At 58.1% G+C, this 1,060,994-nt stretch overlaps 14 protein-coding genes and 6 long non-coding RNA genes across 70 annotated transcripts; 10 read left to right on the plus strand and 10 right to left on the minus strand.

Moving 5' to 3' along the window:
• Nucleotides 1–61,102: 61,102 nt before the first annotated feature.
• Nucleotides 61,103–348,117, plus strand: Sorcs2 (sortilin related VPS10 domain containing receptor 2). 5 transcript variants are annotated; one of them, XM_063230214.1, is made up of 28 exons: nt 61,103–61,622; nt 179,474–179,541; nt 236,956–237,055; nt 292,764–292,928; nt 302,152–302,225; nt 305,989–306,053; nt 307,917–308,035; nt 309,421–309,510; nt 313,513–313,692; nt 316,287–316,433; nt 320,739–320,841; nt 323,991–324,067; nt 326,622–326,713; nt 327,201–327,308; nt 329,610–329,730; nt 329,940–330,073; nt 330,809–330,934; nt 333,726–333,897; nt 336,165–336,351; nt 336,649–336,782; nt 337,441–337,564; nt 338,432–338,544; nt 339,137–339,262; nt 342,238–342,337; nt 342,741–342,843; nt 344,067–344,246; nt 345,992–346,054; nt 346,307–348,117. In XM_063230214.1, the coding sequence occupies exons 1-28, from the start codon at nt 61,194–61,196 to the stop codon at nt 346,344–346,346; spliced, it is 3,540 nt and encodes a 1,179-aa protein (XP_063086284.1). In that variant the 5' UTR covers nt 61,103–61,193; the 3' UTR covers nt 346,347–348,117. The 5 variants fall into 5 exon arrangements, with proteins under 5 accessions (XP_063086284.1, XP_063086286.1, XP_063086285.1 ...); XM_063230215.1 differs by having other exon boundaries at nt 61,104–61,622; nt 344,143–344,246; XM_063230218.1 differs by lacking the exon at nt 61,103–61,622 and adding an exon at nt 61,741–61,795.
• On the minus strand, nt 193,351–195,977 carry Psapl1 (prosaposin like 1). The gene has a single exon (XM_013157373.2). It carries the CDS (start codon nt 195,904–195,906, stop codon nt 194,311–194,313), a length of 1,596 nt encoding a protein of 531 aa, XP_013012827.2. The 5' UTR covers nt 195,907–195,977; the 3' UTR covers nt 193,351–194,310.
• A 2,429-nt stretch (nt 348,118–350,546) lies between the features above and the next one.
• Nucleotides 350,547–452,169, minus strand: Afap1 (actin filament associated protein 1). Of its 8 annotated transcripts, none has more exons than XM_023566827.2 (18): nt 452,036–452,169; nt 405,081–405,209; nt 403,989–404,083; nt 398,446–398,554; nt 390,972–391,183; nt 387,917–388,096; nt 381,347–381,442; nt 378,957–379,035; nt 374,554–374,703; nt 368,846–369,057; nt 364,864–365,009; nt 362,752–362,869; nt 360,113–360,394; nt 358,772–358,886; nt 356,615–356,779; nt 356,000–356,190; nt 355,098–355,262; nt 350,547–354,215 (listed from the first exon to the last, which is right to left on the minus strand). In XM_023566827.2, exons 2-18 carry the CDS (start codon nt 405,205–405,207, stop codon nt 354,189–354,191), a joined length of 2,469 nt encoding a protein of 822 aa, XP_023422595.1. In that variant the 5' UTR covers nt 405,208–405,209; nt 452,036–452,169; the 3' UTR covers nt 350,547–354,188. The 8 variants fall into 8 exon arrangements, with proteins under 8 accessions (XP_023422595.1, XP_063086293.1, XP_063086296.1 ...); XM_063230223.1 differs by lacking the exon at nt 452,036–452,169 and adding an exon at nt 441,059–441,195; XM_063230226.1 differs by lacking the exon at nt 452,036–452,169 and adding an exon at nt 441,059–441,192 and having other exon boundaries at nt 360,323–360,394.
• On the plus strand, nt 366,676–368,105 carry LOC106028663 (uncharacterized). Its single transcript, XR_001202276.3, has 3 exons — nt 366,676–366,764; nt 366,859–367,004; nt 367,340–368,105. It is a non-coding gene; the product is annotated as an uncharacterized LOC106028663 (long non-coding RNA).
• On the plus strand, nt 381,951–383,010 carry LOC111758053 (uncharacterized). Its single transcript, XR_002792285.2, has 2 exons — nt 381,951–382,327; nt 382,628–383,010. It is a non-coding gene; the product is annotated as an uncharacterized LOC111758053 (long non-coding RNA).
• Nucleotides 452,170–459,911: 7,742 nt separating the features above from the next.
• Nucleotides 459,912–464,952, plus strand: LOC134471414 (uncharacterized). Its single transcript, XR_010040893.1, has 2 exons — nt 459,912–460,582; nt 461,308–464,952. It is a non-coding gene; the product is annotated as an uncharacterized LOC134471414 (long non-coding RNA).
• On the minus strand, nt 464,460–574,597 carry Ablim2 (actin binding LIM protein family member 2). 26 transcript variants are annotated; one of them, XM_063230232.1, is made up of 23 exons: nt 574,448–574,597; nt 542,626–542,769; nt 536,639–536,822; nt 533,431–533,546; nt 529,849–529,975; nt 527,835–527,928; nt 522,026–522,113; nt 518,843–518,901; nt 516,854–516,910; nt 515,487–515,564; nt 509,292–509,438; nt 508,312–508,344; nt 506,275–506,395; nt 504,922–505,020; nt 499,814–499,915; nt 499,283–499,336; nt 493,762–493,881; nt 492,834–492,886; nt 492,113–492,251; nt 481,762–481,823; nt 476,514–476,568; nt 475,106–475,351; nt 464,460–465,507 (listed from the first exon to the last, which is right to left on the minus strand). In XM_063230232.1, exons 1-23 carry the CDS (start codon nt 574,455–574,457, stop codon nt 465,422–465,424), a joined length of 2,274 nt encoding a protein of 757 aa, XP_063086302.1. In that variant the 5' UTR covers nt 574,458–574,597; the 3' UTR covers nt 464,460–465,421. The 26 variants fall into 26 exon arrangements, 24 of the variants coding, with proteins under 24 accessions (XP_063086302.1, XP_063086301.1, XP_063086300.1 ...); XM_063230231.1 differs by lacking the exon at nt 574,448–574,597 and adding an exon at nt 554,871–555,055; XM_063230230.1 differs by lacking the exon at nt 574,448–574,597 and adding an exon at nt 543,109–543,157.
• A 19,441-nt stretch (nt 574,598–594,038) lies between these two features.
• On the plus strand, nt 594,039–617,153 carry Sh3tc1 (SH3 domain and tetratricopeptide repeats 1). 7 transcript variants are annotated; one of them, XM_063230254.1, is made up of 18 exons: nt 594,058–594,350; nt 597,258–597,445; nt 598,900–598,968; nt 599,617–599,744; nt 600,225–600,330; nt 600,592–600,738; nt 601,187–601,373; nt 602,042–602,118; nt 602,535–602,730; nt 605,328–605,461; nt 605,705–605,929; nt 606,898–608,574; nt 610,965–611,145; nt 612,096–612,246; nt 613,795–613,917; nt 614,313–614,463; nt 615,229–615,425; nt 616,805–617,153. In XM_063230254.1, exons 2-18 carry the CDS (start codon nt 597,298–597,300, stop codon nt 617,066–617,068), a joined length of 4,161 nt encoding a protein of 1,386 aa, XP_063086324.1. In that variant the 5' UTR covers nt 594,058–594,350; nt 597,258–597,297; the 3' UTR covers nt 617,069–617,153. The 7 variants fall into 7 exon arrangements, 6 of the variants coding, with proteins under 6 accessions (XP_063086324.1, XP_063086325.1, XP_013012992.1 ...); XM_013157538.3 differs by having other exon boundaries at nt 594,060–594,350; nt 605,705–605,746; XR_010040894.1 differs by lacking the exon at nt 616,805–617,153 and having other exon boundaries at nt 594,039–594,350; nt 612,096–612,272; nt 615,229–615,414.
• A 14,087-nt stretch (nt 617,154–631,240) lies between these two features.
• Nucleotides 631,241–648,768, plus strand: Htra3 (HtrA serine peptidase 3). Of its 2 annotated transcripts, XM_023566984.2 has the most exons (9): nt 631,250–631,833; nt 638,295–638,394; nt 640,296–640,518; nt 640,679–640,873; nt 641,273–641,305; nt 642,543–642,657; nt 646,665–646,713; nt 647,183–647,278; nt 647,782–648,768. In XM_023566984.2, the coding sequence occupies exons 1-9, from the start codon at nt 631,449–631,451 to the stop codon at nt 647,945–647,947; spliced, it is 1,362 nt and encodes a 453-aa protein (XP_023422752.2). In that variant the 5' UTR covers nt 631,250–631,448; the 3' UTR covers nt 647,948–648,768. The 2 variants fall into 2 exon arrangements, with proteins under 2 accessions (XP_063086329.1, XP_023422752.2); XM_063230259.1 differs by lacking the exons at nt 646,665–646,713; nt 647,183–647,278; nt 647,782–648,768 and adding an exon at nt 643,610–644,183 and having other exon boundaries at nt 631,241–631,833.
• A 27,180-nt stretch (nt 648,769–675,948) lies between these two features.
• Acox3 (acyl-CoA oxidase 3, pristanoyl) lies at nt 675,949–713,372 on the minus strand. Of its 3 annotated transcripts, XM_023566856.2 has the most exons (19): nt 713,020–713,372; nt 711,936–712,009; nt 710,842–710,986; nt 710,320–710,574; nt 708,534–708,608; nt 708,039–708,128; nt 706,490–706,633; nt 703,629–703,717; nt 691,664–691,760; nt 691,307–691,492; nt 690,178–690,300; nt 688,875–688,995; nt 686,780–686,902; nt 686,466–686,579; nt 684,866–684,981; nt 681,180–681,354; nt 680,204–680,271; nt 679,068–679,154; nt 675,949–677,209 (listed from the first exon to the last, which is right to left on the minus strand). In XM_023566856.2, exons 3-19 carry the CDS (start codon nt 710,983–710,985, stop codon nt 677,090–677,092), a joined length of 2,127 nt encoding a protein of 708 aa, XP_023422624.1. In that variant the 5' UTR covers nt 710,986; nt 711,936–712,009; nt 713,020–713,372; the 3' UTR covers nt 675,949–677,089. The 3 variants fall into 3 exon arrangements, with proteins under 3 accessions (XP_023422624.1, XP_013013016.1, XP_004999940.1); XM_013157562.3 differs by lacking the exon at nt 711,936–712,009 and having other exon boundaries at nt 713,037–713,372; XM_004999883.4 differs by lacking the exon at nt 711,936–712,009 and having other exon boundaries at nt 713,020–713,371.
• Nucleotides 713,373–732,214: 18,842 nt separating this feature from the next.
• On the plus strand, nt 732,215–746,113 carry Trmt44 (tRNA methyltransferase 44 homolog). 2 transcript variants are annotated; one of them, XM_004999884.3, is made up of 11 exons: nt 732,216–732,996; nt 733,935–734,049; nt 736,368–736,587; nt 737,477–737,545; nt 738,317–738,424; nt 738,906–738,977; nt 739,172–739,278; nt 739,692–739,875; nt 740,714–741,134; nt 742,095–742,211; nt 745,546–746,113. In XM_004999884.3, exons 1-11 carry the CDS (start codon nt 732,252–732,254, stop codon nt 745,770–745,772), a joined length of 2,385 nt encoding a protein of 794 aa, XP_004999941.1. In that variant the 5' UTR covers nt 732,216–732,251; the 3' UTR covers nt 745,773–746,113. The 2 variants fall into 2 exon arrangements, with proteins under 2 accessions (XP_013013035.1, XP_004999941.1); XM_013157581.2 differs by lacking the exon at nt 738,317–738,424 and having other exon boundaries at nt 732,215–732,996.
• Nucleotides 746,114–763,330: 17,217 nt separating this feature from the next.
• Nucleotides 763,331–780,556, plus strand: Cpz (carboxypeptidase Z). Its single transcript, XM_003461870.5, has 11 exons — nt 763,331–763,502; nt 767,278–767,310; nt 768,745–769,119; nt 770,735–770,947; nt 771,961–772,157; nt 773,285–773,446; nt 773,964–774,122; nt 776,099–776,234; nt 777,399–777,538; nt 779,510–779,609; nt 780,102–780,556. Exons 1-11 carry the CDS (start codon nt 763,457–763,459, stop codon nt 780,467–780,469), a joined length of 1,929 nt encoding a protein of 642 aa, XP_003461918.2. The 5' UTR covers nt 763,331–763,456; the 3' UTR covers nt 780,470–780,556.
• A 36,929-nt stretch (nt 780,557–817,485) lies between these two features.
• Nucleotides 817,486–836,273, minus strand: LOC134471415 (uncharacterized). 2 transcript variants are annotated; one of them, XR_010040895.1, is made up of 5 exons: nt 832,508–836,273; nt 826,476–826,712; nt 823,994–824,197; nt 819,521–823,446; nt 817,486–819,411 (listed from the first exon to the last, which is right to left on the minus strand). XR_010040895.1 is itself a non-coding variant. In XM_063230260.1 (4 exons), exons 1-4 carry the CDS (start codon nt 833,009–833,011, stop codon nt 823,375–823,377), a joined length of 1,017 nt encoding a protein of 338 aa, XP_063086330.1. In that variant the 5' UTR covers nt 833,012–836,273; the 3' UTR covers nt 817,486–823,374. The 2 variants fall into 2 exon arrangements, 1 of the variants encoding a protein (XP_063086330.1); XM_063230260.1 differs by having other exon boundaries at nt 817,486–823,446.
• Nucleotides 836,274–837,652: 1,379 nt separating this feature from the next.
• LOC134471416 (uncharacterized) lies at nt 837,653–848,720 on the minus strand. 4 transcript variants are annotated; one of them, XR_010040897.1, is made up of 5 exons: nt 848,486–848,720; nt 847,909–848,003; nt 845,138–847,205; nt 843,901–844,464; nt 837,653–842,363 (listed from the first exon to the last, which is right to left on the minus strand). It is a non-coding gene; the product is annotated as an uncharacterized LOC134471416 (long non-coding RNA). The 4 variants fall into 4 exon arrangements; XR_010040899.1 differs by having other exon boundaries at nt 845,138–845,214; nt 846,614–848,003; XR_010040898.1 differs by having other exon boundaries at nt 843,901–844,050; nt 844,220–844,464; nt 845,138–848,003.
• A 17,175-nt stretch (nt 848,721–865,895) lies between these two features.
• Nucleotides 865,896–878,208, minus strand: LOC134471417 (uncharacterized). The gene is made up of 2 exons (XR_010040900.1): nt 874,293–878,208; nt 865,896–867,089 (listed from the first exon to the last, which is right to left on the minus strand). It is a non-coding gene; the product is annotated as an uncharacterized LOC134471417 (long non-coding RNA).
• Nucleotides 878,209–879,838: 1,630 nt separating this feature from the next.
• LOC134471467 (collagen alpha-1(I) chain-like) lies at nt 879,839–888,180 on the plus strand. The gene is made up of 5 exons (XM_063230355.1): nt 879,839–879,938; nt 883,727–883,912; nt 886,154–886,302; nt 886,502–886,680; nt 887,059–888,180. The coding sequence occupies exons 1-5, from the start codon at nt 879,839–879,841 to the stop codon at nt 887,576–887,578; spliced, it is 1,134 nt and encodes a 377-aa protein (XP_063086425.1). The 3' UTR covers nt 887,579–888,180.
• A 3,245-nt stretch (nt 888,181–891,425) lies between these two features.
• Nucleotides 891,426–895,541, minus strand: Hmx1 (H6 family homeobox 1). The gene is made up of 2 exons (XM_063230261.1): nt 894,907–895,541; nt 891,426–892,632 (listed from the first exon to the last, which is right to left on the minus strand). The coding sequence occupies exons 1-2, from the start codon at nt 895,304–895,306 to the stop codon at nt 891,995–891,997; spliced, it is 1,038 nt and encodes a 345-aa protein (XP_063086331.1). The 5' UTR covers nt 895,307–895,541; the 3' UTR covers nt 891,426–891,994.
• Nucleotides 895,542–958,429: 62,888 nt separating this feature from the next.
• Nucleotides 958,430–960,918, minus strand: Adra2c (adrenoceptor alpha 2C). Its single transcript, XM_005008451.4, has one exon. The coding sequence runs from the start codon at nt 960,224–960,226 to the stop codon at nt 958,859–958,861; it is 1,368 nt and encodes a 455-aa protein (XP_005008508.2). The 5' UTR covers nt 960,227–960,918; the 3' UTR covers nt 958,430–958,858.
• A 28,960-nt stretch (nt 960,919–989,878) lies between these two features.
• LOC134471535 (uncharacterized) lies at nt 989,879–998,975 on the minus strand. The gene is made up of 4 exons (XR_010040979.1): nt 998,778–998,975; nt 993,870–994,156; nt 993,028–993,196; nt 989,879–990,362 (listed from the first exon to the last, which is right to left on the minus strand). It is a non-coding gene; the product is annotated as an uncharacterized LOC134471535 (long non-coding RNA).
• Nucleotides 998,976–1,040,645: 41,670 nt separating this feature from the next.
• On the plus strand, nt 1,040,646–1,041,823 carry LOC100736158 (nucleoporin Nup43-like). The gene is given in 3 exon segments (XM_063230418.1): nt 1,040,646–1,041,005; nt 1,041,007–1,041,569; nt 1,041,572–1,041,823. Coding segments are annotated over 3 exon segments (1,134 nt in total). The 5' UTR covers nt 1,040,646–1,040,664; the 3' UTR covers nt 1,041,802–1,041,823.
• The last annotated feature ends 19,171 nt before the right edge of the window (nt 1,041,824–1,060,994 follow it).

Consider the following 1,060,994-nt stretch of genomic DNA (forward strand, 5'->3'; position numbering starts at 1 on the left):
CTGGAGATCACGAAGAATTGCCTTACGATCTGAGGTGATGGAGCGAGTGGTGGGGGTGAGAGCAAGACCTAGGTATTTGACTTTTTGGGAGGCTATCTGGGCTTTGGTGGGAGACACCCTGTATCCACGGCTAGCAAGGAAATTAAGAAGACTGGCTGAGTGGTGTATGGCTAACATGTGGGATGGAGAACATAATAGGAGGTTGTCTATATATTGAAGAAGAACACTAGGTTTGAGATCAAGTTCTGTGAGGTCAGTAGCAAGAGCCTGACTAAAGAAGTGGGGACTATCCCTGAACCCCTTGGGGAGTACTGTCCAAGTAAGTTATTGAGACCTGAGAGTGTCTAGGTCAGTCTATGTAAACGCAAAGAGGTTCTGGCAATCAGGGTGTAGGGGGATAGTGAAGAAGGCATTTTTAAGATCTATAACTGTAAATTGAGTAGTGGAGGGAGGGATATGAGAGAGCATGGTATAAGGATTTGGTACCACTGGGTGAGTGGGGGTAACAGCACTGTTAATTACCCTAAGGTCCTGTACCAGGTGATAGGACCCATCAGTCTTGAGTACCAGGAGAATGGGAGTATTGTGGGGTGAGTGGGTAGGTTTAAGAAAACCATTGTCTAAAAGCCGCTTAATGGGGCTGGGGATTTAGCTCAGTGGCATAAGCACCTGCCTTGCAAGCAGGCAGTCGTGAGTTCGATCCTCGGTACCGATAAAAAGGAAAAAGACAAAATAAATAAATAAATAAATAAAAGCCGCTTAATGATGGGTTTAAGTCCCCTTAAATGTTGGGGGGGGGGCTCTGGGGTATTGGGGAATGCAGGGAAAAATTGAGGGATCCTTGAGATGGATTAAAACAGGCGTGGCAGGTGTAGCCAGAGTGGGATTGGATGTGTCCCAAACCATGGGGTCAACCAGAGAAGGAGGAAGGGGGGTGGATGGCTTTGCGACGCATTCTGAGGCAGTTTGGAGGATTAGGGCTGTGGGGAGAGAGAAAGTAAAGGAAAAATTGAGCTTTTGAAGAAGGTCTCTACCTAAAAGGGGTGTAGGACATGTTGGGATTACTAGGAAGCTATGGGTAAAGAAAAGAGTCTGGAATCAACATGGGATAGGCCCAGTCTGCAAGGATTGATTTGGCTGGTCGTCAACACCCACAACAGAAATCAGAGACTTAGTACAAGGTCCTAAAAATTCAGGAAGTACACTGTAGTTTGCCCCCGTATCCACAAGCAGAGATATTATTTTGCCTGAGACCTCCATTGAGACTCAGAGCTCTGTCAAGGTGACTGGAATGAGGATTGTGAACCCCGAGTCCCATCAGTCTTCCACAGCAAGTCCGAGCAGGTCAGTTATCAACGAATCTGGCATTGATGAAGTCTCCTGTGAGGGCGAGGGATTAGAGGATGGCCTAGTTGCTCGCTGGTGCTTAGGACAATTGCTCTTCCAATGCCCTTCATCTTTGCAGAATGGGCAGGGCCCAGGAGGAATGCCAAGATTGGGGCAGTCTCGTGCCCAATGTCCTTGCTTGTTGCATTTGAAGCATGGTCCGGGCGGGACTTGGGCAGCCACACCTTGTTGTGGATTTTTTTGTTTTGGGAGCCCGAGTGCCACTGCTAAGAGGTCAGACTGATATTTAGCAAACTTTAACTTCTGAGCTTGCTTTTCCTCTTTCTGAAACTTGTCTCTATTGTTGAAGATACGGAAGGCTAATTTAAGTAGATCTCCTTGTGGAGTTTGAGGGCCATGTTCAACCTTTTGTAATTTTGCACGAATATCAGGAGCAGACTGTGAAATAAAATAGGAGTTAACAACAATTATCCCTTCATGAGAGTCTGGGTTTACATTGGTATATTTAATTAAGGTTTCCTGAAGCCGATTTAGAAACACAGCCGAGTTTTCATTAGCCTCCTGGACCTGTTCTAAAAGCTTGTTATAATTAGTGTGCTTGTGAGCGATCTTATTAAGGCCCACAATCAGACATTCAATCATCTTACGTAATTTTGTTGAACCTTGACCATTTTGATAGTTCCAGTTAGGGTCTTGGTCAGGCACAGCTACAGGCCCAGAGTCATTGTCAGTAGTATTTGCCCTATGCCTGCAGTCAGCCTCCTCTCGAGCTGCTTGCCATAGCTGATTTTGCTCTTGCGAGCTAAGGGTTGTGTTTAAAATCACATAAACATCTTTAAAATGCAAATCATAACAATTGGTGATAAATTCAAATTGTCTGATATAATTCTGTGGGTCAACAGAAAAGCTGCCCAATTTATGGGTAATCTGAGACAGATCAGAAAGAGAAAATGGCACATGAATATTCACAAGGCCTTCCCGGCCAGCTTGCTCCCGAAGTGGCAGCAGAGCCTGAGAAGAATGTGGAGGAGAGTGCCATTGGGCAGCTATCTGCCCAGTGGACGCGTGTGAGTAATTATCTGAAGAGCGGCTACAGAGCGGCTGACGCTTACCCTGTGAGGAGGAAATACAGGCAGATGGCATCGTGCTGTGTGCCTTGAAACGAGTGCGATAAAGCGGCTGTTGCTGTTCCCACGAGGAGCCACAAGACGGCGCCCATTGACTGTGAGACCAGAAGGAACATGGTGGCACCCTGTCGCCATGGTAACTAAACGAACATGGCGGCGCACCATGTGACCCCTCTGAGCATGGCGGCGGCCCATCGCCATAGCAACTGTCTGAACCCGGTGGTGCTCTGTCGCCATGTGGCCTGTCTGAACTTCCGGAACATGGCGGCTGTTTGCCGCGCAAACTAGAAAAATCACGCTGTGTGCTGGAGGGGCACAATGAAAGTGACCTAGTGTGGTCGGTGGGTGGTGAGAAGGTATCAGAGGGCAGAGCAGAGCTGCCAGGAGAAGCCAGTATCTCGGAAGGCAGAGGGGGAGATGATCGCACAGCGGGAGTACCTGTGACGCAGTGGGACCTGGACTGCTGAGAGAACCAGGCATAGGGGGAGGGGAGAGTGATCCAGTGGGGGGTAAGGGCAGGGGACGAGTTGGGGGGCAAGCAGGCGGCAACACAGCAAACACCGGGGGAACATCCTCAAGCGAATCTTGAGGGCAGTATGGAAAAGTTTGCGCCGCAGTAGAGTTAGCTAAAAGGATCTCAGTGGGAGCACAAGATTTTTTTTTTTTTTTTTTTTTTTTGGGAGCACAAGATTTAATGAGGGATTGGCGTGTTCTCAGAACCAAAAATGTCTCGATGTATGGGAGTTCTATGACTCTGTCACTGGCCCTACAGAAATCATGAAGTGTTTGTAGAATTGAAGCATCAAACGTTCCTTCTCGAGGCCAGCGCTTGCCAAGGAGTGGGTACGTAGGCCAAACTTCCTGGCAGTAAAAAGTTAATAATTTAGTTTTTATGGTACTTTTAATTTTTAAAGTATGTAAATTGGAGATTAAGCATTGTAATGGTGTTTTTTTGGATGTAGGAAGTAAATTTCCCATCATTGATTAAGGCAAGCAATAAAGCTGGTGGCCCAAAGGAAAAGCCGGCACTGATCCTGTGGTGCCACACGGCGGGGCTAAGGTTCCAAAACTTGCATATTCCAGTCGTCACTGAGAAATGCACGAGTGGAGTTCTTGGAAGGTCAGTAGCAACTTTGCCAGTGAAAGCACGAGGCTTTTAAGGAAAGTGAGGTTTTTTTAAAAATGGGCGGTCCAAAATTTCTGCTTTGGGCTATCAGAACCCAAAGAACATGAGAAATTTTAGTGTGGACACAGGCTAGCCCAGAAAAAAACCTGCTCAGGGCTGTCTTAGGGACGTGAAAATGCTAGAGACCCACGCAAACGCGGGGGGCGGGGGAGGGGCGGGGCGGGGAGACCAGTCCACTGGGGCCCGGCCCAGTGCCAGGAGTCTTCCGGAGTGTGCTCATCTTAAATCAGTCTGGGTGGTGGTGTGTGGAGACAGCTGGCAAGAGGTGAAACTCGTCTCGGCAGAAGGAAAAGCGCAGAATCAAGCCAGGATGTTACCGGTTAGTGAATCGGCCGGGGACCCAACTGGGCATGTGTCCCAAGAGTCAATCGCCTGCCGATCGAGTCACACGGCACCAATTGATAGGATTATTTCCAGAGGATGAAAAATATTTCCAAAAGATGAGGAGTATAAAATAAAAGAGGCCTGTATTCTGGGAACACGGGGAGAGAGGACTGGCGCGCTGGCCGCTGGAATCTGGCGATCTCTCTCGCAGACACGTGGTGTGGGGGAATATAAGTAGCCTAAGCTTAGGGCAGTGCCCTAAGGCCATTAGAGATGCACAGGTATTTCATTGGCACACCTTTGGCGCCAGGGGCAGGTCCTGAAGGGTGGGGGGTATAGGGTTATAGGTAAATCTCTAGGGGCGGGGGAGGCAGGAGCTCCCTAATTCCGGCTGAGGCTTTTCTGGTTACAGTGTCCGGTCTGGGTCAGCAACCCTTTCATATACCTCCTGCTTGCTTACATCTTATAAGCCCTAGACCACCAGAGATGGGGGCCTGCCATTCTGAGGATGATCCCAATCAGTGTCCGTCCACATAAATAAATCTGCCTCAATCCTGGGTGTCGTGCTTGTGTTCTGCTCGCTGTTGCAGTGGTGCAGATGGCTAGACAGCCCTTAGTGCTGTGGGCATGATGCTCATTATAGCTGAGCGTGGCCTGTGCAAGGCTGTGCCCGGTGCTCCCAAGATATCCTCTTTCATATCAGCCCAGGGATTCATCCAGGAGGGGCTTGCACTGAAAGGGCAGTGTTTTCAGGCTTCTTACCACTGCCCCCGCTTGCATCAGGCCCTGCATCTGTCTGCTCCTCAGGTGCTGTACTGGGCTCCCTTGGCAGTGGTTGGGTTCTCTTCCTTGCCTTGAACTTGGAAGAAGGCAAGTTCAGAGAGAGGTGGGTTCAGAATGTAAGAGGAGTGTGGCAGACAGCTTTAAAGGGACTTTGAAGACTCCTCACGCACTGAGATCTAACCTAGTGCCTCTGTGCAGGACTTTACACTGGAAACTAAAGTCCTGAGCCAGGTGACCTTGAGACCCAGAGGTCAGCTAATCAGGCTGACCTTTTGAGTTCTTTCAGAGCAGGGAGTTATTTCCAGCTGGCCACAAAGGTGAAGTCTGATTCTCCATTGCTGGGTTGAAGATGGAAGCCTTGCGAGTGACCCTGAGAGCAGAGAGCCGTCCCCACCTGACACCTGGCCAGGGCATGAGACCTCAGACCTGTGGCTGCATCGAGCTGGACTCTGCCGACTTCCTGAATGAGCTGAAAGCAGTCTCCAGATTAGAGTCCAGCATCACTGTGAGCTCCAGGCTGGGAGCCTGGTTTCATTCACTTTGGCCACTGTGGTGGTCAAGGGAGGGTATCTACTTGGTCTGCTTTGGCCCTACCAGGGAATTGGTATAGCACACTCCTGGGTGTGTCTGGGTGCATGTGACCCTAGGCTATCCCTAGTCTCTGGCTCCTTCCTCGCAGGTGCTCTTCCCCTTGGAGGATGCCGTAAGCTGAGCGGTTTTGCATCCCCACTCTTCCGTCAGCTGACGACCATGGATGGCATCTGTTGAGACCATAAGCCAGACAGACAGACTTCCCCTCCTTTAGACTGTGAGTTCTGGATGTTGATCTCAGCTGTAGGAGAGCTGACAGACATGGCCCTCAGAACCCTGTGAGGCAGGCCTTCCTCTCTGCCCACTGTACTGAATCTTAATCCTGGACTTTGGCATGCACAGTAGCATAACCACACATGCGAGCCTGCCATCCCAGGAAGTGGGGTTCTGAGACGGGAACTTGCTGGAACGAGGAACTTGGCAGCCTAGCTCCTCTACCTCCAGGCCCATGCGCTCCAAACAGGAAAGGAGCTGTTTATGAGCAGATGCCACCAGAAGGGGCCACAGATGTCCCAGTGGAAACGGCTTGCTGCAACGAGAGGCAGATTTCGCCTGAGGAGGTTAAATTGGGATAACTATTTGCAAGGAAAATGAACAAATGCAAAAGTAGTTAACCATTTCTCCGGAAACATTGTGTGATACGTGTAGCTGTGTGGTCCTCACAGCTGTGTGGCATCCAGTGTGACTCAGGTGTGCTGATGTGGCCAGGACAGCCAGGGAACAGGGTGTGGGAGTGAAACGGAAGGAGGTAGGAGGCTGGGGAGCCCTCGGTTGCCAGGAAGCCCGCTTTTTGTGATTGTGTGTGTTTTTCAGATGGACTCCGTCTGTGTGACTCAGCCGGGCTTTGAGACCTCTGTAGCCCTCAGATAAGCCTCCAACTCTCAGGCTCCTGCCTTAGGCTACAGTGCTAGCATTGCAGGCATGCACCCCCATGCCCAACTTAGAGTTATTTCTGTACCCAATGCAGCACATGGTAAAAAAGGAGTTGCAATCCTATAGAGCCACGTTTGGGGGACAGATTCCCTCCTGTGCCTGTCTCCAGGTCCCCTCCCTCTGCTATGGGCATCTGCAGGGAGAGCTTACACACGGATAGTCACATGCAAGGTGTGAATTTAACAGCCACACTTCTCCCAAGCGCTGCGTTTTGTTACACTCTCATACCCTTATTTTCCCTTCAGTAGCTGACACCTGCCTCCCCAGAGGACTCAGTCTGTGCGCACAGAGCCTTTAGAGGTCCTGGTAGTCTTTCATCTCCGCAGAATCCTAATTCACTTAATCTGACCCATACGTGGATGCTTAAGCAGTTCTGATTCTTTCGCAAGTGTGAGTACATGTAGCCATATGTACGCGTTTAAATTAGTCAGGTGAGACAAGAGTGTTGTAATCAGTTTCAGCAACGAGGAAAACATGAACCAAGGAAGGAAAGGGAGCCCGTCTCAGAGTGAGAGTGAGCTTTGCAGTCAGTCTTTCCTAACGAACTAGGTGTCCACGTGAGACCGACTTGTCCTGACCCCTGCCTCACCCAGAAGTCCCTTCTGTGCAGATAGGGACTGAGGCGTGGAAGGCAAAATGTCAGAGCCTCGTGGGAAAGCCAGGAGGGTGTCTCTGCCCTGGGAGCAAGCACAGCTCCCCTTCATTTTATGGTTAATACACAAAAAGCACTAGCCATAGAGACAGGCTGTGGAAACTTGGACTGTACTGGGAAAAAGAATGATTGCTCTTTAAAGATCCCTCAAAGAAAAGGTGAGCAAAACCTTCAAAGACAGTGTCTTTCACAGTCACCTTAGACTTGCAATAGAGGACTCCAGAACTGCTTCGGAGGTGGCAGGGATAATGGGAAGAGTGTCAGAAGCCAGGCAGAGTGAGCTACGGAGCACTAGTGACAATGTCTTGCTGTAAGAAAATTTTAAAAATTTAAAACTCACTGTGTGTTTTGATCACACCAACATGCGTATGGGTGTGTGCGTGTGCGTGTGTGTGTATGTGTGTGCTTCTGTGTGTGCCTGTTTAATCTCCAGAAAGGACTTTTATCCAGAAAGCAGAACTAGGGCTCATTGAGGAAGACAGCCTGTGGAAAGGTACAGGACTCCACAGACGAGGACAGCCGGACTGCTGAAGAACTGGACAGTGTCCTGTTTTATTGGTCATGAGGAAAATGCGCTTTACAGCCATGCTATGAACCCATTTACCTACCCAGCCCCACCCTACCCTGTGGCTGAAATGAAAAACATCACATATCAAAAGTTGGTAGGGATGCTTGTTGTTTTGAGCCACTAGGTGTAGGGTGATTGTTACACGGTGGTAGCTAGCTAATGCATTTAGTTTTGGGGAAAGTCTCAGGAGTGATTCAGGATATGAAGTGGGTACGTTTGGGAGTCAGATTTTGAGAGTTGCTTGGTCTTTTAAGATGCAGTGAAATGAAAGCCATTGTCTAGGCAGTTCAGCTGAGGTAACAGTAGCTGTTAGGAGTTTTTCAGTTTATGATGTGCCTTTTATTTTGATTGGATTTCCTCATCAGGGGCCAACACCCATCTCACCAGGCTGATGCTCACTGGGCTTTGAGCTGTGCATTTCCTTCCCACGCTGGAAAACTCTTTGGTGATGCTGGGTTGCTGCCTTTGATTCTGAAAAGGAAAAGAGTCCATCTGTGAAGAGCTCACAGGCCGGAGAGCACAACACTGACACCACAAACACTTGGCCTGACCTTCAAGGCTAGTTACCAGCACGCACACCCTGAGAACCTGGATTCCAGCCTTGGAGCCTAGCCACAGGCTATGCTGATGCCCTGGAGCCTGAAGCCTGCAGCAGCCTTAATGGATCCTTCCTTGGCTGGAGCTCACTCTGGGGCTCGGCCAATCCCAGGATGTACCAGGCTGTTTCCGGAAGTTAGGCCCGGGGTCAATGTCTTGGGCCACTGTTGCGGGGTGCAGAATTCTGAGCAGTGTGTGGGGCAGTGGGTGGCAGAGCTGTGGCATATGTCTGCTGTGTGCTGGCTGCTGGCCTTGTCTCCTCCATGTTCCCATAGTCTTGTGGGGATCAGCCCCCACTTTCAGACAGGGAAGGCGCGTGTGGAGGTGGAGGGTGGAGGTCTTCAGGTACACAGAGGAGGCCTGTTGGGAGGGAGCTGCTCAGGAGGACTGAGTGTCACTGCCACTCACAGCTGCTGGCTCCAGCTGGCCTCGGGGTCACAACCAGGTGGGGAAAACTGAGGGCCACACCTGGGCGTGGAGGGGGCGGTGCCTCGCTCACTCCCCCCCCCCCCCCAGCCGGGGATAGGGGCTAGGCAGCTCACAGAAGCACTGAGAGGAACACTGAGAGGGTACAGCTGAGAGGAACAGGAGCCCCAGGGGCCGTGGAGGGGGACAGCAGCTGGCCCAGGCTGCTCGATCGAGGGGCTCACCGTGTTGGGTGGCTGCAGCCCTCGCCTCTGCTCTCTGGCGTGTGTGGGCCTGCACGTGGTTCCATGTGGCTGTGTGTGGTGCGTGTGTCTCTGTCTTTGTTTTACTTTATTTTCAAATCTAAGTGATTCCTGCCATTCACACTGCAATCAACGGGACAGCTGCGGTGGGTTGGAACTGGTGGTAAACCTGTGATACCTGCTGAACTGAGTCGGCGTGGTGCTGGGCAGGGGGAGCCCCTCCTGAGGGTTGTCGCCAGGATGGAAAGGAGACCTGGGGAGGAAGAGTCGTTGTTGCTGAGGAAGGCTGCGGTAGTTTTCTGGTCCTCACTTTGAGCATTGCTTCCTGGCTCCAGTGCAGATCCCTCAGTCTGCTGGCACAAATGCTTCCTCCTGCTGGCACAGATTTTTGTCTTCCACCGCTGACCTTGAGGCCTTCCCAATGCAGATCTGTGAAATAAACTTTCATGAGTCATTGCCGTGGGCTCTAGGCCTCCAATTGGACAGTGCCTGGGAGGCACTGTCATGGGCTCTAGGACTGCAGCTGGACTCATGCATGTTATTGCCACGGGATCCAGGCCCTCAGCTGGATTCCCTAGGTCTCTAGTGTGTGGACAGATTTCCTGCACTTCCCTGGTGTCTGACTCCTTGGGTGACCCTTGTAAATAAATTCTGTGTCCTGTATGTGATGGTTCTCCTGCAACCGCTGACTACAACAACTTTTCCCTTTCCCAGACTTATCCAGTGATTAGGTAAGATCCACATACACGGGCTACAGAGTTTGAAAGGTAAAAGCACTTCTATTGTTGATAAGCAGTCGTACTTCCTGGCACACATCTTAACGTGAGGACTCCGTGGGTGCGGTGTCTGCTTGCACACAGCCGAGAGTCCAGGAGCCTCAGTGTCAACCAGGTGGTGGTAGAGGGCAAAGCGCGCTCTGTCCACGGAGTGATATTTCTCAGCCTCCCACGGGAAGGGGATGCCGGCCGTGGGCAGTGGTGCCTGCCTGTAATCCCAGAATTGAGGGTGGCAGAGGAAGGAGGATCAGAAGTTTGAGCCCTGCCTTGGCAACTTGGTGAGACGCTGTCTCACAATGTAACATAAAGGGTGGAGATTGTGGCCAGGGCTAGAGCACCCTTGGGTTTGACCCTGACACACATTGCAGCACGTGTGAATTCTGAGGCCGTTATGCCGAGTGAGAGAAGCCAGACAAGGTGACAAGTTGTTAGGGCCAACGCCGCAGGGAAAGAGACCCCAAGGACTCAGCTCTTGGTGAGGAAAAGAAAGTTTATTTCCATGCGCATGGGGTCCCTCAGGCAAACGTGTGCGGAGGGGCCCCGAGGGGAATTTGTGTAGGGTTTTTAAAGGTACACGCAGGAGGCAAGTAAGTTTACAGAAGCAAATCGCATTGGTTAATTTTGAGCGGCGCAGGACCTGGCTAATGCTGATTTGAGGGTCTGGGGCTGAGTAACCATGGAGACCGAGGGTCTTGGGTTGACCTTAGAGTGCCAGGTGTTCCCTGGTCCTGTTTATACAGTACATTCTTTTGCTTATCTCTATCTTTACAGAGAACAGAACATCTAGTGGTTAATGACTAGCAGAGACATTCCTTTTGGCCCTGCTCTGACTATCTCCTGGGAAAGGTTTAGGGAGTGAAGCATTTTTTACTGCTCTGTTCTGATAGCTCTGGGAAGTTAGGGAGTCAACCCTTTCATTCCCCGCTCTGGGGAGTTAGGGAGTTAACCCTTTTATTCCCCGCTCTGGGGAGTTAGAGAGTTAACCCTTTTATTCCCCGCTCTGGGGAGTTAGGGAGTTAACCCTTTTATTCCCCGCTCTGGGGAGGGGATTGTAGCAGGGGGGGTCGACTCTCACAAAGTATTGTCTGATTCTAAGCATGTGAAATGGCCAGAATGGGCAAAGCCACAAAGACGAGAGCAGAGAGCAGCGGCCAGCATCTGACCACGGGTACCGGGGAGTTCAGTGCAGGAGGGAAAATAGTGTGTGTTTAGGGAGATGGAAAGTTCTGGAGAGGGCCAAGGTAACAGTCACACCATAGTGTGAACATGCTTAATGCCACTAAATTGGACCGTAAAAATAGCAAATATGGTAAACGATATTATATCTGTATTGTCACAGTTTAAAAATTAATCATTAAAAAAGATACCTGGAATGAATTGGAAGACTTCTTGCCTAGGATAGTCGTGGTAGAGAAGTGGTAATGGAAGTGAATCAAACTTTTGGAAACTTGGTTTGGGTGATTTTAATTTCTTCTAAGTAGTAAAATATATACAGCCAACAAACTAGATACTTATAAAACAAGACTGCTAAGTTGTTTGGCCATCCGTATCATGAGTCTAAACTTACAGGGTGAGAAGGAAGCTGAGCTGGGAACCCTGGAGGGCTGCCGAGGGTTGAACTGTGCCCCTCTCTCTCTGATTTGTGAGCTGAGGTCCAACCCCCAGCCTCCCAGGCTGTGACGCAATTCAGAGACGGGGCTTAACTGAGGCCACTGAGTTGAAAGGAGGTTAGCAGGGTGAGCCTGGATCCGGTGTGACTGGTGTCTTAGAGGAGAAACATGTACAGACACTACACAGGGAGAACCCCATGACACGGAATGGGAGATGAGGAGATGCTTCTCTAAGCCATGGGGAGCCTGAGGCCCCAGCACCCCAGGAGCTATGAGAGGGCTCTGGAACAGAGTGTCCTGCACAGCCCCAGAAGGAGCCAGCCCTGCGTATCTTTTTTTTTTTTTTTTTGTCTTTTTGAGACAGGGTCTCTATGCAGTTCAGGCTGGCCTTGAACTCACTTTGTAGCCCAGGCTGGTCTCCAACTCTTAAGGATCCTCCCCAGTGCTGGGATTACAGGCGTGAGCCACCACGCCGGGCCTAGCCCTGCAGATCTTGCCCTTGGGCTCCCAGCCATGGAGTTTAGAGGGCATAAATTCCTGTTGCTTATTCTGTCTGTGGGGCTTTGTTCTGTCTGTCTCAGGAGACAGACCCAGGGGGTTTAAAACAATACAAATTCATTCTTCACTCTTTGTTTGGGTCAACAGATTCCTCCTCCTTTTTTTTGTCTTTTTCCTTTTTATCGGTATCAGGGATCAAACTCACGACTGCCTGCTTGCAAGGCAGGCGCTTATGCCGCTGAGCTAAATCCCCAGCCCCTAGATTCCTCCTTTTTATAATAGGAGATCCATGTAGGCCCACTGTTCCCAGTGTGCTTAACTAATGCTAGCTGAGTGGCACATAGGTATGAGTCATAGGGATTAAATGCGTACTTTGGGCGATGCTGCTGAATCTGAAGTCACTTTCTGACTGCTCACTGGCTTCCTTTTCACATGTAAAATACTTTTGACCCCATCCCAGCATTGCTCCTGAGCGTGTGAATGCCGCCATCAGTACTGTATCGGCCACCTCTCCTGTTGTTTAGACGGATTTTATGCCAATGACAATTTAAAGTAGGAAGAATTTAATTTGTCCAGTGGTTTCAGGGATCCAGCACATGGCCACTGGCTCCAAGGGAGGAATTTGATGGCAGAAGGTAGAGGTAGACAGTTCCTCAGTGAAGATGGCCGGGAAGCAGAGCAGGTTGGAAACCACTCCCTCTGAGAGGAAGGGGCCAAGGGCCGGATATGGACCCTCGGTTTAGAGGAGAGGTTGATTTTGGCTCCCATGGTTGGTTTGCTGAAACTGGGAAGGGTATGCAGGAGAAAGCTGCTCAGTCCCACTGACAAGGTCTATGTCTGTGCCGCCCTCTAGCCTAGGCCTTTACGGTGAGGTGCTTAGGGATGCCTGGTAGCCCCGGAGCCCATGTGGATCCCAGATGCAGGCTCCATGGCACGCTCTTCTCTGAGTTCAGATTGTAACAACAATCCCGCATTCACTTAGGAAGTGTTCCTGGCACATCCACTGTGAGCTGCTATGGTGAAAAACCAGAACCGCGTGCCCGGGGGGAGGGGAGACGAAAGCAGAAGCACCACGAGCTCCTGTCCAAATCCGGATGTTCCCCAAGCCCTGTGTGGGGGCTGCTATCCAGCCTGAGGCACTAGCCTCCTGGGCTAGGGTGTGGGGGTTGGGGGGAAGGAGGGTGGGGGTGTGTGTCCTCAGAGGGATGCTCTGAGTGGCCTCTGGCAGGAGCCCTGCTGTGTGGCTGGGAGTGCTGGTTCTGTCTCACTGTGGGCCCAGAGCATGGGTGAGTCACCTGAACTGAAACTGAAACGGGCCCTGGCTCCCGTTATCAGCCCAGTCCTTCGGCGCAGTGACGGGAATACAACCAACCCAGGGAGATGCGTGATCTCCCTGTGTGTCCTGCTCAGCGCAGTGCCCTGCAACCTTCATGTGGAACAACCTGAACACGCGCAGCAGTGGCTCCCAAGTTGTGACCTGGAGCAGGACCCTCTGCAGCCTTTCACTGCTCCTTCCTGAGACAGCGCTCTGAGAAGGCGGTGGCCCCGGTGGTGGTGGCTGTGTCTGAAAGTCGCCTCAGAGCTCACGCAGCCCTGGGGGGCCTTTGAGCGGGGTGTGCGGAGGGAGCTGGCAGCCAGGGTGGGGATTCACAGAGTGAGTCCACTGGGGGCGTTGGCCCGGCTCAGGCCTGGGTGTGGGCACTGTTCCTCTCTGTGCCCCTCCAGCACCCACCCTGCCTCAGTGCCAGCCCTCTGCAAACCATGAGCCAAGCAAACCTCTCCTCTCCTGACTTCGGGGTCGGGTGTTCTGTCTCAGCAAGGAGAAGAGCAACGGGGGATTAGCAAGATTCCTGTAGGATCTGGGAACGTTTGCTCACTCCCGATACTGGTAATTTGTATTTTCTGTTTTTCCTAATCAGTACAACTAGTGTTTATAAATGTTTCTGGCCTGCTCAGAGCACCAGTTTCTGATTCCCTTGGTTTTCAAGAGCTATTATTTTCTCTTTTGAGCACTGGGAACTGAACCCATCATTTTGTACCATCTACATCTCTAGTCCTTTTTGTTTTTTACTTTGAGACAGGGTCTCACTGACTGTTGCTTAGGCTGGTTTTGAACTTGTGATCCTCCTGCCTCAGCCTCCTGAGTTGCTGGAATTATAGGTATGCATAACTGTATTTGGCTTTTCTAGCTTCTCAAGGTGAAAGCTAAGGCCCCTGATTTATCTTCTTTCCTCTTTTTTTTTTTTTTTGGTACTGGGGATCAAACTTATGATGTTGCACTTACTGGTCAAGTGCTTGAGCTGCTGAGCTAAATCTCAGTCCTGTCTTCTTTATTTCTATAAATATATTTTCAACTGCTTTATTGAAACACAATTCACATACAAGTCATGCTTTTTTTTTTTTTTTGATGGTGCTGGGGACTGGGCCCAAAGTCTTGTAAATGCCAGGCAGAAACTCTACCTTGAGCTGTGTCTCCTGCCCTCCCTTTTATATTTTTATTTTGGGACAAGATTCTTGTCAAATTGCTCAGTCTGGGCTGAGCTTGCAATCTTCCTGCCTCAGCTTCCTGAGCAGCTGCGATTACAAAGGCATGGCTGTCAGGCTCTGGCTGTAATTCATTCTTTTTATTTATTTACTGATTTTTTTGAAACAGGGTCTTGCTATATAGCCCAGGCTGGTCTTGAACCCATAGCAATCTTCTTGCCTTTGACTCCTGAGTGCTGAATGACAGGTGTGCACCACTGTGCCCGGCCTACAATTCATCTTTTTGAAGCATACAATTAAATGGTTTTGTGTGTCAGTAGACATGGTTGAACCATCATGAAAATTAACTTTAGTACATTTTAACCAGCTCAGAAAGAAACTGTGCTCACTAGTCCTCACCCATCTCTCCTCACCTGGCCCTGAGCATTGCAAATAAGGCTAGCCAGGTGCTGGTGTGTGACCTCTAAAGCCACCAGACAGTCCTGTTTCCTTGCCTGGTGTTCTCCGTGTACAGGATGTGAGCGTGGGAGATAGAACCAATAGCTCCGGGAATGTTAACTGGGTAGGAGCCTCAAGGTAAGAGGCTGTGACCCCCCAGGGTACAAGAGTTTACATATCAGAAACCAAGGAGCGCCCCAAACAATTCCATTGCTACCTTAGATTATGTAAATTGATCCTTCTGCATACCTCTCTCTCTCACCTGGCCACCAGCTCAAGTTACTTACATAATCCCTGCCATCCTCACTGTGGCTCATCCCTGAGCCACCTGCTTCTTCACAAGATAATAAATTCTGGGAGAGGCCTAGGATCAGGGCCTTTGTCCTTGCATCCTCACAGGGATTGGATTTAGGACCCCTTGGCTGCCCTTGACTTGGAATATGTCTTGATGTCTTTACTCTTGCTGTGGGTTCATTGGAGGTGGTGGATTGGAATTAACTTGCTGGGGTTTCAGTAACATCTCAGTGGGATTACAAACATAACCTTTTGGATGGTAAGAAAGACTAGAAAGAGGGTTACAGTACTTGGGTGGCCACACACAGTATTGGAGACAACAGTACCCTTGGTTACACACCCAGGAGTGTGGTACTGGGTCCTCTGATCCCAGCAGAGGAACAGCTGGGCTGGTATCCAGCCCCATCAGCGGGGTGAGTGTTCTCATCTCTCCAAGCCTGTTGTCACCTGACCTTAGCGCTGGCTGCTCCGTGGTGGGAAGCGGCTCCTCGCTGTTGTTTTGATCTTTGTGGTCCCAGTGGCTAAGGAACATCTCTGCATGCGCTTTGGCCACTTATGTATTTTCTTTGAGACAATATTTAGCTCCTTTGTCCATTTCCACATCGGATTGTCTTTGTATAACTGTGTGGGGCTCTCTGTGTGTGCTGGACACAAACCCCTTCTCAGATGCCTGCCACGAGAGCCTCCCAGCTGCGTGGTGTCCCTGAATGTGGGATCTGCATCCGTGGTAATGGGAACTAAAAGCAGGGGCGCCAGTGGAGAGCGGAGAGAAGGGGAGGACTTCAGCTAGAGGAGGGGGTCTGCAGGGGCTCCTGCGGTACCAGATGGCTCACTGGCAAAGGGGCTGGCCTCTGTAGGGCTGCTGGGGTGTGCTGGCGTCTGCTGATCCAACACTGGGGTGTGGATGGGGACTTCTGAGTGGCTGCCTCTTCCTGGAGCAGCCAGTGGCTCAGTAGAGCCCTTGAGGAACTTTTCCTCCCCCGTGTCATCCTAGGGCTCTCCTGGTCCTGCCAGAAAGAGTGCGGGGTCGGGGCAGGGCCCCTTCCAGGCATTGTTAGAGTAAGGTGTCCCCACCTTCAGTGGCAACAGGTCATGGCTCCCGTCCGGGAACCCCATCTTCTGTCCCCACGAAGGACTGTCCACTTCAGAAGCCCCTCTGCTCTGCAGGCTATCGGCTCCCTTTCCTGCCACGGTGCTTTGATGTGCAAACATCTGTGCTGAGTGAGGTCCAGCCCTCTGTTCTTGCTTTTCTACACTGCTTTTGATGACAAGGTCAAACCCAAGGTCGTAAGGTGGTGCTCCTGCCTCTTCTCCCAGGAGTTTAACCCGAGCTCCTCCCGCTGGTCCTCTGACCCTTGAGGGAACAGAGCCAAGCAGGCTGGGGGAGAGGTGTCACAGGCTGACCTGGGCGGGGTCCTGGTGCCGTGGGGCCCTGAGGGCAGAGCTATGCCAGGTGGATAAGCTGTGGGACATCCACAGAGCAGACCCCGAGTTGGTTCCAGTCAGGTGAAACCGCTTCAGGGGGCAGCTGACAGGCTGGCGGCAGGGGTGTGGGGGGTGGTGTGCCGTGCCCACTCCCCAGGGTGGGGACAGGATGGAAGAAAGACACAGCATCTTGAGGGACCGGCCTGCCGTCTTGTGGGAGCTGCAGGCCAAGCTGGGCAGGGAGGGGCGCCTGCATGGCATCCTCGGCTCTCGGAGGCAGAAGCAGCCAGGCTGCAGCACCCGGCCAGCGCCTCCAGCAAGGAAAGGGAGGCCTGGGAGTCCGGTTGTGAGCAGAGGCCCACTGCGCTGCTGGGGGCCTCCAGGATGCTGCCCACAGGCCTCAACCTGGCTTCCTACCCTTGCCTGGCCAAGGGCTGTCTTTCCCTGTCGCCTGCAGCAACTCTTAGTCGTGATGTGTTAACTCAGTTGGCTCAGGAGCCACCGAAGGGAAGAGTAAGCACACCCCTGGGTGTGTGTGGGACGTCATGGAGATGGGACGCCGGGGACTCCTGGCCCCTGGCCCCTTCCTGCTGACTGTGTCCTCCACCTCTCCTCCCTGAACTAAGTGGCTTCGCTGTCACACCTTTTGCTGTGGTGTCCTACCCGGACTACATCCAGCCGCAAACTGAATCCCAGACCCTGAGCCTCACTGACCCGCTTCTCCTTTAAGTTTTGGGTGTTGAGTATTTTGCCCAGAGCCCTGAAAGCTGTTTAATGCACCTCCTGTGGGAAATTTTCTTGGATTGTCACGCTGCTTTCGTTGTCTCCTCTGTGCTTTCCTTCATCAGGGCTGGGCCGCACTGAGCTGGGAGGTCTTTGCTTTGGTCTGGGTTGAGGATGAGGACCTCTCAGGACTTGGGACGCAGAGTGGTATCTATGTTCAGGAGCCCCTTTTATAACTCCACAGCCCGTCCTGTCCTCTCCTGGATGGGCTCATTCGTTCCCCTACCCATTCTTCATCTGTCCACCCATCCACCCTTCCATCTTTGCCTCAGTTACTTTTTGCATTGCTAAGACAGAATACCCAAAACCCAGGGTTAAAGCAGGAAAGATTTATTTAACTCGCAGTTTGTAGAGATTCTAGTTCATAGCTGACTGACCCCAAGGCACGGTGGCCTGGCAGAGGAGAAACAGCTCACGGCAGGCAGGATAGCAAGATAGCAGACAAACTACAGTAACAGTAGCAGCTTCTTTCTGCTCTTGCTATTCTGTCTAGGCCACCTGGATTAGGACAGGTGCCAGCCAATCAGCAGATGGATTTCATAGTCACATGCCCTTGATCCCAGCGCCATACTCCAGGTCTAGCCACTTCTGAAAAAGCCCCCAATATGACCACAGGAGGTTTGGGGGACTTTTGGACATGAGCCATAATAATCCTCTATCCATTTATCCATTCTCCATCCACACATCCATCAATCCATCAGTCCATCTATCTGTATTCCATTTATCCATCCATCATCCATACACCCATCCATCCTCTATCATCCACCATCCATCCATGGATCCATCTATCCATCTCCATCTATCCATCCATCCATCCTCTGTCTTCTGTGCATCCTCCATCGATCCATGTATCCATCCATCTATCAGCCATCGATCCTCTATCTGTCCATCTGTCTGTCCACCAGTCATCATCCAGACATCCATCTTCGGTGCATCATCCGTCCTTCCATCCATCCATCCTCCTTTGCCCTCGGGATTCACCACATGCCAGGAGAGCCACCAATGTCCTGCAGAGTCTGGCCTCCTCTCTGGGCCTTCCCTACCTGCCGTCCCCATGCCTGCCTTCATTTACTGGCCACACTGGGCCTCACTACCAGGTGTCTGGCCTGTCTGGACACATGTGGTTTGCTCCCCAGTGATAAACACTGCGTGGTGGGGCTGAGCCTGCAGTGAGCCCTGCGATTCACCCTGATTGCAGAGTTTAGTGAAGATAAACCCATCAATGTGCTGCCGTGTTTCTCTTTGTTCCTGGGCTGGAAATATCTTGTGCACACTAGTTATGGCTTGAAAAACCCACGCAGCCAATCAGGTCGACGTGTTCCCTGGCCGGAGAAGGTCAGATTGTTTCCGGGCCGCTGTCTTTCTTCCCGCCTGCAGGGAAGGCATCCCACGGAGATAAACAGCCAGGGCAGCAGCATCTTCAGGAAGCTCAAGAGCAGCGAGAGTTCAGCCAGGGCCTGAGGAGGCTTGGGACCCTGGGCTCCTGGCTATTTGAGTGAGACTGGGGCGGTGCATTCAGAGGGGCTAGTGGAGATCCCACAAAGACTGGGCTGCCAGAGTGCTGGGTGGGCTGGTGCAGAAGCCCCCTGCCCACTGGGTCCTTCCCAGAGCTCTGCTGGCCACTCAGCAGGACCCTCGCTGTGGCTGGGGCCTCTGTGCTGATGCACTGGGTTGAGGACAGGATCAGTTGCCCCCATGCAGCCCGGCTCAGCCCTCCCCCATCTGACCCGGCACCTGTCCCTGGTGTCCAATTGCCCCAGCCCCTCTACCTCACTGCCTCCCACCATGGCCACTGTAGAGGGAGACGTTGACGGGAGCCCTGGACACCTGAACTCCAGGCCCCTGGCTCGAGCACTTCCTTCTCAGTCCTGCTCTGGTCTCAAGAAGGTGACCTCCCTGCAGTGTGCAAGACTTCCCTGATGCAGGGAATGCAGGGTGGCCTCCGAGAATGAGGGTGCCCACTGGCACAGGCTTCCAGGGTTGGCGGGTGCCTCAGAGGCCAACATGGAGCTGGTGTCCCGGGACAGGAAGTGGCTCCCGGCGCTGTCCCTATTCCCAGGTGCACTCGCTGTGCTGTCGGCCTCACCCTCTCATCCACACAGAGCAGCAAACTCAGGTCCCTGTCTGGCGAAGATGCCTTCTTGGGCACTGAGACAGGTTCTCTGGTTTTGGTCCAGGCACAGATGTTCATGTGTGTGTGTGCATTTGTGTGCATGTGTGTGCACATGTGTGTATATAGGTGCACATGTGTATGCATGTGTGTGTGTGCGTGCATGTGCGTGTGCATGCATGTAGGTAGCTGGATTTCCAATGGGGCACACAGATGCCCCCTCATGATCTGCCCGTTAGGCAGCAGCTGCTCCCTCATGAAATCAGGCACCTGCGCTTGCACTGGGTGGATGGGCTCGGGCTCTGGTGGGCACGATCTGGGCTTGGTGCCAGCCTGTGCCTTGCACGTGAGGGAGCTCAGCCAGGAACTTTAGCTCTCCTGAGCCTACGTTTCCTCATCTGGAAGAGGGGCATTTCAGAGGGCTCAGATGCATCCTGTGGGTTCAAGAGGGACAGCTCTTGCTCTGCTGGCGTGAAAACCGGAGGACATCTGGGTTGTACCCTAGATATCACCTGCTTGCCTTCCTGCTTGGGCAGCACTGGGCCCTCCCTGCCTTTCCCACCTCCATGCCTGGGAGCGTTTGCTCTAAGGTGACCAGGACCCAGCAAGGTGAGGCCAGGGCTTTCCTGGGTTCATTCTCTTTCTGTCTTTCTCTCTCTCTGTCTGTCTGTCTGTCTCTCTCTCCAGAGCCCCATTCTTTGGTAGGTTTTGCATGCCTGTTCCTTTGACCTTTGCCAAGGGCGTTGTTGTGCGGGCAACAGGAAGGTGTGTGTTCCTTGGGGACAGCCTTCAGGGCACCTGGCAGTGGTGGTGCCTGTCTGTGAGGACAGGTGCGCATCGGCCCCTCCAGCATAAGTATGCCAGGTGCCAGGTGTGTCATCCTCCTTCCTGCCCTGACGCTGCCCGCATCCCAGCATCCTTTGCCTGGCCTCCCTGCCTCTGTCCCCAGCACACACCACACACAGCCTGAACCCCTTGCTTGCCTGCTTCTGGTGTGCTCTGGCGGGATAGGGTGTCCTCTGGACCCGGGCCCGTGCCCTGCCTCCTTGGGCCTGAACTTGGCCTCTGACTCCCTCCCTCACCGGTATGTGTCAGAGATATGGGGACCTGGCTGCAACTGTGTTCCTGGGGCCTGGCACAGGGCTTGGCAGGAGTAGGTGCTGGTCACAGGCTGCAGGAGGCACGGAAGGATGGCCTCTCTTGGGTGCTCACCCTCGCTCCCGGCTCTGCCCAGCCATGGTCCTTATTTTAGTGACACCTCCTGGCTGGCCGGTTGCTGTGCCCGTGCTGGTGGCTCCAGCTATGGGAGACAGATGCCCAGGCCAAGCAGACCATGGACCAGGTGGGTCACTGCCACCTAGCTCTGGCAGGCTGAGGCCTGCTGGGCCCTGGAGCCAGGCAGGAAGGGAGGGACAGCTCTCTGGGTCCCAGGATCCTGGGCTGTGCAAATTGTATCTGCATCTACGCTGGACTTGGGGAACAGGTCACTCCAAAGATCTTTTCATTACCTCCTGTTAATGCAGGAGGGGGTTGGGAGCTGTGGATCCTCGATGGGGAAATCAAGGCAGGAAATGGGCCCTGCAGGGTGGTGGAGCAGCTTGGGGGTCAGAGGAAAAAAAAGTTCCCACTGGGGGCCGAGTCACCGGGGCTCCTTGGAGGAGGTGGGGTGGATGTGGGCCCAGAGTTGTACTTTTCAGTTGGGAAAAAAGCCCCGCGATGGCCAGTGGACCCTGCAGCGGGAGAGCACAGAAGGGGGTCTGTCCCTTCTGCTGGCCCAGCTAGGCAGGGAAGCGCAAGCCACCTTTCCCTTGGGATGCAGCGGCATCGCCACCAGGGGGCGCTCTGAGGAGAAGGGACACTGCCGTGCTCCCAGGGATGCCAGATAGTTGAGGGACTGAATGGGAGCAGCAAAAGCACAGACTGGTTAGGGCCACTGAGGTCTGTTTGTCTCCAGGGAGGCGGCCATGGGCTGTGGTCAAGCAAATGCTGTTTTTCCAGGCAGAAAGACTGTGCGGTCTCCTGGGCAGGGGTGTTTTCTCTGATGAGCTTGCAGGGCCACACTTGGAGCGGCACAGACAGACAGCAGATGGACAGATAGAGGGGTGGTGTGGAGGTGGGCTGTGTGGTTCAGGGATGGCCAGGGGATGGGAAGCCACCCGGAGTGTTTTGATCCGATGGCAGTCAGACTTGGGTCACTTTGGGTTCTTGACAAGCTTCAGACAGAGACTGTTAAGAGAGCAGAGGCCGACGGAGATGGGGTGGAGATGCAAACCAGAGGCCAGTTCCGGAGGCGGCATGCCCCTGGGGCAGCGTGGAGGTGACCTGGGACACTAGGGTAGCAGGAGGTGACACGGAGGTGGTGAGGCCACAGTGCTGGGTGGCCCGCATGGTGACCCCAGGCCTGTTTTCCCCGCCTTCCTGGTGGCCAGGCTGACACCTGCAGGTGGGCGTGGGGGCAATGGTACTGGCATCGAGGAGGGCAGTGTGACAGTGGGTGCGGAATCCAGTGAGTCCCCTCTTCGGGGAGAGACAGGTCAGGGCAGGCTTACTGTCCCTGAGCCTGGCCCTCCTGTTCCCTCCTGTCACCTCCCAGCCCCCCGATGTCCACTCGATGACTTCGACAGCTTCCTGGCTCCTGCTGTCCCCTGGGATGTATCTCGAAGGAGCTCTGTTACCTGCAGGGCTTCTCCGAGTGTCTGGGTGGGCTAGGGCATCAGACGGGAGTTGGCTTCACCCCAGTTCCAGCCCGACCCCTGGGGACCCCGTGTGGGGAACTCAGTGCCCCCCACCCCAGCTTCCACTTCCTCGTCCAAGGTGGTAGATCCAGCAGCGGCCCCAGGAGCATGGGGCTCAGGGAATGGACACCTCGTAGCCTGCAGGACTGCTGATGGCTGCGGCTAGCGTGGGTGGGACCTGGACCGTGGTACGTGGCTCCCAGACCTCTGGAGGGTGACACTATTAACTCAGGGCTTCAATCCCAGGGAAGAGCCTGCAGACCCCAGTGTAAGACAGGACTGAGACATGTGGTGCTGGGTGGCCACACACTTCTGGGCTCTGAGCCCAGATTGCTGCCCTGTTGGCTGGACCCTGGGCCCCCATGGCTGGGAGGACTGCTCTCCCACAGCCACCTGCTCCTGCTTCAGGCTGAGGCCATGCTGACTGGTCATGTGGGACTGTGCTCGAGTTCCTGCTGATGGTGCATGCTGAGAATGCCATGCTGACCGAAGGAGATGCCTAGGGCTGGACACCCCCAGTGCTGGGTGGGAGGATATCACAATGGGCTAGGACCTCTTCCCCTGAGGGGCCGGATTCCTCCCCTTTGTTCTCTCCTGGTCACCGCTCCAAGCTGCTCTCTGACCTTCATCAAGGGGCCACCCTGGTGGTGCCCAGTGCTCACCTGCAGGAACCCGGGGACAGCATCCCCCACATTGCAGCTCTACGTCGAGACCCCAAAGGGGAGCCTTGCTTGCATTCCCCTCTCGCCCCTTGTGCCCACAGTACCTACCTTGGCTCCCCTCCCCTCCCCACTCCGTGCTGGCTCTTCCTCTAAGCCAGGTCCCCCAGGAAGCCCTCCTGAGCCCCCATGGCCGTGGCTGCTCAGTCTCCACGCAGGTCCCCTCTGTCAGGGCTGTCTCTGCATCTGTTTCCCCTCAGCCTCCGTTTCCAGCCTTCAAAAGGGGATTGTCTCATGGTTCCCTGGAATAAAGAAGGTGACTGGGGAGTGACCTTGGGTGAGGGCCCCCCGCCTGTCCCTGGGACACAGTGTCCGCTAGGCCTTTGGCCCTGGACAGCAGATGGCTAGCGGTGGTCCTTTGGTCCTCTACCACCCGCCCTGTGCTGAGCTTCAGTGGCCCAGATGGTCGGAGTGCGACCAGCTCTGGGAGCAAGTCCTTGTGTTCAGCCGCTGTGACCACCGGGTCACAGCTGATGACAGGGACGATGCTGAGCGACCCACAAAGCCTTCATGATCACAGTGTGCAGTGATCTCAGTGGGCTCCTCTGGGCCCACCTGTCAGCCATAGGCTGACCCTGGTCACTGTCCCCACTCCTGTTCCCTGCAGGCTGGGAGCCAGGCCCGCATCTGTACCCTGCAAACACAGTAGTGGGCTGAGTGGGGAGGGGAAACCCATGTGACCAGGCAGGGCTGTGCTGTGGAAGGGAGAGGTTCCAGGGCTGACATGTGCCCAGATGTCACAGCTGCACCGGGCACTGGGAGGACCTGGGCCATGTCTTGAGAGCAATGCAAACGAAGTCTGGACTGCACCTCTGCCCCCTCAGAGGAGGAGGCCCAGGAGCCCCGTCTTAGTCATTTCCTGCGCTGGGACTCAGTGCCAGATGCTCACAACTGAAGGAGCAGAGGTTGGTTCTGGCTCTCATTTCAGTCGACTGGCTCCAGGTGGACACAGTAGGGCCAGGGGCCCAGCAGAGGACAGCTGCTCAGAGCACGGAGGACAGGAAGCCGAGCGAGTGAAGGAGGAGCCAGGGAAGGAGAGAAACCCAGCCAGGCCGTGAATACCCGCCTGGCCACTGCCCCGCGCTGCCTCCCTGCAGTCAGCCAGGAGCCCAGGGATCCATCGCCTCCCTAAGCCCCGCTACGAGCACAGGAGGCCCTGGGCGACATCTAGGTGGAGGGCACGACCCATGTTTGCAGGGCCCCACCTTCAAGCTGCTGCCTCAGCTTCCGGCTGGCTCACAGCTCTGCCTCTGGCCTGGACCCCTACTGCACGAGCTCCTGGGGCTCTTATGGCGCCAGCCATCGCTTCTCACTGCATCCTCCCGCTGCCCTCTCCCCTCCTTTGCCTCCTCCGTGTGTTTTCTCTCTCAAGCTATAAAACATCCTTAACACAAAACACCTTGAGGATGTGCAGGCCCGTGCCGATCTGCCAAGAAAACTCTGGGGTCTGGACGGCATGCTTTGAGAGCACTCCTGGGCCCTCTCAAGGGGGGCTGCGAGCTCAGATTCACCCCTCCACCTCCTCCTCGACCCCAAAGGCAGGCACTGGGCCCCACGTAGGGGGCGCCCATGTGGCTAGGTGGGGAGAGACAGAACCTCCGAAGTCCTCTCCCTGAGCTTGCCCAGCATGTTCGGCTCCCAGGGTCTGACTGCAGGGCCAGGCGAGGCCGTAGACGGCCGGCTGCAGGAAATGAGAGGGCAGGAGGCCCAGGGATGCCGGAGAGGGGCGCGGCCGCGAGCCCTCAGCCTGGCCCTGGGCCCATGGAAGAGAACCACTGTGGGGGCCTCTCCTCCAGGGCGAGAGAGTCCCCTTCCTCTCCATCCACACTCCTTCCTTCTTCCTCCTCCTCGGCCACAGCACGGGGCGCGGGGGTGGGGGGGCAACAGCCCTGAGGCCAGGCCCAGCCACCCTTAGCGTCCCTACTCCCATGGGGGCAGTGATGCCAGCTTGCTTAGTCCCTTGCCGTGACAAGGGACCCCGTGACCTCCACCCATGGGCTTGAAGCAAAGGTTTACTTCTGACCCCAACTCTACACCTCCACTTACCAGCGGAGACGCAGCCACACTGCCAGACCAGGGCCAGAGAGAAGGCCAGGCCATTTGGTCTTTGTCTTCCAGGCAGTCATGGCTCTACTGTGCTGGGGTCCTGAAACCTCTGCAGGCAGAGACGATGATGCAGAATTGAGGGCAAATCACAGAAGAGGCAGCTGCTTCCAGGTCCCTGTGACGGTGCGGCCTCGATGTGGGATGGGGGGCTCTGAGCTGCACTGCTCTAAGCTGCAGCAAATCACCCCAAGAGCTGACACGCCTGGGCCACGTGGGCCCTGCAGAAATCTCCCCAGGAACCCAAAGCACGGCCAGAGAGAGACAAGGTGCAGAGCCAGAAATCCACGGCCTGAAACTGCCACTTTGGAAATGTACTGTTTCATTTTCTTTTCTTTTTTTAAGACAGAGTCTCGCTGTGTAGTCCTGGCTGGCCTGGAACTCATTTATGTGACCCAGGCCGGCCTCAGACTCATGGCAGTCCTGCGTCAGCCTCCCGAGTGCTGGGATTATAGGTGTGCACCACCACACCTGACTGAAAATACTGTCTCTGTGCCAGCAAGCCGGAAAGTGTGGCCCCACATCTAGGAGCCCACAAGACGGTGCCCAAGGGCCCCACAGCTCAGGGGAGCGAGACCAGCCCGTCTACTTAGTTGGAGAAGTCTTGGTTCCAGTAACTTGCTTTAGAGTTCCTCTGCACTGTCGAGGTCGCTCTCTCAGTTACGGCAGTGACATGCTGCGTGTTGGATCCCTTCAGGAGTCATCAGTGCCCATCCACAGCCGTGAACCTGAGGATCCTTCGTGAATGTTTCTGTGAGTCATGGAAAGAACCCGCTGAGATTCTGGCCTGTGACCGAGGATGCCTGGGGAACAGACACGAGGTGACCAGGAGTCATGCTGGATAACTTGGTCACGTTCGCAGTTCAACCTAGAAGACAATAAGGAAACCAGGGCGACACTCTAGACAGACCGCTCACCACAGCTCAAAGCCACAAACCTGAAGCCACCCAGTTTTCCTGGAGCACTGGCTCTGATCAGAGGTGAAACATTTGCAAATGTCCACTCTGGCTCCTTGTCAGCCTGGTTCAGTGAAGGCAAACCGCTGGGCTGCAGATGCCAGGCTGGCTGCTCTGCTGTGTGTCCCCACTACAGGTGCTGTGCACCTCCACTTCCCTTCACGCCCCTTGGGTCCTGATGGGTGGCCTGGGACTGCCTGCATCTTGTCCTGAGGTTGCTTGGCCTCTGCCCTCTGGGCGGCTCTGATGGGGATACAGCGTATCAGCATGGCACCCTCCTTCCGCCCCCTGCTCCTGGTGCTAAAGATGTGGGCAGTCAGCCTCTGATGTGGCAGACATGGCGGGGGAATGAGCCCTATGTTAACACCCAAGCACCCCGGCCCCCAGTAAGATGTGAGGGACATAGTTAACCCTCCTGAAGTTTCCCCCGCTTTGGTTGTTCAGGGACATTAGAGCTGTCAAACAGCTTTTGTCACCCTGAACTTTCAGTGAGCTGCCCTTGTGACAGCTGTGGCTGCCTTCTATACCCTGCACCTGCTTGGACCAATCATAGGCCTACACTTGGACCAATCATGGAAGTGTAGCTGTTACTATGTTTCTCTGAAAATAAGACCTAACCAGAAAATAACCAGCTTGAAAACTAGAGCTCAAAACGGCTGGTCTCAATCATCTTGCCATACCTGACGTTACAGAGTGGCCCCTGAGTAAGAGAACAGTGAGGTACAGTCTTCTGGGTGACACTAGCCGTCACTATGGCAACAACCTGGGCCTAGTTTCTGCCTGCTTCACATTTGCCGGTTAGTCAGGTCGGGCCCCCTCTCATGTCCTGAGCCCCGGGGCTGCTGCACAGGTCCCGTTAAAACAAAACCCCACTGTGAGGCCCCTGCAAACCTGTTTGTGGTTTTTATTTCTCAGGCAGTGTGGGCCTGGCTGGCCCTGCGTGTCTGCCCTGGACCCTGTGGACAGAGTGGCTGGCCTCAGAGAAAGTGCAGTAACTGGGTCTGTTAGCCTTGAGGAGCTCTGGAGACCATCAGCTGGTGAAGATCAGAGATGGCAGCGCTGGCAGAGTTGGCCCACAGGACCCAGCATGTGCTGGGGCCGAGCAGTGGTGGCTGACGGTGGCAGGGACAAGTAACAGGCAGAGTCAACCAATAGTGTTACCCCGGGTTGGCCAGGGTTGACCTGCGGCATCAGGGTTGCTACGGGTTGTACTATGTTGATTCATGATTTTTATCTACCTTGAGCAAAAGAACCCGCAGCTGATTGCATTAAGGTTAGTAGAGCACACTCCTGGGTGGTCTGCGCGGGCCATGAAGGTGTGGTCTGGGGACTCCGTCTGGTCCTGGCCCATTCCCCCATGCACTGTCTTCATCAGCTTCCTGGCCACTGTGAACTCAGCATCTCTGTTCCACTACACTCTTCCATCCTGATGTCACTGCCCTGACCATGGCCTGAGGCCCCTAACAGAGGGCCCGGCTAGACCTCGCCTCCTTCAACTTGGGGGTGCCGGTGCCGCATCCAGTTATGTGAAAGCTGACCGCTGCCACCGTGCTTGTAAGAAATGTCAGAGCTTTCCCTCCTGTGTGCCTCACAGACTGTGCCGAGTGTGACTTGTGGCTTTTAGCCATTTAGTCTGGAGACCCCAAGCAGGGGCCGCCCTTCCATGTGCACAGTGGACCTCCAGCTTTGAAACTGGTCAGGTGCTGTTCTTGGCAGTCCCAAGTGCTGGGATGCCAGGCCTCCGCCTCAGTCACAGGCGGTCTTGGTTCCCTCCTGGAGGGGGGCATAGGACAGAAGCCAGCAGCCTGCTGGGGACAGGAGAACAATCATATGGGTAGAGCTTTAAAGGTCACATCCTCTGCGATGGGCTGCCTGGCCTGGAAGCTGTGACCCTGTGCCAAGTCACTGCCATCCCTCTCCTGGTCCAGAGCTGCTCTGTGTTGCTTCAGTCTCTCTCTTCCAGCCCCCTGCTGTGGCCAGAGCAGCTTCCTGAAGGGGGACCTGACTCTGGCAGTCTCTGCTGGAACCTTTGGTGCCTCCTTCCTCATTTCCTTGGGGATCACAAACCTCAGCTTAGCCTGAATTACGGGTGTTGCTGGATCTGGCTCCTCCTTTCTTTTGGTGGCACTGAGGATTGAACCCAGGTCCTCTGCATGGAGTCACATCCAGCCTGTATCAGTTTGCATTTGTTGGAGCCATTGAGGCTAAGCACTCAGCAGGGGTGCGGCGTGGCCTGGGCACGGGTGAACTCAGAACGAGGCACCTCAGGGGGCAAGACAGGCCACAGCTCAGGCTACCTGGAGACTTTCTGGACAGTTTTCTTAATTAGCATCACCTGTTGCTCTGAGGGGGTCCTCCATGGCAGGGATCCAGGGCACAGTGACTGGCCAGGGGTCAGTGGAGCCCGGAGCTCAGGAGGGCCGAGGCCCCCGGTGAGAGAAAGACTCCCAATGACTGGGACAGCAGCTTTGTGCTGCTGAACTGAGGCGAGGCCCTGGTTCCTGCCCCACTCACTGCTTCCCAGCTGGGTAGAGCCTCACCCGTGTACGTGGGGGCCACGCATAGCTCCCAGTGTCAGCATGGGGACCCAGCGACATGGGGGCTTTGTGAGATCTTTGCAAGTAACAAAGACCTGTGTGTAGTTTTCATTTTGCTGAAACCAAACTTCTCATGTAGTAGAATGTTCCCCAGGAACATTTGATTTTTAAAAATAAATTGCAAATCTAAAATACACGCATTTTATAGTTCCAAAAATGGAACCATACATGAGTCGCTAAAATGAAACTTCACGGCTCTCCGGACAGCGGGCGTCAAAGGTGTGGACATCACAGTTCTGCAGACGCAGGATACCTGGTGGGTGGTGTGGCAGGAGCCTGTTCACATTTGCCCAGAAGGTGCGGCTGTCGTGAGGAGTAGGCCGCCCTGTCCCAGCCCTGGGAACTCGAACCATGACTGGGCTTCCCAGCTGGGGGTGTCTGGTGGGTGGGCGTGGGTATGAGCTGTGCTGTATGAAGACCCTGTGACTCCTGCCATGGCAAACAGCCCATGTTTTGGGGCTCCCCTCTCCGCTTGCTGAAGTCACCTCATACGGTCCGTTTGATGTATTTCAAGTCATGCCTTTCAGGGTTTTTAAAAATGTTTATGTTGAGTGTATTTTTTTACAGTTTAACTGCCCAAGCACCTTCGTAGTGGTGTGGAGCCCTGGTCCCCATTCACCCCCCACCCCCCACCTCTTCATTCTGCAGAACCGAACCCGGGCTCCCACCAAACACTGGGTTCCCAGCACCTGTAGCAGACACTTCGAGTGCCTCTCCTTGAATGCAGAACAACTGGTGAACATTAGTTAAACTGACGCTTATTTGCATGTACTAACACATGCGGAGCGGGCCACGCTGTTCCTTTCTGTCCCCAGTTGGCTCAGAGCGATGCAGGTAAGGTCAGAGGGGTACTGGAATCGGTCCAGATGCCAACGTAACGGTTTCCTGTTTCCTCTCTGTAAAGGGTTGAGCACAGTGGGATAGCAGAGCAACTCAGCCCTGGGGATGTTAGCGGGGTTCAGCCTCAAAGCAGGAGGCTATGCATCCCCGGGGCACAAAAATTTACATATCGGAAACTGAAGCATCGGCCTTCTAAATTCATCCACATACCATCCCAGCCTAGTCACAGGCGCAGACTGGTCTTTCTGCGAATCTCCGTGCATATTACAGAGATGCCTTTCTCCTACCTGGCCGCCAGCTCAAGTTACTCACAAAATTCCCGCCATCCTCAACTGTCCCTCATCCCTGAGCCACCCCCCTTCTTCACAAGATGATAAATGCTGGGAGAGGCCTAGGATCAGGGCCTCTGTCGTGCATCCGCAGGGGACCGGGCTTAGGACCTCTTGGCTGCCCCTAATTTTCAATCTGCCTTGGTGCCTTTACTCTCAGCACTGGAGCTGGTAGATTGGAATTAACTTGCCAGGATTCCAATAACATCTCTCAGTGGGTTTGCAAATGTAACTTTCTGAATTATGAGGAAGATTAAAAAAGGGATTATAGGGCCAGGGCTCTAGCTCAGTGGCGTAAGTGTCTGCTTGGATAGTGTGAGGTTGTGAGTTTGATTTTCAATACCAAAAAAAAGGGAAAGATTATAATAGTTGGATTACAACACTCAATATTTGGATTACAATAAGTACCACCCCAGCTCTCCACACCCCGTCCTCCTCCTCTCCCCATGCACTGGACTCCACAGGGACCTCACCTGAGGGGACCCACAGTGCTGTTGTCCTCTCATGACTGGCTTCTTCCTCTCAGTGCGGTGTTTTCAAGCTTCATCCAAGCCTCACTGTGGTCAGAACTTCCATTTCCGCCGTGGTGTGCACACGTGGGTGCCACACGGCCGTCACTGTTGGGCACTGCTTGCTCCCATTTGTGCCCAGTGTGAATGACGGTGCTGTGAACATGGTGTGTGAGTGCCTCTTTGAAACCCTGCTTTCAGCTCTCTGAGCACAAACCCAGCAGAGTGTTAAATGCCCAGTGTCAGGTGTGGGAGGTGACATGTGTGGAGCAAGGACCTGGGGTGTACTAGGTACGGAGACCCCGTCGCATTCCCCCGACTTTCCGACCATGTGCAGGTGCTAGGATGTGATGATGAACATCAGCTCCATTTTATAGATGGGGAAACCGAGTCACTGTTACTCGTGAGGCTTCTGCCATACTCCAGGGCTCTGGAGACTGAACGGTTCTCAGGCAAGGGCCCCATGCCAGTGATGGGAAGGTCAAACACGCTGCTCCTACCACTGGCAGTTGACGGCTCATGCGTTTGGAGGTGCCAGCGCTGGGCTGGTGCTGGGCTCCTGTCCCTGGCTCTCTGCCTCCTGGGCTTACCTGCCTCAGCCTCGGCTTCCCGTTGTGATTCTTCCAGGCAGAAGGCAAAACAGTGGCAGCAGCTTGAGGTCCAAGGTCATTAAAATTCAGATTCCAGAGCAACTATTTCCAAGATGATAATATGTAATCTATTAACAGGTGATTTCTTACTGTTATGTTTTTTTTTTTTTTGTAGTTCTGTATTATGTGTAACCTTACACTGCTTTGTTTTGTTTTGTGTTTTTCTCTTTTTCCTCTTAAATAAAATAAAATTAAAAAAAAATTCAGATCCCAGAGCAAGCAAGAGCCTGGAACCCTCCCGTTTGCACATAGGGAGTCTTGGGGGCGTTTCCTGGGGTTAGCTCACGGCCCAGGCTGATTAGGAGGGCAGCTGCACTGTGGCAGCCCCACAGAGGGAACCTGCCAGGGCCAGGGTAGGGGCAGAGACAGCTGTGGCCACAGGGCCTAGGCAAGGACAACAGAAACCAAAAGCGTGTTGTGGCCGGCAAGGGCTCAAACATGTTTCATCCGCAAACCAACTGAAGTAGAAATAGCTTTCCTTTCCAGTGCTTTGTGGACTTGACCATCCGAAGGGCTTTCTGGAGGAAAACCTCCATGTTTTGGGTACTGGATTTTAACTGGTTTTTCCCCACACAGTGCTGATAGCTGCCAGTCCTGGGCATGGAATGGATACTGAGGCCTTCCCTATGTATCACCACGGGCCGAGTTGACCACTTTTGTCCCAGCAGATGACCGTGGAATGCCTCGTGTCTGGAGCCAGAGCCTGGCCCGGGTGCTGGCTACACGGCTGGCTGTTCTCAGCCAGGCTATGACATGTGGGACGTCCCGTGCATCTCACAGTGGTAAAGCCTGCCCACAGATGTCTACGATGTCACTGGACCAGTGAGAAAGGCAAAGCCACCGTGGGAACCCCAGCTTCTCTGCTCATGCATGTCCTGTAGGAGTCCACGGCCAGCACGGGGTCCTCTGGGCCGTCCATGTGCTGACTCCTTCCCTCGAATGTGCACCGCCTCTGGTTGGTATCTGAGTCTCTTCTGTGGAGCCAGTGCCAGTGAGGAGCTGTCTGCTGGCCCAGACCTCTGCCCACGGTTGCTGCCTAGCTGGCAGCTGGTGCTGTCTACACGAGGCCTCCTTCAGCAGGGTCACCTACCCGAAGTCATGTCCCCTCCGTCCCTGTGTTTTAGGATCAGTGTTCATCTTTTATTGAGGGTGTGGAGTGGGGTTGCACACAGAGGAGATGTCTTATCAGTGTTGGCTGGCTGAGGCAGAGGTGGGATTTTAGACAGCATCTAATTGAGCTGTTTTGCATGCAGGTCCCCCAAAGGGCATGTGCAGAGGTGCCTGGGTGATGCTTGTACATAGTAGGTGCTTACTGATGTCAGCCAGCTGACAGGTGCACCTGGGACTGTAACATTACTTCTGATTCAGTAATAAGCACGAAGTGGTTGTACACGAAAGTGTCTGAGTGGAGCTGGCACACAGTAGGCACTCCTTGGTGGTGGTGGGATCTCCTTTCCTCCTGCCCCGTGGCTTCCCCCCACTCCAGGGCCTGTCCCCGTGGGCCTCCGCAGCCCTCTGCTGGGATGGGAGAATCATTCCCTGTGCTTGAGCCTGAGATCAGGTTGCCAAGAATGCAGACTTGAAACTGGAGATATTTTTCCAAGAAGAGAAAGAATTTTTAAAACTTGGCCTGCGAGTTTTCTGCTGGGAAGAGTCCCTTCCAGCTCACATTTGGTTCTCTGCAGTTGCCTGCTTGTGAGGCTCAGGAGTGGAGGTTAATCTGGGCCGTGGGAGCCACCCCGTTTTTCCCTATTTTTGGCAGCCTGGGTTTTGAGTGGCCTTTGTGTCACGGCAGAACATGTGCCACAGCGCCTGTACACGCCATGAGCAGCCTCCCATCACCGCTGTCCCTCACGGGCAGCTGCCTGCTGAACCAATGGCCCTGCGTGGAACATCGTCCTTGCCTGGGGTCCCACATAATGACATGACCCTTGTGACAGTCATGCCCCGAACTTCCCTGTACTGCACCCCAGGGACTGCAGCAGATGCCCCTGAGGCCACATGATAGAGTGGTCCCCGAGGTGAAGCTTTGTCTCTGGACCGACCTCTCCCAGGGCCCCAGTTCCTACTCACTGCCCAGGGCTCAGCTCCAGAGCACCTCCTCCCAGAAGTCTCCCGGACTGTCCCGTCCCTCTGCCTGCACCTGTGCCCACAGTGAGGGCAGCTGGTCACCTTGGCCAAGTCCAGGCCCTGTGAGCTGTGGGAGCTGGGCGAGCCCGCAGATGCAGGTAAAGAATTCTTTGCAGCGCTGAAAGGGATTGCAGGCTGGCCAGGCAGAACCAGGGCAGCAGACATCACTAGCTTCCTCCTAGGCCCCTGGCGTGGCTGGGGGACCCGCCCCTGCTTCCCAGGAAGTGTGGTACCAGAAGGTGGAAAGTCACTTGTCAGCTGCTGCGGCATTAAAGCCAGGCTTTGGGGCTGATGACTGCTGAGCCTGCTCCTCAGGGCAGTGCTGACGCCTGCTGGTGTGGGGGGGAGGGGTGCGGGGTGGGAGACCCCCTACCCCACTCTGGCTGGATCCCCAATTCCCAGCAGCTTGGGGGGCCGGGGCAAGTGGCTTCCCAGGTCTGTGCTAGGCCTTTGTCCCAGAAAGGCTTCACACTGGCCTGGGGGGAGAACACGGGTGACAGGAAATGGAGTGGGCCAAGGGCCCCCCAGCCCCCACCCCGGACACAGGACCTGCCTGTTGGGGAGGCTCGCCCTATGCGAGGAGCGCGCACCTGACAAGCTGCAGACCCCGAGGTCTCTGGCCCTGCTGTTCCACGTGGTTCTGCTCCCACCTTCTGTTCTCCACCCAGCCCATGCAGAACATCACAGCCACACACATGGGAGGAGTGACCGTCCACAGCTCCTTGAGGCCCAGGAGACAAATGGGCATCATCACCAAGAGCCCGGGTTTTGAGGGCCAGGCTGGCTCCCTGTGCGTTCTTGGAGTGGCTACGTGCATCCCCGGGGATAAGAGCTCTCCCTGGGGAGTGTTACTGGGGACCAGGAGACAGACTGGGGACACTGAAAACATGCAGCAAGGCTGCATCTTTGTGTCCACTGCTCAGCTGGGCCTGTCCCCTCCTCACAGTCTGGACAGGGTGAGGGCCCTGTCCTGGTGCGTCTGACCCCCGAGACTGGATGGCCGCACACCGTTCTTTCTGGAGTGGCTCCGTTCTGCTGTGCCCAGCTGTGCCTGTGTCCAGTCCCCCACTGACAGGCATCTCTCTGCAACTCTACTCCTCGTCTGCATGGACTTCTGGACTGGCCAGATCACCCCATTTTAGGGCTCTGCTCCTGAGCACGTGGCCTGCCCCGTGCTGGGACTGTGGGGACATTGGGGCTGGTTGTCCCCTGGTGAGTGGTTTTGTCCCCCCACTCCAGCTTGGCCCTGTCCATCTCCTGGGGGCCGCCCACGAAGGCAGAACTCAACCCCAGCCCTTAGATCCCAGGGCACTGCCGGCCCCGGAGGGCTCAACAGGGCCACCCAGGGGTCATCTCTGCCTGCTGGCTCTACCTCCCAGGCTGCTGGCCAGGCCTGGGCCCCCTGGGGCAGGGCAGCTCAGCGTGGCAGTGGGTCCTGCCCAGGGTGCCTGGTGTCATCATCCCTGAGTCAGCGCAGGCGGGAATGGGAGGGATAGGGGCAGTGTCCCGCCACACCTTGGCCCCTGGAGCAGGGCCAGGCACAGGCTCCTCTGTGTCCCTGCGAGTCCCCAGTGCAGGGCACTTCATTCCCTCTTCCTTCAATGTGTCACTTCACTAACGGAAGCTGGCTTGGGGCTTGGGGCTGAGCTGACGGTAGTCTTTCTCTTTTTTCCTGGTTGAATACAGGGCCTTTGCACTGAGCTACACTGCCCAGCCTTCTAAAATCTTTCACAGACAGGGTCCCATCAAGTTGCCAAATTGCCCAGGCTGAGTTTGAATCTGTGATCCTCCTGCCTCAGCCTCCCAGTGTGCTGGATGACAGGCCTGTGTTGAAAGGGTTTTGGCCCAGACAGGACACTGTAGCCTGGAAAGCCACAACCGGAAGCAGGAAGCCCCATCTCCCCTGCCCCTAGGAAGTTACCTGTGACGCCATCTTCCCGCCCCTGGGAATTTACATATGGCGCCAAACCTAGGACCAATGGGCTACCTGTGCATCCCTAATGCCCGCCTTAGGTTCCACCCCAAACCGAGGCTATTTACAGGCCCCCACGACATGTGTCTGCCGGAGAGATCGCCGGACGCCAGCGGTGGGGGTGCCAGTCATCTCTCTCCATGTTCTCAGAATAAAGGCCGCTTTTTATTTTATACTTCTCATCTTTTGTTAATATTTTTCATCTTTTGGAAATAACCCTAGCATGTGTCACCATGGAGGACTCCTGGGGTACTCACGGGGTCCCGCCCTGTCTCCCCTCACAGTTCTCTGGGTGCTCCCAGCCTTGCACTGAGGAGTAATCTGGGAGAAGCTTCCACTAGGCAGGTGACCGAAGCTCGGCACGGAGCAGGGTGCTGGGACTCTGCTATGCGTGCTGTGAGCTCTTCTCTGTGCGTCAGGGCTTGGGGAGAGCCGTGGTTGTGGGGGCCACTGTAGCCCACCATCAGGTGCCCTGAGCCTGAGAAGCCGTCTCGGATTCTATCCTGTCACATTAGCGGGGTGCTTCCCATCTGTCCCGCCTGTCACCAGGCTGCCCTGGCCCAGTGCTTGGAACAGGATGGGAATTTCCCAAGTTCCACACATTCCCCTGGGGACAGGGGTGCGGGGACTTCTGGGGTGACAGGGGCACTCACTATCCTGACTCTGGTCATGGACCATGACTATTCAGGAAAACTCATAGACTCTGCGCTGCACAGGGCACGCTGAATGGACCACGCATTGCTCCTCCAGGAAACGTCTCGCCATCAAGGCCTCACGTGTGCTGACTAGGTTTATTTCTAGGTGGTATTTTCGCCGGTATTATCTGTGATAGCTTTTGAATTCTATTTTCTGTTTATAGCTGGTAGATTGAAATGTGATCTATCTTTCTTTCTTTCTTTCTTTCTTTCTTTCTTTCTTTCTTTCTTTCTTTCTTTCTTTCTTTCTGAGGCAGGGTCTTGCTATTCAGTTCAGGCTGGCCTTGGGCTCACTTTGTTGCCCAGACTGGTCTCAAACTCACAATGATCCTCCTGCCTCAGCCTCCTGAGTGCTAGGGTCACAGGGATGTGCTACCACGTCCGGCTTTTTGTTTCTGTTGTGATTTTTTTTTAATAGAGTTTACATCCCAAAATTTCTGCATTCTCTTGGCACTTCTAATAACGTATTGTATCTTCCATTTACTTTCCTGTTGTTGAAATGAGAATGTATTTTTGTGTGTGTGGTTTCTTTTTCTTACCCTATAACACGGGCTGCATTGTCCACGGCAGTGTTAAATGCAGGGAGCCTTTGTCCTTTCCTTCTTAGAAGGAAATTTCCCACCCAGGAAGAATGACATCGAGCTACAGTGTTTGGCAGATGCCCTTTTTCAAGTTAAGAAATCCTAGTTCACCAAAAGCTATTTGTTGTTTTGTCCCAAGTCCCGAGGTTGCGGTCTTTGCGGTCTTTGTTATCTTGGGGCTGCGTTTTGTGGAAACCTTGGTGCACTCCTGAGATCCTGACCCCTGTCCTTCATCTGATGGCAGGGGGTCAGAGGACTCGCACTTTTCGGTTTCTGTGTAGATGGTTCTAGGATTCTCAGAAAGAGACCTTTCTGCCATGAGGCGTTTAAACACTGCTCTTTGCGTTCAAGGGTGGATTCTGTTCCTTTTTGCCCTAGGGCTTCTCCATCTTTGTTTGTTTGTACTTTCCCGGGGTGTGGTGTTCCTTCTCATGCCGGTCTGGATCTGGTCTGTGTCTTGGGGTTCAGGTGCTGGGTCCTTTGTCTGCAGCGTGGTACTGTTAGGGGATGTTCAGGAGGCTGTTAGGTCCCTGGCCCGTGGCCTCAGGAGCGGTAGCTGTGAGTCTGAGGGAGCATGGCCTGTGGCCGTGGCTGAGGGGCAAACCCAGGCTGGGAGTGAAGATCAGTGTAGAACCAAGCTTGCTTAGTGTAGGGGGGCCCTGGGCTCGATCCCCAGGCCTGTATGTACAGAAAAAGAACAATAATCAACAAGAACAAGCCCAGTCCTTCCCTGCTGTGTGGCCTTGAGTGCCGCCACGTGCTCTTCCTGTTATGGACACGTCCCACCGTCACAGCCCCTGAGGTCGCCCGCTTTGGAGGTCACACCGATGGGACCACCTGATCTGGGACCTTCAGTCTCCAGAACTGTAGCAAAATGAACCTTCTTTCTCAGGTAATTTGTCACCATGGTGGAGAACACATGAATCCAAATTTACACCATCTTCCAGAGAGTAAAGGTTTCATAGATGAGGACATTTTGTCCTTGAAGGTCTAGTGCTGTCTATACCTAGAGATTTTTTTATGATACACTGTTTCTTCCGTTGTTGTTTGTTATTTTTGAGACAGAGTCTCGCTATGTAGTTGAGGCTGGCTTTGATCTCACTGTGTAGCCTAAAACTTTCAGCAGTCCTCCTGCCTCGGCCTCCTAAACGCTGGGATCACAGGAGTGTGCTCCATGCCTGGCTGAAGCTGTCTGTTGTGTTTTCCTTGTTTATGCTCCTTTTCTGTACTCTTTGGGTCTACATAGTTGTCATCTGATTTAAGTTGGAGGGTTGGCCGAGATTTTCACTTCGTGGTGTCTGAAGCTGGGTGCTTCAGCCTTCCTCTTCCAGTGTGAAATGTGGAGGCCGCTGCCCTCTGGAGCAACTTTGGGGCTCATCTTGTGTGGTGATGCACAGCCTTTTCTTTGCCAGGTGACTCCGGAAGTTTAAAACTTTACCTGCTTTTTCTGTGCACCAAGTTGAATTTTGTTTTCTGCAAGAGAGAGGTCGGGAGCAATGACATTGCCAGTGCTGGGGACCCAGGTCCTGTCAGGCAGGGATCTTTCATTTGGTTTTGCTTCTTAAAATAAAACAAAAGGGATTTAGCTCAATGGCATAAGCACCTGCCTGGCAAGTGCAAGGTTGTGAGTTTGATCCCTGGTACTGATAAATAAAATATTTTTTATTTTGGATCAGCCTGGTTTTGCACCAGTGTCACTGTGACAGTGGCTCCAGAAGAGCAAGGCGCAGTGCTTGGGAGCAGACGGGTTCTGGGCGAGCGGTGCTGTGCTTGTTGTGGCTTCGAGCTACAGAAGGAAAAGCTATGGGCGTCCCTGTGGCCGGCGTGTGCCCACCGCCCACTCCCACAGCACTCAGCTCCAGCTTGGGGGAATCAGGGCCAAGGAACCGTATCGGCATTAAAGCTGGGGTCGAGCAGTGTCCCCAGAACACAGCAGGGTCCCCAGCTTTCCACAGTCCATTGGGAGCCAGCCTGGGGAAGGGCATTTGTGGAAGTTGTGAAGAGCCTGCTAATTTGGCTGAGTGTCCTGCACTGGGGCTTAAGGGAAGAGGCATAGACAGAGGGACAGGTGCACACGTCTGTCACAGTGGTTTACAACAGGGAGGATCCAGCACCACGGGGACTAACAGATGTGAGCTCCACAGGCTGGAAGGTTTGGTACTATTTCCACAGAAATGATGGCGACAGAAAATTCCAAGAGGAAGCGAGCACTGAGAGGAAAGCGTGGCGGGCAGAGTGCTACGCCCGGGCATCACACGCTGTGCACAGGATTGATGTGTAGGGCACGTGTGCAGCAGGTGATGGGGGTTGGGGTCAGGCGTCGCCTTCCATTTCCGCATGCAAAGCAGTTTCATTTAACTGTGGTGGGGCCTTATATGTGCACCTATAAGTACTCAGGTGCACACATACGTGCACACACGCACACATGCACATGCACACATGCACGCATGCACATGCCCTCTCAGCTTCAGGGGAGATGCTCCCGCAGCCTTGACCATCGCCGAGCCCCATGAGCAGCGTGTCTCCTCCGCACGCTTGCAGTGACAAAGCTCTCGTGGTAAGTTAGAAGCAGCGAGCAGGTGACAGTAACTACCCGCCATCTCAGCGTTCAGCGTTTCTCCTTGTTTAGTGGGGACTTTGAGTGAAGCCTTCAGTGGCTTCTCTTTGACTCCTGACTCTCCTGCATCTCTGCTCTCACAGGTGGGGGCAATGATTGTGTAGAATCAAGACTCCTGGATCACCAGACAGCAGCCCTGTGACAGCCTGCCTGCCACCGAGGTGGCGGTGGTGTGCTGGTGGTGGGGCACGAGTACGGTGGGGGTTCCCTGTGTCCTGCGTGGGGCGGCGAAGGCTGGCTGGCCGTCTCCCCACACAGCTCTGAGCAGTGCACGGTTTGGGCCTGGTTCATTGGACTCCTGTGCATGGAACTCCCCAGGTATAGTTTTTGACCCAGTTGAGTTCTGTGAAAGTGAAATTTCGGGTCAAGACAGGCCGCTGCACACATCCTGTGGCTTCTGTTCCTCTGTGGTTCCCTGACCCTCATGGGCCCCTGAGAGGGCCAGGCAGTTCCTCCTTTAGTGGCTGAGCCCCTTGGAAGACACATGGGTGTCCTGTGCCTGGCTGCTTGTCTGTCTGTCTGTCTCATCATTCTCTCCTGCCTAGCAGGAGACACTGGCTTGGGGACACTGTGGGGGCCCAGTGTCCTCCTGGCACGAGATTCCTCAGTCCTGGGCTGCTTGGTGCCGCCCTCCTTGGCAGGCAGATCTGGGTTTCCTGGCCGCCCCCCATACGTCTGTCCTGGGCCAGAGCAGGCTTCCCGCCTCTCCCTTCCCACCCCTCATGGAGACAAGTGCTCCTCATTTGCACAAGGAGAGGAGAAGCGTCATGCAGGGCTGAGCTGACGGGCTCCGCGGTGCAGGAAGCTGCCCCCTGTACGCCACCCCTCCGCTCCTTGGCCGCTGGGAGCCTCACACTGTGGATGCTGGCACGCTGTCCGCAGTGCAGGTCGTGGGCTGAGAAAGACAGCAGAGACACTGCAACACCACTCTTGGCCACTGCAGGGGTGCAAAGCTCTGTTTCTCCCTCCTCAGTTCCAGCTCTCGCCTCTGTGGCCTCCTCCCTGGGGTCCAGTCCAGGCCGGGCTCCCCACACCCAGACCTGGGCCGCAGTGCCGCCTCCTTCCTCCTTGGCCTCCGCCCTGGGCCTCCTTCACACTATAATGACAGCAAGTCCACCCCAGGCAGATCTGACCCCGCCATGTGTGTGTGCTGTCTTGGATGCCTACATCAACCCACCCCTGTCCCAGCCAGAGGCAGCTGCTGGTCCTGAGCCTGTGACAGCTCTCTAGCTTCTGTTCTTGGTCTAGGTCTCAGTTTATAAGTAACTGTGGTAATGACAATGACTGGGAGTGTGCTGAGCACATGTGATGAGCACCACCTCATCTCACCATGACCGTAGGGTGAGGGTGATCTTTGGACCCATTTTCCAGATGGGGAAACTGAGGTTCAGAAGGCTGAGCAAGTTGATAAGAGGCAGGCTGGTATAAAAGGGAGCTGAGCTTCTACACCAGGACTCTGCCTTCTTATCCAGTGTATGCAGAGTCCTCTCTGGTCCCAGGGCCCAGTTGGTCCCCTCCCCTGGCTCCCTCTGTCACACTCATAACCTTGTGTGTTCATATTCATGAACTCCATGCCCTGTCTGCAGAGCCCACCATCCTTAGAGCTCAGGAGACTGTCTGGAGGAGGAGCCAGGACAGGGTGGCACTGCCAGTGCCGCTGGTGACCACAGAGAGGCAGGTTCCAGCTGGGGCTGCCAGGGACCTGTGTATGGGGTCGTGGGCTGCTTTTGGAGGGTGCAGGGGTCAGGACAGGAGCCCTGGGAAGATAGTGGGCTTAGCAGGGCCCAGAGAGGGGCTCTGGGGTGGGCAGGTGACCCAGGACTGGGAGCCTGGCATCCCACAATCCCACTATCCTCTCTATGACAATGACAACGCGGGGTCCTAGGTGACTGCTTGTGCCCCTTGTCAGGCCAGGAGGGGTACGCCTGGCGTCTCCTGCATCCTGCTGGACAGAGCCTGGCACTTGTCCTCCCCAGCTGCAAGGAGGGCCCAGGTGTCCTCATCCCTGTGCCAAATGAGGCCCAGTCTGGCCCCAGACATTCTGGGTGAACCGAGATGCTCAGAGCTGGGGACTGAGTTGTGTCCCCCCAAAATCCATGGGTCAGATCTTTAACCTCCCACAGCTTAGAATGTGACTGTGGAAAGAAGGTCTTTACAGAGGATGTCAAGGGTAAGATGGAGCACCAGGGTGGGTGGGTCCCCGTCTAGCTTGCCTGGCATTGTCATGAGATCAGGACATGGACATGTGGAGGATGACCGTGTGAGGACACAGAGAGAAAACACTGTCTACATGCCGAGAGAGGAACCAGCCCCTCTGTACCTCGGCGTGGGCGTCCAGGCTGCAAGGCTGAGACAGGCTAATGGGTGGGGAAGGTCAGCTGCTCTCTGCTCCACGTGTGGACAGGCCGCTGCCCTCAGGGTCCTCTGGGTCTGTTTGGAGCCATCGGAGTTCCAGGGGTGGAATGCAGCCAGCACCCCCGGGACAGCCACCTGGCCAGTTTGTTGGGCGTGACATCTGTGAGGCCTCCCACCCCCTCCCACCACTGTGCACTGTGCTCGGCCTGGCCCGCTGCATCTGCTGGACTGCTGGGTGCCTTGGGTTAGTCCAAGTTCAAGTCCACCCAGTGCAGGATGCCAGGAGACAGCAGCTGAGGTGCGTGGTGGAAATGGCACTCTGAGCCGCATGCCAGCTCAGCTCTGTTCCTTGTCAGGCTTTGTGCAGGGTGGGAAGAACATGACCCTTGGGTCTGACCCCAGGAACCTTGTTTGCTCCAGGCAGGTGGGTGGCCGGGCTCGGGATTGGTACTGTGCTCTGGGGTGGACGAGGGGAGGTGCCAGTGGCTGGATTTTGCTGGGCCTGCTGTGCGTTGGAGCAAAGGCAGGTGAAACACCTACTGCAAGAGGCACTGGGGTTCCTCGGGCCGGCAAGGTGCACAGGCTAGCGGGCAGCCACCAGGAGCAAGGGACAGGGAGGCGGGAATGGGCGATGATGAAAACTTGGCCAGGTCTAGGACACCTGGGCTACGTCCTCCTGCTAAGGAAGCCCAGCAGATCTGTGCTCTCGCCCAGTGAGCAGCGCCTGTTGGAGGCTTTGAGCTGTTCTTGGCAGCTGGGGACTGCCTACTGGGGCCCGAGATCCTTGACTTGGCACAAGGCCTGGATACCACCCCGCGTGCTGGGTTCTGATCATGGTGATGTCCCCGAGCAGCCAGGAGAAGCTGCTGGGAATCTGGTGACTAGGCTGCTGAGCACAGAACAGCTTTCTAGGGACAAGGGACAAGGGCTGGCACTCTCTCCCCAGCTCTGGCTGGACAGTTTTCTGGGCCCCAGCTAAGGTGGCTTGGGCAAGGTTGTTGACAGATGAGATGGCCCCGTGACACAGTGTGGGAGCAGGGACATTAGCAGGTGACAAATTTTAGGCCGTTAGGAAGGCGCCTGCCTTCCCCCACTGTGCCTTGTGCCTGGAAATCACAGCTCCCCCGAGCTCTCCTGCTGCCATCGCTCCTCTAGCGGTGTCTGGGGGAGAGGTCCGGCTGCTGAGGCGGCTGCGATTTCCTCTTGGAGGGGCTAACGAGGGATACAGATGCAGAGGAGGGGGGCAGCCTCCCCGATGGGCTCTGTTGTCACCAGGGTCCCAGCAAGCTGTGGACGGGCCCGGCAGAGTCTCCTTCCGTCTCCTCAGGTTGCCCTGAGTCGGCCATGGTGAGGCAAACGCCTAGTGGAACGGCCCTGTACCATGTTTGTGTGAGTAAACAGCCACCATCTGTCTGCTCAGAGCTCCAAGGCACAGGCCACTACATAATTCATCGTGCCAATAAAAAATTAACTTGCAGAATTAAATCAGGAGCACAGGGACGGGGCATATCAGAGCGCGCTGGGGAAACCAGCACTCGGGCTTGTCATGCACACCAGAAGCAGCGCTGCCCCTGGGACGTCAGCCACCCTGCCGTCTGGTCTGCGTCTCACCCAAGCCTTGCCCAGCACACTCTCCTGGCGAAGAAGCCCCTCAATCCCCAGACTTCAGGGTAGCATGTGGGACACACACGCCCACTTTGGGTCAATGTCTGTGAACCGGCCTGCCGTTCAGACTGGGACTTGGCCATCCCTTCCCACCCAGAAGCTGTCCCTTCTCAGCCGCAGCTCTGCCACCAGGCTGCAGTCCGCAACCGTGCTCTCCGTCCTGGCAGAGATTCCTCTGTGAGTTTGTGTGGCCTCTGCCGTATTCCTGCTTCCCCTCTTTAAACCGTGCCTGCTCAGAGCCCTTGCTGCGCCTTCTGCAACCTGCACATCTCCACGTGAGCATCAGCGTGACTCCAGGGTCATCACTGTCAGTGACTGAGATGGGAACGGAATAAGAGGGCTTGCAATGGCCTTGGTCTGGGCACCACGTGAACCCAGAGTTCTCAGCAATTAAGAGCTGATGCTGGTGGAGTCCGTGTATGTGACGTATTTTAGCCAATAAACTGACGCTGTGCTCACTCACATGGATGCGCCCTGCCTGTGTTAATGGCTCATGACAGCCCACTGTGTCTGGTTGTTGCTACTCTGTCCTCCCCTCTCAGTTTCTCCCAGATCCACTTCTGCTCCTTAAGAATGCAGAGAGAGCCGGGGACTTAGCTTAGCGGCATAAGCACCTGCCTGGCAAATGCGAGGTCATGGATTCAATCCCTAGTACCAAAAAAAAAAGAATGCAGAGAGGAGTCCACTTCATTGTTAACTTCAGTGGCCCCCAGACCTGTGGGCAGTGCTGACTAGTGACTGGTCACTAAACCAAATGACCAAAGCTCTGAGGGATAGTTTGTGGGTGACAGGCTCCCACCCCAGCATGAGGGGGCAGAGCTGGAGGGTGGTGAGGCCTCAGGCCAGCAAAAAGGGCCATGCTCTGGGCCGAGGTGCATCCCACATCCTGAGGGAGGTGGCCTCCTATAGGGCTCAGCACCTGGGCCATGTCTGTCTACTGTCACACTCAGGCAGATGGGAGAAGCCTAGAGCTTTCTGGGGCTGGACTCTGGGTCACAGCCAGAGAGAGGTGGGCAGTTGGCCAGAAGAGGCCATTAGGACAGCTTCTGTAAGGGAAGCTGGAAGGGGTCTTGACCAGCTCCCTGAACTGCTATCACAGGGAACCTGAGTCCCAGAGTGGAGGTGCCTGCATCAAATTCACATGGAGGGAGGGTGTTATGGTTTGCATCTGGATGTCCCCCAAAGCCTCATGCAGTCAGGGGGGCAGGCTCTTACACTTAAGGACTGACTCCTGGCCCAATGCTGGGACTGTGGGTGTGAGCGCTCACCCCACTGGATGCCCCTATATACGATATATGGGGCAGAAAGAGGCTTCTCTCTGTGCTCCTCTCCTTTAACCTGAAATCTCAGTACTTAGGAGGCTGAGGCGGAGGAATTACCTCAAGTTCAAAACCAGCCTCAAGAACATAATGAGACCTTGTCTCCACCAAATGAAACAAAAAGCCAAAACAAATGCATGGGTATTAAAATACTACTACGTGCCAGGCTCAGGGAAGTGTGTGACCTGCCACATTGGACCTGGCTGTCCCCGCTGTTCCCGGGAACAGGACTTTGTTTTCTTTATGCTTCAGTGGCCATGGAGCCCACCTGCATCTCAATGTCCTTCCTTTGACTTCATGAGGCTGCCATCAGAGGCCTTTCATGTTGCCCAATTTGGTGGCTGGTACAGGTGACAGTGCCAGCCCTGACCCCACACATGGGCTCGTGGAAGCCTGAGGTCTTAAAACCACACATTTTCCTACAGGCACGATCATTCAGTCAACAAAGTAACATCTTCAGCACTTCCGCAGAGGTCATCAGAGCAGCGCCCAGAGACTGTTCCGGGTCCGCACAAACAGCAAGGCCCGAACTGCCCACCCCCGCGCGCTCCCGTAGTGTTGAATGCTGCCCAGAGGGCGGCAGGATGGGTCCTGGAGCAAACGGCTCCTGCTGTGTCCTGGGTGCCCGATGTAGCTTCCTGGCTCCAGGGTGTTTTGGGCAGCTGTTCAAGAAAAAGAAAAAGACTTCTCGGGGAGTCGGGCCCTTCTTTCTCGCCTCATTGTTCCCCGTGTTTTCCATCTCTGAGGCCTGGGACTGCTGCTCGCACAGGCTCCCTGGCCTTCTGGGACCACACTGATTCCTGTAATGGAAGCACACATCACCTGTGGCTGGGCCCTGGTGTCCTGTATATTTTTCTGTATTGTCAATGTCATGGGGGGGATGGGGGGTGGGAAGAGGTTGCCTGGGAATGACACAGCTGAGCCCCCCAAGGGGAGCAGAGAGTCCAGATTTGGCATGCAGGGATGGTGGGGAGGTGACACTTCTTAGAAGAGGGAAGAGCTGGTGATTGATCCATGGAAGTCACAGGGTCACCCGCCAGCCTACCTGCTGTGCAGCCCCTGGGGGACTTTCCCTAGAGGGCAATGGAGCAAGCCCCTATCTGCCTCAAGGCCCTGCCATGGCTCCTAACTACCCCAGGACCGAAGCCCCCCTCACCAGCTCCCTCCCCACGCGTGGCGAGCCCACCCAGAAATCTCATAGCTCCCACGGTCCTCGAGCACTTTCATAGCTCCCTGTCTTCTCCTGTGCAGTGTCCTCAGCCTGGATGCTGTCACTTGCCACTAAAAGATGTCAACACAAAGACAAGTGTAGAGGTGAGGAGGAGAAGCCCACAGGCTGGAGTGAGTGAGAGCTCTGTGGGGTGCTGGTGCTGCGATGGTGACATGGTGACGGATGCAGGTGCCCGGCTTTTTCTGGCTGTGTCCCCACTCTCTGTTCTGCACCGATCCTGCACCTTATTCCAGTCCCAGCTGTGCTGCTTGTGAGCACAGTTTTGGAACCTCAGTTTTTTCATCTGTGAGGGGGTGCTGATGCCTGTCACAGAAGACCAGGGAAGTCGGCTGTGAGCAGAGCCAGCCAGTGGGCTGGCACGCAGTACCGGCTCAATAAATGGCCCTTCCCGGGATTCTAGGGCTGAGGCTCAGGGTGAGGGCATGATGCTTGTGCCCATCCAGGGGGACACTCTTGGTGGCAGCAGGATCCCTGGACTGGAGGCTGTGCTGTGACCCAATGATCGCTAGAGGATCTTCAGGTCTCCTGGGCTTTGGAGATGATCTGTCCCCATCTGTCCCCAGAGCTTGTGGTGGCACTGAGATTGCAAATGGCATCCAGCAAGCCCCATACTGATCTCAGTCCTACAAGCATCTCCTGGGCTCTTCTGCATGGTCACAAATGGAACAGCACCAGGCTCTGTCCAGCGGGGCAGCTTGTGGTCCAGTGGGGAACAGAGATGTGCAAATAGACAAGGACTGAATGGAGTGACAGTATCCCCAGGAGGCTGCATAAGGAGGGGGTACCTACTCACCAAGAGTGGGCATCCACGCTGCCTTCCTAGAGGAGGTGATTTTGGTAGGCACGGGGCTCTACAATGAACGGGAGGCACCACCTGGGGCAAAGGGGCCGGGGTCCATGGGTGCGGAGCTGGCTAAGAGCCAGAGCCAGATGTGTGGGTGTCAGAGGGGAGGGGGCACCCAGGTGGCTGGCGTCAGACAAGCCACTTCCTGGTGAGCAGGCCAGAGAGGGCAGTGCTCTGCTGCTGATATAGGAAATGTCCCCAGGTCACCCACGGTTAGGGTGGAGCTGAGCCCTGAAGCCACATCTCCAGGCATGCCACAGCAGGCTGGGCAAGCAGCCCCGGACCCCAGCTTCACAGGGAGGAGGCTGCCTTCATCTTTTAGTGCCACTGTAAGGAAAGACCATGAGGCCCGGCATGGTGGTGGTGCAGGCCTGTAATCTCAGCTCTTGGGAGGCTGAGGCATGGCGACCTCTATGAGTTCAAGACCAGTGTGGACTACATAGCCAAATCCTCAAAACAAACACACAAACCAAAAGAGAAAACGAAGAAGAAACCCTGGACTGGAGCTTCAGCACAGACATCTCTTTTTCAGAGCGCTGACACCTGGCTGCGGAGATGCACACGACCTCAGGCAGAAGAGAAGAGCCAGCTCCGGCCCCTTAGTCTCTGTCTCTCCGGAGCACGCCCTGTAAACCGATTTTAGCTGGCCCCTGCCAAGGCCCCGCCCCTGCCTCTCCCTCCCTGCCCCATCCTGCCCCTTCCTCCGCGGGTGAGGGGGACCCTCACATCGCCTAGAGCTGCACCCGGAGAGTCTGAAGCACCCGAGGGGCAGCAGCATTGTTCCGTTTATTGCAGGCATCAGAGCAAAGCTGCCTGTTGAAAAGAGCTAATTTAGTTAGATCAGGAGTAAGTGCTCCTTGAGTTGAAAACTCATCCTCCTTCATGATGTTTTCTTTTGAGTATAAATCAGCAGAAGGGCTTTTCAAATAGTTTTAGTCCAAATGTATCCCAGTCCTGCAGTCGGTCACCTCTCGGCGCTGTTACTGAACAGGGTCCCCATGTGATCACTGAAAGAGACTTGCTGGGACAGCTTGGGAACCCTTTCTTACTTTCAGACCATATTTGAATTCATTGATTTGAAAAGGAAGCAGAGAAAATTTCCCGTGACTTTGCACAGGAAAGCGATGTCCTGTGGGATGGCAGAGGGCTTTCTGCAGACCTGACTTCCATTTACGTGGAGCTAGAAATTGCCAGTAGCTTTGGTCCTCCCTCCCTTTTCACATCTATCCCTGTTCTGTTTACAGGATGTACCCCAATGTGCAAGCCTCCTGCTCAAGTCGTTTCCCTGGAGGCTAAACCCCTCACCCAGAACTGATGGCCACACACGTAGCTGTTACTATTCCTAAATCCAGGGCAGACATTGCTAATCAATCAGGCACGCTTTCCCCTGAAGCCTTGATCTCAGTAGGGAGCTTCTGGCAGACATTCTCAACAGAGCAGATGCAGCCTGTGGGAGGAAACCATTAGCATCCCAGCCTGAAATCAACGGAGATGAGAGGCGGAGGCTGGAAGAAGATGCAGGTGGTGGAGGGAACCCACAGTGTAAAGAGAGGTGATGGAACTCTCATAGCATAAAACTTACCATCTTAACCATAAAAGTACACAGTTCGGTGGCGTTAAGCCCATTGCCACATGGTAGCTCTACTTATAAAACATCAGCTCTTTTTGTTTTGTTTCATTTTCTTTTATTTTGTTTGTGGGGTGGGACCTCATGTGCATCCCAGGCTGGCATCAGCCTCCTGGGATTACGGGGTGGGCACCATCATGCTCAGCCTAAAACAAATTCTGCACATCACCAGCTTTGCCCTGCTTCCCCTGGGCCTGCACCCACGCTGTCTTTCTGTGTCTGTGGTTTTGACGCCCTCTTAAAGGCTGTGTGATATTCCACAGCACGTGGCATTCCCCTGTTGGCAGCCACTGGTCCACAGTGCTTTCAGATCTTTCATTTCTGTGCCCCCATGAAAAGCCCTCCTATCTCGTTCAGCCCCACAACAGCCCTTCTAAACGACATGAAGGCTGAGAGTGGGTGTGTCCCGATACTACAGGATGTTCAGGGACCCTGAAATGTGAGACTCACCCTGCCAAGCCCTTCCCCAGTAGGCGGTCCTGCAGGGTCAGCTTGTGGCTTTCTAAGGGACAGTCTGCATGCAGTGAAGTGCTCTGATATTCCCTGAGAAATGATGCTTGGCCATGGCGTGTGCCTCAGTGTGCTCCAGGGGGCAGAACCAGTGTCTCCCTTCCCTTCCCCCTCCCCTCTCCACTTCCCCTCCTCACCCCTCTCTCTCTGACTCTCTGTCTGTTTCTTTGACTCTGTCTCTGTCCCTGACTGTCTCTCTGTCTCTGTGTGTCTCTCTGTCTCCCTCAATCTCTCTGTCTCTGTCTCTGTTTCCCTCTATCTCTCTGTCTCTGTCTGTCTCCCTGTGATCTGTTATGAGAAACGGTCTCCTGTGATTATGGAGGCTGACCAGCCAACGATCTGCCTTTGGGACCTGGAGACCCAGCAGAGCCAGCAGCCTGACACTATGTGGTCCGGGGAGCCAGCGGCTGACTGCAGATTCCAGCCCGGATCTGGGTCTGGCGCCAGGGCAGGGGCTGGGCCTGGCTCAGGGAGTCCTTAGATGCAGCAGATCCAGCGTCCTCCCTCCCCGTCGTCCTCCCGGGGCTCCCTGTCTGCAGGAAGGTGCCCCTCTACCTCAGGAAACTGCTCTGCTGATTCCACCAGTTCAGGTGCTGGTCTCTCCCAGACACCCAGAGACAAGGCACATGGATGCCCAGGTGCCCTCAGCCCTGTCAGCCAGCATGGACGCACCATCGCAAGGCCCCCGAGGACGGGCGAAGTCATGGATCTTGTCTGAGCACATGCGGAGCCTCCTCAGAGAAGTCACCCCAGGAAATACCCTACTTCCCCTTGCACTTGCATTTGGCTGACCCTAAGCACCACTGCTGTCTTCCTGCAAAGGGCGAGCTCAGGAGAGCGCAGCCTGCACAGACCAGGCCTCGTGTCACCCGCCTGCGAATGTGTCCGCTCCCAATGTCCTTTCCGTCGGGCGCCTTTACTCCGAGGACAAGAGCCTCTTGTCATGAAAGTAGTGAAAAGCCTGCTGTGAGAAAGGGCAGCGGAAGCAGGGCAGGCGGGGCCGCGGGTCACTTTTCGGGAGGAGATAAAACCATCCATCACACACGGCTGGCGGCTCAGAGGCAGCTCGGGGTGGGGGTGGGGGTGACCAACGATGAGGTTTGTACTCACACACGTCCGGTGCCTCTGGACAGAGACATTGGGGCTGAGCAGGCGCGGGGCCAGCCCTGCTCCTGGCTGGGGCACTGGCAGGAACCGGGCCTGGACACAGGGTGCCTTTCCTGTGACCGCCATGAGAATGACTGCACATGCATAGTGGGAAACAATAGACTGGCAGAGTTGGTTCCTTTTGGGCAGAATCTGGTGGGGCCTCGCCCAGCTCCTTGTGCTCTGCTGCCTGGGATCAGAGATGCACCCCTCCGTCCCAGGTCTCCTCTGTCTTCTCTGTGGTTGCTTACAGGTCCTGAGTGGGGCCCCGGGCCCACCCTAAGCCCACATTGCTCTTGAGAGCCTCAGATCCTGTCTGCAGAGACCCCACTTCCTGGTGAGGCCACGTGCGCAGGTTCTGGGCAGCAGGACTCCAGCAGACATTTGTGAAGGCCGTCTGGACCGCTTGTTTTTTTCTCATTGCTGAGACACAGGAGTTGATACCACAGTCTAAGATGGAGAGAATTAGTGTGCTCATGGTTTGTAGAGGTTTCACTCCATGGTTGGCTGGCTCCAAGGCAGGAAGCAGGGCACAGGGGCCTGTTGGAAGGGAGCTGCTCCCAGCATGGGGGATAGGAAGCCGAGAGAAGGGAGGAGCCAGGAGGGGGAAGGACCTTTCCAGGCCATGCCCAATGTGGCTGCCTCCTCTGACCCAGCTCCAACCCCTAGCATCACCGTTAGCTACAAACTCATCTGTGGACTAATCTGCCAGAGGACAGCACCCCAGAGCCAGCCACCTCCCCAGGGTGCTGCTGCTGAGGCCCTGGAACTCTGGGGTGACACTGTGATGTAAACCATTACATTCACAAGCCACCACACTACAGATCCCATTCCCTATGCCAACCCTCAGGCCCGGTGGGTCAGGTGTGAATGGCACAATAGCCAGGCTTGAGCAATTCTCTGAGCAGGACACCAGGGAGCTGGGGCAGCGGGAGGACTTGGGACCACTTCTGAGGGCCCAGCTGCAGACAGGGAGCAGAGTCTGGGGGGCCCTGCCTGCCCGCCCAGGTCCAAGGCCTGTGGGGGGGAGGGGCAACTGTGGGGCAGAGGCAGAGCTGGCCAAGGTGGGGGAGACATTGAGAACCTCAGTCCTGGAGGCTGGGAGGGGTGAGGGGTGAGGGGCTGCTGGCGGGAGTGGATTCAAGGTCCGGCCAGGACCACTGGGGGTCCTGTCTTGGGGCCTGGCTGTCCGAAAGCCAGGGAAGGAAGGAAGGAAGGAAGGAAGGAAGGAAGGAAGGAAGGAAGGAAGGGAAGGGGTGACATGCCGGCCTAGGTCATTATCAGCTGCTGGGGCATTTTCTTTCTTCCTCTTTCTTTCTTTCTCTCTTCCTTCCTTCCTTCCTTCCTTCCTTCCTTCCTTCCTTCCTTCCTTCCTTCCTTCCTTCCTTCCTTCCCTCCTTCTTTTCTTTTAGAGTAGGAAAACTTACCGAGAGATGGCGCCCTGGATGAGGCAGGCGGGGACCCCAAAGTGGGTCACCCTGCTGGTGTATTTTCCACTCTGTACCTGCAGCACAGGGCCAGAGGAGAGGCAGCTCAGTGAGCTATGAGAGCCCGAAGCACTTTTCTTTCCTAAAGTAAAAAGCCAGCTTTACTGAGGTATAACACACTCCATAAAACCCACCCGTTTTGTGTGCCCTTCGGTGATTTTTAGCAAATTTATAGATTTGTGCACGCACCCTGCAGCCCAGCGTTAGCGCACAGCCCGCACCCCAGGTGCGCTAGGCTGCAGTTAAGCCCTCCCGGCCCTGGCGACTGCTTCTCTGGAAACAATTTGCACATTTGTCTTCTTTCAATATCCCCTTACGTGGACACACACTCTTTAACACTTGTATCCTGTGTTCTGTCTCTTGGTAAATGTGGTGTGTGTGTGTGTGTGTGTGTGTGTGTATGCATGTGTGTGTGTGTTACTGGGAATCAAACCCAGGGCTTCACACTAAGCTATACCCCCACCCCTTTTCACTTTTTGTTTTTGAGACAGGGTTTCACTAAGTCTCTACATGGCACAGGCTGGGCTTGAACTTGCCACCCTCCTGCCTCAGCCTCCTGGGTGCTGGGATGACAGTCCTGCCCTGCTCTGCAAATGTCTCTGAGGTTCATCCAGGTGGTGGCGTGCATCAGCGCTTCCGGCCTTCCTTAGGGCTCATCCTCACGGATGCGTCTGTGACAGCCGGTGGATGTGAGGTGGGGTCCAGGCCTGGCTGTCATCCGTGGCTCTGCTAGGTGCAGTCACTTGCACCTTCCTTCCCCGTGGCCGGGCGCTCGGCTGGGGCGAGGTTCGAGGTAACTGATCCTGCGCTTCCCGTGGTGGTGGAGGACGCTCCGTTCTTCTTGGGGAGCAGAGTGTTTCTGTCTCACCCCGGGGTCACCTCTCCTGTCTTCCTGGGGACTTAACTTTCCTTTGTTTTGAGATACGGTCTCTCAGTATGTAGTTCAGGCTGGCCTTGAGCTCTAAGCGATCCTCCTGCCTCAGCCTCCTGAGTGCTAGGATTAGGAGTGCGTCCCACCACATCCAGTGAACAGCTCGATTTTGAGGTGTCTAAGTGTATATCTCTTTAGCCCACTTGGGGACTGCTGAATTTCTTGGAGATTTATTAAAGTTTTTCATCAGTCTTGGAAAAGTTTTGGGTATTATCATTTTGAACATCGTCTTGGCTTTTCTCTCCCCTCCCCTCTGAGAATTCAGTCCCTCATGTGTGGCTGTGTGTGCTGTGTCCACACGGCCACGGCCACTCTACTGCCTGTCTCGCTCATTCTGAGCTGTGCCCTGGGGAAATTTTAGTGCTGTAATTCCATTTCCGCTGATTGTTCTGCTGTCTTAACTCTGCCACGGAGCCCCCTGGGTGACACCTTCCCATTACACCCTTCCCTCCCGGGCCTGCTGTGCGATTCTCTCATGCTGTGTTTCCTCCTCCCTGAGCCTCTGTGTTTATTGATTTATAATTGTCATAGTTTTCTTTAATGCTTCGCTTTTATGATGACTTAAAAAAACCCTACCAAATTGAACTTCTGGAACCTTCCGGACCCTGCCCCCTCACCCAGCGTCCAGGTCATATTCTTTCATTTATTTGAATTTTACCATCTTTGGGCTGAAAACTGGACGTGCATGGCAGTGCACTATAACCGTGGATGCTGGGCCCCACTCAGAAGCCACCGTCCCTTCCTGTGTGGTTAGCAGCTCGCCTGGGCTAAGTATGTGGCGTCCACTCCTGTGCTGGGCGCAGTCGCTGAGACTTAGAGATTTTTTTCTCTCTGAGTTTTGCTCCTCAGCCTGGCTTCAGGGCCTGGTGTGGTCACAGCTGAGATGTCAGCCGGTGTTCGATCAGAGGTCATCTCCAAGCACCTCACCCCAGTCAGCCTCCTGGCCCTGTCAGAGGCCTGTGTGGTGGGGAAAGACGCCAGAATTCAGGCTACTTTGGAATCCTCCTGGCTTTTACTCTTGCGAGGCCTCTCACACTTCCTATGTGTGCACCCTTTTCTGTTCCCCCAACACAGCCTCATGCTCACTTCACGGATGGTGCCAATACACGCGTCACCCCCATCCCGGATTGTGTGACCCGCCCTCTCCCACAGCCCGGAAGCTGCTGCCCCTCTCGGACAGTTAGTTCCGCCTGGGTCTCCAGATCTACCCAGCTGTCAGGCAGTGAAGAAAAGGTCCAGATCTCTTAGTTTTTTCCTAATGTTCAACAGTTTGTGCTTGGAACAAATGGCTGTGTGCTGTCGGTGATTTCCTGCACATGGAGACAGTGGCTGTGGTCAGTTTCCTGCAGCTGTACCGCTGACTTCTGGGCAGAGGCCTCCTCGCCTGCCCTGCCCTGGGGGCTCTGTGGCCCAGCGGCTGGGAAGGGAGGTGGGCAGTGATGAGGGTCCTGGGAAGGATGAAGTCAGCCAGAAGGAGCTGCTGAGGAGGTCGCCTGGGGCTGGAGGCAGCTTCGTTTAGGAGGAGGAAATGATGGCATCCCTGGGAGGGGACTCTGCCAAACCTTTAATCCAACTGACAGAGATGACATAGAAACCTGGATCTCCTGGCTTCCAATCTAGTGGTCTTTGCTTTCCACCAGATTGCTGCTCACATTAGTATTTACAGTTTAGAAGCTCGGATCTGGAAGTTTTCACCCTAGAAGTCACATGGATACCTCTGCCCATCTATGTACTCACTTACCCAGTGATCCATCCACCCACCCATCCATCCATCCATCCATCTACCCACCCATCCATCCATCCATCCATCCACCCATCCATCCATCCATCCATCCACCCACACATCCATCCATCCATCCATCTACCCACCCATCCATCCATCCATCCATCCACCCACACATCCATCCATCCATCCACCCACACATCCATCCATCCATCCATCCACCCACCCATCCATCCATCCATCCATCCACCCACACATCCATCCATCCATCCACCCACACATCCATCCATCCATCCATCTACCCACCCATCCATCCATCCATCCATCCACCCACACATCCATCCATCCATCCACCCACCCATCCATCCATCCATCTACCCACCCATCCATCCATCCATCCATCCACCCACACATCCATCCATCCATCCACCCACCCATCCATCCATCCATCTACCCACCCATCCATCCATCCATCCATCCACCCACACATCCATCCATCCATCCATCTACCCACCCATCCATCCATCCATCCATCCACCCACACATCCATCCATCCATCCACCCACCCATCCATCCATCCATCTACCCACCCATCCATCCATCCATCCATCCACCCACACATCCATCCATCCATCCATCCATCTACCCACCCATCCATCCATCCATCCATCCACCCACACATCCATCCATCCATCCATCTACCCACCCATCTATCCATCCATCCACCTACCCACCCATCCATCCTTTCATCCACCCACTGCTCCACCCACCCACCCCACCCATCCATTCATCAACCACCTACCCATCCATCCACCCACTCACCCATCCACCAACCACCATTCCATCTACCCGCCCCTCCATCTATCCAGTCATCAAACACCTACTCATCCATCCATCTACCCAGCCGTTCATCCATCTGTCTACCACCCACCCACCCATCCTTCTACCTACCCACTCAACCATTCACACCCACATCCACCTGTCCATCCACCCCACCCCCCGACCACCAATCCACTCAACCACCCACTCTGACATCTACCTATCCATCCAACACCACCCATCATCTACCTATGTACCTACCCACCCAATAATTCCTGGTCAGTGTCCACTGTGTGTTCAGCACTGTGTAGGGCTGGGGTGACACTGTTCCATGGCTGGGTCTTCTTAAAGTGGGCAAACTTCTGTCTCAGGACAGGGCCTTGCAGGAGCAGGCTGAAGAAGAGCCCTTGCCCATCTGTTTAGGCTTTAGCCTTTTTGAAGAAAACCATTGAGTTTAACTCTCAGGTGCAAATTCTTCTTAAACCAGATTTTAAGCCAAAATTTCATCTGTGAGAATTTTAAAATTTAAATGAGATACTGAGTTCATATTCAATAATTTGGCAACAGAGTTTTGATTTCTGAGATAGGCCTGAGAGGCGAAAACACTGCAAGGCTTATTTTTAAGTGCTTGTTAAAGTGGGGCCCTGCAACCTCTCCTCCAGAGAACCCAGCCCCAGCCGCCCAGCCCCAGCCGCCTGCCAGTTGCTTTGGCGGCCTGGGCGGAGCCGAGGAGCCATATGGAAACTGAGAAATTCAGCAAGAGATCTGGAGGCTTTGTCTATGTGACAACAAATAGTCCGATATTTGGAAACAAGAGAACTTTGACTAAACCTTGAGTCATCTTCTGGAGATTGCTAAGCGGGAGCTCAGAGGAACTTATGTTGTGGCCCGTTTTATCTCGCCCTCCTCTATTTTCTTCCTGGATGATTCATTCGACAATCACTCTCCAATCTGTAGCTCTAGCACTAAGGATCTCCTCATCAGCTCTGAAATCCTCCCGGCACCCCCGCTGGGGCGTGGCAGTGGTCAGGCCCACAAAGGTCTGCGTGCTCCATGTCTCCCAGCCTCCTCTGCAGGGGACGGAAGCCATGGCCTGGGCTCTGGGCAAAAGTGTGTGAGTGACAGAGTGACTTCCAGGTCCCAGCCTTCCCAAACCTCCTGGGATTCTCCAGCTCCTGTCAAGTGACCCTAGTGTCACTTGTTCTAGGGGGCAAAATCCCTGGAAGGAGGAGGGTCACAAGCTTCCTGACAGTGGACCTCGTGTCGTCCCTTGGGGCGCACGCTGAGAGGGGTCACCTGTTACTGCAGCCTAGTGCTGACCACCAGCTCCAGGGTGCCCCACGACGACGCGGACGCTCTGTGCTCAAGGTTGTATCTGCCACCTTCTCTTCAAATTTGGGGGCATCACTGTCCCCAAACGCTTCAAGTTCTTTGGACTGCTCCTCCCTTCTCACACTGCACCACTGGGGGCTCCAGGTTCCTACCTCCAGCCCCCTGCCCCTTCTTCACCTGCTGACGGTCACTCTCGCTTCCCACTGGGTCTCCCCCTGTCCATTTTCCCCTCAGCCTTTAAGAAGCTGCCAGAAACTTTCTGAAACACAATCCTGACCAAGTCCTTCCTTTTCTCAAAAATCTTAGAAAATCCTTGAAAATTTTCAAACTCAGGATAAAAGTGCAAATGTTTCGGCCCCTGAGTTCATTAGCTTTTGTCACTAGAACAAAAGACCTTCTGTCCGCAGCTCACAGGAAGGACAATTTGCTTGGCTCACCTGTTTGAGTGGCAGTCCACAATCAGCTGATGCCGGGGTAGAAATGTCAGGGCTGAAGAGTGTTCTGGAGACTGCTGCTCACCTCACAGGCAGCCAGGAAGCAGTGGGGGGACGGACAAGGAGAGAGAAAGGGGTGGGGACAGAATACTTCCTCAAGGCACACTCCAGGGAGCCCACCCAGCATTCAGTTGCACACTCAACTGACCCGGTCAACTCCAGGTCCCTACTCATTCCCGGGGCCCAGCCCTCTGCCCTGAGTCTTTGGAGGATGCCTCCTATTTAAACCATGCAGAACTGGGGCCTGCAGCCTCTGCACCCTAGCTGCCAGTCACCACCCTGTCCTCCACCTGGCAGGCTGTTGGCTGATCCGTATGGGGCCACCACCCTCTGTGTCTCTGTCCCTCCGTTTTCCAGTGACCAGGCCCTGGGCACCCCATGTACTTTTCTGGAATGCCATCACCTCCGGCAGAAGAAATCTTCCCCCTTTTCCTCCTCGTGCTCAGCACATATTTCTGTAATAGCGCAAGTTCTCTGGGGTGTTTGTAGTTTATAGTTGTTAAGAGAAATAAAGAGTCACGGGGTCAAAAGGTGGGGGACAATGGAAAGAATCAGAATCAGAGTTTTAAATCACAGAGCATTTCAGTCCTTCACACGTCAACTGTCAGGAGACTCTGACGCGGACACACGGTCGGCTGCCCTTCCTGGGGTTAGCAATCTGGGAGAGTCCCTCTTCTCACTTTACAGTGGGGAAACTGAGGCCCAGAGCACACAGCTGGTGCGGGGCCAAGAGAGCGGAAGAATGAGAGCAGGTGGGGGGCGCTGGCAGGAGGCGCTGCCCCTGCAGGACACCCTGCTCAGCTCCTCCTCCCTGGAGGCTGCACCTCCTGGGCAGGAGACAGAGGAGGCTGTCCCTGCCTCACCCCATGGAGGGCCAGCGTGTGATGCAGGCGAGGCTCCCCGGGCGGTTCCGTCATTGTCCCACGGAGGCCCCATTTCTGTGGCCCAGCTGCTCTGAGCATCACACCAGCGCCTCGTTATCTGCATGAAGCACCCTGGCTTGGAGGTGGTTGCCCATGTCCCCCATGGGTGCCCTGTGGTGGTGGCTTGGTCCTGACTACCGAGAGGTGGCACCAGGGTGGGCTGAGTGGGAGGTGCTCAGGTACCTGGGTCGTGTCCTGAGAAGGGACCCCGGGGCCCTGCTGTCATCATCCTGCTGTCCCCCCATTCTCCTTGCCTCTACTAGAGCCTGTCTGTGCCTCTGTATGAGCCCGTGAGGGTGGGACTGGGCTGTGGTTCCCTGCCGTCTCCCTGGAGGCTGAAACAGTACCAGGCACACAGTAGGTGCTTAGCGCGCATGGGAGGGCGGCAGATTGAGCCAGCTCCTCACACTTCCCGCCGCAGGGCCTGGCTGGCCCATGGGACAGGCTGTCCCTGCCCGGGCCCTAATGCAGCAACGGAAGTCCTTCAAAATGTGGCCTTCTGGTCTGCGGTCCCCACTGCCGAGCTCTGGCACCCTGACACTCTGACACTAAGACTGTTGCACTGGTCACCTCTTAGTCCTCATTGTAGCTGACAGTCAGGAGTAGGTGACTCCTTGTGACCTCCGAAGCCCACTGGTCTGGAGAGGAGACGGAACTTCTGTATCTCATAGCAGTGGGGGGTCGAGAGTGTCCTGGGGATTCACCAGCCTGGTCCCCGGTGCTGCTTCCACCAGTGGTGTCAGACACCCAAAGCAGGCCCTGTGTGGAGATGCGGGGCTCTAGTGCTGCTGCGTTTATGAAGATAAATTAAAATACTTTCACTAGGGATTGTCAATAATTTAAAAAGACTGGGGACTTCTAATGAGCAGTGGTCTGATTAAAGGCTGGGGAGAAGGAGCGCCCTCCCGCCTCCGGGCACAGCGCTGTTGTGAAGCAGGTGGGCGCGGGTCTCTGTAGCGAGTTTGCACTGGGTTCCAGGAACCCCCTTCCCTCTGTGAGAAGATCATTTACTGGGGTCCTGCTAGTGTGCTAGCTGTCAGCATCTACTTCCTCCTGAGTCCTTTCCTCCTCTCAGTTACTTTTGGTTTGACCTTTTCTATTTTTAAATTATTTCTTCTCCTTTTTTTTCTTTAAATTGGGACAAAAGCCAGGCGTGGTGGCACACACCTGTAATCTCAGCACTCTGGAGGCCGAGAGAGGAGGACTGCCGGGAGTTCGAGGCCAGCCTGGGCTACATAGAGAGATCATGTCTAAAACAAAACAAAACAAAACAAAACAAAACAAAACAAAACAAAACAACTTACTGGTGGTGGGGGGGGAAGATCTCTCTAAGTTGCACAGACTGGCCTCAAACTTGTGATCCTTCTGCCTCAGCTTCCTGAGTAGCTGGGATTACAGGCATGCACCACATTATAAAAAAGTCACACAGAGGCTGGGGATGCCCTTGCTTACCCTGTGCAAAACCCCAGGCTTAGTCCCCAGCCCTGGGGCAGTGGGCCCACAGCTGGGTGTACATTCTGTCACCACCCAGGGAGACAGAATATTGGGGTTCCCACCTCTGGAGGCCTGGGCAGGACCTTGGCACTGGGATTTTTCCAAAGTCCCCCTGCTGTGGCTCTAGTTGGTGGAGCTGGTGGAAGACAGGGTCACTGTGGTGACTTGCACACTGGGGGGACCTAGGGAAGAAGCGTAGACAATGTCATGTTATCGGCACTGCTGCTGTCACTGTCACTATTACCTTCTTCCCTCAGCCCAGACAGCAGCTCCTCTGTTCCTTAGGAGCTGGGTGGGCAGAGTGGAGCTGGGGGACTCTTGGGAAGGTCGGGCAGGGGAAGGGCAGGCAGGCTGGTTTCCTGTCTTAGGCCCTAGGCATTGTGGATCATCACGTGTGACTTTTGATGCATTCTGAGCGCAGAGGCCCAGTGTCCATGCTCAGCTGGGCTCAAGCACGGCACCTGCAGGGCTGAGTATCTCTTTCTCTGTCAGCCCAGCGCCCTGGGGTCCTCCCAGCTGGGCACTTCTTGTGTTACCCAGGCCAGCCCCCTCCTGCCATTGGCTCCTGGATGGTCAGCCTCTGGCATTTCCAGGTGTAGGGACATCTGTGGTCTGAGCCTCTTCTCTCTTTATCCGGTGGCAGCTTTCTTTCCTTCAAGGAACTCACTGGTGGCTGAAATTGGTTTCCTGAGCACTTGTCCCCCTGCAGGGGCCCTTGTCCTACTCCCTCATCATCCTGCCGTGTCCAGCCTCTCATGGCTGGGACCCCAGGACCTGAGTTCGGCTGCGCAGAAGGGATGAGCCAGTCCTGTTCCTCGGCTCACCAGGACAGAGGCAGTGGAGGGCTCTGGCAGAGCTGGGCAGGGTGCTGTGTTTCCTGTGGTCCAGACCCGTGCCCTCTCTCAGCTGGGGGGCCTTAGCCATGCAAATCCCAGGGTCAGGGAGCTGTGGGTGGGCAGCTGGGATCTGAATCTGAGGGGCAAAATCACGGAGGACTCTGCACACAGGTGACACAAAACCCAGGTGATGCTGAGTGGTCCGGAGGTCAGAGAATCGGGTCAGAATCCAGCCTCTGCATACACAGCAGGGCCACCTCAGGGCACTGCTGAGCTTCTCTGAGTGCCTTCCCTCATCCACCAATGGGGACAATCGTCCACGTGCCACAGCCAGGCCACAAGGGTGACACACCAGAGCCCGGCGCTGCAGTGCCTGGGAGCAGAGGCCTTGTCCTCGAGTGCAGCTGGAAGGGAAGTGCCCCAAAGGTAGTGGGCACACAGGGACTTGTGTCCATTCAATCTTTAGAGGATTCTTTTATTTAAACCACAGCAGAGTTTGGATGAGACTTCAGGGACTGCACAGCCCTCTTGGGGTGGGGGAGGAGCTGGAGGAGTTGTGGCCAGGCTGGGACGGAACCAGAACTGGCTCCCCTCTCACCGCCCACCGGGGCACCCTTCAACCTCAGCGCGGTTCCTGTATCCTGTGCCAGACCAGATGCCGGTAGGTTGAGAATCCACATCACAGAGCACGTGAGGGCCGGCGCTGAGGGAGACCTTTCCGGATGTGCAGTCAGATCCTCCATCGTTGCCCCAGCCCTGGCACGGGGCGCCGTGGGCCCTGCTGCCTGTGCTGTAGGACGGCATTTCCCGGCGAGGGCGCTGGTGCCTCAGTTCAGGGGCGGGATAGTTCCCTATTCCCGGTCTTTCCCCAGTGTTGGAGTCCTGGGGCCTCAGCCTTACCCTGTTCTTTCTCTGCAGAGGCCTAGCTGGGTGCTAGGAGATCTAAGGTGGGGGCTTTTGGGGAAGAGTGGAGGGGGCGCAGCTCGCCCTGGGCTTGCCTGGGGACACCTCTGCCCTGTGTTTGTACTCCAGGCTCAGTCTGGGGCACACAGCCCCATGCTGGTATTTAACAGACACTGAGTAGCTAGCTACATGATGTCGGCTGGCACCTTCTGCTCTGCACACATTTCATGGGGCCGACCAGGTACCACCGAGACCTCCTCACCCTGCTGCCCTCTCCACGGTGTCTCCATCCAGCCACTGTGTCTGATTCAGGGGTCCGGGGTGGTCCCTGGGGTGGGGTAAGCCATGAAGCTGGGTGGAGTCAGGATACCTTGGGGAGGTGGGTGGTGGCAGGGCGTGTGTGGAAGGCCTCCTTTCCAGGCCTCTTGGCCCTGGCTCCTTCCCTGCCCCTCCATGGAGACCCCCAGGCGGGGACCCGGTCCAGGAGCCCAGTCTGGCTCTCTGGAGTAGTGCCCGCAACCTGGTCCCCTTGGGTGTGGTTCGTCTCCCCTGCAGACTGTTCGCCGGGTGGGACCTGGCTGTTTGTCACCGCTCCGTCCCTGGTGCTGGGACCCTAGCTGCTGTACAGTGGGTGCGCAGTGAATACCGAGGACGGCTAGAAAGCTGCGGAGGACTCAGAGCCCAAGGGAGAAGGCAGGGAGAAACCGGATCCGATTGAGCCCAGGTGCGCCTGGCTCGGGCCTCCCGCCCGGCCCAGTCCCTCCCAGCTGGCCGGCAGGTGGCGCTGCGCACTCGGCCGCGCGGTCGCCAGTCCCCTCCTCCGCCCGCCCCACGCCGGCTCTTTCTCCGCGCCCTGGCCGCGCTCCCCGGCGCCTCCGCTCTGCGCTCCCGGCCGTGGGCTCCTCGTCACCCCGCGCCCTCGGCCCCATGGCTTCTCGGGGGCCCCCGCGCGCCCCGGCCCCGAGCCCCAGGGAGCCCTCGCCCTGGCCGCCGTCCTTGTCGCCGCGCTGGCCCCGCGCGCGGCCGCTGCTGCTGCTCCTGCTCTTGGCCGCCTGCGGGGCGGCGGGGCGCTCGCCCGAGCCCGGGGGGCCGCGGGCGCTGCTGACCCGGGGCCCGCGGAGCCCTCTCGCGGGGCGCGCGCAGGCCGGCGACCGCGGGGACCCCCAGGAGCCCGGCGCCCCGCGTCCCGCCCCCGCCCCGGATCCCCACGAGGACGGCGCCCCCGCTCCCGGCGGGGGGCGCAGGACGCGGGCGGCCCCTCGGGCGCAGGTCTCGCTCATCAGCACGTCGTTCGTGCTCAAGGGAGACGCGACGCACAACCAGGCGATGGTGCACTGGACGGGCGAGAACAGCAGCGTAAGTGACCCAGCGACACCCCGGGACGCCCTGGGGACACCCGCCGCGGCCCCCGCTTCCGCACGCGCTGTAGGCGCCCGGGTCGATCTTGGCGACTTGGGGATGCGGGTCACCTCCGCGGCGCCCCTGCCGGCCTCCGATCACTCGATACTTGGGGAACTGTCCCCAGATAGGTGAGCCGCCGACTCGCTAAGGGACTGTCCTGCACAGCCGGGGTTATCCTGGAGGTCCGCTGGGGTGGGGAACTTCCCCGCAGTCCCGGGCTGCCGGGTCCTCTGCACATTCATTCCGGGGTTAGCTCAGCGGTGCCTTCTGGGACTTGGTTGGGGGACCCTGTGGACTCCAGGACTGCCCTGTCAGCTCCTTGTGCGGTTCTCGGCTCTCCATTCCAGGGTTAACACTCTCTGCTTCCTTGAGGTCCTGTCTGCTGCACCCAGATGCCCTGGAGCTGTACCCCTCTGGCTGGCTGGTGGGCTGCAAACTCCCTGCCCTCCCCCACTTTCTCCTCCACTTGGCCTCCCAGTGGCTGGAAGTGGTTCTCCCTTCACCCTTGGGCTGGGGCTGGGGGTCTCTTACAGAGTTCAGTGTGGTGGGGGGCACTGGCTCAGCCTGCTTTCCTGGTGAGAGTTGGGTGGCCCTTCCAGGATCACCCCTGGGCAGCCCCAGCTGGGTCCTCTCCAGTTTGGCGAGTTTGGGGGAAGGGGCAGGTAGCCATGAACTGCTGCTGTCCCCTGCACCTCTGCAGTGCTGTCTGGAGTCTCCCCAGTGGCTGTGTCCACCGTGCTCCCGCTCCCTGAAGCTGCAGGAGGCAGTGCGAGCTGAGGCCCCTGGTATGTGCATGGGGAGTGGAGCAGGCTGGGTCTGTGTCTGGCTCTGTGAGCAGGATGGGCCCAGCTTCCACGTCTCCTCTTTCAGCAGCACCCCTAGCTGCTGACTGGCTGGAGAAGGGGTGGGGGTGCTGGAGGAGCATGCTGGGTCGGGTGTGGCACTGAGTGGACTTGCTTGGCCCTGAGCCCAGTGTCCTGCTGCCCCCTCCCCCAGCTGGTGGCTGCTAGGGTGCCATTGCCAAGCCTGTGGTCTGGGGTCGTTTCTGCACCCTAGATTAGACTAGCAGCTGGCAGAGGGCAGAACTGACTTCTGGAGGTAGGGAGCCAAGAGGGGAGTCAGGGTTCCCACTGGGGTGCTTCTCCCTGGACGATCTGGGGGCACCCTCCCTTCGTCTTGAGCTAAGGGTCAGGCCCCCGGTATGCAGCCGGACCAGCTCCACTGGACTCACTGGGATTGTGGACTCACTGTCCCCTGTACCGTAAGCCATGCCCTGCCTTGGCACAAAGCCAAGATCTGGAGGCACAAATGATGATTAGAGGAAAGCCCGTGGGCCTGGGAATATCTACTGCCCACCCCCATCTGCCAAGGTTGTCATCCAGGGGCTAACTTCGGTCCTTTGTCATCTGGCCGTGGGGCTGTGTGTGAAAGGAGAGACTCACTGGGGCAGGCGGAGAGGTTGCAGGCCAGCTGCCATCAGGACAGGCAGTGCCCGCTGTGACCCCGTTCTGAGCTCAGAGCCTCGCCCTGGGTAGCCTCCTGGGAGAGAGCTGAGGAGGGGCGTTGGCCAGTGGGCTGGGGTGCTGGGGCTGAGAGAGGACCCGCTGTTCTCCCCCCAGCGCCATGACTGAGTTGCTGGCAGGGAGTGTTGGTGGAGGGGGAGGTAATTAGGGGTGGGCTTGGGGGCCATGCTGGCTTTTTCTTAGTGGGGTGGGGACTGTGTGCAAGGAACCAGAGAGGTCTTTGAGGGCCTATCTCCTGCGGCTGGGGCCACCAGGGATATGGGGCTCACCCAGGCCTTTCGCAGGCACCTAATAAGCATCTGAGGATTAGCTGGCTCTGGGGACCAGAGAAGGGCACCTCCTTAAGATGCTGACCTGGGAATTTGGCTTCAACCCATCCCTATTCCTACTGCCCCACTGGCCCTGCCCTGGATGGTTGAGAAATTGGGGTTCACTCTGGAGAAGCTGGGGAGCAGGCCGTGCTTTTGAAGTCTGGCTTTCTGGAGGAAGCTCAGGCAGTGGAGGGAGCGGAAGGAGGGCTGCTGCAGGGAGCTGGCTGCTAGGCTGTGCCTTTAAACTGCTGTTTGCTGCGTGCAGGCTGCATGCATAGGAGTCCCTTCTTGGCACTTGAGGTGTCTTGGAAATGCATCTCACACCCTGCACTCTCCACTCGCAGCCTGGATTCTGAGATTCGGGCCAGCCTTTGGCTGTTTGTTTCTCCTCCACTTGAAAGCACCATCTTTGAAAGCAATCCGGAAACGACCAAACTTGAGGCTGCTTTCCTGAGCAGGGCATGCAGAATTTTATTTCTGCCTGCAGACTCAGTGGACGGGGCAGAGAGTTTACCTTGCCGACGGGGTTAGGTGCATTTCAGAATGATTTTTTTAAAAAAGCATTTGAGGCGAGGACTTCTGTAAACAGCGTTTTTGAGTATCCTAGGCAGAGGGGCTGTGGGATGCAAGCTGGTTTGGAGACAGTCCCTGTGCCTGGGGCTCTGGGAACATATGCGAGTCCCCCTTCGCAATGGCTTGATTCTTCCTGCTCCCATGGAGACGTGGAAGGGGACTCGGTTGGAAGTTCAAACACTGCCTCTCTGTCTGCTGTTTAGCTGTGAAAAAAAAAATTGTTATATAGGAAATTAATGTTTCATCGAAACCAACCCGAATTCCCGTTGTATGCACCCAGATTGGGCTGTGTACAGATGGCTCCCGCTTGCGTCTCTGGGAGGCAGGGGTGTTATTTGAAGGTGGATAAAAATATTCCTGAGCCTGGTCTTTGCCTCTGGGCTGTGATTTCATATTACCCTGGTGGGAAATGTGCTTCCTGACCTGGTTGCAGTGGTTCTGGGAAGCATGTGTGGATGACACTCCAGGCACAGCCCACCCGTACCTTTCCTTGAATTTCAACTTGGATGCATTGTTCGGTCTTGACTGTGATTGTCCCAGAGCCCCGCGGGCCTGTCCCTGCTCCTGGGGCACATTGGTGCCTTCCTCTCTTTTCTCTTGTGCTTGCAGAGAATTCTGAGTAGGCAAACCGCACTGTCTCCGGGGGCCTGATAAACCAGGCTTTGTGCATATTTTATACCCAGAGAGCGGGAGCTGTTCGAGCTTGTGTGGGAAGTTGGTCCTGACACTTCCCTGATGCCAGGTTCCTGGAGGGCAGGTGCACTGGTTGCTAGGGTTGCCAGGGTTGCCGTGATGAAGGATCAAGGCTGGTGGCCAGGCTGGATGGCCTGAGCCACTGTCCGCCTGGAGGCTGTAGGCCACAGGGTCACAGGCTGGCTGTGCCCCCTGCAATTGCTCTTCCTGGCTTTCAGGTGGCACCTTTCCTGTGCTCACATGTTCACCCCTCTGTGTGTGCCATGTCCTCCACTCCCTTCTGATAGGAACACGTGGATGAAGGCTCTCTGTGATGACCTCTGGGTAATTATTCAAAAGGCCCCACCTCCAGATACAGTCAGTTTGAAGGTACCGGGGGTTAGGAATTTTGGGGAACTTTTGGGGAGAAGGAGCACATGGTTTGGGGGAGAAAGAGCACATGGTTTTGGGGAGAAGGAACACAACTCGGCCAATAGGGGCAGGGAGAGGGATTTACTTACCTTTGCACCCCTGTGCTCAGTGTGGTGGAGCTTGCAGTAGCCCAGTGAGGCGTGGCAGGTGGACATGGGCAGCTGGATATGGGGGGCTGTCATCTTCCTGATGACACTCACAGGGACATCAGGCTGCATGGACAAGGTGGCCTCAGGGCTGCCTAAAGGGCGTGGGAAGATGCACAGCAGGTGGGGAGAAGCATTCCTGCAGGAGGAGCAGTGTGAGCCAGGCCTGGGCTCAGGGGCTTGGGGTGCAGGTGTATGGAGGAGACATAGAGAATGTGTCGTGCTTGGGAAGCAGGAGGGACAGGTAAGTGAGATCAGCTCCCATCTGTCTGGAATGTGGTGCACAAGAGCCCACGTGGCTGTGTGGGGCGAGGGCGGTGGGGGGGCGTGGGGCGGTGGATGTTGACCTTGGGGCCAGCCTGCCTGGTTTGTGTTCCAGCTCTGGCCAGTGGGGGATTCTCACTATCCTCAGCTTGGAAAGGGATGGGTGAAGGTGTGGAGGTCAGCAGTGTAGATTCTGTGTCAAGCCTGCAGATCTGAGGTGCAGGTGGGAGCTCGGACGGGGCCTGTGGAGGCCTGGCCGGGGTGGGACAGAGGAGGCCTTGGGGGAGGTGTGCAGGTGGGTGGCTGCCTGCCACGCCAGCCTCTTACTTCCTGGGCGCACTGCGCGTGGAGGCCCCAGGCTGGCCTCCAGCATACCAGTGACAGAGCTGAGCCATAGGCAGCACTGGTGGCTGTGGGATCACACGGTCCTTTCCTGTCCCTCACATGTGAGCTCAGCGGCTGCAGGCCTCCTAGCTTTCCTTTCAATGTGGTGAAACTTCCTGCCTGCTGGTTTGGAATCCAGGCCACCACCGCCAAGTGGTCGTCTAGTGTTTTGAGGGTGGAAGCTGCTGTGGATAGAGATCTGGCTTCCCTGTCGGTCGTGGATGGCCCATGTGTCCCACAAGTGATTCCCTGCCGTGGCAGCCATTGTCCAGGTGCCCAGCAGCCACTGGAGCCAGACAGAGGCAGACAGAGGTCAGGCCGCGTGCTGAGTGTCCATCACTTGCTGTCAGGGCCGGCTGCCAGCGTGCGAGCCAGATGGGACCCTGGCCTGTCATCTGGATGGAGGTGCCGGGGGTGGGGGGGTACCATGGGCGGTGTGCTGTGGGACAGGTGACAGTAACGGAGCTCGTGCCAGGTGGGCAGCGGCAGGGAGGTCCCTGCAAGCTACGTGCTCTGGACTCAGAGTGACCGCAGTGAGAGATGACAGGTAGCTGAGGCCCTGGGAGGAGTGGTGGGCATTGTGTCCCTGGGGGAGCTCCAGACGTCCTCTCCTTACTGCGGCACCAGCTGCTTCCCAGCAGGTCTGGGGCACCAGTGGGCACTGGGCGGAGGGGTCCTAGGGGCACTTGGCAAAAATTCCCAATGTTTATTCCCAGCGCATCAGCCCTGGGGTGGTGGGCAGTGGTCCACAGCCCTGGGTGAGGTTTTTTCCCCTGCTTGCACCCCAGAGCCAGGAGGTCCCATTCTTATAAGTCATAGAGAGGGAAATGTGGGAGGCATGTGGGTGAGGGGAGCTATGACCGGGCCACCAAGGAGAAGGCGAGGAAGCTGATGAGGCGGGGAGGTGGCGGTGGAGAGTGGCAGGAGTCCCCTGGGTGGGAGGGCCGGTTGGGGCTACACCCTACCAGTGTGTGCACCCCGATATAGGGGGCTCCTTCAGAGGGGGCTCCTGCCCTGCATCTCCATGGGCCCTGAGCCTCTGATGTTATCTGACTAGATTCAAAATTCCTGCCCGTCTGAGTCCTTGCCTGGGAAATGTGGGGTCCAGAGAGCTGGCCGTCGGGGTGCTGTGGAGGGAGCAAGTTGTGGGGTGGGACCTGGGCCGGCTCAGGCGCTGCCCTGCAGCTCCTGTGTGGGGGTCACCAGCGGTCCTGGGAGTGGGCTCTGCTGCACATCTTCGTACTGTTCAGCTGGGGACTGGAAAAGGCACGGATGGGCCAGAGGCCTGTGCTGCAGGCCTCGGCAGGGGACAGTGGACATTGTGCGGGAAGCTGGGCCATCGGGGCCCTGGGCCTCTGCCCAGCCCTGCACAGCACCCACTCTGACTGCCCCGCCTCCTGGGCCCTTGCCAGCCTCCGTCTGGCCAGGAGCTCCCATGGGGCTGTGTCCTTGGAAAAGGCCGCTGAGCGTTTGATGTTCTTGCTCTCCTAGGCCTCAGTTTCCCTGTCTGTAAAACAGGTGTCAGGGTTACGCGATCTCCAGTCTCTGTCAGCCCCCTGATGTGTATTTCTTTCTGTTTTGCTTTACGCTTCCGCCTCTTTCCTGAACCGTGCTGGGGTGGGGGTGCAGGCTTTAAGGGCAAGGGGTTCAGCGTGGACAGGAATGTGCCCGGTACAGCGGGTCTCATCTGGGCCTGCTGTTTGCTCTTGGATGAGGATGGAGCCTCTTGTATCTCTTAGGAGTCTGTGAAACACAGACGGGACCTTCGTGTGTTAGGCGGGGTTGGGGCACACATGCCAGGTAGTCGCCAACGTCCTCAGTATCTTGCAGTTTCCTATGACTGTTGACATCACTTCCATCTTCCTGCTCCTACCAGCTGGCGCAGGACTGGCTCCCTAGCTGCTGAAGTGATTTACTGAACATCTCTTTCGTGTGCAGCGCTGTTGAGCTAGGTCCTTGCCCTGCTGGAATGCTGGCTTGGACCAGGGATCCATCACAGGGCACCCCTGTGAATCTGCCCTGGGGAAATCTTGGGGGACCATGTGGCCCAAGGGAAGGGCTCAGGACTGGACAGGCCGGGAGATCTCATGGGCAGCGAGGGGATTTGTCCCTCCATCCAGAAGCCTGCCTCAAAGGCAGAGAGACAGCCCTGTTAATAAAGTTCCTGAACACATTTCGCAAATCCACTTCTACGTTAATAAAGGGGCTATTTAATTTGTGGTTGTGGAAGGTTCCTGCGAGGGCTTTAAAGAGGCCGTAAATCAGCCTGGTTCTGTGCTCACCCTTCCAGATGCGAGCAGGGCCCAGGAGGCAGGGTTGGAGTTGCCTGTTCCTGGGAGGAAGGAACTGGCTGGAGCCTGTACGTGCCCTTCTGGCTGGGGCCTGCTGGGTCTTGGCTTTTCTGGAGGCCAAGGACCAGTCATTTCTAGATGGCTATCCGAGGCCCCTTCATCCTCATTCATCCTGATAGCCCAGAAACCAGCCTGTCACTGCAGCCCTGGTGATCGCTGGTGTCTTCCCGTCCTGGGCACTGAGTTCAGGGCCCGCTGTGCCCTCTAGGACCCAGTCTCCCTGGCTCACAGTATCACACAGTGTGGGCGCCTGTCTGCACTGGTCCACATCCCGCTCTTGCTGGGGATCCCTGAGTGCCTTGTCCCGGGCATGGGCCAGGGTTGGGGGTGGAAGCTGTGGGCACCACAGCGTGACCCTGTTGTTCTGCCCAAGTGCACCTTGCACACCGCTCCGCCTGCCTGCGGGTTCCCACTGGTGCCACCGCAGGACCTGCCCTGCCAGGTTGCACCAGGTACCCTGGTCTCAGCCTCTGCAGGTGCAGCCAGCGAGGCAGCCACCAAGTCTTTTCCTCGAAGCTGTAGGACTTGGGGCCCCTGTCTCCGGCTGCACGGAGGCCTCCTCGTCTTTATCCAATTAAGCTTCATTTGTCATTTTAAAAATTTAATAGGGATATTTGAGTAAGAGCTCTCACTGGAAAACTGGAAATAAAAAAAAGCGAAAGCGCCAGTGTTCTTTTGAGGTGGAAAAGTTCCTTCTTATTTTGCATTTCTGTAGCAGTCAGTTACTGTATTTGCACAGAAAATTACAATCATTTAATTAGTTTCTCCTCACACCAGCTTGGAGATCTTAAAATAACAGCACTCTCTCCTTCCTCAGTAATTTTCTTGCAAAAGCAGATAATTTGCTGCAATGTGGAGCTCACGTTGGCTTGAAGGGGGCACAGCTCTGGTGGGGCGCCATTTCCTGATGCACAGAGATAAATTAAGTTCAAATTAAAGTAAGAACAGGGCCAGGGCGCGTGTGTGGCTTCCGATCAGATCAACTTTAATGCAGAAAGAGCCCTTTATGAGCCCAAGCGAGGCGTCTGCTTGGGAATAACACCTAGGGAGAGGCACCATCTCAGGGCTGGAGGAGTGGCCACCTGCGGCCTGGACCCCACAGCCTCTGCCCCCGCCGAAGTTGCTGGGCTTCCTATTCCTGGCTCATTGTTTACATAGTGCTCCGATTGGAAATGAAATAAATAATCAGGGCCTCCGCGCACATACGTTCCCTGGTTTTATCCTGGAAAGTCTTTCAGAGTAGACACCACGGTCCTGTTTGTCTTGCAGGTGAGAGCGGTGTGTGGAGGGACGGGGGCCTTGCCCCGCCACCCGCATGAGGGGCAAGATGTAGTTTGAATGTCTTCACCATTGACTCAATCTCTTTCCTTTTGTATAAGAAATATTTTATTCTTTTTCCTTTATTATTGCATTGTGGTAAAATATACGTAGCATACCTTAACACGGTGGCTCATTTATGCATTTGGTTTTGGGAGACAGGGCCTCACTATGTAGTTTGGGCTGGCTTTGAACTCACAGGCTGGCCTCCAATGTGGGCCTCTTCCTGCCTCAGCCTCCTGAGGGCTGAGATTACAGACATGGCCACTGTGCCTGGCTTCTTCATAGCCGTTTGAAAATTTCCCAGTCAGTGGCCCTGGGACACTTAGATTGCTGTGTGGCCGTGGCCATTGTCTATCTCCAGTGCTCTCTTCATCTTGTAAATGAAAACTTCATCCCCATCACACTGGCTCCCTCCCCGAGCCCTGGTGCCTGCCACACTGGTTCTGTCTCCACCAGTTTCATCGTTTTGGGGACCTCCTTCGAGTGGAACCCTACGGGAGGGAGCTGTCCTTCTGGGACTGGTGTAGTTTACGAGGCTTGACGGCCCCAAGGTCACCCACGCTTCCACGTGTGCTAGAACCCCCTTCCGCCAGGCTGAGTGGGTCCCATGGGGTGGCCGTCCCCTGGACGTCCTGTCTATCCCCTTAGCTCCCGAGGGACACTTAGGCTCTTTCTGTTCTCTGACTGCTTCGAGTGATGCTGGGAACTGGGTACATAGTTGTCTCCTTGAGTGCCTGGTGTGTGCACCCCGAGATGGAGTCTTTGGGTTGTGTGGTCACTCTGCATTTTGTTCCGGGGTTGTACCTGACGTTTGGACTGCAGTGGAAGTGGCTCTCAGGTCTGCCTCCAGTCCTGTCCGATGGGACGGCTGCAGTTCCCAGAGGGCGTCCCCATCCGGCCACCCTGGGGGGTCAGAAATTGGCTGCTATGGGGCCTGATGGCTGGGGCAGGAGGCCATCCTGGGAGGGGTCCCCTGAGCGGGCCTTGCAGTTCAAGATCAGCCCATTTGTCCTCCACCTGCTTTGTGGCACTGGCCCCATTGACTCCCTCACTGACCAGTTAAGTAATTCAATTGTCACTCTGTAAAAATAAAGCCCTCAATAAAATTCTATGTTTTTCTCAATTTACTCCATCAATGCTGCCTAACCCGTCCAAGTTTATTTCTGATTTACCATTTGGTGGCCGAGCGGGTGGGGGCTTTGTGGGTTTATTTTGACTCCTGTCATCCGTGTAAACTTTCCATCTGGGATTTCAGCTGCTGCGTGCCTGGCTCAGAGTTAGGGAACTCGGGGAGTCCAGGATGCACATGGGGTTCCTGGCTCTCTTGGGCCATTGACTCCCAGCCATCCCACATCTGAAGATGCCCACGGGACTTCTTAGAATGTGGACTTTTATGATTAAGATAAAATAAAACACGGAAGTTCAAAGGAAACCAGCCAGTTCTTTGGCAGTAAAGCTACGGAAACATGAAAGGTAATTTCTTGATAGCACGTCGGTGGGAGCCAGCGCCTGGCAGGTGTGACGAGTGCCGTAATTTTAAAGTTGTGCTGAGCCTGTGGTTTGAGATCAGTGGTGCCGATCTGCCCAGGACCTGTCTGTGGTGACGCAGCGGGAGCTGTGCCATGGAGTCGCAGGTGCCAGGGACACGATTGCGTGTGGCTGGACTCCAGGCAGAGCTGGTGAAAATACAGAGGTCGCTGTTTCTCTGTCTAGGCTCATGGGCTCTCAAAGAGGGCAGAGATGAGGACAGGAGGAAACAGAGGCACAGGAGGCAGGCGAGGCTCGTGGGACGTGAGTGGGACGGGACGCTGTCACGGGGACCCGTGGTCTTCTTCCCTTTAGTGACCCAGTGTCCCTGTTTCTCCCAGCCTGCGGCCCATCCCCAGCCTCCCAGAGCCCTGCAGTGATGTGAGTGCCAGGATGGGGACTCTGGTTCCTTTTGTTCCCTGCCATCCCCTCTGTGGTGGTGACTTGAGGCATGATGGGAGGAGGAGGTCCTGTGGCCCAGCACGATGGCCTGTTCTTCCCTGCTGGGATCTGGGAGACCCAGGAGAGGGCCCCACTGCCCACCCGGCCTGGAGTGCCACCCACTCTGGGGGGGCCTCAGAAGCTCTTCAGCGTGCTTGGTGACCCCGGCCTGTGCTGAGGGCCGTGACGTCTCTGCGGAGACGGGGTGCTGGGAGTGGGGGAGACCAGCTTCCTGCCAGAGAGGCACCCTCACTGGGGGCAGTGTGGGCCATGGCTTCTGCTTTCCCTGTGAATCGGCTTTGAGCCAGGGTGCCGGGCAGTGAGCACCAGTCCCAAAATCAAGTTGGGGCGTTTAAATAGCACCCTTGTTCCCAGTGCCATGTTGCTCACAAAAAGCTGAGCGAAACAAAGACCCAAGGGACAGCTTTGCCTCGCTGGCAGCAGAAAGGACCACGTGGAGCTGGGCAGCCGCACAGGGGGAGCTTCCCAGGAGCTGCTGGGAGGAGGCTTGGGGGTGCGTCTTTCCCAGACCTGCCAGCCGTGGGCAGTGGGACCTCTGTGCCCCGGGTGTTTCCTCTCCACCAGTTTGAAGAGTAACCAGTGTCTGGTGTTTCGGGGAACCTTCTCTGGGGAGTCCCCCCAGCATCACTTCTGTGTGTGCCCGTGAACCAGTGCATGGTTTTTGAAAAGCCAGGAAAGGTGTGGGTCTCGGGGCCATAGCTGGGGACAGTCTCTTCTTCCTCCTGCACCCCCTGCCCTGCCTGTTGAGCCTGGACTGGAGCTGGTGAATCACATGGGGGCTCTCAGAGCTCAGCGGGGTGTGGTCAGGGCCCCAGAGTTAGGGTGTGGCGTCCACTGTGGTGAAAGAGTCAGTCTCCTCAGGCGGTGGCTTGAGCAGCAGCACAGTGACTCCCGACGTGGGGCGTCCTCTCTGGCTCTTCTGGCCTCAGTTTCCGCATCTGACAAGGTGCTGATGGGAGGAGCAGACTGCACGGTTCCCAGGAATCAGAATTTTCTTCCTCCTTCCCTTCTTCCCTCTCTTCCCCTCTTCCCTCCACCACTGGGGATTGAGCTCAGGGCCTTTGCACTGAGCTATACCTCGGCTTTTTTTTACTTTTTATTTTGAGAGAGGGGCTCTGCAAATCACTGAATTGCCCACGTTGGGTTCGTGTGATCCCAACTTGTGATCCTCCTGTCTCAGCCTCCCGGAGTGCTAGAGTTATAAGCATGTGCCCCATCACAGCCAGCTTTTGCCGTTTCTTAAAGAAAACATTCCTGTGGTTTCACTTTCTCCCCATTTCCTGAGAGGTTTGCTGAAGTAAACGAAGGCTGAGTACCTCATGAAACATTCATCTCCCCGCGCCTGCCCTAAAGGCTCCTTCTCGCTGACCCCTAGTCCTCTGCGTGTCCTGGTGTTTTACTGCCCGGGATGCTGCCTCTCAGGCTCACTTGGAATTTCTTTCCGTCTGGCCAGAGGCTGGGCAGAGGTCTGGGTAGTGACCAGGAAATCTGAGATCTGGACTCTGGGACAGCCAGGTGCTTTGGTGCTGGCTTCTCCGGGATCTTCTTCTTGTCGTCGCCCTGGGCCCTGGCACAGCAGTGACAAGAGGTGGCCCTCAGCCTCCCTCCCTGGCCTGGGCGCCCTACATCTGAGCTGGAGGACTGTGCAAGCTGGCCTCTGTCCATCCATGACTGGTTGGGAGGGGAAGCACATGTCCCCCTTCTCCAGGGCCCGTGGAATTCCTGCTTCCACATGGCTCCCAGTGGCACTGCCTTTTGGGGAATCAGGGGTGTGGCCTTGGCAGGACGGCGGAGGAGTAAGCTTTCCCACTGCCTGCTCTGTCCTGCAGACCCACTGTGTGCTGGTCTTGACCTCGGGTCTCTGAGCAGGGAAGTAGAGGATCCTCTGGCAGCATGTATAGTGTCACGGGACGGGTGGCGATGGCTCAGGACGCCACAGGGGACCTCAGCGTAGGCCAGAGGCAGCATGGTGGCTCTGGGAAGGAGCTGTCACAACAGTGCATGTGGATATTCACAGTCTCGCCTTGCGGGAGGCCTCTGGCTTCTAGCTGAGCCCTGGTCCCCTCCTCTCTGAGCTGGCCTCTCCCTGTCTCTGGGCTCCAGTTCCCCCACAGGAAGTTCACAGGTGCCCAGCCCTGCATCTCTGGCCCTTCCCTGCAGCACTGCCCATGTGGTGACCCCAGTACCTGCAGTCGGCTCTGGAGGTCGTGGGCCAGCCGTGCATGCTTGGTATCCTTTGTGCTTAGCTGCCTGTGACCCTGCAGCCCCTCAGGTAGGGACATGGCCAACTTCAGAATGAGGGACAGTGTTCTGTCCTCTGCCTCGGTCCCGGGAGCGCCTGGCTGGACTTACCTGTGTCCTCCTCATCCTCCCTGGCTCGGGGTCCCTATGGGGCAGCAGCTAGCTGAGGCTGCAGAGCTGCCCATGGTCTTTGCACTGCTGGGGAAACTTCTGAGCACAGACAGGGCTTAGAGAGGCTGCTGGCCACGGGCACAGAGTGGGGGGCACAGTCAACCTGGCCTACATGGACCCACACCTGGACCATGCTGTGCCCCATGGTGGCCTCCTGGTTGATCCTCAAGGAGCTTCATTCTCCTCTCCTCACTGGGCTGGGAGTGAGGGGACTCTCCTTGTTGTGGACTGAGGATGTGTCACCTGTGTGTCACTGTGTGCCACCTGTCACCCCACCTGTCACCAAGCATCAGGGCAGAGAAGCCGCTCCTCTCCCTAGGCCTCTGCATGGCTTGCCCTGTCCGGTCCTGGGGTCTTGAGACACTTTCGGTCTCTGAAGGACTTGGGGACCGGTGGGCATCAGGTCAGGTCTCCTGTCCTCAACCAGCATCAGAGCCGCTCTGACTACAGAGTGAGGCCAGCTTGCAGCTGGGCCGGGTGGTACTGTCCCTGGCCCTTTCCCAGGGCAGCAGCAGGGCCGGGCTCCTGCTGGGCCCTCCCCCGTCTGGCACACAGCCCCTGATCGTGAATGTGAGGTCACTTCCAGCCTGGCTTTTCTTATACCTGGGTCAGGCTTTGGGTGGAACCCGAGAGTGACTGTGCTGACGTCAGGGCTCTGCCAGAATTGAATGCGGCCCAGACAGTGCTCAGCATTGGCTTCTGGGCGGCTGATTTATGCCTGAAGCACCAACCTGCGGCTTTGGGCTGGGTGCCCTGCCAAGTTCAGGGTGATATGGCAGGGATGAGGGGTCCCTGCCTGCCTAGGTCACTGGGCAGTGGGGCACTGTGCAGGGTGGGGAGGCGGTGTGGCTCTGGAGCCTGAGGGTGATATGGCTGGCAGGAGGGCATCACAGCTGTCCTGGTGCCCACCTGCCCATCTTTCACCAGCGTGCCTGCCCTTGCCAGGACGGCTGACCCTCGGTGGCTACATCATGACTGGACCCACTCTGTTGGCCCTTGGCGGGTCGTTCAACCTTCTGCGGAGAGGGCCCTGTAAAGTGGGGGTGAGGGACCCACTTGGAAGACTATCATGGCCACAAGGCGGGGTGAAGCTAGCAGGCCTGGGCAGAGCTTGGCACTTGGGACTGTCATTGGCCTGGTCCCTGGAAGAGATGCGGGCGCCGTCGCCTGGCCCTCTGCTGCCATAACCCTTGGCTCAGGCGGGGCGGGGCGGTGCCTGGAGCTGTCTGGAAACTGCTAGGGATGGAAGCTGCTAGGGATGGGAAGGAGAAAGGGCACTCTCCGCTGCAGGGAGCCCTCAGGGTGGAGGCCGGGGCTGTGGCAACGTGGGGTGCAGGGACAGGACTGTCGCAGGCAGGTGGCGACTTCCAAATGCCTGTTGTGGTCACTGATCACCCAGTGGGATTCTGTGGGGCACAAACACGTCCCAGCAGGCCACTAAGAGCCTTTGAGGAGGAGCTGGGGACCTGCTGCGCCAAGGAAGGGGCGTGGGCGGTGGCTGAGTGTTGCCCTAATCCCTTGTCTTCTCTCTCCATCTGGAGGAAAATGGAACGGGAGTGTTTTCTAGGAGTGAAAGTGGATCATGAATGCTATCTTGGGTCGGTGGCTGCTTAATTCTATCAGGAATGTCCCAGGCCTCATGTGGCTGGGCCCCTTTTGAGGGCGGCACCACAGGCTGGGTTGGGGGGGCGAAGCATGGAGGCTTTGCCCCTCCCTCGGGCCTCTTGCTGAGACACAGTGCAGACCCCTGGCCGATGGGTCAGATCTTCCCAGTTAGGGTTCAGGCTGCTCGAAGGTGGGGAGCAAGTTCCTGTTCCTGTGTTTCTTCCACACTCCCACAGTGCTGTGCACAAAGCCAGTATGGTGAGCGGGGCTTTTGGTGACAGATACAGAAACCAGACTCCCACTGCTTCAGTGACAATGCAGAATCCACAGGCTGAGCGTATGGATCTGGAATGTCCAGGGGCCTGGCTTCAGGCGCGGCTGGCTCCATGGGCTTGGCTGAAGGCGCTGGGCTCTGTCCTGCTGTCTGTGTCTCAGGCCTCTGTTTCCCTGTGCGTTCTCTTCCTCTCTGGGCTGCGGGTCCATGAGGGTCAGGCTGAAGACAACTCCAGCCCCCTCGTCAGCCTTCCTGTGTGCGACCCTAAAAATCCCACCCCAAGATACACAGCACCACCTGTGAAACCCAGAATGTGGGGAGTATTGGCTGCTTCGGGCACTGGAGAGGAAACTGAGGCAGGGAGGAGTAGTTCCTGGCACCCTGGGCGTCTGTTCCCTGCAGGGCGCAGGCTCTGGGTCTGGGCTGCTCTCCCAGGAAGCGGCTGGGCGGGCTTGTTTGGGTGCCTGCAGCCTCCAGCCCGGGTGTTGACAGCAGCGTGGGAACGGAGGTGAATCCCAGATGGGGCTCACTTGCCTTCCAAGAAGGAAGCCAGCCTCTGCCTGCAGCTCCGCCAGCCGGGGGTGGGGGCAGCGGGAGGTACACACCAAGCAGGCACCTAGGGTGTGTGGGACTCGCCTGCTGAGTCCCCAGGGTGCTCCCAGGTCGCCATGTGCTCCTGGCTCACTTCTTGCTGAGACAGCGCATTCCCGAGTGGCTGGGCTCTGCCAGGCGGTGAGGTCAGTGTGGATCTGAGGCTGGGGCGGAGTCCAGGCTACAGCGGGGCTGCTTGCCTGGGCCAGGCGCGCGCCTGGCTCTGTGGTTCAGACCTGCTGAGCATCAGAGAAGGGGTTGAGGGGGTGCACCCAGCCCGGCCCGGTGACCTGAGCATTGTCCTGGTCTGATGCAGGTGTCAGGGATGAGGAGCCCACGTCTGTGTGGCCTCTGCGGCACTGGATCCTGGTGAGAGCCTGACTCCAATTAAAAGTTACAGGGAGGCCGAGGGTTTGCTGGGTGAAGCCCTGGGTCTCACCCCAGGGTGGCAGAGGTAAATAAATAAACAGAGCATGTGAGAGAGTCGCTCCCAATCTCAGAGGCTGCAGGTGCAATGTCTGTCCTGGGCTGGCTCTTTCTGGAGGCGCAGGGGCAGGCACGGTCTGTCCTCCCGAGGCCTCCACTCACTCACTGGTGCCTCCTGTGTGTCCCTCTGCTCTGTGCTCTGCCTCTGACTTCCGTCTCCGCCTCCTCCTCAGGCCTGGGGATGACACTGATCTCCTGCGGACCTCCTGTCTCAGGGTCCTCACGCACACCTTTGAGCCCCCGGGAGGTAACCTGGGGCCTGGCTCAGGCGTGGGTACCCTTGGGTGCTGTTTCCCACCTGCCCTGCCCTGCAGCAGCACCGCCGCAGGGGCCGACGGTGTGGTTCCCATGGGTTCTCCTCTGCACACTGCGGGGGCCTGGGCTCTCTCTGGGCTTGGCTGAAACCCTAACCCTTAACCCTAACACTAACCCTAAGGCTTGGCTGAAACCCTTCCGGGCTTCCCGCCCACCTTGGAGCAAGTGCGGCCCTCACTCGGCCATACTGCCTCGCCCTGCCTCAGCCTCCCTTGCTAGCTCTGTGAGGTCCTTGCCTCTGGGGCCGCCTGTGCCTCTCTCCTCCTGCCCCCTGCCCCTGCCCCTCCTGTGTCCCCCACGCTGGAGATCCTAGGTTCTTCCCTCGCCCTACTTCCCGGACACTGTGCTCCTGGGGTCCCAGCCACCTGTTTGTGCCTGGTCCTGGGACACTCTGGGCTAAGCACCTATCCTGGGTGGGTGAGAGAGTGGCAAAGGGGGGGGGGTGGAACCGAGCTGTACCCCAGCCTTTTTTCTCTTTATTTCGACACAGGGTCTCACTAAGTGGCCAAGCTCTAGGCTGAGCCTCAGCCTCCTAGAGTGGATCCCAGGCGTGCAGCATCGTCCAGCCAGGGAAGATGATTTCTAAAGTGCCTTTAACCAGTTCCCCTCTGTGTCCCCCCATCCATCCTCCAGCAGAGGATTTACTTTGGGGCTCCAAGGGCGGGGCTGGGGGCTTTTGTTCCTCTTGGGAGCAGTTGCTCCCTCAGCGTCCCTGGCAGACGGCTCCCCAGGGTGGGGCAGGGTGGGGCTGGCTCAGGCCTGTGGCTGAGGACACAGGAAGAAAGGAAAAACACCCACCTGTTGTGCAGAGGGGAGAAAGGAGCTGCGTGGGAGGCCGCAGGGTGGGACCTCCGCCCCGAGGACCTGGGGGGCAGAGCCAGCCTCGAAGGGCTGTGCGCTGAAAGCCCTGAACTGCACAGCAAAGGGACACCGGACAGGCAGTGGCCTCTGGGCCACCGGTTGGTCCTTTGGGGAATGGATGAGGCCCCAGCAGTTCCGTGAGTTCGCGCTGCAGCAGCCGGTGAACCCCAGACCCGGGCCGTTGTGCGCCCAAACTGCGCTTGGCTGCCCGCACGCCGGCCCTCTCTTCCCATTAATGCCCCAAGAATGGCCTACTCCTCCTCCTAATGGCCTCCTCTTCCTCCTCCTCGGTCACTGAGCCACGGCTTCTGTAGCAGAGAGGAAATTACTTTCAGGTAGAAGCCTGTTTCACTGCGGTAGAGCCCAAACTGTTAATTACCCAGGAAACAAATGAGGATTTTTAGCTTGGGAAAATTTTTTCTTAACTTGGGTGCAACTTTTCCTAGATATTAATTACAGATACTGATTGCAGCCCGCTGAAATCATTCCTCCCTAGAGAGATTAAAGATGTTTAAAAATCGCCCCTTGTTAACCAGGAGGTCCCTTCTATTTTCTGTCTGTGCTTCAAGTACGGGATGGAAGGAAACCCGAGGTGAAGGAATTTCGAAATGATTCGATCCCTCCTTGTTTGACTGAAGGCTGGTTCCAGCCCTGCGAGTGTCTGCAGGTCTTTGGAGCAGGGGAGTTGAGGGAGAAGGGCAGGAAGGCAGCGCGTTACTCTCCTGTTAAAAGGGTCCAGGGCCCATCTCGACCATGGACAAGTGCCCTGGGTTCAAACCTGGAGACCTGGTGCTGTGGCTTTCTGGGAATCAGGGTGAAATCCAGACTCCATGGTGGTGCAGCATGGTGGGCTTCCCAGCACTCGGGGAGGCTGAGGCAGGAGGACCCCAAGTTCAAACCCAGCCTGGGCAACTTAATGACTTAGACTGTCTCAAACACACACACACACACACACACACACATCACAAAAGACACAAGAGCCTGGAGTCCAAGCTTTCTCCACCCGTGCCACCACCCTTGCCTTGCCTCTGCTTCCAGTGCCCTGCTGTGCCGTGTTTTGGAAGCATCGCCCATACGAGCCTCAGAGCCGGTGTTCTGTGCACCTTGCCTGGACTGCGTGCAGGGCTTCCTGGGGTCCCTCCTGGGGGGTCTCTCCCTTCAGTACTCATCAGATGAGGCTCCGCTTTCTACAGCTTTCAGTTACGCTCGGTCACCGGGGGCCCAAGGTCATTCCTCGGAAATCCCCGAAATAAGCAGCTTGTGAGTTGTTCCGCCCCCAGTGCCCCGTTGTGCCCCCGGGTAGGGGCCGTCTGTGTGTCCAGTGTGTCCTCATGGTGTACGCTCCCTGTCCACTGGCCACTTAACAGATGTTTGTTTTCTTCGTTGTTTTGATTTTTGAGCAGGATCTCAGTGTGGAGTCACAGTGACCCTCCTGCCTCAGCCTCCTAAATAGTTTATCTTTTTGCACTGCTCACTGTGAGTGTGTGTATGCACGCGTGTGTCCTAGTCTGTTTTAAACTGAAGTAGTAGCTTCCTAAAGGCAGGGGCTTGGGGGCCTGTTTGAGTTTGAGGTGTCCCAAGGGACGGGCAGCCTGTGGGGTGTCCCCAGTCTCCTTGGTTCCCCAGACTTGCGTTAGGACAGCTGCTGCCCGCGCTCCACTGGGCATCTGCTTTCACTGGTCTGGCTGAGGCCAGACTCGTGTGTGATTCTGAGGGCTCACAGGCGAGGCTCTGGAAGACTCCTGCATGGAGGGGGAGCCCTGGCTGCCCTGACCCCGGCCCCTCCGTGGGACCTCCCATGCTGCTTTTGTTCCAGCACCTGGTGCTTAGTGGGGAAGTTGGCTTCAGTGCTGGCTCCAGGGCACTAGAAGCAGGTGACAGGTGACCGGCTGTGCAGTCCCCACCTGTAGGGTGTGAGCAGTTGTGGTGAATTTCTGCTCTTGCGACATGGCGTGTTGGATATGGGGGCCTCTTGCGGTTTCCAGGCCCCGCAGGACTCAGCTCAAGGCTGGCTGCACAGCAGGACCCGGGGGACAAGGAGGGCTGTGCTGAGTGCCGGAGGGGGGTGCAGATGCCACAGGCTTAGGCTGACCCAAGCCAGGCTGGACGGTGCTGCTGGAGTGACCCATTTCTGGCCACTTTCTGGGAATATCTTCGGTGCCCCTCTGGACAGGTGAGGTTGGTGCAGGCCAGGGCAGGGCTGCTGTCTGGTTCAGGGCTCGGTAAGCGAGACCGCCCCGTTCTGCAGGATGGGCAGGACCACTTGGCCCCTTTCCCATGGGTCCCTGAGCTGGGAGGAGGTGTGAGGGGTGGGGTGCGTTCCCACACTGCTGTGGAGAGTAAAGGAGCCTTCAGGCGGCTCCACTCAGGGTGACTTTCTTACAGAAACAATGATTTTCTAAACACAGAAGTGCGCCCATGCCTTGTCAGAGAGCGAGCCAGAGTGGGAGGAGCCGGGGTCGTCAGGCTGTGTAATAAGGCACAGCTGCCTCCCACGGGGCTGCTCTCAGGTTGAGTCTGCCCTTCTCAGTCACAGAGCTGGCTGTGGCCCCAAGGAGACCAGTGTCTCCTAGTTCTGGTGGCAAATGTCACCTGCTTTGGGGTTTCTTTCCCCTGTGTTGTTGAACCGATGATGTTGAGGAGTTGGGACCCAACTCAGGTGTCCACCAGCTTCTCCTGGGGTCAGAAAGGCGGGGGGGCGCTCACCCCGCGGGATGGTCCAGTGTATGCAGCGTGAAGGAGCTGGCTGAGCGTCCCCCGGGAAGGGGGAACAGAGAGCTCCAGGGCTGATTTCTTTGAGGCGGGCTCACCTTCCGTTCCAGATGTGAGGGAGCTGGGGTTCCAGTGGGGACTGGCAAGTATCACCCACGTCCCTGACCCCCACACGCAGCCACGGTAATGAGACTGATGTCAGGGATGGTAGCACTATGGCCTGAATTCAAGCACTTAGGAGGCTGAGACAGGAGAATCACTGAACATTCAAGGCTGGCCTGGGCTACTGTAGTGAGACCTTGTCTCAGAACAAAGCAGAAAAGAGAAGAGAAGGAAACGGAGCCTGTGGTCCAAGAGCAGGGGCTGCAGGGGCAGGAGCAGCTCTTCCTGCAGGAGGGCCCGGAGGGCTCCCTGGAGGAGGAGGCATTTCACTGTGACTTGGAGAGTCAGGTGAACTCGAGCGCCTCCTTCCTGAGAGTCCGGCCCTGGGGTAGGAGGTGGTCAGTCAGCCAGGACCAGGCAGAGCCCCACCTGCCTTCCTGCTGTTGGGGAGAACAGGGAAGCCCGGCTGGAAAGTAATGTGCCTGAGAGCTGGGGGCTGTGTCCCTGCGTAATTACACAGGAAGGACCATCCTCTGTATAGAGTGGGGGGCGGAAACAACCCACATGTGTGGCAGCCGAGGAGGAACTGGTGTGGTCTGTCCCCATCGTGATGGGTGTGGTAGTCAGGGGCTGTGAGGAGAACAGTTAGAATCAGGACACAGAATTTATAATGTTATTTATGATGGTCACCCAGAGTTAACACAAGAAAGTGCAGGAAATCTGTCCACAACACTAAAGGCCCAGAATATTCAACCAAGGGCCTGAGTCCCACAGCAATGTCCCACATGAGTCCAGAGGAAAACCCAGAGCTCGTGAGAGTGCCTCTCACGAGTCCAACTGGAGGTCCAGAGCCCACAAGAAGGACTCACGCTAGTCTCTTTTACGAGTCCGTGCTGGGAAGGCCCAAGGGTCAGCGGTGGAAGCCAGAAAGTCCATGCCAGCGGGGTGAAGGAGCTGTGCTGGTGGGATGAGGGTTCTACACTGGAGCCAAGAAGCCACACTCATAACAAAGACCAGGGCTGTCCTGAAAAGCACCACAGCGACATGGAGGCCCCGAGCTCCTCTGACGATAAGCACAGTCGGATACGTGCCAGGAAGCCAGTGTGACGGGTTCATCCTGGAGACCAAGCAGCGCATGTCTTCCCCTCCGGAGCCAGGAAGCTAGGTCAGTGTAAGGACCAGAGCTCCCCCAAAGTGAACCACAGCACTTTCATGACAAGGTCCCGAGCTTCTCTGCTGATAATGATTGAACTCATACTGGGGAGGCCAACATGATGAGCTCCTCCCGGAGAACTAACGCCTCAAAACAGCAACACTTAGGGAAACCCACGCCGCCTCGCTCTTCTCCACGTCTCTGTTCATGCTGGCGGCTTTCCTCAGGTGGAGCATCTACTCTTAGCACCGTGCTGACTTAATTCAGCTGGCGTTAAGCTGACCACCAGTTTTTTAAAAATTTTATTTTGAAAGTACTAAAAAGGGGGCTGGGGATTTAGCTCAGCGGCATAAGCACCTGCCTTGCAAGCAGGCAGTCGTGGGTTCGATCCCTGGTACCGATAAAAATGAAAAAGGAAGTAGTAAGAATGCAACAGCACAGACAGAACAAAGCCAGCGGGGACAGCGCAGTGACACTGGTGCAGGGCTTCACAGCAGGATACTGGATGGCAGTACCAGGTGCTGTGGTGCATCTCTTTAACTTCACAATAGCTGTCCAGTCAATTGGGTATAGCAAAATCAAACCAAAAATAGAATTATAAAACCAATTGAGAATACTGAATAGAGCAAAAGAAACATAAAACAACAAAACAGTGAAAACAACCTTTGCCTTCAAACAGAAGATAGAAGGAAATCCCCCACGTTTGCTATACTGCTTATGGTCATCCTCCCAAGAGATGTTGAAACATCTATCCCCAGTAATTAAGGGAGGAGGGGACAGGTGGGAGAAGGGTGCTTGATTTTCAGCCCGCATGGCAGCAGCAGGCTCACAGGTAACGGTTCTCCTCCTGGCCATCGCCGGGGCGCTTACCAAGAGGGCGGGTGAATAAGCTGCCCGAGTCCCACCATGGCCGGATCTCCTGACCACCAGTTTTTAATCCATAACAATGGAATGCATCTTGGCTACGAAAAAGGTGAAGTACTAACACCTCTGACAGCGTGGATGGGCTTGAAACAGCGCTTGCTGGTGAAAGAGGCCAGTCCCAAGAGGCCGCACATAGAAGAGCGGCATCGGCAGGGACAGGAAGGAGGTGGGTGCTTGCTTAGGTCTGAGGAGGTCGAGGTGGGGGAGCAGAGGTGTGAGGCAGTGGAGATGGCCCTGGCGTGACTGGCGCTGGTGCCCTCTCCAGTGTGCTGCTGGGGCGTGGTGATGCCATCGCAGTCAGACAGTGGCTGGCACTGGGGGTGGTGAGCAGTGGGGACAGGACAGGTGCTGCAGTGTGGCCTTCGGTGGCCCAGGCTGCCCGCCTTGTGACCTCAGCACCCTCATGGCAGCCACACCACCACGCGTCTGCGGTCACTTAGCTGTGGCTGGGTCAGTGGGGGACAGCTCCTCTGCCGCAGTCTGGACTGGACCCAGGATGCCGGCATCCTGCCTTCCCGAGCCCTGAGTCTGTCAAGAGGGCACTTTATTAACACCCGAGACGCAACCAAATGGCGGAAAGCCCTGATGGAGCCCCAGGACCTTGTGGGAAGGCAGATCGGGGGACGCTGTGGCTGGCCTCTGGGGACAGTCCTTCCAGCTCTCCGCAGAGGACAGCGCTGAGGCCTTTGCCCACTGATGTACTAGTGCAGGCGCTTCCCTACGCTAGTGAAAACCCTTTGACAATGACAGGTGACTCCTCTGTCATTTTCCTATTGCCGTGTCCTCAGAGTGATACTGATTTTTAACATTTTACATGATTGTATTGACAGGACTAAGCAGGTCAGTACCCTGGGGAAGGACACTGTATCCACGTGACTGATGGCTTCCCAGGACAGACTCTCTGGAAGGGTGTGCCTGGCTCCCAGGTCACCTAACCCTAGTATTGTGTGCTCCCAGTGTCTCCGGAGGTCCCCAGGAAGACCCCCCTCTTGTCCCAAGCCGCTCTGTGTCCAGAGCCCCAGCTTGGTGGCTGCAGTCAGGTTCCACAGGCCACCCTCGAGGTCCCTCCCCGCTCCTGGGAGAGAGTTCTTGGGAGCCCACTGGGCCGGGCCAGGGTGAGCTTGGGCCAGGCTTTGTTGCTGGGATGTGACACCTTCTTGGGGGATGCTGGGTCCATGGGTCCCGGGCTGAGTGGTCTCTTGGGGGTCTACAGAACTGGGGACACTGTCTTCAAAGGTGGCCGTGTGGGTTCCTGTGGGCCTGGGGTCACCACAGGGCTCCTGCTTGTGGGGTGCCATCCTCAGAGACCAGCTGGTATTGGAAGCCCTCCACAGATAAGCAGAAAGCAGCCCGGAGGAGAGGCTTTGTGATTTGAAGGCCGTGGCGCTCACTCCCCACCCTCACACCTGTGTTTTATTGAAGAATTAAAAGAGAAATCCGGGAATCTCTGATTCATTAACTTTGATTACGCGCCAAGCCTTCCGGCTGCATGCCTGGCTGCTGAGGAGTTCTCCGGGTGCAGGTTAGCACCGCATGGCTCGGAACTACCTGGGCCTACTGTGTCACCTCCCAGGGCGTCTGTCAGCTCTGCTGGTCGCTGGCACGTCCAGGGCCCCTGACATGTGTGCACCCCATACCCGTGAGCCTAGGGCTGTGGTATCTCGGGCTGCCTGGAGCACGCAGTGGTCCCCACAGTGTTCTGGAGGAAGGAAGGAGGCGGGGCTGGGGTACCCCCTTTCCCAATAAAAACTCACTGTGTGCGTGAGTAAGAGGTGTGGTGTGCGGGGCAGTGGGTGCCGGAGGGCGCGGTCTGGCAGATCCCCTGGGGCTTGGACAGGCCTAGGCTGCGTCCTCCAGGGAGTGGAGCCGCACCTGGCCTCTGTAGGGGTCCCTTCGGCCACCCCTGGGTTGGGGCCGTTAATGCACGGTGTCATGTGAGGGGCCCGGGAAGGTTGAACTTGGGGACAGCAGGGGCAGGGCAGACCTGAGCTCCAGGGATCATGCAGGGCCTGGCAGAGCCTGGGAGAGGGCACTTCTTTCCCACTTCCACTGCCCAGCTCCAAGAGCCTGTGGTGCCAGGCTTTGTGCTACAGCTTTGCCCCAGTGAATTGGTTCAGAGTCATCACAGAGGGTGAGGCAAGCCCTTCTCTCACCCAATTGCAGAGGGCAGAGCCAAGGCACAGAGAGGTTAAGTGACTTGCTCGAGGTCACACAGCTTGTGAGTGTCCACCCCTGGGATCTGCACCTGGTATGGGGGTGATCTGAGTGTGCCCCATCTGTCCAGCGGGACTACCAGCACCGGCCAGGCAGGTAGGTGCTTCCTGGCACTCCATTCCTGGCTCGTCTCTGGGGCAGAGGGCAGCTGCTCACTCAGTCTGAGGAAAGGTCCAAGAGCTTCTGCCCAGGTCACGCTGACCCGTGGTCAGCTCTGTGACCTCTCAGGGCCAGAATATCGCTAGCGTCTCCTTTGTCAGCTGGTTTCTCCAGGGCCAGGGCCAGCGGGAGACAGGCGAGAGATGGACAGACCCACGGGACATGCAGGTCACATGTGTCTTCCCTTGCACGCGTGCAGACACGCTGCCTGAGCAGCTGGCTGCAGAAGGAGAGGCTGGCATTCCCGGGGCTGTGCGTCGGTGCTGGTTGAGTCCAAAGGTGGCAGAACCTTTCAGGACCGCTGGGGGTCCGGGTTGCAGGCTTCCCGGGAGGGCAGTCTCCTCATGGAGGAGGCAGAGCGTTCCTCTCTCCGGGACGGGATCTGACTGGTCAGGCCGAGTGCCAAGGGCATTTGGCTTCACTGGGCCCGTGACTTACCTGTTATCTCATTTGAAAACATCTCAGAGGCGCCCGGAACCGTCACGGCCAAACTCTGAGGCCAGTGCTGTTTTTCTTTTAGGACAGAAGACGTTAATACCTGAGTTGTGTTTCTAAACTCAAGTGGTGTTTAGGTTTAATCCCAGGGTTGGCACTCTGCGGTGAAGAAGGGGTTTGGGGTTGCAGGTTGGGTGCTCGTCTGTTTGCTGTCGCTGACCAGTCCAGGAGTGACCTGGCCAGTCCATGACCCAGTTTCACATAACATTAACCACAACTGGTTATACCTGCTTTCCATCCTTCCATCCCTCCCCCATTCTGTCCATTGGTGCACTTATTTGTCTTTCTGTCCCTTTATTTGTCCATTTATCTATCCATCTACTCATTGGTCAGCATATCTGTCCATCCATCCACCCACCCATCCATTCCCCCATACATCTATTTATCCTTCTGTTCCTCTTTTTGTCTGTCTGTCCACCCATCCATCCATCAGGCCATCACCCCATTCCCTCTATTTGTTATTATATCCATCCGTCCGTCCATCCATCCATCCATGTGCCCATTTGTCCTCCTGTCTTTCTATTTGCCCATTTATCCATCTATCATCCATTACCTCATTTTATTTTTACATCTATTTGTAAGTATACACATCTGTCTGTCTTTTCATCCATCCATCCATCCATCCATCCAACCGTCCAGTTACTCAGCAGATATTTAATGGGTCCCTTACCAGGAGAGAGGTCCAATGTGACAAGGCAGAACGTGGACCATCCGCCTCATGAGAGGGGCCAGGCAGCATTCGGCAAGGATGCAGAAGGACGGGAAACTGGTCCTTGGGTTTGGTGCAGAAGGGTTTGGGAAGGCTTCACAGTGAAGTGGCCTTGGCCCTGAGTGTGACTGCCATGGTGTGGCCGGTGTGGGTTCCAGGGTGACGGTGCGGCATGAACAGTGACAAGGACACGTGTGGGCTCTGGAGACGGGAGAGAGCGGGCTGGCAGGTGTGAGTGTGGCGAGGTGGGGCCGGGCATGCAGGGCTGAGGTACACAAAGCTGCCATTCCAGAGTCCGGCTGGTGGGGTCTTCGGGTCCCTGCAGTCACATCACCTGGGTGTCGCTTGGGGTGCTGGTGCCCCAGCCACATCCGACTCACACGGTGATGGGTGTCTGTAAGGATATTGAAGTCTGAGGGGCAGTGCTTAGGGGATGGAGGTGTGGTGGCTGCGGGAGAGGAAGGTGCAGTTCATGTCCTGACAGCCCTGGGCTTCAGCCTAAGAAGGATGAGGGGAGCTGGGGCCATGGGTTTGGGGAACCACAGGGGCAGAGTCCCAGCAAGACTGGTGGGTGAAAGGGACTGGGCAGGGCTGGCTGCCACCACCTCTGGGCGGCTGCGGGGATTTGGCCTGGGCTCCTCCCAGGGCTGCCCGGGATGCTGGGGCAGGGCACAGGCAGCTGCTTGGACCCCGCTGAGCTCTAGTGAGGGAGCCTGCACAGCGTGTAGCCTCATTATGTCTCCGCCCAGGCCGCGGGGTGGCGGGTTTATTCTTTTCATCATCTCCGAGGCCACCAGGGTCTTGGGCCCCAGCTCCTAATTTGCTTCCCTGCCAAGCTTCGTGGCTCGTGACCTTTAGACCCTGCTCAGCGCCGACATTTCAATCTGGGTCCTTGGCACCAGGCTCTGCGCCATGCGGGGGGCGGGGGGGCTCCCGCCCACGCCAGCTGCTGCTCTTCAGTGGGTGCCGTCCTCCTTCCTCCTGCAGTGGGTGCCCCAATGTGGGCCGGGTGCCGGGGCTGTGCCCGGGGCCTCAGTTCAGTCTCATTGCGCAGACACAGGTGCCAGCAGGGCCACGCACAGGCTTTCAGTCTGGACTGCCCAAGGCCCTAGGCGAGCTCAGTCCGTGCGGATGCTGCCGACACTGGAGCGATTGCACCTGGACCATCACCAGAGCCACCTCTGTTGGAGCTAGGACTGCCCTGCTGAGCCCTGGAATCTGACTTGGGTGCCTTCCTGATGGGAGCGGCTGGGCTGGGGACAGGTGTGGTTTCCGTGACCTGGAGAGGCTAGAGGAGCCGTCCCCAGGTGACTGCAGAAGCCGTGGTTTAGGGACAGAGCCAGGACAGGTTGCAGACCCACCCCGGGGCTGGCAGGGACACTGTGGGAGGAGCAGGGAGAAGTCTTCAGGCCTGGGCCCCGGCCCTGGGCGGGTGGCCTGTGACCCGAACCTTTGGGGTGTCGCCCAGGATCCACTGTTCCCTCCTCCAGCCAGCTTGTCTTGCTGCTGCTGAAAGGGAGTGCAGTGCCCCCGGACGGTGACAGCACTGTCAGTGTGGTTGGTGACTTTACCATGTAAGAAAACATCATTAGGCCCACGTCCTGTGCTGTCAGGGACCCCAGGATACTCCAAGTGACCCGGCAAGTCTGGGTGATCACAGCCAGAGAAGTTAGATGTTCTGGGCTCTGGGCTGTGCAGCGGGGATGGATGCGGCTTCCGTTCCCCCCTTGGCTTTGGGGACCCAGACTGCCACCATCTCCCCTAATCCACACACCTCAGCCGCCTGGGCAGTGTCCTGCATCTGGCTGTCCCAGTGCCAGGTTTGTAGTAGAGCTTGGCATGTGTCTGCCACCTTCTCCCACTGCCCGGTGAAGGGCATCACCTGTCCATGTGGTCACAAGTCGGGGGACATGGGCTGCGGCAGCGGCTGCGGCTGCTCTGGGCTGGGCTGGGCTGCTGAGGAAGGCTTGGAGGAGCCTCCCCGACGTGAGGCTGGTGAAGCGGTTGGAAGGGCAGCCAGCACAGGAGTGGCCGGGCATGGGCCCAGCACCATGGTCCGGCACCAAGGCTGGGTGCTGTGGCACAAACTTGTGTGACTCCCTCTCCGGCCTGGTTTCATCCTGTAATGTCACCTCTGCACCCTCCCATGACTTTGGCTTCCCACTGAGGGGCGAGGGGACATCCCTCGTCGCTGGAGCCTGCTGTCCAGCTCGTGTTGCGTGTCCTCGGCTGGAGAGGGAGAAACCGAGTCTTCCTTCACACAGGCTGCCTTGCCCAAGGTCCCACCAAGGTCTAGGCCTCTAGCTTCCTGGCATTTCTGCAGGGGAACCCTCAGGATGCTGGGCACATGGGTGGAGGGGTGAGCAGCGCACGGAGCCTTGTACCTGGCCTCTGGGGACAGCTTCTTTGGGAAGGGGCTGGTGGGAGCCCAGCTACAGCCAGGAGAGGTCAGGGTCCTGCCTAGGCCTGAGACAGTGGTGCCGCCCGAGGCCACCCGTGCCTGCTGTGACCAGCAGCTGCAGACACGCTGCAGGCCAGGCGAGGCCGGTGCGTTCCATGCAGGGATGCGCCTCTCAGTGGAATCACATGCAGTTCATCACAGTGAGGACGTAGACAGTGTGGGTGACTGTGAAGCAGTCACGTGAGCACCATGGGCCCTGCGTGGGCGCGTGCACCTTCATGAATTTCACCTGGGTGCTGACAGGGCTGGGATGGAGCAGGGAGCAAAGCAGATGAGGACCCTGTCCGTGTCCTGGTGCGGAGGAGATGAACGGGTCTGCATGCATCCATGCACCCACAGGGGAATCGCCTACACATGTGTGCATGCACGTACAGAGCTGCACATAAGTACGTGTATGTGTGCTTGTGTCGGATTAAAACGGACAAGGAAGTGTCCTGGAGCGGATGGACTTCAAATTTGCTGTAGGTGACAGAGATGGACTCACTGGTCTGTCTGCAGGAATTCTGAGAGGGAAGAGTGGAGCCCTGTGGGAATCTGGGGCAGAAACGGAGAGAAGCCATGAGGCTCTCAGGTGCAAAATTCCTGAGGCAGGCCTGGGTGCTCGGTGAGAGTGCCAGGAGGGTCAGCAGGCTTCAGGGAGGGTGGGAGTCTGCTCCTCCAGGGGGTGACACAGGTGGACACCAAGGGCTGCAGGTGAGGGGCCCTGGGGAGAATGTGCCTGGCTCTGGGCAGTGAAGCTGCACGGCAGGGCCTCCGAGGACAGTCAGGTGCTGAACTCAGATCTTGTGTCTCAGGAGTGAGAAGCTCTCGTTACTTTCTCAGCAGGGACCTGGCTGGGCTGGGGTGAGGTGGGGGACACTCCTGGTTTAGCCAGGCTCCAGGTTCACCAGGACCTTGGAAGAGGCTGCACCAGGGCCCCCGGCCCTGCCATGGCTCTGGCCTCTGTGCAGTCCCAGGTGGCTATTTTTAGTTCCTGGCAGAGGCGAAGGAGGTGTTCGGGACCTCGAGTCCAGCCAGGAACAGAAATAGAAATGTGAGGTTTCTGACAAGCAGCAGATAATACGGGCCATTTTCCTCCTCCTCTTTAGTAAATCCAACTTGAGCAAAATTGATTGCAATAAAAATAGATGACTTTTCCACGTGGGCCAGGGAAGCTTGTGGTCCAAGGGGGCCCCTGCTTAAACCATTTTTATCTTCTGATTTGGAAAAAGGCTTTATTCTTCCAGCAGCTGTGCAGGCCACGTCTGCAGAGCCATTCTTTCTAGAAGAGACCTCCCCCAGCTCCCAGGAGGAGCCCGTCACATCTGTGTCTGTACAGCTGCAGCCGGGGGCAGTTAGAGTGACCCTGCAGCCCGTGCTGGGCAATCTGGGTTGGTTTGAGACTTTCATTGTGTTGCTTCAGCTGATTTTATTGAGAACATACTATGGCCGGGCATTGTACCAGTGTCACAGGAGCGGAGGGAGGAGAACAACGTAGTACCATGTCCTTGAGCACTTAGCTCCTGTTGCAGGCGGCTCTGTGGTCCCACCTGTGATGTGGGGGTGGTCACAGCCCCTCAGAGGTGCTGGGCGCCTCGTCAGTCAGGCCGGTGCGCGAGACCACAGCCTGACAGTGTCCTGGAGGGCTGATGTCGCTCTCTCCCTCTTGGTCCTGTGTGCGCCCGTCCAGGGGGTTGTTGGTTTTCTAAGCTGTGTCCCCGTCCCGTCCCCCACACCTGTGCAGGTGTGTTCTAAGTCACAGACACAGCAAGTGAGAGCCTCCAAACACCGTGGCAGGTTGGGGCGGGGTCCCTGCAGATGTGTGACCCGCTTCCCCCAGGAACAGAGCTCTTCCAGCGTCCCAGCAGGAAAGAGACAAAATTCTGTGTACTGCATGGGAGAAACGGAGTTGCCTTTGCAGGGGAAAAATGAAATTACTACAGTGGGATGTTTGATGAGCCAGATGTGCTCAATAGAATAAATGATTTTATTAATTTTGGATGCTGGGGCTTGAGAAAGAAAAGCAGGTTTTAATTAGATTTAATTAGAAGAAGCTGCGTAGGGGAGGGAGTCCAGGTGTGGATGCAGTAGGGGGCCCCTGGGTACGAGGTGTGGCTGGTGATGTTCTTTGCTGGTGTAAAACCAAGTACAGACCGAGTCCGCCTTTGTTTTTGAAAAAGATACAGAAGCCAGGCTTGGGGTGCACACGTATCCTCCCAGAACTCTGGCTGAGCCAGCAGGGTCTGGAGTTCAAACCCTGCTTGGGCAATTCAGCAGCTTAATGAAACCATGTCTCAAAATAAGAAAGGTCTAGGGAAGTAGCTCATTGTGGAGGCTTTGGGTTCAATCTCCAGTACTGCACAGAAGGAAAAAGAAAAAGATACAGATATATGTGGTCCCTGCTATTTTGCTGTTTTGGCCCCTGCCTGAACACCAGCGTGAGAGGCCAAGGTCAGGTGATTACCCTGGTGACCACTTGGGGGCGCTGCGGGCACGGTACAGCTTGGTTGCTCTCAGGTGTAGGGGAACTGTACCCATGTGTGTGCCCTGGTGTATGTGGCCGTGGGCGTGTCGGGGTGGCAGTTGGATTGGGCACCTCCTGGTGTTTGTGTTGTTGATCACGGACAGGATGAGGAAAGTGGACCCTGTCCTGGGCAGTGTCCGGATTTGAACCCTGGGCTTCTGGATATTGAGTCTGTGCTTCTTACTTCCCTCCTGCCCTACACCTCTCTGGAGACTGAGCCCCCCAGCCTGAGCTGGCCTCTCAGGTCCTTGCGCAGGTCCCCTTTGAGGTCCATCTTAGTGCAACACCTGCGCCACTGCTGAGCTGGCAGGACACAGGGCAGCTGCCGTGTCCCAGGCAGCGTGGCTCCCTCCTGTGTCTGCGGCTCCTCCTTGCTCTGCTCACCAGAGATTGATGTTATTTCCTCCAGTACTGGGGATTGAACCCAGGACCTTTGCACTGGTCCCCATCTCTAGCCCTTCTTGTTTATTTTTAAAAATACCGCATTTGAGAAAGGCCTCACTGAGTGGCTGAGTTGCCCAGGCTGGGGTTGAACCTTCAGTCTCCTGTCTCAGCCAAGTGTGATATAGTTGTGCACCCATCCTTTGGGCCTTTTCTTTGTGTCCAGAGTGCTGCCGTCAGTATAAAGGGGCTTCTGTTCTTCCTCCCAGGGGTGCACACAGCAGAGTGGTGGCTTTGGGTTTCTGTGCCCGCACACGAGGGACCTGGGTACAGTGGGCTGTGGCCGTGGGCAGCTCAGGCTCCTTCCCTGGCTGCTGACAGTCGGGCCCAGGGAGGGGCCTCACCGAGGGCAGATGTGGAGGGGCAGCCTGGGCCCACGGCCGTCTGGGCCGAACCTGCACCAGCCCCGAAGCCCTCTGAGTGCCTGCTCCCTCTGTGAAGCAGAAAGCAGGGCACGCAGCCAAAGTTCTGACAAGACCCTTTCACCTTCGGGATGCTAGGGAAGGGAATAAAAGGAAGAAGAAGAAGAACTCTTTTGATTTCTTTGACTTTGAAGATAAAAGCTCAGGAATGTGTTAAAGAGGGGAAAGCCGGGCCTGCGCCACCTCACCTGGGCTTTCCAGAAGAAACTGTGCTGGGAAGGTGTGCCCCCTCTGGACGGGCTGCGGCCTGGCGACACCCGCTCTGCACCACCGTCTCGGGTGTCACTGGGTGGCTTCCATGTCTGTGGGCAGGACGGGCTGCTGGGTGCTGCAGGGCAGAGTTCCAGTGCTGAGTCCTGGTGTGGAGGTGAGCTGTGACATCACCCCAGCCATTCAAAGTGTGGGAGGCGCCGTGGTCCTGACCCTGGGTCCCCAGAAGGAGGTGTGGTGACCAGCTCCTCGGAAGAGCGGAATGCAGGATGGTCCTGCAGCGCAAGAGCCCCCCTGGTGGCCCAGGACTGGGCACTGACGGGGACCACGTCACCTGCTCTGGCAGGAGGAGGGGAAGACGCTGAGCCTGTGGAGTGCTGCTCTAAACAAGTCTCAGCTTGGTTAAAAATGTTCGTTCATGGTTACTCCCAGAGCCCTTCCTGGACTGGTCGTTTGGTGGGTGTGTGACATGCATATCCTGTGTCGGCTGGGATGAGAGGTAAACTCTGGTTTGCCAGGGAGCACCAGGCTCGAGTGAGGGCCATTAGACGTGATCACTGGGGTTCTGTCGAGGACCCTCTCCTCTCCTGCTCCAGGCTAGTGCCAGGTGATGGCTGGCATCACCGGGTGCCACGTGGAGGCCTGGCCACTCCAGGAGTGGGTCCTGTCCTTGTTCTGGGCCAGGGTTGTATTGCCCCAGCCAGGGCTGTTGTCTAAGTGGGCACCACCCAGCCTTGGGTCCTGGTGGAGTGCTGGAGCTGCCATTATAGCTCAGTGGTGGGCACTTGCTGAGCACGTGTGAGGCCTGGGGTTCCATGCCTGGCGCTGAAAAATATACCCAAGGCTGCAGCTTCTAAATGACAGGGCATCAAGAGGGACTCAAGGGGAAAGACTCGGCCTGTGCTGCTGTTTGTGGAGAGACTTCATGATGGTATCTATTGGTAGAGCTGCATGGTTTTTATTCAAACTGACATTTGACTTCCCAAATAAAATACAAGAAGCTTGGTACAATTTGAGCTGCATATAAACATCAAATACTTTTTAGAATAAGTACAAGCCAGCATTACCTGGGGACAGTCTTATACTAAGAAATTATTCACTGTTGAACTTCAGATATCACATGAGATGTACACTAAAAGTGATTCATTGTTTATTTGAAATTCAAATCCAAATACTATTCGAGACACACTCCTGCTAAAAAATAACCAAGTCGCTGGGGTTTATCTCAGACCTGAATTCAGCTGTGCTTCCTGTGTTCTTCCTCACTGTGTCCCCAACCCAACACCCAGCAGCCAGGGCTCAGGGCTTCCATGTGTAGCTGGAAGGGACATCTGGTCTACCCAGAGCCCTTCGGTGGCCCTGGCTGGCTTTTATCCCTCTCCTCTGCTTGGCTTCCATTCAGTGAATATTTCCCGAACAGCTCTTCTACGTTGCACCCTGTGACGGTGCGGAGACACAGCTGTGACCATGCCACCCTGCCCCTGTCCTTCTTGGTGGGTGGGTTGTCATGGGAAGTGTGCGGATGGCCCAGGGCCTCTCAAGGCCGCGGCTCTGGGCACCAGTCCCCACCTTTGCCCCACTCACTGAGGTCTTGGCTTCATCTTCCATGCGGGAGTGGTTTGCCCTAGTTGGGGTTCCCAGCACCCTCAGGTTTCATGGTTCTCCTGGACTGGCAGCCATGACGGAGTCACTAGAGAAGGCCAGAGCTTGAGTCCCCCAAGACTGGGTCACTCGAGGGGGTGAATGAGGACTTGGGGTCTAGGGTTTTCATGGAGGGGCTTCCACAGCACCCTGTGGCCTGTGAGCACCATAACTCTAAACTCTTGGAGGGAAAGCAGGGGTCACTTTGCCTACACAGCCTGGCGAGGCACAGGGAACCCATCCTGTCACTCCAGGTGTGTGTACCCGCCTGTCCCCTGGTGAGGGGATGGAGCCCAGAGCTCAGGCCTGTGTGTGTCTTCAGGGTCCAAGGACAGGACTGTAGGCGGAGCTGGGGGTGGACAGTGAGGGGCGGAGCCTGCACCTGGAGTTTTAGGGTGTGGAATTACCTCCCACCCCCGCTGCCTCAGTTTCCCCTTGGAGCAGAAAGGGCAGCTGCAGATTCCCAGGCACAGGGAAGGGAGTCTCCTCAAGGTGAGATACCTGCTCCTGGTCATCTGTGTCCTTGGAGCCCCTCAGCCTGTATGTGGCAGGCCAAGTGTGGGTGCAGGGGCCGGCCAAGACCCTCAGGACTCCTGGGTTCCCTGGGGATGAGAGCTGATAGCAGGACCCGCAGGGGCTGGGCCTTGGCCCTGCACCCCTGGGTCTGAGCCCCTGTTCCCTACTCTGTGCCATGCTGATACCACCACCCGCCCCAGATCCTGGTTAACAAGTTGGGAAATCCCTTGGGGGCAGTTGGGCGTGGCAGTCCCAGGCAGAGCAGGCTCGCCGTGGGTGCTGTTTTGGGGGACTTTGGAGGCTGGCGGGGAACCTTGGCTTTAGTATGCAGGGCAGGAAGGCCAGGCGCTGAGGCTTTGGGGCACCCTGGTCCTCCTTGGCTGGCCAGTGGGAAATGGGGGAGGGAAGGCAGCAGCCGTGGGAACCTGGTGGCCGTGCGCCTGGGCCCAGCTGCTGAGGATGGGCAGATGGCTCAGGGCCCTGGTTGCTGTGGTCTGCTGGGGAGCCCCGGGCTCTGGCCCGAGAGAGGCGGGTGAGGGGCCAGCCCTGCATGCTGGAATTTTGCAGGAGTGACCACAGCTCCCTGCCCAGTTGCTGCTCTGCCCCGAAGTCAGGCCGCCTTGAGGGACGGTGGGCACCATCGCTGCGGGGCCTCCAGTCCTGCCTGGGACACAGATGATATTATTGTCATCGCTGCTTGGTGGCTTGGTGCTGGCCACACTTTGCAGAACTGGCCTGGGATTGCTGTTGGAGAACAAATCGGGGTTAATGCGACCTGATTTCCTTTGCCTCTGAAACAACTCCAGCAGCAGACTCGGGAGACGTGGGTTTGACCCTGGAGGCTGTTACCACTGAGGACTCCACCGAGTCTTGCTTCCTGCATCTGTCCAATGGAGGTGGGGGTAACTGCTTCCAGACAGGCCCAGTGGACATGGGGAACGTTGGCCCAGGCGAGGGTGAGCGTTGGCTGATGTCCTTGTGGATCCTCAGGACAGGTGACAGCGTGGATGGTGACACGAGGGCCCTTGGCTGTGTGCACACTTGTGTCGCAGCCCGGGGTTTAGGGTTCTGGGTTCAGAGGTGGTGAGTGACCATCTAGGTGCTAATGACGAGAGGACGCATGTGACGGCCAGCAGACTGTATGCTTACCGGTTGCTCAGCAGAGGAGCGAGAGGACAGCTGTCACCCCGCCTGTTGCTTCCTGGGCCCCTGCAGCTCCAGGCTCCGTACCAGGGCTGTGCATGGTGCGCTCGAGTCCTCGCAGCCCAGCACGGTCGGGGCCCACAAGGCCTTGCTCCAAAACACGCTCCCACTGTCCCAGCTGCAGTGGACCAGGCCTGGCCCCGAATGGCCTCCTGTACTTTTGGAAACCGTTGGCAACCCCATCAGGTGCACAGTGGCTGCTGACCCTTTCCTGGCCTGCCTGTGTGCTCCTTGCAGAGGAGATGGGGTGGGAAGGACACAGATGCCCAGAGGCCCCCAGTGACCCCGGAATCCAGGGCCCAGCTGGGGGCTGCCCAGGGGCTATAGGGCCTGGCTGTGATCCCAGCAGGTCAGAGGCAGGGCCTGGTGGTAGTCATGGGACTGGGGCTGGGGCTGGGATTCAGCACGGAGCCTTCACAGGACTGGGGTACTCTGTGCCCTGGAGGCTCAAGCAGTCTTGGGGTAACCTGCTATTTACTTGTGGCCCTGTGATTCTGTAGCCCCATCTTCTGTCTGAGAGCCCCCAAATTTCAGGGGCTCAGGCCTCAGGGTGGCATCTCCTGCAAAGGGACCTTTCCCGGTCATCACTTGGGAAGATGCAGCCCAAAGCCACCAGGTGACCTGGCCTGGCCTCTGGGTGAAGCTTAGAGTTTGGTGGGCTGAGAGACCAGGGCACCAGGGATCTGGAGTGGGCTCTGTGCTTGGAGGACATTGGATGGACTTCAGAAATGCACCCCAGAGCAGGGCAGGAGCCCAGACAGCACGCAGGGCCCCATGTAGCCTCTGTCCCCCAAGTCCATCCCTACATCCCTGCCAGCTGTGGGAAAGTCCTGAGTGTCACTCCTCCATCAAATGGACTCAGATAATGTCCACTCTGCTGTGCTGGGCGCTGGCCTCATGCTAGGCCTGCTAGAGGCCTTGTCACACTGCTGCCACCCTGGAGGGAGGAATCCCAGCCTTCTCCAAGTGGCTGCTGTGGTCGGAACCCATGAACTGTGTCCTGCACCTGCCTGCATCCAGGCAGACACGACAGTCATCCCCCGACAGTGACAGAGCCTCGCTGTGGCAAGACTCAAGCCCTGGACTCCCTCAGGAGCATCACTTCGACCACCCTTTTCCTGTTATTTGGGGACAGAGAAACCCTGGCTGACCTCAGATACAAGAGGCAAATTGGAAGCAAATTTCGGCCGTGGACAAAATTGGATTCTGGGGTCTGGCTTCCAACAGGGCGTCCCTACCTTACCCCATCTGAGACTCTGATGTGGTGGCCTGGGGCCAGGGGTCTCCCCCATAGTTAGGGGCCACACACTGGCTCCCACAGGCCAAATCCAGTGCTTGGCCAGTTGTAGGTTTTTTCAGGACAGGTGTGCTCTGTCCAGTTCCCCACCGTGCCCAGTGGCTGTGGCCACTCTCGTGTTAGCCACCTCACTCCTGCTGGCTTCTCATGGGCAGCCCCATAGCTCAGCCAGGGGCTGGTGTTTCTCTGGATCCTGGGCTCCGGTTGGGGTCCTGGTCCCGCAGGAGCTGCCAGGAGTCCAGAGCCCGGGGGTGGCAGGCACAGCCTCTGGGGTTCTGTGCTCCCTGTGCTGTGGACTCCTGGTCCCTCCCAGGTCCCCAAGGGACAGGCGCTACTCCTGCAGGTCTGTGGATGCTCGGCTGGTCTCCTGCTGCCAGCTCCCTGCGGCTTGGCTCCAGGGCAGGTGGGCTGCCCTGTAGCTCTGTGTGGGACCCCAGAGCTCTGTTTCCAGGGCTTTGCGGGCACCGGAACCCCTCACCTCACCGTTTCTTTCCTTGGCCAATACTAGCGGGGCTTCAGCTGGGCAGAAAATGCCAGCAGGTGCCCCTCCTCCTGCGAGCTGGCCTATCCGAGCCCGGGCAAGGCCCCAGCGGGGCCCTTCCTTCTCAGTGCGCGCTGCCTTGTTGGCTCAGTTCGTAGATTTCAGCCCTGGAGGGTGGAAGCCGGGGTGTCCCTGCTGCCTGCCTGGCCTTTCCCTTCCTCTGATGGGGCCCTTCTGGCCAGTGCTCACGGGAACCCCAGAGATCATCCTCGCCAGTGAGGTGCCAGCGTCTCATGGGGAGTGGGGGGACATCAAGCAGCTGAGTCCTGTGGTCCCCGTGGCGCCTCCCTGACTTCCCACCCGCTGTCTGGCCTTCTGGTCCCCTCAGCCCGGGTGGTGGCTCCCACCGCTCCCCGCCCCTGGTGCCGGTGCAGCCCCAGTGTGGCAGGCATGCCGGGAGCCCCTGAGGATTTCACACTGGGAAGGTGCATTTCTGCCTTCAATGTTTTTTCTCATTTATTGGAGGCTTTAATGTTTCTGGGCAACGCAATCCATTATCTGGTTTTCGGTAAAATACTTGGAATAGAAGATTATTGGAATGAATAAACAATGCAGTCCTTCTACCCAAACATTCCTTTAAAATATAACGAGAACCATTTCTTCACCACTCTGTGCTCTGGTTGTCGGGCCAAATGTAAGCTGGGTCATAAAACTGCAGGAACGGGCTGAGTTGTGCAGCAGGACTGCCGGTCACCCGAGAGCCTGGGGCAGGAGGCGGGGTGGGAGACTTGGCCACACTTCAAAGCATGGCCGGGCGGCTTTGTGAGGAACCGCAGGAACCCAGGCACAGGTTCCCGAGATGGTGGGAGGAGCTGGGAGTGGCGACACCTCCGGGAGGCTGAGGCAGGAGGATCTCAATTATCAAGACCTTGTCTCAAGATAAAAACAGAACAGGATGTGGATGTGGCAAAGACCCTGGGTCAACCTCCAGTATCGCCAGGCAAGCAAATAATGGGAGGACAGGGTTGGCAGTGCGGAGGGCGGAGCGCTGAGGTCTCTGAGGGCCTTGCAGTTGCTCCCAAGGCGGGCGACATGCTCTCCATCTGTGCTGCTTGAGGAGAGGGGCCACCCAGGCAGGGAGCCAGGGGTCGGGGTGTCCGCCCCACCTGGGGGCCGTGCCTGTCCCTCCCGCATCCCCAGGAGGCTCGGGCGCTGCAGAAGCTCCACCAGCCTGAGCCATGCTGGCCCAGCTGCCTGCCATTGTGTGGGGTGGCGTGGGAGCCTCCTGGCCATCCTTCCTGGACAGCAGGCGGTTCCAAGATTGTGTGGGGCAGGGGAGACGGTGCTGGAGGACGCTCTGCATGGGTGAGTTAATGTCACGGGCCACAGGCAGAGGACAGGCGGGGCGGGCTGGTGGTGGACTCAAACTCTGTGATTACCACTCCAGGTGTGCGTCCTCGCTGTGTGGCCTCGGGCCTACTCCTTGACCTCTCTGGGCTTGCAGCTCATCAAGGTGAGGAGGAAGTGTCTGTTCCTTGATGCTTTGCTGTCGGGCCTGGAGCCAGCATCCTGGGCAGCCTGACCATGGACAGTGTCCCCTAACTGGTAGCCATTGTCAGTGTCGCTGGCCGAGTGACCTTAGGCCAGTGCCTGCTCCGGCTCTTTCTGGTTTTCTCTTGGGTGTTGGGACAGGATTTGCAGATCACTTTCAAAGGCCCCTGTCCCGTGTTTAATTTTACCTTACCTTGCTCTCCAGTCTGGATTCTGCAAAGGTAGCAGCTCATCTTAGGGGCGGTGTGTGCGCAGAGGTGGGGACATCCCCTGTGTGGTCTTGGTGACACAGCCCCACCTTGGTACGTGGCCAGGGCAGGCCCTCACTCTGGGGAGGGACCCGGAGCACGTCTGGGCCCGGAGCTCAAGACTCAGTGAGTCTTACCTGTCTTATTAAGCACCGTGGCATCACCAGCCCTGAGTCAGTTTGGCCGAAGTGCATGGGGCAGACAGTCTATATCAGTCAGGATGTCTGCATAATGCTGCATAACAAACATTCCCGGGTGCAGTGGTGTGAGTGGTCACAGTTGTGTGGGCTGCTGGGCTGACTGGCCTGGTTCTTGCCAGGTGGTGGTCAGCCTCGGCGGGGGCTGGGGCCTCTGGAGGCTCCACAGGGACCTCCCGTCGCATGGTGCTGATGTGTGTGAGCCACTGCCCACAGGTCACCAGCATCCCTGCCTGTCCTCCCTGGGAAGAGTTGGGTTTGCTCCTGACACTCAGCCCGCGTGTCCCCAGGTGAAGGTCCCCTCCGCCCAGGCATCGCCGCCCCCTGGGCAGTTCTGTCTGTGAGTCCCTCTTTCTGCCTCTGCCCCGTCCCAGGAAGGGCGCTGCACCGGGGTGCTGGGGGAGCTGCCTTCTTCCAGGGACGATCGCGGAGAGGAGAGCGTTAATAAAAACAGCATGCGTGCTGCTGTGTTTCCATAGAGACATCCCAAAATTTATGTCCCCGAGACACATCTTTGGATCCTGTGGAATAATTATCCTCCAAATGTCCCCTGATGTTCCTTCTTCAGGGCTGCCAGGCCAAGAGGCGGACTCACAGCTCTTTGCGTAGGAGCCGCAGACCGGAAGGACTTGGGTAGCCAGCGATCGCCCCGCGCCCAGGATGTGAAGTGCCGGGCCAGTAGCGGGGCACAGCAAGTGCTCCACTGCCGGGCTTTACCGTGGGCGGAGAACAAGGCTCCAGGCCAGATCAGGGGGCTGGGGGGTGGGTGCCTGCTGCCCAGGTGACCCTGAGCTCAGAGGACCAGTTTCTGGGTCTGTAAAATGGGTGTGTTGGGGGGGGTGGCTTTCATTCCCAGGTGAGGCTTCAGGCTTGATTCGGTGCAGAGCTGAGCTGAGCTGTCTCTTGTCTCTGGCTCTGCTTAGTAAAGGGAATTAGGGGGGTAGGGAAGAATCACCCTAAAATTTCATTAGAGAATTGAACAAATTTTTAAAAGTTAATATACCAAGCTCCACCTTGGAGGTGGGGGACCTTGCCAGGCTCTTCTCGGATCTTGAATTGGGGCGGGGGGTTTCTCATGAGCCAGGGTGACAGGGAGATGGGGTGCACTGAGGTAAGCAGCTGTGACCTTGACAGTGACACTTTTGTGGTGTCCCTGGCTGTGGAGGGAGGGACGGGCCTCTCCCTGTGTCCAGCACCCCCTTTGGTGTGCGAGAGAGTGTGTACAGGCCCCTGAAGAGATAGCACTGTCCCCCACCTTCTGTCTGTCCCCCGAAGCTCTCCTGGTCGCCCTGCATCGCTGGGCTCCCAGCTGTCTCCTGCCTGCCGGGCTGGATGTCCCTTCAGCCGGTGTCCAGGGTGGGGCTGTCTCACAGGCTGGCCTTACTGCGGGCTCTCCGGAGGAAGCTGGCCAGGGCTGGCACAGGGCTTCAGACCCAGCCCTTCCCGACTTCTGCTGCCTTCGAGCGGGCTTTCATCCTGTTCCACACCTCCAGGCATCATGTCTGTGTTCCAGGCAGGGAGGAATTCTGTGTCCTGTTAGTCAGAACTGGGTCATGTGGCTTGGAGTCCGGGAAGGCAGTGAGGTCAGCTGAGCACATTGCATTCTGGGACAGAGTCAAGCTAGGGTGACAAGGAGGAGTGTGGGGGTCTCAGGTGTGTGCAACACTAAAGTGCCCCTGGACCCAGCAGCACTGCCCTCAGTGGGGCCCCACGTTGGCTCTGGGAGCCAAGATCCTAGGTTGTGTCAACCTTGGTCTCCTGCAGCTGGAACTGGCCATGGAGACCTTGTCTTGCTGCAGAGAAGCCGCCTACGCAAAGGTCCTGTGGCAGGAAAGCTGGGGTTGCACGGCAGACAGTGGACAGTGTGGCCGGCGTGGGGTGGGGTGCACAGATATAGAGCAGCTGGCCAGACTCGGGCCGGCTTGGTGGGACCCCTCACCCCCCCCCCCCAGCTGCTGGGAAGGGTCCTTGTGTTGGTTGAGTTTTGCTAGTGAACCTGTGTCAGTTTTATGATGAGAAAGAGCCGGGAAGGGGATTTTCCTCCTCAAAGCAAAGCCTGTGAGCCTCCCTGGAGCGTCCTGCACTTTGTCTCCTAGCCAGGACCCCAGAGGGCAGGATGGTCCGGGGCTGATACCATGGCTGGACCCTAGTGTGTCAGTGGCAGGAGGCTCCGGCCTGGTTCCGCCCAGTAGCATGGAATGGTCCCTTCGGAACAGCGGGATGGAGGCCCCGGCATCTTCCCAGGGGGTCCTGGGGCTGCCTGACGCTTGCCCCCTGAGCGGAGTTCCGGATGTGGACCCTGTGCTGCCTGGATGCGGCCCTCCAGCGCCCTGCAGGGCTCAGCCCCACCCTGGTGCCTCTCAGCCCTGGGGCTGTGGTGACACTGCATAACCAGTCGCTGCCCTTGGCTCTTGCTCCCTTGGCCTTGGGCCCTGGAGCCTGAATCGGTGGCTGTGTGGCCTGGGTTGTACCAGCTCCTGGATGCGTCCTGGTCAGTTTATCTTGCAAGGACCGAGGGGAATGCATGGGGAGCCCCGATGCATGGGGAGGGTGTGTGGCCTACAAGTGAGGCGGGGGTTTCTGGGCCAAGCCAGGGCTCCAGGGGGCCGTGGAGAGCAGCCCACAGCGTCCTGGGGAGGCATACTGCCCCAGCTGGCCAGGCCGCCTCAGGGACTGTAGGTCTGGTCCCCAGTTCTTTCACTTTTCGCAGAAGTCAAGGAAATCTGTGTCATCAGGAAGGGCTGTTTTTTGGGGGGTGTCTCGCTGTGTAGTGCAGGCTCTTGAATTCACTGAGGTGGCCCAGGCCAGCCTCAAACTCACGGCAACCCTCCTGCCTCAGCCTCTGAGTTCTGGGATTTTAGGTGTGTGCCACCAGGTCTGATGTGGCGGGATGGGGGGTTTTAAATGTTGACAACCAATTCAGATAAAAACACCACACATGAAATAAAGCTCACTGTAAATTTATCCCAGGATGGTGGGTTACAGCCTCAGGGCAGGAGCCAGGAGCTGCGGGGAGTGGGGAGTGTCTCATGCCTACTCTCATCATCTCATCAAGGGGATTTTCCTCCTCAAAGCAAAGCCTGTGAGCCTCCCTGGAGCGTCCTGCACTTTGTCTCCTAGCCGGGACCCCAGAGGGCAGGATGGTCTGGGGAGGATGGTCCGGGCAGGATGTCACCTGCTCATTGTTTATCCATCATTTGTTCAATCAGCCAGTCCGTCACTTAGTCATTCACATATTCACTGCCCGCTCCCCTCACAAAGCACCCGGGGAATCAGAGCTGAATCACAAGCTGATTGACGCCCAGAATCTGGGGAGGCGGAGATGTGTGGGTGTCGGATGTCCAGAAGCAGAAGGGGGGTAAGGGGGTGGCAGAGGTTGCCTTTGTGGGGGTCAGGGTGTTGGGGTGTTTGTGGCAGGCAGCGGTGAGGAGCATGGGGTCCACTCGATGCCTGCGGGAAGGGGCCAGGGTGGTGGCACTGGGCTCAGGCGGAGTGAGGGCGCTGGCCTCCCTCTCCGGCTCCTCGGGGACTCGGCAGCTGTCGTGCTGAGGCCCGGCTGTGGGCTCAGCATCTGAGCTGCGTGCTTGGCCGGAGCTGCCTCTGTCCTTAGTCATTATGGGCGGCTTGTCCTTCATCTGGGCACAGTGGGTGATGCCCTACCCCCAGGACAGGACAGAGGGACAGAACTCCTGCCCCGGCTTGAGCCATGTCCACCCAAAGAGACCCGTGTGGGAAGGGCGATCGCCTCCGTACAGGGCTGTGTCCCCGCTATGGCCCTTCCTTGGGCCCAGCCCAGGCTGCCCAGGAGACACGCACAGACAGGAAGTGCTGTTTCCACGGCCGCCGGCTTGGAGCTTGCACCCAGAGTCTCCCGTTTCATGGTGTCGCTGGGGGTCCCTGGCTGTGCAGCAATGGTGCGGCCACTTGTTCCCAGTGCCATGTGGGCGTCGGTGATGCCGCAGAGGTGTGCTGTCACCCACCATGCAGAACTCTCATTAGTTTGTGGCCCTGGGGCGCTCGCTGGTGGCAGAGCATCGGGGGACTTCCCAGGGCCTCTTGCAGGGGTGGACTCAGCTATTTTAGTATCCGGGGCTTGTGGGCCTTGGAGGAGGACAATATTATTAGCAAGTGTGCATTGCTGGCCAGCGGCCTGGTGTGGGTGTTGGCTGGAGCACAGTGATGCTTCTGCGCACGTTAGTGATGTTGCTGGTCTTGGCAGATCGGCAGGACAAATCTCCGGTGGGGCCCAGTGACTCCAAAGACTCAGACAAGCCCTGTGCTGAAGAAACGAATTAATTTCACGGGGTTCCCAGACTTTCTGATCCCTGCTCCTGGTTTCGGTGTTGTTTCGCTCAGGGCACTGTTAGGACAGCCACACAGTGTGTCCCTCGAGTGCTGGGTACAAGGTGGGTGCCGGATCCACCTGGGCGTCCTCCTGCGTCCTGTCCACTCCCAATCCCGTGCAGGTAGCAGATGCCGTCTGCTCTGTTTCCTAACCCTACGTCTGTGGGCAAGCGTTTGTTCAGATGCCAGGGGCTGCTGACTGCCTTGTAGGGAGCTCTGGTGGTGGACTTTGGGGGCCCCTGGAAAGGAAGAGGTGGGTGCCCCAGGGGACCCGACACAGGACACTGTGACAACCATAAATGTGTGCTGTTTGGGCAGGAAGGCCGTGTGGCTTTGTCTGTGCGGCCCGCGTGGCCAGGGTATCAGATTATATTTATTGAATGCAAATCACGCCACGGAAATTTCCTTCCCGGCCTTGCTGTTTACCCCATCCGTCCCCCATCCCAGATTTATGAAACATGGATCTGCTCTTTAAACAATCCCTCAAAAGCTCTGACTTGCAAATTAGTTCCTTGAGTGATCAGCTGTGTATATTCTGAGCTTAACACACTCAGTTATTAAGGAAGAGGCACTGATTATTCGGTTACGGCGGATCAGGAATCAGGTTCTTGGCAAACAGGGCTGAGCAGTAGCGAAGCAATAAAAGTCGCCCTTGAACTGACCTTGACACTCCAGTCTCTGAGGGGCAGCAGGTGCGGTCCTGCCCGCGGCAGGGTCCTCGCCAGTGTGGCCGGACGCCTTCTCAGCTTGTAAGGAATCGGCAGATGCACCAGGAGGGTCTTTGCACTTGATTTGTGTGGATTAAGGAATTTGCATTATGTACGAAATGCAATTTGCATTTCATTCCAGAAGAAAAGAACAATATTGATAAATACATTTGATGTGTATACAAAATAGATTTGTGCGTGATAGAGGAGTGTCAGGAGTGGAGGTGTGTCAGGAAATTAGCTTCAGCACAGGGGAAGAGGTGACAGGCTCCAAGGGGCCCTGCAGAAGCACAGGGGCTGGCCGCCCTGGCCCTGTGCCCAGCCAGCCTGTGCCCACCTCTCAGGGCGGGCAGGGCCACCTCCTCCTGATTTCCCTTCTTGCCTTTGAATCTTTATAGTACTCTGGTGTTTTTGCAAAGATAGGTAATAATGCTGCTGCATTTCCCCTCCCTTCCTTCCTTCTTTCCTTCCGTCCATTCATTCTGTGACCCACATCTATCTGTCCACTTACCCATCCATCTACCCACCCGTTCATCCATCCACCTATCCATCTGTCCATTCATGCACCTAGCCATCTGTCTATCCATCCGACCATCCATCCATCCACCATTCTTTCATCCACCCATTCATCCATCTCCCCACTTACCCTTCCATCCATTCAGCCGTCCACCCCCGTCCTCCCGTCCCCTCATCTCCCCCGCCATCTACCAGTCCATCCACTGAGGCAGTGCCCCCCGTAGGGCCCCTCATTGATGACTTCCTGTGGGTGCCTTCTGGGTCTCAAGTCTCTCAGCCAGGGGTTGGGCCACCACTTTTCCTTGCCCTCCTCTGTCTCGGAAGGTTGGGAGCCCTGCATGGCCTTTGGGTCCCAGGACACCCCTGCTTAGCCAGCGAATGGGGGTTTTGTCCAATTTTGAGCAGCTGTGAGACTCCTGTGCCTGAGGCCTCTGCTGGGTTTGGCTTCAGAGACTTTCCTAACAGTGTCTGCTTCCCTAATGCCACAAAAGGAAGAGCGGGGCTTTGGACCTGAGTGAATCAGGAATCGCCCCAGTGTGACTTGGGTTCCTTATCTGTGAAATGGGTAGTTGTGACACTGCACTGAGAGGGAAGAGTGGATTAAAGGTTCTCACACTGAAGGGATGGATGCGAGTTTTGGCAGCGAGAGAGCTCACAGTTCTTGCTGGAGTCTGCAGGGAGCCTTGCAGTGCCGTGGCAGGAGGGTGGAACAAACCTTGGGGACAGGGTGCAGTCCTAAGCTCATGGGACCAGCTGTGGGCTTTGAGAAGTCACTTTCCTTCCTGATTTCATGCTCACACCTGGAGAAGGCCTGGCCTGGAGGAGGGAAGGACTCAGGGAAAGGACTACCTTTCGAGTGCTGAGACGCGGGTGCGGTTGGATTTGCTCACCTTGGAGACATCCAGGTGAGGAGCCAAGAGTGTGTGTAATGTGTGTGCGTGTGTGTATATGTGAACTTGGGGTGCAGCTCTTGCCACCTTTTTTTGTGGCTCGTGGCTGCCTCCGCTTTGAGCTGAGAAGCGTCCTTCGGCAGCTGGTCTCGGCCAGCCCCACAGCCTCCCGGACCTCGCATGAAGGTGGCCGTGGCTGGCCAGCAAGGCCTCAGGTCCCACTCTGTGCGGGCTCACGGGCTGGGGAGACAACACTGCAGGGACCCCTCACAGTGCCCAAGAACCCCAGGTGGGGGACAGGCCTGGGTCCCTAGCTTGCTGCTGCCATGGAAGTCAGAAGCAGGTGCGAACCTCTCTCCCTCCCCCCTTCGTTCACACGTCCATCCCGAGCAGCTGGGACCGGCCAGGCCTGTGCAGGGTCCCCAGGTCCTGAGGTCCCCACCATGGGAGCTCCTGGTGGGATGGGGGTACAGTGGGCACACTGGTCTCTGTAGGGTGGTGACCACACAGGCACCACACTGTGAGGGGGCACAGTGGCAGTGGATGGAGTGGTGTCATCAGAGAGCAGGTGTCTGTCCGGCAGAGCACGCCCTGGCCTCCTGTGCTGTCCAGGTCCCCCAGCCCTAGGAGCTTAGCTGTCCATCTGAGAACCTGGAGGTCTGCAGCCGTCCTGTGCTGGCTCAGGGCCTGGGCTGTGTGACGGGAGGTATGAACTTCAGGGACATGATGAACTAACTGGAGTCACAGTTAGTGAGCAGGACTGGAAGTCAAAGTGTCAGCAGGCTGAGAACTGCCCAGGGCTGCAGGGCATCCTCCTGCCATGTGCCGGGGGGCTCCAGGTGGCATGGGCTTGTGGGCCCACCACTGCAGTCTCTGCCCTGTGGTCACTAGTCCTCTTCTGCTGTCTTCTCTTGGAGCGACGCAGCCACAAGCCTGGGGCAGGGAGCCAGGGGCCTGGTGTGGATTCCCTTGTGCAGTCCCCAGAGGCCCAGTGCTGCAGGCCCCAGTCAGATCCAGGAGTCCAGTGTTCAGTGCAGTGAGGAAAGAAGGCATGGACGGGTCTCAGGCTTACAGCCTGTGCTAACGTGTGTGGTGCCGGGAGACCCATGTGGACTTTAAATGTCACCCAGAGATGCCTATCATGCTCAGAGGTTCTCTCTGCAAGCAGGGTCGAGGAGTGCGTTGCACGGGAGCTGGGCATGCATGCGTGGGTGTGTGCAGCGTGTAAGCCACCAAGTTCGGAAATAAACTACTCTGGGACTGGCAGCTCTCCGGGGCTGTTTACAGTGTGGCCTGCAGAGTTGGGCCTGGTGAAGCTGCAGGCTAAGGCTCCCGCCAGTCCTTCCACATGTGCCCCTGAGGTGCCGGTGCAGTGCCCCACTGTCTCTGCCATGTGGGGTGGCGGGGTGGCCCCGCTGCCCCTCAGTCACGTTTCACCTCTCCATGGCTCCTCAAGTTGGATATTTTTAAAGTCAGGTCTGGCAACTGATCGTTGCTAAGAAAATCGTTGCTTGGAACACGTAACCTCAAATTAAAATGTGCTTTCTCGCTGTGAAAGGCTCCTTCCTGGATCCAGCGGTTCCCCGTGAAAGCCACTGTCAAGGGGCGAGGACCGAAATAGAACTTGCTTTTTCTCCTCGCTGTGTGGTTACCAAATGGGAAGTGACTCAAATGGGAAGTGACTCTGAAGGGGTTTGGGGACTGGGAGGATGTTGAGGAGATAAAGAGCACATGGGGAACTGGAACCCCACATCCCGCTGCAAGGAGAGTGTCGTGTCCCCCCCCCCCCCCCCCCCGCCTCATGCAGGCTGTACCTGGGTCAGAGCTGGAGGGACTGGAGGTTGGATGTGGACGGGAGCTCTCACCGCCCGCCCACCCTGCTTCCCCATCTTCCTTCCTTCTGTCCTGCCGATGGGCAGGTCAGGCTCGCTAAGGGGATAGGACATTCCCGTGAGGACAGCCGGCCAAGCCACGGGGCCAGCTGAGTGTGGGGAGCTCTTCATGGGAGGGAGGTGGCCCCTGGACACCCCACCTGGCAGCCTCTGCTCCTGTGCTGTCCCCTCCTGACAGGATCCTCTGCTCTCAGAGAGAGGGTCGGGGTCCCAGTGGCTCCCAGACCAGAGGTCACGGTCCCTGACGTGGTCATGGCAGCCCTTGCTTCTCCAGACGCCTCCGGACTCAGGCTGGGCCACTGCTGTTCCCTGCGCCCTGCCACGCTTCCCGGATGCTGATCTCCTGCAGGGTCCTGTCCTTACCTACGGTACCGCATGGCTCAAACTGTCTGTCTCCTGGCCCCAGGGGAAGGCAGATCCCCGAGCCCAAGACTTGCCTATTCTGCCTACTGTGATCCCTCAGCGCTGGAGGCAGGGTTCAGCGCATGCTCGGTACACAGGAGATCTGGGCCGCAGGTCTGGACAGGTGACTCAGTTTCCCCTGGTGGAGGAGAGCAGAGCACGGAGCGTGTGCAAAGGGACAGAGGCAGAGATAGCTATGCAGGGAACAGGCAGGGTGGGGCCATGTGTGCTGTGCAGGTGGGGGTGCAGTCAGGCCCCAGTTAGGTGGGCTCTGCGGGTGTGCACGGTTAATATACGTTAGCACAGGTATGTGTGTGCACCCGTGCGTGTGTGTGGGTTGAATCCAGGGAGCACCGAGCTACGGCCTCCCCCTTTCTAGATTTTATTTTCAGATGGGGTCTCACTAAGTGCCTGGGCGATCCTCCTGCCTCAGCCACCTGTGGTGACCTCGATGAACCTTAATTTATGACTCTGCTCTCCGCTGCAAGTCCATCTGGAGGACTGCAGCCCTGCTGGCTGTGGGAGCGGTGATAGATGCCCATGGCACGTCGGGTCTGCCTGGGAACGCCTGGTGATAAACAGAGGTGTGAGCTGTCCTTGCAGTTTCTAAACATTTCAAAGACTGTATTTCATCCGATTTAGAAACTCGCGGATGCCCTCTGAGCTGCGGTGTTATCTTACTCACTGCTAAGATACGGCATTGATTAGAAACCGCGTACGACTGGTGATTTTAAATTGTGAGGAAGAAATGCGGGGTCGTAGAATCAGCGAAACATGGGAATAGCAGAGCCTGCCCACCACTCTCCTAGATGCATCTGGCCAGATTTAGGTCCCGGGAACTGCGCAGAGCAGGCCCGGGAGCGTCATAAGTGACTCTCACATGCATGCCAGGCTGCCAGGGGGTGCAGCCTCCCCTCTGGCGCATTCCGGAGCATTGGTGTGGAAGGACTACACCCCATCCCCATCCTTACCCCCACCGGCCCCCACCGCGGGATACTGGCTCAGGGATTTCCAGGGGGCCAGGGTCTGAGGAGCAGCTCATGGCCTCCAGCGATAATCATGGTAATAGCAATCAGACCCGAGCTCTGGGTCATGCCGAAGACGGAGACTGAGGGAGGCCGAGGGGGGCGGCTCCCAAATGGAGGCCTGCAGAAGTTTCCAGGTTGTTTCCGAACCCACTTCCCCCACCCACCCAGGCTTTTCAAGACCCCCCGGGTGCTGTGAGCATTTTCTTTCGCCCGTGAGGGCTGGCATGTCCCACACAGGGAGCTGGACCACGCAGATTGGGAGGTTTGCTAGCCGGGAGGGGCAGGCTGCAGCGCCCCGGTTCCTGAGCTGGCCCTGAGTGCCTGTGTTTCCAGGGTGGGGTGGGGCTGTCCATGTGATGTTCTTTATTGTTTGGTGTTTCGAGACAGGGCCTCCCTTTGTAGTCCAGGCTGGCTTCCCGCTCACATCGATCCTCCTTCCTCAGCCTCAGGTGCTGGGATTGCAGGTGGGTGCCATCACGCCTGGTCAGGACTTCCTGTTTCAAATGGCATCTGCTAGCTGCAATTGGTGAGATGTCTTGGCGTCTCTCAGAAATGTTTAGGAAGACACAAAACTCACACAAAGGGGCAGTGGTGGCAGACTTACCAGAGTCAGGTGGAAGCAGCTGGAGAAGGGATGTGCGCCACCCCATTTCCGCCTGCCTTCCCCTGCCTGGGGACCCTCGATGGAACCTCCAGAGACCTGTATGTCCACGGCCCTGTCTCTTACCTACCTACCTGAGACATGGCTTATATAGGGTGACTCGGGGAACCAGTGTGTGTCAGGCCCTGGGGACTCTGGGGGACAGCATGTGACAGCTGCTGGAGGAGAGGATGCTTCCAGAACCTTGGAGCCTGGGCACTGTCCTGACCCAGTAGGCTGGGGAGCGAGAGAGAGACCCCAGTATGAAGGGGTGCATATTTGGGTCTTTACAGGGGCTTCCAGGAAGGAGTGGGCGGGGTCAGGGATTCCAGAGATGGTTGCAGCCTGCAGGGGGGCATCTGCAGTGGCCTGGGGTGTGGATGCCCCAGATCCTGGCCATAATGGGCTCCTCTCACCTTAGCTGACCCTGCTTAGCTCAGGAAGTGAGTGTGAGCTGAGGCCAGAAGAGGACGGGGACAAAGGCCACTTGCATGGCCTGTCTGTCGCCTCTGAGCCCACCGAAATCTGGCTCTGCTCAGGAAAGAAGAGAGCCAGGCGGGTCCAACACGGGGTCTGGGAAATGGTGGAGTGCGCCTGAGGATTGGCCCTCGTGGGGACGAGAGAGAAGGAGGTGTGCGTGCTTCCCAAGGATAGGAGGACAGTGTGGAAGGCCTTGGTCCCCTCACTGGGATTCTAGAGCAGGGGGCACTGCAGGGTAGCCGAATGAGCCACAGAGATGTGTGCCCAGGTACAAGGAGGGTCCGGGGTGCAGGATGGCTGGTCCCCAGAGCCGTGTCTGCCGCATGTCATGTAGAGCAGCCAGGAGAGTTGGGTGCAGAGAACCCCAGCAGCACCACGTGGGAGAAACTGAGGGGTGGCTCCCGCTGTGTCTGAAACCACGTGAGCAGGGGTATGGAGGGAGCAGGCCCTGGCCCGGGGTCCCTGCCGACCCGGCAGGGCTGTGTGGGGACTCCTGCGAGCTCCTTGCCATGTAGAGGAGCAGAGTGAAGCCAGCTCGCAGAAGCCTGCGAAGGCCGTGAGTCAGACTCCCTTCACCAAGGCCCAGGACCCTGGCATCCTGCCCCACAGTGACTTTACCATTCGGAACGCCTGGGGGACACTGGGCCACCTCTGACCCAGAGAGGAGGGTGGAATTTCACTTTATAACTTGTATGACTTTGTTTGATTTTTTTTTTTTTAGGGGGTGTGAGGGTCTCACTGATAGAACTGTGGGGGACTGGCGGTGGCTGAAAAGATAAAAAGTATGAAATAGAAATGACCTTTATTTTGACAATGCGGGGAGAGGCACCCCCGAGCCCCTGGGGCGCAGCATTCCCCCCCCCCATCTCTCCGTGGAACACGTGGAGTGGGGGCATACCTGTAGCTCTGGTTAGGGGTGGTGCCTGAGGGGCACTAGGGATGCACGGGTAGCCCACTGGTATTCTTTTGGCGCCATAGGTAAATTCCTAGGGGTGGGGAAGATAGAGTCACAGGTAAATTCCTAGGGGTGGGGGAGATAGGAGCTCCTTGGTTCCCCCTGAGGCTTTTGCAGCTACAGTGTCCAGCCTGGGCCAAAACTCTTGCACTCACTTTGTAGTTCAGGCCAGCCTTGAACTCAGTAGTGATCTCCTGCTTCAGCCTCCTGAGCTCTGGGATTGCGGGCATGCACCACTGCACCTGGACACTTCTATTTGTTTTTAGCCATCATTCCTTATCATTTTGATAATAAAAATCCTCCTTCAAAGAGGGTAGAGGGTGGGGACCCCCAGCCGACCAGGAGGCCCGAGTCCTGTGGCCCTCCTTTATATTTAGTAGCTCCGCCCTCCATCCTTCCCTGGGATTCATTGCCCCTCCCCAGTCTTGCCTGAGCACCTAGGGACAGGCAGAGATTGAAAAGCATGGTGTGTTTCTTAGGCGTGTCGGTGTGCCCACACGTTATCAGGGTGGTGGGACAGGGGAGATACCTGATGTCCCACTGCAGCAGATTGGGGGAGCCCTGATTTCCCATCTGTTCGGCATGCAGGTGTGGGTGATGGCGATTCTGTGGGCCCTGCTTGTGAACTAGAGGGCTTTCGGTGTGGGGCCTGTGCTCTGGGGAGCCAGCATATGCCAGGCTCAGGGTGCTGTGGGGTAGCACCAGGGGCAGTGCAAAGTTGAGGGGCAGTGCTGGGGCCTCTGAGGATCTTATTGTGGAAGCCACCAAACAAGACCACAGTGGAGCTGAGTGGGGGACAGAGACCTCCCACAGATGATCCCTTGTACCTGACAAGTCCTGATTTTCCCAGGTCTTAAGGGACTTAATGTGGGCCAGGCAGGGAGTGGGGACAGTTTGACAGAGGGCTAAGAGTATGTCAGACCTGGTTGCCCCACCAGCCTGGCCATGGCAGTGTCTGGGCTCCCCGGGGCCCTGCCCTTCGTTGCTGGCCCTGTGTCATGCTCTGGTCCAGCAGCAGTGGTGGTCAGGCAGCAGTATGCGGTCCTCATCTTACAGGGGCATCACTGGGGCATCGCCGGTGGCCTTCTTGACTCTGTGAGCAGCCTTGAGTCCTGGGGTGTGCCAGTGCTGGTGCCCAGCTGGCCAGGAAACCACCAGCGAGTGTGGCAAGGCTTCCCACTCAGAATGCGGCCTCTGTTTTCAAAGAGAGACGAAGTGTGTGGGGAGGTGGCCATTGTAAGCCCCATGAGTCATTCCCTAGAAGGTGATTTCCAGGTGGCACCTGTCCCCAGGCTCTGCTCAGCCCCCAGAAGGTGGCGTTCTAGCATTGGATCTCAGCTTACACAGGCCCCGAGCCGCTTTCTCAGAGTGAGAGTTTCCTGCAGACTTCCTGTTGTCCATCCAGCAGCCCTGTCCCTCCCTTCGACAGGCGCCCTTGAGCATCTCTGGTATGCAGCCCCACATGCACACTCCTGAGGCCAGCTGTCCCAGAGAGGTGGGGACTTCAGTGTGCCCCTGCCAAGCTGTACCTGAGAAGCAGACTTGTCACTCTGCCTGTCTTCTCAGCTGGTTCCTAACGGCAGGCCTGCTCAAGTGCTGCAAGTAGAGATGAAATCATAGCTGCAAGGGAGTCCTGGAAACACAGCCTGAATCTCATTCGGCTGCTTTTTATTCAGTCTTTTCTGGTCCTTGTTCAAAACAGGACTGGCGTGGTTTATAAAGGGAACCATCGCTGAAAGTAAAATGAACAAGGAAGGGAAGGTAAAGTATCAGGCACAGCTGGGGACATGCTCAGTGCATAAAATGCTTGCTGTGTTGCTATAGGGACGCCACTGATTTGACTGTGAGCTTCCCACCAGCTAAGCAGGGAGAGATGAATAGATGAAAGTAAACCAGCTGCTGGAGAGAGGTTCCTCGACTGAGCAGTGGTACTGTATTTCCCTGAAAATAAGACTCAATATTATATATACTTTTTGCTCTAAAAGACACAATAGAGCTTATTTTTAGGGATGTTTTACTTTTTCATATATAGCAATCTACATTTATTCATGTACAAAAAAATCTACATTTATTCCAGTATAGTGGTACCTTGGTTCATGAACTTAATTCTTTGCACAATTTTTGGTTGCAAATGGAATTGGATGAGAACCGATTTTAATTCAGTAGTTAGGTCAGTGTTGATCGTATGGGGGAATTTGATTCAATTCTCATCTGATTTGTTTTGCAACCAGAATTGTGGGAAGAATTAAATTTGTGAACTGAGGCACCACCGTATAGTCATGGCATCTCCTGAAACACCGGCATAGCTCTCCAAATCCTGAGTTCTGGCCTGGGTATCCTGTGGCTCCATTTGCTGTGAAACCATTTTCTGGATCTCTCAGGTCCAGTGATAGAGTTGTCCTTCTGTGAGCGCCTCTTGTCCATGCAACCTGCCCATCGTGCATGGGCGATACAGCTGTCACTGATTTTATCTCCTGAATTCTTCATCAGGTCGCAGCCTCTGCAGGCCGGGCTTCATGACATTTCCATTAAATCAGGTGTTAGCTGAAGACTCATCAGACAGGCCACAGAGCCACCCAGAAAGAAGGAAAAATTGCAGACACTGAAATTCAGAAAATGGGCTTCATTTCACCTAAGCGCATGAGCATGGCAGGTGAGGTGCTGAGTTATGGAGGTTGGCATGCGAGCCTGTCTGTTTGTTATCAAATCTGCAGGGCACCGACCGTTGTGTCTGTGTCTGATTGGTCGGCCATGAGTCTCGAGATCCTGTTTACACAGGTGTGTACCTCTCATCCCAAGGCGCCCGCTGGGATATTTAGAAATACTTTTTATAATTTATATTAACAATATTTTAAGTATTATCTCAATAATATCATTGATTTATGTTTAACTAGATGTTCAGATTACTATTTCATAATTCAGTGTACCCGCCGTGTGTTGCAGTGGACATGTGAAATGTGTCCATCTGGCTGATGACCCTAACGGGGCCTTGTGTGTGGGGTAGGGCTTACAGAATGAGCGTCCTGAAACGTCATGCCAGGGCTTATTTTCCAGTTAAGTCTCCTTTTCAGGGCTTACAGCATAAGGGCTGCTGGGGCGATCGGAGAGGCCACAGTGGTCACTGTCCCCCTGCTCTGACTTAACCCTTACACTGAGCCCTCTCCTGAGTTTGCAGAAACGCAGACTCCCTGTTTAAGAGCGCTGTTGTCTACGGGTTGCCTCTGGGCTCCAGCCACATAGCCAGCCCAGGACAGGTAGGTCCCAGCTGTCCAGCCCCGTACCCCAGGCCAGACAGGGTCGACGCAGTAAATTCGGAAAACGTCTGTTTCTGGATAATCGTTGAACCACTGATGTACCACACTGCATTTTTGGGGACTCCTAGCCGCACATGTTGTGCTTGTAGGGAAGCTGCTCTAGTGACAGGCACCCCACACCTTGAACCTAGACCTCCAGCTTGCTTTCCCCTGAATGCAGTCACCCTTTCCTCGGAGGCCCTTTAGGGTGTCACAGCTTTCGTCAGCTGTTTTATTTATTTATTTTAAACATTTATTGATTTTTTGGGGGTCTCGCTGCATAATTCAGACTCATCTTGAGCTCATTATATAGCCCAGGATGACCTGGAACTCACCACTCTCCTTCTGCCTCAGTCTCCCCGTGCTGGGCTTATAAGCATTGTGCTCCCACTCCTGCTTTATCAACTGTTTTAAAAATGGCTTTGACCTCAGGGGGTGAAGGTGTTAGACTGGAGGAGTATAACTCTGAGAATTCCAAGGTTCCAAAGCTGCGGAAAACATTTAGGGTGTTTACGTGAGGCCTGGGTCCCTCGTTTAGACTGGCAGGGTAGGACTCCTGGGGCCCCTCGTTCTGTCTACCAGCAGGACCATGCACACCCCCTTCCCTTTCTGTGTGCCCGTCCTGCCGCCGTACCTTCCAGGTGCGGCCTTGTGAAAGGAGACCGTCGGGAAGTGGTGCTGGTCCCCAGTGTCTGCACGCTGGCCCTACTGCTCTTCCCTGTCCCCTCACTGATCTCATCGGAGGCACTGGGACATGCCTGGGGTGAGAAGTGAGTAACTTCCCTGCAGACTGTGCACTCAGTGGACACCTTGGCACCACTGTCGCTGTGGCTGCTGTGCTGCCTCTGGTGCACAGTGGTGCAGGTGTCCTCTGCAGCACCTGAGGCCACCAGAGCCAGGGACACCTGTTAGAAACAGACAGGATCTCCACACTGCCCCTTGCACAGAATCACCCAGTATGAGGGAGCTTACCATGTTTTCAGCACATCAGCTGTGACCTTCTGGTGAGCCCCTGATGGGGTCGCTCTGACAGAGTGCGTGTGCTTGGGCTGCACCACTGGGCCGTCCTGGCCCATGTCCTGAGGATGGACCTGGCCACGGCTGTGTGTCCCTCAGCTCACCACTGTGGGCTGGATGCGAGGACAGTCTCAGCTCCCCACCTGCACGCAGGGCCATGGGCAGGGCTGGCGGTCAAGGGCAGCAGGATGAGCAGCTGGTGTGGGACTCGTCACTGTGGTGGCCTCTGGACCTTAGGGTGGCCTCACTCACTTGCCCATCTATTCGTCCACCTGCCATCCCATAAACACCTGCACAGCATCCACCGCAGCCTAGCACCTTTCCAGGACACCATGGTGGTCGGGCAGGAGGCCCGCCCGCTCTTTCGGGCTTTGTACCCAGCAGAGGGGACAGACAAGTTGGGATTGCAGGTGTGATGAGGCGCAAGGCCGCTGAGCACCGTCTGGCTGGAGAAAGACCAGGGCCATGGGTGAGGGAGTAGGGTGGGGTGTGATGGCCCTGACCCAGGTGTGCCCTGCCTGAAGGGAGTGGGGTTGGCGGGAAAGGGCAGGTGAGACATAGTGCCCCGCATTAGTGGGGCTTCAGCAAACGTTTTCTGAGCTGGATGTGTGATCGCACACGCTGAGGCTGTGCTCTCTCTGGCTGGGGTGGAGAGGCCGGAAGGCCACCAGCTGCCTCGCCCTTGCACGGGGTCTCTTGGATATTGCAGCAGGGTCGGCATCCCCCTCTGAGGTCATCTGTACCTGGTCACCTGTGCCCAGTGGGCTCGGTCCCCTTTGTGCCTGAGTTGACATCAGGTCAGGCAGGGGCAGCTCCAGAAGCCCGGGTGCTCGGGTGATGGGAGCCTGCAGCCCTTCCCTGCCCCAGGGTCCCCAGGAGGCATCTGGGGAGTCCTCGGGAGGGGTGGACCTGCAGAGCCTGGAAGGACGGTTTGGGGTCCTCCTGTGGTACCAGGGAGGCCCCCAGGACTCAGGCCTACGCCAAGGGAGCTCACACTTGGGCTCCACAGACCCAACTCTGCAGGACCCCTTCCTGTTGGGGGTCATGGAGGTGGGGGTGTGGGTGCTGTCAGTGTCTAATGTGGCATGTGACTTTGAGATGTCTCAAGTTGTGAGCAGCTGCGGGAAGCCAGCAGGATGGCACCCTGTTCCCCAGGTCCCTGGCCTCCTTTCTGTTGGTGTGGACCCATAATCTCCCCGCCCAGCTCTCTTAAACAGAAACCAGAAGCCAAGAAAGAGCCTGGGCTTGGGGCCAGGGGATTGTGGGTTCAGGGCCCAGGCCCGCTGCTCACCAGTGGATTCCACCAAGCTCCCAAGTCCGTGTCCTCACCTGTCCACTGCGGTGGTTGTGCTGTGAGGGTGAAAAGAGGGGCCACGGGTGCAGCCCTCAGCAGGTGCCCAAGGTGGTTACTGACCACCGTGTGGGACCTTGGGGCTTTCTGTTGCCTGGGCTCTCGTCTAAGGCTGTGGGTGACAGCTGGGTGCTGAGCAGCCATGGTGTGGGTTTCAGAGGAAGCACCCACTCCCACCCGCTTTCTGCATGGAAGTCTGAGGTCCAGAGGCTGCCAGCCTTGATTGTCACGGGGCCTCTGCTGACAGCAGATGGTCTGGGGACCCCGGCCCACAGGTTCCCGGCTATTCCGTGTTCCTGGGGCTGCTGTGACACTGTTGCAAGGAAGTGGCATTGAGCAGCAGAAACATCTGTGACATCCTGGAGGCCGCTGTCTGGCTCAGGGTGTTCTGGACCGTGCTCCCCCGGTGCCAGGGCAGAAGCCTCAGTCCCTTCCGCAGTCTGTGGTCAGCTTGCTCCTGTTTTCTTCTGTCTGCAGCTTGCTTGTCATTGGACTTAAGGCCTCCCGATCATCCAGGGTGACCCATCCCTCAGCTCAGGCTCCTTCACTTCCTGTGACCCCAGATGGGAGGCTGTCCTGCCCCCTCTGATAGCCTGCACAGGAGAGCAGCTCCCACCCGGCTCTCAGCTCCTCCACACACAGCAGGGCCCTCCATACCCAGTACGGGGCAGGTACTGGGACCGGGCCACCATCCATCCTGCCCTGGCCAGGTACCATTCTCCGTGCACTGCCGAGAGCCAGCTGCTCTCTCTCTGTCTCCCAGGCAGCCTCCCGGTACCCTTCTGGTAGATGTGACTGTCAGTGTCTTCGCTGCCCCACTGAGCTTGGGGACAGTCTCCTGGAGTCACTAGCTGCTCCGCCAGGCCTGACTTTGTCCTCTAAGGCTCAGGCCCTCTGTGTCCTCCATGTGAGGGGTCCATGGTGGGTCACTTTGTCCCAGGCCGGTCCCCATGTTCTACACGGGAGGCCGGGGAGGGACGTGCTTGTGGGTGTGAAGGTCCACACAGCAGCATTTCTTGCACCCTGGCCTGGCATGGTGCCTATTATGTTTCAGGAGGTTGTGTATGGTCCTGGCCCTGGTGACCCAGAGCAGAGGAGCCGGCAGAGCAGGCGACCCATCAGGCAGACTGAGAACTGCACCAAGTGTAAGCGCACAGAGTCTGGGCGGCACTTCAGGCAGCGGGAGCCGTGGAAGGTTAGGGGAAGAGAGCATTCCTAGTGAGCTTCTGGAAGATGAATCTGGGGCAGAGAGTGCAGGGCCACTGAGATGAGCCCTTCTTCCTCGAGATGCCCGTGGCCAGCAGGAAACCACCTCCTCCTGGGTAGCTCTGGGTCTCATCCTTCTTTGTACTCCTAGGGTGGGTGATAGGGTCTCATGCCCAGCCCTGTAGTGGGCACAGAATCCCCCAGGGACCAGCCAGCTGGCAGAAGGAAAGCCCAGGTGACAGGGATCAAGGGCCACTGTAGAGAGGCGAGGCTCTGGCTATAGATCTGGGCTGGGGACCATAAGGCCTGATCCCCAGGCCTGGCAGTGTCCTGAGGGGGATCGTGGTGGAAAAGACATTGGACCACAGAGCCTGGTCATACCCATGTCCACCAGACAGAGGACACATGCAGGCTGGGGACCTGCTCTCCCAGCCTCGAGGAGAGAGCCCAGCGTTCCAAGTGCACTTTATCATCAGACTATCTGCCTCTCTGTTTTTGTAAGGAAGATTCCAGGATACTGGTGTTAACTGTCTCTAATTTGACACCTGATGGGGCGGGGGATGGGGGAACCAGCCCCTGTGTAATTCAGGAGCATCGATCTGGCACCCCGGTGGCATGCACTAGGGCTTGCTGTTTGACGGCAGGGGGCAGCTGCAGGGCCTGTAGAGGTGGCGTTCGCTGGAAGGAAGTCTGATTTTTTTCAAAACATGTTTTCTTGTTTGAAGGAAAATTTCTTAAACTCTCCAGAAAAGCCAATGGGGGGACCCCCCCCCACCCCATCTTGAGCATTTCCTGGCTTTATTCATCCTCTTTGGACAGTTGGGGGAATGGAGGAGGAGAGCGGGTCGGTGGCCTTGCTAATCCGGCCTCCGATGACAGGGGCCTTTATGAAGACCCATTCATGCCACTGGGCTCTGTCTGATGAACTCAGACAGCAGTCCCTGGCGTCTGGACGCGGAGCTCAGAATTCTAAAGCACAGCGCGCTAATGAGCAAGAGTTCATCTGTGGTGCCTCCCTGCACTGGCTGGGACCCTCAGCCACATCCTCAAGCCCCCCCTCCCCCCGCAAGGCCAGCAGAGCCGTGAGAACTCAGCCTCCCTCCGCAGCCTGCAGTTTGGCTCCACGGTCCCCTGGGGTCTGGGAGCAGGTGGGGCCTCCTGGGTCCTGCTGATCGTGAAAGTCCTGTTGTTCCCGTGGACGTCTGGGCTGGAGGGGAGGGAGGGCTGTGTGTCTCTCTGCTCCTGCAGTCACAGTCACAAAGTCCCACAGCCTGGGGCGGGGGCTGCTGGACAGTCCGAACTGCCCTCCCCTTCCGGAGTCTGGAAATCTGAGATGCTGAGCTGGTGTGGGGCTGCTCTCCACCCAGGTGGTGTCTTCCGCAGTGGGGAGACGGCACTGTGTCCGTTTTCCACAGTCCTCCCAGGTCAGCCTCCTCTTCTGACCTTGGCAGGAAGTCCTGCCAGGGTCTGGCATGAGTCTGGGGACTCCAGCCCTCTAAGGCAGGATCCAGCTCGCACGCTGTCTCCCCGGGCTGCCACCATGCTGGCACCCAGTGTGCACACGATGGATATTTGTGCATGGACTGGAGCCTCCTGGTGCCTGCGACACGGCCGCACATCTTGCAGGCACGTGATAAATGTCTTGTGATGAAATGAATTCACTGAAGCCAGCAACGTGGGGCAGCGGCAAATGCCAAAGGGGTGGAGCCCAAGTTAATACAGCCCTCCCAGACCTGGGACTTCCACAGAATATCACAATTTATGTAAAGCTTTTCATTATAACTCTGTGGGGAGCTCCTGGGGTATTAGCATGTTTCAGACTCTTATCAGCTGCACTTCAAGGATAAAAGCTGTGAGCTGGGAAGACTCGGGAAGAACAAACACAGGCTGTTTGTGAATCCCAAATAGAGACGGCTGCAGTGGGCAGCAGTGGGCAGCAGTGGGCAGCCGGTCTTCCTCCCTCCCAGGATGCCACCGCCTTGCCCTCCTCACTCCAGCTCCCTGTAAACAGCCCTCAGTGTCAGTGTTCCCCTGACTGACTGCAGCTGGGGGCAGGACCCCGGGGGAGGGCACAGGTGAGGGCGGGACCTGCCTTTGTCCACTCCAGTGGCTCTGACCTTGGAAAATCCCTGACCCCGCTGATGGCCACACTGCACTTTTAGGGACCCAGATGCTCAAGCTGTGCTTGTGGGGAGCCCACCTAGTGACAAGCACCCCCCAACCCCGAACTTAGACCTGCAGCTTGCTTTCCCCTGAATGCAGTCACCCTTTCCTCGGAGGCCCTTTAGGGGTGTCACAGCTTTCGTCAGCTGTTTTATTCATTTATTTTAAACATTTATTGATTTTTGGGGGGTCTCGCTGCGTAGTTCAGTCTGATCTTGAGCTCATTATATAGCCCAGGATGACCTGAAACTCACCATGCTCCTCCTGCCTCAGTCTCCCCGTGCTGTGATTATAAGCACTGTGCTCCCACTCCTGGCTTTACCAACTGTTTTAAAAATGGCTTTGACCTCAGGGGGTGAAGGTGCCAGACCGGAGGCTGGAGGGTTGGGGCCCAGTGAAGTTCAGCCCCAAACCTGGACAGGGCTTGGAGGTCTTGAAGTTGTCCCGAGGCTGGAGTTTCCATCAGGGCGGCACCTGCACCCCCAGGGCTGGGGCTGTCTGAGCTCTCCAGGAGCAGAGCTTAGTGGTGGGGTGTGGCGTCTGCCTCCCAGGAGCACCCCGCAGCGATGCTGGAGTTGGGAGGGCTGGGTGGAGCGTGGGGGTCCAGCTCCGGAACTTCAGCTCTTGCCAGAGATGGTGACTTGGTGCCATGCTGACCCTGTGGCGGAGTCCGTGCCCATTCTGCTGTGAAGTTTGAAGGGTGTCGATGTTTTCTGCAGATGGATCTTACCGATTAAAAAAGAAACTGTGCACAGGAGGCAGGAAACCCAGAGAGCAGAGAGCAGCGCGGCCGCGGTTGCCGTGTTTCCTCGTGACCCCCTTTGGCAGGGGCAGCTGCGGTTGGTACGGGGGTGGCTGAGCTTCCCCGCCGTGCCCTTTGTGTCTTGGTTGTTTCCCTTGTGGCTTGTGCCACACACATGCCCCACATCCCTGCGTGGTCTCTGGAGATAGGGCTTTTGACGGTGGCCCCAATTCCACCGCGTAGTATTGGGAATGCACCTGACTACTGCTTTGCTGTCGGTTATTTAGGTTCCCCGAAAGTGTGAACCCTGCGGTTCCAGAGCAGACAGGGAGCTCCTTAGATGGCAGCCCTCGGAGTGGGGCTCTGTCAAGGGCCTGGCCGGGGGTCAGTGGGGCCAGCCTCTGTTCTTCAGGGCTGGGGCACCCATGGCTGGCCCTGTCCCCTGGCTGCTGCACGTGGGCAGCACTGGGATTTTAGAGCAGGAAGCCGAGAAGGGTGGAGGTGGATGCCTCCTCTGTCCAGCTGCACCAGGGCGCAGCTGCGCTAGCTCATTCCGAACCAGCACTTCGTGCTGAGTTCCGGCTCTCACAGGTCACCCTGGACTCCGCCTCTGGGGATTTCTCCTTCCGCCCAGAGCCTCAGCACACCCAAGCTACTGCTGTGCTCTTCCGCTTCGTTTTGCTGGCGCTGTCCGAGGCAGGCTGTGGCTGCTGAGGCGGGGGGGCTTTGGGCACTAAAAGCTTGGTAGCCCGGAGACTGCGGGCATCACGTATGGGCACCGAGGAGGAGCCCGGATGGAGTAGTCCTGCGATATGGAGGAGCTTGGGAGGCACCACGGGTGTTTGTGGGCAGGTGTGGGGTTTCTCATGCAGGGAAACAGGAGCAGAAGCTATCAGGAGGCACACACGTGGCAGAGCAAGACCTCAGGGCGGCAGCACGGGGACAGGCCCTGGGAGGTGGGGCGAGGCTGGAGAGGCCTTGACGCCCAGGCAAGCAGCTTGGGTTTCCTGCACAGGAAACGATCTGTCCGCCCACCCTGCCGTAGGTGTCAGGGGAGTGACCACTGAGTGTCCCTGGCCCTCTCTCATTCCACCCTACAAGCTGATTTAACAAATGCCCGCCAGGCACAGCCGTATATACTTGAACCCCAGCACTCTGACGTAGGCTGAGTCAGGAGGGTTGTGAGTTTGAGTTCAGCCTGTGCAATTTAGGGAGACTGTCTCAAAACCAAATGGCAAGGCTGGGCATTTAGCTCAGTGGTAGAGCACTTGCCTGGCATGGGTCAGGCCCTGGGGTCCATCTCCAGGCACTTGTGCTGCATCTGTGGCTGCTGTGCTGCCCGATGCTGGACCGAGCAGGGCCTCTGCGTGGACCCGGAGACAGCTTCTGGGTTGGTGCTGGCCAGCCGGGTCTGAGGATGGGGATATGGAGCCCTGTGGGGTGCTCACCACTTCTTATGCTCCCTGCCCCACCGTGAGGGGAGTTGGTGCTGTCCCTGGCTTCCAGATGGAGAAACTGAGGCCTCATTAGGTGGGAAATGTGCTTATATGTCCGTCACTGACCAATTTGAGTCTGGTGCCCTTCAGGGGAGGAGGGAGACTGGCCAGCCAGTATTCCAAAGGGGAAACTGAGGCCAGGCTCCAGTTCCTTCGAGCTCTAGCCTAGACAGCACTGGCCTCAGGAGGACATGGAGACTTGGGGGTGACTTGCAGGTCCGGGAGCGCCTGGCCATCCCTGGGAGTCCAGCCTTTCAACTCCAGGCCCACAGCGCCCCAGCTGCACCCTCCTGGCCTGTGGCTACCTCCCCTCCGCCCCTCTCCCGGCCCTCCCTGGCCTCCCTTCCCTCCCGGGAAGACGCTGCCCTCATGGCCACCCACACAATAAGGTGATTGTGAGCCTCAGTGCCGGAGCCCAGGAGCACGATGGAGGCCCGATTTCCATGAATAATCAGACTCCCGGCCGGGTCTACTGCTGGCGGCAGCCTGAGCTCAGGCGGCCAGCCGGGTGGTTTGCTGCAGGGCTTTGTCCGAGGATGAAGAGCCCTTGGCCGGGTGCCACGTTGCCTTGGCAGTGGGTGGGAAGACAGGGTCCGGCCGTGAAGCCCAGGGGGCAGGGTGTGCGGATGGCAGGGAGGTGTGCTCTGCCCTGCATGGGGGTGGCCAGTGGGGCCCGGAGCCCTCTGTCAGAAAGGGTCTTTGGGGCTTCTGTGAATTTCCATGCTTGTCCTGGATTGGGATTCCTGGGGAGCTGGATAGAGCCTCAGATTCCTGCCCTGTCAGGCGGGCATCCTGACATGGTCTGCTGACTGGTGGAACTGCCTGCTACCCTGTGGAGGGGCAGTAGGTGCTGGGTGGGCAGAGCCTGAGGGCAAAGCCAGCTGGGGCTCTGCAGTGGCGCATCCAGGGGCTGGGTTGGAGGCTGCAGAGACACAGGTCCTTCTGGACTGAGAGCCGACCCAGTGCCCGCCCCGCCCTGCCTCTTCCTCTGGACTGCAGTGACACCTGCTGGCTGCCCCGGGGTGACCCTCTGGGGCCCCAGTTCCTGCCACCCAAGGAAAGGCCTCCCAAGCTTCTCCTGTGGGTACTGCCTGTCCAATGGGCCTGAGCCATGGCCAGTGCAGCAGTGCTGTGAGCAGGTTTAGGAGTGCCTGGGCTCACAGACAGCAGCTCTGCCTCCTCTGGAAGGCCCGAGTGGATCTCCTGGGCAGGGGCACAGCCCGGGCTCTGAAAGCCCACTTCTGCCCCACCGCCTCCCCAGGACACTGGCCAGGCACCAGAGGGGTGCTGGTTGGTGGCAAGTGTAGAACTTGGGTGGTACCTGCATGTCTCCAGGCTTCGCTTTCCCTGCTGGTCAGCTGGGAATCAGAACCATGAGCCTTGGGGGAGTTGCAGCAGATGAGCCTGGCCGAGACATGCCCTCCCTTCCATCCTGACCTCTGCAGTCCCTGGTGCCTGCAAGCATCTTCATTCCCCATGCCCCGCCCTGGAAGGGTCCACTCATCTGGCCTGGTGTCCAAGGCTCTACAATCAGCGTGTGCCCCATTCCAGAACCATCAGCCTCAGGACCCGTGTGGGCAGCTGACCCCTAGACACCAGGCCACTGTCCCTAGGACTTCTTCTGAGTCATCCTGGCACCCCAGCACCATCCTGGGGTCCGCAAAGGGTACAGCAGCAGGGATGGGGGTCAGGAAATGCCCCCCAGAATCAGCTGGAGAAGCCACACTTCCCTCCCCCCGTGTCATAGGGCTGTGCCCCGTCCCCAGCATGAATGCCACTTTTGTGCTGGTCCTGTGGGGCCCTCTCCCTCCCCCATGCAGAGGCCCGGCTCTGTCCTTCCTCTCTGCCACCATCTCTAAGACCAGAGAGTTCTTGGGCCGGGCGGCTGGGCCCTCTCAGAGCTGGTGTCTCCCAGGCCTCGTTCCTCACACCTGGGACCCTGGAACTCAATGCCCTTCCATCCGACTGTCCTTCCAGCAGGTGGAAAGGCCAATGCGTGGCCCTCGAGGGCCAGGGCTGCTGGAGGGATTGTGGGGGTGGACACTCGGCCATTGGGACATGATGCTTCCCCCTCCATCTAGAGGTCCTGGCACTGCATTCAGCACCTCTGAGGGCCCCAGGGGATGGGGCTGTTCCTGAGGGTTCTGTCCTTGTCTCTGACGCTGTCTGTCTTCTTGTGGGCCACGTCTGCTGGGAGGATCAAGAGTGACCCAGTAGGGGCTGGGGATTTAGCTCAGCGGCATAAGCACCTGCCTTGCAAGCAGGCGGTCGTGAGTTCGATCCCTAATACTGATTTAAAAAAAAGAAAAGAAAAGAAAAAGAGTGACCCAGTGGTACAGAATCCTGCAAACTGCAGGATTAGTGGGGCGTTGGTGGGGAGACTCATGCAGAGGAGCCCTGGTCCCGGCACTCCCCCTCCCCAGCCTCCCAGCCCCCAGCTCAGCACCGGCACCGGCACCGGAAGCCCTTGTGGCACCAGATGGATCCTCCGGGGAGGGAGGGATGAAGGCGGTGGGCAGGGGAGTCAGCAGCAGCGGCTGAGGGGCTGCGCTGGCAGCTGGCAACTGATGGGTGGGGCTGGCAGGCCGTGCCCCCGTGGGGACCCTGTGCTGTCGGCCAGGCGAGGCCTGGCCCAGCCCATCCCAATCTGCTTGTTTCCCCCCTGGAGTGCCAGCCACAGATGGGCCTCTTAGCAATGCTGAGGCGTTTCTGCGCAGTTGCCAGCCTCAGGGACTGGCCCATCTGGCCCGGAACATCAAAGAACAGCTGGAGATCGGTTCCTTCCCTGCCTTTCCAGACAAAGCGAAGCCCGCACAAGCCCACTCAAGGGGGGTGCAGCCAGGGCCGGTCCCCGTAGTTGGCTTCTGTTGTTCTGTTCTCCCTTAAAGGTGCTTGCAGAGGAGCCTGGGTTTCGGTCCTGAAAGGCCGCGCCCAGCCCAGCATGGGGGCTCTCAGGCTGCCTGGTGGCTGCCCATGGGCATTTCTGCCTCAGCCTGCCACACGTGCGGCCAGCCACATGTGACCTCCCAGAGCCCCTGAGCCCAGCCCTGCCGGCTGGCTGCCCGGCTGGCTGCCCCTGAGCTGGGGCGGAAACTAGGGCTGGGGCCAGGAGAGCGCTGAGGCGCCTCTGAGCTGGTCAAACCGGTTTTTCTCTTGGGGGCTGTGAGCCACCTCACGGCTGGGGAGATGTAGAGCAGGGAGAAGGCCTGCCTTCTGCTGGTCAGGAGCATATCCAGGGCTGAGCAGGAACTGAGCTGAATGCTGGTGGCAACTGGGCAGCCTGAGGGCTTCCTGGAAGAGGGCAGTGGGAGGGGGGTGCCGTGCTGGAAGGGCAGGAAGTGTTTGAGTAGAATCAGGTTGTCCTGGGGGACCAGTGCGTCCCTTCTGACCCTGTAGCCTCCTGGACAGCCTGGGTCAGGGACTCTTCCCCTCTCTCCCTCTCTTATTCTCCTTCCTATTTGAGGAAGATCTGACTCCCTACTTCCTGTATCTAGTTTTTATTTTGCTCTTGATTTATATGTTGGGTTTCTCGTACAGGAGATCCATGCCATACTTAGACTTGAGAGTCTGGTCTGTTTCACTTAACACTGCGGCCTCCAGGTGCAGATGTCGTCCTACACGTGACTCAAGTGGACGACAGAGCAGCCCTGTGGGACAGAGCAGCGCTCCATGGTGTGTGAATACTGCACTTCCCAACCCATTCATCTGACAGACATTTAGGCTGCTTCGGAGACGGGCTATTAAATTGAGCTGCTGTACACATGGGTCTCGGTGTATTGCTGTACCATGATGTCTTTAACTCTTTTGGGAAGATACTTAGCAGGGCAGCAGCTGAGTCAAATGAAATTTCTAGTTTTAGTTTTTTGAAGCCCCGCAGTTGCTGAGTTCCATAATGGCTGTGGTGGTTTACGTCCCCGCGAACAAGCTGGAAGGGTTCCTTTTCCCTGAAGCTTCACCAGCCTCGTTATTATTTGATTTCTTGATGAGGGGTAGGATAGAATCTTAGTGCTGTTTTAATTTACATTCCTCTGTGGCCAGTGAGCTCAAACCTTTTATGTGTATTTATTTTTGGTTGGGTCTTTTATTTTGGCGGGGAGGGATCTCAGTGCTTGAGTTCTTTGCATATTGTGTCTGAGGAATGACTTCTCCCATCCCGGAGGTTGTCTTTTCACTCTGTTTCTTCATGTGCAAAAAGCTTTTTAATGTAATATGACCTCACTGGTTGCTTTTCGGTGCTATTTCTTGTGCAACTGGAGTTCTAGTCAGAAACACCCACGACTCCAAGACTTTTACCTGCTTTGTCTTCCAGCAGTCGAGTGCTCTGTGTTAACATTTGCTCTTAGGTCCGCCTGATCCTAGTTTGGTGCTTTCTGAGGGCTCCCGGGCCTCCGTTAGGGCCTTCTCCTGAAAAGGCCGTGTTTCCTCCAGAGTGTTCTGGGACAGGATCGGGTCCTGCCTCTGTCACAATGAGGAAGGGATGTGACCCTGCACCCATCTGTGCGCTGAGGTCCAGCATCTGCACTTGGACACTGTGCACCATGACCCTGCCTGGCCCCAGGTTCCAGGTGGCCTGGTTTCACTTTGTGGCAGCCTCGGGGTCACCACCCTTGATGGCCTGGCCCCTAACCCTGTGGCTTCTGCTGCACCCTTGGTGCCCCCCACCAGGTATGTGCCAGCTCCGCTGCTCCAGAGGCCTGGGCCATGCCTTCGCCATGTGCCAGGCATTGACACACAGCGGTCATCACAGCACAGGTGCTCCTGCCTCCACAGTGCAAACAGTGCAGTGCGTGTGCTCCGCTGGGCATGAGGAAGGGGCGCTGGGAGGGCTGTGACATCCGGGGTGATGGCTGGAGGTCACGTCTGATTCTACCTCCAGCGCTTCCTGCCCGTCCCTTCCCTCTTGGGTGCCAGAGCCCAGGGCTGGGGCTGGGCTGACACCCGAGGACCCTGACTGGGGGCCTTCACGGGCCTGAGCGTGTGGGAAGCTCCTCCTGTGGGGGAAAGGCAGGGACCACAGCCAGAAGCCAGGTGTCCAGTGTTCTGAGCAGCTGACCCTTGCAAATCCTCGTCCCCAAACCACCAGAAAGGTGACCACTGGCGTCAGCTGGTCCTTGCCCCTCAGCCCGGTCTGCTTGTGGGCACTGGGCGGCTTCACCTGGAGCCTCTCATGTGGGGTCTTGCTTACACGAATCCTGCTGCGGAGTACCTGTGGCTCCCTGCACCCAGCTGCCCCGCTCCTGGACCCTGCAGAAATTACTCCCCGGTAGGGGCCCTGGGTGCCGCTGGGGACCACGAACAGCATCCTGCCCCAGCCAGCAGTGAGCGGGACACACACAGTAGGGTCTGCACTTCCAGCTTGGTGTATCCATACACACCGTGCTCTGCTCAGTGGTTCTTGTCTCTCGTAACTCACTGTGACTCAATGTGAGCTCTTCCCGGGCAGGTACAGACTTGTATCCCAATATTTATGGGGAGCATTTGCAAGGATGGCAGGTATGCAGGGGATCAGACACAGCCCCGCCCCCAAGAGCTTCAGGTGCTGGAGGAAAGGCAGCTGCTCCTGCCTCCCTCTACTGAGACTCACTGGGCACACTCAGGCCTCAGGTCCTTTGCACAGCCTGGTGTCCTTTCTGCAGCCAGGTGTCTTCCAAATTCTCTGTACTGTCTGTGGTCTCAGCGAAGCCTCCCTGACCGCCCCTTTTAAAATCTCAGCCCAGGGCCCACCTTCTGCTTGTGGGCCAACTTTTGGTTTTTCCCTTTCCCTCCCTCCCTTCCTTCTCTCTTTCTGAAGATTGAACCCAGGACCTTTGCACCTTTGGACCTTTAATGCTATATCCCTAGCATTAAAAAAGCTTTTTCTTCATTTTGAGACAGGGTCTTGCTGAGTTAGCAGATTGCCCAGGTGGGCTTGAACGTGCAGTTCTCCCAGGGTGCTGGCACCCACTGTGCCCACTGCCTTCTGTCTCTCTGTGTGTGGTTCCCACAGTTGGCCCAGCCCTACTGATTTATTCGTCATCGTCCCCTGTGAGTGGGAGCTCACTGGTGCCTTTCTGTCATCCTTGTACCCCCTCGTGTGCTATCCGATGGCACTTCCAGGTTCCCTGGCTGAACACAACCCCCAGGGCGGCAGCCGACCCAGGCTCTCTCCTTCCATCTTAGCCGGGCATGCCCGTGTGCCTGGGCTGTGGTGCCCGTGGAGGGATTAACGTGGCCCGTGCATGGGCCGCTTCGCTTGCCCATGGGCAGCGCTCAGACAGGGGCCTGAGGAGCAAATCTAATCTGATTTCCCAAAGTCCGTGTCCCTGGAGAGTTTCTTTCACAAGGAGCCTTCGAGGGGCAGTAGAAAGAGCCCCGGTTTGGAGAGGGAATCCCGAGGGACCCCGGGACCCAAGTCTAATCCCCGGCCTCGCTGCCCAGCCTTGAGGGACTGGCAGCCTTTCCGGGAGTGGGCGTCCTGGCTGCGAGGGTGCACGAGCCCTTAGGCAGGTCGCGTGTTGGGGCAGGAACAGTCACTCTCTTCTTCTGGTTCCTCCTTTTTACAAGAGAGCGTTGCTGTTACCTCCCGCTCCCCTGACTTCTCTGAGCCTCTTCTTGTTAGTCCTGAGAGGCCTGGTGTGGTGGCGCACCTCCCCACTCCCTGCGCGTGGGAGGCAGAGGCAGGAGGACAGCAGGTTCCAGGCCAGCCTGACCTTGTAAGTCCCTGTCTGAAAGAAAGAAAGGAAGAACGAAAGAAAGAAAGGAAGAAAGAACAGTGTTAGCTCTGGCTGACTCCTTCCCCCGTAGATGTGGTTAAGGTCACTGGCTGAGGGAAGAGCTGCTGTCCTGCTGCAGGTGGCCCCCCAACCTGCGTGCCCTTTCAGTGCTGGGGCGCCCGGGGACCTGGGTAGCTGGCTCTCCAGCCTGCTCCCACTTCCGGGCCCTTGAGCAGGTGCTCAGTCATCAGGTGCAGAATCTCAGGGCACAGGAAACCCTAAACCGAGCCCTGGGCACACCGGAGCTCTCCCTCCAGGTAGTGATGGTGACACTGATGGCGGACCCCTCCCAAGGGAAGCGCTCAGTGCGGGGGGAGGTCCCCCGGCTGGACCACCTCTTTTCGGGCCCTGACCCTCCTGGGGTGTCTGATTCACAGATGGGAAACCGATACCAAAGTGGCTTCCACGACGGCACTCATGCGTTCATTCATCCGTTCGTTGAGTAAAAATGTGCGGCCCTGCTGGATGCCAGGGTTACAGGGCTAGAGAGAGACGGCCAGGAGCAAAGCGCAGCCCTGGCGCCCGTTATTTCAGTCTCCTGCTTTCTTCCAGGGGCGGAGGGGAGCGGGCCAGACGGAGAGGCAGAAGCTAGTGGAGAGAGTGTCGGCCTCCGAACCTGCTGCGCTGGTCACAGCCAGCATCTTCCTTTCTCTCTCCTTTAATCACAAGTCGGATCCCCTCCCAGGGCTGTGTGTGAGGTGTGGGGAGGAAGACAGGCAGGGGTGGCCCTCTCTCCCCAGCCTCTGTCCCCTGCGCTCCCTGCAGGACGCAGAATGCTCGTGCCTTGGGTCCATCCTGGGCTGTTTGGGGCTGGGACCCTCAGTCTGGGAGCGTCATTTCCCCAGGAGGGGGAGAGGGGTACTGGAGGAGGGGTGGCCAGCACAGCCTGGGGGTGGCAGTGTGAGCCCGTCCCCGGGGTTCAGGTGGAAGGGCTGGGGGTGGGGTGGGCACAGGAGGGCCGCCCTGAGTGGGCCAGGCGGGACTGGGCGTCCTGGGCCCCCCGAGGGTCTCTGGCCCACTGTTTTGGTGCCTGGGGCAGTGGCTCTTCAGCCCTCTGCCTTCTTGAGACCGCTGATACTTGGGGTCCTTCTGTGCTGTGGGGAGACTGAGGCTGGGAAAGGCTGCGTGCTCTGTTCCTGGATGAGAAGCAGGACAACTCTGAAGGTGACATCAGCCACACAACCTCCTGTACCCCAGAGGCCCAGGGCCAGACAAAGGCCGAGCTGTGCTGAGGGGCGGCTCCAGCCTGGGTGGCAGGACGCCGGAAGGGCCCTTGGGAAGCAGCCTCTCTTACTTCCCTGTGGTCTGGAAATTCCCTCCATAACTTGTTCATCCAGAAGGAAGCAAACAGCCCCCCGGCTGTGGACATCTTCCTGTCCTGGTCCCTTCTCTCACTCCTCCCCACTGGACCCGCTCTGGGGGCGGAGGAGACCCCGGGGTCAGAGGGGTCTGAGGAGCACTGTGTACCTGGCCTGGAAGAAAGGCCGGGGCCAGGCCTGCGTGATTCCCACCCATCCTCTGTCCTGGCATTTTCCATTCATCCCAGGGAAGCACGGAGGGAGGGCGCTGACGCTGTCTGTAAACAGAGATGGAGGAGGGCAGTGTGGGGGGTGGCGCAGTGCCACTGTGAAGGGTGTGTGTGTGTGTGTGTGTGTGTGTGTGTGTGTGTGTGTGCACGCATGCGCGTGTGTGCCTGCATGAGCGTGTGTGAGGAGTGTGAATGTGTGCATGCCAGGCCGCACGCGTGTGAGCCTGTGTGGGGTCCTGTCGTGTCTCTGGCTGCCCCTGGCTCCCCGTCCCACCTCCTGCTGCTGTCAGGCATGGGGCCGCCCAGGGCCCCTGTGGGATCAGTGCTCCCTCTCATGGCAGCAGGACCCCCCTCCATTTGCATGCCCCTCCTCTTCTGTTCCTGCCCCTGCTGGTAACCTTGGGTGTCGCCTGGGCAGCTTCCCCTCTGCCCCACTTCCTCCAGTCCTTGGGGGCACCTGGGGTTCTGGCTGGGTCCCCTGGAGCCCGAGGCGCCCTTGGGCTTGGCATGTCTGCCCAGGGCCGGGTTGATCTTGTTTGAAGCCATCCCGCCTTGGGCTTTGGGAACAAGGCTTCCCTCACCTGCCCACCAGCAGGGTGAACTGGGTCGCTTGCTGACCGTAGGGGACATGCACCGGCCCCTGAGCGGAACTGTGGGCTCCACACCTGGGCCCCACCTGGCTCCTCTTCCTGCCTCCCCAGGGAATCACACACTGTGGACTGCAGTGCCTTCTATCCATGCGGGCCCTGAGGCATCCTCGGTTGTCCTGGGTGCCAGCACTTGGCAGCGTGTGCAGCACAGGTGCTCTCGGGGTGTGGCACCATCCCCTGCACCGACGGGGTTTTCTCTTCTCAGTGCCAGGGTCGAAGCAGCCCCAGAGAGGTTAAGCGATTCTCCTAAGATCACCCAGCATTCAGGGCCACCCTGCTGACATGGCAGAGTTTTTGATTCTTGGTTTTGGCCTTGTTTCCCAGCAACTCAGGGCTCAGGGATTCAACGCACTTCTCAGGCACCTGCAGACCACACCATTGCTGCAGCCCCAGGCGCCCAGGCCACCCCAGGAAGAGTGAATAGCCGAGGTCTCAGTCCTGCCTGTCTTGTTTGTGCTGGAGTGGGGGGAGGGGCCTGGCTTCTGGTCCACCCCAGGAAGCAGGGGTGAGGCTCTGTGTCCGCGTTTGGCATGAGGGCGAGCTGCCCCTGCCCCTCACGGGTGGTTTCAGCTTGCCGCGAAGGACTTTTGAGCTGTTTTCATCTTTTTCCTTCCCAAAACAGCCCCGGAACAGCAGAAATGGAGGTCGGCTTCCTGGCCTGTGGTGCCACTGTCTTAGATACTTCTCTTGTGGCTCAGACAAGTTACCCAACCTCACTTAAAAGAGGAAAGGTCGGGGCTGGGGATTTAGCTCAGAGGCATAAGCGCCTGCCTTGAAAGCAGGCGGTCGTGAGTTCGATCCCCGGAACTGATAAAAAAAGAAAAACAAAAAAAAGAGAGGAGCGACACCCAGGGCAGGGGCAGGGTGGCCGGAGGCAGGTGTCAGCAGCGCCCAGCACCTGCAGCGCAGTGGCAGCCGCGGCAGGCCTGCCTTCCTTTTCATCTTATCCAGGCTGCACATCTGGATTGGTGCTGCCCATCCTCAGGGTGGGGTACGCGTCATCCCAGCATCACACCCCTCATCCACAGTCACACACCCTAATCCCGCCACCCCTGAACTCCACACCCATGACTGCATGGGGAGACACCTTGATAACAGCCACAATAACTGCTTTCCTCCTCCCAGCCCGCAGCTGGCAGCTCGGGACACAGGGCCTGCAGGCCTTGCCCTCAAGTTACTCCCCACCAGGACACAGGGACAGAGGTCTGCAGAGCCTGGGAGAGGGAGCCCCCCTCCCAGCCAGCATGGTTGGTCCCCAGGAAGCAGGAGCCGGCTGGAAGCTCCTGTCGGCTTTTGCAAAAGACTTTATAATTTGGAGACCCCTGGACAAAGTTGGCTGCTTGGCGCCTCCTCTAAGTGCCTCTTGTTCCAGAAACACCAAGCCATGGTACCCTGAGACCTGCCCAGCCTGCTGCACGCTTGCGCACCAGAGTCAGAGCCTCTGGCAGACACACATGAGCCAGCAGGGCTGAGGCGGGGGAGTCTTTGGGGTCGCCACCCTGGAGCTGGGTCTGCAGCCTCTAGTCAGTGAAGGCCCTAGGCGGCAGAGGGAGATTTTAATCAGGAAATCTGGGCAGATCTGCAGAGAGGAAGCCATGGATGGAGCACTCATGTGCTCTGTGATGTGGGGCGGTGTGTTTCAGGGTCGCATATTTACCAGGGGCCAGAGGAACATGCCAGCCTCAGGCAGAGGTTTGGAAAAGTCTCACAGAGGTTCCACGGAAGCTAAGGGGTACAAATGTCCCCATGGCACGGAACCCACACATCGCGCCAGTGTCACTGTGGCCCTCGGTCACCCGTCCTCCCTGCTGCCCCTGACCCATTCCACTGCCTGTCACCTCACGCACTGGTCCTTGCCTGGAGGAATTGCGAGGCACTCACTCCTTCCCGCCTGGCGTCTTGCTTTTGACATTTATCTGTGTTGTCACGTTGGTCGATCTGCAGTTTCCTCCTCCTTTAACTTGTCCATCCATTTGCTCAGGGAGGGCTCGGGGATGACCTGTTTCCAGGTCTGGGCTGTGACGGCTGAAGTCGCTGAGAATGTTCCTGTCACATCTCTGTGGGAACGCGTGTCTTCACTTCTCGGGTGCCTGGGCGAGGCGTGGCCAGATCGTGCTGGGAAGATGCTGAACATTTTAAACAGTGATTTTACATTTACACTCGGCTCCGATTCCTTCGCGTCCTCCTCATCCCTTGGTGGGGTCTGGTTTCACGTCAGCCACTTGGGGAGGACAGGTGGCATCTCATGAGGGTTTTTGTTGTGTTTCCCCGAAGATAAATGACTCCAGGATCTTCTTGGGGGGTCATCCAGGGCTTCTTGGGTGAAAGGCTGGAATCCTTAGTCCAGTTTTAAAATTTTTGCTTTCTTTGTTGCTGCTGCTGTTGTGTTTGGAATTCTTTACACAGGTGAGCTGGAAGTCCCTTGTCACATATGTGTTTCCAATGTTCTCCTGGTCTGTGGCTTGTGTTTTCGTGCTGTTGGTGTATTTCGAAGCACGCGTTTGATTTGGAGGAGGGTGGGGGAGGAGGAGGAGGGGACAGGGGAGGAGAAGGAAGCAGAGGGGCAGGCCATATCCGTTCCTCAGTCAGGCTGTGGCTAAGGAGTCCTTGCCTGGTGAAAGGCACTGGTGGGCGCCCAGCTGGACCCTGCAGAAGTTCCCACTCTAACCTAGGGGTTCCAGGCCCAGACCTGAGCTGGGATGGCCGGGATGGGGTCGAGGGACTGCCTGTCTCTTCCACGGCCTTCTTTTGTCCTCTTTCTCTCCTGCCCCCTCCTTTTCTGGCCTGCACCTGCCTTGGGTTCTAGTGAGACCGGGGGCATCTTCCTGGGTCTCACTCAGGTCTCCAGTGCAGGCCACCGCCCCAGCCCTCACTCCCGTGGCCTAGCTTGTCCTCTGGCCTGCCTGTGGCAGTGGACGCTCATGGGCCGGGTGACCTAGGGAGGGCTCCACCCACCACCCTGAGCGCCTGCCCCCTGCCCATCTGTGGTGCCCGTGGCCCTGTGAACATGGTCTTTCAGATGCCAGGGCTGGGCTGGGCTGTGGCAGTGAGGGGCACCTCCTTGTACAGGGGGACAGAGCGGAACAACTTCCTCCTGGGCCGGGATCCTCGCTTCAGATGTGCCAGGATGTTCCAGATGTGCAGTGGACACCAGGGACCACGGCCAGCTTTGCTCCGAGCTCCACCAGGGAGGAGCGGATGGAAAATCTCAGCAAGGGGCATCAGGCGTGGCCGAGAAGAGCTCACCGCGGGGAAGCCTGTGTTTTCCGTGCAAGCTGTCCAGCGGCTGGTCTCTGCTGCTGTTTCTGGAAACTTAAATGACGGTGTTTGCCTAGGAAAACAGTGCCTGGGAAGAGGCAGTGTGGGGTTGGTGTCAGTCTGGATGGGGCTGTGTGGCGTCCACATTCACGTCCAAGTGGACCATGAGCTCAGAAACGGGGTCATGCTGGCCGACGCCAGCGGGCGAGGGTGGGGGCCCAGCAGAGTGGGGCTGGCTTGGTCTGCTTGGCGTCGCTGTGAGGAAGAACAGTGACACCTCAGGTCCTGGACGCTTCTGTCTGTGAGTGATTTGGTTCGCAAACAGAAGTGTTCTGTAGAATCTCGCCTCTGTCTTGAACTGCATCGGGTGAACTTGCAGGCTGGAAAATGAGCCTGGCCATCTTCCCCAGATTCCTGGAGCAAATTAAGTTCATGAGCCGCGGTATCGGTGTTCCTGCAGTTGGGTGGCAGTGCAAGGATCGGTTTCTGGTGACAGCCTCCTCGCTAGTGACCCCTAACGTGGCTCAGGGCGTCACACGGCATGAGACAAGGCCACCGCGAGGCACTACGGTCTGGTTGAACTTCCCTGCTCTTCCTACCTCACAGCGGGCTTCAGTTTCTGCCCACGAACAGTGGGGGAGCCCTCAAGCCATTCTCACGCCATGAGGGCTGGACCTCACACACGGTCCAGGTCCTTACAGGAAGAAGAAAAGGCCACAAACAGAGGAAGGGGCTATGACGTGGAGGCAGGGGCTGGAGGAGCGTGGCCACAAGCCGAGGACACCTGGGCTCTGGAGATAGAAGAGGCAGATGTTGTCCCCGGAGTCTTAGAGAGAGTGCCACCCAGCAGCACTGCACCTCAGCCTCTGGCACCCGGGACTATGAGAGGCTGTGCCTCTGCTGCTTTTGCCTTGTGATTGGCGCCTTATCGTTGACAGCCACAGGGAACACCTGCAGAGACCAGGCCAGAGACAGCAGGCAGTGGCAGCACTGCCTCCCTGAAACCCTAGGCCTCTGGGGACAGGGCCTCATGAAGGTGATGCTGACGCCCTGCTATGACCCCATACATGTGTCCCAGAGCTTGCAGAGGGGTGCTGAGAAGCTGGGTGGCCAGCGGGGCCTCAGGAAAGGGCATGCACGTCAGTGGGGGGCAGGGTTGAGATAGGGAAGCTGGGGACCCGGCTCATCCCGGCCGGTGGAAGGGCAGCTGGAGACCAGGCCCCGTAGGGACTTCTGTGTCCTGGTTGTTCCCTTGGTGTCCCTGGCCCCGGCTTCGCTGTTGCTGCCCTTCCTGCCTGGTCCTGTGGCAGCACTGGTCCAAACAACACTTCTGGAGACAAGTCTGCCGGTGTCACACTGTGCTCTGAACCCTCCAGGGGCTCCCCAGTGGGGTGAGATGAGTCTCCTGCGCATGGCCCCTTCTCAGTCCTCCCTGCCTGTGCCTCTGTCCCTCAGGGGTCTGGGCCTCTGATTCCTCCTGAGTCCACCACAACCCAGTACATCTTTCTGAAGCTGCCTTCGTGGGCTTTCTGGGTCCCTAGACTGGGTCCCGGCCCCCGTCCCACGTTCCCCTGGCCTGCTGTGCTGCTCTGACAGCTCATTGCCCGCTGACTTGACCTCGACATGGCCTAGATGCCATGTCCCCAAGAGTCATGTGTTGAGGAACCTGCCTGAGTCCTGGCCTCATGCCTGGGCGGATGATGTTGGGGGCGACTGAGTCACGAGCGTGGTGCCCTCAGGATGGGGCTGGTGCCCTGGGAAGGAGAGACACAGAATGATGGTCTCTCTGCTGTGTGAAGACACAGTGCCATGACAGCCACCTGCAGGCCAGGCCCAGCGTCCTCACCAGACACTGGGTCTGCTGGTGGCACTGTCATCGTGGCTTTCCAGCCCCAGAGTAGTGAGACAGTGATGTTTGTGGCGCAGATCCTGCAGCAGGTGCAGCCTAGGAAACTTCTGGAAACTCTGGGAGGTCAGACCCTCAGCTCCCCACATGGGCTGGCAGCAGCACATCCAGCTTCTCTTTCTGGGCTTGTGCAGTGCCAGGTGCCAGCTGTGAGCCCACCTGCCTGGGTCTGGAGAGGCCTGGCACAGTGATCTTGTTCCCGTGACCTCTGGGTGGCACCAGGCAGGCAAAGATGGGCCCGTAGGGCGGGAGCTGTGTGCCCCGGGGTTGACACAGCTGCTTGCTGCAGCAGAGGAAGCGATGCATTCCTTAGTGCATCTTGAGTAATCGTTAAGGAATGTTAGGTGGACGGTGAGCTGGGTCCCAGAGAGCTTGTAAATTGACTTTGCTGAGGCACGCAGGGGCTAGTGAGAAGCCTTGTGCCCTAGGCTCCCCAGGATCTTGCCCCTCCCCTGCCTGCTGTGGAGGCTCTGGGGCTCTGAGAGAGCTGCCCTGGGCCTCTGTGGCCCCTTATGTGGGACTGGGACAGGTGATTCTCCCATCTGGGAAAGATTAGGTCTGACCATGACAGCGTCTTTGCAGTGGTCACTGAGCTCCTGTGCGCTGGGCATCTGGCCTGTAGTAGGCGCCCAGTGTATGTATGTTCCTGTATCTTTTCACACTGCTCACCTCCGGGGCTGTGGTCCATGGACACAGGCGTGAGCCGGGTCAGTCAGCACAGCAGCCTGGTACCGTCCCAGGCTGAGACTGGGGTTGGGGAAGAAGGGGCGCCACAGTCCTTGACCAGGGGAACTCGGGGCTGGGAGGGAGTCAGATGGGGACATCGGTGATTCCAAAGTGGCATGTGGTCTTCTCCCACCCTGTCATTGACTCTTGGCCTCCTTCCTCCCAGGAAGACCCTTTCCCTACGTCTCCCAGAAGTCACCTCTCCTATGAAGTTTTCCTTTTTCCCTAGGCGACACCTCTTGTCTCTGAAGGCCTTTCCTCACCTCCCTTAGGTCCCTTAGCTGCTTCCATCACTACTGTGGTTCTTTAGGTCCATGGCCATCTCCCAAGGGCTTGCTGCAGACTCTGCATGTCCATATCTTTGTCTTCCCCAGCACAGAGCAGGAGTATCTAGCACTCTTCTGTCCACTTCCATTTGCTCTCCAACTGTCACTGTGTACTCACTGACTCATTCGTACATCCATCTATCATCAACCTGTCTATTCATCCATCCATCCATCCATGCATCCATCCATGCATCCATCCATGCATCCATGCATCCATCCATCCATGCATCCATCCATCCATCCATCCACCTATCCATCCATCCATCCACCTATCCATCCATCCATCCACCTATCCATCCATCCATCCATCCATCCATCCATCTATCCATCCATCATCCATCCATCCATCTATCCATCCATCATCCATCCATCCATCTATCCATCCATCATCCATCCATTCATCCATCCACCTATCCATCCATCCATCCACCTATCCATCCATCCATCCATCCATCCATCCATCCATCTATCCATCCATCCATCCACCTATCCATCCATCCACCCATCCATCCATCCATCCATCCATCCATCCATCCATCCATCCATCCTTTGTCCTCATTCTTCCTTCTTTTCTTTCTTCCTTCCCTTATTTCTTCTGCCACTCATCCTCCCACCTATCCCAACAACAAGTGCTAGCTTAGCATCTCTGTCCTCCTTCGGGGTGCTAGGTATCTGGGACAGAAGAACAAAAACAGAAAGGACCTTGTTCCATAGCTGTTACTGGAGGTTTACTCTGTGCCGGCGTAGTGCATGGTGTCTGGGATGAATTAGTGGCCACAGGGAAGGACTTGGAACCACACCCTGGGTGAGCTGGCTCCATGTCCTTGTCGCATGTGCAGCTTGACCCGGCCAGCTAGCCACCTTCCTGCGCCTGTGCTCGCATTACACGAGAAGGGATGTAAAGTGCTTGGCCTAAAAGATGTTAACTCTTATTATTGGCTGTTAAGCTTGACAGGGTGAATTATGGGGAGATGAGCACTGCACCCTCTGTCCCTGCAGAGATAAATGGGGACCGAGAAGCTCGCTTCTCGTGCAGCTGCCGGCCATCCTGAATGAACTCTGGAGCGGCCAAGGCGGCTCCCCAGTGCCTGAGAGGAATCACAGAGGGCCGTTGCCACCTCCTCAGGAGGGGCAGGAGGCTCCAGGGCACTGCCCTCGGCTCCTGAGCTCTGAAGGAGAGGACTTGGGACCTTTGGGCTTCTGTTTTCCTCCTGGAATTGGGTCAGGAGGTTGTATGGAGACCCTGTCACCATTCCCAGGTGACCACGGGATCAGTGACTTCAGGGACCACAGCAAAGCTGCCATGCAGCAGACGTTCACAGAGTTCTTGGTAAGGTGTGTGAGGGGCTGGGGACCCAACAAGGACGAAGGTGCAGGTGACAGTCGTGACAGTACAGAGCACTGAGCCGGGGGCTGGATGAGGCCTCCGAACACAGGCCGGGGTGAGCGAGGTGGCCACACCTCGTGTGCTGTGTCCGCTGTGTACGGTGCAGACCCAGCCTTGTTTGTGCCTTGTGTGGGGGCCGGCATAGGCAGTGGCTGCCGGGGTGCTCCTGGTGTCACCATGGGCCTCCTCTGTGGCCTCCCGCTCTCCTGTGCTTGTCCCCACTGCCCTGTCCCCAGTCTCCAGGCCCAGGTCTCCTTGTCCTGAGCCGGCTCTCAGGCAGGGATGTGTGTGATGTAGCCGGTGTCATCTGCAGTCCTGGGAGTACCGCCTGGGGGAACGGCTCTGAGACAGTGGGGCCTCTGGTGCAGCCTGGGTGCTGTGGTGTGCTGTGACCCCAGACCCGTCACGGGGCATCCTTACCCGGGACCTCAGCATGTGGCTGACTTCGGAGACACTTTTAAAAATTTTTATACACTTTTGATTTTTTTTGCACAATGGAATATGTTTATATACGTAGTAGTCACACTCGTCACGGGGAATTTGCACCTGTACACGACCTATCTTCCTGCTTCTCTTCCCACTCCCTTCCCCTCCCTTCAGCTCTCCTCCTGGGCTTTGTTTTGTTCCCTTTTGAGACAGGAGCGATCTAAGCAGTTCAGGCTGGCTTTGAACTCACCATGTAGCTCAGCTGGCCTTAAAGTTGTGGCAGTCCTCCTGCCTCAGCCTCCCCCGTGCTGGAATTACTGGAAGTGACAGGTGGCTTGGCGGTGGCTTTAGAAGAGGTAAACTCGGCTCATTCAGGGGTCCCTAGTCCCGCGTGACTGCTGTCCCACTGCTGGAGACCTAGTGTCCATTCTCAGCCTCAAGGTGGGGTGGCCGCGGCCTGGAAGAGAGGGGTCCCCCTGGCCCAGCCCCCTCGCTGCCTCTGGCTGTCTGGGAGGCCCCGCCCTGACTCTGTGTGGTCGTGGTGGTTGCTGATGAATCTGCAAACACGCAAGACTGCACACGGCTCGCCATCTCGGGTAATAGGAGCTGGTGTGCTGTTGAAAGGTCGTAGCTGTCCAGGGCGCCTCATGCTGTCCTCCCAAGGCAGCAGCCAGCTTCACCCTGGTTCCGCCTTACGGGAAATTAACCTTTCCGTCCCGGACTCTGATATTCCAGGCCTGGGAGCTTCAAGAAGTTGGGCTTTTGTGTCTGTTTGAAAAACGCACACACGTGGTGACCCTGAAGCCTTTTGCGCTCCAGTTAATTGCTTCCGAGATGTTGAGGCCCCAGCATTGCTCCCTCAGGAGCTGGAGCTAGGGTGCTGAGTACTGGGGTGCAGGGCCCTTGGGACCCACTGGTCTCCCATTGCTATCCCTGGGACTAGCATCAGCTTGTTGCATATGCACTTAGACACGCCGAGCTCTCCTGATCACTGCTGTGAGTGTGGACCATGCGCGTCATCTCCCAGGCATCTGATGCCGCCCGCTAAAAGCGCCCAGTGTCTGCCCCGGGCCGGAAGGAGGTTTGGGTGAATGGAGCAGTGGATGCAGATGATCCAACCGGAGTGACCCAGCTGCCCCTCGAGGAGCTTACTCCTGGGAGGAGTTTCCAGTGAGCAACTTTGTGACTTCCCCGGAGCTCGCGTGACCTTATCCCCATCACTGTGGGGACAGAGAAAGTGTCCTGCTCCGCAAGCCCCCTGCCTGCCGTGGTCTTTTCCATCCCTGGCTGCTCCTGGCTTGGGGTTTGTCCCTACGGCTTTGTTTCCCCAGGATGTCATCTTGGGGAGCCGGCCGCATGGTCTGTGGCCTCTAGGTTGGCTTTGTCCCCCAGCTGAGATATGCGATGTGCGTCCTCGCCGCAGTGTACCCCTGGTTTCTTCTTTGAGTTGTGTGGGAACCTCAGTCCGGGTTTTTGCATGCACGCCTGGTTGCCTCCAGTCGGGTAGATCACCAAGATGTTTGGTGTTCGAAACGCGTGACCTCCTGATTTCTGGCTGCTGGACCCCAGGCAGAGAAGATGTGCCAAGTGTGGTGTGCCCAGCATGGCCAGCTGCCTCCGCCCTTGCCCTTGCTGTGTCTCGGGCTTCTGGTCCTGCATGGAGCTACTCGTGGGTCTCAGGTCCAAACCGAACCCTCTGATTGTCTCTCCTGCTTCACATGGCATTTCGCAGTATTTAAAAAACCAAATTTGGAATTCTGGCAACTCATGAAAAATAAACTGGGCATGGTGACGCACACCTGTAACCCCAGCTCTTGGAAGACTGAGGCAGGAGGACGGCCGTGAGTTTGAAGCCAGCCTGGATCATATGGTGAGACCTTGTGTCTATGTAAATGCATACATAAATAAATATCAAAGAATAGTTGCTGGTGGCTCTGCGTTACCACGTGTCACCGATGGACCTGTTCAGAGCAGCAGCTGCCTGGCCTGGGGGAGGCCTCTGGGCGTCACTTAGCTGCTCCCCTGCCCCCCATCCCTAGTGCCCCCTCCTCCTTTCTGTCATCCTTCTGGCCCTGCTGATGGCCCACTGTGCTGTGGACGTAGTGAATGGTGGTCGAGGTCCTGTCTGGAAGCGCAGGGAAGTGCATATGCCGCCCCGGGATGAGAGATAAGCTGAGCACCAGGGGATTTTGGTGGAGGGTTTGGGGGGCTGGATTCCTCCGGGCTGGCTCAGGGGGGCACAGCACAGGAGGAGGTGTGAGCCTGGTGATGGTCCTGGGAGAGGAGGCCCTGCCCTGAGGCACAGACAGCGGAGCAGGGGGGCTGGCTTGGGCTTGGCCCTCCCACTCGAGGTGCACACTGTCGCCTGCAGGGAAGCCTGGCTCTCTGTATTTAACTCAGAGGACACAGCTCTGAGTCTGTTGCCAGATGGCTGGAGCCATGGCTGATCACGCCAGACAGCAGCTCGCCAGGAACTGGCAAACACAGACCTGTCTTCGCCTCCACCCGCCGCACAGACCTCCCTGGCCCTGCTGTTGGCTGAGTGACTCTGGGTTTCCACGGTGGCTGGATCCTGTCTAAGTGAAGAGTGGGCTGGTGTGGGAACCACGGAGGAGCTGGGGCCTTGGTGGCTCTCTGGTTGTGCTAGTGGCCAGAAGGGACTTCCTGTCCCGTGGGGCCATGCTCCCTTGGGGTTGTGCTCCCCGAATGTCATGAGTGGGCAGGTCAGGCAGCATGGTGCTTGCTGGTGGATGGGCCCAGGTGCCATTCACCAGGTGACGCAGAGAAGCAGAGTGAGGAGCAAAGGCACTGGGGTGCAGGTGGAGGTGGCAGTGACCTGGAACAGGGGACAGCGTCCTGGCGGTCTCCCTGGAAGAGGGGCCCAGGGTGGGGGTTGACGTGGTGGAGTATGCATCTCCCACTGTGCCTCCGTCAGCTTCAATTTTTCTCTGGGAAAATGGTGACGCTTGTCCCCAGAGTCCCCACAGAAAGTGGGCCTAGTCCTCCCCAGCCCTGAGGCTCATAGCACCTGTGGCCTCAGACTGGCAGACAGCAGAGGACCTGACGCTGTCCTCTGGGGTGTGATGGACACAGTGCAGAGCTGAGGGCTGGAGCAGAGGGTGACGAGGACACAGAAAGGCCGTCGGCTGGCCACTCGGCCTCTGTCCTGGGCCCTCAGAGTGCTGTCCCTTGCACGAGGTCTGTTCCTGCCTTCCTCCTGCTGCCCCCCGCCTTGCCCACTGTCACAGGTCATGTGGGCCTGGCTGGGGTCACACCTACCCGGGCTCAGTGGCTGACTGCGGGGCCGCTGTCCATGGACTTGTGGAGAGAAGGCTGGACGTGCAGGAGGTGGGGAGGGACGCCCATCAGCTCCTGGGCCCCAGGCTGCCCAACGGGCAAATCTTGGAGATGGATCTTTCTGGGGAGGTTTTGTGCTTTGCAGTTTGACTTCCAAGGTAACGCTGTGCAGAGAGGCTGGGGTGGACAGGGCGCTGTCACCGGCCTGGGTGGCCTTTGCTTCCCCAGCCCCCTCGCTCCCAAAGGCTGGGACTGCTGTTCCTGGCCCCTGCTGAACCTTGAGGACTGCCCCCTTCACCCTGGGCATGCCTGGTGCTTGCAGTTCCTGTGAGTTGCATCCGCTGGCTGCTGTCACGGAGGGGAAGTCCTTGTAGATGTGGGTTGTAATAGAACCACTGCTGAGCAGCGAGTTGGAATATTATGTTTTCACAACTGCCTGCTTCCAAAAATGGCTCTAAGTGGTTTACTTAAAAAATGTATTTATACTTCACTAACATAACAGTCAAGGGAATTAGTACAAAGGCGCACAATGGTAGAGAAAGAACAAAGCAAATGGAAGGTGATGAGTATCCTGGTGGGCAGAGCAAAAAGGGACACTGGCTTGGCCACAAGTGAGTCCTGGGTGCCGCAGAGGAGCTGGCTGGCTGGCTACTCGGGGGCAAAGCTGTGTCCAGACCTGCAGCCATGGCCCCTGTGTAGAACTGCACCGTGACCCACAGTTGGCCTGAGAGGTTGAGGAGCGTCCCATCCTGCCCACTGTCCTGACTCTGTCTCCTCAGGCCCGTGCATGTGGGCAGGATGGGGAGGCTCCTGTGAGGAGTTGCTGTGCCACTCACAGAGGAGGCTCAGGACTCACCCCATGAGCCCTGTGGGCATAGGTGCCACTTGGGTGGCCCCACCCCCAACCCCATGGTTACATCCTGTTTCCCCTTTCAGGCTGATCTCCCCTGAGCCTCAGTCTTTCCATCTGAGACTCGGGAGCAAAGCCCATCTCTCAGGGACATGGGAGGACCTGGGTACCCTTGAAGCTCCCCGGGGGCTGGACCGGGCACACCACCTGGCTGTGTCCCATAAGCGTACACCGCAGGGTCCTGGCAGGGGCGAGGTACCTGACATTAGCTAAGGCTCCCGGTCCTTCCCGGGGCTACAGGCCTAGGCAGAGGCTGGGCAGGGATTCAAACCCAGGCGGTCTGGCTCTAAAGCTGTTCCCTTTCCCCTAAGCCAGGCTGCCTCGGCGGAGTCCTTGGCAAGATGGCTTTGCTCAGCTTCCTTCCCACTGGCCAGGCATCTGCAGTGACAGCCAGGTGGCTGCAGGAGCCCGGCCTGGCTGCAGGGAGCTGGGGATCCAGAGCTCGGGAGCCTGCCAGTGGACACAGGGAGCTGAGCAGTGGGAGCTCCCTGCCTGCACCCCGAGGTTCCCTGCAGCTGGGAGAAGCCTCCCCACCCCCTGGCCCAGCTGTCAGGAGATGATGTCGGATTGTGATTCAACCCTGAGGCTGGCTCGCTCTCTCCACAGATTTAATCACAGTGGAAGGAGAGGACTGCGTGTCTGGGCTTGCCCTCTGTGTCCCTAGCTGTGCTCCTGGACACTGCGCCCAGTGCCCCACACCCAGGACCATGCTTTGCTGGGAGCCCTCCGTCCCCAAACCAGGCCTGAATTCTGTTTGCTCTGCTTTTTTCCTCTGTTGCCTACAGTGCCGGGTATTGGACCCAGGCTTTCATCCGAGCCTTTTTATTTTTGTTTTGAGACAGGGTTTCCCTAAGTTGCCCAGGCTGGGCTCAGATTTTTGTCTTCCTGCCTCAGCCTCCCTGTGTTTGATCAGAGGGGTGCCTGGCTGTGTTCTGCTGGCTTTCGAAGGCCGCCTCAAGGCCAGGTCTTCGGGAAGGGTGGAGGAGACACAGGGCTTGTGATGAGAGGCGCAAGATCACCTTGGTCACTTTCCTGCTGTGTCCTGTGCGTCCCTTGCAGGGTGTGACTGAGCCCTCTGACGCTGGCGTCACTGCTGTGTTGATTTGGGCTCTCTGAGCTGCTGTTGCAGAGCTTCAGTCCCCAACCCTCGGAGGCTGCAGAGCCAAGGACTGGGTGCTGGGCAAGGCACGTCATTCCCTTGGTCCCCCTTGGCTTCTCGGGGTGGACGCAGGGATGGGGGCGTCCAGTGCCGGTGGATCCAGCATCTGCTACACCTCCAGGACCTCAGTGTGCCCAGCTGGGAATGAGCTCACGGCCCTCAAGGTTTAAGTTGGGTCATACATCTTCACATAATAGGCCTGGGGAGGGAAGGAAGGAAGGAAGGAAGGAAGGAAGGAAAGCAGACAGGAAGGAGTGGCTGAGGAACTGCCTGGTGTCTTTCTCTGAAAAGGGGCACTCGGGCACCCTGTTGGCCTTAGAGGTGTGCAGGGCTCTGGGCCCTCTGTGGAACTGAACATGTGCTTAGCTGTGGGTATGCACTGGGCTTTTCTGTGAGGTAGTGAGCTTGCCGTCCCTGAGGGCATGCAAGGCCCCAGACCAGTGATGGTGAACCTTTAGGGCTTTCAATGACAGTAAGCAGCCTGCTGTTGTTCCCTGGAGCAGCCCCTTTCCAGGCATACTGCTCCTCCAATGGGGCCAGTGGCCCTCAAGTATCCCTGGGCTTTGCCCTGGGCTTCCTATCCCTGCTTCACCCTGCGGACCTAGGCTGCCTGGTGCACTGGGGGTTGGGGTGCTCCGTGCCGGGGTGGGGGCTGGGGGCGTCCCTCAGCCCTCGGCCCAGCACTTGAAACTCTGGAGCAGTCACCTGGGGGTCCCTCTGGTCACCACAGCTCGCTCTCTGGGATGCAACACCTTAAACCTTTGTGGGACTTGAGGAGCCCCATGTGCAGAGGCCGGGTCAGGGCTGGGCTTCCTGTGGTGGACACTTCCATCCCAGCATTGAGGCTGTGAATGTCAGCTGTGGCACCCACTCAGGACCAGGGCTGTGTCTCCAGGACCTGTGATCAACTGTGAGCCCCTGCACTGAGGCTCATGGGAGAAACTGAGGCACAGGAGAGCAGGGAGCAAGCCTGGGTGCACTGTGCCTCTCCTGATTCAGAAGCCCCCGGAGAGGGCCTCTCCCCACTCTGCCAGGGCAGCAGGGGGGGGGCAGCTGCAGGGCAGGGCTGGGGGCTGCTGGCCAGCACGTCCTGTTGCCCTCCTTCCCTTCCAGCTGAACCCACAGCGTCAGAGACTCCTGGGGCTGGGACCCCATGGTGGGGACAGCCTCACTGATGTCCTGGTCACCAAGGGGTGGAGGCATCACACCAGGAGCCAGCCCAGCTTCCACAGGCCCACAGCTGGGGGCAGGAAGTGCTGGCCGCTGGGAGCAGGAAGGACCTGGGGCTGTGGCAGGAGGGGCTGGCACTGACCACAAGCCTGGCTCCTGAAGGGCCCCATTGATGGTCAGAGAGGGCAGTCAGGGTGCAGCGGCCCTTTCTGCTGTCCCCGGGTCTCCATGGCCAGTGCCCCCTGGGCCTCCACTCCTGCTCACAGCTGCTGGCCAGCACTCAGGGCCGTGTGCTCTGGTCACGGGGCTGGCCCGCCCTGTCCCCGCTCCCGTCCATTGCCTGGATGAGGGGCCGGCTGAGGTTCTGAAGTCACTGCAGCAGGAGCCACTGCGGTGGGACCTGCAGGACAGGCAGAGTCCGGTCACAGTCCCGGGGCACAGACTGAGCCCCGCTCCCCGTGGCCCTAGGAAGGCCCGCCCTGCCTTCTCCAGGTCCGGGACTCTTGGCGGTCCTGGTGTCCTTGTCTGTGACCGCATCCCTCCCCGGTCCCTGTCTCCACATGGCCTCTTCCCAGTATCTCTGTGTCCCTAGACCTCCCTCCTTTATTGTGCAGACACCAGGGCCGGTCAGGGCCACCCGGCCTAGATGACCTCATGGTGACTGGTACCTCACACAAGGACCTGCTTTCCAGATGAGGTCCCCTCTTGGGCCCCAGGGGACATGACTTGGGCACAGGACTCACCCACTGCAGGTTCTGGCCCTTCCTCGGCTCCTGCCCCTCCTCTGGGTGGCCCCTCCCTCCTGCCCCAAGTTCCTCCTGCCCTCCAGGGCTGGCCCTGTACTGGAGGCCCCTGGGCACAGAGGCTGCCAGCGTGGGAAGTGGTGCTGGGTGGAAGGATGGGGTGGAGCGGGACAGCCCCTGGGAAGAGCTTAGTCTCCTTCTTGGGCTGGGACTATTGAGGTTCGACCTGGTGTGGGGCTCCTGTAACCCAGCTCTGGGTGGTCCGACTGGCACTGGAGATGGTCCGGGCTTGGTTGGGCCCGGGTGCCATGGGGGACAGACCCTCGCTGCTGTCTGGGACACCAAAGTGTGTCTTTGTGGAGCTGGGGATGGTGGGACCCGTGGGTGAGGGAAGTGGGACCCTGCAGAGGGGACCCTGCCTGCAGCACGGGCGGAGGGAGGGACTGGGCAGGAGGGGCTGGGAAGGGTTAACTAGGGTACCCCCCCCCCCAGTCAGAAGTAACTGCTCTGCCTGCAGCTTCTGGGCCCCGGGGACCTTGTTAAAATGCTGGTTCCGATTCAGTGGGTTGCAGGGTGAAGGCCGAGCACCTGCTTCTAACAAGCTCCCTGGTGGCTGAGGGCAGCTGGGGGTAACACTTAAATCCTTTACTCCGTTCACCTCCCACGCCCCAGCCCAGCAGACGCTGGGAGCCCCAGTGACAGATGGGGACATTGAGGCTCCAGGAGGGGACGCAGTGGTCTGGAGTTCTGAGGGAAGGGCAGGGCTGGGCTGTATCCGGGGAGGTGGGGTTCAGCCTTTAAAGCACACTGCCTCACAGGCCCGAGGGGCTCAGTTTGCTGGGTACGTGCTCTGTGCCAGGCCCGCCCCGTGTCCCTGATGTGGGGACAGTGAGCTGCTCCTTCCATTGCTGGAGCCAGTGCTGTGCCGTGAGGGTGATGCCCGAGGACCGCGGAGCACCTTCTGGTGGACATCTAGGCTGCTGCGGTGCTGCCCCGGGGACACAGGCCTGCCCTCCGTCCACACCATGGCTCCTCTGAGGTAGCACCACAGAGGCTGCTGAGAGGCAGAGGTTTCCGGTAGAGGCCACTGCCCACGGGATGCCAGCTGGAAGCTTTCTTGCTGGCCAGCCCTGCGGGCCCATGGTGGAGCCAGGAGGGCCTCCTCTGTGCCTGTCGCTGGGCCAGCTGAGCTCTTGGAAGGACATCTGCAGGCCCATCTCACAAGGCATAAACTGGCTGCCCCAACCCGGGGTTCACTTAGACAGAGGCAGCCCACACCCGAGACTCCCAGGCCCTGCAGTGGTCGGTACAGGAGAGGGGCATCACACTGGCCTTGACTTTCGCATTAGAGCCACGCTCTGGAGGTAAACGCAGCAGGGAGCAGGCCTTGGGGGCCCCACGTGAAGGGGCATGGCTGTTGCTGTGGTGACAGCAGGGCAAGAGCAGGGACATGGCTGAGGCTGACAGCCCCGAGGGCAGCTGCCCCCTCTCCCCTGCTTCAGCCCCAGCCGCCTGGCCCTTCTGCTCCCCTTGGGGGAATTCCAAAGCCAGTCCCTTCCTACCCTTGGCCTCTTCTCTGATCTGAAGCCAAAGGAAGCTGCCACATTGGGGTACCTGCTGGTAGGCTGGCCACCCGGTCACCGATGAAGGCGGTCAGGGTGTTAAGTGTAGGTCTGGGGAGAAGCCCCTCCCCAGACTGTCCGAGGCCCACTTGGGAGACCTGGTCCAGCCTCTGGGGTTCTGGGGATGAGGGGAGGTGAGGCCCGGGACTGGCAGGGCCCTGCCTCTGTCCCCTGCTCCACCCCAGACCCCCCAGCTGGGCCAAGCAGCGCCCAGGTCTCCTACATCAGGCTCCCAGCTGTGCTTTGCAGCCCCTGGCTGGTCTTTCCAGCATCTGAAAGCCATCAGAGGCCTGGCGCCCGAAATACCTTTCGCATGAGGTTCTATCTTTCAGACAGTGTTTCTTTCTGTCCAAACATTTCTCTTCACCAGGCTGGGTTCCAAGGACACTGTCTGGGCCTGGACCTCACAGTGAGCCACTTTCTCTGTGCCCCCAAGGCAGGGGCGGCAGGGGGACAGTGGGATCGGCCTGGGACCTCCCTCCTCTGCCCCGCCCTCGCTGTGGCCTCCTGGCTGTGGGTGACAACCAGGGCTCCTCAGGGCCACTGGGGGCACAGGGGCATCTGGAGTAGAGTCCGGGGCAGCAAGTCTGCATGCCTGTGGAGTCTGTCAGAGTCGGGGTGTCATCTTAGAGCCCCCAGTTCCAGCCTTGCTTCCCTCTTCTCCCTGCTGCAGCCCCAGCACCGTCCCCAGCCTGCCTGCCCTGGTCTGGTTGGACGCCCATGGACTCCGCAGCCCAGAGCCCCGCCTGCCCCAATGCCCTCACCTTCGGGGTAGCCAACCCTCCAGGCCACACGCGGCCCAGGGTCCCCACCCTGTGTGTGGCAGATGCGTGGGAATGTTTGTGGGTGGGTGGCCTCACCGCTGAGCTGTTGGTGAGGTGGTCATAGACCTGAGTGTCCTGAGCTCAGGCAGGTGGGGCAGCGTGGACTCCTGTCTCTGGGAGGCATCAGCGTCCACTGCACAGCTGCCCACTCGGATCTGCCTGAGACACGGGAGGGGGGAAGAGTAGTATTTGCTCTTCTGGCTACCCGAGGAAGGCTTCATGGAAGAGGTGACATTCAAGCAGGCTCTGAGGGATGAATGGAAGTTGGGCTGCAGGGCAGAGAGAGTTGGGTGTGTTCTGAGAGCACTGTGGAGAGGACCGGGAAGGGAGGAAATAAAGCCAAGGAAGTGGAGGGAGACGGGTCGGCCAGGCTGGGGTCTGGATCTGCCCCCTGTGCACCTCACCTGAGCTTGGCCAGTGGTGCTGCGGCTGGATCCAAGTCCCTGCTGAGATCCTGAGTGTCCTCCCAGTTTGGGGCCTCACAGGTCTGGCCCAGTCTGGGAAAGTGGAAGTGGGACAGACTGCTTTTGGGGGGGCCTCCCTTGGAGGGGGAATTTTCAGGGGAGGCAGAGCTCTGCTCCTGCCTCAGACAGGCTTGGGCGCGTGTCTCAGCTCTGCCCCCTGCTGGCGGGGCCTGGCCAGCGCGCCTGCTCCCTCTGCCTGGAGGAGGATGGACCCTGGCGGCTCCCCCCATTCTCCCTGCATTGGCCCTGTGCCTGGCTGGCTTTCTCAGACAGGCACTGGTGAAGAGGAACACTGGAGTCTCAGACAGGTGGCAACTGCCTGGCTGTGTGTCCCAGGCAAAAGAAGGGGCCAGCACCAGCGTTGGGACAGTTCGGGCTCTATGCCTGGCTGCCTGTCCCTGGTCCTCTGCAAATGCCCTGGTGTGACAGGAGGAAGTTTGGTGGCACTGGCCTTTGGGTGGGTGACATGAGTCTTCTCCCCCTGGTCCCTGAATGCACCCAGTATCACAGTCTCTGGGACAGGCTGAGGGTCCCAGAACCCGGGCAGAGAACCTGGGTCTCTGCAGAGGAACTGAGAGTGACCGGCAGCAGCTGTGCCTCAGAGGCTCTTCCGAAATCCACGATGCGTGGGCTGGGGCTGCTCCCGGCAGCACTTGGCCCTGGAGGCCAACCGCTGAGTGGACAGAGGCCGTGGCCCAGGAGCTGGGGACCAACACCCTGGCCTGGGCCTGAGTCTCCAGGCTGCTCCTGGCTCCTGTTCCCAGCCAGGACTGGGACCCAGGACGGTGACTCCCCAACCCGTGTGGTTCTGAGGCCACAGGGGCTGACATGGATCAAAGGCCAGGACACACACTGGGCCTTCAGAAACAGCCTGGCCATGTGGAGCGGCATGGTGAGGGAGAGGAGCCAGTTCCACAGCCAGCCAGGTCCTTGAGGTGCCTCCCTGCCTGAGTGCCTGGCCTGGGGCACAGATGCTGGGTCTGGAATCCCAGCATGGGGAGCATGGCAGGCCTTTGAGTTAACCCATTCCCACCCAGCTCCTGCCGTCCTTGTCCACCAGGGTTTATTAGAGGTTGCCCTGGGCTGGGCCACGTGGTAAACACCTGAGACCCCCTGGCTGGGAGGCAGGGTACTTGCTGGTGCGGGATGTGCAGGGAAGGGACAGAGACCTAAGCAAACGATTCCACAGGTCGTTGTCTGGCAGTACTGTGGGGAAAAGGGTGCCGAGGGGACTGAAGGCCATCCTGAGAACGTGACCTTTAGTAACATCTTGAACACTGGGGGAGCTTGAAGATGGCAAGTGCAAAGGCCGTGTGGTGGCAGGAAACAAGCTTCCATACCACAGAGCTTCGGCAGGTCAGGTTCTGGCCAGATGGGCTGTAGGTGGGCATTCCAGGCACTGTCAGGGTAGGGGCTCTGGTTACAGCACTCCAGGCCTCCTAGGCCTCCAGGTGCTGTGAAGATGTCACTCCCTGGAGGGCCGATATGTGCACCCACGTGCAGCCTTGCTCCTCCCTGTCTCGCGGGACCTTGCGAGTTCCGGAGCACGCATGTTCTCTCGTATCTGCCCCTGCACGTGCTGTTCCCTAGCCCTCCCTGTTCTGGCAGATGTGCTGGGGGGCGGTCTGTTTCTGTCTCTGGTGCTGCCCCCACCTTGGAGCTCTGGGCTGCAGGACGGGGGAGAAGCGGCAGCCTGAGCGGGCAGCATGCGCCACTGCTGGTGTCTGTTCCACCAGAGCAGAGCCCGCGGGCTAAGGCTGCCCGGAGTCCCGGGGGGAAGAAACACTTAGGCCTAGTCATCCTTGAGGCCCTGGACTCCCTCCCCGGCTCCTCCACCCTCTTCTTTCCTGCCCCGCCCCGCCCCCATCCCCAGCCAGCCAGCATGTGAAATGCTCACGTGCTCATTTATTGTTTAAAAATGAAGTTTAAAAATATTGTATGCAGCGCTTCAATCATGCCTGGAAGCCATTTAATGACTCCCAGGTGGCAGACACCAGATGCGGCAAGATCTCTGCAAAGGTCTAGGGCGGCTCCCCAGAAGGCGCTTCCGGGAGGGCGTGGCCACCGCTGCTTCCGCCCCCTGGGCCATCATGGGTTGGGCTGTGGGCAGTCAAGAGGACACCCTGAGCTGCTCTTGGCCCACTCCAGTGGCTCCCTGGGAAGTTAACTGTGACCTGGGTTTGAGTTTCAGGCTCCATGAGCCTAGGGGGTGAAAGGGTCACCATGGGGAGGGTGGCACCAGTTGATTGACAAAGCCAGTGCCATAGGACCCTGGGATGCATCCGGGGACATGGATTCCTGAGCGCTGTGAGGTGGCAGAGCATGGCATCAGTCAGCCGGGCTGTGTAACAACGTCCCCCAGCTGCTCATGGGTCTGCAGGGAAGAAGTCGGAGATGGAGGTGGGCACAGCATCGGCTCTGCGAGGCCTTGGGGCAGCACCTGCCCCCCTAGCTTGTGGTTGCTGGTGTCTTTGGCACTGCCCGCCCCACTTCATCCTCCCGCTCTCCTTGCTGGGTGTCTGTCTCCAGGCCTCCTCTTTATAAGATGCGAGCGCATCCAGAAGACTAGTCTGAGTGCTTCTGTAGAGACCCAGTTTCCAGACAGCCACACTTGGTCCCAGGTTAGGAGGTCAGTGGATGGGTTTGGGGGATGCAGGTCCGTGCCTAAAAGGGGAGCTAAGAGCCTGCTCACACTTGTCTGCCTCGGCACATCCCGGGCTGGGAAGTCTCTGGGTGAGGTCTCCTGAAGGCTGAGTCTGGGGAAAGTTGCCCAGAGGAGCTTGGTACCCAGGCTGGACACAGGCCACCGCCTGTCACGCATCAGGATTCTGCTGGCAGCAAGGGATGAGGGAGGACCTTTGTGGGTGGCTAAGTGCCTGGCTGGTGCCTGCCGTGGTCCCAGTGAGGTGTCTGACCTGAACTGCCACTTACGAAGGGCCTGGGGGCGCTGGTCATGCTGCCTGCCTGTGAGAGGACATCTTCAGGGCCCAGCAGCCAGCTGCAGGATGAAAGTCCTTGTCTGCATTCTGCAGATGGAGAAACTGAGCCAGAGAGCAGCAGATGGGCAGTGCCTGAGCCCCACGGGTCGTTTGGGGGGGGAGTGACCTAGCATACAGGGCAGTGAGTGCTCAGTTTGCAGGGCGCTCCTCCTTGTCATGCCCACATCCGCCGGTCTTCTTCGGGGTGCGGAGGGCTCCAGGCATGGCGACTGTAAAGTGGACACCCCAGGACTGTCTGGGTAGCCCTCTGTGTGTGACTGACACCATCCTCAATTCCTTCAGGGGTGTGGGTGGCAGGGAGGCCCTAGGTAGCTCAGGCCTGGGGTGACTGCAGCCTGCTGAGGGAGATTTTGCCCAGGCCTGTGCTGAACGTGGACACGCAGGGTGTGGGGCCGGGGCAGTTTGGCCCTGGGTTCTGTCAGCTCCGTCCTGCAGTGCACAGAAAGGCGCTTATCCACTCTCATTTCAACTCAGTTACTGCCCAGGGAAAGCTGTTTGCTCCCAGCTGCCCCCAGCGCGGGCCTGGGATTCAGGGTTAAGTGAGCTCTGCCTGTGGACTCAGGGCACCCAGCCCCTGTTCAGAAGCCCAGCATCCCTGGATGCAGAGCCCATGGGACAGGAACAGCTCACCCCATGGAATGTTCTGGATGCAGGGTCCGTGGAGCTTGTGCCCACCCAGGTCCTTGGTGTCCTGCACAGAGAATCAGACAAGACACTCTGGAAAGGTAATGAGCGTGCAGATGACCTAAGGTGGGAGAGAGAGAGAGCCCCATAGGGCAGTGTGGGCTGGGGACCTCGAGGATAAGGGTCCCTAGCATCCCCGATTCCTGGGTGGGCTCCTCCTTGTGTCCAGTGCTGTCCCTGCAGAAAGCCCCTTGACCTGGCCCAGGTTCAACCTGCCCTGTGAAAAGTCGGGCCTGGCTTCTGGCCAGATGCAACTGAAGCATCGGGAACAGTGTCTGTGATTGGTGGAGCCCGCATGCAAATGAAGGTGGAACCTAGAACGTTCTGCTTGGTCTGCAGGGCTCAGCCTTAAGCCTGGTGCCCTGGGGGCCCTGTATTCTGCGATGAACTCTAGAAAACATCTGCTTTACCTGTTAGCGGGGTTTTCAGGACCTTTGGCACTTTCTGCCCAGCTAGTTGTCTGGTTTGCCCCAGCCCTAATCTCAGAACTTTCTAGAAATGAAGGAAAAACATCCAGCAGCACCTGGGGCCTTCACTGCTGCTGCCAGCTGGGGAGGTGAGACAGTGTTGCTGGGCAGCTTGCAGGTGGTCCCTGCACACACAGGCCCCCGGACAGTGGCCCTCCCTCAGGGCCAGGGCAGCATGGGGAGCCCTGTTCTCACAGCGGGAGCAGTTCGGGTTCCCCGTGCAGCAGGCAGAGAGGGGGAGACAAGGTGAGGGCCGGGATGGTGACGTTGACCTGTCAGTCCTGTCCCAAAAGCGACAGGAGGTCGGAGGAAGCAGGACCTGATTCAGTGTAACCTCAGGCTGGCAGGGGAGCCCCAGATGTCTCTTTTTTCAGAATCGCAGGTGGCGTTGGAAGGGGCTGCAGAGTCTCTGCCAGCAGCAGAGAGGTGCTCTGGCAAAAGAGGTGACAGCCTTGGCCAGGGACAGTGACCAGTGTCTTCTGATTTCCCCTCCACACCCCGGTGCAGGAGCTGGGTGGACACAGCCGAGTCTGAGCTTCAGCAGGGCCGTGGCCAGCTGTGCAGCCTGAGGGGAGTCCTGTGACCTCTCCATGCCTCAGTTTCCCACCTGGGAGCTACCGTGACTTGAAGACCTACTGCAGTGGTGTCTCTTTCCTACTGAGGACCTTCGAGTGCTCCTCCGGGCTGGAGCCCCTGTGGAGACCTGGCCTGCCTTCCCTCGACGTTCCCACCCTATGTTGTGGCTTCCGGGGTGTCCCCCACCTCCTGCCTCTGGCGTCTTCCTCCCCTCTGCGGTCTCTGTGGTCACCGTAGCTAAGAGGGTACCTGTTCCCGCTGATTTTCACCAAGAGCCTCCTGTTGGTGTCAGTGATTCCCTCTACTGCTTTTCTGACAGCCGTTTCTTTGTTTTAGCTCTGATAGGTGTTACTTCCTTCCCAATATTTACCCTGGGTTGGATTTGCTCTTTTTTTTTCTAGCTTCTTGCAAGCAGGCTGCAGAGACTGTTTGGGCTATTTTTCCCATCTTATGAGAGCTCTTTAAAGCTACCTGTCAACCTCCCAGCCCCGCTGCAGCCCATGTATTATGAGACATTGTCTTTCTCACTCTGTTCAAAATACTTCCTAATGTTCTTTGTGATGTCTTCTGTGATCCACGGGTTGTTTGGAAATGTGTTCTTTATTTTCAAATATTTGAGGGTTTCCTAAATTTCCTTTTGTTGGTTTTTAATTTAGTTCCATTATGGTCAGAGAGCATATTTTATATGATCGCAACTCAAAGATACTGAGACCAGCAGGTGACCTACCCAGGAGCGGGTTGTGTGTGCTTGGAGAGAACGCACAGCCTTCTGTGGCGGGGTGGGGTGTGAGTGTCCTCGGCTGACCACGCAGTGTAGTGTTCTGTAGCTGCAGTGACCTCCTGTTTCGGTGTTCTCATGGCAATGCGAGCGGGCTGTTGGACTCTCCAACTGGAATGCTGAGTTGTACGCCTCTCCTTTCGGTCCCACCCACCGCATGCTGCGGGTTTGGGCTGTATTTTTGTTGCTGGATCATACCCCCGACAGGCGCAGCTTAGAGGAGGAGAGGTTCATTTGGTTTGTGGTTCCTGGAGTTCAGTACGTGGTCAGCTGGCTCCAGGCAGGGATGTGGTGGCAGAAGGGCGTGGTGGGGCAAAGCTGCTTAGTTCACAGTGGCTGGGAGCAGAGCAGCCGGGGAGAGGGCTGGAGAGGGAGAGACAGAGCCCAGCTATGGTCCCCAAGGTGGCAGCTCGGCTGCATGCCCAGCACACCCAGGAAGTACTTTACCTCTGTGTGCTCCACACCACCAAGGGACAGCTAAGCTCAGCTGAGCCTGTGGGTTTGTGCTCCTCAGATCTTCGGGGAGGTCTGACCGCCTTCTCCCCTGGAGCCTCACCTAATGCCCCTTCTCCAGGGAGATCCGCCCAGGCCTCAGATGGCGCCACGTCCCGCATGTGGAGGTGCCAGGACCTCCTGCTTGTCCTTTATAATGCTCCTCATCCTGTTATGACCGCTGGGGAGCTCTGTGAGGGCGGGAGCACGTGAACCATGCTCGCCTTTCGGGGCCACACTGGATGTAAAACCTACACAGGCATACTGGTAGATGCTCTCCGACTGAGTAAGTGTGTGTCCACAGGAATGCCATGCTAATAGCGCTTAAAGGTTAGTACCCAGGGCCAGCTGGGACTCAGCTCTCTGAGGCCTCAGCTAAGGGTTTCTGGGCATCACTGAGTTGGGACAGGGCCTCTGCCCCATGGGAAATTGCCCGGGGGCTCCTATGGTGTCTATGCCTAGGAGCACCCCAGGTCACTTGTCTGAGACACACACAGCCCATCCACTTCTCTTCGGACTTGATTGGCCCTAATTGGTCTTTGTTCATCTGATTTTCTATGAATGGCCCAGGCCGCCTGGGTCCAGGTACGGTGAAGGTCTTGTGTCCCTCTTCAGCCAGGTGTGGAGTATGTGCTGGTGACTGAGAGGTGGACGTCCCCTGCGTGCCAGGCCTTCAGCAGTCCTGTCCCAGCCCAGTGGGATGCAGACTCCAGGCCTTTGCAGATCAGGAACCTGAGGTCCCGGGAGGTCGCACACAGGGCCGGAAGGTCACAGCACGCTTCCAGACCCCAAGCTTCTTTCCGCATCCCCTGCCCCGGAGAGGTGAGGAATGCAGTGTGGGCCGGGGTGCGTGTGGACACTGTGGCCGAGGTCAGATCACCATATGTTTAAACTGCAGTCTCCCAAGTGGGAATGAAAAATTCTGCAGTAACTACGTTTTAAAGCAAATTAACCTTGATAAGATCTTTAATGTCATGTATTAGACTATTTTCCCTTAGTAATGCATTAAAACTGTCAAACCCAGTATGATCGCACAATTAATGAGATTACACTTGATGTAAATTTCACTTCATTATTACAGCATCTGTGCTAATAGACTTGTGATTAACACTGCAAGCCATGCCAGTTCAAGATGATGACCTTTCCGGGAGCGCAGCAAGTGGGCAGGCAGACCCTGGGGCGCCAGGCGGGGGCTGGAGAGAGGGGGAGGGCAGGATCAACTAATGACTCCCCGAGACCAGCAGCCAGGACAGGACCGAATTTGCTAAGGGTGACCCTTGCTTCCAGCTGTCCCGTGAGTGCCACCTCATGTGCCAGTCGGGCTTCCCGGGAAAATTGCTCCCCATTCACCCAGGCCCTTTGGGCTCTTTGTCCCCCAGCCCACTGGCTTCTGGAAGGATTATGAAGCAGAGTTCCTGCAGAGGAAGCGCCTTGTAAGGACACCACTCTGAATGGGAGGAGTGATGGTAGTGACTCCTGCAGCCACTGTGTGCCACGTGGCAGAGGCCTGTGTGTGCTGATGGGAAGATGGGGCCTGAGCAGGGACAGCCTGAGATGGTAGCTGGTCCCCCTGGGGCGAGAGAGGGCTAGGAGGCTGGTGTGACCTCCAGAGCACTGGGCTAAGGCGGGAATCAGAGCAGCTGGGGCAGCCACATCAAGCAAGGGTCCTTGTGGGCACTTGGACTGGAGCACAGGGCTCTGTGGAGGGACAGGGGACCTCAGGCCAATGGGTGCAAGGCCAGTCCTGTGGTGGTTTGGGAATGCACCTGTGCCAGATGCCCCAGGCTCAGCTGGGCTGATCTCGGTGAGCACGGGGTCTGCCGTTGTGTGTCAGTCCTGCTTTTCCCAAGATGTCCACCCTGAGTGGATGGGATGCTCCGCTGTCTCTGGAAGGCATGGGTATCATTTTCGGGTCCCAGCTGGGTGCTTTAGACCAGGGGGTGGAGAGAGGCTTTCTTTACAGGGCCGTGGGGGACCCCGGGGAACTCACTGCAAGCTCTGTGCACTCAGGCACAGCCGTCCTGCCTGTCGTGCCCATGCGTGGACTCTTTCCATGTGGTGTCCAGCTGTGTGAAGTGGCTGCGTCCCCCTCTGTTCCAAAAAGTGTGAGCCACATGGGCTTGGGGCCCTCTGGGAACCCATCTGAGGCCAGATGTCCCTCAGAATCAGGAAAGCCTTCTGGACCCGAAGGTGTGCTCAGTGAAGTCATTTCCAGGGTCAGCAGGAGGCTACTGCAGAGTCCCAGAGTGGGGCTTTTGCTCCCATTATGAGCAATGACAAAGAATTAAAATGTGGTAATTTTGGCCAGGTGCCGTGATGCAGGCCTCGGAATCCCAGCATTCAGGAGGCTGAGGCAGGAGGACTGCCTTTGGCTTGAGATCAGCCCAGGCTATCTAGTGAGACCCTATCCCAAACAACCACAAAATAAAAATAGATAAATAAAAATAAATGTTACAGTTTTGATACCGGCATGGAAAAGGGCTTAGCGGACAGTTGAGATCTGAGCCCTCGGCCTGGCTTGGGTGGGGGTCGGGTACCCAGCTCTGAATTTCTGCTGTCTCAAGGTTCCCAGGTCTTATCAGATGAGGCACTGAGTCCCTGGGCCAGTGGGTTGGAGGTCAGGTGTGGCCCTGCGGGCCAGGATACCCAGTGTGCGTGCAAGCCTCCTGGGCAGTGTCGGCTGGCAGGGAGGGTAGGCTGAGAGGTTTGCCTCGGGCCTCTTGGTAGCCCTCCCCTCCACTGCAGGGGCTGTTTTTAATTGACTATGAATAATTCATGGCCTCTGATTGCTGCTGTCCTGGCTGCCCTGCCCTGTGTGGCCGGCACACATGGCCTTCAGCCTTCACGGCCCTTGCATGGACTGTGCATAGTTTCCTGTTGGGTGACAGCTCAGGAAGCAGCGCCATGGAGATGGACTCATTACACAGCCCTCAGGCACTGGGTTGGAGCCTCCTGGTGCTTCCATGTGACAGTAACCGAGGGCTGCCCCTCCCCTACACTAACAGCTGGCACCTCCCCCCACCTCCTGCTCTCCACAGTGTGTTCAGTTCTGCTGTCCTTTCTGCGTACGCTGCCCCTCCCCTCTCCCGCCTCCTTCCCTCTCTCTTTTCCTTTTGCCTTTGTCTGATCTGTCTTCTTCTGTGTCCCCATCTGCCTGTCTGTCCTGTGTCCTGGGTCCTGGGTGGTAGTGCTCCAGACCAGGCCTTGCTGAGGGTAAGCGGAGGGACAGCTATGCTCCACTGAAGAAGCAGTGCCCTGTCCATCCTTCCATGCTTCTCTCTCCACTTCTTTTCTCTCTGTCCATCCACCTATCATGCACTGTCCATCTGTCCCTCCATCTATCCACTTACCACCCACCTGCTTAGTGACCACCTTCCCCTCACCCAGCCACCCCGCACTCATTCAGCCGTGCAGTCATCCATCCACTCACACAACTCAGCCACCCATCAGCCCACCCACAAATCCCTTCATCTGTCCACCCATCTGTCCATCCACACATCTGTCCATCAGTTTGCCAGCCCTCCCCTCTCCCCAGTGCTCTATCCTAGGTGCAGGGGTAAAGTGTGGGGCTCAGTTGCTGTGTTTTTGCGACTCCTGAAGCCTTCTGCTACTGATCTCTGGAAATCCTAGGCACCCCCACTGTGCCCCTCAGTGCTGTTTGAGCAAGGCTTTGACAGTGAGGGGTCCCCTTGGAAAACATGACACTGTAATTTCCTTGTGTAAATATTAAAATATTAAAAGTCAATGATGCCATTATGGTTGGTGTCTAGATGTCCCCAAAGCCTCCTGCAGTCACAGGCTGGCTTCTGGAGTTTGTGACTGATTCCTGGTGTGAGTGCTGCAGCCACTCTGGAGTGGGCAGCTTGCATGTGGTGTAAGGGAGGGAAAGAAACTTGTTCTCTCATTCTCCTCTTTTGTCCTTTTTGCCCCTTTTGGTCTTGTTGCTTTTGCTGCCTTGAAGTGTTGCCCTTCAGCTATGCCACTCTGCCTTGGAGCCAGCTGAGTGTGGACTAAAGCCTCCACAAACTGTGAGCTACATAAACCTTTCCTTTAACCCAAGGTATTGTGTCTCAGCAATGAGAGAAAATTAATGAAGACAGAATTTGGTACCAGAGGAGTGGGGTTGTGCTCTGACTCTACCTGACCATGTGGTTCAAGAGCCTTTGGGAATGGCTTGTATAAAGAGTTTGGAAAGGTTTGGAGATGTTGCTGGAATGCCTTAGGCTGTTCTGTATGGGAGATTCTGGTCCAAGCTCAGATCAGAAGGCTGATGGAAATCCTGCTGGTAAAGACCAGGCTCAGGATGTTTCTGTTGGCAAGGACTGCATTGGCTGTAGGACTCCAGATGAGATGTGTTATGGCTTGGCAGAAAGTTTGTCTGCATTTTGCTCAGGTCCAGAGACTTTGCCTGAGACCAAGATTAAGGGCAGCAGACTAATTACTATGGCAGAAGAAATTTCAAGGCAGTGGCATGGCTATTTTGGGGGCCAGATTTAGGTTAGGCTTAGGAGCAAAGAGCCCAGCAGGATAATTTAAAGCATTGTGATTTTGGCCAGAAAGGAAGCTCTAGTAAAGCTGTGTGGGCTGCAGAGAGAAAGCTGAAGAGATCTTGATTGCTGAGAAGGAACCGGAGAATAGAAAAGGTGGCCTGAGGGCATCACAAAAAGCAGCAAGTCGCCACCCTTTGCAGCCTCAAAACTGCAGAAGTGGAAGGCTATGCTCTTAGGGGAAATCTCCAGGGCACCATGGTCCAGAATGGCAGCAGACACACTATTTTCCGGAATGGTGGTGGCAGCTGCACTGAGTTCCAGAATGGTGGCAGCCTAGAGAATTTGTTCCTCAGAATTGGATTCAGAGTGCCCAGTGGTTCAGGCTCTTGGCTCCTACATCCAATAAAGAGGGAAGCCTGGCTACTGCTGTAGCTGGCAGTGAACCTTGTCATCATCCACATGGTGCTGGTTGTAGGTGCATGTGGGGCTAAAAAAGACTTCCCTCCAGATTTCAGAAGACCTGGGAGGCCAAGCAGTGTATCCCTTGAGAGGGCTTTGAGTGTGAGGTCAAAGATGCAGAGGAGACCCTGGAAGTTTGGGGAAGTCAGGAACATGGATTGTCTGAGGAAACAGGCCCAAGAGAAAAACCTTGGGCAGCTGAAAGTGCTGTGGGGGCAGAGCTGCCCGTGCCCTTTGGAGCTCACAGTTTGCCACAGGATGTGTCTGATGCTGCTTGTGGAGCTACACGGCTTAATGTTTGCCCTGCTGGATTTTGGACTTGCTTTGGTCCCAGCCCTTTGTATCCCAGTTTGTACCTTCGGAATGGAAATGTCTGTCTTGTGCTATTGAATGTTGGAAGTGTTTGGCTTCGTTTTCATTTGTACAGGGAGTTACAGATGTTTTCCTTACATCTAGGAGGAGACTTGGGACTTGGACTTTTTAGCAGTGCTGAAATTGTTTGGACTTTATGACTCTTAGACATAGACTAAAATGCCTTTTACATAAAGGGTTGTCATGAGTCTTTTGGGGGGCTGGGGTGGAATGTTATGGTCTGTGTCTAGATGCCCCCACAAAGCCTCATGCAGCTGCAGGGTGGCTTCTAGAGTTTGTGACTGATTTCTGGTCCAATGCTGAGCTCACGGGTGTGGGCGCTGTACTGGCCCTGGGGCAGGCAGCCCGCATGTAACAAGGGAGGGAAGAGGCTTGCTCTGTCCCTTTCGCCCTTTTTGCCCCTTTTGGTCTCGCTGCTTTCGCTGTCCTCTGCCGCCTTGAACTGTGGCCCAAGCCACGCACTCTGCCTGGAGCCAGCTGAGTATGGACTGAAACCTCCAAACTGTGAGCCAAACGAACCTTTCCTCCTTTAACCTGGAGTGTCAGGTGTTTTGTCTCAGCAATGAGAGAAAAGTAACCAAGACGGATGCCAATGTCAGCTGTCTACCAGAAGCACCTCTGCTTCCTGCTCTCAGCATCTTGAAGCTGGCACCGCCTCCACCCACCTACTTTGCCTCTCTCTGTGCCCTGTCAGGAGCTCTGGCCTCACTGGCATCCACTCCTTACCTGGGGTGGGGACACAGCACTGGCTTTGTGCTATGTCCCTAGTGTAAGATGCCCCAATTGGTGGCATTTGTAGGGACTTTGGGGACAGCCTGGCTGGAGTCTCCCAGGAGCAGAGCAGAGAGTGCCCTGCACTGGACCCCATTAGGTGGACAGAGCAGTGGCAGAGGAGCCCTAGCAGGAGGTAGGACATGCTCACCTCTGGTCAGAGCACGTGGTCCAGCTGGTTTCTCTCCCTGTCACCTCTGCAGGATCACAGGGGCAATTGGGGGCTCTACAGAGTAGGGCAGGGAGGAACAGGTGCACATTAAGTGGGAAATTGAGAAGCTGGGTACATGCCAGAGCTCAAAGCCCAAGAGCAATGTCTTTTGACCCTGGGGCCAGCCTCGGGTCCTGGCCCCACCCTGCACAAGGCCCAGGCCTTGCCAGGCTGGCCACATCCCTGGCCTGCCCTGACCTTGGGCAGATAAGCTCCTCTTCTCTTGGCCTGATGTTCCCAGCTCTGTCTCAGCGACTTAAACTTGGGGATCTGGTCTATTTTTTGAGCCGATTACTGAGCTAATCCAAGCTCTTTGACAAAATCAAATCCCTTTCTTGGCTTGCACCCAGGTTCCCCTTGGTGTGACACGAGTTCCACCCCACTCCTCACTGCCTAAATCCAAGGCTCGCCGAGCCCCCCACCCCGTCCTCTCTCTGCCTGAAAGCTGTGCTCTGGTTGTGGGCTCGGGTGGCAGCTGAGACCCTGCTGGCATCCCACTAGAGACATCTGTGCCCCTCCCCCCCAGGGAGGGGGGCACACACCCGGAGTCACAGAAAAGGCAATTTTCTCAGATCTGCAGAGCTTTTGGGGTGACACCGTGGTTGATACCCTGGGTTTCACTTGAAGGAAGAGGGTCATGGAGTGACACTTCTGGGTGCCTGCTGTGTGCCAGGGCTGTGCTTGCTTTAACCATCAACCCATTCTACGGAGGAGGGAGAGAGGCTTACATGGATTCCCAAAGTCCCACTCCAGAGGCAGGTCTTGTTTTATGATGATTATGATTGTCCCACTCCACAGAAGCGGCAGCTGGGGTGCAGAGAGGAACGAACTCACGGGCCCTGTGTGGACTCAGGCTCCTGAGGCTGTGTTTGGGCCTCTGTGATGTCAGCTTTGGGGGCATTGATTAAACACTCAGGCTCTTGGGTCCAACAGATGGGATTCAGATCCTGGCTGTCCCACGACCTGGCGGTGCCCTGTAACTCATGGAACCTCACAGAAGCTTAACTCGGAGTTCATGTACCCCACCCTTGGGCTCGTGGAGACCCGAGTGGCAGCTTGAATGCTCTGTGGCAACTGCTATTAACAGGAATCAGTGTGCCCGGGCTTGGGGTGGGGGTGCAGGGTCAGCCTCCAGGGGCCCCACTGCAGCATCCCCTTAGCACCCGAGTACCTTTGGCACTTCTCCACCAGCATGCATCTGACTGTCACTGGCACCCGCCCATGCCTGGCCCTTGGTGCTGGTAATTCATTTCTAGGAAAAGCGCTCGGGGCAGCCTCGGGTATTTAATTGGCTTTGTCGAAGCGGATGTTGTGGCAGGATCTAAAAATACCCAGCCCATTTCCTTGTGTGCACGTGAAGTTTCTAAAGCCCCACGCCGGAGATCCTGAGGCTGCAGGAAATGTGCTCCGGCTTTGACCTCCAGTGGCCTCTCCCGGAGCATCATTGTGTGGGCATGAATTCATTTTCCACCGTGCGGATTCCATGCGATGGCTGTGGGCATTAATGTAGCGGGGATTAAAATCAGGTCAACAGCCCTGAAAATAAACAGCTCTTTAACTCGAAGTAGGCAGAAGCGGGGCCAGCAGGCAGCCTCTGCCAAAAGCCCGCTTTTCTAACGTCAGCCTGGAGTCCCCAAGGGGCTCTGCTGGGGAAGGTGACCGAGGACAGGCTAGGAGGGCACAGAGGGGCACAGAGGTGCTGCTCCTGTTCACGACACTAGAAGGGCAGTGCTCATCGTGACAGTGGGAGAGGTGACAGTGGCTGTCATTGCAAGAGCCGTGACCCTGTCTCGCAAAAACAATCACATGCATTGTTTAATGAGTCCTTGAAGTATTCTGTCACTTCAGCCAATGCCTATGATGTGTGTAATTATCTTTTTAATTTCCCCTCCACTGAGTGAGCATCCGATCTGCCTGCTGCGCACCTGGCAGGGTACCAGGTGGCTGTACCACGCTGGCTCGTGCCATCCTCATGGCAGCACCATGCTGTTACTGTGCAAGCTGACTTCCATGTTGCAGATAGGGAAACTGAGGCTTGGAGAGGTGAGGGACATGCCTTGAACCTCCTGGCTGCATAGTGGCAGGGAAGACCCCGGCCCCACCCTGGGCCTGTGTAGCTTTCTCACAGGTCTGCCCATTTCTAGGGTGGCCTCTCTTGCACTCTGCCTCTGGCCTGGCCCAGGACAGCCCTGGGTCAGGGGGCGGTGGCCGGCCACGTGACACGGTTGCCCCCAGCTCCCTGTGATGTCCTCAGTGTCTCCAGGTCCAGGGGGCATCTGGGAGGCCTGTGTCAAAGCTACCCTCATCCTGCAGGGCCGTGTGCCCAGTGGGTACCCAGTGGGTGCACCCTGGAGCCAGCTGCCCTCTCCTTTGGGCCTGAGCTGCAGCCTTGGGGGTAGGGGTGGTTTCTGCCCCTCAGCATTGGGTTGGATCATTTAATCTGTAGAAGCGGGACTGGCCCACAGGACCCTGAGATCCATCACACCTGCCATGCTGGGTGAGAATCCACGCAAAGACCACTGGGCTTTGCTATCTTGGGATTAGGGTCAGAGCTCCCTGGTGTGGTCTGCAGACAGGGAAGCACAGGGGAGGAGCACAGCAAAGCCAGGTTTCCCGAGTCATTTGTGAGTTACAAAGGTAGCAAAGGAGAAAGGAGATTACAGAGTCACTGAGGCCCCGTGACTTGCCGGGTCTGTACTGAGTCAGCTGTGTTAAGATGCGAGGCTCAGAGAGGCTAAGTGACCCGTCCAAGGCCACCCAGCTGCCTGGCAGTGAACGTATACCAGCTCTGGAGCTCGACGGCGGGGTCTGAGCAGGTGGAGCCTCTGCCCTCCCACAAGAAGCCACTGCTGCTCCAAACCCTGCCACGGTGTCCTGCTGCTTCTCTCTCAGAGGTGGCCCTCAGTTTAACAGCCCAGCCTGGACACTGGTGTTGGAGATATTGGCAGACGGCAGGATGTGGACAAGAATGAGTGATGGAGTGCGGTGGCACTTCGGGGTGGCTTCTGACATCTGGGCGCTTCCGATTCCACGGTGTCCTTGGCCCCTGAATCCTTGAGCCCCAACTTCTCCTGGGGCTATGGAGGCAGAGGGCAGGTGATGGCCAATGCTAGGGTAAGGGCAGGCGTGGGCACCATCCACTCCTGGTGCCGCAGCCGCAGCTCTGCTCCCCTCTTCTTCGAGCTCCAGGCTAATCCGAGTCATTCTGTGATCTTGCTGGGTTTCGATGTGCTCTTCTTTTTTCCTAAAAAATGGAGCATTTGCCCCTCTCTGGGCCTCTGGCAGCCCCCAGTCTGCCTCGGGGTGAGTGACCATGCCCAGAGAGCCAGGAGCCCTGGCAGGAGTGCAGGGTGCTCATCTGATCCCAGTCTGAGAGCCCCAAATCAGTTTCCCGCCCCGTGGATGGGGACACCAGCACCCACCCTAGAGAGGAGCTTCCTGGGAGTTAGGGGTGCCTGTGGGTGGGAGTTTGTGGCTCCCCATGTCATCCCAGCCCAGGGGCTGTGTGTCCCTTGTTGCTTCCCAGCCCGCTCTTCTGCCGCGCTTCCTCCCACAGTGTGTGTGCCGGGTTCCTGGATCTTTCTGTGATTCCGAGCTCCCCCATGAGCTTCTGGGCGGCCCCGAGCTGCAGGAAACTCAGCCTCTGCCCCCACCCCGGTGTTTCCCCAGCTCTTCCCAGCAGCCCCTCCTCCGCCCTGCGCCATCAGCAGCTTCACTTAGTGAACAAAACGCACGATTTGGAGGTGACTTCATTACGCTTAATTGTACACATCAATGCCAAGAGGGTTTTAAAAACTGTGATCGCTCGTGAATTTCCTCCTGGAAATACTGTCAACACAGTGACTTTGAAAATGAGCCTGTGTCCCTGATGGCTGCTCTCCTGCGGCTGTCACCCTCTCCAAGAAGGAGCAGGAGAGGTGTGGTGGGGGGTCTGATGCGGTGCAGCCGTGCTCCTTGCCCAGCAAATGCCCATAGCTGTTCCCCAAGTTTGCAGCGCCTCCCTGCAAGGCTTAGAGCCACCTCAGGGCATCCTGGGCAAGCACAGAGGTGGGCACCCCCCTTGTGCTGCTGCTAGGGCACATGTCTCCTGTGGGTGCAGCAGTGGTGTTATGACATGAAAGGCCCACTGTCACCTGTCTGACTGCAAGTGTTGGTGCAGGCCCCGGGGAGCCAAGCTAGAGCCAGGCAGGGGCTTTGTCCTCACCCGGGGGCTGTGCTCACCTCAGGGCTGTACTCTTGAGCTGGGGGGGCCATTTTCAAGAAGACAGAGGGCATAGCCTGCGCAGAGGTGGCTCTGGGGGACAGGGGTCTGTCCTGTGATCCTCCTTGTGTCCCTGGTACAGCGCTGGGTGCTCAGGAGTAAGTTGCTGGGTGACACACGTCCTCCCCCGTTGGTGCAGTTGTTGGTTCTGTCTGTGCACTGAGCACAGGTCCAGGAGGCCACAGGGCTCAAAGCCCCCTTCTGGTTGGGGAAACCAAGGCCCAGACATGTCCCAGCAGGTTTGTGGCAGGTCACCTTGGCTGGGGACACATACAAAAAGTCCCAGACGCAATGCTGTGGTGCGAGGTCCCCAGGTGGGACCCCAGGCACGGGAGGCTTCACAGGTCCTGAAGAAGTCCCAGGCCCCGCTCTGAGCCCAGAACACAGGTCCACATCGAGGGGCTGGGTCTGGCCTGGCCACACTGCCAATGCTGCCTGGTGAGGCTGCGCCTGACAGGACAGAGGCCATCCCGAGTGTGTCTGGAAAGACAGGTAATGGATTTCCAGGACGCCAGGGCCTGGGCTTCTCTCCACCCCGTGCTCACTGTGTGACCACTGGTTAGTGCACCTCTCTGAGCTGCGAGCTGAGGGTGGACGTGGACTTTGTGCCTCAGCCAGCCGTGGCCACGTGGCATCCTCGGAGTTCTGCCTGCCCCTCTGGCTCTGGGTTTGGTGGCTGGGAGCATGGCAGCTGCCGTGTCTGCCCACAAAGGGAGCCGCTGCCAGGCCCCAGCTCCAGGCGTGGTCTTGGCTCTGACTCTGGGTAGGAAATTGCTCATTACGGGTTGGTGAACGCGTGCATTGAATTCACACCATTTATTTTTAAATAAATTGGGGGGTGGGAAAACAAAAAGAGGCAATTGGGAAAGAATGTTCTCCCCACATAATGAGGTGTTGGTAGAGCCCCAAACCGGACCCCAAATCCCAGCTCCTGAGGGAGGACGGCGCCTCCCACTCTGTCCAGCTGTGGGAGCCGCTGTTTGGGCATGGGCAGGGACCCGGGGCCCTGTCTCGCTCCACTCTGCGAAGGCTTGGGGCTGCGCGGACCCCGTAGAATCCTGTCTTCATACGGGGCTGGTGGCCAGGGCTGGGTGTCCCTGGTGCTGTGTCCTGGATCCTGCATGGTTGTGATGGTGGGGCGAGCCTGTCTTGTAATCTTTATTGTATTAGCGCATTCTTGCAGTGTAACGTCACACTCCTCGAGCATGTAACACACCTTCATTCTGCTCCCCCTTTCTCCCCTTCTCATTCACAAAAGCACTGTGGCTCTGTTTCCTGTTATCTATCATTTCTTTTGCTCTTTGGCTTATTTATACTTTGGGTCCCTCCTGGAAGAGAAGCTGTGCGCTATTTTAGCTTATGTCTGGTTTATTTCACTTACATTAAGGTCCCAAGATGCATGCATTTCCCTACACATGACTGAGAAGTGTCATTCTTTATGACTGCATAGTACTCCACGGGGACACCTGCCTCTGGGGGCTGCCCAGGACTCAGCATGTCCCCCAGGGGCCTGCTGCCAGGAAGTAGCTTTTCAGCATAGAAGTGGCCACAGACCCTGGGGAGGGAGACTTATATAAGTGTCCACTGTGGCTGACCCTGCTCCTTAGAGCTGCTCTGCTGCACAGGTGGGGAAACCTAGGGCAGGGAGAGAGGAGCTATGTGACCTCAGATAATAAATGTGTCTCCTCCCTGAGCCTCAGTGCCCACCCAGCGACAATGGGATGACAGTGTCAGCCAGGTCCATGCTGGGTGGTGTAGCAGTGAGCACACTCGAGGCCAGCGGTTCCCACCCTGCTCCTGGGGGACGTCTGCCGTGTTCCCGCCCCCCTTGCCATCAGCTGCCCTAGGAGCCCCATTAGTCCCTGTCAGACCGTTCATCTTTGATAGGGTCCCAGCAGCAGCAGGGCTGAGAAGCACTGAGGGTCTCTGCAGAGTGTTCCCCAGCTGGACGGGAGACTGGGCAGAGTGCAAGGGCCCTGGGCCCTGAGATCTTCGTGCTGCGTGGGCTGGGGCTCTGCCAGGGCGAGGTGAGCTGGCACCTGGGCCAACCTGCATCCTCACCGTCGTCGGTAGCTGTGAAGAGCTGAGCTGAGCTCTGGCTGGGGTGCGGCTCTCTGCAAAAGCCCTAGGGACCTGGCTACCTTTTTTTTTTTTTTAATTGAAAACTGAACATTGGTGCCATCAGAACTTTTCCAAAGAAAGCTAAGGGGCAGCCTGGAGCGCAGCCTGCTCCAACAGAGCCTGGCCACAGCAGGCGTGGGCAGCCCACCTGGTGCCCCATGTGGTCCCTGGCCCGCTGTCTCCTCACACCCATGCGATGCCTCTGTGTCCACTCCAGCTGGGCGCTGCGTTGCTTCCCCGGGTCCCCTCTTTTGCGTGCACGCACAGTCTGTTGCTTCTTCTCCTCACTGTCTTTTGCTCCAGCCGTTCTTGCCCCGCTCGGAGCCTGGGCAGCTGATGCTGGTCGCCCAGGGCTCTGCCTCCCTGCAGCCCGGAACGCCCCTGCTTCCTCTGATCGGCACCAGGAGATGCCGGTCTGTTTATCCCAAGGTGCATGTGTCTCATGTGTTCCGTCAGAGCGTAGATGTGTGCCAGGGTCCCTTTTGTCCCCTCCGCTGCAGAGGCGCTGCCTGCAGGTTTGGGCATTGAGTCCCCACAGGGGCTGCCGAGCACCCCGTGAATAGGCAGGTCACTCACTCTCTGCACCCTAGAGCACATCGAAAGTGGCTCCTTGCCGTCCTCCTGGAGGACTGGGCCGCACTCGCCCGGTTTCCATGGTGATATGAGTTTCCCATGCAGCCTGCTCCTCCCGGGATTATAAATTCATTATTTCACGCTTAGGTCTCGCGCTCCGCCTGACTGTGTTTCTGGGCTCCGCTGCCTTGCTGGGCTCTGCTCCTTTACACCTGATGAAGAGAGGACTGCCGAGAGCCAGCGTGTGGGGCCCCGAGGCGCTGTGTCCACAGGGGAGCCAGGCCTGGAACAGCTCTAGCGCACAGTAGGAGCGCAGGTGGTGACAGCTGACTACATCTTGGTGCTGCTGTCCCCAGCATGACCTCACCCAAGTTCATAAGCTGTATAGCTCCACTGCTGGGCCCTGGCCCTGCGCTATTTTCTGAGACAGGAACCAGGCAAACATTTTCAGCATACCCGTGAAGTACGGAGAGGGCATGCAGTGCACTTAATGTCAAATATTTCCACAGATCATGGTGCCATGGATATTTCTCAGGTCATTGTTTGTCTTTTTTCCCCATGATTTGTGTTTGTTGAGTGAATCAAACAGCATATGGCACCATTTGCCAGTGGAACCCGTCTCTGGCTTGTTGTTAAAAACAAGTAGCCCAGATGAGCACGTGGATCCAAGCAGCTGTGACCATTGGACCCTGGAGCCGGGGTGCGATGGTGGTGACAGATCAGACCTCCTGCCAGGGCTCTGATTCCAGGGGAAGGGACAGCGTCATGGCCCCACGGGGTCCTGCGCTCAGCTGTGGCCTGACAGACATTCATCAGGGCTCCTCCTCAAAGTGTTGGCTGCATCGGGATGAGTGTTGAAATGGTTCTGCCAAATTTGCTCCGTCATTAACTTTCAATCACTGTTAATTTTAGACAGGGATCTTAATTCAAGTTTTTCGTCTCTGTCAAGTTGATGGAGATGGTCTGTTTTTAGCCACGGCAGCCGATGCAGGGCCCTCCCAGCCGCAGCTGGTAATGAGATGCCAAGCCTGTGATTTCGTGCAGCCAGCCAGGGAAGTTTGCACAGGGCCTGCCACAGGGTCTGTTTGGCGACATGTCGCTCCATCGCAGGGAGCCTTCCTGTGGCTATTCTTGGGGTATCTCGCCACCATATGTCTGCGCCCCGCAGCGTCGCCACGGCCCCGTCCTGCCGAGGAAGACGCAGGGCTGCACCCTGGGGACAGCTGGTGGGTTGGACCGCAGGAATGAGGGTCTTGCGGTTTGTGTCCAGCAACTTAGCACTTCCTCTGTCCGCCTCCCTGCAGATGAGCCGCGGCAGAGCGGAGTCAGAGAGGACAGCGCCTCCTCTCTGTGTTTCTCTTGAACCAGACGGATGGATGGGAGCTCTTGGGAGAAGCGGGGGCCGTGTTATTTGTTAGACACACTTTTATATAAGCACAGACAGGGGGGGTGCTAGCTCCTCGGGGCCACAGAAAGGAAACCAACCGGCTGCTGAGAGCACCTTGGCTGAGCCTCCCCGGCTGGTGACCGGCACCTGTTGGCTTCCAAGTGGGCTGACCTCTGTTGTCCACGGGGCCCATCCTGGAGATTCAGGGCGTCTTTCCAGGTGCCTCCCTTTCCACACTGCAAAGGGGACTTTTGGTCACTTTTGCCCCACTTTCCAGGGCTCACCCCCACCTTTCCCAGGTCCCCACAGCTGAGCGTTGGGGACCAGGGCTGTCCACTCCAGGCTCCAGCCTTTTCTGCGGCATTTGTCGTTAGGTGGACACGCCTGTCCCCATCTTGCTTGTCCGCACGGTCACGGATTCGTTCTCATTCGTCTTTACTGAACTTGGCTGAGATGGGCAGCAAAAGCGCCACTTTGGCAGGCAGGTGGCACATACCTGTCCCGTCAGCTATTCGGGGGATGAGGCAGAGGCCTGCAAGTCTCACCCCCGCCTGAGACAGAGAGACAGAGGCAGTCGTCAGGGCCCAGGGCACCCTGAGCCCCCAGTACTGTGGGTGCCCGCTCTCTGTTTAATCTGCAACTGTAACGCCTGATCTTGCACATTCAGAACAGAAGTGTGCAAAGTGTGTGGTTAACTTGACACCCATGGCCTCCTAGATCTGCGCTGCGGTGGTGAGCACCAGGCTGGAAGGGGCTAGCTCTCCCTGCGGACTCACTTAAAACGTGGACCCTGAGGAGCCATAAGCATCATCTTGCATTCCCGGGGTTATTGGATAGGCATGCACCACCAGCTGGGGCAGCTTGAGGCCTGGATGGGGCAAGAGGGCGGTCAGGATTGCCAAGGGGGAGGGGTGGGTGACGGGCAGGAGCAGACACAGCTTGCTGGTTGGCAGGCAGAGCTGGGGCTGATGGGGAGGAAGGAGGAGGACAAATCCAGCTACACGCATCGAGGGACTTCCGGAGCTAGGGGGTGCCCTGTCATGTGAGTTATGTAAGCTGGAGGGCTGGGTGCTGGGCTGAGGGCGCTGCGTGGACGGGACTTCTCCATCCTCAGATGAGCACTGTGTGGCGTTAGCTCCCGCTGCACACAGATATCGGGGTGTCTGCTTTGCACGGGGCCACCCGAGGCCCAGGCGATGGGCTGCTTGCCCACAGCTGCGTAGCCGGGTGAGGCTGTGCGTGCCAGACCCCGCGGCCTACTGGATCTGTTTTCTAAGCAGATGCTGGGCCTTGGTGCAGGCCTGTCGCTCAGCTTGCAGGATTTCCACTCCAGCCTCCAGGAGAGCTCTGTGTCCTTCCCGGCTTGGAAGACTCACGGGATAGCTGCAGATGCTGGCTGTTCGGGAGCTGCCAAGTGTTATTTTAAAAACAGTCTTCTTAAAATACTTAGTCTCATACGGTCAGAGTGGGAACGCAACGACTTTCTCCTCCTGGCTTCCTTCTGTCCTCCCAGTTGCCAGGGCCCAGCTGGGAGCAGATGGAAGCCTCCCTGGCCCTGAGGGTTCTCAGTGGCCCCTTTTGGAAACAGTTGGAAAGCATGGAGAAAGGCTCAGAGAGCCCTGGCTGCTGTCTCCAAGACGTCTTCAGCAAGTGGCATTTATGGGCGATGAGCTTTGGTTGGCACCCCGGCTCTGTGCAGAAGCTGAAGGTGCCCAGTTTTGTCACTGCCTTGATGGAGCTGTGTGTGTCGGGTCGTGGGCTCCCTGTCACAGGCCCCGGTGGAGATGGGAGGGAGGCTGGGGCTGGGGTCACTGAATCCAGACAGGCTGCCTATTTCCCACAGTGAGGCTCTTACACACCACTTAGGGCATGGGACAGCCCTGAAGCCAGGAAGAGGGGGTCCGTCTCGTCTCTGCTGTCCACTCTGCCATAGCAGTGCCTTGGCCAGAGCCAGCAGGCCTTGGATGCTGCCAGCTGCTTCCTGATACCGCTGGGGTGCCCCAGGCTGTGCACATCGCTCTTTATGTTTGCTATCACCTTCTAGGGATGACGAAGAGCCCCTTAGTCCTCATCTCTGATGATCATGTAAAGTTTCTTGTTTCAGCAAAAGAAGCCCATTGACTGACAGTGGGCTTTCCATCCCTATAATGAAACACCTGAGATAGTCAACGTGTAAGAGACGGGCTTTGCTTGGGCTCCTGGTTCCAGAGGCTGCAGTGAGTGATGCGTTGGCCCCATGGCCTCAGGCCTACAGCAGGGGCCACCATGCTGGGAGCCAAGCTGCCCACTGCATGGCAGCCAGGACGTGAAAGAGGAGGAAGGGGCAGGCCCAGGAGTCCCTCTGGGCCACACCCCCGGGGGCCTGACTTCCTCCCACCAGCCCCACCTCCTGTAGATGCCACCAGTAGCTCCCCACTCCCCTTCGCCTGTTTCTACTCTGCCTGTCGAGCCAGCCTGCACCAGTCCCCTCTGTGCAGGGTCCTCCGCTCTGGTGACAGTGCTGTTTCTGTGCCAGTGTGCTTTCAGAGGGGGACTCTGGAAGGGGGGACAGACACGTGACAGGGAGGGGAGACTGTGGAACCCCAGGAGGTATTTCTAGGTTAAACCAGGACCAGTCTCAGCCCCTCCGGAGGTATGGCACATCTGGTGTGAGGAGGTTCGCAGCGGGGTCACTGCAGTTAGTGACCGCGGAGGCTAGGAACAGATCTGAGGGCGGAGGCTTGGGGCAGCGTCTGCCTGGGTAGGAATGGCGCACACACACACAAGGGTCTGGTAACCTCATTAATAATTTTATCTCCAGTGACTAATAGACAGGAGTGATGGGTGAAATTAAAACCCAATCAGGTTATGAGAAGTGGAGAGTAAATAATATTTGACGCACGGCCAGGAGGGAAAGTCTGCAGTGACCCACCTATTAAAAAACACATTATCCCTTAAGCAGGTGCGATGTAAAAATGCAATTTTCCATAGATCAGAGATATTCACGCATTTATTTTCCGCTGACTGATTTTGATTTATGGGGCCCTTTCCCAGCTTAGCTGCCGGCTCTCCTGCTGGAAGCCTTGGTTTCACGTGTGTGGAAAGGGTCCGGTGACAGAGGACGGGGCTTGGTGGTCTCTCTTCTGCACAGCCTGAGGTGGGACCCTCGTATCTTCTTGAAGGACAGCTTGAGGATGGAGGGAGCAGGGTTTTGGGGGGGAACTGGGGCCATCAGGGACCCCTGCACCCACTTCATCTGGGGTAGCTGACTCTCTGCAAGTGACCATGGATATAGAGCTGGATTTGGAGTCAGGCAGTCCTCAGGGCCCCCAGCCCTGGCAGTTCTTGGCTGTCACCTTTGATGAGCTGCACCTCCGTGTCCTTGCCTGTAAAATGGGCATGTGCCTGCCACCATTTGCTGGAACACGGATTGAGTGGCTTAAAGAGGAACAGGTCAGCGTCTCCCTCCTGGAGGCTGGAGGTGTAGAACGTGGCATCAGTGGGCTGGTTCCTCCTGGAGCTCGGAGGGCGGATCTGCCCCAGGTTTCACTCCTGGCGTCTCAGGTTTCCAGGAAGCCTGGCTCCCCATGGCTGCTGGACATAGCACTGGCCTCTGCCCAGGCTGCACCGTGCCTTCGGCTCTGTGTGTCTCCTATTGCAGTCCTACCAGGGTGCTCCATGTCAGCTGCAAGGTGGGGGGTCCTGTCCCACCATCCTGGCCTGCCCGCCCCTTCTGACCGTGTGTGTAATGGGTCAGGGGTGGATCATGCTGAAGGTCATGTTGGTTGGACAGGGCTCCCCCGGATGCTGAGATATGGCCATGCTGCCCCCGAAACTGGAGCCATAAACTGTCACTTTGCCAAGCTGGGAGGTCCCCTGGGTTCCTTGCCCCACCCAGGCAATGCAATAGCACAAGGTATTCCACAGCCCGAAGTGTGGCCAGAACTGCAGCTCGGCACCCCAGGCAGGACCTTGGAAGCGTGCGGGAGCTGGTGGGTATGGGTCTCTTGGGCTGCCTGGCCATCGGTGGCACACAGATCGAGTCACAGCAGGGACCCAGTTTCACTGCTGCCTGGCCCAGCTGTCTGTAGGGCTGGATGGAGGTGCTGTTTTTCTTGCGATCCGCCCGGAGGTGGGCTGTTCCGGACTCATGCAGGCTGTGTGTGAGCCTGGTCCCCAACGTGATGCCCTCCCTCCCCCTCTAGGCTGTGTGATCTGCCACTGGCCGACCCCCTTTTCCATGCCTCAGCTTCCCCAGTGGCCGAGGGCTGTGGAGGATTAAAGGAGGTGACATCTGGGAGGTGTGTGGTGTGCAGCTTGTGAGGAGGGGCTCCGTGTTCTCTAATAATGGGGTGACATCGGCAGGAGACTTGGGGTGGACTGGATGCTGAGACCTTGTCTCAAAGGCAGTAGCAGCAACAATAAAACATAACAATGAGTTGCAGGAAGAGTACAGCAGGGGCCTGCGTGCCCTTTCTGTTTCCCCAGTGGCACGACCTTGCAGGACCTCGGGGCAGGTGTGGAGCCTGGGGCCTCTCAGGTTGTCGTTGCCTCTGTGCAGGAACCACAGTTGTCCCTGTCCATGTCTGTCCCTGCTCCTGGCAGCATCAGGCTCCCATGGTGGAGGGGACGGATGAGGACGCTGCAGAGGGCCCAGGCCCCGCGGGAACATGGCAGGCAAGGAACCGCTGCTACTCGAGGAGCTGGGCTGAGACTGCCAGATGAGGCTCTGCGGAAAGCAAGGGACTGTGCTTTGGGCTTGGTGATCAGAGTGTGCTGAGGTGTCTCTCCGGGCCGAGCCTATTTCTCTGCAGCCACCTGGTCACCAGGAAGGAGGAGACTGTCATTTGCCAAGCCTCTGGCACTACAGGACCTCCGCAGACACGGCCCCTCCCCTGTCTCCTCCATTGTTGCAGATGAGGAACTGGAATGGAGGAGGGGCAGCCATGGCAGGAGCACCCGGGGTGCGCCGCTGGGGCAGGCAGACAGGCTGTGAGCTTCGCCCCTCCAGAGAAGGGCCGGTCCTGGGGCTCGGCTGCACGGGGCAGAACGCCACAGCCCCTGCCAGCTGTGGGCAAAGCAGCTGTAAACAGACGCCCTCTACAGGGTGCAGGCCCAGAAGGCTTCCTGGGGGTGGACCTCCTGAGTGGTGCTCAGAGGTGGGCAGAGTGTATTCGGTGGCCGGGAACCAGGCTTTATTCATGAAACCCACATTTTCCCCACCATTTCACTGTGTGCGGTCATGCAACTGCTGGTGTCTCCCGTAGCCAGGCAGGGCCCATCCCCAGAATCTCACAGAGAGGACCCCAGGCTCACCTCCCGCAACCAGACCCCAGCCCTGACCGAGCTCTGACCACACAGCTCGGGTTTGAGCGTTCATCTCCACCCAGCACTGACCCCGGCACGTACTCTTGCCCTACACACCCCAAACCCAGCCCTAACCCTGGCTTTAGTCCTAATGCCTAGCCTGCACGCCAGCTCCAGCCCTTGGCCCAAGCCTGACCTTCAGTCTTGGCTCCAAGTGGCTCACTCTCTGGGCACCCTGCACCCTGCACCCGTTCCACCTACACGGCCCATCTGAGATGCTGACTGTGGCTGTGGAGCCTGTGTGCCAAGGAGCCCTGGCCCAAGGGCCTCAAGTCTGGGGATGGGCACTGTACCAGGAAGACAGGGTCTGCGATGTGACACCTGGGCTGGCATAGAGCAGGCACTGGCACCTTTCATTACAGAGTGAGAAAGGATCCTGGCACTGCCACGCAGGGCGGGGAAGACCGGACATGAATTGAGATGCTGGCAACAGAAAGGAGTGACCACTGAGGCCCAGCTTCCCTCAGGCAGAGTCACGTTCCTTGTCCGTCTATCCCTCATTGGCGTGGGCCATCTGGGTAGAATTCCTGAGGTTGGCATGGCTGTTGGGCTTGGCTGGGTGGGAGTGGGAGGGGAACCTCAACTTGGCTGGACCCTGGAACCCCACCTACATTCTAGGGTGTTCTTCCACCCAGATCAAAGTTCCCATAGCCACCCACATTAATGCTGGCTCCCGGGCGGCATGTCGTTTCCGAGACTATTGGCTGTGCACCCGCATAGGCCTGGCCCCTTCTTGCTCCAGCCCCTCCGCAGCAGCTCCTTTAGGAGACCCAGGTGGCAAGCGGCCTGCACGGCTTCCAGGCTCAGGACTCTGTCCCAGCTCTGTGCCTGCCGAGTGGGTGGTTTTGGCAAAACACTTTGCACTCCGCTTGTCTCTCCATTTGTGGAACAGGGATCAGGAAAAGAGCTTTCTCAGGGGCTCCTGGGCACAGGAAGGGGTACAAGAGGAACCCTGTAAACAGTTCCCGACACAGACTCTTGGGCCTTGGGTCCTGGGGAGCCAGACACCAAGGTGCAGAGGGATGTTTGCAGAGCCAGGTGGGGAGCCCAGGTAGCCTGGCCCATGTTGAGGTCCCTCCTGCCTCCACAGCACAGTGAAGGTAGGGTGGGGCTGCCACCGCCCAGCTCCAGTCCCCTGGTTGGCTGCCTGTTCAGACCCAGGCAGGGGTAATCCCAGACTCCCATGCCTGGGGACCCTAACTCCCATTCTTTTTTTTTTTTTTTTTGCCTTTTTCCTTTTTATCGGTATCAGGGATCCAACTCATGACTGCCTGCTTGCAAGGCAGGCGCTTATGCCGCTGAGCTAAATCCCCAGCCCCCTAACTCCCATTCTGTTTCCTGGGCTGGGTTGGTTCCAGCAGAGCAATTCTGCCCCCCACCCCCGACATGGAGAGGGGGTACCATGTCATCCTGGTGGAGGGAGGTGACAGTGAGGTGATACGTGTGGCTGGGGTGGGGGAAGCGCCCTGTGTGACTTCAGTGCCTCCCTTGTTTTTAAGGGTGAAATCACCTCCATGCTTTCCTGCAGGGAGCCTGACCCTGGGGACATGGAATAGGACACAATCTCCACCAGCTAGGACAGTACCTGGAGCCAGGGTCAGGGTCGGGCGGTGGCTGGGATTCGGGGCCTATGACAGGGTGCTGTGTCCATGTGGGGCCCTTCCTGCAGGCTGAGAGCTGAGTGCTGAGCAGAGGGGAGTCCAGAGGTGTGGAAGAGGGACCCAGCCTCTGCAGAGGCTGAGCCTGGGGTGGTTACCAGGAAGAGGGTGGACACGCTGGCCAGAGGTTGTCCAGACCCTTGCTCAGGCATCCTCCCTGGCCGTGGTGCTGGCCCACATGGCAGGAGTTCCCAGATGAGCTCAGCCTCCCAGGGGCCAGCCTCCAAGCCCAGCAGCCCACAGCAGCCCAGGAGAGTGCCTGCCGGGATGGGAGCACCGTCCCCCTGGAGGCCTTGGAGCCGAGCCTAGACCCTGGCTAACTGAGTGCTGATTTCATCTTGGATGGTGCTGGATAAAACCGACTTTGAGGTTCCTTCCAGCTGTCACTTTCCAGCTCTGCAAAAGCCTCTCTGGGGACGGCGAGACCACATAAAATATAAATCAATAGGTTAAAAATACCCTTGTCTCCTGCCCGTCCAGGCCCTGTCACTCCACCTGCCTCCTCCTTCAGAAGCTTTGCCTTTGACTTCCGCAAGCTGGGAGCAGGAAGAGAAAATCACTTTGTTCCCGAACAAGGCAGCGCCACCTCGCCTCGACTGACAAGGCCTTGCCGTGTTCTTTTTAATCATTCCTGCTTCTCAGCGGGGCACTGTCCCGTCTCCGCTGACAGCCTCTGCTCCTGTCTTCTGGCTCTAATTGCCGGGGAAAGGGCGACCCCGAGCAGCCAGGATGCAGACCCCTAAGGGCACACCTCCAGCCTGAGCACTAAGCAACTTCTGCCCTCACGGAGAAGCCAGAGGGGGTGGAGATGGCTGGTGTGGTGACCCCAAATTAACCAGGCTAACGGCCACACTGGGAGCCTGAGAGGCGTCTGGGTTTACCTCCGAGGGTTCCTATGGCAACGGGACTGTTAGGAACCGCTAACTCAGAGTGGCAGAGGGTGAAATGGAATTTGATGTACCCGAGAATTCAGCAGCTAGGGAAGTAATTGGGGATCAATCTCTTTTTCCCACTGGGGCCAACGAATTCTCGTTGGCTTTATTTATTTATTTATTTGCGTTCACGCGTTGCTTTTGGGGAATGTCGGAGTGGTCTGAACACATTTATTTTCATTTTCTAAGCAGTTGCATTTCTGCTCTGCTTTGATGCGTGGAGTGCCGTGCGCACATGGGCGTGGAATAGTTTAACAACAAGATAGCTCCTGTGTGCCGTGGAGGATATATGGAGCCCCGAGGGCCGTCTGGGCTACCTCACCCGCCTCCCCACCCTGGCATCTAGGCTGAGCTGTCGGCCTCCACTGGGGAAGAGCAGCAGTAGCCCAGGGCTCAGGGACCTGTTCCCGGCCAGCTGGCAGCCTCAGCAGCTGCTCTGCCTCCGCTTGTGGGGTGCAGGGGCCCGCAGGTGGGCACACCCCAAGGCACCCTTGGGTGTGCACGCCGGGTCTGTCATCTCCCCTCCCTGTGGACAGACTGAGATTGTCTGGGGCTGTGTTTGAATGGTTCCTGTTGAGTGGCAGCTGCCGGGAGGCTCTTCCAGGATTTTGCTGTCCCCAGAGTCATTCTGAGGCGGCCACTCGACCTTTCTGAGCACAAACACACTCTGCATCTGAGTGTGATGCCCAAGGCCCCCGGATGGCTGCTACTGGAGAGTCCCCAGGCTAGGGCCAGGGGTTGGTTTTGGTGTCCATCTTGGGGAGCCTCAGAACCCACTGATACCCACTTTTTCTTTTCTGTCAACCCACAGGTGATCTTGATCCTGACGAAGTACTACCACGCAGACATGGGGAAGGTTCTGGAAAGTTCGCTGTGGCGGTAAGTCGGACTAGTGGTGACCTTGCTGCTGTACCTGTGCGCGCCTTGGGGCTCCTGGTTGGGGACAAAGGTCCAGTGCCCGGCTGTCCCAGCTTCCATGGTTTGGTGGCCTCACAACTTTCCTGCATCTGGAAAATGCGTGGAGAAGTCAAAAGCAGACGAGGAGTTTGGTTAACGGGCGCCAGCGTCCCTGGCGGATGACTCTGTTCCTGGGCTTCTGTGCTTGCTCTTCCTCTTTCTGTTGGTTTCCCTTCCTTTTGTTTCCCCGTTGGAGGAGAAGGGTTCAGATCATGAATTCAGGTCAGTGCCTGATCTCCCCTGTGAGCTCATGCAGCCCTGGGGCGCCTGCTGGCCTCATTGTTGAGATATTTCTTTCTCCCAGGCTCCTGAGCGGAAGAGATCCTTGGTAAATAAATAGCCCAGTGAATGCAGGGCTATCTCTTTATGTCGGGGTGAATTGGGCCTCCTCTGGTGTGTGACCTCAGAGGGAGAGGTTTCTGTGACTGCCACCTTGAGCCCACTTTGCCTTTGTGTGGGGAGTGTGGGCTCAGTTCTGTTCTCCCATATGGATTCTGCTGCTTCTCCACCTGTGGTTCCCTGGGCAGAGCCATTTGGGCCTCCAGTGGTCTTTCTTGAGTAAAATCCATTAATTTTTGCCATTTTCCTTTTTGAAGAACATGTGCCATCAGGATTTCCGATTCCCCAGGGTGCAGCTTGGGGTAGGGTTGCTCTTGGCTCTTGGCTTTGCTTTTAGCACAGGGGCCTGGGGTCCACTCTGTGGGTCACTCGTGGAACTGTCACTGGGCTGCTTCGAGAAGCTGTCCAAATGGTGCCTGGCATTGGATCCTTGCTGCGTAAGGAACGGTATCTCTCTGAGCCACCGATGTCTGGACACCTGTGGTGCTAACGTGGCCACTGCTGCTTCCTGGGTCCCTGCCCCCAGACTATGACTTCACCCCCAGTCCAGCTGTAACCTCCAGTTCCATCACCATCACCAGGAAGAGGGGCTGGCCACAGCCCAGTGCACAGGATATGCAGGGCTTTGTGACCCAGAGACTCGTGTTTCCACTCCAGACTTGGGTGCAGCCCCTCACTGCTACCTGACGAGACAGAGATAAATTCCAGTGAGACCTCTTCTGCTTCTCTTTGGGGATTTACATTTGAGGGTTGGTTTCAGGGTCACAGCTCCTGGGGGAGAGGGAATGTTCCCTCGCTGTTCGGCAGACGGTGGATGGACAGAGGGTGGCCCCCTTGGCTGTCAGTGGACAAGGGTGGCTTGGTCTCATCCTCCCAGGGAAACCTCTCAGCTGCCTCATTTACCTGACTCGATGCTGGGGTCAGGACTGAAAGTGCCTCCGGGGTGCTGGGGCTGTGCTGGGGCCTGGGGCTGAGGAAACGAGACCACCGAATACTGCTTGGGCGTAAGGGCTCCTTCCGGCTGTGTCCTGCATCTGCACCAGTAGATTTCTGGGTACCATTCACATTTGCTGTGGATTCTCATCGGGTAGGTGACTGAGCATGGTGGCCCTCTACCCTGGGCCTCGGGCTCTGTATAGAGACACCAGGTGGGGAAGCCCAGGGGCTGGGCAGCTCCTCCTCCCAGAGCCTCAGTCTCCTAATCAAAAAAGGGGCATGCAATGATCCCAAGAGCAGGTTGTACAGATGGAGGGTGTGAGATAGAACACAAAACAGCCCTAGCTCGGTGCGTGGTCTAAATTTAGTTTCTTTTCCCCAAAGCAAATCAGCCAGCTTTTAACTTTCCTTGTCCCTTCCCTCGTCACCATCTCTACACCCAGACGTTTCCTGCCTTTATTAAAAATGCACGCAGAAACATTAGTCATTTCAAGAAGCTTCTCCCATGGTCCCTCCCACCAGGCAATCACTGTCTTTGTTTGTGTTCTCTTTTTATGCTGACATCCCTCCAGCCTGCAGACGCAGAAGGAAGTTTTGCGCTCTGTTTTTTCCACTTGTAAATCACATTTCAGGTCCCTGCTGGCACATGGCTGGGCCATCATCTCTCTCACGCTGCACACAAGTCCCTGGAGCTGATTCGCCCTAACGCGCAGCCATCCCAGTATTGGTGCTGCCATAAACGACTCAGGCTTGTAGTTTTCCTTTTTGTTTTGTTCCCTGGGGTGGATCTTGGGGTGCCGTGTTACTGAGCCCGAGAGGCCACCTTGCCGGTGGGCCTGCTGGAAACCCGCCTTCTCCTTCGGGCGGACTCCTGCTCCCCCGTACTCCCTCCAAGCAGGGCTCCCCAGCCCCGAATCCTGTCTCCTGAGAACAGAAGCCATCTACAACTTGCTAAATGTGTTGCTCTTCTAACCATGGGGCCTGGTTCCTAGAGAGGACTGCGGTTTCCATTTACTCAGGGACACTTTCTCTTTCGGGTGCCTCTGCCTGTGTGATATCTGCCCTCCTACTTTGGGACCGGATGAAGAGTGGATGGGCCGTAGCCTGCCCCCTCTGGGTTTGAGGTCCACGGGGATGGAAGGTTCCAGATGCCCTTGTGTGGAGCACACATATTATGCGGGGCTGTTAAAGACAAGCTACCGAATGCGCACTGGGCTGCCCACGAATTCGGTGCAATCACGGTAAATGCATGTTTAACGGCAGGGGTGGTATTCACATTCTGGAGATGGCTCTGCAAATCCAAGCCGAATACACCACCACCAGCATCCCTGCTCGGCCTCCTTCACCCCTGTGCTGCCCTTCCTTCCTGCAGGGAACCCTTCTGCTCAGGGTCGGGGCCCCTTCAAATCAGGGCAAGACATTGGGCTGTGGAGGGAACCCAGTCTCCCTCTAAACCCAGGTTGGCACCAGGGATCGAAGTCACCTCCTGTTGGGGACTGTGGTAGAGACTTTGTGAAGACTAGGGCTGGTCCTGGAGCCCACTGGCTTTCACATGTGATGTCTGCATACAATGGCGGTGAGGTCAAGGCCACTATAATAGGTGACCACCAGCTGGGGGCTTAAAACAGCACAAATGCATCCTCTCATTGTCCTGGAGGCTGGAGTTCAGGTAAAAGTGTCCCGGATAGCACCTGCTCTGAAGCAGGACACTTCCTGTCCCTGAAGCTCCTGGCTCCTAGCTCCCTGTGGCCTTCTCCCTGTGTGTCTGTTCTTTGAGTGTCCCCAGACTACACTGGCCACTGGACTTGGGGATGATGTCATCCTGAGATCCATAACTCAGTCATCAATCATGCCTGCAAAGATGGCTTTCCCAAATAAGGTCACAGGCTCTGGGGTTCTTGACGGGGACCTCTTCTGAGCGCCGTGGTTTAGCTGACCACACAGTCCATCTTGAAAGGCTGAGACCATCGGAACCAGTGTCCTCAGTGGCCCTGTACCTGTTCCCATCTCTCTGACCCCCCGCACGCCCCTCTACCTCTTTACCTGCAGCTCACCTCCCTGCTGCCTGTCTGCTTGCCCAGCTCTAGGGGTGAGCTGGACCCCGACAGAGCCAGTGCCCAGCCCCTTAGGCTGGGCCTGCCCAAGTCCTCCACTTAGTCTGGACTTTTTGTTGTCCCCCCGCCCCAGGAGTGTCTGTGTGGCTGTGTTCCCTGCACGTGTGTGCATCCTGCACAGCGGTGTCCTGTCCGTGGCAGTGTCACTGCTTTGAAACTCACGTAATGTGGTATGCGATGAATTCTGACTTGAAAATATCCCCGTGCTCATTTGCTGGGTATTCCACGTGCACGTTCAGTCTTGTTGGTGCTGATGGCCCTGTGCCCTGGTAGCCTTTCCAGCCAAAGCAATTTGTTTGGCCCTTGTTCTGGGTGCTTGTGGGGCCTCCAGGAACCAATGAAGGGTGATTGACTAAGGTTCCCTGTACATCTTTCACTTCCTTCAAGAACCAGTGTCTACCCCTTGGGGGTGCTGTTGTCCCGGGTGAAAATATCTGGCAGGGGACAGGTCTCCAGGCCTCCTGCACGGACTCCCTGGGGTCTGCTGCCTGCACATTCTGGGTCTGCAGTGCGGCCTGAGGCTGCATTTAATAAACTCCAGGAGATGTAGGTGCCACCAGCCCTAAGCAGCGGCTGGCTAAGCTGGACCGGGCTGAGCTTGGTGTACACAGGCCCTGTGGGAGCTGAGGCTGCCTGCCCGGAGTGCACTGGCATGGCCCTCATGGTGGCTTCCTGTGCACAGACAACCTCAGCGGAAAACTCTTGTCTTCCAGCTGTCCCGCACTCAGCGTGAAGAGGGCACAGGTACCCTCTCTCTCTCTCGTCTCTCACCGAAGCGTGGCTGTTCTTGTCTGTGGCTCCCTCCCCCGCCTGCGCCCTGCACCACACAGCCTCAGCTGGCTGAGAATGGAGGGGACAGGTTCATCCCATTTATCACTGAGTGCCTGGGACCCCACAAAGAGCTGGCAGGAGGGGCGTATGTTGGGCATTGGATGGACAGATGGATGGATGGATGGATGGGTGATGGGCAGATAGATGGAAAGACAAATGGATGGATAGATGGGTAGATGGACAGGTGGATGGATGGGTGGGTGGATAGGTGGTTGGATGAATGGATGGACAGATGGGTGGATGAATGGTTGGATGAGTGGACAGGTGGATGGGTGAATGAATGGATGGACAGACGGATGGATGAGTGGATGGCTGGATGGGTAGGTGAAAAGATGCAGAAAGCTATGATGCAGGCTTGTGGGCTGCCTGAGAGCTTGCCCTGAGCATAGCTGTTGGGAAGCTGGATTTGAAATAAAGGGCGCCGTTATACAGCCCAGTTATCTCTGTGTCTGTGCCACTCCTGGCCCAGGTCAGCACTAAAGCTGTGCCAACCCCACCTTACCATGGACAGCTGTGCCCTGGGCAGGATCTTCAACTAGGGGTACAGAGGCATGGGGTGGGAAGGTCCAGCCTCCCTCGGGGTGACTTGGAACCCTAGCCTTTTGTTAGGGGCAGGGATGAACCTCTTTGATCCAGCCTCACTGTGCGCATGGCCCTTCAGGTATGCAGGAAGTACAGAGTGAGTTACAGCTCGGAGCTCACTGGGTGCTCTCGCGCCCCCTTCCTTCCTGCCTCCTTGGAGGTGGTTGGCTCACACAGTGACTCGGACCATGGTCAGCAAGTAGGGACAGTGTGGAAGGAGCCATGAGGTTCGGGGAGTCTGTTTGCACCACGTGGAGCCTGGCTGGCTCAACACCGGTATCTTGCTGTAACTGATGTTGTGTTTTTCTGTTTGGTATCACTCTGTTTCAAAGAAAAAGTCTATGACAGATTCAGATAAAGCCCAGCTCTCTGCTCCGCCTACCCTATCTACCCAGAGACAGTCTCTGCCTTGAAATCAGTGCAGATTATGCCCACTTAGGTTTTATGTCTTGCATCTAGAACATAATTGAGGCTGTAAGATGGTGCATGAATCATAGTTCACATTGACTGTGGGTGGACGCGTGGCTGTGTCTATTTGCAATCAATACATTCCTCCAGTTTAGCGTGCTTTAAAAATTGATAAGGATGACATCACCCTGCTTTTGGGAGTTTGACGATACCGCCGAGTTTGTTTGGGTGCTTTACCTATGCAGCGCATGTGCCCTAGCCAAAATGCGTGTTCCCGGCTGTGGCAGTGCTTGGATTAGCCAGGAGTTTGCTTTTCCAACTGTGGCTTCTCAGAGCATCTGGTGGGTCCTTGCAGGTGTCTGGGTGGGCAGAGGACCCCACCAGGTGGGCCTGTCCTCTCTGCCTCCTGCTGTCCCCTTGCCTGTGGGACAGTGCTGAGCTCCGTTGCTTGGGAGCCACCAGACTTGCCACGTTTGCCAGCAGGTGCGTGGGACTGAGCTCCAGCAGGGTGGACGGGTTTCCCTCGTCCGCCGGTGGTTCAGGTCCACTCCAGTGTGCCTGTCCTTTGTGCTAGTGGCTCTGCCTTTTATCAGCATGTTTGCAGTGTATGTGGCTTAGAGTCACCCTAGGGAGTGGGTACAGGGACACAGTGCGGGTGATTCTTTTTTAACCCCCTTTCCTCCCACATTTTTCTTTCTAATCGTCTGTAGATGGGTTCACAGGCTGCTTCTGGGACTTAACTATTATGAATCATGTTGTTTATTTTTATTTTCTATTCTTTTTATTTTTTGTGGGGCTGGGGCTGGAACCCAGGGCTTTGCGGGCAGAGCAAGCCCTCGCTGGAGCTATGGACCCCATCTCCCCATCTTGTGCGCTGTCTTCCTGGGGAGCTGCTTAACTTTCTCCACCCTCTCCTCTCCTTGTGAATGGTCCCAGTCATCTCCTGGGTTCAACACGCATCTCCTGTGAAGGAGGCTTGCACTCCTCCCACGCGCCCATTAGCCCCCCTGACACCTTCAGAGGGTCCCCCAGGGTGCAGAATCACCCCAGGTTTATGCCTCCTCCAATTGCCATCTTCAGGTGGGGCGGGGTCAGTCAGCTACTGGGCGAATGATGCCGTGTAACAGGCCATCCCCAAAGGGCCACTAGGGGGTTGAACTGGGTGGTCCCACACGGGGCTACCGGCTGGTGGACTTGGGCTGCTCTGTGCCTGCTCTGGGACCTGCCTGGAGGGACAGGATGGAGGCCACAGACAAGCAGGATGCTGGGGCTCCAGAACCTGCTGACCACACCACCCTAGGACCCCTGGGGCGCAGTGCTGGCATCCCATCAGCCTCTGCTCTCAGCTGGTTTGAATCGAATTATTTGCTCAAACCCCCTGAATGCTTCTAAGTCAGTTCTCGGTGACCCCTACTGCTCCGAGTTCCATTTAAATCACGCTCAGATCTCCATGGTGACGTCAGGGCAGATGCAGCAACCCGAGCCACGGGGCTGCACCCTTCCCGCTGAACTGGGCCTCACCCGCTGCCCATAAACACCAGGCCTCGGAAGGTGGTGGGGACACTTTGCCCTCCCTGTTCTGCCTTGGTCCCTCTTCGGCTTCTGTGGCAGGACTTCCTAGGAGACTCCTGCCCCCCTGGGTTCACCCTGGTATTGAAGACCACTCTGCATCATCCCTTCCTTCTCCTGCACCCTCCTCTTCTGACCATCTAGGGAACCAGGGTGACCAAGCCAGGGCACTGGAGGAATCTCAGAGAGAGCTGGCAGGACAGAGGGTGGGCAGGTGCCCCATGCCCTGACAGCCCCGCCCAGGCACAGTGTCCGTTTCACCCTGAGCTCTCAGCTGACTGCAGGGCCCTGGTTTTCTCCCTGCCAGGCCGCTGTCCCAGCACAGGGAACCCGGGCTCCCTGCACCCCCGGCCAGCTCCCTGCCTGTGTGATTGCCTCAGCGTCCACCTCCTGCAGCCCTGGCTTCCCAGAGCCATGGCCACAGCCCCACCCTGTGTCCCTTCCTTCATGGCTGGTTTTGCTGAGCTGGGCTGAAGTCCACCGCTTCCACCAAGACCTCAGGCCTCGCCATGGGGACCTTGTACATTGCCAGAGCCTCTTCAGAGGGATTCTGCCCTGGGCGTTGGCCGGTTCCTCTCCAGAAAATTCTCCCTCAAAAAAATAAATGAAAATACCTTTTAAATATTATAATTCATGTTCATCACAGGGATTGTGGAAAGTATAAAAGAGATGAGAAATAAAAACAATGCCTATGTTAACCCCCAGGAGATTAAAGCTATTAATATCTGAGACAAATGCTCTCATTCATCTTTTTAAGATGCAAATGTGTACGTGTTTTATAAACCTTGGAATGGTGTATTGAACGTCTTCCATGCGCCGATGCGTCCTCAGGTCTGCTATTTTTAACGGCCGTGTAATACACTGGTCTCCGAAGCAGGTCCTGTTGATCTGACCGAGCCCTCGGTTTTGGGTTTCTGAGTCACTCTCAGCTCACACCAGTGTGAAGATGGGGTGCTGATCCTGCTTCTGCGTTGCAGCCACACTGTGGATTAGTTTTTCAGGGTAGATTCCCATGCCTGGACTTTCTCTTGGGGGATCAGATTACAGGGGATTCCACGCTGTTTGAGCAGGTGGCGCAGGGTTTGTCTGAGGCTGTTACTGATGTCGCTGGGGGTAAGAAATGAAAAGCAGCTGGCGGGGTGAAGGAAGGCCTGTGGGAGGCTGCTGCCCCTCCCGGTATGGTCCCTCCTGCTCGGGCAGGGTTGGGCCAAGAGAGGCAAGGCTATGCTGGGTGTTCTGTAAATCCCATCCCTAGAGGGAGGCTCTGGGCCCGGCCTACCTTGAGGCCCGGCCCTTGACCCCTTGGGTCTTCAGCATTCCCAGTGTTGCTCTAAGAACAACCCTCAAGAAGCTGCCTTCCAGGATCCCTCCAACCAGTGCCACCCAGAGGATGCACAGTGGCGCCCACACCTGGATGTGGAGGGGCGTGGCCGGCCCAGTCGGGTCCCAGGGTGTGCTGGGACAGGGTTCCCTAGGAGAGACCTTGGAAATGGGTTCTGAGGAATGAATAGAAACTCACCAGGCAGAGAGGCTGGCACAGGCAGAGGGGCAGCAGGACAAGAGCTCAGAGGCTGGGGATGCCCCTTTTTTGGACCCTAGGTGACCAGCCAGGCTGGGGTGAGGCCGTGTCACTTCTCTAAAGCTTCCGTGACACGTCAGGACAACAGCCCAGGGCTGGTGGAGCACAGTTTCCTGTCTCATGGCTCTGGACACTGGATTCCAGCATGGCCTCCCTGGGCTGCAGGCCTGGGCTGCGTCCTTCTCCCGAGGCTCGGAGGCCGTCTCTTTCCTGGCTGTCTCCCACCTGGAAAGGGGACCCTTCCTGCCTCCCTGGCCAGCCTTGGGGTGGCCGAGCCCCCTCTCTGACTGTAGCAGGGTCAGGCTCTTCCTCTGCAGGGCCCTGTGGTGACACAGGTGATTGCACAGTCCAGGACGCCTCTCCTGTCTCAGCTCTTACATTGATCACCTGCCCAGGCCCTTTGCCGTGCGGGAGACACAGGCCACAGCCTGACTGCAAAACTTCTCAGGGGAACTGTCTGCAGACACTTTGCCAGGCCTTAGCATTGACCACAAAGGAGATATACCTGCCTTAGCACACAGTAATGGTGGGTGTGAGGGAAGAGGCTGTCTGGAGTGTTGAGGACCCCACAGAAGAGGGAAGTTGGTCATTTCAGAGGACGTTATGTTTGAATTGGGCTTGGAAGGATGAATAGGAATTTGCTAGGAAGATAAGCCAAGGGAACAAGGGTATTCTAGACAGAGGGAACATCATGTGCAAAGCCGCAGAGGCAGGAAGCAGCGATGGGCAGAACCCTAGAACTTAGGGGTACTAGAGAGCGAGGTGGGCAGAGACCGGCAGGGGACAGCTGGTGATCCAGCAGAGGTTGGGCCAGGTGGCCTCCTGTCCTGTGCATGAGACCAGGCTCTGCCCTGTGGGTGACCAGTTGCTGTACACAGGTTTTAAACAAGCTGAGCTGGGGCAGGGCCTGGGCATCTGGGTGCAGGGGTCGTGGACACAGGCTGACCACGATCCTTTCCCTGTATCCTTCAGGACAGTGAGTTCGAGTCCCCGCACCCTGGCATCCACGTCAGTGTCTCAGGAGGAGGGTGGAGGGCAAGGAGGAGCATTGTACGTGGGAGGCCTCTCTGCCTGCCGCTGGGTAGACTGCTATCCCTTGCCTGCCCAGCTGCAAGGGAGGCTGGGAAATGCAGCCCACTGTGCCCTCAGGACCCGTCACTGGTTCCCAGCAGCCACACTGTGTTTTCCAAAGCCAGCAGGCCGGTTGGAGACCCTGGGCAAGTGTCCTTCCCACCTGGCCTCAGCATCCCCATCTGTGCAGTGGGCACACGACCACCCCACCTTGCAGAGTCACCTTGTCCCAGGTGCTGAAGCAAGGTCGGCAGGGACAGTGTCCAGGGCTCTGAACCCTAGGGAGAGCAGGCCTGGCGCTGTGGGGCCTGTGGAGTTCTGGAAGCTTCTCCCTTACTCAGCCAGAGCAGAGCTCGGGGACCACAGGAAGGTGAGTTCAGGTGTGGCCAGGGAGGGGCTCTGGTGTCACTGTGGGCTGCAGCCCAGTCCGCTGGCACGTGCTCTCCCTGTCCCATGGAGCCCAGCCTCCCTACCCTGCCTCACCCGCGGCACCTAGGGCTCCCGCTGGCCAGCCTGTCACCTCCACCAGCCAGGGCCCACAGAACGTGGTGGACACTTGAGTCCTTTCTTGATCAGGCATTGGGCTACCAAAGCCTCTTCCCTGGCACCCCAGGGCTGGGGACCCCGCACCACTCCCCTCACGTCCCAAAGTGGTCTAGGTGTTTTCCTCCTGGCACAGGAGCCTGGCCCACCGCCCCACCCCGTGCCCGCCGTTCCCATGTGTACTGTGTTTATTTAAACACCGCTTGGCCCCGGGGGATGCATTGGCAGGGACTCCCCAAGGCTTGGGCTCTGTCAGGCTCTGTGGGGTCAGGCGGGGAGCCCCACGCAGAACCGTGTCACAGCACCCTTGGGCTTCCTGGAGTCCCGTCCAGCTCCTTCCTCCTGGACTCTGTCCCGGAGACCTGAGCTCGGCCGAGCTTATCCAGCGCTGCCCACAATGAGTGTGTGGCCTTGGGATGCTGCTTCCCTCGGTGAGCCCAGGCCTGTGACCGGGACGCTGGATGGCCTGGCTGTGGGGTCCAGGAAGGTGACAGACATCATTATTCGCGGGTCATCTTTGAGCGCTGTCTCCACAGTGGGAGGACAGAGGCCTGCTAACCCTGAGTGTCCCCTGGGGCAGCGGTGTGGCTCTGCACCTCTCTGCACCTTCCGCAGGGTCAGCGAGTGACTCTGCCTCTGTCGTGGCACTGGAAGGGTCCAGAGCCTCGGCCATCGCCTGTCACCTCTGTGGCCTGTGCCGCTACCCTATCTCTGCCAAGTGACCACCATGGTCCTCCCGTCTCTACTCTGGCCTCTGACAAAGCTCGGCCCGTGTCGCCTCTGCCTCTTGTAGGTCAGCTTGCAGGGGACAGGAGCCCACAGGAGATTTGGGGCTGAAGTTCACCCTCCTCCCGCATGATCTTGACCTCTCACTGCCCTCTGACCCCAACTCCTATCTGTGAAATGAAAGGCGAGAGGATCGATCGGACCAGACTGGCAGTGTCTTAGCCTGTTTTCTGTCACTGTAACAAAACACTCGAGGCCAGAGAGTTTATAAAGAACGGAGATTAATTCAGCTGATGGCTATGGAGGGCTGAGGTCCTTGTGCCTGGTTCCGCACCTCCTTGGCACCTGGAAAGGCCTTGCACTGCTGGGGGACAGGCCCGGCTGGCAGCTCAGGTGGCTCTGGTATTCTGTGACTCTTCCTCCGGGGAACCTCGGTTTTGAGAGACAGGCTGCCTGGATTAAGGGCTTGGGTCACCTCTGGCGGAGGGCAATGGCGGCCCAGTCCCTCTGCTGCCGCCCTCGGCCCCAGGCACCTGGGGTTGGGCTTGGGCGTTCTGTGCGCTTCTGCTCAGGCCTACGTGTGTCCTTCACCTCAGCCATGGCAGGGGTGCTCGGGAACTGACCCTCCCACCACCCCACACCCGGCCCTGGCCACAGCAGCCCCCCCACCCATGAGGCCAGTCGGCAGAGGAGGGCCAGGGCCGCCTAGCCAGAAGTGACCCACAGCTTGCGTCACACTGAAGTCCACGTGGCCCCCTCCCGGGACCCCAGGCCCGGCCGGCTGCCCACCCTGTGTGTTTCTTTTCCTGCATCTCTGCCTCCCCCGCCCCTCCACGTCATCCTAGCCGTCCCTCCACGCCTGGCCGGGACTTGTGCCCCCAGGGGGCAGGTTCCAGCTGAGTGGCACCCTCAGAGCCGTGCTCTCTGCCCTCCTGCTCCGTCCTGTTCTGCCTGCTCTTTTCTCCCTCGCGTGCATTGTGAGCGCCCCACATTCAAATGGCCTCTCAGCCCTCATTTGCTGCAATACCGTGTTGCTTTGTGATCGTTCTGGCCGTGTGTCCTGCCCCTTAGGTGGGCAGTGTCCTTGTCTGTGAGGGTCACTCCTGTCCCAGTGCCCCGCGTAGCCCTGACACACAGTAGGTCTTCCCATGTGGTGGAGACCGGAGGCTTTCTTGGCCCATGATGGGTCTGCAGGGTCAGCCCAGCCCGGGCCTGAGTCTTCCTCAGGGACCAGGGCACCAACCCGGGGTCATTCGGACTCCCTGGCTGTGGAGGCAGCCGTTCCCTCGGGTGTCACTGGGAATGTCACCTGAGAGACTAGTTTCGGGGGAGAGCAGCTTAACCCTTCTGCAATGCCTGCTGCTGTCCTGCAGAAATGTTTCAGACGACGCAGCCCCGCTGGGGTTGGGGGGAGCTGGCCCTGGTGGCCCTGGTGACCCACGCCAGTGGGGCCTTGGGGAGGAATGTGGGCTGGGTCTGCCTGTCCTCCATTCTGCTGCCAGGCCTGGCAGAACTGGCCTGGGGACTTGCGGGGCCTCCTGGAATGAGGACTGGGCACTGGGGCTGGGACTTGTTGGTTCACACCCCTGGGCCCTGGGGCCTTAGAGCGTGTGCCCCACTCTAGCGGGGGCAGGGGCACCCGGTGTGTTTTCCCTGGTAGGAGCCCAGGCAGGGCAAGGCCCTGGTTCTTTTCCCACCCTTCTTGTGGGTCATGGGATCCTGGGGATCTTGGGTGCCCCGAGCTAGGGGAGGAGTGGAGTGGCTTTGCTGGGCTGGAGACATTAGCTCTGGAAGGGATTCAGCATGGCAGCTCTGCTGAGGGTCTTTCCATGGGGTCCCACTAGGCACCCTGTTCTCAGCACGCAAATGCCGTTCTGGGGGAAAATCCCCAAGTACCTCAATTGTGTGTGGAGGTGACAAGGACTTTAGGTGTAGCGTGGTGGGGAAGGTTTGGAGGGACACCAAAGGGGCTGGAAGTCACCTCTCTGAGATGCCAGTCCGGCCAAGCTGTGCAGGGAGGGTTGAGAGGGGCAACCAGAGTCAGGCAGAGAGGACCTGAGTGAAGGCCCTGGGATGGGGGAGAGGAGAGGGCTCCGGAGAGGCCGGGCAGACAAGGCCACCTGCATCCAGGAAGCAGGACGCCCTGTATGAGCTCGGTGGCTGTGTGGGGCCACATTAGACCAGGGGCTCCAGGAGGGCAGCTGGTGCTAGGCCTCGGGGTAGAGGGAAGGTGTCTGGGGAGACCCCACCCTCACTACCCCGAGGGCCAGATTCTGGTGAGGGGGAAGGTAGGTTTCGTGTCCATTCAGTGCGGAGGGTGACCGGGGCCTGGTGCTTGCCCCCTCCTGACCTCTGCCAGGGCTGCCTTGTGTGCCTGGTGGTGTCTCTGAGAAGTGTCAGGTCAGGCAGGCTGTGACATGCCACACACAGCTGCCAGCAGGTATCCCTGGGAGCCCCTGGGCTGCTGCATGGAGCCCATGGAGCATCCGGTCAGGTCGGGGACGGAGCCCGCAGGGCCGTGGGTGGAGCATCTTATTCTCCACGGGGCACAGGGCTGCCTTCCTGGGCCACAGCCAGGCCTGAGATGCGCAGTGTGCATCAGGGTCAGCACCTCTTGTCCTGCTGGACAGCAGCAGCCAGCATAGAGGAGTCCCGGCACTGGCCAGGGGCTTGAGTGTCTGGGGTGGGGGGGGGGGCCCGGGCCCAGAGCAGTTACACCAGGCCACAGTGCCTGTTGCTGCCGGGGGGCCAGGTGCCCTGGTGGAGAGGAGGGCTGATATGCAAGGGCCCTGACACCCAGGCCCCGAGGGAATATGCAGGTGGGTTCCCTGATTGTTTAAGCACCTTCTATGTGCAGGCCCAGGCATTGCACACACAGTGTCCCCAAAGGGTGAGGGAAAACCTCTGTGGGCGCTAAACAGGCCCAGGGCAATGAGCGCGGCTCCCTGGAGCAGGATGCCCGGGAGGAGGAGGAGAGGGCGCTGAGTCCTGTGGGAGCACGGTCTTCTGCAGGAACAAAATCAGCAGAGGATGTTCAGAGCACACCTGTGGTTTATGAACACTTGCACAGCCACACTCCCCGGGATCCTCGGCTCCCTGAGATAGGCTCTGCTTGTCCCGGCAGACCAGTGGGTGCTGGTCTCCAGGGAGTAAGCTTGGGACATCTCCTTGAATCATCTCAGTGTATCTATGAGAACAGTGTGACCATCCCATTCTACAGATGAGAAACTGAGGCTCTGGTAGGGGAAGGGCCTGTCTCTGGGGCATGGGTCTCACTGGCCCTCGCCACTTCTCACCCTCAGCGGCCGCTCCACACCCCTGGGACTGCTGCCAGGGTGTTACCCAGCATGCTTTGCTCTCCCCATGCCAAGCACCCCCACCTTAAGACTTTCATTGTACCAGGGCAGCTGAGAGCCTAAAGGAAGGGACAGGGTCCCCTGGGGAGCCAAGACATCAGAAATACCCTTTGGGAACCGGGACAGAGCCCCAGACTCCCCCAAAGAGAAATCCAGAGGCATCCATATCTGGCTTGCACCCTTGGGAGCCTCCTGGCCTCCCCAGGTTGAGACCCAGCCCCTGACCTGAGCCAGGGAAAAGGGACTGCAGCTGACCATTGTGGCCCTGTGCCCTTCTCCCTGGTCCTGTCTGGCTGGCAGCTGGGCTGTCCACCCAGGCTGGGGTGGAAGGCACGTCGAGGCCCCTGTGGGGCTTCCCAGGCCATCCGTCAGCAGTGTCAGTGTGGAGAGCAGGCTAGGCTGGGGTGAGACGGTGCCCTTCAGCTGCTTGGCTCTGCTGGTGACATTTGCAAGGGCGAAGCGGCCAGGTGGAGGTGTCCACACAGAGCCCTGTCAGACTGCAAGCGCCTGGCTCTGTTCCTCCCCGGCCTCCTACGTGGAGCCTCAGTTTCTCACCTGTGAAACAGGATGGATGGCACCCACCTCCTAGGCTGCCCGTGGGATGTGGGGCAGCTGGGGGCCTGGCAGCCGCAGGGGGTCAGGGCTGCATCCCGGCATGGTGCTTCTGCTTCCGCAGCTGCTGCTGGCAGTGCTCCACAGCGTTGCACAGCTCGGCAGCCTCCCGGCTGCGGCACCAGAAGCTGGGGCCCAGCACGCACTGGTCGGTGCCCAGCAGCGGGGTCCGCGGGGTGTGGCAGGCCCCCACCTTCTTGCACACGGCCAGGGGGTCTATCATCTCCTGGAGGCTCTGGATGAACACGGGCTCGTACTCGGTGACGAAGCGGCCACACTCGATCCTGTAGGGCAGCGGCAGGATGCTGCACCCGCCCTTGAAGGCCCTCAGGATGTCCCGCTTGGTGCTCTTGAGCTCCAGGTTGGCGGAAGACAGGCGGAACAGCCGCTGGCAGCTGGAGCAGAAACTGCCCTGGTTCTCCTCATCCAGCAGCACCGGTGGAGGTGGGGGTGCGGTGGTCACTGGGAGCCCCCTGGAGAGGGACCGGGCCCGCCGGCGTCTGCTGCACAGGCGGATGGTCTCGCACACTTTTTCTGGAGAGATTCTGGTGACCAGCTCCACCAAGGCGGGGCTGTAGGTGTCCACCATGACCACACACTGCTGGACGATGGAGCGGGGCATGATGGCACACGCGCGCTCCAGGGAGTGGGTGATGAAGTTCTCGGTGCCGTTGGACAACAGCCACTGGTCCATCTCCTTGATGACACTCAGGCATACCTCGCAGGTCAGGCCGGACTGCATCTGGACCCCACCTGGCATCTTTGGCAGCCCCAGGTCGATGGAGGGGACCCTGTCCACAGCAGCCAGGTGTGCCAGCCTCTGGGCCGGCCCCCAGAGCTCCTCGCAGAAGCCCCCCTTCCCGCAGACCTCCCGAGGCGGGAGAGCCCTCAGCGTCTGATCCATGGGGCCGAAGAGCTGGTGGATATACTTCTTGCAAAGCAGAGCCAGGCTGGGCGACAGGGACTCACACTGCTCCTGGGTGTTCACTTCGGCCAGTGTCAGGTCTGGCCCCAGGGTGCCCTGGAGCCGGGAGATCAGCCGAACACAGCTCTGGCACACGGCATCCTCGGGTGCTGGGTGCGGGGTACGGAAAGTGAGGGCCCCGTTGGCCAGGAAGGGAGCCACAACATTGAAGGCACTGTCCTGCGTGAGTGGCCTCCCCGGAGCGCCCAGGACCCTCTGCAGCGGCTCACACATGGTGAGTGCTGAGCACACCTGTGCTGGGGTGCCGCCTGGGGCCCCACGGAGCATGCTCAAGACGGCCGGGCTATGGGCATCCACCATCTGCCTGCATCTGGCTAAGGACCCTCGGCTGGGCAGCCACTCACAGGTCTTCATCAGCAACGTCAGGAATTCAGACTTCGTGTCATCCGGGTTCGGCACATTGCCAGCAGCGGCCACCACATCCTGGCATACTTCGCAGTGCAGGGACCTGGCAGTGGGCCTGCTCCAGATGGCCTCTTGACAGTGCCCCAGGGCCCCACACTTCACGGCCGCCTCCACGTCCTGACACCACACCTCGGAGCCCCCAGCGCACTCTGGGGGGCCCGAGATGCCCAGGATGGGGCTGCCACAGGCAGCCCCCAGGAGACCAGGCAGGAGAAGCAGCACACACAGCATGCTGCCCAGTGACTCACCGCTCCAGCGCCCTGGCTGCCCAGCTGCTGCTATAAGCCCAGCTCTCTGCCAGGCTCCCAGCAGGTGCGGCTGGGTGCCCCGCCTCCTGGCCACTCCCACCACTCTGCTCACACCCCCACCCGGTGCCCCACGCCAGTCTCTGCTCATAGTACCACCCCCCTCTCGCTCCCACCCTCTGGATAAACTCGCTATCTTTCCAAAGCCCCACTCCCATCTGGCAGGACCTCAGCTCCCGACCCCTTCCCAGAAAGCCCTCCTGGCCCTGGGCAGGGCCGTCCCCAGGAGTGGGGCCTGGAAAGCCCTCCCCACCGCCCACTGTCCTTCCCTGGCTTCCTTGCAGGGCCGGTCCCTCCCTGGAATGGGACACTGGGGGAGTTGCTGCCCCAGTTCTGGGAGGCACAGAACGGCCTCGGCCCTGCTTTTGCTGAGGATGAGGGAGCAGGTTTGTTGGGTCTGCTGGGCCTCGATCTCAGCTTGCTGGGCTCTGCTCCCCAGCATAGGATGCCCTGCCCCCCATCCCCTGACCATCCCCTGAGCCCTCTTGGCTCCCAGCAGCTGCATGAAAGCTGCTGGCACTTGGCTTTCTGGGCCAAGCTGTTTCTTGATTCTGGAAGGTCCTAGCCAAGGCTGAGTGGGGGCCGCTCCCCGGTCACAGCCCTGGACATTTGCTGACCTCACACACGCACTGAGCACTGCTTTATTCCGGGTCAGTGATATCTCTGACCCGAACAGCTGGGGCCCAGGTGTCCCGGGCCCGATCCTTTGTGTTCTGCAGGGGATTCTGAGCCAGGCTTGCTTTGACCTGGCCGATGAACTCAGTCTCACTGCTCCTGTGGGCCCTCCCAGAAGCAAGCAGGACAGGGGCCTGACAGCGGGCCTCTGCTGGAACCAGCTGGGTGCTAGTGTGAGCCCCACACGTGGGTGTCCGAAGCCCAGCCCTGTGCTCAGGTTGCTCGGAGAGGCAGGTTCTCAGCTATGGGGCCAGGCAACCCTGCCAGGGCCACCCTTCCTCCCTCACCCGGGAATGCAGACAGGCCCATTCCTCCCCCTGATCCCCCTCCAGGGCTGGGGTTTCCCAGAGAACATGGGTTTAGGTTTGCTGAGCTCTCTGACATCTCAGGACTCTGTGTTAGGGCAGAAGATGGGCTGGGGGAAAGGTGACTGGGGCTCGTTCTCTGTGCAGCTGGCTGTGAGCCTCCTGGGTGAGTTCCTGCCAGAGGCGGGCCAGGAGGCCTGGTGCTTTCTGGGTCTGGCCCAGCAGGCACAGCCGGTTCCCTCCCGCATGCTGGCTCCCTGCCTGCATTCAGTCCACTGCCCTCTGTTGACGGAGTGCCCACGCTGGCCTGTGGGCACAAGGGTGTGAGGGTGGCACAAACAGGTGCCGTGCCCTGTGGCATGAGCAGGCTGCAGCCTGGCAGACCTTGGACCTCCTGCTGGTCCCTCACAACCAGCCCATGGCACCTCCTGGGGCACCTTCCAGTGTGACCCGGTGTGCTGTCCTTCTCATCTCCTGGCCCTGTGCGGTGGCCCCAGGCTTCCTTGGCTTGGCAGTCTTTTGTAAGGCTCATCGCTGCTGTGGTGGGGCAGGAGCTGTCCTCTGGGTGGGATTCCACTGTGGAGTACAGACTTGGTGTCTGTACTGATCTGCCGCGATGGCGTGTGGCTCATTCCCAGTTTGGAGCCCAGGGCAGGCCGCCGTCCGGACGTCGCTGTGTCCTTGCTCCATTGGGCTGCTACTCAGAGCCGAGTGGGGTGGCCTGGGCTCCCTGCCTCCCTTCCCGAGGCCTCAGGAACCCTGATGCTCATGCCTGTCTTGTTTCGGGGCTGCCTGTTCTTTCAGCGCCAGGAGTCCATTCGCCACGCTCGCCTCTCTTCTGGGCCTCCCGCGCCTTAATCCATCCTGCCACCAGCTGCCAGGGCGGCACAGGCCCCGCAGGAGAAGGGTACAGACACAGAGGGCTGTCCACCCCAGGCCAGATGCAAGTCCAGGTTTCCGCCTGGGCTTTAGATGGGGCAGCTGTGGTCGGGGTTCCCATGCCCCACAGAACTCACGAAGGCCTTTTACTCATGTCCTCTGGTTTATCATAGAGGATAACTCGGGAGCAACACGTGGGAGGATTCAGAGGGTGAGGCATGGGGCGAGGGTACAGGGCTTCCCACATCCTGCCCAGGAATCTTTGAAGGGCTTACATTCTGGAACTCACCGCTTCCTGGAGGCTGCTGTGGGAAGTAAAGCTACAGTCCGAAGTCCTTCCAGTGACCAGCCCCGTCCAGCCCAGTCTCTCCACTGGCGTAGCCTCAGGTGTGGTCTGCAAGGATCTTCATGTGTGACACACTTGTCACTCGGGAAACTCAGGGTTTTAGGAGCTCTGTGCTAGGAACACAGAGCAAAACCCTGGACAAAACCAAACAATTCCTTATTAAACTACAAGGGGCCATGTTTTACTGTTATAGGTGGTATCTTTCAACTCAGAGCACAGTTGCAAACTCCAAAGAGGCCCTGCATCCCCTTTGCAAGATGAGTTCCCCTGGTTTGCTTTATCATTGTCCCCTGCAGACCTCTCACCTTTCTTCCCATCCGTGAAGCGACTGCTCATTTATCCCATTATCCATCTATCAACCATCCATCCATCATCCTTCATTCATCATCCATCCATCATCCATCATCCATCCATCCATCATCCATCTATCCATCACCCATCATCCATCCATCATCCTTCATCCATCCATCATCCATCCATCATCCTTCATCCATCCATTATCCATCTATTATCCATCCATCATCCATCATCCATTCATCATCCATCCATCCATCATCCATCCATCCATCCATCCATCACTCATCCATCATCCATCCATCCATCATCATCCATCATCCTTCCATCCATCCATCATCCATCCATCATCCATCCAGCATCCATCCATCATCCATCCATCATCCATCATCCATCCATCCATCATCCATTCATCATCCATCCATCATCCATCCATCATCCATCATCCATCATCCATCTATCCATCATCCATCCATCACCCATCATCCATCCATCATCCATCATCCATCCATCCATCATCCATCAATCACCCATCATCCATCCATAATCCATCATCCAATCATCCATCCATCATCCATCATCCATCTATCATCCATCCATCACCCATCATCCATCCATAATCCATCATCCATCATCCATCCATCCATCATCCATCCATCACCCATCATCCATCCATAATCCATCATCCAATCATCCATCCATCATCCATCATCCATCATCCATCCATCATCCATCATCCATCCATCCATCATCCATCCATCATCCATCTATCATCCATCCATCATCCATCATCCATTCATCATCCACCCATCATCCATCCATCCATCATCCATCCATCCATCACTCATCCATCATCCATCCATCCATCAATCCATCCATCCATCATCATCCATCATCCTTCCATCCATCCATCATCCATTCATCATCCATCCATCATTCATCCATCCATCATCCATCATCCATCTATCATCCATCCATCACCCATCATCCATCCATAATCCATCATCCATCATCCATCCATCGATCATCCATCCATCACCCATCATCCATCCATCCATCACCCATCATCCATCCATAATCCATCATCTAATCATCCATCCATCATCCATCATCCATCAATCCATCCATCATCCATCCATAATCCATCATCCATCATCTATCCATCATCCATCTATCACCCATCATCCATCCATAATCCATCATCCATCATCCATCCATATCCATCCATCCATCATCCATCCATCATCCATCCATCATCCGCCCATCATGCATCATCCATCCATCACCCATCATCCATCCATAATCCATCATCCATCATCCATCCATCATCCATCAATCCATCCATCATCCTTCCATCCATCATCCTTCCATCCATCATCCACCTGTCATCCATTCACCCATTATCCATCCATCATCCGTCATCCATCCATCTATCCATCATCCATCCATCCATTTATCCATCTCTGTCTCCACCCACTTGTCCGTACACCTTTCATCCATCTGTCCATCCATCCTCTATCTGTCCTGCATCCATTGACTCACCTATCCTCCATTGCCCTTCATCCAGGCATCCATTTGCCACCCACCCATCCATCTTCACCAAACATGAGCATGTTCTGCTGTCCCACCTCACAGGGCACATCCTGCCCTCTCGGGGTTCTGTATCTCATGCCCCCTGGTAAGAAGCTTAGCTCCCCTTATCCTTAATGTGTTTACTCCTTTACTGAACCCCCAATATATTTTTAAAGCAAATTTTAGAAATGCTAACCCATATCAGCGTGAGAAGCAAAACTTCCTGAACGATTTCTGTAGTTTGAGACATTTGTCCTTGCTCTGCTGGGAGAGAATTTGCATACGGCAGAGTGCATGTGTATCTCGGGCAGTGGGCAGGCTTAGGTCAGAGCGCACAGTTGTGCGAATTGAGCTCCGGTCATGATGGACAGTGGTCCTTGCACCCTTCCTGGCACTGCCTTTGGTCTGTCTCCTCTCCCCGGTTAGCGTCGCCTGTTCTTAAACCTTGCAGGGGCTGAAGCCAGCATCATCCTCCTTCCCCCTCCGCTTCATGCACAGGCGTTGTGTGAGGTGTCCGTGCTGCCCCGGAGCTGTGTGGATGGGTCCCTTTGCTGGGGACACTCACTGTGTGGTCCTGGGTGGTCACCTGCCTGTCCACCCGGGTGGGCCATACTGGAGCATCTCCATGATATGGTGTGCTAGGCAGTGTGCCCTCCCGCAGGGCATGTGCTGGGCCTGGGCTCACACAGGCTGAGCACCGCCCCCCCCCCCCCGCTCTACATGGGCTCTGTCCACTGCTGTACCCGGCAGTGCTGCTGTGTCCGTCCGTCTGTAGGACAGATCCAAGAGTCCACGCCTGCCCACTGCCCCTTGCCTCTGCGGCACCCAGTGCACTGCTCCTCCACAGCAGCTTAGAGGCAGATGGCAGAGACACCCACCCCAGCCCCGGACCCAGCTGCCCAGCTGGTGGCCTGGGCTCTAGTCTCTGCCCTCCTGAGCCTTCTGCCCGCCCCTCCAGGTTCCAGGTGACACGCCTGCCTGGGCCCGGCATTCATCTTCATGGGGAACCCCAGGGTGGGAGTCACTCGGTCCCTCGTTTCATAGCAGATTCCACCAGTCAGGGCCTGGGGCCTCCTCGGGAGGAAGACAGAGGTGGTGTGGACGTCTGTTCCGGTCAGGCACAGAGGGTGGATGGCCTGCTGGAGAGGACTTCTCAGTGCCGGCTCGCTGGGACAGTTTGGGGTGAAGCTGGGGACATGCAGTGGGGGGACATCCTCTGCATACAGGAGGATAAGGGGTTCTGTGGTCAGAACCTCTAGATGCCCTCTTCCCCCAAGCACTCACCCCTTCGTTCCCCCACCTTCTGAAGCAGCTTCGAGACCTCCCCATCGGCCTCCTCACGAGGTGTGGTCAGGACCCTTGCCGGGCCCTCAGGGGCCGGGTCCTCATCCACTTCAGGTACCAGTCCTGGCACTGCGCACCTTCCGTCTCTCCCCCAGACTCAAAGCAACCATGAAAGGGGAGCGTTTTGAACTGACTCAGGCAGCCAGGACGGAGAACCTGAGACACTCACGAGAGGGGACTGTGGAGCTGCGTCATGGAGAGGCCAGGGCGACGGGAGGCGCAGGTGCGAGGTGTGCGGGGGGGGGTGTTCTGCAGGGCATTCAGGCCTCGAGGTTTTCACTGCAATCAGTGTTTAACACTTTAAACTTTCACCTGTTTCCCCGTCGCACCTGGTATCTTTGCGGGGGGGGGGGGGGCCCGAAGTACCGGCTGTGGTTCAGCTCATCTCAGTGTTGAGAAGCCCCCAGTGGAGTCAGTTTTGGGGAGCCCCTGTGATCCCCACCCTGCTCTCCTCAGCACTCACAAGCCCTGCACAGTTGGAGCCTGAATGTCCCTTGTTGACAGGCCGGAGAGGCTTGGTGAGAGGGACACCTCCAGTTGGGGGCCAGCTCCAGGCTCTGAAGCCCGACTGGCTGTGAGGGTATCGGGGTCCAGGGTGGGGACCAAGTTCCAAGGGTCCAGGTCAGGGGCCAAAAAGATGCCCAGGACCTGAGTCCCTCAGGAGCCAGGGATCCCCCGTGCCTCGGCCTTGCCTGGGCAGTGCTGGTGCCACCCAGGTGGCAGGCCAGCGCCTGTGTGACCCAGCCTGATTCCTGTTACGACAGAGCTCCCACCTGACTGAAAACTCCCGGGCTGCTGCCTCCCCAGCCTGGACTGCTGGCAAGTCTAAACTAGTCCAGCCCTCGAGCTCAGCCCCTCCGCCCTGGCGCTGGGCAGCTGCAGGCCTCCGGTGGAGCCGGCTGTGTGCGGGCTGGAGAAGGGCGGAGACGCTCCCCTGCTGGACAAGGTACACAGCGAGCCCAGAGCGGGCCACGCCTTGTTGACGGTGTTTCTTTTTCATGCATATGTTGGGCGATTATTACAGAGCCCATGTTCTAGGCACTGCAGATATTTGAGCTAAAACAGACAAATGCCCAGTGTCCTGGGAGGATGCAGAAATTAAGCAGCAAGTGTCATAAATGTGGTGATGTGGAAGAAATATGAGTGTGAGGTAGAGAGAAGTTATATTGCATAGGATCTAAGGGGTTGGGACAGTCGGGCTTGTGTGGGGTCACCGAGGCTCTAGTGATTTGGTGGTTGGTACGTCAGGTTTTAGAGCAGGTATGGGAGAAACCCAGGTGGGTATAGTCTGTGTGCCAAGTAGCAAGGCTAGTATGTGCAAAGGTCCTGTGGCAGGTGGGAGGGGGCACAGAGACAGGAAGAAAGCAGGCAGCTTGGCAGAGGGCACACGGGAGGAACACAAGGAGCCAGGATTAGAAGGACTGTGTGCTAGGAACTCCGGCTGGATTTTGAGGGGCATGGGGGTGGCTGCGGTTGGATGAAGACTGCAGAGAAAGTCTGGGAACCCAGGATACCTTTGGCCTGAGCTCCTGGGAGGCCAGGCAGGACGGGCACTGGGCGGACAGACCTGTCGGGCTGGCATTGCGACAGCAGCTGAGGCAGGGTGGGGTGGGAGGATGGGTGTCACAGAGAATGGGGCCATCATGTGGGTGGTGAGAGTGGGAGGGGACCGAGAGGCCCAGCTGACGCCCCAGGAAAGGGAAAGGGTCCTTCCCTGCAGGAGGGGGGCAGGGCTGAGCAGGAGAGGGGTCCACCAGGGTGACAGCCTGGGGGCATCCTGGTGGTGGAGGCACCCTGGGGACAGAGGCTCTGAGCTCCCAGCAAGAACCTGAAAGTCAGAGCCGTGCCCCGGTGGTATTTTGAAGTCACAGGGTTAGAGGTCAGGGACACTCTGGGAAAATAGTGGGGAGGCTGCCACGCAGGGGCTTCGGGTGCTGTGGCCCTTGAAGGTTGCTGGTGACCTTGAGGGTAGGAGAAGGCGTGGGGGGAGGGTGCAGAGTGAACCCCACAGGCGCAGGGGCAGTGAGAGGGCCTAGAAAGATAGACACGTTGCTCCCAAAGGACCTGGGCTGGAGGGCGGGGTGGCAGAGGCCCAGGGCGCCCCAACCGAGGACAGCTGGAAATGCAGTAGCCTCTGCCCAGGCCCCCAGCATTTACCAGGTCACAGCCCATGCCCTGAGATTAGACATGGGTAGGGGGCGGCAGGGGTCCCTAGAGCTAAAAGGAACTGCTGCTTTTCCTGGGGCTCCGTCCAGCTGTTCTTAGTGACCCCTGGTTGGGCCACATATCTCTCCCATCTCTGCCTCCATGGTTAGGCACCACCCTGTGCCTCTGTGTCCCAGCACCCCTTTCATAAGGACCCCGCTCTCACCTGAGCTGTGTTCCTGCCGTTGGGGTGGGGACGGCAGTGTGTGGACGTGGGGACCCGGCCCCACCCCCAGCAGTCGTCACGCAGCCTTGTGAACATGTAGAGTGTCCCGGGTGCAGTAGGGTGGCTTCATCACCTTGGGACGCTGGGGACACAGCTCAGAGGCTGCTTCTGACCCGGCCTTGCTGCCCTTCGACCCCAGGTCCCGTCCTCCTTGCAGCTCTGGCTGGGTCCTGGCCTGACACCCCAGGCAGCTGTGGCCTCTGCACAGGGTCACCTAGTGGAGCCAGCTAGCAGGCAGGTCACAGCAGCAGCAGGGTCCCCACCCTGCCAGGAGACAGGGGCCCCCTGGCCCCTCTGCTGGTCTTAGCTCTGAGACCAGCACTGGCCGGCAGAGGGCAGTGTGGAGGGGCTGGGTTTTTGCCTGGAGGAAAGCAGGTAGGGTCTCCTTCCCTCCAGTGAGGGGCTGAGGGCTGGTTAAGGGGGACCAGACAGGATAATGCTCCTTGCAGGTGCTGGGTGTCATGGGGCCTGGGCTCCTTGAACCTCCCTCCCTGTGGCTCAGTTTCCCTGTGACTGGCCCCTGTGACGCCAGTCCCATGTGACCCGAAGGCCACCTGCAGTCACCCATCCTCCAGGGCAATCTGAGGAGACAGCACCACTGTGCCCACTTCACAGATAGGAGCCAGAGGCTGGCAGGCCTCAGCCCCTGTGCTCGAGTTGGGCCAAGGTGCTCCGATCAGCTTCCCTCCGGGACCCAGGGCTTTGCCCTGAGCCCACCTCGGCCTGCTTTGTACTCCAGACAGGACGCCTCTTAGGGTGCCCGAGCCTAGCTCCAATTTGCACCCAGAGTGCTGGGGTCACAGGCATGCTCCACCCCGTGGTGGCTGTTGGTTTCTGATCCCGCTGGCGCGAGGGCTCGGGCTCGGTCCTGGGAGGAGGACAGTTCCCAGGGATTTGGGGAATGTGGACCTCAGAGCTTGGCTGTGTGAATGTCCGGTCCTCCAGGTCCTGCGGCCGGCAGGGCTGGGCAGCACGGGAACCCCTGGTCTTGCTACTGCCTGCCAGGCGACAGGGCCACCCCATCAAAAAGGAAACCAAAGGTCTAAAAGCTGCAGTTCGGGGACGGTGCCCCTGGCCCCCGCCAGCTTGTGACAGGTGTTCGTCTCCTGCAGGCGCCTTGGGATCCTCGGAGGAGGGGACCCTGCGGTCCTCCCAACCTGTTTCCCATCAGACCACCTGCCCGTCCTATCCTGTGTCCCTGTCCCTGTCCGTCTCCAGAAGCTCCGGGTGTCACGGGGCCCAGGCTCAGTCCTGGCATGGCTCCTCCTCACCCACCGTTTATGCACCGAAGTTTGGTTGGCAGCTGGGGTTTCACTGAGCAGAGAACCTGGCTTTTCTGTTCCTGCCTGAGGGACACTTGGGTTTTGTCCCCACCTTTCTCTACCTTGGTCAGGCCAGGCCTGCAGTGAATGTCCTCGGGCGTGTGGGCGAGGAGGGAGAGTCCCAGGGTGGCCTTCTGGAGGTGGAGCTGTGGGCTGGAGCTGTGCTCAGCGCTCCATACCGGACAGGTGAACTCCATGACGTTAAAGGAAGGTTTTTCTTTCTCCCCTGCTGGTCCTCGATCAGACACTTTTCCCATCTCGGAGGCACCCAGTGCCCACAGCTAACAGGAGGAGAGTTTTGTTTGGTTCATGGTTCCAGGGGGTTTAGTCCAGGGTGGCTGGCTCCAAGGCAGAATGACCACAGCAGAGAGCAGCTGCTCAGTCCACCCCGGGGAAGCAGAGCAAGGAGCAGGGCCATCGGAGACGTCCAGCCCTGAGCCTCAGTGGGGCACGGTGCCCACACCATGCGGTCCCCTCTCCCGTGCCTCCTGGTCTAGCAGTGTTGAGGTCTTAGCTTAACCACCACGCCTGTGCCTCTCCCCCTCCTTCACTCCCTCCTGGCAGGCAGGTACAGCATTGTGGCCTGGCCGGCCTCCCACTGCCCACCTCCACTGGTGGGTGAACGTGATGAGTGGCCATGGCCCTGGGCTCTGCCTCCTGCAAGACAGGACAGGCTTCCCAGCGGCAGTGCTGGGAACCACGTGTGTGCACAGGTGTGCAGAGGGCGTGGCAGGGTGTGGCTGGCGCTCTGAGGATGCTAGGCTGTCCCTGCCATCTTCACGGATGTAGTGACCTGTGGACATTTGCCCCAGCCTTTGGTGGCAGGCGGGTGGCCTGGGCCCTGTGTGAGGTCGTCTAGGTGTGTCTTCCCCTCCTCCGCTGGCCCCAGAGGTCCCGGAGGGGAGACTCTGAGGGGCCCAGCGCTGTCTGACCTGCAGAATCATCCAGTGAACTAGGGACCCGCAGGCTCCTCCATGATTGCTCCCCTAATAAGGCATTGTCCCCACAGGTCCCTGAGAGAGTCCCCTTCCCCCTGGGGCTGGGGGAGAAAGGGCTGGAGCCGCCGGGGAGGGGCAGGAATGGGGACACTGGAAGATTCTCTGTCCTTGAAATCCTTTAAGTAGCGTTTGCTGTGTTCCTCCCCCCAGACCCCTGCAGAAAAGCCCCGTAGGCACGCACAGGCACAGCCTTTCTGGGCAGGGAGGGTTTCTCCATGAAGAGGGTCCCCAGTAGATGCGGGGGCTGCAGGGCTTCTGGACCTGGGCTCCAGTTCCCTCCAGCACATGGCCCTTTCTGGCCTCAGTTTCCCCCTCTGTCCCCCAGGACTTGCTGGGAGCTGGTGGCCCCAGGCTCCCTGGGTGAGGACTGAGTCTCCTCTCTGTAGCAGCTGCTCCCCGTCTCTCTTGGGCTCCCCAACAGTGCATCAACCTCCTGTTCTTGGAGCACACCGGGACCCTGTCACTTCGGGTTACACTCAAATCCCTGCTCTGGGCAGGGCCCCCCCACCTTCTGCATGCAGGGCCAGGGCTCCTGGCCTCTGCCCTCACTCATGTGACCCCCTGGAGGGAAGGAGGGAAGAGTGGCTGGCTTGGGACAAGCAGCTGCGGGGGCTCTGAGGCCAACCCTCGGCCCTCACTGGGCCTCAGTTTCCCCTTGAGACATGGGGCAGGTGGTGTCTAGGACCACAGCTCCGGCTCCATCTGGGATGGGAAGGCCAGGTAGACTCTGGGGGGCTCCTGGGCCTGGGTTTGCTGGGAACCCAGCAACTGCATTCAGGGGCCTCTCTGGAGCCCCTCCCACCCCTGTGCCTGTTTCTGCCACACCCGAGGTGCCCTGCATCCTAGCCCGCATTAATTGTTGGTCTTTCCTCCTCCTCTGGGTCCCACAGTGCCCCTGGCATGAACCCAGGGGTGCTAAGGGTGAGCAGAGGAGTCACAGCACTGCTGGGTGTGGGCATCGTGTTCCCTTGGGGACAGGCGCTGCCCCAGTGTGTAGCAGCTGCTCAACAAAGGACGCCAGGGGCCTGTGGCCCTGTACACTGACCCGCGGGCTTCCCGGGTCTGCTCTCTTCCCCTCCCCCCTTCCCTCCCTCCGAGCACCCTTCTTCCCTTAGCCTGAACCCTAGATGGTCCCATTGCATGCTGGCCTTTATGTGGGTGACTTGATTCCAGAAGGGACACAGAGCCAGGCCACAGAGGGGCAGGGGTGGACTTGTCATCCTGGCCCGGTGTGGCTTTTGGACAGGTGGCTTCAAGTGCAGTGACCCTGAGCCTGTCTCCCGGGGACCTGTGTCCAGTGTGTGTCCCTTCTGTGCCCCTGCCCCACCCTTCCTGTGCTTGGCCCCCAGGCAGGGCCGGGCCAGGGGTGGAGGTGCTGCTTGAGTGGACACTGGGGCCGTGCAGGACTTCTGGGTGCACAGCGGGCTGCAGTGAGGTCATCACGCCCCACCCCAGGCGTGATTCCTACGGAGTGTGTTTCCATGCCCTGCTGTGAGGTTGAAAAACCGTCGTGAGCCACCGTGAAGTGGGAAACTGTTTTGTTCTTGGCATCGGGCTGTTTTCTGGGCCACCTCCCTGCCAGTCCCCACCTCACAACTCCAGGCCCCAGCACCCTGCCCACCCGGGGCAGCAGGGGCACCTTGGACCCGCTGACCCCTCTGTAGCCAGCACAGCCTCGAGGCCTCCATGGCCACGCTGAGGTCAGCACGATGAAGCCCGCATGCAGCCGGAGTGCCAGGCACAGGGCCGCCCCTGGTGACATCATGTCCCAGGGGCAGCCGTGCCGTGGAGGAGCCCCCTGCACCCTGCATGCAGAGCCCGGGCTCTGTGTCTCGGCCTCCTCCAGTGTCCAGGCGCCTGTGGCACCCACTGCAGACCTGTGGCCGGCCGCACACAGCTGTGCATTGTGATTTGACTCAGTTGGTTCCCCGTGAGGGGGGCGTAGGGGACGCCGATGTGACCTGGCTGGATGTCGGGGTCTGGAAGAAACTCAGCCACCCCCAGTCCTGGTGGTCCGTCGGGACCCCTCACCGCTGTCCCCTGACAGACAGCCCGAGCTCACAGCTCCACACCTGTGGCCAGGACCTTATGGTGAATGCACAGCACTCCCCAAGGCTGGGGCCGCGGACCACGTGCACAACCACGTTTGTCATTTGAACCTTCCATGGTGACACACTTGAGAAAAGGTGCCTTGTGGCCATCAGGGTTTGGTTCTCCCTTCTCCTCTTCCCATCAATCCCCCACCCATCCCCTGCTACCCAGGAGGGTTAGAGATGCCAGGCCCAGGGGCCAGCTGAAGTTTTCCAGAATCTTCTTCAAGGTGCTGTGCCAGAAATGTCAAAGGGAAGCAGAGAGGTGATGGCAGGCCTGAGGAAGCAGCGATTCAATCAGCGGTGCTGTCTTGCCCCAAATTAAATTATTCACCATTTTCTGGTCTGGTCCTTAATAAAGTAATTACTACCTCCCACACCCCCGCGTGGGAGGGACTTCTTCCGCCTCCGAGTGTAACAGAAGCTGGGGGAAGGACCCCAGGGCGGTCCTTCCGTCCCCGCTCCTGCCCCAGACCCAGCTTTGTCCCCTTCCAGTGGCTGAGCAATGACCACTGTGATCTCAGGGCCCCTCCTTGCCTGGTGGCCGCTCAGTGTCTCATGGGGGGTGGGGAAGTGCCCGTCCTAGTCCGTCTACCCCTGGGCCCCTGTCCTGCGGGCAAAGGTTTGCACGAGCACCAGCAAATCAAGGCCCAGGCAGAAGTGCTGGGAATGTGAGCAGGGCTTGCAGCACCCCAGGAATCAGACATATATCCACCGGTGCAGGAGCCTGGGCTGCTGTCTGCCCCAGTTCAGGCTTGGGCAGCACGTGGGGGGCCGGAGACCCCCAGCCAGCCCGGGCTTCTGCCTCCGCTCTCTCACCTGGTAGCTTCACTCCCAAGCCTTGGTCGCCTCCTCTGAGGACCAGGAGGAAGGCTGGTGTCATGCTCTAGAGCGAACTTGGGGTGACCTCTGTCCTGTGCTTCCTGCTTGTGGGCGGCAGGCCGGCGGCCAGGTGGACGTGGAGACCAGACAGACACCTGCAGAGCCCGCAGCGCAGCCTGGGGAGGGCAGTGAGGGTGGCGAGCCCGTCGCTGCCTTCCCGCTCACGGAAGCCCTGTCCCACACACAGGGTGCCATCCTCTGCTTCCACGGTGCCCTCTGCTGCACCAGGGCAGCGCCTCTGGTTTGCCTGGGCCGCCTGGGCCCTGGAGGCAGCAGGTGCTGAGCAGGAGGGGGAAGAGCAGCTCTGGAGATGAAGGGCAGCGACAGCACAGCCTGGGGAGGCGCTGGGCCTCTCTGGGCAGAGACCGCTTGACCAGCAGGGCCTCAGCGCACTCCGGCCCCTCGCCGTGCCGCTGCCGCTGGTGAAAGGAAGTGGGCTCCCACGTCAGAGAGGCCTGAGTCAGGCTCCTCGACGTGCCTGGCACAGGAGGGGACACAATACATGGCCCACTTAGAGCTCAGCACAAAACCCAGAAAGGGGACTTGAAATGGGACAGTAGGGCCAGGGATGCAGCTCAGTGGCACAGCGCCTCCCTGGCAAGCAGGAGGTCCTGAGTTTGATTCCCGGTATCTGCCCAACAAAAAATAAAAGAAATTAAAGGAGGCAGTCACACACCTTGGGGGCAGTGTTTGGTGCTCGGAGCTGTGAGAGTTCTGAACCCCGTTAAAACAGTGGGTGATGGAGGCAGGCAAGGCCATCTCTTGAACCGCGTGAGTGAGCCCCGAGATTTGTGCTCACAACCGTGGGAGCAGTGAGGGGGCCGGAGGGGCCCCCTGGGCTATGCTCTGAGCGCTGGGCGTGCATATGAAGGGCCCTGGTTATCTCCGCAGTGGGGCCTGCACTGCCTGCACACTGATGCGCACTGGGCTGGCCTGAGATCGTCCGCTGGTTGTCACCCTGGGAGCCGGGATGTGGCAGTGGGCAGGGACTGGCATGAGTGGTGGCTGGTGGTTTCCAGCAGGTGACCCTGACCCTCGCTAGTGGGAAGCGCAGGAGCAGCGGACAGTCCTGTGCCTTCGCTGGGCTTTCCAGAGCTGCTGTGAACCTTATGCATTCCCTCCCCTTGGGATGCAAACAGTGAGGCGCAGTGGGTCGGGATGAGCTGGGGCAGCCATAGTGCCAGGACTCATGTGCACATCCTGAGGGGTGAAGGGAGGTCACAGTGCTGGGAACTGCCCGTCTCCTGGCTGGGGAGTTGGAGGAGATGCCATGGGGTGATGCAGGGGATCTTTTGTGACGATCACTGAGGGATGTGTAGACGTTCTCCAGGGGAGAAGTGTGTACTGCCAGGGAGGGTTCGGCCAGGGCTTAGGGTACTACAAGGGACAGAGGTTCTTCAGGGAAGCCGGAGCAGCGCCAGGTGGAGGAGGCAGAGAGAGCCTCCTGCCAGGCCAAGCAGCAAGGGCGAGGCAGCATGGAGAGTTCTGGGCACAAGAAAGAAGAAAGAACACACTGCATGATGTGGGCTGTTTATGCTGTTCAAAGGTAGTGGAGACAGGTCTCTCAGGAACCCCGGAAACGGCACCGTGACCATTTCCTCCGGGATAGTGGGCAAGCACGTGCAGGAGAAAACCTCATCCTAAATCCCCTCGTGCCCTGCCTTCTGGAATCTGGCCAGGGCACCAGGAAGGGCTGCCTGGAAACTGATGTGGGCGTGGCATGGCGGCAGTGGAGGCATGGCTGGCTGGTGGTGGGGTGGGCGGGGCTGTGAGTGGGCGGGGCTAGCTGTGGGGCGTGTGACCTGCACCTGCAAACCACCATGAGCCTACCTGTGCCCTATGCAACAGGGACCCTGTCCCGGCCTCACGGCTTCCACCTCGGGAAACAGAAGCCCAAGACTAATGACAGGGGAGGAGGCCAGTTGCCTGACTTCTGCATGGGCACACAGCAGGTCTGGCACACCCGGAAGTGTACTGCGCCGACCTCCTGGAGTTGCCAGGGCGCACCCCCTGCACGGCCGACCCTGTCTGCTTTAACCTAGCAGGCAGTGCAGGGCCTGCAGACTTCTGCACCGGGGGGCGCTGTTCTGGCTTCCTCCAGCTGGGGCCTGGGGAGCTCAGATCGGAGGCTGTGCAGCTGCTCCGCTGCCGTGCAGGTGACAGACGTCCTTGGGATGGGCTTGACCGAGGCTCTTCAGGGAGCCGGTGGGCCTGGCTTCCCGCCTTTCCACGGATTTTGATGTTTTTTTTTTACGGAAGCTCCTTACCTTCCATTCCTTGGGCCTGTGCCGGAGATGCGCGTTCATGTTTGCTTGTTTTCTCCTTTATAGAAATACAGGCAAGCCTGTGATCCCAGCACTCTGGGGACTGAGGCGGGAGGACCTCAAGTTCAAGCCCAGCCTGGGCAACACAGTGACTTAGCGAGACCCTGTCTCAAAATTAAAAACTAAAAATGGGCATGGGACGTAGCTGCGTGAGAGGGCCCTGGGTTCAGTCCCCGGGACTGTAGCTATGGAGAGCCATAGATGGACAGCCGAGGTTGTTCCAGAGCCGCACAGCATGTGTGTGTCCACTCGTCCGCCATCATTCACTCATCTGTTCTCACATCTTTCCATCACCACCCAACAGTCTCCCCATCTACCTCCCACCCACCGTCCACGCGTCGCCAGTCCACCCCTCCCTCCCTCCCTCCATGCACTGCCTGTTCGTCCCCACCTCTGTCACCCACCCACCTACCCGGCTGTCCTTCCTTCCATGTCCGAGCGCTCTCTGCCATGCAGGTGGGATGGGGCGAGAGCTGACCGGCTCACCTTCCTGGGAGGAGGCGCCCTGTGACGGGAACCCAGGGGCTCTCTGGGAGGGAAAGACTGGGAGCCCCTGGGATGGTCTGGGAACTCGACTAGGACCCAGGAGGGGCTCTGAAGGTGGAGGTGGTGGCTCAGCTGGGCTGAGCACGGGAGCAGAGCCGTGGCCCTGAGGCTTCACAGGCCCATAGTGCTGTCCTTTGACAGGCAGGGCTCGGGGTCTGCACCCTGCACCGTCTTTCCCTTTCTGGTCGTACATCTGAGGTCAGGCAGATTTGTGTTGAATTCCTGTTCTGCCACCAGGTAGTGTGAACCTGGAGCAGGTTGCTTACCTTCTCTGAACTGTCACGTGCAGTAGTTGAGCAAATCCTAACTGGGTGGAGACCACACCAACCCTGGCCTAAGGTGTCTGACACGGTGCCTGCCCCCAGGGAGGGCACGGAGCAGAGGGTCGGTGGGATTGGTGCTTTCACAGGCCCAGGCCCCAGTAGGAGCCCTGTGGGTTCCTAGCAGATGTCAGGGAACCACGTCCCCAGGGAGGCGCCCAGGGAGCTGTGCCCAGCAGCCCTGGCCTGCAGACACACAGCTGGGGCTCCGCACCCCGATGTCCACCCCTCTCCCGCAGCCTGCCCTAGCCCGCAGGCCGTGGCTGGGCCTCAGCATGTTTCTGGGGTGATGAATTTGGGTGTGGTGACAGCTGTATCTGTCGCTGTCTTCCAGATTCTGTATGTGGGTGGCAGAGGAGCCCCGGGGACCAAGCTGTGGCGTGCGTCTTACCAGCTCCTCTTGGCTGTGGTGGCCAGGTGGAGATGCAGATGCTGGCCCGTGGTCTCCAGAGGTCGCTGGAGCAGGATTTGTGGGGACAGACCTGTGGGACAGAGCTGTGGGACGGACTCTTGGGCCATCAGGATGTGTGATGTTCTGGTCAGGAAGACCTGAGGATGAGACGCCTCATACTGGAGTCCCTGCTGTGGACTCCTCGTGGACTTCTGCCCCTCAGATCCAAATTTAAAAGGAAAACTTGTATGGAGCCTGCCTTTAGGTGAGAGAATCCTGAGCCAGAGAATCGTTGAATGATTCACATCCCTGCCCCAGGCCCGCTACCACACCCAGCCCGGACCCCCTCTGGTCTGATCCTCTCTTTCTCCTCCCTGTATCCCCTGCTGCAGTGGGGACCCTCCTCTGGGAGGAGCCGCGGCAGGGACACTATGCTATGCCTGCATACACTTGGATGGGGTTGTTTGTTGAATGACTGAACGAGTGACGGCAGTGCCTGGAGAAGCTTGGGTTCAGAGACTCCTGAGTCTTGCCTCCTCACTCACAGGATATTGCAGAGCTCTGGAGGCCATGCCCCTGGTCTGGTGTCACCCTTACCATGGATGACTGTGTCTTGTTGTTAGGCAGACTCCAAGTGATAAAGATGGCTGAAGCTGCCCCATGGCTTCCCTCACACCAGGGCCAGCTCCATTTCGGGCAGTGCCCAGCACCCCCCCAGGACACCCCCGCCCTAGCGACTGCTCTGCCTCTTCCTTCTCCTCCAAAGGCTCTGCAGCCACGAGGCTGAGGCCAGAGGAAAGCAGAAATCTGTTCTTTTCTGCTTTCTGAGCCCAGAAGCCTGAGCTCGAGCTGCCTTTGTAGAACCTGGGAGGAGCGGCCTCCCCTTCTTCCTCTTCCTCCTTTTTTCTGGCTCCTGGGGCCTCCTTCATCCCCTGGCTTGTGGCTGCATCCCTCCAGCCCTGTCCCCGCCCTCCCGTGGTCACCAGACAGCATCTAGGAGGCTCCCAAATCTACTCTGCTGGTAGAATTAGGTTGCAGGTTCGCTCACTCCTGTTGCAGGAAAAGAATCCTCAAGACACATCGTGGGAAGCAAGCAGGGATTTGTCAGGCAGAAACTTCAAACCTGCAGTCAGACAGGCCCCAGAGGGCGGCCCTGGGGGACAGGCGCAGGGTGAGGGGCTCCGTCTACAGGGTGACCAGGGTGTGTGTTCCTGCTGTCTGTGCACTCCCCATGCGGGCTGTATCGCAGGCCAGGTTCTGGGCTGTGCCTGCACCGAGGGGCCTCCCCACCCCGTCCCGCTTCCTTGGGGACAAAGTGTGCGGAGGAAGTGTCGTGTACAGGGCAGAGCCCGGGAGGAGTCTCCTGGAAGGAAGAGGCCTGAGTGAGTGTCCTGGGGCTTCTGTCTCCTTGAAAGTAGGATTTTAAATGTGGGGTATTCTCGTCTCCTTTCTGCCCCTCTTTATTTCTTCCCTGCCACCTCCCTTGCTCTGTCGTTTCCACCCCACACAGGGACACTGGTCCCCGGGCCCCAGGGTGCTGTGGTCCTTAGACCCTGAGCTTCGTCACTGCCACAAGGAGCCTGAGTCAGATCAGTCGCATGTGCAGTGCTGCTGCTGGATCGTGCAGTCCCTCTGTAGCCCGTGCGGGCCCAGGGCAGGGGCCGAGGCCGCGTCCCTCTCTGTCCCTCTCTGTCCCTCTCTATCTGTGCTTCTCGCTCCAGTGCACTCCTAGCACCAGTCTTCCCTAGGGCTAGATCTGGTGGGTGGTGGCCCTGTGACACCCCCTGTGGGACCCTGTGTGAGAAGCAGAGGCCGCATAATAACCTGAAGCAGAGCAGGGGTGAGCCCGGGGCGGGGCGGGGCGGGGGTCTTCCACCCTCCCCTGCAGCCGCAGCCCTGGGGGTGCTCACTGGCCAGAGTGGATTTCTGTACAAAGAAAGGACCGTTTAAATCCTCCCCTGGGGGAGGGGATGAGGAAAAAAAGAACAGAGAAGTTGTTATGGAGAGGTACAGATTCTCTGTGATGAACGCGACCATTGTGGTTGTGTATATCTAAAATGTAACGACAAAGTCTAATGTAAAAATAAAAATCCTCCTCTCGGCTCACGCCAGAGAGAGAGACAGCAGCAGGCTGGGGCACACTGCTGTCTGTGGACCCCCATGTGCCTTGATGCCACTCCTGCAGACTCAGAGAGGAGGGACCACCTGACCCAGAGCTCGATGCCCCGGAAAGACTGGTGCCCTGCCCCAGCCCCCCGACTCTCTCTCTCTCTCTCTCTCTCTCTCTCTCTCTCTCTTAATTAAGCCCCGGCAGTGATGGCCCGGGTCCTGGTTGTATGCTCCCTGCACTTTGATGAGGCCACTGTGAATGCTGTCATTTCCGAGCTCACTGGGATTCTATTGTGCCTTTGTAGCCATCAGAAGAAGCCTGATTCCACCCGGGACAAAGGGAACAGAAACCCAGGGCCGGTATGCCCAGGTGCCAGCCTGCTTTCCTTCTCAGGCCTCCAGGGGGTTACCCCGGAGATGCCTGGCTGATACAGACATTTGAGGTTGTCATATCTTCTGGGCCCTGGTCTCAGGTGAGAGATGTGCAGATTAAGCTAGCAGCAGAGATGCGGTGATATATTAGTGATGTCTGCCGCAGCCTCAGGATGGGCCAAAGGGTCTGCATGCCCCCTCTGCATCTCCATGCAGCCCACAGCTGGAATCTGACCTGGGCGGTGGGCACTGGATGGATCCTATCCCTTCAGTCTCAGAGGCTGAGATATTAGGGGAGTATAAGTGGATGTCTCATGCCTGTTTACCCCACAGTGTAGACCCTGCCCCTGGAACCTCCTCCAGGTTTGCCCGGAGCACCCTCATCCTTCACAGAGCACCGTCCCATACCTCCCCTGCCTTGACCCCACAAACTCCTACAACCCCAGGACAGGAGTGCCGCATCGCTTACAGCGGTGGAAACTGAGGCAGTGTGACATTGAGGTCCTCTTGGGAGAGCCTAAAGGGGCTCACGTTTCCCCCAGGGGACTGAGGCCGGATCGTCACTGCTGCACCGTGCGGGGATCTGATAAATGCCGGGGCTTCCCCCACTTCCGAGCCCCAACGTGAGATCCCTGCACGTTGGTGACCACTGAGCTGAGTCATAAGCAAGCCAGGAGGGAGTGTCTGCCCGCCTTTACCACACTCCTGCCCTGATCATTCGGGCGTCATGCTGGCACCCCAGAATCACCACTGGGTGTGAACCATCTCAGAGCTCAAAGACAGTCTTCTTCCCAGGAGCAGGCTGGGGGACAGACAGACAGACATGGACAGATGGATGGACGGAGAGGACAGACAGACAGACATGGACAGATGGATGGACGGAGAGCCTCTGCAGGCCTCCCAGCCCCTGGCTCTGCCCTCACCAGCCCTGGCCATGGTTCCTGCCAGTCCCGCTGCTCTGTCTGTCTCCTCCTGCTACCTGTCATGTAGGCTTCTGGAACCCTCCCTGCCTTAAGCGTGATCTGCACCCCTTCCCCTCTGTGCTCCCCGTCCCCCCTGCTGCCTCCTTGGAGTCCCTGAGCTTGGGCTACCGACTCCCTTCCAGGCCCCCCTTCCTTCTGCTGTCTCCCTGACATCTCCTCCCACCCAAGGGCCCCCCAACCACCTGCGTGGAACTGGGCGGCCTTGGGGGCTTGGTGAGGTCTGCACTTCCTGTGAAATACCTGTCCCTCTTCCGTCCCCTGCATACCCAGGACTCGCATTCCACACTGGGAGGAAGCGTGGCACACGGCTGTCACTCGTTTCGTTCGCCAGCTGTGTGCTGGGAGAGAGGGGTTGCTCTGGATTCTGCTCGTCCTGACTCCACCCTGGGCTCCTTGGGCCTCGACCGCTGCCCGCTGCATTCTCAGGAAGGGGCCGGAGTCACCTGAGTGTCCTGCCCTGGTGCCTTGTGCAGAGTGGCTTGCAGGATCTGCTTGTGGGATCTTCAGGGAGGCTGCGGCTGGCTGGGGTCCCTGCAGGTCAGGAGAGGTGGCCCTGGCCTCCTGTGCCAGGAGCCGGCTGTACCAGGCCTCACTCCGGCTGAGGGGAAGGGGAGGACAAGATGCTGGGGCAGGAGGTATCACTGGAGCTGACTGGCTCTCAGGGCCAGCCTGGGTGGTGGCGCATGGCCAGGGGTTGAGATGCTACCCCAGGAAAAACCAGGGCCTCAGCTCACTCTTTCCAGCCAGTCCCCACTCCACCCAACCCCATGTGTTCAGGCTGAGCCTCTGGCAGCAAATTGGGCTGCTCAGGCAGGTGACCAAAAGCAAGTGCTACAGCCTTGGTACAGAGCAAGGGAAGCATCTCTCGAGGTCTGTAAATAAGTTGTTTCCGGTAGCCCGGCTTGGTGGCTCACATCTGTAATCCCAGCGATCTAGGAGGCTGAGGCAGGAGGCTTACTTCTGTCTACACAGTATCCCCAGGGCTACCTACCCATGTGGCAGTCCCTGGGTGTCCCCCTGTGTCCCTGGGTGTCCAGCCCACATGTTCCTTCTGCACTTCCCCCCTGTAGACTGTCTGAGCTGTCGCAGGGCCGCAGTCATCTGGAGAGTAGGTGTCTCCGAGAGGGAGCAATTTTAACTCCCCCGAGACTGGGCCTGAAGGGGCCCCGCAGGTCCTGTGAGCTGCTGTGCACAGTGGCCGTGGTTCTGTAACCGACTCCCAAGTCCTTCCCGGTCCAGGACTCGGGCTGCCTGAGAGGGGCCCCAAGGAAAGGAGTGTAGAAGTCTAAGTGGATGTTTTATTAACACCGGAGTTGAACCGTTGTCTTCATGACACAGCTGGGGCCGGGCAGGGAGGGGCGCTGTGTTCTGTCCCCGCCACACGCTGGGCGGGTGAGGGTGACCCCCTTGGTGACGCTCCAGGGCCGGAGAGGCGCCTTGCTGCTCTGGGAGTGACCTGGTGCGTCCCTCCCAGACCTCTGAGGGGAACCCGCTGAGACACCACAGCTCCACCCCAAGCTAGCCCAGGATGGGGCATTCTGGACACCCGGAATTGGAGCTCTGTCGAGAGTGGGCATTTCTTGGTTCCAGAAGGTTCTTCTGGTGACTTTGAAGTACGTGTCAGGAAGGGAAGTGCCGCCTGGACCAGCTGGCAGCTTGGTGCCAACGTGGCTGCCTGTCTGTGCACTTCTGCACCACAAACCCTCCCAAGAATCTCAAAGAATGTCCTGAACTCCCTGCCTTTGAGGTAGTGAAGAGGACGTCCAGAGAAATGAGACACTGGCCAGGCCATCACATGCTAATCACCACAGCTGGCAGCTCATGGCCGAGGGCTCACAGAGGAAATTTGGGCTCCAGGGAGCCAGGATTTGAACCTGGGACTGGCTCCAAGGTCGAGACTTCTCACCATGACCCCACCCCAGGGGTGAGAACTTTCCGGAAAGCTGCTGGAGGCTCTGCTCTTCCAGTCAGGGCAGCGGGCCAGGCGTTCCACACAGAGGCTGTAAAATTAGCAACTTAATTTCAGTCGTCAGGAAATCCGGCCGGAGAAATTCCTGTTTTCAAGAGATCCGTTTTCTTGCAAACCAGCATGATAACAATGAGGAGAAAGGCCGAGCTGTGGGGAGAAAGAGCATTTTCTAACTTTATAACAGGGATTCGTTATGCCCCCGCCACGCTTGACAAGGCCACAGCTACAGAGAAAAAAGAGGCGAATCCCAGGGACAGGGAGGAACGAGGCCAGGGCCGGGTCCCTGGAGGAAGGTGAGGGCTGTGCGTGGCTGTCCAGCACCCACGCTGACCAGGCACCCACCCTGCCCTTGGATGACACGGAGTCCGTGTCATCACCAGGCACGCGAACCAGGGCAGCAGCTCGAGTGTGCAAGTGATGTCGTCCACTCAAGCGAGGTTGTGGGTGGACATCGGCCACTAAGAGAGGGGGAGACAGAGGGCCAGAGTGGCCACAGGAGAGCCAGGGTCACTGAGAGGCTCCTAGTGGCTGAGGCCGAGGGCCGAGGGCCAAGGGCCAAGGGCCTCATGTTACCTGAAGTTTCCCTCTGGCCAAGCACTGGGAGATGTGAGGGCCGGAGCTTGCCTCTCGAGGGCCGGGCTGCCCAAGGAGGGTCCCCTTCCACCTCCCCATGGCACCACTGGGCTGTGGTAAGGGTAGGACCCTTGAGGCTCTCGGAGGCAGGGCCACTTCTCAGTTCCTCACAGCATGCCCTGGGTGAAGCAGGTGGGTCAGATCCTTCCGGCTGGGAGTGTCCATTCCACAGAGATGCTGCACTGTGGGTGGGGCCAGAGGCCACGTGAGTCCCCTGGAGTGCTGCCTAGCTGGATCCCTCCATCGGCTCCTGGCTCTGGCTATGTCACCTGCAGAGCTGTGGCTCCAGCCCAGGGGAAGAGCCAGGTCCATCCCAACCCCGTCCTCTTCCAGGAAACTGAAGCTTAACATGAAGAAGCTACAGCCTCTACCAAGGGTGGGAAAGGCAGAGGGTGGACATAGTGGCTTCCCGCTCTGTACTATGTTTCAAGCGCCTGCCACTGCCTCGGTCCCCTCTCCCTGGTCTGTCCATGCCCTGCCTTTCAGGGGCTGCATCTGCCCCTGAGTGGATGTGTCTGGGTCCTGATGGGAGGAGAATGGGGGTCCCTCCCTGCCCTCCGCAACCAGAGTTGAGGACCTCAGTGTGATATGTGGCTCCCTTGTGGCCATGGGCCAGGCTCTGACATCCGGGCTCAGTGACCTGTGGACAACTGTGACCAGGCTCCCGCCTTGACTGATGTGTAGTGCGGGACATGACCGATGCTATAGTTTGGGGGAACCCTACCCTGGGACTGTGTTGTTCAGATAATCAAGATGAAAACAGAATTAGTCCAAGAGTGTCCGACTGCAGCCATGCTGAGGGGCAGAGCAGAGCAGGTAGTTCAGCTCCGTGACAAGCCGGGGGACCACAGTGCGGAACCCCAGCTCTCAGCTCTGGGCCCAGACCCCTGGCATCATCCCAGGGAGGAGCACCAAGCACCTGCGGGTGCCAGGTGCTGTGAGAGGGGAGGGCAGACCACGCCAGCAGGCACGGGCCTCCCTCCGCAGAGTCCTTGAGTGTGATGGCCCAAGGGGATTAGGAGGCCGGGCAGACAGGAGACCTGTGCGGCAGAGTTCAGGGGCAGCTCCCGGCTGGTCTGATGGCTGCAGGAGGGAGCTGGGCTGTGGCCGGGCAAGGTGAGCTCAGGAGACGGGACAAGATGGCAGGGAAGGAGGGATGGAGTGCAGGGTGTGTGTGCTCCCGAGTGCAGAGGTGGGTGTGTCCACAAGAGTGTGGGGTGTCGGGGCTGGGGCTTTAGCTCAGTGGCATAAACGCCTGCCTTGCAAGTGCGCAGTCGTGAATTGTGTGTGTGCATGAGTGTGCCTGAAAGGGCATGTGCATGCATGTGTGGCTTGTGCCCAGAGGCACAAGGCTTGGGTGATGAGGAAAGTGGTCCTCCTGGGACACGGTCCTGCCACCAGGGGTTGGAGTCCAAGCCGGGCAGCCCCAGGGGCAGCGTGACTGGGAGAGGTGCACTCACAGGCACTTCCCCGAGTCTGCATGGGGACCCTGCGGGGATCAACTTCTGCTTGGCAAGGTTGGTGCCTTGTCAACATATTTGGTGGCAAATAGGGACTGAGACCAGCAACCCCCTGACCTTGGCCTGGCTCAGGAGGGTGGGGAGCCACCCTGCATCCATCAGGCAAGAGGCAGTGTAGTGTTGGCGGGGCCCTGTGGGGACGCTGGGGTTGGGGTGGATACAGCCCTGACCTGTGGGCTCTACTCTGCCCCCTAGCGCCCCCATACTGCCCTGAGCCCTCCACAGCTGCCCGAGTATCCTGCCTGCACAGGATGCTCAGGACAGCTGATACGGGGCCTGGGGGCGCCATGGCAGGAGCAGGACGGTCAGTGCCCTTCCACGTCCTCGCTGCAGCCCTGGTCTGTGGCCGATGTGATGCCGCCCCCCCCAACCCAGCTGCCCTCTCACAAATCCCTGTCTACCCCGGGATCCAGCCTCCAGTGTGTGGCAGGCGGGTCAGGGAGGGACATCACACAAAAGGGGCCTTGCTGCTGGGGAAGATGCAGCTGGGCCACGGGGCCCCCGGCCTCCAGGTCCTGTGTCTTGGGCTGAGGCGAGCCTGCCCCTGCCTCGGGGGGCCCAGCCCTGGGCCGGCAGTTGATGGGGGTAGGGGTGTTCAGGTGGGGAGGACCTGAGTCTGTGTCCTCCACACAGCCCACGGGCTATAGCACAGGCTGGGACTCAGCCCACAGCAGCAGGGCCATTGCTGGCCGTCACTGGCAGTGGCCATACTGCATGCAGTGTGCGTGTCCAGCCTGCACGGACAGCCAGGGAGCCCTGGAGCTGCAGAGGCCCCTGTGGACTTTCCCCCTGCTGGGATGCGTGTGACCCGCTCTAAACATCGGGACACCCATATGCCCCTAACCTCAACCTCATCAGTGCTGCCCTCGGTACCAGGACCTCAGTGCGGTGCCCTCCACCCTGCTCCCCACCCCACACCCTGCGGTCCAGGGCTCACATGGCCCCCTGTCTCCATCTTGTGTTCCCTGCTGTGTTTAACCCCGACCCACACCGTGGTCTCCTTCCTGGGGGAGAAGTGGGGTGGCAGCATGCCACGCCCACGATGGTGTCCTCTGCCTCTTGTGCCTGCCCAGGTCAACACTGATATCACCAGCACCTGGGATGCAGGACTGTTGTGCTGTGATGATCCCATCGGGGTGGTGGCTCCTGGACTGCCACGAGGATATGGACAGAGACGGCCCCTATGTTTCCTGGCCCGGAGCTTTACACACATGAGAAAGCCAACCTGGGCAGGTGACAGGTGCGTCTCTACCCTGGTGCCCACGTGCACCATGTGACCTCGGGCTCACGGTGCCTCTGTAGGCCTTGAGCTGGGACGAGCACGTAGGTGTGTTTTCCCCTCTTTTCTTGCTTTGTAAAGCCTGCCTGGAACAGGGAAATCCTCCCCCACTAAGACACAATTAAGTTCCCCAAATTAATTATGCACCTGACAACGGGGTTAGTGGTTTTCTTGATTTCCACTCTAATTACATTGGAAGAGCAGCTGCCTCATTCCCCAAAGGAGGCTCGGCTCAGAGGGCCTGGGTGTCAGCACCTGTGACGGTGCCCTCTGCCCGCGGTGGACCCGGAGGCCCCGCTCTGTCCTGTGATCTCCCTGGCTGACCTGGGTCCCTCAGCCCCGGCCGTGAAGAGGGAAGCGCTAACCACCAGGCTGCCCTGGAGGGGCTGGGCTGTTGTGGTATGTGTCACGGGGAGGGCCGTCAGGAGTGGGGTGTGGCCTTTGGGCTTTCTGCGGTCCTCCAGGTCTCCCTGGCCTCCATCACCACAGGGGACATATTCGGGGACATCGGGTGGGACCGGGGGAGGAGCTCTGGAGAAGGCAGCGTGAGACCTCAGGGACTGTGGTCCCCTTAAGAGTGACCTCTGCAGTCAGGGTGGTCAGGGTGGTTCCCAGGAAGGGGGCCGATGATGCACCCTGGAGCTGGCCACGGCCTCCTCTTTTCAGGGGACAATGTGTGAGAGCAAAGGCCAGCAGCAGAGGCAGAGGAGGGGACACTGGGGGGGCAGTGGCAAAGGACACTGCCCTTGATGAAACGGAGATGTGGGGGCTGCCCAGTCAGACTGTGGGCGCTGCCCAGCCCATGCCACATTGTCCTTTCTGGAGTCCCTTTCCAGGGCTGTCTGCACTGAGGAGCGGAGCCGCATGGGCTGCAGGGAAGGAAGTGATGCTCGGGCCCTGGCCCCAGCAGCAGCACAACTGGACCACGAAGTGGGTCCGTGCCGAGAGTCTGCCGCACTGACCTTGGTGCCGAGACACTGTGGGCAGGGAGGGAAGCCGGTCTTGAGCTCTGAGGCCTGGCCACCACCGGCCTCGCCAGGGGACGTGTTTCTCCATGGTGGCAATTGAGAGAGAAGAGAATATGATGAAGCCATTAGGGTGCCCGTGACCCGGGGAAGCAGGCCCGATTTAACTGCTGTTTCACTTCTTCGAGGACTCTGGTGACGCCTTTATCTCCTGGTGTGTTTATTGAACAAATTCTGGCTGCTGTCGGGTTTTAAAATTCTGCAGCCAGCTGGAGAGGCCCTGCCGTCACAGCGTCCTGGCATTGGGTCTGACGTTGGTGCATTTATGAGTCCACACTCATGCAAATGTGTCAGCGTGTGTGTGTGTGTGTGTGTGTGTGTGCATCCACCACCTTCTCCGGAGCCGCAGGCAGGGAGGGAGTTATTACTTTCCAGAGCCAGGAAAACCCAGACCCAGAAAGGAAAAGTCATGCCCCTTCTCAGGTCACCCCTTGATCCAGGCCACACCCCATCAGAGGAGAGTGCTGAGGCCCTTCTGTCCCATCTCACCTGGAGGCGAGAGGTAGACACAAGCTGTCCCTGCACCTCATCCTGCCATGGGGGAACAGGCTGGGCACACAGCGTCCCTCTGCGCAGCCCGGCTCTCCGCCCACCCTTGCCATGGATGGGGGTTGGAGCACTCGCCGGCACCCCTGTGACCTACACCCCAGGGCCTGTGCCTGGAGAACCTGGGGCAGGCACAGCTCAGAATGGCCTCCACAGGGCCAGTCCCTGGCTCCTGTGGCCTGGCCGAGTCCCTGGAAGGAAGAGGCACACTCACTCTGTCCTCAGGTCACCTGTCCACAGCAGGATTGATTCATCAGCTGTGGCTGGGGCCATAGAGACAGGGTCCCTGCTGCGTCCCTCAGCTCACGGTGACTCTCCTGGGTCTGACCCCACAGGCCCGGGGCTACTCAGTGGCAGTGCCCCCCTGTGCAGAAGGCTGCACTTTTGCTGAATGCTCTGCTGGAATGAAACTCCTGGGAGGTCCCTGTTGTGCCCTGGCTCCCGGAAATCACATGGCTGGTCCAGCCAAGACCTGGTGGTTCCGTCACAGCCTGCCCTTCCCGGGCCAGCATCAGGGACCTGAAAGGCCCAGGATGTGAAGGGCTGCTCAGGAGCTGGCCCAGGGCGTGGGAGCCGTGTGGGTCCTGTTGGAGGCTGGTTTGACTTGGAGTGGGTGGGAAGAGTGGGGAAGGAAAGGGACAGGGCACTGTGGTGACAGCGCCTCGGGAGGGTGGGACGGCAGGCTGTCAGCACTTTTCTTCTTACATGTTTGTGCATCACTTGGGCTCACAGTGCCAGCGTGATTTATAGTCAGAAAAAATAAACCAAGCAAGCTTTTTCATTTGGTGCGTGTGCTGCTGAAGCGAGCGTGACTGTTTCCATTACATTAAAAAGGCTGCGTTGGGGCCAGGCATCCCCTCCGTGGCACAGTGTTTGCCAGGCACGCAGGGCCTGGGCTCCGTCCCAGCACGGAGCGAGGAAAAGTCACGGCTGCATCAGCGTCAGAGCTGGGGAGAGAGAGGCCCTGAACGGGACTCTGGAGGGACTTACTAAGTGACCAGTTCTGAAGGCGACTCGTGGGCACCTGGCTGTCACAGGGTATGAGACTCACGAGGGAAGCACAGCCACATCGTGAGCCATGGGAAATGGGATGTGTGGCGTGCACGGGACACACACAGTGCTGGGCAGGTGACCACTCGCTCTCGTGAAAGCAGCAGAGCTCCGGCCGCACAGGAAGCCAGCACCTGCTTCTAGTGTGCAGGGCAGAGCGCTGGTGACACCCTGGGGCCCTGGGGCCACTGGGACAGTGGGCACCCAGCTCAGAGGGTGGGGACTGTCTCATGGCCAGGGACTGGAGCCACGCCAAGGCAACCAGGGCCGGGCTGGGAAGTGCAGTGGGAAGGTGAGGCCTGCTGAGGAGGCCGCCCAGAGGGGTGGAGCGCACGCCCGCCTCCCTCCCCAGCTGAGCCCGCAGGAAGTGGCTAGCAGGCGCCAGGGGCAGGTAGTCCATGGGGCACAGCGCTGAGCCGAGGTGAGGGAGGACAGGGTGGGGTGGGAGGGTGGCAAGGAGGGCAGCAGAGCATTTTCAAGTCCATTCTCTGTTGGGTGAAGGGGAGCTTGGGCCCAAGCCCAGTCCCTGGCGAGGGTGAGCAAGCCCTGGGCCCCAGAGCCATGCCTGGCCCACGTGTCCCTTCTTATCCACGCACAGGGACTTGGAGGTAGCGACTGAGAACCCTCTCCTTGTCCTGTTTGCCCGATGGGAAGGCAAAGTGCCCGAGGGCCTGTGCTCAACCCCCAGGAAGGGAGGCCCCACGGGGGAGGGGTGGGGAGAGGTGTGGCCCGGCATTGTGGGCAGCCCAGGACACAGTGACCCGGGGGAAGGCTGGGCATCTGCCTCCCACCCCTGTGGCCGGGGACAGGCCAAAGGACCCCTCTGGGAGTGGCGCAGGCACAGGCTGTGCCAGTGCACAGTCAGAGGCTGCTGTCTCGTGCGCCACCCCATGAATCAGTACAGGAGCCTGCGGGCGGCTCCCGCCACTGGAAATTACATCTCTCTCAGAAGGCGCCTTTCTTTTTTCTTAATTGCCGTGACTGGAACAATCCCAGTTTATCTCCTTTCACCCTTGATGGCGAATTTAATTTAATAGACTGTGACCATCGGCCTGTGGTCTTTGGGCGTCACGTTTGCCGGCCTTATTAGCACGGTTCGCTGTCTGAAGAGCGTGGGTGGGCTCCTGGAGCCGGGGGACCAGCGGGCGCCTGAGCGTTCAGTGCATTGCTGTGTCGCCAGACTGAAACGGGCAGGGACACACTGGCCTTGTGTTCCTGTGGGACGCAGCGGGAGGACCAAGGCTTCTTCTGTGTCCCTTCCAGGGAAGCCCCTTCCCAAGGCCCGAGGTGGACAGGTGCCCTGCTGTCCTGAGTCCCTCCCTGTCTGGCTCTTTCTCTGTGTACTGGCCTCTGTGAGGTGAGCTCTTTCTTCCCTTCCACCCTCGTGTTTCTGTTTTACTTTAGGCCACAACAGTGGAGCCAGCTGACTTTGGACTGAAACTTCTGAGCCCAAATAACGCTCCCCTCCTTTAGAGTGCTTCCTGGGTTTTGTTACAGTGATGAGAAAGTGTTCATCACCCTGCCCAGCGTCTGTGTCCCTTGTGGAAGCCCCGCCAGGGCCACACACAGCTCTACCCAGAATGTGTGTGTTTGAGTCAGAAGGAGGGGAAGGAGAGGCAGAAAAGGAAGCGGGACTGTCCCTATGGCAGAGGTGGCCCACCAGAGACAGACCCCGCCGTCATAAGCCCCTTCTTCCCCTGCTTTTCCTGTCATGGCGGAGTGTGGGACTGTGGGCCACCTCCTAGTGGATGGTCTCTGCTAGTCCCCCACTCGCCCAAGCCTGGCTGTCCTTTGGGCCTGGGAGTGTGGAGTGTGGGACCCAATTCTGCGTGAGGCTGGAAGCTGGGGAGGGCAGCCCCCGTCCCTGTACCCGAGCTTGCCCTGTGTGTATTCAGTAGCCTTGGGGCCCTGGCCAAGCCCCTCCAGTTGGTCCTCCTGCCTCCCTTTTCCCCGGGGGCTCTCCTGGCTGCCTGGGCTTGCAGGGAAAGTTCTGGGCACACAGGGCTCTGGAGATGAGGGCCATGGCACTCTCTGCAGGCTGCTGGGAGGAGGCGAGGTCACACAGACCTGAGTCCACCCTGCCTGTCCTGCCTACTGCAGGACTCTGTGTCAATCAGTTGTCCAGGCTCCAGAACACCGCACCCAGCAGCCACAGTTTAAAGGCGGTGAGGTTTATTCGGCTCGAAGTTCCAGGGGATTCCACCAATGGTCAGCTCCTCCAAGGCGGAAACATCACAGAGGAGGACCCGGCAGAGCAAGACTGCCTAACACATGGTGCCTGAGAGGTGGACCAGAACAATGCCAGAGAGGAAGGCGCCCAGGGTCACACCTCTGGGGATTACCTATGCACACTCAGGGGGTGCTTCCCAGTACCTCCCAGGGGAGGGCACAACTGACCAAGTTGACACCATGCTAAGTGGCACACTACTAAGTGGCACACTGAACCATAACATCACCTCTCTGAGCCTCAGCTTTCTACCCTTGACAGGGGACCCTATCTGGGGCTGGGGATTTAGCTCAGCGGCATAAGCACCTGCCTTGCAAGCAGGCGGTTGTGAGTTCGGATCCCTGGTACTGATAAAAAGTTAAAAAAACAAACAAACAAACAAACAAACAAACAACCAGACAGGGGACCCTATCATTCTCAGTGTGCCTTGGGGACAAAGTCCCAGCCACAGCCTCTGGCTCACTGGGCAGCACCGTGGGCAGAGACCTCCATGGGTAGAGAGCCTCACTGTGGCTCTAGGAGGAGGCAGTTATACTGCCCAGCCTGCTGGACATGGGCTCCAAGGCTGGCTGGGTACAGTGGAGGCCGGACCATGGCCAGCATGTGGGGGACCCAGCAAAACCTGCACAGCCAGGGACAGGCAGAGCCCAGGGGACCCGCATCATCCAGGAAGTGGTATCCAGCAGGCCCAGCTTGTGCACCCTCCTCTGGTGCCCGGCTCTGCAGCCCTGCGGTGGGACAACCCTTTCCCTGTGCTCCATAAACGCCGAGCCTCCTCTGGGAGGCTCATAATCTTCAAGCGCTTAAAGGCATCTTGTCACTGTTTAATTTTCAAATGGGAGTCTTAACAATCAGAGAAATACATTCTGCCAATTCCCACCTGCCTTCGGCATTAAGTTATTACAGTGCTGGGCGGGGGCGGGGGGCTGCAGGCCGAGGGGCAGGGGCGGGCCGGCTCTGCGCCAGCTGGACTTCTCCTGCCATTGCGGCTATGGAAAGGGTTTGGACGCCGCTCTAGCATCTCAGCAGACTTCTGCCTGCAGGCTGCCTCCACAGGGGGACATGGCTGGGGGGGGGGGGGACCGGTGAGCAGCAAGGCCTGGCTCGTGACTGCCGTGGAAACGGGGCAGGGGACGCAAGGTGGGACCAACTGAGGCTACCCGTGGGCTCCTGTCCGTGAGTGGGCTCTGCTCAGGGCAGCCAGGGAGGGCGCTTGCTGCAGGTGGTGTAGGCACAGGCGGAGCTCCTCAGGGCTGGGGTCTGCAGCCTGGCTCACATCTGACACAGAGCTCAGAGTGGGAGCTGGCCACTGGAACTTTAGGGCTACAGATGCTGCTGCCATCTCCAGGGCAGGTGGGGAGCAGACACCAGCACCCGTCTCTACACTGGGAGATGGATGGCAGCCTAAGGGACGTGTAATGTCAGGTGGCAACATGTGTCGGGACGAAAGTCCATGCAGAGTGTCAGTCAGAGAGGCCCAGGATGAAACCCTGGCACAGACCTCCCAGGGGAGTAGCTGGGAAGGGGAGCAGCAGGTGCAAAGGCCCTGGGGTGGGACCCCACATGCAGGCCACATTCTGGGCTTACACAGCAGCACCAGCAGTCCATGCTAGTCTTCAGTCTCTGCCCTTCTGGGGTCAAGCCATGCCAGTGACCTAAGGCTACCAGGAGTGGAATTATTAGCAGAAACCACACACACAGCCCAGGGCTTGGTAAACAGTGCCACGCTCTGGCAGGACATCCCACAGGCTCCCGCGGCTCCGCCAGGGAGCAACTGGAGCCGTACCTTCCTTGGAGCATGTGGGGAGTGGGTGTCCATACCTGCTGTGTATGGACATACCCTTCCTCCTGCTGCTGGCAGGGTGTGCGGGAGGAGGAAGAGAGCCACCGCATCCCTGTCCCCATGATGGCTGTGGGGTCAACCCGGTTCCCCTCAGTGTCCAGCCAGGACAGCTCAAGTCTGGAGAGTTGAGTGACCAGCTCGGGGTTGCATGGCCTGTCACTAAGCCCCTGCCATGGGGCAGTGAGGGGCACCTGGCTGCAGACTCTCCTTGGGGAACCAGGCTGTTAACTGTGGAGGCATTCGGCAGGATAGGGTCCCTCCACCCCGACCCGGGCTGCCTACCTGCAGCCTGGGTGGCAGACGCCTGGCTGCCGACCTGGGCAGAGCCTGAGGATCTCTTAAAGCCACTGTCTAAGGGCTAGCATGAGCTCTCAATTCTGCTGGGCCTTTGTCCCCAGGGGGCACCCAGAAGACAAGGTTCGAGGTGTGGGGCAGGCGGGAACTAGGAGGTGGGGGACAGGGAGGACCGGGGCCTGTCCCGGTGTCAGGGCTCAGTGAGCCCAGCACTGCGTGTCCCCAGCTGGGGATTCTGGTGACCCTGTGAAGGCCTTGTGCTCCAACTGTGAGGCCAGGCTGCCTGGGTTGGGAGCTCGTGGCTGTGTGGTCAGTGTTTTCATCCAGCCTGTGGGTAGGCACAGGCGGAGCTCCTCAGGGCTGGGGTCTGCAGCCTGGCTCACATCTGACACAGAGCTCAGAGTGGGAGCTGCTGGCCACTGGAGCCTTAGGACTTTGCCATCTAGGAAGGTTTTGCCATTACAAACCTTGGCCCTGAGAGTCGCAGGCTCAGGCATTTCTCTGACCTGTCCAGAGACGGGAATTGTTTGTGTTCACTGTGTCTTGGTTCCTAGTGGTCATGCTTTCTGTCCAAATATTCTCAATATTTGAAGATGGAGACCCACCCCACCCCCGCCAGGTGTCCAGTCCTGCAGGCTGATTCCCCGCACCTGTTTTCTCTTCTTTGGAAACCCTTGATGCATCGCTGGGGCCCCCTGTAGCAGGACCCGGAGGTGGTTATCAGTTTCTCCAAAAATCAATATGGAGCATGAGATCCTGGAGCCTGGGAACTGGTATGTGAAAGTGTTGTCATTTTGTTCCAGGAGCGCCAAAGACCTTCATTTTAAATATTGCATTGTAGTTGGGTGTAGTGGCACACACCTGCAACCCTAGCCCTCAAGCGGCTGAGGCAGGAGGATCGTGGTGAGTTCAAGGCCAGCCTGGGCTGCTTAATGAGTTCAAAGCCAGCCTGAATGACATTGCAAAGCCCTGTCTAAAAGTATGTGTGTATATATAGTGTCATAGGATTTTCTTGGGTCTTAGAACATGTTTTTAAACAGCCACACAGAAGCTCAGAGGATCTTTCAGAGTTACTGGTTCCTGGGACTTAACCCCAGGCTACAGTCAGCGCCAAGGCACTGTGGGGGTTAGGATGATGGGAAGGCTGGTCACAAAGGGCACAGCCCCTTATCAAGCCAACAAAGAGGAGCAAATGGATTTCCAAAAAGCTCTTCGAGTAGAGGGTATGAACGTGGTGGCTGAAGGAATATCCCGTCGGTAGGGCCACCGACCTGTGCTGGGAGGAACAGGATGCAGCCGAGGACACATCAGGCAGGAACTGTGGCCACACAGGGACAGGACGTGCGTGCATGTGTTCTCGGGACTGCAGACTGTAAAGACTCGCTTAGGGTGAGGGCCGAGGCCGGAAGGTGTCTCATTGCTTGGAGGCAGGCACTGGGTACCTGGCAGCCTCCCCGGCGGGCTGCTTCCTGAGATGACACCTGCATCTGATTTCTGGGCAGCAGGAGGACGAGGCTGGCCTTGGCTGGGCAGGCGTGGGCCCGTCCCTAGGAGAGGCTAGTGCAACCTGTCTTAGTCATTCTTCTCCTTGCTGGAACAAAATGCCTGACACCCGCAGGTTAAAGGAGGCAGAGTTTATTTTGGCTCACAGTTTAGTTGGTGGCTGGCTAGCTTCAAGGCAGGATGGTGGGGTGGGGAGTGGTGGACAGGAATCGGAGAGCAAATCAAGGGACGAGTTTTCTGGCCCCAGGGAGGCCTCTTCCCACCAGACTCCACTCCTAAGAGCAGTCAGTCACCGCCAAAGCCCAGCCTGTGATTGTAGCACACAGGCTTTGGGGATATGTAGATGTAAACTCTAACACCCTGCAAGCCGGGTATGCGGGGTTTTCTTTCCCGCAGTCCGTCTGTGCTTCCCTTGCAGGATCTTCCTAGCTGCACCCCTGCCTGGCCAGGGCTCAGCTGGAGGCTTCCTCCCCCAGCAAATGTAATTATCCCTATTAACCCAGAAGTCATAGCTCATTCAAGGTGGCTTCTCACTGAGTCCCAGTGTGGTGCTGAGCACAGGGGTGGCCTCCTGCCCACAGCCGGCAAAGCTGCCAAGGTAATTGATGCTCACTCCGCACCTGCGCTGCTAATGGCCAGGCCTGGCAGCTCTGCCTCCACCCTCCCGCCTGCCAACCTACGGGGCTCCAAGGTGGCAGTCACCACCCCGTTACTGGAAGTGTGCCCGGCTGAGGGTCTGTGGGAGTAGCTGAGAAAGCAGGAACACTGACTGCAGGAGACAACCCTGCGTGCCAAGGCCAGCAGCAAGAGCTCAGCAGATGCTAGGAGCATGACCCGGGTGATGTGGGAGCTTTAGAGGCTCATAAACAATTTCTAGAGACTCCGCTTGGTAGGGCAAAGCCATTGCAAAGGCCTCACCTTGTGCACTTAAAACCTCTGCAAATACCAGTTTCGGAGCTGCAATGCCCCTTCCTCTCAGCCCTGGAAGCCCCAGGCAGCACAGTGAAATTGATACACCGGTAGAGCTGAGTCCTGGGAGCAGGGGTGGCGTGGCTGGGCTGGAAGCTGCTCTTTGGGTCACATTTCAGGGTTCCCCTGCCTGTCCTCAGCCCCCCGGCTCTTGGCTCCTGTGGGTTGGAGCTAGGTCCTGCCCAGCAGCAGCTGTTGCTGGAGCTCGGGGCTGTGGAGTGAGGCTGCATGGCTGGAGCCAGGCTAAGCCCTGCAGTGCTGCCTGAGAGTAGTCGGGGCCTGGTGAGGGTCCCTGCCTAGCGTGGGGTCCTCCCATGATGCGAATGGGGTGCCCCTTGCATTGGTCCTCCAGGCACAGAAGCGCCCTCTGCCCCTCTGCCCGCTGACCTAGCACCAGGCTGGCACGCAGTGGGTGCTTCTGTGTGTACGTCAGGGAGGAGCAGGAAGCAGGAGGGATTCACGGACCAAGGGGAGTGGCTGGGAGCTGGGGATGTTGGGCCTATTCCTGTCCCTGAGGCACTGGAGAGGCTGCCAGGTGGGATACAAGGGGTCTTACAGTTGGCCCAGCCTGACCCCACTCCACTGCAAGAAGATCCACCCACAGGCATCATCCCACTGCCCTGCAGGGCTGCCTGGATGGGCGGATCTGAGGATGGGCCCACGGCAGGGGCCCCAGCACCATCAGTGGCCTGGGCAGTCTGGAGCCCCTGCTGAGCCCCTGCCCTCTGGTCTCCTGGGTCCTCTAGCGGGACCAGGTCCACTGGGTACGGAGCCCAAGCTGAGGGCGTCCCCTGGGCCTTGTGTCAGTGTGGCCTGCAGTCAGTGTCCAGTCGCTGGCGCCTTAGCCCTGGAAGTGCCCTTGGGACACTGCTGGCATAAGAATGGCATGTGGAGGTCTCCATGTACGTGGTGGACCTGTGCCACGTCACTGTCTCTGGGGAGGCCGGTGCTCATCAAAGGCTTGACCTGGACAGCACAGAGGAGACCAGCCCTGAGCAGCAGCCCGGGCTTCCTGCTGGGACCCCACAGTTGCTGTGCCCTTGGATGAGGCCCTTTACAATTCCCGGCCTCTGGTTCCTTGCCTCTGAACTCAGGGGTACACCATGATTCTGATGGGTCACCTCCCTGTGCCGCTGGGCACCTGCCGTGCTGCACCCTGCCAGGAGCTGCACATGGGGGATGTCTGCTTTCGCTCCTGACCTTGGTCTCAGCTCTTGCCACAGCCGAGGACGTGCACACGGACGCCCTGGCTCGGGACCGTCTGCCTGACAGTGTTTGATTTTATGGTGGTGTGAAGCCGGTAGGCATTTGATGGAGACCATATTTCAGAGCTTGAACTTGGATCTCTTCCCGGGCTGCCATATGTGCTTGGAGCTGCTTTCTGCACCGGGCCTGGCAGCCCCGCGGTTACTGGGAGTGCGGGACTCTCTACGGTGTGCAACTGGTGGGTTTGGGTGCAGGGGGTTTAGAGAACCACAGGAAGAAGCCAGCACTTTCTGGTCAACACCCTGTGGGTTGGGGCGTCTTGGGTGTCAGGTCCAAGCCCTCCTTCAAAAGGCCCTTGGGTCCCCAACACCAGAGTGGTTACCACATCTCCTCTTCGGATCCCGTCGCGAACTTCCTGTCCCCACCCAGGAACACAGCCAGCGCTGGGACAGTGTCTGCCGGGGAAGGACATCTCCAGACACTTTGCTCTGCAGCGTGTCCCTATGCATTTGACAGGTCCCCACCCTGCCACCTGTTCCCCACATGTCCTGCAGGTGCCAGTTCTCATCCCCTGAGCAGCAGAGGGGTGCAGCTGGCTATCAGAGGCAGAGTCCTGATTCGGAGGGACTTGGGGCACAGGCTCCAGGGGAAGGGGGTGGCCTGCCTGTATGCAGTGTGACACAGGGCAGTGTTGGCTCCTGGGACTGCCTGCCCCTGCCCCTGCGCCCAATATGTAGGCCCTTCTCACAGACACAGAAACTGCGTCTCCGGCATGCCTGGCTTAGCCAGGGCTTTGCCAGGAGCTCAGAGGAGCAGACAAGGCAGGGCACCTACCTCTGTCCACCTTGGAGGACTTCCCAGCTTGGGATGGAGCGGAGGGAGTGGTGGGGCTCATGCCAGGGAGGGGGCTGGGTGGATGCCCCCACCAAGGAAATAATTACAGGATACAAACATGGCCTAATTAAGTCATTTTTAAAGTGGGTATGTACAAACACTCGGCAACTAGGCAGCCAGTTGCAGAGAGCAGTTTCCGACTGTGCTTGCCTTCCCTGTTTCTATTTGCCCAATTTGAGACTCCAGTTTTTTCTTTTAAATTTTTTGATTTGCACACACATAGATGCAAGGGCCACCCCTGAGCTGCTGGGAGCCTCGGAAGAAACTGGAAGCAGTGGGGGTCTGGGGACAGCGGGCACAGGGGAGGGAGGAAGGGAGGGAGCCCTTCCCGGGCCTCAGGAGTTCTTAGGTCTGTGAGCACTAGGCAGTGGGAGACTGCTGTCCAGAGAGGGAAGCAGACTGGCGTGAGGTCACCCAGCCTCCAGGTCTGGCTCCCCAGCAGGAATCTGACAAGCACCGGTTGGTTGCCCTCTGTGGGCGTGGCCTCTGATGTGTGGGTGGTCTTGATGACCACTGTCCTTACTCTGGCAAGGAACCTGTATGGGCTCTGAGGGCAGATGGCATCAGGTCCGGGCAGGCAAAGGTCCTGCGGACAGGCCACAGGGCACTGAGGGGCGCCTTCTTTCCTGACCTCTCGACGTCGTAGCTGTCACCCCTTTCCTGGTCTGCACTTGGAGTCCACTGAGAGAAGTTGCGGCAGCAGAGGTGTTTCCAGCAGATGGGCACAGCGCCCTCCTTCCCTCCCCCGCCTTGGCTGGGCAGGGCTGAGGGGTGCAGTGCCCAGAGCCTGGCCTGGCTCCCAGCACCCCCAGCCTGCACAGGGAAGGGTGGGAGCGCCCTGGGGATGGCTCCTGTTCCTGCCCTGTCGACCCTGCAGGCCCAGGCCCTGCCGTCTCAGTGTACTTCGGCCCATCAACTGTTATATGTCACTCTCCATGGGCTCCTACACAAACCTCAACCCCGGCTCAAGTGCCCACTTACTGTCAAGAGCCCCAGAAACACCTGGTGCTGATGCCCAGGATGTGAGAATGTTCCTTACGTGGGGACGGGGCTTTGCCATGAGATTAGGGTCTTCAGATGGGGGGTTATCCTGGATTATCCATGTGCCCTATGGGGTTCCCAGGGGGCTCAGAGGGTGAGCTGTGCCTGGAAGCTGGCACGGTGACAAGGCAAGGGTGGAGAAAGGTGCTCTGAAGATGGAGACTGGGGCCCAGGCCGAGGATGCAGGGGACCTCTGGGAGGTGGAAGGGCATGGGACACATTGTCCCTGGAGCCTTCGTAGACGCCAGCACCTTGCCGTTAGCCCCTGGGCCCACTGCCAACTTGTGAGCCTCAGAGCCATCTGGTGACGGTGCACCTTGGTTTCAGCCTGTGTCGTGGGGACTTGTCACGGCAGCTGCAGGACGCTTGTGCCCTCTCCTCTGAGGTCTGCCCAGCACCTGCACTCCCCATTTTGAGCCCAGAGTCCCCCCTCCCCGCTTGCCCAGGCATTGCCTGCAGGGGAGAGGAGGAGGGTTGGGGTTGCGATGGGTTGGGGTGGGGGCTGGGGTTGTGATGCTCCTGGGCCCCCAGCTTTTGCCTGCCAGACTGCCGTGCCCAGCGCTCTCCTCACAGCCGTCTGTCTGTTTCCTGTGGCTGCTGTGCTGCAGCAAGGGAAGCTGGGTGCTGAAACAGCTCAATGTTACCCTCCCAGGGTCCTGGGAGTCAGTGTGGAAGCGGGGTGTCGCGGCAGCTCCCTTCCTGAGCTCTCTCTCCTGCCCTCCCTGTATGTCTGTCTCTCTGTCTGCATCCCAGCCTCCCTCCTGGTGACCCCCTCTAGCCTGATCACATCTGCAGACTATTTCCAAGTGAGGCCACATTCACAATTTCTCTGCGGATATGAGTCCAGGGGACGCCTCTCAACCCAGGACAAGCGCCCCAGCCAGACACGACCTCCTCTTCCCTTGTTGGGTCTCAGCCTGCACATCCCCTGGTCTGAGGACCCTGCCTGGAGAGTGACCCGCTTTCTTCTGCTCCACTTGTACCCTGAGGCCGTTGTGTGTTTCTGCTTTATTTAGCATCCTCCTGCCCTGGGCAGCAGGTTCCTTGGCCAGCGGGACCCTTGTGCACCTGCTCCCCTTGTCCAGTGCCGACCACACCTGGCAGTGCCTGCAAGTGAGCAGCTGTGGGCAGCTGGCCGAGGTGGGAGTTGAAGAGGCTGGCGGGTCCAGTGAGGCTGGATGTGGGCTGCAGCTGTGGATGGCAGGAGGTGGAAGGGAGGGATGGGCTCCAAGGCCAGGGGCAGGATCGCTAGGCAAGGCCGAGGCATGGCGAGGCGGGGCCTGCATGATCCTCACGGCCTCGAGCTCATAAACACAGGCATTTTCCCGCCGTGTCTGGATCGATCCTCTGCTAATGGGCGCTCTGCTAGCTCCCTCCTCTCAGAAGAAAATCAATTCCCTGCTCCCTCATTCCGCCTGCGGGAGGCAGGCATGTCAGTTCACTGTGGCTGGTCCTCCCTGCCAGCCCAGGAGCGCAGGGGTCAGATAGGTCCCCAGGCCTCCGGGGACTCCAGGAGGGCCCACGCCTGCTGGTCATCTTTGTACTGGCCTGAAGGGGCCCACAGCCCCGGGGCCTCTGAAGGATATAAGCACGCGGGCTACCTGCCTACCATGTGCAAAGATGATAGACGTGCCTCATCTTCCTGGACTGGTGTCTCACATGCAGATTTAAGAAGGGAAAATATCCATGCTCCCCACACAGGAGACACTTTAGATCCAAAGCATCTGCAGATCTAAGCACCGAGGGTCAACTGTGAAGGGCACCAGGCCCATCCAGCCCCTCTGTGGGCCCGGAGGGGAACAGGGCTGCTCAGGCCCCAGCACCAGTGTGGTTACACTGCGATGGGGATTTGGGCGCTGGCCCCCCATCCCCTACCCAGCTGTGCTGAGGTCTGAGACAGAGCCTGGCCCAGAGCCGGGGCCACCATTCAGCCCACCTGTCCAGCACAGCGGTGTCCATCTGCAGCTAGTGTGTTCCTACGTGACCGTAAAGGGCTCGGTTTCACGGTCACTGGGTCGACAGCTTCAGTGTAGAAGGAACCCCACGGCCTCTGTATCTGTGGCCAGGGTGGTGGCCAAGTCCCTCTCATTGCTGCAGGACTCCCACCTGTGTGTCTCTGTGGCTGGGAGGGACTTGCCCCAGGCAGTGAGGTTGGGGACCTGCTTTCCCTACCCACTGTAACCCTGGCCCCTTGGGTTCGGGTCCTGGCAGGTGCTCAGCTATCCCCTGCCATCTCATGCTGCTGTCCGCCTGGATGGAAAGGCGGTCAGCTGGGTGCTGGTGGACTTGGGGGAATAGGGGTGCGGGGGCAGCATGGTGTCGAGTGGCAGGAGGGTTTGTGTGCACAGATGGGTGCCGGCCTGGCCTCGGATGGGCTGGGGTTGGATCTTGAGTCTGCGCAGCTTGAGTGAGCAATTTCAGGCAAACAGTAACCCCTCTGGGCCTCCTGTGGGAGGGGCGCAGTGACATTGTCTGTGAAGTTCTGCAAGGTGACAAAGAGACAGAGGGGCCAGGAGTGCTGGTTCACAGTGGCCCCACTAGAAGGTAATGTGCTGGACTTCGTAGCTAGGGAGCCCTCACCTCTAGCCCTTGCTCCAGGCCAAGGCTTCAGCCTGAGCACATCCTCTGTCCCCAGGGGAGCCCAGGCTCCCCACTGCACACAGGGCCACATGGCCCCAAGGGTAAGGGTAGGGACCCCATAGGGTGACACTCAGGGGCTTGGGCTACCCGAGCCGGAACGTGGTGGGTGCTGGGTAGGCGTGGACCTCGCTGACCCCTGGCCCTTTCCCACAGGTCATCGGACTTCGGCACATCCTACACCAAGCTCACCCTGCAGCCTGGCGTGACCACCATCATTGACAACTTCTACATCTGCCCGACCAACAAGAGAAAGGTATGTGCTGGCCGCGGGCAGCCAACCCTGGGTGGGACTCTAGTTCCCCATGGCACTGCCTGTGAGGTTTGCTTTTCCCTGCTCTGGGACAGTGGCCAGGTGTCACTTGGTCACTCTTCCCAGATCCACTTGCTCAGAGTTGTGAGGCCCCAGCCCAGCCTGCAGAAGAGACGCTGCCTGGTATGGGGGGCACATTTGTCCTGCTGTGGGAAGCACAGGACACAGTGGCTGGCGTGACTGCGCAGCTTTGGCGGAGTCCGGGTACAACCCCGAGCAGCTGTCCTGGGAGTCCTCGGGGCCAGGTTTGCGCAGCGTCCGTGGGGTCCTGGGAAGCGCCCTAGCTTTGCTCTCTGGCTGACTGCAGGATTGAGAATCTTCTCTTTCCAAGGCCACTTTTTTGCTGGCTTCCGTGAGGAGCCCCCCAAATGTGACTGCACGTCACGAGCCCCAGAATGTCAGGGGGTACGAGGCAGAACTGAGCTGTGTACTGGAGTCTGTTGAGAGCAGCGGCTCAGGGTTACAGAAAGATACTTAGGCAGACCAGTCCCAGCTCGCTCTTTTCGTGCCTCAGTTTCTCCTTTAGAAAATGGGACGCTGCCTCCCATCACACAGAGAGTTGGGAGAAGCATTCACTGCCTTGCTTTGTGTTGGGCTAGGATTCGAACCTGGATCTGTCAGACCCTGGAGTAACTTTTGTCACCCTCCAGGCTCCTGGGCTTCCCTGCCAAAAAGTTTGAGGGAGCAGGCAGGTCCCCTGCATTGGCACAGGCCCAGCCAGGTTGCTGGGGTCAGAGATGAGCAGGTCTCTGACATCCCCAGGCTCAGTGCAACAGGTGCTGAGCTGGGCATTTGGTCACATCGTGTTTTCACAGTGGGCCTTAGTTTCCCCATCTGTAAGGGAGATTCAGGGGATAGCAACAGCCAGGGGATGGGACGCCCTCAGGGGCAGAACCACAACTCTGCTCTGTCCTTATTGGCTGAGTCTCCCAGCTGCTTCTCAGTGTCCACTCCAGTCCACTTAAAGTCCTTCTGAGTGCTGGGCTGCAGCTCGGGCCACTGGGAGAAGCCCTGGTGCAGTCTGTACCACAGAGGCAGGCTATGGTCCTGCTGTGCGCCCATCCTGGCAAAGATGCGCTGGGTGAGCAGCACCAGCCTTCTGGAAACCGGGGGTGGGGGTGGGCGGGCTCGGGTTTGTGAGAGGCATTAGAAAAGGGCCCAGTGCACCCTGCCACAGTGACGCAGATATCCAGAGGACACACAGCCGATGCCACTGGGCCCAGCGCTGTGGGTAATGAATAAGCTCTATGGGAAAGGCGAGCCCTGTTACGAGTCCATGTATCGACAATCACGGGCCGAGGGGCCCTCAAGAGCATCTTAGGTGATGGATCCCCTTTTATTTTTGTCTCACCTGCGCCCTCAGAGCTCTGCTGCCTGGATGCCTGGGGCAGGCACTCTGCTCTTGTCATGCTTGTGGTGGTATGACCCAGGACCCTGGCACCCTGCCAGTCCCCTCCCCAGCTGCCACACAGTCTGCTTAGATCTGGGCTGGAAGTGTGTTTCCAGCTCTGTCCCTTGAGTCCGAGGGCACGGGCGATGTGAAGGCTGCTGGGCCTGGAGTCACTTTCCAGTGTCATGTTTTGTGTTAAAAATTCATGTGAATTTTCGCTTACTCGGATGTCAGTGTAGGATTGAATATTCAAAGCGCGTGTACTCATGTGTGCGCACACACACACACACACACACACACACACACACACTCGCACCCCCCAGAGGGAAATTACCCTGTTCAACCAAGGGTTCAAGACTGTGCTGAGTGTCAGCGTCCCTGGCCACCCCTGGCCATCAGCGTCTGTCCTGGGTGACCTAGGCCAAGGACTTTGCGGTCCATTTCCTTGTTCACCCTCCTGCAGTCAGCACAAGCCGTGCACCAGGCAGAGTCTTATCCTGGGGACGCCCTGGGCCTTGCAGAGAGCACAGGCCCATTTACTGTGGAAGCAGAGTCAGTGTGACAGAGTGGCCGGTGTCCCTCACCTGCGGTCTCATGGCCCGGCAGCCCCTGAATGACCAGTGTTGCCCTGCAGTTCTGTGGAGGAAAGCAGAGGCCCAGGCAGCTCGTCCAGCTTCCCAGAGGCCACACGGCCCCTGGCCCAGGGCCCAGTTGCTGCTGCCTCCTGCAGCTTTGGACAGCAGCAGACAGATCTGTCCCCATCCTGCAGGTTCCTCTGGAAATGGGGTCTTGGCAGCTCTGATCAGGGTGAGATGAGGTGTTTCCAACACAACTGGGGCTCCTCTAAGAGGAGAAACACAGATGCCAACAGCACCGTGCGGGAAGACGGTGTGGGGAGGCACATGGGAGGAGGCAGTGAGGCAACCCAGGCAGCGACAGCCACGAGCCAGGGCGCTGAGGATGGCTGGCAGCCATGGCTGCCAAGAGCCCAGGGTGAGAGAGCTTCTCCTCGGAGCCTCGGGAGCCAGGGCCGTCCCCACTGACGGCAGCTCCCAGTCTCCAGCCCCGGGTGGGCCTGTCTGCAGCCCTGCTGGCAGCGCATGGTCATGACAGCAAATCTCATTTAGCCCTCAGAGCAGCAGTCAGTGCTGCTGCCTCTCCATTTGGAGACAGACACTGAGGTTTGGAGGGGTGGCTGCAGGTGTGGCCAGCAGGGAGGGCACCTCAACAAAAATGCCCTTCTGGGGAGCTCAGCAGCATCCCTGGGGTGAGGAGAGGAGCTGTGCAGGTCTTATGCTGCCATCTCTAACCAGGTGGGCAGAGAGCAGCTGCATCTAACCTGAGCGCAGAGGGAGGTGATGTTTTCTCCTGGGCCTGTAGGAAGCCAGGGCAGCCGGGCCTGAGGGAGCATCCAAGGCTGCTCCTGAGCCCGGGGGCGGAGCCAGGCGCTAGGGCCTAGGGAGCTGCGGCTCTGACTGGCCAGGCTGGGGTCACATGTTACCTGAGAGTGGGGGGCCAGCCTACCCACCTCCTGGGGGCAAGGGGTGGACTCACAGGTCAGGCAGGCAGCAGGGGCCACACCAAGAGTAGCTTATGTCCCCGAATCCCCCAGTGCTGACAGCGAAGTCCTTCCCCCGGCACTGGCATCACTGGCTTCCTTCTAACTCTGCTGTTAAAAATCAGCATTCCTTACGTTGGGATTTGTGTGTGTGTGTTTCTGGGGATTGGATCTAAGGTCTTCACACTGGGCCATATCCCCAACCTTTTTAACTTTGTATTTTGAGACAGAGTCTCCCTAAATCACTGTTGGCAGGTCCTCCTGCCTTAGCCTCCCAGGGTGCTGAGATTACAGGCTGTGTCACAAGCATGACTGGACTTCTTAAAAACCCCAAATTCTCCCCTACTGGTTCTTTCCTCCCAGCAGCAGTGTGTGTGCTGGGAGTGCAACTGCCGGCCCTCACAGCTGCTGCCGCTGCCTTCCATCCCCTCTCCTCGCCTGGTGGCTTCCCCACTGGGGTTGGGATTCTTCTGTGCAGCAAGGGAAGATGGGACAATGTGCAAGAAGGCCCAGCACCACGGAGCACAGAGGAGCTTGTCTCCTCTGCCGCCTCGGCCACTGCATGAGAGTGCTGGCACTGAGCATCCCGTCTCTCCCAGTGGGAGGAGCTCCCAGGATCCAACCCAGCATCGCCCCTGGCTTTGCCCCTGCAGCCGCCAAGCATGCCCCCATCATGGGCACTGGGTGAATGGGCTGGAAGGCACCACATCAGAGGACAGGAAGAAGCCAGGCTGGACGCAGAGGGCAGGTGGGAAAGATGCGGCAGAGATTGGCCCCCTGTGAGCCTCAGTTCTGCGTCTGCAGAAGGATGGGGAGTCCTCATGAGACTCCGTGGTGCTCAGCATGGCTGCTTTGCCAGAGGGCAAGTGGCAGCCAGGGCTTCAGTGGCCACAGAGAGAAACCGGTGCAGGCTCAAAACAGACAGGATTTGTAGGGAAGATGCCAGCAACAACCGAGAGCGGCGAGGAGGCTGGGGCCCGGAGGACTCAGAGCTGCACGGCTGCCATGACGAGGGCCCCCAGTGGCTGGGTCTCTGATAGATTGCCAACTTGCCCATAAAGTTGGAGGTTCCGACTTGGGCATGGGTCACCATGGCTGTCCTGCAGGGGGAAGTGGGGCGCCTCATCAAATAGGGAACACTCAGTGATACTTCCCCACTGCCATGGGGAAAGCACAGTGTCCATACCTACCAGTCCTTGCCCATCTGTCCCACTAGAGAGGGCAGAGGAGGTCTGGAGTGAGCTGACCTTGGTGACCTCCGGCTTCCTGCTTGTTAGCCAGTGTACACCTGAGCCGCTGTGGTCTTGCTGGGCCTCCTTGTCTTTCTTTGCGTGCTGTGAGCAGACCCCAGGCCTCTGAGATGCGTAACCACTGCACTGTGTCTATGCACTGTGGCAGGCAGAGTAGCGTCCCCCACTCCCAACCATGCTCGCAATCTGGGCCCCAGAATCGGTGGGCAATGTCAAGTTCAGTGATAACCAGCACTTTGCAGACAGGCCCAGTTAAAGATTCTGAGACGGAGATGTTACTTAGATATCCCGATGGCTCGGTGTCCTCGCACGGCCCTTGGAAGAGGGAGATAGAAGGTCAGAGAGAGGCTGGAGACCCTGCACTGCTGGCTTTGAAGATGGAGGGGTGGCAGGAGCTGGGGAACTCGGGAAGGAGAACAGGCAGGGAGTCTCTCCCTGGAGCTCCTGGGAGGAGTGGCCCTGCAAGCACCTGCCGTCAGCTGTTGGACCCATCTCAGCCTGCTGACCTCTGGAACTGTGGTCAGCACTGTGCCTTTGTTGTAAGCCAGAGTCTCAGGTTGTGACTTGTGGTTCCCCGAACTGTGGTCACCCAAGGAGCCTGTGCTGTGGGCTCCAGGCATGAGTCCCTGGGCCTCTGGCTGCTGGCCCAGCGGCTGGCCCTCCTCTGTTTCCCACTGCGGCTGGGAGCTGGCAGCGGGCCGAGCTTTGTTCAGATCCCCTCACTTCTGGGAGGGCTTTGCCCATTGTGCCCACTGCTGTCATGGGCACCTCGACTCGCCCTGCTCTTTCCTGTTCAGGGTTTGCTCGGGGGACTGCGGTGCTCCTGGAAGCTGTACTGCTTATCAAGTGACTAAATCCCAAGGGAGAGTGACTTAGCTATCCCCGACTGATCTGTGCGTCCTCCCCCCCTCCATCTGATAAAAGGCTTGATTTTGTAAACCGGATCTCCAGCTCTGCTCCTGGGGCCTGTCTGCCCCACCTGGTCTGGCAGCTGTTCGAGGGCCCGTCCCCAGCAGCACCACTGAAGACCTAAGGACCGGCCACAGTCACCGAGCAGCCAGAGGAAGCCCGAGAAAACACAGTGGGTCTTTACACAGGGCCGCTCATGCCTGCTGGGCAGAGGCACCCAGGGCTGTGACCCACAGCGAAACCTTGACCCGCCCTCCATAGAACACCCCGCTGGCCCCTGTGGGACAGCTCTGTGCATTATGGTGACACTCCTCCCTGCCTTCACCGGAGCTGGGTCAGCTTGACCTTCCTGACCTTGGTGCCTGGCCTGTGTCACCACCTCTGTCACCTCAGAGCTGCCTGTGGTGCCCATCTGCTGAGCTCTGCATTGGATGAATTTTATGTGATTTTTCAAAACTGATCGGCACCCGTTGGGCTGGGTCCCGGTGTGTGAAAGGAGACTGTGATTAGGTATATGAAAAAATTATAATATACAAATGATACTAGCATGTAATTACTCGGGTATAAGAGAGTAATTACACGGGTAATTATGCTCTGTAATTACTGGTGCCGCCCGCTCTGCAAATCGCGTTGCTCTTAATGGTTGCGGGCAAAGTAACTGCTCCACACAGGTCATAAATAGATACCTGAGGACATTGCCGGGGTATGAATTCTAATTGTCACGTAACTAGAGAGCAATTAAATAGTTATTTATCCCACATAAATTAGCCACTCTGCTGTCCTCCAAAGCCCCAGCCCACCGGACTTTTCGCACAATGTATCACCTGCCTCCCAGCGGGGACCCAGCACCCTGGTCCAGGCTTGCTGAAAGGAGGGGGTGTCCCTGAGGCTCGGCCATGAGCTTGTGGGGTCCGACCTCAGCACTCACCAGTGATTTTTCAGATCAGGGCCCAGAAGATAAAGAGTCCAGGGGGACTTTGGCTCCCACGGGAGAGGACAAGGACGCAAGTGCCGGAGAAGGAGCCCAAGATTACGAGCTTTGCAGAGCAGGAGGAGGAGGGCTGTGAACCTCAAAACGCTTTGTGCTAGATCAGGGGCAGAAGTTGTTAGTTACTGACAGCTGGGGTCACCCAGAACTGGAGATTATATCAGCGGGCAGCGTGGTGATACGCTGTGCCCCACCACGTCCTCGCCGTGCCCCTTCCTCTGCCTGCCGCAGCTCCTCCCCGGCCGTGCTCTGCCCTGCATGCGGCTCTGCTGTGAGGCCTTCCACCTCTAAGGCGCTGCATCCCTTGACAGAGGCAGCAGCCACCCTGGAAGCATCTCTAGGTGAAAGGTGTGGGATCCGTGCAGGTAGAAAGAGAAGAGATGGCCTTGTGCCAGCACCCTGGACACCCGGTAGAGCGGCACAAAGACTCACGTAAGACAGCGAGGCACCAGCCTGGCGGTTTGCAGCATGCGAGGGGAACAGCACGCGTGGCAGTCCCTGGGGAGCCAGCCACACACTGACGGTGCCTGGGGTCGACGTCGGCAGAACCTGCAAAGATGGGGTCCCTCACAGTGGCCCTGCTCAGGCCTCTCTGGAAGTTGGGGCTCAGATCTGAGGCACACAGGCCACCTCCAAAGTCCCCTCAGGGTGAAGCATCCCTCTGCAGAGAGTGATGGTAATTGTGTGTGACAGGCCATTCCAGAGCCGCTGGCCCTGTGAGCGCGCCGCTATTAAACTGTCTCCTTTTAATGGCCACTTTCCTGAGGAGTAGGTAGGGGCAGTCCCTCTGCAATTGCCTGCAAATGACTTAGAGCAGCCAAACTTCGATGGTGCTTCTGAGCAGGGTGCCCCAGCCCACCCAGCAGGGCCTCAGCAGCTTCTCCTCCAGACCAACACTCGAGAGAGACATCCTCATCCTCATCCACCCAAGCATGTGTTTAGGGAGAGAGGAGCAGCATAGACCGCATACTCATTCCCCAAGGGAACCTGACATTGATTTAAAACTCAGGACTGAGCCAGACACCGTGGGAAGACAGAGGAACCCAGGCCCGTGCTGGCAGGAACATGCATACATTCCGGTGTTCACAGGAAGGAGGGTATAGATGTGTGTGAGAACAGGTACTCATACTATTAGGCTCCACAGTTCACTCTCCATGTGCTACCCACTGAGCAGTCCAGCCATCTGTGAACCCATCCACCCCTCCATCTATACATCCATCCATCCATCCATCCATCCATCCACACATCTACACATCCATCCATCCATCCATCCATCCATCCATCTATCCATCCGTCCACACATCTACACATCCATCCATCCATCCATCCATCTATCCATCCATCTGTCCACACATCTAAACACCCATCCATCCATCCATCTATCCACCCACACATCTACATATCCATCCATCCATCCACACATGTACACATCCACCCATCCATCCATCCATCCATCCACCCACACATCTACACATCCATCTATCCATCCATCATCCACCCATCCACACATCCACCTATCCATCCATCCATTCACACATCTATACATTTATCCATCCATCCATTCATCCATCCACACATCCATCCATCCATCCATCCATCCATCCATCCACACATCCATCCATCCATCCATTCATCCATCCACACATTTACACATTTATCCATCCATCTCTCCATCCATTGATCCATCTATCCACTCATCCATTCACACATCTACACATTTATCCATCCATCCATCCATCCATCCATCCATCCATCCATCCATTCATCCATCCACACATCCATCCATCCATCCATTTATCCATCCATCTATCCATCCATCCATCCATCTATCCACACATCCATCCACACACCCATCCACCCATCCATCCATCCACACATCTACACATTTATCCATCCATCCATCCATCCATCCATCCATCCATCCATCCATCCATCTATCCACACATCCATCCACACACCCATCCATCCATCCACACATCCATCTATCTATCCATCCATCCATCCATCCATCCATCCATCCATCCATCCATCCACACATCCATCCATCCAGCCAGCCAGCCTGCCAGCCAGCCAGCCACCCATCCACACATCTACACATTTATCCATCCATCCATCCATCTCCATTCAGCTGTTCACTTGTTCCAGGTGTGATATTTTCTGACGCAGTGATGTTCTACTCAGCAGGGATACAATTTGCAGAAAACACAAGGAAGACAACTGTCATCATGCGTATGCCTTCCATGGGGGCACAGAGGGAGGATGTGGTCATCAAGCCCAGAAAGCGCCTAAGCTCTTTGCCTCTTCCTGTCTCTGTTCCTCACTCGGAGTGGTGGGGTGGTGTTGACTTCTCATAGCTGAGGCTCTGACATCATCTTAAATTAGGGTTGGTTTCACCACTCTGGCTTCTGGCTACTGTGAGATCCAAGTGACATAAGGATAAGAAGGGACTTTGAAGCCTGTGTGTGCTTTAAAGACGCCAAAGTGTCCTCACAGCGTGATTCATTGTCTTTATCACCCTTCTTAAGTGGGTAGAGATTAGTAACCAACCATGGGGACAGAGACTTGAATGAAATGCTGTAGCTCCATTCTGTTATCACAGTGATAGTCATCTGTTCACCGGATGGGGATTTTCTGCGTGCCTTCATGAGTCAAGCATCTTTCAACGGGCTCCTCCTGCATGGGAGCCGTGGGAGGCGCTCTGCTCGGCGAACGTTGTTCGGGAAAGGACAGGGTCCCCTGGTTCTGTGGATGGGTGGGGTGGGAGCAGAGACAGCCTCACTGCTGTGTGACACATTGGGGTGGGAAGGAGGTGGCATTGGCTGGCAGCACTGCCCCACAGGAACAGTCCAGCGCTCTTCCTCCTGAGAATGCCCTCCATTTGCCACCCATTTGTAGATGGGGACTCAAGGTTCAGAGAAGTGGGCCAACTCAGAAGTGGACCCACAGCAGGGCCTGGGAGCTTCCTATTGACCCAGAGCTGGAGGAGGAGACCCCAGTGCTCCATGGCTTCTCACCGTGTGCCCAGGGCTCATGGGATTTCATACCCAGTCTTGGGTGACTAGGAAAGGGATGACCCCGCAGGCTCCAGGTGGGGAGCAGACCCCCAACTCCGGGAGTGGGGGAAGGAGCTGTCCTGTGTGCTCCCAGTGTCCATGGCAGTTTCCATGATGACACCAAAAATGTCACTGGACACTGCCTCGGGTTGAAAGCACTGCTTTGGGCTGAGAGAGACCGCAGGACTGGTCCCTCTGCCTGATGACAGGAACCCCTCTCCCATGACAGGGAAAGCCCAGCCCTCAGAGCAGAGCCATCGCTGGGCCACTGGGCTCCCTTGGGCCGGTGACTGTGCCTTTTTGGCAGTGGCAAATCCCTGTACCCCTCATGCCTCCAGCTTGTCACTTGGAAGATGGGACAATGGTGGCACCTCCTGCTGGTGGCTGTCAGAGGTGAGCGAGCTTTCCCCGAGGGACCACCACCCAGGGCGGTGATGGCTGGCACTCACAGACCCCTGGCCCTGGCACTGTCACCACAGAACCTCACTGCAGTAGGCCAGGTGCCACCGTGGAGCTGTGGCTCTGTTCTTGTTCCTGGCCCTTCTGCTTGTAGACCAAGGAGGGGATCGACCAAGGTGTCCCCCAGGTGTGTGTTGGGGTTACAGCTGCTGAATCGGAGGAGGGGACCCATGACGGCTGAAGCATAGGCTGCCGACCCCTTGGCTCAGCAGCACAGGAAGCGTCGGAGGCCGGGCCACCTTGAGGCCTGTCATAACTGCCATGGGTCTGTTTGCCAGCTCCCTGGCCCCTGTCCGGTGCTGGGAGGATGTCGCTGTCTTTATTTATGCGGTGCCCAGGAGCCCTGTGGTGTGGTTGGTGTCTGGGCTGATTTCTGAGTCTCCGGCTGGCAGCAGCTGGCAGGTGGAAGAAGACAAATGGGGCAGTGCTTGTCTCCCCAGTAGCCAGGCAGGGCGACAGTGGACACAGAACCCATCCTGTGAACTACCAAGAAGGGCAGAGGAAGGAGGGATGCGTCCTGAGTGTCTGGGCTCCTCAGATGATGATAAAGAAGAAAGCTGCGAGGAACCGGGTGTGAGGGGCATCGCTGTGCTGTCTTCCCTGACTCTGGGAGGCTGAGACAGGAGGATGGAAAATTCGAGACCAGCCTAGACAGCTTAGCAACACTCTGACTCACAATAAAAATCAATGAAGGCTGAGGGTGTGGCTCTGGGGTCCCTGGTTCCATCCTTGGTACTGCCATAAAAGCAGAAACAGGAAAGGAGGAAGAGAGGGAGGGGGGTTGGCTGTGCCCGGCTTCCCTGTGCCCACTGTCCTCTGTGGGCCTGCTGGGCTGTGGGGAGAGACGGTTGCCTGAGGCCCATTCTCCTCCTGCGGATATGGATCTTTAAAGGCTGTATAATGAGACCTCGGGAGCAGAGTCTCGAAGGTCAGCTGCTTCCTCTCTCTGAGGGGTTGTGGGGGCTGCCAGGGGAGGGGGAGCAAGGCCAGGAGCAGGATGGAACCGGCCTCCGTGTCTAGGGACCGAGTCTGTGAGTGGCCATGTGTGGGGTCTCTAGATGTTGAGTCCTGGGCCAGTTGTGAACGTCACCTCCTGTCTAAACCCTCAGGAAATCAAGGTCCACAGCCAGGTCTCTGGCTGCCTGGGTCTCTGAGCCCTGGCCGGTGGGGGCTGGGCCAGGATGGGACTGTGTGACCCTTTGTTCTACCCCCCTTGTACTTTTGTTGTCACACAGGGCCATCAGGGTCTGGGAACAAGAGTACCATGTAGCTCCTGGCCAGGGACTTCTGGCCAGAAAAAGGATGCCGGGCCGGCTACAGATGTAGAGGGTAGGGCTGTGGCTTAGGTGGCTCTTGAAGTTAGGCATGTTCTCCAGATTCATCTATCCACCTACCCATTCATCCATCCATCCATCCACCCAACTCATCTACCCATCCGTCAGCTACCTACCCATCCATCATCCATCCGTCCATCATCCACCCATCATCTACCTGTCCATCATCCATCCGTCCATCCATCGTCCATCCATCCATCTACTCAGTCACTCACTCAACCATTCATCATCCACCCACCCATCTGTCGTCTGCCTATCCATCCATCCACACATCCATCCATCCATGCATCCGTCCATCCATCCATCCATCCATCCATCCATGCATCCACCCATCCATCGTCTGTCCGTCCATTCCACAGTATTTCTAGGTGATCTGTGCCGAGCCCTGCCGTAGGTGTTTGGGAAAGCCTCCCCCACTCGCCCCGCTCTGAATTGAAAGAGTGGTGCAGACAGGCATCTAGTAACTAACAGCTGAATTAACTGCAATTGTCTGTTGTTTTAAATTAGTCACTACATTGATTGTGTTTGATCTCCCCTGTGACAGCTTTTGGAGGAAAAAGAGTCCCGGTTCTCCAACAGATGGAAAAGCACTCCACTCAGTGTCAGGGAGCAGGGAGACAGGGCTGCTCTGAGAGAATGGTGCATGAGCTATGATCAGCAGAACAAGAACATGCCAAGGCCCTGGGGCACACAGAGCAGTGGCTTGTGGGCAGGGAAGAGGAATGGCCTGCAGTGCCGAGCTCCCCCGCTGAGCTGAGCAAGAGAGGCAGTGAGCCACCCATTAGTGACAGTATGCAAGCAGAGGCAAAAGGCATCTGTTCTAAATGAGAACTCCCAGAAGGGAGCTGGTCAGACACCCCCACCCCTGAGTTCTGAGCCCCACTTCTCCCCTTCTGTGGTGGAGACCACTTAGTGGAGGGGTGGAGCCTGGCTGCAGAGAGAACAACTATTAAGATGCGGCCTGGAGAGGGGCTGGTGGGAGATCCAGGCGGAAGGCACCAGGAGCCCGCACACGCTCGGGCTCTGTGGGTCGCTGGCCCATCTCGAACTGCAGTGTCACCCCAGCCCAGGCAGGAGGGCCCTTCCCATGGCGCACCCTAACTCCAGTCCCGGCCAGGCGCCCCCCGCCAGGTAGGCTGTGTGTTGGGGAGCTTCTGCTCAGACTTCCACGGCGCTGAGCCCTGCCCCGGGGACCCGCTCCCACCCACCTGAGCTCCGATGGGGAGAATCTCTGCAGACCTGGTGGTGAGGACTTGATCTTCCCCGAGTGGGCTGAGCCCCAGCCCCATCCCATGATCCTCTGGGACCTGCACACAGACAAGGTGGCCATGCAGGCAGAGGCCAAGTGGACAGAGATGGCCCTGTCCAAGGGAGCATGAACCTGGCCCCAAGGAGAGCAGGAGGCAGGAGCCCCCATCCCCCTTGTCTCCTTTCCCCTCCAGCGGAGAGTTGGGCTTATTTCCCTGATACGCACTCCCTGTTTTTCAGAGTCCAGGCTAGGGAGTCCTTTAACTCGGTAACGTGCAGGGCACTGTAGCTTTTGAACATCGCTAAGCAGCCTGAGTGGGTACAGCTTGGTGACGATGTAGACGACACAAGCTAGGATTTCTACGTAGCACCCCAGTACCCAGGGAAGCCCGAAGAGTCAGCAGGTGGGATCGTACCAGACTGAAAGCCTTCTGCACAGCTCGGGAGAGCATGGACAGGGCAGAAGTGCGGCTGCTTTGCTGTGTTTTAAGTAAGGACACAGGCACATCAGGTCAGAGCCCTCCGAGCACCTCCCGGGCCCCGGGTCCCTGAGGATGGTGGTGCTCGGGTCAAATGTCACCCTGGCTGAGGGGGCACTGGACCGTGGGCTCCAGCTGGGCAGTGTTGCAGTCACCTCCTTCTGGAGGAAGGGGCCCACGGTGCCAGCATGTGTAGGAAACCCCGCTGTCTCAGCAGAGCCCCTCAGCTAAGTCTGCTACAGGGGAACTCCGGGCTCACCGCACCCATCGCAGGGCCAGCCTCAGAGGCTACCCCGTTGCTTCCCCTGACAGGACGCAGCACACAGGTGGCTTTCAAACTAAGTCCCCTCCTCCAGTGCTCCTCCCCATGCTCCCACTGAGGCTCATCTGTCAGCAGCGTAGGCCCAGCTGCTGCGAGGGCGGCAGAACAGGGCTGCCCGGCATTTCCAGAAGCTGTGGGACTCCACATGCTGGGGCCACGTCTGTTTCTCCTGACCAAGGATGAGTGATACATGATTTTAAAAACAACAGCCAATTCTCAAAGAAGTACTTTGAAGATGGCTTCAGATGGGAACCTCCGGGCTTGCGGAGGAGGGAGGAATGGAGCTGTCATGGGAGGAGAGACTGGGTGTCCTCCTGCTCAGGTCGAGAGGAGGAGCAGGGAGAGATGACGAGATGATAAGTGTGATAGTAACTCAGAGGAGGAGCAGGAAGATGCCGGCTGGGATGAAAAAGATGATGTGAGGGCGATGGTGATGGTGGTGATGGTGGTGATGGTGGTGATGGTGGTGGTGGTGATGGTGGTGATGGTGATGGTGGTGGTGGTGATGGTGGTGATGATGGTGGTAATGGTGGTGGTGGTGGTGATGGTGGTGATGGTGGTGATGGTGATGGTGATGGTGATGGTGGTGATGGTGATGGTGGTGGTGATGCTGGTGATGGTGGTGATGGTGGTGATGGTGGTGGTGATGGTGGTTATGGTGGTGATGGTGGTGGTGGTGGTGGTGATGGTGGTGATGGTGGTGATGATGGTGGTAATGGTGGTGGTGGTGGTGATGGTGGTGATGGTGGTGATGGTGATGGTGATGGTGATGGTGATGGTGGTGATGGTGGTGATGGTGATGGTGGTGGTGATGCTGGTGATGGTGGTGATGGTGACTTTGCTGATGCTGATGCAGCAGGTAGAGGTGGCATGAGGATGAGGAAGTGTGTGGCCACCCTTCTCTGAGCCTCACCAAGTACCACATCACCTCTTCTCTTTGCCACCACATTGCTGGCGAGGAAACTGTCCCACCAGAGGTGGGAGTGGGGTGTTGGGTGTCTCACACCAGCTGCTGTGACAGGCAGCCATTCAGAGAAGCCAGGTCCTCCTCCGGGTGTGGGAGGTTCTCTGCGTCTCCCTTGGCTTTGTCAGGAGGTGGCTTGCTTGTGCGGCTGGGAGTGGGAGGTGTCGGGGGACAGAGGGACAGCTGCAGGGTGAGGGCTTCCCCGCCACTCACTGGACAGGACTGCCCTAGCCTCAGACCCATGTCTGCCACTCTGACCCAAGTGCGTTTTGGGGAGTTTTTAACCTCCTGTCGCTTGGAGACTGACAGAGATGATGATGTTTGTGCAGAGGGTAGCGTAACCCCGTCCCCCACTTCCTGTGTCACACGAGGACGGCCTGTTTGTCACAGCCGGGAGCCAGCAGCCATGCTGTGTGATTGACTCAAATCCACACTTTTTCCGGGACCCTCAGTTTCCTCTATTGTCCTTTTCTTCTTCCGAGACCTGACCCAGGCCACAGTGGCGCGTTCGCTTGTCCTGTCCCCGAAGGAGCACCTGTAGACCATGACAGCTTCCTAGATTTCCCTGTTTGACTTCTGACATTTGTGAAGAGCCCTGTCAGGCAGTTTTAAGGCTGTCCCTGCCTGGGATCGATCAGTTGTGTTCCTGGTGATGCACCTGGGGTTACTGTAGCGGTTCGGGGGAGGCCACAGGATCACATCACATCAGGAGCACACGCTGTCATCAGAATGTAGTCCTGGTGACGCTGACCTTGGCCACCTGGCCGGGCCACTGTCTGTCCACTTTCCCTCCGACCTGCAGTCAGTCCCTCTGCAGCCTGTCCTCTGGGGAGGGGCGGCTGTGTGGCCGCTGCCCCCCCGCTCCTCCCAGGCGGTACCTGCCTAATTGACTCGGAGCTTTTCCGCGTGGGCAGTCTCTCTCCTCTTCCGTCCGTTTCCTTGGTCAATCATTTATTTATATGAGGCTGGACTCATGAATATTTATGCCACCCTTACTGAGCTGGAACTCAGTAATGCTATGTTTACTTCAGCGTTCGAATCATTCAGGCGTTTGTCACTGGATGCTTCCGGGAGGCGCCTGTGTCCCTGCAGTGACTCTGGTCCTGTGACTTTGCCTTATTCTGTGCCCCAAGACACCTAGGCTCCCCTCACCTGCTTCCTGCAGGCCTGAGTTCCAGCCCCTCCTGCAGAGGGCTCTGGGTCGGAAACCAAGGTCACAAGCTAGGCAAGACTCTCCCCCATTCTGCTGGGGACCCCGCGTTTTTCCAAAAAAAAGTCATGATGTCCTTAGCATCTCAGAATTGTCTCATAACACCGGTAAGCCAGCACAACCAAATGAAGAAGAAAAATCACATATGAAGCAGCATCAAAACACCGTATTAATTAGATCCAAACAACTTAGTAAATACATGCTCACACCCTAACAACTACGTACAAACAGATCAAAGGGAAGGCACCTCCCTCTCACCCACGTGCTGCCTGCTGGTGGGGTGTTCTGCCTCCCCCCACCCCGGCGGGCAGGGGCACCTTCCTCCCTGCTCCACACTGGTTTTCCTTTTCATCACAGCAGCTGCCAAAGCTCGTGGGGTCACTGAAAGGGATTCGGGTGGTTTGGTGAACAGCCCCAAGCTGATAGCCGGTGCAGAATCTTAGTTTTTTGTTTATTTGTTTAAACTTAAAATATCCCACTGCTTCCTTGCGTTGGCGACCGCACCCCGTGTTCTGAGGTCCCCCGGTCTGGGAACCCCCGCAGAAGGTGGAGGTTACTGCTCTTATGAGGTGGTCGGAGGGAACTCTGCTGAATTCAGCTCATCTGCGAGCTGTGATCACATAATGAAGGAAATGTTTAAACAAAACATTTTTAAGAAAATGTGCCACACGCAAAGACCCATGGCCATGAATCCCCTTAGAACACACTCCGCCCATCGTCCTGCTGCCTTCTGCTGGGTCCTCTTTCGGGAGGCCGCTGTGGATCTCCCTCTGTCCCATCACACTCGCCCGTCTGTGTGCAGGCGTGTAAGCGTGCTGCACGTGCAGGGAACACATGTGTGCAGAGACACGTGGTCTCACACGTGCATGAGTAAGGGTACATGGTGCTGTGCTCTCTCTCTTGTAGATCTTTTAATGGTTTTTCTAGGGTCAGTCTGGCTTTCTCAAGAGCCAGGTTCCCTGAGGGACGGGGACCCCACTCCATCCTCAGGGCAGGGGCCGAGCATGGCAGGTACAAGGGACGGGAGTGTGGCCCTGTTTGTCACTCCACCCTGATGGATGCGGCTTTTAGGGCTGGTGGGCCTGGTGGGCCTGCATGAGCTCTGCCGGGTGGGATGGGAGCTCCCAGCTTATTGCAAAGGGAGGGGTGCAGTCCCTGTTCTGACGGCTAATTGCATGGACTCAGGTGTTGTTGGTAGCGCATGGAGGAAAGGCGAGGCCTTCCTTTACTGGGGACTTCAATGACTGGGCGGGGACAGCATGAGTAATGGGCAGACAGCGGCTGCCTTCTGGGAGCCCCGATTTATAGCCTATGAAGCAGCGCCTGGGGGAGCCCTGGATGGTGGGCAGCTGAGCAGTCCTGCCCTGTGCTTGCTGTGGCCTGACAATCGCTGGTCGTTGGGGGCGGTGGGCTCCCGCTGTCCGGGGATGCCCCAGTGCTAGATTTGTCACGAGTCAGTGCCAGCCGAGCCCCGCAGGCACCTCCTGGGCCTGGAGTCCATGGGCCCTTCCCAGCACCACCCGCTGCACTGCACCGTTTGCGAAGGGAAGTGAGCTTGTCCCTGCACACCGGCCTGGCAGTAAGGACTGCAGAGCACGGCGGGCCCCTGGGTGCTGTTCCTGCTCACAGCCCCCCAACTGCGCTCTTCCAGCTGGGGTGCATGCTCGGCCGCAGGAGGGTGGGTGGAATCAAGGGCTCCTGCCTGCCCTCCCTCCCTGACCCCTGCAGTGGACGGGGCCAAGCCTGAGGGCAGCGGAGGGGTCCCCAAGACTGACTGTGGGGGTGGGCAATAACTGGGCCAGGGCCCCTGGGTCCTGTGTGACCCTAAGCAGGGACCTTGGCAGAGGGAGAATGACTGTGCCCTGTGCCTGCCCCTGCTGCTGCGGGGTCGGCTCCTGTATGTTCCCAGGCAGGTGTGTGGGGCCAGCTGCGGTGCCGATGGGCCTGCCAGGCTGGGTGACTCCAGGGCCACAGTGAAGGGTGGTGGGTGTGAACGGAGGACCACCCGGGGTGTAGCCATGCAGCCAGCAGGGAGCTGGCGGGACGCCAGCCTGGCCTGGCCTGGGAGGCCTTTTGCAGGCTTCCAGGGGCCTTTCTTCACACTTTCTTTTTTGATTTTGCCAGTGCTGGGGGTTGAGCCCAGGGCCTTTGCACTGAGCAACATCCCCAGCCCTTATTTTTTTAGTTTGAGGCAGGGTTGCTTGCTAAGTCCTTGAGTTTCTCTGGCTGTGTCTACATTCACAACCCTCCCGCCTCAGCCTCCTAGAGCAAGGGGATTTCGGGCTTTTGTACCAGGCCTGGCTTTCTACACATGATGAGCTAAAGATGAAGTGAGACTCAAAGATTCCCCTGCGGAGTCTGCAGCTGTTGTTTTCATTTAAGGAATGCTTCAGCGGAAGTAAGGGGTAACACGACCTGTTGTCTGAAGGTCTTGTGACCTGGCTGGGGTCTGCTTTGCTGCCGGATGAAACACGCCCTGCGGGCAGACGCAGTGGAGGAAGGTGCAGACCACGTGACCTTCAGGGCCCAGGTCTCGTCTTTCAGCCTTATTCAACAGCTCTGCGAAACCATTCCGCTGTGCCATCCTGGTCAATTTGCTTGCAAACTCCTGGGAAAATCGTTACATTTCTCATTTCTAGTAGCTAGTAGGCTATGCACACTGACCCTCTTTGTTGGAAGGATTTTTAAGGAGGCTAAGAAAGTTTTGTTTCCAAGTCTTTAAGGCCTGCAGGTTGGAGAGATTCTCTGAGCAATGCTGGTTCCGTAGCCTCGCCGTTTGCAAAGCTCCCTCCAGGCTGAAATCCCCTCTTGTTATTAAAACAGCTCTTGATCTCACAGAGACCACTTGCAAGCGTTGGTTATTGAAAGACTGCACCGTGTGGCATGTGGGCGATGACGGCCGCCCACGACTTGCTTCGGAACGTGGGTCTTTTGGTGAAAAGAAAACACACTTCACTTTCAAGTTCAATAGCTCTTGTGAGTCCCCATCTATGAGGTTCATCCAGCTCCACAAATCCCCAGAAGTCTCCTGCCCAAAGCTGTTGTCCTGTGAAATTCACCACTCCAGGAGGTCCCCTCCTTGTCATTGTGCACAGGTCACTGTGGCAAGCCCTTGGGGCTGCATGACAGTGCGGGCAATCCTCCTGCCTCAGCTTCCCAGAGTGCTGGGATCACAGGTGTGCAACTCCGGGGATCTGTTTATTCCAGAAAAGGCCAGCCAGTCTCTCTCCTGTCAGATGAAATGGACACAAACAGAACTCCCTGGCTTCATTTGGATCCCACTTTAAGGAGTTAGAGGGATGGGGGAAGGGACACGGGAGAGTCAGTGCAGGACACATCCTAGAACCTGTGGGGCGCCCCCTGGCCGCTCAGCTCAGCCTTCTGTGGTGAACCAAGAGTCCACAGGCTTCAGGCCGAGCCTTAGTCTCAGTGATGCCCACCATGTGGGTGACTTGGAAACTGCCACCCCAGCTTCAGCCGGCTGCTCCCTCCTCCAGGGCCCTAATCCCCGCAGTCCTCCCTCTGTGGCCTGTGCGTCTCCTCCTGAGTACCAGCATCTCAGAGTGGGGTCCCCAATGCTATCTCAAATGGCCTTCTCTGTCTCTCTGCTTCCTCCTTTCGTGGTGTTCTAGGGAGTGAACCCAGGGCCTTTGCACTGGAGTTCTAGGGAGTTTTGTGGAGTTCTAGGGATTGAACCCAGGCCTTTGCCCCGAGCCACCTCCCCAGCCCTTTTTCTGAATTTTGAAACAGCATCTCGCTAAGTTGATAGATATACCAGGCTGGTGAGAGCTTTGGGTTCTCCTGCCTCAGCCTCCCAGAGTGCTGGGATTATAGGTGTGCGCCACCATGCCTGGCTCTCTGCCTTTCTGGCATTGCTTCTTTCCCTCAGAACGTTTACCATTTGAAAAATGGGCTTGTGAGCTCACTGAGTCTCAGCTTGCATGTCAGGTGGCTCTCCTGGGTCCCTTGCACCAGGAGGGTGTCCCCAGGTACCCTTGATGACAGCTGGATGGATCATCACAGAGAGACGGAAGGGAAGGCAGACAGGTCCCCGCAGAGACCCGCAGCCGGCACTAACCCCCTTAACTTAGAAAGCAACCGCGCGCTGGGCCGGCAGGCGGGGATGCCCTCCTGCCTCCCGCCCAGCCTCGGTCTCCTCACGTCCCTGTCTCTGACACTGCCTGTCGTGCAGAGTGCGGGGCAGGTGCGGGGGACCGGGGCTCCTGCAGGAGCGAGAAAGGAGGGAGGCTGGTGACTGCTTCTGGGCCGCCGAGCAGGAAGTTCTGAGGCCTCAGGGCCGGGCCCTGTAGGACCTGCAGTGCTGTCCCCAGGGTCCACAGAGATGGCCTGCTCAGTGAACAATGGCCACACCCCGTGCCATCTTCAGAGGTGGCTTCTGGGTCAGAACAGCCTCTCCTGTCGCCACACTGCCCTTCTCTAATGGACAGACCCTGTGCAGTGCTGGCCCTGGCCTGGGCTGTCCTGCATGTGCGGCCCGGAGGCTGAGCAGCCCTGAGGGGACAGTGCATGTGCCCTCTGCTCAGCTGTCACAAATGCACAGCTCTGGGGTTGGGGCTGTGAGATGTGGGGTGCCACCGTGTGGCTCAGGGGTCAGCTGGGCTGAGAATGCAGCCTGGGAGCACAGCCAGAGCCTGGTGTCAGCCTGTTCACTCGGAGTTGGCTCTGTGAGATGGGTGCCCACCGCCCTGATCCTGGCTGTGCCATGGACGCAGCAGCCTGACCGGCGTGCATTTTGTTATCATTTCCTAGTGGTGAGGCGGTGCTTACCTGGAATCCCCGAGCTCTGGGAGGCTGAGGTAGGGGGATTGCAAGTCTGAGCCCAGCCTGGGCAGCTCAGTGACAGCACAAGAAGCTGTTTCCAAATAAGACGTGAGAAAGGGCTCCTATGTGCAGCTGGTGCAAAGGCCCTGGCTTCAATGCCTGGTACTGAAAAAAAAAAAAATCCTGTTAGCTACATGCAGAATATAAACAGAAGCAGTTCAAGGGGATTTGGACGCTGTTTTTTATTGGATCCAGTCTATCCAGGATACAACCGTGCCAAAAAATAACTGATGTAAGAATTATCACAAGCACTTACATTTTCTTCTGGACTGAGCCTTTGAAATCTAGTGTGTGTTTGACACATAGTTTGTATCAATTCAACTGCTCAATGTTCCCTGGAAATTGCTTGACCTATATTTAGATTTCATAAAAATTACACTTGAAGAAATAGTCTCCTGTGTCCAAGTTGTTTCAAACACATTTACGTTTTCCAAGACAGAATCAAATATCAGTTTTTCTAAATTAAATTAATTTAAATTAACGTGTTTGTTCTCCTGCTACACAGAGAGCTCCTTACAGGGCGGGTCGGGTGCCTCTCTGGCCCAGCGGGGGGTGGGGGCTTCCCTGGGTGTCTGCATGGCGGCTCTTTGTCTTTCTGGTGGACAGACCAGTGGAACCGATGGTGGGGCAGTGGCAGTTAGGTCGGTGTTGGTAGCTGGGCAAGGGAAGTGGATTTTCTGATATTGCTGTTTCTCTTTGATAATATGACAAATGGAAAGATCTGAGTTCATAATTAAGAAATTAGGTTTTTGCAAAGCTCCATTGGTTTGTGAATTGAGCAGTTGGGGCCGCCACATTTCCAGGGATGTCATGTCTCAGTGAGCAGACGAGGTTTCAGTGACAGGCTGGCAGCTGTGCGTGTCAGGTTGCGGATGCCAAGATGGACAGGATGAGCTCCAGGCTCAGCACCTGGTGCAGGGCTGGACTGTGGCACCAGGGTTTTCCGGCTGCCTGAAGCCAGCCTGCCCAGGGTCCAGGCCCTGGCCTGGGGCCCTCTGGTGAGCGACTGGATCTTGAACACAACAGAGATGATTGAAAAGTCTCATACAATACTAGTTATGGTTGATACGCTGTATCAACTTGAGAAGCTTAGAAATTTAAGTAAGAGACTCAGCAGGGAGCCAGGGTCCTTACTTTGTAAACATCCTCAGCCTGTGCAAGAGGAGGGCGCAGAGGTGGTGGGAGTGCTACCTGCCCTGGGAGCGGGGAGCCTGCTTGTTCTCCCCTGCTTTTTCTCTGGCTGCTTTTGCTGTCCTCTGCCACCTTGAAGCGGTGCCCCTGTGCCACGCCACCTGCCTTGGAGCCAGCTGATTATGGACTGAAACCTCCACAAACAGTGAGCTAAATAAAGCTTTCCTTCCTTCCCTTTGGGTGTTGGGTATTTTGTCCCAGCAATGAGAGAAAAGTAACCAAGATAGCTAGCAAACACTTAAAAAAGAGGCTCAGGCTCGCTTTAAGCATGAGGCAAACCAAACAACTAGTTGCCATTTTTACTTCTTAACCTGGAAAACTAGAAGACCAGCAGCAGCAGCAGCAGCAGCAGCAAGGTGAGGGTGTAAGCGCATTGCTGCTCTTCCTAATGCTGTGCTGTTATTTTCAAACAAAACATTAAACTGAAAATCAGTCCCTGTGACCTCAGGCCACAGCAGGTCTGTGCTAAGGAAACACGAGCCCCCAGCCTTCCCTCTGGTCAGTTTGGGGTCTGGGCAGGGAGCCCCTGCTGTGAGGACCGGGAGCCCACGGTGCATGGCCAGGTCTGGTCCTAAGGTCCTTCCATCCCTGGCTCCTGGGGTACCGTCCACAGTGCTGAGTCCTCCAGCCTCTCTGCCTCTCCGCTGGAGCCCATGATAGCTCAGCCACCCTCGTCCAGCCTGGACTGGAGTCCAGAAACCAGCACAGAGACCAAGATCTGGACACGCCTCTGAAGCACTGAGTACTTCCTACAGATGATTTCTATCGGTCACTCAGGGATTTCTGGGACAAAATGTCCATACCACACCTTAAAGGGGGAGAGTCTTGGACTGGCCCACAGTTTCAGTCAGTTCGGTCCATGTCTCTGTGGTGGAAGAGCCAGCGTGGAGAAGAGTGGTCGTGGCAGGGCAGCCAGAAGGGAGGTAGAAGGAAGGGGACAGGGTCAAGGACTCACCTTTCAGGCCTCACTCGATGGTCATATACCACCGGCCAGGCTCCTCCTCCCAATGGCGTATTCTGACCCCTCAGGTGCTGCCTGGTGACAGAAAGTGTGACAGTGGTGTTCAAATTTTTAAAATGTGTTACAGTAAAAGACACACTCCTGCCCACCCTCCTCAGTGTCACCCACTGTACTTTGGATCCCTGCTTCAGTGTCGGGGCCGGCCCCGCATGGCACAGAGTGTGGTCTGTGGTCCGGCTCCCCCGTCTCTGCCCCTGATGCCCCACACCCACATCCAGCCTTTGCTCCGGTGGCCGCCACTCTTCATCAGCAGATGCGGGCACCTGGACCCACACCCAGGGACAGCGTCATGGACAGCATGACCTGTGAGCTCCAACCCAGGGACCAGCTGTGTCACTCTCCGTGTCCTGGTCCCAAACGGGGCATCTGTCACTCGAGTCACAAATTATTGTCATGAGTGAGAGAAAAAGAAGCCAAGAAAGCTGGACCCTCAGAAGCCTTTAGGTCAGGGAAGGCAGGATCAGAGCTGAGGATCACAGAGCCCACCGGGTGACGCGCTCTGGAAAGGGAAGGGGAAATTCAGGGAGAAGATGCTGTGCACCACATTGGGCTGACCTCAGGGCCACTCCACAGACATTCAGCCCAGCGAGGTGCTGTCACAGCCCGAGAGACCCTTCCTTCTGGCAGGGGATTCTCTGAAGTCTGGAGAAGGCAGGGGACATGCCCAAGTTGGAGGATGACAGGATCCCGGCACAATCAGCCACGTCTGGTGACAGCTGGTCCCTCTGTGACTCTTGCCCCAGAAGCCAGGCCATCGTGTGTGGAGAGGCCCAGCCCAGGCATCCAAAGACCCAGGCTCAGCTGACTGGGCCCATCCAAGGCAGAGCAGCTCTCTCAAGCCAAGCTCCCAAGCACTGTCTTCATCCTGCAGCCTCAACGGCGGTGCGATTTCCCAGGGGAACATTTCCCTTACTTTGCTGAACCGAGAATATCGCTGTCATCGTTAGTGTAATTGATGGGCTTGGTTTATAGCCCAGTGTAGGCTCTGGGCAGTGTCAAGTTAAACCAAGCCCAGTCGGGTGTGGTGGTGTGTGCCTGGAATCCCAGCACTCTGGGAGGCTGAGACAGGAGCATGGCAAGTTCTACCCAGTCTGGGGCATTTAGAGACTCAGTGAAGCCCTGTCTCAAAATCTTTAATAAAAAATACTCGTAAAAGATCTGAGGACATAGCTCAGTGTGAGGCCCTGGGTTCGAGCCCCGCTATTGCAAAAATATAAATACAAGAAAGTGGGTATACTGCAGGATGAGGAGGAGAGGTGATGGATGTGGGTGTTTTCCCAGTGTGCCTGCACCAAGCTTTTTCTGAGGTGTGCTGGGGTCCAGGAAGTGCCTGGTGACAGTGAGAGGTGGGGTGCGCTGTCGGCCCACTGGCCCAGGCCTGCACCATGAGGCCGCCCAGCTGAAGTGTGGCCGGACTCCCTCCCCCTGCTCCGGCTGTGGTGTGTCTGTCTCACAGACTGCAGTCCTGGATCAGCACTTCGCCCCCCATGTCTGCTGCGCCCCTGGGTTCCCTGCGCCCTTAGAGCTGTCTTGTCACCGTCTCTGCTGAGATGGTTTGGGTGCAGGGGTTTTTACACCACTGGGCTCCACCTCTGAGTTCCTCTGTGATTCACATCCCCATGGCCAGGATGTGAATGTGGGGGCGCCCAGCATCAGGGAGCCTCTTCACAGTCCGGGGGCCATGTTAGGTTTGAAAAGGAAAGTCCGGGGCCAAGATTGGGGTACGCTTCCTGCACCCAGAGCAAAGCTGCCGCAGTGCACCAAGCCTGCCCGTTGAGGGGCATGGATGGCACCTGGTGATTCTTGGGATGGGCAGAGTTGAGGCGGAGGCCACCCCTGCTCCGGGATCCTCAGCTTCCTTGGGTGCTGACCAGGTTCCGCTGATGGCCTGGCTGTGAGGAAGCAGGGAGAGCTCTGCTGCCAGGTAATCCAGCTAGGGCACTGTGTCCCGATTCTGTCCATCTCATGCTGAGACGCCACGGGCTGCTGCTCCCCTGCCGGACCCACGCAGCCCCTGGTGAGCGACACCAAGTGCTTCGGGGACCCAGACGCCCCTGGGCTCCAGGCGAGCAGCCACCTTATGTTCCCAGTTTTCAATCAACAGGTCGAGACCTAGAGACAGTCACACTTCAGTGCAGGGCCAGCCTGGGTCGGAGGCCAAGAGTGCCTCATTCTGAGTCCACCGTTCACCCTCGGCCAGAACACACAGGAGGAAGGTGACTACCATCTCTGCACGGGCTCCGCAGGGCCCGAGAGGACTGCAGGTGATTAAAAAGTCCCCAGACTTCTCTGCACACAGCATCCCCCACCCTGTTGCCAGCACAAATGATGGGCTCCAAGGAGCCAGGCCCAGCTTTGTGGAAGGATAGGCAGGTCTGAGCCCGGTGTCCTTGAGAACGTAACCCCAGCTCCTTTCCAGGATCGCCAGGGGTGGGGGTAGTGGAGCCTCAGGCAGCCCTGTACCTGTGAGGTCAGAGCTGGGATGTGGGGTTCAGGCCAGGTGCAGAACAGAGGTGAGCTCACCCCGCTGTGTGACCTCCCTGTGCCCCGCTTTCCCATCTGTAAATGAGGGTGCTGACAGTCTCTGCCCCGGAATGAGTGCCAGCCAGGGCAGCGCTCCCAGGAGGAAGCAGGGAGCCAGAAGCAGGGTGCAAGGGCAGCCCCCAGCCCTGTGTCCCCCTCTCCGCCATGGCAAAGCTAGCCAGAGCCAAGGTCCTGTGAGTGATGGGGAGATGCCGGGCACGGAGGCTGGGGCCCACTTGTGTCTGTCACTCGCCTCCTCTTTCCCTGCGGCCAGCCCCGGCCCCACCACTCCCGCCTCTTCTGCAGGCTGAGGACCAGGCGCCCTGCTTGGGCAAGTGATGGGGCACAGCTGCCCGCCCGGTGCACACAGGGCCCGTGCAGGTGAGCTTGGGAGGTGTCAGGCCTTGGTGCTTTATCCAGGAAGCTCTGGAAAGATCTTCCACATCCCGAGAGTTGCGTTTAAGGCCACAGGAAAACACCCAGATGTACAGAGGGGTCACCAGCAATCCAAACCACCAACTCCAGTCTATTTCAAGGGAAATGTGAGAGACCCCAGGGATGCCTCATTGTGGACCCTTCACAGGATTCTTGCTGTCCATCTGGAGGTGGACACCACCTCCGTCAGCCAGGTGACAGTGCAGGTGGTCAGTGGGTCCCCAGGCTGAGTCAGCGCCATCTCTGTCTGGTCCCACAACGTCCATCCTCTAGGAAGAGCACCCTGAGTCCACTGAGTTACCCCTGCCCCAGCCCCCAGTCTTTGCTGTCCCTGCCTATTCTGTGTCCGTCATGGCATTGGGCAGCAGGTGGCCCTGAGGACCCCTTCTCTTGCTTGATCTGGTGCTATGAGGTTCACCCACGGGACCGTGGGACCAGGACTGACTTTCTTTTCATGGCCAGGTAATATTCCATGGGGTGCTGGATTCTCAGGGGTAGTTGTACTGATTCCTCTTTCAGGCTGCTGAGCTCCTGCCGCTCTGATGTGTCCTTGAGTCCTCGCCTTCCATTCTTGGTATATTGCCATGGACTCAATAGTGCTCCCCACCCCAAACCCACAGAGCAGCCCCACAGTCTGTACTCCAAGAGGAGGAAAGGGTGTGGGCATGTAAACTGACTCGCCTGCCCCAAGCCTCCGATAAGAGCAGAAGAGTGGGGACTGAGCCCAGGTGTGCTGGCCCCAAAGCCTTGCTGTTTCCCCCAGGGGACCTGAGGACAGACGCACAGTTACAGCTGAATGCAGGAACAAGCTCTGAGCAGCCAACACTCAGAGGCGGCAGGGCTCCCCCTGGAGGTGGTGAGCTCCCTGTCGGGAGAGGTATGCAAGTACCAGGAGGTGTGTGGCTGCAGGGAGTCTCGTCTGTCTGTCCTTCAGCCCCCATCCAACGAGTCTGCATTGAAAGGGAAGCTGAGTCCCAAGTTCTTCAGGAACATCTGCCCTTTTGGCCCTGGCTATTGCTCTCTGCTTCTGGCAGCTGGAGCTCATCTCGCTGTGTCCCCAGAGTGTGACAGCAGGCTTGCAGGGCGATGAGTGAACCAAGGAGGTGCCTCCTTGGAGGTGCCTCCATCCCCAGCTGAAGGTCCCGGGCAGTGCTGGCACCGGGCAGCAGCGGGGTGGCAGAGCCCTGGGACCCGGTGGATGTGGCCTCTTTGTCTGTGGTGTCCCAGGGGATTGGATTCAGGCCTGGGACAGCTTTTGCAGCTGTGCGCTGCAGGGCGGTGGCGGGGTAAGCTGCGGAGCCCGCAGTGCCGGGGCGGGTGATCTCCAGCTCGCCTTGTGGTTTGGCTCTGCCTTTGCCGTGTCCTTTGCTGCACACAGCACTGGGGGCAGCTTCAAGGGGCGCCTGCACCCGCCTCACTCCTCCAGGGGTCGCTGCCAAGTTTGATAGGGATCTGGGGTGAGCAATGCATAGAGTCTGCCACGAGTTGTGTAAGCAGTAACAATAGTGCCGAAATGACATACAGGCACTTACAGGCATATGCTTTTGTCTGTTTGTCTGTTTGTTTGGGAGAGTTTCTCTCACTTATTTCAGGTTGATCTCAAATTCACAGCTGTCCTGCCTCAGCCTCCTGAGTGCTGGGAGCACAGGCGTGCACTATCACACAGCTATGGCCGTGTCCTCTTGCACTGTTCTAGGCCTTGCGTGATGATGCATGCATTAGGGACCAGCAGTATCCCCATTTACAGAAGAGGAAATCGAGGATCAGAAAGGTCAGGTCATGTGTCAAAGGTCATGGCTGGGGATGGGTGGACCCACTTTGGAACCTAGGGCTCCAGAGCTGGAGCTGTCTGCTGTTGTGGGGACTCGGTGGGCCTGAGTGAGAAGCAGGCTGCATCTTGGACCCCAGCGTGCGGAACTGTGATGCTTTGGGCCAGCACCGAGACGTGAAAGGGGCTGGAGGAGAAACCTAGCGGGGAGGGATGGCTGTGGCCTGCTGTGTCCAAGTCTATCCCTGCAAACAGGGGTCAGAGAGAGAGGAAGCAGTGAGTTTCTGCAGCCCCTCTCCCCTGCGGGGAACCGCCCCAACTGCTAGGAGAAAGCAACAGAAAACTCGACCTTCTCCTGAGACTGTCCCAACATGAAATAATGACTAATTTGAATTTAAATATGTGGCCAGACCTGATGACGGAACAGGCCATGCATATTCATAGCTGCGCTTTAATCTGGACACTCTGAGCCCTCCTTTGTGTGCCAGCTCCTGGAAGCACAGGCTGTGGCTGTCTGGGACGTTAGTCCTGCCCCGGGAGGCTGAGGAGCTGTTCCTCCAGGGCAGGCCGGAGCTGGATGTCTGCTGGGACAGGACAGGGTGTCCTGAAGCACTGTCCCGTGCTTTGTCACCGACCTGCACAAGGGCGAGGGAAACACAGGTACCAGGGCCCAGGTACAAAGCATCGAGGTCACACGACTAATAAGGAATGGGGCTTAGCAGCCCCTGCTTCCGGGCCCCTAGAGACCTCTGTTCACCCCTAAGATGCAGGCAGCATGCTGCAGGTATTCAGAGACTCAAGCGATCTTCCTGGTGCCCCCGCCTCTCTGCCCTGTCTCTGAGGACAGGCAGGTCGCAGGGCAGACCACAATCGTTCATTGGCAGCGGCCTCTGCATCCATCAGCAAATGAATGGATAAAGAAGATGTGGAGTCTGCACACCGTGGAGCACTCCTCTGCCACAAGGAAGGGTCAACTCTGTCACTCCTGGGCAGACGGACGCGCTTTGGGACCCCGAGGCCAAGTGAAGTCAGACGAAGAGCTCAGACACCACACGGCTCCTCTTACACGAGAAATCCAAAGAATAAGAGCCTAATAGAGGACAGATAATAAAAAAGAGAGAGATGCTTTGCAGAAAGGAAGGGATGGAGGGGAGGAGAGGAGGAGGCAAAGGGGAGGGGAGTGAAGAATTAAGAGGCTCGAGGCACGAGACCAGCTGCCCCAGGGATGTGAGCATGGCGCGCAGCACACATGTGCTAATAGAAGCAAAATTTGTCCTACGGAGCGGAAGACAGCTCAGGGGCTCCTTCCCCGCCCCGCAGTTCATGAGCGGTCAACCAGAGGCCAGCTTCCTGTGCAAACAATATTTCAGAGCCTGCCCCTCCCAAGGTATCCATGTCCTGCTCCCTGGGGCCTGTCCACGTGTGGTTTGGCACGGCAAAGGGTAGTTCTAGTCTATGGCGGGGCTTCTTGAGTGCAGAGACCCTGGCAGGAAGGGTGGGAAGACACAGAGCCCCGGTTCAGCACAGGGAGCCATGGAATGCAAGGACTGCTGGGAAAGCAGAGGAAGCGGGCCCTGGGGGCCCCACGCCCGCCTGCCCGCCTTGAGTGGAGTCCAAGGAGACCCTGTCGGACTCCTGCCTCCAGCACTGTGAGACTCGGGAGACAACAGCTCTGGCTGGTTTCTAGGTCTCCTTTCATTCCTTACAGACTCAGCAGAAGGAAGCCGCTCATCACCTGGCGCCCACGAGGCAGCTTTGCGGAGCTGGTGCCATGTGGCCTTGTCACCATCCAGCTTGCTCAGTGTCCATCGGGTCCACATGTGTGTGCATGGCTGAGGAAATGGGCTCAGAGGACACACGGCCACACGGCAGAGGCTGGTGTCCAAATCCCACTCATTTCACTTCTTCCATGTCTCGCCCTCCAAGCCTCCTTCCTCCTCCTGCCCTGGCCGCCCCGCACCACCCCACAGTGGGGCGCCTGACCCAGCTCCTCCAGAGTTACAGCCATCAGGAGTGGCTGATAGGCCCAGGGCCTGGCTGTCTCCCTGTGAGAATCGGGTCAGAGGGCAGACCTAGGCGGAGGGCTCTGAGCTGGGAGGAATGGGGGTTCAGCAGGCCAGAGAGACCCCCCAGATCAGCTCCTGGGTTGGGAGCAGCAGCACCAGGGTCCTCCAGGGGGCACGCTGGCACTTCCCTGGGGCTCTTGCAAGACCCTGGGTCCCCCTCCACAGGAGGACTAAAGATGATGTGGATGGTGCGGGTAGCTTTGAAGAAAACCTGCTCCTTCCCTGAAGAGCCCTGCGGCACTGTCTAAAGCTGATGATGACTGCTTGGAGACAGGTGACCCGGTGGCCCCAGGCGGGTGCCCGCTGCTCGCTGCTCCACTCTGCCCGCCCTGTTTATCTGGGATTATGCCTCCTTGCGATTGTACAGCAGCCTCCGGGGACATTCGGGACCTCCTCAAAGGATTATCGGGGCCATTTCAGTGACCAACAGAAAATCCCAGCAGGTGGCAGATGAGAAAAAAATCCCCTTTAACTGGGCAAAGCAGCTAGAGAGCCGGAAGCCGCAGCGTCCCTGCAGGAGGCTCTGAGCCTCTGTGCAGCCTGGCTTCCAGCTCCAGCGGAGAGATGCTCGGCTCCGCCCTCAGGGAGGCCCTGTCCTCGCCCACTGCATCTGTCTGTCCCTCACGTCTGAGGGCTCCATCCACTGGCCGCTTCCACCCCACGGCCCACTCCAAGAATTACTTTCAAAATAAGTAAGTGCAGGCCACAGGCGGTTAGCTAGGTGTGTATGGAGCTTAGTGTTCCTGTGACAACAGCCAGGACTCGGCCTCAGAGCCTGGTGACCTCGTCCATCAAATGGGGAGATGACAGGGACACCGAAGTCACAGCAGAGGGACCCCAAGACCCTGTCCCCCCGGGGGCCCTTACTGCCCTCCAAGCCTCGGTGGCCCTGGTGACCGAGCCAGTGCTAGCCGTGTCTATGTAGCAGAGTGGCCCCATGGGTAAGGACAATGGGGACAGATGTTAGTGGTTACAGATGGGGATGGAGTTTCCCAGTTAGCACAGGAGCACTGCGGCTCAGTGGTGTCCCTTATTTTACAGAAATTGCCCAATTCTAAGTGACTAATGTCGTCATTGTGTTCCGACTCACCAACCCTGAGATACGGCTGCCCCTCCTGGGAGCCCGAGCTGAAGGAGGCATCGCTCAGAGCCTTGCTGCTCAGAACGGAGGCAGTGCTCCGGTGGGGAGCAGAGCCCCCGTAGTACCAGGGGACCATGGTCCTCCTCCACCCTGTCCCTTCGCCCCCATCTCAGGGCTGCCTCTCCTCGTGGACCTCAGTGAGAAGCTGCTGATTCCAAAATGAAAAGCCCACGTCCTGCCCTCTGCTGCCTCTGGTCTTCAGGCTGGAACAGAGGTCGAGGAGGAGGGATGGGCACACCAGGAATGGTCTGAAACAGGCAAAGGTCTGCCCTGGTCCTGCAGCCGGCAGGTGCAGTGCACAGAGGCCCCCACTATCCTCTGGACCCGAAGGCCCTGGGACCCCTCTCCTCACCTCCTGTGCCTGCTGGCTTCCGGGGTGGCTGTGGGACCCTGGGAAACAGCTGAGCCTGGGGCTACAACTGGGCCCTGTGTCCTCTCCTCTCTGCAGCATCAGTTTTTAGGGTAATTACTTCCTCCAGGCACAGGAGTTAAAGAGCTCTAGGAGAGGGGAGACCTCTCTGAGCCCAGGAAATGGGGTGATGTCTTGGTCCCGGGCTGTGTGTGGCCTTTGACACCCGGCTGGTGGTGGCCCTTGGCCTTCTTAGCTAGTGATTGTGACAGTTCGGGGCAGCCTGAGACCCGTTTGCTGTGGTGCTGGCTGCTGTGGTGTAGCCATGGGCGAGGTGCCTAACTTGGGGTGTTGGGGGCTTTGAGGGCGGAGCTCGGAGTGTCTGAGAGCACTGCCTGAGTCCAGCACTGAGGTTCACACCACGCTTATGCCCTGTCTCTGCTCGTCACTGAGGTGGGGATGCTGTGTATTTGTGCCTCAGTTTCCAGCCTACAAAATTAACCTAATGGTTGTCACCGCTCTGCCGAGCGGCACGGCAGATAAACAAGGCCTCATGACACGGGCTGTGTTCATTCACCACACCTGTGACAAGAGGATCTCCCAACACCAGTTCTCCCACAGTGACACCAGACCTAGAGACTCAGTCCTGACACCACCTGCCTGCAGCCGATCGGCAGGCCCAGGGCTGAAGGGCTCAGCCTCACCTGGGCTCTGGGAGCCGGTGCATCTGGCTTCTGCACTTTGACTGAGAATTCCCATGATTCTCCTCTGAAATGGCACACGGAGCCCAGGGCCACTTTTTTACTGTCCTTTTTTTACTGTCCACTTTTTTACAGAGGACACAGATCAGGGCAGCTAGTGGGAGGGTTGCAGAGGGCAAAGCAGGGCCATGGGCACTCTGTGCCCGTCTAGGCAGTCACTCCGCATCCCTGAAGGTGTTGTGCAGCCCAGAAGCTCTCGGAGTTCCCAGGGCCAGGCTTTTCTGGTGGTCCCACTGCCTAGCTGTGACCACTCAAACCCTGCTTCCTTCCCTTCCTAGAGGTTGAGAGAGGGAGCCCGGGAGTCCCAGCCCTCTCTTCCTTGGCCTTTCTGATGACCAGCTTTAGACCCGGGACCAGCTAGGGCCAGCACCTGCCGTCTCCTTAGCCTATAAAGGTTCTCTTCTGGCCCAGGGGTTCCGGGGTCTCAGCTGTGGGCCCAGAATCAGGGCCAAGGAGCAGCTGGATGTTTCTTCTTGCACCAAGGCACAGGAACGCCCTTGGCATGGAGCCTGGCAGTGATGAATGCTCCATCGGGCTATGCCACCATGATGCTGTGACTTGATTGTCCTACCTGCACGGGGTAGAGGTTGCAATTGACCGTTGTATAGCTGCACCCAAAGCGTCTACCAAGCAGTTTAATTGAAAGCCAGGCATGGTACAACACCTGGATCCCCTGCAGGCTCGGGGGCCTGTGCTCCTCTGGGGAAAGTGGGGCTGCCTGACAGCTGCCCTTTCATCTTTCCCCATCCTGCATTTGTGCAGCAGAACGCTCAGTGCTCATTAAGCCTGTATCCTTGCCAGCGAGGGTTTTAATTGGCAGCGTTTCCTCCTGGTTCCTCCTTGAAAATGTGATTGAGCGGCTGTTGCCACTTCTGATCTGGTGTCTGCTGCCATCAGAAGACAGAAAACATCCCACGCCGGTGTGGCGGTAATGAATACGTTAAAGCACAGATGGGCCGTGCACGGCCACATACATACAATGGAGGGTGCAGAGCGGCACGGCATTCTGGGGAGACTCATGACGGCCCGCTCCCAGAGGGATAAGCAGCCGGCGTCCTCTGCAGACACGGCTGCCTTTGCCGTTCGGAGTGCAGACAGCCAGCTGTGACTCATGTTGCTTTTTATAGGGGCCTGCTAGACCTGTGTGTCACATGCTGTCTGCACAGTGCCCCTCGGTGCCAAAACTCTGTTCTTTGACTCAGGGAAACGCTGTTTAATTAGCAGGCTCGCAGAGACACCCAATTACAAGTTAAATTGGGCTGGAAAAAACTGTTCTTTCAAAATTTCTCTCCTTTTGTGCTCAAATCCACTTCCAGCCCCCTCGGACAAGCTTGTTAATTTCTTCTAATGCGGTGTTGGAAGCTGTTCTAGAGGAATCTGCATTGCTTTGTTAGATCGGGGCCACTGCGGACTTTGGCCCCTCGTGGCTGGGCATCGGGCTCTGCTAATATCTGCGGCACCCACCACGTGCCGTGCTGCATGGGGTCCTCTCACGGTCACCCTACACTGTCCAGCACCGCAGGAAGTGGGCCCTTGGGTGGGGAAGAGATGCCAGAAGCCACCGTATTGATTGTGGGATCTCCAGGGACCTGGGGGCTGTAGGAGAGCTGGAGTCCAGCTCTTTAAATCCCTAAAACTCTAGGCAGAAGCTGCGGGGAGCCCCGCTACGCACGCCTGTGAGGTAGCCTCGCGCTGCGTCTTGGGGGCCTCCTCTGCCAGCTAGAATATGATTGAATATAATTGAAATACAGACAGAATATAATTGCAAAAAGGCAGCAATAGCGAAGGAAGGAACTGTTGTCCAGCTGGGGACAGTTGCGAAAACGGAGGGGGGCTACTGGAGTGGAAGGCGCTATTACAACGGGGGCGGGGCTATCGCAATGGGGCGGGGCTATGGCAGTGGAGGCGGGGCTGCTGCAGAAGAGGCTATGGCAGTGGAGGCGGGGCTGTCGTGGTGGGGGCGGGCTGTTGCCCTTGGGCAAGCCTCTCACTGGCAGATCCCTTAGCAGCTGGAGGTTCAGGGGATAGGGGTTTACTTTCAAGGGGAGGAAGAGGGTTAGAGCCCAGGGTGTTCTGCCCTGTGGTCAGCACCTCCCTGGGAGCCATTAGGGCGGGCTGCTCTGTGTCCAGGTTTGCTTGACTCATGGGAAGAGAGAACGCTAGCTAAAGCTCACTTGAGTGCAGGGACCCCTGGGCCAGCAGAGGTGATTGCTCAGCAAATCACCTTCACCTCGTCCCCGGGACCCGCTCAGAGAATGCCAGTGCTCTCCTCATTCTGATGGGCCTGCAAATGCCCAACCTACAGCCCTTGCACCAGAAGGTGCAGGCGATGGACGAGGTGGCGAGGCAGGACCAGGCTTGGAAGGTGCTGGTTGGGAGGGGTTCAGAGAGCAATGGGGTGGATTTTCCAAATGGTCCTGCACGGGAGGGCTTTGTGCCACCTCCTCTTGGGTATCTAAATTGGCTGAAGCTTGCACTTCCTTCTGGCTGCTGTGACAGAGGACAGCAGGGTCTGACAGCCCCGGATGTCGGTGGCCAGAGGGGGTTCACGAGCCCAAATCGTTAGATCCCCCCACCCACACACTGCCGGACATTCGGGGTGATGGCCACCTCCAGTCTTTTGGCTCCCAGGTACCAATTCCAGTGAGGGGAGGGCCTCTTTAGGGTCCTCACTGTGACTCCCCCTGGGCGAGCAGAGGACAGGGCAGGTTCCAGCCCCATGACATGGGTGGAGTCTTGCTTTTGGCACCGCGTGGTGCGTGCCCTGTCGCCCCAAACTCTCTGGATATTTGGCCTGACTGTAGTCGCTAACTAGCTCAAACACCTCAAATCCACCACATCCAGCTTCTGGAGTCCGAGGTTCAAATCTTGTAGAGTCTCAGGGATGTTTGTCTGCTGGATTGTGTGCTTCTGAGAAAGTTTACAACATTTTCCAATGGAGCCGCAGGTGGGCCGGTCATTTCCTGCTAGTTCTGCAAGCCTAATTTGTTTTGAAGCTATATTTAGGAGCACACATGATTAGGGTGTTGCAGACTACTATGATTTTTTTGTAAAATGAAACTTCTGTCACTGTGGTAGCAACTTTTTATCCCTCTTGCCATGATTTTGCCTTAAAAATGTACTTGTGTGCTATGTGGATACCTCATTTGTTCTGGTTACTTTTTGCCTGGTAAACTTCCCTATGGTTTTATTTTGTGTTTCTTTTTCCTCATATTTTAGGGGTTTTTTTCTTACTAAGACTATGTAGTGAGATCGTTAGAAAATATTATCCATCTTCGTAATTCACACCCGCTATTCAAATCCTATGGAACTACTCAGATTACTGATGATACTTGGATTTGTTTTTGCCATCTCGACTTTGCTTCTCATTTTCACAACTTTTTCTATTTTTTCTTGTCTCCAGTGTTGGACAGATTTATGCTTCTGTTACTAGATGCCCAACATTAGCAGCTCCTAAGGAGGGCAGGGTTACAGTGGCTCCGTTTTTGAGCTTCTGGCGTGGTGGGGTGGCACCACTGCCCGTGGGTGTGTGTGAAGAAAGCAGCTCGCCCCACAGCAGCCAGGAAGGACAGGGAGAGGGAGAGGGGCGTGTGGCCCTGGGGCTTGCAGGGGCCTGACTTCCACTCTGAGGGCTCCGGGGCTGCCGTCGTGCTTCTGGAGAACCGTTCCTGCTGCCTGCTTTAAGTTTCTCTCTGCATGACTTCCATTTCCAACATGGTCCAGCATAGCTGCAGCGGCCCGCTCTGTCTGCGCGGCCACCTCTGGGAAAGGGGACAAACAGTGACAAAAGGCGTGTGGTCACTCTAAGGAGACATTTCACCCGGAACTTCTTACACTGTTGGGCCAAGTGGTTTGTGTGGTCATGCCACACTTCAAAGGTGGCCAGCAAGTGTAACCCCTGTCCAGCTGGAGCTGTTGGTCAGAGAGGGGCAGGTGTGGGGTGCCACCACTCTGGGTCGTGGCTGGCAACTCTCCAGGTGCCCACTTTTGCTCTGGGCTTGGGCCACAAAAGGACCACATTTTCTCGCCAGCTCAGAAGTCGTTCTGCCACACGCAGGACGGTGCTTCCAAGGAGGAACGGTGCTGTTGGGAGGGACCTGCATGTCACTGCAGGAAGCGGAAGTCACCGGGGACCTTTCCAGTGACTTCCCGTCACATCCCCGCTGCCCCACTCACCCCCACCCCACACATTCATGGAAGGCACAGAGAGCTGGGAACTGGCCTGGGGGTCTCTGGCAGGGCCACAGCTGGTCTGCAGGACCCAGACCCTGAGGCAGCTGTGGTGGCCGCTGGTGGAGCTCAGCTCGCATGGCTGTAGCAGTGCTTAGGAGGCCCGGAGAGACCAAGCTGTGGGAGCTGGGGTGTGGGGCGGGGCCTTCGATTCCAGCGGGGGACTTGAACCCCCAGTGTTGGGAACCTTGAACTACAGTTCTCCAAAACAGTAAAATAACTCGCTGTTTAAAATTGCATTTCAGCTCCGGGGGGAGGCTCTGGCTGTGGCAGGCAGGGGCTTTCAGGCACAGTTCCCCCTCTGAGGCCATGGGAGGGCAGGCTCTTGGACTTTTCTGGAAGCAGAGAGCATCGTTTGAGCCCATCTGAGTGTGGTTTCAATTTTTATTATTTATTACGTGATGGTCTTGTGGTGCGAGAACTCGGGGCTCCTGCAGCTGTGGGAGCAGCCACGCTTTGCACTCCCCACCTGGCCCCAGCCTTTGGTGGGAGCGGAGTCTCCCCCAGCCACAGGCTCCGGAGGGGCTGGGTCCTTGCCGAGGACACGGGCCTTCGTTCCATCTCTAGGTTCTGCTGTGTGTGCTGTTTGGGTCGGCACCATCCTGGTTCTACTGAGGAGTTTGGCTCCTGGTGGCACAGCGATGACTCTGAGGGTGGCCTCCATCGTTCATACCACAGCCCACAGTGGCACCAGCACATCACAGGGTCCCAGAGTTGTGGGAGACCCCTTGATTTTGTTCCTGAATAAACAGGGTGGGATGGAGCTGCTATCCTTTCTGAATCTGGCTTTTTGGTTTGGAGTTTTGGAGTCTTCCTTTGTAGCCCAAGGCTGGCCTTGAACTCACGGTGATCCTCCTGTCTCAGCTTCCCAAGTGCTGGGATCACAGGCAGGTGCCACCACACCTGGCTTTTGAATTTGGCAGCTTGTAAAATGCTCCCATGGAGTTCAGCTTTTCCTCCCGAAGTCCTCCCCTCAGGGCTTAGGCATGGAGGACACAAGCTGAGTCTGTCCATGGTCCTGTGTGGTTACAAGGGCGCCTGGAGCCTGGGGTCACGTAGGCGATGACCTCCCCCATCCTTACAGAGCCCTGTCCCCCAGCCAGGTCTCTGAGCATCTGCTCAGGCTGGTGCTACCTAGGGCTGGGCCGGGGTCCCACAGACCCTCCCTCAGAGCAGAACCCATGGTGGGACCTCATTGAGACCTTGTCAGTGCCAGTGGGCACTGGTCATCTTCTTAAAGTCATGGATCAGGTACTCACTGTGTCCAGGCTGGAGGAGGGGAAGTCCCAGGCTCCGGCTGAAAGCGCGGAAGTGTTCAGGCTCAGGGGGCTGGTCACTGACTGAGGGCTTGGGCATGGGCGTAGACCCTGCACCTGCTTACCTGCTGTGCAGCTTTGGGCCTGTGACCTAACCTCTCTGGACTGTGGCCCCTTTCTTTTCAGTGGAGGATGGGAGAGAGCATGGCCTGTACCACCCCCACCTCGGCAGACACCCCTGCCTCACCCCACGCACATCCCTTGCTTGGCCCACACCCAGGTGGGGACAGCACGGTCCCTGTCCTTAAGATACCTCTTCCACCCAGTCCCCTGCTCAACCTTGATGCAGAGGCCAGACCTTGGGGCACCCCCACCCCAAAACCTCCACGGCACAAGGCCTTAGGGCCCAGAAAGAGCTGCGTCTAGCTGTAGGGACAGGAACTGATGGGCCTGGGGTCCATCACAGTGTCTTGATCCCTGTGTCACAGCTGTGAGTGACCCACGCTGGGTCACACAGGGCTGGGTGGGTAGGAGTTCCAGGCTTCGAGGAGGAGCACAGAGGCCGATGAGGGCCAGAGAACCCTGGGCAACAGCTGAGTGAACACTGCTCTCACAATAGCTGTTCCTAAAGGAAACTGAAGCAGGGGGAAGCTCCAGGACCAACACCCCAGGTTCCACAGATTACAGACAGCACAAGCTTAGGGTCCTGGCTGGCCAGGTTCAGACTCTGGATAGCTGCCCAGATGGCAGAGCCAGCTGGTGGGGCCTGAAGGAGCTGGGTGTGCCCAGGTGCCTTGCCCCAGGCATGTGACACCCTGGGCCAGAGCGTGGAGGATAGCCTGTTATGGGATTGGCTTGGACAGAGCCAGGCTGTTCTGGTAGGTCCCCATCATCCAGGGATGCTATACCCCAGCATATTCTATAGTTCTTGAGGGTGATGAGAGAAATGGGGAGACCAGGCCTAGCTGACACCCCCAGAGAGCTGTCCTGCAAGGCTCAGGATGTTCATGCTGCCTGGGCTCAGATGTCTCGGCCCTCCTGTTCCTCTCCTCTCTGCTGTCCCCTCGAGGTCATCGCCTCCGAGCAGCCCTCCTGGTTTGCCCTGCCCACCTAGCCCCCACCTGTGACTTCTCCCCTCTCTGCCCTTCCCCATCTGCAAAACTTTCTCCCACCTGGACCTTGAGCTTCCTGGAGGACAGGGACCACGTCCTGCTCTGTGTCCATGATCTCCACCTGACACACACATGACCAGGATGGAAGGGTCACAGCCAGAGCAACAGTGGGGATGACCCGGGCTCCTGAGGATGGGACAGGGCTGTCCAAGGCATCCCGTGCCTTAGGGTCTCAGGCTGGGCATCAGTGGCAAGATCTGACTGGGGCCGGGGCCGTGCCGCTCACCCTCGTGGTGACCCAGTCTCTGTGTCACAGGTCAGGGTCCCACGCACCAGCTCATGTAACAGCACCTGTAGATGCTCAGCGCCGGGGAGCTCTGACTGCAGTCACCCGCAGGCTGTACGCCGTGGGCGCTGCTGATTAGTCTGGCAGCGCTGTCTCCCCACCCGGCTCCTGAGGCCCCGGAGTGATGACACGGGGTCAGGGACCTCTCCAGTGATCTTTCCCACTCCAGAATTACCGAGTCAGACACTTTGCGAAGTTGCAATTAGCAGTGGTTGGAAGGGGAAACTCAGAAAGGGCATCCTTAGGGTCACGCTCGCAGCCGCCCTCCAAAGGGCCTCCCGAACTCGAGGACGCCAGGGACAACTGTGCAGGGATGTGGTTTCCCACAGCGGGGACGCAACCTTGTATTAAGGCCCTGCAATCTCTTTCTGGGTCTGCACTGTGACTCCATGGCAGGGGCACGGTGCCCGTGTACAGCAAGTGGTGGCGGCTGGTGGCCGCTGAGGCCCTGAGAATCAAGAGCCCACACAGGTGCACGAGGTCCTCTCCAAAGCACTCACACCCTTGAAGGCAGGAGCCGTGGCCCGGGGCTTCCTGTGGCAGCCCAGGGGCTGGGAGCCCCTGGAGTCCCGTTGTATGGTGGATGAAGCCAGTAGCTCGGGAGTCACTGAGATCCAGACACTTGGGCTGTGGAGCCAGAGGACCAAGTTCAAGTTCCAGCTCGCCAAAGAGGGCCGGGTGCGGCCAGGCAGTTCTGGACCCATGCGAAGGCTGGGTCCTCCGCCCCCAGGCCTGGGGACACCTGCTGCCTCTGACTCATGACCGCCGGCAATGTGGGGCCAGGACCACTTGAGGATTTTCCCTCTTCCCCTCCACTACGTGTGCAATGCTTCATCGTGTAAAGATCTGGCCTGGCGCTGCCTGCTGCACAAACCCTCAGGGCCTCTGCAAGTGGCCCTGGGACATGGGGACAGTGTTTTACTTGTTGTCTAAGAGGTTAGGTTTTGTTTTCCTGTGGCCACAGGCTACGTAGGAAGCTCAGGGGGTGTCTTAAGTATTTGGAAAACATAAGATAATAATCCTTTGTGACACCTTAAAATGAGGGAAAGTCCATTCAATGCCCTAAAGGAGGTGGCCACACTGCAGGTGCCCATGCAACAGGGCCCAGTCCCTCAGGCTCAGTGCACTGTCCTGTCCTTTCCAGCACTCCTCTGCCCCGGAACAGAAGGCAGGGACATGGGGGAAGCTCTCATCCTGTGCTCCTGCCTGGCCCAGCATGGGTCTCAGCCCTGTCCCTCACATGCCATGTCGGGGGTGCGGGGCCCCAGGGAAGTGACGTGGGTCTGTGTAAACCACTGGTTTGGAGGGGCTGCAGGGTTACCCTAACCCTAACCCTGCACCACCAACCTGAGATTTTTATCAGAGCATCGGTGAGCTACCCCAGACAGACATGATGGAATCCAGGACCGTTTGCAGAGGCTGCGGGGGTGGATGGACCATGGATGGGGTCTAGGAGGAGGGAGAGGGCGGAGGAGAGCTTTCCCAGAAGGGCACGGGACACCGCCTACTCCTCCACATCTCTGCAGCCTGGTACCCTGATGTGCCCTCCAACAGACTCCAGGAGGACAGGCTGCCATGTCCTGGCCACCAGTGTCTCCACTGTGCCACTGCCAGGGCATGGGGGACAGGGCCAGCACAGACAGGCCCCAGCTGAGCCCCCTGGGAGCCAGCCTGCTCTGCCTCCCTGGTCTCGTGTCTGGGGTACTCCCTGCCAAGGAGTGTCTTGGGGTACCCTGCCAAGGGGGCTGGGGACCCCTCACCCCTGCCGAAGGCCCCACCCAGGCCACCCCCATAGCCACAGCCCCTCCTCAGGAACTCAGGGACCAGGGCCTGCAAAGTCTGGGGACATTGTCCCCACCTGTTGTTGAAAGAGTCACAGCAGCCTTAGAACAAGTCTTAAGATGGACCCACTAATGTGCCACTGTTGTACAGCACAGGGGTGCACACCCCACACACACACACATGGGCACACTCATGCGCCACAGGAGAGGACGTCATGGAGGCGCCAGGTCCCCAAGCCAGAGCAACAGGCAGAGCGGGAGGGGGGGGCTGAGTGGCAGCAGGGGCTGGCACGTTTCTGTGTCTGTCAATGTCCCGAGAGACCTGAAAGCCAGGAAGCTGTGGCACTGCAGGGACCCTGCTGAGAATCCTGGGGCAGCAACGCAAGCTCAGGCTCTTTGCAGCGGCCGACAGCCTTGTCCACCCATCCGGCCATCTGTCCATCTCCCATCTTCCCACCCCTCCTCCGTGATCCCGGTATCCACCCACCTCCCCCTCCACACCAGTCTGCACTGTCTCCACACCCAGCTCGTCCCAGCCGCGGGCATCCGGGGTGAGGTCCATAACTTAGGTTAGGCTCAATCAACCCAGAGCCGGCCCCACTACCAGCCCCTCACATGCCAGCCCTGCTTTCGCAGGACACAGCAGTGAGCGAAAGGCTGGAGAATCCTCCCGTCTGGAATCCAGGCCCGAAAACAAGGCCTCCACCCAGCACTGTGTGGGCTGCACCCTGCACAGGACCCTGAGCGTGGACACTTGGGGCTGAAGTCCCCTGCCCGCCACTGCCCTGCAGTGGGCTGCCTTGGCCTAGAGGCCGGGACACCCCTGTCCTCCTATATAGCAGCCACCTGTTTGCAGGCCTGGCCCAGGGCCACTCCTGTCCAGGTGGGTGGGCATCTCTGACTGAGTGAGCAGCACCTGGGAGTGCGGGGGGGGGGGTGCAGCAGTGGTGCAACCGCCCCTGGGGGCCACCGCCCCACTCCCACTGCGTCAGCGTCCTTGGGCCCCAGCGTTGCTTCCCCCCACGAGATAACTCTCTCCCCAGGCGACACCCCGGTCAGCCCCCTCCAGCCTGTGCTCTTGTGTGTGGTGCTCTGTCCCCACAGACCTGCCCATCCCTTACTGTGGAAAGGGCAGGGCCACTGCTGGGCAGGTCCAGCAGGCTCTGAGTTACTTCACTGCCAGGCGTCCTGATCAGATTGCCAGATGTCTCAACAGAAAAGTATGTTTAAAAGAGCAGAGTTAAACTTGAATTTCATATGAGCCATGAATTATTTTTATCACATCACAGATATTGCATACTGAGACTAAAATTATGTGATGCTTGGGACATTTTTTAATAATAAAAACATATTCATTTGTGGAAAATTCAAATGTAACTGGAGGGCCTATGTTAGCTGGTGGCCCTAGCTCCAGCCCCCCAGGAACAAGTTTCCGATGTGGGGTCAAGTCTGCCAGGTGAGAATGGGTCTTAGCTGGAAGCTTCCGGAACCCCCGGCTTCCAGGCTGGACAGAAGCAATGCCCCTGCCAACCTGGAGAGGGATTTGGGGGGTTCTTTGCAGGCACGCATGCAGCCTCGGCTTGGCTTCCCCGTGTCCTCATCAGACCCCCCCCGCCAGGAGCCAGATCCTGGCCTGCGGCGGCCAGACCCCAGGGCTTGGCTGGGTCACTCAGGCCGGAGCGGAGCTCCACAGCACGGCCTTTGCCTGTGGTGGATGTCTGTTGCTTCATTATAAAATGCTTCGTGCTGAAAATGCTGAGACAGAACAGCTTGGCATCAGGAGACGTGCTTTATGCTCATAACTCCAAGCACTTGTTTTTAAAACTGACTGTAAAACCATTTAATTACTTGGTTTTAAAACCAGCCATGTGGAAATTATGTCCCCGTGACGTACACTTGGGAAGTGATTTCTGGCAAGGGAGCCCGTGGCAGTGCAGACTGTGCCAGCCTCCCCGGCGCGGCCTTGTGCTGTGTGTGTAGCCTGTGCTGCCCTAGAGCATTCTGGGGGGCCCCCACCTGGCAGAGCTCAGGCCGGCCCAGGGATGGTCAGCAGCTAATGAGACCCAAGGCCGCGGCAAAATTAGCCTTGTGATAGATCTTGTGGTCCTCCCTCCTTCTCCCTCCCTCCCCCCTCCCCTCCCCCCCCATCCATCCATCCACCCGGATCCATCCTTCCATCTATCCACTCAGCTGTCTCTGTCCACCCATCCACCTGTCCACCTGTCTTATTGCACAGCATCCATCGTGTGCCCACCATCTACATGTTCACTGACCCAATTCTGGGTCTGTGCCTCTGCCCAGCTGTCTGTATTCCCATCCAAGTGCCTGTGGGCACAGTACCCATTCACCCCTCCATCTGTCCACTCACCATCTATACAAATGATTTATCCACCCACCCACAGTACACACACCCTGCCCTCCCTGCATTCCACAAATCTTTACAGAGCTCCACATGTACTTCGCTGGTTGGTTGGAGTGCAAATAGTACCCCATGTCTATCTTCAAGGAAAATTTAGAGCAGAGCTGTGCATCAACTGCTATGGAACCATACTGGGCGGTTGGCAAACAATGTTCCATAGATGAACAGATTTGAGTTGGCCATTGAAGGATGTGTAGGAGTTCTCTATGTGGGAGAAATGCAGGTATTCTGAGCAACATTTTTAGTTCTGAAGTTTGGGATCCTGGAGCTCGGGTCTGGCTCACCCCGTACCAGCTGTGTCCCTGGTGACAGTCCTGGCATCTCTGAGGCAGGGCCTGGGTTCCGCTGTGACACCAGCTCAGCATGCTCGGCTCTTGCTTTCCCCCTGGGACCCATGGTGGAGGGTCTGCCCATCTCCCAGTGCCCCCCTCACGGTTCAGGTCCCTGCAGCTGGCCCGGGGACCCTGACTTGGTGTCCCCCAGGCTGTGCCAACTCCTCTGGTGGCTGGTAGCTGGTTCTTGGGTCACTTCCTCAGGACCATCGCACAACTCCTCAGGAAATGCAGCTCCCGCATCCTGGGAAGGCTCGGGGTCCCTTCACCCCACCGTGCTATCTCTGTGCTGCCCTCTCCGGCAGCATGGGCTTTGTCTTGGCTCACCCAGGTCCCCTACCTGATCCCTCCCTCCTACTATGGTGCTGCACCCCACTTCCACAGTACCCCTCTGAAAGCTGGAGGGGGGCATCGGAGGGAGACCAAATAGGGTCCTTGGCTCCCACCCCCAGCAGCTCTGCACTGTCTCTGTCTGTCTCTTTGTTTCCCTATCTGTGCCATGGGAGGTGCACACACGCATGCACACCTGTCCCTGCACCCCAGGGGGCCTCACTTCCCTCCACTCCTGCTGGGAAAGGCCCAGCACCAGCAGCCGACACAGCCTGGAAAATGACGCTGACCCCGTTCTGCACAGCTGTGTGGTCAGGCAGGCCAGCCTCTCCGGGCTCCAGAATGCTCCCGCCACCTCTCCAGGGTCCGAAGATCTTGATCCTGTAGGAGAGAAGCCATACAGGGCTCTAATAGCGCATCACCAATTTCATTTCTCTTAGGAGACAGAGGCCAGCAGGCTGCACCTAGAGCCAAGCCCTTGCTCTGTTGGGGGTCTGGGGTGTGGCTGACCTCCTTGGGCCCTCACACAGCCTGTTATGATCCCAGCTTTCACCCTGCTTTGTTCTTTCCAGCAGTCCCCGCTGTCGTGGACAGACCCTGGGGATAGCACAGGGGCTGGGACATTCTGAGGCTCCAGCTGATCGCCTCATGTCCTTGTCAGGGATGCTGCCAGTCGAGAGGCTCTGCCAGCCAGGCAGCCAAAGAAGACAGCGGCGGGGCCTGAGGTGGCAGTGAGAGCCTGGCGGTGTCTCTGTCCAGACAGGTGGCACTAGTTCCAGGTACAGAGTGGACATGTCAGCAGTGCTGGGTTTGTGCCCTTCCCCTGGGCAATCTGGAGCCGGGAGGGCAGGGGTTCTTTGCCTTCTCACAGCCTGGACACTGAGACTCAGGCCGGGGTTGGGGGAGTCTTTTCCTTGGTGCTCTGTTTCTGACCTGGGCAGCTGGGCGAGTTGGTCCCTTAGATGAGGATCGGCCCTGAGGACCTGTCTGCCCCGGCCAACTTCCCACACCCCAAGACCCCTCCTGGGGGACTGTGGCCGGCACAGTGTGCTGTCATGGGCTGGGGTGACAGGTGCATGATCCTGGGTCCCCGTGCTGAGGACCACGAAGAGGAGATCCAGAACAGGTTGGTGGATTGTGTCTACCCTGGACCAAGCGACCTCTTGGGGGATGTGGGCAGCTGCCCCGCCCAGAACCAGAGGAGGAGCCTTTCCTGGGCTCCCCAAAGCCTTCCTTTCATGCCCCCTCCCTGCCTTTGCTCACGAGTGAGTGTGCTTTCGTGTACGTGTGTCTGGGTTGGGGTAACAGTGACAGGGTGTAAGCAAATCTGGGGGAACAAGTTTTCAAGCATCAAAGGCTTTTTGCAGAACAAAATCACACACAGAAACCCTATCGATAGATCAGCAGAGGCAGCGTGGGCTGGGTGGGCTGTGGACGGGGAGCAGGACCCCACACAGCGTCCCCAACACTGGCATCCTTGTTACCTGCTGGCAGCCAGGCAACCTCCGGCAAAGCATGAACCTGAAAAGTGGGGTGGGGAGGGGGATGGCGCCCCCTCGGGAGTCCAGAGCGGATGCAGTGACTCAAGGCCGTGTCCCCAAGACTTCCGCTGTCACATTGTCATGTACTCCTGTCACAGCGGTCCTGTGAGTTACTAATTCCCACGATGTGGGCCCATGCAATTTAAATGAAATCACAGTCCACGGTGGCCCAAAATACTAGCATCTGGCCCAAAGGATGGGCCCAGAGAGAGCTCGGTCACCCTTATTCATGATCAGCCCAAGAAGGGTGGTGCACGCCTGTCCTAGAAGGTGGGACCCGGGCTTAGGGCCACACGACTGTCCATGCATGGGCAGAATTCAGCATAGGTCTGCCCATCCTAAGCCTCCTGCACCTCGCTGAGTTGAGTTTTGTCACGTGTACTTTTCTCTTATTGCTGAGACAAAATGCCCAACACCCACAGTCAAGGAAGGAAAGGTTCATTTAGCTCACAGTTTGTGGAGGTTTCAGTCCGCAGTCAGCTGGCTGCAACGCAGGGTACATGGCAAAGGGGCAACAGGTCAAGGCAGCAGGAGACTGCAAAAGCAGCCAGGGCAAAAGGGTGGGGGGGGGGCACGGCGAGCAAGCCTGTTTTCCTCCCTTACATTGTAAGTAAACAACCCCCCCTTGGAAGAGTGTAGAACTCACATTCTCTGTGTGCTCTCCTCTTGCACAGGCTCAGGATGTTTACAAAGAAGGGACCTGGCCCCTGCTGGATCACGTAAACTTCCGAACTTCTCAAGTGGGCACAATGAACACCGTCTTAGAGAGGTTGGGGTGCGTCCTCTGCACCCCAGGACTTAGCACTGCTGAGTGAGGTAGTGAAGCTTTTAGACTTCTCAAGCTGACAATGTAGCAGCCGTAGCAATGCACTCCTGGTCAATCTGGCAACCAGACACTTTTGTTAAACCTGATTTCCGCAGGCAAAGACTTGCTTATTCTTAGCATTTTGCAATTTGAACACTGTAACATGGGTTTGACACTCCTTAAGATCCAGCATTAAGTCTGTCTGCATTTTATTACATTAGAGCCATGACGAGCTTGTTGGGAGGGAAACATGCACAGTGGGAAGGGAGGGAGCTCACTGTCCTAGAGAGAACCGGGCAGAAGCGGGGATCGCGGTGACCAGTTCAGCTATGAGGCTGTGCTCTGACCCTGCCCTGTTCCCACCCAACTGCGCACTGTCAGGTACGAGTCAGTGCCCTGCATGCCACTCGGGCGTCCTCCTCCCCGATTGGCAGGAAGGTTCTGGCTGCTCCTATTGGCTGCCCCAGAGGTCTCCCCAGGGGCTTCAGTGAAGCCACTGCTCATCTGTGCGAGCGAGGAGGAGAGGAGATCGCTGATGCAGAGGACGAGGCTGCTCCCATGGTCACTGCTGTCTGTTGAGATCCCAGCACTGAGAGCACCTTGGGCCAGCTCTGGGCCAGGCCGCTGAGGGAAAAGCCACAGGATGGCTGGCATGGGTCCCTAGGCTACTCTTCCCTGCTGTCCCCTTGGGCTGCTTGATCCTCCCGGTGGAGTGAGGCTCCCCGCGCCCCTTGTGGGGAGTGGCTGGGCCTCCTGGAGTCCATCAGGGCCTGGCTCTGCCAGGCTTGCTCTGTGAAGCCAAGGACACAAAGCCACAAGGCCACATGGCTTCCTGCCCTCTCCACTGTGAGGGAACCTTGTTTCCTGGAGTGTGAGGCCGGCTTCCTTCTCCATCTCAGCAGTGTGGGCTAAGTCTGACCACAGGGGTACCGTGTTCCCTGGGTGACAGGGCAGTCGCTGCCTGCTCTGATGCAGAGTTCTTTCACTGTGACAAGGTCCCCATGAGTCACGTGGTGTGGGGAAGGTTCAGTTGGGCTCAGTTTTGGAGCTGCTTGGCCTATTTCTCTGGCTGTGGGGACCCATGGCATCATGGAGGGGACAGTGTGCTTGCCTCCTGACCACCTGGAGGCAGAGGAGCACAGCTGAGATCAGGGTCCCCATGTTCCCTTCAGGGACCAGGACCGAAAGTCCTCGGGGACATAACGTCCTCCCACAACCCTCCCCAAATTTCCACCAGCTTCCAAGTGTGATGCAGGCCGGGGCCACTTGCTTCCTCTGCAGACAGGGACAGCACAGCAGAGGGATCCAAACAGAGCCTGGAAGGCAGCAACACCAGGTGCCTAACACGTGATCTGAGCACGGACTTTGGCTTCATTCCTGAGTAGCAGAGGCTGCAGCCATGGGCCTGGAGCTCCACCCTGACTTGGTTCTGGACACGCCCACTCCCCCGTCCACAGCCTGATTGGGCTCTGTGTGGACTCAGCCTCCGGACCAGGTGCCACGCCCTCAGCCCCAGGCATGGTGGTGGGAAGGAGTGGCTTCTTGCTGCCAGGAGCCTGGGCAGTGTAGTGCCCAGCAGGCCCTGCCTGGTGACGGGGTCTGGCTTCCTCCTCGGGAATTCATTCCCGCTCCTCAGCACTGGCATCTTTCCTCAGGAGGCGGAAAGGTGAAAACGCAGAGGTCCCGACTGCTGCTGCTCAGAGAGGGACAGACAAACAGACAAGGTGTGCAGGGATCTGATCGTGGGTAGTTAACGCCGCCGTCCTCATGAGAGACAGTCTCCCGGGTGCAGGCTCTCCGGAGAATCAGCGTCCTCCGCAGCTCGCGCTGCCATCAAGCTCTTTACCCTAACTTCAGAGTGCGCTCAGCCAGCCAACCCAGCTCCCCGCTCCACCCGGAGCCCCCCACCCCGTGTGCCTCCTGGTGTCGGAGATGAGGGACCCCTATGCTTGCCCCTTCAGTGAATATCGACTGGCCCAGGATTTCTGAGCTGGCCTCCCGGCCAGGGAAAGATCACTGGCAGTGCAGTTTATGGATATCCTGTGTCACACCAGGCCCCTGGTGTCTTGGTGTTGCCCACTGGTGATTAACTGGAACCAGCCCTTGGCCAATGAGGCCGCAGTTGTGTTTGAGCGTGCGTGTTTCACTACCTGGCGCCTATGTTCGTGGCCCCAGTCCTGGGTGGGGGTGGATCTCACCCGAGGCAGAGCACTGTGCCCATGCCAGGTGGGCACGCAGGTGTGTGGCCCTGGATAGGTCACTGCACCCCTCCAGGGGGAGAGAGGCAAAATACAGGGGGAGCTGGGTAAGTGCTTGACCTCTCTACCTGGGACAACACTGGGAAACCCAGGCCACAATAAGTAGGGCTAGCACGGGGGGGTCAGGAGCTGCGTGGTGTGGGGCAGCGACAGCAAGCACAGAAACTGAGAGGATGCAAGGCTGCCCTCCTCCTGGACAGGCAGAGGGCAGTGGACACCCTGTGGAGAGAGCAGGCCATGAATGTCCCCACTCCAGGCAGATGAGCAGTGCTGCCCACCCACCCCTGCCATGGGTCTGCTGGGCTCTTGATGAGTTTGCACAAAGCCAGGTGCAGGCATGCAGACCCAGCACTCTGGAGGCTGAGGCAGGAAGATCACTGATGTGACCCCTGGAAGGAGTTTGTGCCATGTTCATGGCTAGCCTGGAGTGAGTTCAAGGCCAGCCTGAACTACAAGATAAGACCCTATCTCAAAAAGAGGAGAAAGAGAAAGAGGAGGAGGAGGAAGATGAGGAGAGGAAGAGGAGGAAGGGGAGGAGGAGGAAGAGGAGGAGGAGAGTAGAAGGAGGAAGAGGAGGAAGGGGAGGAGGAGGAGGAGCCCAGGAGTCAGCAGCCAGGAGAGCAGGGCACCTGCCCTCTTTTCCAGTGGCCTCACAGAATGGTGTGCATGCACTTTGGGGGTCACCCGTGAACGGATGTCAGGAGCACTGTGCCGAGCTCTGCCTCTTGTCCTGGGGAGTATTTCCCCTTTGTTAAGGTGACTAGGGAGACAAAGCTGTCACCTTGTGGGCGTGCTAGGGGAGCCCTGAGCATGTCAGTCTCCTGGGTGTTAGTGTCAGGGGAGGTCTCTGATCATCAGCAAGGTGAGCTGGCACGAGGGTCCCGGGCAGCAAGTGGCTGGAAGCGAGGCCCGGATGTGAGGTTGGCTGGTGGATTTGGTAAAATGGGTCCACCTGCCCATCAGTCACTCGGGGCTGGGTGCTGGGGATCACACAATGGTGTGGAGGATGGAAGTGTCCTCGTGTGGTGGACGGGAGAGTTGGCAAAGGTCATCAAAGCCGTGTGGTGTGCATCCAGGCTGGGAGGCAGGAACCTGGGCCCAGTCCCAGGCACCCTGGGGCCGGGACACTGGGGACACTGGCAGGGCCCCGAAGGGGACAGTGGCTTCTCCTCAGACCCCTGCACCCTCGGGCTACTGCGTTTTGGGTGGGGGCAAGGGGGGCTGAGCTGGCCTGGGGCTCAGGCATCTACACACGGAGCTGGCACTAATGAACCGGCCTCCCTGGGTGTGGATTTGCCAGAGATGGGGGCTGTGCACCCCACATCGCTGCACACAAAGTCCCACACAGCGAGCCAGCACAGCTCCGGAAAGGGACAGGTAGGAAGGAAGGGCAGCCGTGGATGTGCTTGAGGCCCCTGGGCGGGACAGGCGGTGAGGTGAGGCCTGGTGTCTCGCTCAAGACCTTGTGTCAGGAGCAGCCCCAGGGGATGAAGGGGACAGTGCCAGGCCTGTGACATTTGCTGGTGGCCCCCTGGAGTTCTGGGCCTTCTCCTGAGGCCCAGCAGGCGAGGTGTTGGCTCTGTCACTCAGCGGGAGCCGTGGTTCCTCACTGTGGTGCTGTCATGTTTATCCCCTACAGAAGTGGACGGCTGTAATTTGCGGAATCAGCCTGGTTTAATTTGACGTTAACACAACTGCAAAGGTTTTTTAAAATGTCTGCAGAAGAGGAAGCAGTGGGCACTCATCTGGGAGGGCCCTGGACAGCGAGGCTAGGAAGTGAGCGAGGCCAGTGGCCAGGAGGGACCTCGGGCTGGCCCAGCCAGGGCCCCTTTGCATCAGAGAGGGGTACAGGATAGAGCCTCTTCGTTCCCCACCCAGACACCTGCTCACTTCAAGTCAGCCTCAGATGGCCTCCCTGGTGGCCTCGAATCCCACATTGCCAGGTCACCTGTCTATGCATGGACCCCCAAATGCCTCTTCAGGCCCAGAATCTTTACTGAGCCCAGTCCCCTGACCAAGTCCCCAGGCCCCTCCCTCTGCGTGTTCCTCAGGGATCTCTGTGACTTTGGTGACCTCATCATCATCACCTCCAAGCCCGCTCTCCTGTGCCCGCATCTCTGTGGATGGCACACCACCCCTATCCACTCAGGCCAGCAGCAGAAGGGGGACCCGAGCTGCATTTTGGGTCCCCACACAGCCACAAAGCTGGGACTCTGCAATGTCCCTGGCACTGTCCTCTCCTCGGTCCACTGTCTCCACCCTGGCGGTCACCTGTATGGATTACTTGTTGACCCTTGCATCTCCAGCAGGCCCCAATCTCTGGGGCATCCAAGGCCACATCACAGGCTGTGTCCCCACAGAGTGACCCTGACAGGTGACCACCATTAAGTGACTCCTATGACACCAGGAAGCCCACAGGGCATGCATACTGTCCCTGAAGGACATCTCTGAGGCAGGAGTGAGTGCCGGGGGAGAATCCTCTGTGCAGGTTGACTCACGTGGGCACATGGGATCTGGCAGCTTCTGCCCACCCCACTGTCTGCCTCCCCCACATTTGCACCAAGCTTCTGTATCCACAGCTGGGCACATCTGTCTAACCAGGAACAGCCCAGGGGAGAACAGTGAGATTCCAGGGACAGATGACCCCGAGTGACACCCTCTTGGGACGTGGGCAGGGCTTTGTAGACCTAAACTTGGGGAAGGGCGAAGGGTGCCCGGATGAAGAGCTGTGAACGGATGTGAGGGGCGCGTGGCCAGGGCCCTGGCGGAGGCAGACTGAGACGCTGGCACCCCTTTTGGAGGAGACTAAAGTCTTGCATAGGGAGGAAAGGGAAGACCCGGACAGCCCTTGCTGGTGTGCAGTGGGCAGGGACCTTGCGAGGCCTCTGCAGGATGCCGGTCTCTCTGGTCCTAGCATGAGCCAGTTGGAGGTGGTCGGGCAGCAGGGGGCGCAGGCTCAGCTGGCTCAGCCAGAGAGGGACATGCAGGGCTCCTGGCCTTGGCGGAGGGGCTCAGGTCCCCCAGACCCGCACCTCCACCAGCAGGGAGGTGTGTGCACTCCTGCAGGAGCCCCTCCCCGCCCTTTGGAGACCATAGCAGGCACTTTCTAGAATCTTCCAAGTCAGTTTCCCCCAGGCCCTGGTGTTTGCTGGCCTTCGGACAGGTGCAACAATGCCCTTGCCCTAGATGCTGTTGGGTGGCACAGACAAGCTGTGTAAAGAGAAGTTGGAGCCAGGCTGGTACTGAAATCTCGCACAAGGGGTCAGCTTTTCCAGCCTCAGCTGCTCCATCTGAGCAGGGGAACACCCTGGCAGGTGTGCCGAGAGTGACTTTCCTATCCTGCACCTGCCCGACGCCCATGGGGCCTGGCAAACTCTCCAGCCCTCTGGCGCCTGGGCCTCCCAGGGAGTGGCCGGTGGGCGACTGAGCCTGTCACAGCTTTCCCTGCTGTGCCTGCCCTTTGCCTCTGACTTCCACAGCCAGCCCTGTGGGCCCCAGAACCCAGCCTAGGTACCAGATGCCTCCCTGGAGTAGAAAGTGGTAAAAATACATCGCTTAAAATAGCATCTGCTTCCCGATTTGGAAGAACAATCTACCAGCCCCACCATGCACAGCGCTAATTGATCTGTTTTCTTTGCTCCAATAATGCTTCCTCCACAGGGCAGCGCTGTCCCCTCCCCGCTCCTGGCTGTGGCTCCCAGCCCTGAAGCCAAAAATAGCCCCATGCAGATGGCCAGGCCCCTGGCCAGGGTTTCTCTCCTCTCACCTTGGGGTCACCCCTGGCAGAGCCCCAGGGCTTCCTCAGGGTGTGGGCAGGCAGACACAGGGAGAGGTAGCCCCATGTCCAGAGCCCGTGTATAGAGATGTGACGTCTCTGGCAGGCCCTGTGCTGGGCTGGGCTGGGACCTGACACTGCCGGGCTATGAAGGAAGGCACACGGTATGGTCCCTGAAGGAGACCCCTGGGCGATCTCTGGGCTTTGCGTGTGGACACAGCCAGGGAAAGAGGGGTGACTGTACCCCAGAGGGCTTCCGGGAGGAGGCAACTTTCAGGAGAGCCTCTGCAGAGGAGAAGGGGCAGGGTACTCATCACAAAAGCAGGTGAACGTATGCAGGGGCACCTGGGAAGCAGGGACCCCAGGAAGAAATGGGAATCATTCAGGTTTGCTGAAGTAGCCTGGAATTTTGTGCTCCAGAACTGGAGGAGGCTGCTTTAATGTTATTGCACATGGGTTTTATATTGTTTTTGAAAGCCAAAGTTGCATTCTGAATCCCGAGTGGCAGGGTTGGGGTATCCTGGTCTTGCTGTGTGTTCTGCGCGGGGGAGCCCATGGGCACAGCGGATCTCAGCCCCTGGGGACACATTCTGGGTTCTCTTGGCCAGAGCTGGCGGTGCTAGGAGTGGAGCCACAAGAGAGGGTCACTTGGGGTGCAAGGTCAGTGGACGCGTTGGCACCTCCCTGGATGGTAATGGCCCTGTACACAGGGCCCGCACCTCCCCCGTGCACAAAGTGTGGGCTGAGCCACTGTAGGGCATCTGAGTGACCATCTCCATATCTCCTGTTACCTGGTCATTTGTGTGCATCAGAGGGACACGGGGCTGGACCCCAAGAGCTCCCGAGAGCTGGAGCTATATGACCAAGCAACCCAATATCAAAATAGAATTGAAGCTGGGTGTTGGGGGACTTGCCTGTAATCATAGCATGCAGGAGGCTGAGGCAGGGAGATTGCTGTGAGTTCCAGGCCAGGCTGGAACATAGCAAGACCTTGTCTCAAAAATAACAGAGTCATGTTGAGTGACACCTCAGCATAGAGAATAAGAGACACACAGCTGTGTCCTTAGCAGGCCTGTACCTAAATCCAGCCCTTGGGTATTCACATAGCGACTTCCTTCCAACCACAGGGTGACAATCACTGTCTTCCACCACTCGGTCGCCACTGGCACCGAGTCCTGTGACCGCTGTGCCCCACGTGCTGTGATGAGGCTGGTTTCTCCCGGACACGCCCGATGGCCCAGTCGCACCCTGGGATGCTCGTCACAAGTCCCTGTTGAGGGACACCCCAGCATCGATGTGGGTCCCTCAGAGTTGTCAAGGAGCCCACGGAAACAGAGGCAGTGGCTCTGTGTGCCTGGGTGGCCTTGCTAGAGTGCTTCTGGGATGGAAGGGGAAAGCTGGGATGGAAGTGGAAGCCTGACTGCGGCTGGGGATGTGACCCCACCAGACAGGAAACATCTCTGTCCTGTGATTTCCAGCACTAGTTTTTATGACTCCACTGCACGGTTTCTGAGCACAGACTGTAAAAGGGTCAAGGGTGCCTGGGCAGGGGCAGAGGCAGGTGTCACAGGGGGCTGACCCATCTCCCACACCTGCCAGCTACGAGCTCGTGATCCTGGTGATCATGGTACTCCTCCGCCCACCTGCGCAGACGTGTGGCTGTGAGCACGGGCGTTTATTATTAAGCACACATTCAAGTTTCTTTATTCAGTTGTTAAACTTTGGTGTTATTTCTTAAAATAATAAGTTAAAATGCCCAGAAGGAAGTCTTGTTGCTTTACACATTGAGTTTATGTACATTTTTATCAGTGGCCCTAAACAGCCCCCTCCACTCAGCCCCGGCAGCCAGCATGACCCAGCACGTTGCTTAGATCAGGGGTGGTGAACCTGTGGCATGCGTGCTGTGCAGGCCCTGGGCATCGCTGGAAGCTTTGAAAGGTTCGCCACCCCAGGCTGGGTGATACCATGGGCCAGGGCTGTGCCCTACTTGTGACAAATATGCCACAGTGATGTCAGTGATTAGAAACGGGGCCACTCCGTACGAGACAGTGGAGGGTTCCGAGCTGTCTTTGTGATTTTTCTATGAATAAGAAATCACTCTAAAATAGAAAAGTTTACTTAAAACATGGCCAGGTGCAGAGAGCATGCCTGTAACCCCAGTTCATCGGGAGACTGAGTGGGAAAGGCGGCACTGGGCAGCAGCGGGCCCGTGAGTGAACGGTGGTGGCAGAAGCCAGGGCCAGCAGAACAGCATTGGCCCAGCGTGCACAGAGCCAACAATCATCAGCCAGTTAGTGCCCTGCTTCATCCCCTGCAAGTCATCCCCAGGCTCAGGTCCTGACCTGGCCCCTCCTGTCTGGCTGTGTGACCCTAGCAGTTTGCCTCCCCTCTCTGTGCCTCAGTTTCCCCATTTAGCAAGCAGAGACAATAGCATAAAGAGAATTCCCCTCCAGAGTTCCTCGGGGACAATCAGCTGTGCTCATGGTCCTGCTTCCTGAGCGCTCACTTGGTGTCAGGCACAGCGGGAAGGAAACAAAGAAGCTGAGGTCATGTGTGGGGATGGAGTGTGAGCCTGGCCCCATGCTGCAAGCTCACTGCCCTCGCATCCGTCCATCCATTTATTCATTCATCCATTCATCCTCTCATCCACCCGTGTGGAGAGCCCCAGCTTATGCCAGGCTTGGGGCCCTGCAGGGCAGACACGAGGACGAGGTGACTCAGAGGTGGCCCTGTCCTAACAGCTGACACTTGCGAGGCGTCATGGAAGTGAGAGATGAGAAGGAGCCAGGGGTTTGTGGCTGTCCCTAACCTGACCCTTCCACACGGAATGGCTGGGACCAAGGACGCTGGGCCTGCTGCAAGCTGCTGCCCTGTACCAGGGAGGCATTTTTATCTGCCCCTGGCTCTGTGACTGCCCCTGCTGTGTGGTCAGGGAAACCCTGGGCAGCCTAGGGAAGCAGGAAGCGGAAGTGGAGAGAAGCAGAAGTGGAGAGACGGGAAAGTGCCCGGCCGCGTCGTGAGTGCTACAGGTCCCTGACCCTGACGTATGGCTCCAGGCCAGGCCCATGCGACTTCCCGGGGGAGGCTGTGAGCTGGCGGTGCAGTGTGGAGAGCATCCTGTCCACCTCTTCACAGCACCTGTGGCCACTTTCAAAGCAACAAGATGCCTGGTCACTGTGGGAGGACACCATCACTGTGAATGCCCTGCAGGAACGTGCGGTGTGTACACAGCGGGTAGACACTGGCGTCCCCATGTGACCAAGCCACCAGAGCCTCAGCCAGGGCAAGGCCACGGTCACATACATGACCCCCGACCTGTGCAGCCTTAGGACCCATCTGTGCTGCCCCAGGACGTTGTGATCACATGAAGCAGCTGACCTCCTTCTCCATGCCGCCATGAGGCCCCCAGGACCACGTGGCCGCCCCAACGGGTGCACCTGGGACTGGGAAGCCAGGCCCCTCATATCCCAGAGGTGGGGTACACCAAGTGTCCAGATGTGGACAGTGACGGCTTTGCGGGGTGCCAGTGGCATCCCTGCATTGTGTCCCAGCATCACATGGCCAACATCCCAGGCCCTCGGACCTTCACTGTCCCCACGCCGTGGTCTCTGTCTCCCATCTTTTCATGTGGATGTCAGCCGCTGGACTCAGGGTCACCCCGAGTGCAGGAGGGTCTCATGTCGACACCTGTGACCATGCCAAAGACCCCATTCTAGATAAGGTCGCATTTCCAGGCACAGAGGTGGGGTACAGATTCGTCTTTCTGGGGACACTGCCCGGCCCATCTTGGGGGACCCCCTGAGCCTTCAAAGCTCTGCTTCCTTGATGCCTCCCAGCCCCTGAGTTCCCAGGGGCCCCTGGGCCAGCACTGTCCTCTGCCTCTGGTGGTCCCTGGCCCCATCACCCTGGCCCACTCGCCCTTGTCCTGCTTTGCTCCCGGGAGCATGGATGGTCCCCAAATCCGCTTGAGACATATGGGTGACCTGCCTTCTGTCCGGGCTCCCCAGGCAGATTCTTGCCCTGGCAGAGACCTTGGTCCTTAGTTCAGGGCAGAGCCTCAGCCTCAACAGTGTGGGACATTGGGGCACCCCACGAATGGGTGAGGGAGTTGCAGGGCTGGTGGGGCCACTGGAACCACCCACTGAACGCCCCGCCCCAGTTGCCCTGTCACCTGCAGCCGACCTCACACCTGCTCTGTGTTTCAGATCATCCTGGTGAGCTCCTCACTCAGTGACCGAGAGCAGAGCCTCTTTCTGAGCACCGATGAGGGCGCCAGCTTCCAGAGGCAGCCCATCCCCTTCCTGGCAGAGACCCTTCTCTTCCACCCCAAGGACGAGGATAAGGTCCTGGCTTACACCAAGGAGAGCAAGGTAGGAGGGCGCGGGCCCTATGTGTGGGGTTGGGGAGCACCAGCCCTGCAGGGTGAGTGCCCAACTGGACAGATGTCGGCATGGAAGTCCAGCACCCTGGACTGGCACAGCAGCCTCTTTGGGGCTGGGAGACACTGAGCTCCTAGGTACCCTTCTCTTTGCCACCAGTGTCAGCATCTGGAGTCACCCCACCCACAGCGTGCGGGAGCCAGGCCGGGTAGAGACTGGATCAGGAAGTCACAGATGAGGATGGGGTCCCTTCTGCTCCTCCCTCACCCTGGCTGGAGGGTCTCTTCCTCCACTTCTGGAATGCTGCCCACGCCCCTGCCAGCATTGCCAGGCCTTGCCTCTGCCCAGAAACAGGAGAGAGGATGGTCCAGGGCAGGTCAACAGTCCCCACTGTGAGCTGTGTCCCCTGGACCCTGAAGGAAAGTGGGCACCTTCCTGTGGGCCAGCGTCCTGCAGTGTGTGGCACTTCCTCAGGGCCAGCTCCAGGGAGGAAAGAGCGCTGCCTGGGGTGTGGGGAGGATGACCAAGCCCAGTACTGAAGGCTGAGGCAGGAAGAGGCACCAGAACGGGAAGACAGGGCCTTTATGAGTTCCTGCAGCCTCGGGACACCTTCACCCTCCCCAAAGGCATCCTCTCACTGTTCCAGAGGCCAGAAGTTGGAATTCGGTGTCCCTGGGCTGAAGTCAGGGGCTTGCAGGTCGGGTCTCCTCCTCAGGCTCCAGGGGACAATGGCCTCGCCCTCCCCAGATCCAAGGGCTGCTGTGTCCCTTGATGTGAGGCTGCCTCACACCACCTACAGTGCAGCACCTCAAATCCTCTGCCTCATCTCCACAGCACTTGTGTGTATGCTCCTGCGTGCGGTGGGCACATGTGTGAACTTCCCCCCATCCCCTGGTCTATAGGGATTCACAGGGTTGTGTTCAGCCCCACCCCCGGAACACTCAGAGTTAACATCGCGGCTTCACTGAGCCTTCTGTAAAGTCCAGATTTGGGTCCTGAAAAGTAACTGTCCCAGGTTCGAAGGCGTTGACACAGTGATTTTTGAGGACAGGTGCTTTCATCCTCCCCTGTGCTCAATCGGAGGCTTGCAAAAGGATGAGGAGAAGACCCGCCCCTGGGGACAGAAACTGGGCCCCTGCCAACTGCGGCTGTGTAGCCAGGGACCAGGAGACACCCAGCCCCTCCTCCACCCTCCAGTCTTTTGTTGGTGCCTTGCATGGACTGAGGAAGTCTGTGGACACCGTCACTGTGGGTCAGCCCCCAGGCCAGGAAGGGTACAGCAAGCCAGTGGGGTCTGCAGGGTAAACAGCAGCCAGCTGACTGGCAACCTTCCTTGTGCAACCCCAGGCTAGTGTGGGGCCCTTTCTGCTCTTTGTGCTACTGTTTGATTTTATCTGTGCCCTACACACACACTTAGGCTAAGCTCCTTTATGGCAGAGATGGTGTTGGATTTTTTTCACCATTTTTGTCCCAACTGCTTGGTTGAAAATATATGCTGATTGGTTTGCTGGCTGGTCAGATGGATGGGTGGACAGACGGACAGGTGGGTAGGGGGATGGGTAGATGTATGTATGTATTGTATGGATGGATGAATAGAGAGGTAGATGGGTGCAGGACTGAATGGATGGGCAAATGGATGGATGGATGGATGGATGGATGGATGGATGGATGGATGATGAATGGGTGGGTAAATAGGTGGAGAAGTGGATGGATGCATATTTGAATGGATGGGTAGATGATGGATAAATGGAAGGATGGATAGATGGATGGATGGATGGATGGAGAGGTGAATCGATGCATGACTGACTGGGTGGATGGATAAATGGATGGATGGATGGATGGATGGAGAGGGGAATCGATGCATGATTGACTGGGTGGATGGGTGGATGGATATAGAGGTAGATGGGTACATGATTGAATGGATGGGCAAATGGATGGATAAATGAATGGATGGATGGATGGATGGATGGATGGATGGATGGATGATGAATGGGTGGATAAATAGATGGAGAGGTGGATGGATGCATATTTGAATGGATGGGTGGATGATGGATAAATGGAAGGATGGATGGATGGATGGATGGAGAGGGGGGAATCGATGCATGATTGACTGGGTGGATGGATAAATGGATGGATGGATGATGAATGGGTGGATAAATAGATGGAGAGGTGGATGGATGCATATTTGAATGGATGGGTGGATGATGGATAAATGGAAGAATGGATGGATGGATGGATGGATGGATGGAGAGGGGGGAATCGATGCATGATTGATGGGGTGGATGGATAAATGGATGGATGGATGGATGGATGGATGGATGGAGAGGGGAATAGATGCATGATTTGGTGGATGGATAAATGGATGGATGGATGGATGGATGGATGGATGGATGGATGGAGAGGGGGGAATCGATGCATGATTGACTGGGTGGATGGATAAATGGATGGATGGATGGATGGATGGATGGATGGAGAGGGGAATCGATGCATGATTGACTGGGTGGATGGATGGATGGATAGAGAGGTGGATGGGTGCATGGTTGAATGGATGAATAAATGGTTGGATGGATGGATAAGGAGGTAGAAGAGTGCATAGATGGATGGACTCCAGGACTGGAGTTCATGAGTAAATGGATAGATGAATGCATGTATAGGTGAATATTGTGGTCCATAGCAGTGAGGATGGATGAGGAGTGGGGTTGGGGTGGGTGGGTTTATGAATAGATGAGCCATAGATGGGAGGTGGGTGGGTAACTGAATGGACAGATGCTGGCTGATTAAATAAATGGATGAAAGATGGATGACCAGTTTCTCCCAGAAGTAATCAACCTCCAGATGGAGACTCCTGGCTGATCTGGGTCCCGGCTGCCAGCAGAACCTGGCCTCCCTGCTGAGTCTGCCTGCTGTCAGGATCTCCCCTCTCCCCAGCCTTGTGGGCTCCTCTGCACCCCAGTCACCTCCTCGGGGACAGCATTGCTGCTGGGTGTTAATAGTGCTACTTAGCTTTCCGTGTAATTAGACCAAAGCACAATCATGGAGACTTATTTTCCTGCAGAAATTGACTGCATTGCAATTACTCTTTAATTTATGGTGCCCTGAAAAATTAATGGAGCTGAAATCTTGGTTATTTTCCTCAGTTCTTTTCTATGTCTACAAGGAAAGAAAAAGGAGAAAAAAGGCTTGGTGGCAGTTTTAAAAGGAAAAGCAATTTGGGGGAATTAATAAGAGTGACAGCAGGGCTTTAATTTGGGAGGAACCTCATAGTTTTTCAGAGCTTTCTAATTCCCAAGAAGCTGGGTGGAACAGCGTCAGCTTTGGGCTTTAGCAGATCTGATGTATTAGGCAGTGCCTGCTACCATGTGCCAAGTAACACACAGCCCTAGGACTCACTCACTGACTGGGGCCACGTGCCCTGGACATAGTCCTTGGTCTCCATGGCAGGGGCAGGTGGGCCAGAGGTGGCTCCTGACAACTGGGCTGCATAGGCTACTCCATGCGCTGAGCCTCTGCAGACATAACTCACCAGCAGCCTTAGCTCACCAGCCTTGACCTGCACACCCACACCATTGACCACGGTGAGTCACATGCGTCACCAGAGTCCACCGGGTGGCTCCGTGCTGCTCCCCAGGATCTGCAGACTCGCTGACCAGAGCCCTCCTCTCCCGCCCACTGGCCCCTCCTCCCTGATGCCTACTGAGCTCTGCAGAGACCTTCCTCCCAGCCTCAGGCTGCCCATGACCTCCTCCCGGTTCCCCCTTCCTGTGCCGGCACAATCTGGGGCCTTCTGGCCCCTTAACCTGAGGTCTGCAAGGCTCCTTGGGTGCTTTCCTTCCAAGGATCAACCAACTCAAGGGCCACCTGAGGTCAGGAGCCTGTGAAACCTGGCAGTCCCTTCCCAAGCCAGCCCACTGCGGATGGAGCCACAGTACCCACCAGCCTGTTTGCTCTGTGCCCTGCTTGCTGGCAGAGCTGTGGCTGCCCCTTCTAAAAGAGACTCACCTTCCTAGTTCATTGTGCTTTATTGTGCTTACTCTCCATGAAGAATCTCTGCTACTTCCCAGCATGGTGAGAAACTGACCAGAGTCTGGGAGTGCCTTCCAGAAAGGAAGTGGGTACGCCTGTCAGTAGCAGACAGGGAGGAAGAAGCATGCTTGGCTAGGGGCCTAACAGAATGGTCACAATGTATCACTGTCCAGTATAACTTCGGAGCAATAATGTAATCATACAGGGAAAGAAAGGATGGTCTTGCCGCCTGCAGTATCTGTGCCATGGAAAAGGTCAGTGGCGGTGCCATGGTAGTGGGTGTGGGGTGTCACTAGGGAAAGGGTCCCCATAATTTTCACTGAGAGGTGCAGACTTCATGTTGGCTGCTGTGAATATTAGCTGATACCTGAGCTGCCAGCAAGACCTGAAGCTTGAGCACCACATTTACAGCCCTCTCTGACCTCAAACTGCAAGGCCAAGAAGAGACAAGACTTCTCCCAAGGAATGGAGCAGTTTTATGAGCAAGGAGAATGTTCAGCTTCAGCACGTGTTCACTTTGGCTCTGATCATTTACATCCTTCAGGGCAAATGGGTATTTCAGCAGAAAAGGAACTTGGCCTGCAGGATCTGGTACTTTCTAAATTGCTAGTAGAATTAGACCCTCAAGGACATCTTCTAGAGCTAGCTAGCCCACTGTGTGAAAGTCCAGCTCTGCCCATCAAAAAGATGGACATCAGGAGTCCACTGGATCTACCTGTTACTGGGGCAAGATTCTGGTCCTCTTGGCCTGGCTAGGGATGCTAGGGTGCAGAGTCCAGCTGCTGCCTTCCCTCAACCCCCTCTCTTCCCCACAGTCCTGAGCTGGAGCAGGTGCCCATGACCTGTTGGCTACCAGAAATGTCCCAAGAGGCAGGACAGTGCCTTGGCTTTGGGCTGTAACAGATCTTGTGTAATAGGCAGAGCCCACTGCAGTGTGCCTTTTGCCTCTCTGAACTCCAGATTGCAACCCTCTGAGAAGGAATCTAGCTGCAAGGGAGTCCAGGCAGTCTGCACTTTCCAGCTGAACAGGGCAGCATAGTGCCCTGAGCAATGGGAGAGTGTAATGAGTGCCTCCTCCTGCACCCAGCTGCCACCTTGATGCTCAGGAGGAGCTGCCGCCCCAGGCACCCCTGAGCAGCACCCTGCCATGCCTTCCCTTTGGCCCCACCTGGTGCCTCACCTGGTCTCTTTCTCCCTCACCTTCCTATCAAGGCACACACTCTGAGCACTGTCCCTCTGGTGCTTTCTGAGCCATACTCCTCCTGCTGCACATCCCTGTGTAACTTTCAGCTGTGCTGACAGACAGGGGTCTCCCTGGTGTTTATTCTTATTTATTTGCTCATGTTTGTCATTTATTAGGCAGAAATGTTCTGTTTCTACAGCAATTGATGGTGCATAGTGAAATCACCTTCCCTGAGACTATATTGGAAAGGCTCCATGAAGTCGGGGGACCGGTGTCTCAAACGCTAATACATCAGTGATGACAAAGATAATGCCACCCACTAATGGGGAGGCTTTGATACCAACCTCCTGAAGCTGATAGCCACAGCCTCTGTTTTATTCCCCAACTGGTTTCTGGTTGTGCAGTGTCCTCCCTATTTCTGGATGGGTAAACTGACATGAGGCAGAAGGGGCCTGGCCTGGGTCACCAGATGATCCAGAGAAGGGCTGGAGATGCCTAGCCATCCTTCCCAGAGGGCTTCTCTGCCACTAACCTGGGGCTGAGTGCAGGTTTATGTGGAGAGAATTCTGCTGTGACCCACTGCTGTGTGCCTGGGAGCTACTTACTCTCCTCTCCATGCCTCAGTTCTTCCATCTGTAGAGAGGGAAAACCTCTTGTCTTGCGGGCGGTTTGTGAGTGCAAGCATTTGCACATCTCTGTGTTAAATGAGGCAGCATTTGATGTGCTTAATTGAGCATTTGCTGTGGCCAGGTGCTTGCCACGGGCATGTTCTGAGCACTTGCCTCATGCTGGGCCCTTCCACATGCTGGACGAGGAGTGTGTGTTCCTTGTCCTCTAGGGGCCCATGTTCTGGGGAAGAAAGCTTTGCTTAAAAACCCCTTAAATAAGGCCGGGGATTTAACTCAGTGACATAAGCACCTGCTTTGCAACTGCATGGTGGTGAGTTCGATCCCCGCTACAAAAAAAAAAAAAAAAAAAAAAAAATCCCTTAAATAGCACAGATGAGAATTTCCTGTTATGTTCCCCAGAGCAGGTGTCACACAAATAGTCTACCACCTGTTTTTATAGGTAAAGTTTTATCCGTACCCAGCCATGCCCACATGCTTGGGCCTGATCTCTGGCTGCCTCCTTACCCCACAGGCTGGGTGAGTGGTTGCTTCAGGGCCTGGACACTTCCCCTCTGGTCCTTTGCAGAACAAGCTCACCGAGCCTACCCTAGGGCCAGTGGTGCTCATTCATTCAGAAAACACTCCAGGTGCATCAGCAGCAACCAGGGAGCTGCTCAGCTTCAGCGCAAGGCGGGCAGGTCGGGTGTCAAAGTGTGCGGTGAGGCAGGTGAAAGCCCCCTGGCAGAAGCTGGAGTGTTCCTTCCCAGTCCATGTGCAGTGGCCCTGAGCTGTGGTGCTGGGGGACCTCCAGCAGTGTCAGTATTTCTGGGGTACCCTGAGCTTGTCCCTGCCTGACACAGCAGTGGTGGGGCAGAGGCAGGGCCCCTCCCAGCTGTGGTGGGCCGGAGTAGGAAGGGGGAGGAGGAACAGGAGGAGAGGATAAGGAGGAGTGGAGAGAGGAGGGGGAGAGAAGTGAATGGCAGCTTCTGTGAGTGGGGGCTGCCAAGAGCAAGAGCTGTGCCCCCAAACCCTGGCTGGCCACTGTCTTGCCTTCCTGACACTGCCAGTCTGCCATTCCGGAGACAGAGCAGACCATACTTACCCCATTGTGCCCCCTGCCCTCCCCATCGTGACCCCAAACAGAGGCAGAGGACCTGTCCCCCACTCAGGAGGTGCTCAGGCCCCAGTCTGCCTGTGACACCGGCTGTCCTAGGGCAGGATGCAGGGGCCCTAAAGAGTGGTGGTTAATCAGCTTGGGATCAGCGTGCTGGCCCTGGCCCCTCCGGGCACCTGGTAAGGCCTCGAGCTGCATCATAACCTGGTGCAGGGCTCCCATGGGATACAAGGACATCTGACTGCTCGGGCCTCTCGTAGAGCCACCAGTGCCACCCTGGAGCCCTCCTGACCTGGTCTGATCCCTGTCATCTCTAAGAGGCCCCCAAACCCCAAAACAAACAAATCTGAGGATGAAGCCTCCCACTCACTAACTTATGCGCCCACAGTGACACCAGGCTGTGGGCTCACACTCCTGAAGCACCTCCCGCTTCCCGGGCCAGCTGCCCTTACGTCCTCCTAGGGTCTGGGAACCTCGTGCAGAGGGACATAATGTGGGCTTCTGCCAAGGCACCAGGAGGACTGGAGGAGGAGGAGGTATGCCCATGAAGGGGCTTAGCTGCTGCCATGGCTGGTGTGAAGAGGAAGGGAGAGCTGAGGCCATCTGTCCATGCGACTGAGGCCCAGACCTCACCGCTCAGGACTCTTGGGCCTCTGTGCACCATAATGCTTGGCGCCAGGCTTCTCCTGGGCTCCAGGACCTGGCGCTGCCCCTGGGGCCAATGCTGTGGAGGCACCGGGCCATAGAGCAGGCAGGGAACTGCACAGGAGCTCAGAGAAAGGTAGTGCCCGGGCCTCCCCATGGCCGTTCAGAGAGCCAGGGGCAAGCATACCTGAGCGGGTCCACATGAGCCAGCTGCTCTGGAGCCGGGAGCCCATGTGTCCTCACGCCAGGCTGGAAAGAAGTGTGTGGACCCTGGCATGAGGTCCCGGTGGGTGAGGGTACCTCACAGACGGCACAGAGGCTCAGCCAGGGCCTGGGTTCAGAGGCTTCTTGGTGACCCTGGGAGGCATCCTGTGGGAGGGCAGCCCCTGGGTTTTCCCACCTGCTTCACAGAAGAGGGGGAGGAATGGGTCCCCTGTGGCTTCTGATGTCCCCTCTGTTCCCAAGGTGCTACATTTTGGGGCCCTGTGTCTCACAGCCCCCATAGCTGTCCATGGAAATGTGGAGTGATTGGGTCCCCTGCCGGGTGGGGTAAGGATGGCACAGAAGGGTCTCTTTCCTGCCCTGCCCCATGCCCACGCCCAGTGCCCACACCCCTCCTGCCAGGGCAGCCCCGGTGCCTCTCAGACTGTGTCACCAGCTGGCCTCATGACCAGCTGACTGTGGGCAGCAGTTTCCAGGCCCTCATGGGCCCAGCAGCTCCCCTGGGCGTCTCCAAAGGTCACTCTGGTACAGGATGTCCTGGCAGAGCCCCTCCTTCCCATGACCTGGGCACAGCCCCAAGGGTACCTCCTTGTCCCCCACACCTCCAGGGCCTGCCCAACAGGCCTCTCACTGCCCCTTCTTCCTGTCTACTCCTCTGTGGCTCTAGCTGGCCCCAGATCGCCTCCCCTGGCTCCAGCCCCCGACATGTAGCTGGGGTGATCCTGGTCCCCGCTGACCACGGCTCCCCAGTGCCTCACTTCTTCCTGCATCGTCCGGGGTTTCAGGCAGGCACGTGGCATCGCACCTAGGGTCTGGTGCGGAATGGGAAATGCTCAGTGCCCAGGACAAACCCTTGTCATTGTTCTCCGGTCTCGGGACCTGTCGCTGTGTTGGATGTGAGCTATTGATGCCACACACACACACACACACACACACACACACACACACACACACCTGGCAGCTCAGGGGCCCTTGTCCAGGGCAGGAAGACATTCAGGCCCTCGTGGGGGACAGCATGGGGCACTGGGAGGAGACAGGAGCAGGGGAGCCCCAAGGTCGACCCTGGAGTGTGATATCAGCGGACCTCGGGGAGCCCAGCACATGCACTGCGGCTTCCCCGCTCTCCTATGGGTATTGGGTGTTGTGCAGTCCTTCCTGGCACCAGGCCCCTGCACATCTCCACCGGGAAGCCCTTCCCCTGCTCCTGCAGCTGATCTCGGGGGTCAGGCTGGCTGTGCATGGAGCCCCCTTTTAAACACCCCCTTAGCACCAGTCGGCTTCCCTGAGTGTGCACAGTTGCTGTGGGCCTGGCTGCATGGCCAAGGCCCCCCGGCACCTGTCACAGCAGGTGGCTTCATCTCAGGACTGGCTCCTTCCTGGCATCATAATCGGACTTTGTTTTGTTTTTCTGCCCTGAAGCTCTATGTATCGTCGGACCTGGGGAAGAAGTGGACGCTTCTGCAGGAACAAGTGACCAAAGACCATGTGTTCTGGTGAGCACCATCCCCCTTCCTGCAAGTCCTCCTCCCAGGGGACCCCAGAAGACTGGTGGCTCCAGCAGGTGCACTGGAAACCCTCAGGGACCCAGGGCTGAACACCCTGAGACCTGGGGCCACACAGCCTTGAGAGGCCCCCCACCCCGGGGCCTCTGCTTCCTCCTGGTGGAAGGAGGTGTGGCATGCGCAGGCTGTGGGCACAGAGCCTGTGGGAGGAGACCCTCAGCCCCAGGGTAGCCTCGGCCCTGCCCACCCAGAGCCTGGGGTCCCCCCAGCGGGGGCACCCCTGTCCAGCCCTGCTGGGGCCAGTGAAGCAGTGTAGACCAAGCAGGGGTTTGCTGGAGGCCTGAGCAAGGTCTCTGGGGCTGGCACTGGACTGCGGACCCATGCAGCAGGGCAGGAACTAGAGCTGGGCAGGGGAGCAGATCCCTCACCATCCCCGGCATGGCCACAGCCTGCTTTCTGTCCCAGCTCCCTTCCGAGACGTTCGGCTTCTTGATGCTCTTCCTACCTCACCCTCATGCACACACAGGTGTGCACACTCCACACGCAGGCATATATGTGCAGTCACATCTGCTCTCACTCCTAGCACCCATGCGCCCCATTACCATCACACTGGCCTCCATGCTGGCCGCAGTCCTGTCCTAGGGGACAAGCATGTAGAAACAGCCCTGCACTTTCTCACTCCGCCGGCCCCTTGTGCTAACCATGGCCAACCCTGCTTCCTGCCTTCTCCGGGGACTGAGGGACTTTGTCAACTCTGAGCTGAGACAAAGGACCCACACCCACAGTTTAAAGGAAGAGAAGTTTACTTGGCTGATGTTTCAGGGGTTTAGCTCATAGTCAGCTACTCCAAGGCAGAAGCAGAGTGGAAGGGCCAGGGTGGAGGAGAGCCACCCACGTCGTAGCAGCCAGGAAGCAGAGAGGGAGGAAGGGAGGAGAACGGGTCCTTCCAGACCACACCCCAGTGACCACCTCTCACCCAGCCTCACCTCTGACAGCGTAGTGAGCAATGAGCTCGTCCACGGATGAACCGACTGGTGAGGCCCTCACCCCGTGACCAGCTACCTCCCGAGGCCCCCTCTAACACACGAGTATGTGAGGAGCGCTAGGTCTGTGCCATGGCACCTCTCCTCTGGGCACTGACTCCTGGCTTCTGTGCCCCCTGCTCCCAGGGAGAAGTGATGGTGTCTCTCCATGGCTTGTCCATGGGTGGGCCCAAGTCCTTCCTTGGGCCAGAGTGCCACCATCAGTGGCTTTGTCACAACTGTTAACAGTGGGAGCGGCCAGGTGAGGGGACCTCTGGGCCCTGAGGGCTCCCAGGAAGTAGAGACCAGGGGCAGGAAGTGGTGTTGCTGAGCCTCCGGGGCCCAGGGAACAAAGTGCCACAGAGCTGCGACAGTCCCAGGCCAGGCTGCAGGCCCTCCTGGCCCTGGTGGCCTTACAGAAGCTATTCTGGTCAGAGAGAGAAACCAGCGCACCACTGCTGCAAGTGAAGCTGGCAGTAATTCAAACATGCCGTTAGCTCCCGCAAATCAAATCGCTCCTCCCCTCTTTTCCCCAAGCACTCCTTGTTATGCCCGAGAGATAACGGCACGGGGCCCAGGATCTTCCTGGAATATGGGGACAGTCATGATGGCCCCAGCTTGCTTGCAGTGAATGGTGCTGTTTTGACAGCTTTTCCCAGGAGCTCTTTGTCCCTGCACTGACAGCACAAATCGCCAGGCCGGATCATTAAGCAGGCAGCTCATTAGGGTGCCTGCAGGGGTGCAGGAGCCCTGGACCTGTTGCCTTCAGCACCCACGTGCTCCCACCACCCCCTAGCGGCCGGCTTTGTGTGCTGGTGGCCCGCCAGGCTCTGGGCCGCCATACCAAGGGTCACTGGATTCACACGGCAGCCCCGGGTCTTCCTGTCCTGTGACGAGGCAGGACACGCATCCCCAGTTCTGCTGTCGTCAAGCAGTGGCCCTGACGTTGGCCCTCTTCTGACTTGGCAGGAGACCCTGTCTGGGGAAGAAGGAAGTGGAGGGGGGAGGGTTGTCCCCGTGGTACTCTCGAGGGCCCCCAGAACCCTGGGCACCAGAAGTGGGGGTCACTGCTGTGTTCCCGGCTTCCTTCTCCTGGGCTGCAGGTGCCCATCCTCCCCTGTGACCCTGTTTCAAGCCAGCTCCCAGGGCGGGGGACCTCAGCAGACACGAAGGCCTCCGGCCAGGGCTCCCTGGCTGCAGGAGGGCTCAGTCACCAGCGAGGGTCTCTGGGCAGGGACCAGGCCTCAGGGCCACTGTGGGTGAGTGAGTGGGTGAGTGGGTGGGTGAGTGGATGAGCAGGTTAGTGAGTGGCTGTGTTGATGATGGTTGAGTGAACCACAGAGTGACTGAGGAAGAGCCTGTGACAGGCCAGGTGCTGCTCCCCACTAGCAGAGAAGGCTGCAGCCTGTGTAGTGTGACCCTGGGTGCTGTGCGGGCTGTGGGTGCCCTCTGTGGGTGGGAAGCATGGGCAGGAGGCCCTGTGGGAGCTCAAGAAGCCAAGCTGCTGGCTCCCAGGCTGGAATCCACACTCACACGGATGGAGGCCCAGAAGCACAGCTCCCCTGCCTGGTGATGGGATGGATGGTGGGCACTGGGGCTCCGGTCTCTGACACCCATGATCTCCCGGGAACCCCTTGGGCTGCCCCGCTCCAGCATACCTGCAACTGCACTGGGGCCCCTGGGCACTTAGAAGGGCATAACAGGCTGGACTGGCACCAGGCACTAGCTGTGTCCCTGTGAGGCTGGCACAGCCATGGGGACAGCGATGCTCCTGTCCACAGTGCCACATGACCTGTGGCAACAGGAGAGAGGCTCAGCTTGCTCCTGGGCAGGGCCCCAGAGAGGCTGATCTGGCCAGTGACTGGCAAATGCGCAGTCATGCTGGCAAGGACACCCGGTACACAAGTGGGACAGGCTCCTGAAACTCGTGACTTCTGGAGCATCTTGGCCAGTCTCAGCGGCTGAGGCACCTGGCGGGCAGGTGGCACCCAGTTACATGTGGTCCAGGGAAGGCTGGACAAAAATTCACAAGGCATGAGGAAGGCCACCCAGCTCCCGTGGATCACACATACCTCCAGGCTGTCTCCAAACCAAAGGCCGGGAGGGGCACAGCAGAGACGGGGCCAGGTCCCAGTGGAGCATCCTGGCCAGGAGCTGCCACCCCACAGCGTCCTGTGAACAGGGCTGTGCACTCGGCCAGGGAGACCTTGGCAAGCTTTGGTCACATCACAGCACCCCTGGTCCCCTGTGAGGTGCACATGGCACCTGCCTGCCCCGGCACAGATAGGACCTGGGACATGTTGGCGGGGCAGTGATGGAGGCACAGACACAGCAGCGCCTTCAGCCCTCGGAGGGGCAAGGCAGCCCCAGGGCGCACCAGTTCAGAATCTTCACAGGTCCCGGGGTGGGTGATGACTGCAGCCATCCGAAGGTAACAGGACTGGGTGCCAGCTGAGGTCAGGGCCAGCTGGAATCCGGGGCCTGGTTGGTCTACGCAGCCCTGGGAGGTCACTTTACTCCTCTGGGTTCCTCTGGCTGCAATATTTGGGTGGTATGGGCTGCCCACCTCTGGAGATGGTAGGAAGGACCGCCCACCCCTGGGCTCCAGGGAGGCTGTGTCCTTGGGACCCACGGAGGAAAAGCAGTCCAGGTCCCGGGGCCCCGGGCTGTAGGGGCCACAGTATGCCAGGTCTCAGCGACCTGCTGCCATACCAACCCGGCTTCCCTTCCAGGGCTGTGTCCGGGGTGGACGCTGACCCCGATTTGGTCCACATGGAGACCCAGGACCTTGGTGGAGGTGAGTGAGTGGCACAGGTGTCCCCCATGTCCTGGCCTCTTGGGGCTCTGCCATGCCCTTGATCCCGTCCTGTCCTCAGCGCTGGGCCGGCACGGTGACCTCCCTGTGTTATGATGTGGCGTAATGTTAGATGTGCTTGTTTCCTGCTGGGGATAAATTCAGGTCCAGGGCTCCGCTCCAGTGGAAAACTCTATTAAGAGGGCAATTTGTTCCGGAGCTTGTGCATGGTGTCAGCTGCCCTCTCGGGCCTGCGGGGCTGCCGAGCTGAGGCAGCAGGGGTGCCCCTGGCTTCCCCCCAGGTGCTGTGTGCGCATGGTGGGAAGGCTCTCTGTGGCCTGGTGGAGGGGGAGTGTGGGTGTTCTAGAGCCGTGGAAGGTTCTGGAACATCCAAATTAGAGGGCTGCACATTGAACGTGCATCCTGCAAAATCCTGGGAGCGTCCCCTAGGCAGATCCAGTGCTGTGCCCGGTAGGGATGCAGAGGGGACCAGGAGGGACCCTGGCTTGACGGGACCCCTGCAGGTGGCAGGCCCCAGTGAGGTCTGGGGTGAGGCCTGGGTTTTCCCACCTGTGAAGTGAGAAGAAACTTCCAGCCTGGAAGGTGTCGTCCTGGCTCCACCTTGGGAACCAGGAAAATGGAGCTCAGGGAGGGTCTGGGGGCCTGGGTCACTTGACTCAGGACAGCCGGCCCCTGTGCCCACCTCTGGGGCCACCGCCACATCCAAATGTCCCAGAGCCCAAGGGCAGCACGGGACTCTGGATGGCAGTGGGTGGCTGTGGTCAGGCCATCCCACCAGCCCCCAGCAGGAAGGGGCTCCCTGCCCTCCTCAGCGCTGGGGCCGCTGGCCTCCTCTGCCCTCCAGAGCCTTCAGCCAGGCAGTGATAGCAGGCACCTGCCTCGGCCCGTCCGTCTGGACACAGTGAGCCGGGGACAGTGGGACCCTGTAGGAGGGACCAGACAGATGGACAGTAGATGGAGGGGTGGTGGGCAGATGGGCGCAGGAAGGATGGAAGAGGGGCGGAGGAACGAATGAGTGACAGTAACTGATGGTGACTGACCATGAGTGCACAGCACCACAAACCCCACTCCCAGCCCCCTCTGCCCTGGCAGGACCTCTGGGGCAGTGCCCCTGGGAAGGGCGTGGCCAGGGACCGGACGGCAGCCTGGCCCTGCACCTGATTCCGCCCTGTACCCCATCCCCGAGCTGTCCCCCTGCAGGATGGCGAGAAGGCGCCTGGTCCCCAGAGGACCTGAGCACTGTGGTGGGAGCGAGTGGCTTGGGGACCAGGGACCCCCTCCTCCCACCTCAACCCCACCCCCCCCCCATTCCCCATGTATCGCGACCTCTGGGCCTCATGGTGGACCCAGCACAGGCCCCTGAGCTCCATATAAACTCAGCACAGTGTCCAGATACGCAGCAGTGGCCTAGCGGAGCAGGTGACCAATGTGCTAGACCACAGATGTAAGAAAGGAGGGCTGGAACACAGGCCACCTGCTGGGGTGCACCTGCCCTGCCCACGTGGGGCGGAGCCTGCAGGAGGCGGGACCTGTTCGTGGGGCTCTGTGAAGTGGGGCTCAGGGAGAGGGCTGGTCCCCGGTGTGCTGCCCCCACCCTGTTCAAATGCTGCTCCTCCTTGCCGCAGGCCCTGTGGGGCAGCAGGTGTAACTGAGTCCAGGCCCTTTATATCCAAGCCCCCAAACTGAGGCCAGTGACAGTGACTGACCATGAGCTGCCGGCACCAAACCCCGATCCCAGGCCCCTGCCTGGGCGGAACCTCCTGGGCAGCTCCCCTGGGAAGCCACCGTCCTGTGCAGTGAGACCCGGGCTCCTGCCCACGCCTGTGGCCAACTCTGTCTCCGCAGCCTTCCGCTACGTCACCTGCCAGATCCATAACTGCTCAGACAAGGTGCTGGCAGCCCCCTTCCCCTGGCCCATCGACCGTGGCTCGCTGACTGTGCAGGACGATTACATCTTCCTCAAGGTGAGCTCACGAGGGTCACCCAGAAATGGAGCCATCTGGGGATAAAACAGCTCCTTTGCCTCCAAGGGCCACTGAGCTGGCCTCGGCTGCCCACTCCCATGTGCAGCCCTGCAGGGAGCCTTGCCTTCCGCTGTGGTCCTCCCAGCACTCCTGGCAGGCCTAGGCCTGGCGGTGCCCCCATACGCAAACATTCAGGAGGGCTCCCTAGTGCCCTTCCATGGCGGGCCACCTGGCCACGCCTACCTGTGCCTCTCCCCAGAGCTCATCTGGTCACAGATGGGGCTTGGAGAGGGGAATGCAGCTCCCCTCCCTCCTGTGCTGAGGCCCCAGGTTCCTCCTGCAGGAATAGGGTGCCACCTCCCCCAGGAAGCCTGCCCAGCCCGTCCAACCCCAGGGCAATCCCTGAGCTCCCAGGACCACCAGACACCCAGCACCACGGCACCTACTTGGGGCACAGAGGGCAGGACATCCTGGGGACTGGAATCCCCTCCTCATCAGCTGTGTGCAGCCAGCCCGCTGTGTGGCCAGGCTGTACCCGGTAACTTGTGACCCCTGCGTGGGGCCGCACTGCCCCCAGATCCCCGGATGCAGGTCCCCCACCTGTCCCATGGGGCCTCATCCTGATTTCCAGGGACCTGGGCTCAGAGTGGGGTGCAGGGCCCCCAGGTCACATGGTCCCAGGTCTGGAGCTGGAGCTCACAGCCCAGTAGTGTCCATCCTCTGCCCTGTGCTCCAGGTGCCACCTGTGCACAGTTGGACACCTGGGGACACACTTGGGGCTCCACATGCACAGGGGTGCACACTCGTACACGCACACAGTTGCACACTCGAGCACGTGGGAGACTTGGGCTACAGGGCACTGTTCCTTGGTGACCATGCCTTTGCCTGCCCTCTTTCTGTCCCCCAGGCTCCTCCGAAGAGTGGACCTGACCACGTCCACGGTGCCATTTGTTTTGGGGTCAGGGAGCAGGGCTGTCACATACGTGGCGGGCACTGGCCACCTGGATGGCACTCTATGGCTCTTGCCTGATTTTTCATGCCAAGAGTTCTGGTGGCCACTTCCGGTGACTTGGACTCATCTGTGGCAGTCTCCTCCCTGCTCAGTGGCAGAACAAAGTACTCTGTCTAAGAGGAATTCTGGGAAATGGAACTTTCTCTCCCTCAGATGTAGAGAAACATCGTACTGGGGGAGCGTGGGGAAAGAGGTTAGTTCTAACTACCCAAAGGAGGGACGTTTAGTAAGGGGTTTTGAAGAATGAATAAGAGTCTGTGCATTTTGGGTGAAACAAGCGCAAGCACAGTAAAAGGCATCTCCACGGCCGGGTGTGAGGTTTCGTTGGTGACTGACCCGCACGCGACACCCTAAAACCTCCCTCTCCTGCTAGACAACCTCAGCCAACCGGACCAAGTACTACGTGTCTTGCCGCCGCAATGGTTTCGCCCTGATGAAGCTGCCTAAGCACGCGTTGCCGAAGGTGAGAGCCCCGCCCTGGCCGGGGAACCAGTGGATCTGGGGCTGCGGAGCTTGGGCCGCAGGTCCGCAGAGCCAGATCGGCCGTGGCCGGGCCGTGTGCTGCCTCCTGCCTCGGCTGCCACAGGCCAGGGTTGCCTCCGGGTTCTTGGCACTGCGTTGCAGAGGGTCAGGGATGGCCTCTGACAAGATCCACTCAGGCGGCCACGGGGCAGGGGCCCACGCCCGAGGGCTGGGGCTGAGGGCTCGCACCTCGGAATTTGCAGTGAGGTTGAGGGTTTGGTCTGAGCTTTGATTCCCCTGAGATCTAGGCTTCTGCGGCCCCCAGCCCCTCCTCCTGCAGGGTTGGAGGGAGCCCCTCCTCTCGGTCTCTCTCCTGCTCTCCTCTGCCCTGGGGACGGGGGCTCTGCCTCATTCCCCTGTGCTCTGGCTGCCCGGCCCCATGTGGCCCCCATGGAGGGCAGGAGAGCCCTGCTCGCTGTTTCCCTGGTTACCGGGGCAGTGGCCGAGGCTCTAGGTGTCCCAGACACAGTCCCACAGCCTGCTGGAGACCAGAGCTGACAGCAAGCCACATCTCTCCTGGGCATCGCAGACCTCTGTCCCCCCCCCCCCCCGACCCTGTCTGGAGTCAGCCTGAGCCCCAAACTCCACAGAGGTCCTGGGATCAGGGAAGAGCAGGGCTGGGATAGGAGTGGCCGGAAGCAGACGCCAGGCTGCTGCTGTGGGGGCTCAGCCAGGACCGGACAGAGATCGGGGAGATGGACACACGCGTGAGATCATCACCGGCTGTGACTTGCACAAAAACAGGGGTGGAGCGTAGCAGAGGGTTTGTGTGTGTGCACTATGTGTGTGTGTGTGTGTGTTACACGTGTGTGCACACAAAAGTACATGTACATGTGTGCGTGTCTACAGCTGGCTGAGGGCAGGCAGGCCCCGCCACGCTGGAGGTGGGGAACGGCTGTGAGCCCCCCAGTAAACAACTTGATGAAAAGGAAGGGAAAAGCTAAAAGGGGGAGCGGGTTAATGGAGGGACTCCAGGCGGGGATGTGGACACAGCTTCCTGTCAGGCGGCGGCACTGGTGTCCCTGGGGCCAGAGGCCTCGGTCCTCCTGTCAGAGTCGTGGCTGGTGGGAACGGATCCACTGGCTCCCCCACCTGCTCCCCGCCCGCCCGCCCGCCCGCGCTCGGGCTGTTCCCCGGGGAGTCCTGAGGCCCAGTGGCTGCAGCCAAGACCACCGTGACCTTGAGCCAGGCCCGGTCCCTGGAGCCCGAGGCACTGAGACGCTGCGCTGGGGAGCCCGCATTTCTACCCGGTGTGCAGCAGGGGCGAATCGTTTTCCTGCTCAGAGCTGGTCGTTTTAGGGTGAATTTGTAATTCATGCTTTTCCTGCCCACAAACCCCGATCTTGTTTCCTTTTGGGCTTTTTTTGTTTGTCTGTTTTTGTGATGCTGGACCACATCTGCGAGCCCTGGCGATCCTGGCAGTAGAGGCCTCACCCCTCAAAACCCCCTCCTATCCTAGCTTCGGCCCTGGCCACCACCTGCCCCTGCGACTTTCGGTGGCTGAGGTCTAAGCAGACGCCTGGTGGCACCCTCGGGGCCTGTCTCGAGCATCTCTAGCAGGGCACCAGGGTTCCGGTTGGTGGTAGCACAGCTCCCGGCAGAGGGGATGCGTGGCTGCAAAGCCAGGCACAGTCCTGACTCGGGGTCCTCCTGTAGTCTTGCCCTCAGGGCGGGCTGCCCCCGGCATCTGCCTGCAGTGCAGCTTCTCCAGCTGAAGGCCCCGCTGTCTGCAGAGAGGACGGGGCGTCGTGTGGCCCTGCTGCTTCTGAGAGCTGGGTGGACCCCTCCAGCCCCCCTGGCCAGGCGCGGAGTTTTATCTTGATTTCCATCTCCTGCAGCAAAGCCTGGAAAGGGCTGGAAAGGGCTCTGCCGCTGTTCTAATCTGCCCGCAGTAACAGCTTCTATTGTGTGTTCAGACCCTGTGCTGTAGTTCATTCCCGGTGATATATTATATTTTAATAGAGAAAAAGTTACCCAAGGCTATAAAGGAAGGAGGAGAAAAATCCAAATAACTTCACATGAATCATATGAGAAACGTTCATGAGAATGAAATAAGTAAATTTTGCTTTAAAGTAAACTATTCCTATGCTTGTCATAAATTTATTTGAAGTAAAAATAAAACCTGCACCATGTAGGGAGGGAGGAGGGTGCAAGGCCTGGGCAGAGGGCAGTGCCGGGGGCCACAGTGAGGGTCCCCCACTCCTCTGCAGCTCTGTCCGTCCTGAAACCAGTGCTTCCACTTCAGGAGAGACAGGGAGAGGCTGGCAAAGCTGCAGGACATGGCAGAAGGGCCTGGCAGGGGCCAGCTGGGTGTGGGAACCAGCTCGCAGGACGGGGGCAGGCTGAAGGGGCAAGGGCTCCACGGAACACGGCGGCCAGGAAACTCATCACAGCCACTGAACGCGGAGCTGATGGGCAGTTTTCATGGCAGAAGAAAGTGCTCCCTGCCGTGTAACGTGAATGGGAGGCTGTGACCCTTCCAGGGTAGAGAGCGTGGCTCAGCTTAGGGAAAAGGCTAAGCATTCACGTGAGGTCTCTCCAGAGGCCCCATGGACCTCCCCTTGGCTCCCAGATCCCTTGGTTTGGTTTTGAGCCCCGGTTGCATGCGTGTTTGCCAGGCACTGCCTGGGCCAAGGTGAGCCCCACTGGCAGAGCTCTGCCTGTGGCAGGCACCGGGGACCTCGCAGAGCCCTGGCTGCCGCTGCAGGTACAGAGCGGCATCACCTCCTGTCCCTGCCCGCCTGTGGTCCTGTGCTGTAACTGCTCGGGGCTGAGGCCGTGAGTCAGGGGACAGACAGGCCAGGGAGCGTGGCAGACAGACAGGCCAGGAGCGGCAGCTGCACCCGCCCCACTGCCCCACCTCCCAGGTGGACACCCAGGCCCCGGACCTTCCACTCTGCAGGTTGTCCAGTCCTGACCCTGGTTCCGTGGAGTCCCAGTTTGTGGGATGCAGTGTTGGTGCTTCTCAGGGTCCCATTCCTTCCCCCAGGGCCCCTTGAGACTGTACCACGCCTGGCCAGCTGGGTGGGAGTCACAGGACCCCGAACTCGGCCCCAAACCCCTGCTCCAGCTGTAGCACAGCCTGGCTCTGCTCTGCAGGAGCATTGGGTGTGTCCCACTGCTGTGCCTCAGGTGGTAAGAAGGGCAGCTGAGGGCACAGGGTAACTGAGGAAAAGGACAGCGGCCTCAGAGGTGTTGCGGTCCCTTCCCGGGTATTGTGGCCTTGGTCCTGGGTGGGAGAGAGGATGCACCGACCCAGTTTGCCTGGATTTCCTTTTTTTTATCCTGAATTCTAAAATCTGGAACTGGAAGTTGAGGCTCCTGTGCTGAGCCCAGGCAGGAACTACCTCACCTGCTTGTTCCCAGAAGGGGAAACTGAGGCTGGGAGCCACCCTACCCCCGGGGCTGCTGCTTTCCCGCACTTTCATCTTTGAAGCTCACCTTCTCAGGGAAGGCCGCCCTGACAGTGTGGAGACCCATGGCAGCCGGAAGAGCAGGGCGCTGGGGCTGCCCTGGCAAAGCCCAAGCAGTGTACTTAGAGAGCTCCTCTGGGCCGCACTCGCCCCAGGGTGGGGCTGGGCTAGCTCTGCACCCCGTGTCCAGTACGGTGCCTGGCCCTTGGCTGGGGCTTATAAACAGGCATTGAAGGAACCCCTAGCTCAGGAGGCACCGGGATGGGGTGACCCAACCCCATCCCCCGATGACCTGGGCCTGGGGGGCGTGGAGCGGCTCCTGGACAGAAGGTCTGGACAGAAGACAGACTGACTGGGCAGGTGCCTGCTTGGGCCTGGTGTGCAGCGTCCTATCGATAGTCATCCATTTGGGGTACACACGCTGAGGCTCAGTCACAGCAGATGTGGGGAGTCAGGGTGCTGACCTAATCAGAGAGCAGAGGGCCCAGGCTGCCAGCTGTGCCTGATCCCTGTGCCACCCCTGTCACCAGGACCTGCAGGTGATCAGCACGGATGAGAACCAGGTGTTTGTGGCGGTGCAGGAGTGGTACCAGACTGACACCTACAACCTGTACCAGTCAGACCCGCGCGGTGTGCACTACGCACTGGTGCTGGAGGACGTGCGCAGCTCGCGGCAGGCTGAGGAGAGCGTGGTCATCGACATCCTGGAGGTGGGCCCTCCCTCCCCCGTCCCCGTCCTGAGCTCTCATCCTGCCACTCCTGCCCCTGCTCCTCTTTCCTCTGTCCCTGTACCCCACACACAACTCGGGAAACGGAGGCTCAGAGTGGGCAGAAGGCCTCCCTGGGCCAATCCAGAGGGGAACGAGGGCCCCTCAGCCTGCAGGCGGCTGTCCCTGGTCTGCAGGCTGTCCCTGGGGCTGCCCAGCACTGGGCCACTCCCAGCCCGGCTGCTGCATGACAGGTGATGGAGGGGAGGGGTGCCGACCGTCCTGCCACAGCAGTGAGTGACACCATCTCAGTGTCACCAGCGACACACACCAGGGCCACCTCGCCTCCGTGGAGCAGGCAGACCCCTCCAGCTGTGGCCCTAATTCAGTGTGAGGTGCCTGGGGACACAGCCCCAGGCTGTGTGTGAGGACTCGGGGCCCCACCCTGACTGCACACAGACTGGCACCTGCCGCCCAGGTTTCATGGCACATGCCTGGCCTGGATGTGGGCCAACTATGGCAAGGCTTGGCAGTGACACAGGTCAGGGACACGTGGCCAGGACATGACGATCATGGTGACTGTGCTGTCCATCGAGATCAGCAAAGATGTTTTGGACCAGATGTTGCCGGTAAACACCACCTAGGAAGCCTTGGCTGTGAAGCCCTTGCTGGGCCGGGCACTTCCGGTTTGGCTTAGGAAAGACACTTGGGGCATTCCAGTCCTGTCCCCTGCCCTGAGCAGCTGTGGCCACAGCTGGGTGACAGCCACGAAAGGGGTCTGAACGGTGGCCTCAGAAAGAGATGTCCCCATCGTCACCCCCAGATGCTGCCAAATGACCCTGGACCTGGATTCCATAGTACAGGGAGGCGCTCCTGGGGAGGAGCCTGGGCTCAGCCCCTGCCCCAGGGAGGTGCAGCAGGGAGCTCACCGTCTGGAAAGCGGAGGCTGAAGACAGAGCGCAAGGGTGTGGGCACCATCAGGGACACCTCAGAAAGGCCCGAACCCTGGTCACTTGGAAGCCTTGTGGAAGTAACTGGGCATGTGACTTCCTCCTGCTGACCACAGCAGGAGCCACAAAATTAGGATGGGGTCTCCTGGGCCATGGGTGACACAGTCTCTGTGACATCAAGGAGTCTGTAGAGTATTTTGGGATGTGCTGGCGGACGAAGCCCACTGGCGTGGGTTAGAGGGGCCTGAGGCTGTCAGACCCACGTGTGTATAGGCAGGAAGCGGCTGCTGATGCCACTGGGACACCAGCCAGAAGAAGTGAGGAAATGGGTCCTCCCTGGAGTTTCCAGACAGGGACACACTCCCCTGCCCCAGACCCCAGACCACTACCTCCAAAACTGTAAAACAGTACACATGTGGTGTTTAAAGCCACTGATTCTGTGATGATCTGAGACAGGAGCAGCAGGAGACTAATATACCACCCATCCAGCCATCTACCCATCCATCCATCCATCCATCCCTACACCTACCCACTCATCCCTCCATCCATCCACTCACCCATCCATCAATCCCTATACCTACCTACTCATCCATCCATCCATCCATCCATCCCTCCATCCATCCACTCACCCATCCATCAATCCCTATACCTACCTACTCATCCATCCATCCATCCATCCATCCCTCCATCCATCCATCCATCCATCCATCCATCCATCCATCCCTCCATCCCTCCATCCATCCATCCATCCATCCATCCATCCATCCATCCACTCACCCATCCAGCCCTCCACCTACCTGCCCATTCATCTCTATATCCACCCACTCATCCATCCATCCCTATATCCATCAATTCAACTAACCATGCATACATTTGCCCACCTATCCACCATCTAGATATCCATCTGTCCTTCCATCTGCCCATTCATCTCCCTGGCCATCCATCCATCCATCACCCATGCATCTGCCATCTTTTCATGCATGCCTCCATCCATGTTTACCTGCCCATCTATGCTGGCACTGCCAAGAGTGTGCTTCCTATGAGCCCCGCATTTGCAGACCCACACAGGTAACAGGAAACCCACCAGCCTCCCAGGATTGTGAGAACTGTACTAGGTGACACACTGCACCTGCACTGCACCTCAAAAGCACAAGTGGCTCTTATTTCCATCAAGGCAATCGTGGCCTCTAACTAGAGGACTCTGTATAAATCACAGAAGCCTCTGGGCCTCAGTTTCCGGAAGCACTTTTGAGAAACAAGAGCATGTTGTGTATAGTGGGCAGAGGCAGCCTCTGCCCTCCAAGATGGGGGGAACAGGGGCTTCCCGTGCCTGGTCCCACCACGTGCCGCGTGGGCCTCCTCCATGAGCTTAGCAGGACCCCGAGAAATGGGGCAGCAGAGGGGAGATGGAGTTGTGCCAGAAGCTGTGTCCCTGGCCCAGGGCCTGTGGGTCCCCGAGTAGGCTGGGGGGTGGGAATGGTGTGGCCCCGAGGTGCAGGCAGTCAGGGGACCGGGCTGTCCTTAGCATACATGGTCGGTCAGTTGTCCTGGAGATGGCTCGGTGTCACATAATGGCACATGCAGAGCCCCAGGAGGTCCCCAAAGAGCCCAAGGGGCAGCTCACCATTCTTCTGTGCTCTGTCCCAGGTCAGAGGGGTGAAAGGGGTCTTTCTGGCGAACCGGAAGGTTGACGGGAAGGTGATGACACTCATCACCTACAACAAGGGCCGTGACTGGGACTTCCTGAGGCCGCCCAGCAGTGACATGAACGGGAAGCCGACCAACTGCCAGCCGGTGAGTCCTCCCCGTCCAACCCAGCTGCATGGCATCGGGCACGGGTGGGCACATGGAGAGGGGTGTAAGGCGCTGGGATTCAGGACGCAGGTCTGCGGGCCCGGCTGGCAGCCCTGCCATCTCATGCTGGCCTGTCCACTTGTGTGGAATCACTGCCCGAATCGGCGTCTGCTCTCTGTGCCACCCCTCCAGGGACCTGGGTGGACATATGTGTTCCCTGGGGCCAGCAGAGGAGCAAGAGGACAGATGGGAACAGGCAGGCCACTCCAGCCTGCTGCAGGCACATCTGGGCCCTCCCACTGCCCAGAATCAGGGCCTGGACAGCATCATGCCCAGGGAAGGGGTGGCAGAGAGAGGTGTTTGCAGTCAGCGGCCAGCTCCCCTGACTGGTCATATGTGGTGGCCGAGCGTCCAGCTCCAGTGGATGTGTGCGTCTGAGTCCCTGGCTGTCTGGGACTCCTGAGCCCTGTGTGGCCCCGGGGGCCCTGGTGGTGAGGATGGAGACAGTGCCAAGGGCTCCTGGCCTTTCCCGCCCAGCTTAGGGCGACATTCACGACCAGCAGCGCCAGGGATGAGCAGGCTGAGTGACCAAGCCTGGCCTGGTTTCTCATGTGTCACTGCCCCCTGCCCCCATGGGACTGCACCCTGCCTCCCACAGGGAGGCATACCTGAGCGTTGCCCAGTGCTGACCTTTGGGGCCCAGTCCAGGGCTGCACAGGACGCAGGCTCCTAGCTGACTGCATGACTCCGGCCAGGCCGACACTGCCTCTGGCCCTTGCTAACAGGGAGGCAGGGACTGAAGTCTTGTGCATCGAGCAAGGGTGCAATAAGACAGAGTGGAGGGCACAGGGGCTGCGGGAGCCGAGCTCTTCCTCTGTGGATGCATCCCCGTCCTCCTCTCTCCTGGAAGCTTGGACAGCGCATGCCTTTCTCTCTGGCAAACTCCTACTGAGACCTGAAAACCCTGCCCACAAGTCCACTCCACTAAGTCTCTGGAGGACACCTGTGCTTCTCTGTCTGTTCCACTCTGTGTCTGTGAGCTCCCCACTCTGGGGACACCTGAACCCACCATCTGCCTCAGTTTCCTCATGTGCCAAACAGAAAGAACCACAGTTCCTATCGCACGGGTTCCGCCCAGCTAACCCACAGCACTATGAGGGCTGGGCCCTGTGCCAGGAGCTCAGGCTGCAGCAGGAAGCCGGCGAGCACAGACTCTGCCTGGAGACACGGGCCTTGTCCCTGTCCCCAGGCCAGGCCGCAGGCATCCGCTGATGGGCATCATGACAGAACCGGTTCCCGCCTCGTCCTGAGCCTGGGAGCAGAGTGAGCGCTCAGCACCCAGCCTGGGCCCTGACCAAGCTCTGCCCAGAGACTCCTTCCCGGGTGGGAAGTCGGTGGCCCTGGCCTCCCTGCCCTGGCAGAGGCATGGGGTTAATTACCCGCGTGCCCTGACTGCCCCTGAGCACAGAACTGCTGGGAAGGTGTTGGCAGAGTTAAGCCGTATTAATCTGTGGGGCAAGTTTCTTCCTAGAATAGGTTCTTGTCTGCAATTACTCGGCTCAGTGAGGAGTGACCTCGGCGGGATTCATATCCCGGCTGTAAAATCACCAGCGAAGGTGCCGCCCGGCAGGCGTGTGGGCCCAGGAGGCTCCTGACCCAGCTCCGCAGTGGGGGTGACTCCCACCCAGCAGGATCAGGTCTGCCTTAGCCCTGCCTTCGGCCACAGGGAAGGCTTCCCCTGAGCCACACTTGAACCTGCTGTGCAGGTCTGGCTGGGTCTCTCAGACTCCACGGGAGGGGGCGCCGAGGCCTCTGGGTGGCTGGTGCACAGTCCTGGCCCTCTGGCCTGCTGGTATTGTAGGCTCTGCCAGGCTCTTCTGCAGAGCTCCTGCCAGCCATGGCATGCGGAGGGGCAGCCTCGGGCCTCGGAGCCCACCACCCGAGCCAAGCACTCTGGGGTCACCAGGTCAGGACCCCTCAGCACCAGGTGCAATGCACCCTTGGGTCTCCTGCCTTTTCCCTGGCAGCCTTGGGGGACCCTGTCCATTTGGGTACCCAGAGGAGGATTCCTTGATGTCCAGTCCCCTTCTCGGACATTCCAAGCCCTGGGTCTGCCAGGCTGCCCTCCACCCCTGGGCCCAGCCTGGTCTGGGGGCCATGTGGAGCCCTCATCTCCACCATTGGACGGGCAAACCTCTTGGTGCTCAGCGGGGGGGAGGGATTGTCTGCAGGCACAGCTGGGACACGTAGGTCCCAGGGGTCCCAAAAAGTGCCTGACCACCAGGATAGCTGCCTGTGGCCGGAGGGGATGGGGCAGAGGTCCTGAACTGTACCTCTAGTGTCACTCTGCCCCCTGCACCCGGATGGGGCACCACCGTGCCAGCACATGGGGTAGGGTGCAAGGGTAGCTCTGGAGGCCTGCAGCCAACCGAGGGCACAAAACCACTGTGCCAGGGCCTTGTGCTGTGCAGCCTGTGTCTGGAGGGAGCTCCCCCAGCAGAGGCCCACCCTGCCCCAGCTTGAAGGTAGCTCCCCACCACTGTCCTGCTCCGTGTCAGGTCTATCCATGGGCTGAGGGACAGCAAGGGCTCCCGGTCATGACAGCCCAGAGGAGACATCTGAGGGTCTCTCAGGCTCCAACGGGGACCCCACTAAGCAGGGCGACACAGTGACCACAGTCCTGTGCCAGGGGACCTGCCATCTCTGGCTCAAGGGTCCCCAGGTTGCTACTGGGTGGGGGGACATCAGGTCCCTCCCCCACTGCCTTCAGATGTCTCCGAGGTCACAGCCTTCTTTGAGCCCGATCTGTCACCAAATGTCCCCTGTTTTCCCAATAAATCGCTTCGAGGCCATGATTTTCCCAATGACAGGGACAGCGTGGTGGCCTTTGGCATCTTTGGAGGGACACAGCCACAACCATAGTCCATTTTAGACCCTTTTTACCCCCAAACAAACCCTGGTCCACTTGCTATCAGCTTTCTCCCCATCACCCCTGACCCCTGAGTTGTCTGCTTCCTGTCTGTGTGAGGTCCTCTTGTGACATTCCATGTGGCTGTACAATTGCAGTGCCACTAAGACATTCCGTAGGCCCTGGGGTGGGCAGATAAAGCCTGGGCCAGCCGGGACCACCCCAGTGACAGCGGGTCCAGACCAGTGTCCAGCACTGAGTGGTTTAATTCCTCCTTTCCTCTTTGTTTCCTTTTTGTCTGAGGCAAAGCTTTGCTACGCAGGCAGGCTGGCCTCAAACTCATGGTATTGTCCAGGATGGCCTCAAATTTGAGGCGATCCTCCTGCCTCAGCCTCCGAAGTGCCGGGATTACAAGTATCTGCCCCCATGTGTGGCTCTCACGGTTTCCTTTCTGCCTTTGACAGCTGTAGGAGGCGCGCTCGGGCGTGGCCGGAAGTGTACAGAGAGACAGAGAGACACACTGATTGGGGGGGTTCCAGAACAGCAGACGTGGGGAGCAGGGACCAATTCCACTTTGCAGATGAGGAAACTGAGGTCCAAGGTGTCCAGAAAATTAGTAGCACCTCCTAAAGGATCAAGATCTTTAGGTGCCCAGCGTTAGAGTGTTTCTAAACTGGAGGTGTTTTTCCTAGAAAGCACACTTAAAGGCGGGCAAAGAAAACACTTACCTTTCTTAAGCCACTGGGAGGCCTCGAGGTAGGCTGGACCCCGGCTCTGCCTCGCTGTTGTGGTGTCAGCCATAGCTCTGTACAGCAGGAATCACCGCCCCTCTCACAGAGCAGGACACCGAGGCACAGAGGAGACAGGCCCCTCAGGGATTGGCAGGGCAGACCTTGCTTACCCCTGTGTCCCTCGGATGGGAGGAGGGTATTTGGGGTGTCCCACAGCCGTCCTCTGACCCCCAGGTGCCTGTGATCACATGAGAAGCCCCGTGGTGAAGCCCTGGAGGGATGGAGGGGTGCAGGCTGCAGCGGGGATGGGGAGGGGAGGGAGGAGGGTGGGAGCTGGGCTGTGTAGGCCCCAGGCATCCCATCCTCTGGCCAGCCCTGCATGTGGGGGCCACGTTGCAAAGTCAGCTTGCAGGGCAGCTGCGGCCAGGCAGAGGCGCCTCCCCGGATGTGGCAGGGCGCATTCCAGGTGCTTCACTGGTCCCCACCCCACCCCAGGCCATGTGGATGGCTCCGCTGAGGTGTCCTTCGCCTGGCCGTCAGCCTCCGCTCACGTGTCCTCCCCTGCACAGCGCCCCTACCCTGTCCTCTTCCCAGGCAGGCAGTGGCCCCAGGCCTGGGTTTCCCACGGACCCTCCCCCTCATACTGACCCCCGCTTCTCCTCACAGCCTGCCTGCCACCTGCACCTGCACCTGCGCTGGGCGGACAACCCTTACGTGTCCGGCACCGTGCACACCAAGGACACCGCCCCCGGCCTGATCATGGGTGCAGGTGGGTGCCAGGGGACAGAGGGAATGTGGGGCCAGGCAGGGGCCTGTGGCCATGGCCTATCCGTGTGGGGACTGTGCCTCAGTTTCTCCAAGATGCCCAGCTCTCGTGCAGAGCCCTGAGGGGTGAACAGGGGGCGTAGCGTGGCATGCGGTGTGCGCTGGGTGAATGGAAGGAAGGCCGGATGGGTGCACAGATGGCAGAGGACGGGCTGGGTGGTAACGGAATGATGCCGGCAGGTAAAGCAGTCCAGATGAGTGTGAGGGAAGGAGAAGGAGGAGATGGATGGTTTAGATCATGGTTGCCATTTATTGCTTCCTGAAGAAAGAGGAGGAGGAAATTTTGTATGGAGGTGGAATATTTTTTTAAAAAACAAATATAATTGCTGTGTGCCTTTGTGGTCCTCATGAAACAGAAACCTACTTCGGGGATGATTAGGTGTAAAACATTCAAAATCAGAAGCAGGACCCCGCAGAGGTCACCAGGCAGGTCCAGGGAGGGGCCTGGCCACGTCCCCTGCCCCATCACAGCCTGAGGACACAGAGGCAAGGCTCAGAGCATGCGGCGTACCGCGCCACATCCCAGCCCTCTGTTGGCCCTGCACCAGCTGCAACACAAGAGGCTGCTGTGGGCTGAGGACAAAGGCGGGTGCGGCTGGAGCCGTTCTGCGCTGTAGGCACGTCCGACCGACCCCTCGCCCTGGCCCAGCGTGAGGCCCAGCCCACAGTGGGCCTCCAGGGCTGTCGGCCATGCAGGCGGAAGTGGGCATGAAGATTCAGCGCGGCTGGCTGGTGTGCTGGGTCCGCGGTCGGTGGGCTCCCCAGGCGGCCGCAGCTCCTGCTCCTGGAGCTCCTCTCCAGGGAAGGAAAACAGGGGGCTGGGCAGGGGTCTGGGACCATGGTGTGTCTGCTAGGGGACAGTGCACTGCTTTCTCCAAGATGCTGAGCTTTCATGGAGAGCCCTAAGGGGCAGTGGAAGGGCCACGCAGAGGTGAGCTGCCCACGGCATGAGGAACCGGAAGCAGAGACAGAAAGGGGCTGGGGGAGGAGCTAAACCTTTCCAGGCCACGCCCCGGGACTGCCTCTTCCACCAGGTCACGCCCCGTCCCCCTCTGTAACCCAGTGACCCCCGCACAAGCTCCAGCACAAGAGGCTTTGTGTAGGCATCCAGATATAACGCACAATGGCCCCGCGCTTCAGGTGCGCATCGGGATTGGCCGGCACCCCAGCTTCTTAGCCAAAGTACAAAAGGCCTCATCGCTCCTCGAAGGCCTCAGAGCTGGGTGTGAGCCCTCCAGTCCCCGAAGGCTCCGTGCAGCCCTTAGCTGAGCGCGGCCACGCAGGAAGTGGGTGCTGTTCGCCTGCTGTGGGGTTCCAGTGCCGCCCCCAGTCCGCTTTTCCTCCTGGGAAGGATGCCGCCTCTTTGTCTCGCTGGGCCCTGACTTGTCTTGGCAGCCACCTGCTCAGGGACTTCTGAAGGCGACTGGGGAGGGCCCTAGTGTCCTCCCACCCCTGCAGCAAACTGGGGACCCTCGGGCCGGAGGTGGCGGGACCCCTGGCACAGGACTGTGGTCACTGTGTCACCCCACCCTCCACACCTCTGCCCCCTCTGCCCGCAGCCTTGGCCTCTGACAGCTCCAGTTTGTCTCTCCAGGCACGGCTGCAGGTCCACTATCCTGGCTCTGAGTGTGTCTGTGCAGTCACCTTCACCCCTGCTAGGCGGCGAGCTGGTGGCAGGGAGCAGGACAGGGTGCCTGCAGCCTAGACTCCCGGAGCTCAGCATGGGGCTGGGCAGAGGGCTCGGGAGATGCTGGGCACACACAGGAAGGGGGTCCTGAGTGGCAATAATGAAGAAAAAAAGAAGGGAAAGTGGATGGAGGGGTGGATGGGTGGACAGATAGTAGCCTTATGGAGATGCGTGGACGGATGATGGGTAACCGTGGGGTGGGTGGGTGCGTGGATGGATGCATGGATGGTGAATGGAGGGGTGGGGAGTGGAGGGGTGGGTGGGTGTGTGGATGGATGGGTGGGTGGATGGGTGAAGGCATCAATGCAGGAAAGATAAACGCACACTCTACTTAGGACTAGAACACAGCTATTTGAGGACAAGCCATTTTCCTGGGAATTTTCCCATAATGCCTAAATTGGAGCTGAATAAAATTCTTTTGAGTGTGTCATGCAGATAAGGCTTCAAATGGCAAGTGACTTCCCCAGCACAGGAACAAGGCACGGGAATGATGTGCCCATCACCCAGGCTGGGGCTTTAGTGTCCTCACCACCTTATTCTGGGGACAGGGCCCGGATCGTGCCGTGACCAGGGCGCAGCAGAGCTGTCACTTCACAGAGCAGCCCCTGCCACAGCCATGTCCTCTCTGTGACCCGGCTCCTACAGTCACCTCTGAGCCCCTTGGTGTGGCCATCTGAGTGGCAGGCAGAACCTGGGGGCCCGGTCCGCCCAGGGTGTGCACCTACCCCGTGCTCCCCCAGCCCTCACCCGCCCTTCAGGGGTCACTCACCCTGTGCCCACCTGGGTCCCTGCAGCCTATCCCTGGCCACCATGGGTTTTTTTCCTCTCTCTCTTCCTCTCTCTCTCCCTCTCTCCCTCTCTTTCTCCCTCTCTCTCTCTCCTCCTCCTCTTCCTCTTCTTTTTTCTGACTGGAGATTGAACCCAGCACCTTCCCAGTGAGCCCAATCTCTAGCCCCTTTAATTTTTTAAAGTGTTGAGACAGGCTCTCACTAAGCTGCTATGTTGCTAAAGCTGGGATCTAACTTGGGGCCCTCCTGCCTCAGCCTCCCAGATTGCTGAGACCCCAAATGTGCACCCTCAGCACCTGGCCATACATTTTATTCTTGAGCCACACCTGTGGGTCTCTGAGGGACCCATGCTCTGTCCACACCTGGGCAGTGGCCGAGCTACCTGGGTTCAGCGGTTTGGTCCCTCTCTTGTCACTGCAGGGAGGGACCCAAGCCCAGAAGCCACCACAGGTCCACTGTGAGAGAGGATGGCAGGGATACACTGACGGGCAGCTCTGGTGACTGAGTCGAGGACCAGGACACAGACACCTTGCACAGCTGGGATTCCCTGGCTCCCTGCTGGGTGACAGTGGGGAGACCGGTGGACCCCAAGAGCAACACCCGTTTCTCTGTGGCCAGGTAACCTGGGCTCGCAGCTGGTGGAGTACAAGGAGGAGATGTACGTCACGGCGGACTGCGGGCACACCTGGCGGCAGGTAGGGCTGCGTGCACCCACCCCTCCGACTGCACTCTCAGGGGCCCAGTGAGTGGCCCCTGCAGCACGAGGTGCCCCTGCCCCTGAGTGGCGCCCCCCATCGTCCTCTGTGGCGAAGACCAGCTGCCTGCAGGCGGAGGGGAGGTTGGGGGGACGGGACGGGACACATGGCTACGGGGAAGAGAAGAGCAGGCCTCGGGCCTCGGCCAGTCTGGTTGGGCTCTGGGGGACGTTGGGGATATGAACTCCAGGCAGGGTGTGGCCAAGATGAGGGGTGCGTGTGGGAAGCCACCCCGTCCCCCAGCCGGGGCCCCAGTGGAGCTCAGGGTCATTCCAGGCCCCCCTTGGCCTTCAGCACGTGAGGACTAAGGGAGGAGGGCGCTGACCCAGCCCACCCTGGGCAGCTGTGGCAGCTGAAGGGCCTGTGTCCCCGGCACGGCCCCTGCCTCACCTTGGGCCCTGACTCTTTTGGGGATGCAGTGGGTGGAGCATTCTGAAGCAGCCTGGGGCTTTGCAGGTTGGGAGGAGCCCGGTCCAGGTCCGACCGTGTGGTGGCCAGGGGCAGCCCCTCGAGGGGTGGTGATGCTGGCTCTGGACAAACACGTTCATCCTCAGCACGCAAGGTCTGCCTGCCGCCTTGGTTCAAGGCTTGGTCATTTTTAATAGCCAAAAAGAAGGAATTTTGAAAAGGGCAGAAGCGATTTATTGTATTATATTATTTTTATCTCACTAAACCCTGAGAAAGATGTCCGAGTCTCAAAGGTCACCGCCTGTCTATTCTGGCAGCCCCTGTGTTTTCCTGTCACTCTTGCCCAGCAGTTTGTTTGGTTTCAAACTTGGGAACAACAGAGCTAGATAAGAGGACGGAGCTGGGCTGGGAGAGGCGCCGGGGGCACCCAGGGTGCTGGCCAGTGTGTGTGTGCATGCGCGAGCCAGGGAGCGAGGTGCTCTGGCTGTGTTGGGTCACTGAGAGGAAGAGAAAGAAAGCAGGCAGTGGACAGCGGGCAGCAGGGTGGATGCGGCACCCGCCTGGCCACCATTTGGGGACAGTGACAGGGACACACCTTGGGGGACAGGACCAGGACAGGAAGTACAGTGGCAGGTGCACCTCACGGAGCAGGTATGGTCTGTAACACCCTCAACTCCCTAGGGGCCCTGTGGGACTCAGGGGAGGGACATGGGAAAAGTTGGCCCAGGGATGGGCCAGGGTGTGGGGACCCATCGAGGCACAGAGAGCCACAGTCCTGCTCCGAGGCGGGAAACCCAGCCGCCTTTCTCCAGAGCCCTGAGCTGATGAGAGCGATGTTCTTTCAGGTCCTGGGGTGGCTTAGGGCGCCCCCTTCCGTCTTTCCCAGATGGCTGTGACCAAAGCCCACCTGCTGGCTGGGGGGAATGACCAAGGGCCCCCTTGGAGCCCCAGCTGTGATTCAGGGTTCACCCCTGTCTTCCGCAGCCAATCACCCTTGGTGGAGGGACCCCCAGAGACAGATCAGGCCCCCATAAAGTGCTGGTTCTCCTGGGCACCCTCAGGAACCGGACAGGCAAGGTCAGCCATGCCCTCTGCCTTGGATCCCATGCAGCCTCTGGGGCCCCGCACAGTTCTGGCCCCCCAGGGTCCTTTGCACACACTATGGGAAAGAGCTTTGCTTCTCCCGGGCGCTGGCTGGGGTGGGGAGGAGCAGCCCTAGCCTGGACAGCACAGTGCCCCTGAGTCACAGTCACAGGTGGGGAAGCTTCTGGAAGGCAGTTCTCCCCACGGAGACTGCCCTGCGCCCCACACCTGCCCAGGGCTGCCTGGGCTCCGGTGCAGGTTCCGTGGAATGCATCCTCCTCTGTGGTCCGTGCTCCAGGCGGGACCCAGCACAGGGCTAGGGCAGCAGGTGCAGAGGACGGGCCCTAGTACTAGTCCACACCCTGGCACCACAAGGGGCATCCCGGCCAGAGCAGGGCAGGCGAGGCTCATTGCTAAACTGTATATGTGTGGCAAGGTGGGCTTCCCATAGCTCTCTCTGGGATGCACGGGGCCCGCAGCCACCCATCCCTCCCGGGGCTAGTGCCCCACAGCTCGAGGACATCCCCCCAGGCCACAGGGCAGGGCTCAATCATGGCCACTAAACACAAAGGGAAGGAGGCAGCAGGACCCTGGGCTTGTCCCCTGTCTCTGCCCCATTCTAAGGGGTCTGTCTTCTTTACTCAGCCAGAAATGTGTATAGAAGAGCTCTCATGTGCAGTAGGGTGTGCCAATGAGGCTGCCAACAAGGTGGAATTGGCTGGGGCAAAGCTTGGCAGGCAGGGAGACTGCATGTGCAAAGGTCCTAGGGTTGGCAGGCAGGGAGATGGCATGTGTAAAGGTCCTGGGGTGCATTCAGGAAGGGAACCAGCATGGCTGGTGGTTAATGGAGATCAGTGGTCAGGACTCTTCCTATGGAGTCTCAAGGACCTGGAAGGATTGGCACTGACTCCAGGGGCCATGGCAGGCAAGAGGGGTCACCTCACACACTGGCTTCCCCCACGTCCCTGCCTCAGCCTCCAGCCCACCACGCCCTGTCCCTCAGGTGTTTGAGGAGGAGCACCACATCCTCTACCTGGACCATGGCGGTGTGATTGTGGCCATCAAGGACACCTCCATCCCTCTGAAGATTCTCAAGTGGGTGCAGGCACGCTGGCTGGGCCAGGAGGGCGGCGGCAGGGGACACCGCAGAGCAGCTCCCAGGGCCAGGGTAGCACTGAGCCCAGCACCTGGGGGTTCCCGCAGCTCCCAGGGTGCAGCAGAGGGCGCCCCTGTGGCCGGAGGGCTTTCCAGAGGCCGCAATGTCAGGATCAGTCAGTGGTGGGCTGGAGGCAGCAGTGAGTGCCCTGAGGAGCAGGGGTGGCAGCAGCTGCACCCCGAGGGGAAACTGAGGACAGAGTGCCCTGAAGGGGCCGCAGGCAGAGCTGGGGCAGCTGGGAGGAAGCCAGTTTCACCTTAGTCTAAAGAAGAGCGGTGCATTCTGGGAGCGGCTGCACTGCAGTTCCATGCCTGTCGCTGGGCCAGGGGTGGGGGGCTGGGCCCGAGATCCTTGCCTCTCACCCGGCCCGCCCCAGAGGAGGAGCCTGGGGCTGCAGCCCGGAGATACGCTGAGACCCCTCCGCAGGTTCAGCGTGGACGAGGGCGTCACGTGGAGCACGCACAACTTCACCGGCACCTCGGTGTTCGTGGACGGGCTGCTGAGCGAGCCAGGGGACGAGACGCTGGTCATGACGTGAGTGGAGCAGGATGGTGGCTGTGGGGGGGGCCCGGAGGGGGGGGCGTCGGGACGTCCTCGGTGGGGCGGCTCCTCACGTGCCCCCCCGCCCTGCTCCGGGAAGTTGCCCTCACCTAGTCCCTGGCTGGTCTCAGTGTGCCTCTCCGGCGGCACTGGATACCAGGAGATGAAGGTGGGGTGGGCAGTGCCAGGGGCTGTCCCCCGACCAGGACCCCAAGGCCAGCCCAGTCAGCTCCTCTGGGCCAGATGCACACAGTGCGGCGAGGAGGGGCATGAAATCCTGCTGTTCTGAGGGTGTGGCCTGGGATGGGGACTCACAGGACCCAGGGGACACAGCGTGTCCAGGGGGTAGTGCTGTCTCTGAGCCCCAGCCGGGCTGGGTGTGGGTGCAGTGGGACAGGGACACTGCTGCCCTAGCTGGGCATGCCCAGCAGCTTCCATCCCTGCAGTGCCTGCTGAGCGCCAGCGTCCCCAGCCTCCACATCCCCCAGAACCTGGCATGGATGCAGGCGGGGCTCGAGGGGTGGGGGCTGATTGGGGGACAGTGGCATGGAGTGAGGAGGTGGGCACAGGACTGTCCCCAGGTCAGGTCACTGCCGGTGACAGCCCTGTGTGTCGGGCACCCCGCTCGCAGCATCCGTGTGGGCTTTGGGTTCTGTCACTGTGATCAGGATTACCGAGGCCACGCCAAGCATCAGTGTCCCCGGTGCCACTCGTATGGGTAAACCGAGGCTGCAGCTCGTGATACCCAGTGTTGTCTCCCCACAGGGCTGCGGCTCTGTCGGCTGGGTGAGTCCCCTACCCAGCCGCAGTTGTAAGATGGGCATAAGGGTCCTGTACACTTCCCGGGGAAGCATCAAGGGAGGATGGGATCCCGGGTGCCCACCCGCATAGTCGGAGCCATTGCCAGCTCAGCTGACCGACAAGTGTCCCCACAAGTGTTTGTGAGGTCACAGGGTGACGGCAGGTGACACAGGAGACAGGTGCACGTCGGCCGAGGCTGCCCACAACTGCAGCCACTAGCCAGCTCCTCGGTTGGGTTTGGTGTCTGTCAGGGCAGCTGGGTGGGCAGAGGAGAAGCCCGGCCAGGGGGCACAGCCCTCGCCATCACAAGTAAAGGAGGAGAGTGTCACTTTGGCCACGGTCCGAAGCCTGCTGGCTCTGGGGTAGGGCGGCTCAGTGGCGAGCGCCCACGGAGAGACAGAGCGTCCACTGAGGACAGGCAGGAGCAGCAGCTTCCCTCTCCCTTTATCGCATCCAGGCCAGGAGCCTGTCGTTTGGGGTCACCCACACCCCGTGTGGACCTTCTGTCTTCAGTACGCCCGTCAGCCCACCCAGAACTGTGCCAGTGCAGTCAGAGAATCCGGCCAGGACCCTGTATGGCACCCCGACCCGGAACACACCATGATCCAGTTGCTCCTAAAAGCCTCATGGGGGGCGCACGAGGCTTTGGGGTGTTTTAGATGGGAACTGTGACAGATGGGGAGCAGAACGCCGGCCACAGGCAGCGAGGGTGTCTGGGGACACCCTGATGCAGGTCCCAGCTGCTGAGTCATCAGTGCATTGGGACAGTGAATTTGGGGCCCTGAGGAGGGCGTGGCCCTCCAGGAGCCACCGGGGAGCATGGGTGTGTGCGGCTCCTGCAGTGCTGCACCGCCCAACCCTCGCTGCCCAACACCATCCCGAGGCCAGGCCCAGGGTCACAGGCCCCTGCCCACATAGATGCTGGACCTCTGGTAATGCAGTCAGCGCAGACCAGGCAGAACAGGCTGGGCCTCTTTGGGGTGGTCCTGGAGCCCAAGAGTGAGGAGCAGGGTGGGGGACAGGGGTGGAGAGCAGCCGCTGGGACAGCTAGAGGGCCTGAGGCGGACAGGCTGTGTGACCTCAGGGAAGTTGCTCTGCCTGTCTGGGCCTTGGTGCTTCTCTCTGTAAACAGGGGCGCTGTGGCTGTCAGCACACTGAGAACACCCTTGCATGGCTGGTGTCTTGCAGTCCCCTTGCTCCTGCACCCCAGGACTGGAAGTGCCTGGCCTCCCCTCACAAGGTCACCTGGGGAGGGAGACAGAGGGAGAGGCTGGGTGGCCCTGAGGCCGCCCCATGCTCAAACACTCTGTGAAGCACAGGGCAAGAAACAGTGTGGTGGTGCCTGGAAGGGTCCCTACAGTGGCTCAGAGGCCAGGGCCACACCAGTATAGTCAGGAAGCTGCAGGTGACAAGTGCCATGGAGGAGACAGTGTGTCCAGAGCTGGCCCACAGATGCAGCCTGGCTAAGGTGCTGGCTTCCCACCCCGTCCCCAGGGTCTTCGGCCACATCAGCTTCCGCTCTGACTGGGAACTGGTCAAGGTGGACTTCCGGCCCTCCTTCTCCAGGCTGTGCAGCGAGGATGACTACGGCTCCTGGGACCTCGCCAGCCTCCAGGTGGGGCCCTGCCTGGGGTCTGCTGGACCCCCGGGACCCAGAAGGCTGGGAGAGGGGGCTGTCGCAGCATGGGGCTGTGGGCCTCAGTTTCCCCCCTGTAGAAGTGGTGGCCCTTGGCCCAGCTGCTGCCAGAGGGACTGCAGAACAGGCCGCACCAGCCAGTGGACAGCTGTGCCCTCCCAGCGCCCCTCTCCCTGTCCTCACTGCAGGGCGACCGCTGCATCATGGGCCAGCAGAGGAGCTTCCGCAAGCGGAAGCCGGAGTCCTGGTGCATCCAGGGGCGGGCCTTCACCTCCGCGCTCATGGCGCGTGTGTGCCAGTGCCGCGACTCTGACTTCCTCTGGTGAGCCCTGCCCCCCACGGGTCCCCGGGTCCTGGGAGGCCACTCTGGCTCCGTCCCTGGCCACAGACTGCCGCCAGGGCCTGACGAGTAGGTGCCGGCCCCCTCAGGTTTGAAGTGTTAATGAACTCCTGAGTCCATTTTCCAAACTCCCTGTGGCCTCTCACAGGTGAGAGGAGAAACTGAGGCACGCAGGGCACCATGCGGGCAGGTTGCACCCCAGTCCTCCTCCCCGACTGAGGACTTGGCCACAGCCGTGCGCCACCCCCTTGCTCCGATCAGTGGTATCTGTGAGCCGGGTGTTCCCAGCTCTCTGGGAGGCTGAGGCAGGAGGACCACAAGTTCAAACCCAGCCTGGGCAACACGGGAACTCGGAGAGACCAGTGACAAAATAAAAAGTAAAACCAGGGCTGGGGTGTACTGCTGTGCAAAGGCCCTGGTTCAGTGCCCACTATTAGCAAAGGAAAAAGCCTGTAGCTGCTTGCTGCCCAGGACAGTGTGGCTCTCAGGGCCACCACTGCCCCATCCCCTCCGGCCCTATCCCTGCATCGCAGCCTGCAGCCCGCGCCTGGCTGCTCCTGCTGTGGCTCCTGTGTGCCCTGAGACTCTGGCCTCCTCCAGGAAACCCTCCGGCCCCGGAGCACAGCACCCGTGGCCTCTCCCTTGGGGACAGGGCGGGCCTTGCCCCAGCTCCCTCCCAGCCTCTCCCTCCGTGTTGACCCTGTCCTCTCCGCCCAGCGACTACGGGTTCGAGCGCATGGCCTCCTCGGAGCCCGGCACCCAGTGTGCAGCCAACTTCTGGTTCAACCCGCTGTCCCCGCCTGACGACTGCGCTGTGGGCCAGACCTACACCAGCAGCCTGGGGTGAGCCCGCCTACGCCGCCCCGCCCCACCACTGCCACCTGCAGCCAGGGGCGTCCACGACCTGGCCACAGGATGGCAGGGTCCCATTGTACCCAGGGGGCCAGCAGGGGCTGGGCGGGCCCAGGAGGCCACCCAGAGGAGGATCCCTGGTCTTGCTGTGGCCCCTGCTGGACTTGGAGCCCTGACCCCAGGGGGTGCCCTGCAGCTGGGCGTGTGACACAGGCTGGGCAGGAGGCCCGGTGCCCTGCGGGTGGGCTGTGGTAACACTATCCCTGCAGACTGAGTGCGTGTTGCCCAAGTGTTCACTTCAGGCACAGGTGTTAGGTGTGTAAGAGCTGCCAGCCCACGGCACACCTGTGGGAGGCCCCGCACCCCCGTCCTCCATGAGGAAGTCTTCAGGGAGGGGAGGGAAGGCCCCGGGGCTCCTGAGAAATCGCAGCACAGGGAGCAAGACCAGAAGCTGCAGGCGCTGACTTCAGCAGACACACACTGCCGTCCATCCACCCACTCAGGTCCATCCAGACGTCCTTCCAGTGACTCACCTATCCCTTCGGGTATCCCTCCCAGCCCATCCGCTCAACAGCCGTGTAACTGTCCACCCACACACCCACCACCCACTCACCCACCCAACTACCCACCTCTCTGGCTATCAATCCATCCATTCATCCTTCTATCTTCTAATCATTCATCTACTATCTATCCATCTAGTCACACATCCATGCGTCCATCTACCCACTTGTCAGCCTATCTACCTACCACTCATCTGGCCATCCATAGGTTGACTCTTCCATTTTCCATCCATCCATCCATCTGTCCATCCATCCATTCATCCATCCATCCATTCATCCATTTATCCATCCATCTGTCCATTTGTTCTTCCATCCATCCATCCATCCATTCATCTATCCATCCATCTATCCATTCATCCCTGTATTCATCCATCTATCCATCCATCCATCCATTCATCCATTTATCCATCCATCCATTCATCCATTTATCCATCCATCTATCCATCCATCCGTTTGTCCATTTGTTCTTCCACCCATCCACCCATCCATCTATCCATCCATCCATCCATCCATTCATCCATCCATCTATCCATCCATCCATCCATCCATCCATTCATCCATTTATCCATCCATCCATCCATCATCCATTTGTCCGTTTGTTCTTCCACCCATCCATCCATCCATCTATCCATCCATCCATCCATCCATCCATCCATCCATCCATTCATCTATCCATCCATTTATCCATCTATCTATCCATCCATCCATCTGTCTGTTTGTTCTTCCATCCATCCATCCATCTATCCATTCATCCATGTATCCATCCATCCATGTATCCATCCATCCATCTATCCATTCATCCATGTATCCATCCATCCATCTACCCACACAGTGAGCCAGCCACCTGTCCATCCCTGTGTCCATCATGCATCCATCCATCTATCCATTCATCCATGTATCCATCCATTCATGTATCCATCCATCCATCTATCCATTCATCCATGTATCCATCCATCCATCTACCCACACAGTGAGCCAGCCACCTGTCCATCCCTGTGTCCATCATGCATCCATCCTCAGTGCATTCACCCACTATCTATCCACCTACCATCTGTCTACCTGTCCACCCCCACTCGTACACACACACCACCCACCCATTCATCCATCCACCTGGTGTCCATCTGCCCACTGATCCATTTCCCATGGACCCAGCCATCCATCCACCACCCATCTACACGTCCACTCATCCTTCTAGTCATTTCCCACCCATCTGCCGTAGCCTTGAGCCTCTCTAGCATTCCACAGGCCTGGAGCAGGTCCTGTCATGGGGAGCATCAGGGTCAGAACCTGCGTCAAGGGCGACCAGGTCCACGAGGTGCCAAGTGCATGCTGAGCTCCAGGGACCTGTGAGTGGGAGGCTCCTGGAGAGGTACATCCTGTGTCACCGCTCAGCGTGATGAATGTCCACCTGAGGTCAGCATCCGAGCCACCCAGCAGAGCCCAGCCCTGGGGGATGCAGGCCCTGAGCACTGTGGCGCAGTGCTAGCTTCTCAGGCTGCATCCCAAGAGGCCAAGGGAGCTTTGCAAGCCGTGGTGCCATGCAGCAGTGGCTTCCAGCAGTGTCTGCAGTGTCCCAGGTCCCTCAGGCTCTGCCCAGCTGCACTGCTAGCCTCGTCCCCCCGCCCCTGCTTCTTCTGTCACCACAGGGCCTTTGCCCATGACACTCCGGTGGCCTGTGGCGGACAGTCTTCCTCCTGCTCACCTCCCAGAGTCAGCTGGAGGCCTTATCCCCAGGAGAGGGTCCCCAGTGCCACCTCTGCCACAGTCCCCACCGATGTGGGCAGTCTGTCCCCCCCCCAGGGCAGGGCTGCATGTGTGTCCCCCTTCCTGGGCCAGCATTTATAAGGAGGAGCTGATGGACCTCAAGCCTTCTCTCTCCAGGCAACTGGTCATGGAGCTCAAGAGGAGGGCAGGCAGGGCCAGGCCCGCCGGGCACCCTGTCCTCTGCGTATCTCAGCAGGATGAAGACAGCTCAGACTCGGCAGCAGTAGCTGCATTACCCTCACTGGTAGGACCAGGCCAAGGGAGTGCGCGGCCACTTCCAGTCTCGCCACCCTCAGAGCCCCAGAGCCCGCTCCTCCAGCAGGGCAGCAGCCGCAGCCGGGCGCAGCAGGCAGTGCAGGGGCAGCGGGGGCCGCTAGAGCAGGGCCAAAGCCGTGCCGGACCCCGGACCCCCATCCCCCGGGAGTGTGCTGTGACCTTGGCCTGCTGTCCCCCACCAGGTACCGGAAGGTGGTGTCCAACGTGTGTGAGGGTGGTGTGGACCTGCGGCGGGGCCCGGGGCCACTACAGTGTCCCCTCATGCCACCCCGGGGCCTGCGGGTGAGCATCCTCGGCGAGGCGGTGGCCGTGCAGCCCGGGGAGGACGTGCTCTTCGTGGTGCAGCAGGAGAGGGTGAGTGGCCCCTGGTGACCTCCACGGGGCCTCAGGGTGGGCAGGGGACATCACCACAGAGACTGGCCTGCCTGCAGTTGTGGGGGGACCAGGTCCCCACCAGAACTTGGAGATGAAAGTCGGGGGAGCAGGAGCTTGGGGGCCCTGGCTGGGTCTCTGCCCTGGGCTTCCAGGGCCGCTCTGCCCCGTTCTGATCCAGGAGGAAAATGTATTCATTCGTGGGTGTCAGAAAAACTGTAAACCTGCAATTACATCACAGATTTAGTTAATTTAGAATCCTAACAAAAGCAGAAAGATTTTTTTTATAAATATCTATTTCTTATATTCACACAACCCAAGATGAATCCCTGTGCGTCTCTGGGTGGGTACAGGTTTAAATATAGATTTTATAGATACCCACATCCGGATGTACCGCAGAATCTCCGCCCAGGCTCCCACTCTTGCTATTTTTACCTTAGAACCAGCATTTTGGTTTTTTCTGATTTTAAAAATAATGTATGTATATTCATCGTAGAATATTTGGGAAATAAGTGAACAGAAGCAGGAGCATAAATAGCACCCCAGTCCCACGGTGGCGCGGGCTGCCAACTGTATTTCTCCGTTGTCTTGTAAGGTGATGCCAGAGCCCGCGGCAGTCCCAGGGGAGTGGGCGACGCTCACCATCAGGCGTGGGAAGGGAGACCCAGGAGGTCAGGTCACACGGAAAGCCCAGAGCTGCAGGAAGGGCTCAGGAGATTGGGGGCCACCCGTTTCGAGCCCAGGGAGCCTCAGGGACCAGGGTGGAGGGTCCTCAGGGGACCCCAGGCCTCGACTCTGAGTTACTGGGCATGGAATGCCCAACTGAGGAACTCGGCCAATGTCCTTCAAAACATGGGGCCCTGTGGGTGTCAAGACAATGACAGAGGTCTTTGGAGTTGGAAAGCTGGGGCCCTGGCCCAGTGCAAACAGGGAAACTGAGGCTGCAGAGGATGGAGGGGCCCACCAAGCTTTAGGACACACGAGCATGTGCTGCCCCCTAGGGCCCAGAGTCCGCAACTGCACTGCATGGGCTCAGCTTAAGTGGATCCCAGGGGCCCAGCCTGCAGCCCCAAGACCACCTTCCTGCCACCCAGGGGACCACGGCACCCAGGGCTGTGCACCCAGGCTGGGCAGGGGCTGGGCAGGGGGAGGGGTGAGGAGGGGAGCTACCTGAGGGTGCTCTTGGGAGAGGGGCTCCCTGTACATCCTGGCCTGGGAGAGGCTGCTGTCTGTGCAGGAAAAGGGGTGCAGGAGAGGGGCTGGGCCTGGATACACACACACTCACCCTCCCTCACACTCACCCCCAAGTACACCCACACACACACTCACCCCCACTTACATACTCACCTTCACACACACACACTCACCTTCACACACATACCCTCACACACCCACACACTCACACACGCCCTCTCACACACACATGCCACGCCCACGGGACACAGCCCTGGAGCTGGGCTGCAGCTGCCGTGGCTCTGGGGATGGGGTGACACCAACTCTGTTGCAGGGTGCTGGGCTGGGTGGCCTCTCTGCCCCATGCCTGGCTGCCTGGACGGCCCCACTGACAAGGATGGCTGCCAGAGAGTGGGAACCACACACAGGAGCAGTGTGGGGGAGCATTCGGGGTGCAGCAGAGAGCCCTGGCCAGCCATGAGGGCACAGCCTGGAAGGGAAGGTGCCAACCAGGCGTGGAGGGGACACTTCCACTGCAGGACGGCCAGCCAGGGGAGCAGAGTTTCATGCAAGCCGGAGGGACGTCCCCCAGCCAGAAGGCGGGCCACAGGCCCAGTGCAGAGAGAACCTTTGAACCCCCTAGACAGTGGTGGGGAAGTGGGCAGAGGTGTGAATGCTGCCTGGGTCATCGCCAGCGGGACACCCGCCCGGGAGTGAGGGGAGCAGGGCTCCCCGCTATGGTCGTCACCGCTGCTGGTGGTGGGGTGCCCTCCTGGACCCCTGCAGCAGCCAGGCCTCCTTCCTGATTCCAACGAGGACAAGAGGATGGCGCCCGCTGTGAACTGTCAGGGTCTTCCTGTCAGTCCCCCAGAGCCCTCCTCCGACTGGGAGCCGCTTCCCAGCTCCAGTCACTGCCTCAGGGACCCCTGGCCATACCAGCCCCCACACTGCCTCCCGAAGGCCGCCTGCAGCCCCTGCAGCTCCCACTGGTGCAGCTGGACCGTGGGCCACGGGCTAGGCCGTCTTTATGGAGGCCGGGACAGTCCTGATGAGTGGCCTTGGGGTGCTTCCTGCAGGGGGACATCCTGACCACTAAGTACCAGGTGGACCTGGGAGACGGCTTCAGGGCCATGTATGTGAACCTCACAATGACCGGCGAGCCCATCCGGCACCGCTACGAGAGCCCTGGCGTCTACCGTGTGTCCGTCAGGGCAGAGAACATGGCGGGGCACGACGAGGCCGTGCTCTTCGTCCAGGTCAACTGTAAGTCTGTCACCCTTGTGAGGCCCAGAGTCACTCCCTGGGACAGAGGACTGGGTCACTGGGGAAACACAGGGAGTCCCTAAGGGCTGGGCAGGTGCTGGTGATGGTGGTGGTGATGGTGGTGATGGTGGTGATGGTGGTGGTGATGGTGGTGGTGATGGTGGTGATGGCGATATCGATGTTGATAGTGGTGCTGGGGATGGTGTCAGAGGCAGCAATGAGGCAGGAAGCGGCCATGAACTGCCAGCAGCCTCTCTAAAGCCATGCCGTTGTCTAACCTGCCTCTCTGGGCCTCAGCCCCACTGCAAGCCCTCTACCTGGAGGTGGCCCCCGTCATTGGCATCAACCAGGATGTGAACCTCACAGCTGTGCTGCTGCCCCTGAACCCCAACCTCACTGTCTTCTACTGGTGGATCGGCCACAGCCTGCAGGTGTGCTGACCCCACCCTGCCCCCCTCCCCGCAGGCTCCTGTGGGGGTGCAAAGCTGGGCCGGCGCTGCCTGGCTACCAGGCAGCGGGGACAGGGTTGGCCCTGCTCTGCACCTTTGGGGCTCCACCTGATACCATCAGGCGGCCCCAATCCTGGGCTTGTGCTCCAGGGCCACCTGCCCTGTGGACACAGGATGGACAGGGCAGCACCTCCCTATTCCTGAGAAAAAAATTAGACGTGATTGGCTTAAGTCTGGTGTGCTCGGGGTCACAGGAGGGGCAGGAAGGCTGTGTAACAGCATGGGGACAGGGAGGCCACTTCCAGTGGGGTGGTCAGGGTCACGGCAATGTCCCCGGGTGGACAGGATCGTGGGAGACTCACCCTGAAAGCACTGGCAGCCTGGGAGTGAGTGGTTCTTGGGCAGAGTCTGCCACATCCTCACAGTGCCTGGAGAGGGCAGCACTGCCCATGCCCAGGTCGGGCCTTGAGACCCCTGGAGGGGTACCTGGCACTCATTCAGCCAACAACTGGCCCCGTCCCAGCGCAGAACCCCCCCATGGCAGCTGGGTACCCCAACACAGAGGGCTGGGAGCAGTAAGGGGGCGTGGGGTCAGAGTCCAGCAGCTGCCGGGCCGATCTGAGCCCCATTCTTCCCGCAGCCCCTCCTCTCCCTGGACAACTCGGTGACCACGCGGTTTGTGGCCCCGGGGGACGTGCGTGTGACGGTGCAGGCAGCCTGTGGGAGCTCAGTGCTGCAGGACTCCAAGGTGGTCCGCGTGCTGGGTGAGTCCCCGCCCCAGGGGTGAGGGTGGGACAGGGTACAGCCAGACATCCTGCATACTCCGGGCAGCCCTGGGCTGGGAGCAACTTCCTGCCTCTCTGGGCTCAGTTTCCCCAGCTGTGAAATAAACACCATGTCTCACGAGGTAGCAACGTGGGTGAGGATGCTGCCCCGTGATGCCCCCCGGTCCCCAGCAGTGAGACAAGGTGTGGACCCAGGCTCGGTCCCCACAGCCTGATTGAGGACTCTGCAGTGCATGGCACAGTGTGTGCCCGTGGGCTGCCCAGCAGATCCCTTATGCCCCAGAGAGCGCCCATCAGCCAGCCCCCTCAGTACTGAGCCGGGAACTGGTCAGGGGTCATTGCCACCCTTGATACAGGACGCTGGCTCAGGACACAGAGCACTCAGCCTGGAGCCCCTGAACCCTATAGGGCCTTCTCCCATCTGAGGTTAGGAGTCAGCAGAGAGATGATGCCTTGGCTCTGGGGCTCCCAGGGACTCTAGCGAAAGCACTGAGCCACGGAGCCTAGGAAACATGGAAGGCAAAGGTAAAACCTTTGCTCTAAGGGACTCTTAATCTGGTGGGGGTCAGAGCCCAGAAGTCCCTCAGGAGTGACGTGTGTAAACGCTTGTGAAAGGAGGGGTGAGTCTCATGGGACAGCTTGCACCCTGCCCAGTCTCCCGCCCAGGTTCCTGTCATGGCCACCCTCATTGTCACTGTCAGAGCTGTCATTGGTAGGTGGCAGCCACCCCAAAGCCCTGGCTTTGCAGAGGCTGAAGCAGGACACTCTCCGGCCTGCTTCAGGAGGTCGGTGACAGTGGCCCGGGGGAGCAGCGCTGACGGGCACCTCCATCTGTACCGCCCTCAGATCAGTTCCAGGTGGTGCCTCTGTGCTTCTCCCAGGAGCTGGACACCTTCAACCCCAACACGCCCGAGTGGAGGGAGGACGTGGGTCTGGTGGTCACCCGGCTGCTCTCCAAGGTGACCCAGGCATTGCGGGGTGCGGTGTCAGGCTGGACATCACCTTGAGAGGGAGAGACAGGGCTGCAATGTCCATGCACACTTGGAGTGCCCGCTGCAGGCACACATCCAGGGTCCAGGCTCAGCCAGGAATCTTCATTCACTGGCCGAGTTTCTCTTCCGAGCTGGACTCTCACAGTGGGACCCATATGTGGCTGCTCCGCTCAGGGGCTCACAGGATGCAGCAGTGGCCATCTGGGTGGGCACAGGTGGGGGCCAGCCTGGCCAGCCTTCACCTCGTCCTGTGGAGGGTGCTGGTAAAATTGCTGTGGGGTTGAAGGGTGATGGCCATGTGCGGGGCGGGTTCCCAGGAGGTAGAGAGGCTCCAGCCGTAGAGCCTCGGTGGGCCATGGCTTGGTCTGGGGGAGGCAGGCAGGGGCTGGGGGCAGGGGACCCACGGGTGGCAGCACAGGAACCTCGGGTTCCAGACCAGCCATGCAGCTGCAGGGATGGGGAAGTGCCCCGGTTTACACAGGAGAAGAGGTGTCCCTGGGGGCCTGGCATGTGGCAGGAGACGGGGAGACAGAGGGGAGCCTAGTGTCCCCCTCCATAGGAGACCAACATCCCCGAGGAGCTGCTGGTGACCGTGGTGAAGCCGGGGCTGCCCACCGTGGCTGACCTGTACGTGCTGCTGCCACCGCCCAGGCCCACGAGGAAAAGGAGTCTCTGGAGTGACAAGGTATGTCCCACGGCCAAAGGATGCCCTGTTGTGCTAAGTGGCCACAGGCTGGTAACCCAGTGGCCAGCTGGGGTCCCCTCTGAGTGCATCTCGGAAGGGCTTCTTCCTTGCCATGTTGCGTCTGATTCATTGTGGCTCCACCTCCTGGAGGTCACGTAGCCTCCAAGGTCACTGAGCGGAGGGGCGAATCCTTCAGCAGGGTTGCCCTTGCTTTCCCTCTCACGTCATTGGCTAGAGTTGGTCACATGGCCTCAGCCTGGCTGCAAGGGATGCTGAGAGATACAGAGGTCCAGGAGATGCTTGGCAGCAGGAACTCTGGACAGGGCAGCCCAGCAGATAGCAAACCCCTCAGTACACAGGACAGCTGCCAGGCTAGGCCCTCAGCAGGAATAGAAGTGCTGCCATGTGATGGACATGGAGGGGACCCCGAGGGGAAGCCTGGCCCCTTTATAGCTATGGCAGACCCTAAAATCAAAAAGCAGACGATGCCCACATTGGTGAAGAGGGCTCAGACCCTCACGCTCTGGAGCAGGGACAGCAGGCGGAAGGCAGCCCAGTGCTTTCAGTTTGGACCTGGAAGGGCCCCGTGGCCTAGAGACGCCACCTTGTGTGCACACGCAGGAGGGATCAGATGCTCGGCCACACACAGGTGCTGCCGGACAGCGCTGCGCTTTGCAGCCCGAGACAGAAACAACCCACGTGGCCCTCAGTGGATGAGGGTGAAAAGGGTGGGCCGTCTGTGGAAGGGCGAGGCCCCCACCCTAGGAGAAGCGATGCCCAGGTACACGTGACGGAGCAGGACCTCCGGAGTCACAGGACATGGAACCACTGTCACAGTTCCACCCAGAGAGGCAAAGCCATAGAGACAGAGACAGCGTGAAGCTGGGGACCCAGGAAACGGGGACTGCAGAGGCCGGGGGTTCTCTGGAGGTGACGAAGTGTCCAGCTGGGCAGAGGCCCCAGCACACACGGCCACGGAGTAGAAGGAGCAGCCAGGGCCAAGGGGACTCCTGGAGCCTGGGGACACCAGTGGCCACACTGTACACAGCCATGGAGAAAGGAACTCACTCGGCAGCCCGTGCAGTGCCAGTTACCGACCTGACGAGTTCAGGATCAGCTCACCTGAGGGGCTGGGGACCTGCATGGAAACCACGGCATCATAGCAAAACACGGAAATGGCACAGGTGGCGGAGAGCGTTCCAGTGTTCGTGGAGTGGAAGTTTGCTCCACCGGAGCCATTGGCAGATTCGCTGGAGAATCCAGAGGCAATTTCTATGGAGGAAGAAACAGAGAAAGAAAGGTATCGTGAAAGTCACATGGGACCACAGGAGACCTGGAGTAGCCAAAGCGATCTTGAATGAAAGAAGTGGGGGGCTGGGGATTTAGCTCATCGGCATAAGCGCCTGCCTTGTAAGCAGGCAGTTGTGAGTTCAATCCCTGGTACTGATAAAAAGGAAAAAGACAAAACAAAAGAGAAAAAAGAAAGAAGTGAAACCGAGCTGAGCGTGGTGGCACATACCTATAATCCCAGCACGCGGGAGGCTGAGGCAGGAGGATCCTTTCGAGTTTGAGATCAGCCTGGGCTACAAAGTGAGCTCAAGGCCAGACGCGTCAGTGACTAAATCACACAGTGCAGGCAGGACCCAGTTCCAAGAGAAACAACAAGCAAATCCACGCATCGGAGGCCGACTGATTTTCAACAGAGCTGCAGGGAACACCGAGAGGGCCAGGCATCTCTTCAGCGTGTGTTTGGGGAAGCAGAGTCCCTGCGTGGAGAACGGAGCCGTCCTCAGCTCACATCATGCCCAGAAATCAACCCAACTGGGCCAGAAGCTCAAGCAAACTGCAAAGCTGTGGCGGGAGAGGAACTGGGCAACTCCCCAGAGATACTTCAGAGCTGAGCCCCAAATCCAGGGTGCACAGCAGATGCTGGTGGGTGGCTTTCTCCAGACAGAGGTGTTTGCAGAAATAGGGTGAAGTGGCGGCCAGGGGATGGGAGGGAACCTCTGCTAACCAGACATCTGTTGAGGGGTGAGGCCGAAACCCCAAGGGGAGCACGTGCGACTGGTTAGCAAGTGGACGGGCTGCCCTGTGCAAAGACTGGCGCGGGGCCTGCGTGGCCGCTTCCTCAGAGAAGTGGAACAGGACCCCATGATCGCAGGGAAGTGCAGATTCAAGTGCAGCCAGACGCCACCTGCTCCTCTCCTCGGTGGCCAGCGTCAGAGGTGACCAGAGGGCCGGCAGGGTGTAGAGGAGGGGAGCACTTTGCACTGTGGGTCTCTGCCACGGCGTGGGGATGGCGGTCACCCCTGCCCCAGGCCCAGGAACCCCCTTCACCATGAGCAGGAACTGGCCTGGGAATCCCGAGTGCCCACCAGGCTGCCCCTGAACCGGCAGAAGCAGAGCTGTTGCTGTCCTCCCCGAGGTGTCCTGTGCAGAGAGGGCCTTGGGGACAGCTGGACACAGCATCCCTGCTCACCCTCAGACCCTTTGCATGCACTTGTGCAACGGCATGAGCCCTGAGGAGTCGCCCCCATAATGGTGACTGGGGGCACTGGGGGCGCGTAAGCAGGGTCCTGCCCTGTCCCCCACAGAGGCCAAGAGCCGGCATCCCAGGCGGCCCCAGCTGTGGCCATCACAGAGCCTGAGGGCTCTGAGGTCCGTCTAGGAGAACCTAGAAATATGAAAACAGGTCGGTTGGAGGTGGCCTGGGGTTTGCTGTGTCACTTGGATCCCAGGAGACTCTTGGGGCCAGCACGGCTGCCACTTTTCTGGGGCCACACCCCACTTCAGGGCCCTCACCCCCCAGTCTCCTACCTGCCTGCCTCAGCCTCTTCCTGGTCTCCATCCTGAGGCTTGTGTGGCCCAGGCAGGGTCACCTCTGAGTTCCTTGGTTCCTGGTGATCACTGGCTGCCCGGTTGCCACCCAGCTCACAGGGGACGTCCCCAGACCACCTTCCCTGCTCTCCTTTCAGAGGCTCACGGCCATCCGGCAGGCACTGAACGCCCAGAAGATCAGCTTCCTCCTCCAGGGCGGGCTGCGCGTCCAGGTGGCCCTGAGGGACACGGACACAGGTGAGCACCCCAACCCCGCGCTCTTCTGGGCTCAGCCCTGTTGCCCTGCCTGGGGTGGCAAGGGGGCCTCACGGTCCCTCCCGGGTCACACGGGGCCCAGGGACCCCCACAGCTCCGTTCTGCCCTCCCTCCAGTGTAGCCCTGCTCATTTGTGCAGCCCCCTTGGGACACGCACGGCCCCTGGGGACAGGCAGCTCCCCGGTGGACCACTGGGTCCCCTCTGCAGGATGAGGCTGCACACTGAGTCCATGCCAGGTGCCCAGTTCCCCAAAAGGCCACGCGGCGCTTCTTGTCCCTCTCGACCCGCTGCCCTCTTTGGTCTGGACGCTGGGAAGCAGCCTCCCCCGGGCCGGGGTGGGGACAGGACAGGCTGATCCCGGAGCCCTGCCCGCTTTGCTTGCAGGGTCACAGAGCCTGGGTGGCGGCGGTGGCTACTGGGCCGTGGTGGTCCTCTTCGTCGTGGGGCTCTTTGCAGTGGGCGCGATCATCCTCTACAAGTTCAAAAGGCAAGACCTCCGCTCCGCTGGCGCTGGGCGGCTCGGGGCAGGGCTGGGTGGAGAGGAGGCCTGTGGGGGGGCCGCTTGGGACGGCTCTGTCTGTGGGCTAGGACAGCTGCTACACCTCTTCCCGAGGGGCTCCCTGCCCACTGGGGCAGCGGGAACCCGGCTGGGGCTCCTGCCAATGTGGGACGCCCTGAAGCCACAGGAGAGAACCCCTGTGCAGAGTCACCGGAGTGCTTGCCACACTGACCACAGCTGGACCTTGGGTCCCTGCTGACCCTGCTGAGCCGCCTCTAGGGGACGGTGGCTCACCCCACCAGAGCCCCGTCGGGGACCGGGGAGGGTACTGCTGCCCTTCTCTTACACCTGTCTGAGTCCAGAACACTCCTCTAGGGCCCTCGTCCTGGACCTGCACAGCTGTCACTCCTCCACGGGTCCTCTCCCACCCATTCTGTGCTTCTGGTCTTGATTGCCATAGCAATTCATGTAGCCGCCACACAGGACACAGTGCTAACTCAGCTCCACCTGGGAGCTTGTTCCCGAGGAGGGGATTTCTCAGTGGGATCCTGAAGGATACACAGGAGTTTGCTGCAGAGCCACTGCAGCAGGATCCCAGTGTGGCCTGATTTCCATACTGGGGGAGGCTCTGGCTCCCTGACAGGCCCACCTGGGTGTCCTGTAGGCCCCTCAAACTTAAGTCACCCCGCAGAGCCCCTCCTGAGTGAAGAACACAGCCCCCACCAAGTGCCAGCCAGAATCACCCCCTCGGCTGCTCCACTGCACAGCCATGGCCCCGTGCGAGCCCTCGGGGCTCTGGTCCTGAGTGTGCATTTGGCTAGCTGGGTGGGGGGCCAACCTGCACTCCACACTAAGGAGGCCTCGGGCCCCATAAAACCCCAGACCCCCACATCCCGGGGACCGGAGCACTCCAGGGCTGGGGAGCCGGGGATGCTTTGCTCCCACTTGGTGCAGACCCTATGGGAGCGCCACGCCCTCCATCTCTGAGCCTTAGTGTCTTCATCTGTGAAAGGGGCTGGGGAGGGGGAGAGGAGGACGAGAGGAGGCGCAGGTGTGAAAGGTCTGGGGGGAGGAGAGGACAGAGCTGCTGCTGCCCATTGGACCCTGAGTGGCCCTGAGTCCTTCTGAAGTGCTGGGTCACCGTCCCCAAGCTGCCAGGCTGTAGGAGATACAGGAGCATCAACACCAGGTCCTCATGGCCCTGGCTCTAGGCCCAGGCGGGACGGAGTGAGACGAGAGCCAGGCCGGCTGGGGCCCCTGCCGGGGCTGAGCGCCCTCTGCCCGCAGGAAACGCCCAGGCAGGACGGTGTACGCGCAGATGCACAACGAGAAGGAGCAGGAGATGACGAGCCCTGTGAGCCATGGCGAGGATGCACAGGCCACCGTGCAGGGTGAGGGCACGGGGCCTCCGGGCTGATGGCACGCCTGAGGGGGTGGAGCACCGGGTGCCGTGCCAGGAGGTGCATCCAGCCTGCTTGGGCTGCAGAGGCAGAGAGATCTCCATGGAGAGTCCAGGTGTCCATCTGTGGGTGTCACACGTGCACACGCACAGCGGCCTCACCTCCGCCGTCCCCCATCCTCCTGGCCATGGCTGGGAGTCAGCACTGGTCAGCCTCCTTGGCCACACCACCTGCTCTCAGCCTCCTGCTCTGTTTCCAGGCAGAGCGCTGTCGTCTGCAGCTGGCTCACAGCCTCAGTGCCCGAGGTTGGCACAGGCGGGCAGCCTGGTCCTGTCCATGCCACCCGAACACCTACACGAGGCCACTGTGGCCTGATGTGGGAGCTCCAGCAGATAGGGAATCGGCTGCAGCAAGATGGGCTCATGCCCTGGAGCCAGGTCTTGCTGGCAGAACAAGGCACCCCCAGAATTCACCCTCCCCAACGCTAGGGGCAGGTTGCCCTCTGGTGCTGGCGGTGCCACCCTCTGCCTGCTGATGGGGGAGACCCGAGTGAGGCTCAGCTGAAGAGCTTGGGGCTCCGCTGCAGTCAGGACCGGCCGTGGGGAGCACTGTTGCTGTGCCAGGGCATCAGCAGCCCCAGGAGGACACAGGCACAGGAGGAGTTCCCAGTAGGTCTGCCTATCCCGGCCCAGTTTGCCCAGTTCCTGCTCTCTGCCCCACCTGTCCATGCAATGGCTATGGCCACCAGGGCAGAGCACAGGACCCAAACCCTTGTCAAGACAGGTTCTTGCTGTCCCTGACTCAACTTTAAAAGCCACACCCACCCTGCCTCCATTAGGTCCCCAGAACTACTCAAGGTAGAAACCGTGGCCTTCATTGGTGGACCAAGAACAGTGATGCTCAGAAAGGCTCTGCCCCTCACCTCGGGCCTCCTCGCTGTCCTAGGGGACTGGATCAGCCTGGCCCCAAGCCTGGGGCCAGCTCTCTCGAGTGCTTTGGGGGCACCCTGTCCCCATCTGTGCCCTGCCACCTACCCCCAGCCATGCTGGGGGTCCCTGGTCCACCTACATCTGCCAGCCCATTGCTGGAGCCCAAGACACCAGACTTTACTGGCCCCAAGCTCAGCACTTCTGGCTGTAATCTACTCCAAGGAGCAGACTCGGGCGCTGTGCACACTTCTCAGACAGGAAACCGAGACTCATTCTGTGCACGCCTCTGCAGGCTTCTAGGTGTCCTGCACACCTCAGAGATCCTCAAGGTGTCTGCACCCGGGGACAGAGGTGGTCTTGCCCCACTGCAGGCAGGGTCACAGGGTCACACCCTTGCCAGGGAAGACCGTGGGGTCCCATGGAAACAGGAGCTTGGCTTTTAAGCCCCTAAAATAACAAGAGTCTGCTGGGATCCTGACCCACGTTCATGTGCACCAGGCGTCACCCATAGATGTCCTCCCGAGGGGCCTCTGCAGTGACCCTTTGTCAGATGGTGGCACAGAGTCGGTGTGGTGAGGGTCTTGCCAGGTACTCACCTGCATGGACAGCCCAGCTCCTGTCTGGACCTGGCTGTCACAGCCCTGGCAGTGCCAGGCCCTCGGCCACTGTCCCACAAACTAGGGTGGGGATGCATTCCTTGGAGCAACTCAGCCCCAGGACCTCCTTGTCCCTGGCTCCCCGCATATCCCCTGCTGGGCCTCCGGGTGACCAGTCTGTGAAGGTCCCCGCCACCCTCTCTCCCTGCAGCAGCCCCTGCCAGGAGGGGGCGGAGCCTCAGCCCCTCCCACCACCCCTTGCTGCCTGTGGCAGGTCAGTGGCACGACCCCACCCGTCAGCCCTCCTCTGGGTCCACCGCTTGTGTCAGCACTGGGCACGCTGCCCCCTGTTCGGTCACCCTGGGAAACAGGGACCCCACCACCGCACAGCACGGGGTGCAGGAACTGTGGGTGCACTGCACGCTGCTGGCTTGATGTGTGGCCAAGGCTACTGCCGCGTCCCCACAAGGCCCCCAAGTGGTCCCCAGCCCATCGGCCTCTGCTCATGTATCTCTTCTGTTCCTAGGCAACCACTCAGGCGTGGTCCTGAGCATCAACTCCCGTGAGATGCACAGCTACCTGGTGAGCTGATGCCCGGCCAATGCACGCCCCCCACCGCCCACCCGCAGGGCACAGACCACTCCTGCCTCTGGAGCCACGTCCCGAGACCTCCCGGGAGGCCACCTCTGCCAGTGGCCCCCACAGGGACAGACCTCCTCCCTGTTCAGCCCACACCCACCCAGACCACGGAGGCTCAGGAGCCAAGCCCCAGCCCTGCAGCAGTCCAGGGACCCCACCCCACCCTGGGGTATGTAGGCCCTGTGGCCTGCACACAACTGCCCTGACCACTCCCATCCGCCCCATGCCAGGTCTGCATCCCTGTCCCTGCAGAGGGCACCCCAGAGCCCCGCAGCCTGCAGGCTGGGCGGCCCCCAGGCCTGCCACCTCTGCCCCTCTGTAACTGCAGAGAGTGTAAACCCTCTCCGGAGGCTGCTCGTGCTGGGGCTTCCGCTATCTTTTTGTTAGTAGGGCCGGGCAGTGCCATCTGGGTGGCTCCACCAGTCACATTCTCGGGAACCCTGTTTTCCAGGGCACCCTGTGGTCCCTTTTTGGGGTTCAACCCGCTTTCCCAGCTTGGGGCTTGGGGCCTCAGTGAAGGGACCCCTGCCTGTAGTTCCTGCTCCTGCCAACAGGCAGCGCCCTCCCAGAGCCTGGCCACCCAGCTCGCCGCCCACACCCTGCACTCAGTTCTCTGTACAACTCATGGCTCAGGGGTCCTGTAGAGTCATCCAAGATGGGAGCAGAGCGGGTGGCCCCCAAGAGCAGGCCCCTCTTGGGGAGAGTGGTGACTTTCCCAGGGAGATGGTAGCAAAGGTGGCCCCAGAACCAGGCCTCTGAGGCTCAAGCAGACCGCCTCAGCAATGTAGACTGCCAGGCAGGGATGCGGATAGCGGGGCCTTCACCTTTTGCCTTGAGATGGAGTCAGCGTCCTCTTCCCCCTCCTCCCGCCCACCTCCTCCAGCCCCGGCTCTGCCCAGCTGGTACCAGGCTGGCATCGTCTTCTCAAGGGAGCCGCAGGCCTGGGGGCACCTGGGGACAGGCTTTCACACCAGGCCATGCGGGGTACTTGTCTTTGCCTTGGGGGTGGCCCCTGGCATCTAGGCCAGGTCACAGATGGGACTCAGGGACAGGGGCCCCCAGCCCGGCCGCACCAACACCACTCCTGCCACTGCCCACCCTGGACCCCTGGCCCGCCCGCCTCTCTCTGGACACCTGTGTGGGACTTGCCTCCTGCTGGCATCTGCCTGTCCTGCCTTATTGCAGGACGCCCCAAGCGCAGTCCCGGTTCGGCCAGCTCGGAGCAGCCCACCTCCCGGTGCCTGCGGGGCCAGCCCGGGCCTGGCCCTTCCCTGCCACTCAGCTCCACGTCTGCAGCCATGCGTGCTGGAGCCTCCCTAGTTATTGCATACCCCTCGTATTTTATGTTATTATTTCTGGTCAGAATATCTTGGGTGTGTGGCCCTAAGACCCTGGGAATGAGGTGTCACCTGACATAACCTATCGCCCCCTCTCCGTAACTGTAGAGGCGATCACTACTTAGGCTCATGGCCTCGCAGCTGGTCACAGGAGCATGTGTGCCCCAAGGCCCAGTCACCTGCAGGCACCAAGGCAGGCGCTGGGCCCGAAGGTGGTGGTCATTGCGTCCTGCAACCCAACGGGCCCCACACATGGTATATGCACAGAACAGAGGCCAGGCCTCTGTTCCTATTTTTCCTTTTTAAAAATCAATAAATCATTTGTGTTGCTTTTAACAAAGATTAAACGAGTGTGACCAGCTCCTGTCTTCTCATGAAGGTCTCTGTGTCTCCCTGCATGCACGCGCACCCCTGGAGTGCAGGGGGCTCTGGGGAACCCCCCAAGGCAGGTCCCCAGTGGTGTGGGAATGAGAGCTTGGGGTGGGGATGGAAGTGACATCCTGTGCACATGCGCACAAGCACTCCTGAGCATACCTCGGTACCAGCACGTGCTCACACACATAAGCTGGTGTGCACCCTGGAAATCTCACAGGAGCCTTTGACCTCTTGTGGGTTGCTGGGTAGTGTCAGGCTGGGTCCTGTGCATGGCACGGAGCTTTAGTCGTGCAGCTGGACCTGGGTGGGAGCCTAGGAGGCCCCAGACCACAGGAGAACGGTGGTGGCCATCGAGACCCAGCCTGAGGCCAGGTGCCTGAAACCTGGGCAGCGGAGGCCAGGTTGGCACTGGGCTGGCAGGGTAGGATGAGGATGTGTGCAGGACAGCAGGGCAGGGACAGCAGGGCAGGGCAATGGGCAGAGGGCTGCAGTCCTGGGTTCTGGCCTCCTGCTCTACTTCTAGGATGGAGGAAGCCAGAGCCCTGAGTGTGACCCCTGTCAATGTCCCTACCCAGGGGCATGCCCAGCCCTGGGGGCATCTTCTCCTGGGGAACAGGCCCCGGGGTGACGAGGAGCTTCATGGCTCCACCTTCCTCCTTCTGGAGCCTGCCTGATGACCCTGTAGGACACTGGGGCCCAGAGACACCGAGCACAGGACACAGAGGCCCTAGAGAGCCCAGGAAGGGGTCCACGCAGTGAGACGAAGAGATGCTGCAGCTGGCTCTGCAGTCCCTGCATGGCACCACGTGCCCAGCCGCGGCCGGGGCCTGTGTGGACACCCCACTCACAGGGAGGTGCAGGGAAAGGGGATGTGGCTTTTAGCTAAAACTGAGGCCACTTCAGGGCTCCAATTTTGCCCCAAAGGCTCAGCAGCCTCCTGCTGGGGCTCAGAGCTGTACCAGCGATGGTCAGTGTCAAGGAAAGGGGCAGAAAACTGCAAGGTCTGGACAAGTCACCTTGAGGGCACTGCCATCCTCAGCACTGCCGTCCTTGTCCCTTAGTCCTGACAATAAACAGAAGTGGCCACAGCAGTGGCTGGGGTCAGCGACACGGTGGTAGGCTTCCGCTTGAGCCATGTGGGACCCCTGATGATACCCACATGGGCAGCCCAGAAATCAAGAGGAGAGAGGTTGGGTGGCTAGGCATGGTGGCTCATCCTTGTGGGATGCTGAGGCGGGAGGATCTCAGGACCAAGCCTGGGCAACTTACTAGGATGCTGTACAAAATAAAATAAAAATTGAAGTGAAATTAAACAATAACCAGCTGGGGCTGGCTGCCAGCCAGCTCGGAGGCAGAGGGCTGGTCCAGTGCGCAGGACGCCCAGGTTTGGCTCCCGCTCGCCCAACCTCTAAGTGAAGAAACCTGGAGCTGTGCCGGGCACCTGTCCCTGGGGCCTCCTGGTCAGTGTGCTGTGAGGTCCCAAGAATGGAGGACAGGAGCCTCCCTGGGTGGACGCGGACACTGGTGCGGGAGGTCTGAGGCTCCCTTCTGCTGGGTCTGCATGGCGCTGGCCGAGTTGTCGCTGGCATTTTCACTCCCATGGCAGCCCTCACGTGTGCCCATTTCTCCTGCAGGAGGGGGATGGGGAGGGTCACCAGTGGGGCCCAGGGCTGCACGTTCTCCTCCTGTGGTCCAGGACGTCCATCCCGCAGGCCTCCGGGCTCAATGCCCAGACTGCACACCTGCTGGGTCACCTGCTGTGTCCCTCTCTGGGCAGCTCTTCCAGGGAAGAGCACATGCCCTGGTGCTCAGGTGGCTGACTGCATGGTTCAAGCAGGGTTTGCTCAGGATCATTGGGGCCCGATGGGGTCCTTACCTCTCTCAACTGCATTTCCACCCGTCACCTAGCCAGCGCATGCGCCTATGGAGGCCCAGTCACCTCCCTTTCTGATCTGCCCTCGACTCCACCACCTTCCTGCCTCTCTGTGGCCCCGTTGCTGGCCACACTCAGCCACCCCTTGGCCTGTGCCGCTCACCCCCTTCCCAACCTCTGTGGCGGCTGGTTCCTTGCACTGGTGCCTCCCCTTCTCTCCTTGTTGAACTCCTACTTAAACCCCACAACCTGGCTCAAATAACCTGCACCCTGCTACAAACCCTACCCAATGCCCTCAAAGCTAGCTGCCCCCTCCCCTAGCACCCCAGGGGTCACCTTCTGGGTCCTCTCATCATCAGCCCATGTCCACCTTCCTGCCTGTGTGCAGGTGCTGCCACAGTAGCCCAATTGTGTGTGTGAACTAAAAAGTCCCAAACATTATAGCTCCTCCACGACCAACCCTACCCTGTGACCATGACCCCAGGGGCCACGAGGCCCGCGACGACATCCATGTGCATCGAGAGCCAGGGAGGGACACTGGGCCCGGTCAGAGCGTTTTATTAACTGTACACTCGCGTCACGCCAGAGGGCGCCGGTCAGGGGCTACACCGCAGGACACAGCAGGGAACTCAACCCGGAATGCAGAGGGTTCAGGTACAGGGCTTACAAAATGGGGCAGGGGCCGGACCCGGGGCTCCTCACAAGTCTTCTTCTTTACGGGTTTGGGTCTTACTTTACAACTTAAATAGAGACACAGAGAAAACGTATTTACAGTTGCTTCAAACGGGCACAGACAACAGGTTTAATTAAAAAAAACTCCTGTCCTGCTTCTTCGCCTGTTGCAAAGAGAATTTTAAATATGACTTTAGTTTTCAAAAAATACAGTAAGGCAATAATTACATTCTTCATAGGAAACACTTTACAATGGGCGGCTGCAGCCAGTGAATCGGCGCTGCAGGGCGAAAGCCAGTGATGAACGCAAGGCGGCTCCTTCCGGGTAAAGACGCCTTTGGTCCCAGAGCTCCGATCTCCAGAGGCCTCGGAGAGCCTCCTGCTGTGACACTCCTCAGGCTGGCAGAGCTGGCACGGAAGTCTTGGGGGCCAGGACAGTGCTCCCCACCCTCGCATACAGCCCCCGGCGGCGGTTTTCACAGTATGAACCGGGCCCGCCGTGGGGCTGGGACAGGACCCCAGCTCTAATCACGGCATGCGTCTAAAATTATTCTTCCTGATAAAAATTACACAGAAACACGAAGGGAAGGCCACCGTTGGCCATTTTAGAGTTGCTATGCCCTCAGGCACCCGGGGACGCCCTGTTGGCTGCAGGGGGAGCACGTGGGGTGTCATAGAGGAGCCCCAGTCCCACCTTGCGGGTGCCAGCACGGTTCTAAGGGTGTGTGGCATAGTCCCCCGGGGGGCAGCCCAGGACGTGGGCTCCGTGCAGTCTGCAGAGTGGTGGATTCCACCCCTCGGGTCAGTGACGTTGTTCAGAAACAGCCAGACAATGTGCGCCAGGGCCAGGCAGCCCGGGGTAGGCAGGATGGGGTGAGGATTCCCAGGAACAGCAGAGTGGCATCGTGGGGACGGGGAGGGTTCTGGGAGGTTCTGGATGCCTGTACCAGCACCTGGGCACCAGTGGAGTGCTGCCTCTTGAGGCAGGTGACAGTGAGGCTGGCACTTGTACCAAGGTGGGTACAGAAATGAGCCCTGTGACCCGAGTGGCAGTCTCCATGCAGGGACTACAGACACCTCGGATCACACAGCAGGGACTCTGAGGACCGTAACATCTCACCTAGCAGCTACGGCCAGGCAAGGGGGGGAATGCAGTGGCCTCATGGTGGCAGGAAGGCCTCCCTGACCTGTGCTGGGTTGTCCCTCCCCCCAGATGGCCTCCTCACTGTGGGGCCACCTCTGTGAGCACCGGGACCTATGGAGGTGACAGGTAACACTTTAATGACACTGGACCCAGGGCAGCTGCCCTATACCCGGCAGGAAGGGCCAGTCAGCCCTCTGCCACCTGGCCCGGCTGCAGTCCTGAGGACTAGGGGTCCTGTGCTATCCCAGGGCCGTGGTCACTGGTGGGACATGCTGACATGTGACAAAGGGAGACCCCTCCAGAGCAGGACCAGATGTCTCTGCGTGTCTACTATGTACAGGTATAAATTAAAGCTACACTTATGGGACATATACAAATAAATAACTTACTTTGAAACAAATGTTTTAAATTGACTTTCTGGTCAGATCTGGGACCAGCAGGGCCCACAGGGCCCAGGGCCCGAGCTGGGAGTCTGCATTCCTTGGGGCCCTCTGTGGACGCCCGGGAAGCTGCTGGGCTCACTCCGCTTTGCAGCTTCCTTCAAAGCAAAAGTGAGTGACAGGGCCAGGGGCACAGTCAGCAGCACGGCGCCCGCCTGGCAAGCGCAAAGTTGTGAGTTTAATCCCTGGTGCCACGCCCCAAAAAAAAGAAAAAAGGAAGAAAAGAGGGTGTCAAAGCTTCAATCCTCGAACATCAAGCCCAGGCCCAGAGCCGGCCCCACCTCAGCCCTGCCAGTGTACCCAGAGCCACAGGGTCTGCAGGCACAGCGGGCTGCCTGTGGTGCTGTCCCTGCCCACCTCGCTACGTGCCTGCTCCAGGCCGGGACGTCCACCTGGACCTGAGGGTGATGCCTGCCCCTCCTCTGGGAGGGGACAGGAACCAGCAGCAGCTCGACCAGTGGCTGCCGGTCAGATCAGCCTGCAAGCCTGGCATTGAGGACTTTATGGATTAGGCCCAAACACAGCAAGAACTTCCGGTCTACAGATTTCTTCCCTTTACACAAATCTCATTTTCTATGGGATGAAGTGGCCGAAACTTCCTGTGATGGCTGGAAACCCAGAGGGAGTGGCAGTGGGTGCTGGTGTGACCAGGTGGCAGCCCCGGGGCAAGGCCTGGTGCCTCATGGACACCCAGGCCATGGCTTCTCAATGCATTCACAGGCCAGGAGCCAGGGGCCAGGGGCCAGGGGCCAGGGCAGCAGCCCCGGTCCTTGCTGGAAAAGTTTCTCATGTCCCAGACGATCTTCCTGCTCCGAAAGTGAACCAGACAGCTCCTTGGGACCCCAAGTGTGGAGGATGGGCCCTGCCTGAGGCCTGTGGAAGTGCTGGCGATGCCTTGAGCCATGAGGGGCACCTCTGGGCTGGGGGCAAGAAGCTCCCGCAGCACAGCCAGTGAGCGGCCGAGCCATCGCCCAGCGGGTCCGGTGCTGCATCTTTCTGGACGGCGCCTCGGAGGCCCACAGCTCCTCCCCCAGAAGCTGCTGGCCAGCGCCGTCTGCCTCCTCCGGAACACTGCGCAGTGGGCAGTGAGGCGGGGCCACGTGTCCACGCCTCAGGGTGCAGACCAGGCGCTCTGGCTCCCAGACTCCGCATGTCTCCAGCCTGCAGATCCGGCCTCTGGTACCAGGCCCGCTCCAGCCCAATGTGGCAAAACATAGCACCCGAAGCCTGTCACAGGCAGACAGATCAAGGAAACAGGACCAGGAGCGCTGGAGATGGGGCCTAAGTGAAACAGGCAGAGAGGTTTCTTCTAAAAACGCCGTTGACTCTCCACGCCCCAGGGAAAAGCAGTGAGGTGGGGACATAGCACCAGATGTGCCTGCCTGCCTGCCCCGCTGATGCTGAGGGCAGGGAGGGCTGGATACACTGTGCTCAGGACACGCTCACTGTGGCCACCCATCTTCAGCCCGTGAGGTGGCCACGAGGCGACCCTGACGTCACATGGCCGCAGCTGGGAGCCTGGAGAGGTGTGGGCAGTGACCAGGCTGTTCCAGGGCTCAGGGTCCATCTGTCCCCCCGTCTGGTGTCTGCTGGTTGGGGGGTGGAGGGCAGGCCCTGCTGAAAGCAGCCGTCTGGCTGGCTGGAGGGACGCGGCTTGTCCACTGACCACAGGAATCCTCCACTCCAGCTCAGTGTCTTTGTTTCTGGGTTTTTAACAGGAGAACAGGAAGCTGAGGTCTCATGAGTGAACTTCAGAAGGGCACCGTTCTGCAGCTTGGCGGACGGGTTGGCAGTGGGCAAGGGTGGCATGGCAGGACTCGGTCGCAGAGCCTCGGATATCCTGTGTGGCTGCTCTGGGAGCACCATGTTGCAGACCCTGGGAGCTGGCGGGGTGCAGTCTCTGCCTGGGGCTGGAGCCACCTCCATTCCTATGTTCCGTTCTTCAGCTCCCATTCCTGGAGAAAGCAGAGCCACATCACCCCCAGTGGTACCTTTCAGGCACGCAGCACCACAACCCTAGTCTTCGGGACCAGAAGGAGGGGGCGCTGGGCCACCATGGAAGGCAGGATGGGGCACCTTCCATACCCAGCACCGGGGCCTGGCAACCCTACTTACAGTACTCACCCACCCAGACAGCGTCAAGGCTAGAAACCTGCCCCAGGAACCCTGGGAGGAACCGAATCTGACGGACCCACAGCGAGAAGAGATTTCAGGGTCACAGTCAGGTCCCTGTCCCTAGAAACCTGGATGTCTGCCCAGCTCACGTGCCCTGAAGCTGTGCGTCAGACCCTATCGAGGGGGCAAGAAGGCTGTGACCCGCTCCCCGACCTCCTGGGGGTGGCACCCTTCCTCCAGAGCTGCAGAGCCAGCTGTTGGAGACATAGCTGGGAACTGTCTGCTGGGAGAAGCTAGGGCTCGTGTGGCCAACAGGCCTGAGAGGCCTCACTTTGGCATCAGGCACTGCCTGTCGGTTAGTGATCTCGGACTGGAAGCACCAGGGATGGAGCTGGCAGGATCGGATTATGTCCTGGGGCGGGGTGGGGAGAGAAGTGCGTGCTCCAGCTCTTTCTTTTTGGAGGAATCATGGCACTTAAGCACTGCCAGGGGCTGGGGGCCACCTGGCCCAGTGTCCACTCCACCTGGCCCAGTGTCTACTCCCCCAAGAGACAGGCCTGTGGGGTCAGGAGGCCCAGGCCGAAGCCAGCACTGCAGGGACCTGGTCTCTCTGGCTCCCAGAACCCAGGTCCAGAAAAACAGTCTGACAAGGTGGGAACCCAGCGAAAAAGCCTGGCACGGCCGCACCCTGGCGGGACACCCTGGCGGGGACAGGGACGCACCTTGGCCTTTCGAAGCACATGGCCCCGGCAGGGTGAGCTGCCTGTGGCCGGCGGGCTCCTCCTTAGGACGGCGGCACTGTTCACGGGTAAGGGGCCCTCGGTGTCACTTGTGTCACAGCTGGAGACCGGAGAGTTCTCCAGCGTCCGGTGCCGGAACACGGGTGACTGGGGGTGACAGAGGGTGACAGAGGCAGCTCTGTGTGAGCAGTGGCTCCTGGGGTTCCCTCAGAGAACCAGCTTTGGGAACCAGCGCAGCAAGGCCGCCCCAGGTCCCGGCCCAGCCTCTGCATACTGCGTCATGCCCATCAGCAGGCTGGGCGTCGAGGCCCAGGGCAGGCGCCACCTGCTCCTCCTCCCTATGTGGTGTCCCTCCCTGGATAGGCCTGGCCCAAGTTTTGGCTCAGATCTAGGGCGTCGCCACAGTCTCCCGTGTCCCGAGGTGGCCACAGGCGGGGTAGCTAGCTACACTCATTGGGGATCCATCCACGCATGAGTGCGTGGCTGACTGCCGTGGGAGGCAGGGCCTGGCACCCCTTAGTGGAGGCACTGAGGACTGACCCTCCCCCTGCAGGGGCAGCCACAGCCTGGGGTATACACACCCCCAGGAGTGTGCAGGCTGTCCCTTCAGGACATACTGGAACAGAGCTCTCGCCCACCGTGGAGCTCCCTGACTGCGGTTCCCAGGCACAGCACTCAGCTCCAATTGAGCTTCCCTAGGAAATGCTCCCAAGGCCCAGGTGGACTGGGGTGTGCAGGAGTCACATCAGTGACAGGGACAGACTACAGGACAGATTTCCAGCACGCTGCTGGCACTGGAGAATGTCTGCCACCAGTGTCCATCAGAGGACAGTGACCATGTCCATGGAGAGGACACACTGCCCGGGTGCCGCCAGGACGCTGACCTGTGGGCTGGACGTCCCCGACTTGGGCTCGATGGCCAGCCCCAGGGTGACGCCACCAGCCAGGGCTTTCTTCAGGCTCTCCTTGACCTCCGTCAGCTCCAGCTCCAGGCTCACACGCTCCGCCTCCCTCTGTTTGCACTCCTCCTCCAGCTTCCTCAGTTTCTCCTCCAGCACCACCTGGGTCTTCCTGCCTGTGAGCACAGATGGCACTGGAGCCTCAGGCAGCAGCCGCTGTCCCCACACCCCAGCCCAGGCCCTGGCTCTGCTGAGCTGGGGAGAGACCGGGCCATGGGCCTGACGCCCACACTGCAGGACTCCCGGCCCACACCTTAGCTTCTCACTTAAGAAAGTGCCACTGGCTTGGAAGTCTGCAGGACCTGACCTACCAAGGCCCAGGGATGCAGGCCGTGGCCTCCAGTTACCTAGACCTGAGCTGGGTCCAGTGACCGACCACTGGGAAGGGGGGGCCAAGGCCTGGGGTACCTGGCCAGGACCCATCTGTAGCACCGTCAGCCTGGAGGAGACACACTCCTGTCACACCATAGCGTGGGCCGCCAGTCTCCTGGGCAGAGCAGGGGCCATCGAGGGGCACAGGCTGGCCAGAACCCTTCCTACCCGCGTTCACTTCGATGGCAGCCCGCAGGTCTCTCCGCTCCTTCCGCAGCTGTGCCAGCCTGTTCCGCAGGGTCTCCTTCTTCTGCAGCAGCTCGTCCTCTCTGGTCTGCAGCCGCCTGGCGTCCGCCTCCACCCGGTTTTTGCCGTATTTGTACTGCTCAGCATCTATGGAGGAGCACAGGCAGTCAGCCCGTGGTGCCACCCGCCCTGCCAAGCAAGCCCGGGCTGGACCCAGGACACCGTGACTGTTCCAAAGCCCCGGGGCTCTCGGAAGTGAAGGTGCACAGAAAATGGGTCCTGGGGACCTTCTAACCACGCCCCCAAGGAGCTTGTTATCCATCTGCAGCAAGCCGAGGCTGGGCCTGGGGCTTGGAGGCTGTCACTGTCCGGGTCACCACTGGACCCTAGTTCTGTGTCCCCCTGCACAGTTCGCTCTGCTCCTTTGCGGCCTGTCCTGCGCTGATTCTGTGGCAGCCATGGGCAGGAGATGAGGCAGCACAGGGTGCGCCCGGGTGCAGCGCGGCAGTTGGAGTGACCTGAACAAGGTCTAGGTGTCCCTGGGCCTCTGGGCCCTCGTGTGGGAAGCGGGGTGGTGACGAGGGTGGACTGGTCAGTACACCGTCCACCGTGAGCTCTGCATCGGTGCTGGTTAAACACAGTGAGGAAAGGGGAGAGGGTATAAGGACACCTCAGAGCAGCTGACGTCACTGCAGGCTAAGCCCGAGTGCTGCCTCTTCCTGCACTGGCCTTCTGTAACTGTGCTTTAGAAACAGCCTCTCGGGAAAATACGCCAAAGAGATTCAGCTTCCAACCGGGAAGACCGAGGATCCCGTTTTGCAGCTTTAATTGCTTCTCTCCTCTATGATTCTACCTCCAGGGTCCGCTCGCAGAGCCTGAGGGTGCCCTAGGGCCCCTTCCTGCTTGAGACTGCCCAGAGCGTCCAACTCCCCGCCTCAACTTCCAGCCCACAGAGCAGAGGTCAGGGCCGCCCAGCAAGTCCTGCAGTAATGGCTCCATGGCCACAGCCCCAGAGCCCTGTCCAGGACGGTGGGCCACACCCCAGCCTGCCTGAGTGTGAGGCTCCTGGTGCTTGCAGTGCAGGCCACTGAGGGCTCCTGGAACACAGGGACAGGAAGGTCACTCCAGGGAGACCCTGCAGCTCAGCATGAGAGGGGCCAGCAGCCTGGGGACACCTCAGTCCTACAAGACCAGCCTGCTGTCCTCGTGGCCAAGGCGGTGTTACATCTCACAGAACAGTTCAAACGCTTCTCACTTATTTACACCTGAACAGATTTGCAGACGACCTGTAAATGCCCTCGCCTTTGGGCTCTGAGCAGCGATTCCAGGCCATCTACAAAGAGGCTGGATTCACCAGTAACTGCGCAGGGTGCAGCTGCCCGCTGCCAGGAAACTGGCTGCAGAGCTGTCCGGCCTCAGTGCCTGCGGCCCTCCTCAGCTCCTACTCTGAACCGCACCACAGAGCCGCGGAGGGCAGGACTGGGTGACCAGGGACACTGCTGCAGAGCGGACAAGGTGAGGTCTGAGTCCCAGGTGACAGTGATGAGTAGCAGGAAGCCTAGGCCAAGTGGGGCTCTGGTAAGAGTGTGGCCATGATCGACACCTGACGCCAGGAGGCCAGGCCCAGATGCTATCTGCAGGGCAGTGCCCCCCCCCACTTGGAGGTAAAAGCAGGGCCAAACCCCATCCCCAGCCTCTCTGCTCACCTGCTTCTGCTGGTCCTGTGGCCTAGACGTGGTTGCTGCCCTGGCTCGAGATGTGACCCATGCAACCCAGAGTAAGGCTGCCGCCCCCGGGCAGCCATTTCTCACTGTTCAGAGTGGTCAGTGACAACAGCCACCCAAGGTTGATCACAGCAGCTGGCTGTGGACCATGGTGGACCCCCGGGAAACACAGCGAGACTCAGGACCAGGGTCCAGGGTCACCATGGCCCCCTGGTGGGCCTCCTCTAAGACCACAAGTCCACATGAGCGTCCCGGGAGTGGCACGGGCTGGGTTAGGGGGTCCTCACCACACTCCATTTCCACACAGAGGGACAACAGCACCATGGACCCCCATACCCGATCCCCGAGTGGCTGGGTCGCCCTGACTCTGTGACCCAGCTTTCAGAAGCAGCAGGAGGCCCGGGCGGGAACTCACTTGAAGCCGTCCGCTTCACGATGGACGTGGAATCCACTTTTTTCTGCTGACTGCTTGGAGTTTTCCCTTTCCCAGGGACCCCATTCGATGCTGGTGGGGGTTTCTTACCCTTGAGCTGTCAGAACAGACGTAGGGAATTAAAAACACCTCCCCACTGCAATCATTTCCCCCAGACCCTGGGTAAGTAGAAGCTCAAACAGCCAGGGCTCGGCGAGGAAGGGACCCGACGTGGTTTCCAGAGCCTGGTGCCACGATGGCCCGGGTGGCCGACAGAACTCTGCTGCCTGGACTGCTGGGCCCTTGGGGCTGCCCAGGCCTCACTGACCCCATGGCGGCCTTGGCAGGATCGATGCAGACACAGCCCTGTCCCCGGGGACTGGTGCTGTCTGACACTGCCCTATTCTCCCGCTGGGCCCAAGATGCTCAATTCTTCTGTCCTTCAGGAGCCCCAGAGCAAGCCAGGGAACTTCTGAGCCTCTGCCTGCTCACCCAAGGAAACACCAAGCGACTGACCGGTCTCCCCACGGGGCTCCTCCTAAGGGGCCTGGGCATCCACAGCACCATGTCCGCAAGGGCACTGTCCACATCGCTCAGCAGGCCCGTAAAGTGGCTGTAAGGTGGGGGGAAGCTACTCTCCAACGCAGAAATGAGCAAACAGGGAAACGGCACTAATCAGCCACGTGTCCAGTGACTCCCCGCTGGCCTGGGCCTGCCTGAAGGGCCACGCTTTCACTCGGGGCCGCTCTGCTACCCACAAAGAGACAGGTGCATGCGTGGACACACAGTGCCCGGTGAGGAAAGGCAAGGCAGTGCCCAGGCTTGGGCAGAGGTTCTCCTAGTAGCGCCCACGCCCACCCGCACAGCCGCTAGGTCCCGTGGAGACGCTGCTCTGCCTCTGCCACACTGTCTGGGTCCCCAGGGCTCAGCCGGGCCCACTGCCGTCACAGTGGAAGGGAGGGGGACACAAAGCATGCCCGCTGCTTCTCGCTGGCAGGGGATTTTCCAGAAGGAGCCTGGATCGCCAGGCAAAGCGTAAGGAGCTCTCAGGTTAGAAACTCGGTAAGTCATCATCTGTCACACAGCTGGACAGAGTGTGCCCCAGCTGCCTGTCCACTCCATCTGCTACGGCAGCAATTTTCCAAGGCGGAAAAGGCAGCCCAGTGCTTCTATCAGCTGTGCAGCAGCCAGGAATGTGTCCCCTGTCCCTCGGGATTTCCCAGTCGAGGAAGAAGTTACACTTTGCCTGGCTGTGTGTTTCTGCACCTCACGAGCACCCATGGCTCACGGCCCCAGTGGGCAGGGATCCCGGGTGGCTCCGGCACCCCGGAAGCGATCCTGTACCTGGAGGTGGGGCCCGAGAGACGCCCTCCCCACAGAAGAGGTGTTAGTGACAGACGGGGTGCAGGGCAGGCCCGAAGCGGGGGACTTGTAGTGGTTAGAGGACAGCTTGTCCGCAGACAGCCTCGAAGCCTTCCTGTCGGCAGGAGAGGAGCGAGCAAAGATTTTCGGAGACGGCAAGTTATCGTAGAGGCCTGCGTTATCGTACAGCACCTCTTCTCCCGGGCCGGGGCCACAACAGGCGGGATGACCGCCGTCCTCCGAGTCCCACTGCCACACACAGCCCTGCGTTCATGCGGACAAGGAGAGAGCAGGTTAGCAAGCCAGAGGTTAGCAGCGCCCAGCACCCGCACGTGGGGACCCCGGGTGGTCCCCGAGATGCACACGCCAAGCCATGCACTCCCCACACGTGGGAGTGGAGGCCAACTCACAAGGACCCCTTCACTTTGGGGGTCTAAGGAAACTGCGTTCCCTTCGATCATTCCCAGAGCCATTACATGGTGCCATTTTGGTTTCATTATGTTTTCCAAAGCAGAAGTTACTCATCTGCCCCACTCTTCTCTAGCCAACCAGAGCTGGGTAGTCCTTGAAGGCAGAGCATGGAAAGGCCTGGAGTGCGGGCAGGGTCTTAGGACGGAGGCCTGGACTCCACCCCGGGGAAGGCTGCGCTCTGGGGAAAAGGCACTCCGAGCTTCAGAGGCCTCTTAGGGAGCAGGGGGAACTGAGCCAGAAGTCACTCCATCAGTGGGAGACAGAGCTGGACACACCCTGCCTCTGCTGAGCCTGGGCTGCCCGGTGGGGTCAGGGCCTAGGTCCGAGCCCACCGGACTGGTCCTGGCCCACACGGGCCAACAGTGAGTCAGGCCACGGTCACAGCCACATGTCTGCGTCTCCTCCTTGGTGACACCTGAATCAAGGGCCATGACCAAGCAAGACATGGTCTGCTAAGAAGGAAGTGGCCTCTCCGCAGAACTCGGACGCCTGGAACTGACAGACGACCGGGGTGGTTAGGGAGGGCTGAGAGCCACTTTGAGGACAGAGACCCTCAGGCCGCGGTCACTCCTGAGTGGGAATAAAACCCTGCTCTGCCTCACTGCAGGCCCTTTTGAGGCCCAAGGTCTTTACGAATCGCCCTGCGCTGAAGAAGCAAACACTGGTTCACACATTCTGCTCCTTTTACCCTATTTTCCTGTTCTTCCCGAAGTTTCCTCAGGCCAGACGGTAATTACAGGCCTTTGGGATAAAAACAGAGAAGATTAAACTGCAGTTACTTCCCTCAGTGGGGCTGGGGCCCAGACCACCCCCACCATCCAAAGCCACGCAGGTAAACCCGAAGCAAGTGCTCCGCCCTGACAGCCTCGCACATCTCTGTCCCCAGTGATTAACATGCTCTCGACCAGACCAGCATTTGCCTAAAACACCCAGGGTGAGTCACACAGAAGACTTAGGGAACAGTGACAGAAACCCCCAGAAGTGTCAGGGGTGGTGGTGCATGCCTGTAATCCCAGCACGGGGAGGCTGAGGCAGGAGGATCACCTGTGTCCCAGGCCAGCCTGGCTCCATAGTGAGTTCAAGGCCAGCTTACACTACATAGCGAGACTCTGCCTCAAAACACAAAAACAAACGCAAAAGGCAAAAGACAACAAAAAAGGTTCTTGATGAGACGTGTGGAGTTTCATCTTGGTTTAAATATCTGGGAAGCTGCATGGGTGATAACGAAGGAAGCTGAGACACCGCTGACCTCAAGGATCTGGCCAGAGCGCACAAACTTCACAAAATCCAGCCATGAATCCCCACAGAGGAAGTCACCTGGTCACCAGCCCAGCATGCAGATGTGAGAGGACCTGGGGGAAGCTGCGGTAAGCAAGTGGCCACAAACAGGCCCTCCAGATGTGGTCTTGAGAGCTTCAGTAGCCCCGCACTGGGAGGCTGAGGCAGGAGGGAACTCAACAGTTTAGTGAGACTCTGTCTCAGAAACAGACAGGCTTGGAGCGGTAGCTCAGTGTACAGTGCTGCCTCTAATCTCCAGAACCGCTTAAAAAATAATATATAGATACTAAATAAATAAAAAGGAAAACGCCACCGTGGGCAGGCACCTGACCTGGGGCAGGCGGGTAGCACACAGGACTCAGCTCCAGAGGACGCACCCAGCCTGGCTGCCAGACACATGTGGAGTTGGCCAGGCCAGGGTCTCAGCCGAACCCACGCATCACCTGGGAGCCACGCACGCTGGGGCGAGTCAGGCTCCAGCGCCCAGTGGGTGTCACAGGCCGGGGCTAACGCCCAGGCTCTGGGAAGCAGCTCCGACCCCTGCAGGCAGCAGCGCTTGGGCTTAGGGCTGAGGACAGGGCCGTCCTGGGCTGCACTGTGGTTACTGCTCCGTGGAATCTGGCAGTGACTACCTGGTGTTTTCCTCCTGCCGGAAGGCAGCTGCCTGCGGACAACTTACCCCGCCTGTTGACAGATCCACCCCAGCCAGGGGAGGAACAACGCAGTGTCCTCCAGCCTGTCCCACGGCACTCAGAGACATCTAACTGATGGGGTCCCCAGGTCCCCGTGTCTCTGTGGGTGGCAGGTGCCCAGGGGTACGGTGCCCCTGAGAGCCCCCATCTGTACGGAAGCAGGAGCCGCGTAACACTCACTGAGCCATTGATGCAGGGGACGGCGTCATAGTGCAGAGCTGTGCCGCTGGGGTTTGCGTAGCCATTGGTGGTGCTGCCCAGGTAGGGGCTGGTGGACACTCCGCGCCTGTTCATGAAGCTGGGGGGCGAGAGAGAAGAGGACTCAGGACTCAGGACTGGCTGACAGCTCTGCCCTGGTCCTTGGTGCAGCCTGAACTGCACAGAGAGACCCTGTCTCAAAAAGACAGGAAAAAAAGAAAGACAGAAAGAAAAAATAAAAATAAAAAATACAAATAACCATTACTGCCAGCTTACACCTCCCACAAAGGTCTTAAAGAAGTGAACAAGTTTCCTGCAGCCCTAGACATGGCTCGTGCACCCTGCTCAGTTTTCGGATTCTGCAAGCCGTATTTCTTTCTTGAAAAGATGGGACCTTCTCACACCGGGCTCAGGTTAACAGTCTACTAATCCGTAAAGTAAAAGCCAGATTGTGTCCTGAGGGAAGTATTTGTGTGCAGGCCCTCCCGGGTGGCGGTGGACCGGAGACCCCAGCCACACACACTTCTGCAGCGGCTCAGCTGGGGGAACCTGTCCCTGAGGTGGTGGCCTGCTGTCCTCTGCACCAACTGTGCCACCAGGGATCCTGCCCCTGGCCACGGCGTGAAAACTGAGAGAGGCACTGCTCCCCGATGGTGCACCCCACCTCCTGCCTGGCTGGGCCTGGAGCCTGCGCTGTATCAGCAGGGCCACCCTGGGATCCGGAGGAGCCTCGGCCCTCATAGTTGAGCACTTGGAAGTGGGTGGCCCCGTGGAAGCTTCTAGGCCTGATACACAGGCAAAGGCAACACTTGGGTTTCCTAATGTCTCCCCATCCGCCTCGTGAGGCCCAAGCCGCCTTGCCCTTGGGTTAGGCCCCCAGGTGCCTCTAGGACAGGCCCTTCAGTGCTGGCTGTCTCCTCCAGAAGCCAAGGCCACCACATCCCTGGGTTTGGCCACTGTCTTTTTACAAAGGTCCCCACATGCTAGGAAGCTGCCTGGCCCCCAGCAGGGGTGCAGAGGGGCTGCCCCAGTTCCCATCCCAGTCGCAGGTGCCGTTTCCTAGGACAACAGCAGCAATTAGCTCACCGAGACTGAGCATCGGATGGCCTACCCGCTGTGGTTTAAAGTCAAAGCAACAGTTTTTGCTTTGGTGAGAACGGAGGCCAGAACCCAGGGCATCTGCCCCAAGCCAGGTCTGCAGCCCTTCTTATTTTTAGTTTTTTTTTTTACACTTTTTTTTTCTTTTTATCGGTACCGGGGTCTTATTTTTAGTTTTGAGATAAGTCTCGCTAAGTTATCAGGAAGGGACTCAAACTTGGGATCCCACTGCCTCAGCCTCCCTTAGGGCTGAAGTCACAGGCCAGCACCACCACACCCTGTTAAAATCGGATGTTGTGAAAGGTGGCCAGTGGCCTAGCAACTCCACAGCAGGAGAGCACCCCCTACCCCTCAGCCCCTGCCCTGGGAGAAAGGACCCACCACTCGGGGCAGCCTGGGTGCGGTGCTGCCTCCGCGCCAGGCCTGAGTGTCAAGGCCCTGTGACCTGTGGAAAGGGCCCTGGACCGAACAGAGAGCTGTGGCTGTAAATACTTTTGCCATTGTGATAGGAAGGAAATATGTAGGGTTTGAAAGAATGATTGTGCACAAGATTGCCTTGTGCTAAAATCACAGCTTAAAACAGAGCACTGGATTCGGCGCTTCACAGGCTCAGCCTCGCTGCAGCGGGAGCAGGGTCATTTCTGCCACATGGTACATGGAAGGGGCAAACCGCAGCCCCTGGGCCAAACCTGGCCACTGCTGGTGTGCAAATCAAGTTTTATTGTCATCCCCTTCACTCAAACTGTCTCCCACTCCAGTGGCAGCGCTGAGTGGTGAGGAGAGGAAGATCTGGGTCACAGAGCCAGACGTCTGCTATCCGGCCCCTCATACAAGGCTGCCGGTCTGTGCGCTAACAGGAAACCAGGGACGAAAGGGCAAAAGCAGATCTGAAGTAATAAAAAGGGAGGTCTTCTGGGTCGGCTTGTTTCGACCACACACTTATGCCCAAGCCCTGGTCAGGCATCCAGGCAGTGGCCAGTGGCAGGGCGGGCTTACCAGAAGGTCTGCTTGGCGGTCTGGATGACATTGGCAGACATCTCCACATCAATATAGTCGTAGTGCAGGGCCCCGGGGTCAGTGGACGAGCCCGTCTCCGCCAGCAGGATCCCGATCCACCTGCCCATGTCTTCCGAGGAGGAGGCCTGCGGGGAGAGGCAGTGCATCCTTGTGGGTCCTTCAAACACTGCCGGGGGGCCACCCAATGGGAGAGGCCATGAGAGGTGAAGGTGGGACACAGAGGACCCCGGCCTCGCCCGAGTGCTGGGCTCACAGAGGGCGTCTGGGAGCAAAGATGCCAAGGGCAGAAGCCAAGGAAGAGGAGCCCAGACAGAGGCTGGGCGTGTGACACAGGTGTGACCACTGCCAGCTCCACGCCAGTGAAGGCAGCTGCTCCGGGAGCCCCATGCATTCGGTGGCAGAATGGACAGTGCGCACTGCACCCACTGCCGTGTCCACCACGCCCACAGGGGCCCCATGACACGGGATCACCAGGCCACCCTGCATGGGCCACTCTCACAACCCAGCTGACCCCACAATCTGATCTGCTTAACTTGCACATCTGAAATAGATCTCTAAGATTATTCTCATCACGTTCTATGCCACCCTGTGACATGATTTGGAAAGTCACTAACAGCGTATGAGAGGTCTAAATAAATGTGATTAATCAAAATGACCAAGGGGGTTAAAGTAGGGGAAACTGAGCTACGGAAGGGGTGAACAGACTGAATGCTTATAAATTGAGGACTTAGCTTAGTGGCATAAGCACCTGCCTGGCAAGTGCGAGATTGTTTGATCCCCAGTACCAAAAAAACAAAACCAACAAAAACAAAACATAAATTTTTAAAGTAGAGAAACATTTATAGGTAGATTTGGGTTTGCGATTCTGTTCCATACCAGGGAGAGCCACACACTAAGAAGTCCCCTTGTGAGTGAGTGACACTGGCGATAAATCAACAGGACCCGGAGTGCAAGAACCCGGCCAGTGTTTCCAGACTCATGTGGACTCTGCTGAACACTTGGGCTCTGAGAAAAATGACAGCTGTGTTCTCGTCACGGTCTTTGGTCCTCCCTCAAGCAGAATCTCTGCCGGGACAGGGCTGCGGCTGGGGTGGAGGGCGTACCTGTGTGTGTGCCACCCAGGTTCCATGCTCAGCAGTGACTCAGGGAGCCATCCACTGACCCCACTCCTTGTGCCACGGCTGCTTCCCGGAGGTGTTTTCTACACTGCTACCATCGAGGGCGTGCAGGGCGCCACTACACCAGCGTCCACTCACCGACTGTTTTATGAACGGGCCTCGGAGGCTTTGGGCAAGCAGCCCCATGCTGTGGGACTGGGCCTGAAACCAGTGACTGCCTCCTGACTTTTGAGTAGACACAGAAACAAGCCCTGGTGGGGTGTGGGTGTGTGCACTGAATCACTGCCACGCACAACATGTAAATGGGGGTGGGCACACACCAGCTCATTTCCTGGGTGTGTCCACGGTGCAGGCCCAGCAGCAGCATGCCCGCCCACCCGCGCAGCACCGGCTCCTCCACACCTCTGGGGGAAGTGCTGCACACACATGGGGCAGAGAGGAGGCCAGAGCGGCCTGGGGCACCTCACTGTGGGCTCTGTAGAAAGTCAGCGCCACACAACAGGGCCACAAGGGCTGACTGCCAAGGAACTTGGCCCACACAGATCACGCTAACAGAGGCTCAGGAGTGACCATGACACACACATCCATGAATGCGTGCGTAACTGGTGAGAGGGGAGGGAGTGGCGAGGACAGAGGGGACGCTGGGCAACACAGTCATGATCAGCAACTGTCCCTGCAGTGACTGTGCTGGGCAGGTCACCAATGGGTGCCTCCGAGATAGTGAGTGACAGTCTCAGAGGACCTCCCCTTAGGGGGACCGAGGTAACTGGGGGGTCCGATCCGAGTTAATGCTCTGGGATTGAGACATGCTGACACCTGCGCCCCACAGGAGCTATAAATAACGCCACTTCCACAGGGTTCCTGCTGAGGCCCTTCCAGATCCAATGCAAGCAAACAGTACCCGTGTGCCCAGCGTGGAGCTGGTCCGAGCCCTTGGAAAGGGTCGGCAGCGGAAACCAGCCAGGCCGGCAAGTGACAGGTACCCGGCGGCTACGTCAGCAGGTGAGCACGGGCTTTCTCCTGATGGCGAAGGACAGGACTGGAATTTCCTGGGAGGAGCAAGCAAGGTGGGGGACCCCAGAAGAGGACAGGAGCGACCCCGTCCTGACAGCCACCTGCTCTCCCCCCCAGCAAAGACGCAGGGAGGCTGTGCAGGTGCAGGGAAGCGTCATGAGCGGTCCCGGGTGACTTGCTACATCCACATGGAGGGGCCAGGGAGGTAGCAAAAGAGACCAAACTCGGGGAGATGTCACTGTGTGGGGACCCCGGGTGAAGGGTATACGGGGTTTTCTGTGCTATTCTCGTAACAGCTGTCTCTTGGGAATATCTCAAAACAGAAGCTGCACTGGTCTCAGGAGACACATGGACCACGCCTCGGCTGGCTCACCACACACCGACACTAGCGAAGGCAGACTCCACACTGACCACAAAAGCTGTGGCTGCCTCTGGTTTCTGTCACTCTCAACTCCATAACCTTACAGTGTGACACCAGTTAACTCCAGAGTCCCAATCCCACAGGGCCCAGGCTAGCACCTCTCGCCTGCCCAGCCTGCACACCCAGCCCAGCCCCACACCCGTGTGCCCTGGCCAGGTGTGTGCCACCTCTCTTCCCTCCCACTGTCGAGTCTCCTGGACTCCCTGCCCAAGCTCCCGGGGAGACCCAGGCTCACCTCTCAGGGTCAGGGCTCAGACCATCCCATGGCCACGCGCCCACACTCTTCACACCACGGAAACATCTACATAGACACTGACGCGGCCCAACACAGGTGCCACCTCGTAGGAAAAGGAAGCCAAGGACTCTGCTGCAAGCAGGGCCCATGACAGATGCCATGATGGGCATGACTCTCCTAAGGGGTCCTAAGAGCATCCGTCTGCAGGAGCTCGTGGCCGCAGCCAGGGGGCGCAGTAGGTCCTGAGTCCCCCTCCAGAGGGGACTGTGCTAAGCAGCCTTGGAGAAGATGCTATTGGGGTTTTCACCTGCTCTGGGCTCCCGTCCTGCCCCCAAATAAAAGCCTGTGTGAAAAGTCCCCGAAACAAACTCCTGCCTCTGAGATTCAAGACCCTGACTGCCTGGCTGGGCACCTTGATGCTGGCTCCACCCTGCATCCCTGCTAGCATCTGGGGTCTGGCTCTGGCTGACCAGCTGAGAGCCTGCACCAGCCCACTGCCCAGGCCACACACGGCCTTGTTCTGCAAGCACAGTGGAAACACACGCTCTCTGGGAACATGCAGGTGTGTGTGTGCGCGTAGCTCTGCACCGTGAAAATAGCAGCAACATGGCAGGAGGGAGACGGGAAGGAGAAAGCAAACCGATGTAACAGGATGGAAAGGGGCACTCCCCAACACGGAGCTGGCATCGGCGCTGTCAGCTCAGCTGCCCGGCTCTACTTCAGTGGGTAAAGGACCAAGCAGCCAGAGAAATAAAACACGCAGAAGCCGAAGGTCCAAAGTGCAGAGAAGCCCCGGCTTGCTGTCCACAGGGCCACTGCATGGTCCCCGAATGCTGTCTCACCAGGAAAGAAGTCGAGGGCATCCTGAAGCAGGCTCGGGACCCGCCGCTCCCCCTGGGGTTTCACGAGCTCGGGAGCTCGGCTCTGGGTACCCACAAGGGAACCCCCACAACACAACAGGAGGCGAGAACAAAGGTGGACACTCAGGGCCGTGCTGTGCCGCTCGGAAAGGCAGGAAGAGGAGGGAAAGCGGAGGTAGGGGCCCGGCCAGGGCGGATGGGGATGCTCCAGGCGGTGCCATCAGTCAGGAGCAAGGGACGGGAGCCAGGGCAGAAGCAGCTGGCAGGAGACCGCCACGGGGCGCCCCTGGAGAGGCCCCTGGAAAGCCCATACCTCCAGCACGGCCACCTCCTGTCCGTTGCGGAGCAGCCGGAAGGTCAGGGGGTGCTTGGAGTCCAGGCCCGGGATCACCTCGCAGCCGCGGAGGGGTATGGACACGATGTGGGTCTTCAGGTCCGCCCTGTCCTTGTGGAAGACCAGCTTGTTGGCCTTCACCCTGCACCAGCGCTCCCGCCAGCGGTTGTTGGAGAGTACGTTCAGGTAGCCTGCGAGGAGACCAGAGGTCAGCATGGGCAGGCACCGGGCAGAGGACCTGGGTCCTGCCGTGCCGCCCTGCCAGAGATGCGGGAAGGTGACAGGCAGACGGCAAGTGCCCCACCCCCACACTCTGACCACAAGCCTCGGAAGTTGCTACCTCTCTGTGACTCCATGGAGCAGAGGCTAGGGCTCTCTCAAGGCAGCAGAGGGCAACCAGGATTGGAGGTGCCAAGTGACCCAGCTATGCCCCTTCTGGGCATCTTCCCAGAAGAATTAAAAACACCATACCATAGTGACATAAGTGTGCCCATGTTTGCAGCACCATAACCTGTGATAGATAGGTTTTGGAGGCAACCCAAGTGCCCATCAATCAACCCAGGAATGGAAAAAGGTGACTTTTTTATACAATGGAGCACGACTCAGCCATAAAAATGATCAACTGAATCCTTTTACAGGTAAACAGATGCAAGTCCATACTCATAAGTGAAATAAATCAGACGCATGTGTGCAAGCAAATGCATTCTCCCCAGTGTGAGAAGCCGAGAGTAAACATCAGGCAGCACAAACGTGTATTAATTCCGGAAATAATGTCATGGTAGCCTTTCAAAGTTTTTCTTCCTTTTCAAAACTGTTTTAATGATTTCAAGGCCTTCGCCCTTTTGTATCAACTTTAGAAAAGTCTGCCAATTTTAATAGATCGGAATTTTCATTAGACTTAGAGTATTAGATCAGTTTTTGGAAAATCGTTGACTTCAAGGGTTTCACCCTAAAATGTTTCTTGAAATCCTCAGTTTCACTGTAATGCTTCCCGGTTTTCTATCTGTGGGCCTCGGAAACTCTGCGGTTTCCGGCCATTACACATTTTAATAGCCCGTAAGCAACGCGGTTTGCTTTTGCTGTCACTGCAAAGAGGAAGGGCGGCTGCCCGTCAGTAAAGTTTATTAAAAACAAAGGTCGGCAGAGGCTCCTCCAGGAGCTAAGAACCGGTCCTGGGGTCTGGAGAGGGCGACAGCCACTGAGCACTGAGCCGGGGTCAGGGACGGCTGGGAGGGGACAGGGCTGCTGACCACTATCACCCTGAGCCAAAGGGGATTCGTTGGAAGGCTATGGACTGATTTTGAGAAGCCACAAAAGCTGTTAAGTGCACACGAGCTGTGGTAAGGTGGATTTTAGCTTAACATGAGGGGAAAAAAAAAACCATCTGAAAACAGTGAGGTCCGGCTCTGGGGAGACCCCATAGAAGAAGGGACCTTGGCCCGAGGAGTCCTCCAGGTCTCAAGCTGCACCTTGGCTGGAGGGGAGGCCGCGTGGACCGAGCTCCTCAGGCGGGAGGTGATGGTGATGTCAGTGCACTGCAGAGAGAGACACTGCCGGGGCGGATGCACGAGGATCATCGCCCACTGCTTAAGGGGGAATTTAAGAAATGGGAAGTTTTCAGCTGCCACAGCATAAGATGCTGACAGGGGCTGCGAGCTCCAAGCCCTGCTCGAGGTCAAGAGGGAGTTAAACCATGCACAGGCCGAGGACTGTGGCAAAACTGAGGGTTCTGACCCACACTGTGGACCTTTTCCGATTCGTGTACACGTGCACACATGCACACACACATGCACACATGGCTAAAGATGTTAAAAACAACAAATCCCCCTAGTCCTTTCTCCAGAGGCACAGAGAGAACCCTGTTGCTTCCCTGTGTGCTGGGGCTCACAAGCTCTGCTGCAGGGAGCAACACCAGACCAAAAGGGACCAGGACTGCAGGACCCACAGCGAGGCTTCATCTAGTACGTGTAAACCTGGCAAGGCGTCTGCTAAATAAATCCAGCGTGCCCACACCGAGCCTAAGTCTCCGTCTGGCCGGACGAGTGCTCGGAGCCGCGCCCACGGGACACCCTGCTTCCCCTGGGATGTAAGCAGCAACCGCAGCCTCCGGGAATACAGAACAGGCTGAGGTAGGCCAAGGTCCTCGGGTGCTTCACACATTTAGGAGCCACTGCAGGGGCCGGGATCTTGAGGGCCCAAAGAGAGGCAGAGGGAGCCCGTGGGCCAGCCAGAGCTGACGCCACAGGGTGGAAAAGGTGACAGGAAGGAGCCGTCACTCTGAATACAGCTGCAGGTCTCAGCGTGCTCTTACCCTGTCAGGCATAGTTACTATTATTTAAAAGGAAGCATGGTATGGTGCACACCTGTAATCCCAGCACCCTGGGGGCCGAGGCAGGACAGTTACAAGTTTAAACCCAGCTTGGGAGATTTGGTGACTTAGAGACCCTGTCTACCAAAAAACAAAAACAGAAACAAAAACACCCTGCCCTGGCACCTGAGCACGGGTCACTACAGGGGCTTCCTGTCTGTGGCTTGGACGCTGTCTATAATAACCGGTCACACCCAGAGCCCATTTGGGGCACTTTGGTGAACTGTCTGCCCCATGTGAGGGCTCAGTCTCCTGGGTGTGAGCCAACACACCAGTGTTTTGAAGAACCGCAAGGCCGGGTCCCTCCAACCGTCTGGATCACAGGGCGCCAGGTTCCTGCACACAGATCAACCAGCAGGCAGCAGTGTGGGCTGCGGGACCCACAGGGGACACCCAAGCTCCAGGAAGGACGGACGTGGGGGACCCTCCAGACACTGAGAGGGTGGACAGTGTGAGACACGGGCTGAGTGGGGCCCCGATCTCCACGCAGAAGGCAACCTGGAGTCGTGAGCGGGCCGGAGAGGCCCCCGGCCACAGGGCACTCAGGCAGGCAAAGGACAGCACGGCAGTGACAGCAACTCTGACTCCAGGGCCACTGCCTGCACCCACACCGAGCCCCTTGGGGCAATGGCAGGGTTCCCACACTGTCCACCAACTGAGGGGTACATTCTGGCCGGGCCCGTCTTTCCTGGACATGGCCAGCGTCCCCTGATGCCATGGATTTCCTGATGTTGCGGCCACAAAAGGAAGATTACACACAACAGAGCCAGCCCGTATTTATGGCATGACTTCATGGGACAGAACCCTACTGCAGTGCTCTTCTGGGTTTATTCATAGTTTTAAAAAGAGAAAAATGACAAAAGAAAGTGGCCGGCACAGATGGCCTGCTGATGTAACCAGGAAGCAATGCGGCCACTCGGCTGTCTCTCACAGAGGAGCCTGGGGTGAGAGGTGACCCCACACCCTCCCAGCACACCCAGGGTGGCCATGAACCCAGGCCAGCCAGGGCCCTGGCCATCACCTCCAGGGGCTGCAAGTCCAGTGCCAGAGGTGCCAAGGCACGGCCAGGCCTGGTGCCCGGCTGTGGCTCTGGGTGGCCACACAGCTGCCTGGTCCTTAAGTGGTCCACTCTTGGTTTGCTGATTTTGGGGTCTTGGTTTCTACTATGGTAGGGCACTGCTGCACCTTTAAAACTTGAGAATTTCAGAGTGGTTTAAGATATTTTTGCTCTAAATTCTAAAGCAGGAAATCTTTTTCGGCACCGTGGCATGGGTGCCTCCGACGGCTTCATTAGAATGACAAAATTAACTTTACAAGCCAGGCAAGGTGTACATACATGTAATCCCAGCACTCTGGGAGGCTAAGCCAGGAGACTTACAAGTTCAAACCCAGCCTGGGTAACTCAGTGACTTAGAGACCCTGTCTCAAAAAAAAAAAAAAAAAAAAAGATCTTTAGATACAGGTCAACGTGAAGGCCTTGGGGTCAATGCCCAGGAACACAAACACACAGACACACACTTCAATTCATGGGCACAGACTAAATAAGCATAGACTGAGAGGCATACACAAAGCCTCCCACAGCCAGCTGTCCCATGTCCAGGCACTGCCCCCAGCCAACACAGTGCCCACGCTTGCAGTGTCACCTCTGACCCTCAGTGTGTGACTCCCGGTCACACAGTGTGTCATCAGGGAGGTGCGGGGATGGACACTGCCATGGGCTCCAAGCCCTAGACCTCACCCCCCAGGTGGCTGGGACCCGAAGTGAGCACACATATCCACTAAGGTCCTCTCATGGGGAGTGTCATGCCCACAAGGCCCAGCACGGCGGCATCCCCACAACCTTCCCTGCTCCGGCCACAGCTGGCCATCTGAGTGACCCATAGCCACACTCCCCACTCCTCAGAGGCAATCAGGAGAAGGAGACAGGCCCAGCTGTCGGCTTCTTCCCACAGTTGCCCTCAACCACGGACGAGGCTACCAGACTTCAGCCCCCTACACGGTGACACCTATCTCCTTACCCAACCCCCTGGGTGGTCACTTAGCTGGACTCTCCAAGGGGACGTCTTTAACTCCCAAGGCCATCACTGCGGCCCCCTCAGGACTTCACAGTGTCCAGGGGAGGTAGATGTCACTCAGCATCCCTGACTATGGACACATGTGGAGGCCGGGGGCCTCCATCTCCCCTCAGATAGCTCGGTCGGGCTCTCACGGCCTCAGCCACCCTGTGCAGCCTGCACCTCCTCCCTGCAAAGGCTCGAGGGGCAGGGGCAGATCACCCAGGGGTGCACATACCAGTGGGGACATGATGGAAAGGTGGTGGGAGTCTGTGGGAAGGAGGTGGGCAGGTGCAAACAGAAGAACTGCACCCAGGAGGAGCCACGGATTTACACCTCAGGGGCACTGAGTGCACAGCCACTGCTTTGGGAAAGCTACTGGGCGACAGCTCAGTGGTGAGCACCTGCCTAGTGTGTGGGAGGCCCTGGGTTCAATCCCAACTCCATCAAAGAAACAAGGCTGGGCTGGGGGTTTAGCTCAGTGGCACAAGCGCCTGTCTGGCAAGTGTGAGGTCATGAGTTTGATCCTCAGTACCAAGACAAAAGAAGAAAAGAGAAGAGAAGAGAAAAAAGAAAAGAGTATCCATGTACAGTTTAGAGCTTTCCTCCTAAAGCAGCAATGTGATTCCTCTAAGCCTGGGTGCTGAGACACAGAGATCTCAGCCTTCCTGGCGGCTGCCCCCAGCGGCCCTGTGCCCATCTTGGGTTCCCAGGGCACCCACCCACCTCTGCCCCCTCCCATGACTGGTCAGGGCAAGGACAAGTGCTTGTCTCTGGGTCCCGTGCTTTGCACCTGTTTGGGTTGGATCCACAGGAGGGCAGAGCCATTCTGGTCACAGCTGTGCACCACTGTCCCTGACAAACAGCTGCCTGGGAACAGTGAATATGTGGAGGCTGGGGGGCTCTGAGCTCCACGGTTCCATCAGGCTGAGACTGAGGTCTGGAAGATGCTCGGGTTTCTCCCTGCAGCCCAGGCAGCACCCCATCTCAGTCCCACAGCTCTGCCACTCTCTGCCTCTGCTGCTTTGGGCCGGCAACCCCAGAGGGGACCTGAGAGACGCTCACAGCGTGTGTCACCAGGAAGCAGCTCAGGATCAGCCCAACTCCGTTGCGCCGAGCATTAAAGTAGTCAGCCTGCACTCGCCACAAGCCAGAGGCCTGCAGCACACTGCAAAGGTTCCATGGCCAAGGCTCAGGGGACCCTGCATGGGTAACCCCACCCCACTCCTCAGCAGCCCGCTCGCAGCCAGGGCTCGGGGTCTCACCGCAGGTGGGGAGGTCCTCCTCAGCGGACGAGGTCTGCTCATCTGTGGACGGCTTCTTCTTCCCCAAACCGATGATCTTGGTGATTTTCTTTCCAGTGACTTTAGGGACCGTCCCTTTGGCCTCCGGTTTGGAACTTTTCTTCCTCTTCACTGTCAACGACAACAAAACTGTAAATGCTAAACAAGAAAAAGAAAGCATAGACCATCACGCACCCCTCCGACAACTCCTGCTCCCCGGGACCCAGATGTGTGAGCAGCACACAACACGGGGCTGCTCACGGGCACTGGGCTCTGCGGCAGGCTGAGTGCACGCAGGTACCAGGCGCTCCACACCGACCGCGAGCGACACACACTCACCATCAGCAACGTGGGCACCGCAAACATGGTGAACAAAACCGGTGTACACACAGATGGACACACACACCGAACACACAGGAGTGCATACTTTCACACACACACACACACACACACACACACACACACACACACATGCACGCATGCACGCACGCACGCATGTACGCGTGCACAGAGGATGTGCAATGGTGGCAGTGCTGCATGGAGACCACGCAGGGGTGTGAGGGTACCCTGGTGTCTGGGCCCCTGCCCCTGAGCTGAGCATCCGTGGCAGGGCCCGGCCTGCCCAATCCGGAGAGAACCTTCCACACAGAAGAGGCCCTGCTGCTGCAGCAGAGCTCAGGGAAGTGGGGCAGGCACAGCCTGGCCTGCAGGGTGAGTCCACAGCCAATGGGGTGCTGGGTCCTCCTGGGGCCCCCAGACCATCTTCTGGGCCCTTGCCCCGCCATATGCAGGCTCTTAGATCCGGACTGCCTTCCTGTCCACAGTGCTGTGCTGGGTTACGAGCTAAGGGGCAGCACACAAACCCACAGGCTGCACAGGAAAGGTCCTGGCTTCCTGGAACTCAGATGGTCAGGTGAGGCTGGGCCCAGTCATAGACAGCAGTGCGTGGTGCCCACGCAGCCCATGTAGATGTCGGCAGCCCCCAGGATGCCAACACAGAGAAATTCTCTCTTCCACTGGGTCCCCGTCCTGCCACAAAGGGCAGAGAGCCCGGTTCTGCCACCCACACTGCTCCCCCTACCTGCTGGCTTTGTCTGTGGCCTCCCAGGAATCAGGGAATCAGGCAAGAAATCATAATGAGGTGAGATGCAGCTCACACAGCCCAGACAGCAGCTCTGGAAGCAGCAAGGTGGCCCGCTCCCCGCCCCGGGTGTTGCAGACAGGGTACCAGACCCGGTCCTGAGGGTCCCCAAGTGGAGACCTAGCCTGACCCCACAGCCTTACAAGGCTGTGTCAGGGCTGAGCTGCCACCCCCTGCCCTGCCCACTGTGACGTCCTTGGCCTCTGGGTACCACACACCCTTTAAGTCCTGCCAAGGAACCAGTGCACACGGACCATGGAGACCGCTTTCTGGCACACTCAGGGACACGTCTGGACCCCGAGCCTCTGGATACTGGCACTCACAGCCCCTCCCTCAGCTGGCCTCTCTCTGGTGGGGGTGGGGTATGTACACAGGGACTGTGCCATGGGGCACCAGCGAGGGCCAGGCTCAGGCTGCACCCCCTGCCCTCCGGGGCCTCAGTGTCATTCTGTTTCCAGTGGAACAGGAGACAGGAACAGTTAGAAAAGCCACACTGAAATTTAGGGCACACAGACAATTACAGACCCACTGCGCCTCCATGCTCAGTGCAGCTGATGCTGGTGAGGCTGTATTCGGAGACAGGACCTCCAGAGAAGCTATGGAGGTGACAGGGGCCCATGTGGGTGGTCCCCGTCCCAGGGGGAGCATCTCAGTAAGAAGAGGCTGTGTACATGGGAAGAGCAGGTGGGGACACACTGAGGCCATGGTCACCCACCACGGAAACCAGCCCTGTGCTGCCTCTGAGCCAGAGTACAAGCACCTGGGGTCTGGCCCAGGGTCTGTGCTCTGGCAGCCTGAGCTGACTAATATGACAAGGTCCTCCTGGCAATCGTGTGTTATTTTAAATAAAGCAGAGGAAGCCCCCATGTGATCCCAGGACCACATCCCAGCCCTTCTCCGCTGTGTCATGACACCCGGAAAGCATGCGAAACCCGTTAGGCACCCCAGCGGCCAGGCACAACCTCGTCATCACCCAACAGAAGCATCTGCAGCATAGACAGCTCAGCAGCTCTGAGCACAATTCCAGCAAACCAGAGTGGCGGCTGCGTCCTGCTGTTGGCAAAGTGCCTGTGGGGTGTCACCTACCTTCACCCATCCCCCTGCAGCGCAGCTCTGCCCAGCACATGGCCGAGGACAGTCAAGGACAGCTGTGTCCAGCCAGCACCCTCGCCATGCATGCACTCATCACCCCGCATGTCCCCCGAGCTGGACTGTTAGGCTCCCCTCAGCTCTCCTGAGCGCCAGGAGCCATCCTGCTGGAAAGCCTTTGCCATTAGATGAATTTCACAAAAGCAAACATTGGTTCATCCTCGTGGGAAGGAAGCCATCGACCCCCTTGTGGCACTGCTTGGCAGCCAAGGTGGGGTCAAGAGCCCAGAACAGAATTAGGGAACAACAGCCTGAAACTCAGGGAAGCAGGAGTACGAAGATGTTATTGTGCTTCAGGATAAAACAAAGATAGCTTTGTGGTTGGGACTGCACATAATGATAACCCTGCAGAAGATGCAGATAATACGTCCCACCAACCGGCTTCCGACAGACAGGACTAAAATTACACCAAGACCAAAGCAGAAAGCCACATGTGGGGACACAGACAGCATGGCCTTCCAAGTGACCTGTCCTGCGTGACGGTCCCCATGGGTTTGGAGCTGGGCTGCTGTGGGCACAGGAGGACTTCAAACCCTTTCACACTGGCCACAGAGGGCAGGTGGCCAAGGTGTGGACAGGTGACCCCTGCAGCCAAGGACACAGGTCCCAGGAGCACATGGACGTTTGGTTTCCTCTGACACCCACCCTCACCTCAGAAATGAGTGTCCAGTGCAGACGGGCAAAAGGCCTGTGTAAGACACACAGCTGACCCAGGGCTTACATGGAGGACCCTCCAGGCTCAGGACTGAGACACGCACCACTAAGAATGCTAGTGGACACGGGGCCATCCAGGAGGCTGACGGAGGGAGGGGCAGCCGAGGCCAGCTCATGATGCCATCACTTAGGAAACCACACCACTGCACATCGGCAGAGATGGCCGAAGAGGGACACAAACCGGGTGGAGGGGCCTGGGCTGGTGGAATGCATAAGACCCCACGGTGCTACTCCAGGATCCACATGTAAGCAACATGGAACCACATGTCCCACACCAGCTCATGGATGCACCGTGCCCACCATACAAGGAAATTCTTCCCAGGAGCAGGCGGGAAGGGGCTGTCAGCAGGCATAGGCTGCAGCCTGAGAGGTCAGTGGAGTGAGGTTGGGAGAACAGGCCCAGCTCAGAGCTGCCACTGGGACTGGTTGGAGGTGCCGTCAGACTGCGGTGGTGGCTACACCCACAGGTGCTTATCAAGGCTCGCAGGAGTGCAGACCTGGACAGGGCAAAGCTGAGCTCAGAAAGTGTCTCCATCATCGGTACACCTGCATTCACATTGAATTACACATGACAACCCCAAGGCAGGTGGCACTGACACAGCATCCATGACAGATCATGGATACAGAGACTGTGCTCAGCTTGTACAATGCAGTATTACTCAGCCCTAAAAAGGAAGTAAGTCTTAATGTCTATTGCAATGTAGATGAGCCCAAAGACAGCAGAGGAAGCAAATGTGCCTGGGAGGCCTCCCATGAGTCCTGGAGCAGGCGAGATCCACAGGGACAACGCAGTGGTGGTCAGTGGCTGGGGGTGGCCAGGGCTGGGGTCGGGTGTGGGATGTTCTGGCAATGGAAGGGAGGCAGCTGTTCCACAGTGAAAATGTGTCTGAGGCCACTGAGCGGCACACGTGACACCGATCAAGTTACTGAAACTTGTCACTGTGTATTTTGCCATAATTGTTTTAAAAAAATTAAATCCAAGTCAAATAAGGACATTTTCAGGTGACTTTTTTAAAAAAAGGTTTTCAGAAATCTGCAACCATGGCCTCTGCACTGGAAGCTAAGGAAGCTGAGGCTCCTAACAGAGCTCTGCACGATCGCACGCCAGCGGAGGTCAGGCTTCCGCCATCAACACCAGTGTTCCCTTCCTGGAAATCAGGCTCTGCCGGCTGCCACCTCGGTGGTCACCAGGGAGGAAGCGCCTACCACGGTCATCAGTGTAAATCTCAAGGCACAGAGACAGGCTGTGGGGCACGGCTGTGCTGAGGTGTGGCAGGACACAGGAGGGTGACAGGTGTGCGGCTGAGGCCCCCAGGTGGGTCTCGCAGTCACCCGCTGCGTCTGTGGGTGGCTCGATGCGCTGTGGCACGGGTGCGCTCACCTTGCTCCTTCCCGTTGCACGCGATCCCGTTCTCCGCGGTGCCCTCCCCATCCGAGCTGGGCCTCTCCGAGGACAGCTTCTGGAAGCACAAAAAGGGCTGGTTACTTCTAGGACAGTGGCGCGGGGTGGACATGGGCAAAGGGAACAGGGTGCGGGCTGAGGTCTCAGCACTACCCAGAGAACCCAGATTTGGTCCCGTCACGCCTGGCTGGTGAGACTGCCGCAAAGGCCTTAAAAACACTCGGAACACCAGGGATTTAGCTCAGTGGTGTAAGCACCTGCCTGGCAAGCGCACGGTCATGAGTTCGATCCCTGGTACCAGAAAAAGAAAAAAAAAAAAAAACCTGCCTAAAAACACTCAGAACAAAGAAAAGGATGCAGCCTGCTTCATGCAAATAGTTTTTTCTCCCAAACAATCTTGAGAACATATCAGAATCACAAAAAGAACTCCCTCATCAAGCCATATTATCCTTGCATAAATTAATATTGCCTCCATCACCCATTTAACTTCCTCCCGCTACACCCTAGTAATGGGGTGAATGGCAAGGATCTGCACAGGACAGTGGAATTCTCCCAAGGAGGAGCAGGCCACTACTGGGACTCTCCCTGCCCTGCCCGAGCCACACGGACCAGGCCAGGCACAAAGGAAACCATGCGTGATTCTCAGGACACAGGGACACACAAGCTCCGCTCCGGTGGTGCTGGCGGAGGAGGGAGACCGTGCCCATGACCCTGCAAGAGCCACAGGCAAAAGAACTGGGTGCGTTGAGGGCACCTGCCACCAAGGCGGCCTCAGAACCAAAACCCTTCAGCAAGACGCAGAGCTGGTTCTGACAAGCAGGAGAAGAACACCAGACACGCCTGGAAAGGACACCACAGTGAGGTTTACGAAGAGCACCCCACTTAACTACAGGGCTCAAAATCTGAGAGAGCGGGAGCAGGAGCAGAGCAAAACCACTAGGAATTCAGCTCCCAGCAGAACCGCAGGCAACAGACAGAGGCGCCGCAAAGATTTATGCAGAAAATGTCAACTGGGGGTCATTCTAAACAGCTTAGTGAAGAACAGGTGTGTGTGCACAGTCCCACAAATGTCACGGAAACATAAAAAGGATGTGACAGAGTGGCACAAAGCAGCGTAAGGAATTTGACGACGTAAAATTATCCAAACAGTGAGAGCGAGACAGGAGTAGGAAGAGGCTGTTTAGAGCGGGGAGGACACTGAAGAGGGGCCACACTCCACGGGGCAGACTCAAAAGGGCTTTCACTCCACTTATGTTTCTCTAAACTCTCTGCATTTCTGACAAAGAGCAGGAATTCATTTTGTATCAGATGGCGAGTTCTGTGTGTGAGCTTGAGGGTTTTAACTGGTGGGTCCTGGGCGTGGCTCTCCACAGTGTGGGTAGGTCTCGTCCAATCAGGCAAAGGACCTAATCCAAGAACAGGAAGACCCGCCGGCCAGGGGAAGAAGCTTCCCAGCAGATGTGTCAGTGCCTCTGCCCTGGGGACCCCTGGGGGTCTCTGCCCCCGGCCCCCGCAGCAGATGTGGACTTGCGCGGGCCATGACCATGGGAGCCAGCTCCCTGGAATGCTCCTCCCCCGCACACATGCACGACCACCAATCCTGCTTCTCTGGGGAACTTGGATGACCACAGGGATGAAAAACATCTCTGATCCTCTGATCCTTGTCCCCTGATCAGGATGAAGAAGGACGCCTCGGAAAGTTCCTGGGGCTCAAGCTGCCAACAGAAGACTTCGTGGCCAGAAGTCATGGGGCTCCATGGAAACAGTATCGATCGGCCTCTTACGATAGATAGACAGGCAGATGTCACACAGAGTGGCCATCCTGGGTTCCAGGCATTCTGGCGGGGGTGGGGGGATGTGTGCAGGCAACAGGGAGTCAGCTCTTCCACCTTCCCAGAGAGTGGGGACCACCCAGGGCCGGGTCCCAGCCTGCAGGGAGCAAACACTGGGAGGCTGAGTTAGGAAAAGCCCGCTGGCCGGAGGAGCCAGAGCTGCCCTCAGCCCTGCTCCAGCAACAGGGGACCCTGCACCAACCCTTTACCCACCCCCATCAACCCTCCTCCTCACCCAGGGCCAGGAAGCCCAGAACAAAGCAGAGCCTGAGAATCAGGCCCCAGCGGGCAGGAGGCAGGGCCGCACTGCTTCCCACATAGAAGTGAGGATGGGGACTCAGGCAGACTGACCGTTCCCAAAACAATGAAAATGTAACTCCCAAGTGCCCTGGCCTGCACCTGCATTAGCGGGTCACGCTGCACCCCGTGAGGATGTACAGTGCCATGTATGCCTGAACCAAAAATAAAACTCAGAACGCTTTACAGGGTGACCCAACTCAGCCAGTGGGTCCCCTGTGTGAAGACCAGGTCTCTCACCTTCTCCAGCTCTGCCTTCTGCACAGGGGCGCTGGCCGGGGCAGGGCACTCCAGGTCCGCAGGTCCACTGCAGCCGCTGTAGGCTTCTTTGATTACCTACAGGAAGCAGAGACAGTGACTGAGTCCAGCGAAGGCAGAGCCTGTAGGGAAGCTGCCAAACCAGGAGGGGACAGGCTGGCATCCAGGGCAGCAAGCACTCTGTGGGGTCAGAAGCACCTGGCATCGAGTGACAGGTGGCTGCTCCTTCATGCACTTACCAAACCCTCCACGCGGCTCTGAGGGACAGCAGAACGGTGCCTATGAGGCTCCTGCTCCTGTAGTTCACCCCATATTATTCTGGTCTTATCACAGACAACAGGAGCTTTCAGAAATGAAGCTGCCGTTTGGCAGCAGGAAGAGCTACCAAGACAAAGGAGGAGGAGGAGAGTGGTTTTCCAACATCAAGAGACCTGGGCCCCTCTGTGGGTGACTCACACTGGCACTGGGTGCTGGACAGATCTGACTTTGTGACTGACAGAAAGAGGCCGGGGCACAGCTGGTGCAAAGGTCCAGCAGGGGGCACAAGGTGCACAGGGACCCTGCGACTCCCTCTCCAGCTCAGAAACTCTCTGGGTAACTGCAGAAAAACAGGCCCCTAGCAGGTGGTTAAGACAAGGGGATCAGAGCCTGGGAAAGAGACACCTCCAGGGGGATGCCTGGATTGCTGATTGCACCAACTGGCTGGTGCCGTGCGGCAGATACAGAAGACGGAGAATCGGGCTGTGGGGAAGGAAATCTCCGTCACAGCTGTGAATAAAGTAGGCGTCACAGCAAAGGGGGTGACACAGTCAGCCTGGTGAGCCGGCCGGGAGAGACGGGAAGATAGCATCGAGGAAGACCGAGGCCCCACCTCTCCAGGCACGGAAGGGGCGACTCCGGGAGGAGAAAGGGGTGACAGAGCCAGAGGGACACAGCTGGGCAGCCGCAGAGGTGCAGAGAGAGGTCAGTACAGGGCAGCCCTGGGAGGGGTCCCCACAGAAGCAAAGCAGGCCAGGGCCGGGGAAGGGACCGCAGCAAAGCTGTGCGTACAGGTGGGGAGTTTCCGTCGCCTTTGTCCCATTAGGCCAGTGGGAGCGGGAGCTGCTGGTGCTGGGCCTCGGGAACCCCCTGGTGGCCAAGTTCCTTCCTCCCAGCTTGTCTGTCCTCACTATGCAGCTTACACAATGTGCAGGCGTGGCTGGCCGTGAGGACACAGACAAGGTCCTCAGGCAAATCTTGTGAAACGCCATCTCCTCTTTCCAGAGCTAAGCTACAGCTGGAGTCAAAAACCAAGCTCCGCCTGGCCGAAGCCCCAAACATGCACGCAGCCATGCAGCTGCATCTCGGCAGGCGGCTCCGAACTTGGTGCTGGTGCTGGTTCTGCACCCCAGAACTGACCAGGATGGACCAAGCTCATGGATGAGCAGCACAGCACTGCCCACATCTGGGACAAGGGACACAAGACGCCAAGGGAGAGACGAGAGCCCTCCTTGCCGACCCCAGGCGTGAAAGCCTGAGACACTGACACTGTCCAGTCAGGGACCTGTGCCTTCCAAGGCCAGCGGCTCACTTCCTGTTAACCACTTCCACGCCAATTTCGTTCCTGCAGGGCTCTTCCCCCGCATGATTAAATCTTCAGTTAACAAGGCCTGGTCTGGCTCGGTTTAAGACTTGGTCCAGTGCTCAGGGAAGCAGCAGGACAGCTCAGGGTCCCTTGGGGTGCCCAGTGTGCCTGGGCTGAGCCCCCCTGCTCCCACACATGCCAAGCTGGGCAGCGGCTCTGCACCTGTGCTCCTAACAGCAGCCCGGGACCATGTGAACACTCTCCTGATGGAGGCTCAAGGTTAACCCCGCCCTTTCCCACAATCCAGGCTTTGGTTAAAGGCAGGGTCACAGGCAACCATACTTCTGAGCCTGTGCTAATACCGGCTCCCCATTCCAGCGTCTGCAGAGACCTGGATCTCAGGGCTGCTTTCTCTGCTTTGCTCTCACCCTGCGCTCCTGCTCGCAGGCCCCTGAGGTGCCTGTGGGATCCCCGAAGGAGGCACGCGTTCCCCAGGACCTAAACACGCAGGCTCTGGCCTCCTGCTGTGTGAAGCAGTGTTGCAAAAGCCAGGGACTCACATTGAAGGGTCTGGTGGCCAGCCTGTGACCATGGCGAGATGGGATCCTTTACAGGGAGGGCCCAGTGGGGCAGCTAGATCATTAGGGTGTCCCTGGGGATGTGGGGACTCCTCCTTCCTGTCTCTCTTTTCTGAATTCCTGGGCACCATAGGGTGAGTGGCCTCCTGCACCCCACACCCCTGCTGTCACACACTGTCTTGTCCCGGGCAACCTGGACAAGCCCACAAAGCTGCCCGCTGCCAGTGCTAAACACTGACCACTGCACAGCACAGCCCCCTGGTCACCAGTTCCTTTACCAGCTTCAGCCCAGATCCCTGCAGAGGGGAGTGGCGCAACCACAGTGCACGGGAAGGGATGGGCACCAGGGGACCCAGACAGGATGTGGGCCACATCCATCTTCCTCCAGGCTCAATAGTAAGGGTGCCAGGACACAGAGAGGGCACTGTGGGAAGGCAGCGTCCACCAGTGGGTGAGGCAACTCGTGCTCCACAAGGTCCTTCCCCGCCGTGCTCATCTCATGCCAAGAGACACCTGCAGGTGAACTCGGAGGGCAAGAGCACAGGTGTCCAGCTCTGAGTGGTGTCCAGTAATGCAGCTCCGTTTAAGGAGTGTGTTCTACACACGAGGAGACCAGAGTGCATTCCAGAAGGCTGTGCATCTCACTAAAGGAATTTTTATTGTCACGTCAAAGCTGAGTTTCAGAGGACAAAAAGCTCGCATCTCCAAATCTGGAGCTATAGGGTAGCAGCAAATCACTGGAACAAAACAGCTGCTGTTTGCCTTAAGAAAGGGTTCCTGCTGGAGACCATCAGGGCTTTCAGGAACTAAGCGTGAGGAGACGGAGATCCGCTTTTCACATTTCAGCTGTTTATGCTAATTCCAAGAGCGTGTTTAGGTCACTGTTTTGCATTCCACCTTTTTAATAATCCTGATAAGCAGTGGACAGACACCAAGCCGTGGCTGACCTGACCACTGAGTACAGGCAGCTAGGACACACTAGGGTTTTGGGACCCTTGCCGGCCGGCTTGTCTTTCTGGTACACAGCCTGCCACCTAGGCCGGGCTGTTTGATAATGGTAGTTCTTTATTTACAAACAAAACAGAACAAAACAGGGAAAAAGCTTATCTCAGCCACAAAGGCGTGGCCTTCAGGAGGAAGGCATTGACTTATTTCCACCCAACTGTCTCACAAAGTCTGAGCTTATTTTGAAAACACAAGCAAGTTAATGAGGAAGGACGCAGCAGCTGGTGGTTACAGACTGTGACCCCCGAGCCGTGCAAGCCAGGGCACCGTGCTGCAGAGCACAGGCCCCTCACATGCAGGCCAGGGCACCGTGCTGCAGAGCACAGGCCCCTCACATGCAGGCCAGGGCACCGTGCTGCAGAGCACAGGCCCCTCACATGCAGGCCAGGGCACCGTGCTGCAGAGCACAGGCCCCTCACATGCAGGCCAGGGCACCGTGCTGCAGAGCACAGGCCCCTCACATGCAGGCCAGGGCACCGTGCTGCAGAGCACAGGCCCCTCACATGCAGGCCAGGGCACCGTGCTGCAGAGTACAGGCCCCTCACATGCAGGCCAGGGCACCGTGCTGCAGAGCACAGGCCCCTCACATGCAGCAGGGGAGCCTGTCCCCCCACCCCAGCTCTGTCCGAGAGCAGCCCATCACCGCCACCCATCCCTGTGACACCAGCTCACAGGAGGCCTCTGAGTGCGGCAGAGCTAAAATAGAGATTCTCTTTTTACTTTTTTTAAATTTTTTTATTGATACCGGGGACTGAACTCACGACTGCCTGCTTGTCCCCAGCCCCTAAAATAGAGATTTCTAACAACAGCTGATTTTCTAAAGTCATCGGCTGCGTAGTCAGCATTATGTTCTTAAATGAGCCATGAGCCAAAGAAGAATTGGCAACCAGGAAACATTCTGGACCGTACGGTAACACAGGCTGTGGCCAGGGCTGTGTTTGTAAGAAAACAGGTTAAATGCATCTGCAAGGAAAAAAGCCTATCTTCTTTCCTAATCTCTTTCTTTAATTTTGCCCTTTATTTACACTTTCTGGGTTCTCAGGTAAGAGAAGCCACGCGACAGCTGAGCCGTGTTTGGCTGGGTGTCCGTGACACCAAGTTTGTCTCTCAGGCCCTGGTCCGATCTCAGCATACGAGCTGTCCGATGTGAAAGAAAAGAAGAAAGGGAAACACTAGAAACTTCGCTAGCACGCTCCGCGGCCACTCTGACCCGCTGCTAGCGGGATCCACGGGGCCTGGCAGGAAGAGGGAGGTGGCCCCGCATTGAGGTCACCGATGTCCAAAGCCTTCGTGTGAGCACTTAGGCTCCCAGGAACTCAGCCCACACATGAGGACAGCGTGAGATAAGCACCCTGAATGGCCCGGGGTGGGTGGAGAGGGGCCCGTGGATCCCGCCCAATGCCTGAGGCCAGTGCCCACGAGTGGGAGACGTGAAACATGGCACGCCTGCGTGATGAGATGCTGTGTACTGCAATGGAGAAGGAAGAAGGGCTCAGCTCTCTGCAGGGCAAAACCCCTAAGACGCTTTGAAAATAACAGGGCACTGAGGAGGAGGAGGGAGCGCCCACGGCACACGTAGGAGCTTCATCGAGCTGGGCAGTGAGAGGAACAGGCGAACACCACGTGCGGGAGGAAGGGTCCACGCGGCCAAAAGCGGGGCCAGGTGAAGAGAGCACCCTCGGAGAAAGCGTCTCTCCCTGCCCTTTCTGCAGTTACTTCTTTGATTCTGCCTGTGCCTCTCCAAAACTGGAGAGAAAGAAAGGAAAGAAACAAGCAAGCTTCGCACTCAGCTGCTCCTGTCCGAGGTCTCAGGTGAACACACGGACAGGGTGAGAATGAAAGCAAAGCCCAGGAAGCCACTGCTGGCGCCCAGCTTGGCCCTGGCTGTCACGCGGACCTGCTCACCGCATTACAGAGGTCTGAGGCAAGGGAGGCGGAAAGCACCCCTGAGGTCATGGGCGGGGGCAGACGTGTGCCACGGTGAGCTTCAATCCCACGGAACCAAACCTGAGAGGAGCCTTCTCCTCAGGTTCCCGGGGAAAAGCCATCACCCTGGCGACAGAACATTAAATGACCACATCCCTGTGCTGTGTGCAGAGGTCCCCAACCAATCAGCTTCATGGGGTAAGAGGTACTGACCCCAAGGGATGGGGTGCAGGTGTGGAAGATCCATGAGGAGAGGCTGGAGGCACAGGCAGCGTGTGCTGGTCCCCTCCTGCACTGCAGACTAGCTGCCCACAGTCCACACACTGGTACCACCCACGGCCCTGGTCTGGGGACCCTTCTGCAGCTACAGGCACCACTCTGAGTCCTGAAGGCCAATTCCATGCTCCCCTTGACAAAGTCACCACAGAACTTCCAGAACTGACAACTACCTGCATGGATGAAATGCCTCAAATTCATTTGGTGAAATCCTAGCCCTTGGGCAGTGGTGTCAGGAGGCAGGGGGTGTCTCTTAGTTATTTCCTCGCTGCTGAGACAAAATACCCAACAGAGTTACAGGAAAGGTGTTTTAGTTCACAGTTTGTGGAGGTTTCAGCACATAATCAGCCGTTCCAAGGCAGGGTGGCACATAGCAGAGGGGGAACAGGTCATGGCGGCAGAAGACACAAAGCAACAGGCGAGAGGAGATGGGCTTCTTTCTGTCCCTCATTTGTATCCGGTCTACCAGGATTATGGTGGTGCCAGTCCAATCAGCAGACTGATCCAGCGATCACACAGCCGACCGCCTGAGGCTCTGGGAGAACATCTAGACCCAGACCATAACACAGGGCCTCCAGGAGTCATGAAATCCCTGGTGGGAGCCCGTGAGTGAGATTAGAGCCCTGCCTGTGATATAGCAACCCTGCAAGAAGACGCTCCCTCCATGGTCCTCAGACACGGAGCCTGCGGAAGCAGATGCCGGACCTCCAGCCTTGAGAGCTGGGAACACAGGTTTTGCTGTTGATGAGCCCCCCTATCTGCTAGTTCATCAGAGCACTGTGAGTGCAGACCAGGACAATTATGGTGACCAGCACTGAGAGAAAAATGAACAAAGGGAACATGACAGCATGTTAGAGACGGCCAAAGGGAGAAACACTGCACTGGAAGACGGCAAGAAAAAATAAGCCACAAAATACGAAGAGAGGGTAAGAAGCAGAGCCGAGCAAGTCTGCTGACTAAACACCACGTCGTGGAAGGGGGCAAAGATGTGCTTGAAGAATACAGTTGGGAATCCTTCCAAAAACATAGCAAGATGACATCCCAGAAGCCCAGCAAATCCCAAGCAGAATCACCAAGAAAGATCTGTGGGTAAAAACAATAAAGAGAAACTATGGTCTGGGAGACAGCCCGCCAGCGGGGGCCAGATGGGCTCTCTCAGAAGGGAGGGACCCAGACCCTGGCGCCCTGCCCTGCGCAGCCTACCTTCAGCCACTGCTCGGCCTGCTCCTTGCTCTGGACTGCGAGCACCAGCGGGTCGGCGCCCTGCTGCGTGATCTTGAGCTCGTGCTGCTTCTTCTTGCTGTCCTTGGGGAGGTACGCGATGCTGCAGCCCTGCAGTGGCAGCTCCATCTGCGGCTGCTGGTCCTTCGAGCTCTTGTAGCACTGCGTGTAACACACGGAGGGCACACGCGGTGAGGGGGTGTGCATGGAGCCCTGGGAAGAGGCCCACCTGAGGGTGCGGACACGGCAGGGACCTCACAGGAAGCCCGCTTCACACCCACACGCTGCTTCCACACAGGGAAAGCATCGCCCGCCCTCCCGGGCTGCGTGGGGCACGGAGCAGCTGCGACTGGGGCTGAGGGGAAGCGAAGGTCCCCTGCACCAGGGCGCCTCCCTTGGACGCCGCCAACACTCGTGTGGATAAAAATGTTTCGTCTGCATGACTGATGCAGTGTAGAGCAGCTCCATTTGTTGCAGCTGCACGGCCAGTGCGGGGGACACAGTGTAACCACCCACGGGCTGCGAGGTACCCTCTGTGGGCAGATGAGTGGCCGTGTCACTGCCTCGCTTCCTGACACCCTGCCCTTGGGGACACGGTGATGCGCACTCCGGGCGTCCCTGACCAGCTCACCAGTGAGCCCGGCTCCCTAGGCCCCCCAATCACTCCGGACCTGCGCAGCAGAACCAGGCGTTGGCCGCGGTGTCCACCCTCGCGTTCTGCTTCCTCTGTAACCTGGAGGCAGAGGCCACCTTCTTCCAGGAGACTTGAGCCCAGTGGTCAGGGATCTGCGTCCTTTGCTCTGTCACTAACTTAATCTGGGTCCCAGGAAGCTCTCCTCTGAGCCCATTTCCTCATTAATAAAATGTGTTCTGCTACTCTAGTACTTAAGTGCCATGATACTCAGGAAGGACGCTGCTCCGGAAGCAGGCTCGCACCCTGGCTAGCTGGCTCAAGCAGTCCCTTCTGCAGACGGACAGGAGGCTGAGGCCGGTTGGGCAACGGGAAGAAAGCCAGAAAGGCCGCCTGGCCCAAGAAGCAAGACCGCAGTCTGGCCCCGACTCATGGGGAGCGGATGGACAGACGCCGGCTTTCAGAACGTTCTACAGCCTTCCCTGTCTCACAGCTTTAAATCTGTGATTCCCGGGGCCCAGCTCAAGGGTATGTCTCCTTCAAGAAATTCGTGGGCAATCGTCCTGTCTAAAAAACACCCCCAGCCGCCACTCAGGCTGCCGTGACCCTCACTGTTTCCCAGATGTCCTACATCCGGAGCAGCACGGCAAAGGGGACAGAGAGACCAAGCACGCAGCAGGGGTCGGAAGGGGACTTCGCAGACAAATGCCACCCAGGCCAGGCCCAGGGAAGCTGCCCAGACACAGGACACTCTCAGGCTGCCCGAGGACGGGCCAGCAGGAGGGGAGGAGGAAGAGAACCGGCTGAGTCAAAGGACAAGGATGGGGTGCAGCAGCTGAGGAGGGGCTGGGGCTCACAGCAATGCTGCACAGTGGCCCCCAGCACCACCTGGGCTCAAGAGCTCAGCAGGTGGCCAGGAACCCTAGAGAGGGGCGTGGCCATCACTTCTGCTGCAGCTCTGGGACTGCCAGGCTGGGAAGAGCCTGCTTCCTCAGGAGAGGCTGTCAGCAGAGGCTGCTGGGTCCCGGGCTCCACGCCACAAACCAGCTCTCAGCAGAGACGAGAGGCCTCACATCTCATCAGACAGGGCTTTCCCGAACTCCTACTTCATATGTGCTATTCCTCTGAGGGGACAGGCAGGGTGAGGGATAGAGACCCAGGGAGGTGAACCCCGAATTGCTGACCCCCCACCACAGCCACAGACGGCGCACACTGTGTAGAGCTTCTCTGTTAAATAAGACCGGACAGCTGGGCATGGTGGCCTCCACTCTAACTCCAGCGACTGGGGAGGCTGAGGCAGAAGCCCAGCCTAGGCAGAATAACAAGCCTCTGTCTTAACGTTAAAAAAATGTTTTTTAAAGACTGGAGATGTAGCTCAGTGTAAGGCCTAGGGCTCAGCTCCAAGTGCTGGGAAGGGAAACAGAAAGTTGTGTATTTTAAAATCTCCCTCTGATACATCCACATCTCACAGCTATGAGGTCAGATTATAAATGAGGACCATATTAATCTCTCTGTGTTTTTCATGCTTTAAAATTCCCCGTGGCATCATTTTTGGGATACTGTAAATGGGAGAGAAATTCAGGCCACACATGTGGAAGAAATATGTACTTTCACTGTTCAAAAAAGTTGAACAAAACCATTAATTAAAAAACACAGGGTCCTAAGAATCTAAGAAAATAAAAATCTCCCATAACTCACGCATAAAACTCAGTTTAAAAAAGTATAACCTTCTTCACTAAAACAAGATGTTCAGGAACTCAAATTCTTAGGCTTTCTGTTTTAATGCCAAATTTCTGAGTGGCTTTTCCTCCAAGGTGAACTTGAAAGGAAAATAAATACTATAAAGTTCATAGCTCTGACTTCAACACTGGTTTCTGTAGGAAGGAAGAGCGGAAGGAAGGAAAAAGAGGAGAAGGGAGGGGAGAAGAGAGGGGAGGGGAGAGGAGAGGGGAGGGGAGAGGGGAGGGGAGGGGAGGGGAGAGGGGAGGGGAGGGGAGGGGAGGGGACAGGGGAGGGAGGGAAGGGCTGCAGCTCAGAGGCCCTGGCTTCTGGAGGAGCCTAGAGGAGCCTGGCAGTGCGGCCAGGCGCCTCAGCTACTTGATCTTCCCTTTCTGCTTCTCCAGTGAAAAAGACTTGGCCCCAAGCTTCCAAAAGAATTCCCCCTCCTGGCCCCTCCCGCCGCCTTCCCACTGCTGTGACCTGGCTGTGAGGAATGCACTGACTGACTCACTACAGATGAGAAAACCCATCTGAAAGTCCTGGCAGCCCGAACGGGGCCCACGCATCCGGGAAGTCACCCCGGTGCTGGGCTGGGCTCAGCCGGCCCCGAGCTGGGTCTGGCCTGGCACTGTGCAGGGGCGCAGCACATGCCGAGCTGGGGTGTGGGGCCATCTGAGAGACCCTCACCAGCAGCTTGGTGTCCTTGATGACGCAGAGTAGCTTGGTCCACTGGCCGAAGCGCTTCTTGCGCAGCAGGAAGGCGCAGATCTTGGCGTCCTTCACCAGGTCCATGGAGGCCTCCTCCGAGGGCCACTGGTGCCGGGCCTTCTTCCCCTTCCCGTCCTCCTCCTCCTCGTCGTACGACTCGTAGGAGCTGCTCATGGCATCCGAGTCATAATCTGGGGGAGACAGGCAGCAGGGTGGAGGGCCCTGAGCACAGAGCTTGCTCGAGGGCTCAGGGCTCACAGTCACATTTCTGCCCCTGCGGAATTCGCTGCCAAGCAGCGCCTGCCCCTTCACAGCTTGGGCCTGGAAACCCAACCTTCTGTTTATGCTAAGCATCTCCAGATGCGTCCGTGTGGACGGCAGACTGGCTGGGCCCACAGTGGGCACCTGTGACTCCTGCCCACATGGTCCACAGCTCTTCTGTGTCCAACTTCAGTGCTGGGCGCTAACTCATGGCGCCCAGCTCTCCAGCACTACCGCAAGCACAGACCCTGACCCTTACAGGGACTTGAGCCCCAGCCAGGCACCTCCCTCCTGTCACCTCCCCAGGAGTACACCCCACTGTGCACGTGATGCTCAGCTCCCCGAGCTCGTGCTGTGCTCCACTCCCTCGGACACTGCCCAGCCCCAGGTTTGTGACTCCCACCCCCTTCTGCCCTTGCCTGGGATGGGGGACTTCAGTGCTGCCGCCTCTCCCAGCCGGGCCTCTCGGAATTCCCAGGCCAGTGCTGTGGGTGAAACGGGGCCTCCACAGTACCCAGCTGTGCAAACTGTCATTTTAACGTGACTCTGCTTAGAGACAGGGCTTCTGGGTGGTGATTCAAGTTGAAGATGGTCACGAAGGCAGGATACTAACCCGATGGGACTGGCAGCCTCATGACAGGGCATGGCTGTCTGTGCCATGCGGGGATACTGTGACAGAGAGGCATTCACAAGGGAGGCAGAGGACCACAGAGGCCCGCACAGACCCAGACTGTGCTGCTGCCGCCACTGCCAGATCGGGGACTCCAGCCTGCAGAGCTGGGAGGAGGGTGCTGTCACAGCACGCAGAGCACAAGAACGCCAGGGTGAGATGTCCTCCTCTGTGCCCGCAGTGCCTGAGACATCTCTGGGGCCTCCCATCATGCTATCGATGCCACACAGCCCGGAAGGCCAGGTGGGAGGGAGGCTGCCTGCTGGGTGTGACAGCGGGGGTCCTGGCGAGGACAGGAACACCCACTAGCCCTGTGTATGTCCCCGGGACTGTCCCCAGTGCATCAGCACCTGCAGCCCTCAGGAGGGCCAGCCATTGGAGGCAGCATCTGATTCACCCCTGATTCACTTCCCCTCCATCCAACAGTCCATCTGGAACACTCCCTGCCCAAAACACTTGGTCCAGTTTGCATTTTCAAGTCTCTGCACAGAACCCACATGCAGAGCAGTGGGCAGAAAGATGCACAGCAGGACCTACGCAGATCCTTGGGGATGAAACAAGCTGAGGAGGACTCCAGGCAAGAGCCAAGGAGCCTGCTGGGTACCTGTGCAGTGGCCCTGGGATGGCAGGCACTGGTGGGGACCCCCAGACGAGGTGCTGGGGTACCCGGCTAAGGGACAGTGAAATACTCAAGGTCTCCTCCACCTCTGCTTCAGAGGTACCAGAACTCAAAAGATATTTCACGACAAGTGGAGGAAGCAAGGGTGACAGAGCCACGGGCCAGGACAGCTGCGTCTCCCCGCTCAGGAGCAGCTAGGTGTGGAGCCCCCACCACACGTCCTGAGGCACTCTCTGGCATTGGTGGCTGGGTGCCACGTGTGGGGACAGAGCCGGGAACACAAAGCCTTTGTTGCACTTGCAAAAGCTCTTACGAGCTCTCAGCCACCAGAGCCGGGCACACACCACAGTCTCACTCAGAGCAGAGGGAGGATCAGGCTCCGAGAAAAAATAACTCAGCCAAGACCACAGCCCGAGGAGCCAGCCTGAGAAGAAGCCAGGGTGCTTGACTTCACACTGATAGAGCAATGATGTCCCCAGGCAGCCCTGTTCGTCCTGGGGACTAGGATGAGGTCTCCAACTGCGGACAGACAGAGAGCTCCTTGTCCTGTCTCCCTCTAAGAACAGGACCCAGTCTCTTCTAGAAAACTTCAGCCAACTTGCAGGCAATGAGAGCCACAAGAGTGAAAGGATCTCCGAGAAAATCAGGTCCAAAAATCGTCAGCAGCAGCTGCACAATAAAGGCCACAGAGGCCTCCTGACAGCTGGTTCACGGGGTCTCAGACCTAGGGGGCTGGGACCCCAGGGAGTACCTGTCTTGGGGCTGGGCCTTGACATCAGCTCAGCAGGAAGGAGGCACTTGGGGAAGTCTCAGAAGCCGAGGAGGGGAGGAGGGAAGAATCTCAGCACCCCGATGCTCCGTGAGTGGTGTGGGGTGCAGCCAGCGGGGCTGCGTGCAGGATAAAGGCAGACAGGGTGCTGACCGGACACCGCCAGCCAGGCACCGGCTGAGAACCTTTGTAGAGGCTCCACTTCATGCAGGGCGCTCTAACAAATGGCTGTTTTTAATTATAAAATATTTACTTCAGATTTTAAAAAAAACAGGGCATAAGTGCAGTGACACACAGGGCACACTCAGCAAACTGGGCAGCACCCTCGTGGGGAAGGCGCATGGTCACACTGCCCGGGGTCATGCTCTCGTGCACACATGCAATCCCAGGACTTGCCCTCTGCATGCCCTCGGAGCCCCTCTGTCAGAGGGGGCAGGCAGGACAAGGAGCCCCAGTGGGAGATGGGTGGCACCCTCTCAGCCGTTCCCCCATAGGGGCAGGGACACCCTGGGATTCCACCTCCCAATGACCCGCTAGCTCTGACCAGGCAGCAGCCCGAGAGCCACCAGCCACTCTGGAGTCAGGCTTTGCTCTTCCAGAGAAGGAATGGGCTGGGCAGAAAAGCCAAGGCTTCAGGCAGGAGTGCTCCCTCCGGGGTCCGAGGGTAGAACCCTTTTACAGGCCCTGCTGAGAGGTCCCTGGGTCATGGGGGCACGCCCTTGAGGGGCTCCCGCTTCTTCCTGCTCCTCTTGGCTTCTGGGCCTGTGGTGAGAGGCTGGGTTCCACCACACCCTCCAGCCACTGTGCACCTCTGTTGCCGCGGCCCAGGGCACGGGGACTCCCAGGATTGGGTGAGGACCTCAGCACTGTCAGCCAAAATGCACCTTTCCTGCTCACAACTCAACTGCTTGGCTGTCTCCTTGTCGTAACAAGAAGCTGACTAATACACATTTTTCTTTGCTCTTCCATTTTAAGAGTTCTGAGTGCCAAAACTGGGCACAGCTGAGGTGTTTCACAACAAAGGAAAAGGAAAAGGGAAAGAATGAAAGTTTAGCACAGGCAAATCAGCAGGACAAAGCTAAGGAGCCAGTCCCAGCTCAAATATTGCCTGGGCACTTAAAAGCCAGGTACGACACACGAACTTGTCTGCTCCAGTGAGAGTGAGAGACAGGCCTGCAGGTGAGACGTGTCCAAGCAAGGCACACTGGAAACAGCTGAGGTCTGCAGCTGCTCCTCTGGGTTTCCGGGCAACGGTGGTGGCTCTCACTTCCAGGTGGGACGGAAGGCCACCGGGGCTCTGTGTGCCCTGAACTGCCCAGGCCAGCCAGGCCCAGTCCACTCGGAGCAGTGTGGTCATCGCTTACCAGGAGGCACAAGTCTTTAAGACTGCCCACTTGGTCTTCCTCCAGGCTACTGTGAGGACCCAACGAAGGACACAGGAGAGCTTCGTGACTCTCAGGGCTTTGGAAGAAGGGGACACACACCACAGCCACCAGCAGGGCTAGAGGAGCCTGGCATCACCCCAAACAGCACATCAAACCGCAAGCTTCACACATTTGCCTGCACCTGAGAGGGACAGCGTGGCCAGAGGCCAAGGGGAGAAAACCACCAAACTGAAGACAAAACCTCGATCTGAAGCCCAAGATGCCAAGGCGAGCTGCAGTGCATCTGTGCTGTGTGGACTGAGTGAAGGGGCGCTCCGGCTCCGCTTCCTTACAGAGATCCTTGAAGGAACTGCAAGGCCAGGTGTGGCTCCTGCTCTGGCTACCGCCTGCCTCTCCTCCTTAGCATCCTGGAGTTCTGGGACAGGCAACACAGCACCTGCCGCCGGCCCCCTGCATCACGGTCGGGGGAGGGAAGGTGGGGAACTGGGGCTTGTCTGGAGGACTCCCGTCTGCCCTTGAGCTCCCCAATTCAAGCCCAGCCTCTTTTCCACACCCTAGCTGAGGGAGAGAAGCAGCTGTCACTGATGCTCACAGCTCTGGAGGCTGTGAGTGGCCTAATCCCTAGGGTGATCTCTCTCCGAATCACAGAGGTCCCCCTCCTCTAATCAGAACCCAGCTGCTCCCGAGACGGGGCTGGGTGCCTCTGGCAGGTGCAGGCACACGAAGCTCCTGCAGAGCCCTGGGGTTTTCAAGTATGACCATGTCACAGTTTGAAGGTCACTATTTTACTTTTAGAAGCTGCTTTGGCAGCCAAAATGTTAGTAGGGATGAAGGCTTTACCAGCAGACACCAAGCCAAGATGTGCTCACGCTGTGTGGCATGAGCTGTGGGTTACCGGGAGCACTGAGGAGCGTGACATCACCAAGCAGAGCAGGCGATGGGGCAGGCAGGCCTTCACCAACCAGAGCATTGTTACAGCTGTGTCCAGATGACCTTCCGACACCTCATGTGGTCACAGTGGGACTTTCTAGAGGTGGCCGAGCCTAGAAGGTGTGACGCTGGGACGAAGGGTGTGTGATTTTACTAAATCAGTCACGACTGGTTTGGTGCCGCCCTACTCCTGGCAGGATCCAGCTGCCCCAGGTGCCGGCCGGCTCCCTGACTTGCTCTGCGCCTTCTGCCTACCATAAACCACTTCTCTGCCATCCAAGTATGGCCAGAAATCTCTACAAACCGTGAGCTAAATAAACCCTTCCTTCTTTAGCCTTTTGTCTCAGCAAGAGAGAAATAACTAAGGAAGACAGTGGTCCGCAGAGCACTCCATCACCACCCAGAGCGCTCTGTCATCAGGACCCACACTCGTGCCGGCAGCTTTCCTACCCCCACGGGCTCACACCAGTGCCTGTGGGTGCAATGAGGAGGTGAGCGTGGAACCCAGCAATGCACCCTTCCCCTCGGGAAGACGGGTCCAGGGCTCTGTCCTCCACCCGCAGACACAGAGGCCAGTGCTGACCCCCCACACCGGGTGACACTGTCCCCACGCGCTGCCCCTGAGAAGAGTTGTCGCCACAGTCCACTACCTGCAGGGAGGGAGAACCAAAGTGAACTCCCTGCGTTCCTTCGCACGCAGCCCTGCTCCAGCCAGGGCACCGTGGGCCGCGTACCAGCCAGCAGTCACCGCCAGCCTGACGGCGCCTCAGGACAGTGCCAGTGCTCATACTCCTTGGGGGGCTGGCGAGGTCTCTGGAGTTCCGAGCAGGGGTGTGCGCCTCGCCCCGTGGCCAGCACTCACCAGGCCCACGGACCGGGCTGCAACGGGCAGTGGCTCTTGGTGCCCACTCCCAACACTTGTGCCTCCTGTCCCAGCGTTCTAGACACACTGCCCAAGGGCAGGAAGTGGCTATGCTGCCACTAAGCAGAAAGCAGAGACGTTGCCAGCCACATTCTGGCTAGAAAGTGTCACAGTCGCCAAGTAGATCCAGGGGCCGATCCCCACTGTGAGGAAGCTGTGACCACTCAAGGGCCAGGACGCCCAGCCCCTCTCTGGCCCTGCGGTTAAAGTTGATGGGGCCACAGCTCCCAGGCAGGAAGTCCCAGTGGCCCCAGCCTTTCCAAATCAGACCTGGGCACCCCCAGAGAAGCTGGGGCTGAGCAGGGAGGCTGCAATGGCAGAGGGGATGCGGCTGGAGCCGAAGGAAACTGTGGCTGCTGAAGACGGGGGACTGAGCCCAGTCCATAAGGGGCCTTCCTTGCTAACACCTCCCCGCTGCCGGACGCCCCACCTGCCTCCTCCAGCTATGGAGAAGGGGCCCACGAGGCTAACCTGGGGATGTAAGGGGGCTGGAGAAAGGGACTGCGTCCTCTTCGAGGACCTGGGGGTTTCCATCACAGGCAGCAGTGGCTAAAAAGTGAGGTACCATGTGTGTTGTCACCCATGTCACCAGCATGGGATCGTGGCCCTCCAGGTCCTGCTGGGCCCCTGCCTCAATGCAGGCCGGCACCTGCAGCTCTGGGACTGCGCCCAGTGCCTCCTGCAGACCCTGCAAAACATTGGTGAATGGACACATGGGTGCCAACCTGTCCTTCCCAGTCCCCAGTCAGCTCTGGGCCTCTTCCCCACAGCTGCCTTTCTGGGCAGACAAAACAACTCTGAAGGAGGGCGGCCAGCTCGGTCCCCTACATCCCCTGGGCCTCTGGCACAGCTGGAACTGAGCTGGGGTTCAGCGGACAGCCTCTGAGTTCCTGTCCACCTGGAGAAGGCGGCAGGTCAGGCTGGGCTGGGCTCAAGCCTCCTGTGCCTGTCGCTATTCAAGGGACAGATGGCCTTGCTCATGAAACCAGGCAGCACCAGGGCCTGAGGGCCAGCACCTGAGGAGGGTTCAAGCCACACAGCTGCCACCAGAGGCTCCTTGGCAGGAAGCCCACAGGGCCCCACACCAAACAGATCTCCTCGTTGCAAGGCACTGAGAACAGTCAGGAGGAGGGGACAGCCTGCGGAGGCTCCCTCTCCCTCTCAGACATGATGAGGCCTGGCTGGCCCTAGGATGAATCCTCATCCGCTCGCAGGCCAGGGCACCCGTAGAAATGGTGGTACTGTGCGGCCCCTCCCGTGCAGAACGGTTCTTAAGAGGCAGAGAAAGTGAGACATCCACCTCGCAGATCAGTACTCCTGACGCCCCGCCCCCAAGCCGGAGCTGTCCCCTGCTCACCAGAGCCATAGGGACGATTGACAGGAGCAGCGTGGCCTGGGCAGGACGTCCCAGGGCCAGGCAGCAGGTGGTGCCTGGCCCTGGGACACAGACTGCCCACTCTTGGGGCCCAGAAAAGGTCACCCTGGGGACCTCTGCTGCTACAGTTGCCTTCCACCATCATGACAGATGCTGCTTCAAGAGGCAGCCAGGCCGCTCACTGCAGCCAAGGAAAGACGGGGAAATGCCAAGGCTCCTCGGAGCAGGGACTTGGGTGGCACCATTCAGACACGGGAAGAGGGAGCTCCACAGCACAGGCCAGGCCAGGGAGCCGCAGCGGGCACGGCCCTTGAAGCCAGGGATCACTCACTTCTGCGGAAGGGGCCTCCAGGAGGTGCTGGCTTGGGGCGCTGGGCACCACCTGCACCTCTTGGGACTCCTCTGTGTGCCACTGCCCTGGGGCCGAGCTCTCCTTGCCTGTTTTTGTGTAGAGCACAGGGCCTGCCCCCCGCACACCTGGGCAGCGCCTGATCAGCCCATGCCCCCCATCCTGCCACTTACTGGACGTGATGTACTCCGGAGCCTTTCCGGGGCTCAGCGGCACGGCTTCCTCGTAGTAGCCTTCAGGGAGGGACGACGTGGGTAGTGGCGGGGGCCCGCTGTCAGGAGGCTGTGGGAAGAAAGAGACAGATGGAGAAGTGAGCAGCCGCACCCAAAGGTGAGCTGCCTTTCACCGGAGGCAGGGCCAGGGCCCCTCCTCCTCCCTGGGACCCGTCAGATTCCAAGGCCATTCGGCCATGGTATGACACTGTCAAGGTGAGGCCTGGAACCAGGCCCACTGGGATGGCATGCGGGAGGCCAGCCGGAGTCCCCATCCCCAAGGAGCTGCTCTCCGGCGAGGGCACCCATCCTCCAGGCCATGCCACCCGCGTCTCCCTCTGAATGTCCACGATGCCTGCTGGTTCCCCGGCCAGAAGCTGGGCTGTTGCTGCGCCCTGGTCACAGGTGACATCGGTACCCAGATGCAGAAAGTGGGCCCAGGCCCTAATGCATCTTGCATAACACCAGCCATGTGGACGTGGTGGGGTCGTGCCCTGTGCCTCTCTCCTGGGACTCCATGGGGAAGAAGGATGCGGCAGAGAACACAGCTCCAGGCCTGAATTGGAGGCCTATCAAGCTAAGTTTCCAAGTGGGACAGTTCCGATGAAATCATAGGGGTTTTTCTTCCTGCTTTTTATTTTTTTTGTGGTCTCTAGAATGTGAGATTCCATCACTTTCCAAGGCGTCCTGGGTAGATGACCACTCACCGCTGCAATCCAGCCTGGCCCTCCACCAGTCAGCTGGGAAAGTGGCAGACTCGGAGGAGGGGGGGGAGGGGGGAAGAGAAAGACGGGGTGGAGGAGGGGAGGGGAGGAAGAGGAAGAAAGGGAGGAGGAGGGGAGGGAGGGCGAGGAGGGGCAGGGAGGAGAAGAGAAAGTGCTCCATCCAGACCTTAGTCCCTGCTCTGCTCAGATACCAACAGCCACTCCTCCACCCCACCTCACCCATGGTCCAAATAGATCCTGTTCCCTGGCACTCCCATCAGTGGGCATCTCCTGGGTGGGCCACCTCACAGAGGGCCACTCCCAGGACTCCACAGCCTCCTACAGAGGCTGCTCTAAAACAAAGCCCGATATGCCACGCTCAGTGCCAGGCAGGGCCTGGGCAGGGGCCCCCGGGGTTAAAATCCTGCCTGCTGCTTTTGGAAAGGAGGGTATGATTCACTGGTGTCTTTTATCGGTGAGAAGCAGGTTTCCCAGCCTCCTCTGGTGACAGTCAGATTATTCATGTCCTGGGGCAGCATTAGAGAGGCTGAGTCATGCAATGGCTGGTTACATGCCCAAGTCAGATGCCTTCCCTGAGAGCTCTGGGCAAGGTGAGGTCACTCCCAGTCCAGGGGACTTCCGAACACACCTGTCTCACCCCATGGGGTTGCTTACTTGGAACAGCCTGCTGGGAGACAGGCTCTGAGCCCAAAATTCTGCCCTGGGAAATAAATGACCACAAAGGTGCACAGATGAAAAGATGCCCAAGGGGGTTCGGCAAACCCTAAAACCACCCCAGGGATTCTCTGAGCAGAAGGTGCCCATGGGCTGCTGCAGCCCAGGCAGGGCCCTGGGGTCACCTCCAAAGACACTGAGTGAAGGACAATGGCCGTCCTGAGTTCCCACTGCAAAGTGTGTGCTTCTGCTCCCGTGGCACAGGGCAGAAGAGTGCGCTGAATACTCAGCACGCCATGGGCCGTCCCTTGCCAGGGGGAGCAATCCCCGAAACCACAGTCCCGCGGGGCTGGCCTTGCCACCCTGTGGAAGGCACCATGGAATGGCACCGGGAGTGGCTCCCGGCGCCCGGGGCTGTGCGCAGTGACACAGCTGTGGTTGCTGCTGTGGCTTGTGCTCCAATAACGGGACAGCAGGAACCACTATTTACTGCTGGCCTGCTGCGGGCCGGGCACCAACCTGGGACAACTCACGGATGGTCACTCGGTCATCAAAGGACACTGAGATGTCAGTGCTGGGACTGCACAATTGGGAAACTGAGGCCCGAGGGCTCAGAGGCTTGGCCAACTGTGGAGCCACTCCAGGGGACACTGCAGTGCTGGGCAGAGGCCAGCAGGGAAGGGACAGTGCAGCTGTCACCTGCGCCTGACCTATACTTCCGGACACACGGTGGCCCAATCTGTCACCTCTGAGGGAGACACACACTCCCAAGTCACGGCCTTCCCGGCCCTCCTCACCCTGCCCCGTGAGCACCCCAGTTAATTCCCTCGTCCTTTGCACCAAAGACGCCAGTAACCATGAGGCCCAGTTTAACCAAGAAAATGGGTGCCTTGAATCCACAGTTGCTTCCAGGCCTGTGTTCTACACACACATGTCTTAACACAGTTGCTGTTAAGAGGGCAGATTACACTAACATCACATATTCCGGAATTAGGAGGACCCAGGCTGGATCCTCTGCCTAGAGCCGTACAGCCTTCTAACCAGAACAGGCACACAGGCTGCGTGCCCAGCAAGGCCTTGACGGCACGGGCATCCTGGCCAATGAGGGAGGCTGGGCACTGGGCAGAGGGTCCTGAACTGCACGCGTGGCCTCGGTCCTCACGTCATCATGGGTGGGGACAGGTCACCTCCTGGCAGTCAACGTCCTCACGCAGGTCCTCCCATCCCATTCCGATTGCCAGTCGCCTCGGTGCCCCACAGCAGGGTGAACGCGGCAGAGAACACCCCACGCACACCCCAGTTTATTCATGCACAAGGTCCTCAGCCTCTTGGGGGCAGGCAGGAGAATTCCACCAGAGAGGGCATTTAAGGCACGCGACGCCAGACGCTGAGATTCCCCACAGCCCAGGAAAGCAAGACAGTCCGCCAAAATGGCCACACCAGGCCCCCAGGAAATGGTGGCTTTCATGCTGGGCTTTAGTATCAGTTCCACAACTTCTGCTGCCTAATTCTGCCATGTGATCTCAAAAGGTGCCATAATTTCATCTGTCAGACAGGAGACAGAAATGCTGTGGAGAACGCTAGGGCTTGAGACACACACTCGTGGGACAAGAGGGTCACTGAGAGGAGGCAGCAGGGGTGGGGGCTGGAGGACAGTGCTTGGGGGCCAGAAAGGAGGTGGGGGTGCTGTGGAGTGGGGGCGGGGACATCTGTGACCATCCACAGAAAGCGGGTGGCTCACATGCTTCCTGGTACTCACCTCCACAGGAGAAGTCACTTCTCTTTGTGGGCTCAAAAGGGCACGAAATTTCCGTGAGCCCTGGCCCTCGGGGTTGGAGTTAGGCTGTCCTCCCTCGGCCCTCCCAGTGCCATGTGACCTCTGCTGTGGACGGAGTTCTAGGAAGCCCTCCTGGCCAGCCCCTCGCAGCTGCGACTCCTGCTTCTGGCCCGGTGCCACCCTCGCTCTGGGAACACCCAGCCCGCAACACCCCCGCCAGGAGCTGGCACAGTGTCTCCTACATGTCAGACAGCAAGACAGACAGGAGAAGCCCAAGACACGGAGCCACTGCCAGAGCTCACAGGTCAGTTCAACGGGAGAGAGTGGAGGTCGCTGGTGACCGCAGGAGGCACCTCGAGGCACAGGGGAGGACCTGACGCTCCTAAAGCATCAGGACGCGAAACTGTGACACAGGGCAGCGCTCAGCAAAGGCAACGGCTGCGAGGCTGGTGGAGAGCGTGGGCGAGGAGAAGCAGCTGGGGTAAAGGGGACCACAGCAGACCCTCGAGGGTCCAGCCCATGTGGGGGCTGTGTCTGTGTGAGCACAGTCACAGCCAAACCTGGGGCCCTCGCATGACCCCTGTGCCTTCCTCTTCCGGGCGCAGCCATCTTCCCACCCCATCCTCACTCACGACAGGCCAGGTCTGCTGACAGGGCGGTGATCACAGCCCTGAGCCAGTCACCAAGGCGACAGCTCACACCCTGATTACACACTCACTAAAAAACTCCCAGAAAACTGAGGCAGAGCTGGCTCAGCGGCCACTGGCTGAGCCCTGGGGTGATGCTGTCCCCCATTTCCTCTGCACAATGCCATGACTGATGTCCACAAAACGCTGACCGGCCACGGCCTACTGGCTCCACTCCAAAGCACTCACACAGCGCCCCAGCAGGTGGGCGCAAAGACGAGGGTCAGCTTTGCTCTCAAACTTGCATTCCTGTAACTGAGAAAAATGGGTGCAAAGGGACCCATCCCACTTCTCTGGGATGCTTAGGAGGATTCCATGGAGACAAACTGCAAAAACAAAAACCACCCAATCAGGTGTGGGGGGCCCAGCTATGAACCAATCCTAGAGCTTCTGTGTCCGCTTTCGGCTCTGCAGCAGGACAGCCAGACGAGGTCATCTTGGAAAGGCTCTGCTCGGCTCTGCTGGGCAGGCGCGCTGAGCCAGGGGGAACCTCAGTCTGACACCCGGTAACAGGAAGCCTGTGCCCCTCGCTTTACCTCGCCTCTGAGCATTCTGGGAATTCTCAGGGACAGACAATGGTCAGCTTCTATCGCAGCCATCCCACACGCCTTGATTCTGACAGCGCCTCTGCAGACAGACCACTCCAGAGCAGCGTGAGCCCAACCCCAAAGCAGCAGCGCCTGGCACAGGGCCTGGATGGAGACCTGAGGTCTCCAGAGCCCCTCCAGGACTGTAAGCCAGACAAGGATCAGCCAGGCCCATCACAGCCCAGCCAGGCAAGAAGCTGGCCGCTTCCTGTGCACTGCACAGGAGCCTGCTCCACCCGCCTCTCTGCCCCAGCCGCCCTGTTTGCGCACACCCCCGAGCTAGCGCTCCGCCTGCCCCTCTGCTTCCTGGGCTGGCTTTTCATCTCAGTATCATCAGGTTAAAGGACCCATGTCCAGGCCAGAGGAACAGAGTGCACCTCAGTGAGGGGTGGTGCCATGCAAGACCTCAGACAAATGAGGCCCACCCTGCCTGCCCAGCTCACATCGGAGGAGCCAGCCCCCAGGAAAGCACGGAGCCCGGTGGTTCGCCGCCTTATCCCCAGCTCTGAGGGGGGTCCAGGTGCCCCGAGTGAGCCCTGGCAATGCTGAAAGGGATGGGAAGGAAGAAGTGTGCGCACCTGCAGATGGGGAAGCGAAGCACTAAACAAATGTGAAAGGCATAAAACTGATCAACCACACATCACAGGAGAGGACATAGTTTTCTCTTTAAAAAAGAATGCTTGGCCCACAGGCCCCGCGGGGCAACTGCACAGGCTTCAGGCAGGAATTCAGAGATAAAACCTAGAAAGTGGCTCATGTCCGCAGGGTCTACCTAGACAGATCCCCAGGCTTGAGGTTAGTTTTTGGTTTGGTTTGGTTTCTTTCTTAACCTGCTGTAGGAACCCATTTCCAAGGACCAGAAGCTCCAGTGCTTTGCAGGAAGAGATCGGCTCCCTGAGGGCAGCTGCGCCCAGAGGATCCCATCCATGGTCCCCAGTGGCTTTGGGCCTGGAAACTCGGCACGAGCCCCGGAGACACCAGGCCTCTGGCCTCCAGAGCTGGCTTCTGTCTCACGTCCCAGGCACATGCAGCCCAGGTTGCCATGCCCGGGAGTAGGAAAGGTCAGTGCACTCACCAGCCAGGGCTGAGGGATCTCCGGCAGGGGCATCTGTGGCGGTGCCGGCAGGCTGTTGGCCTCTGGCCTCTGAGCATGGTCTTTCACATCAAAGCCTACAAAGGGTGACCAAAACCAAAGATCCAGGTAAGGAGTAGAGGTGACCACTGCAGGCTAACCCTAACCCCACACCAGCCACAGGGCGAACCCTGAGCTCTCCAGACCTCTACTCCCATCCATTGGTGTTCTCCCGGGAAGAGCAGAGGGACGGAGGTCACAGAAGGGAAAAGGGGGACAGGGAGGGAGGGGGAGGGGAGAGCCTGCTGGCGACATCACCAGCTGCAAGTGTGGAGCCCGGTGCACCTGAGGCCACTGGGCCTCCCTCACCTGAGCTTCCGCTCCAGCTTACACTTACTCAGGTGCCAAAGGGACAGATACCTCCCTGGGATCCCAAACATTTTAACTAAGTTTTCTCCTTTCTCCTGCTCCCCATCGCAGGTGTTGCTGGGTATTGAACCCAGGCTCCTCACACTGAGCTACATCCCTGGCACTACATTAGTTTATTTTGAGACAGGGTTTTGCTAAGTCATTAAGTTGCTCAGGCTGGGGACCCTCCTGCCTCGGCCTTCCAAGTAATTTCAGAAGTGTGGCCACTGCTCCCTAATGGGTAAGGCTGCTACGGTGCCTACAATGGGTGTGTAAACAGCATGGCTTAGCGCATCTGCATCTCTTGGAGCCAAGCTCTGCCCTGTACCAGGCACAGGGTCTCAGTTGCTTCCCTAAACAAGAACGCTGCGGGGGGAGGGGGGCTGAGAGCCGAGTGCTCTGTGACAGAGGCATGTCACTCGGGCTTCCCCAGGCTCACCGGGTCTTTTTCTCTCTCTGGTAGGGCAGGCGGGGTCTCCTCACCACACCACTGCACTGTGCCCTGGGCCTGCACGAGTCAGCTGAGTCCGTCCAGGGAACCCAGGACCCCGGCCTCTTAGCTCCTACAGGTTTCCCCTTCCACACCTAGCTGCACAGCACCTGGAGGCCTGTGTGCAAACCTGAGGAGTAAATCTCAGCGGATGGGCGCGTGGAGCAGGTGGAACCCGGAGAGACGGAGCAGCTCACCTCGGGACGCCTGGATCTGCAGCAGGATGTTGCTCAGCACCGCCTTCTTCTCCCTGACTGTGGAGGTGAGGGACTCGTGGTCCAGAAGCTCCAGGAAGAGGCGCAGTTCAACTATTAACTCTTCCATTGCTGAAAGGAAGGGAGCAGAGGAGGAGGTGTTGTTAGCCCCTCAGCTTGCTAACATCCGCACCCACCCACACCGCATTTCATGTTTCGCTTGATCGTTAAGTGTCTGTCACATTCTAACCTGGAACACGATTTGGCTGAAAGCAGGGCGACTACAGATCCTCACAGCCTTTTTCCTGACCAGATGCACAGCTTGGAGGTGGCAGAGCCCTGGGGCAGAGGCCCCAAAACTAGCTGCCACAGGCAGTGTCAGACCCAGAGCCTGAGACCAACACCAGCTGTTAAAGGGATGTGACAATCAACTTCAATGTGAAGCAGCAGGTGGAAGTGAAAGATCACACCAGTTTGCCAGCAACCCCTTGGGCATGACTTCCGAAACCCCATGCCCAGCCCCCTGCCTCCGCAGGGCTGCCTGTGTGGCTGGGATGCCGGGAGCCCACTATGACAAGGACACCCAGTGCCCAAGGAGGTCACAGCAAAGAAGTTTCCACTGGTGGCACAAGTTAAGTGCAAGGGTAAAACCGTTTGCATCTTAGCACAAACCGAGCAGAGACATCAAGCCATACCCATGCTCAGGGCCACGTTACACAGAGGTACTCTTGCCGTGTCCTGGGCATGACCTTAGTACCCAATGTGCAGTAAAGGACACCGCACTTGTTATGTCTCCACCCTGGAGGCTGCCCCTCTCCTGCCTGGAGACTGTACACCAGTGCTCCCACAGGGACCAGCTAGAGCAGTGGTGGCGAACTACGGCATGCATGTTGTTTTTCTCTTAAGACAAAAGATGTTAAGGTAGGAATTTTTTTTTCTTAAACTTCACTGCTCAGGTCTAATTGCAGTGTTGGCACTTTGCAATAAATAAGTGAGTTTGGGGTTGCAGTTTGGGCCCCCGTCTCTAAAAGGTTCATTGCCACTGCTCTAAAGAAACCCAACTGGGCGACTGTCATATACCACGTCTTTCGGGTGGCATCATTTTGACAAATTGGAAGAATGAGTACCAGGCCAGCTGCCACCTGACTCCAGCTCCAGCAGAGTTTCATTTCATCACCTCAAGGAAACAAACGGTAACATTTGTTGCCAATGTAAAATCTAAGCTTTCCAGAGGAAACAAGAACTTCAGAAACTTTGTATCCACCATCTAAAGGTCCTTATCCTCCACACAGGGAGGAGACAGAGGCAACAGTAACCAACCTGATTCTTTCATGTCTTATAAGGCTTCTACATTTGAAAGAGATGCAAAAATGAATAAAAGTAACCTCCCTAAAAGCAGAATAAACTGGGGTATTCACATAGCAGAGACCAATAGCACCTCCAAACCCGCCTCTGCGAGTCGCAAGAGTTGAATTGAGTTTCAGGATTGGGTCAAAGAGCACCCACCCACACACCCACTCCTGAGAAGGAGATGGGGTGATTCCCTACATGAACACACCCACTTCCTCGAAGAGGGTCAGGATTTCCTCCCATGCTTCCCATCATCTCAACAGTCTGGATGAGGAGAAGACATGAGCATCCAGAATCTTCCATCATGCCAGATATGAAACATGCTTGCAAAACTATAAAGCAATGCTACACCTCCAATTATTTCATTTGGCTAAATGCAAACACGAGTGTGTGTGTGTGTGTGTGTGTGTGTGTGTGTGTAGCCAGGGATAAAGAAACACACACACACAAACACACACATATACATATATATATATATATTTTTTTTTTTTTTTTTTTTTGCCATGGGGTTAGAAGCTGGAAGCAAATGTGCTACAAACATTCATGTGTTTCTGTTCAACCCTCAGGACTGAAGTCCTCCACCCCATCTTCCCTCTGCCCTCTCAAATCACATGCATCCTGCCAGGTTTACACGGGCTCCTACTGATAACACTGATACTTAAAGAAAACCCAAGAGAATATCACCTACACCTCAGTCTCCCTACACTGTGTCAAGGATGTCACACTGTCCCCTCCAGAGCTCAACGTCTGGTGTGACCAACCTGGGGGAACAGTGCCTTCTACCACAGGGAACTGGCCCAGGCAACCAGTTCCCCCTGCAGAGCCCTGCTGTGCCCCCAGGAGGGTCCACCCGCCTGGCCAGGGCATTCCCTACCCCGTGCATTTCACCTGGGACTATGCAACTCCAGGCAGTGGCTCCAGTACAGAAATGCAGGAATCATGAAGTGACCCTTTAAGCACACACGTGCGAAGGACAGAAGCCATTGCGACGGTTTATATCTAGGTAGTCCCCCCGCCCACAGCCTTCTGTGCTCACAGGTGTGACTATTTGGAGACAATCTGATCATAGGGATGTGACACTCATAAATACATGGATATGACATTCACGTGATGTTGGGAGGTGAGGCCCTCCCAAGGTGCAGGAGGTGGTCACTGAGGGTGTGGCCTGGAAGGTCCATCTCCCCCTCATTCCTCAATCTCTCTCTGCCTCCTGCTGGCCTTGCCATAGACCGTTTCTCCTCCCCAGGACCCTGGGCTGTGCCAGCCTCCTTTGGAGCCAATCAACTGTGGACTGAAACCTCTCCCTCTTGTGTGCTGTCCTGTGTCTCAGCAAACAAGAATGTGACTAATTAGCCACCAAAGAACAAGCTGAGCTGCCATGCTCCAAAGGTAGGACACCCAGAAGCACGGTGACAAGAGGAGGAGACAGACAGACAGGACAGACTCCTGAGACCTTCCCAGAGCAGGACGCCAGGTGCAGCTGAGCACTGTGTCCCTGGAATCAGTCAGGCATCATCGTGTGCTTTTTAAAGCTAATCTGGGTAGTTTCTGGTCACCTGAAATTACAATCAAAAGATTCTCAAGACACGGCTGAGAGCAACAACTGCTAAAAAGCTACTCTGTTTCTGAATCTTTATAGACCAACCCAGCCACCGCTACACCTGCCAGACCTTTCTAACGCTCCAGCCTTCCCCGGCTACAGATCACGTCTCCCCAGCTGCCCCACCTGGTCACCCCCTACCAGCTGGGTCCCGATGACATCACTCATCTCCAGCAGTGGTGCTGCTAACTGCACACTTGCTGGCCTGGGCTGTACCTGGCGCTTGCGGGGTTTTGTTTCTCCTCGCGGCAGCTGGTTAAGTGCTAAGAGCAGATCCTACGCTCTGCTCATCTCCGAACAGCCAGGAACACAGGGCACCAGGGGGCGCATTGCGGACAGTGACTGCTAATGCCAGGGCTTCAAATATTCTGGGAGCAGGGGGCAAAAGGCCAGGGGCCAGCATACGGCCTGTCACAAACAGCACACCTGGTGGCCATGGTGCACAGGGAACACTCAGTGTGGCTGGCTAGGGCACAATGTCCCACAGGGGCAGCGGCAGGGGCCCCCTTCCCATAGCGGGCTCCCAGCAGGAGAGACTGATGTGGTTTCCTGTGCTTGTCGGGAGCTCTCAGGCAGGGTCAGCTCCCCATTCTGCAGGGGGAAACTGAGGCTAGGGAGTTAATAAGAGCCCGGACAGGGACCAGAACCAGGATCGCTGATTTCGAGTGTCACTGCTTTCCTGCCATGGTGCCGACTGCATTCTCCAGTGGAAGGGGACACTGTCACCTGGAGATGACCTTCAAGTGACCTCTCAAAAAGTGGGAGGTCATCTGCACAATTACATCCTCAGAGGCCACCAGTATTTCCCAGACAGGTCCTGATATCAGGAACAATTTACCAGTAGACAAATTCATCCAACCCTCTCAGTTTGCCGATGGGACAGCTGGGCTTAGAGGGAAGAGGCATGGCGAAGGGCACATCCTGCCCAGCTCTCCCTCTGTGCAATCCCAAACCCCGCTCTGTGTGTCCACTCAGAGAAACAGCTGCTCACGTTCCCGTGCACGAAATGCTCCTGCATCTTTTATTGCCTCAGGATCTTAGCATTTGTGAAATACTGCAGATGAGAGAAAGGAGATCAAGAAAAACCAAGTGACGGCTCGAGGCAGCTGAGCCCTGGGAGCTTCTCCTGTGTCCAGCACCTGGCCCTGACATCGGCAGTCTTGTCCTGGACACACAGCGGTCAGTGACATTGGAATCAATCACTTACTTCAAAAAGATAAAGTGAAATAAAACAGAATTTCCAACTGACCACCACTGCCACACAGCACAGCACAGCACAAGATCACAACCACACCAGCAAAAGACCCGGTCACAGGACTCTCCTGAGACCTGCATTCAAGCCCTGCCTGACACTTCGGTTGTGTGTGCTGAGCGAACAAGTCTGCCCCACTCCACTGCTCCCCTAAACCGGGTGCTTCCTCAGTGTTTGAAAGTTAATGTAGGGGTAGAGCCAGCCCTGCATCCAGGGAAGCTGTGGTTATTGCCAGCGATGCTCTCCTCTCTAGGGCTCAAGCGCTGGGCCCCAGGGCTCCTGTCAGCGAACACCCATCTATGCCTGCATCAATGCAGCCCTGGAACCGCCTGGCATGGGAGGAGTCACGGGAGACTGCTCCACGGACTCTCTGCAGATACATCCGAAAATGGGTGAAGCAGACCATTGTACAGAAAACACATAGTTTACTAAATTTCTTAGAATATTCTGACACTGTATCAGATCAACTTATGCAGCTGAGCAGAGAAAGGGATCAGAAAGTGACCCTCGAGCAAAAGCCCCGACCCAGCTGGTTGTAGGAGGATGTTCCCCAAAGCAGAGCACTGGGGCTTCGGCATCAGCTCTTCCAGGGACAAACAGCAGCTTTGCAGTCTGTGTGTTTTGGAAGCACCTCCCTAAACCTGAAAGTAACAGCCCGAGAAAGAAAACCAAAGACCATCTCATTAATAAATATCAATGCAAAAATACTAGCAAATGGAAATCACAGTCATTAAAATACATTGTGCCCAGATGGATGGGAAGAAGCTTCCACACCCGGGTCATCGGCACCCCGCAAATCTCAGGAGCCGACCTCATGCTCACGGCCAGGGAGAGGGTTATGGGTTTGCCCGTGGGCTCTGGGCCGCACTCCATACTCAACACCCATTCCCAATCCTTTGAAGAACAAAAATGGTATTGATAAGGCGGTTCCTTAGCTTAGCAAAATATGTGTGCTGACCAGCAAACACGCCATCCTAATGAGAAAACACAGAGGTTCTCTGGGAAGCAGAAACAGCTCAGGAGGACCACTGCTCCCGCCTCCGACCCTCCTCCAGCGCACAGGCCGGCCATCCTCTCCCGAGGTGCCTGGGACCAGAGGGGCTCCACACCCCAGGCAGGGCCCCATGCCTGTATGTTTGGAAACACATATGCAGGCCTTTCCACCCAGCAGGCCTAAGTCAAATACCCCAGACCCCAAACCCCAAGACCTCAAACTTTCTGAGTACCATGTTACCGCTCAAAAAGTTTTGGCTTGTGGATTTTCACATTGAAAGTGTTTAATCTGCAGTGGCCATGGCAGTCAGAAAACAGCTGGGAACCTAAGCATGAAGAAGAAAAAAGGAAAATTGCCTCCACCTGGAAAAACCCAAAGAATCAACAAGAAAATCGAAACAAATGACAAAAACATTCACGAAGCAGAAGAGAGATGAACACTGCAGCATCCTGCAGGCTTATGAACAGTCTGAAGATACAATAGCAGGCAAGATCCCAGGCATAGTGGAAATATACAAAATGTTTCACATCAGGTAGCAAGAGACCTAAAACCTACACAAAGAAATTCTAAAACACTCCAGAAAGACAAAGAAGCCAACCTGAGCAGACAGAAGGGGGTTCCTTGCTTTGATTTTGGACAATTTAAAGTCAAAAAGACGACAACTTTCGCTAAGTTAACAAATACTTTTTAATGTGACTTCACTAACTATGTCAACAAATTTTGTCTTGTTTCTGAAACCTAACAAATGGTTCTGAGGTTCCCGTAGAAAACAAGAATTCAAGGATGTCCAAGAACAGTGAAGAGCAGCCAGCCCCGAGGCGCCCTTAAATGACAGCAAGATTCTGTCACTCGGCCAGTGTCACTGACACAGAACCCTGCTGGACCCACGGGGCAGGACAGAAAGCCTGGGGGTGGACACAGACTCCTGGACATAGCACTCAGGGAAGGGCCAGGCCTCAAGGTCGGCCAAACGCAGTCAACTGGACACTTAGGGTGAACAGCTCAAGGCGGCACCCACCCAAGGAGGAGTAAACTGAGCGCCATGCACCTGCCCCAGAGCACTGAAAAGGTACCCAAGAATCTAAAGGTAAGAAACGAAACCATTCGCGTCTTAGAAGAAAAAGGTAAATACTTTCATGAGCTGGGCCTGAGAAGACCTTCACTGGACCCGAAGTCAGCTAAAAACACCAGACGGGCAAGGAGGCGACATGGGGAACAGGGAACGGGACAGTGAAGCTGGGCGGGGACAGGGAGGACGCGGGTGTGCCTGTGTCCTTGGGGCGAGGGAACGGGGGTACACCTGGGCGCTGACCGTGGTCAGCCCCCCTCATTCTGGGGACCCTGAGGCTAGACTGCAGGCTCCAGCACCCCACACACCAGGAGACCTCGGCCCCTATGCACGTCTTACGGTGACTTCTCGAACCCCGGATGGAACCATGAGCCGCCAGCCCAGCTCCTGCTCCAGGCTCCTTTCTTTCCGCATCTGCTGGGGCCTCACACCCAGCAGGCCTGCCCTGCCCATGCTGGCCTCTGCCTGGTGCCCCCACATGCCCTGCACCTGGCTCTCTCCCTACAACCCCTTGGGATGCCTCAGATCTGGCCTTTCCTGGGGGCTGGGGGTCGCCGCTTCCCAGGCAGGAGGCAGCCTGCAGGCAAGGGACCCCAACGGGGAAAGCCTCAGTGACATGGTGCATTAATCACCGGGGCCTTCCTGACTCTCCACAGCAGACAAAGTCCCTGAGCGTGTTGAAGAGTAAGTCTCAGAGACACCAGATCGTGCACTAGTGTCAGGAGTCCTCTGTGACATACGTGGACATCCCGCTCCAAGTGGAAAAGCTGATCCCTGGCTCACTTCCTCCAGCAGCTGCTGGTCACCGGCAGTGCCTTCACATGACAGCAGATCGGGCTCTGCGGGCTCGAGGCAGACTGGCTGGGCCCAGAGGAGGCCCTTGCATATTTTCCCTTATAGGGTTACAGTTCACACTCCCCTCAGCCTCTTCCAAATATTTCCACAGGCCTCTGCAGATAATCTAAATGAGCTGCTTAAAGGTTGGTCTAAGAAATCCCAGAAAAACCAGCCCAGCCCTAGTTGCTCTCTGGGTAGAAATATTCCCTGGGGAGAGGACATCTGGGATCTTTTAACAACCAAATGACCACCATGGGAGCAGGTAGGGTGGCTCTGAAAGCACCACCTTCCCTGACTTCTGGATGGAAAGCTGTCACTCGCCCGGCAAGACCATGGAGTCTGTGGGATCCGAGCCCCCGAGAGCAGCTGGGGTGAGACCCACAGCACATGTTCTGTGGGGAAAGGGCTATGACCCTTGAGCGTCAGATGAAGCAGGCATGGATGATGTGCTCCCTAACTGAAATCTCCTCCTACACTTGGACGAGAAGCTAGAGCCAGAGGCGGAGTCCGGATGTGTTTTCGAGAATTACAAACCACTCAGTGACTGATTGCACACCGTGCCCCCAGGCTGGGGGAGAAGCTTGATGTGAAACCATGCTGCTGCTAACCCAAGCCCTCAGGGAGCCTTCAGTGAGACCCGAGAGCAGATTCCCTGCCATGCTGATCCTCCCATTCACCCACGGGTCAGGCTGCTAAATGCGGGCCAAGTTTCAAGACCGATCAAAATTTGCAACCTAGTGAGCTGAGTCGGAAACATGTCAGGGCTCTGGTCCAGAGCTTCGGCTCCCAGAACCGCTCTCCCAGGACAGAGCCACGTGGGCTCCGGACTCCGGGCGGGAGAGAGCCCCAGAATCAGCTCAGATGAGAAGAGGACCAGGCGACGGCGCTGGGACCGAGGACGGAGTGCAGAGCTGCTGTGTTTATTACAAGAAATGCTGGAGGTGCGCTGAATGCAACCACGGGAATTCAGGGCACGAGTATAGGGATCCAAGTGTGGGGGTTCGGTGATACACCGACAGATACTTCTCCTGGCATAGGCCGGAGAAGGCAAATAAAGTCAGAACTTACTGTGGGGACCAGGGCCAGAAGACATCAGGCTGGGGTGTGGCCAGGGCAGGACACTACCCAGTGATGGCCCTGGTTCTGTCCCCAGCACCTAAGATGACAACAACAGCGACAATGCAAAAAGCATCCAGCCAACCATTATATGTCGGTTCTCAAATCTCTTATTTCATTCTTGTAGGTCAATTAGCAAAAGGAAAACTGGGACAAAGTCCCCACACAATGCCGCAAACTTGACGGAAAACAAAAGTAGAATCAAACCAACTGAACCCCGAACAGGGCACTGACGCAACCATCCGCAAGGAGCACAGAGAACTGCAAGGCTGTTCCTCGGGGTGGCCCTGGGGACTGGACCCGGGTCTCTGCACTGGGCTGCACCCCCAGCCCTTCCTTAATCTGGAGATAGATGATCTCACTATGTTGCTAAATTTCCAGGCTTTGCTCAACCTTGTAATCCTCCTACCTCAGCCTCCCAGTGTGCGGGCTTTATAGGCGACCACCAGCACACCCAGCTTTACTGAGGCTTCACATTACTGACCCTTCCATCTCCAGGGTCAGGGCCACCTACCCCTGCCTGGCAACCCTGGACCTCAGGACTTCCCGGGTAGGAAGAACCACTTAGTCACTGAATGACACTGTTACCAACCACTTGTCCTACTATTTGTGTTTACCTGTAAAACACAGGTATTGATTTTAAGAATGCTTTGACACAAAAGCTTTTTCAAACCTGACATCGAGATCATGTGCTTAAAACAAGCTGCTTACTACGCAGAAGGGGTTTACAGCCTGGGGGCCTGCACCCACACCGAGCCCCAAGCCTGCGTCCCGCGGTGCTGGTGCCCTACGCTGACCCATGCCAGGAGCCCCTTGGAAGGAGGGCAGCAGCGAGGGTGAAGTGGGCTGGGAGGGGGGACGGTATCAACCTCACACCCACAGCTTCAGCGGCGACCCAGAGACGTGGACGAGAAGACACAAGCATCAGCACGGCGGTGTATGACTACGATGGCTACCAAACACTTCAGGACAAAACAAGCGGACTGACAGGAAAGACCAGCAAATAGCAAAGGACACTGCAAGGACCCCAAATGGGCCCTCACCCCTTGTGAACACACTCACAACCCTAGCAAGTTAGGCTGAGTGCTACACACAGGGAGCTCTTGCGGGGGTGGGGGGGTGGGGGGTGGGCTGCATTAAGGCTGGTGTGATCGGGTTTGTGTTTTGTTTTGTGACACTGGGGACTGAACCTTGGGGTCTTCACACTGAGGTATGACCTCAGTGCTTTTTCTCTTGAGACAGGGTCTTCCTAAATTGCCCGGGCGTCATCTGAATTTGGAACCCACCTGCCTTGGCCTCCCTCTCAAGAGGTGGGGTCACACGCACACACCGTCACACCCAGTTAGGGTCAGTTCAGCACCAGCAAATCAGTGGGCACAATTCACCAAAATTAGCAGACTAAGAGAAAAGGACAGGGCATCCCCGAGAGGGAGAAAAGGCGATGGATCAAATCCAGCACACTTTCCTGACTCGGAGGGGACTACAGACCTGAGGGATGCAGGGCAGGCCGGCAGCCCAGCCTGACGAGGAATATGACTTTTCTGTCCTCTGTCCTTTCCAGGCTAAGGGGTGAAGAGCCAGCTGCTCTCCCACTGAGATGGAGAACAACATGGAATTACCTGCTCTCACTCCACCATCTTACTACCCAAAAATCAAGAGCATTTATTTCCGAGCGCTTGCAGCAAACAATACATAGTAAAGTGAACCACTAAAGTACTACTTACAGCCAGTGTGGAGTACCTGTCTGTAATGCTAGCACTCTAGGAGGCTGAGGCAGGAGGGCTGCAAATTCAAACCCAGCCTCAAGAACTTGGCAACTGAGTGAGACTCAGCCTCAAAATTAAAAAGGCCTGGTGATGTAGCTCAGTGCAAAAGCTCAGGTTCAACTTGGGTTCAGCACAGTAGCATCGAAAATATGAACTTCATTTGACAAATCAAGAGCAAGTCAAGCACACACAATGAAAAATTGGTGAGATAAATTCTGAGAGACCTGAAAAACTACAGAAAGGACCGTATTTGTGGATCACAGAATCAGTACTGTTAAAATCCTGATGTGTCAGTTTCCAGATCCAATCCCAACAGATACCTCTGTGACTCACAGGCTGATTCCAACACTTTCTGAAGTGCAAAGCACTTGGGACAGTAAGGCGACTTGGAACATAAAGGAAGCAGACGTAGGCTCTGGCTCCCAGGACTGAAAGCCACAGCAGGGAGAGAGCGGGCGCTGCTGTGAAGCTGGAGGTCAGCCCGGCCCTCCACGCGCTGCAGCACCCGGGAACACAGCAGGCCGACTTGCTGGCCGATTTGTTACCTACAGCCACTTCGCAAGGCTCACAGTGGAAACACAGAAATGGCAACAGAGACTTCATGGCCTGCAAACCCAAAATGCTTGCTGTCTACCTGAAGAGAACACCTGCCAGCCAGGAGACCAGGCCCACAGATAAAAGGCCACTGAATTTCAGAGCAGGGCCGAGGCGATTTGATGGGGAAGGATGATCTTTAAAAAAAAAAAAACAACACGAGGCCAGGCCCACTGAGGGGCTACACACAGGGAATTTTTAAAAGGCAACAAGCCCCTTACCTCACACCACATACGGAAGTCAGCTCGGATAGGGTCACAAGTCGAGGTGTACAAGCTAAAACTTTAAAGCTGAGTTCAGCAAAGATTCTTGTAAATAAAATACAAAAACACAGAGCTATGAAAGAAGAAATTATACTTCATGAAAATCAAAAATGTGTGCTCTTGAAAAATGCTCTTACGAAACGAAAACAGCAAGCCAGACACTGGGATATATTCGATGAAGGACTTGTGTTCGGAACATGAACATTATTTTAAACCTCAGTCGTACCCACACTACAACAAATAACCCAATTTTTAAAGCTGAGTAAAAGATCTAAATAGATGCTTCACCCAAGAAATGCAAGAGCAACAAAGAAGCACGTGAAGAAATGTTCTGTGTCGTTTACCAGAGAGACACACATTAAACCCCGATGAATGTCACAGTCCCCCATGCAACGGCCACTGTGACAAACGCCGGCTGCCAGGGTGTGGCCCAGGATTGGAGGACGCAGCCCTGGGGGCCCCTCCCGGGTGCACGGGAAGATGCACCAGCCCAAGAACCAGGCCGGCAACTCCTTGCAGGTTATACACGACCTGCCAATGCACGCTGTGCCCTCTACACAGGGACATCGTCTTCACAGAAGCCGGCTGGCAGTAGAGACAAAGAGCTGCTTTTACATGAAGGCGCGCAACCTCCAAAATACTGTGCAGAGCGTCCTAGATACCTGTGGACAGAAAACAATGTCTAAGAAGCAAAAAGTAAGATTGAGAGACGCGGGTATTCACTACGACAAATGAAAACGATACCCACACAGACTCCGAGAAATAAGCTTCATTGGTAAAAGTGAAAAACCAGAAAAAATCCAAACAAAGCAAGTACAGTAAATGAAACTGGAAACAAGTGATCGGATAGAACAGGTTGTGCTGGGACCACTGACACCACAGCATCCAAGGACGCTTCGCTGGACACAACACCATCAGATCACTCAGCCAAGGCTTTTATCGAGCTGGGGGAGCCTCCAGTCTTCAGTGAGAGCACACACCCAAGGCTCAAGGCGCCTGCCCACCCCAGGTTTGCCTGGGACAGCAGTTTTGTGCATGAGGCAGCCATGGCTCTGAGCTGGTGACAGCGCTCTGCACTCCAGGAGACACAGGGAAGGGACGGGGTGCAGAGAAGGGAGCCAGGGGGACGCCCAGGCGCCAGCTGCGGGACACCAAGCTGCCAGCTAAAAAGACAGCGTTTCCCATGCAGCCCCATCCAGCCACACCCCAGCTCGACGGCAGGGTCTTGAGCCGTTATTTCATTGACCAAAAAGCCTGTGCTGCTGAAGCTACAGGACCAGCAACCCTGGACCCCAGGACATCGAGAAGCCAGCAGCTTCCAGGGCCCCAGGCTGCCCTGCTGGACAGACCTCAGGCACCTGCAACTCCCGCCAACTGCATCTCACAGCCCTGGCCCCAGTCTGCACCTGTCAGTCAAGGGGGTCATGAAGGAGCAGAGAAGAACACACCCACCCATGACCTGGCAGGTACTGCACACGACAGATGGGGAAACTGAGGCACTGAGGGGCCGAGGGATCCCAGGATTGGTCTTGTTGTCTCTAACGAGGCTACAGTTCTCGACACTAGGGCACAACGTCCGGCCTCGACTGCCAAGAGACACAGCTATTTACAGCATGCTGATGTCACATTATGCTGCTCTCAGTGTAAGAGGTCGGCAGCAGGGGCCCTCGGGGTTCTCCAGACTGGCCGCCCCATGCTGTGCTTCTCCCACAGCCTACCACAGAGCCGCCCCTGGCTTGTTACGCACCGTGGTGGGCCTGGGAGTCTGCATTTCCATCCAGCACCTGTCCAGGGGTCTCCCTGAATGCCAGCCCTAAGCCCGGGATTTGACGGTGCAAAGAAAGGGTGTTTGATGATGTCCTTAAGAAACAAAGAGGCCACTGTTGCCCCCTCCCTGGTCTGAGCTAGCGAGCCCCAGGGGCTTTTGGCGGAGCCTAAAGTCATGTGCCCTCCCCATAGGAAGAAGCAGCTAAATAAGCACCCAGGTCCCCAACCCTGCCAGGGGCATCTGTGGATAATGCCCACACTGCCACACTCAGCAAGACCTGACAGTCTGCCTAGGCTCACCCCCCGTCTAGTTGGGGCTGACGTGACAGCCCAAACCTGGCCCCGTGCCTATCCCTGGCACACAGCCCCGGCATTCGCCGTTCGTCATCTGGGATGGCCTTCGGGGGACAACAGAGGGTTGAGCAGTCGCAGCAGAAACTTAAAGCTCAGAACATTTGCCATCTTGTTGCCAACCTGAACCCTGAACTCGCTGATGGTCCTGTTTGTTCTTAGACCTGGTCACGCGACAGATGGATACCACTAACTGCGCGCATCTAACAAGTGACCGCCTTGTCATCCAGTTATCACGGCCTGAAGAGAACTTGAGGCCAGCTGGACCAGGTACAGGCATCACGCAGACGCTTGGACTCATTATAATCTCATTATCATGACAAAAACATACCCACCAGCACCGTGACAGACTGCCCATGTCCACGTTGGCGCTGGCACCTGACCCTGGGGAATGTGCCCTTCCCGTGAGAAGCCCCACAGCAGCATGCAAGCCGTCCTAGTCACCCAGCCCTGGGGAGAGCCCAGCCCCAGCTCCAACTGGAGAAAGCACCTTCAGGCCCAGGTCCACTAGGCAAAATGTCCTGCTGCTCCCAGAGCTGCTGAATTACTTGAGAACAGTGCTGAGTGGGAAAAGAACCTGCAGATTCGGAAATAATCTGGACTCTTACAGAAAAAGACTGCTTGCATCTGCTCCGGGTATTCAGGGAATCAATCTCCAAAAAAGGAGACGTTGACACTGGAGACCAAGGACCCACTGTAACACTGCGGAGCGCCTGAGCAGCCAGGCTCCAGAGGCCGGGAGGAAGTGCACAAGCGACCCTGGTGAGCAGCAGCCTCCGCCTGCCCAAATCCCCAGCTTGCACCGCCCACACCGCTCCTCCTGCAGGCCTGTGCACAGCTTCCTCCACGGCACCTTCCTGCGTGGGCCTCTGAGTTCTCGTGAGCCCTAACCTCTGCTTGCAGGAAGTGCTGCAGGCCTGGGTTCTGCTCCTCTCCAAGTCTTCCCTGCTGGCCCCAAGGATGAGCCCTGTGCCCAAGAGTGGGCACAGACAGGGTCCAGCCTCAGCTGCCAGGGGCGAAAAGGCTGATCTGCTCCCCGGGGACAGGCTGTGAGGCCGGCATCTGTCTTGGTCCCGGCGCCCAGCAGATGGATCCTAACACTGCACATATGGGAGCAGGGAACGGGAGGTGGGCACAGCGACTGGCTAACATATGTCAAGGTGTTAATGGAAGCAAATTAGGCGAGCTAGTGCTCACACACTAGATGCTTTGGGGTTGGAGCTGCCGTCCTCGGAACAGATGCGAGCCAGGCTTCAGGAAACTCAACGACAACCGTCTGGACCGGGGGAGCAAGCACAGACCAAGGTGCTGAAGGACTGGGCCTCGGTCTTCCCCTACCCCATACTTGCTGGGAGGCCTCAAGCACATGGATGCGGTATTTCACCTCCACGTGCAAAGCGAGGGCCACCAGGACTGGTCTGCAGTGGGGCTGCAACTATTTTGGTTTTTTCCTAAATGTCCTACATGAAGAACCTAGCAGAGCCCTTAACATATGAAAAAGTCCTGAGGATGTGCTGACAGCTACCGCCTTCACTATCAGTATAATTATCGTCTGTAACACCAGACATAACCATCTCCACCCACTCACTTCAGAACCAAGTAAGTAGGCTTGTGGCAGGCACTCTCCAGGACCGAGGAGCTCTAGACGTCCTCCCAGCAAAGGAGGGAGGCACCTGTGCCACGCTGGGAGAAGAGGGCTGTTTCTTTATAAACGAGTCGGGAATTGTCATGGACAAGGTAAAAAGTCTCTGTAACTACCTAGACAAAATGGATATTGTTCTTCCTCACCATGGTCCTGGGGGAGCCATTCCGATCATGGGCATCCTTCCTTCTACCTCCCCCGGGTCCTTTCAATTATGGTAGTAACCTGCTTCCTCATAGCACCTCATCTTTTCTAACTTTTCTTGAGATTTCCCCAATCTAGGATATGAGTGTTCACGAATGATGAACTCCTAGTCCTGGCTGGAACACCTGGTACCAGCTTCTACATGGGCATCAATCATCATCCCGTCAACCCACTCAGTTCCCAAAATGACTCTCTGTTCAGCAGGAAACAGTCTGAGAGAGTCATCACCCTTTCCTAACAACCAAAAGACGGAAGGAAAGTTTCTGCCCTGGTATAAATTACTGAATATTATGGCAGTGTCTAACATGGTGGAAGGCTTCCCTGATGACCACTTCCTCCTCCTTCCCCCTCAGCCTGGATTACAACTTCTTCTTTCCCTCCAATGTGTGAAGAAAATTCCAACCAGTTCCTCATCTGTCATCAAAGCTCCTCCCAAACCCTGCCTTTGGCCAGAGGTCATAAACCTCCCACCATGCCTGTCCCTGGTCAGAGGAGAAGCCTAGCCCACAAGCTGTGCACTCCTCTCCGCATCCTCATTAAAGGACTCTTTTTCTTTCAAAAAAAAACCACCTGTAAAAAACACAGTTGTTCAAGGACAACTTGCCCAGTAGCTGGGATTGAACAAGGTGAAGGTAACATGCCGACCACGTGGCAGGCAGCCACGGAGGAGGTGCTCAAAACTCCAGAGCGCTCTCTCTCCAGAAGAAAACGGACTGTCTCCCTGGTAGATTTCATGGAACACCAACAAACTCCATGAGAACCACTCTTCTCAACAAGTTGATATTTAAATACAATCTGGAGGGCGGGTGCCATCATCCTGCAGGTGAGGAAATGAGTACCCAGAAGCCTAACTTGCTCAGAGACAAAAAACCAACCTATGACGGAACAATGTCTGCTCAATAAGCAACAGGCACTGCCGGAAAATCTGCACGATCTTAGGAATTATCAGCTCGCTCATCCTTGTCTCAGTGAAGCAAGAGGCTACTTCCATCCCTAAAACACATGCACTCCTTGGAGGCACCCCAGACTGCCAAATGTTCTTTCAGCACCCACAGCATAGTGGAAGCCACAGCTAAAAGATTTTAAAACATGCACACTGAGGGTCCAGTGCGTTCCCAGGATGAGAACCCAGAAGCTCCGAAGTCTTCACCCACCAGCTAGGACAGCTCTTGTGGAAGTCACTGGACGGACGGCTTCCTGTGCAAGGGCTGCCGTGCTGCTCAGTCTCAGCTCCACAGCCTGCATCGATGCCCCTGTCCCCCTGTCCCCCACACTTCACACTTTGTCCTGAGCTGTCTCCGCCTCTTTCCTGCCCACTTACAAACCCCTTCCCCTCTCGTCTCCTCATTCTACAGTAGCCCTAGGGGACTCATCCATGGTGATTTTCAGTGTCATCTGTGCAGTGACACTCCCTGCATCTCCACCTTTGTGCTGGACTCTGCCCTCAATTCCAAACTCACATTTCAGCTGCCTGCAGCGGGGAAGCCGAGCTCACATTAACCTTGCAGAGGAATGCCGGGACATAACCAATCATGTGTGGGGGCCTGGTGCATGCAGGACTTTGGGGGTGAAGATAAGAATGATGAGAACAACTGGAGGAAGCTGATCATAAACAGTGAAAGGGTTTTGGCCCAGGCCGGACACTGTAGCTGGAAAAGCCCCAGGCGGAACCAAGGAGCTCCTTTGTCCCCCACCCCTAGGGATTTACCTATGGGGCCAAAAGAATACCAATGGGCCACTTGTGCATCCCTAATGCCCCTCAGGCACCACCCCAACCTAAGCTACATGTATGCCCCCACTCCACGTGTTCCACGGAGAAATCACTGACCCCGGGGGGAGATGCCGCACCCCAGGGGATCGGGGGTGTCTCTCCCCACATTCTCAAAATAAAGGTCATTTATATTTCATACTTCTTATCTTTTCAGCAGCCACTGGTCCCCCACAATTCTATCATATGGTTCCCTGACCGGGAATGGAAGATGAGAGACTCCTGGAGCTTTTTCCCAGTTTGAGTCCCCGGCTGTTCAGGACCAGACTGCACCCTGTATTAATTCCTCACTTCTATGCTCAGGAGCTGTAAACTTGTCCCTGCAGGTTCGCAAACAACACCAACCCAACTCACCACAGGTGAGCAACCCCCCCACCCCCATTGCCGCTGGGCCAGGCCCCAGGGGGGTTTCTCCCCCTTTCCCTGGGTGGGTTTGCGTAAAGCTCTCAAGTCCTTAGACAGCCCAAGGCAGGGTCTTTCTAGGCAACCTGTGTCCACACTCTGAGACTCTCACGTCCTTTGGGTTCGGATAGCCCAAAGCAGAGTTTTCCTGGACCAGCCCACACTGAGAGACTCTCACGTCCTTCAGAGCTTTTTAAGTTCTCTCGGACAGAGTTGTTACTAGACCCACGTGAAATCCACTCATATTATTGGTGACAGCCAATTATTAGGAGTTTTGGAACCATATAATATAAACGATTGGTCTGGAGTGGAAGGTGACTTGAAACTTGACAGACACGGTCTGTTGCCTCATCTGGCTGTAACTCCGTGGACTTAGACCCCACACCAGATTCTATCTTGGGGACCACTTCCTGTCCCCCCCCCCAAAACCATACCTATCTATGGCTTATCACACTGAGACAAGTTTACAAAACTATCTTTAAGCCTTTGTTTTGGGAATGTGTGTCCTTTCCCACTCCTCCAGGATCCCTCCCCCTCCCCACACTTAAAGAGATAACAGTCTTTCCTTGCAGCCTTTCAGAGCTTTCTCAGTGTCCCTTTGTCTCTTCCCCGCTTCCCCACCCACTGCAGCACCAGCCTGGTGCGCTGTGCGTGCTGACCCATTTCCCTGCCGCAGAGATGGTAAATGAGCCCAAACAGTGTTGAGAGATACACGAGGGACTGCTTTAAGCTGCTTTGGGCTTTCATGCTGCCCCCAACTCCGAGTGGTGTCTCAGCTCTCATGCCTCACTCCAGGTCCAGGCTTTAATGCCGAGCCTAATCCACGCGCCCCGAGCAGTTCCAGCTTCATGTGGAGCCCCACAGACAGGTTCCCAGCGTGTACTGTCCCAGCTTCACTCTGTGTCCCAACTCTGCCCCCTCCCCGTGCACCATCTCAGCCCCTCCCTCCCCGGTGCTCTGTGGCCGTCGTGCCTTGTGCATTTCTGGGGGCAATCCCTAGCAAAAAACCGGTATGCCATCCAGATAAAGCCTGCTCTCTGATATGGAATGCCAAAACCATATTTAAATAACACCGTAGCTGGTCTCTCTCCTAAATAAAAAGGTAAAAAAAAATTAATAAACAGGCCATCCTCTAAAAATCAGATGGCATTAGACATTTAATAACATACAGAGATACATATATATATGACATAAATAACATGTCAGTTCCTAAAGTTCTCTGGACCTTGTCCTCCTTATGGGAAGTCATTAGTAAAGTTATAAATACCCTGTTGATTATATTTAACTCCTGCACACTTACTTAATTCTACAGATACCTTCTACTGTAGTCCAGATCCCACAACAAAAGGCAAAACTTGACCTTCAAACCTCATAGAGACCTTAATATGGCTTTTCATGTTTTCAACAACAGAGATAACACTAACACTTGTGACACTTGCAGTTCTGAGACAGGTAAACCTACACAAGGTGGAGCTGCCTGGGCCCCCCATGGACCATGCTTCAAATGCAACAGAAGATATTGGGCAAGAGAGTGCCCCATCCTGGCGTTCTTTGAGACTTTACTCCATGGCTGCTGGACTGTCCTGGCCACCAGAGAGTGGGTGGGTCATTCTAACTTCTAGTCCTCACAGGAAATGCCAGCACTGCCAGAAACTTGCTGCCGAAGACTGACGGGGCTCAGGGCCAACCACAGCGCCCTTTAAGGTGTCTGTCTCAGAGTCCAAGTCTCACTAAAAGTCTCAGGTAAGACATTCTCTATACTTGTGGACATAGAGGACATATGTACAGAGCTCTCCTGAGTTTTCAGGCTGCTGTAGTAAGTCCTCTATCTCTATGACGGGGTATTGGTGGTGAACCTATGCCATTATTAAACAGGACCTCTTTTGTGCAGGTCCCCAGACTGCTTCTTCCCAATCCACCCAGTGGTGCCAAATCTTCCCTCCACCACTCACTCTACAGTCCTAAATCTTAAAAATGCTTTTATTCCCTTTTATACAGGCTAACTCAGTTTATACAGGCTAACTTAGACACACTGAGGCCTCAACAGCTTCCACCTGTTATCGCTAGTAAACCTCTCCTCAGTGATATAAGACCACCCCCTTCCTTTCTTATTCACCAATTTCTCAGGCAACCCTGGTCAAGACTGACAGATAAATTTTGCCTTCTCACTTTGTTTATACTTTTTCAGGATACATAAAAGCCTTCCACACAACCAGGGAAATTGCTGATATACTTGCTAAAGTTCTGTTACAACAAATCATTCCACGTACTACAACCAGGTTACAGCGACCCATACCTGATATTCTTGGCAACCTCAACAGTGATCAAAGTTGCTAGACTGCCATTCTGGTTTCGCATCACGCAGGCCCTAGATCTAACCATCCTGTTGCCTACTCATCTCTGCCTTACCAAGGCCTCATAGCTACGACTCTCAGGCTGTCATGTTTTGTTATCCAATTTGGTTTCTAATTTCTTATTCTTTTTACAGACTCTTAACAGTATTTCCTAAAGATTCCAACGTCATGCATACCAGAGACAAGCCTTACCTAGCTACCCTTTTAACTTTTACCCTTTCAGATGGGGGACTAATCACCTCTCATAACTTCACTCCTCCTAACCCCACATTTATTTTTCAGAATTCTGCCTTACCGTGCAAATGTTTCTACTTCAATGTGGTCCTGATATAATGACATGTCTAAATCAAATGCACCTTTCCTTCTACCCCAGCTGGGGCCTCAAATATGACAGTGCCATGCCTCCTCATAACATCTTGTCACTGTTTTTCCAGTCTAACATACGTGCATTCACAGTGAAGTTGTCCTGGCTAAAACACCTGGCACCAGCTTCTACCTGGACATTAACTGTTATCCCATCGACTCCCCTAGACCCCAGTACAGTGCCCTCTGCCAGCAGGAAGCAGTTAAAGAGAGACATCTTCACCCCTTTTCATAATAATAATCATAAGACGGAATATGAAAGGGTTTTGGCCCAGGCTGGACACTGTAGCTGGAAAAGCCTCAGGCGGAACCAAGGAGCTCCTTTGTCCCCCACCCCTAGGGATTTACCTATGGGGCCAAAAGAATACCAATGGGCCACTTGTGCATCCCTAATGCCCCTCAGGCACCACCCCAACCTAAGCTCCATGTATGCCGCCACTCCACGTGTTCCACAGAGAAATCACTGACCCCGGGGGGGAGATGCCGCACCCCAGGGGATCGGGGGTGTCTCTCCCTGCATTCTCAAAATAAAGGTCATTTATATTTCACACTTGTTATCTTTTCAGCCACCCCGGTCCCCCACAGTTCTATCAAACAGGAGCTGCAGGAGACACGGGAGCAGTGGACAGCAAGGCAGAGACACTGAGGCAAGGGGCGCTACCTCCCAGCAGCAGCAAGCAGACAGACGACCGTGGGTCACCAGGAGGAGGCACTGCGCACGCTGCATCGTCCAGCTGCCCCGGCCCCATCTGGGCCTGCCTCGCTCAGGGATGAAATCTGCTGACCTAGGGTGGTGGCTGCTCGTAGTCTCTGGGGTTTTGCTTTCTGTCCTTTCTCCTGACAACCCTGGTCTCCTTGCCCTCCAGTGCCTGAAGCAGCTCTCGGTTCCCCGGTCCAGCACACGCCCACCCTATGGCGGTCCCTCCCGTCATCCAGCCCCTCGGGTGGCATGGTGAGAAGTCATCCCCAACCCTCTCACTCCCATCACCCAGCCATCCCACGCCGGGCACCCCCGAGGCTGAGATGTCCCCAGACCTGGTACCCTCCGCCTCTCTGTCCCACCACGGCGGCCACCCTCCTCTCTCACTCAGATTCCAGGAAAAGTCCTCTCTTCTTTCAACCCTACATCTAGCTCCCACTCTCAAAGGTCTCCGAAGAATTCATTCCCCACAGAAAGGTACAAACCTGCAGGCTCCGAGTGACCAGCACACTGAGACTCTTCGCACTTTATTCCTGCAACTTTCCCACAGGTCTGATCCACGTCAAAACAAAGTGTTAAACAAGAGAAAAGCACTCCTTTCCCTCTCAGAGCCCCCTCCACTGGGCAACCCAGGGACTTGGTCCTTGAAGTCCTCCATGAAAGCTCGCCCACCGCTGTGGTGTGGATGTGGTCTGCATGCCCGGGGTTCTGCCATCAGTGTGGCCGTGTTAGGGAGCCGTGGCACCCTGCAGAGGCGGGCCAGTTTAAGGTCACTCGAGTCCTGCCCAGCTGCCTGCTGTCAGGTAAAGACGTCCCACCAAAAGCCAAATCAATCAATGTGTTGATATCTGCATTTCCACTCCAACACCGGAATCGGAATAAAACACTTTTCTTTATAAACTACACATTCTCAGCAGGCATTTCCTGTCAGCCACAGCAAGCCGGCCCCTCCCACCCTCTGCCCTACTGTGTTTTGCAAGAGGAATACACTTATGTGAGTATCTTACTTTTCTCTCTTTGCTGAGACAAAATATTGACACCCAAAGTTAAGGAAGGAAAGGTTTATTTAGTCCATACTCAGCTGGCTCTAAAACAGGGTGGCACGGCTGAAGGGCAGTCGTGCATGACAAGCATAAAGAGGTAAAAAGGGAAGAACACGCCTCCTTCCCTCCCTTATATTCTATGCAGGCTCTGCCCTGGGTGGGTACAGCACTCACAGCACCAATCCCACTGCTAGACAAAAAGCAGTCACAAACGCTAGACTCAGCTGCCTTTGAAGGGCCTGCCCCCCACCATGAGCACTTGGGGGGGCACCCAAACACAAACCACAAACGCACACCCCAGGGGCTGGGGATTTAGCTCAGCGGCATAAGCGCCTGCCTTGCAAGCAGGCAGTCGTGAGTTCGATCCCGGGTACCGATAAAAAGGAAAAAGACAAAAAAAAAAAAAAAAAAAGAATGTACACCCCACAGCCTGTCCCTCACCAGCTCTCAATGCCACGGGAAGGGATACCTAAGGGGAACAGTAACAGTGAGTAAGGGGGTCAGAGGTGAATGGGTGTGGCGCACTCTAATGAGCCAAGCAGCCTCCTGGATGGGTGCTACCCATGTGCACCATGCTGGTGCCCCTGTGGATCTCTCACCACCGTGCACATCTGCTTCCCCGGACCACCTGTCTTCTCAGCATCAGTCCTGGGCCCTGCAAGGTCCCACTGCCACAGGCTCACGAATGCTGCCACCCAAGAACCTGAGCCAGATGGCAGATGAGGCTAGGAGAGTTCATCACTTAACAGGCAGATGCACAGAATGCATCAATACACAAATTTTTGTTGTTGTTGTTGTAAGAAAGGATGGGGTACCTAAAAATCTTTTCTCAGGAAGGAAGATGTCAAAACACTTTTCGTACATATCTACCATCAACACTGGCACACAAGCCTAAAAAGCCTTGGCTCTAATAACACCACTTCCACATCCACAGTTGGAGAAAGTGAGGCCCAAATACCAGGAGACCCCCAGGGTCTCAGCTTGTTCGTCTAGAACCCTCCAGGGCCAAGAGGGCACAGCAGAAGCAGGCGGTGGTGCGGGCACCTGACGGACTGCTCAAAAGTACTGGGAGGCTCGGAGAGGTCTGAACCAGAGACAAGCGGGGCTCAAGTACCTGAGCGCCCCGACTGATTCACAGCCGAGGAGCTGAGATTTCAAAAACAAAATGGAGGCAGAGCTGGAGAGTTACTGGTTAGCAATTAGTAACCAGTGCAGCAAAGCCTTGCGGGTGAGTCACCTCTCTGTGGGGTAAACCGTATCTAAGGCTCAGGGCTCCTGAGACTGAGCTGCGGCAAGCACCTCAACAGCCTGCATGAGGCCAGAAAGACAGCAAATTCACACCCAGTAAACCCCGACTTATCAGAGCCTGCAAGAAGTTCATCTGCAGTGATGGCAATTATCAGCAAAACCGTCCAAACCCCATGACCCTGCCGAAAGGAAGGTGAGCAAACTTTCCCAGGTCTGAGATGCATCCTGTCTGCCTGCAGAAACCGTCTCCCATCTCAGTTCCAGCAAACCGTCCTTTCCGGTGCTGCTCCAGCCCGAACAGCTGGGTCATTCCCTGGCCTGCAGCGGCATTTTACAGAAATAACCAAGGACACCGGATGAGGCTGAGAGGTGCAAGTTCCAGGAGTCAGACACACCCGCCACAGGCGGGAGACGGTGGACGAAAGGATGGTGACACAGGTGCTGTCTCTGCCACGGGGCTGGCGGCTGTCACCAGTGTCCTTATCCCATTGACCCTGGCAGGTCCTGACCACAGCAGACTCCACAGATGTGTAGGTGTAAGCGTCCACACAACTGCAACCAGCCAACACGGAACCACAGGCCCAGCTTTTAAAGAGCTAAAAGGCTAGGCATGGTGGTGCACACCGTAATTCCAGCACTAGGGAGGCTAAGACAGGAGGAGTCCTGTGAGTTTGAGACCAGCCTGAGCTACAAAGTGAGTTCAAGGCCAGCCTGAACTGCATAGTGAGACCCTGCCTCAAAAGCACACACACACAAAATCTAAAAACCCAGGGACGGAGGAGACACTGCCACATTCGGATCTGAGGGTGTCGTCACCTGGTATCAACGCAGGAATTCACTGAAACCAAGGAATGAACAATGGAATCCCAGGATGCGTCACTTCCAGGCCACAGAAACATGAGGAGTGGCTCCCTCCAGCACCACGGCACACACAGCCAGGCATTGGGAAGAGTCTTCTCTCTGGGCCGGTTCCACGCTCGTGCTATGCTAGGATCCACTCAGGGTTAGCTGCATTCCCACTTGATGGGAAAACTGTTTCCTGGAGACTGAGCATGATTTCTGGGTTAAGTACAGCCTGAGGCCACTGCACAGGGCAGAATCTGTTCTAACTTTACACAGGATCACGAGGTATGCTCGTCAATCCAGGTAACACGGACGCAAGGCATGGCGGTTTGCCCGCGAGTGTGCGGCAGTGAGGTACATGGACTCTCGTTTAATAAAACCTCCACACTCCAGTCTGACTCTGCGCAAGTACGACTTCCTGTCAACATCAAGTTGTAGGCATTGCGGGCCTGTCCAGGCCTTCTGCTCATCCTGGACATGAGACGTCGCCGTGGCCATCGTTTCCAGCTGTGGTTTTGCAGTACTACATGCTTCTGGCCACCTGTGTGGCCAGCAAGACGAAGCTGCACAGATGGAGGAAGGGCTGCCCACCTAAGCTTAGCAAAGCTGTGACCAGCACAGGTGCCACTGACGAGAGCACAGGGAGAAGGAAAGAGGACAGGTGCACAGCTGAGGATGGGACAGCTGCCAGTCCCGAGGGCACCAGGGAAAGCACTTTGCCCGATAGCACCCCGAGATTGTACAAGATGCGACGGGGTCTGCGTTGCACAAGCAAGACAGTTCCTCCAGGTTCTTCTGCCTTTTTCCCAATACACCTTTAGCGTCCAAATCTGAAATCCACAATGCTCCCAAGTCCCAAACTTTTTAAGCTTCATACAGCTTGATTTGAGATTTCCAGATTAGGAATGTCAAGGCAAATATTCCAACATCCAAAAAAGTCCCAAATCTGAAAATGCTTCAGGTCCCAGGCATTTCAGTGATGGGATACTCAGCCCATGCTGATGTGAGATGGGAGTTCAGGTGAAATAGAGGCTTTAATAAACGCCTGTCAGGTGCTCAGTGTCGGGTTACAGCCCCATCCAGAAAGCCAAACCACGCTCTCAGACCCTCACCCCTGCTGGGTCCCAGGACACCTTTAATCACATCACTAACTGCACAACTAACTCTGGTCTACAGCTTTAAAACAAACAAACAAACAAACAAACAAACACGGAACTCAGATGCACAGAAGACCATCTTTGGAGGGCTCTGCTTCCAGAATTGGGGGTGGAACAAAGAAAACACCCTGATCTCCCAACAGCAACCCCTTCTCCCTGCCTGTACCCGGAGCAAGCTTTCTGAGCCCAGCACGGAAAAGAACCCAGCTGGCTGTTTAGGGGACAGATAATTATCCGTTCCCAGCGGGCTTCGTGGTCCCAAGTCCCAGCGCAAAACACAGAAGCAAAGCTCTCTGCGACCTCGCAGCTGACCCCTCCCCACCCCACCATCTGCCGCCCCTTCCTGCAAACCGGAGATTAACAAGACCTCCTTTAACGCAGCCAGTCCATATCACGTCTGCCTCCTACAATCAGGCACAACTGCAGGATAAATGCGGGCTTCCAATCAGACGTGAGCTGTGCCTTAAACAATGGCCTAAAGGAGCTCGATGCGAGACCAAGGATAACATGAAAACTTCTATGCCCGGGGTCTTTTTGTTTTCCCCTCCACTTTCCAAAATCAATTTTCTAACTGAATAAAGTGTATGGGGTCAGTAGGAACCAGAGGTGCTCTGTAAACACCGCCTTTTCCAGGCTCCAGAGCTGCAGACGTGATTACCAGGGCTGGGTCTCCACACCTGTGAGCACAGAGGACATTTTCTCCCCTGTCACTACCCAGGCAGAGGCCAGGGACGTAGCTCAGCGGCACAGCACCTGCCTTCCAAGCGCAAGGTCGTGAGCTTGATTCCCACTTCCAAAAAAAACAACAAAAAGAAATAAAAAGCAAAACTACACCTTACAGAGGCAGAGTGAAGAGGGGACCATGGGGGACACTAACTGGAACCAGGAGGCGTGGAGTCGGAGCAGGCACCTGGAGTAGGGGCAGAGCCTGGCGTAGGGGTAGGGTGCGTGCCTAGCATGTGCCAGGCCATGGGTTCAATCCCTGGTGCCGCTACCAAGGGAACAAGAAAAGGAGAGGGAGAGAGACGGGGTCTCTTGCAGTGGGGGAGACACATGCAGACCCTGTAGTGAGCCTGCACCCCTTCCCCCGCGAGCACTGCCTCTGTCACCTCTGCTCAAGCATCCACTTCCTCCCCAGGAAACACCGGAGGACATCAGCCACCCCACACCAATCTATGGGGCCTCTGCCACCCACTACCCTGCTCCGGACAGCGCTGCCCCACAAGGCGACAGGAGGAAGCAGCAGCCTCCCGTCCCACTCCTTCGGCCCACAGACACTCATTAATCGAAAGGGCAAGGACCTCCTGCTTCTGCTGGCAGGAACAAACCAATGACACTGGAACAGAGGCGTCAGGAGATGGGGAGATACACAGGAAGGCCGGCCCTGCCCTGCATAGGAGAGGGAGGGGTAGCTGTGACAGCTGCCCATGTAAGCTGATCCTCTCCACAAGCCCCGTCCTCCTCCCCACGGCCCCTAAGAGTAGGCGTGGAGAGACGTCAGCCTTACAGCTCTGCTCCAGGCGGCCTCGATCTCCGCACTGTGAACCATCTGGCCACTGGTGACGTGTCCTCTGGAGAGAGAATGTTTCAATACAGGCAAACGTGTACGCTCGCTTGACTGCCCGGGGCCTACACGCAGGCAAACTGTGCTAACAGATTTCTCTGTGTTGTGCTGAATTTGCCAGCTTGCTGTAAACAGCCCTCCCCGTCTTTTCTTAATTGTTTATAAATAGCACCAACACCCAAAGATGCAAATCAAAGCAAGCTGTGCATTCAGCTGCCACTGTGATGACAGCAGATGACAACTGGCCAAATCAAGAAGAGGCCAGCCGGGGCTGCTGAGCGGATCCGTGAAGCTGCCTTGCCTTCCTGCACTGTCCAGAACCAGCAAAAGCTGCAGCTCTCAGCTCTGCACCGGACCCACCACGCCCTGTGTTCTTCGGGCCAGTGCCGCCTGCCATGTATTTCCCATGTTTCTCGTGTCTGTCACATGGCACACGATTCCCCTAGCACCAGGCACACAGAGTGCTTCCGTCTCTGTGTCACAGGAGCAGGGAACAGAGGAAACAGCCCCAGATTACAGGCCAAGGAGAGCCAGCCCACAGGCCCTGCTTTCCCCATCACAGCATCCAGATGGAATTCAAGTTCCTTCCAAAAGCACGAGGGAGCCCAGGGAGCCCACACTGCATTACGTCACGGTGACCGACGAGCATTCTTTCCCTTGAAAATGCTGAAGTAACAACCACACTGAGGAGCCGCTCTAGACGCCAGACGCTGGGTGTCATCGCCCTGGATTCTCGGGGCTCTGTAAAATCAGCCCAGCACTCTTCCCTCCCTGTTTGGGTGTAGGGGGGTGTGGGGGGGACCAAGGCACAGAAAGGAAGTTGCCCGTAGTCCCAGGTTATATCCCATCCTTTTGCAAATTTGCAAAAGTAAATACAAATCCCCAGCACACTTAGAAATCACTAAGGTTCTCTAAACATTAAAGAGGAAAAATAAAAATTTGAAACCACACAAAATGGGGAAACTGTCCGTCCCCATTGTGCTGGTGCCTCGGTCCCCACATCATTCCCCAGAGCTCCTGGGCAGGGTCAGTGTGTCTGCAGCCTGTGCTGTTTTCACTGGATGTGAGTATGGTATCGAAAGCTGGCCCCCAGGAAGTTGAGGGGTTCAACTACTAAGCACCCTGCAACCCACCGTCCACTCCTCCACCCCTCCAGCACACCTCCAGCACACACAAAGCTGAAGACACAGCTGTCACACAAAGGCCGCTTCCAGGGGAGGCTCCAGCCAGGCCTCGATTCTCCTGACAGAGTCTCCCTCTCCCAACAGAGTCCCCCTCCCACGGTGCTGACAGCCCAGCCCTGAGGGGACACTCAGGCCACAGCACAGTGTGCAGGCGGCTTCTGCCAGCCCCACCCACCCACAGCAAGCTCCTCCTCCTGCCGCAACCCCACAGCACAGCTCAGCAGCTCTGCTCCCCGCTGCCCCCACCCCTGCTCCCTTCATCCCCCGCGGCCACCACCTCCAAAGCTACGTTTTATGTGAATTAGCTCGCCTGGGAAAGTTGTCATGCCATGAGTTTTGCACATTTCCTAAGAAACACAGGAAGACCTCCCAATCCAGGGGACATGTTTATCACATTATGGCAAAAAGGAAGATCCAGGAGGCATCCTCTGAGCATCCCCTCCCTCCACAGAGGCAGCCACCCCACCATCCCGCCACCCTGTCACGAGGCTGCCCAGGCTCCTCCACAGCTGCCACCCCCTGTGGCGACCTAAGGGGAACACATGACACTCCTGGTTGTCACCAGGGCCCTTTCTGCAGGCACAGGGCTGCGGCAGGCATATACCCTCTGAGATCACCAGCCCAGCCCATAATAAATAACCATAAAATATCTCATTAAAAAGATGGAAAAAATACTCCCATTATTCTCAGCCTAAATGACCTGAACACCCAAGTCACAGGACAACATCACTGACCTTCCTAATGTTCAAAAATGCCAATGAAAAAAAGCCATCTGTTAATGATCAGACTGACAAATAACCTTTAACCATGTTATGGCTTCTATTTAGATGTCCCCCAAACCTCATGCGGCCATTGTGGGGGGGGGCGCTTTCAGAAATGGCAGGATCTAGAGTGTGTGATGTGGGCTAAGCATGTGGTGCTGGGGTTAAAGACACCCCACCCCAGGTGTGCGTGCTACCACCCTATGGTAGCCTGGATGGGACAAGAGGGCAGGAAGAGGCCGGGGGCCTACTGCCTTCCTTGCCGCCCTCTGCCTGCCCTGCTGTGCCATGAGCCACTTCTCCTCTGAGATGCCCCTCTGCCATGTCAGAAGAAGGGATTTTAATGCCCCAACACCACAAAAGAAGCATCTGAGTGACAAATATGCCAGGAACACCAAACTGATTGACAAGATATTTTTTAAAATTGTTTGATCTGCTTTGTTTTGTTTCGTTTGAGACAGGATCTCACTGTGCAGTTCAGACTGGCCTTGAACGCCAGGATTCTCCTGCCTCGGCCTCCTGAGTGCTGGGATATACAGATGGGGACCACCACTCCCAGCTACACAGTGTACTCAGGCATCCAACGGTCACAGTTTTTTATTTTTTCTTACTTTTACCAATACATGTTTGCAGCACATAATGATTACATTCACTGTGGGGAATCGGCACAAGGACGCAACACATCTCAGCTCTTCTTCCCTTTCCCCTCTACCCTCTTTTTAAAAACTTCTTGCCAGCAAAAGATGCATCTATTTATTGTATAAGTCCTTATCAAGTTAGTGATCATAAACAGAGATTAACAGTCTAACAGGCCAAAGAACACTCACAGCATGTAAGACAGCTACATAAAATCAAGGTGCTCTTCTAGATTATAATGTTACACTTTACAGCCCCATAAAAATGTAAAGCTACTAAGTGTCAAGCCAAAACCTTTTTAAAAGAAGTTCTAGGACCTCAACAACAGGTTTAACTTTTTGGTGCCATAACAACAATAGGATCACAAGCCTCCTGGCACAGTGAGAATTAAACAAGTCGGTGGTGGCTCAGGCTGGTTAGCGGAGCTTCAGAAACAGGAGCAGGGACTAGGGCTGCGGCGCACTCTCCTTGTGGGCACGAGGCCCTGGGTTCCAGACCCAGCACTGGGGAAGGAAAAAGAGTGGGTCTGCGCCTTCACACGCTGTCTTCTGATCCATGGAGAACGGGAAAGGAAGACATCCAGGCGCGGCCAAAGGCAGAGCCCGCGTACGAGGGAGCAGGGACCAGGCTGTCACCTGCGCACACATGCCCTCTTGGAAGCCGCAGAAACCCACCTTCCTGCCCTAACTGCGGCCAGAAGGACCCCCGTGCCCAACTCCTCGCTCTCTCCAGGGCTTCAAGGGCCCGAACCCGAGGCGTGAGCCTGGCCACGTCTCTGGTTCCTGGCAGGTAATCTTTCGACGACTGTTCTGTAAAATTAGTGTCATACTTCTCAGAAAGTAAGTGTGACTTTTATAGAAAAAGCTATTCCATTTGGGAGCAGGTCTAATAAAACCACAGAAAGAGATTACAGTCATACACAACAAATTAAATTCATCTGTCCCATGAGGTAAGCCCAGAGGCCTCCAGGCACACAGCTGCTTTTCCATGCTGAAATGTAACTGCCGTGCAGACACAGGGCAACCTTCATAAAGAGATTTCTTTCTGAATGTCTTAGATAAAAATTCAATTAATCCTGCTGTCGTTTTGTGAAAGCCGCAGGTGGCCACTGAGGACAGTGTCCATCAATGATGCATGTACCATGGTCCACACACCGAGCCTGGAGCTGCGGTGGCCACATGGATGACAACGGCAAGGGCCCTGGCAGCAGCTCATGCTGGAAAGGGACAGCGACAAACACAGCGCCTCGAAAGTGCGATCCCACTGACCCTACAGACGGCTCTGACCTCAGTGAGCTGGGGCCAGGAGAAGGAGGCGGGACAGGGCACAGGCCCTGAGCCTCACACGCAGGGGCAGCTTGAAGGAAGCCAGAGTGGAGATACCAGCTCAGTGGCCGAGCCCCTGGTTAGGCTCTGAGCTGCCAAGGTCACTGGAAAATCACCTGAAAACAGAAGCTAGGAAGACGCCCATCCTGCCGCTCACAGGAGAAACTGCTCATTTTAAAACTTTGTTCTTTTGAAAGTGCCTCACTCTGAAACTGCTTCATGGCTCAACCTCTGTGCCAAAGAGCGTAACCAAACACACAAAATGCCTGACTGTACCACTGTGCCAGGGTTCATACACTGATGACCATCAGGCTCCCTGGTAACCAATGACCTCACCCTGCCAGCTGCCCAGAACTGCCAGGCCATCTCGCCTGCACACCTTCTTTGCACATAAAAAAGCCCTAGAGCACCAGGGATCAGGGCCTGATATTCCTAGAGTGACCCTGATCGGTGCCCACTGACGTAAATAAACCTGCCTCCAAATCCTGGTGGTCGTTTTGGTGTTTTTGCTTGCTGCTGTAATCGAAGGATGGGATGAGTTATGATTTTAAAATTCCTTCTGAACTAGTTGCAAAATACAAATGCAAGAAACCATGACTAGCATTCGCAATGAGAGACCAGAGCCTGGTCCCTCAGCTCCCAGCAAGAGGAGCCCCACAGGCAGCGGGAGCATTTGGGCAACCCCAGCATGGCCGCAGAGCGCCTCTCCGGGCTCCTGCACTCTTGCTGGGTCCTTCCCTTCGAGCCTCAGTTGGTCCTTGGGGACAGAAAGTCACATGAGGTGAAGCACTACTGCATCTTTCAGGGTGGCTGGAAGTCACCGAAGCAAAGTCACACAGCTGAGCAGCAGAGTTCCTGAGCCTGCCCCTGGCTCCTATGGGTCCCCGCAGCACAGGTCAGGTGCATTCAAACACCAGGAGGTGAGATCAAACTTCCAGGGCTCACCCTAAACGAGTCACACCACGCAGCCCCGGCCACAGAGCTTCCCGGTTCCCACCCATTATCACTTCCTCATAACAGAGAGCACCTAACAGGCGCCAGACACTGCAAGCAAGAGCTGGGGACTGGGACCTGGGCAACCGGTCCTTGCTCAGAAACAAGCTACAGCCAACCAAGGAAGAGAAGAAGAAAGTCGGCAGAGCGGGGAGAGAGCTGGGACAAGACTGCGGCGGCCCAGAGAGGCCCGGGGAGGCCCCACTGTGCCCCTCGGAGCTGGGTAACGCCATGGGCCAGGCACAGAGGGCTTCCTGCAGTGGACTCCCCCAGCGCAGCAGGGACGCTGCGGGATGTTCCCTACAGGATGCTCAGCTCGGCAAGGGAAGCTAAAGAAATGAGCAAAGCCCCAGCGCTGGCCCCACACGGACAGGAAATCCAGTCTGCAGTGGGAATCAGCCAACCCTACAATGTTCTGGCTGCATTCATTTGAAACTCAAGGTTTTCAAGGGGCCGGTGTTTAGGTAATGAATTCGCCTTCCAATAAAAACCAAAGACATCCTTCATGGGCCAAGGGTACATTTGCTACCTTTGACCAACTTATCTAAAAAATCTCAGAAGAACCCTGGGGAAAAGCAAAGCCTTTGGTTGCCCGCTTTCAAGATGAAGAAAGTCAGGTGCAGGCCAGTTTCTAAACCTGCCCCCAAGTACCCGGCTGCCAAGCAAAGCACAGGTAGCCGACTCTGTACCAGCTGCTCCACAGCAGCAGCAGCAGCGTGCAACACGGTGCGACCAATGTGCCAAACACACACCTCAGGAGAGCGTCACACAAGGTCCTCTGGCCAGGAGGCTGGGCCGCGGTGGTTCATGCGGCTGTCCAGTGACTGCTCCGAGAAGAGAGGGCAGAACAGCTAGAGGCCAGAATAAACCAACAACTGAAAGGAACCTCATGGCAGTCGGGGCAGGATGTGGCACTCCACCGCCCCTTCAGGCACCCAAAGCACCTACGGATCATCCACCTGCGCAACACTGGGTGCTGCTTTTGCGGGGCATCCAGGTCCCCAGGTGCAGCACAGCGCCAGGGGATCTTCCATGGCGACAGCTGCACCTAAGTGCCTCAAACTCAACCAGGGCCCTGAGTGCTGGGAAGCAAGGCTGCGTCCTCGGCACCCCAACAAAGGTTTACAGTTCTCTCTGCTCGAGGGACAAAGAACACCAACATCAAGGACTTGCTCCAGTCCAAACCAAATAAACCCCAGGTAGAGAAATATTCTGGGGAGGTTTCCAGACAGACAACTTCCTGTATCTCCCGGATGCCGTGAGAATTCTGAATGACAGAAATTTGCATCTGACTGTTGGCCACACTGACAGCACACCCTACCCCAAAACCCACCTTGACAACAGGCTTTCCACCTTACACAGCACACCCATGACCCTTCTGCCTCAGCCTTTTAGTACTGAGATTACAGGAGGTACTGCCCTGGCTGGCTGCCCCCCCACCCCACTTTTTTTCTTTTTGCAGGACTAGGGATTGAACCCAGGGTTTCTGCACTGAGCTACACGCCCAGCCCTGTTTTTATTTTTTTTATTCTGAGTCAGGGTCTCACTAAATTGGCCAGGGTGGGATGAACCTGAGATCCTCCTTGCTTCAGCCTCCCAAGTGACTAGAACTACAAGTGTGTGCCACCATGCCCAGCAGCTCTTCTCATTCTCGTGAAAGCACCAAACACAAACACACACCCATCCTGTCCACAACAGCTCAGGGACCACGCAGGTGCAGCCCGAGGCCCCCTTCTGCACAGGATCATCTCTCAAACGCCAATCCAATCTCTTGGTTGCTGCAGATCCGCCGAGGTCCCAGGTTGGTTGCTACCCTGAGTCTCATCTGGACCCCGAGGTCCCTGACTCTGTCACAGAGGTCCAGAAGGCCTTGCAGGGTGTGGAGGCCTGTTCCAACCAGGCCTCCAGGCAGCCACCGGGGGCCAGGGCAGGTGGAGCAGGTTTTCTTCCTGGCTCTTTTAGTTCCCTGGCTTACCCCCCACAGCCCCAGGAGCTCTCGAGCCCTGGCAGCTCTGCCGCTGGCTGTTCAGAGGCCAGAGCAACCATAGAAGCCCTCGGCTAACACGGCCCAGCTGTCCCCGAGGCTGCTGCTTGCCATGCTGGTCACCTCTGCCAGAAGCAGGCTGGGCGTGAGCAGACCCTCTTATCCCCCTCCAAGGCTCCCAGCACACAGACTGGCAGCATGGGGTCAGCAGCGACCCTGCCCTCCGAGAAGGGGTCCTTAGGGAGAGAACCCCAGCCACAGCAGGGCACCGACCCACAGCGGGGCAGGCGGGGACTGCTCTGCACTCACAGAACCCCAGGGGTCCTGAGTGGGGACCACGTGAGGTCACCATGGGCGGTCACCAAGCAGCTCTGTCAGTGTCCTTCTTAGGGGCCACACACGGTGGTGGCGGCAGCGCCCCGCATGCCGCCCCCTCACGTGTGTGCCACCTTGCAGATGCAGAGCAGCCTCAGGCGCATCTTGCCTGCCCCTCCAGGTGACCTCGTGTGACACAGTGCCTAGGGCTCCTCAGTTTCTTCTTTGTTTTCTTAAGAGGACAAAACCGAACTCAAGGAATCAGGTGACTTTTCCAAGGACATGTGCATTAGAACAAAGACAGAATACCTTTCTGTCCCAGAACCAGCACTTTTTTGCCCAGTAACACCCGGTGCTCCAGGTCCTCGCTCAGGGGCTCTCTCCTGACCTCAGAATGCAGATACCAAGTTTCTCTCTGAGTGCCGTGGGCCTCCTGCAGATAAGGGAGCCCGTTTCTGAGAGAAAGCACGTGCTTATCAGGAAAACTGAATTGGACACTTTGGAAGTCGGGTCATTTATGCCTGGAAAGCTCCATCCTTTGTAATGTGGACAGCGAGGGTGGACAGCATCCTCGACAACAGAGAAAAGCATTTCTAGCTTGGAAAACAGAGGAGCCACAGAAGAAGCAGCACAGGACTCAGCAACTACCTGACTGGCAACGCACGGCAAAGGACCCAAAGCAGCCGCCCGATCTTCCGAAGGAAATGTTTTCCAAAGCAGAGGAGGAGGAGGAGAAGCAAGGAGAGAGAGAGGCGGATGAGGGAAGGTAGCTGGCTGGCTCTGCAGGCCCTCTGCTAGGCAGGCAGCCTATCCTGCCCAGGGGCCAGCTTCCTCACCTGGGGAAACACCGAAGGTGGGCAGAAGTGGTTTTCATGGAGACCTGCAGACCATGCCCCCTAAACGGACCCACACAGGAGGCACCAGCTGCTATAAATACAGGGTGGCAAGGGCTGATGCCCTGCCCTCCTACGCAGACACCCAAGCACAGCTGGCCGAGACAGCACGGGGCAGGGCAGCACAAACCCTCGGAGGTGGAGCACCCCGAGTATGGGCGCCATGGCACCCTGTCATCCCACATGTCACAGAGGCGCTCTGACGGCACCTCCACTTCTCAGCCACAAAGCCCAGCCAGCCCTGCCCTGACCCCCACGGCCCTGTGGCAATACCTGGAGCAAACAAATGTTCTCTTCCGGTGGGAAAAGTCTGCTCTGCTTACCCAGAGGAGATACCTGATCACTCAGGCAGGGCGCTCGGGACAAATCCAACCAGACCCACTCCAAGCAAAAACGTGGGGCCGCCATGCATGCATGTGCAGACCCGTTTCGGAGCCACATTCTCCAGCTCGTCTGTGTGGAGATGGGACCCACTGCGCTATCTCTCCTGAGCACATTTGTAAATGGGTTTGCAGTCAACCATCCCAAGGTCCTGGTCCCTGGGTGACGACAAACCTATAGGCAGTCTATATGCGGTCACTGTCATGGAGGAAAAAACGAACGAGAATTTAGTATCATTAAGGAAGCAGACATAAGTGCTAAGCCATACTTGCCTCGCAAAATAGTCTTTGAAATCTTGGGGGAAATATGACCAGCTAAACAGGAAGGTGTTCACACCGAGGGTCCTCTCAGCAGGAAATGCGTGATCCCTCCAAGGTCCCTGGAAAGGCTTTACATGTGGGAACAGCAGCCACGAGGCAGTGCTGGCGTGGGACTTCCTGTCCACACCAGGGCTCTGGGGACGTGGCTCCACTGCTTAGATTCAAAATCTAAGCTCAGAAACAAAGACAACATCTGGCTTAAGTCAGGTACTTTAACCACGTCTGAGAGGAAAAAGTTAAACTATAGCAGCGTCCCATGGGTGAGCGGGCAGCTCCAGACTGGAGAGGGCCCCTGAGAAGCTCTCAGTGTGGAGCAGGCTGAAAAGGCGGGAGCAACCACAGCCTCTAGGCAAGCAGAGACGAGGAGTGGGAAAAGAACAAGCCGCGAGCATGGCTCCTAGAAGGGGCTCCAGGAAAGGGCTTTAGTTTAACCTACTAGGTGGAGCATAAAGTGGATGGTATTAAACCGAAAACAATGAAACCCTAACTTGTAGACTGCACCCAGATCGGGAGCCTTGACTGCCGAGCCAAGGACTCTGCACTTCATCTGAGCAGCAGAAAAATCCCCAAGAGTGTGAAAACCCGAGGAACACTGAAGGCAAGGCTGTGTCGTGTGACACTTAATCCGGATAGATGGGAGGGGCACAAGCGGAAACAAGAGGGGATGGAGCAACCGGCAGCACCCTGGAGGCACGGCTGTGTTAGTCGGGTGAAACAACAGAGACCACTTCTCATGGGCCGGGTACTGGATGTCCAAGAACACGGACCAGGAAATTCAGGGCCCAGGGAGGCCGCTCCCCCTGCCCCGCTCACCAGTGTCCCCACGCGCAAGGACAGGGAACAGGCGCCCTGTCTCTTCTTGAGGGATCGAACCCTGCACACAGTCCCTGCCCGGGTCCTGCTGTGGCCAAAGCCACCTCCAAGGACTCAGGCCCTACCTACCAGGGCTGGTCTCTGTCACACGCATTTGGGTCACAAGATCCAGTCCACAGCAAGGTCCCTCCAGTAGATGGCAGGAGGAGGGAGATAGCACCCTAGAACCGGTGAGTGCACTTTGTATTTCCGATGACATCTGAGGCCAGTCCATGGTTTCCTGAGAAAGAGTCAAAGGGAGCTTCAGCACAGCCACACCACCCACCAGGTCAGGCCACACCTCCGGCCTCCCACGCCCCGGGCCCTGGCAAAGCCGGGGTGAGGCTGGACCCCACTACCCGTCAGTCAGGGAGCTGAGCAGCTGCCCTCCAGGACCCCTCTTGAGTCACCAATTCCAGGCCCTATTGCACCAGTAAAGGTCACAAATGCAAGCTGCCAGATTCTGAGGAAACCAGGCTTCATGAAGGCAAGGTACACAGGGACGCAGGACGCTTTGGGGTCAGCCTCAGGAATGGACACCAAGGTGCCAGGCCACACTGGGGCCTCCTGCTTCCAGCCGTCCCTCCGGGTTAACGGCCACCTGTTTTCACCGTTCCTGATTAAACTCCAGTGTGAAAAACTTCTTCCAGGAAACACACTCCAGAAGTTTCCAACATATGCGATCTGTAACTTAATATTCCTCCTGACACAAGAAAGCCCAGACCATACATAAAAATGGGGCTCGGCCACAGCCTGCAACCACCTGCCGGGAGCCAGGCGGTACGGGACCCACGGCCAGGACAACAGCCTGCCAGGTGGATGGGTGGGACTCGGGCGCCATCTCTGGGACCTGCAGGGGCCACAGTGATGGGCCCTGGTGCAGGCTTTGTCAGTGGCCGCCCACTGCCCTAAGTCATCCCCCTGATTCCAACCTAGGGCACCTGCAACCCCTCACAGGCGACGCTGGCTCCTGGCCAGGACCTTTGACCTCTGGGGTGATGGCCTCTGTTAGGCTTGTCCAGGCCGTTCCTTGACACCACAAGGCATAGGGTCCCCTGTGGGCCTCTCTCTGCCAAGTGCGGTGACAGCGCAGGCTCTGAGGAAGGAGAGCCTGCCCTCGTGTGGGGACAGTCTCTTGATTCCCACAAAGGATCTGTCCCACTCACCAGCTTCTCCCCCAGGTCAGTCACACAGACAACTTGACAGCCTGGAGCAGCCAAGTCTGCACGTAGCAGTCAGTTCCAGAGCAGTGGGAGGGTCCGAGCCTTAGGGAGCCATAAAGGCCTCAGAAGCCAGACCCCGAGCTCCCCAAGTTCCTCACCTTCCCGCTGGTAATCACGCAGCCATCAGCAACACTCGCAGCTCCCTCGGCCTCTGCCTGCATCTCTGATGGCACATGTACAGCACAGCCCCACTAACTGCAGTTGGCAGACAGAGCTGCACAGCACCAGGGCCTCCTGTCCTGTCCCACTTGCCAGGGAGCATGGCAAGTCTCAGAGGGACCCTCGCTCCCCTGGACACACCAGATGGGAGACACAAAACAGGCTCTGAGTTTTCGCCTTAGGCACAAGTGGCTTCCAATACATGACCAGATTCGTAATTAAAAAGTGATTTTTCTACACCACCCCATACATCTATTTGTAGAGGACTCGGACGGGCTATTGGATCTCCCCAAATCCTCCTCAGAATCAGAACTAAGATGCAATGTGTGACCCCTACCCCACCAGACCTCACTGAAAGCCATCCGGAGACATCTGAGTGTGACCAGGACACTATTCAGACACGGGCAGAGAAGCACAGGCCGGGGAGGGAGGATGCTGCATGCATCAGCTCAGAGAGGGGCCCTTTACAACAGGCACACAGGGTAAAGGGTGAGAGGCGGGAGGGCCCCAGCACTGACACCTGCCGCCCATGTCTGCAGTCCAGGGTGTCTGCTGTGTCCTCTCCTCTCCCACCCAGGGCCAAGATCGTGAGGCTGCCTCGGGGCTCCCTGCAGGATGTGGAGCAATTCTGAGGCTCAGCTTTAGGCTTGGGGGTAAAAAAATCGTGTAGGAGGTGAGCTTTGGGCAGCCCACGTGGCGTGACCACGAAAGACTCTGAGGTCAGGCTGCCCAGGCTCCCAGGCTTCTGCTGCCTGTGTGATGTTGGACATGGCCTCCAGTCTCTCTGTGCCTCGGTTTCCTAGATGGTCACAGTGATGGCACTGCTCTAAAAGTGAAAGGAGTTACACATTTAAAACACTGAGATTGAGTTCAATGTGTTAAATGAACAAGTACCACTGGCTATTATTAAATACATCCAGGACTCACATTTTGTATTTGCCATGCACAAAAATTCACACAAAACTATTAGCAATCATCACCTTAAGAGGAGGTGCAAAGACTGGCTTCTGACCCTAAAGTATGTATTTCTCTGTCACCTGAAATTTGTAAACCAACATGCACACATAATCTGACCCCAAGCGCTGGACTCACCATGCAATTCTCCAGAGCAGTGATCAGTGACACTGGGCAGAAGTCTCCCTCCAGGCTCATTGCTGACTCTTCCCGAGGTCAGTGAAGGCAGCCCCAGGCCCTGCGACCCCACTCTGTGTAATAATTAGTCTCCACGCTGTCCGTTCTGCACAAACCAGGCCACAGTTCGAGTGGCAGGGCCATTCCCCGCACAGCAGAGGTTCACTCTGCTGCCTGCAGCCGTGGTTGCAGTCACACTGCCACCAATGCCAGCCACCCCAACACAGCACCAAAACCCTCCTTACTGTTCGATCCAGGAAGACCTGAGGTCAGGTGAATCTCGGACTGTAAACCCACAGCCCAAATTTTGCTTATTTCATAGTAGCACATCCCTTTTCATTCCTCAGCACAGCCGTGTCTCAGCCACCTTTTCCCAAACTCCTCCATTCAGCTCCTGCCCGAGATCCAGGCTGGACAAACCCTCGCTGGTTTCCCCCTCTGAGAGCAGCCCAATTACCATGGACCACACCGATGAGCACCACTGTGCTTGGGGCTCACAGCCTGCTTGGCACTGCCTGAAGCGCTGGGGATCCATTGTCTTGGTCCACTGTTTACCCTTTTGTGATGGGCACAGGCTCAGGATGTCCAAGAAAGGCCCTAGCTGATAATCAGGACACAGCAAGTGCGTCTCCCTCGGCAGAGTGAATCTTCTCAGGTGAAACATCTGGGGTTTGCAGAGCGGCTCTGTTTCCTCCAAAGGAACGTGGGGCTGGAGCCTCAAAGGGCAGGCGGCTTCACTGCCCGGGGTCACACCGGACAGCTATCCATGTAGGCCACAGCCATGCACTCCTCTCCAACGGCCCCAGCCACCCCACTCTGCTCATCATCATGGCAAGACAAGGATGTGCAGGGTGCTGGGGACATCAGGGTGACGCTCTCTCAGGATGCTGAGGGATCCGGGAAGGACGCAGCTAAGACCAGCTACCTGGGGTCTTCCCGAGCTAAGAAGGCCTCTGTGCCCAGTTCCCTGCAGCAATCTCATGCCTCCTCCCAGGTTCCTTCCCTTCCACCCTTGTGAGCTCAGCTGAAGTCCCAGGAGACTGTTCCACCTCTTGGGCCACCTCGTCACTTCTACAATCCATCAGACACTCTGCCCTGCACCTTATGGCACCTCACCCCACTTGGGCAGGGTGCAGCTGATGCCCCCCCCACACAGAGAAGGTGCTTGATAAGTAAGTAAATGAATGGGAGGAGGGTACAGGGACTGGGACCAGCCCAGCCTACAGGAGTGCACATTGACAGCTCCTGCCGTGGGCTGTCCCGGCCCAGGGCTGAGAGCTCAGTTCTAGCACCAGCTTATTTAAAAGGATCCAACTTAGGAGGAGCCCAGAGAGGGATGTGGTGCGGGACAGGGTGCCCTCTGGATGTGCCACCCCTCCCAGGCTCTCTAGAGGAAAGCTCTCAGGCCTGCAGTTCAGAATTTTGCTCATCTCATTATGCAGGCGGCCTGGCGACCTAACTAACTAACTCCATCTCCACCCCTGCACCCTCCCAGGAAGCTGAGGGTGGGCCTGAAATCTCCCACACCATGGTGCCTTGGTTGTTCTGGCAGCCAAGCCGGCTCTGGTGCTGACCCCTCTGATGCTGACCCCTCAGCCCAGCCAGCTCCCTGTAACACAAAACACAGCCTTAGTGCTCCAGAGATGCCGGAGAGCTCAATGCTAGTGTCAGGACCAGGAGTAGGACCAAACTGCCTAAGGAACAAGGTTCCCACCACTCCCGACACTCAGCAGTCACGAGAGCCTCGAGGGCTTCGGGCCAGGAACCAGGCAGATGAAGATCAAACCAAGAGCAAACTCGGATTCCTTACCCCATCACAATAGCAGGACGATTAGATCAGGAGGACAGACACAGAAGATCAGGGGTGGCAGAGTAAGCGGCCTAAGTTTTCTCCTCCCAAATGTGAGGCCTACAGAAACGCAAACACACACACACACACACACACACACACACACACACACACACACTCACACCCCTCGGAGCAGTGATGGCCTGCGGGGACGGAGTCCATGTGGAGAAGGGCAGGGTAGATAATTGCTATGTTTTTGTTCTAAGTCTTGAAGAACTTTTGACCCTAAAACTATGTGCCCGTATAACTTTCTTTAGAAAGTGGTATTTGATATTTAAACAAAATCTGATACTTCACCAACAAGGATATCATACTGGGTGGTGTATCCTCAAACTGTTTGGAATCCAACCACTTTGAAAACGTCTGGAAAGCTAGAACTTCTTTCCCAGTGAACACACACAAACCCTCTGCCTCGGAGTTTATAAATCCTGCGGGCTAAGACAAGAATCTTAGGGCTGTAGGTTCTTGTTTTTTGTTTTGGGGTTGTTTTATTTGTTTTGTTTTGGTTGCTTGTTTGGGGCTGGGGCTGGAACCCAGAGCCCCACAAACACTAGGCAAATGTTCTACACGGAGTTGTATCCCCAGCCCAGACCATGGGTTCTTACAGGAAATTTACTGCAAAGCAGGGCTTGTTATTTACTATGGGGGGGGGGGATTCATGAAATTTACCAAACACGTTTCCATATAAACAAGGCCATGAAGCATTTGGGGTGACCTCACTGGCATCAGCTTCCCTGTCCACAGCTGCCCCCCAGCCCCCCAGCCATCACCAAGGGCACAGACTCCCTCTTAGGTTTTGCTTTGACCTAGGAAGAGTGCTCTACACCCACTTAGCCGTCTCCGCCCTGGGAAGGGATCCCACACTTCTCCCCCCATCAGGGCCCTGCTGGTCCCAGGCTCCATGCACTGGTGTTTCCCAAGTACAGGAATTGTTCTAACAATCCTGGGCAGAACTCCTGTAATCATAGCAGGCCACTTAAGTGCTCCAAAACATAGAACCGAGCTGTTTCTGACTGATCTACGGCCACTGCTGTAAAACTGACCAACTGGAGTCAGGAGAAGCCTGTCATTTAGAACAGATCTCAGTGTTCTGCCAATTTGCTTAAAATTTGGGGGCCTTAGTGAACGTCTCCATTAACCAAAGGTAACAGTAACACCTCACAGGATGTAATAAGGGGATGGAGTAATTGCGGAGGCAGAACGACTAGCTCACTGGACACCCACGCCCTAATCGCTGCAGTCTATGATCAAGGAAATAACTACAAAAGGGTCTCCGCTGCACACCACAGAGAGGGAGGTTATCCGGATTATCTGGGTGTGTAGATCCAATCCGCTTTCTTGGGGTAGAGGAGCAATTCACACAGGAGAAGCAGACAGCCGGAGCAGGGGCACAGTCCCCTCCCGTGCTGTACAGACGGGCCATTGGCAGCAGCCTGAGAGAGGCCACTAGGAGCACAATGTCCCCAGCTGGCAGCACACAAAGGCATGGAGACCTGGCCCTGTGCAAGGACCTGCACCGAGCCGATGACCCACAGGAGCTCAACTATGGTCCTTCCCGGAGCCTCCACAGGGAGCCCGGCTGGACCCGCGCCAGGGAGACCAGGTCAGACCCGCACAGAGCCGGAGAGTGAGCGTGTGAGGTGAAGCCATCACATCTGTGGTGGTTTCCCCAGCAGCAGAGGAGACGAACACAGTGCTGCCAGCATCAGTGCCCGACGCGGTGGCACACCGAGGGCATCAGAAGAAAGTCTGTTGACTTCCTTGAATCAGATGGTAGGGCTGGCAGGATTCTACCCCAAACAACAGATTCCGGACTTGTTCTGCAACATGCAGACTGTGGATTACGCACTGCTCAGAACACTTGCAGTTTAGCTTTTCGGTAATTCACTGTCTTTCCTTAACACACACACCTGCTGTTACAGCCTGTCTCATCACACGCAGGGCTCAGTGCACACCAAGCCCAACCCAGCCCCACAGGAACCTCTCCCAGCACCCGCTCCCCTGCCCCAGACCAGGTCAGGTCTGCTCCTTCCCCTGCTCCGAGCCCCACCTCTTCCTGCTGGAGTCCTAGGTCCCAGGCCCGAGCTTTGGCCCTTCACCGACAGCAGATGCCGTGTGGGATTCCAAAACTCAGCATTGGCACAGAAAGTGTAAGTCCTCGGAGGCACGGAGCTGAGTGCTTCCCTGCCCTTGATCCCTGGCTGCCTGGCCTCAGGTCACTCAGGACCCGAGATGTCAAGAAACAGAGTAGACTTTCTTTTTTTTGGTCTTTTTCGTTTTTATCGGTACCAGGGATCGAACTCACGACTGGCTGCTTGCAAGGCAGGCGCTTATGCCGCTGAGCTAAATCCCCAGCCCCAGAGTAGACTTTCTTAAAGCAAGGCTTGTGGAGATGAACACGGCTGAAGAGCCTGTGTGATGGTCAAATCTGCAGGTCTGATTCGCTCACAAAAACCAGTGGGGACTGAAACAGGAACTTGCAGAATCCCCAAGACTCAGACCAAACAACACTGGCCGGGTGAAGCCAGAGAACAAGCTAATGAAACTGCCTAACACACATTCTAAGGGGATTGAGCGCGTGAAACATGTGGCATTTTACAGAAAAATCAACCTAGGTGTGTATGTGCATGCATGCCCATGCTGGGGACTGAGCCCAGCGCCATCATTTGACCCACATGCCCGACCCTTTCTAAAATTTTTTGCTTTATTTTGAAACAGGGTCTCCCTAAACTGCCCCATCTGGGCTCACGCCACCCTCCTGCCTCAGCCTCTCACCAGGCTGGGACTTTGGATGTGATCACCACATCTAGCTTAGAGGCCTTAAATCTTCATGAAGCATTTTTGAAATCTTTGGCAACACACTTTATCATTTAGAAAATTCCACTGCTTTCCTAATCTCATTTACTTCTCGAAACAATCACCCGAGTTAGGTAGGAGAGGTATCACAAACATCTGAGCCTCCTTCCCAGTGGGTTGGCGCTTAGGAACTCGGCTGCCCAAAATCTCCCCTGACCGGGTCACATTCCTACATGGACCCCTGCCCCAGGGAACAAGGTAAGTCGTCCTTAATCTGCAATTCATGTCTACATCCTGGCAATAACCAAAAAGCTTCTGAGGTACCCCGACCTGCACGTGTGCACACAGCCACAGCTGTCCGTGGAACTGGGACTTTCAAATGGAAACTTTAAAGAAGAAACCGTTTGCTCAAGTGAGGCAGGGAGGGCAGCTATGATCTCAAGGACTCACGCTTGAACTCACGGCCAGCCTGGATTACAAAGTGAGTTCGAGGCCAACCTGAGCCACAGAGCAAGACCCTGTCTCAAAAAGACAACCAAAGCACATGTCTGTAGTCCCAGCACTCGGAAGGCTGAGGCAGGAGGATCGTTGCAAGTTCGAGACCAGCCTGGGCTACATACATAGTGAGCTCAAGGCCAACCCGAACTGCATAGTCAAAAAGACAAAAAAAAAAAAAAAAAAAAAAAAAAACCAAGCCTGCCAAGACAGAAAGTAGCCCCAGGGAAGAGCCAGCATTAACTAGTTCAGTTCCAATCAAAACATTAAAATCTGGGCGCATCACAAAGAAAATCCAGTTGGGTTTTGAAGATCCTTTTAATTTTAATAAGATTCCCTAACAAAAGAAACCACAAGAAAGAAGCATAGGACAAAGCGCACTTTAAAGAAAAGAACACACTGCCTCACCAGAGTGAGAAGCTGAAAGAAACCACATACGTAAAAGATAGTTCTACTACTAATCTCCCTAAGCTCACAGAAGAGAAACGTTTGTGCCCATGTTGTGTGGAGGATGGAACGCAGATGTCCCGTGCTCTGGGTGACTGATTTGGGGGTGGCAATGTGCAGTGTATGCACCATTGCTAACCCTAAAAAAACAAAAGCAGAAATCAAAAAGGTAAAATATCCTCATAAGTCAAAACTGTAACCCAGGAGCATCACCACGTGGCCAGACAGCTATTACCTATTTTTAATCCCTGGAATCACCCAAAACACCAACGCACAGGAAACCCTGAAGCCTCAAAGGTACGTGGCTTGAGCAAACTCAAGCAAACCAAAGTCCCACCGCACCACACAGACAAGCTGAAAAGGATTTAATATTTGAAAGGGCTTCGAATCAAACTCCCCTTAGGTCATTTCACATCTGATAAGTAGTTTTGTAAGTCCTCATTTAAATTATGCTTTTTTACAGTCTTGTACAAAGCCAAGCACTCTTTTTTTTTTTAAGCCAAGCACTCTTAAAATTCCATATATTTCAGATTCTCCAAAATAAAATCTCTGTTACTGATGTACAATTGTTACAGTTGGAGGATTTCATATGACACTTAAAAGACTGACCAAAAAACAAAACAAACAATAAAAAACACAGACTAGCAAAATGGTCCTGAAAAAACACACATACTCAACAATTTCAGGGAAAGGAACACAGCAATTTGATATACTGAAAATGTGGCAAGTAAACACACTGAATAACATGAAGGATACAAAAGAGAACACCAAAAGTGTCCCTTTAGGTTTGTCATGGATGTCTGTCCATAGCACTGACAGTTTATATACTGGCTTTTTTCAGAAGAAACCAAAATGACCTAGATGTGGTTGCACAGAACTGTAATGCCAGCTGAGGAGGCTGAGGCAGGAGGACCAAAGTTCCAGGCCAGCCTGGTGAACTAATTTTTGAGACCTTGTCTCAAAATAAGCCACACAAAGGATAGAGATATAGCTCAGGGTCAGCAAATCCTGGGTTCAGACCTCACTACTACAAAGAGAAAGAAAAAAAGAAACCGAGGAAGGAGAGAAAGAGAGAGGAGAGAAACAGAAAGGAAGAAGGAACAGGAGGAAGAAGTAGGGGAGGGAAGGGAGAAGACAAGGAAACTAGAAGGAAAGAGAAGGAATGTTGCTCTTTAGGCCCTCAACTTTCCTCTGCTGCATTTGGTGGGGAGAGTTCAAGGTGGAGGGCTGAGGTTCTTAGAAGCCATCCACAGAGCAGCCCGTCCAGAAACAAGTCAGCTCATTCTAGAGCCAAAATTAGACTCACTAAATTCTAATCTGCACTGTGCAACAGCAAGAAATCAACCTAAAAACCCTCTGCAGAGAGGATTTGCGCTCACTGTACAGAAAGATCACTCATGTCAGGGCTCCCTCCGGGCTCAGGGTCCTGCTGCCCTGCTGCCCTGGGGCAGCCACTCACTGCCCCAACCTGGGCTGTGGTCGGGAGGGCAGAAACCCGGGCCGGACCAGGGAAGGCTTCCGGGAGAACCTTGCACAGTAAGAAAGGCTGGGAGCAGAGGCGGGGAGGCAGCAGAGGCCCCCGGGGCTCTGGGCGGCTCTGCTGGGCCCCTGATGGCTACCAGTGAGCCTCTCTTGAGTAGAAACATTTCAGCTTGGGTGTCAGAGCTCAGCGCCAGCTAAATCCCCTGGTTTTTCAATCCCACCACAGGCTCTTAAAAGCAAAGGCTGTCCGGTCTGATTTTGGCCCCAACACAATAGGTGTGTGGAAGAGTGGAATGAAAGGACACACAGGCTTCCTCTGGGGCTGCTTCCTAGAGAGGGCGCCTTCCCTCGGGCTTGAGTCCCCCGCCCCTCGGACCTCACCCCAGCGCTGCCTTCAGAGATCTGACCTCGGACTGGAGCAGTCTTGGCCTCCTTCCCTGGGTGTGGACTCGGCTTCAAACACATTTTCCAGCCCGCCAAATTCTTGGGAGAGTTTCCTGCACTCTCTAGGCCCTGAGAGCTAAAGTTGACTCTGGCTTTCCAGATTTTTTTTCCTTGCCAATCCTAACGAAAGAAATCCAGAAGCGTTGGGGCACTGGGGCCGCGCGGCTCCCAAATGCAGGCCCCGGTGGAGCAGGACGCTGTGGTTCCCAGCCCAGCAACTGAAGGCAGGCAGCTGGCCGCCTGCTCCTGGTCTCTGCCACTTGGCACAGTGGACAATCGATCAAGGAGCCGGTGACAGTTCCGTAGGCCAGCTGCACCCCGCGCACCTGGGCGCCTAACGACAACCCCAACACAGACGCGGCCCGCGGCAGTGGGATCTGGGCAGACCACGGGGGTGGGGATTCCTCTGTAGGACCCCACGCGCGCAGATGTCACGACAATCAGGGAGCTTGCCAAAACCATGGGGGGGGGGGGCAGAGACAGAACCCCACACACAGCGTGACGGAGACTCCACGCGCCTCTCCACGCGGTTCCCTACGGCCACACATACACACGCAGGGAACAGATAACACCAAGAAGGAGACAAGGCAGGAGCCGGGCGCGCGGGTGCACGCAGTGGCCCTCGACAAACCGCGCTGGAGGAGAAAGACTGGACCAGCCTGCGCACGTCTCGGCAGGCGCGGGGCCCTGAGCGCAGCCCAGGGGGACAACGTGGGGCGCGTGTGTCCGACCCGGCCAGGCTACCGCATCCGGGGCAGAGACCCCGCACCCGGACCCGTACCGCCGCCGCGGGGCCTGCTCTTCAGTTCCACCCAGGACCCCGCCAGGCCCGGGGATCCCGATCGGGTCCAGGACCCCGCAGGACCCAGGACCCCAGTGCAACTCTCGGACCTCGATCGCGCCTGGAACCCGGCCCGAACCCGGACCCCGCCGGACCCCGCCGAACCCCGCCGCACCCCGCCGGACCCCGACGCACCCCGCCGGACCCCGCCGAACCCCGACGCACCCTGACTAACCACGAACCCCCGCCCCGCGCCTCACCTCCAGCTCGCGGTGCCCGCGATCGCAACACCTCACCGGCACCGCACTGCACCGCACGCGCAGCCGCCTCAACAATGGAGCCCGGGGCGGGGCGGCGCCGCCTCTGCGAGTCCCGGCTCGGCCCGGCTCGGCGCGGACCGACACTCGACTAGGCGCTGTGTGCGGAGAACACTGCGCAGGCGCACCCGAGCCCCGCCCACCACCCGCGCCCCGCCCCGTAGAACGATCCCCGGCCAATAGGAAGGGAGCTGTGTAGAGGGGACGGGGCCGAGAGAAACAAAGGGAGGTTGGGCGGGGCCGCGAGGGAGGAGGCGGAGGTCCGGCGCGACGCTGTCCCGCAGCTGCCCAGTTTGCAGCTGCTGAAGACCGTCAGAAAGCCCGCGGGGCTCGTCCCAAACCCCGAGCTTGGGTCTGTAGGTCTTGGAGCAAGGCATGCCTGATTTCTACACAGGAATACTGAGGCCTATGGAACGAGATCACGTGCTGCCCGAAGGCACTTAATCCCAATCCCTGGTTCATTTTGTAGTCATTCTGCAAACATTTCGAAGCATGTAGGTGTTCATTAGACGCGAACAGAAGCAAACCTTTAGGGTTTGGCCGGGCTGAACCATTTCCGCGTCTCACTCTAAGGCATGATAAATGTGTCTCAGAACTCTGCTTTGTGCGGCCCCCAACCTCCACCCCATCTGTCCATGCCTTCAAACCTTTGCCCTCTTCTAGTTTAAGCTTTCTGGAAAGTAACCCTATGCTCTGGGATCCCTTCTACCCAGTTGACTGCTGCTCCACCTCCAGGGTGCCCCCTTGGCCACCTGCACCTGGTGGGAGCCCCTGCTGAGCCAGGGGCCTTCCCTGTGTGTGTGGACCCCTCCCCAGAAGTGTCAGCCTAGCCCAGGCTTAAGCCGCTGCCCACACTCTGGTCAGGTCCAGGAGGCCTCACAAGCTTGTCATGGCCAAAACAAAATGCTTCCTTCAAGCTCCCCAACCTGTCCTCCACATTCTCCCCAGGTAAACAGCCTCTCCACCCCACTGCCGCTCAGGGGAAGCCCGCGATCCAGTCTCCCTCCTTCCCCTCCTTCCACGCGCTGCAGTGCTGCAGGAAGTTCCTGTCTGAGTGACCCAGCCCCCAGGGAGGTGGGACCTCCAAAGGACCCCAGAAGCCCACTCTGGCTGGATCTGTGCTCAGCACCAGACCTGGCACCCTGAAGGCACCCAGGGAGGCTGATGCCCACCCATGCCCAGCTGCCTGCACACACCAGGGGACCCCACACTCACATGTGCACTGTGTCAAGCTGGACTCTAATCCCATTTGCCAAGAGAAGTCCCCCATGTCCAAAGGCAGCCCCTCACCCTTCCCCAGGCAAGGCCCCATGCAACAATTAGGGAGGTACTCAGGGATCAGGACCATAAAGTAACCTATAACTATAAAAGGTGTCACCTGGCCAGAGGCCTCTGCACTGCTGCACGGTCCACTATACTCCCCTCTCACCCTGTCTGTCATTACCCCTCACCGTGTACAGCTGTGGCAGCCACACTCCAGGTGACCCTGACCCTGGAGTGCAGGCAGAAGCTGTGCCTGGATTCTAAGTAGTAGTCGGTGGCAAAGGCCATGCAGGGCTCCACTGCGTGCACAAAGAAGGCTGGGCCTGCTAAGTGAGTCCTGGAAAGGACCCTAGGCAAAAAGGGACCCCAGAAACAAAGGAAGCCTGCAGCTAGGGCAGACCAAAGCTGGACTCTTGGTCACGAAGGCTGGGGAAAAGAATTCCACTAAGAATCTGAGTGCGCTGGGACCCGCTGGGGATGCAGCCAGCATATCGGCTGATGCTGCAGGGACCCAAGTGGAGGACCAGCTGGTTCCACCGAAACCTCAAACTACGGAAGACTGTGCTGTTCCCAGTGTCCATGCTTGTGGTGATTTGTCATGAAACAATCAGAAATGAACGCAAGGCCGTGAGCCCCTGTTCCATTACACTCTATCCCGGCATCCTGTGCTCCTGCTTTCTGGCCTCAGCCATGGCGTCCCCCATGGAAGCAGAAATGGACATGGCTGGCTCCTGGCTGGGCTCCAGGTGCCTTTGGTGTGCAGCACAGCTTTGTTCCAGGGTGATGGGTGGCCAGGAGATTGCACGGCCACCCTGGCTCCCTCATCCTGGCCACACTCTGCTGCAGGAGTCCTTGCCATCCCAGTCTTCCATGTACCCAGGGTGGCCTGTGATTTCACTGAGGAAGGGACAGTGGAAGCCACACAGCGGGAATAAACATAACTCCCAACCCACTGGATGTCAGATTCGCCAAATGGAAGGACTAATTCTAAGAATGAATGAGAGAGGCTAACAGAAGGAAGCTTTATTGAGAGACAGGAGGAGACTCGAAACTGAGTTCCCAAGGACTCCGCTTCACAGAGGTTTTACAGAGCAAAATCACAAGGCGGGAGCAAAATTCCGAGGTGGGTACAGTGGGCGACAAAACTACAAGCAACCAGTAAAATTACAAGTCCAGCCTCTTGGGTGATGCTGCTCCAATAGGGAGCGGGTCACACAGCAAGCGTCCACGGAAAGAATGAAGACATTCTTTAGGGAGGGACTGAGCGGGCGGTCCTGTCACCCCCTTGGGGCACTGGTGTCGGTCCCCCATCATTCGGGAATTTGGGACTCTGGGCTCGAATACATTCACCACTGAAAGATGAACTTATGTGACCTTGCAATTGAAAAAATATATTTAAGCAGAGATAATAAATGGTCAAAACTCATTATTCCCTCCTTATTTTGCTATTAGTTTGCTGTTCTCTATGCCCTGGAGGATTTTACATGCCCTGCATCTGTGTGATAGAAACATCAGATAACTGTGCTATTGGTGTCTCTCTTTGACTCTGTGGTCAGCGACATTGTCTTGGTAGTCTGAACTCACGCCCTAAAGGAACATTTATACAACAAAAATCAGCACTTGTAAAAGATCTGGACTTCCCCTTCCTCTTCAGCCCCAAAATGTTGGTATGAAGACTTTGCAGCACACTCCTGGCTTCTAGGTAAGTTTTTGCTCTCTTGGTAAAGAAACAGCCCCAGCCGATGCTGTCTCTCAACAGCAGAGACCATTCTTGAACACACTTGATTGCTGGAGCCACAGTGGCCATCTTGCAACCATAAGGAGAAGTCAAAAGAATGAGAAGGATTCTGATCCTTGCACTAAAACAATGATCACCTATCCCCAAATTGCCTGTTAAGTAGAAAAACAAAATCCCTATTTATTTGAGCTGTTGTGTGTCAAATCATCCTTACATATAGGATTTCAAACTGAAGCCAATAAGCAGCTGCTCAACAAATATGTGTTGGGTTAATAAATTAATAAATTCAGCCTGACCCAGACAAGATGCATGATCCAGCCTGTGCTTACTTCTACACCCAAGAGGCTCACCACCTAGTCAACCACTAGAGGAGCTACATGAGCTCGGAGGAAACTCAAGTCTACTGACCTCAATCAGATCCATCTCTCCTACCAGTCTTCCTGATATAAACAGAACTGTCTATGGGGCGGTAAACCTGGGTTCACTGACTAAGAGTTGGACGCACGCTTTGTATGGAAATCCCAGACCTGGTCTGAGACCCTGAGGTCCACTTGGTGGTGTCAGCAATGGGGCACCTTTCTTCCCCAGGCAGTGACACACAAGGTTCTCCAGGGCAGTTTCAGCACAGGTTCCTAATTTCTTGCTCCTGAACTCTTGGAGCAAGGGTCCCTACAGCAACAGGGCCCAGGTGGGAAATTCTAGGCCCAAGTTAGGAAACAAAGTCAGGTTATAGTGCTGTCAACCCTCATAGCCCACTGCATTCATCTTCTGTGACTGCATAACAAATAACCCCCGAGCCCGGAGGCTGAGATTCACCATCATCAGTTCTGTGGAGCAGAACCCAGCCTGGTGTCACTGGGCTCATGGTCTTCCTGAGGCTTCAGCATACCACTGGCTGTGCTGACGTCTTATGGAAAGGCCTGACTAGGGGGTCTGCTCCCAAGATCACTCCTGTGGTCATTCACAAGCTGCCATTCCTGGCCAGCTGCTGGCTGCTGGCTGCTCTCAGGTCCTTATAGCACGAGGGTCACTCACACCAAGGCAACCAGTGACCTCAGACTGCTGGGGAGAGGCAGTGAAGAGAGCACCCGAGGTGAAAGGCAGTCTGGCTGGACCCCACTGTGCAAGTGACATGCCGTCACATCTGCTGTCTCCCAGGCCTCATGAGCAAGTCGGTAGGTGCAGCCCAAGTCACAAGGGAAAGGACCACAAAGGAAAAGCACACCAGGAAGGGGGGACCACCTACCACGATGCTAAAACCCAGCTGGAGGTGCAAACAGCTCATCTCCTTCCCACCAAGAACAACTGAGGTGACGGATGACCTTGCAGCTGAAATAGTGGGAGCACAGAGACGATGGGATAACCTTCCTATGATGCTGGGGAAAACTGGCTGCCAATCACAATCCCTTACACTAGCTGTCTTCACACTCTTCATGCCCTATTCATGAGAAAAGCACTCACCACCTGGCCCTGAGCACACAGGAGGCAGCTTGGGGCCTCTGCAAACAGAGACATAGTTGTGTAGAGAGAAAGCTTGAGCCTTACTTTCGAAACTCAGCACCTTCATGACCTGGGGAAATCTCTTCCCTTCTCTGGGCCTCCTTAGCCACATCAGTGAAATATGTGCAGAATCTACCCGGCTGGTCTGGAAATTAAATAGCACTGTGTGTATAACCACCCATTGTATGTAGATACAAGCTCTGTCCCGAGGACAAACTCCTATCCAATCTCCAAGGCCTAGCCCAAAGGTCACCTTGTCTACCACACTATCTTGGCTCCCCAGGGGATATCCCGGCTTCCCCCACCACCGAGGCCATACCCTGTGTCACTGTGCTCAACATCCCATTCAGTGACAGTCGGTCTCCAGATCGGCCTCTTCTGTGCAAACCTGAGCTGGTCCAGATCAGGGCTTAGTGGATGTGCATCATTTGATCAGAACAATCAAGAGTTAAAGTCAGTTGTCCATACCTGTGCAGAGCACGCTGATGCCACCAACTAACCAGCTTCCTTTCCTGTTCTGTGGGAGGCAGGACTCCCCTGCCCTGATGTGACCCACTGTCACCGTCCTGACCGCCCCACATAGAACAGTACCTCTCTGGATGCTCTGCCCTCTTAATCCACCCACTCTCGCCATGTCTTATTTTTATTGGCACTTGTTTGCAGTCGTGGTGGAGCCACCCATGGTGAGGAGTTGGCGCATATATAGAGCACACCTTCACTCTCTGTCCCCTTCTCATTTGCAAAAGACCTTTCTGTTTTATGTTACCTGCCTTTTGTCTTGCTCTTTAAATTAGGGGTACTTTGGGCTTCTTGTGTAAGAGAAGCATGCCTGTTTGTGCCGGCTGTGACTCAGCCCAGTTAGCACTGTGGTCTCCAGTCACACCCATTTTGCTACAGTGACCCAGGCTCATCCCCCTTCATGGCAGAGCAGTGCGCCACGGTGTGTAAATACATTTGCTTATCCGCTCATCTGTACGGACATGCAGGTCTCTTCCGAGACCTAGCTACTGAGTTACGGTGCTATAAACACGGGGCACACGGATCACTGGAAGAAGGTGTCTTTAACTCCTTTGAAGTAATACCTAGAAGGGGAATAGCTGGTCCCACGGACTCTGTTTTTCCATAACAGCGTTCTTCCCCCGACGCCAGCACACAGCCTGCACCCGAACTTACATGTTGATTAATTCAGTTGGTCACATGAGAGTGAATTCTACCACAAGCCAGCAGGCTGCGCGCTCTCCAAAGTTACCCCCACTCCCTGCCTCCTTTCCATTGGCTCCGTCTCTTTATCACACAATAGAGGAGCCCCCAGAAGCCCCCATAAAGCAGGCTTCCATCCCCACCAACCACCACATGGGGTGCCCTGCTGTGTTGCGTCGGCTGCCCTGGTCCTCAGCCCTGGTCCTTGCCAAGGGCACTAGGGTCGCAGCCGGGTAGACAGGGCCGGGTTCTTTTGGGCTCCATCCCGTCCTCCCCTGCCCCCGGAGCCTGGCCTCCTGGGTCCTCCTGCTCCTCCCTGCTTCATGCCCCGCTCCTCTTCCCCCAGCTCAATAGCCAGTGCCCATCGGGGTCCTGCTCTCAGCTCTCGGGTTGGCCCCCTGTACTTCTCCCTGCTCAGCTCACACAGGTCTGTGACTCCACCCCCACTGCCAGCCCCAGCGTGTCCTGCCACCCCCACCATGATGCCCTGGCCCTGCCTGGACGCCTGCCCCAGGGCGGGGCTTGAGCTCCCCGGTCCCTCACTGTGGGCAGCTCCGTGCCTGCCCATCATGGAAAGCAGGTCCCAATCTGGGCTGATCCGGCTCTCTCTCCTGCCTGTGAAGCCACAGGGCTGTCCAGGTGAGCTCCTAGCACCAGCTTCTCCAGACCCCTGCACTCTCCAGAATGGTGGCCAAAGCCTCCGTGCCCATCTCCCTGCCCCCAGGTCTGGTGCCTCCAACCTACCCTCTACGGGGCAGCCCAGGGCAAGGCAGAGGGGAGTCTGGCTTCACTGTGAAGACCCCTGTCCCATGGGGGGTGGCCAGGGCAGAGAGCACGCACAGCCTCAGATGGCTCTGGGTGGGGAAAGGGAAAGGAAGCGATGGAGAGCGGAGGAGAGGCCTGGTGGCCCCTGTGGCTGTGCGGTCCAAGAACAACGGCTAAAGTCTCCCTCGTCTTCCCAGGCCTCAGCAGCTGCTGGCTCCTCCAGGTGAAGGCCTGCGTGAGGCCTGCCCTGGGGTGTCAGGGTCACCTCCCTGTCACCCTGTCCCTGTCCATTGGAATGTTACACTCTTTCTGCTCTTTCCCTGTGGGGGCTGAGTGGCCCAGCCAGTTTGGCTGCAAAGAACTTTTCTAAAGTTACAGGGCGACACCTTACGGGGCCTTCTGGCCAGCCCACCAGCCCAGCAGTGACAAAGTGTAGGTGTGGGTGCCCCTAAAGATGACAGCTACTTCCTTCTAGAGCAGAGCATGGCTCACACTAAACCTCCTCCATTTCCGTCCCTCGCAGGGTCTGCACAGCTCCTGACAGGGACATGAGCTCCCTCCCCCGCTGGGTGGTCGCCCCTCCCGGCCTTAGGGCTCCTCCATGGAGCCTGGCACTGGCCGAATGGTCTCTGAGGCCCCGGTCCCTGCACGTTGCTCCAATTCTGGTCTGCGGGGACTCAGGCCCTTCCGCTGAAGCTCCTCGCTCACCCACTCACTTATTCCTAGCTCCTTCCTCCGTGTGGGACCCCCCCAGTGCTGGCCAGGCTGTGTATCAAAGCCCTGAGCCCCAGGCCCTCTCCCCGGGCTCCTCCCAAAGGGCTCGGAGCTGCCACCCAGGCCTCCAGTGGAAGTCACAGTTAGTGAGGGGAGGACGTGAGTCACACTGGCCTGAGGTGGCAGGAGGAGCTTAAGACCCATGCTGAAGGAGCCTTTCATTGAGGGCTGAGAGCCTGCACCTAGGCCTCCATCAGGGCGGAAGTGTCTCCTCGGACACCCCTCCCCCAATACAGAGGGACTACCCCACTGCAGGTGCAAGAGGCCTGGCACCGAGGACCTAGCTGGGGGCACGGCACGTCCAGCATCAGAGCTGGACCCTCGGTCCTCAGGCTCGGCCACGTGACATGGAATCATCCAACCGCACAGGCAGGGCCTGGAGGCATCCAGGGAGCTGGTCCCAGGGAGTGGCAGTGGGGAGCAGGGCTAGGGGAGCAAACAGCAGTGGCGGGGCCATGCTAGGCTGGTGTGGAAGGGTCCCCCTCCTGAACGTACAAGCCTGCAGCCCTGAGCAGGCCCGACTCACACCACAGCTCTGGCCTGGCTCCCGGATGCGCCCTGCCACTTCCTGTCCTTGGCCCAACCAGTGCTGTCCCCCACCCTGGAGGCCCTTCCCATGTCCCACCCCTTGCTGGCTGACCCCTGCTCGCCCCTGGACTTGGTCCAGGGGAACTCAGCGGCCTGGGAACCTCCCAGGCACCGTACTCCCTCCTGCTGGGCTCCTCCCCGGCCCTTGTCCCAGCTCACTTCCCTGGGTCGCATGGCCCCTGGCTTTGGTCATCTCCTTCACAGCTTGTGATCAGCCCTCAAGGTCAGGGGTGGTCTCTGATTATCTCTGTTTTGCCAGCACCGTGCTTGGTATATTTCTGATGATGAACTGGGCAATCTAACAATTGGGGGAGAGATAGTCACAAGGTATTTATTGAAGGACGAGTAGGAGTTTGCCGGGTAGGACATTCCAGGCAGAGTGAAGAGCTTTTGCTAAGGACAGAGTTTGAGGAAGGTGAGAAGAAGCTGCTCAAGAAGCAAGCCCGGAAGAGAACAGACTGGACTGGGCCTGGTGGCTCCTCCTGTCACTCCAGCTACTGGGGAAGCTGCGGCAGGAGGATTGCAAACTCCAGGCCTACCTGAGCAACTATCTCAAACAATGAAAAGGGCTGGGGATTCTGCTCAGTGCGGGGCACAGGCCTTGCTCAACCCTCGGGTCAAGGAAAGAGGCCGCAACCGAACACCCGGCACTGCCTTCACAGGTATACAAGGTCTTCTCCTTTTCATACTGATCACGAGAGGTCTGTGTTCAGCTACATACAAAAGCCCCAATGAGTCTATTTACAGTCTCATATTTAAAAACTAAGAATTACTATAATTCAAATTGGCCCGACATATTTGGGTGCCCCCAATTTTGCACACAAATTGTCCTATGTGCCCTTGTTTGTCTGTCTGTCTGATCTGTAAACAGCTGTTCTGAGCTCAAAATATTTTTCTTCTTTTTGCAATTTTGGGTTTGTAAACATTTGTCTACAATTTAAGCCAGCTTACAGATAAATGTCAAAATTAAAGGCTTACTTCCGCCTAGGATGCCAACTGGTCAAAATGATAAGAATCATTTTTAAGAATGTAATAAATATTGTTCTTTGTGGGGAAGGAAAAAAGAGCCCAGACAGAGAGAGACAGGGCAGAGAGGTCACTGGGTAGCAGGACCCATGAGGGCCTCCCCAGGGTCCCTGCCAGTCGGCACCAGACAGCTGGACGCTGCAAGGGGAAGGGTGCAGGAGCTGGTGGTGCATGAGTTTGGGGTGCAGGGACCCCGGGCGTCTCAGGCAGTGGGGCCAGCAGATACAGGCCTTGCTATGGGCCAGTGCGATGTGTGCCACGTGCAGAGGCCTCCCGACCCAGGAAGCTGAGCTCGGCCAGGGCCTGGCATGGGTGGCAGTGCCTCAGGAGTGTTCATGTCTTTCCCCTCCATCTGTCACAGGTGCTCACACTCCTGCTGGGACACTGACTCAGGCACAGCAGCCACATCGGGCAGGTGATTCCACCTGACACAGTGAGTGTCTCCCCTGACCCCAGATCCTGTGCACTGTGGGCTGGGCCCCAGGATGTCCCTGTGGTCATCAATGCCATTTGCACAAACGCGTATGACGCATATCTCTCAGCTCTGATGGGGGGTGCAAAATGATTGCACAGAGCACAGCTTGGTGGCTTTGAGGTGGCAGTGCGGCTGGGGCAGAACTAAGTAGAAGCCACCAGATCAAGGCTTAGCTATGGGGCTAGGGTCTTCTGGGGTTCTCAGGAACTAGTGACAGGATGCAGCCTCGCACCCCGTGTACGGGCTCCCTACAGGGAGCCTCAGACTCGCTAGCACAGTGGTGGGTGCCCCACCTGTGCCCAGCTGGAACCCAGCAGTCCAGCCACCCTCGGGTGGGTGCCCCGGCCCAGCCTTCTCACTTCCCCAGAACACAGGGCTATCTCCGTGGGTGAGGCGGGAGGCCCAGTAGAGCGGCTAGGCTGAAGGTGACCTGAGCACCCCTGCTTCCTCAGCAAGCACATTGATCTTTCTAGAGTGGGGTGTGGGTCCTAAAGACACCACTGTGCTCTCTCAGCCTCAGTTTCCTCATGTAGAAAGTGGGAGCTCAGGAAGGTCCAGCTCCTAGGAACATCAGAATGATCCCATACTCAGAGAGAAAGAAGTGATGAAGCCTCTGCCACCTCCCCCCAGGGCTGGCCAGGCAGGTCTCAGCCTGAGGCTCTGGGCATCCTGTGGATGGCTGGCAGGCAGCCTTGGGAGGACCGAGTGCAGGGCAGGGCTGAGGACAGGGAGCGTGGCCCTGGAGGTTGTTCTGATCTGAAACACAAGAAGCACCTGGCTGCTCTGGAGACTGTGATCGCGGAGCCCAGGGTGGGACCTGGGGGCTCTGGCGCTGTCCCTGGCTCATCCCCAACTCCACTGCAGCTCTCCAGGTGCTCTTGATCCTGGGGACATGGTGGTTTCTGCACAGCATAAGTCTGAAGCTCCCATGGGGTGTCTGCCTGATTGAAGCATGGCCCCTCTGCCCTGAGTTCCTGCCCCTCTCCCCATCCTGGCCACCTCCTCCTTCTCTTCCTCCCCTTCCCTCTGGCCTCAGCCCCCCACCTCTCAACTCCCAGGGTTCACATCATCATCCTCCAGGGGGCAGATGAACTCCAGTCAGGACAGAGGTGTCCATGGGCAGAGACCTCCTCGAGGCCACTGGAAGTCCTCACTGGTTTGGTCCCATCACCTGTGCTGGGGACCTCAGGTCCTGGAATGGGACCCATGGCCCAGGTAAAGCCCTCCAGGAGGGGCACTGCACACAGCAAGGACTCGGAGGGTCCAGTGGCCCATGTGGTACCCATGGCGGGTCTGCATGGCAGACTCAAGAGACCTATAATCCCAAAGGGATTTGTAGGAAGATACCCAAAGGCACTGGGAGCTGATGTGGCCTCAGCTGTAGGATACCCAAGTTCTCCCCTGGATCTTGTCCTCTGCCATCTCCAATACAGGGATCCCCTGCTTCTGGGACCCCTTGCAGCTGGGTGGAGTCATGTGACCAGTTCTGGCCAATGGGCTGTGAATAGAAGGGACACGGTTTAATTCTGAGCCCAACAGAGACCCTGGAGACCTCCACACACTCCCTTCCTGCTGCAGAGGGTGCTGAGGTTCTGCATTCAGATCTAGGTCCCTTGCCACACACGGCCACCCCTGGGGAGGTGCAGGAAGGGCAACCCAGGGGTCCCTCACTCCCAGGCATTCTGACACAGGACCCGGCAGGTGCTGACCTGGAAGGCCGGTGCCATCGGCAGCCAGTAGATTGGCCTGGAGATGGGCAGAGGTGATATTGGGAAATAGAGATCGGTCCTGTCTGTTTCTCGGCTGAGACCCCTGAAGCCCTAGGAATCCCCACAGGGGCTGTTCCTAAGCTGAGCCGCCCGCTGAGCTGGCAGCGGCTAGTAGCTTCACAACTGGATTGGCCCTGGCCAAGTAGGAATTAGAACCTGAGATTTTCTGCCCCAGCCCACGAGAGAGAAGAGGGCTGCAGGCTGAGCTGACCACGACTCCGGTGATGAAACTCAGAAAGCCTAGGGAACGAAGTGGGCACGAACCCCCAAAGCCTGGGTTTGGGGAGAGCTGAAAGGCTGAAGTGGGGAGTAGGCCCCTACCCAAGGGCTTCCCCCTCCCCCAGATTCTGTGCGCCCCTTCCTGCCTCTGTGCTGGGTGTGCGCCGGTCCTATGTCTGCTGCTCCTGGCCGCTCTCCTGCCGGCCCTGTGGGCAGCTGCCAATGCTTCTGAATCTGCCCGGCTGCCACAGCTGCCCTGTGTGCCCTCCACTCCGCCTCAGCCAGGAAGACATCCCCTCGGGAAGTACCCACTCTAGATGGCTCCCCTGACCTTGGACACTCTGGGGCCCTGAGTGTCTTTTCTATCCAGCAGCGGTCAGTCTTGGGGTGCTGTCTGGGATTGGTCTCCTCAGCGTGCCCCGGGGTAGCAGATGCCCAGCCTCAGGCATTCCAGCCACCAGATGGGTGGCCGGGGCAGGCTGAGGACGTCTCCAGAGGACCCAGCTGCCTAGGGCGGGGGCAGGGACAGGACCTACCTGCTCCTGCTGTGGGCACCGACTTTCCCCCAGGAACCCACTCAAGGCTCCAGAAGCCACGCTCCTCTCCCTGCCTTTTGCCAGGTATAGCTCAGGTAGATGTTGGGCAAACAAGAAAGGGGATTTCCAGTTGCACAACTGGACCAGCTGAGGGCAGGAAGTATATAGTAGGTGGTAAAAATCCCCTTAGCCGTGGGCTGGTGTGAAGTCGGGAGCCAGGAAGGGCCGGACTCTGAGGAAGGACCACCCCTGGCAGAGACAGCTGGGACCTGCCAGGAGGGCAAATGGGCCTTGGCCATGCTGTGGTTCTGTGATGGCCACACATCAGACCCGACCTGAGCACAGACACAGGGGCCTGTCCCTGCGAGCCCTCGTGGGTGCCTGGCAGTCAGGAAGGGGCAGGGTCCCTGTCCTCCTGCTCCAACAGCACTTGGTGTGCATGTCGGGGACGCATGTGAGGACTTCAGGGTACGTGGGGCCCGAGTTTCAGACAGTGAGACCAGAGCCATGGGGGTGGGGTGGAGGTGTGTGGACACCTTTATTCCAGGGCTTTGGCCAATGGGAGGTTTCCTTTCTGAGACTTGGAAGAACCACGGCAGGGAGACGGGTGGGCACGGTTCACGCACATTTACACACAGCATTTGAGGGATGTGTTTTCAAATGTCTGAATGACACACAGAGGGAGAGAGACACAAGGAGACAGACAGGGTGACACAGAGAATTGGGGCCACAGGGACCTGCGGGTGGATAAGGCAGGAGGTGCCCCTCACAGGGCCAAGAAACTAAACTCTGCATATATGTCCTCTGACGTGGAAGGAAGCTATACTTTTTAATAAAATAAAAACTTCTGTGTGACCCGAACGATATCACTGAGCATCTAGGGGATGACATAGAAGGACGGAGTGCCTGGCGGAGCCCTGGCATCGGTGCCCTCCCAGCCCGAGGCTGTGTCCCCAAGGCCCGTGGCTGACACTGCAGAAATCCCGAGCTCGCACGTGGCACAGCCCTTGGATGCCTGGCATTGCTCTCCTACCCTGGCCTGAACCCGTGAGGCCAGCCCTGCCCGCCCCACTCCCGGCAGCGGCCCCGAGGGTCTCAGCCTCGGCCTCTGATGCCACATCCCAGCCACCTGTGTCTGAGTGCCTGGCGCAGGGGCCGGACACTCCAGGATGCTGCGAAGGTGGCCTTGGCCATCTTCTGTGACAGCCAGGCCACAGCGACTCCTGCTGCAGCCGCTGCAGGGGAAAGGTGTGTCAAGCTCTGACAGGCCCTAAACTACAGGCAGGAGGGTCACTGGCACAAAGAGGGGCGTGGTGGGGCCTCCTCCCTCCTCACCTGGCTCCCCAGACACCCCGCACCCCCCACGACACAGAGAATCCGGAGCAAGGTGTACTGGGGCTTGGTATGGTTCTCTTCCAGCCCTCAGGCCATGCCGCAGCCGGCGGCCGTCAGAACAGCAGGGCTTTCTTCTTTAGCTCATTCCGCTTCCACAGGGCCAGGCGATCGAACTCCTCCACACTCATCCCGAACACTTCCTGGAACTCCTCCGGCGACAAGTGTCTCTTCAAACAAGGAAAGCAGAGATGTTAGCAGCAAGGCAGCCCCGCTCCTCCAGGCCAACCTCCAAGGTCCTCAGCCCAGAGGAAGAGCTGGGGACAGGTGGCCGCCAAAGCATGCTGGGAACTCTGTTCCCTGGATTTCCTCTGTGCCACATCCAAAAGACAGAGACTCTGCTAGGGACATGGAAAGACCACGCACAACTGGAGCCAGCACCTTGGACTCCTGGCCCTAAGGAGCCCCTTCCTCTGTGGACAGACCCAGATGGGACAGCTACCTGCTGGGAAAGGCTGGCTTGTCCTCAGTTTCTTTGAACTGTCACACTTACCATTTCGTTGCGTTGTCCTGGCTACTGCTAGTGAGCAAAAGCTGGGCCGTCTCCTCTCCACTCCTCCCCATCTCTAGCCAGGGAAGCTGAGGTGAAACCAAGGAGCACAGGGACCTCCAGTGTGTGACTGAGAGCCCCGCTGTGGGGCAGGAGACCCTAGGGGCCACTGCACAGCGTGCTGGTCAAGGCCCTGGGCACTGGGGCCTTTGTAGTGCCATGTACTGAGCTGGTCTCGGGAGCCACCACTTCTGCCTCTGTGTAGCAGCTACCCTGTGCCACTTTGGAGCCGAGAATCAGTGCTGCTCAGTGTCTGGCACTGGCATGGCCACCTTCACTGTGACCTCAGGGGTCAGCGCAGGCTTCCCCAGCCTGCCCCACCAACCCTGGCCCTGTCTGATCTCGAAGCTGTCTTCCTCACCAGCCCACAGGAAGCGCTCACCCAGGGCCTGGCTCCAGTGGCTGAGGGCATCCAGTCTGCGACACCATCCTGGGGAACCCCGGGGCTTTCCATGCTGGCGGCTCTAACAGGGAAGACCAATGGGAGGCCGGGACGGGCTGGGACAGGCTGAGGCAGGAGGGAGCATGCACCCTGAGGATGCAGTGTCTCATCTTAGATGGCAAGGGAGTCCTGGCACTCAGTGCCACACAGATAATCCTGGGCAACGCCAGGCTAAGTGAATCGGGACAGACACAGGAGACCCCAAACTGGAAGGTTCCATTTGCATGAAGCATCTAGGACCAGCGAGCCCAAGGGACAGAGAACAGGCTGTGGTTGCCAGAGGTGGGGAGAGAGAAACCAGGAGTGACTACTGATTGGTGGGTGTGGTTTCCTTTCAGGGTGATGAGAAGGTTCTGAGATGGTGGTGACAGCTACCCAACACTGCAACCTTATGAAATGCCACTGAATTGGCTTAAAATGGTGACATTGCCTGCAATTTTTAAAAATCTTTTTGAAACAGGGCCTCACTATGCAGTTCAGGTTGGCCTCAAACTCATTTTGTAGCTCAGGATGGCCTCTAACTTGCATAGATCCTCCTGCCTTAGCCTCCTGAGTGCTGGGATGACAGATGTACACCACCACACCTGGCCTTGCTGCAATTAAAGAATATGGTTCTTGACCCCCCCAAAAAAAGCAATTTCCTCAAATTTGTGGGTTTTTTTTTTTCATTTTTGATGGGGTTTTTGGTTTTGTTTTATTCTTGGTAGCAGGGATTGAACTCATGACCTTGTGCTTGCCAGGTAGGCACTTACACTGCTAAGCTAAACCCCCAGCCCAATTTCCTCAAATTTAAAGCAAAGCTATGATCAAGAGAGGAATGGACTGGGAGACACTTTGTGGGTGACCTCTGAAAACCTCCAGCATGGATCACTGTCCTTTGTGTATTTTACAGTCACTGAATTACTGAATTACTGAGACAGCTGTTGGACTGACCGAGAGGACAGAAATTAAGAAACCCGCAGAAATCTGAATCCAGAAGCTGCAAGCTGGGTGTCACTCAGGGTCCCCAGAATTGGTACAAAAAAGAAAAAGCTGTCAGCTGTCTTGAGTGCAGTGATGGCCACAAGGACCTGATGTGGCCTCTGCCCCAGCAGGCACAGCTCTATGCCCCTGGCCCAGCCCCAGCTCCAGTCCGGGGCTCCTCCAGGGCATCCCCATGCCCCACCAGCATGGACGCATCTCCATCTCCCTGGCCCAGCCTGCCTGTCTCAGCTGCTCTTGCACCTGCACGGGGCTGACAGGGTTCCCCACAGGGGCCTCAGCAACATCACCTCCATAGTGACGAGAACTGCAGCTGTCTGTGGAGCACCTGCCCTGCCACCAGCCCTGTGACCTCTCCCAGCCTGCAAGGCAGAGGGCACCAAGGCTCAGAGCTTCTGTGCCATACTGTCTCACCGTGGCCTTGCCTTGCCTCTGGTTTCTCCTTTGCTCCACGATAGGCAGCACCAGGCCCACACCAGCCGCTCTCCTCATGCTGCAGGTCCTGACTCCAATGTCACCTCCAGAGAGGTCCCCTTGGGTTACACTGAGCAGCTGGTCCCAGGGCCAAGCCACGTCCCTGGCACTGTGTCCCTCTTGGCTCAGGAGGACAGCATAGCCCATGTGCCCACTGGCTCAGTGTGTGCTGGTTCCCTGCACTGTGCACTGGGGCCCTGTCCCCCTTCCTGCACCACCTGCCCTGTTCACTGCAGCTGAATAGAGCTTTTCCTGCCCTGCCAGGTCTCTCATACTGTTTTCGGTCACCCAGGGCTGCTGGGGCTTCTCTCCAGTGCCCACAGGGAACCTCGCGGACTCTTGGGCCATGGGTGGGCGTGCCCTGTTCTCAGCCTGCAACAGCTGGGCAGCTTTCCAGATGTCATCATCTGGGCCTCTGGTGGCTCCAGCAAACTCAGGGGTGTGGGGTGTGTCCAGCCTCAGGGCTGAAGGGGGCGGCCAGAGGCCACAGGGCTCCCTCGGGAGCCTCCTCTTCTCAGCCCAGTCACGGGACCTCACCGCCCACTCACTGGCTTTCTGTGGTGGCCGCACTATGTGCCCTGCTCGGCTGGGCCCTGTGCCCCATGGTTGGCAAACACTAGTCCAGATGTTACTGTGAAGGTGTTCTGTACGTGTGGCTCACACCCAGTGAGCTGCCTTCAGGAAAGCGGATCACTCTCCACACTGGGGTGGGGCTCTCTGATCTGCTGAAGGATTTAAGAGCAAAAACCAGGGGGCTCTTAGGAATTTGGAGGCTAAAGCCCATTAGGAGGCGCTGCCTCAAAGTACCAAGTTGCAGAGTTTCTAGCCTGGTGGTTTTGCAGGCTAAGCCCTCCAGCACACCCTCAGTCGTACGCAGGTCCACATATGTGTATACATGTAAGCATGCATGTGTGTACATGGGTAGACACGCACATATGTGTCTCCCACCGGTCTGTTCTCCAGGGCACCTGGTTCACATGCACGCTGCCCCCTAGGCCATGAGGTGTCTGTGTGAGTGTGTACGGGGAGGCTGCCAGGGAAGGGTCACAAACTGTGTGAACACTCTAAGCACCACCTTAGCTCTAATCCCAGCTCTGTCTTCTGAGCTGTACAGCCCGGAAACACACTGGACACCTTGCCATGTTGTGGAAATAAGGTATGTTAAAACGCACTTAAGGCAGAGCTCAGCTTCAGGGGGACAAGTGCTCCCTAAATCTACCAACTCCAGTGCCCTCTCAGCCTGTTACACCAATGAGTCTTAAGCCTGGGAAGGGACTGCTGTGTCCTGTGGCTGAACTCGGGGGTAACTCCACCTCTACTTCCCCACAGCCAGGTGCTGGGGATGGTTGTCTTGGGGCCACTTCTACAGCTCCTGTCCCCTTTTTCTAATTCGTGTCACCTCCATGGTTATCTACCAGTTGGAGAACAGCTGGGCTATGGATTGGATCTGCAATGTCTCTCCAGGGTCTCAGGTGTCTGTAAGTGGGGTTTGGGGAAGGTAACTGGATTGCAGGGCGCCACAGCTGACTTGTTAGAAATGGGTTACTGCAGGTGTGATGTGGGAGGATACATCCCCCGCCACCCCAAGCTAAGTTGTGAGTGTTGAGGATTTTGTCTCAGGGAGGAGAAGGTAGCTAAGGTTTTGTTTGGTACCAGGAGTGGGGGTCCTGCTGTGACTATACCCAGCCATGTGATTCAAAGCCTTTGGATGTGGTTTGTAGAAGGGGTTTGAAAAGGCTGAGAGATGCTGGCTAGAAAAGCTCCAGAATGCTGTAAGCTGAGCTTGATTCCGGTCAGAGCTCAAAAGCCCAGAGTGCCGGACAGAAACGCAGGCAATAAAGGCCAGGTTCAGGAGGATTCAGCTGAGAAAAACGACTCCACTGGCAGTCGTGCTAGTGGCCTTGTGTGTTTAAGCTAGCAGAAAATTCACCTACATTTTACCCATGTTGCTGAGGTTTTGAGAAGCCTGACATTATGACAGTGGAATAATTAACCTGGCAGAAGAAATTTCAAGGGAGTAGGATACTCAGACTATGGCATGGTACTGCTGTCAGCGTTTAGCCAGATACTTAGTAACTATCAGGAGGAAATATTAGAGCAAAAAGGTTAAAAACCAGTTTCATCAGCAAGAAAGTGCTGGCAATTCAAAGCCCTGGAGACTGTGGGTGATGAAAAGATTAGCATTAAAAAGAAGCCAAGTACTTTTCATTAGTCAGACAACAGAAAAAATGCCTGTCTCAGGGGTCAGTAAGACTCCTACCTTTCACTGGCTCAGGGGGTTTAAAGGATAAAAGTAAACTCTTTTGAAAGATTTTGCTTTGAAAGGAGAACCCAACCAGACAGTGTCTTTCTGGACACAGGGAATTGGTTCCCCTGGACCTGTTGCATAGTGCTCAGCCATCAGACATTCAGAACAGCCTGCCACCAGGGTCCAACATGGCCTGGCTACTGCTTGAGCTCGCGGTGACTCTGCAGCATCCACACAGTGCTGGTTTCACAGGCACACAGAATGCAAGTGTTTCGGGGTCAGGGAGGCTTCCATCCAGATTTTGGGAGGAGGCTGGAGCCAGGCAGGGTGCCCCAACATGGCAGGGCGCCCCGAGATGGCAGGGCATGAAGCTGTGAGAGTGAAGCCAGCAGTGCAGTGGAGAAGCCAGGACGCTGTAGAAGCTGGGAATGTGCATTGTCTACTGAAGGAAGCCGCAGCATCAAGCAAGGCCACCCCAAATAAGAGACCACAAAGGGCTGCAACCAGCAATCCCGTAGGGGAGGCTGCCCGAGACCTCTGTCTCCGCTGCTCCCAGGTGCTGGGTGTGGAGCTATAAGAATTAATGTCTGCCCTGCTGGGTTTTAGTCTTGCTTTTAGATTTTTAGACATGGTTAGGCAGTGAGTTGTGGTTGGACATGGCTGTCACTGGAGGTTTGGCCTGCATCTCCTCCCTCCCGGGCCCCTCCCTTCTGCCTCTGCTTCCTGGTTACCACGAGGTGGCAGCTTTCTTCTCCCAGCCCCTTCTCCCATGCCATATTGCCTTGCAAACAGCCAACCACGGACTAAAACTGTGAGCCAGCACCAAGTCCTCTTCCTTTGAATTGTACTGTGTCCCAGTGACGAGAAGGAGACTACAGTCTTACAGCCTGACAGGGAGGCGATGGCTCCATGGTGTATGCACACTTCCTGCCCAGGGCTCGTCACACTGGTTGCGCGGGGGGGGGGAGTACCTGAGCCCCTGAATAAATGCTCCCGCCTGCCTCCCTGCAGGGCAGAGGCAGGTGTGTCACTTGGCAGCGTGAGGTCTGGCTTGGTGGCCGGACTTCTTGCCCACAGTCACGCAGCCAGGCATTCTGGACTCACACCCGGATTCGGGCACTCACTCTGCCCCCAGGATGCTGCATTTGGATGGCAGGAAACCAAGGCAGGTCAAGGCCAGTGTCCTCTGGTGAGTGTGGGGAGAGGTGTGGGGAGTAACCACAGATCGGGGACCCTGGCTCTGTCGGTGGTCATGCGAGCTCCTGCCCCTTGGGCTGGGACTCCTGGCTCCCAGCTCCCCTGAGATGGACAAGGCAGGGCCTTGATGTCCAGGGTCAGGGACTGGGATCCAGTTCTCTGGGACAGGGAGACCTGTGGAGTCCACTGCTGAGGGTTCCCTGCTTACTGAGACCCCTGGTTCAGTTGATTCTTTTCCAGAGTAGTGTCGTCGTGCCTTGTGCAGAGGTGACAGACACTAACTGGGCACAGGAGTTTCCCTGTCACCAGACTGAGCATCCTTAGCACCTGTAGCCATGGCATGCAGGCTCGGGGGCCAGTGCCAATGTCTGGGCACCCTCTGCCTCATGGGATGACTGCCTCATCCACGTCCCTCCAGCTTGCCCAGTGTCATGCCTCTCACCACGACACCTTCTCCATCTCCACATCCTTCTGGCTCAATTTCCCAAGCATCGCCTGAATACCCCCACTTGCCTTCAGCTGTGCCCCCAGGCCCATGTGTCACTGAGGACCTAAACAGTCGCTGCACTGTCTCCCTGCGTCCTCAGTGGGTTACGACACCCACCATGCTGCCACCCAGCTGTTTTAGATCACAGACCTAACCAGGCCCATCCCCTAGCACTGCTCTAAGGCCCAAAACCATGGGGTCCAGGCCAACCAGGCCAACCAGGCCAACCTTCACCCCCTTGGGCCCCACGGACAATGCCATGCTCATGCGCCGGAGCCTGTGCTCATGAAGTCTGCTCTTCCTAAAAGCGTGTTCCTACCTGCCACCCCTTCCTAGCTCACAACACACATGCACACACGCACCTGCACACACACTGCATGCACCAAGCTGACGTCCTCTCAGTCTAGTGCACACTCACAGACCCACGCTCCTCTGCTGCAGGGCCCTGATGCTGGTGTACTGTTTTCAGGTTCATCTGGATCATTCACTGGCTGCTGCCCACCTCTTGTAGGCCTGCGAGGGCACAGCTCATGGCAGGATTTGCTCCCAGACACAGTAGAGTCCCACTCCGTGCCTGGTGCACAACCCCAGAGTGAGCAAAAACCCCTGATGGGCACCATGCCCCCTCACATGGGCAATGTGCTCTGACCGCTCGACACCACAGTCTTCCTGGGCGCGGGCCGCCACCCAGCCTACCTTGCAGTGAGCCTGGGACACTCCGAGCTCAGCTAGTGAAGCTGGCCGTACCCAGGAGGACTGTGGCATCCAGCACCCTTCACCCAGGCCTGGGCCTGGAGCCTCCCGCAGGGACCCGTGGAATACACCCATGCAGCCCTCTGATGAGGCAGCCAAATCTCCATAACCTGCCACAGAAAACATTCACATCAAATTTAAAAGGAACAGGTGAGCAGGAGTCCTATTTTTCCAAAGAAGGATCCTGTTACCTCTGAGGGTTTGTGGCAGAGATTTCAGGGGGCTGGTCCACAGGGAGTCAGAGAGGCCTTGGGGCTGGGTGAGGGGCTCCCGTGAGGTCTCTTGTGTTGTAATAGCTATGAAGGGTTTTAGGGTACAAACGAAGCCCTTCCGCACACAGACACTGCAAGGGGCCATCTTCTCCTGGGAGAGGCCCCTGACTATCCCAGGTCCCTGCTCCTATAGGCCCAGAGGGCCAGGGACCTGCCCACTCAGCAATACGTCCAGTGCCCCTGAGCAGGAGGACTGGCACGTCTCACTCCTAGAGACCTATGTAATCAAAAAGCTTCTTAAAAGGATTCATTTTGCTGCTCAATCCCCCTGACACTTCCCACCTTTCCTTCTCTACCTCTCGGGTGCGCGCACACACGTGCACACACATGGAAAACAGTTACTGAGAGCACACTCGGCCCTGAGAACAGCAGCGAGCCCTGACAGGCCGGAGGCACAGTGTGGGTCCCTCTGGAGGCTGGACTTTCTCAACCTTGTCACCTGGGAGCCACCAGGCTCCAGGAAGCACCTGCATCACGCAGCTGAGTGTCCTCAGGGCAAGACGCCACCCCCAAGGACCCAGCAGCCACTGGATCCTAAGATGCTGCGCTGTGAACAATGCAACTTCTCCCATTCTGAGCTCCACTGTGTACCAGGCTTGTGGCCCCTGCCCCTCCACTGGGGGGTACCTGGCACCCCAGACCCCTGCTGCCTGGCCCCACACACCATGACCCACACTTCCTAATGCACTAGCAGTGTCCACCATCTCCTCTTCTGCAAGGCAGCCTCCAAATGTCCTGCTAAGCTGCCAGCTTTGGCCCTGCAGGTCCTTTGCTGGTGCATGGGGCCCGGCTGCAGATGGGCACTGTGGGCCAGGGCTTGGCTATGAGCACGGTCCCCTCCCCACCCCTCCCCAGTGTGGGCTCCTTCTGCTTGTCCCCCAGCACCCTTACCTATCTCAGGTGGCAGGTCAGGTCTCAGAGTTCCCCCAGAGCCACCTGAGGCCCTGTAGCTCAGGTGGCACAGGCAGCACCTGCAGCACAAGGCCTAGGCACGTGGCCAGCAGGGCATCACGTTCCCTGGGCCTACACATGTGGGCAGCAGGCAGGTGCTGGGGCTCAGTCTAGCCCTGCTCAAACCTCCGGGGTGCCTGTGGTCAAGTGAGCTGCCACTAGCTCTCGAGGTCCTCAGGTCACTGTGGGTCAGGACTCCTACTCGTTACTACACAGGTCGAGCAGGTGGGTCCCCTCCTGGTGCTGCTGCCAGCAGTGACCTCATCACTGTTTTCACAGCCACCGTCCGGGGAGGGGGCATCATAGGACCTCACATCCACACAGCCACTCAGCAGGCCTCAGCTTCCGTGTGTGTGTGTGTGTGTGTGTGTGTGTGTGTGTGTGTGTGTTTTGTTTCTGCAGTGCTGGGGATTGAAACCAGGGCCTCTGTGCTGAGCTGCATCCCAGCCCTTTTAGTCTTTCATCTTGAGACAGAGTCTCACTGAGTCACCAAGTTTCCAGACTGGGCTCAAATTTGTGATGCTCTTGCCTCAGCCTCCCAAATCCTGGGCTGACAGGACTCATTACCAATACATTCATCTTTCAGATGTGGAAATCAGGGGTCAAGAGCACAGTGAGCTGTCCAGGAAACCCGGTGCTCACTGTGTGACCACTCCTGGGTCCCCTCCTGCACAGGGACACATCCCTCAGCCCTGTCCAAGCCTTTCCCGGAGTCCTGCAGCCCTGGCCCAGAGTGCTCCTCCGCCTCCCCCTGCAGGACTCCGAGTGGAGTCCCCAGTGCCACACACTGGGCCCTGCCAGCTCCCACTGCCCCCCATGGAGTCCACCTTGGCAGACCTGCCCAAGTTATACTCAGCCTGCCTCCTGAGCCCTGGGTGCTGCTGGGGGCCCATGGTGACCTCTGTGCCAGGCCTCCCATAACTTCTGGCCTGGGGATACAGAAAGGCCTTCGGTCTCTGCCCCAGCAAAGAACCCTGGGGGAGCAGAGCATGTTCAGGAAGGGACGGGTGCTGTTGCATGGGGTCCTTGGAGCCTCAGCACACAGTAGGTGCTCAGTAAAGTTCTGCCCGCCAGCGAACATCCCCCCACAGCACTCTGGGTGGCCTCCTGTTGGAGCTTTGAAGCCATGCCTGCTTTCTACCCAGCTCACTCTTCTAGATGACAGGGATGTGGCCCCCATGAGGCGCTGAGCACCCGCGGAGCCTGCCAGCTGGGCGGGGGCACAGTGCCACTGCAGGGGACCTGACATCCACGGCCCTCGCTGCCACTGCAGAGCCCTCCTGTGAGCCACGCGTTGGGGCGCCTGCACAGCCAGCAGCAGGGGGCTTAGACCCTGAGCCCTGCTGGGTCCCTGTCCCTACCCCATGTTGGAAGCCTCTCCCCAGCAGAAGTGAGCTCCCTGAGGCCCCTCACCTCCAGTCTTGTCCTGTCCACGTCTTTGGGCAGCTTCACACGGATGCGGTTTGTCACGATGAGGGAGTCGTAAGGGTAGATCTGGGGGTGGAAACTGCAGGGTCACCTGGAGAGGTAGGCACGCACGGGCCCGGAGCCCAGCCAAAGGCAAACTGAGATGCAGACGCGGCCAAGGGAGAGCATAACACAAAAGAACCGGAAACCTGGCAGGCGCGGAGCCGGGGTGGTGCCCTCTTACCTTGTACTCTGTAAGAGAAAAGCAGAGACCACGGGGAGGGCACTTAGGGAAGCAAACCTCGCCCTGGGGACACCGAACCCCACAGTTAGCTCAGCCATGCACGGTCTCCTGGCTCCCCAGCAGCCTGTGTGGGGCTCTGGTCTCAGGGCCATAGTGGAGATCTGGGGGTCTCCCCATGGGACACTAGATTGGGAGGCATGGTCGAGAGACTGATGCCAGACTGGAAGCTGGGCTGTAACCCCGGCTCTCCTGGTGATCTGGGCCACCCAGAGAGAGACATGTGCTTCGGTTTACCCAGTTGTGCAGTGGGCACCTGAGGGCAAAGCTCTTCGGGGTGTCACGGAGACTGATGTCGTCGCCTGATCTGACTCTGCCCCGGCCTCCTATGGCTCCTCCAGCAGCCTTCCCTGCCAAGTCTTCCTCCTTCTAAACTGCTGGGCTCTGCCTTCTGGCTTTTGGGAGGTTTTCTTTTGCCTCCTTTTGTGGTGTCGAGGATGGAACCCGGGCCTTGTGTGTATTGGGCAAGTGCTTACCCGCTGAGCTACACCCCAACCCTGGAACGCCTTTCCACCCCACTGAAAGCTCCTCACTGCCCAGGAAGCCAGTGGCCGGGAGGCCTGCACACACAAAGGATCCGGGCAAGACGGGCCCCCTACGGGGTGGGACTGGTCCTGGGTTCCTGCGCACCACATGGGAAGGAGCAGGAGAGGTCTGCCCCTCATGCTGCTACCCACGCAGGCCGAGTCCCAGTCATCCTGAGAGCGAAATGGGGCGAACACCCCACACAGAGTGGGAGGGCGGCCCCAGCAGCACCTGCCACGTGACCAGGTTCACCATCTCCTGCCAGCTCCCTGGTTTGAACCCAGGGTCCCGGAAGGCCAGCAGCGAGCCGGGGTGAGGCAGGACATGACCCTGCTGTGTCGCTCAGGCTCTCCTGCTAGGACACTGCGTCCTCAGGTGTGCAAGGGCCCCCACAAGCTGGACTGTCCTGCACCTTGGATGGGCAACCCAGTGCTGGTAACAGTCGCATCCTCCCCGGGTCCCCTTACCCACTGTGACCACAGCCTTCTGCCAGGAGACCCCAAGAGGCAGTCTCAGAATGAGACTAGTGTGAACGGGTCAGCAACCCCATGCCCAGCCAGAGGCCCACGGGGTCCCTGCGGTGTGTACCTCGCGTGCCCCAGCCGACACCTGGCTCTGCTCCGCAAGGGGCCATATTGGCATTCTGGAAGAGAAAGAGAGAGGGGCAGCAGGAGGCAGGTGCATGGAATGGCAGGGCCCAGGCCTCGCACAACCAGGAGGAGGCTGCCAGCTGCACACCCACGGTGGCGGGGTGACCCCCAGGTGACGCAAGCACCATGCTCAGAAAAGTCCAGGGTACCAGCTCCACAGACCTGCCCAGTGCATGCTAGCCTGGAGGCCTCCACTGGCCCCGCCTGTTAGGTCTCGGCTCTGACCCACCTTCAAGATGGCCCTGGACTGCTCTGGAGCTGGCAAGGACCTCAGTGGGTAGCCAGGCACTGGTTCCCTGCCTTTCCTCTGCTCCCGTCACACCCATGGTGCCCAGGGCCCCTCTACTCCTCTGTCCCCAGTGCCCAGGGTCCAGCTGCACCGGTGCATGTGGCCATGTGCCGAAGTTCAGCTAGCCGAGGCTGCAAGATGAGAGAGGCCTTGCCCCTCCCCTGGTGCCTGGCAGCTGCAGAGGTGGCTGCTTTGAGGACTAAAGGAGCCTGGTGGTTAGTAACAGCCCCAGGCACAGACCCAGGGCGGTCATCAGTCCCTGCAGAGTAGCCCTGGTTCTGACAATAACCCCCAGGGGTGACACTGCCAGGGGCCCCAGGCAACAGCCCCTGCCCACTTTGGGTGCCTCTGTCAGCTGCCCACAGTACCTACCAGCAAACTGCCACATTCATGTGCCATGTCCATTCATGCCCAGAGTGCCTGCCCCCTCCGCCTGCCTGAGCAAGTCACCTCCATAACCGCACACCTCCCTGCAGGGTCCCCAGCACTGAGGGCATGCACTGGTCCACAGGGGCCCATAGCCCTCTCCAGTTTGCTCCTGCCCTGGCATTTGCAGGTGCCTGGTGTCACCCCCCGCAGCAGGCTGGGCCCCCAGAAGAAAATGCCTTATTGATGCCTGATCCCAACACCAGCACAGTGGCTGAAATGAGGTCAGGGCTGGAGGCCAGTGCATCTGAAACCAAGTGCAGGGATGACATTTCAGCCACTCTTCAGGGGAAGGGCCAGCGTGCGGGCCTTGGGTCCCATCAGAGGGACAGCTGCTCCCAGTGGTAACGCACTGGGGGGAGCCAGGCATTGAGGAGCTGGCTGTGGCCTAGAGCAGTGGCAGCAAATGTGTGGCCACCTATGCAGCAGGCTGCTTTATCACAGAAAGCTCTGAAAGCCTCCTTTTGCCACCCTAGCGTGTGGGAAAAGACTCCAAGCCGAAGCTCTCCATCTGCAACAGGGAAATGGGCCTAGACAGAAGCCAGGACCTTCCTCCTGAGGGGCCAGCTGAGAAGCGGGTGAGTGTGTCAGTGGAGGCTGGGCTCGGCCTTTGCTGAGAATGGGTTTTTCTGCATTAATCTGGGTTTTGGAAGCACTGTGTGCCAACAGGGTGCAGCCTGGTGATGGCACCTCATCTCCGTTCTAGCCCTGACCCCCAGCCTCCTGCTGCCACCGCTTCCCTGGAGGAGTTTATAAGAGCAGGGCTTTGTGGCACTGTCTCAGTCTCCAGCCAGCACCCTGGTGCACCTGTGTGTCCTGCCAGGTCTCCATCCAGCAAGGAGCTGGCCTGCGACCTCTCGTGAAAGGGAAATGCTGCCACCTAGTGCTTATGCTTTCCCTCACAGCTATCAGGACACCTCGCCTCCTGATCGCACCCCAGCAGGGTGGGCACTCACCGCTCCCTCAGACCCGCCTTGCTAGTCACCATGGGAGAAGGAAGTGCTAGGTGGGTCCACAGCTGGCCAGCAGAGGCTCATCCCGTCTCCTAAGGTGCAGCCTAGGGCCCAGCTCTGCAAGACCTCAGCGCCAGTGAGTCCTGGGTTACTCCTCACCCAGAACGTGCCATGGAGGTCCTGGGGGTTTTGAAGGCAAGGGACCACTTACTTCCCCTCTGGCCAGTTTGCAGCATGGCTCCTCAGGTGCAGCCTCTAACCTCACTGCAACTTTGGGGAGCATTGTCACTTACTTTAATCTTTTTCCAAGATTGCACAACAAATTCATGGGACTGGAGAGACGCGAGCCTGTGTTTTACTTTGCAAAAATGCTACTGACCTCACTATCAACAGGGACAAGGTCACTTTTGCTTGTCCTGGCTGCCGTTCTCTTCTTAGCATGGCTACACCGCAGCCGTGCCTCCTCGAGCAGCCACGATGGCACAGGGGCGGGGGCCTCCTTTCAGATAACGGCTCACATGGGAGCACGTTACAAGGAATACAGGAGACGATTCCACAGCCAGGATGATATCTGTCTCCATCATAACCTCAAGAGGTAAGGATTTTTTTTCAATTTTAGGAAATAAAGATTCAAAATTTAACTTGTTCAGAGACAGCAAGGATTGGAACTGATTGTTTTGGGGGTGTGTGTGTCTTTCTGAGACAGGGTCTCACTATGTAGTTCAGACTGACCTTAAATTCACTTTGTAGCCCAGGTTGACCGCAAACTGACAGTGGCTTTCCTTCCTCAGCCTCCTGAGTGGTGGGATTACAGGTGTGTGCCACCACTCCTGGCTTCATATAGGTTTGGGACCTTTCCAGCACTACAGTTTAGAAATCTCAGGCCTACTTAATTTGCTAAGGTATTACTTGTACAAATTATACACATGCATAATTTTAACAAATCGTGTATGTTTGTACATACATATTTTGTGAATGTTCTACGAATATGTGAAAACTGGCCTCAAAAGATGTATATTTTTCCCATAGACCCATTAGATTAGGTTGCTGTTCGTACTAGTCAATTATTCTGTGCACTGTGATTTTTTTTGTTCATTAAATCCACATCTTGTTTCAAGAAAGCTGTATTCAAAGCAGCTATCTTGTATTTTTTCAAACTGTCTGGCATGGTCACACAGGGTTGTTAGCATGAATTAAGGTTCCCTTTTCACATGATTTTCTGTTAGTTTCTCTTAGCTTCTGACACCAATGTGGCTACTCCTGTTTCCTTTACAGCTGTGATTCTAGTACTTCTTTCTTATCATTTACTTCTAATTATTTAAAAGTGACTCTGTATCTCGGGACGCCTCACTCTGCCAGGGGTGCTTCGTCAACCCCAAAGCACAGCCTCTACCTTTTAATATAGCATCGGCCTGTTCACGGGGAACATTAAGGTTCTCAAGATGGACTATCTTTCAGGCAGAGACCACACAGACCTGCAGGGGGCCAGCAGCCAGGTGGCCAACAGCCAGGAAACCTCTCTACTTCATCGCCAGGACACCCCTGGTAGGTAGCTTTCATCCTGTCTGTGTCCCGGGAAGGTGGTGCACATCCACCTCCCGCACAGGCTGGTTACTGGGTCATTTTAGTGACCTCTGCATTTGTGGTGCTCTGGACGTTTTAAAAATATTCACCCTGGACAAGACCTTTTCCTGCTCTACCACCAGACAATGAGCCACACTAGTGGTCACTGTCACAGTTGTGCCTGTGCCAGGGCCAGCAGGAAACGCATTATCCTCTTCTCTGTTTGTGACATGAATTTTCTCCTGCTGTCTCTTTTTCTTTTTCTTGTGATTTGGTATTTGTAGGATTTTGCCTTCCCAGCATTTGCACTTTTACTTCTCTCCCCACCCGACATTCTTTTTGCAAGTAAAAAAAAATTAAAAAGGCCCCTGGTAAACGACTGGGCACTGCTGGCCCTCAGCAGCCATGTGGTCAGGAGCTCCTTGGGGGCCCTAGGGGGAGGACCCAAGGCCAGCTATGGGATGGCAGCACTGCAAAAGGTGGGTCATTAAACATTAAAGTAGACTCCCTGCCAAGAGCAGCCAAAAAAGTACAAAATGGTCTTAGAACCACAACAACCCCCTCCCCCAAAAGGGGAAGAGTATTAGAGAGGAGAAACCCCAAAGGTCAACACTTGGTGGAGCCAGCGCCAGATCCCGCAAAGTTTAAGAGTTGGCCCTCAGTGGCCCTGGTGGGCTAAAGGCCGTCCTGCCAGACTGTGGGCCAGCTGTTCCCAGCTGTCTCGGGTGACCCCGAGCTCTGCAGATGCCACTGAGGTCCCCCTGTGCCCGTCCCTCACATTGAGCGACACCCCAGGCCTCAGTGTGGCTGTGTTCACAGTGAGCCCAGCATCCAGCAGACCTGGACTAGAAAACAACTGCTCCGGGTAAGGAGAACGTTCTAGACAGCTCCCCCAGTGCCCTGGCCCTGACACTGAGCAGGAGATGCATGTCCTAGTGGTGCAGGGGCCTGGGGCACCAGTCTCCTGTCCCCTGCTTTCCCTGTGGCAGTGAAGTGGAAGAAGTCCTTTGGGGAGATTCAGAGCATGCCCCATGCACGGTTCCTGGAGTGGCCCATTCCAGAAAGGGCAGCACGGCCCGTGGGAGGGTTGGGATCAGGATCAGGATCCAATAGGATCTGACCATGCAGAGGACTCGGGGTCCCTGTGGGCAGGGCCTGGCACCAATACTCAGCAGCAGAGGAAGACAGATGCACACAGCTGGCCCCAGAGGTCACTTGTGGTGATGGATGGTAAGGCCCCTGACCTCAAGGTCAGGGCATCCCCAGGCTGCACATCCCCTGTCCCAGCTGCTCCAGGGCAGCAAACAGACCTCAGCATCTCAGCGGCTCTCTTGAGAGGTGACAGCCCTGGGGGTGGAGGCTCGCTTGGTCACATGACAGGCGATGGCTCTGGGACTGTCAGACCCCCCCCCACACACACACATCCTCCCAGCGCAGGGGCGACTGCACTGGGCCTTGAACCGGGGCATGGAACGGAGCCAGCCTGGCATGCGGCTGGGAGCAGGAAATGGAGGAGAGCCAGGCCATGCCAGGGTGCCATCCCTGTAATCCTGTGGTCCTAAGGGCACCTGCGGCCCAGGCAGAGACACTGGGCTCAGGGGCACAGCTGCCCTTCCTGGGCCTCCCTGAGCTCCAACAACAGCAGGAGGCAGTGTCTAGGCGCCTTCCTGAAGCTGGGTCTAAGCCCCAGCTGTCCCCCTCTCCCCACCCCCACATGCTGAGGTCCCCTTGGCTCCCGGGCACAGGAGAGAGGGCATGTGGGTGGCCAGTGTGGTCTGGTCCTGCTGTGGAAAAGGCCATGGTGGCAGCAGCCCTGAGCAGGGCCCTGGAGGGCTGGTGGGCGAGCAGGGGCCCCGCCTCTCCTCCCGGCTGTGCGGTCAGGAAGCCATGAGGTGGGTCTGGGCGGGGGAGATGCTGGCTGTTAGCACAGCGTGACCCAGAGGGTGAGTACCTACCCGGTGGTCCAAGCCGTTCTTTCCGGGTCCTGGGGGAGAATCGGATTTGGAATAGGGGAACCCTGAAACAGACACAGCACAGCCTGGTCACACGCGCTCAGCACGGCTAGAGAAGGGCGCCCTGGCCAGCCTCCTGGTGGAGGGGACACAGCTGCAAGGTGACAACATGCAGGAGGCCCCCGAGGGTCTCTCTCACCTCAGCTGGGACCGTCAGTCCCCAGGGCGCGCACTGAGGAAGGAGCCAGGACGGGTGCAACTGGCACCCACTCACGACCTGAAGACAACAGCGGGCACCACGCTCGGCCTCATCTGTCCTCAGGCCAGCTCCTCACTGTCCAGATGGGGGTAGACCTTGACACGTGGGGGACAGTAGGGCTATGGCATTGTGCCAGAGTGGGGGCAAAGGCGGGCCACCCCAGCCAGCTGAGACCTGGAGACGTCCGTCCTCCCTCCCTTTCTGGTTTTCTTCCTTCCCTCCTTTCCTTTTGTGAGGCAGGTTCTTATCGTTACCCAGGCTGGTCTTGCATTTGTGCACTTAAGCAGTCTTCCTGCCTCAGCCTCCCAAGTAGCTAGGAACACAGGCATGCACCGCCGGTCCTCGCTAACAATTTTACTTTCTAAAAAAATTCCCAAAGTTCTTTGCAGCAAGAGGATTTTCACATTAAAACCCAAATTGCCAGTTTTTCTTGGGATGCAAAGGAAGGGCTAGTGTGAGGCCCTTGGGCCCTGGTCTGAGGCCCTGGGCCCCTGACTCCCACTTGGCAGCCTCGCTGGCAGGGGCATCAGGAGGGGCTGGGGCTGGACGTGGCAGGGCTGACTCTGAGTTCAGTGTCAGCATCATCCTGGGGAGAGCAGAGGGGAGTCCTGGGGAGCAGCCTGCCTGGTTCAGAGGGGCGCCTTCTAGTGAAGCAGCCATGGCACAGCCTCCTGCGCTCCATAGGGTGGGGACCCTGCACCAGGAGCACCCTTCACAGGCTGTCTCAGGCCCTAGACTGTCTGTTCTTCCACCAGCTCGGGCCCCAAGAGTAGGGGCCACGTCAGCCTCTGGGCGTCCCTAGCTGGCACCAGTGGTGTAGGCCAACCACACACCAAGAGTTGACCAGCCATGTATTTTTGGGGTCCTGGGCTGCCCCAGGAGAGCAGTGGGGGATGGTGGTCACCACCTCCAGTGCTCATGAGGTCGTGGTTATGCAGAGGACTGGACACTGTGCCGCCAGCACACACAGCACCAACTGCCACCTGCCCATGGGCTTCTGAGCAAGGGTGGGGGTCCAGTGCCTTTCACTCGGGCTCCTCAGGGGCCCAGTGAGGACAGGAAAGGACTTCATACAGGCCACAGGAAGCCAGTAGGAGATGGTCCAGCTGGGGACCTGCTCCAGGACTTGCAAGCCACAGGGTGGCCCATGAGAAAGTTCTGGATAGAGGTCAACAGAGGTCTTTTACAACATCAAGGCTGGGGCCTCAAACTGCTCATGGCAAAGGAGACCCCTGGTCCCGTGAATTCTTAGGTACCCAAGAGAGAGCTGGGTGAGGGGCCTGAGGCTGGGGCTGCTGGGCTGCTCCTCCTGCTCCAGCTTCTCTGAGGTTCTTCGAGATGAGTGGCCCAAAGACAGGTGGATACCTGCCTGAGGTCACCCAGCTCAGTAGCAGCAGTCCCCAGGCAGAGGCAAGGATCCAGAATCACCTGCTGCTTGAGTCACGCACAGAGCTGGGCACTTCCGGGAGCCTGGGGGGCTGCTTAGCTGAGGCATGAGCTGCCCGGGAGCCTGAGATGCCCAGCGAAGTGGTCCTCATAGTAGGTCCCCAACTAGCACCACTAATCTCACCAGGGAGCTGGGAAGGCCCCTCATCAGAAACACGTTCTCAGCCCCATCGAAGACCTACAGAGTTGGAACTCAGGGTCCAGGAATCTGGCCCAGTGTCCAGGCTTTTACCAGCCCTCCAGGATGTTTGGCTGGACAGCAACATCTGGACACAACTGCCCACTCAGATCAGCAAGTGCCCATACTGAGCCTGTACCTCACCCTATGCCAGTTACCTGGACACACACTGTAGGCCCCTGGCTGGGGGAGATGACGCCACGCCCAGACTGCTGACCATGGTCCTGACGTTCAGCTGCATTAGGTGGTATAGAAACCCAGTTTCCATGAACCCACTTCACACTCCATGGCCCCTGCAAACAGGGCTCAGGGCAGCTGCCTCAGAGAGTGCAATATACTTCCTTCAACCGTCAAATATGATCTGGAGATGGAAGGAGAAGGGTGATCTGTTACATGCAGCCCCACGCTCCCCGGTCTGCTGTCCTGTCCTCTCTGAGTGCTGCCTTTCTCCTGTCACCACCATTCAGAGAACATCTTCGGCCAACTCCCTGTGCCACGTCAGGACACAGCCCGGCACATTACCGCGGCCCGAGAAGGCTTCCATCCCTCGTCCCTTCTGACTGGTGTTTTTGCTGACTGTAGATTCACACTGACAATTCTTCTTGTTCAGCCATGAGACCTGCAGCTCCCTCCTGGCTGCCACAGTTCCAGCTGCAAAATCTGCAGCCTTCAGTTGGGTTTTTCTTGCATTTTCTCACACAGTATTTTCAAGAAGGTCGTATATATTTCTTGTGGGGTATTTCTTTCTTTCTTTTTTGAGTATTGAAGTTTCAGATGTTTAAGCATAATTGTTTTGGTATGGGTTTCTTTGATGTTCATTCAGTTTCTTGAATTTGTAGATGTGTGCCTTTTGCAAAATGTGCTGAGTTTTCAACCTTTGCTTCTTTGAAGAAACAGATATATACAGATACAGGTATAAAGATTGGAATCCAAGCTTATATTGGGGTGCTCTATCACATCTCCAGCCCTTGCTGTCTTTATTTTTGGATAAGGTCTTGCTAAATTGACTCCAACTTGCAACTCTCTTGCCTCAGCCTCCCAGGTTCTGCTGGATTACAGGGTTCCGCCGCCATGTTTCTCCAATACTTTTTCAATCCCTTTCTGTCTGCTGTCCTTCTTGGAATCCAATAATGCCAACGCTGTCCTCCAGGCCCCTTGGAGTGTGGTTCACTCTGCTCCTTCCCTCTGCTGTGCACACTGTCTGCAGGCAAGGATTCTCTCTTCTCATATTTGCTTGTCTCCTTTTGAATCCACTCAGTGGATTTTTAATTATGGTTACTTTATTTTTTTCAGTTCTATAGTTTCCATTTGACTTAAAAAATAACTTTTTTATTACTGTGGTGGGATTTTGTCGTGCTTTCATTGGTTTCAGACGATTTATAAAGGCTTAATAAGGCATTTTTTACGGTAGATGTCTTAATTCCAGCATCTCATTCTTTGCTGCTATCTGCTGATTGTCTTTTTACACAGTGATAGCTAACTTCATGGTTCCTGCTGTGTGGTACCAAATGCTGGATATCTGCATACTACTTCGAGAAGGGCTCTGGTCTTTTTCAGCAGACTGTCCCCTGTCTAGGTTCAGTGGGTAGGGTCTGGTGACATCCCATCTTCGTAATGCATGTCACCTTCCCTGATCTGCCAGGCTCCCCTGGAGCTGTGCTCGTGTCCAACCCTGCTGGCACTGCCCGTGATGGATATATGTCCTTGGTGGGACGGGAGACCCTGCCAGGCCATCTCCTGGCATCTCCCACGGCTCTGGGCACCTGCTGGCCTCCTGTTCAGTGTCTGCAGTGTGGTGGGGAGAGAGGCATCTGCTGTTATTCCTGGGTTCATTTGCTGTGCTCAGTGGGAAGAACAGGGAGAATGGTGTCCAGGAGCCTCATCTATGAGTTGCTGTCTGCATCCACCACACTTGGTCTCTCTTGGGGAGGGATGTAAAGGGTCTGGAGAACCCCGGTGCAAGAATGGTGTTTCAAGAACCACCATTATAGCATCTCTTCACACATCCAGCCATGGCACTTGATTCACATTGCCCATGCTCTGAATGGGAGCCCATTTTACAGACTAGGAAGCTGAGACCTAGTGGGATCAAGTGATCCACATCACTTGAGTGCCCGGGGCTTTTGGCTTTAGGAGCCCATCAGCCCACCTGCTCTGAGCAGCCCTGCACTTCCCCCGAAGGCTCCCTGTACCTTGCTTCAGCACCATATGGATGCCTGTGGCTCCATGCTCTTCCAGTTGCTCTTGAGGTCAAGCAGTTGACATTCAAGGTGCAGCCTTCATGGGTGTCCTGAGGTGGTACAGCAGGTGGATCACCACAGTACTCTGTGGACAGCTGGCCAGCAAGCTCCTCCCAGTCAGCGTGTGAATGCAGCCACGTTGGCCTATGCAGGTCTAGTCCCTCCCTGAGCCTTGGCTGTTCCACTCCAGGAAGGAGGTAGTGGAACCTCACTGCAAGTCCAGATGACGGTGGACAAGAGGACCCTAGAGCCGAGAGGGCAGCCCTGAGCCAGCTGAGCATCCGAGTGTGCCCCGCCTGGATGTCTTCTGAGGGCCGGGCCGTAGGACACTGCATGCCTCCCACGTGCACCCTGCCAGGAGGACTGGGCCAGCCCCATCTTCCAATCTCAGAGAGCTTTGTCTTGTGCCCAAGGTCACTCAAGAAGTGACAAGCACTATATGGTCCTCATGTGGCCTCCTGGGCATGTCCACAGCTCCATGTGCATAGTGGCCACAGACATGTCCGCATGCCACCAGGAACCTGAAGCACTCTGTCTGTAACTTCTATTTTCTCCTTTGGATGTGCCTGGATTCTGGGGACCAGGGTGGGTGTTGGGAGCCATTGAAACTGGAAACTGAACACACGTGCGGCAGTGCAGCATGGCCCAGCTGACCCCAGAACAAGGAGTTGCCTCAAAGGACAAGATAAACCACAGCTGAGGCCACCTGCTCCAACTCCAATGAACTAAATAAAGACTGTAGCTGTAGGTATTTCGCTCCTGTAAACGCAACATGGAGCTCTTCTCCTGAGATACTTCTCCTAAATTAAGCACAGCGTGTTACTTGACAAAGTCCTTGAACCACGTCCAAGGTCTGTTCTGCGGTTTTCACTCTAACCCCTTACTTGAACACTAAATAAATATGGGTCACCCAGAGACATTCCATGTCTTAGCTGCTAGAGTCTCAAACTCTGCAGAGAGTTTTGATCCTCCTGGAGCCCTAAAATCACACCACTTATCTCATTTATTTAAGCCTTCGCCGTACACTTGTTTGGGACTGGGGATCTAGGCCAGGCCCCCGATAGGTGGGGTCCCCTGGTGCACCCCATCACATACAGCAGGCTCTCTGTGCCATGGCTACTTTCCTGAACCCTATGACAGCTCCTGGGCTGGGCCTTCCCCCACGAACTCAGCACTCCTGAGGTAAGACATGGAGCTTCCCGTAGCAGTGGCGAGCTGCAGACACTTGGGCGAGTGAGGGGGACACCGGAGCCTGGGGTGGAGCTGAGGCATGGTCCATGGTGACACCCAAGCCCGGAGAGGCACTGACCCTGCCCTGGTGTCTGAAGGCTCACCCTATCCAGTCCCTGCTGCGGGAAGTCTGCTGCTTGCAGGTCTGGACGGTGGAGAGCCTGGGACAGCCCCAAGTTATGATTGATACATTGCATCAACTTGAGCAGTGCTCAGAAGTTTAACTAACAAGCCCAGCTGGGAGCCAGGAGCCTTACTTTGGAAATATCCTGAGCCTGTGCAAGAGGACGGCAAGGAGATTTTGTGAGCGCTGCAGAGGCAGGGGTGATGGGGTCAGGTGGGGTGGCCTATGCACAATACAAAGGAGGAAAAGAGGCTCGCTGTCCACCTCCTTTGCCCTGGCTGCTTTGGCTGGCTGCTGCCTTGAAGCATTGCCCTTGTGCCACGCCACCCTGCCTTGGAGCCAGCTGATTACGGACTGAAACCTCCACACACTGTGAGCTAAACAAACCTTTCCTTCCTTAATTTTGGGTGTCAGGTATTTTACCTCAGCACTGAGAGAAAAGAAACCAAGACACCTCACAAAGGACACGGCTGCTCCCCAGGACTCCCAAGTATCCACTTCTGGGCCAGGTCCTCCCCAAACCCTGCAGCTCCCACTGCCCCTGGGGGCTCATGGATAAGCAGGGGCAGAGAGCACCTGGTCTCCCCAAGTAAATACTGGTCTTTATAGAGAGACCAGGCTGGCTATTCCCTGCCCAAGTATTTGTATCCCACATGATGCCTAGTTGCTGCTGGATATTAGGTGGCCTCCCTTGGCCTCTCCTCCCTGCATTCCCCAGTGCAGAGCCGGGCTGGCACCTCCATTCTGGCATCCTCAGTTCCACCCCCACCATGTTCTCTATGCCTGGTGACCCTTGCCCATGGCCTACAGCATCCCTGGGGGCCATCCCACCCACTCCACTCTCTGTCCCCACAGGAGAACTGACAGAGTGAGCTGGGAATGGGGCAGGAGCGTCATCGCAGTTTGGGTCCAAGTGGTTCAGGCTCACGTCACCCTGTCTGCCTGCACTGAGGATGGTAGGTGACACCTGGAGACATCAGGCAGGGCGCTGGCGTCTCAGATACCAGCTATCGAGAGCTGGACCCCCCAGGCCTGTGCCTCTGGTCCAGACCTCTGCTCTGACCTCTGAGCGGAGACTCCACCTCCTGACAGATCTACCTGGATGGCTCTGGGTCCCCAAACCAACAAGGGAGACCTGCCCGTCAGCCCCCACCTCTGACTGAAGGCTCCTTGGCCCACCCTGATGGAATGGCCCACCCTGATGGAATGCCCCGCCCGGGGTCTTCTGATTCTGCCACCCAGGGCCACAGCCCTTCCATGGGCTCCTGCGCTCATACAGGGGCCCCAGCCAGCTGGACTGAGGGATTCCCCCCCCCCCTCACCACACAGCCACGGATGCCCCTGCCCATCCTCTGCCAAGTGGGTGTCTGTGAGTTGAACCTATAGGGAGCCTATCTCTCGCTGGCTGCCTGCACTGCCCACGTCCGCCAGCCACACCTCTGCCCTCTTCCCAGCAGCCACACTGTTCCCGTAGTTCTGCCCTGGGTCTGCTGGCCACGGCCTCCTGCCTTCCGCTCCCACATGTAAGAGCACACCGCACGCCCTCCCTCTACCCCCTCCTGCACTGGGTACCATGATCTACGGGAATTTGGACTGTTTCTGTCTACTTAGAACAAAGTACGCACAAAAGATGCACTGGGTAACTGGGCTCCGCCTCGTTTCCCTGGGCCCTATTTTGCCTGCGACAGGATGAGGAAATGGGGCGCTGATCTGACCCGATGCCTGCGGCTCCACCCCACAGGTCTCTCCTGCAGCCCCGGATACGCTGGCCCTGCCTGATGCTCCCATGGCAAATCAGTAGCTAGGACCGGAAGATGTGAGGACAGTGTCCTCCCACCTGGGACTCTGCTGGACTGGGGAGGAGGACATCCCATCAGCCCCCTTCTTCCCACGGCCACCAAAGAACCCAGCCCTGCAGCAGCACTGGGCCCTGTGTCCCAGCTCCCAGAAAACACAAGCACAGGACTCCACAGAGGGCCTCCCGGGAGAGCTCAGAAGGGGACACAGTGCCAAAGTGACAGGCAAGTTGGGGCCCCCCTGTGCTGTCTCTGTTGCTGATTTACGCTTTGCCCATCTGTCTCCGAGCTCCACCCCTGCGTCCTGTCCCTCTGCCCCCCTTAGGCACTGTGCTGGTTGAAGAGGGGGCTCATTCACTTTGCAAGTGTCGGGGTTCTTCTAGGGGCCCTAAGTACCCTGGGCAGTGTCTCCAGCCAGCCAGGATCTCTGACTACAATGCATGTGTGTGTAGGGGCTTCAGAAGAGAGGGCAGGGCCGGAAAGAGCAGAAACAAGCTGTCTAAAGGCCAGGGCAGGGGACAGGCCACCCCAATTCTTCCTGGGTATCAAGCCTCATCCTACGGGGAAGCAAGCGGATCAGAAACAGGTGCATCCGTAAACCAGAAATGGGTGTATCTGTAAGCCACATTACTGTCCATGGTCCAGAGAGTCCTAGACACAACCAGGAAAGGAAGCCATCAGCATTGAATGCACGTTTCTTCACAGAGTCTGAGAACACAGCCCCATGGTGGAGCTGTCCCTGGGTAGTCAGTCACCCACCTCCAGCTCGGTGCCACCTAATGCCACGCCCAGCACGCTCAGTAGGGCGGAGGGATGGATGAGGGCGGAAGGATGGGCTCGGTCCCAGGGGGAGAGGTGGACGATGTCCTGCAGGGAGGAGGGTGGACTGGGCCCTGGGAGCCATCAGGCCCCCAGCAGGCAGGGCGGCACCTGTGACTGCACCTCTGTCTCTTGCCTGCCCGCACACGGCTCCGTAGGGGCTGCGCTGGCTGCCTGTCTCCCCCTTGGGATCCCTCTCAGTGTCTGGCACAGAGTGAGGGCTCAGTAAATACCCATTGAATTTAACGCAGCTTAATTCAACCAACATTTATTGAGCGCCCACTGTGCTAAGCATCACAGTCCCCCTCCCTCCGCTTGCTGTGAGGGGCAGCCCTGGGGCAGGCGGGCACAGCTTGCCAGGTGCTGAGGCTCCGCACAGTCAGAGGTGGGTACAACGGGCCCGGAGCCGGGAAAAGAGCACGGAGCCCACAGGCTGATGGGGCAGATGGCAAGGCTCATCTGGACAGGTCTAACTCGCAGCCGGTCCTTGGCCACATGAGGAAACAAGGCCATGTCACGGGGACAGAAACAGACACAGAGAGACCCAGGGCTCCTGTGTGCAATGCTGACCCAGGCAGCCCTGGAAAGCGAGGCAGGATGCAGCCATGGTCGTGGCTGCACGGCAAGTGTGGCAGAGGGGAGGACACATCCACAGTGTGTGTGCCGTGCAGGAGGTTTGTGGGCCACTGGGCTCCTGCAGCTGGGGGCCAGCGTGGCGTGCAATGGGGGTGGCAGAAGCGGTGGAGGCGGCCGGCAGGTCCCTGCAGCTGTGGGTGGCCTTCAGAGACCTCTGCCCATCAGCCCATGTGTCCTAGGATGGCCAGAGCACCCACACTTGGCATTCGCAGATGAGCAGGGTATGGGATGAGGGCTATACATTGCGGGTCACTCAGCTCAACAGTGGCAGCTGTCTCCAAAGGGGCGCCTTCCTGCAATGTCCCCTCTCTCAGTCCTGAGCCACAGAGTACAGCAGGAATTGCTAGGGACAGCAGTCACGGGCAGGGGGAACCAGGATGGCAGATGAGGCCTGCGCCCCTACCCCCCAGGGAAGGACGGGAAGCTGGAGAGCGCCCTCTTCTGATACCCGGATGTCCACACTTGGTACTGGAGCCAGTGATCAGGGCAGGCGGGGCTGCCGGGCTGCTCCTGAGCTGGGGCACATGAGGGGCCACGCATGCAGGGCAAGGGCTGCAGGACAGTGAGTGGCTGCCCCCGGGAGGCTCAGCCAGCCACAGGGGAGAGCAGGCCCTACACACCGCACCCTGCAGACCCCAGGGGACTATGTCAGTGCCCTTTGCCAGGCCGACCCCAGCCTTAGGCACTGGCTCTGAGGCCCAGAGGGTGGAAGCAGGAGGACCGCTGTGCACAGAGGCCCACGCCGAAGAGCACGCCTGTCCTAGTTCACAGCCGCCCTGTAACAACCACGGCTCAGGGTTCTGCACCTCACGTGTCCCTCTCCCAGGGGCCACTTTCACGGGTGGTAACGCAGTGCTGCTCAGAATCACCGCAGTGAGGGTGAGGATGGGTGGCAGCCTTTCCTCGAGCACCTACCACCTGCCAGGCAGGGCACCCCTGGGCCCTAGCCAAGTCTCCTGAAGATGCATGAGGTAGCTTGGTCACACACGGGCGAGGATCTGTCTCCTGCACAGCTGGACCTGTCCTCTGTGCCTCAAATCACGCCCCCTCTTCCTGCCTCTGCTTCCACCCTCAGACCCCACCTGGACCATGTACAAAGACCCTAGCCGGCTGGGACCCAGAGGTGCTCCCAGGAGGTCCCCAGGGAATCCAGTGGCTCTTGCCTTGACTTTGTCTAGGATTTACAGCAACGGACACGACCTTCCCAGCTCAGTCTTCACAACATCCCAGTGGTGGGCAATGGTGGCCTTGTCACCCGGGCCTCTCCAGCACCTCACCCAGGGCACCCTGTCGCCAGTTCCAGCTCTGGACTTGCTCTAGACCATGCCCCCATCCACTCTGGGGGAATCGGGCCCTGAGGGTACTTTCCTAGCATGACTTGGGATCCCTGCCTGCCCACTCTGGAAGTGTCACCAGGAGACCCTGTGCCCTGGCCTCTGTGTGCACATCGGTCGACTCATGTCAGGGCGAGGGTGGCATTGGAGGAGGAGAGCCTCTGCTCTCCTATCTGGGCTGCCCTCCAGGGCCAGCTCACTGTCATGTGTCCTGAGATGGCTGTGCAGCAGGGGCCCCGAAGCTGGAGGCCTTTGGGCACAGCACAGCGCCCGGCTCAGAAGAGCCACTCACGTGAGCAGAAGCTGTCTACAGGCGCCCTCGGGAGTGGCTCTCGCTCCAGCCCACTACTGTGCGATAGAGACCGGCTGTCCAGGTCTGGAGAGTTTGTCCTTAGGTCAGCATCTCCCTTGGGCAGCAGCCAGCTGGTCTTCTACAGAGGAGAAAAGGTCACGTGAACTGGGAGGTCCCTGGAGCCTTCTAGCAGCCTCCTTAACCTAGGAGCAGGCCCTGCAGTGAGGAAACTGTGTGAGCAAGGTGCAGCTTTTAACAGAAGTCTCTGCTCCGGGAGACTGGAGGATAGGACTATTCGGTGTAAATGCTGTTGCTCCATTTCATGGATGAAAAAACCAAGGCTCAGGGAGGGCAGGGCCCCAAAAGGCACCACTGGAGCAGAGCCATGCCTGCCATTCACACCTGCGCCCCCTCTCTGGTGACAGCTGTGCCCACGAGCTCTGTGGACCCTGGTGGAAAACCAACCTGATTCACAGCTGTCATCCCAGCACCCCCAGAATGCACTTCGGCACAGTGTGTCCTCCCAGTTATGGAGCTACAGCTCGGTTACCCGACCTCCAGCCAGGATGTGGGCAGCAGCCCCGTCCTGAGTACAGGAAGGAGGTGGTGGGCACGCCCCCCACTGTGGTCTGGAGCCCTAAGGAATGGAAGCAGCGGAGGAGTCTGCGGCCCCAGTGGGAAAGGCTAGCACAGTGCTGGGGTGCACTTGCTCCTCAGTTACCTTCCTGTTATCCTGGTCGAAGCTTCCGTCTTCCCCATCCGATCGCCGGGCAGCTGGAAGGGAAAAATCAGTTTGTAGAAGCAGTGTGCTGTGAATTCTGGTTTCCTACTTTATCACTACGGTCAGAAATGGAACATGAAACGGGAAGAGGTCAATGGTGTGAGCGCCTTTTAGGGGCTCAGGGCCCCGGCAAGCTGGCACAGGCCCAGGGCGGAGCAGCAGGTGCACGAGCAGAGCCTCGGTTCAGTCTGTCGCACCCTTAGGTGTGGACACCCACGATCTCAGAGGCAGCCACCAGGCAGGTGCCGGACGCTGTACTGCAGGTGGAGCGTGGAAGGGCCGGGACAGCTTGGAGGCCCTCGGGGCCAGATGCAAGCCAGGTACTGTGTGTACATCGCTGCCTGTCCACACCAGACCCTGCGAGCAAGGGCCTCACGTCATATCACAGATTAGGGAGCAAGTCTCAGGGACTTGCTCAAGGTTGCAGACTAGTGGGGACAGAGGCGGCAGGAACCCTGGCAGTCTGGTGGACCCAGAGTCCTCTCTTGTCTCCCCTGCCTCACTGCCCACAAAACACAGAACGTGGCGTGGCTTGTGCCACCGGGCAAAGTCCATGCAACAAGAAATGAAAAACACAGCCAGAAGTGAACTCAACAACAAACGCAAGAAAGTGTAACCTTGGCCCAGCTCGTTACCAAGGACACCACATGCAGCATCTAGGGCAGGTCGCCCAGCAGCACTGCCCTGATTTCCAGCCAGTGCACCCCACACGGCATGCGGAGGTCCCAGCTCCCTTCTGCAGCATGCAGACACCCTGAGCCGGAGTGCCAGCCCCATGCATGGCAGGACTGAACCCAGCTGGCCGTCCCCTGGCCTGCAGAGCAGACCCGGGTCGGGTGGGACAAGCCAGCCACGGTGGGCTTCTTACCTGCAGCCAGGGGCGGGCTGGACCCTGCCAGTCTTTTGGAGCGCCCCGCCTCCTGCACCACCAAGGACAAGACTGACACCAGGCCAGAGAGCTTGGACATTGGGGATTGGACTACAGGACCTTGATAAGATAAGGCCAGAATCGAAGACTGAGCACTTCCGTTCCGGATGCACGGACATTTCCCTGCTCTACGGCTCCCTGCTTCATGGCTCTCTGGGAGAGATGGTGATTTTCAAGGTGTAAAGGAAAGATCTCACACTTTCCACTCCTAGGGCCACTGTCTGCCAAGGAGGCTGTGCCAGGGAGACGGGCAGGGAATACACAAGCCAAGGCGTGCCGGCAGCACAAGCGCTCCTGTTGTCTGGACAACAGCTGTTGCTCTGCAGCAGTGGCCTTGAGTGTGGCCATGCATCAGCCCTGGCTCCTTGCAGCTGCCCAGCACATCCCAGAGGAGAGGCGGCCAGCGGGGACCTGGAGATCTGGGAGTACCATCCATGCAGGCAAAGCCCCTGGAGTCCTGCTGGCCAAAATAACCCAGCCCCATTCCTGCCAAGCCCGGAGCCCTGGGAGCAAAAGGCTCTGGGTGAAATCCCTGCCCACGGAGCTCAGTCAGGGGACCTGTGGGTCCTGTCTCCAACCTCCACACAGCTGTGGGCGATGGGGTGGCCACGTGAATGGCTACAGAGCTACCACAGGGCTCCAAGTGGCCTGGCAGTGACAGGGAGGGGACATTGCTCAGGCTCAGCCCGTTCCCTCAGCAATGCCACCCCACACACTCAACCAGGCCAGGGCGTCTCTTAGCTGAGTGCAGCAGCCCACACAACAGGGGATGGGTTCTCTTGGAATCAGGCGCTTGGGCAGGAACAGGCGGACACCGGTGCTTTGCAGCACTGGTAACTGGCTTCCTCAGCAGCTCTGAGCCTCAGTTTCCTGACCTGTGAAGTGGGTAAGTGATGCCTCCAGGTGGTGAGGACCCCAGGAGAGCACCAATGTGAATTCCAGAATAACCAACAACTCAGAAGAAATTAGGAATAAACAAGAGGCCAGATCTGGGCTAACTTGTGACCACCGTGTTGAAGCATCAGGAAAAGGCAGAGGGGCTCAGGACAACCAGAGGGAACATGGCGCAGGGTCACACAGGCAGCTCCTGAGCTGGGGATCTGCCTGATGTGGGGACCCCTCTCCCAGCTCCCCTGGGGACTGTCAGATTCTTATTTCCTCCCTGGATGAGAACAGGCCGGGCTTCACTGCTTCCCACACGCCACCTTGTGAGTCATTTGTAATTTGAACACCCGTATATGCACCCATTTAAATATTTATTCATTCCTGTGCACTTACCCATCTAGCCTTGTCACTTCCCACCCATCCGTCTGTCCACCCAGATGCCCAGCTGCCCATCCACCTGCCGCTCATCCACTCGTTCACCCGACCGTCCAACCTCTTGCCCCATCCACCCCCATCCGTCCTCCTTACGTTGACGTCACCCATCACCAGCCACTCAGACTCTTCCTCGTCATTGTCAGTCTGTGCCCCACCCACTGATGCATCCACCTGCGCCCACCCTCTGCCCACTGCCCCGCTCTGATCTGCTCCCCCCGCTTTACCCCCCCCCCTCTCTTGCACGCCTGTCCTCCTGAGTACAAGGCAGGCAGAAGAGTGAGACACAGCTCTGCCCCGGCGGAGCCCCAGGCCAGGGAGCTGGACAGCGGGAGGAGGAGGAGGGCTCCAGATGCCTTGAAGGGGGAGCCACTTGGCTCAGAGGTGTTCTCCAGATGCCACGATGAGTGCCTGACCATAGCTCCTAACAGGACAGGCACTGGGTGGCAGTCCGGGAAAACCTGCCCTAAGGGCACCAGCATGGGCAGGGGTGCAGGCCTCACTCAGAGAGGGCGGGCTGGGGCGCAGGTGAGGGCTGCACCCAAGCCTGGCTGGGCTCCCTGGAGCCTGGGATGACCTACTTGGTTCTTCCTGGCAGATGTGTGCCTTAGGGGACTCTGGGCCACATCGCCCAGTTCCCCCTGCCATGAACAGTGTCCCTGGGGCCCTGTGTCCTCAGTGAACCCCTACAGAAGGAGTCTCAGGCCATGGCCATGTCCACTGTGTCCCTGGGTCTCCTTGGGCGCCTGGTGTGGTGAGCGGAATAAGACGGACACAGCACTTCTGGCCCAGGGCTCCCAAGGGAGGCCTAACTAGCTAAATCTTGGTCACTTCTGACACAGGGACACCTCTGACCTGCAGGACTCCCTAGACAGCTGGCAGAGCTTCGGGGTCATCCTGGCCACCATCCCAACCCTAACCCTAACCCTAACCCTGTCACAGGTGAGAGTCCTAGGTGAGACCAGGGCTGCGGCAGCCAGGCCCAGGGCCGGTGTCTGGTGGGTGCTCTCCATCCAAGGGGCCTCGGCAGGTGTAGGACTCAGTCAGGCCTTGGCCAGACAGCGCTACCCCTGCCCTGGGGCTCTCGGCCTCCAGACCTGGCTTCTGAGGACGAGCCCGCCAGCGTGGTCAGCCCGATCTTCCCAGAGCTACGCCTGTCTGTGCAACTGAAATTAAATTACAGTGTAATTACAGGATTACACTGAGAGAATGATCTCCTGTGTGTGTGTGTGTGTGTGTGTGTGTGTGTGTGTGTGTGTGAATGCCTGCCTGTATATGTGTGCTATGCCTGGTCCACTGGCATCTCAGCTTTGCCACCCATGTGTCCCCAGCACTGGGACAGAGCCCAGCCCATTAACAGATGCTTACAAAATACTCCTTGGATAACAAAGGTCACCTTATCCCCTGGTCCTTGGCTCCTCATCTAAGGACTTAGGGCATCTGCTCGCTGGCCACGTCACGGCTCAGAAGAAAAAGAAAGTGTTGTCGATGCCTCGGGCCCTGTTGCTGCCCCTGCCTCTCCCCTCCTGGTGACCCTGACTGGCCCCGTCTGCGTGTTCTGTCTCCTGTGCCTTCTGGGTCATGTGGAGCCACAGCACCCGTGCCCTGAGAACCCCTCGCGGGAAGTTGAGCCTCTGTCACTCCTGTGCCCTCAGGACCTCTGCTGAAGGCGTCCCCAGACCAGCACAGAGCCTCGCACTTCCCTCTGGATGTGGGGCCTGCTGTCCCTGCCCTTTCCTCGCATCCCAAGAAGCCCAAACCAAGGGAGAGTCAGCCCTGCAACCGACAGGATCTGGAGAGACGTGAGGGACAGCCCACTCCCCTGTGCCCAGGGCTGAAGGACTAAAGAACGATGCATGCTCCGAGTGGTCACTGCTGCTGTCCAGGCAGGTGGGTGCCCCTAAGAACACAGTGGCAGGAACGGCTCTGTGGCCCTCGGGCCTCCCGGGGCCTGCGGGGAGCCCACCTGCAACAGTCCACGAGCTGCCACGGCTCCTCTCCATCGCGGTCCTAGACCCAGACCCCCTCCCCATGTCCCAAGCACCATGTGTCATACATTAGATGGCTGCTAGGTGACACTAATCGTCCTTGTCCCTAACACCATGCATGGTCCATCCTGGGCTGTGGGAGGAGGGGACTCAGGCATCAAGAAGGAGAAAGGCTCCTGGGAAAACAGAAGCTCCGGTGAGCTGGCAAGTTACAGACTTGAGGTCCTAAGCTTTTCTACTACTGTAAGGAAAGGGTGCTACTCGGGACTGACCATTTCCGTCTCCCAAGAGGCACTGCCGGGTCAGAGTCCCATGTTCTGGGTGTGGGCCTCACACACACACATGTGCACATACATATGCACCACAGACATACACATGCACACACACGTGCATGCACACTTACACATACGCACACTTCCACCAGAATCTAAGCTGCCAGATGCAGAAAGTCCTATAACAACAAAGTCTCATGGGTGGTACAGGCTGGAAACCAGGCACGTCACACGCTGTCTCCTGAATGCACCCTAGGGAGGCCTGGTCACGCACAGCCTGAGTTAAAGCTCCAGGCTGTGCCCAGCCATCTGCTATTCACAGGGCCCCTCCCTGCGAGACGGGGCCAGAACTGCACTCAGGTTTAGCCCGGGAACAGAGAGGAAGCGGGGGCTCTGTAAGACCTCGTTCATGGCATCCCCGACATGGGCTCTGGCACTTGTGCAGGGCTTTTTTAAACAGGTGAGCCTTACACTGCCTTTGGACGGGAGACATGTTCACAGCCGCAGTTTTTTGAGCACAAAGATACTGCACAACCTCTGCCATCCCCCTGGGGCACAGGCGGAGGCCTGGATGCTGGGCCCTGTCTCCTATTTTCTGTCCCCTCTGCCCCCCTGGGGCTGCCCTTTCCTCATCAGGACAGTGTGGCACCCAACTCGACACGCAGACCTGAGGTTGCTTCGTAGAAGGGCCTCAAGTCACCTGCGGCTTGGGCTCAGGACCAGGGGACCCACAGGCTCCAGGCAGGCTGTGCAGCACAGGGCCATGAGGGGTGCTTAAAGGATGCTCCTCCCTCTGCCCAGGCCTCAGTTTACCTCTTAACACTCAAGAGCTCATCCAGGCAATCTAACAGTCACTTTCCCACTCGCTCTAACCCACTCTGGAGGGTGAGACATGGGCTCAGGTTTTCTTGCTTGGGATGAAGGAGAGATGCTCAGAGCGTGGAGCCTGGCGGGTCACAGAGGAAGTGAAACAGTGCGCACCCCGAACTCACAACCAGAGCCACAGCTCTACCGGGTGGGCGAGTGGACAGTCACGGAGTCCCCCTACAGGGCACGTCACAGGCTGCTCCCTCAGCGACCCGGATGAGTGCCTCCCTCCGGCATGGATGACCCCCTGCCTTGCACTAGCGGCTGCATGCCTTCCCTGTATGCACACAGCACGGCACAGCACGGCACGGCACGGCACGGCACGGCATGGCAGGCTGCATCTGCACATCTGGAATCTCACCAGGTCCCCACAGGGCAGGGTGGCAGGGACAGGTCCTGCTTTGCAGATGAGGAAACAGAGGCTCTGGCAGCAGCCCCTAGTCTCAGAAATCCCAATTCAGGTTCCTTCTGTCCCCTGCTCCATAGCATAGGCAGTCGGCTCCCTGACACCTGTCCCAGATGAGCTCCAGTGGAGAGGGAGGCAGAGCCCGGGGCTAGGGGATGCCCTTGCCGGTCAGCTCCTCCCCTGGGCAGGAAAGCCCTTTAGCTAAAGGCCAGGCACTGTGTGCTGCTGTGGGAAATTCTTAAACACAGGACCTCGGTCCTTGCTGAGGTGTAAGTGAGAGATTCTGGGGATGGCTCCCTTTCCCGATAACCAGGCAGTGACCAGGCGGTGATCAGTCGGGATGCTGCTGCCCCTCCCACAGGACTGGAGCCAGCCCGACTGCTTCCCTGTAGGTTGCCTCTCAGAGACTCCAGATCACGGACCCACCAGAGTCCCCGCCAATGTCATTTATGGAAAGGGGCCCTCCACACACCAGAGATGGCACATCTGCACCCCAACAGCGAGGGCCCCATGCCTGTGCCACACCAAGGGGGACACAGCGAAGGACGCATTCAGAAGCAAGGGGAGGCCAGACATGCAGGGCAAACCAGAGCAGAGGACTCCAACTGTACCATGCTGCTTGTAGATAGGGGGTTTCCTATAGATGTTATCTTTTACGCCAGTGTCTGGGAGAGAAGAGAAACAAAAAGGAGAGAACAGGAGGGTAAGCAGCAGACTGGGATGATTTCTGCCTGGTGGCGTTCTCAGGGCCACCCAGTCGCCCAGGCTCAGAATCACCAGAAAGCCGCTGGCACCCAGGAAGGATCTGGGGCCAACGTCCCACACCTACAGCAAGCACCCCCACTCCAGATGCTACCTGATCCAAAGGGGACAGGGAGAGAGGTGGTCAGGGTGGGCAGCGAGAGTCGGGACACACAGGGTACAACTGGCTCAGCCCCTCTACTCTGGGGCGAGAGGGGGCAGAACCTCCCCAGGCACGGGGGACTTGGGGAGAGACTCACATCTGTATCTGTTTGGGGTACGCAAGCTCAGGGTTTTTTGGGGTGCTGAGGAGAGGTTAGGGAATCATGGGGCACTGGCTGAGCCCAGACAGGCACAGTGCCTGCTCTGTGCACTCAGGGCAACATCACACAGGAACCTACCTGGGACGTGGAAGTGGCGCGGTGCCTGCTGGTAGGTGGCGGAGGGCGGCCGGCTGTCTGACAGCACCGAGAGGCTGGGTGTGCTGCGGCCGCTTTCGCTGCCTCCAGACGGGAGGGCAGGACCGGCAGGCGGGACAGAAAGGCAAACATCTCTCACACAAAGGCTGAGTGGCACGGAGCCCCTCTCCTGCCTGGAGGGGCAGCCCATGCCCTCCGCCTCGTAGGGACCGCAGAGCGGTGTCCATAACTCTCCGGCGGGCCCACGACTTGTTAATCCAACCTTGAGGTTATCGGTCAGTGGGGCCAAGAGCTCCCTGGCGCCAGAGGCTGGGATCCTGGAGTGCACACCCTGTGCCCCTGTGCCAAGGCGGGCTGTGACCCAGCGCCTAGCACCCTCGCCAGCACCAAAGCCCGCCCTCCTGGGCTGCCTTGAACCTGTGGGTTGCTGCCTGTGCGACCCTTCATCAGCCGCAGAGCAGGGCTAAAGCACTAGGACAAGCCAGAAGGGTCTCAAAAGCCGTGGGGTAATTCTGTCAGCTATGGCCTAAGAGAAACCTGCATGACCCAGTGGTCTGGTACGGCTATGGCTGCCTCGGGGCGGACTGAGGGGCGACTCCTCTGACCTGACCCCCCCACCTTGGAGGTCACTTCCTGCTCCGCGGAGGAAGTTGGATGAGCAAGTCACAAGTGCAGGTGGCCAGGCTGCCCAGGGAACACCCCTGCGACCCCCAGCCACATAAAGATGGCGTGATGGACGGGACATGACGGCACTGGACAGCTGACGAAGTGGCGTGAGGTCACTCGAGACACCCAAGGCCAGTCATCTCTTCCGAGCCCCAGGGAGCCCCCCCCAGGATGCCAAGGGGGTGGACCTGGGACCTTCTGGGAGACCTTGCCATGCAATGGGACTTCCTTGGTGCTGAGTGTGAGGTAGGGGACCTTCAGGACCCTGCAGAGTGGACAGATGCTAGCTGTGCTCATCCCACTGGGCCTGCCTTTCATGGGCTCCTGCGCCCTCTGCAGTCAGCCTGGGCCTTGCGCCAGGGAGGCGGGGCCCACACACCAAAAAGAAATCACAGTTGCCCAAGGGCATCGAGCAGGACAGCAGCAGGACTTCGACAAGAGCTCAGCGTGGCCTCACGGGCAGCTGACGGTGCTCACACCAGGTGCAGCCAGCTGCCATGGCTGCCACATGCCAGAGAAGACTGCATGCCCGTGTGCAACCTGCACACCTGTGTGCACATCTGTTTCAGGAGGGCTGCTGTATGCACAGCTGCACATCCGTCTCTGCAGTACCCATGGTTCTTATCAGCTGGCTGGAGGGCTGAGACCGAGGGGAGACAGGCCCATTCTTGGTGACCCAGGTGACTTGGGGCCTCTAACAGTGGATCCTGCCTTCTTGGCCCCACTGCAGTGCCCTTCCCAGCCCCACTGGGCTGAGCCTCCCTGGGCCAAGAGCCCCAGGAAGGCCTGACCATGCAGAGCACCACCTTCCCTGGGCTGCACTGAACACAGCGCCCACTGACTGGGACCCTGCGTCCTCTCAGGGCACCCACGATGGTGCCGCAGGTGCAGTCACCAGGCCAGCTCCAAGTGGTTCCAAGGGCATCGAGGGGCTCCCTCCCCCACTCAAGGCCAGCTTCCTCCCTGGACCCTGGAGCTAGAAACCCAGGGCACGAATGTCACAGCGGCTGTGAGAACACCTTGCCAGGTGTGAGAGCGCCATTGTGGAGACTGCTTGGGCACAGTGGTGGGTCCACCAGCTGGGGTCATGTCCAGGGCATGGCCTGTGGTGGGTGGGCAGCCCAGGCCACTGCAGAGGCCTCCTTTGTCTTCTTTTTCATTGAAACAAAGCTTTCAATTAAAACTGTAGAACAGCTTTGGGATGCACAGGGGGTCCCTGCACGCTCCAGACCCAGTCCCGTTGGTAACTCTGACCCCCTTGTACCAGGCTTTGTCCTAGTTCCTCGTCTGTCCTGGGACCTGACTGGAAGGACGCATCACAGCCACCCACGCAGCTCCTCCCCTTCTTGGCAGTGGCAGAGGTGCCTTGGTGCTGACGGTGGTGACAGCGCTGGCTGGGAAGCGCTGGCCGGGATCCTGCAGAGCGTCCCTTCCCTGGGACTCGGCAGCCTGATAATTTCCCTGCATGGGCCTCAAGCTGTGGCTCGGGGAGGTTGCCACGGTGGTGGTAATGGCTACTCTCCACCCCACTGCATTGAGGACACCGGCACTGGAGGTGATGCTGGGCTGGGGACAGTGTCCATCAGTGTCTCCGCTGCTCTGCTCTTCCTGTCCAGTCTGTCCCGTCTGGGTGGAGGTCAGGCCCCCTGCTCCATGGCAATGCAACACACCGAATTCTCCTGCGCTGATATGCGTCCCTCCTCCTCGTCCCCCTCTGCTCATTCTGGGCCTCCTTCCCTGCAGTCTGGGCTCACGGACCAAGTCCCTTGGCTGACGCCTGGGTGATGGCTCCGATTGCACCTGCTAGGTCCTTGGTGCTCAGTGGCTCTTGGTGACCTTTCTCAAGGTGACAGCACAGCAAGCCTGTGAGGACTGCAGGTGAGAGGTACGCAGGTCCACGTGCAGTGCCACCTGCTGCCACCCCCTGCCTGCATCATCAGCCAAGGCCACCTGTGCAGTCCAGGCTCTGGGGTTACAGTGAGGAGGGGACGGCCAGAGAAAGGATCACTCCAGGAGGGGAGGCAGGCTTGACCTGCGGCCCACAGCTGGGCTGCTCCTTCCCTCCCGTGCTGGGGCACATGGTGTGAGGAAGGCTCACTGTGTCAGCAAGCAGCAGCTGCCCACACGAACACCCTCAGCAGTGCTGGCTCCCTATGGCACCCCATCCTCACCCACCCCTGGTGCCTGCCTCCTGACAGGTGAGAGGTCATGATTAAAGTTCACAACTGCCAGGGACTAAAATTCATACTAAAGTGAAAGTGACTGCTACTAGCACTCTACAGAATGTGGGTGTTGGTGAGAGGGGATCCTGGGATTGAGACACCAGGAAGCTTTTCTAGCTTGAAAGAGGGGGAAGAGGTCAGGGCCCCCGCCCCCATGTGGCCAGGTGGGAGAACGCTGGTGGGGAGCACTGTCACCCACAGCATCTTTCAGCTGGGAGCCTGCGGGGAGGGCTGTCTCAGAGGGTGGGCAGGGTGTCCTGGACACGGCTGTGTCTCTGGTGGCTCAGAGTGGACCTGGAGTCGGAGGGTGGCTCCAATTCGTGAACAAGTGTCAGAGCAGACATCTGTATCTGACCTGGACCAAGGACCTCTTGCTGAGCCTTCGTTAGGTGGGTGGGGGGCAAATGCTAGGCTGAGCAGGGGCTCCCAGGCCACAGACGGCCACAGAAGCCAAGCAGGAGGCAGAGCCAGGACTGCCAGCTGCCCCACACCCAGTCCTGAGAGGGCAGGATTGCTCTGGTTGCTAAGCAAAGGTGCCAGTGGCCAAGGCAAGGAGGTGGCATCACAGTTCCAAGGCCACCCACAGTGGTGCCTCCCACGTGGGGAAGGCTGTGGCCACGCTCTTCCTGCAAGGCCTGGGCACAGGGCACAGGGCTGGTGCCGACCTGGCTGACCGTGTGGCTCCTGAAACGCTCAGCCAGGGGTTAGGCATGTATCCTCGCCATGGGTGCCCTGCAGACCGGCTGTCCTCATGTCTCCTCTATGGACGGTGAGTGACATGAGGTGCGCTGGCTCTGGGGTCAGAGTGCTGGGTTTTCTGCTCCTCCAGGGAGTTACCACCACTCAGAGACAGAGCTGCAGGGCTACCCGTGCAGGGAAGGATGGCAGGACCCATGCCCAGGGCCTTCTCCAAGGATGCCAAGGGCAGAGAGGACCCCATCCAGCGAGCCTCAATGATGCAGCACCCAGCTGTGCCTGCCCGGCCCGCTCCCCAGGACAGGAGACGCAGGGCTGTGCCAGCCAGCAGCGGGGAGGGCCAGGGAGCCAGCAGCTTGCTGCAGCCGAGGCCCCTGATGCTGAGCTTCCTCCTGCGGGAACTCCACGTGGTGGGACCTTGAAGTTCTGGTGACCAGAAGGATCAGCCAGAAGTGGCAGAGTGCGCATCCCCAGAGGCCTCTCTTCCTGTCTTCCTGTCCTTCGGGTGCCATCACATGGCCCATACTCCGCATGTGTGCACTGAGAGACATCCGGCTACCTACTCTTCTTACTGGTGTCTCGGTCAGCTGTTCACACCATGACAAAGCACCGGACACAACCCACTTCCAGGGAGAAGGGCATTCGGCTCACGAGCAGAGGGCTCAGTCCGTGGTGAGCCCGCTCCTTGTCTGAGGCTGGGGTGATGTAGAAACGCACGGGAAGGGTGTGGCAGGGAGTGTGCTCACCCCCTGGTGGCCGGAAGCAGAGGACGAAAAGGGGCCAGGGACAGCCAGGTCCCAAGACACACGCCAGGGCTACTCTCTTCCCTAGGCCCCACCCGCCACCTGCTTCCATCACCTTTCATCAGGGTGCCCCACACTGATGATGCCGGAGGCCTGGACATCCCACCACCTCCAAGCCCACCGAGCTTTCAACACCGGGCGCTCCTCTGGGGGACATTTTGGGTCTCGACCCTCACTAGAGGCCTTCAGCCACTGTGGACATGGGCCCCGCCTATGACTTCATCTAATCTGAATGTCCTTGGGGATCCCAGGTCCTGGGAGGTCAGGGCTTTAACCATGGTTTGGAGGATACAATTGAGTCCTTGACATGGAGAACATGAGGCTGGGCATGCCTGTGTCTGTGTGTCTGTGTGGGTCGTGTGTTTTTGTCCTGGCCAGATCCAGGCACTACAGCCACACAGGGTGAGGCTGGGCCCTGCACCAGGTGCCCAGGCTCTGGGCATTGTGGCTCCACCTTGACCCCATCACTCTCGGGGCATCACAGAGGGGTTCCGGGGAGGCACCCTCTTCCTCACCTCTACCCCATGCCCTCTGCCTGCGACTCTGAGGTGAGCACCAGCGTTTCCTGCCAGGAACACGAACACGGTGACAGCAATGGACCAGACACAAGACACACATAGCGAGGGACACAGCATGAGACAGAGGCCCAGGGAAGCCATGCGACCGGGGACAGGCACCCCCCGCCCACAGCTTGGCGCCTTACCTCGGAAGTAGGGGATGTAATGATGTCGGAACGCGGAGGTGGGGCTTGGGTGTTGGGACAGGGAGAGCCAGCTACTGGTACCAACGCTTGTAGTACCAGCTGCGGGCAAGAGAGCAGGTCAGAGAGCCTGGCTCGCCAGCCAGCACAGAGCCCCCAAATCTTCCTAGTCCCCCTCCACTAGGAACATTTGGGCCTCTACTCTCCAGACATGCATGCCTCTTTGGGGCACCCAGGGGATCCCCAAGTAGGCTCTGGACCATGCCTTGCAGGTATGGGTGACCCACCCTCAGGAGGACCAGATGGTAGACCCAGAGTTGCCAGACTCTGGCGCTCCTCTCTGAGGGTGCCCCTTGGGGTCAAGGCCCTGGAAAGACGTCTGCCCCAATATGTTCATGGGCTACACTAGCCAGGACATGGTCCTGGCTCTGAGGCTTAGTGCTGGGCTCAGAAGTCAGCAGGTGCCTTCCTGTGACACGGGGCCAGGGCAGCAGCAGCGGGGCCTCAGGAGAAGGGCTGGGGAGTCAGCGCTGCCATCCCCTCGCCGGCCCACCTGCTTCTGCACGCAGCTGCTCATTCATCCGCTCCTCATTCACAGTTCACTCATTCATTCACAACTCATCCATTAATCCATCCATGCTCTCATTCATTTGTTCCCTCACTCATTCACCCACCCACTCTCTCAACCCTTACTGAGCAAGCCATACAACATGCATGCAAGGAGTCAATGAAATGACTTTGCAAATGAATGGGTTTGATTTTCCCTCAAACTGAGAATGCGCGCTATAGCCAATGAATGTGGACGGGTCATGTGTAGCCGGCCAGGAAGGAGCTGCCTCGAAAAGTCACTGAGAAGGCAGTGCCTGTGGGCGCGGTCCCTGAGACCCTGCCGGGCTCTGGCGCGGAGCTTCGCAGCTGTTGGGGAACAGTGCACAGCAGGAAAGCGGGGAGGTGACACAGGCTGGGCTAGCCTGGCGGGGACAGTGTCTCTGGGTGAAGTGTTACAGACATTCGGGCTCCGCTGGGGAGCTGCTGGTTTCTCCTCTGAATCCGCATTGCCCCTGGAGACGGCTCCCCCCAGCCTTTGCACTTCAGCTCCCTGACATCTTCTGCACCTGACACGTAGGCTTAGCACTCAGGGCTCACGGGGAGCGTCCTGAGATGCCCCTGTCAGGGTGCGTGGGTCCTCTAGCCTTAGCTGCTTTAAGCCTTCTCCTCACTAACAAGGACTTTCTGTCACCCTCCACGGGCGGTCCCACCCCACCATAATTCTCGCTGTACATGGAGGTCACTTGAGAAGAGCAAAGTGAGAAGTCCAGCTTCACCCAGGGCCCAAGGGACCAGAGGGCTGAGTACCTGGACGGCTGTAGTGCTGGGGTGACCTCGAGGTCGGGGTGTAGCGCCCGAGGCTGACAGAGCCAGTGGAGCTGGGGCTGGAGGTCCGGCACTGCTTGTAGGACCGGTCGTCCTGATCCCCCTGGGAGGGAAGACACTGCTGGTGAACACTGGCATCCTGGGCACTGCCCACTCCTGCCTGCCCCTCACCTCAGCCTGGCCCTAAAACAGAATCTCCGGCACCTGCCTGGGAGCACCGGAGGAGCCAGGTGGGCAGGTGTCGGTGCTGAGTGTGGCCCTGTGTTCAGTGGCACCCATCCCTGCCCTTGTCTGCCAGTCTTGTGGGCTGGGACTTTGCCCCCCTGCCCAACCCTCCCTGTCACCGAGGGATCCTTATGAGATCCACATTATGAGAACCACTGAGATGTTCCCACCCCAGGGGGACTCCCCGGTGTGTATTCGGGAGCCACCATTGGAGGGTGGAAGCTGCTCCTCTTGGGTCCAGAAGCCCAGAAGAAGGAGCCCTGCAAGCACAAAACACAGCCCTGCCCAAGCAGGAGGGGGCGCTTCACACAGCAGTCACAGCAGTGGCACGAGATGGCACCTGGAGCGGGCCACAGGCTGGCTGCCCTCTGCAGTGTGGCTCGGTGACCTGGGTCATTCAGCCTAGCCTGGCTCCCGTGGAGGGTGGCTGCCACTGCTTTGCTCCACTGGGCATGAGCAAGGTCTGCTCTGGCCCTCACTACTGCCCCGCCTCTCCAATCTGATCTTCAACAAGAGAGAGGCCTCTGGGCCCACAGCCAGCCACATCCTCCTGCAGCCCTCCTCGGGGATCCTTCCTGCCTGTCCTCCCTAAGGCATCTGTTCCCCTCCAGCCTAGGCAGCTGTCCCCGGCTGTCCCCCTCCACTCTGGGCACCCTCTGGACAGCTCAACCACTTGGAGTGCACCTTAGAGGTGTCCCGTCTGCCAGCCTGGACTCAGGGCCACTGGCTGACATGAGCTGAGAAGCCCGGTCTGAGCTGGCCACCTGCCCGTCTGCTTGGCTGCCTGGTCCAAGGTGTCTAGGCAAGGCTGGCCCTTCCTGGCTGCCCAGCAGCAGCAGGGTCATCCTGGTGCCTGTTCCTTCCAAGCCGCCGGGGGCTGTTTCTAAGGGGACCAGAGAGGTCCTGCAGAAGTTTCTGGTTCTCCAAAGCTATTAGAAGCGAGGGATGGCCCTGACCTAACCCTAGCACAGGGGCCCAGCCAGGGTGGCCTAGGGCCCGGGCCACAGGGACCCCCTCAGGCTGGGCAGCTTCCCACTGAGCGCTGGGTGTGGCCTGCCACTTGGGGTGCCACCTGAGAGGGGCTTTGCAATGAGACTCGGCCTCAGGAGACCCAGAAGCCTGGGTGCGTGCAGCCGACATCACTCCTGGAGAGTCCCCTGCAGGTGCTGAGGCAGGTCACAGGCCACTCAGCTCTGGCCATTTACAGAGTGCCCATGGTGACACCACCAGTGGCCAGCTCCTGGGGCAGGTGGTCTAGAATGAGGGGCCAGGGAGCCCTCCTGTCTCTTCCTGTAGCTCCTGACCCTGAGAAAGTTATTTGACTTCCCTGTGCCTTGGTTTCTCCATTGGTAACTGGGGCAGAGTCCCATGGACACTGTCCTTTATTCCTGACCACTATGCCATCCTGGGCCTGCAGCTACCTGAGTCCACATGCAGCCACCAGGACTGCTAATTCCTGCAGGTGACAGGGCAGCCTGGTAGACACTTTCAGAGTGCTGTGTTCTCAAGGCCCAAGTGCCATCCACCTGTCCTGCTGTGGGACACTGAGCAGACTTGAGCCAGCCCAGGGACGCCACAACAGACTGCCACCCGTTTGGGGGACGGGCCCACATGACTGTGATGGCAGAGCTGCAGACCAGGGGACATGCAGATGAGACACAACTACAGAAATAACCAATGTGAAGAAGGCGTCACAGCCCCTGGCGGGGGCCAGGACCCAAGGCCCTTTCTGGCATCGGTCATCCTCACAAAGGGGCAGCACGGACAGGACAAGCACGCGGCGAGCGGGGTTACCTCGGTCGGTGTTGGCGAGAGCAACTGAGGTGACTGTGAACACAACACAGAGTGGCCTGTTAGTGCCTGGCACTAACTACAGGATGCCTCTGGTGACCAGCAGGCCACACGGGGCCGGCGTTCACCCAACGGCCCTGAGACCCAGACAGGGGCCCCACAGGAGGAGGAGGGACCCAGGCCAGGCTGCAGGCTGGTTGTCAGAGACAGTGGTCAAGGTGCTGGGAAGGACGGCCCCAGGCAATGTCCCCACCTTCCCTTCCATGGAGACCACTAGGGGCTCAGGGCACAGTGTAGCCCACTGGGATCTCCTCATCTCTCAGCTCTCAGGCTACAGAAAGGCTGCTGGGAGCCTCGGGACTGCATCGGAGCCTGCCAGCCTCCCCAGCAGACACTGCCTGTCACATGCAGAGCTGTGGCCTTGGCACAGTGAGGAGCCAGAGGACAGGGGGGCCTGGAATCCAGCACTATCTGGGGTTGGGCCAGAGCTGGGGGAGAGGACACCAGTCCCCAGGCAGCCAGGGAAGCTTCTCCCTCCCTGGGGCAGAACCAAACCCTCTTATCCCGGGCAGCTAGAAATGGAAGAGCAAAGTCTCAAATGACAAAGGGCACCGTCCACGGGGACGTCGGGAGGTAGTGGCCATTGGTGGCACAATCAGGCCAGGAAGCAGCTCGAGGAATCACAGGACAGGGAGCAAGTGGGGGGCAAGGACCCAGCGTGACCAGGGTGCCTGGGTGAAGGACAGTGGTGCGCCTGTGCATGGCTGAGGCGCTCTCTTGGGGGGTCTGGAAGTTCTTGGCCTTTTCCCCGACTTCCTGCTCCGGGGCCAGGGTGAGGCCATGGGTGGACAGCACTGGGGATTTTTTACTCAAGGGTGGCAGGTTGGCTGCAGGATAGTGAAGCATAGGGAGCCAGGGGCTGGACTTGGTGGTGTCCGCAGGGGCAGCCTGAGGGCCTGTGCACCCCACAGGGCAGGGCGTACCTCGCTGTAGCTCTGCCGGTCCCCAGTAGAGTGGCTGATGTAGGGCGAGTAGGAGATCATGTCGGGACGGTCGATGTTGTAGATTGCCTTGTTTTTGGGGAGCGCTGCCAGGTCCCTGTAGTCCAGAATCTCATCGCCGAGCTTGGCCTAAGGGTAAACAGCGGAGGGCAGGATGGGCCTGGGTCCCCGAGGGCAGTGGCTGCTTCACCCAGGAGTGAGGGGCACAGCTGGCGTCATGGGGCTGTAACAAGTTGGTCCCTCAGCACCTGAGGGCAGGACCAGCTGGCAGAGCTCGGAGACTCGGGTCAGGCCCGAAGCAGACCCAAGTGCCAGGCACTGGGGCCTTGTGGCTTCAAGCATGTGCCCACTCCAGGCCTCGGCCTCCTTCCCCACAGAGTGCGGAAAATCACAGCACAGCCAGCTCCGGCACCTGGTGGTATGAGACTCACACTGTGTCCTAAACACACATACGTGTGCATACACATACAAGTACACACACGTGCATGCCTATACACGTATACACCTGTACATGTGTCCAGGCATGCGAATAAACAGTGCATGTAACTCATGAGCAGATACACAAACACACAGGTGTGCATATGTATGAACAAAAACAGATATACCCACACACAAATAATACACAGAGGTACATATAAACAGCACAAACACAGACACATGTATGAATGTGCAAACACAATGTGTGCAACACCTATGCATGTGCACACATTCACACACTGTCATGGATGTCTGCACATAACAAAATATACGTGTGCACAGGCACACATAAAAATGTACACATGCACGTGTGCATCCTGGATATGCACATAAATATACACGAGTAGACGCATATGCATGGATGCAAATACAAAAGCTTGTATACCCACATGTGTATACACACACCTATACAATCACACACATGCACACACCTGTGCACACAGGCCTAATATAAACATGCAGATACACACATATCAGTTGTGCATGTGCAAATACATATGTGCTCATAGAAATGTGTATGCACGCTTGCATGTCTGTGTGCATGTAAGTGCAATGTGTGCATACACCATGTGCATGGCTGCATACACACAAATACACTGCATGTCTTCATACCACACACCCATTTGTGAGTATGAACACACCTGTCTAAGATCACGGAAGGCACTTACGACACTCCCTCACTAGCACACATCTGTGCAATGCACACATTAGATCCAACCACTGCCCACATATTTGCTTGTACACACTTAAACACACTCTCTACTTGTACATCTACCAACTTCGGTGCACCTACACACACAGTAGTACACACAATCCCCTCACCACTATACTCACACATATCCACATGCTTGTACACATACACGCACATAGCACATTTGCACACATATAATACACAGTGAGAGGCCCGGCCTCAGGGTTCTGGGACACTAGGGGGACAGGCCAGACCTCGGGTGTGTCCTGGACTCAGCCCACACCTGGCCATGCAGCCTCCCTCAGCCTTCCTGACTGCGAGTCTGGGCCACTGCGTTTGCTCAGGCGAGGTCCACCTGGCTGGAGCTGCTTTTTGCCCTGGGTCCTGTCTGGTCCCCTCCACTGTCTCCCCACTGTTCGGTCACGCCTGCTCTGCTGCCTGGCCTGAGCTCCTGGCTGGGCTCTCTCTGCCTCTGCCACATGGAGATTCTTTCATGGCCTCTCCTCCATGGGCCCTGCAGCCACGATGCCCCCAAACTGCAGCTGTATCACAGGGGTTCCAGCCCGGCCTCCCAGGCAGCCCCTCCACTTGGTCCCCACATTCACCTAAGGTGTCTCCTCCCTGTGGCCGCAGTGAACCAGGCTCAGCCCCACTCTAGAACTCCCTGGGGACAGCAGCCAAGCTGCCTCCTCCAGGAAGCCCCCCCAGGAAGTCCCCTCCTCCAGGAAGTCCCCTCTGGGACTGAGGGCCAGAGCCCACTGTGCACAGGCCCCCCTCTCAGGCCCACAGGTTCGTCTTGGAGCCTGAGGTCAAATTTGGTGCCAGCGTTGGCAGCACGATGGTTGGGCTCCTGCCAGGAATTCCCAGGCTCCCTCTGTGCCCGGGGAACCTGAATCCGGCCATGGGGTCTGCTCCTGGCCTCCCCGGTCCCCGCTGCTCACCTCCTGTGGGCTGCGGCACCCAGAGTCCTCGTGGATGCAGGCGAGCCCTGCCTCCAGGACCCTCTCCCTGCTTTCCCACCCCCACCTACCCAGGATCTCTCTGTTGGCCAAGGGGCTGACCTCTGTCTGCTGCCCACGTCCTCCCCCAGTTCCTGGCTATGCTAGTGGAGTCCCAGACCCTCTGTGATTTGTCACTGAGTCCTTCTCTCCACCCTCAGCCTAGCAGAGCCCAGGTGCTCGGGGCACTGTGACAAACCGAATCGAAACCAGGCCAGCAGTGTGAGAAGCTGGGGTGCTCTCTGGGCTTTTCCTGCAGAAAGGGGGCACTGTGCTGAGGCTCTGTACCCACTTCCTTGCTGTGTCAGATGCCAGCACTGCACACACACCCCCTCCCTTGCCCCCTGCTTTTTCAGTGAAGCCCAGCCCTGGGGAGTCCCTGTCCCTCACACCTCTCCATGTGGCAGGGACCTGAGCAGGCACCGGTGGGATGCTGGTGGCCAGCAGCTGCCCCGAGCAGCCTTAAGGTCATTTGATCCACCTCCTTGGGTGGCTGCCTAGACAATGCACTGTGCTAACTGGCGGAGGGAAGGTTACTACAGTTGGGTATACACAAGCGCTTCAGGCAACAAAAGAATCAGCGGAGCACACTGGCTCTCAGCTGCAGCGCCTAAACAGCTCTGCTCTTTCACTGTCTGTGGCCACAGAAAGGTCCAGAAGCACTGTGTTCAGCGGACCCTGTACTGCTAACAAATTGTGCCTAAAGAAAGGGGAGGTGCGGGGTGTGCTCCCCTCGCCAGCCAGCAGCGGCCTCTGCTGAGTGGGGGGAACAAGCTGTGTCCTTTCCTCCTTTGTGCAATAAGCAGCACTCATTCCTTCCCTGTGCGGACCGCCATGTTTATTAAGAATAAACATGAAGGGGCTGGGGATTTGGCTCAGCGGCATAAGCGCCTGCCTTATAAAGCAGGCAGTCGTGAGTTCGGTCCCCGGTACCGATAAAAAGGAAACAAACAAACAAAAAATAAGAATAAACATGAACTGTTTTTATAATTTTAAAAGGCAGTAAGACGGATTATTTTGTGGGCCTGGTGGCACACATCTGTAATCCCAGCTGTCTGGGAAGCTGAGGCAGGAAGATTTCAAATTTGAGCCTAGCCTGGGCATGTTAGAGAAGAAAAAAACAAAAGAAGACTGGGGATGTTGCTCTGTGCAAAAGCCCTGGCTTCAATCCCCAGGACCGCAAAAAAGAAAAGAAAAAAAAAGTTTGTTAAGCTCTCCAATTTATTGAGCCCCTGTTGTGTGCATGTCTGACCCTCCATATTAGCACCAACAGGGGCGCCCCCAGGAACTCCGTCCTTGGTGAAAGACATAGCAGCTCCAGGGGCACTGTTCCCCTCCCATGCACACAGCCCTGGGGGAGCTGCCCTCCGGCCTGGGGACAGCAGGGAGCTGCTGGTGAGAAGCAGTAGACAGGTACGGGGCAGGGACTGCGGTGAGTGGTGCCCAGCACTGAACCCCGGCCAGGTGCACAGCAGGTCAACAGCAGCCCAGTGTGGAGCAGGCGTATCCCTCAGATTACACCCTCATGGTGAAGGACCCACGGGGGCACGGTGCCACCCCGAGCAGACACAGCTGGGAGGACATGGGGGTGCTGGCAGGCAGCTCCCTGTTCCGCAGCGATGTGATACCTCTCTGCCACCCTGGACGCCCACACCCGATGGCCCTCAGGCTGGAGAAGGCGGTGTGGCACTGCCCGGGGCCATGTGCTCTCTACGGGTGGACCACAGAACTAGCTTTTCAGGCTCTGGGTGCTGGGCTCTTGGGATTTGTTGGAGTTTGTTTAAAACTGGAATTGGCTGCAGGTCTCTCTGTTGGGCGGGAGCCATCATGCTGAGATACAGCTCGACCAGCTCACCCAGAAGTGGGGTGTCCTCACCACCACTTTCCCAATGTCCTGTGGTCACTGTGCAGACCCAGTACAGCTGGGTCCCCAGGGCCAGTGTGGGGCTCGGCACTGGGCTACGCTAGCGACTGCCTGGTGGAGGTGAAGGCCCTGACCATGCTTCTCTGTAGGGAGCCCAGGTTTTGGGGTCACGGAAAGTTGCCTCTGCGGCCCCACTCTGCCGCTCTGCCACTCGGCCCTGAAAGCCGGTCAGGACTGTGAAGGTGACTGTCACTGCTCGCTGCATGGCTGTGTGGTCCCCACAGGTTCCATAGTTCCACAGTGCGCAGGCCACTTGTGAAGCCCAGGGTTTTTTTTAATCATTTATTTATGTAGTTATTTATCTCAGGGCTTTGCACTGATCTGTGTCCCCAGATCGTTAAAAGAAATTTTAAAAAATCGTGATGAGTTGGCAAATGCTTACGCCAGGCCTGCACTTGCAGTCTCCCTGCCTCCGCCTCCTAGGGCGCTGGGCCTGCAGGAACGCACTCCCATGCCCGGGTCCAGCTTGCTTTGAAAAAGAGCCTCGTGCAGTACAGTCCCCATCCACGGCAGCAGGGCCACCTCCCCTCCCGGAGGCCTTCTGAGCCGGCCCCATTGCAGCTGAGGCCTTATGTAAGCGCCACCAGCCGCGGCTGCCACTCCTGATGATGACAGTGGGCCACCACTGCACTGTGTCCCCCAAATTCACAGCGTGACTCCCACTCCCAGGGCCTTGGGAAGTGCCTGGCCCAGGAATCTGGCCTTTAAGGAGGTTGTAAAGGTGCTGTGAGGTTCACACAGCGGTTCCACTAATGTCCTTGTGAGAGGGAACCAGGACACGGGCACAGAGGACACAGGGAGAAGCATCGTCTTTGAGCTAGGGCATCACCCTCGGAGGAGCTGGCCCGTGACACCTTGGTCCAGGAATTCTGGCCCCCCACGTGAGACAGTCATCCCTTCTGTTTCAGCCCCCACCTGGGGTCTCTGCTGTGGTAACTCTGAGGACTGGTGTCCCCAGAGTAATACGTCAGCGGTACTTCCAGCTCAGCCTCGACGAGCCCTGGGCAGGTTTCAGGGGTTCCCAGGGGTCAGAGGGGAGACACCTCATCCAGTGTCACAAGCCACTGGACAGCCTCACACGGCAGGTGGGGCCTCGGAGCAGGCAACTCCTAAGGGCCATGGGGCCACCACTCTCGGCAAGTGACCAGGCACAGGCACTGGACCCACAGGACAGAGGGCCTCGCCGATGACACCGAGGGTCTGCAGTGGCCCTGTGTCCAGCTGCTGGGCAGCACAATGGGCTGACAGCGCGCACAGACGCAGGTGGATCTAATCCCCACTGTGGTGCAGCAACCAGAGGTCCTGGCCTGAGCGGGGCAGCAGGAGCAACTCATCGTCACCTGGCTTCCTGCCCAGTGTGCCAACCCTCACCCCGTGCCTCGAGTCATGGTTTATGTGTGTGGCCCCCAGGCTTCATGAGTTTGCATTGTGCATTTGTGATTAGTGCTTGGATTGATGGTGTCAGTGCTCCACCCACGTTGGGGTGGAGCCAGGATGTGATGTAATGGCAGGAAGAAGGTGTGTCTTGCTCTTTGTTGGTTCCTGTTTGCTGTTTGCAGCCACCATGAACTGTGGCCCAGCCATGCCCGCCTGCCTTGGAGCCAACTCAGTGTGGACTAAAACCTCCAAAAACTGTAAGAAATAAGCCTTTCCTTTCCCGACTTGGGCCAAGGTATTTTGTCTCAGCCAGGAGTAAAAAGTAACTAAGACACTGTGGTACCAGGAAGCAAATTTCAGCTCTTACAGCAGCACAGCTGGCCAAAAGAACCCCACCTTGGATCCTAAGCACACAGGAAACCACTGCTTACCATCCGTTACGATGTTTCTGATCATTTCCATACCTGCACATACGCACACACACACAATGTCCTCTGCAGGCAGCCTTCGTGGTGTGCGCCAGCAGGACTGCACCAGCCCGAAGCTGACGCTGTTCCTCATGCGTATCAACAGCTGTGTCACCGGACTGCTGGGATGAGCGCCCAGGGTCCCAACAGGGTCAGACAAGTATGCCCACATTCCCGGACTCTGAGTCAGCCAGCCCCAAGGTGGAGAGGACAGGGCCGGCCACACCCCGCTGCCCCACTTACGTAGATCACGCGGCTCGGAGACCCGGATGTGCTGGAAGCCGGGACGGAAATGATGCTCTCGGAGGACGTCCTGGTTTCCTGGAACAGAGATGGGGAGGCTGAGGCAGGGGATGTCTGTGCTGCCGCCATGCCAGCCTAGGAGGTACACAGGCAAAAGGACCCATAATAGCGTAGCACAGAGGTCTATGAGGCAACACCCTGAGGCCACAGGCAATGTGGCCATGCCGGCGCTGCTGGGAAAAGCCTGAAGCCCCAGAGCAGCCTAAAGCGGGCTCTGGATCTTGGGGGAGGGCCGGCTGTGCCATCACGTAGCTGTGTGGGCTCAGTGACATGGGTGCCCCTTCCCACCTGAACCTGAGGTGAAGCAGGACGCTGCCCCCCCAAACCCAGGCCTCACAGGAGACTTGCCGGTCATCAGTGGTCGGGATGCCCCACTGGGCACTGTGGCCACCCTACCTTCAGTCTCCACCTGATCCTGGTGTGGCTGCCTGTGCTCAGGCCCGTGCCCAGGCCCATGCCCTGCCCCATCCCTCTTGGAGATGCCCCTGCTGTCTGGGCCTCCCGACCCTCCCCGTGCCTGCCCAACACCCTGAGCTTGGCCATTTCCCGAAGTCCCTCCCCGTCCCTGCCCCCACTGTGTCACCTGGGGCCCAGGCTCCTCATCCATCTGTGGAGACCCATCTGTATTGAGAGTCGCCCCAAGACCTCGTACCTCTCCTGACCAGCAGCCCCAGGCCCTCTGCTGGATGTCCACTGACTCATGGCCATTGCCCCTGCCCCTGCCCAGAATTCCACCCCGTCAGCCTCAGTGTCCCCCCTGCAGAGGGTGCTGGTGACCCCACCTGCCAGGGGCTGAGATGGATGCTCCCAGCTCTGACCCAGGACCTCAGTGGCCTGAGACAGGTGACAGAGGTCACCAGGATCATGAGGCCACCAGGATGGGCCTCCTTCCATCTGACTGGAGACCTTGGGGAAGGAGGAGGAGAGCCTGTGGGCGTGGTGGTGCCCACCTGTAATCCCACCACGCAGGAGGCTGAGGCAGGAGAAATGCTGAGTTTGAGGTCATTCTGGGCTATGCAGGGAGACCCTATCTCAAAATACCAAAAACATTTTTTAAAAAGGATGAGTTTGGGACAGACACACAGAGGGATGACACAGAGAAGATGCTATCTGTAAGCTCAGAAGAGGGGGACACCCTGCCCACAGGGCCCTGGACCTCAGCCTGCAGTGGGAGACAGGTGTCTCTGCTGTTGAAGCCCTGGCTTCAGGTCTTTGTCCCTGTCGCTCGTCCTATGCTCAGCTCAACACCAGCAGGACAAATGGACGTGGGGCCAGACACAGCACACGGCAGGCAGCGGGGCACCAACCTGTAAGGCACAGGGCACAGAGCCAACGCAGGCCTGGCCACACCGGGGACTCTGCACCTAAGGAGAGAGGAGGCACAGGGTGACGCCCACGAGACCACCCTGGCCTCGGCTACTCCGCCAGGACACAGAGAGCTTCCATTTCCACCTCTGGGTGCCCCGTCCTTGCAGTGGGAGCCATGCCTGCTGGAAAGCAAGCCACAGCAGGGTACAGGCGGCTCCTTCAGGGTCTTGGAGCCACCTGAGGCCAGCAAGGGGGGACACTTGTTACAGCAGCTGCTGAGGCCCACAGGTGACTCATTTCTCACTGTGGCAGTGGAGCTATCTCTGCCTCGGCTGCAGCTTCAAGAGGGCTGGTGACACGTGTACCACCTCTGTGGTGTACTTCTCGGGCCTGCCCGGCTGGTCTCAGGCAGCTGTCTAGGAGTAGGGTGGCCCGTTCCCCTCCACCAGCTGGGCAGAGAGCAAGCCATGCGGGAGCCAGGTCAGCTGTGGCGCCGCCGGGCCAGGCCACCTGCTCAGGTCAGGGCGAGGGCCTCTGTCCTGCGCATCCAGCCCTAGAGGCTCCCTGGCTGCCCAGCATCCTCAAGGCCAGCAAGGGTTGCTCAGGTGCTTCCTGCAGCCCGGCCCAGGTGTGTACAGCAGGGCTGCCCTGTCTGTCTCTGAGGGAGCTGGCTGTGGCCCTGGGTCACCCTCCCCCAGTTCTGGCCACACTTAGGACACAGGATGTCCCTGTACATACATGTGTGTGAGCGTTTGGGTCCCACAGCGAGTCCCTCCCCAGGTGCCTCCACAGACCTCTGCTGGCCTTTGGGACAACTCAGAATGAGCCCTCAGCCACAGCGTCACCACACATCTCTGGGAGGAGCCCCGCAGTGGAGCTGCAGTTTGCAGACTGAATCTCGGACCAGGTGGCCACCCTGAGGACATCGTGAGTGCCACCACACGCCTGTCCTCAGGGCCCTTGCGTCCCGGGCACTACTGTCCGCCCTCCAGCCTGGCTCCTTCCTTCATCCCTAGCCAGGACCCCACAGTGGGGTTTCTGGGAGCCAGAGTGTGGAGGAGGGAGCAGCAAGGGGCTGACCTCAGGGCCTTTGCAGGAGTGGCAGCCCCGCTCCTCCCTTCCCCCTTCAGCTCTGTCCCTCCTCCTTGGAGCTGGCCTGGGTGTCACCTAGAAGTGGCCCTCCAGGTGATCTCTCCCTGTGAGGCTGTGGTTGCCCTGGTGCTGCCACTGTGCCTGCTGCTGGCTGTGGAGGGGGTGATCCAGTCTCTGCCCTGGACGCCAGCTCTGGAGGGCACAGCTCCTCACTGGCACTGGTCACAGCCACCCCTCCCACGCCCACATGGGCAGTGAAAACCTGGTTATACCAAGGAGGAGCTGGCCTTGGCCTTCGATTTCTGGGAGGCCAGGGGAGCCGTCTCTGTCCAGCGTGACAAGGAAATTTTTTTTTTTTTTGGCGGTACTGGGATTGAACACAAGATTTCCACTCGGCTGTATGCCCAGGTTTCCAGGCTGGGCTCTGTCCTTTGATCTTCCTGCCTCAGCCTCCAGACTGCCGGGCTGACAAGTGCGTGCCACCAAGCATCTTGTTTAGGGTCAGGGAGCCCAGGAAGACCTGGTACACTGCCACATGGATATGAGGGAGGCGACCGACCCGACCCTGCGGGGAAAGGATGAGGAGGGTCTGGACGCCTAGACCTGCCACACGTGGCCCTTTCTGTGTCCTTCCCTGTCGTACACTGTCACCCACAAGCACACCAGCTTCTGGCGGGGGCAGGGCCTTCTAGCAGTCAGCGAACTGACGATGGCTTGGTAGCATCAGAGGGGATCTAGGACTATTTGGGGCCTCTGACTGTGGAGCTGTCCCCAAACTTCCACAGCCACTCACTCGTGTGCCCTGAGGCCAGTAGGGCCAGAGCCGGAACCCTGGCATCACAGTTCGGAGGGTGGTGCACGGGCCAAGAGTAGGGGGACCTGGAGACGCCACCCACCTTGCTCTTGTCCTCAGTTCTGGCCGCCTGTCGACATGCTGGGTGCCAGATGGTAGAGCCTGTGGGTGGGGTGCCAAGAGGAGGTGGTCAGTGCAAGTCCCTCAGCAGTCAGGAGCCTGCGGGCTGCGTGGGGACACTGCCCACCCCGCCAGACCTGTAGCGGCCTCAGGCACATGGACGATAGGGCAGGTGCACCCCTGCCCGGGAGGAAGCAGAGGTCCTGAGCATCAGGCACTGTGCCCTCCATGGTGGACTCAGCTGCCTGCTGGCCAGGCCCATCCATGGGAACAGTGGCCCCAGCCAAGTGGCTGTCAGCCTCAGGCACCAGAGCCCCTGTATGATGCAGCTTCCTGGCAGATTGGGGAGTGCACCAGCCCCAGCTTCTGCCACCCTGTGGTTAACCCACTAGGTCTAGGAGGCTGCCCTGCCACAGCCTCCTTGCCTGTGAGTCAGCAGACAGGACTAGCAGCACAACAAGGCTGCCAGGTGCCCCAGCACTACCCCCTGCTCTTCCCCGACTGCGCCTCGGGCTGTTCGGACACTGGCGACCCCAACACTGAGTTGTAGAGACCACTGTACCCCTCAGGTCCTTGGAGGACAACATGGGTTTGGGGCTAGGAGACTGCTGTCCTGACCCCGCTGTAACCACAACTTCCTGCTCCCCGGCTGGGCTGGCGCGGTTCTCCTTGCACCCCCAAAGCTGGCAAGATAGCTGCCCTGTCCCCCAAATTCCACATCCCACTTCTAAAACACACACACTGGCCCTGCAGGGCTGACATGGGGAGGCTGAGGAAGGCGCCCCACACCCCTCCCTATTAGAGCACCCAGGAACTCGAGCCTCCTTCAGAATGGAAGGTGATGACTCCCTCACCCCGAAATGTCTGCATCCCCAGGGCTCCCAGAGACTCTGTGTGTGTGTGTGTGTGTGTGTGTGTGTGTGTGTAACACTGTTTTAAATTCTTCAGGGTTATGTGGTCGGAAGTACAGAGACCTAGAAAAGCAAACTAAACAATCCCAAGTCGCCCTCCCTGACCTGCGCTCCGGGTGCCCTCTGGGTGCCCTCCGGGTGCCCTCCGGGTGCTAAGGACCCACGGCACCCAGGCGCTCTCCAGAGCTCACACCTGCAGCTTCTGCTCAGTGTCCTGTGTCTTGATCATGCAGTCCTGGGGTGCAGCTGCGGGCTGCAGCATCCCTGCCTCCCCTCCAGCCTGAGCCTCGATGCCCCGGCACGCAGTACACTGCCTCGGCTGCCCATGTGGCCCTCCACATCGGGGAGGAGTCCCTCCACTGACCTCCCCTCATGTCTCGGGCCTGAGCACCGTCTCCACTCTTCTTGTATTTTATTTTGAGACAGCATCTCACTGTGCTGCCCAGGCCGGTGGGCTCCTTGATAACCAGTGAGGCCCAGCCTCCCTGGCCCTGTGTTTACCCCAAGTCTCCTGCAGGAACAGGGGAGGTTTTGGGGTGACCTGGAGGCTGTGGGGGTCCTGGGAACTCAGCCTTGCCCAAGCTCTGGCTGTGGTGATTCCCCCATTAGCATCTCCGTGGAGACCCACACCCAGGGAGCCCAAGCAGGGGTCTCAGGAACACCTGCTCCTCAGAGGGCCCCGGACACAGGTGCCTGTGCTGCACAGAGCAGGGTTCGGATGCCACCAATGTGCTCTGACTGTGCACAGAGGGGGACGGCCAGGGTTTGCCTGATGCCCAGTGGGCCCAGCTCGGAGTGTGAGGAACCTCTCTGTGCCCGAGATGAGGTCTCCCTGGGCGTCAGCTGGTGCCTGGAGAGCTGTCACACTGGAACTGTGCCTCGCCACTGTCTGAGGACATATTCACAGTGCCCTCCCTGAAGGGCAGCCCCGCACAGCTGAGTGCACACAGATGCCTTTCTGTGCCCCCCGGCAGACTCGGGCGGGGACAACAGTGACACAGTGGAGGAGGCTGCCCCACTGGCATCACTGCCAGTTCCTCCCAGAAGGGGAGGCTTGTGGGACACTACCTGGGACGGGTCTGTGTGTGGTCACTCAGCAGGCCATGTGTGGGACAGCGTAGTGGCCACAGCTGCTGCCTCTGGGACCCCCGAAGAGTCACCCCAAGAGACTATGGCTGGTTAAGTCTCAGTTACGCCAGCCTCATCTCAATCACTCTGCCAGGTCCGGCTCGGTGCCGGGGCTCTGCCTTCCCCAGCCTCACCCTCCAGCCCCTTCTCTGCCCGCGGGGCCAGCTGCCCACCTTGTCCTTCCTGGCCATGCCCACCTGTGCAGGCTCTGCCCTCACCTGTCCGCACTTCTGTCCTGCAGCTGCAACCCCTTCAAGCTGAACAATGAGCCTCCTGCCTCTGGGCCTGGACCCCGCTGTCCCTCCCTCCTGATGTGGCCACGACTTGCCTCCTTCGGGGACTGTCCAGGCCTGAGTCATATGCCCTGTGAGCCTGTGGACATCTCTGTCCAAATTAGCAGAACCTGCAAGCTTGGGGATATCAGTGACAATCCACGTGCTGGATACTGGAGGCTCTAAGTGTCTGGTGGCCTCTGTGGCCATGCTGTGGTTCCCAGATGTGGCCCTGCCTGCAGTGGGAATCCCCCACCCATTTGCTGGTCCCTGCTGCCAGCCCCTGCAACTCTGGGTCATGGCTCCCCACAGACTGTCATCCTCCGTGACCTGGTCTGGACCCCAGGATGACACCTTCCCTGGAGTCTTAACAGCAGGCACCTTGCTTGCTTTCCTTACAGGCTTCCACACACAGTGATGCAAAGTAAGATGGGGTGCAGCTCATGGAGAGTGAGGGTACAGAATACGCCACCTCCAAAATGTGACCTGGACACTAGCACAAGCTACCCAGTACATTCCTGTCGCAGGGTTATGTGGAGTGGGTGTCCTAGGAAACAGAAGAGCTCTGTGAACAGAGCTGTCCCATGGGTAAAGGTCTCGTGAGCAGTAGGAGGATGCGGATGAACTCCGGCAGGGCACTCGGGGGCAGCGACCACAGGGCAGCAGTGCTTGCTTAAGGAACCACGTGACCAGCACATCTGGCTCTGGGTGGCCCCTTACCCACACCATCCCGGACTCACTGGGATCCTCAGCGGGCAGTGTGGGCTTAGGACCTTTGGTGGGGAAGTCCCGCCCACCCACCACCGACTCCTGGGCAAAGTGAGCCAGTGACCCCACACGTCAGGGGCATTTTACCTTGCAGGTACATCTCCTCGCCTTCCGCAAACATCTGGCCACACCTGACGCATAGCGCGCAGGAAGGGTGGTAGTGCTTGTCCCCCGCCTGGAAGAGACACAGACGGGGTATTCGTCCCAGTGCCCAATGCAGGCACCACACACCGGCCCTTGGGGACGCTGGACAGGGTGTGTGTCCAGGAGCCTGGCAGCCACAGGCAGAGACCCTGCTTGGAGCTGACACTGTGGGTGCCCCCGGCCACAGAAGGAGCCCTGGGTGAAGCCAGGCATGCTGCTGTCTCCAGGGGTGGCGAGATGGACAGCATGGAGGGGGCCTGACCTCTGGCCTCTGCGTTTCCAGGATGGAGGACACAGGCAGGAAAGTGGGGGCAGATGGAGGCCTGAGGGGCACAGGGGTGAGACATGATTTTCTTTCCATATCTTTGTATTCTTCATGTTGCTCACTGAGCATTTTTCTATTTTCATAATTCTTAAACTCCAGTAAATTAGATTATAAACATCTGTCCAGAAATAGCCCACACAAATGGTGTGGGCCGCTCTGGCTGGCTTTTGCAAGGTGCGAGAAGAATCCACTGGCCCCAATGTGCAGTTCCTGCCTTCGGGCAAGGTGGGGTGAGGCTGCCACTAAAGGTGGGTATGAACCCCGTCTTTCATTCTTCCCTAAAATGGAAGATGGGTCACACTCATCGCCTGGATTTGAACCTGTGATGGGCAGTTTCCAAGCAAGTAAACAGTGGGAAAATGTCATCCCGCACGGCCTCTGCCCATCCTCGGGCCCATCCACACCGCCCACTCACATCCCCAGTCCTGCTGGCCCTGTCCCCGGCCTTGGCTCCTGCCACCTTGTGCTCCATCTGGTCCCTTCCGGTCCTGTCTCCTGATGTCAGAGTTTATCAGGGTCCACCCCCCTCCCCACACTGCGAGCCACACCCAGGGCAGGTGGCAGCTGGACCACACCAGAGCTGCTGGTGACAGGGCTGTCAGGGCAGCGGGTCACATATGGTGCCTGCCCCGAATGGGGTGCACATGGTCACTACAGCAGTTATAGTGGTCACCATGTCAGGTGGTCAGAGCAAGGCGGGTGGAGCCCAGAGCCCAGGGCACTCCCTGACCTCTCCTCCCAGGGCCAGCAGGGTCCCCCCCCCCATCTGCCCGTGGGCCCACACAAGCCCTCGAGCCACACTTTCATATGGAGCCTGGCCAAGCCTCCTGCTAATCAGTGTCCTCCTAGGCACCCAGCATGGGGGTCGACCGGGCCAGCAGCTCTAGAACGCTCACGTGGGTCGGAGCCGAGGCTGCTCTTTGAATTTTCAAAGCAGTGTTTAAGCTTAAAAGACCTCCTCACCAAGGGACAAGGCCAAAATGGGGTCGTGAAAAGAGAACTGACAGCAGGGGACAATAGTGTCCCTGGGAATGCCCCCAGACCTCTTCACCCTGACACCTGCAGCGGCCACCACCCCCAACTCCACACCTCCCCTCCACAAGGCCAGGCCCGCTCCTCCCCCTGCCCCTCACCGCCTCCTGGGTCAGAGCGTTTACCACCAAGGGGCCATGTGCCACTCAGATGGGGTCGCCAAGAATAAGGGGCTCTGATGTAGTGATCTAGCGGAGTGGTGAGGGCCTGGGCCACTCAAGGCTCGGGTACCCGCCATGAAGATCAAGGGTCCTATCCACCTGACTCTGAGGCAGGGCCGGGGGTCACAGCTGTGCAGAGCTGGGTCGGTGAGGACAGAGACTCGGGAGAGGGCTGGGGGCCCCGTGGGTCACAGGGCTGAGCGGGGGCTGTGTTTACGCATCTGTGTCTTTTCTTGCGGAGTGTAAATGCCTTCCGAGTGCTCAGTGGTTCGGGTGCTGGCTTTTTGCTAATGATTCTATTTACTGTGTGACAGACGAAGACGCCTTCTGAGTGTCTTTTGAACAAACGTTTGTGTTAAAGGGGGGTCACACGGAGCTCAGTCTCTGCGGATGACAAAGCCACAGAGCTGACAGGTAGAACGGAGGTGATAGGAGGAGGAGGCCCGCCAAGTGCCCGGGAGCCAGAGATGTGCATCTGGGAAGGAGAAATGCAGAAGTGTTGTGGTGTCCCCCTCTCTCGCCGGGTCCCCATGAGGCCACCATTCTCAAGGCAGGTGGGTCACCGTCATTCCCATGACCCAGCCCCGCCCAGGACAGGACAGCAAGGGACTACGAGGTGAATGGGGAGAGAAAGGAGGGCAAGACCGAGGGATGGAAGAAGACAGGAAGCAATGAAAGGACGAGGAATTAATTGACAGTCCCAGGGGATGCTGGGCTTCTTGTTGCCATGGAGACAATCGTAGGTGCCCACACAGTACCTGGGAGCAGGGCTCGGACGTTGGGTGGGCTGAAAAGAAGTGCCCATCTCTGCAGGGGGGCAAGATGTGGAGACGCAGCTGGACCCCATGAAAACCTTCCCTCCTCCAGTCCGGGCCCCATGGTGGCCTCTGCCACGTGTCAGGAGCCCCTCACTGCCCACACTGCTGCCCCCACATGCCCAGCTCTCCACCTCAGCTAATGGCGGGCAACGGCAACCTCCCACACAGAGCGGGCTCCCCAAGACAGACCGCAGAGACAACAGCAGGCGGCAAGCTCCAGGGCTGGGAGCAGGGTGGGAAGGAAACCCCTAGCACCACCACATGCACATTTCATGGGCGGGCACTGCTGGCATCCAGTGCCTAAGATGGCACCGTGCCTACTGCAGGCAGGCACAGCACAGATGAGGGCTCAGCTGCCGGCAGGGCCTGGGATGCTCCTGGCTCAGTCTCAACAGGGTGCTGACAGCCGTTTGGAGACAGGCACAGCAGTGACAGGTGCCTTGGGGGTGTCACATGCACTGCGCCTGCCCCCAGGAGCCCCCTGTACCCCCTTCCTACCTGCCCCGGGTCCTGGCACCCCGGTCCGGTTGCCAGCCTTCCTTCAGGGCACCAGCTGTGAGTGGACACCCTCACTCTTCAGCCAGCACCCTAGCTCTTTCCCTTTTCCTGATTGCTCGCTCGCTGGCTGCCACTGCTGCTCCGTGAGAGCCACCAGCTGGGCGCCTGCAGCCTGGTCGAGCGTCAGGCGGTGCCAAGGCGGCGGCGGCGGCTCCCTGCCACAGAGCCCGGCTTGTCTCCGCCCGCGGCTCCCGCCTCGCAGTGGCAGGAGGCTGCTCAGAGCTCTCAGTGCCTCAGCCCTGCTGCACACTCGCCTGCCTCCGAAGAGGAGAGAACAAGAGCAGGCTTGCCCCACCAGGCCCACGTCTTCCACCACACCAGCCAGCTCCAGGTCCCTTCCGGCTTCCCCAAGTGCAACTGGCGGCCAGTCACAGAGGTCCATGTCCCCAGTTCTGTACTTGCCCAGGGTTATGACAGGGACACACACACTGTATACATGGGCGTGCCTGTGCCCTTGCAGCCACCAAGGAGGGACAGCTGGGCCTGAGGTAGAAGCCACTCCCATGGGTCCTTGGGGCAACGCTGGGCTGGGGACAACACAGGCTGCCCTGAGAGTCCCTGGGCACCTGGACAGATGCAGCCCTGCTCTGCCTGGGGGAAGCGGGGTAGCCAGGGCTGCATCAGGCTGTCCCCCCAGCTGGGCCTCTCCACACCCGACTGGCCAGCCACCTCTGCAGCCTCTGGCCAGCTGCATCCATGTTAGCTATGAAGGGTCACGACATGGACACGGGCTGAAGTCAAGATGCAAACCCGGGCTGCGCCCTGGCAGAGGACGAGCAGAGCAGGGCCAGCCTGTGTTCCTGTCCAGCTCGGCCTCTTGGTGACCTGGCCCGTGGGACTCCCACACCTGGTCGAGCTTTGCAGCTGCTTGCATCTCTGAGGATAACGCAGCAGGGGGCAAACGTGCAGGCACAGGGCAGAGGTGCCAGGTGCCTGGGGGACGTGAGAGGAAGGGAGACCGGCCAGGAAGGGAAGCTGAAGATGGGGGGTTTCCAGGACATGAGATTCCTGGGGGTCCTCAGGAGACAGCCTGGGAGGACAGGGACATGGAGGGGACAGGCTAGGCCTGGGAAGGGTGGTGGGGGAGGGGACAGGAGGGGTCGTCTGTGCACGCAGGCACCAGGTGTGATACTCCGTATGAGAATTGTTTGGGAGACACAAAGCAAAGCCCGCATCCTGGCCGGCCTGACTCTGCTCTCCACTCACAGACCGCTGGGAAGCCCTCCCTCCGCACCAGGCAGAACTTAGGGAAGGTGACTGCAATGGCAGGACCCCGACTGTCCAGGGCTGACAGGCTCAGAAAAGATGCAGCCTCCCTAAGGGCAGAAGGCAGGCTAATCTGTCTCTGCTGGCAAGGGTGTGACCGGAAACACACACTCGTCAAGTTGGAAAGCAGTGGTCACTGCCGTGGTGATTCCAGGGCACCGTGAAATGCTTCTGGCTGTGACCAGTCTCCTACATTTCAGTAAATTCAGAAAGCGGAATGTGTGTAAAAGGGGAGGCTGCAGTGTTTGTCACTGCGATGGGAAGCTGGAAATCGCCACCACATCCACCATCCACAGCCGGCCATGCCAGTCCAGGAACAACCCATCACCCTGCGCCCAGTGAGAGGAAGCAGTGGACCCTGAGAGCCCTGGGGTGGAGCCATCAACACCAAGGAGACAGGAAGTCCATCCAGGGTTGGAGGTCTCGAGGGCACAGGAAGAGGCAGCCGAGGGGTACAGGGCTCTCTACAGTGACGGAAACGCCCAGAAATTGGCCATGGTGATGGCTGTGAGGGTGCTGGGTGCCACTGAATGGAACACTGGAAGGGTCGCTCCTCTTCAAAGACCCAAACCACACACAGAAAGCTACTCACGAGGACCATGTAAGAGCAGGAACCCTCTGCCCTGGAAAGTGGGATGAGAAAACTCGAGACACAGCACTGTGTAAATGGCAGACACCAACGATGATCCCGTGGGAAGGAGCCAGGGAGGGACCCAGCTCCGAGGTAAGGCCCTGCATTTCTTCTTCTTTCCTGCCGCTTTTCACCTGATGGGCCTCTCCGCCATCCGTGAGTGAACTGCTAGACTCACCCTAAAGGGTGGAGCTCTTTGGAACAGGGCCATTCCCAGGCAGAACTGGGACAGTGAGGCCACGCCCCCGGGCACAGGCTTGGGCACAGGTTCCCAGGAGCCCCTGCACTCCGCCCAGGGCCACCTTGTGGGCCCAGTGTGAGCTCAGGAACAGCAACTCAGCAGCACTGTGCGTGTCCAGTGAAGCTGCCTCAGCCCCTGTCGCACCTGCCTGCGCAGATGGCCTCTGGCTCCTGGTCCCTTGCTCCCAGCAGCCTCATCCCTGTCCCCGGTAGGAACTCCCAGGCCCACAGCAAGGACAGTGCCCTGGCCAGTACTCAGCCTCTTCCCGTCCCCAAGATCCACGTTCCGTCCAGCCAGGAGGGGCTGGCCCAGGAGCGGGGGCAGGTGGCCACATGGAAGTATGTGTCCTATGTGTGTCACACAGGAGCACACCGGTGTCCCTGCCACCTGGAGCTCCCCACCCAATAACCTCTGCGCAGCCACCTGCCAGGGGAGCACTTTGTGCCTCCGGGGGGAGTCGGCAGCCCCGTCCCCACCTCTGGGCCTCACTTCCAACCCCACGTCCCGGAGTCTCAGGCTAGAGAGAAAAGGCAGGACCGGCCCAGCTCTGCGCCCCACTCCCCACCCCAGCCAACTCCAACTCTGAACCCAGAATGAGCCCCAAAGGCTTCTGGGTGGGGAGGCACCTGCTGTGCCCAGCACAGAGCAAGCAGGGAGGGCATCGGGGAGAACACCTCAGAGGACACTCAGAGGAAGGCTCATCCCGGCCCAGCCCCTCACCTCCAGCACGCGCCCCGTGATGAACTTCTCACAGCTGCTGCAGCGGATCCCAAACTTGGCGTGGTAGTCAGCCTCACAGTAGGGCAGCCCCTCCCTGCAACGAGAGGGAGGTCAGGATGGGCATGGCCACATGAGGACCCGGCCCAAGGGCACTGTCATCTAGGTAGGGCCCCAGGGTGCTCATGGTGCCAGCCCTAAGGGAACCATCCCAGGACCACCCTGCCGCACAGATAGGGAAACTGAGGCACATGGAGGCCAGGTCACCCGCCACAGGGGATGGAGGGGCTGGGGCCTCTGTCCAGGGGCTGAGGAGAGGGAACAAACACCGCATCTGAGACATGAAAGAAGTTTCTGGATGTTCCCACTTCCATCCACCAAGAGCGCAGCTCAGTGCAGAAGATGACTTCTGGCAACTCCTTGGCCTCCACCCACACCAGTAACCGGGGAAGGACAGCGAGGGCTACCGGGACAGGTGGTGGCTCAAGCAGCTCCGCACTGGTGGTCAGGGGCGCTGTCATTACTGGCAGCCACGGGCCACAGCTCCCAGTGGGCAGGAGTGGAGGAGACTGGGAGGGGCTAGGCACTGTCGTCCAGGCCGCCTCCCAATGTCACTCATCCAGGACGGGAGGGAGGATGCCCAGCTGCCCAGGGTCAGGCTGAGTGCAGCATTGCCCTCCTGCCCGTGCTGCAGCTACAGCACCGGGAAGGCTGGGCCCTGGCCCGGTCACAGCCCAGGCTGCCTGTGCCCTGTAGCTGCTCTCTGTGGCTCAAATCCCTGAGCACACAGAGTCTGGAGAAGGGAGCACACAGCCCTTCCTGCAAGCAGGGACGCAAACCAGCCCTTCCAACCCACATTCCGAGTTGCCCACCGAGGCCCAGTGCACCCCATGGATGGGTGGACCCGCAGCACATTCGGAGTGCAAAGCTCATGTCTCCATGGCAACACCAATGCACCCTCCCCTTCAGTTCTGGGGCTGCTCAGGAGTCTGCTAAGTAACATGTGTGGGTGAGCTGCTGGTGCCATGCGGGGGACAGCAGCCTGCTGGTGGCTGGGCACTGCCCCTGTCCTTCACAGCACTCGGCACCACGGCCTGCATCGGCCTCTGTCCCTCCCTGCTTGCTCTACTGTGACCGCTGCAGGGACTCAGGCTTCCCGCAGTCCCACTCTCCCTGAGTGCGCCTCAGTGTGGGGACTTTGCCTTAAAATATTTCACCCTGAGACCACTGTGGATCACGTGTCCCTGCAGAGTAACACAGGCAGGCATCACAGTCCTCCATCCAAGTCACCCAGGTGCCTGAGGAATCAGAGCTGGGTCAACCAGGAGGGGGACGTGGACACACCCTACACCTGGATGTCAGCACAGCCCAGCGTGCATGCATGTGCATGCATGTGTATGTGTGTGTGAGCACATGTGCTTCATTCTATGCTGTGTGTGTGCACGCACGTGTGGGCAAACACATACTTTATTCCATGAACTTGTACCACAGGGTCTCTCTCCACTCCCTTGAGCTGGTTCCCCCTCTCCAGGGTGCCCGGGACTGTGTGTCTTGTGGGGCTGAGCCTAGCAGGAACCAACATGTGCCCAGAGGGGCTGGTCCATTGGCCTGTTCTCATCTGCGGGGCAGCCTGCCTCAGTTTCCTTCCCTTGCCCTGGCTCCTAGCTGTGAGCAGTGCCACACTCAAGGCCACAGCCAGCCCTGAGGGTCCCCCAGCACCTCAGATGACCTCCCCCAGCCTATTTCCCAGGACCCCAGCTGGCATCTGCTGATGTCTCTCCACTCTGCAGGGCAGAGGCACCAGGAAGGTCCAGGTGACACTGGGCACAAACTCAGAGGGGAGCCCTGTCCCTGGACAACAGAAAAAGACTGGAAGCTTCTGCACACCGCTTGAGGAAGAGCAGGCTGGAGGGGAAGATGCAGGCTGCGCCACATGCTGGTGCCATGTGGGGACAGCGGCCAGTGCCCGCCCTGCGGCGTGGGGGCCGCGGTGACATCCCGCCCGCGGCACACTCACTTGCTGATGTACTCGGCGCTCAGCTGCTTCCCGCAGGTCTCGCACTTGAAGCAGCCCAGGTGCCAGTGCTTTTCCAGTGCCACCAGCGCTTGCCCGTTCTTGATTTCCAGGCCACAGCCTCCACAGCCTGCAGGGAGGAGCAGAATGCAGACTCTTCATGCAGGGCCTGGCTGGCACCGCAGGCCGAGCACCACCAGGGGGCCTTGGGGTGGCCTGGGGCAGGTGGACCCTCACCCACACCTGCCCTGCTGTTCGCAGCCCCCACAGAGCTCCCACGTGGCCCCGGGGATGGGGACAGAGGGACCCTGTCACAGGGCAGAGGGTGGAACACAAGGAAAAGTTGTGATGATGTGGGTCCCCGTGTGTACGGAGCACAGACCGTGGGCGCCTGGGCTGGGAGCTGGGGGTGGTTGATGGGGCCTCTGGGGACAGAGGTGGCTTAGACATGGCACAGCCCCAAGCACTGCCCTGCCTTATCGCCTAAACTCCCCCTCCCCCCAGTCAGCAGCACCCCGCACCCTGGGGCGGCCACACTGGCTGGGCTCCCGAGCCCCTCCCTGTGCCCACTCCCCTTTCGGCACTGCCTGCCCTGCTCAGCCCCTGGGCCCCGGGCCCGGGCCTGGGCAGCCCCTCCCAGCTCTGCCGAGACAGCTGCTCCCAGCTCCTCGCCCTGGGAACCTGCCACTCACTGTCACTTGGAGAGGATGAGTGGGTGCCTCACCGGGGGAGGGCTGGGCGAGGACCTAGGTGTGGGCTGCACAGGTGTGTGGGGCTGTGTGCGTGGATCTCCGTGGACTGCATGTGCATGTGTGTCTGCGTGCAAGTGTGCATATGTGTACGCAATGAGTGTGTGCACGAGCACAGGCATCCTGAGGGACCCACAAGGGTTTGATTCCAGGAGCCCCCAAGGGCCCCCAAATCCACACATGCCAAGTCCTCCTGGGCCAGTACTGTGTTTGCAGGCACCCTCTGCAGATCCTCCAGGCGCCTATGTCACTTCCAGTTCACTTTCAGCACCCACCTCAGGGCAGGCTGCTTAAGTGGTGCACTGCGCAGGAGACAGTGATGGGGAAAGGCTCACGTGTTCAGTGCATGTGCAATGAGGCTCATGCGCTTCTCACCTGAGCTCACAGAACCTGCAGACCTGGTACCTGCACACAGAGGCTGATGTGTGCACATCTGCGTGTGCACCGGCCAGTCTGTGCACGTGCATCTGAGTGTGTCTGCGTGTCTCTGCAGGTGTGCCCATCTGGGTATGTTTGGTGTACACACACGTGTGGGAGAGCCTGTGGCACTCAGTAGGGACTGACACATGGCAGGAGCTTAGCAGATACCACATGGTGCATGGCTTTGCTGTGCACCTTGGCGACACCGAGCCATTGGTTTTAAGAATTAATACAAAAGCACCCACAAAGCTGTCGGTCAAGCTGAGTCTCCTGAACGATCACAGTGTTCAAATGCCTATGCAGCTCTGGATAGGAGGGGACGGAGTTAACTCCAGGTCCCAGCCCTAAGGGAAAGGGGCTGGGGACCTGAGCACCAGGACAGGTCAGGGCCAAGTGACTCCTGAGGGAGGAAGGAGCAAGGGGCACAGTGCCTAGGACAGAACTCCACCCAGGAAATCTGTCCCCAAGGGTCTACGGCATGGGGACAGCACACCTGCTCTGAGCCCAGCAGGCTTCCACATGGACAGCAAATGGGCCCGCAGGGGACAGGGGACTACAGCACAGGTGACCCAGAACGAGGTAGGCAGGGCCCTGGAGCTGCTCAAACCCAGCTCTGTCCCACTGGCTGCGTGACCAGGAACAAATCACCAGCCGGCTTCTCTGCGCCCCAATAATGGGACACGTTAGGGACAGTCACAGGGTCACCCCCAGATGAATGACTCCATACATGTGTGCCAGGGTGATTACTTTGGGACCTGGCTGGACTCGGCCCGCCATGCTCTGCCACCTCCCGCATGTGCCCACCCCACTCTCCCTGCACACCCCAAAGGGGCCAGGTCTCACATCCTCTGCCTGGGCCTGATGTGTGATGTGACCCCACTTCCGGTCCCCCTTCCTGTGACACAGGTGGGATCATCACTCAGGACCACAGTGTCATGGAAACTGCAGGAGCTTGGCGTGGCCTGCAGGCACTGCCAACCACAGGCACAGCCGTGTGTGACCTGTGCTGTGCACTACGCGGCACCATGTGTCCAGGGCTGGCTGTCCACCTGCCATTGTCCTCTCGTGACCTTGCAGGACCGTCCAGCCTGCTTTCAGGAGATATGTCCACAGGTTCAAGTCTGGACCAGTGGGCTGCTCTCCAAGGACAAGGCAGAGCTCTCAGGGGGGTAACGCCCACTCGCCACCACATGGTCAGCACAGCAGGGCCAGTTCTCAGTTGGACCTGAGGTCACCCTTTGGGAACAAGGACTGACTATGATCTGACATCAGGCAGTGCCTGAGAGCAAAATCTCAGCCCGGCACCCCCTGGGAACCATGATGGAGCAGAGGTCGGGGGACACCCAGGGAGCAGCTGTGGAAAGCCTGATACAATGGCTGGGGGCCCTGGGCTGCCTCCCTGGGACGGCATAGCTGGGCAGGCACATGTCCCAGGCTTGGGTCCCTCACCCATCTGGCTGGACTGACCCACACCAAAGACAGAACAGAGCAGTCTGGGGCACCTCTGGAGAGCAGGGGACCCCGACACCCTGGACAGGACTGTCCCAGCAGCCTCAAAGCCACAGGCTGCCTGGGCACCACTGCCAGCTTGCTGCCCTAGGGTGTGGCTTGCTTGATTCGTAAAGAAAAGTGACAGTGACAACAGCCCCGGAGGCCAGCATGGGGTGGGGCCGACACAGGGCTACTCAGAGTCTCCACACAGCGGGGAGGAAGAGAGCAAGGCACCTTGGGGGATGATAAGGGGCCACAACCCCGCCCGTCCCCAGCACGTGGCTCTGCCCTGGGGACGGCACAGCGGCCACGTGCACAGGCCGGCTATGAAAACGGCACTTCCTCGGTGGGCAGCGGGCAGCAGCAGGTCTGGGGGTGCCCTGCACCCCTCCCAGCCCTGGAGGAGCCCCCAGGCTGGGGACACCTCCTGGCTGCTCCTGCTGGCCCTCGGTCTGCCCATCTGTAATCCTGGCATCCCTGGCATTTGCTCTTTCACAGTGACACCTCCCTCTTCCCAAACACGTACTGAGCGCCCACAGCACACGGCAGCCCCCGGGGTGGAGCTGTGGACCTGACAGCTCTGCCTGTCCACAGGGGTCCAGAGTCCAGGGCCTGGACTTTTGAAGGCCTTCTGAAGGCCTGGAGCTAAAGGGTGAGGGGAGCTGTGTGGACCTGGAAGGGAGCGAAAGCAGGCGAGGCTTCCCGGAGAGGGGTCAGAGCGGGCCCAGCAGGAGGCGTGGTGCGGGGAGCAGATGCCCGAGCTGGGGCAAAGGCTGGGCAGCCTGGCAGCACTGGGCACATCTGCTCCTGCCCCTTCCTCATGTGCACCTTGCTGTAGCAGTGACCATGCTTGCCCTGGTGCCATGTGATCACAGCTGTCCCTGTCCCTGTGCCCACCCAATCCCGCCCCCCAGTGCCCACTTACTCCGCAGGCCAAGTGGCCCATGGGGGCTGCTGCCCGCTTGCATAGGCAGGGAGCACTTCTGGCACACGCATTCCTTCCCATTGAAGGTCACTCGGTCCCCGGGTGGAAAGGGCAGCCTGCAACGAGAGAGCTGGTCACAGGGGTCGGTGCTACCCCGAGTCCAGTGACACAGCCCACCTCCCCTGACCGGGGCCTGAGCAGGGCTACTGTTCCCTGCTATGGGACCTCAGGGGGCACAGATGTCTGAGCAGGGATCACTGTGCTTAAGTCTATGATGAGGCCGGGCGCAGGTCAGCCCTGGGTGGTGGCCCCTCCGTAAAGCAGATCCATGGCTGTCAGCATCCACGGCTGTGAGGGGTCCGAGTCACCCTGATTCTCTGCAGACCATGGGTCGGCTTCTTACTCAGAGCTCACGATTTCTTTCCATTGCTGGTTATCAGCAATGTGATGGAGACAAATTTGACAGGTTTCTGATGAGTTTATTCTGAGATTCTCCACCGAGATTCCTGGGCTCAGGGGTGTATCCTTGTTACCGAATTTGGAAATTTCCACGCATTATTTCTGCGAGTGTCCTTTGGGCTACCCTCTGCATAGACGCAGACAGCTGCAGAGAGGTGAGCCCGCATCCACAGCTCCGCAGAGCTCCCTTCACCCGCGTCGGGCCTTCCCTCCCTCTGCTCCAGTTCCAATGGTTTCTTCTGCGTTCTGTGTTTTCAACTTTATCAGTCTTTCCTTCTGCGATCCCTAATCTATCGCTAACCCAGCATTTCAGGAAATGTATTTTTCATGTCTAGATTTCCCATATGTTTGTTTTTTCTACCTTCCACAACTCTCCTTTGAGGTCCAGTGGCTGAAATATATTCATAGTAGCTTTATTTTATTTTATTGAAACACCTTCACTATGCAGTCAAGCTGGCCTTAAACTCACTTTGTAGCCCAGGCTGGCCTCAAACTTGCAGGGATCCTCCTGCCTCGGCCTCCTGAGTGCTGGGATGACAGGCATGTGCCACCACGCCTGACAACAGGAGCTATTTTGAATCAGCATCTGTTCATTTCCCCACCACTGTTCTCTCTGGGTGTCCTGACACTGGCTGGCTTTTCTTCTGGTTTGGAGCCCTATTTTCTAGTTGTTTAGGACCAGCAATTTTTGATTATATGTTATGCATTCTATATTGTTGAGTGCCAGGTTTTCCTACCTTCTGTACAGAGTGCTGGGCTCTGCTCTACAGTAGCTGGCCTCTGGAAGGTCAGCACTATCTTTGGTAGATGGGTTTACAGCAGCCTTCACTCCAGGGCTATTTTAGTCCTATTTAGAGGGAATAGTCGTTGGGGTATCCCCACTGCACATCCTGGGTGTTCAAGGAGGCCCTGTTCTGCTTAGAGCGCATCGCTCCCCTGGGGCCCGTGGGCCCTCAGCAATCTGGCCACTCCCTGCCCCACTTGTGATACTCCCTGGATATCTGGTCTAGGCGGAAGGCTCCTCCACTCACCTCTGGGCTCTCAGCCTGTTGCTCTTTTCCCTCTGTCTCACCCACCCAGCTTCTGTCACCTTCCACCTGGTCCTGACCCAAGGTGCCACGCTTTGCTCTGTCCCCACTGTGCCAGCCTTCAGGACCCTCCCTGTAGGACGCCCGTGACCCCGTGGCAGTGTCCTCCTCTTTGGCTAGCTGCAAACAGCCAGTTCTCATGCTTTGTCCAGCCTTCTGGTGTCTGTGTTAGGTCACTCGGGTTGAACATGGCCAGCACCGTCTGCCATGATTTTTAAATAGCAGATTATCCAGAGGTCATCTTTGAGACCCACTGTGATTACGTCAATTTTGTTGCTAAGCTACATACACAGAAATCAAACAGCAGACTGTCCCCAGGACCTCTACTCGCACTCTGCAGTAATGACACACTTGACGCTTCATCAGATGCAGCCCTGCCACCAGGCTTCCTCCCCTCGCCCTGTGACGGGGCCATTTCTGTCTCCAGCACACACTGCAACCAGACAGCCCCCCTCCCTCTGGGCAGCACAGAGAACATCCTCTTAGAGGGCATGGTGGGTAGGGCATGAAGGCAGAGAATAAACTCTGTGTTTCCTGTCTCCACTCTGTCTTCTGGAATTGGAACACTGGCCCTGGAGGACCTGCTGGCGGCTGGGGCAGGGTGAGGGACAGGGGTGGGAGGGTCCCTGCCAGCTCCCAGCTCAGCCAGAGATGAGGGGAGAGGCAAGCAGTGTGCCTTGCCGTGGGGTTCAGGGACTTCACATCTCTCTACAGTAATCATACTTGCTTATACCAGACACAAGGACCAGAGAAGAGCCCTATCCTCCCAGAGTGACCTGAGATAGGGCCACACCCTCAGGGCTGGAGCACTGGAGTGGCAAGAAAGAAGGGTTCCTCAGCGGGGGAAGTCTCTCCAGGCCCCACTGCACCAAGAGCTTAGGCTGGGTAGCCCTCTGACATGAGTTCTAGGCCTGTAGGTGCAGAATGAATGAAGGCATGAATGGATGCACACACACATGAAGGAATGAACACATGGATGGATGCATGCATGGATGGATGGATGGATGGATGCATGGATGGATGGATGGATGGATGGATGGATGGATGCATGGATGCATGGATGGATGGATGCATGGATGGATGCATGGATGGATGGATGCATGGATGGATGGATGCATGGATGGATGCATGGCTGGCTGGCTGGATGGATAGATGGATGGATGGATGGATGGATGGATGGATGGATGGATGGATGGTTGGATGGATGGATGCATGGATGGATGCATGGATGGATGGATGGATGGATGGATGGATGGATGGAGCAGCTGTGATGCTCCCTTAGGCAAGACTGAGGGGCTTGGACACTCCCTGGAGGCCACAGCAGGGAGCTCACTTGGGCAGAGGGGGCTGCACAGCGTGGAGGCTGAGGAAGAGCTGGCACAGAAGGTCGGGGCCTGGGCCAGGGCAGGAGCTGTGGATTTGGACAAGGGGCGGGTTGCAAGTGTCACCTGCAGATCGGGGACACTAAAGTAGAGCAGGGCATGCAGACAGGTGTGGCAGGGCAGAGAGCAGCTGTGCGTGGAGTGGTGGCTGGGTAGCACCGGAGGGAAGGAAGGGGCTGAGGGCGACACTCAGGTAGACCCTGCCCAGGGGACAGTGGGGACAGCGTGGGCAGTTCCGGGGCTGGCGGAAGCCAGTGAGCAGGGGCAGGGTACGCTCACCGGCACACGGCGCACACGAAGCAGGCGGGGTGGTAGGTCTTGCCCAGCGCCGACACCACCTCACCCTCGATGAGCTGCTCGCAGCTGCAGCAGCGTGTGCCGTAGAGCCGCTGGTAGTCCCGGGTGCAGATGTGCTCGCCCTGCCGCACGAAGAAGCCGCCCTCCGCCAGGTCACAGCCGCACGCTGCAGGGAGGACATGAGGGTGTGGCTAGGAGGGCGTGGTGGCGGCCGCTCTGCATGCCCAAAGCCCCAGCCCCTGACCTGGGCAGAATGGACATTTCTCCAGAAAGTGTGGAAAGTGAGAGACTGAGGTGAGGCCAGGACTCTTCCGAGGCCGGTCTACTTCCAGCTTCTCCGGGAGGCCTACAGGGCCTGCTGACCACTGGCCATGAGGCCCTGCCCCACATGCCAGGCAGGCGATTTCCAAGGCAGGCCATGGAGCTCAGGCTAATACTCCGAGCACCTACTTATGACACCAGCCATGTCCCCAGGCTGGAGTCTGGGAGGACGCACGGTCCTGTGGCTGAACCCAGCCCCTCCCCACTCCTCTGGGTCCCGTGTCCCATGGTGATAAGGCCGAGGTGCTGTCCCTTTCCCCTAGAACCAGCTCCAGGAAGCAGCAGCTGCCGAACCTGGCAGAGGGAGCTGACAGGTGGGAGGTCCTGCGCACACTCTTGGACAAGTCTGCCAATCACCTCAGCTCGGAGCTCCCGAGTAAGCAATCAGGCACACAAGTGTACCCTGCCACACATCCACTCCACCCCAGGACCCTCAGAAGCAGGGTTTCCAAGGGAATAGATGAAGCATGCCCTGACTGCCCTGCTGAGTCACAGTCTGGCCATCCCGGCCTTCAGAGTTGACACAGCTCGGTGACCACCCAGAGCTCAGTTCTGAGACACCACATAGTCCTAGCTCTTCAGGTGACACCTAGATGTTTCCATGACAACACCGTCATCTCTGGCATGTTGTAACATGGGTGTCTCTGAATGGATCCAGAACCATGAGGTCACCTTTTAAGCACCCTCAGTGGCGCCTCAGTGCCCAAGTGAGACCGCTGATAAAACCTGTGACTGGCCTCTTGGAAACAAGCCAGGATGGCAGCTGAAGTCTTGGTTCCAGAGCCTAGCTGCCCCCTTCTGCAGGAGCTGTGGTCACCCTGGTGACAAGGTGAGCCCTGGGACTAGGACGCCAGCAGCCCCGAGGACTGGGCTAATGCACTCGGGGGAGGGTGGGCTGTGGGGCCAGGGCTAGAGGGCAGGAGCCAGGCAGGCCGCACTGTGTCCCTCGCAGAGGGGCAGGGGCTCTGCTGGTCCTAGAAGGAGTGTGATGTGTGGTGGCCCCTGCGACCCCATAGCAGCACGAGGCCACAAGGTGGGCATTAAGAGGTGACCCTGCTGCCCTCAGCCCATCCCAGGAGCCCCTCAGCACCTCAGCCCGTCAGGACCTAGCTGTCCTGAGGAAGCCAAGGTCATTTGTGGCAGCCCAGATCGCTGCCTACCAAAAATAAAAGCCCAAATTCACTGTAATTCTAGAAATCCTTATCAAGATATAGCATGCTCTCATATTCCATTTCGTAATAAAGCAATTCCGGAGAGGGGACAGGCGGGCGGGGTGTGGTGACTCAGGGCTCACACTGTGCTCACTACCAGAAGCGGCCAACTGCGGTGGGAAGCGGTGGGAAGGGCAGACCCCTGCCACTTCCTGCAGAGTCAGGAAGCCCTGTTCCCAGCTTCTCTCTTGTCCCTGGGGCATTTCCTGAACCTCCTCGAACCTGGATCCTCCTCAGCAGAGTTCAAAATATCAATTCTGCATCTTAGATTATCAGAGGAAGTCAATGCAACAGAGCCTAAAGGCCGAGTAGCCTCGGGGTCAGCACTGTGCCTGCGAAGCTCAAGGCCCTGAGGTGAATTCCCGGTACTGAAGAGCAAAAAACCCAAAACGGCCAAGCAGCCCAACACCTGGCTGAACACCATGAGTGTCTGAGTGGGCAGCAGCTGGGTTCTCGGAGGGCCGGGAACTGGAGGGCATTCGGGCCCGCATTGAAATAGAGGCCAAGGAATTTGTGAGTTGCAGAAAGCGGAAGGTAATCCAGCACTCTGGGCAGCTAAGGCAGGAGGACTGCCAGTTTAAGCCTGGCTCGGGCAATTTTGCAAGACCCTGTCTCAAATAAAAAAATCAAAGGGCTGGAGAAGGAGTATAGTGTGAAGCCTTGGGTTCCACCCCCAGGATGGCAAAAGAAGGAAGGAAGGCAGGAGGGAAAGAAAAAAGAAAGAGAGGGAGGAAAGAAAAGATAGAGCCCTGGATGACTTCTACAAACACCCGCCACACAGCCTAAGACCCTCAAGACCCCCGGGGTGGGTGCAGGCCTTTGGTGCCAGGCTGAGGTCCCTCTGCAGGGCCCAGCGCAGCTCTGGTGTTACTACTTATATCCCAGATGCACGTGTCCCCAGGGTGACCCCACAGTCACCAGCCTACACACAGCTCCCCGCTCTCCCCGGACACACACCCTGTCCTCCCCGCCCGGTTGCTTGGCTCTTTCCAAAACCCTGGACTCAACTCCACTGCCCTGGGACCAGGAAACACCTGCTCTCTGGAGGTCGCACTTCCGCGGCTCCGTCTACCCACTGCACAGCGCTCCCGGGCCTGACGGGAGGCCCTGAGCTGCAGAACAGGCACAGCTGGAGCACAGAGCCCGGCCAGGGCATCAGGAGAGCCAGGCGCGTGGCTGGTGACCAGCTGTCTGTGGAATGGGGACTGTTTTCTTTTTTAAAGGCCCTACTCTGTGCTGCATGAGATGTGAACAAAAATCACTGGTGATCTTTAATTTTAAAAATTATTCCAGGAAAAGACGCACTGCCCGAAACCCCTCAGAATCCTCCTCCTCAGTTTGCACACCCTTCCCACCGCCTTCTGCAGCAGCTCTGGGGTCCTCCTTCTGAGGGTCTCACCTGTGCTGCCGAGTAGACCTCGTCCTCTCACGGTCACCGTGATGCTGGGGCAGAGCCAGGAGTCCCAGGGCCAGGTCGGGTGAGGACTCAGCCTCATGCTCTGTGAGCCCCTTTCTGGGGCTTCGCAGTGGCCAGCAGTGCCCAGCACTGGCCACTATGTTTTCTCACCGCACCTGGCCAAGACCCTCAGGAGGGAGGACCCAGAGCTGCTACAGAGTGGCGGGAGCTGCGGCACAGGGCGCTCACTGTGAGGGGTCACGGCAGTGGTTTGGAGGGACCTTTAAAAGCCTAAGTGCTGTGTATGTGGATCCCCCACTGAACGGCAGCCAGGCACCCTACATCTATCTGTCCCAGCCTGCGGTACAAAGGTACCACCGCCACCACCCCGCTTCCTCCACTCCCTGGCTCATTCTGCTCCAGCCACAAGGGCCTCCTGCTACTCCCACAGCCCACTCAGCCCCAGGCCTTTGCACTGGTGATCCTCTGGGTAGAATGTCACCTCCTTCAGGAGGCCTCCCATGACCACCCACACTCCCAACCCTGCCTCATCTTGTTCCTCCCCTTCCCCTCTCCAGCCCATTGCCTTCTAGCCGTAAGGAAGCCTGGAAAAAACTTCAGGGGAAGGTCAGGGCACTCTGCATGGACACATCTCCTCTCAGTCCCTTCCTAGGTTGCACACTACCTATGAGAGTATGATGCTGGAGCCACAGCAGCCACCTTGAGACTATGAGGAGAGGTACTGTTGACAGGCAGGGTGAGATTTGGGAGAGAGGACAGTTGGAGATGGGGAAGTGGAGACGGAAGTTGAGTCTTTGGTGACCCCGTTCAGATGTTAAGTGGGTCAGCCCTGGGGTAAGGTGGCAGCTGACAAAGGCACAGCCCTGCTGGGTTCCCAAGGCCAACATGGCACTGTTGTGTGGCTGAGGCTGGCTATGGGGGTGGGTGGGTGAGTGTGTGCCCAGACTCCTGCCACATGCTACCTGCGGCCACTCGTCAACTTCCGGCAGCACCATGGACTGGGGGGTCCCAGGCACCAGGAGACCACACTGTTGCCCCTTCATTTGGCCAGCTGTGGCGGGCAGGAAGGGGCATGCGGGTCACATCAGTGAGGCTGGCTCTGGGTCTCTGGTCCTGCATTCTGTCACATATAGCGTCCCTGCAACCAGCCGAGGGAAACCCTACAACCCACGTCTAGCGTAGCCCTTCCAGAGCGCGAGTCAGTGCTGGGATCTTCAGGGAGCCTGCGCAGCGAAGCCAGACAGCCCCGAGGGGAAGGCAGGGCACTGGGCGCCAGGGCCACCGCGCTCTACCGTCTGGAGCCCGGCAGTGCCCACACTCATCCACGCCTTCCTCCTTTCAAACCGCCCCAAGCCATGTCCTGGTGGTATCCTGTTCCCAACCCTAGGACTCTGACTGCTTTGGGGTGCCGGCAGGTTGTGGGGCTGAGGTGCCTGTGGGTGCTCAGGGGACCCCGGATCCTGGTGTTTCTAGGGCATCAGCTGGCCCTGCAGTGTCCCTGTCTCACAGATGGGGCTGGGTGCAGCCTTGGCTGCAGTAGCGGACTCCTGCCTTGGATCCCAGCGTCAGACAGGACAGCAGGCTGGCTGGGGCATCCCTAAGTCACCGCCTCTGTCACCACCCCCGTCACCCGGCCCAGTCAGCCCCGTGTGCCTCCGCTGCAGGCTGACCTCTTTGGGCAGCAGCCCAGTGGACTTCTGGGGTGTCCCTTCCACAGCAGAAGGTCAGGGCTTTCAGCTTTCTGCACACACAGCAGGACCTCCAGTCTCAGCTTGTCTGAGGCCACAGGGGTGAGGGGGTGGGGCCTCCCATGGGCAAGGCTGCCCATGAAGTGATGGGTGGGGCTTCTGGGGGTCCGGAGGGGCTCTAATGGGCGGGGTTCCTGTGGATGGAGCAGGGCTTCTGGAGCCCCCTGAGGACAGGGTTAGGGCTCCTATGGCCTGCTGAGTCCTGGAGTCCCCAGATCTACCTGGCTGCCCTTGCCCTTCTCTCCCGCTCCAGAGAGGCCCACAGCTTCTCCCTAGGACTTGGGTCAGAGGCACAGACTGGCCTGGGATTGACCCCCAACATCTCCAGGCCAGGGGAAGTGTCCCCGCTGAAAGGGACAGTCATGGTCCTCCTGCAGAGAAAGGAGGGGTGATAGGGGCTGGGGTGTCCCAGAATGGTGAGCAAGCCAGAGGACCCTGAATGGCAGAGTCACAGCCTACACCACCTCTCTCCACAACCTGCCCGCAGTCCAGCCCAGGGCAGAGGCTTCTGCTCTAGAAAGTTCCTGTGTCTTGTGCAAGTTCCTGTGTCTTGTCCATGCTCACTCCTTAAGGCTGTCAGAGCTGAAGCTGTCGTGTCCTTGCCTCCTGAGATGCCTCATGGAGCAAAGGGCCGCAGCCCGGGACCCACACAGGACCGGGGGTGGTGTCTGCCCACCGCTCCCAGTTCCCCGCCTGCTGCACATTCCCTGATGTTTGCTCACGAAGAGCAAACCTGCCTGCACCTCCCACTGCCATGAAGGTTGTGAGGCTCTCCCAGGGGCCGGGAGGACATCGGAGCCGCCCAGGGACAGGGCCTTGTGACATCCACCCTGCCCTCCCCCAGTGCAAGTCTTCCTGTGTCGCCAGGAGGTCCCGTGCGGGTGCACTTAGCCCTGGCTGTGCCCACGGAGGGAGCGGGAGGGAGGGGTCAAGAAGGCGGCTTGAGGCAGGGCCACCTCAGATGCAGGACGCTGCACAAGTGCTGTTTAAATTTTCCTTGTCTTCTTGTATTTTTTTCAATCCAGGATATTGTATGTTATTTTTCACATGGGAGACACAGTGACTTCTGTGGCCATCGTGTGAGGCTGGTGCCTGCCCAGTAAGGCCAGGATCCAGCACTGCGTGGGCCCTGAATTCACCCTCCTCCTCTCTGCCCAGTGGCTTCCTTTCCCCTCAAGGGACGTGGAGGACCCGAAAAGCTCCCCACAGCCAGCCCTCTCCGGAGTCCGGGCAGCAGCCCAGGGCTGCGTGTGCCGGCCGGGCCCCGCTCACCTCTGCAGATGAAGCACTTGATGTGGAAGTACTTGTTCTGCACCCGCAGCACCTCCCCCTTGCACACATTTCCACACGTGTTGCATAGGATGGCCGTGCTGGGCGGCTTCTCCAGGGGGCTGTGAGCCGGCTGAGGCTGCGACACTGCAGAGAGAGGAGGGTGTTAGGGGCCTGGGTGTCCCAGAGTGGTAAGCAAGCCAGTGAGGACATCAGGACGCAGGGACCTCACCAGGGAGCCCTGTCCCTACTAGAACTGCTCCCCCAGGGCACCAGGGATGCACCTGCCTCCTCTGCCTGGGGACGACGGACAGGTGACTGCCCCAGGGCTAAGCTCACTGGCTCATTTGCAAAGTGTGGTTCCTGGCCGTAGCAACCCCCTCACAGAGAGCAGTCCTTATCACTGCCACCTGCAGTGTTGAGGCTGTCCTGACCTCCTGTGAGGAGGACCCAGGCTCTGCTGCTTCTATTTGGCAGGACCCTGACCTTTTAGGGTCACAGACGCGACCTCTCCCCACATGCTCAGCGGCCTTCAGCAGCTGGGGACCCCTAAGTTGCTTCTTCTGTGAGTGCAGCGGCACAGTCTTCATGAGGGCTGGGATATTGTTCAGGACATGACCACTGCCCCCAAGAGGTGGCCACAGCATGGCACATTTAAGTAGGTGCTGAAAACCACAGATGGACAGGTCAGGATGCGCAGCCATAGGGCCTGATTTAGGATCCCCAGGACCAGGCAGCACCCACACCCCCATTAGGTCTCCCAGGGTGCTGGGGCCTCACCGGCCCTGTGTAGGGACAGCCAGGTGAGCCCCAGGGACAGGCAGGGGCAGAGGTGAAGTCCGGGAAGCTCTGAGCTCTGAATGGGGAGGAGGGTTGAGTGGGCAAAGGGGTGACAGGGCGGGGCAATCAGCACCCGGCTGCAGCTATACCCACAGCTGTGGAGTCCTGGCCTCTGCCTTGTAGACACTGACTCACACAGCCTCATGGGACTGCTGTGGCACTGGCAGAGTGCCAGGCGGGGCTCCCTTGGGCTATAAAAACCAGAGACTTGTGGCCCAGCCAGAGGAGCCCAGAGTGCTAGGCCAGGAGTCGTGGGTGTCACCCTGGGGACATGGGCACCATTGTTAAGAAAAGGAGCTCGGCTTGGCCCTGGATGCTCGAGGCCTGTGCCCACCCAGTCTCCCATTTCCAGAGGTCAGGAAACAACTCGGCCAGCTGGGCAGCCCCGGGTCCAGCTAGGTCCTTCTGAGCTGCGACCCGGGGAGGACAGAGATGCGTCCCTCAGAGTGTGAGCCGAGCATCCCCAGAGCCCAGCCCAGCCCAGGGCAGAGCAGCAGACGCACGCAGCTGCCCATGTGGAACCAGGAGCGGCCCAGGCAAGAGGGCGGGGGCCCATGTGCCAGCAGAGAGCAGGTGCTGGGGGGTGGGGGCCAGGAGACAGCTCCGCAAGGATGACGTGCTGTGAGTCACCCACACATCTGAGCCTAGTTGTCAATGTGGTCCTGTTCTGCTCTGCATGGACACAAAGGCCCATCACACAGGCATGGGTTTCATCCCCTGGGTGAGCAAAACAGCGGCCTCAGGCTAAGGGTCAGCACTGGGTGGGGGTCAGGGTGGCCCCGACACAGCCCCGGCCCCGCCTCTTCTGCATCGTAACCTCTGGGACCCCAGCCTCCGTCTGTCCTTCTCTGTGCCACCCTCCCTTCACCTGCCCTCGGCTCACATCACCTGGCCCAGGGGACCCTAGCGCCATGGTAAACCATGCACCTCAAAACTCAGCCCCAGACAGCGGGAGCTGGGCCATAGTGCTGCCCTCCGGAGGCAGAAAGTAGGCACTGCAACGTGAGGGACTCGGAGCAGATGCATCCCCTGTGCCGGGGCCAGCACCCGTGGGGAGCAGGAGCTGGGCGCTGGCAAGGACCTGGGTCTTAAGGACACAGGGGTGGGTGTGGCCTCTCTAAACCATGCTCTGGAGCCCAGGCCAGGGCCGGATGGGAGCCGGAACAAACTGGTCTTGAAGGTCACAGACAGCCTGGCGGCCAGTGCAGGCAACTGTGCTGAGGACGGCCTTTCAGTGGCTGCCAAAACACTGTGCCCCTTGGGCTGGCCACCACCGCCTGTCCCCCACCCGGCAGCGGGGGCTAGGATAGGAGCTGCCCATGCCCCTGGTCTCGGGTCAGGCTCTGAGCCCAGCAGGGCACGAAGGGGACAGACTGCCACTCCCTCCCTTTTCTGCAGCTGCTGGACACCAGGGAATATGGCCACGTGGGCACAGGTGAGGCCACAGCGTCTGAGGGACGCCAAGTGTGCCACATGAGCCATGCAGAGGCCACACAGGTCACACCAATGCAGGACACCCAGGACCTCAGCTTAACATGTCCATTCTGACTGACACTGCCAGCACCCCTGGGGCTGCATCCTGCACCATGGCACGGGCCTGTCACAGGGGAGCTGGATGCTGGCAGGAGACAGAGGGCTGGGACATCCCAGGATGCTGGGAAAAGCACACCCCAGCTAGAGTCGGGGATCCTGGGGCAAAGGCTGCTCTGAGGTTTGCAACAGACAGACACAAGCTACAGGGACTAGGTGAGGGATCAAGCAGGATGCCCACACCTGGGGCTCACTGGCAGTTTCCGCCCTGACTTGATGATAGGTCACCTCCCCACTGTGGCTCTGCACACAGCCTTCAGTGAGGTAGGCCTTAAATGTCCCGCTCCCGCCAGCTCTAGGCCTGAGGTTCCAGTTTATTCTGCCTGGCACCTGCTACCCCAAAGTGTATTCATCATCCAGTCTTTGGAGCCCCTGGGCCTTTGCATATGCTGCCTTCTCTGTTTCTTCTTTTCCTAGTGCCCCTGCTTCAGGGAAGATCTCCAAGATTCCCCCAGGCTAAGAAGGCTGCCTCTCCTCTGATGGCACATGGCAAGCAGCTATGCCAGGGGTCTGAGGAGCCTGATGGTCATGGTCACCACCAGCTGGCTGTCAGTCATCAGACAGGGAAGCCTTTGGGTGGAGGGCCTGGTGGGACTTAGCCTCCCAGCACCTGGTGCAAAGCCTGCCAGGGCTGGACTTCATGTGGCAAAGATGACTCTTAAGATGCCCTGCAGCAAGTGATGGATGTGCAAATATAGGAAACCCAGACCCGGAATATTACTCTGCACCCAGAATGTACTCTCCAACCTGGGGATCCCCGGGGTGGGGGTGGAGCATTCTGTGAAGAGATGGAGCCGAAGGCAGAGACCGGTGTGGCTCTGATGTGCCATTCTGGGAAAGGTGAACAGTGGGGATGGAGACGGTGACCGTGGCAGGGGCTGGGAAGGGAGGGGCGGTCAGGCGGGGCATGGGGGACGTGCGCCTGTGACAGTGGTGCACGTGGGCTCCATCCATCTTCCAGCTCAGAACCCCAGCGCTGGGTAGCCATGGCATGTCCTGGGGCCACAGCTTGGCAGCAGGGAACAGGCAGGTGGGGGTGGGGGAGCTCTCTGCCCCTCCATGAACCATGATCTCTACTAAGTAAAACCCGTCGTATACATTTGAAAAGAAACAAGCACGCCCAGCCATAACCACAGACGTGGCAGCCACTGTAATTTCATGGTTGGCTCTAATAGCCCTTAACAAGCCTCGCACTGTGGTAATGACAAGAATGTAAACTCGAGCGGTAGGAACAGACCCCATGGTGGCTGCGACCACTTAAACCCTGAGATCGTGAACGCCCAGCCCTGGGGAGGCTCCGTGGAGTAAAAACAACCACTGCTAACTCAGCCCGAAGCCTTCACCTACAGGCACCCCCGCCGCCCAGCGGATGACTATCAGCCATCCCTGCTGGAGCCCTGGCCCCCACGGCCTGGCTGGGTCCCTCCCACCGTGGGTGGCAGCTGGTACCAGGAGGGACAGCCTGGGTGGGTCCTGGCTCTGTGGCCTCTGGCAGCCCACGGGACCTCTCAGGGCCCCAGTTTGCTCCACTATCAAGTGGGACCGTTCCTGAGCACAGGGCGGGTCAGAGGAGGGCCACAGGTGCCACTGGTGATCGGTCACGATCAGGCCACGTGGGAGGCAGAAGTTGGCTGTGCTGGAGGTGCGGGGGTGGTCAGATGGTGACTCCCAGTGTCCTCAGCACTGAGGGTGCAGGCCAGCACCACGCCCAGTGGTGCCCCATCCGGAAACCAAGCTAACCTGACGGGCCTTGGTCAGGCCTCCTGGGCAGTTGAACCCCAAACCCCGCAGTCGATGCCAATGGTGAGCCCAGCTCAGCTCCATGCTGTGTCCAGCCAGGCCGTGTGTGGTGCCTGGTTGTTCACACCCCATCACCCTCTGTCCAGGGCTGAGAGCGGCCACAGTGGCCTCCACCTCCACCTGCTAAGCACAGAAGCCACTGGGCAGCAGTGTCCCCAGCTCACCCATGGAATCCACTTCCTGTGGCCACCCATGGCCAAGACTTGGAGCCTCTGTCTTTGCTGTCGCGTGGCCAGGAGCCGCAGTGATGCGATTTGTGACACACTCGTGCGCTGCCTCCTCCTGTGTCAGGCCATCCTGGCCAGGGCAGCTGGGCCTGCTCCCCTCCAGTGTCCCCAGTTGCCTGTCCCTGTCCAGTGAGGTGCTTTCAGCCCCCAGGAGCCCTTGCAGGGGCCGCAGCTTTATTCTCTACATTGGAACGCAAGGCTCCCGCCGGGGCGCAAGGAGGATGTAGGCCTGGTCTGTGCCCCGAATCGCTCCAGACCGCAGAACACATTGAGCCAATCTCGCCTTCTCTCAGAGAGCACACTGGTCCCCCAGGACAGCCGAGGATACAGGGCTCACTGTCTAGCACAGGGCTGGTTTGCAAGCCACACACGAACCTGTCCCACAAGTGGGATTATAGGTGTGTCATGCCTGACGAGGGTGTGCAGGGCAGGGTCCAGCCGGCCCCTCCATGCCACCCAGATGTCGAGGTGCCCACTGCTCTAGAACCCTGGGGGTTCCCCACTCTGTCACTGCCCGGGACACACATTCTGCCCTGTCCCTCTCCTGGCTGCTCAGAGCTCTTACAGGCCCTCAGGTCTCTGTTCCCACCATGTTGGGGGAGCTCTGTGCACACACCCATTTCTAAGGTTCCAGAGCAGGTGGCAGGACGCCCATTACACTGCTCCCTGGAGGATCACCCTTTCTAACCGTGCCAAGAGCACCAGGCCACGATGTGGGTGCGGGTCTGTGGGCAGGCCAGCAGCAAATCAGACCTGTGTGCAGGCGTGAAGGGCTTCCTGGAGGAGGTGACCCAAGTGGCAGCTCCCGGGGGTGGGGATAGCCTGAAGCATAGTGCTCTAGTCACGTGGGTAGCTACTGTCCACTGGCCTTCTGCCTCCTAGGTCCCATGGGTCAGATATCAGAAATTTGGTGGGGGAGGATGCAGAGACCAGAGCTGGCCCTGGTGCTCAGCCAGGGTGAGAGGAGGGGCCCTGCCCTTGGGTCACATCCTGGCTCCAGTAGGTCTTGGCCTGCCGGGCCCTGTGCTCCATGCTGGGAAATTGTGCCAGGCCATGCTCCACCTACCCCCGCTTCCTAACCTACTTAAGGCTGCTGCTAATTATAAGCCCGAGCCAGGAGGCTGCTCCGGAGCTGCTCCCAAAAGATCCCCCAGGCACAGGCCTGCAAGGTGCGCAGGGCCTGTGGCTTCACCAGCTGGGTCACTAGGCCTGGACTCCATGGGCCAGACGGGCAACGCCCACCACTTCCTGTACCTCTGGCCCTCAGAACTTGCAGGGTGACAGCCTGTGTGATGCACTGAAGTCTCCGCTGGTGACCAAGTGATGGAAAACCAGAACATCACAGCGTCACGGGCCCTCACAAGCTCTCCCCTCAGCCACGTGCTGGCTGTGCTGGTACCATGAGAGCACAGAAGCACCTGGGACCTGGCAGAGGTACCCTGTGCAGGGGGCTGCTCCACCTCCCCATGGCCCCGCCCACCTCCCCATGGCCACACCCACATCTTCCCTGTCCCCACCCTATTGCTCACATCCACTCCCTTGACCACGCCCACCTCCACGATGGCCTGCCCACCTCAGCCTCGGCACTGGCTCTTACAGCGCTTAGGGCATCTGGGAATGCAAAGCAGTGTGTAAGTGCCTGCACCCCAAGGCTTCAGGCAGACGGACTGGCTGCAGTGTACACCAGCGTCCAGTGTTCCCACTGGGCATCTGCCCAGCAGTTTTCAAAAGCACTAGGCCACCTGGGAGTATCAGGAACCCCAAGAGCTTTCTACTGCAGATGTCCCTGAGCGAGCAGGGTGCACAGAGACCCCTCCAGAGCTGGGTGCAGGCCAAGGTCTTCCCCACGCAGACGCCTCCACCTGGCAGCTCACTGCTCTGGAGGAGGCAGCAGGCACGCCAGGCTTCCCAGCCCCTGGACCTGCTCCCTGAACCCTCTCGGTCCGCACGAAGCCAGGGCTGGGGAGGATGAGGCGAGCAGCTCACGGAGCCCGGTGCAAGACTCAGCAGCCTTCAGCACAGTCCTACTTTCTGGGCAATAACAGGTCCTGCTCACCCCCAAAAATCTAGGGGCGAGTCAGAGGAGATAAAGCACCAGTCCTGGCTTCCTGAGGGGTGCTTCCAACCTAACCCAACACCCTGAAGCACCAGAGAGGACACAGGGTCTTCCCAGAGGCCTGGGCGTGGCCCGGTCACCAGCCTGCAGTCATCAGCCCTGCGAGCTCCCAGCCACCTGCACAGGAAGCTCCCAGCTGTCCCGTGCTCTGCACCATAGTGAGGATCACACGGGCAGCAGGCTGAGCCCAGGCCCCGAGTAAGCACACAGCTAGAATCACCCCAAGGTCACAGCTCGGGAGTGCCTGTCTCCAACTCCAGACACCCTCCCTGGAGAGTGAGCCCTGTTTTAAGAGGCTCTGTGGAGCTCCCCGATGATCCTGCTCACCTGTGACTCTCCAGGGTCCCAGAGTCTCCATGTAGCCTGTGGGCTCCATGTAGCCTGTGGGTCGCCAGGAGCAAGGTCCCATCCTGAGTCAGGGACTCAGCCTGGGACTGCTGGCCAGGCAAGGTGGAACAGAGCCGGGGAGCCCGAGAGAGGAGACAGTGAAGACAGTCTCTCCTGCAGCCCTCCCGGACAGGGCAGGAGCCTGAGGACAGCGGTCCCATACGCAACCCACCCAATGCAGGTTGAATTATGTCCCTTAAAATTCACGTGTGAAGTCCTGTACCCCAAACCTCAGGATGAGATTGCATTTGCAGACAGGGCCTTCGGGGGTCCAGCTAAGCTAAAATGAGGCCAGAGGGTGGTCTTCAAACTGCAGGGCCACACCTTCATCAAAGGGAAATAGACCCGGGTGTGGTGGCGGATCCCTGTAATCCCAGCACTTGGGAGGCTGAGGCAAGAGGATCACTGAGGGTCTGAGGCCAGCTGGGGCTACAGAGTGAGACCCTATCCCCCTCAGAACTGGATTGGGGGGATGGTATATATCTGCTGAAATACCACACTACTTTATAAATATGCTTATTCAATACACGCTAAAAGTTTAAAAGCTTAACAGGACGGAAATAAGTGGCAGCTGCCCCTCCCCCAGCTCTACAGCGTACATGTGCGGAGTCACACACTGTGTTCCATAAACACGCACGGAAAAACAGGGACGACTAAATCTAAAAGGGAAACTCGACACGGAGACAGACACAGAAAAGACACACCCACAGGCTGCATCCGTGCATGGCAGGGAGGGGCCCAGGGCAGGAGGACCCAGCCCTGGGACACCTGGATCCAGACTTCGGGCCTCCAGGACCAGGCAGGTTACCTGTGGGTGGTCTAGGCCGCCTGTGTGAGGGGCTTTGGCATGGAGCCTTCTTCCCTGAAGGTGCAGAGGTGGCAGACGGCCTTGGGCCTGCCTGCTCACCCCTCTGCCTTCCATCTGCAAGCTGCCACCATGTTGTGCCCAGTGCTGTGACTGCAGGGGCTCCACAGGGTCAAGGAGGCAGGAGTGTGGGGGTGCAGTCTTCTCCCAGAGCCAGCAGCAGTGCCAAGGCCCCCAGGGACCTTGGTGCTGGTTTCCAGCCACAAGCAGCTGGCCCCCTGCCTCTACCGCCCTGGCTACCCAAGTCCCCGCATGAATGGCCTGTGTCATCACTAGGAGGGCACAGTCCTACAGAACCCATGCGTGGGGTCACATGGTGGCACTCTGCAAGGTCAGAGGTCAGCGAAGTCTGGGCTGACAATACACAAGGGCCAGATGGCTGCTCACCTGTCCAGGCCACCCAGCAGGTCTTCAGCTGGGCCCCGCTCAGAGCCTGTCCCCATGTCATATTGCCTTGGTCTCCCACCCACGCTCCCTCAGCCTGTGACTGCAGGGGCTCCACAGGGTGCAAGGAGGCAAGAGTGTGGGGGTGCAGTCTCCTCCCAGAGCCAGCAGCAGTGTCAAGGCCCCCAGCATCTGTGGCTCCAGAAGCACACATAGGGCTCTGGGAGGAGCTAACGGCCTCCTCTCTATGTTCCTGAGCCTGCTCCGGGCCCTACTCTGGGCCACTGCACCACCACCCTGGTCACCAAGCTGCAAGTGGGCAGACCACACAGCTGGGACAGAAGCAGGCCCTACCAGGGCCCCAGTGCAGCCCTCAGCTTCTGCTGAGATGGACATACCCAAGGAGCCACCCCTCTGCTACCCCAGCTGCCACCTGGGCCCTAGCTTTGTACACGCCCACCCAGGCTGGGGGTCTGGCAGCCCCATGTCCCATCACTGAGAACAAATGGCCCCAGAGAGTCCCTGGCTGGGAGTCCAGCACGATGCCTATGAGGGGTCCAGAGTGGCCCTATTTCCCCTTTCTGTCCCATGTCCTAGGAGGACACCATCTGCCTGGTCAGCTGGGGCCACTGTAACAATGCAGGGACACACAGGGGCTTCTGTGACAAACATCCCCCTTCCAGGGCTGGAGACTGAGGTCCAGCCTCGGGTCAGCTTGAAGCCCACCCTTGGTACATGTGAGAATGTGCCCATCAGCATGGTGACAGCACACACCCCTTGACTGCCAGCCTGATGCCCACAGCCTCAGCCAGGTGGAGGGGGCATCATCCCACAGAATCCTGCCCTGGAGGAGGGGCATCAGATCTGCAGAAGCCGGGTCCTCAGCTGGGACCCAGGAGGGTTAGCCCAGGGGGGCAGCACTCTAGGGTGAGGTTGAGGTGCCCAGCAGTCTGGGACAGCGCACAGCCAGCATGGTGGGGCAGGAAGTGGAAACAGGCCCTGTTGGGCTATGGCAGCCTGGTGGGTCAGCGGTTTTGGCTCGAGTGCACAGAGTGAGGCCACCTGTGGCTCTGCCCTGTCCCCGCAGGCACGAGAGGCACTGCCATCACACACATCATCAGAGGGCCCAGGACTCAGCACCTCAGGAGACCACACAGCCAGTAGCCAGCAGGGTGGGACCAGCGAGGGCCTCTGCCTGCTTCCCTTCCTGGCTCTCTCGTGTCCCCAGGGCCCAGGCAGACTGGCATTGAGAAAGCACTTCCTGTGTCTAATTAAAACTGGGCATTGTGGACAGAGGGCTGAGCTCTGTGTGTCCGGTTTGCAGGCCATCCTGGGTGCACGATGCACTGCTCTGCAAGCCCCAGGACATGGGGCATCAGCTCACAAGCACTGGGCGTCTACAGTCAGGCAGGGTGCACCCACCCCGGTCCCCGCTGGCCAGCACAACCAGGCCCTCCTGCACCCTTGGGAGCCCAGTTGGGGACCACCCGGCCTTGAGAGACATGGGTGACCCTGATTCAACCACAGAAATACCTGGGGAGAAACCTGATCAGTGCACAGGAGTCCAGCACATCCCCACCATCCTCTGCCTGAGAGGCCGTCCCGCCTCATCACTCTGTGCTGGGATGTGACACGGTGACAGGATACAATGGTGCAATTACAGCACTTGAGCCCAATATAGTCACAACACCTGAGCCCACCCTGGCCCTCATGCAGAGGCACCCAACACAAACACCCCAGCACCCCACATCAGGCACACCCTTCTTCCCAGCTGCACTGACCAACTGGTCCCTGTAGATTTCACACACAAGGTCGGACAGTGTGGCCCTTGGGGACCAGGTGGGCGTGCAGAAGCAGGCACGGGTATGTGTGTCACTCCTCCTCGTGGCTGAGCGCTACTCCATCTTGTGGACAGGGTGCGTTTTGTGTGGCCACTCATCTGCTGCTGGACGTCAGGGCTGTGTCCATCTTGGCTGCAGTAGGCACTCACCTGCCCCTTTTGGGCGGTGCACGCTCTCATTCGTCTGGGGTGCATGCTGGGTGTAGAATGCTGGGTCACCGGCTGGCTCTGATTCAGACCGCACTGCCAGCTGTGCCTGTGTGGCTCTGGTTTCTCTGCAGCCATAGCACCAGCTCTAGCTCACCTGACTGAATCTAGTGAGTATGAAGTGCCCTCTCCCTCCTCCAGGACTGGAAGTGGAACCCAGAGCCTTTACACTGACTCCACCGCCAGCCCCCTTAAAATGTTTATTTTGAGACAGGGTCTTGCTAAATTGTCCAGGCGGGGGCTTGAACTTGTGTTCCTTCTGCCTCAGCCTCCCAGAGTACTGGGGTGACAGGCGTGTGCCCTGCCACCCACCGGCACTGTGTTTTGCTCTGCATTTCCCTGAGGGCTGATGATGTGTGAATACCTTCCTCCAGCTTGAGGGCTTGCTTTCACTTTCTTTCTGATGCCTTTCACAGCTCAAGTGTTCTTAGTTTTGGTAAAATACAACTTCTCCTCCAGGGCTTGTGTGCTTGGTGTCACTTGGAAGAGTCCCGCCTAATCTCAGAGACTGAATATATACGCTTTTCCTTGGGGCTTAAGCTTTAGCTCTTATTATAATTTTGCATCAGTAACCTCCCATAAATAGAATCACATCCCCTGCAGGTCTCTGTCTCTGGCTGGCCAGACACCACCATCTCCCCCGTGAGCTGGGGACCACGGCGCCTCTGCCCCAGGCTCTGCGCAGCTGACGCCGTGCGGTGTTTGTGCTTTGCTCTCCACGCAATGCAGCTCTCAGGGCAGGGGAGCTGTGGATCATGTCAGGAGACTCACCAGCCCCGGAAAGGAAATTCCATTTGGGAAACGGATGCTGTCACCTTTTCTCAGCTCGGGAAGTCCACTGGGCCAGGCTGGGCCGCTTCCCATTCCAGGTGACTCATGTGCTGTGGCCAGGAGCACGCAAGCATGGTCAGCCAAGGCCCGGCCAGCACAGACACCGCAGCAGTACCCTTTGGGGGACACACACAGATAGAGCGCAGTTCTCCCCCAGGGCCTGGTGGGAGGAGCCACAGTCAGCACCCTCTGCAGACAAACAGGGTCCATGAGATCCCTTCGAGGTTAGCCAAGCCAGAGTCCCAGGCTTCCCTGCTCTGCTCCAGCCCAGAGCTGCTCCAAACTGTGAGCACTGATGCGGGAGATCAGATGGGACAGGCCCTGGTCCCTGTTCCCGGACAGACCCCGTACACAACGAGGGACCAGCCCCGGCACTGGACCAGCTATCCATGCAGAGGGTGAGGACAGGAATCCTGAGGGAGGCAGGACTAGCATGGCACAGGGTTCCCAAATTCTCCCCTGTGGCCCCTATCCATCACCTCCTGCTACTGGGGTCCAGGCTCTCTCCTCTTCCCTGTCCCCCTTTATCTGTACCCCCCAGACCCTCCCATCACCCTTGGCCAGCAACTGCCTTGTCATTATGCAGGATATGAGCCCATCAGCCTTGTGTGTTGTGTCTGTGTAGCTGGACACGCCCTGTTCTCTGTCAACTCTGGAGGAGGGACACTTATGACATTGCTTAAAGCCAGAGTCCTGGTCCCACTTGCGATGGCGGCATGGGCAGTGCCCTGCTGGGGGGCCACCCTGCATAGTCTACACGTCCCTGCCAGATGCCAGTGGTCCCCTTCCATTCCCAGTGCCTCTAACCTGGCCCCTGGCTGAGAACCACTGCCTGGAAAGAAGTATGGAAGGAGGGAGGAAAAGACGGCAGGACAGAGGCTGGGGCCCTCCTGGCCTTGACGCGCCATGACTGACATCCACCGCGATGTGACGCTGAGCCAGACTCTTCCTCTCCCTGGGCTCAGCTCATCGGTTATAAGATAGGGTCCCTGCTCACCGGCGGCACTGTCTGCAGGAAAGTCCCCAAGCCTGCATACAGTGGGCCACCCCCAAGGACCGCTCTCCTTAGCATCTCACACTAGCCAGGCCTTTGAGGCTTATCCAGGGGGTGCAAGACCAATTTCTAGCTAGAAACAGGACACAGGGCCACCTTGGCTTTACCTGTTGCTCCGCCGGGCATCCCCATGGGTGGTTCCTTTCAAAGGCTCCCTGCTCTCCCCCGAGGCCAGACCCCACACCAGGGAGCTGTGGTGGCAGCTGTGTGGGCAGCAAGCTCCTCAGTGGGCATACCTCCCGGTGACATGCCAGAGGTCACATGGCAGCTGCCACCCGCATGTCCAAGGCGAGCAGGGCCAGGCCCTTCCCGGAACACCAAAATAGCCTCCACCACATGCACCTGTTTCCTGGTGTCCGGGAAAGGGACACTAAATAGGCCCGGGGACAGTTACTGACTCCCACGTGCCGGGGTGGCTGGAGCAAGCTCACAACCCCCAGTGGCCCCGTGTGCAGACAGTTACAGCCCATACCGGGGCTGCCCTAACAGCAGAGATCTTTTCTCTCACGGTTGTGGGGCCCCCATGTGAGATCGAGGTATGGGGCTCCCCTGCCTCCTCCAGCCCCTGCCTCCATCTCCACGGGGCTGTCTTTGTGTGCTGGTGGGCTTAGGGGTCACCCTACTCCCCACAGCCTCATTAGCCCTGCACCTTAATTACATATGCCAAGCCCTACAGAAGGGCACGTGCTGAGGCTCCAGGTGGACATGGATTTGGGGGGGACCTACATAATTCACACCACCAATGTACCAGAGGGGAAACTGAGGCCCAGGAAGCTCAAACTAGCCACAGGATCCTAGACAGTGAACAGCAGGGCTGGGGCCCTGCCCACATCTGACTGATGGAGGCTCCTACCATCATCTGCTTTTGAGTTGCTGGGGCGCAATACCCAGCACTCGTGGCTGGGAAGGTGTGATGTGGCTCTCAGTGTCAGGAGATCAGTCCATGCTTATCCAGCTCCAAGGCAGGAAAATCATGGCAGGAGGCTGTGGTGGAACAGAGAGGCTGAGTTCATGGTGGCCAGGAAGGAGAGACAGGAACAGTGTCAGACAGAAGGGTGCAGTGACCAGACACAGAAGGCCATGCCTCCATGACTCCACTCTGACACCCACACACACTAATCTGCTAGGCATTTCTTAATCCAATCAAGCTGCCACAGAAGCACTCGCAGTCACAAGCCCCTCAGGGACCCCTGGGGTCCTGCCCCTGGGATGGTTGCAGGGTGAGGTCTCTGGAAGCAGAAATACTCTGGGGCTGACCAGCTGTGTGAGCACTAAGCTGGCCTTGTCCCTCAGGGAAGCACGAGAGCCACTGTGTTACTCCTGGCCAACCAGGCACAGGGCTGTGCATTCAGACCGTGGGAAGAGGCTTCGGGGCAACACCATAAGCAACAGTCACATTTCTTACCCGGCAAAATTGCCTCATCAGGCAGCTCTGGGAAAAGAACTGAGGAGCTGGCAGCACTACCTGGGCTGACTTAGTCATGCTGAAACCTCCACCTCTGCCCACTAAGGGGGTGCTGAGGAATTGCAAGGAATGTGTGCAATGTTCCTCCTCGGAGTCCACAGAATCCACAATGGGCACAGGTTTTGTGTTGCAGGTAGAGAACTGGGCTCTGTATTCATCACCTCTGTGTTGCTGGGATAAACACCTGACACAATTTAAAGGCTTACATGTGGCTCACGGTTTCAGAGGCTTCAGTCCATGGTCAGCTGCTCCAGCGTAGGAACAGCACGGCAGAAGAGCATAGTGGACAAAGCTGTGTCTTTCACGGCAGCCAGGAAGCAAACCAGAAAAGAGACAGAGAGGGTGGGCCAGGGGCCAGCCGTAGACCCAAAAAACACTCCCAGGACCCACTGGATACAACCAGAGAGTTCTTGCTATCTATCCACCTGTCTGCTTTCAGCCATCACAAGCATCCCTGCCTCATCAAGCTGACACCCAAACATTTGAAACCAAACTTTACCTCCAAGGAGAGCCAGGAACAAAGTTGGAATTCCTCCCAACTGTCGGAGCCGCTGAGCTAGTGATCATTCAGCTGTGCAGAGCCAAAAGCACAAGCGCCGGCACAGGAGCACCCCGAGGGCAGAACGCCTGAGAACCACCCTGAAGGCAAGGAGTGCTGGAGGGGAACCGGTGTTTTAGCCCTGAGAATTCAGGGTGTCAACCCTTATTTTCTCCATTCTGCACCTCCGCCCTGGAATGTAGAGAGCTTTCTCAGACACCAACACCTAAGAGGATGTAACTACTTCACATGAAACTGGAAACCCAGTAATTCCCCCTCCAAAGCCTCGGTTCCAGCACTGCTCAAAAGTCCAAGTCCAGAGTCTCCTCTGAGACTCAAGACAAATCCTTTACTGGGACCCGGAGAAACTCAGAAAGCTCCACAGTCCCCAGGGCCCAAGGCACAGGATCCATGGAGGTCTTCTGCTTAGAAGACAACAGCCTCATGGCTCCTTGGCCTCAGCTAAGGTCAAGCTCGGCAGTAAACAGCATCCCTGTTCAGTGATTCTGCAGCTGATGCCCTGAAGCCCATGCCCAGCTCAAGGTAGGAACCATGGCAGTGACAGCAGCTGTCTGCCGAGCCCTCGGCACTGCCACACCAAGCATCCCTGGTTTCCCAGGGAAGGAATTGAGCCAGTGGACACCCTGGCGACAGCATGGCTTTCACCTTGACAAGGAGGGGAAGCACCTGATGGGTTCACTGGGTGCCAGAAGGGAACTGTCCTCCAGCAACATCTGCCTGTCACCGCTGTGCCCCTGAGATGGACACACCCACATGTCTCTGAGACAGCCACACCCGTGGAGGCCCTGCTGGCCTGTGTACAGGCAGCAGCCCCGGAGGTTTGGCAACTGAGGGCTCAGTGCCTTGGCTGGGCAGCTCTCAGAGCACCAGGTAGCCACCCTGAAATGTCAGCATCTTAGGACTCCAGGGAGCAAGCTCTGCCAGACCAGTGTGCAGGCTGCTCTCTGGCCTGCACCCTGCCCGGTCACCCCTCCAGGCCTTGTACTGATGGGGGAGACACGTCCCACCCCCAAGCACCCTCAGGGGCCCAAGTAGACACCATTTCCCAGGACCTGGCCAGTGGGCATCTCAGATCACAGGACCATGTCTAGCAGCAGGGTGCTCAGGGCGACCCTGGGTGCCTGAGGCAGTGCAGATCTTCGTTAGTGCCAGGAGAGCCCATCTCAGAAAAGCTGCTTTGTGTCTCAGAGCACTGTCTGTGGGGCCTTTCTCTGAGAGCTAGGAGAGAGGCTGGCCTCAGGGTCCAGGTCCTCCCTTGAGGCCAACACCTGTGCTGGGAGGAGGCCACCCATGCCAGCTGGGCCCGAGCCTCCACTCAAATTTACGAGCATCCAGTCAGTTCCATCTGCCTGCAGTCAGAAACAGCAGTGCCGTGAACAGCCCCCTGGGACAGAGAGATGCACCGAGGGACCAAACAGGAATAAGGGGAGGCACCCCAAGATGTGCAGGACGATGGCACCAGGCCAGCCCAGAGGAGCTAGAAGAGGCCGGCCTGGCCCCTGTGGAACTGGGAGGCATCCATCCAGGGATGTCCTCGGCCCCAGCAGGGAGCTAGGGAAGGGGCCCCCCAGGAGTGGACAGTTGCTGCCTGCCTGTGGTGACCACCTTCACCTCTCTCCACCAAAAGGTCTGCCCCAAGGAAGCTGCTGCCTGCCTCCCTCTCAGTCACAGGATTGGGCAGGACTGGCCCCACCTCCAGCTCCTGAGCTAAGCCCTGATTGGCTCAAGCTAATTTGAAATCTGCATATTCCATCCTGAGGAACTGATTGGTTGAGGGGTGAGGACTCATGCTTTGCCTGGTCCAGCTTCCAGGACTGCTGAATTTCTCTACTTGGGGTTGTGTCACGGAAGTCTAGGCCTCCAAGTCACCTCTCCTTCTCTGTGGGTCCATCTGTAACCTCCCTCTGCCTATCTCTCTCTCAGGGATGAATTCGATGGCACTCAGGACTCACTCTGGTAGGTCAGGATAATCTCCCATCTCGACATCCTTAATGTAATCCCATCCACAAGGTCCTCTCTTCCAGCTGGGCTCCCAGGTTGATGCTTAGGCAATGCCAGACCAGGCACTTTGAGCCTCTGCTAGGCATCCACAATGTAACAAGCTTGATGTGTAACTTGACAGGTAACAATTTTTGCAACACAACCCTCACCGTGAGTGCTGGGGTACAGCCTGCCACGTTGTATTCAGTTTAAGCTCTTACATAAAGGAGGCTGCAGTAACCCAGTAAACTGATTTTCATGCCCCTGAACGGGATGCTGCCGCAGTGCAGACGATTCCCTCCTCACTTGCACAGCTGTCCAAGCCATGGAGGGGACAGCAAGAAGCTACAGTGAGAGGGTCTTTAAGCACATCCCAGTCAGGCCCCACCACTGCGGCCCATTCGACTCTCCCACCTGCTCCTGGCCACAGCCCCTTGTGCTACCCCACAATGGCCACCTCTGCAGTTGCCTGCACCTCAGAAGCACAGCAGTGGTCACCCTAGGACTCACAGCACCCAGATATTGCTCTGAGGGGAGAGGCGTCTAGTAGAGGAAGCCAGCTATGGGGTACTGTAGTCCAGCTGGTCTTGCAGCGCTGGAGGGGGCTCCGCTAGTAAACGAGAACCGACGGAGGTCCCAGGCAGCCGTGAACGCTCCAGTTACTCACGGGCCTCCAACAGAGGCTTGCCCCTCCCCCAGCACCTTCGATCCACATTTAACACAACTGTCACGTTCTCCCAGCCCTGCACCAATGGCCCCAGCCATCATCACCACTGTCGCCAGCAAGGTCACATCACAGGGTGGGTATTCATTACCCAGAATGCCTGGGACCAGAAATGCTCTTGACTTCTGGTGTCTGAGAGCATTCAGGTTCTCAGAAGTATTCCCGATGCTGAAATCTTCCTGTTTGCACAGTGAGCTATCTGGGACTCTGGGCTAAACTGAAATTGATGTGTGTTCCACTCCCACCTTCAACACTGACCAGAGCTGACTGAACACCAGGTTTTTAAATAGTTCTGAGCAGGAAACCAAGTTTCATAGTGTGGAATTTTCCATTTGTGGCATCAAGCAGCATTTCAGATTTTTAGATTAAGGATGTCCAGCCTTCACTTGTGTACCAAAATCTTCATTTCTGAGTACTGCTTAGAAACCGAGAAGCAAGCAAAATCCAGGGCTTACACAGCTGATGGCAGATGGTGGAGATTTTCAACACCATGTTGGAGCGAAGTTGACACAGAGTTTTCGAAGGCCGGAGAGCTGCAGGAATGGAGGGACCTGAGGCAGGCGGGGTCCAGCCCTAGGCCAGGAAGCCCGGCATCCAGCCCATTCTCTCTGAGCTCTGCATCCCTGGCTGCAGCTGCCCGTTGGACGCCTCCCCTGGGCTCTTCTCGGCCACCAAACGGAGCACTGTCACTGCTGGCTGCTCACCCAGCCCCTACCACAGCTGCATCCAGAGAGCAACTCAGGTGGTCCTGGGTTTGCTCCAATATCCACTGCCCAGCAGCCGTGTGAGCCACAACCCAGCAGCTTTCCTGCACCGTCCCTCCACCAAGATACTGCTCCTGCCGAGACTGGCTGGACACAGACGGAACCCTGGGAACCATAAGCTGAATTATTCCACCCCCCCCCCCTTTATGTTGTAGGTGTCAGTTACTGGGTCCCGGCTTGGGGGAGCCAGGTGGTACCCCTCCTTCCAGCTCTGCTGGTCACAGGAGGTTATGACTGCAGAGCTCCAAGTTCCACCGCTGCCTTCCCGGGGTCCCTGGCTGGGGGACCCTTCATGTTTTCTCCTGTCTTCTGCTGAGGACACAGTCAAACTGGATCGGGGGATTACCTGCTCCACTACAACCTTACATAACCTCCTGTCAGTCTCTGCCCTTCCCAGACTGACCTCCAGATTCCCCACCCAGGGTGCTCATGAGCCCCCCCCCCCCATAGAAACCAAGTTCCTCATTCCAGATGCTGAGACACTCTGGGCAGGGCAGGGCCCCGTTCTTCACCCCTATCTCCAGGCTGTAAGCACTCAGCAGTCGCCACCTTCACACACGCCAGCCCATGCTGCTGCTGTGCCACACAGCACCTGTGGGACAGGTGAGGGGCAGGAGGCTCCTTGGGTGGTACCCCACCCACACCTGGAGCTGGAAAGCAGCGATGGGCACAGCGCACAGGGTCTCATCCTGCAAGGAGCTGGCGGCGGAACAAGTGACAAACAGCCAAGGCAGTCCCGGCCCAGCCTGGCCGGTAACACAGGAGGAAGTGGGGCCCAATCTGCCCAGCTACTGGATGCCTGGGTGCAGGCAGCCCCAGGGCCTCTCTGGGAGATGACACTCACACCAAGGTTTGCAGAGGAACTAGAGGGGGCAAGGACAAGTCCCGTGGAGGGGATGGCCAGTGGGAGAAGGGCTCAGGGCCAGCAGGACACAGAGGCCAGAGGAGGCTGGAGAGGCCTCGGGGAGACCCAGGTGCTCAGACAGCGCCTGCAGGGTGCATGGGGGTCTCAGGCAGAGTAGAGGGAGCGTGAGGTCAACAAAACTCCAACCAGGGCAGGATGCTGCCTGTCCTGCTGTCCTAAACATGCATGGCACCTGCCCGGATCTGACTCGAGCTAAAACCAACTGTGATTCACCGCCTGCCAGCACACAGCCCACCCCGGCATCTCCTGATCAGTATAGCAAGGCAGGCAACTGGGCTGGAAAAGGAGCAGAGACAGAGGCAGGATATTCAGGAGATACAGGGCAGGTGGCCCAAAAGGCGGAAGGACGCGCTCAGGCTCTCGAGTGCCCCTGCCTCAGGCCTGGCCAATAACAAAAAGGCTCTGGTTACCCTAACGCTGGCTGGGAGGGGCAGGGACCAGGATCCTGTGCTCTTGCTGAGGTGTAAGTGGAGGCAGAAGGCGGCGCTGCAGAAACATGACCGTGCAGGGACCAGCGGCAGGGGCCTCCCAGTGGGTACAGCAGCCAGGACACGGGGCACCAAAGTCCCGCCGCAGTGCCCAGCCTGGCCCCAGCAGCAAGGTGCCATCGGCTGGCAGATGTGCCCCAAGCCACTGAGTTTGCTTAAAATCCTTTCCCAAAGTACATTATTTCAAAGCCAGAAAAAAAAATAGAGAACACAGTTCCACAGGACAAGGAGGCAGCCTGATGCACACTGCCTTTCAATGGCCCTGGGAAACAAGTGGCAGAGATAGATCTGGTTCCAGAGCTCACGACTGGACTGGACTGATGAACATGCCTGTCCGCTCCCCTGGGCCTCAGTCTCCCCATCTATAGACAAGGTTGGCAAATGCCTGATGCCTGCCCACCTGGCTGCAGCCTGCGCTGGCACCTGTGGCAGGCATGTCAATCAATCACCCATCTGTGCCCCTGGGAACCTCTGCTCCCCATCCTGGGAGCCTCTGGCAGCCGGCAGGGCGGAAGCTGGGAGCTACAGTGTCTAGAGACAGGACAATGGACACAGCCCCAAAAGGTGACCCCAGAAAGGTGAGACATGGGCACCAAGTCTGGATGGACCCCACCCTGAACCCAGCATTCTCCTCTCGGGCAAATGACCCCACCCTGTTAGCCTCAGTTTAACCATCTGCACTCGGGGCTGGGGAGGACATGCTAAGGAGTGGCCACTGTGTACCTGTCACTGTTGTGCCAGGGCCCCCCATGGAGATGGGTGCACTCATAAGCAGAGTGTGGCCTTCCACACAAGGGTGCAGCAGACCTGGCCTCAGGAGGACGTCCTGGCAGTGCCGGCATAGGACGGGCCCTGGGACACCACACCACTGAGAGGCACTGAGAGTCACAGGAGGACATAGCTGCCATGGCCCTGCCCTCAGGTCATACTCTTAAGTGTCCACAGGGCACAGGGGCCCTCCAAAAGCATCAACAGAATCACATATAACCCAGCATCCCACTTCCAGGGTACACCCCAAAGAACATGCACACCATGCTCAGGGGACACCAGTCATAAACCAGGAGGCGGAAGTCACAGGCGCCCTCTCCTAAGGAAGGGGAACGCACAGTGCAGCCCAGCCAGCCTGCGGAATATTAATCAGCCTTGAAAAGGGTGTGCAGACCCATGCAATGTCCCAGGTGGACCCTGAGGATGGCAGGACAAGGGAAGGACAAGTCCTGCAGGCCGCCACTCCTGGGCGGGGGGCGGGGGGGTTCCTGGAGCAACCAAGTCTACAGAGAAGGCAGAGAGCAGGGGAAATGACTGGAACCCAGAGCTTCACGGGAACGCAGGGACAGTTGAGGGGGATGAAGGAATTCCGGAGATGGACAGGGCAACAGCTGCACAAAAATGAGAATGGCTTAGTGCCCTGGGCTGGACACAGAATAGTCAAAATTGTAAGTTTTACACTGTATATATCATTACCCCAGTGAACAGGAAAACATTAACACCAAACCAGCACAAACCCAGCCCCACCTGGCAGAGGACCCGTCCTCAGCTCAGCACCCACAACTTGGGACACAGCAGCAGCTGATGGAGGACGCAGGGAGGCTGTGGAGCCACGGGGAGGGAGGAGGGCCATGCCTGGCCAGGTCACTGTCCTCTGCTAGACCTAGGCTCCTGCTCCTTCCAAAGCAGACTCGAACCCCACCTGCACCCCCAACACCGTGGTTCCTGTGACTACAGAGGATGGTGGCTGTGCAAATCCAGGTGCTGTTCCTTTAACAACTGACCCCTGGGACCATCCAATCAGGACCAAGGACCCAGGACCCTGAGGACCAGGCGCAGGAGCGTAGGAGGCAGTGGGGAATAGGGGCTTCTTCCAGGGACAGCATGGATGCTGCATGTTCTGCATGCATCTTGGGGCTACACGCAGGGGTCACCCTGGCAAAGCCAAGGCACCAGCTGCGTCCGGGTCCACGCCCTGTTCCAGGCATCGTAAGGCATACAGGCTGCACAGAGCCCACTTAAGGGTCAGTTCCACTAAGGACCCTGCCCAGGACCGGAACTCAGTCACTGAACAAGCGATGTCTGTAAAATCCACCGGGGAAGGTGCAGGCAGGCCGCACTGGGACCCTGGTCCCCTTGTGCGGTCCCTAAGCGGCCAGCAGAGTAGGGAGCCGGGCAGGGGAGGAGACAGCAGAAGCAGGAGGGGCCGGGACACCAACGGGGGCGGAGCAGGCCGGGCGGCCGGCACAGGGCCCTCAGAGCACTGTCCTCATGGTCACCACACAGCCCATCAGCACCCAGGTGGCCCAGTCCGACCTCAGGCTCCACCCATGTCCACCTCTCCTCCCTTCACCTTACCTACCCCCTTGCCCTGTCCACGTGGACCCATCCTCCTGCAAGACAGGTCTAGGTGAAGGACAGGGCCTGCGGCTGGGACAGACAGCCCTGACCTCAAGGTGACCGTGTGGCCTGTGGGCCAGGGAGCTGGGGCCAGACATGACCTGCAGTTAATCACAGGCCCTTTTCCATCTCAGCAAACCACAGCCCCAGCCTCATGTGGGCTTCCCCTGGCACTCATTTCTGTTCACCAGGGCTTCTGGGTGCCAGGGAAATAGCATCTGCCAGACACATTAGTGTGACGTGGGTAAAGGCATCAATACCTGAACACCTCGATCAACATGGAAGGAGCTGGGCATGCTGGCACATGCCTGTAATCCCAGAACTCCCTCAGGGGGCTGAGGCAGGAGGGTCTCCATGAGGCTGATACCAGCCTTGGGCTACATAACGAGTTCAAAGTCAGTGGGGACTACATAGCCAGACTCTGTCTCAAAAAACAAAAAATAAAAAACAAACCTAGACCAGAGAGTCGAGGCTCTGCTCGTGTTAGCCCCTATGCAGCTCATAAGAGGGTCCCTCCAGGGTCCTGCTCTCTCAGGGGCCTGATCTTAGGCAAAGACAGAAGCTGCAGCAGGGCAGCGGCGCACCTCGTGGCCTCAGCCCTCCCTCTGGAAACTTCTTTTGCCTACATGCTTGAGGACAGAGTTCTAGACAACCCACCTCGCTCAGCACAGGCCAGGACAGCGCGCTGCCCGGGTGAGGTGGGCTCACGGCACCCGGAGGGGGCAGTGCCCTCCCTACCATGTGGCTTCAAGCGAGGAGACACAGAGGGGCCCAGAGGGGGCTGCCGCCGAGCAGAGGGGAACAGGCCACTGTGTTACTGGGTCCTGGCAGACGTGGCAACTGGTGGCCAACCCACCTCCCCCAGCCGTGCTCCTCCAAAGGTGCCCTCTCTGCCCGAGGACCCATGTCCCCCAGAGTCAGATGGCACCAGGGAATGGAGGAGCTATTCCTGGCACAGCCACACCTCCTTCCAGAACTGGGACATCGAGGCCGGGTAGCGCCAGGGTCCCTGCGCCGGACAGAGCCGCTGCCTGGTCTATGACTCTTTGTGGTCCATGTGGCCCTGTGTACTCACCACCCTGCCCGCCTGTGCCTGGCTGGGCTCCGCCTGGCTTGTGTCACTGCCTAGCATTACCCAGTCAGGGCCAGATGGAACCCTCAACACCCAAGGCACCACAGGTGGCGTGGTTAAGATTCCCTGCCACCTCCCAGCACAGAGGGGCCACATTTTCATCCCCCACCCTGAAGAACCACAGCTCCTAAAGCTGCCCAAGGTCGGGCACAGTGGCACATGCCTGTAATTTCAGCACTCTGGGAGCCTGAGGCAGAAGAACTGCAAGTTCAAACCCAGTCTGGGGAATTTAGCAAGACCCTTTCTCAAAGGAATAAAATAAAAGGGCTGAGGGTGTAGCTCAGTGCCAAAGCTCTGGGTTCAAATCCTGGAAGAAAAGGAGGGAGGGAGAGAGGAAGAAGGGAAGGAGGGAGCGAGCGAGCGAGCTCTGGAGCCTTGAAGCTTCTGCCCCAGCCTCTGCCTGGGCACAGAGAAGAAGGGAGCACTGGTGGCCGTACACATAGTGGCCACAGGGACCCAGAGCTGTGCATCCAGGAGCCTAACCCTGCTGAAGCTGGGGCTGCCGGGACAGCGCCCTGCTCCTGGGGAGCTGTGGGGGCCTGGCCCATGGAGCAGAAGCCACCTGTGGGGCCAGGAGCCGCTGTCTGGGGAGTGGGGTCAGGATGACGGCTCAGCGCACAGGCAGGACAGGGAGTGGCGTGGGCTCATCCCTCCGGGGTCTGGGCGGGTGCCCTTCCGGCTGCCAGTCACCCCAGGGAGAGGCAGGTCCCCACAACAAGATGGGCACGGGGGGTGAGGGTTCGGTCCAGGGGGAGGTACTGTGCCCCTGAAGGGTGGCTTTTGGGGCTCCTAGGCTAACCCCAGCTGCTGAGGCCCATGGGCCACAGGAACCCTCTGGGGCCAGGACAAGGCAGTGCCATAGGTCAGAGCAGAATGTCAGTGGGAGAGCAGCCCCGTCCGACATGGGGACACAAGTCCCTGCAAGTCCCCAGCTTCCCGTAGGGTACCCTTGCCAAGTTGCACAGGGCCACATTTTAAGTCAGAAAAAGGGTGATTTCTATCTTCTTCTTTTTTGGGGGGGGGGAAGCAAATTCAGGCTGGTTTTAAACTCACTGTGTAGCCCAGGTCCCAGGTTAGCCTTCAATTATGACATCCTCCTGCCGCAGCTTCCTAAGTACTGGGATTAAAATCCTGCACCACAGTGCAGGACTACACAGTGCAGGTGCTTTACAAGTCCCTTCTACAGTCCACCCTGTCCACCTCTGCAGGCCATGACACTGTCCCAGCATGCTCCAGTATCACAGGTGGTGGAGGAGTTGTGGCACGGTACACATGGGCAGTCCCCCGGAGGATGTGGACCCCACCCTGGAGGCAGACAGCGGGGAAGACGGCAGCAGTAAAGCTGCCCAGGCCAGAGCCTGCCCTGCTCCCACCAGCCGGCAACGCTGGGCAGGGTTCTCCACACCACTCTGCCTCGGTGTCCCCCCACGATGCCTGAGAGACAAGAAGCTCGCATGAGTGTTTAGAAAGCACAAAAGGCGCCCCCTGGACAAAAGGGCACGGAGCCCCGCTGGCTGCAAAGCCTGAGCCTCCTCGACGTCTCCATCCACAAGACCTGGGCACACTGGGGACCACGGGGTCCACCACAGGGCTGTGGGGGCCACAGGTGGAACGGGGCGTGTGCCCAGGTCCCAAGACCTCCGTCTGCAGAGGCCAGGTGTTGACTGGGGCTGGGCTAACTGCTCTGCGGTTTCAGTTCCTGAGGCTGCAAACATCTGGGGTCACTGCAGCTCCTGTGGGGCCCTGTGAGCCGGAGCTCTCGGCTGAGGACAGGAGCCGCTCCTGATCTGCAGAGAAGCTGTTGTCCTATAGTCATAGGCCAAGGGCCACCAGAGGTCTCACTCACACGCTCGCATGCACAGTTTCGGTCCCTGGGCTGGTAACACGGCAAGGTCGCCCGCAGCCCTGGAGACTGGACGTCCACCGGCACAGCGGAGATCCTGGAGACCCAAGCCGGAGCCGGGAGTCCAACAGCAGCTCTTCCAGGGCATGTCCTTGGGGACCCAAATAAAACAGGCTGCACACCGTGGCACCTGCCTGAAACTCTAGCCCCTCAAGAGGCTGAGGCAGGAGAGTCACAAGTTCCAGAGGGGCCTGGGCAACTGAAGCAGGAACGTGGGTTTTAGCCCCAGTCCTACAAAAGAAAACCAACCAAAAAACAAAAACCAACCCACAAAGCAACAAAGCATTAGAAACAAAGAAAAAGTTGCCCATAAGGCAATTTAACAAGACTGTGTCCCAAAATAAAAAATAAATTAATACATAAACAGAGCATGGTGGTGCCCAACCGTGATCCCAGCACTCAGGAGGCCGAGGCAGAAGGATCCGTGTGAGGCTGGGATATGTAGTGGTTCAAGGCCAGCCTGCACTAAGACCTGTCCCAAAAAATAAATAAGCAAATAAAAATTTCTAAAAATGGGCTGGGGATGCGACTCAGTGCAAAGGCCCTGGACTCATCCCCCCACCAACCCATACGAAGCTTGTGTACTTTCTAATGCAGTAAATACCAGTGCATAGAATCAGGCAGACTCAGGCTCTCTGGGGTCATCAGGAACTTCGAGTCCCAGGCCCCAATTGCTGGGAAGCCGCTGCTGGGTGTGGACAGGAATGGGGCTGACCAGTGCCCTGTGGCTGACCATTGTTGAGACTGGTGCCACCAAGGGATCTGAGCATGGCTAACAGTCCTGTCCTTGGCCAAGAGTCCCCAGCTGCAGCGGGGTGGGTGCAAGGCTCTGTGCGCCCTGCGCTGCGCCCTGCAAGAGCACACACACCGAGGCTCTCATCAGCCCTTGGCAGCAGCCTGGAGTTCACGGTTCCGGGGCATCTACACTGAGCCGAGTGAAGAGTAACAATTCTGCCCTGTGGGGAGCCGCGCTTCACCCGCAGCCAGCGCCAAGAAGCCACGGGCAGGGAAGAGGAGACGCTGGCCCAGAGCCCTCCTGGGACTCCAGGACCTGGGAATGCGACCTCACGCGGTGAGGGGAGGGCGCTGGGGGGCGCTGAGCAATGCTACTGAGATGGGCTGGTGCGGGCTGCTGGAAGGGCTGACTTTAGGGTTTGTACCTAGGTGACCCCAGCCTCACAGCATCACAGGTAGGCCTTTGGACAGATGACTGGGTCACTCATGGATGGTTTAGCGCTCTGATGACTTTACAGCTAAATGTGCCAAGAGGAGGCGGGGCCTGGTGCGAAGAGGCGGTCACTGAGGCGGGGACTGACCGGAAGGGGCGGGCCCAGGGGCGTGGCCTGGAAAGGTTCTCACACACACACACACACACACACACACACACACACACACCCTTCCCGTGACCCTAGCAGCAGGCAGCTCCCCTCTGCCAGGCCCCTCTGCTCGCTTCCTGCCAACTATGGATTGAAAGGTCTAAGCCATGGGTCCAGATCAACCCCTTCTCGTTTAGCTGTGGGTGCTGGTACTGTGTCCCAGGGAGGTGGTCCAAACTGCACTGGGATATACAGGCCTCGTGGATGATCCTTTCCGCAGCCAGTATCCTCAACTCCAGCAACCCCGGCTGGGAAGCAGGACATACCTTGTGCCTGGGGTCCAGGTGCCTAAGTAATGCCCCCAGGGGACTGGCACCAGGCTGGCACCAGAGGAGGAGGGCCCACCTCTGCCTGGCCCCTGTCCAAAGTCCAGCCTGCCCAGCACACCCTGCAAGTAGCCCAAATGTGTCTCAGGACACTGTTTTGTCCCCTCCACCCCACACCTCACCTTCCCTGGGTCCTCCATCTACTTGGGCTGCTCTGCAGAGATGGGGGACAGGAGAATGTGGAGGGGGATGGGAGGCTCTGTCAAGCTAGGCCCAGGATTCTGAGGGGAGCAGAGGGCTGACTGCAAAGCAGGGTGCAGGAGACTTGAGTCCAGGGTCCAAGGAGGTCACCTCATGAGCTCTGGTACCACCAGGGGCAGGTGGGGTGGCACCTGAGTGTGCTGGGCTCTTGCAGACACCTGTCATCCCGTGACCCCAGCAGCCTTGCTCCCCACAGGGGTCCCCAGTGTTAGGCAGCTGGAGACAGGCTAGCTTTAAAGTTGGACAGACTCCACTCACTGCCACCTCCTCCAGGAAGCCCTCCCTGATGCCAGGCAGAAGGGCCTCCTCTTGGTCTCAGCCTCTGTTTGGTTCTGGTAGCACGGACTGTCAGCCACCTGGGTTGTGCTCTTCCCGGGAGGTAACTGAGACACCTCGGTGACTTTGGCATCTCCCACATATGGGAGGTGGCTGAGAATCTCAGAGGGGCTGTGTGAGCCAGAAGATAGGTGCTGTGTCTTCCGGAGGGCCGAGGGCTGGGGTGGGGCAGGGATAGCAGGGACCTGAGGGCCAACGTTGTGGGGAGACCAACAGGCTCCATCTGGGGAAAATCACTCTTATGTGCACTGTCTTAGACCGGGGCCCAGAGCGACCCTAGGGGGACCCGAAGAAGGCAGAGAGGACGCAAGGCAGGAGAGGGGTCCAGTCCTAGCCCCTAGAAATCAGGACTGCGCTTCAGGGTTCAGGCGAGAGGACAGCATGAGACCCCATCAGGAAGCACCACTGCAGTGCCCCCCTGAGCCAAGATGATGGAGACAGAGTCCCCCACCACCTGAGGCTAATGGGCACAGAAGGAGGGGACAGGGTCCAATGCCAGCCCTGCCACTGCCGCCAGCCCAGTGATACCAGGTAACTAACAGGCCCTCCCTGTCAGGCACCTGTAAGCAGGTTTGCCACCAGCAGCCTCCGAGGTGTCGTGCAGATCCCAGGAGAGAACAGATATGAGGGCCGGCCTGGGGCCAGGGAAGTGCTGGCAGCCCACGGCTGCTGTGACATGAGAGCCCATCCTACCCCGGTGCTGCCTGACACCCTAGATGATGGAGCTGCACGGCAGTGGAAAAATTCCTTAAGTAAACCAAGACACTGTGCTCAGGTTTCGGAGCCCAGGCACCAGACCTGGGCAGCCTCGGACCAGGCCCTGGCTGACATCGGCCTGGGCCTCAGCTGCTCAGGACCCACAGGGTCACCATGAGACACCCATGCTCCGCTGCACATCCCTGGGTCTTCCTGCTGCTGCTATTCTAACTGTGCTTCCATCCTCTCCCGTGTGCCAGGCAGGGGGTGCTGAGCACCTGGCCCCCTTGTTCCCCAAGAGCCTGGGAGATGGCAGCAGAGGCCTGAGGGCTCAAGGAGCAACCAATAAGGTTGGGCGGCGACGAAGATGAGGGCCTAGGGCGAGCACACAGTCCTCCAGAAGCCGGACACAGAACAGAGCACAAGAAAGGGCCCAAGGTGACTGCAGAGATGGGACTGTGGGCGCCAGGCCTGGGGGGCATCAAGCCAGCAGCCCAGAGCTGCTGTCGGCATCAGCGACCGCAGCCTAACCTGGCCCAGGGGACAGGCCTGTTAAAGGACCAGCGAAGGACAGATCCCTGCACAGGCTGAGGCTTCCCCACCCCTGCCTAGCTCCGAGAGCCTGGAGCTCACCAAACTCAAAAGCTAGAAAGTCTAGAAAGCTCCAAAGTACCCCACTGAGAAACTCAGTCAGAGGATCTCAGGGGCCGGTTATCAGGCGACCATGAACATCACGAAGCCCAGGTGAAAAAGGGCTCAGTGGCCCGTCCAGGGGCCACCAGCGGCCTTTCCAGGTGTGACTGCTTATGAACTCTGGGGTTGCAGGGTTTCTCTGAGAAATCAGGGCTATAGAGGGAACATCTTGGCTCTGCTAAACTGTGGTCAAGGTGATGCCACCGCTGTTCCACACAGAAGACAGGGGGCCCCTGCCTGATGGGCATGGGAGCTTGCCCCACCCATGGACTTCTAACCAGGGCCACCCTCCCTGCAGCCGGAGCAAGAGTTTCTCCCCTTTACTTGCAAAGCCCACAGTACCCACAGAGGGCCACTGGGCAGGGACAGACAGCCTCGCTCTTTCTCCCACCATAGCCACTGAGAAGACGCTATTTTCTTCTAGTCTTTCTTCCTGTGTTGTTTTTGTAGTGCTGAGATCAACACAATAAACTATTTGGTCTTCAGCTGTCTCTAAATTAATCTGGTTGTCTTAGACATTTTCTGCTAACATTAACAACACTTATCATATACATCATTCACTATTAAGTATCTCCTGCCCCAGCCCCACTAGATCAGACATTTCAGAAGAACACAGATTTTTGTTTGCTCTTGTCCATTGCTAAACCCCAGGACCCAGGCCCATGCAGGCACGTGGGCGGCGCACACTAAGCATTTGCAGAGTGAATGAATGACTCACTCACACACCCATTGCTCCCTCCACACTCAGGGGACGCCTAACTTTCTGCTCTTGCCAGGAAGGCTAAAGGGAATATCTCTGTAGTTACACCGCTGGTCACCCCTGCGTTAGGTGAAACGTGAGTCTCTGTCCCCAGCACCAGGACCTGCACCACCCAGGGTCAGAGGACAGGGCTCAAGTTCTGGTTGCACCACAGCTTCTACTGCAGGCCTCAGTTTCCCCTCTGGGCTGCCTCAGGTCTGCTGGTTGTGGCTGAATGTTTTACCCCCAAAATTTACAAGTTGCTGACCTAATCCTGACACTCTACAGTGCTACTGTAGCTGGAGATAGGAACTTTACAGAAGCTACTAGGGTGACATAAAGGTCCAGGTGAGCCCCAGTCAGTCTCACTGGTGCCTTTAGAGGAAGAGCTTGGAAGGGACACAGTCACACACAGAAGGGCAGCCAAAGGAGGACACAGAGAAAGTGCCATCCAGAAGCCTAGGAGGGAGAAGTTGACCCTGCCCACACCTCCCTGGGTCTTCTAACCCCAGCATGGTTGGAAAATAACTTTCTCCTCCTTCAGCCTGGTTGGTGCCCCATGCTCTAAGAGCAGATCAACAGCCCCCCCAGGAAGCTCTGCCCGAGGACTCCTACCAGCCTGGCCTGCAGCCATGCAGGGGTGATGTCCAGGCTTTCGGATAGCCTGCTCCTTGCTCAAGGATCCAGTATCCATGGGTGTCAAGCTGGCACTGCAATTCCCTCAGTCCCCCAGCACCTCAGGCAGGTGCCTTCTCCCTGCCCCACCCAGCCCATTGTGACCACGTGGGCTGTGGCTGCCATCATGCTCACCATTAAGGCCGGGGCTTGCTGTGTGGGAGGCTGGCACTGCCCACAGAGCTCAAGGCATCTTTCCATACAAGTGGGGAAACTGAGGCACAGGGTGTCCCACAGCTCGTGTGTTGGATTGGATCCATGCTTGCATGATGAAGAGCGCCACCTCCTCCTACCCACCAAGGCGCGGGGTAAACAACTCCCCTCACCACCCAGAATCAACAGGCAGCCAAGCAGGTCAGCCGCTATGGGCCAAGATGCAGCCATGGCTCTGTGGCACAAAGGGGCAGGAAGGCTGCACTCTGACTGTCCTGCCCCTCTAGGGATCTGGACCAGCTGATGCCCAGCCACACCGCCTGGCACCAAGCGCTGGAACGACGCCACACTGCCGCAGGGCGGGCCTCGGGGACGCCTGCCCTCCTTACCCTTGCTGATGGCAGGAGCTCCTGACCCGCAGGCACCGGGACCACAGGTTCCTCTCCCCCCATTTTAGTGTGCCTGACACCCACTCTGTGGGCCTGAGAGACAGGTGATTGGGGAGCACAGGGAGCACCGCAGGGCCAGGGTGGGCTTGGCTTCCCAGTGAGGACCACCCTGACCTCCGGAGGGCCTGCGACTGCAGCTTTCCCGCCTGGCACCTTGTCCCTTCCAGGCCACCAGTGCTGCTGCATTTCCAGGTCAGGGAGCCAAGCTCAGGAAGGTGGCCCAGCGCCAAGGCCACCAGATGCATGCCATGGCTCTGGCCCCAGCCCTGTCCATGCCCCCCACATCCTCGGCTGCCCTGCCCCAGGACAACCACCATGAACTCATGGGGAAGGCGGGCTGCCGAGGCTCCTGATTACAGCAGGGACCAGACATATCAATTAGAGCCACAGAGAACATGAAATTACTCAGTGTGCACCATGCCATTATCCCCACCTGCCATTAGATAAACACCTGGAGGTCCTGCCACGTCTAGGGGGTGCTCTCTCCTCCCCCGCCACCCCCAGAGAAGAGCTTGCCCATCTCAGAAATCCTCTTCCAAAGGGTCCCACCTCCTGCTGCCTGCCACTTGGTCTCTGCCGCTCTCCCAGAGGCCCACTGCAGTGGTCCCTCCTCCCTGGGGTGGTGGGGGAGGTGATGTGCTCCCCTGGGCCGTGGTCCCTGGGAACAGGACCCCCACGGCCTCCTCCAGGCCCAGCACCCACAGTAAGCAGTTTACCACCACTCCTTCCCCTGTTTGGCCCTCTTCCCCTTGGGGAAGCACGGTCCCTCCTGACCCAACAGCATGCCACATTGCAGTCAGTGGGGAGCCAGGCCCAGAGGGAAGCTCTCAGGGGCCACTCGGGGGTCAAACTGCCACCTTGCCACGTGAGCCCAGGTGACTCCAACCCTGTGAGCCTCTAGTCTCTGGACTCACCCTGAAAAACAGTAAGGCTCCTCCCCAGGAGGAGTGCGGGGGACCAGCCCTGGCAGATGCAGGCCCCAGGAGGCCTGGGAAGGGTGCAGCCCCAGCAGGAGTCTAGACCCCTACCCCACCCCAGTGCCTCTAGTTCTCAGTTCCCCCAACTGCACCAGGGGCACTTGGTTTGCGGCTGGATTTTCCAGCTCCACAGAGGCTGTCAGATCTCAGTGGGTGGGTGCGGCTGGAGAAGCCAGGCACAAGGGCCAGGGTTGGAGAGGGACGCTGGCAACCAGACTGCACTAGGTCCCACACCACACGGGCTCCCGGGCCTCAAAGAGGCAGCGGCGACCCAAACACAGAAAGTGGCCTGACACCCGCAACCCAGGCACCGGAGGAAGCGCGCCAGGGCGGCGCCCCTGCTGCAGGGCCCAGCCGGCCATCGCACCTCTCTTCTGGCCGGACTACGGTGGCCCCGGGGCCCCTCGCCTGGATCCTCTGGCCTTCTGCAACCTGGAGTAATCGCGGCTTCCCCTGACCAGCAAAGGAGGGACGGCTGCTCGCCAGCCCTGTGCAACCATCTGGCCGGCGCGGTGGGCAGCGACCCCAGAGCGCGCCACCCAGCTATGCGCCCCAGCACTGGGACCGGGCCTTCATGCTGCCCCCACGGGGTACAAACCCTGGGTCAAAAGTTGGTGGCGTCTCTGGGCGATTTAGCTTCTGCAGCAGGTGCACCCTCCGCATGAACGCTACCCAGCTCTGGCGGCGCCGGCACGCAGCGCGGGGACGCGCCGGCCTCCAGTCCCCGGCTCTCACCTGCACTCATTGCGGCGACAGATCCGGGCCGGGGCTGTCGCGGCGCTGCGGTACCCGATGCGGGGCCGGGAGGTGCAGCGCCCGCGAGCTCCTCCGCGCGCCCGGTTGCCCTGCAGCGCCGCAGCCTGCGCCGTCGCCCCGCCCCGCCCCCCGTGCGTCTACCCCGCCCCGGGCCCGTCCCACCCTTGTTCCCGCCCCCGTCTCGGCTCGCGCGCCGTGGCACCCTGGGAAGTGTAGGCGTCGCGCCCTCTCCGCGCGCCTCCGCTCCGCCGCCTCCAGACGCGCGGACTACAAGTATGGGCGGGCCCCGCGACGCGCAGGCGTAGAGACGCAGGATCCTGCGGTCGCTGACCTGGCTTCATGCGATCTCCACGGCCTGGCAGGTCTCTGCGGCCCGAGGCTCTCTGGAGCTCCGAGTCGGTGGGACAGCGGCGGCACAGCTTTGGGAAGAGCCAGCTTTGAGAAATGCTTGCTCAGTGAAAGGCGTTTTGTACCATCTTCCTTTTTTGCCGGTTTACAGAGGGGGAAACCGAGGCAGGCGAGGGCGGGGCGTGGACGGGATCAGTTGACATTCTGGGGCGAGGCCTGGACCGCTGGACTCGTGTGTTGTACCAGCGCTTCACCAAGCACCCTAGCTGCCTGCCACCCCCACCCTGCTGGGGCCTGGGCCCTGTCCCTGGGTAGCGCCCCAAAGGGCCCACGCAGTGACCAGCTTCCCATCTAGGACGCCAGGCCCCTAGTGCAGACCGTGGGTGGGGACAGGAAAGAGAATGGGGCAGGTGATCCGCATTGTGTCCCTACTGTGACAGCAGGTGGGCTTCATAGGGGGAGGGGGAACAGGGAAGCAGGGATGCAGGGCCCTCCTGGGGAGGCAGAGACAAGGCGCTTCCTTGGGCCGAAGCTGTTGACCATGGAGGGAGAGAGGGACTAGGGTTGGACTCCTGAGACAGAATGTGCCCCGCACACACCCAACTGCAACACCCATCTAACCAAAGCCGGCCAGGACCAGCCGGGGGATGTTACCCAGGGAGAGCTGAAGCCCTGGGAACCCCGCCTAGCCCCAACGCCCTGCCCCTAACCCAGGCCTGGAAGGTGCTGAGCCTGCAGCCTTGGGCTCTGCCGCCTGCCTACCCGCTGAGGCCTGCTGCTGCTGCTGCTTCTGCTGCTGCTGCTACTGCTGGAAGTGGCGCTGGCAGAGGTCAGGGGTCCCTTGCCCAGTCCCGTCCCCACCTCAGCAGTGGACCTTGATGCAGCTGGTGCTGCTCTGGGCACCAAGGCAGCAGACATCTGAGTGCCTGAGTGAGGGAGACTCGGTGGGCAGGGAGCATGGCATCAGGGCCAGGAAATTGGCCCTGGGTCACTGCCTGGTAGGCCCTGGCCTGGCCATTTGCTCCTGAAAGATTGGTAACACCACTCGATCTTGGTCCTTAGACTTGCAGTGGCCATGGTGCAGTGAGTAGCCTAAAAGATCAGCCAGGTTATGCGGGGCGCCATCGGCATTTCCCTGGGTGTCTAAGGCAGGGACAGAGCAGGCATCCACAAACACCTGTCAGAATGAGGGGCGTGGAAAGAGTGCTGTGCTTAGCCCTCAGCCCACGAGGCCCACGGATCAGAAGCCTGAGCCCCGATGTGTCTCCAAGGCTTCCTGGAACGCCTGACATCCTCCACTGAGGATGAAAGCCCTCAGCAGAGTCCCTGTGAGTTGGGCTGTCCTGTGCAGTGGCTTCCAGCTCACAGAGGGGAGAGGCCAGGCGTTTTCTTCCCTGAGGCTGGACAGAGACGCCCTGCCCAGTGTCACCCAGCAGGTTAATGGCGAGGGTGGGGCCGACCTGGGACCTCTGGGAATTTGCCTTGACCCAAGTCACTTGATTTGAATAGATGAACTGGACTTAGCTGAGTCCCTGGGGCTGTGAACTCATGTGACCTGGAGGCTTGTCCTTTCTGTCCCTCAGTACCTTGCCTGTTAAGTAACCATGTGTATGTCACGCTTAGTACTGCTGAGTGAAACGAGCAGTTGGTAAATGGAACCTCTCCAGCTCCTAGCAGGAAGTCAAGGCGCCATAAATGACATTTACTCAGTAATTACCATCATTGAAACCGATCACGGAGAGCAGTGTGCCGTCGGAGCCCCTTAAAGACTTGCCTATGCTCATAGGTGTTTTATTCACTCTTGCAACAATTTATTAGAAACCTCTAATGTGCTAAACTTCATTCCAGGGGAGAAAAGAGGCAACGATTTGTCTCACGAGCTGTGTGATTCTTAGGGGCAGTGCTTTCAGCCTTGTGTAGGGAAAGCCTGGTGGGCAGGATGTCAGAGGCCATTGAGGGGCTTGTGGACACAGCTAACAGACATCCTTGCGGGGTCCAGGAAGGGTGTGGCTCAGTGGGCACAAGGCCCAGTAGTGCCCACCAAAGCCCATTCATAATGCAGAAGATCAGGGATTTGGTGACCTTGGGGGCAAGAGGAGGACCTGGGGAGCAGCAGAGCCCCCACCTTGCCCTTCCTGCCAGCTCACACCTATGGCACCCAGGATCCCGTTTGACCTCTGCCCCTCCCAGCGGAAAGTGGGGTGCTCAGAGAGTGTTCCCCACCCTCAGGGACTCCCCGCCCTGTAAGTGGGGGTCCCTGCAAGGCCTCACGTGTGGTGCCCCAGGTAGTGGCCCCATCTCTGTCCTCCCAGCTCGCATCCCATGCAGACTTGCTGGCTGTCCCTGCCTGAGGACCATCATGTCCCTTTTGTCCTAGCCCTTATGCAACTCCAATGTGGCTGTGTCTCCTCTCCTCTGCAGGCTGGGGAAGGCTGCCGAGGGTCCCCACATCCCCCAGAAGTCCTTGTGTTGGAGATACAACCCCAGAGTCAGATGTGATAGTTGGAGGCACGGCCTCCGGGAGGCGGCAGGGGTTCAATGAGGCCCTGGGGGGCCACCAGTGTCTTCAGAGGCAGAGCTTTGCTGTATCTCCCTGGGGGTGCCTCCCGGTGCTGAGCCACACTCTGGGACTTCCTGTCCCCACCCCTGGGCTCAGGAGCCTTCTACCAGCACCAGACTCGGCTGGGCTTTGGTTCTGGGGGAGCCCAGAGACCAGTGCATCTCCCTGCAGAAGGGATGGGGATCTTTCCCCCTGTGGTGCCTGCTGGGACCTTTCAGATCCATTGCTGGCCCTTATCCGTCCTGGGCTGGGCTTTCAGAGTTCCACCTGCTGCCTCTGGTGGCACCACCTGGTGGTCAGAAAACACTCACCCTGCTCTGCCCTCCTGACGGAGCCTGGGCTCATGGGGCTGAGATGTCAGAGTCCCTGGATCCTTGGCAGGCATGCCCGGCTCCAGCAGGCAGATGACAGGTGTTGGATCCCAGGGACCCACCAGGCTGCTACCTCACCCTTACCCTTCTGAGAACATCTTCACCGATGTTGGGACCCGGGCTATCCCAGTGACAGAGGGGACAACACAGAAAGGGCAGCCCTGGGTCAGCCCGTCCTGAGCCCAGCTCTTCTGTCCTGTGGGCACCAGCTAGAAATTTGGAGACCCATTCCCGCTGACCTGAAACACCCCTAAGGGAGAGGTGGCAAGTGGGAATTGTGTGTTCACTGTCACCTGTGGGGTGTGGAAGGCCAGCCCTGCAGTCAGCCATCTGGGCTGTGCTGGCATCCTGGGGGATTTTCCTTGGTGGGCCAGCTGGGTGGCTGAGACACTAGTCCTGTGAATGTAGACCCTTGTCAGATGGACACCCCCGGGACGGCTCCTCGCTCTTCTCCACGGCCTTCAGTTTGCTTTGAAATGAAGGCCCTTTGTCCTGAAAATGCCTGCTGCCCTTTGGAGGGCATGAGGGTGCTGGGCGTGCAGCAGGCTGAGTCCAGCTGGTTGGGGAGCCCAGGCAGTTCCCTGTGTTTCACATCCAAGGACCCTGTTGCCGTTTCGTCATCTCATGGTATAGGTGGGGAAACTCAGGCCGTCCTGAACCCGGTGCAAACCCTTACCAAGGGGAACACCCAGCACGCACAGCACACCCTTCCAAAGAGTGAGCCCTGGGATCCTGGGCACCTGCCCCTCCTGAACCTGTCATCACCTGCAAGAGGCACTGGAGTCCAGGGCCCGAGTGTGAGTCCAGGGCCGGGAGGTGCCTGTCATGCAGTAGCAGGCCCTCTGCCCAGGCTGCTGGAGCGGCCTGTCTTCTGGACAGCCTGGGCTCTCCTCTTAGTAAAACCTGCTGTGTGGGTGTGACAGGTGCCACCTCCACTCCCCAGGGTCCTGTCCACCCCGTGTATCCCTCCATCTCTCAGATTTTATGTCCTGTGGGACTCTCACCGGCTCTGTCATTGGACCTCACAGGCCAGGCTTGGTCCAGTGTATTGTGGGGTCTTTGTTATCCTAGCATCTGTGGCACAGGCATAGTAACCGCAACCCGTGAGGTCAGCATGCGGCCCCACCCTGGTCCCACTGGCTCCGTGCTGCACCGAGGAAGGAGGTCAGATCTGCCCTGCACCCCTCCCTGTCTCCGTTGCTTCCCACAAACTGCTGCTGCTCAGACCAGCTTGATACAGCCAGGCTCGCCTGGGGCCCGGTGTAGGAAGGAGGTGTCTGCTGTGGAACCCGACTGGGCAGAAGTCTTAGAAACCAAGACTTGGGATGACTTTGGAGCAGGCAGCATCTGGGCGTGGAGAACCCTGCTCAGGCCAGAGCAGCATCTGGGCGTGGAGAACCCTGCTCAGGCCAGAGCAGCATCTGGGCGTGGAGAACCCTGCTCAGGCCAGAGCAGCATCTGGGTGTGGAGAACCTTGCTCAGACCCTCTCCTGCCAAAGCTGCAGGCTGCTTTGCCCTGTCCTCACCTCCCAGGGAGCCCCTGAAATTGATTTACTTACAGTCAAATGGAGAAATAAATGAAATACGATTTCATTGTGAGAGCCAACACTCAATAATTTAAAACCTTGCCACATGAAACCAGGAGTAAAAATAGCACACAACTCCAAACTCTGGCCCCTCTGAAATGCACTTGGGTCGTCAACTGAGGTAGTCCAGCCCCGTCAGCACACATCCGGGGCTCACCTGAGTCCTGCAGGCGGTCAGTGGGGCCTGTGCTGCCCGGCTCACACATGCATGGTGTTTGCCCGCCATCCCAGCTGCCCAGGACTCAGCAATGGAGTGGGTCTCAGAACTGAGAGGAGTAGAGGAAGAGGCCTGAGCCGGAAGAACCAGGCTTGGGTTTCTGGGCCACTGGAGGAACTGGAGCCTGTGCACAGAGGCAGATGAGGGGAGGAGTGCTCCCTGGAGAGGAGGGGTCAGGAGCAGCTGGGGAGCGACCTGAGACAAAGTCACACTTGTCAGCAAGGGCTGCGTAACAAAGATCATGGGCTTGGGAGGAGGGGGCTGGGCTGTCTCCCAGTCACACAGGCCGAGGTCTGACTCAGGACAGCAGGAGGCTCCCGGTGATGTCAGAGGAGGATCCGCTCCGCACCCTCCCCTCCTAGCATTAGAAGCCTTCACAGGGTGACTTCTGTGTCCTGGTAACAAGGACACTGCTGTGTTGGGTCAGGGCCACCCTGCAGACCTCATCTAATGGTGGCATCTGTGGCAGCCCCATTTCTAAGTCAGATCACACCCTGAGGCTCCGAGTAAGGACTTCAGTGTCCAAATCCCGGAGATGCCGGTCCATCCTTTAACTGTGGTGACAGCCATGGAGAGACAGCAGCTGTGGTGACACGTGTGGCAGGCCCATGAGTAGGGTGCGGGGCCATCCATCATGGGGGGCATCCTCTGCTCCCCCTCCTACAAAGCATGCACCAGCGACCTGTGGGCACTGAGCCCCCAGGAGAAGGGAGAGGGTGGCACTGGTCACTTCCCAGGGCCAACTGGTTGATCGGCCCCGTGAAGTCTGGGGCTTGGGTGTACATAGTGGGGAACTCAGGGCTGCCAGCAGGCAGGGGCCAGGGAGACCGGGCAGTGTGGGGCATGGCCTGGCGTCCTCCGGCCCACACTTGACCTGGCACGGCCGGGCACTCCCAGGCTCAGAGCTGCTGGCTTCACTGAGCTGCTTCCAATCTCTGCTGCCCGGAGAAGAGAGCAGGGCCTGAAGGGTTTGACCATGCGTGCACCAGGGCACTCGGCCTTGTCCTTCCAGAAATCCGTGCCCTGCTCACTGCTCTCCCACCCAGCTGTGGGTGGACCTGGTCTCCTGAGGTCCTTGCTGTGCGGAGGGGCCGACCATGCCCCGGTGACGGAAACGTCATGGGCACAGGGCAGCCAGACTTGGCCCACGGCACAAGTGACTGACCTGGTGACCTGTGTGTTCCCCTCATTACCTGGCTGCTGGCCCTACCTCCCAGAGGAGGAAACTGAGGCACCGGGGGCCAGGCCCTACCAGTCACCTGCAGTCACCAGCGGGGAGTAGAAGCCAAACCCCAGCTGATCTGTGTCCTGGCCAGGGCTGACCTCCCCCCTCCCCCTCCCCGTCCCTCTCCCTCCCTCCCCTACAGGTCTCCTTCCCCCTCTTCCCCTCCCCGTCTGGCCCTCTCCCTCATCTTCCCCCTCCTCCCTTTCTCTTCTTCCCACGTGCAGTGTGGGGACCAGGCCCTGTCACTTTGGGGTTTTTTTGTTTTGTTTTGTTTTGTTTCTTTTTGATCGGTACCGGGGATCGAACTCATGACTGCCTGCTTGCAAGGCAGGCACTTATGCCGCTGAGCTAAATCCCCAGACCCTGGCCCTGTCACTTTGAGTGACTTTAAACAGCATTTTGCTGGAGTCTGTCATGCAGTGCAGTCTGGGTGTGGCCTTGGGGCCGTGGTCTCATCAAGGGTCTCGAACAGTGCGTCAGCCAGCTGTGCACCACCGTGACAGGGCCCCGCAGAAAGGGCAGAGGGGGAGGGATGGTCATTCCAGCTCCTGTTTCAGCCTGGGTCAGGAGGTGCCCTTCCCAGCGGGTGGAAGCTTGGGTGGCAGAAGGGAGGCCCTCACAGCATGGTGACCAGGAGGCAGAGTCAGTGAGGACAGGCCCAGGAAGGGACAGCCCTGAGGTCACACCTCTGTGACCACCCTTCTGCCAGGCAACAATGTCACCCAGTGATGACCACGCTGGTGGACCGTTCACTGATGCTGTGTGACGTGTGACCCAGTCACCTTCGGAGCCCCAGCTCCTGCACCTGAGCCTGTTGGGGGTATTTGATTTGATTTGATTTGGTTTTTCAAATTCATTTTATTTCAAAGAAAAAAATAAAATGAAATTTCAAACCATATCGGTCAGGGGACAACAATGGTGCATACACTGCACATTGCCATCCCCAAATCAGTCACCCAGAGCACAGGACATCTGCATTCAACTGTCCAAACAGTGCCACCGGCACAAATCTTTCTCTTGAGTAAACTCAAGAGAAATCAGTAGTATAACTATCTTAACTATTTTTATATACAAATTCATACACATATACATATGCTGTTTATTTCAGCTTCTCACACTAATGAGAAAATACAATGTTTCCATGTGTGTCTTATTTACTTCACTAGTGAGTATGGTCTCCAATTGCATCCATTTACCTATGAAAGTCTCCAGTTTAACCTTCTTTATGGCTGAGTAGCACTCCATCTTTTTTACCCATTCCTCAGTCGACGAGCAGTTAGGTTGCAAGATCTGGCTATTCAAACTGTGCTGCTATAAACATGGGTGCACATATATCACTGTGGTATGGTATTTTTAATTCTTCTGGGAAGATGCCCAGAAAAGGATAGCTGTGTTGAACGAGACCCCTAGTGTTAGTTTTTTGAGGAATCAAGGTGGACATTTTAGACTGTAAGGGGGGACCCACTTCCCAGCTGGCCTATGCCTAGACCCACAAGTGAGATGGGGTGCAGGGGGCCCAATGGGGTCCAGCAGGAACAAGGAGAGGTGGGAGCCATGTGGACAAGTGGTGGCTGAAAGAGTTTTAGCCCAGACAGGACACTGTAGCCCGTAAAGCCTCAGGCGGAACCAAGGAGCTCCACCCCTAGGAATTTACCTATGGTGCCAAAACAATACCAATGGGCCACCTGTGCATCACTAAGGCCCCTCAGGTTCCACCCCAAACCTAGGCTACTTATGTGCCTCCACTCCACGTGTTCCACGGAGAGATCGCCGACCCCAGGGCGGAGATGCCGCGCCCCAGGAGGTCGGGGGTGTCTCTCCCCACATTCTCAAAATAAAGGTCATTTATATTTCATACTTCTTATCTTTTCAGCCGCCGCCGGTGCCCCACAGTTCTATCCGTGGCCGCTTCCAGAGCCCCTGGTGGAGCTGCTCTGTCCACTATGACGCCCGCCCCTCCAGGTGCCCAAACTGGCCCCATGACATCTGCTTATGAGTCCAGTCACACCCGCCATGTGCTGACCCCATGGAGTGCTCAGCCCGTCACCCTGAGCCCTGAAGCACAGTATCTGGGGTGGATGCTGGCCCACTTCTCAGCCAGTGTGGCCAGTGTGGCTGTGGCCGGTCGCCCTCTCAGCCTCGGGATGCTGGGCCCCCAACTGGGCTCTCTGCAGAGTCGGTGGCAGGGATGACCTGATGCCATGGCCCACAGAAGCCAGGGAATGTGGGGGCAGTCCTGGGTCATTGGGAGCACGTGGTCAGCTGTTAGACCACGGGCGCTCTGGGAGCAGGCCTCACCTCAGCAGTGGAAGACGGGGGCGACCCAGTACACCCTCTCCTGGGCAGGCCTGCCCCTCATCCTGGGGGGATTTACCCAGGATGCCAGCTGGGGGTCTTTGGGGGAGTGGCTTCCGGAGAACCGGAGGGGGGGGGGCTTCCAGTTGCTCTCCCAGGCTCCCACTAGAGGGCAGTGGTGGCTGTCACTGCCCAGCCCAGACTGACCTGGCTTCAGTCAACCCTAACCCTGAGGAGCCTGAGTCCTGGGTGGGGTGGGGCTGACACCCATGGAGAACTCAGAGGAAGATGAGGAGCGTCCGGCCCAACTGCCTGTCCCTGGCCACAGTGCAGTTTTCATATCCAGTTACGGCGGGGCTCCAGAGCTTGAACCGCGGGGCACCAGGGCCTTTGCACTAAACTATATCCCTCACCCACTTTTTTTGAGCTGGGGTCTGTCTGCTTTCCCCAGGCTGCACAAGTCCATATGATTCTCCTGCCTCAGCCTCCAGAGAGGTAGAATTAAGCCGACTTAAGGAGCATTTTTAATTCATCCAAGGCCTGACTGTCGTTTAAAAGTATTTTCCTGTTACTATCCCCGTGCTGCACGGACTCACAGCCCCGTCCACAGAGTTTGCCACTTTTCTGCTGTTGTTTGTCATCTAGAAAGGATTTAAAGGCTTCAGGAGACCTGGGTGCAGTGGTGTGGACCTGTAATTCCAGATTTTCTGTAGGCCGAGGCAGGAGGATTGCAAGCCCAAGGTCAGCCTGGCGATGTGGTAGCCCTGTCTCTGAGTGCGTCAGAACAGCTGGGGTGTAGCACTGAGCGGGGCTTCTGCCTCACATGAGTGGGCGCTGGCTTCAGTCCTCGGTAGCAGGGAAGTGGACGTACAGCTGTGACCCGGGCCGCCTGAGTTCGGGTCCTGCGTGGCCTTGGGCTTGTAAAGCTATGACCTCCATCACCATCCCCTGTCCCCACTCTGCTGCCGCTGTCCCTACCTGACAGGGGTGCAGCTCAGCCCAGGACACAGGAGGCCGCGGTGGGGTGCTTAGGCTCCCGGAGTCTCCTGGGACTCCTCCCCAGGCGGTCACCTGCCACTCTCTGGGCCACCCAGCCCCTGGACTCCTGCAGCTGGGCGCGCTCAGTCCCGTCAGGCTCTTAGAGGCCTGGCTGTGCGGGGGTCGTGGGAGCCAAAGGAAGTACGCGGGCTACACTTGTTCAAGCAAGAACAGACATGATAGCAGGTTGGGGACTTGGGAGGAGCATGTCTGTCTGTCTCAGGAGGAGTGTGTCTGGCTTTTTGGGTTTTTGGGACAGGGTGTCACTATGTAGCCCAGGCTGGCCTTGGACTAGCAGTGGTTCTCTTGCCTCAGCCTCCCTTGGGGCTGGTTCCTGGGCTTCCATGTGCCAGGTCCCCACAGCACAGACATGGCAGGCACACTGACCAAGCCCTCTTCTGTGTGAGCTCTGAGGCAGGAAGAGCTGGATGAAGAGGCATGTGGGGGCCCCTGGGCAAAGCCTGCCCCTGGAGCCCCAGAGAAGGGCACTTATTTCCGAGCTCCTTCGAACCCTCAGCTGGCAGCGGAGAGGAGAATTATGGTCTCCCCAGCATCACAGATGCCGCGGGGCCCCTGGCCCAGAAATAGCTCCACAGGCCTGGCCGGAAGGGGGCTCAGCCAACCCCCAGCTCAGCCCTTTCTGGTTTTCAGATGGGGAAACTGAGGCCTAGAGAGCAGCATGTCTCCTGTGCCCCCGGGCTGGGATGGAAGATGCTGGCTCCTGGATGGGGAGGGGGCACAAAGACGGAGTTTCCAGCAGGAGGGGCAGCAGGGACCCTGTGCAGGGCACCACTGGCCCGGGCACAGACAGCAGTCTGGGGGCCCTGGGGTGAGCTTAATGCCAGGAATAGGCTGCTCAGGTGGGGAGGCTGGGCACCTGGGATGGCAGGCCTGGCTGGGGACGGGTGCCAGATTCAAGGCATAGGAAGACACCATCGAGGAGGCTGGCCCTGGTCCTGCAGGCAGCTGAGGGGTCCTGTGTGAAATCTGTTCCTGCAGCAAGCTCAGTGGGGCCTCCAGCCGTCTCAGGACTCCAACGGCCACCCTGGGTGGGGGTCATCTAGACAGGTCACTCTCATCCCTGCCTAGGGGTTCCAGTACCCCACTCCTCCCCTGATGGACACCGGCAGGGACCCTCAGCCGCTGCCCAGCAGCCAGGTTGGGGACATGCGGAGCCACACCCCTGGACATTCAGGATCGGCCAGATGACTGCCACCCTGGAGCCGGCTGGAGTCAGCCCACGAGTGCTGCACTGCTAACGCCAAAGACCACCAAGCACCAGCCGAGGCCAGGGGAGACCGGGGTCCTGGAGCAGGTGAGAAGGAAGCCCTGGCCCAGACTGTGGGACAGCGCCAGGGCGCGTTGTTACCACACATTGCACGTGGGGCGCAACTCGGGGCTCTCTAAGGGACACCGAGATACGGCTGGCACCGTATCTGCTCCTTACCAGTTCATTCAGCCACCAGAACTGGGGTGCAGCCCCGGCCTGGGCCCGAGGTGAGCATTCCTGGCCCATGTGGCCAAGCCACAGCTGGGGCATATGTGTGCCCGAGGAGGGGGGCATTGCTTTAAGTCTTTAATCTTTCTTTTCTCTGCTCTTCTCATTTCTTTCTTCTTCTGTTTTTTGAGGTAAGGTCATCCTATGTAGCCCAGGCTGGTCATGAACTCACTATGTAGCCCAGACTGACCTCGAACTCAAAGTGATCCTCCTGCCTCGGCCTCCTGAGTACTGGGATTACAGGTGTGCGTCTCCACGCCTGGCTGTAATTGCTTTTCAGGGACATTAATTTGGAATTCTGTCCGGAAGACAAAGCTTAATAATCATTTCCATCATCTTATTTACAAATTATTGTATTTTTTGCATTATATCTATAGATCAAGCATATTTTTGATTTACAAGTGTGAAAATAACCGCATTCTAGTGAAACTCAAGCTGCATGTGTTGGTTTTGAAAGCAGGATCGGGGCAGCTGTTGACCTTTTCCCGTTTTGTTTCTGTCAGTGCCGCGTGCTTTGAACAAATGAAAGCTTCCCACAGCCACTTCCTCCGCCCAGAGCACCGGTCTGACGGCAGCATCAGGGCAATTTTCTGTCCTCAAACTCCGTCAGACTCATTCTGTTCCTGTGCCCAGGGGCCACTCTGGATTTTTAATTTGTGTGTAGAAATAAAATTCCAATGTGAGTGGCTTTGTTTTGTTTTGCTTTTAAGTAGCCAGCAAAACAAAAACCATGGCTGATAAGCCAGCCTCCAGCGGTCATCCCAAGCAGCCTAGGGAAGGAACCACCGCCAGGTGACTTCCCAGCTGTCACATGGAGGCCTTCTCAGCTGACCAGCGGATTCTGAGGCTGACTGCGGGCTCAGCGGGTCATTTCCAAGCATCCCTATCTGCATCAGTATCTGTGTCTCTGACCACAGAAATGTAGCTGTTTACTTGTAGAATTCCTAAAAAGAAAAATTTTATCACCATCAGCAGCTGCCCTGCCCAAATAAGGAGGCCATACCACCTGGCTCCTTGGACTGAGCCATGCAAGTCTTGTCCAGGATGCCCCCCCCCCCGCCCCGCCCGGCCACCCCTAGGCTGATTCCGAACTCCCACATTACTGCCTGTGGCTCTTTCCCGGCCCCAGCCTGGCCCTCCCACCTGGGCTCCATTGGGCAGTAAACAGCCTTCTATTCCTTAAAAAGAAATCTTGATTTCCGAGCCCTGCCCTAGGGAGCCCTGACCCAGGGGGTTTGGGGTCGAGGATCTGTCCCTGAGGGTGCCCTAGGTGACCCTTCTCTTTTGGAGGGTGCAGTGAGATGGTACTTGGGCCTTCTTGCTGAGCTATCCAATCTGCCATTTTTTATTTGGGGTCTGCTTTTCTTAGCTGCCGTGGGTGGGCTTCGACTCAATATCCTCCTGCCTCAGCCTCCTGAGTGCTGGGAAGTCGTTGTTGGCCTACAAGGGCCCCAGCAGCACTGAGTAGGTGCTCAGTAACTGTCTGTGGAATTTACTGGGCCTGTGGCCACCACGGCCTTCCTACCAGTGCCAGGAGGGGCTCAGGCCAGGCCGGTCAAGCTGTCCATGCCCCAGCTAAGTGGTGGTCTTGTCCTGTCCCAAGGCTTGGGGTCCAGGCCATCAAAGCCTGGACAGACCAGGCCCACCAGACACTCCCGCCCAGCTCAGGAATGCTGGCCTGGAGCTTCGGGCTTCCTCCCTTTCTGATGGCTGATAAGCAGGGGAAAGGTCAGTCTCCAGCCGCCCCTCCCTGCGGGTGGGTTGGCCCAGCACTCAGGCCCTGGACTGGGGCTGTGACCCTGGTGGCCTGAAGGGTGAGGGGCCCAGGCTCCATTCACCTGTTGGTAGCGTCTCGGTCCTGGCAGGTAAGTCCCGTCCTCTCTGCTGAATCGGCCCAGGAGGGGTTCCAGGCCAGGCACCGGCAGGGAGATGCGCCCAGGGGAGGTGTCACGGAAGCCACCTATGGCCAGGATCACAGGGCTGGGGTCCTGGTGTCCCTGTCCCTGCGGTAAGAGGTAGGAGGGGCTGGGCACCATCAGGGAACACAGGTGTGACTCTGGTCCTGCGACCTCATAGAGAGAGGACTTCCTGGGGGAGGCCACTGTGGGCTGCTGGTCCTGGTTCCCTGTTCCTGGTTGTAAGCCTGGGGAAGTGACTGCCCTCTGGGGCCTCAGTTCCCCACCTCTGAGACGAGGGTGTCCGCCTGAGTGTCCAAAACAGTGTCCACACATGGTCAGTGGCTGCAGCTGATGGTGACAGGAGCTCAGGGCCCCTGGAGAGGATGAGGACCTGGAGGCAGAGACCTCGGTGTTCCCAGGCCCTGGCAAGTTGAGGCTGGTCCTGGCCGGCAATAGTGGACTCTGCATGGTGTGGGGTGGGGAGGTCACTCAGCAGTTTAGCAGAGGTACTGGGCCTCCGGGCCTGTGAACTTCTGATCCTCCTGCCTCAGCCTTCTGGGTGGATGTGCTGGGCCCAGCAGAGAGGGATGCGTCCACCTCTTGTGCACAGTTTCCAGGGTACTGGCAGGGAGCAGCAGGACGAGGATGCTATTCCAAGGCCCTGCCTCAGTTTCCCCAGCATTGCAGGAGAGTAACACCAAGCTCTGCCACAAGCGTGTCTGGGGCTCGTGGGGAAGGAGGTGTGGCCTGGGGCCTCCAGGCTGGAAGCCACCTGGGGCGTTAGCACAGGTCTGGCTCCATCCACAGTGCTGTGACATTCGCAGATTGTTCTTAGCCTAGGTGTGGCGGTGCACACCTGTAATAGGAGGCTGAGGCAGGACGGTTTGCCATGGGTTTGAGGTCAGCTTGGGCTGTAATGTAAGACTCAAAAAAAAAAGGTGGGGAGCTCTCCAAACATGTCCAGCTTGTTCTGCCAAAACACCTTTGTGTCTGGGGACTGTTCTAGGGTTACAAAGCAGGGAGGAAGGTAGAACAGACCCTCACGGCCCCGCTCTGTCCCTATGGTAGCATCTGGGTTACCATGGTGATGTGCTAGCCACAGGCACAGGACCACTTCTGACCTCAGGCACCTGCCCCTGCCCCGTGCGCTTCCTGCTGGGACCCTCACCTCACCCCTTTCCAGGCGCTTGGGGTACAGTGGTTGGTTTGGCTCTGGACTCTCGTCCTGGCTCCTTCTGGTTAGTCATCTTCCTTAGCCCATGTTTCCGGCGCCCAGCACCCAATGCACCCCAACCTTGTCTATGTCCTGCCCCCCCAACAGGGTCCCTTCCAGTTGACCACAGCCCTAGCTTCCTGTTCCCCAATTTCTTTTTTTCTTTGATCTCTAAATTATATGTATTTTGGGTTTCTCACATAGAGAAGCTGGTGATATTTAACCTCACGTGTCTGACTTACTCCCTTAACTTCTATCTTGAGGTGCATCCATTTTCCTACAAATAACTCAAGCTGGCCTTCTCAGCAGCAGAGTAGGACTCCACCGTGAACAAACACCACCTATTCTCTGCCTGCTCCTCTGCTGGGAGACTGGCTGCCTCCCAGGTCCTGTGTGGTGACCTTCCAGGGCTCCAGACGCTCACCGTGCCAGCCTGCACCAATGATGGCAGCAGCATTGGGAGCCCTCACCCCAGCCTCCCTGTGCACCCTTGTGCTGTTCCCCTCCTGGGGATGCGCTTCGCCCTCTGAGGTTCCCTCCCACCAGCCACATTCTGGCTCCTTGGGCCCTGGCACCGTGGGCACCGTGGGCACCGTGTGGTGCGCAGGGCGAGGAGACTTACAGAGACCGGTCCTTTCCCAGGTCTCACCATCCTCAGCAGCTGTCCACCGGCTCCTGTGTGGGCCAAAGAGCAAAGGGCAGGGGTGCCTGTGGTTTCGGTTCCCTGGGCCTCAGGGACCTGCCCCTCCGGTGACAAGGGCCTGCCCATGGGTGGTGCCACCAGGTCTGCAGCTGCCAGCGCACCTCCTTCCTGCGGGAGCAGGCGGGCAGCTTGGCCCAGATAGTAAGGCAGCAGATGGGAGCCTCCATCCTTGTCTGGTTCAGGTCACTGTGGGCCGATGTGGGTGCCGAGTGACACCCCTGCCCCTCCTGTGAGTCTCCGTCCTTCCCAGTGGCCAGGCCCGGGGCTGGCGGTATAGATGTTGTTCTCCCTGGACCGCAGCCTCCCCCAGCCCGACGGTCAGGACAGCTGTCCTAGATCCTGCACTGTCCCCTGGGGGGACGCACACTGAGAAGGCCAGCATGCGCAGTGTCCTCTGGCTGGGAGGGGCGGGTCCTTCCCCCCGCTGACCGGGTTCCCAGGTCACTTTCCCGTTCCGCCGCCCTGGGGTGTTAGTACTGGGTTACGGTCTGATGGGCTTTGCTTCGTTGCTCAGATTGTTCTGGCCTCGGCCTCTGGGTGCTCTGTCAGGCCTGCGCCCCCTTGGCTGATAGACCCTTTGGTCAACCAACTGCTCATCTCACTTTAGCAGGGACCTATGTGTCACCTGTCATCTATCCAATTCAGTCCCCTGTTTAATCATCTGTCATCTGTCTGTCAGTCCGTCCACTATGCTCACGTCCTTACTTCTGTTTTCCCAATTGCTTCCCCGTCTACCTTGTCATTTTCCTGTCACAGAGTAGATTTCACGACTGTGGCAAGGACTGAGGTGTCCCCGGCTGTCCCCAGGCAGGATTGGAGGTGTACGGCACCCTGCCTCTCAGCCTGCCTGTCCAGCCACTGAGGCTGAGCTGGTGTCCATACCTGCCCCCTCGGCTGTCCTGACTCCTGGGCTGAAACAAGAGGCAAGGTCACTTGTCTGGTCCAGCACTGTCCCTGGGGGTCAGCTCTGGGCAGAGCCCAGCAGAGGGCGCTGCCACCTGGGCCTGCTCTGTGATGAGCCATTGCTTCCCTCTGCGGCCCAAGTTTGCTCAGGTGCCGGGCCAGGCAGGCAGCCAAGGCGGGGGTGTGTGTGCTCATCTGGGGATCCCTGCCCTCATGGCTCTTGTGGCCTCTGTGCCAGGGTGAAGGGTGGAGAGTGTGCCAGCCCTGCACTGGGGAGAGAAGACCTGAGTTGGCTCCTGGCCTGGCCTCTGGCCACGCCCCGTGACGTCACTAGGAGGCATCCCGGCTGGGCACAGGTGGGGTAAGGTGTATGAAGGTGATGGTGCAGCTGACACCTGTCACCTGCCGTGGGGCTTGCCGCTCAGAGCCTGCCGGGAAGACCTGCCTGAGAAGATGCCGCCTATGTCTGTCTCTCCAGTGTCGGGGAGGTGCAGCTGGGCTGGGGCAGGGGCTGCTGGCTCTGTGCCTGCATGTGTCCCCCCCACAGCTGCCACCCAGGGAGCAGGACGGCAGTGTGGGAGTGGATGTGCACAGAGCAGGGCATCGGGGGCCACACCTGTAATCCCAGCACTCGGGAGGCTGAGGTGGAGGGGTGGCCATGTGTGCAGGGCCAGGCTGAACCACACAGGGAGACCCTGTCTCAAAAAATAGTAGTAAGAGGAAAGAGAAAGCAGGGCAGGAAAGGGGTTCGTTCAGCTCACCCGGGGCTGTGCCCTTCTGCACGCCCTTCAGTGTGAACCCTCGGAGCTCAGGGCCGAGGGTGCCAGGGCAGCCGTAGGTGGCCCACCTTTGTGCACTGTGCCATGCTGGGAGCTGGGTTAGGGCTCGCAGTGCTGTGTGGACACAGAGCTGTGGGTGCAGAGTAGACCAGAGGCTTGCTCCTGGGGGGAAGATGAGGCAGGGGCAGGGGTCCCAGCGGAGACAGTGGGTGTGGAACTGAGTGGGGACAGGGAGATTGCATGCGGTGGGGCTAAGGTGGGGGCAGCTGCCCAGGCTGCCTTCGTGACATCAGGGCTGGGGCATCCTTGGTGTGGACAGCAGGCTTTAGAAGTCTGGCTCACGAGGCTGGGGATTTAGCTCAGCCGCATAAGAGCCTGCCTTGCAAGTGTGCGGTCGTGAGTTTGATCCCTGGTACCGATAAAAAACGAAAAGACAAAAAAAAAAAAAAAAAAAAAAGAAGTCTGGCTCACACTAAGGGGTGACAGCCAGGTGCAGTGTGGGTGTGGCTGGACACCCGGGCAGCACCAGGACCACCCAGAGGCCAGAAGAATGTGGCCAGGGAAGGTGCTGGCCTTCAGCAGTGGTGGCAGGGCCGGAGACTGAGGCAAGTGCGGTTTGGTGGTGGGTGCCAGAGGGGCCTGGAAGGGTTGGAATGCACAGCACCCCAGGTTGTGCTAGGAGGACCTGAGTGGCCTCTGATGGCCACAGAGTTCCCTGTGCCCGGGTAGCAGGGAGATCCCCAGCCCTGCCGTCCCACATGGTCTTCGGGTCCTGGTTCTAGGTAGCTGGGTGTCGGGGGTTCATGTGAGTACCAACTAAGATTAAGTCCAGCCTGTTATGGTTGTGCTGGGGAGCAGCAGGAATCCAGTGACCACATCTCACTTTGGGACCATCGGGCGGTGCAGATGGGTTTGTAGTTCTCTGCTCTGAGCAGGGATCCGACTTCCCCAGGCTCTCGGGGTAGCCACAGAGTACCCCTATAGCCTGGCTCCTATCCTACCTCCTGTGTGCACCCCAAAGAGTAGAGGTCCAGTGGGCTGTCCACCTCCTGTTCCCTCTGCAGACAGCCATATGACCTTTTTGGCCAGCTTCCCCCAGGGGCCTTGAAGAGCACTGTTCCGAGGAGTCCTTGTGGCAGGTAGGCTGAGGCTTCCCCAACAGGAAGAGCAGCTAGAGTCTTGCTAGCTGCAGAGTCAGCACCGTCTGGGGCCAGGCTACACCCATCCCTGTCCCCATGGAGCCCTGGCTCTGCCTGAGGTTGGGGTGACTGTGGAGGGCCCCTCCCTGGGCAGGCGGGAGCAGGCAGGAGCAGGCGTCTTCGGAATTGCTGACCGCTTCCTGCAGGAAGTTGACTGATTATGGCCAAGCCACCCATCCGGGCCTGGGGCCTTCCATCATCTGCGGGGTCTGTCTGCTTGGTCCTGGTTCTGAGAGCACAGTTCTGTCGCCTCAGGCCTGCAGCTCTGGGTGTCTTTGATCAGCAATGGTTTCAGCAGCCAAAGCTACAAATACATGCCTGGCTGCTGTTCTGGTCCCCTCTGGGTGTCCCTTCCAGCGCCAGCCACAGGCCACCCCCGGCCGGTGGGATTCAGTAATGAGTGGGCCTTAAAGTATGTGAGGGCAGTGGCGCCCTCGTCACCCGGGAAAACTGTGTCCAGGAGGAACCAGCGCAGGAGAGAGATAGTGCTGTCCCTGCCCCGAGCAGGACCTGGAGGCCCAACCCGAGTCACCATCGAGGTGCGGGGGAAGGTGGTCCTCTTCCCGAGCCTCAGTTTCCCCTCTTGTAAGCCTGAAGCATACACACTGCCACCTTGCCCTCCCACTGAGAGCTCGTCTCTTGGGCACTGAGGGTCCCGATGACAGACCACCAGCGTCCAGGCCCTGTGTGGCTGCAGCCCTGAGTCGGGGGCACAGCTGTCAGCTACTTCGGGACTGGTACTGTACTGTGCTTCCTGTCCCCTGGGATGCTCCGTATGCCCCCTCTTCACCTGGGCACACAGCATCTCCCTGGGCAGGGAAGGGTGGGATTTACAACAGCCATGGAGGAGTCAGGTTTCGGTGCCCGTGCCTGGCATTGGCAAAGGGGAAACAGGCTTGGTGCTATAACGGTGTTCCCAAGGGACCCTATGCCAGCACTGGGTCAAGATGGACCCTCGAAACTGTCTGCATTCTCCCAGTAGCCCCGGCTCCTCCCCGGAAGGCAGAGGCGCCCTGCACAGGGTCGGGGGTCATCTGGGGAAGCCCCTGGCCTTGGACCAAGAGCGCAGCTGCTGAGACAAACAGGAAGTGGGGGGTCTGGGCTTGCTGGCCATGGGGAGGACAAAGGCCTGGACAGGAAATGCCTCTGGACCCTGTGTGGACATGGAGTCTGCCAGTAGTCCGGTCCCCAGGGCCTGCAGTCAGATGGCAGGGAAAGCAGGCATCCCTAGGGGCACCACCCTCCAGGATGGGAGGACAGTGGGTTGGGGACCAGCTAGTGCCATCCCAGGGGCCTGTGCTTGCTTCCTGCTTCTCTCCCAAGTGCACATGAGACCCAGTCTGGGCTCCCAAGGGTGTAGCTGGTTACCCCACCTGGCCTCCAGGGTCCTGTTCCTGACCTGGTTCCTGCCTGCAGCCTCGCAGGAGGCAGAGGCTGGGCCCACCGGCCTGGCTCCTGAGGGAGGAGAACCCCCTCTTCTCCAGAAGGGTCAGGACTGCACTGTGTTTCGTGTACCCATGAGCACACACATGTGCCTGGGACGCACGCACACATTGGTGCACACCAGGGGTGTGTATGTGTGTGTGTGTGTGTGTATGCGCGTGCACACGCTCTCACACGCGCACAGAGGCAAAAGGGAACAGAGAGTGTCACAGAGCTCGGCAGGGCCTGGCAGCTGACTGACTTCCCCAATCCCTGTGCCACGTGGGAGCTGGGTGTCCCCGGCCTCTCCTGAGGCGCTGCGGCTGGCAGAGTGCGGGCTGGCCGGGCCTGGCGCCAGTCCAGCAGGGAGCTAATGATCAACCAGTCCAGCCAGGAGTCTGAAGCTGGGCTGCCGCTCAACCTGGCCCCAGACGCAGAGGAAGTGGGCAGGAAGCAGGGGCGGCTGAGCACTCAGCCCTGCTGGAGGCGGCCCCTGCCGGCCCGGGCCAGCTGGAGACAGCCCTGCGGGCCAGTCTGCGCTGCGCACTGAGCTGGGAGTAGCTGTGTGGTGCCGCGTCCTCCTCTGGCCTGGCGGGCCTGGGGGTGTCTCTGGACGGCGGAGTGCAGGTACAGAGTGCAGGTTCGGGGCTCGGGGCAGGGTCTGGGTGGGAGTGGCATGGACTCGCCCAGCAGGCTGTGTGGACAGAGCCCAGTCTGAGCGCAGCACCCTCCCTCACATTTGGAAGACTTTTCAGACTGGTTGGAGTTGTGGGAGCAAAAACCAGAGTAAGGAGCTGTCAGCTGACCCACGGCTCACGTCCCCAGGGTCTGAGCCACCTCGGGGTCCCCTGCTAGGTCACCAAAGGCTGCACCTGCAGGTGCACCAGTGCCAGCAGTGTCTCTGTGCAGCCCACAGAGCAACTGTGGTTGAGACTGGGCCACACCAAGGCCACCATTGGTTCCTTTTAGGTTTTTGAGACAGGAGTCTCAAGGCCATTCTCCTGCCTCAGCCTCCCAGGAGCTGGGATTACAAGTGTGCGCCACCACGCTTGCAGTCCCTTGATCTCCTTCCTGTGAATTTGTGGAGATGCAGGGGCCAGCCTCCTAAACACTGGGGTGCCTGTGCTCAGGGCGCAGGCTGAGGTATGGCCTGGGACCCCGCCTTGCCCAGCAGCACAGCTGCACTGGGGAGGGGACACATGTGGCTATGGCAGTGCTGGGAGGTGGGGCAGCGGTGTGTGGCTGGGTCACAGAGCTGCCAACATGGCCAAGGCTCGAGGCTTCCTCTGTGAAGTCACCTGGTCCACGCAGGAGGGACCATCACAGTGTGGGATCCCGTAGCTGCGTGACAGACCAGGCCAGCCGGTGGCTCTCAGGGACAGTGTCCCCCGGGGAGTCAATGGGCCCTGGTGTCTCCTTCCGCCGGCTTTGGGCCTGGGCTCCTCAGTTTGGCCATGCCTCCCAGTCCATTGTGTGGTCGCTTGGCTTTCCTCACAGGACAGCAGACCTGGGGTGGTGGCTACCCTTGTCTGGCATGGCCTTGTCATGATCAAAACTAACAACTTCTGCAAAAAATATCATTCTTGCCCAGTTCCTGTTCTGAGTTTCCTCCCATAGAGATTTAACCCAAAGCTCCACTGAGATTTACCCCAAGGTTCTGTGTTCTGGCTGCAAACTCAGGTGGGCTAGCCCAGTTTGGAGGTACACACTTGTAAATCTGGCACTCAGGAGGCTGAGGCGGGAGGATCTGTGTGAATTCAAGGCCAGCCTGGGCTCCATAGTGAGACCCAGCCTCAAAAAGTCAAAAACAGGAACAAAACTCAAGCAGGCCACAGTCTTAGGCCTTCAGCCTGAGGCTGACTGGGTTTGTATCTCCCAAAGAGCCAGGAGGAAAGATAGTCTCTGCTGGATGCCCAGGGGTCAACTAAACTCAGCAAACTGACTCAGGGGTGCCTGATGCCCCCTGAGGCTGAGTCTGGGCTCCTGAGTCTGTGACCAATGTGGCACTGGGCCCAGGAGGTGGGCGGCTTTCCGCCTACACAGCCATGGGATATAGCCCACTTCCCGCTGCTGAGTACCCACCCCCCCCGCCATGGCCGCAGCTGTTCATTCCCCGAGCAGGTGGGGCACTCCGGGAGCCGGGCCCCCTTCCTCAGGACGTCCCTGAGCACCTGCTCTGGGTCCAGTCCCTGTAGCCCTTCCAGCACCAGCCGCGTCCTGTCCAGGCAGAGGCTGGGGAGCAGGCAGTCATACTGGGCACAGGCCAGGTGACACAGGGACCCTGCCCAGTACGCACTGTCCACCTGCAGAGAGGATGTTAACCTGGCTCCTGAAGCACGAGGTGGGGAGGCAGCACTGGCGGACCCCAGCCATGAAGCTGCTGGAGGAGCCCTCCCTCCCGTGCGTCACACATGTGGACAGCAAGGCATGGGCTTTGGGTCTTCCAGACAAGCCGGGCAGTGGGCGGTGGGCAGTGTGTGGTGGGCACCCATGGAGGGAGGAGCCAGGGGGGCTGGCCAGGAGGGAAGAGGAGGGGGCCAAAGTCCAGGCTCAGAGTGGACTTGGGTCTGGGGGAGGGTTGCTGGTGCAGGAACTACAACCTGAAGGAGGCCACAGAGCTCCTCAGGCGTGACCGGGTGGGGACAGAACAGTGGCGTGCGGCTCGTCTTGGCTCGAAACTCTGCCACCTCTAATGGCCAGGGCTCCCCGCAGTACCCAGCACTGGGGCCACCACTCTGGGGCATCTTCCTTCCTCCATGCTTGGACCCCCTTCCTGCCCAGGGCTGCTCTGGGGGAAGGGCAGTGCGGCTGCTTCTACAGGGGCTTCTACAAGGGCAGAGCCCTTCACCAGGAGCCCCTCCACAGGGATCACACAGCTGCCTCCCTGCTGTCCCCAAGGTCCCCCCAGGCCAGGTGACGCTCCCTCCACCAGGGAGCCAGGAGCCAATGCTGTCCACCCTGTGCCTGCATCCCAGATACAGCAGGCCTGGTCTTCTCCCTCTGTCTCTGCCACCCAGGGCAGGCTGGACATGGCATAGCCAGCTCAGGTGGGGCGGGGTCGTGGTCAGTAATAACAGGGTCTCTGGGGAATAAGGACCGGATCCTTGTGTGGCAGGGGCACAGCCACACAGGAGTCCCTGCTCAAGGACATCCTGGAAAGTGAGATGGCTGTGATGTCCATGCTGGTGCAAAGCTTAACAGAGCTGTTCCAGGGGCTTGGCTGACCGGGAGGAGTTGGCCGAGCTGACTCTGGAAGGGTGCACGGGAGCCACCCTGCAAAGGGGCGGCAGGCTGCAAGTGGTTATCGCAGCCTGTGCAAAGGCCCTGTGGTTTCTGGCAGCAGGGGCCCAGCAAAGGCGAGGAGCAGAGGTTGGCAGAGGGGTGAGGCAGGTTGCGCACCCTTCATGCAGGGTCACTTGCTACCCTTGGGGGTTGCCATGTGGCTTCTCTCCCCTTGATGCTGACTATCGGGAACAGGACAGCCTGGTCCTTGGAGTAGCAGGGCTGCTGAGTGGGACTCTCCTTTTCACACAGGAGGGATGTGGGGCCCCTGGCTCTGAGGCCACCGTGGGACATGAAGCGCCGCACAGAGCTGACCCCCTCGGAGCCAGCTGCCATGGGCAGGGGGCCTGGGAGGCCCTCAGGGGGAAGTGGCGGCAGTGACCTGGTGCGGAGTGCAGCCCTGGATGCACTGAGGGAGACCCAGGAGGTGGCTGGTGCAGGTGAGCCCCAGCACTCCTGCTCCCGCCCTCCCACCCTCCCGGGCAGCAGCCTGGCCCAGCCCTTGGGTCTCCTATCCGAAATGTGGGCCAGTGTGCAGAGACCAGCTCGCGTTCTTCTGGGGCTCGTGGGTGTCAGCAGAGATGGCACAGAGCACACAAGGGGTGCTGCTCCCGGGACGTAGGGCTCTAATCCTGAGTAACGGGAGGGCAGCCTCGGTGACCACCTGGGTCCCTTCACCTCCGCCCTTGGACACAGCAGAGACAGGAGCAAGACACAGGACTTGCCCAGGTGGCCCCTGCCTGGGCTCCTCCTTTGGGGTGGACAGTGTCCTCCCTCTCTGCCTGGTCCCCAGGGTCCAGCCCACGGAGGCTGGCCCTGTCTAGGCACTGGGTGTAGTGAAGCCTGCTTGTCCAAGAACCAGGAGCCATTGAAGGTCTCATCCTTCTGCATGAGTGGGCTGGCTTTCGTCCCCTGGTCCCCTGACCCTTCCTCATCTCCTTTACTGTGGCCTCAGAGATCTTTCCTGGGCCATGTGGTCACTATTTTGTTGAACAAATTGCCCCAGTTTGGGGCGTGGATGTGTCCTCTCAGGGCCACCCTGTCTCCCTGTGGGCCCTGACCTCCTGGGACCCCAGGTTCACCCCTTACCCCACGCCCAGCACCATCTGAGTAGCATGGCCTTCTGCTCTGACACTGCTGCCCCCGGTCCCTGTGCCATCTGGCTTGTTTCCCAGAAGGGGGCCAGGGGAGACAGGGGAGAGGGTGCAGCTTGTAGGGGTGGGGTGGGGCAGGCCTGGAGCCATGGACCCCCAGGAACCATCCCCCAGGGAACTGAGCAGCCAGTGGGTCCCGCACTTCTCCAGGTGGCGGTGGCACCCATGTGACCCCACACGCAGGGCTGAGAGGCACCCACCAGCGATGCTGCAAAGCTTTGGGATACTCTGCTCCACCCCTGAGACCCCGGTGACACCAGCCCCCCAATCGTCAGCCGAATAAGAGACCTAAAGATGTCGTGTTGTGGCCCCAGCACTTGTCACTGTGTCACCCCGTGGGGGATGGAATAAGTTTAGGGGACTGAGAGGGAGACCAGCATGGACCCTGTAACAAGGGGCTCCACAGGCGGGGCAAGGACAGCCAGCAAAGGTGTGGGAAGGAAGGCAGAGTCGGGCAGAGAGCAGAAGATGGACGGACGGGGGAGGGGGATGGAGGGACAGAGGGACCATGGCAGAGGAAGGATCAGAGCTGGCCCTCAGGCTCCGGGATCAGCTTTCCTGCACTGGGTCAACCCCCAAGACCCCTCCTGAGATCCAGAGGGGCCGGGGTTTGGACACTTGTTGCAGCCCAGTAGGTCCAGCTGTAGTGTCCTCCTGGGTGGGCCGGGGTGGGGCTGGGGAGTGGTCGTGGCCCTGCAGAGATGCCATCCTCCAGGTGACCAGGGATTGCTGTGTTGCAGATGTAGCTCCTCCTGGCACAGAGGAGCCAGCTGAGCCCTCTCCTGGGCCGACGGTGCCATGTCCCACAGGTGAGACCACTGGCAGTGCCCTGTCACAATAAAAAAGCCCGAGCGGGGTTCATTTGGGCTGCAGCCCTGGGCTGTTCTCACCCTAATGCTCTGGGCGGCATCATGCTGGGAGCTGGGGCAGAGCCACACCTTGTCATCAGAAGGAAGAGAAATGGGGAGCCCGGGCTCCCACAGCCCCCCAAGTGCTTAGCCCCTGAAGTCATAAAGGCTTCCATCAGAGCTGCAGGCTGGGGGCCGGCCTCTAACACCCAAGGGACATTTGTGGCCCAAACTGAAGATTATGGAGCACACAGAGCTCTGGGGTGACAGGACCAGAGTTGGGCGGAGCCAGGTGCAGGGTCCTGGCTGAGGACTGTGGGGTGTGAGGAGAGGAGGACCGGATCCTGGGTGCCGAGGGCTGTCTATGGAGGCTGTCATGGTGAGGGGCCCGAGGGGCCTTCTCCAACACAGTGGGACAGGGCTGGGGAGACCCTGACCCTCACAGCCTCCCAGGGACTCTGGAGCCTGCTGAGGTTTAAACTCTGCCTCGAGGCTCACTGGGACCCAGCCCAGGCTTCATCATCAGTTGCGTGGCCGGAGCCTGGAGGGGCAGCAGGTCCCACACTGCCTGGGGCCAAGCCAACTGCCTGACCTCTCCTCACCCTGCAGACCTGACCCTGCAGCTACAGGCCATGCGCAGGAAGAGTGGGCATCCAGACCCCAGCCTGCAGCTGGCCCTGCGTGGCCGCCTGCGCCTGCTGGAGAATGACGGCCGGGAGGTGGCTCGTGTGCTCGGGGTAAACCTGGCACTGGGACCTGGTGGAGGAAGGGTGCCAAGGGTGCAGGAGGCCAGTAAGTGGGGGGGGGGGGCTGTAGGATGGCAGGGGAGACAGCTGCCATGGGGGAGGAGGGGGACCTGGGGACAGAGCTGAACTCCAGTGGGTGTGGGGCTCTGAATAGTGCAGATGGAGAAACTGAGGCCCAGGAAGACTCCAGCTCAGCCCGAGCAGGTCTCATGGGCCAGCCAGTGCTGCTCTGTGCGGGTTAAGGCAGCACAGTGGCTGGAGACAGAGGGGTGAGGGGCCAGAGCCAGGAGGCCCAGGAAGGCACTCGGGCCTGGTCCTCAGGCCCTGGGGAGCCATGGGCAGCTTGGGAGCAAGTGAGTGGCAGGCTCGGGCTGTGAGAGACCTACCACGCGCTTGCCGTGCAGCCAGTGCCACTTGTCCGAGCTCCGACCCTGGGCCCAGGAGCCTCCAGTGCTACCTCTCTCTCCCCAGGAGCTCTCGGCCAGGCTGCTGTCCATCCACAGCGACCAGGACCGGATCCTGGTGACATTTAAGACCTTTGAGGAAATTTGGAAGTTCTCCACCTACCACACTCTTGGTAAAGCGGGGTCACTCCCCAAGACCCCCAGCGGGGGCCCCCAGGAGGACATAGGGCATCACCTGGGCCCGGGCTGCAGGTCTGTGCTTCAGGACAGCCTGTGACCTGACCTGATGTGGGAACGCACTGGGGCACAGAGGCCGGGTAACCTGGCCCTGGTCAGGCAGGGCACGGTGACGGTCAGACTAGGTGACCACGAGCGCAGGGCTCACAGGTGTTTGTCCTCGGGGGAGCCTGCGTGTGACCAGTGCTGCCTTGCAGGCTTCACGCACCACTGCCTGGAGGCGCTGCTGGTGGACGCCACCTTCTGGCTGCTGGCACCTGGCGAGGAGGAGGCAGCGGCCATCCGAGTGCAGGTGGCTGAGGACTCCCTGAGGCTGATGCAGGAGAGTCTCCTGGTCCAAGAAGGTGAATGTTGTGCTCTGCAGCAGCCGTGACCTTGGCGAGGGGCACATGCGTTAGATTCCCAGGCCGTGTCCTGGCAGCCAGGGGACTTGGCTTCCCCGAGGGAGTAGAGCAGGAGCTGTCGTGTGATTGGCCTCTTGAGCTCCCACTCAGTCTGCAGGACAGAGGGCTGGGTGTGGGACACCCAGCTGGGGCCAGACTTTTCAGTGGCAGTCCGAGCAGGAAGAGCTCTGTGGGCCAAAGCCTGGCCCTGCATAGCACAGCTGGGGAAACTGAGGCCCACAGGATAGCTGAGGCGACCTGGGACTCCAGGCTCTCCTCTGGACTCTTCTGGAAAATGAGGGACCAGGCAGCTGCTTCCCAGAGCTGGGGAAGTTGGGGAACCCCTGGGGTGGTACAGCCTCAGCTGTCCCTGGGGCGGCCCCTGGCTGACACCTCTGTCCCTTCAAAGGGCCCTTCTTTGTCCGGTGTCCTGATCACCATGTGAGAGTGATGTCTGGTGCCCAGGGTGCAAAGAAGGGGCCTTCACTCCCCAGATGGGCTTCAGGGGGTGCCCTGGGAGAGGCAACCTCAGCAGCAGGCTCCTCGGGCCCCAGCCCCAGCGCAGCAGCGGAGGAACCCTTGGTCCCGTTCCATCAGTAGGTACCACCCTCGCCGACACCCCCACAGCCCTGGGATGGAGGAGCCCCAGGACCCCCAGGCCCTGAGGGGTAGGAGGTCTCTGGGTCTAGGCTGCCCCTGGCATGGACCTGGCAGAGCTGCCCTGGGTTTGGCATGCAGAGGAGAGAGGGTAGTGTGCCACTCCAAACTGCCCACAAGAAAACTGAGCACAGGTAAAGCCCGGGGCCACATGAGCACCTGTCACTTGCCAGACATGGGGCTGACCTGGCTGGGAGCTCCCAGGAACCAAAGGCAAAGGGAGAAGGGAGAAGTGGCCACCCAGGGTCTCTCCGGGGGACCCGCCCAGAGGCCTTGGCCCCCAGCTGTCCCCTTAGGCCATAGGATTCCTGAATGTTAGTTGGAGCCCAAGGGGCTACTGGTCACCCGGTCGGCTTTGTATCTCGTGGCCCAGGGAGAGGAACAATTTATGCTGGCACAAGGTCGGGGAGAGGGCAGAGCTAGGGTAGGGCCCAGGCCTCAGGAGCCCTGGGCCAGACCCCTTCTAATCCTGGGTACTAGACAGCTTCCGGGGTGCACCTAGGTGGGGGAACCAGGCCATGCACACAGAACGGGGGCACCTGTAGGTGGCCTGTGCACTCGGAGGCCCCTGGGGGCCCCAGGGCACAGATGCCTCTCCCTGTTCCAGATTGGCTCTGAGGGTCCCATGGGACCCCACTGATGACCCCATGGGTGGACCTGAGGATCCCGACACCCTGCTGGTGGGTGAGTATCCCTGTGGCCCTGTCCTCCCGGGGAGTCTGGGGGTACCAGGCCTAGGTCTGGGGACGGGAGGGCTTGGAATCTGATGCCCAGGCTGAGTTGTTCCATGTCTCTGGGCCTCTGCTTCCCACCTGCAGCATATGGTAAAAACACCCCTCTGAAGCCGGGTGTGGTGGTGCACACCTGTAATCCCAGCACTGGGAGGCTGAGGCAGAACAAATACAGTGTGTCCCAGGCCGGCCTGGGCTCCATAGTGAGTTCAAGGCCAGCCTGCACTGCACACTCAGACCCTGGATCAAACAAACAAACAAACACGCCACCCTCGTATGTGAGACCCATGCCTCCTCAGGGATCCGAGGGGGAGAGGGGACCCTGTTTGCCCACCTGACCCTGTCCCAACCGTGTATCTCCTCCTGCAGGCCTCGGCCGGGCCTCTGCCGTGGCTGACTGGCGAAGCTCTGGCCCTGAAGAGCTGTCACTCTGTGCCGGCGACCTCCTGGAGCTTCTCAGCGCCCGGGTGCCTGGCCTGCCCTGGTGTGTGGGCCGGCATGTGGCCTCAGGCCGCGTGGGCTTTGTGCCCACAAGTGTCATCTGCCTGCAGGACCCCGCGTCTGAGTGAGTGGCTGAAGCTCCTTCTTGTGCCAGTCCCACTGCTCCCTGGGGGCACCTGGTGCCAGCACCCAGGCCTGGACGTACCCTTCCCTTCCTCACTGGGTGGGGGGGTGCTCAGGGCCAGCAGTTGGTGGCCTGCGTGCTCCGAGGCCCCGAGGCCCTTCCTTCCCTCTGTTTCTGCTGGCTGCTGCATCCACGCGGCCTCCTCCTCTGGGTCTGCGACTCTGTTTCCCAACTTGGCAGGCACCTGCTCTGGCGCTCTGGTGCTGTGGTCACCCTGCTCCTGTGTGACCACCACATCTGCAAAGACCCAGCTACCTCAAACAGCCACTGTCTGGGGTCCCAGTAGTCATGAATTTGGGGGTCACTGCACCCCTCCCTTCACAAAGCCTGTCCGAGCTCTGCCCCAGCCTTCAGGGCCCCGATGACCTTCGGTCACTGCTGGCCATCAGCTCAGCCCAAGTCCAGCTGTGCGCGAGGCTTCGCACCACGGTGCAGCCTTTTATGTTTTATTCTGGGACAGACTGAGTTGCCAGGCTGGGCTTGAACCTGCAGTTAACTGTCGGCCTCAGCCTCCCCCACACCCCATACCCAGAGGCTTGCCCTGTGTAACAGGCTGAGGGGACGTGTGTGACCCTCCACCCTGTTGCCAAGGCCCTGAGTCCCCCATAATAGGTCATCCCTGGCCTGTGCCAGGGCCAGCTCTGTCCTCTGCATGGGCCCCCGCTCCGTCCGTGACCTGCTTGTCCCCAAGCCCCAGCTGAGGGACTTTGGGCAATGGCAGGGTGAGAGTGGGGGCTTTGGGGTGGTCAGTGGTGGTGTGGCCACCTGGGGACAGAACTCCGTTTCCAGGAGGTGACCTTGGTCCCAGGTGCAGGGGGTGTGTGGGCAGCACCTCCCACGAAGCAAATAGCTTTGGTGCCCTGTGCTGGGCTGGGCAATGCAAAAGCCCGCACCTCTCAGCCCCGAGCTCGGGGCCCACTTGGGTTCCTTCTTCTGCCCTGGTTGGGTCTGTCTGCTCCTTGCCTCTGTCCATCAGAGGCCAGGGAAGCTGAGGGTCTGATGTTTCCCAAAGGCATGCCCCGGTGGCCCTCTGTCACGGCGGACATTGTCAGGCCCCAGGAGAGGGCAGTGCTCTGTCCACGCCCCGTTGCGGGGCTCCAGGGACCACCAGTCGGAGACCTTCTCTTCTTCTGCTGATGTGTGCCGCACACCCTCACCTCCAAACACTTTTCTTATCAACTCTCCTAGCCTGGCTGGCTCCAGGGGACCTTGGGGGCCTCAGCCTTGGCCCAGCCATCTCCAAAGGGGCCCAGCTCTCCACAGATATGTGGGGCCCGTGCAGGGCGTTCCCATCCACTCCTGCCTGGCCTGGAAGAGTGACGGGACCATTGGTCCTGTGACAGCCACGGAAGCCCCCGTGATGGCACTTACTCAGCAAACATTGCTGGATGTGGTTCCGACTCCAAACCCTGGGTTCCCCTTGGGTTTGATGAGTGGCCTTGTGGGAAGACTTTCAGAAGCTGCAAGGAGTCTAGAAGTCTCCACCTCTCACCCAGAGCCAGCACCCAGCGCTCCTGTGCTGTGACCTCAGTGGATCCTTTCCTTTCAGGCCACGGCCGAAGCCACGGGGTCTCAGGCCTGGGCCCCGTCTTTCCAGCTGGTCCGGTGCGCCCCGTTACAGTTAGAGACCTTCTTGACCTCCCGGCACACACACACAGTGTCCTGTCCTCCTCCCTCCGAGGCAGGTGTCAGTCCACCTTTGTCCTTGGATGTGGACGTTTTTGATGGGCACAGGACCCTTATTTTATAGAATGTTCCAAGCTGCTCTGGTGTTTTGTTCATCACCAAGCTGCACTGCAGTTTTGTTTTGTGCTGAAAATGTCCTGAAGGCAAAAGGTACTTTCTCCCTTTCCCCTTTTCCATTGCTTCTCTCTGACTTTATGGGTTACCCACGAGACTTCTTTGTGTTGTACCCCATGGGACAAACTAGCAGAGGCTGTAGGAGGAGCAATGCCACTGTCATAGTAGGCTTTACAGAGGAAAGGGCATTTGTGGTGGGGCTTTGGTGGCTACACAGGAGCTCACTCTCTTACAACCTCATGGCCTTCTTTGTTCCTGGGTTTTTGTCCCCGGCCAGACCAGTGTCCTGTGGGGAAGAGAATCTGTTGTTTTCATCTTGCTCTAAGTATGACGAGATCTGTCGAATGAGGGAGTAGAAACAGGTTTTACCATGAAGTGTTTACTTTTGTCAAAAGGCAAAACGATGACCTTGGTTACACATCTGACTGGTTTGTATTCCTGACTCAGGACAGCAAGGCAGGAGTGGGTCACAGGCTTTGGAAGATAGGGACAGGGGGACACAGAAAGGAGACTGAGGCGCGGTTCCTGGGTGGTGTCCTCCGTAAAGACTGACCCGGAGGGAGCGTCCTAGGGTGCCTGGGACCTGGCTCGCATTTCCTGACTTCTGGTAAGGTCCACCAGCTCCGGTTCCACTCAGAGGCTGCACGTTAGCGCGAGTGATGCCACCTTGGTTGGTCTCCTGTGTCTTATTTCGCACTGGAAACGCAGGATTTATGTAAAGCCCACATTGTTTCCAGCTTGGAGGGCGCTATTTTCCTGGACGAGGGGGAGCGGTCTTTCTTCAGCAGCGAGGGATGCTTTTCTGAGGAGGATGCCTGGAAGCTGCTGGGCAGGACGTCAGGCAGGGACGAGAGCACTGCGTACCGCTTGGGTAGGTGCAGGCATCGGGCCGTCTCGGGACCCCAGGACAGTGGAGGGTGTCCTGGTGCCAGTGTGACTGCACCCCAGCAAGCAGAGGGATGAGGACAGACCACGTTCCCTCTCCCAGGCTGGGGCCCCTGGACGATGTGGTGGGGGTGCCAGTCCCAGGCCAGCCTCGCCCGTGTGGGCTCTGGTGGCCAGGGCTGTGTCCCAGGTCCCGGAGGGAGGTGGTGATGCTTCTCTTCCTCCTCAGATAGGCTGGAGGAGGCCATGGGTGAGCAGCTGCCGGGACGAGGTAGGTGCAGGCCTGAGATTACAGCTCCTCGGTCTGTGGCCTTGGGGGCTGTGTCGAAGGCCACAGTGTTGGGTGCAGTGGACGCCAGGTGCCCTCATTCCTCTGCCCTGGCCGGGATTTGGAGCCCAGCTGGAGAGGAAGCCCCTCCAGCAGCTCTCTCTGGAGGGGCCCAGGCCTTTCAAGGTACCTCTCACCATCCCATCTGCTTGGCTAAGGGGCTGGAGTGGCAGTTCCCTGGGAGTGGCCCCAGCTGGGTATAGAAGAGCCTAGGTGCTGCAGAGGTCCTGGTGGCACCCAGCTGTCCACACTGGGACAGCATCTGGAAGCACCCTGAGGGCACCATGTGAAGTCTTAGCTAGTCTAGCAGGGGCAAATCATGCATCACTGTCTGCTAACAGCAAGGCTTTTCAGACCAGTGAGGAGAGTGCTTGTTTCGAAAGCACTTTTATGCATGAACTCAGAGCAGGCTTTTTGGTTCTGATCCTTCTAAATAATTACCTTTTCCACAGCCCATGTTTTTCCAACAGGAAACATGGCTTGTTTGCTCTTTCCCGGCGGGGAGGGCTTGGCTGTGAACACTGACCCCATCCCCGGCGGCCTGAGCGTCCCAAAACTTCCCGTGTCTCTGCTGCAGCACTGGGCAGGCAGGCACTACGTCCCTCTCCTCCAATGCGTTTGGTCCCATTATGTTTGTCTTTTTGGTGCTGGGCATGGACCCCAGCGACTCCCATGTGCTAGGCGTGCGATCTACCTCCGAGCCCCGCCCTGGCTGGTTTGTCCTTTACGCATGGTGTTTTGAACTTGTGCTGATCAAAGTTCCCATGGGCTGTGGACAGGAAGGCCTGGGGGGCTCACGGAGCCACATGCCCTGGCTGCAGCGCTGGATGTGGACAGAGGGGTCAGGCTACTTCCATCCTTTCCATGGGGAAGGGATCTTCGAGAGGCCCGTGAGACGGACAAGGGTGGAGGGGAGAGGGCACCAGGTTTGTCCTCGTCCAAGTCCCCAGGTCCTCTGTGACCTCCAGTGCCCTATGCAGTGTGTGGCATCTGCAGCACAGCTTGGGGCGGGGACTGCGGGTTCCCAGGGCACCCAGGCAGGGCAGCTGCAGTCAGGCCTGTGCTAACCAGCTGTGCCTTCTTCTGACCTGCAGAGACACTGCCCCCTTGCCCAACCCCAGAGCCTCGAGAGACCCTGCAGATAGTGAGGGACGTTCTACAGCAGTGCAAGGCCTGCCCGGGTCTCCTCGAGGAGCCAGCGTTCTGGGAGCCCCCAGCAGCACGCAGGAGCTCGCCAGTCCCTGAGGAGGCGCCCTTCTGCCTGGATGCCAAGGACGGCTGGGCCAACCCCGGGGCCCTAAGCTCCCTGCTGCAGTTCCTGAACGCCCCCGGGTATGAGGCCAGCTTTCGTGGCCTGTACGATGCCCCACTGTCCTGGCTGAGCAGCCTGTCCGATGGCTTTGGTGACGAGGAGGATCTGGCTGATCGCCTGGCGCAGGCCCGGGGGGCAGCCAAGAGGGCCGGGCTCAGCATGGCCCTGGCCAGGCTCTGCTTCCTGCTGGGGCAGCTGTGTGCCCAGAGGCTCAAGCTTTCCCAGGCCCGAGTGTACTTTGAGGAAGCCCTGGGAGCTCTGGGGGGGAGCTTCAGGGACCTCTTCCTGGTGGTGGCCACGTATGTCCACCTGGCCAGCGTCTACCTGAAGCAGAAGAACAGGGAGAAGTGTGTGCAGGCAGTGCCTAAGGCTGCGGCCCTACTGCTGGGGACACCCAGCCATGCAGGCAGCACCGAGGCAGAGGCCGAGCTCCTGAGGTTCGCACTGCGCCGGGCCATTGTTGCCCAGAGCCCACAGGCTGAGGCCCGGGCCTGCTTCCTGCTGGCCCAGCACCACGTCCGTCTCAAGCAACCTGAGGAGACCCTGCCCTACCTGGAGCGGCTGCTGGTTCTGCACAAGGACTCAGGGACTCTGTACGCGGCGTGGCCCGTGGATTGCTACCTGCTCCTGGCAGACACCTACAGCAGGAAGTGCCTGCCCCACCTGGCACTGAGCTGTGTCAGGGCAGCCTCGCTGGTTACGAGCGGGTCGCTAGCCAGCTCCCTGCGCAGCATGGACCTAGTCCTCCAGAATGCCTCCCAGCTGCAGGCCCAGAGCAGGGCCCCCTGCCTGCCCGCACAGATGGCCTACTACCTCAGACAGGCACTGACCTCTCCAGCTGCAGGCCCTGGGCGGCTGCTGCGTGGTGCCCTCTACGCCAGCCTGGCCCAGCTGCACAGCCACCATGGACAGCACGGCCAGGCCATTGCCTTCATGATGCAGGCGGCCCAAGCTGATGCTACAGTTGGGGCCCGCCCTGTCGTGGACCATTTGGTGGCCCTTGCCTGGCTGCACATGCTCCAGGGACAGAGTCTCGTGGCCCTGGACATCCTAGAGTCTGTCCTGGATGCGGCTGTGGCCAGTGAGGACCAGGACGGGGTGATGGCCAACATGGCAGCCATGGCCCTGAAACGGACGGGAAGGACCCAGCAGGCGGCCAAGGGCTACTACCGCGCGCTGCGCGTGGCCCGGCTCCTAGGCCAGCGGCAGAACCAGGCAGTGGTCCTGGCCAACTTCGGGGCCCTGTGTCTGCAGGGTGGTGCCGGCAGGCTGGCCCAGCACTACTTCCTGGAGGCCATCGGGGTCTTCTCACAGCTGCCCAGCGGGGAGTGTGGCTGGGACTTCACGCAGGTGCTGCTGTGGACGGGCCAACTGTACACCCGCCGGGGCCTGGTGCAGCAGGGCAAGTGCTATTACCAGTGGGCATTTCTGGTTGCCGTGGAGACAGGACAGCTGGAGAGTAAGTGCTGCCCCAGCCCTGCCCAAGCTCCCCTGGGTCTGCATGGGGCTCACACCTCCCGGAAAGGAGCCCTGGTTTTTCTCCCTGTTCCGAGCACACCCTGGGGCCGGGAGCCCACAGCCAGGGCTGCTTTTTCACCTCAGAGAGTCTGGGCGGTGGACACAAGGCCTGTGGGGCAGGCTGTCCCCACACCGGGCCAGACCCAAGGGGGCGGGGAAGGCCGGTGGTCCTAGGGTGCACAGAACTCTCGCACCCTGGCAAGCAGGGCTGCAGGTCTCCCGCTTCTTCATGGAGGCTCAGGCCTGTGCTGCCGGAAAACAAGTTAGTCTCCAGGTGCCAGGGCTCCAGGTATCTCTGGGCCTCTGCCCACTGCCTGCCTATTCTCATGCCCTCTGCCTAGAGGATACTCAAGTCCACAGAGAGGCATCCTAGGTGCAGGCAGGGCCTCCGTCAAGGGTGCTGGGCAGGGCCTGGGCTGTGCTTTGACTTTCCTGCGGAGCACTGGGGCGCCCACGTGCTGCGGCGTACTCACCGTGGCCTGTGCAGTGGGTAGAAACCGGGTGGAGGAGATGGCTGGGATCCAGCAAGGGGACAGGTGGGAAGCCTGCCTGAGAGGACAGTGGAGTCCCGGGGGAAGGCTGGGACGGGGACCACTGCTTGTCCTCACTGTGCCCCAGGTCCTTGTCCAGCCCGCAGGGTGGCTTGTTGCTCTGTCACAAGGCAGATCAGAGAACGCACAGGTCAGGGCCCCGGGGTCATGGGCACTTCTCACTCCCGAGCACAGGCCACTGAGGGTTCAGAGCTTTAGGAGGTGACACGGGAACAGGAGAAGGGAGGCAGCAGATGCGGTCCTGATGGGCAGCATTGGCTGGAGGGGCCTCAGCATCTTCAGGAGGAGCCAGTGGCTCTGGCACATGCTGGCCACACAGGCAGGTGGCACCTCCTCCTCCGAGCCCCAGAGTTCAGACCTGGGAACACAGAGGGGACCGCGGGGCCTTGAGTCAGTTGTTTGGGGTCACGTGGTTGCAGTGTGCACTCATGGGCCAGGGAGTGGCTCCCGCCTTACACACAGCTCCGGTGCTCGCCCCCGCAGCCTGCCGCTCTTCCGGCCTGAGGTTAGAGATCCCAGTCTTCTCTGCTTCTCCCGTCGTCCGGTGGGAGGTTTGCCATGTGCTCTCTTGAGCCACTGCTTTTCTCTTCTCTGTGTTCTCATTGTGTCTTCTATGACTGTCACTTATTTTCTTGCTTTTGTTCCCTTTGCGATTAACCAACTCTTCCTTCTCTAGTTTCTTAAGGTGGAGTTCAGATTCCAGCTCTGGAACCTTTCTTCGTGGTAGTGGAACCCAGGGCCACGCTCGCTGACCCACATCCGCAGCCTTGTTAACTTCTATTTTGAGACAGTATCTCACTGTTTGTCAGACTATGCTTGAACTTTCAACCCCCCTGGAAAACTGTGAGATACTATCTCAAAATATAAATTAAGAAGTCAAAGAAGACCCAGTTGCTGGGTGACAGGCATGTGCCCCTGTGTCTGGCTTCTTCCTCCTCCTCTGCCTCCTCCTCTTCTTCTTCTTCTTCTTTGACTTCTTCTGCTTTACACAGGTTCTTGCTGCATAGTTTAGGCTGGCCTTGAACTCACTATGTAGCCCAGGCTGGCCTCACACTTGTGGTGATCCTCCTGCCTCGGCCTCCCAAGTGCTGGGATACAGGTGTGCACCACCACACTGGCACTCTATTTCTGATTTCTTCTTTGCCTCAGAATAACTGAAGAATGGATTCCATGTGTTCCAGCCCTTTTCTGTTTGCTGAGATGCACACTGTGGCTGCTGTGTGGCCCGGGCTGGAGAGGGCCATTTGCCCCTGGTGCCGGGCAGGTGTTGCAGGGGCTACTGGGTCCAGCTGGTTTATGGTGTGGTAAGGCCTCCTGTCTCCTGGTTGGCCTTCAGGTGATTTCTCAGGCAGGAGTCCCATCCGCAGTCAGCACTAGCTTTAGGAGAGGCCGTGGTTTGGAGTTAGATAGCCCAGGCCTTGGAGCACATAGCCCACCTGCGCCATCTACCATGTGGCCACAGCCCAAGCAGGACACGTGGCTCCCACTGTCCGTGTCCATCTGCAGTGTGGAAGTCCGGTACTTTCTGGCCCCCATCCTGGCCAGCAGGAGGTTGGTCAGGACCCCTGGCAGGGGCTCATCATAATGGTCAGTGCTGTCCCTGGACCTCGCCCGGGTGCCACACCTGGGTCAGGCTTTGCAGCCTCCTCTGGGTTCAGTTTCCCCATCTTCGAGGACCGGCATGGAGGCGAGGCGCGGAGGAGGTAGAGAGGCCTTGGGGGCTCTGCCTTGTGCCTGGCCACGGTGGCGCTTCGAGGTGACCATTCGTCCTGTGTCCCAGGCCAGCTGCAAGCTGTCCAGCAGCTCTGCCACTTCTACAGCAGCATTGTGCCCGACGAGGCACAGTGTGTCATCTACCTCGAGTTCCAGCTCACGCTGGCCCGGCGCCTGGCCGACAGAGTGCTGGAGGGGCAGCTCCTGGAAGCCATCAGCCAGCTCTACCTGTCGCTGGGCACCGAGAGGTAAGGGCCAGGGCATGGCGGGTGGGCAGCAGGGAGCTTCCCCTCTCCTTGGGGACCGTGGAGTCCTTAGGGTCAGCCAGCCCTGGCCTGGCAGGCCCAGGGTCATCCTGGCTGCCGTTCACCACAGGAACCTGGCTCAGCCTCCCTGAGGATGCAGAGGCCCTGTCTGTTCCCACACCTCACCCTGTACATGCGGGTTCTCTCAGAGGCCAGCACAGAACCCCGGCCTCCTTCCTGCCTGGGTGGTGTTTACTTGTTGGTTGCCAAAATGGGGAATGAATCTGGGGCCTTCCTGCTGAGCTGCACCCGGCCCTATTCCCTCTAGAGACCATTAAGATGCCACGTTTCTCAGGCTGGGTTCAAACTTGTCATCCTCCTGCATCAGCCTCCCAAAGTGCTGGGCTGACAGGCATGTACCACGTGCCCTGCGCATGGTGGCTTTGGTGAGCCCTGAGCTTTCAGCTGCTGCCTCAGCCAGAGGCTGGAGCTGGTGGGTCCCTTGTTCCCCTGGACATGACAGTGGCCATGTGTTCTTACAATTTGTCACCTACAGAAGGCTGACCGGGTCCCTCTAGCTTCCCTGGGATGGAGGCTCAGATCAGGTCCCAGTTGTGTCACACAGTGCAGCCAACCATCCTGACTGAGCCACAGGCTGGTGGACACTGCACTGTCCAAATGGGGACTTGCTGGGAGCAGGGAGTATCCAGATGTCCTTGGGTCAGGGGCAGCCCTGCCTTGGTGCAGACTGCTCAGTGGGGGACAGACAGAGACTAGCACCATGCTTCGAGTGCAAGGTCATCCTAGTCTCTCTGCATCCTGGCAGGGCAGGATGCCAGCCATAGCAGAGAGTCCCTTCTGTCCTGGGGCACCAGGCCTGTCTGTCAGTGCTCCACTAGTGGAAAGAGCGAGGGTCCCACAGCTCTAGTTGTAACAGCTTTATCTGCTTCCAGGGCTTACAGATCCGCTTTGGACTACACAAAGCGGAGCCTGGGGATATTCATCGACCTGCAGAAGAAGGAAAAAGAGGCACATGCCTGGCTGCAGGCAGGGAAGATCTACTACATCCTGCGCCAAAATGAGCTGGTGGATCTGTACATCCAGGTGCGGACTCGGGTGTGGACGAGCAGGTGAACTTACCCACTCATCCATCCACCCATCCACCTACCCATCCATCCACCCATCCACCTACCCATCCATTCATCCATCCACCTATCCATCCACCTACCCATCCACCTACCCATCCATCCACCCATCCACCTACCCATCTATTCATCCATCCACCTATCCATCCACCTACCCATCCACCCATCCACCTACCCATCCACCCACTCGTTCATCCATCCATCCATCCATCCATCCATCCATCCATCCACCTACCCATCCATCCATCCATCCACCTACCCATCCATCCATCCATCCACCTACCCATCCACCCATCCACCTACCCACCCACCCACTCATCCATCCACTCATCCACCCACTTGTTCATCCATCCATCCATCCATCCATCCATCCATCCATCCATCCACCTACCCATCCACCTACCCATCCATCCATCCATCCATCCATCCATCCATCCATCCACCTACCCATCCATCCATCCATCTATTCACTTGCCAGTCTGTCCATCTGCCCATTCATTCACCCATCCATCAACCTACCTGCCTGCCATGCACCCATATGTCCATCCATGCAGCTATCCACCTATCACTCACCTGCCCATCCATCTATCTAACCACCCACCCACCCCTCCATTCACTCCTGAGCACCTGAGGATGGATGGATGGATGGGTTGATGGATGGGTGGATGGATGGGCAGGTGTTGCTCAGGCGCTGTGCCTTCCTCCCCTCCTGCCCCCTGATCCTTCAGTCACCCCAAGTGCCCAGCATCCCTGACAATGACCTGAGCTCCTGAGGTGGAGGAGTGAACTCCTTAGAGTGCCCGCACCATGCTGGTACATAGCGAGTACTCAATAAGTGTACGAGTGATCTCTCCCCTCATAGACACCCAGAGGGCTTTCTTTAGCAGTACATAGATCATGCACTGGAAATGCGTTCATCCTAGAAGCTATTTCCCCAACACACATGAGCTGGGACACAGGGTGTGGGCTGGGTTGATTCTGAGCATACTGCACCTCTCCGCTGAGCCGAGGGCTGCGAATCTGGCTAAGAGGAGATGGGGCCTCTGTGCAGGGATCCTGGGATGTGGGGTCCTGGGATGTGGTATGGATAGGGGCCTGGAGCCCAGCTGGAGGACAGGGTGGGGGTATCCAGTGGCAGGACCAGCAGGTGCAAAGGCCTAGAGGCTCCAGGGATCCTGGCACTGCCCAGAAGCTGCGCACAGCTGGCTCTGGCCAGATGCCCATTCTGTGAGCACTTGCTGGAACTTATTATATGCCCGGCAGCGTGGGAGGCAAGACACTGCATCCACCCACCTGTGGAGCTGAGCTGGTTAAACAGATGGTGGCAGTGGCCAGTCAGGTTCCCTGAGGGCTCAGGAGGTGGAATTGAAGGGCAAGAGGTGGTGGAGCACCCCTTCTGGGTGTGGTGGAGGCCAGGGGCCTCGTCCTGTGACCGAGGGCTTGGGGTTCAGCAGAAGGCTGGGGATCTGAGTGTCCCAGTCCCCAGAGAGCTCCCCCTGCTATGCAGGTGGCACAGAATGCAGCCCTGTACACTGGGGACCCTAGCCTGGGGCTGGAGCTGTTTGAGGCGGCCGGAGACATCTTCTTCAACGGGGCCTGGGAGCGAGAGAAAGCGGTGTCCTTCTACCGGGTGAGCAGCGCCGTGGGTGCCCTCGGGGCAGAGACCCCAGATGACCCAGGGCCTCCCAGGGTGAGCAGTGGGTCTGCGCCAGGCAGATGAGGAAACTGAGGCTCAGAGAGCCGTGAGGGTGCACCGAAGGCACAGCTCATCTGTGGGGGACTGAGTGTCCCCTTCCTCTGTTCCCGGAGCTTGGGAGTAGCTTGGCCCTGGGTTCCCATCACTGTGCGGGCAGCCGGGCCCTGTCCGGTAGCCCAGGATGGGTGGCCTCCCTAGCTTCAGCCGGGCGGTCAGTACCTCTCTGGACTGTCCTTTCTCCGGGCCCAGGCAGCACACAGACCCTACAGGAGGGTGAGGGCACCTTGCCCCGTGTGGGCTTGGCCTGAGCTCCTCCTTGCTGTGGACAGGACCGAGCGCTGCCCCTGGCCATAACCCTGGGAAACCAGGCAGCAGAGCTGCGGCTGTGTAACAAGCTGGTGGCACTGCTGGCCGTGCTGGAGACACCCCAGGAGGGCCTGGAGTTCGCCCACGAGGCCCTGGAGCTCAGCATCACCCTGGGTAAGCCAGGCTGCTGGGCTGCCCTCTCCAGTCCAGGCAGCTGAGGTCAGATCTGACCAGCCAGCCCCCACCCATCCCTGAAGACAGGGCTGTGTCTCTCAGGACTCCTCTGTTCAGCCTCCCCTGCCTCTGTCCCAGCTGACCACGTGTGCCCACAGAGGTCCCAGCCTCTCTTAGTTAGGGTTCTAACCCTGAGCGTGCCTGGCTGGGCTCTGCTCGATGTCCTTCCTGATATCCCTTCCTGGCCCTCAGCAGTTACTGCTGCTCTCCAGCTGCTGAAGTTCCGTCCCTTAATGTGGGGCACCCCTGAGTCCTGCCACCTAATCCTGCCCTCTGGGATGTCTCTCTGCCTCCAGGGAGGGACCCCAAGCCTGGCCCTCAGCTCTGCCTGCAGCCTCCACAGGCTGGCCCCAGGGGACAGGATGCAGGGACCACTGAGGCTAGCAGGGAGGACCCAGGGCTCCAACAGGAAGTGACACCCAAGGTTGGGGGCTCTGCTCATGACACCCCCAGGTAGAGCCATTGTCATGTGCCTTTTGGGGTCCTTGTTAAGAACCATGATGGAAGGCATGCCCTGTGGGTAACTTCACACAAGCCACAGAGCCAGGCCCTGCCGAACGCCTAGGTAGAGGGGTGTAGGCAGGATCACCCCACTTTGTAGATTGGAGAGCAAACCTGGGGACAGGAAGAGCCTGGCCACGTCTTCTGGCTCACACCCTGTCTGCGGGTCCTGTCCCACACCTGCCCTCCGTCCGCCCACCCCAGGTGACCAGCTGAATGAGCGTGTGGCCTACCACCGGCTGGCCACCCTGCACCACCGGCTGGGCCACGGCGAGCTGGCCGAGCACTTCTACCTCAAGGCGCTGGCACTATGCCGCTCGCCCCTGGAGTTCGAGGAGGAGACGCTGTACTACGTGAAGGTGTATCTGGCGTTGGGCGACATCATCTTCTATGAGCTGAAGGTGGGTGCAGGGGCCCATCCCGGCCGTGAGACACCGCCCAGCTGCCACGCTGGCCAGGCCTAGCCCTGCAGAACTCAGGGCACAGCGAGGACTGCAGTTGGGTCTTCCTGGAGGAGGTGGTGCCAGAGCTTGCCTTGTCTGTCAGGGAGCAGTGGAAATGGGGCACAGTGGGAAAAACGATTTTGAGGGGCACCACTGGCCCCTGAGATCAAAGTGCAGACCCAGTCCGTACTGCAGCCCTCCCAGCTTCCAGCTGCCCCCAGCAGCCCCTTCCTGAGGTCCCCAGGCTCCTGATCACCAGGTCACCCTGGGAGGGGCAGCAGGGAAGCTGAGGCTCAGAGGAAGCAGCAGCCCATGTAGCTTGACTGAGTGCCTGTCTGGTCAGCACTCCAGGAACAGGGACCGGGACCCCTTCTCGCCTGGCCCTAGCCCGGCAGTGCCACCTGCCCATAAGGCCCTGAACTGTCCTCCATTGTCCAGCTGGCACCAGCCCCAGCCCAGGTGGGCTCTGCCTGACCCTGCCACCCTTCAACCCTCACCTGTCCCAAGTCTGCAGGTCGTGGTCACGCACTGGCGACACCTGCTGGTCAGAAGTGGTCCGGGGGCCTCCTCTGTGGTGGAGCCCACACACACCCAGAAGGTGGCCAGGGCCTTGGTCTCTCCAGTTATCCCTGCCATCCGCCCTGCCCCCCCCCCCCCCAGCAAGGAAAGGGCCAGGATGCTGCTGGGAACTGAGGTCAGGCCAGGCGGGGCGGGACAAGGGCAAGGAAGTCCCCCCACTTCCTTCCTGAGGCGTTGGCACGTTCAGCCTGCTCCTGCTCCCGCGCCAGGGGCAGCCATGTCCCTGCATGGGAATGAGCAGGACAAGGGTCACAGGGGACTCTGGATACAGACGTCTAACATGGTCACCTTCAGTCTGCACATAGCTTATCACAGCCAGATGAGCGAGGCAGGTGGTGTGTGTGCATGTGTGCCGGTGTGAACCCGAGCCTGTGCACGCCTATGCATGCACACACATGCATGCACTACACATGGTACATGTTGCTGGCTTTGTCTGTTTAGGGGGATGTTTCCCCAGGAAATCCTCCCCGCCCAGTCAGCAGAGTTGGGCGCCTCTGCCTCCCTCTGCTGTAACCTGGCCACTCCTCCTGGTCAGTCATGTGTTCCTCTGCTTGCTCCCTGTCCCCAGTCGCCACAGGGTGGGACCAAATGCTTCGTGTTCTCCTGTCCTGGCTCCTGGGGGCAGGATCAGACCTGAGCCCTCGGAGTGTCATGGTCAGCAGAGCCCGGGAGCCCCACAGTGGGGTGGGGACAACAGAGCCATCCTGGGATCCCCATGTTCCTGCCTGTCCCCTGAAGGCTGCCTCCCCTCTCCCCAGGACCCCTTTGATGCAGCCGGCTACTACCAGCTGGCGCTGGCGGCGGCTGTGGACCTGGGCCACAAGAGGGCGCAGCTGAAGATCTACACGCGGCTGGCCACTATCTACCACCATTTCCTGGTGGACCGAGAGATGTCCCTTTTCTTTTACCAGAAGGCCAGGACCTTTGCCTTCGAACTCAACGGCCGCAGGACTGACCTGGCCCCGCGGCGCTTCTGGGCCCGCGCCCCCTGGCTGGCCCCGGGTGCCCACCCTGAGGGCTGAGGGCCATGCGGTCCATTCGCCGCTTCTGAGCTGCTGGGAAGGGGAGGAGGAGGGCAAAGCACAATAAATGCTTCCAGTGACTCGAGGTGGCTCTGAGGACACTTCGCCCACTGCTTCTGGGCCCAGGGCTTCCTTGGGCTCAGGGAAGCTTCCCGAAACTCCCCACCATGGCTGGTGTCCCCCACTTCCTCTTTTTCTCTTCCTTCCTTCCCCTCCCTTCTCTTTCCCGGCACCAGCGAGGATCTGGGAGCCCTGAGCTGAGCTACATGGCCAGCCCACGTCACTGGCTGAGGACCTCACTAAGTCTCTAAGTCGCCCAGGCTGGGCCCCAAGTTGCCATCCTCTTGCTTCGGCTTCTGAGAACGCTGAGGTGACAGTGACTGCCCGCTGTGAGGCCCACACATCAGGCCGTTTACCTGGCCTTGTGCCACTTGTCCATCTCTGCAGAGGTGACATCCACGCCTCACTCTTGTCCCCCAGCCACCTTAGCAGGGAAACCAAGGCCTAGAAAAGGAGGGGCTGGGGCAGGCAGGGCCCCGGGGGATGGGGCGCCCCTGTGGGTCCCTGTGCAGTGGAGCCATAGAGGTAGGGGGCCCCAGAGAACGGATTCCGGTGTGGTGTCAGCCTCCCACCAAGGGGCGGCAGAGAGCTTTCCAGATGGTCCCTTTGGGCCTGCAGGTCAGGCTGGGCTGAGGGCCCAGAAGCTGGGGTCCAGGAATGAGGAAAAGCCACGCTCCCGCCGGGGTCCCCATCAACTCCACCCTGGACAGAGGAGGGAAGCCCCTTGCCTGGGGTGGCTCAGCCCTGGCTGTGGACTCCGAGAGGTCGGAGGGGGTGGGGAGCACCCATGGGAGCGAGTGTGTGCGCTCTTGTCCTCCGGGCCGTGCGCTGTGCGGCCACTCAGTGCGCCGGGACTCAGGTGCCACCGGACCTTGACACTCCGCTGTGTGCTCCAGGGACCTGACCGTGTCACACACATGTCCTGGTGTCCAGGGCCGCGGCAGCAGTATGGGAGCAGTGATGGACCTGTCCATGGCAGGAGCTCTGCCTTGCGGACTTCAGTCATCTGTCTGTCTGTCCAAGGCATATAGTGTGCCCAGCTGGGCTGCAGGCAGAGTCCCCAGGTCACTGGAGACAGGCAGGAGGCAGGCGGGCAGTGCTGTCCTGTGTCCTGAGGTCCCTCCCACAGCTGACGAGTCTGTGTGATGATGGTCACTCCTGTGACGTGCTGCCTGGGGTGGCAAAGGCAGGAGCTTGCAGCCATCACTGAGGTCCCTATCAGGTCTCTGATTCTGAGCTGCTCTGAGGTGGGCCTGGCCCAATAGAGGACATGTCCCCCGACTGGGGGTCCTCACATGAGCACAGCCCCAGCCCTTTGTGTCTGCTGTCTTGGGACAAGGACTCCCAAGGGGTTACATTATTCAGACTGGGACCCAACTTGCAATGCTCCTGCCTCAGCCTCCCAGAGTGGTGGGATTACAAGCAAGCGCCACTACAAATGAACAGAGAGCCCTTTGACTGGCCTTGAACTGACTCCCTGTGGAGGGAACTGGGCAGCCTGACTGTGAGCCTGCAGGAGCCGGGATCCAGCCCACAGCAGCAAGAAGGCTTGGGAGGGCCTGGGCCTGGTGCTCCTGGCCGGGTTGCCCCCTCCGTTACTCCATGTCGAGACTCAGAGCCCACCTTTGGCCACAGGAGCTCCGTGACCATGGAGGGGGTAGGTGTGAGCCACCAAGTGTGTGACACTGCTACGACGGAGCGAGACTAGGAGTGGAGGGGCAGCCTTGGGTGTCAGCCCCAAGGACCCCAAACCCGGCATGAGGGGCTCTGAGGGCAGCTGTGTCCAGCCAGGACCTTACTGTCCACCACCACTCTCTCCTGTCCAGCCAGGCCAGCCAGCCCTCGGGAACAGCAGGCCCAGGTCACAGAGCATCAAGGAAGAGCAGAGCTCAGGGGCACCAGGCTCTGTCCCTTCCCGTCACCCTTGCCTGGGGGCCCTGGTATCGCCCCACCTGTCACCTGGCCATGGACTCATGAGGGATGGCCATCTTAAGGTCAGCGGCCAGCAGGAAGGGCCGGCTGCATGGGTCAGCGTCACACCAGGGCATTGTGGACACACCTATTCCCGGCCGGCGGGTCCTGGGCCAAACAGCTGGGCTGCGCCTGCCCAAAATCAGGTCCCCACTCCGACAGCATCGGGTGGCGGGAAGGACTGCACCCCACAGCCGCCCAGGGCCGGGGTTGAGGTGGGGCCCCTCACTGTGCAAGCAGGTTCTAGCCAATGCAGGGGCAGGTCCCCTGGGCCCACAGGAGACACTTTCCTGCTCTCCCTCCTGGCCACAGCTGTCTGGGCAAATGGCTGGCTGTGTGGACACCTGAGCAGACGAGGTCCCCACGGCTCTGGTGGACATCAGGAAGCCTGGGTCAGCAGGGTATAGTCAGGTGCGGCTCCTCTCCAATCCGTGCCACGTGGATGGCCCAGCGTGGACGGCACAGCACAGCAAAAGAAATGTTTCAAACAACCGCCACAGCCCGCTGCGGTGGTGCATACTTCTAATCCCGGCACTCAGGAGGCTGAGGCAGGAGGATGGCCACAAGTTCCAGGCCAGCCTGGACTACACAGCAAGACTCTGTCTCAAAACATAGAAAAGCCACCCCCCATATTTTAGTGTGTGCTCTTTCACAGTTACCGTGTTTTTTCATAAGACACACAGCTTTGCTCTGAGTGGGAAACAATGTATGGTTGTAAAAGTCTGCATTGTCCAGGATGTGGTATCGTTAGGAAGGAAACTCACATTAAAACATGAAAATAAATACAATAAAGTGTGTGAGGACTCGGAGTGAGAAGAGCCACTGTGGTCCTAACCAGGAGGGGTCTCGGGAGGGGCGGTCAGCTGGAGAGCGTGGCCCCCGGGAAGCCACTGGGGAGACCCCAGTGCAGGAGAGGCTGGGATCACGGGGATGCCTCCCAGAGCCACCTCGGCCCTGGCTCTGCCCCTCCCTCTGTGACCTCTGTGCCATCCATTCACAGGGGGCAGAAAGGACAAGAAAATTCCCTTCCAAAGACTACTCGGGGCCATTCAGGGTGCCAGCAGATGGACGGTCCCCTCCTGAGAGGAGGAGCCGCTTTCCGGAGGAGGGCTGCCTGCCCAGCAGGGCTGGGGATCTCTGGTCACCAGCCAGTGACTCTGCCTCCCAGGACCCAGAGATCCCACCCCAGCCTGGGGCACACAGCTGCCTGTGCTGTCGCTGCTGGCCCCCAGGGGCTTCTCTGTCCTCCAGTCCCAGCAACAGGACCCCTTGAATACCTGGCATGGTTTCCACTTCCCCTAGAGACTGTTTTATTTTACATTTTGAAATCAATCTAGATGGCCACAATGTCTCAGAATGGGGGCCCAGAGCCTCCCCAGCGTCCCTCAGCTGCACCAGGACCACATGTGGCTACACAGCTGCGTCGCTGGGTCCCATGAAATTCGCACAGCCACGGCCACGATTTGGACCCAGCGCAATCACCATCACCAGCTTTCTGCATCCATCCAGTCTCACTGAGCCCTCCTGTCACGCAGGTCTGCCCCCACCACGTGGCCCCATCACAGGTGACAGAAATGCAATGGAGCAGTACAGGATGCCTGGGGACGTCACCCAGCTGCTTCACTCAGCTGCCACCTGTGTCTGTCCCCAGCATGGCTGGCCCTGAATGCAGGGTGGCCCACTTCCTCGGGACAGAGGTCCTAGGACCCCGGTTACCAGTGGCCGCCCAGAGCCCACCTTGGGTCTGGCACTCGTCACTTGTCAGGGTGCCCACCACCGAGGGGGGAGCAGAAGTGTGTCTTGTCAGTCCTGGGGGCCGGAAGCTGAAACCAAAGTATTAGGGGGCAGCTCCTGGGCTTGGGGTCCCAACTGTGTCCTCCAAGACCAGCTACCACCGTCCCTGCTGTCGCTCAGCCCCTCCTCCCTCTCTGTGCATCTCTTCCAAGTCGCCCCACTCAGAGGCCAGCGCTGAGCCTCTCACCTGGCAATCCCTTTGCTGATGTCAGGGTCTGGCGGGAAGTCACCATCACCACCAGGGCCACTGTGCAAGCTGCCACAGGGCTGGCATTTAAAAAACAAAGCCTCTGCCCACTCTGGCTCCATGCTGAGAAGGCACAGCTTTTGGTACAGAGGCATCAGGGGCAACACCAGTACTAAGAAGCCAGAAGCAGGGTGAGGTGGTACATACCCGTCATCCCAGCAATCTGGGAGGCTGAGGCAGGGGACTGAGATCAAGGTTCGAGCCCAGACCGGGTCACTTAGTGATTTAGGGAGCCCCAGCCTCAATAAAAGGGGCTGGACATGCAGCTAAGTATGGGGCCCTGGTTCACCCCCTGGCACCACAAAAGACAACAAGGAAGCCAGAGGGGAAGATTAAGAGAACGGTGACCCTCCCAGAGTGAAAGGCAGACAGCAGGTGACAGTGGTAGGGTGAGGGGGTGGCCACCCTTCCCTACCCAGGGCAGGACTGAGTGCCAGTGCAGGAGCAGTGGGGTAAGAGGGTGGCAGAGGCACTGTCCTGGCAGCGCTGTGTGGAGCCTCCTCTGGTCTCGTCACCCTCCTTACAGCCAGCTCAGGTGCTGGAGGGTCGCAGCTGGCATGGGACAGAGCCGGATGCAGACAGGCACTCTGCAGGGTGACAATGCTGACCACAGATAGGAAAGCACGTCCCTTAGTGCATTCGGGCTACACAGTGGTGCATACCAGGTGCCCCTGGCTCCCATCTCCCTGACAACAGGGCCCATAGCCGATGTCCACATAGCACCAGTGTCCAGCCCCGAGGAGGACTGGGACGATGACCGTAGGACCTTGGGCCAGGCTGGCACACTGTGGTGCCTGACAGCCAGCATTGGCTCTGTGATTCAGGTCAGGTTCTGGGTCATCTGCTGGCCTCAGTTTCCCCACCTGTGCACTGAGGTGGACCCCATGGCACTGCCGAGCTTTGCCCTCCACGCTGTGTCACAGCAGAAGAGCTGGTTGGCTTCCCCTGGGCTCATCTTGTCCAGCCTTCCAGAACTGGGCACACCCCAGAGCACCCCCAGCCCCACCTGGCCCAGCCAGAAGCAGTACCTCTGTTATGGTTTGGGCTGGTGGCTCCCAAAGCCTCATGCTGTCATGGAGGTGGCTGAGGCTAGTGCTTGTGATTGGTTCATTGTCTGGGCTGGGATTGGTGGTGTGAGTGCTGTGCCTGCCCAGGGGTGGAGCCGGAATATAATATGAGGGAGGGAGGAGGCCGCTTTTCCCATTTTCCCTTTTGCTCTAGTTGCTTGCAGCTCCTGTGAACGGCCCATTAGCTACACCACCCTGCCTTGGAGCCAGCTGAGTATGGACTGAAACCTCCAAACACTGTGAGTGAGCTAAATAAACCTTTCTTCTCTAATTTTGGGCATTGGGTATTTTGTCTCAACAAGAGAAAAGTAGTCCTGAAAAGAAAAGTGTCCCTGAAGAACCCCAGAACCTCAAGTCTGGGATGGTGCTGCCTGGCCCTGGGAACACCCTTGGAGCCTGGGACTATCTGCCTGGTGACTGAGGAGCACACACGCACACACCACGCCACTTAGCCCATGCATGCACCCCTGGTGGACACTGGCTCCTGGGCCTGTGTCTGCACGGAGCCCACTGCCCAGTGTCTCCTCAGCCTACTGGAAAGCCTGACGACCCTGCTCTAGGATGTGATGCTCCTGGTGGGTCCAGAAGCCCTGAAGCACTGTGGTGGGGAGCAGCTCTGCACAAGGCTCTGGCACTGCCCATGGCTCTGTTCAGCTCCAGCCTGGCTTGTGTTGCTGTGCGCGGCGTCCACTTCTGCCCTCAGCCATGTGAACCTGGGGAGGCGCCCAAGGAGCTCCCGGGTGTCCCCCACCCCTGTTATGGAGAAACTGCCCTGCACTTGCTGGCTCCAGGAGGAGGCAGCTGACAGCCAGGGGCAGGGACCCCCATGATGGGACACTGCCCTGCACTCCACCGGAAACCTGCAGGCTCAGAGCAGAGGGAGGGAATGGAGCTCTTTCCCAGGACAGAGCTGCCTTCCCCACCCCTTCCTGAGCTGGATGCCCCTGCTGATTGTCCTCTGGGAACTAAGCAGACACAACAAACCCCACACTCAGCCTGGGATACACCCGCTCCCTGCGCTTGGACACTCGGGACTTCCTAACCTCCCAGGTTCGAGGGAGGAGGGGTCACAGCTGCGGATGCCGCATGGGAAAGACAGAACAGACAGATTACAGACCTCAGATTCAGGCTGGCAGCTGGGACAGTGCAGGTGACGAGTGTCCAAATGACACGGGGTCTCAGGGGAAGCCTGCAGACAGGCGAGGAAGGCCTGGGGAGGGGAACCAGGCGTCTGCGGAAGAGGGCACGGCGAGGTACAGGTCAGAGAAGACATCGCTGGAGCTGGAGAGCTGGCACTGAGCCCACGGGGACAGAAGGGGGCAGGATGGGGGCCCTCCCAGAGGCCTGCTGGGAGGGGGCCACCTTGGGGTGAGGTCACCGCCTGCCAATGCTGCGTCTGCACAAAGCCACTTTGAGGCTGTGGGGACCCAGCGCTCCTCTGCTTGGCAGAGCTTCCCGCCCACTGAGCAGAAAAATTACAGGGCTATGGTGGCAGCGGGGAGCGCCACGGAGTGTGCAGGACATGCTCTGACCCCTCCCGTGGGGGCCGTTACTCCTCCACTGCCTGTGGTTCGGCCTGGCAGGTTTGTCACCGACCACATCCGCCCTGGGCACTTGAGGTTACTGGGGCACCGTGTCTGCGATTCAGAGTACCCCTGGGGACACAGCTGTGGGGGTCTCCAGCTCCATCTCCAGCTGCCCCTGCGCCTGCCCTGGCCCCTCCACCCCTGCAGCACAGACCCCCATCCTTCAAGGCTCCTCCACTCCCTCGCCAGCCCCCAGCCGCCCTCCCCCATGTCTGGCAACAAAGCCAGGTCCCACACCGAGGTCTGCGCACGGCCCAAGCCCAGTGCTGGCTCTGCTTTGACCTACTGGGTTCTGGGAGCCCCTTGGGATGAGCTGTGCCCTGCTCCTGCTGCCCCTCTGCCCAGGAATGCAGGGTGGGGTGGCCTTGAAACCCCTGTAGGCCGGGCAGGACCTGGCAGAGAGTTCCACCTGGCCAGTGTCCTGAACTTCCCACAGTGGGTCCTGGGCGAAGTCTGCCTCTCTTCGACCTCTGTGACCTTGGGCAGTGGCTGAGATGACCTGCGTCCCTCCAGCCCGGGTCCAGGCTCACAAAGTGCCTCCTGCCCAGGCCACGTGTCAGGGGCCTTGAGCTGCAGGACACAGTGGGCAGGTGTGGGAGATGAGGAGAGGGGAGCCGGGACAGACTGCGTTCCCCTGTGGGCGCTGGGCTGAGGGGGCAGCAGCTCTGAGGCCCCAGCAGTGCCACATGGAAGAGGCGGGGTGCTCTCCAGGGTCCCTGACCCACTGCCTGGCTGCTCTACCTCTCCAGGCTCCAGTCAGGGTCTCCATGGTGGGGAGGGGTACCTTGTTCTCAGGACACAGGCAAGGGATGCTAGGGTGGAGGAGTGGGATGGGCTGCTACTCACCCTGGAGCAGGTCAAGAGCAGTTTGTGTGTGTGTACACGTGCATGTGCATGTGTGTATGAGTGTGTATGTAGATGAGACTGTGTGTACAAGAGTATGGATGTGAATGAGCATGTGTATGTGTGTATGAGTGTGTGTGATTGTGAGTGTGTGAGAGTATTGTGAGTGTGAGTGTGTATGTCAGAGAGTGTGTGAGTGTGAGTGTGCATGTGTGTGATTGTGTGTGGGTGTGTGTGGGTGTGTGTGGGTGTGAGTAAGTGTATGTGTGCAGAGACACACAGAGACCCGGAGGAGAAGCGGGGAGAGCAGTGTCCTTGTTTCCTTGGCTCCAGCTGAGCCCTGAACTTGGGTGACCCTAGCCAACAGTCTGTCAGCAGTGCCCACGTCCCTGACCCTGGCCCCTGCTGGCTCCTGGCCAGGCTCCGAGCTGCAGCCTAACCTGGTGAGCGGCTCCCATGGGAGACAGGGCCAGCTGTCCCCTCAGGTCTCTCCTCCTGTCCTCCTAAAGCCACCAGTGCCACCCTGGAGCCCCTGCATTACCACTTCAGACCCCATCACCTCCCAGAGGCCTCCAAACCCCAGGCACATGGGGACCCAGGATTCCATTTCTGACCCAGGAACGGTGAGGGCCATGTACACCCTACAACAGAAGGACCAAGCACAGGGAACTCCCGCCAGCTGTGGTCTCGGGGTGCCCTGCTGTGACCCGGGGAGGATCTCAGGATGAGGGGTTTGGGGCACACGGAGCAGCACCAGCAAGGGGAAATGAGGAGACACGTCCAGCAAAGGGAGGGAGGGGCGAGGCTGGGCAGGAGACACAGGGGACAGGGCCAGCTTGCGGCACACAGAGACGTCCATGGTGGCTGTGGAAGGCAGGACAGGAGGTGGCACCAGCACTGTGAGGAAGGTGGCACCGTGGATGGAATCTGGTAGGCAGAGGGGCAGGTGTCCTCTGAGGACGCTGCACCCCGCACTATCCCCATGTCTGAACTGTGGACGGAACCAAGGTTCCATCATTGGCCAGCGCGTACAGACAGGAAGGCTCACCTTGAAGGGTGGGCTGCCACAAGAAGGACAAACCCAGAGGACACCACATGGGGGAATGCCAGGCAGAGGGACATGGGTTCAGACCTCATGGAGGACCGAGCAGGATCACCAGGCCAGGGCCAGGAGTGCAGGGTCAGGGTCGGGGTTTGCACGAGCTCGCTAGAAGGAAACACTAAGGACTGAGTTGCCGGGAGAGGCAGGGACAGAGGGGCAGGCGGGGCTCTCTGGGAAGGGGCGGCCATAGCTGTGGGACAGGGAGCTGCAGGAGGGGGACACTGCACTATTAGCTGGATGGGGCAGGGAGGCTTGCCGTAGTCAGGACTGCAAGGGTCCAGGACACATGATTTATAGGATTATTTTATAAGTCACCCAGAGTCAAATACAAAAAAGTACAGGGAATCTGTCCATGCACGGGAGACCCAAAGAATCCAGTTGAGGGCCTGGATCCCACAGCAGTGTCCTGCATGAGTCCAGCTGAAGACCTAGAGCCCGTGACAATGCCCCACACAAGTCCAACTGGAGGCCTAGAGCCCACGACAATGATTCATGCAAGTGTATCCCATGAATCTATGTTGAGAAGGCCCAAAGGTGGAAGCCAGCAAGCTTCCAGTGGGTGAAGGAGCTGTGCCAGCAGGCTGAGGGTTCTATGCTGGAGCCAGGAAGTGAGGCTCAAAATAAGGACCAGGGCTCCCTGCAAAATCACCACAGCCATCCTCAGCGATGAGGTCCCGAGCTCCTCTTCTTTCTATGCTGTTGGCTCCGATCCTCAGGAGGGCCCTGGACACCCAGTACCAGGCTGACTCAGTTCGGCTGGGTGCTACAAGTTGCCCCCAGTTGCCAGCCGACCACAGAGGGCACCGAGAAAGTGCAGTGGGGGTGGCCAGTCCTCTCACAATCGGGTGAGGACAGCTGGATGTCCACATACAAACAGACGATGCTGGACCCCTACCTCACACCACACACGGACACCCACAGTGCATGGCAGAAGAGCAAAAGCCATGAAACACCCAGAAGAAAAGCACCGGGCCCGCCCTGCTTAGACAGACAACAAACGCAATACACAAAAATAAACGGCTGAGTCGGACTCCACTGAAAAGAAACGTTTCTGCATCAGAAAAACAGACAGAAATGCACAGAGCGGGAGGAGATTTTCCAGGCCGTCCACTTGGCGATGACTTTCACCCAGCACATACAAAGAGTGCTTCCCACTCAGCAGCAAGATGCAAATTATCTAATCGGAAAAGAGACGAAGGACAAACATTTCCCCAGCACAGACCACACAGGGCCGCGAGCACACGGAGGGCACTCATCAGTGCCAGCCGCCAGGAAAAGCAGACCAGAGCCCCAGCAGGACACCACGCCACACCCACCAGAAGTAAAAGGACAATACTTGGAGAATAGCAGAGTCAGCGAGGATGGGAGGCCGTGAGACACCCGTGTGTTGCTGGGGAAATACACGGTGCCAGGGCCACTGTGGAAACAGCCAGCAGCTTCGCCAGCGGCTACACAGTCAATGTGAGGCCCAGCAGCTCCACTCGGACCAGTGCATCAGGAGAACAGAAAACAGTGTCCGCACAGAAAGCTGCATGCTCTGCCTGCAGCAGGTGTAACCCTGTTCTCTCAGGAAAGCTGATCGGAACACATGTGGGGTGCACAGGAGGCCGGGACCCAAGGTGGGGTATGGGGCTCCAGGGCCGGAGAGGGGCTGAGAACGCAGAGCTGGGTGCAGCTGGTGGAGGGGCTGAGGGAGGGGGCGAGGATGGCCAGGCGGAGGCCCAGGTACCCACATGAGCACTCCTCAGGGCTCTCAGAGGGGGCACTGGGACTTGTTACCTCCTGCTTGCGGGTCCCCTGGCAGCAGTGGAGCATCTTAAAAGGAGGAGATGGCGCTTTGGGGCACGCCTGCCATCCGAGCAGGTGGGAGTCTGAGGGAGGAGGATCTCTATGACTCTGAAGCCAGCCTGAGCTGCACGTCCAGACCCCATCTCAAACACCCAGTTCACCCATCAGCCAGTCACAAGGGGAGGAAGCCGAGGGCCGGAGAGCAGGGCCAGAGCCAGGGCCACCCCAGCGCTGGCAGGTCAGGGGCAGCCTGGCAGCCTGGTACAGCCAAGTCCCCTCCAAGGCTCAGGTGTCGGTGGCTGCCTGGGCGCCATGGCTTCATCTCCATGATGGGCAGTCATGGTCACACGTCCTCTCAGGCTGTATGAGGACTCCACACTCCAACGGTTCTCACCTGGTCCACTGCAGAGACTCAGCCCGTGTGGCCTCTAATCACCAATCAGCCCAGTGGTCTCAGCTCCCCACGCCCCCTTCACAGCCTCAGTTTCCCTGCTGTAAAAGTGGGACACAAGAGCTGGGCAGAGAGTGAACCCCAGGTCGGGCCCAACGGTCCCAAATCTACCAAGTCCCTGCCCAGCCTTGCAGTCCCCTGACTGCTGTCCTTCTAACCTCTCTCACACTGTGCCTCTGTCCCCTGGGAGGGCTCGCCTGATCAGGCCACCTACCCTAAGTGGGGGCCTTCCAGGGGTTGTACACAGGGGCTGAGGCCCAGGGCTAGGTCCACCCTAAAGTTCTGCTAGCAGCGCCCACAGACTCTGAGGAACCTTAAGGAAAAGGCATTCTTTTCGTGTTGTCATGAAACAGGAAATAAACTCAGGGTCACTGCGGGAGCTGAGGGTTTGGGGGCTGGCTCGGGTATCTACAGCTCCTACATGGGTGAGGGGAGCGACTTATTTCCTGGGGCCTCAGGACGAGAGGGATGGGACAGGACATAGCTCCAGGAAGACACAGGGTCCGAGCACAGAAGGGACAGTGCGCTCCCGTCACCAGCATGTGCACAGAGGCTGGCGCCCCATCATGAGGCCATGGTGAGACCCCCTGACTTTCTGATCCTGGTCACCACGAGGTCCCATCTGCTGAGTCCCAGACAACAGCTTCCCGGCCAGACGTGACCATAGCTGGAGTGGAGGCCACGGCCCTGTGCCCAATCAGCGTCTGGCCAGTGCCACACGCTGCCACTTGGTGGGGCTGCTGGGAGTGCCCCTGGAGGACGGGTATCTGGGTCCTCAAAGGTGACCAGCACCCAGGGAGCACGGTCTGATAGCACCCTGAGCCCTGGATCTGGCTACACCTGCAGCTGCCCAGCCGGGACTGCCAGTTGGAGGGCACGGCCGGGACTGCTTTGCTGAAGATGCTTTGGCTGAGACGCTGTCTCGGGTCCTCAGGGCACTGCACACCCACACCTGGCTCGTGCTGCACCATCAGGCCCTGGCACTGTTCAGCTCCTTCTGCCTCAGTCTCCCTGCAGGGGTCACAGAGGCGGGACTCAGAGGTGCAGCACCTAACCCAGGTCCTGCTCCTCGGCGCAGAGCCAGCTGTGTGACCCAGGGCACGTACCCTGCCTCTCTGTGTCCTGCCGCCTCAGCAACAAAAACCAGATCCTCCCACAGGGTGCCAAGGTGACAACAAGCACCAGCTGCCGTGCCTGCCTCCTTGTCCCCATCATAGGCGGGGCAGGGCTGGACAGTCAGATTCCCAAAGTGTTGTGAGCTGTGGCCTCACCCAGTGCGACATCCACCTTGGGCGAGAGTCACAGGAAGGGTCTGGAGAGCTCTTGGGTGTCCGGTGACAGCCCAGAAGGGGGCGTCTTGGCCACAGGGGGCACAGGTTGGGAGGGCTCCCTGAGTCTGGAGCTTCGGCTGGACAACAGCAGGGCCGCCTGGTGCGCGGGGACGGGAGGACACTGGGAGTTGCACACAAACCACACGGCCTCTGCCTCGGGCCTTGGGGACGAGATGCCCGCATGGCAGAGCAGCCGCTGAAGTTCTATGGGGGGCCTGGGGACAGTGTGGCCTGGCCAACTCTGACTTTCAAAGGTCACAATGAGTGGCCCCCATCCTACCTGGGAGGCCACCAGATGCCCGAGGAGCTTGGGGGTGAAGGCTGTGCACATCTGCAGACTGGGCTGCACAAATTCAGCTTCCTCCAGACTCAGTTTCCCCATCTGCTAGCGAAACGTTTGGAGAAAGAGAATGCTCAGGCCCTTCTTGAGCCTCCAACTGTGCCCCAGAGAACCCCAGGACATCAGTACTGTTCTCTGGACCAATGTTCTCAGGGTGGCGGGTCCCCAGCAGCCCTGTATTAGGCCACAAACACACTCAGGGGAGGGACAGGGCCTGAGTCCACTCTGCAGAGGCGGAGGCAGCAGCCCAGGCCAGGGCCAAGGTCACCCAAACCAGGCCAGGTGTGAGGTCCCCAGCCCAGGGCACTCTGGGTCGTTCCCAGCCAAGCACCTTCACACCTTCAGAGGCTGAGACTCTACTCCTGTACAAAGGGCTTGGACAGGGGAAGCACTGGCCACTACCCGACGCCTTGAGCTCTTGCATCCCGTGCTCCTGGTCTCCCGTCTCTGGGGCCCTGGGTGCTAACACTGGGGTCTCCACTCTGCCCCTCCCACGGTCCTTCAGACAGCCCTGCCTCATGGGGCTCCCCTACCACCTCCCCATGCAGAGCCCAGGCCTCCATAGCCCAGCCCCACACCTGTCACCCAGATCCCCTCTCCTTAGCCCCCGGTCCAGGAACTTGGATGAAAAGCCCCGAGCCCTTCAGTTGTGAAGCAGCCTGAGCCGCCCTGGCACCTGAGGTACAGGGCCTCTCAGCCCCTTCTGCAGGGAATTGCTGGACATCTCCCCCACAGCGGGAGCTGGAGCAGGCCATTCCGTCACAGGCGACCACCCTCGCTTCCTGTGTCTCCCGAGCCCTCTGAAATCCCTCGCCTCCGTGTCCCGTGGAACTGCCCCACTCCATGCACAATGCCATCTGTCATGTGTCTCCAAGGGCCCCGCAGGGTGCTCTCGTCTCCTGCCACATGGGCCTGGGAGCTGGTGCTTTTGCGTGGAGGTCCAGGCAGCAGCTAGTCTCTCCCCTGGTCCGAGGCCACGCCCCAAATTCCTGACCTCCAAAGGGGTCCACTCCCCGCTCTGCCGAGACTCATCTCGGCAGCCCCGAGTTCCTGGCACCAGCTGAGCCCCGTCCTGGCCCTTGAAGAACGCAGGTGTAACCATGAGAACAGGACTGACTTCCACTTCCGGGGCTGTCTGTGCCGCCAGCCCTGCGGGTCAGGGACAGTACCTGCGGCAGGCTTCCAGCAGCCCTGAGAGGTGGAGTGTGCTGTGAAATCCTCCTTTTGAAGGAGAAACAGACACAGAGCCTCCCAGCGTCACAGAGCCTGGAACCGGACACCAGCCATAGAGACAGACACAGGTTTTCCCCACCGTGGGAGAAGTCGGGACCCCAGGAGAGGAGCATCTGCCCTGCCCTGTGCACGTCTTGCAGGGGACCCCAGCTGCGGGGCTTGCAGGAAGAGGGGGCGCAGGCTAGGGACAGGCTTGGGTACCATCTGGACTCCATTTCAAGGGGGAGCCTGAGCTGGTCCCTAGGGCTCCCGCAGCCCCCCCACAGCCCACACACGGGGCCTCTGGAGCTCTACACCCCGAGTCCCTCCCCCGCAAGGCTGCCAGGGGCCTAGGGGTGGGGCCAGAGGCGGGGGCGTGGCTTCCTCTTCCAGCCGGGCGGGCTCGGGCGTCGCCTTTAAAGGCTGCGGGGGCCTAGCGCCCACGGACTGCCCTGCCCGAGCGAGCCAGCGCGTCCCGTCCCTCCTGCGCTTATGGCCCTGCGCCGCGGGCGCGCGCCCGCCTGAGCCCCGCGCCCTCGGTCGCCCGCTGTCCTCGCCTCCCCGAGTCCCCGCGTCGACGTCCTCGCCATGCACGCGCGCGCCCTGCTCGTGGCCGCGCTGCTCGCGCTGGCGACGGCCCTGGAGTCCCCGGCGGCGCCTTGCCCCGCTCGCTGCGACGTGTCGCGCTGCCCGAGCCCGCGTTGCCCCGGCGGCTACGTGCCTGACGCCTGCAGCTGCTGCCTGGTGTGCGCCGCTGGCGAGGGCGAGCCCTGCGGCCGCGCGCAGGACGCGCCATGCGGCGAGAGCCTGGAGTGCACCCGCGGCGTGTGCCGCTGCCGCTGGGCCAGCCCGGTGTGTGGCACGGACGGCCGCACCCACGCTAGCGTGTGTGCCCTGCAGGCTGCCAGCCGCCGCTCGCTGCAGCTGTCGGGGACGCCCGTGCGCGTGCTGCAGAAGGGCGCCTGCCCCTCGGGTAAGCGCCCCGGAGGGGCTGGGGACACTAGGACTGGGGAGGACGAGCTCCAGGGCCTCTGAAAACGTCAGCCTGCCCTGGGATCCCCGGGGTGGGGGGCGATGAGAGTCCCGATGTCAAATGCTGAGCCTCAGCCAGCAGAGCGCTCCCCGGGTGAAGCCAGCGCGGGCCCTGGAGCTGAGGGCGCAGGCTTCTGGCTCAGCCTTCCGCAGATGCCTGGTGCTCGGTGCACCCGCTGTCAGGGCAGCGCTGGGAGCTGGCTTTCTGGAGGCGCCCTGCAGGCGCCTGCACTGTCAGCGACGTGGTATTATCCTGCTTCCAGCCTGTGGACAGGACGTGGTCTTTGGGGGACCTTTTGGGAGCAGCAGGGAAGGGGGAGCCCCTGGGTTGCTGTGCCCCGTGGGGAGAGCCTGTGTGTCACAGCCCCGCTGACCCACAAACAAAGCCCTGTGTGGAGGACCCCAAAATCTCCATCCTTGTTTGAGAGGCCACTTAGGAAGCCAGGGTCTTCAATGAGCGTCCCTGGTCAGGGTAACGTGGGTTGCAGACAACAGAGACCCACAGCAGCTGGACAGAGACTACGAAGGGGCCTGGATGAGCCGGCTCTGCAGGGCCTGGGAGACCTCGAGCTGCACTGACCAGCTGGGAGGCCCGCAGAGGGGTTTTTCCAGAGTTGTGGGGAAGGCTTCTGCAGAGCGAGCTTTGAGCATGTGGAAGTCTGGGAGGCTTTGCCGCGTGCTGTGAGCTGAGCTGGGGAGGCCAGGCTGGAGTGGGGGACTTGGAGGACAGACACCCAAGGCTGAGCAGGCTCAGGATGGTGAGCAGCCACTCTGCCCGAGGTTCCCCTCTACGTCTGCCCATTTGGTCCTGAGCAGGGTGAGGGGCCACAAGGCCAGCTGTGCTCAGGCTGTACCCTGGGCCAAGGCAGGACGAGGTGGTGCTGCTGGGTGGTGTCCTGGTGTCTGGCTTGTTGAGCCTGGGGCTTGGAACTGTGTCCTCTGAGCAGCAGAAGGCTCCGCGTGGCCTGGCACCTGCTCTCAGGTGGCAGATGCAGCTGGAACGGGGCTCAGGGCAGGCAGGGCACCAGGCTGCAGGCAGGTAGTGGTCAGGGTCCTCGTGCTTGACTGACGGAGGGCACAGCCTTGGGGGATGCACACGGGGTGTGATGAGTGCCAACAGGTGCCAGAAGGGGCCTGAGGGCACTGAAGTCCCTGTGCATGCAGCCCCCAGGTGGGTGTCCTGGCACTGAGTCCCTAGGGTGCTCCCCACCTCTGGGGCACAAGGTGCTGGCGACACATGGAGAGCCGGCTGGGCCCCTGACCCAGCCTGCTGGCCGAATCCGAAGAGCTCCACGTGGCTGCTGCCTACGCCAGGGTTCCAGTCGTACGTGGCCTGTGGTGGCCCAGCCGCTGTCTCCTGAGGCATGAAACCTCAGTGCCTGCCCCCTGTCGTGCGCTGGCCCCTCCTCAGACACCCTGCTTGTGCCTTCTGGTTGGGGTGACACCGGGCTGAGGTCTCCCAGCCGGGGGTTGGGTGTCTGTGCTCTGGGGCCCTAGGCTTCCTTCAGGGGCTCCCAGGACCGGGGTCAGGCTCGGGCTGTACAGTGCTGCAGGGCAGGCCAACCCCTCGGGCACATTTTCCTCCTTGTGATGTGTGAGGTGCCGCCCCTGTTGGGTGTTGCTGCCCCACTTCCCGCATGGAGCCTCCACCTCCCCGGCTCTTGTCTCTTCCTGGTCTCTAGTGTACAGCTGTGTGAACACCCCCAGGCAGTGGCCTAGTGCTAGGGATTTGGGGGCCTACAGATGGGGGCATTGCTGCTGGAGTCGCAGCAGAGTCTGCAACCTCAGTTCTCCCTGACCTCCCCCCTCCTACTCCCCCCATCACTTCTTACCCAGCAGCCAGGGTGGCCCTGGCCAACCTGTCCTGTTTGGCACCACCAGAACCCCCTCTAGAATCCCCATGCATTCGAGGCCCTGCACTGTCACCTGGTGCCATGTCACACCATCCACTCATCCTTGAGCTACAGCCATGCCAGTCTCCCGCTGACCCCAGGGCCTTTGCACACACTGTGCCCGCTGCCTACAGTCCCTCTTCCTGCCTCAGCTGAGATGCCCCTGCCCTGCCCTGTCTCCCCTGCCACAGTGCCCAGCTCAGCCCTCACCAGCCTGCTGGCAGAGCTTGCATGATTCTTCCTTGGCCTGTGCCCCATCTTCTCTGCATCTTTGCCCAGATGCTGAGCCTCACAGGGCCTGGCCCTGAAGCCTCGTGGTCTAGCATCGCTCCAGGTGTCCGGCACATTCAAGCCAGGCGTCCTCACAGTCCGGTGGCTGTCGGGGTGACTCCCAGGTCTGCTTGGGGAAGGCTCCTCCCTCTGCTGGAGCCCACGAGAAGGCTTTGACTGCTGAGGGCAGGCCAGAGTGGCTGGGTCCCAAGACGCCACTTGCTTGTTTGTTGGTGTCTGATCCTCGAAGCAGCTTCCAGGGCTGCACGCGTCCTAACACCCCCAGCTGAGTGGTGACAAGGCCCCTGCGTCCCCTTTGCCTGGGCAGTTGTGGTGCCCAACACACTGGAGGCCCAGGGCCACCTCTGCACAGAGCAGGGCCAGGCAGGCTCCCGGGGCAGCCCTGCTGCTGGGCATGGGAGCTGGAGCCCAGCAAGAGAGGCACGAGGTGGGGGGCTCGCTCCCTGGTGGCCAGTGGAACCCCCGATCTGGGGTAATGACAGTAGGGAGAAGCTGGGTGGGGGCCCCACATCGGAGGGGTGCACAGGAGATCAGGGAGGGCTCCTTGGGGACCACAGCTGGAACAGTGTGGAGAGGCTGGTGCTGGGGGACTGGGGTGCAGGTGCTAGGGAGGAGGCGGCAGGTGTCTGGCGGCTACTCACAGCTGGCCAGTGTCCTGGGTCAGGGCCCTGAGCGAGGGGGCACAAGGGCAGGGATTCCACAGCCTGGGTCTCAGGACAGCTGGGGTGGTGGCCGTGAGGGTGTGGCCTCGGCAGAGGGCAGGCTTGGGGACGGTTCCCACCAGGGCTCTGCAGGGGCATCCAGTGGGATGGGGCACGTGTGTGGGAAGGTGTCTGGTGTCCAGGACGCCACTGGTGTGGGGACCCCGGCCGTGGGGCGGGCACAGGGGCTGTGGCCACGACTCATGTGGCCCAGGTCCCCAGAGGAGGACACAGTCCCCCGTGTGACCTGATTAGACACTGGGGTGGGCAGGGCAGTGGAATGAGGTCCAGGCCCTGTCTTTGCTGTGGAGACAAGGCCTCTGTGAGCCACGTTGCCCATGATTGTGGACCTGGCCACCAAGTGAACCTCCTCAGTGGCCACCCCTGCTCGGTCCCCAGGCCACTCGCTCCTCCTCGCCTGTGCCCGTGAGTTCCATCCCACTGTGGGCGTCCGCCCTCTCCAGCTTGTGCTGCAGTGCTTCCCGGGGCCCTCAGGCCAGCTCCTCCACAGGGCCGGGACGGTGGGAGCCCTAGCCTGACACAAGGGGCCGCCTCTGGCATGTCCCATGGTCACAGGGTCACGGTGACGGGACTGGCCCTCAGCACCGTGAGCTCATGAGTTCTTGCCACAGTTCTTCAGCAGGAATCAGTGAGAAAACGGTCCCAGGGGTCTGGGAGCCGCCCTGGATGCACAGCCAGGCCCCTCTGCCCCACCCTGATCGCTGCCCTGCCCCATGATGGGCCTCATCTGGGCTTCGGGAGCCAGCTTGGCCTGGCACGGGCTTGGGGTCGGGCCTGGCTGCGTTGCCTGTGAAATCCCACACCCACCCCATGGGGCAGGAGTCCTGCCGCCTGCCGCCTTGGGTGGTACCAGGGCCCTCAGCCGGCTGGGCCTCCTCCTCCGGGGAGCCTCCCTGCCTGACCCTCCAGCCAGGTGACCCTGGGGCGTCCCAGGCCAACACTGTGCCCTCCCACACTCTCCAGGGTTTAGGTTCATGGGCACCGACCCCATTAGTCCTCAGGCCATGCACGGCACATTAGAACCATCCTCTGCCGGCCTTGTTACAGATGAGGAAACCGAGTGCAAAGAACCTAGGTGGCTTGTGAGGCTACGCCAGGGAGGTAGCGGAGTGAGGCCTTGTGCCTGAGTAGCCAAACCCAGCAGCAGCCCTGCAGTTTAGTCCTGTGTTGGAGGGACTGCTGCGTACAGCTGTGCAGGTTGAACACTGCACAACTCCACGGGAAGTGGACCGTGCTGCCCTTGCTTGTAGAGTGTGGAACCTCTGCAGCCGTCCAGGGTATCTGGCTCATTCGTGTTCCCACTGTGGGCCTTGGTTTCCCCATCTCTCCCGTGGCAGTTACGCCTCGGCAGCCAGCTCCTGGCCTCAGTCGGGGCTGGAGACTGGGCTTCTGTCCCCGCTGTCCCGAGAGGCACCGCTGGGCACCTGGCCTCCTTGCTTCTCACACCGACCAAACCGTCGGAGCCTTCAGATTCCACTTGAATTTGTTTTTGAAACAAAAACACAAAACACAGCAGTCGCATCTGAGTCTGTTGACTTCAGAGTCTTGGCCAGTGGCATGGGGGCGGGTTCTCCAAACCCCAAATAAACACAGTCTGCTCCCAGCCGCTCCTCCTGACTCACCCACCACTGACTCATGCTGGAGCTGCCTTAAAGGGCCAGGCCTGTCTGGGCCTGCAGGGTCTTCCCCAGGCTGCCCGTCCCAACCCCGGGCCACGGCCAGGCCTGCTGCCCCAAGAAGGGTGCTGGGTCCCCAGCCTCACTTTGCCTGGCTGTGAAGTGGGCCTCCACTGCTGCTTAGGGTCCTAACAGACTGGACATCCTTGGTGCGTGAGCCCAGCGTGGCCTCCCACCCGCCCTGCACTGCTGGGGACAGGGACCAGACTGTCCCCATCCCTGGGGTGTTGTGCCCGCTCCACGCATCTGTGACCCCACTCTCAGCTCTGCATGACCAGCCTATGGGTGAAGCTCAGGAGTCCCTGGGCCCCTGTGTCCACCCTGCTGCTTCCGTGTCCTGCCAGGTATTGTCCAGAGATCACTGAGTACAGAGTGAGGTGGGGGATCTGGTCCCCAAACTCCGACTGAGCTGAGCAGACAGGCCCAGGGCCTGGCGTAGGCTGCCAGGTTCCTGGAGGCCAGGTGGGCCAGGCAGAGATGTCCAGCTCCTCTGATGTCTCACCCGAGGCTGCCTGTCCTGCTCAGTGCAGTGGGAAGGGACATCTCCCTCTGTCCTCCATCGTGGTCACATCTGCGGCAGCCTTCAGGCTGGCCCTGGGGCTGCCAATGTCTTCCAAGCCTGGTTGGCATCCCTGTGTGTCCACCTTGCTCCCAGCATCCTCCCTTCCCTCCCTGGACATGCCATGTGGCCCCTGTGGTCACCCGCCCGTCCCTCACTACAGCAGTCCTCCATGTCTGAGTCGCCATGAGGAAGGTGATCACAGGCGCTGTGTGGAGAGGCCATGGCTGGCCCAGCATCTCAGTGGAGTAGGGCGGGTGTGTGGTGTCTCGGAGGCCACCCTGCAAAGGTGACCCCTGGGTCTCTGAACATCTGCCCGACACAGTGTGTTGGGTGCGCAGAACCCGGGTTCTGGATCTGCCAGGCCCTGGGATTAAGAACCGTCAATGTGGGTGTGTCAGGTGGGCTGGGGCAGGGAGTCCGAGCCCCAGGACTATGAGGTGGGGATTCAGGGGACAGCCCTGGTGCAGTGTGGGGGCCTAGCACCCACTCTGCAGAGTTTTGGGAGGCCCCGAAGTTGGGGTGCAGGGAGGCCTATTCATGGAGTGGCCACCCCTGTGGTCTCCAGACCTGTGGCTCTGTGCTGGGGTTTCCTTCTGCAACGTGGACCCCAGGCACTGTCGCCTCCTGGCCTGGCCATGGCTTCCCAGATGGCAGCCTTTGCTTCAGGCTGGCCAGGCCCCGGGCCGGTATGGAGGCAGACATCTCAGCTTCCTGTGCTTGCCCTGTGCGGGAGCTTCTGTCTGCAAGTCTGTGGGCACCCCATTCCCACAGCCCCCGAAGGGCACCCAGGCCAGTGACTGTAGAAGCGGCTGAGCTGGGGGCCCTGAGCGGTGCATGTGACAAAAGCTGGGACCCTGAGCTCCCGGCACAGCTGTGCCAGGGACCATGCTGTGGGGCTGGGCCGAGGCCCAGTGGACGGATGTGGGGGGCCTGGCCACACCAAAGGGCTGCCGGGCCAGTCTGGAAGGCTGCCCAGTGGCCAGGGGCAGGGCTGGCTTGGAAGTGCGGCCCAAGGTCCCACTGAGCCCGTATCAGTCCCCGCACCCAGCCGGGCTCACCAGCCCGCGAGGGGAGAGCGCTGTGTGCTGTGAAGCAGGCAGAGGCCAGGACCCTGACCAGGGCCAGGTCTGCACCTGTCCTAGGCTCGAGCCCTGACCTCCGAGTCCTCAACAGGCAACATGGCAAGGCCCACAGTGCAGTTCTCTCAGGGGAAGCCCGGGCTCAGCCCCTCACACGCCTGGTTCTTCTGGCCAGCGCAGGTCTCCACCAGGTGAGCAGTCCACGGTACAAGTTCAACTTCATCGCTGATGTGGTGGAGAAGATAGCGCCCGCCGTGGTCCACATCGAGCTCTTCCTGAGGTGTGTGGGGTCCCACCCCGCTCCACAAGTCCCCTGCAGCTCCTGCGGTGTTGGGTGCCCCCTCCCTGACCCCAGCCCCCAGGTCTCATTTCTCACACAGTCCCGGTCTCTTCCTGCCTTGACCGAGACCCCAGAAGCACAGGCAGGAAGAAAGGGCGGCCTTGCCCTTTCTTAGCCCGAGGCCCTGGGCGTGGACAGAGCCAGGGCAGCAGGTGGCAGCAGGCGTCAGACAGGAGGGAGCCCGCCGGTCCTGATTGGGATCGGCAGCCTGGCTGCCCGGCTCCTCTGCTTGACCCCGAAAGGGTGCCGGGTCCAGCTCAGGGCTTCCTTTTCCTGGGTGTCACAGCCCCTTGTGGGGTCAGAGCCCATGTCCCACGCAGGGGGCTCCTGCAGCACCTGTTGCAGCCCAAGAGTGCCCACTGCAAAGAAGGTAGCCAGGCTCACCAGGACTCAACCCCGGGGCCCCTGGCACCCCAGAGCCCTCCTGTACCTTGGTTTGCGCTATGTCTCCCAGCAGCACCTGGAGTAGCCATGTGGTTCCCACTTCCTGGAACTGGAAGCCAAGGTCTGAAGACACCCAGGCCCCTGGGGGCCTTGCAGGGTGGACGGGGCTCCAAACCCAGAGCCATATGTGTCCCTGCACCCTGGCAGCCCCTCCCTGCCTTCCCTTGGGCCCCGGTCCCCCAGATGTGTCACCAGGGAATTACAGCTATCTGTGTTAAGTGGCACATCCCCACCTCTTGACGGCTGGGAGGGCAGCAGCCTCTCCCTGGCAGGCCTGGGACACCAGCCCTGGATGGCTTGGCGGGTGGCCATGTCACTTCTCAGCCTCAGAGATGACAATCTAAGGCAGGGGGGCGAGGCCTCCGGGTCATGACCCTGATCCAGGTGTGGATATGGAGGCCACAGGGCCCCTCAGCCCGCTCATGCCAGGCACTGGATGCTGCAGACCTCTGGGACCAAGGCAGCCACCTGGGGACAGAGGCTGGGTCACCATGGAGGGCAGCTGAGCAGTGACACCTGCTTCCCTGCCCAGACAAGCAGTCCAGCATCTCTGGGCCTGTTTCCCCTCCTTTAAAGGGACCTTTGGCAGGGACTGCCTTAGCTCCAGGGCCTCAGGAGCAGAAGCCATCATCTCCTTGTCCTGGGGCCAGGGTGCAGGAAGGGCTGGGCCTTTCGGGGACTCAGAGGTCAGTCTTCCAGGCCTCTGTCAACTCCTATGGGTTCCCGACGATCCTGGGGCTCCCTAGCCTGTAGGTGCGCGTCCACCTGTCTTTGGTGGCCTGCGCCCTGTGTGTGTGTCCGAGCCTCCTGCAGGCGAGAACGCTGCTCCGCAAGTGTGGGGCCCACCTTGGAACCCCTGTGAAGACCCCGTTCCCCCATGAGCCCCATGTGTGGCTCAGGGTTGGACCTGGGGCATCACTGGGGGACACAGCCCAGAGGGAACTTGTGCCTGGCTTGAGGGAGAGCCCGGGGCACCAGCTGCTGTCTTGCTCCCCCCCAGGCTGGGTGACGCCTTGGGCTTTGCAGAAATCATCTTGTCCCCACCATGGGTCAGCCACGCTGCCCTGGGGGGTTTTCCTGTCTTGGCTCCACAGGCCACTGGGTCCCTTCCCGTTCCTCTCTGCTTGGCAGCCTTAGGGCTGCCATCCGTGTCTATGCTGTGCCAATCCCAAGCCAAGCCAGCCTGGAGGCCAGAATCTGTCTGGCTGGACTTCCCTGGGTCAGGGCTACCAGAACCTGCTGTGGGTCAGCACAGCCTGACTGTCCCCGGGCGCCAGGTCATCACAGCACATTGCAGCTCCGGGATGACCGCAACCTGTGTGGGCCACATGCCCCTCACCCCGTACCCCACTCCCCAAGTCCGAGGCCCTGCCCTGAGCACCCCCCAACCCTTGCAGACACCCCCTGTTTGGCCGCAATGTGCCCCAGTCCAGCGGCTCCGGCTTCATTATGTCAGAGGCTGGCCTGATCGTCACCAACGCCCATGTGGTGACCAGCAACAAGGCCGCCTCCGGCCGGCAGCAGCTCAAGGTGCAGCTGCAGAACGGGGACTCCTACGAGGCCACCATCAAGCACATTGACAAGAAGTCTGACATCGCCACCATCGAGATCCACCCCAAGGTGAGTGGCGAGGCCTGGTGGGGATGGCTGCCTTCACAGCCGCGAGCCCAGAAGACCCAGGTAGGGGGCACCGGTGCGGTCCTGGGGACACCGAGCACACGGGAGCATGCTCAGCCGGGTTCTGGGTCGCCTGAGGCCTCTCCTCATCCTCCCTCCTCAGAAAAAGCTCCCAGTGCTGCTGCTGGGCAACTCTGCGGACCTGAGGCCTGGCGAATTCGTGGTGGCCATTGGCAGCCCCTTTGCCCTGCAGAACACGGTGACCACGGGCATTGTCAGCAGCGCCCAGCGGGACGGCAAGCAGCTGGGCCTGCGGGACTCGGACATGGACTACATCCAGACGGACGCCATCATCAATGTGGGTCCCCGGCAGGCTCCTCCCTATCTCAGAACCTGCTTATCACCTGACACCCACCAGCTAGAAAAGTCAGGGTTACGTCACCACCCCGAGCCCTCACAGAGCTCTGCCCGCACCACCAGTAGGTGCCTCTGTGTCTGCCAAGTCTCAGTGCGGGACCCTCAGCGTCTGAGAACGGAGGGCACCGCCCACTCCATGTGTGTCCGGTGGTGCTGCCCAATGGCAAAGGCACCGAAGCCTGTGGCTTGGTCACAGAGTCCCTGTAGCTCAGGCTCCTCCTCATGCTGTGTCCGCCCTCTGCTTTCCTTGCTGTGATTGGAGCTGGGTGCTTCTTGTTCCTGGCTAGAGCCGGAGCTGGGGGGCTAGGGGCCTGGCTGAACCCCATTTCCTCTCTTGCAGTACGGGAACTCCGGGGGACCTCTGGTGAACCTGGTGAGTCTCTTGTTTCTGGGGCCCTGGTCGCACGGGCACCACCTCAAAATGGGGCCCAGCAGTGTGGCCCCAAAGGCTGCAGGCCCAGCTCTGGGGCTGTGATTGGCTCCTGGGGACAATGGTGACTCTGGAGAGGGAACAGCGGCCTGCTGGAGCCCCACAGTGGCAGGGATTTCGAGGGCCAGGCCAGGCTGGCTTGCCCTGGGCCCCCTGCGGAGACCCTGGCTCAGTCACTGTCCCTAGCTCTGACCCCAGGGTCAGGCTGCTTCTGCCCACGTGGTTTCCCAGAAGACCAGGAGTTCAGCTCCCTTCTGGTGAAGTCTTGGCCTCGGAGGGCTCGCCCAGGAGTGGGAGGTGGCTGTTGGGACCCAAGTGCATGAGGGCTACAAGATGGCTCTGGAGGGACGCGGAGGCCTCTGGCTGCTGTGGAGATGAGCTTCCTGGAGGTGGAGGGGTCTCAGCAGGCGAGCAGGCGAGGTTGAGGGAGGGTGCAGTGTGCCAGGGGCCTGCAGAGGCCCAGGCAGGGGGTCAGGAGGTGGCCTGGGGCCGCCTGTGCAAGCGAGGCTTCAACTGCACCCAGGAGCCAGGCCCAGGAGCCAGAGCCACTGTGGTCCCCTGGGCAGTGGGGTGGGGAAGCAGGCTGAGGCTGGAGCCAGAGCCTCGGTCCCTGGGTCCCCTGCTAGCCTGGCCCGCCCGCCTCAGAGCCTCGGAGACCAGGAGGACACTGCACCTGTCCACGGCCCCTCCAGATTATGGGCCCCAGCTATGGCCAGGGTGCAGATCGGAGCATACACTGGCTAGAAGGGCTGCTTCCTGAGCAAGGTCAAGGATGGGCAGGAGTGGGGTGCTGTGGGGCCGCCCTGACCTACTGCCCGCCTTCCTGGAGGAAAGGGTAACTGGGGGGCTGCTGTCCCTTGCCTCCCAGCTGGCAGAAGGTGGCCTCATGATGTCCTGGCTCCAGTGAGTGCTGTTTCCTCAGGGCAGAGAGCTGGGGGTAGGAGCGAAAAGAGCCATGAGCACCCCAGAAACTGCTCCCAGGGATGATCAGGGAGTTGCAGCAGGAGAGGGGGCTTGCTGAGCACCTGTGGCCTGAGAGCACCCCTTTGGGACAGCTGGGGCTGCCCCCAGAGGGTCACTGTGAGGGTCAGGGCGTCCACGGTAGTGTGGACATGGGGAGGGGGGCTGGGGCACCGCGCCTCGGGGGCCCCTGGTAACCATCTCCCATCGCCCTGCCCAGGACGGTGAGGTCATCGGCATCAACACCCTGAAGGTCACCGCTGGCATCTCCTTCGCCATCCCCTCGGACCGCATCACGCGCTTCCTGTCCGAGTTCCAGGACAAGCACGGCAAAGGTGCGAGCGCCCCTCGGGCGGGGGAGGCAGGCAGCCTGGGCGAGGTCCTCACCTGCGAGGCCTGTGGGCGGTGCCCGCCCTGCCACCAGGCAGCTTCCCCAGGCAGCTTCCACCAGGCAGCTTCCCCAGGCTGAGGGCTGGACTATCCCAGCCTGGACTCCAGGACTCTTCCCATCCTGCTTCTTGTAGTCAGAACCCAGTGCTTCCGGCGCCCTGACCCACCCAGCTGGCCACTCAACCTGTCCCCCCTCTCACTCACTTCTGACCATCCATCCATCATCATCGTCCTCTTGGCCACCCATCCATCTGTCCATCCTCCCCCAGCCACACTCTCATGCATCAGTTTTGCATGCATCCACTTGTCCACCCATCCACCCACCAGTCTAACTGCCCATCCACTCATCCGTCCATCCATCCATTCATCTCTCCACTCACACACCCATCCATCCACCCATCTATCTATCCATCCATCCATCCGTCCATCTGTCCATCCATCCAATCACACATCCACCCGTCCATCCGTCCATCCACCCACTCACCCACTCACACATCCGCCTGTCCATTCCATTCCCTCCTTTCCTTCCTCCTTCCTTCTGCCCACCCTGCCAGCACCCTTCTATCAGCCTGTGGCTGCATGAGTCCCCGTGCCAGCATGCCAACCTCCTGTAGGGGGGCCTCCATTCCAGTGGAGCAGAGCCAGCACTGTGGCCCTCGGAAGTTACCCTGCTGCTGGCTTCTGTCTGCCCACCTGTCCCACGGTGCCAGCCCACCCTGTCTGCTCCGTGCCCCCAGCACCCTTGCCGGGTCTCCAGTGTCTGTCCCAGCAGGCGCGTGGACACTTGTGCCCTTCCTCTTGGGGGTCGTCACCTCCCCGTTCAGCCTCAGGGCTTCCCTGCTCAGCTCATTGCTCTGGGCCACGCCTGCCCCTTCACATGCCCCTTGTCTCCTGCAGCCCTCTCACCAGCACTGCACTGACCTCGGGGCTTCTCTGTGCCCACCCCTCCTCCACCACCCCACCGCTAAGCACCTGCAGCCCAGGGCAGATGAGGGCGGCACTGTGAAGATCGATCGCTGGGAGGAACTGCCCTGGAGGACCCCGAGGCTGGGGTGAAGATGGCCTGGATGATGGCAACTCCCCTGGACAGTGGGGCCGTCCTATTCTCTAAGGACTGGGGCTTGGCCTCCGCCCTCTGGGTGCCAGAGTCACTGGGGCTGTCAGGCTGGGGTGGCCTTTGCATAGCAGTGGGGTCCTAGCTGCTTGCCGTTCTCTCCTTTCTCCTCTCCTCTCAAATGAGAGCCCCAGGGTCCCGGGTTCGTGCTGCTGAAGGACTGCCCCTGCCCCTGCCCCTGCCCCTGCCCCTGCCCCTGCCCCTGTCCCTGTCCGGCACCTGTCTCCCTGCCAGGGCCCGCAGAAGGCCACGGGTCTTAGCTGAGTGATGGATCTAGAGATGTAAAAGCCTCCAAAGCTGGGGTTGGGATTACTTTGCTTCCTTTTTTAAAAAAATAAAAATATCAAATGATCCAAACCCAGTTAACCTAAATTCCCTAAAAATCCACCTTTTCATTGAGTCAGGGAGACGTAAAGGATGCTTCTTGCCATGTGCAGAAATCCGCTTCCTGTTCCTAGCTTCCGTTGTGCCCTTTCTTTGTAAGCAGGGTTCCTCCTGGCAGAGGCGTTCAGCCCCAGTGCCCAGCAGAGGCAGGGGTGTTTTGAAAAGCGTTGGCTTTGTGAAAACTTCTTTTCCTTTTTCTTTTTGGTGGTACCAGAGGCGGAACCCAGGGCCTCGATGTGCTAGGCAAGTGCTCTCCACTGAGCCACACCCTGGCTGAGGGGTAGCTGGATTTGTGGTAAGGGACCATGCACTGGACTGCATCTCAGTGATCTCTGCAAACCCAAGCTTAGAAAGAGTCCCCCCGGAAGTGTTGGTCCCCGGGGCCCGGGGTCGGGACTGTGCTTGGATCAGAGGCTCGTGCTGTGTGCGTTTGCCTTGGAGACCCAGCGGCTCTGGCACTGCTGAAGAGACCGCACTTTGCCATGCAAGAAGAGAGACTGCGAGGGGAAGGTCCCCTTGTCTGTGTATCTCAGAGCCATTTCCACAGCCTCTTCTCCTGCCACCTGTCAGAGGGTCTTTTCTGTTTCCTTTCACTTTTTTTTTTTTTTTTTTTTTGAGGCAGGGTCTCCCTGTGTAGTCCGGATTGGCCTTGAATTCACTGTGTAGCCCAGTCTGGCCTCAAACTCAAGATGATCCTCCTGCCTCAGCCTCCTAGGATCCTGGAATCACAAGTGTGGGCCAAACTTAAGGGTTTTAATATGCAGGTTGATTTCTGGCGGTTGACCTGAGAATATACAAATGAAGGCGCTCTTCGGGTGAGATCACAGGTGTCCTCTGAACGTGCTGACTTACTGGGTCCAACTAATCTCGAAGTTTCACCTTGATTCCTCCTTCCTTGATGCTAATCAGAAGGCTTTTTTCCCTTGCCTGACTGGAATTTGTAAAAATTATGAAATGCAAGCGGTGAGGGGAGACACCCTCGTCCTGTCGCTGAGCTTCGAGAGGAAAGAGCCGCTCTTCCTCTCTAAGCACCACGTTAGGTGTTTGTCTGTCTGTCTGTTTTTGAGACAGGGTCTCGCTATGTAGTTCATGTTGGCCTGAACTCATTATGACACCCAGGCTGGGCTCAGATTCAAGGCCATCCTCCTGCCTCAGCCTCCCGGGTGCTGGGGTCATAGGTGTGTGCCCCCCTGCCTGGACACTGCTTAGGTTTTAATAGATGTCCTGTGTCGGGTTGTGGGTATCTGCCATCTCCCTCTTGCTGGTTAGGAATGGAAGTGAGCGCTTGTCTACCAAGATCCTGGCGTGGTCTCACACTGACCCAAAGCCAGTGCTTGGCCCTGGCTGAGGTTTGAATGTTGAGGCCCCTTCGCACATGTTGGGTGAGTCTCTCGGCCGTGATGTGCTGTCCTTCATAGATCTGCTGGATTTGCTTTGCTGAACGTGTTTAAGGTCATTTCCGTGGATGAGCACAGGGCTGGTGTTCCCTCGTGGCTGGGGCTGGGCGGTCTGTCCCTCCCTGTCCCCGTGCCGCCTCTTCCTCCATCAGCTGATCCGGTCCTGCAGTAACACAGGGCAGCCTGACGCCGTCAGGGGGAAGATTTTTAGGCTTGGATTCAACGCCTTTAACAGAAGCAGGGCTGCTCAGGTCCCTTCCGTGCTGGGACCTGCGGGACCCGCATCCCGTGTGCGAGGGCTTCGTGCGTGGGGCTGGTTGGTGTTCTGGCGCTTCCTGGCATCCGATTCACTGACCGCCGGGTGTCCTGTGACACCCCGATTGTTCCCGGTGGCGCTTGGCTCCTCCCTACCCTGCTCCTGATCAGGGCTAAAGATTTACCAGCTTTATTGATCTCGAGGCATGCGCTGCTGCTTTCAGTCATTTTCTGGGTCCTTCTGCTTCACTCCGCTCTGGGCTCCCTGAGCTGCCCTCCCCCAGCTCCGAGGATGGAGCAGCAGACCCTTCTCACCCCTGCTGAGCTATGCTGTCCGAGACTTCCTCCTCCTGGTACTGTTGTCTAGTTTAATGCCATTGTGGTCAGGACACCTTTGTGAGGTGACATTTTCACGTGTGTGGAGTCTCACAGTGCCATGCAGACCCCTTGGGGCAACCTGCTCCAGAGTCCCAGTCACCTGCCGGGGCTGCAGTGTGCAGAGGGCAGAGGGGCCTGGCGTGCTGTGCCCGCGGGCGTTGCCCACCAGGGTGGTATCCGTGAGCTGGGCAGGGAGGTGAGTTCTGTTCTGAGCAAACACATCTGGGGGAGCAGCAGCGTGGAGTTGGGGGGAGCCCTGCCAGTCTGGGGGTGCAGAGGGCTCGCAGGGAGGAGAGCTCCGGGCAGCAGAGGCTGGAAGGGCCCAACACCCCAGCACTGTGGAGCAGGGCGCCCCTGCTGTTCCGGTCTCCGGAGGGCAGCCTTCCTCCTGCAGCCCTCACCCAGCCTCACTCTCTCCTTCCAGACTGGAAGAAGCGCTTCATCGGCATCCGAATGAGGACCATCACGCCCAGGTGAGCACGGGCCGCCTCCACCTCGGCCTCTGCCCGCGTGGCCTGTTCCTGACCCTGCCCGCCGGGCCTGACCTCTGCTCAGACGCCTGGGCTGCGTTGCCCAGTGGATCTGTCCTGCTCCTCCAAGGTCCTCTTAGACCCACGTCCTGGGGTCCTCCTCCCTCCTCCCCTCTGTGTTTTTCCTCCAACCCTTCCCTGCATCCACCCACCCATCCACTGATTGTCTACCTCCTCTTCCCACCCATCTGTCCATCCACCCCATTGCAACTGTCACCGCCCATGGCTCCCAGGTCTCTCCTGAGGCACCCGTGCGTGCCTGGTGGGGACAGAGCCTTGGCGGTGGGCAGGACCATGTGGGTGCCTGGGGAGGCTGCTCCTCTGGCCTGGGCGGTGGTGGGCAGTGAGCAGCTTCATGCCAGGAGCTGGCGTAGAGGCCCAGAGGAGGCCACAGGCCTTGCTTCCTTTTCAGCCTGGTGGAGGAGCTGAAGGCCAGCAACCCGGACTTCCCAGAAGTCAGCAGTGGCATTTATGTGCAGGAGGTCTCCCCCAATTCTCCCTCACAGAGGTAGGCCCTGCCAGCTGGGCAGCGAGGCTGGGGGAGGCCAGCTGACAGCCTGGAGGGTGGCATTGGAGCTGGGGCCCACTCTGGGCATCCTACCTGAGCTCCCAGTCCTTGAGCCGCCTGCAAAGCCATGTGGAAGAGACCCTGCCTCTCCCTGGGGAGCTTACTGGTCTCCTACTGCACCTCGCTGTGCCCATCCTGGGCCCCAAGTGGCCCTTCCTCCGGGAAGCGAGGCTGAGGAGTCCCTGCCCTGGCTGAGAACCACCTCCAGTCTTATGGTCCCCAGCCAGGGCACAGCCTCAGGCCTCCCCTGGGAAACGAGAAGGCTCTGCCTGTCTCCACAGAGGCTGCAAGGTCAAATGAGATGAAGCCTTGATTCCTCTGCAAAGCCCTGTGCTGCAGAGTGGTCAGCACCGCGACCCCGTTGTCTATGCACCGTGTGTGTGTCTGAGCGTGGCCCAGCCTCTTGAGGCCACACATGTGACCCCGTGTCTGGCCCTTGGCAGGGGCGGCATCCAAGATGGCGACATCATCGTCAAAGTCAACGGGCGCCCCCTGGCGGACTCGAGCGAGCTGCAGGAGGCCGTGCTGACCGAGTCCCCGCTGCTGCTGGAGGTGCGGCGGGGAAACGATGACCTCCTGTTCAGCATCGTGCCCGAGGTGGTCCTGTGAGGCTCTGCTCCCTCTGCGCCAGGCACCAGAGCCAGAGCCGCAGGTGGCGATGGAGGACTCCTCCCCAGGGTCAGGACGAAGGACCACGTGGTCCTCAGTGAGGCCAGCAGCAGTGAGGCCAGTCCAGGAGCAGAGGCCAAGGCGGGGCCGGAATCTCAGCCTCAATCCCGAAGCCCAGTCCAGCAAGGGAAGCCAGGTGTCCCCGGAGCACAGGTGAAGATTCTTGGGACCCAGAGGACTCCTGCGTGCCCCGAAGTCCACCCTGTCCCCAGCTCCTGCCCGACCCTCAGCCTCTCCTTCAGATCCTGAACATTGTCACTCTGAGCCCGCACTGGCTCCCCCGGCTGCAGTGAGTGGCAGGTGGACCCACCAAAGCATGTGACAGGGGCTGCTCGGCCCGCCACCCGCAGTCCCCGCAGGCAGGCGCACAGCTGGCCCCTGGAGGAGTCCGACCTGAAGGCCTAGCCTGGTGCAGGTGCCCAGTGAACGTCCCCGCTGTAGAGCCATGCCCTGCACTGGCCTTAAGGTGTGCTCTCCCAGGGGACAGGAAGTGGCAGGCACACAACCTGGTGGCCGGAGGAGCCGTCCTCCGAGGTGACCATAGGGCACTAGGAGAGGAGCTGGGACCGCCAGCCATGAGGACTGGGCCGGCTCCACCTCCCCACGCAGCCCAGGGTGTAGCAGATGGCGGCCCAGAGCCAGCGGGCGCTCCTGAAGACCTGGCACGCCACCCGAGGGTGCTTGAACACTTTGCCGCCATGGACCTGCCATGGCTGTACTGTCTGTTTCTCTACTGTATGGAATTAAAGTTTACAAGCACATGGCGCTTGGCTCTGGGTCATTAGGGTGGCCCATGCCCCACTGGCTGGCTTTTCCTGGGGGCCCTCATCTAGCATGTTGTGGGGAAAACGAGCTGAGAGGTGGTGGTGCCTCTGTGGGTTTCCGTGACGGCAGAGCATCGTGCAACTGCCAGTCCCCAGGCCGCCTGGTGCTGCAGGGTCGGCTTCACATCAGGCCGCTGGGGACAAGTCTCAGCTCTCGATGCTTCCGGCTCCGAGGTTTCGGGCCACTGGCATGCCTCGTCCTGCTGTGGCTGTGCTTGTACTGTGCTGCGGCCTCTGGCTGCCCTGGGAGCCCAGGCCTTAGAGCCCAGCCTTCATCCCTCACTGCAGCCTGCCTGACAGAGGGGAAACTGAGGCAGGAAGGTACAAACAGCAGGCTCTCCAGGGACACAGCCCAGGGAGGCTGGGAGCCGGGCACTGAGTTGCCTGTTGGGGCACACCATGCTGGGAAGGAGGAACATGAGAGCCTTGACCATGCTTGTGCCCTGGGCCACTGGCTCCAGAAGCATCGGGGGCCTTTGGGCACACCCCACACTGAAAGCAGCTGGGTGATGGACAGGGGTCAGGGAGGGGCATGCAGAACTTCCTGTTCCTCCCAGTTTGGAGGATCTGAGGCTCAGGGCCAGGTTCAGCTGCTGTGGTGGCCTCAGGGACAGTGTGGCAGCCGGGGCCTGCCCAGTGCCTTGGGGACTCGGGAGAGCCTCCTATGGGCAGTCGGGATCCAGGTGCTGGTGGCTCTGAGTGTGGTTGGCCATGGGCACCTGGTCAGAAGATAGCTGTGCCCTTGCCAGGAAGGAGTGGAGGAGCCGCAGGCAGCTTGTTGGTGAGGACCCCCGAGGGGGTGCTCTCCGTTTCCAACTTGAAAGCCGCAGGCTTAGGCTCAGAGGGGCTGGGCCCAAGGGGGCTGGCAGAACACTGCTCCAGCCCCGCGCCACGTTGGGTCTTGGTCTCCCCTGGACTGCCTGCCTAGTGTCTGTCCTGACCTAGCCTCTGGCAGTGCCACCTGCCCATTCCAGGGTACCCACTGCCAGCTGCATGCCCCATCCCTGCCCCTGGCATCTCACCCCAGGCCAGGACAAACTCCAACAGGCCCCGCACCCCCAGACCCCAGTTTGAACCCATCTCTGTGCCCAGTGCCTGCCTGCCAATCCCAGCGCTGACCTGCTCCCCTGCCCCGTACACACAGCGACCCCCAGAGTGCCCCCTGCTCCTTCCCTTGCTGGCTGACAGCAAGGAGCCTTCGAGACTGGGGGCACTGGAAGGGTAGTTAGAAAAGCAGGGACCTGGTGGCAGGCGTGGAGGGACGGGGCTCATCAGCCACCAGTGGGCCAGGTGCCCAGGAGAGGGGACATTGGAGCCGGGTCCCTGGGCGGAAGCAGGCCAGGGTCTTCCTGTCTGCACAGCCCCTGGTCAGCACCTGCTGCATGGTGAGCGGAAGCCCCTTCCTGCCTCTGTGTCATACCCATGGTGGGCAGGATCCACACCTCAGCGGGTCCTCCTTCCTGGCCTCCTGGTCCTCCAGACACACCTGAGGGACATAGCTGCTCACTCAGCCCCAGCCTGGCCATGTCCCACTCACTCCTGGTCCCATCTTGCCCACCACTAGCACCAGCTCCAAGGCCTCCTGAAAGCTGGGGGCCTCCTCTCACATGACAGATCAGTTCAGAGCTCTGAGTCCACACAGTGAGTTCAAGCAGCCGCGATCAGCCTGCTCAGTTTCCCATCTGCACCATGGACATGACACTTTCCTCGATGGTTTGGGCTCGGGAGAAGATGACCAGTGTATGGGCACGGCTGAAAGACGCAGGTGCTGCCTGGCGTTGCTGTGAGCTCTGAAGGGCCTCAGAGGCCCCTCTGGTCCTACCCCCGCCTCACATGGCCCATGGCACCTGTGACGGCCACTGACAATATGGAAGGAGGCGGAGCTTGCCCGGTGCGGCAGCGGTCTGTGCCCGTGCAGCCCAGGGTTCCCAGCCCCCGGCCTGGCGGGACAAAAACAGCATTTCCATAGCCCACTAGCGGCTGCCAGAACCTTGTGCAACCTCCTTCACCCTGGGTCCCCCGAGGCGGCACATGGGGTGTTTATGAGGCCTTCATGAGGCCACCTGTCCCAGCCCCAGCCTCAGGACACATCTGGAGTCCTCCGAGACCCACGTTCCAGGGCCCCATGTGACAAGGCTAATGGACGCTGGGAGGGAGCACTCATCTGCGTCCCATTGGAGCCCCGGGCTTGGGGCCAGGCCTCCGCCAGGAACGGCTCTGCACCGGCGCTGACCTTCGGGCCCAGAATCCTCCAAGTTCACCCTGCCACACCAAGACTGGACACTGAGGTTCTGGGTCAAGTTCCAGCGGAGGCTCCCTGACTCAGGAGCTGGCTGCAGCTTAGCAGGGTGCAGGGCCCCTTCCTCCCCGTCCTCCTTCCTCTCTGCTGTGCTCCAGTGGGATGGAGCCAAGGAAGATGAGTTGGTCCTCAGCTGGACCGGAAGTCGGGGTGTCTTTGATCCACTCCCAGACTCTGCTCCACAGCCCCATCCCTGGGAACCAACATAAGACCCAGGTAGGGGCCACACAGGAAGGGACTGTGACCCTCGTGTGGCCTGTCCAGGCTCTGCCAAGCTGAGTGACCTCCCTGAGCCTCAGTTTCCCCAGATGTAACAGCACCTTTAAAATGTGCTCTGGTCTGCGTTCCGTGGCTGTAACACCTGAGGCTGGGCATGCACACATCAAGGAGATCACTGAGCTTAGCTCGGAAGGCTGGACGTTCAAGGCCAGGCAACCCATGGCCTTGACCTCTGGGATGGCGGGCACCAGGGGCCTGTGCAGGAGGCAGGGAGCATGAGGCAGGGCAGGAAGCCAGGGTGGGTAGGGGATAGGCAGATACCACCATACCTAGCTATTCGTGCTCTTTGGCCCTTGGTTTTCTCACCAGTGAAATGGGATGATGGTGTATCCATCCCTCAGGTGGTCACTCAGAGAGAGAGAGAAGATAAAGTATTTCACACTGTACCTGCACAAAGTGAGCACGTCATCAGTAACTAGAAGTTATTTATGGTTTGGAGGTTGGAGTCTTTACTAAGACGGTCCAGAGGCCTTCCCAGTCCCAGTTCCCATGGCACGGCTGTCTCCCCTCTCCTCCTGTTGCAGCATCCGCAGACATTGCCAGGCGCTCTGGCCGGCTGGGTTGATCTCTCTCTCTCTCTCTCTCCCCAGTCCTCCCACTCACACCTGGCACTGTGGCCCACCCTGGTAGGAAGCAGCCTTCCTATAAGATGAACAGTGCCTGGCTGTGCGTGCATTTTTCTGCTGTATTTGGTAGGAGGCACTGATGCTGCAAGCCTCTGTGGGTGGCCGTGCCTGGCAGCCAGACGTAGGCAGTCACGGCTCTGCCCGGACCCCGTGGGGTCCACACAGAGCTGCTGCCTTTCTGGTGTCACAGAGAGGGCTGCTCGTGGGTGGCATCCAAGTTGGCCGCTATCTTGACAATGTATTTGCTTTTGATGCCGAATCAGATCTAAACACGGGGCAGCAAGGGGTGCTGCGGAGGCAGGATCCTGCCTGGCTGGGTCTCTGGGAAGCCGTACAACCTGCGCCGGCCTCCGTGACCCACTGCCTGCATGTGGCTCCCTGCTCCCAGAACCAAATGCTGCCTCCACAGGGAAGCCTTCCCCGGCCGGGCTGGTTGTGCCTCCTGGGCACCGCAGTACACCTGTCCCCACCCACGGCCCGCCATGAGCCCCTGTGGGCGGCCTGGGTCTGTCTGACGCATCTCTGCATTCCTGGCTCCCCCAGGCACACAGCAGAGCTTTGAATCTGAACCCACCCGAGCCCCTAGCCCGTCTCTGCCTTCTCCAGCTCAGTGACCTCACATGGGGAGGGTAAGTGAGGCTCAGGGTATCCAGGGACCCTCTTCTTTTCCACTCTGAGCTCCTGTACTCGGCGAGGAGCTCTTTCACCCAGGGCCCTCCAGACTAGGGATTCAGGAGGGAGTAGCAACAGTGCTCACCACAGGACTGAGTGAGATCATCCAGCAAGGTAAAGCTAAAACTCTTACCTGGCACTTAGTAAGAGCTCCCAAAACGTTAGCAGTCCTCGTCACCATTGTCACCATCACCACCACCACCACCATCACCCACCATCACCATCACCACCACCATCACCACCATCACCACCACCATCACGACCATCACCATCACCATCACCATCACCACCATCACCACCATCACCATCACCATCACCACCATCACCACCATCACCATCACCATCACCATCACCACCATCACCACCATCACCACCATCACCATCACCATCACCATCACCACCACCATCATCATCACCACCACCACCATCACCACCACCATCACCACCATCACCATCATCATCACCATCATCACCACCATCACCACCACCATCACCACCATCACCATCACCATCACCACCATCACCACCATCACCATCACCATCACCATCACCATCACCATCACCCACCATCACCATCACCACCACCATCACGACCATCACCATCACCATCACTATCACCACCATCACCACCATCACCATCACCATCACCACCATCACCACCACCATCACCACCATCACCATCACCATCACCATCACCACCACCATCACCACCATCACCACCATCACCACCATCACCATCACCATCACCATCACCACCATCACCACCATCACCACCATCACCATCACCATCACCACCACCATCACCACCATCACCATCACCACCATCACCACCACCATCACCACCATCACCATCATCATCACCATCATCACCACCATCACCACCATCATCACCACCATCACCATCACCACCACCATCACCATCACCATCACCACCACCACCATCATCACCACCATCACCATCACCATCACCATCACCACCACCATCACCACCATCACCATCACCACCACCATCACCATCACCACCATCACCATCACCATCACCACCACCATCACCACCATCACCATCACCACCACCATCATCATCACCACCACCACCACCACCATCACCCAGCATCACCATCACCACCACCATCACCACCATCACCATCACCACCATCACCACCATAACCACCATCACCACCATCACCATCACCACCACCATCACCACCATCACCACCACCATCACCACCATCACCATCACCACCACCATCACCATCACCACCACCATCATCATCACCACCACCACCATCACCACCACCATCACCATCACCATCACCACCACCATCACCACCATCACCACCATCACCATCACCATCACCATCACCACCATCACCATCACCATCACCACCATCACCATCACCATCACCATCAACATCACCACCATCACCACCATCACCATCACCACCACCATCACCATCACCATCACCACCACCATCACCACCATCACCACCATCACCACCATCACCATCACCATCACCATCACCACCATCACCACCACCACCATCACCACCACCATCACCATCACCATCACCACCACTATCACCACCATCACCACCATCACCACCATCACCATCACCATCACCATCACCACCATCACCACCATCACCACCATCACCATCACCATCACCACCACCATCACCACCATCACCACCATCACCACCATCACCATCACCATCATCACCACCACCACCATCATCATCACCATCACCACCATCATCATCACCACCACCACCGTCACTCTCAGCACAGTCCATCACCCCATCAGCACAAGACTGGCACAGGATTCTTCCAGACACCCTGAGGAGCCACATGAGCACCAGATGAAGGTGACTCCCACAGTCTCTTTCTGTGACTTCTCATCTGCAAGATAAGGGATGTGGGCTCTGAGCCTCTGAATTTGGAAAATAAAATTACCCTAAAACTGGGCCTAACAGTGGGAACAGGCTCTGAATTACTACCAATAAATGGAAGTGTCCTCACAGCAGGACTGGCTGTAGCAAATAGTCCCACCCACCACTCACTTTGCCGGCTGGGGACAGAGTCTCCGTCCGCCACTCCCTGGCCAGGTCATCCTGCTTCCAGAAATCCTCCACCCTGAACATACACACTCACTGGACAGCGTTCACACGGTGTGCGGGCCCTGTTTGGAGGGGTGCAGGCTGCACTGTGGGAGGGTGACACAGATGGTGGCTCTCTGTGTCTGCTCCGGAGCCCTTCTCTCTGAATGCTCTCCCATGCTCTGCACAGCTCCCCAATACCTCACCCCGTCAGTCTCCAGGGAATGGGCAGCACCAGCGAAGCCCTTTCCTTGTGGGAGAGGTGCGGTGCTCCCATCTACCTGGGATAGAAATGCCCAATTCTCAACAGCTGTCCCCAGGAATGTCCTCACCACTGTCCATGGCCACCACGATTACCACAGTGGTGATGGCTGAGGTCAGCCCATGGGAGACTCTGACCCCCCCACGCCTCCTTCAGAATGGCTGGGCTGCTGCTGTAGACCTGGGGGCATCCATCTGACCTCCATTCCCATGGTGACACCCACACTGCTCTCCCAACAGGTGGGAGGCATTGTGCTGAGCATAGGGTCATCACCTCCTCAAGTGGCCCTTCAACCATGTTTGTGCTCCACTTTGGGGGTGAGGAGACTAGCTCAGAGAGGTGTAGGGATGTGCCGAGGTGCACAACCGGAACTGGAGAGTTAAAAAGTGGACCTGGGTCTGTCTGGCTCCAAAGCCCAAGCTCGGGGCACCAGTTCTGCCCAGAGCCTCTACCTGTTCCTGGTGATGGAGGGTCCAGCTCAGGTCGGGGTCTCAGCCACTGCCAGCCAGGGACAGGCCCTGCCCCGGGGCTTGGCAGGCACAGGCTGAGCTGATGACTGAGCAGGCACCTTCGGCCTCCGCAGGCCTGGGTGGGAGCGGGCTAGGCGCCTCCTTAGCCACCTTCTCCCAGCACCTTCCCTGGGCCCCAGGAGAGGGCAGGGCCTCCCCGGTCCCTCTGGCCCCAGGGTCCTCAGCACACACTGCTCATCTGGTGCCACCTCCACGAGGGACACGAGGTGTGGCCTCAGAGGTCCTGAGGCTCCAGGGGACCCAGGAGTGGCCCCAGGACTTCTCCATCAAGGGCCACCTCTCTGGTTCCCAGCATCCGGCCAGTGCCCTCTCTGTCTTCCTGCAGCAGCCTTAGGCCCCAGGGCAGCCAGGGCTGGGAGGGGACACCCAGCAGGGCACCAGCATGTGGGTGACACAGCATCCTCCTGGCTCTTTCTGCCTTGTAGAGGACCTCCTGGGGACACTCGCCCTGTGCTACCCGAGTTTCTGGGCGTGCCCTGGGATAGGCAAGTCGGCCCCCTGTGCCCACGGCCTCAAGGCCATTCACGGGTGCACACTCCCTGCAGACCCCTCCCAGTGCCCCTACAAAGACTTCCTTCCATCAATCACCCAGCCCCGTCAGCTTGTAGGAGCCCCTCCCAGCACAGGCAGTGGCAGGAAAGGAGTGTGGCTCCGTGTCTAGTGCTCTCCCCGCCCTCTCCTAGGGCCTCTACAAGGCAGAAAGAGCACAGCGCCCCTGGCTGGAGGAGGCCGCGGGCTTTCACCAGGGAACAAGCTCCATGGGCTCAGGGCGACGGAGGAGCTTCCTGGAGGAGGGCCCAGGGCCAGGCCTTGAAGGCCGAGCAGAGCCCAGCGTGGGAGGCCAGTCAGTCGGGCCCATGGTCTCCTCGGGCCTTCCCATGGCCGGCTCTGCGCACAGAGCAATGACTCCGAGGAGCTCTCCACAGTATCTGCTCGACATTGATGTTAAAAGTGTTTTACATTAAGGGACCCCAGCTGGAGAAATGAAACCTGCTCCGCCCTTCTGGGCTGGGTAAATGGGAGGCTTCCCAGCATCCGCTTCCACAGTGGGGAGCTCAGAGGGGCCTGGCCCGGCAAGACCCTGGCGGAGCCCCCTGGCTGTTAGGGGTGGCCAGACTCCAGGCAGGAGACGGGGCACAGCCGCCCCAGCAACACTCCTGGGCCCTAGCCAGGAGCTCTGAGAAGGCTCCACTGCTAAACTCATCTGCACTGGGCCAGCTCAGCCCTGATCGCCTTTCTTTCTGCACTTTTTCCTTAAATAAAAAAGTTTATTGCTCTTTCCTAATGTTAAAAGTAACATATGTTCATGGTAGAAAAATCAGATAAGCACGAGTAGCAAAGTGCCTTCCTCATAAAACCAGCACGCAGTGACAACATATCCTGCAGGGCCGGGCACGTCTGTCCTTCCTGTCTCTCTCTGACTCCCGAGGAGCTCCCTGGGGTCTGGGCTGGGGAACAATGGGGTTTTGGAGGTTGATGAGTCTTCCTATCCATGAACATGGGTTACCCCTCCATCTGTGGTGTTGGCAGTATAGTGGTGAGCGCAATGGCGGTTCCAGTGTGAATCGTCACTGTGTGGACAGAACAGGGCCAGCCCCGAGGGAGCCAAGGGACCTCGAGTCCTGATGTCTAAGGAGCAGGTGATGTCACCCAGCGGAGGCTCAGTGAGGTCAGATGTTCGTGGCTGTCCTAACCCAGAGAGAAGCTGCAGGTGTGCAGTGGGAGGGGCCAGAGCACACCTCAAGGTCCTGCAGGTCGGGAAGCCCACAGCCACGCGATATCCTGAGACTCTGGGTCTCCTGGAGTGGGGCGCTGGGCCCCATGCTGGTCCTGACTTTTCAGCTAGGGTGCAGTGAGGTAAACAGGGGCTGGATCCGAATGTCCCACCCAGAGCTCAGCCTCTGACAGACACAGCCCTTCACAGGGCCTGTGGGAGCCCTGAGGGACAGACGCCAAGGCCAGCTCCATATCCATGCTCCATGCACCTGGGAGGGAACAGGAGGCCTCCAGAGCTGGGGTCGGGGAGAGGGGCTTGGGTTCCCAGGAATTCTGGAGCCCAGGATGATTCGGTCTCGAACATTAAAATGCAGAAAGATCCAGATGTGGTGGTGCACAGCTCTAATCTCAGCATTTAAGAGACAGAGGCAGGAGGATCTCTGTGAGTTCAAAGCCAGCTTGAAATGTACAGTGAGACCCTGAATCAAAACAAACAAACAAACAAAACACAATTCAGAAAGATCATAACCCACTGTCAGGCCCACTCTGTGCTCATCACCCAGAGTTCATTCAAGGTGGTGTCCACCTCATCCGTGCCCACTCTGGGTCCTCTGTGAAGTTCCAGGTGGATGCTGGTCATGCGCCGTGCTGAGCACCCCACCCTGCACAGGATCTCACGTCCTCCTCTCGTGGTGAAGAAACCGAAGCCCAGAGGAAGGAGAACTCAAATTAGTCCTCTGCTGCCCTCAGATTGGCCTGGATTCAGCAGCCAGCTCTGATGTGGGCCCCACTCCACGATGCTGGACAGGAAGGTCACTTTCAAGACTGAAAGGAAGGCATCTGTGTCCAGCTGACTGGCAGACTCTGAGGCCTAGGCCGCTTCAAAAGCAAGCCCGGCCCTGTGGGGTGAATCTCAGGCGCTGGGCCAGCCCTGCCGGCTCCTCTGAAGAGCCATGGTCTAAGCCCAGAGGGCTGCAACTCACCGGCCCTGCCCAGCAGCTCCGGGGCTGCAGCCATCAGGCACCCTTGGGTAGGTGACGCCTGGTACAGTTCCTTGACCTCCTTGTGACGAGAGAGGCCCCTCCAGGCCCTGGCTCGGCTTGCGGCTCGGCTTGCGGCCCTCGGTAGAATCACAGGACACCTGAAGGCAGTGCGGCTGAGCAGTGGGGTGGCTGAGCAGCTCTGGAGCCAGGCGGACACCTCCTGGCACCCTGGGAACTAGTCAGTTCTCTCTCAGGGGTCTCACCTGCCGGGTTGGTGCAGGAGTCCCCCCTAAATACGGCACAGGCACCCCAAGGCCAAGGGTCAGGTACCACCTGGGACCCCCTCTCTCCTGTGCCTATGGTGGGCAGGCACCCCATGAGGATGGAAAGTCAGCCCCCGTGTGCCTGGAGGTCTTGGGACTTCTGTTGTAGACACTGGTTGGCTGACCATGGCCCATGGGCTGGCAGCCCTGGGAGGGTGAGGTAGTGTCTGCTCCCAGCCAAGGCTGGTGCCACACAGAGAGGGCACGGAAGGCAGCCTGGCACATGCGGGTAGCCTTCGGGACAGAGCTCTGGACAGTGTGTGACCCTTGGGGTCCTGAGTGGCCACATAAGGTGATCCTGCACAGCCGCTACCCCTGGGGCCACAGCCCCCATCTAGGAGAAGAAGCCCCGTGCCAGTCTCCTGCCCAGGCCTGTGGGCATGATGGGTCCCACCAGCTGGAAGGTCCAAGGGAGTCATGGAAAGATGGGTTCATGGGACAGAAGGGTTACCAGGTCACCACAGAACGTCGTCGCCAGAGAGGCCATGGGGGTTGCACGCAGAGACAGACAGAGAACAGGCCGGGCCTTGTCCTGGGCAGAGGTCGCCAGTGACGCACAGCCGGGACGGGAGGGCTGGGAAGGGCCGGGCTGCCTGCAGTCCTTAGAGGGCTCTGGACACACAGGCAGTGAAACAAGGTGTCAAGCAGGCTCTGTACAGACAGGGGGGGACCTGGGGCCCAGGGCATGAGGCAGACGAGGAGGGGCACAGGCAGGCACGCCCACAGCAGGGTACACCCAGAGGCCCCACACACCCCCAGGCACCGAGACCCAGAGGCCTTCCTGCTGCGAGGCTGGGACCCAGCGGGGCTGGGAGCGGCAGACCACTGCCTCCCAGGGCTGCCGGCAGGGGAAGTGGCCCCATTTCACAGCAGGAGCTGCTAAGCACACGCGTCCGGGGGAGGGCCGTGTGCAGCCTCAGTGAGGCCATGAGGGCAGGAGGCTACTGGCTGGCATCTGTGCTGGGGAGCCACAGTGTGCACTCCCTGGGCTTCACACTTACACCCACGCTTTCCCGCCACGCACAGCTGAAACTCTGGGAAGGACGGGCAGCTGCACGGAGGCCCCTCCCCAGCCTGCAGGAAGTTCTGCAGCTGTCCACTGGACTGCAGCCCCCACGCACAGTTCCTGGGCCTCTGATGTCCTCAGGAAAGGGTAAGAAAGCCGTATCCATGTCAGCAGGACGTCGGCCCTTTCCCAGTAGCTCAGGTCTGCAGAGCCACTGCACAGGCTGCCCATGGCTGGCAGAATGCCAGGCCCAGCACGGGTCACCTCGGAGGCATCGGAGACTGACAGTTGCCCCACTCCCACCTGGGAGCGCCTAAGGCTAGAGGGGTCCTCGGCACCATACATGGGGCTGCACAGCGCAGAGAGGCCTGGATCCAGCCGAGCCTGAGGCAGGCTCTCTCACCCTCAGGTCTCAGTCACTCGGCCAGTCCATTGTCCTCGACTTAGGCTCTTCTGAGCTGTTTCTGTTCCTTGGGATCAAGAGAACTCCAAGGAAGGCAGCGGCCAGTCGGGGTTTTCCTGCCTGGAACGCAGGGGCCAAGGTCCCCAAGCCCCAAAGAGAGGCTGTGGAAGGAGTCTGGAGTGTCCTGACCTGCCACCCGCCGGGACCCAGGGTTGCCCTGGGATTATTGCCACGGTCCTCTGTGAGACGCTTTAACCGTGCTCGGTTGTGACTCCCACTTCCCCTCCCCATGGGGCGGTAGGATTTAAGGTGACCAGGTCTGCAGCACCCGGTGCCCTGGTTGTACCTGGCAGCGGGCAGAACCCACCCAAGCCTGGCATCCCTGCAGCAGGGGATGGGACAGAGCAGTGTCAGGAGGTGCCAGCTCACTTGGGCCGAGCCCCCAGATGGGATCCCTGCCCCGGGCCTGACCCTCAGCACCCCCTGCCATTCTCAAGAGAGGTTTACTCTGGCTCTTGGCCCTGGGCCTGTGACGGCCTCTGCTGGCAGATGGTGTGCTGCCCCCCTTTCCTCATTCAGCCCTGGGACCCCAAGGGCACCACCTTGTTGGTCTTACGAGCCGATCACCCCCAGTCCCACCTCTCCACCAGGCCCCTCAAGTTCCCAGCTCCTCCTGGCTCACAAGGACAGTGAGTGTCAGCATATAGCCATGGGGACACAGCCACACCCCTGCTGGGTCAGCGTCCTCTTAAGGGGGACCTGGGGCTCTCCTGCCCTCTTCTCACATGCAGGACACAGGAGCAGGTGGCTATCTGTGATGGGGAAGGTGCCCTGCTCAGACTCCAGGGCTGCGGGGAATAAATGTCTGCCGCACTTACGTCTCCTGTCTGGGCACTGTCACAGCTGCCCATGCAGGTTCAGTACCCACCACCCAGTGGCTCTCCCAGGCAGGGCCCAACTGTCCCTCTGCACAGTGCCGAGCAGCCTGGGAAGCCACCCAAGAGGCAGGGGCTCAAGGGTGCTGCAGCCTGGGGCCTCCAGTGACCTGTTAACCATCTGCTCCGCAGCCACCTGGCACCCCCGGCCGCCCCACCTCCAAAGAGCCCTCCCTGTAGCCTTGGCTGCTCCTCCTGGAACCCAAGGTCTCGGGGTGCCACCCTTGGGTGACACCCCAGCCAAGCACAAGTGCCTGTAGCAACACATTGGCCTTCAGAGTGGTCCTCATGGCTGCTAGAGGCCCCTGCTATCTGGCCCAGGGTGCTGGTGGCCTCTATGACCCCGCTGGACCTGGTTCTTAGGCCAGCATTCATGGGCTGGGCCCGCTGCCACCTGCTTCCCAGAGGCCTCTCCCTGGCTTGACTCTGGCCAGCAGCCTGGCCTGGCCCCAAAGGTTCCAGGGGATACTGAGCAGCAGGTGCTGAAGCCAAGGACGGGCTGCCACGGGAGGTACCTGTCCTAATAAGAACCACACCCCATGTTGGCTGCTGGTGGCTCTGTCCTGTGTCCCCGGGCCATGCAGGGCTGGATGGGGCTGAGGGGCTGCAGGCTGGAGGGTTTGGGCTTCCCAGAGACCAGCCTGGGCCAGCTCCAAGCTGAGAGGGAGGTCTGTGTGTCTCTCAGCAGACAGCTGTCAGCGACCCCAGCCCTGTTGCTGCAGTGTCACAGGAATTCCCTGCCTCCTTTTCACAGGGGGCCCCTTGAGTCTTGGTGACAAGGCCCCCAATTTTAGCTTTCCTAGCCCTAAGGGCAGTACTGGATTTTACCCTCAGAACCGTTGCTTTTAACCAAGTACACCTCGCTTCACACCAGAGCACAGCAGGGGATGTCTGCTCCCCTCTGGCGCTGCCCTGCAGGCCTGGAAGCTCTGTGGCCTCCGTGTCCCGCTGGTCTCTCTTCACTCCCGGTGTCCTCCTAAAGCGAGATGCTATGGGTCTGGCCAGGCCGGAGCCTCACCCCCTCCACGGTCCTGGTCTATTACTGCTCCCTCGAAAGCAGGAAGGAGTTCCGTGTGCTCAGGGACTCTCCCGGCCACTGCTGCTGTCTACGGAGCAGAGCCACAGCTGAAGGTGACGTCCAGTGTATGCACAGCTGATGGCCGCCCACAAGGCCCTCTTCTTGCCCTTGCCCTAGGAAGTCGGGGTTTCTAACCCATTTAAGAGATGGAAAGCAAACGGAGATGACCACGGCACAGGTCCTGAGCCAGGGACACATCGGTCATTGGAGTCCACGTGAGGCCTGAAGGCGGGACCTGGCAGACACAGTCTCCTGAGCACAGGAGGAGAGCTGTGTTCCAGCCCTGGGCGCTCCTGGGGTCCCTGGATAGGGGGGAATACACCCTATTGGGCCACCTGCCACCCTGGGCCTCTGTGAGCACCCTGGCTCCTGTGTCCTTGCTGCCCTGCTGGACAGACAGTACACAGCAGAGGCTCTCCAGACCTTGGCACTGGCCCACCTTCCTCCTAGGGCTGCCTGCTCCTGCTCCAGCCCTCCCGGTGGTCATCCTCAATGTCCTTGGAATTCACCCCCCCCCTGCCCACTGTGTCCAGCCCCTGTCTTAGAAGCGCCCCCTGCACAGGTCTGCGCCGTGCTGCAAGGTGACAGGAGACGACCCGCAAGCTCGGGCTGTCTGGCACAGGGGCCCAGCATACGGTCAGCAAGGGCGTAGGGGGCCCAGGGGACAGAAGCAGGAGGATGGCTGCCTGGGTCGGGGCACAGAGCGGGCAGGGAACGGAGGCCTAGACTGCTGCGCCCCACCTGCCAGGTGCTACTACACCCCAGGCACTGTGCCCGGCCCGGCCGAGACTCAGGGCTGGCAGGTGCAGTATCAGCTAGGTTTTCACCCCCTCGAATGGTGGCGACTCTGGGCGGTAGTGCACTGGGTGGGTCTGAGGGGAAAATGAAGCCTCTGTAGGGTGGGATTTGTCCGGGCCACGTCCCCGGCGCCAGCTGTGATGGCGAGGCTGGCAGGAGTGGGGCCCAGGGCAACCGCTCAGGAAATCTACTTTCCACTGCACTTTTGAGCAGCTGAGAGAAGACAGCCAGGCACTACAGGGGGGACTAGGAGCTGGGCTGGCTCCGACTTGCCCCCTCTACACCGGCAAGGAGATGGTGGTGGGCGGGCTCAGCCTGCTGTGGGGAGCGAGCTCGGACTGGAATTCCACCCCAGCCAAGGTGCCCAGCAGGCCCGGGGGCAGAGGGCAGAGTCAGATGCCGAGATCTCGGCCCCCTGCCAGACGCTGCTCCTGAGTCCCTGCCCAGAAGTCAGTAGCACACAGGCTCCCTGGGAACTGGAGGGGGTGTGGGCCCAGCAGGAGGGGACACTGGGGTCTGGAGAGGGGCTCAGCTGGGCAGAGAGCTGGGCCCAGTGGCACCGAGCACACACAGCCTGGCTGTTAATTCCTCACGGGGAGAAGGAAGGGAGGAAGGTCCAGCCTGTTCGTGACTCTGCTGCAGGTGACACTTGTGTCACTCTGATGCCAGCCACAAGATCTGAGTACAGGAAGGGTGCAGTGGGCAGGGCACAGGTAAAACCCGATCTCCTGCTCACTACAGGGAAAAGTGACAGACACTCGCAGAGCTGCAGAATTAAGAAACAGCAATACAAGAAAGCAATCTAGGAGTGTAAGCCAGTGATGGTGGTACAGACCTGTGATCCCATCCCTGAGGAGGCTGAGGCAGGAGGGTCTCTGTGAGTTTCAGGCCAGCCTGGGCTACAGTGAGACCCTGTCTTTAAAAAATTATAAGGAAATATAGATGTGAATACCAGAAGAATTCTTTTCTTAGGGGAGCGGTTGTCTCAGAGTGGGGTGTGAGGCAGGGAGTGGGGCTGCGGCTCTGAGCCTGAGTGCACAGACCACAGGATCCCAAAGGAGGTTAGAGAGAAGGTTTTGTGCTGCACCATGGGGACAAGGACCCTGCCTCCCCAGGCAGCGCCTGCTGTCTCACGCCAAGCCCCACATCTGGAGCCCAGGGACACTGGGCGGGCGGGGCTGTGTTTTCCTCCTCCCTGGACGGGGGCCCGAGCAGACTTGGCCCAGCCGGCACCATGCGGGACTTGGTCCTGCTTCCGGGCCAGATGTGAACCGGTGCTGACATCGTCCCGTTGCAGGCACAGACAGGACAGGATGCAGGGCCCAGACGGTGCTCGGGTCGTGCTGCCCCAGGAGGGAACACACAGCACTGGACATAGGAGGTGAAGCCTGGTCCCAGCCACGCTCTGTCCTCTGGGCCCAGGCTGCTGTGAAGCCTTTGTGGCCTTCGGCGGCCTCGGAGCCAACCTGGAGTTCAGTCTTTCAACCCAAACCCTGCCCTGATCACCCTCCACAGGCCCAGGCTGTGTGGGTGGCAAGGGGACAGCACAGCAGCAGTCAGAGGACACACCGCCACTGGCTCCCCTCCCAGGAGCCTGCATAGCGCCCACGCTGGGGCCAAGGGTCAGGGCCCCTCCTGCTGGCGTTTTGCTCTTGCCCCAGCTGGCAAGGCTGACAGCAGGGAGACCCGGTGACCATCTAGCAGGAACCATGGTGCCCCCGCTCCAGGCCAGGCTCAGTCACCCGCACTGGGTGCGGGTTTCCTCCCTAGAAAGTGCTTCCAGATCTGCACAGCAGTGTGAGCACCTCTGTGCTTGGGTCTCGTAGAGGGGCTGCAGGGCCTTCAGGGGGCCCTAGCCCTGGCGGGAGACAGCAGGGGACAGGGAGTGGACGATTTGAGGTGGCCTGACATAGGAGCCAGGGTGCCTCTGGCTGGGACTCCAGCCTCAGCCCTCTCCCAGTGTCCCTGGGAAGGTCTCTGGGGGTGACAGTGAGACTAGTCCTGCTCTGGGGGCCTCCTTGGAGCCTGGTGGGGACCAAGCCCTGCAGGTGTGTAAGTGGAAATTAGAGAAATCATTGCAGGTGGAGAGGAGGGGGTGGAGGCCGTGAATCTGAGTGGGGGGTGCTTGGGCGGTGCTCAGGGAAGGTGGAGGAGGAGGTTCCGGGGAAGAGACCTCTGGGCAGGGGGAGTAGGGCTGAGACAGAGCCGGCATGGGAAGGCAGGAGGCAGGAAGGTCCTTGGGGACCGGACACTGGAGTGGTGGCTGGGTCCCAGGGCACAGGGGAGGATTGGTGGCCCTCAGTCGGGCACCTGCCGCCCCTTCCGTGATGGCTCCCAGGCTTACTCTGCCCCGGGAGACAGCAGACTTAAGGAGGCAGGACATAGGAGCCAGGCCCAGGGAGGGGCCTGGAGGGCTGCAGGGGGAGGTGTCCAGGGTCAGCAGGCCAGGTTGGTGGCACCCAGCACAGGACCAGCGGCTCCCTGCATCCCCACCCCTCCACATGTCACACTTGTCCGGGCCATGTGTCTCCAAGTCCTAGGCCTTCAAGTCTTCCTGTCCCCCAGCTGCCTGGAGCCTTCAGCTGTCCACCTCTGCAGCCCACTGCCCTGCTGCTGTCCACCATTCTTTAGATTCACTCGCTGGTCGATTTTATTGAATAATTTATTTTTGTGACACTAGGGATTGAACTTGGGGTCTTTGCACTGAGCTGCCTTTTACTGTGAGACAGGGTCTTAATAAGTTGCTAAACTGTCCAGGCTGGCTTGACCGTGAAATCCTCCTGCCTCAGCTTCCCAGAATGCCGAGCTGACAATTGTGTTTCCTGCCCTGCCTGCATTTCTACTTTTCGAATCCACCACCCTCTGTGGGACGAGAGGTCCTCGCAGGCTGCTTCCTGCGCCTGATGCTTCTGGTCCTGAGCAGGACACAGAGCAGGGCAGGTGTGCAGTGAACACACCACAGAGGACACAGAGTCTGGCTTCTGGGAAGCTCACGCCATAGCTGCCGGGGAGGCGTTGGAGGAGTGCAGATGCCCTGGGGAGCTGCCCTGGTGGGGTGGGAGGGCTCCCTGGGGGAGGCGGGGCTGCAGAGCCAGCCAGCAGGACAGGGCCTGCGGAGTCTCTGTCCTACCCAAGCACAGGTCACTGGTACCAAAGGTGCCCCTGGGCAGAGATGGCGGGAGCAGGATCTCAGGGCGGGGACAGCCAGGAGAAGGTGAGAGGTTGAGGGGGGAACAGTGTTGGCGAGGGAGGGAAGAGACAGCACGAGGGCCCTGAGGTCACTGGGCCGATGGGACACGGAAGGACAATGCCCAGTGAGCCTTCCGCTGGGGAGCCCAAGCCAGGCAGGGCCTCTCTGTCCAGCCGAAGGCCCCAGCAGCTGTTGGGAGGGTTCCCGTGTCCGACTGCAGCTGTGGGGCTGGGCGGCTGGGGACCTTCCAGCCCTGCTGGTTGTTCCTCGGGGTTTGTGTCTGTGAGGTGCAAGCAGCTGCGGTGGGCAGGGAGGGGGTGGGTGTTTCGGAGGACGCTCCAGGACCACAGTCCAGCTTGCAAACCCGGGTCGGCTCCAAAACCAGTGGCTCCCATGGAGCGGCCACGGCACGCCACACACAGGCCGGGCCCAGCTGCCTGGCTCTGGGTCAGATGCGGACCACAGGGAGGACAGCTCTGCCCCTGCAGGCCCAGGCAGGGTGGTGGGATCTTCCTTCCTTCATCTTTAGGACAAGATCCGCCCTCCAGTCTGTAACCCCAGCACTCTGGAGGCTGAAGCAGGAGAATCACAAATCTGAGCCCAGCCTGGGCAATATAGCAAGATTCTGTCTCAAAATGAAAAGTAAAGTAAGTTCTGGGGTGTCACTTACTGTAAATGTCTTGAGTTCCATTCCCAAAAACAAAACAAACCAACGATCAAACCAACACACAAACAGAACCGCACTCTCCAGGCAGATAGGACACAGACCCAGCTGGCCTGGCCTGGAATTTTGGCCAATTTGAGCTTCTCCTGGGATTGGGCCCTGTCTTGTGTGTTCTGGGGTCCCGGCTGCTCCTCTCTGCCCCCCCTGGCCCTCAGGAAGCTGTCTAACAATGAACAGCAGGAGAAGCAGCAGCAGCCGCCATCTAAGAGCTTCAGGGCCAGCCGGGTCCTCGCTGCCTGTCCCTGCAGCGCCCCTGTGACAGACAAGGCTGCTGAAGGGTGCTGTTGGCGCTCCTGCCTGGGCCTGGCACAGCGGACCAGTGCCTGGTGTCACCGTGTTTATTTCCCTCCTGGCTACCCAGGCCAGGCCTAGCACAGATGCCAGGGAACAGCAGGAGTTGGGAGAAGGGGCCAGTCCAGGGCCCAGGACAGGACACTAGGATGGGTGGACATCAATGTGGCCACGCCAGACCTGTGCCGGGCACAGGGACCCCCCAGCCTCTGGGGCAGGGAATGGGGGTCCCTGCAAGGCTCCAGTGCAGGTGAGGCAGGGCAAGAGGGCCACAGTGGGGCTCGGGACGGAGGCCAGGGAAGTTTCAGGGCATCCAAAGGGGTGGCCCGGGAACAGGGGCAGGGGTGGCCTCAGTGTGGGCTATGCAGGGAGGACAGAGGAACCAGGGAGGCTGGGGAAGGCGCCAGGAGGGGCTCAGTGCCAGTCGGTGGAGTCTGTGGCACCCACAAGTGTCTGGTTGAAGGTGGCTGCCTCTCCTGCGCTATGGGATGCTGGCTCAGGGGCCCCTGTGCAGGACGGCCCCAGCAGGGCCAAGGATGCTTCAAGTGCGTGGCCAGGACTCTAAGGACATGGCTTCCCCAGAGACACCAGTCAAATGATATGGAAGGACAGCCAGTGTTTCAGTCCCCGACTGCTCCTGTCTGGGTCCAGTTAGGCTGCAGCCCAGGGCTCCTAGCATCTGCCCCACCCTCTGTGCCCACTGTGCCTCCAGGCCTCAGGCAATGATTGGGCGTGAGACAGGCTCAAAGAGAGGAAACTGAGACCTAAGGGAAGAATTTGTCCAAGGCTGTGCTGCAGGAAAGAGTTCAGGGCTCCTGACACAGGGTACCACTCCCACCAAGAGGCCTCCCATGGGCAGCCAGGGATTGAAGGACCCCGGACACAGTCAGTCCCACATCCTGACAGCTGGACCCATACAAGCACAGGGATGGGACACAGGCCATCTGGGGCAGTGTGGACTCAAGGCTCCAGTGACCATGACAGATTCCCTGTGGGTGGGACTCATCCTGTCCACCCTGCCCTCAAGTGGACAGAACCACAGGGGCTGAGTCTCTTTGCTGGAGACCAAACTGGGCAGGGGTTAAGGACCAAACTGCCTTGGGTTCAAATAGCAAAGAGGCAGAGGCTGAAGCACTGTGTTACAGAGGTGAGAGAGTGGCTGGTGTCATGTCCACTGTTGGCGTGGGGGTGGAGCACACTCCAGGGTGTCAGGGTGGGCCATGCAATGGGCCGTGGTCGCGTCCCTTCTCCTTTCTCCGGGGACGCTGTTCCCTGCTCTGCTCCTGGCTGCAGCACCTGCTCCTCCGCGCCCTCCTGCCATAATGCTCCGGCCTTATAGCAGCTGACCAGGAACCGAACCCTCAGAAACCATGAGCCAAATGAACCTCTCCTGCAAACAGCGAGTGTCAGGTATTTTAAGGGTCCCGGTGGCAGGAAAGTGAACTGATCCAGGAAACAGCCAACAGCAATCAGCACAAGAAGACCTCTGCGACACAGCCATCCGAGAAAAACGTGACAGCAGAATTCTCCTATCACCCATCAGAAGGGACAAGGGCACAGAACGGATGGTCCCATGCGTCAGTGGGCTGTGAGTCATGACCCGTGGGCACCAAGTCCCTGGGAGTGTGGACCCACAGGGAGGGGAAGGCGGGTGAGACCCGGAGGCTCCTGGGCAAGCTCTGCTCACTGTGTGGACACCAAAACCAGGGGACACTCGGGGGCGCGGGCAGGACAGTGCTCCGACCGGCCCTGCCCCGTGCAGTCCTGAGGCGGACACAGCCCAGACGCCGTGGGCAGGGGGACTGATCCCGCGCAGTGGGCCCGCAGCATGGAGCAGCAAGCAGGGGTGCGCCCACCCCACGCCTCGCCGAGCTTCTGGGCATGGGGGCCAGGCAGGCAAAGCCACACTCTGCCAAGAGGGGGGCTGGCAGGGGCAGGGCCGGGCTGTGCTCTGCTGCATGGGCAGCTCACGTTCGGAGTGGATGGAGCCCAGCGGGTTGGCGCATTCTTCAGGGAGCAGAGCCAGCCAGCAGGGAGGGGCTGTGCACTGGAGGCTCAAGGACAGCTGCAGTAGTTGGGGGGAGGGGAGGGGAGGGGCCACAGAGGTGGGGGCCGGGCAGGGAGCTGATGAGCTAATGGGGCCTCGGCCCTCTGCCCGTCTGGTTTGTCATCCTGTCATTCCTAGCCAGGGTCACTTGAGGGAAGCACAAACACCAGCCCTGGAGCAGCCAGGGAAGGAATTGTCCCCTGCTGAGTGCTCCTGCAGGCTGGCACTCGGAGGACCGCCCAGACGTACTTGGTGCCAGCAGCAGGCAGGACACTGCACGTGTCCCTGCTAGGCTGCATCAGGGCTGTGGCCTGGTGCCATCGCAGCTCCTGGTCTGGCTGGCAGGCTGGGCGGGTGGCAGGATGCTCAGGAGCCTCATCCAGAGCTGTCATGTCACTGACTCCATCAGTGCCACCACAGCGGCAGACAGAGAAACTGAGGACAGACTGAGCCCTAGGTCCCCAGCCTTCACCACAGGCCTTGGCCAGGATGGGGTCGGGAGGCTTAGTGTATGGGTGGGGCTGGGGTGGGTCTCAGGCTGTCTCAGCTACTGAACCCCAGCACCGGGGTCAGCCCGGCCAGGTCTGATCTCATCCTGGGACTCAGCATTCTCCTCGGGCCTGGGCAGGGAGACACCCAAGGTCACCATGTGCTGGGCTCCCCAGATCGCCCCCTAGTGTGAACCCTCAAAGCCCACTGCCCCAGGTCCCCCAGAAAGAATCATCAGAAGGTCATGTGGCCCCTGCTTCCCTAGGTGTCTCTATGAACCTCAGCCCAAGCTCAGAATCGACTTGAAGTCTCTGGAAGGTGTAGGGGGAGGAACCTTCTAGAAACAAGAACTTCCTGCAGCTCATCCAGGCAGATCACAAGCACTGGTCTCCTCCTCTTCCTCACCTTCTGCTTGGCTCTGTGGCTCAGAGGGGTCCTTGGGCCTCCACTTGATTCCCCAGGTGGGGGAGCCCCACTGACCCTACTGACGTGGATCCATCCAGGCAGAGGCAGTGGGTGCTGTCTGCACCAGGCTCCAACTGCACCCCAGCCGGGGTCAGCCTCCCATCTTGGCCTTGCTTGCGCCTTTGTGCTGTCTAGTGTCACCACACCATATGACTTCCCTGTGCCCTGAGCCTTAGTTCTCCGGCAGCGATGACCTGGACGAGGTTGGGATGTGGCCCTGGACCAAGTCACCCTCTGCCTCGAGTTCCTCTTCTGGAGGGGCAAATCTGTCTGGTCTTGTCTAGGCTCTCAGAAATCCTGCCAGGAAGGATCAGTGTGTGCCAGGGGGGCCTTAACAAAGTGCCACAGGCTGGGGGTTTTCACAGCTGATGTTTCTCACCTTAGGTCAAGGCATCCGCAGGACTGGCTTCCCCCAAGAGGAAGCCTCTGTCCTTGGTGTCACACAGCCACCTTCTCAGTGTCTCACATTGTCATTTTTCACTTGTCTGTGTCCTGCTCTCTTTGCAAGGACCCCAGATTGGATAAAGCCCATTCTCGTGAGTGTGGTTTATCTTAATGTCTCCTGCAAAGGCCTTGTCCCCACACACGGCTCATGCCCAGAACCGATGGTCAGGGGTTCGATACAGAGATTTAGGGAGTCACTATGCAGCCCTGGGAAGGACAGGCCAGGCCAGCCTCAATGGTGCTCGGTGGCAGAGGGAGAGCCTCTTTAGGCAGAGAGGGGGGCGTCCCTGCCTGGGACCAGCCTTCCATGCCGGACCCACTTGTGCAGGGGGAGAGGAAGCCTCTCTCTGTGCCAGGCTCCCATTCATGCTGCACTCGGAAGGCCAGGATGGAGCAGAAGGGAGCATAGCGCCCAGGCAACCCCAGTGCCTCTGCTCACCAAGTCCTCCAGGCGCCATCACTACGCAGGGTGCTCTGTGCTGGAGCAGAAGAGCTGCCTCTGAAACAACCCCGTGACAGTGCCAGTGAGTGAGGACCTCAGGGTGCAGCATCCGCTGGCATGAGCGGTCTGCGAGGGGACGGTGGCCTTTTGCTTGTCCTTCCTTATGCTGGTTTTGAAGAATTGAAGTGACAACACTGCAGGATGAAAGGTGGGCCTCTCCCTGTTAGCTCATACTGGGTTATCCGTGTATTACTTCATTTCTTATTCACTGGCCCAACTCCTCCCTCAGCCACCCAGCCTGGCCTGTCCACCCCATCTGCTCCGTCCCGTCTCTGCAGGGCTGGTCAGGCACTGCATGTGGCCCTGTACTGGGCGCCGGAGAGCAATGATTCATATCCAGTCCCTGGCCTCCAAGCTAGGTAAGGAACTTGATGGCCACTGTTATGGTTTCTGTCTGGATGTCCCCCAAAGACTCACATGGTCATGGGGGAGCCTTCTGAAGGCTGAACCTAGAGTTTGTGGTTGGTCCACTGCCTAGTGCTGAGATTGGTGGTGGTGCTGCACCCACACGGGGGCTGGCGGTCTGCACACAATGTGAGGGAGGAGGGAGGCTTGCTTTCGCCCTTTTTGCTCTTGTTGCTTTTGGTATCTGTCACTGCCATGAATGGTTATTTCTCTGCCATGACACCCTCCTGTCTTGGAGCCAACTGATTATGGACTGAAACTTCCATAAACTGTGACCTAAATAAACCTTCTCTTCCTTCATTTTGGGCATCAGGTGCTTTGTCTTAGCAACGAGGGAAAAGTAACCAAGACAGCCGCCATGGCTCTAACACCAAGCTGACACCCACATCCCCAGGCTCCTGGGTGGGTGGTGGCTAGGGGCTACCAAGACACAGACAGGTAGGGCGCCCAGGTGCGGGTGGCAACAGCTCATCTGAGGTTGGAAAGCAGTGACAGCAGCATGGGACCTGGGTGGCAGATGTGGAAGAAACCTCACTTCGAGACGAAGACAGCTTAGCCTGACAAAGACGGAGCCACTCTGTGGCCTTCCTGGGTTCTGGGAGGGGTCCCTACAGAAGCGGCACCCTGGAGGTCAAAGGAAGAGCCTTGTCCTAAACACGCTGGGCAACAGTGCCAGCCGTACTGGGAGAGGGGATCCTCTCCGACTCGGCATCTTCCTAGCTACCAAGGGACAGCCCCTCACCATCCTGCTTCCCACAGCCAGATGTGAACACATGGTATCCTAAGACCACCCTAGAACTGCATGGGGTGCAGAAGGGGCACATTTGGGGCCAGCTAGTGGCCAGGGGGTCATCTGGTGCCCTGGGATGTTAAGAATTTCACAGGTATTGTCTGTGGCTCCTCAGGACCCTGAGATGACCACTGTGGTGGGAAGCTGGTGGGAAGCCCAGAGGGGGCCCAAGACCTGCAGACAGTGACCAGGTTGGCAGCAGGGTCCAGTGCCACCCACCCTGCCTGCCCCATATGTGGTCACGTACTGCCTAGAGGACAATGGGAAAGACGTGACCGGGGCCACTTGGGATGATGGCATAGGAAAAGGTTCCTAAAAGTTGACTTTGTTTTCTAAGCCTAACCCTGGAACAAAGATAAAAAAATTCGAGAGATGTCCAGGATTTTGCAAGCCACATTAACATCCTGTAGAACAAACACCCAGGAGAATTTCGTGAACCCTGAGCTCAGGTTTTGTTTTCCCGCCCTACGCACTCAGCCCTTGTAAGATTATCCACATGTTTTCTCTTGCAAAACAAAGTTTCTGCTCTGCTGCCTGCTGGCTTGAGCATTTTCAAACAGGATCATGAACTGGAGAGAAAGGGCAGGGACTTCTCTTCCACCAGAAGGGGTGAGGGAACAGGTCCAGTTTCGGGCTGATGCCACTTCCAGGGCGAGGACCTTCTTCCTCTAAGGTCCCCGAGCAGCAGTGTTGCCTCGTCGGCAGCTCCCGGGATGGTGGGATGTTCTGGAGCCATGGGGATGCCCTAGTTACAGGGCTAGCAGTGGCCTTGGAGTAGATCAAGCAGACAGGAGGCTGCCCAGGCTCACTGAGCAGCAGGAGTCCCCAAACTGACCCTCCTCATGGACGGCAGGAGCCCTCTGCCTAGGCCAGGCCCCTCTGCAGGTGCCCATGGCTGAGTGGCCAAGTCTGGGGTGTCCCACGTGTGGCCCATCATCTGTCAGGGGCAGCTGGGATGTGAGCAGCCACACACAGGCCATGGCAGAGAATCCAGGTGTGGCTCACAGGGCCCTGTGTCGCATGGCAAGAGGAGCAGTGAGGAAACAGGGCCAGTGTGGGCTCTGTGGCCGGTGACAGCGGCCCCAGGAGGAACTTCACACGCAGGTCCATGCTGCAACGTGTGGGGTTCCAGAAGACCTCTGCTGTGGTCACTATCTCAGGCGGGGCTCAGAGCCGCAGACCCTTCTGTCATCTAGGGAGGACAGCACGGCCCATCCCTGTATGTGGACGTCGCCTCTCAGCTATCAGCCTGAGCATCGCAATCAGAGGGGAAGAGCCGGGCCATAGAGGCCTGTGGGTCCGTTCTCCGGCAGCCGAGCCAGCAGCTGAGCCACTTTCTCTGCCTTTCTGTCGCCCATGGACACTCTGATGTTCCCGGCTGGCTTTACCGAGGCCACCTGACATTTTCTGATGGGGATACCATCCAGTGGGTGACACCCCCACACGGGACCTGGGCCACACCCAGTCACCTCCACCAAGGCTCAGGAGCCCCCACCCCCACCCCGTGACCAGGACATGGGTCCTTCCTCAGCCTGCTGACCCTGTGTGGGGCTGGGTGTGGTCAGGCGCCCAGTAAAGGCTGAGTGGACTGTCTTTACGTGCAAAAACAGAGTTGGCCCAGGTTGGCTGTCACCAAAGTGACAGTCCCAATATCCCCTGTATCAACTATGCATCCCTGTGTCAAAAACTATGACCATACCAATGGCCACCAAAAGCCTCAGTGGCTGCAGGACCAAGACCCTCCTCTGAGACACTTCAGCGACGCTCACAGTGGTGGTGGGGCTGAGCTGAGGTTTCCTACTTCTTCCTCGTGGCTTTGCAATTGTTTTCCATCCAGATTCTTCCCAGTGCCCAGAGCTGCAGGCAGCCCATACCTTGTGAGCCTTCAGCTTCTGCAAGGCACAGAAATTTACAGCCACTACACGGCCATGAGCACAGCCCTGCAGCCCTCACCAGATCCACCAACCACAGGGCCGATCCTGCAGGGCCAGCAGACACCCCGGCACAGGAAGTTAAGTGCCAGGCAAAGCCTTTGGAAATGCCAGAGCAGAGCCACTGTACCTACTAATGACACAGAGGAAAACCAAAGAGATTCAGCAAAAGACTACAGTGATTAAATAAGTTTTTCATAAGTAAACATGCAAAACCAGAAGGCTTTTATGAAGAAAACAACTTGAAGAAATCACCTTAGATGAAAATAAAGCTATAGACTCTCCTGGAGCTCACCCAGAGGTGAGACAAGATGTCAAACAATTCCAAAGGCCTTCTCTTGATTTGGAGGTGGGAGAATGCCCAGCCCTGACAAACAATGCCACAGCTGGCAAAGCCAAGAAATTTTTCAGAGACAGGAAACGAGGCTTTTATTCGCAGACCTTAGAAGCACACAGATCAGAGGAACGAAAACATCCAGACAAGATACGAGATGAAAGGACAGAAAGTGCAGAGACACAGGCAGGGATGCAGCTGACTGTGGCTTGTCAGGCTGGTGCCCTACTTGAAAGCCTGACCACGTGAGATCCCAGCCTCACGCCGTAACGCCCGAGCCAATCCCTGCTGAAATGCACTCCAAGAAAAGCAGGTGAAGGAAACAATCTTACTGTCAGAGAAGACTTTCCAACCATGACCTCAAAGGGTAGGGCAGAAATGAGTCTTAGACTTCAAATGTATTTTTCTGATTTAAAAGCTTTAACCTTTGCTGTGTTAAATTTCTTAAAAAATGAATCCCATTAGATGGCAAATGAAAAATGAGGAAAAAAAATTTATAATGGGTATGTTGGTGTTCACTACCTTTTTTTTTAAAGCAGAGTCTCCCTATGTAGCCCAGGCTGGCCTCAAACTTGCAGGGATCCTTCTGCCTCAGCCTTCCAAGAGCTGGGATTACAGGAATGCACCACAGCTGGTGAAGGTTTATTCTTAATATGTTAAAAGGTTACGAATTTGAAAAACTGAAAAACTGAGTGGCATTTTCGCAGAGTACTCGCTTGAAGCAGGACAGGCTTGGCCTGGGGAGGGAGCGGGGAAAAGAGACTACACAAGGCAGGTAGCAGGTGGGCAGCGAAGTCCTGTCCTGGAGTGAATGCCTGTGCCGGCCTCCCTGGGCAGCGGCTGTAGGAGGAGACTGCCCAAGTGCCCCCGAGTGTAGGCCCTGGCTTTGCACATTCATGGATCAACCCCGCCAACGCTCACAGCTGCACCATGAGGCTGGTTCTCTCACATGGGGGTTCAGATGTAGGGGTGCCCTGCATTACACTGGGGTGCAGCAGGGTGTGTAGACACCTGTCCCATCTCTCATGCCCATGAGCCCCACTGTGGTGACCGGTGGTATCAGAAGTCCCACTTGCAGAGAGCGTGTGTCACAGGACATGAGAAAGGCCAGTACAGACTCTAGGGTAGGGAGATGCCCACGAAGAGTGTGACCCCCGTTTCTTTCTGTTGCAGAAGCCAGCCCTGGGAATGGCGTGGGCTCACTCATGGCCTGCTTGGCACGGGGACACCACCAGGGCCTAGAGATGGAGGCTCTCCCTGCAGGGAGGCACGAGGACCAAGTGGTGTCACAGGTCACTGGCACCACTCAGGCCTTGCTACCGGAAGGAGGGAACCTGGCAGGAACTAAGGGTTACAGCGACCCCGTTCTGTGGCCCCATGGTGCAGAATGAAGTGCATCCAGGTGTCACTGCCCAGAAGTTCCTCTATGAACTTTTCTGTCACGAACACAGCACCTGATGACAGGCACTATGAGCAGAGAAAGTGACGGAAAGCAGAGATTCAATTTTAACTGCTTTATTGTTTAAATGACTTTTACTCAGAATGGAATTTTTCTAATGTCACCCCAGTGTCTCAGCCCGCCCCAACCCCACCTGGGACTGGACTGGCACTGGGGTGGGCAGGTAGTCTCCCCGGCAGGAGCTGTGTAGGGTTCTGTACCCCTGCAATGTCCCCTGCAGGCTTCCCGAGGCCTGCCTGACCCAGCTAGCCTGACAGCCCTGTCCCAGGATGAGGGAGCAGGGCATCCCCTGGCAGGTCCCCCACTTCAACCTTCCTGGTGCCTTGGGCTGGTAACTGCAGCAGGTAGCTGACCCCGGGGCCCTGAGTGTCTGAGACCTGGCTCTCTGCAGGAGCAGCCCCTAAAGCTCCTCTGAGGTCTGTACCAACCCATGGCACAGCTGAGTCTGGAACTCTGATTCTCATTTTCTAGAACAGCAGAAGGGAGGGGCTGAGTGGACCGAAACTTCCTAAAAGGCACAAAGAGTTCGTGTGCCCCCTGGCTGGCACCACAGGGCATGTCAAGCGTAAGACTTTGCTGAGGCACAGCCAGGATGGACAAGGGCACTGCTGGGGACAAACGGACTAAACCCACCGCACCAGAGTAGTTTGCACACAGGGCCCGCCAGCAGCCGCACGGTCCAGCCCTTCAGGTTACTGGCTGCTTCCGCGGCACATTCTCAGGGGAAACTTCTCACTCCACAAAGGAAAGTCATTAAAAGTTTTTCTTACAATCTTCAACTATGTTGTTCAGAGATTCACATGACAAACTAATCAGGTGCTAATACAATTGATTACGTGTGACAGAGTCAAACTGGAGTTGGCAGGGAATCAGAGCAGCATGTTAATTTCTCAGAGAAGTGGAGTTGTGTAAAAAAAAATCTCAGATGAATTCAAAAGATGATCTGGCCAGAAAATCCTGAATACGTTACACTTGGCCCTTGTGCCAGATCCCATCACCAAAGCCCTGGACCCCCAGGAAGACTCGGTCACGCGAGCGCCTTGTCCCCATAGCAAATCACCCGACCCCAGTGGACCCCGCAATCCGGTGCGACCTGCCCAGTGTGGCCCTGTGTGACAGGATCATCCAGGTGTCTCTGCAGCCAGACTCCAGGTCCCTGTCTGTCTGCCTGCCACCGGTGCCTACAGCTTGGACTTGAGGCTGCCCACCACGGGTCGGTGCACGGAGAATTCCTGCCACCAGGACGCCCGCTCCAGCACGCCACGGCCCTGCAGCACAGCGCCCCACAGGTTCTTGTACAGCTGAGAATGGAAAGCAGACAGGGACTGTGAAAGGCCTCAAGAGACCCTGCACCCAGACAACACACGCCGCCCCTCGGGCGGTTCTGTCAGACAGGAAATTCCCCACTGTCGCTTGTTAGGAAAATGTTAAAATGATTTAAGTTTAATTTATACAAACTTTCTCTTAGTAGAAAGCAGTTAGGAAGTTCAAGTATAAAGTACCATAAAACACGGAGTGATGGGAAACATCCCCGAGACCCTTCCTGCAGCTTGTGGTGGTGGAAGACGGCACTTGAGACTTGCCTAGCGGCCAGCCCATTGCTCCGAAGTGCCTGCTGCCCACACTGGCTTCTCAGCACCAGCCGAAAGGCGCGGGTTTAAGCTGCACTACTGGGTGACACCTCTGGCCGGCTCGGAGGACACAGCCAGGCCCTTCTTCCTCCGGGCATGGCCCTGGCCACACTCCTGGGCAGTGCTTGCATGCCTGCCCAAGGCAGCCCTGGCTGCATGGGACGGTCCTCCACGCTCACAGGTCCCTGCGTGGCCGGGTATGCACATCCCACCTGCCTGTCCCGTTACGACCCACGTCCCGACTGCCAGCCGCTGGCTGGGCAGCCCCGGGGCACCTGCTAGGCCGCTCTGGACCTGTCTGTTTCTTATCAGCAGAGTACATGTGGCATACACCAAATGGGACACAGACAGGAGTGGGTCCCAAGCCGGCACCACATCAGGGGACCCTGGCCCCTGCTCTGGACACTAGCATCTCCCCTCCTGATCTGACCCCGCCCTGGACCTCGGGCCCAGCAGCAGTCACCTATACTCAGCCTGGGGCACCTGCCCTGCTGGACAGGCCTGTGTTGGCTTATGAGGCACCATTTCCTGAGCCCCTGAGGGTGGGGGCGGGGCTGTCACTTATGTGCAGGCCCGAAGGTGGGAGCAGAGCCTGGGAAGAGAGACAGGGCTGGGGGTGAAGCTGACTGCTGTCTGTGGCCCATGATGTGAGCAAGGGCTCAGATGTGACCTGGACACATGGACGTGTCATGCCCAACAGTCAAAGGGGCACAGGGGCCCATAGGTGGCAGGCAGCACCAGGCAGACCTGTGATGACACCCGTGTGGTCATCACCACCGAAGGGGACCACGCAGGAGTCAGTGCAGCTCAGAGAGGAGTGCTGAGGGGCATGGATAGGGCAGCCTCAGGGCCGCTGCACAGGAAGTGGGACAGGTACAAAGGTCCTGGGATGGGAACAAGCCCAGGGCATCAGAAAGAGGGGCAGTATGGCTGTGGGGTAGGGGGCTGGGGGGAGAATGCTGTGAGATGGACATGGAGGACTCACGGGGTGCAGGGTGCAGGGAGGGGACACTGAGAGGGCCTGGCTCTATCTGGAGTGCAGGGTGCTGGCAAGGGGCTCTACCCAGAGCAGTCCAACCCCACCTGATCCTTAAGAAACCATTCTGGAACTCGGGGCAAGAAGAAGGGGTGCTGGGGTACACAGGTGGGCAGGGAAGGAGGTATCCCCAGCAGCGTGGATGGGTTGCGGGGACAGGCAACAGGGAGTCCAAGGTCCAGGTGGGTCAAGGACCTGAGTAGCAGGGACAGGCTGGCCAGGAAGGGGAAGGGAGTAAGGAGGGAGGTGGGCTGTGGTGGGGTCCCCCACAGGGGCAGGTGCCAAGCTCACGCCTACCCACCTGGACTCTAAAGAACAGGCCTTAGGGATGGGTATCTGAGACCTCAGAGCTGGTCCAGGAGGAATGGGTGAGGTCCCCAACTTCTCCCCATTTTCCCAGATGCTCCCCAAGGGTGACTATGTCCTAGGAGACCCCTGAGACCCCTGATCCATGCCACTACCTCTGTGGGCTCCAGTGGGGGCTCCCCTCACCTCGCCATCAGCTCTGCCAATCGGGGAGTTCAGAATAAAGTCAGGAGGGGCAATCACGTCCACCAGGGCCACTGCATCATCTTTCAGCTGTGGGAAAACAAAATCCACACGTTTGGCCATGACCGTGGTTTCCACAGAGACAGCTGAGTAACATAGCCCTGGCCAGCCCTGGTTGCTACGGCCAGCTGGCCACAGAAACCCAAGCCAGTGCAGCGTGGACGATTCAGGCATCGTCTCTGCCTGGCCAGGGCTAGGGCCGTGTGTGCGTGCACATCCCCACCGTGCCGTCTGCTCTCCAGAGAGCTGGGCTGGTTTTCCAGCAAGGTAGGGATGCTGGCCCACAGCACAGCGCGGCTGGTCCATCAGTACTGTCTCCGGGCCCTGGCCAGCAGCACTTGTGTCTAGAGAACAGGACAGAGGAAACATTCACAGCCCAGCAAGTGCTATACAGCATGAGGTCTCCTGGTGGGGGGGGGGGGGTCCCCAACCCTGTGGGGCTGCTGGAGTGGGAAAAAAAGCAGGGACTCAGGTGGACACCGAAGCCACTGCAGATGACGAAGCACGTGACCTGGGCACACACTGTCCTGGGGTGACCAAGTGCAGTGCAGACAGAGGGTGCCACCACACCGGAGTCAGGCTTTGGGTCAGGAGTGGCCCCTAGTGGCTCACGGGTCGTAGCTTGGTCCTCAGGGCAGCATGTTCTGAGGTGGCCTGGGAAAGCACTGGGGTTTGAAGGTTCAGCCCCACGGATGGGCTGACCTGTTGGAGTGTCGTATCTGAGGCTTACTGGCAGGTGGTGGGAACCGTAGCACAGGGCTCGTTGCAAGGATCGAGTCTTTGGGGTGCTCCTGGGGACTCCACCTTGTCCTCCCCTTCCTTTCTCTCTGTATCTGGCCACCAAGCAGTGACAGCTCAGCTCTGCACACCCTTCCACCACCATGCTGGGCTGCATGGCAGGCCCAGAATCAATGGAGCCAGCTGACCACGGACCAAAGCCTCTGCAGCTATGACACACAGTAACCTTGTCCTCCCTTGAGCTACCTTTCCAGGGGTCTTGGGGCAGTGCTTAAAAGCTGCCTCCCACAAATGAGAGCTAGTACTGGGCAGCAGAGTACAGCACAGGAGTGGACACTCACCTGGGCACACAGCTCCAGGATGGCGTCCTCCAGGGCTTGACCTGCCTGCTCGCCAGAGAGGTAGCCACCTGCAAATACAGCTCCACTATACCAGGGTCCAGCCTGAGCTATCCAAAGCACTCCTCACACACCCTCAGTTAGCCCTGAAGTCTGGACCAGGTAGAGACAGCAAGGGGCCACTCCACTATCAGCCCTGCTGGGACCCTGGGAAAGAACCTCCTGGCTCAGGTTGGTTCTGAGGTCCTTGTCCCATTGGGTTCTCTGGGTGTGTGTACAGGCAGCACATGGGGGGGGGGTGCAGAGAGAATCTGGCCTGGGTCTGGCCGGAAGAGAGGCCAAGTCCTATGGACTGGGGGAGGCGGGGGCTGCCTGGGCTCAGGAGATGGTGCTGGTTCCTACCAGAGGTGGGACAAAGGGGCATGTGCTGGCAGGAGGTTCAAGGTAGCACATGGCACTGGTCTGGCTGCAGGGGCAGCGTGTGGCAGACAGGGTGTATGAGGCTCCCAAGGCACCGGGGCCTAGGCTGCAAGACCTGGGTCCACCCTCACAGCATTCTCATGGGTCCTGCCAGCCTGGGGACAGCGCCGTGGGTGTTGGGATGCACCCCTGTTTGAAATGACTTCTTTGGGTTTTTTTCTGATGGGAACAGTGCCTGGTCGGTTGGACTTTCCCAGACAGTAAGCAGCCCCTGCCTTGCTGGCAGGTATGGACCTCGCAGAGACCTCTCCCCCAGGAAGACTGATTTTGTGGGGACTCCACATGCAGGGACAGCTGTGTCTCCCTGGAGCACCCTGAAGACCCTCCAGCTCTATGCGGCCCACACTACTGTCCTGTGTCTACTGTGGCCTGGTTCCTCTCCCAAGGCCTCTCCGCCAAACTACCAGGACAGAGGCCACGTGGACACACAGTGCTCTGTGCGAGGTGGTCACAGCCCTGGGTCAGGTCCCTGGCGGGCAGGTAACAGGGGCAGCCTCACCTTGGTACAGCAGAGCTGTGTGCTGGCTCAGGGACCACAAGGCGTAGAGTGCGCTGAGCCGGCCGAGCACAGCCTGCAGAGCAGGTGGCACGTCGGGGCCATGCGTATGCTTGTGGAACCTCTGCACCACGGTCAGCTCTATGAAGGCCAGGGCCAGTGTCCGGAGGTGATAGACCTGTAAGGTAGGGCACAGCCGGGAGGACAGCAATGTGAGGTGGGGCAGCGTGGGGACGTCTGACAGACATGAGAAAGGACACTGCTGAGCTGTGTCCAGGGATGCTCCAAGTCGCAGTACCCTGCCTCGGTGCCCTGTGCAAGCCACATGGCACAGCAACCACCACACAGGGGCCCAAGGGAGCTCTGGACGGCTGCTGCCACCGAGGAGCAGGGTGGACATCATTAGGGTCCCTCAGGGCACAGCAGGTGGCCCTGGCACCTCCTGCAGCTGTTGGGGTCCTGGAGGACACACATGCATGGGCTGGTTCCACCATCTGAAGGGGGGCAGCGGCTTCCGCTCCCCTGGAGCACAGCCTCGTGCCTCCCTCCACAGCTCTCAGAGAAGCCACTTCACTGAGGCAAAATAGCCTGCTGGGCACTGAGTGGCCCCGGGGAAACAGAAGCAGAGCCACCACGGAGGTCTTGGTCCCAGCTATTTACACGATTGGCTGTCCTGCATCTCCAGTGGCAGAGAGCAGGGCTTGGATTTGAGGCCGACACTCTCCCTGGGTCATTGCAGAACAGCAGCCTCGGGGACACAGCAGGGGGAGGCTTTCTCCCCTGCCTTGTGCCAGTCCTGGCAGAGACCCCACAGGACTACACATGCTACAGAGCAGGCTGCTGAGAGTTGTCAGGGGCCCAGGTGCTGCCCTGCCGCCGCCCCAGCCCACCTGTTCTCCTGTGCCCTGAGGAGTGGGGCTGGGACCACACTGTAGACCCTGCAGGCACCTGTGCCCTGATTTCCAAGGCGAGCGAGGAGAGGCTGGGCGGGGCCGAGGCGCCCACACCCCCTAACTGGTGATGCAGCTGTTGTGACAGCTGCCCTGGCCCCGTGCAGTCTCCAGGGCTAGGTGCTGCTCTGTCTCCCTCTGTCCTGCTGATGAGCCCAGGGGACAAAATGGGAAGCCTGGGCAAGCTGGTCCCTGTCTCCACAGAGCTGCGTAACTCCCTGGGTCCTACCAACAAGCTGACGGCTCTTGTCCCATGAGCTCCTCTCTGTAAGAGTTCCCCCTGGGGCTGGAGGTGAGGACGAGCCCAGAGCAGCCAGGCTTGGAAATGGACTACACTGCTTGCAATCTGTCCCTCGGCCTTTGGAGACATGACTGCACCAAGGTGGAGTTGTTTTATCTCAACTTCCCGTGAAGTGACACTTCCATGTCACCAGGCCCCAGGCTACACGAGGTGGTGAGTGTGGAGAGGCAGCCACCCTGGCAACCTGCCGCTGTCAGAACCCACCCGAGCTGCGGGTCCGGCCCTCAGACACATTGGCCAGGGCCTGCAGTCCCCACACCTGAGCACCGGCACTGGTGGCAGCATCGTGGGATATGATGGCTCTGTCGGAGGTGGCGCCTGTGACATGGCTCTGTTGTGCCATGTCTTGGTCAGTCTTAGGCACAGGGCTTCCTGTGCCCTTCATGGAGGGACATAGACTCCAGCTGATCCGCTGAGATCAGCAGACCTGACTGTGATCCGGCTCCAGGTTGGGGGAGCAGGAAGTGTCCCACTCGGTGCCAGCTCCTCTCCTGCGAAGTCTTCCCAAGGTCACGGCTGGCACCGTCAGGCGAAGGGTGCCCACCAGTCTGGGCACCCTGCTGGCTCCAATGCTGCAGCAGTCATGGGCAGTCAGAGCCACCTCCTGGCAGTCTCAGCTCCACCCCCACGTCACTTTACTGTCCTGTCCCCATTCCGGTTGTGATACGGTTCAGGGTTGGCCACTGCCCTGCAGCAAAGAGCCTGCCCAGCAGCACCCTGAGCTAAGCTGGGGTCCACTGGGGCCCTTTCCCCTGCCTTGGTTGCCGGGGTAGCTCTCTGCAAGAGCTCCAACACCAGCCCGACACCTTGGGCTTCACCTGCCCACCCTACCTGTGGCTCCCACCCAGGCCCAGGCTGACCCTGATTTCGGGGTGCACTTTCCCTGCAGGGGTGATCTGTGCCAGTCCTGCGCCTCCCTGCCCAGGGGCTGCCTGACTTTGTGGACAGTCCCCTTGCTCTTTCACACAGTAACCTCTCACAGCTTTCCCTCCTTTTGAAGCTTCTGAATTTCCTGTCTGAAGGAGGCGCACCCCACGCGAGGTCACGTAAACATCCTCTGAGCTCCGCTTCCCCTGCCCCATGGCTGTTCCCACCGCCAGCTGGGTCTGATCATGTCCAGCTCAGCACCCCAGGGACGCTGACCATCAGCGGTGACCCAGCCTCACTCCAAGGCTCACAGTTCTCCCTCTTCCTGGAGCTCCCTGCTGCTTCTGGGCGGTGGCTCCTGCCCCTGTGTGGTTGCTGCCCACTGTCCCCAAGGACACTGTAGCAGCTGCCTGAGCCCAGCTTGTCCTCTTCCACTGGACTCACTGATGCTGCTACAAGGTTCTCACTGCACATCCCCGACCTCTCAGACCGCTGGCCACACGCTGCTTTTTGGGAGGTTACCTGGGCACCGACGGGCCGGGCAGGCTGCTGAGGGACCACACAGCCCTTGTAGGTGGTTCTGAGGGCCTGGACGGTGCCAGGAACATCCACTTCTTGGCCCTCCACCCCCTGGGAACTGGGTAACTCAGGGAGATCAACCGTCATTCCCATTTGAATGACCACGTGACCAGCACAGGAAGAGGCCTAAGCCAGTGACCACACACCGCTTCCAAATGACCACAGTCTGCCCTGCTCCAGCCCCAGGGGCTGCAGAGAGGCTGTCTCACAAGGGTCATCTGAGGCCTCCTATTCTAGGCCACTGTGACTCTGACCCCAAAGCTCACTGACCCTCACTGCCTGCTGAACCTTTTTTAGGCCATGTATCCAATTCGGTTTGCTTGGGCTCAGCAGGAGGCTCTGAAGCCACCGCCTGTGTGCCCATCTTTGTCCCGTGGAGAGGTTCTTGGGGCCCTCGTAAGACATGGGATGTGGACCTGGGTCCCCAGGGACAGCTTCACTATGAAGTGTAACACGAGACCTGCTTCCTGACACCATGGCTCAGGGTCTGCAGCCATCCTGCAAGTCCCTGCTACCACATCCTGGGTGGCTATCAGCATGGGCCACAGGGCTGGGTGGAGAGCGGGGCCCAGCTCTGCCATGACAAGGTGTTCACACCGTGTGCTTCTGTGCCTGGGTTCTCAGGACCGGAGATGTTTCCGTGCAGCATGAGGAACCTGAGCTTTCGGAGTGACTGTGAGCCACCCTTGGGCCATTTCCACCTCTGACAAGGAGGTGACTTTTAAATCCCAGGTCCCAAAGCCCCACGGCCCCAGTTCCAGCCACACAGCTCCGGGCTGCAGGCAAGCCCGGCAGGTGCCACCGGCTCCTCCTCACCCGGCCCCACCAGGCAGGATCAGTGCTCCTATCAAGGAAAAAACCGGGCTCCAGGGGTCAATCGGGGAGGCTGGAGTGGGAGGGCAGGACGGCAGCTGCCCAACTTCCCAGGGACACAACCCTAGGGCAATTCGGAGTACATCAGATAAAAAGCGATTTTACAACTGGACATGTACCTGGCTGCTGTTCACCACTTCGAAGTCGCTGTGCCCTGATCTCTTCTCCTGGGTGACTTTCTGGTGACTCCTTCGGAGCAGGTAGCAAACCAGCCACGTGTATGCCGCCAGGGGGGCTTCGTGGACAGAAGGAGGACATCGTCACTGACAGCACTTACTGGGGACAGATGGCACGGCTGTGCGCCTGTCTTGTGTGACCTCCAGGAGGAGCTGAGAAATCGAGGCACGGCACGCTGCAGGCAGTGGCTGGCAGGAGCGGGCACGCGAACAGTGCTTCTCGCCATGCCTGGAGGCTGCCTCATGCCCCTTACTGCCCCAGCACCCAAGTGGATACAGCCCCAGTGCCCCAAGCCAGCTTCTTCCTGACTGTGGTGCTGGGGGTCCGGGCGCCTAGGTGGCTCACGATGCCACCCATGCTTTCATCAGGCATGGGTGCCCGGGACCCAGACCTGGAGTCCTCCAGGTTGCAGTGTGCAGGGAGCCCCTCAGCTTTTGGCTTGGGGCTCCGGAAGGCAAGAGCGGTCCTATGCCCCACAGCCTGGGCCCCAGGAGAACACTCCACAGCACATCTGGCTGCTTCTCAGTAGTCAGATCAGTGACTCCCCAGTAGGACCGAGCACCCATTACCAATCAAACAAGGCCACCCCACAGGCTCAGAGAGGTCAAGCAGCTAGGTCACAGTCACACAGCCACCAGGAGAGCCAGCAGGGCTAGAACGTGGGTGTGTGTGTGAGCTCCAGGCACACGTGGGCCTGGGAGCAAGTACGGCATGGTGGAGGCTGGGCTGAGAGGCCCACAGCTGCGAGGCGCTCTCCAGGGACCCTGGAACCTGTCGTGACCCTGTTAAATCAAAGGCCCTCAGCAGCTATGAGGATGTTAAGGACATCTAGGTGAGGTCACCGTGGATGGGGGTGGACAATCCGATAGCCTGCCACTCACAAGGGGCAGAGAAAGAGGAGATACAGAGGAGGCTGTGACCACAGAGGCCACCCCGAGCCGCCCACCCGCCCTCCAGCTGGACCCTGGCCCTGCTGATCCTGGGCTTCAGCTCCTGCTTCCAAACAGCGAAGGTCCACGCCTGCAGATCTCAGCCCCCAGACAGCCTGGAACACTGGGCACCGGGCTAAAAGCCTGCCCTGGAGTCTCTGCGACTGCAGCTTTCTGACTCTCCAAGCACGGCTGTCAGGAGCAGTGGGGAAGGCGGGTGCAGAGGCCTTGTTCTCTGCGGCCTGGGCAGCGGCCAGACCCAGGGAATCAGCTCGGGCCACAGATACGCCTGCCCCTTTCTCTCACAGTGCCAGTGGGGCCACCCCCACGCACCGCCCTGTCCTGGAAGGTGTCCCTCCGTGGTGGACCACACAGCTGAGGGCACCATCAGCTTGGGAAACTGAGCTTATTCAACTGCTTCTGCCCTGAGACCTCCTGGAACTCCCATGGGCTTCACAGAGAACCCTGTCAGCATTAGTCGGGAGCAATGGGCTGTGGTCAGCCGCTCCCCATGGAACTAGCAACACTCCCACCCCAGGGGGAAGTCGTGTTTCCCAGGGTAGAGAAGAGACAAACAGGAGAACCCGACCCCGCAAAAGGGGAGGAAACGCACCTGCGGGCTCCAGCCAGTCGGCCACTCTGGTGCCCTGAAACTTCTGGCTAAGCATGCCGGGGTAGGCCTGCAGGAAGTCCATGGTCTGCAGAGGGCTCTGGAAGCAAGCTCCATCTAGGACACACACGCCAGTAACTTCGGGGAAGGTGAGGAGCCCAGCAGCCAGGAGCCGCCTCTGAACAGCCCCTGCCCTGCCTGGGACTGGGGGGCCTGGCTCAGGTTCTCTCTGGGGCTGTTTGTCTCCTCCCACAGACACAGGGCAGGAGAACCAGCACTCCCCCGTAGCCACCCACCCTGGTGCCCACCGAGTCTACCTTGCCCCTGGTGCTCCAGGAAGCTCAGCAGGTACCTGCTGGTCTGCCTCAGCAGGACGTTGTTGTCACCTTCATAGGTGCTGTTCGGATCATTGTCATTCCTGAGGTCGCCCAATCGGTTCACTGCAATGGAGCCAGGACATCTCATCAGTCCAGACGCTCCTCTGAGAGTCCCCAGGCACACCGATGCCCAGCTGGGCAGGAGAGTCAGCTCCTGCAGCTAGGTGCTGGTCCCACGAGCGGCTTCCCGGAACCTCAGCTGAGGTCTGCGCCACTAACCTAAGCATGGATAGGGGCTTCCTGGAAGCTGGCAGGGCACTGCGGGCAGAGCTCATGGCAGAGTAGACTCAGTGGTCCTTGTCCCTGTTAGCACCCAGCCCGAGGGCCACCTGGCAGCTCCTCCCCACCAGGGAAGCCCCAGAGAGGGGGCATTTCCGAGTATCTGACACCCTGGGCCTGCGGGGGAGCTGCCCTCCTTCCTCCCCAGCCGAACGGATCCTTCTTCCTCTAAGAAGCTGCAAAGCCTGGAAGACAACACTCATTCTGCGGGTTCTCTAGCCTGGTAAACGCCCCTCAAGCTTTTACAGGGCTTTTACACTCCCACCACTGGGGCTTCCCCCTCTGGGAGACAAGGGGGCACCCCGCCTGTCCTCCCCACGAGGTCTGAGATGTTCTGTGCCAGCTGCACCCACAGTAAGTCTGGGGTCACCTAGGACCTCTAATCATTGTTTTCCCTGGCTGCTGTCAAATCGCACTTCTCCCGTGCTTCCAGGCCGGCAAAGCCACGGGGCAGACAGGGCTGGGAGAGGTCTCAGAGGGAAACCTGTGCCTGAGACTGTGAACCTGGATAAAGCTGCTGCTGCGTTTACCCTGCTGGCCTCAGCCCTGTGGATCACAGGCCAGCGTATGTGTGAGTGAGGAATCTTGACTCAGTTCAAGAGCCGCCTTCTCATGCTCCTTAAAACGGAAATGCATTTAAACCACCTGCGGTGTCTCTATGAGTTACAGCAACAAACAAAACTGCTAGGGAGGGCAGAGGGGGGCACAGCAGGGACTCAGCACAGCACAAAATGCCACCCTGCTGGAGCGGGTACACAGGTCAACCTGGGGGAGCAGGCATCACCAGCCCCAGATGTGGCCCAACAGCTGCCCCTTGGCAGCAGCGTAAGATGCTTCTAAAGGTGGAGAAGGACTGAGCAGTTGTCGCCAGAATGAGTACGGGGCCTTCTTAGAATAACAGCCAGCTCTTTCCTGACCCCGGGAAGCTGCGCAGCTGAGCTGCAAACAGGATGGTGACAGCAGTGATTCTAAGGTTCATGTTAACCCGAGCAGACGGGGTTCTGGCCGGCTCCCTCGGCTCCCCAGCTAGTGCTGTCAGGTGTCAATGCACCCGACCTACCAAAGAACTGTGGGCGGACCCCATCTCCACATAAGGGAACAGAGGCACAGCCAGGCTGAGCTATGCTGCTGGGCCAGGCTCAGCCCTGGGGCTAGCTGGACACCCACCGTCGGAACCGCGTGCTAGCACCTAGAGAGCACACGACACCGATGAAATTCTTCCAAGTTTAAGAATTGTCAGGGTGGGGGAGGAGGAGGGAAGGGAATAAAGAAATTAGGACGTATGGGGACACACACCGACTCCCCAGCAGGAAGGTGAACACACACTGTGCATGAACTAAACAAATAAAAACTTTGAAAATATTCTTCTCAGAAGCTTCGGTGCTGGCGTCTGACGCAGTCACTAACCAAAAAGTCACAAAGGAAACAGAAGCCCCCGCCCCACCCTAGCTTTCTGTGGCTATCCACACTTTACCCATACTGCATTGTTCCCCGATTTTTGAGTAACTAATCTTGGGCAGGGGCTAGCAAAACTTGTCCTAGGATAAGTGGGGGCATAATCAGGTATGAGGACCCTGAAACATGGGGTCTCTGTCCATGTGGCACAGAAACAGCTACAGCCCATGCCCGCAGGCACTGTGTCCCAGTACAACTTTATGCACAGAAACAGGCAGGGCTGGTTCAGCCGGCCAGCAGGCTGTCTGCTGCCCCCGGCCTGGCGGAGGGAATCGACCCCCAAGTGCTATCCCAAACCTACCGGCCAAATAGCCATGCCCCCCACATGCCTCCCGGCACTCCTGGATCCCCCGCTGCGCTGTCCAGGAGACCAGGGGCTTGGCAGCCGCCGCCAGAGCGTGGATCTCCCGGCCAAGCTCTGCCTGGGGATGGGAGAAGGAGAAGAGGGCTCGTGATGGCAGCATGGACACAGTGGGCCGCCTTTCGTCGAGCCTGAGACCACTGCACTGGCACACGGAAACCCAATTTCAGCTCAAAGCAGGGAGGCATTTTTCCTGTAACGCACAAGGCGTGAGACCTCGGTGGGGGCATGAGGTGAGGCCACTCTGACCGTGCCCTGGGCACGGAGTGGGCTGGGCTGTCCTCCCTAGGGCCCTACACATGCTTGATAAATGTCCTTTGGCTTCCGCTTGATAATCAAAATTCAAAGAAAGAGACACACACTTGCTAAATAGTGGAGCGTTTAGGGGCTTCTAATAAATGAGGGGCTACTCTGGGTGCTCCAGCTGTGGCTGGGTCAAACCACCGAATTTTAGAGTAAACAGAATCATGCTCTGTGCCCTTCGTTGGGGAACAATGCCGAACGAAGCCAGGGGATGGCGTGGCCAGGACTCAGGGTGAGCACATTTAACCCCTCGTTCCTGGGCGACAGCCTTGTTCAAACTTGCTGAACCCCAGTGGCCCCACAGTGATTCCCGCTGGCATCGTGTGGCATCTCCTAGGTACCCTGGGTCTGCTGCTGCTATGACAGGCACTTCAGAGTGGCATTTGTAGCCCCTGGCTGCTGCAGTGTCTACACTGCTTTCAAACCCTTTTGTTAGGGTTCACATTCTTCTCCCTCTGGGGGCACATTAGGAGGCTGAGGAAGGCCTCCTAGTAAACTAGGGACAAAGAAATTCTCCCCAGGCTGCTCTGCTGCGCAGCTGATCTCAGGGGATTTACACACTCCCTGCTGGCACAAATCCTTGGCTGTGGACTCCAACACCGTCAGCAGGATGCCGACCTTGTGTGGCTGATTATGGAAGGATCAGGACCACGAAAGCCACCACAGGCTGGCCACGTAGATTCTGCCAAGCCATCACATTCTCAAAGGAGGACACGACACGCTGAGCTCACAGACAGGAACAAGGAGGAGTCGGGTCAGCACTTCTTCAAGCCAAGGGCACAGGGACACAGTCCACAAGCTCCCACATGGCACAGGCCCAGTGTGGAGCAGGGCAGTGAGGAGCTGTGCCGAGGCTCTGGCCCCCCCCGGTCCAGTGCTACTTGGAAATCACAGCTGGAGCTGGGCCAGGGACTCAGGGACACTCGGGGCTGACACTCACCTGCTGGGCCGAGCGGTCTCCGCTGAGCAGACCTTGGTATAGTCCCTTCAGGTCCAGCAATAGCGACTTGGAGAAGTGGTCCAGGGCATAGGCTGCTGCCAGATACGGGAGCAGGCGCCATTGCTAGAAGAGACACAGAAGACACGGTCCCAGAGAGCCACCCACCCTCCCCAGGACACAGGCCCCGGGGTCAGCCTGCCTGTGCATGAAGAACCAGCCACCAGGCCAGCCGTGAGCCCAGAACTTGGACCGCCTGGGCTTCCCTCCACCTCTCCATCTGCCGTGCCCTCCTTCCACACCATGAAGGTACACTGATCACACACTGAGGCAGGAGGGGAAACTGAGGCAGCCATGGACCCAGAAGGTCTTCGACATGCAGGACTGCCTATAACCCATGCAGACCCAGAGCCTGATGTGGAGTGGGTACAACCAGCTGGAGGGATGGAAGAGGGAGGGGCAGGGGGAAAAGGGTAAAGCCTGGAGGCCACTGCCACCACTGTCCCACACCTGCTGAGGACCGGTCACTGTGCTAGCCATGGCCCTGTCCCACAAACCCATCCGGGTCCTGCTAGCCTCCTAGGTGGAGGCATCAGCTGGGCCCAATACCCAGTGAGCGTGGCAGAACCTGGGACACCAGCACCTGGCCCAGCCACACAGCCCATCAGGGGGCCTGGGTTGTGGCTGCTGTAACCACTGAGCTGCCTTGGTGCTGGGGCCACAGGGGCCATGGGAGACCAGGGGACCGCTCGGGCCGCACAGGTATGAGCAGTGCTTCCCCCGAATCCTTCCTTCCTAACAAGATTCCTGGCACGGTAAGAGAACGGTTCCAGGGAGCACTGCAAGTCTGCCACCTCTCCTTGGCTGTCACTGTATTTGTAGTGCTGCTCAGTGGCCAGGACGAGGCTGATTTACCTCCAGGATGGTGACCTGAGTCCCCCGTCTGGTGGTCCCCAGAGCCCCACAAAGTGGGAACAACACCCAACCTGCCTGGCTGCCCGGACCCATGTGCAGGGGCGCGGCCCCTCCCTACTTCCAGTGACCGACTCCTGGGAGCCTGGCTCCCAGGGCCAAAGGGCCAACATTTGCACACAGAACGGGAAAGCAGCAGAACCACCCCAAGTGTGCCAACCTGCAGCCGGTACTCGAGCACGGGGATCTCCTCCGCCTCCTCCGTGGGGCCAAACTGGCGCCGTGTGGCTGAGAAGCGGACCGCGATACACACGGCTTGCTGTAGGTTCGTCACGCACACGCTGGTGATACAGATGCGCCCTGAGGACAGGCTGCCCAGGGACGCCCCAAAGCGCTGTCTGGCATCCTGGGGAAACAGAGCAGTGACAAACGTGGCCCCATGGGGCCGCCTGGGAGAGGGCAGTTGGAAGGGGAGGGCAGCTCCCTTCCCCAAGGCCAGGGCACCTCAGCTCAAAGTGACTCGAGCATGCCCAGGGCCACCAGGGAGCCACACAGACTCCTCCACGAACCAACCTACCTTAAAGGCGGTGACATAGGTGCCCTGCGGGGTGACATCCCCGGCCCGGTTCAGTAGGTCCTGGCGGGGAATTCTCACTTTGTGGAACATGGCGAAACTGTGTGGGACAAAGGGCAGGGCTCCTGTCTCCCGAGTCCCCTTCCCTGGCTTTTCTCCTCTCCCCAGGGAGCCTGAAGAAGATGGAACCCCAGAAACAGAAAGAATGTGCATGGGGGGCACCGTGTCTGGGACCCCATCAAAGCTGGGGCCTCATCCCTGCAGGACACAGGGGGACACAGGGCAGCTCACTTGCACACAGGGAGGGACCCTGACCCTCTACGGAAGGGTGACAGCAGCAGCCTCCCCACCCCTCCCCCTCAGACCACAGCAAACCCAAGCTTTGAGCGCTGAGGTCCAACAAGTAAGTCTGTGAAAGGGTTTTGGCCCAGACAGGACACTGTAGACAGGAAAGCCTCAACCGGAAGCAGGAAGCCCCATCTCCCCTGCCCCTAGGAAGTTACCTGTGACGCCATCTTCCCGCCCCTGGAAATTTACATATGGCACAAAACCTAGGACCAATGGACTACCTGTGCATCCCTAATGCCCGCCTTAGGTTCCACCCCAAACTGAGGCTATTTACATGCCCCCACGACACGTGTCTGCCGGAGAGATCGCCAGACGCCAGCGGTGGGGGTGCCAGTCATCTCTCTCCATGTTCTCAGAATAAAGGCTGCTTTTTATTTTATACTTCTCATCTTTTGGAAATATTTTTCATCTTTTGGATGAAATAATCCTAGCATTTGGTACCGTGACTCGATCGGCAGGCAATAGACTCCTGGGACACACCCAGTTGAGTCCCCTAGCCGATAACCAGATAACATCCTGGATTAATCCCAAGCTTTTTCCTCTCCCAAGACGTTCCTGTCGCCAGCCGCCTGCACTCAGCATTCGCCAGATTGATTTCAGTGAGCACTCCCCGGGGAACTTTTGGTACTGGGCAGCCCCAGTCGACTGTTCTCCCCATCTGCGGGGGTCTGTGCATTTTCACGTCCTTAGGACCGTCCAGGGCAGGGTTCTTTCTGGGCAAACCTGTGTCCACAAAATCTCTCACGTTCTTTGGGTTCGGATAGCCCAAAGCAGAGATTTTTGGGACCGCCCACACTGAAAGAATGCCTCACTTCCCTTAAAGCCTTGCGCTTTCATGGGCAAAACTGTTACTGACCCCACGCAGGCTCCACTCCTAAATCTGTCAGTGATGACTGGAATTTACGAGTTTTTGGAACCATAGCCACCGCGTGGTGCCACAAACAAGTGACGGCTTGCTCTGGACCTCCGGTTTTTTTCTTGCCTGAATCAGTCATGGGGAACGTCTTTTCTAACTCCCAAAAGACGCCTTTACAATGCCTAATTTCCAATTTACATACTCTAAAAATTAAAAGTACCATAAAAACTAAACAATTAACTTTTTACTGCCAAAAAGTCTGGCCAACCTACCCGCTTATCGGCAAGCATTGGCCCAAAGAAGGGACATTTGACCCCTGCATTCTCAGGAACTTGTATGATTTTTGTCAAGCTGGCAACAAGTTATTAGAACTCCTTATATTCAGGCCTTTCTTATTCTGAGAACACGCCCATCTCTCATTAAGTCTTGTGCTCCCGCTCAGATACTTTTAGCTAACTCTACGGCACCGCAAACTTTTCCGTCCTGCCCTCTGGTGTTTTCCCAGCCACCGCCTGCCTACCACCAAACTCATTCCCTGCTGTTACCTCCCGCCAGATCACTGTCCCCTCCCTCTATGCCTGATTCTGTCAGCAGCTCTAATCCCTCTGTCGCAGATACCTCCCGCTGTGCGATCGTCTCCCTCTCCACCTTCCAGGACCCATAACTCTCCCAGGGGCTCTAATCCCTCTCTGACGCAGTTATCTCCCGCTGTTCGATCCTCTTCCCCTCTGTCTCCCGGGACCCATAACTCTCCCAGGGGCTCTAATCCCTCTGTTAGCACTTCCTCGAAGTCTCCAACTACCTCTCCTGAGAATTCTGTATCCCCTACAGCATTCTCACTGCCCGCCCACCATACTAGGTCTCGGTCGCTATGTCCTTCCAGCAGGCCACGTGATTGTTCCAGCTTGCGCTGGGAACAGTCACCATGTTGCAACCCTCTGCCACGTGGCATGGCACCACCATGTTCAGGAGTGTCACATGGCCACAGGGCGCCGCCATGTTTTGGGTCATGTGACAGGGCGCCACCATGTTCCCAGGACCCTCACTGTCAACGGGCATCCCTTTGTGGCTCCTCTTGTGAACTGCAACAGCCGCCCTGTTGCAGTGCACATGACGCTTCATTGTGCTGCGGACAGCAGTCCTCTCGCTGCAAGGCACACAGTGAAACACTTTTAGGTCTGAAAAAAAGGGAGAGGAAGAGGGGAGAGGAAGAGGTCGAGGTCCGTGGAAGGAATGGAGTGGACGGCCTTGAAAGTAGTGGGCAGCGGTGGCTTTATTTTGGGAATGCGGGGAGAGACCCTCCCCCCGGCCCCGGGGCGCAGCATCTCCGCTGCACCCAGGGGCCGGTGGTCTCTCCGGGAACACGGGGAGAGGAGACTGGCGCACTGGCTGCTAGAATCTGGTGATCTCTCTTGGACACGTGGCGTGGGGGAATATAAATAGCCTAAGCTTAGGGCAGTGCCCTAAGGCCATTAGAGATATACAGGTATTTCATTGGCGCACAGGTTCTTAGGGAGGGGGGTATAGGGTTACAGTCAAGTCTATAGGGGGCGAAGGAGGCAGGAGTTTTCTAACTTGGCTGCAGCTTTTCCTGGTTAAAGGGTCCGGTCTGGGCCAGCAACTCTTTCATATCCCATCTTATGATTATTAGGAAAAGGGGCGAAGATTTCTCTCTGTAACTACTTCCTGCTGGCCGAGGGCGCTGTATTGGGGTCTAGGGGAGTTTGACGGGATGAAGGTTGATGCCCAGGTAGACGCTGATGTTAGGTGTTTTAGCCAGGACAACTTCACTGGTGAATGCACGTATGTTAGACTAGAAAAAACAAAGAGACAAGATGTTATGAGGAGACATGGCACTGTCATATTTATGGACCCAAGTGAGGTAGAGGGAAAGGTGACGTTGAGGTGGCAAGGCAGAATTCTGAAAAATAAACGTGGGATTAGGAGGAGTGAAGTTATGAGAGGTGTCTACTCCCCCCTATGAAAGCATAAAAGTTGTAAGGCTTGTCTCTGGTGTTGGAGTCTGTAGGCAATCGTGTTAGGGACTCCTGCTATAGAAATGATCATTAATAGAATGTAAGAAATTAAGAATCAAACTGGACAACAAAACATGACAACCTGTGAGTCATAAGGCAGAGATGAGCATCAAAAGGATGGTTAGATCTAGGACCCTGTTTGTAACTGGCATAGGTTGACCTTTAATACTCCATGAGACATTGAGAATTTATTATCTTAACAACTCAGTAAGAACTCTGTATATGTGGTCTCTTATGTCCACGAATATAGAGAATGTCTTACCTTGAGAGCTTTAATGTGATTTGGATTCTGAGACAGACATCTACCAAGGCGCTTTGCCCCTGTGACCTTCGAGGATGACAAGCCAGGGTGGCCAGGCCACTCTCTGGTGGCCAGGATAACCCAACAGCCATGGAATAAGGTCTTTTGGCAGTGACCTATGAGGGCTACCAGGTAGGATGGCCAGGGAACTCTCTGGTGGCCAGGATAGCCTAAATAGCCCTGGAGTAAGGTCTTTTGGCAGTGACCTATGAGGGCTATTAGGTAGGATGGCCAGGCCACTCTCTGGTGGCCAGGATAGCCTAAATAGCCCTGGAGTAAGGTCTCGAAGAATGTCTGATGAATTTGAGTGAGGCCCATGGCGGGAGAGGGGTAGGTAGCTTAATCTTGTGTAGATTTGTCTGTCTCAGAATTGTAGGTGTTATTTAAAATCTGAACAACCATAGCAAGGTCTCTGTGGAGCTTGAAGGTTAAGTTTTGCCTTGTTATTTGAGATCTGGACTATAGTAAAAGTTATCTGTAGAATTAAGTAAGTATGTAGGAGCTTAATATCGGCATTTAAGATTATAAGGCAGGCAGGTTGGTAAAATTATCAGGTGGCCAGCAACAGTGAACAAATGGTAGAAAAACTGTAAGAAAAAAAGGAAAAAAAATAGCCTCTCTCGAGTGGAACTGAACTGCAAAAAAAGTTTGGGCAGGGCTGTGAGACTTTGGAAACGTGCAGTGTTAAAGGCAGCTTGAAACACTGAGATCCGTGGCACGCGCCCGGCGCGTGGCCGGTTGTCGTGGGGCAGCAGTGGCGGCCTGTGTGCCCGGTGCCGCGGAGGGGTGGGCAGGCAAGGAACGTGTAGAGTGGGCAGGGCGAACGCGGGACACCGTAAGCAGAGAACAGAGGCTTACTGCGACGCGCTAAGCGGCGCAGGGAAATGACGTCGTTGCGCTGCGACCGCGTAAGGGGGTGGGGCTTGGAGGCCCCGAGTGGTGATCCCAGGTGACGCCTGGCGCCAGACCAAGGGGAGTTGCGGCTCGCGTTCAGTCCCCCGGAGGGGCGGGGCGGCGGCCGAGGCGGTGGCAGGGGCAGTCAGGGGCAGTCAGGGGCAGGGCCTGCTGCGCAGGGCCCCGTGCATGGGGCGGGGCGAGTACTACGCTGTGGCCGCGGGAGAGGCACAGCGTGAAGTTAGGCGGGCTCTGGTCTGAAGGCTCACGGGCCGCGCCAGACCCGGGCGCGCTGTGAAAGCGATGGCGGGCGGGGTATGACGCAGGGACGCTGTGGAAGAAATGACTGGCTGCGGGTTGGGCGAGTGGCCGAACTGTGGGGCCCACAGAATTGGAACGCGATGTGAGAGCGAAAAGAAAAAAAAGCTGTTTAAAATCCAAAGCAGTTTTATGTGAATCTCTTATTGTCTGGTCTCATTGAACCTCGGCAGAACGGCGGTGGCGGGCGGGCTGGCGTAAAGTGGGAGACAAAGGGGAGAGGAGCCGGGCGCGGAGGGGGCGATTCGCGGGAAGGGCCGCGGCCCGCGCCCAGAGCCGCTGCGCCGGCCCCCCCCCCCGGGGCGACCGGGCCTCACTGGCCACACGGGAGACCGTCCCATGACTGTCGGAAGCTATAACTCGGTGGGAGGGGGGAGGGAGAGGAGCCGCGCTGGGAAACAAAGAGAGCTGTTTTAAAAGGTATCTCAGGGGGGTTACTCACCAGAGTTGTAGTGGATTTGTGACTGTAGAAGTGAAGAATTTTGACCAGCAGGGGACCATAAAACAAAACTGGGAAAATTATAGTCTCTCACCTGCCGTCGAGTCACGAGCACCATCTGTTAGGTCTGAGAAGAAGGGAGAGGATGGGAAGAAGAGAAAGAGGTCGAGGAAGAATTTCGTGGAAGGAGTGGAGTGGACGGCCGTGAAAGTAGTGGGCAGCGGTGGCTTTATTTCGGGAATGCGGGGAGAGACCCTCCCCCCGACTCTCTAACACGATTGCCTACAGACTCCAACATCATATATACCAGAGACAAGCCTTACCTACCTACCTTTTAACTTTTATGCTTTCATAGGGGGGAGTAAACACCTCTCATAACTTCACTCCTCCTAATCCCACGTTTATTTTTCAGAATTCTGCCTTGCCACCTCAACGTCACCTTTCCCTCTACCTCACTTGGGTCCATAAATATGACAGTGCCATGTCTCCTCATAACATCTTGTCTCTTTGTTTTTTCTAGTCTAACATACGTGCATTCACCAGTGAAGTTGTCCTGGCTAAAACACCTAACATCAGCGTCTACCTGGGCATCAACCTTCATCCCGTCAAACTCCCCTAGACCCCAATACAGCGCCCTCGGCCAGCAGGAAGTAGTTACAGAGAGAAATCTTCGCCCCTTTTCCTAATAATCATAAGACGGGATATGAAAGAGTTGCTGGCCCAGACCGGACCCTTTAACCAGGAAAAGCTGCAGCCAAGTTAGAAAACTCCTGCCTCCTTCGCCCACTATAGACTTGACTGTAACCCTATACCCCCCTCCCTAAGAACCTGTGCGCCAATGAAATACCTGTATATCTCTAATGGCCTTAGGGCACTGCCCTAAACTTAGGCTATTTATATTCCCCCACGCCACGTGTCCAAGAGAGATCGCCAGATTCTAGCAGCCAGTGCGCCAGTCTCCTCTCCCCGTGTTCCCGGAGAGACCACCGGCCCCTGGGTGCAGCGGAGATGCTGCGCCCCGGGGCCGGGGGGAGGGTCTCTCCCCGCATTCCCAAAATAAAGCCACCGCTGCCCACTACTTTCAAGGCCGTCCACTCCACTCCTTCCACGGACTTCTTCCTCGACCTCTTTCCCTTCTCTTCCCATCCTCTCCCTTCTTCTCAGACCTAAAAACACCATCTGCCTGTGTTTCCCAGGGTGACCAGCAGCAGCTCTGTAGCCACTCTACAGATGATTGCTCACACGCGCCTACTGGACGGATGGCTGCCCAATGGCCCTCTGCTCCGGAATCTTCTCCTCAAGCTCTGCTACCGCTTCAGGAGCAAGCTGGCCCCAAGGAACTTGTTAACATCCATGTGCCTTTTTCCCTTTCTGATCTATCTCAGATTACCCATAAATTAGGTAGCCTCTCTGTTGACCCACAGAATTATATCAGGCAATTTAAATTTATTACTAATTTTTATGATTTACATTTTAAGGATGTGATTCTAAATACCACTCTCAGCTCACAAAAACGGAATCAGCTGTGGCAAGCAGCTCAAAAAGAAGCTGATCACAGACATAAGGTAAACACCGCTGATAATGACCCTGGGCCTATAGCTGTGCCAGAGCAGGTCAAGCATACTAACTATAACAAACTTTTAAAACAGGTCCAGGAGGCTAATAAAAACCCAGCTGTGTTCCTAAATTGTCTTTCTAACCCTCGCGCCCCGCAAGCAGTTCCAGCTTCGTACACTGTGTCGGGCCGCTTCCCAGCCCCTCCCCCATGCGCCGTCCCAGCCCCTCCCTCCCCCGTGCGCCATCATCGTCGCCGCTGCCACCTTACGCATTTCCAGGGGCAGTCCCAGACCGCCCCTGCGCACTACGTCCCAGCGCTTGCCCCACCCGCTGGGCGTGCTCTGCCGGTGTGCCGAGAAACAGTAGCTCAGCGGCTCTGCTCAGGTGTGCTTTTTTTACAATTCAGCTCCGCTCAAGAGATGCTATTTTTTTATTACAATTCTCAAACCATTTAATCAAGGTTATTGGCCACCTGATAATTTTACCAGCCTTGTTTATCAATCAAAGCCTTCACCAATCTCCTGTTTAACAACTAAGGTTATAAGTTCCTTTTTACTGGGAACCACTAGCTCTATTTCAAGACAAGGGTTTTCTTCAAAGTTTTATTTTATTTGTCTTGGTTCATACTACTGCAAATAACAACTTTAAAAGTAAATGTGTTCAGAATTTGACAGTATTAGATCAGTTTTGATAGATTTATTCATAAGATTGCTAAACCTTTACTGCAAAATGTTTCCATTAAAGCCTTTTTAGACAGATTAAAGCTTTTTTTGTTAATTCTATGTGTCACCCTATAAAAAAGTGATGTGCCATCCAGATAAAGCCTGCTCTCTAATCTAAAATGCCAAAATTAAATTCCTGCATACTTACTTAATTCTACTATAGTCCAAATCCCAAACAAAAAGGCAAAACTTGACCTTCAAACCTTAGAGAGATCTTAATATGTTTTTTTTATATTTTTAACACTTGTGACACTTGGAGTTCTGAGGCAGGTAAACCTACACAAGGTGGAGCTGCTTAACCCCCCATGGACCACGCTCAAATGCAGCAGAAGACATTGGACAACAAAATGCCCCATCCTGGCGTTCTTTGAGACCTTACTTCAGGGCTGCTGGACTGTCCTAGTCACCAAAGTGTGGGTAAGTCATCCTAAGTTCTAGCCCTCACAGGAAATGTCAACACTGCCAGATTCATCACTGACAAAAATTGCTGCTGAAGACTGAGGGGGTTCAGGGCAACAACAGCCCCCTTTAAGGTGTCCATCTCAGATTCCAAGTCCCACTAAAGTCTCAGGTAAGACATTCTCTATATTTGTGGACATAGAGGCCATATACAGAGTTCTTCCTGAGTATTCAGGCTGCTATATTAAGTCCTCAATCTCTATGACAGGGTATTGATGGTCAACCTATGCCATTTATAAACAGAGCCTATTTTGTGCAGGTCCCAGTCCTAAATCTTAAAATGCCTTTTATACAGGCTGACGTAGACACACTGAGGCTTCCGCAGCTTCCACCTGTTGTCGCTGGTGGACCTCTCCTCAGTGATACAGACCACCCCCTTCCTTTCTTGTTCACCAATTTGTCAAGACATTTTTGTCTTCTCACTTGCTTTATACTTTTTCAGGATACATAAAAGCCTTTCTCATACTTGCTAAAGTTCTGTTACAGCAAATCATTCCAAGGACTACAACCAGGTTACAGTGACCCATGCCTAAATCAAAGTTGCTGGACTGCCATCCTGATTTCACATCACTCAGGCTAAGGGATGCCCTCCCAGCCCTAAATCTGATCATTCTGAGTGGTCATCTCATCTTCTGTCACCCACCCATCTCCGTTTCATGAAGGCTTCGCAGCCACAGTTAACAGGCTAAGTCATGTTTTGTTATCCACTTTGGTTCCTAATTTCTTACATTCTATTAATGATCATTTTTACAGCAGGACTCTTTAACAGTATTGCCTACAGACTCCAACATCATGCATACCAAAGACAAGCCTCACCAACCTACCGTCTTAATTTTTATGCTTTCAGATGGGGGAGTAAGCACCTCTCATAACTCCACTCCTCCTAACCCCACATTTAATTTTCAGAATTCTGCCTTACCATGGAACATGTCTAAATCAAAGGCACCTTTCCTTCTACCTCACCTGGGTCCTTAAATATGACAGTGCCATGTCTCCTCATAACATCTTGTCTCTTTGTTTTTCCAGTCTGACATATGTGCATTCACCAGTGAAGTTGTCCTGGCTAAAACACCTGGCACCAGCGTTTACCTGGGCATCAACCTTCATCCCATCGACTCCCATAGGCTCCAGTACAGCGCCCTCAGTCAGCAGGAAGCAGTTAAAGAGAGAAATCTTCGCCCCTTTTCATAATAATAATCATAAGACGGGATTTAAAGGGTTTTGGCCCAGATAGGACACTGTAGACAGGAAAGCCACAACCAGAAGCAGGAAGCCCCATCTCCCCTGCCCCTAGGAAATTACCTGTGACGCCATCTTCCCGCCCCTGGAAATTTACATATGGCGCCAAACCTAGGACCAATGGGCTACCTGTGTATCCCTAATGCCCGCCTTAGGTTCCACCCCAAACCGAGGCTATTTACATGCCCCCACGCCATGTGTCCGCCGGAGAGATTGCCAGACGCCAGCGGTGGGGGTGCCAGTCATCTCTCCGTGTTCTCAGAATAAAGGCCGCTTTTTATTTTATACTTCTCATCTTTTGGAAATATTTTTCATCTTTTGGAAATAATCCTAGCAGTCTGTACTGTGGCTTCCCTACCCCACGCATTATGTGGTGATATTTGGGGATATTTGCACGGTTGTCAGGACAGGAGAATCTATGTAATTTCACAACAGCGTTGTGCAAAATTACGATTATTGCGTAACAGCAAAGAAACAAACTTAAAAACATCAGTGCTTCCCATAGCAACTCGGATGACTAGGCTCACACAATGTCAAGAACACCTTTCACAAACACTCGGAAGCATTCACGGGTTATGATGACGTGTCTGTGCCGAAGATGGACAGGGGACACAATGCTGCTTTTTTCACATGGAAAAGTTTTGAAGTTGGTTTTCAAAAGCAGCGCTAGGGCCACAGAAGCCAGGGTGCAGTGTGCCCGAGCTCTGTCGCCCTCTGCTGGACAACTCTGCAACCCGCAGGCAGAAGGCCAACATTACCGGGTCAGCCACCAGCAGGCTGGGCCCTCTCCAGGGCTGCTTCCGAATGAATGGGAGCTTTGGCTCAGTTTGTCACCACCCCTCAGCTCATCACTGCCATGAGGGCTCCAGGTACCCAGGGTCTCTTAGCCTCACAGCACCTTCATATGGATACAATGCCCTGTGGCCAGGTTCCACTCGCTGGCCCTCGAGGCCAGCCCACTCCAGCACAAACGAGCCCTCCTGAGCAGGCACTGTGTGGGAGAAACCAAGCCCAGGGTTCTCTGGGATCTCCCAAAATAAACCTGCAGACTCTCAAGCAAGACAAGCAGCCATCCAATAGCCAGTCGGGCTGCAGGCAGAAGGTACTACAGTGCAAAGAGGTACACTCAGCCCTCAGGACCCACATGGCAACCATGCAGTGCCCAGGGCACAGCCTCCTGTCTCGGGTTGATGCCACCCCACACCCTATCTGCAGCTCACCTGTTGCAAGATCTGAGCAGACAGGGGAGACCTTCCCTGGGCCCACACCTGCCTTCCACCCAGGATGGAAGGACATTTCTCCAGGTGGGGCCTTGGGACCCTATGGCCAACTACAGGGCACTGTCTTCTGCCTGCTGGTAAGCATGGGCCTCCACCCAGGGCACTGCGAGGACTACAGGCACTAGAAGAGAAGAAGGAACCAAGGAGCCAGACACCTAGACTTGGACAGAACTGCAAGGCTCAGGAAGCAAAGGGACTGTGGTCATCAGGCCACTTCGCAGGGGAGCCCAGCTGGGGCGGCAGGCCTAAGTAGCATGGGGTGGCAGTCCTGATCCTGTCCCGCCTGGCCCTGTGAGCTGCTCCCGCCCCAGAGGTAGCCTTGGCCCGTGCTGTCCCCACGCCAGCTAGACACTATTCCTAACCCTGGCCTCAGTCTGGCCACCAGCACTCCTAAGAGACCTCTCAGGCCTAGGCCAGGCACTGTGCTCTGTCCCTGGGGTCCCAGACCCACATGCTCCAGCTGTTCACTGCAGTGAACCCGGAGCTCAGCCAATTCCCACCCTAGCCCAGCCGGAGCAGGAAAACCATGCTGAGCCTGAGCCCCGCATAGGAGGAGGCAGACAGGGCTGGCCTGGCCTGAGCGTGGGGCACTGTCTTCTGGAGGACTGGACAGAGGTGTTATAGCCTGGTTCTAACCATTGTGCCTCATTCCTGTTCTGTATGCGCCGCTCAGCCCCCTCCCTCCCTTCCTATCTTTCTAGGTTAAGTTTCAATTTCCTGAGAAAGCTGTAAAAGCCTTAGGTATCAGTTTCCTGCAACCCCCTCCCCTACCCCTCACCCGGCTATCTGTAATAAAATGTGCTGTTCTTTAAGAAATGCTCTCCTCTGTAAAAATTGTAAAATCTTACCTAATTGATATGTTAACCATTGTTGCCCTCTACAAATAACAGATGTTGTGCTAAAATAAGCTAACAGGGGTTGTTAATTACTGCTAGGCTTCTCTATTCTCTGCTGAGGGAAAGAAGATGTTTGCCCAATCTAAACTTGCTTGTATGTAGGGAGACTTGCTTGTTAGCCCAACTCTTATCTGAACTTTGCTCTTCCCAATGTAATCACCGTGTTCCTGTTCTTTTGTGCGCCACACCCCCATCCTCCTCCTTGCATTGTGAGGCCAGCAGCTGTCTGTGGTTTTTACAAGATAAAAGGCTTGCCTTTTAGCTGTCAGGTGCGCAGTCTCCAAATTGGCTCCTGGAGGCTGTGTCACCAGGCCTTGGCCTAAAATAAAGCCTTTGCTCCTGAAATTTTAATTTCTTGCTTCCTTGGATTTTATTCTGGGATCCAAGCTATCACAAGAGGCAGGCATCCCGGGGCTGGGGTCACATAGGACAGGGCACGGCACACAGAGGCCAGGTGTCCCCTTGTCAGAGCCACCTCCCAGGGTCCCACAGGGTGAGGTCAGCACGCGCGGCCTGGGGAAGTGGCAGATGGCAGGCCCCACCCCAGGACCTGCAGAATCTCAGGGCTGATCTCAAGCAAGGGAGCCGGGGAGGATGGCCACCAGGCTCCCTGGGACACTCACCCATTGTCCAGGCCGTTCTGCCCGAGCTTCCACCCCATGTCGCCAACCATCACACCTGGCATGGGGAGCAGTGTCTTCGGGTCCCGGATCTGCACAAAACGGGGGGGGGGGGGCAGTAATGGCCTCCACTAGGGTCAGGAAGGTTCATCACATCATGTCCCCTAGAAATGACATAGCCAAGTCCCAACCTCAGGATGCAGGAAGAGGGCTTGATATGGAAATAAGGTCTCTAGACATGAGGAAGTAGGGATCGTGAGACGAAATCATCCTGGATTACCCAGCTTGGCACCAAATGCCATGACAGAGGTCCTCACAAGAGACAGGAAGGGACACAGCACACATGGAGAACACGTGGAGACAGAGGCAGAGACCGCAGGGACGTGGCCACAAGCCAGGAACACCTGCACCCCCAGGAGCTGGGAGAGGCAGGATGGGGCCGCCCTCTCCTGGGGAGCAGCAGGACCCTGCCACACCTGACCCAGGCTTCCCGCCTCCAGGGCAGTGAACTCTGGCCTGCAGTCTCTAGGGTGACTTTCTGTGGTATTGCTCCACCCCAGCAGGATTGCAGCGTTCCATGCCCCGGTGACGGCCACACACATACACAGCGGGTGACCGGTCCCCCATGGGCAAGCTGCAGAGAAAGGACCCAGGGCTCGCTCTACAGGACCCCAGTCACACAGATCCTGCCACCTCCTCCCCCCAGGCTCAGGGCTGTTGTGTGTGGAAGGCCCTGTTGTCCCAGGGGAATACCTGTATGCAGCACAGGAGGCCTCACCCCAGCGGGCATGGGGGTGCCCGCCACAGCACATGACCCAACTCATGGCATCCACAGCACCCGCAGCGATGAGCCAGGGAACCAGAAATACCCATGGCTGGGGTGCAGCTCACGCCAGAGTGTGGGGAGGCCTGGGCTCCATCCCAGCACAAAAGCAAGAGGGCGGGAGGGGAGAGAAGCACAGGGGAAAGAAAGAGGGGAGGAGAGGAGAGGAGGAGGGAGGGAAAAGATGGGAGAGGGAGGAGACAGACAGAGACAGAGACAGAGACAGATCTGCTCTAGCTTGGAATTTACTTATTCACAAATTGTTAGTTTCCTTTATTTGGAGAAAGAAACATCTAACTTAATTGAAGGCCAAAGATATTTAAAAACTGAAAAAGGCTGCAATCCAAACCACAGCATCTTTGCCCTTTCCTTAAGTCTTTCAAGAGGCTCAGTGAAGACTCAATGAATTTTTCTCAACCTGCTAAGACAAATCCACTGGCAACAATGCCAACCAAGACAAGAGGGAGAGGTGTCCAGGGAGCCCCCGGGGAGGCAGAGCCTTCAGCGGCTGGTCGGGGGAGGGGTCCTCCCAGCCCCTCTGGTCCCCGGCACTTGCTTGGCGCCCCCTTGCTTGGCGCCCCCGTATGGGAGCAACTTTGCTCCCAAGTGCTTCCCACCGCCCTGGGCCCAAACTGATGGAACCAAGTGACCACAGATGGAGATGTGGTCTCAGAAACAAATCTTTCCTCCCCCAGAGCGATCGCCTCTCATGGTTTCCCATAGCTGTGGAAAGCTGATTCACACAGAGGGGAAAACATTACCGAGCGTGGGCACGTCATCAGACAAAATAACCCCAGCTTCCAGCTTACCAAGAACGCAGCCATTACAAATACCCTGGTAATTCCTGCATCGAGGAAGGCATTCCAGAGCCAGAAACAGACTCACTAGGCAGTGTCACCCATATCTAAAAAGCATTTCCAGCCAGGTGTTGGTACACAACTGTAATCCCAGCACTCGAGAGGCTGAGGCAGGAGGATTGCCATGAGTTCTAGGCCAACCTCAGTTACATAGTGCGTTTAAGGCCAACCTGCACTACATAGTGAGACCTTGCCTCAAAACAAAACAGCATTTCCATCTCCCATTTCCCATGACCCTTAGGGGGACTGAGTCCTACATGCATCTGACAGCCTTCACCCACTGAGCCAGGCCCCTTCACCCACTGAGCCAGGCCAGGCGCCCATCATGGTTCCTGACCAAGGGCCCCAGGTCGTCTGCTCCGGAGCTTGGGACCTACAGTGCAGGGGCAGCAGTGGGCTCTGCAGGTGATAGGACCCTGGGGTGCAGTTTTACCATCACTTGGGAAACAGCCTCAAGTGCTGTGGCTCTGTGGTCTCAAACACTGGTCCCCACCTCTGAGCACGGGGGACCAAGGACCCGCGCAGCTCACAGGAGGCTCAGCAGGTGCTCACAGGCCAGGCCGGGGATTCTGTGAGACTCTGATGCCCGATGACCTGACAGCTGACAGCTGCCAACACTCCACACTCTACACTCAAGGTAAAGAGGGAGCAATGGGTAAAGCTTCCTCTGCCACCTACAGCACACCTCCTCCTGTGAGGCCTGGGCCTTGGGACCCCTGGGAGAATGTGTTATCTCAAGTCCCCCCAAAGCCATAGTGAGCAGAGGTGGGGCCTAGGGAGATGCTGGTTTACGGAGTGTGATTCTCTGAACTGTTAATCCACTGATGGGTTTACAGCCAGGTGTGATATTGGGAGGGAAAGTCTGGGGAGAGTCACTGGGATGTTGCCCAAAAGGGTTTATCTCCCTCCCTCCCCCTGGACTGCTAGCTCTCTGCTTCCTGGTTCCCCGCCTGGAGCTGATCTCCACCAGGCCCTTCTGCCACAATCCCTGCCTGCCTCGGAGCCAGCCAGCTGCAAACTGTGAGCCACAATCCCCTTCTTCTCCTTTAATTTGTGGCTTCCAGGTGCAAGGAGAGAGTAACTAAGACGTGAGGTCTAGAAGACAGAAACCCAGCCCTGCAGCAGAACACTGCCACGCGGAGTCCCCGCCAGGTACGAATCCATGCTCACAGAAACCCACCTACCTGTACCATGAAGGGGTGCAGCCCGTGGCACTGGCCATCTGGCGTGTACAGCTGCGCAAAAACCACCCCGTGGGTCGCTGTCTTGCCCAGGTTGCCCACCCAAAATTTGGCAGCTTCGAAGTCAGGGGAATGGATGATGAACTCCTGCGGAGGGAAGTCGGGGTGATCACCTTGCGACACTCGGGGAGAGAGGCTCCCTTCCCGAGGAGCCAGTGTTCTAGGCTCCAAGTCCCGGAATCCAGGTCTGGATGGATCCTGCCTGCCTTTCCTGGCTCTGCGTGGGATGGGTCGGGGCTTGTTTAGAAACAGAGTGGTTGGCTGGGGATTTAGCTCAGCAGCATAAGCACCTGCCTTGCTAGCAGGCGGTTGTGAGTTCGATCCCCAGTACCGATAAAAATGAAAAAGACAAAAAAAAAAAAAGAAAAGAAACAGAGCGGTTTTTCATAGGTCCTTTCTCCAGAAAATGATGACGAATTTTCAAGCAATAAGACTCGTGCAAAACACTGCCTGGGCCAAGGGGCATAACTCAGAGGTGCAGTGCCTTGCCTGGCAAGCACAAGGTCCTGAGTTCAATTCCCAGTATTAAAAAAAAACGCTACCTGCTGAAACACTCCTGGATGGGACCCGCGGTCACACACCACCTTGGACAGGCTGGCCCTGCTGAGGGCCTTTTCTTTTACCCTTCCCTGCTGGGTTCTTTCCCTGGAGACCTGCCCCACTGCGTTCCCACCACGACAGTAGAGTCGTGTCCAGACACTGGGCTCCCACTCAACCCCCGGGATCAGAGCCATATTCACAGCAGGGACCCCGCTGGCGTCTGCTGTCCCGTGATCAGTGGCCCCGAGTGGGCCCTCCTGCTGTCCCTCTCACCTGTACCTGGGCACTAGGAGTCAGGAGAAGGCTGTGAAAGGGTAGCTACCCGAGACCCAGGATGACCCTGCGGCCAGGTATGGGGCACCATCCTCTGGCCGCCCATCAGCCTGGGCCTCTACCTGGACATCACGGAGGTCTCAAGCACCAAGGGGAGGGGAGGTGTAAGGAGCCACAAGGCCAGAGAGGATTCAGACAGAATCCCAAGGCCTGGGAACTGCGCAGGGGTCACGAGGCTCTGCAGCGTGGCAGCTCCCCTCAGCCTGCTCTGACCAGGCTGGGGCCCCCACAGCAGCCCCCACATGGGGGCTCCTTGTCCCTGCCAGAGGGGTATACATGCTATGCTCCTCCCAGGTTCCCATCACACAGGGTACAGGCTCCCACGCCTACCGTGACACATGGTCTTGGTGCCTTTGGGGGACGGATTTTTTGACAGGGTCTTACTATGTAGTCTAGGCCAGCTTTGAACTCATTACATAGACCAGTCTGGCCTCAAACTTGTGGTGATTCTCCTGCCTCAGCCTCCCTGCTGGGATCAGCCCTGTGCCACTACTCCTGGCTCCAGAGCATCTCTCACGAGCAGTATAGGTGCATTCAGGTTTGCATTCCACTCTGAACCATGTCCCTCATGGCATTTTAGCTACTGCCACCGGCCTGTCCTATGCAAGCCGACACCTACCTCCGTGGCAGGGTCGTAGTGCGCAGTAGTCCTGATGGCCTGGGTGTTGCTCCCATGGCTCAGTTCAGTCAGAGCGAAACAGCCAAAGATCTAGATGCGGACCACAGAGCCAGGAGCAGTTAGAGCCCCTGGCAGGCTCCAGCAGGGACCTGCCATGTCCACCCCAGAGGGCCAGATGGGCCCTGGCCTCCACTCCCCACCTGATGAGAGGCTGACTCATCCTGTCCTACTGCATGACAACCCTGCCCAAGAGGTAGCAGGTGGCCCAGGGAGTGGCAGCGCCCTCTCTGGGCTGCAGGGTAGTGAGGACTGCCCAGGAGAACGGGAAATGGAGGGGTCAGTCCACACTACCTGTGCCTGACTGTTACAGCGAAGTGGACCAAGGTCCACTGGCACAGGCTCCTGGTGACCCTCTCCTGCCTCCTGCCCTTCCCAGATGCTCGGGGGCAGGGACAAGGAGGAGGACCTGGCCCTCTGCTCCCAGGCGGGACCCACCTCCATGTTCAAGAGCTTTTCAATGTATCTGAGATGCCGCTCAGAGCCAAGGCTGTAAAGAGCTGATCCAAACACCTGAAAACACAGTGCAGTCAGCGACGCAGCCAGCAGGTGGGTGTCAGCCTCTGAGCCACAAGGCTTGACTCCACAAGGCAGGCCCACCCTGCCACGTAGCCCCGGGGAGGGGGGAGGTTCAAAGGGATGAGACCTGGCCCGCCTTTCGCACTAAAGGCACCCGAGACACAGCCTGAGGGTCTGAGAGTGGCTGGGTGACAGGAGGGAGGGTGGAGAAGAGAGACGGCTACCACACGCAGGACATGCGTGGGTGAGGGCCCCGGCGTGGGCCAGGCTTGTCTCCGAGAGGATGAAGGGAAGGAAACTGCTGTCTGGCTCAGACCACTTTCCCTTCCCATTGAGCCACGTAGATAGTACACAATGTCACATGGGCTGATCAGAAATAATGGGTTTGTTAAATGTTATTTTTAAAAAATTATTGGTAAAAAAATTATTGGCATGGGCCAGGGGGACCAGCGCTCCTGTAAGCCTACCCACCCCATAGCTACTGGGGACAGAGGTCTCAGCATCTCTTGCAGTATAGCAAATATGGGGGATTTCCTTCTACCTTTGGTTTGAAGGCAAAGGTGGTTTTCACTATTATGTTTTGTAATGATGGTTTTGCTCTATTCAATATTCTCCTTCGACTGGTTTTATAATGTTCTGTTTTCGGTTTGATTTTGCTATACCTGATTGGCTGGACAGCTATTGTGACGATTATAAGATATACTATAGTACCTATTACTACTATCCCAATATCCTGCTGTGAAGTTCTGTACCAATTTCACTGCATTGTCTCAATTGGCTTTGTTCTGTCTTGTTCTGTAGTATTTTTACTATCTTCAAAATAAAATTTAAAACATAAATACATAGGGGCTGGGGATTTAGCTCAGCGGCATAAGCACCTGCCTTGCAAGCAGGCGGTCATGAGTTCGATCCCTGGTACCGATAAAAATGAAAAAGACAAAAAAAACACAAAAAATAAAACATAAATACATAAAATAAAATATTAAAAAAAATTATTACAAGCTGGGAGTGGTGGTGCACACCTGTAACCCCAGCCCTCTAGAAGCTGAGGCAGAAAAACTGCTGTGAGTTTGAGGCCAGCTTGAGCTACAAAGTGCATTCAAGGCCAGCCTGAACTGCATAGTGAGACCCCGTCTCAAAAAGACAAAAAAAAAATGATGACAGTAAAGGACTCACTGCCACGAACTCCCCACAGTCCTCCCCTTGCTCCAAACACTGCCCACTCTCCTGGCCCTTCCTGCAGCAGCTCTGGAGTCCTCTTTCCTGAGTGTCTTTAGCCAGGTCAGAAAAACAAGACCTAGTCCTCATCTACCTTAGTCTCGGACCCGGCACCGTGTCACTTCTGGCTTTTCACCAGAGTCAAAGTGACCGTGGAAGGAAACAACTGGACAGAGGCAGCCAGGACAGCGCGCTGAAGGCCCTCAGGGAAGAGGACTCCAGAGCTGGGGAGAATGCTCTCAGGGTGGTTAGCGACATGTGTCTTCCTGTCACAAATTTAAAACTTTACACTCCCGTTTGGATCCCAGTGCATACACAAATGCACAGGGAACTCTGGGACCTCAGGTTTCACAGCACTGCGCTGTTCAGGTGTGCGGGACCACACGGCCGGCTTCTGACCACATCGCAAAAGCTGAGTGGACTGCAGGGAACAGCAGCTGCTGTGGACAGTGTGACTGCATGTGGCCCTACGCGGATGTGGACTCACCATCAGGTGGAGGGCTAACTTGGCACCCAGAGACCAGTCATACGCGCCCAGGCAAGAGAACAGGACTGGGAACCGCAGCAGGCTCTGGTCCAGGCTGCCCAGGCTCTGGTCCAGGCTGCCCAAGCCAAATAAGCCGTACTCAAAGATGCGCTTGCATCGGAGGAAGCTCAGCTCGCGGTACTTCTCCAGGGACAGGTCCATCCCGCGGGAGCCAGCGAAGAGCGGGTCCTTCTCCAAAGCCAAGAAGACGGCCTTCTGCAAACGCAGGGGACAGGTCGATGAGCTGGAGGCCGAGGACAGAATGTGCCCCTCAAGGCCTGGGGTGCCCAGAATACAGTCTGACCCATTCCTGTCTTCCTGGTCATTCAGGGTCCAAAGAGGAGAGGGCCTCACAGTATTCAGGGACAAGCCTCACCCCGCCACACAGAGGTGGCCAGGGAAGCCGAACAGCTTCAGGGCTGCAACCCCATTCTGCCCACAGACCAAGGTCCCGGTCACAGGGGCTGCAGCTCTGGACCTCACCTTGAAGCGCAGTGTGTCCTCGCCTTCCCAGAAGAGCTGCAGTTCCCTGGGGCTGAAGGAGGCTCGCATTCGGTAGGCATCAAGGGGTCCCCTAGAGGGATCTGACCACAGGACATCACCGCTTCCTTCCGGTGCAGGCGCCATCCTGCACGGAGCACAGGCCTGAGCCCCGTGGCCCACATCACTCCCTACACGCCGGGCTACGTGCTGCCCAGAGGAAAGCAAGGCCATGTTCTGAGGGCAGCAAGGTGACCTGCGCTGGGCCCTGGGCTGAGGAGGAGGACAAAGCTCGCTAACCTGGCCTCATCTCCACCCCGCCTAGCAGAGGACAGCCAGCAGCAAAACCTGAATCCCAGGTGGGGACAGGGGCAGATCCAGAGTAGGCTGACATTGCCACAGCCTTGCCTAAAGACACCTTGACCCCAGGTGACCCAGGGAGCTCCCCACAGAGCTCACAGCCCACAGCCAGGGAGCTTCCTCCATCCTCTCTGGCTACACACGGCAAGGCGTGACCTTGCCACCCACGTGTACACAGGCCATCTGCCACTGGACCTCTGAGCATGGGCTTCTGCCAACATGCGGACATGTGGACCAGAGAAGGCCTCTGTAGTTTTCTGGGTGGCCTGCAGCTTCCTCTAACAGTCTTGGCTAATCACAGCCCTAGAGGGCAGGGCTCATGGATCCAGGCCTGCAGTAAGCGAGGAGAGCTGGGTCCAGGCCTGGAGGCCCAGAGTGACTTTCAATTCCTTCCATGTGACCTTGAAATAGTCTAGGGGTGGACCCTGCTTGTGATGGTCACAGTCAAACTTTCCTAGATGAGAGGGAAGGGGGGGCATGGCTGTCTGAGTTCCAGGGACCCAGTCCCCCTTGGCCCTCTGTGACCGTGGGCCAAGTACTGCGGTCTGTACTGACACAGGTGCAGCAGAGGCTCAGAGGGGACCGCGATTTCCTGCTGTGAAGGGGCAGAGAAGGAACTGGGGCCCAGGACGGGCTACCCCAAGTTAGCTCCTGGAGCAACTCTGAGGACACAGGAAGGGCAGCAGGAGCTAAACAGAAAGCAAGTGGAAGGAAGAACAGAGAAGAGGAGACTGTACCTAGTGGGACGGAGAAAACCCAGGGGAAAGCAAAGCTGATTCTCTGACAAGACTGGCAAACTTAGGCTGACCCTCTGAGGAAGAAAAAAACTCAAGATTCACAATCAGAAATCAAAATGGGGACATTCGGACTGACCTAATGCAGCAGGAAGCATCACAACCCACAGAATGGGACAGAGTTCTTCTCCCCACACCCAGCCTGTCAGCACCGATTCCACAAGTCTATGGCAAAGAGTTATTCAGCCTACACCAGGGACTGTGTCCAGGAACCTCTCACCCTTGGGCCCATAGCCAAATTAACCATCAACCCCACAGCGCCCTTTGCTGCCTAGAGAACCCCTGCATTTCTTGTTCCCTTTAAGCCTACTGTGGTGCCCTCTGATGGCTGAGCCACTACTGTGTGCAGGTAACTGGGTGGAGGAGCAAGGCAACCTCATTAGCATCTAACTGGCCCAAGGACTCTCAGTGTCCTTCTTTTCCAGGTAACACACTCAAGCTCCGTAGTCAATCGCCCAAGATTCTACCCAATGCCACGATCCCAACCAGTGTCTGAGGGTCCCCACACTACCTGAGGCCACCAACAGTCCCGCATCAGGGCACAGCTGTTGTGAACAAGACCAACAAACCAGACTGCCTTGGCTCCAACCCCAACGTTATAACTCCTGTTGGCTGACTGTACCAAGCCTGTTGCCAGGATAACTCAGGGCAGTGGGGTCTGGCACACACTGCAGCTGGGCTCCTTGGTCCTTAGTAAACCACAGCAGGCACTTGCATGGCAGAAGGGCTGGCTTAGCGTCACTATGCCGCCTGCTTGTCCCTCCCACTGGTCACATCATGTGAGGCTATGGTTTGGGTCCGAGCTCCTGCCCTGAGGCCCCCAGTCTAGACCAAAGTGGGGTCACTCTCCTAAGTGCCTCGAGGTCGCACTGAAAACAGAAGGGAGCCCCAAGGGGCCGGCAGCCCACTTCTGCACACAGGAAGTCCCAGTCAGTCCAGGTCTCCTGACTTTGATCTTTGCAAAGAAGCCACCTGTCACCTGACATTCACCACCCTCTTCTTCTCTAAGTTGTTTCCTCCTTCCCACCTTAAAGTCCCGCTGACCTCCCCTCTCCAAGGTTCGTGAATCCAGAATCCCAACCAGGAGACCTGCTGCTACACTTCAAGTCTGTCTCGTGACCTCTCTGTGGCGGCAGAAGAGACTGCTGTCCCCTGCTAGTCTCCGGAAGCAGCAGCTGCCCGGTGAGCTCCTTCCTGCGTCTGGCCCCGCGCGCGGATCTCTGCACGTGCGACCCTCGCGTGGGACCTCACTCGATTTGGTCCCTGGCCTCAGTTTCCACGATCGCGCCGCAAGCGATCCTAGGGCGACCCAGCAAACCCACACAACACCAGCCGGCCATCTGGCCCCGCCCCTCACGTCGTCCTGAGGGGGGCATGGCCGGGCGCAAACGTCATCGCGTCGCTCCTCACGGCTGCCCCCGGCCCCGCCTCAGAGGCGTGGCTTCGTGACGTCACATCCCGTTCCGCCCCCGTCTCCCAGGAGTCTCTGAAGCAGCAGGTAGATATGGTGGTCCCTTCTCCGCTGCGTTGACCCTCTGCGCGCCATTGATTCGGAATTTTACTCCAGTTTCTCCTCATCAATCGGAACGAAGTCCTTCGGGGGCTTCGCTGCACAGGAATCTCTAGCATGGTTATTTGGTTCGCAGATTCCTGGGCGCGCTCCCGAGCTGACCAGCCGGCCATGGTGGGCGATTTCGAATCAGCAAACGCGCAAGCGCTCGCTGATGTTGGAGGACCACGTTCGCTGCGGGTCCTCAGAGGGCGCGTGGACGTGGGCTCCCGTGGCCCACAGCAGTGACCAACCCGACATCCGAGCGCTTCCGGATAATCTCACTTCTCTCTCGCAGGCCTCGGTCGTGCGTCGTGAGATCCCTTGCATGTGACTCCTGCAGCGCAATCTCAAGGCTTTTATGGGGGTGGGGATAGGGCCGTCCAAGCTGAGTTGCACACAGCATGTGGAATTTACAGAAGGAACCAACCGGCCTGGGATCTCCCACATCCAAAGATCTCCATCCAAAGAAGCCATCCCAAAACATCCCATTTAATGGGAACCGAGAGATGAGCAGCACAACCGTGAGGAGGAGAGAGGCCATAAACTCAGTTTCAGAGACGTGCGGAGTGTGAGACCCTGGCAGCAAATGCGGACGATGGTGTGAGCTGCTGTTTGCAGACGCTGCCTGCAGTCTACGCTTTCTTCACTTTCGGAGAAACTGTTGAAAGCAACAGAACACAGACTCGTTACTGAGCTGGCACCTCCTGTAGGTACAACCTCTGACCAAGCCATGAACTCTATGGAGCTGAGTTCACCTTTTCCTGACACTGGAAAACGTTGTTCCACGTGGAAATCTTAGACCTAAATTGAGTGGCAGAGAGAGCGGCTCTCCGAAACAAAGATTTTATTTGGAAACGACAGGAGATGTGATCCCCGATACGCACACTGTGGGCACTATGGTGGGCAAGGTTAATTAACAGTAAAACAAGAACGGACTCGTGAGTTCTTTGCTAATCCCCTATTGTGAGAATGAACAGGGAAGTGTCTCATCAGAGGCTGAGAGCAGTTACTGAGTAATTGTCCTCAAGTATTTTTGTGCAAGGTTACGATTCTTTTCTGAGTCTTTAGTGATGATTCTTGCTACCAAACCACATGAGAACCGCTTCCAGTGGCCTCCCGACTCTGCTTTATTAAGGTTTCACATCAGTAAGTCACAGCTTTCACAGAATCATTCTGTCCCCTGCAGGAGAGGGGAAGAGAGGAGACTTTCTAAACAGATCCAGCAGGGCAAGCTGGGGGGACTAAACTGGAGCACAGGGAGGGAGCTGAGTGACCTTTGTTGCTGGTTCTCTTTGCATGCCATTATAAAACACACTTTGAGAAAATGTACAAGGAACAGGTCCCCAGGCTTGGGAAAGTCCCAGGTCCCTCCCCACCCACGCACACCACTTGTGTCTACTTCCTCCTCCACACCTCAGGTCAGCTGTGGTACGTTTCAGCCCCATGACTTCACTTTATCGACTTTCCTTGTGACTGGGTTTAACACAACTGTTCCCAGCTCTGACCGTGACTTGATTTAGTTTTAGTTTTTGTTTTGTTTTGTTTTTGTCTTTGAGACAGGGCTCACTGTGTGTTCAGGAATGCCTTGAATTAACTATATATTCCAGGCTGGCCTTAAACTTACGGCAGTCCTCCTGCCTTAGCCTTCAAAGTGCTAGTATTACAAATATGCACTGCCATGCCTAGCTTGTGGCTTGACTGCAGAACCACTTTCTGGCCTTCTCCTCTCTGTCCTGCAGCACTGCTCCCCAGCCTACTGTCCCCTGGGCCCTAGGACAGTGTTTAGCCCATCTGATAGGCACTGGACAGGTCCACACGAGTCAGGTGGACACAGAGGCTTACAGGACAGCAGTGTTGTGGATACACAGAAAGCTGTTGGGCTTTCTGTGTCACTGAGACCAGTGTGGAGATGACACAGAACAGCAAAAAGGGTCTCACTTTCTGGGACAAGAAATTTGGTTTTGTTCAGTACTGATGGCTGCCTCCTGATAGAACTGACAGGAGCTGAGGCGGGACAGTTCTTGGGGCAACTCGGAGACCTTGGCCATCCTCCAGGAGAGGTTTGCCAGCAGACCCACTTTGACATTTGTCCCTATCAACCCACCACTCTGCTGGTTCACCAGTGCCCTGTCCAGTGCCCAGTGCCCACCCTCAGCTCCATCAGCCATCCCTGGTAATGCAGTATTTGAACACATTCTTAGAGCCAAGGTTTCCTCCGGTACTCTGGCCATCTGTCTCCCTCTGTCCCTTCTCCTTTCCCTCCCACCACTTCTGCCTCTGTTGCTGGTTCAGGATTCACAGGAGAACAGAGGTGACAGAGTTGCCAATCACTGGGCCATGAATGGGCTGTGGAGATTCAGCAGCAAGCATGGCCCTGTGAGAGTTGTGCCAGGGTCACCACCACACAATGCCACCTCCTTCCCCTGGTGTGATATATTCAGGGCTGTGTAGCTGGGGGAGCGTTGGGAATGAGCTGTGGAATGACAAGTAGGATTTGGTACAAGATGCACATCCCAGAGGCTGAATCTTGGGTCGTTATGGCAATGACCTCGCTGTAAACCAAAGGGAAAAGACTTCATGCTGAAATCAGCACATTTAGCCCAAAGGGTTTGTCAGCCTCAAGAGAAACCTGGCGAGACAGGAACCTGGGGCAAATGGGCTTATCTCAGACTAGCAGGCTTCAACTGAGATACAGGTTCTGTGCTCGGCCAAAGGGAGCCTGGAGCCAAAGGGAGATCTGTAAACAGAAAGAGAAATCCACGTAAGCTGTTTGGCCTCAGAAATCTTCAGTTCCCGAAGCTGGCTGCAGGGTTTGCCTTTTGCTCCCTGGTGAAGACAGAGTTCTTGTACGAACTGCTTAGCTGGAACGTGCAGCCTTGATCATTCCTGCAGTAGCCTGGGTTAGGACAGGCCTTTCCTGAGAGAACACCTTGGGTGGGGCCCCTTCTGGGGACTGCTGCCGAGTGCTCCCTCCACAGCCTTCAGAGTCCACGCAGCTAGGGTTAGACATAAGGGACTCCATGTTGGTTCACATGCTGAAGGAGCACTGGGGTTGCATGAGAGTTCTGGATGCAGCTGGCCTGGGCTGAAGCCCCCAGTTCAGATCTGCGTGACGGGCTGGTGCTTAGGACTCAGAGCGTGGGAGGCTTCCAGGTGAGACTTAGCCCCACTTCCAGCCTCCAGCACTTGGACACTGAGAACCCGCCATAGAGGGGGTTGGGGAGCCGCTAGTGGTCTCTAGTGGTTGCTTAAATTCAAATGTACATTTGCTAAATCTGGGAAATGCCTATCCATTTAAATTACTGTCTCCCAGCTATGCTGGCTACACTGCAAATACTCCATGACCACATGCACCTGGCTTGGAGGTTATGCAGACAGGCAACATCCCTAGCCTGCCAGAAAGTTTTATGGGATGGTGCTACCCAGAGACCCCAAAGTCTGCCTGCAGGTGAGCAGAGTGTGTGGCTCCGAGGCACACGTGTGACAGGCTCTGGGGACAGAGGCAGAAGCAGCCCTGCAGAGCTGTCCTATAAAAGAAACACTGTAAAGGAAACGACATCAGTGGAGCAGCTGTGCCAGGCACGCGCTCCTGAGGCATTCTCCGCGGGAGAAGGCAGCCCCTGGTTGTCCTCTAGTGGTGCACTCCCGCCTCGCTGCTGCGTTGATGCCTGCCCAGCTGAGTGCACAGGAAAAGCGCTTTGTTCCTGAGGTCAGCTGAAGGGAGAGGACGCCCAGCCCAGCCCTCGGTCCAGATCAGCGAAGCCTGGCTGCTGGTCGCTAAGTCTCGGTGAAAACCTTGCCTTCAACTGTTGTTGGTGCCAGCAACAGAGGGGTGACAGCCTGGGGGGCAGCACGATGACTTGAGTTCAACCCAGGCACTGCTGTTACCCTGGGAACTCTTTTTGTATTTGTGCAGTCAGGTCTCCTGGAGTCAGGACTCCGTTGAAAACCTTTTTTAAAAAGTTATTTCACATCAACTCTCCTGTCTTAGAATCCTTTTTTTAAACACATATGGAGATCACGAGAGGAACGAAAGAAAATCTCCTGAGCTCTGAATCTGTTAACTACTCAAAACATTTCTGTTTTCTTCTGAGGCAGTAGGAATTTGAGAGCTATTTTTTTAACACCAAGTACATTTATTAGAAAAGAAGAAAGTCATGAAATATCCTCATATCTGTCCTTAAGAAATTGGAAATGAAAGAATAAAACCAAAAACAGAGGAAAATAATAAAGATTAGAAACACAATCCCTTATCAAAATGCCAGTATCGTTTTTCATAAAAATTAACATTTTGATTCTTACATTTCTGTAGAAATACAAAAGCCTCAGAATAGTCTAAACCACTTTGATAAAGAAACAAAATTAGAGCTCCAGCCCTCCCCAATCCCATGACTCATGACAAAGTTACACCAATCAAGAAAAAATGGCACTGATAACAAGACAGACAAACCACCAAGGTACCAAAATGGAGTCTCAAAATAAACACCCTCATAACAGACAGTTGATTTCTGGCAAAGATTCAAAAGCAATTAAGTGGAGAAAGGAGTTCACCTTCAATAAATATCCTAGAACAACTGGATATCCATATGCAAAAGCCCAAACCTATAGTACATCAAAAATCTCTAAAAACATCCAAAAGTCAACTGGAAATGGCTCACATAGGTTAAAGTAAAGGCAGGTGTACCTGAGTCATTGCTTTTGCTGAGGTCGTTCTCTCTGGGACAAAAAGACTTGGACAAGGAGTAGAAGGGAGGGCAGCACCTACAGAACTGTTCAGTGAGGGAGGCAGTGAGTTTGCTTCCAAACAGGCCATGTGGATGACAAAGGAGGCCAATAACCTTTTTAAAAACTATCTTAACTACATTTTATATACATATACATGTTTTTTCTTTCAGCTTGTCACACTGATGAGAATATGTTTACACACATCTCTTATTTCACTAATAAGTATGATCTCAAGGTGTATGCATTTACCTATAAGTGTCCAGTTTATCATTCTTCGTGGCTGAGTAGTACTCCATTGTATAGAAATGCCACATCTTTCTTATCCATCCTCAGTCGATGGACATTTAGGTTGTTTCCAAGATCTGGCTATTTCAAACTGTGCTGCTATAAACATGGGTGCACATATATCGCTGTGATATGATGCTTTTAATTCTTTTCGGAAGATACCCAGAAGGGAATAGCTGGGTTGAATGGGACCTCTAGTCCTAGTTCGTTGAGGAATCTCCACACTGATTTCCACAGTGGCTGCACCAGTCTGCACTCCCACCCACAGTGGAGAAGGGTTCCTTTCCCCCACAGTCCCTCCAGCATCTGTTATTGCTTACATTCTTTCGGTTAACAGCTGAATGTGCTAACCCATTGCGCCACAAAGACATGCTTACATTCTTGACAACAGCCATTCTTTCTGGGGTGAGGTGGAATCTCTGTGTTGTTTTAATTTGCAGTTTTGGATGTATGGCCATTTTCACTATATTGGTTCTTCTTGCCAAAGAGCATTGGATATCTCTCCATTTTCTAATATCCTCTTCAAACTCCTTTTTCAGAGTATGATAGTTTTAAATGTAGAGGTCTTTTACATTCTTCATTAGATTTATTCTTAGGTATTTCATTTTTTAGATGGTATTGTAAATGGTATTGTTTCCCTGATTACTCTTTCAGTGAGGTTGTTATTCATGTAACACTTCAAGGCAGCAGGCAGAGTAAAAAAGGAAGGCTGTAGCACTCAAAAAATCTCTGTGCCCTCCTCTTGCACAGGGTGAGGATGTTTACAAAGTAAGCATACTGGGGCTGGGGATTTATCTCAGTGGTATAAGCACCTGCCTTGCAAGTGCACAGTTGTGAGTTCAATCCTTGGTATATATTAAAAAAGTGAGGATCCTGGCTCTCTGCTGAGTCTCTTGGTTAAACTTCTAAACTTCTCAAGTTGACACAGTACCAACCATAACAATCCACCTCTTGTCACCTTGGCAAGCAGACACATTTCTTTAAACCAGTTTCAAGATACAAGACATGGTTATTCTTAACATTTTGCAACTTGAACATTGTAACCTAACAATCCTTAGGAACCAGCATTAAGTCTGTCAACATTATAGCATAACATTTTTCCCAGGGCCCCCAAAGACTCATGCACATCCCTTTATGCAAAAGTCCATCTGAAAGAGTTTCCTAAGTCTTGACAGTTTCAGCATTGCTGAAAAGTTCAAGTCCCAAGTCTCCTCTGAGATGGAAAGCAAACTTTTAGCTGCAAGATCCTGTAAAAATGAAAGCCAAGTTAAACACTGTCAAGTACAATGACAAGATAGATCTTTCGCTTCCAAAATTTACAAATGGGGTGGTAATACAAAGCACTGGAACCAAAGCAAGTCCAAAATTCAGCAGGGTACACGTTAGGTCCTGTAGCTGCACATCCAGAACCGGAAGCAATCTGTGGCAACCTGTGAGCTCCACGGGGCTTTCGTGGCTCCACCCCGTGGCCTCTCTGGTGTTAGCTGCCGTGGCTTCTCTCTTGGGCTGCTCTCTTTGCAGCGTTCCTTAGACAATCCACGCTCCTGACGTTTTCAGACTTCTGGGGTTCTCCACTGCGTCTTTGGCTTCACATTAAAAACTTCACACACTGTCCTCTCAGGGACACACTGCCTGTCCTCCCAGGCCTTCTGAAATCAGGGTGGAAGCCTTTCCAACCTCAGAACTTGTGCATTCTGTATGGACCTAAAACCAGTGCCACCTGAATAATCCCAATGGTAGCAGTATCCAGGCTTTCTCCTCTTTTTGCTGTAGAGGTTGAGTGCCTGGATCACTGGGAACTCTGAATCCAATTCTAAGGAACAAATTTTCTATGTCACCACCATTCAGGAACATCATGTGGCCTCTACTGCCATTCTGGAATATGGCAATCTGTGGATTTCTCCTCTAAGCAAAGTCTTTCATTTTTGCAGTTTTGAGGCTGTAAAGAGTGAGTACCCACTGCCTCTTCCTGTAATGCCCACAGGCCATCTTTTTTATTTCTCTGTTCCTTCTCAGCAATTGAGGTCTCAGCTCTATCTTTACGGTTCACAGCTTTCTCGCCAAACTCACATTTTAAATCATCCTACTGTGCTCTTTGCTCTTGATTCCCAACATAAATCTGGCTAAAAACCTCCAACAATAGCCATGCCATGCTCTCAACATTTGACTGCCTTGAAATTTGTTCTGCCAGATTAATTAGTCCATCATCCTTAATCTCAGTCTCAGGCAAAGCCTCTGGACATGAGCACAATGCAGGCAAACTTTCTGCCAAGCCATAACACACATGGTCTTGAATCCAACAATCAATGCAGTCCTTCTTCCCAGCAGAAACCTCCCAACCCTCTTTACCAGCAGGATTTCTATAAGCCTTTTGGTTTTCTGAGCTCGGGCCAGAATCTGCCATGCAGAACAGCTAGGCTGTTCCAGAGCTACTCTTTCAGGTGACATCTCTGAAAGTTTCCAAATTCTTCCCACAAGCCATTCCCAAAGGCCTTTGAACCTCCTAGTCAGGTTTAGTCACAGCAACAACCCCTTCCTGGTACCAAGTTCTGTTTTGGTTATTTTTCCCTCATTACTGGGACAAAACACACAAAACTCGAAGGAAGGAGAGGTTTATTTAGCTCACTGTTTGTGGAGGTTTCAGTCCATAATCAGCTGGCTCCAAGGCAGTGTGGCATAGCAGAGGGGCATCACTTCAAGGAAGCAGTCAGAGGCAAAAAGGGACAGTGTAGCACTCACAAAATCTCTGTGCCTTCCTCTTTCCTAGGATGAGGATATTTACAAAGTAAGGATCCCAGCTTCCTGCTGAGTCTCTTAGTTAAAGATCTAAACTCAAGCTAACACAATGTATCAAACATAACAACCAGTAACCCCAACACTCAAGAAGCTGAGGCAGGAGGATCTTTGAGTGTTCAAGGCCAGCCTGGGCTACATGGGAAGACTCTGTCTCAAAAATCCAAAACAGAAACAAAACAAAGGTCTTGGACTGATCCTCATTAGAGTTTTAACTTCTCAAGCTGAAGTCTCTTTCTCATTTTCTCTTACTTTATAATTCTGTCTAAACTCCCCATGTTTCTCACTAGTATCCTGAAGGGATTTTCAGTGAAAATATCTCAAGACCCTGTCCCAGTCAAATTGAGTGCCCACCTCCTTTTCAGGTAAATTGTCCAATGACAGTAAGATTTGTAACTGTTAATATATTGATTGTCCCAGATAGACCAAACTCATTTGAACAGTGTTGGAATTGGATCATATTCCTTGAAAGATAACTTTATCTAGCATTTAAGATCATATTTGGAAGTAAGGGCTTTTCAGATGTTCACAAAAGGATGAGGTCAGGGGACATAGGGGCAGTCTCCTCAGTCTCTGCCCCACAATGGCTACCAAATGTTAGGACAAAAGGAAAAAAAGTGAGGCTATGAGCTCAACAGGGCAGGTTTATTTTAGAACATACCTGAGAGGACCATTTTGGCACTAAAGACCACCAACTCTTGTACAGGCTATGAGGTCTTTACAGAGTCACAGGCATAAAAAGCAGGGAGCCGTGGAAGGTAAATATCAGGAATCTGGCCAAAAGTCCTGGTTGTCAATATGGGAAACCTGGGCAAGAGTCCCAATTGCCAGTCTCAAGAATGCAGGGGAAAAAATAAAAAACAGAGACAAATATCTATTCCAACAGTGGCTGGGAAGTCAGTGTCTCTGGATCTGATGCCCTCACTCCCAAAGCAGCCACTACTTATTGGGTGTATGCCATGATAGGTGGGGCAAGTAAAGATTACAATTCATCAAAAGACTCAGACTCAAGAGGGCATAGATGATCTTATGCTTAGAAGAGTCAATGGAGTTCGATCCCCGGTACTGATTAAAAAAAAAAAAAGAGTCAATGGGAAATCTCGGATGGGTGGTACCAATAATCCCAATTCTTCCTTTTATCACATAAATACACAAATTAGACTTTGTAAATTTGTGGTCCCCAATATGCCCCTTTTGTTTTTATAACTGAAGCAGTTGAAACAGCATATAGGATATACATCTTTTTTTTTTTTTTTTGTCTTTTTCGTTTTTATCGGTACCAGGGATCGAACTCACAACTGCCTGCTTGCAAGGCAGGTGCTTGTGCCACTGAGCTAAATAGTGTAATAAGGCAATGAGCTAACATTACTACTTATCTGGACATCAAGCATCTTAGAACATAAAATAGAACCATTATTTTTCATCAACCATAGATGTCCTAGCATTTAACTCCCAGAAGAATGTTAACAGTTACACATTTTACCTGGAAATTAGAAATCCAAACCATACATATTATTGTATGTGACACTTAAGACATTTTTGTAACAACCTGAATTTCTGTTTTGACATAAAATACTCCTTTTAGTCAGTCATCCCTGTCTAATACATAAGAAGCTTCTATCTAACTTACTGACCTTTAGTGCAATGTGAGTCTCATAAGTTTTTGGTACCGGCAGAGGTCTGAGTATGAAACAGTCTGTGAGACCTGTACATCTGCATCAATGCATTTTATATATCATGAGCTTAGTAACAATTGTCACAGTTACATGAATATCTCTGTACCAGAACACCTTCAAATAAGAATCTTATTTCCTAGAAAATTTAATCTTTTGACAGTGACCAATGTGAACACATCATAATAATATATTTTAAAGAAAATGTATTGGGTATCTTCCATAAGGCTATGGACATTATTGGGGATCCCTATTAATGAACAAGGACTGGAGAGATTTCTCCAGGCAGCTGCTTCCCTGTTCATCAACTGGAATTCTGTCCAATAGCACCCCCAAGCCTGAAAGGTCCCTCAAAAAATTCACAATTGAAAAAAATCAAAATTGCAAAAGCAAAAAAAAATATTTGTTGAGCTCAATTGTAACATTTGTTTGCAGAATAAACAAAGACACACGAAACAGTTTATAAAATCAGAGTGCATGCAAATATATTTGGCCACTTTGAGTTACAATGACTCTTTTATAATTTTCATAATTGTAAGTATCAATAGACTAGTCAGGACATTTTTGTAGGTCAAGTAACCAAGATCTCTTGTAATAATAATGAAAGGAAATAAAACCTTTTAATATGGGCTCTAAGCTGATGGTTTATCTAATTGGAATTTCCAGCTACACAAGTTACTCACTGTTGGTTTGATAGCCATGTTTACAGGACAGTCATACCTGATTGCAAAAATTGCTGTTTTATAGCCACATGTAATGCTCCTGCTAATGGGACAGATGTGAAAGGCAATTTTAACTATATCTAGGAGGTGAACACTGCAGCAATTAGTAGAGCATGCATTGCAAAAAAAATCAGGTGACTGAACTAAACCCCAGTTCTAAATTAGGTGGCAAATCTGGTGAATGGTCTGCTGCAGGCCTTCCCAGGGCAGTGGACAATGTGCGTCCAGGTTCATTGTTGCAGTCTTGGTACAGGGTTCAATGTTTTGCATAGGAGGATTGAATTCTGATCAAGGTGCTGTTCTGATGGCTGATAGGGAGTCCCCTTCTATTGGGGGAGAGGGGGATTCCTGATGCTTAGGTGCTAGGAGAGACAAACCAGCTGTTTGAGGTCTCTCTGTGCTTGAGTGTGATGCTAGTGATCCCTGTGGAGCTGGCCAGACCATGCGTGTACGCATCAAGATAGAATCCATATTGTTTCTCTGTCTCCTGTGAGAATACGTGTACGTCCTCTGTTCCAATTTAAGAGTGATGCCGGATCATGCCAAACATGTGTTTGGAGGTCCCACCGAACTACAGGGGCTAAAGATCCCTGAGAGTGGATAGATTGTTGTGCCCAGTGTAACATGCCTGGTGGCAAATCAGAATTAGGAGCAGGACTGAGAAAGTTTTAAACATAATGTAGAAAAATTTAAACACATTTGAAGAGAGTTCTGATCTTGTGTCCTTCCTTCCTTTTGTTTAGCTAGCTGATTTTTTAATTGAAGACGAGTGCACTCAATTACTGCCTGACCTTGGGGAATATAGGGATCCCTGTAATATGCTTTATATTTCAGTTATCAAGAAAACTCTGAAAATGCCTCCTAATATAGGCCGTACCATTATCCATTTTTATTACCTGTTGCACTCCTAAGGGACAATGCTGTATGACATGTTGACTTTGTTCACCTGAATGACAGGTGGCATGGATTATATGTGAGAAGGTATCTATAGTGACATGCACACACATAAAATTGTTAAAAGAGGCTGTATGGGTAATATCCATTTGCCATAACTGATTGGCTCTAAGACCTCTAGGATTGCAGTCCTGTTGAGGAACAGGCTTTGGAATAGCTGGCAGGAAGGACATGATGTCACTATCTGTCTACCTTGAGTTCTGGTCATTTTAAATTCCTTTTGAAGAGCTCTAGAATTTTGATGAAAAGAATTCATGAGATTGTTTTGCTTTGTCAGAAATGGAAATCAGGTTGACAAGTGCATCTACTTTATGATATCCCAATGGTAACATACGTGGGAGATTAGAATGGGCTCTAATAGGATCAATAACAAATGGAGGAGTTCTGTTAAGCATAGCTTTCTGTAGCTTTAAAAATAGCTGTAATAAAGTAGGCTCCATGGTGGAGCAAATAGAAGCGGCTTCAATCTTTTGGGTCAGGTTTACTGTGTAAAAAGAGTCACTTAATATATTAAGGGGTTGGTCTGTGGGTTGTTCTAGAATATTCAGAGTAAGCCTTGATTTCTGAGCGCTGTGCTAAATTCCCCTCCATAGGGAAGAAGCACTGGAAGTAGCAGCTCCAGGTAGCTTCTTTCCCCTTAGAAGAGCCATCTGTAAAGTACGTAGGAGCCCTGTCAATGGCTTGAAATGAGTGACCTTCCGGAGAATAGCAGAAGTGCAAAGGAAGCATTGTAAAAGAGCGTCACTAGGGTAGTGATTTCTGTTGTCCCCAGGAACTGAGCAAATGCTACCTCCCGGAGCAGTGTTTGTCTCTGTTGAGCATCCAGTGGTGCAACGACGAAAGCTGATCAGGTCCGAAGAGCTGACGTGCTGTATTTCTTCCCACACTCACTATTTTAGCTATTCTACTTATAACTGGAGAATTTTTAATAGTTGATTTAGCAAGAATATCAATTCCAAAGGAACAAAATATTATTGATCCACTGACCTAACATTCCTGAGGCAGAATGAGGCATCTGTCACATGAATAGATAAAACGGTGGAATAATATCAACTCTAAAACATTGCCTAAAATGCAGACATTTTTCAACTAATTTCAGTTCTCATCTGGCCACTTCTGTGAGTTGCCGGGGAGAATTTAAATCTTTATCACCTTGAAAAATATTATATAAATTCTGTAACTCATAGGTTGCTCTGCCTAATTGGGGCCTAAATTAATATCTCCTAACAGATCTTGGAAATCATTTAAAGTTTGTAGTTTACCTGTCCTTATCTGAATCTTTTGTGGCTTAGAAACAATAGAGCCCAAATAACTGTAAGGATTTATCATTTGTATTTTGCTAGTTGAAAGCTAAAAGTAAGTAAATCTCTTTTGACTTCTTCAAATAGCATCAGTGAGTTAGATTTGGAGGACACAGCAAGTAAGATGTCATCCAGGTAGTGGATAATATAAGCTTGAGAGAATTGAGTTCTGCATCTTTTCAAAGCTTGTGCTACAAACAGCTGGCACAGTGTAGCACTATGTGCCATTCCTGTGGAAGCCCAGTCCATTGGAAACATTTGGCTGGCTCGTGAGAATTAATGCTAGGTACTGAAAATGCCTGAGGAGAGAGTAGGATATTAAAAAACAGTCATTAAGATCAGTAACCACCATAGGCAGGCGCCATGGGATTACAGTAACACTAGGTAGACCAGGTTGTAACGCCTCCATTGGCAACATGCAAGCATTTACAGCTCTCAAGTCTTGTATTAATCTCCACTTGCATGATCCTTTTGGAATTACAAACCAGGAGTATTCCACGGACTAACAGATGGGTCAACGTGACCCAATTGTAGCTGTTCTTCTCCTAATGTCCATAAGATCTTTAACTTCTCCTGAGCTAGGGACCACTGAGGAACCCATTTCAGCTCTGTAGTTTTCCACTGCATTGGCAGTGCACAAATAGGCGGAGAAGTGCCAATGGTCCCTGCTACAACTTTGACTCATGTTCTCTTCCATATCTACCTTGTTTTATTCAAGGCTCAACTGGAAGCGTACAACCCTGTAAGTTCTTGCTCAAACATTTGTTTTCCTGACATTCCATCTTAGCCCTCCTGTTGGTAGCAGGTGATATGTTTATTTGGTAGCAGAAGTAACTAGGACAGTGCCCCACTCTTCCATAGGTCTCTACTCCATAAACTGATGGGAATGGGTGCAATGAGTGGTGTTGTAATGCCTGTCTGCCCATCAGGGCCAATATACATAAGTAGCAGAGCACTCTGTAGTACAAATTGAGGGAGCCTAAGCCTATCAGAGCTGTGGAGACAGGTCTAGTCACCTAGAAAGATGGCCAAGATAGGCTATTGGCTACAGTGACATCAGCTCCTGTATCCATTAGTCCAGTAAAGGATTTTTCATTTAATTTAATAGTGCAAGTAGGTCTGTGATCAGTAATATCCTGAGAAAAATAAATTTCCCTGCTCAGATGCTTAGCTTTATCAGACTTGTGTGAGAGGTAGAGAGCAAGAGATGAACTCATTGTGGGAAAGAGTAAAACCTGAGCAATCAGATCACCAGGTTCAATTACCCATGTCAGTGGAACACATTGCAGCTGATATTTCTTGATAACAACCACTATTTATTACATTAGGAATTACAGTAAGTCCTTTAATAACTGAGCTTGATTTTCTAATAACTAATCCCATGGTGCCTTCTGGCAGTGGCCCTTAGATTCCAGTGGAAATTAAAACTGGTTTCTCCCCACTACCCCAATAAATGAATGCTGGAAGCTGCTGGTAAATCTGATGTTGCACTCTGGGTAGCTCCTTGCAGGAGGGATTTAACGTCAGGCCTTGTACTCACCCTGTCAGAGGAAGTATGTTTGTTTGGTTTGGACCAGATGCAACTGGTTCAGTTGTGCATGGAATAGCAGGACACTGTTTGATATTGTCCTTGAGTTTGTTCCTGGCCCCAAAGAAGTGCTAATTCTCTGTTTCCCTGAAGTAGCATTGTGCCACCCTTACAAAATCTAGACATACAGTCTTTTGCCCAGTGAAAACCTTACATGCAACATGGGTACAGATTACATGGTCATTCTTTGGGGGGTACCAGGGATTGAACTCACAAGCCTCCTGCTTTGCCAGGCAGGTGCTTCTGCCACTGAGCTAAATCCTGGCCCTACATGGTAAGTTTGAGCCTGGTCTAGTAACATGCATAGATGAGGGAAGTGGTACCTTTATAAGCTTTGGGAAGAATTGGTGAGTGTGTCCTTGATTGCCACAACTAGAACATTTGGTCATAGGAGCCTCTTGGGCAAGATGTTGGGGTACAGCCTGTGCCATGAGTGCAGAAGCGTGAGTCATAGTATTCTGGCCTGCTTGTGTGGAAGCAGGGAAGTCTTTACTGTGAAGCACGGAGGCTAAAGCTCACTTACACTCCTCACCTCCATTCTCGTATGCTTTTTTTTTTTTTTTTTTTGTCTTTTTCATTTTTTTACCGGTACCGGGGATCGAACTCACGACTGCCTGCTTGCAAGGCAGGCGCTTATGCCGCTGAGCTAAATCCCCAGCCCCCCATTCTCATATGCTAATTGATGAAGTAATTTAGCTGCGTCGTCATAAGAAATCTGTCTATTTATAGCCTCTTGCAGTCTAGCTACAAACTGGCTACAAGTTTATGCAGGACTTTGGAGTATCTGGGTAAATGGCTTTTTAGGTGTACCATCTCCTGGGACAGAAGTCCATGCTCAAGTGTAGCAGTTCTTTGCACTGTGTGAAAAGGTGGAGTGGAATGCTGCTTGAACCTTTAAGTCAGCATATCTGCCCGTGCCAGATAACATTTCCTAATAGCTTGTGAGTTTTTATCCTCGCTATCTTGATTATTCTGAGCTTGTTCTGAAATGAGTGGTTTTAAATGTGATTCAAAATGCAGGCATTGTGCTGATGATACACATGTGAGTGGGATGGTCCATCACCTGGCATCATTTGGAAGCCTTGCATTATGGTATCTAAGCAACCAAGAGTACATGGACCCTGCACTCCATCAAGCATGCTCTGCCTCAATTCTTTCAAGAGTAACGGGTTAAAACCTGCATGCATATTACATTTATGAGCTGGGTTTTCCAGATCTGCCTCTTCTATGACTGGCAAGCGTTAAGGCCTGTGGACAGAGTCTCGTGTCACTATGCTTTGGCTTCCCTGGGGGAAGGGAAGGAGGAGAATCATTTCTGATCTGAGTCCTTGGTGTGGGGGAGGAAGGCACTGTAGGAAGCACAGCAGCAGAAGGGTTATTTTCCAAATAGGGTGCAGAGAATGAATCTGATCCTGTGGGTAAATTGGAAAAGTTTCATATTTCACTATGAATATCTTGCAAAAGTGAATATATCTGATTATCCATGTTTTTAAACACGATAATAAGACTGCCAATGGGTTGCTAGAGAAAAATGAAGCATATTTTTTAAATATGGAAAATAAAAAAGAGACAAGTTTAGTAATACATGAGCGGATGGAAATCAGTGTCTCTAGATAGGTCCTCTGCCAACACTTAAAACAGTCACTGTTTGTTAGGTGTACACAGTGATAAGTGGTGTATGGAAAGATCTAATTCAGTGGAAGACTCAGACTCAAAACTGGCTTATATGGTCAAATGCGAAGAAGGATCTTGGCCTGGAGTGTAATCGGGGTGACTCAAGAAGGTGTGGATGATCTTACACGAAGAGGAGTCAATTAGAATCCTCAGATGAGTGGTACTGATAATCCTAATCCACTTTCTCCCTTAGGGAAGTGGCCAGATTAGCCATTGTGAATCTGTAGCCCACAACATGAGAACAAATATGACTCCCTTGTGGTAATCTGTTGCAGAAGCCCCAGTAATCTAACAGATATTTAAAAAAAAAAAAAAAAAAAAAGAGGATCAAAGACGAAGGGGCAGGAGTGAGCAGGTGTCTGCAAAGCTATACATCTTTTACTGTATTTACTTCCACAGTGCTGTCTGTGCTCTCCACTCTGATAAAATCATGTGACTCGAGTTAATTTCCAGTTCCCAGAGATCCTTTAGGGCAGGTCAAAATTCCTAGCAAGGGCCTTCTGCATAGCAGCGCAGCTGTAGATGTGAGAGGATGGGAAAATAAAGAAAAGAGAGGCAAGCTGAGGTCAGGTGGAGCTCTCTGTTCCCTGGGGGAGAAAGGAACGCCCAACCACCATAGCACCTTTATTTACACACTGAGGAGGAGGATGTCAATTTCAAATCCTCTGCCTAGCAACCTGTTTGTCTGGATGGCCTGAGCCCCTTCCCTTCTTGGAGCTGGAAAAAATTGTTTACCTGGCTTGCTTTGGTCTCTGTTTCCAGTGCTGGCCTGCTCTAGCCCCACAAGTGTGATCAATCTCCACCTTCAGCCGCTCCCTACACTGTTGCAGGCTTCGCTACAATCCTGCAGATCAGATGCTGTTGACTTTGCCTTAAGAGGCAGCATGTAAAGTTTTCTGTGACAGACTGTGAGCTGGGCTAGGTGCTGATGGGTCAGCCTGAGGCTTAGCTATCTCTAACACGGCATCTACCCAACATGGCATTGGGCCTGAAAAACTGCAGCGTATCTCTCCAAAACTAACTTGTGTTCTTTTTCTAGTTCCAAAAATAAACCTCCCATTCTTTTCACACGTGCGCCAAGTCCTCTCCAATCCCAAGACTCGAAAACCACCCAACCACCCAACTCCATATAAGCCTTTCACCAGCTACCCCTTTTCTGGGGGGTCCTCATAGTCTCCAGCAGTCCTCCCACACCCACAATAAAGGCTTTTTAAAAAAAAATCTCTTAATTGTGCAAAAAACCAAAAAAACCCTAGCCGGTCCTCCTAGGGCAAGCACTGTTTGCAGCTGAAGGAACTGTCACCCATTTAAATGACCGCCCATGCTTCTATGTTAGCTTTTGTTTTCATGTTTAGTAAAGTTCACCCACATAGAACTTTTGAAACTGATTTAAACCGGCCCAAACCCAAGATTGTTCTGTCATTCTGTCGGGTTACTGCTGGAGAGCACCGAAGCTGAATACACATTTAGGGCTGTGGCATGGCCCAGGCATGGCTGAACTGAGAATAAGGAGGTATCTCAGGGGGCAAGACAGGCCACAGCTGAGGCCCCTGGAGACTTTCTGGATAGTTCTCCTTAATTAGCATCATCTGTTTCTCTGAGGGGTCCTGGGGCGCTTGCCCAAGATCCTGTTTAGGTTTTCTCCATTGTCCACTGAACTCCTCACCTGTTCTGATTAAATATGGGCTGCTCAGGGTCAGTGGGCCGGCCCGCTAGCAGACTTACAAGCTTTGCTGAGGATTTCACTCCTCCTGCAGCCCTAAAGACCAGGCCCTGTGTCTCAGTACTTTGGGCCTTCACCGTGAACCCGTTTGGGGGGTTGGGGGTCTACATGCAGACCCCAACAGGTGACTTAGTGTTAACTGTGCCCATAAGAATCTCATTATAATGCTAAATCCTCTGGGTTTATTTTTTTTTGTACCGGGGATCGAACTCATGACTTCGCACTTGTTAGGCAGGCACTGGTGCCGCTGAGCTAAATCTCCAGCCCTAAATCTTCTGCTTTGAAGCATGATCTGGAACTAGCGTGTGAGGAATGTGACTACTTATATATGTAATTGTTTTCCCATATAAATATGCCTGCCTCCCTAATGAAACCCAAGCCTCCTAGTTATTTCTGGTCATCTTGGGACCAGCAGGATGAAATGAAACTTTAAAGGCTAAGATTTTTTTCTTTTAGAGATAAGCCACTTCTCCATACTTCCTCAAGCCAAGGGCATAGCTATCTCCTTTGCGTTTCCTTCACCCAGAGCAGATACTGGCTCTAGGAAGCCAAATCCAGTTTCTCTCCCACCAGAGTGGGAAAACGAGACGGTTGTGGCAATACGAATCGCCTCTATCTCTCGGAAATAGCTTTAAATAAAGCGCTCTCTCTTCTCCCAAATAAATGCTCCCCCATATTTATCTGGGGAGTGGTGAGCACAGATCCCTGAGCAACCCGTAACTCTTAACTGTAGTGTTTCTCTCCACTCTTACTTTCCGATCAGGCTTAGTGGCTCTGTGCTCAACCACGGGAGCAGCTTACGGAGGCCGCTCACCAGGGCAGGTGCCCATAAGGTCACAAGGGATCGATCCTTCTTAGGAAACAGCCCGACGGTGCTCACAATAACTCGCTCAGAAGGAACGCAAATCAGAACGCAAGTGAAGCAAGGGCGCTTTCCCAAGAGGCCAGCGCAGTCCCTCGACTCCTATCTGTAACCCACGCTGGAGCGGAAGGATTCCAGGTACCCCGCGGGACGAAAATGAGTCCACGACCGCACCGCCTCCACATTCTCTTGCAAAACCCAGCTGCAAAAAAAAATTAACTCTTTGGCGCCCACGATTTTGACTAAATGCCCAGAGGTTAAACACAAGTTACACTCATCCAGAAACCAAACAGCACATGCGGCCGCACAGGTCACCGCTTCTCCCGCTTCCGGCCCTGGCCTAACGTCACGCGCCGCCGGAAGTGCGTCATCAACCGCGCCGGTGTCCGGCGTGTTCTCTCTGTACCATGGCGGAAGTGGGCCGGGCGCGGGTGTGCGACCCGGGCGAGCTTCTCCCTGAGGGTTTCTGGGCGGCCGTGGCAGTGTGGCTGGAGAGGCCTCAGGTGGCCAATAAGCGGTTGTGCGGCGCCCGCCTGGAGGCCCGCCGGAGAGCCACCTTGCCCCGAGCCGAGCCCCGCCATCTTAGGCGCGACGCGGTCCCGGATCAGGACTGGGGCGCGGCCTTATCCGGACCCCAGGACGGCCCGGCCCCCGGCCAGGAATACCCCGAGGGAGACCACGGCCCCAGACCGAGCGCGGGCCCCGAGCAGGAGCTAGGCGCGGCCTTATGCGGACCCCAGGAAGGAACGGGACCTGGCCAGGCTTCTGTCGAGGGGCATCCTGGTCCCGGGCCGGGATTAGGACCCGAGGGGGGCACAGCTTGTCGAAGACATGAAGACACCCAACGCCAACAAGGGAATGGGCAGAGGAAAGCAGCCGCAGCGCCTCTGCTTGCCGAGCGTCCGGGGCCGCCCTGTAGGGCTGGAGGCGGGGAGGAAAATGACCCCGCAGCAGAACTGGATTCGCTGTGGGACCGTTTTTCCCAAAGTCTCGTCTCCGGCTCTACGGAGATGTTGTCATTCCTCACGAGCTCCGGAGCAGGATCGCAGTCAGAGGCACCGCATGAACTCGACCTGGTCCTAAGAACTGTCATCCCGAAAAAGAGTCCACATTGCCTGGTTACAGCTCCGAGGAGAGAAATAGTCGTGCAGGGTAAGAACGTATTTGATAGTGGAAAGATGCAATTAGATTAAAACACACTGAGCGTCGGTAAACAGCCTCCAGAGGTATCTAGGAGGCCACTTCCTGTGTTATTTCTAGAGACGTAGGTTTTGGGTTTTTTTTGAGAGCGACACAGAAATATACTTTTTGTTCTTAGGACAGAGGGTGGGATAACTGACGTTAATGGTTGGTATCTGGAAGGCTTTAGGGAGAAAGGGAAGCGTGCTTAGTTATTGAATGATAAATAGGAGTTTAGCAGGTAAAGAGACAACTGAAAGACCGATGTGGAAGTGTGGCACTTGGCTGGCTGGGAGTGTACTAGTTTTATTATTCATTGCTTGTCAAATTTCAGACACTAGTTTTGAGCATCACTGACCTTGATTTTGGAGGTAGGACTTCACACAACCAAGCCTTAAGTTTTCATATAAACTGATACAGTGACATAATTCATTTTAGGAATAAGTACTGTGTGGGCGTTTTGATAAGCAGGTGAGTGCTGGGCCGCTGAGACAGGAGGATGCTGCAGGAGAGGGCTGCAGGGTTAGGAATGCCTGGAACATTGTACAGTGTCCTGCATCAGCCTCTTATGGTTGAGCAGTGTCTGTGATGCCTGCATCAGAAGATCAGGGTCTCTGGCAACAGGCAGCCAGGGCAGAGGCCACGTTCTCGCCAGACCCTCGATTTTCTGACCTATGAAGTGGCTCCTTCTTCCCTCAGCTGCTGGGGTGTGTGGCTGCTGAGAGGGCTGCAGCACACCTCCCTTCCTTTACGTGTTGGGCCACGGCAGTAAATAAGCACAGAGCGCACACTCCCCGCCCAGGAAGCTTCCGAGGGAAGGAAGCTTCCTGATGCCTTCTTCCTGTGTCTGTGGTGCTCCCAGGAGGTTCCCTAAGCAACTGTAACCTGTGGTCATTGTCTTTCGCCCCCAGATGTCCCCAGTGGAACCGTAACTTTCTTACCTCTGGAAGAAGACGATGAGGGGAATTTGGAGGTTAAGATGAGCCTTGTGTATCAAATTCAGCTCCGACCCAGCCAAGCAGAATGGTAAGACCCAGACAGCTGATTCCTGGTCCCTGCTGCATGGTCTCAATCCACTGAGTACCAGGAGAGGATGTCCATGGGGTCTCTGTGCCGGTTCTTGTAGCACTGGTCCTGTGTGTGGGGGTTGCAGCCTGGCTGGCATCCTTAGTCTCTGCATTGCACATGGCCGTGATGGGTAAGGGACCCAGGTTTGGCAGCAAGCTTAGTCCAGAACTAGTATTCTTTGCCATGTTTACAGCATGGCTATGGAACATGGCCTGAGTGCCAGCGGGCTTCTGGAAAGTGATCGAGTCTGACTTCATTGAGTGAATTATCCGGAGTGAGTGATTCCCAGGCGAATGGGCTGTCAGAGGCAAGCTGGGTGGAGGCAGTAGGGAGCTGGGTTTGTGCCCTCAGAGGATATATTTTGTCCCTGCCCCTTCTTCTCTGCCCTTGCCCCACCCCTTCCTGGCTGCCGTCCTGTGAGCAGCTGTCCTCCACCCACACCCTGCTACAAGACGTTTGGGAGCTGAAGCAGGCCTTTCCTCCTGGAAGTTGATTTTGTCACAGTGAAAGCAGGCTGACAGAGAGAAGCGCTTATGGAAGGGCGTCTGGCCCCTCGAGCCTGCGCCTGTGGTGTTTGGGCTTATGTAGAGAGTGGATATTTGGTAGACTTCTGCTTCATTCTCTTAAAGTAAGTCAGTGGAAGGGGGAGTCTGCTCCATGCTCCCCCATGGGTACTCTCCGGGACCATGGCTGGCTGGTCCCTTCTAGGACGTTCTTGGGTGTCCTGTCCTCTGCATTTGGCTGCCTGGAGAGCAGAGGTGTGAAGCAGCGGACCATGAGTTTGGAATTAAGACATCCTGGGTGTCCCCGCTAGCAGTATAGTCTTGGTTCAGCACGCTGCCTCCAAGACCCTCAATTTTCTGAGCTGTGAAGTGGGTCCAGTAATCATAGCCCAAGAGGACCAGCCAGGCCAGGCTTCTGAGAGGCTTGTTACAGGCTCAGAGCCCCAGGGAATGCATAGTCCCTAAGATCTGCACCCCTCAGAACTAACAAGGGTTGCCCCAAATTGTCAGGAGGACTTGCCTGAGGTCCCTGGTGTGCTCAGCTGTTCCCATACCTGGCCGTGTGCCTGTGCCTGAGCTGTCAGCGAGCCCCATGGGGACACCCGCTTGAGTGTGGCAACTTACCTGGTGTGCCTGGCCATGTGAATGCTCTAGATGAATTTGCCTGGTGGGCTCATGCTCAGTTCTTTTATAACCACTGAGGGCTTGGCTGCTGCCCGTCCCTCTGGGTTGGCATTCCTAGCATGACCTCCCGGGCGGCTCTCACTGCATCCAGTTGGGCGCCGGTCAAACCTGGAGGCCAGATGTCCTGCATTCTGGTGGGCCACAGCTGCAGTGGGCACCAGACCTTGTGTGCCCAGCATATGCCAGTTCAGGGGACACAGAAGGAGGTGCCCTGGCCCCAGCAAACATTGGTGAGAAAACCCAAATAAACCCAGTTTGGATCCAGGCCCTGCGTTAGAAATGGCTGCGAGTGCCTGGGGCGTGTTAGGCAGGTGGAAGGCCACACCCAGGGGGCAGCCTGAGAGAATGGGGTGCAGCCTGTGGGCCTCCGGAAAGAGCAGCATAGCCAGGGAGGAGAGGGGTGATGTCCCTCTGTCTGCTCTGCTGGCAGAAGCAAGTCCCGGCTCTCCTCAGGTTAACTGGCCATTCCCACTTGTCCCCAGCCAATCACAGCCTCTCCTGAATCTCCCTCTTCGTGTAGGCTTTCTTTCTCCCATTACACAAGCTTAGTGCCCCTCAGGGTGCTGCCCAAGTGCAGGCCTAGCACTGGGTACTGTTACCTGGGTGGGTTACCACCCCACAGGCCGCAGCTTTGTTCCTTTATTGAACACGGTGGGTGCACAGGGCCTCTGGGTGTCTGGCCCTGCCCGGAAGGAAGCTGAGTGGAGCAAAGCCACTGCGGACACCGTGCTTCCGGACCCCTGGCAAGGGCTTTGCCCAGAGCCTCATGCTTGCCAGGCCAGTGCTTCATCTGAGCTGTGTCCTGGCCTGGTTTGGGGATTTAAGTAAAATATTTTATTTTATTTTATTTATTTATTTATTTATTTATTTATTTTTTTTTTTTTGGTCTTTTTCCTTTTTATCAGTACCAGGGATCAAACTCACGACTGCCTGCTTGCAAGTCAGGCACTTATGCCGCTGAGCTAAACCTCCAGCCCCAGTAAAATATTTTATAACAGATGGTTCTGCTCTTTTTGGTAAATGAACAAGTAATTTAAGGCTAAAAGTCAAAAGCAGCCCTGCTTACTCATATTTCTCTTATCTTTAAAGGTTCATATCTGTTTTGATTTTCTGTCCAGAGAAGTGGCACTCGGATGGTGTGGTCCACCCCAGGCCTGCCTGGCTGGGCGGGGAGCTGCTGGGCAGGCTGGCCCGGTGGTGTGTGGCCAGCAGGAAGAGCGAGTTCCCGAGCACCCTCTCCCTCGTCTCCATCGAGAGGTACAGCGTGCTGTACCAGGAGCTCAAGGAGAAGTACAGAGACATGGTGAAGGTGAGCTGGTGGCCCTGGCGCCCTGCTCAGTGAGTGACAGGACCTGGCGCTGCATTGGGAATTGAGTCCCAGGCTCTGTTCATCTTGTCCAGATGCAGACTCGGAATCCAGACACAAAATTTATCAGGAGCTGGCACAGGCTGCAGACGCAGGACCTCAGGCACTTGCAGCATGCAGTGGACGGGTTTCTTTAGTGTTTTGAGGGATTCTTTTCAATAGATAAAGGAGATTTTAACTTAAAAAATGAGTTAGTTATTAGTTACCTATGCCTTTTATTATGAATTTAAAGATTTGTAAGCGTGAAAAACTAAAATCCAGAACTTTTTGTTCCTCCAAAAAGGAAGTAGATTTCATGATCTGTTTCAGTGGGCTCCCCAAATGCTGCTGGCCTGAAGCAGGAACCGCCTGGGAGGTTGTGGGTGGGTGGCTGCGGCTGGCTCTGTACTCTCTGCCTCTGGGCAGTGGTCTCCCCTGTGCTGCCCGCAGTGTGGCAGGCGGTTCATCCGAGTCAGGTCGTGCACTCCGCCGGAAACGGGTATCATGCTCCGCGTTGGTCTTAGCCTTCCTCTTCTGCCCATCTGCACAGTCATGGTTTTAGTGGTGAGGCTGTGCCTTACCCAGCTGGTGCAGCCTGGGAGGTGCCTTGGAGACCATCCCATTAGGCCTTGGTGTCACAGAGGACTGACAGGTGACTGTCACGCATGTGCAGCACCGTAATTCTATGTCTGTATAACTCATCATAATGGGTCAGTTTTCACTTTTGGAAGGAGCTTACAGTTTCTATCTTACTGTGTGATTACTTCAGTTTGGATTGTGTTTTTGGGGTGCTTAAGTCTTGGGAAGTAGTAGGAAGGCTGAGTAACCATTTGCATACTCAAAAACCTTCCAGGTGTGGCCAGAGGTAACTGACCCTGAAAAGTTCGTATATGAAGACGTGGCCATTGCTACCTACCTGCTGGTAAGAACGTGCGCAACGCCGACTCTGCGTGGAGTGTGTGGAGGTTGCTGCAGGCGGAGGCCGTTTATGGCTCCGTAGCCTGCCTGGGCACCCATGCCTGCCCACTAGTCAGGGTCCGAACTGTGCAGCTGAGCTGTGAGGATGCAGGTTGGGCTGTGAAGGCAGACGGCCACTGAGAGGAACAGGTGGCATGGCCTCAGCGAGTCCATCCCTGGACCCACAGCCACTCACAGCCCGAGGAGCTGGGCTGTGACCTTTACCTGAGCACGTGGTCTTGACTGTCTTACTTAGCGGATGTTTGAGCTAGGTAGTTTCTGGTTTCCCTTCACTTTGGAGTCTCTTAGATGGATTAGAAGTAGTGTGCTCATGATTACCAGGGTATGCACAGCTTGCACAATGTGGAGAACACACGCAGAAGCTGTCCTGTCTAGAAGCCCTGCCCACAGATAGCCACTGAGGTGTGCACTTTCTCTTGTGTCGGTGGGGCTGGAGTAGACTGTGGCGGTGGGGCGGCCTTGGAGAGCAGGTGTTCTCATTTAGGCTGCACCCCAACCCTGGATGTGGACCCTGGTGAACAAATTACCTTGGGTGCCCGGCAGTGGCTGGGCCAGCGCCCTCTAGGCAGAGGCCAAGTCTGCTGGAGTCATCTGCCAGGAGGCTGCTCCGCCTTCCCCAGGAGCACAGTCTAGCAGCTGGGTGGGGACCGTATCTGGGTCTCCCTGGGCTGGGTGGATTCCCCAGGGGCTCTGCCATGCCTTTCCCTGTCCTCAGATCCTGTGGGAAGAGGAGCGAGAAGAGAGGGGTGTGTGCGCCAGGCAGTCCTTTGTGGATTTGGGGTGCGGGAACGGCCTCCTGGTCCATATCCTGTGCAGCGAAGGGGTGAGCAGGGCTCAGCTGGCCGGGCGGCAGGAGTGGCATATGCAGCTGTGGGCGCATGAGCAGGTGTGGGGGTGCTGCTGCAGCTTGTGAGGAGCCAGTCGCCTGTGGGCCTCTGGAAACTGGGTGTGGGCAGGGCTGGAGATGCCTGCACCCCTCCTTCCTCCGTGGAGAGAAGTAGGGTCTCTGGGAGACCTGCAGCGTTGGGGGCAGGTCCTGGGAGGCCAGAGGTGCCCAGAGACTGACACACTGGGAGCGGAGAGCTGTCTTGGTTCTCATGGACTCCCTTGCCGCTGTCCTGGATCAAGGCCACTGTGGTCCCTTGAAGACTCTCGGTGACTTCCCTTTGAGAGTCGGACAGCTCCTGCTGTCCCCAAATGCCAGGTCTCTTGCGCCCCCTGCTGGCTGCAGAGCTTCCCCTGGGTCCTGCTGCTGTGTGGTGACACATTGAATTTAACCTGTGACCTCTTAACCTGTCTTTCAGCACCCAGGCAGAGGTATCGATGTCCGAAGAAGAAAAATCTGGGACATGTACGGGCCCCACACTCAGCTAGAGGTACTTGAGGCGCCTTGTGTGCACCTGTGAGGATGCTTGTCTCCGTGGTCAGCGTGACCCACTCAGCTCGCATGGCCACCTGTTCTGAGGACTGAGCTCAGACAGGGAGGTGGTGCTGCAGGTGGCCTGGCCCTGAGGCAGCCTGGCCCTCAGGCTCACGATCCCATCTTACTTTGTGCCACTTGCTCCCTAAGGAAGACGCGATCGCTCCAAGTGACCGGACCCTCTTCCCTGATGTGGATTGGCTGATCGGTAACCATTCCGATGAGCTCACACCCTGGATCCCGGTGCTGGCAGCCAGGTGAGGAGAGGGGGTGCCAGGAAAGCGTGGGGCATCCTGTGCATCACCTGCTGTCCACGCCACAGCCACCCAGGAAGCGGGGCAAGGTCACACTGTTGACGTGTTTTACTGGGCTAAGTTTTCAGGAAACTCCATCTGTTTTAGTTTTTAGAGGATAGAGGATAGTTGGCCCCACCTCTGAGTTTTAGGGTCATAACTGAAACCTCAGACTACTTCAGAAATTCAGGTCACAGTTTACAAGACTGGCTGTGGGGAGAGTTTTGCCTTGTAGATAACTAGGCTCCTGTTAGTGTAAGGTGCTGCCCCACCGCCTTTGAGCCTCGGCCGGGAGGCTGGGGTTCACCTCTCGTGGTGCAGCCGGGGCGGCCTCCTGGTGCCCCGCCTGCCGCAGCCTGTGTGCTCGGACCGCCCAGGTCTTCCTACCGCTGCCGGTTCTTTGTGCTGCCCTGCTGTTTCTTCGATTTCGTGGGCCGCTACCACCGCAGGCAGAGCAGGAAGACACAGTACCGCGAGTACCTGGACTTCGTCCGAGAGGTGGGCCAGGCCTGTGGCTTCCTCGTGCAGGAGGACTGCCTCCGGATCCCCTCGACCAAGCGGGTACGGCGCCTGGGGCGTCGGCAGCTGGGCAGGTCGGGACCGGCACAGATTCACTTCGGGTCTGCGCCTGCTGTCCCCTGCTGTCACTGGGGACTGTTGCGGGTCACTGGGTCTCTGAGCTCCGCATTCTCACATCTGGGAGGCTTGTGGACCTGGGGCAGAGTGGGCTGAGCATGGCACATGCAGCAAGTGTCTGCTGGGGCCACCATGTGCCAGGCACTGCTCTGCTCCTGACGTGGCGGGGCTGAGGTCACTTGGAGAGGGTGGCGAGCGGCTCTGATACAGATTGGCTCTTTGCTCACCTGCTCCCTGTCTCTGTGGCTGACGGATGCCCAGGTAGGGCTCCCTGGCAGCACTTTGGGGACAGAGGAGAGTAGTACCAGGTACCCACAGGTGCCTGGGTCCCTCGCTATGGCAGAGTTGACACAGAGCCCGTTCTCTCACGGCCCCCGCTGTCTTCCCAAGAGCCTCTGAGGTGGTACCGTGCTGCGCCTGGGCAGTGGAAGGGAACATGGGGATGTGTTCAGAGCAGTGCCACCCCTCTGCTCAGTGATGTGAACCCCTACTCAGCACCCCTCAGGAGAGCTGTGAGGCCGGCCTGCCATGAGAGCAGAACGGGCTTTTCCTGCTCGCTGTTGTAGGGCTGCAGGGGAGCACAACTGTGCTCCACAGAGGTTGCTTGCCTCGCAGGCCAGGCCAGGCTCCACCTCAGCACTGAGAACGGCTTTTGGTAACAGATAGCGTAGCTTTTGTGTGATCTTTCTCCAGAACAGGAGAGTTCTGCGGAGTGCGACAGCTTGTGCGAGCCAGCTAAGACGCTTGCTCTGTGCAAACGCAGGTCTGCCTCATCGGGAAGGCCAGACTGTACCCGCCTGCCTCGGAAGCCAGTGTGGACCAGCGCAGGATTCAGTACATTCACAGCAGGAGGGGCCTGTCCGGCGGGGAGCCCCCCTGTCCAGCACTTCAAGCTGCTGCCTGTGATGCTGCTCACCCAGATCGTGACAGAGCCCTGGGCACCGGGGCTCAGGATGACCTCGGGGACCTAGTTCCTGAGCATGGGCCCGAGGCCCAGGCCGGGGGATCCTGGGTGCCAGGATTCCACCCTCGAGAGAAGGTGGAACGTGTGCGGAACTGTGCTGCCCTCCCTCGAGACTTTACTGAGCGCGTGGTGCTGCAGGTGGCGAGCTTACTGTTAGGTGGAGAGAAGCCAAAGCCAGGAAGCCCTCGGGAGGGGACCCAGAAGGCCTGGAATGGAGGAGGTAAGCCACCCAGTGCCCGGCTGTGTCCCCAGTGATGCACTGGGGCCTTCTGTGACCCCATGCTGGAGGCTGGGAGAGTGGCCTGAGGGACGCGGTGCTGGACAGGGAGCACAGGCGGCCAGGCTGCTCACTTTGTGTAGATATTGCCAGCTGACCCTTGGGACAGGAGAACACCCTTCCCCCTCGAACAGATGGCCGGAATTTGCAAAGTTTATAATTTGACAATGTACTTCTCCACGGAATAGCCAAAAAGCAAGGATCTGTTTTGATAAGGGAACAATTGCATCTGATTGTTCTCACGGCAACGAGTGCACTTCAAGGCATGCGGGAGGTGTGGGCTTGGCCGCCAGAGGGCGCCTCAGACCCACTGCAGTTTGCAGCTGGGGACTGGAGGACCTCAAAGAGTGCAGAGGTAGCCCCGGGCCGGGGCAGAGGTTCCTTCTCCCCCAGGTTCACGGCCCTCATCTGTGACTGCGGGGTCCATTGTCCTCCTCCTCTCACCCTGTCTTATCTCACACACTCGTGAGGGCAGAACCCTGTGCGTGCCCCCAGGAATAACCCAGAGTGCGGTGGCCCTCGCCCAGCATGGAGGTCAGGCTGTGGAGGGAGGGCGGGCGGGGATACCACCCCTGGAGGTCTGGTCCTGAGTGACCTCACTGTCACCAGGCTTTCCGAGTAAAGAAAAAGCGGAAGTCTCAGGTGATGGAGGCATCCCTGGGCTGCTGTCCTGCCGCACTGCATGCCCGGGCCCTGTGCCTGCATCCCTGCATCCCTGGCTGTCTGGAGCAGCCGCTGCCCCTGTGGGTAGCCCTGACTGGGCCTGCAGCGTGGTGAGCTGTGGACTCATCAGTGATTCCGGGCCGGCTGCTGAGAGTGCTGGGGCCTAAGTGCTTCGAGGTGGGCTAGGCTCTGTCGGGCTAGGCGGCGCTGCCTGGTCTAGGTTCATGATCCTTTCCTCAGGGAGCCTGGCCTTGGCAGAAGTGGCCCAGCAGCTGGACAGCGCAACCCTGCATAGGCTGAAGCGGGAGTGCGGAGGCCTCCAGACGCTGCTGCGCAACAGCCACCAGGTGTTCGAAGGTGAGTGCATTACCTGGTGCCTATGCATGCTTTGGCCTCTTCCTCTCTCCCCCGCTACGCAAAGCACAGACCTTCAAGGAGTCCAGACCTTTAGGAGGACCTGGGAAGGGGCACAGTCCCCATGGCCACCCCAGCCTCATCACTCAGGGGCCATGACCACTCTGTCCTCTTGGACTCTCAGCCCCTGATCCTGCCCACACCCAACTGATGCCAGCTCTGATCCACGATGCATCCCCTCCTCGTGGAGCAGGTGCAGGTCACAAAGCCTGCTGGTAGCATCTCCTGCTACCTGAGAACTTGCCTGGGCTTTAGTCACCTGCAAAGGTGCACCCGAGCCACATCGCCGTGGGGCTGGGATGTGAGCCCGTCCCAGTCTGCAGCTGGGGAAACCCATGTGGAGTGAGGCAGAGCCCTGGGATTCTGGGACTGCTGTGCAGGGTGGGAGGACTGTCCCTGTGCAGTCACCGAGCCCATGCAGGCCCCAGAGCTGCTGAGTCTGCAAAGCTCTGTGATTCTGTGTGCTTTCCAGTGGCACCCAGGTGGCCCGGGCTCCAGGGTTTGTGTCCTCTCGCCCTCGCCGTGGTTACTCATGGGAGCTCGTTTCCCCGCTCCAGGGGGATTGTGTATTTTAACACAGACCCCCGAGCTCACTCTGTGTACTTCCGATGCATCTTTAGAATCCATGCCTTCTCATGTCTTCCCGTGCCACCACTGCCTTGAGCCTGAGTCACTGTGTGCAGGGAGGTGCAGCCCGGTCCAGCTGGTGCTCAGGAGGCCTTGACCGGTGCAGTGATGCTTGGGCCTGGGCTGTAGAACAGGCTGGGGCCACTGCTGAGGCCAGTGAGGATGGGACCTCTCCTAGTGTGTGGGGAGGGAGAGGATGGCTGCCCAGGGGCCCTGCCGTGCCGCCAGCCCCCATGGTGAGAGGAGGGTGCAGACTGCAGTGCTGGGCCTGCTTCTGCCCGCGGCATCTCCTTGGCAGGCTGCACGCAGTCCCTCGATCCACCTGTCTGCGTGCCGGGGTGCAGAAAAGGTGGGTCCCCCTCTCTGTCCCTGGAGAGCCAGGGACCGAGGCCTGGCTGGGGACCAGGTGACAGAGTGCAGCTCAGCCCCTCACCCCACAGACCCGAGGGGGTGCACGTGCTGCCACTGCACCTCTTCCCTGTCCTGTGAGCCCAGGGCCATGTGGGTGTGCACACGTGCTGTGTGTGTGTATGAGTGCGTGCATAGGCCACGAAGGCGTGGCCTGTGTGAGTGTGCACAGGAGACAGGTGTGCTCTCACACTGCCTTTGCAGCCTGGCCACCCTCTCAGTGGCCTTAGCCCTGTGTCCCCTGCCTTCTGGGAGAGCACTGTGGGGTCTGGTGACCTACAAGTGTGGCCTGAGCCCTGCATCTGGGGGCAGGCAGAGGCCGTCAGGGCAGCTGCTGAGCTGGGTGGTGGTGCCTGGAATGCACGCCACCTCCTCCCACAGAGCCTTAATCAGTTCAAGGGCCCAAGGGAGCATCTCCTTTCTGTTTTCCCAGCACATTTTTGTCTTTGATTTCGAGAAGAACGGCTTTGCTTCCCAGTAAAAACACACGTATGCGTAATTGCTTTCCTCGCGGTGCATGCCGGGGCAGAAGTGTCCTTGGAGCCGCTTCTCCATGGGAGGGCCGGGGACCAGAAGCCAAGTAAACACTCTGCTTCCAGTCATGTGGGAAGTATGTCCCGAGCTGGGCTTATCTCTGGCCGGCCGGGGTTTGTGTTTTAAACTCATGGGGCTGTTCCCGAGGAGTGCTGACAGGGCAGCCAGGACTGGATGCCTTCGAGCCGCGGAGCGCATGGTGTCAGCCCACGAGGACAGGGCCTGCACGGGGCCCTGCCTGGCGGGTGCCTGCACTCAGCCCAGTGGGAGGAACGCGGGCCCAGAGTCTTGGGGAATGCACCTGGTCTGGGGCTCCTGGGGGTGCTGGCGACACTGCCCTGGGGATGGGCTGGGCGTTGCATATGTCATGTCAGCATGAGGAACAACGCAGCAGCGAGTCTGGAGCCTGACCCTGCGATCCCAGTTTCAAATGAGCAGGACCGCAGGTGTCCCCACTCTGGCACCTGGCAGCTTCTGCCTAGGATGTTGGGGGTTAGGAAGGGCTGGCAGCGAGCCACCCCGCATTCTGGAGTGTAGATGGGTTGGCAGTACTACCTGAGCACCTGGCCACTGCCCTTTCAGGGTCCCCCTGTCCTATGTTTTCTTTCCACTGCCAGGCCAAAAGGTCCCCCTAGCCCTTTTTCCCTGGAGCCCCCAGGCCCCCCAGAGTCTGAGCAGGAGTCTGGTCTCCTGGTCTGTGGAGGGCCTGCTGCCACCGCCCTGTGGAGAGGGCTATGCCATGTCTGAGAGATGCTTGACCCTGAGGCTCCCCTGGAACATGGGTTGGAGCCTTGGCTCTGATAAGCACTCTGTGCCCTGGCGCACTGCAAGCATGTCTGGCAGGGTGACCTGCAGCTACCGCCTGGGGTCAGCTTAGGGAAGACAGGCTCTGGTTGGCAGGGAGGCGCCTCTCTCTCTGGCTCCTTTTTTTGTTTGGAGGGGAGAGATGGAGCCATCCGCAGCTCTGCTGGCCACTGTCCAGGGCACAGTGGCTGCCGGGGACAGACAGGCAGGGAGTCCTCATCTTGTACCTTCCTGGGGGAAGCCGGGCGGGCTCACTTGCCGTGGGCGCCTTTCCCCAGCACTGTGGGCTTCGCAGCAGGGGGCCTTGGCTGACATGGGGGTCTCTGTGGCCAGAGCTGCCTGCCCTGCTCCCCAGCCCCCAACCAGTGCTCAATTCCCCGTGCACTGCCCTGTTCTGCCTCTGGCTGGTGTTGTCAATAAGTCATGGTAGTTCCCTCCATCGGGGGCTCTGTCCCCATGTCCCTGCTGTGTGTCAGGTGGGCCACGGTGACCCCCTCCACCTCCCCATTCGCCTTTGATGATGAGATGTCAAGACCAGCACCCAGCACCGGGGTCCTGCTTGTGGGCCCCACGCTGGCCTCTGCCAGCATGGTGGTCTCAGGTCCGCCAGCTCGCCTGGAGGGGCCAGGGCCATGGGTGAGCAGTCTTGTCCCCTGCTCTCCTCAGGTTAGCGGCTCCACAGGGGACCCTGGGCCTGCTGCAGGGCCTCCTTCCACACCTCCCGAGGGTCCCACTCACCCAGCCCCCCAGCCCTTCCACTGATCCTTCGGGTCCCTCTAGTGCAGGTTCTCTGTTGTGGGCCTGGCACTGCCTGCGTTAGCCCCCACACGGTAAGTGTGTGAGGAAGTCATGTTAGTGGCATTGGGGCGATGTCCTGGCCCTGTCTCCCTGTTCTGTGCCTCAGTTCTGGACGGCAGAGTCCGCATCCGCGACTGGCGGCAGGAGCTGCAGAGGAAGAAGCACTCAGCGGCCATGCAGGGGCCCAGCTCGGAGGCCTTCAAGACCCGTGCCTGCTGGTTCTTCATGCACCATCCTGATGGCTGTGTGCTACCCTCCGCCAGCTGCCCGTTTGCCCATGGGCCCCAGGAACTGCGGCCACCCCGGCCCCTCAAGAAGAGGCAGGCACCCTGAGCCTCCACAGAACCAAGGCCTGCAGGAGCCAGAGGCGTGGGCGCCTAGGGCTGGGCAGCGTGGGCTCAGCCTGCTTCCCAAGATGCTAGAACAGATCGCAGGACCCTGCTGCCTCCAGCCCCCTCAGCCTCGCCAGGAATGCGGGGCTCTGTGCTGCTGTTGTCCCCGAGTCCCAGAGAGCAGGACAGAGCTGCAGCTCCCCATGGGGCTGCTTGTGGCACAGAGTTGAGTTTCTGGCCCTGCCTCCTGCCCGCTGACCATGGCCAGAGGTGTGACAGGTCTATTGGCTCCTTCCAGAGGGGAGCACCGTGCATTTCCATTTAAAATCATTTCTGCAGTTATGCTCAAGAGCTCACACTCATTCCACACTGCTCGCCGGCTCCACAGGTGCTGCGTCCCCAGTGAGGGCAGGCCCTTTGTCTCTGGGCTGGAGAATCAGCTCCCTAGAGACACTGTGAGCTCCTTGCGCGCCCTGAGCAGCCCCCAGGGGTGGCAGAGACCGCCCTGTTGTGGGGGGGGGGGCTTCATCTGTGCCCAGCCACAGGAAAAAAAGAGCTGCCACAGAAAAAAAGTGGACTCCTGTACCCATCCAGCAGGCTACCCCTCAGCTGGCCTCTGACACAAGCCCCTACCCTTGGCGCTTAGTCCCTGTGGAGGAGGTGCTAAGGCCAGAGAGGCTCTGAGGCTGTTGGCACATGCTTGTCTGGCATGCAGCAGGCTGGGTGTCACTCCCAGCACTGCACACTGGAAACCCACCAGGCTTCTCAGCCACAGAAGCCTGCCCCGCTTCCACCATGGATTACCATGCAGTGTAGTGAACCACACAGCTCTGCCCCTGGGGTTCCCTGGGTCCCTCCAGAGCTGCTCCCTGGATTCACTGTGCTCCGCAGCAACCACGGGGCCCCAGTGCCCTCAGCCCCACCCACCTGCCGCCTCAGCTCCAGCTGGCAGCTCAGACATTCCTGTCACCTGCTGTGGGCCTGGGCCCCCAGAGCTCTGGGTGGGACAGAGACTGCACAGGCACACGTGGGCTGTGGCATTGTGGGTGCTGCACACTGGCGCCTGCAGGAGCCTCAGTGGGGTGTGCTGCTGGTGCGTGTGAGGGCCACCTCAAGCTTTTGGCCTTTGGGTGCCCGAGCTCAGCCGTCTCCATTCCGGTGTTAAACAGACTCGCGCTGGAACAAACTCCCCGAAGCCCAGTGCACTTTGCCCCTGGCAGTGTGAACCAGCAAAGCCAGTGCTGCCCACCTGGGCCCACCCCTGCCCCCCTGCTCTAACACTGCCTGCAAGAGGCTGGCCAGATCCTCCCTGTCCAGGGGAGGCCGCGGCTTGGTGCTGTCTTGCAGGCCGGGCCACTTGGAGCGAGGCTCCAGCCTTCTCCAAAATGGAAGTGGTGACCTAGTCGTGCCTGTGCCTCTGGGCGGGGCTGTGCTGGGGACATGGAGGTGGCCTTCCCTCACAGAGAGAAGCCCAGGCCCTCTCCAGGCTTGGCTTTCTGGCTTTGCCCACACCTGTCCTCAGGCTCAGAGTGCATTCGGGTCCACCCTGCTGTCCAGTGGGCCGGGGCTATAGGGCCGTGTCCTGAGTCTGCTCTGTGTGCTGCTGGGCTACAGACCGGGCTCCAGAACGGAGGCTGCTGGCACTGCCCAGGGTGTCCAGGGCTGCCATACCCACCTGCCCACTCTGACCTTCCAAACATGAATTCCGGAATCAGGTTCCAAAGGCTAGCTTTGTGTTCCTGCTAGAGGATGTGGGCCAGGCCGAAGACCTCGGCAGCCTCAGTGTCCTAGGTGAGGACAGGGTGGCACGGAAGGTGTGGTGAGTGAGGGCTGCTGGGTCTAGCTCCTGCCCTGCGGGCATTGGGATTTCACAGAGGCTGGAGGGGCTGCCTCTGCTGCATGCTGGGAGGCAAGTGACCCTTGGCGCTGGGATGAAAAGTCCAGGTGAGTCACTCCCTGAGCTGCACTAACCTGTGGCACCCAAGCTGGAGCACAGCTGGGGCCAGGCGGCAGCCAAGGAAAGGGTTTTGCAGGGAGGCCTGGTGCTCCAGTGATGTCGGCCTCCTGGCACCACAGGCACTGGGCTGTCACCATGCACCCTGGGGCTGCCTCTGGTGACACCACCAGGGCTGGGTGGTGGTCACTTCAGCAGCTGAGCTGAGGCAGAGACATCCAAACCAGAGCCAGCGCCTCCTTCCTAGTGTTCCCAGCTGCTCCTGGAGTCCACTGAGAGTAAAGCCGGCCCTGCCCATACTGGGCAGAGGCAAGACCTTGCACAGAGCCAGATGACTGTGCAGCCAGGGCGCGGCGCCATCCCCGCCCCCTTGACCTAATTTAGCCTTGGGCTTTGGCTCTACAGATGGACGCTGGGATCCCTGTGTGACCTGGCAGGTCTCTTCCCTTCCTGCTGGGTAGCACGCTGGCCAAGTGCTGCGTGTGCACTTCCCGGCGGGGCGGGACGGGCCATGTGGGAAGGAGGCGCCAGCGAGCTGGGCAACTCTGCAGGGGCCCAGCCTCAGGGTAAGCACTGCTCACTGGCTGCCCAGCTGTCCCCCTGCCCTGGGCCCTCGGGGGACCTCTGGTGAGTGGAGGCTGCTGGAGCTGCCTCACTGGGCCCTCTGAGACAGCCAGGTGGATACTGCTCAGCCCAGCCAGGGAAGATGGTGTCCCTCCCTCCAGAACCCGGCCTGCACAGGACTGTAGCTGGCTGTGGCAGGCGGCACCTGACAGCCGTGATCGTGCCAGCGTCCTGTCAGCCCCAAAGGGCTGGGGTGCAGCACTGCCTTCTTGGAGCAGTTCAACTCCAGTGCCAGCCTGCCAGGCACAGCAGGATCACTGTCCTCGGGCAGAGTGAAGGGAGAGGCATTCAGGGCTGGGCGACTGCCCAGGGTTTCTGGGCAGTGACTGACCCTGCTGAGGGTGCTGGATCTGGAGAACATGGGAGCCCTTGTGAGGGGGCACCAGCCTGGGCGCTGGGACCATCTGCTTCCCACCTTCTCCAGTTTCTCTCTCCTCCTCTCTTCAGCGCATGCAGGGAGTATGGCGCTGGTATCCGGATTTGTGCCCGTCCAGAATCCGGAGCAGCAGGGTTATGAGGAGGGGTGGAGGCGGGGTGCGCCCCAAACACCGAGGTTCTGGGGCTGACAGTGGAGACAGGTGCTGGGAGAGGCCCTCTTGGTCTGTCACATTGGGGACCCGGCCCCTCCTCACCAGTACCTCGGCTCTCCACTTGATTCTTCCCAGGATTCTGGTCACAGAATTCAGCTCCCTGCAGAGCTGAGGCACCAAGGCGGAGAGTGAGAGCCACGTTAGCAATGCTGGTGAACAGGCAGCACCGTGGTGCATGCCTGTGCTCCCAGCTTTTTGGGGAGCTGAGGCAGGATGCGTGCAAGCTCCAGGGCAGCCTGGGTAGCTTAGGAAGAGCATGTCCCAGTGAGAGAGAGACAGAGAGAGACCAAGAAACAGAGAGGAAAGAGCAAGAGTGCCAGTGGTGGCGCTCGCCTGTAATCCCAGCACTCAGGAGGCAGAGGCAGGAGAACCACTGCAAGTTCAGGCTAGCCTGGGCTGCACGGTGAGAGCCTGTCTCAAAAATAAATAAGTAAAATAAATTTAAAAAGAAAAAGTGCCAGTGGTTGGTTTGCAGACTCCTGTGGACCGAGATCAGGGGCAGGGCTATGGGGACTGGCCCGTGGGGCAGAGGCGTCCTCTGGGGAGGGGACTCCAGTGGCGTCAGAACCTGCTCTGAGAACCGGGGAGCCGGGTGCACAACTCTTCATGCCCAGGCTCAGAGGACTTGGCCCTCGTTAGGAGCCCGATGGGCGGGAGCAGGAGCAGGCAGGATGTGACCACGGCTGCCTCTGTGGGGAGTTCGGGCTACCAAGGGAGTCCCCATGTGGAGCCTTCATCCCCACCTGTGAGTGACGCAGCCGGTGGGTGACTCAGGGCTGCCCAGTCCTGCTCAGTATGACACACGCAGCTTCCTGTTCTCATCCTGCCCCACACTGTTTACCCTGAGCTTCACCGAAGGTTTACTGTCCATGTGACCGTCCATCGGCCAGCCTTCCTCCTGCCTGTCCTTCCACCCATCTGGATGGATCCATGTGTCCGTCCATTTGCCCACCCACCCGCCCATCCGCCCACCCAGCTGGCCCTCTGCTCGTCCATTCGCTCACAGATCCATCCGTCCGTCCACGCAGCCCTGCCTCCTCCGACCATCCTGGCCAGGGCACGTGGAGCACGCAGGGTGATGCTTGTCATAACGTGTGCACCTGGTTAGCAGGAAAGAGTTTGTTAGAGGCTCAGCCCTCTGCTGTCAGCACAGGGGCCGCTGGAGCTGGGATGGAACCGTCTGGAGCCCTCTGGCCTTGGCAGCAGGCCTTCCTGCAGACACCTCACCCAGCATCACCCCCGGCGTGCGGGAGAAGCAGGAGGACCATGGAGACCTGGCCTCACAGCCGCCCCCTCTGTGCCGGCTGCTGCCTCCCAGGATCCAGACGCCCTTTGTCCTCTGCTGCTGAGCCCTCCCAAAGCCAGTGTAGCTCTGGAACCCAGCTCCCTGGAGCCTCAGAAAGGGGAGTGGCCCTGTCCTGTTTTGTGTCTCCCTGTCCTGAAAGGACGTAGCATAGGGTGTCTTGTTCCTTGTTGGGGCTGGCAGGGGCCTGGAATGGCATGATGTCACCCACAGCCCTTGTTCATGTCTGTCTCCTCCCCTGCAGTCCTGCCCAGGGCCATGGTCAGCTCCCTAGACAGCCACTGGGCAATGCAATCTTCAGAGTGGACAGCGACTTATCCCTGCCCACCTTGTGACATGTGGGTCACTCTTCTGAGATGCCTCCCATCCTCCTGCTCCATCCCGACCTCACCTCTCCTGTGACACTTCTGTCAAAGAACCTGGCCACTGGCAGGATCATCATGTTCTCTGCCCTGGACACATGGACTGGTACGCGGCCCGGTTGCATGCAGCCTTGTGCTGGGTCCAGGTGTCTTAGGGCACTGGGTCTGTTTTCCCACCTGTCCCGCTGCACCATGGAACTTAGCCCAGTGCCTCAGCCCACAGTAGGGGACAGCCCCCAGTGCCCCTGTTCTTTTGGGTGGCCAGGAGCTGCTCACACTCATCTCTGCAGGTGGCCCAGCTCTCCCCACTACTTGGGGAACTGAGGGGGTTCAGAAGTCCCTCTGGAAGGGTTTCTTTCCTTCCTCCAGAAGACTCTAAGAGCCAGCCCTGAGGAGGAGACCGTGGGCTGTGCTTTTCATCTCCGATGCTGGCGAGATGAGTCTAGCTCCGGGGTGTGGCGTGGTCAGCTGTGTAGCTTCCTCCAGGGAGGCTGCCTGGCTCCACTGGATTCAGAACCACTTAGAAGAACAGCAGGCCACCACCTCCCACACTCCCACACTGCCCTTGGGGATGCCACTCCGGAGCCCAGTGCAGCACTCCCCAAAGTGGTGACAGCCTCAGACTGGCTGGGGACATGGGGGTGACACTGGTCAGCCTGCAGGGAGGCAAGAACCTGGGAAACCCACTGCATGTGTCCACCTTGGCCTGGATGGGGAAGGTGCCCACTTTCAGGGTGGAGGTGGGCAGGACCAGCCTGGGGGATCCCTGGACCAGGCAGTGGGGCTGTTTACCCCTGGGGCTCTTGGACATAGTGACAGCTTGCAGAGCCCCACCTCTCTCCGGGTCCCCTGCTCCTCCTCCAGCCCACAGGACCCCAAGTCCAGCCCCCGAGGCCAGGGCTGAGCCAGCACATGGCTCTGTAGCAACCCGGGCTGCCAGGTCATGTGGGCGGGTGGGTGGCCACATCAGCACTGGGCCGCGGCCAGGACTCCTGGTGCATGGAGTGGAAGGGCAGCGGCAGGCAGCAGCTTCCACTCTGCAGCCGGAGGGACGGAGCCTTCCAAGAACCGAGCCATGAGGCTCTGCTGGAAGAGAGGAAGCACCTTCTCCAGTGGCTCTTGAAGGCAGTGGTGACCACAGCTGGCCGGGAGCTGGCCGACCGCTCCCCAGAAGGCACCCAGGAGCCCTGCAGCAGGCCCTGAAGACAGTGTCCCCTGCGCACCTCCAGCAAGACCTGGAGCTGCACACACAGGGAGGCTGGGAGAGGCCAAGGGAGCCCCCATGTCCTGCGTCCCCAAGGCTGGCACACAGGCCTGGCCCTGGGGTGCTGCTCTGCCTGTCCCCTAGCACCGGCCCAGACAGCACCTCTCCTCTCGGTCCTGCACACAGGAGCCGGCAGGTGCTGCGGATCTGGCTAACACCCAGTCCTGGCGGAGGTGGCACCATGCTGAGCACCCAGCATGACCTCACTTGCCCCAGCCTTCCCCTCCCAGAGCTTCCCACAAAGCCAGGCCTGGCTGCCATCCCTGTCCCAGGGGCCACCCACGGCCTCCCGCTCACCTGGCAGGGCTGGGAGGGCCCAGCCTGTGTGTGGCCGTCAGACCCCTTCTGGGGCGATGGTGCCACCATTGCTGCGGCCGCTCCTCAGAGCGTGCGCCTGCCTGCTGGGTGTGTGTGTGCCAGTGTGAATCCTGCTGCCGGCCCAGTGAGCTGTGAGCAGCACCTGTCTCCCAACCCAGGCTGACCCAGAGGCCTGGGCCCTAATGCCTGCCACCCTCCCTCTTGTCACTGTGTTTGGGGAGAGCGTGGCTGTCCGGTGTGGCCCTGATTCCGTGAGTGACTCTGATGTCCTTTTATGGGGCTTCAGTTGCCCATCCCTAGGATGGGGTTGCTCAGCCCCAGTTAGGGAAGGCGCCCTGGTTCCTGCTGTGGACTCACCCTAGGGAGGTGCTGGGGCCATGTGGGTGGCTGAGGCCCCAGGAGAAGCTGCAGGGGAGACAGAAGCTACCTGAGTGGCCTCCAGGCAAGTTCCTCAAAGGGAACAGACAGCTCGTGCTCACCCCTTTCACCACCTCCTTTCTCTTACCTGGAGTACAAATGTGCTGGTTGGGGCTTCGGCAGCCAGATTGTGACTTTGAAGACGCCGCCTCCCCATATTAAAACAAAAAGACAGAAGTGTCCGGGGTACTTGCTGACGGGGACTGTCCACACCAGGTCACTATGTGCACTGCCGTCCCTTACTGAGAACCGAGGCCAGCACTGGCTATGGTGCCATGGAGGGAAGAGGAGAGTTGCTCGGTGCAGGGCGAGCCTTGGTCGCTTGTGGTGGGCTCATCAGCCAGTGTGGTGGGCAAGGTGTCTGTCTCTGCTCCCAGGAGCTGGCTGTGGTGATGCCTGCAGCAGCTCAACCCAGTGGCACAGGAGCGGCAAAGAGCAGGACCCCAAAACTCACGCCATCAGGGTGGGTGGGGCGTGGGGTCCCTACGGAGGATTCACCCACTTCCTGGCCCAGCCCTGTCGGGAGAGTCCTGACGTGCCTGGGAGGATGCTGCCCTCACAGTTCCCTCCTTTCCCTCTTCCCTGGGCCAGCGTCCTTGGGGAGGCTGTGGTGGCCGCAGCTGCCTGTGGTCTGCCCTGGTGGCCGGCATTCGGAAGCCAGCATCACCACACATCCAACCTCGGCTTCTAAATCTAGCCTGTATTTATTCACTTGAAATCTAGCCTTTATTTTAAAAATGTTTTTAAGTGTAGGCTTTAAAAACATTTAAAAATAAGCCAGGCGTGATGGCACACGTCTGTAATTCCAGTACTCAGGAGGCTGAGACAGAGGGATCTCTGTGAGTTCAAGACCAGCCTGGGCTCCATAGTGAGTCCCAGGTCAGCTTGTTCTATTGTCAAGGTCTTGGCCCAAAAAATACATCACACAGCTGCTGTAATCATCTCCCCTTATCGATGGGCACACATCCAAGACAACTCTTAGTGTGCTCATTCACTAGAGAAATCGAGGCACAGAGAGGGAAGTGGGTGAATAAATGGGTGAATGGGTCATTTGCACCCAGGTGCCTGCTGCTGATGTGAAGATGGGACTCTGGGTCTCTGGGTGTGCTGAGCCGTGGCTGCTGAGAACCCCAACCTGCTTGGGCCACATCAGAATGCCCCAGGGATGAGACTGGGCTGGGCTCCGGTTGGCACCATCAGCCCCTCTGTCACTGAGCCCAAGGCTTCCCCATTGTTGCCCTGGGAACCCGAGGGTAAGGTTGCCAGGGCGACCTTGGTCAAAGCCTCATTCACTGTTACAGAGTCCAAGGGACCCTGCTACACCCTTAGAACCTGAGTGCTAAGGGAGAGGCTTCCACACCAGACCGAGCCAAAGTGCTGCTGGGCTGCACCCACCCAGAGCTGACCCCTGTTCGAGCCCCTCGAGGACACAGCCCCTTGAAAGAAGTGAACAGAGAATTTGGGCGTACATGTGTCCATGTGTCCTCTTCTCTCAGTGACCTTGAACAGGCCAGACCAGATCCGGGCAAGTCTTCAGGCCACCGTGAGACATCCACAGAGGCCTTTAACTTACTCAGACCTGTGAGCTGGACTGGAAGGCATAACATTACCCCTAAAGCCCAACACTGACTTCTAATGACAGACAAGGAGCGTCACAAACTGCCATTATGGTCAGAGATGAATATTGTGCTGTAACTTTAAACAGCCAGAAGACAGGGGCCAGGGCAGCAGTCAGCTCCCACTGGAGCCCGGCACCGCCTGACCACGGTCCCTGCTGGCCCCTGACCAACAGAGACGGGAATAGGAGGCATCTTCGCACGCGTGCTCTTCATATATATGTATTTCTAGCAAACAATAGAGCTTACATAGTCTTTTCTCTCTCTCTCTTTGAAATCTATTTTACTTCAAAGAGAAGAAAACCCAAAATTGGAAGCCACATCAATTGGGGCAACAATGGTACATACACTGCATGTTGTCACCCCCAGATCAGTCACCCAGAGCAAAGGGCACCTGAATCCAACTGGCCAAACACCAGCACGAGTCTTTCTCTTCAGTGAACTCAGAGAAATCAATGGTACAACTATCTAAGCTAATTTTTATAGACACACACACACACACATGTTGTTTCTTTCAGCTTCTCACACTAATGAGAAAATACAATGTTTCCATGTGTGTCTTATTTACTTCACTAGTGAGTATGGTCTCCAATTGCATCCATTTACCTATGAAAGTCTCCAGTTTAACCTTCTTTATGGCTGAGTAGCACTCCATGGTGTAAAAATACCACATCTTTTTTATCCATTCCTCAGTCGATGGGCAGTTAGGTTGCAAGATCTGGCTATTCAAACTGTGCTGCTATAAACATGGGTGCACATATATTTCTGTGATATGATGCTTTTAATTCTTTTGGTAAGAAACCCAGAAGGGAATAGCTGGGTTGAATGGGACCTCTAGTCCTAGTTTGTTGCGGAATCTCCACACTGATTTTCACAGTGGCTGCACCAGTCTGCACTCCCTCCAACAGTCCCTATAGCATTTGTTATTGCTTGATTGCTTGATAACAGCCATTCTTTCTGGGGTGAGGAGGAATCTCAGTGTTGTTTTAATTTGCATCTCTTCAATGATCAGTGATGTTGAACATTTTTTCACATATTTATTTGCTGTTCATATTTCTTCCTCTGAGAAGTGCGTGTTCATCTCAGATGCCCATTTTTGGATTGGGTCTTTAAATCTGGGAGGACTGATTGTTTTTAGTTCTTTAAATGTTCTCAATAGTAATCCTCTGTATAACGTAGAGGCGGCAAATATTTTCTCCCACGTTGGGGTTTCTCCCGCTTCACTTTGGTTTCTCTCGCTGTGCAAAAGCTTTTCAGTAGGGTGTTGTTGGTTCTTTGTGATAGCTCCTGTGTAATCTGGGCTTTGTTCATAGTCTTTGTCTACACAGTGTCTTCAAGAGTTTTACCTACTCTTCCAGCAGATTTAATGTTTATGTTTCAATATTAAGATGTTTGATCCATTCTGATTTTAGTTTAGTACATTGGTGAAAGATACGGATCCAGTTTTAATCTTCGGCATGTGTAGAGCCAGTTTTTTCCAGCACCTTTTATTAAAGAGGCTGTCTTTCTTCCCATGTATGTGTTTAGCGCCCTTGTCAAAGATGAGGCAGCTGAATGTATCTACAGTTGTTTCTTCTAATCTTTTCCATTGATCTTCAGGTCTTTTTTTTTTTTTTTTGCCAGTACCACCCTGTTTTTATCATAGTATCTTTAACGTATAGTTTCGAGTCAGGGACTGTATGTTGGAACTTAGGAACCTGGGAAGCCAAGCAAGCACCTCCCCTCCCTTGTAAGTGGCTGTAGTGTGGCCAGCTGTGGCCCTTCCAGGGGGAGAACCACCAGGGTCTTCTGAGAGCCACACCATGTTGGAACTTAGGACACTGAGAAACCAGGCAACCAGCCTGCCTCCCTGCTAAGCAATAGTGAACCTACTGGTGCACAGCCTAGAGTCAAACATCCCACTTCCTCTACCCTCCTCCTGTCCCCCCATTAGCAAATGGGAACCAGAAATCTGAGCGTCTCCTGGAGGTTGACCATAGCAATAAGGGGGAATTTCCTTCTACCATCTCTTTAAAGGCAAATATTTTTATTACTGTTTTGCTCTATTCTGATTAATGGTACTGTTCTATTCAATATTCTGTTTTGAAAAGTTCTATAATGTTCTGTATTTCATTTTATTTTGATATACGTGATTGAAAGAACAACTATTGTAAAGATAATGAAATATACTGTGATACCTATTACTGTTATTCCTGTAACCTGCTGTGAAGTTCTGTACCAATTTCACTGTACCATCTTAGTTGGCTTTATTCTGTCTTGTTCTGTTGTATTTTACTACTTTCAAAATAAAATTTAAAAAAAAAAAAAAAAAGAAACCTGCAATCCCTGCTAGTGGGTTAGCTCCACAAAAAAAAAAAAAAAAAAAAAAAAAAAAAAAAAAAAAAAGTCAGGGACTGTGATGCCCCTCAGCCATGTATTCTTTTTTTTTTTTTTTTTTTTTTTTAGCCATGTATTCTTGAAGGTCTAAGGATTAGAACTAAGCCTTTTTAATTATGTTAAATTGTCAGCTCTTCATCAGGAGGAAGATGAGAAGCCCTTGGCTTTCTTGGATTGTTTATAGATGGCATTGATAAAGCATATCCTTTTTCCTGATTCAACAGAAGGATGGATAATTCTTTTTTTTTTTTTTTTTTTGTCTTTTTCGTTTTCATCGGTACCAGGGATCTAACTCAGGACTGCCTGCTTGCAAGGCAGGCGCTTATGCTGCTGAGCTAAACCCCCAGCCCCGGGATGGATAATTCTTAAAGACAAATTTTTACCCAGTCAGCCTCAGACATTAGAAAAAAGCTACAAAGGGTGCCTTTTGCTCAGGCTAGCTCATTTGGCACTGAATCTCCTCTCAGTGTTTTATACTCAGGTCAGGAAGACACCGAGGGACCGAAGCAAAGAGACTAGCCAGTGGTGCCCTGCCTGCGGCCTAAAAGGCACAGAGCCTGAGTCTGATTCCCGGGCCCGAAAAGAGCTTGGGGACTAAACTCCCCTGGGCCACTGCCGGAAACCGGGCCACCTGAGCAAAGACCACGATGAGAGGCCCCTGGGCCACACCATGGTTGCAAAGGTGACCACCAGAAGTCAGACTGCCCTTGGAGGGGAAGGCCCCAGGGCTCAGTCCCATCTTGGCCGCAGGCCCAGGCCCGTCCCCACCTTTTTGGGCAAGCCATTGCCATGTTGTGGCATGCTTTGGATTTTCCTGAGTCGTGGTCTCACGAGGGGCAGAGGTCACACTGCTGTCTCTGCCAAGGCTCCTGTTCGGGGCAGGGTCCCAGCCCCTGTGTGACCCAAACATCTCAGTCAGACATCAAACGGGGGTGGTGTCCATTCCTCCCACCAGCGGTTACAGCAGATGAGGTGAACTGCTCCTCCCTGGTGTCTGCAGTGGATAATTACTGTCTTTATGTCAAACCATGCACTTGTGGAGAGATGATACCTGGCATGGGCCGCAGGGTTATTCACAGAGAGGGGCTCTCTCATACAGTTAAGGCAGATGGGCGCTGGCTAGAGTCAGTCCTCTCAAGGGGCCACCCCTCCAGTGTGCAGAGCCAGGCAGACAACCCTGGGGGGACAGCAGCTGATTCCGCTCCTGCTGGGGTCAGCCTTCCACACAGCTTTCCCCTGTAGAACAGAAAAGCACAAGAGGTGACACAGGTTTGGGTCTCAGAAATTGCCCCCAGCTTTAGGCCTCCTCAGAACTTACACAGTGATAAGGGACCTTCTTTCAAAGCAGTGGTTGGGGTGCGGGAAGACCCTTCCTGGTATCATGGGCATCTGGGCTCCCACCGCTACAGCTGCCACCAGGCTGAGCAGGTACCAGGTGCAGCCCGGGCATGGCCTGCCTGGTCTCCGGGTGGCCCCAGATACGTGTGAAGGCGCAGTGCCCACCCCTTCCCTGTGCAGGGACACGGCATCATCCGTCACCGTGACAGGACAGCCCGCCCTCCCCCAGCCCAGCTAGGTCACAGCAGCCACCGAGACAGGCGGCTTCAGACATTTTTCCACCACCAAGACGAGACAGCTGACACACATGGTTTAGAGTGGGGAGGTTTATTGTGGCCCATGGTTTAAGGGAGTTCAGTCCCTGGTCAGCTGGCTCCCAAGCAGGGCGTCATGCTGCAAGGGTCTGGGGCTAGAAGGCTGCTCTCCTCATGGCAGCCAGGAAGCAGGGTGAGGAGGGAGGAGCTGGGAACAAGGACACACCCACGCAGGTCACGGCTCCTGTGACCACCAACCAGGCCCCACCTCCTAAGAGCACAAACTCACCAGTGAGCACCGTAACATACAATCCAGTCACTGTCCACTCCTGAGACCTCGGGGGACACATTGGATCTAAGCTAGAGCCTGGCTTGGGCTCCTCTGGTGGACTCCTGCCGTGACTGTTGTGGGAAGCAGTCCCCTGCCTTTCCCCCATTCCACCCCCGACCCGGCACCCCAGGGTCCCTCCTCCCCTTCCCGGGTCCCTGCCACCGCTCCCCACCTCCTCCACGCCCCTCGTCTCTGTCCCCTTCCCGTGTCCTTGCTGCACTCATCAGCCTGACCTCACCTCGAGCACCTCCTCACCCAGCACACAGTGGGCGCCCGTGTCCTACTCACTTTCTCGTCACCGGGACACAATGCTCCAACCCCACAGTTCTGAAGAGAAACAGGTTATTTGACTCAATTTGTAGAAGTTTCAGCTCACAGTCAGCTGGCCGTAAGACAGGAAGGCAGGGCAGAAGAGCCTGCGGAGAGTATGGCATCAGGCACAGGAAGCAGAGAAGGGAGGAGCCAGGAGGGGGAGGGACCCTTCAAGGCCCGCCCCTTCCTGTCAGGCCCCTCCCACAGGCCCCGCCCCTCCCACAGGCCCCGCCTCTTCACTGCAGTCAGCTGTGAGTGCCATAAGCTGTCAATTTCCAAGTGCCTGCCTCTGAGTGCAGGAGGCATAGGGGGACATCTAGATGGAAACTGTAACATTCAGTAAATCACTAGTGGGGCCAAATGCTGTTTCTGGTAGAGGGCTGGAAGTCTTTCTTGAACATTCCAGAGGAGAAAAAAGTTAACTGCCCCTGGGTCACCCGTACAACCCCCCCTCCCCTGCCTGGTCACTGCCCCACCCTCTTGCCCTGCAGGCCTCACATTGTCAGAAATCAAGTGTCTGCAGGGTCACAGGGTTTCTGAAGGCTCTGGGGCAGGGCCCTTCCTGCCACCTCCCCTTGTGCTCCAACCAGATCGCCTTGTGGCCTCCCTGCTCCAGTCAGAGCCTTGGGCGCCTCTTGCCTGGGGTGCTGGGAGCCCATCTTCTACAGGGACGTGGCCCTACCTCTCCACTGCTCCCCTGCCCGTGGAGCCATTTAGAGGTGACAGGAGCGGCCAGAAGCGGCTGCAGGCACTGTCACTGACCCCCAGAGTCAGTCCCTCTGGCCCTAGGGGGGCTGGAGTCCTCCCAAACCTTTTCTGCTGCATCTATCTCCTGTGTCCAAGACATTCCTGCAGCCCTGCCTGGCCCATGGGGGCCACAGCACTGTCTCTGCCTCGCAGGAGGACTCGGGCTTTGCCACCCTGATTTGAGATGAGGAGGCTGAGGCAGGAACTCTTCTAGGCTTGGAGTGGGCTGGGAGGGAAGTGGATGCTGCTCTTGGTGGACAGAGGACATTCGGAGATGTCCTGGTGGCCACTCTGCAGGCCAAGGACATTGGGTTGCAGCCAGAAGGTCTGATTTGAGCGCCAGCACCCCTGAGTTTATGCATGTGGTCCTGGCACAGACTTGGGGTACTCCTTTCCCTCTGAGGAAGTCCCCAACAAAAGCCCCATTTTACAGGTGAGGCTTTGAAGCCCGAGAAGGGTATGTCAGACACTCAGGGCCAGGCAGGTCATCTGGCCCACTACTGCCCCTGGCCACTTGCCTTCTCTCCAGCCCCGTGGCACTGCCACAGGAGACCCAGCTCTCGCAGGTGGGCTGGGCGTGGGATGAGGGCTGCCCCCAGGGGCTCAGCACCTTCCCTGTCCTCACCCTGCCCACTGGGTGCTGAAGGACTTGGCAATGACTAAGTCCCAAGCCACAGAAGCAGACACGGGGTGGGGACGCCTGCCATCCAGGGCACCAAGGGCCAGGGAGGGCAGCGCAGTGGCCCCAGGGTCATCGAGCCCTTCCCTCCGTGTCCTCTTGCTGCCCTCCGTCCCCTGCCCGCTCCGTCCCTTGCTCTCCCTCCCCCCTCTCCTCCCCTGCTTTCCCCACCCTCAGTTCCCTTCTGCTGCCCTCCCAGTTCCCGGCTCTGTACCAGGGTGGGGTTGGGGAGACCTCCTGGGTCCCTATGGCCCTGACTTGTGTTGCGTCCCCCTCCACCACCCCTCTGGCCACCAGGTCACTATGCAGTTCAGTGCCAGTACAGACACTTGGCTTGGATGAGGATGGTGTGGCCATGTGCACGGAACTCTGGCTGGTTCTCAACGTGCGTGAGTCTCTACCAGAAGACAGTGTGACCATCACAGGGACCGACCTGGTCTGAAGAGGGGCAGGAAGACAAGGTGGCAGTAAAGAGACTGTCACCTCTGCAGCCCATGCTCTCAGGCTGGCTTCAGCCACAGAAGGGAGCCTCGGGCCAGGTGGTCTGTGGCCAGGGAGGCCAGTGCAATCAGCACCCCGGACAGCACCCACCCCCTCGATGCCGTGGCTCAGTGCCCCAGGTCCCACACTGTCCACTGCGACACCCTGTGACGCCCTGGACCTGGCTGGCTCTAGGCCTCCAGGAAGCTGCACGCCCACTCCCCCTGCCTCAGCTGGGCTGGAGCTGGCCAGTACTGGGCGCATGTCCAGTCCAGCAATCAGCGGATGGCTGGGCAACGGCTATCACCTGACCCTGCAGGCACTGCCGTGCCTTGGAGTCCTCGGAAACTCAGTCCTCAGGCCACCTGCTGCTAGCCGCAGTTCACACTGCTTTAGTGGCCACCTCAGCTTCCTGGATGCTCTCCTTGCCCCCCCCGCCCCCAAGCCCCATCACCAGGGCCAAACTTCCTAGCTCCTCTGCTGGGCTCCACACTCAGGCATCCACATGTGAGCGGCCACCTGTGCTTTGCACACATATGCACACACATGTGCCCCACAAGAGGGATGAGTGTGGGAGCTTCCTGCTTGCAGGTGGCCCTGGCTCCAGGGTCTGGTTAGAGACTGCACAGAGAAGGCAGGTTGGCCTCGCCTTGGAACCCCTCCTTCCCCGGGCTCTCTTCCCTGCTCTGCTCCCCGCCACTGTGCGCTCCATGGCGCCCTTCTGCCCTGATGCTCCTGCCAGGGAGCCAGCAGGCCAGAGAATGAACCTTCAGAAACAAGTGTCCAGTTTTGGGCTGTTGGTGGCCAGGGGAAGGAAAGGCCAGTGTGCCCACCACAGTGTGCCCTTGGCTCTGGCGGCAGAGGTGCCGGCAGAAGAGCTGGTCCTGTTGCCGTGTGGCTGGCTGTGGAGAGTTGGGGTAGGGGCACCATGCCAGGCTGGGCCCAGGAATAACCCTCCCCCCACCATGGTGGGCCCATTGTTCCCGGGTCACTGAATGCCCTGCAGGACACTGACCAGGAATTCCAGGCTTCAGGTTAGGGACACAGCAGTACCCTGCCGCGTGACAGCTCAGTGGGGTGTGACCCCTTTGCACCAGCGAGGCAGGAGCAGACCAAGGGCCCCTTTGCGCCCCAACTTCCACTTTCTTTACTCTCCTGGCCCCAGGCCATACCCGCACAACTTGGGCATCCAGGTGGCCAGAGGTCCCAGCAGCGGGGACAGCCTCCCCAGGCCTCATCCCTGGGATCTGTGGGCACAAGCCACCAGAGTGTGGGGCTCCCAACCCGGAGCCCACACAGGGACAGCGAGGTCCTCGGTGCTTCTCTCAGGGGCTGAAGTCTTCTAAGGCTCTGTGCACGCAGCAGCACCATGGGCGTGCACCTCACCGGCAAGGCGGGTGGAGGCAGCCGGACAGATTTCTTCCCAAACAACTGGCCTTGTGTGGCTGTTCTTCATGCCTCCCTCTGAAAATATGCCTCTGCCAAGATGTTTATAGCACATACAGCAGTGTGGGCCTGGAATCCCAGTGCTTTGGGAGGCTGAGGCAGGAGAATCACAAACTCAACCCCAACCTGTAGTGGCTTAAGGAAAGCCTGCCTCAAAATAAAGAATAAAGAAGGGCTGGGGATGTAGTTCAATGCAAAGGCTCTGGGTTCAGGCTCCTAAAAAGAAACAGAAAGGAAAGAAAGAGAAAGCAAAGCAAAAAAGAGAAATGTTTTGTAAATCGTAATGTGCAATTCAAATAGAACACATTTTCCTGAGGAATAAACACAGGCCAGGAAGTTGTTAAAAGTGGAGAGGAGCTTGGGGGGCTCAGGGCTGCAGCCCCTGCCTGGCCTATGGGGTCCTCCAGTCCTAGCCCATCAGTCATCAACCATAAATCGATCAAAATAAACCCAGCGCAGGCTGCGGTCCAGGGTCTGGCCTGTGACGCGGCCTAGGAAGGCAGAGACCCTCCTGGAGCGGGGTGTGACCCCTGCCAGTGCCTCTCTCCATGCCCTTCTGAGACTCATCTGCCTGGCATTGTCCCCAGGACTTGGGACTCAGACGATGGCTGGGCACCCCAGCTGGAGCCCAGCACAGGAGCAGATGTGACACTCCTGTGTGGCCCAATCACAGCCAGTCTGCGGCGGGGACCTGGACCTGCCGGTGGCCCCAGGTGGGCAGGGGAGAGAGGTGCACAGGGCAGGGCCCTCTCAGTCCCCAGGTGCAGCCTGGGAGCTTCGGTCAGTCCTCGGCCAGTCACCACGGGCCACCTCAGCACCCAACACTGTGCCTGTGATCCCTGCTCCAGGGAAGGGAAGGCAGATAGGCTTCTGGCGGCCCACCTCTTTCCACCTGGAGGACTTTCTAAGTGGGTCTATGATGTGGGGACACTCATCCCTGCCCCCACTTGACTGAGGCTCAGCATGGGTGGCCTGGTTCCCTGCTAGCCAGGTCAGTATTGGGCCAGGACCCTGCCCCCACCCAGGCCCATCCTGTCCAGGAACCAGGGTCCCCCCACCCCCGCAGGCTTTTGGAGCCGTCAGGGTTGGAGGAGGTTCCCCTTGGGGGCGGGACTCCCCAGGGGCTGGGGGGCTGCCTGTTTATCTGGGCTCCTCCTCCAGCCACATCCTTTCTGGGTCTCTGACGCTGCCCCTGTAACCCGACTCCTGCATGGCCATCCGGGCGCCCCCCCTGAGCTAGGGCGGGCGCCCAGTGCCACATCACCGCGCCCACCATGCTGCCGCTGTCGCTCGCTGTGCTGGTCGCGCTGGCTGCCACTGGTAAGGTCTGCCGTCCCCTTCCCAGGCAAAGCGCACACCCAGCCAGGACCCTGTTCCCTGTCACACAACTGCCCCCCCCAGGCAGATGTCTTTGGAGTGTGCCCAAGGGACCCTGGTCTCCAATCGCGTGGGGTGGAGACCCCCCGGGGACCAAAGAGAGCTGGGGCTGGGGTGGCAGAGAGCAGGGCAGGTCTCCAGCTGTGTGGGCACAGAAGTGGGTACCGTGGCTCGCTAGCTGCCCCCAGCAGGTGCCAAGACCCTGTTGGCAGGGGGCCCTGGTGCCCTGTCTTTGTCCTTCCAAGAGTGGGGAGGGCCTGGTGCCGTGGGCTCTGGCTAGGACGTGGCCCACAGCTTCAGGCTGTGGGCGGGAAGCTGAGTGCGGGGTGGGCTGGGTCATGCCTGGGTCTGGGGCAGGGAGACCGAAAGGACCGGGACTGGACCCGTGGGCCTCCCTGTGGCCTCACCAACAAGGTCTCTACAGCTGGAGTCTGGAGTGCTGGCCACATCCCTGTCCCGCAGGCTGGCCTCCGTTCCCTCCGGTGGTGAGCCTGGTCCCAGGGTGTCTTTATCAGCGGCTGGACACCTGTGTGCCTGGAGGGCTGGGGTCCCAGGGGGCTGGGGCCCGGGTGTCAGGTTCGTGGACAGCTGAGAACCTGCCTGACAGGCTGAGAGCCTCTGTGGCCTGAACCTTGCGCCTTCCCCTCCTTCCCTGAGACTGCACACTGCCCCATCCCTGCCTGCACCCCTCACCTCCCTCTGTTCCCTTCTGAGGGAGTGGACAGCACAGGGGTCCCTGAGGACTGTCACCATGACTCTCCCTGCACCCCTAAGCTCCCAGGAAGTGTCAGATACACAGGCTTCGCCGGGACCCCAGAGACCCCTCCAGAAAGCCCTCCCTGACCTGCCCAGTCCCCCTAGGCGGCACCAGGGAGGGTTCCAGCTGTGGTCCTGCCCAGCCCCAGAGCCCCTCCTTGCAGATGAACCTGGGGACCAGGACCCTGTACAGAGCCCAGGTATCAGGGCTCCAGGTCTTCTGGGGACCTGGTCTCGTCTCCAGGGCCTGGCTCAGGGTTCCGAACCTGGCGACTCCATTCTGCTGTGTGACTCAGAGAAGATGATCACCCTCTCTGGCCTCGCAGTGTGGCTTCCTCCGGTCAGAGCGGGCCCTGTCTGGAAGGAGCAGCCTCTTGAGCCTGCCGGAGAGGAGGCACCCCAAGCGACCTGTCTGCCCGGGTTGAGAGATGCTGCCACCTCGTGGCCAAGGGACGTCATGGTCGCCCCGGACTCAAGCCCCTTCTGGGACAGGGACTCCCAAAAAGGATGGAAGTCACACTTGCCATTTGGCGTGTTCTGGTAGCCACACAGACACACACTAAAAATTCAGGTCAAATTCATTTTAACTGCAAAATGTTAACCTGGTGCATTCAAAGTCTCGTCCCAGTGCTTTGCGATAGATGCCCAACCCCTAGTGCGACATTTTTAGTGTGTCTTACAGTGTGCCAGCTTCACCTTGCTGCGTTCTGGCTCTCAATGGCACACGTGGCAGGTGGCTGACAGAAGGACCAGAGGCTTTGGACCCTTCAGGGACCCAAATTCCAAACCCCTTCTGTTCTCCCGGCTGCTAGGCTGGGCTCCCCAGTGCTGGGAGGGGAGAGCAATGGTGCGATTGTCCCTCGCTCTGTGGACAGAAGATGCCCAGAGAGACCGAGCCAGTGGGCGAGGCACTCTGGGCCTCCCCCGTCATTGCAGCTCCGCCCTGCTGAGCCCAGCACCCCCGGGCCCCACCTGATCTGGTTGATCACGTCCCCCCCAAAAAAGGCAGTCACCTGACACAGGACCCATGTGTGCAATCTCGCTTGAAAGCCACGGTCAAGATGTGGTTGGAGATCAGATGGACAGACACACGGGACATGGTCACGTTCACCCCGGGGAGGGTCCAGCACCACAGCAGCCACCAACATGATGGGGACGAGGCCCTTCCTTGAGGGATGGGCCCTGAGCACACAGTGGCTCCCAGCTCCTGGATCCCAGAGCCCTGAGTGGTGACTGCCCCTGTCACCTTCCCAGAGGTCAGATGTGTTGTGGATACCAGAAGTGAGTGGCAGTCTCCTCAGAACTGGATGGAACCTGTCAGACACTCATGTGGCACTGGGCACTGCCACAACTGACCTGATCGGAGCCTCAGTAGCTGCACAGAAGCACTCTTGTTGTCTCAGCATGAGGCAGGGAAACTGAGGCACACAGCAGGACTTTCTGCCCAGGCCTCAGCTTCCCCTCTGTGAACCAGCGGGACCTTTGCCTGGTGAAGCCAGGCTCTCTGGTCCCTGCATGTCCCTTCAGGTGGTGCTCGCTGGCTTTGGAAGTGGGCAAGAGACAGATCTTCGCTCGGCTCCTGGGGGCCTCACCTTGGGTTTTGCCGAGGCAGCAGAGGCCCAGGGTTAGCTTCCAGGTGACCCCCATTCACTGCTGGACTAGGTGGGCAGCCCGAGGGCCTCAGGCGTGGGGCCTCTCCATCATGTCTGCCCTCGCTCAGCATGGAGCAGCAGCAGCTGGGCAGGTCCTGGGCTCCGATGTGGGCAGGCTTTGGATGGCAGCTTCAGACGCAGGCTCTCACCAGGCCCGGGGAGGGGGCCTCGAGGCCTGCGATGCTGCATTGCAGCTGCCTCTGGCTGCCCTGAGAGACCATGCCAGTGCTGCGCGGAGGGCCTGGACCAGCTTCTTCTCTGCCTTTGTTCTCCCCGTGCCCCGCTCACCCCACCATGGTGCATGGTGGTGGCTCGAGTTAACACTTGTCGAAGGCCCTTGCTGTGCTGTGAGTGATGTGCAGAGCTGGGGACCGGGCTGCACCTTCTCGGCCCTCGAGGCAGAGTGGGCCAGTGCGTGCTGCCACTGGATTGGGACAAGGAGGGGAACTGAGTCCGGAGTGGCAGGGCATGTGCCTGGATGTGCACTGCCCAGGATCTGCATGGTCCCTCGTCGTGGATCACAGGACGGGGGTCTGTCCTGGGGCATCTGGCAGACACAGTGCCACAATGTTGCCATACGGGGAGAACCTGGTACGCTAACTGGCGGAGTGGTCGGAGCACGGTGGCCCTCTTCGCCATCTTATCACTGTGGGGCTGTCGTGGGCTACTCCTCACTGTCCTCAGCGGGGTGTCCCTGGCTAACGTGAGTCTTATTCGCCCTCCTGGGGCCTTACTGTGGGACCCAGGCAGCTGGGCTTTGGAGGTCCCAGAAACCCCACGGTCGCAAAAATATTCGTGTGAGTGCTGCACTATTTGGGGAGGGATTCCCAGCTCGTGCATTAGTAAGGCCCCGCCCCAACCTTGCAGACTGTTCTGGGGCCAGCAGCCTGTGCCTTGCTGGCCCTTGGAGCAGGCTTTGAGTGACACATGGTCAGAGCCTGCAGTGCCCAGCTGGCTGCTCAACCCCAGGATGCCCACAGAAGCCCTGCAGGTCCAGGCCTGTTTACCCCAGACAGCAGGTCCACTATAACCTGTTGGCCAGTCCATGCGGGGCCAGAGCAGAGCCCTCAGACCCACACTGCCCACAGGTGCCCATCCTTAGGCAACTCACTGACCCTTCAGACCGTCCTCACCCAGAAAGGGGGCTTCCACCGCCATCAGGGTGGGGGGAGGAGCGTGAGATGCAGCCACAGAGGGTGAGCAGACCGGGTGCCCACCAGCACCTGGGGCCACCAGGCTGTGGACAGAGCAGCCTGCGGTGCCCCTGTCCCGGGCATGCGTCCCTAACGCGGTGTCTTCTCTCTTTGCAGGTGACAGCTACGGGCCAGCGGCTGCCAACAGCGGTTCGTACCTGGACTTCCCAGTCAGGTTTCTCGGTGCACCAGAGCCTCCAATTTAGAGCGGGCTCCTGGTTCCTGGAGTGGGTGGCAAAGCACAGGGCTCTGACCCTGCATCACTCTGCCTCACAGCTTGAGAGAAGCTGGTGGGACCCAGGACACACAGGCCCACGGCACAGGCTTGCTGAGAGCACCTGCAGGTGCCCCCTCCTGCCTCTGCCTGCTGCCAGCTCCCCTTATCTTCCCCAGGGGTTGCAGCAGCGCCCCATCTTGACCTAATACATTTGTGGGGAGGCTGGGGGCTAAAGGAATGCACATGCTTCCCCGGCCCAGCGCTCTACTCCCCTGGGCTCCAGTGCTGCCAGGCCCCTGCTGAGTCGCGGGCTCAGTCCTGGGCCCCACCCAGGATGGTCAGAGTGAACCATGGGCCGAGCCTGGGTTCCAGTGTCCTCTACGAATTGAGGAAAAGTCGAAGAGTCTCACATGGGGATTCTGAGACATATGCGTCTGAAACACTCAGGACAGTGCTGAGGTCAAGTCGGGTTCTGTGAGACAGGCAGAGGTCCCCCCACCCCAGACTAGGCGTTCAAGTGTTTGCTATCCAAAGGGACTAAAACTTGTGCGAAAGCCAGCGCCATCGATCTAGCATTCTGAGCAGAGAAACGCTGAGCAGAAACAAACAACCCTGTCCTTTCTCAGAGCTGACACGGAAAGGTGGCGGAACTCAGGTCGGGTGCCTCTCAGCACATCCGTGATGTCGGGTGCCGAGGAGAGGGGCCGGGGCGAGGGGTGGGGGGACCTGGGGCGAGGGAACTGCTGTAAGGGTTAGTGCAGAAAGTCCTGCAACAGAGGTGCTGCCTGACTCTGCCTGCGTCCAAATGCCTGCAATGCACAGCTGTTTCCACGCGGCCTCTCACAGGCCTTGAGCTCAGACTGGCAGAGGGCCACCCTCCCCGAGGAAGCGAGGACCAGCCAAACTGGGCACCTCTGTGAGGACTGTCCTGTTCGGGATTTTCACAGCCTGTCCTAGGAACTGTGCCGTCAGCTTTCTGTTGCTCTGACAACATCTAAGAAAATCAACCAAGAGGCAGAGGCTTGCTGGTTCATGATTTCAGGGGTTCAGTCCACAGCTGGCTGTGCTGTGCTTTAGGCCTGAGATGAGGGAGGATCGTGGTGGCAGGAGAGTGTGGAGGTGGCCAGCTGGTCACAGCATGGTGGCCAGGAAGAGACAGAGAGGAAGGGCTGGGAACAAGCTACAGCCCCAAGGTCGTGCCCATGCCTTGCTCCCTTCGGTTAGGCCACGACCTGTTCCCGTCACCTGCCATCAGTCATGGCCCGTGGGTGAATTTGCTGTGAAGCCGGAGCCCCTGTGATCCTCTCACCAGATGGGGTTCTCTTGGGCCTGGGCCACTGTGTGACCTGTGAACCCTGCCTCCCCAGCTACCTGTGTGGACCTGCGGCTCACGACCTGTGCAGATGGCACCTACAACCGGACCACCTTCCCCACGGCGCTGGACCACTGGTCGTGCGAGGCTGTGGAGGCCAGCTCCGAGTACATCCTGCTGAGTGTGCTGCACCACCTCCTGGAGGGCCAGTGCAACCCCGACCTACGGCTGTTGGGCTGTGCCGTGCTGGCCCCGCGCTGTGAGGGCAGCCGTGTGCGGAGGCCCTGTCGGCGTGTGTGCCAGGGCCTGCAGGAAGCCTGCCAGCCCGCTTTCGACGCCATCGACATGGCCTGGCCCTACTTCCTGGACTGCACCCGCTACTTCGCATCCGAGGAGGAGGGCTGCTTCGACCCCCTGGAGCAGCTTCGGGGTGAGGCCAGGCTGGGGTGCATCCCAGCTCCCAGCAGCCAGGGCTCGTGCAGATAGGTGCTCTGCTTCTTTTAAGGACCAGCTGGTGGTGGGGCAGCGAGCTGCTCATCTTGGGGTGTGCAGCCATGCCCGGGGCCGGTCTGAGCCATCACCCCCATCTGTGGGTGGGAGACAGGGAGCAGCAGGGCCATCCCCTGCACCTGGGGTCCACCCCCTGCACCTGGGGTCCACCCCTCCTGGAAGCTGGCTCGTGAGGTCAGGCCCGAGCGTGTCCATTTCCTGTCACATCAGCAAGTGTGAGAGGCAGCTCAGCAGCCTATGTGGCCAGGGTGCCGTGTGGGGCAGTGGCCTCTCCTGGCTAGGCTACAGGGTCCCGTGGTGTCATAGAATGAATTCTCACCTCCAGCTGAGAACGTAGGGGCTCTGGGAGGCAGACAGTGCAGGGTGCACCTCCAGAGTGACCCAGCCAGCCCCCAGGGGATGGGGCTGTTATCACTCTTCAGAGAGCTACTTAGCACCTACTGTGCGCACAGCTTTTCGGTGAGACATGGCAGGTGACAAGGGACAGGGCGCAGTCCCGTTCCTGGGCGGGGTCTCTGGGCTGGTGCAGGGCCCAGTCCTGGCACTCACAGCCTCATGCTCCTGGACAGAGGTTGACCTGGCCTTGGTGTGGGTTGGGGACAGCTGGGTGGTGACAGACTCTTGGGGGAGAGAGGAGTTGGCTGGCGAGGCCCAGGAAGGAAGCCAGGCTTGTCCTGTGCCAAGGCGGCCCCAGAGAAGCCTGGGCAGTGGCTCGAGCGAGGTTATTCTGGGCGCCCTGCTTCCCCCTGCTTCCTGCCCTCAATGCCCTTGTGAGCAGCCCAGGGAAGCCATTAACCCTGCAGTCCCCAGCAGCTGTGGGCGGTCACTAGGGCAGAGGACAGTCTCCAGGGAAGCCATTAACCCTGCAGTCCCCAGCAGCTGTGGGCGGTCACTAGGGCAGAGGACAGTCTCCAGGGAAGCCATTAACCCTGCAGTCCCCAGCAGCTGTGGTGGTCACTAGGGCAGAGGACAGTCTCCAGGGAATGCCACTGGGTCTCAGCTTGGGCTCCACCCGCTCTGCCCTCTGTTCCTGGCAGGGGCAGGGGACATCTGGGCACAATGCCAGCCTGGGGGCCATCGTGAGGAGTCACCAAGACCTGCTGCCACATCGGCCCCAGGTCTGGGGCAGCCTGCCCAGTGGGCAGGATGCGAAGCCACATGGGCACCGTGGTCGCAGCAGGTGGCGGTGGCAGGACGCGCCCATGGGGAGGCAGTCTGCAGGTTTCTGAGGTGGAAGACTGGAAGCCCTCCCACACCTCCCTCCTGTAGCGCTGGGGATGTGCTAGTGCCTCTGTGCCATGTAGGCCTCCAGCAGGGACACTGACTGTCACCACAGTCAGGAGCTCTATAAAGGAGGTCGTAAAGGAAAATATCGCAGACCAGCAGAACCACACAGGTGACGCCTGGGTCCCCCTCCCTGGATGCTGCAGGGGAGTCTGGGCGTCCGGCCTCAAGTAGCAGTGGGGGAGGCCAGCGGGCCAGCTGGGAGCCACTGGTGACTGGACAATGTCCAGCCCGGCTTCCTGTGTCCACAGGTGACCTGGAACCCGAGGAGGTCCTGCCCTCCGGCCTACCGCCCACCTTCATCCGCTTCGCCCACCACTCCTACGCCCAGATGGTGCGGGTGCTGAAGCGGACGGCGGCCCGCTGTGCCCAGGTGGCCAAGACTTACAGCATCGGCCGCAGCTTTGATGGCAAGGACCTGCTGGTCATCGAGTTCTCGGGCCGCCCTGGCCAGCACGAGCTCAGTAGGTGCCTTGCGGGAGGCTGGCTTCCGGGAAGGGTGCTGTCTACCAGGCCTTGGGGTGCACAGGCAGGGGAGGGAGGTCTGGGGTACCAGGTATGAGCGAGGTTTCAGGGCTCTGCGTGGTGCATGGCTGCGTCCCACAGGGATGGCTGTATAGATGAAGATGACCTCCCGAGTGTCCACTGCACTCGGACTCATCACAGCATAGATGCTGATGACAAGGACTGAGAGGGTGCCAGACCAGTGCGAGACTGAAAACAGGCCAGGCTTGAAGACCACACCTGTTGCCTCAGCCCCTCAGTAGGCAAAGGCAGGAGGATTACAATCTCAAGGCCAGCGTAGGCATTTGAGCGAGATGGTCCTGTGGTCTTGCCTGTGAGCACCAGGCTGGGCAGATCAGTGAGACCTGTGTCCTAGTCCCTTCCTCCCTCCTTACCAAACTGTTCGGGGACAGTGCCACCAGTTGGATGGCATGGACACTGGCTTTTCCATCTGGAAAATCCAGGTCCACTTCTGCGCACTCCCACGCCAAGCCAGCAGGGGGCAGCATGGGAAGCGCCAGCCCTGCTGTCTTCTGACGGGAGGGACAGGAAACAAACTTCTGGAAAGTGCCGCCCCTGGGAGGTGCGGGGACGCTGTGGGTGGCTGCTCTGAGAAGCCAGGGCGTTTTAGCACAGAGCCCCAGTTTCCTCCCCCGGAGAGCCGGGGGTCAGCCTCGCCTCCTGCCCCGCTGTCTCCAGGCTGTGCGTCAGGCAGGATCGACCCAGAAGCGGCGCCGTTCCACCCCAGGCTCCCATGCGGTGCTCACACGTGGAGAGGCCACCAGTGGAATCTTACGAACGTGTGACACTGTACATTACTACTAGCAGCTCAGCGTCCCAGCAGCCCTAGGGAGCCCTAGGCAGACTGTACGGTGTGCAGTGCTCCCAGGCCACCCCCGTCCCCTGGCTGAGTGGGCTCGAGGCTGGGGCCTCAGGCCCTGCGGTGCCGCCCCAAGTCCCCGTGTTTCCCCAGTGGAGCCCGAGGTGAAGCTTATCGGGAACATCCACGGCAACGAGGTGGCGGGGCGCGAGATGCTCATCTACCTGGCTCAGTACCTGTGCTCTGAGTACCTGCTGGGCAACCCACGGGTACAGCGCCTGCTCAACACCTCCCGCATCCACCTGCTGCCATCCATGAACCCCGATGGCTACGAGGTGGCGGCGGCCGAGGTGAGCGCTGCCCCGGGGACTCAGTGGCCGCTACGCAGGGCCTATTTGCGTCTGGGATTCCAGGTGATGAGGATTCAGCAGCCAGCTCCGTGGCCAGGTGCTGCTGAGGGTTGGGAGAGACAGGCACCAATGGTTTCACAGCACGTTTGAAATCTCGGAGTGCCCTCTGTGCCCTCAGCAGACAAATGGATGAAGTGTGGTGGTCGCTCGCGTGGAGCACTGCTCTCCCGTGAAGAAGGATAAACTCCTGGAGAAGACGAGAGCGCAGTGTGAAGTGAAATGAGCTTAAATGTCACATGGTGTCTCTTATGCGAGAAACCCAGGGTATACAAGAGCAAAATAGACAACAGGAAAGACAGACAGACAATTGCAAATGGAGGAGGGAGGGTGAGACGTGGAAAGAATTGAGATGCAGCCCAGCCACGATCCAACGCCCCCCAAAGAGTGTGATCCTTATATAGCACAAAGCTGTCTTAAGACAAATTTAAAAAGCTGACCTAGGCCTGGCAAGATGGCACAGCCTACAGTCCCAGCACTTTGGAGGCTGAGGCAGGATCAAAAGCTTTTGGGTTTTTTTTTTTTGTTGTTGTTGTTGTTTTGTTTTGTTTTGGTTTGGTTTTTTTTGAGACAGGGTCTCCATACGCAGCTCAGGCCAGCCTTGAGCTCACTTTGTAGCCCAGGCTGGTTTTGAACTTGCAACGATCCTCTTGCCTCAGCCTCCCAAGTGCTAGGATCACTCACACGCATGAGCTACCACACCTAGCTCCAAAATGGAAACCTTTTGCCCAGGTTGGGCGATTTAGTGGCTTGGTAAGACCTTGTCTCAAAGTGGGGGGGGGGGAGATCTAGGGACATAGGTCAACGCAAAGGTCCTGGGTTCAGTTACCAGTACAAAAAGGTGACACCAGCAGTAGTGACAGCTCGTGGCAGAGAAGGGGTGGGTGTGAGTGCATGCACAAGGGAATTGAGGTGCTCTGGGAGGTGACTTAGATGTGGGGTGAGGGGCAGGAGCCAAGGCACGGCCAAGGGCATGACCCGGAGCCCCAGTGGGAAGCCCCAGCCCCAGCTCCCTGCAAAGGAGTTCTGGCGCTGCGCTGAGCCCCATGTGGCCTCGCCCACGTCCTCAGGGCGCTGGCTACAACGGGTGGACCAGCGGGAGGCAGAATGCACAGAACCTGGACCTGAACCGGAACTTCCCGGACCTGACCTCGGAGTACTACCGGCTGGCGGTGGAGCGGGGAGTGCGCACAGACCACATCCCCATCCCGCAGCACTACTGGTGGGGTAAGGTAGGAGCTGCTCCCAGGCCCACCTGCGCGGCCCTGGCAGGCATAGCCTGCCCCTCCCCTCCGCCTACCGTGGGGTGTGGCTCACGCCAGGTCCAGTCCCGGGCGGGATTCAGGGGGGCGCCTCGTCCTGGATGAGGGCAGGGGCCAAGTGACAGCTTGCTCTGGGAGTTTCCCATGACGGTTTGTTGGTGGCACCTTTGCGGGCTGGGGCCCATGGCTCTGCATCCTGCCTGGGCTGGGCACCAGCTGCCAGGTGACCAAAGCGCTGTGCAGATTTGGGCTCTGTCCGCTTTGGGGCTGGTTGCGCTGTGGAAGGAACCCAAGCAGCTGCCCCCTGCCCAGTGCGGCGTCGGTGCCCAGCAGCTGTGGAAGCCCTGAGTGGCCTGCGGCCCACCCTTAGCCCTGGGGGACGTCATCCAGATAAGGTCCCCACGACATGAGAGAGTTATGACACCCAGGGGCGGAAGTGGGGGCGGCTGGCGCGTGCCCATGCCAAAGCGGCGCCTCTGTCTGGCAGGTGGCCCCTGAGACCAAGGCGGTCATGAAGTGGATGCGGACGATCCCTTTCATGCTGTCCGCCAGCCTCCATGGGGGCGACCTGGTGGTGTCCTACCCCTTTGATCTCTCCAAGCACCCCCTGGAGGAGAAGATGTTTTCCCCCACGCCCGATGAAAAGGTGAGGGGCGGCTAGCCCTCTTCAGGAGGGTGCGAGCGAGGCGACGCCGGCAGGGGGCGCTGCTGCAGCGCCAATGGTCCCCTTCGGGGCCTGGGCTTCTGGGCTTGCGGCTGTGGGAGGGGCAGAGAGTCCAGTCGCGCAGTTCTGCAGGTGACGCGGCCGGGGCTGCAGCCCAGGACCCACGACCCGGCCAGCCCGCTAACCCCCACGTCACAGGGCTCCCCGAGGTCTGCAGCCCGGACACAGCCACAGTGCTGAGTCTGGAGGGCGGGGTCCCCTCCCACGGTGTGGGTGACACAAAGCTGAGGGCCAGCGTGACCCGAGATGGGCCGCAGGCCAAAGCCAGGTCCTACGATCCGCAATGGTGATTCAATCCTGAACCACCTCTACGGCCCAGCCCCGGGACCAGCGCTGAACCCCGACCCGGGAGAGGACGCAGGACAGGGGCCACGTGGGAGGGCGTGGCCGCGGGAAGCGGGCGTGGTTGAAAGAGGGTGGGCGTGGCCGATGCAGTGGGTGGAGCTACACGGGGTCGACAGCTTCCCGCAGGGACTCTGCAGGTCTGCGAGGTCAGTCACTGCGCTGGGTGAGGGCTGGCTCTGTGCCAGAGCTCCTGGGGTCCTTGTGACCCCAGGCAGGGCGGACATCTTTGAGCAGTCTCCTAGGCTAGGCCTCAGCGTGTGAAAACGGCCCTGGGATGGGGCAGGAGTAGACTGACCCAAAGAGTCCCGCCGGAGTGGACAGAGCCCCCCCAGCCATGGTCTCCCAGCGACCCTCACTGTGCCTCCAAACCAGCGCCCCTGGGGAGGCTGGGCCAGTGGGGGGAACGTAGGGGACTGGCATCCACCTTCCTTGGCACCTGACTATGGGGCTCCACACCTGCCTGCTCTGAAGCTGGCCCCCACGGTGCCCCCCACTGGTGGGCTTCATGTGGCCTTGGCCTGTGCTTCAGCCCTGTGTCACTCTGAGCTGTCCCTTCAGGCCCTAACCCTAAGGCTGGCTGGTGATGAGCAGTGACCTCAGGACAGCAATGGTGAGGAGCAGGGTCAGGGAAGGTGTCCAAGTGTGGATTCCCCACCCCATGCTTGTTCACGGGTGGTCAGCGAGGTCAGGCCTGGGGTGGGAACCCTGCAGCCCCCACAGCCCAACACATCGTGGAGAGGCCCGGGAGCAAGTGACTTCCCCAGGATGGCGACTCTGCCCAAGGCTTGGCAGGGCTGTAGTCCTGATCTACCAGCACTGGGCATCAGAGGACTTGAGTGGCCGTGGGTGCTTGGTTTGCATTTGAAGAGCTGGGCCAACCTCTTTGCCACCCCTAAGCCCAGATCTTGGGTGCTAGATCAGGTGATGCCACCAGAGAGTGCTCTTGGCTCTGGCGTGGGTGGCTCTGTTGCTGAGCCTTGCCTGTCCACCCTGCTGGTGTCCCCTTCCCAGAACAGATGTGTCCCAGGTCATGGAGCCCTGGCAAGCCCGTGCAAGAGCATGTCCAGCCTGGGCTGCAGGGGGATGAGACCCGCCTATGGGAGGGGCAGTGGGGCCCAGCTGTGTCTGATGCCACTCCACCAGCTGTGGAGGAAACTGCATGTGGTTTTGGCACGGGAAAGCCACAGCTGGGTGCTGGTCAGTGGGCAGGAGGGTGCGGTAGTGCCAATGGGAGAAGCTGGTGTTGGGATGAGGTTTGTGGAAACAGCCCGCAGGCCTCTGTCCCTCCGCCAGCCTCTCTTCCCTGTGGGCTGCTGGGCTTGGTGGGCTGGCCAGTGTCCCCCCAGCTGGTGTGGGGGTGGCTCAGTGGTCTCCCATCCCTGTCCCCAGCACAGTCTGACATTACCCATCACCACCTCCCGGCCTGTGCCCGAGCTATGCCCTCTGCCTGGGCTCTGTGCCCTCCCCTGTGGTGCCAGGGGCCGGGCAGCACTGTCGGGTTCTACAGAGCCCCTCCTCTGGGGTTGAACCTCTCTCCTGCTCCTTTTTTGCAGATGTTCAAGCTGCTGGCCAGAGCCTATGCTGATGTCCACCCCATGATGATGGACAGGTCAGAGCACAGGTGCGGGGGCAACTTCCTGAAGCAGGGCAGCATCATCAACGGCGCCGACTGGTACAGCTTCACGGGAGGTGCGTGCGCAGGGCCCCGAGGCTGGTGACAGCCCAGCGGGGTGGGCGGCTCTGCCCTGTGGGGAGGCAGTACCAGGCAGGCCTGGCTCCTGTTTCAGTCTCTCTCTGCTGAAGGGAGGGATGTGCCAACCACCGTGCCCAAGGCAGGGGTAGACAGGCTGGCCCTGTGGCCTTCCTTGCTGCCCTTCCTGTCCTTTGCCTTGTCGCACCTGTGTCATGACTCTGCCGGTGACCGGTCCTCCCTGCCCCTCAGCAGCTCAGCAGACTGGCTGGAGGCCAGCGGGTTTAGTGCTGTGTCGAGGCTGGCCCAGCGCACAGCACACGTCCCTCTGTGGCAGTGCGGGGCGCATGTGTACAGCTCTTTCCATGTGTACACTATCCGGGTAGCTGTCCCTGTGTGGGTACCTAGGGGACCATGGAGATGGCCATGCCACACAGGGATGCCACCACATGTCCATTCTCTGTCCTCCACGTGTGCTCAGTGCTTCTCAGCTCTGCTGTCCTCCAGATGAGGATGGCAGAGACTTGGCCAGGGCTGTGGCTGTGGTGGAGGGGTGGGACTCATGTCCCCCTCTCCTCTCCAAGGTCAGGCCCGCTGGTGACATCCCCTGTTGTCCCAGATGACACTGCATCCCCTGTGGAGGGCGCCTTCTCTCCTCTAGGACTTGGGCTCACATCAGTGACCCGTGGCAGCGATCCCTGGCTGGATCAGGCCTCTGTTGTCCCCTGGGTCTGCCACAGTCTCCAGGGTGGGCTGGGCTAAGAAGCTGATCATGGTCAGGGCTGGCAGCATCCTGGGCTCAGAGCAGCCCCGAGTCCTGAAGGGTGGGCTCCCTGCTGCCTGCTTCTGTACCCAGGCCTCTGTCTCTGGAGAGGCTAGGACTCTGAGCTGGCCATGAAACTTGGGCCCATTGGGTGGGGACTGAAGGTGAAGTCCCCACCTCTCCCCATGCACAGCTGCCTGGGCGTCCACTCTGCCGCCAGACACTTCCTGGGAAATGGAGTCAGGACCCTGGGGCTGGAGCCAGGGAGTGACAGGAATCAGACGCTACTGTCATCATGGTCCTCTACCTGCTGTCCGGGAGCCGGTGGCAGCCACCTGTGTGGATGGCACAGGATGCCGCACACCGCTGGCCTCCACTGATGCTGCCCTGCTGTCCGCAGGCATGTCCGACTTCAACTACCTGCACACCAACTGCTTCGAGATCACAGTGGAGCTGGGCTGCACCAAGTTCCCGCCGGAGGAGGCACTGTACAGGCTCTGGCAGCACAACAAGGAACCACTCCTCAGCTTCCTGGAGATGGTGCGCGGGGCTCTGCGGGCCACCTGGGCCCTGGGGGTGCTGGGGAGTGGGGAATGGGTGGTCCAACCTGGTGAGCGGAGATCTCACCCCAAAGGGGCTCTGCGAAAGGGCTACAGGGTTGGCGGCATCCTGGAGGAGGTGGCTGGCCAACTTCATCTTGAAGGAATGAGACGGGGAGCCTTCTGGGTGCAGGGCCATTCGAGATCCTGAGGTTCCTGGGCTGGGCTAAGGGGTGCTCTGACACAGGGCATTCACGTGGTCAGTGCGAGCAGTGGCAGGACCAGGGGTCAGAGGCTGGGGTATGGGTCGAAGGGCCCCCCACTGCCTCAGGCTGAGTTACAGAGCACAGTGGGGGAGGGGGGACAGCACAGAAAGCCCTGCTGGTCCTGGGGAGCCTAGGTGTCACTGCCCACCACCTCACCCAGCACCCACTCAGAGGGGCTGCTGAGGGGCTCAGGAGGTGGCTCTGGCCCCCCAGAAGTGGTTTTTCCCAGTGCGCTGAGTTACACACACGGCCCACTGGCACAGGCATCCCTGAGCGGGTGAGGTGGGGGTGACACTGCACAGCTGGCACCTCCACCCTTGGTGGCAGCCGGGTGCCCTGTTTAGAGAGGGGGTCAGCAGGGGATTATACAGGGCTGGGCCAGAGGAGGCCTGTGTGCCCTGTCCCTGTGCCTGGCATTTGCCCAAGTATAGGCCAAGGTCCACTGTCCCCAGCCCCAGCCCTGTCCCCGAGGTCCTCCTTTCTAGAAAGATCAGCAGCTTCCTCTGGGTCAACGCAGAGCAGCAGTGGGCAGAGGGGAGACACAAAGCCCAGATCACAGCGGTGCGTATGGTGGCTTGGGCTCCTTCCTCACCCTGGATGACTGGGCTCCACGCCCTGTGTTTACGGCCGCCTGGAGAACGGGAGCTGGAAGGGGCCTGGGCAGCTCTGCGCCTGCTCCGGGGATGCTGCTGGCCAGGTCTCGGCTGCGGAGATCTGGGCGGTACCCAGCAGTGGGCGGTCAGCAGCTTTGCCTGGCCTTCAAGATGGGCGACCCCGGGCCAGTACGGCCATGATAAGATCGAGCCTGTCCAGGCCAATCGAGGCTGTTCTGGCTGATGCTGAGCAGACCCGGGGCGGTGGGGGAGCGGGGAGGACAGACAGGGGTCCAGGCCTCTGCCAGGAGGGTGGGGCAATGCTGTCTCTGTGCTCCGCATGGCACAGGGAGGCCTCTGGTCCCTCCCAGGCACAGGATCCTGTGGTGCTGTGCCAGCTGGGCAGGCAGGGAGCAGAGGGGCCCTGTGTGTCCATCCTGCTCTTGGTGGGGACACAAGGCTGTTGGCCAGGCTGGGAGACAGGAATCTCAGGATGTGGGGCCCTGGAGGAGGCCCTAGGGAGGCTCCTGATGAGGCGGGACACCAGGGAGGGCTGCCCGGAGGAGGATGGCAAGCTGGGTCTTCCTGGGTGAGGTGAGCCAGGAAGGGAGAAGGACAGAGCGAGGCAGGGCCCAGTTTGTGTGGGAGCTGCCGGTGGGGCCTGGCCAAGGGCCTGAGGATGCTGAGGGCGCCTGCTCTGTCCCCACCTCTCTGTCTGCTGTGGGCGATCTGCGGGAGAGGGACACAGCGAGGATTCGAGGGAGGTGGGGGCAGCTCTGTCCTCCCACTGTCGGTGCCAAGGCCCTCGCAATGCGCTCAGCCGGATCTCCGTGCCACTGTGCCCTGATTTCCCCAGAGCCACACCTGGCCAGGACGGAGCGTGGGAGTGTCATTCGGCTCTGTGGCACCCTCTGGCCTGGGCGTCAGCGGTTCCTGCAGGCCCTGTGGGTCAGGCAGGCGGGGAGGGAGTCAGGCTCCGGGAACCTCGGTCACTCGCTGACCGGCAGGGCCCACCCATCCCTTCGGTCACAGCCGGGAAGTGGGGCCCAGAGAGAGCGATGACTCCCTCAGAGCCACACAGCACGTGGCATCCGCCCTCCCACCACCCTGCAGGCGCACCGGGGCATCAAAGGCATGGTGGTGGACAGGTTCGGAAAGCCAGTGAAGAACGCCCGCATCGTGGTCAGAGGCATCCGCCACGATGTCACCACAGGTGAGCACCACGGGCTGCGCTCTGGACTGTGGCTGCTGGCACTCTGGGTACAGGACAGCATGGGCCAGGGCGGCCAGGGAGGGTGCAGGGGACTCATCTCCCTCTGCCTTCTGTGCTTCTCCTGCCTGACAGTCAGTGTGTGCCCTGCAGTCCCAGAAAAAGCCAGAGGCCCAGAGGTGGCAGGAGGGAGCCGCCTGCTCCCACAAGCCCAGTTGTGTGTCCCTGAGTTCACGTCCCAGTGAGGAGCTGGCCTCACTGCTGATTGAGTATACATTGTACACTAGGATGTATGTTACTGGCCAGGGCCTTGAGGGATGAATAGGAGTCTGACAGAGAGAGGAAGTGGGAAAAGGGTTCCTGGTAGACTGGAGGCAGAGGCAGTTGTGGGATCTGTCTGCCCCTCCTGATAGCCCTGCCCTGCCAACACCCGTCACTTAATCTCAGACTGAGTCCATAGCCGGGCTTTGAGGGTCCTTTGCACTCTCTTTGAAGCTCCAGACGGAGACTACTGGAGACTGCTGCCGCCAGGGTCCCACGTGGTCATCGCCCAGGCCCCTGGCTACGCCAAGGTCATGAAGAGAGTCACCATCCCACTCCGCATGAAAAGGGCCGGTCGCGTGGACTTCATCCTGCAGCCGCTGGGTGCAGGTCCCAAGAAGTCCCTGCCCACGCTCCAGAGAGCCGTGACTCGCTTCCGGGTGGCACGGGGCAGCGAGGCCCCCCGGAGGGACCCCGCAGAGCAGGACCCTGAGCCCCTCGGAGCACACAGGCTGCCCTTGGCCCGCGGGAGCAAGCCCTGGTGGTGGTCATACTTCACGTCGCTCACTGCCCACCGTCCACGCTGGCTACTCAAGTACTAGGCCACCTCGCGGGGTCCTGCTCTTGACTTTCACCGCTGCACACGTAGCATAAGCCGTACCATGTTATTAAAGGGGTTCTGCACCATCTACCGTGATGAGGGCTCTGTGGGGAGGGAAGGACTCTGGGTTGTGGTGGGACCCCGGGTCCGAGCTGGCCCTCCCCCGGCCATGAGGCTTTGAGTCGGCTTTACAGGCAAGAACCCGAGGCAGGTGGGGGAGAGGGGAGCTGAGCCGAGGGCCTGTGCTGACGGCTAGGGAGGCTCGGATCAAGGTGGGGCGGACGGGAAGCAGGTGGCCAGAGTCACCCCAAGGCAGGTCTAGGCCGGGCAGGTGACAAGGAAGGGGCCCAGGGTCACACAGAGGTTCTCAGGCTTCCACAGGCCTGGCTCCGGGAGACACTGTGCCACAGTTTCTCCCTCATCCTTGGGACACCACCAGGTCCTGTCCAGGGACCTGTGCAGACTGATGGTGTCCCCTGTGAGCCCCTGGGCTGCTGGGCAGGGCCCCCTGGACAGTGTGGGCAGAGGAAGCACATTCATCTGCTCAGGCTGCAGAGTGACTACAGATTGGGCCGGAGCAGGACCGATTGTCCTGGGCCTGGGTGGAGGACAGACCAGGTGTAGCAGGGCCAACCCGTGGGCAGCGGCTTCTCTCTCCCTGTGTCCCCATCCCTGCTGTGTGTCCCCTTCCTTAAGGTGGACACGCTCATCTTACCCATGGCTTTCCACAGACTTTCTCAAATAAGGTCTGTGGCAAGGCTCAGGGCTGACTCCAGGGGAGTACGGGGCTTGGCCATCTCTGGCCCGTGGAGCTGCCATGGGCCTGTGCTCCTCCGTCCTGGGGCACTGGGCTGGCTCTTACAGTGCCCAGGCCAGTGAGCTCACCCTGGAGGGGGGCAGCATCCCTGCGAGATGCCGACATGACCGTGCTGGCTGCACCTTGCACTGTCTCTGGCCTCCTGTGTTTCACACAGAGCCCTGGCACACAGTTCACTGGAGGAGCAGGCCCGCAGGGGTCCTGGGGGTGGCATCCATGGGGGTGTCATGGGCATAAAGATACCTGGCTGCCGAACACCAGGCTTGTGCCTCTAGAGTGACCTGAAACATGGGCTGGGCGTCACAGCTGTGGTCCTATCCTGGCTCCCGCAGGTGGCCAAGGGCCTCCAGGCTGATGTTTATTCGGTCTTGTGGTGTCTCGGGCACCACCCAGAGGTCCTCAGAGCCTGCAAGGCTCGGCGGGAGGACCCTGCTGCCTACTCAGTGAGTGTGGGTGAGCAGAGCGCCCCCCTTGCTCAGCAGGCCCCGTGTGAGGCGCAGCCCTGCCCGGCTCCCCTACCCGGCCAGCCCCGAGGCCTTCAGGCAGGGAAGGCTAAGCACTGTGGGGCTGGACAGGCAGAGAGATGGGACATCTGCCCACTCAGTGCCCACCTCGCCCTGCTCACAGTCAGGGGGATGCCCTCTGTGGCCCCTGCACGCACGAGAACCCGGGCGTCCTCGGTGATACCCTTGCCGTCCTCCCGGCCCCGGGCTCTGGCACGGACCTGGGTTGGGAATGCCCTGAGCAGCCCTCCCGAGCTCACTATTGGCCTGGAGGCCCAGGCCATCAGCAGAGCTGGAAACGGGTTTCGTCTAAGGGGAAAATACAGGGAAGACAGTTCCAGTCCTGCCTGGGGAACTTAGTGGGGCCCCGTCTTAGAATAAAGGGCTGGGGAGGTAGCCGGGTGGGAAAGCCTTGGCTTCACTGCCAGTACTGCCGAAAAGGGGGTGGGAACAGTGACACAGCCATTGCCATCCTCCCTCGCTCTGGTCTGAGGACCTGGGTTTCAGCGTTGCGGGGCCCTCAGCTCGCGATGGTGCTGTCTGTGATCTCAGCAGCTGAGGACCCAACTGCAACGGCTGCAGAGGACACAGCAGAGGTGGCTCCGCACTGGAGAAGGGTGTGAGGCAGAGCGCCAGCCACATGTATGGCCCACGAGCATGAGCTGCCGTGTGAAAGGCCCTGGGGCCGGGGAGAGCCACGGAGGAGGCCACCCTGCCCTCAGCCGGCCGGCTGACCTGGAGGAACGCAGGCTGAGACGACCACAGCTGAAGTAGCGAAGCAGCCTAACGCTCATGTTGGTCAATTGACTTTACAAACCTGAAGCCGGCAGTCTGAGCGGCTATTTAGGTGCTAACAGGATGCAGGTTCAGTATAGCAACTGAGATGGGGTCCCTACTCTTTCATTTTTGAAATCCAATATTGGGTTCTTGCTGTTTTGTTTTGTTTTCTTGTTTTGTTCTGGTCCCTTTAAAATTTAAAAAAATACATAAAGCTGGGCCTGGTGGCACACACCTGTAACCCCAGCACTCGGGAGGCTGAGGCAGGAGGATCTCTGCGAGTTCAAGACCAGCCGGGGCTACAAAGTGAGCTCCAGGCCACCTGAACTGCACAGTGAGACCCTGACTCAAAAAGACAAAAAAGATGAAAGCAGAGATCCAGAAGGGAAGGCGGTACCAATTTCAGAACCAGACCAACTCAGTAGATGGCTAAACAAATAAATCAGGTTCTAGAGAAACCAAACTCCACGGCCCATTTATTTTTTTTCAAAATTAGATTCAATTTTATTTTATCAAAACATAAATTGTCATTTGAATAAGAGGATATTAAACATAAGACCAAAGAGTATATTTTCTTTTATTTTAAAGAGAAAAAAACAGAACAATCAAGAAGCAAAAAATTAAATAACAACAAAAGCAAACTGATGAGAACAGCAGCCACAGCAGCGGCAGTGTGGACTTGACACCGAGACGGCAGAGATTTGTATTATATTGTATGCTATACTGCGTGTTGTTATCCTCAGAGGAACAGCTCGGCCAGGATGCAGGCGCGCGGGCCGACCAGCCTGTGACCTTCCCCGGCAGTCCCCTCCCTGTGTCTCCTGTGGCTTGGGTCTCATTCACCCTTCCTTTTTCCACACTAGCGAGACAGTCGGTGCTTACACCTGAAAGACTGAAGGTTCCACTTGTGAGCTGGCCCCTGCTGCATCCCTTGACCTGTCAGAGCAGCGGGCAGGGCACTGTCGGCTGCTGGCCTGGCCTCCCCCGCTCCCCGCCCTGCGTAGCACTGGTTTGGGGGCGCAGGGGAGTCCAGGACTTCAGACTCCTGCAGGGCCGGGGGTCACTCAGGTCCCTCTCCCAGCCCGCCACTGGTCTCCCTGGCTTTGCTTGCTGCTCTTAGGACCCCGGTGATGCTCCCCATTGTGAGGTGGCCTCCTTCCCTCTTCCCTTCAATGCCCCCTTTCCCTTTTAATCTGTCCTCTGAGGCCCCAGGGCTGAAACAAACCCTCCCCCTCCTCTTGACCACTCTTCCGCCCTTCTGGCCAGGGCCGTGGCCTCTGCGCAGTGTCCCTTTCCCGGGCGACGGTGGCTGGGGAGGAGAGCAGCCCTGAGGGCCTGTGCTCTCCGGCCCAGGATTAACCATAAACCACTCAGGACAATTTTATGACAGTCATTTTTCCTACCATTTTCTCATACAAATCTAATCTTTTGAGGGCCCACTCCCTTCCAACTCACATATTATGGGCTTTCATCAATAATAATATACGATCAATTACTCAAATGTAATTGATTAGTCGCGAGAGCTACATTTCCCCTCTTGGCTTAAGCCCGAGAGATGGTGGCTTGGCCCTGGGCTCTGGACTCTGTACCTTTTAGCAGAGATTAAATTTATCCACAATTTACTAATGTCTGCCCGAGATGAAGCTGAGGGCACCCACATCCCAGTGCCCGATGACACCATCCCCGGGCGCGATAAGCCACCGCGGGACCAGGGACCTAATGGCCTCCTGAGCGGGCTCGGGGCTTCGTTTGTCTTTATTTGGCCACGCAGATAATATTTTTGTCATCAGAAAGTTAAGTCCCACAAATCCAATATCAACCAATTTAATAAGGAGAGTCAGAGCTGGTTTGGGCCAGTCTGAGTCTCCAGGCTGCAGCAAAACCAGAGTGATAACCAAGACGGTAAGGACGTCCAGGGCCCCACCAAGCAGGGCCTCCAACGTGCGGGGGCTGGCAAGGCCACCAGTTCCCGGGCCACTGCGAAAGGGCCGTGTGCAGCTGTGTTGGTCCTGAGACGTGTCGGCTGGCTTGGGGGTGTCTTGGGGACCCAGAACTGCTGCCATACACCCCAACAGAGTGCTGCGCTGGCGTCCCGCAGCTGCCTGTGGGCTGGCCTTGCTGATGGGGCTCGGCCTGTGCTGCTCCCCCATTCCCAGGAGGCCGCCCAGCCCAGCCTGAAGCCCCCCTAGAGCCTGAAGGCCATGACAGCTCCTGCATACCCAGCCCTGACTTGGAAGCCTCCCACATGGCTACCCCAGGGATCAGCCTGTGGCCTCTGTGTGTAGGGTCCAGAGGCCCTGGAGGGTCAGGACGGAGGTCAGAGGTCGGTGAGGTTCTACTTGACCTTGGCTTGGCCACCAAAGGTCAGATGTGCGGCATGCTGAGCAGTGAAAGTTTCAGTGTCACAGGAGACTTTAGGGATTCTGCACATCACAGTGGCACTGGCTTCCCGGGGCTGCAGGTGAACACTGCAGACAGGGATGCAGGTGACAGAAATTCCATCTTCCCAGCTGCCCTCCTGTGGCAGGGCTCCTGTGGATGCTCTAGTCCGGGTGCCAACATCTGTTCCAGTCTCGGGTGCCTGGCCCCTCCTCTCCATGTTGCCCTGTCCCCTTCTCAGGGGTGGGCCCTCAGGGTGGACCAGGGCAGGCCACTCCATAGGGACTTATCGTAACCAGAGGCACCTGAGGCAGCCTTGCTTCCAGATGGAGGCCCACGTGCAGGGGCCAGGCTTTGGGTGCCCACAGAGTCCATCACCCCCCTTGTGTGGGGCTCACGGTCCTTGCTGGGGTCTTTTTTCTGTGGGTACCCTGGTCTTCTTCGGGATCTAGACAAGGTACAAGCTCTCCACAGAAAGTGAGGGCAGAGGAGGAGGCAGTGCCCCAGGACTGGTGCCCGCTGGGAACTGGGGCTCCCAGCTCTCTTAGGATGTCTTAGTTACTTTTCTTCTTGTTGCTGAGACAAAATACCTGAAGCCCAAAATGAAGGAAGGAAAGGTTTACTTAGCTAACAGTTTGTGGAGGCTTCAGGCCATAATCAGCTGGCTCCAAGGCAGGGTGCAAGGCACTGGGGCAGCACTTCAAGGCAGAAGGAGACAGCAAAAGCAGCAAAAACAAAAAGTAGGGGAGTGCGAGCCTCTCCTCCTCCCTCATGTTACATGCTCAGCCTCTGATACTACAGAACTCACCTGCCCTCTCTGCACAGGCTCAGAATGTTTACAGAGAAAGACCCTGGCCCCCCGCTGGGTCACTTAGTTAAACTTCTGAGTGTCTCAAGTTGGCACAGTGAACAATATCCTAGAGTATGAGGGCTTGTCTTCCACACTGGGGGTGCAGAGCTGCTGAGTTACTCAGTTAAGCTTCTAGACTTCTCAAGTTGACACAATGTATCAACCATAACACTGAGACAAAATAGCCAACACCCACAAGTTAAAAGGGGAAGCTTTTATTTAGCTTGCAGTTTGTAGAGGTTTTAGTCCATAATTGGCAGCTCCAAGGCAGAGTGGTGTGGCAGACAGGCATCACAGAGGAGAAATGGTTCATTGCAGGCAGAAGGCAACAAAGAAAGCAAGGGACAAGACAAGCCTCTTTAGGTCTCACATTGGATCCAAGCTACCGAGATGAGGGCAGTGCCAAGCCAGTCAGGGGACTGATGCAGTAATCACCCATCCTTCACCCCAGCATCACACACTTCAGATTCAGCTACTCTGGAAAAGCCCTTCCTGTGGCCATCTGCACCGAGCCATAACATTGGACCAGGTGGGTTTAGCTGTAGGTGCAACTCTACCACCAGACAATGAATCCAGCCAGGCACTGTGGGCAGCCGCTGGGCCTCTGTCCTCCTCCAAGTGGGGAGGGGAGGAGGAATCAGCATGGGGTTCAGGTGCTGGGAGGAATGTCACCATGCAAACCCTTCGGCGAGGTTGGCAATGCGTCCCTGTAAGTCACCTGGCTCACCGATGAGGCTTGATCACATGACCTCTTGGGAGAACCAAAGGACATTGGGCAGGGGTCCTCAGAATGCACTCATGCTCACCAGGCCTCCAATCAGGGACCCGCCCTGTTGACACTGTACTTCCAGGTAGTGTCCCAGTGTCTCCCAAAGACCTGCTAGGTCCCAACCCCAGGAACTTGGGTGTGGGCCTCGTTTGGGAACGGGCCTTTGCAGGTATCACTAGGGGAGGGCACTGTTGTGGTTTAAATAGGAAGCCTTGGCAAAGACGTGGGTGGAACTCGGTCTGATCAGAGCTTGGTGAGATCATCAGGAGGCAATGGGAACTTAGGGAGGGGAACTCCCAGGAGGGTGTGGGTCCTGCGATGAGCACTGAGGGACAGTGTCCCGTCCCCAGCCCCTTCCTCTCTGAAGTTTTCTCCCCGCTCTGCTTCCTGCTGCCAAGAGAGGAGCACCTCTCCTCCGCCACAGCTTCAGCCACGACTTCCTGCCTCGCGACAGCACTGGAACCAACCGATCGTGGACTGAGCCCCCCAAAACCATAAGCTAGTTTCCTCTAGGTTGTTCTCCTCTGGTATTTTGTCCCAGAGACACAACCTGCCTGACCCAGTCTTCCCTGACTTAGGGATCTGGCCCTAACTCAAGCTGGTGTTCCTAAGAGGAAAAGAAGGGTCCCAGGGGAGGCTCTCACACAGGACGTCTGTGGTGACAGAGGTGACACTGCCATATGCCAAGGAACCCGACGGCCACCAGGAGCTGAGGAAGCCTGGCAGGAAGCACAGCAGGAGCAGGGCCCCGCGACACCTTCCTCAGACCCTGCGCCCTGAACTGACACGGAGTCTGGGGATGGCAGCCCCTGCAGCCTCTGCTGAGTGGTGTGGGAGGCGGTGGGCTGGGTGTTTTCCTCGGGAGCTGGAGTCTGTCCCCCGGGGGGTGGTCGTTTAATGAGAGAGGCAGAGGGAAAAATCCCTTCCGATGCCCCAGCCGCCGAGTGCCTGCGGCTCAATGGGGCGGTGGTAATTTGTTTGCTTTGCAATTCTCTCCCCTCAGTGGAGACAAATTGATTTATCCGTGGAAATGGGCTGTTGCTGGGAGGCAGCCTGCTCTGCAGAGGCTGGGGTCAGCCAGTTTCAGGGATGGCCCAGGCAGGGAGGACACAGCACACCCCAACGGGCACGCATGAGAGGCTTCGAGGGGAGCGTCTGTCTGCATCTCCTGAGGGCCCCTGAGTATGCTCCTGGGGCTTCTCGCCCAAGAGGGACAGCCGGCAGGCCAGCCTGTGAGGAGTTCAAGAGGAGCCGGAGCCAGCCAGCTCCACAAAGCAGGACCCAGACTCAGCCTGAGGGGCCACACGTGGGTGCTGATAGTGACAGGGCCCGGCAGCCTCAGTGCCCGCAGATGGGGTCCCCAGGAGCTAGAGCAGAGGCATGCAACTGGGGGCTGCTGAGAGAGAGCTGGAGAGCCAAGGGCCAGGCCCCTGGGTACCCATCCCCAGTGAGGCCGACACCTCTGCAGTCACCGCAGGTACTGCTCGCTTAGTTCTGTGCATTGCCAGTATTTTTCAAAGGTTCTGTGCCAAGCGCCGTGCACAGTTCCCATCGCAGAAGATGCCACAGATCTGCAGAGGGAGCGGAGGCGCCATGTGTTTCTGAGATGGGGCATGGCAACCTGTTTACCCTCTGCCACCCCATGCTCTGCAGGGACTCTGTGACAGCCAATGCCTCCCACACCGGTGCAGGCATCCTGGTCACTCAAAGCAGAGGGAAGAGTTGTGTTGCCACGCTGGCACTCAGGCCCAGCTCCCGGTGTTCCGGGGAGCCGGTGTGGCAATTGGAGTGAGGCAGGGGGCCGGCGGGGACCCGAACCACTCCCCACCCTCTGCTCCCTGTGACCTCGGGGCTGCCCAGAAAGGGGCATGCTGTCCTTGAGTCTTGGATTCTTCACCCACCTAGTCAGCCTGAATCCATGAGGGTACCGGAGGGCAGGCACACAGCGCTCCACACCTGGTGCCTGCAGCGGCTGTGGTGTGCTGGGCCCAGGAGCATCACCAGAAGTGTCAGGCAGGTTCTGCTCAGAGCAGACATGGTCACAGTGAGGACAGAACACGCAGAGCCCAGGAACCTTTGCACACTACACTCTCCCACCTCTCCGTGTCACCCGCACTGGTCACTGAGATGTGTTGAGATGTGTCTGATCACTCAGATACGTCTCTGAGCCCACAGCACACAAGGCCTGAGACAGCTGGGAGGGCACCCCAGGGAAGCAGGTGAGGGAAGAGAGGAGGACAGAGAGCTCAGTGGTCAGAAGCACATCTGGAAGGTGGAGGCCCGAGGGCCAGCTGCGCACTGGGGTGGACATGGAGGGGTGATGACCTCGGTGTGCATGTGGCCAAAACCTCAGTCATGCAGAAAAAGATGGCATCCTCACCTGGGACCCGAGAAAGGGCCACCAGGAGCCACGGCTCATGACTGTGGGCCACTGTGTGCGGAGGACTGCATGCTGCCGGGGACCCACAGTCTGTGCACAGCTGTGACAAGCTGGGTGCCACTCCCCGTCCCAGCCTCTCTGGCAGGACCCAGGACGGACCCTGATCTGATTCAGGGAGCACACACAGAAGGGAGGGCAGGTCACAGCCCATGCTCACGGGACTGCAGCCCACTGAGGGAGGAGCACAGCGTGGCACTGCTGGTCACCGAAGCCTGAAGCGAGGCCAGGGCAGCCTGGACGGGTGTGTGGTGGCCCCAGTGCTCCAAAGTCAGAGGTCAGCGTCCCAGCCGAGCCCAGGATGTCAGAATTAATGTGCAAGATAAATAGCCTGGAGGCCTCCACACATCCCAGCCCAGGTCAGGGGTTGGATTGTAGGTGTAAGAAAGGCCTGGAGGACAGGTCAGGTGCTCGCCGGCTAGACGGGCTGGCAGTGGCCGGCTCTGGCCTGTGGGGCGCTGGGCTGTGTGGGGGTGGCAGCAGCTGGGGGGCCCAGCGTGGGCAGCAGCGGCTCAGATGCTGGGGTTTCTGTGTCCCCATTTCCCGTCCTGTCCCCGGAAGTGGTTGGGTGACGGAGAGGGGTGTGCTGGGCGGGGGCCCAAGCTCCCCACTTTGCGGCCGCTGTGGAGAAGCCCCGCTACTAGGGCCATGCTGGGGCCACGTGCGGCTGCGTCCCTGGTGGGATTTGCCAGGCTATGTGGACCTGGGTTCTGTTTCCTGTCCCCCACAGCGGGCCAGTGAGGCTGCAGGCGCAGGCGGGATGGCTCTGCTTCCGGGCTAGGCTGTGGTACCCGCCCCGAGGCCCTTCCTTGTGCCCCTGGAGTTTCTGTTCTCTCGCTGCTGTTGCTGCCACCACCGCCCTGAAGTCATTTGGAGACACAGAGGAGTAGAAGGAGTAGCGGCACATCTTCTTAGCCTCAATCATGTTGTTTTGGTCCTAAATCAGCAGTCTAATGAACTCCTACACATTCTTCAAAGCTCCATCCAAATTTCACCACCTCTGGCCAGGTTCCATCCACCCTCTGGGAGGAACTGATGACGTCTTTCTCCTAGTGGCATGATTTGTGGTGCTGTGGCCAGCTGTGCCAGTGTGCACAGCAGCACACAGGACAGCTACACGTGTGTGGAGTGTGTGTGTGTGCAAGCGGGTGCACAGAAGTGCATGCCCTACTGGGGCCTGAGTCCAGCACTCACACAGAGTTGCATTCCCAGCCCTTTCCAGGTTCCCGCCACCCGCTCTGCTAACAGGCCTGGGTGGGTGAGACTGACCAGGCTGGGGAGTTACCGTGCCTGTTCCCAGCGCACTGTCTGCCGTGTGCCACGGTGTGGGCAGGGCAGGCCGGTTGCATGGAAGCAGGATGGGCAGCAGCCGCCTCAAGGCCTCCCCACCCCCATGTGTTCACACCCCCATCCTCCATGTGCTGGCTCGTCCAGTGAAGGCCGTGGGCCTCCACACTGTCTTCTGTAGGGCTTCGGTGGCTGGGTCTGTCTGCCAAATTCCACAGCCAAAGGGCCCCTCCCAGAAACCCCTCAGAGCATGGGACACGGGGCTCACTGTGCCCCCCAGCAAATCTGACCATCTCTCCCCATCAGCGGTGGTGGGAAAGTCACCCCCAGAAGAGGTGTGCTGGGGACGCTGAGATTGGTCTCCAAGGACTCATGTGCCAGCCACCGGGTCCCCAAGGTGGTCAGGGAGGTCTCGGGTAGCACTGCCCTCCTGGAGATCAGTGCAATCCTCCTGAAACTTGGGGCACCCCCAAACCCTCCCATCCCAATGCCATCTGACACATACTGACCAGAGCTGAGGATTTGTCGTTTACACCTAGGTGTTTCCAGAGCTTTCTGCACTGGTAGGTGGGGCTTTGGAAGGTGATGCACTGCCCACAGGGCTCACACCTGAAGGCTGAGGAGGTGGGTTCTGGAGGGAAGGGGCGGGCACAGGGGCGTGGCCTGGCGGGAAGGGGTGGGTGCAGGTGCATGGCTTAGTGGGAAGGGCGGTCTCTGGGGGTATAGCCTGGGGTGGGCCCCTCCCCTCCCCCTCCTGCGCCCGTCCCCCTCCCCCTCTCTGCCCCTTCCCCCCTCCTCCCCCTCCCCCTCTCCGCTCCTCCCTTCTCTCTGCTTCCTGTCCCCCATGCCATGAGCAGCTTCCCTCGCTAGGCCCCTGTGCCCTGCCGTCCTGCCCTGGGGCCAGGTGACTGTGGCCTGGAAGCCTAGCCAAACCAACCTCTGCTCTGTTAGGTATTGCGTCCCAGTGATGAGGAGAGTGACCAAGACACGTGCCATGTCCTTGGGCCGCTGGAACACCGGCCTTCGTAGACTCCTTCCCTACAAAGCTACCCAGCTCTGGAACTTCATCGCTGCAATAGAAGCAGACTGTGTGCAAATTCCATACTAGCACTGTGGTGGTCTGCTTCCCAAGGTATGAAGGAGCCAGAGAAAATAATTTGGAAAAAAAATTATTTATTAAAGCACAGGCCTGGCGACGCAGCCTCCAGTAGCCAATATGGAAGACTGTGTACCTAACAGCTAAAGGGCGGGGTTTTTATCCTGCCGCTCTCACAATGCAGGCGGGGTGGGTTTGCGCTCACTACACAACAGGAACACGGTGGTTACATTTCTTGGGAAGAGCCAGGTTCAGGTAAGGGTTGGGCTAACAAGCAAGTTTAGATTAGGCAAACATCCTCTGGGGAAGGCACATCCTGCAAACAAGCAAGTTTAGATTAGGAAGACATCCTGTCCTGCTCTCAGAGTTACCTTCGATCTTTCTCTTGCCTCCGAGGAGACTTATGAGGGTATATATATATATACATACATAACAACAAGCACCGGCTTGCCGTCCCTCCTGTGCCCAGCCCTAGAGCCCTGACCCATGGTGCCCTCCCGGGCTCTGCCTGCTCTGCTTGCCGTGTGTGGAGCCCAGAGGATGCAGGCTACACACGGGCCACATGGTCTCACAGCTCTTCCAGAGGAGCAGGTGTCCCTCTTCCTTCCTCTGAGGTCATGGTATGTGTCACTGCATGCACGGACTGGGCACACCTAAACAGATCTGGTTTTTCTACCCTGGCATTGGCGGATGTCCGAGCTGGGGCACTGGCTGAAGCCCTGCATGCAAGCAAGCTGTTACATGGAGGTAGATTTTCAATCCTCCTGGACAGGGAGGTAGAAGTGAGGTTCCTGGATGCGGGGTGCATGCCACCTGAATTTTAGTCTTTGGGTGTCTACAGGGCAGGTCCCTGGGCTTGGGGTTCCTTGGAGGTGCTGACTTTTCAGTGATGTCCTATGGTCAGCTTATCAGGTTGTATAGAGATTGGGGTGCAGCGCCAGTTGCCTGTAGCCTGCAGACCGTGGGGGGAAGAGGCATTTTAAATTCATAAATCTTGGTCACCGCCGGTCTGGTATATTTCTCTACTCACTTAGATCTTCTCCAGTGTCCTCCAATAATGTTTAATGCCTTTTCCCACAGAGGCCTTTCCCGTCCTTTTCAAAGATTTATTGCTAGGTGTTTTGCATTTGGAGTTGTCCTTGTAACAATTAGATTTTCTGTTTGTGGTTGGTTGAAAGTAATCTATTTTTTTTAATATATTGATCCAGGGTTTAGAAACACTGCTAGTTTCTCGTCGGCTCTAATAACTTATCTGCCGAGGACACCGGTTGTCTACCGGGAACAGCCGCGTCCTGTGACAGCGGGGACGAGATGGCTGTTCCCAGCCCTCGTACCGCTGTCAGTCCTTGCGCTGGCCACACTGGGCTGTTGGGGAGCCCCAGGCCCTTGGCCCATGATGTTCTGCTTCTTCACCAAAGTTTGAATGTTCTGTCCTGGGGCTAGAAGCCAGGGCTTTGCAGTGAGCTACACCCCTGCCTTTTTATGTTTTATGGGACGCAGGGTCTCACTGAGTTGCTGGTTTGCCCAGGCTGGTCGGGTGGACTTGGAGCAGATGCCCTCCTGTGTTCCTGATCTTACACAGGGGCGTGGGTGGACGCCTACACTGGTAGGAACCTTCGGTCCTACTTGGGAAACCGCATCTTGAGTGTTGGAAGGCGCCTCCAGCTCCAATGCGGGCTGTCTCCTCCCACCAGCCCGGGGCTGCTGTTTGGGACAGACATGGAGAGGTCCTGCCGTTTGCTGGAGGTCACGTAGCCACGGAAGAAGTGGCCGCGCCCAGGCTGTGAGCTGCAGCTGTGCCTCAGCTCCTGATAGGATCGGTCCTGAAAACCCACTGCGAGCTGAGAATGCACAGAATGCACCCAACAGTCCAAACCCCACGTAGCATGCATCCCGTCCATCCCTCATCCATGGCCATCGCAGGGCTGTCCAGGAGCTGCAGTCTGGAGGGACCTCGTGAGCCTCTGCTGGGGCAGCTTCAAGCAGCTGTGTTTCTTCAAACCGGAAGGAGCTGGTTTATTTACAGAAAGAAACTTGCTGTCAAACTTTTGTTTAAACCCAGGCATGGTGGCGTATACCTGTAATCCCGGCACTCTGGGAGGGTGAGGCAGGAGGATCTCAAGTTTGAATCCAGTCTGACCAAGTGAGCAAGTTAGCAAATAAATAAACCATGTGGAGGGCTAGGGTTGTGGGTCAAAGGCCCTGCAGCTGCTACAAACACCTACAACCTGAAGAAACAGCATTGCAAGGATCAAAGCTGCTGCCGCCTCTGATGACACCAAACTTGTTCACAAGAGAGGGGGACCCCGGGCCAGGGCCCCACAGAAGACAAATCATCTTAGCTGAGGGCTCATTGGCGGGGTGCAGTAGTGCACATCCATAATGATAGCACTGGAGAGGCTGAGGCAGGAAGGTCTCGGGTTGCAGTCCAGCTTGGGCCACACAGTGAGTCCCTGTCTCAAAAAAGAAAAAAGTGCCACAAAAATGCAAGATGTGACCTAGGCCTGGGAAGCCGTGGCAGCACCGGGACCCACTCATGCAAAACTTCTGGAGGCATCAAAATCTTGCTGCAAAAACAAAACTATTAGAAGAAAATATACGAGGTCCTTTCAGGGCCTCTTGGTTAAGATACAAACACAATAACTCCCAAAGGGGAGGGTGTGATTTGATTACATCGAAATTTAAATCATCTGGAGGACGGAGGCCCCTGGAATGGAGATAAAAATCAAGGCCCAGACGGAAGGTGGAGTCAGGGAGCAGCAGCAGCAGCAGCGGGAGGTGCGTCCCAGCTGCTGGGCCTGGTGTGACCACGACCCAGTGCCGGCAAGGCTACGAGAGAAGCGGGCTGGGGTGGGCGTGCGGGACCCTGGCCACCGCCCGGGGCTGTGACAGTCAGTCCGGTGCCTGGCTGACCCTGGGGGCGACCTGTGGTCCTGGGAAGAGGTGTCTTTCTATGGCAGTGCCTGGCGCTGTCTGTGACCTTGGGCCATGCTGCAGGTCACTCTTTCCAGGATGCCCCAGCAGGCCTGTGCCGAAGGGAGCCCTCAGCTGAGGACACCAGGACAGCAGGGCAGGAGGCAGCTGCACTTGGCCTGTGACTTTATTTCCCTCCCTCAAAGCATCTGAGTGGAAGTGGGGTTGTGGATGTGGGTGGACTCTGGGAGTGGGAGTGGGCCAGGTTTGTGTGTTTTAAAGATGTGCAGAGGAAGTGGAGGAGCACAGACAGAGGAAGTAGTCAGGCTTCCCTTGCCCTTTGTCCGCCACATCCTGGCAAGGATTGGCTGACTCTTGTGGTGGTCCCTGGGTGACTTTATCAGCTCCTCTTTGTTAGAAAGCTAAGGAAGTCTTCTGTGAAGGGAGCATGTGCAGGGGGTCTTGAGGGATGAATAGGAGTTTGCAAGGAAGAATGAAGTATCCTGCAGGCTGAGGAAGTAATAGTCAAAGCACAGAGCCACGAAGGGGCCAGGCCTGCTCTGCCGGCTGCGGCCCTCACGGTCCCACCCTCTCAGCCTGCGGTGCCAACCTGCCCACCATGGTGGACTTGCATCTGCTGCCTTCACAGGGAGCCTCAGGGACTGTGCCTTTGGCCCCATTCTCCCCCTGCCTGGCTGCGGCGTGGGCGGATGGCGCGTCATGGCACAGGGATGCACGGCAGGGTGCCGCCCGCTCCCTGCCTCCCCATTACCCTCGGCCGGATCGATCGGAGCGGCGGCGTCTGGACGCAGGCTGCTAGCCGGCGCAGTTAGTGCGGGGCGGTGCTCACCCGCAGTCCAGGGGCTGCCGAGCTCGGGCGGAGGATTTATGGGAGGCGAGGGCGGTTTAACTAAGCCTGGCTGCTCCCTAGAGGCCCCGGGGCCGGCCTTTATTTCCCTGCTGGGCCTGAGTGGCTGCGGGTCCACCAAGGCCCTGGTTTGGGCGGTGCTTCTTCCTGGCCTCCAGGCCCGGGTCAATGTCAAGTGGCCACAGGGCTCTGCCCTCTCGACACCTGCCGAGGTCAGCAATTGCCCTGATGTGCCAGGGCTGTGTGGTCACCACGCTCTGGGACACTGATCACTTCCTCAGGTCTCCCCAGCCACTGCGGGGGGTGGGGGTGGGGACAGTCACCTCTGTGTGGAAGGACAGTGCCCCAGGCTCGAGGTCAAGTACAAGGCACAGCTCTGGGCCATCATGGGTCTGTCCTGAGCCCACGGTGGGAGCCATGTGCTCCCCACAGGCCCTACCGCCTGCCCATCTGCTGCCCACACTCACTTTCCATCCTGGGCAGAGCCACCCAGGCCCACCCAGGAGAGGGGCGGCTAGCCCCAAGAACTCACCTCAAGTGCCCAGACCCCCACTTGCCATTGATGGGATCAGAGTGGCTCCTTCGTCGCCAGCAGTGACTCCAGGCTCGTAAATCACCTTCTTGGAGAGAAGCCCAGACTCTGAGGACCATGCCCAGGCTTCAGGCCCGGTCCCTCCAAGCTCCTCTGCCCCTTCAGGAAGGGTCAACAGCCTGGCCACCACCAGCACCGTCTGTATGGGGGCGGGGGGGGGGGAGAAGGCCAGGGTCCCCCCAGCCTGCTTCTCACTGCTTCCTTGGCCTCGGGCACAGGAAAAGGGGCAGGCCAGAGGGCGTGGGCTCACCGTTGCCCCATGATGCCAGTGACACCTGGGCAGGCAGAGGGGAGTTGTATACATGTGCCTGGGAGACAGATTTAAGCCAGCCTGTAAACTCCACAGAGCAGCTTACAATTAACATGAAATCCCACTGAAAAATTAACTCCCATCTATATATGGTGTCACTTGTCTGTATTCAAAGTCCTTTTGGAGGCTGAGGCAGGAGGTAAATTCCAGCTTGGACAGGTTAGGCCCTTGGCAGGACCCTACCTCAAAATAAAAACATCACAAAGCAAAACGGGGCAGAGGATATAGGTCAGTGTGAGGGCCTGTGTTCATCCCCAGTGCTGAAGAAACGAAACAAAATAAACCACAAGGGCACAGAGCAGAGGAGGGAAAGTCACCAAGTTTAGGGTCCAGAGTTAGACCCCAGAGACCGCGGGGTACATTCGCCCGAGGGAGAATTAAGGGTGTTTTAAACGCAGGGGTCCAAGGCCTGGAGTCATGGAAGAACCAGGGAGACATTCTAGACTTGAGGTGAGGACCTGAGACCCCAGGGGTTAAGAGCGTGCTGCGGAGACAGGAGTCCTGAAGGTGGCAGAGACTGAAGGAGCCTGCAAGCGCAGCGTGGGGGCAGCGACGGCCGAGTGGCCTGGAGGGCACGATGCCAGCGGGCAGCGAGAGGCGAAGTGGTCAAAGGAGAATCCATTGCAGTCGGCGCCGGACACGTCTGTAACAGGAGGACAGAGCGGACGGAGAGGGACGCACGGACACATCCTCAGGAGCCACCGGGGAAGAGCGCCAGCCAGGTGTGGAGACGCAGCTGCGGTCCAGGCACGTGGGGAAGCCGAGGCAGGAGAATTGCCTTGAGCTCCAGGCCAACTGGAAGTACCTATCAAGAACCTGACTTGAAAAACAAACCAACCAACCAGAAAAACCTGGGGTAGCCGTGACAAGAAACAGCCACACAGAGGCATAGAAAGTGCTCTGCCCAGGCACCGAGAGCCTCTGGTTTCAAACCAAAGCTTTTGTTTGATGCTAATTTTTTTACACTTGTTTGCACCCAATAACAATTTCAAAATTTATCCAGTCTTCCAGGCTACAAAGAGAGCTGCAAAGAAACCACCATGGTGCCCTACAGGCAGATTCACAAACACGTTTCGCAGCACCTGACGGTCAGGAGCGGAGACGTCTCGTGGCAGCATGGCATGTTCACACAATGCAATTAACATGCTTAATCCAGTCAGTGCGGCGGGAAGAGCCCAGTGGGAGGGTCACTCAGCATTTCCAGACCCTCGGAGGAGCCTGCATTAAAAAGTAACAGCAGGCCATAAATAAAGTGAGCCTCAACAAATTTCAAGGACGGTTATCAAAGAGACCGCATTCTCTGGCCACCGTGCAAGTAAATTAACACCCATAAATCCTCATAATGGGGAGACTGTAAAAGACCCTTGTAATTAGCTCGTAAGTCAAATAAGATGTTACAAAATGAGAGCGCGCTGGAAGAGGAGGTAACAGAAATTCCGAACATCAGCGCAGGAGGGGCGAATGGCTGCCGGGCACACAGAAGACATTTGTAAGTTTATGTTAGGGAAGAAGGCAGGCTGGGCGCGGTGATGCAGCCTGTCATCCAGCACTCTGGAGGCTGAGGCAGGAGGATCGTTTCAGGTTCGAGACCAGCTTGAGCTGCAAAGTGAGCTCAAGTCCAGCCTGAACTACATAGCGAGACTGTCTCAAAAAGACAAAAAATAAAAATCACAAAAAGAAGACAGCTGGAGATGAGCTATCTGAACCACCTCCTCCCCCAGCATGAGGAAAAGTGTAAAAATAACGTAGATGTCTTGTGAGCAGCTTCTGGGGCAAAACAAAACAATGTAGATGCGGGGCTCGATTTTAGGCGGACAGGAAATGCCAGCCCTGCCCTGTCTGAAGAAGCACTGGAAAACTGCAATGGTCGGATAGGCTCCGAAGAAACGGGATCAATAATTACAGCCTTCGGGGAAAGAAAAGACCCGTGTGTACAGCTCACTGCAACCGAACGCTCAACAACCAAACAGCTCCAAGATTTCCCAGACACTTCGAGAAAATAGAAGAATGGGGTACATATTTCAGCTCATTTTAATTAGGTCAATTTGAGCAATGTTATTTGTGATGATAGACGCAAAAGTCCCATACAAAACACAAAGAGCCCAGGCTCCCAGCAAGGCTTGGCGGCCCTGGCTAACGGCCTCGCTGTCAGCGTGCAATCCTGTTGCCCTGGACATGCTGTTGTGTAACTAACCACACGGCAGCTAATGGGGGAGGAGAGGGTGTTTCATGGCTATGTTTAAGGTTCCCCAAGCATTCAGGATGAAAATGCCTTTATTTTTAAAACTCATTCAGTGATGAGGATAAAAAACGGGAGTTTTGTAACCCCGTGAAAAGGATTTTGAAAGCGAACCGGATCAGAGAACTCCTCTGGAGAGTGTGGGCTGGGTGACGCCGGATGGAAGGAAATCCCTTCTGCGCCAGCCGCCTGTCCCTGTCGGCACCCTGTCCTGGAGACACTGGCCATGTCGGGACGTTGGGGAGGCTGTGGCTCCCCCTGCCCTGTGGTTTTCTACGTAGCAGACTGAAAGTGACCACAGAGAGCCTGGCAGTTCTGATCACAGACTCTGGCAGTTTCCGACTGCAATATTAACACGGCCAACGATGTTTCTACCCCAATGATAGAAAATGTAATTAAAGCCATTTTATAATACTGACGAAACAAAGCCCTCAAAGATGCATCTCACAGCAAACAACGTGCATGATGGGGAGCGAAACTGAGTGAGGATTCGGGGTGGGGGGACCCGGTGGCTCTGACCCCTCAGGAGCAGTGGGACTGTGTAGCCGGCCAGAGCTCGAGGGCTCAGTCCCGCTCTCTCTGCTCTGGTCTCCCCCGGAACCCCCCCCCCCCAGTTCATCTTATTAAGACTCAGTCATCGGGTCTGGAACAGGTTGCACATTGGGAGGTGCGGAGGGCGGGGAGGGTGAGGCAAATCTGGTAGCAGAGTCCTGCAGGAGGTGGCGGTGACATGGGCACTGTGGCACAGGGGGACGGCAGCTGATGCACGGAGCCCTTCTGTAGCTGTGGCGGCATGATGCTCACAGACAGCTTTTCCACCCCAGCAGAGCCCCAAGCTTTCAGGGCTCCGGCTTTTGATGGGGCCTGGAGGAGCCCTAGGCCCAGGCCTGCTGTGAGTCCTGTCCTGGAGCTGGGGACCCTGTCACCCACAAACAGCAGGGCCTCGCCTTCCACAGAGAGCTCGAAGTCAGCAGGGCAGAGAGACGGGCACAGCTTAGCATCCACTTAGAAGATTCTGAGAGCCACGGTGGGGGTTGAGAGGGCCAAGGTGCTTGGTTAACCCGGCAAGCTGAGGAGGGAAGCAGGGCAGCTGGAATGGCCTTGCCTCTCGACGGAGACTCCACAGGCTGGAGGGGAGCAGTGGGCCCTGCAGGTGCTTGGGAGGAAGGTTCCGAGTGGCCAGGAAAACAATGCAAAGGCTCTGGCATGCCCATGGACAGTCAGGTGGCTGGTGCTGAGGGAGAGGCAGGGACCCACTGGGGACAGCGTGGAGGATGGAGGGGGGACATTGCTTTCTCCCGTGTGGAACAAATGGGCGCTGGGGCACTGGAACAGGCCAAAGAGGAGCCTGGTGCCGGGGACAATAGAGCAGGGAGCCTGCCCACCAGTGATCGGGCCCTGCAGGTGCAGCAGGGGGAAGGCCAGGAGGCCAGGCAGCAGCATGGGTGAGGACGAGGGTGGCATCAGAGGACAGGGTCAGCCACAGGGTGGCAGCTCAGAGCCCAGTACAGAGGCCGATGGGACAGTTCTCCAGCCCAGGGGCCGTGGCGACTCTGCCAGTCCCATCTCCCCTCTCATCCCAGCCTCCACTCCCCAGGACTCCCCAGGACTAAGGAGCAGTGATGCACATGGCCCTGGACTCCACATGCCGGGCCACTCCTGCCTTCTCGTCACTCTGCCCGCTCCCTCCTCTGGCCTTCCGGCCTTGTCACGTGCCAGCCCCTGGGCCCAGCCACCTCTGCCCCAGCACTCGGCTTGCTTCTCACTGGGACCTCTGCTCTGGCCAGCGGTGGTGCTCAGTAAGGCTTCCTGTCCTTTTTGCACTTATCTGCGGGCCCCGGAGGGCAGCGCCTCTGCCTCCCACCTTGCTGGTGGCTGGGGCTGTGGGGCAGTAGGAGTTCATAATGCCCAGGGCTCCAGGTCCTGCAGGTGAGGACCTTGCTGCATGGCCTTGCACAGGTTGCCCACTGTGGTCACACAGGGCTCTGCCACACTGCAGATGGCAGCTGGCACAAAGAAATGCAGGGGGATCACGGAACTGGGGGCTACCACACCTGCCCTGCCAGGCCAGGACAGGACCTGCACCTTCAGAGCCTCAGGATCCCCTCAAACAGCAGACTGGGTGACCACTTGGGGCCTGTCCTGAGAGGGAAAGACGCCACCCACAGACACCAGCCACCTCCATGCCAGTGTCCTGACAGGCCCCTCGGGAGTGGGGATCCCGGTGTCTGGGAAGCTGGGGACTCAGAGATCCGGCATGATGCAGCCACTCCTGGTGGCCCAGGGCTGCCCTGGAGCTGGAGCCGCAGCTGCCCTTGCGATGCCCCACACCTGCCCCCATGAGGCAGGGGAGGCTTTCTGTGGGGGTGCAGGACAGACAGCGAGCCTGGGTGGAGCACGCTCTACCCTCCGGTTCCAGGAACGGCAGCTTGTGAGCGGCTGCAGGGCTGGGCTCCCGCCTGGGCCCCGCAAGTCTGGTCCACTTACCGGCAGCCGCTGGCTGTCAGAGAGAAATGTGCTCACCTAAATTTAGCAGCTTTTCTGGGAAGAGAGAGCACAGTGTGACAGGGAGGATGAAGGGGACCCGCCCTGGCCCCCCACCTCCACGGTCACACCACAGACTCTAGGGGCACTGCTGGGGCGGGCCTGGGGGGAAGTTTCCCGGACCAGCTTGTCTGAGGGGGAGGAGAGCCGCAGTGAGAGCCCCACGTGTGGTGCGGGAGGCAGTGAGAGGCCCCTCACAGGGACAGCGTAGGTGTGAGGTGGGAGGACCTGCGCCGCTCCCTCAGGCCTGCAGAGGGGCCTCTGCTGCCGGGATCACAGGCCCAGGGCCAGGCCCCTGCCCATGCCAGCTGTGGGTCCTTGTCATCTCTGGAGGTTGCTGGCCAAGCCAGAGAGGGGAAATGAGCTGATAGCGGTCACAGAGACCCAAGGTAGTGCAGCTCCCTGAGGTCAGATCTAGCGCGGAGGCCCTGAGCCCAGACCCCTGCCTGGGGATGGCCTTGTCCTACTGTCCCTGCCCTCAGTCACTGCAATGCCAGGAACATGGCCTGGATACCCCTCCCTGTGCTACATATTCACTGAGCACCTTGCATACCACTTCCTCTCTGGCCATCGACTGAACCCCACACCCTCCTGGGAAAGTGGGTGCTGTCCTGTAAGACACTTGGCACCCTAGAGAACAACCCAGGCAGAACCAGGGAGACTGGCCCTGCCTCCTTCTGCAGGACCCAGTGGCCTCCGTGGGGTGGCCTGCTGAATTCCCTGGCGCTGTCCCGGGTGCTGACCCAGTGGCCAGTCTCCTCTCTTCCCAGGGATGCCTTGCCCTGTTGTCCCTGGTCCCCTGAGCCTTTTCTGGTCTCTGTTGACCTCTGACAAATTAATTAGACCATAATCTTTAAATCCAGCCTCACCTAAAGTCTGAGGACGTGGGCAAAACATGGATGAGTTCTTTGCCAGAATGTAACACAGACCCCTCTGGCCTGAGTTTCAAGAATGTCCGTCCTTCATGAGACCTTGTGGGTCCGACCTTTGCTGTCATATTTCTATCCACACTGCAGTCTTCTGAGCTCTGACCAGAACCATCCATCAAGCTCTGCTCATTTCCGGGTTTTCTAACCAGCATCTTTAAATTCTTCCCACCAATTAAAGGTTTCTGGACCACACAGTCAGACACATTTACAGTGATGTCCCCACTCCTGGTACCAATCTTCTGTGTTAGTCACTTACTTATCACTGGGACAAAATGCTCAACCCTTGTGGTTTAAGGGAGTAGAGGCTTATCTCAGTTTCTGATGTAAGAGGGTCAGTCTGTGGCTATTAGTTCCAAAGCAGAACCATACAGCAGAAGGATCCGTGAAGGGGATCTGCACTACCCATGGTGACCAGGAAGCAGAGAGAGAATGGAGAAATCAAAGACAGGAACATAACCTTCCAGTCACGTGTCCAGTGACTGCCAGCCAGGCCCTGACTCCTGACCACACATCCAGCCGTGGACTCCTCAGTGGATGAGCACAGCACTCCCATGTTCTCAGCCCCCTTCCCAAACCCCACCCCTGAACATGGGAGACTTTCAGGGGCCATTTTAGATCTAAACCATAACAAGTGGAAAGAACCGAAGTATCCATCAGTAAGAGAGTGGACAGACAAGCTGCATACAACAGAACAGTATCGAGCTGCAAGCAGGAAGGGAATTCTGACAGGCGCTACAAGTGAACGAACCTCGAGAGCATCACACTCAACAAAAGATGATCCTGAGAAGCCACATCCTGTCTGATGCCGCGTGCGTGAAATGCCCACAACAGGCCAACCTGCGGAGACAGAACACAGCGGCTGTTGTCGGGGACTGGGGAGGGGTGGGTAGCTCTGAACAGAGACAGGGCTTCGATTCTGTAGGACGCTGTGGCTGGACCTTCAGTGGTGCCCAGGAGCCTCTATGTTAGAGTCGTGGTCCCCAGAGTGGCACCTTGGGGAACTGGTGGCATCTTCAGGAGATGGTGAAGCCTTGGTCACTGGGGCATGCACCTGGTTCATTTTTGGTTTCTGTCCACGAGGCAGTGGCTCATCTACCATGTGTCCTCATCACGGCATGTGGCTTCACCAAGGCCCTGAGCAAGGGGCCATCGAATCAGGGCTGGACGCCTCCAAGGTCGTGATCTGACGCAACCTTTCTGCCCTGTATGTGGAGCTCCTCAGGCTGGTGGGGCAGTGCCAGCCGTACAGCAGCACGACCAGCACCGAGCTGACCTTTGGAAATGCTTAGGCTGTGGGTCTCAGCAGCAGGAAGGTGACTAAGAAAGATGCCAACAGGCTGCAGCCCACTGGGTGGACATGGAAATTCTGAGCTTCCCTAAGCACGGGTGTCACCACTGCGGTGATTGGCAATATCCCAGAGGTGTTTAAATCTATGAGGATGTGAAGATTGTGTGGCCTGCGGGGGACACGCTATGTGCGCCGAGGATGGGAATCTATTTGCATGAGCTTCTGGGGCCCAGGGGAAGCCTCTGGGTGGCCGTGTGAGAAGCTGCCACCTGCCTGCTGCCAGCATTGCCAGTGCAGGTGTTCTGGCTGGCCCGGGCCGTGGGAGTGGAAGGGTCGCAGCCTGGCTTCGGTTCGCGCTTCCATGAGGACTGAGGAGGCGAACTGCTGGCCCAGAATCCACCTTTGCTTACGTATCTGTTGGAATCTCGCGCCCATTTCCAAATTCAGTTATGTGATTACTGATTTGTGAGAGTTCTGGAAGTACGTATTCTAAATATAAGCCGTACACAGAGGTGCATTCCACAGACACCTCGTGCCAGTCTGTGGCTTGTCTCTTTGTGATCTTTGAGTGTCAGAGGTCTCAGTTTGCTCACCCTTTTGTGTCTTTCTGCGATGGTCCTGCTCCAGCTTGGCTAACGTTTGCCCTGCTTCGCCCTACGGTTCTCTCGGAGGCTGGGTCCCAGCAGCTGGGTACAGGAAGTGTGCAGTGGTGCGGTGGCTGAAGGGACCCCACTGAGAAGGGCCTCATGTAGCACCCGTGGGGCATCTCGGGGAGGCTGGGAAGAGCCAGAGTCCAGGGCGGCACTGGCTCCCAGGGACAGGGAGGTGGTGATTCTCCACACGGGAGCTGACATCGACAGAGTGCTTCTCACCCGCCCTGCACGGCTTCCTGCGCAGAAGTGAGGTCAGACACCCCAGGGCACCAGCCAGCCCGTTCCTTCAGCACAGCCCTGCCTGGGCTCAGCAGCTCGCTGGAGGAGGCTCTGCTTTGCTTCGGAGTTTTGGAGGCCCAAGTTCCTGTGCTGTCCTTGGCTCTGTTGCTTTGGGGCTGTGGCAGTGTGTGGCATGGGACAGAGCACTGCGGTGCCTGTGAAGCAGAGAAAGGAAGATCTGTCCTACTATCCCCTCTGAGGCCACGCCCCTAGTGACCTCACTTCCTCCCTCCAGGCCTCACCCCCAAAACCAGTACCACCAAGTCTGGCACCATGGCCTTTGAGGGATACTTCAAGTCCAAACTAACAGCCACCAGGGGTGGGGACAGAGCCACAGGCCCTGATGTTTTAGCCCGGGCAGGGAGTACTGCCTGAGTTCATCCTGCCTTCTGATCAAGCTTCCATCTGTACCTACTGTCCTGTGCCCGGGAGTCACAGAGCTGTCCCTGGGTCCTGCTGTGTTGGCCTACATGGGCAGTGTGCAGAGCACTGCCTGGCTGGCGGCCCCAGTAGTCCCACCACAAGGCTTGCTGGGTGGTGGCTCAGCGGGGCCGCCTGGGCTCATGGGGCAGCAGGCTGAGCTGCCCCAGGCTGACGGGCCCAGAGCATGGCTCTAGTAAAGGACACTTGTACCATCAAGGTGGCGACAGGCTGGCCAAAGGAGGGCACTGTGGAGAGGCCACAGCACGCTTAGGGCCAGGGCTAGAGGTGGATGTGCTGTTACCACCCGTGGGCCCTACAGGACAGGGGAAGGACAGTGATGGAGAGACACAGGCACAGACGAGGACAGACAGACAGAGGCCAACGGAATGACCTAGACTTAGAGGACACTGCAGCTCAAAGGAGGGGCCGGCGCACTGGGGACCAACCTCACTGTCCTCCCCCACCCCAGGGCTCCAAGGGCCAAACTCAGGACGGCATAGACCACAGCGTCACGGCTGCCACCCCCACGCGGGCCCTGTCCCCCCATGGTGGGGGCAGGGCAGAGGTCAGAGAGCAGGGTGCTGGAACCCAAACTCCCCCGCTCCACATGAGAGACCCCTGAATCACCCTGGCCCCCCAAGCCTATGGGAGTGGCTGGTCCCAGAGGGCCCCATGGGGAAGGGAGGAGCCCAGGCTAGTGGGGGAAGAACAGGAGGGGGCCCAACTTGGGCCTGGGAAACTCACTGGGTGAGGTGGGTTAGCGGGGTTCTGCCGGGTGACTATAAGGTGAGGAGGGAGGTAAGAGAGGGGGCCCTAAAGAGCTGGAGTGAAGGTCGTGGGATTGTCGAACCCCGTGTGATCCCAGCTCACTGCCCGGGATGTCCTCTGGCCCACACAGTGGGGTTTTCGGGGCTTGGCCTTTGGGAAACCCCAAGATCCCCAAGCATCTCGAGGCCGCAGACACGTGGCTTCGCTTAGGCCCAGCCGAGCCGCTTTCTTGTGGGATTCAGCCCCGTCCTCTCTCGGAGCCCAAGGTGCTAGGAGGGAAAATGAAAACCACAATTCAGCGTCCTCACTGCCCGGGCGCCACATTTGATTCCGATTTGCGCCTGGCGCGTGATGACAGCGGCCGGCCCGATAATGGACGAGGACTGCCCGGGAGGCGAGTCCGCTGCCGCCGTCAGTCTGGCAGCTGCAGCCGTGGGGAGGCGGCCAGTGGCCTCGGAGCCTGGCCTGGGGCCGGTGGGGCCCCTTGTTTGGTCACAGAGGCCAGCCTGTGGCCTCTGGAGATGTGGAGGCCAGGCATCCCTGTGGGATCTGGTGACCGTGCTGGGACCTAGTGAGTGGACAAGACTGGCATTCACACGCACACAGACAGGGTGGAGGGTGAGGAGACCAGGGCAGGCCGCAGTCTGCCCAGGGTGGAGTGGCAGCCCTTGCACCATGCCCGCTCCTACCTGAGCCTTGAGGGTACCAGGTGGGGCCTTCCTGCCTCAGCCTGCCAGTTCTGTCACTTTGTTTCCCCAAGAGGACAAGGTGGCAGAGCAGAGCTGGCATGGCACCACCTCCAGGAGGGCGCATCACGCCCCGTGGCTCCTGCCCAGCCCCATGGCTGTGTCCACAAACCACTGCACAGCACTGTACTGCACTGGGCTTCCCGCTGACCATCGTGGCTCCTGTCAAGCGCCAGAGAGCCGGGCAGTTAGTGTGGAGCAGGGTTGGCACGGCTGCTGGCGCTGCCTCTCCTCCTTGGCCCTGTCCTGTTTCACGCCCCTGGGACTTGCCCTAACCTGCCTCCTCCCCGCACAGGAGGACCGGAAGCCACATGGGAAGCAGCATCTGACCCCCACGTGCCAGCCTTTGCAGTTTGTGCCACAGCTCTGCCTCATGCCTGTCACACAGGCGGTGTGGGGCCGGATCTCCTTTGAGAAGGGCGGCTGTCGCCCAGCTGCTAGCCAGGGTACGGTGCGGACCATGCGGGCTGGAACCGGGGCGCTGGCCTGGGGTCCGTGCCTCCAGAGCCGGGCCGGCACAGGAAGGGGAAGTGGCAGGTGGCTTCACAGCTGGGCCAGTGTCAGCCCTCTGCCGTTGTCTACCTTGGCTGGGTCTTTCTTCCTTCCAGGAGAGTGAGCAGGAGAGAGGCTGCCAAGTGCAAATTTGATAACCAGACGCCGTGCTGGGGCCCGTGGACAGCCGGCCGCCTTTGATCTGGGCTGTCTGGGCCGCGCTCTAGCCGCCCATGGTCTGTTTTCCATTTCGACTTCGGCCGGGCCCTCACAGAAGATCGGTTTTCAGGCCCCAGCAGACTGAGCTGTGAAGGAAAGGCCCTTGGCCTCCTCCTCTTCCTCCTCACTGCATTGGCTCCCAGCCCTCAAGAGCAAGGGGGTCCCAGGAATGCCCCCACCTGGAGAATTCGCTGTGGGAGACAAAGGTACTCTGTGGGGAGGGGGTCTGGGGTGGCTTTGGTCCCTGGCAGTGCAATGGGGCATGTAGGCCTGGAGGCCTTGTCTGCAATGGGTTCCCGCTGAGCGTTAAGTGGGGTGAGTGGAGACCACGGTGTTTGCTCGGCGTCGTTACTGCACAAGTGTACGGGTGGACAGCCCGCTGGGTGGGTGGACGGATGACTGGGTGATAGATGCATGGGTTATGGGTAGATGGATGAGTGAATTGAAGGGTGGAGGGATAAGGGGGTGAGAAGATGGTGGGCTGATGGGTGAGTGGTGAGGTAGATGGGGGAATGAGGTAGAGGCGAGGGGTGAGGGTGGATGTATGGATGGTTGGATGGGTGGATGAATAAGTGGATGAGTATATGACTGGGTGGGTGGGTAAGGGACAGGTGGATGGACTGCTGAGTTGGTGGGTGGATGGGAGAATTCCACCCTTTTCTGCTCTGATCAAGGGAACCAACATGTCCTTGTGGATACAAGGGTAATAAGAGGTCTTGGCCTGCCTCTTCCTAGGATCAAGCCAGGGGATAGTGTGAGCTCTGTGAGCGATGACAGTGTGGAGTCCTGAGAGGAAGCAGGAACTTGGAGTCCAAGACGGAATCTGGCTGAGTCCCGGATGTCAGCTCCATGACGGCGAGGCCTAGTCCTGTGGGGTCCCACTGAGCTGCTATGTGGCCTATATGGGCTGAACCGTATCCCCCGAGGGCATCCTAACCTGCACAGCTGTTTGGAGATGGGGCCTTGGGTCTTCAGTTGGTGTAGGTGAGGTTCCTGGCTGAGGCCTCTCTGCAGGACCAGTGCCCTCAGGAGTCGGGAGGAGACCCCGGAGCACCCCATCGGCCCTTAGAGAATATGCAGCCACCTACACCAGGAAGAGTCTTGCCAGGCGCTGGACTGGCTGCCAGCGTGGCTTGGACTTCCAGCCTTCGGGATGCCTCTCGGCAAAGCCTGGTCTGTGGTGTTTTGTTACTGCAGCCTGAAGAGACTGATACCATCCCCACTTGCTCTCAGAAACGAAGAAACCAAAGAAAGCACTCGCTGGTGGACAAAGTGGCTTGGAACTAAGTTACCATGGGGACAGAGGTCCTGGAGGGCTGTCCTGAGGCAGGACTGGCCTTCGTGGCTGTACTTGACCACACTCTGGTGTCTGGTTCCTGTCATCATCATGGAACCAAGGGCCTCACACAGCGTGGAATCCTGGCCAGGTGAGTGGTCTCTGTATGCTCCACTCCGTGCTCTTGTGGGGACCCAGGACTCCTGAGTGCCTCTTGTGTGTCTCCCCTCCTGTTCCCAGAATGGCTGCTGCTACTCCACCCATCTCCCTCTAATACCTCAGTGATCAAACAGGAAGCAAAGATGGAAGGCTGCTATGGCCAGGGGTGGTCTCCCTCTCTCTGATCAGGAGACACAAGGCCTCACATCTCATCGTCCTGAGCTGGGTCAGGAGCACTCCCATAGGGACTGGGCTGTGTGACCTGGTATCAGGCCTGGAAGCTTTTCCCATGAGAAGCCTGGCAGTGCTTTCACCTGTGGCAGCCCAGCCGCATGGGTCGGTGGGCGGTGTCCCAATAAAGCTTTATTCACACACAGGCAGGAGCAGCAGGGTCGTCACCAGGGGCATCTAAGACCCTCTGGAGGAGGCCTGGTCAGGGATGACCATGCACATCTGAGGATTCTTTTCCAAGAATCCACCCAGTCAGGAACCTGGGGCAGTAGATCTCGGCCTTGGTTCTGTCCTGCTCCAGGCTGCACTGGGCCCGCTCCTTCCCATCCTAGACTGCTGCCGCCAGAAACACAGGGCACCAGCAGCTGCCAGGAGCGTGCCCCACGGTGGCCTCACGGAGGACACAGCCTGGGTGCAAAGCTCAGGGAAAGGAGGGAGCAGCCTGGAGCAGCACAGAACCAAACCAGGGATCCCGGGGGAAGAAGTCCCTGCGTACCAGGGCGGCTAGGCGGTGGGGGTGGTCCGCAGGAGAGGACTTCTCACTGCAGACACCTTTGCAAGGACCCACAGTGCCAGGGTGAGGACTGAGCAGGATCCGGCCCTGGAGCTCCATCAGGGGAGGGATGCAGTACAGCTGAGCTGCTCGAACCCCACCGGCCATGCTGGGTGTGGAGCATGAAGCCAGCAGGAGGCCCCAGGGGTACCAAGGGCGGGCGGACTTCCTGGGCTCAGATCCGAATCTGGACCAGTGGGAGGAGCCGGGTGGCAGGCAGGGGGGAGGGCAAGGTCCCGGCAGGCAGGTGACATCTGGGGCATTGGGGGTTGGGCTGACTGTGGGATCCCAAGAAGCCCTTGTCTGGGTTCTGGCTTGATCCTGAACCACAGACTTCATCCATGATCTCCTGAGCCTCAGTTTCCCCTTCAGGAGAGGGGGGTCCCAATGTCTCCCTTCACAGCTGGCATCTGGAGGGCCCGTGGATAGGGCTGCTGGCCTCAGTGCCAGAGGATCCTGCATAGTGGGCTTCAGCCTGCCAGCCCCTCCGGCCTGGCCCACTCAGCCTCCGGCAGCAGGTTTCAGCAAGGTTCACTCTGCCCTGCAGTGGATTCTTGGCTACTCGTGACCTCTTCATCTCCACCAGGGTCCCCTCTGCCATGCATCCCACACCACCCCAGCCTGTCACCTGCACATTCTTGACCACTGGCAGCTCAGGGCAGACACGTGGAGCAGGGGTCCCCAAGCCATGGGCGCATCACCTGGGGATACCACACATACAGTGGACCGGCGAGGAGACCATGTGGAAGTATGGGAAGGCAGGGCCACCTCTGCAGACACCATCTGCTTCCGGAGTCAGCACTGAGGGACTCAGACAGGCGCAGCACGAGTGTGTGCTGGGATCAGGTTGTCACCAGCATGCTGTGTGGGGCGTGAGCACGGTCAGATGAGGACCTTGAGCCAGCCATGAATTCAGCTCTGAGGTGTTCACGGCTTTGCCCCGAGGCTGTGCCTCCAGTGAGTAACTTAGATCGTCCTCATCCTGATATTTCTCTTCGTTTTTTGGTTTTGGTTTCCTGAGACCAGGTCTTGCTGTCCAGGCAGGTGTGGCTCACCCGCTCCGTGCTGTCCCCACCAGCACCCCGCCTACCCAGTCTGCCCTTCCTCCCTGGGTTCACCGTGTCTGGACTTCCTGTCCCCTGCTCCCCTGACTCCTGCTGGGGCTCTTAGCTCCTGTAGCTGGTGACGGCTCCAAATTCACCGTCTGCTTCGGGGCCCCGTGAAGCTCAGGGGACGCAGTCACTGTGAGCTCAGAGCTGGGGCTGCAGGTCCCGGGCACCTGCGGGTCTCTTCCTGTCGTCTGTTTTTTCTCCTGATTTTGCTCCTAACTTCGCTTTCTAGCTTTCTTGTTTTTCTTTTGGCAGCTCTGCAGATCAAGCTCTGGGCCTCCACACTAAACCACACCACTAGTTCTTTTATTATTTTTTGTGATAGGGGCTTTTTAAGTCCCTGGGATTCTCCTGCCCCAGTCTCCACAGGTGCTGGCGTTACAGGCATGCACCACCGGTGACTCCTGGCTGCTTTCCTCCTGCCACACAGATGTGGGGTGTGAGCAGCCCTCTGCGGAGCTCCACCCCATGGAGGGGATGTGGGGTGTGAGCAGCCCTCTGCGGAGCTCCACGGGCGGCTCCGCCCCATGGAGGGGATGTGGGGTGTGAGCAGCCCTCTGCGGAGCTCCACGGGCGGCTCCGCCCCGTGGAGGGGATGTGGGGTGTGAGCAGCCCTCTGCGGAGCTCCACGGGCGGCTCCGCCCCATGGAGGGGATGTGGGGTGTGAGCAGCCCTCTGCGGAGCTCCACGGGCGGCTCCGCCCCATGGAGGGGATGTGGGGTGTGAGCAGCCCTCTGCGGAGCTCCACGGGCGGCTCCGCCCCATGGAGGGGGCTCGCCCTTCCCCCAGGTCCCAGTCCAGGCGGGTGACTGTCTTCTCCCAGGCGCCCCGAGGCCGGGCGTGGTCTTTGGCTCTTGCTTGCCCTCCGCCTGCCTCACTGCTGTGTTGCCCCTGTGGGGGGCTCCGGCTGAGGGCTGGGGTACCTGGCAGGCACCTGCTCCCAGGTGGGCTTTGAACCCTGAATTTCCCCTCTCCTGGCCTGGCTCCATTCCCGGGGGTAGCTTGGCAGAGGTCTTGGAGGAGAAACTGTTGGGGTTCCCCCTGTGCCACGTCTAACCCAGAGGCCTCGGCACCCAGGACGGGGCGTGGGGTGGGGCTGCTGACCCAATGGCAGACAGGGGCGGGGGAGCTTGGAGGAGAGGGCAACACTGCTGTCCACTCAGTAGCACAGAGGGGCTCTGGACAGCGGCGGTGCCTACCTGGGAGGGGACATTGCATGGGGATGCTTGCAAGGGACAAGCAAACCCCAAGAGCCAGGCAGGAAGGGCTTTGGGGGCCAGATGAGGCCGCTCGAGGGTCTGAAACAAGGCCCTCCAGCCATGGACTCCATCCTGGGGCTGGGAAGCTGGGGGCACGCGTCCTCCTGGAGCCATCTCTGAGTTAGGCTGCGGTGGCCGTTGGCGGGCCTGTGGCCTTCTTTTAAGAGTCCGTGACACGCTCCTCCCTCTGGGCTCCCGCTGCTTTTACCTCTTATTAGGGTTTGGCCCCACCCCACTTTGGCTGTCACCTTCGCATTCCTTACACTTGGTACACGGCAGACTCCAGATGAGGGGACATGGGGATGCTGGGGTAGGGGAGCTGGACAGGGCTTGGGTGGACAGAAGCCAGGAGGTGGGAAAGGGAGGCCTTAGTGGGTGTGGCAGCTGGCCGCGGGGCGCAGAGGTAGGAGCAAGAGCACTGGGCGGCTGCAGCCACACAGGCACTGTGGTGCCATCCTACCTGGGAGCCGAGCTGTTTCCTGCGAGCCCTGGCCCGGCGCATGGAGAGGCAGGGAGAGAGGTGGGTCACACCCAGTCAGATTTCAAGGCCAACTTCAAAGGTGCCAGGAATGCTGGGGGCAGTGGGGCAGGAGCTGGGGGCCAAGGTGCGAACTCTGCAGCTGGGCACCTGGGGGTCCTACTCCAGCCACCTTTCCCCTGTGCTCTGGGGTGGCAGTAAGGTGACGTACCCGCCACACCCCATGGCTCTCCTCCCTGAAAAGGGGGTGAAGGGGCAGTGTGGAGCCTGCGCGGAGGAGCCAGCCAGGACCCCGGGAAGGGGGCCAGAGGAGGAAAGACCTGTGCCCTGGTGTGGGGCCCCCATGCGCACAGGTGAGCCCACACAGGCATCTGTGTGCACACACGTGGAGGCATGTCCTCTTCTCATAGAGAACAGGGCGGTCCCTCTCCGAAGCACCTGCCCTCTGTGTGACTCTTCCCACGGGGTGTGAACCTGACAAACCAAGGGGAGATTTCCCCGAACCACTCACATGAAAATGCAGTTGAAAAGGTCGATGAGATTTTAATCAGCTTCTGCCCTGGGGTGGGCAAGAGTTGAGGGTCATCCTCCCAGCTTAGCCCTTGCTCCAGGGCCTGCAGCCCGAGCCAGGTGGCTCCTGGGGTCACAAGTCTCCATCTGGAGGCGGGAGGTAGGCCAGGCCCACGTCCTCCTGCATGAAGACCTCCAGGTGCCCTGGCTGGTCTGCCCTCCCCTAGTGACCCCAGCCTCCATGCCCAGCATGGGGCTGCTGGCCCACAGCAGCTGCAGCCCGAGTTTAGACAGTGCGTCTCTCTCGGTCAGCAGCATCCCTTCCTGTCCTCCCAGGGATGGTGGAGACCACGGCTTGGCAACCTTGAGGTACAGATGCCGGTGCTCACTGGGCAGATCAGTCGGGGACCAGGGGTGCAGGTGGCACCTGAGACCCCACCCCTCTGCCTGGGTCCTCACAAAGTCCTATCACTTTGGCTTGGCTGAGCCTCGGTGCCCCCCCTGCAGACTGGAACTGCTGACCTTGGGAAGCACGCAGTCCCGTGGTTTGCATAAGCTCAGGAAACCCTGTGAGCAGTCCTGCAGTGAGTTCCAGGACATCCCACATGGGAGAAACAGTGCCAAACCTTTAGCCATCAGGGTACTTTGTCGCCCACCAAGCCACCACCTGTGTCATGGATAAGGCTGTTCAGGACCCTTCTTCGGGTGGAACCTGGGACTCTGAGTCTTTGGCAAGGGGCCTCTGACACTGGCTCCAATGTGACAGTGTAGGTCTCTCTCCCTTTTCCTGGCTATATTATATTTCACCCTTGTGTGGCTACAGGTTGTTCTTAGACTGATGACCGTCCAGGTCTCGCTCCTCCTGGACTGTGATGAGTAATGTTACAGTTAATTGTATACCACTGTGTGTGTGAATGGCCCTGTTTTCTTGAGCATATTCTCAGGAGTGAATCACAGTCAATTAAAAAGCCTTTCTGGAGCCCTGGCAAGGTGCTGGGCTTATTAGAGATGTTGCTTATTAGAGAGAGGCTTCCTGCCTCTCCAGACCCAGGGTCTGAGGCTACTTCTCCTCTGCGTGACAATGGCTAGTGCCCAGTCAGCAGGACGGGGCCCCATCGCGACACCTGAGCACACCCTCTGGGTCTCTGTCCAGCAGCTATGGGAGCCTGGGGGTCTTGCAGCTACCACCCTGGGGATGGGGCAGGGCGGGGTGTGATTGCCCAAACCACCCAGCACCCGAGCGATGGCCACGTTCTGGGCTCCCAAAGTGCAGCCTGGCCTCACCTTCTGCAGCTGGCTTTGCTAATGTGGTCCTGGTGGGCTCTGAAACTTGTCAGGGTCCCATTCCTGTCCCACGATCTGTGTCCCAAGACCTCCAGGGGACGCCTGTCATCAGGGATGACGCTTTCACCTATGCACAGACCTTCAACAAACCAGCCAGCATGAGGGCTTAGCGACCACTGGTGATGAAGCAGGAGCAGTAGAGCTGGACTCAGAGCAGAGCGAGTGGACCCTTCCTGGTCCCCCCCCAATTATACCATCGCCTGTCACCAGGAGCCCATCCGGCCTCTGCGCCCGCCCGAAGTGCCTGTGTCCCTGTACTTGCCCTTCGGGCTGGGTCGCAGGGCTCCAGGACAACGAGCCTGGCAATTCCTGGGCAGAAGCTGCTGATGGATCGGGCACCCTGGACGGAGGTGGCAGCGGCAGCACTGGGCTGTGGGTACGCAGGGCAGGGGTGCCCACATGCTGGGGGACCAGGCAGAGGGGCACGAGGTCTCGTCACCATGAGACGTGCAATTAAAACTGGGGTGCTGTTTGCTTCTGGAATTTCCCACTTCCCGTCTCCAAGTAGATCACGGGAACTGACAATGTGTGTGAGCTGTGTGGAGAGAGGGGGCCCAGATGGGCACAGGACGCTGGCTCTTCCCTGCACCGCATGTTAAAGCTTTACCTTGTGGCACTGGTGAGGGGACCCAGGGCCCTCAGCTGAGCTGCACACGCAGCCCTTGGTCTCTACTTTGATATGGACCTGCTAAATCACTAAGTTGCCCACTGAATTTGCATCCTCCTGCCTCAGCTTCCCAGAGCATTGGGATTACAGATGTGTCCCACCACTTTCGACTTGGTTTTAAATGTCATCTCAGCCCAGGAGCCCCCAGGTCTGCAGGAGGTGGTGCCTGAGAGGCCCTGACACCTCTGGAGCCTGGGGACAGACCTTAGGAGAGCAGAGGACAGAGCCGAGGATATTTCTCAGGCAGGCACAGTCCAGAGAGGGATCAGGCTGGGATGCGGCCTGGATAAAGCCCTGGTGCCATGTGTGGGGCTGGCGGTGGGGGACAGCCAGCAGGAGCCCAGCTCACATCCTCCCTGGGGAGCGGGGCTCTGTGGCAGGCGCTGGCAGTGGGCACAACTTGGGGGCTGCTGACACCGTGGGCTCCAGTGGCGGGCTGTGAGGATCAGGCCTTGCTCGGGTGCTCGGTTTGGCTCCCTCCTTCCTTCTCCTGTTTGCTCCATGGTGGACCTCAAGGGTGTGAGGGGCTCAGGGCGCTGACTGTGAAGGGCACGGGTTCAGGGCCCAGGACAGGCCCGGAAGCCTCTGGAGCTGGCCGCCCAGGGTGGTGCCCAGATTTCACAGATTCTCAAAAGCATCTGGAGCCAGAGAGGGTCCAGGCTGCTGCCCACTGCTGGCCAGGAGAGCAGAGGGCGCTTCTCAAACAGGGTCCTAGCGAGCGGGCCCCGGCAGAGCTGCCCAGAGCTGGCACCCACACCCCGCCTGGGCTCGTGGAGTTCAACTCTGCCGGGCGTGCGCGTAGTCACTTCAGGGTAGTTTGGATTTAAAAAAAAAAAAAGAAAAGAAAAGAAGAAAGCAAAAGCCAAAAGCAGCACGACGGCCAGCCAGGGTGCAGGCCGGGCGGGCCGGGCGGGCGCCGCACATCAGCCTTTGAAATTAGGGTCCCCGCAGCTGTTTGTACTTTCCTCCTGTCCTGCTCTCTCTCCAATCCTCCAAAATTAGTTCCAAAGTCATTATTCAGCTAATCACGCTAATGGCTTCACATCCGATCGCGGACCAGCCAGGGTGCGGCAGCCGGGCCTCCCCAGCACTTCCTCCCGCCCGTGCCAATTAGGCGGCATCTGCTCTCACGAGCTAAATGCCACAGTTGACTTCAGTTTCTTTCTCCTGGTCCGGTCCTCCGGCCCGAGCGGGGGATAAAGCGAAACACATTTGCTGCCCGGGCAGGCGGAGGGACAGGGAGCTGCCGCTCTGGAAAGGCGGCCCATCCATCATAAACTGATTACAAATTCGTCACCTTGAATCAATTTCTGTTCACAAGTTCAAAAGGCGCCGTGGGCTCGGGGCTATCTGGGATGTTCTACATGTGGAGGGGATTAGCGTCCAGGCCGGGCTGGTGCTGTGGGGGACGGGAGTCCCGCAGGGGTGGCTTGAACCCCACGGAGCTGCCTTGAGCCCACGGGCCGGAGGGCAGAGGAGGGACCGGTGCTGGGGTGGGCTGAGGGGCGGGAGGCGGGCCATGGGGTTCTGTGTGCGGGGTTTCCATGTGCGATGGTCTCGGCAGGGGCACTTGAGTGAGACAGGCTGAGAAGGATGCACAGAGAGTAAGACAGAGACAGACAGAGACCCCCGCCTGACAGACAGACCATGGTCAGACAGAGAGACTGCGGGAGTCAGAGACAGAGGAAGGGAGGGTGAGGAGGCCGTGGCTGAGGGCCTGCAGGCTGTGGGGTGCCACCTCTGCAGCCCAGTGTTCTCGGGCTCCTCCTCCACCCTGAACCCAGAGGGAGGCTCCCCAGTGTCAGGAGAGCGGCTGGGGAACAGAGAACCCCAGCCTCTGAGCAATCCTCACCCGAACTGGGGGCATGGCAGAGCTGGGGGCAAGGACCTGTTCAGGACCCCTCTTGACTCCAAGCCAGACCCCACTTCGAGGGTCATCCTCCTGGGACGGAAGGGAAGAAAGAAACGAGGGAGGGAGAGAGGGAGGGAGGGTAAGAGAGGAGGGCTCTGCACTGCGGCCAAGGGCTGACCCTGTGGGGCTGGGCGATGCCCATCTCAGGTGCCCACGGCGTGCTGGTGGCTGTCCGGGCCAGGACTGGCCAGCACCCACAGTCACGCCCTGTGGGCTGCTGCCCCGAAGCTGTGGCCCTGCTCTCTGGGTTCCGCTGCTTTGCCAGTGCCGGGTGAGCGGGAAGAAATGCAGACATGGAAGTCCTGCACAACGTCCTGCTGTGGAGCAGAGGGTCCAGCTCCCCCCCTGCATCCGGGTCCCTCGGTCTCCATAGTGGCTCTCAGTGGAAGAAGGAGACCAGAGCGGCCCTTTCCAGCTGCTGCCTCACGTGGGAGCTCTGTCCAGAGCATCGCCCAGGTGTGGCTCAGCTGTTTGCTTGTCTAGCTGGGCACAGTGCCTGGTATGGGCAGGACGGGGCCTGGATAAGGAGCTGGCAGCAGTCCGGTGCTGTGGGTGCTGGTCAGGCCCAGGAAGCCCAGTGGGCATGGCCCTTAGTGTGGACATGACCACCAAGCCAGTGGGCAGGCAGCCAGGTGGGGGCAGGAGGCAAGGGCGGCACAAGAGGCTGTCACACCAAGGGTGCCCATCACACCTGCCCTCTTGTGGAGCCTGGGGAGGGGACAGCAGAGTCCTCTCTGTCCAGGAGGCACCAGGCAGGCAGGCAGCAGCACTGGACACCAGGCTGACAACTGGCTGAGCCGCCCACTTGCATGGGGTAGGGGCCTAAGGGGGCTCAGGGCCAACAGTGTCCAGGGCCTGGGGAGGGCAGGTACTCTGTGAAGATGGCGCCACAAGGCGACACCGAGATCCACACACCTGGTGGTGGAGGCCAGGCCTACAGGAGGTTGGCGTGCTGCCCACCCGCCCATTCCACACACTCTTTCCGCAGGGCTCCATTTCCATGGTGATGGGTCTCACATCCCCCACAACGCTGGAGTTCAGTTTCTTACAAAATAACAATCAGAAAGTATCCTGAATGCTGCGCCAGGCAGCCGGAGGGGCCCTGGAGCTGGGCTCCTCCCTAATGAGCCGGGGCCTCTAGGGAAGAGTAAGGCAGGATGCTGGGAAGTGTCCCCTGAGAGCTCAAGCAGTGCTGTGACATGGGAGGGGACCCGTGCTGCAGCCCAGAAAGTGTGAGCTCAGACCAGGTAAGCTCCCAGGTGGCCTCATCCTGGGCTTCTGCCCGCCCTCCCTATGAACTCCTCCTGCCTGACTCTGTCCATCTCCTGAGCTGAGACCAGATAGATGACACGCATCCTTTATGATCCTCTTTCAGCATCCCTCATGGGTGCAGGATTCAAACCCAGCTGAGCAGTTCCTGAAGGCAGCTTCGGTCACCCTTGGGGATTTATTGCCTTGGCTGCTGGGGAGCTCACCGCTGCATTCTCAGCTGTCCCCAGCAGGGCTCCTGGGCCACACTGAGCTAGGTTGGGAACCTTCTCCCTGTGGCCCCCAGCCTGTTGATTCTGGTACAGGGCTGAAAAGCGACATGGTTGACAGATGGACAGGGCCTATCCGCCACACAGTGGCCCCACATAGGGCCCAGCTGGACACACTTCAGCTTTGAATCCCATGGCCCACCCTTTCTGCTTCTGCCCAGGCCCCAGGCCTCTCTCTCTGTGGGACTCCCCTGTGGCCCAGTGGGGAGCCAGGCTGCAGACCCCCACCTTGAACCTAGCCTGGGCCCAGGTGACTTCTGGTGCACCCCCAATGTCGTGGGATCAGCCAGCTCTGCCGAATTCTGGAGACAGCTCGGGCTTGGCGTCGGCTGATCTCGCCCCACCACGTGCCCTGGGGTGGCCACCTAAGCCCTGGCCCATGACACCACAGCTCAGAGGGCCCAGGGCCACCGAGGAGCAGGTGTGGGGAGGTCACACCAGAGGACCGAGTGTCCCCAGACACACCTCATAGTCTCCCCACTGGGCCTGTGTCCCCAGCTCAGGGGAGGCAGAGTGCAGGGCCAAGAAAGGCCAGGGAGAAGGTCCACCCAGAATCACAGAGGAGACAGCCTGCCCACCTTGACTGGGCTCCGGCTCCAGTGTGAGGGCAGCTCCTGGGAACGCAAACTGGTTTTGGGTGTGAGCCCCACCACGCAGCCGGCTGTGTGACCTGGGTGACGTGATCAAGCTCTCTGAGCTTTCACCCCTTGCTCAGAAGCAGGGAGATGCCCCAGGGCCAGGTGGGGAAGGAGGCGTGGGAGGGGGGTGTTGGGAGGGTGGGAGGTGGGAGAGGGGGGTGGAAGGGCCCGCTAGGATCCCATTCAGAAACCCCGCTCCCGCTGGGCCCAGGCTGGTGGCAGCAGGCAGGGGACAGGGTGGCAGGAGATTCCTTCGCTCCTTTGAACAGCATCCAAGGGAGGACCTTGAGCGGGTGGGCAGGGAGACCAAGAAGGCCTGGTCCCACAATTAGCCCGGATCAGGTTTCCGCTGGCCGGGCCTCCACTGTTCTCATGGCCATCCCTCCCCGTGAGACTCTGCTTAGTAAACATTAATTTACCCCCGATTACTGCTGACAGGCCCAGCAAGGCCTTGCTGCCCAGGGCAGGCTGCGGCCTTCAAAGCAGGCCAAGCAAGTAGGCCTATGGTGTCTGCAGCAGAGGATGCGGCCCCGGGCCCGCGGAGGGATGCTGCGGAACACGCCCTGCTGAGGTCCTGAGAGCACCTCCTCCCACCCAGGATGGGAGCAGCAGAGAGAGCTAGACCCAGGACAGGTGCGGCCTGCGGACCCCGGCGCTGACAAGCAGCGGCCACGGCAGAGGGAGGTCAGGCGGTGAGGAAGTGACAGCACCTCGGCCTCATGGATGCTGGAGCTGGGAGCAGGAGCGGCAAACCCACTCAACCCTCTGGCCTCAGTTTCCCCAGCCATTCAGTGTGATAGGGACTCCTGAGCTGGGTGGTCATGAGGACTGGATGGGCCGTGGTCTAATCAGATATGCGCTTCTCAAAAGTCAGAAGGTCTGGACTCACATGCAGGTCCCAGTCCTGCAGCTGGCTGAGGGCTCAGGGTCTGTCCCATCCCCGAGGGCTCGCAGGGCTGGAGTCGGTCCCAGAGTGTGGAGGCGTCATCCTCTGTATCTTCACAACTCCTGCCCTCCAGGCTGCTGGGGTCACCCTGCTCTGAGGCAGAACCAGGCCGAGAGTCACCTTCGGAAGACAGGACTCTGCTTTCCTGCCGGAAGGAAGGGGAAGGGGACGAGGTCAGGCCACTGTGTGAGGGTCAGAAGGCCCAGCGAGCCGGGTGGGTCCCCCAGATCCCACACCAGGACCTCGGATACAACCTGACACAGAGCCAGTCTAAGCTGTCACGAAGGCACAGAGAGACAATGCCACTGTGCATGATGATCAGTGTTCTTGTAAGGAGTGCAGAGACACACAGAGGGGAGGTGGTCACGTATAGATGGAGCAGAGGCAGGAGTGCGTGGCCCCAAGCCAGGTCACTGGCAGAGATGCACAGATCCTCGCCGAGAGCCTTGGAGCGAGGTGGGCAGCCCGCACCTTCACGCACCTCGTCTCAGCGTGTGAAGGACGCTGTCTGCTTTTGGGAGCCTTCAAGTCACGGTTATTTGTTCCGGCAGCTCCATTCCGGCTTGAGATCCTGAGGCTGGCATGGGGATAGAGACATAGTCATCTGCCAGAGCTGTGCAGAGGGCACAGGTCTGACGCCAGGCCCCTGGCTGTGCCCTCTGAGCACTGCCTGGCACAGGGTGTGCGTCGCAGCAGCTCCTCGTGCACCCTTTGGAGCAAGAGCCCTTTGGTGGCGGAGAGGCAGCTTCCTGGTGGTGACTGTGATGGGCAGGATCTGCCCCCACCACCACAGTGCAAGATGCAGTTTATCCTGGGCCCAGGCTGCAGATGGGAAAACAGAAGCCCAGTCTGGGAGTCACTTGCCCTGGCCGCCGCACACCCCGTGAGAACAGACAGAGGCCCAGTGTCCCCCTTTCCTAATGCTCCCCTTGAAGGAGAGGCCTGGGCTGCAGGACACAGGATGTGAGGCCGGCAGGTCCCTTGGCAGCTGGATGCCCGTGAGTCACAGCCAGCACCCAGAGCTTTCCTGCCCTGGACAGCAGCCCAGGGGCCTAGATGTCCGGTACTGACCCCACTTGGATGATGCTGTGCTGGCCGTCACGGCTGTGCAGCACGGTCACAAGTGCACCACCAGGCCGAGCTTCCCACACCTCTGCCAGGCTCTGGTCTCAACGCTGGTCGCCCCAGTCCATCCCTACTTCCTGTGCCACCCAGAGCCCGGCATGAGGCTGGGCACCAGCTGGGCAGAGTCCCCTCCCCAGAATAGGCTCCTTGGGGCTCTGCAGGACTCAGTAGCAGGGCAGGAGCTGGCCCCCTTCCCAGGCCAGCTAGCTTCCTCTTCACCTCACCCAGGGTCTTCCTGTGAACCACTCCAAAAAGTGTCCTGCAGGCGTCAGCGGGTGTCCCCGGAGGGGAGAGGGTGTGTCGCTCCCAGGAATGGGCAGTCAAGGCACAGAGGTCTGGGAGACCCCAACAGCATCCCTGGTGCAAGGAAACCTGGCCCTGCCTGCCTCAGGATGCAACGTGCAGGCCATCACTGGTCTGGGTTTGCAGACAGGAGCCCGAGGTCCAAGAGTCTCTGCATCCTTCACCCAAAGTCCCACATAGCACAGGGGCTTGCCAGGTGCTGGGGACGTGAAAATGTCTCGGAGCTGAGATCCAGGAATCCGGCCAGCATCTAAGATCAATTCGCATGGAAAGTGCTCGGTTTATTTCAAATTGATTCTGGAGTGAGAAGTTGGTCCTCCAGGTCCCCCTCTTCCAGCTCAGCAAATCCAGTTCCTGGCAGAGGAGAGTAGAGAGACAGGAGCCAGCAGGGAGCCTAGAGGAACACTCGGGGCTCCGCCACCATCAGGAGCCTAACTGGCCCTCATCAGGAGTTCTGGAAAGTCCCTCACTCTGGGATGCTCTGGGCTGAGTTGGTTCCACACATGGCAGTGGTGGAGATGGGAGCCAAGGCCAGGCCCTGGCAGCCCCACAGCACCCAGGACAAGGCCTGCTCCAAGGTCCCTGGGGAGGCCATGCCCTCAGGCCCTATTCTGCTACCAGGAGCTGGTGGTACAGCTAGCACAGGAGGATGCAGACCTGGGGCGGCTCAGACAGCAAAGGAGAGGTCTCCGCCACATCAATGTCCTGCATGCCCAACCCTGAGCCCCTTCCCTGCACCGCCACTGCTGCCCCAGCCCCAGCCCCTCCTGTCCACCTGCAGCCTCCTCTACTCCACCCTGAAGCATTTTGGGCTGACCTCCAGTGACCACTGTCCATGCGGCCACTATGGCAATGCTGTCCACAGGGCTGTGCCAGCCAATGTGAGGCACAGAACCGGAGAAGATCTGGGCTTCCCCTTAGAGCCCAAGAGCTGTGCAGACAGCGGGGCACGGAAGCAGAGGAGGGCCAGGAGCCCCAGGCAGTGTCTCTGAGGGGCGCAGCCTCGGCCCTGCATCTTCAAGGAAGGAAGCCGGGGACCCCATGCACCATGGCCTGGCTCCTGCGTAAGTCTTGGCATGGCAGGAGGCCATACTGTGGAGGCATAGGGTGGCAAAATCCTGAGCATATTCATTAAAGCCAGGCCACAAAGGGGACAGGCAGATGTCCGAACAGAGATCCGGGGTCCCCAGAGAGGTGCCGAGCCCTCCAGGGCTCTTTTTCTCTAGAGATTCCAAAGAAGCAGTCAGTGACCCTAAAAAGGAGAATGTTACCATGGAACAGAAATGATATTTGCAGACATCGCAGGAGACAATCTTCCTGAAATGAAGACGCGAATTTGGAAACTGTGCAGCGGATCATTCTCCAGGGCTGTGATGGAAAGCCTGCACTGACACAAATCCTGGCCAGAATGTGGAAGCTTGAACACAAGGAGACTTCATGGTCAGGTCTGGACAAGGCGTGGGCCAGGGCTACACTCCTCCTGATGAGCTGTGGGCATGGAAAGTGGCTGCCCAGCTGGCGGTGGCCACCCCTGGTGACTTCCCCCACTGGGTCCACTGGCCTGCAGTCCCCACAGGGTGAGAAATGAGCAGTTAGTGTAGATGAGGCCTTGGAGCAGAGCTGAGGCTGTCACCGTGGAGGGGCAGGGCTGTCCCTTTCCCATGCCAGCCCTGCAGGAGAGGCCCTGCGGACTGAGCCCACCCTATCCACCCTTTCTGTGGCAGGGATTCCCCGGGCGCCCAGGCTGCGTTTCCTGTCAAGCGAACAAGTGAATGATGGTCGCTAGCTCTCAGGTGCTGCTGTCACCTTCATGGAACAGCTCTATGCTGCAGCCCAGATTCAACAGAAAAACTAGAGCAACAATGATACAGAATTTCAACCAAGGTGACAGGCGCACTGTTGGCTTCCAAGGAGCTCAGATTACAAGACCCAGGCAGGAAACAAACCTTCCCTTCCCAACGGACTGATCCCAACCAGCGGTATCCCATCTCACCCTCCTTGTGTGTATATTTTTTTCCATTTCCCACCCTTCCTTTCACCCGTTTCTCATTCCTTTTGTGTACAATATCTAGTGTGCATTTGGGTCTCATTTACTCTCTCAGCTTCTCACACTCTGGGACAGTCCGGTGTTTGCACTCGGGAGTCTAGTTTGCCTCACTTGTGCGTGTGATCTCGGCTCGCACCCCTTTCCCTATAAAAGTCTCCAGTGTGTCCTTCTTCACGGCCGAGCAGCACTCCTCTGCGTGAAAAGATTTTTACCCGTTCCTCGGGTGATGGACATTCAGGCTGTTTCCAAGGTCCAGCTGCTACAGATCACCACAGGCCTGGTTTTACATCCTGTGTCCTGGACTGCAGGGGCTGCCATGACAATCAGCAACTTAAACCCCAGCCAGCTCTGGTCTCACAGCCGGGAGGCTGAAGTCCAGGGTGAAGGTGTCTGAGCCAAGGGTGCCACTTCCCCCAGCAAGCCCTGCTGGTCACTGCACCACTGTCTCGCTGCCACCTGGTCATAGGTGTGGGAACTGTCCTCTGGGTGCTCACCCGGTGGAGTAACACTCACCGTGGAGCAGTGTGACCGAGCTCCAGGAGGAGGTCTGGGGCATGGTGTCCGCCCCCAGAGCTGCCCAGGCCTGATCCCTGAACACTGTGCGCTGGGAGCGTGGCAAGGGGAAACAAGGAGCTACCAGCTGGCTTCAAGATAAGCAGATTTCCGGATGTGATGTGCGTGCTGTGATCCCAGTGCTCTGCGAGGCTGAGGCAAGAGGATCACAAGTTTGAGCCCTGTCTCAAACAAAACAAACCAGCCAGCCACATAACTCAGTGCAAAGGGCCTAGGTTCAATCCCTAGGACCACCTTGCACGCCTTCCCACCCCACCCATCCCACCCTGCACAAAGATGTGGGATTGTCTGGGATTGAAAGGTGAGCCTCACAGAATCGTAAGAGGTCTCCCAGTGGGAGAGGGTGAGGCAGAAGGAGGATAGGGCCTGTGCTGCTGGCTCTGCAGGGGGGCCTCCCCAACTGCAAGAGCAACGAAGGGGGTTCTCCCTGGATCCTGAGAGGAGCTGGTCCCCATGTGAGCTGCCAGGCTGGGCAGTACGTCAGGGCAGCCATGTGGAGCATCAAAGGTTGCTTCCTGGTGGGCTGTGCAGTTAGAGCGGAGACCGCAGTGACGGAAGTGACAGTCCCTCTCCCTCCTCTTAGCCTTGCCCAGGACAGGGGACCAGGGGACCAGCGGGCAATGGCTGGAGAAACTGAGGCCACTATGAGCTTGGCAAGGGCAGAGGTGGGCTTTATCACCTTCCACAGGACTCCGGAGGGCTGTCCCAGGCAGCAGGACCTCAATGGTGACGAGTTCTCCAGCCCTGGACCCGCAGATGGCTGGGCCACCAGGGAACATTCCAGGGCAGCGAGGTTGGGCCGCTCGTGGTGGGAGTGGGCTGCAGGAGTGGTCAGCCTGTGTGCCGGAGGTGGTGCCTCTGAGAAGCCGCCTGCCTTGCTTTCCTGGACACAGTGACAGAGATGGCCAGGCCTCGGGCTCAGCATGCACTGCAGGGGTGTGAGTCATGCTCACAGGGTGTGGGGACAGCTGCAGCCTCTCCAGGGTGTCCTTTGCCATCAGGAGCCCAGAGCAGCAAGCATCCCTCTGCCTCAGACCTGGGCCTTTCCTGCACTGCCCCCGTGCCTGCCCATACCCTGAGGCCTAAAAATGCCCAAGGGCAAAGGGGGTTGCAGGATCCGTTGTGTCCAGGATGTCTGGAGACAGCAGTGTTAGCCACTTTCCCATCACCAAGACAAAACACTGGACACCACAGTTCAAAGGAGAGAGGTTGTTTCGGTCTAGGGTGCAGTCCCTGGTCGCCTGCTCCAAGGTAGAAGAGCCTGGTGGAGGGAGCTGCTCAGGGCATGGGGCACAGGAAGCGGTGAGGGGAGTGTGGAGGCGCCCAGAGGCCACCTCTTCTGCAGGCCACGCCTCCTTGCAGCTGTCATCTGCGAGCCCCACAATCCCACATCTCTGAGGTCACAAGAGCTTGGGGGGAAACTCTGGATCTGAACCGTTCACGCAGCTCGATCTCGGGACCCAGCTGTGGTCACAGCGGCTGGACCCTAGTGGTCTGCCGGACGAGCAGCTGTTTTCATCTTGTCATTTGTTACTTCTTCTTCATTGAGCAAATGCTCTTTTTCTATCTTAATTTGTAATTTGCAACTTTGTAACCCTGCATGATGACATCCGTGCCCTCCACAGCGCCCAGTACCTCCATAGTCTCCTGACTATCCCTGGGGGTTTATGGACTGGGGCAGGGTTTGTCCTTTTGTGCCTGGTCAATGTCCTGAATGTGGTGTCCTAGGCCCAGCCACGGGGTGGTAGAGGCTCTGCTCCCAAGCACATCGGGACCAGGGGAGAAAGTCACAGGTGTCCTCGCACCCACAGGACCCTCCTGCCTGCCTGCCCTGCATGCAGGCCACAGGTACAGCCTGGACATGTGGAGGCTGTGCTGGCATGGGTCAGGGGACACAGGGACACATGGACACATGGACATTTGAGAGCCAGCATCAAGGCCAGCGAGGAGCATGTCTCAGGCTCCTCACTTAGGGCAGGAGGAGGCAAGAAGCTCTCTCTGGGGGCTGGGGATTTAGCTCAATGGCATAAGCGCCTGCCTTGCAAGCAGGCAGTCGTGAGTTCAATCCCTGGTACCCCAGCCCGGTCACCTGCCTAGGGCCCCCGGGGTGGCAGAGAGAACGGGCTCTGCCCTGCTCCTCTCTGAGCAGTTTCCAGCCAGCGGCCCTGGGGAGGAGGCCTTCCTCCAGGTGAAGCTCTGTGGCTGTGCAGCTCATGGCTGGAGAGGTCATCTCTCACCCGGGCACCCAGCAGCTTCTAGGAACTTAACCAACTGCGCCGTGGGGAGTGCACACGCCTGCCCTAATGAACCGCTGTCTGGGAGCCCCGCCCGCATCGTTAGCACAGATCAGACTCTCATTAATTTATACTCTGCCTCTTACAGGGAAATCTATATATGCAGGGATCATGGCGGAGCAGTGCCCACCGCTCATTTGCTCTCCAAACCCCTCTGAATTATTCAGGCTGGCTAATGAATTTGTCTTGTCCGGGGCTCCTGCCCCAGTCTAGACGGATTTCAGAAGGTTAATAGCAGAGTGAATCCCGCAGTCTGGCCCCTGGCTGAACACGGAGGCTGGTAATTATGCAGTTTCCTGAAGAGGTGATTTCCTGGCTCCCCTACAGCTGGCCAGGGAAGGGCCAAAGGTGTGGACATTTGCATATTTCTCACAACCCTTCCTCTAAAGCCCAGAAGCTGGGCAGTGGAAGTCGGGCTGGAGCCAGGTAAGCAGGTGCAGTGCTAGGAGTTTCCAGGGAACAGTTATGGAGCCCCACAGGCAGCAGCACCTTTAGGGTACAGCAGGGCCAGGCTGAGGTGCTGTGCTGAATTCTGGGGTCACAGAAGGTGACAGAGAGGAGGCAGAACCACAGCATGGACTCAGGGCCGAGGCCCAGGGCAGCAAGCAGCTGGTGCCTCTGGAACACGCAGAAGTCTCCAGAGAAGGGCAGGGCAGGAGCAGTGTGCAGGGGGCCTCGGCCTCAGCCCTGTGACCCTTCTGTAGGGGAAGGAAGAGGGGGGCAGGGGGGGTTGTGTCCTGAGCTCGACAGTGACCCACTGAAGGGGACACACTGAAGTGCTAACCCCCAAGACCTCAGCTGGGGCCGTCTGAGACGCAGTCTCCACATAGGTAATGTCATGAAAGAGAAGTCACAGGCTGCCCTCACCCTCTCTGTCCGGACGAGAAGAGGAGCCCGGGCCACAGAGCCACAGAGAGAAGACCGCGACAGCCATGGGGAGAGGATGCGGCCACCAAGTGGAGACGGAGGCCTGGGCAGCAGCTGCAGACGGTGAGACTGTGGGGCATCGTGATCTGCACTGCTGGGGTCCCCGGGCTGCAGAGCAGGGAGATGGCGGCACCGGCACAGGCAGCAGAGTTGTCCCCAGCTGGGGCTCCTTTGTCCCTTCAAACCAACAAAAGATGGGAACCCCTGAGCCCCACACTGTATGAGCTGGGTGTGGAGCCGGGCGGGACCCAAGTGCTCACTCGGGCAGCATCACCTCCAGTGAGCTGGATGCAATGCCCCGCCTCCAGCCAGGGCCCACGGGGACAGCACCAGGAGGGAATCAGCCAGCAGGAGCCACGCCCCCGGCCCCCACTCCTGCCCAGGGTGTCCTCATCTGGCCCAGGAAGAGCAGCTGGCCACACACTGTACTGCCTCAGCTGCCAGGGCTTGTTGCTGCCCTCCTTGGGGACGCTGCCCACACCACGGTGACCAGTGTGCATCTCCCGCCTGCTCCCTGCTGTCTTTCTGTCTTCAGGAGCTGGATGCAGTGCCAGAGCCTGGCCACTCCGCAGGGCCTGGGGACTTGTTGAGCAAAATTCCAAACTCTGTGTTAGGCCATTTCCCCTCCTGAAGTGGGACATGGGATTTCATGGAGATTTTCTTTTCCAGGCTTCAGTGGCCCTTTGTCCCAGTCTTTAGCCTGGATAACTTAGAAACCAGTAACTTAGGGTTGGTCCAAGTAAATAGTTTTGCAGAAGCAATTCTGAGCCATCCTGGACTCTCAAAGGAAGGGGACAAGGAGGGTGCACAGAATGGCAGGGCCGAGGGCCACCGTTCTCTGAGATGAGCCGCAGAGAGGGGCTCAGGAGACCTCAGGTCATGCAGACCCTCGGTGCAGGCTGGGAAAGAGCCCCGGTAAGTCTAGACTGGAGCTGGCCAGTGGGGCTATTGGGCACAGGGTCCAGGGCTGGGCAGGAACCCGGGGACTCAGCGGCAGAGAGAGCCTGGTAGTGACCACAGTGCAGGCCAAGCTGCGGGGACAGAGGACCCAGGCAGTGGCCTCTGCGTCAGGCCCCCCAGGGTCTCGTCCAGCTCTGCATGGCCTTCTCCCGGGACAGGACACAGCAGACCTTGCTCTCTGCCCCTCCTCCCAGGTAGGTGGCATGAAGATGCCCAGCCCCATGCACTGGCAGTGGCACTGCCCTGCAGAGCTTGGGGTCCAGGCTCCCCTGGGCCTGCTGGTTGGGCAGGAGCAGAACAGGTTCCAGTCCTGGGTGCTCCGAGCCCCTGGCATGGGAGGAGCAGGTCTCTTTAACTAACGATGCCCGTGGTTGCCGTCTGTGAAGGGTTTTGCAGATGATTTTGGCACCAGCAGCCAGGTGGGCAGGGAGTGCCAGGGCGCCCAGGGACAGTGCCATCCATCAGGCTGCCCTCAGCGATCCATACCACCTTGCTCTCCCTACACCACACCCCCACCACACTGCTTCCCGAAGGCACTGGCTCTGCCTCTGCATCCAGGATCCCAGAAAAGCCCCAGATCCCGGCTCCAGCTCAGGCACCCTTGGCTCCTGGGCTCCAGGTTCTGTCTGTCTGGAGGCATTCACTCCCATTTCCTGACTCCAGTACCTGGGGCTGGAGGCTCAGTGTCCCTCCCAAGGGTGTCTTTGCCTGGCCCCAAGGATGGTCTTGCAGCCCATCGACACTTACCCATGACATGTGTGCCAGTCTGCCTCCCCTCCATGGTCTCAGCCTTTCTGCTTCCCCAGAGCCCTGCCCCAGGGCTCAGAAGTTGATGAGTGACTTACAGAGCACATGTGGCCTGGGCAGAGCCACATGGAGGGGCCAGGCACAGTGCAGGGTGGTGAAGGAGACACAGATGAGAGGTAATGGTTGTTCTGGTCCCTTTTAGAGGCTGAGTTGTGACTCCAAGAAGGTACACGCAGGCCCCACCCTGGACAACTCATGTGGGTCTCAGCAGTGGTCCAGGTCAGATGGGCAGCCTAGCTAAGGGGCCCTGAGTCCGTGGCTGGGGTCCTTACTGTCAGAGCACTGGATTCCCAACAGAGAGGCCATTGGAGGACTGCTCGACCTCACCTCCTGCCTCCACACCCGACCACACCTCTCTGGTGTCCAGATGCTGTTCCCTGGATCAAGTTTCTTCACATTCTCTTCATCTACAGACTCCTGCTCTCTCTGAAACCCCACCCCCTGGACATGAGTTGGTAGACACAGAAAGGAGGCTCCGCCCAGAGCTGGCCTGGCCACTTGTGTCACACTATAACGTCCACTGCACAGGCCTGGCCCCCCGGCCCTCATTTGGTCCATCAGTTGTTTAGTGCATCAGTTGCTCAGAGCTTCCCATTAGAGCACTGGCCTTTTTTTCTAGTACCCAGAACTGAACTCAGGACCTTGCATTTGCCAGGCAGGCACTTAGGCCGCTGGGCTATGTCCATAGCCACTAGTGATTTCTAAGCTCTCTTGTCCAACTTTTGAGACACAAGGTAAACACAAATCACGTCCAGTCCAAGTTAAAATCTATGCAACCTGCTGGAAGCCAGAAAGTCAGGCAGCTCTGCCCCATCCGGTGTTTCCCGCCCAGAAGGCAGAAATTGCCGCCAGCCACCTGCAGCCTTGTTCAGCCTTTATTTAAGCTTAGTTTGTAGAGTGCCAGATGCCACTCAGGTGCAGAGCTCTGCCCTCACGAGTTTGCTGACAAGCGGCAGGGACAATAATCCTCACCCGCAAAGCTCTGAGCTTGGTGTGGAATCCACAACGAACAGGACATGCGGGGCTCCCAGCCCTGCGAAAGCCACAGTCACCGCAAGAGGTAGACCTGACACAAACACAGAGACATCTATGCCTGCTCAGACAGAGCAAGGTGGGTGTGGGATGCGATGAGGGCATTTTTGTGCCCAAGTGCACAGACCATTTAACCAACAAATCCCCACTGCCTACTGTCACCACCCATCACCACCTCCCGTCCTGAGGGAAGGAGCTGGCAGCAGTGACATGTCCACCAGCGCAAGGACTTCTGCTGAAGGACAGGAGGTGCAGGGCACCAGGGACCGAGAGGCCAGCAGCTGCCGTGCAGGGAAAGGCAGCCACAGCCGAGCTGACCCCAGGCAGATCCCAGGGCCTCGCAGGGTCCTGGGACAGGCCCCTGAGGAAGGAGGCTGAGGACCCTTGGGGCTGCATGGGCTTCAACATGCGGACCATTCCCTTGTCCAGATCAGCCAGGCCGTGGGGCTGCCGGGTTGGGTGGCAGCCTCAGGCTGGGACAAGATCCTGGACAGTGAGGGCATTCGCCTTCGTGTTGGGAGCCAACTGCAGAGGCCCCAGGATGAAGTGGGCACAGCCACTCTCTGGGACACCCTGGCAGTACCAGGTGCCAAGGCGGATGATCTCACGACACGGAAGCCCAGCATTTTGGGGCTCCTGAGCTGCAGGCTCCCATCTTCCCAGCCTCACGAGGACACAAGGAATGAGCATGGGCAAGAGAGAGTCCTCTTGGAGACTCTGGGATTTCCACACCCAGCATCTCCCATGTGGAAAGAGTGGGAGCTGTGGTTGAGACATGCAGTGGATATCCATGTTTTAAAAATTTATTACAGTAGGGCTGGGCATGAGCACCTGCCTGGCAAGCGCAGAGTCCTGAGTTCAATTCCAGGCAACCAAAAAAAATTATTACAGTAAAAGAAGCATTGCTGCGAATGCCCTCAAAATATTGCCCACTTATGTACACTCATCTCCTCATCCCAGCCATGCCCTGGGCAGCTCTGGAATCCTCCTTCCTGCGCGTCTCTCAAGGTGTGACTTAAAACAGCACAGCTGCTGCTGCTGCTGCACGCTCCCCAGGGAAAGGCGGCTCATAGAGACACCTGCTGTGTCCTCCTCCACCTTCCCCGCCAGCTCCGCCCCATGGATGGTGCAGCTTCTGGTTCTTCCCGAGTCTAAAAGACCTCAAAAGGAAAACGTGAATCAGCTCAGGACATTGAGGCAGCCAGGACAGCGAAATTAAACGTGCTCAAGAGATGCTAAAACAGATGCTGCAGGCAAAAGAAAATCTGGCCATAACGTGGGAACGTGGGAAGGGAAAAGGGAAAAGTTTGCGTGTGGAAGCCCACACCTGTAATCCCAGCAGTGGGGAGGCTGAGACAGGAGGGTTATGAGCTGAAGGCCATCCTGGGCAACCTTGTAAAATTCTGTCTCAAAAAATTAGAAAAGAGTGAAGGAAAGGGCAAAAATGTTTACAAATATAAATGAATCATGTTGACTCAAAATAGTCTTAAGAATATATTGTGGGGTTTAAAATGTGTAGAAATGAAAGTCTGGAAATGACAAGGTAAAGGCTGGAAAATGAATGATACTAAAGTTTTCTAAGGCTCTACAAGATTAGGGAAGTGATAAAAGAAATAATGTCTATTAGATTCCATAAGAAAATAAGATGTGTTTTAACCACTAGGTTACTAACAAACACTAATCTGTTAGTAAGAGATAGGAGGATGATAATTTTAAAAAGATCAATTCAAAGAAGTCGAGGAAAGACAGAAAAAGAAACATAAAAAACAAACAGGAAGTTGGTCAATATACCTCAACTAAATCAGTGATCTCATTAAACGTAAATGGACTAAATACTCCACATAAAAGTATGGGCTTGTCAGCCTGGACAAACTTTCACACTGCCTGCTACACAACAGAGTTTCTGCCTGTTCTGCTTACTCTCGGCTTCTCAGTTCTTCTTCAGACCCTTGAACCTCCCACCCCAGGACTGCAAAGATATCCACGGTCCTCCCAAAGCTGGCCTTGGTGCCTCCAGTCCTGCTGTTTCCTTTCCCCCTGCTCACCATCTTCCCAACTCCTGGGATTCAAGGTGTGCACAAATTCATGGCTGAAGTAGGCCCTAAACACAGAGAACATAGCCCACAAGGCTCCCTGTCACCCTCCTCTGCCTGCACCACCAGGCACGCCTCTTCCTGGCCCTCACATCTTAGCCCATCTTGGTACCCATTGCAATTCACAGCCAGGGCTGGCCTCAAGCAGACAGGACAGGAGTAAGCCTTGCAAAGAACAGAGACAATGGTGGCTGCAGATACCAGGGCCCAGGCACCGGGCCATGGGCTCCCCAACATCATATGTAATTCTCAGGGTCTCTTTGGGACCTGGCATCATCTGGATAAGCAGTCTGGCTGCCAGCAGTCCTGCCCAGGTTTATGCCGAGGAAGCCTCTGCAGCAGCTTGAGCTCCACCAAGAGTGGAGTGGAGCAGGGAGTGAGGGTGGGAAGCTCAGGGCGGAGGGAGCATCGGGCACAGAGCAGGGCTTTTGGCCTGGGTCCTGGAGGCTTCTCCAAGGACAGCCCTTAGCTCTGGTCTGAAGGATGCAGGAGGAAGAGGAGGAGCTGCAGTTGATGTGGGGGTGATGTGTGTGGTCCCCAAATCGGGAAAAAAAAACTGTAACATTGATGAAACCACCAAAAAACTCAGGTGGCCAAAGCTAAGAGGAGAGGAGGGCTGGAATGGGAGCGGGAACCATCACAGGAGTCCTGGTCACTACAGCCCTTGGCACATTGCTGCTGCCCTAAACTCCGGGTGCAATTGAAAAACAGAAAACTACCACAGCAAAGGCCACCCTGCCTCGAACCCCCTCCCACACACACTCCTCCCACCGCTCCGCCACCTTCTGCAGCAGCTCCGCAGCCCTCTTTCCTGTGGCGGCTGACTCTGTGTCCTGAGTGGACCGAAAGCTTGTATCTTTGACAGATGACATTTTAGCTGGGAAAGAGCTGGAGGCTGCAGCACTAGGTCTCACGGATAAGGCGGCAAGGACACAACGTCCTGCTTTTATTTGACAGAAACGGAGGTGAACATTTTGAACGGACTCAGGACACGGCCACTGCGGCAGCCCCCAAAGGCACGCGTCTTTTACTGGAATCCCTGTTTAACTATTCACTGTACTGTTCAATTGCGCCTCTTACCTTTGAACCCAGCTGCACTGGCCGAGGGCTTTGCTGCTGGAAGAGGAAGCCGGGCTGGATCATCGCCCTCTGGGTTTCAGGACCTTTACCATCCCACAGCAGGTGACCGCGTGGGGAGTGGGGCAGGGGAATGCTGTTCCAGATGAAAGCAGCTGAGGGCAGATCTGGCCTCGGTCTGAGTCCAGCTTTCGTAGCCTCGAGGCCTGGACCTTCCAGCAGGCCACATGGATCCCAGGCTCCAGTGCCCTCCCTGTCCCTGCTGTGCTTCCCCGCAGTGGCATGAAGCGGGCTCTTCACTGGGCTGTTCCCTGGCCGTGATGTGAGCAGGGTGGACATGGGTGATGGGCACAGATCAGCTCTGCTGTCCCTGAGCAGCATGGCCCCTTTGATCCACACAGAACACTGCTGTGTGTCCCTCTTCACCCACGGCCTGCCCACCTGGCCCCAGTCACAGACCCTAGGCCTTTTCTGCCCTTTTCCCAGGGCACAGAAGTGTGGACTCATGCGCCAGGAAATTACTCCCCTCAGAGTCACAGCCTGGTGGTGGTGGTGGGGTCATTACCGAGTCAGGCCAGGGCCAGCAACGCCTCTTCCTGCATCCCCTGCCCTCTGGGGACACAGACCCCAGGGTCCCCCTGGCCCCCAGCCCAGCCCATGTCCTGTGTCCTCACATATTGAGTCTCAGGGTACTGGAGTCCAGCGGGGCACCTGGCAGTGTCCCAGCTCTGTGACCAGCGATGGTCTCAGGTGGCAGTTGTGCCCTGCCAGGCTGCACTTGAGTCCCGTGACCTTCATGGGCATCAATGCTGATTGGGAGTGATTGTTTTCAGTGTGGACTCAGCCAGGAGTGGCTTATCACACTGTTAACTGTGCTTATCGAAAATCACTTTAATGATGTGTTAACATTTCATTAGGTCACTGCTGCCTGTGCGCAGTCCCCAGCCGAGCTGGCTGCGGATGGGGAGCTGGGACCGCACCTCCTTCACTCCAGCAAATGCTGCCCGGAAGGTGTTGAAAGCGAACTGTACCAGGGAGACTGCCCTGGAAGCCAGTCAGCGACGGGGCAGGGAAAAGTACAGACAAAGACACCAAGTGGCCTTGGGGCCTGCACCAAGAGACCCAGAAAAGAGCTAATAGGCAGGACACAAGGAGAAAGCCGGGCATACAGATGACAGACCGGGCTGCACCCACCCCCAGTAACCAAAGCGGAAGCAGGGGGCGCCTGCCTCGGGCAGCCTGTGCCCACACCTCTGCTCCGACAGCCACTTCTACGCACGCGCTCATCCTGTGGTCACGTGTTATGCCCTCTAGGCTGGTGAGGAGTCCGGTAGACTGCCACAGCCCTTGCTACTGCCCTAAGCTGAGTAAGGAGGCCCCAGTACACTGGCAACCCCCAGAGGGAAGGCCTTGGCAGGTGGGTCAAGGCAAGTAAACAGGGAGAGAAAGAAGCTACATGTAGACTCCAGAAGAAAGGACATTAGGCAGAGGTGCCTTGAAGCCGGTCCAATTATGGCAAGTTCCGGCTGGGGCAGAGTCACCCCCAGAAAGACAGCTGGGAACAAGGTGCCCAGGGCTCCTCCATCCTTCCAGAGCCACTGCCCCGATTCTTTCCTATCAGAGCAGTTGTCTTCTTTCTTTCCCCTTTTCTTCTTCGCAAATAAAGCGTCTTCCTTCCGTTAAGCTGCATCCCTCTAATTTATTTCTGGGGTTGAGTTAAGATCCCAGTGGCTGCTCATCCCCCGGTGTAACAAGGAGATGGCAGGATGCCAGGCCTGGCCCAGGCTGCGCAGTGGTCCCTGCTCAGGGGAACTGCAGGGAAGGAGCTGTGCCACGCTGCGTCTTGGGGTCTGGTCTCCTGGTGGGACTCACCAATGTGTGCGGTGGAGCCGCGGTGCTCACTTGACAAATCCGTGTCTTGGCAGGAAAGGCAGGGCGGGGCCCTGAGATGGAGAGAGGACAGGACAGGGGCCACTGGCAGGTGCAAGGCTCAGTATTTTGCAGACAGGGAGGTGGAGGCGCAGGCAGCCTGGACACTGCTCTGTGTACAGTGTGGGAAAGCCTGCAGCAGAGACTGCCCAGAGGGCCAGGCCGGGCATAGGCACGAGGACACAGGAGCAAAATGCACAGCCCCGCCTCGTGGGGAGCCAGCAGGGCCCAGAGGCCAGAGTGGCGCCACCCAAGCCGAGTTTTGAAGACGAGAAGCCTTGCCATGTGCAGCACAGGCCGAGCCTGGGACACGCAAGGTCTGATGCAGGTGCAGCGGCCTGGGGGCAGCTGGCAAGGACAGCCGCAGCATCTTCATAGCTCACACACCAGTGTCCTGCTGGCATGGACTGTCCGGCAGCGGGCTCTGTCTCACACACACACACACACACACACACACACACAGACACATGCACACACCTGTAGGCACATGCACAGATATGCACTGTGCACACTTACCTACACGTGTGTTCATACATCCGTATGCAAATACTCATGAACACGCATGCCCTGTGCGTACCATCACATGCATGTACTCATGCCCACTCACTCACTCACGTGCCCTTTTGTGCACACAGCTATCCATGTGCATGCACACTCACAAACTTCATGTGTACATAGTAGCACACACTCATTCCCACACAGAGCCACACACCACGTGCACTTTCAGGCACACACACACACATCCCTGAGCACACTCCACGCACACACATGCACAGAACTGTCACATGCCTTGCACGTGCAGCCCCTCTGGACATTCCTGGAGGTGGTGGCGCCTAGCAGGCCTCTTTGGCCTGGCTGCTGTCCACCTGCATGACCCGGGCACATGGCCATGTTCAAAGGTCCGCTGCTGGCCCTTGCACTCTGCCCTGCAGGGCCTCAGGCCAGCACCTCCACCACGGGGCCTGGCAGCAGCTGTGCTGTGAACGCTGCCCCAGCCGTGCACAGAGCCTGCGGCCGCCCTGAGAAACCCTCCGTGATGTGACACAACCAGACAGGCGCAAGGAACAGGCCCCGTGGGCATGTAAAATGCAGAAGAAATGCCCAGGCTGGACGCTCGCTGCCCAAATAGCCCAGCACAGTGCACACTGAGATCCAGTTAGGGCCGATGGCACTGGCCTCTCTGCAGCCAGAGCTTCCTTACGTGGAGGAAGCTGGGGCGAGTTCTCAGAGGATCACAAACCTCCCAGAGTGTGTGGGGCTGGGGGCAACGAGGGCCCCCGGGTGGCCCGCCCGCTACTCCCAGATGGAGGCTTCCATGGGAAGCGAGCAGCAGTCTGTGCGGGGAGCAGGGCCTCGGGCGCTGAGGGATGATTGACCTGGAGAGAAATCGTGCATCCTGAGCTTGGCTAGCCTGGGCTGCCCAGCAAATTCCACACACGGGTCACCTCCCAGGGACGGATTAAGCACTGCGCACCCTTGGCCTGGGCAGAGGTGGGAGGGCCTGGCTCTACCCCTGGTGTGCCCTGCGCTCCCACATGGCACAGACAAAGAATGAAGTGGGAAAGCCTGGGCTTTGGGGCCAGGCAGGGAGTGCTCAGAGTGGTACTGAGCACCTCTGGGCAGACCCCCGCCCCTCGTTTCCTCAATCAGAAATGGCTGTGGTCCCCAGGACTTGCCTCAAGCTTCTCTCCGGGCTGAGCAGGGGCCACAGCACTGTCCCCAACCAAGATGACATGCAGCCAGCACAGACCCAGGACGCAGGGTCCAGAGCAGGACCCTCCTCCTGGGGCTTCTTCCCAGCCGTGCTGGGCTCTGGAGGAGCCTGGGAGAAGCTTGGAGACAGCTGCTGCTCAGCGCTGACCTAAACAGGCAAGAGCAGCCCCTTGGCAGGCAGAAAGTGGGGGAGGTGCTTTAATCGATTGGGGCAGGGGGCATGGAGGTCCCTGCAGCTGCAGAGGGGCAACTGGGAGGGTTCTGCTCCTGAGGAGGAGGGAGGGCTGAGCCCACAACCATAGCTGCTGGAGGCCGCACCCAGGACCAGGGAAACACAGACACCCATGACCAGGGCGCAGGGCTGCGAGGTAAAGACCTTTCAGTTGGTCCATATTGCACGGACTGTTTTACTGAGCCCTCACTCGCAGAAGTAGCTCAGTGGACCAGTAGACGCCACTGCACAGGCTCGAGCCAGAGGTGAGGTTCTGCGGTTAGACAGAAATGCTCGAGTCTTCCTGAATCACGGTCCTGGGAAGCAAAAGGCTGAAAATTACTAGAAAAGCCAGGCATGCACGCCTGTAATCCCAGCACTCAGGAGGCTGAGGCAGGAGGATGGTTCTGAGTTCGAGACCAGCCTGGGCTATAACGTGAGCTCAAGGCCAGCCTGAACTGCATAGCGAGACCCTGTCTCAAAAAGACAAAAAAACAAAAAAAAGGTAAAGATAACAGAAAGTAGCAGGTGAGGCTGGGCAGACCAAGCCAACCCCAGGTGTGAAGCAGGAGCTCCCGAGAGTCGGGGTGGAAGTGCTCGGCCCCTCCACCCTGTGCCTGTCTGTGGGCACCAAGCCACACCTGAAAGGGCGTGGACCAAAGCCCCGATCTTTCTGCCTCTGGAGTTCAATTCCTTGGGGAGTCCACACCCATAAATTCATTTCCCACATCAGGGCACCCAAGACAGGCCTCTCAGGTCCTGAGGAGGTGCCAACATTGGCCCTCGAGGGGACTTCACCCTGTCCAGGGAGATGGCGCTGTCTCGAGAGGGTGGAGCCTGGCCCGCCACCTCCCCTGCTTTCCAAGACCCAGCCCTCCCCACAACGCGGCCAGCCGCACACAGACTGGGGGCCCCGGGCAGCGGCACCCGCAGAGCCACCTGAAGTGAACGTGAGAAAGCGTGTGTGCTCAGCGGCATGGAGAAATGTGTGGGGTGCACGGGGTTCGGCCAGCCCCTGGTGCGAGGTGCTCGCTGCTCCTCTCAGGGGACCCCACCTGCAAGGGGACTGTGTTTAAACCACAGGGCAGCACCAGATGTGGGCAAGTGAGAATGAACACTAAATCAGTGGAGGAGAGAACGTGAAACCCCTGAGGATGCCCAATTCACGGAAGAGGGCAGGGAACAGCAAAGCCAGTGAGCACTGAATGGAGCAGGCAGGAAACGTAAGCAAAGTGGCAGTTTCCCTCAGACCTCATCAACGGCCACACCAAGGATGAAGCATGTAAACATCCAGGTAGAGGGGAGGTTGTCAGGGTTCTTTTTATTGCCTTTGCTCTTTTTGAGACACTCTATAATTCAGGCTGACCTCAGATTCACAGTGACCCTCCTGCCTCAGCCTCCCGAGTCCTGGGATCACAGGCATGGGCCACCACACTCGCAGAGTTATCAGATTTGATGGTTTTTAAATCAAGACTTTATAGCATGTGACCTGTAGAAAATGTGTTTTACATATAGTGACATTTATGTCATCATGCATTGTTTACAAGCTGCCCAAAATGAAAAATAAAATAAACCATGCAAACATAAGAAAATAAAAGCTAGAGTTACTGTATTAGTAACAGGTGAAACTCTAGAAAAAGGAATTCCATCCGAGACAGAGAGGGACATGGCCTCACGACAAGGAGTCGGTTCGGTGAGAACTCACAGCCCAAAACGTGATACCAGCCACACAGTAATGAGCCAAAAACTGAGAGAACTACAGAAAAATCCTGTCCTAGGACTGGAGCTGGGTGGCCACTCCTCCCCAGCAATGACCAGAACAGTGAACAGAGCAGTCACTCCCCACGCCCACGAGAACATCCCACCAGAGGCAGCAAAGATCCCCGAGCACAGAACCAAGCTTGGCAGACCTCACAGAACCTCAGCCTCCAGCGGGCAGTGGCGCCCGAAATCGGCCAGCGGAAGGCATGGAAGACAGCCAGACTTCCCGGCACCTGCAGTAACAAAGTTTGGCCAGAGCCGTCGTATGTATGCGGGTGTGTGGAGCCCGTGTGATGCGGGTGTGTGGAGCCCACGTGATGCGGGTGTGTGGAGCCCGCGTGATGCGGGTGTGTGGAGTCCGTGTGATGCGGGTGTGTGGAGTCCGTGTGATGCGGGTGTGTGGAGCCCGTGTGATGCGGGTGTGTGGAGTCCACGTGATGCGGGTGTGTGGAGCCCGTGTGATGCGGGTGTGTGGAGCCCGTGTGATGCGGGTGTGTGGAGCCCGTGTGATGCGGGTGTGTGGAGTCCATGTGATGCGGGTGTGTGGAGTGTTCGAACTCTGGAAGGAGCCGAGCCCAGCCGTGTTAGAGCAGGACCACACACAGCAGGCTACAGTCTTAGCCAGTCGGTGTAACGCATCGCATTAACAGTCTACAGGAAGCAAAGCGAAGTTCCTTTTCCCCACAGCCCCCTGCATTCATTTCTGGGTGGGGCGGAATCTCGGCTGATTTAATTTGCAGCTCTCGAGTGACCAGTGATGGCGAGCATTTTCTCATGTATTCATTTGCTGTTAGAACCCAAGAAGCTGTACTCCTGCGTCTGGGAAGTGTCCGTTTCGGATGTCCATTTTCCGATCTGACCTTTAAATTTGGGGAGCCGACTTTTTTCAGTTCCTCTACGTCCTAGATGTTGGTCTCTTGTCTGAGCAACAACTGGTCAAGATCTTTTCCACTCTGTGGGTTGTCTCTTCACTCTGTTGCTGTACAAAAGCTTTTTCATAAACGGAGATTTCAGTTGTGGATTCTTTGTAGTAGTTCCTGTGTGATTGGCTTTTGCTCATGAAGTTTTCGCCTATATCCATGCCTTCAAAACTTCTACCTATTCTCTCTTCCACCAGATTTAGTGTTCATGTTTTTACATGTTTACATGGAAATCAGTGTGGAGATTCCTCAAAAAAACTAAGACTAGAGGTCACATTAAACCCAGCTATCCCCCTTCTGGGTACCTTCCCAAAAGAATAAAAAACATCATATGACAGCGATATATGTGTACCCATGTTTATAGCAGCACAATTTGTAACAGCTAAATCTTGGAAACAACCCAGATGCCCAGTAACCGATGAGCAGATAAAAAAGATGTGGGTTTTTAAAAAAATACAATTGGAGTACGACTTGGCAATAAAGAAGGATAAACTTGAGACATTTCGAGGTAAATGAAAGCACCTTGACGCCACACTCACAAGTGAAATAAATTTTGACACTTGTATATAAATATCACATTGTCTCTCTGATGTAAGAAACTAAGAGTATACATAAGGGCCAAAACGTATATAGATCTTATGAAAAAGGACAAAATTGTTGGAAAGGGAAACTAGAGGGGAGAAGGGAGAGAGGAAGGAAAAGCGACAGAAGGGGAAATAAGGACAAAATGGAGACAAAGCTTGCAAACAGGAGAGAAGGCGAGGCTGAAGGGCGGGAGGGGCGGGAATCAGATGGATGGCGCAGAGGTACACATGCCCTGCGGTGAATGTGACACTCATTGTGTATGTCTAAGCTGCACCAATAAACAATAAAAAATAAGGAAAAAAGATCAGGGTGTAGCTCAGTGGCACAGCCCCTGCCTGGCAAGCACAAGGTCCTGAGTTCAATCCCGACACCCCCTCAAAAAGAAACTAAAGAAAGAAAAACAAAGTGATTATCTCTGCAAATACAAAAACAGAAGCATCTGGCAAAATTCTAAACATATTTATGATTTTTTTTAAGTTCTGGGAAAAAAAAGTCACAGGGAACTTCTGAAGCTGACAAGGAGCACTCGGTAAGCATCTGACCCCCAGATCAGGAGCGAGGCGAGGCCACCACCCACCCCTGTCCTGCCACACATTCAGCAAGAAAAGGAAAAGAAACCGAGAGAGCCGGATAAGAAGTGAGACTCTGTTTGCTGGTGACAGTGACATTCCTGTCTATGCAGAAGAATCCCGGAGAATCTATGCAAGTGCCCTTGAGCTCGCAGGGAAATGTAACAAGTCATAAAATACATAATAAAACAAAAATCAGTTGCATTTCTACAAACATCTAGCAAGGAGGAACTGGGGTCTTAAAATTAAAAAACAAACACAACACCAAACAAGGAACTGCTTAGGTGTCAATTGTAACATATGCCAAGACACCTGCCAGCAAAACCCCTGAAAGAACTCAGAGCAAACCCCTCAAGGGCTGAGCTCCACGCAGACGCTGCTCCACCACGAGCACACGCTCGTCCTGCTGTCCTCACGGTTCCCGCAGCAGCTCCGCTCCGGGGCCCTCCTAAGGTCCTCAGCTGCACTGCCCTGGCTGCCTCGGAGTCCTGCACGGGTTCAGGGCGCTCCCTTCTCTCAGCTGGGAAGAGCCGGGCGTTGCCTGGTGCTAGCTCCAGTGATACGGTGAAGAGGCAGGGTCAGGTTTTCTGGAGCCACCCTTGACTGGACGGCAGTGGGCAGCCACACTCACCACATTTTGGTTGCTCTTCCCCAGGACTCTCAGGAAGACCTGCAGAGCCACCCCGGAGGTACGGAGTGACAGAGGAGCGCATTTGCAGGGGGGGGACTTGGAGGGAGTTCACGGAAACATGTTTTTACTGTAATCAATTTTTAAATTTAAACCTTCATCTCTTACTTGTTGACTCCCTTGCAGATTTAATGCAATCTCACAAGCATTTAGTAGAAAGGAAAATTAACCACCGTAGCCACTAGAAACCTGGAAAAGCATGATGACCTTGGAGATTCGCACTCCCTGAGTTCCAGGCTTGCTGAAAGTTGCCCTGAATTATGACCATGGGGACCAACACAGGCCACCGGACCAGATGCTGCCAGCAAGGTAGTCCATGGCTTTTGACAGAGCAGAAAAGCTGGTTAGCAGAGAAATCATAATCTCTTCCACAAGCTGCATGTGTTCCACTCAGTCATGAACTCATCAGCCCTCAGCCAATAATACCTCGCCCTTTACAACAAAAAACTCAAAGCGAAAACTCCATGAAATATTCACAAGCCCTAAAAGAAAACCGAGATGCAGAATCCGTGTGGTGTGGAGCCAGCAGCACGTCCAGAGAGGACACCAGTGGCACAGCCCACCACCAAGTGGACAGCCCGGCTGTGTCCAAGTGCAGACTTTCTGCTCTGCCGATCCGCAGACAGACTGACCCATGGCCTCCGCCACTTTCTTTTTCCTGGGACAAAATACCCAACACCCACGGCTTAGAGGAAGAGAGGTTTATTTTGGCTCACGTTTCCAGAAATTTCAGCTGGCCACGCACAGACAGGGCACGGAGGGGTCCTGGCAGAGGAGAGCCGTTTCGGGCCATGGGAGACAGGAGGGGGAGTGGGGCGCCAGCAAGGGGGAGGGGCCATTCCAGGCCCCGCCCTCGATCAGCCCCACCTTTGACCCAGGGCCCCTGGAGAAAGTCTCCATCCAAACTGTGTCACCATTTAAGGGAACAGAAAGACAAGTGATGGACCGAGGGGACACATTTTCAAGCCACATTTCTGGCCAAGCACTGGACCCCTGGTGGATATGTTTACTCTTTAAGGCTCTCGTGGGTTAGAGAAAGGCTACCTCCCCATTTGTGACAGAGGAAAGCAAGCGGCCAGGGGAGCACAGGGGAAGGTAGACGGGGTGAGTCTGTGGATCTTGGGGTGCCAGGCCTTAGCGAATCGCTTGCCATGAGAAGCATGGGACTCTCTGAGAGCAGTCTCGGGCCTACGCTGGGCCAGGTTGACCACAGAACAGGCTCAGCCCTAGAGCAGAACCCAGAGGATGAATTAAGCCAGCCACGTCATGTTGTGGCGGTATCAGTGAGAACTACTTAGTGAGCACAGGCTGGAATTCCTAGTGGTGAACGTGGACAAATGCAGGGAGGAGAGCGCTGGGCAGAGGACTGGGCAGAGGGCTGCTGTGACAGGTCACGAGGCCATCCTGAGATCCCACTCCATGCCGTGTGGCAGGCAGAGGCTCTGCGGAGGACTCCCACTGCCCACAACGTGGCTTCGGAATGCTGTGGATGACAAAGCAAAAACTACAGCGAAGGAGAGAACAGGTAGGAAGCCCGTGACCCAGGGGACATGCTGGCGGCCCCAGCAGGCACCCAGGACAGCCGCTCAGGACACCCCGAGAGGCCATAGCACTGCCACGCCTCATCTCCAGGCAGGACCGATCCACCCCTGAGGGACAGTAGAGCCACCCAGGGACAAAGAGGGGTCTGCAGAGACCTTCCAGTCCTCAGGTCACCAAAGACACAGAGACACTGGATTCTGTCCAGTCTACAGGCCAAAGGACACCAAGGTCAAAGCAGGGTGGGAGCAGATCCGGGACTGGAGCAGAGGACCAGCAGGGACCGCGGGCGTCTCGGAGCGGCATCGTACTGCTGTCCGCACCAGCGCCCTGCAGGTGCGGGCGGTACTGAGGGTGGGGTCCCTGGAGGAGGGCAGTGGTGGAAATTTCTGTACTGTTCTCGAAATCTGTCATACAGCTAAGGTCATCTTCAAGTAAAACACCAAAGCGTGAATGAAAAGCTCAGAACAGAAGCACACACGTGAGCTGCTTCTGAGACTCATGGAAGAGCGACGGCAGCCTCCTGGGTGTGTGACCACCTGGGCACAGTGCCCGCCATGGAGCGGCCGTGCTCAGGGACCCTCTCCACCCAGCACTGAGCAGTGAAACAATGACCAGCCTAGAGCCTCCATCACTGACTCAAGCCAGAGGAGGGGCTGCTGAGGTCCCAGCTTCTCGGGAGGCTGAAGCAAGATCACAAATTCGAGTCCAGCCTGGGCAACTTAATAACTGCGTTCATCGAAACTCATGCAACCTTGGGCAAAAAAATGGCTTGTGCAATATGCAAATTAAAATCACACTTCCCTAACGCCCCACATAATCCATTGCAGGGTTGAGATCTGTCTCTTGCTCTTTGCTGCTCACCTAAAGCAATGTGTCCCAAATAGAGGACACTTCCTCATCCTGTGTCCCTTACTGGGAAGATGATGTGAGCAGTTGGGGTCTCTAGGAGCCCGGGGCTGGGGTCTGGTGCTGGGCTGTCCCCATAGGAGCCCAGGAGCCGTCTCCTGCTTCTGCTCCTCACCCATCCTGCCTCTCAGTGGCCCCAGAGCATGGCTGCCTGGCCTGTACCTCCCCCAGCTGCAACCCCTGGCTCGAGGCCTCCAAGGCCCCTGCAGGGCCAGCACTGGAGCAGCCTGGGCAGCCAGAGCTCTTGGCAAGAGCTGCTCGAGCTTACTGCAGCTGCTGTCTCCCCCGAGCCCTGCAGCCCCCTTCCTGACCCCATTAATCGGGCCACATCTGGTGGTGGCACAGTGCATCTGGCGCTGATCTTACCGGAGGGGCCACATCCATCTTCCAGGCATGGCCATTAGGGCTGTGCCACTGCAGGTATGTGTCTACCTCCTCTTGCAGCCACCAAGCCACACCCTTGTGGTTCAGCCTGGTAGGTTTATGTCCTGCTGTTTCCCCCTTCTCCCCAAAACTGGCTCTCCTGGCCTGGGCACATTGACCACAGCCCAGGGGATTCCAGGGATACTCACAGCCCAGGGGAAAAAGGATGAGGTCACAGGTCACGTAATGCCAGGAGCACATGCTGGGATGGGGAGAAGAAAGGAGGCACCAGGCCTCGTGCTCAGTGCAGAAGCTCCAGCTGCTAGGACCAGGGTCCTGTCCAGAACCGATCTGCACAACTGTAAAGAAAACTCCCAAAGTAAGCGTTCACAACAGACAAAGTAAGAGTGGGGCTAGTGGGAACCAAGGCTGGCGGCCGTGCTGTTGTGAAAACGCACGCTGATCACAGACTCCACTTCCCACTGTGCAGCCAGCAAGAAAGTTCCAGGCAGCCCTGGGAGAGAATACCTGGGACCCCCTTCTGGCTTCTCCTCCAGCGCCACAAATTCCAGTTCCTTGTTAAGCATCAGGGAAAGGAGCTCAGGGCTTTTTTACAGATGCAGTGAGCGCTGAGTGGATATTTGAAAAGAGGTCTATTTTCCTTTGTACACAGAGAGAAGTGTGTATGTTCTCCCTCGGGGTTCCTGGAAGCCGCACCAGACCTCCATGCCCTTGGGGGGCAGTGTGTAGAAGAACTGGGGGTCAGAGACATCCTGTGGAGGGAAGACTTAGGTGACATACCCAGGCAGGGTGGGAAATGGGGTGCAGGGCACAGAGCCGGCAGCAGGAGGAGGCCCTGGCCAGGGCTGCAGCGGACGAGGCTGGCCAGGGGCTGCTCCCAGGGGGCAGGGCCATGGTCGGCAGGGAGGAGCTCGAGGCCCCAGCCACCTGCAGCCCCGCCGCCCCTACACTGAATGCTGGCACTTCTCGGACTTGTTGCTGGCAGACCCAGGGGCCCTGGGCCTCGACACTTAGCGGGGAAGCAGGTGTCCCCAGGGGGCCATTGAACGCTTCTGAGCACTTTAGACAGCAGACCCCCCTTGGCCATGCGCCCCTAGGCGAGATTCACTCCCTCCCGGTGGGCAGCGGGAGGCACTGGGCGAGCGCAGCTGGGCGGAAATGGTACTTTGCGTCCCGAGAGTGCCTCGGCTAATGCGCTCTCAAGGAGCCATCGATCGTCCTGGTGCTGAGAGGAGCCCAAGGCCGTCGTGAGCCCAGGCTGGAGGGGCCTGGTGACACCGCACAGACCTCAGCCCCGAGCCCAGGCCCCGTGGCAGGCACACCTGCGGGCACCACCTTTGGTCCTTACATGCTCAACCATTGCCACCCCAGCCACCCACTGTCCAGCGCCCTGCCTGCCTGGGTCCCCCCAGAGCCATTCCTTACCCGGTACCCTGCAGCACCAGCTCAGGCTGCCAAGTGCCTCCGATGGCTGCTGATGGCCCATCCTGGTGACACAGGGCCTGCCAAGAAGGTTTGTGTTTCTCACTCTGTGCTTGCTGAAACTCGCTGCACCCCAAGGCCACTTAACTCTAACCCTGACTCCTGGGGACATGGCCAGGTGGGCTGTCTGTCCCCACAGCTGTACTCAATGGGGTGACACTTGGGAACCTGGCCTAGAGGGGACTTCCAGGTGATGGAGGGCCTGGCACTGGGAGGTCATGGGCAGTGGGGGCAGCTGTCCTGTGAGTGACCGTCCCCAGTACCATCCCTCCTGGATCCTTGCAAAGCAAGAAGAGGCAGCTCAGAGCCCCAGAGGTCCAGGGGCCGCATCTGGCAGCGGCAGGAAGCAGGCGAACCTGGTGTGGCCCGGGAGCATGACCCTGGCTCCCTGCAGCCCAGGCTGCTGGAGGCGCTGCTGGCAAAGGCTCCCTGGGTTCTCCATTCTTTCCCATAAGCTACCTGGGGACAGTGGGCAGCAGGCGGGTGCCATGGCCCCAAGGGCTGGCACAGCCTGAGCGCGGTGCCCCTTCCCGAGTGTCACTGCTGGACACCAGCCTGGCCCTGTGTCCCAGCGCACAGATAGGCTCGGAAGCACGTTGGTCTCACTCCTGCCCACATGGGACAGGGCGGGCACCACTGGCCCCGCTCACACAGGAAGGAAGAGTCAGGGCTTGCTAACTGCGTCAGCCCCTCTTAGGGAACGATCTTCAGGCAACAAGATCTAAATCTGGGCAGCTAAGCCACTCCTGAAGCAGCCCCTGTGCCCCTCAGGGTCCTCCTATAGGGCAGAGCCAGCCTGAGGTCCCCCGTCCTCAGGGCTCCGCCAGGGCTGTTCCATCCATCTGTGATGTTGGTCCCTGTGCCCCCTCTTCTATCCTTTGCTGACCGAGCCTGGGCCATGGCCAGCCCTGCCCCATACCCAGCACCCTAGGCACAGGTACCAGCAGGGCCATGGTTTAAATGTATATGAAATCGGGCAAAGCTAACGTAGAAGGTACATATACGAAAAGCCAGAAAGCCCAGCTCACCAAGATGCATCACACTGCTGCTAACACCGGAAGCGTCGCCCACAGGCATCTCACACACTCATCAAATGCAGCCCTCAGCACACACGCCCAAGCCGGCAGTGCCTACTAGGCCGTGCCACACAGCAATTCATTAGGCCTTCGAAGATGCGTTCCTAACGAACGCTTCCAGGAGCCACAAGTGGGGTGCATGTGTGTCCCGGAGGGGCTGAGGCAAGGGCATCAGAAGTCCATGCCCTGGCTGGACAACATAGCAGCTCAGCAGGATATTGTCTCAAAGCTTAAAAAAGAAAATTAAGAAGGCCTGGAGACGTAGCCCAGGGAGAAGTCAGCTGTCTCCTGTGTTCCTCAGTCCCACCCTCTACAGAACAGGAGACACCACGGCACCTCGAACCTGCTGGCATGGGTGGAATGAGGGCTGATGGTCCTGGGGAGACAGAGGGACTGATGCTGGTCAGAAGCCCCTGGAGGCATCCGCTCCTCCTCCCCGTGCCCGGCGTGTGGCAGCGTGGTTCCAGGTCCATTAATGACCCCTGACCTGGGTGTCCAGACACCTGGGTGTCTGGTGTACGGCTGTCAGGTGCAGAGCTGAGTGGTGAAATGCAGTAACAGCTGAGAAGGCATGAGCACCCCACTGTGGGAAGCAAGCAGGTAGAAGGTGGGGGTCACAGTGCCCTCTGGGCGCCCCCTTGCCCACGGCCCTGAGTCGGGGCCCCACAGTTGAGGGTTCCACCACTATGGATTGCCACGGAGTGGACAGACAGCAGGATGCAGAGCGAGAGGGTGGAGGGCTGCCGCTTCCCAGGGCGTGGAGTCCTCGGGGCCAGGAAGCACAGCACCCTTGTCCCAGCAGCTGGCTTAGTGGCAGACAAGGCACCTCCTACGTGCACTGCACGCTTACTGCACAGGGCCGTATTCCACTGTGGGGGCAGCGAGGCCTCGGCTTCGTCACGCTGTCTCCACAGCCTAAGGGTCCTGTGTACTTCCTGTGTCGAGATGGGGAAACTGAGGCTGGCAAGGAGAGACAAAGGGTCCAGCATCTCCCTCACAGGAGACCCAAGGACCCCGTACAAACCCCTCCCTCTGGCCCTGGCTTCTTCCCGTCCTCTGTCCTCTGCACAGCTCGGGCTCCTCCCCCTCCCGCCAGCCTGGCCTGCGGTCTGGAAGAGCAGCGGAGAGGGCTGAGAGCAGTGCTGTCCCCAGGCCACCTCCCTCCCGCCCTGTGGCCCCCTGGGCTGTGGCGCTCAGCGCTGAGTGCCCAGCCGATTAATTGTCGGAAAGCACTTAGACACTCTCAGGCGACAAGCACCGTGTCCCAGCAACATTGTTTCATTACGGTCCTAGGAGACCAAGCCATCAGCCAGGGCCTGAAAACAGGACTCAGAGCCAGCAGCCAGGCCCTCTCCGCCTGGGAGTGGCCCTTGGGGACAGTGGCGGGTCACTTAATTTCCTGCAAAGCCCCAGCCTGGCTGTCCCCGAGCAGAATGCCAGCCAGGATGGTGATCATGGCGCAGGAGAAGACACAGATAGAGACAGGGAAAAGGACGGCCCTGTGGCCTCACACGCCCCGGGGCAGTGCCCAAACCTGGGCCCTCACAGGACGCCAGGGGCTCTGCAGACTCCAAGTGTGATGAGCAGGAGGATGCTGCCTGCACTCAGGACTTGGGTGCAGCCCTGTGTTTGTCTTACCCACAAATCCGGGCCCTCCCCAGGTCCTGCCCTGGAGAACTGTCCGCTCATCCGCTCATTCCTTCCGCAGAAGCCTCACCAGGCCTGGCCAGGTCCTGGGGAGACCAGGGAAGGAGCTGGACACAGTGGTGCTTTGGAGGGCTGCCCACAACAGCCGCAGTCTCTGACATGTACCCCTTGGGGTACGGGGGCTGTTAGGGTGCAGAGGAGAGGACTCGGCTGGGTCCCCCAGAGGAGGAGGCGGAAGACGGGGTGTGTGTGAGCCCAGCTGCGGGTCTGGCCGCCGCCTCTTTACACCCTGTCTGGGGGGCTGTCTGCTGGTGACACAGCGGATGCCCGTAAAAGAGGAATTGCTTGTCCCGGCCCTGGCCCAGCCTTCCGCCCATGCCCGGCCTCATCTACCTGAAATCAAAAGTGACCAAAGTCCAGCCTCGTGTAGCTCAGCCTTAGCCACAGAGTGAGGTCTAAGGACACATTTGTGCAGGGGCTGCAGGGCAGTGCGTCCCTGGAGGTTGCTTCCCGGCCCCATCCCTGCCTCCTCCCCTGGGCCGAGGTCCCCAAGCTGCTCCCACCTTACCCTGAGCAGAGCAGCCCGCTCTCTGCACAAAACAGTCTCTGGGATGACCACCGGCACGCCTGGAGGGGGCACTCGGTCTGCCTGCTCCATGTCATTTGCACTGGGGGGACGTTCTGTCCCTCCTCTGCCCTCCCTGAGCTTGCCGGGCACCGCGCAGCTGTGACGATCCATCCCTGCCAGTGCAGCACACAGCTCCGGGCCCTGGGAAAGGTCCCTACACATCAGTACTGTGACCTGTCCCCTGCCTGCCGTGATTAGTCCCACACAGGGCTCTGTGCCTCTTTGGAGCCCCACCCCAGCTGGTACAGTGCCCAGGAGCAGGCCCAGCAGCACCAGCCTCTGGCTGCTGGTACAGCCTACGCCATCCCAGGGAGATGTGGTGGGCAGGGGACGAGGCCAGGGCATGTCCCCCTGCCACCCCCACATCCCCAAGGACAGCATGAGTTTGGTGAGGGCTGCCTGTGTGCGGGGTCTGCAGCCTGAGGTCATGCCCTCTCTGGACCTGTGGCCTTCTTGGTGACCTCTCGTAAGCACTGGGACCGGGAGCTGAGGGTGGCCCCTGCTGTGGGGCCAGTTGTTCTGCTATGAGGCCCTCGCTAGCCCCACCTGAGCCACCGTGGGTCCCCTGAGGTCACTGCCTGTCCCTGCCCACCACAGGACCCCACAAGCAGCAAGCTCCAGCAGTGACCCAGGCCATGCCAACCTGGGGACTTCAGTGCCCTGAAGGCTGAGGGCTGGACGGTGACCCAGGATTCAGAAGAAGAAGGAAGCCATGAGCAGACCCTGCGCCCCGGGAAGCCATGTGCCCCTCACCTGCTGGTGACCAGTGGACACTGGGTCCCGGGCTGTGCCAGGGCTCAAGTCCGTGGGTCATGTGTCCACTGGGCCTGATTGCGGGGCCCAGGCAGGGACTCAGGAGTCACCCCGAAGTCAACACTGCATCCACAGGAGCCTTCCTGCCCTCAGCCAGGGAAACAGAAACCCTGTCACGGCTGGGGAGGTGGATGGCGCTGGCAAACAACCACGCCTCCGGACACACAGAGGAAGAAGGCTCTGACAGATAGGTGGCTGGGGCTGCACCCTCTGTGCAGGCCTTGTTCTCAGATATCCCATGAGCACCATGAGTGACATTCTGGATAGAATGGACACCCAGTCACCTCAGGGAGTAACAGAGGCTCCAGATGTTATGAGGAGCCCTCAGAGAGGTGCAAAGGTCCTGGGGCAGATGCAGCTGGCAGGGAGGCAGCACAGGAATGGGTCCAGAGCACCCAGCAGCCCCGCTCTGCCCCCTCACCTTGTGGCAGTTCTTTGGGCCTCTCCATGTTTGGGTGTCCATGTTTGGGCTATAGGCACGGGGCCGCAGTTATGGGCACAGGGCTGCAGTTCAGGCCCTGGACAGCTCTTGCCAGTGTCTTGGGCCAAGCACAGGGGAAGAGGGGGGTCATACGAGGGGTGCTGCAGCGGAGTGGGCAGCGCTGGGAAATCCTGTCACTCTACCCTCTGTGTGTCTTATCCTGGAAGGGTACCTGCCATTGTCCCCCATGCAAGGAAACTCCTCACACACCCCGTATTGCTTGAAAGATAGGGAAACTGAGGCAGGGAGCACCAAATGGCCTGTCTCTGAAGAGGTGGCACCAAGATTCAGGTGAGGCTATATTCATCCAGAGACTGAAGCCCATGGAAGTCAGGTCACAGATGACATCAAACTGGACTACACAAGGGGACGCCCTGAGCACTAGGCACCCACCAAGCACTTCTGGTGGACTGGGCACCCACCAAGCGCTTTCTGTGGTCTGGTCTCTCACCAAGCACTTTCCGTGGACCGTGTGGTCACTGGCACCTCACTATTTCGTCCCCACAGCAAGCAATGCTGTGTTTACCAAGCCCCTCGCCTGACCGGGCACCCCAGGAGCCCCGGTGGGAGCCAAGCACCCACCCTGTGTCCCCATTCCCCAAGTACCACCAACCCTTCCCTTGAGCACGCAGCCCTGGGAATCACTTACCCCATCACCAGCCTCACTGAACCCCTCCTGGGTCAGAACGGGGCTGGGGCTCCCTGGCTGCCGGGCACTAGGACCTCAACACTCAGGGCTGCAGGGTGCTGGAAGAAAGTGAGCCTGACAGCTGGTATCGATGCCGCAGGACACACCCCACTTGGGTTTGGGTCCCTGAGGATGGGAAGGGTCACCTTCCCGTGCTGGGCTTCAGGGAAGGAACCCAACAGGCACATTTACCAGGCAGGGTGGACGGGTCATAGGGCCAGTGTCCAGGTCCAAACCCAGCGGCAGGTCCTTGCACCCAGATTGCCCCTGGCCGGGCATCCCAAAGACATAGCCTATGCAGAGCTGCCTCGCTGGACTGAGCCCCTCTTCTTTGCCCCCAACAAATGGCTCCCACAGTCCTCAGCGAACCCCACAACCCAGGGCCCCAGATACAGTGGCCTCCTCTCCCTGGACACCTCCTGCCCGGCCCTCAGGGGTGCACGGGCCATGCTGCCATAGCCATAAGCCAGGGACAGACAGCCTGGGACAGAGCACAGCCGGGCAGCAGCTGGCTCCGGGCCCAGGACGCCCGAGGACGGCTGGGACTGCTGCGGCAGCTGGACCGCCCTCCTAGCAGGCCCTGGATGATAATTAAGACGCGGGTTTCCGTCAGCGGCTGATTGCTGGGAGGGGTTGGAGATCAATAAACAAGGTTTTTATCATGGGACAAAAATGAATTATTTAGTGTCAGACATGTTTGTGCTCACTTCGCTGCAGCACTGGTGGCCTGACAGGCGTGGCCAGGCATGGCCAGGTGGTCCCAGCCCGCAGAAGCAGAAGTGGCCCTCCAAAGCTGCTCGCTGTAAGAGAAACCGTGGCCCAGAGACGGGTGGGGCCTGCCCGGGGCCCGCTGCCCTTCAGGACAGCCTCGCACCTGTGGTGCTACCCCTGTCATGGATGCTTGCAGTGCGCACAGACTGGCCACATCTCGCCCCTCCTCTTCATGGCACCCCAGCCCCTGGGCACCTCTACCAGCTGCGTCCACTGGGGAGCCAACGAGGAGGTGGCAGGGGTTGTTCCTGCCTTCTGGCTTGTCTTCCACTGTCCTGAGAAGTAGAAGTGACCTGCAGGGCAATGGCCACTGAAGGAGTCCCAGCCCTCATCCATGGATCAGCCTGTTGTCCTCTGACCTTCCCAGTGTGGCTGCCCAGATGAGGACATAGAAGAGGTGTACGGATTATGCTGGTGCCACAAAATCACACTGCTGGACACACACAAGAGCGGGACAGCCTTTGTGCCACTCTGGTAGCCAAAGGGCTGCCTGAACCGCTGGGAGGTGGGGCTGTCCACAGAGAGATGGCAGGAACCAGCTGGGCATCACGTCAGGCAGCACCGAAAGCCCAGGCCCAGGCTGAGGAAGGAGCTGTGCGCCTCGGGTGGGGACAGAAGGCCCCTGAACTGGAGGCCTGGCCTCTCCTCTCACTGTCCTGGGCGACTCACCCTTAGGTCCTCCCCACTAGGGCCACATAGGGAAGGGTCCTCCCAAGGCCAAGCCAGATGTGGCATTGGAAGAACCAGTCACCTTCTCCAGCTATCACCTCTAAAAGCACTTCTGGCTTTGTGGGGATGGACACCAAGATATAAACTGTAAGGATCATGGTGATGGTGATGGTGATGATGGTGGTGGTGGTGATGGTGGTGATGGTGGTGATGGTGGTGGTGATGGTGGTGGTGGTGATGATGGTGGTGGTGGTGGTGGTGGTGATGGTGATGATGATGGTAATGGTTGTGATGGTGATGGTGATGATGATGGTGGTGGTGATGGTGATGGTGGTGGTGGTGATGATGGTGGTGGTGATGGTGATGGTGGTGGTGATGATGGTGGTGATGATGGTGGTGGTGATGGTGGTAATGGTGGTGATGATGGTGATGGTGGTGGTGATGGTGGTGGTGATGGTGGTGGTGGTGATGATGGTGGTGATGGTGGTGATGGTGGTAATGGTGGTGAAGATGGTGATGGTGGTGGTGATGGTGGTAATGGTGGTGATGATGGTGATGGTGGTGGTGATGGTGGTGATGGTGGTAATGGTGGTGATGATGGTGATGGTGATGGTGGTGGTGATGGTGGTGGTGATGGTGGTAATGGTGGTGATGATGGTGATGGTGGTGGTGATGGTGGTAATGGTGGTGATGATGGTGATGGTGGTGGTGATGGTGGTGGTGATGATGGTGGTGGTGGTGTTGATGGTGGTGGTGCTGGTGGTGGTGATGGTGGTGATGGTGATGATGATGGTGATGGTGGAGATGGTGGTGATGATGCTGATGGTGATGGTCGTGATGAAGGTGGTGGTGGTGATGGTGGTGGTGGTGATGGTGGTGATGGTGATGATGGTGATGGTGGTGGTGATGGTGGTGGTGATGGTGGTGGTGATGGTGGTGGTGGTGGTGATGATGGTGATGGTGGTGATGGTGATGATGGTGGTGGTGGTGATGGTGGTGATGGTGGTGATGGTGGTGATGGTGGTGATGGTGGTAATGACAGAAGTGATGGCGGTGGTGACAGTGGGGTGTTGATAGTGGTGGCAGGAAGGTGATATGCCACAAGCACAGCCTGTGAGTTGTGGACCTTGTGTGTCCCAGGAGGTCCTGTGGTGTGGCGTGGTAGGGGGTGGTATTGTGGGATGGGGTGCAGTTGGTAGGGGTGGTACGGGATGATGAGGTGCAGTGTGGTGCGGCGTGCTGTGACATGGTGCAGCCACAGCAGCCAGGGGCTTGAGGGCAATGTGAGGAGGGGCTGACAAGGTCCACAGGGGCCGACGGGTGGCCCAAATGCCAGCCGACACTGGACTTAATCCTGGGCATCAGAGCCAGGGTCAGGCCTGGACTCCAGACAGGGCCCTGAGGAGCACAGGGGCAGAGCAGGCGGCTGAGGAGGGGTGCGGGTGGGGCTGAGCACACCCCAGGGCTGCATCGCACCGTCATGTAGCAGGCATCACTCTGTCCTGGGCTGGGCGGGCAGAGGGTAGTGAAGGAAAGGCGGGTGGAGGCGGGCGCTGGGAGTCTCAGCACTGGGCCAGGAGGCGGCGAAACCAGGCCCAGCCCGGGTCGGCCCCGCACCTGACCCTGCAGCGTGCCGGGTGCCCCTTCGGCTTCTCCATCTTTTTTTTTTTTTTTAATTTTAAAGAGATAAAAAACAGGAAAAACAAAAAGCAAAAGAGACAAACAGCAGCAGCAAACTCCAGTCGATAGCAATGTAGGCTTTCGCAGCAAGGCGGTGGGAACACACGTGGCTGCCACTGCGCGCAGTGCTGTCTCGGAGAGTCGCGTGGGCACACGGGCCGCAGTGGACCTGATCACAGGAGCAGCTCCTCTCCAAGACCGAGAGGGTGAGCAGCAGCGTCCTCTTGGCTCTCTCACGTTACACGCACATCTGTGTCTTTTCCTTTCCCTCCCTCCCTCCCTTCCTCCGCCCCACCCAGCTGCTTTTCCCCTGGAGCGGGTTCCACCTTACACAGTGTGTAGTCTTTGGGTCCTGTTCGCTCTTCAGCCCTTACACTAGGGAGACTCGGGGTTCTACACAGCCTGTTTCTCCACCTTTAACACGGGGTCACCTTCCACTTTCTGGGAAGGGAGCAGGGGGCGTACAATGGAGAGTGCCCTGCAGCTGGCAGGGGCGACAGCGGCCCCCAGCGTGGAGCCTTGGTGACCTGGGCATCCGCTGGCCTTTCCTGCAGAACCAATGCCACCTCAAATGGGGCAGAGAATGCCACACAAGGCACTGCTGGCGGGCGGCACTGGCTGCAGGGAGCCCTCTCCACATCGAGGCCCGGACTACCCTCGGACAGTAGGTTCCCTGCCCAGGATCAACAGCCCTCTCCAGAGACGGCGCTGATGGCCCTCTGCGATCACACTAGGCTGAGAAGAGTATATTGATTGGGGGGGTGGGGAGGTCACCCAAACCTATAAAACGCTGAAATCCATAAGCCCAGGTCCCACGCTGCAGAGTGACACCCAACCCCGCTGCGGTCTCGGTGGCCCGGTCAATACTGCTCCATTAGGGCCACCACCCTTGGCCTCGCTGGGCTGCTGCCCGGTGGCCGTCCAGATTAATACGTGCCTGTTGTTTTAATTCTGTGTCCATTAGGCTCACGTTGCCAGCTGACGGGCTCAGCCATCGATCCCAGCAAGGCCACACTGAGGGGCCGTGCCCCTCGAGGTCAGTGGGGGACACAGTGACAGCTTCTGAGGTCCTGAGGGCAGAGCTGCCCAGCATTCCAGGGTCCTTCCTCCTGGACGCAGTCTGGTGGCCCTGCACCGGCCGCAGGGAGCCACGGTTGTCACAGAGGAAGCTGAGCCCCGAGTTTGCAGGCCAACATCAGCCTCTTGCTGGGACCCCGTTTGTGCCCCTCTCTCTGGGCCAGTGCCAAGCCAGCACCTTCCCTCACTGAGCTCAGCAGGCCCGGTCCTGTCCGCTTTGGAGGTGACAAGCCACTGCTTTGGATCACAGGTGTGAATGGCCCCAGCCCCCCTGTAATTTCTCCACATCGCAGTGAACCAGTGAGCAAAGAAGCTGGTGGTGCAGGGGCGGCAGAGCCAGGGTGCATGCAGAGGGGAGGAGCCCGGGGAGGGCCCGGAGCCACTAGACCCGGGAGGGAGCAGGGGTCACCTCGAAGGCTCGGAGAGGACCTGCACGCCTGAGCCACCGCGCTCCTCATGGAGACCAAGCAAACCCCACAGTGGGTGCCAGGGTGTGGGGCTAGCCTGTCACCTCTCATGCCATGAGTGCCCCCTGGAGCTGGCAGAGTGGGGACACTCAGTGGCTCCTGCCTTGATGACCCAGGAAGATGGTGGCTGGGCTCCTCCTCACTAGGCAATGGACACTGGGAACTGGAAGGAGACAGCGCCGAGGCCTCCTGCCTTGGGCCTGGGCCAGGCTGGTGCCCACTAGGCTGAGGCCCAGGGCCTGCTGCTCATGTTCCTGAACACATTGTGCTGCCCTCTGGCTGCAGGGCCACTGCCTCAGAGCCACGTGGGCAGCGGGACTCCAGTCCTGGCTGGTCCCATGTGGAGCCCTGCTGCTCCCTGCCCGTGTGCCTTGAGTCCTGAGCACAGGAGCCCCAGGCCTGGGAGTACCCCCATATTGGAACGCAGGCACCTGGTCCCTAACCTCAGCTACCCTGGTGGACCTCAGGTAGGGTCTCCCCACCTGGGCCTCACATCTCCAGTTCAGGGGAGTCACAGCATGCCATAGTGCCTCATTCCCACCAGGCCGCTGGTCCCCTGAGAACCAGGGGGGCAGCGAGGCAGCATCGCAGAGAGGTGGCACCAGAGCACAGGGCAGCGCTGTCAGGGAGGAGCAGAGACGAGCAGGCACTGTCCTGCACCCTGGGCTCAGCTGCTCGGGATCAGCCACAGACGCAGCTCCCCGAACTTGCAGACTTGGGCCACGGGCACCCTGGGCACATTTGTGTGCAAAGGACAGAAGCCTAGGCCAGGCACAACCGCGTGGCTCCAGCATCATCTGGCAAGGGACAGCATGTCCTCACTGCTTCCTGAAGGGCCGTGCTCCAGGCCTGCCCCACAGGGCACTCAGCCTACAGCGTCCCCCTCCCCACTGGTGGCACAGCCACCATTGGCATTTGCCATGGGCACCTTTGCCCACCAGGGTCGATACACTGGCAATCAGTGGGTTGACAGAGCCCAGGGCTGCCTTGCTCCAGCTGCAGAATTGAAAGTGAAGCTGGTGTTGGAGTCATGCAGGCCCCGTGGCAGATGGGGGCGGGGGGTGATCCCTTTGCAGCCCTGCCTTGGGGTCAGGCACAGGGATCCTTACTCCAGCAGGGAGAGCCACAGCACCCCAGGGTCTTCTCCTCCTGGGGCCTGGGTCTGTGGTCTCAGGGTGCAGAGCTGCAAGCACTGGCCCCAGATGGAGGACCTAAGGCCCAGGGCAGCCGAGGTTTACCCTGCCTGAGCCACGATAGGTGACTGCGGAGTAACCACACTGATGTCCATCCATTCAAAATGGCTAACATCCCTAAGCTGTCGCCAGAGCTTCTCCGTGCGGCCCCTGGCTTTCCATTCCATTGGAAATCAACACCTACGCAGAAACACAGGCAAGGACAGTGGTGCCCACGCGCATGCATAGCAGTGAACATGTATGTGCACGCATGTGCACACACACACTGAGGCCATCTGCCTCCCACACCAAACGCCCACTCGCACCTCTGCGGGGCAGGAGCATCAGGGGACAGCACACCCCCCAGGCACTGAACTGGCCCCGTCCCCAAGGCTCCTGCACCGTGGCCTCCTGGCTGGCAGACTCCCAGGGGCCCAGGCCATCCTGGGGTGAGGAGCAGGGATTGTGTGCGTCTCCTCTACACTGTACCTCGCCTTAAAAAATAATTGTTTTTTTTTTTTTTTTTTGAGACTGAATCTCACCATGTCCCCTTAAACTATGACGACCCTCCTGTCTCAGCCTGCCAAGTACTTGGACTACAGGTATCCGCCACCATGCCTGGCCTTGCCCCTCTCCTTCTAGGCCACTGGGACTTGACCCTGGGGCTCCCGGGTCCCCTATCCTGGAAACAAGTGCACCTGGTACAGCAGCATCCTTCCTGGTTGAAGGTCGAGCTTTGGCAGGGATCCCAGTGGTGGACCTTTTCTCTCCCTGTGATCCTGGTCTCAGTCCAAAATGTGTCGCTCCTGCCAGCACTGACAAAAAGGAATTAGCTGGAGGGGATTGAGCAGGGGGTGTGAAGGGGACAGGAAGTGTCAGGAGCCTCGTGCCATGCCCAGATTCGGGAAGGCTGCTGCCCAGACTGGCGCCAAGCTGGCCACTAATCCACAGCCCCGGGGTCAGCTTGAGACTCCCAGTGTGCACCTGTGGGCCCGCTCTGGAGCACGCTCACCACCCCGCTGTGCACCACCAGGGGGAGTGGGGAGCGTCTCTGATGGGATTTAGGGATTTCAGGTGGAGTGGAAGGGGGGTCATGGGCCTGAAGGAGATGGGGCCTTTGTTTAGGGTGTACGGGATTAGCCAGGCTTCCAGGGTGCTTGCTCAAATCTGAGGTGCCTTGTGCCCCACCCAGTTGACATATAAGATTAACCACCTAGGGATGATTCCAAAGTTCCGGGTGGACTCAGCACTGATGGCAACAGCTACACAGTGTGTGTTGACACCACCAAACTGTGCCCTAGGAGCGGTGAAATCATAAATGCTACACAAAGAATGGCTGTGGCGTGAATAAGGTTTGTCCCACTACAGCTCACCCCGGAGTTCAGGTCCACAGAGGTACAGAGGGAAACCCAGCCTCACCACAGGGTGCCAAGGGGCAGGAGGCAGAGCTGGTGATGGGGTCCCACCACTCTCCCAAACTCCGCATAGCCCCTGCCATGTTGGTGCTGGTGATGCCCAGGGTGCACTGTGGTTGGTGCTTCCCGGAGGGCGGCCTGGTGCTGGGCACAGGAGGGAGGCACCTGGCTGGTGCCTGGGGTATTGCAGGGAGCAGCTTTCAGATCCCCACTTCATGGATGAGAACTGTCAGGCCAAAGTAGGGAAGGGGGACGGGGGAGTCACCCTGCGGGAAGCAGGAAGAAAGTTCTGACAATCTGTCCTCTGAGCTGCCGACTCCTGGTATAGAGGACAGGGGTCAGGACCTGTGTCCTCCCCCAGCTCTTACCCACAGCCCAGACCCAGCCTCAACCAGCTGAGGGCTGCTGGGCACTCAGCCCGCAAATGCAGGGCCAAAGCGGTCATCAGGGTGGATCATGGCTGTCAGCAGGGCTGCTCCGCCTCTTGTTAGGGGTGAGTGAATAACTCCGTTTAGAGACGTCATGGAGGGCACTGGACGGGCAATGGCTGCTGCCAAAGGATTTGTGGGGCTCCTGGGGATCGGCAGAGCAGGGGGAGACCCGAGGACCGGGCTCAGAGTTTATCAGTCTGTTGGGAAGCAAGGGCATCGGCGTGGATCATTCTGTGGCCCTGAAATTCATGTGTCTTGACCCCAAATGCCGAGGAGATCCTGGGGCTTGTTTCCACTTGAGCTTGGAGAGCTCCCAAGCAGCTGGCCCTGGGCAACACCTCCAGCTGGCCTTGGGTTGAAGCCAGGCGTGCACCGCACTGTTGAGAAGTACGGCTCATGGCTCCACATCCCACGGTAGCCGCAGTGGCAGCGTCTAGGAGAATCGCATCCTTAAATGGGAGCTAGGCACGACGTCCACGAAGGGATCACAGACAGGACCCCTCCAGCTCCTCCTGAAGACTGCATGCTTGATCGTCTTTTGTTTTCTCCTCGGCTGCCGGGCAGCTCAGAGGCCAGGAAAAGCCTAACTACACCAGCATCCCGGTCTTTCTACTCTACATGTGCATTCCATTTTACTGAGAATTGTGACCTCTGTTTGGACCGTATTATGTTTGCCTCATGTGCCGTGCACTGTAAGCAAATTCGAATCCTTTGTTGAAAGAGTGAGGCTAAGAATGAGCGTGTGTGTGTGTGTGTGTGTGTGTGTGTGTGTGTGTGTGTGAAACAGTGCAGGTGCAGGGGGCTGGAGACCTGCTTTCTGCCCTCAACAGCTGACTAGTCCCCGACCTGAACCCAGAAGTGGTTTCAGGCCAGCCATGGTGATCACCCCCAGACGTCTCTGGGTATAACAGAAGGGGCTAAGTTCCCAGGCGCAGTGTGTAGTGACCAGCACAAAAGCTCTGTCCAGTGGGAGGCTCAGTGGACACCCTGAGCTAGAAGGATGAGCAGGGAGCTGGAGGCTGAGTTCCTGCCCGAGGCCCTGCCAGCGCCGCCCTGCAGTGTGAAGTGACAGGGACCCGACTGCCTGCGTCACGCACACTGGCGCGTGGTAGGCCTACGAGCAGCCCCTGGCTGCTGGGGAGGCTTAAAGAATCAGGCGAGAGATCCAGCAAAGGTGCCCGCTGCCACTGGGGCTAAGAGGACAGAGTGTCATCAAGCCAGGCCGGACAGTTCTGCCACCAGCTGTGTCTTCCATCAGGGCCGGGCCATGGAGCGGGACTCCACCCCTGCAGCCCGGCTGGCGGGCTGGCTGTGGGAGGGGGGGGTCTCAGCGTGGGGGTGTGCTCTGCAACAAAGCCCTTGCTCGAAGGCCCCTAGAGACCAGCGATGAGGGCCGAGAACCGAAGAGAGATGTCCTGGGTCACTGTAGAGACCAGGACCTGGCCAAGTTGTGGCCCAGGGCAAGACTCCACTGCCACAGCTTGGAAGGCAGGAAGGGCTCCTGAGTGACCTGGGCAGGCAGGGGTCATGCGAGGCTGTGCTTCCCCTGAAACCCTGACCTGTGTCTGCAGAGCTGCCCAAACCAGAACCACTGTGTCACCAAAACAGGCAGGGGCTGAACTCAGGCCACACGAGACCTAAAAAGTCCAGGCAAAAGCACTGAAAGGGCCCCTCTTCTCCTGGGGCCCAGGGTAGATGCGGGCAGAAGGCCGTGAGCCAGTTCCCAAGACCAAAGCAGAGAAAGGTAACCCCGAACCTAACCTCTGTCCTCCTGCTCAGTTACCCGATGCCCCTCCTGGCGGCCCCCCGCGGTACGGACAATGTCGGCACGTTTTAAACTCCAGGCCCCGGGCCCCCAGATATCACTCTTTTCTTGGACACTTTGCTCCCTAGAAGCCCTCAGAAGAGGCGCCCTGGTCTCCCTGTGGCATTTCTTCCCTGTGTTGGTTCAGGAGGGCAGGGGTTAAGCAGGGGGACACTCGCTAGCCGTGTGCAGAAACCCCAACTCGGCCATGGTGCATGCTCGCCAAATAGCAGGGAGTTGTGCTCCCCGTCACCCGCAGCCCCCCACTGAGCCTGCTGCTTCCAAGGTCACATCAAAGTCACCACAACCCGTGCTCGGCCCCCTTGCACTGGTGCTCTGGACTGGCAGCTGGTGTCTTTGCCAGGGACTTCCACCTCCTCCCAAAGCGCTGGTCTCCTGGCCTCCTTCCCGCTCCGGAGTCCTCCTTGCCCCGGCCCCACCCTCACAGCTGGGCTGGGCTTGTGGTGCAGCCCCCGCTTCTCATTCCCACGGCCACCTTTGGGTGTGCTCATCCGGCCAAGGCTTCACCTCAGAAGCAAGGGTGCAGGTTACGTTTCTCTCCATGGCAACACCGCCCCTGAGTCCAGCGCCCAGCCCAGCCCCCCAGCACACTCCTGCCCCGTGGTCCAGTCCTCGTGTTCCTCCAGGTGCCAGTGGGACCTGCAGCCCCTGCATGCTGGGCTGACCGACACCTTGCCCTGTCTCTGTGTCCCCAGTTCCTCTCTGTGTGCTTTGTAACTGTCCAGGTTGCTCCCCTCTGAGGGAGCAGCTGACACTGGCTCACCTGACCTCCATACCTGCCTCTTGCCTTTCCGGGGACGTCACCACAGTCTCATGGCTCATCGTGTGTGGCAACTAGACGGAGCCAGCGTCTCCTATGTCCGATCAGCAAGCGTCATAACCCGAGCCAAGGTGGGACCCCAGGCCCAGTGAGCCCTTTGTACCCCAAACACATGGGCACAGCCTTTCCCAGCACCCAGGGGTCCAGCCATGATCAGCATCCACTGCCTCCTCGGGGGCCCTCTGAGTCCTCCCAGCCTGCTGGGCACTCCTGAGAGTCTCTGCTGGTCCCTCCCCTGACCAGGACAACCTGAGCGCACAGCTACCAGCCACTGCTGTCCTGGGTATGAACAGCAGGTCCTCCCATTCCCCTCCCCCCCGGAGTCCTGGCTCCGGCTGCTTCTGACCCCAGCCCCACCTGACCCCCACCAACGCACACTCGCTGCCCTGGCCAGGACGCTCCGTGTGTCTGTCCCCCGACATGCCTGTCATGCAGGGACCAGCTCGGCTCTGCATCTGACCCTCGCTCTGTCCAGCCCTGGACAGTGTCACACATGTGCACAGGGGTGCTACATGGAGAGGAGGTGAGCAGAGGGCGGTGGGGTCAGCCTGGCCTCTGTCCCACCCTCTGCACAGGCGACCCCGTCCCTCTTGAGCTTCACACGCAGAATGGGGCAGGGAGGCCTTTCTGGTGTGAGTGTGGCCCAGCCCGAGGTTAGGTGTGCCTTCCTCTCTGCCCCATCCCCTGCCGCCTAGCCAGCTGTGTCACCGCCCAGTGCCCAGGTCCCATCTGTGTCTCTCCCAGCTCGCTCACACTTGTCTTGGGCACCTTCATCCACCTTGCAGGCGAGGACCTCGGTGTACAAATCTGGTGTGTCTGTCTACATAGCAGGAGGAAGTCTGGATTTGAACCCAGGTCCATCTGGCGGCCTCAGTCTCCCTGGGTTGCAGGAGCCCCAAGGCAGGAGTTGGGGTGGCCCTGGGGGCTGATTCCACCCCAAGGGTCATGACATGTCACCTCTAGGCCCCAAGCCCGGGGTCCTGGCATGGGACCCTGGCACAGCAGGAACACAGATGGCTCAAGGGTGGAGGGTCAGCAGCTGGAAGCCACTTGCCCAGGTGCAGAACTCGCTGAGGGTCACACCCCGAGCCACCACCTGCTGCCCGCATCATGGGCCCCATGACTGCGGGAGTCTCAGGCTCCACATCTGCCCCAGGCCGTGCCCAGGGCACCAGGCGGGCAGCTATCTGTCCTCCTCCAGCCCCAGAGGCTGCAGCTTTGGGCTGTCACTCACCGTCTCTCTCGCTGTAACCCGATCAGAGACAAGACAGGATCTGGGGCACCGAGACAGGAGACATCTTAATTAGCGGCTTTTCTGGAGCAGCAGGAGCACCAGACGCCTCTTAACTTGTCAGTGAGTCTGAGCCGGAAACCTGGGCTTCCTCGTGGCAAGGGCCAAGCTGGCGGCTGGGGTGGCTATGCCTATGGGTGGTGCTGACACCTGAGGACGCTGACTCCAGACTCCCTCCCTGGGGCAGCAGTGAGCCCTGTTCCCACAACAGGTCACAGAGAGGATGGCCTGCACTGAGCACCCCACGCACAGAGTCCAGAGCGCAGCTCCCAGCCGTGCAGGCCACCAAGACCTCCCGGGACCGTGAGCCGTGGGGTTTCTGGGGAGAGCAGTCAGCCTTCAGCTCTAACTGACCGCAAGGTGACCAAATGGCCTTGGTGGGTGGGGGAAGTGGGGGTGTTGCAGAGGTCTCGGAGGCTGGAAAGGGGCAGCCAGGGCTGGGCCCAGTGGGCGACTGAGACTGAGACACTGGTAGGGACAGGGGCCAGGGCCAGCTCACGGGGCCCAAGGACACCTGGGGGAGCCAGGCTCAGCTCAGGGCTCCATGGGGCTGAGAGAGCCAGAGGCCAGGCAGCAGCATCTCTCCAGGAGACCCCAGCTGCAGCCCAGGGGACAGAGGCCACTGTGACCCCGCGGTGACTCGGGTTCCTCACCGCACAGAACAGAGTGGCAGCTTAATCACAAACCACAGGCCAGACATGAGCTCCCACACAGCTCAGTCTCAGCATCAGCCCGCACAGGTCAGAGCTGTGGCCAGGACCACGCACAGCCCAGGTGCTGAGGGCATGGGCCCCCAACGAGCAGGCTCAGGCGCGGCCGCTCCCACACGGAGCGGGGCACTGGAGAAGGAGGCGCGGTTTGCTTTTCACGTCCCAGGAGCCCTAGAGGAAAGCAGCAGCGCTGGCAGCGCTGTGGACAGGGAGGAAGTGACCCCACCTGGGAAAGCAGCTTCCCGCGGGGCACCCCGGAGTAGCATCCTCATGGGGCTCCTGATTCCTTTAGGGCCCAGCTTGGGCAAGGTGCTGCACCCCAGTGTCAGGGCCCCTGTCCCCTACAGGCCAGGGGATGCAGCCCGTGAGGGAGCTCTCTGCGCCCCCAGAGAATGAGGCTGGCAGCAGTGGCGTGGCTGTTTTGGGGCCCTGCACTGGGCCCAGAATGTGGAAAGCTGACACCCGTCTTTGTGAGGAGGAGCTGGGGGCCAGAGACAGAATGTGGGGTGCAGGCACCCAAAGTCCACTTTCTGAAGCTGTACTGGGCCAACAGGCACACTGAGTGTTGAGAATCCAGAGGACAATAGGGAGTGGGCCAGGTCCCTGTCACTGAGGACACTGTAGGCAAATCCTTCCTGGGCTCCAGGAGTGGCAAAGACAGCTGGAGAGGAGGCTGCACACTTGAGCCCCAAAACAGGTCCCCGGAGGGCCAGCTTCAGTCCCTATGGCCATCTGTGCTCCCCGATCACCAGCCAGGTTCCCCTGGGCTTGGCAGGACCTCGCAGGGGGCCTCGGGTCGTGACCCTTGCCCTGTCCAGATGGACCAACGTCAGCTCCATCCACAGCAGGCAAAGACAATGGGTTCTGTTGTTGGCCAGCTGCCCTCAGTCAAATTCTCCAGGGACCTAGTGACCCTGAACAGGGCTGTAAAGGGGGCCCCACTGACTCAGCAAGATGTCCACTTACTAATGAAGGGCCACTGGAAAGGGCATTGACCTTGGTCAGCAGGCAGGAGCACTCCACTAGGGACTACCACAGAGCAAAAAAAGAGTGACCTGTCCACTGAGGACCACCACAGCACAGAGGGAGGTCACCATTGTGACCACCACCAGACAGAGAGGAGAGAGGCTCTCCATCGGGGCTGCAATGGCATGGTGTAGAGCGAAAATGTCCCCCCAGAGCCTCCTGTGTCCATCAGTGGGGTTTCCCAGAGGTATGGATCATGGCTGCTGTATTCCACAGTGGACCAATCCAGTGACCAATCCAGCTCCTAACCGAATGCGCCTGGTGGAAGCGGGGGGGGGGGGGGGGGGTGAGGGTGCTACCCAAGGCGTCCCCCAGGAGGGTGTGCCCCTGGCTCCTTCCTCCTCCTCTCTTTCTCCCCTGGCCACCTTGGGACCATGTGCCGCCATGAACCTTTGTACCACATCATTTCCACCATGGAGTCAGTGGACCATGGACTGAACCCTGGAAACCATGAGCCAAAGTAATGGCTCCTTTAAACTGAGAGCATTGGTGGATGTGACCATCGCCACCAGTGCCCTCTCTAGGCCACAGCACAGAGGGGGCTGCATATCCACCTGGCCCGGGGTGCAGCCCAGCTACACAGGGACCACCACTCAGGGTCGGTGGGCATGTGGGCAGATGGGGATAGGAGTGGCCAGGACATGCGGGTGCTGTCCCTGTGGAGGAGTCACACAGCCAGGAGCTGGTGGCTCCGGGTGTGACGATTTGCATCTAAGTGGCCCCAATTGTCTCGTGTGTTTGAAGGGTGCCTGGACCACGGGGCTGCTGCAGCCGACTTGCCCCTGGGCTGCTCCTGCCTGGCAGCCAGTCGGCCCTGCATCAAAGCCATGCGTTGAAATAAACCATTTAAACTGTGTCAACTACTGTGCCCCAGCAGTGGGACAGGGACCAGGGCACACTGGCTCCACAGAGACAGAGGGGGTAGGCAGGAGCCCCCTGAGTGTGGGGGTGGTGGCAGTATAGGAAGAGGACGGACATTTCCTCAGCAACTGCAGGGAACATGAAAGGGCGGGCCAGGCTGAGGTGCCGAGGGGCCCAGCAGCAGAGAGAGGAGGGCTCGGGAGGGACACTGCCTGGGCTGCTCAGCAGGACTGAAGCCCGGGGCTGCCGTCCATGAGAACGTGCGGTGGGAGGGCCCAGCTGCAGCAGACTCAGAGCTGATGCTTCAAGGTGGGCAAAGCCCATGCAGTGAGCCAGGCTGTTTCCCACTGTTCCACGACTTTCCATGCTGTCCCCTGCAGCCACCATCAAGATGCCCAATGACACGCAGCAGGGAAATCATCCTCAGCTGCCTCCGGAGGAGCTGGGTGACTTCCGGGAGTTGCCTGCCCTCCCTGAGCCTTTGTCCCTCCCAGGAACATGGACCCACACAGAAGGTGTAAGCGTGTCCCGCATGGCCCAGGGCTAGAAAGAGTGCACAGAGTGGCTGTGACACCAGGGTGACCCTTCCTCCCTTAGGGAGTTTAAACGCTCTTCAAACACAGTTGAACACTTATAAAACCTAAAAAGAAAAAAATTTTTTTGTCTTTTTCCTTTTTTTTATTGGTACCAGGGATGGAACTCATGACTGCCTGCTTGCAAGGCAGGCGCTTATGCTGCTGAGCTAAACCCCCAGCCCCCAAAATTTTTTTAATAAAATAAAACCTGAAGGCCTATGGGTCGAGACTTGGGTTCGGCAGGTTCCAGGGCCCGCTGCTGTCACAGATGGTGTTCTGGGCCACCCATAATGAGGGTGGGCATGCGGGAGGAAGGGGCAGGCAGGGTCCTGCACGTTGGAGGGGACTGCGTCTCCCCAGTCCAGACTTTGAGCCTGGATTTCTAGAAATCCCAAGAGAAAGGTTGACCAAACAAGTCTAGCAGGGTCCTAAATTAATTCCAGCTTGATTTAGTTCATCCCCCAAATTCAAGCAGAGTACTTGACATAGTGACACATAAGGGCACGTGTGGCCAGGGAGGAAGAGGACGCATCTCCATCTGGTCATCTGAGTGGACACCAAAAGACATTCAGCAAAACTCAGCTTCATTCAGACTTAATTTTTAAATTCTTAACAAAAAACAAAGGGGTGGGAGGTCCTTATTCAGATCCACTTAGAGGAGCGACAGGCTGGAGAGCTGCAGAGGACGCTGGCCAGCTGCAGAGTCAGACCATGTGACACAACAGGACTGCCACCTCCTGTCATCCACACACTAGGATGCCATCCCCTCCACCGGGCCAGAGCCAGTCTGTGTCCCCAGAAAGGGACAAGGCAGAGGGCGCTGGGTTTGTAGGATCACGTCTGCGGTGTCCATGAAGGCAGCGGTCACACAGGCTGCCAAGAAGCCGGAGAGGGGGCTTCCCCTCTGGAGGGGAGGCCTGTGTCCTCCACGCCTCCAAGGAATCCTGTTCCTGGAGGACAGAAGGGAGGACAGTCCACCTGCGGGTTCGCCAGCTTGAGGGGGAGGAGGAAGCATGCAGACTGTGGAGTGGACATCATGCTGGAAGCCTTCCCACTGAGCAGGGTCACCATGGACCATGTATTGCCACGGGGGGTGCTTCCTACTACACGTACATGTGCGACTTTGGATGAGAAGACATTCAAAGATGCAAATATGGAATATGCTGTGAAAGCCCACACCAAGATAATCCATGAACAAATAGCTAATAATCAGCAAATTTGATGGCTATAAAAGCCATTAAATTCCTATATGCCACTCACCAATCAATACCCAAATAAATATATACAAATTCCCAATAATATGAACAACTTTTAGGAGCATGCAAGTTGTTTACTAGGAAAATTACAAAACACGTTGGTGGACTGGAAGGCACTGTCAGGTCAGCGCACTGTCTGTGAGCCTCAGCCCTGCCACCCGTCCAGGGAGGCCTGAGGAAGATTTGGCTCAGGCCTGGGGGTGGGGGGGGGGTTCGGTCCAGTTCATTGGAGCCAAGTCAGGACTCTCACAGTGGAAGGGTACGGGAAAGGACCGTTGCTCCATTCATGGGGGCTCCAAAGAGAAGCAGGAGGCAGCACCGCATAAGCACGGCCAGGGCCCAGACACAGACCCCAGGATTACACCTCCATGAGCAGCCCGTCCCCCAGGAGTGTGCCTCATGAATGCCCTGGATGCCTCCCGAGTAGCGCAGATTCCGGCTCTACCCAAATCAGCCTGCAGATTCAGGGTGTCTGCATAAGCAGCGCTCAGGTTTTCCACCATGGGCCTTGAAGTCCTAGTATAACAGAAAGTGCGATAGATCAGAATGGCGACTTAATTCTTAGGAAGTGAAAAAGCTACTTTAAATCACAGTAGTTAAGGCACACTGGAGAAGGCCCAGGCACCAGGGGCCACGGGGGGCACTATCCACGGAGAGCAGGGGTGGCTCTCCACGGAGACACTGCACCCGCAGGTGTGTGAGGCCCAGGGCAGAGCCCGCCCCTGCGGGTGTGAGGCAGTGGATGAACCACAGGTGGGAAATGCACACTGGCAGGCAGGAAAGAGGAGGGACACGGCCAGACCTGACGAGGCCATCGGTCCCCAGCGTACTGTGGACATCTGCAGGCTGCTTTGTCCCACGGCAGAGAGCTCTTTCCCCTCCAGCCCAAACTGCAGTCTTGAAACTCAGCTTCACAGAGTCCCAGGGTAGAGTCACGACATGCCCGCCCTGGGACCACGACGGACTTCAACTAGGAATCATAACAGGACAGCCACGGGACTCCCACACAGCTCCAAACTAAATAACACAGTTTCAGAAGCATAATGCCAAGAAGAAATTTCTGAAGAAATTTAAAAACCTTAAGCCAGATGAAAATGAAACATAACTCATCAAAATTGTTGACGGCAGCAGACGTGGAGAAGAGGGATTTGTAGCACGGACCGTGCACATTAACAAAGACACAGGGCTAAAAGTAGGATGAGAAATCGGTTCCAAAGCAAGCAGACAAAATAAACGCTAAAATTAGAGCAGAAATCAGTGAAGGCAATAGAGGAAAATCAGTGAAACCAAAAGTCTGTACTTTGTGAAATATCGTTATAACTGTAAGTTTCCGATCAGGCTGAGACAGAGCTGTACCAGAAGAGAAAGAATCTCATTACAGACCGCATGGACATTAAAAGCACAGGAAAGAAATCCAAGGAACAATTCTGACAGATCACCACTAACCGGACAACCTAGACTGACCGAATTCTTGAAGGATACAAAACCCACCCAGGAAGACTCAGGCAATCTGAAGAGGTCTGGATCTCTTCTAGTACGTCAAGGGCTGAGCACCTGCCTGGCAAGCACAGGGTCATAAGTTTGATCCCTGGTACCAAAAAAGAAAAAAGAAAAAGAAGGTAAATCAATAGTCAATAACCTTCCAAAACAGGAAGCACAAGCGGGCCTTCCGATGAAGTGCACAAACCTTGAAGGAAGAGGCTATAGCAGCTTCCCAGGATCCCTTTCAGAATACAGGAGGAGAGGGAAGGTGCGTTACCCCTACTCACTCAAGAGACCTATGTTACCCCGACACCAGAAGCAGAGTCATTCCAGGAACGGAAGGCCGTGGGATGACACCTCTTAGGAGACTGATTGCAAAATTCTCAAATTATCAAATAGAGTCTAACAATGCCTAAAAAGAATTATAATAATAACCAAGTGGGATTTATCTCATGGATGCAACATTCAAAAATCCATTCATGGCTGGGGATATAGCTCGGGGGTAGGGTGCCCCTAGGTTTGATCCGCAGTATCCCAAAGAAAAAAATAATTTATGTAATTAATCACACCAAGAGGCTAAGAAAGAAAACTACCATCACATCAACAGACACAAAAAATTTCTTACAAAATCCAGTACCCGGGCTGGGGATTTAGCTCAGTGGCAAAAGCACCTACTTTGCAAGCATGACGTCATGAGTTCAATCCCCAGTACCAAAAAAAAAAAAAAAAAATCCAGTACCCAAAGCCAGGTGTAGTGGTTGGTGCATGTCTGTGATCCCAGCACTTGGGAGGCTGAGGCAGGAGGATCACTATGAGTTCAAGCCAGCCTGGGCTACATAGCAATACCCTGTCTCAAAGAAAACTCCACTACCCACTCATAATCTTTAAAAAAGTTTTCCAGAAGACTGGGAATAGAAGGCAAACTTCTTCAAATCAAAAAAGGTTTGAAATAACCTACAACTGCCAAGTTTGGAGAAGCATACCTATAGTCCTAGCACTCGGGAGGCTGAGGCAGAAGGCGGCTGGCCGGGGCTATTTATTGAGTAGGAGTCAAGGGCAGTCTGAGCTACATCCATGGCCCTGTCTAAAGAAAGTTTTAAAAAACCAACTAGTATCATATTTAATTGTGAGAAGCTCAAACTCTTCTTCCAAGATCAGGAACGGGGCAAGAATGTCTCTTCTTCGTATCACAGCTTTTCAAAACCACACTGCAAGCCCAGGCCAAAGCAACAGAAGAAGAAAAGAAAATGAAATACACACACACTGGAAAGGAAGAGAAGTGCCATCGTCCACAGAAGACCTGATTATCCATGCAGAAAATCTAAAAAGCGTAAAAGATAATGTGCTGCAATTAACGGAAAATCAGAGCAAGGTGGCAGAACACAAGATCAATATTCAGAAGCTAGACCCCAGCAATGCATGAGGAGAACTGGAAATTAAGAATGCAGTGTCACTTATAGGGCACCCAGAACCGAGGAGCACAGCTGAGCAACATGTGCACGGGGCTTATGGGAGGACGACCACCGATCCCAGGGGAAGGGAGAACTAGCCAGACCGCGCAGGAGGAAGCTGGGAACGGAGGGGCCCAACGCCATCAGCCCCTTCCCCTGGTCTGCAGACCCCGTGCAACCCAGTGGGATCCCAGAAAGCCACTCTGTGGAGATCAACAGAGTCCAGAGTTTATACGAAGGGGCCGGAGACCCAGGCGGGCATCGCAACACCAGCGCAGAGCAGAGCTGGGGGGCCGGGGCCGGGGCCGCCCGACGTCAGGGCCGACTGCAGAGCTCCCAGAGAGGAGCCGGTAGAGGGCCGGACACGCATCAGTGTCCTAGAACACAGATGGGGGACGTCTACCTAGAGAGCCACTGCACACCCACGGGCCTCCTCCCACACTGGGGGCCAGTGTTGGCAGCACCTAGGCCAGCCGGAAGGACACCTCCAGGCAACACGGGGGACTCACGCTGCTCTGCTGGGTGAGCGGGGCCAGAAAGGGCTCCTCCCCTCCTCCCACTCCTCCTCTCCGTCCTCCTTCCCCCTCCTCCCCTGCCCCTCCTCCTCTTCCTCCCCCTCCCCTTTCCTCCCCTCCTCCTCCCCCTCCTCATCCTCCCCTCCACCTTCTTCTCCTCCTCCCCATCCTCTTCTCCCTCTTCCTCCCCCTCCCCCTCCTCCTTCTCCTCCTCCTCCTCCTCCTCCTTCTCCTCTCCTCTCTCTCCCCCTCCCCCTCCTCCTCCTGTGCCACTGTGTCTGCCCAGACACGCTGGCTTCCTAAGTGAACACAGCAGGCGTCTCCCACACCTCCCACAGCGCATGGTCATTTCCGGCAAGGACACTGCTGGGTTCCGGCCTGGCCCAGGCGTGGATATATGCTTCGGCAGAACCCTCCTGCGTGCGCAAGAGAGGCTGCAGCCACGCGCGTTGCCCGAGCACTGGGGCCAGGTGTCCCAAGGCTACAGCGCCCAGGGGCTGTCCAGGGACAGTAAGGCACTGGTGAGCCTGGGGCCAGGCCGACCCAAGAGCCTGGTGCGTGCCCAGCCGGTGACACTGCCAGCGTGGGGTGACCTGGGAGCTGGCGCCTGTGCTGACAGCCCTCTATCTGGGCTGGAGGTCACTGGTGTGGCCGCCAGCTCTTGCCAGCTACACCCAAGACTTCCAGAGCCCTCTCTCCCCTGTGTCCTTGTCCCTCGCCCCTCCCACTTGCTGTGACACCCAGGAGCCCTGATGGTCCCCGTCCTACATGGGTCCTCTCAGCCTCCCTCCCCCGGTGTCCCGCTAGACAAAGCCTGAGCTGATCAGGGCCCACGCAGCCCTCACCAGGGACCCCTGCTGCCCCTGTGCCTGACCCGGCTTGGTCGAACTGTCCAGCCTCCCTGCTCCAGGCACTGTGCAAATTCTAGTCCAATCTTGGAGTCTCTCTGAGGTGACACCACCTCCAAGAAGCCCTCCAGGAGGCCTGAGCAGAGGCCACCACTCTCTTCCTGTTGACAAGCAGCTGCCCTAGACCATGAACCTCCAAGGGCAGGACAAATGGTAGGGTGGGCTCCAAGCTGCCCTTAAATCCAGAGAAACTTGGGGGTCAATCTGGAGCCTTTGGTTATAGCAGCCTCCACCAAGGCCAGACATGGCCCACACAGCCACTCAGCTGTGGGGGAAGGAGGTGCAGCGGCCTCTGGACGGGGCTGCTGAGGACTGGGGTATCCCCGGGCAAGCCCTGACCATCAGGGGCAAGGCCCTGAGCCACACGGCCCATGTGGCTCCGCTCCATGTGAATTCAGTGGCTCCCCCACTGCTGCCTCCTCTCCCCGCTGCTCCTGTGGGTGAGGAGAGTCATCACAGAGACACCCCCTGTGCCCCCTGCCACCTGGACCAGGGCTGGTGGCCCAGCTTGGGCCTGAGCCTGGGGCCAGGACACTCTCGTTGCCTCTGTGACTTGGTCTGTGACATGGGCCCAGCTGTCTCCCTGCAGGTCTCTGAGGGGACCCAGAGACCACCCCCCTCTGCGCATCTGCAGAGGCCAGGACTCTGGCACACAGCTGTGGGGACCGGAACACTGGCTCCCTGATGCCCTGCTCTGTAGGGTCCCCATCCACTGAGCCCCACGCCAACGAAAGAGCTTGCAACCCCAGTGACGGGATGCCATAGCCAGGACCCGCACAGGTGCCCTGGGGCGCTCGCGGTGAGGGAGGTCACCAGATGGACATGCCAAGGTGTGACAGGGAGCCAGGCGGGTGCAGAGGCTGCTTAGCCAGCTCTGCCCAGCACCGGCTTGCACAGTGGCGGACGCACTCGGATTAATCCAGATTGACAATGACCCAGGTCCTTCTCCATCCAGGGGGCCGCAGCTTCTCCCCGGGGCTCCCTGCCAGGAAGGTATTGTGTTCCGAGATGAAAATGCTTCTCATTTTTTCTACAATTTCCGTTTAAAAACTTCCAAATGTTCGTCCAGATGATGTGAAACTGAACTTCAAGAAAATCCTAGGGGGTTTGACAGTGGGGAAAAAGTGGGGGTCTGGTCTCTGACCCCCAAGCCGCGGAGGATACAATTTCAAGGCTTTCTTCTCCCAGCCCCACTGCTAGCCCTGGGGAGGGGGAGCCTGGGCAGGGTGCAGTCCACGATCCCCATGCACAGGTCTCAGGGTGAGTGGGGAGCCTGAGGCCAGGGTACTGGGGTCCAAAGTCCCCTCTTCCGGCAGCCTCTGCTCCCGGGTTTCTGTGCTGGAGGTGACCTCGAGGTGAGTAGAAATTAACAGCGCTGTTTTCCCTTCCCCAGCACAGCACACTACACACCTCACAACACCCCAATGAGGCCTTGTTTCCACTTTGTAGATGGCTAAACTGAGGCCCCAGAGCAAGCAGTGGTGACAAAATCCAGAGCACTCCAGCTGGGCCTATGGGTGTCAACCTGGGCAGGCCGGTGTCCTCAGCCCCAGCTGGAGCTCCAGGCTCCACAGGGAAGAGCGTGGGACTCCTGAGTCTGAGCTCTATGAAGGGGACAAGGTCTGCGGTCAGGGTGGAGACAGGAAGGTCAGCGGGGACCTCCCGCACCCCAGGGGCCCAGGTGGCCCCTCCACACCCCACGGCAGCCAGCAGTGCCGGCCACATACGCAGAGGTCCCTGGTCAGTTTTCAAAACCACCGAGGACAAAGTGGCAGGGTTCACGCCTCAAGCTGCAGGAAAGTCCCAGTGTCGCTCGCCACGTGCCCCTCGGAGGTCCAGTGTGTCCATCTGTGTCCCAGCCTGCGGCATGGTGTGCCAGTGACCAGGGCCTGAGGGAGAGCAGCCAGGCCGGGGAGTCTCCCACGGCTTCCCCTGTGGCTTCCTGCTGTGCACCTCCAAGGCGCCCACATTTATGACATAATGGGCCGTGAAAGTGGCAGCCAAAAGTGACCACCTGCCGCAGGGCCTCCCCAGGCACCTGCAGCCAACATTCGGACTTCCGTCCCAAGCTTTCCTCGCCCCTGGCAGGTGGGGGCGCAGGTGAGGTTGTCAGGGAGTCCAGCCCGGCGGGGAGTGGTGCCGACAGCCCCGCTGGTTGGCAGTGGCTCCTTCCTGCCCGGCTGCCCACAGCCTCCCCAAACCCATCTGAGGCCGGGGACCTCTGGCTGCTCTGTGGAAGCTCTGGTCCCTCTCAGCAGCACCTGCAGGCTGGACCCAAGCCGGCCCCAGTATGGCACTAATTCAGACCAGGCCCAGCCGCTGGACACAAACTGGACAGACCTCAGCAGCCTCGATGGGAATCCTCAAATGAGGACCACGTTTCCAGTGCCTGACCCCAGCAGACAAAGGGAATTCCAGACTCTGGGGTGGAGGGGAATCTTGAAAGGTTTCCTATCCAGCCCATCTGGCCCATCCAGCACCACCACAGCTGTCATTCAGGTCTGGAGTTACCTGGACAATCAAGGAGCATACACGCACCAGCAGCTTCTTGCACCCCACCCGGGACGGGCAGCTCACTACCTCAAGGGCAGTTGCTGGTCCCAGCAACTCTGAGCCTCTGGAAACGCAGGTGAAATCCCTGCTTCTCTTGCTGTCCCTAGTGGAGCCCAGGGCCACACAAGACCTGTGTCTCTTCTTTCTGAGAGTGCATCCCCAGGTTCCGATGTCCCCACCCCCAGAGACACAGCCAGGCTCCTCATAGGGCCTCCCTTGGAGATCCGAGGCACCACGGGGTCGCTCTTGATTTCTGAGCAACTTTGAGATGCCCGTGGGAGTCAGTCGGTGATCTGTCTCCAAGGAGACTGCAGGAGCCAAGGCCCCAAGTTTGCAGGAGCCGGGGGCCTTGATACCGGCAGCGACAGGTACCAGCAGCGGGCAGCCAGGCCCACCTGGGGCCAGATTTGGGCAGCCCGGACTCTAGGCGGGACCAGCAGGCCGTGCAGTCCTTCTGAGGCTCCGTGTCCCTTTCAGGGTGCCACGGGGAGGAGTTCGGGTTTGGGGCAGACCAGAAGAAGCCAGGGCCACAGTCAGCAGTCTGGATTCCTTGGCCCTCTCTCTACACGCCGATGATGAGCATACTCGGTCAGCCACACAGGCTGGGCAGAAGACCTGGCCGAGTCCTTGTAGAGCAGGTGGAGGGAGGAGGCGACAGAGCCCACGAGGTGTCCGCCCTGAGCACCTGCTGGGCTCCCAGGCTCCGGCTTCGGGGCCTTGAGCAACCCTGCCTGTTTCTTAGTGGTGACTCAGGAACAGCAGAAGGCCATTCCTGCGAGAAGCTCACAAAAGGGAAGTTCTTCGTCTCACCTGGGGGGAGGCAGAGGCAGGGGGTCTTTCGGCAGCACCTCCCTCCGGCTCGATGTCACTGGGTGACATCAAGGTGGCGGGGCGTGCCGGGAGACTTGTGGGGTTGCACAGCCACTGGCTGGTGCCACTGTGCTCTGTGGCGTGGCCCAGGTCACCTAGGAAAGGTTACAAATGAGTTACATGGACATCTTTGTTTCTTCAATGGAACTGGCAACCCGTGCTATTCTGGCCCAACCCCTTCTATCCATCCCTCAGGCCTGCTGGTCTGTTGCTGTTACTACTGTTGTGTTGTCGCGGTGTTTTGAGACAGGGTCTCCCTATGCAGCCAGGATGGCCTTGAACTCTGAGGACTCCTCCTGCCTCAGCCTCCCCAGTGCTGGGATTACAGCCGTGCTGATGTCTCAGTAACTCCCTCATGGCTTTGTGACCGCTTGCAGCCCAGGCTGGAGACCCAGCTGCCAAGCCCGTGCCCGCAGGAGGCCACCGACACCTCCTCTGCACCTGCGGGGGTGGGGGGATTAGGGAGTTGCCAGGGAAGCCCTGGCTTAGTGGGGAATTTTCCCCAGCTGAGAGGAGGCCCAGGAGGAAAGAATGACCAATTATCTGAGGGGGCCCCTCAGATGAAAGGCCCTTTCTCTGGTCCTCCCCCTGCCTGTCCCGGCTGTCAACAGCAATTTGACCAGGAATGCTGCTGGCCTGACCTGTTTTTTCAGGATGGTCCCCACACTGTCCATCGCCCTGCCGGAGGTGACCAGCCAGCACCCTCGGCATGGTGCCCAGCTAAACTTCACCTTCAAAACCAGGAAAATTGATCGGAAAAACAATTCCTGGAAATCTCTCACTAATGCTATTTGGAGCGGGGCGGGCAGGGTGGGGGCTGCCTGGCTCTAATCTGATCCCCGATGTGGCTCTTGGTGGAGAATGGTCAATTGTTACTCATTCTAATTGGTTCTGGGTCACTCCCTTCCAAATAGCTGTTGCGTTCTCTTCATTTTTTCAATTAAATCTTAACAATTCACATCTGACAAAACTCAAAAATCTTGTCAAGAATTGCTCCGATTTGTACGGTAGGAATTCGCAGAAGCCCAGAGCGGGGACACTTTCACACACGGGCCAGCTAGGAGCTAACTGGGCTTGTCCGCGCCCGCCCTCTCCTCCGCACCCCGAAACCACGCTGGGCCTGCGCCTGCGCAGCAGCGGGGCGGGGACCCTGGACCCAAGCCCCTCCTCCTCACTCTCCTCTGAGAAAGCTTTATTCTGTCCCCCAAGGCAGGTCCGGAGCAACCAAGGGGGACTACACAAAGGCCCCAGAGCAGCCCAGGCTCAGGTTCGAAGCCACCTTGGACTGGGCCTCTGGGTGACACCCCCTGGGAGCCCCTTATCCTCCACCACCGAAGGACGACGTACTGTTGCCCAGATCTGGGGCTCTAAGCGACTGCTCCCCGACACTCAGGGGTGTCCCCCACCGAGAAGCTGCCCTTCGAGTTGGGCAGACCTCGGGCTTGGTCCTGGCCTTGCTTTTCCCTGTGAAGAAACCTTGGACCAGAGAGGCCAGGACTGTCAGGTCACACAGCGGCTCGGGTGCAGAGCCGCAGGAGATTCGGTGTTTGTTCTGGAGACCGTGGGCCACAGTGTGCAGTGCCTGGAGCCGTGTGTGGGGGTCTTCCTTCAGAGCCGGAGAAGGCTGAACGCTGCTTCCCAGGCCCGAGGGCTGGTGTCTATCAGGCTTGGTGGCCCGACTGTCCCCAAGCGGCTGGTTCCAGGCCACCCTGTGTCTCCTCAGCTTCACAGGGCCTGCCACATGGTGTGGCAACCCACAGGGACCTGGGTCGAGAGTTCATTAGATGCCCTCCGTGTCCCCTCTGGGCATCAGCCTGCACGCAGCCTTCAGCCTCCAACCCCCACCTCCCTAGCTTGTCCCCTCTCCCAGGCTCCTCTCTACAGCCCTGACCACTGTCCAGGTCACCTCAGGAAGTGTCCTCCTGGGCTGGGTTCCCCCAGCTGGTCCCTAGCCAGCCCCACCTTCCCTGCCTGGCCTCCCCCTCCGCTGCACATGGGCCCCACACCCCAAAATTAGCTGTCTGCACTCAGCTCCTGCCTGTGTCTGGCTTGAGGTGCCCGACCTCAGGCCCTTAGCCCCTCCCAGCAGCAGCCCAGCTGGTGAGGTAAGTCTGGTGGCACCATGGAGAGGGACAGGGGATGCCAGGGCCGCAAGAAGGCTGGACCCTGTGGGCCAGGGCAAGGCCGGGAAGTGGTGGGGGAGGCTAGGATTGGCGGTACTGGGATAGGGTGGACCCTCATCTTCTGCCAGTCTCAGCTGGACTTAGATTCATCTCTGCCAGGCAGTGTTCCCCAACTGTACCACCATGGCCTGGAACACAGCATCCATCACTAGGGACCAGAGCCCTGTCTGACCTCAGGCTGGCCAGGGCCTCTATCTTGTGGCCACCACTGCCAGAGACAGCCACGAGGCACAGGCCTGCCGGACACTCTGCCTTCACGTCCTGTAATGGGACGAGGGCTCCTCCCCAGCAGCCCCAGGACCTGAGCACCAGGATTACAGACAGCACAGGGCAGCTGGGCCTGGGCCAGGCCCCCACAGCAGCAGATTTGCAGGTTACAAAACAGGCCGCTGGTCACAGCCTGAGCAGACGAATCTGGACACAGGCTTGTCCCTCATGAGAAACAGGCTGGCCTGGCGTGCAGGTCTGTGACCCCAGCACATGGAAGGCTGAGATAGAAGGAGCCCAGTTTCAAGCCCGGCCTGGGCAACTTAGCAAAACCCTCTGCACAAAGGGGCAGGGGGTGGTGCAGGGGATGGCCCTGGGTTCTGTCGCCTGTAAATAAAACACTCAGGATAGAGAAGGCCAGTGTCTGAGCACCGCTGGCATGTATGGCCAGTGAAGATAGGTGCGCAGGGACTGTGGCACCTGCTGTCACCAGGGCAGCATCTCACCGCAGTCCGGCAGGGCCCCCGGGCCCCAGCAAGCCCAGGTGTGTCCACACCAGTGCCTGTGTGTGGGTGTCCACGGCTGGTTCAGATCTCTGATGAAAACTGACCTCAGGTCCGCAGCAGGGACCGGGGCGCACAGACCAAGGTCTGTCTCCGCAGTGTGGTGAGTGGTGGCCTGAGAAAGAAGACAGCCACTGAGCCCGGGACCCATGCGGTCAAACTGTAAACACAGCTGCCTGAGAAGGGGGCGGGGAGTGGCCCAGGGGAAGCAGACCCTGGGGGCTCCAGCCACAGTGTTCTGGAAATGCTGACCACAGTGGAGACACAGAAAGCTGGGCAGTGGCCAGGCTGGGGACAGGACTGCTGCCCAATTCTTTTTAAAAAAATGCACTCTGGGAAGCTGAGACCCAGTCTGAGCCCAGCCTGGGTAAATTAGTGAGACCCTGTCTCAAAATAAAATAAACAAACAAATTAGCTCATGCTGTGGCTGCCACTCTGGGGAAGGCCGGCCCAGTCCAGGAAGGAAACAGCCCCGTGCACCTGGTGCTCCACAGCTCTCCAGGGGAGGGCCTGGGAATCCATCACACAGGCCTGGGGCCACAGCCAGGCTCTGTGTCCTGTGTCCTGCCTGGCCGGGCATTTGGGGTCAGGAGATCAGGTCTGTGGCCCAGAGCAGGAGCTGGGTCAGGAGCAGGATGGGGAGCGTGGAGGCGGAGGCCCTGATGCCGTAGGAGGCTGGCCGTGTCCCCAAAGCACCTGACCTCGGAGCGGGGCCACCTGGGCACAGGCCACGGGGCTCAGCTGACCATTCTTGAGCCCACAGCCTCCACGGTGCTGGCTCTGCACCCCTGCCCCAGGCAGCTCCAGGCCAGAGCCCCCCACCTGGCTCTGGGGTTCTTGGAGCCCCGGAAGGGCCGCTCCGCTGCTCCTGAGGCCGGGCCAGCCTCCCACTCTGACCCCCTGTCCTACCTCACTCCAGCGGGGCTGGGCCGCTGCTGGCTCAGCTGCTGTGCGTGAGCGCTGTCATGTGTCGTGCAGGAAAAGCCAGGAAGGCTGAATCAGTCTGCAGTTTGGGCTCTATGCCGAGCCCCAGGCTGGGGAAATGGCTGCATCTTCCCAAGACTGAAGACACACGTCTGCATAAAGACAGCACATGGCTGGACACACTGGCCACCAAGCAGACACACCCGCCAAGGGGGGGCACGGGCAGGCACTCTCCACAGGGAGTAGTGTGCAGCAGTGAACAGGGAACACGGCCTGGTTCCCACTCGCTGGGCAGGAAAAGGCTGGGGACAGTTCCAACGCCCAGTTCCTGGGCAGCACCTGTGACCACAGAGAAGGGCGGAGCTGAACCTAGCCCACAGACAGCTGGGGCCCCCGCACTGCTGAGCTCTGCTTCCCATGAGGGGTGATGCGCTGTGAGGTCACCTGGGACTGGGGTGACGGCCCTGCCCTGCCACCTCCTCAGTGCTCATGTGGGAAGGGCCAGAGTAGTGTTCAGATGTCCCAGGTCCCTTGTCACCGTGGGGTGGTGGATCTCGATCCCCATGGTGTTGGCCTCACATCCCACCCTCACCCCGTCCATGTGCAGAACTGCAGGCCCTGGGTTCCCCTGAGGCCCAGGACCCCACTGGCATTCACCCCCACCTGAGCGGCTTCCTGGGGACCTGGGGCAGGCGCCTCCCCTATAGACAGGGCCCCCAGACCTTGCAGGGGAGTGCGCGGCCTGCCCTGCACCCCGTGTTCTAAACACTGGTCCCTGCTGGGTACCAGCCACGAGACGGGACGCAGGGAGGGGGTGCCTTTCAGACTCTCCGTGCCCTCCACGTGACCCCACCAACCGGGCGCCGGAGTGGCTGTCACTGTGAACACATCTCTGCACCTTTTCCCGCAGGGTTTTAATGGCTCCACAAGGAAGTTTAAACCACCTAGGTAACTGGCATCGAATTTTCTGTCGTACAACGTTGTCTTAAAGCCCATGAAGCTCTGATGAGAGGGAAGGAGGACCTGGCACGGATTGTATAAGGTTTTACCTCCACAGATGGAGCACTTTCAGTGCCCTGGCTGGAGTTCCCTGATTTACAAATAGGAAAGCTTGGCCCAGAGAGGGCAGGTGAGTTGCCTGATGCCACACAACATGCAGGGATGGAGCTGGCATTAGCCCTGAACGGGCACAGAGGAGCAAGGAAATTCCTGAATCGATGCAGGCCTCGGCCATGGGGTGTGGCAAGGTTGTGGGGTCTCTCCCTGTCAACAGACCTGTGCCCCAAGGGAGCCAGAGCCCCAGTGGATCAAACAGCAGAAGGGAGTGTCCCAGCTGCAGGACGGCCAGGCTTCTGTGGACCTCTCATAGATGTAGGGGACAGTCCTCCTCCAGCACAGTGAGCCTGATTCCTGGCACCCGTCCTTCAGTGCCTCAGTTTCCCCTTCTGTGGGGGATGTGGATGCTCAATGATATCCTCCCATAGTCACGAGCCGTCTCTGTCCCCCAAATCCTCTGCATGCTGCAGGCCTGGTGCCCAGGACTGCGGGCTTGATGGACATAGAGTCTGGCAGTGTGGTCAGTAGGGGGGGACTCAGTGTCCCTGCAACCATGAGCCACAGAGAGGGCAAGGGCACCCCTGAGCCTGCGTGGGGACAGGAACCTGACATCCAGATCTGCAAGGCTGCGTTCAGCTGGAGAGCCCTGGAGGGTGGCGCTGGGGACAGGGCGAGGACAGAGGCAGAGCAGAGGTGGAGACCCAGCCTGGCCATAGAACGTGGTCTCCAGCTTGTCACCCGCTCTCTCGGCCAGCACTTGCCTCCTGCCCTGTGGCCCAAAGACACAGGTGAAAATAGAGGGGTGGACCATAATGCACCCCAGCTTTGGAAGCCCCAGTCTCCCTGAGTATCTGTGGATTTGGTCCCATGGTCCCCACCCATGTGTGAAAACCTTCCACAAGTCAGGCCTGGTATCTGACGGGAACACAGTGAGAGTTTGTTGAATGACTGAGGGAGTGTAGACAGGATGCCTGCTGAAAAGGCCAGAAGGGTCCGCCCCAGCTTGCAGAGGGAAAAGGTAGCTGAGGGAGCCCCAAGCTCTTCCAGGTAGCGGCCTGGCCAAAGCCACATAACCAGAGAGCAGCGTACTGCAACGCATTAGTAGTAGTGGGGCTCCTGAAGGCCCAGGATGGGGTCCAGCAGAAGGTCTGTCAGTTCCTTGCTGATGAAGCAAGAGTGCCTGGCCATGTCTTTTGTCCCTTCTCTGTGTGGCCTCCAGGTTGCCTCCTGCTATCCATGTTCCGCTTTCCTTCAGTAACTGTCATGACTCATGCATTGTGTCAACTCAAGGAGTTTAGAAGTTTAACTAAGAGACTCAGCTGGAAGCCAGAGTCCTTTGTAAACATGTTCGACCTGTGCAAGAGGAGGTCACAGAGGTGGTGTGAGTGCTGCCCCCACCCTGAGGTAGGGGAGGCTGCTTACAACATGAGGGAAAAGAAGGAGGCTTCTTCTCCCCTCCTCACCTGTTTTTGCTCTGGCTGCTGTTGCTGGCTGCTGCCTTGAACTGTGGCCCCAGTGCCACGGCACCCTGCCTTGGAGCCAGCTGATTATAGACTGAAACCTCCACAAACAGTGAGCTAAATAAACCTTCATTTCCTTTATTTTGGATATCAGGTATTTTTTTCCAGCAATGAGAGAAAAGTAACCAAGACAGGTACCAGGAGTGGGGTCACTGCTGTGACTCTACCTGACCATATGGTTCACAAGCCTTTGGGAATGGCTTGTGGGAAGAGTTCAGAAAAGTTCTGAGATGTCACCTGAAAAAGTATTACTGGGACACCTTAGGCTATTCTGTGTGGGAGATTCTGGTCAGACCTCGGAGGGCTAGAAGCCTGATGGAAATCCTCCTGGTAAAGACCAGGCGTGGGAGGCTTCTGCTGGACAGGACTGCACTGGTTGCTGGACTCCAGATGATATGTGTGACAGCTTGGCAAACAGTTTGTCTGCATTTTGCTCATTCCAGAGACTGCCTGAGACTGAGATTAAGGGCAGCAGAATAATTAATCTGGCAGAAGAAATTTCAAGGCAGTTGAATGTTAGGGCTGTGTGTGACATGGCTATTGTTGGTGGCTTTTAGCCAGATTTATGTTGCAAATCAAGAGCAAAAAACCCAGCCGGACAATTTAAAACACTGTGAATTCAGCCAGAAAGAAAGCTCTAATAAAGCTGTGGATTGCAAGATAGAGCTGAGGAAATCTTGATTGTTGAGGAGGAACAGGAGAATAGAAAAGATGGCCTGAGGATATCACAAAATGCAGCATCTTGAGCTTTTGAAGCCTCAAAACTGCAAAAGTGAAAGATTTTGCTTTGAAGTAAATGCCACAGAGTGCCACGTTCCAGAATGGCAGCAGATTAGAAACTTTGTTCCTCAGAATTGGATTCAGAGTGCTCAGGGATCTAGGCACTCAACCTCTACAGCAAAAAGAGGGGAAAGCCTGGCTACTGCTCAGGCTGGCCACAGATCTGTGTCATCCAAGGGGTGCTGGTTTTAGGGGCACACAGAGCACAAGAGTTCTGGGGTTGAAAAGGTTTCTATCCCAATTTCAGAAGGACTGGGAGGCCAAGCAGTGTACCTCTGAAAGGGAAGCATGTGAAGCTGTGAGTATGGGGATCCCCGCAGTTTGAAAAAGCCAGGAGCACAGATTGTCTAAGGAAACTTGCAAGGAGGGGGCAAAGCCAGCCCAAGAGAGAAGCCGAGGTAGCAACAACCACCACCAGTGCCGCAGGGGTGGAGTCACCTGTCTTTTGGGGCTCACTACCAGATTGCTTCAGATGCTGAGCATGGAACTCTAGACTTAGTGTTTGCCCTGCTGGGGTTTGGACTTGCTTTTGTCTCAGTCCTTTGTATCCTCCTGTTTGTACCCTCTGGAATGGTGATGTTTATCTTGTGCCATTGAATGTTCGAAGTGTTTGACTTTGTTTTCATTTGTACAGGGGCTTGCAGCGAGGGTTGGCCTTCATCTGGGGGAAGACTTGGGTCTTGGACTTTGCAGCATGCTGAAGCTGCCGGGGCTGTGGCAAGTCTTGCAGATGGACTAAATGCCTTTTGTATGAAGGGATGCGCGTGAGTCGTTGTGGACCAGAGGTGGAAGGAATGCTGTGGTTCTAATGTATATAATGTGGGTAGACTTCATACTGGTTCTTAAGGGTTGCTAAACCTGTGTTATAATGTTCAAGTTGTGAAAACACACAAATAAGCATGTCTGGTATCTAGAAACAAGTTTCAAGAAATGTGTCCAGTTGCAGGCTGGGGATTTAGCTCAGTGGCATAGGCACCTGCCTGGCAAATGTGAGGTCATGACTTTGATCCCTAGTACCAGAAAAAAAAATGTGTCTGGTTGCCAAATTGACAAGGGGTGGCTTGTGCTGGTTGATACATTGTGTCAACTTGAGAAGGTTTGAAATTTAAGAGAATGGTCAGAGAGCCAGGATCCTTACTTTGTTAAGATCCTCAGCCTGTGCAAGACAATGAAGCACAGAGAGGTGTGAATGCCCCCCCAGAGGGCGGGAGGGGGAGCCTGCATACAACATAAGGGAGAAGAGGTCCCCTCTTTGCCCTGGCTGCTGCCTTGAAGCGTTGCCCCTGTGCCATGCCACCCTGCTTTCAGCAGGCTGATTATGGACTGAAACCTTCACAAACTAAATGAACCTCTCATTCCTTCATTTTGGATGTGGGTATTTTGTCCCAGCAATGAGAAAAAAGTAACCAAGACAATAACAAAGTTCTTTAAAGACAAGAGTAGTCAAAGACATGAAAGCAGAAGTCCGTAATAGGGGCTCTGGGCCATCTCTAAAAGCCTGAAGGCCCAGCTTTGCTCTTGTCCTTTCCTTATTCCTGAATAGACTAGGAATGTGAGGGTTGGTGCTTCAGCAGCTATTTTGTGACCTGGAAGACAGAACCCACTCCCTGAGCTCGGTGGAAAGAAAGGCCTGTTGGAGAGGCCGCCTGTGTACCGGCTGTGACAAGATGGCTTACAGGAGTTTCTCTCATGGAATGAGCTAAACTGGGGACAGCCGGAAAATGAGTGGCTCTGCTCTGCCCCCTCTTACCTGTGGCTCTGGTGCTCCCAGTAGCAGCAGATGCAGCCTGGTCTGGACAGCTGGACACAGCATTTCCCAAGGCCACTTAGGTGGAGGCCTGTGTCCTGGCAGCGCCTAAAGGAGCTGGCCCGAGTGCCCCTGAGCCTAGGAGGACCTGGTGAGGGTAGATGAAAATTATATAGACTCAAAAAAAAAAAAAAGTTATATAGACTCGGGCTCTTCCAAGAGCGCACTTCTGATTCCCACCTCCAGGGGCGCTGCTGGGCCGGCGGGGCCGCCCTGGCCCCTCCTGTCCCGTCCCCGCCCCGCCCGACCTCGGACACGCGAGGACGCAGCACTGGCACTGTCCCAGCCTGAGATCCTGGGGACCCCGCCCCGCCCGAGCGCCCTGTCCATCTAGTCAGTCGCAAGCGGAGCTGCTGCCGCGGGGTGGCTAAGCCCGGCGCCCACCAGGCGGGCAGCCCGACCCCAGGGAGCCGCGTGACGCGCCTGGCCGGCCCAGTGCCCCAGGCAGGCCGGGCGCCGCTGGCTCCAACGCTGCGGGCGCGCTTTCCAGCCTCTGGGGGAGCCCTGGTGACCCCCGCCGGTGTGGAGCCGCTCGCTGGGCAGCGGGGACTCCCGAAGGAGAGGGGCGGTTCACCTGGAACCGCGCTGTGCAGCCTTGCCGTGGGCATCAGCCAGCTGCCCGGGCTCCAGCCCAAGCCTGGACTCCGCTCTCCACATCAGGGAAGAAGTGCTTTCTTCTCTGGGTTCCTCCCTTTCCTTCCTCCTCCTCTCACCTTGACCTACACTCGCAGTCCTTTTTAAAATTATTATCATTTTTGTTTTTTATTTGGAAACGGTGTCGCCAAGCCACTGAGCCGCAGAGGACCTGGCAGGTGACCCTGTCCAGGAGGCGGGGGTCCCCTGCAGGCTGCTCCCAGGCTCTCTGGAGAAGGGCGCTTTCACACAGGCCAGGGAGCCTGAATGCCCCTCTCCCCACCCTCTGCAAAGCACCAACGCTTCCCAGAGTTCCCCTGGAAGCTTGTGCGCCTAAACCTCCCAGGCACCTAAATGCAAATGTTTCTTCCTTTCAAAACCAAAAGAGGAGCCCGCTGGGGGCCACAGCATCAGTGGCACCATAAGTCTGGGCAACTTAGTGACAGGGTGAGCGCTTGGTCTTGGAATAGAACGTAAGATGGATGCAACGCAGCCAGGGCTCAGTCCTGAGTACCAGAAGGTGAGGAAGATGCCACACGAGGGAGAAAGAGTCTGGTGATTACCAGCACTCGTGGACTCCGCCCAGGCCTGCACTGCCCTCCTACGGGAAGCTCACCCCACTTTTAGGGGAGCAGGAAACACCCGCTGTGTGTCCCAGTTTTGCTTTGCATCACGGTCAGGCACGGCCCACCTTAAAAATGCATGAGTGACGGTTCCTCCCCGCGTGCCTGCAGCTCCCAGGTGCCCACAGCAGTGCGTCCCTGTCTCAGAGCCAGTAGTGGCCCCCACGACCTCCCCAGCACCTGCGAGGTTGGGCAGCCTGGCAGAAGGGACGGGAGGAGACCACCTGGCCGGGACTCCCGGGGCTGGCAGGTCCCTTAGGACCCCAGGCTCCTGGGAAGGGAGGAGGTGGGAGGCAGGGACCAGCTTGTGAAGGGATCTGCAGCGGTTCAAGGACTGAGTCAGGCAGTTGGGGGGACGTGGTCTAAGTTGTACAAGATAGGTGCCCACCCCCCAGCGTCCAGCCCCTCAGCACCCACCCGGGTGCATCACCCTTGGGCACCGCCTACTCTCCCAGAGCCGCCCAGGGCTAAAAGGTCCGGGGCCTGCGTGGCCTGTTGGAAGGAGGCCTCCTGCCGGGCAGCCTTTAAGGAAAAGAGGTGGAATCAGCCGCCTCACTGTCGGGGTAATGCCCCCGGATGAGTGGTGGGGTACAGTTCGCAGAGCTCCTACCTGGCCTGGGGGAAATGGATTTCCAGAGATTTCAGAGTGGCAGTCAACCAGGGAGCCTGGCTGGCAGATGCCACATGCAGAGGGAGCCCTGGAGGCCCCCAGAAAGGTGCCACAGGTGGGGTGGGGCAGAGCAGGAGAATGGGGGAAGGAGAGGGAGTAAAGGAGGGGAGGGGAGGGGAGAGGGAGTAGGAGAGGAGGGGAGAAGCCAGTCCAGGCCCTAGAGTCCACTGTCTCCCAGCTCCCTCAGCACTGTGACATGAGCACCTGTCCAGTTGGGGACACTGAGCTCAGGGGAAGAGACAGCTGAGGTCCTGCTAGTGGAGCATGGGCTCCTGCAGGCCCTGAAGACATCAGACCCTGGAGAGAGAGTCCCTGGGGGCATGTCTTCAAAAACTGCATTTCTAATAGGTCCCTTGCCTTTCTCTCCTCCTGGGGTACAAAGCTCTGCCCATAGGGGCGCTCTGTCCTCCTAAGCTGGACCCAACCCCTCTCTGGCTGAGGGTCAGAGAGGAGGGCAGTGGCTTCGATGCTTTCCTGGGGCCACGCTGGGCCTGTCTGAAGAAGGGCCCAGATGAGCCCCTGGCTGGCCCAGGTCCCTGTTGGGGTACTGGGGGGACTCCCCCATCTCAGCTGGGTCACCTGGGACTGCGAGGAGCCTCAGGGAACTCTGTAGAGGGTGCTCTGTAGACAGCGCGTTAGGGGAGCCACCAGTTCCCACCGAAACGGGCAGGGGTCATGGGAACCCGCCCCGGTGTGAGGGCTGCAGCCCAGGCTCTGTAAGGCTAGGGTCCCGGAGCGAGCACCCTCCCGCTCTGTGAACTTCCGAAGGGACTTGAGAGGAGGTCGTGCCCCGCAGTCCACGCTGTTCCCCCTGCCCCAGCCAGGTCTCCATAAGGACTAGACCAAACCCTGTGTGCGACCAGGACACAGCAACGGCACGGGAAGGCGGACCTCAGCGCCTCCGAGCCCCAGGCCCGCGCTCATCACCCGCAGCGGCAGCGGGCACGGGGTTCCAGGCCGCTGCGTCCTGACCGGCCGGAACAGGTAAGAGGGAGGAGCGCCGGGGACACTGCGTGTTCCTGGGAGTCCTGCGGCTGACCTGGCCTTCCTCGGAGCCCTGGGCGCCGGGACGCAGGGAGGACCGGCGGGGTGCAGAGGCGCCCGTGCGTGGTCTGGGCACCCCGGGCCCCCCAGAGCAGGCCCAGTCTGCGCGTCTGAACGCCGCGCCCCGCTCTTCCCGCAGGAGTGGAGGAAAAGGGCCCGCGGGGTCCAGGCCTCAGCGTTGGGGGTAGGCCTCCCGCAGAAGGCCAGCCAGGAGCAGCCTGGACGTCCACCTGCCGGCCCGAGCCCGGCTCCTCCGCGCTCGGATCGGTGCGGCCTTCTCGGTGCTTGGGCCCGGCGCACGGTGCCGCCCGCCCCCAGGTCCGGTTTAGGGGCTCAGGTCTTGGACGGTGCCGCGGGGGCGCCCGGGGGCGCGGCGCCGGGCTGGGGCGAGCGAAGGCGGGTCGGGAGGGGGCTGGGGAGAAGCGGGACGCGAGGCTGCGCCAGACTCGGAGACGCCGCAGACGCCAGGTGAGCGGGCGGGCGCGGGCCGGGGCGCCGGCGGGGCCGGGCGGGGCCGGAAGGACGGGGGCGGGGGCGGCACCCCGGCCGCGCGCGCGAGGGTCCCTGGAGCCAGCCGGCGGTCAGCGGGGGCGGAGGAGGGGTCGCCGGCGTCCGCGAGTCCTGCGCCCGGAGCCGCTGGCGCCGCTGCCACGCTTCGCCGCGCCCAGCCCGACCGTCGCGCCCCTGTGCGGACAGGGTCGGGAGCCTCGGCGCCCACTCCCGCGGCCCGGGGCCTAGTCGCCGGGGCCCGAGGGGCCCGGCCCGGCCCGGCCTCCCAGGGACACCGCGGGGCCAGCGGAGAGCCGCGGTCGGCGGGGCGGCGGGACCGCGCGGGAAGCCCGGAGTCCGGAGGAGGCAGCGAGCGAGCGGACCCGAAGGCAGAAGACGGCGGCTGCACCGAGTGAGCGGAGCCGCGGGGCCGGGTGGACGCCCCGCCGCGGCCGAGGTCCTGCGGTCAGCAGCTCCTGCCCGCTGCCCTTCCCGCGGGTCGGCGAGGCTGGGCCGCGGTTCTGCTTGGGCCCAAGGACGCGGCCGGCGCGCTCCCTGCCAGGCCGCAGGCCTTCCGGGCGGGGTGTCCCCGCGGAGCCCTCCTCCATGCCCTGCGGGGCCCCGCACCCAGCCCCGCCCCGCCCGCGCAGGCCTTGCGGACCCCAGGACGCCTCCAAGAAGCGCCCCAAAGCGCACAGGGCCTGCGCCGAATCTGCGGCCGCGGTAGGGGCCGGCCCGCGATCCCTCAGCCCCTTACCCGCGGAGGACGTGGGTGCTGCTCGCTGGGAACCCGGCCGCGGGAGGCCTGGAGGCCCCCGAAAGCTTCATGGAAAAGAGGAAGGTTGGAGACTAAATCGTTCCACAGACACCAAATTAATGGGCTTTAACAGGCACAGTCCGGCTCAGAAGAAAGAAGGCCGAGTATAAACTGGACCCACGCAAGCCCGGTTCGGGAGAAATCAACCTGGAACAAAGCAGTCCCCCTACTCCTGGGTAGAGAATCTGCCCTGATGCTTCTGCTCATCGCTAAGACAGTTTATGATGCGAGTTCTCAAGTATAAAACAAAAGGACTGTAAGAAAACCCCGTGTGTCCACCCCTGCTGGACAGCCAACTCCCCAGCAATTTCGTTGACTTCCACATCCCTCCCTTTATTTAACAAATTGATGTTTTTGTTGCCATTCCTTAAAGCAAACGCGGGTGTCACAGCCTCTCATCGGTAAATGCATAAAGGCATCTTTAACTTTTTAAAATAACCATCTGGCTGCGAATCCCAGCTCCCGGTAAATCATAGTCTGCTCTAACACTTAAAGGCATTGGCCGTCGGTGACCCGTGTGTTTGTTTGGCCTTTCCTGCGATGCCCAGGTCATCATTACTTTTGTACAGGATGTGGGGAGGGGCCAAAAATACCAAAATTGAGACCAACAGCTATGAAGGGCGAGGGTGCTCGCGCCTCCTCCCCAAGGGTGGAGGGTGAGCCCCACACCCCTACACTGGTCTCTGCTGAAGTCGTAATGCTCAGCAGAGAGGACAGCCCCCAACCCACCTGCCAAGGCGGCATCCCCTCCTTTTCCTTGGGGTCACCTTGGGGACCTGTAGGGCCAGGAAACCTCCTGCCTCAGGTGAAGCTAGGACTCCACTTCCCAGCAGCCTCCAGGTAGGGAAGGATGTCAGGACTCCCTCAAGAGGACCTTTCAGGAGCAGCTTCACAGGTGTGGAGAACAGGACTGGTCTCTCTGGGCACCTGGTCTCTCTGGGTACCCAGAATCCTCTGGGCACCTGGTCTCTCCGGGCACCCAGAATCCCTGCTCCCTCTGAACCTCAGTTTACCTTTTCAGTAAGTTGCTAGCTGAGGCCAGAAGGGGATAGAGGGTGCCTGGGAGAGGCCACCTGACCCAAGTGAAGAGAGGGAGAAGCCCCAGGGCCTCAGGGCCTACCTGGTCGGCACCCAGCTGAGCTGCTTGCTGGGGGGCTGGGGCCAAGGTCCTGGGAAGCCCTTTCCCAGTCCAGACCACCACCACCCCTGCAGTGCCGGGGCTTTGGGGTGCACAGGTTGCCTCTTTGAAGGAGAGTCACTGCACCTTCCTGAGCAGCAGAGGCCCCAGCTGCTTGGGGTATGAAGGCCAGGCTGGCAAAGCTCCGTGTCCAGCAGTCACTCTCACTCTCGGTGACAGTGGGTGAGGCAGGAGTGAGTGGGCCTATGGCTATGGCATGGCCAGCACAAGGAAGGCAGGCCAGGGTGACCTGGGAAGGGGCGACCAGAGTCCCCTTCCTGGGTGCCCTAGGTGCAGGTCTAGCTCTGGGGCCCAGCTCTGAGGGGCCTTATTTCTCACTCCGCTAAGTCTGGCTAGGGTGGGTTCCCTGAGATATCTGTGGGGTGCTATGTGTCTGAGGGACCCTGTTGGTCTCAGACCTAGCAGGCCAAGCTGCAGCCCTCAGTCCTCCTGGTAAGCTGCAATGGGGAAACTGAGGCTCAGAGGAGGGAGGGTGCTTGCCAGCAAGGGTCCCTTTGCCAGCAAAGGGTCCACACAGTGATCCCCTGCTTGGGTGTGCAAAGCCCATCTGCCCCAACTGGGCTCAATGACTCGACTGCACAGCCAGAGCCCGGAGAGCTCGGGGCGGTTGTTAAGGAACCTCACTTAGGGCACGGATGATGGAGGGACCTGGAGGGGCGAGGGAGGGCTGCACGTGAGGTGGAGACAGATTGAAGCCATCCATCTCCGCCAGCTCCAAGGAACCAGAGCTCCCGAGGTGCACCGCAATCGATGGTGCAGGACTGGGGGGCTCCTCGAGGCCAGCGCCCCTTGGGGCTTCACGGTCCGCACCCGCGCCATCCTTAGCTCAAGTCTGAGCTGCCCCTGGTGCTGGCCCCAGAACAGAGTGCCTGGGACTGACTGCAGAGCAGGGCGAGGCTCCCCCAGCAAGCATAGTTGGGGATCCACTCGCTAGGGCATATCTGCGCCTCTGCTTCTCTGCCTCCCCAGCCCTCTCCACTCTGCCTGAGCCCCAAGGCCTGGAAATTGCTCTCTAGCCCAATCTCACTGACCCTCACTCAGCCCAGTCTTCACACCTGCCTGCCTGCTGAGGACCTGCCTGATGCAGTGGATGAACCTCGCTGTCTCCCCTGCTCTGAGCCATCGCACCCCTGGCCCTCAAGTACCTTTCAGTGGTCCTTGAGTCCAGCCTCCCGGGAACTCTGGTTGGGCCCATTCCGTGGTTACCTCAAGACCTTGAGACCCCACCGGCACCAGCTGGAGACAGTGTTGCTGGGGGCCATGACCCTTTATCCTGGGTTTTCATTATTCTGTTCTGGGAAGGCTGAACAGAGAGCCTCCAGGGCCGGGAGCCCAGAGGCCTCTGCAGCTGGAAGAGCACTGCCCTGCTGTGCAGGCCCATGTGCCAGAGGGCCAGAGGAGAGACCCAGTGCCCTGCTGAGCCGGGGTCCTGCACTGGGCTCCAAGGCCTCCGCCACAGCCACATGGTGGTCACCGGTGCCCATGCCTGTTTGGGGTTGGATGAGACCAGTGGCATTGCCGAGGCCTAGAAAGGTGGGGGAGAAGATGGGGAGCTGGGAGGGTCACCCCACTGCTCTGTGACTGCTACCTGGGGATGACTAGAAAATATGTTCATTTTATTGGAGCGGCTCACGGTCCTTCCCAGAAAAAATCAGCAAAAATGAAAACGAAAACAGGTTTGAGGAGCCCAGGCAGGGGAGCCCTGCTGATCCACGGCAGAGGCAGGGTAGAGATGCAACTGCTGGCGAAGGATCTGTCCCTCCACAGAAGCCTCTCCCAAGGCCATCACCTCTACCACAGCCCCACACTGCATCAGCTGCCCAAGGGTCCCAGACACCCTGGGAGTTGACTGCACCTCCACTTCAGGTGGGGTGGGGCACGCACAGATGGGTGACCCCCAGGGCCCCATGGTGCCTGCTCTAGGCATCTGGTGCCCACAGCATGGCACGGTGATGCCAAAGGAGAAGGTTTTCAGAGGTTTCATTCTGCGCCCACTAAAGGGAACCTTGCAGACCCTGAAGGACCTACCCCAGACTCACAAGCACAACACTGTCCCCCACCCACAGAGGATGGGACCTTCCCATCTTCACCCCAAAGCAGGCAATCAGATAGAGGGATCCAGGCCTCAGGAACAGCTTTAGCATGGAAAGTTCGAGGGCAGTGGCTAGGGCAGGAGCCAGCACTCCCTGAACTGCCACATGGTGACCTTGCCTGGGGCTGCCCTCCAAGCTCCAAGCTCAAGCCCCGAGCTCCAAGCTCCGCAGTGAGATCTGGTGGTCACGCCTGCCTGTGGCTTTTGGTTCTAGCAGAGCTGTGGGTCCAGTCCAGGAGTTGTGGGGTGGCCCTTTGTCTCTGCTTCCCTCCCCCACCCCTGTGACTGCCACAGAGTTGAAGTCCTGTCCATTGGCAGAGCAGGGGTCAGGGAGCATGGACCCCACCACCCCAGGATTCTATCCCCTCTGCCCACCAGCACAGCAGCCCCAGCTCCCAGGCTCCCATCGTAGGATCCTGCAACCCGCACGCAGCAGCCACAGCGCCTGAGTCACACAGCAGCCAAACTGTCCACAAAACGTCCCTTTTTATTCCATACGCAAATAAGCATATTCATCTCAAAAAACAAAGTCTTCACCAGAGAACTGGAGGCCACAGCCCAGAACAGAAGCCACAGTCCTGCCGCCTGTCCCCACCTTCAGGATGGAAGATCCGGGTCCAGCGCTGAGGTCCCCCTCCACCACCGCGGTAGGGAGGGCGTGGGTCACAGCCCACCCAGTGACCTGCCATCCTCTAGGTCCTGCCATAGTTCCAGGAAAGGGGCATTTTGTGCCGGAGTCAGTCTGAGAGTGGGGCAGTCACCTGGAGCCCGCAGCGACCTGTGTGAAGTTTCCTTTGCTGTGGGGCCCAAAGCTGCTCCTGTGCTGTGTGCCTGGCTCCAGGTCTGTGCAAGGTCCATTTTCCCTGCGAGGGGGCCGGCCTCGTAGCTGGTGGGGAGCTGCAGTCCCGCCGCCCAGTACATTCTGGAGAGCTCCCTAAGGCTAAGCGAGTCCTCCTCTATGATCCTAGGAGGCCCCGGGAGCCATCCCCGCTGTGCGTCCGCGGGGTCTGCAAAGACCGGGAGAGGCACGCGCGGCTCACACCAGGCCTGGCATCTGCGCCCGCAGGAAGGGCACGGAGGCAGCGGCAGGGAAGGCGGCCAGCGGGTAGGCCAGCGCCCCAGAGAAGCCGAGCAGCGGCGGGGGTGGTGCGGGCGCGGGAGTTGCCAGCGGGAACGGTAGCGCGGCGGGCGGCGCGGGCGGCGCGGCCGGGGGGCTCTCGTGGTAGAGCACTGGCACTCGGACCAGACGCTGCGCGCCCGGCGGGGACAGGCTGGCCGCCTCCAGCTCGGCTGCCAGCTGCCGCTTCCACTTGTTGCGGCGGTTCTGGAACCAGATCTTCACCTGGGTCTCCGTGAGCTGCAGCGAGGCCGCGAGCCCGGCGCGCTCGGCGCTACTCAGGTAGCGCTTCAGGTCGAAGGTGGACTCTAGCTGGAAGACCTGGCTGCGGGAGAAGACGGTGCGCGTCTTCTTCTTGCGGCCTCCGCCTCGCGCCTCCCCTGCCACGGCCGCAGGGGCTTCCGCCAGCTCCACCGCGTCCTCCCCACAGGACGCCGGGCCCCGCGCTGCCAGCTCCACCACCTCCCGGGGCACTGCGCCTGGCCCAGGGCCCCGCGGCCAGGCGCCCTCCGCGCGCCCCATTTCCTCGCCGGTCTCCGGTGAGTCCCGGTCACTAGCTGCAGGGAGAGAGGAGCATAACGGTTGGTTCCCAGGGCTAGTCCCCAGACGTGGTCCCCAAAGCTAGCCAGCTGTCCCATGGGAACTAGGATTGTGCAGCTGGGCATCAGCAGCCAGCCCCAACCTGGAGTGGAGAAAGGGGAAAGGGAGGCCAGAACGTACCCCAAGACCACAGAGCTGCTGCAAATGATCCTTGGTGACACCCCCATGCACCAAAATGCACCCCCACAGCCAGAGGAAGGAGAGGAAGACAGAAACACAAACACAAAAAGCAGGCCAGCCGGGGGCCACCGCGCAGCTGCATGCTGGACCCTTGGAAAACTGCATAAAGCATGTGAAACCCAGGGACAGGAGCAGAGAGACACCTCTGAGGAATCCCATACTGGGAAACAAACCAGGAGCTGCCCCTCCCACCCACCGGCACCCAGCCTGCGCCCAGCCAGCAGTGACCCCTCCGAAATGCAACTATCAACCTGCAAGAGCTCCAGGTGGGGTGCCCCGATACACAGCCACCACACCCAGCCCCAACACCCATCCTGGCCGTCCGTCCACCTTGCAGGTTTGAGGCCAGAGGCCTCAAGGGAGATGAGGGGATGCAGAATGCCTGCTCCAGGACCTCCCAAAGGGAGCAGGGGGTCCCCAGGGTAGTATAAGGAGTGAAGCTGGTTGAAGAGGGCTGCCCTTCCCTGGCATATCCGCAAGACTGTACCAGCCTTGGAGCAAAGGCCTCGCTGCCAGCTGCGGTCCGTGGGGTCCAGCTAGCCCTGGAAGGCCAAGGGGGTCAGGTGGGCAGGGGTGTGACCTGGTGTCTGAGAGCACACTCAGTCTGGGCCTGTGTCTCTGGAGGCTGCAGAGCTCTTCCACCCCAGTCCTGTCTCTGTGCAAAGCCTGTGCCCTTCTGGTACCCACGAGATGTTCAGCAGTGGGCCGGTGTGTACACCTCGTTGGATCTGGAGAGTCCTGCTCCTACCCCCACCCCAAAACCCCCACTCCTAGAGGCCCATGCACTGTGGGGCACGGAGCTGCTTGCTGGCTCCAGGGGGGAAGCTGGGACCCTAACCCGCATTGTACGAAAAAAGAAGCTGTCACTTGAGGGGCTGCTGGCTAGGGTGCTGGTGGGGACCAGCCCAGGGGCAAGAGGAGAACAAATGTCACCAGTGAGAGCAGTTTCCCGGTCGCCCCCACAGGGGCACTAATTGGAATCCCCAGATTTCACTGCTGCTCCACTTCACCTAATGGGGTAGAGCTAGCTCTTCACCGTAGGCGGGAGCTGTGGGTCCTTCAGCCTGGGGGTCGCTCCCATCCCAGGAAGGGGGTGTCCAACAGGTGAGAGGGGTCATAAGCCACCTGCTCCTGTGCACACACTGGGTCCTGCACACCAAGAGGGATTCCAGAGCTAGGGCTGGATAACGGGGCTCAGCTGGCCTCCCAGTGTGTGTGTGTTTTGGGGAGCAAAGTGGGAGGTGAGTGCAGCAGCCCAGCTTTCCTGGTCCTCCTCCTGGGGTGTTCCAGAAGGACAGATTCACAAGGAAAGCCCAGATCCTGAGGAGAGGGAGGGGACTGGGGCCGATGCCCAGGCCGGAGGGACTCCTTGTCAGCCCAGATGCCCCCATCCCCGCCTGTAAGCCCTCAGCGGGGAACAAAGGCTGGGGAGGGGGAGGGGCGGGAAACGGAAAGAGAGGCTTGGACAAGGACTTCCCAGGAGGACCCCATTGCCTGGCAAGGCCCAAGGGCCTGGGAGAACCCAGAGTGAAGTTCGGGGCCCTGTCCCAAGCTCCAAGCCCCAGGCAAGCACAAAGGAACCAGAATTCCAGGGCCCGAACCCCAGCGCTGTTGCCAAGGGCCCCTGTGAGACCCTGCCTCAGCGCCCCCTTAGGGCCGTGTGGGTGACTCCCCAGCCTCCCCTCTGCTAGCCCCCCTCTCCCTTCTTCCACCGTCCCGATTTGGGGCTTTGTTTGTTTTTGCATTTCACTGTCCCCACCTCGACACAGAGCTCTCTCGCCGTCCTCCTTCCATTTTCTTTCCCCGCTCTCTCTCGCTCTCCCCGCTTAGAAGCCCGCAGCCCCGGCCCCCCTGCCCCCCAGAGCTGCAGGTCGGCTCCCTTTCCCGAAGAGTGGGTCCCCAAACCTGCCCGACAGGAGGGCCCTCTGCACTCCAAGGAAGGATGGCCTGGAGGCCGGAGCGAGGAGCCCAGCCCCGGTGTCTGCGCGGTACGGGACACCCGGTGCCGCCTGCCTCCCCACTTCGCCGCCCCCTCTCGCGCCCCAACTCACTGTCAGGGCTGAGGCCGCCCGTGTAGCCGCCGTGCGCCCGTGGGTGCCAGCGCGTCGCGGCCCCACAGCCGAGCGCGAAGGGCGGCCCGGGCCCGGGGGGCGGCCGGGGACCGAGGCCCAGCGCGCCGGGCCCCAGCAGCGCCCGCGCCCGCGCCCTCGCCTCCCCACCGGGCCCCGGGCCCGCGCGCAGCTGGCGCCGCCGCTGCAGCTTTCGCCGCCGCGCGGGCTGGGCGTCGTCCTGCTCGGGGTCGTCGTCCTCCTCCTCCTGGTCCTCGCGGCCGCCATCGCCGTGGGCGGCGCGCCCCGCGCCCTTGGCCTCGGCCGCCAGCAGGTTCTCGATGAGGAAGGAGGAGGCTCGGGCCGGCGTGGCGCGCCCGGGCTCTGTGAGCTCGTCTGGCATCGCGGTCGCGGGCCCGGGGGACTCTGCCGCGCTCCCGGGGGTCCTGGTCCCCGCGGTGAACGGTGGCGCGAGGCTCCCCAGCGCGCGCGTGGCCGGCCCTGGACCCCGGTCGGGCCCGGGGGCGAAGGGGCCTGCGCGGTGGGCCGGGCGGAGTGGGCGCGCGCCGCAGCCGCTCGGGCCGCCGCCTCTCTCGCCTTTCACGTCGCGCTCCGGTCGCCACCCGGGCCCGGCTCGCGGGGCGGGGAAGGGCGGGGCAGGGGGCGGGGCGCGAGGGGCGGGCAGAGGTGCCCCGAGCGCTGCCACGGCCGGACTCACCCAGGACGCTGCGCGCACTGTGGCACGGCCGAGCGGGCGGCCAGGGCGCGGGGGGGGGGCGCCGGGTCCCACCGTGTCTGATGCCTTCGCGCGTCCGCGCCACTCTCTCTGGGGGCGGGCGGCATGCGGGTGGCTGCCCATTGGCTGTGGGCTCCCAGGAGGCTCGGGCTAGCCAATTGCCATCCGCAAGAGCTAGAATTTCCCCGCTGTGGCCAGTGTGGGCTTGAGTGTGAGCGAGTGTGCTTATGTATGCGCGCGTGGCATGTGCTTGTGTGCATATACTGTGTGTACGCGCGCGTGTGCATATGTTCTTACGTGCGCAGTGGAGAGTGCGACGTGAAGATACCTGGGTTTCTAAAAACAACAAAATATCTGGGCCACAATCCTATCATTTTGTAAACTAATCCTGCGTATAATTTAAAAACGAAAATTTTGTCAAAATAGGGCCACGGAAAGGAGACACGTTTTAATATTTACACTTAGCGAAAAAGCTTTCGATGGCCCCTTCCTGGACAGAACTCGCTCCCCGCGATCTCAGAGAACAACTTAGATCATACAATGTCCTGCCGCCCGCGAGGTCTTGCGTCTTGCCGAGTGGAACAGATCTCACTGCCCGGAGCCCCAAGGCCGGCCTCCCCTAGGCGGAAGGGGTCAGAGCTGCCACCCAGCCACTGCTCAAGGGCGGAGGTCTTGAGAGAAGGCACCGCGTTTTTACTACCTCTCACCCAGCAACAAAGTGGGGACCCCATCCAAGGTGACCCAGGCAGTCTGCGTGTGGCGCTCCAGAGTGGCCTCGATGAGGAGCCCCGGGTCGCAAGAAGCATCTCAAGTGTTGCTGAAGAGAACCGTGCCAGCCTCTGGCCCCAAGGGTGCTGCCCGATATCTGGGGAGAGGGTGCAGTCCTCGTCTTCCACTTTGATTAATAAAGCCCCCTTCCCAGCCCCCCATTTCCCAGAGGAGAAAATAACACAGGCACAAGGGCTCATCAGATGGTTCCAGATGTAAGTGCCACCACGGAGGCCTGGGATTCCGGGGTCCAGACTCACCCAATCGGACCCCAGTGTGCACCCGCAGCAGGGCAACCGGACCTCAGAGCAGAACGTCGCGAGAAGGGCACAGCCCTGGCACTTGGAGTCCTCGGCTGCAAGTCAAAGTTGGGTGCTGGCTGGGTATCCTGTGAGCCTAGTGGCTGCTGGATCTGGCACTGGAAGTCAACTTTCCTGGACCAAGGGCTCAGGACCAGGCACTCAGTAGGTCTTCCTCCCCAGGAGGGGCCAGATGAGGCAGGAACAGGGGTGCCTTGGTCCTTTAGCCTGGAGGTGACCAAGAGGCAAAGTCGCCATCTGGAAAAGGTGAGGTCAGCCCAAAGCTCAGAGAGGCAGAGGTGCCTTGGGCCTGAGGGGCTGGGCCAGGAAGCGGGAAGAAATGGGCACCCAGAGCCGGGCAAACCCTGGGCAGAGATCATCAAATGGAGGGTTCATTCAACAGATGGGTACACTGAGGAAAAAGAGCAGTCTGGATAAAAAGACCACAGCTGAGGGGAGGAGCTGATTTGATTTTCACAGCCCTCGGGTTTGTACCACTGTGCCCGCGCCTCTGTGCACCTCCCCTCCTTCAGCCGGGCCCCTTCTGGGTCCGCTGTCTTCCTGTCCAGTCGGCCTCAGCGGACTTCCTTGAGCCTGGGCTCTCACTCTTTGCACTCTGGAGTCACATAGCCTTGGACCAGGCGCCTGGAGTCTGGATTCCTCTCACCGCAGGTGAGGGCACTTTCCAGATGGAGGAGAGGGGGAGAGCATCCCTGGGGAGCTTGCGCTCTCAGGTTCCCACTGCTTCTGGGGGGCTCCTGGATGGGTCGGGCTGCAGTAGCCTGGGAGCATGCGTCTGGCCCTAGAGTGCACCCTCGAGGTGGGGGTTCAGGGTCAACTTGCTGCATCCTGACTGTGGGCCTGGGCGGCCGAAGTGGGTGGCTTCCATCTGGCAATGGTGGCCCTGGGTCCTGTGCGCACAGAGCAGGTGTGGCCAGGGTGCAGCTGGTTGTTGCTTAGGGCCAGTGAGCCAGCAGGACTGGTGCTCCCCCACGGCCCTGCCCTGCGCCCTGTGCTGATTCTGGGTCTTGAACTGGAACCTGGGTCGTGTCTGAGGAGGTAGAATCAGGGGTTACTGCCCCTGCATCCGTCCATCCATAACCATCAGGACGCATTTCTGGAGCTCAAGGGGCCAGGAGGCAAGGTCCCTGTGAGTCCTGGGCAGGATCTTGGGCTTCTGAGACCCAGGCCCATCTGTAAAAGCAGAGTTTCACACATTGCAGCCTTCACTCCACCTCCCGCCTCTGTGGGGACCTGGAAGACGCCCCATCTTTCTTTCTTTCTTTCTTTCTTTTTTTTTTTTTTTGTCTTTTTCCTTTTTTTAATCGGTACCAGGGATCGAACTCATGACTGCCTGCTTGCAAGGCAGACGCTTATGCTTATGCCGCTGAGCTAAATCCCCAGCCCCAATCCCCAATCCCCGTCTTTCTTTACAGGCGGTGCCCACCAAGCCTCCAGGTCTCCATCGCTTCTGTCCCTGTGCCTCTGCGCTGTGCGGTGGGACCACGTAGACGCTCAGCTCCAGCAGACCCTGCTGGAAACCCAGCATCCTCTTGGAGACAGTGCTCTGCCTTCTGCAGGGACCATGCCTTTGTCACCAGTACCTTCATGTGCCCTGTGCCTGCTGTAGGGGCCTAGAGCCCAGAAGTCCCATAAATCTGAGCATCAGGGTGAGTGGGAACAACTCCAGGAGCACAGAGCATGGTGACTCAGGCAGCCGCTGGCTGTGTTGTAATAAACGTCCCCTTACCAGTCCCATGTGCCTCATTTTCTGAAGCACGGTGGCCCTCGGTGGCCTGAGAGGAATAGCTCGGACTCTCTTCTTACCCAAATCTTTTTTTTTTTTTTTTGTCTTTTTCCTTTTTATCGGTACCGGGGATCGAACTCACGACTGCCTGCTTCCAAGGCAGGCGCTTATGCCGCTGAGCTAAACCTCCAGCCCCTCCAAATCTTGATAAGCTTAAATCCTTCACATAAAATAGTCGGCCTGTGGTGTGCACACAGCCTCTTGTGCACTGGGATGCCTTGTGCCTAATATAACGTAAATGTCCTATAAACAGTCAGTATACTATTTTTTGTTTGTTCAAAGTATGGGGGATTGAACCCACTGAGCAATGTTACCAAGCCTTTTATTTTGAGACAGGGTCTCACTAAGTTGCTAAACTGCCCAGTCTGGCCATGAACTTGTGATCCTCCTGTCTCAGCCTTCAAGTGATGGGATTACAAGCAGCCATGCCGCCTGGCTTCTTCTATTGTATTCAGGGAACAATGACAAGAGAAAACTCTGTGTGTGTTCAATAGATGTGATTCTTCTTTGGAATCAAATCAAAGCTCACGTGTGTGTGTGTGTGTGTGTGTGTGTGTGTGTGTGTGTGGTTTTGGTCTGTGATTGGCTGAGTCAGGCAGGGAGTGTGCAGGTGAAGGGGGTCATGGTGTCCACTCCGGAAGCGCACCAATGCTTTTTCCTCAGCAAGGGGTGGAGTCCAGGGCCTTCCAGGAGCCAGCCACGTATTCCTCTGAGCCACAGCCCGGCAGTTCTTCCTAACCTCTATACTCAGCACTCATGTCACTGTGCATCATCATAGCCTTCACCAGACATCAGGAGTGAGCAGCCATGCGTCCGTAGGTCACAGGGGTTTGTCCTCTGTCCACGCAGTCTGGCTCCAGTGGAAGGCTAGGGCCTCAGGAGCCAGCCAGGCTCCTCTGAAGCACCCTGGCTTGTTTCTCTGGCCATGCTGGCTGTCAGTGGGGGATGTCCCAGGTGGGCCCCTCAACATGGGTTTCCAAAAAAAGTGGGAGCAGAGGTGGGGTCCATCCATTACCCAAGGCCTCAGTGCCTGGAGCAGGTGCAGCCTCCCCAGGTTTGGGGGGGGGCCCTTTGTCTGATGTCCAGGGGAGAGGCTCTGTGTGGCCACAGCAGGAGACAGGCCCCAATAGGGCAGGTAGTCAGGTCGCTCAGCTTCCACCTCTGCTTTGCCAGTGATAGTGGAAGAGCAGACAGAACTCAGGCCGCCCACCCGCGTTCTTCAGGGTCCCAGCGGCTGCCAAATCAAGGCTGGAGACACTAAGACCTTCGGACCCTCGAGGCTACTAGGTCGACAAGGAAGCCTGGCCCTGTGAGCAAAGTTTCTCTGCTTGCCAGTCACCGAGGAGCAGGGCCGCCAGGCTCCAGGCAGAGCTGAGGGGGTAGCCAGAAGGTCAGGTTCAGGGAAGAGAGAGCGGCAGGTGGGTCCCTTGCAAGCTAAGCAAAGAACAGTTTCTTAATTTGCAAAGCAACTGGAAGCCGCTGAAGGTTACTGAGGCCGGGAAGCTGAAGTACTGGGAGAAGGAAGTCATCTGAAGGCAAAATAGCAGATGTGAGGCAGATGAGATGCCAGGAAGGGGCCAGCTGCTGGGCCGAAGGGACCAGCACTGAGGTGAGTGGGGGCGCCACATGGGACACCTGGTGGCTCTGCACCCCTCCCCCAGGAGCTCGGTGCCTCTAGGTCTCCTCTCCAGAGTTCATCCTCCCCAAGTTGCTACAACGTCGTTCCCCTACAGTCCCTAGCAGCCAGAAGTGTCATCAGGATGTGAACTCGGGCCCCTGGGGCTCGGCTGGGCTCCAGTTGCTCCGCCCCCCCCCCCCAGCACTGGCCGCTGGCCGCCAGCTTGGCTCTACCCGCTATGAAGTTCAGGGCTGCGGAGTGGAGAAGGCAGTGCGGACAGGTGCTTGGCAAACACTGAAAGCGCTTGCTTTGAAGAAAACCAAAGGCCTGAACAGTGTTGAGGCTGCGCTTTGTGGGTCCAGCTTCTCTCCTTGGGGAAGCTTCCTTTAAACCTACAGAGCGGGACACTTCTTCCCGAGTGGGGGCACTCAGTTCAATCCCGTGGGGGCGGAGGCAGAAAGAGAGGGGAGGAGCTGGGGTGGAGGAGGGAAAGGAAGAGGAGGGGCGGCCGAGGAGGGGATGGGGAGAGGGGAGGGCGCTGGAGAGGAAGGGGAGAGTGGAGTGGGGGAGGGAAGGCTCCTGGAAGTAGGGGAGAAGAAGGTGGAGCCAGGCTTGGGGCTGCTGGGTTGTGCAGCCCAGGAGGCTCTGCTCTCTAGGAGACCCTGGCTCCAACCAGCAGGGGCAGCCTGGTCACCCCAGGAGGGATCTGTGCTGTTCCCCTGACCCTGTGAGCACAGGCCTTGCTGGGTCTCCCCCAACTCCGAGCAACCCCCAGCCCCAGCAGACCACCCAGGAAAGGTCGTCAGCACCTGCTCAGAGGCCACATCTGTGCCAGGGCAGAGACCTGGCTGGGCTGCTCTGTTGAGAGGGGTGCTAGCCAGGTTCCCCCTCCCCAGGCTTGGGGCTCTGTCCTTCTCTGTCCTCACCACCTCTGTCCTCCCCAAGCATTTCACGGGGAGCCAAGCTGGAGCTGCAGGCCTTGGCCCCCAGGGCCACCAGCCACAGGGGAGCTGGTGCTTTTCCTCTGCACCGCAGAGGGGTGCAGAGAGGCTGGGGAGGGAAGTGGGAGACAGCATGCATAACCACACGATCCACAGGGTGCCCTGTGGAGTTAAGGGCAACACTAGTTCACAGCCAGCCAGGGTGGCTGGAGCTGCTCCCCCCATGCTCCTGGTCCCGGACCTTGGGTCCCCCCTGCAGAATACAGCAGCCACTTTGCACTAGGCGGGTCCCAGCTGGCTTTAATGTGAGGTGCACTGTGAGATGGAGGTGACACTCAGGTTTCCACAGTGGGCTCATATTCCCCAGCCCATTGCCCAGAACCCTGCAGCCTTTCCCAGCAGCTGGAGAGAAGATTCTGGAAACCAAAGCTGGGCCCCATGAGCCCCTGCCTGTCCACATGGCTTGACCTGTAGTCTCTAGGGCCTACCCGGTGTCCTGGTCATCCTGGCCCTGGGCATGGGGCCAAGGCAAGGCCCATGTCACCCACACCCTGCCCCCCCCACAGATGGAGCAGGCACTTCCGTTCCAGGAGGGTCCTGTCCCCTGAGAGCCCTTGCATCCACTCTGCAGCAGGTTTGTAGCCCCCTTCCAGGAAGCCAGGAAGACCGGGGATGCACACCGAGCTACCTTCTGAATCTGGGAGCAGAGACACCCTGACCTGCGGTTGCTTGCAGGACTGGGGTCAGTTAGAACACAGGCGGGGGAGGGGAGCTGGTTAGGGACCTACAGACAACAGCTGCACCAAAGGTCTGTACTTTTCTGCTCCTCCTGTCTTCCCAAGTCTGCACAGCCAAGTCCTGGGATCCTGGCAGGAAGGGTGCAGGGATGGGGCACCTTCCCACAGGGACCTGGAGAGCCCCACTGGCCCAAGGCTAGCATTCCCTCTCCACTGCCCTGAGGAGGCGGGGCCTGTGGGATGGGGTGGTCCCAGGGGCGTGTCCTAGGAGTGTTCATCCCCCTCCTGGCTCCTCCCTTCTCTCAGCTTCCTGTGCCCTATTCCTGAGCACCTGCACTCCCCCAGGCCCCTCGGCCCTGCTGTCCTGCCTTGGAGCCAGCTATAGACTGAATGTGAGCCAAAACCAATCTCTCCTCCTTTAGGATTATAGAGATCGAGTCCTGCTCTAGGCACATGCCGGAGACACCCTGGGCACAGTCCACCCCGTCCATCCCACACCTACCCCTGGCTCCATCTTTCTCTCCCACAAAGCCCCAGGGCCCCAGGTGTCCTACCTCAGCCCAGGGCAGCACCATTTCTGAAGGATTCCCTCCCAGCAGGGCTGCCACCATCCAGGGCACAGAGAGTCATCTGCCCCTCACCTGAGCCCATCCAACAGAGGTGTGGATGTCAGGGCAGTGGTGGCCAGACTGGGCCCCAGCAGGTCCAGGGTGAACTCCATGTCCCAGCCCGTTTACCCAGCAGAAGCTTGGCTTCTCCAGAACCACTGCACCTGAGGCGGCCAGGGAGGGCGAGAGAGCAGCCTTTCCTCCCAGGACCCCAGGAAAGGCTCCCTGAGGATCCTGCTAAAGCCCAGAAGCCTGTGGAAGGAGACTAGGCTGAGGTGAGAAGTCCACTCACTCCTGCCCCTCCCAGCCTCTGCTTTCCTGGCCAGGCAGCCCTTGGAAGGGGCAGGATGCCCACAACTGAAATGTTGACTCCCTTGGGAAATCAGTCCCAAACCACGACCTACAACACAAACCTCCAGGGAGAGCTCATCTTCCCTGAGTGAGGCTTGCACTCCTCTCCTTACAGGCAACTCTGCCATACAAGGTAGTATGTTCAGCCGTTTTCTGGTCCTATTATCCCACTGTGGATTAAACTCAAGACCTTGCTCTTGCCAGGCAGGCACTTATACCCACTGAGCTAAACCCCCAGCCCTATCCCCTTTATTTAAACTTTGTGGTGAGATAGGATCTCACTATGCTGATCTCCTGAGCTCAAATGACCCTCCTGCCTCAGCCTCCCCAGTGGCTAGACTAGAAGCTTGTGCCACCACACCTTGGCCTTCACTTTGCACTTGGGCCCTGAGAAGCTGCTAAGAGACCCCAGCTCCACAAGGAAGTGTCTGTGGGCCCTGGCTGGTGCCCTCCCACACCCACCAAGCCAAGAGTGCCAGACTCCTGGGCCAAGACTGGACTGCTGGCCTCGCCTGCTTTGCGTGAGGGTAATGCCTCTTCTTCCACACAGGACCATCAGAGACCCCATGCCGCGGCAGAGACAGGACCCCTCCTCGGGTGCATCAAACCCACCCTCTCGCCCTTGCCGGCGACCGCACCCTGCACATCCCAGATGCCCAGGGTGCAGGTGCAGCCCTGGCCCGCGCGCGGCCCCTATGTCCACTGCACTGCTGGCCGTGATTGCCCCTAGCCCATCTCGAGCATGAAGGGGTGAGGACAGGGGAGCTAGCGGCCTGGGCCTGGTCGCCCCACAGCTACCAGTCAGACGGTTTGTCCCAAGCCCCAGTACTGCGGAGCGGCGCTACTCGCGGGCGCCACTTGCAGGCGGTGGGTGGAACAGGGTGGTGAGGCGTCGCTTCCCGCACCCCTCAGCCAGGGATAGGCTGGGCCTTAGTCCCCCTTTGCGGTCCAATTACCCAGGAATGAACGGCTCAGGGAGACACGTGGGAGGTGGAAGTGACCCTTACTTGGCTGCGGAGGGAAGAGGTGCCCCACAGGATCCACCACCGGGTGTTGCTATGGCCACCGCGGATCTGCAGCTGGGGGCCTGACTTGTCCCCCTTCGCCGGGGTCCTGTGCCTACTAAGTGCCTGCAGGAGACAATGTCCAGCCTGGCCACTCACAAGGACTGGATATCTAGGATGGAAACCGCTCGCTTCGCCGTGTAACCCTTCTCTAGCCTGCGAAGCCAGCTCCCCGACACGTGGGGTCACCTCTGGGTGCACTCGGCCACAGGGGAGGAAACGTGAGGAGGTCGCCTGTATCTGCTCCCCAGCCAGCACCTGCGGGTTACACAGGGCAGGGCAGCGAGTGCAGGCTGAGTTCCAGCCGAAAGTGTAATTCCACGGCAGGGAGGGGCTCGCGCTCATTTCCGGTCTGTGGAGGAGGGGCATCCACCGGGTGGGGCAGGTCTTTCCAGACCACGGGGTGCCCTGCTTCTCAGCGTCTGAAACCTGCCCAGCCTTGCACTGTCCTCTGCATCTCGAGGTCCCTGCCCTGGTCTGCAGCAGGCTTGGCGTTGTTAGGAGACACTGATGCCCCGAGTTTCCCTGCAGGAAGTTCAGGCGTCAGCTTGGCAGGCCCGGGTTCCACTGCCCAAAGGTCACTTCAGCGCCCTGGGCCGCCTCACTACTTCAAACAGGATTCCCTTGGAGAGGAGGCCACCCCTTCCCCAGCCCCCAGAGAGCCGCGGACACAGAGGCTGGGGCGACGAATCCCCCCTGCACGGATCTCACTGGGCCTTGCTGCGCCGCACTGTGGCCCAGGGCACGGGCTGCTGCGAGCTGTGGAGGACCAGGCATCCTGCCCTGCCGGTGCCAGGCTCCCTCCCCGCCTTGTCCCTCTGCGGTGGGAGCTGCATCTCCGGAAGGGCAGCTGGTGCGGGACAGGGTGCCACGTGCTCTCCTTCCTATAGGGTTCCTGAAGCAATCACATGAGACCCGGTTGTGCAAAACAGGGGCCCAGGGCTACAAAAGAAAAGCCAAACCGTCCAGGCAGCAGCAGGCCCTGGGCTCAAAACTGCCCCTCAGAACCCTCTGCTCCTGGGACTCACGGTGCAGTCCTGGGATCCCAGAGACCTGCACTTCCCAGGGGACTGACCCCACCTCTCAAGGTCCTCCAAGTCTGCAGAACCGAAGTGGAAGTCCGGGCGCAGGGCAGGGGGTCCCTGTGCACACGCAGAACCTGGTGTCCCAGCCGGGGGTGCTCTCACCAGGCTCTGCTTTCTTTGCGGTGCTGTGTGGGCGCAGGGCCCCACCCCGTGCCTCTATGCTTCCTTCCACGTCTCTGCACCGGGCAAAGCTAGCGGTGTGGGACTTCAGCCACAAACAAGGCAGGATCTGCGGGCATGAAATGAGAAAACACAGGACCACAGTCCTGTCCTACCATCTAACTCTAACCCCAGCCCTGCACCCAGGCCCCAAGAGGGAGGAGCAGCGTCCCTGGAGCTGGGGGCATTCATCAGCTCACAGCCACCACCGGAGGTGGCAGAGGAGCACCTCCCCAGGGTCCTCCAGTGTTCTCCCATACAGTTCCTGCCTCCTGCTCAGCCCCTTAGACTCCATGCGGAGGTCTGAGCCCCAGGGGACAGGCCACCCCAGCCTGGTGCACCCCAGAAATGGGAGGGGAGAGTTCCAGCTCCCCTCTTCACTCTCCGTGGGCCACCGAGCCCCTCCCTCCCCCCAGCAGGCTGGCTGTGACCTCAGTACCGGGAACTCTTAAGGGCTGGCAGGCAAGGGAGCCTCACTGCGGACCCCACAGGGCAGGACGAGGGGGTGGGGAGCAGGTCTGCTTGTGCTAGAGACCACAAGGATCTTCGTGCACTAGCCTGGCCTGCTCAGACCTGCATGGGGAGCTGATTCCGCTTCCAGCCCTGCAGGAGCCCCAGCCCCAGAGACCATCATGGGGCAGCAGAGGGCAAGAAGTAGGTGAGTGTCTCCCCAGAAGGAGAAGCCTCTCCCTACCCTCGCCCACACCTGGGCAACAGGGGCCTGGGCAGACTGCTGGAGCTCTTTAGTGGCTTTTGGTAAGTTCCGAACCTGGTGGGGTCCGGTTCCCATTGTCCAGCTGTCCCTTGGACTGGAGCTATATCTTAAGTGGCTGATACCTCTGTTGACCCCAAGGGCAACACACCCTTGCCACTGTGCTCACACCATTATGCTGAGTGGCCCAAGCCTCAATCTCCCCATCTGGAGAATGGGTACAGTGATGACCAATACTACTCAGAGCTGTGGTCAGAACCAACTGACGTCAGGGAGGTTGCAGCAACAGCAGGGCTTGGAAAGGCATCGCCTGCGCCTGGCTGACATCTGAGTCCCTGTAGCAGACAGGGTGTGGGGACATCAGGAACTAGGAGGACTCAGCCTCCCTATTTCCCTGCAGCAACTATGTGCCCAGTGCCCTGGCTTCCCCACTGCTGGCCCTGTGCTCCCCACCTGTCCTTCAAACACCTCTTCCTCTGGGTGCTGCCCTCCAGGTGCACCCACTCATGTGGCCAAGAGCAGCACAGTGGTGTTGGTGGCAGCTCCTTATGATGACACAGGTCCATCAGCCTCTTCAAGCACCCCAAACCTGACACAATATCATCACTCACCCCAAGAGCTACAGGATGCACAGAACCTATGCCCACAGCTTGGAGAAGATGCCCAGTGTGCCTGCAGCCAACACGGTTTCCCACCCTGCAGAGCCCTGCTGGACCCAACCCGACCCTGTGACCCAGCATGCCCACAGTCGCCTGGAAGAGCCAAGATGCAGAGCTGTGGTCCTAGGACAGGGAAGGCCCAGCAGGGACACCAGGTCCTGTGAAAACACAGGACCACAGACCTGTCCCATGGTCAACCCTAATCCCAGCCCTGAGCCCAAGGGCCAAGAGGTCCTGGGCGCCTTTCCCATGCAGGCCCTGCCCGCCAGCTCCCTCCACCCCACTGGCCGCTGAGCCTTTTGGGCAGGTGACCCACACCCTCCATGGTCTCTGGATCTGTTCTCCTGGCTTCTCTGAGCTTAGTTTCTCCGGGGAAGGAGACCCACAGCCAGGCCTCCCTTCCACTCCCGCCCTGCCACATGCCTTCCCCACCTTCAGGGCCTCAGGGACCCCTGGGGTCCCAGAGCCCCTTGGAGACCAGGCAAAGAGCTGCACACTGCAAGGACCCCCAAAGTGAAAAGTTTTCCAGTGCGGAGCACTTATCCAGAGGCCCAAAACCCACTCCATCCTGGGAGGAGCAGAGCTGAGCAGAGTCCTGGTGAGACTGTTAGGGTCCCGCACTTAGATAGGAACCGCGGAGGTCCTTTTGGTTCCCACAGCTGCCCCTACCTTCCTGTTGCTCACGGTGCCTTTGGCCTTCACCATCCACTTCCCTCTGTCCTGCCAGTGCCACAGGACCCTGAGGACCCGGTGCCCCAGGGTGACACGTGGCCACCCAGAGCCTCCACCCACAGTTCAGCCTCCCGGGCTCCTCCAGCAAGATTCTTGCCAGTCCCCTGGGTGTCCCAAGGATGAGAGTGTCCTCCGGCCTGGGGCCTCTCCTGGGGGAGCCCCACAGAGTCTCAGCATCGAGCAGGCAGGCAGGCAGGCTGACCAGGCACAGCGGGCTCTGCCGTCCTCCTTAGGGCCCTCAGGTGGAAATACCTCGCTCAGCGAGGGACCTGGCCCCTCCCCTCTAGCCCCAGCCCACAAAGGCGGGCCAGGTGGCCACTAGAGCCCCATTCAGTTCCCCTTGGCAGCTGTCCCACGAGCTCTGTCTGATCTTTGCCCCTTCACCCGCCTCTGCCACAGGTAACACAGCTTCTCCAAGCACCAAGGGTCCTCCCCGAAGGAAGCCACGTGTGTCTGCAGGTCCTCAGCCCCAGCCCCGCAGTGACCGGGTCCCACCTCTGCCGCCCAGGCCTGGGCACCCTGCTCTGCACAGCCAGCTCCTCCGCAGATGCAGCCCTCAGCAGGCTGCTCCTGCTTGGGGATTGCACCCCTCCCCCAGCAGGGCCCACCGGCTTAGCGCCCCAAGCCCAGGCCGGCCCCGCCCTCAGCCCTGCTTGCTTAACCTTCTCGCTGGGCAGTGACCTGTGCCCAGCCAGGCGCTGCCCTGGGGTTAGGTCAGGGTGAGGGGTTCTTCCGGGGTCAGTCAGGAGAGACCCTCCCCAGGCTCTAGCCTGCCCAGGGAAGCTCTCTGAGCTTTGACACCTGGGGACAATGGAGCCCCGCCTAGGCTTCAGGCTGTGGGCACCATGGAAATGAAAATGTGGTCTTTGTTCAGAACCTATCCAGAGCAGGGCAGGCCCAGTACCGTAGGAGGCTGAGGCAGAAGGATCCAAAGCCCCAACCTGGCCTGGTAATGCTAACTTAATGACTTAGCAGGGCCCGTCTCAAAAAAAGGAGTGTACATTGGGGGTGTAGATCGGGTAAGGCCCTGCTTCAACCCCAAGGCCTGGGGGAAGAGGTACTAGGACTTCTGAAACAGCAGGGGGACCGTGGGTGGAGGGCTGTACAGCGGCCGGCCCAGTAAGCCCTGCTGTAGGTCCTGTGTCCCGGGGCCTAGGAACTTGGCTGTCCTCCTGGGACTCCAGAGGGGCTGGGGCTGACTGTACCGGGTCTCCCTGACCACAGTGGCAGGGGGGATGACTTGAGGGAGCCTGCCCTGTTCTAATGTCCTGGTTCTGGCGCTGGGCCTGGCTGGACCCTGTCTTGGTACCACATTCTGGGGGTTATCAGGTTGTAACCCAGGGTGGTCACTGTGCAGGGCGACCCAGACCGGCCTATTGTCCCTGAGACAGGGCCTGGTTCGACAAAGCTCAGGTCTCTATTCTCAGGGATAGACCTGGGATCTTGGTGGAAAAGCCACCAGGAAATGCTCCAGGGATGGGGAGGGACCCAAACTCCATGGGGGGAGCTCCGGCGAAGCCCTGGCCCCTGGGTCTCATTTCCCGCCCTGCCAAGGATTGATGGCCTTAACCTCCACCCAGCTTCCCTTCTCAAGCCTGGCTGAGGAAGGCTGGATGGAAGCCTGGGTCCTTCAGGCATCCAAGGGGTGGGTTCTCTGTTTAAGGAAGAGGAACCAGTCCCAGAGAGGCGAGGGAACACTCCTAAGGCCATACAGCGGCAAGAAGAGACCTGGCACACGCATGCTCTGTCACTCAAGCTGGCACACGCATGGGTGTGGGCACACACACTTGTACACACCCAGTGATTAAAACGCAGAGCGTTTTAAAGAAACGTATGTCCCAGAAGATGTGAACCCAAATCCATTTTCTTCAAGCTCCAATTGATTTCTCTTCAAGAGCGCCTGCATTATGTGAGGGTCAGCTCTGAAGGTCAGCTGGTTTAAATAGAAGCAAGTCCGGGAAAAACGCATCCAGGGCAGGCAGCCGGGCTGATTCTCCGGGGAGGCCATCGGCCAGCTGAGTGGCTCTGGGGATGTGGGGACCTCCGGAAGCAACTCTGCCAGGTGCTGGGTCTTTGGGAGCCCACTTCTGACCCGGGTGGAAGTGGAAGTTGCCAGGGAAACCAGCGACCCCTGCCCAGGAGACTCCAGTCCGCCCAGAGCTGTGGGTCTGAGGATTGGGGCGGTTTCTGAGCATTCCACACTCCCTGTGAAAGGCACAAGGCAGCCCCTCTTCCTGCCCCTCCCCGCTCCTGCCCCTCCCCCTGTCTTCCTCCTCTCCCGCCTCAGCCTTTGATGGGCGCCCTCACCTGCCCGCCACCAGCCACCAGGCGTCACAACCATCGGATCTCTCGCCTACCGCCCACCATCTTCAGGTTGGAAATGCAGAGCCTGAGTTCTGGGGCATGCAGCAAGTGCCCAGGGCATCCAGCAAACGGGCAGCCTGGCATTGAGCCCACAGCCAGATGAGTTCATTCGCTCCTCTGCCATCCACCCGCCGTGGGACCAGGCAGCGCCACCTTGCCACCCCCTCTGTGCCCCGGAGACCCAAGACTGCATCTGTGCAGGCTGCATCACAGCCCGTGTGGGGGTTCTCCAGCCTCCTGAGCCGAATTGGCCATCGTGCTCTGTCCCCCCAGGGCCTTGGACACATGTTCCAGGCTGACCCGGTGCTACGTGGATCCCAGGAGAGTGCAATGGGCACCCGTGGCCATCTCTGACCTAGGTCTGAGGGCATTTAAGTGGGCAGGGGGCAGAATGGAGGCCCCTGGTGTGTGGTGGACAGACTGGACATCATGTGGAAGGGTGCATCGGGCTCCCAGGAGACCGAAACTGGGCAGGCTGAAGAAGGGGACCCCAGGGGCCTCTGGTATGCTTCCCACTGGGGACCCCACAGAGCCACCAGGAGACACAGCGTCGGGGATTGCCTTGCCGTCAGAGCGCGATTTGGGCTCCTGGTTAGAATATTGGTCTGGCGCAGGACGGCACATCTTTCCCGTCTGGAAAGGTGATAAGGAGGCGGGGAGGGCGCCCTGTGGGGAGAAGCCAGGCCCACTGCAAAGGCTGGATGTGCACAGGGTTCCTGTCGTGGCCAGGAAACTTTTGGATACTGTTTGTCATTTAAAAAGTGTCTGCTTTTTTTTTTTCCACTACAGGTGATGGTCTCCCCTTGTCCAGGGAAAGGACCCCCAGGCTCCCGCCCTTCCTCCACGGGTCTCTCCCAGGGCCTGCAGGGCTGGAGAGACGCTGACCCCACCGTCCAGGGCGGGCGCTGTGGGGTCCTCCCGGCCGGGATGGGGTGCCCTCTGCTCTGTGCGCAGAGCTCAGCGAAGGCCGGGGAAGCGCTGCCGCCTGCAGGGGACCTTGCCGCTCCAGCAGAGGGCGCCCCACTCCCTTGATTTCACCCGTGATCACAGACCATAAGGGCGCCCCTCCACCCAGCCAGGTGTCCTGTGGAGTGTTAGTCTGTCCTGCTCCCCAGAAAAAGGACCCCGTGAACCCTGGGAGCTGGGAGATGCCGCATGGGGCCAGAGAGGGACATCAGAGAGGATGCAGTGGCCGCCAGAGCCCAAGGGAGAGGGGCCACCACTCTGTTCAGCGGCTCCGGCTCCGGCTCCGAGGGACCAGGACCTTGGAGAGGCCACGTAGCAACTCTGAGAGGAAAGAGGTGGCCCAGCTTCGGCTGGACACTGAAGGAGCTCTCTCTCTCTCTCCCTCTCTCTCTCGCCCCCTAGAAGCAGAGCTCAGAGATGCACTGCTGGGGAGCTGCGGGGTTACAGAGCCTGCCCCAGGCACAGAGGGCCCAGGTGGACACAGCTGGGCGCCCAGCGTAGTTCTTTAGCACTGCTGCAGCCCAAAAGCTTGTCGGCCCCAAACTCATGTGTTGAAATGCTCATCCTCAAATCCCGGGTGGTGTTTACAAAGCAGGGCGAGGACACTGGGTCACCTGGGAAGGCAGCCGAGAGGCTGGGGTCGCGGTCATGGCAGCTGTGGCAGTGGCTTCGTGGCCCTGACCCTCGAGGCCCTGCACCAGTAAAGACTCAGCTTTGCAGGCCAGGAAAAAGAAAGAAAGAGGTCATCCTCCCTGGGCAGCAGCACTGGGCACCGTGACCACTGTTACACCCACTGCCCAAGCGCAGCACAGAACGGGCCCCACTCAGGGCCCCCAGCAGCAGTGGACAGTGCGGGCTGCCCCTCAATGAGTGGAGCGGGGAACGCCCACGCATTTGCACACACGCACACACACCTTTGTCCTCACGGCAGCCCGAAGGTCAGCTGGCTAAGGTAACACAGCAATGTCCTCTTCACTGCCGAGGAAGTAGAGGGCCAGCGACTCGCCCCAGGCCAGGCCTCAGGGGAGTGGCGTAGACAGGACTCTGTAGGGCAGGCTGCCTGCAGGGACTGTGCTCAGGCAGGCAGGTGTGATGGGCTGGTAGGGCCAGGACTCAGGACCCAGGCGCAGCCAAGAAGCCCTGCTGCTCGTCCAGCAGTTATGGTGCAGGCCGCCCTGTGGGAAGAGCACTGGTGTCTGGTAACCGCAGCCGTGGTGCCTTCCTTGCCCTGTAGATCCCATCAGGCCTGGGGGAGTGCACCCTGCAGAGGGTGTGGAGGGGTCCTTCTCCCGGCGGATGGACTCAGGGCAGCAAGGTGGAGCCAACTGGCCTGTGAAAGGCCTCACTCTGGGGAGTAGGACCCAAAATCTGGGACCAAGCCCCCCCTGGCCGTGACCCCACAGCCAACTGTCCCTCATGGCTGTTGCCAAGGTTGTCCCAGCAGGAGACAGAGCCCCTGGGCTCACCTGGCACCCACACATGCCTGGCCCACCCAGCCCCACCTGTACTGCAAGCCTGGTCTTTGGTGGTGGATGGCTGTCTAGGGAGTCTCCAGGAGGCTGAAAGGAGCAGGGTTCAGCTAATCACCCCCACGTCCACATGCAGTGGGAACGGAGTCTGTGGGCACCAGACACTACCCTGGGCAGAGCCCCACAACCCAGCCCCACCACAAGGGCAGCCACTGCAGCCTCTGCCTCCCTGCACCCCACACCTGCCTTGTTTATCCAAAGGTCCCAGGGCTGGTCACTCCTGGCCCTGAGAGCTCCCAAGAGAATCCACGTGACACCCTGCTCCACTACACTGTGTATGCTGGTGCGGGACCCTCGGTTGCCCCTCACTGTAGGCCCCCCCATCCTCCACTCTCATAACCCCCCAGGACCCTGAGAGTCCTGCTCCTTGGGGTCACCTGGTTGATGTCCCTCCCCTAAGGGTGTGTCTGTGAGGTTCCCGTGTCCTCAGCACCATTCCTGGCCCAGGAACATCCAGGGCAGGTGAGAGGGACACACAGACCCAGGACAGCCTCCTCCCTGCCCTGCTGCCCAGCGTGCCACTGCCCTCTGCACCCAGTGTCCTTGCTGAGGTCCTTCTCCCAAGCGTATGGACTCAGGGCAGCAAGGTGGAGCCAACTGGCGTGTGAAAGACCTCACCATGGCCATCGAGCAAGCTGGGTGTGGGGGGCATGGCTGTAATCCCAACACCTAGGAGGCTGAGGCAGGAGGGTGGCACCAGGGGCCAATCCAGGCTGCACAGCGAGACCTTGTCTCAAACAACAATGAAGTGTGCTGGGAAAATGTCTGCCCATGGTGCGGCCGGTGAGGAGGAGCAGCAAGCAGCCCTGGGAGTGCTGGACCACTGGCCCCTGCTGACCCAGCCCACGAGTCAATCTGGATCTGCAGGGCAGTTTCCTGGGGAAGGAACAAGGATTAACACAGACAGGGTAGGAGTCAGAGAGATGGAGACAAGTCGAGGAAGTCCAATCAAGTCTCATTTATTGATAAAGTGGTCGCTGTTTTTATAGGGCAGGGGCAGGCCAGTGGGACAGGAAGAGGCTATGGGGTGATCTCTGATGGGTCATCGTCACGTCCGTGTACGTGACGTAAGTAGGAGAGGATTATGGTTAATGTAGGCACATTATGTGCCCATATGAGGGAGAGGCGGGGAGACAGCAGTGTGGGGCGGTCGCGCCACTCCCCACATCTCCTCCCCTTCTATATTTTTTAATCAGGAGTATGGTAGGCCCTGTGAGGACAGCGCCTGTCTTAGGTAAAGGACTTCATTACATGGACCCAACCGGGCCTTAGCAGTCATGGGCTTGCAGGACAGCAGTTGGTCCTGTGCCTGTCTTAGGCGGCTGGTGTTGTGGCATGTATGTCCTAGTTGCCCGTCTCTGGCTGCCTGTCCATTGCCCCAGGGCAGTTAGGCCATGTCGTCATATGGGCCACTCGTGGGAATTCTTTCCCTGTAGGTTTGTTAATTTGCCATCTCCAGCTGGTGATAGTGTACCTGAATGGGCTTTGCCATAAACGCATCTATCAGGTTATTAATGAGCGTCATAATCCTCTGAAAAATACAAGGACCCACAGGGAGGAGAAGCAACAGGGCAGCTAGGGGCCCCAGGAGGGGCGCTAGGTAGGGGAAGAGCCCTCCCCAGAGCGTGGAGAAGGGGTTAGAGGCCATTTGTGACGGGAGGTCCAAATCCACCATTGGTCAAGGCTGGTCCAAGGAGGTTCTCAAGAAGGCACCATGTAATCCATCGGTACGGCATTCTCTGTAAGGAAGCACAAGAAGTTGCCTCAGGGTATGTGTTTACTCCTGGGCCTTTTGGGGGTTATTATTATTTGGCTCATTAATTTGCCTAATGAGGCGTTCAGGGAGCCACCTAGCCTCTTTGTCTTGGCAGGAGTATATGCACACTGAACCACGTCCCCATATGAGAACGGGGTCAGGGCCATGCCATGAATTAGTCAGGGGCTCCCTCCATAGTACAGAAGCAAATTGCTTTTGTGTTTCAGTATGCCAAAAACGCATGGCTGCTGACTGTCCAGAAGCATCCAAATTTAAAAAATTAACGATGAATAAGGCATGAGATAGAATATTTCTGGGGGATCCTTGGATAGGGTACCATGATCCCCCTTTGACTTTATCAATAGTGAGTTTGAGAGAACGATGTGCACGTTCAACAATGCCTTGGCTTTGTGGGTCAGTTGGCACTACCTGGGGCTTGGGATGACATTGCCAGAGCCCTTGGGAATACTGAGTGAGGGTTAGGTGGGCTAGCTTGTTACCACAATCGACCGAGAGGGGGCCCTGCTGTTGTTTAGAGGGCAGTCCCAGACAAAGTGTCCCATTTGGTCGCATTTAAAGCATGTACCATTATTTTTTTGAGCAAAAAAGACTTGTTTGACTGCAGCGGCCATAGCTAGGCCCTGGTGGTAGGTGGGGCCTATGTCGGTGCATAGGCGTATGTAGCCAGATAGATCTTCTTTTTATGAGGCCGAATTGCGGCTTGGCAAGCTGATATCGCATTTTCATAGGCTAATTATTTAATTAGGGCCACATTAGTTTCAATGGTGCCAAAAAAGGCGCTCGGTCACCTATACGAGGCAGTCGACAAAATCAGAGAATGGCTCTTCTGGTTTTTGTCTAATCTGGGTAAGGGAGGAGGTTACATCACCCCTGGAGGGGAGCTTTCTCCAAGCTCTGGTAGTGGCCGCGTTAACTTGTGTAAAAAGGCAGGGATCATATCTCATTTGGGCCTCTTTGGTGTTAAAATCCCCAGTTCCCGTTAACATGGGAAGGGTCCAGGGGTTTTGTCTAGTGGCATTATCTCTAGCAATATTTTCACATTGTTCCATAAATTCAGACTTCCAGAGTAAATAATTGCCCCTGGAGAGAGTAGCATTGGCTAAATCCCTCCATTCATTTGGAATGATCCAACCTTGGGTCATAGAATCTAAAACAGCAAGAGCTGTAGGGCCATATTGGGCAACCGCTGTCTTTAATTCTTTTAAAGCTGCCACTGTGAATGGCGTATGGGTCCTAACGACTTGTGGAGCTAGTGGCGCGGCACCGTCTTGCGGCTGTGCAGCGCCATCTTGGGGAGGTACATTTCTTTCTGTCACTGGAAACGCCATTTTGGGGAGGGGCCCACCCTGATGTGGCGGAAGTGAGGCAAGCACCATTTTAGATAGAGAGTTGTGGCGGGCCTCGGTGGTAGGGGCTCGGATGGCGGCGGGCCGCCATCTTGTGGCTTTTTTAACATATCATTTGACTCATCGGAGGGGCAAGAAGGTTTAGATTCATCTCCTGAAGGGAGCGATGTTGGCAGCTTCACCTTGGGTGATTGTTTTATCAATCTGAGGGTCTCGGCAGCGCTGTGTAAGTAGCTCTGAGATTAGGTTCCAGCAGGCAAAGGCCGTAACCGGGACCTTTTCAGGGCCACAGACCCGGTAGTAATCCTTTAATGCATCTCCTACTCTTTCCCATCTTTTTGCATCAATAGAGCCCTCTAAAGGAAACAAGGGCAAACCTTATGAATAAATTGAAAGTACTGCAATAAATCTTACTTTTTTTAAAGCCTTTATCCCTCTTGTCTTTAAAGCTTACTTAAACCTGACACAAAGCATCACTTAATGCCTGACTCGTGCCGGAAAAAAAGGGAAAGGATGGCCGTCCACTTACCGTGTCTCGAGCGGTGCGGCAGGCTCCTGTGTAGTGCTGGTCACAAAACTCTTAGTTCACTTCTTACGCACGTGTCTCAGGATGGCTCCCTTGTGGAGCCCTTCACGCCAGGAGCCCCACGACGGGCACCACTTGACCCGGCCCGCGGGTCAATCCAGATCCGTGGAGCAGTTTCCTGGGGAAGGAACGGGGATTAACACAGACAGGGTAGGAGACAGAGAGATGGAGACAAGTCGAGGAAGTCCAATCAAGTCTCATCTATTGATAAAGTGGTCGCTGTTTTTATAGGGCAGGCCAGTGGGACAGGAAGAGGCTATGGGGTGATCTCTGATGGGTCATGGTCACGTCCGTGTACGTGCCGTAAGTAGGAGAGGATTATAGTTAATGTAGGCGCATTATGTGCCCATATGAGGGAGAGGCGGGGAGACAGCAGCGGGGTGATCGCGCCACTCCCTACACCCTGCTGTGTCCTCCGCTCAGCCCCTCAACACCCTATCCCACTCAGCACCCCTTCTTTGATGAGGCCCAACCACTCCCACACTCACACTCGGGCCTCTGTTTCCCAAGTCATTGCCAGCCCTGCGACTGAGCCTCAGTTTCCCCATGTTTACAGCAGGCCTCTTGTCGTGAGGCTGGGCAGTAGTCGAAGGGAAAGTAGGCTGGGGGCCAAGGCAGGTAAGTGGGCCAACGGCCACCGCTTCCTCTCACGGCCCCAGAGCACAAGGGCCCTAAACCCAGGTGTGGCATGGCCCATGCTGCTGAGGCCCCAGAAAGACCCACATCCTTGCCTTCCCAGCATCACAGAGCACCTGGGAGCCTGGCTACTACCTGCCTTGTCCTCAGGGCCAGCAGACAGCAGGATCCTTCTGGCTTCTGTATGGTCTCTGTCTCTGCCTCTGTCTCTGTCTCTCTCTCTGCCTCTATCTCTGTTTCTGTCTCTGTCTCTGTCTCTGCCTCTGTCTCTCTCTCCCTCTCTGATTCTAGCTCTCCTGCTTCCTCTCCAGGGACCCTGTCCCTCTTGGGCCCCTCTAGGTAACCAGGACAACCCCTTGACCAGTGATCCCGATATGACAACCTGCCTGGTTAAGAAAGAAAGAGACTCCCAGGAATGAGCCTGTGTCTGGGGTCACAGAAGCATGGCCTTGAGGTCTGTTAGGGATCCCTGCCCCTCCTCTCTGGCCCTGTCCCCTGCCCGGCTCGCTGGTCACTGTAAGCTGAGCACCTCTGTTCTACTGCACCCTTTGGCCTTGACGCTCCTGCCTTGGAGCCAGCTGACTATGGACTGGGTTTCCTGCAACTGTATGCCAAACCCGCCTCCTTTACACTGTGGGGCTGGGCATTGTGTGCCAGCAACAGGACAGCTGAGTGACTATTGCTAACCACACCTGCGGAGACTCTGTGTCAGAGGGGCACACACACGCAGGCTGTTGATGAGGCTTTGGGCATCTTTGGGGGGCTCTGCCCCTCTGGCCAGAGCTGAGCAATGAGAATGGCCCGGGCGGGGCCCTGGAGTCAGTCTCTCCTCCTCCCTTCCCTTCCTTCTGTGGTGGCAGCTCTCAGCCGGGGTTCCCCAGACTTGAGTCCCCAGCCCACAGGTTTGGGTGCCCAGCATCTGAGGCTGAGGCTGCTGACTCCCATGGCAGGCCCAGCTCCAGGTGCGGTGGTGGCCATGCCCATGGGCAGCTGGACTCAGAGACCACAGCACAGGCCTGGGGTACAGGTGGGCGCTAAGCCTTTAGGCTCTGAGATGTTGAGCAGAGCTGCAGCTGCATCTTCAAACAATTACGGCAGGAATGGGGCACAGATGGTGCCGCCCGCCCACTGCCAGGAGGGCAGCAGCTGTGCTGGGTCCAGATGCAGCTGGACAGGAGGCCACAGCAGCAGGGCAGGGGGCGGGGGCCAGGCGGTACCCAGCAGGCTACACAGGACTGCAGGATGGACTCTGCCTGCAGGAGGCTGCTTGACCTGTTCTCGTGGCCTGGACCCAGCAGGGCCGGCTTGCCGCTTCCCTTCACGGATGGAACAGAGGCTCAGTAACTTGCCTGGGCTCACTCAGCTGTGGGCTCCCCACCCTCCGAGGTGCTTTGCCTCCTCCTTGTGTGGAAGAGTCCGCTCAGGCTACTTCACTCCCCTGGTGCTTCTTCTGGGACACAAGACACCCAGCTCCACTCCCCCTCCAGCGGTGGGGAAAAGGCCAGGCAGGTCCTGTGCCCTGGAAGTAGTGCCCCAGTGCTGTTCATGGTCAGAGTGGGAAGAGGGGACCGGGAACTAGGGGCTCACCCTGGGAAGCCCTGGATGGGACAGTAGCAGGACTGTGGCTCCTGCCAACACAACCATCATATATACTTAGGAAAGTCAGCCAAGTCGGAGTGAGTGCCCCACCATGAGTAAGGGTCAGCACTGTTGGGGGCAAAAGGGACAAAGGTGTCAGTGCGGGGAGGGGCAATGGCCAGGGTGCCCTGCCCATCGGGGCTGCCTGCTGCCCTGGCTGGGTCCAGGTACTCGGCAGGGTTTCTTGGGGCTTCAAGGGGTGCTGGAGCACAGAGGCCAATGGAGTCCCCCGCTGAGGCTCGGGCGAGGACCCGCGGACAGGCGAGGACGGTGGCGATGGGGCAGGCTGCAGCGCAGCCCCCTGAGGTGCCAAATGGACTCTAATCTGCCAAGACAGTTGGGAGCTTTTCAAGGAAGCGCGTGAGAAAGCACAGGCCTGGTTTTCCTGACATCAAAGGTGCCTTGTTGTCAACTTGCAATTTATCTCATAAGGGGCAAGGAAAAAATCCTCAGATAAAATGGTCGGAATGTGAGACATAGGCAGGCAAGGGGAGGCCGCGGAGCCACTGGGGACCAAGCGTGCCAGATCGCACAGAAAGAACAAGTGGTGTCCTGCGCCCAGCATCCTGCGCCCAGGGGATGCTGGCCGGGACATAGGCACGGGACAAGCGGGCCTTCTGCTGCAGCTCTGTAATGAGCCATGGAGCCGAACCAAAGCTGAACAGAAGAGTTTCCCCAGCCAGCGTGGACTCAGGGTCCTGGCGGGATAGGCCGGCGGGGAGGGTGATTCTACACCTCGAGCTCGCGTGGGGTGGCGAAGGATCAGACCTACAAAAATGCCCAGCAGAGTAGCAGAAATCCCATTTTTATTACCTGCCAGACGGTTAATAACAATCAGATGTCGGCGTCTCTGGATTGTTCAGTGTCTGTGTTATTTGTCAGTGCTGAAGAATGTGTGGACTCCGTGATGCCGGGAATCCATAGGGGAATGTGCACCTTTGTTCTTGGGTTTGCGCTTAAAGGGGCCGCGGGGCTTGGGCCAAGTGTCTGCCCCCAGAGTGCAGGGCCCCCTCCTCCCTCTCCTGTGCCCTGTGGGCTGAGTCTGGTGCCCCCTCCTGACACGCACCAATTGCCACAGCTTCTGTGTTTTGTGGCACCAGAGGTGTCCAGCACCTTTGCACTGAGTTGCATTCCCTGCCCCTTTTCCTGGTTTTGTTTTGTTTTTGTTTTGAGGCAGGAGCTCACTAGGTCTCTGAGTTGCCCTGGCTGGACCTGAATTTACAGCGCTTCTGCCTCAGCCTCCCAGAGCACTAGGATACCTGGTGTGCCTCCCATACCTAGATACCATCGCTGACTTATCTTTTCTCTCAGTGTGCCTGGGTCAGCTCCTGCTTGGCCCTGGGCTCCGGATCCAGGAGCAGAACATGCCTGGGCTCAGGTCCCCTTGCTCCAGGTGGCTCTGTGTTGTGCAGGGATGGGATCCCCATCTAGGGCACCCTGGGATGTGGCCCACATTCTGTACCTGCACTAGAACCCTCCACAAGGGCTCTTAGAGGTGAGGAACAGTGACCTGCAGGGCCTTGCAACCCAGTGACTCTGTCTGTAACCAAATGACTTGTCCATCGGCACAGTGGAGGGCCTCCCAGCATGGTGGCCATGGGGACAAGTGCTCAGGGGCCCTGCACAGCCCACTGCCCCTCCCGGGCCAGCACTCAGGAGCCTGCTCCCCAAAGCTGGCAGAGGACCCTGGGGAGACAGGGCTTGACCGAAGTGTCAACCGGAAGTCCCCCCTAGACATCCACACCCCAGTCCCCAAGTCCTGCAATTACTTGGAAAAAGTCTTAGTGGGTGCAGTCCAGCTAAGGATCTTGGCATGGGGAGATTGGAGCCACGAGGTCCCCAACCAAGGCCCCTGGAGCCTGGGAAGTGGGGGAGCAGGAGGACCCCTAGAGCTCTGGAAAGAGTATGTTACCTTAGTCTCTGCCAGCGATGCGGGGCTCAGCTCCTGGCCCCGGAACAGAGGGACAACACATTTCCTTGCTCCCGGCAGCCTGTTTTGTGCACTTGATTACTGCAGCCCCAGGGGATGGACACAAGGCCCCATCACCGGATGCCAAGGAAGAAGGAAGTACACCCTTAACCCTGCCACAGGGCCTTTGCTCGGGTTCCACTGGACCTTGTAGCTCAGATCTGCACAACTCACCCAGATGTCCCTCCCCTGCTCACCCCGCTTAACACCACAGGTTCCCCTCCTCACACCCTCCACCTCCTCCCATTTCTCCTCTTCCATTCATTGGCTTCCACACCACGCGCCTGCACATTTGCCACAGTGCACTCCACCTGTCTCCCCCACCATAGAGGTATGAACCCCATGGTACAGAGGCAGCTTCCCACCTGCTGCATTTTCCAGTGGAGGGGAAGGAAAGGACAAAGGGTCCCTGCAACTGGGCCTGGAGACGAACGGGGTCCCTCTGTTCCACGGCGCGTACCGCCTGCCAGCCAGCACGGGCAGGTCCAGGCCTTGCGAGATCGTCAGTGGCCACAGGAGCAGCTGGCACTGCCCCTCACTCCCACAGCCTGAGTGTGCCCTGCCTGTGCCCAGGCCATTCCAGCTCTCTAGCGAGCCCTGTTCCTGTCTACAGCGGAACACGGCCCTGCCCATTTGGAGCAGGGCCAGGGATGCAGCCTCCAAGCAGCGTGTGGCACACAGCAGGTTTACAAGGGCGCTGTGTCCTCCTGTAGGCCACGTCACCTGTGCCCGGCAGCTGGCCTGGCTCCACGGCAGCTGCAGCCTGCAGCTCTGTCTGCTCCCCACATGGCCCCTTGGTAGCAGCTGTTCCCCATTACATCCGGGGGCGCTGATGGGGCGCTCGGAGGCAGCCCATGATCTCACCACCACCTCCGCCAGGAGGGTGAGGCCGGCCAGTGCAGAGCCGGGACCTCTAGTCGGAGCAGGCAGCTGGGAGCCCCGTGGAGCGGCCGTGCCCAGGCTGAAGCAATCTTCATTCCTGGGATTCCTGCTGCCTGCTCCTGCCAACCCCGTGGCCCTCTGGCAGCCTGCGATCCCCACTGGGACCCCGGAGTGGGAAAGGGGCCAGAGCCTGACTGTTGGGACCCCAGCTTGCTTGTCTGTCCGTGAAACAGGGAAGTTCCAGGAGGGTGATGACAGAGGTGAGGCATCCGAGAGCCGTGCCCTTGCCCTGCGGCTCTCGCGTCTGGGCACACATCACAGGCCGGTACCCAGGCTCGTATCTCAGCAACTACTTGCATGCGTCTGGAGAGGCTCACTATTCCTGAGGGCAGCCCTGGACACTGGATAGCTCTGATGTTACATAGGTGTCCAGCACTGGCTTCAGCTGTGTTCTCAGGTATGACCCCCACCCCCAAGAATGCTTCCCTTGGTCCCCAGATGATGAGGCACTGTAGCCCCTTCTCTAGTCTCTGCTTCCGGCTGCACCCTGGCTTGGCCGACTGTGCAGCTGGAGTCGCGGTCCCAGCCCCAGTGCTTCCCACGTGACTCAGCTCGAAGACAGAGCAGTGAGCCCCAGCAGGGTCTCCAGGCCGGGCGGGGTGCGGCTGCCCTCCCCGCTCCCCTCCCTCCCTCACTTGGGTATCCCTGCAGCTGCCACAGGGCTGAGAAGGCACAGGGCGCGGCTTTCCCAGCGGAGGGGTACGGTGAGCACCGTGAAAAACGGTTTCTCTACTCTGAGCGCACGGCCGCCTCTGAAGGGGCTGCAAGCACGTGTGCCACGTGAGAGGGAGCAGAACTCCCCACCGATTCTCCGCGCCCCTCCCCCTCTTCACCCTCCCTTCACGAGCAGCCTGTGCCCAAGGCCTTGGTCCCAAGCAGACCCTGGGCTTCTTCACTCAGGCAGGGGCTTCCAGTGTCTGCTGCGGTGGAGCCCCAGCCTCAGGCCTCACGCTGCGTCCTTCGGGCCCCAGAGCATGGCCCTGTGCTGAAACTGGGCCATCAGTGTGTCCTTGGGGCAGGGGCAGCCATGCTGGAGCAGGGCCACCTCGGTCAGGGTGACAAAGTCCTCATGAAAGCAGAAAGGAGGGGACAGGAAGGCTGGGGTGATGTGTGGCTAGAGACAGCCTGGGTGGACCCAAGGGGTTCGGGTCCTACCCACACCTCCAGAACTGGCAGAGGACAGACAAGTGCTGTTTGATCACAGCAGCCTAGGAAGGACACTGTGTCATACAGCCAGATGCTGGGCAAGGACCATCCTGACCACGGGCTGGCCAGGTAGCACAACTCACCCGTCCCTTCACGCTGGCAGCACTGTGTGCTGGTGAGACCCAGGGGCAGTGTCATAGCATGGTGCCTGAAACCCTCCCGAGATGCCTCTGGGTATCTTCAAAGTATTTGTCCTAGCCAGACCCAGTGGCATGCACCTGTAATCCCAGCATTCAGGAGGCTGAGGCAGGAGGATCTCTGTGAGTTCGAGGCCATCCTGGGATGCATAGTGAGACTGTCTTAAAAAAATAGAAACAAAGTTCCTGTCATGCATCTGCTGCTCCTGTGCTGAGAGGTCCCTGAAAAACCAGCCTGGGACATAGGGCACAGAGGAGATGGCTCTGTGTTGTCATCTACTGGGGAAGGACGGCAGGTCCAGCTCAAATGTCCCAGGAAACCGTGTCTGACTCCTGGGGTGCTTCCAACTGGAGTCTTGTGGCTGCATCACCAAAGCCCCTGCCCCATGAACCAAGGAACCCCTGCACCAGAACTCACCAGAAGCCCCAGTCCGGCCCTGCAGTGACTCAAAAAGGCGCCCCTGCCTGCTGGGAGGACCTTAGCCCACCCCTCCATCCTGTTCAAGTCCCTGCCGAGGCCCTGGTCCTGTGGGGTTCCAGGGGCTCCACCTGCTTCTTGCCCCTCGACCTATTTGTTCCATTGACCTCAGGCCTCCTGTGGCTCTGGCCACCACAGCAGGGTGCAACCTCCTCAGTGGTCATATGGGAATCAGCTTCCGTGTTCACATCCGTGACAGCCCAGGGTCCCCACGTGGCCTTTAGTGGAGTCCAGGTAGTGCCTCATGTGATGTGTCTGGGGTTCCCTGCAGTGTCAGGAGCACCCTAAGGAGCCGATGAATGGGTGCAGGAGGCCCTGTGGTCAGCACCGATGTTTAGAACCAGGCCAACAGCCAAATCCCAGCTCTGCAAAGGGCCCTGTCACTCCTAGCAAGTCACCTGGTACTCTGTGCCTCAGTTTCCCTGTTGGTAAGATGAGGGTGTGGCCTTGGGGATGCAGGCTAAGTCTTCAGGAGGCAGAGCACCCACATGCCAGGAGGGCAGGTCCAGCAGGGGCTTCACGGTACTGCCTGGGGAATGGGAGACAGGAAGAATGGGGGCCCTGGTGCAGTGTGCACCCCACGGTCAGCGGGGATAAGCCTGCTGAGGCTCCCTCCAGTGGCTGAGGGCCGCTTCCTAGGCTCAGCCACAATGTCTCCTGGTGGCCAATGGCTCTGCCTGGTGTGCCCACGTCTCTGCAGGCAGCCCACTCCCACAGGAGGAGCTGGAGAGGATGCCAAGGCAGGCCAGACTCTGGTTTAGGAGCTGCCTGCCTTGGTTTGACCTCCATCCGTAGGGAATGCGACACCGTCTATGAGGTCCCTGAGGCCATGAGGCCTCTGCCCACCTGTCTGCGGTCCAGCCCCTGTTCTGTGCCCACCTCCTGTTTGGGTGCAGGGTGGGAAGTGGCCTCAGGATGTCCCCAAGGAGCCAGTGTTGCTGCCCTCTAGCCTGGGCAGGGCTTGGGGACAGAGGCAGAGAGGCGGAAGGTATTGGGTGTTTGCTGGCCAGGTGTCAGTGTCAGAGCCTGGGAAGCCACTGACTCTGCTGTTGACTTGAGGGGAAACTGAGTCCTGGCATTTTATGTGGGGAAGTTTGCTGAGTGCATGGTTAACCCGGCTTTTCCCCTGCTGAGGCTGGCAGGACCTCGCCCATGCCTAGGATTCCCTCTGCCCTCTGTTCTTTCCCCCTCCAGCTTGTGTGTACCTCAGTTTCCCAGTTGTGACACAGAGATGCGTTTCTTCCCCCTCGCCGTGAGGGTCGGCAGAGTGGACATGCGCCCAGGGCTCCTGCCGTCAGCACCGTCTGGACCTGTGCGGGTTCGGGAAGCGCTGTAGGATGCCTGCAGGAAGAAGTGGGGCCTCCCGGGCCCAAGCTCTTCAGGCCAGGTGCAGTCTGTGTGAGGGTTCGGGTCGGTGTCTGCCATGCAGGTGGCTGCGCAAGAGAGTTTAGCAGGAGAGTAGAGAAGGAGGCATCTCCTCCTTGGTGACTCGCCCCCAGTTCCCACCCGCAGGAGGGCTGGATGCCCGTCTGCTCTCTAAGGCTCCTGCAGAGGAAGCCTGTGTAGCCAGGCCAGAGCCTTCACAGACAGAGTCCCTCAGGGCCCGAGTGGCCCACAGCCTGGCCCTGAGTCTGGGGGCCAGAGGCTGGTGGATGGCAGCTAGACGGAAGGTACAGTGCAGGGCTGGTATATGGCGCAATGCTGCCACCCAGCGGGTACCTGCAGATCACACCCACAGGACCAAGCTGGCAAACCTGCACCGGGCATCCCTGGCCACACCAACTCTTGGGGGACACCAGGCTCCAGAGGGCTGGGGAGGGGCAGGTCCTCTGACCTCTGCCACAGATGACTGGCAGATTCTGGAAACAAACCGCATCACCCCTCTAGTAACATGGATCTCAGACGAAGGACAGAGTTTTCTGGGATGACTTCCTGTGAAGTGGCTTCCAATAGCGGGCCTAGGGAGGGGATTCTAGGGCCAAGGCTCTGGCTCTCAGGGGTCCGGGGAGACCTTAGGTCCTCAGATGCTGGGCGCCGAGATCTGCAAAGGGCACAGAAGTACGAAGGCCCCATGGCTTCTTGTGGGGGGCCTGAGCGGCCCCATGGGGGCTGGAGGAGACAGGACCAATGCCACCCGAAGGCAAAACAGCAGGGCAGAATCAGGGAGAGGATGGAAAGGCTGCTGGAGCCCGAAGTGGCTTTGCCAGGCAGCAGAGCAGGCTGACCGCACCCTGAGGACTCCTGACGGTCACTTAGTAGGATGTGAAGGTGGACAGCAGAGGAGCCCTGGACTGGGGCATGGGAAGAGGGTGGGGTTGCAGTCTATGGACACCAGGGAAGGGCCATCTGGACAGTGTGGGTGACCCTGGGGTCCTAGGCCAGGACGCTGTCAGCACCTGCTGCACCGAGTTCTTGCCGGTGGCCCTGCCCTGAGGGCCTGGAGACTGTCGTCATGGCAACCAAGCAGGTGTCTGGTCTTCAGCTGGCCGCTCCTGGAGAAGGCCATGGGAGGTGGCCTTTAGATGGGGCACACGTCCTTCCTCACAGATGGGGAAAGTGAGGCCGGCGCTGGGGAGCACCAGCTTGTCCTGAGGCTCCTCTCTGTTGTCTAGTGTCTCAGGCTGCTTCGGGATAAGGCATGTTAGTTCTCATCTGAAGCTGAAGCCCCTGGAGGAACCTCTGGGCTGAGTCCCCTTGCAGTGGGCTGGGGTGTTGCAGAGGACACCTGTGTCCTGTCACAGTCCTTATCCGTCCATGGCCACTCAGTGACCCCTGTGGTCACACTGGACCTCTTCACGGCTACACCTCTGCGTGGAATGTGTTCCCACACTCCTGGGCTTCCCGCTGGTGTTTAGGGCTCCCCTCACCTCCTCCGGGAGGCTCTGCTGGCTCCCACACTCCTCAGCAGCTCAGACCACACCTGAATTATGAGACCTCTGCACACTGTTCCCCCGGGGTAGGCTCTGTGAAGGGGGGCCCCAGGACACCCACTCTCTCCCGGCATGGTGCCCGCGGTGTGGGGCGATGCAGGGATGCAGGGGGCCCAGAGAGCTGGTGCAGAAGTGAGGTCTCCATGCACACTCCACTCCTTCGCTTTGAGCTTCCTGTGAGCTCACCAGCCCTGGACTGTGAAGTAGGGAGCTGCCTGGGGTGTGCGCAGGGGAGAGAGGGAGGGAAAGCCACAGTGCAGATCTAGGATGCTCACCAAAGCGTGTTGGTGGTGTGTGTGGCCTTGGGAAGGTGACTGAGTCATGAGGTGCTGTGCTCTGCAGTGGATTCACCCCCAGGTGACTTTCACCGCTGAATGTGTTGTGGAAGGCGCGGCCTGGGTGGAGGCCATCATGGGGTGTGTCCTGGGAGGGTTTGGTTCTGCCCCCAGCTTCTCCACCCAGTAGCCTGGTTACCACGCCTGAGCAGCTCCTCTCTGCCAGGCCTTTCCACCCTGACTTCTACCTTGCAGCAGCCGACCAGGGACTACAACCCTGAGTCCTGTGAGACTCGCCTGAGTCCTGTGAGACTGTAGGTGTCCCAGCATGGAAGGTCACTAAGACAGGGACAAAGCAGAGGGAAGACAGAGCCATGGGGCTCTGGAGCTGGCCATGGCACTGCAGGTCACCACCAGGAGCTGCTCTGGGGGGCAAGGTGACCTGGGCGCCGAGATCTGCAAAGGGCACAGAAGTACGAAGGCCCCATGGGAGGCCATCTCCTACCACCAGCAGAGGGCATGGCTTTGCACCCAGGTTGGGAACAGGCCCTTCACTCCCTAGAGGTCTTGGGTGGTGCAGGAGTATGGTTGTCACTGTGGTGAACAATCCACAGACCAAGGGCCCAGGAGGACCCCAGAACCTTTCCCAAAGTGTTCTGGGCTACAGGAGGAGAGTGGGACTGAGTGTCAGGTTGGAGACAGGGTGCCCTGCCTGGCTGAGCCCCTGGGCGCCGGAAGGTGGCCCAGCCCTGCCCACTGTCAGGGTGGCCTGTGTGAAGTTATCCTTCCTCTTCCTCTTTGGGTCTCCGGTGGACAATGTCTGTTGTCTCCAAATGGTGTCACAAAAGGCCCCAAATATTTTCTATTTCTTCCCACTTTGGCCCTTGGGTTTTGAAAAGCATTTTTATTCCCTGTGGACAGCAGTGGCCTAATCAGTGGACACCTGCGCAAGCCAGGCACTGGCACCTCTGGTAGGAGGGACATAGCAAAGGTCCCATTTCTCAGGGTCTTTCTGAGATGTCGCCCTGCTGGGGTCCCTTGCTCTGGCTCCTGGATTCTGTGTCTGGGCCACATGATGGAGGCAGACTCACCCCGCCCCCCCCCGCCCCACATTTGTGGAGCCCCCTCTGTGATCCCACAGTGTACAGACAGCAGGACCTCACAATGGACACCCCAGGCCGATCAATGCCTGAGTCTGCTTGCTAGTCACCCTGGCCTGGGTGAGGGTCACCTCTCCCACCTCTTCCTCCCCACACAGGCCTTGGGCCTGGACATAACTCAGCAGAGCTGCTCCAGGGCCCCGCACAGCCCTGAGGAATGTGCACGGAGGGCCAGGGTGGCGGAGGCCCAGGCTGGGAGTCCTGGGCTCCAGGGGTGGATGCTCCTCCTCCACCACCCCACAGGAGCGGGGTGAGTTCTGGGACCTCCTCTCCCACCCCAGGCAGACAGGCCACCAGACAGGCACATGGGCAGAGCCTGGCCTTTGTCATGAGGCTGCAGGAGACACAGTGGCCCTGTCCCGGGAGAGGAAGACAGCACAAGGGCTGGAGCTCAGGGTGAGGGCCCTCGGTTCAATTCCCAGGGCCATGGACACAAGCGAATGAAAAACCGAGGCACAGAGAAGCGAGTGAGGCCCGAGGTGGCGCAGTCAGCCAACACCTGCTGGGCTTCAGAGACCGCTCCCCTCCCTTCTGCCCCACTCCACCCTGTGGATGGCTGTCACCTCCACAGTGCTTGGCAGGTGGCAGCAGAACCCGCCTTCCGCACAGCCCTGTGGCTCATCGTGGGCACTGCAGGCCAAGGCTACACCAGGGTCTGAGTCTGCAGGTCCCAGGAAGGTGGGAGCCCAAGCAGCTGGGCCTGGCCTTCTGTCCCCCAGGGCATGTGGCAGCCATGCCTGGGCCTGAGGGGCTGGGGCGGAGCCTGTGAAGCCCCTCTAAATGTGTGTCCCTGATTAGGCCCACATGGGAGGCATCACTGACCCTGGCAGTAGACCAGCTCCCACAGGGCAGCGTCAGGTGGCTCTGGGCAGCTGGCTGTCAGGGTATCCGGCACAGGGATGTCACTGGCCCCGGTGGGCAGTGGCTGTACAGGATGGGGCTGGTGACCACCACGTAGCCATGTGCATCTCAAGGTGACAGAGAGCGGCCTGTTCCCCTCCACTCCACTCTAGGGGACCTCCCACGGGAGCCGATGGCAGGTAGGCAGAGGGGGCAGGGTCCCAGCTGGGCACAGCAAGGGCAGAGGTCCAGAGCGGGCAGCCCCGTGGGCAGAGGTGGGCCTGGGATGGGGAGGCAGGGAGGCCTCTCATGGAGGGGCAGGCACCATCAGCACACTCCTGTCACAGGACTGGGAAGAAGAGCAACCTGGACTGCAGGCCTGCCTGGCCACCTCAGACAGCTGCTCCTGTCCTCACCCTTCCTCGGCCACTGAGGGGCACCACGAGCCCAGTTTCTGTGGGCTCCTGAGGGCCTGAGGCTGACTGTCCTCCTTGGCCACGCACTGGCCCGGTCACCCCATGGGCCCCCTTCAGGTGTGGCTTTGACCTTGAGCTCCCCTGCTCAACCCAGAGGCCAGGGCCAGCGAGAGCCCCTACCTCCCTGTCGGATCTAGATCCCCACTCCCCACTCCAGTCCTTCTTTGAGCCCCTTCATCAAGAATCCCACCCTAGATGTCTCCCCTTTGTGTCTGCCACCCCCAGAAGCCAGGGCTGTACCCCAGGACTTCTCGCTATTCGGGGCTGAGCTCAGTGCTGGCCTGTGGTATGGCCCTGAGCAGCCCTCCTGCCCTTACCAAGGCTGGGTCACTGTCCCCGTCCCCCTCAGCCCCTTCCCCACCTCGGGTGGCTCTGACGGGTGAAGGTCATGACCTTGTACTTGTGAACAAGGTCACTGCCACATGTTACCCTCAGTATCAAATTATCAGGACTTCTGCTCACTTTGTGCCATTATTTTAATGTTTTATTAGTTCTGAGACCTGATCACAGGGACTGTGGTTTGTATCAGCTCCACCAACCTTTCCAGGGTCAACGTGGCCCATGCTCAGCTCGTGGGGGGACAGGGCTGGGGACCTGGTGCCGGGGTGGCTGGAGTCAGAGGCCTCCAGGACGGTGGTGTCCTCCGTAGCTCACCTGCCCACTAAGACCCGATGAAAGCGAAGCTGAAGCCAACCTGAATCCCTTCTGGCCATCAGCAGCTGCACGGCTAAGCAACAGCGACGCCCTTGCTGGAACTGCTTGTGACTCAGTGACCCGAGTCAGTCCCAGGACCCGTGACCCTGCTCTGTCAGGGCGGCCCGTGGTGGATTCTCTCCCCCTGCAGTTTCTCTTCCAGCCAGTCTGGGCTGGTGTGAAGTTTGCCTCTCTGACAGGCACCCGCGCCTGGCTGCCTGCTCGGGCTTCTGCTCGGTGTCGGAACCCAGCCTCCCTCTCCTCATCGATTGCGCCCTCCCTGGGCTCCCATGTGCTTGCAAAACTCCTGCAGAAAAGCAGGGCCACTTCAGCCTCCCCAGATGGAGAACCCGGTGTTTCAGCTCCAGGTGGCATATGCACAACAGAGCTGGCATCAAAGTCCGCACTCCTAGGACCCTGCTGAAACCCCAGACTCATGGCTTCTGGACTCTGAGGGTTCCCTCTGGGGTTCCAGCATCAGTCAGCTGGTTTCTCAACTGGGCCCTGGGTCCTTGGGAGTTTGTAGGTGGTGATGTCACCGAGCCACCTGGTCAGGAGCTCAGCGTCTGGTGTCAGCTGGCTTTGTGGCCGCTCCCCTGCCAACCAGTTTTCTGCCACAAGATCCTCTGAAAATCATCATTCACCTGCTGGGGCTTTTCCTCAGGCCCCGACAGCCCCGAGCCTCCTTGTCCCATCTTCTCCTGTGATAGCCTTTGCAGCTCCCCCAACCCCACCCCGGGGCACCCGGGCTGGACGGGGCTCTCCAGGCCTGAGTGTTCGAACGTCCACACGCTGCTGCCGGCTGTCTCCTGGGTGAGAACAGTGGACTCTCAGTCCACTGGCCTCCTCTCTGGGGGCGCTGCCTCACCAACAGGGGCAGCCGCTCTGTGTTCCAAGGAAATGCTCAAGGACATTCTGACAGTGTCTCCCTTCACCCCGCCACCTGGCAGATAGCCTGGCTGGGTATCAAATTCCGGGCTGAGAATCTCTTTCCCTTGGACCACAGGTCCTGGTCACAGCTCAGGCCTCTAAGGGTCTGGAGACCTGTGAGGCGCTCCTCGGAGGTGGCCCTTCCTTTCCCTACGTTCATATTTCACAGTGACAGTGCTGACACCCTGGCAGCCACTGCAGTCTGCAAACTTCTGTGCTTCAGTTCTGGTGCATTTTTAAAGAAATATGTCTGTAAAACTCTTTTCAACTCTAACTTTTCTTTTTCCCCATTAGAAATTCATGCTAGTCATATGTTTGCTCTTGAGTCTATAATTTTAAAAACATCTTTCTCCTGTTTTCTAATATTCATTTGTCCTATGTTCTAAAAGATCCTCTAACATTTTATCTATTAAATTTAAATTTCGATTATCACATACACACATAAGGAATATGATTTAAAAAGGTGAACATTTAAAATGTTAAAAACATTACTACAGTAAAAGACAGTTGGGTTCAGTTTCCCTCCAAATCCTCCCTTTCCTCGTCCCGGGGTCCTGCCACTGTCTGCAGTACCTCTGCAGCCCTGTTTCCCGAGTGTCCTTTGCTGCGCTGTCCTGGCCACCTCGATGTCCCCAGTCGATTCACAACTTTTCCCCTTTGTGGTCACCAACTTGGGGAGGAGGCCGAAGCTGCGCGGCGAAGGATGGTGAGCACGCTGTGCCGTGGCAGGAGTGGCGCTCAGCGTCAGCTCTGACGGTGTCGTTTATCCCCTGGCCAGGACAGCACCGGGCTGTGTTTAGATTAGCACAGTGCGTCTTTTACTGTAATGCCTTTAAAATCTGTAGACGTTCACTGAATAACCCATAAGATCGTGTGTGTTTCAGATCTCAGCAGCTTGAGTGTATTTCCTGCTGCTTCTTTATTCCAGCTGTTCTGGAGGTGATACCTCCTCTCTCCAAAGGTGACCTTCGCTCCCCCTTTTTTTGGTTCCGGTGTCTGCTCTCATGGTGTAGACATTCCGGGGCATTAAACAACCCCACTCCATTTTATTTTATTTTTATTTATTTATTTATTTATTTATTTTTGAGACAGGATCTTGTCCAGTCACAGGTGTCCCAGGCTGGTCTTGAACCTGTGATCTGGCAGCTCTCCAGGTGGGACTCATGAGGGAGACCCTGGATGCCCTTGTGAACACGGAAAGTAGTGGTCACCGTGCTGGCTGAGAGCTCTACCTGTCGCCCCTGACCTTGGGGTGACAGGTCTACCCTGGTATTCAGAGGACACTGCAGGGCCCGTGAGGGATGCAGGGAGCCTCAAGTCACCCCCACTTCACCCATCATGGGCACTGTGGGTTCTGCATGGTGGAGCCACCGTCTCTGACCTCAGGAGCCTGGCCACCATCAGTGAGGCACCCCACAATTTCCTTCACTGTGGCCAGATGACAGGAGCCACCAGAGCAGGCCACTTCCCCTGGGGGCTCAGCTTCCCAGGAGCATAAGGTGCTAAATCTCAGCTAAAGTAGGTTTGGGTTTGGTAACAGAAAGACCCCAAAATACATAATGTCTCAAACAAGAGGGAGATATATTTCTTACTATAAAATCATCCTGGGCAGAAATCCCTGTTCGATGGGCAGTGTCCTCCTGCGGTGATCCGTAGACACTCACCCTGTCACCTGGTAGCTCTATCTCCATCCCACTGGGCTCTGTATCCGTCTGGGGAGGGTTAGGCAGAGGGTGGAGCAGGTGCCCCTGCTTCTTCCAGGGAAGGCACACCAGTGCCCCCCGTTGCCCCTGCCTGGAGCTCGGTCACCCGGTTGCAGGAGGCTGGGAACTGTCCCGTGTCTATGAGCCCAGAAGATGAAGGGGCTGTGGACACTGGCGGTCAGCTCACCATCTCTGCCACACAGCAGGGGCTGTTCCGGAATTAAGTAAAGGAGTTGAAATACATTATGCAGAAGCTTGTTGTATTGTGACGTGGAGACCAGAATTATTACACGGATTGCTCATACGTATTTTAAATTGAGTGCGGAATTAAACACTATCTGGTTTCTCTTATGTGAGAAGCCCAAAGTGGACATAAACTAAAGAGCAAAATTAAATACAGATGACAGGAGAAAGGGAGATAGATCCTTTGCAGATGGAAGGTAACCAAGAAGTGGAGGGAGAAGGGAAGGGAGAGGTAAAAGGGATTAAGAAGTGTTGTGTGCGTGTAGCAGCTCCTCCAGAAACACGGTCACTGTGTGCTGCAAACATCTGCTAATAGGAACAAAAACGTTAAAAGTGAGCGCTGTGTGAAAGGCATTTTCATGGGACGGAGGTGGATAGATAGGGTTCGAGGGGTAGATGGGTGGCGTATGGATGGATGGATGGATGGGTGAGTGGATGGATGAGTTAGTTCAGTGGTACAAAGGAGCCAAAACAGGAGCCCAGAAGTGAGAAAGGAAGAAGAGGCAGAACAAGGGTGCTCCCTGACTAGGGACCTCTTCCCTTGCTGAGCTTCCCACAGCACGGCAGGGAGCTCCGAGAGCCCTCTGAGGCGTCTACAGCCCCACTGCAGGCCCTGAGGGTGATGGGTACCTCAGAGTGTGGGGTCAGGCAGGTGACACCTTCTGCTTAGTTTCCTGGGAGATGCAGGAGGAGCGGGTGGCCAGGCTGAGGTGGTGTGGCTGGCCTCGGCCTGTGTGGTGCCTGCGTGCCGGTGCTGGGGTGACATTAACTGGCTCTCCATGAGGGACGCAGGATCATTGGATTACGGCCCCTCTGCAAAGGTTGTGGGCCTGAGATATCTTCCGTCTTCAATTAGTGGAGGACGATCGATGTCCCCTCCTGGGCAGCGATGACTGTCCACGTCAGATGGCCTGGCCAAGCGTGGTGGCTTTGTCCGGGCTGACTCCTCATGGACCTGGGAGTAGGGTGAGGGTGACTCGGTGCACCCTCCCTGGGCCCCAGATGTGACTCCAAGCATGTGGTCTCTCCATTGGTCCACTCCCCGCTGGACTGTCCCACCTGGGAGGAGGCGCTTGGCTGGGTGGGATGGCAGCTCCACGTAACGCTGTGCCAGGCCCAGGCCTCGGTCCCCCTCGCTTCTGCCCCACACAGGGGGCAGGGTCCCCTGGAAAGGGAATTTAAAATTTTAAATAAAACCCTGCTGCAATGTCTGCCAAGACCAAGCCCATGTCCGGACAGACCTGATAACAGAACATTCCTTTCCTAATGTAAGCTTTTCTAACAGGTGGCCTTACAATGTCCCTTTGTGTAACACCCCCCCCCCCAGTCTTTACTGCCTTTGTACAGCAAGCGCTAATGCCTTGTGCCGTAATCTAAAATGTGTCAGCGCGTTTCTCTGTGTAACCCATGCCCTGTGTACACACCCTGAAATGTTTAAACTCCCTAGCAACCCGTGATGTCACCCAACCCCCATCACATCTCACTCCCCACTTACTCCCTTCGAAGCCTTAAAGCCCTGCAGGCGGGCTCTGGCTCTTTTGGAGAAGACTCGTCAGAAACCACCAGTGTAGCAAACCGCCCCCCTTAACCTGCTCAGGGCTGTTTGCCCGTGTTTGGCCCGCTTTCCGTCACTCCTGCTTTTCCATCTGCCCAGGGTCCCCAGCTCAGGCTTGTCTGCTGGGTCCCCGCTGGGATCTGGGCCTTCACCGGGCCACGCGGCAGAAAGCCCAAAGGCATCGGCAGGAAAGGACCTCAGGGCTCCAGGAAGCTGGGGCCTGAGGCTCTGAGGGCAGTGGCACTCGGTGACCTAAGTTGTCACCTCTCGGGCTCCAGTCCTGAGACAGCTGTAATAAATGGCCACAAACGAGGGGGCTTCAACATGGACACTCGGCCTCCAGGAGTCTGGACGGTGGGAAGCCGGGGCTGGCAAGGCTGAGTGCTCAAGCCTGGGGGAGCCTGGCCTGCTCCCGCCCCCCAGGTTCCTCACCTCCCTTCGGCACCACTCGGGCCCTGCTTGCCTCCCAGCCTCCTGTCAGGGCCTTGTCTCCAGGCTCGTCCTTTCTCTCCCGAGCACCGTGGAGCTACCCCACAGCTCCCTGCCCTGCCTCCCTTTCTGCCTCTGCACCTTAAGCTTGTCCTTTCCTGAGCTTCCAGGCCCCAGACCTGGGGCCACAGTCCCGTCAGAGACTTGAGCCCTGTGCAAGGCCAGCTGAGGTCCTGGGGCCCAGTGCAGGCCCTGGCTCAGGAGTCCCCTGGTCGGAAGCCTTGCAGTCCCCACTCCTGCCCAGCTGAGAGTGCTCCAATGAATGAAGACAACAATCTGCACCAAGGACAGCGAAAGGCAGGGCTGGACTCTGACCTGGACTTCACAGGGTCCTTGCCCGGAGCTGTGTGCCAGGATCAGGGGGAGAGAGGCTGGCGGGCAGTGTGGGCGCCCTGAGTTCCCCTGAACCCTCTCACAGCAAAGTCACCTCTGTCCCACAGAGGTCGCCTGGCCCCTGGGGTTATGTGGCGGCAGAGGCTCCGTGCTCTCCCCCAGGGAGGCTGATTTGCTGCAGCCTCCAGGTCACCCTGACGCCCTGGGCATTCAGTCTTCCTGCTCCTTCTGCGGCAGGGGCCTGGCTTCCGCTGGAATCTTCCCGCCTTTCAATTCAAGTAATGTGCTGCTTGCAGGGTGGGGAAGAAGCCTGAGGAGTGCCGCGGCCTGGGGCTCCGTTCTGCGGGTTTCGGGAAATCTCATCCCCTGCCAGGGCCAAACAGGCTCTGTTCCTGGCCCTCGAGTTCTGCAAACTTCATTATTGCTGCTTCGGTGCTGGATCTCTGCAGGTGCCGAGATGAGCCAAGTTTTTTCTCTGAGATGACCAGTTTACAGCGGCAGGCACACCCGAGTGGCTGAGGCAGCGCTGAGGTGCCCTCTGGCTGCCCTCTGGACACGCTGCGCAGGCTGCAGATCGGTTAGGGAGTTTTATGGAGTTTGTGAGGCTCAGGCAAAGCTACCTGGGTCGATCTCGGGGCTTCCTGAGAAGGCAGCTGAAGCAGGGGAGTCTTCCGCCCCTTGGCCAGCATCCCCAGCCCCACGGAAGGGCACCGCAGGTCCAGCAGCCGCTGCTCAGTGCCCACGCACAGCTGGAGGGGCTGATGCGGGTGGGAAATGCGGTTTCGGGGCACTGTAACCCAGTGCAGATCTATTCCCGAGAGCCTCGGGTGGGCCGCCCAGCCTCTTAGGGGTTCAGTTTGCTCCAGGGCAGATCATGAGGGTGGCGGCTCATCCAAGGCCAGTGTGGTGGTGATACCGTGCCCGCCGTGCACCCGCTGCCTACCACTTCCTCTTGGATTTTCTAAACTTTGCCAAAGCAAAAATCCGCCTGAGGTGCATCTTGCCACCCGTGAGGGAGTTCACAAAGCAATTACATCACTGGCATGATGCAACCTGTGTTGGCATACTGCAAGCAGGTACGTCATACCTGGGAGCAGGATGGGCACAGGAGGTAGCCATTTAAAACAGTGTCACGAAGATGGTGCCTGAGGCCAGCTCTGCAGATCCTCGACACACACACAGCCCACGTGGAGGGACGGAGCACCACACACGTGCCCGCGAGGCTAGGAGCGAGAGTAGGGGCACAGGAGATGGAGGGGGACCCATACATCCCGGGGCAGCCCCGGCCCCACCATCCCAGAACCACCTCGAGTGCTGGCAGAAACAGAGGGTGTAGAGCCGCAGCGGGGAGGGAGGGGACACGTGGCCTGGACACGGAGAACAGCGAGGCCCAGGGGATGGGCAGGAAGGGGCGCGGTGCTGAGGACAGGGCTCCGGGCACTCGGTGTCAGCATCAGAGCAGAGAAGACCCCAGGGGCAGGGGATGCGGGGCCCTGTGCAGGCCGGGGCGGGGGCCAGGCCCGGTGCACCCTGCCCGCTGACGCCTGACTACACCCGAAGGGAGCTCGGTGTGCGCTCCTTGCTTTCAGCCCAGATGAGCTCTTTTTACAAAACAAATGCTCTTGGGGAAAGAGCAGAGCCCTCGAGGTGGATTCCAGGGTGATTTGCTGCTGCTGAGTTTTTGCCGCTGACTTTCCTGTCAGTTACTCCCAAGTGATCCCAGGGTGATGATTCAATTGGCATAATAAAGGAATTACGTGTAAAAAGATAAACATAGGATTCTTGTGTGAGAAACAGTGTTTGCCTTGGAGCCTGGTTCAGGGCTCTGCGGATAGGAGCAGCCCTCAGGGAGCACCAGCCTCTGCGGAGCGGCTGAGTGACACCAGCCCCCAGGACCCTGAGGCAGGGGCAGGGCAGTGCGTTTGGCAGAGGCCTTGAGGCACAGCAGGGAGAGGGGGTGAGGACCTGTGGGGCTGTGGGTGTGGGGACATGTTGATGCCCCGGGCAGGCGGTGGCAGCTCTGTGCAGCCAGGGCTGTCACCTCCTCCAGCCAGGGTGGCTGAGCCACCACCAAGGCCCTGGGTCGGGGTGTTGCCTGTCCAGGAGAGACCTAAGAAAGCACCCGTCTTCCTAGGTTTTTGCTGAGGCCATGGGTCCTGGATTCCGTGCCATTTGTCAGTGCCTTCAGGGCCTGGCCAGCATGACTGCAGGGGGTTAGGGTCCAGCCACCCTGCGTGGTCTACCGGCCCCAGCTAGCAGGTGCATGAGCCTGTTTGCCCCTTGGTTGATGGTTCTCAGGTTGATGTTCCCTGAGGTCCACAGGCTAGAAGTTGGTCCTCAGGATGGGAGACATTCGGGCCAGGGCGGGAGAGCCCAGGTCACCGTGGCTGCAGCCTCAAAAGACCTCGGTGACCAGGTCCTTGGAGATGCCGGTCAGCGCCTTCGTCCCGGCAAGCGTGTGCTTAGTAGACAGCGCAGTGAGCCCGCCTGCCGCTCCTCAGATGGAGCAGCCTGGTCCTCGCTCCTCTTGGCGCTCAGCTGAGCCATGTGGAGCTTTCCTCCAGAAGGAGGCGCTAGTGGGTTCCTCAGGCTCTGTGTGGTCCAGATGATTGACAGGCAGCTGCAGACAGTGGAGTGGACTCGGCATGCGCATGGGCAGCGCCAACCAGCACGCTTGCAGCCAGGTCGGAGTAGAGGGGAGGAAGGAGGCGGCCAGTGGTCTCAGTGCTTCTCAGAGAAGCCCTGACCTTCGCTGTCACCTCTGGGTGCTCCTCTCCGTTCCCTCCAGCCTCTGGCACCAACCCTTGGGCCTCCTGGTGCCCGGGCTCCCAGCGCAGGCCCTGCCTCGGGTCCTCCCGGATCGACTCCACACCAGCCATGGCGCTTCCTTCCTGCCTCGGCGTCCTCCTTCGATGCTGATTCTGCTCCTGTGGCTCCTCCAGAATCCCCAGCCCCGGGGGTTTTGTTGGAGCTGCAGGAAGTGGGTGCAGTCAGGGTGCCCACTGATGAGTGGGGCTCCTGCAAGGCACAGTGCAAGGGCAGGTGCTGGCCCTGCTCGAGGCCTGAAGTGACTTCCAGGGGTGCCTTCTGGACAGGTTCAGAGCCACTGCAGACCCGGGGTGAACCCAGCACACAACAAATGCCACGAGGGGTGACACAAAGGGGGGCAGAGCGAGACTTGGGGAAGTGAGGGTGCCTGAGACCCGCGCTGCAGCCTCAGAAGATAGGGACAGGGACCCCAGAGGGCCGGGCTCCCCGAGCTCCACGCTGTTCGCTGTCCGGGACACAGGAGGGGATCGAGGCGCTCTCTTCCTCCAGCACAGCGTGGCACAGAGCCCTCACCCAGGGCTGCGGGCCCCAAGCCAGGCTGGTGGGCAGCGCTGACCCCAGCTGGCCCTGCCCCTGGTGCCCCCACCACGCCAGCTGCAGCCCCAAGGCTCCACCTGTGATTCTGATGTTGGATATAAATTTAGGGCTCCGGCAATCTGCTCCCCGGATCAGTTGCTTTGAGTCCACAGCTCCCAGGGTGCAGAGAAACACAACCACTGGTTTATTACAACAGGCATCACAGCCAGGCAAAGTGCTGCACACCCCAGATCCCAGCGCTCTGGAGGCTGAGGCAGGAGGATCCTATAGAGCTCTAGGCCAGCCGGGGGTACATAGTGAGAGCCTGTCTCCAAAAGCCAAAAAAAAGTAAAAACATTCCAAAGGGTGGAGATAACAGGAGGCATGGGGTGAGAAGTGGGGAAAGTGTGGGGACCCCATGTCCTCTTAATGCTAGTTTCAGGGGCTTAGGGATTACAGAGCCATCGATGTTATGTGGGCACGGAAGATTACCTCACAGGCAGTGGGGGCTCAGCCCTCCCCTTTCCTCTCTCCCTGGGCCCCACCCACTGGCCTCACTTGGTCTTCCTGTGAGTGGCCCCAAGCCCACCACACTGTCCGTGTGCAGGGTATGCACCACCCTGGGCTTCAAGGGCCTAGAAGCCATGCCTAGCCAGGCATGGTGGCTCATGCCTACAATCCTAGCACGAGGGAGTCTGAGGCAGGAGGATCATTGGGAGCTCGAGACCAGCCTAGGTTGCAAAGTGAGCCCACAGCCAGCCTGAACTGCATAGAGACCCTGTCTCAAAAAAAAAAAAAAAAAAAAAAAAAAACCCTAGATGCCAGGCCTAAGAGGATGAAGCCGATGATGGAATCTGTCCCCCGATGTTCCACCTGTATCCCCGGAGACTAAGGTTACATGAAACTGGAAATGGTTCAGAGCTAGACCGAGGACCAAGAGGGAGGGGAGCTGGGTTGTGAGAGCCAGTGGGGCCTCCTCACAGCTCAGCAGGGTGCAGACAGCGGAGCTGCTGTGCCTTGGGGTGCCCTCTGTCCCCAGCTGAAAGCCTGCCCTGGGGCACATCTTCCTTTCTCATGTTTCTTTTTCTTTTACCGGGATTGAGCGCTGGGGCTCCAGCCCCTGCTGCCTTTTATTCTGAGGCACTGTCTTACTGTGCTGCTAAACCTTCCAGGTTGGCCTCAGAATTGTGATTTTCCTGCCTCAGCCTCCCCAGGTACTGGAATTATAGGCATGCGCTACTGTGCCTGGCTCTCACTAGAACTCTGTCACCATCCCCCCCAACCTGGTCCTCACACACGTCTGAGGGACAGAGTCAGGATGTGACAGCTCAGGGAGGCTGAGGCAGGTCAGGATCGAGGAGGGCCTGGCAGAAAATGCTTTCACAGCCCTGGTGGCGAAAGTGGGGACCCACAGCTACACCGCTCTGCCCACAGCCCCTGCACCAAGCCCTGGGTCTGGGGTCTCTGCTCTGCTGCCCCAGGCCTACCTCTCCGCTGCCCCAGAGGGAGAGGCTTTCAACCCCTGCAAGCCAAGCCGGACACAAGAGGGCAGAATTGCAGAGCCCAAAGGAGGGCACAGAGGGCACAGGGGGCGCGGGGGCCTGGAACCCGCACCTCTCTGCCCGCGGCCTCTGCGGAGCTGACCTCACACTCACCGAGTCCCGGGAGGAGAATGCATTCCGCCTCTCTGTGACTCCCGCTCTGTGCTGAGAAAGCACCCTCACCACTCCTAGGATGGCCGACACAAAACACCAGTGCTCGCCCCGCCCCCCGCGGCCCTGGACGAGATGGCACAGCCCACGCTGCGTGCCATACTGTGCTTTGGAAAGATTACAAAACACATCAGTCTGTTCGGCAAATGGCCTTGGAGAGGGCTCAGGGGTACTCACCCGAGCACCGCTGCACAGAAATGCTGTGTTTAAGTGCTTTTCTTCAGTAAAAAAACAATCAAGCCAGGCACAATGGTAATCCCAGCACCTGGGAGGCTGAGGCAGGGGGGTCTTGGAGTTCAAGGCCAGCTCGAGCTACACGGTGTACAGGCGTCCCGCCGGTCAGTGCCGGGGCACGGTGCAGGGAGGACGATGAGGCGCGGGCAGCAGGGCCTCAGGGTGACAGGGTTGTGGGGACTCTGCGGTAGGCGGATCCTCCAGGGAACAGACGGGCATGAGGAAGACAAACCGGCAGGTTGGATGGCCTGATTGCAGGGGACCCATAGGCCACCAGGGCAGTGCAAGTGACCAGGACCTGAGCTCCAGCTCCTGGCTCTGTCGGCTCTGCCGCAGGGGCCTCTGGCACAGGCCTGGCCTGTATGGCACCTTTGCCTGGGTCCTATCCCCACCCCTGGCTCTGCGTTGACCTTCCCCATATCTTCCCTGTGCAGGGCTCAAAGTCCCCACCAAACCCATGAAATCTGGCCCAGCCTCCTGCACTTTCCTCTCCTTGTTGATGCCTCCCTGCAAGTCCTTCGTGGGGTGTTTCTACCCCAGGGCCTTTGCATGTGCTGCTGCCCCAGACTGAATGGCTCCTGGAGACCGTCAAGGCTCACACTATCCATTTCTTTAGTTCTCTGCTCCAGAATGATTGCCGCCCTCCTAAGCTGTCTGTCTCCTTTGCCCTGCCTCTGTTTCTCCTCTTCTCATCACTGCCCACTTTTCAGCCAGTCTCCTTGCTGGAGTGGGCTCCCCAGGCCGTGGTTCTGCTGTGCTCAGTGGCCCCTCCTTTGTCAAAGTCACTGGCAGGTCAGAGGGTCACAGACAAACTCAGCAGCCTTGCATTCCCGTCTGAAGTCTGCTCAGGGCGGGGCTTGTTCTGATTTCAGGAGCCGAATTCAAGGTCACCGAGGTGCTATTCGCCCAGCGTGGGAAGCAGGTCCGCCAGGTTGGTGCACTGCGGCCCCGTGGAGAGTCTGCACTGAGCCCCGAAATACCCGGAGCAAAGGCCACAGGGGCCCCGGGAGCCTCAGCCAACAGCATTAACGGCGTCCAGGTCTCTGTGAGGAGCCCGGTGGCCACCCGGCGCTCAGAGCTGCCCCCCAGCTCAGCTGTGATGGGGACACGCCTCGAACCCCGTCGGAATCCAGGTGTGGCGGGATCCAAACCCCAGCAGAGAAGGAGTCAGAATTTTTAATACAATGAAATATGTGCTTTTTCTTTCTCTCTGGTGTTTTTGAGGCGGGTGACAAAAACTTCAATGAATTTCTCAGTACCTGAAATACTTTAAAAATATACCCAGCATGACCAACCGCACGGTCTCGGCACTACAGGCTCTGTCTGCGGGGTGGGAGCGTCAGAGGCACAAACTGCCGTCTCCGGGGGCTCGGCCTGCTGCTCTGCCCGGCCATGTGGTCACCCCTTCGCAGGGGCTCCTGGAATTCTCCATTGGTGATTTACATGCCTGTTCCCCCAGAAAAATGTTCATTTAAAGGGAATCAATTTGAGTAGGTGATATGATGATTTTTATTAGGAGGAAATTCAGTCTTTGGTTGCATTAATAGGAGCATAGGGTCCAGAATAAGGGAGGTGATGGTTTGCTGTGCTCTGGCAGATTGTGCCATTCTCTGTGGTGCCATGGAGGCCTCTGAGTCCCTTTGAGTAGCCTGGATCTTGGCAGGTTCGTGTGGAAAGGGGACCTGAAACTGGGTCCTGGGAGGAACTCAGGGAGGGATCAGAGTTCTCTCCTCAAGGGCACGGGCTCCGGGGCCCCGACCACCACTGTGGGTTCTGAAAGGGCATCACAGGGACATGATCAGGCCTCCTGCTGCACGGGACCAGCCAGAGCCACCTGGGTATTCCATGTGCCTACCCGGGTGAGTGGGATGCCCCAAACCCAGAGATGTGATGTAGCCATTTGCCAGGAGCTGGTAGTCCTCTGGGTGCCCAGGCACAGCCTCAGGGTCCTCGCTGGTGCCCCCAGGCAGCGAGGGCCACCAGGTGGGGGTGACCAGCCAGATAGCGCTTTGTGTGAAGAGCAGTGGCCTCACACAGGACCAGGGCTGGCAGCAGCCGACCCCCTGACAGCACCTGCGGGCGTCCTAGAGCCCCTCCCCCGCCTCTGCCCACCTCTGTCCCCAGTGCCAGGGTGGGGGCTTCCATGCGGCCTGCCCCATGTTGGCCCTGTTGAGGACAGTGACAGGGCCCCCAGACCCGAGGTGTTTGGGCAGGTGCCAGCACGGAGGGTACCAGAGACCTTCAGTTACCCCCTGAGGCCATCATCTGCACCCCTAATCCCAGAACATGGAGGCTGAGGCAGGAGGATTGCCAGGGTGGGAGAAGGACCCCTGGGACGGTGGGGCCAGCAGGGAGCTCTAGTTATGGGGGCACTGCTCTTTTTGTGTTCACACTGGGGTCAAGATCAGCCTCAGGTCCAGGAACCCCCAGTTAGCTCTAGTCTTGGAGCACACTGGGAAGAGACCCCTGTCTAACCCCCAAATGCCACCTGGAGCTTTCACCAACTTCTCAGGCCAGGCAGGTCACCCTGCCATGTGCCCAGCGTGGTCCAGCAGGCAGGAACCTGGGTGCTGTCAGGCTCAGCATCCAGGGATGGGGACAAAGCCCAGGTCTGGACCCCAGCCAGATCCATCGAGGCAAAAAGATTTGCCCAGAGCCGGGAAGTGGACAGCTGCGCCCAGGATTGATCGCCTGCACCACGTATCAAATGGAAACACAATTTTAAATTGCCCGATGTGGACCGCTGGCCTGGCCCCATGCACGGAACCAGGACTGCCTATTTCCAGGCAGAACCCCAAATCTAATTTCCACCCCGTCCCGGGACTGAAAGCTCTGTCACCAGCCGCACCACATTCTCCAGATCGCATTAGCCCTGGCAGACAACTTGGGAACAGCAAAGGACAGTGCCAGGCCTCCAGGGCTCACAGCCTTAGGTTCCTGCACAAGGTCTGACCAGCTCCAGGGATTGGATGAGCTGCCACCTGCCCAGGCCTCGGTCAGAGCGGGGTGCTCCATCCCCACAGCCTGCGTCCAGGGTCCTGGTCGTCACTGGTCCTCTCTTTCTTCCGCCCCAAGGGCCTCCCTCCCTGCGGGGGGCGCTGTTGTCAGCTGCCTGCCCCACTGCTCCACCCTCCGGCCACCCACTCTTCCTGCCCTGCGCGTTCCTGGAAGAGGCCACCACCTCTGCCATCTTTTGCTCACATCCGGTCACTCTGCTCCAGATGGTCCTGATGTCAGGACTGTCCCGGGCCAGCTCGGGACCCTTCCAGCAGGGCTGGTGGAAGCCTGTGGTCTGAAGCCTCCCCTGCACACGTCATTCAGGTGGAGTTGGGTGGTGTGACACACGCGTGCACACCAGTAGGTACACATGCAAGCACGAGCACACACAGTCCTCCGTCAGACGCGTGGGGAAATCATCCCCTGGAAATCCAGAATTCCATTCCCAGGCAAAGGCCCTGAGAAGTCTGGCCGTTTAATGAGGTTTACCCCACTGTTCTCCAAAGGGCCCACAGCAGACTGGGCTGGGGCAGCCACCTAGTGACCTGGCTGCCCCCTGGATAGACAGGAAATGGCCAGTGCTGGCAGGACGCTCCTGCTCCCAGGCCTGGGCTAAGTCTGATGTGCTCCCCACACTGGGGGTGTCCTACCCTCCCCTGAGTCAGGTGACCCCCCAGACGGAGACAGCCCTGGCTACACTCTGCCCGTGCCAACCCTGCCACAGCGTCCCTTGTGTGGATCCCACTTTGAGAGTGTCCATACCACCCACTGAAGCCACAGGCACCTGCCTCCCAAGTCACCGTGGATGCCACCCCATCCTGGACTGTCACCCAGTGCTGCCAGGAAGGAGCCTGCCTGAGTCCCCTCCACTCGTGCTCACATGGTGTCCTCTCTAGCAGGCCGGGCCCCTTGGCTGCAGAGCAGGCTGCTGGACCACAGGCCCCACCGCGTGGATGCCTCACCCTGTGGCTTTGCAAGGAGGAGCCTCGTGGTCATCCGCAGAGCGAGTGTGGCTGGGCCTCCAGGGACTGGAGCTGGTGTGCCATGGGAAGTGGGTAATTCCATGGCACCTGCCTGTGCAGTGCCCCTCAAGGGACTTAACAGCTGAACTAAAGCGACTGGAACTCTACAGAGTCCGTGGGCTCAGTACAGAGCCAGGAAAGCCATGCCATGCCTCACTCCCAGGCAAGTTGGGGAGCCAAGGAAGGTGCCCAGCCTGGACATAGATCAAAGCCAGGGCCAGCTGGGGGCAAGGGCCAGACGGCACCAGCAGAAGCCTCAGCAACTTTGTGGAAGGTTGGCAGGCCTGGGGGGGTGATCCTGCTGCTCCTGGGGGAGCACCAGGGTCTCACCGCAGTGTGAGGGGAATGCATGCATAAACACCAGCTGTGGGCAGAGGAGACACCCTGTTCCTCGTTTGCTGAGTGTTAGCAAAGGTGTGAGCAAAGGATATGGGGTTCAGTCAGGAGCCTGCCTGCACTCCTGAGGTGATCACGTGTGCAGGAGACGGGCCACATGTGGGTTCTTACACTGGGGTCAATGCAAGACGAGCCCTGGCTACCTCCTCCGTGGTGATTTGGGTGTCACGGCCCTCTTAGCCCCATGGGACAAGCTGAGAACCGATTCCTTCTCCTGTCCAGCAGAGTTTGGGCAGAAGCAGTTCTCTCCGTAAGGTGCTCAGGCTGGCTTTGAGCCCAGGCTGGTCTCGAACTTGAAACAATCCTCCTGCCTCAGCCTCCCGAGTGCTGAGATCACAGATGTGTGCCATTATGCCTGGCTTCATATTCACTTCCTTTCTTATTTTTTGTTCTTTGTGTTGCTGAGGCTCAAGCCCAGGCCCTTGCACATGCTAGGCGACTCCCTTAACACCTACAGGGCTCCTGCAAGAATCTGCTTCTTAAGGACACCTTTGCATATCTGAAGAATCTGCTGTAGCATCTAGAGAGCAAATGTAAATATTCATAACATGCCCTGTGATCTCCCCCTTTCCTTCTGATTGATCTGCTGGAGGGTCATCAGCTGGTTTTCTCTGCTGCTTGTCTGCCTTCCACTGCCTTGGCCTCCGGGGCCTCCACCACCCTTCCTTCCTGGCTGTTCGGGTTTCACCTACCCGCCTCTCCCTGGTGTCTCGAGACCCGGTCGGCCAGAGCGCCCTGCTCGCCTCCCCCGGATGTGGTCCTGAACAGGTCCTGGGGGATCCGATTTGGCAGCATATTGTGGATTTTGTGTGTTGTCGTCTTATTTGTTGTTCAGTTAAAAAACATCTGCTGCTTATCTGGATGCAAGTATTTGGCTTCTGGATGCTTGATGGTTTTCCAGATCTTGTCTTACTGATTTCCAGCTCCACCAGTTGGGATCAGGACTCGTGTCATTTCCGGGTTAGGGTTTGTCATGGGTGGGTCCACGTTTGGAAAGCACATGCAGCCTGACCAGATTCCCAGAGAGGCCAGGCTGGGGACTGTGACCGAAAGCCCCCACATGTAAGGGGAAGTTAGCAGGCTTTAACTCAGGCCAGGTGGGCGCCCTCTCGCTTGGTCCCTCATTCAGCCCAGCCAGCCTTCCCTGCCCTTATCTTCAGCTGCTATCAGACGTACACACAGCGAGGGTTGTGTCTCCCTGCTGAACTGATCCTTAAGCCATCATGAAATGGTTCACAATCATGATTCATCTTTCTGTCGCTGACAGCAGCCCTTCCTCCAGAATCTGACCTCCTGTTTTCAAGTGGTTAAATTCACCCTGCCATTTGTACTGAGTGTTCCCCCACCTCCTGGGCACCCCAGGGCTCAGGCCAGCTGGGGTGGGAGGCCAGCGTATGTCCAGTGCACCCCAGGAGAGCCCCCAGGAATGAGAAGAGGTCGCCGCTGTGCCCATGAGCCCAGCTGTCCCTCGAGCACCCCTGCACTGCGTGGAGGTCACAATCCCCCAGTGACTTCCTGGCACATGTTGTGTGGGTGTGTTCTTCAGAGTTGGGGTGCACAGCAGTGCACATAAACTCAGCTCTGAGGCCTGCAGGACACTGGGACAGCAGGGCCAGGTTGGATGAGGGGGTACACAGAGCCCTTGCTCAATACTGAATTCCTGGGAGAGCTCTGAGCCCTGAGAGGAGCTACGGGTACTGGCCAGATGGCTGGTGTCCACCAGGAAGGGGGGCACTTGAGGGCAGCTCCCTGAGCTGCACACTGACCAGGGCAGGGAGGAGGGCATGGGGAGACACACCTGAGGCATGGGCATGGGCTGCAAGGGTGGTTTGGGGACCGGTACACTCAGATGTTGTAGCAGCCCTGCTGGGGCAGTGCTCGGGCCACAGCTGCCCCTCCCCGCTGTCCTCTTCCCAAGGCTAGGGTCAGTGGGGGCCGCCTTTCTCACCGGCCCTGAGGACACACGTCTGGAAACCTATGCACACCTGAGCCAGGCCAGCCCCATGGCAGCTGCAGCGGAGGAGGCCGTATGACCAGACCCAGACCGGAGGGCCTGCAGAGCCCAGAGTTTTCGCTGGGCTTCAGTGCCTTGGGGCTGTAGGCGCTGTCCACCACGGTGGTGCTGAATCGACACAGCCCTGGTGCTGTGCAGCCCAGCCCTCACAGGACAGCTGGTTGGATGCTGTTTTTCTGCAGACCAGAAAAGTCAAGAGCTAGGGCTGGTGGGCCAGAGAGCAGAGGGAAAGGGTAAGGAGGTGGGAGAGTGCAAGGGTCGGGGAGTGGAGCCCCGGGGCCAGCTGCCACCCCACCCTGCCCAGGAAGGCCCAGCGCGGCTGCAGTGGCAGAATCCATTCTGTCTGATTGGGAAAGGAGTGACCACAACTTCCCTCGCCCCCCATCCCCTTTTGTCAACGCAGACATGGTGGTTAGCCAGAGAGAAGACTTTCTCTTTGCTGTCATTTTTGAGAAAAGAAAGGCTTAAGTGCTGCCGGCCCTTTGCCTTGGGCTGTGTTATTGGAGGCCACCCTTCACCTCTGTGCATGGACCCCTGTCTCCCAGGGCACAGGCACAGGCCCATGTGTCATGGGCTCCTGTGTATGACAAGCAGGCCCTGGAGGACATCACACACCTGTGCTCATCTGCTCATACAGCCTGCCCTTGTCCGGGCCAGAATCTGCCCACATGTCCCCCAGGACCGCCCTCGCCTGGTGGACAGGAACAGCCACTCACACCATGGACTTGGACTGACCCAGGCTCCATGCTGGACGGAAAGCATATGACTGTGGGTGCCTTTGGCAAGGCCCGCAGGATAGGAAGGCAGGGCACAGCCAGAGGGGACAGTGTCCACTGGGTGTCCTGCCCTTGACTCCCCACCCTCCACAGCATTGGCAAGACTGGAGAAGATTGCCCTGCCCTAGTTAACTGGCTGGCAGGTCTGGGCTTCACTCCATGAATGGGCCCAGGCTTGGGACCACTCTTTCGGTGCCCATGAGCCACCCTGCCACCCCACCCTGTGTCCTCCCCTGTCAGCTGGGCACATGCTCACCTGAAGCCGGCCCTTGTGAGGCTGAGCCCAGAGGTGGGCAGGGGTCGGGGTTACCCTCCTGCTGCCCCACATATTCTCTCAGCTGGTTCGTTTGTCTTCAGCACTGCCCCTTCAGGGACAGCACCATGGTCCCTCCTCCTGCGCCCCAGGTCAGCCCTACACATGCCTGGCAGGCTCCAGCCCTGCATGGTCATGGAGCCCTGGCCTCTCCCTTCCCCACATGTCCCTCCCATAGCACCCCCCTCATGCCCTGGGCTGCCTGCCCCCTCCAGGTGAGGCTCACTGCAGCCACTCCTCTCCCCTACATCCTGTCCTTCCAGCGAGGAAGCTGGGACAGGATGGAAAGGGCACAGGAGAAAGGGCAGAAGCATGGCCCCCGAGGCCATGGGTGTAGGCAGCAGGAGACATCATTGACTGAGGCACTGGACCCAACTGTCAGGAAGACCCATGTGCAGGGCCTGGGGGATTATGGTGGGACCTTAGGTGCAGGGGACCTCAAGGCCCAGCACTGAGCTGCCCCAGCACCTGGAGGTGACACAGGGGAGGCAGGACAGGAAGGAAGCCAGAGCTGTGCGCCCCACAGTTGAAGGGCGGAGAGCTGGGGATGAGATGTGACCATCTCACACAGGTCTCTGCCCAGCTCAGGAGGAGCCAGGCAGAGAAGTCAAGGACCATGGCAGGTGGAGGAGGAGGTCTGAGTGAAGGATGGGGGCGGGGGGAGATGCGGGTCAGCACAGGGGCTGGCACGGGCCTGAGAAGGGCCCGGCTCCCATGCCTCAGTTTCCCTGTCTAGAACGTACAGTAAGCACCATGTGGAACTGTAGTGGGCATGCTGGGTTCAGGGCGGGGCTCAGAAGTGGGCAACACAGGCAGGCACACAGGAGTGAAGATGTCCTTGCAGCCCCATCAAAGCTGACAGGGTGGTCGGGCTTCAGGCACAATGGGGCTCCCAGTTTGCAGGCGGTACCCAGACAGACAGCCCTGGCACACATGGGTGATAGCTTCACTGCTGACCATGGGTGAGGGTGGGGGCCATGGCCACCTCTGTCTGAGCCCAGGGCTCAGCTGGCCTGCAGGGCGGTGCCAGAGTCAGGAGGGCCAGGATAAGGCCTGGCATGGCCAGTGCACCTTGGTGGCCAGGTGGTGAGGTTGTCGTCTCCAGCACAGGTCTGGACACTGAGAAAAGGCACCCACCTGTTGGTCACTTGGGCTCCAGGCTCTGTGTCAGGCTAAGAGAACTCGGAGCATCTTCAAGACAACAGGTGCTCGACGTTGTCACCTCCCATCTCGGGTTTAGTCCACCGCTTCTTCTCTGACTCAGAATCATCCAGAGGAGCCCATGAGCCTGGCAATGAGGGTGCCACTCCGAGCAGGGCCAGCAGCAGAGCTGTCACCTGGGCAGATCTTGCTTACAGGCCCAGAGGCCAAGCGTCTGGACTCTGCCACCCCGTGCCTGAATTTAGAACCTATGGGTGCCACTGGATGGGGACAGCAGCAAGCCCTCCCGCCCATCTGTGGCCATATCAGGGAGCATAGGAGTGTAGCTACATGATCCCAGAGCCCCTGCCATGCCTGTGCCCGTGTTTGTTCTCCTTCCACGCTGGGAGACGGATGTCTGTGCCAGCTGCCAGCCTCCTGACCTGAAGTGAGGCCCTCGAGTGCCCACCCGGCTGGAACTGGGTCAGGCTCCTGTGTTCCCCTGAGCCTCTCTTGCCCCCAGGGCTTGCAGCCCAGCCTAGGTAGACAGGGGTAGTGAGCCCCTCATCAGTGGGAACATTCCAGAGGGCCTGGGGAGCTGCTGCCAAGGACTTTGTGGGCAGAACTGCAATACAGGGATCAGCACAAGCAGCACCTTCTTAAACTCTCCTCTGGGCTCAAAGCAGCAAAGGACAGGAAAAAAGCTCCCTGCTGGGTGGTTCAGCTTGCAGGGAAGCAGAGAGTTGCACGTCAGGCGGCACACTGCAGTCAGCAGACCATCCATCCCGCCGCCCTTCCTTCCTTAGGAGCTGGAAATGAAAACCGTTTGTTAGCCCGACAGGTTTACCCGTCTTCAGTGGGCGCCCTTTGGGGCCATCTCCCCAGAGAGGGAGAAATCAGGCATGTGAGTGGCAAGCGCGCTTGCAGGGACAAGGCTTCGGTGGCACCGGCAGAGAGAAGGCTTTTATTTGCAGGGTTGTCCTCTCAGGAATGGCCCCCGTGAGCGCTGTGGTTTTACAGCCCCACCAGTGCGCTGGTTTGAAATTGCACCCATTGCTCAGAGCCGGGGTTCCCAGGGGCTCCTTCTGGGCATCAGGAGGGGCCAGAGCTCCCTCTGACAGGTGTGTGGCCCACAGCCCAGCTGCAGGGGTTTGTCCCAGGCTGGGCCCTGCTCAGCCTCAGCCCAGAGGGAGAGGAGGACCTGTGTGGCGGGCCCCAAGGGAGGCAACCTAGCAGGGTCCTGAGGGTCAGAGGCCACAGAGTCAGCCCTCCTGTCCCCTGGACACAGCTCCCTGCCCTGGAGAGCACAAAGCCCGTGGGCCAGGGACTGAATGCCCTGCAGGATAAGGGTACCTGGAGGCCACAGCAGAGCTGCCCAGTGACACCAGCCTGCAGCCAGGGTGGGCATGCCCTGCTACACACACCAGCTTCCAGGCAGCGCCATCTCCATTCCCTGCCTCAGTCCACGAGGTCCCACCTTGGCACCTGAGCCTTGTGTGGGGTCTGCCCAGGCCCCACTTCCCAAGGCAGTCTGGGTCCGAAAGCACTGACTGGCTGGGCCCCCACCGAGCTGCCATCATGGGGTGGGCTCAGGGGCTCCTGTACATAGTAGGTACTGAAGACAGACCCATCCGGAGAGGTGGGTCCTGGGGTCACATGGTGGGGAGGACATGGAGTGAGTCGGGCCCCCAGCCTCAGGGACAGTCCACAGCCTCCTCTTCTTCCAGGTCCCGCCGCAGGGCAGTGCCATGCCCTCATCCTTTGGGAGCAGAAATGCCACCTTCCCACCAGCTCTGCCGGCCCTGAGTGCCTCTCTGGCACACAGATGGCAGATAACAGGGCCCCTGGGCAGGCTGGTAGTTTTCCATCACCAGAGCCAATGACAGCCTCTCCGGAGGCCAGGGTGGTTGCGAGAATCCCTTCTGCTTGGCCAGAGGAGACTGTTCCAGAGCCTTCTGGGCTGGGCACAGGGATGGTCGCCCTGCCATCTGCAAGCACAGATGGTGGCCAGCAGCCAGCTCCTCTCAGCCCGCAAGAGTGAACTCTGGCCCAGGGGCCACACTTCACAGCTGACAGGACGCTGGCTGGAGGACTCCCTCCACATGCTCGGCACCCTGCTTCCAGATGGAGAAGTCACTCGTGCCAAGGGCACGTGGCAGTCTCACTACCACTCGGATCTGCTGCGGGTCCAGAGCTGCTCTAGAAAACTGTCTTCTGAGCAAGTGCCATGTGAGTGAACCCAGAGCACCAGGCCCGGGGCTGGCTTCTCCCACCGGTGCTCCCTGTGCCACACCAGGCCGTCCTTTAGTGCTCGGGCATCACCATTCTCCTCACCGCTGGGGACGTGCCACAGTGTGACTGCGCCTGCTGGGATCACTTCTGGCCAGTGGACCTCAGGTTGTCTCCAGCTTACTCCCTTGTGACCAAAGGCTGTTAGGAACATTAGGAACCAAAAGTGGAACACACCTGAGGGCCACACAGGTGACAAACCACCAGGCCCGCCCTGCAGAAAGGCAGCATCGCATTTCAAGCCACCAGGCTTCCAGCAGTGCCTACACTGCTAGCCCTTCTCAGAGCCTGCCCTCGGGCCAGCCGGCCCCGAGGCTGGGCCTGCTGCAGTGTGGCCACCTGGTGGTCACTTCCTCTCAGGACACCCAGGGCAGGCCCACAGAGGGTGTGGCCTCAGGGGCTCATGGGCTTGCCCAAGGTGTTGGGGGTACCCCACTGGCTGTTGTATCCAGCGGAGCCATGGCACAGTCATCTCTGTGGCCAGGGCCATGAGCAGTCCAGACACCCATGCAGCAAGCCCAAGTATGTTCCATCCGGAGGCAACTAGGAAACCAAGGGAGGAGAAGCCCAGGCGAAAAAGCCCCAAGCTGTAGCCCCGTTCAACTGAAGCTCTGACCCTGGGCCTCGGAATGTGCCTGGCATCTTGGAATCTTAATTAAATGAGGTGACCAGGACGGGCCCTGGTCCAGGGTGACCAATGTACTAATAGGAAGAGGGGGATGGCCGTGAGGCCACAGTGAGGGCGCTGGCCTGTATGGGGGCCCTGGTCCTGGACTTGGAGTCCCTGGCCTGTGGTTCAGCCGATGCTTGTGCTGTCCTGTCCTGGAGACCCTAGCACCCCAGCACAGGCTGGCCCACACCACCCCACTCCCTGCCTCTGTTGCCTCCATAGCTGAAAATCGGGGCAGCCTGGGGCCAGGTCGGCTGCTCACTGCCCCAGAGCTGTGATGCTGGGTTTACTTGTGTGTTTTTGTGGCCATTGCCTGTCCCTGCAGAAGGCCACAGAGGCCATGAGGATGGGGATGTCGCTGTCAACCCCGTGCCAGGTGCACTGTGGCCCTTGCTGCAGTTCCTGAAGGAATGCTTACAGCGGGCGTTGCTGGTTGTCATGGTGATAGTAGTACCAGCAGGACAGCTTGTTCTTCGTGTGCACTGCCTGGAGGTCCTCATGCGGCTGGTGCTGGACAGATGCTGTCGCATGAGTGCGGTGGACAAGCCTGGGAGCCAGCGAACAGAGGAAGGAGTGACATCGAGGGGAAGCAGCGCCTTGTGGGCAGCTGGCCCCAGCCAGCAGATGGGTTGGGAGGATCAAAATGGGGCTGGCATCAGCTGCAGTGCCCGCAGGGCAATTCCTGCTGACCTCAGGACAGTGCAGCAATCAGAGGCCGGCCTGTGCAGCCCTGAATGCCCTGAGGGCCCCGTCTTGATGCCTCATGGTCTTGGCTTTGCGTCTTGTGAGTGGAGACTCATGGCACAGTGGATGAGGGCTGCCACTGTCCCCATCCCTCCAGGACAGCCATCTGCTGCCTGCTCCCTGACCATGGCACTGTTCCCATCTCCCCTTGCCACCCCTTCCTGCAGCCATGGGCACCCCTCTTCCCGGGGGGCCTGGGCATGGCACAGACAGGGCCTCACCCAGGCTGGCAGTTGGGGCATCCCAAGGCTTGGGGATGGTGATCGCCCCGGCCAAGTTGGCAGCAACATGGCACACTCAGAGGGCAGCTTGGCAGGAGCCTCAGCCAACTCCCCATCCAGGTGCCAAGCACATGCAGGCACAGACCTCACGTCCTTGGGTCAGGTGACAGCCCATAGGGAGGGCATGTCCTTGGGGGTGTGGCTGGTTCACCATGGGTCACAGAGAGCAGACGGGCACCCTGTATTTCATTTCCCCAGCAGCTGGCCGTGCCCATCCTCCTGCAACCACACAATGGACTTAGGTCCTGGAACATGGCCGTGCATGGGCGTCCATCCCTGCTTTCTGAGTGGCAAAGGCCGCCCGCTTGTCCCAGCCCTGGAGAGCCACTGGCTGCCGTGCATCTCAGAGCCCCTGGGTAGGCAGTCAGGGGGATACTTCAGAAGTCGCCGACAGGCTCTGCACTTGGCCAGGCATGTCCTTCTCAAGGCAGCACACAAGGCAGTACACATCGTGCAGGTCCTTGTTCTCCTGAGGGGCTCAGGGCCAGGGGTCAGAGCACAGAGACAGGAACAGCGCTCCCTCCTTGGCAAGCGTGTACTCACACTGGATGATCAGTGACATAGGGTCCCTGTGATAGAGCCTCACTGACCAACTGTAGCCCCTTAGCAAATCCAGGTCCCCAGCCTCAGGCTGCCCGCTGAGGGCCTTCCTGAGGGCCATCTGGGGGCAGAGGGACCTTCTGAGGTCAGAAGGTTCGGTCCTGCCCCTGGACCTGGGGGCATGGACACCCAGGGCCCTGTGCCAGTGTGTGGCACGCTCGTGGTCTGGCAGGATGCTGGGAGCTGGGGCTGTGCTCTCTTTGAGCTCTCTTTGAGCACCCCACCACAGCTGTAGAAGGACAGAGGGCTGGTCCCTTGGGCATAGGGCAGAGCCCACGGTGGGCCTGGCCCCTGTGAGAGGACACTGAGCCTTAGTGGAGCAGTATAGTCCCCGGCAGGTGGAGGGACAGCGGGTCCAGCCTTCCCCACTCCCACCACACCAGTGTGTCCTGGGCTCGAGGGCTCAGAGTTGGACTGTCCAGGGACCATTTCTGAGTCCAGGGTCTACCCCTGAGATCCAGGGACACTACCTTTGGTGCCAAGTGACCCTTTCCCTGAGGCCCTGGAGGCCCCATCAACCCTGAGCTCCAGGGATCCCAGGTTGATGGCACCCTGAGCCCTGTGAGCCCACGGGCCCTGCTCATTCTCCCCAGCCAGGGCTGGCACAAACCCCAGAACACAGGCATGTTCTCCCTGACCCCTGGCCTTAAAACTGCCCTGGCTGTCACCTGAGGCAGATTGGGGAGCACTCAGGGAAGAAGGTTCCCAGGTAATAAAAGGGAACCCCCAAGGCCAGGAGTGTGTGAACTCCATGAGCTCAGGAGGCAGTGAGCTCCCCGTCACTGGAGGTGTGTAAGGGGGGAAATGAACCACTCCAGAGCCGGGTAGGGACTGGTCCTGTGACAAAGCCCAAAAGCCATCCCATTCCACATGGAACTTTCCTGGCTCCCCGCCAAGGTCTGGTCTCCTGAATACAGGGCCACCTGCACCCCACAGAGCACTTTCCATTTGAGAAGCAGAAGGGACACACCTGCAGCCACTTCTCCCAACACCTGTGAAGCGCCTTCGGTGCGTAGACTGGTCAGCTCAGTCCAGCCTGGTTACTGTGACCTCTGCAAGCCTGAAGTCAGCCTGGAGGGCCCCATCCCATGCCAAGGAACAGGAAGTCACCAGGCCACCCCTATCTGTCGGCACCAGGAATCCCTGACATGCCCCAGCATGTGCCAGGCAGCATGGCCCCCAGTGGCCATCTCCCACCCCTGGAGCCCCCTCCACTGTGCGGGGCAAAGGTGGTCCAACCTCCGAGCGCCACCGGCCCTGCCCACACCTCCCAGGCTGGTGCCCAGTGGCTGGCGGGCACTCAGATTGCTGAGCAGTATCAAAAGCAAGACTGTGCTGCTGCTTTGTCTGCTGCCGAAGCCTCGTGGAAGCCAAGACAATCAATCGTGCATAACGGCTTCACTGGAGCCAATTAAAGAGGACAGATTTCCCTTCAAACTTGGTGTGCAGTGGTGCACACTGTAGGAAGCCAGTAACTGAGTTATTTCTCCATATCGCTTGGCATTTTATATCCTGGGGGGGGGGGCAAAGGCACTGTTTCCACGACAACGTAGTGAGCAGGGCGTGGGCCCGGCTCCCATTGGAGGGGCAGCTGCAGGAAGGCCGCTCGAGGCCTTGGCACCATGAGTCCGTCTGGTCCTGACCTGACATTTAATCTCTGCACCGCGGCGATGGAGCCAGCAGGGAGGAGAGCTCCAGGCTGAGCAGTCCTGACCCTGCACGTGCACCACCATGCAGAAGGCTGTCATCCCAAGCACCGTGGGAGGCTGAGGCAGGGGGCCCCTCCAGACCATGTCCTCCACACCTTCCCAGCAGCCCAGCTTCCTCCTAAAACCTCATGGAGGTCTCTGCTTCCCGAGATGCCACAGTCAGTGAAGAGCTGATGAAACGGGCAAAGCCGCCCACCAGGAGGAACAGACGCTCGGCAGCTGGGCCCCGCATGAAGCGGGAAATCCCTGGTGCTGCCAGCGCCGCAGCCCTGTGGCCCTCTTGCCGCACAGACTCCCACCAACCCCCAGCCCACAAAGGTATTGCCCTCAGCTGCCCCACACAGCCTGGGCCTGGCAGCCCTGAGGGCCAGCTCTGCTGCTCCAAGGGCAGGGACGGTTCTTCCGGGATTCTGCCTGGTGCCGACAGCCAAGACGATGGTGACCCTGGGTCAGGCTCTGGTGTGGCTGACCACTAGACGAAGCCAGTGGGAGGGCGGCCTGGCCTGGGTGAGGAGGGAGCAGAAGCAGCCAGGCCCAGAGGCCAAGCCCTTCGGGGGCTGGGTTTCCCTGGGTTCCGGGTGCTGCAGTCAGGGGAAAGGATGGGCTGGCCCTGTGTCCTTGGGCTCAGGCTGCTGCAGGGGCAGGCAGGGACCAGCCTCGATTAGACTCCAGGCAGGGCACCTTTCTCCTTCAGCTACTAGAGGCTGTGGCTGAAGCTGGCCTGGGGACTACCATTCAGGGACTTCCCACCCCTACAAGCCTGCGACCTAAATACTTGAGAGCTGATAATCTGCCCTGTGGGGCTGGTAGACTCCCAGTATCTCCTGGTCTCCAGCTCTGTCTACCCAGCATCCCTAAGAGGGTGGGGGTACGTATCCTGTTTCTTTTTTCTCTTTGCCTGCCAGGTAGCTCTGGGCATGCTTTGTGTTTGGACCTAAGGGCAGGATGTCTTTAATGGAATTTCTGCACCCCGTTTCCCCTGGGCCTGCCTGGCTGATTCCTTATCTCAGCCATAATGACCCTATTGTGCTGAGGCTTTTACTGGGAGCAGCCACAAATCCTCTTGGCAGGAAAGAACATTTTTAGTCCCCAAGGCTTTCTTTTGGCCCAGCCTGCAGCTGACTCTGCTTCCCAAGAGGACTTCAGAGGATGGCACTGTGCCCACTGCAAGGCCCCTGACCCTCTGGCACCCAGTGGGCAAGAATGTGCAGCCTTAGGGTTAGGATGTGCACAGGGTGGGAGACGGAGGGGGCCTGGCTGTTGGAAGGAACATGGCAGGACACATGCCCCTTGCCCAGAAAATCCATGCCCAGCACCCCAAACACCCGGACCAGCCAGCCTGCAGCACACACCCACAGCACACCCTCAGGTCTCCCCTGACACAGGGAGTGACAGACAGAGACACAGCAGGTGCCCACCGTGCCAGCAATACGGCACCCATGTGTAGGGGACCCCATGGGCCAGTGGAGTTGGGGTCTCAGTTCCCACAGAGGCTGAGGCTGCCAGGCAGACTCAAGATGGGCCTCCAGGTGCCACGTGTTCTGATCCGATGTGCTGAAATACCTCAGCCCTGCAGATGGATGTGATATAAAAATACAGCCACTGCTGGCAGCTTTGGAAGGGTGGCTTCCTCACCAGCCAGAGTCACAGCAACGTGCCCCCCTAGACCACCCCCACAGCCCGGGGCAGCTCCAGACGGAGCTATGTCTTCAGTCCCTGCCACTGCCCTGCACTCAGGAATAATTTCTATTTATTCCAGGCCCAGCTGTTAGGAGAACATTTGGGGCTCAGCCCCAGAGGCCAGGGCAGAATCTACACGGGCACCAGTGGGAATGAGTCACATGCAGCCTGGGCCAGGTGCAAGGACCCCTCAAAGCCCAGCACTGGGGCCCACATCTCCAGACCCTGCTCCTGAGTTCATGGTTTGTACCCCCAAACCCACACAGTCACCTCTAAGCTTTGGTTTCCTGGACCAAGACAGAGTCTGACAACCCTGGCTAGGTAAACGGAGAGGCTGGATCCACAAAGATGAGGCCACCACAGAAGTGGCCAGACCTGCTGGCCAGCAAGACCGGGGCAGAACACCCAGCACTCATCCATGCTCCAGAGATGGCGTCCTGGGGGGAGTGCTCAGCACCCTCTGAGCAATGCCAGGACCCACATCATTCAGGGAGACCTGGAGGAGCAGCAAGGTGACCAAGGCAACCAGCGGTCCCCACAGCAGGCAGGAAGGAATTAGGCTTCTGTCTGTTCCCTGGGGACTGAGGCCTCCAGCGCTGCAGCCCTGTGTGTGAGTGGTGACCACCTTGAGGACACATACTTAGCGGTCCCTGCATGTCAGGCAAGGGCAGCTCCAAGTCTGGAAAGAGAGGAAGAGGTGGCTATGACTCCCCCGCATGAGTCTCTGTCCTGCACCAAGGTGATAGCTCGGGGCTACACAGCTCTGGCCAGTGCAAATGCATTTCCCTTGCAGATCTTGGGGTGCAAAGAAACCCAGACATGCTGACCTGGTGCCAGCTACAATATGGGCATACCCTAGCCAGGATGGCTCCCCGTCCCTCGGCAGCCAGGCAGCCAGGCACCCAGCCCCAAGCCCTCCTGCCGTAAGTAGTGCAGGGCTCTACCCTGCCACAAGCATGGCCCCAATTTCTAAAGCGCACCTGCACCTTCTCACCTCTGGTGCCTGCCCGAGGTGCCCTCCTCTGCCGCCCAAAGTGACCCATTCCCTGTGACCTTGGGAGACGGGTGGGGGAAACATGCTTGCTGCACCATGTGGTTACCACTGAAATCCGAGCCAGAGGCCTGAGGCCTGGCTGGAACTTCTCACCAGCTGCCACCCTAGGCAGCCTGATTCATCTCTCTGGGTACCCGAAACGGCTCTCAAAGGGTCATTCCTCTCAAGGCAAAGGCTGGCGTGGGCTGGGCTTGTGGGTTGCCGCCACATCTGGCTGCAGTTTGGACCCCCCCCCTGCAAGCTGCAAGCTGCAGGGTCTGGAGACGAAATTCTGAGGCCCTGAGGACTGAGGGCCGAGCCCTCCCCAGCACAGACTCTGAGACACACTCAGGCAAGACACACCCTGGAGGCCCAGGAGACTTGGGGGCCCAGGGCAGAGCAGGAGGAGCCCCGCTGGAGCTAGAGGTGTGCTCACAGGGACCTCGAACCCTTGCTGTGCCCGCTGTGGCTTCCAGCCCTGCACTCAGCTACCTCAGGTGCAGCCAGGCTCCAAAGCAGGGCTAGAGGAGCCCGTGCAGTCCTGGCCAGCTGAGCACCCAGCAGCACGTTGCTGAGGTGTCCCAGGGCACAGGCATGGGCTCCAGCTGCTTCCCATCACTGTGGGTACAACCTCCCTGCTCAGGGCCTCAGAAATCCCAACAGGTGGCCCTTGAACGGGTGAGCACAGGTCTCCTGCCTGCCTGCAGTCTAGACAAGAGAGACAGCAAGGGTCACCCCACCCAGCTTCCTTTGAACAGCCAGCCAGAAAAGGCTCAGAGCCTGGGGGCTAGGCTTGGACTTGGAAAACCCCTCCCCCACCGTGGCAGGTGCCTGCATGGGCAGGGGCAGGACAGGGAGTGCAGGGGTCAGTCCCCCAGTTTTGAACTTGGAGTCAGCTCCTGCATTCCTCCACTTCTTAGCCTCTCACGGTGAAGAATCCTGAGTGTGCTCCGCATGTGTGCAAGACCCCTTGTCCCACACAGGAGCCCAGGGGCCCCCAGAACTCCCTGAACTCATGGAGGGCAGATGAGGCAGAGTGAAGGTCTGGAGGCCACCCCACCCAGGTGTGAAGGACAGATGGCTGCTCCCAACACTTAGGTTACAAAGGTTTATTTAGAAAATAGTTTTGTTGTTTTGGCAAACATCTAAATACTTTCAGTAATCAAAGATTGTCAGTTCCTTCCAAATCGCCCTGGTGCCAGAGAAGTCAGCCCTTGTTCAGCGGGGTCACTGGGTAATGTGTGTGTTGGAGAGACATTAACCCTTTCTCACCCAGGTGGGGGCCGAGCCCTCTCGGTGGGTGTCACACCGACTTCACAGCCATTCCGCAGGGCCCCTCCAGGAGCCCAGAAGTAGGCCCCTGCTGCGAGGGAGGCAAAGGGGTGACCCCTCTCTCCTCCCCACTCCCTGGAGGCAGCACCAGCTCACCCTCCCCTGCGCCCCACAGGCTCCTCTGTCCCCGGGTCTCTGGCCTCCTCTGGGGAGGCCACTTGGCCCCTGCGCCAGCTGGGCCAGGACACCCATCACTGGCGGAAGCCCCTGCGCCTCCGTCGGAAGAGGATGTGCTTGAAGGAGCGCCGGAAGTCCTGGTTGAAGACTGTGTAGATGACTGGGTTGAGAGAGCTGTTGCAGTAGCCGATCCAGAAGAAGAACTTGAAGAGCGGGGTGGGCAGCTGGCAGGCCTCGCGGCAGATGCCGTACAGGCTGTAGCTGAAGAAGAACGGGAACCAGCACAGCACGAACACGCCCATGACCACGGCCAGCACGAAGGTGAAGCGCTTCTCCCGAGCCTGGGCCACCTTGCGGCGGCACACGCTGCTGCGCGCCCGGCGCCGGCGCGACAGGAAGAACTCGACGGAACGTGAGCTGGCACGCGACAGGCGCCCGCCGGGGCCCGGGGACCGGGACGCTGACAGGGCTCCCGGGTCGGCCGCTGCGGACCCCAAGCCAGGCCCTGGAGCTTCCACACCTGCCTCGCGCTGCCGTGCGCCCCGCCGCAGCGCACCTCGTCGCCGCCTCCTCTCGGCCGCGCTGCTCTCGTCCGGCTCCACGTCGGCGCGCGGGGGCGCGCAGTGCCCGTTCTCTCCCGCGGCCGCCGCCGCTGCCGCGCCCAGCCCGTTCTCCGTGGTCGGGGACTCGCCCTCCGGGCCCGCGGGCCCGCGCTTCTCACTGAGCGTGCGCGTGCGCAGCTTGGCCACGCGGTAGATGCGCGCATAGACCAGGCCCATGATGAGGCAGGGCGCGAAGAAGGAGCCGATGCAGGAAGACAGGATGTACCAGGTCTCGTCGTTGAGGCCGCACTGCGGGTAGGCGGCGCCATCGGGCTGGCGGTAGAAGGAGACAAGTGGCGGGAAGGAGATGATGGCCGAGATGAGCCACACAGCCACGATGGTGGCCTTGACTCGGCGTGGTGTGCGCTTCAGGTTGTACTCGACAGCCTGCGTCACCGACCAGTAGCGGTCCAGGCTGATGGCGCACAGGTGCACGATGGACGAAGTGCAGAAGAGCACGTCCAGCGCCAGGTACACTCCGCACCACACCTGCCCGAAGTACCAGTAGGCCATAAGCTCGTTGGCCAGCGAGAAGGGCATGACCAGCGTGGCCACCAGGATGTCGGCCGAGGCCAGAGACACCAGGAAGAGGTTTTGCGGTGCGCGCAGCGCCCGGCTGGTGAGCACGGCGATGACCACCAGCACGTTGCCCACCACGGTGAAGACGATGAGGAAACCCACCACTGCCGCCAGCCCTGCCACCGCCCCCGCCGAGTACTGGCTGGGCGGTGGCCCCCAGACGGCCCCCGAGGCGTTGACGCCGCCGCCCCCCTCGCCAGCGCCGCTCGCGTTGGGGCCCTCCGCTGCCAGCAGCGCAGCGGCCAGCGCCGGGGACGCCATGGTCCTCCCGTAAGCTAAGCGGTCCCGCCCGGGGCCGGGACGCAGCTGCCGCTGCAGCTCGGGCGCTCCCCAGCCCGGGCCGGTGCCTGCATGGCCCCGCAGCTGGCCTTCGGCCTTAGTAGCCCAGCGGGCGGTGCGCCGGAGAGCGTGGCTGCCGGGCTCCCTGCCGCTGCCGCGCGCGCGCGAGTGCACAGCCGGAGGCTCCTGGTGCTAGCGGCGACGCGGCGGCTGGGGGAAGGGGGTAAGGTCCTGGGGTCCCCACGCGGCCCCGCTCACGAAGAGCGCCCCAGCAGCGAGCCCACGTTGACGCGGTGCCCCAGCGGACGCGCCCGGGCGGCTCCACGGTCCCCACGCCCGACTCGGGCGCAGGCTGCAAGTGGCGGCGGCGGCCCAGGCGCTCCGCCTCCCATCCGGCCGGCTAAAGCTCGGCGCGCCGGGGCGCGGGCTGCCGCTCCTCCGGGCCCCCGCGCCCGCGCGCAGCCTCGAGCTCCAACTTTACTTTCCCGGCCCGGGCGCCGGCGGCGCTGCCGCCGCGAGTCCTCCCGCTGCTCCGGGGCACGGGCGCCGCCTCGCCTGCCTCGCTCGCCAGCGCTTCGCCGCAGCCTCCTCTAGCTCCTCCTTAGCCGCCGCTGCTGTGCGCTCGCCGCGAGTGCAGCCGCCCGGGCTTGGCTTCCAACTTGGGTCGAGTTGCGCAGCGGGGAGGGCGCGCGGGGCGGGGCGGGGCGCCGGGCAGGCCCGCGCCGCCGCCCCGGGGGGGAGCGGGCCCGCAGCCGGAGCCCGCGGCCGCCTCGGCGGCGAACCTGATGGCGCGGCGCCGGGGAGGAGTCCGGGGCGGCGGCGCAGGGAACGCGCTCGACGAGGGCGCCCTCTCCAGGGCCGGCTGCAGCCTGCCGGGCTGGGCTGAGCGCCGGCTGACCTGGGTGGTGAGTTCTAGAAGCCTGCTCTTTCTAAGACGGAAAGCGCCTCGCCTCCCCCGGGCACAACGGGCGCGCACAGCGGCGCGCAGCACGGCTGGCTCGGGGTCCCAGGCCAGACTGTAGGGCAAGCGGCTTGCAGCCCCGAGAAGCAGGCGGCACATCCAGGCGCACACTGGCCCCGCGGAGCCTAGGGTCTGTGCTCCCCTGTGGAGCCGCCCCCTCCACCAGCCTCGGATTCCTCCTCTGCTCGCTGCTTCCCAGCGCTGCTGTAGCATGAATCATAACGACGGTGCCTGTGCAGTCCCGGGCGGGCTCCCAAGCGCTGCACCCATGTTGGCGATATTTGAAGTTCAATTCTTCCGCTGCGTGACCCTTTTAAAGGCGGTGGGGTGGGGTGGGGGTGTTCATAATCACCGCCTCCAACATACCCCAAACCTGGCAGCTTTGGAGTGGGTGCAAAGGAGAGCCACTGGTGGGTGGCCCCTTCCCCCACCCAGCCCTATGCATCTGTTTAGGAGCTGTCGCTCTATGGCTGGCCTGGGCGCTGGATGTTGGCCCCTCAGTGGAGGAGAGACCTGCAGGGAGGAGGCGGCAGGAGGGGTTCAGCTGGAGTTCCTAGGTCTCCCCCCACAGTCTAGGAGCCCGCCCAGCTGACCAGGGGCCTCTGCTGCATGTCTGGGGGGGGGGGCTTCCCTTCCCCTGCTGGGAGATGGGTGCTTGACCTCATGGGAGGGCTTGGGGTGACTTGCCCCAGCACTATGTATGAGACCCAGCAGTGAGCCTGGTCTGGGGATGCCATGCCTCTGGGCTCCAGGAGGATGATTGCTTGCATTCCTTGGCCTGGAATTTTCTTGTGAGGCTGGAGAGCCTTACTCAGGGACAGAGCCAGCTCAGCAGGTGTCACTGTGGAGCTCTGGCCTCCTGGTTCGCTGTTTGTCACCCACACAGCCCTCACTGGGGCCTGCCCAAGGCAGGGTGCACTTGGGGATGAAGTGTCCCGTGCCTGGCCTGGATGTTTAGAGGCTCAGGAAGCAAAGCACTGGGCTGTCATATGAGGGTTAAATGTCACTTGAGTGCTGGAGGCCTAATAAATAGATGTCACCAGTCAGGGCACCTGTTTTGGGCGGAAGACCCACACTTGACATCCTCCATCACTGTCACACTGGAGCCGGGTTCCAGGGAGCCCAGGACTGCATGGAGGACTGCAGGAGATGGTGAAAGTGCAGCACTTGGGCACAAGGAGCCCGGTGATGCCAAGAAGGATGCTCTGGGATGGGGCCGGCCAGAGGAGGGGTCGGACAAGGCAGTGGTGTTGGTCAGATCAAGTGCTGGCGAGACCACTGCCCCAGCACGAGGCCCACTACCAGGGCTCCCAAGCAGGAGGGGCCTGGCCTCTGTAGCAGCGCTCCAGGGGGCGCACAGGGCAACAGGGCGTCCCTGCAGAGTCCTGTTCCAGCTGCAGCTCCCGTGTTTGTAGGTGATGGCAGCCCGGCCACAGGAACAAGGAGCCAACAAGACTTCTCACTGCCCATGAGCTGCTCTGCAGGCCTTGGTGGCCGAAGGCATCTGGAGTGCCCAGCCAGCATGTGGCCCGGGCTGGTGGGGAGGGACAACTGGCTGTATGTTGTGGTGCTGCAACCTGAGCTCTGGCCTTACTGCGGGCTAGGCCTCGAAGCCAAGGGTGTGAGATGACTGGTGCCACTGTACCCCAGTCCACCGGTCAGGGAGCGCAGGCCCAAGCTCTGACAATGCATGCAGAACTCTGGTACTGAGGCCCCAGGGAGTGCAGCTGTTGGCAGCAGAGCGTGCAGCCTTTTGCCCAGACACAGAGCGCAAGGCCTGCCAGGCTGCTTCTGATGATCCTGCACCAAGCAAACAGGACAGCCCGGGAAGATGCTTTTCCCCAAGAGGCTGTGGCCAGCCTAGGCCTGCGTGAGAGGCAGGATGGCGGGACTGCACTGTGAGAAGCCAGGCTGCTCTGGTGGTAGCAGTGGGTGTGTCTGGCACGCTGATGGGGGCTCAAAGGAGGGGGTGGGTGCATCACGCAGGAGCTGTGCAGACGAGAGCACCCTGGGGCTGCAGAGGTGCAGTTTATCTCACCCAGGAGGTGAGGCCCGGAGGGCAGCTCGGCCCAGCGCAGTCACACAGCCAGGGGCCTCAGATGCTGTGCCCGGGTGTGGTGCCAGGCCAGGAGCTGCCCTGCAAGGATGGGGACGCTCTCACCTCCAAGGCACTGAGGATGCAGTGCTGCGCGCTTCTGAGCAGCCTCAGCGTGGGCTGAGGGAACTCGTCGCCTCAAACCACCTTGCTGCACACACAGGTACGCGTGCACACACACGTGCACCTCCTCCACACACATGCACGCCCACATGCATACCTGCACACATGTATCCAGACACCCACCCACACAGGAGTGCACTTTCCATGTGTGCACTTACACTTCCTGTGCATGCAGGCCTGAACATCTGGGCACATACATGTACTCGCATGCATGCATGTACACTGATTCGGGCACACGCTCCTCTTGCACACCCACCCATATGCACACATCCTTGCATGCCCACATCTGCGCCTGCACACTGTGTTCATGCTTGCACACACCTCCTGTGTCATGTATCCACAATTTACCCAGCAGGACACATATAATTATGCACACACCCACTCAGGCCTGCACTTGTTCACACAGGATACACAAGCATCTTTCACATGTGAACACACATACTGACATTCTTACACACACATAGGATGGGAACCTAGAGCCAGACATGCACACCTTTATGCATATAATCATGAACACATGCTGGGCACATGCTTGTGCACAAATACACACTTGTGCAGATTTGTGCTTTGCACACATGCATACCCATGGCTGTGTGCACCTGTGTGTCTCCATGCACAGCCCACTCCCACAGGGCAGCACACACACATGTGTGTGCACAGAGGCCTGAGGCCTGGCGGACCCGAGCTGCAGGGCAGACCTGTGCTGCACAGGCTGCAGTGCCCCATCCTTCCCAGAGGCTCTGCCCTCCACCCTGCTCTTGGATGACCCACCTCTCAGTCAGGCAGGGGCCACTTGCCCTTGCTCACATGGCCCCTGGGCATTGGCATCTGCTGCCTTGTGGCCTGGAGACCTTTGCCTCCCTGTCTGTTCCTGAGGCCCTCTTCCTTCCAGAATGGTAGCCCGAGGTCCCTTTCTCGGGAAGCCACACTGCTCAGCCCAGCTGGGCCCTTGGCCCCTCCTGCATGCTGGCCAGGCAGTGCCACCTTAGTGACTGTGTCTTCAGTAGTGGGTTTTTGGGGTGCTGTGTGCCCCTTCCATCTGTGCTGAGTCCCCATTCACAGCTGCTAGAAAGAGCTAAATCAGGGCATGCTGAAGGCCTGGGTTCACAAGGCATTTCGGGGAGCTGAGTGGTGCCTGTCCCCCAGCCAGCCTCAGCCCTGCTGGGGCCTGGCTGCTGGGTGTGCTGTGGGTCCAGGGAACAAGGACGAGGCCTCTCCTGGCAGCTTCCTCTGCCGACCTGGGGTTCCACGTCCAGCATGTCCTTCTGGGCTGCCTCCATGTGGGTGCACCTCCTGCCCTGTGCCCTCAGTTTCCCCTGTGGGCAGAGCAGGCCAGGGCAGGCAAGGGTCACGTGCACCTTGGTCCTCTTTGCCCCCCAGCAGTGCCCACAGGTGTCAAAGGCTTGGCGCAGTCCAGGGTACGCAGCGAGGCTGCAGCACCTGCCTGGTGGCAGCACCAACAGCGCCTGTTTCCTTCCAGCTCGGCTGAAGATTTATCCCTTGGGTTTATTGGAAATTTCATTTTTTAAAAGACAAGACAGGAAAAGCAAGGTCTGCTCTTCTCCCTGCCCCTCCCTGGTGGCTTCCAGAAACCGATCTGTCTCGTCAGGACTCACAGCCACAGACGGAGTCCATGGCAATCGATGGGCGATGGATTGGGCGTAGCTAGGTCCCACAGCCCCGAGGGAGGCCGGCAGGGCCAGGGTGCCCAGGGGAGTGGAATGAAGCGGGGATCCTGCCGTGCGCCTGCCCTGACCCCGACTCCCTAGGCTTGTGCTGATGTCTCTGCCCCCTGACCGCCCCCAGGGACCTGCACCTGCCTGGCCCAGCCCTGCCTTGGAAGCCAGGCCTCACCACATCTCGCCTGCCTCCCTCCATCAGTCCACACACTGCGTGGGGCACGCTTGGAGTGGCCTCCAGCCCCTCCCTCCGGAGCATGGGCTCAGGGAGCAGCCTAGGTTGGGCTGACCAGGCCTCGCATGGTGACCCTGGGAAAGAGCCTGTTTCCCAGCCTCACCGACTGCCATGTGGAGTCCACAGGAGGACTCTGAGGTCCTGGCATTGCTTGTTCATCATGAAGATGCAGGACAGGATGGCAGAACTCAGACCCAGTGAGACCTCCCTGATGACAAGCAAGAAATGGGCAAGAAGAGCCACAGCTGCCTTCTCCCTCACTGTGCCTGTGATGTGATGCCTGGAGCTGTGGCTGCTGTAATGTGATAAGGAGGAGCTGAGGAAGGGAAAAGCTACAGCAGGAAATAGGACATGTCTCATGCTTTGATTTTCCGGCCTCCTGACCCTGCCTGGTGGCTGCCCCTGGCCAGGCTCCCTCTGAGGGAGATGAGCGGCTTTGTTGTTTAATCCCTTTGGAAAGGAAGGTTCATAACCGTGGGGGATTTGCAGTCCCCAGCCCTGGAGAGTGGCAGCCTGTGGTGGCAAAATAACCCCTGCCCACCTGTGCACCGGGAGCTGCCCACCTCCTCCAGGTCCTAAACCCTGGGGCCACAGGGACCCTGGAGACAGGAGGAAGTGTGGGCTCACGGCAGGGGGTCCTGGGTGGCTCAGTGGGGCCTGTGATGGTACTGGAATCAGTGTCCTCATACATGAGAGGGAGGGAGGTGGAGGGCGGAGCGGAGGTGAGGTGGGGGAGGATGAGCCAACGGCCTCTGAGGAGTGGCACTGAGCCTCAGTCTCCTCAGATCTGAGGTGTTTAACTTCTTTCAAGAGCTTGAGTTACTTGGGCAACATCTGTCAGAAATTCTAATAAAAACAAGCAACATTCACAGCTTCTGACTTAGCAAACGCACGGGGAGTCCCAGTAGCCCTTGCTGTCCCCACTGGGACCCCACGCTGAGAGCCACCCACAAGGCAGTTGGGCCACATCCTTTCTGACTGCACCGATGCATGGGTGCCCTGGCCACACGCAAAGTGACCAGACCTAGTCCCTGTGGTGGCCACAAGTTGCAGAAGCCGTGGGCACCACCTGCGGTAGACTCCTGTGGACCAGCATGGTGGTCACTTGTGTGGATGAGCAGTGTCGCCCAGGCGTAGTTGTTGGGGGCCACTTCAGCAAACCAGGCTCTGTGACACCTCGATGTCCCCAGGAAGCTGCCAGGCATGTGTGTCAGCCAGAGAAATGTCAGCCTTGTGATTTGTGATTGACCATGGCAGACAAGTACGCCCAAGCTCGAGGGAGGTCAGAGGTTCTTTGGTCTTGTTTTGTTTGGCTCTGGGATTTTAAAGTTGGAAAATGCCAGAGCCTGAACGTGTCTGGAATGCTCACGTTCGTGCTGCCCCTGGACACCCGCTCCCTCCACCTCCTGTGTGTGTCCCAGCGACCACATCCTCCCAGCAGAGCAGGCCCGCAGCCCGGAATGTTTGGGTCGGAGCCTGGACATCTCGAGCCCCAGCTCAGCAAGCTCGGCTGTGTTCTCTTCTGAGGTTTTTCCTTCCCGGAAACCCTGAGAAGCAAAGGAGGCCCGCAGTGCAAGGAACTGGTCTAAACTGGAGCTCTGTCCCGAGGGGGAACAGACCGCGCTGCTGTAACAAAAGAGCTCAGGATGCAGCAGTGTGAACAGGGTAGAAGTTTCCTTCTTCCCCGTGGTGTCCAGACAGGCTGGCACAGTGACCTGGCAAGGGTGAGGGTCCTGGCCCCTCTGTCTCCTTCCCTGGTCATCCGCAGTAGGCTGCCTCCTCTGGAGGCCTCAGTGGCCCCACTCCAGCTCCACCTGTGGCATCTTGTACCCCAGAGTCTCCAAAGCAGGGCGGGGCAGCTGAGGTCCTCCAGTCTCAGGGCCGCTCACTTCAAAGTTGACCAGGGTCCTTATGCTGACTCCCATTGGTCGGACTGTCAACACGTGGCCACGCCCACTGCAGGGGAAGCTGGGAAATGTGGTCTTGTCATGGCCACCTTCTTCCAAGACCATACTCCACTGCTATAAAATAGGGTTTCCCCACCTCGCCCCTGTGGACATCTGGGGCTGGAGACTTCTTTGTTGGGCAGGGCTGCTCTGGGCATTGCAGGACATTCAGCCAGAAAAAGCTGTGGATGCCAGGAGCACCCCACTGCAGTCATGACAACTAAGTATGTCCTCGGACATCCCTGCCAGCTTGCTCGAGGACCTGAGCCCAGCGCCCACATCTTCCGGGCAGTGACAGGCTGTGCTGAGGGGCTGGGGATTTAGCTCAGCGGCATAAGCACCTGCCTTGCAAGCAGGCGGTCGTGAGTTCGATCCCCGGTACCGATAAAATGAAAAAGACAAAAAAAAAAAAAAAAAAAAAAAAAAAAAAAACAGAAAGGCTGTGCTGGGCCGGGGAGACCCTCAGGGGGAGGGAGAGAGGTCTGGATTTCAGGAGTCAGTCTGTGACACCATTAAATTAAAAGACAAAGCGCTGTGGTTACTGGGGAGGAACTGTCCCTGTCCCGATGGCTACTCTCACCCTCTGGACCTCTGGTGGTGACTTTATTTTGGAATCGTGCGGTAAGGAGTTTAGCCTGTCAGGTGGAAGTCAGCTGGTGGTGAGGGACAGGGCTAGGTCGGGGGGGGGGCAGCCTTGTGAACATAACCTCCGCAGGGACAGGACGGGGAAGTGACCGCTGCCGCTCACCATGGCTCCCCGTGCCTCATTCTAATCCGGCAGTGAGGCCCTGGGGGGCCGATGGGGCGTGGTCAGCCCAGCCCTGTGCTGTCTCTGGAGGCCCCGCAGGAGCGTGGGCCGTCTGCCCCAACCTGTCATGGCCAGGGACCTCGCCACCCACACACAAAGGGCCTTGGGCAAGGAGCCCACTCTCGTGACCTCAGGCCACCGCCCGCCGGGGGCTTTCTCTTTTCTTATGCTTCCCGTGAAGGCTCCTCAGAACCGCGTCCTTCACCACGATTTCATTCCTCGACTCCGGGAGACAGCAGCTCTGCTTGGACCCTTATGAAGGCCTTGCAGATGCAGTCGGGTTCCGTGGGCCCCTAATTCCATATGCCTGTGTCCTTATTAGCATGGTGGCAGCAGGGAGGGAGGCCGTGGGGACAGGTAGGGACTGGGTCATGGGACCACAGCCAAGGATCCCAGGGGTGAGAGAGGCGGACAGCATCCTTCCCAGAGCCTCCCAAGGGAGCGCACCCCCGCCAGTACCCCAACTTCAGACTCCTGGCTTTTGGGGTGATGTGAGAGGAAGTTTCTGTCGCTTGGAGCCACGGATCCCATTGGCCCAGGCCAGGCCGGGTCTCAGTACAGAGGCGCTGCAGGGCGGGGGCGACCACCCGCCAGTCACCACCCTGTTGCTGGGTCAGTGTGACACAGCTCAAGATGTGACTGACGCTGTTGGAGCTGCGAAGATGAAGGAGACAGTGTGGTCTTAGGTCAGGCCTGGGTTCAGGGAACAGATGCTAGATGGCCCCGCTGGGGTCTGAACCCCGGCTGATGGGGCCACCAGAGTCTCCTCGACCCCTCTCTGGTGTGCTCTTCCCCCAGGACCGGACTCTGATGCCCTCCACGCCCAGGACTCAGTTTACCCGGCCAGCAGAGGAGTGGACTGGCTCTGAGGTCTCGCAGGGACCTGAGGTTCTGCTGCACAGATCCTCTTCAGGTGGGCGGGGATTCTCAAGCGTTGTGATGCAGGAGCACAGGAGTACAAAGATGCTCTTGGGAACAAAGAACTGAGCAGATGCCGTGGGGCACGGGTGTTCTACTTAGAGCAACTGTTTAAAATGGAGCATTTTCCGTGTGTGTGTGCACATGCCAGTGCTGCCCTGGGAAGCCATGTTTGACGTGAACAAAGGCTTGTATCGACAGGACATGTTATCGTTCAATTTTGAGGAAAGAGCTGTAATTAGATGGCTCGTTTCAGTTACAGCAGGAAACTCCTGAATCCGGCAAGCGGGTGAGTGCCTCGTTTTCATCAGCGTGCAGGTGCGCTTCTGGTCTTAGCCGGCCACAGCCACGGGAAGCTGGGGCCTTGGGCTCAGCCTGGCCCGCGGGATGGGGTGGTGGAGCCAGGAGGGGACCCTCGGCCCAGGGAAGTTCTCAGCACACCATCTGATGTGGGTGCAAGGCCCACTGGTGTCCAGGAGGGGGCAACGTTCCCCCCCATTGGCCCTGGGGGACAGGACAGATGGCCACTGTGTGCCCAGAAGACTTGGGGGACCTGGCTACTGACAGGTGGCCCAGTGTTTCTCACCCCTAGTGCAGCTACTGGAGGCCAAGCATCCTGGAGCACAGGACCAGCTCTGTCTCACCCCTTGGCCACCCCCTCTAGATAGCCCTCCTGGACCTTGGTTGGACCTGATGCCTAGGGTGGCCCAGGCCCCATCCTCTGTGCTCTTGGGCATAGGACCCTGGCCTAGCACAGAGTGGATGCGTGAAGACCAGTGATGAAGGGGTGAGGAAGTGGGGACCTCTGAAGCCAGCAGCACTTGGGCCACCTTCCCAGGGCCATGGGGGGGCCAGGCGCTCCCCAGCCTCCAGAAGTTTGAGGTGCAAGTCCACCCTCTCCACAGTACCAGCCTGAGCGTAGGCAGGAGGTGGTCTAGGCACGCCAGGGCACAGGCCAACTGACTGGCGCAGCCCCCCAATGAGACAGGAGACGCTCTTGTGGGCGACAGTTAACTGCTGCTTTATTTACGCGGGCTCTGGTTTATATATTTGGCCGTGACCAATCACAGGCTGCCACGAGGAAGCAGGGCGGGAATGGGACGCAGGCTCTGGCTAATATATCCAGCTGTGGCCAATCAGGGGTTGCCACAGAGTACGGAGTGAGCACGGGGTGCGCACGGGTTGGCTAATTTAAAGAGGGACGTAGCACATTGCGGATGCTGGCGTGGTCCTTAGTCCTGGGTGGGGTATGGTATGTTGAGCGCCTGCGCCCAACATCTCCCCCTTTCTTTATAACTGACGCAGGGTCTCCAGAGGTCGGTGCCCCTCGTGAGGCGTCATGCTGCGCAGTCATGACAGTACCTCACTACCCATTGGTGCTCTTTTGGAGGGGGCAGGAAATCTATTTTATGAGCCCAACCCGCATGCTCGCTGACTTGGAGACCGGGGTGTCTCCTGGCCAAGGACGACACCCCCTGCGATGCTTTGCTCCACACCTGCGTCACAGCATGGCGAGCCATACTGCCGGGCTTTGACCAGATTCCATGATCAGCAATGCTTGTTTGATACTTTGTCCCTATTCCTTTGTCTGCGAATCCGACAGAGCAGAAGTAGACTGCCGAATGCGGCAAGTGTAGCCATGGTAGCCAGAGCCCCTGTTCCTGCCCATTCCTTTATGAAAGCCAATTGGAGAGTTGGCCCGAGCTGGATCACAGGAAACTCGTCTGGGTCCGTCATAACTGGAATCGGTACGAACTGGAGTACCTGCATAAGGACAGCTGAAAGTGCACTGTTATCCCAACATTGTAACACATAACAGGTTGCGGTGGAGCAATTCAGAAAAGTCATATTTGTGGTGTTTATGGTGGCCAGGGAGAATCCCCATAATATCTCCTGGGAGTATCCATCCAGGGGGTCACAGGCGGTAAACTGGAGGACCCTTGCCCAGATAGGGGTGCAGAAGGATCCCTGGGGCCTCCGAGCTGGTGCGCCCTTAATCACGGCGGGCTCGACTTGGGCCCCCTGCAAGATGTGGGTCGGGAGGTAGAGCCGTAGGTCTTATACGGGGCGGCCCTGGGATCCCGTACTCGCTTTCATTGACCCATTTACTCTGAGAAATCCTGCGTTGCAGCTCGTTTATGGCCTCCGAGTAGGGCCCTCTCAACTGCGTGTGTGTGACTTCCCCTCTTTCGGTGGTGTCTGCATCCACCATTTTGTATACTTCTCCTTCCTCCCCCTCATTATCTGACGAGTCCTCTGTTTCTGGGTTGGGTGGGGTCACCTCGCCTGCGGCACTGGGCTCGAGAGATTGCTAGCGGGAGGATTCTGCCTGATGGTAACCAAGCGCCATGGTGCCAGCCCTTATATGGTCACGACAAGAGGTGTCTGCAAGGCAGCTTCTCACCACTGCCCAAAGGGGTCTGACTCCTGGCTCCAAGAGGCCATTTTCTGCTGCAAAGTCAAGATCTCTCCCTAATTTATCCCAGCTGGGGATGGTAACGGACCCCGTGGGACCAAACCAAGATGCTACCTTATCGACCTGATCGAGGAAGTTTTGAATTTGTTCTCGTTTCATTTGTAATCCCTTTTCTCTCAGTAAGTCACCCAAAGCGACCGACAACGGCTGAGTAGCGGTGTTACCCATGTTAACCGGAATTTCAAGAGTTTCTTTTTATTTATTTATTTATTTATTTTTTCTTTTTCCTTTTTCCTTTTTTTTTTTTTAACAGGGACAGCTTAGTCCCCGCGCCCCTTTACGGCGCCCCCAAAACCGGCCTCTTTACGGCCCCCGGAACTCTCTTTACGAGTTCCTCGACCCTTGCGACGCATCCGCCCAAGGTTGCCCGATAGCCCCCGCCATCCGGCCCTGCAGCCCCCACTGCCTGTTGCGTAGCACCCGCTACCAACGTTGAGCAGTTTAACCTGTCAGCCCCCGCCCACCGAGTAGCCCCCGCTATCGGCGCTTGACAGTTTTACCTGTTAACGTCTCTGTTCCGTCGGAGAGAGGGTCTCAGCTCTCCAGGAGAGAGGGTCTCAGCGCTCCCCGTACGGGCCACCAGTTGACCGGCACAGCCCCCCAATGAGACAGGAGACGCTCTTGTGGGCGACAGTTAACTGCTGCTTTATTTACGCGGGCTCTGGTTTATATATTTGGCCGTGACCAATCACAGGCTGCCATGAGGAAGCAGGGCGGGAATGGGACGCAGGCTCTGGCTAATATATCCAGCTGTGGCCAATCAGGGGTTGCCACAGAGTACGGAGTGAGCATGGGTTGCGCACGGGTTGGCTAATTTAAAGAGGGACGTAGCGCATTGCGGAAGCTGGCGTGGTCCTTAGTCCCGGGTGGGGTATGGTATGTTGAGCGCCTGCTCCCAACAGCCAACCTTGTCTGGCGTGGGCACCTTCTGGGGCCCTGGTTCTGATGAGAGAAGCCTGGCCCTGCCCAGGAAGGTCCTCTCCTGCCAGAACTGATATCCTTGGAGAGGCCCCTCAGCCCTGTCCACCGCCCATTCTGTGTCCAGGCCCCAGGCCCTGCAGCCCCTTCCCATGTCCTGAGATGGCCATGTTAGTGGTGGTAGGAGTCCACAGGGAGCATTCCTCAGTGGGGGGTTCATTTCAAAATTCTGGCCTGCTAAGCTGGACTTGATGGTATACACTAGGAATCCCAGTACTGGGGAGGCTGAGGCAGGAGGATTGCTGCTAGTTCAAGGCCAGCCTGGACTACATAGCAAGACCCTATCTCAAAAACCAAAGTAAACAGAAAACAAAATCCCCTAAGATCTGTCCTGCTCCAGTGGGGCAGGCTAAGCTCCCACCACCTTAAATCCACCAGGGATGTGGGTAAGGGTCCAGTGGCCTTGGAAGAGGCCTGGCGGTGGATGGGGAGGGAGCTTCTTGTGTGCCTAGGCCCAGCTTAGCAGAGCAGGACAGTGCAACCCAGGCCTGTGACTGCCCAGCCAGCCACAGCCGCAGGCACCCCAGTTACCCTGAGTCCCCTGTTGGGCCCTGAGAGCAGCTGGGCCAAGGGCCATGGGAGGTGAGGAGACATCAGGAGGGCTGGATGTTGTGCTAGGATGGTCCCTTTCACTTGTGCCCAGTGGGCAGGAGCCACGCACACCTGGAACATGGCTGAGGGGCAGCTGAGCAAAGTCCATGGCCCAGCATGTGACACGCTTAGCACATGATGGGACCTTCCTGGAAGTGGGAGGAGGCAGGACAGTGATGCCCAGGACAAGCGGCAGCAGGTCCCAGGGATGGACAGCCCCAGCTGGACCGTCACATCAGCAGCACTGGCAGCTCATTGGGAGCTGTCTGTCCCGTGTCCACTTCAGGCTTCGCAGGCCACCAGGCGCTGGTGTCTGGGGAGAAGTTTGCGGCCAGGGACAGTGCAGGCTGCATCCGCGTGCCCTGGGCTCATTAGGTGGTTAGGAGGGTATCCATGGAAACCTCGTGCTCAGGCCTGGCAGGGTGCCAGGAGACTGCGGCCCCTGTAGTGGCCACGCTGGAGCTCAGGGAGAGCTGGTCATCTGGTGGGGGCCACCATGCCCTGCCTTCACCTCCACATGGGACAGGCCTACAGCCTCCCTGGACAGGCTCGTTGTCCCTTGGTGTGGCCAGCTGAGAACTCTCCTGTCCTGGGCTGCCAAGGGGGGCCACATTCCAGGGCTTCAGGCTCAGCTGCTGCCATCCATGGCACAAAGGCCAGGACCCAGCACATAGTATTTGCTTGAGCAGTGCTGACTGTTCTCAGGAAGACCAGGGGAGCTGGGCAGCCAGAACTTCCAGCAGCATGACCGAGAGTCCTGTGGCCACCATGTCCATTTGAGACACGTGGCTACTGCCCCAGCACCTCTGTGCCCAACTGTGTGCCAATAGGTGTGTTCCAGGCTTCTCTGCAGGGTCTAAGAGGAGGTGGGCTGGGAGCGGCTCTGTGCTTGGGGCTAGGGGTCCCCGCACCTGCGGCCTCACTACTCCCCCATGCTGTTGGAGCCTTGCAGCTTTGCCTGCTGGGGTTCACTGAGCATGTGTGTGCAGTGTGTGTGTGTCCCTGTGTGTGTCTACCTGTGTGTGCACAGGTGTACATGTAGCTCTGTGTAACATGTGCACCCATGCACATGCTGCACATGTGTGTGCTTATGTTATGATTGCACTGTCTGAGCAGGCCTGCATGATGTGGACGCATTTTATGTGTGTATGCTATGTGTGTGTGCAAAGCATGCAGTATGCATGCATATGTAATGTGTATGGTGTGCATGGTACATGTGTGCATGCCTGATATGCACATATGTGAATGTGTACATATCACATGCACATATGCTGATGTCACGTATGTGTCTGCATGTGTAAGTGTGCGCACATTGTGTCATGTGTGATGTGTTTTATGTGTGTGTCTGCATGTGATGCGTGTCATGTGCATGTGCATGGGTTACGCATATGTGTACATGTATTGTGCATGGGGGGGGGCTGTCAGATCACAGCAAGGCAGTGGCTGAACATGAAGGGGCTCCTGGCAGGAGTGGGCCATCTGTGAGTGCCCAGCACAGGCCCTTGGGCCTTTTGTGATGGGGAAGGGCCCCCTTCTGGTCCAGAGGGAAGAGGTCTCCGCAGGCCCCAGGCTGGTGCTTTGAAGATGCTGCATTCCAACAACACAGCCACCCCGGAAAGTGTCTGGTGAATGAAGATCTTGTAGATGGGGTCCTAGCAGATAGCTGTCCAATGAACCTTCTAGTCCAGGCCCCGGCCTGCTGTTTTATCTTTGTAAATAAAGTCTTGCTGGAACACACGTTATGCACCTTGGCACGGGCCCCGACCTCACCTCCCTGGCCACGCTGCCCAGATGGACCCCAGCACTGCTGGAGGGCAGCGCCTGTCTGTTCCTGTGGCCTCAGCTCCCTGTTTCAGCGGGGCTTGGGAGAGATGCTGACTGCACCAGGACTGTAAATCAGCAGCTGCTACCCTGGCAGGATTTCACTGGCTGCCCATCGAACACAGAACTTCTCCCCTGCCAGGGACCCCACCTGCCCGCTCAGGGACTGGGTGGTGGGGCTGCGTTGTGGACCCTGGCCTGGGCAGGCACAAACAGCACAGAAGCGCCTCGGAAACCCACAGGCATCAGCATGCTGCAAGGAAAGCCCTTGGTGCAACGGACGCCAGCCCCTCGGCAGACTGTAAAAGAGGAGCAGAATGACCACCATCTCCCGTTTCCAGAGTCGGGTGCATCCCTGGGGGCCCAAATGGGGACTCCAGTATCACTACACAAGGTTCCTGGTGGACGGGCTGGGTGGACAAAGGCTTGGCTGCCACCGAGGCTGCCATCCTGTCTCCCTGGCACACAGTGTCGTCCACAGTGCTGCAGGGTCGTGTGTGCTGGGTGGCCAAGGAGCGTCTAATTTATCTGCCCTGTAGCTGTTGCTTATTTCCTGGCAGCCCGTGGAGGCACTACAGTTGGGGAAAATCTGTCCACCACTGTGTCCTCCAAACTGAGCAGGCTCCCCAAGTCTTCTCTGATCCAGCTTCGCACACAGTGTCGGTGTTCAAACCCAGTGCCTCCACAACGCCATGGCTCTGGCCTCTCCTGAAGCAGCAGTGCCCCTCTAGGCTGTCACCATCCACTGGTCTCCCTCTACCAGCTGCCCACTGGCTGGCTCCCCACTGGCCACCTGCCTGTCTGTCCACCCACGCCTGCCTGCTGATCCTGACTTTTCAGGGGTGAGGATTGAGCCCAGGGCCTTCACCCTGCGCTGCCTCTCTGACCATGTTTTATATACATTATTTTGAGACAGAGTCTCGCTCAGTTATCCAGGCTGGGCTTGAACTCATAGTCCTCCTGCATCAGCCTACCAGAGTGCTGGGATCACGGGTATGTGCCCACCTCGATGGTGTATAGTTCATCGCTGCTCTTCGTTACGTCGGGGCTCAGTGGTTCCAAATTTGGTCAAAGGAGCCTTCAGGCTAAGTCCTTGTGATATGCCTTTCTCCCCACCCCTGTCTCCCTCCCCCCCCCCACAATAATGAGATGTTCTAATCTAATTGTGAATGGTTCCCACCCAGCTCTAACATTGGCCACTTTTCCCGGGAGCGCTGGCCCCTGCTAGTAAGAAACATTTCAGACAACAGCGGCAGAGGCCCAGGCTCAGCAGTGGGGTTAGAGGGCTTTGGCAGACAGACCAGGGAATGCACCCCAGTGCTCACACATGCACACATGCAGGCACACACACATGCACGTACACGCACATGTAACCACAGACACACCTGCAGGTCTGGGTCTGTGAGGACTCAGGGCACTGCAGGGGCTTCTTGGCCTGCACACCGTCCACACCGCCACCACCCTGTCTTTTTCCAGCTTCCCAGACGCATTTGTGCTTGCGTGTGAGCCCATACTGCACTGGCCGTAGCTTCCAGCCAGCTTCAGTCAGCCCCACACAAGCAGAAGCGCACGCGGGGTCTGCTCAGGTCAGCCTGCATCTCCTCTCCCGTCTCACTGTGGAGATATGCTTGGTCTCAGTTTTTCCATTCTTCCCCCTTCTCACGCTCATTCCTTTAATTTAATTTATGTGTGGAGTGCTGAGCAGCTTCCAAAAGCCGGGTGCGCCGGCCATGGTCAGGCAGCACCCCTCACTGGCCTCCCAGGGGAGGACCTCAGCTGCTTTTCCGGAGTAGCCTCCTGTGCTCCTTTTTGGAAGATGGTGCACTTCCACCGTTCCCTGCGTCTCACCTGACAGGCGACACCCATGTGTGCACACGGGCCCTCAGTCTCCATCTGTGACACATTGACATCACAGAGGACAACAAACGACAGGGACCCAGGTCCCCAAGTAGGGGTGGGAGATGGCCTGAGAGACAGGAAGAGGGGCCCTGCTGCCCCCACTCGAGGGAGATGCCCCACCCCATGCTCCATGGGAAGGAGGGGCCCTCAGGAGGGGGGCTCCATGGCAGGAGAGGGCTCCGTGGCATGAGGCGGCCTCGCTGGCTGTGGGGTTTCCTGTCTCAGCTTTCAAATGCTCCTCAGACATTAGGGACATTGGCCTCCTGCCTTAGATGTGGGTTCTGGTGCTTTCTCCCAGCTCGGTTGCCTCCCCGTCCTGCTTATCTCGTCCTTGCGGAAGCTGGTTCTAGGTAAGTTTGTCGCAGCAGCATTTTCTTTTCTTAGGCCAGCTCGCAGGTGCAGAAATCCTTCCTGCCGTTCTCACCCAGGGACACCTCTTCATTGTCACCTGATTCCCTTCCCTTCCAGTTCTCTTTCCGTGCTGCTGGTGAGGATCCCCAGCGAGGTCTTCTGCAGCCAGCACCAGCTGACGGGGTCCACCAGGGTGTCACAGGTGAACACTCGCTGTCCCCTGCTGGGGGACCACAGGCAGCTATACCTCAAGATGAAATGGGCCAAGACCACAGGGTGGTCACAGCGACCCCAACTGAAGAGGCCGCCGCTCCTGCTCTGGGAGCGCGCCAAGCAGAGTGCCTGCTTGCTGTCCTGTCCCCAGAACTGCGCTCACCGGTGATCCAGTGTCCTGCCAAGAGGATGCAGTGACCTGGCAGGAGCCCCACCCAGTGCATCCCTGGAGCAGATCTGACCCCGGAGGACACAGGGACCATGGGAGTTTCAAGGAACTCTCAGCACCTTGCCCAGAGGACCCGCCACCAGGCTGCTGCCCCATGGGGACGCTAATGGAAAGAAAGGACACCAGAAGGAGTCTGAGCACTGGGTTTGAAGAGACGGTTACCAAAACAGAAATGTCAGCAGGGAATCTGCACAGCAAAGTGAGGCCATTTCCCAGGATTCAAGGCTTAAAAAGAAGAGCACCAAATCGGGAGCCTGAGGTTGCGCCAATGGCAGCGTCCCCAGGAGGAAGCAGAAGGGGTGGAAAGAAAGACTCCGGGGTTAAGGACAGCTCTGGGGTCAGAAGCCTGGCCCCTGTAGCCTCCCTGGGACACTGTCTGGGTCTGAACTGCACAGCTCTAAGGAAGCACGGGGTGGCGCTGCACCAGAGGAGAGGCAGGGACAGATGCCCAGGGCGCAGCCCAGGCACCTTCAGGACTGAGGCCTCAGCCACGTGGGCACCACAGGGAGCAGAGGGGACAGGTACAGGCAAGGACGGGAAGAGCAGCTCAGCCTGTGCCGACCTGACCCTCGAGGACCGGCACTGGAGCCCAGGGAGAAGCCCCCACCCAGTATATCCAAGCCGCGGCAGTGGCCACGGCCAGCAGGTGTGGCCAGTGCATCACCCCGGCCCCCGGGTGACTGAAGCATCCTAGGAGAATGGTGGGTCGGCTACACGGATAAGAATCCACAGGACTGTCCCTCCCCTCAGCGCTGGACACCAGGGGCAATGCACATCTGTGGCTCTGCAGCAAACCATCTACAACCCAGAATTCAGTGTAAGCTCTTCATCAAGTGACAGGGCAGGACGGAAACATGTCAAAGCATGGGAACACGTGCTTACTTTCCACGCACCTATTCTTAGAAGTTACTTCAGGATGTGCTCCAGCAAGAGCAGGGTGACACTAAGAGAAGGATGCCAAAGAAGCAGTAGATCCAATTCCATGTGGAAGAGAGGCCCAGGGAGAGGCCCAGCGTAGGGAGGAGGGCTCCACGGGGCAGGCAGCGGGGCCGCTGAGAGCCGTCTCCAGGGAAACAGGGACTTGAGAGGGACGGAAGGGTAGCACTATTTCAAGGGAGGAAATGGCAGCATTATAAAGGCATGAAAACGCTAAACACAGGAGAATGATTCAGAAGAGCCGGGAGCAGTGGAGGAGGCAGTTCACGTCCTGGAAAACTGAGCAAGATTTTGTCTCCAAGCAGTTGGCTAGCACAGTAAGGCCTCGGGTTCAACCCCGGATACAGAAAAACTAGTGTGGCGGATAGCACTGATGTGGGTTTTTCTCTTTGTTGTTGTTGTTGTTTAATTTGTGAACAAAGACTTACAGGCAGACAGTGCAGAAAATGCATCCTGAATCACAATTCAGTGTGAGTTTTGATACCCGGATGAAGGACTGCGCACTAAACCGTGAAGCTTGTTCCAAGCTGAAATCGTAGATAATTGGGAAGCACAGATTAGAACAGCCAAGTCTGGGAGACAGCCCAAGTGCCCATCAGTGGTCAATGAATAAAGAAGACGTGGTTTTTATTTTTTAATACATGAAGTACTACTCTGCCACGAAGAAGGATATACTCAAGGCATTTATAGGAAAATAGATGATGCCCTTGAATCCATACTCTTAAGTGAAATGAATCGGACACACATGTGAACACTGTATTGTTTCTCTGTGTGAGAAACCAAAGGTGTAAATAAGGACCAAAATGTACAGTAGATGTTATGAAATGGGAGGAAAATGTTTAAATGAGAGGAACAACGGAGAGGGGAGGGGAAAGAGGAGAAGGTAAAAGTAAAAAAGAAAGTGAGAAAATAAGGGAAAATGGAACTAAAGTCTTTGTAAATGGGGAGGGGAGGGGTATGGGGAAAATAATCAGTTACGCCATGTAGAGGCACAAATTCCCTGTGATGAATGTGATCACTGTGTATACCTAAAAGGTGCCAATAAAATCTAACTTAAAGAGGAAATCTCAGCTTCAGCCTTCCAATTTTCAGGTCATCATGCATGAAGATAGATACGGGGTTTTTTGTTTGTTTGGGGGGTTTTATTTATTTTTTTTTTTTTAATTTAAAGACTTCTCTCTTGAGGCCCCAAGGTCTGGATTGAACATCGGTCTTCCTGGAAGTGTCTGGGTCGGGTTTGGGCAGACGTGGTGAGCGGTACATTATCAGGTTAAATCTCCCCAGGTTTCCATTCCATAAGAGCTCGGTGGCTTTTTTGGAAGAGTTTGGGACAGTTCTGACCTGACGGACAATGACACCGGGCGGTCGATGGAGGACCCCCGGCTCCTGGCCCCAGAGTGTCCCTCAGGCCCCCGAGGCCCATAAGAAGCAGCTGTCACCCGGGTCGGCCCAGCTGCGCGGTGTTTCCACTGTTGGAGTGACTACTTGTTCGCCCGTGATTCCCCAGACTTCAGGTCAGGCTGGGGGTTGGGGCTGCGGGTGGGTCCAGTTGGCTGCCACTTCCGTAGTCCTGAGCCAAAGCAGAAGGTGCTGGGGACAGGAAAGGGGACACAGTGCTTCCTGAGGACAGGAAGTGGGGGTGGAGGGGCAGGGCTTTGCCACAGCTCTGTCTGTCTGTCCGCCTGTTCGTGTGGCTCACGTTGTCTCTGGTTTTGGAACATTTGCCTCACAAGCTTGACCCAGACCATCTTGTGCCCTTTGATTACTGCCCGTCAGGTTTGGGGCCAGCAGCAGCTTGACTGAGCTCCTGGGCATCTGGAGGAGCCCATGGCCACCAGGTCTTGAGGCAGGACCCATCTTGGTGGCCACAGGCTCCTCCTGGTCACTGCACTGCCCCGGCCAACCAGCATCTGGAGTCATCGGGGGCATGGGTCTCCCCTTTCCACCCAGCTAGGCCTCACAAGAGAGGGATGGGAGAGTGGGAGCTTATGGCGTGAGCAGCAATGAGGATCACGGTCTTCTTCGTTTGGGGCCCGACTCCATGGTGGGACTTTTGCTACCCATCCTTATACAACCCGGCTGGGTACCAGCTCATAGGTGACTCATGTCTATAGGGGCCCACTCTGGACTCGAACCCAGATCTCTAGGATTCGGGAAGTCACCGTTTCCGTCCCATCCACCATGTTTCTGGAAGCCGAGCCTGCCAGGTGCAGGTGTATGGACAGCTATCTGCATCTTGGGGGACAAGGCACTCCAGGCATCTTTCCAGCCCCTCTCATCCTGCTGCCACCTCTGGGTACCCAGGGCCGTCCCTCTGTCCATCTCTTCCTGTAATGGTGACCAGTCCCCATAGTTAGCTGGGGCTCCTAGCCATGCCCCCTAAACTGGGGGACCCTTGGGTCCCTTGTGCTGTCCAGTTTCCTTACAAACAATACTTTTGGGGCTGTGGATTTAGCTTGCCTGGTGAGCACAAGGTTGTGAGTTTGATCCCCTGTACCAAAAAATAAAAACCTTTTGGAGCTTTTTAAAAAAGCAACCCTCTCACTGAAAAAAGAAATGCAACAGAGTCTTCTTCCACACCCATGGGAGTACATCCTGGGGTGCCCTCCGCTCCCCACAGGGCACAGGCTTGGGCCACACAGGCCACATTTCCCTCCAGTAGCCGGGCATTCAGGACAGTCCTTTCCACCCATCAGCCCACTCTGGGCCATCCCAGGCAAGCTTCCTGGTCAGCCCAATCCCGTAACCAGGAGCAGAGGTCCAGGGGGGTGGGGCCCTGGCTGGGGACTCCAGCAAGGCAGCGGCAGCACCTTCTGTGGCTGGCAGGAGTGCCACACTTCTGTGGGTGCTGAGGAAACGGGCTGCCGTCAGCCACAGGGTGAGGGTTGTGGGGATCCATCCTCTGTGCAAGGCCTTCCCCCCACTTTACAGGTTGGCTGAGGGAGACACAGAATCAGATGCAGCCAGGTCTGTCATACTCTGAAGAGGACACAGTTGGCACCAATGGCTGTGGTCCTGCAGGTAGGCAAAGGCTCCAACCACACAGGTCCTGAGGTTCCCACTGGGATACAGTGGGCAGACCCAGCCGCCAGGACCAGAACATGCCCCACCGGCCTTCCGGGAGAAACACCTCCTCTGGCGGTTTGGGGACACCGTGAGAGACAGCCACCAGCCACCAATGTTTGTAGGCTGCGGGAGAAGTTTCCCTAGAAGACAGCCCTGTCCTGCTGGGAGGCGACGTCACACCACAGTAGAGCACACATAGGGCTCCTGTGGCAGCCCTGAGCCAGGGCTGCTCTTGCCTCCATCCTGGTAGGGCAGGGCCTTCAGCCCCAGGAATTGGAGGCCAGGATGTGGGCAGTAGGTCTCTCCAGGCCTGAGTTCCACCTCAGAGGCTCTGGACAGGGGCTGTGACCTGGGACACTGCAGATGCAGGGCGCAGAGTGGACGGGCGAGCGCGCCCTGCTGCAGCACTGTGGTTTTCTCCAAGGAGACAGCAGCCCTGATGGCAGCAGGGAGGGAGGGGAGGGGACGGGCCAAGCCGCTACCCTCATTGGCAAGGCCCGTCGTGGCCCACAGTCCCTAGAGCTAGGCTGGGGCCCCTGGGTTGCCTGGGGAGCCTCTGCTGTGGACGTGTTCTTTGGGAGGAAGCGGACCATCCTCATCCCGTGCCCCCACAGCTGACGCGCACTAGGGACGACCTGGTGTGGGTCTGTATTTGGTTAAAAAGATATTAAATTCACAGAAAAAGTAAGTAAAAATCTCAGAGCATTTCCTGGTGCCCTGCTCCCTGGGGTGGCGTCTTAAAATGCCCAGGAAGCCCACGTTTTCCCCCAGGGTCATACACGGGGCCAGGGGCTGCGTGGGAGGGGAGGACGTGGGTCCCAGCAGGGCATCTGGGGGAGGGGGAGGGCATGATCCCGCGCCCAGGCCCCTCCCTCTGCAGTAGAAGGGACAGAGGCCTCCCTGGCCTGAGAGGTCAGGAAATGGAGTGAGGACAGCACAGACAGGGCAGCACACCTCTGCCTCCCACATCGATATAGTAGGCAAGAAAGCTGTGTGCATCTGGCCTTTGGGGACCATGGTAACATGGGTGGGGTACAGCACCCAGTCTTGAGGTCCAGAGCACAGAGCCCAGCATCCCCTAGTGATAACCACATTGCATGAGGGGCAAGAATGGCCCCACTGAGCCCCAGGGCCCCAGCTTAGAGCATGGCTAAGCCAGCCCTTGGTGAGGAGGGGCGAGAGCAGCAGGAACCCAAGCAACAATGCTCTAAAAGTACAATTCCAGGCCTCGGGGGTTCCTCTGCCTCTGCTCCACAGCAGTGGCCCGAGCATCACAGAGACAGAGACCGTGTCTCGGCCGTCCCAGCATCGCCACCACAGCCTTCACACAGAAGCTGGATGATTGGATTTTTCAGTAACTTTGAAGGGACATTAGTTTCCTCTCCTTTGAAATCAGTTTGGTCAAGGTCGAAGTGCTGGGGAGGGTAAGCAGCTGTTGAAATGCAGGCACAGGAACCACAAACAGCAGCTCCCTCTGGGATCGGAGCAGCAGAGCAAACAGGATGGGGAGCCATGGACGGTCCTGTGGCCTCTGTGGGGACAGGACCATCGATCCCTGATGTTGGAGGGTGGTCACTACACATTGCTGAGTGACCATAGGCAAGTGACAGCGAGCTGGCGGGGTAAGCCACAGTGCTTGCTCTGCCTTCTAGCCCTACACCCCCAACCTCCCAAGGAGTACCCCCTGGGGCTCCCTGATTCCCTTCACCAGCCCAGAGGCCTCAGGAGATACCAGGCTGAGGACACTGCAGTGGAGACTGTAAGTGCACAGAGCATATGGCTCTGGGGCCAGGACAGCTGCAGGGAGGCCTCAGGGCTGGGGTTCAGCGAGCTGGGCAGGGTTGGGAGGGGCTCCCCGCCTGACCACCATTCTCCCCAGCTTCTCAGGTCAGGGAGGGGGGAGTGCATTTGGGGGTAGACCCCCCCCCACCCTCAGCCTGTCCCTGTCCAACTACCCACCACTGGCAGCCCGGCCCCTCGGGGATGCTCTGGGTAAGGGGGGGCCCCTCCTACCCTGTGGACCCCAGGAGGGCAGGAGGGGTGGGAGGATGTGAGGTTTCAGTCCCTCATCAGGCAGAGTGACTTCAGGGACATGGCAGGAGGGGATGCCATAGGCCTGTGACCTGGTCCACAGCGCACAAGGCCTCAGGACAGGTGTTACCCACCATTGATGGGATAGAGCCTAAAGTGACCCAAGGAATTATTCCAGGGTTTAAGTTATGCCACGAAAAGTACAAATCTGAAAGTGGGTGGTCCCAGAGACCCGCCACAGGCCACTTCCTGCCATCCCACAAAGTCCGGGGCCCTGGCAGCCCAGCCCAGCACAGGGCCACAGCAGCGCAGGGAGGCCCAGGCTGCAGCAACAGGGGCTCTGCACCTGGGTCCCCTCCCTGGGTGAGGTGGGACAGGTGGAAGCAGCACCTGCAGGTGACAGGCCTCAGCACCCCTGGCCAGAACTTGGCCCCACCTGCCCCCACCCGATCTTTCAGTCGGCCCGAGGGGTGGCGCTGGCACAAAGCCAGGATGGTCTTGCTGTCCCCTGGCGAGACTCTGTGACCCTGCTCCTCCACACCACAGGACTTCCCACAGCTCCTCAGGGCCCTGCTCATGGGGCTCACGGTGGGAGAGGAGCAACTGAGGTCAGTGACTTGGGGGTTCAGGGAGATCTTTTGTTTGTTTTTGGAAGAGGAAACAGAAGGCCGCCAGTGGGCTGGGTGGCATCTTAGTCACTTTCCTCAGACACTTAAAGGAGCAGGAGTTTATTTGTTTCAGGTCCCGGCCCGTCAGCTCCAAGGCAGACAGCAGGACAGAAGGACCTGGCGGAGCGGAGATGCCCAGGGCACAGGGGCACAGGAAGCAGAGGGAGAATGGAGGTGCTGGGATGGGGAATGAACCATTCTAGGCCCCGCTTCCTGCCACCTCTCCTCCCACTAGGCCCCGCCTCCTAACGGCAGTCAAGTATGAGTCCTGGCTCCGCCCCCTCCCAAAGCCCCGCCTCCTGGTGGCCATCAGGTATGAGCCCCGCCCCCTCCTACCAGGCCCCGCCTCTGACGACCCTCAGGTATGAGCCCTAGGACCCATCACCTAAAGCCCTGCCCCGAGTATCTTGGGGAATCACAGAAGTCAGTGTGTCTTGAGCTACCTGCTGTGTGATCAGTGGAAGGGGTGTTGACACAGGTCAGCAGGGCCTGCCTGTGTCCCCAGATGGGCTTCTGTCTTCTGAGAAAGGCCTAGAAACAGAGCCCATGACAAGCCGGCCTCTGGCCTGGCAAGGTCATTGCCTTCCTCTGCCTTACATCTGGTGTCCTGTGGCTAAGGAAAGGGACGTTTGTGATGCTTGGCACCCACGAGGAGCTGGCCTCAGGGGGCAGGGACCCCAGCTGCCATCAGAGGCCTTCCCAGGACAGCTGGGGAGGGTCGGGGCGGGTCAGCCCATGGTGTCCATGTGGAGGCCAGCTGGGCCTGTGCCGTGGAGGCAGGAGGCCGTGGAGGTTAGGACCTCGGAGCTTGGCTTGGCAGCCTCCCTCTGTAGCCTGGCTTTGCCACTACCACTGCCGGAGCCCTGGAAGGGAAGCAGCTCGGTCTCCATGCCTCAGTTCCCCCGTGAAGCAGGAATGAGGACAATGTCTGTCCCGTGCCATGGAGGGTGACAGCAGGCACACTCCCCCTCTGGCTGTTTGGACCTGTCCCTTTCCTCTTGCACCTGTCCCCTTTGTGCGTGGACAGAGGAGTGAGTCCCCCAGTTCAGCCTCCCAGTGGCAGCCTTGTGCAGCTTATGGATGCTGGCACCCCGTTTCTTCTGGGGCAGACCCCTGTACCTCCTCCTGCCGTGGCCTGCTGGACACCTGAGCTCCGTCATCTGGCTTCCCAGGCAGCGACATGAGCATGGTGCATCTGTCACAGTGTGGGTTTGGGTAGGGACTCTGTCCCCCCAGGCGGCCTCAAGCTCTCCGTCCAGCACACAGTGGACATTGATGAGGCCCAGTCTGAGCAAGGATAGCCAGTTCCACCACCAGCCCGGGGCATGACCTCTGCAAGTGCCCAGTTCTCTGAGCCTCAGTGTCCCCTCCTGAGAAGGGACTCCAGCCAGGGTGCCCATTCCGGGAGATGGACAGTGAGTCCCTTCCCCGTGTCCACACCCGGCCCTCCTCTGCACCAGCTGCAGGCAGTCCGCTTCACTCAGAGCCGCTTCCAGCGGCTGCCAAAGCCCGCAGCGCGGCTCACGCCTCTGACACATCTAAAATAACTTGGCTGATTGGGCTCCCTGCTCATCTTTTCCTACCATTTTCTTAAATTGCATTTAATTGTTTTCGAATTGACTCTTTAAAAATAAATTGTTAGCTGGAGTCACTTCTGGAGTGTCTGCCTACTCCTGCACGGGCAGTCCTGGCCGGGCGGCTTCCTCGCACTGGTTTGCGCATGCTGGCTTTGCTCCCGGCTGGCTGCTTGGTGGCCCCTCCACAGGGGCAGGACACAGGCAGTGGCAGCACAGCCTTCTGAGGTCAACTCTGGCCAAGGAGGGATACTTGGCCATCTGTCTTCCAGACTTCCTTCCCCGCTCCGCGAGCTGGAAGCTATTTCCTGTTTCATCCCCAAGGAAATGGGGAGGCAGAGAAGGACCGAGGAGAGCTCTCCTCCTCCACCCGCCCCCGCCTTGTCACCCCAGCCAAGCACCCCCACACGTGCTTGGCGCCCCTGCAGAGCCAGCCATCTCCTTGGCAACAGGCCTCCTTCCTCCAGGCAGGGCTGGCTGCCTCGCCAGAGCCCTCCCCCCAGACCCCCTTGGGCACCACCCAAGCCCTCTCTGAGTGGGGCACCCCAGGCTCCAGAGAGCCCCCACCCTCGGGGCTGTGGGTGGAATTTTAAATCCCTGAAGCTCCTTACAAAGCGCCCATGCGGTTAGTTAAACCTCCTAAAATAATTGCAGCCAGGCAATTACTTCTTTCAAAGGCGTTCGGAGGTGTTAAGATCCTGCTCATATTTTTTTGTGTTAACAGGAGTCCTTTTGTGCCGGAGCCTGGGTTGGCATCCTCCCAACAGGTGCTCCTTGGATAGGGCTTTGAGCACCCTCCCCGTGCTCCCCGCCCCCTCGGGCTGGCCTCCCACACCTGAGGGAGCCACAGGAGCGGAGCAGAGGCGCAGGAAGCAAGTGTCAGCATTTTCCGATTCCCAGCAGAAAGGAAGAGTAAATTAGCAACGCAAAGCATTTTCACTGCCCCAAGCCAGGCCTGGCTCACAGGGCCGGTTGCATCCCTGACCCTCTCCAACCACCCCCGCAATGGCCTGAGCACGAGGCGCTCCTGCCGTGCCTAAGTTGCGCCTGGCTGTCTGCAGAGTTTGCCTCATCTGCCTTCTCCCCTCCTCCCCCACTCTGCAGCTCTCCTGGGCTACCCTTCCCTCCTCTGCTTTTCACTCTGAGCAGAACTTTTCAGCACAGGGATAGGCTGGCTCCGGCCAGTGGGAGTGAAAGGCAGGACAGAATCAGAGCTCTGAGCCCCCCTGGAGGCAGCTCACGTCTCTGCCTGGGAGCCCCCACCCCACCATGAGAAGGATGTTGTCACAGTTCAGATCAATGGTGTCCCCAAGTCCTTCGTGTGGAAGGTGACTAGCGCGTGGGGCCTCACGCCCATCCAGAGAGCCATCTATGCATTCGCTCATGGCTGGCCGTGCTGTGGGAGGTGTGTCCTGCTCAGAGCCGGGTCACCAGGGTATGACCTCGAAGGGTGTTTCTGTGTCCCTGATTTCTCCCTTCCCTGTTTCCTGGTTGCCATGGGGTGAGAGATTTCCTGTGCCAGGCTCTTCTGCCATGATGCTCTTGCTTTGGAGCCAAACAACCAGAGACTGAACCCCCTGAAACCATGAACCAAGATGAACTTCTCTTCCTTTAAACTGTGGGTGTCAGGTATTGTGTTCCAGCAACAGGAGCATGGCTGAGACAGATAGGCAGTGGTGGTCCACTGTGCACAACCTGGGGGCTCGTGGAGAAGAGCTGCTTTGACTCATAGCCCAAGCCACACTCAGCTGGCTCAGCTCCAGGCTATGACAGTCCAGAACTCAGGAGAAAGGAGGAAGGACTTCTGTCGCAAGTCACTGCATGGGGCAATTTGTTATGCAGCACTGTGTCCAGAGCTGACAGATGCAAACTGGTACCAGCTCTTACCCTTCAAATGCAGCAGGGCTTGGCCAGAGCTGGTTACCTGGCCATGCCCAGGAGGCTGCTCCCTGTAGACATGATCCAATGCTAGGGACCTGTTTGTCTGGGTGCCAAGGGGCAGGAAGGACATCCTGGAAGTTCACAAAGCTAGCTTGGGTATGCATCCAGATGGGGAAGAGTCCAGGGGTGCTGCCTTCTCCTCCCTCCCTCTCTCCATCTCTTGCCTCCAGGATTCTTCCAAAGACCTCCTCCACTCCATAATCCATGGTCCTTTCCCTGGCAAATCACCAGGAGCAACATGGTCCTTCCCCTCCTCCCCCCTTCCTCCTCCTCCTCATCCCTCCTTCCTCTACCCTATGGCCCTACACCCCGGTGACATACTCTAAGCAGTCTCAGTAGAGCTGCGTCCTGGGGTCTGTCCTCTCGGGGCTCCATAAACATCAAGTTCTGCTCATTCCCATCCCCCACAACCCCTAGAGCCTGGGCCAGATGCACGGGGCATCGAGGAGCAGCAGGGGCCGCGGGGCCTCCTGAGGACCGACCCCGGCCTTCCTCCCCAGTGCTAGCCAGGCTGAGAGGAGGCAGGCATGCAGGGCTCCGGCCTGAGGACTCCCCTTCTGCTGCTCCATTACCCATGGCTCCAAAAACTGAAGCGAAAGTCCAGGCTGGCGAGGTTAAACAGCACAGACTTCTGGGTGGGTGACGGAGCCTCCTTTTCTTCTGCTCAGTGCCCCTGGAATCAGCCCCATCCGGAGTACCCACAGCCTATCTGTCAGATGTCATTCTGGTCACAGACGATGCCTGGTGTCACAGAGCTTGGGCACCAGTCTGCTGATTTATTTACTAAGGATGCCAAAGCATAAGAGGAGCCTCACTGGCCGTTCACACGCTTTGTTTTGTGGAGTACCTGAAACTGAACTCACGGTCTTGTGCATCCAGGCAGGCGCTGCACTGTTGAGCTGTACCCCAGACTTGATTTTGTTTTTGAGACAGGGTTCACTGTGTGGTCCAGGCTGACCTTGAACTCACTGCATAGCCTAGGCCAGTCTCTGTTGGTGGCAGTCCCCCTGCCTCAGCTTCCTAAGTGCTGGGACCAGGTGTGCACACCGTGTCTGGCTTTGGTGTGTTGTTCTTAGCGCTCTGTTTATTGGGAGTTCATCTCTCATTGCAACTGATTTAGAAGCTGAAGTTTACCATGGGTGCCTAGGTTTGGGAATACAGCACAGTGTGTGTGGGATGGGCACTCTCTGCAGCCTGGGATGCACCCCGTGGGGTGGGAGGTGGCTGCAGTTCGCCCTGGGAGCAAACCTTGGCACTTACTTCAAAACGGAAAGCTGGTGATTCCTGGCGGCACATGGACTCCACGGTCCTGTAGCTCTCAGGACTGTGAATGGAAATTTTATGCCTTGGAACCAAGATCTCGCACTTCCAGGGCTCTGGAAGAAAATGCCTGAATCACTGTGGCCAGATTAACTCCCTGTGAGCCAGTACCTCACAACAGGGGGGCGAGGCGAGAGCGGGAGAGGGGCTGGACCGACCCGGGTGTGTGACATGCGTGCGCACAAACTGGCTAAGGGAGGCACTGATTTCTTCAGGTAAATAACCCTGTTTTAACTCAGCTGCAAACTGATTTTTGTGTTCACACAAGTGAAAGTGTGACTCCTGAGGGAAACACTTGTTTCGTGTCTTAACACTACACGGTAGGAGAGGAACTCCCTCACCCATGGATTTGCTCTCCTTCCACATCTTCACTTTCTCACTGCCTGGCTGGGCGCAGTGGCTCACAGCTGCAGTTCCAGTTACACAGGAGGCTGAGACAGGAGGAGCCCCCTGGGGACTTAGGGAAACCCTGTCTCAAATTCTAACAGTATAAAAGGCCCGGCCTCCCTGGGCTCAGTCCCCAGTGCTAGGATGTGCAAAGGCTCTGTGCCTTGTTCCTTCTTAGTACACATTTGAATTAGATGAAAGACGGCTGCATTCCTTGCGTGGAGTTGGCGTGTACACAGCTCCGCTCCCCACCCGTGTCTCGGTCTCCTTCCCATTTGCAAAACATTTGTCTCCCTCTTTCCTACTGTCTGCCTCTTATTTTGCTCTTTGATTAACTTATGAGTTTCCCATATAAGAGAAGCCAGCATGTTTAAGCTTGAGTGTCTCATTTAATTCCCTTAACATGGCAGTCTCAGGCCGCACCCGGTTCCCTGCAGGGACTCGAGTTTGTCCTTCTTTACAGCAGAGCAGTGCTCCACCTGCCACCCGCGGTGGACACACCAGCTGCTGCCCAGGGTCAGCCACCATGAGCTGCGCCACTGTGAGCCGAGGTCTGCATTGTTAAAAGCCTATCTGGAATCTTCCGTGCCTGGAGCCAGGCTGCGCGGGGCATACATTAGCCAGGGAACCTCATGCCAAGCAGCTACGCTGATTGGACTCCTTTAAAGGAGAGAGACCAGAGATGCAGTCAACGGCAGGCAGCCCCGGATGGTGGCATGGAGCGTGCCAGGACCCATCCTGCCGATGGGGCAGGGCGAAGCCAGACGGGCAAGGAGTGTGGTGGCCCCCAGCCAGCCCTGGTGGTGCTCAGGAGGCCCAGGGCTCGCTGTAGTCAGTGAGGGAACGGCTCGACCGCGTGATGGCTCAGAAACCTGGAAGGGAAAAAAACGGTGGGCATTACAGGAAGACAGAAAGAAGAAAGCAGAAATCGCTCCGTATCTCACTGCTCAGCAGCAAGGGTCACCGCTCTTCTTCTTGTACTGGGGACGGAACCCAAGGCCTTCACATTAAGCTGCTCCCCAGCCCTTCTTATTTTTTATCTTTGAGACAAGTTATTGCTATGTTGCTAAGTTGCCCAGGCCAGGCTTGAATGTGCAGTCCTCCTGCCTCAGCTTCCCAGAGCGCTGGGATTTCATGCATGTTTAGCCTTTCGATAGACATCATCCCCACCCCAGCTCTCCAGCTGCTCACAGTGGGCACCCTGTGCTCTCTTCTCACGCAGGGGTCCCTCCCCTCGCCCTCCCACCCCTCCCCCTTCCTCCTTCCCTTCCTTCCTTCCTTCCCACACTCAGCAGGCTCCAGGCTCCTCCAGCCCTGGGCCTGCCCATCACACTCAGCCTAGCAGTGTCCCTGGCACTGAGTCCCTCACACTGGACTCTGGAGAGCCTGTGAGAGCTTGGGAAACAGGAGCCAGCTGGAGAGAGAAGCAGGGCTGGAGAAAGGGCTGGCAGCCCAGGGGTACTGGGGAGGGCTTGTAGGGCAGGTCTGCTGGGGTTCACAGGGTCTGGAGAAGGTGGGGGAGGAGGGCAGGGCGAGGGCGTGGCAGCCACAGCCCTGCCTGGAGTGGGCGGTGAGGAAAGGAAGACTGAGCCCCCAGGACACTGCTGATCTGGCCCGGGCAGGTGTCCTTCTCTGGGCCAGGTGACTTCTGTCCCACATGGAGTCTACCGGGCCTGGGCACTGAGACAGCCTCTTGCTCTGGACCCCACTTCCATCACCAAACCAGAGCCAGAGTGTCCAGCGGAGGGTGAGAGGCCACCCTGCTGGAGGACAACTGGGGTCCTTGGCAGGGGCAGGGACCTGGGCCTGTGGCATCCCTTAATGGACTTCAGCCTTGAGACACCTGTGCCAGCTCTGCCTGGCATCTAGAAGTAGGAAGTTGTGGTGTAAGTTGTTTCCCCAAGGCCTCAGGACAGGATCAGTGCTGCCCCCAGGTCCTCAGCCAGCACCCACCCACAGCTGCCCTGCCCATGGGCACAGCGCCCTCTTCACCTCTGTGGATGGGGTCACAGCCCTATACCAGCTCAGTGGCCAAGCCGAAGCTGACGGACAGCAGCCTGGCAGTGCCCTCCCCACTGTCCTGGCCCCACCAGCTCCCCACCAAAGTGCCCTGGGGCTCCCCACCAAGCAGCATCCTGGAGCATCCTTTTGTCCCCAGAGGCAGTGTTTGCTGAGAAAGCAGGGAACCCAGGGACAGAGGCCTACAGGTATCCGGGCAGCGAGCAGGGCCCACATGGGAGGTGGGACATTTGTGCACAGCTTGCATCACCATAGAGATCTGCTGCCACCAGGATGGGATTCCAAGATGACACCCACGTGACACCCTGGGTCCACGGCTGGAAAACAGCCTGACGGGTCCTCCCTGGGCACACAGCCACTGCACTAGCCCTGGGGACACCGCAAGTGTCACTGGAAACAGAGGCAGCATCGCCACGGGCCTCCACTCCCGCGACAGGCCCTGGATCTCCTGAGCTGTCCCCCATTTCACTGGGTGCAGTGAAGGTAGCAGGAAGTGCTGCTCAGCCTCCTGCTGTCCTGCTGGTTCTGCCCACGTGAGTCCCAGACCCAGGCACAGCCTGAATACACGCGTCCCTGGCTTTCTGTGAGGCTCAGTGTAAGCCCAGTGCCAGCAGAACATATGCTCCTGATTTCCGGGCCTGTGTTCCTGGTTTCCAGGACCAACCCAGGGCTTTGTTGAGCTCTTGTAAATCCATTTGCTGCTGTTTCTCCCTCTGAGTCAGAAAGCAACTTTTTTATTGTTTTGTTTTAAACAAAGCCAATGAACTGGAAAGAGTGGAGTTCAAGTTTCAGTCAAAATAACCCAAATAACCACTCTGCATTCAAGGTGGGTGGGTGAGGCAGGCTTTTCCTGTGGGACACAACACTCCACACCCACAGTTAAAGGAGGAGCGGTTTATTTTGGCTCTGGCCTCCGAGGGCTCAGTCCATGGTCATCACCATGGTGGCAGAGTATCACGGAGGATCATCGTGACAGAAAGGGACGTGCAAACAGAGCTGCTTGGCACCTGGCGTGGTTGGCAGAGTAAGCCAGGAAGAGGTCAGGAAGTGACAGACCCATGAAGACTTTGTCTCAGCCAGGACCCATGCCCAGGTCACACACAGTCATGGATTCGTCCGCAGTGCGAGCCACAGAGGAAGGAGAGCTGCCCTGATCCAGTCCCCCAAGGCCACACCTCGGAACACAGGCAGCGTCCCTGCTCCGTCCTCTTTCTCACCAGAACACACCGTCAGCCTTGCCTCTGTGCAGGGGCTGATAGCCACGGGCTGGTTCCTCACAGGAGCAGCACCCAGCACTTGGAGCTGGCAGAGAGAGGGTCCCCAGGGCTGCTGTCTCCTGGGACATCATCTCATCCTTTCCTCCAGCACCCAGTCACGGTGAGGCTGGCTGCCAGAAGCCAGCTCCGTGGAAAGAGGCTGGGGCCTGACTGCTGCCTCTGGCTCTGGGGACCTGGTGGGACCCAGGGGCCGGAAGTCCAACCCAGACTGGACCTGGAAGCTGCACAGATCTCCACTCACCCAGAGAGTATGGAGTGCATGTTTCAAAATTGACGAGAGCGGGTTGCAAGTAGCCCCAGGCCCGAGGCCACACAGCTAGCTGAGTGAAAGTCTCACCCACCGAGGGTCCTTCTCCAGCACCAGGAGGAGGGGTGCAGTGAGCCCCAGAGCACAGAGCGAGTGGGCAGTCCTGAAAATAAGTTAGAAGAGAGAAAACACAGGTATGAGAGACTTGGCTGAATAAAAACTCAAGGCAACCGAGTGCCTCAGCCATCTCTTCCCCTCGGGGACCTGCTAGCACCCTTGGGCAAGGCTGAGGGTCCTTGCGTCCTTGAAGGTGACTCACTCTCCTGGGGTCTGGCCTGGGATGGGACCCAGAAGCCTATCTGTACCCCACCCACAGAGGTCCAACTCCCACCCCAGGTCCCAGGTGTGAGCACATAGCCTGCCTGCCCCATCCAGCACCTACTCTTGGGGGGCACACTGCCTCCATCTCAGCCAGAGACCCCTCTACATGGGGAGCAGCTCCTCTCCTGCTCCCCTAAAGGATGCATCTGCCCAGGTCCCCTTAGCAGACTGGGCCGCAGCCTCACTGCCACACCGTGAGGTACAGGCCCCCTGGCTCCCTGCAGGTCCTGGCAGGCTAAGAATCACAGAGGAACCCCAGGACTCAGGTGGCACACCCCAGGGACGCCCTCTGTGACAAGTGCCATTTGCATTCTAGAGTCAAGGACACGTACCCGTCCTACCCTGTGCTACGGTGTAGTGAGCCCCACTATGCTGGTGACGGAAGCTGGGACTTCCCGCCCAGCTGGGCTGCACATTGGAGAGACAGGCACCCCATGTGACTGGTGTTGCCGTACCTGGGTCCTGTCTTCAGCTCTTCGGCGGTGTCCTAGAGTGGGAGGCCGGACAGAAGGGGAACTTGGTCAGGAAGGACCAAGGCTTGCCTGGAGGATGAGGAAGCCCTGGGCAGAAGGAGCTGGGGACGCCGAAGTACTGGAGCCGGGAAGAACCTGAGGAGGGGCAGGCAGGGCTCCGGCGTGAGGGAGGGTCTCTGCATGCCGGGAGGAGGCCAGCTGGGGTCCCATACCCATGGGGTCATCTGCGCTGAGCGGATTTGGCAGGAAGAGGCCACTTGAGTGCAGAGCTGCAATCGTTGAGGAACAAAGGCCCAGGGCGCTCATGAGCATCGGAAGCACTGCCCCAGGGGTCAGGATGAGCCCTGCAGGCCCTAGCCACCCTCTCTCCCCTGGGTCCTGGGATCATGTTCAAACCTAGCCTGGGGCGCCTGGGGCCCCTGCGGCAGCAGGAGGAAGAAACTGAGGCCCACAGCAGGCGGAGGCTTGGTCCAGCGTAGGCCAGAGTAGCGGGGCCCCTGCGCATGAGGGCTGCTCTGGCTGGGCCAGGTGGACATGGAGAGAAGGTTCTGTCCCTCAGCCTACAGAACTGGCCCTAAGGAGTGGACGGCTCCTGCTCTGGGCCGCCCGCGACACACCTGCTGCCCTCTCCCAAGACAGCCATGCCGTGACCCATTTTCTCCCCAGCATGGCTGGAATCTGCCCACAGGCCCTTCCTGTCCCCTGGCCTAGCTCTTGCCTGACACCGGCTGGTTCAATTTAAGCCTCCTGCTGGGTCAGCAGATTTGTAAACCACAGGTTTCTTCAATTTCTTTGAAAAGAAAAAAAGAAAGGAAAATCGCTTTCCAGAGGATTATATTTCCTCCCAATTCATCAAGGCTGCTGGGCCTGGCCGAGGCCCAGGCCCTGCTGGACAGTCGATCTCAGCAACTCCCGTGCCCAGACAGGCCCTAGTGTGTCTCAGGTGCCCAGCTGGGATCGACTTCTGCCAGGGTCACCTGTGGGGCTCCCTGCCAGGACCTTGTAGGCCTGTCCTGGGCCAAGAGGTCACCGTCTGTCTGTCCCCAACTTTGCCTCCCTGGTGTGGACGGTGGCATCCAAGTGATCCGGAAGTGGTGAGGGGCCGCGTTCTGGCGCCCACCCCTGCAGGCGTTGGCCAGCTCTTCCTGTGCCCACTCTGCCCCCGTGTTTGTGGCCTTGCCTGTTCTGACACTGCATGTTCCAGGGACCACACCATTTGTGGGATTTCGGGACCAGCTGGTTTCCATCAGCATGACATCCTCAAGGCCTGAGTGAGGACTGCGTCCTCTTTAGGGCTGAAGACTGCTCCGTCGCATGCTCAGGTCACATTTGTATACCTGCTATCCGTGGGTGCTCTGGGGGAGCCTCCACCTTTGGGCAGTGGTGACTAGTATTGCTGGGAACTTGGGGTGCACCTATGTGCCTGGGTTCCTGTCCTGGGGGTGTCCTAGAGTGGGAGGTGGACAGAAGGGGGACTCAGCAAGGAAGGACCAAGGCCTTGTCTGGGCATGAGGAAGGCAGAGGCAGGGGAGGCTCAGGGGTACAGCAGAGCGGGGCAAGGCTGGGCTTGGGAGGATCGCAGGTGAGCACGGGGTAGGTGGTGGGTGTGGGGCAAATGGTGGGCAGCTGGGAGGTCACAGACCTTGTTCCTTCCTAGCCTGCTCCCTGGCCAGGAGGGGAAGCTGCCCCAACCTCTGGCCTCCTCACCCCAGCGCCCCAGTCACACGGCTGCCGCCTCTACCCACCTGTCCTCCAAGCCTCTACCTCCTGGCCACAGCCGGCCCCATCTCCCACCACAGTGCCTTTTCTCTCCTCCCTGAGTCACACTGTACCATGGGCCCCCTGGTGCAGGGCAGGGTCTGGAGCAACCTGGGTGCAGACTGATGCCCTGCAGAGTGGGCATAGCTGGACCAGGAGATGCCAGGGGCTCAGAACCTCTGAGGCCTGGGGTCTGTGGGGAAGGGGCAGCAGCCAGGTGGGAGGAGGCTCAGAGGCCTGGCCAAGGCAGAGTGGGTAGAGGTGCTGCCCATTCCCTGTAGCTGCCCGACTCTCCCACTGAATGGGAGCTCCCAAAGGGCACCCATGTCCCTGCTCGATGCCACCTCTCCAGGATGGAGATAGCTGGGCACGTGGACACCTGGGAAACAGCTGTGGGACAGAAGGTTAAAATCTCTGTGGCTGTTCTGATCCGAGATCCCTCCTGGCCGTTCTCCACAGAGGAGCGAGCTGAGCATCTCAGGGTGCTGATAAGCAAGTGACCAGTCCCCCAACACTGAGACACCAACAGCAGTCCTTGGCACTGGATGTTGCAAATTTCCTGGATGGAACAGGGAAGGTCCGGCACAGCTGAACCTGGTCAGCCGTGTAGATTCTGCTGGGACGCAAGAGCAGGAGGAGCCAGGACTAATCTGTTCCCTTGGGCCACCCCACCAAGCAGCTGGGCCCTCAGCTGGGTGCAGAGGTAATGACCTCTGCCCACTCCCACACAAGAGCCAGGCTGGGCACAGCTCGGAGGCAGAGCCCTGCCCCAGTTTGATCCAAAGAAAAAAGGAATCCAGCTGAGTAACACGGAAATAATGATTATTTTCCCCAAAGCAGAGTTCCTTGTTTAGCAGCTAAACAACATGAAAGCAGCTTAACTGCTACACAGCAAAATAAATAACTCCCAGCCCCAAACTTCTCGGGCCCCTGGCTTTAATCTCACTACCAGCAGCCCCTCCTCGGGGCTTAGGTTGGGCTGGGGCTGCGTTTTTAACTGGCCAGAAGTGACGGCCAGGGATAATGGTCAGCAATCCTGCACACACAAGGAAGCCCAGCCAACAGGGCAGTGGGCGAGGCCATGGTCTTCCCTGTCCTGTTTTTGTGTGTCACCTGCAGGGGCATCTTTCCAAAGCAGTGAAGGGCACTGACACTTCAGGGGCCTGGGATGAGAGTGATGTGTGCAGGTACCGCTGGGTCACTACACTGTGCCATCATTTTGTCCCCGTGATGCTGCCCAGCTAGAGGTCACCACCGTTTCCATGTACTGAGGGGGGCAGGCCTGGTCACTGCCCACTGCCCACTATCCCTGAGGCCCAGTGACACACAGGTGACTGCTATATCCACATGCCCAGCCCAGGCTGGACTCCGTTGGGGCTGGAAGTCACAGAGCCCTGTGGCTGAGGACCTGTGACAGGGCGGGCTCCCGGGCTGCAGGTGCGCTTTCTCCTGGGAGGTGGCCTCCTTGCGGGGGTTATTTCCACCCACGGTGGAATAATTGCAGGGAAGAGGGGAGAAAATGAAGCTGGAGGAATCACGGATTAGAGAGAAGCCGGCCCACTTCCTCCAGGTCCCCGGCACGTGCAGAACCCTGAAATCATCAGTGCCTTCTGCCAGCTCCAGAGGGGGCCCAAGAGGGAGCAGATCTCCAGGTGGAAGTAGGTCCAAATCTTGCCTCCCACAGGCCCAGCCTCCAACTTCGGGGAGCCCCTGAGCCCAAAGTCCCTGTCCACAGTGGGAACCCTCACAGAGTCTCTTGCCCTTAGCTGCAGGAAGCCCCCACCTAATGAGTAGAGCCCTACTTCCTGTCTCACCCACCACAGGTCTAGTTGGTGGGGCTGGTGGAATGTTCCAGAAGACACTCCTCCCACCTTGTGATGACAGCCACCCCCTCTAGGACAGCCTGACCAGAAACAGCCACCAGGAAGCTTGGGGGGAGAGGGCAGGGTGGGCCCAAGGGGCTCAATGACATGGGTCACACAGCCAGCTTAATGCTGGGGGTGGCCAAGGCCTGCAAGAAGCTCTGGTTCCTCCCAGGATGAGGCTCCCCAACTCTGTGGCTGACACCCACAGCCACCTTCTCTCCGGAGCACGAGTGGCCCTGGGTCCCAGCCCTGGTCCTGCCACGCTCTCATTCTTGGACATCTGCCCCCCACAGTGCCCCGCACTGGTCAGGGCAGCAGGGATTACAGTGGCTGTCGCTGCAGAGCCGCAGGCCTCTCTGGGTCTCTAGCCTTGGCAGGAGCTGAGGGCTGCTCTGCTCCAGGCCCTGAGGTGCAGGGGAGCCTGGGCTATGCACCCCATGCACCCTTGCTGCCTCTGTCTCCCCACAGGAGCTCCACTGGGAGCTGCTAGGCCTGGAGTAAGGACTGGGTCTGAGTCCAGGGGAGACAGCAGAACCCCCTCTGAAAGGGTAGGTGCCGCTGTGGGTGGGCTTGGGCACTCACACGGGGACCTGGGATGCCTGAGACAGCCTTGAGCTTTACCCTGATCCTGTATCACCTTTTTACTTGTGAATGGAGAAACTGAGACCCCCCCCACCATAGGGCCCCCAAGGTCACACAGTAGGTCATGGGAGTGGACAGGAGCCACCCTCGGGCGAGGTCACTGATACACTTTGCCTGCACTCTGACACCTTGCGTCCCAGAGACCTCCACCCCCAGAAGCCCTTGGATCGTGACCCATGGAACAGGCCAGCTGGGCAACAGACACTCCCAGCCTGGAGCTGTGTGGCCCTGCCTAGAGGTCTCCCTCTGTGTGTGTGCCCAGTGCTCCTGGGGGCATGAATTAATGGCCAGGGCGAGCGCCCACCCACCTTGCCTCAACACCCAGGTGGCCACCCCCACTCCAGGAGGGAAAGAAGGAGGCAGCTGAGCTGGAACTGCAAGCAGGGAGGGCCAGAAGGGACCCCGCTTCCAGAGCAAGGGAAGCGCGCCTGCTCCTGCAGGGACTGAGCGAGGGGAGAGGACCAGGACCCTGGCACAGCCCTGCCTGGTCCCTAAGAGACAGCCCAGAACCAGAGCCTGGAACAGCACCTCACAGGCCACAGGAGGGGCCTGGGCAGGGGACAGGGCATGGAGGACTAGCGGTGCTGGGATCGGCCCAACTCCCCTGACCCACTGAGGTGCTGACCTGGCCTGCCGGATGCTGAGTGCCTGATCCTCCTTCTCCCCGAGTCCCTGGGAGGTGAGCGCTGTTATATTCCATCCCTCTGTCTCATGGAGGAACTGGACCCAGTGATAAGCCCTGAGAGTGGACACAGCTCCAGAACCTGGCCAGGGGCGGAGCAGCCAGGCCCCTGGCCCCTGTGACTTCTTGTGCTGAAGGTGATCCCAGGAGAGGGCCAGGCAGAGTGCGCACTGGCCCAGCCTGCACTACATACCAGCAGACAGACACCCGGTTGGGCAGAAGGGACACGTGGGGACAGCCTGGTGGGGGCTGGGGCACTTGATGCAGCAGCTCATAGAACTGCGTGGGAATGGCTCGCTGATTGCCACTGGGAGGGGGTTCAAGCAGACGCTGACTCTTGCTCCACACTGTGGCAGCGTTTGGACCCCATGACTGCGCTTCCTAAACCCCAGAGGCCCATTGTGGGGGGGCTGCCTTGCAAAGATTCACCAAAGGGGTGTAGAGAGCCCAGGAAAACAGAGTCCCGGGGCCTGGGCTCACAGGTGGCATTTCCAGAGACCTGCACACTGCACCTGTGCTTGCATAGGCCTCTCCCACGTGTGCACACCTCCCCACAAACACAGGCTCCACACACGATGTGGTCACATGGGGCACGGCTGACCCAGAGCACTTGGAAGACCAGGTAGGGCAGAGGTGAGGCTGAAGGTGACCATCACCAGCTCTCCCTGTGTCCAGGGCCACCACAACAGGACAGACAGGGCCCCATGCAATTGAGGACACCAAAAACTGGAAGATGCCAATGTCCGCCCTGGTTCCAAGGTGCCCATCTCATCAAACCCCATCCAGCCTGCCGAAACTCTGACTTAGTTCAGCAAAGTTCAGTCAATTAGTGCAACAGAAATACAAATCCTTTCAGCTTGTTTTAGCTCAGAACAGTGTTGAGCAGTCTCCCAGGCCCCAAGCACAGCTGTCCAGTGAGGAGCTGGCTGGAGTCCCCACACTGTGCAAGCCACCGTCCCCCTCCTGTCTCTGTCCTGCATAGTGCGTGGGCTCCTCCCCGCCCAGCCGTGCTGCCTCTCGGTCCTCGGTGCCGCAGAGCTGTCCTTCTTACCATCTGCCCCTTCTTCGCCACCACCCTTGGCCTCACAGTCTCTCCAGCCTCAGGGCTGTCTGGCACCTCCAGGCTCAGTGCAGTGACGGGCATCACAGCCCCCTGCCCAGAAGGGATGCTGAGGGCCAAGAGGAGACACGTGGCAGCACTGTCACTTCGGGGGCCAGGAATCAGGACTCCTCCTGGCACCTCCAGCCTCCTCCTGCCCCAAGGGCACCAGCAGACAGCTGTCCCACCCAAGGCCGCTGCTCAGTGTCCTCAGTGCCCTCTGTTCCCCTCAGTGCCCTGGTATGCCCTGAGTACATCCTCTGAGACTGCCCCCCCTCCCCTCCAGGGTCCTGGGGACCCTGCCGTCTCCTCTTCAGGAGAAGGGCTACATCCCAAGCCCCATGTCTGGCCTTGGTTCCCCCTTGGTTGGTGAGCCCCATCCCCACCGGCCTGCTCCTCCTGACTTATTCTGCAGGTTGATGGCCTTGGGCTGGTTTCTACCAAAATCATTAATAATTCCAAATATCTGATAAGGACTCTTCCCCAGCCCCGTGGGTGTTGTATGACTCTGCAGGGCTCTGATTTGGAGAGGTGAAGCCATCTTTGCACAGGATGGCTCAGCCTCTGGCCAGAACTGTGGACTTCAAGGGCTTGGCCCCATGTCCGAACTCCCAGAGGGAACAGGTGAGGCAGAGCCAGTGCCAGGGCTCTCTAGGTCTGTTTGTTGAATGATTATGTGAGTGCACAAGGGGAGGTGGTTTGCTTGTCTTTAAGCAAATTATTTTGATTATACAAATAATTGACATGTAGGGTAAAATTATAAAAAACACAGAAAAAAAGTGAAAAATACCCCCAACTCCCCAAAGAAAACTTCCATGAGAATGTTAGTGTCATTTTTTTCATAAAGGCTTTCAGTGTGTGCGTACATTACCTTTTGTACATAACATTTTCCTGTTTATTAAATATTCATTTAAAATATTTTGTATAAAAAACTTATGGAAATATTCAAACAAATACAGAGAACTATATAATGACCACCACGTGTCTATCCCCAGCTTTAAAAATTATCACTATTTTGCCACCCCTACATCACCTGTTTTTACTCACGTTTACTTTTGCTTGTTCCCACCCGTGTCCAGATGTCCCCGAGGCTATTGGCGGGGCTTTTTCAGAGTGGGCTGAGTCTAGAGTGTGTGATCTGGATCACGGCTGGGATCAGTGCAGTGCTAGGCGCAAGGCACTAGGGCCAAGGGTGTGCACGCTGCCTGCCCTGAGCAACCTGGGAAAGATAAAGGGGCAGAAAGAGCCTTACAGCCCTCCCTTGTGGACTTTGCCCTGCCATGGACTGTTTCTCCCTGTGAGCCCCTCTGCCACGCACCCTGCCTTACAGCCAGCCGGCTATGGACTGAAACCGCTACAAACTGTGAGCTAAATAAGCCTCTCCCCTTTTAACTTTGGATGTTGGGTATTTTGTCTCAGCAATGAGAAGATAACAGAGACATCGGTATAACACAGTTATGGACTGAATAGCGTGCCCCAAGGAGGTATACACTGAGGTCCCAGCACCTGGGACCCCCAAAGTGTGAACTTGTGTGGAAACAGGCCTCGAGAATGCCCTTGGCACAGGGGCAGGTCCTTGACCCTATAGCTCTAGTGACCTTGTGAGCCGAGGCAAAGGCTGGAGCCATGTGCCCAGGGCTGGTGGCTGCTCTCCCAGGGAGCAGGGAGCTGGGCTTCTGGCCTTCAGGGCCACAAGGGCTTTTCCCATCATTTTAGCTGCGTCTCTTGTGCTGCTTTGTCTTGGCAGCCACAGAAAGCTGGACACAAGCGCATAGTGGGAATCCCGCGCACTCTTTCTTGAACGAGAACGTGATACAGGAGGGAAAACCGATGCTGAATGGCTAGCAAAGCACTCGTTTAGCCTCTAGGAGGGCGTCCGGGGCCGCCTGCGACCCAACACAAACCAGGAAGCTGACCCACAGGCAGGGTAAGAGACGCACCCAAAGGGGGGCGCTGTCAGGGTCAAGCTGGAACCCAAACTGCGCCGTAGCCTGTCCCCACCGTGCCCGCCGGGGCCTGCACAGTTACACATGTGCTGTTTGTGTCTGGGGATGTTGCTGGGGCAGCCGGACCTGGGGGACCTTGTCCCACTGTCCTCTGAGCAGCTGCGCCTCCCACGCTGTGCAGGAGGCGCCAGCCCAGGAACCCGCATCCTCTGCTCCGGTCCCCTTTGCTGCCTCTCCCACTGCACCCACTCGTGCTGCTCAGTTTGCACCGTGCCTGGTGTCACCTCTCCTCTGTACACGTCAGCCTGTCCTGTGGTCACAGTCTATTGCCAGGACCCCCTCCCTGGGGACATCCAGCTCTCTGCCTGACTCTGCCTCATCTGCACACGATCAAGGGGAGAGAGACAGAGACAGACAGACAGAGAGCAGAGGAGACAGAGAGAGGACACAAGTTACTGTGCAGTGAATGAAAGAGGTGACATCGCCACAGGCCCCACAGACTCGAGGACAGCGAAGGGTTCCTCTTTGGGACAGCTTCCTCTCAGTAAGTCCAGTGCTTTTTGATGGAAACGGTAAGAGATGAAGGACATAAATTGTCAAAATGGCCAGAGCACATGCACTGGAATTTGACAGCCACCCGGGAATAAATGGAGTCTTCTCTCTGTTGGGGGTGGGGCTGGGACAGTGCAGATCACAAGGACAAGAGCCAGGATGGCCAGGTGGTAAGACATGGCCATAGTCACCAGTGTGAACTACTGTCCTGCTTTCTGTAGCCACGGGGTCACCTGTGGAACTGTTTGCAGACATATACCCACACACAGTTGTGTCGGCTAAGTCAGGCCATGACTGCCCTAATGCAGGCTGTAGCTGCTAGTCTCCTGGTCTGCAGCAGCAGGAAGCAGAGCTGTGCGCTGGGCCTGGAGAAAGACCCACGATGTGAGCCAGGACATCACACAGTGTGGAAGGGGCTCATGAGGAAGGTGGCACACACACACACACACACACACACACACACACACACACACGGTCTAGGGCTGGCCAACAGCACACACAGCCAATGGAGAGAACACCCCTGAGCAAAACCGGAAACACTCAAGGAGCAAAATCCAGTCCTAAGGGATTAGATCCCAATGCTGACCAGTCCACCCTTGGGTGAGCAGAAGATGAATCAGCAGATGAGTGGGAAAAGAGACACAAGCCCCGGAGCCTCGGACTCCGAGGATCACACACTGCTCTGGGCCCTCACTCTTGTGCAGCTGTGCCTGGGGGGGTGCAGAACAGGACTGGGCACAACCTGGCCACACCCTCTCTGAGGAAGCAGTGGCTCCAGTGAGAGCAGGTGCCCTGGGGTGTGACAAGCTTACACAGCTCACCCCTGCCACCTTCCCCCAAAACCCACGGCACCACTGACCCAGGAGACAGGCAAAGCAGCCCTGGGCCTCTTGAAGCCGCCAAGGTTGTCAGAAACAAAGTCTATCACACCAAGGAGCCAAGGACACACCGAGACTAAATTCCACATGGGATGCTGGGTGGGATTCTAGAAGCAAAAGGGACATCAGGTAAAAACTAAGGGAATCTGGACAGAGTGTGGACGTTGGTTACTAACTATGCACCAGTATGGGCTCATTAACTGTGATACACATCACACCTATTGTAAGAGCCAATAAAGTGGAGGAAATGAGTGGAGTATTTGTGTACCATCCTTGCAACTTCCCTGTAACCTAAACCTAAAGCATTTGCTTAAATAGTGCAACATCGATGGACGAAGTTAAGCTTAATTAAAAATTTTCCCACAAAGAAAAGTGGCTTCACTTGGGGATGCTGAGGAACATTGTAAAAGCAGCCCACACAAGCTCCTGCAGGAAGCAGTGGTGGAGAAACATTTCCCAGCCCGGTTTGCAATGCCCAGCGTCAAACTAAACCAGGCTGACACGCTAGAAAGAACAAAGGCCTGGTTCCCTTTAGCAGCCTTGATGCGAAAGCTCTGGACAGAGCCTCACCAAATGGCAAAAGCAGTGACAGAGATGCAATCAGCCTTCAGGACTGTGGATTTATTCCCAGAACGCAGGGTTAGTTTAACCTTCGAAATCACTCACCGTAATTCACGGTTGCTATGGCCTGGCACTGAGGTGCCTCAGGAGCCTGGTGGGTGGCAGGCTCTGTCCTCAACCCAGCGAGGCTCAGAAGAGGGCAGGGCTAGATGGTGGGACTCATCCGTGATGGCCTCCAAGGGGCGTGGACTGTTTGGAGGTGGTGGCAACTGCAGGAGTAGTTGGGCTGGAGAGGAAATCGATGACCAGACCACATCGTGTCCTCTCTCTCTCTCTCTGCCTCCCACCCACCATGAGGACAGCTTCCCTGCTCATCACAGCCTGGACGCAACAGGGTCCAGTGACCACACCAGGAATCTTTGGAAGCTGGGAGTAAATAAACCTTTCCTCCCTTCACTGTGTTTCTCAGGCACTTTGTCGCTGATGAAAGCTGATACAGCTACATGGACAGAATGAAGAAGAGCAGCAGTAGGGCCATCGCAGGTACAGGGAGGCGGTGGCACAGGACAAAAGTCAGCACCCATTGGTCACCAAGACTCTTCACCACCCTGGAGACAGATGGGACCGGCTCACCTGGGGAGCTGGCGGGCGTGCAGAGCCCAGAGCACCCACACCTGCTGGAGGAACATATGCTCCTCCCGAGACTGGGACCAAACCAGGGGATGCATTGCACCTGGGTCCCCCAAAGGCTCCGAGGGGCTGGACAAGTGGACAGGTAAGCATTACAAGAGCGTATCGGAGCCAACAGACGTGGGCACCACGGGCGCAGGAAGCCAAATCTGTTCTAGTTCTGCACACCAGCAACTGAGTCACTGAAGTGTAAATATCATTCATAACTGTATCTTCAATGTGAAATATTTAAGGATAAATCTAATAAAATGTGACCATGACGAATGAAAACCACAAAACGTTACTAAAAGAAACCTAAAAACAAGCAGAGAGCTCAGTCAATCCCATGGACTGGAGAGTGCAGTGTTCCTAAGATGTGAGAGTCATTTCCTCTCACTTGACCCATAGATATGGTGTAATCCAGGCTTTAAAAGAAATTTCAGCCTGATTCTAAAATCCTGTGGAAAAGGAAAGGACATGGAGCAGTTTAGAGCATATTGATATGGTCTTTTAAAAAAATGAAAAAATAAAGCTTAAAACACTAAAAAAGAAGAAACCTGACAGACTCACCCTACTTGATTTCAATGCATGCAAAGCCACAGTAATCGTCAGGACTGGCGTGGTGGGAGATAGGTCAGGAAGGAAAGCACTCATACGTGGCCAGTTGGTCTGCAGGAAAGTGCTCGCCTAACTGAGGAGGGAAATCGAGTGTTCTTTCTAAAGTACTGGGGCCATTCAATGCCTATATGGGAAAGAAAAGAGTGGAATTCCTCCATGCTTTATCTCATTTACAAAGCTACATGGATCTGATATGAATGGGTCCTGGGCCTAAATATAAAGTCTGCCCCCATGAAATTTCTAGAAAGTCATAGAGGAAAACAACCTTTGTGACAATTTTGTGAAGCAAGAATTTATTAACTAAGTCCTATAAAACACAAACCATGAAAGATAAAATTATATCAAGCTTCATTAAAACAACAAAATTTAAATCTTTGAAAAATACCACTAAGAAAATGAAATGCCAAGCCACAGCCGCTGGACAGACACCTGCACGAGGCCACTCAGATGAAGGACTTGCTTTCAGGATAGGTAAAGAAATTCAACTCAACAGTAAACATGACTGGTACTAAGAAAAACACAGAACATTTCTAAGTAAGCAAGAGATTTGAACCAAAACCTCCCCAAACAGGTGCTGTGAGCAGTTGGCGTGGTGGCCGCAGAGATCAGAGCCAGATGAGTGACGGCCGTGCCATGTCACTGCTCGCCCGCCCTGCCCACACATGGCCAGGGTCATGTGCTGAGGACATCACTGCTGGTCAGGCCACAGAGCAAAGGGGTCTCCCATACTAAAGGAATAGGAAGGGAGCCGGTGCCATTCCTGGGGGAAGCAGTCTCCCTTTCCTGGAAACTCACTGTATGATCCAGCACTTGTGACACGAAAGACTCACAAGAGTCTAAAGTAGGACACAGCTCAGATCCCAACCCAACAACATGACAAAGCGGATGAGCTGCTGGACATACCCATGGCCCTGAGACGGAGGCCGTGAAGCCTGATGCCTGTCCTGCAGTCACTCAGCTCGTGTGCCCATGGCCAGAAGGGGAAGGACCGGGGCAGTCGCCAAGCTGCAGACACCTCCAAGGAAGCGCACCCTCTAACTCTGCACCCCTAAGTACACCCCACCCCACTTACTTTCTTCACCACGCTTTGCACAAAGTGCCTGCAGCACCCTCTTAGCTCCTCTGGCTTCTCTGTCTGCCTTCCTGGGCAAGAGCAGGGGTTTTTATTTGACTTTTTATCCCCCAGGTTCTAGGACCAGACTGGGCTCTTGGGAGGGGCTCCATGAATATTCCCCCACAGGAACGGACAGCTCATTCTCAGGTTCTAATCATTTGAGAGAAGGAGGCTCCAGGAAGGCGTGGGCAGTGTGGCCAACAGGAGATGCAGGCACCCAGAAAGGGACAGGCACCTGTGAGTGACCAGAGCTGGGTGCAGCCTCCCTCCATCGGGGCTTGGGGTGAGAACAGCAGCTCCCCTGCCCATAGGGGCCACACAAACTCAGACCCCAGCAGCTTAAACCTTCAACAGGAGAGGCCAAACTTCAAAACTGAGAACAAAGGTAAGTCAACCGTCTGCATCCTCGTGGGCAAGGGTTTCATCAAGAGCCACAAAACTACTAACTCCAGCAAAATGATTGATCAATTTAGCTGCATTAGGCCAAACTTGTGCTCATTAGAACCCATTACATATTCCCCTTATTTTAAAAAATTCATGCTGAAATATTTACAAGTAATTGCAGAGGGATTGACATTTTAATGCAAAAGCGATTAAAGGGTGGACAATAAAACAGAAGGAGTACAAAAGGGGAATGAGAAGACAAACTATCTGGTAACTTAGGTAACTCCATGCACAGTAAAAAGACTGCTGTCCTGTGTATGTAAAGAACCCTCACAAATCCACAAGAAAGAAAGGTGTCCATCCCTGGACGGCAGCCAGGCACAGCTGTACAGGAACAAGGCACAGGGCACAGAGCACTGCTTGACCCAGGTTTCCATGTTCCAAAAATGGGCAGTCTCCCCTGCCTCTACCTCCCCAACAGCCTCTCCTGGTCTGCAGTCCAGACTCCGTGTCTCCCAAGTCCAAGGAAGGAGCCCCCCTGCTGGCCAAGGTGACAGCGCCCTCCGACCAGAGTGCGGAGCTAACCAGAAGGGCCGATGCTGGCTGAAGGGTCCCTGCCTGCCTGGACCCTGGGGAAAGCTGCAGCCCCTTCCTCCTGCACCGGAAGCCTTTGCCCAAGTTTGGGGTCCGATTTCTGCTCTGGGACCCCAGGATCCTGGTGCTCGCAGACTCCCTGAGAGACACCCAGGACATGAGGGCCTGGAACATCCTGTTTTGCCAAGAAGGAAGGCTGCACAGGGGCTGGGCAGAAACAAAAGATCCAGCCCAAAGCAGCTGCCCCTGCCAAATTACACGGATTTGAGCATATGACGAATAACATTTCTGCCATGATTGATTCACTAGGCTGAGTTTGAGGGGACCAGAAAGGGAAAGTGAGCTCAGGTATGACCTGGCATCCTGTCTCAAGGTGCTCCAGGGCCCAGGGCCTGGGACTCTCTGCCCCCCACCCTGCCGTCCCCCCGCCTCGCATCCCCGGGGCCTCCTCCTGGCTTTGCTGTCCCAAGTCCCCACCTGCTCCTCACTGCCACCACCTGGCCTGGATTCCTCCAGGGCAGGGACAGTGCCAGGTGCAGACGGTTCCCTAAAAATAGTGATGATAGAAGGGACAAATTAGCCACTGAGGCCCAGGAGAACTAAGTGAAGGAATTAGAGGCCCGGGATGCTCCTGCCCTGGTCTGCAGCCAGGCACGGGATCATCAGCGTCCAGCTGACTTTCTCAGAGACGGCAACAAACCGCAAGAACTCTCCTGTCACAGATGAGTCGGGACTGGGGGAGGAAGAGCCAAGCAGTACTCTGCTTTCCAACTGGGCTCGCGACCACTTCCCCGGACTGCGCTGATCAGAAGCTTAGAGACCCGGGGTGGAGCTGAGCACCAGCAGTCTTCCTGCCGGAGACCTCAGGTCCATGGACTTTGGCAAGGGGAATGAGTGACCACAGGAGAAGGAGCCCGGCCAGGCGTGCTGGACCCGGAGCCAGCCTGGAGGGACACAGGCCTACCCAGGACACCCACTGAAGCAGCCAAAGCTGGGAGGGCGAGTGGTGTAGGCAGCCCAAGGGTGCAGGCCGTGGGTACAAGTCCAGGCACAGGCTGGCATCGGACAGGACCATCATGGGTAGGGCAGGGGCTGCTGTGTGGGTAGGAAGACCCTGGGGAGCTGGGCAGGGGTTCCCCAAAGCAGGGCCCTCAGGGAGGGAGAGTGATGTTTCAGGGGTGGCCGGAGATGTTCAGGGTGAGGAAAGAGGGTCACCTCTAGTGATCCCAGGGTCTTGGCACCCCAGCACACTCCACAGAGTCCAGAGCTGCCACTTCCCGTCCCTGCTGCTCAGTGTCCACCTTTGTCTAGTGGGGTACACAATGGGGGTACGTGGCCTGGTAAACACTGCACACTCCACATCCACCAGCTGTTCTCCTTACATACAGTCTGTGCTTTGACGAGACAGTGGTTTGAAAAGCTACTTTCTGCTTCAGCCAAATTTTAATATTTAGAAGAAAAGGCAGGCATTTTATTTTTATTGGAAAAAGAGATTTAATTCTCAGCCTTTGAGAGTGTTCAGGAGGCAGAAACCTGGGCATGGTGGTGCAGATCTGTAATCCCAGCACTCACGAGGCTGAGGCAGGAGGATCACCATGAGTTCAAGACAATCTGGGCTACATAGAGAGATCCTGCCTCAAAAAACAAAATAAAACAATAAAAAAGAAGAAGGCAGAGAAGGTCTCTTTCACCAGAGAATACTGTACCTTGAGTCAAAACGGAGTGTCAGTTACCCTCATGGTTGTTACACAAAGTGCCCGCTCAGTCATTTCCCACCTTAACTGCTCCTTTGAAGCGGGGACTTCTGTAGCTCACGAACAGGACTGAAATGAAGTCAAATGCAGTTTCTCTTCCAGAGAATCAGCAGTGTGTGTCCCACCTCGGGGAGCCCTAAAATCCCGTCACACAGGGACAGGACCAACCACAGCCCCGGCAGCCCCTGTAGATGGCACCCCTGGGAGGACTGAGTTCGGGGTGTGACCTTCTGTGCCCAGGACGAGGATGGAAACAGCAGCCCGCTGCACCGCTGCAGGGCAGCCTGGCGGCATGGGCAGCCCTGCCTCCCTCTTGTGCTCCGCAGATGGAAAAGTCCACAGGGCCCAGGCGCACTCGGCGCTTTGGATCCCATCTGCGGAGGCGGACGCGGGGCTCTGAAGATCAAGCCGCATCCAGATGAGGCTGTTTGTATGCAGCGCCCCAACCTCGCCCAGCTTAGCCAGTGTTCTGGCCATGGGAATGAATAGCCGATCTGGCCTCTTGCGGCCAAAGCAGCGGCCCGAAAGTTGGACAATGAAGTTCCCCCACCACCCGCAAGCTGGAAGGAGCCGTGGGGGAGCGGGGGCAGTGCCAGGCAGCTGCAGAGTCCCGTGGCTTCTGGAGTGGCGACCTGACTGAGTGCACAGCTCTCCTCTGGGAGCATCTGCGGCCTCTCCCGACCTGTCCCTCAGGGGTCCGAAGCGCCCATCCCTGCCTGCCACCTGCCGTCTCCAGCCAGCTCCTCTCCTCTACACACACGCCTTTCTGCCCGAGCCTCCTCATACTTGGTCCCCATGACACACGCAGCAGCGGCTGCAAGGCAGATGGGGCACAGAGGCAGCGACACACCAGGCTTCCTGTGCAGCCCCGCCGTGGAGGGCCTCGTGCCTTCCTGCAGCGGCCTCACCGTTCTCTGCACCTCAGTCTCTCATGACTTTCCCGCACTCAGCAGCCTGAGGACTCAGTGGGACCCAGCGAGGCGCGGCCTCCCTCAGATACACGATGGGAAGTCACCCTCGCCCATCTCCCACCATGCCCCACCTGGATACTGAGCGAGATGTGCAGGCCACGCATCCACCCACGCAGAGGAACCTGGACGGAGGGGAAGAGCAGGAGGAAGGGAGGCAACGGAGGGCTCTGCAGTGTGCAGTGGTGCACACAAGGGCTGGGTCCCTGGGAGCAGTTCAGAGGACCTGAGACCTTAAAGAAGCGGGGTCTGGGGCTGTGAGGTCTCCAGCTCACAGAGGGGCTGGTTCCTGAGAGCACACAGTCACAAAGCAAACCCAGCTACATGGGCGACCTCCAACTTCCTCTCACCTTGTACCAGCTCTTCTTTACGAATCCTGCCATCATGGTGCCACCCCCCACGGGTCGATATCCCGGGCTTGGCAGATGCTGGTGCCTGATCATGAATCTCAAGGAACCAGAGCTTCATAAAGTACTGGGCCACAAGGCCTGCAAAGCAAAGAGACGAGTGGAGAAGGAACAGGGGAGGCTGAGTGGATAAATGGATGGAAAGAGGAGGAAGGATGGATGGTGTGCGAGCAGGTGTGGGGATGAGCAGAGGTGGGAGGTGAGTGGATGGATTCATGGATGGCGGACGGTCGCATGGATGGTGGGTGGGGGAGGGATGGACATATAGGTGGGCAGATGGGTAGCTCACGGGTGGGTAAATGGGCGAGGGTGAATGGATATGGTGGGTGGGTGAACGAGTAACTATGTGGAACAGGAAGACGGGAGGGATGCAGGGAGCCCCTCACACTGGATGCCTGGGAACTTGAGCCCCTGGCTCATCTGCACTCTCTGAGTCCCTCCCCTAACAGCAATGCCATTGACTTCAACCTTTTCATTCTTTTTCTTTTCTCCATTTACATTTCCTCTGGGAAAGCAGGAGGTGCCAGCACTGCTGGGCTCGTCACCCCACCAGCCTCCCTCACCGTGCCATAGACGCGTTTGGCAGACAGCAGATTTTGTCATTTTTCTTCTTGGCTCTCATCCCCAGGTAATAAGTGGTGCTTACAGGAAAGCTGGACCTCAGAGCCGCATTGATATCCAATCGCTGGGCGCTGAGTACTTGGCCAGCCACAGGGCCCTGCACGCTGAGGAGGCTGGCCTGGACCCCCAGAGCTGTCTGATGAGGATCAGCTGCTCTGCCAGGGTGCCCATGCCTCTGCTCCCCCAGCTGCCTACACGTGCACAGTGTTCTCCCCAAGAAAACCACAGGTGTGCACCCCTTCTCAGGGGCTGAGTCCTCCCAGCCACTCCTTGCATGAGAGGAGCCCCCGAAGCCTCTCCGGCTGGCTCTGGGCTGATCTGTGGGGAACAAGAAGGTGGGAGGCCTTCCAGGAGAGAAGGGCATGTGATCCCAGGGGAGACTGCTGGGGGTGGCAGTGTTTGGGGACCAGGCTGCATCGGGAGAGGTTGCCCCACTTCTTTCCCTGCCGTGGGCCACCCTTCCCCATTGACCTGCTGTCCTGAGTTCTCTGAGAGACCCAACCTCTTGTGAGGATCTCGCGCTGCACTCCTCGGGCACAGAGGGAAGGAGATGGAAGGCAGGTCACGTGGACAGGAGCTGCCGCCCACAGGCCCGGGAGCCCAGCCACGCAGCCATTGCTGCCCTGGAGCCCTCGCCAGTCCCTTCTTGTTCCAGCGCCTGCCCTCCTTGGTTTTGGCGTTTGAAACGGCTCACCTGAGTGAACAAATGTCTTCAGAAGACTCTGGTGGTCATTTCCTGGGGTTTCTGTCTCTGCCTTTGTTAATGGGTGGAGTCAAACCATGTACTGCCAGGGCTTCCAGGGTGCAGGCTGAGGGACTCTCTCCCTGGTTGCTCCCTGCTGGGACCTTCCTAGGATCCCTTTTGCCTCAACAGTCAGTCAGCCCGGCCCCCGTAGCCACAAGACACCTTGCATCAACTGACGGCAGTTTGTAACCCTTGCCTCTGGTCCCAACCCCAGGTCGGAGTCCACTATCACTAAGGTTCACCTTCTCTTGGTGCCTCCTTCCCTGACCACCCTGGGTCTTTAACAGGATTCTCCCACCTGTGAACAACTGGACGGGAAACGTCTTCCAGGTGGAAAATGTTTTTTCCAGAGGATGAGGACGAGCACATGACGAGGACTGACACCTGCCCGGACCAATGACTGAGCCGCACTGAGGGAGGGCAGAGGGCCATGCACCTGCCATACGGGCACAGAGAGAGGACAAGGTTGTGGGGCCTCTGGCTCTGAGCTTTGAGAGGAGAGAGCTTGGGGCTCATCCCCACTGTGCAGACCACTAGGCCCCATGCCACAGTGCCACCTGATGCCAGGCGCACCCATCCCTCCCTGCACCTGGTCTCTCATTGGCACCACTCCCAGTTCCCGCTCTGTGAATCTGCACAGGCACTGCAGGGTCAGCGTGTCAGTCGGGGTTTACCAGAGAAACAGATGCAACGCAAGACACACGGATGTATACGGACTCACAAGGTCGGCTCCCAATGGGCAGCCACAGAGTCTCTGAGGCAGTGGGTAGAGAGCATCTGCACACCGGAGGCTGAGGGTCCGGCCCAAGGCCTGGAGCTCACTGCAGTGCCCCTGCGAGTCCGTATCAGGAGGCCCGTGGGTCCGCCACGGAGGGCTGGAGAGCCCGGGCAGAAGCCGAACAGTCTGTGCCACAAACCAGGAGAGGACGGCCAAGCTGAAGGGAAGGCTGGAGCTCCTGGAAAGAACCAGCAGTGTGTCTCCTCATGTCCCCTTTATTGTCTGCAGCCCCGCGCAGGGGGAGAGGGTCCTTTACACCACACTTCTCAAGTTGACACAATGTATCAACCACTGGAGTCAGTCAGCAGCTGCCCTGACACACACACACACACACACACACACACACACTCTCACACTCACATGCAACTCTCACACACGAACACCTGGGCACATACCTGCAAACCCTTCGTCTGTCCATGGACAAGAGGAGGCCTCTATCCAAAGGAAGCCACAAGGAGCCCGTGTTCCTGGTTCCTCCTTGGGAGGGTGACCAGAGCGTCCTCCATTGACCAGTCCTGTGCTGGTGACCCTGTGTGCCCCTCCGGCTACACACAGCCTCCTAAGCCCAGGACATCTGACAGCTCCAAAGTCCTAGATGCCGGCCCTGTGCCTTGCAGCGGGTCCCTGGGTATCCATGGCTTCACCATGATGACCTGAAAGCCCTGGAACAAATCAGGCCCTGTTCCATGTGCAATACTCAGGCATCTGGCACGGTCACAGGGCTTATACTGCACGGGGCTCAAGCTCGATGTGTGGAGCTGGGGACACAAGGATGACAAGAGTCCTTCAGGTCCCTGCCTTGAGGTCAGGCACTGCCATCCACAGCCCCTGCCATGCGTGTGCTCACCAGTCCCGGGGCACAGTTCTTGCCAAGCTCTCCTGCCACTTCAGCCTGGGTGGCCAGCAGGTTGCCGACCAGGTGGCCGATGGCCCTGCAGAGTGGGCTCACCGGCCTGCTCCTTGTCGTCCCGGGGTACAGTGTGCCAGGCAGGCAGGGGGAGCACCCTCGCTCAGCCATGCAGAGCTTGAGGCCGCACTCCCATTACAGGCGGTTCTTGGCTTGTGAGGATTCAGTTCACGATTCTCAGGTTTTGTGAAAGTGCAGTGCACACTCCGTAAGAACAAAGCTTCCAGTTCTCAGCCTGGGTCCCTCCCCAAATAGCCTGCGGGCTGTGCTCCTTACTCAGGGTGCAGGACCTTGGATGGGGTGGTGGGCTGTCACCTTGTCACGCTCCAGCCCACTCATTATCAGGACCTGACCCCATGCCTCCTCCGGGAGCCCCTGCACTGGCTCCCCGCCACCCAGCGGACACCTCTGCAAACCGGGGTACAGCAGCAGACTCCTCCCCCATGAGGCCACAGGGCCAGGCTCTGAGGAGGGCCCTGCCCCCTCCTCCCAGCCTGCTGGCCCCTGGTCTTCCTCGTCCTTGTCACCTCATCCCTCTGTCCACTTTGTATCCCTCCTGCTGTTCACACTGGTCTTGGGGTCAGGGCTCCCCCTCATCACAGCCTCAGCTCAACTTGATTCCAAAGCCACAGTCGCAGGAGTGGGCTGGGACTCGAGTCTCAACCCGCACCTGCCAGCCCACAGAATAAGCAGAGGCTTTTCTAAGCAGGAGATCTCTGACAACGACCACACGTGATCATCGAGCAGGACACGCGCTGTGCTGGTCCCAATGGATGCTGTGGGCCCACTGGGTCGGCCCAGCCACCATGTCCTCATATCTCATGCAGTGTGACAGCTCCACACCCGCACACGCCTTGCCCTGGGTGCCGGAAGATGTGGGGGACTTTGACCACCAAGGGAGCGCCCTGTGCCCCTATCATAGAAGGGACCCGGCACATGCCCACTTGGGTCCCTGCAGGGTCCCATAACCCTGCCATGGGGACACCAAGGGACAACTGTACATCATGACTAACGGTAGCCCCCCACGGGGAGCCCTGCTGGATGTGAGCAGGTGGCCTGCCTGCATCTCCATCTGCATGCGGGACCCTGCAGCCTGGTCTCCGTTGGGTTCCCAGGTGTTGGTGTCAGGCTGAAACCTGACTCAGTCTCCCTCTCTGGAAGACAGGGAGAGCAGGACCTACCTGGGAAGGTTGGGGAGGGGTGAGTAATAGGACCTGGGCACTCCTGCTGCCCAGGGCATGTGGGGTGGTCAGGACCAGCGGGGGACACTCAGCCATCTGGGACATTGGGCTAAGCACCTGCCACTGGACAGAGGGACAGAGAAGGTGAGCCAGGGCAGGTAAAAGCAACAGGGAACAGCTGTGACCGCGCTGCCGCATGGAGCCCGCTCCCCTCACCTTGCCAAGAGTGTTCACCCTTTCCACGTTCCTCGAGTTGCGTCCACACAGGGCAGCACCAGGCTGTGACCGGAAACCTGGGGACTGCACAGACCTCGGCCTGCAGCCTCAGCCCTGCCGGGGTCCAGAAGGGCCGGCTTTCTCTCCTCTAAATGGGTCGACGTGCAGGTCTAGGGCTGCCTGTGCCGGGCCGGGCACTTACAGGGTGCTGCGAGAAGTTGTGTCCCCCTTAACTCCTGTTAGAGCCCTGATCCCCAGGGCTTAGTGGACCCCAACTCTGTCTGCGACTCAAGGCCCAGGGGGGACAAAGTGTGCTAGGAGGGCTCCTGAGCAACGGAACAGGTGCAGGGCAGTGACAGAGGTGACACAGCTCCTCCTGGCCCGGAGGAGGCCACTGAAGGCATTTAATGCAACTTTTTCAGAGGGCTGGCAGGGAAACTGAGGGCCCGGACAGAGGTGCTTGGGTGGGGGACCTCAGGGGCCTTCCCCACAGGAGCAGGGGTGAGGAGGGCGGGGAACTGCGGATGGGAGCAGGGGTGGGTGCACTTTCCGGGGTGGGGGTTCAAGATCTTAGGGCACTGGCCTGAAATAGTACAGGTATATGCTCACCAGGCCCAGAGATTGATGTGGGCACCCTGGCCCTGGACAAGCTGGGCAGTGCCCTGGAAAGGACTCAGAGGTGAGGAAAGGGGAGGTGTGAGTGGTCAGGAAGGACCAGGACCCCTCAGCCAGGCTGGGGTGGGCAGCAGGTGGGGCCAGTGGAGCAGGGCCTCAGTGAGACACCAGGGGATACACAGTGAGCGGGAGGCAGGGGTCCAGGGTGCTGGCCCCGGCAGCCTGAGGTTCCACATCGAGCCCGGCTTGGCTGTCCTCTGCCCAGCCTTGACCTCAGGCCTATTCTGAGCACCGCATCACCATCGGGGAATTCATGACGCACTGCCCCTCCAGAGAGGGCCAGCATGTGCATACTTGGTAGTTAAAATGAATTAGGAGGGTGTTATTTTTAAGAATTTCAGAAAAACACTTGAAGAAATCCAGGATGAATCCTTCAACTCATGTCTGAGCCCTGGGTTAGGAGCACCCTCTCCCTTCTCTGGGTCTCAGTTTCCCCTTTGGTGGAAACAGATGACAGAGCGAGCGCGGCCTCCTGCCCACCTCACACCCTTATTTGCATGAAAATCGCTGGGCTTCAGAGTTCTCTAGATCTCACCCCTTAGGACCCACAGCCCGTTCCGGTACCTCATGAAGCAGTGAGAGCCTCAGAACATTCAAACGTCTGGCCACGCGGTCCCCTGCCTCAGCACAGGCTGCCTCCCTCCCTCCTTCTGCCCTTTGGATGGAGGAGCTGGCGGGGGCTCTGCACCCTGTATCTTTTCCTCTCTTTGCAGGACAGGGCACGAGGCCGGCCCTGCACGTCTGGAGTTAGGGTGGGACAGCTGGGCTGGCTTCACCTGAGGGCCTCACAGTGACACCAATTCCAGGACAGCAGAGACCCCTTGACTCGGCCTTGTCTGTCGCAGGACCCACAGCAGGACACAGCACACATGTGCCCCAGGAGTGTGGGTGTGGGTGCAAGCAGGAATTTGTGGGGAAGGCCGTGTTTTAAAGAAGAGGGATGGAGAGGTCTGGGGCTTGGGCATCACCAGCCCATTCTGGGCCCCAGGGCCTCAGAGAGATAGGGGAGGTACAGTGACCCCTTCCACACCGGAGCCACTGCACCAAGCCAAGGAGAGGGCCACGGCCGAAGAAGCTACGCCGTGCCAGTGTCTGAGACTGGGAGGTGTCCATGGTCGGGCACTCCAGCCTCCCTGGACGCGGCCACCGGGTCTGTCTCCTATCTGCTCCGGGACAGTGCTGGGCACTCTTGCCCATCTGATTGAGAAACCAGGGCTCTGTGGCTGTGTCGTTGTCTGCCCACCACACATGTCCATGGACGGCAGCTCCCCGAAGATAGCACGACTGTTGGTGGTGCTGCCCAGGCCACTTTCATGCCAAGCAGTTGTCCCTGCAAAGACCGATGCTCCACAAACCTGAGCATTTGTCATCTCGCGCATCACAGGAGAATGTGCAGCCCGGTATGGTCCTGGCCAGTGACCCCTTCAGTGCAAATGTCTGAGGCACCCCAAGACACATTTCCAGCCAACCCCTGGCCACTGGCCCAGCTCTCCACAGATGAGAGCCCGAGGGATGGAGCACCGGCTTCCCACAATGCGGCACTGCGTGACTCGGTGCCCAATTCTGCTCTGGCAGAACCCTGGTCCCAGCTTCGTTCCAGTGCCAGCCGGGTGGGGGAGAGTGGTGCTCATGGCAGATGCTGATGGACAGTGGATGGACTGGGGAAGCAGATGGGGATGTATGAAGGGTTAGTGGGTGGGTAGAGGGATGGATGCACAGGTGGATGGGCGGGTGGAAGCGTGCATGGATGGGTGGATGGATAAATAACTGGATAGATGGATGAAAGATGGCTTGGATGGATGAGTGGAGGAGTGGATGGGTGGGTGGGAAAGACAGAAAAAAGGTGCGGCGGGGTGGGGCATGAGAGACACACAGGGCACCCACTATTCACTCTCGGGCGGTACAAGGCTGGCTTCTGCTGGAAGTAGATCTTGAATGTCCCCCAAAGATGGCTGTTGAAGGCTCAGCCCTAGCCTAGTGCTATTAGGAGGTGATGGCACCTTTCGGAAGTAGCCCTAGTGGCAGGAAGCCAGCTCTCCGGGGCATGCTTTCCAAGGGATATTGGAAAGATCCCAACCTCTTCTTTCCTCTCTCTGCAATTCTGTGTCTCTCTGTCTCTGTTTCTGTGTGTCTCTGCCTCCTCCCTGTCCGCCATGAGGTGAGCAGCTTCCGCCGCCATGTTCTCCAGCCATGACACTTGCCACTGGCACCGGTGCCAACCACCATGGACTGTGACCTCTGAAACCACGAGCCGAACTGCACCTTTCTCCTGTGCTGACCCCAGGGGTTTTGTCATGGTGGTGGAAAGCTGGCTGGTGCAGGTCCTCCTCCCTGTGGAAGCCCTGGAGTCTGGCCAGCCTCACCGGTCACAACCCGGTTGGGAAGTGGAGCCTGGCTAAGATGACCTCCAGCACAGGCCCCAGGCCAGAGGCCAGGACGCAGCGAGGCTGGGTCTGCACACGGAGCCCAGCAGCGGGTGGAGGCCCCGCCATGCCCTGCAGGACCCAGACAGGCCAAGTCAGAACCATGAGTACTGTGTGCTTTGGACTGACCCTCCTTTCCCTTCCATCACCACAGCGCTGGCAGAGCGCACCAGAATTAACACTGGGGAGGACACATGCAATGGTGAGTCCCCACAGTGCTCAGAGGCGGAGGCCGGCGTCTCGGGCCAGAGCCCACAGCCCAGGCCCCCGATGTCCCAACATGGCAAGAAGGCAGCTGGGCAACCACGTCGGCTGTCACTGCTTTACTTGGGACTGGACCACCCGGGAGGGGCTCCTACTTGCTGGCCAGACAGCAGCCAGGGGACCCTTGCCCAAGCTCACACTGCAGCGGGGCTGGAGCCCCTCACAGGGGTGGCTACCTCTCCTGTCCAGGCTGGGGTCTCCAGAGGGGAGCAGTGGGCCCAGAGGCGGCAGTGCACCTGGACCCACCCGTCCTTGTGGACAGCCAGACCACGTGCTCTGCCCTGGGGACAAGCAGGGTACGCTTTCCAGTCCCCTGCATGTATTTGTCCCTCAGAGCTGCAGAGACAAGCAGCAGGAGCAGGAGGATCAGGGTCGCAGGGTGCCTGGGCCTACACAGGTGGGCACCTCCCACGGGCAGGTGGGAAGGGGACCTTGGCCCAGGAGGGAGCTTAGAACCTGCAGCCCTGGCCAGGAACCCTCTCTCCTGGGAGGCCGAGTCAGGCTACACCCACACTGCCTGTGCACCAGGAACTGCCAGACCCCAGCCGTGGAGCTGGGCTCTGGTGGATAGGCCCTGGCTTCTCTCTGGGGAAAGAGTCCCAGTGCTATTCTCATGCATGGGAGGATCAGAGACAGCACTGCCTGCAGCTGCTTCCGTCCACCTTCTCCCACTCTGGGTCTCAGTTTACCCACCCACAAATTGAAGGGGTTGGCCTGGGCCATCTTCACCCTCTCTCCTGGGGTCTACTCGTTCCTTCACCCCACAGCCATGCACTTGGTGAGCATGTAGTGACATTTTTGCTTCACAGCCAACGCAGCAAGCATCAGGCTCCCTGGCCTGGAGTTGGGAGTGGTGGCAGGCAGAGCACTCAGACCTGAGATGCCTTGTGGTGTCCGTCAGATACTGGAGGAGGAAGTGAAGGCTCACGTGTGGAGTTTGACATCAGTTCCTCCCACCAAATGGGGACCGGGGTCCTGGGACTCCGGCCACCCACTGCATGTGGTTCCATAGACCTGGGAAGACCAGGCAGAGGGCAGGGCTCGAGGTTTCCACGCAGAGGGAAACTGAGGCTCAGGTGAGAGAAGCTGCACTTCATCATGGTCATAGAGCCGGCCCAGGCCTGCCTGTGCCCCGCCTGCCCGGCAGCCTCTCCTCAGGTGCACATGTGTGTCTGCGTGCGTGGCCATGCACAGTCCCGTGGCCGGCTGCACTTGGACCCCACGCCAGGCATCCATTGCTCAGTGCCCTCCTTGGGCCATGTCTGACCCCTCTGTGCAACTCAAGTGCTGGGGCCACTGGTCCTGGGCCCTGGAAGTCCACAGCAGCAGTCCAAGATGTGGCGTAGCCCTCTGTTCACCTGGCCAAGCACCAGGGAGGACAGCACTGACCTGAGATCACATCAGGGCTGGGGCACCAGAGAGAGCCAGGACCCAAACCTCCTGTCCTGGCCTGGCCACCCCGCAGCCCCAGGCTGGTCTGCCTGGCTCCTGGACTGTGGTATCTGCTGCATTTATCAGACATTTTCCCTGTCATTTGGTGTCTCGCAAAGTATAATGACGGGCAGCCTCGCTCTTCAAGAGCGATTAGGCTGAAGTTTGCTGAGGGCGGTCGGCTCTGGACAGACACAGAAGCAATGCTTGGCTGCCCACAGTAACTTGCTCATGGGGGCCAGGGGAGCCGGGCAGGGCAGCTGGGCCATGCAAGTGGCTGAGCAGCAGCTGAGAGACGCAGTGGACCTCACACCAAAGGACAGCTCAGCACCCTAGGGAAGGTTCCCAAGGCCAGGACCTTCCACAGGGCTCTGAACTGGAGGCCACAACCTTGGGAGACCCCTGGGGGGCTGCCTCTCTATCCCACTGGGGGAAAATGGGGGGCCCAAGGACGCCAGGGAGCAGAAGCTCCTCAGAGCCACCAGACTAGTGTCCCAGGGCTGCCACAGAATCTGGCGCCTGCCACTGTGGGGTCAGCAGCCAGGGTTTGAGGGGGCCCTAGGCTGGGAGGTGCCTTCACCCTGGCCTCCCATGCTGCCTTGGCATGGCTTCAGACCCTGCCTCTCCCCACACACACACGCACACATGCACACACACATGCCCGTCTTCGCAGCAGGACTCCCTCGGCCTGCTCCCCAGACAGGAGAGTGCTCCCTGTGCTTCTGTTAGGTCCCCTAGGTAGCTGAGGCCCTAACCCCATTCAGCCACAGGCCCTCTTCCAAACCAGGTGACCCTCGAAGATTCAGCAGGAGGGGCGGTGTGCCTTTGAGAATCACCTTTCCCCTCAGGACTCACCCATGGCTTTCCCACTGCGAAGTGCAGGCAGGCTCCTCTTGACGGCTCCCAGAAACAGGGCTCTCACTACCTACAAAGACCCCTCTGCCAACGGGCACTTTCCAGGAACCTGCCCCCTAAACGTCCCCACAGACCCCACCGTGGTCCTGTGACCTCCCTGGCTGCCCACCCTGAGGATCTGATTGGTGTCTGTTATCACTGTGCCACAGGCACCACCAGGCTCCTCAGCGACAGCGCTCACCATGATCTCAGGGAATCCTCAGACCATCGGTAAAGTGATGCCCATCAACCCCTCCAGGGAGGAAACAGGCTGCAGGAGGTGGCTCGCAGTAACCCTCGGTGGGAGCAGGACTCAAACCCTGGCTGGTGAACCCCCGCTCAAGCGCAGCTGGCACCTCAGACAAGCACTTGATTTAACTGGGTAGAGAAGCAGGGACCACAGCGTTAGCCGTGTTACCAAAGCAGTGTATGACCAGAGTATCACCACAGTATTAGCACGTATTAACCCAGCATGACCACAGCCTGGCCTTTAATCAGCTCATGGGGACTGAGAAGGAACTACACAGTCACTGGAAGCTGGCGGCTCGGCGGAGTTTGGCCGGATGGAGATCCGGTGTCTCAGAGCCAGAGGGTAAACAGGGCAGGAGGAGAAGGGTTTGTGGGCTGTAGGGGGTTCGTTGTTGCAGGGCAATGGAGGCTGGGGCCGCCCCAAAGCGTCCTCCCAGATGCATCTTGCAGAGGACGCGCAGGCTCGGGATTCTGCTCCGGAAGGACCACGCTGCCCAGCGCTGCTTCCAGAGGAGCCCCGGGGACCGGAAGCAGAACTGTTCCTGTCGTGGGGCAGGAGGTGAGTGGCTGCTGGACAGGGACAGAGTTTCCTCAGGGGAACAGGGTAGGTTCCAGGATGGATGGTATGGCAGCCGCACTGCCATGGCACAGATGTGCTTCCTGCTCTGGGACGGCGCCCTGGAAACAGCAGGCGGGTGCCTGGCACGAGGAGTATTGGAAAGGACTTCGTCATCGTCACCCACACAGGTGTGGTGCCCATGGCCCAGGACGTTACTGTGACTGAGAGGGATGAGGCTGCTGCTCGGGGTTTTGGGGGACTGAGCAGGCCAGCAGTGGCAGGCTGCACAGAGCAGCATCCCCAGGAGGGACAGAGGACACAAAAGGGGCCTAGAGATCGGGGCAGGCTTCCTGGAGGAAGTGAGCAGCACCAGTCCTAGGCCTGAGGGAGGAGGAGCTGTACAGTGGGAACACTGCAGGTGGCAGAAGCAGGAACGTTTGCAAACTGCACAACTGAACACAGGACAGGGAGGAGGGGCTGATCCAGAGGGGTCACCAGCAGAGAGCTTTGGTGCAGGGTGACAGGAAGCCAGGGGAGCCCACAATGGAAAGGGACAATTGACCCAGCCCTGCAGGCCCTGCAGGCCAAGCTTTCCCAGCCCCTGTCTGGCCTCGCTGCTACCCTGGGCCCTTCGATGGTGTAGCTGACCCTGTCCCAGTCAGAGAGGCTGAAGCTCGGGGGGAAGGAACTGCCTTGTGAGCAGGAGGTGACATCTTTAACCCGAGGGCAGAGTTGGGCACCACACAGCTGGTCTGATTAACAGCTCCTCTACTGCCCCAGGCAGGTATCAAAAGCTTAGCTGTCACCCAAGCCCAGCTGCCCCTGAGCTGAGCAACTACCCTCTGCCCACAGCAGACTCTCCATGGGTGCAGAGAAAACGCCAAGTGGCCTGCACCCTGACACTCACTGTTCAGGAGAGGCACGGAGCCCCAGTGGGGCCACCCTGGGGCCCTGACCAAGGCTCACTGGGGGCTCAGGACAGCGCAGCCCACAATTGCCCTGGAGCAGGGCTGGGCTGCACCCCTGCCTGTGGAGGAGCTGAGGGGGTAAGAAACCACTCTGGGGCCTCCTGGTCAGGAGCAGTAGGGGCAGGGAAGAGGGTTCATCTCCTCCCCTCTCCACTCCAGAGCCTGGGCTGCCCCGACACGATACAGAGCTCTGCAGTCCCAGGATGGGGAGAAGGGGAGCAGGAGGGACCCCAGTGGGGCCTGGGCTCAGGAGATGCCCCCGCCCTGAGGCAGCCACCTGGGAACAGAGGGCAAAGCAGGGCTGTCCACCCCAGGCCAGGAGATGGCACCAGACATAGCCAGAGCGATGTGCATGTCTCTGGTGCATCCTGCTGAGCCACCCCAAAAGAGTCTGGGGAGGGGCAATAGTCACCAGGTGGCAGGCCCTGGTGTCAGAGGGAGTTTAGCCAGTGAGGGGGAAGTGGCTGCTGGCGAGGAACAGGGCTAGAACAGTGTGGGCAGGCAGCACAAAGGGCCGTGCTCAGCTCAGCCACAGAGACCACACACTCAGGATGCAGGGACAGCAGAGGGAGGTGACCGCTGCTGCCTACCACTCCCTGTGCGTCATTCTCCTAACCACGCAGTGAGACCCCGAGGGGCTGGATAGGGCGTGGTCAGCGCAGCCCTGGGCTGTGTCTCTGGAGGCCCTGCAGGAGCGTGGGCCGTCCGCCCCGACCTGTCACAGCTAGGGACCTGGCCACCCGCACACAAAGGGCCCTGGGCAAGGAGCCCACTCTTGAGACCTTCTCAGGACGCCACCCACCAGGAAGAAGGAGTGGGGGGGGTGCAGTCAGCTTCCTGCACTGCTGCCCAGTAACTCAAACCCCTCTCCAAAGAGCCCCAACTGCGCAGCCCCTGGCAAATGGCACAGCAGCCTCTGCCTGCACAATTCAGTGCTTCCGGGGGGAGTCAGCCAGCCAGAGCCAGAAGAGGACCCGGTCCCCGGGGCTGCTGCTTTCCTGTCCCGAGGCACTGAAGGGTGCTCCTGGGTAATCAGGAAGGTGGTTTCTGTTTTCCTCACAAATGACCCTCACAGAGCCCCTGATGCCAGCGAGCCCGCAGCTCTGAGGCTGAGGCACGGCTTGTGCCTTGGTGAAAGTCGATGGAACTGCTCTCTTGGGTGAGAAAGGCACATGGTTCAGTATGACACCAACTTCTCCATCCAGGACAGGGCTCCTGCTACGACATGGCCGTCCCGTGAGATCACAATGCCACTGAGGTGCTCAAGTCCCCCGACCCCATGCTGTCCCCCCTGGTCGAGCACCAGGTTGGAAGGGTTGCACTGTGGCACTGCCGGTCGCATCCACAGCACAGCTGCCATCTGCACCTGGCCTTGACACGAGTGATGAGCAGCTGTGCTACCGGTGTGTGCCGGCCACGCCACACTCTTCTCACTGCCTTGGTCAGTGTCCTCATGGCCAGGACACCATGCCTGACACTGAAAGGAGAGGCCTTGTAGAGGCTTCAGTCCACATCCTGCTGGCTCCAGGGCACAGGGTCCTGGTGGAGGAGAGCCGATCACAGCATGGGGACCAGAAGCAGAGAGAAGGGAGGAGCCAGGAGGGGGACTGTTGTAGTTAGGGGTTGTACAGAGACCAATTAGAATCAGGACATGGAGTTTATAATATTGTTTTATGATGGCCACCCAGAGTTAACACAAGAAAATGCAGGAAATCTATCCACAACACTAAAGATACAGAATATTTAGCCACGGGCCTGAGTCCCACAGCAATGTCCCACATGAGTCCAGATGAAGACCCAGAGCCCATGACAATGCCTCCTACGAGTCCAACTGGAGGTCCAGAGCTCACAAGGACTCACGCCAGTCTCTTTTACGGATCTGTGCTGGGAAGGCCCAAAGGTCAGTGGTGGAAGCCAGAAAGTCCATGCCAGCAGGGTGAAGGAGCTGTGCTGGTGGGATGAGGGTTCTACACTGGAGCCGAGAAGTCACACTCACAACAAAGACCAGGGCTGTCCTGAAAGGTACCACAGCCACCCTCAGTGACACAGAGGCCCCAAGCTCCTGCGATGACAAGCACAGTCCAGTATGTGCCAGGAAGCCAGTGTGATGAGTTCATCCTGGAGGTCTTCCTCTCTGGAGCCAGGAAGCTATGCTGGATGTGAAGATCAGAGCTTCTCCAGGAGAATCAATGGCTCAAACACACCATGTAGGAGAACCCACAATGCTCCAATGCCTCAACGCCACTACCCTAGCTTCTCCTTCTCTATGTCTCTATTTATGCTGGCAACTTTCCTCAGGTGGAGCATCTATGCTCAGTGCCATGGTGATTTAATTCTGCTGGCGTTAAGTCAACCACCAGTTCTTACTCCATAACAATCCACCCCTGGTCAGCTTAACAACCACATGCCTCTCCTTAAACTATAGTCCTTAGTGGCAGATTTGTGAAAGTTATCACATCTTGGTCTATTCAGATTTACATTAATACAACAATTACATATTTACAATTCTTTTTACCCTTATTCCTGCACCAAAAGAGTGACCAAGGTTCAACATTTTTTTTCCCTTTTTTTATCGGTACCAGGGATCAAATTCACGACCACATACTTGCAAGGCAGACGCTTATGCTGCTGAGCTAAATCCCCAGCCCCTCAAGGTTCAACATTAAAACACAGTACTTTGATTAATTAACCAGGTTACAAACATATAGAAACCTGAAAATCACACTAAGAGAACAATTACAATCACAGTCCTTGCTGCCCATTCACTTTTAACGTGGCTCGGCAAGACCAACACACAAGGATCTCCTGCAGTTCACATGTACTCTTGGTGCTTCCATTGTCCTGTTTTTCTGAACAACCATGTTCTCTGTTTCATCTTTGCAACGCACAGTTTCAATAGAGGCTTCTTTTTGGCCAAGTGTTTTAAATTACTCTACTGGCTGTTTGCTCTAAATTTTCAACATAGATCTGGCCAAAAGCTCTCAGAAGTAACTGCAACAGTAGACTGTGCTGAAATTTTCCTGCCACCCAGGTAATATTTCTAAACACAAGCAAAATGAAGATCAACTTTCAGCTAAAGCACGATATCCTACCTGGACTCCAGCAGGCATTGCAGTCCTGCTCAATCAGACTCTGAATTTCCAGGTTCCAACCAGAGTCTCCAATATCATTCACAGCATACAGGGCTGTCTCTTTGGCCAGTCTCTCACAAACTTTCCAGATTAATCGCCAAGGCTCTTAAGCCACATGACCAGGCAACATATGTGCCATGACCCCACTCTCGGTACCAATTTCTGTATTAGTCAGGGTTTTATAGAGAGAACAGATGTAACACGAGATATACATATGTAAAAGAAACAAGATTGGCTCACGACGGTCAGCCACAGAGTCCGATGAGGAAGCGTGCAGAGGGTGTCCGCACGCTGGAGGCTGAAGGATTCAATCCAAGGTCTGGGGTTCACCGCAGTGTCCATGCAAGTCCACACCAGCAGGCTGATGGGTCTGCAACAGAAGGTCAAAGGCTCCACGGTGGAAGGCTAAAGAGTCTACACCAGAAGCCAGGAGATGAGGTCCAAACCAAAGGCGAAGACTGGAGTTTCTCCCGAGAATGAAATGCACTGGTCCTATACATCCAGGTGAGGAGCGACCTAGGGGGAATCTGCTACACCCTTGGGTGAGGAGTTGCTAAATCCATTTAGTTAAGCTTCCAAATGTCTCAAATTGACACAATCAACCACTACAGGGACAAACCCTTCAAGTCCACAGCAACAGACTTTTCCCACCAGGCTTTAACAGGAAGTCAGCTATAGATAATTTCGTCACCTTCCAAAAGCCCCACCTGGGAGCACAGCAGGCTCTGGGAGAATCTAGGTAGAAACCATCACAGTCATTGCTGCCTCTTCCACAAATAAAAACCCAAGTTCACAGCGAGCGAGCGGAGTTCACACTGGGCCACAGCAGCCTTGTAGCTCACATTCACGATCTCCAGGGGCGTCCAGAGGCCACACCCAGTGACCAAGGCCAGCACACCCCGGAATTGTCCCAGGCTGCTCCTGTCACCCACTCAGCCTCATGCCTCAGAGTAGATCTGTCTCCTGTCCGATGCATCCCTGTGACCATACCTCATACCCGATTCTCCAGGATGGTGACCACTGGTGGCTGCAGCCCACGCTCAGGAGCAGCTCCTGAATGAAATTCTTCTCTCCCCTTTAAAGTAAAAAGGGCTGCATGTTTTCCATTTCCATTGCCCGTGTCCTTGGGCTATGACATCCTGGTGCCTGGGAGGATAGCTGACACCTGAGGACGTGTGTCCAGAGCAGTTTCTGCATCAGGAGAAGGAAGTCCCGGGGACAGAGATCTGTCACACACAGCATCTGATGGCCAGCGTTGTCAAGCTCTACCTGTCACCTCCTTAGGTCCTCAGCTGTGCCAGGTACAGAAGGGCCTCAGCAGCTGGTGGGGGCACGTGGGGAAGGACTGCAGGGCTGGGGCTAAAATCCCCAAGTTGAGATTTTCCCAGGTGGGGAGGGGGCGCATCGTTTCACCTCTGCTCCTCCCTTCCTCCCCCTTCCTCTGCTCCTCCCTTCCTCCCCTTCCTCTGCTCCTCCCTTCCTCCCCTTCCTCTGCTCCTCCCTTCCTCCCCTTCCTCTGCTCCTCCCTTCCTCCCCTTCCTCTGCTCCTCCCTTCCTCCCCTTCCTCTGCTCCTCCCTTCCTCCCCTTCCTCTGCTCCTCCCTTCCTCCCCTTCCTCTGCTCCTCCCTTCCTCCCCTTCCTCTGCTCCTCCCTTCCTCCCCCTTCCTCTGCTCCTCCCTTCCTCCCCTTCCTCTGCTCCTCCCTTCCTCCCCTTCCTCTGCTCCTCCCTTCCTCCCCTTCCTCTGCTCCTCCCTTCCTCCCCTTCCTCTGCTCCTCCCTTCCTCCCCTTCCTCTGCTCCTCCCTTCCTCCCCTTCCTCTGCTCCTCCCTTCCTCCCCTTCCTCTGCTCCTCCCTTCCTCCCCTTCTTCTGCTCCTCCCTTCCTCCCCCTTCCTCTGCTCCTCCCTTCCTCCCCTTCCTCTGCTCCTCCCTTCCTCCCCCTTCCTCTGCTCCTCCCTTCCTCCCCTTCCTCTGCTCCTCCCTTCCTCCCCCTTCCTCTGCTCCTCCCTTCCTCCCTTCCTCTGCTCCTTCCTCTCGCCCTCCATCACTTACTTCCTCCTTCCTTTCTTATGATTTTCTGGATCTTTCTGATTTTCCATGGTGCACATCTATCCCTTCAGCCCCACAGACATCTCAGCTCATGAACACATTTATTCCATGAGTTCCGGCGGCGAGGAGCCCAGGACCCAGGGGCTGGCAGGTTTTCTGCCTCTGCAATCTCCTCCCCTTTCTCACGGTGACCCCATGCAGCAGCAGAGACGGCTCTGACCACACCTGAGGGTTGTGCCCTATGACCTCAGCACTTCCCAAAGGTCCCTCCTATTCCTGACCCCTTGGGGTGAAGATTTCACTATACGGCCTGGGTGACGGCAATTTTATCGTGAAAAGTGTACACTTAAATTTTGAACCCAGACTGACAGGTAGACTGGTGCCTTCTTATATTCCCAGCACTCTAGGAGGCCAAGGCAGGGTACTTGTGAGTTCTAGACTTACAAGATCCTGTCCTATAACTCCTTTTTAACTGAGAGCTTTGGGGAGATCCCGGGCTCATGCGCAGCTCCTGACTGCTGGATGACAACCCACATCCACGCCAACCTCTGGAAAATTCATTGCCTTTAGCCAAGACAGCCTGCTGCCTAGACCAGGCTCCACCCTTGCTGCCCTAGAGCTGGCCTCACCAAGGGCTGGCCTGCACCAGGCTGAATGGCCAGCCCTGCTGCACCGGTGGCCCTGGGTGCACCTTCCTCCTCCAGAGCTCAGTGGACCTGGCAGAGACCTGCTTCCCCTCGGCTCATCCCCCACCCTGCCCCACATCCTGACTGACCTAGTCTCAAGAATGCCCCAGTAAACCACAGGACACCGTGAGAACAATGTCGTGGTCACACAACTGCCACAGGAGCTGTGAGACACAGAGCCCATGCTGACCCACAGTGAGAGTTCCAGTACCAGTGTCCCCACACTGGGGGCTGCCAAGCAAGGTTCGGCATGGTGGCAGCCGGGCACGGGCATGGCTTCAGGCTCTCGGCACCTGGGCTTTGTGGGTAAGCTGCAACACGTGTAGTGTTGGCGTCTGCACCCCAGCTTGCTGCCTGTCCCCAGGGGCTCCCAGGGCTCTGCATGGGCCCAGGGCTACAAGAGAGCTGGACAGAGGAGACCACCTCGCCTGGCTTGGGGCTAAGCAGGCCATCACCCAGGAGCTCAGCAGAGGGTGAGGCTGCTCCTGGCTGCAGGGAACCTTTCTTAGGAGACACCCCTGCACTGGCAGAGGAGCCAGGCGGAGCGAGTCTATTGGAATTGGATCTCTGCAGAGAACAAAGACACCGGCACCCCCGTCCCCTGCATTCAGCCTGGTGGGTGGCAGGGGCTTCGTCTGAGTGTCCTGACCTCATCCCCACCACATCACCAGCCTTGGCAGACCCCGGAGCTGTGTGGGGATACACATACCTCCACCACCCAAACTGTGCCCTCAGCAGCCTGTCGGCTCTCACTTTGATTAGAAATGCTAACAAGCATTTCTAATTCATCATTTTTAACATGTGTCAAATCCATGGAAGAACTGAAGGTTCCAGTCACAAGAAACCCTGCAAGACTGAGGGAATGAAAGCACGGGGCTTTAAAAATAGAAGCTGGGAGAAAACTCACAAGCATGTGTTGACGGGGTGACTCATGGGACAGCAGCTTGGTCCCCGCTGCAAGTGTAAGTCACCCAAGTGAAGGGCTGCCCATGCCCATCCCAGAGGCCAGCAAGGGTGGCTTCTCAGGTGTGCCGAGAACCATGCCGCTGTGATTCCTTCCTAGCCAAGGGCCAGGCAGGGCCACCATGCAGCCACAGGAATGAGGCCCTCGGGAGCCAAGGACAGAGGACACTCGTAGAACTTTCCATGATAATGGCTTGAAAAACAATAGCAGTGCTCTCTGGCACTTGCAGTGTGACAGCCACCAGGCAGAAAGACAGAAACTGGAGCGAAGGAACGGGACAGAATCCGAGGAGACCAGTGCATTCCAAGCAGCTAGACTCTGGAACCATGCTCCCTGCCCTCCTGGTGGGCCAGAAAGCGATGGGAAGATGAAGGCCCCCAGCTGGCCATGAAGGAGCCACAGGTGCAGAAGTGCCAGGAACAGCAGATGCCTCAGCTGCTCCTAGCACCAAGCCGGCAGCACCCTCCGGGAGCCCCCAAGGCCCTGGTACGGGGAAAGATCCAGAAGCAAGTTCTCTGGGGTACCCTGGTCCTGAGCCAGAGAGAGTGGCCAGGAAGCAGGGTCCTCACCAAGAACAGAGCTGGCAGCCACGGGTGGGAAGGGAAGGCCACGTGCAGGCCGGCCCACACATGCCAAGCAGAGGGAATTCAACAAACAAGCCTTCCGGTGAATAACACCACCACAGGTACCAGCCCAGTGTCCTCCTGAGGCGCCCAACGGGTCCCCAGAGTGGACATGGAGCAGGCACTGGGACAGGAGCAGTGGCCCCAGTGAGGAGTTCTCATCACCCCAGAGGAGTTGGAGGATTTGGAGTTCCCTGGGAGGAGGTAGGCAGGGCTGGTGGGATTTTTGGAGTAAATAAAATGTGACCAGCACGGTGCTGGGGGGTTTCCGTGGGTCTAGGCCAGGGGGACCTTAGCAGTCGACTCCCATGGAGTGACACTAAACAAAGGAGACTCCAGGACACATGGTAGGCTTCACCCAACCCACTGTACGCCTCAGCACATGCAGCTCACAGAGGAAAAGGAATCGAGCCGCAGGTGCTGCACCCACCCCAGCCTGTGGTGCTCCCCGCCTCTGTGCTGCCTGCAGTCTCAGAACTGGGGTACTTGGGAGTGAACCCAGGGCCTTCGCACCAAGCTACATACCCAACCTTTTTAAAAAATGTTTTCAGGATCATGCTAAGGCCCTCATTTTCCCAGGCTGGGCTTGAACTTTCGATCCTCCTGCCTCAGCCTCCCAGAGTGCCGGGATCACAATTCTGCACCATTGCGTCATCTCGTCTCAGGCTTTTCCTGCCCAGCAATTGCTTGACTTGATTCCTTGAAATGACTCTTCATATGCACGTATGGATATGCAGCAGTCTTTCATAGGAAGCACACACGGCACAGTCGTACACACGTCTGGTTCCGTGGCTGGTTCTCCACACAGAAAACCCTCAAGTGAGGGAAGGACAGCACGAGGAGCACAGGATCCACTCAGGGGAGGCCGACGCCTGGGCCGGTGACCCTGGAGTTAGCACCTCTGCCCCCTGGCACAGGGTCTGGAAAGTACCGTCAAGGTCCTAGGCATTTCACAGCCAGAGAAACAGGTGCACAGAGCGTAAGTAAGACCCTTGGCCACGCAGCTGCCACCATTAGGTGCAAAATGGACCCAGGCAGCTGGCGGCAGAGCCCTGGTCCTGACGCAATGCAGGTGCTGGCGGAGCCCAGATGGCGCTGGGCCTGGGTCCGAGGAGGATGGAAGCACTAGAGAAATTCCAGCCTCACGCACCACCGCTGGACACGAGGATGACGCCCGGTTCCCATCACAGAGCGATGGAAAGGGCCAGGGGTGTGCAGGTAGGGACGGAGAGGCAGGGCCCCAGCCTGGCATGGAGTTTGTGCAAGAGCAGGAGTGGTGGGCATGGGGCCAGGCGGAAGTCAGGAGGGCAGAAGGCGGTTGGGCATTTCGGGAAAGTGAGGGTTTGTGGGTGTGGGGTCCGGGGCAGAGGAGCTGCTGAAGACTCAGATCCAGGAGAGGGGAGAAGAAGGCCCAGGGACAGGGGAAGGGACAGAGACTACACTGGATGGAAAGAGAGGTCAGGCAGTCTCAAGAAGGTGCTGTGCCTAGCGGGGGTGTCTGCCTGTCCATTGTTTACCTGTCTATCCATCTGTTCATCTATCCATCTATCCATCTACTCATCTATCTATCCATAATCTGTTATCTATCATCTATAATGTCTATCGTTTGTCTATAATTTATTATCATATATTGTCTATAACCTAAATCTACTGTCTACCATATCTATAATCTATCAATATTCTATCATCTATTTATCTATTTATCTTTTATCTCTCTGTAGTTTCTGTTTCTTTTTTTCAGTTCAGCAGTAAGTGCTTTGTGCAGTTATATGCAAAATTAGGGCTGGGGATGCAGCTCAGCAGCTTAGCACCTGCCTGGCAAGTGCAAAGTCCTGAATTTGAGTCCTGCCAAATATATGTATGTGCCAAATTACCTCATGAGGTCTCGTCATGATAAGCAGCGTGCACAATGTTTGAAACACCAAAACAATGCAAATAATCTGAGAAAAGAACATATCCAACAACCACTAAGTGAACTCATAAAGGTAAACAAGGAAACAACTTGTGAATAACCATGTGTGTTTGGTCACCACGAGTTTCTGTGTGGTACTCCTGGGGCCACTTCTGTTCCCTTAGCCACACACAGCGCATAAGGAGACAAGTGCAAAGGCTAAGCACATCAAGGTCCTGGGGTGTGACGAGCTTCAGGTCAGGTGGGGAGGCTGAGCCACCTCTGCAGACTGTGACCGAGTCTGGGGTGAGACCTGAAACAGGGGAGCCCTGAGAGGCAGAGGGAGCAGCGAATGCAGAGTCCTGGGCTGGGCGAGCTCTGAGCGTCTGAGGAGAGAGGGCCATGTCCCCTCCTGTTGCCCTGACTGACAGCAGCACTCACCACCAGCCCTCTCAGCCCTCAGGGCTCCACTCCACACAAGGTGTGTGGCAAGGATGTCCCTAGGATCCCCACCTCACGGCTTCCTGTCTGGGTGGCTGGGACGAATCTCTCTGCACCTCAGTTTCACTATCCATGAAACAAATCCATAAGCTGGGCCTTGAAGGACCAAGGTGACAATCGAGAGACAAGAGTTACATACAAGCTATGCGTGCGTCCTACTGCCAGTGCTGAGCCTGACCCAGGCCCTGTGCTCCTGCAGAGCAGGTGGGGCTGGGAAACCCGTGCTCCAGGGAGAAGATCCCTGCAAAGACCCTGCAAAGATCCTGCCCCACCCCAGGGACTTCTCCAATCACCAGGGGCGAGGCCACACCCATGGCTCCCAAACTCCCTCTCCATCCCCCAGGTGATGGGCTGGACAGACATCCCCCAGCCCCAGAGTAGAGGTCTGGTGGCCACACAGAGAGACCACAGCACCCAGGACAGGCCAGCCACAGTCCCAAAAGCTGCCATACCACGGGCACCCACTGCTCCCGCCCTCCTTCCCTGCTCCCCATCAAAGGACAGCTCTGCCCACAGCTTCTAGGCTCACAGGGTTCAGGGTCAGAGTGTCCACCCTGCAGTGGCCCCCACTGGTTTGCAGTAGACCCTCCCCCAGCATGGCCCCTCCCTCACTGAGGCCCCCTCCCCACACTTTCCAGGAAGTGCCTGGGATCTGAGCGAGCTACCCAGGGAGGAATTCAACACCAGCTCCTGCTTGCCCTGGGTCCTGTGCTGACCCCAATGTCCCAGGGAAAACCAAGATGAGAGTTGAGGGACCCTTCCAGCCACAAGGTGAGGTCAGCAGCCCAGGGCTGGCCAAGGTCCAGGATGCTATGCCTGTCCCCAGCCCCTCACTTTCCATGGACATTTCCCTCTCTGGGTGTAGCCAAAGTGACCCCTTTCTGTCCCCCCCCCCCTTGTATCCCCCTCCCTGGACCTGGCCCTCCAGGAAGCTCCATCTCAGTCTCGCTCAAGCTCTGCCTCATTTGCTGGTCCATCCTTCATGCCACTTGGGAGCTGTGGGCACAGCCATCAGCCCACACTCCTGCCTTAACAGTCCTATCCCCCATGCCAGAGCCCGCCGTGACTGTTGTGGGCCGCACTGTCCCCTCACCCTGTGTGACTGTGCACCGGCCACCTGCAGAGCTCACATCACAGATGCCCAGGCTGGGGAATGAGAGCCTACAGTCACAGCAACACCGGCCTCCTCAGTCCACAGCCCTGGTCCCTGGGGCCTTGCAGGGCCATGATCCTGCATCTGTTCCTATGCTGGGCTGGTCCCCAAACCCAATCCCGGGCAATCAGGGCAGCTTCCTGGAGGAGGTGGCTGGGCAAGGTGCAGACCAGGCAGAAGGAAGGGCAGCCCTGAGTGCAAGTCTGGCGAGCTGCTCCTGCCCTCACTCGCATGCTCTGGGGCTCGGGTCCCCCATCACAGATGTGGAGCCCGACCCCAGTGAGATGGGCCCTGTAAGAAGAAACTAAGGTTAAACGAGGTCACGAGGTAGAGGCCAACCAGAAGGTCAGGGGAGACCCCAGCTGTCTCTCTGTCTCTGTCTCTGTCTCTCTCTGTCTCTCTCTGGCTCTGCCCCACTTCCTGTCTCATGGCTCTGCCTCCTCGAGCCAGGCTCCCCCTGGCCTGGGCCCTGGGCTGCAGCTCAGCCAGCGTCACCCCAGGGCCAGACAGCAGCTCCTCACACCCACGTGATGCCCAGCACAGAGTGGGGCCCTGGCTGTGGATTCTGGGCTGAAGGGCACTGCGCGGAGGGCTGGACACATCCTCCTGTCTCCTGCAGGGCCTCCCACAGTGGGCAGCGCCCCCTCCCCCACACACACATCCATGATGCCAAGGCCTTGGGCCTGAACTGTCACTGGCAACCTCAGCACCAGCGTGGTGCCTCTCTGTGCCCAGCAGAGCTGGGCACGGGAACGCCAGTGGTTCCAAGTGTGCACCCTGTGCCCTCATGGGGAGGAAACACTGCAGAGAGACAATCTTTGGGTATCAAAGGGCCTCCAGGTGCTAGGCAGTGCCAGGTAAGGGACAGGCAGGGAACAGGGGTGCCGGGGAGACATGGTGCAGGGCACCTGGCCGGAGTGAGGACAGAGGAAGAGCATCCAATCAGAGGCTGGGTGATGCATTGATGGCACTTGGTGGGGCCTCAGGGGCCATGTGGGACAAGCAGGTAAGGCTTCAGGGAGATGGGCCCCACCTGGACCCTGGGTCTGGCTCCAGACCTCTCCTCCACTGCCCTCTGCTCTATCATGTGATAGAGTTATTTCCAAAAGATGAAAAATATTAACAAAAGATGAGAAATATAAAATAAAAAGCGGCCTTTATTCTGAGAACACGGAGAGAGATGACCGGCACCCCACCGCTGGCGTCCGGCAATCTCTCCGGCGGACACGTGGCGTGGGGGCCTGTAAATAACCTCGGTTTGGGGTGGAACCTAAGGCGGGCATTAGGGATACACAGGTAGCCCATTGGTCCTAGGTTTGGCGCCATATGTAAATTCCCAGGGGCGGGAAGATGGCGTCACAGGTAACTTCCTAGGGGCAGGGCAAGATGGGGCTTCCTGCTTCCAGTTGTGGCTTTCCTGGCTACAGTGTCCTGTCTGGGCCAAACCTTTCATATCCCGTCTTATGGTTATTATTATGAAAAGGGGCGAAGATTTCTCTCTTTAACTACTTCCTGCTGGCAAAGGGCGCTGTACTGGAGCCTAGGGGAGTCGACGGGATGAAGGTTGATGCCCAGGTAGACGCTGGTGCCAGGTGTTTTGGCCAGGACAACTTCACTGGTGAATGCACGTATGTCAGACTGGAAAAACAAAGAGACAAGATGTTATGAGGAGACATGTCACTGTCATATTTAAGGACCCAGGTGAGGTAGAGGGAAAGGTGCCTTTGATTTAGACATATCATTCTATCAGGACCATGTTGAGGTAGAAACATTTCCATAGTGAGGCAGAATTCTGAAAATTAAACGTGGGGTTAGGAGGAGTGGAGTTATGAGAGGTGATTACTCCCCCATCTGAAAGCATAAAAGTTAAGATGGTAGGTTGGTAAGGCTTGTCTCTGGTATGCATGACATTGGAGTCTGTAGGAAATACTGTTAGAGTCCTGCTGTAAAAATGACCATTAATAGAATGTAAGAAATTAGGAACCAAAGTGGATAACAAAACATGACTTAGCCTGTTAACTGTGGCTGCGAGGCCTTTGTGAGACGGAGATTGGGTAGGCGACAGAAGATGAGATGACCACTCAGAATGATCAGATTTAGGGCTGGAAGGGCACCTAGCCTGAGCGATGTGAAACCAGAATGGCAGTCTAGCAACTTTGATTTGGGCATGGTTGTAGTCCTTGGAATGATTTGCTGTAACAGAACTTTAGCAAGTATGAGAAAGGCTTTTATATATCCTGAAAAAGTATAAACCAAGTGAGAAGATAAAAATGTATCTGTGTCTTGACTAGGGTTACCTGAGAAATTGGTGAATAAGAAAGGAAGGGGGTGGTCTATATCACTGAGGAAGGGTCCACCAGCAACAACAGGTAGGAGCTGTTGAGGCCTCAGTGTGTCTAAGTCAGCCTGTATAAAAGGCATTTTAAGATTTAGGACTGGGACCTGCTCAAAATAGGCCCTGTTTGTAAATGGCATAGGTTGACCATCAATACCATGTCATAGAGATTGATTTAATATAGCAACCTGAATACTCAGGAAGAACTCTGTATATATGGCCTCTATGTCCACAAATATAGAGAATGTCTTACCTGAGACTGTAGTGCGACTTGGAATCTGAGACGGACACCTTAAAGGGGGCTGTTGTTGCCCTGAACTTCCTCAGTCTTCAGCAGCGATTTTCTGTCGGTGACGAATCTGGCAGTGTCGACATTTTTTATGAGGGCTAGAACTTAGGATGGCTTACCCACTCTCTGGTGGCTAGGACAGTCCAGTAGCCCTGGAGTAAGGTCTCAAAGAATGCCAGGATGGGGCATTTTTTTGCCCAGTATCTTCTGCTGCATTTGAGCGTGGTCCATGGAGGGGGCAGGCAGCTCCACCTTGTGTAGGTTTACCTGTCTCAGAACTCCAAGTGTCACAAGTGTTAAAAATATAAAAAACCATATTAAGATCTCTATAAGGTTTGAAGGTCAAGTTTTGCCTTTTTGTTTGGGATTTGGACTACAGTACAATTAAGTAAGTATGTAGGAATTTAATATTGGCATTTTAGATTAGAGAGCAGGCTTTATCTGGATGGCATATCGCTTTTTTTTTTTTAGGGTGACACGTAGAATTAACAAAGCTTTAGTCTACCAAACAAGGCTTTAATGGAAACATTTTGCAGTAAAGGTTTAGCAATCTTATGAATAAATCAATCAAAACTGATCTAATACTGTCAAATTCTGAACACATTTACTTTTAAAGTTGTTATTTGCAGTAGTATGAACCAAGACAAATAAAATAAAACTTTGAAGAAAACCCTTGTCTTGAAATAGAGCTAGTGGTTCCCAGCAAAAAGGAATTTATAACCTTAGTTGTTAAACAGGAGATTGGTGAAGGCTTTGATGGATAAACAAGGCTGGTAAAATTATCAGGTGGCCAATAACCTTGATTAAATGGTTTGAGAATTGTAATAAAAAAGCATCTTTTGGGTGGAGCCAAATTGTAAAAAAAAGCATGGCTGAGCAGAGCCGCTGAGCTGCTGTTTCTCGGCGCTCCGGCAGAGCACGCCCAGTGGGTGGGGCAAGCGCTGGGATGTGGCGCGCAGGGGCGGGCTCAGACTGCCCCCGGAAACGTGTAAGGTGGCGGCGGTGACGAGGACGGCGCATGGGGGAGGGAAGGGCTGGGACGGCGCATGGGGGAGGGGCTGGGAGGCGGCCCAACACAGTGTGCAAAGCTGGAACTGCTCGAAGGGCGCAAGGATTAGAAAGCCAATTTAGGAACACAGCTGGGTTTTGATTAGCTTCCTGGACCTGTTTTAAAAATTTGTTATAGTTAGTATGCTTGTCCTGCTCTGGCACAGCTATAGGCCCAGAGTCATTATAAACGTCCTTAAAATGTAAATCATAATTAGTAATAAATTTAAATTGCCTGATATAATTCTGTGGGTCAACAGAGAGGCTACCTAATTTAAGGGTAATCTGGGATAGATCAGAAAGGGAAAAAGGCACATGGATGTTAACAAGTTCCTTGGGGCCAACTTGCTCCCGAAGCGGTAGCAGAGCCTGAGGAGGTTCTGGAACAGAGGGCTTTTGAGCAGCCATCCTTCCGATAGGCGCATGTGAGCAATCATCTGTAGAGCGGCTACAGAGCTGCTGCCGGTCACCCTGGGAAACACGAGCAGATGGCATCTCACTGTGTGCCTTGCAGCTAGAGGACTGCTGTCGGCAGCACAATGAAGCGTCATGTGCACTGCAACAGGGCGGCTGTTGTAGTTCACAAGAGGAGCCACAAGGAGACGCCTGTTGACAGTGAGGGTCCTGGAAACATGGCGGCACCCTGTCACGTGACCCAAAACATGGCGGCGCCCTGTCGCCATGTGGCCCTCCGGAACATGGCGGCGCCCTGTCACCATGTGGCAGAGGGTTGCAACATGGCGACTGTTCCCCACGCAAGCTGGAACAATCACGAGACCTGCTGGAAGGACATAGCGAGCGAGACCTAGTATGGTGGGCGGGCAGTGAGAATGCTGTAGGGGATATAGAATTCTCAGGAGAGGAAGTCGGAGACTGCGAGGAAGCGCTAACAGAGGGATTAAAGCTGCTGGGAGAGTTATGGGTCCCTGGAGACTGAGGGGGAGAGGATTGAACATCGGGAGATAACTGCGACACAGAGGGATTAGAGCTGCTGGGAGAGTTATGGGTCCTGGAAGGCGGAGAGGGAGACGATCGTACAGTGGGAGGTATCTGCAATGGAGAGGGATTAGAGCTGCTGAGAGAATCAGGCATAGGGGAAGGAGAGCGCGGTCCGGGGGGAGGTAACGGCAGGGAACGAATTTGGTGGTAGGCAGGCGGTGGCTGGGAAAACGGAGGGCAGGACGGAAAAGTTTGTGGCGCAGTAGAGTTAGCTAAAAGTATCTCAGCTGGAGCACAAGACTTAATGAGAGATGGGCGTGTTCTCAGAATAAGAAAGGCTTGGACATAAGGGAGTTCTAATAACTTGTTGCCAGCTTGACAAAAATCGTACAAGTTCCTGAGAATGCAGGGGTCAAATGTTCCTTGCTGAGGCCAAGGCTTGCCGATAAGCGGGTAGGTTGGCCAGACCTCCTGGCAGTAAAAAGTTAGTTGTTTAGTTTTTATGGTACCTTTAATTTTTAGAGTACGTAAATTAGAAATTAGGCATCGTAAAGGCGTCTTTTGGGAGTTAGAAAATACGTTCCCCATGACTGATTCAGGCAAGAAAAAAAACCGGAGGTCCAGAAAAAAGTCGTCACTTATTTGTGGTACCACGCGGCGGCTACGGGGTTCCAAACCGTAAACTCCAGTCGTCACTGAGAGATTTACGAATGGAGTCTACGTGGGGTCAGTAACAGTTTTGCCCGTGAAAGCGCAAGGCTTTAAGGGAAGTGAGGCATTCTTTCAGTGTGGGCGGTCCCAAAAATCTCTGCTTTGGGCTATCTGAACCCAAAGAACGTGAGAGATTTTGTGGGCGCAGGTTTGCCCAGAAAGAACCCTGCCCTGGGCGGTCCTAAGGACGTGAAAATGCACAGACCCACGCAGACGGGGAGAACATTCCACTGGGGCTGCCCAGTGCGAAAAGTTCCCCGGGGAGTGCTCACCTGAAATCAGTCTGGCCGATGCGGAGTGCAGGCGGCTGGCGACAGGAACGTCTCGGGAGAGGAAAAAGTTCGGGATTAATCCAGGATGTTATCTGGTTATCAGCGAGGAAACTCTGGGTATGTGGCCCAAGAGTTAGTTGCCTGCCGATCGAGTCACGGCACCAAATGATAGAGTTATTTCCAAAAGATGAAAAATATTAACAAAAGATGAGAAATATAAAATAAAAAGCGGCCTTTATTCTGAGAACACGGAGAGAGATGACCGGCACCCCACCGCTGGCGTCCGGCGATCTCTCCGGCGGACACGTGGCGTGGGGGCCTGTAAATAACCTCGGTTTGGGGTGGAACCTAAGGCGGGCATTAGGGATACACAGGTAGCCCATTGGTCCTAGGTTTGGCGCCATATGTAAATTCCCAGGGGTGGGAAGATGGCGTCACAGGTAACTTCCTAGGGGCAGGGCAAGATGGGGCTTCCTGCTTCCAGTTGTGGCTTTCCTGGCTACAGTGTCCTGTCTGGGCCAAACCTTTCATCATGGAGTTATCAGGGGACCTGCGCTGGAGACGAGGGCAGCTAGGGAGAGGGGCCGCCTGAGCCAGAGCCATGGGCGGGGAGCAAGGGCTGAGGGGCAGCCAGACCCTGGAGGGTGGAGGATGGAGGAGAACCCCACAGGCCACCAGGCAGGAAGCTGTCCCAGGACACCACGCTGAACCAAGCAGAAGCTAGCCTGCCTGGCTGTGCTCCCAGAGGAAAGGCCAGGTCTTCTGCTCTGCCCTGCACAGCCCAGACTCTCTTGGAGACCTGGGGTGACCCTCCTCCCCGCTGATGGCACAGGTTCCATGGGCTGCATGGGGGCTCAGCTGGGACATGACTCCCAAAGAGCAGGGCCAGCTGTGGGGAGCCCTCCCCTCTGCAGCTTCGCTTCATGCAATGGGAAACAAAGGTATTCTTAAGTTGTACTGTATTGTCCTTGCAGCTTCTGTAAATCAAAGTCAGGCTGAGAGAGACTGGGGCACCCTGACCGCCATAAAATCCTCAGTGAGCAAATGACACTTAAGATCCAGAAGCCCAGAACAGAGAGCCAAAGGGAAGAAGCTTCCCTAACTGTGAAGAAAAGAGGAACAGCAGGCAGGAAAAACCAGAAGCAAAAAAGCCGGCAGGATGGGCGGGGCTCACAGAGCCAAACTGCACCACACCGGCTCTGATGGACAAAGCAAGGCAGAAGGGGTAACTGTAGACAGCATAGAAGAAAATCTCAGCTCCAGGGGGGACTGCAGGGGTAGCAACACCAGAGGGCAGTGTGGTTAGACACGGGACCGCAGGGGTAGCAACACCAGAGGGCGGTGTGGTTCACGCAGTCCCCTCAGGAAGAATGGGTCCCGAAGAGCTCCCAAGAGCAAAACCAGACAATCTCAAACCAGCAATGACTGACCAACCCCAGGTGTCCCCACTGAGGTAGTGGCCTGGGGCCCTGGTGTGATGGGACCGAACTCCTCCGGCCCAGAACCAAGCACCTTCCCCAAGCCCAGCATGGGGCGTGGCAATGGCAGCTCTGGGCTGGGATCCTGAGCCTGACAAGAATAAGACAATAAGAGCACCAACCACTCCAGAGAAAGCTTGCTGCTAACACACAACTAAAAATTATCATGACACCAGCAAGATAGGGTGCATTGAAACCCTTCAAGGGATTTACAGTGTAAGGCAAGACAGGTGCGATTTGCAGGGTTTGAGGAAATTCATGCATGAAGAAAGAGGAGGAAAAGGTACTTGAGAGCGTTTGATTTCATCATGGAGAGTATTTGTGCGAAGTTTGTGTCTCAGAAAATAAGCAAAACCCGCTGGCGACCGTTGCCTGCCGGGAGCCTGCAGACCACAGAGACTTTTGCTACGGGATCTTGGGACAATGAGGACAATTATGTTTCACTGTGGTCTATTGGAGATTTTGGAAATCTGGACTCTGATGGAGGGTTTGAAGGAGACCATCAATTATTATGCGAAATCAGACATGGTGGTGATGTCATGGATTTACAGTTTTTTGACCAGGAAAGAACTGTGGCTGCTTCATCAACCGGATGTGTAAGAGTTTTCCTTCACCATACAAACCATCAGACCTTATCAATCCACCAGCAGCGGAACAGCCCATCACCACACAGAGTCTTACAGTGCCCATAGAGGTGCACCATGCACAGGTATTGTGTGTGACAACCCAGAAATTGTCACAGTTGGAGAAGATGGTCGAATAAATCTCTTCAGAATTGATCACAAGGAAGCTGTAAGAACTATAGACAATGCAGATAGTAGTACACTCCATGCTGTAACTTTCCTTCGAACTCCTGAGATTGTTACAGTAAATTCAATTGGACAATTAAAAATATGGGATTTCAGACAACAAGGAAATGAGCCTGCTCAAATATTATCAATGAATGGTGACCGAGTGCCGCTCCACTGTGTGGACAGACATCCCAACCAGCAGCATGTTGTAGCGACAGGTGGCCAGGATGGCATGTTGAGTATTTGGGATGTCAGACAAGGCACAATGCCTGTATCTCTGCTAAAGGCTCATGAAGCTGAAATGTGGGAAGTTCACTTTCATCCATCCAAACCAGATCATCTATTCACTTGTTCTGAAGATGGATCCCTCTGGCACTGGGATGCCTCCATAGACATGCCGGAGAAATCCTCACTCTTTCACCAAGAGGACGATCCAGTACATTTCTGTCTCAGAGCATTAGTAATCAGGCTAATGTTCACCAGTCTATGATAAGTTCCTGGCTCAGCACTGATCCTGCAAAAGACCGAATTGAGATCACAAGCTTGCTTCCTACCAGGACTCTGTCTGTGAACAGTTTGGATGTTTTAGGTCCTTGTCTTGTTTGTGGAACTGATGCAGAAGCCATTTATGTTACCAGACAACTATTTTCATGAAAAGACTGTAAATATGTTGTCAAGTAAACATGACTGTTTAAATTCTAACTTCTGTGTAAACCACTTCAGTGTTGGAAAATGCAATATTTGCAAGGGACTTATGAGTAAGTTACTATTCATGTGGGTGCCCAGTTTTGGCTTCTCTCTCTTGGATTCGCCCACAGTAGCTGCAGGGTCTGATCAGTGATTAATGCAAAAGATTTTTGAACATGTGGAAGAACATTTGGGGACCTCTGTCCTAATAAATACACTGATTTCAAAACGACTATCATTGACAGGTCATGGAATCAACTTTTTGATATAGAATTTAACAATGTCAAACCCAGTAAGTTCCTCTAATTTTTTGTCAGTAGTGAGTAGAGTATACCTGCCATGGTAGCTTTCTAATATTAATGTTTATTCCTTTTTTCAAAGTATTTTTTTCAATTCTTCCAATTTTTTTTCTTTCTTTTTTTGGGGGAGGGAGGGTCAATGCTGGAGATTGAACCCATGGCTTTCCGTGTGCGGAGCAAGCACTCTAATGAGCTAAATCCTCAGCCTGGAACTTGTAGAGGCTGAGCCCAAATCAGGGCTTTTGCACTTAAGCTATATGCTAGACTCTTTTTTTCTTTTCATTTTAGACAGTGTTTCACTTCAGTCTCTTAGGTTTCCCAGCTAGGGTTGAATTTAAGATCTCAGCCTCCCAAAATGATGGAATTACAGGGATGTGCTACCATGCCAACTTGGAGGTTTTTTCGTACGTTGTGAGAATGTGCTTTCTGTATACATGTTTGGGTCAAAATATAGCAATTGTGGGGATAGGATTATATAGTTCAGTGATAGAGCCCTGGGTTAAATCACCAGTATCCCCCTGACCCTATCCCCTAAAAAGGATAATTAGTCACTAAATTCCAAAAAATTGGAGAGGAAAACATTGCTATAGAAATTTTAGTCTGTTTATAGATATATTATTGGGACTGATCTTTAAAGATCTGTTTTCACAAAAATGGTTCATTACAGATACTATTGTATAAAACAAAAGAAAAAAAAGAAAGAGGAGGAAAAGAGCAGAGAGGAAAAACATTAAATTCCTTGCTTTTCATAAAAAGGAACCTAAAGAAATTGTTTAGATTTTTGTTAGTAGATAAATGTAAGTTTAAGACTTTAAAAGAAACCTGAAATGTGCATCAAAGTGTGATATCTGCCTTTAAATCATTCTGAAAGATTAAAAGAGGAAAATACTGGGAACCGAAAAACAAAACAGAGGCGATAACTCAGCAAGGAGTGCCGAAGAGGAGGGAGCAGAGATAAATATTAGGACAGAACTCGTTTCAAAGCTACCATGACGATTACTGAGATGTAAAGGATGTTTGATCACTAAAAAGGAAATACTCCCAAGTCTCACCGCCTGCAAGACACATCATAAAACAGAGTGAAGAACACAAGAAGGTTCGAAATGAAAAACTGACAAAAGGCACGGATTGAGGTAAACACCTAGGGAACGAGGTTGGAATGTTGACACCAAAACAGGGAAGCAGGGTGTGGTGGGACACACCTGTAATCCCAGTGTTTGGAAGGCTAGGCAGGATTGCCAAGAGTTCAAGGTCACCCTGGGCTCCACAGTGAGTTCAAGGCCAGTTTGAACTATATAGTGAGACCCTGTCTCAAAAAACCTGAACAAACAAAAAACCTCAAAATTGAATTTATAATGAAAAGCATTCATGGTGCACTGAGGGTCATTTTGTAGTCTCCGAATATGCAAATAAATCTGGGAAGCCAATGGTAACCAACAGCTATAAGGTAAAACAGCAAGAAAACATCCCAAAGAGGGTAAATATTATAAGCACCCAGGGAAGAGATTAGGCACACTCGAAAGGCCACAATAAATCAGGCTCAAGAGGACGAGCAGGAGCGGGGCCTTCCAGAGCGGGGCACTGTGACACATTTCCGCAGCCTCCTGCTGGCGGGCGCAGAGCACGTCTGAAGGAATCTTTTAAAGTTTACACTGCTTACGCTTTCTCACTGTAATGCAATAAAACAAGCCAGGCTCTCAGAAATGTGAAGTTTTGCAACAAAGAGGCCATAAAACAACGTGCTCTTCATAATAAAGGCGACTCGACGGTGTCGCCGGAACACCCGCCCACGGGCCAGCGTGTCAGCAGGGTCAGCAGCCAAGGCAGGGTGTACAGCTGCCCTTGGGAGCCTGCGAACGGCAGCTCCGCTGAGCACAGTCTGGACCAGGCCCCGCAGCCGTGAACACCCCCAGCCCACCACCCGCCCCGCACCGCGGAGCCGGGAACTCGGAGCCACGCTGACAGATGTCCCTCAGTAGACCCTGCCCACAAGCCCCAGGTGACATCAGCGTCCCCTCACACGGGAACTACCACCAGTGTGGATCATCCGGAGACGCCGCTGACCGCTGGTAGGAGGCAGGGCCTAGTGGGGGCGGGGCCTGGCAGGTTCTGGGAGGGGCCTGGCCTTTCAGGGGCGGGGCCTGGACGGCTCCTCTCCCTCCGGCTCCTCCCTTCTCTGTTTCCTGTGCCCCACGCTGTAAGCAGCTCCTCTCCGCCAGGCCCCTGTGCCCTGCAGTCCTGCATGGAACCAGCCACAGACTGGAGTGTGACCCAAAATCAATCTCTCCTTCTCTAAACTGTGAGTGTCAGGCATTTGGTGCCGGAGACTGTGACTGAGACACCACTGCACCCCTTCTCCATCCTTCTCTGTGATCCAGGAACTCTGGGCTCAGCTGTTGTGGGCTGTACTGTGATCCCCAAATTCAAAGCCCTGTCCCAGGACCTCAAGATATGAAGGTTCTTTTCTGGAGATGGAGCCTTTATAAAGGTAACTAGGGCAAGGCGACTGGGGAGAAGGGGGAGGCCTCAGATGGCACTGGAAGCTGAGAATGGGGAAGGAGAAGGGACCAGCCCTGCAACTCCAGCCCTCCTAACCTGGACTGTGGCCTGCAGAGCAGAGGGGCAGTGAGTGTGGTCTGAGCCAAGGCTGTGACGCTACCCTGTGACAACCCCAGAGAATGGCACACCAGCCAAGCAAGCAGGGCCAGGCTGTGCCCAGCAGGCCACAGGCAACAGGGCCAACCAGCCTGTGCCTATCTCGAGGCCTGCAGCGCAGCGTGCATGGCCGGATAGCCAGGACAGTGATTGCTAAGTGAGTGGTAAGAAGAGGAGCGCCTGGGACTGCAGCCTGAGGGACACTGAGGGAGATTTAAATAGTGCTGTTGTCCAGGCACTGAACAACATAATGATGGTGCAAGCCTGTGATCCCAGCACTCGGGAGGCTGAGGCAGGAGGGTCACTGCAAAGCCAAGGCCATCCTAGGCTCCATAGTGATTTCAAAGCCATCTTGGACTACATAATAAGCAAGACTCTGTCTCAAAAAAAAAAAAATCAAAGGAACAAAGAATGCTGTAGTTATGATTCTGTCCTATAGGAGTGGTTAGATCTGGCAAACGCACCCTTGAAAGAGAGAGGATAAAGCAAATCATCAAAACTATGTTCCTCAAAGACCATGAGGAATACCCCTCAGGGCCCTCCCCAGTGGGCCCTGTGTCCTTCCAATGGCAGAGTTCCCCAGGACAGGACACGGGCCCCACCAGCACTCGCATGGGGAGGAGAGGGCATCCCTGGGGACACTGTGTTGCCCGAGAAGGGAGCTTTGCCGGATCCTGAGCTAAAGAGGCAGGGAGAGCTCTGCCCAGAACACAGGCAGGGAGCCTGGAGCGCACACACCAGGCAGCACCATCCCACAGCACTCGAACAACGCATGGCCTGACACGACATGCACCACTCCTCACACACTCCACACTTGCACAGGCTGGGAGGAGCCCCAGGACCCCAGGGACAGCAATGCCGGGTGCGCGCCTGTGGACAGGGACCATAGGCAGCTCCCTCCTCACTGCCACCTGAGAGCAGCTCACTGAAAAGCGGAGCACAAGCCCAGGAAGAGACGGCCAGCATGCAGGCCAGTGCTTGACGAGGCTAAGTGAGAGGGAGGAGAAGGAACAGGTTTAGGTGGTTGCTTTGGTGGGCAAGAGAATAGATGATGGGCCATAGGTGAATGGATGAGTGGGTGAGTGGATTTGTGGATGGGGGTGGGGGATAGGGGGTGGAAGGGGGTGGACACGCAGGTGGATAAGGACACGGGTGAATGAGACGCAGGTGGGGGTCTGGAGCTCAGTGCTCACCAGGTAAAGGGGCACTTGGCGGTGAATCAGAGATGGGCCCAAGTGGGACTCTGATGCATTTGTCCACCTTAGCACAGTGTGGACAACAAGTCTGCTCTGTCCACTGCACGTGATCAGAGGTGAGGGGGAGCTGCTCCTCCCACAGCGGGGACCAGGGGGCACCGACAGGAGACACCAGGGAGGCGAGGCCGGCCCAATCTCACCTGCTCATGTTTAGCAGCTGTCTGAGGTGTGGGTGTGAGAGTTCGTGTGTGTGTGTGTGTGTGTGTGTGTGTGTGTGTGTGTCTCAGTGTGCATCTGTGTGTGAATGTACTGGGGGGAGTGTTGCACACCTGCACCCTCTCACCTCATGACTGGGACACTTCCTCTCTATTCTCTCTGGGTCTTGTGAGTGCCAGGCTGAGTGTTTCACGGCAGTTTCCAGGATGGCCTGGCCATGTCCTGCATGGGGACCACACCCCCGCACCCACCCTCATCCCAGCTTGGCAAAGCCCCTCACCCCTTCCTCCTTGGCTCCCGACCTGAGCACCCCTGCTATGACACCACACACAGGTGGGTCTACAGGGTCTCCCCACCCCAGCCTGTCCATCCCGATGGCCACAGAATGCTGGGTGGGGTCCGGAGACATGCCAGGAGCTCCCCAAGGTAGCACCTACTGGCCACAGCCTGGTCTTACCTCACCCTCAGCCTCTTCCCCCCTCTCCTCCTCCAAGAAGCCCTCCCTGCTCCATGGGCCTCAGGCTGCTTTTCATATTTTGCTTTTTTATGTTTTTGTGGTGCCAAGCATCAAACCCAGGGCCTCCATACTAATCACATCCCTGGTCCTTTTTACTTTTAGACAAGCTCTGGCTGAGTTGCCCAGGCTAGGTTCAAACTTGCAGTCCTCCTGCTTCAGCCTACCAGAGTGCTGGGGTTACAGCTGTACACCCACATGCCTGGCCAGCTTCAGCTACGGACAGCAGCCCTTCCCTGCCCCCGACCCCCACTCCACCCCCCACCTCACCCCCATCTCCCCTTGACACAGACTCTGAGAACCCAGAGACAGCAGCAGTGGCTCTGAGAGCACTGCCTTTCCTTCTGCTCTGCCCCAGCAGGTGTGGCGCATGCTCAGCTGCGCATGGAGGAGGAGACCTGACCCACAGTGCGGCCCCACAGATGCTCTACTTCTGCCACAGCCCCCACCTGGGCCTTCACCCCTCAAGGACAGTGGACAGCCAGTCTACACAGCCCGAGGCCATCCATCCTGGGCAGGGAGCTTGCCTGGGGGGCTACTGCTGAGGCTACCTCCGCCTGCCCCTGCCTCTTTCTGGGGCTCTATCTCTCTGTGTTTCTGTCTCTGTCTGTCTTTGTCTCTCTCTGCCTGTCTTTTCCTCCCTGTCTCTGTCTCTCCACCTGCACAGCCCCTCCCCACGGTGTCTGCAGAGAGGGCAGGGCCCTCCTCTCCTTATCAAGCAGCCCTGGCCCATGTCTGTGCGATGAAGGAGGCTGCCTGGTCTCTGTGCCCAGCAAAGGCAGATGGCCTTGCTGCAGCCCTGCATGTGCCTCACCATCTGCATACTCTTGGCTGCCAGCTTTGCTGCTTGCCCACCCACCCCACCCCACTGCGCCCGCCGGCTTAGGCCCTCAGTAATCCCACTCAGGGTTCAACCCATCCCATCCCTGCCTGCAGCCTCCAACGCTCTGTGCTCCCACCTCCCACAGACTGTATCCCAGTGCCGGGCCAGTGGCCTCTGTCCTAGGCCTGGCCTGGCTCCACACTCCCTGTGCAGAGCGCACCCTCTCCCTGAGGCTCTGGGGACCGATGTGCCCCTCTCCCCTGGAATGCCTGCCCAGCCCTGGGTGGCGCATCCCACATGGCCGTCCTTCTCTCCCTCACCCTTTCTGAGTGTGCATCTCGCACCGGAAAGCAGCAATGTGGCCACGCACAAAGCAACATGGCGTCCCAAAGTGAGAACAAACAACCAGAGGCAGGCGGCACAGGGTAGCCACGCAAGGATGGCCAGGCAGGGGGTGGTGCCCAGAGGCCCTAGGGGGACCTCGATGAGCAGCCAGGGAGCGCAGAGACCCTAGGGCCAGGCTGCATGCACCAAGGCTCTGAGAGGGCTGCCCAGGAACTGGAGCGGGGGTGCTGGGCAGCATAGAGGCAAGGGCAGTGGATCTGCTCTGAACAAGGAGCCCTGCAGGTGCAGAGACACTCGGGGGCCAGCAGGTTCCAGAAGCCACTACAATCAACGCCTGCCTAGGATGGCCATGGTCCCCACTCACACCAGCGCTGTCCTGTCGTCCCTTGCTCCTCCCCAAGCCCAGGGCCACACAGCAGCCCCAGGGCTGAGCAAGGGGTTCCAGATCCACCTGAGCCCACACTGTGGGCGACCCCTGTGATCAGGACTGTGCCGGGAGGGGACACCGAGGGGCCCGAGGTGACACAGCACCCAGCAGCCCACAGAGGCCACCAGACTCTGCTGAGCGGAGGCTGAGGTGCACATGGTCTCAGCACTCCTGGCCCCGGCGCCCGCCCCCTCATTCACTTTCCAGCTGAGCACTCGACCGCCACTCACCCATTCTCTCATTTGATTCCACACTGAGTCACTCGTGTGTGCACTCACTCAGGCACACACTCATGCATTCGCCCGTACCCCTCTCTACCAGGTCTCCACCGGCTCGGGCTCAGCGCACTGGTAACAGCTGAACTAAGGCTGGGCCAGGCAGGCAGGTACTGCGGAGGATGGTCAAGCCAGCCCGTAGCCGGGGCGGACGGGGCTGGGAGAGGGCCTCGAGGACCTCAAGAGGGCCAGAACCCCGTCACCACACAGGCTGCAGACAACAGACATGCCAGAAACCAGTCAAAGGGCACCAACCCACTGAGGATGCTGGGGAGGCAGCAGACTTGGGGTTCTGCAGGGGCCCTCATTCCTGGCAGCCAGGGCTCAGGGCTGGTGGCAAGGGGGGCCTTGTGGAGCAGTTCTGTGCGCCAAGTCTGCACCGGCGCTTCTGTCCTCTGGCTCGCCCAGCCTCCAGGCTGCCTGTGATCACCAGCTCAGCCACTGTGACTGCCCAGGTGCCCTAGGCAAGCGACTCTGAGTACCCAAGGCTGCCCACTCCCACCCCAAGGCTAAGGGACCCTCACCACTCAATGAGGCCACTGGGCACAGGGTGCAAAGACTGGAGCTTCACTGCCGGTAGCCTAGGCCTGGACCTGGCAGAGTGCAGCTTCAAGCTGGCACCCAGGCCCCGGGGGCACCAGAGGCGACCCTGTCCCTTCTACACTCTGGCCACAGCCAACCCAGGCCACGCGCCCCCCCCCCAGCCTCTCCTCCCTTCCCGTTTCAGCTTCTTCGGGGACCCGCTGGGCCAGTGGGCTCCTAGTGGAAACCTCCTGAAGGCCCCAGGGACAAGAGCAGGACAGGGAGCAGCTGGCCCTAAAGCCATACCTGCCCATGTCCACACACACACCAGCGTCCTCACTTCCAAAGTGTGACAACAGCTCCCAATGCAGAGCCGGCCAGGGAGCTCAAGCCCAGGTCCAAGCCCAGAACTCCATCCAGTGGCTGCGGCCTGCAGCTGCAGTGCGAGACCTCCGTCTGGAGCAGGGTGCTCCCTGGGGCAACATGGAGAAGGGGCCAGGATGTCAATGGGGGCGGGGGTGGACGCAGTGCTTGATGGATTGGTTTGTGGATGCGTAGATGGATGGACAGATGAACTTATGGGCAGATAGATGAGCAGATAGATAGTTGGCTGGATGGGTGAATGATGGATAGATGATTGCTTAGATGGAAGGATGGGTAGATACCTGATTGGATGGTTTCTTGGATGGGCAAATGGATGGGTATCCATCAGGTCATGGATAGATGATCAGTTGGATGGGTGAGTGAATGGGTAGTTGGATGGTTTTGTTCGATGGATGGGTGGGAGCGTGGGTCTGTGGGTGGATGGGTGGGTGGAAGGCTGGAGGCTTGTGCTCATAGATCCATATGTCCTCTAGATCAGCCAGTGCCGTAGCCCTCTAAGAGCCCTGAGGCTATCTCTTGTTGCTTGGTAGAAGAGTGTGACCCCCAACCCCAATACCCCTTCCCTGGGTGCTCAAGGTCTCTTCCCTTGCCACCTCCTACCTGTGTGCCTTTGGGGTGGTGACTCAGCCTCTCTGAGCAGCAGCTTCCAGGTCTGAAAGCTCTGCCAGTTCCCAAGGTGTGTGATTGTTGGTCATCAGGTCAACAAGGGGACAGAACCAACCCAGAGCTTCGTCAGGATTGCCCAAGGCAGGGGGCCCCCAATAAGAGGAGTCCCCAGGCCTGCTGAGCAGTGCCATTCAGAGAACGGGTGTCCATCACACCCGCCCCCACACTATATACGTGCGCACACACATGTGAACATGCAGAGTGGCCAGGCAACTCCCCGAGGTCCCTGTTGGTAAGGGTATGAGTACAGGTGCCCCTCTACACCCCACAGAGCTCACCCAGAGGTGGCCCTTGGCTGGGCCACCCTTCAGACTGCAGTGCGGACCCCTCCCCCAGCTGACCCCAGCACCAGGGCCCAGGTGGGGTCACCAGACGCAGACACTCCCTCTCAGCCCTCACCCGGGGCAGCCCTCCTGGCTCCAGGTCCCCTCAGCCCGTCCCTGGGCAGCAGTGAGTAAGCCTCCAAACCTCTGCCAAGCCGTTCCCACCAGCCCTCTGTTTGTTTGGGCTGTTTTTGCCCTTTTAAAGTAAAAATCATTTATTTTTAACATATTGATGCTGCTGTTTTCATTTTATGAAGGTGCCAAAATAAAACGCACGCCTGTTTCTTTTCTTGGCCCTGCACGTCCGTGGGTGGCCGGCCTCCCCTCCCCTCGCTGGGCGGCCGAGGCCGCACAGCTGGTGCTGCAGAGGGTAGATGCAGGATAGGAGGCCAGGCATTTACCTCTCAGGGACAAAGTTAAGGTGCAGGGAGGCCCATGAGAGTGGCGCAGGACAAAGGCCACCAGATAGGACTTGGAGCCATCCCAGGCATCCAGATGACAAACGACCACCCTTCCACAAGCACCTCGGGGTGGCTCCTCTGTGCCGGCCAGCCTGGACACTGGAAGCCAGGGGCAGGCAGCCCAGTCCCTGTCCTGAGACACGCACAGGGAAGAGGGGGACAGGAGGCCCAGAAGGCGTCCTGGGAGGGCCACTCTATAGTAGCAGGTGACGAGGCCAAGGCAGGGTGCTGTGGGAACGGTGCCTACCCCCTGAAGCTGAACACTTGGTTTTTTCTGTACAGTGGGCACAGCCCTGAGGAATGCCCAGGACCCTCGCATGGCTCTACCAGTCCCATCCACCCAACGGCCACCACAAACCTCCCCGCTCTACCCCATACCAAGGTCTGCAGAGGCAGCTCCAGGTCAGGGAAGGCCTAGCTGCTCTCAGGCCAGGCAAGGAGGTGGACAAGGACAGAGACAGTGACAGACCGGGCACTGAGCAGGGACATGGAAAGGGGTCAGAGCTCTCCCAGCACACTCTGTCCGCTGTGGGGCACAGGTGGCCTGGACAAAGTCCCCAGGCAGGACCACAGCGGCAGAACGCTGTGTGGGAGGTCAGCATCATGGGGCAGCACCACTGGGCAGTAAGAGCTGCCCTGGAAAAGAGCTGTGGCCTAGGGCAGCACCAACAGCTCTGACCAGGCCAGTGAGTGCCCAGCGATGCCCACCAGGACCTGCTGAGCCCAGGCTGGGGCAGCTTCCCCAGCAGCCATCGAGACAGACTGCCTGGCACGGGCACTTCCAGCCCTCAGGCCTCTCCACGCCCTAACCACCCAGACAGCCTGGAGGTGGGCTGAGCCAGGGCCAGCAGAATCACTCCTGCGGGAGAGCAGACTGCAGAGTGCAGAGAGGGACAAGGGAGTAACAGAGCAGGACCAGCCGAAAGGAGACTGCCTGGCCACGCCCCAGGCGCGGTGACCTGGTGATCGCAGCTTCTCCTGGCTCTGCTGCTCAGCACCCAGCTCACGGTGATAGCCTTGTCTGTGCTTGGCTGCCCAGCAGGGATGGGAGGGAACAATCACTTGGCTCAGCCCTGTTGTGAGCAGCTGGCACATCCCACAGCAGCCCGAGACCCACAGGTTGGGCACTCTCAGAATCAGCCTGTGGCCCTGAGCCGGGGTCACCAGCAGACTGTGCTCCTGTGGCAACAATGGCCCAAAACAGAAAGGCATGTGTGCGTGTGTGGGTGAGAACAGCTCCATCCCAAGCACATGCCTGCCTCCAGGAAATGGGGACAAAGGCGCAGACCTTGGTGTGACACCAAGGCCCCAGGGCTTCTCACTGAGTGCAGTAGGCTCTGCGATGGCAGGACGGAGCAGAGTGGCAAGTTAGGGAGCCCTGGCTGCATTCCGTGCCCAGAGAGGCAGGGGCCCAGCTCCCAGACCACTGGCCCCAAGGGGCTCAATCCCCACCTGCACCCCACCTATCCCGAGGAACATACCCACAGTAAAGACAGTGGGGTGGGAGTGCCTGGGGTGCCCATCAGGTGAGGTCCACCTCACTCTTTCCACCTGCCTGGACTCTGGCCCCAGCTCAGGCTCTGCATGGACTGTTTCCTGAAATACCCTGCAGGGTAGCAGCTGTGTAGCCCCTGCTGCACACTGTCTGGGCTGAAAGGAAGCTCGGACAGTGACCAGTGACGTGTAGAGAGCAGCACAGGGAGAACCTGCTGTGTGGGAGACCGGGCTGGACTCTGACCGCCCCGGGGCAAGGGTCGTCCCAGGGGTCTCGGTCCCATGTGAGCAGACTCACTACCCCCTCCCAGGGCTCCAGCTGTGGTCCTGGTTTCCCCCACCCACAGTAGGAGATACCAAGCTCCTGCACCCACAGACGTGAGAGAGCACAAGCATGCACACACACACCATGTAGCACAGGAACACCCAAGAGCACTTGCACACACAACAAGCCATGGGAACCACAAGAGCCAGTGACCCAACAGCTCTGTTTCCCTGGCAACCCGCCACATGCACCCTGCTGGCTCTGAGGAGGAGCTCTGCGTACTCTCCATTCTGCAGCTTTTCAGGGTCCCACCTGGAGCCACAGCATCCCACACCTGAGATGTGACCTGGGAGCCCCAGGCCCAGACAGCAAATCTGGACGGGGTCCCAGAGAGGGCAGCAGAGGCACCGGTCCTTCAAGGGGACCTCTCAGCCCAAGAGAGCACATACATGGCCCTGCCCTGGCCATCAGTGCCTCATGGCCATGTGGCCCTAGGGACAGAGGCACCACTCTGGGCTGGCCACTGAAGCCTTCAGGGTGGCAGCTCTGGAAACAGTTGGCACTGCCTGATCGAAGGTGGCACAGGCTACCACCCCCAAGTTGGGCCCCAGCTGTGGTCCAAGTCCCCTTGAGTCCAGCACCTGCTCCCCCATATCCTTCCCTGGCCCTTCCCAGGTGGCTTCCAGGTCACCTGGACACAGCTCTTATTCCCACCTACCATGCCCGTGGCCCCTGACGTGTCTTTATTTCCTCATTCACTCACTCAGTCACCACATTGTCACAGCCTGAGTCCACAGTCCCCACCTCCGCTTCCCCACCTGGGAGAACCCCACCCCTCTCCCCGAGGACCCAAAGCAGAGGCCCCCATGAGGTACCCACCATCCAGACCGTGGGTTGGACAAATAGCCTCACAGATGGCGGAGGACACCGGCCTCTCCACCGCCCAGGGCAGGGCATCTGCAACCATACCTGTGTCAATTGTCCCATAAAGACTCTGGCCCTGCCCAGAGCTGCAGCCCGGACACCCAGCACTACCTTTAGCCTCTGCTCTCCCCAGGAAGCTGAGTCCCAGGGTTCCCCTAACCTACTCCTGGGTCCATTCTCCTCTCACAAGTACCAGGGCCACACTTCCAGCCACCAAGTACCGGCATGGCCCAGCACCCCACAGGCAGAGACAGGTAGGGCTCCAGCCCCACCTAGCAGTGATGCGAGGGTAGAGCGGCCACTTAATTCCTCTGGCTTGTCCCCTGGCCTCATCATGGGGCCATAGGAGTCCACCTGAGTCATCCAGGAGCTGGCTGGGGACAGCACAGGGTTGTGCATGTGGCCAGTCCCTCTCCCTCCACCTGGTGCTGGTGTGGGCTTCTGATGGAGCCAGCGTGGGAGACAGTGCTTGGCCTGACATGAGGCTCCTCTTGGCAGCAGGGACAGCAGGTCCAAATATCCCAGGTAAGCCCCGGAGACGACAGGCTGCAGCAAGACAGGACAGCCCACCTGCCCAGAGAGCAAACCAACAAGGCGTCCCAAATGCCAGTCAGAGCCCATGACCTACTGGTCCCTGGATGACCAAGGCAGAGAGGCCCTCAGCTGCTTTGGGGGATGTGAGAACCCATGCCATTGTGGAGGACAAAAAGGCAGACAGGAGGAAGGGACGCTGAGCTCCCCATAGAGGACTGGGATGTCTGCTGCAGGAGGCCCAGGGCACAGCATGGGCCAGCGGATGGCATGTCACCAGGGCTGGAGGGAAAGGGGCAGGATCTGATGGTTGTCGCTATCACCACAGGCATATCCCAGGGTCAAAGCCCAGGTGAAAGAGGCAGAGCCATTCTTACAGTGGCTCCCTGTAAACCCCGAGAGCTGACAAAACTATCAGAAAATACTGAGACTTCCGCAAGGGAGAGGAGATGGAAATAACGCTCGGAAGTCGGTGGCCCCCAGCTGTCTGACTGCAGGTGATGGATGAGAAACCCGTGTACAGCGACAACTGTGGGCATGAACTTAGCAAGCAGTGCACCTAGAGAGGACAGATTGGGTTAGCGATCTGGCCAGCTTTTGTTTGATTCCAGAACCAGGAGACACATTGCTCTGTGACACAGGAAGGAGGACAGAAAGGGACTGGAGAGACCATCAACAGTGGACAGTGACATGTCCCTGGGATGGTTCATGGTGATACACCAGCTAGCTGGATTGAGAAATACCCAGGATGTCAGCACTCCGAGTGTCCAGGGTCGTGGAGCCACGGCCTTGGGGTCTGTATCCGGTCCCTGGCCTCCTTCCTTTCTGCCTGGTCCCCTGCTCCACTTCCTGCCCACCACAAGCGAAGCATCTTGTTCTGCTGTGTCCTTCCGCCATGATGCTTCTGCCTTGGATCAGCTAACCATGGACTGAACCCCCTGAAACTGTGACCCAGGTTACACTGGTCCTTCTCTCCAATTGTGAGTGGTGCTTACTGAATCAGGGGTGGACCCTCCAGCTTCTCCTGTTGACTCGGGTCCACTGGAACTGCCTGCTTTTTGGGTTTTTAATTGTTTTGTTTCCTTTTGGTACCGGGGATGGAACTCACAGCCTCACACTCACCAGGCAAGTGCTTGTACGTCTTAGCTAAATCCCCGGCCCTGCCTGCTTTTTGGAAAACCGGGCAGTTTCAGAGTTCACCTTGAGGACGTGGCCCTGGGCTGCTGTGACTCTGCAGGCTCAGTCACGCCGGCTTGGGCCTCCTTAAATCTGTGTTTATCTGAGAAAAACATTTAAAAACTTCTCAAAGAGGAACATGTGACAAATTAAAAGCACATTCTATATTCTGTTACAAAAAGACTTGATAAAAATAACACAAATTCTCCACAAATCAATAATCCATTCTGCATAATTGCATTAAAACAATAGCACGTTTTTTCTAGACAAGTTGATTCTAATGCTCACTCAGCAAAACAGATGGGAATAGCTGAACCCTGACAGGGATGGGCAGAGAGGGTGGCACCACAAGGCAGCGTGCCAAAGACTCGGCTCCAGGACTGGGCGCAGACGGTCCAAAAAAAGACAAATATGGACTTAATAGACACTTTTCCAGTTTTTTGAGACAAGGTCTCACTGTGTGGCCCAGGTTAGCCTCAGACTCCTGGCAATCCTCCTGCCTTAGCCTCCTTCCTGAGTGGTGGTATCACTGGTGTGCACCATCAAACCTAGCAGTGAGGATAGACTTTGCAGCAAGAATTACCTGAAGGTAGGCTTTGGCCACTGAAACGGAAGTGGCTGGTGCGGAGGGGTGGAGCTACCACAGAGGGGCGGGACAAAAGGTTGGTGAGGCTGCTATACACCAGTGGGAGGGCTGCTGCACCCAGTGGGGTGAGGGGGCTACTGCAGGGTGATGCCCTGACCCTGAGCCCTGTGAGCCTCACAGCCCTGGGCAGAGCTGTCCTTTGGACAGGAGCAAGAAAGGAGGGTCGGAGCAGTGGGTGCCCGCGGGACAGCAGCCTTTGGGACAGTGGCCGGCCTTCCCTGAGTGCCACCAGGCCTCTACTCTGGGACTGGTGGAGGTCGGCCCAGCCCATCGCCTAGGGGATGGGGAGGGAGTTTGGGGTCGGTGGGTGTGGCCTTGTACCTGGTGATTGGGGACCTGGTGAGAAGTCCCTGGAGTGGGACGAGGTCTTCACAGGGACCCTTTCCCTGGAACACGGGGTTTCCCAACCCCGCTGCTCCGCAGGAACCCAGCATCATCAGAACACCTGGAGAAACGTGGAAAGTCTCCAGTCAGAGTCTGGAGACACATCGGGGTCATGCTCCCAACGATGAGACGGAGAGTTCCACAGGAAGACACGCAGGGTCTGGGAGCTGGTGGAGGCTGAGGGGGGAAGTACGGGATCTTCCCCGCATACTCCAGAGCCGCAGCAGTACAGGAAACGCTGGCTGCAGCGGAGACGGAAATTTACATACACTTGGCAAAAATCAAGAACAAGGCAGAAAGCAGAGCAGAGTCTAAAGTCAAAACACAGCCATGAGTGAGGGAACATTTCTGCGGCTGATTTCACAGCCAAAGGCTGCTCTTCCTGACACAAGGAGTCTGAGAAATGGGGAGGAGAGCCCTTGCAGGGAGTGTCGGCACACAGGCCTGTGATCCCAACACTCAGGAGGCTGAGTCAGGAGACTGCTGCGAGTTCAAGGTCAGCCTGGGCTGCACAGCAAGTTCAAGGCCAGCCTGAGCTGCACACTGAGATTCTGTTTCACCAAACACAGACAAGACAAGACAAGGGCCTGATAGGAAGAAGGGGACGAAGGCCCAGACAGACAGGTTCAGAGAGAAACACAGAGAGCAGGTAACACTCAAAGACAGGCGCAGGCCGGGCCTCCAGGGTCAGGAGAATCTGCCCTGTGGTCCAGGAGGGGCCTGTCTCCCCCCAGGCCCCGCATGTGGTGCCAGCCCCCTGCCTGCTGGGCACAGAGCCGGGAAACAGCTTCTCTCCAGAGATGGCCTGCAAAACACAGCTCCACTGGAGCACCGTGGCCCTGCTGGAGGACGATTCAGCAATGCATGACCAGAAAGGGCAGGCCAAGGACACTCTCCTGAGTTCCCGGAACCTCGGCTCAATCAGCATATCAGAGTCTAAAGGGTAGACGGGCACTGGGCACTCGGCTCCCTTCCCCCATGGCCTGCTCTGTTTGGCGGGGAGCAGGGGGGTGCCGACCACCACCTTCCTGGAGGGAAACGAGCTACTTCCACCAGGGTAAAGGAAGAGGTGCCTCCGGCCCAACGTAGCCATAAAGGGAGCCAAGGTGACTGGGTGTCTGTAGCAGCAGGCAGGTGGCTGCCGGGGACTGTGCCCGAAGCTGACTCCTCCCCGCCTTCTGCCTGGACCCTAGCAAAGCACAGCAGGCTCACTGAGCTGTCCGAGTTTGGGGAGATGAGGCAGCTAGGATCTGTGGGGCAGGGGGTCACAGACGAGGGAGCAGAAATGTGGACCTGGAGTCAGGCATGGCAGTGCACAGCTGTCATTCCAGTACTCAGAAGGCTAGACAGGAGGATCTCGAGTTCAAACCCAAACTGGCTGACTTAGCAGCTTTGAAGCATAAAGGGCCAAGCTTTTCCCAAATATGATGAAAAAATTAGCTTTCAGAGCCAAGAAGTAGTTGAACAAATCTGAAGTGAAATTTACACACACACACACACACACACACACACCCCAAATGCCAAAATCAAAGATCAAAAAAAATCATAAAAACAGTCAGAGGAAAATAAAAACATTAGATACAGGAGAGGAAAAATAAATACCGCTGGCGTCTCCTTAGAGACAGCACAAGGCTGAAGCCCACCAAATGGCAGCAGGGATCAGAGCAGAGGAAGGAGAAAGGCGGCTGCTTGGACCCCAGCTGCATCCGGGATGCACGGAGACATCCAGGAGTGGCCCCAGCTGCACTGACTGCAAACTGAGGTCGCTGGGGCAGGATGTGCCACTCAGTGGCATAGCACCTGCTTAACAAGTGTGAGGTCCTGAGTTTGACTCCTGGTACAAAAAATAAATTAATTAAAAATTTAAAAACTATGGTCACCAAGGAAGCAACGGAGCCGGGACCTGGGGACAGAAGGTCACACAGAGGGAGCAGCAGTGTGGGTGTCTAAGCTGGATGGGACCCGAGTGCTGTCCCCATCGACGCTGGTGAGGAAGCCAGGGAGGAACTGAAGACCTAGAAGGGCCAATGGGAGGGCAGGGAGGAAGCCAGTGCAGCCACCGCTCTCCTGGGAGTCACCAAGAGCGCCAGGACACGGAGCAGGGCACCCAAGAAGCCTTGTCACGGGGTGGCAGAAAGAGGAGAAGGTGCAGGAGACACACTCAAAGGGATCAAAACTAGTGTCAGACACCAGGTCCCAGAGTCAAGAAGCCAGGGTCCGCCAGGGAGCGTGAAGCCAACTTGGGGCACCCCAAAGGCGGCCAGGGAGAAAGGACTTGGCCTCATGTGCAGAGAAGCAGGGAGGCTTCCCAAGGCCACTGTTCCCCATAAACCCTGCTGGCAACAAGACAGGGAAGTGACAGCTTTCATTCCAAAGCAACACTCCCGCAGGGCATGGAGGTGCCCACCTGTCATCCCAGCACTCCGGGAGGCTGAGGCAGGAGGATTACAGGTTTGAGCCCAAGCCTGTGTAGCTTAGCAAGACTGTACCTCAAAAAAAATAAAACATGAATAAATACATGAATGTGAGTTACAAGGCTGAAGATGCAGCTCGGTGTGGAGGCCCTGCGTTCAAGCTCCAGTTTAAAAAAAAAGAGGGGCTGGGGATTTAGCTCAGCAGCATAAGCACCTGCCTTGCAAGCAGGCGGTCGTGAGTTTGATCCCTGGTACCGATTAATAAAAATAAATAAATAAAAATTTTAAAAAGTATGGGAAGAACAATGCATGCTTTCTGGAACAGACCAAGGGACCTGGGAGGTCCTACTCAGTAAGAACCGCAGGTCTCCTGGTGGGAGAAGAGAGACAGAAACCTGATCCAGACCAAACAATGAGTCAGACTTGGAGTCAGTGAAGTCAAACAAAATCGGTTTTGTTTTTTTTTTGTCTTTTTCATTTTTATCGGTACCGGGGATCGAACTCACGACTGCCTGCTTGCAAGGCAGGTGCTTATGCCGCTGAGCTAAATCCCCAGCCCCACAAAATCGATTTTGATTTGCGCTGCTCTAAAAGCAAGTTTCCCCAACTCCACAAGGGACAGACATGGTCCTGATGGGTCGCATATCTGCCCCCGTGAAGGATGAGAGGAGTCCCAGTCCAGTGCAGGGAAGAGGAGGGACCACGCCGCCCCTGGCCCTCATGCTGACCTGGCACTGGGGTGGGCCATGGAGGTGGCGACTTTGTAAACTGCAAACATTTTCAGAATGGGTATCCCTCATCCAATGGAAGAGGTGAAGCAGGAGAATAAGCAGTGCTCTGGTCAGATCAGAAATGGCAGGAAAGAGGGGAAACCAGACAAAACATACAGGGGAAAGCAGACTGAGTCCCCCCTCGCAGGAAGAGAAGAGGACAGGGGAGACAAAACCAGAAGGAGCAACCCTGGTGATGGCCCAGCCTTTCAGAAGTCAGCACTGCCTGTAATCCCGGCCCCCAGGAGGCTGAGGCAGAAAGATTGCCAAGAGTTCAAGGCCAGCCTGAGTTACACAGTGAAAACCTGTCTCAACCTCCCCCACAGAAAACCCTCAAAAAGTCAGCCTTATAAGAAAAAGTAGAGCAACTGGATTTAACCAACAACTTTAATCTAGAGGGAACAGACTACTCTGGCCTAAGAGACGCACCAGTGACTGGTAGGTCACTTGGTTAAACCTTCGTTCACCCACCAAGCATGATAGCACATGCTTGGTGCAGGGGCCACAGTGTGGCCTTGACCCTGCAAAACATGTGACAGCGCAGCCAGGCAAGGGAGAAGGGGCCACGGGATGCGGCATGGCGGGGCAGAGCACAGAGTGACAGGCACCTCTGAGGTGCCTGAGGTGAGGGTTTCATAAGTGACACAAGCCCTCTGGGCTTCCACACGTTGATTTCCAAGAGGTGCAGCTGTCCGGCGCCCAGGAGCAGAGCCACGCAGCCATCTATTGCTGGAGCCGTATCCACGCAGCCATCTGCTCTGACTTGTGTCTGGAAATCTGCATCCTGGACGGAGCCGACTCCTCTCCACACTTGCCCCACAGACCCAAACTCTGAGGACGCCCAGGAGGCCGAGCCCTAACTTCACAGTGTGTGGGAGAAAAATACACACAAAAGCCACTCAAGGGAGATGTGGCATGTGGCTGGTGAATGGGACCTGGACAAAGGAGCCCTGCAGAGGCTACAGGGTGAGCCCTGGGGACACCAAGGGCAGCACTGCCCCTGCATGACCCATCACAGAAGCAGGTCCACTCATGATGTGCTTCTGTCACTTGCTGTTGGAGGGACAGGAAGTCATACCATTCTGTGGGCGACCCCATCAGGCCCTCAGTCTCGGGCTCCAAACCATGGGCCACATTCACACACTAGTGTGGAATCAGTATCTGGCTTCCCAAGCCAGGAGGGTAGACCTGGGGACTCCCAGAGGAAGAGCACTGCAGCAGGGACGGCATGGTCAGATGGGTCCCATGCAGCCCACAGGTCAGCCTTGCACATAACTCATGAAATGCAAATTAAATCCAGGACAAGACATACCTCACGCAGCCCTCAGACTGGCAGAGGTTCAGGATGGGGCTCGCAGTGAGAGCTGGCAAAGCCGTCTAACAACTGGCCGCATCCACACTGCCAGGAGGGCTGGGATGCACAGGATGCTCCAAACAGCAGCTATGCACG

The sequence above is a fragment of the Cavia porcellus genome, unplaced genomic scaffold (assembly GCF_034190915.1).
Source record: "Cavia porcellus strain 051 isolate PalLab524CR breed Dunkin Hartley unplaced genomic scaffold, mCavPor4.1 scaffold_18, whole genome shotgun sequence".
Lineage (NCBI taxonomy): Eukaryota > Metazoa > Chordata > Mammalia > Rodentia > Caviidae > Cavia > Cavia porcellus.

What these genes read in the sequence shown, in the direction of transcription:
- Afap1 (XM_063230223.1), bottom strand. Translation starts at nt 441,188, where the DNA reads ATGTCATCGGAAATACAAAGTGCACTCACCGGTTCTAGGGTGCTATCT. An exon ending in TCCGGAGTACATCACGTCCA is followed by an intron (nt 391,184 to 398,445) that starts GTAAGTGGCAGG and finishes TGTCTCCCCCAG; the next exon opens with ATTATGACTCGGATGCCATG. An exon ending in CGGGGACGTCCAGCCCACAG is followed by an intron (nt 355,263 to 355,999) that starts GTCAGCGTCCTG and finishes TGTCACCCCCAG; the next exon opens with TCACCCGTGTTCCGGCACCG.
- Htra3 (XM_023566984.2), top strand. Translation starts at nt 631,449, where the DNA reads ATGCACGCGCGCGCCCTGCTCGTGGCCGCGCTGCTCGCGCTGGCGACG. An exon ending in CCAGGACAAGCACGGCAAAG is followed by an intron (nt 642,658 to 646,664) that starts GTGCGAGCGCCC and finishes CTCTCCTTCCAG; the next exon opens with ACTGGAAGAAGCGCTTCATC. An exon ending in ATGAGGACCATCACGCCCAG is followed by an intron (nt 646,714 to 647,182) that starts GTGAGCACGGGC and finishes CTTCCTTTTCAG; the next exon opens with CCTGGTGGAGGAGCTGAAGG.
- Adra2c (XM_005008451.4), bottom strand. Translation starts at nt 960,226, where the DNA reads ATGGCGTCCCCGGCGCTGGCCGCTGCGCTGCTGGCAGCGGAGGGCCCC.
- Sh3tc1 (XM_063230254.1), top strand. Translation starts at nt 597,298, where the DNA reads ATGAAGCGCCGCACAGAGCTGACCCCCTCGGAGCCAGCTGCCATGGGC. An exon ending in CCAGGAGGTGGCTGGTGCAG is followed by an intron (nt 597,446 to 598,899) that starts GTGAGCCCCAGC and finishes GCTGTGTTGCAG; the next exon opens with ATGTAGCTCCTCCTGGCACA. An exon ending in AGGGGCCCAGGCCTTTCAAG is followed by an intron (nt 605,930 to 606,897) that starts GTACCTCTCACC and finishes TCTGACCTGCAG; the next exon opens with AGACACTGCCCCCTTGCCCA.
- Trmt44 (XM_004999884.3), top strand. Translation starts at nt 732,252, where the DNA reads ATGGCGGAAGTGGGCCGGGCGCGGGTGTGCGACCCGGGCGAGCTTCTC. An exon ending in CCATTGCTACCTACCTGCTG is followed by an intron (nt 737,546 to 738,316) that starts GTAAGAACGTGC and finishes CCCTGTCCTCAG; the next exon opens with ATCCTGTGGGAAGAGGAGCG. An exon ending in GAAGGCCTGGAATGGAGGAG is followed by an intron (nt 741,135 to 742,094) that starts GTAAGCCACCCA and finishes TCCTTTCCTCAG; the next exon opens with GGAGCCTGGCCTTGGCAGAA.
- Ablim2 (XM_063230230.1), bottom strand. Translation starts at nt 543,142, where the DNA reads ATGTGGGGAGAGGTCGCGTCTGTGACCCTAAAAG. An exon ending in CCAGCACTACAGCCGTCCAG is followed by an intron (nt 505,021 to 506,274) that starts GTACTCAGCCCT and finishes TCTTGCCCGCAG; the next exon opens with CTGGTACTACAAGCGTTGGT. An exon ending in TGTCGGCTGGGGCACGCGAG is followed by an intron (nt 475,352 to 476,513) that starts GTACACACCGCA and finishes TTTCTCTTACAG; the next exon opens with AGTACAAGGTAAGAGGGCAC.
- LOC134471415 (XM_063230260.1), bottom strand. Translation starts at nt 833,011, where the DNA reads ATGAGTCCACACTTCTGTGCCCTGGGAAAAGGGCAGAAAAGGCCTAGG. An exon ending in CAGTGCAGCTGGGTTCAAAG is followed by an intron (nt 826,713 to 832,507) that starts GTAAGAGGCGCA and finishes GTTGGTTTGAAG; the next exon opens with GGACAAAGGAGCCCCAGCTG. An exon ending in CCTCCGGAGTCCTGTGGAAG is followed by an intron (nt 823,447 to 823,993) that starts GTGATAAAGCCC and finishes CTCTTGCCTCAG; the next exon opens with CCTCGCAGAGCACTGGGATC.
- Cpz (XM_003461870.5), top strand. Translation starts at nt 763,457, where the DNA reads ATGCTGCCGCTGTCGCTCGCTGTGCTGGTCGCGCTGGCTGCCACTG. An exon ending in GCCAGCGGCTGCCAACAGCG is followed by an intron (nt 767,311 to 768,744) that starts GTTCGTACCTGG and finishes CTGCCTCCCCAG; the next exon opens with CTACCTGTGTGGACCTGCGG. An exon ending in CCCCCACGCCCGATGAAAAG is followed by an intron (nt 774,123 to 776,098) that starts GTGAGGGGCGGC and finishes CCTTTTTTGCAG; the next exon opens with ATGTTCAAGCTGCTGGCCAG.
- LOC134471467 (XM_063230355.1), top strand. Translation starts at nt 879,839, where the DNA reads ATGAGCCACAGAGAGGGCAAGGGCACCCCTGAGCCTGCGTGGGGACAG. An exon ending in AGCCCTGGTGACCCCCGCCG is followed by an intron (nt 883,913 to 886,153) that starts GTGTGGAGCCGC and finishes GGTCTCCATAAG; the next exon opens with GACTAGACCAAACCCTGTGT. An exon ending in GTCCTGACCGGCCGGAACAG is followed by an intron (nt 886,303 to 886,501) that starts GTAAGAGGGAGG and finishes CTCTTCCCGCAG; the next exon opens with GAGTGGAGGAAAAGGGCCCG.
- Hmx1 (XM_063230261.1), bottom strand. Translation starts at nt 895,306, where the DNA reads ATGCCAGACGAGCTCACAGAGCCCGGGCGCGCCACGCCGGCCCGAGCC. An exon ending in GGGCGGCCTCAGCCCTGACA is followed by an intron (nt 892,633 to 894,906) that starts GTGAGTTGGGGC and finishes CTCTCCCTGCAG; the next exon opens with CTAGTGACCGGGACTCACCG.
- Psapl1 (XM_013157373.2), bottom strand. Translation starts at nt 195,906, where the DNA reads ATGCTGTGTGTGCTGCTTCTCCTGCCTGGTCTCCTGGGGGCTGCCTGT.
- Sorcs2 (XM_063230214.1), top strand. Translation starts at nt 61,194, where the DNA reads ATGGCTTCTCGGGGGCCCCCGCGCGCCCCGGCCCCGAGCCCCAGGGAG. An exon ending in CTAAGCACGCGTTGCCGAAG is followed by an intron (nt 309,511 to 313,512) that starts GTGAGAGCCCCG and finishes CCCTGTCACCAG; the next exon opens with GACCTGCAGGTGATCAGCAC. An exon ending in GGGACCTCGCCAGCCTCCAG is followed by an intron (nt 329,731 to 329,939) that starts GTGGGGCCCTGC and finishes TCCTCACTGCAG; the next exon opens with GGCGACCGCTGCATCATGGG.
- Acox3 (XM_013157562.3), bottom strand. Translation starts at nt 710,985, where the DNA reads ATGGCGCCTGCACCGGAAGGAAGCGGTGATGTCCTGTGGTCAGATCCC. An exon ending in CCTATGTCACCGCCTTTAAG is followed by an intron (nt 691,493 to 691,663) that starts GTAGGTTGGTTC and finishes CTGTTTCCCCAG; the next exon opens with GATGCCAGACAGCGCTTTGG. An exon ending in AAGTGGTGAACAGCAGCCAG is followed by an intron (nt 681,355 to 684,865) that starts GTACATGTCCAG and finishes CCTACCTTACAG; the next exon opens with GTCTATCACCTCCGGACACT.